This window comes from Manacus candei, unplaced genomic scaffold (genome assembly GCF_025592945.1).
Source record: "Manacus candei isolate 608988 ecotype Guabito, Panama unplaced genomic scaffold, ASM2559294v1 h1tg000080l, whole genome shotgun sequence".
Classification (NCBI taxonomy): Eukaryota; Metazoa; Chordata; class Aves; order Passeriformes; family Pipridae; genus Manacus; species Manacus candei.
The window spans coordinates 5,001-965,573 of record NW_026138128.1 but is presented as its reverse complement, the minus strand read 5'-3'; the positions used below and the strand labels follow the sequence as shown (position 1 = coordinate 965,573).

Sequence of the window (960,573 nt, the reverse complement as noted above, 5' to 3'; positions counted from 1 at the left end):
GAGGGGGCTCATTTGCATCTTTTAAAGCGGCCGCCGCCCCGAAAAGCGCCCGGGGAGGGGCGGGAGCGGAGCCGTGCGGGGCGGGGGGAACGGAGCCGTGCGGGGCGGGAGCGGAGCCGCCTGAACGGGAGAGCCGTCCCCGCGGCTGTCACCGTCCGGGGGGATGTCACCCCCATCCCCGGGCTGCACACCCCGCGCTGGCACCCCTCCTTCTCCCCGCGCTCAGGGTGCCGCTCGCGGCACAGCCACCGCCACGACCCCCGCGGAGGACCCTCGCCGGCTGCCGCCGCACCCTCTGCGGTGCCGGGCTCGCCCCCATCCCCCCGCACCCCGGTGCCACCCGGTGCCGCGCTCGCCGCTGAGCTCATGCCCCGGCTCCGGCTGACACCGGCGCAGCTGCGGGCACGGAGGCGGGTGGGGGGACCCGGGGGGGTGCGGGGGGGGCACATTCCCGTCGGGAATGAACCCAGCATCAACCCAACCAGCCCGCGGTGCCACCGGAGCCGGGGCAGCGGGGACGTCACGCGGCGGCTCCGGTTACGGTCCCTTTTGTCCCTTCCACACCTGGCAGGTGTCCCCGCGGGGAGGTGGCACTGCCAGGACGAGCCGGGGCCACCGCGGCGGCCCGGTGGGGTCTGGAGATAGAGGGGGTGGTGGGTTGGGGACCCCTCCCCACCCCGCGCACGGCTCAGCCAGGATCGGGCCTCTGCCGGTGCTGCCACCGCGGTCATTGTCGCCTCGGTGCCCCCGCGGTGTCCCCCGGGGCGTTGGCAGCTGCCAACGGGGTGGCGATGCTGGAGAAGCCCCCCCGGTGCCGCCGGAAAGGGGCTGGGAACCCCCCTCCCCACGGCCACCCTGGACTCAGCACCGGGAGCCACCAGGACCGGTCACAGCACTGGGAAACACTGGAGGGGGGGGTTCGGAGGGGCCTGGGGGGACAGTGACATCGCTGGGGACACCCCCGGCTTTGGGGAGCAGAACGAGGGGCCAAGGGAGTGAACCCCCCCAGCAGAGCCCCCTCCCCGAAACCCCCCCTGGCCCCACTGCGGGCGCACCGGGCCTGGGAACGGAGAGATTTTGGGGAAGGGGGGGCTTGGAAGAGGAATTTGGGGGTGGGGAGGTCTGGGGTGGGTACGGGGGATCTGGGGGGGGCGTGGAGGGTTCGAGGGGGGCTTTGTTCCCCGGTCCTGCCGGGCTCGCGCTGCCCGCGCGGGGTGGGGGCTCAGCACAGGGACGTGGGACCCCCCCCCAGCCCCGAGGAGGCTCCAAGGCCCCCCCGAACCCCCCCACGCTGCGGGGGCCGAGCGCAGCGGCTGCAGCCCCCTCCTCGGCGGGCCGGGGGCGGCGGGGATGGGGATGGCAGGGTTGGGGACGGGATGCAGTTGTCATGGCAACCCCGCATCCAGCCTCAGCCTCGGCTCTGCCGCACCAGCCCCGCAGAGCAGCCACCCCCCCCGGCCCCTCTCCAACCCCTCCAGGGCGATCCCTGGATCCCCCCCAAGCCCCCCCAACCACTCTCCCATCACAGGGTGCACCCCCAGAGCCCCCCCACCCCCAGTGCCGAGCCCAGCCCAGCCTTCACATCCCCCCCAAGAACCAGGGGACCCCCCAAATCCACGGGGGGCCCCCAAAACCCCCCAACTCCTCTCCCAGCCCAGATCCCCCCCTCCCACACCGAGCCCAACCCACCCTTCACCCCATCAGCCCCCCCCCCATGGTGCCACTCCCCAATCCCACGGGATCCCCCCAAACCCCTCTCCCACCCCGGGGTACCCCCCTGCACACCCCAGGGCTGAGCCCAACCCAGCCTTAACCTCCCCCTAAATCCACGGGACACCCCCCTTCCAACACAAGAGACAAAAAAACCTGGGAATTATTCTCTTTAATGCTCATTTTCCACACATTTGCCAAACGGGATCGTGGCGTGCAAGACAGGGGAGAGTGTGCTGGGTCCATGGGCAGGGGCTTGGGGGGGGGAGGGTGTCACAGCCCCCCCACCCCGACACCCCTCAACCTCCAAACCTTCCAGCCAAGAAAAAAATATATAAAGCACTAAAGGTGAGACATTCAGTGCCCCCTCCCCGAACACGTAGGACGATACAATCAAAGGTAAAATGCCCCCACGGGCACCAGGGTGGGGGGGGCCACAGATAAATAACACCACTGCCTCCCTCCCCCCCCCCCAAAAACAACAAAAAAAAAAGGTTTGGTTTCTTCAGTTTTCGCTATTTTCGTCTCGCTTTATTTTTTTTCCTTTTTTTTTCTTAAAAAGTCATTACAAAAAGAGCCATCGAGGAGCCTCCTACAAAAGGGGTTAGTGTTTGTCCCAGGTGGGGACTGGGGGGCTAAGGAGAGAGGGGGGGTCACATCCTGCCTCCCCCCCCCCCCTCCACTCCCAGCCCAGCCCCCTCCCCCCCCCGTGCTCTCCTCTCATAAAACCCCTTAAAAATTGCACGTGACGTTTGGTTTTTAACAGCTTTCAGCAACTCAGGGGGGTGGGGCTGGGTGGGGGGGCTGCCTCCCACCCCCTCACCCGAAAACTGGCGGGTGAGGGAGGGGGGACCTTCCCCCAGCTCCCCCCAAAATCTTGGTGGGGGGGGTCAGGGTCAGACCCCACCATTTCTGCTGCAGGGGGGGGAAGAGCCATCAGTGCAGCGAGTTGCCAGGTCTCAGGGGGAGGATGGGCCCCCCCAGTGCTGCATGTGAGGTGGGGGGGGACACATCTGTTTTTGGTGGGGGGAGATGGGGGAACAACCACTTTTGGGGGGGTCACAGTGCCAGGGACGAGGCTGCAGGAGCAGCCCCCCAGGCTCCTGCCCCCCGTGCTGCCCCTCACAGATGGGACCCCCCAGGTTGTGTCCCCCCTCCCCAGGAGACTCACCCCCCCACGAGGAGCAGGGCAGTGGGTATGGGGGGGCTGTGGCTTGTCCAGGGAAGGGGATAAAACAAGAAAACACCAAAATTTACCCTGTTAAATAGAGCTGCCCGTTGGGGAACGGCTCAGCACCGCTGCTGCATGGGGGGGGTCACATCCTGCCCCCCAACCTCCCCCCGGAGCAGGGTGACCCCTCCCCAGCTGGTCCCTCACCCCCTCCCCGGGCCGGTGGCGGGTGCAGAGCGTGGCTGGCGTGGGCATGCGGGGACCACGCGGTGAGGGGGGTGTGGTGGGGGGGCTGCGGGCCTGGGGAACCCCGGGGAGCCCCCCCAGGTCCTTGGGGAGCCCCCCCAGGTCCTTGGGGAGCCCCCTGTCCCTCCCCTCCGAGCCACAGCGGCTTCACAGCCCTGAGTGCGGAGGGAGGGGAGGGGGGGCTCCCGGAGGAGGAGGAGGAGGAGGAGGAGGAGGGTGGGGGTGAAGCCCACGCTGTGTCCCCCCCACCCCTCAGAACTCCACCTTGCAGGCAGGGAAGGTCTCATCCTGCATGGCCACGGTGCTGTTGCTGCCCAGCACCGTGATGCCCAGCTCCTGCTGCCGCTCGTGGGTCTCCTGGTACCACTCGTGCATCACCAGCGAGTCGAAGGTGGGGATCAAGGTCACCTGTGGAGACACCGGGGACACCTCGTCACCTCCCCCCCCCCGGAACCAGGAAGGGGCCAATCCCAACATTTCAGGGACCAACGTCACCTGCAGGGACACCCAGCACACCCTGCCACCCCCCAGGACTGGAAGGGGCTGATCCCCCCCCACCTTGCCACCCCCCAAACACCAGGAAGGGGCTGATCCCCCCCCTGCCCCAGGTACCCATGGGGGCTCACCTGGATGTCGACGCCCCACTGGTGCTTGCCGCTGAGGAGGGCGTCGAGGAGGGGCCGCAGGACCCCCTCCTTCAGGTGGTCGTCCCCGCTGACCACGTAGCAGAGGGAGCGGACGCGCCGGAAGAACTCCTCGTCCACGGTGCGGGCGCTCCAGGAGCCGGGCAGGTACGCCAGGTCCACGTAGACGGGGGGGCCCTGGGGGGCTGTGGCCCGTGGGCCTGTGAGGAGGAGGGGGACACGGTGGTCTGCAGCAGCCCCTGAGCCTCCCAAACCCACTGCTGGTGTCCCACAGGGACCCCAGAGCGGGAGCCCCCCTGTCCCCCCCCCGTACCTGCGGGTGATGCCCGGCCCGCTCCCGCCGCCGGCCGGGCTCCAGCGCCACGGGTGGTCCCGGGGGTGCGGGGGTCCCCGAGGGAGGGGCCCTTCTTGTCCCCGGGGGGCAGCCTGGCCTTGTCCCCGCTGTCCCGGGCCGAGCTGGCGGGACCCCTGGCCTTGGGGGCCGAGGAGGGGTGTCGGGGGGGCTCGGCCTTCGGGGTGGCGGGCGCGGAGCCCACGCGGGACGGGATCCTCTTCGCTTTGCCGGGGGGCTCCTTCCTGCCGGGGGGCAGCGCCTCGGGGTCCACCATGCAGATCCCGGGCTGGGCGGGGATGGGGCAGGGGTCCTTCAGGGGGGCTGGCAGAGGGTCGCAGGCTCTGGCCACGGCGCGGGGCGGCCGCTCCGAGTCCTCGTCCGACTCCAGCCCGTCGGCCAGGAGGGAGGGACAGTCCTCGGTGGCCGGGGGGATGTCAGAGTCGGAGAGGGTGGGCAGTGACTCGCTGACCGAGGTGGGGGGGGTCTCCCCGGGGCGGCCCCGGGGCGGCACCAGCTCCTGTGACGGGTCACTGTCCGACAGCTCCCGGGGGCTGGCGGCGGCCGAGGGCGACCGCTCGGACTTGGGGTGCTCGAACTCGCAGGGCGACACCAGGCACAGGTCCACGTCGTGGGGGGACTCGGAGCGGCGGCCGGGCCGTGGTGCCACGTCCCCGTCGGCCCAGGGTGGGTGGTGGCAGGGCCGCAGCGGCAGTGACAGCCCCCCTTTGGCGGGCTCCGGCTCCGGCGTGTCCCCCGTGCTCCGGGAGCCCCGGCCCTCCTCCGGGGGGGACTCGCTGACCGGCGGCAGCACCTGCTCGAAGGAGACCGAGAGCGACTCGTCCACCTCGGTGGAGTGCGGGGAGCCCACCTCGGCCGGCAGCGAGGGCGTGGTGATGGTGGGGGACACGTCGGGGACTTCATCCTTGAAGGGGCTGAGGGACAGACACCCCGCCTGCTTCTCCTGCCCCGAGCCGTCCTGCCCGGCCTTGCCCCCGCCCGCCGGCCACGCGCTGGGCTGCCGGGCGGTGCCGGTGCCCGGCTCCTCCGCGCCCTCGTCCACCGGGGACTGGTGGAAGGGCGTGTGCCCGGCGCTGGCCGGCCCCGAGCTGGCCGGGGACATCATCTCCAGGGTCTTCTCCTCGGAGCTGCCGCAGGGGTCCTCGGCGCCCTCGGGGCCGTGGTTGAGCAGCCCGGTGGGCGTCAGGTCGAAGTTGACGCTGCGGTCGCTCTTGGGGGTCTTGGCCATGGGCGAGGGGGGGCACACGGCCCTCAGGGGGCTGCTCTCCAGGTAGCGGAGGCGCTGGGGGCTGTCGGGGTCCTCCAGGCCGTTCTCCAGGCAGGAGGAGTCCCCCGGCCGCCTGGCCCCCCCGTTCTCCAGGGATAAAGGCTCCAGCTCGCTCTCGGCCGTGGCGATGCCCTCGTCCGTGGATTCCTCCTTCCTCCTCCTCCCGCCGGGTCCCGGCTCCCGCTCGGCCTCCGGCAGCATGTCCTCGGGGGAGGAGGACTTGGAGCCATCCGACGTCCCCGGATCCTTCCTGGCACCCGCCTCCCGCGGGGTTTTAGCCTTGGGTTTCTCCAGCTCCTTCTTGAGGGGCGGCTTCTTGATGCTGCCGGCCTTGGCCAGGGGTTTGCGGGTCTCCGGGACCGGCGTTTTCCGTGCCGGAATCTTGGCCGGAGCCTTGGCCTCTGCCTTGCTCTCCTTCGTATCCTTCCGCAGCGTCTCGGCCTTCGCCTCCTTCTTCACCACCTTCACCTCCTTCTTGGCCTCCCCTTTCCCCTCGGCCCCCTCATCCTTCTTTGGCAGCTTCTTCTCCTCTTTCTTGGGAACTGGCTCCTTCTTGGGAGCCGCTTTCTCCTTGTTCAGCTTCGCCTTCATGTCTCCCTTCGCCTTCTCCACCGCAGAGTCCGCCTTGGCTCGAGCATCCTTGGCTTTCTCCTCTTCCAACCCCGTTCTGGCCGTCTCCCCCATGGATTTTGGCTTCTCCTTGGCCCCAACCTTCACCTCCTTCTTCTCCACCTTCGGAGTCTTCTCCTTGGGCACCGGTGCCCCGGCCTCCACCAGGCTGAGCTTGGAGCCCGACTTCAGGCTCTCCTTGCTCTCCGCCCTCCTCTGCTTCAGCGGCTTCTCCGGCGGGGACGCCGACACCCCCTTCAGATCGTTCTTGGTGACCACGGGGTGCCTGAGGAACTCCAGGTGCTTCACCTTCTCCAGCCCCTCCAGGATGCGGGCCTGGGGGGTGCAGCCGGGGAAGAGCACCCGGATGATCTTCTCGTAGCGGCTCACGGGGTGCCAGACGAGCAGGACGCACACGGAGGTCAGGCACTGCAGGGGCAGGTCCTGCTCCTTGGGGTACCCGTTCCCCGCCCACTGCTGCAGGAGGAACTCCAGCTCCTTGGTGCCCTTCACGGGGTTCAGCACGTACATGTCCAGCCGGCCCACTCCCATCTTCTGGAAGAGCACGGTGGGCTCGGCGCGGGGGCCGCTGTCCCGGGCCAGCAGGTTGGGGCGGATGCCCAACTTCTCCAGGTAGTGCAGGGTCAGGGCGGCCTCGTCGCAGCTCTTCAGCACCCGGGAGTTGCCCTCGATGTCCTTCAGCTTCTCGGAGGCGTTGAGGAAGACGACGCCCAGCTCCGGGGAGATGAGGTTCTTGGCCCAGTCCCCGTTGCCCTGGGAGCTCTGGGACTGGGATGGGTCCTCCTCCAGCTCGGCCAGCTTCCTCTGGAGCAGGCTGTTGATGCCAGGCAGGCTGTCTGTGCCCGCGTGCGTCACCAGGATGGAGTCGATGCGGTCCAGGTGCCGGACCAGCTTCCAGAAGGAGGATTTGGGGTTGGAGCCCCCGTTGACCAAGACGTTGAAGCCGTTGACGGCAAAGAAAGCAGAGTCCCCTCTCCCGCCCGGGAAGATATAGCAGCAGGGCTTGGAGAGCTTGAGGAATCCCACCATGGTGGGGGGCTCCAGGAGGTCGAAAGGGGACTGGGGCTCCAGCGACTCCGACAGGTACTCCATGAACTCCTCCAGCCCCTCCATCTCCGGCAGGACGCAGCCCGGGTTGTAGCGCAGCTCGATGAAGTCCTGGAGGTTGTGATGCTCCAGGCCCGAGTCCCTCCACTCCCCAAAATCGGGGCAGCTGATGGTCAGCCTGGCCTTGGCCGAGGGGTCCGCGGAGCTCAGGATCTCCCCCACCTGCGAGGGGACGGGGACAGCCAGGGCTTCAGGGGGGAGGTGGCACCAGGGACAGCGATGTGACAGCCACGGGGAGGGGGGGCCCTGCTTCACCCCCCTTCCCTGGGGATCCCACATTCCCATTACCCACAAAGGGGAGGCCCTTCCCTGGTTCCCTCCCCGCCCTGGTGTGGCTCAAGGCCGGGATGTGGCCCCCCCCAGCGTGGCAGTGAGGAGGGGACACTCCAGCAGCCCTCTGGAGCAGCGGCTGATCCATCCTCCTCCCGCTGCCGTGCCCGAATCCCGCCCAGACGCCGGCAACGTGCTCAGACAGCGGCTCCGGCAGCGCCCGCCCGCAGCCCCCCCGGGAGGGGAGAGCGGGGAGGAGGGGGGGGACAGGCGGCTCCTTCCCGAGGCTCCCCCCCCGGAGCACCACACCTCCTTATCCGTGAAGATCTGGATGAAATCCCGGAGGGAGAAGCAGCCGGTCTGCAGCATCAGCTCCCCCGTGTCCTCCACGCAGGGCCCCGCGAACACGAGCAGCTTGTGCTGCGACGCGTCCGTGATGAGGTTCCGCAGCTGGGGACGGAGGGGACGTGAGGACGGGGAGGACGTGAGGACGGGGGGGACACGTGAGGACAGAGGGGACGCGGGTACGGCACTTGGATCCGCCCCGGGGCCGCCGTTCCCAGCTCACCTCGTCGCACAGCGACTTGTCGGAGGGGTTGAGCAGCACCAGGGTCTCCAGCACATCCCCGCGGTGGTGGAGGGTCCTCTGACCTGCCGGGAGCAAGGGCTGACCCCCACCCTCCCCAAAATCGGGCTGCACCCCCACCCGGGCCTCGTGGCGGGGGTGGCAAGGCCAGAGCCTGCCCGGTATTCCGGAGGAAGAGCGACAGCCGTGATCCCGCTCCGGACACCGCGGGGGCCAAAGGACACGTTTCCCGTGTCCTTCCTGCCACTGGGAGGGGAGGAAAGGCGGGGGGGCGGGTTGGGGGAGCCCCTTCTGCCCCCCCAGACACCACAGCGAGTCCTGGGTGCTCCCGGGGGCAGACTGGGGGTGAACTCCCTTCCTAAGCAGGGAACCACCCACCGGAGACCAAACTGACCCTGCCGGGGGTGGGACGTGGAGGGGCGGGAAAAAGGCACCAGAGCAGCCCCAGCTCCATCTCCTCCATTCCCTTCTCCCATGGAAAATCACATCCCGCCCCGGGCTGGGAGAAGGAAGCGGCTCCTCACGTGGGGGGATCACGGGGTTTGGATGGGGGGGGTGAGCACAAAGCCAAGGCTGTTCCCACAGAAAGCGGGGGGCGGGAGGGGGGGGGTCCCACAGAAGCAAGGGGGTCCCTCCAGCTCCTGGGGGGGATTTCCCCCCCTTTCTCCCCCCCCGTTTCACCTCTCACGATGCTGGAGAATGTGGCCGAGTGCCGGGACACGAAGAGCTTCAGCTGCTCGTCCAGGTTGCAGGAGGTGAGGTCGATGTCCCACGAGCGGATCCCTGCGGAAAACAGGGGCCAAAAATTCGGGGAAGGGGAGGGGGGGGCTCAGCACCCACCAGCACCCACACGGTGCCGGTGGGGACTGTCCCCACAATATCCCCTCCCCCCGATACCGCCCCTCTCACCTCACCCTGAGCTGGTTTTGGGGGTCCCCAAACCCACCCGGCCCCCGACACACCGACACCTGCCCGGCAGGTGAGCGCCCTGCGCGGTGACTCACGGCAGCACCGGCTGTGCCAGCGCCAAATCCCAACCCCCCGGGGCACGGAGCACCTCTGCCAGCACCTCTTCAAAGGGGGTAATTAAGGAATTAACGGGCGCCGGAGGATTCGGCACGCGCCGGGCTCGACCTGCCGGCACCGGGACAGGCGCTCTTAGAACACCGAGGGGCAGCCCCAAAACACCCCCTCAGGGCTCCCCTCGGGGGTTTGGGGGTCTGGCAGCCCCCCCCCAACCGCTCCCAGTAACGGCCACCGAACTGGGGGCGGTGGCGTAACCGGGGGTTGCACAACCGTTGGGGTTTGGGGGGGGTTTGGGGAGGTTCAGGGCTGCCCTCGCAGGGGGACGGTCCTGCCACGGGGGGACAATGGGTCAGTCCCGGCAATGTGAACACCCCCCCCCCCCCGCCGGGATTTTGGGGATCTGCTCCAATGTGGGGTGTTCGATGTCACGGTCTGAGACACCCCCCCCAGCTCAGGGAGGGGCAGGAGTGGGACGTGGGGGCTGGAGGGGGTCCCTGCGGCTCGTGGGGTGAATCCCTGGGGGCTCGGGGCAGGAAAAGGGGCAGATCCTGGAAATGTAGGGGAGCAGATCCTGGGGATCCAGGGCGAGCAAATCCTGAGGGGTCTGGGGCTGGGGAGGAAGCAAAGCTTGGAGACCCAAATTCTGGGGATTTGAGGGGGCAGATCGTGGGAGTTTAGGGGGGCAGATCCCGGGGGCCTGGGAGGGGGGGGGGCAGATCCTGGAGCTGAGGGGCAGAAAAAGGGGCAGATTCTTGAAAATAGAGGGGCAGATCCGGGGGTCTGGGGGCAGGAAAGGCGGCAGACCCCGGGATTTTAGGGGAGCGCATCCTGGGATTCCAGGGGGCCAGATCCCGGGGGACCCGGGGCAGGAAAGGGACAGATCCTGGGATTTTAGGGAGGGGCAGATCCCGAGGGGCCTGGGGCAGGAGGGGGCTGCCCGGGGTGGGGGAGTCAACCCCGGGAGGCCCCTGCGGAGGAGGGACGTTGGGAGGAGGGACCCCCACGGGGTCCGCGGCCGGAGCATCATCGCGCGGTCTCACCTCGCTCCAGCTGCTGCAGCGCCGCGGCCCTGAGGCCGGGCCGGTGGCAGCCGCCGCCCACGATGGCGAGCAGGGAGAAGCGGCCGCGCGGCCCCGGGGATGCTGCGGGAGCGGCGGCGGGAGCGGGGGCCGGAGGGGCCGCGGGCACCGGAGCCGCCGCCATCTTCGGGCGCCCCCCGCCCGCTTAACGGCCACGCCCCCTTAACGGCCGCGCCCCCTGCGTCATCGCCGCCCCGACCCGCCCACTGATGTCACCGCCAGCCAATGGCCGCCGGACGAAGGGGAGCGGGTGGGAGGGGCGGAGGTGGGCGCGGGGCGGGGTCTTAAAGGGGCAATGGCGGGGTGGGGCGGAGGGATGGGTCCCGCGCGGTGCGCGATGGGCCGGGTGAGCCCTCGCGTCCTCCTGCCCTCGGATGCTCCATCCCTCCGCCTCCGGAGGGTCGGGGATCATCGCTACTGTAATAGGAGACCCCCCTAGACCCAACCCTCAGCTCCCCTTCCTCGCTCTGGCAGCGTTCCCACTCCCCTGCCCCGCATCCCACCCCAGCCTCGGGTGGACCCGCCGCAGGATGTGACCCACCCTTCCCACCATTCCCCCAGTGTCCCCCGTCCCCCAGCCCTGCCCCAGGCTCAAGTGGGTGCCCCGCGTGGACCCGCAGCAGAATGTGACCCACCCTTCCCATCCCCGCTCAGAACCCCGCCCGGCGGCAGAGGGGGGGCTGGCACTCAAAAATCCCCGCAAAAAGCAGTCAGGAGGGTGAATTCAATCATTTAATGTGTCCCACCCCAGCCCCACAGCCCAGGCACCCGAGGGTGCTGTGCAGGTCCATCCCGGTGCGGGGAGGGGGCTGGGGGCCCGCGGCTCCCCCTCCCCTGCGCGGGGCACAGGCGGGTGGCAGCTGGTGTCCCCCGGTGTCCCCGATCCCTCAGGAGCACTTGAGGATGAAGAGGTTGCAGGAGGTGCCGCGGGGGCAGCTGCAGAGCTTCCCGATGCGCGCCCCGCGCCGCACCGCGCACGGCTCCCGGGGCTCGCACTGTGGGACCGCACCGTCAGCCCCGGCACCCGGAGGGGGTTCGGGGGGTTTGGGGGGTACCCCCCGAGCGCCCGAGGTGACCACCCACCGCCCCCCAGCCCCGCCGTACCGAGGGCACCCAGCTCAGCCTCTTCTCCAGCGCCGGCGGATCCCTGGTCCCGAGCTTCTCCAGCACCTCCTGCAGCACCTCCACCTGCCGGACACACACCGGGACACCGCGAGCTCCCGGGACATCCCGGGGCTCCGGGCCGGGTCACCCCGAGTCCCCCAGGGGCTCTGGATCTGCATCACCCTGAGCCCTCCAGATCCTTTCACCCTGAGTCCCCGGGAATGTCCATGGGCTCTGGATCCTTGTCACCCCAAGGCCCCCAAGACATCCCTGGTGTCTGGATCTGCATCACCCTCAGTCCCCGGGAATGTCCAGGGGTTCTTGTCAAGCCAAGTCCCCCAGGATTCTGTCTCATCCATTGAGGATCATCCCCATCCCCTCCCGTGCCTGGCTTTATCTGGGTCAGGAATCAGGGCTGGACAGGATCGGGGGGCTCGGGGCAGTGCTTAGGGGGCATCCCGCCCCCCACGACCCCACCCCAACACGCCCCACCCGGCACAGCATCTCCCATCCCCACCCCCGAGCCAGAGCAGCCCGTCAGGACGGGGCAGGGAAGGGAACACCGGGTAAAATTCCCCAACCCAGCAATTCCCACGTGCTGCGGGATGTCCCCGGTGCCGCTCCTGCGAGGAGCCCCCCGAGTGCCCGACAGCAGCGGCACAAAACCAAAAAAAGTGGTGGAATCTCAGTTTCCCCCTCCCGAATTCCCCAAGAACACCCCGGCACGGCCAGAACCGGCCCCCAAACCGGGGTGGTGGGAGCAGGAGCACCCTGAGGTGCCCCAGAGCCGCACGGGGGGTGCTGAGGACCCCCTTCCCCGCTCCCCCCACTGCCCCAGCCCCTTTACCAGCTCCGTCTCCTCCCGGCTCTGCCCAGGCAGGCTCAGGGGGGGAAGGACCCCCGGCACTGGCTCGGGGGTGCCCAGCAGGATGAGGCCAGAGCCCAGCAGGCAGAGCAGGCAGAGCCAAGGGTGTCCCATGTTCCCGGTGCTGGAGCCTCCCTGGATTCTCATGGAAGTGTCGGGCTCAGCTTTATATCCCCCAGCCCCCGCCAGCCCCCGGCGTGGGCAAACACCCGCTGACGCAGAGCCGTGTGTCCCCCCAGCCCTGGCACCGTCACCAGGCTGGACGGGGGGACACATCCCAGGGAGACGCATCCCTTGGGACACAGGAGCCGGCGGGATGGACGTCAGCACCGCGGCCAGGGAGGGACCCCCAGGGCGACCCCCCCGCCCCGCAGCCGGGCAGAGGCCGCCGCCAATTCCCTGAGCAAACACGGGGCTCATCCCGGCTGGATCATCCCGGCGCGTCCCCCCGGACACGGCGCAGACGGGGGGCAGGTGGGTCTCACAAACAGATTTATTGCAAAGCCGGGGACAGACGGGGGGGGACAGACAGGGGGATGCGGGGGTACTAAAGCCTTGCTGCCCCAGTATCCACAGGGGAGTCCCCCAGTGCCACTGCACCCCTTTGTGTCCCACGCCCTCCCCCACGCGCCCCCCGGGGGTCCCTCAGTCCCGCAGCATCACTGTGGGGTCCCTTCGTGTCTCACAGCCCCCCCACTCCAGTCTCCCCCGAGGGTTCCCGGTCCCCCTGCACTCCGGCGGGGTCCCCGCTGTCCCGCAGCCCCCCCAGGTCCTGTCCCAGGCCAGGACCCGCATCACAGCCCCGCATCACAGCCAAGCATCCTCCTCCCCCTGCTCCTCCTCGCTGGGGGCCTGGGGGTCCCTGCCGTGGGACCCCTCCCTCGGAGGGTCCGGGGGGAGCCACATCCAGTCCCTTCGATCTGGGCAAGTCCAGACCCCCCAGCCCCGGGCCGGTCCCGGTTTAGTGGCCCCCAGCCCCGGTGCGGTCGCCCTCAGACCAGCCCGGTCCTGGTTTGGTAGCCCCGGTCCAGCTCAGCCCCGGCGACCCCCGCCCGGGGCCACAAGTGGTCCCGAACCCCTGCCCACGCGCGCGGAGCCCTCTGGGTAATGTAGTCCTCACCGCAACGGAGATCCGCGACTTCATTTCCCAGGGGGCTTTGCGGCGGGGAGAGCGAGCGCCCCCTGCTGGGGCGGAGGTCCGAGAGGCGGGAGCGCCGCCACCCCTGTGATGAGTTGCGGCCGTGCTCGGACTCGGGGGCTCAGCGGGGTCGGGGAGGGGGGACAGGGCGCGGTGGGGACACGCACAAGGCGCCGGCAGCGCCGCGGGCGGGCGGTAGCGTGGGGACACGTGCCACGCGGGAGGGAAACTGAGGCACAGCGTGGGCGCTCCCCGCGACCCCGGGGGACACGCACCGGTCCCCACCCCGGGGCCCGGACGGGGCAACCCGGGATGTGCAAAACCCCGGGATGCGCCTGGGAGGCGGCGGGTGCGCGGGCAGCAGGGAGCGCGTCCCCGAGAGCGCGTCCCCGCGGGCCCGGCCGTGTCCCCGGCAGGTGGCGGCCGCCGCCCGCCCCGCAGCACGGAGGTCCCCGCGTGTCCCCGTTTCCCCCGGTTCTGAGCGCACCGACCTCCCCCTGCCCCCGCCGCAGGTCCCGGTGCGCGAATTGCCGCCCCCCCGCTGCAGCCCCCGCTCAAGCGACAGACCCCCGGTGCAGCCCCCGGTGCGTGGACCGACCCCCCGGTGCACGGACCGACCCCCCGGTGCAGCCCCCGGTGCACGGACCGACCCCTCGGTGCACGGACCGACCCCCCGGTGCACGGACCCACCGCCGGTGTAGCTCCCGGTGCACGGAGCGACCCCCGACCCACGCACAGAGCCCCGCTGCAGCCCCCGCTCCCACGGACGCGACCCCCCGGTGCAGCCCCTGGTCAACGAACCGGACCTCCCGCTGCAGCCCCCGGTCGACGCACAGACCCCCCCGTGCAGCCCCCGACCCACGGACCCATCCCGATCCCGATCCCGATCCCGTCCTCGCAGACCCCCCCCGGGGCTGCACGGCCGCGACCCCCGGTGCAGCCCCCGTCAACGAGCCCAACCCCGGCGCAGTGACCGATCCCCGGAGGCGGATCCCGACCCCCGGACGGACCCCCGGGGCCGATCCCCCCTTTCCCCCCCCCGTTCCCCCGTTCCCGGTTTTGGGGGGGGGGGGGGCAGTTTCAGGGCGCGGGTTTCCCCCCGCGACCCCCCCGCGCCTCGTCCCCACGTGGGACCCGCCGGCGGCGACCAATCAGCGGCCGGCCCGCGGGCGGCCTCGCGCCGCGCCAGCCAATGCCCGCCGCGGGGGCGCCGCGCGCGGCCCCGCCCCCGGCGGGAGCCTATAAAAGGCGGGTCCGGGCGAGCCGGAGCCTCAGAGCGATCGCGCCGAGGGAGCGGCCGGAGCGGGAATCGGAATCGCGATAGAGCCGCGATATCTCCTCGATATCTCCTCGATACCTCACCGATACCTCCGCGACAGCCGCTCTTGGGATTATTGCTCTTGGAATTTGCCTTCTCTCGCTTGGGATTACAATTGCACCATGACCCTGGAGGAGCTGGTGCCTTGCGATAGCAGCAAGTAAGTCGCGGGACGCTCGGGGTTTTTTTTGGGGGGGGGACTCTGTCGTTGTCGCCGCCGGCGCTCACCGGCTCTGTCGTTCCTCCGCGACAGGATGCAGGCGGTGAGCGAGGCGGTGGAGCGGGTGCTGGTGGCGGCGCAGCGGCAGGACCGGCTCACGGTCGGGGTCTACGAGTCCGCCAAGCTCATGAATGTGTGAGTATCGCGACACAGCTCTGTCGGGGGGGGTCTGTCGGGGGGGTCCGGGCAGCACCAGCGCGGTTCGCGGGGTGAGGGTCCGTCCTGGAGCGGTCAGTGCAGGGCTGGTCCTTGCCAGGGGGGTTGTACGGGGTGTGGGGGGTAGAGACAGGACTCCAGGCTGCATTTTGGGGGGTCTGTCCCCCACAGCTCAGTGCGACAGGGAGGTGACACGGGGGGGTGACAGCTCCGGGAGGGAGTTACACACGGGAGACCCCGACGACATGGGGGGCGACAGTTCCGGGGGGGGTCACACGCAGTGAGATGACCCCGGTGGCGCAGGGGTGACAGTTCTGGAGTTGGGGGGTTGCACACAGCGAGGTGACCCCGGTGACACGGGGGGGGTGACAGCGCCGGGGGTGAGGGGTTACACCATCCACAGCCGTCCTGATCCCCCCCCCCCGTGCCCCGCACAGGGACCCCGACAGCGTCGTGCTGTGCGTTCTGGCCACCGACGAGGAGGACGAAGGCGACATCGCCCTGCAGATCCACTTCACCCTCATCCAGGCGTTCTGCTGCGACAACGACATCCACATCCTGCGCGTGTCCGGGATGCAGCGCCTCGCCGCCATCCTGGGCGGGGGCGAGCCCGAGCCGGGGGCCGAGCCGCGGGACCTGCACTGCCTCCTGGTCACGGTGAGCGAGGGCAGCGTGACGGGCCCGTGACCGCGCCGGGGGCCGGGGAGGGTGACGGGGCTCGGGGGCCGCGTGTCGGGGCGCCGGCGGCACTAACCTCGTGCTCCTCGCTCCCCCAGAACCCGCACACGGACGCCTGGAAGGGCCAGGGGCTGGCGGAGGTGGCGAGTTACTGCGCCGAGAGCCGCGACAGGAACCAGTGGGTGCCCTACGTGTGTCTGCAGGAGCGCTGAGCCCTTCCCGGCCCCTTCCCGGCCTGGACCTGAAGGATTGGGAAAAAAAAACCCTTAAAAAAAAAAAAAAAGCCGACATAAACCAGCAGGATAAAAAAAGAAGGAGAAAACAGAGCCAGTTCCAACCCACAAACCCAAGAACCCACCGATTTTATTTTTCTTTTTGACCGGAGAGCAGAAGGAGGAGGAGGAGGAGGAGGAGGAGGAAGGGGAGCGCGGCCGAAGCGGTGGGAATGGAGGGGGAGCCGTGCCGAGCCTGGATGGACACTGGCCAGGGCCTGGAGGGACACTGGCTGGAGCCCAGAGGGACAGTGGCCAGAGCTGCCGGCCGAGGAGTCGTGCTGGCCCAGGGGCCGGAGCTGGGGACCCCCAGAGCCCGGGGGGGTGACCCCAGAGCTGGAGACTGTCAGGATTTTTGGCAGCTGGGACCCGATGGAGGCGAGGACTTGCAGAGGGGTGGAGTTTTTTTGTTGCGAAAACTTGCTTTTTTTTTCCAAGGAATTACCGACGTCTGCACAAGATGGACCTGCACATCCCCCCCCGGGGGGTGCTGCTTTTGCACTTGGAGACCCTTGAGCTGAACCTTTTCCAGAGTTTATTCTTATACTGAGCGAGGAACTTAAATTTATTTGCAATAAAATATCTGAAGTCAGCGGTGTTTGCTCTTCCTCTGCTCTCCTGGAGCTGTTCCCACGGGGAGTGGGCTGGGCCGCTCCTGGGTGGGTTTTGGGGTGGGCTCCAGCCCCCACCTCCCCCCGGGGCTCTGCACGCTGTGGGGGGCCTGGGGGGGTCCTTTAGTGCAGGGCTGGGGGTTCCCAGCCGTGTGTGGCCTCCCCGCACTGGCTGCTGGGGAAGGAGAAATTCCCACCCCGCCCTTCTCTGGAAAAGGGTCTTTCCAGGAAAAACCCCCCCGGGTTGCCCTTAGCTCCGTGGTAAACTGAGGCACGGCCCCCCTGCCGTGGGTGGGGGCTGGCCCGGGGTGATGGGATGGAGCTTCCCCCCACCCCCACAGAACCCACAGCCCCCCGAGGCTGCAGGAACCGGGACCAGCCACCCACGGGGGGAGGAGAGCCTGGGAAACCCCCCACGCCCCCAGCCCTTCCCACTGCCCAGCTGTGGGAATTCCCTCCCACTCCTGGACAGGGCACCTGGGTTCTCCCTCAGAGTCCCCCAGGGCTGGATTTGGGGACAGGGAGGGGGGGCTGAGAACCCAAAGGCCGGGGGGAAACTGAGGCAGCGACTGTGGTGGGGGGTGGGGACCCCTGGGCCCCCTCCTGGAGGCAGAACCCCCCTGGCTGGGCACGGGGGGTGCTCAGGTGTGGGCAGTGTCACACAGGGCCGGGAGCTGTGCCAGGACCATCCTGCCCAGCTGGACACTCTGTCCGGCCAGGCAGGGACACAGTGACCGTCCAGCCTGGCTGGGACACCGTGGCCATGCCAGGGTGTCCTGTGGCTTGGGGATGTGCCCTGTGCCCTCCTTTGGGGCTGTGACCGCAGGGGGGGCACAGGGGGGGCAGAGAGGGAACATGGGACAGCCCTGAGTGAGGCCACCCAGCCCCCCCACTGTGGGTACCCCCCCGATGTATCCTGGGGGTCCCAGGGGACAAGGTGGAGGCAACACCCTCTGAGTGGCCCAGACTGTGACCCCCCCACTGCAGCCGAGGGGGGACACACAGCAAAGACCCCCCGGCCTGGGCCCCCCCCAGGTCTGCCCAGACACTTCTGACACGAGCTGGGAGGTCTCAGCTGGGAGCCGGGGGGGGGCCGGGGGGGCACGGCGATCCCTGGGATCACCTGGGAAAACCCGAGGGAAAGGGCCCGAGGGCTGCTGAGGCTCCCGAAACTCGTTTCACTGATGAGACAGCGGGTCACGAGGCCATTCCTGTCCCCGGTGTCACCGCGGGCCACTCGTGTGACGAGCGCGTCAGGCCGGGTGAGTCACGGGGGCGGGGGGGGGACAGACCCCCCAGCCCCTCCCCGCAGCCCCCCCAGGCCGGGCAGGACACCCACGGTGCAGCCCCGACCGCAGCCCACCCGGGAGCGCGCCCGGAGCCGCCCCCGCCGGGCCGGGCCACGCACATCCCACCCACCCACAGCGCCCCTGCCCCCCCCGCGGCACAGGGACCACCTGGACCCCCCCAAACGCCACCGCAGTGCCACCCCAGGGGCCCGGGGACCCCCATGGACTCCAGAGAAACCCTCGTGGACCCCCCAGCAAGAGGGGGGCAACGGGACCCCCACCCCGTGCAGCCGCATCTCGCCCCTCCCGGCCCCCAGAGAGGGTTCCTCGGCCCCCCCAAAGTCCCCCCCCCGCAGTCTGCCCTGACTCACGCGGTCCCAGCCGGGCGTGGGGGCGGTGGGATCCCGGCTGGACACTGATCCACACTTTCCACCCATCCAGAGCCGATCCAGACACCTGGGGGAAGGGGGGGGGGGTCTGCGGGGGTTTGGGGGGGTCCCTGATTCATGTATGGTCAGATATCCCCCACCCCCACCCCCTGCCAGCATCCCAGCACCGGGGAGAGGAATCCCAGGGATGGGAATGGGAGTCCTGGTCTGCTTCGAGCTTGGCTGGAGAGATCCCAGACACCCCCCAGCCCCGTGATTCCCCTCCCAGCCCCGTGCCCTGCTTTAACACCGGGGGATAATTAAACCCTGGGTGACAAGCAGATAATTAACAAATAATTAGGGGGTCTCATCCAGCCCTGGGGTTGCAGGATGAGTGCCGGGCAAGAGAGACCCCCCAAAAGCCTGACACAGAGAGGGGAGAGAGTGTTTGGGGGTGCAGGGAGGGATGGGGGGTCCCGCCCCCCCAGATGAGCCCCCGGGGGTGAATCCGCCCCCCCCCCCCCCCCGTGTCACCAGGACCCCTCACGCGGAGGTGGGAGGGGTGAAACCGGGGGGGTTTGGGCTGGGGCGGGGGGCACTGAGCCCCTTCCTGGCTCTGGGGCGGCTGCAGCCAGACAGGGCAGGGCCGGATCCCGCTCTGGAGCCGCTGATTTACGAGTCTGGGCTGGGTGGCTCCGGCGGCTCCTGGCCCCGGCCCCGGGCTCTGCCTCCACCCAGGGACAGACAGACACCGGGGACCAGGAAATGGGGGGGACATCGCCCTCCAACCCCCCCGGGACCTTCCCCCCCCCCCCCCGGCAGCTCTGCCCATCCCGAGATCCACGGCCTGTGGAAATTTGGGCTGTGCTGCACGTGGGGAAACTGAGGCACGGAGCTGCCCCCCCGTTCCCCCCCATCCCCCAGTGATGCTCGGGGGGGGGGCGGGTTCCGGAGCGGGGGAAGTGTCACCCCGTGACGTCACGGCCGTGGCCCCATCGCGTCACGGGTGTCCCCGTGGTGGGCAGGGAACGTCGTGGGATCCCCCCGCGGGGGGAGATTCGGAGCCCCCCGTGTCCCTGCGGCCCTGGGGGGGTCCCTGGGATGGGGGGGGGACACCCCGGGGGTCGTGCAGTGCTGAGGGGGGACCCCCCCGCGCCTTTGTCCCCCCTCCCGGTGCCACCCGGGCTCTGCCGACCGCGGTGGCACCGCTGGGACCCGCGGCCGTCCCTGGGCCACCCGGTGCCGTCGGGTGCCAGGGGCTCCGAGGGCAGGGAGTTAATTAGAGCGGCGGGGATTTAATTAGAGCCGCAGCCGGGCTAAAAATAGCCCGGCGGAGGCGGGCGGGTTATTTTTAGCCGCTCCCAGCCCGGTGCCACCCGGCCGGTGTCGCTCCGCGTTGGCACAAGGTCTGGTGGCACCGCCGCCCTGGAGGTTTAATCTGGGGGGAATTTGGGCAGGGACTCCTTCCTTGTCCCCCGCTGGTTGTGGGACACTGGCCCGGGGCCTCCGTCCTGCTGTTTGTCCCCCCACCCAGCCCGTTGTTTGTCCCTCTCCCTGTCACCTGTCCCAGTGTCCATCCTGCTGCCCATCCCGCCCTTCCCAGCCGGCGTTTCTGCCAGACACCGACCCATCCCAGCTATTCCCGGCACGCGGCTCCAGCCCGGCCGGGCAGCAGCAGCAGCAGCAGCAGCACATTCCTGCAGGACTCGCTCCGAGCCTCTCCCGGAGCCCCGGCCCGGATCCCGCTGCCTTCCAGGAAAGCGGCTCCCTGGGAGCTCGTTGGGACTGGGCAGGTCCGGTCCCGGAACCTGGAGCTGCTGGGAAGTGGAGCAGGAAGCTGGGGCAGGCCGAGATCCTCTTCTCTCCGAAAAGGGAAGGAACACGGGGAAGGAACACTGGGAAGGAACATTGGGAAGGAACGTTGCTCCGGGTTTCGTTTTCCTGCGGCTCCATGGCCTGGGAAGGCTCCGGTGCCTTCTGGGAAGCGGGAGATGCCCAATGGCTCCTGTGCTGCTTGGGATGGGCAGGAGCCACCAGGGATGGGGGGAGCAGCTCCCAAGGGTGGGAGAAGGGGATCCCCGAGGGGCTGCGATCCCTGAGGGGCTGCAATTCCTGGTGGTCCGTGATCCCTGAGGGTCCACGTAAGGAACTGGCATCCCTGACCCCAGCTGAGCACCCAGGGATGGGGAGGGGAGCACCAGGGCGGTGGGAGCAGCTCCCAAGGGTGGGAGAAAGGGATCCCCAAGGGCAGGGGAAGGGGATCCCCGAGGGGTTTCAGTCCTTGAGGGGCTGCAATCCCAGAGGGCCCCAATCCCCGAGGATCCAGAATTCCCAATCCCACCCGATTCCTCCCCCCCACCCCCGTGCCGGGCGCGGGACAGGCCGGAGAGGAAACCTGGCAAAATGCAAAGTGAGCCTTTTTATTGTGTTATCCATTCACTTGGGAACAACGATTCCACAAAATATTAAACACTGTGCGAGAAGTCGGGCTATGGCACACGAGAGAGAAAAACAGACCCGGGAACTGCAGACGGATGAGGAGCCTACGGCACAGACAGCGACCACTTCCTAAGGACAGTCTGTACACACCTGGACTGGCGTTTGGCAACGAGATCAGAGTTTGGCAAATAATAATAATAATAATAATAATAATAATAATAATAATAAGGATAGAGCCGAGAGAAGGAGAGGAGGAGCGCGGAGGGTCCCACGAGGGCTCCGCGCGACGGATAAATGAGTTATTGGGGTTTTGTTAAATAAAGGAGACTTTTTAAGCACTTGGAAACAAGGGGGGATTTGGGAGCATCCAGAGGCTCCGGGACCACACCAGGCTCGGGGTGCCCGGGAGTCTCCCGGCTCCGTCCCCCGGGACAGGGAGGGCAGGACAAAGAGGAGGGAGGAAAAATTAAATAGAAGCAATGTTTCCCTCTCCCTTTTCTTTCCCAGTTTTCTATTTTTGGCACCGGCTTTCACCACATGCCATAAAGAAAGGCTGGACAGATCTGGGCATGTGGTTACCTCCAAAAAAAGGCCTTTGTGGAGCCCGGGGCTCCGGCTCCTCCCGCTCTCCCCTCGCCCTTTGCAGCACTTAAAAAGTCCTGAAAAGTCTTTTTTTTTTTTGTGTTTGTGTGTGTGTGGTTTGTTTTTTTTTTTTTCTTCCTTTTTCCCTTTTTTTTTTTCTTTTTTTTTCTTTTTTTTTAAATTTATTTGGCAAATGCACTAACAAAGTACAAGCAACTACTGGAATCTGCACTTCTATTTATGCCATACAAAAAACACCTACAGGATGAGCACGGATTTACTGGGACGAGGATAGAATTCCAAAAAAAAAAAAAAAAAAAAAAAAAAGCCAACAAAAAAAAAAAGAAAAAAGAAAAAAAATAATTCAAAATCAAGGATTTTTTCCACCCACGGAGCCCCAGCACCCGCCGGCAGCTCCCACCCCCCGGCTCCGGCGGCACATTCCGGAGTCCCCACGCCAAGGAGCCCCCAGCCCTGTCCCCAGGCTCCCGTGGGAGATGCTCCACGGCCTTTCTCCCACCTGCCTGCCCCTGCTCCCTGCCCCTTCTCCCACCTCCCGGCTCCTCGCCCCTTTTCCCAGCTTGCCCCTTCTCCCTGCCCCTTTTCCCGGCTCCTTTTCCCTTCTCCCTGCCCCTTCTCCCAGCTCCCGGCTCCTTCCCTTCTCCCTGCCCCATTCTCCCAGCTCCAACACGGCTCGGGCAGGACCCCGGCGTGGGTGAAAGGACAAGAGGGGGGAGGCAGAGTGACCCCAAAATGCTGGACCGGGCTGTGCCCGGCTGGGTTTGCCGGCCCAGCATCCCAAAGGATTCGCCGGCCGAGCATCCCAAAGGATTCGCTGGCCGAGCATCCCACAGGATTTGCCGAGGATCCCGCAGTGGGGGCCGGGAGGGGCGGGATGTTGGAGCCCCTGAGGATGCCGGGGGGGTCCGGCAGCCCCTGCCCGGGTGGCGGAGGAGGAGGAGGACGAGGAGGAGGAGGGGGAATTCCCGGCTCGGCTCCCGCTCCGTGCCCGCGGCCCCGGGATAGCACCATGCTCTGGTCTCTAACACAGAGGAAGAATCAGCGATCTGGAGTAGAAAAATAAGGCTGGAACTGTACGAGATTAAGGACGGAGGGAATTCCCTCCTGGAGAAGGGAAAGCCCGGCTGTGGCTGAGCCCAGGCTGGACTCGGAGTGTCCGTTCCCTCCCGGCGGGCGGGAGCTCGGAGTTATTCTGGATTTAGGACAGAACTCACCAAAAAGGGGGCACAGAGGGAAATATCCCCCTTTTCCCTGCTCTGCTCCCTCACACCGGGAGGGGGGGACATCCAAGGGGTCACCTGTGCCCTGGAATGCCGGGTCAGGAGCCCAGGACACAGTGGGGGGACACAGGAGCCTTCCCAGGATCCCGGGAAAGCCGCGGCGGGAGCACAGGGGGGGTTTCCTTTAGTGTTAAAAACGTGGGATTTTCCCGATTCTGTTCAAAAGGCAAGTGATGGCAGACTGAAAACAAGGAATGGCGAGATTCCTGCAACCAAGGAATGGAAAGGGAGCAGCTCTGCCCATCCCAGCCCCCCGGGATCCCGGGAGGAACCCCCTTCCCTGGGTACCAGCCACGCTCTGCTCCTCTCCCTGTCTCTGAGCCCCACTCCGGCAGCTCCCGGTGCCTCGGGAGCCAGTGCCAGCCCTGGGAATTCCATCCTCCTCTGGAGAGCAGCCAGGGAAGCTCCCAGTGTCCTGCCTGCACCAGTGGCTCCCACCAGCAGCCCCAGTTTGGGCTGCAGGGATTCTCCCTCCAACGACAGCACAGGGGGGGGATCAGCCGAGTCCAGGGGTCTCCTCCAGCCCCCCTTTCCCATGGGAAGTGCTCCCAGTCCCATGAAGGGACTCGCCCCCTGTGGTTCCCATCCCAGTGGAGGCTCTGGCATTTCAAACCAAATCCAAAGCTTTGGGGGAAGGGGGAAACTCCCAGGATTTCACACCAGGTTGGTTGGTTGGTTGGTTGGTTTGGGGTTTTCCTTCTCTTCCCAAAACCAACACCCGTGTTCAGGATAACTGGGAATGGCCACAAACGGTGCCTCTGCCTACGGTGGGATGCTGGACTTGATGGTCCCAGATTCCAACCTAATTCTGGGATTCTGGGAGTGTTGGCTGCGTTCCAAGGAGCTGCTGAGCCCCGGGATCTGCCCTGTGGACACGGGTCGGGTTTGGCAATCCCGGGATCCGTCCCCTTCCCGGCAGATCCAGCGGCTGGGGAGCTCCCTGGGACTTCCCTGAGCTCCAGGCTCTCTCCTGAGCACACTCCCAGCTCCGTGGCAGGAAGGCTCTCCCGCTCCCCCTCTTCCTGCTCCGTGCTGGGTTATCCCAGTGGGAACACGGTGCTCCCTGTCAAATCCCAGTTCGAGATTCCCAAGGGATGGGAACTGAACTGTGTCTTCTCCTCACCCTCATCTCCCCTAAACCTCACCGACCCCCTCCCCCTGAGCCTCATTCCCTGGGTTCCCTGGAAAGAATTCCACTCGCCGGGAAATTTGCCGGTTTTCGTGTTTTGGGCTGAAACTCCCCAAAAGGCCCATTTTCCCAGATTCTGGATGCCCACCTGGAAGGTCCTTCCCCCCCCCCAGCACAGAGACCCCCCAGGAGCAGTTGGGGGGCTGGTCCCGGCCTCCCCCATCCCTGGAGCTCCCTGACATTCCTCCCGGGATCTGTTCCCCCCCGGGGCCATTCCCTGCTCCGAGCAGAGCCCTGGGATGCAGGGAAGGGCCCCCCCCCCTCCCTCCAGCCATTCCCAACAGGGATTTTTCCAGCTGTTTTTTTTGTTGTTGTTTGTTTGTTTCTTTCTTTCTTTCTTTTTTTTTTTTTTTTGTTACTAATTTTCTACAAAACCTCTCCCACCCAGACCCCCTCCTCGTTCCCTTCTCCAGAAACGAGAGCAAATTCCTGCTGATTGGAGACTTAATTGGATGGGAGCACCCGGAGCTCCGGCCTCACATCCCACTGGGAACACCACGACCCCCCCCACTGCCTGCTCCCCAATTCCAATACCCCTGTTAAAATCCTCCCCCCCCCCTCCCTCCACCCCGGTTTATTCCGAATCCCAATTTAAATTCCGACCCCTCTCCACGTGCAGCCCGTGCCCAGGAACAGACACCCCTTTCCTGGGAACGGACACCCTTCCCTAAAAACCGCTCCCCAATTATTATCTCCGGGTAACTGGTTGTTCTGTGGTGTGTTTTGGGGGTTTTTTTGGGGAATTTAAGTTCTGTTTGAAGCCAACATTTAGAGTTTACCCCCGGGCGCGGGTGCAGGTGCTGGGGCTGGGTTTCAGTGGCTGGAGCAGGATGCCCTTCCGGAGGGACCCGGAGCTATAGGATGGTACAGGGCTTTTTGTCCTTAAAGGGGTTCTCGGAAGCGGGGACTCCAACCAGCAGCGGGTCGTTCCGGGCATGCTGCTCGCAGTAGTTCATGAGCTCAGAAGAGGCTTTCGAGACCTGGAATGTTGGGGGGAAAAAGCAGGAGGTGAGAGGGGACATTCCCAGCTCCAGAGAGGGAGCTGACACCCGGCTTCTCCCCACGGAAAATTACGGGGATGGGCAGAGACAAACGGGGGAACCGGACGTGGAAATGGAGTGTTTTTATGGTCTGGCACAAATGAAGGGATGAGTGTGGGGAGGTAACCCCGGCTGAGAGCGAGAGATTGAAAGGCAGGTGTTACTGCCCTCGTTTTGGAGGGATTTGGGATGAACAGGCAAGGGAAAGGCCTCTTTGAGTGCGGCCTCTGGCGTTAAAAATGGAGCTGTGGAAACCCTTGGAAACTGCTCCTCCAGTCTCTGCTTGGTTGGGTTCAAAGCTGGATTTTGGGAAGGGCTCCGAGGAGGGGGAGAGCCCAGAGGGAGCTGCCAGAGGCTCTGGAGACCAACAGATCCCATTTTTTGTCCAAATGACCTTCAATCACCAGTGGGCCGTGGGGCAAACACAGGACAGAGGTGGAACCAGAGCGTGTTGGGAGGCCCAGACCTGCTGCAGAGCCCTGATTTTCCTCCTCCCTGGTGCCAGAGGGGCCAGATCATTCCCAAATCCACCCCTGGCTCATCCCTCCCTTCTCCTTCCCCCTCAGAGTGTCCCACTGGGGCTCTCAGGGGATGTGGAGGTTTCCAGGCCACTCCAGGATCTCCCCACAGGTCCCTCTGAGCTCAGGCCAAGCCGACCTCTCCCCCCTGGGATTGGGGGTAATTAGTGTCTTAAGGGATTAATTGCTTTAAGCACAGCCTTGACCTTGCCCCTGCAGCAAGTTCTGCTCTGGGATCCCAATGTCTGTGCTGAGGGTGTTTGGAATGTTCCTTCCTGGGCAGAACTTTAATGCTGAATTTTGCAGAACGCTCGGAGATTCCCCCCAAAAGCTCCTTGTCTCTGGATCTGCCTTCCCAGGAGACACCAAAGCACAGCAGGAGGGTCCCCACCCCGTGGGGTGGAAGCACAGATGGAAGGGGTTTGCCCAAAACTGCACAGAAAAGGGGTTTTATCCCACTTTTCCTCCTCACTTTGAGCTTTTGGTTCCTGCTGAAACGTTTAACGACAGCACAGAACTGCAAGTTCTGAAAAACTACAAAAAAATCCTAAAAAAACTAAAAAGGGGAGATTCAGCTGAGACACAAGGAGGAAATTCCTCCCTGTGAGGGGGGTGAGGCACTGGAAAGGATTTCCCAGAGCTGCCCCATCCCTGGAAGGGTCCAAGGCCAGGCTGGATGGGACTTGGAGCAACCTGGGCTGGTTCTTTTTTAAACCATGAGGGTTTGTAGCTGTTTTTAGGGCCTTTCCAGGCTCCAGCCAGGCTTTTTAGGGAAGACAAGCTAAATTACAGGTCTTCCCCCAGCAGCCAGTGCTGACTGTCCCAAGGGGAACGAGGGTGGCTCAGCTCCAGGATCCCAGACAGAGGGAGGAGGGGGGAGTGCACTTCCTGACCTTTGGAGCTGGGAGTGCCCCAAAGGCTTTGCTGGGAAAGAGCAACAGGGCTGAGACCCCTCCTAGGAGCTCCTCCAGCTCCTGCTTCCAGACCTGTCACAGAATCCTGGAATGGTTTGGGTTGGAAGCACCTCAAAGCCCATTCAGTGCCACCCCCTGCCCTGGGCAGGGACATCTCCCACCATCCCAGGCTGCTCCAACCTGGCCTTGGACACTCCCAGGGATGGGGCAGCCACAGCTTCTCTGGTCACCCTGTGCCAGGGCCTGCCCACCCTCCCAGGGAGGAATTCCTTCCATATATCCAACCTGAACTTCCCCTCTTCCCGTCTGAACCCACCACTCCTGGTCCTGTCACTGCAGCTCCTGACGGAGGGTCCCCTCTGCAGCTTCCCCCAGATCCCAGAGGGAATGCTGGAACACTGGAATGCTGCAACATCCCCTCTGGATTTGTCACAGCCCTGCTGGGAGACCCCAGAGCAGCTGCCCAGGGTCCCTCCCCGCTCCCAGGCCCACCTTGATCCTCTCGATCCCGGCCTCGATGCGGAGCTGCTCCACCAGCTTCCGGGCCTGCGCTATGTTGTTAGTTGTTGACATTCTCTGCCATCGGCTCCAGGCCCCAGCACAGGAGAATCCTGCAAAAAAACAGGGGGGAGAACCGGGGTTGGCACCGTGCAGGGGGCTGCTGGGACACTGCCCACCACCCAGGAATCCTGGGGGGGTTGGGAAGGACCTCGAAGCCCCCCCGGTTCCAGGGACACCTCCCACCTCCACCTTGGGAAGGGGCGTGCGCCGCGTCAGCCCCGACAGCCACGTGCAAAGGGCTTCCAGGAGCTCTGATGACACCAGTGGAACGTTTCCTGGTTCTGCTTCCAGTTCCCCTTTCCCTGAAGCAGCAAAAACTTTGCCGACGAGAGCGGAAAAATAAGAAGCTTTTTCCACAGAAGCAAAGCTCTGCTGGAGCCCCACCCCGAGCTGGGCACCAGGGGGGGCTCCCAGGGTCCTGGGAACCCACGTGCAGCGTCCCCGGGGTGGGGTTTTGGTGTCCCTGTCACCTGGGGAGGGGCCACCTGCACATGGGGCCGTGTCTGTGGGGTGGTGTCCAACCTGCCCATGGGATTGTGTCCAACTTCTCCATGGGATTGTGTCCAACCTGCCTGTGGGATTGTGTCCAACCTGCCCATGGGATCATGTCCAACCTGCCCATGGGATCATGTCCAACCTGCCTGTGGGATTGTGTCCAACCTGCCCGTGGGGTCGTGTCCAACCAGCCCACAGGATCATGTCCCGCATTGCTGTGGGGCCGTGTCCCTGCATCCCCTGCTGCAGCTGGACACCCTGGCAGGAGCAGGCAGTGACTAAAACACCTCCCTCGAAATGCAGCAGCAGCATCTGAAGGAGTTTGTGCCCAGCCCCAAACAATGCAGGCCTGTCACGGGGCCGGGCCGGGCACTCCGGGGGCAGCTCCGGCCCCGCTGGATCCCCTGGACAGGCACCATTCCCGGGTGGTTTTCTCTGTGACATCCCAGGGGGGCTCTGCAGAGCTGTCAGCACAGCCCCCTCCTCGCCCTGCCCCAGACCCCTCAGTGCCAGGGCAGAGGGTGCAGCTCCCACCTCCCGCCCAGGAGGAGGAGGAAGGAGCCAAAGCAAACACGGAGCCGGATCCAGCGGCGCTCCCGGGGCCCTCCAGCCGCCCACCACAGCCCTGCAGTGCCTGCTTTAATTAGAGGCTCCTCCAACGTCCTCCCCAGGCCCGGCAGCTTCAAAGCTGAGCCCTCCCGGGGGCAGCAGGGCGGGAGCTCCTGCCCCATCCCAAATCCTCGCAGGCTCGGGCTGTCTCGCCCGGGTTCAGACATTAAGGGAGTTTATTCCAGACCACAGGGGCACTCTCAGGGATTATCTGGCTTGGCAGCAGCGCCCAACACGCGCTGAGCTCGAGCCCTGAGAAGCGTTTGGAACATGGGATGCTGTGGGATAAACAGGTAGTGCTCCATCAGCATTCCCGATCCAGCACGGGATGATTCCCTGAACTAGCAGGGTTATTTGGAAATCTCCGCCCCTCCAGCCCTGGAAGGTGTTAGTCAGGGTGACACGGGGAGACACACGGGTGGAACCAAGTCTGGTTCTGTGGAAAACGGGAGAAGGAAGCAGGCTGGTCCCCGGGGAAGGATCCTCCTCTCCTGCTCCAGCCTGGAGCGCCCCAAAGCAGTGCAGGAGGGATTAGGAGCAGGAAAAGCTCCGTCTCAAAGTCAAGCTCTTTCTAAGTCCGTTCTGTGAACTCAAGAGACCTTCCTGCTGCAAGCAGTTCCCCAAAACAATGTGCACCTGGGTAAGGAATTAGCAGCAGCTGGGGGGAAAAAAAAAAAATCCAAGCAATTCGTGTTTCCAAGTATTTCATGTTTGCAGCAGTGCAGGATCACCTGCCTGTACTTTCCCAGCTTCCTGTTTATGGAAGGAGGTTGATGAATCAGCCGAGGGAGAGTTACCTCAGGGGACTTCTGGGAGAAGCACAGCCTGTATCCCTGTCCCCATCCCTGTCCCTGCAGCATCCCGGGGAACCCAGCCTGGCTGGAGGAAGGCCAGCGTGGAGAGAGTCTCACTCCGTGGCAGGAATTGCCAAATGAGTGTTTTTAAAGTCCTTGGCAAGGGGGCAGAAGTTTTGTTCCAACTGCTCTGCAGCTCCCCAGCACCCCAGTGGATGGATCCCTGTCTCCCTGATCCCACAGCAGGACCCGCACTGGGCTCAGGGCACCCTCAGCCCTGCTCTGGGGCTGCTCCCGGTGGGATCTGCACGGTGGCTCCTGTTCCCAGGGTGAACAATTAACCAGGCAGTCACTGGCACCCGCAGGCCATCGATGCACAGACCCGGCGTGGCTCCCCAGGGCGTCCTCGGGAGGTGGCAAAAGCCAAAACAAACTTTGGAGATGTCACTGACCCGTGAGGTAAAGGAATTTGGAGAGCAGCACTGAGGGGGGTGTGATGTCAGCCAGGGGGACACCAGGACTGTCCTGGATCCAGATGCAGCTCCGTAGTCCCTTTGCCCACCCTGGAGAACTCGGTGTTTGGGAAGGGACGGGGATGTGACTGGATGTGTCTGCGGCTGGGCCTGGGCAGGAAGGACAGGACAGTCGGGACACCCGGGCCTCCTGCACATCCTCCTGCCTGTGCTGGCACCTGACTGTGGAGGAATAACCCACACAGCCAGAGCTCCCTCCTGCCAGAGGGGCAAAGCCTGTGGAGTTTGGCCGGGACTCACCTCCCGCCGCCGGCGCCGGGCCAGGGCCGAGCGTTCCCGTGACTCGGCAGAACGGCCCCGCTGAGTCACCAGCACACATCACTCAGCAAAAATAAACCCTCCTGCGCCTCTGCCAGAGCACCCTCTGCCTTCCCAGCTCAGCCATCCTCCCCTTCTCCCAGGCAGCGTTCCTGGGCTGCCCGGAACGTTCCCATTTTCGGGAACGGCTCTCGCTGCGTTCCCACCACGTCAGCTCGTTTCTCGCTCTGTCCGAGAGTGATTCCAGGAGGGGTGAAGTGGCCAGATCCTGCAGCTCTCCAGGCTGTTATCCCTGTTCCTCTGGCAGCAGAGGGATCTGGCAGATCCCAGACCAGGGCTCGGGGCTGCAGCGAGACCTCCCACCTCTGGGGTGGGATGGTGGATGGAAAATGCTGCAGCACTAAAACCACTGAGATTTAACAGAAATTCAGAGAACACGAGAGCACGGGCAGTGATGGGTCGCCCAGGAGTGTTCCAAGGTCAAGGCCAACACAAACAGCCCTGAGGGAGGTTGTGAAACCTGGGCAAGGATCTTGGAGTGCAGGTGAGGGGCACAGTGGGCTCGGGAATGAGGTAAACACAACCCGAGGGACGCTCTGGCTGCAGCAAAACAGCCCGGGAACGCTCCTGCCTGTTTTAGGAAAAGCACTGGAAGACTGAGTCTCAGCAGTTAAGTCAGGATACATCCTGAAACAATCAGGATTTGCTGTTTTAAACTGTTTTGCATATTATGGACTAAGGGCAGGTCAGGATGCTCAGAACCACGTCCTGCACCAGCTCGGTTTGACTCCAGATCAGCCCCAAATCTCCTCTCCTGGGAGAGGAGATCACTCCCCAGCACTAAACAAAAACATTTCAAGGAACACACCGAGTCTCCTGTTCCCATCACGTCCCTTCCCAAAGAAGGCTGCTCAGTGTTCCCGAGCAGGTGGGGCAGTGGGAACTGGGGGCTGTGCCGGGTCCGTCCTGCACAGCCCTGACGTCGGGGCAGCACCCACCGGGGCGGCCCCCCCGCGCCTCACAGAGCCCCCCTTGTTCCCCAGAGAGCTCTCCCTGCAGCGGGCGGGCTGTGAAAGGCCTCCTTTGGGCTGTTTTCCCGAGGAGAGGCAGCCCGAACCCGCGCAGCCCCTGAGTCAGCCGCGTGCCGCAGCAGCGGTGACAGCGCCGTGACAGCAGCGGTGACACAGCCGGGCTCTGACGGGCGGTGACTCAGCAGCGGCTCCGTGCAGGAGCAGCCGCCTCCTCCTGCCGAGCTCTCCGAGCATCCCTGACCTTCCCTTCCCTGCCCTGCCCTTCCTTTCCCTTCCCTCCCCTCCGCTTCCCAGCCCCGGGATGCAGGGCTCCCGGGATGCAGGGCTGGTGGGATGCAGGGCTCGGCGGGATGCAGGGCTCAGCGGGATGCAGGGCTCGGCGGGATGCAGGGCTGGGGGGATGCAGGGCTCAGTGGGATGCAGGGTTCAGCGGGATGCAGGGCTCCCGGGATGCAGGGCTCCCAGGATGCAGGGTTCAGCAGGATGCAGGGCTCCCGGGATGCAGGGCTGGGCGGGATGCAGGGCAGGGTGGGATGCAGGGCTGGGTGGGATGCAGGGCTCCCGGGATGCAGGGCTGGGCGGGATGCAGGGCAGGGTGGGATGCAGGGCTGGGTGGGATGCAGGGCTCCCGGGATGCAGGGCTGGTGGGATGCAGGGCTGGTGGGATGCAGGGCTCCCGGAATGCAGGGCTAGTGGGATGCAGGGCTGGTGGGATGCAGGGCTGGTGGGATGCAGGGCTCGGTGGGGTGCAGGATCCCGGCCCTGCCCCCGGCCCGGCACCGAAACGGCGGCCCCGGATGCCGAAACTGGCCCCGGGCCGGCGGGCCTGCCCCGGCCTGCTCTGCCCGACAGCCGCTCATCCCTCCCCGCCTGGCACCGGCCCCGTTCCCTTCCAGCCGCCGCTGCCACCTTCCCGCGGTGACGGCACGGCGCAAACACGCTGATCCCTCCCGAGCCGGAATTCCTCCCATACTTCTCATAGCTGGGAGCCGCCACTCCTTGCAGGGCGAACGAACACCGAGCACCTGAGGAACTGCCCGAGTTACGCCGCTTTTGTCTTCCTTCCCCCCCCCCGCTCAAAATGTGGGATCGGGGCTTGTGGATGTCCCCGTGGGAAGAGCCGGGAGAGCCCCCCCATCCTGGGATGAGGGAGCGGGATGCTCCTCGCTGGGAAGGGCTGTGGGGAGATGGTCAGGGCAAGGCCACGCTCCAGGACCTTGGCCTTGATCAAACTGTGCTTTCGGCTCATTAAAGGGCAGCCCCACACCCGCAGCATCCCGAGCTGCACGGCCCCAAACCGGAGCTGCAGGAAGCCAACCCTGCCCTGGCTGCAGCCCGAGGGCACCCGAGCCCCCCACACAGCCCCCCCTGCTCGGAGGGAGCAGCTCCTGCCCAGGTGGGAGCCTGGATCCCCTCCTGGAGCAGGGCCAGGCACCCGAGCGGAGCCACACGGAGCGATCCCGGAGCCGGGCTGGTGCCAGGAAAGAGAGGGGGGGACAAAGGGGGAGCCTGGGACTGGTATCCCAGTGTCAATCCCTGCTTTTAGGGATGACCTCATGCTTTTTCGGAACAGAGAGCGGCTGTTGGGGCCGTGGCATTTACTCCTTGTCTGGGCAGAACAAAGCTGGCTCCGTTTTCCTTTTACACTTCCTGAGCAGCAGCTCCACAGCTCAATGAGCCATTGAATTTTTCCCTGAGTGCAGCAATTTTTAATTCTCTTTTTTTTCTCTCCCCTCCTTTAAGACCCTCAGATTTCTGTGGCGTGGGACAATGCTCGGGAGAGGAGCTCGGCCCAGGAGCCATCCCAGGGTGGGAAAACTCCTCAGGAAGGGCTGGGCTCCGCTCTGCCTCCTGCTCAGGACGGGGGGGTTATCCACATTTTGGTGCTGAAACCATCCAGCTGGGTTTTCCACACCTTCTCCTGCAGCCTGAGCAGCACCAGGAGCTCTGGGATGCCAAAGTGTTTCACTTTGGGAATGAACAAGTTCCCAAAGTACCCGGGAGCTCCTCTAGGCTTGCAAACTGTCCCTCCCTGGGTAAATTACAAACCTCCTTACAACAGGTTGTAACTAGGCCACGTATTTTAAGACATTCCATGTCCCTCCTGCAGCTCCAGCCTGGCACAGACAGACCCTTTGGAGCTGCTGCCTCCAGCCCAATTTTAATAAATTAGAAGCTTGAAATCCCATCATTACCAAGAGAAACCTCCTCCTCCATCTCAGGTTCACCCTGAGAACAATCTGGTTTTGGGGGTTGATTTCAGGGGAAGGTTTGCAAGCTGGCAGTTGGAAGAGAAGGATGGCATGGCTGCTTCCCACTGTTCCTGGGTATCTGCACGGATGGAGGGGAGGGCACCCGTGTCAGGGGCAGCTCTGCCTCCAACGGGAGATCCAACAGCTGCTGAAATATTGCATCTCTGGATCTGCCCCAGTTTCCAACCAGCCAAGGACTCTGGAAGGAGAGAGCATCCCTAGGGATGTGCAGCTCCATTTCCTTCCCATTACAGGCCACGACTGCCTGGCTGGGAGAGAGTGGAATCCTGCAGGTCCCACCTGTGGAACGTTCTGGAGCCTTTGTTTCCAGGCAGTTCCCTCCAGGGAACTCACCCCTTGTTCCAGGGAAGCCTGGAGCCCTCCAGGGAACTCACTCCCTGTTTTCTGAGCAGCCTGGAGCCCTCCAGGGAACTCACTCCCTGTTTTCTGAGCAGCCTGGAGCCCTCCAGGGAACTCACTCCCTGTTTTCTGAGCAGCCTGGAGCCCTCCAGGGAACTCACTCCCTGTCTCCTGAGCAGCCTGGAGCCCTCCAGGGAACTCACTCCCTGTTTTCTGAGCAGCCTGGAGCCCTCCAGGGAACTCACTCCCTGTTTTCTGAGCAGCCTGGAGCCCTCCAGGGAACTCACCCTGCCGGATTAGCTCTGCCTGGAGTCTCCCTTCTCCCTGCCTTCCCTGCCCAGGTGTGGTGCCAGCTGGGTGGGGATCTCTGGCAGCACTGCCAGGGCAATCACACCCCGCTCCGTGCCCTGAGTCACCGGAGCACATTCCAGCCTTATTTTTAGATCACGTATTAAAAAATTAAAAAAAAAAAAAAAAAAGCAGCCAAGTGCAAAGGTATTTATTTCCATGAGCAAAGGTATTTCCATGGGCTGCTCCCAGGGCTGGGACACCCCTGGCACCACGGCTGGGAATGCACAGCCACAGGCACTGGCAGGGTTCCTGGGCTCCTTTGGGAGCTGTGGATGTGCCCATGGAGCACTGAACTGGCTGCAGCAGCTCCCCAGGGGGACCTGGATACCCCTGGAAGGTCTGGAGTCACCCCTGGGCTCACCCGTTCCTGTGCCCCCCAAAATCCTGCGTGGAAACCCAAACTACAGATGCACTGCTCTGTCCTGCAAGGGAATCCCCCAGCTTGGCTCCACTCTTCCAGCAGCAAATCCATGGCAAAGCACACCAAACCCCAGCAATACCACTAAAATCCTCGTGGCTTTGGTGTTAAACTGCTACTTCCACATGGAATCATTTGGGAAGGGATAGATTTTGGGGTCCTGGAGGCCACACACTGGAATTGCCCAGTGCAATTCCAACTCAGGGTTCAGGCCTGAAAAGGGAGAGGTTCCCACCTGAGGATTCCAAGGGGTAGATTGGGAACTAAAACCATGTCATTCCTGGCTGGACCACCGTGGGGTTTGTCCTGGTCTGGGAGGGCTCCACAGCAGCTCCACTTCCACGGGAGGGGACAAAGACCAAGCAGGAAGCTGGGCCGTGGCTCGGGAGGAGTAAGTGGGAGAAGGAGATAAAAGAAAGGGAAGTTTAGGCTGAATATCATAAAAACTTCCTGAGAATTTCCCACTGCTCCCGAGATCTGAGCTGGGAAACACCACCAGCCTCGGTGCCCAGGGCGTTTGACGCAGGGAGGGGAAGTTTTGCCACGGCCCAGGGATTCATTCCCGTTTTAGGGAGCACACAAAGGCCCTTCCATGAGGTCCCAGGGATTCACCAGCCTCCTGTGCATGAGCTACTCCACAGGGAGCTCAGCAGATCCACTGGGATCTCCAGCCTGGCATCCACTCTGCTCCAGGGGCTGAGGGGGTGGAAAGGCTGGGAAGTGACTTTGGATTTTCTAAGCAAGAGGGAGAAGCCTCTGAGTGAGGCAGCCACGCTCCTCCTCCCCCAAACCTGACACACAGGGATGCAATGATGGTCCAGATGGAGCTGGATCTGCTCCCCAGAACAGGGACAGAGCGAGGCAGAGTGACTGCAGCCCCCCCAAATCCCATCCTGTGGGCACAGGGCGTTGTGCCCACAGCATCCTCAGCTGGGTGTTTCCTTCCCTGCTGCCCAATCCCAAAGTTTCCAGCTCAGTTTAACATGAGCCTCCACTTTCCACCTGGGAGACCCAATCCCGGGACAGGCTGGGAATGGTAAAAGCAGATGCCAAAGGGTTTTATATGGGAAAAGGAATGAAAACAGAGCTGAGGGCACAGGTGAGCGGAGGGAGCAGCAGAGAATTCCCCCCTGGAGCTGCCCTGGTAAAGGAACAAGTCCCTGGCACAGCAGCCTCCCAAGTCACCGTGATGCCCAGATAAAATTCCATCCTTTAAAATCATCTTATCACAGGAATAAGCCTCCTTCCCCTTGCAAACAGCCCAAATCCTCCCGTGCCACCCAGGGATCAGGTGAATTCCCAGCCACCTCCCTGCCTGCAGCAGGAAGATTTAATTTTTATCACCCCCAGCTGATTTTGCCTCTCCCCAAAGCAGGACCACGTGTCCAGAAGGACGTTGAGTCACATGGAATTTAAGGAAGATTATGAGAAAACCCTAAAATAAGAACTCAGGGCAAACCCTGTGAGGAGCAGCCTTTAGGAGGGTCTTTGTGTGCCCATTAGAGCCTCTGTTGACTCCCAGATCCCGGGATTTCGTGGGGTTCCAGCGAGGGGCTGAGTGTTTACAGAGCTCTGTGTGCTGGGGAGGGACAGGGCACCGAGCCTGGGTCCAGGTTTTCATTGTGGAAAGAGTGTTTGGTGGGAATTACATCAGAACCACAGGCCACAATCCGGGCATTGTGTGGCTGGCAGGGCTCCTGGAGGGGGGGAACTGGGAATTACTGGGGGGGGGACGGAGCTGGGAGGAACCTCCCCAGCACAACGTGCCCCTCAGCCACCTTTTTGGGATTTATGGAAAAATAAAGGTCTGTTCCTGGCATTACTGCAGCCCTTACAGCTCTGTGCTTTCAGATCACACCTCAGAGCAGCTCTGAACATCTCCAACTGCTAAACCTGACACCAGTTACCCCATTAACCCACACCAGTTACCCCATTAACCCATACCAGTTACCCCATTAGCCCACACAAGTTACCCCATTAACCCATACCAGTTACCCCATTAACCCACACCAGTTACCCCATTAGCCCACACCAGTTACCCCATTAACCCACACCAGTGAGCCCTGTTTCCTTGGCTCTGCCCCTCTGCAGTGACACTTCCAGCCCAGTCCTGCTCCAGGTGAGGTCACCTGATGCTCAAGGACAAGCCATCCCACCCCCAGGGACTCATTCATCTGCTCCAGCCTCACCCCCTGACTTCCAGAACAGCAGCCAAGGCTGATTTATTCCCTTCCAGGCTTTTGTCTGCGCTGGATCCGAGGAGCTGGGGGTGAATTCTCCCCCTTCATCCCACTTCCTGCAGTGTCAGAAATCAAAGGGATAAGCACCACGTGTGCCCTTGAAGGCTTTGGGAATTCATCCCACCGTGGGATTAATCATCTCTCCTCCCTGTGGAGGGGGATGATTTCCTGCACCGGATCCGGTTTCATCCCCGTGTCTGCACGAGGGGAGTGTTTGCAACCATCGGGCTTGGAAAACAACAACAGAAATGAAAAAAAAAAACCCCACCAGCTGGGGGTTACGGCAAAAATATTGACTTAGAAATGAAATCCCTTCTGCTGAAGGCAGGCAGATAAGGAACCCTCCCTGCAGGGCTCCTCTCCCTCGGCTCCCGGTGCCGGGAAGCGGCTGACGCTGAGCAAACAAGGAAAGTGCTGACTGGCTCGGGGATGAGCCTCTGGAGCAGCCCAGAGTGTGGAGAAACCTCCGGGGAACGGGAGCCAAGAGCATTCCTGGCTCTCCCGGGTGACTTCAGAGGCTGGCACAGGGCTGGCTGCAGCTCACCTGAAGCAGCTCCAAAGAAAACACCCAGCCCTGGACGGGCACTTTGGGCTCTTCACTCCCTGTGTTCAGAGGGACCTTGGGAGACCTTTGGTTCTCCAAACCAGAGCATTCCCAGCACCTGCCTCCTGCTGAGCCCGTTGGCCAAGCCAAGCACCCAACCAGTCAAAAGAGAATTGCAAACTCCTGTGCTAAATCCTCTGTCCAGGTGTCTCCCAGCGCAGACAACAACCCCTCAGAGGCCTTTAAATTGCATTTCTTAGCAGAACTTTTAGCACATTTCAACTAACAGGCTTGAGACATCAACTAACATCGAGTGGCACTCGCTCTGCTCCGTCAAAAACACAGAAAATCCGGTTTTCCAGGTTCCTGGACGAGACCTTCAGTGCGAGCTGCCCACGAGGAGCTTTTCCTTTGCTTTAAACCATAATTCTCACCCAGGAACAGCCCCACGGAAACCTCTTCCCTCAGTGCCTCTGCCCTGGGTCACTCTGGCTTGGCCTCACCACCACAGGTTTTCTGCTGCTGGGTTTGAAACGTGCCTCACTCCAGCAGTGAAGAGTTCCCAAAGCTGGGGTGAGGTCACATCGCAAACGCTCTCCGGGGTGAGGTTGGGTGCAGCAAAAAAAAAGCCTAAAATCCTGAATTCAGCTACAGTCAGTAAAGAAACTGGATGCAGCGAGAGCCTGCAGAGGCCTCTCCATCCCTGTGAAACTCAGGTGTGGAATGTTCACCTGCTGCTTTCCCTACGGAGTCACCTGGGAGATGCCAGGCGGGCCGTAAACAGCCCCGGAGTGGAGCAACAGGGTTTGAAGGGCAGGAGACCGACAGCAAAGCTCTCTGCAGACATTCTGGTGCCACCCCTGACTCAAGGCCAGCGTGCCCCGAGAAACACAGCGCCCAGACAGGCTCTTGCTAAAGAAAGTTCAGTGTTGCAACACAGCTGGAACGAGGGATCGACTCCAGAGCCGCCGGCGACGCGTCCAGACACGGAGCAGGGAGAGAGAGAGGAGCAGCTCCCACCAAGCCGGCCCCTGCCAGGCCTGCCGGGACCTGGGAGAGGAGCAGAGCCTGGTCCCAGCCCTGCTCCCACCCCAGGGGCTGGCAGGGAGCTCCCGAGGGCCGGGAGCAGGGAGGGGACAGCGGGCTGGGGCGAGGACACGGCGGGACTGCGCGGGGTTGGGTAACTGCCGGGCTGGGGTGAGGGAACAAGGCCAAGGAGCTGCTGGGTTGGGATGAGGGAACAGGTATGTCCTGGGGGAGGGTTCCCCTCCAGCACCAGCCCAGCACTGAACAAAGCAGAGGCACAGAATCCCAGGACTGTGAGGCTGGGAAAGGCCTCCAGGATCACAGAGCCCCCCCTGTGCCCAATGCCCACCTTGTCCCCCAGCCCAGGGCACTGAGGGCCAACTCCAGGCCTTCCTCGGACACCTCCAGGGGTGGGGACTCCAAACCTCCCTGGGCAGCCCCTCCCAATGCCTGAGCACCCTTTCCATGGAGAAATTCCTCCCGAAACATCCCAGCCCAATGCCACAGCTGGACACAGCACCACAGACACTCCAAGGCTGGAGCTGCTCGTGGCTGGGGACGGGCTGCACTAAACACAGGTGGCTTTTTGCCAACACAAACCCCAAATCCTCTGATCCCACCCACTAATTAGTTCCAGACTCCTCATCCCTGAAATTGTCCAAGGCCAGGTTGGAGCAACCTGGGCTAGTGGGAGGTGTCCCTGCCCATGGCAGGGGATGGCACTGGATGGGCTTTAAGGTCCTTCCAACCCAAACCATCCCAGGATTCCATAATTCACACCCCACTGCTAACTAAGCCTCAGAAACCCAAAGGAACCCCACCTGCACCAGGAGAGTTCAGACCTGGTGGGAAGCAAACCCTCAAAATCTGAACTGCCCCCCCTCAGGACCAACGAGCAGCTCGAGGCCCCTGGGCTGGGCTGGGCTGGGCTGGGGAACACTCTGAGCTGAGCTGCTCCAGGATGCCCATTCCCTGCTGGAGGGACCTGTTTGCACTCGGGAACCAGCTCATTCCCATTCCACTGGACATGTGAGTGACCTTTTGCAGCAGAGCCATCACATGAGTGTCAGAGCTGCTGTTTTCCTCCTCCACCCATCAGCACAAGTCCTGTGACTTTCCCTCCTCGGCTTGTTTTCGTCCCTGCCGGAGCTACAGAGGGGAAAAAACGGTGCTGGGGAGAAAGTCACAACAGGTCAGCAGGGCTGGGCCCCCCCTGCTTCCCCCCCTCCCGAAATCACCCAGGGCAGCAGAAAGAGGCTCCATCCCGAGCGGGGACGAGGCCACGTTTGCTCAGCCCCATGACTCCCCTGCACTTGTTTCAGCCCCCTCGGAGCCAAGGCCGCTCCCCCCACGTGCCCGCGGCCGTTTTCCTGCGAAACCCGGCTCTTTTGGGAACTCCGATGACCCAAACATCATGTGAGGGTTTGCCACGGGGAGCGACTCCCACGCCGGGGCTGGAATCTGCCGGGCAGCGGCGGGAGGAAGCACAAGGTCGTTCCCTTTTGTGCCTCCTTCCAGGAAGAGGAGTCACGCTGGGCTGGCGCCGCTCCAGCGCTGAGCTCAGGCCCCGGCCCGGCCACGGGAGGCTAAAAAAGGAGCTCCCACGCTGAGGGAAAGGGCTGGAGCTGGAGGCACGTGAGGGACCTGCCTGCAGCCTTGGGCTCGCTGGGGTTTGTGCTCAGGAAATGATCCAGCACAGGTTGGAAAAAAACGGGGATATGGGAACAGCCGAACTCCCCTGGAGAAGGGAAGCTTTGGGGTGAGCTGACTGTGGCCTCCCAGTGCCTGCAGGGAGCCCATGGGAAAGATGGAGAGAGACTCCCTGTGAGGGCCTGGAGTGCCAGGACCAGGGGGAGTGGATTCCAACTGCCAGAGGGCAGGGATAGGTGGGATACTGGGAAGGAATCCTTCCCTGGGAGGGTGGGCAGGCCCTGGCACAGGGTGCCCAGAGGAGCTGTGGCTGCCCCATCCCTGGGAGTGTCCAAGGCCAGGTTGGAGCAGCCTGGGATAGGGAAGGTGTGCCCGAGGCAGGGAGTGGGACTGGATGGGCTTTAAGGTCCTTTCCAACCCAAACCATTTGGATTCCAGGATTCCCTGAATGATTCCCTATCCCACAGGTGCCATCCTCCCCTGCTTCCCCTGCACACCCCTGAGCACCCCCCTGGCACCCACTGCCCTGCACCTCCAAGGCAACCCTGCACCCTGATTCCCTCTCAGTTTAGGCAGCAAGGGCTCCTGAGGCATTCCCATGTAAAACTGGACCCGATGAGCCCAAACAACCGGCGAGAGATTCCCTGGAACGGCGAGTAGCAGATCTCCCACCCTCAGTCACAGCTCCTCCCTCGTGGGAGTGATGCCTGACAGCCATGGCAGTTTGGAAAAAGGAGCAATCCAGCCCAGTCTCCCCATTTAAATCAAGAACAAAATAGTTCAGGTTTAGTTAAAACCAGCACAAGGCACTTCTGCTCCAGGGCAGGACTGGGTCCAGCTGGGATGAGCCAGGAGAGGGGCTCACCTGTGTGTCCACACACCCTCAGCACACCCGGGCAGCCCAGGGCCAAAAATCACACCCATATATATTTTAAAAGGACACCTTTATAAGGTTCAGTTTTAAATTCCCAAACCAGAGTTTGTATCCAGAGGAAAAACTGGAAAACCATCCCCTCTCCAGAGGCAGGTGAACCCCAACTGGAACAAATGACAGGCCCCTGCCCAGGAACCCAATTTATTGCAGCCAGGGACAGGCAGCAGGAAACTCATATCCCATGATAAGCTCACTAACACAGGGATTAGTGGAATTTTACCAGTTTTTGTAGCAATCTGCACAAATACACCCCCCTTGCTGGCATTGCCTGTCCAACATCACGTTGCTCGTTGGCAGCAGCTCCAGGGGAACTCTGGGGCTGACCCAGGGCTGTTTACATGGCTTGGCTTTGAACTCCCAGCTGCAAATGGCAATTTGCATCCCTGCTACTTAGTGCTAATTGGACAGAAAAATGGACAAACAATATCTCTGCTCTGCCTGAAAAAGCTGTGCCACCTGCCCGGCCCTGCTGAACCCAAACCTGGAAAAAACCTGGATAAAGATCAAGGAAGGGACTCAGCTGGGCTGTGCATACCTGGTGCTGTGATCCATAAAGCACAGCTGGTAATCCCTGGCTAATTAACATCTTCATTCAGCAGCTGAAATTAGGAGGAACTCATTGCCAGGGCATTGAGAAGGTACAGGTGACACACACAGGCCCTGTCACACACTGTCCCCTACAGCTCAGCCTATTTCCCCTCCTCCTTGCCCATTCCAGTGACTTTTAGTCCAGCATTTTTTGCTCAGGAACCATTAATTTCGCAAGTATATATTTTTACCTTAAATCCCACTGCATTAAAGTTAAGAGCAATACACCAGACCTGCTTAAAACCCTCTGGATTTAAGCCCTGAATTTAAAACTCCGGGTACACATTCAGCTCCGGGCTTGTCAAGACAAAGAAAGATACAAACCCAACCACCAAAACTCAGGTTTGATTTGTCCAAAATTTAATTACAAGTGCACTGAAGGCAGGGATGGCTCAGTCTCTGCTCGAGCCTCCAGAGAACTATTGTCAAGTCCTGAAAGAAAGGGGCGAAATAAAACAAAAATATTTGTAAGGCGCAATGGGATTTTTTTTTTTCCTCCTTTTTCCACCACCACCACCAGAGAATGTTTTGCAGGCACTTGGCCAGGACCACTTCAAAGAGCCACGAGGCGTGTGGGGTTCTGCACAGCTTTGAACTTTAATATTAAACACACACACACACACACACACTCACAGGAGCTGGGCCTGGCGAGGCAGTGGGGACGGGGCTTTGATGCAGGGACATACGTCAGTGGCTGCACCCCTGGGGGGCTGGGGAACCCCCCCCAGCACCCCCAGCATGGCCAGGACCCCTGGGGGGCTGGGGAACCCCCCCCAGCACCCCCAGCATGGCCAGGACCCCTGGGGGGCTGGGGAACCCCCACAGCACCCCCAGCACGGCCAGGACCCCTGGGGGGCTGGGGAACCCCCCACAGCACCCCCAGCATGGCCAGGACCCCTCAGTGGGCTGGGAAACCCCCCACCATCATCCCAACACCAGCACCCCTCCATGGGCTGGGGAACCCCCCCAGCACCCCCAGCACGGCCAGGACCCCTCAGTGGGCTGGAGAACCCCCCCCCCAGGACCCCTCCATGGGCTGGGGAACCCCCCCAGCACCCCCTGACCCAGCCAGGGCCCCTCAGCGGGTTTGGAGTCTTGCAGACTAAAAATAAAGGGAAGAAAGGCAGGATTTAGCTTCTTGTGGAAAATGCCAATTTGGGATTGCCGAGGTGGCCAAAAGCTGCCGAGATATTGCTAAAAAAAGGCCTGGAGCAGGAGGAGGAGGAGGAGGAGGAGGAGGAGTGCAGTCCTTGGCATCGTGCATCTCCTCCTCCTGCTCCTGCTCCTCCCACACCTCCCTGGCTGTGAGTCGTGTTGCCACCTCCTCGAGCCCCGAGGACCCAGGACCCCCCGTCCCAGCTCTCCTCCCCACCACAGCAACACCTTTTTGGTGTGAAAGGGGCAAGAAAAACGTCCCCTGTGAAGAAACCATTAAAGAAAAGCCCCGGTGACCTGAGCACGACGTGCAGGGCACGGGGAGGCCGAGCTGTGTCCGAGGGGGCAGCCCATGGTCACGGCACCTCCAGCACCTCCAGCTCCAAAGCTCTGGTCCCTCCCGCCCCAAGAGCCGGCTCTAAATCCCATTTCTCCCCCAAATCCCCCCCCCCAGGCGGGCCCGTGAGCGCACACGTGTGAGCACACAGGGCCCTGCAGGCAAACAGCTCCCGTGAATCAGCCCCGGGGTGGGACACAAATCCCATCTTCCCAAATGTCAGAGTGGGAGTCTGGGCTCGGCAGTGCCAGCTCCAGCACCCAGGTGGTAACGTGCCTCCAGGAATTAAGTGAGGACAGCCCCAAATTTAGGGCCTGGCTGGGTGTGAAGCGCTCAGACGAGGTTTGTTAGAGATAAAGGCTTGTCTGGGGCTGGCGCTGCATCAGCTGCAGGCAGATGGCAGGAGCAGGCAGAGCCCTCCCTCCCCGGCTCTGCTGCCATGTGAGGAGCAAATGCAAACGACTCTGCTTAATAAGTTTCCCAGGGGTTGTTTAAGGCAGGATGGGCGCTCCATGAATTCCCATTCCAGGGGAGCTGACAGCCCCGGGAACGGACACCCCGGGACACAGAACCCAGGGCACGTCTCCCCGCGGGTTTGGGTTGTTATTTGATAACCTGTCAGCCCGTCACTGACACTCGGGACAGGACAGGAGGTTCCTGCAAGACTCCTGTTCCCACTCCATCAGCTCCAGCCCTCACGGCTCCTCCAAGTCCCTGGAAGTGTTCCAGGCCAGGCTGGACGGGGCTTGGAGCAACCTGGCCCAGTGGAAGGTGTCCCTGTCCCCGGGACGAGGCTTTGGGGTCCTTCCAGGGCAAACCAGGCCGGGACCCCGTGAGCTCGGAGGATCCCTGTAAACAACCCCCGAAAAGCCACCGGGAGCCAAGGCTGGAGGCTCGTCACGTCGAGTTCCTCGGAGCCCAGAGAACACCACGGCACCTCCCCGCTCCCACCGGGATCAGAGAACACCACGGCACCTCCCGCTCCCACCGGGATCAGAGAACACCACGGCACCTCCCGCTCCCACCGGGATCAGAGAACACCACGGCACCTCCTGCTCCCACCGGGATCAGAGAACACCACGGCACCTCCTGCTCCCACCGGGATCAGAGAACACCACGGCACCTCCCGCTCCCACCGGGATCACGTTCACACTCGGCTGCCAACCCAAAGCTGTTGGCAGCGAGGAGAGCACAAAACACCTCCCGGGCTCCCGGGGCTGGAACTGTGAGCAGGGACCTGGAGGGGCAGGGCCAGAGGCTTCCAGGGAACACTCCCCTGGAGGGAACAAATGCAGGCCAGCAGATGTGTGGAAGTGCAGGGGAAGCACCTCTGAAGGCCACACAGAACAACAGAATCCCGGGATCACTGGGGTTGGAAAGGCCCTCCGAGATCATGGGGGCCGACCTCTGACCAGTCCCCACCTTGTCACCCAGATAAAACACCACTAGAAAAAAACACCCCACTGTTTGCAGAAAGGGGAAGAGATCTGGGATGGTTTCATGTGCCTCGAACCCTTCCTGGCCTTGAACCCTCTGGTCAGACTCTGCACTCCCCGGGGAGGGCCTGCAGAGCTGATCAAAGCACAGAGGTTTATTCCCCCTTTAATTTCTGTTCAAGCCACAAATGCTCACAAATATTTATCTACACAAGTCACAGCTCTGATCCCATCGAGCTTTTAAGTTTAGTGATCAAAGCTGTCCAGTTTCTTGAAGACTCTATTTCAGTTTCAGTTCGTGGCCTCTTCTAAGGAATAACTTTTTTTAAAAAAAGCATTTTTCATCGGGGAAATTAAGAGAAAATGGGCATGTTCTGGTGCAAATGAAAAGGAACATCAAAGGCAAATCAGGCAGCTTAATTTCACACTATTCCTAAAAAGGATGGCTGGAGGCAATTCCCTTTCAACAACTGCTGGAATTAGGGCTCCACTTTCCCAGAAAGGCTTTGGAAGTGCCGTCCCATCTGCCTCCCACCCACCCAGAGACCCCTGGCTGCACATCAGAGCTGGGGCCTGTGTGGACCCTCCTCCACCTGCTCCAAATCTCTTCAAAAGCCACCTCAGAATTCACAAGTGAGTCCCAGGATGGTTTGGGCAGGAAGGGACCTCAAAGCCCATCCAGTCCCACCCCCTGCCCTGGGCAGGGACACCTTCCCTATCCCAGGCTGCCCCAGCCTGGCTTGGACACTCCTAGGGATGGGGCAGCCACAGCTCCTCTGGGCACCCTGTGCCAGGGCCTGCCCACCCTCCCAGTGTCCCACCTGCACTCCCAGCCCTTGGTGGCACAGGGAAAACAGAGGCTGTGACAACTGGGGCTCGGAAGGTGGCCCTGGGAAAGGGCTGTGTCCTGTTTTCCCTGCCCCTCCATCCACAGCTGGAATCACAGGGCTCCCGGGGTCCCACAGCGAGCCCTGTCTGGGACAAGGCCATCCCCACAATCTCACCTGATAAACAAACAACTTTAAACCCCAGTAAACACTTCCCAGCTATTCTTAACCCGAGGGAACCGTGTGACTGAGCTCCCCCCCCAGCCAGCCCTGGCTGTTCCCACGTGTCCCTCTGCCTGGGACACGCTGCTCTGGCATCCCGAGGCTCTGCTGGCACAGGGGGTGTTAAAATCCCTGCTGAGAGCAGCATGTGCAGGATCTGTGCAGCACCAGCCCTCCCCCAGGGCCGCAGGGATGGCCCCTGGGCAGCCCCAGAGCTGCTGGGCCGGGCTGCTCCTCACACAGGGTTTTCCCAGAGATGTTTGTTTTCCCTCCTCTGCTCCCAAACGAGCCTGAATTAGATTTCTCCCGGGGGGCAAAAGGCCAAACCCCCCCCCCCGAGGGCCGTGATTGGGGCAGTGGCCGGTCCCTCCTCGCCTGCTGCTCCCGGGAGTTGTTTGTCTCCACTCTCCATTTGTCATCCTCTCCCAAAGCTCATGACTCAGCCCCTGCTCCGCAGATGCCGCTGATAAAAAGCAGCTCCAGTGGGGAATATCAGCGGCCCTTTGCAGAACAAAGGGGAGCTCCAAAAATAAACCCCCCCTGAGCTGGCTCCCGGGGGGCTGTGCCAGGAGGGCCTGGGCAGTGGCACTGCCTTCCCAGAGGGATAAACACCCGTTTTTTTGGGATGCCCCTCCTGTGGGAGCAGCACACGCCTGGCAAAGGGCAGCACCCGGGTTGTACCCCCGTCCCAGGGGGTTTGCTGTGGCCCTGGCACAAAAAAATCCCACAGAGGGGGGAAAAGGACGTGGAACCGTAGAATCCTTTAGGCTGGAACTCTTGAGAGCAGAGCCCAGCTGTTCCCCCAGCACTGCCAGGGCCACCCATGTCCCCGAGTGCCACATCCAGACAGCTTTTAAAGCCCTGCAGGGATGGGGACTCCACTCCAGCCTGTGCCAGTGCTGGACAGCCCTTTCCAGGAAGGAATTTCCCCTAATATCCAACCTCACTATCACTTATTTTCCCCCACCAACCTCACACGGGCTGGATTTTTGCCACGTATCATTTTCCAGAGCAGCACAAGTGAAGGAATTAACATTCACATGGACCAGCCACAGCAGAGGGCTCAGTCCTGGCCAGCTGGAACCTTGATCCCAGAGAGCAGCAGCTTTCCCTGGAACAGGGAGCCGACCAGCTTCAATAAAACAGCACCAACTGTGGGTGCCCTCAGCTCTGGCTGGGGATCAGTTTACCCCAGCAGCATTAAAGCAGATAAAAGCAGCCCTTCAGTGCATGTAAATAACCCTGCAAATTAAATCTGGGCGTGATTAAAAAGCTCCAGTGCTGATAAACCTCGGCGGCTCCAGGCAGGTCTCGCTGCTCCTCTCAGGCACATCTGGAGAACCAGCCTATTAATCCACACAAAGGAAAGAAAAAACCAACCCAGAAAAGCCACAGTGACCCAGTTCAGGGTGTTCAGCTCTGCTCCTGCAGTGCAGCCTGTCCTGACCAGAGGCACAGCACGAGGAGCTGCTCCTGCCTCAGCCCCCCCTGCCTGGGCCCGGCTGTTCCTTGGAACACTCCAACTGGTTCTGCACAATCCCACAATTACAGCAGCCACAGGTGAGGGATGAAGAGTTGCTCTGCTCACCAGACTCGGTGGTTTTATAAATCTTCCAGGTTCGGATTGATTTGCATTCAATGTGCTTTAAAGCCACGGAGTTCAATGAAGAAATGGGGGAGTTTCCACCGAAACCGGTCAGGCCCCAAGCACAGGCTCTGTCCACACAACCTCTGCAGCCCTGGGGCTGCCTCAGCCCAGAGATCCATAGGGAAAAGCTGCTGATCCTGGCCAGCAGCCAGCAGGAGAGGCAGGAATATGTTCCAGCCAGCCCAGGTGGCCACAGCTACTGGTCTGAGCATTCCTAAAGCCCCGGGATTGAAAATGGTTTGAGGCTCTTCCCTGATGGGCTCTGGATCCTTCCAACACAGGAAACCAGGGATACAGCCCTCAACAGCTGGAAAACACACCTGGAATACGGACCTGCACGGGAGGTCTGAGCCTGCTGGGAAGGTCAATCCAAATGAGAAAGTGCTGGAAGCAGGAAAAGCAGGAATTGCAGATCTTCCCTTGCCCACCTGCCCTCCCAGCTACCCCCCCTTCCTTCCGCCCCCTCTGCTGCTCCTCTCCTGCCTGGGCAGGAGGAAAGAGGGAAGATCAACCCTGAAGGAGCTTCCCTAATCAGCCAGAACTCCCCAGCAGAGCTGCCCAGTCTGACAGACAAACGTTCCTGAACACACAGTGCTGCCAGGGCAGAGGGGATGCTGTCTGGGGGAAAGGGGGATGGCAGGCACACAAGGTGTCCTTCACACCCACGGCAGCCTTGGCTCTGGGCAGCCCCCCTGGGAACCTCTGGAACACCCTGTGGAACACACACCATGTCCTGGACACGGCATTAAAAGCTTCTCTTTTAGCCACAACAGGATTAAGGTGGCATTAAGGTTTGGGTGCCTTGGAATGGTGGCTCCTCAAACCCAACTGTGCTCCCCAGACCGGGCTGGTGGGGCCTGGGAACTCCTCCTGAAGTCGTCCTGACCCAGTGAGGCCTTTCCCAGAGGAGCTGCTCCAATGGCTGGAGACCTGTCCTGGTGCAGCCAGCTGGGAATGCAGTGGGAAAGCTGAGGCCAATTCCCAACAGCTCGGGAAAACAAAGAGGTGGCAACTCATTTAAGGAGCAAACAGCAACATCCAAGACAGACAGAGCAAGGGGAGCATCGGCTCTGGGGGCCGTGGGAAGAGATTCCCTGGGAAAAGTGAACCCTCCCACTGCAGTTCCAGAGCTTCTGTCACGTCCAGGTCGAGTATTTCACGTCCCTCCCAGCGATGACAGGGCAGATTTTGGGTGCTGATTGCACCCTCACTCCCCCAGCACCCACAGTGGATGAGGGCAGCCAGCCCCTGAACCCCTGCAGCAGCTCTCCCCTCTCCTTCTCCCACGAGTCAGCCAAATCCCAGCCCCTGGATCATCCTGCCAGCTCTGGGAAGGTGGGAGGAGCAGGTCAGGATGCACTCGGTGCTCCCAGTGCACCCCCTCCACCCCTTTTGTTTTGCAGTTTTGCTGCAAAAGGGTGTTTTGGGGGTGACTCGTGACAGAATGTCACCCAGGAGCTGTTTGGTGTCTTGGCTACAAAGCAAATCTGTTCTCTGAACCCAAATACCCAGCAAAGCAAACCTTTACTCTCAACCTTTGAGGCAAAGGTGTTTGTTTTAGAGCCTCATCATCTCCTCTCCTCTGCACTCAGGGAAAAATTCACCACCGTGGGCTGCAGCTCATGGACATCTGAGCCAATTCCAGTCGATTTTAGGCCAAATTTTAGTTTGATACAAACTCAACACCGAAGGTGTCAAGAGGTAAAAGGAAAGGAGAAAACTGGGAGGAAAGAAACCCCACCAAGTTACAGCCAAGCAGAGCATCTCCTGGTACCTCTGAGGGCACTGAAACCTGGACGAGAGTGCTGCAGGGAGAACCAGGACCTTGGCCAGGACCTTTTCTGCCATATTAAACTGGGATTACCTTCTGTGCCCCAGGGAAGTGCCCCCAGGCAGCCCCAGCTCGGCCTCTCCCTCGCTGGGTGCTGACAGAGGCTGGTCCAGCCCAGGGCCTTTCGCAGCTGCTGCAGAAATGAAACTCTCAGAAAAGCGTCTCGAGCTCACGGGAAGGAGGAAAAGCTGGTTGGTGAGTGGAGGTGCAGGGGAAGTGAAGGGAAGGGACATCAAAGGGTGGCCATCACCCACAAATTACACACTGTGGGGACAACAACCCCGCTGTCAGCCAGGGATGAGAGCGGAAAACCCGGAGTCATTCCCTGTTTGGGCTCAAATTAAACGTGGAGAAACAAGCCCTGCCCTGCTCCGAGTGCAGCTCAGCTCTGAGCTGTGGCTGCTGCATTTAAAGGTGATTGTTGTTGGTGGTTTTTTTTGTTAAATATGAGCACAGATTCACCTGTCAGCTTGGCAGAAGGTGGCAGGACAGCCTGGTTTAGGACAGCCTGGTTTAGCCCAGCCCTTTTTCCAGGATTGAGGCACTCCCAGCACAGCTCCAGTGCCTCGGAACAGTCACCCTGCAGAGCCACAGGCTGCAGTTAAAAAACCAGTGGGTCCTGAGTAAGTCACTCTCCCCCTGTCTCAGAGCTCAGAGGAGAAGCTCAAGGACAAACCACAGACCTGAAGAATTCCTGCACCAACCTCTGCCACAGCTTCCCTGCCCCTGACCTCGGGAAAACCGACCTCCTGCTGCTGCTGCCAGGCCACTGGGAGTGTTAACAGAGCCCCCAGACAGAAAACAGGCTTTGTCCCAGAGGAGACAGGATTCCTGTGGCGCTGATAAAGCCGGGAATGTGCTTGCACAAGGCCCAGCAGCTCCCCAGGGAACCCTTGGCACAGTGCACAGGTTCACAATTCCCTCCTGGGTCACCTGCTGCGAGGTCTCATCATGTTGGGAACTTCAGACCCCCCCAAAAACCCACCCCAGGCTTTGGGAGGTGCAGCCCTTGTGAGGAGGGAGCTGAGGAACAAAACCCCTGCTCCAGACAGCCCAGAGGTGGGAATGACCTCAGGGTTGGAATTACGTAAGGGTTGGAATTACCTAAAGGCTGGAATTACCTAAAGGCTGGGATTACCTAAAGGCTGGAATTACCTAAAGGCTGGAATTACCTAAAGGCTGGAATTACCTAAAGGCTGGGATTACAGCTCATTCCACGTGTTTGCAGGCCGAGGAACCACTTCTGTTGAACCCAAGGTTTTACTAAAAATTAAGACTGACTTTCACTCCCCAGCTGCTCCAGCACAGCAGCCAGGACACAGAATCCCTCGGGATCGTGTCCCCCCCTCCAAGGGCAGGACAAGCCCCCAGCCCCCCCCCCAGGGCTGTCCCCCCTCCCAGGCAGCTCCTTCACCCGGGATAACCCAACCCTGGAGGGCACAATCCCCCAAAAACCCCGGGATTTCTGCCCTCTGAGCTAAATCTGCTTTGTTTTTAACAGAACCCAGGCTCTTTGGGGACAGCCTCAAAACACGTCCTCGTGCCAAAGCACACCATGGGAGAGCTGAGCTTCCCAAAGCTCCTGTCCCCAAGGCCAACCCCCAGCTCCCAGTGGGACTGGGAGCACCCAAGGGCGAAGGTTTTCATCCTGCCAACACTTTGTGCTGATCAGCTCAAGTGCAAGAGCTCAGGAGAAAGAAGAAGGGTTTGTTGTTTTGTTGTTTTTTTTTTTCTTGCTGCTGCCCCAAAACCTCCCAGTTTGTTTGGTACAACCACTTCCCTCGGAGTGCCAGAGGAAGGAGGAGCTGCAGGACAGGTTTGAGAGGCAAAGACCTGGAAGAGCAGCTGAGGTGACTCCTGGGTTTTTCTTTCCACCCTGAAAGGCAGGAGAAAGGGGCAGCAGCTGAGGAATCACTTCCCCCCTGATTCTGGCTCCTGTTACAGCCAGTTCCTCCCTGGCAGCACGTGCCCTTCAGCAGAGCTCTGCAGGACCCCCCTGTCCCTTCCCCAGGCCCAAATGAGGCAGGAATTCCGTGTGCTGAGGATGTTTGGCAATCCCTGTGCCCACACCGATCCGGAGCAGTGGGTGTGACAGGGAAAGGAGAGGAATTCCTGGCAGCAGGGCCACTCCTGCTGGCACAGCCCCACAGCCAGAGCAGAGCTTTATAAGGAAATTCCTGGGATGAAACTGCCTGTCCTCATCTCCCTGAGGGTTTGGGGGTTTTAACTCCACTGCAGGTGCAGCAGCTCCCAGCAGGTATTTGGGACGGAACCAAAGCCACCCCTGGACGGGGGAATATCTGCAGGAACACCAAACCAGGCTGGAGATCTGCCCTGGGAATAAAATCCCAGAATGGTTTGGGTTGGGAGGGACTTTAGTCCCATCCAGTCCCACCCCCTGCCATGGGCAGGGACACCTTCCACCAGCCCAGGGTGCTCCAAGCCCCATCCACAAACCAGGCACCCCTTCAGCTCTGAGCTGGAGCTGCTGAAGCCAAGGCCAGCAGCAGCAAAGAATTCCCAGGGGATCCAGGTTTGGGAGGCTCCTGGTAGAGATGATGTAACGTGATTAAATCAGGCTTTGTCCAACAGAATTGGCTATTAAGGGTCAGGGACCTGCTGGGACTGCCTGGAATGGATCCCATTCCATCAGCAGGTGATGGGAACACTCAAACAGGAGCTTCCCAGGAAAGTTCAAGTCCTTCATTTGTTTGTCCTGGGAGTGCCTGTTCCTTCCCACCAATGATTTACTGCTCCTGGCCACACAGAAAAGCCACATTTATCAAAACCTCCCTAGATAAATAATTCCAGCAGTGGTGTCTCAGTCCAGCTCCAGCTGGGGCTGGGGGCACCAGGCTCAGAATGACACCACAGACACTGAGGGACAGGATGGACTGTCCCATTTTTGGAGCTGGATTGGGGGTTTTTTTCCGCCCCAAAGGTTGTTCTGACCTGGGGGATGTGGGTTTTGTTTCTATCAAATAATTGCCAATGATAAATCCAGCTGAGGAAAGCTGGTATGGAAGCACAACACCCAAACCAATCCCTGACTGATTTCTCTCTCTCTGGACACTTTTGCACACACACATTTTCCTCGTGGGCTGGGGCTGGACTGGCAGAAAAGCTGAATTCTATGGAAAGGACAGCTCAGGGCTGAGCTCCTGTGCACCCAGAGCAAAGGAGAATCCCAAACCAGGGATTCCTCCACTCCAGCTGCCATCAAGACTTAAAAAAAAAGCAACTTTCCTTTCAGGTTTCTAACAGAAATAGCTGAGTGTTTAATCAGCAAACTGCAGTGCCTTTCCTGAATCCACTGGCATTTGGGGATTCCAGATGAGTTCCACGGAACTGCAGCAACAACCAGCCAATATCCATTTTATTTTAGTAAAGTGTGGCCAAGACTCAGCTCTGCAGAGGGCGGGGGCTGGAGGTGCAGCTCATAAAGGTGTCTGGGAGCCCGAGACAGGGCTGGGAGTCAAACCTGAAACAAATCCCAAGCAGAGGGGTGCAGAGGAGCAGAGGAATGTTGGCCTCAGGACCGAGGAATGTGAGCCTGTCCAGACTGCAGCTGGATGGGATGGGAACCCAGCTGGGAAAGATGGGAATTCAGTGCTGCTCGGGGAATTCTATATATTTTACACACTTGGACAAACCAGCTAAAGGACAAGCAGAGCTGTTTGATGACAACTTGTCTCTGCAGCATGACAGCACAAATTCACCGAGGTCCAGGTGAGAGTGAGGGTTCCACACCAGGCAGCTGAAGAAATCAGCTGCAGAAACAACTGAAAGTTGGCTTATTCACCTCAATCATTGACCCAAAGGCCCTGTGCCCTTCCAGCAATCTGCACTTCCAACAGGTCGAGTTTCCCAGCAGGACAGAGCCCTTCCCAGCAGGACAGAGCCCTTCCCAGCAGGACAGAGCCTTCCCCAGTTTGTCTGCAAGTTCACACACTGCTCTTCCAGGCAGCCCCAGCCAGGGTTTCCTATCTGACCAGAAAAGGCTCAGGTTAACAATCCCACTAAGCATTTTTTTTTCCCCCACAGCGACAGAAAAGTGCTTTGACAGCTCTGAACTTCAGAGAATTCACAACCAGCCCCAGAGCTGGGGAGCTCCTGGAGAGCACACGGCACCTCCAGCTCTGCTGCCTTCCTGGAAACCAGCCCCCAGCCCGGGAGTTTTATGGCCTGCACTGTGGATGTCAGCACAGCCCCTCAGCAAACAGCACAGGGCAGTGTCCTGGCTGCCCAGCAGCGTCACAAACAGGAGCTGGGTTTGCTCAGCCCTGAGTAACTCGGGCAGCTCCGGGTTGGAGCCGACGCAGGCGAACCCTGGCAGTGCAGCTCTGCAGCTGGAGCGAGGAGATACCGGTGTTTGCAGGGATACAGTGGTGTTTACCCAGCACTCAGGTGTTCCCGAGGAAAGGCTGGGCTGACTCAGCCTGGCCCTTTGCCAGAGCAAACCTCAGGGACCCCTTTTTCCCCTTCCCAGATCTCCAGCGCTCCTCAGCCACGGCTCTCCCCTAAAACACTCCAGGTTGTTCCCTGCGGTCCCGGAGCAGTAGGATGGGAAGGCAGGCTGAGTTTCTGGGGAGAGGAAAGCCCCAGGGGCCGTGGGGGGGGGGGGGGAAGGTTTGCTGGGTGTGCAGGTGGAGTGTGGGAGGGCAGGAAGGACAAACCCCAGAGCCAGTAAGATCTGAGTCAGCAGCGCTCACCCGCCTCATTATCTGCCATCTCTGAGCAGAACTGGTGAGACACCCCAGCAGCTGAGCTGGAGAGGGTTCACAGCCCTGCAAGGGGTCGGGCTGAGCTCCTGCAGGAGCACAGACGAGGGGGAGGCTGCAGGGAAAGGTCATGGCTGTGATCACCGGCGTGCCCGGGGGCTGCCGCTCAGCCGGGAGCTCAGGGGCCAAGGACACAATTCCCACGCAGGAAGGGACGGGATCACAGCCCACACAACGGCAGGGGAGAGTCCCAGCCAGCACAGGGCCAAGTCCCACTGCTGGCTGGGGGTGCCAGGGAGAGCAGGCAGAGCCCAGAGCTCTGCAGCAGCACAGGGTGCAGCCACCCACTCCCCTGAGAGCTGCCCTCGGAGGATTAACTGTGCCCCAAAACAAGCAGTGCTGGGGAAAACAGGAGCAGTGCTGCAATTTAAAACAAACAAACAAACAAACAAACAAAACGCAGAGTTCTTCCCTTTCTTAGGCAAGGAGCAGAAGCAGCAAGGCTGGTTGGTATCAACAGGCTGAAGGGCCACCGTGAAGGAACCCGACCAACCGCCTCGGCCCTGCTTTTCCATGAGCCAACATCACCCCATGTAGGGATTTCTGAGCCATTCTGCAGCACATTCAAGCTGATTCCCAGAAAATCACGTGCCTGCACAGTGAATTCAGGACTAGGAAGCCTTCCAATGTTTTCCTGAGAAGGGCTGTGCTCCCCACGCAGCACTCACAGCCGTTCCAAAGCCCTGCTGGGCGCCCGCCAAATCCTGACCTAAGGAGCAGCTCAGGAAGCTGCCAGTCATCCCTTCCCAGCTCTTTGTGTGCTCTGAGGCTTGAGGAGTCTAAAGTAGCTTCAGGCCGGGGGCAGGAGGACAGATTTTAGTGACAGAACCACAGCATAAAACACTGGGAGAGTATTTGTGGTCAGAAATTTGGGCTCGTGGGACAAGAGCACGACAAGGGCCTCTCTGGGGGCTGCTGCACGAATAACTCCCCAGTCATCGGGGCTGAAAGGCTCTTTGAACTCCTCTGTGAAAAAAAGAAAGAGTGCAAATGCCACAGCCACTTCCAAGCCCTCTGGACAGTCAGTGATGATCCATTCCCACCTCCTCCAGCCCAGGGGGTGAGTCACACCGAGCGGGGCAACACCTCCGTGCAGGGCTGACAGCACCAGGTCACTGCACCCTCCAACCCTCCCCTGCCCCGGGGGGGACACTTCAAACTCACTGCTGGTGCTCAGAGACCACAAAACGCCTGCTGAGTCTGTGCAATCACGTTATAAAATATATACAACACCTACTTATCAGCCCCCACGTCGCTGCCTGCACAGGCAGCAGGGACAGGCACAAGAGCTACTGGCTCTAAAGCCTTTTAATTGCACAATTCCAGCTCTTTACCCAGCCTGCCTCCTCCTCCTGCTGCACATCTGGGCAGCTGGAAGGCCAAAAGCACTCTGGTCTGTGCTGATCAGCACCTCCAAGGGGGGAAAAAAAAAAAAAATCCCACCTCCAGGGCAAGGCAGCTGGAAGGCACCCAAAAGGCTGGTTTAGCATGAAACAGCACCTTATTTAGACAATCTGAAGAATGTTTCAGAGGGGCACCACGGCTGGGAATTTGCATAATGGGTGTCTGTATCTTGCTTACCTAACAGGAGAAGAATCCTGTCTGTCAGTAAGTCTAGACTGTGGTGTTGAATCCAGGGAATCTCCCGGCCAGGAATAACACGGGGTGCAAGGCAGGGTGCTGCCATCTGCTGACACCCACGCTGGTGGCTGCAACTGGCATTTTTGGGGAGTCTCCGGGCCGGGATCGCCCTGCAGAGCTCGGCTCAGCGCTGAGAGCGATGAGGAACGTCCCTCCTCATCCTCCCTCCCATCCCAGCCGCCTCTTCCCAGAGCTCCGGGGAGCCCCGGTGTCCCCGCAGAGCCTTCCCCCGCCGGGCTGGCACTGCCACACCGGGCTGCGGCTGCAGTCGAAGCCCCGGGAGCCCGGCAGGCTCTTTTATTAACGGAATATCCATTAATTAATATTAAAATCAAGGCACCCGCACGGAGCCCCTCGGGCGGCCCAATATCGCCCTCTGCCGCCCGCGGCGGGAACTGCAGGCGCTCGCTCGGGGGCAGTTCAACCCCCCCAAAAAAACGGGTTTTAGAGGATTTGACACCCAAAATGCACAACTGCGTATTTGACCGTCATTCCCACCCCCGAAAGGCCCGCTGGGACACACGCGGAGACACAGAACTACTGGCTTTGGAGTCACACGGATCTCAGCTCCTCGGAGTGACTCAAGAACAGCAACTGCTCAAGAACAGCAACTGCTCACCATCATCATCATCATCGTCATCATCATCCAAACTTCCTCCCGCCCCAAAGCAGCACCAGCCCGACCTGCTGCTTCCCAGAGCTCCTGTGGGGAGGTCACACGCCTCCCAAAACCAGGGTGGGCTGAAACACGGGCTCAGCCTCCTGCCCCTTCCTTCCCGTGGGGGCAGGAACAGAACCCAGGGACACTCCTGCTCCCCTGGGCACCCCAGTGCTCTGAGGCTCTGGAACAGAACCCAGGGACACTCCTGCTCCCCTGGGCACCCCAGTGCTCTGAGGCTCTGGAACGACCAACCACGTGAGCAAGACACAATTCCCAGCTCTGGGTCTGTCACCTCACCAGGGCTGAGCTGCTTCACCTTCCTGGTACCTCACACAGGGTGGGCAATACGGGATTTCACAAGTTTTGACAGAAAACACAAATCCCTTTCTCCAGGATGAAAAGCCCTCCCCGGCAGCCCCTGCTGCCCCACACACCCCAGTGCTCCAGCAAACCTCCAGGAGAAAGGAAACAACCTCCTCCTCCAGCTCCAGCAGCCAGAGCTCCCCTGGTCCCACACCTCCCACTGCTGCTGACTAAGGGACACGCTCTCCTCTGGAATCCAGGGCTGTCCCTCCCTAATTAAGGAGGTGATCAGTGTTACATAATGAGGCTCCACGTGGGCAGTGGATCACCAGCACCCGGAGCCAGCACCTCCAAATCCCACCTGTGGCTGGGCAAACACCTCAGCCAGCCCTGCTGGGGCACCTCCCCCCCGTGGCAGGTAAAACCCAAACCACCAGTGAAGGCAAATAACAGTGAAATGGCACTTCTGAGTTCCACGGGGGCAGAGCTGGCCTTGCTCACCTTCCTACTGCCACCCAGCAGTCTCGGCCACCGTCCTGTCGGGCACTGCCAGGGGTCCTGGTTGGCTCCTCCTGCCAAGGAAACGGGAATTCAGGAGTTCCATCAGGGACACAGATGGTGCATGATCAGTGAAGTCATAATTTGGAATATTTACTGCACTGACTGCAGCTCCATCCCAGCAGCACTGAGCAATAACCACTGCACGACCCTGCTCTGACTGACATCCAAGGGATTCACTGGAAAATCAGGGATGGTATCAACTATCAGTAATAACAGGGAACCCATTTTCCTCTGGTTTTAGAAGTAACACCCACGACCTGGAGGGCAGGCTCTGGATTCCAGACACTGAACCTGAACGTGGCACCTGAGACCAGAGTAAAGTGAAGCTGGATGAGGGGGCACCGAAATATTTGGCTCTAGATTTCACCTGGGGGGAGGGAATGAGGAGAGGGAGAGGTGTTTGCATCATTTTATAGGGAAATGAGGAGAGGGAGAGGTGTTTGCATCATTTTATAGGGAAATGAGGAGAGGGAGAGGCGTTTGCATCATTTTTGGGGGGAATGCAGACAGGGAGAGGCGTTTGCCCCAGTTTTGGGGGCAGTGCAGAGTGTTTTAGCCCAAAAGCCACCAGAGCCCTCTGCCTAAACACACACTGGCAAGTTCAGTTTCCCAGAAAACACAAAAGGAGGGAGCAGGAACGAGCTGGCCCAGGGGGAGCAGCACCCTGAGAGCCCCCCGTGCTGCCCCCCCTGCTCCCAGCACGGCCCCTTCCTGCTTACCAGTAAAGCCATTGCTCAACCCTGCTGGCCAGCCCAGCTCACCACGCTGAAGTCAGAGCTGGGAGCCAGAGAGGGACGAATTCCAAGAACCCATTGGAGCTGAAATCCAACCCTGCTTGTTTTCTCCACTCACTGTCTGAACACACAAACAATTTTTATTTTTTTTTTTAGGAAGGAGTAAAACCCACGTCACTGACTCTGTGCTGGGGTTCAGGCCAGGACTCACTGGCCCCTTTCACCTCCTTCTGCTCCAGACTGCAGCAAAGCAAGGGGAGAGGAACAGCCCTCGTGCCAAAACAAGCATTTGAAAGTTTTTTTGTTGTTTTTTTTTTTTTTTTCTTTTTTAAATGGGAATTTTCACAAATGCCACATTCCAAACAAGGGAGTCAGTGCCAGCTATGCACGGAAATATGAAGGTGAGAGCAGGAAAAAAGCTTTGCTATGAAAGACAGGAACTTGGGTCAGGTCAGGAGACCCAAAAGCAGGTTTGGAATCGGGCTCAGAGTGGCTCCCAGTCCACCACTGAGCCATTCCTCAGGATCACAGAGTCCCGGGATGGTTTGGGCAGGAAGGACCTTAAAGCCCAGCCCACCTCCCACCAGCCCAGGTTGCTCCCAGCCCCATCCAACCTGGCCTTGGACACTTGCAGCCATTCCCTGTGCTCCAGGGGAGTTTTCCACAGCACCATCCACAGGCTGATCCAAGGAGCCCCTGGAGCTGGGGAGGCTTTAGCTGGATTTGGGGAGGGCAGGTGGAGAGGAGCCCAAAACAGCAGCTGGGGCCTCGCTCGTGGTGATCATTCCTGCTGGAGCAGCACAGCCCTGCCTGATCCCCCTGGGAATGCTGCCAGAAACCCAAAGGGACCGAAATTCGGGGGAATTCATCAACAGAATCCGCTCTGGAGACAGGGAGGGAGCAGGGACAGGAGTGTGGGGCTGGAAAACAAGGGTAGCAGCACCTGGAGGGTCCCACAGGCCACCAGGAACAGGGGAAAAGAGCCAGCCTCGAGCTGCAATCCCACCCCACTGCCTCCCAGCTCTCCCAGGCCTTAGAGGGCTTTTCCAACTCAAATTATTCCATAAATGCCAGGCTGCTGCAGGAATCAGCCACCACCTCCACACTGCAGGAGAGCTCAACACCTCAGCCAGACACAAACCACCCAAAATCCAATCTACCTTCTGACTAAACAAAGCAGCTGAACTGAAACTCTGCAGTGACAACACACATTCCTTATTTGGATTGGTTTTCCTTGAAATCTGTCACTTTTGGAGCTCTGTTTCTTTCCTTCCTCTTTAAAAGCAACCCAGGCACTCCTGCACTGCCAGTGCTTAGATTTTGGATCAGTCCCATGGCAGAGCCCCCTCCTCTCTCTGCAGAGCCCCCAGCCCCTGCCCCATTGCCAGCAGCATTCCCTGGGAACAGGCAGTGTCCACAGGAAGGGGGGAATAAACAACCCAACAGCTTCCCAGCGGAACCCGATCCCATCCTCGGGAAGAGCCCGTTGTTTACAGCCTTGCAGGATCCCACTCCAGGGGCTGAGCTGTTCCTGCTCCAAGAGGGAAAACAAGCCTGACCTCAGCGTGCTGGAATAAACTCTGCCCCCTCCTTCCTCCCAGGCTTCTCCCAGTGCAAAGGTAAGGAACACGATATCCCCCAGCGTGACCCCAGCAGTGCTCACTGACACCCAGCCAAGGAGGGGAACTGCCTGGACACGCTCCCGCTGCCACCCACCCGCACTGCCCGCCTGGAGAGGGGCCCTCAGCGAGGCAGCTGGCCCTGGGCACCCTGAGCTGGCAGCTGAGCTCATCCCTGGCCGGGCAGGGACACTCCCCGGGCTCCCCGAGATCAGAGGCCGCAGTTTCCTCCAGGGGGATGTTGGACAGCACAGCTCGGAGTGTGAGGGTCCTGCCCAGCTCAGGGAGGCTCAGCTGAGGGTCCTGCCCAGCTCAGGGAGGCTCAGCTGAGGGTCCTGCACAGCTCAGGGAGGCTCAGCTGAGGGTCCTGCACAGCTCAGGGAGGCTCAGCTGAGGGTCCTGCCCAGCTCAGGGAGGCCCAGCACGAGGGTCCTGCCCAGCTCAGGGAGGCTCAGCCCCCTCGGCAGGAGCAGCAGCTCATCCTGGGAATGTGTCACTCCAACAGGTTTGGGAAGAGCCTTGCTGTGCCCAGGCCTTCCTTGTGCCCAGGCCTTCCTGGCGCTGCCCAGGCAGAGCTGTGGCTTCCAGGGATACCTTGGAGCGGGTGTGGGCAGCAGGGAGGGGAATTCCTTCCCCAGCTGACTGGAAGCAGCAACAGTTGGTCATGCAAAGCATCCCTGCAGCTGCCAGTGCTCCCCTGCAGTCTGGGCAAGGCTGGAAGGAAATGGGATCCTCCATCCCAGCCCACCAGAACCCCCTCGGTGCCAGCAACCCCAGAGGGGCACCAGGGCCCTTCCAGGAGGGACTTCCAGCTCCCTGGCAGCAGGAATTCCGTGCTGCTGGGGCTGCTGTGCTCCCCTCAGACACGGCAGGTCGTGGAGTAGGTGCCAATGCCATCAACTGCTCCGGCTGGGATCGATCAAAAGCTCCATGGAAAGATCAGGGAGTGCCCAGGAACACCAGATCCAGGCTCAGGCTGGAGCAGGTGGCTGCTGGTCCTGCTGCTGGGCCCCCACAGTGCCAAAGGCTGGTTCAATACGTGCAAAACCCACAAAAACCCCAAGGCCCTGCGTTCTGATGGGGAACAGAACTGCAGCACTCCCACCACGTCCCAGCAAGGCCCATGTGCCAGGCGGGAATGATGGCTCATGTTCCTGACAAACTCAAGGCTCGTGGCACCTGGAGGTGTCACAGAGCCAGAGGCTCCTTTCAGGTGCCCCCTGAGCCTCCTTTTCTCCAGGCTGAGCCCCCCCAGCTCCCTCAGCCCCTTCCCCAGCTCCTCTCCCTTCCCTGGCCACGCTCCAGCCCCTCAAATCCACCTCAAAATGAGAGAACCTTAATGGGACAAGCAAGGCTGGTTTAATTCTGCCACTCAGCACTCCAATAATAGCAACAGATCCGGGTCCAGAGCTGGACTCGTCACATCCCTAAAAATACCCGCCTATAAATAGCAAATTATCAAACAATTGCACCCGGGCAACCAACACGAAACATCCACGGCAAAGGGAGAGCTTTAAAGTTTAACTTTTCCCCACTAACTCCTCCAGGGGATGAGCAGATCCTGTTTCCCTGTGCCCTTTTCCAGCACACAGCCCAGGGTTTTTGCTGGGCAACAGCTGCCACGGCCAGCACGCATTTGCTTTTGGAAGCAGGTTGCTAATTGGGAAGTCTGTGCTGGCAACTGGCTCTGGAACGTTTTTTTTAAGGCCTAAAAAGGGAAGGCTTGGAGGAGAGGGAAGTAAAAAGGGCCTTCCCTGAGGCCTGAAAGTGCTTCACACCTCCAGGGATCTGTGCTTGGGGCTGGAGAGCTGCAGAAATCCTCTGACAGGACCCCTGTGACCACACCTGGCACTTTAAAGCCCCTCCAAAGGCAAATCCTGCCCAGCAGCTGCTCCTGGGATTCTCCAAGCAGAGCAAGGGGAGCACTGCTGGGAGACAGGGAACAGCCCAGCACCCCAATTTCACACCCAGGGCACCTGTCAGGGGTGGTTTCGTGTGGGGGAAGGTCCTGGACAAAAAAAAAACAAACCAAAAAAAAACCTGAATTTTAAGTGTGAAATGCCTTAAACAGCCATGGGGCTGAGGAAAAGGAGCAGCTCAGCCTGGTACAGCAGCACCAGCCCGGGATATTCCAAAGGATCATTCCAACCCACTCAACCCATCCCTGGCTTTTCCTCTAAGCAAAGGAGGGAAAAGTTTAAATCCAGCCCTGCAGGCAGCAGCATTCCATCAGCAGGAGCCCGTTCCTGAGGGGAAACGGGACCAAGTGACTCCTCAGGAAATATCTGGGGCTCCAGCCCTGCTGAGCAGCACCTCCCAAAAACCCTTCCAGAGCTCCAGGGATCCCGCCCCGTGCCCGGGACAAGGGGCCATGGAAACAACGGCCCTCGTGCAGTGGGAACGGAGCTATTTTTGAAGGGCTCACTTATGGGATGCCAATTTCCTGAAGCTGCTTGGAAAAACAGGTTTAAAGTGTACAAACTCCAATGGAACACGCTGTGCTCCAGCAGCAGCTCCTTCTCCCAGGGATGCACCAGGGATGAGTTTGAGTTTCCGATCTCCCCCCGTCCGAAAAATCACCTTTTCCTCCCTTTCAGAGGGCAAAACAGCAACCAAACAAGCCTGTGTGGCCTCAGCAAAAGATGGTTGTGAAGTTTTATTCTTTAAAAAACCCTCCAGTTTTAGCAAATGCCTCCAGCTGTTCCGAAGAGATCAAACCAGGGACAAGCCCATTCCCTGCTCTGGGGACACTGAGGTTTAACACAATTAGATCAGCAACACGAGATCTTTTATATCCCTGACAGCCTCCCAAAAATTGCAGGAATCTTAAAATCTACACCAACTTAACAACTGCCTGGAACAGGAAGAGGAGGTGAAAGAGGATCCACCTGAATTCCTTACACTGTAAATGCCAGAGTGGAGCACAGATGGGATGCTGAGGTTTGGAATTCCTGGAGTGCCATCACAAAAGGGAGCAGGAATTTGCTTTGCAATGTTCTGAGGAGCAGCTGAAGGCTGTGAAGCACAGCTATTCCACAGGCTGCTCCCACAATCCTGCTCCAGCAGAACAACATCAAAACGGGCTGTTCACTTCAAATCACTAAAAACACCACAGGAAAAAAAATATAATCCTGATAAATCATCCACGCTCCTAAAGGAATAAAGGGGGATCCTCCCCCTTCCCTTCCAGCTGGGAGAAGTTCACCTTGTTCTGCCACCACGGAAAACAGGGAAAGAAAAAACACAATGTCCCGAGGAAGGATTTGGAATCAAGGTTATAGTTCTGGTTTAAATGTGGCTGTTTCTCCTGGGATAAGTTTTCACCTCAAAGCAACTTCTGAGGTTATTTCAATGTGCTTTCATGTTACACAAGCGCCCTACATTTTCCAGGGAGCATCAGCACTTTTATACAGCCAATTAGTTAAAAAATTAAATGCCACAATGACCCCTGGGAAACAGGGAGCTCTTGATCTATCAATGATTACCAGGCCAGGGCAGCATCACTCCTGCAGGACACAAATCACCAATAAAGGGGCCTTCATGGAACTTCAGGAACTGGGCAAGAATTGGGAGCATTAAAAGCTGCTCCTAAACAACAGAGAGGTGAATGAGAGCCCTGACTGGCAGAATCACAGGATAATTGATGCTGGAAAAGCCCTCCAAGGCCACAGAGACCCCCCCGTGCCCGATGCCCACCTTGTCCCCCAGCCCTGAGTGCCACCTCCAGTCCTTCCTTGGGCACCTCCAGGGGTGGGGACTCCAAACCCCCCTGGGCAGCCCCTTCCAAGGCCTGACCACCCTTTCCATGAGGAAATCCCTCCTGGTGTCCAACCTGGACCTCCCCTGGCACCACTTGAGGCTGTTCCCTCTTGTCCTGTCGTTCCCTGGGAGCAGAGCCCGACCCCCCTCTGCCTCCCCAATCCTGCCAGGTCCCCCCTGAGCCCTTCTGAGCCCCCTGGGCTGGGGAGATGCTTCCACACTTCCACAGAACCCTGCCTCTGGGTGAGCAGGGATCTGCTGGGAGAGCTGGCACAAGCCTTTCCCTTTCAGAGCTCTCAGGCCAAACGCGACAACAGAACAACCTCGAGGAGTTCTCCTTCTGTCCGGGTTTTCTCCTGGGTTCCTCCTGGATTCCTCACGTTTTGGATTCCACTCTGGGTGCCTGTGACTCACAGCAGCTCCAGGGGGTCCCACCACATCCATCCCCTCGTGGAGGACACGCCAAGAGCACAAAGTGGGGCAGTGACGCACGAGGGACACGGAGGGGAGGGTTTTTTTTGGGAAAGTGAGGCAGGAGGAAGCGCTGCCGAATCCCTGCCCGGGCTGGGGGAAGGACCAACCCTCACACAGCCACGTCCAGCCCCGAGAGCAGCTGCTAATGAGTCTGTCACTAATTACTCAGCTCGGGATGAGGAGCTCCAGGCTGGGTGCTCTGCTGCTCCTCAGCAGGTCCGGCTGCCAGGGACACACTGCCCTCTCTTGGAGACTCCAAATCCAGCCCCAGGGAAGGACTGAGGACCAACACGCTGCTGGGATCTCCTAAAAAAGTGATTCCTGCCCCAGTCGGAGCCAACAGGGAACTCTGGCCATGCTGCCCTGCCTGGTCACTCCTGTGAGGAGGGAATGGGACACCTCTGGAAGAGCTGCTCCTGAGGTAGGTCAGCTGGACTGACAGCCTGGAAGGTACCTTTGTATCATCCTACCAAAACTTCCATGGTTTTGAGCCTGCAGCTGCAGATCAGCTGATGCACAGCACAGCAGGGCCTGCCTGGGAGGACACTGAGCCATCTGAGGAGTGGTGACACTGTGACATCCCGGGGGGGGGGGGGGGGGGATTGGAAGGGACCTTAAAGATCAGCCAGTTCCAAATCACATGATAACAGGAAAAATAATGTAATTCAGGAAAACCATTCCAGTGTACAGGCAGCAGCTCCACGTCCTGGGTGACCCACACCGGGGTGATTTCAGGCACCTGCCACCCCACCTTGGTCACCATCTCTCAGTGCAGGGACAGCTCACTGTCCCCTGGTGCCATGCACTGGCACTGCCCCATCCCTGGAAGTGTCCAAGGCCAGGCTGGACAGGGCTTGGAGTGACCTGGTCCATGGAAGGTGTCCCTGCCCATGGGAGAGGGGTGGGACTGCAGGGGCTTTAAGGTCCCTTCCAACCCAAATTCTGTGATTCCACGACCCCCCTGGCTGGGGAATGGGGGTCCAAAGGTGGGGAACACCAGCTGTGGGTGCTCTGTGTGTGCTGCTGACCACGTACCTGGGCGGGTGGGCACACTCCTCCAGCACAGGCACTTGCTGCCTTGGGCAAAGGACAGATCTCCTAAAAAAGGAAATGGAGAGAGTTCTCAGCACCTAAAGGGCTCCTGCAGGGATCTCCAAACCCCAGGTTTGATCCCAGCAGCTGAAGCACCTCACGCCTTTTCCCCATTTCCCCTTTTCCCTGAGGCTGCAAAGCCCCTTCTGACCCCAACACACACACAGGCTCTGGTTTGTCCCTGCTGCAAACCAGCCCAGGCCATTCCAGAGCTCCCCAAAGTCACCAGAGACACGAGGGATGTCAGTGAGGAGCAGCTGGAGCCAGGATGGCCGGGCAGCTCCTGGGCTGACACCTCTGTGCAGTTCCACATCCGAGTCTGAAGATGGCTCCATTGGAACAAGGGATGCCATCCCCTCCTGCCTCCCCAGGCACGGGGAAAAACAGCATCAGGCACACAAAGAAGGGAGAAATATTCCAGATGCCTCGTCAGCCATCAATCACACGGGATCTGTCACAGGCTGACAGCGGCACTGCTCCAAAGGCATGGGAGCAGCTCCATCCGTGCCTCAGATATTCCTGAGGCTGAGAGATGGAAGCTACAACAAAAGAAAGCAGAGAGAAATAGCCTGAGCAACTAATGGAAGTCAGAGACACAAAGAATGACAAAGATTTAACTAAAGAAAGGGAAGAGGAAGGCAGAGCTGCAGCACTTCATTTTCTGTTCCTCCCCACAACGAGCCAATTAAGAAGCCCACACACTAAATTAATTCCAGTTCCAGGGGAGTCAGAACCAGGCAGTCAGAACCACTATTTAGGTTAGGAAAATTGCTGCATTATATTCCTCTGTCAGGTGGCAGAGAACATCTGCAAGGGAAAATGCAGGATGGGGACCCAGCACACCAGGACCAGAAGGAAGCCAAGGAAATCTCAGGGAAGGGTTGGCTGCAGCCCCACCAACACAGGTGGATGTGCAAAGATCCCAGTGTTTTCCCCACATCCTGAGTGCAGCTGCAGCCCTAACACTGCCCTCAACAGGCTTTACACCTCAGCAGTTCCTCGTGTTGTTTTAAGCACAAGTTGGGGCCAGGACCCGGTCCCAGAGCTCCGATTCCCTGACAAACCTTCCTTCAGGAACCTTCCCAACGCTTCATCTCTCCCTTGGAAAACACCTCTGATAAAACCCAGCTCCACCGACGTCAGCAGAGGTTTGTCACTGACCCGAGGGTAAATATCCTGCTTGGATATCTGGGGTTGTGTTTCCACTGCCTCGTGTCCCAGGCTCCAGGGACGACTTTGGGATTCGATTCCCGGTGCCAGGCGAGTCCCCTCAGCTCTGCCAGCAGCCAGACAGCCCCTGCAAGGCTGGCAGACCCTCAGCTCTGCCAGCAGCCAGACAGCCCCTGCAAGGCTGGCAGACCCTGGGGAAAACCCTCACCACTGGAAGAGAAACACCCGACCCACGTCACAACCTGAACAGGTTAAACCACAAGGGAGGGGAGAAGAGAAATGTTGCTTTTTTTGCTTTTCTCAAGCTTGGGTTTCCCTCAGGGCTGACAAAGCCCACCAGGTAACCCCAGCTGGTGCTGCAGGAGGCCACAGGGCCCTGCCAGGGCCGCTCAGCCCCTTTGCATGGCAACAGCACCAAACCAGCTGCTGCCAGCTGGGCCAGGAGCCTCTTCCAGGGGGAGCTGCTCCCTGTGTAATCATTAACAGAAAACCCACCCCGGAGAGCAGTGCTGGGAGCCAGCAGAGCCCTTCCAGTCACCAGGAAGAGCGGGATGTTTGCTTGTTCCTGTTATGGCTCCGCCGTGGTTCCCCTGCCGAGGGGCCGGCGGGGCAGGAAGCAGGAGCTGGGAGCTGGGAACACTCATCCCTGGGCTCCCCCAGGCTCTGGGAGCTGGGAACACTCATCCCTGGGCTCCCCCAGGCTCTGGGAGCTGGGATCACTCATCCCTGGGCTCCCCCAGGCTCTGGGAGCTGCAGGCAGCAGGCTCAGCTGTGCTCACGCTGCTGCTGCCACAGAGGAGGGTGAGCAGAGCCTGGATTGGAAACGTGCCCCCTCCATCCCCTGCCCAGGGGGGCAAAAAACCCCCCCGGGGGCACCTGGAGGAGCCTCTGTGGTGCCAGAGCCACAGCCCTGGGAGCCCTGTCAGAGCTGGGGTGCCCAGAGAGGTGGATGGAGGCACCCCTGCCCTGGGAGGAGATCCCAGGTGTGCCCTGACACAGGGCAGGCTCAGGGACAGGGATGGCACCAGGAGGGTTTGGATGATCCTCTGGGGCACAGGGTGGGATTGCTGGGGTGTCTGTGCAGGGCCAGGGGTTGGACTGGATGGTCCTTGTGGGTCCCTTCCAGCTCAGGAGATTCCACGGTTCTATTCTACAATTCCACCTGCAGCTCCTGAGCACCCTCAGGGCCCTGACCTGGCTGTCACAAACACAGACACCACCAAGGCAACATGGAAAACACCCAGTCCTGTCACCCTTCCCGAGGAATCTGCAGCGATCAGACACCCACCAGACTCCCTCAGTTCCCTGAGGCATCAATCCCACCAGCCCTGCAACAGAGAGGGGTTTGTTCCCTTTCCTCTCAGCCCTCTCTCCGGGCTGGAATCCAGAGGCAACTGCTGAGAGCAAAACCCCTCAGCTGCCAGGCAGGCACGGGATTGCCAGACCCTCCATCCAGGAGGGGTTTGGATGATCCTCCTCATCCCCCTCCCTGGAGCTGGAGCGTGGGGAGAGCTGCTGCACCCTCAGCCTGACACGGGGAACCAAACCCAGCCCAGCCAGACTGCTCTGAGTTCATACAAACTGGGGGGGTTCTCTGACACCACACACACAGAGACCCCATGGATGAGCATGGAAAAAGTGCCACCTGTGTCATCCTCACTCAGCCTCTCCTTGGAGCACCTTCAGCACTCCCCCAGTCCACAAAACCCCCGTTGGACAACCCCGGTGTTCCAAAGGCAGGCTCTGAGCACACTGCAGTGTAAATAACCACTCCCAGAGCCCAGAGGCAGCAGCAGGTCAGCAGCCACGCCCGGGCTCCCTCCCCGGGGCTGAAGCATCCATGTGTCCCACCCCAGGCCCTGGACCCCCAGGAGACAGCTCTGCAGAGCCCAACTGGCCTGCAGGACTCACTGCCTGTCCCTGAGCACAAGGACACAACCCCAGGGGACACGGCCCAGCCACCCCTGCCCAGCTGAGCCCGGGCAGTGCTCTGCCCACCCAGCCTCCCACGCTGGGATAAACCAGGAACATGGCCAGGGATTCCCACCACAACACCAGGGGTGGGTTCTTTGGGGTTTAATGGAGCCTTTTCCTGCCTGTTCTGAACCCCCAGCCCTGGATTTGCACCCTCATGTGATGGAATGTTACAGCCCAGGGTCACACACACACACCTTCCATAAAAACCACGCTGAGAATCACAGGATGGGTTGGGTTGGAAGGAGCCCATCCAGTCCCACCCCTGCCACGGGCAGGGACACCTTCCACTAGCCCAGGATGCTCCAAGCCCCGTCCAACCTGGCCTGGGACACCTCCAGGGATGGGGCAGCCACAGCTTCCCTGGGGAACCCAGGCCAGGGCACCCACAGACCTGCCAAGAGGGGAGCAGCAGCCACTGCAGGTGGAAACCTGAAAAACCTTCGAACTGCACAAAAAGCTGCCCCTGACGAGGTCCCATCAGCGCCACGGAAGCCACCCAAGGGTATTTATAGCCCTGGATTAGAGCGGGATCTGCTGGGAATGCTGTTGTGCAGGGAACTGAGCAAATCCCCATGCCTGGAGAGGTGTGAGGGTGACAGAGGGGACGGATTTACGGGCTCTCCCTCCCCAGTCCATCCTTTCCCAGAGCATTCACACAGCTCACAGAGCCTCCAGGGGCACTGGGCCACGTCTGCCAGCGAGCTCTGCTCCCGAATTCCTCAGCACTCCCACTTCCTTCGGGCTGATGGAAAGGCACCCAGGCACCAGGGACAGGGATTAAACCACGGAGAGGCCTCACCTGCTCCTTTGCTTTCTACTCCAGCTCCACAGGAACCCTTTGAATCAGGGTGCTGATAAGGATAATGGCATTATCCTGGAAGGAACGTCTGTGGAGCAAGAGCACTGTTAACCTTCATCATCCTCTATCTCATTTCAACAAAAATAACCACTGCTGGTAAAAATGGCTTTTTTACTAATCCCACTGAAGGTTATGCAGCCACACAGCCCCCGGGGTGAAGGGCTTAGTAACAAATGAAAGGGTTATTTTACCCAAAAAAACGGTAAAATAACCAACTCTGAGAATCCCACGATTCCTGAACAGCCAGCACGTGGAAGAGGGAATACTCCTGGTGGGATGGGACCTGTGAGAGCGTTCGGCAGAAGCAGCAGATGTGGACAAAAGCCTTTCAAACACTGTTCTGGGATGAAGTGGAACGGGGCCAAGCCCATCCTCCCTCCCACCCAGCCATTATATTTCACTTTAATCACCAGCCCAGAACCCGATCCAGGGGCACCAGCACTCGGATCAGCTCGATACAATCCGTCCCCACAGGAACCCAAACCCATAATTACAGCAGCCTGCACATGGAAAACACGAAGGAGGGAGGTTTATTTATGCAGGGGACGAGAGTTCCGAGGATGAGGCGACTGAGCCGGGGGAGAGCGGATAAAAACGCACAAAGTTAACGGATCTGGGGGGTTCTGAAAAGAAACCCAGCTGCACCAAAGGCTTCTTAAACCACAGGAAAAGCGCCTGGGCCCGGGAGAACTTTGTACCTGGAATGCCTGGGGAGCACTGGGCAGGATCCAGGGCTGGAATCCAGGGAAGCAGTGACCCCTGGCTTGGGTGTGAACCCATTTCCTCCCTCCCTCGGGTCACTCACAAAAACTTCCTGTCCCTCCACCGACCTTCCTGACCCTGGGGACGTTCCCATCTCCCCCCAGGCTGATGGAATTGGGAACCAGACCCTCCCTCTGAGCACTGGAACTGAGGGGTTTCCCTCAGACAGGGCTGGATTTCCCTCCCAAACCCCAAACCCCCTCTCCCAGCCGTTATTCCCCGCAGGGAGCGCGGGGTGGGGACTCTCCCAAGCTCCAGCTGAGCCACAGAAACTTTGGATTTGAGTGGGGTTTTTTTTTTTTTCCCCCCTCTGTGCAGCACGAGGGGAGATGCAACAATACATCTCCTCTGGTAGTTGACAACCCTCTTCTATTTCGGGAATGCTCATCTGCAGGTGGAATTGGATTTATGTTCCCATGACTGACAACACAACTCGCTCCATCCCGGCCTATGGCAGCTCCTGCTATTTTCAGCACTCTGCCTCTCCAGTATTATTCCAGAGGTGAGAACTATTTCCAGATAACACCAGAGCAGCGTTTTTCACACTTCAAAAAAAAAAAAAAAAAAAAAAATTAAAAAAAAAAAAGCATAGATCTTTAAGTTTTGCCAGAGGGTGAAGAACCCCGTGCAGCAGAGCCGAGGTCTGCTGGCATCCAGGAGCTTTCCTTTCACCCATGGAGTGAAAGGAAATTAAAAATGGAATTAAAGTCCCCGTTGGAACAAGTAGAATAGTCCTAACCTGGGCTGCCACAAAGATATCCCTCAGCAGCAAGCAGGGAAGCACCAACTCCCTCTATCCAGTCCTCCAGAAGTCCCAGCTACAGCCAGTCCATGCAGGAATTGTCCACAGAAACAGCCCCAAACCCACAGGAACACAGAGCTGTGCTGGAACACCGAGCTGGGATCACAGGTATTCCTGAAAACCGCCCCAGCTGGAGCGTGGAATTCTGATTTTCACACAGAGGCACCACAGAGGCTCCCCACAAACAGGCACCCCCAGAGCAGGCAGTTCTCAGAGCCTTTCCCAGGAAGAGTTAACGGCTCCTTTGGAGCCTCTGGAAAGGGTCAGCCCAGATCCCCTGGAAGAAAAGCCCAGGGTGGGATAAGGAATGCTAACCAGCTAATTAGCAACCAGGGAAAGAGGAGTTCTGTGATCAGGGAGATCCTTCACTCCTTTGTGCCCAGCACTGACCACACAGCCAGAGCTGCTCCGGGGCCCAGAGCCTCTGACTGCTCCCCACAGCTCCTGCCACCACCCCCCAAAGCTGTTCCCAGGCCAGCAACTGCTCCAGCCCCGTGTCTTCCCAGTGCCTGGAAGGAACAATGCCTGGACAAATGAAATTCCAGTCCAGTCGTCCCCAGCTGCAGCTCACAGGGAGTTCTGGAGCGAGGCCTTCCTTGGCCTCCTCCAGCTCAGTCCTCGTGCCCACAGGGCTGCAGGGAAACAATCCCTTCTCCAAGGCCCCGGGCTGCTCTCCCAGAGTAGGTGTTGCCCCGTGACTAATGGCTGGCCACCAACCAGCTCCATTGCTATTCCGGTGCCGCCGCTGCCAACGGCTCCCGCTGGATCCGGGCTGACAAATGTGAGATCCTGGGTTTCACCTCGGTGTCCAGCCCTGAAAACACCACAGATGGTTCTGCCCCTGTCCCTGCAGAGTGGAGCTGCCATAGGTCAGTCCCAGAGCTCAGTGAGGGCCCGGAGCCCCGGGGAGCACTGACAGAGGAACCTCTGGCACTGCAGCTCCGTGGGGAAAGCAGGACAAATGGGGGGGTTGTCACCTTTCCAAGAGAGGCTTTTGCAGTGAGACCCTTTGGAGCACTTGACCAGGCACAGGGTGGTCTGTGGACTCACCAAACCGGAATTCACAGAGTTCTTTTCCAGAGGAAAGACCTCCCAGGTCGAGTCCAACCTGTGACTGATCCCCACCTTGTCACCCAGCCCAGGGCACTGAGTGCCATGTCCAGCTGTTTCTGCTGATGGACAGACACTCGTGGTCTGGAAGATCATGGAATGGTTTGGGTTGGAAGGACCTTAAAGCCCATCCAGTGCCACCCCCTGCCGTGGGCAGGGACACCTCCCACCAGCCCAGGCTGCTCCAAGCCCCGTCCAACCTGGCCTTGAGCACTTCCAGGGAACACCTGGCACTTGCAGGCAAAGCAGCACAGGGATGTAAATGGGCAGGAAAAACACGGAGAGGGGTCAGTTCACGATGAAGAATTTGGTTCCCTGAATATTCCCCCATTTCTGAGCGACGATTCCGGTGCCTCAGCACCAAACGAGTTCCCTTCCCACGGAGCAGCTTCACACCCACTCCCCAAACCCCCCTTCCACATCCTGCCAGGGGACCACACCAACCACTGCCACTCCATGTGCCCCAGTCAGTGTCTCAGGGGGATGGAAGCCAACGGATCAGGACCAACACAACCCACAGGAGGGGAATGTCGACGATTAACTGGGACCAGCTGCCCCCAAACCCACCTGACACCGGCAGAATTCCCTGGGATGCGCTCCTGGCTCGCAGGGAAAACGGCTCCCAACACTTTGCCCAAGACACAAGGAGTGTGAAGCTCCCTGGAAGCGCTGCCAGACCCTGTGGATCACTGGGAACACATTACCTGGAGCTCCCTGCTCAGACACACACGTGGCCAGAACCGCTGAGATCCCACTTCCCGACAGCTCCAGTGCTGGAAGCACAATGGTCACAGCTCTCAGCCTCAGCTAAAGGTCCAAAAGGAAAGGAAGAGCCCCTCAGGCCCTTTTTTTCCCTTTCCAACAGAAAAGCTGCACTGTTAACACTTAATTCCCAACCTTGGTGTTTGGGAATTGCACACAATTCCCAGCCAGGGTCGGGAGGAGGAGCCGGGACACGTCACAGTTTATGGAGCATAAACACTGAGCCCTTGCCAGCACAAAAAAAAAAAGAGAAAAAAAAGAGAAGTGACCCTCAGAGTGGAGGAAACGAAAATACCCACGAGGAGCCTCCCAGGAGCAGCTTCAGCAGCACGTCCAGAGAAATCCTGGTGCAGATCCCGAGCCCGGGACGAGCTGCCAAGGGTTAAACCCCACGAGGGGATCTCGTGCATTTTTCTAACAGCAGATGAGGCAGAAATGGACAAAATGCCTTCAGGGCTAAAAAAAAAAACCAAAAAAACCCCAAAAAACACAACAAAAAATCCAACCCAAACTATTCTATAGATTTAAAAATAGATCCCTTTTTTTTTTTTCCCCTCCGAAGGGGACAAGTTGGGAATGAAACAAAAAGCTTTCTGGAGAACGCTGGGGGAATGTCAATCCCTGGAGCTGAGGGGAGGTGGCAGCTCCCTGAGGGGGACTGGGAGGTGTCAGGGGAGGGGGGGGAAGGTCCTTCCAGCACCCCCAGACCCACAGCCCCCACCCCTGGCACCAGGCCAGGGCCCCTTTTCCTGCTCCCACGTTCCCATTAGGAGCGAGATATTTTTAAAATCACTCTTATGTGGTTGGTTTATAGTTTTTTTTCCCCCCCTCTTTTTTTCTGTGGAATGAAAACAGGACAAAGCAGGAGCAATTGAGGTTTCTCAGCTTTCACAGTTTCTCACAAACCCACTAAAAACCCACCTTTAAGCACAAATTCAGAAATATTTTCAGCGGGACAGACCCAACACAGGCTGAAGTACAACAAAACTACTTTAAAACTTCACCTTGCCTGTTAGAAGGGGGGGAAAAAAACACGCAATAAATTATGAAAAAGCACAACCCTTAACTAAATTTCCTGTTTTGTGCCTCGGCATTAACACCGTGCCCGAATTTCCTCCCTTTTTTTTTTTTTGGTCCTTAACGTCACAGCCAATCCCTGCCCACCCATCCCACAAAAACTGAACCCAGGACTCAGGGAGAGAACTCCGAGTTGGAGCCATCAGCTGAATTCACAGCTCCCTCCCAGGAGAAATCCGGCCCCTCCACCCCTTCAAAGGGAGATTAAAAGGAGGAGATTAAACATCCCCTCAGCACCCAACAGCAAGAATTAACTGAATCAAACAGATTCGGCACCGGGACCGCTTTTAGTTGGTTTGTTTGGGTTTTTTTTAACTAATTGGTGGCTTTTCAGGTGCTCTTGGGGAGCAGCAGGAAGGAGGAGAGCAGCAGGATTGCACAACACAAAGGACATTTTAAATAAACGTTTTGGGTTCGCTGAGGGGGGGGGATTTATGGCCCAGGAACTCGAGCTGAGCCCTGAGCTGAGTTTCACTTTCACAAACCCCAAATGCCAACGTGTTGTGTGGCACAATGGCCCGTTTGTCCCGGGATTTCCACGGAGGGCCCCTTGGCAGGACCCAGCAGCAGATGATAACGGGGCACCGAGAGCAAGGGCTGGCTCTTCCACTCCTCTGAATCCCGGGGATTTATCTTAAAACACAAACTTAGGTGGGTAAATCTGAGACAAATGTTTGTTGGGTTTTTTTTTTAAGGCACAGCTCTCTCCAGCTTTGTCCCTGTGTGCTCCTCACCGGGGACTGGAGTTGTATTTCCTTTCAGTTCTGTTCCCTTCCCAATTTCACTCCTCCTGACACCGTGCTGGGAAACCCAGAGGGGAGGAAGATAAAACCCTTGGCACCGGGTGGGAAGAACTGACAGACACCCACTGGCCAGAGACACCAGGGATGCTACAACTGGGAAAGACTGCTGGTCCTGAACCACTTCAGGAATTTCAGGGATACCTGAGCAGGCTTCCCCACCTCCAAGTTCACCTACTAGACCCCTGCACCAAGGCCAGGCTGGACAGGGCTTGGAGCAACCTGGAAGGAGTCCCTGCCCATGGCAGGGGATGGAACCGGATGAGCTTCAAGGCCCTTCCTACCCAAACCACTCCAAGATGATCTCAATTCCTTTGGTTTCTCGGAAATGTGGGGGAAACCACATTGGATCTACCACAGCAGGTCCCTCACTTCACCTCCTGTCAGAGGTGCTGTATTTTATAGCCCCTTTCTCCCCCCTCACTCTCCCCTTCCCGGCTCAAGAACCCCCAAACGATTACGAACTTCCACCCTGCTTTCCACGGGTTTTGGGTCACCCACCCCTGCTTCCCGTGGCACAGCAGGACTGCCAGGACTGCCAGCCCTCTCACCAGAGCCTTTGGAATCTCTTCCAGAGCCGTGTTGGGGGCTACAAACCCAAGACAACCAGACCACCCCACCTCCCCACCCCGAGCTCATCCTTCAGGCTGGAGAGGCACGGAAGCGACTTTGGAAGTGTCTGCTCCCACCACCTCCTCCCCAAGGCATCCAAGACAACTTCCCCAGCGGACAAGAGGCTGCCTGGGAGCCCTACCCAACCCAGAGCGTTCCCAGGGTGATTATTCCAGTGCTGGAGCTCCTCCAGCCCCGATCCTGGCGGGGCAGGCAGAGCCACGACCCCCCGGCACCGAGAGCAGCTCCGGCAATAAAGTCAGCGTTTTCCAAAGGGCACGAGTGTTCAGTTCCTCTGGAGCCAAGTCCAGGGATAAGCAGCAGGTCCCGGAGCCAGGCACTCCCCTCGTTAGGCTAACGAGCTGCAGGGCATGACAACCTCGAGGCAGGGCCCTTATCTCCCCTGGCAGATAAGGAAATGGGGCAGGAAGGCTCGGGCTGGGCCGGCCCCCGGGGGGAAGTGAGATGAGCAGGGGACAAACCTCCCAAAGCTCTGTGTCCCCGAGCCACAGGATCCTCTCCTGGCCGTGGAATGGTCCCTCTGGGCTGTCACACTCCTGGTGTGCTGCCATTCCCACTCCTTCAAAGCGGGATAGACCTCCCCAAGACCCATTAACGAAGCGACTCCAGTTAAACACCAAATCCAGGGATGAGACGGGCACAGGAGGAAAACTGGTACAGACACCAGGACTGTGTGAACCATCACAACCCCCAAGCACACAAAAGAGCCATTTCCCTTCGTGTCACAGCCACAGATGGCAGGAGAAACCCTCTGGGGACAACAAACCCCACTCGACCACACTGATCCCACCTTCTGGCTGGGACAGAACGGGATAACTGGCACTGGGCAGCCACAGGACTTTGGTTTGTGGCCACGGAGCTGACCCGGGAGCCAAACCATCAGGGACCAGCTCATCTGCCTGATGTCCCACACGGCAGGGACACACAGACCTGTGGAACCCCCTGGGGACGAGGGTTTGAGAAGCCACCCCGGTCTCCGAAAGGCAGCACGAGAAGAAAACCAAGAAATGACCTAAAACAACTCCAGTTTGCTTAGTCTCAGACTACAGATCAAGCTGCTGACTCCTGTGCTCCAGCACACACCAGCTCTTCTCCTGGCAGGGATCACCACCGTTGGACGTGCCTGGGTTGGTGTCACAAGAAGCCCACGGGTACCAACCACCCCAAAGGGGGGCATTTCCCAAAGAAAAACCCTCCAAAGCCACGGTTAGTTCTTACAAGCAGGAGGTGTCTCAGAGCAGACCCAGCTCTAGCACAGCTCATTCTGAGGCCACACCTGATGGCCCAGGGTGGAGGTGAATCCCCTTCACCTGCTCCAGGCACCGGGACACCTTCCAGTCCCTGCTTCCCTGCACTTCCCTGACTCCCGAAGGACAGCCAGCTTTCCATCCCACGGCTCTGTTTGGAAGTGAGGAGAAGGAGACAGGTTTCTCCCTCTTTGTCTGCGGCACCCACCTCCTCTACACCTCACTAACACAAAACCCAGCTGCTGCAGCCACCCCTCCTTTATGTAACCCACACAATTCCCTGATGCCTCCCGAATCCTGCCTGGATCGGGCGGGATCCCATCGCTGCCCTTCGCCAGCCACCGGCTCCAACAGCTCCTGTCCCTCCTCTCCACACCAACCAACCCGCCCTCAACTCACACACAGAAAATAAACAAGTAAATTACGTGATGTTGGACCTTCTGATGAGCTCCCAACCGCCCTTTTTTTGACCCCAAACCAGGGTCTAGACCACTCACCATGAAGTCACCCAACTTCCCGAGCAGCTGGTGCTGAACCACCTCCCCCATGGATTCCAACACCCAAAGACCCCCCATCACACTCCTACCCCACCCCTGGCTCCAGCCACCCCCCCCGCTGCCCCCCACCCACCTCCAACCCTATCCCCCTGACCCTCTCACCCAAAAACCCGGGGAACCCCCCCACAACCCACCCCAGCCCCTCTTTGTGCCCCCCCCAAACATCCCCATGTCACCTCCTCTCATTGAACCCCGTGCTGGAAACCCCCCCCCCAGTGCTGAGACCCCTCCTGGGACCCTCTCAGCTGCCCACCCCAAACCTGCCCCCTCTGCCGGGCCCCAGCGCCCCCAAGACCCTCCTGGCTCCCCCCAGGACCCCCAAACCCCCAGCCCAGCCCCTGCCCGGGGGTTCCCCCTTCCCCAGCCCTTGTCCCCAAATCCCCCAACACCCCCAAAGCCCCCGCCAGCCCAGCTCCCCCCTCGCGCCCCACGGCACCCCCAGTCCCCTCCACCTGCCCAGACCCCCCCCAGACCCCAAGCACCCCCCGAGCCCCCCCGGCCCCTTTACTCCGGGCCCCCCACCCTCCACCTCCTTCCCAGACCCCCCGGCCGCTCACCCCCATCCCCATCGCCCCCCGAGCCGAGCCGAGCCTCCCACCCCGCCCAGACCCCCTCACACCCCCAAACCCCCCTCGCAACCCCCAACCCCCCCCGAGCCCCCTCGGGCTCCCCAGCCCAGCCCAGCCCAGCCCCGCCGCCCCCCCCGCCCCGGGCCGCGAGGGGCCCCCGGGCAGGGCCGCGCCGGGCCGGGGGCTGCGCCAAGGCGCGGCCTGAGCCCGGCGGCCGGCCCCCCTCGGGCTCCCCGGGCCGTCCCGCCCCGTCCCCGGCGGCTCCTCACCGGCAGCGGCGGGACCGGGACCGGGAGCGGGCGCGGAGCGGAGCCGCCGCCTCAGACCCCGCGCGGCGCAACGCACCCTGCTGGCCCCGGGCGGCGCCGGCCCCGCCCCCCCGCGCCTGACGGACAGCGCCGCCCGCCAATGGGAGCCTGCGCCGCGCGGCGCGCGGGGGGCGGGGCCGGGGGGGCGGGGCCCGGAGCGGCCGCCAAGTTCGGTTGCGGCGGCGGCGCGGAGGGCGGGGCGGAAAGGGGGCGGAGCCGGGCGGGGAGCGGCGGGGGGGGAGCGGCCAATCAAGGAGCGGGGCGGGGGAAGGGGCGTGTCCGTGTAAAATAGTTCATTAATATTAATGCGAGGGGAGGGGGCACGTGGCCTCCGGGGTGCGAAGGCTCCGGGACGAGCCCCCCCCCGGGACCTCCGGGATCCCCCGGGCTGTGGCCCCTCCTGGGTCCCCGTGTCCCCCCCAGACACTGCTGGGGTCCCTGGGGCTGTGCCCCCCCCGGGACCTCCCAGGCCGCCCCTGGATCTCCCAGTCTGTGCCCCCTCTCAGGTCCTCCCTCGGGCCCCCCTGGTTCTCCCCGGCATCCACCAGGTCCCGCTGAGATCCCACAGTTCTGTGCCCCCCCCCACCCCGGGTCCCCCCAGTCCCCTCAGGTCCCCCCCAGGACCTCCTGGCCTGTGTTCTCCCCCCCCAGAACCCTCCAGGTCCCCCTGGGATCCCCTGGTCTGTGTCCCCCCCCCTTTCTGAGGCCCTCGGTGCAGCCTGGCCAGGCTCCTGTGAGCCCCCCGTGCTGCACCCCCCAGTGCCCCCAGCACTCTGCCCAGGCCAGCCCTGCGTGTCGGGGGGCTGCAGCAGCCCCGGCCCCCCCCCTCCCCTGGGGAGCCGCTCTCCGTGTGGATGGGGGGGAAAATCCACGGGGATGAATCAGCAGCGGGCGGGAGTCACGCGGGGGGAGCGGGAAATCACACCCTGAATCGAGGCTTTGATTCCCCCCTCGGCTGCCACTGGCACCGGGTGGTGCCTGGTCCCGGCGGGGTGAGGGGGGCCCGGGGTGCCCCCGGGAGTCCCCGAGGGTGGACACAGCCCCGGCCTCAGGCCACCGCTCCCCGGCAGCTTCCCAGCACATCCCAGTCCGCAGCGGGGGTCCACACCAGTCCACACCAGTCCACACCAGTCCACACCAGTCCACACCAGTGGCAGCTGCGACCCCAGTAGGAGCTGAGGTGCAGAACCGCCCGGTCCGGGTTGTCCCCAGCACGGGGGGGACGTGGCCCCCGCTGCCACTGGCGGCGGCTGCGCTGAAATTGGGCTGAAAACCCAATAATCCTGTTAGTGGGGAGAAGGTTGGTTTTTCCCTTAATCCAGTTTGCTCCCATATGTCCCGGCCCTCGGCATCCTAATCCTCTTTAGCTGCAGATGGGCAGCACTGGGCACAGGGGAACCCCCGAGGGGGGCCAGGGCCGGGATCTCCCCTCAGGGGGGACACGAGGGACAATGTCCCACACAGGCACCGCGGCCGGTGCGAGGGACGGGGCTGGGAGCTGGTTTGGGGGCCCAAAAACTGGATTTTATGACTGGGCGTTTTATGACAGCTCCTCATCGCGGGGGGGAGCGGCGGGAACGGGCGGCACGACGGCTCATCCCACGGCTCATCCCGCCGCTCATCCCGCTAATTAACGCTCAGGAGCAGCTTGTTTAAAGCCTGGACCCGAGGGAGGTTCCAGACGCCCTGTGAGGATCCACCAGCCCGAGCCTGCGCTGATTTTGGGGGGCTCAGGCTGGGGCACAGGGGAACTGCAGGGACCATCCTCAGAGCTGTGACGTCCCCAGGGAGCTGTTGGTGGCCATCCCCACATACCTGTGACCATCCCACAGAGGTGAGACAGTCCCCACAGAGCTGTGATGATCCCCATGGAGCCATGACCGTCCCCACAGAGCTGTGACTGTCCCCAGGGACCAGCCTGTGGCTGTCAACACGGAGTCACAGCCATCCCCACAGAGCTGAGTCTGTCCCCATGGATCCATGCCATCCCCATGGATCCATGCCATCCCCACGGATCCATGCCATCCCCACGGATCTGTGCCACCCCTACAGATCCGTGACCTCCCCATGGAGCTGTGATTGTCCCGAGGTCCTGACTGTGCCCATCCCCATGGAGCCACAGCCATCTCCATGGAACCCTGACCATCCCCACAAATCCGTACCATCCCCAGAGATCCATGGCCATCTCCATGGATCCCTGACCATCCCCAGAGATCCCTGACCATCCCCATGGATCCCTGACCATCCCCAGAGATCCCTGACCATCCCCACAGATCCCTGCCATCCCCATGGATCCATGACCATCCCCACGGATCCCTGACCATCCCCAGAGATCCCTGACCATCCCTATGGATCCCTGACCATCCCCATGGATCCCCGCCATTCCCACAGATCCCTGCCATCCCCACGGGTCCCTGACCATCCCCACGGGTCCCTGACCATCCCCATGGATCCCTGACCATCCCCACGGATCCCTGTCCATCCCCATGGATCCCTGCCCATCCCCATGGATCCCTGACCATCCCCATGGATCCCTGCCCATCCCCATGGATCCCTGCCCATCCCCATGGATCCCTGACCATCCCCATGGATCCCTGACCATCCCTGCCATCACCGTGCCCTTGGCGCGGCCCTCGCGGCCCCGCTCCCCCCCCCCCCGACCCCCCCACTCCCCCCCCCCCCCCCCCCCCCCCCCCCCCCCCCGCTCGTGCCCACGCGGCTCCCGCGCCCGGGGAGCAGATGGTTTCCATGGCAACAGGCGTGATGACGCACGCGCCGCGCGCCCGCCCCCTCCCCACGGGCAGCGAGGGGCGGGGGGGCACCGCGGGAGGGGAGGGGAGGGAGGGGAGGGAGGGGAGGGGGGGGCGCGGACACGCGTGTGCCCGGGGCACGTGTGTGCGTGTGCGCGGGCACGTGCGCGGAGCCCCGCGCGCGCACGCGAGCGCACACGTGAACACACGTGAACACACGTGAACACGCGCGCGCCCCCCCCGGCCCTCCTCGCCTCCCCTTTTTGGGCCCCCCCCCGCGGCCGGGGGCGGCTCCGGGGGGACGCGGGAGCGTTTCTCATCTCTTTATTGAAGGAAGACTATTTCTAGAGTAAAGGCTACATCGTCACCTCGTCCCCTGGGCACGCGGGTCCTCCTGTAAAAAGCCGGGGGGGATGCGGGGAGCTGGGATGGGGGGGGGGATCAGCCCGCCCGGGGACACCCCCTCGGGGACAGCGGGAGCGGGGCCGGAGCGAGGGGACGAACCTCGGGGCGAGGGGACGAACCTCGCGGGGACGAGGGGCTGGTGACAGCGCGGGGACCCCGCTCCGGCCGGGGGGGGGGACAAGCAGGGCCGCGACAGAGCTGGGGGGAGCCGGGGGGGTCCCGGGGTGTGGGGCCGGGCCACCCCGCAGGGAGGATTCTGAGGGGTGGGGGGACACCGGCGGGTCCCCGGGGCACATCCTGCGTGGGAGGGGGGCAGCGGGGGGCGCGGGGGGGGCCCGGCTGGCGGTGGGGCCGGGGGTCTCCCGCCGGAGCTCACCAGGATTGTGCTGGGTCAGGACCTCCCGTTGGACCCGATGCTTTGTGCTTGGGCTGGTGGCTCCGGCTGCGGCACCGGGACGGGGCCGGGGGGCTCGGGGGGGTCCACGGCGGCAGGACAGGGCTGAGAGGACTGGGGGGGGGCCCACGGCACCAGGATGGGATTGGGGGCTCGGGGGGCTGCGGCACCAGGACAGGACGGGGGGCTTGGGGGGGGTCATGGCACCGGGACAGGGCTGGAGGCCCAGGGGGCTGCGGTGCCAGGGTGGGCTGGGGGCTCGGGGGGGTCCTGGCGCCGCGCGGGGGCTGCCCCCGCCCCGGGTCTCTGCCCGCAGGAGCAGAGCACTATGGCGTGGGGACGGAGGCGTGGGGAGGGCCTGGGACACGTGTGACCGTCCCCGAGGGTGACACCGACACCACCACGAGGTCCTTCCCTCCCACGAGGACCGACGGGGCCGGGGCCGGGGCCGCCGGTTGTGCTGTGAGTGTGGGGGGTGCGGGTGGTCCGGGGGTCCTGCCGTGCCCAGCGGGGGTGGCCGCGTGTCCCTCGGCTCGGGGGGACGCCCCGTCTTCACCCCCAGCCCCGGGGCGAGCGCAGGCGTCCCCGCACAGTCACAGTGATGGCACACGGAGGACGAGGGGACGGTCCCGCTGCGATGCCACTGCCACGTCCGGCCGTGGGGGGGGAGAAGGGGGGTCCGGAGGGGGGGGCACGGGCCAGTCCGGGGCTCTCTACATGATGCTGCACTTCCCCTTGATTTTGTCTGTCCTCTTCTGCTTGCTGGAGCGCTTCCCGTCGATGGTGAGGCTCACGTTCCTCCTCTTCTCCAGGTTCAGCAGCTCCTGGAAGAGCTCCTTGACGTTGTAGTTCATCTTGGCCGAGGTCTCCATGAAGGCGCATTTCCACTCCTTGGCCATGGCCTCCCCCTCCCTGCTCTCCACCTCCCGCTGCGTCTCGTCGCACTTGTTGCCCACCAGCATGATGGGGATGCTCTCCACGCTGCCCTTGATCTGCACGATCTGCTGGTAGATGGGCTTCAGCTCCTCCAGCGACTGCTTGCTGGTGACGGAGAAGACGAGGATGAAGGCATGGCCCTTGGAGATGGAGAGGCGCTGCATGGCCGGGAACTGGTGGCTGCCGGTGGTGTCCGTGATCTGCAGGGTGCACACGCTCTTGTCGCAGCTGATCACCTGGCGGTAGGTGTCCTCGATGGTGGGGATGTAGGTGTCTCGGAAGGTCCCCTTCACGAAGCGCAGCACCAGCGAGCTCTTGCCGACGCCGCCGGCGCCGAAAACCACCACCCGGTAGTCGTTGCTCTGCTCCGGCATCTTGCCCCGGAGGCGCTGCCGCCGCTGCGGGGGCACAGGGGGGCGTCACGCTGGGGCTTCGGGATGGACCCCCCCAAACGCGGCCGAGAGCCCCCCGTGAGGTGCGGCTCCGGGCGGGGGTCGGGCCCCGCCGTGCCCTTGGGACGCCCTTGCTGCCCGGCCCGGGGGGCGGCCACCGTGGCTATTTTTACCCGGTGCCCGCTGTGGCCATATGGCCGAGCGTGGCCACCGGCACCGCGGCTGCGGCCGAGGCTGCCGGGGCGGCGATCTGGGGGGGCCACGCCGGGCAGGGACCCCCAGAGCCCCCCCCGGGCAGCAGGGGCTGGGGTGGCCGCCGGCACGTGGTGGCACCTGGAGCGCCCACCTGGGCTCTCGGGCCCTGCCCCGGGTATGGAGGTGCCATTTCACACACAGGCCGTGCTGCCAAATGTCCTGTCAGCCCCTGTCACCCTGCGCTGTGCCCTGTCACCCCCTGCCACCCTGTCCTGCCCTGTGCCACCTGTGTCATCCCTCTGCTCCGCTCCCAGCCCGGGGATGTGTCAGGGAGCAGAGGGACGTGGGCACTGGGCACAGCGTGGCACAGGGTTGGGCTGGGGAGGGTGGGCTGTGGGCTGGTGATCTGCAAGCTCAGAGACCCCCGTGGCCACCCTTACGCTGCCAAACCTCAGTGCCCACTCTCAGGGGCAGGGTCCCCAGGCCTGGGCAGGGTCCCCAGTGCCCCCCTGAGTGGCACAGCCCCAGGGTGGGAAATGAGGGGGCACAAAGAGCCGCCAATGCCAAGCTCTGGGCTGGCCCTGCCTCGGTGTCCCCAGGGCAGCACAGGAGTGGCAGCACCAGCTCTGCCCCATGAGGGTCCCTGGTGCTGCATTCCCACCCCACGGCACGGGGGGATCCGGATCCCACAGAGCAGCCCCAATACTCCGGCACATCCCCAAACACCAGTGCTGGTGACGTTGGGAGCTGGAGAAGGAGCCCATCCCCGTGGCCTTGGGCACCCAAGGAGCTCATCCCACAACAGGCTCCTTGGATCCCACCACGCTGGAAGCGTCACCGGCACACGGGGCTGGGGATGGAGTGGGACCGGGGCTGAGCTGGGGCGTGGGAGAGCCCAACATCAGCCAGGGCTGGACAAGGTCCTGCCCTTCCCACCCGAGTGTCCCACCTGTCCCTTCCCACCTGTCCCTTCCCACCTGCCCCAGGCACAGCTGGAAGCCCCCCTGGCCTCGCAGCCATGGTGGGGGGCACTGGGGTGAGGGGCTGGGATGGACGGACCTTCCAGGAACTGGGGGGGGCCCTTTGGGGTCTGTGCCCCAGCCCCAACCAGTCCTTGGTGCCTCAGGGTCCAGAGCAAAGCCCCCCCTCAGCTCCTGGGCACAGGACCACCTGCCAGCACGGGCCTGATCCTGCCGGGGGGCTCTGCTCCCCCCAGCACCCCCAGAACCCTCCCACTTGGGCCCCCAGCGCTGGGGGTGACAAAGAGCTGGTGGAGGGGGCTGGGGGTCGTGGTGGAGGGCAGGGGTGAAGGGGCAGGGCCGGGGGCAGGATGGAGAGAGAGAGGCAGGGAAGGGGCAGGGCAGGATGGAGGGATGAACGGGCAGGAGAAGGAGCTGGATTGGAGGGGCAGAAGAAGAGCAGGATAGATGAGCATCCCGCTCAGGATGGAGATGGAGAGACAGGGGAAGAGCAAGGATGGAGGTGGAGAGGCAGGAGAAGGGGCTGGGCTCAGGGGCAGGATGGAGATGGAGGAGCAGGGAGAAGGGCAGGATGGAGATGGAGAGGCAGGAGAAGGTGCAGGATGGACGAGCATCCCGCTCGGGATGGAGGTGGAGGGGCAGGAGCAGGGGCTGGAGGGGTGGCGGGGCAGGGTCGCGGGTCCCACCGCCCCGCTCCCCGCCCGCGCCGGGGGCAGCCCCGGTCCCCCCGCCGGCCGCGCTCCCCCGGCCCCCGCCGCGCCGGTCGCATTGCGGTGCCGCCGCCTCACCGTGTCCTGCCCGGGATCCGCCCTTGGCTGCGGGCGGCGCGGCGGCCTCAGCGCATGGCCCGGCCCGGGGCGGCCCCGGCGCGGCGGCTCCGCTCCGCCCGGCTCGGCTCGGCTCGGCTCGCTGCGGCGGCGCGGGGGCCGGTGCGGCGGGGCCGGCTCGGCTCGGCGGGGCTCGGCTTAGCTCGGCTCGGCTCGGCTCGGTGCGGTGCGGCCGCCGCAGAGCCGATCCCGCCCCGCCGCCGGCCCCGCCCGCCGCGCCCGCCCCGCCCGGGGCCCCGGACCCCCGGGCCCGGCCCCGAACGGCTCCGAACGGCTCCGGGACACGGCGGCGGGACGGGGACAAGGGGATGGGGATGGGGACAGAGGGACGGGGATGCACGGACAGGGACACACGGACGGGGATGAGGACAGACCGACAGGGATGGGGACAGACCGACAGGGACAAACACACGGGGGATACATGGGATGGAAACGCACAGGCATGGACACACGGACAGGGATGGGGACAGACAGACAGGAACACACGGGATGGGGACACGGAGGGAGACACACAGACAGGGACACACGGACACGGACAAGGATGGGGACAGGGACACACGGACAGGGATGGGGTCACACAAACAGGTACACAAATATGGTGACACAGGGCAAGGGATGGGGACGGACAGACAGACAGGGATACACAGGGATGGGGACACACAGACAGGGACATGTGGGGATGGGGACAGACGGATGCACAGACACACGGACAGGGATACCTGGGGATGGGGACACACAGACAGGAACCACACACGGACACAGGTCACATGGACCCACAGGACGAGGAACAGCCCGGGCACTCGTGGACAGGCGGTGACAGGGGACACAGGGACAGGACAGACAGATGCCAACACCCCAACCTGGCAGAGCTGCCATGAGCCCCCGTGGCATTTGGGGGTGTTTTGGGCAGTGGGGTTGGGCCTTGGGGACGCAGAGGCCACGGTGCCACCCCACTGCAGGACCAGGGGCCTTTGTCACCTCCCCATGGCAGAGCCCCAAAACCGTGGAGGGGCCCTTGGGGTCACTGTGGGACCCCCAAGTGCTGGCTGAGCCCCCCCCCCAGTGCCTGAGAGGGACCAGAATGGCCCGAGGGTGACTGTCCCCAGCTCTCTGCCCCACCACCAGCACGGGGTGGGCTGGAGGTGACTGGTGGCCCTGGTGGTCTCAAGGTGCCTGTCACAGCCAGGGCCTGCCAGGGGGGCTCCTGCTTCCCCCCCTTCCTGAGCAGCAGCAATTAAAATCTGCAGCTGCTATTAATAGCAGGCAGCAGGCACCGGGCCACGGCAGCACCCACGCGCTGCCACCACAGCCCGGCGGGAGCAGGGGGGGCCCACGGGGACCCCGGCCCTGCCCGCGGGGTGACAGGGCCCTGGGGGAGGGTGGCAGCCGCAGCCCCCCTCCCGAGTCCCCCCGCAGGGTGGATACTCCTCGTTAGAGGGAATGAATGAGTTTCCTTGATGGTTTTCCTGCGGCTCCTCCTCGTTCCATTGAGCCCCGGCTCCCCGCCGGGCCCGGCGCTGCGGGGCGGCCGCTCCCGCAGGGCTGAATCACGGCCGGGCCGGGCGGGGGTTGCCAGGGGGGTCCTGCCCCCTCTCTGAGCTCAGCAGGGCTCGGGGATGGGGGGGGGGTCCGGACAGGGGGGGTCTGGCTGCTGAGGGGGGGGCACGTGCAGCCGCCGCGTGAGCCGGACGTGGAGCAGCCACGGGGGACATCAAACAACCGAGTGACAGCGAGGGGAGAAGGGCAGGGAGTTTATTGGGAGCCTCCTCCGCTCCGACACCCACCCCGGAGCACGGGATGGTTCCGTGGATAAACCCCCCCGGGGCAGCAGGATGAGGAGGGGGGAGCTCAGCACCTCCCGGCACTTCACAGCCCCCCCGGGGCAGCCCCGGTCCCAAAGTCCAGCAGGAGGAGGGTGTGAAAGGCAGGATACGGCCCAAAAAGGGACACTCAGCACGGTGTCACCTCTCCCCCCTCACCCCCCCAGCACAGAGAACCCCCCCGGGGAGCGATGTCACCCCCCAGGAGAGGTGAGACAGCCCCCAGGCTTTGCCACGCCGAGGCAAATCACGCTCCCCTCATCCTGCTCGTTTGTGTCATCCCAGGCCCAAAATAACCTCCCTCCGCCCCCCCCCTCCACTCCAGGTTTTCAAAGGAAGATTAATTGACTCGGGGATGTTGCAGCAATTAAACTAACGAGCCCCAGGATCTGTCAGATGATGCTCAGCTGCCTCCATATGCTGCAGCTGGGCCACCGCGGCGGCTCCGCGGCCCCTTCCCGCTGCCGGCACTGCGCCATCCTTGTCATTCCAGCAGCGCTTCCAGGAGCCCGCCGGAAGCTGCTGCAGGAGCCGCGGCTCCGGGTAATTAAAATGCAGCCCCTGCCTGAGCCCGGCTGTGTCACACAGCTGGGGGGGAAGCTCGTTCCCAGCTCCAGCCTCTGATCCCGGCTCCGCACCCAGGAGAGAGCATCCAAAGGGATCAGCAGCGCCCGGAGCTTCCCTGGGGCCCCGCTCTGAGATCTGCTTGTGTCTCTCTCAGCAGCCCTTCCACCACCTCACACCCCTCCAGGGAAGAGATTCCATTCCTCTGGAAACCTGGAAAAGCCTGGGAGCAGCCTCTGCTCCGACTGCTCAACCCCTCTCACTGCAGAGCTCTGAAAACACAAGTGCTTTCCCTAAAATATTAATGCTGGAAAGTGTTGCTGCCTGTTTCCTGCAAGCTCCTGGATCCCGGGCCCTGGGAGTGCCAGGGAATGGACAGGGCTAATGGAAGGATTTGCTCCATCTCTGGAAGTGTCCAAGACTTGGAGCAACCTGGTCTGGTGGGAGGTGTCCCTGCCCCTGGCAGGGGGTGGGACTGGATGAGCTTTAAGTTCCCTTCCAACCCAAACCATCCTGGGATTCATCCTATGATTCCCAAACACTAAATTAACACACTGCTGGAGGTTTTCCTAAGGGAATGCTCAGCATATGGATGAGATGCAGGGAAGGAAGGAGGGGAGAGGGGCCCGGCCTCATTTCCTCCCTCAATGCCTGGGAAAGCTGAGCTCTCCCAGCTTTGGTTGCACTGGAAGCTGTGCCGGAGGGCGCAGCACCCCGGGAATGCTGGAGCCCCAGGGGGATGTTATTTTTGGCAGCTCTTACAACCAGGTTTTGCTCCAAACTAAGCCAGCCAAAGCAGCTTAGTGCAGCCCAGCAATCCCTGCTCCCACCTGCTCCAGTCCTGTTCCTCACCTCCTCGGAGCCCACGGACCAGGCTCCCGGCTCGTTCTGGAGTGCAGGCGAGGGGCAGGAGGGAGAGGGGGACTGTGGAGGTTGCAGGAAGCCACACACACTCGAGGAGCTCTCGGAAGCAGCCTTTAACCAGATCCTTAATGTTTGTGCCAGCTGATCTCCGCAGCCCCAGGGGCAGGACGGTCCCTTGGGATGCTCCTCACTCATCTCCCTCTGGGCACGCAGGAAGAGATCCTCCTCCTGCAGGTAATCATGGAAACACCCCCGGGCCAGGCTGTTCCACCTGCCCGCGGAGCTCCGGCGTCCCTGCAGCGGGAGGGGCGGCTCATCCCGCCGAGCTCGGCTTCCCGAGGCTCCCGGCTCACCACGGGATGAGCACCAGCCCGGCCAGCAGGGCATAGCCCAGCACCAGGCACAGCACCTTGAGCAGCCGCTGGCTCTTGTCCTCCAGCTCCCTGGCCAGGATCTCGAAGAAGGTGACGAAGAGGAAGGTGCCGCCGGCCATGCCCTGCAGGAGCAGGGACACCACGTCGCTGGCGGCGCTGCGGGTGCTCTGGATGCCCATCCCGACGCCGATTCCCAGCGGGATCATGAGGCACACGGCCAGGGCCAGCTTGGCCGCGTCCCTGAGCGGCAGCGCGGCCCTGGCCATGCTGATGCCCAGCGCCACGGCCACCAGGGTCTCGTGGATGGCCACGCCCAGGAACAGGCTGATGACTTTGCCGCCGTCCTCCTGCAGCCCCAGGGCCAGCCCCTCGAAGATGGAGTGCGTGCACAGGGCGAAGACCAGCCCCAGCAGGCGCAGGGGGCCGGAGCGGGACAGCTCGGGCAGGCTCAGGTGAGGGGGGTGCCCCCTGTGCTCCCCGTACAGGGCCCGGCCCCGGGGCGAGGCGATGAAGGGACTCTCGTACTCCGAGTCGCTGCCGCCGTCCGAGCCCGCGTTGAAGGTCTCCAGGTCGATGAAGGAGGGCTTCTCCTTCTGGCAGCTCAGGACGAGCTGCTCCACGAAGACCGTGACGAAGAAGCCGACCATCACGATGGTCTCGGCCACCGGGTAGTCCGTGGTCATGTTCCCCTGCTTGAGGACTTCATCCAGCTGGGAGGAGGCAAAGGATGCACAGTGAATCCATCCCTCTGAAGGGAAACATTCCCTCTGTGCTCACACGGCCCCACACGGGCACTGGACCCATCCATGGCACTCCCACACCCCTGGACACCCCGCCGTGAGACAGGGAATCCTTTTGCCTTCCCACGTTCCAAACACACGGAGTTGGGATCCTCACGCCCCAAAAAATCCCCCAAATGCCCCGTGCCCCCATGGAGACAGCCAGCAGCAGGGCAGGGAAGGGGGCACAGCTCACCCTCACGATATGAGGCACCAGGCACAGACGTTTGAGGGGGCTCCACATCCAGCTGGACACTGACCCCTCATCACCCCCATTCCCGCAGGGAGCAGGGCCCCTGCAGGCTCAGGTGTCCCCGGCACAGGCATGGCCAGCACTCACCTTGCCCCTCACAGCTGGCAGCAGGGCGTTGAAGCAGGTGGCCAGGAAGACTCCTCCTCCGAAGGAATTCCAGAGGGCCAGCACCTTCCTGGAGCGCTGGGCCTTCTCGTGGTCGGCCTCGATGACCCTCACGGGCAGCAGGGCCCCCGCCAGCACCAGCACACAGATGCCCAGCAGGCACAGCACCTTGGCCACCACGATCCTCATCCTGGTGAGGGCTCAGAGTGGGGACATGGGCACGGACACAGGGAAAGCTGCTCCCGGGACCAGCACCTGTGGCAGGGGGAGAAAACAGGGAGGTTTTGCCTTTTCGAGCCACGGGAACCACCAGGGAAAAGTGCAATTGTATAAAAGTAACTTGGAAGCGCTGCTAAATTAACAATTCACGTAAATGAGATGTTGGGGCCACCCCAAACCAGCCAAGTTTTTAAAGGTTTTATCTGGAACAGCCCCCCTGTGACAGGGAAACGCCCAGTCCTGCTGTGGGATCCAGCTGAGCCCAACCAACCGATCAGCTCCCAGCTTTTAACCACCAGGAAAGAAATCCACACCTCTGGCTTCCACCCAGAAACCCCCCAACCTCAGGTTTTTCCCTCTCTTTCCTGTTTTTAACCCAAACCAGCCCCCGCCAGACCCTGGAGCTCCTGAGTGCAGCCGGTGTCCCTGAGCGGGGCTGGAAGCAGCCCAGAGGGAAAGGAATCCCCAGGAATACCTGGTGGCTCTCCCGACCTGCTCCTTGGGCAGCAGCACTGACACCCAGGCTGTGGCACCAGCCTGGAACGAAGGATTAGCTCAGGTACTGCTTGGATTAGTGGCTCAGAATGAAGCATCCAAGCGATGAAAAATATTCTGTAAAGCAGGCAGGGCCCTGTGGGAGGGGAAACAAATGGTTTCCTGATCCGTGAACCACTAAACCCCAGGTTTTCTGCTGAAAACAGGACACCTTCCCCACAGCCACACTCGTCCCAGCACTTCCAAGCCCTGAAACCCCTTGAGATAACGCTGGAAAAGAGGGGGTGGGCAGGGGGCTCCTCCCGGGCCACCAGCACAGGGTAAACCTGCTGGACACCCCAAAGGGGAGAAGAGGTGGAGGGGGGGGCTACAGGGATTGCTGGGAGAGGAGTGGGCGGTTTTAGAGGGGCATGTTCAGCCGGGGAGACCCTCACAGGGGGTCCGGGTCCACCCTGAGCCCCTCAAGGCGAGGAGGGGGCCCAGAGCCCTCACAAGGGGTTGGGGTCCACCCTGAGCCCCTCAAGGCCAGGAGGGGGCCCGGCCCGACCCCTTCACACAGGCCCAGGATCCCCCTTGAACCCCCACACGGGTAGGGGGCCCTGTCCCCCGCTCCCCCGGCCCCCCAGCCCCGCTGTGATCCCCCCGAGCCCCCTCCCGGCCCCCCCATCCCCTCACGAAACCCCGGCCCCCCCCCCTCACCCCCCGTTGCCCCGGTAACCGCCCCCCCCTCACTCACGGCCGGTCCCGCCGCTCCCCGGCCCGGCCGCCCCGCGCGAGCCCGCCCACGACGCCCTCCCATTGGCCGCCGCGGGAGCCCCGGCCGCTGATTGGCCGCGCGAGCCGTCCATCAACCCTCCTGGGAGCCGCCGGGATTAAGGTCCGCGGGAAACGCGCCCCCGCGGCCGCGGGTTCCGGGACAGCGCCGGGCCCGCAGCGCTGTCCGGTGCTGAGCGGGATCGGCGGGAACTGGGAATGGGAAAAACTCCCCTGGGAGAGCGCCCTCCACTCCGCCATCCCCTGCTCTTACAGCTTCCAACTGCGTGTGGTCAAAGCGCACAAACTGCAGCCCCCTGCGAGAGCTGAAGTGAACCTTAAAATCCCATAAAATTCCATTATTTTCGCTGTCGGCTCCCAGAGGAGCTGGGGAACGTGGGAGTCTGGAAGAAAAAGTTCAAAAGCAGGCAGCAAGGACCTGCCACAGCCCTGCAGGGCAGGAGCAATTCCCCGTGGAAAGCTGCACACGGAGCTCCGAGGTGTGAAAAGAAAACCAAGAGAGGCAGAGAAAGAGAACAAGTTACAAAAGAACAAGGAGGGCAAGGGAAGGAACAGCACTGAAATGAGCCGAAAACTGAGGGGGGAAACCGCCTGTGGTTTCTTCTTTTTGGATAATTCTGGAACATTTTCTTCCCATGCTGTGCTGGAGTGTAAAACCCCTTTTGTCAGGCTGCAGAGAGCAGCAGGAGAGAGCTCAAAGGCAGAGGGGGGAGCAGACATGGAGAGAAAGATTTCCTATTTCTGTGCTGCAGAAACACACGGGAGGAGAATTCTGGCAGGGAAGAACAAAAAAAAAAACCTGGGTAGAGGGGATAAAATGTGCCCCAGGGCAGCCCCAGCCCCGAGGGAGCAGAGCCCTGACCCCACAGAAGCCTCTGGAAAGGAGCCCCTTGAGCCACCCCCGGGCACGAGGGATAACAACGAAAGTGTCCAAATGTTTTATTCCTCACAAGTGACACGAACCACAGTAACTTCATGGAGCATTTACAGGTCAGTTTTGCCATGATATTCATCTCCCACTGTCCCTGCTCACTCCCCCAGGGCTCCCGAGGGCCTCGCCCACCTCCCGCCTTCCCCAGCCCTGCCCCGGCCCCACCACTCCCAAAAATCTGCTTTCAAACCGAGTGTGAGTGGATAGAAAAGTCTCTGGCCTCAAGGAGGGACTTTTGGGGAGCTCTGGGCTTGCCCAAGGTGGGGCCCGAGGCGGCTCCAGGAGCTTCCCCCTCCCCAGCCCCTCACGGTTGAACCAGCAGCCACTTGATTCCTTGATCCAAACATTTTATTCCCTCTGCTCTACCCTGGCCCCCTCTTTCCCTACGTGAGCACAGTCAGCCAGGTTGTTACTTACATGCAGAAAAGATTTAAAAAAACAAAAAAAAACAAACAACCAAGAAAAACTCCTTTTAAACACTGAAAACACCTTTAACCTCCCTCACCGTCCAACCCGACCCGGATCGCTCCCACACAGCCAGAATTCCTAAAGCTTTGTCAGGACTTTCGGGGAGAATGACCCCCAAAAAGTGCACGAGGAGCAGGTGGGGATGTTCTGCCTGGCCAGTCCCAGCCCCCCCCACGTTTACCTGGGAGAGGGGAGCACCAAACTCCCGGGATAACGACGCTGGCGAAGCTGCCCCAGCCCCGACCGGGGAGTGCAGTCCTGCTAAGGAACCAAAATCCTGGAGGCCACGAGATCCCAGGATCTCCAGAGAGGTCACACGTTGTCTCATGAGTGGCAGGATTGGGTTAGGAGGGACTTCAACACTTCTTGGAAGTGGCCCGTGGGCAGGAAAACCAAGGAGTCCTGGAGCGACGGTGCTTCGGTCTTCAAAAAACGGGTTAAAAAAAATCCCCAAGGGAGCAAATCCCATGGAAGTGCATCCATGTGGTTCCCCCAGTTCTGTTAGAAAGCCTCGATGCTGGTCTGTGTTCAGCCTGCTGGCTCTTCCAGGAGGAAAAGGACTAATGGGAAGGGTGAGAGGGAGGAGCAGGGCAGAGGACTGGGGACAGAGAGTGAGTCTGCCTTGAACATGCAGGTCAGAGAAAGGGGTTTGGGGTTTGTGGGGTTTTTTTCCATTATATTTTTCCCCCCTCTTGGACACTTCCAACTCAAGAAATGGCAACACGCACATGGCTTCCAGTTTTTAAAGCAAACACCAAAGTTCCCCCGGGCTGTGCTGTGGAGAGAGGGACAGGAGAGGGGGGGAAGGAAGGAAAGGAAGTTTAGCCATTTTAATAAAGTTCAGTAAAAAAAACCACACAACTCCTTTAGTAAAAAAAAAAACCCTCCTTCAGTAAAAAATCACAAACTTCTTTAGTGAAAAAAACCCACTCCTTTCACTAAAGAAACCTCCCTTAGCAAAAAAAAAACCCTTTAGAAAAAACTTCGTTAGTAGAAAAAAAAATAATCAGTTTTAAAAACCCTCCTTCAGTAAAAAAAACTTCTTTAGTAAAAAAACCCACACCTTTAATAAAAAAACCCCTCCTAGCAAAAAAAACTCCTTCATTAAAAAAATCTCTTTGAGCAAAAAAAACAAAAAAACAAACCTCTAGGAAAAAACCTCCCTTATTAAAAAAAAATCCTTTAGCAAAAAAACCCACTTCTTTCATAAAAAACAAAAGAAAACCCATTCATTTAGTAAAAGCCTTTATAAAAACTAAAAAGAAATAAAGTTGAACTATTTGGTTTTTTAACCACGGAGCCCAAACTGGTCTGAGTCCCCAGGGTGTGAGAAGGTGTCACTGACCCCTCTGAGCTCAGCCCTGCAGAGCCCCAGAGAGGCACCAAATGGCTCAATTAAAGCACAAAGCTTATTAGAAATCAACTAAATTACCCCCCTCTCGAACTGGGGCAGCATTCCTGGCTGGAATCTCACCTGGAGAGCTCATTCCTGCTGGTCCTCGTTGCTGGCACTTGGAGTTCGACTCCTGATCTGGCTCCGGAGCTGCTCTATTAGTTCAGGGTTCTGCTGCTGCATCTGCTGGGCAAACTGCTGACCCCTGAGGGACAGGGACACGGGGGGGACACGGCTGGGACCAGAGCTCTGACCCCCCAGCACAGCCTGGGGCTGGGAACACTCCACAGCCCGTTGTCACAACAGCTCCTGGCACCACAACACCCAGAAATGCTGGAGAACCCAACATTTAAACCTCCCCCGAGGGTCAAACCAAGGTTCTGGCTCTGCTCAGGACCCCAGAACCCCACTCAAGCAGCAGTTCCCACCCCCAAAGGAGCCACAACCCCACCCAACAGTCAAACCTCCCCCAGCTGTTCAGTCGAGGTTCTGGGCCCCCCCAAGCCCCAGTTCCCAGCCCCTGCAGCTCCACTCACGCCTGGATGAGGCTGGCGAGGTCGTTGGTGGAGGGGCTGGTGCCCGTGGCTCCCATGGGGTTGTGGCCACCTGAAATCATCCCAGACATGCTGTGGGGAGAAGACAAACAAACCAAACTGAATCGGTTTAGGCCAGAGCACGAAGGAACAGGAGCACCTTCCCACCCCAGGGATGAGGGATTGTCATCTGCAAGGGAATCTCCTGCAACAACCTTTCAGTCATCAGCTGCAGAAGAGGAACATTAACCTGCACAGTAAGTAGAAATACTCCTAATGGTGCCAGTTACTGCGTCCCCAGATCCCTCTTTCTGTGTGCAAGCCCTGTGTTGTGTTCATGGAATTAAAACACTGCCCTTCCTCGCACCAGCTCTCTTCTTGCTCTGCATCAAAGACTCGCTGACAGGGCAGCCTGAACAGCCCAGGACACTCAGCCCCTTCCCCTGGAGTCCTCAGGCTGCATCCAGGGGGAGAATTCCACAGGGTCTCACTTCAAGGATGGGCAGGAATGGTCTGTGCCTCGTTAATTTATCACTCTGTGCATTATCTCAGCATCTCACAAACACTGTGAGCTGATCCTCAGAGCCAAAGATCCCCAGCTCCCCAAACCCAACTCCAGGGCCACAACCAATCCTCCATTTGCACTGCCCTGTGCAAGTATTTCACTAAAATCCCTCCTCAACACAGCCCAAAGCCCCCAAACCACACCAGCTCAGGGCACTGGGTTGGTCTGAAGGCTCCCCCCACACTCCTGCCCCAAGTTCCCTCCTGCTCCCACCAGTCCAGACCTGCAGCAAACACCAAACACACAGAGAGCCTCAAATGAGCAATTCCAAGAGGAAACAGAAGCAGGATCCAACTTACAGCTGTTGTACTTGTGGGTTGTTCATTAGATTCGATGCCTGTTTGGAGAGAGGAGAAAGAACAACCCCCAGTTCAGTCAGAGGCTGGTGAGGCTGTGCAGGTGTTGTGCCATTCAACCCCAAAAGAGAAGGCAGAAGGGCTTTGAAACAGAGCAAAAGGACCAAAATAGCAAAGGGAGCAGCAGAGCACAACAGCAGGACAGGCTCTAATGCAGAACAGGCCCTTCCACAGCCTGGGAATAAATCACTGGCTTTTCATTTGAGCTTTAATGAAACACCAGCAGCTCCCCCAGAGCCACGCTGGAACCAGGGAGTGCAAACCCATCTGAGGAGGCACCGGAGCCACATCCTGAGGGAACTCACCCCCAGCAGCCCAGCTGGGACCTGTGCTGGACTCACCATGCTCATGAAGCCGGGGTTGTTGAGCAGACCAGCCAAGTCGAATCCTCCTGGGCCTCCAGTCTGGAAGAGAGAAAGCAGGGGCTGGTGGTGACCCCCCTCCCTTCCACACCTCATTCCCAGAGCTTGGGAATCACAGGATCCCATCAGGGAATCCCAGAATGGTCTGGGCTGAAAGGACCTGAAGGATCATCCAGTCCCACCCCCCTGGACACATTCCACTTGCTCACCTCTCACCCCCTCTGCGACCCAGCTTCTAAATTAAACACTTCCTCCCCCAGCCCTGCACTGGAAATGTCTCTGGAAAGTTAAAATTCCATCCAAAACGATCAACTAACACATTCCTGCCTGGAGCAGGTCAGCAGTGCAGCCAGCAGCTCCCTGGCTGGGAGACCTCCAGGTTTCTTTTCAAGAAAACCACCTTTGTAAGAAAAAAAGACCCCATAAATCACTTTTCATACTGCTAACAGGTCACTGGGAAAATAAAGAAGCTGGATTTAGCAGTGATTTAATTAAAAAAGGTGCTTAAGGCAAAAATGCTGGGTTTAAAACCCTCCTCAGTCTCATTTTCCAGCCGTTTCCAACAAGCCCAAGGTGACTGGTTTCCCCTCTCTGGGTTCCAGTGCAACGTTCCCAGCAGGATCACTGACCGTCTCTCCTCTGTCTGCCCCCAAAATTTCAAATTTTAACACCCCCCCCAGCTCACCAGGGCCCTGCAAACAGCACCTGGGGCTTTGACAGCGAGGAAACCTCCCTCTAAAACCTGAACTGACGAATTAATTGCAGGACTCACCGGACTGGGAGTCTCCTTCATTTTCTGTTCAGCTATTTTAAGGTTTGACTTATAGGTGTCGTTGTCTGGATCCAGCTCCAGAGCCTTTTTGTAGTAAACAACAGCTTCTGTGTGTTTGTTTAGGCTGGACAGGGCCAGGCTGGGGAAGGAAAAGCAAACTGCAGTCAGATAAGCCCTCCCAGCCTGCCCGGAGCTGGAACAGCAGGAATGTTCCCGTGGCACTGCAGGGCAGGGCACAGAGGTGGCAGCCCTGAGGGACTGGAACTGCAGCCCCAGCCCTGCTGTTACTCACCCCATCCTGCCATAGGCTTTGCTGTAGTTGGGGTCGATGCCTATGGCCCGTTCACAGTCTCTCACTGCCCCTGCATAATTCCCAAGTTTGCTGTAGGCAGCGGCTCTGGAGGGGAGGGAAAGGGGCAGGGAGCACTGAGCAGCTGGAGTATCCCCAGGGAAGTTCCCCTGTTCCCCCTCTGTTGTGCAGGAGGGAGTGGGGTGTGAGCCTGGCACAGCCCCAGCCCCACCCAGGGGGGCCACCCCGACCCCAGCCCCACACCCTGCCCTGGAATCATCTCATGCAAACACACCCAGGCTCCTCCTCATCCCTCCTGAGGACATTCCCAGAGCAGGCTCCGGGGAGGCACGCAGGGATCACCTGCCAACTCAGGAAAAACCTGGTTTGCCCTCATCCCTCAGTTCCTCACACATAACAACTGTTTCCATCCACTTCCCCACATTCCACACAGAGGGAAAACTGCTTTTAAAGCCACCACGTGCTCAGCAAAGCCTCAACCTCCCAACTCTGAGAGGGGCACCTGCCCAGAACCTCATGGCACCAACACTCTCAGAGCTCAGCTGAAAGCACCAGTTTTCAGCCCAAAACCACCCCCCCCCATGTCATTAATGTGTCATTAATTATTCCTGGTGCCAGATGCTCCTGTGTGCCCACAACAAGCACGTAATCAAGCCAAACCCTCACTCAAAGCCTGCCTTACCCAACAATTATTTTCCCACCAACTTCCAAAACGCTTCTCAGAAGTGAAAAATACAAAACTCCACTTCCACACCCAGCTTTGCACACACCAAATTCTCAGTAATGAGCCTTCAGCTCGCCTCATTTCACTCCTTCATTCCCAACACAGCCTCTCCATCCCACTCAGAGATAACTGCATGGAAGCAGACACTCTTTCTTGGCATCCCTTATCCCCTCAAATGCCTAATAAAGGTCATTTCCACACCCACATCCCAAGCAGAGATGCCAGGAGGCACAGGGAAGTGTGTTATCATGAGCTCAAACCACACAGCGAGCCAGGAAGAGAACAAGAAACCCACAGGATCATTTATAAAAAAAAAAAAAAAAAAGGGATTTTGACCCTTGAGGAGTCCTGGATTTAAGTGCTGAGGCCCTGGGGAAAGCTGCTCCAGTACCTGTTGCAGAAGTACACAGCGTTGGCTGGGTTTAATTCGATGGCTTTTCCATAAAAAGACACAGCAGCCTCAAAGTTTTCTGCCTTCATTTGCTCATTTCCTACAAACAGGGTGGAAAGAGGCTCTTCAGCCAGGGACAGACAGGGCCAGCCCAGAGCAAGAGGCCTGGATCCCTGTCCCACACACCAGGGGCTCCCTGGGATGCAAGGAAAGGATAACCCAGCACTTCCAGGCTCCTGTGCCACCCTCCCCACCCTGCTGGAGCACAGGGAAGCAGAAGGGCTGGTGCCATCCCTTTGTTTCCCCAGCCCAAGCATTCCCAGGGCCCAGGGAACTGTGGCTCCCTCGCAGTCACCCCCAGAGCCTCCCTCCCCCCCAGCTCCAGGGCTGTCACCTTCGGTCTTGAGCCTTTCAGCCTCGGCCACGTCGTCCTCAGAGGGGGTGACGGGCTCTGAGTTTGTCCTGCTGTGTTCCAGCTCCTTCCAGGGAAAGGGAGAAGCTCAGATAAGGATTCCCAGCGAGCTGTCCCACACCTCCCCCTTCCCAGGCACATCCCAAACACTCCCCTCCCACACAGCAGCAGCCTCCTGGAATCCCAGCAGGACTCGGTGCTCGGGCTGCAGGGAGGGAAGCTCAGCATTTCAGGGCTCTCACTCACCTTCCCTGCAACAGCCTCGAATATTTCAGGAAGGGTCTGGGACACAGCCAGGCCTTGGTCCTCCATGGACACCCCAAAAGCTGTCTCCAGGCACTGGATGGCCACTGGACAGGGAGAGGCAGCTCATTAGCTTTCCCCACCCTCCACACTCACCCCTGTCCCTCAGCAGTGGGATTTCTCTAAAAAAAAAACCCCAAACCACAAGTTTCCCACAGATCTGGGCCACATCCATAAAATTTTGCCAGAACCTCGGAGCTGGGCAAAGCTCAGCTCTGGATATCCTGGATCAAGTCATTCCCAACTCCCACCCCCTCAGTGACTCCTCTGGGGGGGAAAAGTTACTCAGGCTGGGGCTGCACCAGCTTCACAGGGCTCAGCCCTGCAGAGCTCTCGTGCCACCTCCACAGCCCCAAAGCACCAGGAGCTGCCCCCTCCTGGCACCCAACCCCCAGGAATGTGCCCCCTCCCCACAGAGGTGCCCCTGCTCCTCTCACTGGGACAGATGCACGAGCCAAAGACTAAACCTTAAGCTCCTTAAGGAGACCTTTTAAGATCTGTGTGTTCTCCTTCCCTCCGAAAGGGCCTGGGTAAATCCTGGGGAGCAGCTTTTTGAGGGTAGAACAGGGAAAACCACTCTCCAAGCACAAAGCACTTTCCTACAGCCACAGAAATCCTCATTTTACACTTCCCCAAGAGCCTCCACCTCATCCCAGACAAACCCTGTAAGTCTCCAGCCCGGGGTCAGGGAGGTTTTTGACCCCAGGTCCATCCCTGCCTCGAGCTAATCTGCTTTTGAAAGAGCTCAGAGAGCAGACAAGGAATCAGCACCCCTGGACACCTCCCCAAGGGACAAATTAACCCCAAATCTCCAGCAGGGTTTGGTGTCAGGAGCAGCCCAGCTCAGCCAGGGGCAGAAAACAGGAAAGACATCCACATTTCCCTGAGTTTTGGCCTGACAGCCCCAGGCACATCCACCCACCTTCCAAACTCTCCTGGGCATCCGGGGACATGCTCCCGTTCTGCAGCTGGTTGTGGAGGAACTGGATGATGGAGAAGGCCAGACGCCTCTGGTCTGCCATGGTGGGAGCTCTGGGGGGCTGGGCTGCACTCCTGGGGACTCCCAAAAACACCTGGAGAGGGAAAAGTCATGGCTGGATAGAGCAGGGGCCAGAGCTTTGCTGCTGCTCCCCCTCAGGGTGAATTCTGGGGGATAAGGGAGTTGTTCAGGGCTGCCCAAAGATTCCAAAAAACTCCATTAAACTCTGCTGCAACCAAGACCCTCCCCTTTAGGAACTTTCCAAGCCTGGATTCACCCAAAATCCTGCCCCCAAAAGGCTCCTGCCCAGGGAAACACAGCAAAGGTGCTGCAGGGATCTGAGGTACCAAAGCACCAGGACACACAAACCCAGGCTTCACCACGAAAAATTCCCACTTTCCTGCTCCCAGAGCACAGGTTGGTTCTGAAAGCAAAGCCAAGGGCTGAAGGGCTGCGTCCCTGGGAGCAGAGCTGGGGGTCAGGGCTGGCAGGGAAAGGGAGGGAGGACCCAAAGCAGAAAGACCCTCCCAAAAAAAAGCACATCCCGGGGCCGGGAATTCCCAGGGATCCCAAGGCAGGTGCTGAAGGACACAGGATGCAGCTCCTGCTGCCGAGCTCGGCCCCCCCGAGCTATAACTGGGTTTGTGGCACAGCCAGGGGCTTTTAACTAAGAAATTAAACTGGTTTAATGAGAGTCCGGCACAGCTAAGCCGGGCCCAGCCCACCGGGAGGCACCGGAGCAGCACCGGGCCCGGGGGGGCGGCACCGAGAGCCCCCAGACCTCGCCGGGCCCCGGTACCCCCGGCACACCCTGGTACCCCCGGTACATCCCGGTAATCCCGGTCCCGCTGCCCTCGGTCCCGGTGCCCCCACCAGGGCCGGAGAGGGCGATTCCCGGCGGGGGTCCCCGCGCAGTCCCCCCGGTGCCGGTGCCCTCCGGGACCGGAGCGAGCGGTTCCCCGCGGGGAGCACAGCCCGGCGCCGCCAGCACGGGGGGCGGAGGGGTCTCGGCGGGGGGGGAACAGCCCGGTCCCGGCACCTCCCGCCGCCCCGCTCCCGGTTCCCCCGGTACCCCCCGGTCTCGCTCCCGCTGCCGCCGGCGGGCCCGGCGCGGGCGGTTCCCGGCGGGGCGCAGTGCCCAGTGGCGGCAGAGCCGTGTCCCGGTGTATCCCGGTGTGTCCCGGTGTGTCCCGGTGTGTCTCGGTGTGTCCCGGTGTGTCCCGGCCCGGCCCCGGTTCCCCCCGGTCCCGCTCACCGGACGCCCCGACACTCGCCTGGGCCGGGCGCGCTCACGCAATGCGCACGCGCCGGGCCCGCCGCGCGCACGCGCCGCGATAACCCCGCCCACGCCCTTATACGGCCGGAAGAGGGCGGGGCGTAGAGTGGAAGCCCCGCCCCACCTTGGCGGTACCATAGAGACGGGGCATTGCCATGGCGACGGGGCGGGGGCGTTGCCATGGGAACGGGCGGGCGGGACCCCGGGGATGCTCCGCGCCCGCTCCCGGCCCCGCTCCGGGCCGGCTCTGAGGGTCGCGGCGGGGACTCTTCGCCTTCCCCCCCCGCGGCCCCCGGTGCGGCGCGGGGAAGGCGGGAGCGGCGCGGTCCTCCACGCTCCCACAATGCCCCGCTGTCCCCGCCCGCCTCCCCGCTCGGGGCACATGCTCGGTGCGTGGCGCCGGCCCGGCCTGTTCCCGGCCCCGTCAGCACTCCCGGCACCCCCGGCATGGCCCCCCCCACAGGTACCGGCGGCCACGGGGGGCTGCGAGCCCGCGGCGGCGCGGGGGGACGCGGGGGCGAGGGCGAGGGGCCGGCGCGGCGCGGGCAGGGGGGGTGAGGACAGAGGGATGGGGCGGGAGGAGGGGGCTCGGGTCACCCCCCCGGGGCGGCCGCGGGGTCCTGCTGCCCCCCCGAGTCACCTCCGTGCCCCGCGGGCCTTGTCCCCGTGCAGGGCACGGCCGCCGTCCCGTCCCCGGGGCACGGGCACCTGCCGGGGGGAGTCGGGTTTCCACCAAGGAACGACCCGCCCGCACGTTGCCGGCGCCCTGCCCGCTCCCGGAGCCCTGCCCGCTCCCGGAGCCCATCCCCGCGGGGCTGCTGGGCCTCTCTCCAAGCGCTTTTATCGGGCTTCAGCCCCGCGGCCGGATTTCCCTTCCAGCCCGAGTAAGGGAACGTCTCCCGGCCCTTTCCCCCCCCTCCCCAGGGAATGTCGTGGACAGCCAGGCGCCCCGGCTCGTGGCCAACCAGCTGCGCTGGGACCTGACGGCCGAGCAGATCGAGGCCATGGCCGCCGAGCTCACCGAGAGCACCAAGCTCGTGTACGACCGGGTGGGCAGCCAGGAGAGGGGGGAGGTGTCCTACGAGAACACCCTGAAGGCCCTGGCGGACGTGGAGGTGGAATACACAGGTGGGAGCAGCGGGGAGGGGGGGTCGGGGCTTTCTGGAACTCAGGACGAAGGGGGAGCTGGTTCAAACTGCCAGAAGGCAGGGTTAGGTGGGATGTTGGGAAGGGATCCCTCCCTGGGAGGATGGGGGGGGCTGGAATGGAATTCCCAGAGAAGCTGTGGCTGCCTCATCCCTGGAAGTGTCCAAGGCCAGGTTGGATGGGGCTTGGAACAACCTGGGATAGTGGAGGGTGTCCCTGTCCATGTCCCTGGGTGAGCTTTAAGGTCCCTTCCAACCCAGACCACTCCAGGATTCCATGATTCCGTGTTACTAAGGGTTTTTTTGGGTGGTTTTTAGCTCTGTGCTGTCAACTCCTGCTCTTTCCCCTTGGCTGCCAGCACCGTGTTGGTGTTTTTTCCCAGTTAATGTTTATATGACGAGGTACAAGTACAAAGAACAAGACTTGGGAGGGAAGAGCAAACAAAGCCAAGGACACCCCTTTGGCAGCAGGATGAGCAGCCACATTCCCAAGGCTGTCCCCGCTTTCATGTGTCAGGGAGCATCAGTGGCAACAAACAGCAGAAAAGAAATCGTCATCTCCTTCCTAATTTTTTTCCCTAAGCCAGTGGATAAATGTCCCTCCATGTGCCTGCTGTAATTTTTGGGAAGGTGACATGTCGTGGTGGCACCGAAGTGATGCAGTTTTGGTGTCTGGCTGGCTGGTTATTTGCAGAGTGACAATCCAGGCAGCCCCTCGGGGTCCCTGTGCCGGGAGCTGCCACACCTGTCTGGAGCAGGCACCAGCCTGCAAGCTTTGTCTTCCTCCTCTCCCAGCTCTCTTTCCTAAAATAAGAGGAAAAACCCCTTAGTAAGCAGGAGGAGTGTCGACTTCAGCACCTCTGTCAGCACTTCCCTGCTCACCTCGTGCTGGGGGAGAGTGCAGGTGCCTGGAGAGCACCTGGAGTGCTGGTACCGGGGGCTTTGCAGGAATGTCCTCCCTGATTCCCCTCCTCAAGTGGGAATGCATCAGGACAGGGCCCACCTGGTGGCTTTTGGGGAGCACCTGTGGGAAAGACGTGTCCCACTTTTAGCTCTAAGGGAGGCACACAGGGACGGTGCCAGCCTGGAATCCTGGAATATCCTGAGCTGGAAGGGATCAGTGAGTCCAACCTCTGGCCCTGCACAGGACACCCCCCCAAGTCCTGGGATACCACAGCTGGGGCAGAGGGGTTGGGGCCTCACAGGCACGAAATTCCTGTGAGTTTTGGGGGCAGGCTGGGCTGTGGTGGGAGCCCAGGGGGTGGATGTGCTCGGCAGCAGGGAAGGGGCAGGAGGGAGCCGCTCTTCCCTCGTGTGGGTGGTGGGCCGGGCCCTGGGCTGCCAGACTGGCTCTGCGTGGGCACTGCCAGCACCCAGCAGCCCTGGGACGTGGAGCCATGATCCCTGTTCTCTGCCAGTGCGCCGGAACATGCTGGATTTCCCCCAGCACGTGTCCCCCTGCAAGGCCATCCGCGCCGCCAGCACCGAGGCCGACAAGAAGCTCTCGGAGTTCGACGTGGAGATGAGCATGAGGCAGGACGTGTACCAGAGGATTGTCTGGCTCCAGGTGTGTCCCCTGCCAGGGCTGCCCCTCAGCAGGGCACTGAGACCTCCCAGGGTCCCAGCAAAGCCTTTCCCCTTGTCCCAGAGCTGAGTCAGGCCTGGAATGGGATTGCGGTGTGAGAGCTGCAGAGGGATCCAGCTGTTTGTGAGAGCTGGAAAATTATGGGTTGATGGCTCTGCCCCCTTCCCAGGGCCTTGATTACCCCTTTGCTGAGGTGGTGTTGGTAAGCCCAGCCCAGCTGAGGTGGGGAGGGGGCTGGTGATGCCCCAGGGATGCTGGGACACAGCAGAAAAGTGATGGATTTCGAGCAGTCTGGTAGGACCCAGTGCCCCAGGGTGACATGGGAACCAGTGCACCAAAGCAATCCCTGGGGGTGTTCCCATAAGCCACAGCTCCCACCAGGAAGCAGCTCCCTGCAGCACCTGGTCCTGCAGCTCCCCGAGCTCCCCGTGTTGTTTTCCAGGAGAAAGCAGAGAGTGCTTCCCTGAAACCTGAGGCAAAGAGGTACCTGGAGAGGCTGATCAAGCTGGGAAAGAGGAACGGGCTCCATCTCCCCGAGGAGACACAGGAGGTGAGCTCACAGAATTCCAGGGTGGTTTGGGTTGGAAGGGAGCTCATCCCACACCCTGCCATGGGCAGGGACACCTTCCACTATCCCAGGTTGCTCCAAACCCTGTCCAGCCTGGGCTTGGAAGTAACACCTGGTTCCTAGAGGCAAAGGGCTGAAGGGATTGAGCTGCTCAGGGTCTCCCTCTCTTACCAAGCACCAGTAAAGGAGCTCAAATCTGGGTTAAAAATAGACGAGAAGGTGAAAAATAAGGGCAGAGGAGGTTGTTGTTGAAACACCTGCAGCTCCTGAGCTGGCAGGGGACGGGCAGGGCCTTGCTGAGGTGGCTGGTTCCCAGCAGGTGTGATCCCAGGGAGCCTGTTCCAGCCTGGGAGTGTGGTGCTGGCACACAGTTAATTGTGCAGCGTTGGGGCTGAGTCAGAGCCAAGTGCAGACTTGCTGCTGGGCAGCTCAGCAGGGCACAGCCTGGCTTCCCCCCTGGCACTGACTCTGCTCTGTTTATCTGCACTTTAAAGAAAATCAAAGCTATTAAGAAAAAGCTGAGTGTCCTGTGCATAGACTTCAACAAGAACCTCAACGAAGACACCACCTTCCTGCCCTTCTCCAAGGAGGAATTAGGTATGGAGAGCTCAGCTGAGCTCTGTGCTGGTGTGGCCTGGTTTCCTTTTCCTGTGCCCCTTCCCAGAGCTGGTATTCCTGGAGGATCCTGGGCTCTCCCTCAGCCCTGTCTGCTCTTTTCCCAGGGGGGCTCCCTGAGGATTTCCTGAACTCCCTGGAGAAGACAGAGGATGGAAAGCTGAAGGTCACCTTGAAATACCCACACTACTTCCCTCTGCTGAAGAAGTGCTACGTGCCCGAGACGAGGAGGAAGGTGGAGGAGATGTTCAACTCCAGGTGCAAAGAGGTAGGTGGGACAGACGGGATGCCAGGGCAGTGGAGGCATCTCACCTGGGACTTGTGCTTCTTCCCTCGGGAGAGCTCCCGCTTCCTCTCTCCCCTGGCTGCCCCACTCCCCTCTGTGTGTGCCCTGCAGGAGAACTGCCTGATCCTGAAGGAGCTGGTGGATTTACGGGCTCAGAAGGCCAATCTGCTGGGCTTCAGCACCCACGCGGACTTCGTGCTGGAGATGAACATGGCCAAGAGCAGCGCGACGGTGGCCACGTTCCTGGGTGCGTCCCGGGGCAGAGCGGGGGCATCCCGGGCTCCTCTGACCACGGGTGCCAACCCTGCCTGCTGTGCTTCTCCCAGATGAGCTGGCCCAGAAGCTGAAGCCCCTCGGGGAGAAGGAGCGGGCCGTGATCCTGGACCTGAAGAAGAAGGAGTGCGAGAAGCGCGGGCTGGAGTTCGACAACCGCATCAACGCCTGGGACATGCGCTACTACATGAACCAGGTGGAGGAGACCAAGTACAGCGTGGACCAGAACCTGCTGAAGGAGTATTTCCCCATGCAGGTGGTCACCACGGGCCTCCTGGCCATCTACCAGGAGCTGCTGGGGCTCACCTTCCACCTGGAGGAGAAGGCGCCGGTGTGGCACGAGGACGTGCAGCTCTACACGGTGAAGGACACGTCCTCCGGAGAGACCATCGGGAAGTTCTACCTGGACCTGTACCCACGGTGAGGCCTCGGGCAAGGAGGAGCAGGGAGCAGGGCTGGGCTGGGGAGCAGAGCCCGAGGAGGAGCAGGGTCCTGCTCCTGTGCTCGGGAAGGGCCGTCCCAGGAGCACGGGGGGCTCTCCGGGGCTCCTGCTCCAGGCAGGACCGTGGTGGGGGAGGCCGTGGCTGTGTCTGGCCGTGGGGAGGATCCCTGTGAGTGTCCTCTGCCTGTGCCAGGGAAGGGAAGTACGGGCACGCTGCCTGCTTCGGCCTGCAGCCGGGCTGCCTGCTGCCGGACTCCAGCCGGCAGATCTCGGTGGCCGCCATGGTGGCCAACTTCACCAAGCCCACGCCGGACGCCCCTTCCCTGCTGCAGCACGACGAGGTGGAGACGTACTTCCATGAGTTCGGGCACGTCATGCACCAGCTGTGCTCCCAGGTGAGGCCTCCCTGCGCTGGCCCAGGTTGGCACCTTTCCCCCGCCCCGCTCCCCCGTCCCTGAGCTCGCCGTGTCTCCCAGGCCGAGTTTGCCATGTTCAGCGGGACGCACGTGGAGAGGGACTTCGTGGAGGCCCCGTCCCAGATGTTGGAGAACTGGGTGTGGGAGAAGGAGCCGCTGCTGCGCATGTCCAGGCACTACAAAACGGGCAGCCCCATCCCGGATGAGCTGCTGGAGAAGCTCATTAAATCCCGGCAGGCGAACACGGGTGGGTCCCTGCCGAGGGGCTGCTGCTCCCTGAGCGTGGCGAGGGCAAGGGGGGACGCTTTGTGACCTGGCTGGGTAGAGGAAAGGCTTTGCCTGGCTCCCCGTGGTGCTGGAGGGTCCGAGGGGATTGGGGGAAGAGCCAGGGTGACGTGGCACGACGTGGGCTGGGAGGTGGCACAGTGACGAGAGGTGCCAGGCCCCCAGCCTGCCCTGCTGCCACTGGCCTCGGTGACACTCCTGCAGGCAGGATTCTGGCCCTGCCTGCCAGCAGGAGCTCAGCTTGCCTCCTCCTCCTCCTCCCTTTGGGAACAGGGCTCTTCAACCTGCGCCAGATCGTCCTGGCCAAGGTGGACCAGGCGCTGCACACCCAGACCAAGGCCGACCCTGTGGAGGTGTTTGCCCGGCTGTGTGAAGAGGTGCTGGGTGTCCCTGCCACCCCAGGTATGGGTGTCCCACCCTCCTGTCCCTCTAGGCCTGGCCTGCACCCTTGGCTCAGCAGGCTCTTCCCGGGCTGGCTCAGTGGGGACACTTTGTGCTGGCTCCAGGAAAAGTGGGGCTGAACCACCAGAAAGGACTGGGAAGTGCTTCCCTGCGTCCCCTGGGATTGTGACCAGCTGAGGCAGTGCCTGCTGTGACACAGTGACAGCAGGGGGGTGGTTTCCATGCTGTGTGTTCCCCTTAACCCCCTTCCCTTCCCCGCCCCACAGGGACGAACATGCCGGCCACCTTCGGCCACCTGGCCGGGGGCTACGACGCGCAGTACTACGGCTACCTCTGGAGCGAGGTGTTCTCCATGGACATGTTCCACACCCGCTTCAAGCAGGAGGGCATCATGAACTGCAAGGTAGGGAGGGTCCCCTGAGGGCATCATGAACTGCAAGGTAGGGAGGGTCCCCTGAGCGTGGCTGGGGCGCAGTGCCGGTGCCAGGGTGGGTGTCCCTGACGAGGGTGGGTGTCCCTGACAGGCCTGTCTCTGCTGGCAGGTGGGCATGGATTACAGGAACTGTGTCCTGCGCCCCGGCGGCTCCGTGGATGCCTCTGACATGCTGAGGAAGTTCCTGGGCCGGGAGCCCAAGCAGGACGCCTTCCTGGCCAGCAAAGGACTGAAGGTGGAGAGCAGCTCGCTGCCCTCGGGCTGCTGAGGCCCCTGTGCAGTGCAGCCCCTGCCCACGCACCTCCCCTCACCTGGTACCTGCCACCAAACACCCCCTGGGCCACCCCTGCCTCGAGCTGCCCCGCCAGGGTCCCGCTCTGAGCCCCCCCCGGGCTCTGGGAGCCGGGCTCAGCCCTGGGCCGGGCTCTGCAGTGACAGGGAGGTGACCTGCCCTTGTCACCCCCACCGGGGACGGGGCTCTGGGTCACCCCCACAGATTTGCTGAACTTTGAACCTGAGTCCTGCACGAGGGTGAGTTTCAGCCTCACCCAGAGCCGGGGAGGAGGGGGAGAGGAGTTCCCAAAGCTTGGGGCGTTGTTTTTAAATCCTTTTTAAGAAACCAGAATTCCCACCCTGTTGTTGTTTCCCCCTTGGCCAGGTTTGTGCCCCAGGACAGAAGGAACTGTCCTGAGCACCAAACAAGGGCAGCGAGCCCCGCTCTCCCCATCTTTGGGCAGCTGTTGGCTGTGGAGCAAAGATGGGGAGATCCCAGAGCTTAAAACCCATGGAATTTACTGGAACGTCCTGCCCTGAGCCCCTCGGACCTTCCTGCCTGGGAGGGGCTGGCTGGTGGAGGTGTTGCCAGAACAGGATTTGGGGGGCATGGCTGGACCCCCTGTGCTGTCAGGTATCCAGGGGGGGCTGTACCTTCCCCTGGGCTGTACTGGGGCTGCCAGGGCCATTCCGGGGCCATCCCAGGGCCATTCCGGGGCCATCCCAGGGTCATCCCAGGGCCATGAGGGCCATCCCAGGGCCATTGAGGGCCATCCCAGGGCCATTGAAGGCCATTCCAGGGCCATCCCAGGGCCACTGAGGGCCATCCCAGGGCCATTGAGGGCCATCTCAGGGCCATCCCGGGGCAACCGGTGCCTGGCTGTGGCAGGGGAGGGTGTGGGTGTTGCTGTCAGCTCTGGGCCGGGCTGGGACAGGGGAGGGCCGTGTTTATTACCAAAAAAACAAGCCGACAGCTTCAAACAACACGGATGCCGGGAGGGATAAAAATACCCGGCGGGCTCCGCGCCAGGCGGGAGCGGCGCCGTGGGCAGGGACAGGGACAGCAGCCAGGCCTGTGCCCGGCCTCGGGAGCAACCAGGCTGTGCCACCTGTCCCCCGGCTGTCCCCGAGGACCCTCGGGGTGTTGTGGCACGAGGCCCCGTGCCAGGCAGGGCCGTGGGTCGGGTGGTGGAGCCCCGACCCCGAGGGCAAAGGCCGGGCCGGGGTTTGCTCAGGGAGGAACCACGTGCGGGCTGGGAGAGGTTCCCAGCTGCTTCCTCAGGAGCTGGAGAGGGGCTGAGGAGCTCCGAGGGGGGCTGGGGTTTGTGTCCCACCCCACCTGCGGCCTCGGGCGTGTCGTGGGAGGGCTGTGGGGTCCCCCCCTGCCACTCTGCCGTGGGTTGAGGACACGAGTGAGAGCCAAGTGCCCAAACTCGCACCCGCCACCCCATCCCCCTGTGTGGGAGCTGCCGTGTCCCCCCCAGCCAGGCTGTTCCCTGTTCCCTCTCCTCTGGCCTTTGTCCCCAGAGGGCTCACCCCAAGTGCAGACAAAGTCGTTGCTGTCACCTCCCTCCCCCAGACCCTGCTGGTGACACCCCCCCTCTCGCTGGTCCCCTCTGGTGCTGACACGTGGGCAGGTCCATGAGCAGGGCAGTGGCTCCTTGGTGCTTTCTGGGGCCACGTCGAGCATCTTGTCCTTGTCCCCTCCCGTGTTTTAGGCATAGGTGGGTGGTCCCAGCTCCCCCCCACGCTGTGGGTGATTTTAGTGTCATGTTTTACTGAGCTTTCAGCGTTTCCAGACTCTTCTCTCAAAAGAGAGAGAAAACTGAAGCTGGACAGGGAAACCACGCACTTTCCTCCCTCCTTCCCAGCCCACAGGTCCCTCTGTCCCCTCTCCAGTGTCCCCACTGCTGGTGGGGCTGGAGGCAGAGCGGGGTGACCTGGTGCCCCTCCTGGTGACCCCCAGGAGCAGCACCAGGACACGGCTCCTTGGAGCTGCACCTCCCCACCCCACCCCATCCCAGGCTGGCAGGGAAGAGAGCTCCCTTTTGGGTTTGGATTTCGGTTTTTTTTTCCTGTTGACGTTTTTAAGGGCAGACTGGTGTGTGTGTGCCGTTCGTCCCAGTCACGTCCCCGCCCCGCTTGTCTCCATGACTGGATTTTAGACGGTTCCCAGCACTAATAAAGGTTTTCCTCCGCCGATGTTTGCCTGGCTCGGGTCCTGCCGAGGGAGCTGCTCCTCTGGGGGGGGGGACACGGCCCCCCCGGGGTGCCAGGGGCACAGCCACCCCCCCAGCAGCACTGCAGCCCCCGCAGCAGCCGGCACAGCGGGTCCTGTCCCAGGAACACGGGCACGGAGTGGCAGGCGCGGGGTGGGAGCCTGTGGGGTGTGAAACCCTGGGGAGGGACAGGCAGTGACCCCCCCCCGTGTGTGTGTTCCCCCCATGTCCCCCCCGTGCCCCCCACCAGCCCCACACCTGGGTGAAGAAGGGGTGGTCCAGCACGTCCTGCAGGCCGGGCCGTGCTGCAGGGTCGGGGTCCAGCATGAGGGCGAGGAGGGCCCGGGCCCGGGGGGAGAGCTGGGGGGGCAGCGGGTACCGAGCCCCCCGGATGTGCTGGTACAGCTCCAGCCGCTGGGACCCCTCGAACGGGGGGCGGCCGGTCAGGGCCGTGTACCTGGGAGGGGGGGGTCCAGCTGCTCCAGGTGGGGCCAGGAGCATCCCCTGTCCTCCCTCCAGCCTCCCCTGTCCTCCCTCCAGCCCCCTCCCCATCCTACATCCATCTCCCCTTGTCCTCCTTACAGCTCCCTCGTGCTCCCTCGTCCTCCCTCTTCATCCTTCCTCCAGCTCCCTCCATCCTCCCTCCAGCCCCCTTGTCCTCCCTGCAGCCCCCTCGTCCCCCCTGCAGCCCCCCTTACAGGGCACATCCCAGGGCCCAGATGTCCGAGGGCACCCCGTGTCCCCTGCGCTCCAGCACCTCCGGGGCCAGGTAACTGGGGGTCCCACAGAGCGCCCTGGGGGGACACAGACGGGATGAACCCCTGTCCAGGAGCACCCCGGGGACACGGGCAGGGTGAGTGCCCCCCCCGGAGCCCCCCAGCCCTGCTCACCCCCAGCGCCGCCCGGGCGGAGCCGCCCCCCGCGCCAGCCCCAGGTCCCCGATCTTCACCTGCATCTCCTCCGTCACCAAGAAGTTGCCTGTGGAGGGGGATGAGCGGGGTGGGGCAGGTGTGGGGCACCCCAAACCCGCCCCGGGTCACACACGCACACCCCCCCGTGCCCCACGCACTCAGCTTGAGGTCCCGGTGCACGAGGCCATGTCCGTGCAGGTAGCGCAGCCCCGAGATCACCTGGCGCAGGTAAAACCGCACCTCCGGCTCCCCCAGCCGGCCCCGGGCACGCAGGATGTCGGCCAGGGACTGGGGACAGAGAGGGGAGGCACTGGGACAGGAGGAAAAGGGACTGGGATGGAGCGAGGAGGGACTGGGGACAGCGAGGAGAGACTGGGGACAGAGCGAGGGGCCACCCTGGGCCCTGCTGAAGCCCCGGCCTGGGGGGTGGGTGCATTGCTTGGTTTTGGAGTGCAGGGGCTTGGTTTGGGGTGCAGGGGCTTGGTTTGGAGTGCAGGTGCTCTGTTTTGGGTTTCAGGTGCCCAGTTTTGGGTTTCAGGTGCCCAGTTTTGGGTTCGGGTGCCCAGTTTGGGGGTTCAGGTGCCCAGTTTCAGGGTCAGGTGCCCAGTTTGGGGGTTCAGGTGCCCAGTTTCAGGGTCAGGTGCTCACCCCGCGGCCGCAGAGCTCCAGCAGCAGGCAGAGGTGGCCGCGGTGGGTGAAGTGCCGGTGCAGGCGGACGATGTGCCGGTGGCTCAGCTGACGGTGCAGCTCCTGCTCCCGCTCCACCTGCACCGACAGGAGCCCGGCAGCCCCCGGGGAACCCTCGGGATCGGGGCACCCCCAGCACACACCCCACGGGACGGGGCACGGGCAGGGCTGGGGGGCTCTGGGGGGTCCCCATGGGTTTTGCCCCCCCGGACTCACCCTGTCCCCGGTGCCCACCGCGGCCAGCCCGGCTCGAGGGACGACCTTCAGTGCGTAGACCCGGCCACTGGTCACCTCTGTCACCCGGTAGCAGCGCCCGAAGGTGCCCTGCGAGGATGATCCCGTGGGAAGGGGCAGCCCGGCACACGGAGGGGGGGCGGGAGGGGTCCCGGGTGTTGCGGTGCCCACCCATGTGCCCCCCCTCCTGCTGTGGCTCAGCCCGTGTCTCCCCCCTGCCCCTTCCCCTTCCCCAGAGGGGGTGTGGTGGGTCCCCCTCGGAGCAGGACACCTCGGGGACCCCCTGCAGCCCTGGGGGTGCGGGTGTGGGACCCCCCCGGGGTGCCCAGCGGGGAGGGGGTGCTGGCTGGGGTGAGGGGCTGCTCAGGGGTGCAGGGAGGGGGGATTTACCTGTCCCAGGAGCCGTCCCCGCTTGTAGATCATCCCACTGCCCGAGTCCTCGATGTACCAGCCGGGGGGCTCATCCCCCGCGTGCCCCGGGACCATCCTGCCCGCTCTGCTCTGCAGTGGGGACACCCCAGGGACACCCCAGGGACACCCCAGGGGCACCCCCACCCGACACTGTAACCCCTTCAGCTCCGGGGTGCCCGTGGGACCCAAGGGTGCCGGGTGACCCCCTCGCACCCAGCGCCCAGCGCTCTGGCACCCGAAGCCCCCCCAGAAGATGTCGAAGGAGGGACCCCCAGTGGGATCAGCCCTCCCCGGGATGCCCAGAACCGGGGGGTCCCGGATCAGGATACGACCTTGTAGGGGGGTCCTGGTGCCTCTTCCCCCCTGCTGCTGGGGCTGGTGGGGTCCCGAGGGGGGTGCAGGTGCTGCGAAGCAGCAGCTCCGCCCCCCCGGAACGCCACCGGCCCCCCCTCCCCGACCGCCGGAGCTCCGGGCCCCCAAGGGTTAACGGGCGGCCGGGGAGGGCTGGGCGCACCTTTGGGGCTGGATATTAATAACGCGGCGGGGAGGGACGGGAGGCGAACCGGGCGGGGGGGGGAAGCCTCGCCCGGCCCCCCCGGAGCTGCGCAGGCGATGCCCGATCGTGCCGGGTCCCCCCCTCTCGCCGCCGCCGGGACGCGGAGCCGGGACGGAGCCGCCGGGACGCCGCGGACCAGGGGCTGCATGGCCGGGGGGGGCTGTGGGGGCCGCCCCGTCCTCCGCGGGGCACCCCCCGGCGCTGGGTAAGGTCCTGATTTCTGCTCGACCCCCTCGCGGGACCCCCCACCCCGCGCCCCCGCGGACCCCCGGGGCTCCTGCGGGGAAACTGAGGCACGCGGTGCCCCCCGCGCTGCCGGCGGGGTCTGGGCATCACCCGACCCTCGGCGGGGTCCGGACCCACGGCACCCACCCCGCAGCGACGGCACCGCGACCCCCCGGCCCTTCCCCTGCCCCGCCGGGGCACCCGGAGCCCGGGGCTGGGGGCGGCCACTCGCGACCCTCCCGTGGGAGCTGCGCGGCGGGAGGGAACCGGCTCGGCCGGGGGATTCTCCGACGGGGGCCGGGACCCCGGAACCCCCCTGCACCCCTCCGGAACCCCCCTGCACCCCTCCGGAACCCCCCTGCACCCCTTTGCACCCCCGGCACCTCCCGCATCCCCCACCCCCCCGACTGGGCGCTTTGAGGGGCTCCGGGATCAGGCGCTTTGGGCCGTGGGGGGCCCCCGCTGCCCCCCACCCCGCTCGCCCCACGGCGGGGCCGGATCCGGATCGGGGAGCGGCGCGGAGCCCCGAGCGTGCAGGTCTGGTCCTGTCCCGGCAGGCAGCGATCCCGGCCCGGCGCCCGCCGCGGGGCCCTGGGGGTGGCGGGGCCGTCACCCGTCCCGGTGCCGCGCGGGCACGTGTTTGGGACACGGCGTCGCCCACCCGGCGTCACCAACCGGGTGTCACACGCCCCTTGTCACCCACCCGCCGGACCCCTCCGGCAGCACCGGACCCCCCGTCCCCGCCCCGGGGACCCTCCCGCCGGGGCTGCTCTTGCTCGTCTCTCCTTCTTCCCCCTCACTGCGGTCCCCGGGGGGGGCTCGGCGGCGGCCCCGTCCCTGCGGCAATGGGGAGGGTGGGGACACCCCCCTGCCACCCCGGCCCCTGGGACGAGGGGCTCAGGGCTCTGTGCTCCGCAGGTGCCGGCGGCCGTGGCGGCTCCTGCTCCTGGCCTGGCTCAGCCTGGTTGGCACGGCACAGGTGAGGGGGTTGGGGTGCACGGTGGCACCCCCGGGCCGCCTGACCCCCACCCCGGTGCTGATTGGCACCTCCCTCGTGCAGGACCCAGCCCTGAGCACACCAGCGAGGGTCCCCGAGCCCCCGGCCCCCGCTCGGCCCCGCCGGCAGCCGGCCCGGGGGACCTGGGGGTCCTGGGGCCCCTGGAGCTCCTGCTCCAGCTCCTGCGGGGACGGGGTTGCCCTTCGCACCCGGAGGTGCCAGCGGTGAGTGGGGCACGGGGACCCCATCCCATGGCAGGACCCAAACCCCACACGGGGCACCCAAATCCCCTGGCACGGCTCTGCCACCGCCCCCCGTGTGTCCCTGGGGTCCTTGGCACCACCTGGGGGGTCCTGGAGCCTGGTGACTCCACCCTGCTGGGATGAGGGACATCGTGGGACATTGGGGTACCCGCTCCTGCTCCCCCGTGGGGACGTGTCACTGCCAGCCCTGTGGTGGCTCGGTGGCACCGCAGCCCTGGAGATGGGGGGTTCCCTGGGGGGGCTGTGGGGCACAGGCAGGGCTACTCAGGGGGGTCCCTGTCCCGGCCCCACCGCGCTGACGCTGTGCTGGCAGGACCCCCGGGGAGGAGCCGTGCACGGGGGACCCGCGGCAGTACCGGCTCTGCCAGCTCCAGGTGAGCACGGGGAGGGCCGGGCACTGACGTGGCTGGTGCCAGTCCCCATCCCGGCCCGTGGGCTCCATCCTGCCGCTCCCACAGGGCTGTCCCAGCGGCTCCGTGCCCTTCCGGGCCATGCAGTGCTCCCTCTACGACAACAAGCCCGTCCTGGGCACCTCCGCCCGGTACCACTGGGTTCCCTTCCACGGAGGTGAGTCCCGGGGTGGGGACGGTGTCATGGGGCTGACGGGGGGGCCACGGCTGCCCCCGGTGTCACCCCCATCCCTTCTCACCCCAACCCATCAGCCCCCAACCTCTGCGACCTCAACTGCCTGGCCGAGGGGCACAACTTCTACTACAGCTTCGGGCGGGTGCTGGACGGGACCCGCTGCGGCCCCGGCTCCCCGGACCTGTGCGTCGGCGGGCGCTGCCTGGTGGGTGTGAGGGGCTGGGACCCCCCGGGACCCCTCGGGACCCCCAGCCCTGACCCCCCACGCTGAGGCAGCGTCTGGGCTCCCACAGAGCGTGGGCTGTGACGGGATCCTGGGCTCGGGCCCCCGCCCCGACGCCTGCGGCCACTGCGGCAGCGGCTCCTGCGTCTTCGTGCACCGGCTGTTCCAGGGCTCGGACCCCTCCTCCGGTGAATGAACCATTGCCCCGGCCCCCTCCATGGGTGAATGCTTTGGCTCTTGGATCCCCTGTCCTCCCGTCCCCCGTCTGTGTCCCCAAGGCATTGCCTGAGTCCCCTGTCACCCTGTCCACCAGGGCATCGTCCCTGATCCCTCCCTGTCCCCAGCAGGCTCGGAGCAGCCCCCTCACCAGGGTGATTTGGCCTCGTTGCAGAGGGTGTTGCTCCTCTGGGGTGGGTGGAGGGTCTCTGGGGCACCCCTGTGGTCTGTGGGGTCCCCAGGGGTGTTCGAGGGTCCCTGGGGGCACCCAGAGTCCCTCTGTCCATATCCAGAATCCACGGGGTGCTGGGCAGGCTGTGGGGACAGTGATTCCCGTGAGAGCAGACAGCCCTGGATGGCACCCCAGGGCCATTGTGGGGTGCCCCCAATGTCCCATCACATGGGCCCAGCTGGGTTAATGCCCCAGACCCCGGTCATCTGTGCCCCATCCCCTCCTGCCCCATCCCCCCAGGGTGTCCCCTCGGGCCCTGCCCCAGCTCTGCCCTGACTCTGCCCCCCACCCCGACAGGATATTTTGGGTACATGAACGTGACCAAGATCCCAGCTGGGGCCACCCACATCAAGGTGACGGACAAGAGCCGCAACTACCTGGGTAGGACACGAACTGCCCTCATCCCAGTCAGCCCCAGCCCATCCCAGTTGGTCCTGGCCGGTGCCAGCTGCGGGTCTGGGCAGGGCAGGGCAGGGCAGGGCAGGGCAGGGCAAGGGGTGGCTGTGTCATTCCGTGCTGTGCTGTCCCTCATTGTCCCTCGTTGTCCCTTGTTGTCCCATGGCTGCCGTGCCGCTCCCTCGCTCAGATGCTGTTTTGAGCATCCCGGGGTCAGTGAACTCACAAGCTCTCAGGGCAGTTTTCCAGAGGCTGCGGCTGTGGGTTTTGGGAAGGGCTGAGCTGGAGCGGGGCCAGACCGGCCACTGCACACCAGAACCAGCACCCCCATTCCCCCAACTCCCCTCCCCAGCGCAGCCGGAGCCCCGGCCCCCTCTGGGAGCAGGGTCTGGGGGCTTGGTGGAGGCGGGGGGTTGCACACCAGGGTTTGGCTCCGGCTTGGGCCCGAAGCCAAGATCTTACAAGAAAGCAGATTCCCCGGAGCCCCGAGCGCGGCTCTCCCGGCCCACGCTGCCCTCCCTGCGCCGGGAGAGGCCTCCGGTGGGGACTCGGGCGGGGGGTCCCGGGGGCTGTGCGGTGCTGGGCCCGGACCCGCTTGCTCCCGCAGCGCTGATGACGAGTGATGGGCGCTACGTGCTCAACGGGGACTGGGCCATCGCCTGGCCGGGCCCCTATGAGGCCGCCGGCACCCGCCTCACCTACACCCGCGCCCCCGACGGCACCGAGAGCCTGGAGGCGCCCGGGCCCACCGACCAGGACCTGCACGTGATGGTGAGGGCGGGGAGGGGGCACACGGGGACAAGGGGCAGCCGCCCCCAGCCCCCACCGCCCCCCTCAGCCCTGCCCGTGCCCCCAGGTCCTGCTGCAGGAACCCAACCCTGGCATCGAGTACGAGTTCTGGCTGCCCCGCGGGCACCCCCCGCCCGGCCGTGGGGACACCAGCCCCCTGCGGCAGCCCCAGCCCCGGGGGGCCGGCAGCCCCCCGCCCCAGGAGCCCCCGCTCACCCCGGCCCCTGCACGGCCCCCCCAGCCCGGGGGCTCTGCCACGGAGCCGCCACCGAGGAGCCCCCCAGGCTGGAGCCAGGATGGGGGTGCTGCAGGTACCTGCTCCCCTCGGGGGTCCCCACAGCCCCCCAAACCCCTGGGCTTGCTGCTGTGGATGGGGGGTCCCGGAGAGCTCAGGGATAGAAATGAGATGAGGGCCCTAAAATGGGCCCTAAAAACCCCCTCCAGAACTCTCAGGAGCCCGGTGTGTCCCTCTCTGGAGTCTGGACCCCCAATGAGCCCTCCCAGAACTTCGAGGAGGGGGTTTTGGGGGGTGAGGAGTCCCCTCCGCCCCCTAAACTGCTGCAGCTTTGTCCCCGCAGGGCGATGCGGGAGGTGCCGCCCGGCCAAGGGACGTTCCCAGCGCATCCGGCACTTCTGCCAGAGCGACTTCGGTGAGCGCCGGGGCGGGAGGGGCTCGGGAGGGTGTCCCCTCGGGACAGGGCTCAGGGCACCGCCAGGGGCGGGAAGGGGCTCAGGGTGCCCCCTCCTCACCCCGCAGTGTTCCACGGGCGGATCGTGGCGCAGCGCTTGGTGGGGCGGGAGACGCGCTACGAGGTGGAGGTGAAGGCGCCGTTCCGGCAGCGCTCGCCGCTGGTGTCCCGGGAATACCTGTGGGTGCCCAACACCTGCGGGTGCCCCCCACTGCGGGAGGGCGGCGAGTACGTGCTGATGGCGCGGCGGCACGTGAACCACGAGCACACCCTGAACCGCATCCTGCTGCAGGACGGCGGCTACGCCCGGCCCTGGACACCCCGCGAGGCCCGGCTGGTGCGGGAGGCGGCGCGGCACTGCCCCCAGCCCCGGCCGCCCTGAGCCCCCCCGGCCCCAGCGCCCCCCGGGACGGGACCCCGAGGGCGAGCCCGGCGCTCCTGCCGTGCACCGACCCCTCCCCTGGCTGTGCATGGACCCCCAGGGACCCCCCGTCCCGCCCTGGGGGATCTCGCCGTCCGTGGGGTCCGTGTGGCAGCGGCGTTGGGGTGGGGGAGAAGGAGGGTGGTAATTTATTATTTTTGCAGAAAATAAACCTGTTTATCCCCTCGCTCGCCGCGTGCCCCTTCCCGGCTGGAGCAGGCCCAGGGGGTCTCCTCTGTGTCCCCACGGGCAGGGGGTCCCCAGAGTGTCCCCGTGCCGAGCCCCCGGAGCAGCTCCCGCCCCACAGCGTGTCCCAGTCCCCGATGGCCCCGTGCCAGGCCCTCCCCGCCGGGGTCGGGGACCTGCCGCTTATCTCCCTTCCGGCGGAGGCAGGGGGGTCCCCCCTCGTGCCGGAGCCCCCTCACCCGTAACCCAACCCGTGCAACGGGGGGGGCACCGCGGGGCCCACACGGGGACAGGATGTGACGGGGGGCACTGGGGCACCCTGAGGGGCATCACCAGCTTGGGGCTCCCTTGGGGGTCTTGCGCCCGTTGGGGGGTGGGTTTGGAGCTGGTGCCAGGGGAGGGCTGAGACCTCCCAGCTCGTGTCCCTGGTGGCTGTTCCCAAACTGGGGTACTTGGGAGGGGTACGGGGGTGGGTGCCCTGGGGTGCCCCAAGTGGCAGCTGCCAGGCCAGGAGGGTCCTGGTCACCCCGGGGCAGAGATGAGCCCTGGGACCAGCTGGGGCTCGGTGCTGGGCTCCCCAGCTGGTGCCAGTAAAGTGGTGCCTGAGTGATTCCAGGTGCTCCGGCGTGATTGGGGCAGTAAAGGTGCCTCCACCCTGTAAGAGTGGCCCCTCTAGAGTGGCCCCTCTCGTCCCACTCTGTCCATTTGGGGCTGCCAGGGTGGGTTTGTCCCTGGGCAGGGAGGGGGTTCAGTTCCAGCTGCCCACCGAGGACTAGGCCAGGCCGGGGGAGCAGGATGGGGAAAACCCCTCGGAGAGGCCGTGGGGAAGCTGTGCCCTGGTGCCTCCAGCTCTAACTCGACCTGCTGGGCTGGGCAGTGTCCCCAGGACTGTCCCCTGGTGTGTGCACAGACCCCAGCTCAGCCTGGGGCTCGGGGTCCCCCTGAGGAGAGCCCCTCTGTCTCAGCTGCCTTTGGAGACAAAGCTCCATCCCGCTCCCTCCTCTCCGTGCTCTGCAAGGTCCAGCCAAGGGTTTTCATGGGTCATTATACGCTTGGAGAAAGGTCTGGCTCTCTCTCTTAATTCCCAAAACTCTTCAGCTGAGCAAACACTCTGTGCTCTGGCCAGCACAGCCGGGGAGGGGGGGACACAAACCCCCTCCCCTATGTCCTGGGGCAGCCCAGGGGCCTGGCGTGGGGCCGCTGCCCCCGGGAGGGCCCCAGCTGGCAGCTCTCCCTGTCCATCCCTGCCCAGTGCCACGTGCCGGGGCACAGCTGCCACCCTGCTGCTGCCAGTCCCCGTGGGACAGAGAGGGCCGGGGGGCTTTGCCTCCTCTCAGTGCCCTGGGGGGGGGAACGGGGTGTCTGGGGGGTGCAGCCACCCTGGGATCCCTTTTTTGAGGCCTAAAAGTTGCTGGTGAACAGGAACTGGGGCCCGTGGAGTGGATCTGGGCTGCCTTCTGCTGCCTCTGCTCCATGGTGGGCTCGTGGCTGAGCTCCTGCTGTGGCACCACGCGGGTGCAGCTGCTTGGACACACGTCACATCCCATCCCTCTGCTCCTGGGAAAGGGCACGGGGCTCCTGGCCCCTCTGGAAATGCTCAGGTCCCTGGGGGTGTGGGGGGGACAAGGTGGGGAGGGAGGGCCACCACCCTGTCCCCGTGCAGAGCCGGACACGGGGTGGGAGCAGCTGCTGGGAAGGGAAATCCCCCTGCACAGAGGGTGGTCCAGGAAGGCAACAACCAGTTTATTTTGGAAGCCGGGCGAGATGCCAGCCGTGTCCCAGGCCGTGTCCCTGCAGCCCAGGCTGGTGTCACTCTGTCCTTCCGCCCTGGGGACAGCAGAAGGCGCCTTTCCCTGCACGGAGGGCCACCCGGCACGTGGGGTAGAGGATGCCCGCCAGGACCAGGCTGCTGCAGGCCAGCACGGTGACAACCAGGAGCTCCCTGCGCAGCCCCCCCGGGCTGAGGGGGCCCTGGGAGGGGGAGCAGCTGTGGGTGAGCTGCTGGAAGGTGCGGGTGGAGGGGCAGGACGTGCAGTTGGTGGCCGAGGCGCCCTGGCAGGTGTAGCAGGAGGGGTGGCAGTGGGCACACACGCGGGCCGTGGCGGTGGCACCGCGGGCCCGGCCGTAGTAGCGCGGGGGGCAGTAGGGCAGGCAGGAGCGCTGGTGGGCGTACAGGGAGCTGCCACACTCTGAGGAGAGAGGGTGGGATGAGCCCCCCGGGGCCCAGAGCACTGTCACTGTGCCCCCCTAAAGCCTCACTCACCCTCGCAGGCTCCCTCCTTGTCCCACCGGACGCAGCCGTCCGTGGCGGAGGCTGCGGAGCGCCTGGAGCTCATGTCCTCGTCCGTGCCGTGCAGGTGCAGGATGAAGCTGGTCAGCTGGCCTGGGGACAGGAGGGACAGGGCTCAGGACCTGCCAGGTGATGGATATGGGGCTGGAAGCTTTGGGGTTGTGCCCCCTTCCTGGCCCTGTGCTGGCCAGGGAGGCCCTCGGAGCAAACAAGGGGCCCCGTAGATAAGGAGGGCTCGTGGCTGGGAGGGAGAAGCCAACAAGTTGCTCATCCAAGGGGGGGAAGGAAGAAGAATGATCAGGCACTGGGTGATCCCAGTAAATGGGTGTGTCCCCCCAGGGCACCCACCTGTGTTATGGGCATCGCCCTTGTTCTCCAGGTGGAGGGTCCAGGTCCCCTTGGGGTTCTCGTCCCAGAAGTGTGTGGACATGAAGGTCCAGTCCTTGTAGCCCTCCTGGCTGGTGTCGTAGGGGCTGGAGGAGGAGAGGAGAGCTGGGAGTGCCAGCCGGGGGGGCTGGAGGAGCAGGATGTGGCCAAGGACAGCCTGGAGTCCCCCTGTTCTTGCCCTAAGGGGGCACTGCCATGTGGCAGAGGCCCAGAGGAGTTTTGGGCCCGGTGAGCCCCTTGCTGGGGGTCTCCTGGCCCCGGGAGGGCTGTGGAGGGGCCCCCCAGCCCCTGGTGGGTCCAGGTGCTCCGTGTCCTTACCGCATGGTCACCAGCATGGACGTGGTGCCCGTGGGGCTGCTCAGGGCCACCACCAGGTCCCCCCTGCGGCTGTAGCTCAGGGACAGCTGGACCTGGACGTGCTCCAGCGAGCGGATGCTCTGGGAGCAGGAGAAGACATCTGTGGAGATGGTGAGCTTGGAGCCGATGTCCCTGTCAAGGGCAGGCTGGAGGTGAGGGCACGCCTTCCCCTTCCGCGGGCATCCTGCCCTCCTCCACAGCCTCCAGGCACAGCCCCGTGCCCGCAGCAGGCACCGTGCAGCACAGGCCGCTTTTTGGGAGGCAATCCCTGTTCCTGGAGCAGGCACAGCAAGTCCCAGTGTGAGGCTGGGCCCGGGGGTGCTGTCCCTTACCTGGGGGCCTGAAGGACCTTGACTGAACACTTCTCCTGAGGCCGAGTCCCTGCCCAGGCCATGGCCTCCTGCACCAGCAGCCCCGCGTCCAGCAGCCCGTAGCCGTAGTAGTGGCTCACTGGAAAGCAGGTGCCACAGGAGAGGACCCGTGAGCCCCTCAGCGCTGGCAGAGCACCGGGAGCTGCTGGAAGGTGTCCCAGGGCCAGGTGAGGGGAGCAGGAAGGGCTGAGCCCTGCACTCACCCCTGCGTCCCACCCCGTTCTTGGCCCAGTCCTCGGCCTTGAGGTGAGCGGGTTTGGAGGCCCTGATGATGAGGTGCTGCAGGTCACGCCAGCTCAGGGCTGGGCTGGAAGCAAGGAGGATGTGGGGACAGAGGTGTCTGGGTTGGCTTTTAAGGGTGAGATTCAACCCTTCTAAATCATGAGGTGGGTAAGTCAGCTGTCTGGGTCCAACCAGGTCCCCCCACAACCTCCTTCAGTGCCCAAGTGGGAGCAAAAAGACCTCCAGAGCACAATTCTCCTCCTGTCCCCTGCCCTCCCATGGTTTTGGGAGAAGATGCTGCCCCACCAGAACCCGGGGACACCTCAACTCTGCACTCCCAACCTCCCTGCCAGCAGCCTCCCCCCTTCCTCAGGGCTCCCCCTCTCCCTGAGGGCTGTCCTGCTCTCTCAGTGTCACCTACTTGGCCTCCAGTGCCAGGGCGACCATCCCTGCGGCCAGCGGGGCCGAGGCCGAGGTGCCCGTGTGCTTGTCGGTGCAGCGGTGGTGCAGGTCGGTGGTCACCTGGGGAGAGGGGGGGGCTCAGCACCACTGCCAGGGAGGGCTTCCCAGAGCTGGGCACCTCCAGCAAACGCTCCTTTTGTGACCCTTTGGGCTTCTGCAGGGAGGTCCACACAGACTCTTTACCAAAGCTGCCCTGTCCCTCCCCGGGTGAGAAGGGCTGGGATGAGCCCGCCCCGTGGGATGTGCTGGGATGCCCCGTGTGCCCCGTGGGATGTGCTGGGATGTGCCATGTGCCCCATGGGATGTGCTGGGATGTGCCATGTGCCCCGTGGGATGTGCTGGGATGTGCCATGTGCCCCGTGGGATGTGCTGGGATGCCCCGTGGGATGTGCTGGGATGCCCCGTGTGCCCTGTGGGATGTGCTGGGATGCCCCGTGGGATGTGCTGGGATGCCCTGTGGGATGTGCTGGGATGCCCCGTGTGCCCTGTGGGATGTGCTGGGATGCCCCGTGGGATGTGCTGGGATGCCCCGTGGGATGTGCTGGGATGCCCCATGTGCCTCAGGGTCGTTGCTCTGGCGGGCCTGTCACCACACTCACGATCTGGACGTCGCTGCTGGCCCTGCTGCTGTAGGTGGTGGTGAGGATGGCAGCACAGCCCTCGCTGTAGCGGGGCCGCTGCCCGTCGCCCAGGACGCTGCCCACCGACACCGTGTAGATGCTGTTGCCGTACCCGTCGCAGTTGCAGTCGTCGTAGTGGATCCCCCCGTTGCCCGAGGCCCAGATGAAGATGGAGCCGAGCCCCCCCCGGCCCTGTTGGGGAGGCAGAGGGGGGTGGGCAGGGGGTCCCGGTGCCCCCGAGGCCCCCGAGGCCCCCGAGGCCGGCGCTGGGCTCACCTGGCTGACCCCCCTGTGGAAAGCGGCCGCCGCCAGCTCGCCCGGCCCGTCCACCGTCCTGCCGTCGTCCTCGGGGCCCCAGCTGGCACTGTAGATGTGGATGTGCTGCGAGTGCAGGCTGAGGGCCTGGGCCTCCACCACGTCGATGATGGGACCGTCCAGCATCCGCACACCTGAGGGCCAGCACAGGGAGCGGCCGTGGGCACCGGGAGTGGCCGTGGGCACCGGGAGCAGCCGTGGGCACTGGGAGCAGCCGTGGGCACCAGGAGTGGCCGTGGGCACCGGGAACGGCCGTGGGCACCGGGAATGGCCGTGGGCACTGGGAATGGCCGTGGCCGAGAGGCGGCAGCACCGGGGGAGGCCGGGAGGGCTCCAGGGGAAAACGGGAGCCACGCAAGTGCCACACCAAGGGGAGGGACGAGGGGCACCTCGACAGCCCCCCCTTCGCCCCCCCTACCTCGAGCACCGTCCACATGACCCTGCCCTAAGCAGATCAGGCTCCTGCGGGGCTGTGCCGCTGCCACGAGCCAGTTCCCAAAGCTCCTTGTTAAGCCTTTTGTAATTAAGCCCGGGGAGTTATCCCGGCTTTTAACCCCCTTTGCCACCCTCGCTCCTGCAGGGGCACCTGAGCCTGCCCAGGGATGGTGCTGCTGTGTTGGGGTGGGCATTAGACCCCCGGGGAGCTCAGGGACTGATGTGTGGTCACACTGCAGCACCTTCTACCCCCCTGCAAGCCCCGATTGTGGCCCCACCTGGGATCACACATCCTCCCGGGGTGCTGGAGCTGCTTTCCAACCTCCATCCCACCGGAGAGGTGTCTCACCTCCAATTTTGGCGTTGTAGGCGACGCCTGCCCCGCAGATCCCGTTGTTGGCCACAGCTGCCACTTCTCCTGCACAGCGTGTCCCGTGCCTGGGGGGGCAGAGTGAGATGGGTGAGGGGCCTGGGGCAGCCTCGCCCCCCAAGGGATGGAGCAGAACCCACCAGTTATTGTCCCCATCACCGTATCTGGGCTGGGGATCGGGGTCGTTGCTGTTGAAGTCGTAACTCGCCTGCGGGTCCTGTTACAGAACGAGGCACCAGCGTGAGTGAAGGGCCCTGGCAGGGCTGTGACAGCCCAGCACAGGCGCCTGGCACCCAGCCCAGGGCTGGCACCGCCGGGGGCCCTCACTGCCAGCCCAGGGGGGACGGGGGGGCCCCTTCGGGCCCAACTGTGCTGGGTCAGTCTGAGCTAAACTGAGTTCGGAGAAGGGAACGGAGATGGGGAAGGGGCTGGAGCAGCAGGAGGGGCTGAGGGAGCTGGGGGGGCTCAGCCTGGAGAAAAGGAGGCTCGGGGGGGACCTTCTGGCTCTGCAACCCCCTGACAGGAGGGGGGAGTCGGGCTCTGCTCCCAGGGAACAAGGGACAGGAGGAGAGGGAACGGCCTCCAGCTGTGCCAGGGGAGGGTCAGGTTGGACACCAGGAGGGATTTCTCCATGGAAAGGCTGTTCAGGCACTGGCAGGGGCTGCCCAGGGAGGTCTGGAGTCCCCACCCCTGGAGGTGCCCAAGGAAGGACTGGAGGTGGTACTCAGTGCTCTGGGCTGGGGGACAAGGTGGGCATTGGGCACAGGGGGGGCTCTGTGATCCTGGAGGTGTTTGCCAACTGCCAGGATCCTGTGGAGCGGGGTGAAAGCAGCACAGCTTGGCTGGTTCAGTGACAGAGCCCTGCGTGGTGACTCACCCGAGGGGGACCCTCACAGGAGAGAGGAACTACAACCCACAGGAATTGTGTTGTTGCAAACACCCAGGATTTATCTCTCCTTCCTTGCTGAGCACGTGAGGGTTTACCAGCTTTACTGGCTTTGCAGCCTGCTGTAATTACACCAATTTTGGGGGCTCGAGTGTGTGTACAAGTTCTAACGTTTCCTCGACGTGAGAATTCGCTGTGGGAGACTCCAAACCTGTGATCTGGCCCTGGAGAGGCCGAGTTCCCACTGCACAGTCCCTGGGGTGGGATGAAGGCACCGGCTCCCCCCCTCCCTGGGGAGCCCCCACCCTGGAGGAGCCTGTGCCTGCACCCCCTCGTAGTTACATAGTTGGCAGCCAGGTCGGGGTGATCCTTCTCCAGCCCATCATCCAGGATGGTCAGCACGACCCCCCGCCCCGTGTAGCCCCTGCTCCAAGCCGTGAGGATGTTCAGGTCAGGACTGATGTCGTTGTTCTGGAAAACAGATTAAATTTGCTCAGCAGCCTGGGAGTGACCTCCAGGGGCTTGTGCTGCCTCACCACCGCCAGCATTAGCCCTGTTTGTGTGCTGGGGCGGGCAGTGGGAAGGGCATTCTGCGCTCTAGGTGAGGATTGGAAGGGGAAGCAGCACCATCTCACCATGTACCACTGCTTGGGGAACCAGGGGTCCGTGGGCACCACGCTGGCACCTCTCTTTGTGCGCCTCTTCAGCGTCTGCTGCTCAAACCACAGCACCTGGGCGGGGGGCAGTGCTGTGGGTGCCGGGCAGAGCCTGCCCAGGGCCGTGCCCGGGTTCCCCATGCCCCCTCCCTACCTCGGGGTCCCTCATCAGCCGCACGTGCCACCCCCAGTGCCTGCTCAGGGCTCTCTGCCGGGTGCCACGGTGTCCCAGGTGGTAGTAGGGCTCTCCCTCCATCACCTGCGGGCACAGGGAGCTGCTGTCAGTGTTTCCAGCCCGGCTGGGGACACCCGCACCGGTTCCACTCGGGTGGGGAGGTCAGGAAGGTGAATTTAATGTGAACTGAGTATGGCAGGACCAGCAGAAAGTGTCACCGGGAGACAGAGCAGGGGTCTGGGGGGAGGGTGTACCCTGGGCGTCCCCTGCTCCCCCCCTGCATGCTCAGAGGGGACACTGGGACAGATTCCCAGGCTGCCCCATCCCAGGAAGTGTCCAAGGCCAGGTTGGACGGGGACTGGTGCAACCTGGTGGAAGGTGTCCCTGCCCACGGGACGAGCAGAGGGGACAAGTGAAGGGGACAAACAGTGGGGACACAGGGTGGGGATGAGCACGGGCAGTCGGGACAGCGGGACATGGGGTGGGCTGGGCCCGCCACCCCCGTCCAGGCCGCACCTGGCCCAGGTAGAGCAGCCCATGACGGCGGGCCAGGGCCTGGGCGTCCCGCGGCCCCGCCGCCACCCGCACGGCCCAGCTGCTCAGGTAGACGCGGGGCTTGGCGGGGGCGGCGGCGGCGGCGACCACCGGCACCGCGAACAGCACCGCGAGCAGCCCCGGGAGCGCCGAGGGCGCCGGGACGGGCCTGGGCCTCGCCGCCATGAGGCCGCGGCGGCCGAGCGCCAGTTGCCATGCCAACGGCGTCGGCCCCGCCCCCGCCCGCCCGGCCTCGCCTCATTGGCCACTTTGGGCCGTCCCCGCCTTCTCATTGGCCCCGCCCCCGCCCCGCCTCCCCGTTGGCCGCGCCCCCCGGCTGGCCACGCCCCCCGCGGCCGCACTGCCCGGGGCGCGGGGTCGGTGCGGGGCCGCTCCGGGGCCGCCGCTTCGTCCCCTTCTCCTCCTCCGCCTCGCCGCCGCCATGGGCTCGGTGCAGCAGCGCCTGCAGCGCTTCCTCGACCGCCCCGGGCCGCTCGGCGACCTGCTGGGCCGGCTGGAAGCCCGTACCGGCGTCCAACGGCTCTACCTGGCCTCAGGTGCGACCGGTACCCCGCCGCCCCCCCGGTTCTCCTGTCCTGCCCCCCCACCCCTCCTCTTTCCTGGGGCACCCTGGCAGCCCCTCACCGTGGCTCTGGGCTCGGCGGGGACACGGGGAGGGCGGGCAGGGTCCCCCCTGGTTGAGGGGTGCGGAGCGGGGCCGTGCCGAGAGGGGGCCGGGGGGTCCCGGGGGGTGACACCGCTGTCACCGCTCCGTCCTCGTCTTCTGCGGACGTGGAATCCCGAAATCCCGCACCCTGAAACCCGCGGGGTCCGGGTGTCAGAGGCGTCAGACGGACCCTCGAGGCCCCCTGGCAGAGGGGGGTCCCCATTCTGGGTGAGCCCCCAAATCCTGGTGGGTCAGCCCAGGCATTGGGGGCGGGAGCTCGTCCCTGTGTCCCACCGGGAGCGTGGGGATCCGGCCGTTAACCGGATCCTGTTGCTCGTTAATGAGGAACCAGCCGGATTCTCCCCGGGGAGCGTCCCCTGGCACAAAGTGCCCCCTCTGCTCTGACCCTCGGCCCTGTGCCCTGTCTGCCAACGTACAACTGGCCCGTCCACGTGCTCTGCGTTGGGGTTTCGTATCAAACCTCCCAGGAGGGACTCGGGGTTTCCCGATTTCCCATGTCCCTCCTGGAGCTCCCTCTGCCTTTGGCCTCCAGGTGTGATTCCCTGGCCCTTCACCTGCTGCAGGGCTGGTTTTTCCGCTCCGAGGGGGAAAACTGTCCATGAGCAGGCACGTGCTGCCAGGAGCAGGTTGTGTTTGGATGCGGTGCCAGTCAGGTGTCTTCCAAGCAAAACAATCCCGGGGATTTGGTCAGGCTCAGATATGAGGGACTTTTGGGGCAGGACAAGAGTGGAAGCACCAAAAAGTGATGGTTCTGTGCTCTGGATCTCTGTTCTGAAAAGGAGAAGCTGCTGCTAAACTAAAAACTTCTGATTTCTCTCTCCTCTGGCTCTGGAGCAATCCCTAATTTGTGTTTGAACCCAGCAAGGTCAGTTCTGCATCTCTGGAGCCCGCAGTGACCCACGGGCTGGGGTTTGGAGCCCATCTCCGTGGCCTCTGGGCAGCGGCTGCCCCCTCAGCGAAGCCTTTCCCTTGGTTTTTGCTGTTACATAAATTTCTCTGGGGGTTAAAATCCCGTGAAATCCCTTCTAAGGCTCTTGGGGAATGAAACCCAGCACTGCCTGGACCTGCCTGTTCTCCTTGAAGGGAGGTTTGGGATTGCTCCAAAGCCATGCTGCTCCTGCCCGTCTCCTGGGAAAGACCCGGAGCCGCGGCAACCCCGGATCGGGGCCAGAGCTGAGCCCAGGAATGCTGCAGTGAGCAGAGCCGGGATAATCCGCCCTCCAAGCCCCAGCAAGGACTTTCCTCTAATTCACCGGCACAGACAGGTTAATTCCCAGCTTTCCTCCTGCTGATGGAGGAGCTTTTTCCAGGGCAGGGGAGAGGCTGCCGGGCTGGGACAAAGTGCCCTTGGCTGCGCTCCGTGTGCCCCTGAGGCTTTCCTGCCCTCAGAGCCCCGTGGTTTCGGCAGCAAGAGCTCCCTGTGCCACCTTCCCCATCCACCAGCTCCACCGATCCAGCCTCCTGCTGGTGTCTCGAGGGCTGTGCAGGCTCCAGGCGACCGAAACCTTGGCCTTGCACTTAATTTACCGCTCTAACTGAACAGCTGGGAAGCGGGGTTGGATTGCTGCTCCCGGGGGAGCCGATCCCTCCTGCGCCGGTGGCTGCTCCAGCACGAGAAGCACCCGCGGGATCCCGGCCCCGGGAGCAGGGCTGGCCCTTGGACAGGCGTTATCGGAATGCCAGGTGGCTCCAGGGGAGCTGACTTTGGACCGTGGGTGTGCCGGCGTGTGCCGGTGTCCCCGGTTCCGGCGGTGCCGCGGCCCTGGCCTTGCTCCAGGCTGGCGACTGGTGAAAGTGCTGACAGCTCTGTGGTAAAGTCCCTTCCAGGGCCAGGGAGGGGACAAACAGTGACAGGGGCAGGTCGTGGGGCGCTCGGGGAGGAGCAGACCCTGCCACGTGACTCAGCGCCCTGTCGTGCTGGAGTTAATTGGGGGTGGTCGTTACCCCCATCTCGGGGGTCCTGGAATGCGCCTCTTCCCGCCCTGGGATGAGAGTCCTGCTCAGCAGCCTGGGAGGGGTCTCTCCTCGCTGGTGGCGGGTTCGTGACCGTCCCCTGTCCCCCGGCAGGTTCCGTGGCCTTCCTGGGGCTGTACCTCATGTTCGGCTACGGCGCCTCATTGCTCTGCAACCTCATCGGCTTCGCCTACCCCGCCTACGTCTCGTGAGTACCTGTCCCACCCCCTGCAGCACCTGGAGAGCGTTCCCTGCCCTTGGCTGAGGGTCTCCCTGCTCAGTGAAGAGGCAATTATGGCTGGGAAGCTCTTGAGGCCTTCCCGGAAAGGCTGAGACCGTGCCAGCTTGGGGCGGGAAGGTTTGCCCCAGGGTTTGGAGGATTTGGGAAGGAGGAGCCCACCCCAGGACTGCAGCAGCTGTGCCCTTCCCCTCTCCTGTCACAGCATCAAGGCCATCGAGAGCAGCAGCAAGGAGGATGACACCATGTGGCTCACGTACTGGGTGGTGTACGGCGTCTTCTGCATCGCCGAGTCCTTCTCCGACCTCTTCCTCTACTGGTTCCCCTTCTACTACGCTGGGAAGGTAATGCCTGTGCCAGGGAGAGGGTCCTCCTGCCCGAGGGCTGAACGTGGAGGGGCTGACTGTGGTGGGCTCTGCCCTGTGGGGCCGTGGTGGGGCTGCAGTCAGCTCAGATCCTGGTACATCCAATGAGCTCCAGCCTCGGAAGCTGCCGCTGGACCAGGCTGGGGGGGCACTGGAGCAGCTCGGCCCCTGCCCTGCCACCCTCCAGCTGAGCCCCTGTTGTCCCTGCAGTGCCTGTTCCTGGTGTGGTGCATGGCCCCCGTGCCCTGGAACGGCTCACAGGTGATCTACCACAGCATCATCCGGCCCTGCTTCCTCAAGCACCACGAGGCCGTGGACAACGTGATCAGTGACATCAGCACCAAGGCCCTGGACGCGGCTTCCACCGTCACCCGAGAAGGTAACGCGGGTCCCTCCGCCCTGTCCGTGTCGGGCGCTTTCCCCCGAGCAGGGCCGTGTGGGCAGCTCACTTTAACCACCACCAGGACACTGTTTCTCCGTGCCCACGCTCCGTGCTGCCCCAGCAGTGACAGGGGTGTCGCTGTCCCCTCTCTAACCTCTGTGTTCTCTTTGCGCCGCGCCTCTGGTCCAGTCCTGCAGACTCTGGCGAGCAGCAGAGCCCGGCTGGCGGCCGGGGCGGCCCCGCAGCTCAGCCTGTCCGTATGTAACAGCCACGGCTCCCGCTGCTGCCACGGGGAGACGGGGCCGGGCTGTACCGGGTGCCCGCCGGGCCCGGGGCTCGTGGCCACCGTGGCAGTGGCCAAACCGCCCTGCCCCTGCAGGCGTGGCTCCCGCACAACCGGCCCCTTCTCCCGGGGCGTGGGTAGAGCAGGCGCTTCCCTCCTGCTTCTCCATAGCCAGACCCTTCCGTGTGTCCGTCCGTGTGTCCGTCCCTGTGTCAGTGTGCTCCTCACAGCGCTGCCAACCTGTGGCTCCCATCCGGAGCCCCCCGGGGGCGGGGAGCAGGACCCTGGTGCCACCCCTGTGCTCAGCAGGAGGGGGATGGACCAGGATGGTGACCGGGACGGGCTGGGCCGGGGACACCGGGCACTGCCCCGGGGATGGGCACTAACGCTGTCCGTGTGTCTGCAGGAACCAGAGCATCCCTGAGCCTGGCAGAGGAATTGAACAAGATGAAGTGAGAGGGGCATCAGCACCCCCGGTACCGGCACTACGGCCCCGGTACTGGGACCGGCACCGGCACTCCCGGTACCGGCACCGGCATCCCCAGTACCGGCCCCACGGCCCCAGTACCATCACCACGCTCCTGGTACTGGCACCGTCATCCCCTGTACTGGCACCACAGACCCCAGTACCGGTACTACGGCCCCGGTACCGGCACCAGTGACTCCGGTACCGGCACCCCGGGCCTGGATCGTCCTCAGCCGGGATCCTGGATCTGTCCAAGCCAAGCCTGTCCCGTCCTCCCTATCCCCAATAAAGCCTCGGTGCCCTCGAGCCGCCGCTCCCGCGTGTTCTGTGACACCGCGCGGCGCCTTTAAGAGTGGGGGCGGAGCCTGGGAGGGAGAGGGCGGGGCTTGATCAGATGACGTCATGGGGGCGTGGCGGAAGTGCGGCGGGACGCGGCCGGAACGTGGCGGGGGTTGGTCCATCGGTCCGTGCGCGGTACCGGGCGTCTGTCTGTCCGTCCGGGGCGAGATCGGGGGGGCTCTGTGGGTCCTGGGGGGCGGAGCGTCCGGTCTGGGTGTCCGGGCGTCTGTCTGTCTGTCTGTACACGGGCGGGGGGGGCAAGGAGGGGTCTGTCAGTGTGTCCGGGAACAGCGTGTGGGGGTCTGTCTGTCTGTCTGTACACGAGCAGGGGGGGCAAGGAGGGGTCTGTCAGTGTGTCAGGGAACAGCGTGTGGGGGTCTGTCTGTCTGTCTGTCGGGAATGGGCAGTGAGGGGGTTCTGTTCTGCCTGTACGGGGGGGGACGGGAGAGGGGGTGTCTGTCGGTCTGGGGGGGAGGGAACTCAGTCTGTCCACGGGGGCAGCGAAGGGGTCTGTGTGTCTCCCCGCGGGGGGCAGTGAGGGGGGTCTGTCTGTCTTGGGGGGACAGGGAGGAAAGGAGGGATCTGTCTGTCTGTTTGTCCGGGGATGGAGAAGGTGGAATGTTCTGTCTGTCCATCCCTGGGGAGGCAATGAGGGGGCTCTGCCTGCTGGACTGGGGGGACCGGGAGGGGGGGTCCGTCTGTCTGTCCAAATGGCAACTCGGAGGAGTCTGTCTGTGTTAGGGGGATAGGGAAGAGGTCTGTCTGTCTGTCTGTCTGTCTGTCTGTCTGTCCAGTGGGGGCATCGCAGCCCCTCACCCAGCCACCCCTCCCCTCCACAGCCCCCCCTACATGAGCCTCGCCCGTGATGAGCTCCAAGGCCAAGCGGGTGCTGCCCACCCGCCCTGAGCCCCCCAGCGTGGAGCAGATCCTGGAGGACGTGCAGGGCACCCACCCGGCCGACCCCGTCTTCGTCCTGCCCGCCGAGCCCCCCCTGGACCACGGCCCCGCTCCAGGTGAGCCCGGGATGGGCGGGGGGGCGCGGGGAACCCCCCCGGTGTCCCACTGACCCCCGCCGTGCCCCCCCAGGCTCCCCCGACCCCGCGGCCGAGGAGCGGGAGCGGCTGTACCGGCAGAGCCGCTCCTACGTGGGGATGAACCAGCGGCTGCAGGAATCCCGGGAGCGGCTGCGGGAGCAGCGCCGGGAGCTGGAGCGGGCGGGAGCGGAGCTGGAGCGCGGGATCGCGGAGATGAGGGAGAAGGCGCTCTGAGGGCCGGGGTCGGAGCCCCGACTCCTCCCGGACTGTGGGGGGGCACCTCGGGACGCCCCAGGCTGTGGTGTCGCCTTCCCAAATCGGGGCGGAACCGTCCGCGTTGTGTTTAAGGGATTTTGCCGTGGGACGTCCCCGCCGTGCCAGGGCCTGGCTCTGCCACCCCGGTGACGTTTCCCCAGGGAGCAGAGGGGTCTGCCAGGAAGGGCTGCCCAGCACGGCCACACGGTCCCAGTGCAGGAACAAAGGCTTGGACCCCACACTTGCTCCCTGCACTGGCTGCCACGTCCCCCGTGGGTGGCACGTCCTCCGTGCCCTCACACCACAACTTCCCCTACGACTTCTCCCTCTGGTACTTCCCGGAGGACGATCCCGTCGCCTCCAGCATCGCCCAGCGCCTCAGGCAGGAGGGTTTCCGGGGCTTCACGGAGCACCAGGACCAAGTGGCCGGGACGTCGGTCATCCTGACGGCCCTGGAGGTCATCGAGGCCAGCCGGGTGGCCATCCTGCTCCTCTCGGCCCGCTCCGTGGGCGACCCGTGGTGCCAGCGCGTGTCCCAGTGGAACCTGCTCCGCGTCATCCAAGGCTGTGGGACCAGGGTGGTCCCCGTGTGCGTGGGGGTGACGAGGGCCCAGGTGCCCCCGTTCCTGCAGCACCTCGTCCCTCTGGACTACCAGAGCGAGTTCTTCTTCGAGCGTCTCCTGGCCAGCCTGAGAGCCCACCCGGGCAGAGGGGCCAGGCGGGTCCCACCCAAAGGGACACGCTGAGGGACCACCGGGGAGGGCTGGCCGGGGGCCAGCACTGGTGGCCCCGTGGTGATGGTGGCGGGAAAACTGTCCTGGTTTTGCTAATAAAGGTGGTGGGAACGGATCACCCAGCGCTGTGGATTGTCATAACCCTCCCAAACCCCCTGTTTTGGCAGAGCTGAAGATGCTGCTTTCTGTCTGCAAAGCCGAGCACCGAGGGGGCTGTGGGTGTTTCCCACCCCCACAGGTGTTACTCTGTGGGTGCCTCTTCCCCTTCCTGTCCCCTTAGCAGGGTCTGTGTCCTGCTGCCGCCCTGCTCCGCTGTCACACGGGACGTGGGGCTCCTCTGACACCACACCAGGACACAGAGCAGGCAGGAATGGGGGCGAGGGGCTGCCTGGGGCCACTGCTGCTGCTCCTGCTGCCCCTGCCTTCGGGTGAGCAGCGGGGCAGTGGGTCTGGGCTGGGTCTGGGGTGGGTTTGGGGTGGGTCTGGGGTGCCCAGCGGGGTCTCGGCATCGCTGGCTGGGGTGGTGGCAGGTGCTGGTTGGGGGCCAGGACAGGATCTCCTCTCCCCACAGTGTGGGCCTGGCTCCAGCCATCGATCATTGGGGGACACGAGGCCAAACCCCACTCCCGGCCCTACATGGCGTCCCTGCAGTTTGGGGGGGTCCACGCCTGCGGGGCAGCGCTGCTGCACCGGCGCTGGGTCCTGACGGCCGCCCACTGCCTGGCCCGGGGGTGAGTCCGGGGCCACGGGGGGCTCGGGGGGCTCCCAGTGACCCCACCGGGCTGACACCGGGTCCTGGTGTGGGGCAGGACACTGGCCAAGGGGAGAGTGGTGGTGGGGCTGCACAGCCTGCGGGACCGCGGGGCAGCCACACAGACCTTCCCCATCCGGGCGGCCTGTCCCCACCCCGGCTACGACCCAGGGACGATGGAAAACGACCTGCTCCTGCTGCAGGTGGGGCTCGGGAGGGGTCTGCCGGGGGGTGGGAGCGTCGGCAGTGCCGGGAAGCGCTACCGGGGGGGTTCACACGTGTCGGTGCAGCTGCGCTCGCAGCCGGGGCGAGAGGCTCGGTGACATTTCCTCTTCTCACCCCCGGAGGTTTCACACCTCTGTAACATCTCCCTGCTCCCGTGGGCGCTGCATTAGCTCGGTGCTGCCCCTCAAGCACCCACCTGTGCTGTTGGGGTGCTCTTCCGCAGCCCCCCTGCAGCCCTGCAGCACTGGGGCACCCCCCTTGGCCCCTCACCTGCAGCACTGGGGTGCCCTCCCTCAACCACCCACCCACGGCATTGGGGTTCTCCCTCTGGAGCGCCCACCCAGGCGTTGGGGTGCTCCCCCCGCACCCCCCCCGCAGTGTTGGGGTGCTCCCCGCTCTCCCCCGGCCGTGGGGGGTTTCTGACGCCGCCCCCCGCCCGCAGCTGGAGGGGACGGTGACGCCGGGCCGGACGCGGCGGCCGATCGGGCTGTCGGGGCGGGGGCCGGCGGCGGGGGCCACGTGCAGCCTGGCGGGCTGGGGGCTCCGCGGGCGCGGGGGGCTCTCGCCCACCCTGCAGGAGCTGGAGGTGAAGGTGATGGACCCGCGGATGTGCAACAACAGCCGCTTCTGGGCCGGCGGCATCGCCCCCACCATGATCTGCTTCCAGGGGCTGCCCCGGGGCTCAGCCCCCGCCAAGGTGAGCGTTTGGGGGTCCGAGGGCTACAAAGCTCTGCCCACCCCCAGCCACCACTGCCGGGTGTGGGGGGTTCCGGGGGGGAAGCTCACCCCGAGCACAGAGGCCAGATGTCCCCCCAGGCGTGGTGGGGGACCCCACCTCTGGTCGAGGTGCACTCTCTGGTGTCACCCCCGTCCCCCAGGGGGACTCGGGGGGCCCGCTGGTGTGCGGGGAGCGGGCGGCGGTGGCCGGGGTGATGTCCTTCAGTGGCCCAGATGTCACCGACCCCTTCAAGCCGCCGGTCGCCACCTCGACCGTGAAGTACAAGAAATGGATCCAGAAAACCCTGCGGAGGGGCTGCAAGTCCCCCCAGCCCCCAAGAGACTGAGCACCCCTTCCTATTTACACAGGTTGGCTTTTAATGGGAATACTGTCCAGAGTCCGGTAAAATAACATCCTTAGTACATAGATACAGTGCTGGGGGAGCAGGGCACGGCACAGCCCGGCGGGATTGTCCATGGAGGAGGGGGACAGGGGGCTGGGGGTGGGCTTGGGCCCAAGGGGCGATGCTGGCCTTCCCACCACCCTGTGCTCCCTTACAGCACTCAGGAGTTGGGACACGTGCTGCCCCTGGGACTTTCCCCCTTTTCTTCAGCCCCAGCTCCAGGCCTTCTGCACTGGCCCCATGCCAGAGCGGGGGGTCTCCAAAATGTGCCTGTCCCCATGACCCTGGTGCACTGTCCCTGCAGCCCCTGTGGCGCTGGTGTGGGGGGACATATGGAGGGACACAAAGGTCACCCCGTCCAAAGCAGGTGGTGATGGTGGGAGGACTGGGAGATACCCAAGGGGTCAGGGAGCACCTGGACTGGGGGGTCCCTCTGCAGCCCATCCCACTCCAAGGGGCCGAGGCACTTCCATCACACCCCAGTCTTGGCACCTGGGGCCAGCTGGCAGCAGGATTGGGGTGTCCCTGGGGTTTTGGGGCTGGGAGCCCCCCGTGGGCGTAATCCAGTCCTGGATGGATTCGTGTCCACATCCACAAGGACACACTGGGATCCTGGCTGCGAGCTGGGACAGGGATCTTCTGCCCTGGGGATGGGAAGCTGGGGAGCTGCAGATGGAGGGGAGGGACCCCAGACCCTTCCCTGGGGGTTGGTCACCCCGGTGCCAGCTCAGCACCCTGTCCCCTCCCAGGGCAGCTCCCCAGCCTGGTGACATGACCCTGTGAAAAGCCCCCCAGGATGAGCCCATCGGGACCCCAGACACCCCCGTGAGCCCCTGCTCGGCTCCCCCTGCACCATTTCCACCCTCCACCGCCTTGGACCAGTGCAGGGACCTCGGCTGCTGGTCCCTCCAGCAGCACAAACAGGGGGCCTGGCCCCATCACCCCTGCGAAGCCTCTCCCCTGCATCCCCTTCCCCCCATTAATAAATGAGCTGTGCCCGCTGGCAGAGCCAGTGTCGGTGCCAGAGGAGCTGGAGCACACAGGGGTGTCCCTGTGCCGGGCTGTGCCGTGCCGGCTTCCCGGCATGTGGGATCAGATCCTGGTTCAGACCCCTGCCCACAGTGGGTGAGGGAGATGGGGGGATGTGGGGACACCATCCCCCCTCATCTTGTCCTGGGTTGTCCATCAGCGGGAGGAGATGGTCCATGAGGCTCACCCCAGGTTGGGGTGTCAGCCCCAAGCGTGTCCCCAGCCAAGTCCAGTCCTTGGCACTGGGAATTGTGATGCTCCAGCACAGCAAGACCCCAGCAGGGCCAGCAGCGGGTGGGGGTGACTCACTGGTCCCCAGCTGTCCCACATCAGCATTTGTGTGTGTCCCCAGCACAGTCCTGCTCAGCTCCCGTGGGCTGGGGGGTCACAGGACCCTCACTGGGGCCTCATCCGTGGCAGCTGCTCAAGCTTGGATTTTCTCCACCGCCTTGTCGGCCACGGCCGTCACCGCCATGGGGCTGGGGACGTAGTTGAAGGGGGTGACACGGGCGGCCTTGCTGGGGGAGCCGTGCCGGCTGGCGGGGAAGGTCCCGGCGGGCGCCTCGTGGCCAAAGGAGATGGGCAGGGCAGCCTTGGCGGGCGCGGGGGCTTCGCCATCGCCGGTGACACGGGGGTGAGGGGGTCCCTCGCGGGTCTCCAGCGTGGGAGAGGTGCTGGAGTTGGTCTTGGAGGCGGCGAAGTCCTCGGTCTGCACCACGGCGTCGCTGGTCTTCCTGGGGCCGGGGGCGCCGGGGGGCTCGTCCTCGGCGGAGCCCGCCAGGGGCAGGGCGGAGGAGGGCAGCGTGCTCTTGAGGATGTGGGGGATGTCTTCGTCCCGAATCCTCCGCCACGTGCCCTTCATCACCACCACCGGCGGCTTCCCCGGCTGCCCCCCGGGAGCCGCCTCGGGCTGCCGGCGCCGCGCCGGCGCCTCGGAGCGCACGGAGGAGGAGGAGGACGGGCTGCCCGCCCGCCGCGCCACGCTGATGTTGGGCGAGGACGAGTATCGCTTGAAGGGCTCGGCCGCGGGGGCGCTGGTCTTCACCGGCAGCCGGGACGGGCTCTCGGAGCTGGTCCTGCGCGGCGGCTTCGCCCCGGCGCCGCTCTTGGCGCCGGGCTGGGCTCTGGGGGCGAGGGGCCGCGGGCCGGGGGATGCCGGCTTGGTCGCCTTGAGCTCGTCGCAGCGGGAGGAGCAGAGGAACACGGCCGGGAGGGCGGCACGGCTGCGCTGAGGGGACCCCCGGCGAGGCAGCGAGGCCGCGGGGGCCGGCGGGGCCAGCTCGGTGCGGTGCCGCAGCAGCAGGCTGGAGGACTCCTTGATGAAGGTGAGCTGGCGCAGGAAGCCGGAGCGGTCCGAGTCGCTGCCGCTGGAGCGGGCCGATGACATCCGCACCAGGTTGAGCCGGCTGCCCCCCGGCCCCCCGGGCCGAGCCTTGGAGCCGTCCTCCTGCTCCTCCAGCACCGGCATGGCCCCCCGGCCCGGCAGCACCTTCCTGCTGGGCTTCTGCATGAAGGGGATGCGCACGGGAGACTTCTGCGTCTTGGACTGCCTGGGGGCCGGGGATTTGGGGGCCAGGGCCTTGGCCGGGGGTCCCGGCGGGGAGGACGAGCCCCCTGCCTTGCCCGCGGCTGGGGTGCCTGGCTTGTTGAGCTGGGAGGGCGACGGCAGCTTCTTGGGGCCGTGCTGGGAGGGGGTGGAGGTGCGGGAGGAGCCCGAGGAAGGGGGGCCCTTCCCCATGCGGGCGGGCGGGGTCGTGCTCCTCTTGGGCAGCGCCAGGTCCCCGGTTTCGGGGGCCTTGCCCAGCCGGTGCAGGCTCCGCGAGCGCTGCTGGCTCAGGGAGAGGTTCTTGGCAGGCGGCGCCTCGGGCTTGGCCACCGGGGTCTTCTTCGGCGTGGCCCGTGGGCTGGGGGCGTCCTTGGCCAGGCTGGGCATGTAGATGACGGTCCTGCCACGGAAGACCACGGGCAGGTTGGGCACCGGTTTGGCGGGTGCCGGGTTCCGCTCTGCCCTGGCACCGGCACGGCCGGCGGGACGGGCACCCGCCGTGTCCTTCCTCTCCGGGCGGCCCTTGCTGTGCTCCCTCCTCGCCGTGTCCCGGCCGGATGCGCTGCCGGGCCGCTGCTTCTCCTGCCTGCCCAGGGAGAGCTGCAGCGTGGAGCCCACCGAGAGCCCCGACATGAAGGAGAGGATGGAGTCGGACTCGGAGGAAGGCTCCCGCGAGAGGGAGGCGGCGGCCTGGTGCAGCCAGGTGACGATGGAGTTGGCTCCCTCCTGGATGGCCTGCCACTCCACGCTGTCCAGGTCGGAGCCCCGGTCGGAGCCGGCGTCCTCGTCGGGGTGATGCCTGACCTCGGCTTTCCGCTCCCTCCCGCCCGTGCCCGGCGGCTTCTGCTTGCGCTCCAGCCCCCTGCGGCGAACCGCGGGCCGCCGGCGCTTGGGCATGGCCGAGCCGATGCACTTCTGCAGCAGGTCATCCTCCGAGTTGAGGCTGGGGGAGCTGGGGGAGCCCCCCTGCTCCTGCCCCACCGCGGCCGACCGCGGCCACGTGGCTTTGCCGCAGGGCTGGCCCCGCTCCTCGCCGTCCGAGAGGTTGGCGTCGCTCAGGGAGCTCATGGAGGAGCTGAGGGAGTAACAGGGCGGCGTCTCATCCACAATGAGGTTGTTCTGCGGCTTTGCCTTTGCTGGACGGGGACCGGGCTCGGGGTCCCTGCGGGGGATGGAGCTGCCCGAGCGCTCCCTCCGGGGTGCCCGGCCGGGCTGGGCTCTGCTGCCGGAGCCCTCCCTGCCCGCCCCGGGCAGCTCATCCAGCTCCGGATCGTAGAAGCAGTAGACGGCTTCCTCCGTCGGCGTGGTGTGGCACAGCGACTGGAAGACCACCCCGTCCTCCAGGGGGTCATCCTTCCTCCCGGGGGCACCGCTGGCCCTGCCCACCCCCAGCTCCAGGCTGGCTGAGCTCTTCGGGGGGGTCTGTCCCCGCTTCCCCTCCCCGCCTTGGCCGCGGCCCGGCCCCGCTTTGCCCTTGCTGGCGGAGCCGATCCTGGCGGGCGCCGAGCTGCCGGAGGCGGCTCTCCTGGCCGGGATGGTGCTGCCCTCGCGGCGCCCCTCGGGCAGGGGGTGCTCGGCCTCCTCGCCCGCCGGGTAGCGCAGGGTCTCGTCGCTCAGCGAGGCGGCGCTGGAGAAGTTGACGGGGGTCCCGTCGGCCGAGTCGGTGAAGGAGTCGTCGTCCTTGAAGAGGTCGCGGGCGGTGGCTCGCAGGTGCCTGGGGACGCCGGGGTGCGCGTGGGCCGGCACCAGCATGTAAACGGGGACGTGCATCGGCTTCTTGGTCTGGGGGTGCAGGACCTGGCCGGACAGCAGCGAGGTCTTGACCTTGCGGAAGCGGGAGGGCATGGCGGAGCTGATGCACTCCTTCAGGATCTCGATGTCGTCGTCGTCGGGGGGCTCGGGGCGGTCGGCCCGACGCCGGCCCTCCAGGTACCGCTCCTCCCGCCGCTCCTCCCGCTTCTCGTGAGCCGCGAAGTTCAGGCTGTTCTTCTCCGGGAAGGTGGGAATCAGCTTGAGCTCCACGTCCTTCTGGACGTAGTGCTCGTGGAGAGGCAGGGCGCTCAGGCTGGACGCACACGAGAAGTTCTCGTTGGGTTTCTCCACCGTGAAGTAGACCATGGAGTCCAGGTCCTGGGGCAGCTGGAAGCGTTCCTTGAAGTCTGTGATCTCCATGAACTTCTTGACGTTGTTCTCCCACTGGATGTTGAACTGGCTGGTCTCCTTCTCGGGCTGGCAGCCCAGCTCAAAGAGGGGGGTCTTGCTGCGGCTGGGGGGCATGGTCTGCCCGGGGCTGTCGGGGAGCTCGCTGGGGCTGATGGTGCCGCTGATCATCTCGCTGCACGGGTCACTCTGGATGGAGCTGGCGATGGAGGGGCTCTCGAAGCTGCCCAGGGAGCTGACGGAGCTGCAGCGGCTCATCACCAGAGGGGTCTCCTGGATGTAGTTCTCCGAGGAGCTGGAGGGCGTCAGATCGTCCTGGCGTGAGGGTGATGCTTCCCGCAGGAAAACCTTTTCCCGCTTCGGGAAGGGGATGGTGATGGGCTGGGAAATCCCCACCGGCGTGGTGGGACCCGGATCCGCCGCCTTCTCCTTCTCCTGCCTCCCTTCCTCCCCTTCTGCATCCCCTTCCTCCATCTCCAGGATCTCCAGAGAGGAGTCACTGTCCAGGTCGTTCTCGCTGTGGCTCTGCCCGTCCAGCACATTGTCTGCCGAGGAGAGGGAGGAGAGGGAGCTACAGCGGGAGAAGCAGATTGGGGTGTCCTCCACCGAGTATTTCTGCACTGACTCCTGCTCTGCCGCGGCCGGCGGCTGTGCCGGCAGCTTCTCCGGGATCTTGCTCAGGGTCTCGGCCGTCTGCAGCAGCGCCGGGGGGAGCCAGGCTTGCTTCCTGCCCAGCAGGGAGGGCTGGTGGCCGGTGGCCGCGCCGCTCTTGGCCAGGCTCTCGAGCAGGGGCACGTGCTGGTAGGATGGGGAGAGCTTGATGGTGTGGACGTGGGGGTCGGGGGGCTGTTTGCCGCCCACCTCCTTCTTCCACTCCGTCTCCTTCTCCGGTGCCTTGGGGCTGGGGAAAGTCACCGTCTTCTTGGCCCGTTCGGGCGGGTCTTGCTGCTCCGGTTTGTCCGGCTCGGCCGGGTCCCGCGCGGGGGGCTCGGCCCGCTCTGGTTTGCCGCCCAGGATGCTCTTGAGGTCGAGCCGGCTCGGCCTCTTCTGGTAGCGCTGCAGCTCATCACGGTAGTCGAGGAAGGCGGCCCTGGGGCAGGGCTTCATGTGCTCCTTGGTGCAGTAGCCGTCGCTGGTGCTGCCGCTGTTGAGGCTGTCGGTGGACAGGCTGGTGTAGGCCGTCTTCAGCCGCAGCAGGGTGTGCGCCCGGCTCAGGCTCTCCCGCTTGGCAAAGCCGCCGGCGTCCGAGAGCCGGCACGGCGAGCACGACTGGGCCCGCGCCTCGTGCCCCTCCTCGGGGCCGTACTGCCAGTCCAGGCAGTGGTCCTCGGAGCTGAGGCTGAAGCTGTCGTCCGAGGAGTTGTGCATGGTGGAGATGTCCTCCACCAGCTTGTCGATCTTGGCCACCGTGCTGGAGATCTTGTTGGCCAACTTCTCGGCGGCCAGCGAGACGTCGTCCTCCGGCAGCGGCAGCTTCTTGGGCTCCGCCGGCTTCCCGCTGCCGTCCTTCTCCGGCTCCGGGCATCGCCGCTGTGCCAGCGCCCGCGGCAGCGCCTGGCCCTGCAGGAAGGAGGAGCTGAGGAACATGGAGAGCACGGAGGCGCTGGCCGTCTCCACGCCGGTGGACACGTTGGGCACCTCGTCATCGTCGAAGCAGCCGGAGTCGGAGGCGTAGTCCTTCACCAGGCTCTCCATGTGCCGCAGCGGCTTCTTCGCGCTCTGGCTCTTCAGGCTCTGCTTCTCCATGGTGTCGAAGGTCTCAGCCAGGTGCTTGGCGTCCAGCTCGGCCTCCAGCGCCTTCTGCTTGCGCATGTAGAGCGAGGGCATGCAGGACCCCGGGGACACCACGGCCGCGTCCTTGTACTTGGGGGGCCGGTTGGTGAGGAGGTTGCGCAGGGCGGCCGCGCTGCCCATGGCGATCATCTTGTGCTTGGAGTGGATGAGGTTGCGGAGCATGCTGACCGCCCCCAGGTCCCACAGCAGCTCCTGGTCGCGGGGGCTGCGGGCAGACAGGTTCCAGAGGGTCCCGCAGGCGTTGCTGACGATGGTCAGGCTGTGCGAGCGCAGGTGCTGCAGCAGCGTCTGCAGGCAGTTGTGGTCCCGGAGCACCTGCCTGTGGGACAGAGGGGACCCCCGGCCGTCAGGGGGTTCCTCGACCCTCTGCCTGCAGCCGTTCCTGGGGTTCAAGGTGCCCCCCCCCCCCAGCCGTGACATCCCCCCAGTGCTGTCCCTGGGGTCTGCAGTGCCCCCCACCCCCATGGCGCTCCGTGGCATCCCCCAACACCGTCCCCGGGGTCTGCAGTGCCCGGGGTCCCTCCCCCCTTCCGGGGTGCATCCCCACCTGTAATCCTCCCGCGTGGCGACGAGGCTGGAGACGTTCCTGAGGATGCCACCGCCGCTCTCGATGATGGCCAGGGAGTTGCTCTGGCACTTGTAGGTGAGGGTGCTCACCAGGAAGCCCAGGGCCCCCTCCACGGCGCAGATGGCCGCCTTGTTCTCCGTGCTGTGCGCCGACAGGTTCCACAGCGCGCTCAGGACACTCTTCAGGGTGGATTCCTGTCCCGGGGGGGTCACACACCCCTGTCAGCCCCTGCCCAGGTGCTCCATGCCCCCTCCCACCTGCCCTGGCGCTCACCTTGCCGGCGTGCAGGGCACACCGTGTCAGCCCCGTGACGCTGCCCACCTCCCGCAGCACCTTCTTGCTGTTGATGTCAGCGCGCCAGGAGAGGTTCCTCAGGATGCTGGAGACCACCTGGAGGGGCAGAGCGGGGTGAGTGGGCGTTGGGACTGTCCCCCTGCCCGTCCCCTCCCCAGGGAGCCCCTCGCACGGCCAGACCCACCTGGTGCAGCTCCTCGCTGTCGGAGCCCAGCTGAGCCACGATGGCCTCCATGCAGCCCCGGCGGGAGCACAGCGTAGCCTGGGAGGAGGATGAGGGTGGTGAGGGTGACCCTGTGACCCCCTGACCCCACTAACCACCCCCCCAAAGTGCTGCCCCCCACCTTGTTGACCACGTCGCCGAAGGTGAGGTTGGTGAGGGCCATGCCCGCGTAGCGCCGCAGTGCCAGGTTCAGGGGGTCGTTCGTCATCTTGTGCATCTCGTAGTCCACCTGCAGCAGCTCAGCCACCGCCTGCAGCCCGCCTGTGGGATGGGATGGGGGTGATTTGGGGTTCCTGATCCCTCCCAGCACCCCTGCCCAGCGCTGTGACACCGGGGAGGGGGCGGGCAGGGCTGGCTGTGGTGCAAAGGGGAGGAGCCCCCTCCCCACGCTCACCCAGCTCGTTCATGGCCCGCCTGTACTCCTCATCGAAGGAGAGCTTCATGATGGCACAGGTGGCCTGGCAGATCTGGGGCTCGATGGGCACGGGCACTGCGGGGGCAAAGGAGGTCAGTCCTGGGGGTTGGCACTGACGATCCCCCCCGTCACCCACAGCCTCCACCACCCCCACCGGGCACCCCCCGCTCCCCCCGTACCCGCGCCCTCGGGGCCCCGGCCCCCGTCCCGGCTCTGCATCTGCAGCCAGTCCCAGCAGGTCTCCGAGTAGGAGCGGATCTGCTCCAGCACGTGCAGCACCCGCATCTCCTTCTTGGCCTGGCCCTCGTCGGGCTGGGAGAAGACGATGTTGTGCAGGGCGGCGTTGGCCCTCATCCGCGCGTCCTTGGCGCCCGTGGGGCTCTCGGGGGGCCCCGGCTCCCCGTCCGAGTCGTGCAGGATCTGGATGAGCAGGGGCAGGCAGCCCGACTTGCGCATGGCCAGGCAGCTCTCCTGGGAGCTGGACATGGCCAGCAGCGTGCGGGACATGTCCTCCTTGTCCCGCGTGGCCAGCATGGACAGCAGCCAGAAGACAACCTCCACCTGCAGGAGCGGGACACGGGGTTACCCTGAGACCCCCCGGCTCAGCCCACCCCACCCGGGCCCTGAGGGGCTGCCCCTCACCTTGCTGTTGCCCCCCTCCTCGGGGTGGGTCGGGGGGTCCAGGCTGCCGTCCCCCTCCATGCCCGGCACCTTCCCGCAGAGCTGCGGAGGAGGGAGCGGTTGGGGGGGTGTTCGTGCTGCCCTCACCCCCCCTGCCCGTCCCCTCCCCACTTTTCCACCACCCACTGGTGCCACTAAACCCGGCAGCGATTCCCAGCCGCTGCTTCCGTCAGTGCCGGGGTGTATTGGAAGCTAAAATCGGGGATGAGGGGGATGGGGGGGCTGTTACAGCCGCAGGCTCGGGAAAGGGGAGCGTGGGAGAGTGAGCAGGGAGGGGGCCAGGGCTGAGCCCACGGAGCTGACGGATTGGAGTGGCAGTGGGGGGGCCCTGAGGATGTGGGGGTGTCTGGGGCGATGGAGGGACTGGGGGTGACGGAGGGGCCACGGGTGTTGCCACAGGGGGCTGGGGGTGACAGTGGGGCCGTGGTGATGGAAGCCCATGAAGGTGATGATGATGATGATGATGATGATGATGATGATGATGATGACCATGGTGGGGCCATGGCAATGGCAGCCCACGCTGATGAGGATGATGGTGGGTGACGGTGGGGCCGTGGTGATGGCAGCCACGAGGATGTGGATGATCACGGTGATGAGGATGATGGTGATGATGAGGATGATGAGGAGGGTGATGATGAGGATGATGAGGAGGGTGACGATGATGAGGAGGGTGACGATGATGAGGAGGGTGGCAGGCTGCCCACCCTGGCGCCTCGGTTGGAGGCAGATGCCGTGGGAGCCCCCGCGCCGCCCGCCCGCCGCGCGCCATGGCCTACTTCTGGTCTCCATGGCAACTGCCCATTTCACGGTGCCCGAGCCACACAAAGCCCTGGCTGTGCCGACGGGGACAGAGCGGGGACGACGGCGGGGGGGCTGTGCTGGCCCCCTCCTCCACCCTGCCCGGCTCCATCGCCCACAGGGACCAGGGACACCCCGGTGCCATCCCCTGTACCTGCGGCTCCGGCTGCTGTGCCTTGTCCTGCGCCTCCATCAGCTCCTTGTCGATCTGCTCCAGCCGGGATGCCCGGATCTGGGGGTGCACGGGCAGATCAGCGAGGGCTGGGACCCCCCTGGGACCCCAAAAGTCGAGCAGGAGGGGTGCAAGGGTGCAAGGAACTGGGTGTGAGGGTGCAAGGAGCTGGTGTAGGGTGCCCGGAGCTGGGTGGGAGGGTGCCCAGGGTTGAGCCCATCAGGGCTGTGGGAGCCCCCAGGGGGCAGAACAGGGGATGTGGGGGGTGAAGGCCCCGACCTGTGCCCTCTGCACCATCTCGTCGGCCGTCCCAAAGCGCTCCTCCATCAGCGAGCGGATGTGCTGCGCCTCGAACTGCAGCTGCTGCCGGATCAGGTCCATCTGCATGGAGAACTGGGGGGCACGGGGGTGGCATGAGGGGGGCAGGGTCCTGGCCGTGCCCCGGGGCTGGGGGGGGGGCTGGGGGTGGTCCCCACTCACCGTCTCCACGTGGGGCAGCTCGTCCAGGCGCGTGGCCAGGCTCTGCAGCTGCGCGTAGTACCAGACCTTCTCCTTCTCCTCCTTCTCGATCTCCCCCAGCAGGAAGCACCTGGGGAGGGGGGACCCCGTCAGCGCAGCCCCCGGCACCCCCAGCCCCCTGCACCCCCCAGGCCATCACCTCTCCCGGTCCAGCTCCTCCAGCATGCGCAGGGTGGCCCTGCCCAGGTCCGCGGGGCCGTCCCGGGGGGGTGGGGGGGCCGGGGGACTCTCCTCGGGGCCGCGCCCGGAGCTCGTCACCTCCGGGGCGAACTTGAGGTTGTAGAGGCTGGTGATGTCCATCTGCAGGGCTGGGCACGGGGACAGCGGCGTCAGGGTGGGCTTGGCGGGGACCCCCCTCCCCACCTGGCCCGGGCACCCACCTTTGAGCTGGTCCAGCACCTCCGTTTGCCCCGAGGACACCATGACTCGGGCCTCCTGCTCCAGCTTGCCCTGGAGGTGCTTCAGGACCTCCTAAAACAGGGATGGAGCTGTTGAGGAGGTGGGGGGGGGATGTGGAGGGAAAGCCCTCCCTGCAGCCCCAGTTCGGGGTCCTCACCCCCCCCCCGCTGGGGCCGTGCCCACCTTCATGTCCGAGGTCTCATTCTCCAGCTTGGAGAGGTGGTTGGAGTTGTCCTCCAGCTCCCGCCGGAGGTGACTGTTCTCCTTCTTCAGCGCCTCCACCTGCCGCACCAGCTGGTCGTACGAGGCGATGGAGCCGGACATCTTCACCCCCTCCAGCGCCTGCGGGGGGGGTGGGGGTGGGCAGCACCCGAGGGGCTCCCCCAGCACCCTCACAGCCCCCCCAGCACCCACCATCCGCCTGGGACCACAGCACAGCACGGGGGACCTCACCACCCACGACCCCCCCCGCAGTGCACTGGGAGAGCTGGTGCCCCCCCAAAGCCTCCCAGAGGGTCGTCCCCGGCACGGGGTGGGGGTCCAGCCCCGTCCCCCCCAGCCCCCGCCAGCCCCCGCCTGGTTCCCACCCTCGGCAGAGCTCAGCTCTCCGCTCCCTTTGTCTCTCTTTTGTCTTCTCCCACTCCCGACCTTCTCCCGCTCCGCTCCCTCCCGCACCGGGGGCAGCCCCGGCCCCCCCGCAGCCCCCCCGCCCCGGTCGGCTTCCCCCCCAGGCACCCCCGGCCCCTCTGTGCCCCCTCAGCCCTCCCCAGCCCCCCAAACCTCCTCTTGCCGCAGCGCCCACGGACCCCCCTCGCACCTGCCGGGGGGGGGACACGGCAGAGGATGGGGGGGACAGGGACGGGGACCCCTCATCACCCCCCGGCGGGTCAGGCTGGCGGTTCATCAGCACCACGTGTGTGCAGGGGGAGCTCCGAGGGGGGGAGCACAGCTGGGGGGTCCCTTGTCCCCACCCCGCTCCCACAGCAGGGTCAGGGACAGCAGAGATCACCCCCCCCCAGCACTGCCACCCCCAAATCTACCCCACGGTGACCCCTCTGCCTCCACGAGCCCTTTCTGGGGGTCCCAGCACGCCCCTCGCCAGCACAGAGGTCCCACCAGGCAGGGCTGGGACCCAACACCCCCCAAGGCCCCATCGATGTCCTTCCCACCCCACACCGGGGGGGGACCCCATCCTGCCCTGGGGGTCCTGCTGTGGGGTCTCTGTCCCCCCCACTCCCAACCACCTGGCTCTGCCAAGGGAGACAAAGACCCCCCCAGTGCCAACCCCCCCCAGCTGCTGAAAATACCCCCCAGGAGAGGAAATAACCCCGGGAGGGGGGGCCGGAGGGGGAGCAGAGGAAGGGCCGGGGCTGGGATGAGGGATAAGGGATCGGGAATCCAGGATGGACGACGAGGGAGGACACAGGGTGAGGGATGTGGGGTGTGGAATGCGGGATGGAGGATGAGGGATGGATCCAGGGTATGAGATGTAGGATGCAGGGTGAGGGATGCAGGATGTGGAATGCGGGATGGAGGATGAGGGATGGATCCAGGGTATGGAGTATGAGATGTTGGATGCAAGGTGAGGGATACAGGATGCAGCGTCAGGGCTGTGGGATGTGGGATATGGAATGCAGGGTGACGGATGCAGGAGAGGGGACGTGGGATACGGGATGGGGGATGCGGGATACGGGATGCGGGACGAGCTCGGCCTCCCGTTGCTGCGGTGACGGCGAGGGGGGCACAGGCGGTTCCTGGCTTTTCCCGAGCATCCAGACACGGAGGGGGTTGGGGGTTCAGCCCTGCCGGGGGATGGGATCCGGAGGCTTCCTCTTCTCCAGGGGGACACAGGTCAGGGCTGGGACATTCGGGGGTTGATGGTGGGAGGAGATCTGAGCTCTGGCCCCCCCCCCGGTCCCGGGCAGGGCCGGTCTCGGCTCCCCGCCGAGCGCAGCGGCCGCAGCGGCGCCGGGATCCGCAGCCTGCGGGGAGGGGCTGCGGCCGCACCTTCATCTGCCGAGCTCGAGACACGACGGGAAAGGGGGGCCAGGACTGCGGGAAAGGGGGGCAGGGCTGCGGGAAAGGGGGGCCAGGACTGTGGGATGGGGGAAGCCAGCGGTGCTCCATCACCACGGTGGTCACTGTCCCACAGGACACGGTGTCCCCTCACGGTGGGATCCCAGGCAGGGCCATGGGCTGCCGTGGGCACAACCCTGGGGGGCCGCGATAGCTCGTGGTCCTGGGCACCCAACCCCTCCAACCCCCAGGGCTGCCCCTCTCTGCTCAGGGAACCCCGGGACTGGCTCAGGCCACAGGCAGGGACTGGATTCATCCAGCAAGTTCCTGGCAGGGCAGACGCTGCAGCAGATGAAGCAGCATCTGTGCTGCCCACCACACCCCACGGCCCTCCGTGCTGCCCACGGTGCCCACTGCCCACCCCACCGTCCTCTGTGCTGCCCACCCCCCACCTCACTGCTGCCCACCCCACTGCCCTCTGTGCTGCCCATCCCTGCACCGCCCTGCCCACGGTGCCCACGGTTCTGCCCCCCACACGGGGCCACCTTGGCCAGGGCAGGGCTGAAAGGGGGCCACAACTGGCCCCCCAAGGTCCCCACACCCCTCAGCTCGGCAGCAGCAGCTCTGGGGACAGGGCTGGGGACGGGGCCGTGGCCACCAGCCGAGCGCAGCCGCCTCGCCAGAGCCACATCTGAGCCCCCGACCGGCTGCGGCTCCCGGAGCCCCGGGGGACGTTAAACAAACAGCGTGTTGTCACCAGCGCCGGCTGATCGACCCGGCCCCGGGGACCCCCGGCCACAGCAAAGCCCCCCGGGGAGCACAAGCCGCGCACGGGGGTCGGGGCACACACAGGGACACGGGGACACGTGAGACCTGTGCCCCCCGACGCGCGGCATCGACCCCCTGCAGCCCCCCAGCCCCCCCCAGCACCTGCTCACGTGTGCACAGACACGTATGTGCACAGACATGTATGTGCACAGACACGTATGTGCACACGCACGTCACGGCCTGCGGGTGGATGTGGGGCTATGGTGGGGTGAGCGTTGGGGTCCCCAAGACCCCCAGCAGAGCCCCCACCTCGCGCACGGCCCCCCCTCCCACCCCACGGCCCAGGGCGCCCGTGGGAACCAGCGGGCAGGAAGGTGCCAGGGCAGCCCCAGCTCCCCCCGTCCCGCTCGGGGACGCGGCTCCGGCACCCTCGGGGTGCCCCGGGCGCGGCAGAGGTGCTGCTTCAGAAGCCGAGATTTTTGAGGGACCGGTTTGGGAGGTGGATTTGGGGTGCGGGTTTGTGGGAAGGGTTTGGGGTGCGGTTTTGGGTGCGGTTTGGGGGCTCCAGGTCCCGGGCTCGGCCCCAAGCCCCGGCCCAGCCCTGCCGGGGGAGCATCGGGGGGTCCGCGGGAGCCGAGCCCGCATCGGCGTGGGGGGAGCTGCTGCCCCCCCCGCAGACACCCCCCGCCTCGCCCGCGGGATGGGGATGGGGTGGGAACGGGGATGAGATGGGGATGAGGGTGGGATGGGGACGGAGATGAGGATGGGGACGGTCGGTGCTGCTCCCCCCGCCCGGGGACTCCCCGCCGAGCCCCGGCATTGTCCGGCCTTTGTCCCCGCGGGATGCGGGACACACGTTCCGCCCGATCCCCTCGATTCCCCCCGATCCCTCCGATCCCCCCCCTGCACCCCCGGCCCCCCAATATCCCCCCGGTCCCCCCGATCCCGCGGGATGGAGCCGCACCCGCCGCACGATCCAGCGCAGCCAGGGCCGGGGGCACCCCCACCGCGGAGGGGGGTCTCACATCGGGGCACCCCCGTCAGCGCATCCAACCCCCCCGACCCCATCCAACCCCCATCCCCCCTCCCCCGGCCCCACCGCGCAGCCCCCCCAATCCCCGGCGGCTGCAGCGGCCCCGGAGCCGCCGGGACCCTCGGGGGGTGTCGGGGGGTGCCCGGGGGGGCGCGGGGGGCGGGGGCGGCCGTACCTCATCCCCGGCGGTGCGGAGCGGTGCGGTGCGGTGCGGGCGGTGCGGAGCTGGGCGAGGCTCCGGCGCGGCCCCGAGCAGCCGCATCCCGCCCCCGCCCCCCCGCTCCCGCTCGGGATTTTCCAGCGGCGCCGCCGCCGTTAGAGGGCGGCACCGGGGGCTCCCCGCGCCCCCCCGGGCTCTGCCGGGCAGGGGGGGACGGGACCCCCGCGGGGGGCTCCATTCCCGTCCATCCGCCCCTTTTCCAGCCTCCCCAAAAACGCCGGGATCCGCCCCGTCCCCTGTCCCGGGGATGCACCTGCCGCTCCCGAACAAACCTGCCCCCTCAGAGGGAACCGGGCCCCCCCGACCAAACCCGCCCCCCCAGACCGAACCTGCCCCCCCCGACCAAACCCGCCCCCCCAGACCGAACCTGCCCCCCCCGACCAAACCCACCCCCCCAAAACCGAACCTGCCCCTCCGGTCGGGCCGGTGCCATCCCCGTGTCCTTGGGGACCAGCCCGACATCCCCCCCGGACAAGCGGGACCCCCCCGCCGGCCCCCCCGCAGCCGATCCCCCCCCATGGCCATGACCGTGGCCTCTGCCCTGTGCTGTGGCCACCTGTCACCCACCAAGGCCACTGTCACCCCCCTCCTGCCTGGGGCATCCTGGCCCCCCGGTGTCACCCCCCCGGGAGCCCCCCCGGGCTGGGGGCCCCCCCACGGCCCTGCCCGGGCAGAGTGACCCCAACCCTGCCCCCCCCCCCACCAGTGGGGTCGGCACAAGGACCCTCAAGGTCACACAAAAGGGACCCGGTGACAGGGGACCTTCCCTGAAGGACAAACTTGGAGACCCAAAGTGCCCCAGCTGGGCCTGGAGGGACCCCTGAGGTGCCCCCACAGGACCTTGGCCAGTGGCAGGGACCAGCCAGGACCACCCTGGGGACAAACAGCTCCTTCCCTGGTGGCTTCACTGCAGCACTTGGCTCTCTTGGGTTCCTTGGGCTCAGCCCAAGCTCTGCGGCAGCTCCTGGGCCTGACAGGATCATCTCCCTTGGACCATCCCCCTCACCCCAGAAAGAGCTTCTCCCCCAAAACACATCCCTCTCTCCGAGCCTGAGCTGCAAACCCCCAGTTCACTCCCCAGCTCCCACCACTCCCATCCTAGACATCAAAAGTCCTCTGGAATCCCAAATTCGAGATGAGGAAAATCATTATTAGGGGTCCTGGCATCCCATGATGGGTCCCTGGCAGCTTCCCGAGGAGCAGGGCTGGTGCCAAGGCCCGGGGAACCCACCCCACTGCCCCTCAACTCGGTGTCTCCACATTCCCAGGGCGACTCCAGCCTTCTACAAACTATAAATAAAGCTAAACAGAAGGAAATGCCATAAATATGGAAGTGCCATTCCCCACTTCCCAGCGAAGAGCAGGGAGTTTCATTCACTCCCTAAACCCACGTGAAGGCGAGTGCTGATGGAAAGCGGTGCCAAAAACCCGGGAAGAACCTTCAGGAAAACACCAGATCTCGGTGGAGCGTGGGGAGTTTTGCCCAGCCCAGCCTCCCCCCTGCCCTGGGAACGGCGAGGAGGAGACAGAGGGGTCCAGGAGGAAGGTCTTTATTCACTTGAGCGGGATGAAGCGGGAGGAGTGGGTGGCCCCGATGCCGGGCCGGCCGTGCTTCACCGGCTTGTACGTGATGGAGAACTCGCCCAGGTAGTGGCCGATCATCTCGGGCTGCAGGGGGAGAGATCCGTGCTGGGGGGAGCAGGGGGCACAGGGACACCCCCCTGCCCATCCCCTTTCCCATCCCAGTGCTGGCACAGCCGGTTATTCCAGCCAGGCTTCTCCCACCCAGGGGGAAACGAGGAGCCAGAGGGGCTCAGCAGGATCCCCCCCAGCACTGCCCCTCCCACGGGAGCCCTGTGCCCTTCCAGGTGGGACTGAAGGCCAGGTAGGAGCAGAAAGTGCCATTTAACCCCACCGGTGGTATCAGGTGACACCCCCCTGCGGGTTATTCCACTCCTGGGAAGGATCAAGGGATCCGTTTCCTCTGGAAATGGTGCCGGTGGGATCTGTTTCGTCCCAAAGCAGGGAGCCGGGGCCGGGCACAGCCAGGGCCCAACACAGACACAAGAGCTGCAGGATTTCGGTGCTTCAGAACCCCACCGAGGCCCTGAGCCCCCTCTGGGAGCTGCCCCTCCCAGGGTTGGTCCCTCTGGGCTCCAAGGAGCAGCCTGGACCCCTCCGACAGGGATTCCCCCCCGGTTCAAGGTGCCCACTCCAGGCACTCGGCTCGGGGCAGGACCCGTCCCCCCGTCCCGGCTCACCTTGATCTCCACCTGGTTGAAGGTCTTGCCGTTGTAGACGCCCACCATGCTGCCCACCATCTCCGGCAGGATGATCATGTCCCTCAGGTGGGTCTTCACCACCTCGGGCTTCTCCATGGGCGGCGCCTCCTTCTTGGCCTTGCGCAGCCGCTTGAGCAGCGAGTGCTGTTTGCGCCGCAGGCCCCGGTTCAGGCGGCGCCGCTGCCGCGCGCTGTACAACTGCATCAGCTGCTCGCTGGGCACGGGGGGCACGGGGGGCACAGGGTCAGGGGGGCACGGGGGCAGGGGGCACCCCCAACAGCGCGGGGACACCCCCAAAGCACAGGGACACCCCCAAAGCACCCCACACTGCGCACGACGTACAGCACAGGGCCCCCAAACTTACTAGGACATGTCGAGGAGCTGATCCAGGTCCACCCCGCGGTAGGTGAATTTGCGGAAGGTTCTTTTCTTCTTCTGCTCCACCTCCGCCTGCAGCGGGACAGCGGGGGCAGGGAGGGGAGTCAGGGAGAGGGGTCAGAGAGGGGGGACACAGCCGGGGGGTCCCCGAGGGGAGTCAGGGAAGGGGGACAGAGCCGGGGGGTCCCGGAGGGGGGTCAGGGCCGGCGGGGCCCGCGTTCCCCGCCCCGCACACGGGAAGGCCGCGGCCCCTCCGAGCCCCCCGGGGCGCCCAGGCCGCCAACCCCCCGCCCCCGCCGGGCCCACCCCCGGCCCCCAGGGCAGCCCCGAGCCGGACGGGGCCCGGGCGGGCGCGGACGGGCCCCGATGGCGGCGGATGGGCCCCTCTCGGTCTCCCCCACACCCACCATCTTGTCCGGGCTCCGCGGAAAGGGCGGGGCCTCGCCGATCTCGCGAGAGCCGGGGAGGGGCAGAAGCCGCGCGCGCGGCGCTTCCGCCCTCAGTGCCCTTAAAGGGGCCGCGGCCGCGGGGGGGTCCCGAAGGCCGCCCCTCGCGGTCCCGGCGGGGCTCAGGGCCCCTGGAACCGCTCCTTGCCGCTGGCCCAAGGCGGAACACCAGGGGGACACATCAGTCACCTCGCAGACACACCTGGGCAGGTGTGAGCACCATCACCTGCCGGGAGCCACCTCCATCCCTCACCCACGGACCCGCATCCTTTACCCCCAGACCTTCATCCCTCAACCGTGGAGCTTCATCCGTCACTCCCAGACCTTCACCCTCACACATGGACCTCCATCCCTCACCCCCAGACTTCATCCCTCACCCATGGACCTGCATCCTTCACTCCCAGACCTTCATCCCTCACACACAGACCTTCATCATTCACCCAAAGTTTTTCCCTCTTCACCTATGTGCCTCCATCCCTCAACCCCAGACTTCATCCCTCACCCCCAGACCTCCATCCCATACCCATGGACCTCCATCCCTCGCCCCCAGACCTTCCCCTCCCGCTGCCCTGCCCCTGGAGCCTGTTCCCGGTTGAGCCGAGGACACGCCGGGTGTGGCAGAGCACAACAGGCTCCTCTCAGGCCCAGTCGATCCGGTTTGTCCCCCGGTCCGGGAGGTTCCAGCAGATCTAACGGCCCACGGGAACCTGGAAGAGCCAGTTTTGTGCAGAAGAGACCCGAATCCAAACCCCTTTGTGCCAGAAGAGCTTGCAGACGTCAGGTCCGCTCCATTCCGTGTGTCCCTGGAGCTGTTGGGTTGTATCCTCTCCACGGTGTTTCCTGCAGCCCAAACCTCACCCAGGGTCCGGGTGGTCTCAGAAGTGACACCTGCACAAAACCACAACTGGAGCAGCTCCTGTTCCAGGGATGCTCCAAGCATGTGAGCTCTGGATGTGAGGGAGTGAGGAGCAGAGACATGAGGATCCGAGCCCAGAGCATCCACGGGGAGGAACTGGCACGATCCACACGAACCACAGAACAGCCTCTGAACTGTACCAAGCCCTTCTGAGAGCGACCCAGCGACCTCCACATCCCAGAGTGCACGAGTGCAGAGCAATGCCACCTCATTAACAGCGATTAATTACAGCAGAGAGGACTAATGAGCACAGACCCAGCCCCTGGAGGAGGTTCCGTGGGTGAGATTCGGGTCTGACATGAACTCTCACCTCAGCCAAGGGCCAGTCCCACCTCCGCCAGTCCCTTTCCCACAGGGCTCAACCCCACATTTCAGAGCCAAACCCCAGGGTGACATTCCAGAAGAGCCAGGTCAGAGTTACAGCCACTGAAGAGCAGCTGGTCAATCCATAAGTTGCCCATTTTGCCACCGTGCCTCGACGCCTCGAGGCTGGGTGAAGAGCAGCACTGGATGCCACTGCCACCAAGACATGAGTGACAACAGAGGGACAGGCCAGGAGGGATGTGATCCAGGTCAGAGCCCCTCAGCAGGTGGGATGTGATCCATGTGGGAGCCAAGGACAGCCGTGTCCCCCCCAGAGGGCACAGCCCGTGACCCCCCAGGGAAGGCGACTCTGCCGACGGATTCCTCAGGAAAACCCAAACTCACAAGAAAAAGCAAAAAAAAAAAACCAGAAAAATGGAGACAGGCTGGTGTTTCTAATCCAAAGGTTCTTGTCTTTATTCAAACCAGGGCTCAGCACTCCAGTGCCCAACGCACCGAAACCTTTTGCCTGAGGGAAATCTACACCCCGCGGAGCCCCCGGCACCCGAGGGAGGCCCAGACCCACCAGGGCCTCCGTGCCCGCGGGTCCTGCCCCTGCCCTGGCCCAGCTCTGCCCCCCCACAACAACAGCAAAATACACTCAGTAGATTTCTGTCAACTCCCAGAGTTTCGGATCCCTCCGCCCCAGCGCTGCCCTGGGCAGGGAGGGAGGGGCTGCAGCCCTCCCCCCCCCCCGACAGCGCTCACGGAAACCCTGTTTTAAATTAAAAAATAAGCCAGCATACATAGTAGAAAATTTCTCTTAAAAATTTCACAATCTGTAAATGTATATATTTTTTTTTTCTTTTAAACATAAAAGTTTACAATATACGGTAAAACAAAGGCTCAGGAAAAATAATTTCAAAAAAAAGAAACCTGAAGTTTTGAATTAAAGCTGAAGACATTTTTAAAACCCTGTAGTTTGAACCAGTGACATTTTCTTTATTTGTGCTGATGGGTTAGAGAAAGGAAAAAATCTTTAAAAACTGCAGTCCAAACACCCACAGCTCTGCCTTCAGAAGCCATCTGCCCCCACCCCCCAAAAAAAATTGTTGTTAGGTTTTTCTTCCATCAAGTATGTGATTGTCACAAGTTCAGAAGTCTGGGATCCCGGGGTTCAGCTGGTCCCAGAGCTCCCTGTGGACAGCACTCCCTGACTGGCAGCCCAGGCTAGCGCCGGTAGGGATGGAATCCTTGCACGTTGTGGTTCTGGCCCCGGCCGAAGCCGCTGCCTCCGGCTGGGGGGCCGCTGGAGGGCTGCACCGAGGGGCCTCCGTAGGGAGGGGGCTGCTGGCTGGGATCAGAGAAACCTTGGCCAAACCCGCTCAAGTCTTGTCCATACCCTGGGAGAAGGGAAAGGCACAGGATCAGCTTCCAGCAGCAGCAAACTCCGCTCCCTCCCGTGGTGCAGGGCCCCTGGGACACCCCCGGCCCAGCCCCTTGGAGATGCAGCTGCCCTGGGCTCCCACAGGGATTCACCTTCCACACAGGGGGAGCAGGCACAAAGGAGAAGGGGACAGGTGTGCAGGAACGGGGGGGCTGCATTTTGGGGTGATCCCAGCCAGGCTGGCAGTTCCAGTCACACCCAGGGGGCTCCCAGGGGGGCTGTCACTCCTTCTGGGCACCTTCATTTTGGGCTGGGTTCTTGCCTGGCTAAAAGCTGCCAGGTCCAGCACGGGCAGAGGTGTGGCCAGAAGAGTTCCCTGGAATCTCAGAGTGCCTCAGACTGACCACGCAGTTACCACACTCTGCTTCACCAGCTGGACACCCACAAACCTGCCGTGTCCCAACTACACTTTCAGCCAAAGCACCCACAAGTCAGTATTCATCTTGTTCTCCCCCAGCACTTCTCTCTGCCACACTGTGCCCAACTCGGGGACACTGTCACCACCTCTCTGTGACATAACCCACACCACAGAGGGAGCAGAACCTGGGGACAGGGAAAAAAACCAGGGTGCAGATGGAGGACTGGGCAGAATTCCTGCTGCCAATAAGAAACACAACTAAATGTAAATTAGGAACACTGAGAAATTTAATACAAATTCCTGCAATTAAATACAACTCTTAATCCTGGCATCAGTGCCAGCCCCTGCTCTGAAGGATGGTATTAAGGCTCCTAATTACCAAGTGCATTTCTGCAGTGCTGCTTCTCTCTGAGCAGGCTTAGAGCAGGTTTAACTCTCTTAATCCCAAACAAAGTCTCTTAGCACATCTTCAGTAGCTCAGTTTCAAGCTCTGCCTGTCCCTCAGGACTTGCTGCCACTAATGAAGCCTAAACCACAGCTCTGACAGTCTCTGGGAGCCCCACATGCTCCCCCTGGCATTTGTTTGGACACAGACAAGCAGGGACCCAGAACTGCAGCTGAATTGTTCACTGGGAGTGGAAAAAACCAAACCCTGAGTTACTGCCACTCAAGTGCAGAGCTCTGTGGTGCAAACCACAGCTCCCCCCGGGCTCACGTTGTTTATCACAAAGGAAACCCCCCCACACACCTGCACAGTCACTCAGGACACGCTGCCTTCCTCCCCTGGCTGCTGATCCCTGCTCCAATCCCTCTGTCTGGGATGCTTGGACTGTCTGGCTCAGGAGCCTGGATCCATTACCAGGATAAAGCCTGGCCAGGGAACAGTGTCAGGCCCAGTTCAGCTGGGGGTTTTCACCCAGCCAGCTCACAAACATGAGGAGCTGCACTGCCCTTACACAAAAACCCCACATCTGAGCCTCATTCTTGCCTCTCACCCCCCTAAAAGAGTCTGCAGAGAGCCAAGTTCTGGCAGGACAAGAAAAACTTCCTTGAGTCACGAGGGCAAAACCACCCATGAAAATCAACCATGTTTGTAACAAACAAATGAAAAAACATTTCAAATTCCTCAGCACGAGAACAAATTCTGCTTTACAAACACATGTGAAAGGCTCATCCTCCTTCAGTGTCTGCTTTACACTGCTGGGACTTTGAATAGCATCTATTTAAATAGATTTTGTGAAGTGTTTATCTCAGTGCAGTTTCTGCAGGCACTTCACACGAGGCAGCACTACCACATGGAGAACGTGTTCAGGCAGGGAACAGCCTGAATCCACGGGGCTGCTGCTTGCAAAAATTCCCTTCAGAAGTAAAAGTGACCAATTACAATCCCTTAAAGGAAAAAAAAAAAAAAGCAGTACAGAGCTCTTTGGAGAGTTCTCTGCAGAGCTCTTTGGAGAGCACTGCTCGAGCACAGGGCTGAGAGGAGCAAGAGGAGAATGAGAATTCCCTCTGAGCTTCCACGGGGAACAGCAGCAGAAGTTTTACTCAGAAGTTTTACAAGCACTTGTCTAGCAATTTTTACAAGATTTTATCTTTTGTAGTATTGTCTGCCTGGCTTAAAACTTGTTACCTCAGTGTCTTCTATCACCTACCTGAAAGTCATCTACAGAGCACAACAAAGCTTTACAGAGCTACACCTCCAGAGAGCTGGGGAAGGAATGGGAAAAGGGAGGAAAAGACACCAGCTTGGATCCTTACACCTGCACTGCCTGCCTCTCGATGCTGCTTTCACTCTTGAAGTCTGCTCTCCAATCTCAAGGTCTGTTACACAAAAAAAGTTCACCGTGAGCTCTGTGAAGCTCTTGGAGCAAAAAGTTTTACCCACAGATCTGGGGGGAGTGGAAACCAGGAATTCATCCTGGCAGTGCACAAGCCTCTGAAGATTATTTCACAGCACACAAGCAACATTTTAGAGTTGACTAAGAAAGAGCCCTCTGGCTTGATTACTGCATGATTTAAGGATGGCTTGGGCTGGTGGGAGCGTTCCCATCCCAGAGCAGTGCCCTCAGTGCTGGCAAACTGTGCCCAGCACTGACTCCCTACCCAAGGCAAGGGAAGGGGAGGGAGCTCGAGCAGCTACTCACCAAACTGACTGTAAGGGAATTCTGGCTGAGCAGTCGGGGGTTTGCTCATGTCCTGAGTTGCCTGAGATGGTGGTGGTGGTGGAGGAAAAGCGAGTGGTGCTGCCCCTGGAGTGGCAGGTGGAGGAGGGACCCCAGGGGGGGCAAACTGGTCAGGTGGAGGAGGTGGAGCACCATAACCAAAACCTGGAACACGAGCAAGTACAAAACACATGTGAAAACACTCAGGTGAACACCACCCCGACGTCCTGCTTGGCTTTAGAACATGGTATAATTAAAAAAACCCATTCCTAATCTATTAAAACCAAACTGGGTGTACAGTGATTCACCCTTACACAGGTAACCACCATGGCTCAGAGACCCCGACAACTTACCTGCCACAGGTATGACAAATGTCCCCCCCAAGGCAGAGACTGCAGCAACCAGCACAGAGGGAGGGAGAGAGCAGACCTGGGGACCCAGCTCTGTGCTCACACCACGTGAGGAATGAGGAGGAAGCTGTGTTATCCAGGATCTTGGGAGGATAATGTGGTGCTATCTGCTACTCCAGATAACTGGGGGCTACTTTCCACCTTCTTTAAACCAGGTCTGTGACCAGACTTTTGAAAAGATGGCCTGAAGAGGGGAGATGCTAAAATCCTATTTGTATTTCCAATGCCAGTTGTGACCTTAATTCCTTAAGCTCCTCCAAAAATCTCTGTCTGGCCATGAGCAGTGAGCTCTAAGTTTTCTCTCAGGTGCTGTAACAAGGGTACAAAATACATCTAAATTTGTTCAGCAACACAGACTTAAACCAGAGAATATAAATCATTACTGCATCCAAGAAAAAAATAATTCAACTCACCAGCAAAAATAAGGATATAGTTAATTACAGCTCAGAATAGAAAACAGTTAAGGATAGGTGAGACACAGGGGGAAAATCCAAGTCCAGGGGAAGATGAGCAAAAGCTGAATTTGGTGCTGGATGTGCTCCAGCTCTGAGGGTCACTTACTAAATGGTGGAGGGGTGCCATAGCCCTGTGGAAATCCTTGTGGAGGTGGGAATCCCCCGGGAGGTGTGGAGACTATGTATGAGGTAAATGGAGGAGGAGGGGGAGGAGCTCCTCTGCCCGGAGGGGGGGGTCCATATCCACCTGCAAAACCAAGAGAAACCCCAAAAATGAAGCAGATCAATACTGAGGAGCTGCTGCTGGAGTCAGCTTCCTCTAGATGGGGTAAGGCTGTTGGATGGATTTCAAACGCAGGCTCAGCCTTCTATAAATCCTTTCTTTGGGAAATATTTGTCCTCCAAGTATCCCCACTGTAAATAATTGCAGTTTAGCATGTAATCCCTTGATAACAAATTAATGTGGCTGGAGCAGCAGCATGTGTGTCAGCTCCCATTACTGAGCTGTTAAGAATCCACTGTCTTCCCCTTCGTTCTTCCAGGACAAATTCAATCAAGCTTTTAAATGTAGGTTAAATCCCACAGAAACCCCCAGATCACTGTGAATGCTCAAAGAAGCTGTGCCCGCACTCAGGAGGATTTTTTCTGTCAGGATTGGTCCCATGTAATGTACTTACCAATTGCCTGGCCAGCTGGCACCCACATCCCTACAACAGAACAAAAAAGGAGCCTTAGACATGGCTGAAGCTGCCCACTCTGGAGCAGGGATGATGCAAGAGCAGGGATCTGGCTCTGGGGTAGACTGGGTATCCTCCCAGTGTCCCTTACACATCTATTTTTAGGGTCCAAGAAATATTCTGGGCCTATTTCTGAATACCCCACTCTGGAAAGACTCTGAACCATTCAGACAACACTCAGAAGAGGCAGCAGTCCCCAAACCCAAATCAGATGGAGCATTTGAGGGCTGCCACGTACCAACTGTAAAGACCAAAATCCTGGAGAATCCCAGCAGACCAAACATCCAAAGGATTTGTAATTTACCACCAGGTTTATCTGAGTTGTTTTTGAAGTTTCTGAACCATAGAAAAGCCTTCCCCCCCCCTGCTGCAGCTCTGAGATTGAAGGATAAGTGTGTTTGCTCCTGCCATTAATCTTTCCGGGAGATCAGGTATCATCTTCCCCACTAATCACCGCCTGGAAATGATGGAGTTTCTCTGCTTGCAGATTAGCACATCTGTGCCCAGTGTCAGCCCTCAGCTGCAGCTTCCCAGCTAATCAGCACCGTGGGGAAAGGAGCCCTCCCTGCACTGCCACCCCCCCATGGGAGCAGGGATGGAGCAGCCACGCTCCCTCCAGCCCCCAGGTGAACATTTCTCATCTCTCACAGCAACTCAATTATCCCGCTGCACTTCTCCAGAGTTATCAAAACTGTCTCTGGGTGAGCTCAGCGTGTTTATCCTGCCTCCAGAACCCCGTGGGGGGAGCAGCCATCAAACCCAGCCACGCTCCTCGGCCCGGGGGGTTCCTGAGCTGCAGCAAGAGCTCCTGCACCACCAGCCCCAGAGCCGCCTGGTGCTTTTCCAGGCTACATTAAGCAATTAAATCCAAAGACAAGACCATCTGTTTTCCCCTCATCCCTTTCAAACCTTCCTTATAACCTCCTCTGAAACTGCCTCACCCCTGAAAAAGCCGTATTTCGACCCGGTTTGTCACCGGGGTCTCACGCAGGCCTCGCTCCTGTACCCGGAGCCTCCTCCACACCTCCTTGAGTCCCCCCAGGGCAGGGGGAGGCAGATCCAGAGGGAACAGCTGGAGGACCCCAGGGACAGGTGCCAGACCCCCCGTGCCCCGTGTGGAGCAGGTTTTTGGGAAGCAGTGCCCGTGGCGGGCGGGTGGTACCTTGTGGGCCGTATCCCTGCTGCCAGGTCGGAGGGGGCTGCCCTGCCCAGCCGTTGGCAGCGCTTGGCATGATCCTGCTCCCCCACTGGCTGGCCCCCGGCGGCCCCGGAGTCTGGCTCTTGCTGTCCCGAGGCTCAGCACGTTTCACCTCCACCTAAACAAACAGGGGCAGGCTCAGGGGGGCCGGGGGGGCCCGGAGCCCCCCGACCCCTCACACACACCCGCAGGTACACTTAACACTACACTTAGCATCTTATGACTTATGTCTAAGTACTTAATTACTAAACTTAAGGCCGGTAATTTACAATGTTTCTCAGGTACTGTGTAGGTGATGGTAAGACATTACGAGTCCTACTGTTGAGGGATTCCGAGAAAAACATCCTACAAAAATCACTTGAGTGTCATTGGCTTTAATCTTAAAACAGCAGTACCCTCTTACAGCAGCTCTGCACTGACAACAGCAGAATCTTGTATGTTCAGGACAGGCTGATTTAATGGGCAAGGCAGGAGTCACAGAGACAACGTTTTCAGTTAAAAAACCAGAATTTTGAGTGAAGAGGCCGCTCTGAAAAAGGGTACTAATGCTTTAACCAAACACATTTGGGGTTCATTTGGAAGTGACAGTTTAACCCACCCCAGCTAATGGCAATTTCAGCTCATACCTGAGAAACACACATTTTTGATTGATTTTTTTTTTAAATGTTGTTTTCTTTTTTTTTTTTAAAACTTAAGATTTTATTTAAATGTCTAATGGAAGATAAAGACTTACCTTCCCCAGGCTAACGCTTAAAGAATCTCAATTAACTCAAACAATGTCAGAGGGAATGGATGTGATAAGAGAATCTTACATTACATCTAACAAAAAAGTAAACAAACATGCAAGTAATAAAAATGGACAGTTGAGTCAATAAGAAGCAAATCTTCATACTGTGTTAAGTCAGTGACAAAACCCCTCCTGTTTTAAAAATTAGTAAGCCACAGTGCTTAACTTATTTTATTCCAAGATAAAACATCCTAGTGTTCCCAGCCACAGAATAAGTGCATTTGACCTACTTAAAATAAGCTGCACATTCAACATAAACCTCTCAAAAAAAAAAAAAAACAGCCCTGATTTAATGAAACCCTCTCAGCACTCACTGAATTCGAGGCTTTTTTTTTTTTTTTTCATTTCATGATTAATTTTAATGGGTGCCAGAGTACAAAGAAAATAAATCTCAATCATCAATGGGGCCTGAGTAGTATGGAAAATAAAGTATTCAGAATTCTTCCTGCCATGTCTTAAAAGCCATTCATGTCGGAGAACAAACAGGAAACAGGCACAAGGCAAGGACAAAGCCCCCCACGCCCCCCCACCAGTGCCCCAAGGACATGAGACATGACAGTAACCAAATCTCTGTCAGCTCAAGGCCCTGCCAGAGAGGAACCAGGGGAATTTTTCAAAGGACTCAAATTAATGAGTCTTAACACATTTGCCTTGAGGGAATTCGGTTATTGCTTACAAAAGCAGAGGCCTTCTTGCAATTTTAATTTCCCCCCCCCCTCCCTTTCAACAACATATGGATTCATTTCAGCAATACCTTTTTAATTACCAAAAAGACAGAGATACCATTTTTAAAGCAGGCATGATTAGGCAGTGGAGGAGAGCAGGGGATCTGGAGCTCATTAATCCTCGTGGAAGAATCCCATTAATTTTTCAGTGCACATTTGGAAGCGGGGAACTGCCAAAGTGAGGACTGAAAATTCCCTGTGAACAGGGAGGTTCAAATTCCACACCTGCCTAAAGCCCAGGTTACCCCAAGGACTGAGGCAGCTCCACTGCTCTGAGCTGAAAATCCCTGAATTCTGCTTTGTGTGACGTTGGAAGAGGGAAAAAGGGGAAACCCAGATTATTTCTGTTTGGAATTGGGCTGGTTTGGGAAGCACTGAGAGCATGTCCCAAAGCCAGCAGCACGAGGGGACATCTGGAGGCTCACTCGGGGCTCTCCAGCCTCTCCCAGAACCTCAGGGATGTGTTCCCTTTGTTCCCATTGTATCTGCTGCTCTGCTCACTGAAGGCAGCTCCAAGGACAGACCAGGATCCAGGTAATTCACACACAGACCACTGGGATCTACTGTGGAAAACACCAGGAGCCAAGAACATGCCCTGATGTTCTGCATCACACCAGCACATTCCTTTGTTTCCACTGTCAGGAAATCACCCACCTCTCACCCCCAAATGAGTTCATAGGAATTAAAGGCATTATTTACTGCATAATTAACCAGAACTCCACTGATATGCAGAATATTTCCCCCGCTAGGTAAGGAAATGCTTATCAAATAGCACATAAAAGACTTTAAAGACAACAAAAAAAATAAATCATACAATGCAATCATTTAAGGAATGTAAAAATCTTCTTGAATCTCCTCACTCTAAGTTTAGCAGTTTTAACATTTACTTTAAAAACTGGATCTACCTTAAAGCTGCAAGGACTTCAATTTACCAGAATTTCCCGTGGTTCGTTTTTCTTTAAGTTACTCTTTTCTCTCTATAAAACCTGGGTGTCCTGCAACAATTCACTTTGCTTTTAGGGTTTTTTTTTTTCCACAGGTAGAAGCATGTTCCTTGCTGAGTAACATCAAAGGAGCCTAAAAAATTCCTCCCTATGCAACGCCCGTTTGCTGACAACACAGTATGAAGATGAAACAACCAGAGGTCACTTAACTGCATTGTGGTTAAATACTATATAGAGTACGTGGGTTGGTATCAAAGTTTCACAGTAAGTGACCCAATTTTTTAAAAAACCAATCCTTCAGGATGTTTTTTTTTTCCCTTTTCCTTTTTAAGTTTAAGATTATATAAAGCAGATTGTCTCACACCACCTCAAAATTTCAGCATCGAGTTACATCTGAAGGAGTGGTATCTTAAACCAAGCCTTGAGCAACTCGGATTTCACTGGGATTCTGCTTTTCAGACAGCTGGAGATCAGAGATTTCTCTCCTTGCACCACAGCAGGGCTGTGAGCACAGCTCATGCCAGCGCTCTGCTCTGCCAGAGAACCCCAGGTCTGTACACACAAGGCCTCACCCCGACCAGCAGAGCCCACAGCCCGAGCCCTCAGGCTGAATCCAAGCCCTCCCCTCCTCAGGCTGACCCCCTCAGCTGCCCTTCCCACCCGCTCCTGCAAACTCAGACTTTCCCCACCTTCATGGATAAAGCCTTGAATTTGGACTTCCGTGCTCTCCCACCCGGGTCAAGGACTGAGTTTCACTGCCCAGTGAAATCGCTCGTTGCCCAAGACTTGGTTCTTTCTTAAGGTAAAATAAAACTACAACTACACACTTTTTTGCCCATGATGTCGTGAAAATGCATGTTGACAGCCTGGTCCACTGATTGTTCGTCCTCGAAAGTAATAAATCCAAAACCTAGCCAACGACGAAGAGTGAATCAAGGTAGCAGGGTGTTGTGACACAAAACAGGATGATGAACAGTATTAGGGGCAGACCAAGGGTTCAAGCAGGGGTTTCAGATAACGACACTTGTGTTCAATTGCCAAAAACTCTGCCAAAATTGCAATGGATACTTCCTGTCGTGAGGCAATTAGTGCCTTGCCGTGGGTTCACACATGCAACTTCAAACTGAGCTCGTTAACCGGCTTTTAATTTGATTTTATTCCTCATCCACCTACCAGGAAATGGAAAAAAAGTGCTAAAACCAAAATACTTGTGGGACAGCAGGTTAAAGTCAAGCAACTTTGCTGCTCCTCCTCGCTCAGCCTAGTTTCCCAAGGAAAACCTATCTTCCCCCTGTTCCCCAAAGCTGCAAAGCAACTTCCTCCCATCCCTTAGCCCAGCTTCCAGTTATTTTTCCGTGGAAAATAAGAAAGTTGGTTTTGAAATGTAGCTGTTAAAGCATGGAAAATTTTACCACTCCATGGATGAATGAGAAGCTTCAGAAACTAACAACCTACATCAGAGGTTCTCAAGTTCCCCACACCTCAGAAAAAGCACAGAACAGGTGTTACTCCTTCCCAGCACAGCAACCCCTGTAGGGTGTTGCTTATACAGGATGTGGCATCGCTGCCACGTCTTTAATCTGTTTTATTTCTTGTATTTCCTGCTATTTTTCTCTTGGAAATCTACACAACTCTTTTCAGCCCTTTTTGCCCCCCAGGTGCTGCAGCTCCCCACGGGTGGCTCGTTCCCTTTCCCTGACCACAGCCCTCGCTGGTGGCAGCTCAGCTGGATCCAGCAGCTTTGGAAGCCTGGAGGAGGCTCTGGAAAGGAGGCAGAGCCCCAGGACCGGCCCCTCCTCGGGGTCCCTCTGAGAACCACTGCACGTAGGTTGTAGCTGCTGGTGCAGCCGAGGGAGTGGCAAAATCGTGGTTAATCCCCCAGGACCCGGCCATGCCATCACTGGGGCTGCTGGGGACAGCCCGGCCCCGGGCAGGGAGGGACACACATGCAGACCAGGAACTGTGCCATTCCTTGGATTAGCTAGGGGAGAGCAGTACGGATTAGAAAGGAAACCCGAGGCGCGGCGTCGGAAGCGTCGTCGGAAGCGAATGGAACATGGATGCGGTTCTGCTTTTCTGAAACCCAAGATCTCCCCCTTGGTTTGCGTTTTGCTTTGCAGCTAGTGCTGACAGCAGCCAAATCTTGCTCTAAAGCGTTACAGAATACAGGGTCTAGCACAGGAATGTCTCTCCACGCTTATCCAACTGCGTTGGGTAAGCCCAAAGAGGCCTAGTGTAGAGAAAGTTTATATATATATATATAAAAATACACAAAGATACAGGCCAAAATAGATTCCAGCAGGTCAAATTCTGCTGTCAGCAACAAGAGCAAAAGACATCACTAAAATAAACTGAAAATAAAAAGGAAAAAACTTGGCATTTCCCACACACAAGAAACTGGCAGTATAAACGAAGTTTAGTGGAGCTGTGATGAAAGCAGCCTCCAAGCTGAGAGCAGCATTTCATCACAATATATTTGTCTGAGTTAACCAGAAATCCGAGTATTGGAGCCAGAGGAAAAGTATTTGTGTTTAAATCACGTGTTTAGTGTTCCAGCCTTTATCTAAAAAGAGATGGGAAAGAGAAACGATGGATTCCATCTATGTCTGAAGGCTGTGGCTCAACTTGATTCCAAGACTGAAGGACAGGAAGAGATTGTGAGATGGGGCTGGAGGGGGAGGAAGAGGGAGAGTAAGAGGTCATTGAGGAAGCCAGTAAAGAAACCAAAACAGGGGATTTAAAAGGGTCAAACACCACAAGATCAGGAACAGTGAAGAATTCAGAGTAAAACAGTAAAATTCCAAGGTGAAGTTTTAAACAGAGAAGTGATGAAACCCACCATCCCCAGCTTTAGTTTGTGAAGGACAGGACACTGTTAAAGGCTGCAGAAACACACTGCTCTGAGCAGGACTCCAAGAGGACCAGCCCAGAGTGCTGGGGCTCGTCTGCAGCCAAGGGAAGAGGAGAAGGAGCACAGCGAGGCCCTGTCAGTCCCTTCCAGCTGCTGCTTGGCCAGGAACAGAGAGCAGGAGAAGCAGAGACTGCAGCAAAGGCGCTCTGTTGTCAGAGATGAGACACTGCCTGGGCCTGGGGCTCTGGGAAGGGCTTGGAGCAGAGCTGGCAGCAGAGCTGGCAGCAGAGCTGGCAGGAACAGGCAGCACTGAGAGGCAGCAGAGATGACGTGGATTTTGACACCATCAGCTCCTCCAGGGCAGACTCTGGTTCCCAGGGCTCTCCCGAGGGGCTGAAGGCAGAGGGATGCTCCAGGGATAAGAACAGGGATCATTCTCCCCCCTCCTACCAGAAAACCAGTAAAATGACGTGCACTTCCAAAGGAAGGGTGGCAAAGCTAATGGGAGAAGGCAAAACTGAGAAGGGTACAAGGAGAGATGGCACTGAACTGGCCTTTGGAGTTCCATAAATCATTTAGGCATCGTGTTAAAAGGACAGGGGGACAGAGCAGCAAGAGAACACAGATGAGAAAGGCAAGGCAAGAGAAATCCTGTTCTGGGAGGCACTGCCAGGAAAAGCCAACACAAACTAGAGGGGATTTTTCCTCACCCCCCGCCCAGGGACTGACAAGGCCATTTGGGGAGATGACTGTTAGTTACCACACTAAAAAAAGAATGTAACAGCACAAAAGTGAAAGGCAGGGCAAGAGGATTCAAGGAGTGTTTAAGAAGTCAGATGAATTAAGGGGGAAAGTCTTCTGCAGAACATGTGGATGGAGACAGACCTGTTCTCCCACCTTCACCACCCACCTGGCACTTGTGCTTTACCCTAAGCCCTCCTTTCCCTGGCTTTTTTTTAGTAGAGCTTTAAGCAGAGAAGCCATTAACTGAGACAGGATTAATCCAGACCAGGCATGATGTTTTAGTACCTTTTGCTCAGAGGTTGCAAGGCTGGGATTAAATATTACAAAGGTAGAGATGATACAATAATCACTGAAATGTTTCAGAACTCCAGCCCCAAATCACACTGGGATGCCCGTGTCTTTGTCTCCTCTATCCAAAACCAGCTGCTCTAGAGCACTGAAACAGATGGATTTATGTGCTGCTTAATTCAAAGGTATCTGCTGAAAGAAGATTAGGATAGCTAAAGCAAGAAAACAAAAAAACAAATATATTGAAACTTCGTTTACACTCCAATAAAAGACAAAGCCCGTCCCTCCTCTGACTGCGGAACTGGCCTGTACCTCTGTGATAAATTATCACCTAGAGAGAAGAAATCTAAAGAGATATCGTTAATCACAGTCAAACAATTCACAGAGAGAAAAGAAACAAAAAAAGAACTTACTTAACATTACCATACTTTACTATGAAACACTTAAATATGTCACTAAGGATGTATGTCTAAATTAAAAAATAAAACTAAGACTTAACAGCTTAATAAATATGAAGTGAAGGATATATTTCTTAATAATGAGGCAGAAGAGAAATGAAAAGTTCAGATGGCAAACTATTCTCTAGCATGTCCAACATGCTACAGGGTGGGAGCAAAGCTAAAGGACTGGCTCTTCCTTGGCAAACTGATGGTGGATGCAATGGCACGTGGCTGACATGGAACTTGCTTCGTATTTTGACCAAAGGTTCCCAACCTGATTCAATATCTAGTGAATCTTCCATGGCCTTGGCTTTTCCCCCTCTTAAAAAGCAGCCTGGTATACAGGGATTGTACGTCCCAATCAAAAAAAAAAATATATATATACATGTTTCAGAATTATTCTGTGGGGTTTAAGGAGTGTTTTGCTTTAATTTGAGGTGAAGCCATTTAACCAAACCAAAAAGCAGATGAGGGATGGATTCTGTCCTGTCTCGTGCTCTGGCTGGAGCACTGCCCATGCACTTACAGACCCAACATACCTTTCATGTGCAATAGGAGGAAAATCTGCTCATTTTTTTCCCCCTCCAAAAGTACCTTCAGCCACAGAAGTGGCTTGAGAATCAAATTTCATTTCATCTCAAAAAACAACCCCCATAAATGAGCATGAAACGTCTGGGTTGAAATGCAGACCCCAGTGAAGCCGGAGATGAAGAGTCTAGACTTGAAGTGATGTTTGCCCAGTGAATTATTCTTTTTCCTGAGGCAACATAAGAGAGAAAAAAAAAATCTACCTTTTCTGATGGTGTGAAATAGTTTGCCATCTGACTATAGGAGAGTATGAAGAAATTTCAAGGACAAACTAGATCAGCCTTTACCTCGGGGCCTCTGTTTCTCTGCGTCATAGATCATTACAACTTCAGTGACCTGGAAGAGAGAAGGGAAATTCTGCTCACTGTGCTGCCAGGGGAGGGTTGGAACAGTCACCACAGGCTGGGTCCTGCCCTCTACCCACACAGCACAGCTCAGCTGCAGCCACCAACCCCAGGCACAGCACAAAACCCAGGAATATTGCTCTTCCTGGGAGTTTAGAAAGCCTCAGTTCATCCATCCATCCATCCATCCAAAGAGCTGCTGTACTGTCTCATCACACTTCACATTTTAATCCACCATTAAGGCCATTACATTGTTTGTACCCTCACCACACCTCAAAGGTTTGGTTTAGAAGGGCTCATCAGTGCAGCTCCTTACAAGATGACTTTCCCCATTTTTAGCCACTTTCACTCTCACCATGAAGATCAGCTTGAGCTCCAAACACATTTAGTGCTCTGAAGGAACCACTGTGGCCCAGAGCACCAGTCAAAGTGATGCTTTAAACAGCTTTACAAACCCCCTCCAAGCTCTGGATGAGCAGTAACAGTCTGGGTTTAGCTTAAAAAAAAAGAAAAAAATGGAAATTGCCTTTCAAGGGCTTCAAGACTGTTTTTCTCAGAATAAACACCACTGTGAGCTACAATTTAAACAAAGCCAGAGGTGGAACATTTATGTCAAAGGCAACATTAAAACAGCTGGAAGGAACTGCTCTGGAATTCCTCAGGTGCCAAAAAGTGGTCACAAAAGGGATGTGATCTTATGGAATCACATCTTCCAGACAATCTCAGGGTATTTTTACTAGAATCCCCTGAGTTAGCTTAAAATTCTGACACAATTTGGCCTTTTATTTACAGCTAGAAAATCTCTGAGCTCCTGGACCATGCACACTCACCTGACTATACCCTGCTGGGTGCCCCAGGGGGGGTTTATGCCACGGGACAGTGCCAGACTGTTCCCCTCTCTGATCCATTTGGGTCACCATGGCCTTAATCACCCAGCAATCACCATGGCTAAGATCAGTGTCTGTGGCCACAAAACATTTGTTTGGCTCCACTGCTGCAAAGGAACTCGTTACAACTGCAGGAGCACTTCCTGATATCTATCCTATGATAAAGTGCTACCCCTTACTCTCAAAGGCACTTCCAGCTGTGGCTGTTGCCTCCTACCCTTGCAGGACATCCCCTCTATCTCCCCAGCAGCCTGGGCACAACTGGAAAGCCAAGTCTGGGAGGAAGAGCCTTTAGAAACTACATCCCACAGCTGTGGAACGTGCTCCCTGTTTTTATTACGGGCCTACTGCAGCCTTTCAGGCTAAAGAAACAGTTGTTAGCCACTGCTTGTTGTGTTTTAAATAAATTATCTCAAGGGAACTTTAAATATGGCTGATAAATGACTAACTCTTGACAAACTTGTTTCTCTACAAATCCTTTGCTGCCACTAAGAAATCCTAGAGAAAAGTGATTTAAGCATAAAAAAAACCACACTAAATGCCACTCAAAGGTGACAAGTTCATGTCCACTGGCACAGTCCTGAATTTACCTCAGGCAATCTTTAACTTCCTCAAACTTATTCACAGCTGAATTATTTAATTCAATGGTTTATCATCCTAAAGGGGCAGTGAGACCTGGGATAAATGGGAATTAAAACTAAATAGAGAAAAAAACCCCACAAATCAGAAGAAATAGTAATTTCAGTCTGAGGTTACAAACTGAATTAAAAGCTGTATAACATGAGTAGCAGTTTGTCTCAGATGGAGGTTCCAGGGACACCAGAGCTCAGCTGATTCCAGGTGGTGATTTAAAGCAGCTACTGCTCCCAAAACAGTGGCAGGAGACTCAAATTTAACCTGTATGTGCACAAAGACCAGGAGCTTATAGTTCAGCCCACTGAGGTACTTGTTGTTCCTAGAAAAATATATCAATAGGCACTTTTAACTGCCCAGCTGTAATGCACTGATGGGAAGGAGACAAAAATAATCATTCTTAAGCCCCCTCAACCTGGGAGTTTTGGAGGAAGGGACAGAACATTGTACCAGGCAGACTGAAGCAAGGAGACAGAAGCAGCACAGTAAATCCCACCCCAGCAATGGGTTCTGTCAAGAGCCATTTCCAGACCATCAACATTCACCACAGCTTATCACAAAACACTTCACGTGCCCCTGCAGCAGTTTGTCCAAATTCCCCCCAAATCTGCCAGCCTGAGGAACCCTGAGAGGAGGCAGCAGGGGGGAAGCCCCTTCCCCCAGTGACTCACCACTCCGAACTTCTTGAAGTATTCCCTGAGCTCTGTCTCGCCACAGTTGTGAGGAATCCCACCAACAAAAATCTTATTGGATTTATTGTTATCGCTCCTGGATCCTTTCTGCTAAACCAAGGAGGAAAAGATTCAGTCAGAAGGACAACCAAGTCAGCTGCCTCTGCCATTTCACACTGAACCACCACCACTGGGCTCTGCAGGCTGAGGGGAGAGCTCCAGCCTTGAAGTCTCCCAGTCCTGGAGGCAAAGCACGTCCCGAGCTCAGAGTTCAGTGTTCCCTGTTCTTCCAAGGACCAGAAATCCAGGGCCTGTGTTCTGAGGCCATTCACTCACTCTACACTGACATCTGATGAAGCTGCAGGGTGTGGAGTGGGCTGGAACAGCATCAGCCACTGCTCCCAAGTGAAGAACTCACTAAAAGCAGCACTAAGAGCTTAAGGAACACCACACCCAGACTGCCACAAGTGCTCATGAACACTGCACTGCACCTCGAGCCTGCCCACGGAGATCCAAGTGAAAGACATTTTTCAGAAATAAATTCACACTCGAGGCCTGCACACTGACTTCTGCCTTTAGAACACAGATATAATTCCCTGTAACAGGGAATTCAATTCAATTGCTAGAAGCTAAGCCAGAACTTGGACAACAGGCAGGATACACAAGGATCTTTCCTTACCCATCCTTCCTTCGGTCGTGTCCGTTCTGGCTGCATCCCCCGAGGTGTACATGGCTTTGGATCAATCTGGAAGAAGTTCCAGTTTGGTCAGACCTCAGCATGCAGAATTTTGCTCTAAAAGTTACTGTTTGTGGCAGCTGAAGCCAGCACTGCTGACACCCAGCACTGCTGACACCCAGCTCCTCAGCACAAAGCCATCGTCACCCAAACCACTGAGTTAGAGCTGCCTTCCAACAAATCAACTTAAACCAACAACCAGGTGACTTGGACACTCTCCAGTCTGCAAATGAGGAGCCAGAATTTAAAGCAAATCTTTGGATCTGGAGCAGAAAACCCCCCCCGAAAAACCCCAACACAAAAGCAACTTACATTTCGGCCATCTAACGTGTGAGGTCTGCTGGCCAGCACTGTTCCCACACAGTTGGGATCTTTAAATTTGACAAATCCAAATCCTCGAGATTGATTTGTTGTTTTGTCTTTCATTATTACACAGTCTACAACTTCTCCATACTGGGAGAAGTAGCTACGGAGAGTTTCTGTGAAAGGAAAAAAGCAAATATTAAACAGAACCAGACACTGACAGCACCAGACTGTGTTTGCAGCTATGAGCCAGCAGATAAGCAAACAGTGAAACACTTCAACTCATCTTTTGAAAATGATCACATTTTACTTCCTGTAAACCAAGGCTAAATAACAGTTTGTTTCCACTCATACAAATGGAAAATAGTACCACAGGAAAGTGATCGTAAAAATGGCTGAGTTGACAAAAACTCCAGCACCAAACACTGATGGAAAACATAACCCCAGAAGTGTTAACATACAGCTGAGCTCTCTCTACAGAGAGGTTTATTAATTAGCAGAGAGGAGCAGGAGAGTCTCAGCCCAGTGCTCCCAGCAGAGCAGGGTCTGTTAAAAGCTCTGCTCTGGGCTGCCCACACAGGCCCAAGGCCTGAGCACACATCCCTCACCTTGTGTCGTGCTCCAGTCCAGGCCACCCACAAACAGCTTCCTGCAAACAAAGCACAGGCAGGTTTAGGGGATACATCAGAGGCTACATCTTATTTCAGGCCCCAGTTGGTTCTCCTGGAGAGCTCTGGGGGTCCCGAGGCCTCCAGCACACCCTACAAAGGCGGCACCACACCAGAGCCTGCTGGTTAAACCAAACCCTCCCTCCCTCACCCACAAACCCTCAGCCACTGCTGTCTGCCAGCATCTGCTACTGGAGGGAAAGCAGAAGTACAGCTGCCAAGCCAGGCCTGAGACAGAGACAAACCTGTGGGGCAGGTCCTAAATAACAGAGCAGCGCTAATCCAGCCCCTCGTTGGGAAACCTTTGGATAATCCAGCTTGGAGATATCGCCAAGCAGATGGGAAAGTCATGGCTAACCCCCAACCCAAACTGCTTAAAACTGGAACAACTCATCTTCTGCAAAGAGCACCCAAATCTGCAGGGTTTCATGTCACAGCACGCCCAAGTGCCTGGGTAAGTGCTCGGAGGAGCTCCCTGCCAGGCTGCCAGCTCTGCACCTCTTTATCAACTTCTGGGTGTGACAAAACTTCCACCAAAGTCATTTACTCTGTAATTAAAGCTTGGTTACAGCCACCTCAACACTCAGCCCTTTCTGCATGAAGCACCAACTCAAAAAAAAAAAGCCTCCCGTGGGGGTCTGCAGCTTCCTGGGATGGGCAGCTCCAATCTCTGCTCTCCGTGGGCAGGGACAGGACCCAGGGAATGGCTGGAGTTGTGTCAGGAGGGTTTGGGATGGATCTCAGGGAAAGGTTCCTGCCCCAGAGGGTGGTGGGACACTGAACAGGCTGCCCAGGGCAGTGGGCACAGCCCCAAGGCTGCCAGAGCTCCAGGAGTGTTTGGACAATGTTCTCAGGAACAGGGTGGGATTCCTCCTAACAAAAAAAATTAAACTTCCTCTCACCTGCCCTTTTCAGGAGCAGGTAATGGCAGTGAGAGCCCAGTCACCCCAGCCAGAGCTGCAGGTGCACTGGGAGCACCAGGGCACTGAAAGCCTGGCAACTGAAAGGTCCTGCCTTCCACTCTGATTCACTTCTGTGGTGTGACATCACGTCACGACCCTTCTGCACCAGCCAGGGGACCAAATTCAACACTGCACAGCACCTACGAGCCTGTTCCATCAGGGCAAATTGTGTTCCCAAGTCAGTGGCTGAGACGTGACACAAGTCTTGTCTTTCAAAAAACCAGACCAACTGTTAAGAGCTGATCAAAGCGTCTCCTTGAGCAGCCAGAAAACAACTGAGCTGGTGACATGCAAAGCCAGCACAGCCCTCAGTGTCAGGGCAGACACTGGCTGCATCTGCTCCGGCCTTATCGCAGTGCCCGGGGACACGGCCCCCTCCCCAGGCCCCCCGAGAGGGGCACACCCAGGACGTGCCCCCTCCCCTGCCCCCCTCCCCAGGCCTCCCAAGAGGGGCACACCCAGGACATGTCCCCCTCCCCTGCCCTCTCTCAAGCCAGGCCTGTTTCCTACTTGCCCGTTCGGGATGAGGAAGTTTTCCTCAAGGATTGGAAAAGTGCCCCCTGCTCCCTCTGGCAGCGCTCGGGCTCCTGGCCCGGGCTCAGGGCCTTGCTCAACACCCGCCAGCCCTCAGCAACAGGCCTGTTCTGGGACAGCCCCACCTCACCCCCCGTCCCCTCCACACCTGGGTCTCCTGGGGGCTTCCACAGCTGCCCCTCTCCACACACAGAACACACACAGATCTCTGTGCTCCTCGGGCTGTTGTTTTTGGGGAAAGTAAGTTCTGTGGGGAAATAACTCTATTTCCCAATAGCAAAGGAAAAACTGCTGATCTAATGCTACACTCACACTGAAGTTTTGGTGTGTGTTAGCGACTGCCTTGACCAACTGCATTTGAGCTCATGGACTGGGTTTGGGTGTTTAACTAAATCTGATAGCTTGGTACAGATGATCAATCTATTTTAGATCAATCTAGAAGCACCAGCTGCATTCTGAGAGAACACCAAGCTGTGCAGGGAGGGAGGTCACTGAAACCTTCCCATCCCACTATTAATTATTTGTAGTCACCCTACTTGGACTGGGACAGAAAAGCTGGGCTGCCCAGGGCCAGCTCCAGCAGCTGTATGGAAACACAGCTATGGAATGCCAAAGCCAGGGATCCCCTGCCCTGGGCTCCTCCATGGATTGGTTTGAACACAGAGAGCAGGGCCAGAGTTCACCAATCCATTAGCTGCAGAGCTCACAAGGCTCCAGATGTGGTACTGTGCAGGACAGCTGTGTGGCAGGATGGTTGGGTGAGTGCTCGATGCCTGAGCTCAGCACCACCAGCAGCCCCTTCCCAAGGGCTTACCCACGCTGCATCCTGAGAAACTTCTGCTCCAAACAGCTTATGGGCTGGTAGCTATTAAATTCACAGAATATCCCACGTTGGAAGGGATCAACAAGGACTGAGTCCAGCTTCTGGCCCTGCACAGACACCCCAACAATCCCACTCTGTCCCCCAGAGGATCATCCAAACCCTCCTGGAGCTCTGGCAGCCTTGGGGCCGTGCCCACTGCCCTGGGGAGTCTGGTCAGTGCCCAACCACCCTCTGGGGGAAGAGCCTTTCCCTGATACCCAACCTGACCCTGCCCTGACACAGCTCCAGCTGTTCCCTGGGTGCTGTCCCTGCTCACAGAGAGCAGAGACTGGAGCTGCCCCTCGAGAGGAACCCACAGACCCTCACAGGTCTGCCCCCAGCTCCTCTCCCACGTTATTGGTTTGCACCCACTGCCACCACTGTCCTCACAGCCACTGACACCCCCCAGAGCTCCACAGTTCCAGACTGGAGTGTCAGAGCGTGCCACAGTCCATCCCCAGTGGAATGCAAAGCCATTCCCAGCACAGCCAGGTGACAACAGGACCCAGGTGCTTTGGGCAGGTCTGTCTGTCCAGTAGGAACGGGGTGTGCTGTGTGAGACCCTGCCAGGTGCAGCAGAATTCCCCACAGGGATCCCTTCAGGAGCAGGAAGCAGGGTAATGACTCCTCAGAAGTTCCGCCTCACTACTTCCTGTGAGAATTTTAATTGCTAATTTATTCTTTGTTGCTGAAAACGTACTTGCTGCTGGAGCAAATAATCCCAGAATTAGTAAAAAAGGTATTGTAGAACACCAAAACTCAACAAAAGCAACAACTCTTCGCCTACATAGGTAATCTGGGGTTTGATTAACACCTCTGAGGTCTCAGCTGCAGGACAGAAGGACAGAGATCAGCCTTTTTCTTCCATCCAAAACAGTCCTAAGTACTAAACAATTACAACAAATAACTCTCACAAGGCCCCTCCTGCCCATACCAACACACCTGCAAGACCTGCAGCCTCCCTAAGCGGTTTTCCTTAAGATCTGAAAAGCAGCTGAATTCCCAACTTCCCATTCAGAGCCTCTCCCAAAGCTCTGAACCAGAACTTCCTCCCCACGGCAGCTGAGCAGAGCTGCCCTTTGTTTTACTCTCTCACCTTTCCCTCTGAGCACTTTTGGGGGAGGAGGATAAAGAAATTTCCCTCTCTGATTAACCCCCAACCTGAGTGCAGCTCCAAGGATCACATCCTGAACAGCCCTCCAGGAACAAGCTCTGGGGCAGCCGAGCCTGCTCAGGAGGGGACTGATGGCAGTTCATGGAATAACTTGGAGCCTGGCACTCCCCTGAGCCTGGGAGGGCAGACCTGATCAGCTCTCTCAGAAGGCACCAGACAGTGGTTAAGGCCCAGGTGCAAACAAAAACACTTTCAGAGCCAAACCTACATATTTAAACGGGCCTGTGTTGGAACCAGATGATCTTTAAGATCCCTTCCAACCCAGACCATTCCAACACGATATTCCAATCGCTTATCTTGCCTCCTGTATTTTTAGGATTTACAAATTAAGAACAAGAAGTAAATAAGCAGCTTACAAGGCACTGCAGGCAGCTCGGGGCGAGTGGTTCGTGTCTGCTCCACTTTCAAACAAGGTGACCAGTCCTGAGGAGCAAATTCTGTGCCAAAATGTGCAGTGGAAGAACCAGCCAGAGGTCTTTTAATTTTGTTTTTGCTGCTTAGAGTTCTCTCATGCCCAAGTCTGCAGTCTGATCATTTCTATGTCACAGGCTTTTGGATATGGCTCTGAAGTAGCACAACACTGAATGGAACTGGATGGTCCACAAGGTCCCTTCCAACCCAAGCCTTTCTATGACTGCTAACACACCTCAGAAGAACCCGACCTGTGTCAGGTTATTGGTTTGAAGGCACAAAACCCCCTGGAATCCTTAAAACCGGGATTTTCCTGTCCAGAGCCCATCCCACGCAGAGGACAGCAGAGGGGAGCTCAGGAGGGTGGTACGGTTGGGGGACATGGGGGGTGAGGGGAGGCTCTCAGTGCCCCCTCCTCCCCTGAGGAGCCCCTCGGGGTGCCCTGATGAGTCACTGGAACAAAGTCCCACAGGCGGGTTCACAGAATCACAGAACACCCTGGGTCGGAAGGGACCCACACGGTCCCATCACTGCTCACAGAGAGCACAGCTCAGTGCCTGCCCCTCCGCTTCCCCTCACGGGCAGGTTGTAACTGCAACGAGGTCTCCCCTCAGCCTGAGCACACCAAGAGCCCTCAGCCGCTCCTCGCACGGCTTCTTCCCCTCAGGGCCCTTCAGCATCTCCGCTGCCCTCCTCTGGACGCTCCCTAATGGCTTTAATCCTCTTCTTACGCTGTGGCGGCCAGAACTGCACACAGGACTCAAGGTGAGGCCGCGCCAGCGCGGGGAGCAGAGCGGGACGGTGGCGGTGCCCGGGCCGGGGGGTCGCTCCCGGGTTGCCCCGCGCGGGCGGGTGCGGTGCGGGCGCGATGCGGAGCGGGCGGGCGCGGGGCTCGGTGCGGGCGGGCGCGGGAAGCGCGGCGGGCGGGTGACCTTGGGCGCGCGCACCTGCCGCAGCCCCGCGCGCGCCGGTCACGTGACCGGGGGTTTGGGGGGGAGGGGGGGGGCTCGGGCACCGGGGCGCCCTCACGGCGGGACCGGACCCCCCCTCAGCACCCCCGGCACCGGCACCGGGCCCCCCTGAGCCCCCCGGACCCGGCACCGGCCCGCCCTCAACAGCCCCTGACGCGGGACGGACGCGCCCCCCCCTCCATCCTCAGCAACCCCGATCCAGGACCGGCCCCCCCTCAGCACCTCCCGACCCGGGAACAGCCCCGCCTTAACCCCCTGACCCCGCACCGGCTCCCCCTCAGCGCCCCCCGACCCCGCACAGACACCCCTCAGCGGTCCGGCACCGGGCCCCGTGAGCATCCTCCGGCCCGGGGGAGCCCCGGCGCGACCTTCGCTCCAGCCTGCGGGGAAAGGTGACCGAGACCGACCCCCCCACCCCCCCTCCCCGTCCCGGCGCGTCGCCCCCCCCCTTCCCCTCACCCGATCTCATCGGCGCCTCCCACGCTGTTCATGGCGGCGGCGGCTCCTCCGGGGCCGCGCCCGGCTGTGCCCTGCGGCGGCGGCGGTGCCAGCGGCGGGTGGCGGGGCCGCGGGCGGGCGCTGCCGGCCGTGTCCCGGTGTCCGTGTCCCGGTTCCCCCCCCGCCGCCCCCAGCCCGGCCCGGCCCCCCCGCCGCGCGCTCGCGCTCCCTCAGCGCCGCCGCTGCGCGCGCACCCGCCCCTCGCTACGGGGTCTCCGGGGCCGCGCCCAGGGAGGGGCGGGGCCGCGCGCGCGGGGCCAGGCGGGAAGGGCAGTCCGGGAGCGGGGCGGGGCTGCGCGGTCCTAGTGCCGCCCACCCGCGGGGCCACGCCCCCCCAGGGTCCTACCGCCCGCCCGGCCGGGGGTCCCACTGACCCCCGCAGGGTCCTACTGACCCCCGCAGGGTCCTACCGCCCGCCCGGGGGGGTCACACCCCCCGCAGGGTCCTACCGCCCGCCCGGGGGGTCTGCAGGGTCCTACGGTCCGTCCGCGGGGTCCCATCGCCCACCCCTGGGGTCGCAGCGCCCACGAGCGGGGTCCCAGCGTCCATCCGCGGGGTCCTCCTGCCCACCCGCAAGGTTCCCCGCCTGGCCACACGGGAGGGCTGGTTATCCCCTCTGCAGCCGTGCAAGCACGGTGCCCCCCAGGAGCAGGGACGGCCCCTGCACCCCCCAGTTCCCCCCATGCCCCCCAGGTGTGTGACCACCCAGGCCTGGCAGCCCGTGCCCACCCCGATCCCGATAAGGGCTCCCGATCCCGATAAGGGCTCCCGCTCCCCGGAGGGGCCCCAGCCGGCCGTGCACACTCAGCACTTTCCAGCTATTTAAAGCCGGCCAAGAGCCGAGCAGCCCTTTCCCTCCCCGGCCTGTCCAGCTGGTCTCTCCTCAGCCATGAGCTCCGGGGCAGCAGCGGGGTCCATCTTCGCCAAGGGGGAGGACTGCAGGGCAGCCTGGAGCGAGGCCACGGCCGGCTACGATGAGCCCGACGCCCACCTGGAGATCCTGGGCAAGCCGGTGATGGAGCGCTGGGAGACCCCCTACATGCACTCTCTGGCCACCGTGGCTGCCTCCAAGGGTAACGGGGACCCCCGGGCTCGGGGACGTGCCGGGGGTGCGGCTGCTCCATGAGCAACTGGTGTGGGGGGATGTTGTGCCAGGGACCCCACTGCAGGGCACTCCATGGGCCACAGAGCCCCCCCACCAGCACAGGGCTGTGGTGGCACTTGTGTGCTCGTGTCAGGGGGACACATTCCCCAGAGGGGATGGGGGAGTGGGGAGGGGGTCCGGCCACCTCCCATCCAGGACCTGCCGCTTTTGGGGCTGTTTCCAACGTGCCACTGGAGGAGGGTTTGGCAGCATCGCTGTGGGATGTTCTTTGTTCCCGCCGTGATCCCCTGGGGGGGCTTGGTGGGGGCAAAGGGGCACTGTGGGATCAGCCAGGGGGGCAGCAGGTGACAGGGACACGGGGCTGAGCTCAGCGCCAGCGGCGTCACACGCTCCCAACCTGCCCCAAAAACGCCCAATTTGGGGAAAGAACAAGGCAGAATTCAGGGCTGGCGGGGGTCCAAGGCAGAGCAAACCCAGGGCTGTGTGTCCCTGGGGATGCCTGGCCCCCCCAGCTGCCCTCCTGTCCCAGGTGGGCGCGTGCTCGAGGTGGGCTTTGGCATGGCCATCGCCGCCTCCAAGGTGCAGGAGTTCGACATCCAGGAGCACTGGATCATCGAGTGCAACGAGGGCGTGTTCCGGCGCCTGGAGCAGTGGGCCAAGGCACAGCCACACAAGGTCAGCCCGGGGAGGGCTGTGCCAGGGCTGGGGGGTGCCTGTGCCCCCCTCACCTCAGCCCTCTGTCCCCCTGCCCGCAGGTGGTGCCCCTGAAGGGGCTGTGGGAGGACGTGGTGCCGACGCTGCCGGACGGGCACTTCAGTGGTGAGACATCCCCAGAGGGAGAGCGAGGGGCTGGGTGGGGTCCCCATGGCAGAAGGGGGTGCACAGCAAGGCAGGAGCCCGGGGCAGGGGGGTGCTGGGACATCCCTGAACCGTGGAAAGGGGGGGAGCAGTTTGGCCAGGGTGGGGTGGGCACCCAGCCCCCTCCATCCCATGGGACCTGGGAGAGACACCGGGGGAGCAGCACGGCGGTGCCTTCCAGGCTCAGAGACACGGGGGGCAAACTGCAGTAGGAAAACCCAGAGCCAGGCTGTCAAGGGGGGCCTTCCCCTGGCACTGGAGCCCCCGGGGGTCTGTCCCAGCTGACGGGCGGTCCCGGTGCCCCCCAGGGATCCTGTACGACACGTACCCGCTGTCAGAGGACACGTGGCACACGCACCAGTTCAACTTCATCAAGGTAAGGTGTGGGGAGCAGCTGGGGGGCAGGGGGAGCCTGGAGAGGTGCCGAGTTCCCTGGATTCCCACGGCAGGGTCACGCCTTCCGCCTGCTGCGGCCCGGGGGGGTCCTCACCTACTGCAACCTGACCTCGTGGGGGGAGCTGCTGAAGAGCAGGTACAGCGACATCGAGAGGATGTTTGAGGTGAGGCTGTCCCTGTGTCCCGCCGTGCCCCCGCTGCAACCTGGACAGCCCAACCCAGGGCTGCTCCTCCCTCCCCTCCCTCCCCTCCCGCAGGAGACCCAGGTGGGGCCGCTGGTGCAGGCCGGGTTCAAGAGGGAGAACATCAGCACGAGGGTGATGGAGCTGCAGCCCCCCCGGGAGTGCCGGTACTACTCCCACCCCAGGATGATCACCCCCACCGTCCTGAAACACTGAGGGGAGCAGGACACAGACCCCGGGGACCAGAGGGACCGAAAGCTCTGACCTCCTTCTGCTGAGAGAGTGAAGCTGATCCATCCAGACAGGGCTGGAGGCTTGGGATGGAAGTCCAGCAGACAAAAGGACTGGAAGCTCCTTGCCCCAGGAGCCCCCTGCCCCACAGGGGTCTTCTGGGCTCTGTCCAAGAAGATCCCACCCTGTTCTGTCCTCTCAGGGTTTCCACTGAAGATTCATCTCCAAATCCCTCAATTAAGCTGGAATTCCAGGGCTTTGGCCAAAGGGGTTCCAGAACCAGCCATTTCCTCTAAAAACTGGATTATTTTGAGACACCACAGGGTGCCTTTCCACAGACGAGCCAAATAATCCAAACCAGGCAGGAGAAACTGGGAAGACAGAGCAGTTTGAGGTGTTTTGAGGCATTTGGGCTGCTCCCGGAGCAACTCCCCAGGGAAGTTTCCCAACACTTCTGGCCAAAGCCCACGGCAGCGAGTCCTGACCTTGACACCCCCTCACAGCTCAGTAAATGTTCCCTCTCTCCCCAGAAGGGATAAAGTCCATTAAAAGGAATGAAATACCCAAACTGCTGTTCTGTTCCCGAGCTATTTATTTGTCTTTCCAAAGTGTGTTTGTCACTCTGCCACCACCATTCCTTACCCCGGACTCCTGGGATGCAGCCAGGACAGGCTGCTTTATCCCTACTCTGCTAAGGAGCTCTGCATTCGGTTTTATTAGTCAGATTGTGATTTTAAGCACTAATATTTCACTTAGTTACACAAACAAAATGACTGCCTGGCCCCTGTGCACACAGATATTATGGATCTACTAGATCTCGTGTGGGAATTATCAACATGAGCAGCTGGTGAGTAAGGAAAGAGCTCAGGGATCACCTGGACATGTGCTGGTCTCAAAACTTCCCAATAAAACTAAAAAGCACATCCCAGCTTCTGGCAAGGCCTTTATGTCGTGACATGACATCATTCTCCTTCCCTCACAGGTTGTTCAGAGCACAAGCCAACACACTGAGTGTTACCAAGTTCAGCTCCAGCTTTTTAGTCCAGTTTTTTCAGTCCAGTTTTTCCATCACAGGGATTTATTAAAGACAGAGAAGCACCTCGAGCAGGTAGAGGTTTATTGAAGGCGCGTGAGGCCCCGGATTTGTGCGTGACGTGAGCGGTGCCCGGGGGCAGAGGGGACATAAATAAAGGCTATTTCCTGTACCAGATCTGAATCCTCTTCTCCCGCTTGATTTTCCTCTGGAGCTGCAGGATCCCGTAGAGCAAAGCCTCAGCTGTAGGGGGGCAACCTGAGAGAGAGAGAGAGGAGGGGAAGGAAGGATGGATGGTCACAGGGCTGGTACCTGCCCGGAGCTGGAGCCGGCAGGGGAGGTGACAACCCTGGGCTTTATCCCAAAGCTGTGACTTCCCCCTGGCTTTGTGGCTGGCACAGGCTGCTCGTACAGGCACGTGGTTAAAGGCACTAAATTGCTGGTGTTTTTCAAAGGAGGTCTTTATCAAAGCAATGCTTTGATTCCAGGCAAAGTGTGTCTCAACCACAGCTCGCACCTCCCACAGCCCTGACAGCGACACCACCAGCTCAGCCCTCGCTGCAACCCCAGCAGAGCTCCCTGAAGCTGCTGCAGCTTCACCAGCACAGTGTGAAACAGGAAAAACCTCTGAAACCTCCCCCAGCTCTGTGGGAATGCCCAGAACTCCCTCGCTCCCGCCCTACCTGGCACGTAGATGTCCACGGGCACGATGCGGTCGCAGCCCCTCACCACAGAGTAGGAGTAGTGGTAGTACCCTCCACCATTGGCACAGCTGCAGGAGAGGGGCAGGGTCAGACCCTTGGTCAGCCCAGAAGGGGGACAGGAGGTCAAGGGAAGGTGACCTCAGCAGGTGGGCACTGGCTGAGCTCCAGGGAGGGACAGGGCAGTGACACCGTGGTCCTTCAGCCCTTCAGGAGCCCCGGCTGGTACATTTTGAGCCCAATTGCAAATTCCAGGATTCTGGACATACACAAGCTCCTGGACTCTGGCAGCTGCAACCCCCTGGATCTGCCCCTGGGGGGACTGTGCAGCTCCCAGTGACTCACACACGTCATTCCCAGTCAGAGGCAGCTTTACTGTCCCACTCTGCGGGGCCTCTTTAGAGAACTTAAGGGCTTGGAGTAACAGGTGAGCAAAGAATCCCCCTCCCTCCCTCTCCCTGCACACACAGACTCCCCTCACAGGGGGCCCAGCACCCACCTCCCCATGGACACCACGTAGCGAGGCTCGGGCATCTGGTCGTAGACCTGCGGAACAGGGATATTTGGGATCACCCCAGTCCCCCCCGCCGACCCCAAAGCCCCCCAGGTGCCGGTACCTTGCGCAGGGCCGGGGCCATTTTGTTGGTGAGGGTCCCTGCCACGATCATGACGTCGGCCTGGCGGGGGCTGGCGCGGAACACGACCCCGAAGCGGTCCATGTCGTAGCGGGGGGCTGCCATGTGCATCATCTCCACGGCACAGCAGGCCAGCCCGAAGGTCATGGGCCACAGGGAGCTCTGTGGGGACACGGGGACAGGGGCGGGTGACTCGTGGGGGAAGGGTCTGTGAGGGTGAAGACCCCTCCGGGGGATCTTCAGGGCTCGTTTCGCACAGGAGGGTCTTCCCGCCTGGGAGAGGAATCTTTCCCAGAGACGGTTTTAGGTGTTTCCCCCTCCTGTGTCCCAGGGAAACTCTCCCTGGTATGAGAAGAAGGCAAGTCCTTGCAGACACGTGTGAGGGCCCCCACAGAGGGGGGCCAGGGATGATAACAGCCCTGAGGGGAACAGGGGGTGGTTCTTTCCCCAGGCCTGGTGTTTGAAATGGTTGATGTTCTTTGAGTCCTGTGTTCTCCACTTTGGAAATAAATTTTTGTCCAATCCTTCCACTGCCTGGCCTTTTGGGGGTGCCTGGGCATTGACTTCACAGAGTCCGTCAGACAGAAGGGAAGTGGAACAGGAGAAGTTCAAAGTGTGGGAGAGCAAAACCCACGGCTCTGGGGCAACGGACACAGGGAGAGCTGTGGGTGCAGCCTGAGCTGCTCCCCTGCACCTCCCACGCTGCCCAAACCACCTCAGAGCCCTCCTGGACAGGTCAGAGCCCCCCAGGGACAGCCCTGAGCCCCACACAGGCAGTGGTGGCCAGAGAAGGGCCAGCCCAGCTAAGGCAGAGCACACTGGACTCAGGGCAGTGTCACTCGTGTCACCTTCACCCCAGGCAGAGCAGCTGCTCGGGGCAGGGGCTGGGCAAACTCCACAAAGTGCTCCGTGTTCCCCCCTGGCTCCACATCCCTGCCCCTCCAGCCTCTGTCCCGCTCTGTCACTGGACCCAAATGTCACCCTCTGTCCGTGTAACTCTGCCATGGGAGCTCTGAGCCTATTTTTATCCCGAGCAGGAGGGGACTCCAGTGTTTCCCTGGATCCCAGGAGTCCGGACTCACCCGCCGGGCCCAGTTGACCAGGTCATCGAGCTTGGTGACAATGTACTCGCCCCGGCTGCTGGGGACAAAGGACTTCTTCTGGACCACAGCAGAGCTCTTCTGGACCTGCACGGCGCTGCAGGGAACAGCACAGGGGGTGAGCTCCTGATCACCTCCCTGCACCATCAGCCACTGCCCTGGGGAGCTGTGTGATTCCCTGAGCAATCCTTGGTATGCTGGACAAGGGTGGACAATCCCACACTCTCTGGGGCCGGGTTTGGGGCAGAGGGGTCTCCCCCACGGTGGGGTCTGGTGCTCAGGCAGAGCCCCTCTGCCATACCCAGATCACAGTGGGCCCCTGGCTGCCGGTCCCCAGGGCTCACCCAGCTCCAGCTCCCCCTGGATTCCAGCGGGGGACTGGGGGGACGCCTGGCAGAGACAGGGACAGACCGACCCCACGGGGGAGGAGCTGCCTCACCTGTCTGCACGATCGGCCGCCGGCGTCTGGTGGAGCAGCTGAGCCTGAACAGGAGCCACAGCGCCGGGCCTGGGGGCAGAAACACCCGGGGGTGACACCGGGTGACACAGCCCCCCCCGCGCCCCTCCCGGGGGGCAGAACAGCCCCGGGCACGGGGCAGCCGGGGAGGAGACCCCCGCTGACCCCCCACCCCGGGGCCCTCCGGCACGGGGGAGCCGCTCAGCTACGGGCTGGGGGGCCCATCACCTCCCGGACCCCCCGCACCCCCAGCCCCGGGCTCCCTCCCCGCCGTTCCCGGCGCTCACCGCCAGCCCAGCGCGCCGTGCCCGGGCAGCCGCAGACCTGCAAGAGAGGACGGGAGGGCTCAGCCCGGCCGGGGCCGCGGCGGAGCCCCCTCAGGGGTCCGTCTGGGCTCAGTCCCCGCGCGGAGGGCGGGTCCCGGCCCCCGTCCGCGTGCCCCGGCGGCTGTCGCGGTGCCCGTTCCCGTCCCGCTCCCGCCCCGTGTCGCCCCGTCCCCGCTCACGGCCCAGCGCCGCCGCCGCCGCCATTTCCCGCAGCCCTTCACGCAACCTCTGCGCGCGGTGCGCCCCCAAAAGGGGCCCGGCGCGCGCCGCCTCAGCGCTCCGGCGGGGAACGCGCGCCCCAGGCCCGACCGTTCCGGGGGCCCCGCCGGCCCCGCGGTAAAACGGCACCGGGCGGGGCCGGGGCGGCCCCGGGATCGCGGCAGGAAAAGGACGGGCGGCCGTCCCTGGGTGGGCTCGAACCACCAACCTTTCGGTTAACAGCCGAACGCGCTAACCGATTGCGCCACAGAGACCGCACTGCCGCCGCCGCCCTGTCCCGCGTGTCCCGTGTCCGTGTGTCCCTCCGTGCCCCTTGTCCGTGTGTCCCTCCGTGCCCCTTGTCCATGTCCCCATGCGTCCCCGTGTCCCGTATCCCTGTCCCACGTGTCCCCGTGTCCTCGAGTGTTTCCCCGTGTCCCGTATCCATGTGCCGCGTCCCCCCTGTCCCCTATCCATGTGCCGCGTCCCCCCTGTTCCGCATCCACGCCCCGTGTCCCGTGTTCATGTCCCGTGTCCCATATCCATGTCCTGTGTCCCATATCCCTGTCCCGTGTCCCTGTCCCGTGTCCCTGTCCCGTGTCCCATATCCCTGTCCCACATCCCTGTCCCGTATCCCTGTCCCGTATCCCTGTCCCGTGTCCCTGTCCCGTGTCCCCGCGCGGCCCCGGCGCTGACGGCCGGGGGGGCGGAGCGGGGCCGTGCAGCCGAAATAGCTCAGCTGGGAGAGCGTTAGACTGAAGATCTAAAGGTCCCTGGTTCGATCCCGGGTTTCGGCAGAAGCTTCTTTTCCTGCCGGGCTCGCCCCGCAGAAGGGGTGTTTTCACCCCAAAAACGCTGCTCCCGGTTGTTTTAACATTCCTGGAAATACACTCACCCGGGCAGGGATGGGTGACACTGTGGGATGTGACACTGGACTAATAATAAATAACTTTATTAAATAAATTAATAATAAGTAAGTTGATGACCTGAGTGGTGAGGAGGCAGCTGAGGTGAGGGAACGTGCATTAATTAACACTGGACAGTCACTAACAAGCAGACTGAACCCATTTTAAATAGAGAACAAGAACAGAAACCAGCAAGTTCATTTTCCTGCTCTCAGCCCTCTGATTAATAGCAAGGAACCAAGACACCAGCACACAATATCACAGGCTCATCTGATATGTAAAAACATTCATCTGATGTAAAATGGGGTGGAAGCACCTCCCTGAGCACCAACCACCACAGATTAAAATGTGAAATCAAGCCAGGGTTATGATAAATCAGGATTAGCCCTGGGAGTGTCCCAGGCCAGGTTGGACAGGGCTTGGAGCAACCTGGGCTGGTGGAAGGTGTCCCTGCCCATGGCAGGAGTGGGAAGGGGTGGGTTTTAAGGTCCTTCCAACCCAAACCATTCCAGGATTCCATGACTGGGGTGAAGGCAAGGAGAAGTGGGAGTTCTGCTTCCGTGCACTGGCGTGGAGAAGGATTTTCACAGCGCTGGAGGGATTTTCATGGAGAAAGGAACACGGGGTTGATGTAAAGGAATCACCTCAGAGCACCTGGATCAGCACCTGGATCAAGGGCAGGAAACCCCATCCCGACCTCTCCCTTCCAAAGGGGAAGTGCCACTCACAGCTCCGAGTCAACTCCACAAACCCCTCATTCATTTTTTATCCCAGCCCCTAAAACTCATTATCCCTCCTCACAAGTTTTAATAAAACCCTCCCTTCCTGTTCTATTCTTGTAATTGAGGTATTTGAGATAAGGGGAATGAGGATTCCATAGTGAAACTCGTTAGAGAGCACAGAGCAATTAAAAGTGTAATTAAAATATATTCAGATAATTACTGGAGCCAGAATAGACATCTGGATCCCAATTTAAACTTCTTCATTTCAAATCATCTTGGGTTTTATTGGACAAGCACAGAGATCCCATTTCATTATCATGAAGAAACCATAATCAGGGGGTTTTATCTCTCATTTATCACTGTTTATCATTAATTAGTTCTTGGTGACACTGATTCCATGTGCCCACAGCTCCAGCCAAGCTGGGCAGGATCAATTTGAGAATTTAAACGAGAAAAAGCCAATTAAAAGCCTCCCTAAATCCTCAGCCTCAGAAGAGCCAACAAACCAGCATTCCAACGGGTCGCTGCTCCAGGAAAAGGGAATGGTTTTGTTCCAGCAAACCTGGATTCCCTCCCCAGGGAACTGCAGCTGTCCCACCAACACAAACCCAAAGCCTCGGGACTCAGGTTGCAGCACTGGGCACCAACTTTATTTCCCACACTTGGAGACACGGGAAGCAGGAGGGGAGAGCCCGCCAGGCCCCTCTGGCTGCACAGGGAGCAGGCCCTGCTCTCCAGCACAGCCCTGCCCGGGGCACACGTGTGGCTAAAAGAGCCCCCAGGGCACTGGGGGTCGGGGCAGGGGCTCTGCAGCCCCCAGGGTGGGCACGGGGGGACGGGCTGGCAGCAGCTGGGCACGGGGGGCACGGGGAGGGCTGAGACCAGAGCAGCTTTGGGGGGCACACACGGGGGCTTGGGAAAGAATTGCACGTTCATACAAATCACCACTGGCTGTTTGCACCCGGGGCCACCAACCCTCAGCTCTCCTCGGGCTCCAGGGTCGACTTGAGCTTCTTCCAGGCCCGGATCTGCTCGTCAAACAGTTCTCTCTCCCTGAAAGGAAAAACATGGAAGCTTTTAGGCAGACCTGGACATCTTTGGATGATCTGGACAATTTGAAGCCTGCAGGGTTGGAGTAGCTCGGCCAGAATGTTTTCCATGTCTAATCCTTTGTTTCTGACCCCCAGAGGAGGGAGGACATGGAGCTCCCCTGTCCTTACACTCAACACCTTCCTGCACAAGCAGTAAACTGGTAAAAACCCTCAGGGAATACTGAAAATAAAAATACCTTTTGGTCACAGGTGGTCCTTTAATGTACTTCTCTTCTGCCTTCTTGTAGTCGATGTCATACACGGCAGCAATGGCGTAGATAATGGCCTAGAAAGGCATTTAATTCATTTACAATCATTAAACAAAACAAAAATCACAACCAGGGATTTGAAGCTGCCTCAGGTGAGAAAAGGGTTCCTCGATCACTTAGAAAACTTGGATGAAACTGCTCATTGCGTGCCTGAAATTCTTAAATAAATGATACAAACTAGTCCTGTATCATCCCCAGGGGAGTGTTTTTATCCCCAGACTAAGATATTCTTCACAGTAATTTTGCTTCTACACAAGTTAATGTTCTCCTGGGAAAATTCCTGTGACGAACAGAAAAACATCTAAAACAACCACAGAACCAGCAAACCCACCCCCCTCCCCCCATCTCACGCACAGAGGACCAAGAAAACCCTGAGAACTTGCCAAATTAAAATAAAAACCCCAAAACAAAGCTTTGAACCATTTCAGGAGTAATTAAAACACACCAGAAAACGATCACTCTGCCTTTAAAAGCAACCAGCTACTCAAAGCATCTCCTTTCTTGCTTAAAAGTCAGCCTTTGAGTGACTCAGGCCGTGGGCAGGTGGGAGTGTTCCCGCTCAGCTCAGCTCTGGGAACTCTCCCCAGGTCATTCCACATGACTCACAAAGCTCCCAAAGAACAGGAATTATTCATTCCCTCCCTGTCCCTGTCCCTGTCCCTGTCCCCTGACCTCAGGCAGCAGCACGTCCGAGATGAATTTGATGCCGTCCCCCAGGATCTGGCGCAGGTTTGTCGTGTCCATCTCCCTGTAAACCTCCTTCAGGTAATCAAACACCAGCTCCAGCTGCTCCTCATCCTCCAGGTACGTCTCCACACGGGTCACGTACCAGTAGGAGTTGAGGAACTTCTTCAGCCAGCGGGATTTCTTCCCGCTTTTCAGGATCCCCCGGAGATGTTCCTCTGCCCCTTTTGTCTTCACTATGAATTCCACGAGTTTTTTGTTCTCCCTGTCCCTGGCTGCTCTGCTCCTGTCTGGAAGGAGCCTCCTCAGGGGCTTCTGGGGGGAATTTTCCAAGGAAGACTCTCCAAGATCCTCCTCTGCCGTGCTGGGGAAGGTCATTTCCACCTCACCCTGGTGTCCCTGTTTCCTCACTGGGTAGCCTGAAACAAAGGCCACAGGCATTTCTATTTAAATATACAAAGGGCCCTCACATCCATAATTACATATATAAATAGAAAATAAAGAACTTTGTTGGTAAGAGAGAATTTTTTCTTCCTTCCTTAGCAAAGGGGTTAAAAAACCACCACTAAAAGCTTCATTTGCCTTAAAAAAAAAAAAAGATTAGGGAGTTGCCTCTGACACGAAGTCTACAACGTGAAGGCACCAGTTACAACTCCAACTATTCTGATTCCACGACCTGATTGCCTCAAACCATCCATATTTATTTAACTTAATTAAAAACTTCATTAAAACCTTAATTGCAACGATGGTATGTTGTGAATTTGAGGGCAGCCCCTCTCTGGGTCTGGTGCCAAACCCACTCGTGTGTAAATGCTGGAGTTAAATTTACCAAAGTGAGATAAAATGAAAGAAGTGATGGATTCACTCACTGATGTCGGCGGCGAGATACTCCAGGAAGGAGCCGGTGAAGGAATGGCAACCTGAAAACCCAAACCAGGGAGACTTATTCACCACTTCCATTCAGCCCAGGAATCAGAGCTGGCAGCTTGGGGTTACCCTTTTCCTGAGGGATACTGGGATGGTTGCCCAGGGAAGCTGTGGCTGCCCCACCCCTGGAAGTGTCCAAGGCCAGGTTGGGGAAGTGTCCCCAGGACGGGGTTTGGATCCACCTGGGCTGGTGGAAGGTGGCCCTGCCCGTGGCAGGGGGTGGCACTGGGTGGGCTTTGAGGTCCTTCCCACCCCTTCCAGTCTGGGATTGCATGGCTGAGATCAGCTGAGCCCTCCTTACCCACTCGGACCCAGTAGTCCCGGATGAGCTGGAGGCACCACTCGATCTCCTGGGGATAGTTCTCCTTGGCCCGTTCCTGCAAAACAGGAAAATATGGGAAACAGCCCCAAAAGGAGCAGCTTTGCACGAGTTCCACCCTCAGACACCAACCAGGTCACAGAAATGGTTAATAACCATGAATCCACTCCTGCCATGGCTGTCCCAGGGATGAGAGCAGCTCTGGGGGGTGCCAAGCCCCACCACACTGCTCCCCTGGTCACCTGTACCCTGTATTCCCACTAGATTCTCCCAACCCCTGCAGTTCCACGTCTGTGGGATACTCACAATGAGCTCCTGCTTCTCTTCACAGTCAAAGTGCTTCAGGGTCTTCAGAGACACCGAAAAACTTAAGGAAACACAGTTAGAGGTGCAACTCAGCTGCCTCATTTCCCTATTTGTTTTATTTCCCAGGAGTGCAGGTTTTACCAGTTTTGGTTTTCAGACTAAGTGAAAACTATGGAATCTTCTAACCAAACACCTGGTTTAGAACAAAGCTAAAGGCAGGTTGTGTTTCCAGGAAGTTTGGGCAGCACAAGTAAAACACTGGCTGTGTCCCAGGGCCTCTCTTTTTGTTCTGTTCTTAATTCCTCAGCCCTGCCCCTGGACATGGACCTGCCTCAACCTGCAACCCTCCCCTGCCCCAGCCCCTCCTCCCCGAGCAACCTGAAGGGATTGTCCTCGCCCTGCCCCAGGAAATGGGCACAGAACACACAGTAACAGCAACTGGAAGTTCAGGATGTGATTGAAGTCCACTTTACCCTTTCTTCTTCTCGTTTGTGGTCCCATCTATGAAGAGCACACAGGCCCTCCGGGGCTTCCGCTTCACTGTTTTCACCTGGGGACAGAAAACAGCCTCATTTAGGCTCCTAAAATCCCAAACCCTGACAAAGCACAGACATTTTCCATGGATATCTGACACCCCACACTTCACTTTTTTCTTATTTGTGCAACTTCCTTTACTACACAAATACGAAAAACTGAACTGGAAGGAGTAACCAGTTACCCCAAGGGAGCACTTCCATTGCACAAGGACCATCCCCTTTCTTGGTAGTTGGGAAGAAGGTCCTATTCCATGGCACAGCATAATCCTCTGCTCTGGTATAGACAGGTGTGAGTTAACCACACTTACTTTTTATGTGGTTTTGTCAGATGTAATTTCACTTCTATGAGCTCTGGAACTTTCCTACTGGAAGATCTTTAACGTTTCCAGCTCTTAGGTGAGTGAGGAAGGGCAAAAGCCACTCCAGAACTGGCAAACTGCTCCTTCTCAGCAGGATACCAGGATAGCAGCAGGCAGGAGCTGCTCTTACCACTGCTGGCCAGTAGGGATACCGCCGGAACTTGCACCACACCAGCATCCCCTCCTCGATGGACTGGGGCACTAAGGTGGGAAACAAAAAGGAAACTGGCTTCAAAAATCAGTGGGACAACACAGATCTCACCCTCTCTCGTCCATCTCCAGGCTGTTTCTCCAGGAGAAACTCCAGCAGTTTCTCTTCAGTGCTTTCACAGGTTTCATCTGAGGTGACAGGGCAGCAGCCTCCCCCCAAAATGCAGCACGGGGGCTTCTGAACAGAAACTCAGGAATTTCAGGCCCAGGCCCTTGCCCAGCTTCACAGGGATTTACATTCCATGCCGCAGCAAGAAGGCTGAGGCATCCAGGAAGTGCACTTTATTCCAAGCTTGGACACAGCTGGATTCCCTCCTGGGCAGGTTGGGTCTCAGCCCCAGGGCTGAGCAAACTGGGGCCCACAGAGCCCACCCTGGCTGAGGAACCTCCCCCAGGGGGGCTGATGGCTCACCTTGACAGGACAGAACACAGGGAAAATCCTCCTCCTCTTCATCTGCCAGAGGGGAGAGTGGAGGGAAACTCTCCGAGGAAACTGCCCTTGAGGACATCCCAGAGGGATCCAGCCCTGCCAAGAGCAGCAAGAACCAGGGGTTGTAAGTGTGGGGAGGGACTGGAACAGGATCAGCCCCAGAGCAGGTGAGACACACCTGAGTGTGACCCCCAGGGGACACAGGGTCTGGTCCCACCTGTGTGAGTGACCCAGAGCACCACAAATCCCTGTGACACAAAGGTCTGTCACCCCTGCACACCCTTAATCAGGGAAAAGCCTGATAATGTGGATAAAAGAGGAAAAGGGGAAGCAATAAGACTGATTTTGGGCCTCTGCACCAACCTGCTCACCGTTCGTTTAAAAACATCATTTAATCTCAACTAATTAGAGCAGCAGGGAAAATAAGTGTGAACCCAAAGGGCAGCAATTGCAGCTGAATACAGCTTTCCATGGAAAACCCTAAGTAATTCCACACAACCCAAGTGCCACCCCATCACCAAAGGCATCAGCATTTTTGCCTCTCCAAGACTTGAACCAAAAGGGATTAAATCAGCAATTTGAGACCCACACTCCCAAAAGCAAAGCAAGATTCCAAGATGAGTTACAGTGCTGGACACCCACACAGGACAAAGGTTTCCCTTCCCCAGGGGATTTGCCCACCTTCATCTTCCTCAGAGTCAGGCATCTGCTTTGCTTTATTCCCAGCCAGGGGTGAGGGCTCCTTGTTTTCCTGCTCTTGAGGCTGAGGGAAGGCACCAGAAGGCCCAGGTGAGGATCCAGAGTGGTTCCTGCATTTCCTGTCTCTGCCCGAGGCCACACCTGCCCCATCCAGCTGTTTTCCACCCTCTGCCTTCCTCCTGCCATCCAGCTGCTTTGCCAGGCTCTCACTCTCACTGCTGATGCTTTTCTCCAACTCATCTGAGGCGCTTTCACCAGAGGAATCCAGGAATGTCCTTCCAGGTTGGGTCCCAGTCCTTTGGGCAGGTTCCACGGTGCCAGATTTAGAGGGGACAGGCAGAGACCCCTCCTCAGGGGGCAGCTGTGCTTGGTCCTGGGGGGAATCATCCCTGCATGATCTTTTCCTCCCTTGCTGACTTCTCCCCTCCTTTGCCTTAAGGGAGGCTTTACTCCCTGGTTTGGGTTGGATTTTCCTCTGTCTCGGTGACGATTTCGGTTGTGGCACTTTGCAGTTGTGACTGGTAGGGGCTGGGGCATCCCTCAGCTCCCTGGGGCCACACCTGGAAGGGTTTATTCCAGCCCCACGGGCTTTGGCACTGTGCCCTGAAGGGAGGGAGCCTCCCAGGAGCCGTGTTCTCGTGGCACTCCTCAGGTTGCAGTTCCTCTCAGGATCCCTTTTACCCCTGGCAGCCTCAGGCTGCAGCTTTGCAGAGCGAGAGCGCCACAAACTGCTGCCTGGGGGGGTGGCTGGGGGAGACCCCACACTCCTGCCCCGGGGTAACTCGGGATCTGGCCCTTCTGCAGGTGGTGCCTGTCTGCCTGAGCCAGTCTGGGTGAGGATATCCAGGGCAATCTTAAGGGAACAGCGATACTGCAGCTCCTCCACAGCCTCACTCACGTTGTTCTTTTGCTCTGATGGAGAAGAATATTCAATAAATGCAACGATCTTTATTACTGTAGATATAAGACATATTATTTCTTTAATAATATAAAATTTACATAGAGAGTTCCTTTCGTTTAAGGTGCAGTTTCTAACACTGGAATCATCCATGATTCTTAAGGCAAAGGACAGAGACACACAAAGACCAGTTTTGAGGGAAATGCACATTTCTTCATCATTCCCACCAAAAAACTGCCACAGGGAAGAGGAAAACGATCCCGTTTAACCTATTTTCCAATTTTATGGATGGAAAAGGAGGAAAGAAACGTGAAAAAAAGCTCCTCAAAACTACATAAGTGAAACACAGCTATTCTCCCCCAGGCTGAGTTTCTGTGTCTGTTTTACACTCGGAATAGAGGCAAAGCAGCCCATTTTGGCCCCTGCTCACCCAGGCTGGAGGCAATGGCCTTGATCCGCTCCTCTGTCAGTGGAACAGCGTCTGCAGAGCTCACACTGACCCTGAAACACAACAGAGCTCACTGGAACCAGCACAGAGAACACCCCCAACACAACAGCTCTGCTCTCAGCCACCAATAAACCCAACATACTCGTCCCCCCAGACCTGTCCTTGGGAGGGTTAAACACCTAAACCCTCTGTAAATCCACGATCCCACCTCACAGGAATCCTCAGGTGAAGGGATTCCTTTTTCCCCCCCCCTCTTTTTTTAACATCTTGGAATGCAAACGTGTGGCAGGAACAAGGATACTCAACTGCTTCTCCAAGCCCAGTATTTCAGCTTTAAATCCCATCTTCGCCATGGTGCCGACATGAGTGCTCCCAGCAACTCCAGCTTTGCACAAAACCTACACAAAAATACTTATTTGAAATCCTTGTCCGACAGATCTGACATCAAAACATTTTTATGGGAACAGCCTGACAGTCCTTGGCAGCTGGCTGCAGCCTCGGGATCCTGGAATCCTGGAATGGTTTGGGTTGGAAGGGACCTTCAAGCCCATCCAGTGCCACCCCCTGCCATGGGCAGGGACACCTCCCACTATCCCAGATTGCTCCAGGCCCCGTCCAACCTGGCCCTGGACACTTCCCAGTGTAAAACTGGGCAAGTACAAACATGTCCACTGGGAGCTTTCACTCCTTTTCTGCTCCATTTCACCCCGTCCCAAGTGCTACCCACAAACACTCCCTGGTTACCTTGGCTGGCCACAAACGCCTCTTCCACTTGCAGAGAACAAACTCTGGGTCGGCCATGGCTGAAAAAGGGCAACTCTGAGGAAAAAAGGGAATAAAGGAGTCACCTGCCTTAGTCCACTTTTGCCTTTATCTTTCTAAAGAAACACAGGACTTAATCAGACACATTATTAAAGTTATTACTGTTTTAGCTTTGGGATCACTGCAGTGATGTTACCCCGCACCATTCTTCAAAACTGTATTTTTAAATTCCATTTCTCTGTAGGTTGCCCAGAGAAGCTGTGGCTGCTCCATCCCTGGAAGTGTCCAAGGCCAGCCTGGAGCAATCAGGTCTAGAGGAAGGTGTCCCTGCCCACGGCAGTGGAACTGGATGGGCATTTAAGTCCCCTCCGACCCAACCCATTCCAAGATTCAATAATTCCATCATTCCAGGAACACCAGTGGGTCTCACCGGGTGAGGACGACACTGTCACAAATTAACCGAGGCAACCGTGGGCCTGCCCAACCCACACCTCCCTGCGACCGAACCCCGAAAACAGCGATTTACACCCCAAAACCAGGCATTTACACCCTAAAAACGACTTGCTAGACCGACTTTTCCATCTAGCTCGGTGCCGATCTTTCCGCGTGATCGGCGGCGATGACCCGAGCGAAGGGGCCGCGGAGCCCTCGGGGGCTCCAGGAAAGCCCCGCTAAGGACGAGGGAGCCCCGCCGTACTCACCAGGCCGAGTCCCGGGGGCCGCGGGCTCCGGGGAGGGAGAAGGGCCGTTAACACCGCCCGGAACGGGACCCACCGGCCCCGCCCGACCCCCCAAACCGCCCCCGCACTCCCGGACACCCCCGGGGAGGGACCCCAGAACCGCCCGGGAGGGAAGGAGCCCCCCACCCCACACCCCGGGAGGGGAACGATGAGACGCCTCCCCAAACCCCGATGAGGGGAGGGGAGGGGTGGGACCCCCCCAAAACCCAGGGAGGGACCTCTAAACTCCCCCGGTGAGGGGAGGGACGAAATTCCCCCCCCCAAAAAAAAAACCGGGGAGGGGAGGGGAGGGACGGGAACTCCCGATCCGCCGGTGAGGGGAGAGGAGGGTCGGGACCCCCCCAAGCCCCGCGAGGGGAAGGACGGGCTGCCCGCTCGCCCCGCTGCCCGCTGAGGGGAGGGTCGGGACCCCCTCGCTCTCCCTGCTGAGAGAAGGGACGGGACCGCCAAATTCCCCCTGCCCGCCGTCCCGGTGAGCGGAGAGACCCCCGATCCCCCCGATTCCCCTCAGAGTGGAGGGACCCCCAGACCCCCCTCGCCCCCTCAGAACGGAGGGACCCCCCGATCCCCCCCCGCCCCCTCAGAACGGACGGACCCCCAGACCCCCCCTCAGAGCGGACGGACCCCCAGACCCCCCCCCCTCACCCCCAGGTCCCCTCGGCCCGCGGCGGGGCGGGGGGGGGCGGGGTCGTTACCGTGCGCGCTCCCGACACTGCCGCGCGCGCCGCCCGCCACATGAGGCACCGCGCATGCGCCGCCCGACCGCCCCTCCCCTGGTCCCGCCCATGGCTCTACGTCGACCAATCAGCGAGCGCCGCCTGTCGCGCCGGCCCCGCCCCTCCCCTTCCCCGCCGCCGCCAAAACACGGTGAGCCGCAGCCAATGGGAGCGAGCGCTGCGCCGCTCGCCCCGCCTGCCCCCGCCTCCTATTGGAGAGTTCGCGGCGGGCCCCGCCCACTCCGAGGGGAGGGCGGGCGGTGCTGCGGCACGGGAGCGGACCGGTGACGTCATTGCCATGTGTGACGTCATCGCATATGTGACGTCATCGAGTCCCGGCCTGGGAACGGTTCGGGCTCGAAGGGCCTTGGAAGCTTCTCCGCTCCCACCCGAGCTGAGGCTGCCCCAGCCCGGACAGTGCCCAGGGCCAGGCTGGACGGGGCTTGGAGCAGCCTGGTCCATGGGAGGTGTCCCTGCCCGCGGGACCCGCTGATCCTGAAAGCCCCTTCCCACCCAAACCACCCCGTGGCAGTTTTTAGCCGTGTTTTTTTCCGAGGGTAACAGTGAAAAGGCAGCCCACGCTCTGATGTTTGATACTTTATTGGCTGTCTCTACTTCGTTATGGACACCTCGATACCAGAACCGTCACCACTACACCGGAGCAGTTACTCAAACACACTCTGCAAACAGCAACAGACCCCAACGCACCTCCGCGGGCTTCACTCCCAGGAGCACATTTTTCCTACCTTTAAGTACGGATACCTGTGGAATAGTTGTTAACATAAGAGGCAAACTCCTGGTTTTGCTCCCAGCTCCCTCCCCCCACCCCATGCTTTCCACCACTGGAGACACTTTGTGTAATTCATTTTTTTGTTACCTCACTGAAACCTTAATTCCCACTGTTCTGCGGGATTGGGAATGTTCAGCAATGTCACTCAGCCATTCCCAGCACCAGTCCCTGCTTCCCAGGCTCTGGGGGTGCTGAGCACTCCAGCCTGGTCCTGCAAGGTGCTTTAATCAGTATTTCATGACAAAGGATATAAAACAGTCTTTAAAACCCGGGTTAATAAACAACAAGGTTCAAGGTGGGGTTCCGGTCCCGCTGGAGCACATGGAGACAACACGGAGCTGGAAGGACACACCAAGGGTGGGACAGAGACTGGAGATGAGAACACACTGCAAAGGTCAGCCCTCGGGATTAGAAAAAGGAGAGAAAAAACTTGCCCCTGCTGCAAAATGCAAAGCAAAAGGGATAATTTCCTGGTGCTGCAGCATCCCACGGGCTCAGCGTCCATGTCCTCCCCCCGTGACATCCCACACAGGGACAGCTCAGTTAAAAAAAGTCCAGTTCTGCTCAAGACATAATATTTTTCCAAGTAAAAACCCCCCCTTGAACATCCTATTTCTCCTCTGTATTTGGCCTTACAAGCTCCCTAAACACCACTGAGCTCCACACGGCGGATCAGCCCTCCCACGGAGCCCTTTGGATTTCTGCTTGTGCTGCAAACAAACACAAAATCCCTGTGCCACGTTTCCCTCCCGTGCTCTGACGGCCCTGCTGACCCTGCTCTGTCACCCCTGGGCCCATCACCGCGGCTTCAGCTTCGGCAAAACACCCATTTTGGGGGGGTTTTTGCCCCTCCTGTACCAGCTGTTCAGTTCTGCACCCCTGTCCTGGGGGATTGAACCCCCTGTGCACACCGACCCTCCTCCAGGGGAGGTTTTGCCCTGAACACACTGCTACAAACCCAGACTGGGGGGGTGCAGGCCATGGACTGCCTGAGGGATCAAACCTTGCTGGACCCCCCCAGCTGGGGCTGGGCAGTCTCCCTAATTCCCAGGTGGAATATGGCTTTTCCTGTCTGGTCACTTGTTCTGTATTAAAATCTGCAAAGGCTTGTCCTGTGGCTAGAAAATTTCAAGAGGTTTGTCCCCTGATTTCATTAAAAAACAAACAAACAACCCAAGTAGGTGTAAACTCCCTGTCCTCCCTCGGGGCACAGCAGTTACAGTTGTCCCACAAAGCACCCTGGAAAGGGTTGCCTTGTTCTTCCTTAAAACTGTTGTGTAAATGCTGACCTGGAGTGCCAAGGAGAGGCCAGACCAGCATTCCCAGTTCCATGACAACCCCACCACCACCACGAATCCACAGCAAGACGAGGTGGGAACACACAAAACCAGGAGGAAGAAAAACAAATTGGAGGTCAGCTGCCAACCAGGGATGGCAGGGGAACCACTGGCACACACTTTTCTCCAGAGAGGATCAAAAATCTGGGTTCAGAGGCTCCTAAAACCTCGTCTAATGCAGCAGCAAACCCACAGCTGGGCCTGGTGACAGCACTGGAGACATCACAGCAAGGGGCAGCAATGACCTAAAGAAATAAACCTTCCAGGACTATTTACAGGAAAGTACAAACCCCTCAAAGACAACCCACTGCCTCTGGAGGGAAGGGGAGAGAAATCCTTTGTGCTGCTCTTTGCTCCTCGTTTTTAAGCCACTTGGGACCTTTCCCAGCCCCAGAGGCCCCGGGAAGAGGAGTCACATCCCAGGAGTCACATCCCAGGAGTCACATCCCAGGAGTCACATCCCAGGGGTCACATCCCGGGGGTCACATCCCAGGAGTCACATCCCAGGAGTCACATCCCGGGGGTCACATCCCAGGGGTCACATTCCGGGGGTCACATCCCAGGGGTCACAGCCCAGGAGTCACATCCCAGGAGTCACATCCCAGGAGTCACATCCCGGGGGTCACATCCCAGGGGTCACATCCCAGGAGTCACATCCCGGGAGTCACATCCCGGGGGTCACATCCCAGGGGTCACATTCCGGGGGTCACATCCCGGGGGTCACATCCCAGGAGTCACATCCCAGGAGTCACATCCCGGGGGTCACATCCCAGGGGTCACATTCCGGGGGTCACATCCCAGGGGTCACAGCCCAGGAGTCACATCCCAGGAGTCACATCCCAGGAGTCACATCCCGGGGGTCACATCCCAGGGGTCACATCCCAGGGGTCACATCCCAGGGGTCACATCCAGCCCCGCCCGGTGCCCCGAGCCGGGTGGGCACAGACACACAGGGACAGGACCGGGAGGACTCACTGGAACAGGACAGGAAAGCAGGACGTCCCCCAGCCCAGACCGGGGGCTCGGGGCTCCCCCCAGGCTCGGCGGGTGTTGGTGGTCGCAGGTGACCCCGTTAGCTCTGGCAGCCGGCGCCGGGCAGGGGCACGGGGGGCACGGCGGGGTGGTCGCTCTGGAACACGCCGAGGTCCTCGCCGGCCGTGGGGGCTCCGGGGCCGGTGGTCCCCGAGCCCTGGGGTGGGCAGGGGCCCCGGGGACCCCCATGGCTGCGCCCGCCGTGGGAGCAGTCGTGGTGCCCGTGGTTGCCCAGGCGGCTGGAGGCCACCACGGCCTTCATGGCAGCCTGTGGCAAAGGCAGGGGGGCACAGGGTCACAGAACTGCAGAGCCACAGAGTCACAGAACACCCCCAGCTGGGAGGGACCCACAAGGACCATCCACGTCCAACCCCTGGCCCTGCCCAGGACACCCCAACAATCCCACCCTGTGCCCCAGAGCGTTGTCCAAACCCTCCTGGAGCTCTGGCAGCCTTGGGGCCGTGCCCAGTGCCCTGGGGAGCCTGGGCAGTGCCCAACCAGCCTCTGGGGGAAGGAGCTTTTCCAGATGTCCATCCCAACCCCCCATATCCAGCCCCAGCCGTTCCTTTGGGCACTGAGTGATCGTTAGCAGGTGCTTGGCAGGATCCTCCCTTTCAAAGCCACTCTCAAAGCCACTCTCAAGCCCCCAGCAGTGGAGGGGGAGGTGGCAGCCCAGCCCTTCCCCTCTGGCCATGCTTTTCCCTGCAGCAGCTCCACCGTCCTTCACCACCTTCCACACGGGCCCCCCTGCACTGTCTCATGTCCCTCTGCTTGGGCTGGGGGGTCCACGACCCCGGTGAAACGGCCCTGGTTGGCCCCAGCCCTTTGCCCGAGGGCACAGGACCATGCCCAGGGGGTCGGGTGCCCCCCCTCACCTTCAGTTTCCTCCTGGCATTGAATTCCTGCAGTTTCTTCTGCGTGCTGTCCATGTGAGCAAACTTGGCAGCCTTCCCGGTGACCCAGGGGTGCTCCAGGGCCTGCGAGACCGTCAGCCTCTTCTGGGGGTCCAAAACGATCAGTTTTCTGACCTAAAGGCGAGGAAAACGCCCCGGGTTTGGTGATTTCCCGGGGGCTGAGCCCAAGCCTTGCCCCCCAGCCCCCCCCGGGGCCGCCCCCTCACCAGGTCCTTGGCGTTGGGGGACACCTCGTCCCACCACGGGGACACGAACTCGTAGTCGCAGGTGAGGATGCGGCCGTACATGTACTGGTCCCCCCGCGGGTCGAAGAAGGGCTCGAACCCGCAGAGCCTGTTCGGGGGGGTTGAGAGGAGCTGCACCCAGCGAGCCCCCGCTGGGGGACGGGGTGGGACAAACCCCCCCCCGGCCCGGGTTCCACCCCCCAGGGGCACTCACAGGATGTAGGTGATGACGCCCACGCTCCACATGTCCACTTCAGGGCCGTAGGGGCACCCGTGGAGGATTTCGGGGGCTGGAAGCAGAGTTGGGGGGTTCAAACACACCCCGCCTGGCACGGTGGGAGCCTCACGGCAGAGGAAACGCCTCCTGGGCACCGGCAGCGTCTCCCAGGCCTGGCACAGCCACCAGCCACCCCTGCACCGAGCTGTGCACGGCCTCAGGCAGGGAAGGACCCCCAGACCCCCCCCAGCCCAGCCCCACCCCGCTCACCGCAGTACCCCGGCGTCCCGCAGACCGTTTTCATGGTGTCCTGCTCGTCCACGATCTTGGAGAGCCCGAAGTCGCCTTGGAGGGACACAGGGGAGCGGCGCTGCCATCAGGGAGGGGCACCAGGACCCCCCCCTCGTGCCACGACCCCCCAGCAGGGCCCCAGACCCACCGATTTTGAGGGGGGCGTCGGGGGACAGGTCTGCGTAGAGCAGGTTCTCCGGCTTCAGGTCCCGGTGGACGACCCCGTTTTCGTGCAAATACTGCACAGAGGGAAAAAGTGGGATGAGGAAAGGAAGGGAACGGCCTCAGACAGAATCTGGGAGGTGGCAGCAGCAACTGGGGACCTGTAACAACCCCGGGACTGACTCGCCCGGCGGGTCCTTTGGGAACAGCCCTCATGGCAGGGCACAGGGGGGTCTGGGGAGGACATTTCCACTTAGGAGTTCCCATTTTTAAATCCTCCTGTTTCCATAGAAACCCCCCCTCCAGCAGACCCGGGATGCAGAGCAGCACTGACCCTCCTCCCTCCTCCCCTAAAAGTGGATCCATCTCACAGCGGTGCCTGTGGAAGGCCAAGGGTGAGCAGACAAACGCCTCCCCCAGGGGTATTTGGGATGGGTGCAGCTCTGGGTGCCTCTCCCAAGGGATATTTGGGTGCAGCCCACACAGTGACACCCCCAAGCCCCCCGTGGGACCCCCTCCCTGGAAGACACGTTACCGAAACTGCCTCCAGGATCTGCTTGACCACGTGAGCCGCGTCCCGCTCGCTGTAGAACCCCCTCTCCACGATCCTGGGGGCACACGGGACCATCAGCCCCCTCCATCCCCATCCTGCCCCCTCCATCCCCATCCTGCCCCCACCATCCGGGGGGGATCCGTCCTGGGGACCCCGGGCAGGACATACCTGTCAAAGAGCTCTCCCCCCGTCACCAGCTCCAGGACGAGCGCGATCTCCGAGGGCGTCTCGAAAATCTCCTTCAGCTTGATCTGCAAAGGGCGACAGGAGGGGGGTGGGATGTGGAGGAGGGATGTGGATGCGGGATACACATCCCGGCTGTGCTGGGAGGAGCATTTCACCGCCAGGGGAAAAGGGTTGTTTCGGGGCAAACCAGCACGTTTCCCTCCTCGCCTCTGGATTTGTTTAAACACGAATTGTTTTAAGTGTTTGCAGCAGCCCTGCTCACTTCACATGGACTGAAGATAAACCTGGGGACGGGAAGAGCCGGTGCCTTTATCCTCTTCGTGTCTCCGAGCTCATTTGCCAGAGGAGGAGCTCCCTGAGAGAGGTTTGATTTCACAGTTCCAGCTGTGCAGGGCCTCGGTGCCTGTGCCCAGCCCTGCCTCCATCCCCTGGGATGAGTCCTGCACATCTCTGGGGTGCAGGAGGCACAGACAGAGCCCCACGGGACGCGCTCTGGGATCAGGGCTCTGGGACTGAACCGTCCCTGGGACTGTTCTGCAGCAGAAGAGGCACCAATCAGTGTTTTCCTCCCGAGTTCTGCCTCAGCCCCCACTCGGGCTGAGCCCTTTGTGCCGCCCCAGCCCATCTGGAACCGACGATGATTCTCTCTCTCGAAACAGCGACGTCAAAATGCAATTTTGCCTTTTCTTTTTTCTTTTTTTTCTTTTTTTTTTTTTTTTTAATGGAAACCCAAGAATTTCGTGCTTCTTAAGGCTTTTGTGACACCACGAATTTCATGGGGCTTTAATCATTCCCTTCCCAGGCTGGGTGACAAGCCGTGAGCCCCCGCGGGGTGAGAGACACTATGTGGCAGCTTATTGCATTAGAATAATACACGGAGCACTATAATTTTCCCATTAACTTCAAAAGTTTACAATCCTATTATCAGCCGCTGTCGAGGTCGGTGCCGCACGATAGCGAGAGCGGAGACGGCTCCGGCGTCAATAATGGAACAGAGCAGCTCCTCTTCAACAATCACTTGAACTTGGGATGAGCAGAACCCTACAGAAACCTCGGGGATTTAAATATTCAAAGTGCCTGGATCCTCCTCCACGGCTGTGGAGCCGCTGCCTGCAGAGGGGAGGAGGAGGGAAGGCAGAAATTGGATTTTCTGTTGTGTTTCTGATAACACATCAGAGAGGAGCCTCTTCCCATCCCCGGCTGGGACCGGCTGGGCTGCTCTGAGTGGGTGATTTCCATCCTGGCTGCTGTCCCTGCATCCGCCCTGGCACTGGGGGAACTCTCCATGGAAAAGGCTGAAGCACCAAACTGCCCCCAAGCACTGTAACACCCCAAGGCAGGCCCACACCCAGCGGGCTGAGGGGCTTAGGGACATCCCAGCCCCAGCACTGCCCCCGTTATCCCTGGCTTTGGACAGGTTGGATTTCTCTTGGCTTCGTTTCTTTGCATCGAGGTTTTGGGGCCCCTCCAGAGAGTAAAGCTCCAAGGGTGGGTGACATGGCTGGGCTGGAAAAAACTGTGCCCCGGGTTTGGGGGACGTGCAGCTTGGGCAGGAGCAGCCAGTGGAAGGCAAGGTCCCAGTGACACCCCAGCACCGTCCCAGTGACACCCCAGCAGTGTCCCAGTGACACCCCAGCAACATCCCAGTGACACCCCATCAATGTCCCAGTGACACCCCAGTAGTGTCCCAGTGACACTCCAGCAGTGTCCCAGTGACACCCCAGCAATGTCCCAGTGACACCCCATCAATGTCCCAGTGACACCCCAGCAATGTCCCAGTCACACCCCAGCAGTGTCCCAGTGACACCCCAGCAGTGTCCCAGTGACACCTCAGCAATGTCCCAGTGACACCCCAGCAGTGTCCCAGCCACAGTCCCACCGGGAGCAGGCCCTGTCCCACCCTGCCCTCAGCCCCACTGCAGCTGCCAGGCAGATTTTTTTGTGCCATTTCTGTAACTCAGGTGCTCTCCAAGACACTTTTGCAATTTTCCAGCAGAACCAAGCAGCTGGGAATAAGCCTTTCTGGGGAGGTGGGGGGGCAGTGGGATGGAGCCCCCCAGCCCCTGCCACTGGGGAGGGGCTGTGCTGACAGGGGTGGGATTTGCTCCGCTCTGGGAATCGCTCCCATCCCGCTCCCCACCCCCCTTATCCCCCTTATCCCCCGGGTGCTGAGCAAGGACAGGCAGGGGAGGGACACGGCCCCAGCCCCCCGGCCCCGGCCTCCCCTTTTATCTCCCCTGGCAGGATTCATTACAGACGGGCAATTTTCTGTGGGATTCATTTGATCTCCTCGGTGGAAATTGCTTACTGAATGGAAATCTCAGGCCAGGGGACTCGGGGGGGGAGAGGAGGAGGATGGAGAGTCCTTGATATCAGAGGTGGGAGCTCAAAGGAGCTGCAAGGACCAGGAATTTTATGTGGCAGCGAGTGGGGAGTCACCTGGACCCCGTCTGAGAGGCAGGGAGGGGACAGGGGGTGCAGGGAGGGGACGGGGGGTCCAGGGAGGGTTTCCCATGGGGTGATGGGTTCATCCTACACCAAGATGGGACAAGGACAAGGACATCCCAGCCCTTCCCTCAGCACTGGGCTGCCTGTGGGCAGAGTTAAGGGGAAAGCAGGAGCCCTGGGCCTGGCCCAAAGGGAGCTGGGAGCTGTCCCGGGGGTTGTACTCACGATGTTGGGGTGTGAGAGCCGCAGCAGGACCCCGATCTCCGTCCTCACGATCTTTTTGTCGATCTAGAAAGCAGAGCCCACACAGAGGTTGTGTCACCTGTGCTGCTGGGCCTGAGTCCGGCCCCCCACCAGAGACCCCCCCTCAGCACGTTCCCATGTCAGTCCTAGGACCCGTTTCCCCAGAAAAATGCACCCAGTGCCCCCCTGCTGCACCCCCAGCCCAAACCCCAGCGGTTTTGTCCACCTGGGACCCCCCAGACCACGGGAGCCATGCCCAGTGACAGCCCCGTGCCCGTTCTGGTGCTTTGGCAGGGAGGGGGGACTCCCTCCCGCTGCCTCCCCCCCCCCCAGAGCCCCCTCACCTGCAGTGCCCCCGTGCCACCCCCCCCCACTCACCGTCTTCTTCAGGATCTTGGCAGCGTAGGGGGCTCCTGTTCCCTTCTCCTGGCAGCTGAACACCACCGAGGTGGCTCCCCTGGGAGGGCATGGGGGGGCATGAGGCTGGGACAGGGCAGGGGGGCCCACTCTCCCTGTGCCCCTCACCAGCACCTTTGCCAGTGCCAGGTCGTGGAAGCCCAGCGTGGGTCCCCCTCTTGTGGATCCCCCTCCTATGGATCCCCCTCCTCCTGCATCTCCCTCCTTGTACCTCCCCATCCTCGTGCACCCCCCCCAATTCCTGCATCCCCTTCCTGCACCCCTCTCCTGCATCCCCCTCCTCCTGCACCCCCCTCCCGCATCACTCCCGGCTTCCCGGGCCAAAGCCATTGTAATTAAAACCGAGTTCTACAGGGGGTTTAAATCCTTAAGCGGCTTTCGCGACAGGACGGAGCCGCCGTGGCCCCGCTCTGGGGACAGCAGGGACGCTGTCCCAGCCCAGCCGTGTCCCCCCTGTCACCACACACCTCCCGGCCGGGCTGGGCGGTGACACGGGACCGTTCCCTTCCCACCCCGCGGTGCCCTCAGCCGGCGGCGATCTCACATCGAGTTAATCACGTTTTCTGAGCGCTGGACGGTGAAATCAGCCCGTCGCTCGGGGCCATTCCGGGGCTCATTTGCAATTCCATCTCCCTGCCTGGCTCCCGGAGCACATTAATTCCTGCCCCCGAGTAATCGGCCGCGTTTTACTGCACTTTGGATTCGGCGCCTTCTGGGACGGAGCTCAGGCTGTGCCAGGAGGTGCCCGGCACCCCCCCTGCCTGTACTCTCGGGCTGGCAAGAACAGACACCCAAACCCACCGACTTCCACACCAAAACCTCCCCCCAGCCCAAACCTGCCCCCGGGCAGGGCTGTGCGACCTCCACCGTAACCCCCCCACGCTCCCGGCTGCTCTCCTGAAAGAGGGATTTGCCTTCAAACCCAGAGCAGATTTTGCAACTCATCCGGCTGAATTTGGGAACGGTGTTCCCATGGCAACGGCAGAGCCGGGTACCGAGTTCCACCGGGATGCTGAGGGGCCCGGGGGGAGCAAGCCCCAGACCCGGCCTCGTTTCAAAACATTTTCATCCCTTCGCCCAAGGCTCTTCATGAAATTCTACTTTGCACACAAAGAGCGATTCGGAAGCGCGTTGTTCCCCCTGGGAGGGGAGAGGCGGCCGCCGCCGCTCCAGCCCGGGAAAACGGGCAAAAGCTGCGACTGGAACCCAAAATGGCACCGCCGCTGCTGTCACCGCCACGACAGTGCACTTCCAGTGGGACAGGCCAGGAGGGTTTCTCCTCATTTCCCAGCCGGGCTGGATGCAGGGACAGGGCCCTCCACCCCCTCGCCAGCAGCTGAATCCCAGCCCGGACCCGTCGCCCTCCCACCAGATTTTTCCGCACGGACAATTCCCAGCCTGATTCCCGCCGCTAACAAGATCATTTAGGAGCGCTCGGTTCGGCGTTTAGGAGGAGCCGGAGCGGCTCCCGAGCCCGCTGTGCCCGCGGCTGCCCCTCACATTTCCCCAATTACGGCCGCGGTCGGATTTGCGCCGGAATTCGCTACACCCCCGGCCCGGCCTCGAATAAACATCCCCAATCAACCTTGGCTGGACAGGAGATAATTGCATTTGCTTTCCAGATGAACTGGAAAATGTTGAACAATGGGATTTGCCCGGACCGGCGGCGGGGGCACGTGCAGGGAGGGATGGATGGCTGGGAGCAGCCCCGGGCTGGGGCCTCCCCGCTGCCACCCCATCCCTCCCCGGCTCCCTCCATCCCTCTCCTGCCCTCTGGGGCTTCCTGGCCACAGTCGGATCCAGCCTTGCCAGGAGAGGCACTAAGGGAAAGCTGTGCATGGTGAGCAGGCTCCCAGTGCCCCAGATCCCACCTGGATCCGGGCGTGTGGCCGTGAGTGGGTGGCTCCAAAACTGAGACCAGTGTGATTTAAAACTGGATGGATGGATGGATGGATTGATTCCAGGAGCTCCAGGCCTGTCCCTCTGTCCTACATCCATCTCTGCAGGGCTGGGAACTGCCAAGCCCTGGGCTGACTCGGCCACACCTCAACAAGACTCTTAAATTCCCGCTTTTACCAAAACTGCTGTTTGTCAGAATCCTCTGCCAAAGGCAACCCGGGGCAGCTGGGACTGGCCCAGCCTGAACCACCAAACCCACCTGCACATCCTGGAGCCCCCTCAAACAGGACCATCAACCTTCCCAGCTTCCAGGGGGGCTCCCAGCAGCCCTTTGCACCCCCCACCCCGGGGGGCACTGGGACACCTCCCCCGGGATCACAATCAGTGCCCTTGGATGGGTTTTCCAACCCAGGGGGGGACAAATCCAGACCTGGGAATCCAAGGCCTGTGTCCCTTTGTGGGGGCTGGCACTGCCTGTCCTTTGCAGGGGGTGCTGCAGGCGGGACCCTCATGGCCCACCCCAGAGCCTTGGGGTGCTCAGAGGGGAGCTGGGTGTCCCCAGGATCCCACTGCCCACCACGGGGGAGGAACATCCAGCTGCACAGGGACAGGGACCCCAGGCCCACCCTGCCAGCCCCCCCTGATGCTCCCAGACCGCAGCTGCAGCGTCACAAACCAAGGCCCAGGTTACACGTGAGGGGAGGGTCTGCCACAGTCCACCCCCCAATCCATCCTTCCATCCTCCCATCCCTCCCTGCATCCCTCCATCCCCCTTCATCCATCCCCCCTGAATCCCTCCAACCCCCTCTGAATCCCTCCACCCCTTCCCACGTCCCTCCATCCCTCCCCACGTCCTTCCACCCCTCCCCTCACCAGGCCCGTCCCTGCCCCGACCAGGACTCGCTCCCATCCCGGGGGGTCTCCTGCCCCCCCCAGTCCCTCCCCGTCCCCCTCCCAGCCCGCACCGTCCCAGCTCGGGGCCCATGACGTAGAAATCTTCCAGGGCCACCTCGCGGTGGGATCCGTCGATCCAGAACTCGCTCTCGCTCTTGGAGGACGGCATGGTGGCCCGGGGGTGGCGAGCTCCCGCCAGCTGCTGGGAAGGGGAGACCCCGGCATGGCCACGGCCCCCCCGGAGCGCCCAGATGGCCCGGGGAAAAGCAGCGCCCGGGATTATCGAGCGTGGAACCACGGCCACAAATCCCCTTCCCACCAGGCACGTACGCTGCCTTTTCCGAGATAATACCCCCGTCCCCCCCCCGCTGTGTCCTGTGCCCCCCCCCGGCTTTTCCCACCGCCCTCCTCCCCCTTTCCCGCCCCATTCCCACCTTCCCGGGGATCCCCGGCAGGTCGGAGGCTGCACCCGGGGGCTGACACGTTGGGTGTTTGCACCCCGACTCCTGCAGCCACCCCTAAAGCCCCCCCGGCCCCCGCCCGCCCCGCAGCCCCGGCAGTTTTGGGGTGGGGTCGGGGCCCAGCACGTACCGTTACCTGCGGCGTCGCTCGTGGCCCCCCCGGCGCTGCCTCATCCCCGGCGCGGGGCTGTGCCGAGGGTGGGCGCGGGGGGTCCTGAGCCCCCGCCCGCCCCGGGGCTGGTGCTGAGCTCGGCCGCGGCCCCCAGGCCCGTGCGGCCCCCGCTGCTCCCCAAAACCGAGCGGTCACGGCTCAGAACCTTGGCCGGGCTTCACGGGGCGGCGCTGGGATGGAGGGATGGAAGGATGCCGGGATGGAGGGATAGGAGGATGCAGGGATGGGAGGATGCAGGGATGCAGGGATGCCGGGATGCAGAAGGCAGGGACGCCGGGCAGCACGGATGCAGGGATGGGAGGATGCAGGGATGGGAGGATGCAGGGATGGGAGGCTGAAGGGATGGGAGGATGAAGGGAGAGGAGGATGAAGGGATGGGAGGATGAAGGGAGAGGAGGATGAAGGGATGGGAGGCTGCCGAGGCGCCCGGAAGCGGGAGCGCGGGGCTGCAGGGAGAGAGGAAGGCGGTGATGGGGGGCCGGGGCTGCGGAGCACCGAGACCCTCCCCGGCAGCATCACCGGCGGCCGCCGCGCTCCCCCGGCTCGGCCGTGCCACCCCCCGGCCCGGCGCCGCCACTGCACCCCCCCGCCGCCCCCCCCGCCCCCGGGGCTGCGGGACCCGCCCGGTGCTCGCGGGGTCCGGGCGGCCCCGACCCCCAACCCCCGCAGCCGCAGGATCGGGCCCCGCGGCGGGGCCAGGGCGGGGGCACCGCGGCCGATCCCCGGGACCACCCGGCACCCCCCGGCGCCGAGCCCCCCACCCTGCCCCGCACCTCGGGGAGCGCCCGCGGCCCCGCAGCCGCGGGTCAGGGCCTGTCCCCCCGAGCCCCCGGAGCCCGGTATCCCCCGGGACAGGGGGCGCGCCTGCCGGGGGGCGCGGGCGCTGCCCGCAGCCGCCGCACGGTGACGCCGTCGCCCACCGGATGGGGACGGGGGTGGGAGGGGACGGGGAGGGGCTGGGATTGGGATTGGGGCGGGATTGGGTTACGGGGATGGAGTGGCAATGGGCTGGGAAGGGTGGGAATGGGACTGGGAATGGTAGAGCTGGGGTGGGACTGGGATTAGAGATGGGGTGGGCTGGGGCCAGGAACAGGATGGGAATGGGATTGAGGAGAGAGGTGGGATGAGGCCAGGGATGGGGTGAGACTGGGTATTGGACTGCACTGGGACTGTGGATGGGTTTGGGATGGGGCCAGGGATGGGAAGGGAGTGGGGATGGGATGGGAATGGGGTTGCAACGGGTCCAGGAATGGGGTGGGAGTGGGGATAGGGCTGGGGTGCAGTGATAGCCACGTCCTGTGAGCTGCTGCGGTTCCTGCAGCAAAGGGACGAGGAAATTCCTCCTGAACGTCCAATTTTTATGTTTTCTTACTAAAAATTGGAAACAGGGAGAGCACCCCATGGGGCACTGACCCTCTGGTGGGGCTGAGGGGCAGTGAGAAACCCCCACTAAAAATGCTGCTGCAAAGGTCTCGATGGCACAAAACATTGTTCTCACCATGGACTTCCCAAGTATTTATTAGAATATTTTATCACATCTGAGGGAGGCAAACTCAGCCCTGCTTGATCTCCTCCAGTTGCAACTCCCTTTTGAAAGGGATGTTCGTACAGGGAGTGACCTGCTCCATGAATAAATTGACTCTGCCTCCATTTCTCCCCCGTCCTGGAATGTTGTGGAGACAAGGGTGGGCTGGAAAAGGCTGGTTTGCATAATTAATATTTATCACTTGATCCCAAACAAGCACAATCCCCCCGTTCATCCCTGGCCCCACAAACTGTGTGTGGGGGCTGTGTTGGAAGCACAGAGGAAGCCCCTTCCTTTTGGAAACCCCTTCCTTTTGGAAACCCCACAGTTCAGGTCTCAGTGAGAGGCACAATCCCCCCCCGGCCCCCACAGACACCCCTGGGTGGGCACTGGGTGGGGTGTGGGGCTGGATCCAGTCTGGGCAGAGGGAGATTGGGATGGGGCAGCCCCAGTCCCGGGCACACCCCAGCACCCCAAAATCCCCAAGAGGAGGGGACTGCCCTCTGCAGCACCCTGTCCCCAGCTGGGACACATTCTCGGGGTGCAGATCCAGCCTGGGCTCCGGGAACTGTCCCATCCTCCACCGGCTCCGTGGGACGATGGGGCTGGATTTGAGCCTCCAGCCTTTTGTCTGCGGGAGAGGAATTAATTATTTTGTTCTCTCATTACGCTGGGCTAAAACCCATTTCAGAGCAGCATAAATTTAGGTGCCTGAAGTCGCTATTTTAACATCCCGGGAAACGTTTCATTCCCTCTGTCGCCCTTTCCCAATCATTTCTGTCTCACTGGCGGCCATCGACGTTCCGGATGAAGCACAAGATGGAGGGACATTAACAAATACGGCGACAGGGCCCTTCCCTGGCTGGAGACCGGGATGGAGAGGCCGGGCAGGGACCCCCACGGTCCCCCCCGAGCCCCCGAACCACCAGCGCCGAGCTGGGTGTCCCCAGGAAATCCCAGCGCGGGCAGAGCCGAGTCTGGGAACGGCCCCGCCAGGGACCGGCTGTTTCCGAGTGCTGCTCAATTGTTTGGAACATAAAATGGAAATTAATACACGGGGTGAACCCCCTCCAGCATCCCCCCCCCCCCGTCCCAGCGCCGCTCGCCTCGTTAATTGAACGGCGCGAAGCAAATGAGGTCAGAGCTCACTTCAGCCAGACAAGGACACGGGAACACGCGCGGCTGCCGGCGAGGCTGGGCTCTACCTGCCCGTGTTTAGCATTCCTGCCGGGATCCGCTCATTAAAAACCTAAAAGGCGGCTTAAGCATCCCATTAGAGCCTCTCCGGGCTCTGGATCCTTCCCTCGCAGACGTGTTCGCAGGGAGAGCGGGACCGGAGCGGGGCGGTGGGAGGGAGCAGGGAGGGGGTTTGCACCTGCCGAGGGGTCACATCCTGCCCCATCGCCGGCCCGGGGGGTTGGGGGGCCCTCTGGGGGTCCCTCGTGCTCCCAGAGCCAGAGGGTAGGAAGGCAGGAGAGCTGCTGGAGGCTGGGATGCTGCTGGAGCAGAGCAAACTCCGTGTCTGGGACGTGCTCCCGCTGCTGGGGATGCCCAGCAGATGGGGGGCACTCAGGCCCACCTTGAGACAACTCGATGCCCCGGCCATGAGCACCCACATTTCCAGGTGGGATCACCTTGTGCTGCTGTCTCAGGGCTTTGGCTCCAGGAACCAACCCAGAGCCCACCCAATGTCTCCCCTCTCCCGGAGGAAGCTCAGGCATCCAGCATTCCCTCTTTCCCAGCGTCTCCCTGCGTCCTCCTCTGCTTCCTCCCTCTTCCCTTTCTCCCTCTCTTCCCTATTTTTTTTTTTTTCCCAGGCAAGAAATGAGTTGTCTTCCCGCAGATGTGACTAAAAGCACTCTGGAAATGTCAGCCACTGCTGGAAAGGGACCCAGATAACATTTAGCTTTAGGTAAGAGAGTAGATTTTCTCTGCACTAATTCATATTTATAAGCTCTCGTGTTCCCGGGGAGAGCGCGGCGCTGATGGCACTCGCTGATTGCCAGCGCGCGGAGCAGGGAATTGTTTTCACATCCCAGATTAAAGAGTGCTTTCTGCTCCCAGTGGCACCTGTGTATTTACACTGGTCATTCTCAATTCATTCTTATAAGATTAAGACTGGAAATGGGAAATGGTTATACAGTGCCCAGCCTGGAGGGGCCGGGGGGGGCCGGGGCAGAGCCCGATCCGAGCAGGGGGAACGGGGGCTCTGCTCCCCTCCGGGGGCTCCCGGGGGGAAAACTTCATCCAGGTGGGAAAACTTCATCCAGGTGGAAACTCCTCATCCAGATCCTGTGGGATGGTCCCTCTGCATGACCCGGGTGGGGATGGGTGGGGATGGATGAGTGGGGATGGATGGGGATGAATAGGGATGGGTGGGGATGGGTGGCCAGAGCAGGACAGACACAAGCACACGATAGATCAGCTAAAAGCTTTATTTCTATTAAGATTAGGTAAAAGATTTATTTCTATTAAGTTCAGGTGAAAGATTTATTTCTATTATGACTCGGTGAAAGATTTATTTCTACTATTATTATTTTTCAACACATCCCAGGGTTTGTGTCAGCTGATTAAAAGCAAACAAGTAAAGCTCTTCTCCTCCACAGCGGATCAAGGATTTGGGAACTTTTAGAGCTTTATTTAGTTTTTCTCTCTTTTATTTAATTTTTTTTTGAATCGTGTTTGCGAAGTGGCTGAGCAGCTCCGGAGAGAGTCGGAGCATAAACACGGGGGGAAAGGAAAAAAAAAAAAAGGGTTGTGTCAGGGATTGAGGGGCTGGAATTAGGGGGAGGAAGGGGCAAAATAAAAGGGGGAGGAGGAGGGGGCGGGGGATGCAGGAGGGGTTGGGGTGGAAAGGGAAAAAGGCGAAAGGAGAAACAAGACAATGGCAGAAGGCACCCCGGGGACTTCCTGAGAGGTTTTAGAAATTCAAAATACGCCTTGGAGCCTCAAAGCTGTGTCAGTCACAGCCCCGGCGCAGGGATCACTAAGGCTGCGGCCAAACAATACCAGATTGTGTGAGGAAGGTGGGAAAATCGGGGGTCTCAGCGGCTCCCGCTCAGCCCGGCGGTTCCGCCCGTCAAGCACGCGTTCCACATGAATCAGCTCTGGACAGAGCCGCCGCATAATCCCCGCCAGCCTCGCTATGACAACTTGAAGGAGAATTCGGCGGCTGAGTGACAGCAGACGGAGAACTGACAAGGCAAAAGGCCGCAGGACTTTCCTGCCCTTTTTTCCCCTGGTTTTTTTCTCTTTTTTTTCCCCTTTTATTCTCTCTTTCCCCCCCCCCAACAGTAACTTTTGCTGGGTGGCTCGCTGGGGCGCACACACGTACTGCTGTTTGGGGCAGAGGGGCTTTGCTCTCTCCTTGAACCCCTCTGCCCTCTCCCTGCTCCCGGGGACCCTTCCTGGGATGCTCGGATACCTCTCCCACCCAGACAGGGGGCACGGAGGGCTGGGGGGTCACGCCGGGGCTGCCCCGCTCAGCACCAGCCAAGGGCAGTGGCAGTGACCTCCGTCCAGGGCTCTGGTGACACAGGACACGTGGCACCAGCACCTCGCTGTGTCCCTGAACCTTCATCCGAGGGCTTCTGGCTTTAGCACAGCCCCTCGGGGGGCACAGGGTGGTGGGACCCCCAAAATGGGGACTCACAGCATCCCCTCTGGGGTTGGTTGACCTGGAGGGGGGAGAGGGAGTGTGCCAGAGCCCTGGGGCTCCCCCAAATCAGCCATTAAGGCTTTAATTACACCAGGCTTGTTATCAGAGGGGTGTGATGAGCCTTGTGTGGGTTTTCCAGTTACTCCTGGGCTGGGATCACCCACGTGTGAGCGAGGGGGCCACTTTCAAGGGCCTCCTGAAAAATTCCCCCCTCGAGCCAGGGGACACCGGCAGGACCCACCGTGCCGTGAGCCAGGGCTGGGCTGGGGGGCCGTGGGTGTCTGTGGGGAGGGGACCAACATCCCAGAGCTGCTCCCAGACAATATTTAAAGGTTCCAGCGTTCAAAGCTGCTCCTCCATGGCCGCAGCTGAAGGAAGCTCTAATCACCTCCCTGCACACCCCCCACCCCGCGCTCCCGCCTCGTTAGGTAAACGAGTGTATTATTAATAATCATATCAAGGATAAAAAGTGCTTTTGTCACCTCTGGATCCCGCTCCTTTCCGGGCTGCCCTGTTCCGGTTCCACATGCCTGCTCGGGGAGGCAGGAGGGAGAAAGGAAACTAATTAAAAATTGCCAGTGTCTTATGTCGGAGCGTTTGGGTGCGTTGGGTGGTGAAAGACGAGCGGCTTGTTGCAAGAAAATCAATTTTACAGTTACAGGAGCAGAATAAATAGAGGTGGTGCGTTAAGGCAGGAGGATGAGCAGGCTCTGAGGGTTCCAGCTCCGCAGGGACACGGGATGAGCCATCCCGGGATGCTCCAGGTGCCCCCGTGTCCCCACCCAGGGAACCGCGGCCGCGCTCCCCCAGAATGTGGGTTTTTTTCGCCCAAAGCAGCTCTGAAGATCAGGCTGGTTATTCCTGGGGAGGAAATTCTGGACATTTTTCAAGGACAGGCGGGATTGGGCCCCCAGAAACCCGCCCTGAGCGTTGCCATGAGGGGCACGTGGAACCGGGGGGGTCCCCCCATCCCGGGCAGCCGCGCACGGCCCCGCTCCCGCTCGGAATCCATTCCCATCCCCGCCGCACGAGGCTCCATCTGTATTTTATTCCTCTCTCCTCTCCGCAGGCCTGTGGCTAAAACCTATTGGTTTCGTGCACGATTTCATTGTCTTTTTGGGGTCAGGGAAGTGGCGGAGCAGCCAATTCCCCTTGGCAGGGGGGTTAAACGCTGCCGGCCCCGCGCAGAGATCCCGCGGGGGCCCCGATGCCTGGGAATGAGGGAGCAGCAGCCGGGGGTCCCCGACCAAAATGACTTTTATGCTAAACGGGATGAGGGGAGGCGGGAGCGGGCGGGAGCACGGCGGGAGCGCAGGTCCTGCTTTGGGATCTCACTGCTGCTTCCAGAGCCAGGGGACCCTCCTGCTCCACCGCCCTGGATGCAGCAGCCCCTTCCCAGCCCTGGTGTTCCCCTTCTGGCTCCGCTGGCCCCTTCCCAAACCCGGCTGGGCACTGTGTCCTCTTCCCAGTCCCAGCCCAGCCCCGGAAGGATTGTCTTTTCTTTGCTCATCGCACCAGAAACATGCCCATCCCTAATCCCCAAATTGTCCCTCACCGGTTTTACATCCCTCTCTAAGCTCCTCATAATAGATTTATTTTCAAAAAAATTAAAGAAGGGAAGGAAATAAAAACCCCTGTGCGGGTTATTACAGGATGTTTTGGTTTTAATTGAAAACTACTCGGAGCAGAGGGGACGGATCCAGACCATCACCAGCCTAACCCAGCGCCTCGGGACCAGTTTGTGCCAGATGTCACGAGCATCCCGCGTGGAATCCCCGGGAAAAGGGAGAGGGAGGAACCACATGAGGGGCCCTCAGGCCGAGGGGCTCCATGGTGGGGTGGGGAGGGGATTGAGGGGTTAGGGGGGATTTGTGTGTGAGTGTGAGTGTGCCCAGCACGTCTGACGTGTTCAGGGGACACAGCCCTCCCTGTGCCGTGGATCCCTGGATCCCCAGGATGGTGTTTGTGGAGCTGGAGCTGCCACGTGCCCAGCAAACACCCTTCAGCTCCCAAGACATTCCTGGAGCTTGCTTGACCAGGAGTTTTTGACCAGGAGCTGCCTTGAGCGGGCTCTGGCCTGGCAGGAGGGAGGTCTCCGGGTGAATCAGCATTTCCGAGCTGAGCCAGGCATCCCAAACCCCCATTAGCACCTAATGAAAGCGCAGCTAATTATGAATTAGCGCGGGATGGAAATGTTTGTGTTTCTGTTCCTCGGGAGCTGCTCAAACCCCTTGGCCAATTTGGAGCGAAGGATGGTGGGGATCCCTCGGCCACAGGGCCAGTGAGGGGCTGCTGGGGCAGCCGGGGACAGAGAGGGGCACACGCAGAGCTGGGATAAAGCTGGGGGCACCCAGAGCTTGGGGGGCAGCACTGTTTGCACAGGGGCTCATGGCACAGGGGATGCTTTCACCGGGCACGTTGGGACCAGCAGCATCCCCAGGACGGGCAGCTGCTGCCCACACCCCCCTGGCTGGCTGTGGGGACACAGTGGCAGCCCCAGAGCTCACAGTCACTGCCCGGTGTGGCCCTGTTGGGGTCCTGGGGGCACCCAGGGCTGGCCGTGGGCAGCACCGTGCGGGCAGCCCCGGGCTGGCACCCGGCTCAGGCTCGGCCGGGCTCGGAGCTCGTTGTGGATTCACGGCACTCCCCGGCACAAATGGGTTTAAACTACCTTAAGTGTTTCAGCAGGGAACTGGCGCTGGCGGTGTAACACTGTATTACCACAGCATTAGGAGTGAAGTATTGATCCTAATCCCCTGGTTCAAAAATAGGATTATCAGAAGGGGAGGGGAGGGAGGGGGTGAGGGAGGATGCCCCGTCCCCAGCCCCAGCCACGTCCCTGGCCCCAGGAGACCCGGCCCCTGCGGTGAAGGGAGAGGTTGGGGGACCACGATGGTACCTGGGGGATCACAGCAGGACCTGGATGTCCCTTTCCCCGGGATCTCTGTGTCCCCCAGGAGCCACCACCAGCCCTTCAGGGACTTGCCCACCGTGGACTCTTTGGGAAGGGGCACAGGGTGAGGGGGAGCTGCCACCACAGCAGGTCCCCCCGAGGAGGGGGTTGCACCGAGGAGTGGATTATACCCAGAGGGGGTTGCACCAAGGACCAAGTTGCACCAAGGAGTGGGTTGCACAAGGAGCAGGTGGCACTGAGGAGGGGGTCACCCCAAGGAGCTGTCACTGTGTCCCAGCCATCCCCCTGTTCCCCACCAGCCCCCCGAAGCCCCAGGGCTGGTCAGTCAGTAATGGGGGGGTGGGTTCCCTTTATTCCCTGGGGTGTGTCCCACTGCCCCGGACACCCAGCGGGATCCCCTCCTTACTTTAGGTCAATATATTCGATGGAGCCTGGGGAGAGATTTGGGGCTCTTGCAAGAGAAGTGAGGGTCTGTGAAGCCCCCCACCATCCTGCCTCCTCCATCCCAGCCCAGGTTCTCTCTCCTGCCGGCCAATCCCCCCCCGGAACAGGAGCCGGTCCCGGGTGACACCCCCTGCCCCTCCCCGGCCCTCCCCTCCCGGCCATCGCCTCTCCCCGCCTGGCTGACTCTCCATACAGTTCCCATTTCACTCCTAATCTCCTCTCTTAGTTTTTAATCCCCTCTCTCCTCCCAGGCTGCCTTTCCCTGTCCTCCCTCGCCTCCTCTCCTTCCCTCTCCCCTCGCCTCCCCCCTCCCCGCAAGACAAATTACCCTTAATGATATGCTGAAGGCCATGACACCCATGTTGTCTCTTTGTCATCCTTCGCGGTGCAGCGTGAAAAGATAATACAAACCGCGGCACTTATCTACAATTGAGCGCCAAGACAACCTGCTAATCCCTTAATAACGCGGCGCCGGCCCCACGGCTGCGCTCCCGCCGCTGCATTCCAAATCGCCGCGTTCCAAATCGCTGCATTCCAAACGCGGCTCTCGGGGGCACCCCCCGGTCCCGGTGCCAGCCGGAGGGGTGGAAAAAACCCCAATGTATGGATCCAAAGGATGCGGGGAGGGGGCGGGTTATGGGATCATCGAGGATGGGGGGAAATCCTTAACAAATGGGTGCAAAAGGATGGGGAAATGGGCAGAACACGGGGAAAACTCCCAGTAAATGGACCCAAAGGTTGCAGTGCAGGGAGAATTGAGTGGGAGCACGGGGTGGGTACCAGCTCCAAGGGGAAAGAGGCTGAATCCCTGCAGGCCCCATCCTGACTCTGGTGATGCCCACGGAAAACACATTCCAGATGGCTGATCCCAGTCCAGCTGCGACTCACACAACATCTGAGCACATCTGGGCATCCCAGAGGGGTTTGTCCCCAGTGCCCACCCTCCCAGGATCCCAAGTGTCAAGTGGCAGTACGGGAGTGATTCCATCCCCAAGGGGAAAGGGGTCATAGCCCTGTGGGCCCATCCCGACTCCGCTGGTGCCCACGGGAAACCCGTCCCAGATGGCACAGCCTCGACACATACAGATACTCTGGGCACACTGGGACATCCCATAGGGGTTTACATGCAGGGCCCACCCCCCAAACCCCACTGGAGAATGAGCATTGCTGCACCCAGCAGTGACCACGGGGACAGGGGGGACACCGGGGACACCGGGGACAGTGGGGACACCGGGATGCCCCGTGTCCAGCACCTCCCTGCCCTGACCTCCTGTGTCAGACAGGAATTGCCACTTCATTTCCGGCTCCCTCTCCCCTCCCCTCCCCTGCCGTGATTTACCTCTCCCCAGAGGAGCCCAAAAGCTGTAAACACACTTTTATTTGTCAGTCGTGTCCCCGCGGCCGCGCGGCTGTTGGGAAGGTAATAAATGATTCCGGTCCTCTTGGCTTGATGATGTCGGGATTAGGAGCCCTACATATTTTATGGAAACCTCTACATGATCTTCCTTGATAAATCATTTAAATAGGAGTGTCTTTTCTTGGTGTGGGATATAAAATATTTACCAGAGTGGGTGAAGGCTGTTCATCCGTGTTTACCCTCCCGCTTCCCAGCCCGGCCACAGTGACAAACAGCTCAGCCCTCCTCTGGCAGCTCAATGGCACCTCTGCCTGCGGGACAGGCTCCTCGGGGTTGGAAGCTTGGAATTTTGGGCATTTCTGTGTTCTGTGGTTTTGTGTTTTGTTGCAAAAAGAAGTGATTTTGGTACAGCCTCGGAGCACCCTCCCCGTAGCACCCACCAGCCCCGTGCCAGGGGGTGTTTTCCACGGCATGACCAGCTCCAGCTGGCAAAACCAGGGTCTGCCCAAGTGATAGGAGCTCATTCCAAGGGGGATTTCGGGGACCAACACATGCCCCCAGCTGCATTTTGTTGCCAAAAGAAGTGATTTTGGTTCAGGACCCCGGAGCACCCTCCCTGTGGCACCCACCAGCTCCATGCTGGGGCGTTTCCCACCAGCTCCCACCTGCAGAACCGGGGTCCCCCGGCAGCTCCCGCATCCCCAGGGCCAGACCCCCCACCCCTGCTCCCCCCATCCCCACCTCCAGCCCCGACAGCCCCGGCAGCATCCCGCTCCCCTCTCCATTAGCATTCATGGCAATTCTTTTCATTTGTTACCTGGCAGGGGAATGAAAACACGTTGTTCCCCACAGCGGGGGGTTTCCTACGGCGAGCCCCAACTTTTCAATCATTCATCCCTTGGCAGCGCCGGGGCGGAGTGTGGCCCCCCCGGCCCCCGGGCAGGAGCCGGCGCTATTAAAAGGCTCACCCAGGGGCATGTATTTTCCATAAGACGCCGTGTACATGCTGTGCAACATTCAGGAGGATCATGCTGGAGCAATTGGTCCGGATATAATGCTGGTTACCTTGCAAGAGAGGAGCTCCGAGGGGAATGGATGCTCACTCCGTGCCCGGGGGGGAAATCGCTCCCCGGCCTCGGGGCTGGGATGTGGATGCTCAGCGGTGGATTTGCCTCTCCCACCACCCAAACTGGGCCTGGGAGGGGGGCACAGGCACAGGGAAGATGCCTTGGGCACAGGTTAGGTGCAGTGACCTCCCAAGGTGCTCTCACCCATCTCATCGACGGGATATTGGGAAGAAATCCTTCCCTGTGAGGGTGGGGAGGCCCTGGAATGGATTTCCCAGAGAAGCTGTGGCTGCCCCACCCCTGGGAGCGCCCAAGGACAGGTTGCAGCAACCTGGTCTAGTGGAAGGTGTCCCTGCCCATGGCAGGGGGTGGAATGAGATGGGTTTTAAGGTCCTTTCCAACCCAAACCATCCTGGGATTTGATGATTCGATGATTCCCACGGATCCTCCTCATCCAGGGGCTGCAGCAGCCCCCTCCCACCACCCCATCACCCTCCCTCCATTGCCCACGTCCCTCCTCTCCCCAGGGCGGGGGAATTAACAGCTGAACAAAACTGAATGTCCAGTGGCCTGGAAAGTTCCATTTCCTGCGTGCGGGGCCTGCGAAGGCGCAGGAGGAGCTGTGACAGTCACACCCTGGCTGGGCCACTCGCACAGACCGATGGCCACACAGGGCTGGGGGGCCACCCCCACCTCCCCCAGCCCCCTCCGGGCCAGGGCGGGGCGGAGGGTCCGGCTGGGAGCCGGGGACCCTCCCGGTACCTCCGCTCCCTGCTCCCCTCCCCGGCTGTTCCCGTAAATCATCCCCTGCTCTGGGATCCTCCCGGTGCTCACAGCGTGTCTGACACTGCAGCGCTCCCGGCGAACCACTTGTGCCTCTCAGGAGATAAGGCTGGAGAGGGCTGGGGGGCAGGGAGGGCACAGCCCGGGAGCGGACACAGGGACAGGAGGGATCCCTGCCAGCCGGAGCCGGGGCAGGAGCCCACGCCGGGAGCTGCCAGAGGGACGTGCCGGAGCCTGGGAGGTGCCGGTGAGCCCGCGGGGAGCACAGGGGGCTGTGGGGTGTCGTGGTGCCCTGGGTGGGATGAGATGGGACGGGGGGACACAGGAACGAGCCCTCAGTGGCCACTGTGCCAACCTTGGTGGCCACTGTGCCAGCTCCGTGTGGAAGCCTGAGCTCTGCAGCACCCACCATGTGCCACGGGAAGGCACGATGCCATGGGGGACACAGGGTGGGGAGGGGGCATCCCAGCCGCAGGGAATTCATTGAAATGGAGCAAACTGAAGCTGGATACTGAGACAGGGATCATTTTTAGCCCGGGATGTTCCCAGCTCTCTGCTCTGCCTTGAGCAGCCCCGGGAAGAGCTCAGCCTTGTGGTGAACATTTCTCTTGGCACGTGGTGGCCACGGTTGCCCCAGCACTGCCAGAGGAGCCGTGGTGGCACGCCTGCCTGGGCAGGCCCTGGGGTGGTGCCTTTGAGGCACAAATCGTGGAAATCCCGCTGGAAAGCCCATCAGGGATGGGCCTTTCCTGGCTGAGCATCCCTGCGGAGGAGGACCAGGGGAGGGAGGCAGGGAGGGACCTGAGGGGCTGCCGGGCACATCCTGAGCCTCCCCACGGTGCCAACCCGGGCCACAACCCCGGGACAGGGGGGCTGCACCCCCCACGTGCTCTCTGCAGCCGGGAGGTTGCACCAGCTGGGATATTCCACGGGCCAGCGGAGCACGGAGCACCCGCTGCCTCCAGGGGATTAAATGAAAAAAACTATTAATGTTGAAATGCTGAAACAGAGCGAGGAGCTGCAGGGGCAGAGACCTTGTAAGGGCCACACCGTGACCACCACGGGGGCTCAGGACCCCCCCGGGGGCTCAGGACCCCCCCGGTGCCTTGGCTCTGGAGCGGGTGGGAAGCACCAGTGCAGGATGGCACGTCCCAGCTGGATTCCATGGATTCAGCCCCAACTCTCAGCTGGAATGACCCAGCTCTGCTCGCTCGTATTTCGGTGTTGGTGGGACGGGGGTGCTGCAGTGGGTCCCCCTTCCCCTGGGTACAAAGCTGGGGATCCCAGGGCCTCAGAGACCCCCCCGGCACGGGGCCAGGGGGAGATGCAGGGAGCCTGGATGTGCCCTGGCCTCACCTGCAGCCCTGTGCACCCCCATCCATCCCCGTTTAAATATAATAAAAGTTAAATATATTAAGGACTGAGTGGTGGGTGATACCAGGTGGGTGGTACCGGGTGGGTGATAATGGGTGGGTGATAATGGGTGGGTGATAATGGGTGGGTGATACCGGGTGGGTGATAATGGGTGGGTGATACCAGGTTGGTAATAATGGGTGGGTGATACCAGGTTGGTAATAATGGGTGGGTGATACCAGGTGGGTGATACCGGGTCTGTGATAATGGGTGGGTGATAATGGGGGGGTGATACCAGCCCCGCAGGGATGCAGCACAAGGAGCACCCAGGGCTGGACCAGCTCTCCATCACCACCACTCCTCACATCAAACCTCGATGCCTCTGCATGAGAGACAGGCTCTAAATGATCCCATTCAGGCCCTAAAACCCCACGACTCCATTAATTAATTACTAACGATGATCCGTTTGCTATTTTTACCTCCCTATTTCCAACACCCAGCGTTAAAAAAGTCATGAGTCAGGGCTCAAAAAACCTCCTGAGCGGGTCTAAAAAAAAAAAAAAATCACTTTTTGGTAAATCCCTGCCGGGCCCCTCCCTGGTGCCTCCCTCTGCCAGAGGCACCCACGTCCCTGGCAGTGGGTGGCATCACTCCTGCTCCTGGCACACATATGGCCCTTATTAAAAAGCAAAATTACTCTTTCACCCTCTGGTGGCAAAACTTCAGAGCTCAGATCAGCTGTGGGAGCCTCAATTAATTACCAGCGGGTTGTTCCTACTCCGCTAATTACGCTGGAACGGGCATAAGAACGCCGGGAATGAGCACGGGCCGCTCCAAAAAAGTTTAGTATTTAAGGTAAAAAAAGAACGGGGCGAGGGGGGGCTGGGGGTTGGCAGAGGATGCTTCGTGATGCCACCTCCGAGCAGCCCGTCCTGGCTCTGGTGGCCTCCTGGGATGTCACCTCTGCTGGCTCATTCCTGGGGAAACTGAGGCAGCGGCGGGAGAGCAGCCGGAGCCGCGGGAGCCGCCAGCCCCGAGCGCCCGCCCGCGGGGCAGCATCGCCTCTGATAATTAAGCACTATCAACAATTGCATATTAATTAATTTAATATCCATTATTATTAATTAACAGGGTAATTAAACCCTTCCCGTAATTAACGCGCCACCCAGCAGAGAGGTCTGGCTGCAGAGCCCCGGTGTGCCAGGGGAGAGGGGCTGCACGGGGAGCGGGGACGGAGCCCCCGGGGACGTGGAGCCACACGGGGAGGGAAAGTGATTCCTCAAAGCAAGGGCCTCACACGACATTTATTTGCATTTTATTATAAAAAAATACAGAATCCAAATGGGGGGGGGGCGATAGATCCGGTTACCATCAGCACGACGTCGAGGACGAAAGCGGAATGTCGAAGGACGGAGCGAGGCACGACGGGGACCAGCACGGAGGGACAGCGCCGAGGAGGGGGGGCTGCTCTGGGGGACCCCCCAGCCCTGCCCCTGCCGCCTCCGTCCTTCCACTCTCCCACAGTGGCTGTACACAATATAGATATTTATATATATAATCTATATATATATAAAACACAGACCGAAGGCCAGGCGGGTGCTGTTGGCTCCGTGTCGGAGCCCGGTGGGTCCCCCCCTCACCCCCCCCATAAACACAATGCTTTTGCCACCTTCGGGAACCACGACCTGGTCTGGACACACGGGGACAGGGACAGCAGGGAATGCGATTTTTTTTTATCGTGGGTTTTTCTTTTTTTTGTGGTTTTTTTTTTTTTTTTATCCCTTTGTTTGTCTGTTTGTTTTTTTTTTTTTTTTTGGATGGTCGAGATGAGCTTATTGCGAGATTCCAGCTTCCTAGTCTAAAAAATAAAAATAAAATAAAAATAAGATAAACCCTTCCATAAAATCCATTCTCAACAATACATAAAAAAAACCGCTCACAGTCTAGCGCTGTATGTACAGGGACGGAGCCCTCGGGAAGGGCCAGGATCCACTTGGAATGGGGGCTGCGGCTGGGGCTGAGCCCATCACCGGCATCCCCTGGGACCACCAACCCCCTGGGGAACGGGGGGGCTCTGTGGGACAGGCAGGGGACCCCCCCAGGTGGGACAGCCCCAGATTTAAGGCGAGGAGGGGTCAGACCCCGGGGCTGCGGGGGGACCCCTCCCTGGGGACCTGCCACCCCTGGGGTCAGGGCCAACCTCGGATCAGGGGTTTTGGGGGGGGGGGGTTTGCTTATTAATGCAAAGGAAAAGGGAAAAATCCCCAAGCCCAACCCCGGAATGTCGGGGGGCAAAGGGGGGACCGTGGGGAGCACCACAATGGACGTGGCCCCCCTGGGGGGACTCTTGGACCCCCAAGGCATTGGGGGGACACGGTGCAGAGCGGAGGAGGAAAATCCATGGCACGGCCTCCTCCCGCCCCGGCGAGCTCAGCCCTGCTCCGGCAGGGGCTCCAGCCCCGGCGCCGGACAAACGTCCTCGGAATGATGCCCACGGCTGGGCGAGCCCGGCCCGCCGGCTCCCAGCGCCCGGCGGTGCTCCCCGTGCCAGCCGGCCACTCCCGGTGCTCCCAGTGCCGGCCATTTTCAGTGCCAGCTATTCCCGGTGCTCCCAGTGCCGGCCATTTTCAGTGCCAGCTATTCCCGGTGCTCCCAGTGCCAGCCATTTTCAGTGCCAGCCATCTCCAGTGCTGTCCATCCTCGGTGCTCTCCGTGCCGGCCGTTCCCGGTGCTCCCAGTCCCAGTCATCCCTGGCGTTCTCTGTGCCGGCCATTCCCGGTGCTCCCTGTGCCAGCAGACATCCCCACTGCTCTTCCTGCTGGCCATTCCCGGTGCTCCCAGTGCCAGCAGACATCCCCGCTGCTCTTCCTGCTGGCCATTCCCGGTGCCCTCCATGCTGGCCATTCCCGGTGCCCTCCATGCCACCCATTCCAGTGCTCCCGGTATCAGCCGGCCGTTCCCGGTGCTCTCCCAGCACTGGCCATCCCAGTGCTCCCTGCCGGCCGTTCCCGGTGCTCCCCTCGGCTGGATCCAGTTCCCTCTGCTGTTCACGGAGCTGTCCCGGTGTTCCATGGGGACACTGGTGCCATGGGAGCAAAGGGAATGGGGTGACCCCCCCAGGGGGGCTGTGTCTGTCCACCCTCGTGTCCAGAAGTGTCCGGGGGTGTCCGGACCGGCTCTGTGACATCCTGTGGCCGGGCTGGGAAGGAGTCCGTGCCCACGGAGCCGTTGGCACCATCGCTATGTCCAGCGGGCCCGGCAATCCAGAGGCTCCACCGGGCGGGGGCTGAGCCTGGCCCCGGTCAGGTCAGTCTGGCCTGGGGGGGGCCCGGCCGGGAAAAAACCCAACAACTAAAAATAAAAACCTTTTTTTTTTTCTCTTAAAAAAAAAAAAAAAAAAAAAAAAAGAAAAAACCCAACGGACGAGGACTCTGTATTTGGTCTAGAAATGTAAAAAGCGATGCCCGACCGGGACGGCCGGAGCTTGAGCTGCGGGACAGGGAGGGGAGCCGGGATCCATCCCGCTCCCCGAGGGACGACCGTGCCACCACAGGGACCTCCCGTGGCCGCAGGATCCTCGCCGGCAGCACCAGTGACCTCCCCAGGCACCATCCGGGCGGGTCGGGGTGGGCAGGATCCGTGCCCGGGCTGCTCCTGCCCCGCGGAGCCGCTCCCGTGGGGTCGGGCTACGAGGCCAGGAGCGTCCAGACGACCGGCACCACCGCCAGCGCCGCCGGCGGCACCCTGAGGCTGCAGCACGAGTTGTTGCTGGTGAAAATGGGCTCCGGGGACTCGTAGAGGGAATCGTCTGTGGAAGAGGAGGAAGAGAGGGATGTGTGAGCCGGGGCGTGGCTGAGAGCCAGGCTGGACCCAGGGCAGGGCAGTGGGGATGCCCAGCACGCTGGGACTGGGGTCCCGAGAGGAGCTGGGTACTGATCCTCCCCCAGATCCCAATATCCCCAAAAGTACTGCTGCCACCCCGGGACCTGCCACAGGGACAGCCCCGTGTGGCTCCACAGCCCCGTGTCCCAGGGAAGGGCAGTGTGGGGATGCCACAGGCAGTGTGGGGATGCCACGGGCAGTGTGGGGATGCCGCGCTCCATTGCTCCCCCCATCTGATCCCCTTGTTCCCCCTCATTCTGGAGGGTCCCTGTACTGTGTGGGGTCCCCCCAGACCGGGGTCCCCTGTGCCAGGCATTTGCAATTGGGAATATTTCAGGACCCAGTCGAGGGGTGTCCAGGTGCCCCCTCAGGGGCCCCTCACCACCCCCAGGGCCCAGCCCCTCTCCCCTTCCCTTCCCTTCCCCTCCGCAAGGCGGAAATAAAAAAAAAAATCCCAGTATTATTAAAATACTAAAAAATAATATGGGGAGAGATCTTTTCCCCTCGTTCTGAGCGGAAGTGATGAGTTTTTACAGACGGTTCCGTTATGCTGGGTTTTATTTTAAAGCCACTGAAGAAAGGAGGCGAGAGCCATCGGTTACCCGGTGACATTCCGCTGTCCCCGGGGAGAGCCGCTGCCATTTGCTAATTACACGTTAACAGGAGAAGAAAATTATTAATTTGTTTTTTTAAATGGCTGATTTATGCGAGCCGGAGCAGTGGCCACAGCGCAGAGATTATTATTGCTATGAATTATTTTTTTTTTTTCCCTGTCTGTCCACCACGGGCTGGACAGGTTGGGATGGCTCTGTCGGGGCTGAGGGTCCCTGTCCCCATCCCTGTCCCCATCCCCAGGACCACCACCCGCCCTCACCCCGCAGGGCAGGACCCAGGGGCCCCCCAGGGACCCCCCAAGCTCTGACTTACTCGTTGGCCGAACATAAACCTTCAGCTTCAGGCAGGGCCTGTCCACCATGTTCGGGGGGGATGCGGCTGGAAAGGGGAGGAAAAGTGGAGAGAGACCAGTGGGTTGGGAGGGGCAGAGACAAAGTGAGGGTCAAGCACTGAGAAACAATAATAAACACCGGGAGAAAGGGAGGAATTGCAGTAATTATCGAGGTGAAAGTCCCTCTCAGGGTGAGAAAATGGGATTTTTTAAAATATATATATATTTATAAAGGAATTTAATTTTCTCTGTAGTTTTCTTTTTAATTTTAAAAGCAGATTTTTTTTTTTTTCCCCGAACCTTTCCTTTGCTTTTGCCTTTTGGTGCTGCACCCCACGGGGGGGAAGGAGAAGGCGCCGAGCCAAGTGGCACCACGGGGATCCCACAGCACCCCATCCCACAGCATCCCATCCCACAGCACCCCATCCCACAGCATCCCATCCCACAGCACCCCATCCCACAGTACCCGATCCCAAAGCACCCCATCCCACAGCATCCCATCCCACAGCACCCCATCCCACAGCATCCCGTCCCACAGCACCCCATCCCACAGCATCCCATCCCACAGCACCCCATCCCACAGCACCCCATCCCAGCTCCATCCCCCGGTGCCCAGGGCCACGAGGTGCCCTTGACCCCTGCCCGGGCCAGGAGCGTGTCCCGGTGCCGGCGGGTTAATGGATTCCAATCCATGGGCTCGAGGAGGAGGTAATTTCTTTTCTTTCATGTCTGCTAAATACGGTTCCTCAAAGAGGCATAATTTCTAATGTTCCGCATGACGGGAATTCTAACCGGGTTAGCAATGATCAGCTTCCCATTTACTCCTGTGTAATCTCTCCCTAACGACATTAAAAAATAAAAAAAAAATAAAATAAAATAAGGGGGGGGGGAGAGAGAGAGTTGTGGCCGCAGTTATTGCGCCGGTGACATTTTACGGGGGGAGGCAGAGAGGGGGGAAATGGTAATTTAATATAGATAAAAGGAACAAATTAAGTGGGCTGAAAACAGCTGCTTTAGGAAAAAGAGGGAGAAATGATAAGGCGGAGGAGTGTGGCGGTGGCTCCGGAGGGGCCGGCGGGTCCCTGGCTCCCGGTGCCACCGGGGTCACACTGCCTGGTTTGGGTTTGGGCTTTACCCCAGCGCCTGCTCCCGGCACCACTGCATTATTTCTCCATGGCTCCAGCAAGCTCATGAGGAAGCCGCTCTGGCTCCTCTCCCCCACCTCTGCCCTGGCCCCTGCAGAGAGGGAAATGCCCTCCCAGGGACCCCCGTCCTGCCGCCGGAGCCAGAGTGGGCCGGGCAGTTTGGGGGCCAGGTTTGGGTGAGAAAGGGGAGCCCAGACCCGGGAGAGCACAGGGATACACGGGAGAGCATGGGAATTGCATGTGAGAGCCCGGGGAATACGTGGGAGGGCACGGGAATATAAGTGAGAGCACAAGAGCACACGGGAGAGCGTAGGAAATACATGTGGGAGCACGGGAACATGAGTGAGAGCATGGGGACACATGGGAGCACGGGAATATGAGTGAGAGCGTGGGGACACATGGGAGCACGGGAACATGAGAGCGTGGGGACACATGGGAGCACGGGAATATGAGTGAGAGCGTGGGGACACATGGGAGCACGGGAACATGAGTGAGAGCGTGGGGACAAATGGGAGCACGGGAATATGAGTGAGAGCATGGGGACACGTGGGAGCACGGGAACATGAGTGAGAGCATGGGGACACATGGGAGCACATAGGAATTACATGTGAGAGCGTGGGGACACGTGGGAGCACGGGAACATGAGTGAGAGCATGGGGACACATGGGAGCACATAGGAATTACATGTGAGAGCGTGGGGACACATGGGAGCACGTGAACATGAGTGAGAGCGTGGGGACACATGGGAGCACATAGGAATTACATGTGAGAGCACAGAAAACACGGGGGCTCTGCCACACTCCGGGTCACCAACACAAACCGAGCCCGAGCCTGGGATGTGCCCGGGATGCGCTCCCAGGCCCCCCTCCCTCCCCTGCCCACTCACAGATGTAATAGTACTCGTGGCCGGGTCTGAACTCGAACCCCAGCGAGAAGGGGGTGAAGAGCTGGAACTTCTCGGAGAACTTGAGGGGCCCGTTGGGGGAGTCGGGGCGGTTGCACTCCCAGCGCTTGAAGCCGCGCTGCCGGTGGTCGCAGGACGCGTGGCCCTCGTAGTTCACCATGTACAGGATGTACCTCTCCATGCGCTCAGGCAGCGGCTCCTCGTAGTGCGGGCAGTAGATGTCCAGGTAGTCGTTGATGCTCACCTCCACCGTGTAGTCCCCGCGGTGGAACCTGCAGGGCGACTCGGGTCACTGGGGGCACCCGGACCCTGCAGTGGTTTGGGCTGGGAGGGACCCAAACAGGGACAGGGGACACCTTCCACTTGGCCCAGGCTGCTCCACCCTGGCCTTGGACACTCCCTGGGATGGGGCAGCCACAGCTTCTCTGGGCAACCTGTGCCAGGGCCTCCCCAGTCGGTTTGACCGTGATCCAGGGCCTGATCCCGCCCGTCCCACCCCGACACCCCTATTAACCCCCAGATCAGCCCAGAGTCTCTTTGTTTTACGCCGATAAACCGGCACCACTCGGTAGGAAACGACACAAAAATGATTATTCCCGGTGATCCCGGCGGAGCTCCGGCACCGCTGCAGCCAAGCACCACAATCCCGGTGTCGTTTGCGTTCTTGGCACTGCTCATCCGAGAGATTAAGGGATTAGCAGCCCTGGAGAACTCCGTGGCACATGCCAGCAAGCCCTGCTCCAGCTCCTCGGGGCGACCCCCGTGTCCCCTCTCCCCAGACTGCAGACCCCGGAGCTCCCGGCACCGCACCGGGAAAGCTCGAGGCCAAATCCACAGGCGGCCCCAGGAGCCAATTTGGCAGCTTGGCTTCCCCCCCCTCACTGAGTGAGTTTTCTTTGTTAATTAATTTGAGACTCCACAGCACGGCCCCCCCTCAGCCCCCAACCTTGGCATGACCAGAGATGGGGGTCACCCCACGGCTCCAGGGCTTGGCCAGTGGCCAGAGGGGTCAGCACGGCCCTGGTGGGATGGGGGTGGTGACCACAACCTCCCTGGCCCCCCCAGAGCAGCATCTCGGGGCTCCCTGACAGCCCCTGAGCCTGTGGTAGCTGCAAGGGGGGCTGAGACTGGATGAAACTCATCACAGGGACCCCCCAAATGTGATCCCACATCCCTGGGGCCGGGGGGACGGAGGGTGATCCCAAAGGCACCCCAAAAAGGGAGGGGGGGCAGACGGGAGGTGGTGCAGGGAGGGGGCTCCTGCAGCCCCCCTCCAGCTCATTACCTGCCTCATAAGCTCTCTGATCACACAGGGAACGCGCTAATTAAGGAGCAGGGTTTCTCCCTCTCCTTCCCTCTCCTTTCCTGAGCCAGTTGTGCCAACCCTGCCCCTGGCAAGGTAACATTGGAAAATGTAAAATTAATACAAAGGGCTGGAATTTACTGGGAAACAATTTTCAAACGCGCAGAGAACAATAAAAAATATCGGAAAAAAAAAAAGCCCACAAAAAAACCCTCTTCTTGCTGCCTTTTATTTAAAAAAAATTATTTATTTTAATGATCGTTGCTAAAGCCCAAGCAAAGACGAGGCGGGGGGGCCCACGTATCAGGGGAATAATAATAATAATTATTATATTTTTTGGAAAAACTCACTGTGAGGGCCTTCGCCTGCCTGACAAATTGCTGAATTAAAGCTGATTAAAGCTGATAAATGGCCCAGATGGAGACAGACGTGGGGGGGGCTGCGGGGAGGGGGTCACCCTCTGTTGGGGGGGGCTCTGGGGAGGGGGTCACCCTTCACAGGGGGGCTGCAGGGAGCTGTGGGGACCCCCAGCACGGTGCACCCCACTCTGCAGGGGGTCCTGGGCTCCCCCCAGTCCGATGCCACGGGATGGGGACGATGCTGTGGGAAGAGGGTGATCCCATCACCAGGGATGATGCCAAGGGATGGGGCTGAGCCCACCACTGGATCCGATGTCATCACTGGATCCAGTGCCATGGTCCCCCAGACGGGCAGGGTGGCATCTCCATGCTGGACACACACTGGCCTCCCAAGTTTTTACCTCCTGGATACTCAGCAGGGAGGGGAAAAGCCTTCCCAACAGGCAGCCACAGCCCAAGACCCCCAGCCCCTGCGGGTCAGAGCCAACCAGGAGAGCAAACCCTGTGCCCAAACCCTGGTCCTGGTCCCCTCAACTGCACCTCAGTGCCTCAGTTTCCCCCCTGAGCAGGAGCAGCATCCCCCAAAAATTCCCAAATTCAGGCAGTTGACCCAGCACGGGAACAAAGCAGATTTGTCTCTCTACACCCTGTGAGACCAGCCAGTGTCCCAAGGGTTAAATAATTCAGATTTTTCTTTCCTGAACAGCTTGAAAAGAGATATGATTGCGCCCGCTGGAATACGGGGGGGGGGGGATATTATGGATGGAAAAGAGCTATTTAAGCTGAGGAACGGTGTTGGCACATAAACAAATGGGTATAAACCGGCCATGAATAAATTGAGGCTGGAAATTAGGAGGTTTGTAACCACTGGGGGCTGGACAGGGCTCGTGGGGGCAGCGAGGCGAGGGGGGAATTGGGGCAGGGGGTCCCGGGTATGGGGTCCCCCCCTCTCCAAGGGCACCCGTCCTTGCGGGGCCAGGCACTGAGAGACTTAAAATCTCCCTTCCGCTTTCATCTCCCGAAATCTCCTTCATTCAAATAGTCACAGCGTGATCAGGAGTAATAAGCCTATTACAGAGCAAAATAAAACACAGCAGCTCCCCCCCGCCCCCCCAAACCAGCCCCCCCCGGCCCCGCCGCCCTCTCCCCTGCTATTAAACACAACCTGATGGGAATTCAGCTGCAGAGCAGCCAATGCCACCCCCCGACCCCCCCAGCCCCGCCGGGGACCCCCCCAGGAATGGGCACAAAGCAGCTCCGGGGCCGGGGGTGGCAGGGAAGGGTCGTGGGGTGCAGGAACCCCCCGACTCCTGCCAGGGGCTCTTTCCTCCATTAATCCCGTGGCTCGGCTGGGCCCTGGCAAGTCCGTGGCTGGCAATGGACTTCCCGCCGGGAACGTTTAAGCCGGTTTTCCATCTGTTTCTCCTTCCCCTCGGGCAGCGGGATCGCTGCCGAGCCGAGCGAAGCCGCGTGTCCTCCCGCGGGACGCAAACGGCAGCGCCGGGCGGGAGCCAGACAAGGCTGTCGGGGACAATTTGGGCCACGCCGGCGGGCCCAGGTCCCGGAGGCAGATCCCTATTCCCTGCTCGAGAGGCAAAAGCCACCTGAGTGGGCCGGGAGGGGATGGAGCCGGAGCTGGATCCACCTGGACACCCATCTCCACCCAGCGCATCCCACCACCCCATCCCACCAGGGCCAAGGTTTATTTTAACCACGCTGGCAAACATTTGCCGTGGCAGGGAGCAAGTGCAGCCACCTCAGCAGCATCCCCAGCAGCCAGTGCGTCCCAAACCCCCTCGGGGCTGAGCCCCAGCGCTGGCAGGGGTGAGATGACATTCAGGGCACACCCCATCTCCACCATCCCCAGCGCTGGCAGGGGTGAGATGACACCCAGGGCACACCCCATCTCCACCATCCCCAGCCCCTGGCAGGGGTGAGATGACACCCAGGGCACACCCCATCTCCACCATCCCCAGCCCCTGGCAGGGGTGAGATGACACCCAGGGCACACCCCATCTCCACCATCCCCAGCCCCTGGCAGTCCCTCCCGGTCCCCAGAGGCTCCGGCGCTGTCCCCGGTGCCGCGGCTCACGGAGCGCTGGTAATGCGGTCCGGGGGGACCCGCCGTACACACAGCACCTAAATTATTTAATTTCTCCAAACTACTGCACCTTTATAAATCATTAAAAGCTCCTTTTGATCTGTGTTAATGAGGTTTCCCGAGTGCGGGGCTGGGAAACGCTTCGGCGCCAGGAAAGCGACGCCGCTGATTAAAAAAATAAAGAAGGAGTGAGCGGGAGCGCGGGGGGCGGGAGAGGGGACGGGCACGGGGCAGGGGGCACGGGAGACGGGCACGGGGTGGCTTAGGCATGCTCGTTATGGTTTTCTCTTTCTCTTTCCCTTTCCCTTTCCCTTTCCCTTTCCCTTTCCCTTTCCCTTTCCCTTTCCCTTTTCCTTTTGCCTTCCCTTTCCTTTTCTTCTCTCTTTCTCTTTTTCTCTCTTTTTCTCCTGGGGACAGGATTGGGGAAGTGGAAAGGGATGGGAACAGGGGACAAGGATGGGGACATGGGGACAGGGATGGGAATGGGGATGAGGATGGAGGACTGGGGTGGACACTGCGGGTAAGGGATGCAAATTCCATGCAGAACCAGCGGGTGCCTCCCCAGCGGGAGCAGCACCCCCGGCCCGGCTCAGCCTGGCACTCCCAAGGCAAACACCTTCATTTACGGCTATTTCCCTTTCCCTTCTTTCAAGGTAAATGACAGAAAATCCCAGGACAGCCATCAGCCTCCGAGGTAACCTCGTCCCGCCTCGGCCGCGCTCCCACCGGATTCGGCGGCTCCTGTTACCTGGGGCAACGGCGGGGAAATGACGGCTGGCATCTAAATTGCCATCATTACACTCCAGAGCCAACACTCCCCATTTACACTTTATTGTCATCTTTTGCTTTAGGGAGATGCTGAGATATTACAGGACGGGGCGAGGGAGCGGGATGAGATGGGATGTGCGAGGAGAGAGACACGGAGATAAATGGGGACCCCCGGAGCTGTCATTTGAGCCTGTTTGTGGAGCCGGGGGTGGAGCCGGGGCCCGTTCCCGCGGGCTATGGGGAGGCTCTGGCACACAGAGGAAAACCAAATTTGCTTAAATGCAAGAGCCAGCCTGTCAGGGCCTGGGCACGAGACACCTCAGAGAGGATTCCCACCAAAGTGGTGCCGAAAACGCTGCCCAAGGAGCCCCGGCCTCCTCCCCCCCACTGCACCACTGGCACCCTGTTTCAGTGCTGGTGCCCTATTTTGGGGCCAGCACACCATTTCTGGGCTGGCACCCTATTGCAGGGCTGGTACCCCACTGTGGTGTCACCCCAAGGGTACTCATGGGCCCCCCAAAGCAAAACCTGCTCTTGATCCTCCAAACACCAAGTCAGTTCTTCCCCCCCAACCCGCTTTTTGCCAAGTTGCACAAAGAAAAATGCAAAGCCAAACTTGGGGTGTCACCAACCCCCCCCCAGCTCTGCTTGGGGACCACAGTGAGATGAGGCCAGGGGGGCAGAGCGAGGGGGAGCTGCTGGGAACAGCAGAGGGAGGAACGGGGCCTTTCAAGTGTGTGCAGCGAAAAAAGGAAAGAAAGAAAAAAGCAAAGAGTTCAAAAACTGAGCAGCTTTTCAGGGAAGAGCCCGGGTGGCTCTGCCCCTGGTCCCACTGTGCCGTGAGTGGGATTGGGATCACGGAGATCCCACCCAGTGTCTCCCTGAGAGGGACCCTGGAGCTTGTAACTGTGCACACGCCTGGGATAAACCCAACCAGAGCTGTGAACACAAGAGCTGGGAGCTGGCTGACCCCCTGGATGAGCTGGGAGCTGGCTGACCCCCTGGATGAGCTGGGAGCTGGCTGACCCCCTGGATGAGCTGGGAGCTGGCTGACCCCCTGGATGAGCCTGGAGCTGGCTGACCCTCTGGATGAGCCTGGAGCTGGCTGACCCCAAGGATGAGCCTGGAGCTGGTTGACCCCCTGGATGAGCCTGGAGCTGGCTGACCCCCTGGATGAGCTGGGAGCTGGCTGACCCCCTGGATGAGCTGGGAGCTGGCTGACCCCCTGGATGAGCCTGGAGCTGGTTGACCCCCTGGATGAGCCTGGAGCTGGTTGACCCCCTGGATGAGCCTGGAGCTGGCTGACCCCCTGGATGAGCTGGGAGCCAGCTGCTCCACGACGACCCAGCACAGCATGGACAAGCCAGATGGATGGATCTGCCATGATGCCAGCATGGATCAGACAGGTTTTTCCCTCAGATTCATGACATCACTCTCTTGTCCAGAAATAAACAGAGATGTCAATAGGAAATCGTATTTTTGGCACACAAATACTCCAGTTTCCATGTGCCAGAGCCTATCCCGGGAGGACAAACCCACTCTCCAGGCAGGTGAAGCCCCTTTTTGGGGTGCTCTACCCTCTCCCACCAACCAAAGCTCCCTGGAACTGCTCCAGCTGCTGCAATTCCCACCACTCACCCCTCATTAGCATGGATGCTCGTTAGCCCAGCGCTGAGACTAATCAATACTGCCATTAACCGAGTCCCTGGAATTAATGCGCTTGAACCTGGCAGGCCGGAGGATATTGGTCATTTTTCCACTTAACCTGGCAGGAGGAGTTTTTCCCTTTGCTGGTGGCAGTGGATCGTGGAGGCAAACTGGGACAGTTCATCCCAGCAGCTTCTGGCTCCACCACCAGCTGTTGGTCATCCCAAGGTTGCTGGATGCTCTGGAACCTCTGGGAGCACCACCAGCCCAAGGGAAGGGCAGCCCCTGCCCCACGCCGTGGGGCTGGAGAGGGCTCTGGGGCAGCTCTGGGGCCTCCATCCCAGCGTGGGGACCCCCACGATGTGACCCTCTGGTGCCACCCCATCCCTGCAGCTGCTCCATCCCTTCTGCTGCAGGTCCCCAGCCCCGGTGCCCTCCCGGCCCCGGGCGGGCACAGCCGAGTTGTTCTCCCGGGCACCCCGGAGCCACCCTCCCCTGCTGCTCCCGCCGCCTCGCAGTGCCTCTGGCTAAACAGAGATCAGAAATGTTAGATCTTTCTTAACATCTCCTGCCAGCACTGTCAGTGGCCCTCTCCAGAGTACCAGGGCCCTCTGTTATGTAAACACAGCACATTCTCTGTCAAAGATTAAAAAAAAAAAAGCCTCATTTGCACATAAAAGCAGCCTCTGCACTAGTTCCGGGCACTGTGGCATGTAAGGAAGACTGTAGGTTAAATTCAATAATAAAGTGGGGCGGGCAGAGGTCCCACTCCGGCTCCTTCTCCCAGCCCAGCCCCGGACGCTGCGGCCACCAAGCGGGGCCGGCCACGAGCCCCCGGGATGGGGACTGGGGAGGCACCGCGAGCCCCGGCGTGGGGTGTGGGTGAATGACCCCAGCCCCCCACTGCCCCCTGCTCAGACACCCTGGACCCCCACCCCGGTGTTCCTCTGTGCCCCCCTCGTGCCCTCGGCACGCCCAGACACTGCCATTCCCACCTGTCCCCCTGGCAGCCCATCCAGAGCAGGGCACGCTGCCCCACAGCCCTCCCCAGGTGCTTTTGGGAGCCCCGTGAGTGCCGAGGGAGCCGGCACCGCCCTCACACCCTGGCACGGCTCTGCCGGCGGCACCGCCGGAGCAGCTCCGGGGCACCGAGGCACCAGGAGCCCCCTGGATCACGGATGTGACACCCCTTGCTGCCAGCCCTGGGTGACGTGATGCCCACAGGATGGCACCGAGGGGTCTCCAGCCCCGACTGCCCCTCGCCCTCCCTTGGGAGCGCCGGCGCCCGGGCGGCTCCGGGGATGGCGGCAGCCAGCCGGGATACACGGCCGGATCCACGGAAATCCAATCACAGCACAAATTCACTGCGAGAGAGCGGGGCTGGAAAGTGTAACAGTAATTGTGTTACTGCCGGCAGGGCCTCCTGCTCCCAGGGAGCCACGGGGGCACGGCGGGGTGGGCACAGTAGGTGGGGACGGTAAGGTGGGCACGGCAGGACGGGCACAGAGGGATGGACACGACAGGATGGGAACGATGGGATGGGCATGGCAATGGTGGCACAGGGGGCTCGCTGGACACCCAAATCCCCCAGACCCAGAGGGGAGAGGAATGAGGGTCCAGGAGGGAGAAGGGCCAGGGGAGGGCACGTGGAGCCAGATGGATGCGGAAGGGGCAGAGCCGGGTGGCACGAGGGGGCACGGTGGTGGCTGACAGTGAAGGTGACGGGGGCACCGGGGTCTGGAGGGAGGCGAGAGAGGAGAGGCCACCCTTGCTCCCGAATCCCAAATTGTTCCCATCCCAGCCTGGCACACACGTCCCCGTGCACACCGAGCTCTCTGCGCACCAGCCCCGCTCTCGCCCCCGCCGCCGGGCCCGGCACATCTCTCGCAGCCGGACCCCGGGCACGTGCCAGCCCGTGCACGGGCCCACGCGTGCTCATCCGTGCTCCGGCGGCTCACGCTGAGCGCCCTAATTACCGCGTCTGGCCAGGCGGGCGGGCGCTGATAACGGGCACGGGACGGAGCCGCTGGGGGTTATCAGGCGGTGACAGCCGGGCCCCCCCGCCGCCCACGCCGGCTCCGCGCCACAGCCCGCGGGGACGGCAGGATCAAGGCGCCCTTTGGGGGTCTCCGGCGGGGGACGGGGTAAACAGCCCCCCGGGAGTGACCTCGTTAGCACGGCTGAGCCCCGACGCTCGTTGTGGCCGATCCTGGCACGCTGCGGGCACGGCCCCAGGCCGGAGGGTCCCCGGCGGCACCGCCGGCGGCACTGCGGCAGTGCCAGCCTCTTGTCCCATCTGCCGCCACCTCCCTGCCATCCTGGGGGCAAGGGACAGCCTGTCCTCGGGTGCCCACCCTTCTGGTCCCAGGCTAGAGGGAGATTTTGGGTGTCCTGGGTGCTGTGAGGGGATGGTCGAGAGGACGGGTGGCAGCAGAAAAGGGCACCGGGGGGATCAGTGTCACCCTTCGGTCTCTGAGACAAACCAGCTGCTGCCCCAGAGCTCCACAGAGCCATTTCCATTGGTGTCACCCCAGAGCCACAGCTGGGATGTGGCACAGTCCTGCTGTGACACCGGGGTGGCATCCACTGCCTCCGTTTCCCTGTCCCAGGGCTGGTGCTTCCTGCACAGCACAGGTCCAGCAGCAGGAGAGACAAACGAGGAGCACCTTCCCCGCCCTGGCTGGTTCAAGGCACACCAGTTCACACACATAAACACATACTGGTGCGTTATTTCGGGCACTGGTCACCATTTCCCAATGGTGGCCGGACTGTGGGCGGTGGTGGGACGGGGGGTGGCGGGTGCACCGGTGACTCTTTAACCTTGGAACACTTGGATTCGCGGGGAATTTGGGGCGAGCGGCGGGAGCCATGGCAGTAATTTGATCGTCGGGAGCCGGGCGAGCGCCGGCCCAGCAATCACCGGGAAAACGCCGACGCGGTGGAAATCGGTGGAAACCGGTGGAAATCGGTGGAAATGGGTCGGCGCTGCCCAGCGGGACGGCACGGACGGCACGGACAGCATGGACAGCATGGACAGCACGGACAGCATGGACAGCACGGACAGCACGGACAGCATGGACAGCACGGACAGCACGGCGGGGCCGGGCGGGCACGGGGACACGGCTCGGAAGGACGGACACAGCGGGCACAGGGCAGGACCTGCCTGTCACCCCACCAGCCCTGCCCCAGCCCGGTGACACCCCAGTGCTCGGGGGGACAGCGGGCAGGCCCCTGGCCCCTGATCCCGCAGTGACCCCCGGCCAAAGGACACTGGGGTCTGTCCCCCGTCCCGGCACCGCCGGGCTGCAGAGCCGTAATTTATCACAAATTTATCACACCCGCCCCTGACAGCTCCCTTTGACGGGGTCTCTGGGGGGGCCGAGCGATGCCTTTTGTCTGCCCAACAATTAATTATTTCCTGGCTAATGATGAACTCTGACTTGCCAAGCAGGGAACAGCTGCGTGGGGGAACAACCGGCCCCTCCCTCACCCTGTCATGTCCCCCCACACACCTTCCCCCTGGCAGGGTGGGACACTGGGGTATCCACAGGTGAGTCTGGGCTGTGGGGTCCTCCTACATCCCACTATCCTTCCCATGGACATGCTGCCCCCCAAAATGGCATCCTGAAAACAGAGGGCCCTGTAACAAGGCGGGTGCTGGGGTGGCAGGATGGGTCCTGCTCATGGCAGGTGGGTGCTGTGCTGAGGCAGCAGGTGCTGGGAGCACTCTGAGTGCCAGTAGCCCTGGAGCACTCCAGGAGCAGATAACTGGCTGATGGAGCTGAGCTAATGGAGAAAATCCATTTAGGATCACTCGATACTCTCCCCCGAGCTTTCATTACACCTTGGGGCTCCGCAGGGCACCGGGCCCTGAGCCGGCCCCTGCCAGCCCAGACCCCACCGCTGCAGCTGCCTGTCTCAGCAGAGACACTGGCAGGAGGTGGGGAGAGATGTGCATGGGGGGGATGCAGGGAGGGATTTGCACGGGGAAGGACACGGGAAGAGACGGAGGGAGGGATGTGCAGAGGGAGGGATGCGGGAAGGGATGCAGGGAGGGATGAGGAAAGGGATGCAGGGATGGTTGTGCATGTGGAGGGAAGTGGGAAGGAGGGATGTGCACAAAGGCTCCAGCCCTGAGCTCGTGGCCGCGGGTGACAAGAGCAACACCAGCATTTCCTGAGAGGGACAGGGACAAACCGGGGGTGCGACGGGGCCCCTGCCCTGGAGCAGCTCCCAGGGAGCCCGGCCTGGCTCGGTGCCACGGCACGGGAAGGCACAGGGACCCCCGGGGCTGCGGGCACTCGGGCCACCTCCCGCGACGGGAAAGGCTACGGAGCCATGGAAAGAAGTAAAATAATTACCGGGCGCCGGCGGCTCGGGCTCCCGCCCGGCGCGTTCTGTTTAAGGCTAGTTAATAGCCAGTGTTCTCTGGTTAGGCCTGAATGACATTTCCAGAGTTATAATAACTGAGCTATTACTCGCCGTATTGATGCATTCCCCCCGCCGGCAGCGGCTCATCCCGCGCCGAGCCGCCCGGCCGCCGAAAGCTCCTTTAGTCAATAGCACTTCTATTTTTCATTACTCCCTGGAAATGTGGCTCTTGGAAGCTCATCCGTCATTCAATTACGCCCTGGTTCAGTCCTATCATACACGTGTCATAAAGTTCCTCAGATCTGAACTGCTGTTAATTTTCTGCGCCATCCCAAGGGGATGCCCGGGACGTGCCTGGAAAGCAACCAGGCAGCCGAGGGCATGCCGGGTACGGGCGCTCCGGGGAGCGGGGGCTGCGGCAGTGCCGGGGTGCCCGGGCGCGGGGCTTCGGTGCCGGATGGGTCACCCTGGAGCTCGGACACCGTCCCCTCCCGTGGCAGCGGCAGCGGGCCCGGCGGCGCACGACCTTGGCAGCGCCGGGAATTTATTCCTGGGGCCGGTTTATTCCTTTATCAGGTGTTGGTTTAACAGGGCGAGCTCCCCCCCCTTCCCCTTTAATCCTATCGGCATCTGTGTTCGGCACGTCCGTACCCGGAATAATCACCTGCCTGGCAGATTTGTCACTTCACCAGATGTAATCGGGGAACTTTTCCTTTTTTTTTTTTTTTTTCTTTCTGAAACTCTCCTTATTTTCTGTTTCTTAGAAGCTGCAGCTCGCGGGCAGAGGCGGCTGCTGCAGGCGGTACCTGCTCCAGGTCATCCTGCCCAAACCCAAGGGTCTGCTCTGCTCAGCTCCGCTCCCCAGCTGGATTCTGGCCGAGGGAATGGGGGAGGAAGACGGGGCAGCAGCACGGAGGGTGGATGTCAAACGCCATGCCATGATGCTGTGACGCTCCCACCATCCTCAGCTACCTGTGAGAGCACCTGGATGGGCACAAACCCACGAGCCAGGGGAGAAATGGGCACAGCAGGAGGCTGGGGCATGGCTGGGGGATGTCAGGGATGGGAGACGTTGAGTGAGGGAGATGGTGGGGCTGGGGGATGTTGAGTCAGGGGGATGCCAGGCTGGGAGGATGCCAGGCCAGGGGGATGCAGAGGTTACTCACAACGTCCCTGCACAGATGACAAGGACCTTCAGGTCCTTCACAGTCATAAACACTCAAGCCCAAGAGATGACGTGGGTCCCACTCCCCTCCACACCCCCGAGGCACGGCTCCTCCTGCTTCCCCACGCTCCTGCACCCTGGAATGCTCATGGCCATCCCGGCCCAGGGGTCCTGCTCAGTCCCCTCACCACTGCCTGGGTGGTCTCAGCCACACTGCTCGGCCTCCCAGTAGGACAATGACCTGGCCACTGTCCTGCTCCTCCGCGCCGGTCCCGCGGGGCCTTCCCGGAGCCAGGCCAGACACACGCCCGGGTCACTCGTCAGCCCCGGGACAGCCACACTCCTGCCCGGGACAGCCACACTCCTGCTCGGCCCCTTCCCACTCCTTGGACGGCTCCAGCCACGCCGACAGCTCCAGAGTGATTTATAAACAAACATTCCCATCGGGACGATGCTGCTGCGGGGCTGGAGCCAGCCCAGCCACGAGGCTGCCACAGCAACGGTTCTCACGGCCCCGGGACCATCCCCAGCCCCTCGGACGTGCTGGAACAGCCTCCATCGCAGCTCTAACCTGGGAAACCGAGGCACGGAGGGGTCTGGGGATGTGCAGGCTGGGATGTGGGATGTGCAGGCTGGGATGTGGGATGTGCAGGCTGGGATGCGCGTGCTCGGCACCTCCCCAGCATCCCACAGGGTGGGGACCCTCTTCTCGCCCGGCATCTCCCCCCTCCCCGCCCGGCTCAGGCTCCCGCGGCACTCTGGGCACGGCTAATGACGGGCCTAATTGATCTCTGACGAGGCACCAGAGATCGATGCCGGATCCCGCTCCAGGCTCTGCGAAAAGCCATTTCTCCTGCCCGGCCGGGCAGCACCGCCCCTCGCCCGCAGGGAAGAGCCCATCGATCGGGGCAAGGATCGATCGGGTGGAGAAGGGGATGGAGGGGAGAGCGGCCACCCCCGGGAAGGGGCTGGGGGGAGCAGCCCCCGGCAGCCCTTTGCTCCAGCCCCCAGCAGTGCAGGTGAAGGGGGCTGCAGGAGCTCCCCCCGCACCCAGCGGGTCCGGGATGGGGCACGGGCCGTGGGGAAGCACCTTGTCCCCATCCCAGGTGACACGGGGACAGGCAGGAGCGAGGGGGACTCTTCCCCAGCACCTCCACCACCGTGCCAGGCTGCAGAGGAGCGGGGTCCCGGACCCGCGGGGAGGGGAGGGGGTGAACACCCCTGGCACAGAGACCAGCGGTGCTGGGCAGTCACAGGGCCGGCACACCCGCCCTCCTCTCCTCACCTGGCTCTTCCTCTCCTTATTTCTTCCTCTCATGTCGGCCCAGCCAAACCTGACCTAATTTGGCGCGACCAGACAGGGTCTCCACTTCTCCCCCCCCTCCTCCCCGCTCCTTTCACGGGGTTTAAGCCTTTTCCCTTTGTCCATTCACTCCAACACTAATCAGATTAAAGCTTTGCCCCCACCTCGCGCCGCTTCACCCCCTTATCCCTCTCTCCCTTCATCCCCTTATCCCCACCTTGCTCACACCCTCATACCACCCCTCACTTCACCCCTTTATCCCCCAGCAGGTTTTGGCAGCCAGCTCTGAGGTCCAGTCACTGCCATGCCAGGGACAGGGGTGGCACCAGCTGCCCGTGTGTCCCCAGGGAAGGGCAGAGAAGGGGAGGCTGTGGGGAGACAGGGAGCGATGGGGGCACAGGACAGGGATGAAGGAGGTGGCAGGACAGAGATGAAGGAGGTGGCAGGATGGGGATGAAGGCAGCACTGGCCAGAGCTCTCCCTGCCAAAGCCATCCCACTCTTTGGGGAATCCCTCCTCCTCCTCAACCTGGCTTCACATTCCAGGCCGAGCTAAAGGAACACCTAAGAATAGCAGAAATTTAAGAAAAAAAGGGTGTTTTTTACTTTTTCCCCCTCTTTTTGCTCAGGGCCGTGTCTGCCCTTGCACAGGAACTGGGGATTGTGACAATGGGCAAACTCGGGACCACGGTGCCCACCCCGAAGCCCCCCAGACACACACGAGACCTTGACCCAATGCCCAGACCCTGGGGTCACCCACCAGCACCTGCACCCCGGGGGCAGCTTTGGAAAGGGAATAATTCCCCACCAGAAACTTCCTGGCCTCATCCCATGCGCTCCAGCCCCTCCCAGCCCCAACATCACCAAATGCCCCCACCTAAACCCCCCAAATTAATTTCAATTCCCCTCGGCCCAGCCCTGCACACAAACGCATTCGCCACGGCCCCCTCCCCGGCCGGGATTGTATGCAAAGGCGGAGAGGGGCAATGAATAATTCATCCCCGCTGTCTTTCAGAATTACACTGTGGAAAAATAAATCTGAGACTATTAAAAAAAAAAAAAAAAAGCAGAAAAAAAAGGCCGGAGGGGCGGGGGGCCGGGCGGGCAGCGCTCGGCCCGCGGCCGGAGCGGGGCCAGGGGATGAAAAGCGTCCCGGCTCCTCTTCCATTGAGCGGCTCCACATTCAGGTCCGTGCGGAAACCACCGGAATCCCTTCCTGTGCTTTGTTCTGCGGCCCTTTCAGAGGGGGCTTACGGGGCTGGGGAGGGGGCGGCGGGCACGGGGGGGACAGGGCTCGGGGGGCCCTTTGAAGAAACCCACTCATGCGTTCGGCTGGTTGAGTTCAAGGGGCGGCGGGTGGGGTGGGGGGGCTGTGCTGGGTGAGCAGGGGCTGCCCTGGCTGGGGGGCTGTGCTGGGTGAGAGGGGGGCTGCCCTGGACAGGGGCCCAGCGTGCCCCTCAGGACCCCTCAGCACCCACAGCAGGTCCCTCTGCCTCCCACCGCTGGCCTTTGCAACCCCAGCAGGAAGGAGGGATGCTCTGCCCCATCCCAGCGGGGTCCCAGCCGGGTTTTGGGGTGCCCAGACCCCCTCCATGCCCAGAAGACCCCACACTGGACCAGCTGTGCCCCCCGCCCTCATCCCCCCCCACGGCTGGCGGGGGCCACGCGCGCGATGTGCGAGCGGGGAGGGGAGGAAGCGGGAGGCACTTTAATTTGGCTATTTAAAAATAAAGAAATAACGCAGGCTTTGAAAGCCCGGAGGGGTCCCAGCGGAGGGACCTCATCCCCCCTTCAAAGGCCGCCTCTGCTTTCTTCCCCCCGCTCGCAGCACACAAAGGTGCACGAGCACTTTCGTCTCTGTGGAAAGACCTTTTTAATTGGTTCCAGGCAGAAGGTTAAAATCTCTCCCCTTCCCTGCGTGCTCGCCTAAGAGGGGAAAGGGGGAAAAAAGGGGGAGGCAGGGAGGAAGGGTTGTATGGAGGCAAAACAGCTCTGCCTGGTGCAGGGGGATGAGCCGGGGGGCACCTGGGGCCAGAGTCCCCTCTGTGGGGTCCAGGGTGGCCGAGTGATGGGGATCCAGGTGAGAGCAGGGGTGGCCAAGGGGCGTGTGGTGGAGGCATCGAGGGGGCTGTGCCCGCCTCCAGAGCAGGAGATGTTCCCAAGGAAAAGGGAGATGCTCGGTGTGAGGATGCTCAGTGCTCCCACGGGAAGGCAGGCTTTGAGGGTTTCTGCAGAGATTCCCAAAAAAAGCGGGTGGAAATGTAGTGCCTCTAGGGTCTCGCCATGGGGAGGGAGCTGGACAGAGCAGGAGGGCACCCAAGGGGCCGCTCCCACCGCCCCATTTCTCCACATGACTGCGGAGCACCCTCGGCACATCCCCATCCCCATCCCCATCCCCGAGCATCCCACCCGGCACCCAACCCCTCGCCATCCTCATCCTCATTCCCGTCCCACCCTCCCGGCCCTGCCATCCATCCCAGCACTTGGGTTTCCTTTCACGGAAGGGGGAGCTGAGAAAAACGCATCAATTATTGAGCCGGGGCGCCGAGCCCGCCGCGGCCCCGTTGCTGATGCCGCTCAGGTAGAGCGGCGCGAGCCGCAGTCAGACACCTCTAACACGATTAGCTGCAGGGCTCTTCCAGCGCGCGTCAAGGTCAACTTCTCTGAGGCTGACAAAAGGCACGGGCGGGCAGCGGCTCCCCCGGCCGGGACGGGGCAGCAGGACACCGGGGACGGGCACTGATGGCCCCGGGCGATGCCACGGGGGCAAGGGGAGCTCCAGGGCAGGGTGGCAGGGCTCCTGGTGGGATGGGGGCATAGCAGGGGAGCTCCCAGTGGGGTGGGAATGCAGTGGAGGGGACTCCTAACGGGATGGGGATGCAGTGGTGGGGCTCCTGGTGGGATGGGGTTGTCACAGGAGGGTTCCCAGTGGGACGGGGACAAACATGGGGCTCCTCACCCCAGGACAGGGACCCGGTGGGTCCCCCTGCAGCAAAGCCCCTCCCGTCACGCCGTGCGGGAGCAGCGGGTCCGGCCCGGCCGGCCGCACGTGGGGTGGGAATTGGATCCAGATGTTTCCCCCAGCAGCCGGAAACCGCTTCCCCCAACCAGAAAGTGCTCGGCAGCCCCTTCCACCACCCCACACCGGCTGTGGTGGGACCGGCCCTGCCGGCACCGCGCTGTGCCCACGGGATCCACCCTGGGGGGACAAGCTCGGGAGGGCACAGGGCCGGCTCATTCCACAACAGTGACGGGACCCCCGGGCACAGCGGCCAAGCTTCACCCCCTGCCATCCTCATCCTGCTCATCCTCATCCTTCCAGAACCATCCCCGTGTCTCGCGCGGCAAAGGAGGGACACCGACCCCTCCCCGTGCCTGCTCCACCAGCACCCCTGCAGCAGGACTGGGTGGGTGCCCACCAGGACGGGTGTCCCCCCAACTGGGTGCTCACTGTGCCAGGCAGAAGGTAACAAAGCCAAAAATAAAAGCCCCAAACCTCAGTCTGGGAGGATCCAGCTTCAATATCCGGGTGCCCACGGGTTGGGAAAGGACTGGCTGGCAGCTCCAGTGATGGGGTGCATGCAAAGGTCACCCCCCATGCCATTCCTGAGAGGTCTCCTGGAGGACACCACCATCCACAGGGTCCCTGTCACCCCCTCAAGTCACCTCCTGCTTTGGGGACGGTTCCCAGGGCAGTGGGATGGGGCTTTCCAGGCCCTCCAACCTCCGTGAGAGCGAGGAAAACCACCCAAAAACCTCAGAAACCCATCTGAGGAGCCAGAACCTGAATTCCCCCACACTCCTGTTATTTAAAGCCAATCCAGCTTCCAAGTCCTGCAATGATGCAAGAATCTCAATTACCATTAAAAGAACACGTTCCTGCTCCTCCATTACGGAGAAAAGCCTGAAAACCAACCCCTGGGAATTCCACAACTCTAGAAAGAAGAAAAATAAAATATTCATGTAATTTAGATTATTTAAAACCTGACACTTGGTAAACCAGTCTCTGCACTGGAGGGAGCTGGGGCGGTTCACACCTCGCAGAAGGCAGGGAGAGGGTCAGGGATGGAAACCCCGACCACAGCCCCGCGGCCTCCGGTGCCACCCCGGGCACCCCACTGCCGGGTTGGCGGCAGGATCCGGCGATAAACGGGTTTTAAACACCTCCGAGCTCGTGGGATGCGGCGCTGCGGAAGGACAGCGGGTTATTTTTATCGTTGCATTAGTTCCAGATTAATTGCCGGGATGTTATTAACGGCACGGAGCAGGGTCCGGGCGCGGGGACGCTGACGTCGGCCTGTCCTGTCCCAAAGCCCGTGGAGCAGCTGGGAGTGAGACCCTGCACATGCCTCTCATCACACCACCACAGCTTGGTGACAACCAGGGACAGGAGCCACTGACCAGGGCCAGGAGCCATCGAGCAGCACCAGGGCCTCCTGGCTCGTCCCCTCCCAGCCCAGATGCTCCCTCTCCAGCTCCACTCAGCAGCTCCAGGGAGCACTGGATGGTGGCTGCCCCCAGACCTCCCTCCTCCTCTCTCTCGCTCCACGGCGGGTCCCAGTTCCCTCCAGTGCTCTGTAACTGGGGTTTCTCCTGCCAGCCCTGATTCTCCAGCCCTGGGGGCTCCATCGTATCCCGTCAGCCCACCCCTGCCAGCTCCCTCCCAGCAGCCCCTCTGGAATTCACACATCTCCAGCACGGCCAAACACCCCCAGTTTGTGCCAGTGCCGGTGGCTGCGATCCTGCAGGTCACCCAGGGCTGGGACACACGCTCGGCTCCTCCCCTGGCTGCTCCCAGCAGGAAACCTGGTGCTGGGCCAGGGACTCCCGAGACCCTCCCGGCGTCGGAGCTGAGCTAATCCCGGGTTTCACACCCCAGAGGGTCGGGGATGGCACTGCCATCACGGGGACCCCTCCACTGTCCCCCTGCCCTCTGTCCCCGCAGCAGAGCGGGAGGGAGCAGGGGAGCGCGACGGAGCAGAGCTGCTGCTGAGAAACCATCTCAGCAAACCTGCCTGTCAGCGATCCCACTAATGGCACTCGGGGATGGAGACATCGGGACGTGCCCTCTGCGCCTGCCAGCCACATCCCACACAGGTGGGATCCCAACGGCTCCTTTCCCCCGGGAAAGCCGGGATTGGGCCTGTGTGCTGGTGCCAACAGCTGCCCAGAGCTTTGGCTCGTGCCCAGCACAGCACTCCCAGCCCACTGGGGACCAGCCACCCCCCAGCCTGGCCTCCCAGCCCCCTCCCAGCCCCAAATGCCGGACAGGATCGGACACAGGACGTGGGATTTGCTGGGGGCAGATTCCCACAGGAGCATCCCAGCAGGTCGAGCCTGCTGGGGATGGGGCTGCCTGGGCAGGCTGGGCAGGGACGGGCAGTGTCACAGCGAGGTGAGAGCGGCATAATCCCAACAAAGGAGTGGCTTCCAGCAGGGAGAGCCTGGCCAAGGAGAATCGGGCCCGGGTGGACACGCTGGGAGCCACATCCCACACTCTGGGACAGCCCTGGGGCACTGGTGACCAACCCTGGGGCCTCCTGTCCCCAGTGGCTCCCAGTTCAGCACTGGGAGATGACACCTAGCAGGGACAGGGCCGCATGGCTCCTGCAGAGACCGGTGACATTCCCAGGTGGAATTGCTTTACAGGGTCAGGGAGGAAGGAACCAGTGCAGAGATATTTAAGTGGCGTTTCACCATCGGAAAAAATTAGAGTCACAATATTAATTAATCCTCAAAGCACTTTACGAACATTAACTAATTAAGCCTCCCAACCCCTCTGCGAGGTGGGAAAGGTATCATTGTCCTCATTCCACAGCTGCAGAAAATGAAGTGCACGGAGGTGACGTGACTCACCCACGGTCACTGCCAGCCAAAGGTGGGAAGGGGACCCCAAAATCTACCCCTCGCTCCTAAGCAGGGCAGGACACAGCAGTGCTGGGCACCCTGGAGCCCCCTCAGCTGGATCCCAGCACCCCACCACCTCAATCCGGGTCCCAGCATCCCAGTCCCCACCCAGGGCAGTGAGACAGAGGGGGACAAACCAGGACCCCAAAATGGGGCATCCTGGGGGAAAAGCCCCCCGGTTCCAGGGGCAGGAAGTTAGAACAGAAACCGCCGAGGGGTTTTATGGAAAGCACCACCGACCCAGCGCGGTTTAAAAGCGATTAGAGCCCTGCCTGGGTTATCAGCCGGCGTCTCAATCCCGCGGCATCGATCCGGATAATAGCCGGCAATTGTTCAGATACAATATCATAAAGTCCCTTTAACTACAGCCATAAAGCTTCCCCCGCCTGCGGCACCGCTGGGCTCCCCGCGCCGCGCCGGGGGCAGCGCCGGGGCCCGGCACCGCCGGCACCTGCTGGGGGCTGGGGATGGTGGGGGGACCCCGCCGGGACCCCCCGAGCAGGGACAGGGTCCTCAGGGATCGCCCCCTGCTCCTGCTGCTCTCCTGTGCTGTGCTGGGGGCCGAGGGGACACCGAGCCCCCCGGGGCTCCCCGTGACGCTGCTCCTGGGAACCAGCAGTGCCGGGGCCGGGGAGCTCCAAGGCAGCTGCTGAGACCCGATGTCACCACGTTTAACCCCTGGGATTTATGGTAATTAGGAGAAAATGTGGGGTGACGGTCCCAGCCCCCCCTGGACAGCGGCTGGGACCCCACTGCTCCCGTGGTTTGCTCTTGTTCCCAACACACGGGGCTCCTGAGCACATCATGCCAGGACCCGGCCCCTCCACTCCCCAGGGCAGGGGGGCTTCCCACTGCCAGCCCCCAATCCCAGGGGGCTTCCACACCGTGCTCCCTGCCCTGGTTCCCAGCCAGGAGGCAGTGGGGTTTGGGTCACCAGCAGCCCCTGGGAATGCCACTGGAGAGCACCACTCCTGAGGACACCGCCGGAGAACCCCCTTCCTCACCCGCTGCTTCCTCACCCGCCGCTTCCCGCTGCCTAATGAGCACAAAATATTTCCATGTTGCCAATTACTTGGTTCGTTTGTGCTGCTGCGGGCAGTGCTGGTGCAGGGAAAATCCCCCTGGAGCCATCCCAGCCCCCAGGGAGCAGGGAGAGCCCCTGGCTGGGTCTCCCCAAGGCTGGGCATCCCCATCCCATCCCTGTCCTCCATCCTCACCACACACCCGACACCCCCTGGCCCCCCTGGCTCCGGGGTCACCTTTGTCAGCAGCTGCCTGGAGGCATTCCCTCATCCCCAGGACATCCCCAGCGTGACACTGTCGGCTGTGGTGAGAAAGCAAGACCTTCCCAGGATTTAAACTGGCCTTTGACGGACTTGGAAAAGGCCTTGGAACCTCATTTTTTGGCTTATCCCCCGTCTGGGGTGTGACCTGCCAGTGCTGCCATTCCAACCCCTTCCAGCACCGAGAAAAAACCCAAGTGGCATCACCGACGTGTCCCGAGCTCAGCCAGCCCAGCCGGGTCCATCCCTCCCCAAGGACTGATCCCGCTCCCATCCCATCCCCAGGAGGGATCCCCAGCCCTCTCCCTGCTGCGACGCCGTCACCACAAACCCCTTCCAGCAGGTCCTGGGAGCCGCGTCCCTCCCACCTGCACCCAGAAATCCTCCCTGCACACGGAGCTGGGCAGTGATTTATAACGGGGAACAAATATTACAATGCCTAAGGAAAAACAGAAAGGATCCATCCAGCTGGATTCCCTTCCCGTGGGAACAGGGCTGCCGGCAGGAACCGGGGACTCGGTGACACCAGGATTTTGGGGCAGGGACAGGGTGGAAGAGGCTGGAATAAATTGGGCTCCAGCACTGCCAAACCACCTGGATGCAGGAGGCATGCCGGACCCAGCCATGGATCTGAGCCACCGTGTCCCCACACGGACCCCAGACCAGTGTGGAAGGAGCTGGGGGGCTCCAGTCCCTCCCTGTGGAGCCCTGGGCTCCGGGGACACAAAGAAGGGGCTTCTCTGCCGACACCACCGACACTGCTCCCAGCAGAAACTCCCGGGGCCGGGCGCTCTGACAGCCATGTCCTTTTCCATCTCTCAATCACTCTACCAATATTAATTCCCTAATTTAGCCCCTGGCAGAGATCCTCACCTTACCCACGGAGAAACTGAGGCTGGGGGAGGGAGAAGCCATTTGTCTCCCTGTAATGAGCTGGAAGCCGGATCCAGGATCGCCCCAGCTCTCAGGATGAGCGTCCCTGCTCCTGATCCAAAGCTTTCTATTGTAAAACACAACATCATGATTTATTATTATCATTACTATTATTATTATTATTATTAATCAGCTCTGAAATGGAGACCAGGTTTTCCTGGAGCCCAGATCCTGGCTGTCTAGGGGACACCAAGCCCCCAACACCTCCCACTCCATATCCCAGCATCGGAGAGAGCGTCGGGAACAACCAAGGGAGGACAAACAACTGCGGATGGCGGCGGGATGAGCCCGGAGAGGCGGCAGTTGGGTGGCTGGAACTCAGGGCCACCGACCCCAGGAACTACCACAGAGAGAGGTGCAGGCAGGGAGAGCTGGGAGCGCCAGGAATCGCAGGCAGGGAGAGCTGGGAGCTGGTCCAAGAGGAAGGTCACTCGTGGCGATGAGTGTTAGGAATGCCAGCACTGGCTGGGCTGGATGCTGCCTCCAGAGCACACACCTTGCAGCAGAAGGTGATACCTGTTCCCAAACCTGTTCCCAATCCTCCCAATTCAGCCTTAAATCCAACCTCACGGGGCCAGGAGCGATGCCAGGCTGTGGAGTGGGGAACAACCCCAATGTTCCACTCGGTACCCCCCTGGCTCCGGCCAAACCAATCCCTGCGACCCCACGGAGATCCAATGGAGACGGCACTGGATGGGGCCTGGAGCCAGAAGCCATTTCCATTCCAAACAGCCTTGGATTCTGTGCTGGAAACAAACGGGAGCACCATTTTGACCAGCACTGCAGCCGGAGCTGGTGCCAGAATTCCCGTGTGCCGGTGCTGTATCCGACAGCGCCTGGACAACAATGGGACAGTCCCTGGGACATGGCACAGCCCCCACCCTAAAACAGGGATCCCGGGAGCAGGGAGCTCACACAGGGGTGGGAGAGCAGCTGGACACACAGACAGAGGGAATTCCAGTCACAGGGTTTGAAGCAGGTTTTTTTAAAATGCAGGAAAATGGTGGAAGGGCAGGAAAAAGCGGAGCAGAACAACGGGAAAAATGAAACATCCAAACACCAGGAGGGAGGGAAACTCTCCAGGGGAGCACCTTCTCCAGCAGCACCTCTCCAACCTCCCGTCCCGCTCCCCTGGATGTTCCACTTGACTGCTCTGAGAACGGGATGAAATTTGGGAAAAGCCCCTTTGGAAGGGCCGGCACATCGGTCAGGCTCGGGCGGCTCCGGTACCATGTCAGGTGAAAATAAAAGCACAGTTTGTGGGAGAAATGCAAGGAGAAGGGTCAGCGAGCAAACCAGGCAGGTTTGTGGGATGGGAAGCAAGAAAGGCATGGATGCAGGAAAAGCTGGGATGAAGCGGGAGAAGGGTTGAGAAGGGGTCCCTTGGGTTTCAGGGAAAAGGGAAAATAGCGACGCTTCAGTAACGCTGATGCACCACATTAAAGCACTGACCATTCCAAAACAACCTTGGAACAAAAACGCCCATCCCGGAACAGGGCCGTGCCACCGGCACAGGGGGGGGACGGACGGATGGAAACGGACACACGGACACGGCCCAGGCGGCTCCACCATCCCGACCCGGCATCGCCCCGGCTCCGTCGGGGCTGTCCCGGCATCCCCGGCCCTTCGGAAGCCGAGCACCCCCGGCCCCCCCTCCCCGTCCCGGGGGGCTCTGCCCCGCGTTTTTCCACTCAATTTCCTTCCCGAGCCGGCAGGAGATAAATCCCTCTGCCGAGGCAGGCGGCCGGAACGGCAAAGCCAGCGGTGCCAAGTTTAATAAGCAACCCTGATCGAGAATCCAGATAATAATTGGGATTATCGAGCCGGCTGGAAAAGAGCTTCCTGGGCTCCTGACGGCACCAGCACCCAGCACAGGGGGACAGTGACATCCACGGGGTTCCCAGCGGGACCGGGACGCTGACGGGAGACCGGGATGTAGCCGGGATGCTGCCGAGGAGCAGTATCCATATTAACTTAGTATTAAAATAAAATCGAAATAATAAACCCCAGCAGCTGGAACCTGCGGCACGAGGGGCCCTGTGCCCCCCCCCCGACCCCACGGGAACCCCCCGGGGGCTCCAAGTCCATCCCCACCTCCACGGGAGCGTCCCCACATCCCGGTTGGTGGGGGGCGGGCGCGGAGCCGGCGCCGTCCCAGCGCCTGCGGAGAAGCTCAGCCGCCGGAATAATCCCGTCGCGGTTGGATTTTGTGCAGGGCACGAGGTCCAGGGGCTTTCTTCCTCAGTGGAAACAGGATTGCAAAAGGAAAGAATTGGGATTTTTCGAGTTCTCTACAGGGTCAGGCTGATTTGATTTTACTGCAAATATAAACAGGGCTTTTGATAAATAGAAAAAATAAGACAGTCTAAATAAAACCCCCCTAGAAGACACGGCACGGAATCCGGAATCCTGGCAGGAATAGCTGTAGCCGGGCTGAGTGCTCCGAATATTTGTATTTGCTGTCTAAACACTTTATCTCTTTCCCAGCACATGGGTGAGTTTTGCTCCCGTGTAATGTTCAAGGAAAAATAAACCGAGACGGATAATTCCTCCTCTTCTGCAGGGGGAAAAAAAAAAATATCCAACAAAACTTGGTTGCACAGGGGGGAAACAGCAAAATATTTCCAGGGAAATTCGGCTGAACGTCAAGGAAACAGATATAGGAGACAACTGGGATGTGGTGGGAGGAGGAAGAAGCTGGGGATGGAATGGGGCTTCCCCATTCTGGGTCAATAAAAACCCGTGTTCCCATTTATTCCCCCTTTTTCCCCCCAAAGTCAATGGCGCTGGGAATCGGGGCCAGGAGAGGTCTGGATTTGACACAAAAAAATCTGAAATCCAAAGCTGGGCTCCTGGGGTTATTCAGGGAGGGTGGGGAAGGAGCTGAAATAAAAACCCACTCCTGCAGTCAAATAAAGAGGGACCGAGCAACGGTTTGGAACTCTGGGGATCCTGGGGACGCTTCGGCAGCGCGGCGGGAATACCGGCAGTGGGAATACTGGTGGTGGGAATACCGGTGGTGGGAATACTGGTGGTGGGAATACTGGTGGTGGGGATACCGGTGGTGGGAATGCCGGTGGTGGGAATACTGGTGGTGGGAATACCGGTGGTGGGAATACCGGTGGTGGGAATACCGGTGCCAGCAGACTCCGTGCCGCGCCCACGGGCAGCAGCAGCTCCGGGTGCTGGTGGTGGTGCCGGGCGGGCGGTCGGTGGGACCGACACCGCGGGCAGTGCCGGCGTCTGTGCCGTGTGTGCCCGGGGTCACGGCTCCAGGGAAAACTGGGAAATCCCACAAAAACAAGGCCAGGCCAGGGGGAGACGTCAACGAAAGCACAAAACTGGCAGGCTGGGAAGAGCTGATGTGCTGAGGGAGAATAGGGATGTACCCATGGGATCCCACCACGGCACAGGTGTATCCCACGGGATCCCACCACAGCATAGGTGTATCCCACAGGATCCCACCACGGCACAGGTGTATCCCACAGGATCCCACCACGGCACAGATGTATCCTATGGTATCCCACCACGGCACAGGTGTATCCCACAGGATCCCACCATGGCATAAGTGTATCCCACGGGATCCCACCACGGCACAGGTGTATCCCACGGGATCCCACCACAGCACAGGTGTATCCCACGGGATCCCACCACGGCACAGGTGTATCCCACAGCATCCCACCACAGCATAAGTGTATCCCACGGGATCCCATCACGGCACAGGTGTATCCTACAGGATCCCACCACGGCACAGGTGTATCCCACAGGATCCCACCACGGCACAGATGTATCCTATGGTATCCCACCACGGCACAGGTGTATCCCACGGGATCCCACCACGGCACAGCCCCACCAGGACACGGCTCAGCCCTGTGGCCGTCCCTCCCCCAGCAGCAGCACCGCTCTCTGCTCCTCCGCTCCACTGCGCCTTGGGAAGGAAAAATTTAAAAGGGGGAGGAATTGAAAAAGGAAATGGAGCCTAAATCCCTGTTTCCGAATCCCTCTCCCTCCGCGAATGACCCAAAGGAAAATGCTCAATGGATCCAAGCGGGACCTGGAACAGGAGCACAGGTCCTGGTGCCGATTGGCTTCACCAGACCGAGCACATCAATCCCGGGATTTGCCGCAGCCGGAGATCGATCCATGGGCAAGCTGGGCAGGACAGGGGCGACCCCAAAACTGGGGGTCCAGCTCAGTACCTCTCCTGCCTCCACAATTCCATCCCCTCGGACGGGCTCACTCTGGGACCCCTCCCTGCCCCAGGCACCAGAACTCATTCCCCCACCTTCATTATTGTTCCAGGGAGTGAGTTTTCCTCCTTTGGAATATTTTTCCCCACTGTTGTGGCTTTGAGTGCCTCGTCCCCCTCTGAAGTTTGGGCCTCCCCAATCCTGTGTGGGGACACAAAGGTGGGCTTCAATCAGAGCAGGGCAGAGGCGGGGGGGCCTTCCCAATCCCTTTGGAGAAGGATCCTCTTTTCCCCCCAGCACGTTCTGTGGCATTGCCATCCAGCACATGGAGGAGCCACAGGAGCTGCCACCACCCCGAGGGACATGCACGATTCCAGGGGCAGAGACAGGATCTGGGGTGTGGAACCCGAAGTTCTGCTCCGTGTCCCATGGGGGAGCAGGACCCTCCTTGACACTGCCTGGCTCCCTCCAGCCCAAGGGATGAACCCCATTCAGGGATCAGGGCTCATCCCAGCCTCTTGCAGAGGGATGGGATAAGGCTGGGATGGGATAAGGTCAAGAGGGAAGGGGAAGCACAGCAGGAGCCCTGGTTGAAGCCACTTCCAAAATGAAGGACGTGCCCTGAAGGTGACACATCCCAGACAGGGTTGGGGGAAGGAGTCACACCAAGGGAGACACTGGGAACACTCCCAGGCTTTGAGCTGAGCACCAGCTCAGCCCCACCTGGACAAAACCCACGGGGCATTCCTTTCTCCCCGGGTTTGGTGCTCATTACGGGAATTTTGGCAAAGTCATTTCCCAGCCTCCCTTTGGGATGAAGCTCCATGGCCATGGATGTCCCCACGGCCGAAGCCAAGGGGTGATCCCGGGGGGAGCAGTGACCCTGGCGCTGACCCCGCTGGTGACCCTGGCGCTGACCCCAGCCCTGCCCTCACCCCTTGAGCTCAGCCCCTCCAGTCCCCCCCACAGCCCCCACTCCCGGCCGGCTTTTGAGCCGGGAGCCTCATTAGGAGGTAATTAGCTGCGGAACAATGGGAAGCTCTTTAGCAGCCCAGGCACAGCGGCAGCAACAAGCCAAGGGGGAGCGAGGGAGGAGAAATAAATAAATAACAACACTGTGACCACCCGGGAACAGGCTGGGACAGAGCTGGGACACGGGCTCCATCCCACTGCCTGCTCTCAGCCTCGGCCCTTCCCAGTTTTCCTGCTGGGATCAAACCAGCCCTGGCACATCGCACACCCCACGGGCACCAGCCCCCCAACACAGCTCCCACCCAGCTGCTGGGAACAGCAAAGGGATCCCCAAATCCAGCATCCAAGGGGAGGGCTGGGCTGGTGGCAAAGAGTCTGTGTCCACCCAGAACACCCCCAAACGCAGCCCCGGCTCTGGGGTGTCCCTGAGGTGCCTCCAGAATTCACTTGGCAAAGGCCAAAGCAGCCGTGGTGGCCCACGGCTCACCCTGGTGCTTCTCCAGCTCCGGAGGACCATGGACTCATTTGGGTTGGAAAAGAGCTCCAAGACCATCGAGTCCAAGTGATGATCTGGCTTCCCCACACCCACAGAGGCCAAACCAGGGCTGGTCCTGCTCTTGGGATGATGCTCAAGGTAGAGGGAAGCGCCCAGACACTGGGATGAGCGTTGGGTGGTGGCAAAGGGGGAAAAGGAATTTAAACTCCCTTTAGGGGTTGAAGGTAACAGCACCCCGAGCTGCTCACCTTCCATAAATCCCATTAAATCCAAGGAAGCAGGGCAGGATCTCTGCCCCGAGTGGGGAAAACCAGCTCGGATCAAAACAGAGCCTCAAAAATCATGATTAATATCTAACACAAAAGAACCGAAATTGTCACCATCAGGAACGAGGAGCTATTTAAGGAACAATTGCTGCAATTTTCCAGCCAACCCAGCAGCTGAACCTTGTCAAGCACAGGCAGGTACAGCTCCAGCCACGGCACGTGGGACGGACACAGCTGGACAGACAGACAAACCTGTGCCTGGAGCCAGGTAAACCCACACCCAGGTGTATCCCAGAGTGCCCAGGTAGGTTTTCCAGGTGAATGTCACACAAGGGTGGCACAGCCAGGCACGGAGGAACACAGAGGGTGTTTGGAACTGGATTATTTGTGTGTGTAAAGTGTGTTTATGTGGGGGGCCGTATAAACACCCACAGCTACAAAGAAACAGAGATACACAAATACAATACATACATGTATATAAAAATATATATGTATATAAATATGCGTGCATTTCTATACACAGCAGCACTTTTGAAGCTTTCCAGGGGACCTGAGGGCATCTCTCACCCCCTGCACCGTTCCCATTCCCCACCCCCTGTGTGTCCCCCCCAGCGGGACACCCCGGGGCACAGGGGGGGTCCCGGGGAGCGCCCGACCCTGCGGCAGCTCCGCTCGCCCCCAGCCCATCCTCGCATTAGGATGCGGCGCATGGCCGGCATTTGGATACCAAATGTGCAACCAGCAGGGAATGTAATTGCGGTCCCTGGAAAGGGACAGGCGGAGACGGAGACGGGCACGGAGAGAGAATCCTGTCAGCGACGCCGGCCCGGCGGTGTCTGCTCTCCATTAACCACTCGCCGCAGCCCTGGGCTGGTGAGGAATAGCTAACACGGCTTAACGGGCTGGAAAAGAGGGGTGGGAAGGGCTGGGAGTGATCTCGGCACAAAGGGAGAGCGGAGAGAGGAAAACTAAAAGAGCAGGAATTGCGCAGGATGCGGCCGAGCGCCGGCACACCCCGACACCCGGCACCGCCCCGGCACCTCCAGAGGGGACACGGCCCCATGGGGACACGGCAACAACCCGAGTGCCGGGGATAAAATTCCCACTAAAATCGCTCCAAAGGGGGAACAGGGCGTGTTTCCTCCAGAGGCTGGTGCAGACCCCAGTGTGTGATGCCCATGGGAGTGGGGAGGGACACACAGGGATGGGGAACACAGAGGGATGGGGGTGACCACAAAGGTCCCAGCCAGATTTGGGACACGGAGGTTTTGGGATCCAGCTCCACTTAGGGGCTGACCCAAAGAGCCCCAGCACAGAGACACGGGTGGGCTCCCCCTGAGCCGAGCCCTCCTGCTTGGCCACCGCTCGCCAGCACCAAATCCCCCTGCAGAAAACACCCCGGCATCCTCTGGGCTCCCTCAATGGAGAGCTGGCACATGCAGCCGCCCTCGGCCTGGCCACAGCCCCTCGTGACACACGGGTGGGCCAGCTGGCTCTGGCCTGGGTGGTCAGTGGGTCATGGCCACGGCCACATCTCCCCCGGCCGCGGCCGCCGCGCTCTGGGCTCTCGGACAAAGCAGCAGCAACCGGGGCTGCGGCTCCGGGAGATGGGAACGCAGGAAAAAAGGGGCACAAAATCTGATGGGATGTGGAGCACAATCCAAACCCACCCCACCCCCACTGTGACCTGGGCCCCTCACCCCCCAAAGTCCTGCTCTGGCACCACCGCTGGCCCTGAGCATCACCTGGCTCTGCAAATCCCTCTGCTAGAAACCATTTCTCCGGTTCCCGATCCCAGGATTGGGGAGTGCAGAGGAGCAGAACAGAAATCCCAGCTGTGCTCACAAACCACACCGAAAAATAATACAGAAATCAGCAAAGAACCGTTCGGAGGCAGCGCCGTGACCTCGGCATTAAACCAGGCCACAGGCACGATCCCGCCCGGACACGGGGACCTGTGCCACAAAGAGGGGAAGGAAAAGCCCTGGCACTTTGCACACCCCCGCTGTGGATACAGGCACACGGCAGCGATGGCTGCAGGAACACCGACCGGCACTCGGGAAGGATGATTCCCTGCCCGTCACCCGGCTGTCGGCAGCGCCGGGGATGGGAACAAATCCCAAACCCTCCATCCTGCCTTGGCCTTCCAGGGGTTTCCAGAACAGCCCGAGGGCCATGGGTCAGGATCCCAGGACTGAGGACCCTCTGAGGACAGGTCTCTCCTTCCCACAGACCTTTCCCCCCGTAGCGCAGAGGTTTTCCCAGATCCCTGCTTTTTTGTCGCACGATGGGATGTAGGACACCGAGACCCATCCTAAACCTGCTGCGGCACGGGGGGCCAGGGGGGCCAAAACTGGAGACCCCGACCCGCTGGGCGATGGTGGGTGCTCCGGGACACGGGGCTCGACCCTCTGCGCCTCGCTGGATCCCAAGGCAAGTCCAGCCCGGAATCCTACGGGCGAGCGGCTCCCGCACCAGAAAACACGGAGTGACGGCGGGAAGAGCCCTGCCTGCTGTGCCAGACCCCTGCCCACCGGGATGGACACCTGCCCACGGTGCCAGACCCCTGCCCACGGTGCCAGACCCCTGCCCACGGTGCCAGGTCTGGCCCCACAGTCCCACCCCGGACACACCACCCGGCACCAACGACCGGCCCGGCCACGGCCAACGGGTCCACACCCGGAGACCGACCATCGGCAGCCCCCGAACGTGCCACGGAGCAAAAATCCACAGTTCCACACGGCACCGAAACAGCCCGTTGTTATATAATTCTACGTTCGCCCTCCTTCGTTTCCTCCCAGATAGCCCAGGAGTTCCAGCCGGCCAAACCTCTTCCCGACGCGTCCGCACAAAATCGTTTAAAAATAAAAATAAACCTGTAAATCCACAGCGAGTGGTTAAATCTCTCCCCAGAACAGGGAAATTGCAGCATCCCGAGGTACCACTTATTTTTAATTTAGCCCCAATTATGAAATATAGAATTATTCTAATCTGGGCAAATCGTATCGACCATGAGATTTATTCCTGTCTTTTATAAAATATAGATTGCTGTATAAACCTGAGGAAAAATATTTAGCGGCAGAGCAGGTCTGTGGGTTCAAACAGGGCATTTTAACCTTGGGTTTTTCCCCCCGTTTTTTTTTAAATCCCTTTTGATTTCCCCTTTATTAAATGAGGGGTGAGAGGGGAGGGAAAGAAAGAAAACGAGGGACCAGAAAAATCATAAATATGTTTTTCTTCATTTTTAAGAATGAGACAGCCCTGTAGTAACTCCAGAGACAAAATAAACCCACCGCTGGGTTCGAAAAAGGGAATAGGCAGGAAACTCAATGGCAATTTCAATCTTTGCAACCCCCTAATAAATTGCCTCGAATTCCGAGAGCCGAAGGCGCGGGCGGGGAGCGCTGGCGACACGGGGCGCTCCCACATTGGGGGAATTTGGGTCACATCCCGGAGCCAGGCGCTGCGGACGTGCTGCTGAACCCACCAGCCATTGTCTGCTCTTCCCTCCCAGCCCCTCGCGCTTCCTCCGCTCCATTTTACTTCCCCCCCCTCGAAAATATTTTCCCTGCCAATGGCGGATTTCAAAAATAATACTATACATATATATATATATATATATGGAATACTGATCCACCACGTATTTCTGAGGATGAATTCCCGGCGGCGCCTACGAGGGGCGAAGGGGCCGGAGCCGACGCCATCGCCGGGTCCTGGGACACCCGTTACCCAACGGCCAAGGGGCTACTTTTGGCTGTCGACACCACAGGGGAACCCTCGGGTGCCACATCCCAGCCAGAGGAACCTTTGGGTGCCAAATCCCAACTGCAGGAACCTCTGGGTGCCAAATCCCAGCCACAGGCACCCTTGGGTGCCAAATCCCAGCCACCGCCCCAACCACCCTCGTCCCTGGGAGTTTGACCAGGGGGGGACCCCTCACACACGTCTGGCATTTGGGAGAACAAAAGAAAAGAGCCCAAAGTGTGGGAGCCGGGGAGCACCAGGAGCCGAAACCAAAAACTTCGCAATGGGAAAAAAAAAAAAAAAAAAAAAAAAAAAATATAATTCCCTGGCTCTTACAATCCCCCACAAAAATGTGAGGGAGATAATAAAATCCATATGCACCACGGGCGGCCCGTGGCAGAGGCACCGCCGCCACGGCACAAAGGGACGGGCTCGCCCCGACTTCGGGGCGGCGTGAGGGGCACGAGTGGGTCCCCCCAAGGGGACGTGTGGAGGTCGGGTGGACACTGGTGCTGGTGAGGGTCCTCGGCCCCGTGTGTGTCCCACCAGCTCCAGGCACTGAAACACAGCCGGGAACTTTATCAACAGCACTGGGGCCATCGAGGGAGAGAAGGTGCCCCCGAGGGTCCCCTCCCGGAGCTCCCACCGCAGCAGGGGATGAGCCAGAGGAGCCACCTCGCCTTGCTGGGAACGAGGACCAGGCCACAGCGTGGCCTCTCCTCATGCAGGGACAGAGGGGGACAAAGAACCCCCCGTTTGACCCAGAAAACGGGGCAGCCCAAAAGCTGGAGGCCTTGGGGGCAGCGGCACCCCCTGAGCACCCACAGAGCTCATCCCCCACTGCTGCCAGGGACGCTGCCAGGGCTGGGAGAACTTTGAGGAATTGGGGGGAAAATGGGGGTTCAGTGGCTGGTTCTTAATTTTTTTTGTCTTTTATAAGTGTCCCCGCAAACGAGCCCATTCAGACCCCGTGGGGTGTCCCTGCAGGGTGGGTGGAAGGTCCTGGGGGGTCCCAACCACCTGAGCATTCCCAGAGCAGAATGCCTCCCACTTCCAACTTGCCAGCAGTTTTTGGTTCCTCAGTATTATGAACAAAGAAATACGACAGAAACAAAACTCCCACCCCCCAAAAAAACGCTGGGGGAGAAAGAATACACAGAAAAATTATAATTCCAAACTGGAGCAGGGAAACGAAGCCAACTGTGGAGATTGCACTTCCAGGATGGGAATGACCCGGGAGCAGTGGAGCCGAGCACCCCCAGTCCCACACCCTCAGCCCCCCTCGAGCCCCCCAGGCCTCCCCCCAGGCCCATTTTGCCGTTTCCCCCCCAAAATCGTTTTTCCCGACCCCCCCGCGGCCGCACCCGCCGCTTTGGGGAGATTTCGTTGGGTTTTTTTTTTCGCAGAATCTTCATCCTGGGAGAGGGACGGGGGGGGCGGGGGGAGGAACTTGAACTTCCCCGAAGTTGGGCGCGGAGGGGCCGGGGGGGCCGATCGGCAGCGCCCGCCGCCCGCTCCCCCCGCCGCCCCCGGGAACGCGCCCCGCGATGCTCCCGGCGCTGCCGCAGCCCCCGGGGACGGCCCGCCCGGGGCCCCGCGGGAACTTTCGGGAGAGGGACCCCCCGGAGACCGCCCCCCCCTCCCCGGGGCCGCCCAGCCCGTTCACCGGAGCCCACCGGGGGTCGGAGCGGGACCCGACCCGCCACGGGCGGCGGCGGCCGCTGTCACCGGGTGTGTGCGGGGGGGAAACACCGACTGGAACTCGGGCGCCGCGACCGCCCCCGCCGCCCCCTCCGGCTCACCTGGGGTTGCTCCGGTTCCAGTAGACGGCGAAGCGGTCCGAGATAACTTTCCCGGTCTCGTCGGTCCAGACGCAGACGCCGAGGAGCGCGGCGAGCAGCGCGGCCGCCCCGCAGCGCACCATCGTCCCGGCGGGCGGCGGGCGCGGCTCCGGCCGCTTCACGGGGCGGCGGGGCCCTGGGGCCGGCCGGGGGCGGCGGGCGGGCGGCGGGCGGCGGCGGGCGGGCTCCCAGCCCTCACCATCGCCCGCGGCCCCGGGCGCCGTCAGCGGGGGGACTCGGGGGCGGCCGCGGTGCGGCGGCGCCGGGGCAGCCGCATCCCGCGCGCGGGCGGCGGGGACCGGCCGGTTCCCGCGGCGCCCCGGGGATCGCCCCGGCACCGGGAACCTTCCCCCCGCCCGCCGCCCCCGCCGCGCCCAACTTCGGCCAAGTTCCTCCGAAGCCCCGCGGCGCCGCCGCCGCCGCCGCCGCCCGGCAGCGAGCCCCCCGGTGCCGCCGCCGCCGCACCTGCGGGCTCAGCCCCGGGCCCCGCCGCGGGCTGCTCCGCCCCGGGGACACCGGAGAGACAAAGGCCGGGCCGGGAGGCCGCCGCTCGCTCAGTGCCGCCGCGCCATGCTGCGCCCGCCGCCCGCGCCCCCCGCCCGGCGCCGCCCCCGCGCCCGGCCCCGCCCCCCGCGCCGCGCCCCGCCCCCGGCCCCGCCCCCGCCGCGCGCCGGCCCCGCCCCCGCCCCTGACACATTGTTGCCACCGGCGGCCGCGCGCGCGCCCCGAGCGGACACGCCCCGGGGAACGGGGGGGTCACAGCGAGCGGGGGGGGGTCACACGGACCGGGGGGGGTCACACGGACCGGGGGGGGTCACACGGACCGGGGGGGTCACACCGAGCGGGGGGGGTCACACCGAGCGGGGGGGTCACATCGATCGGGGGGTCACAGCGAGCGGGGGGGTCACACGGACCGGGGGGGGTCACACGGACCGGGGGGGGTCACACGGACCGGGGGGGTCACACCGAGCGGGGGGGGTCATACCGACCGGGGGGGGTCACACGGACCGGGGGGGTCACACCGAGCGGGGGGGTCACATCGATCGGGGGGGTCACATCGAGCGGGGGGTCACAGCGAGCGGGGGGGTCACACGGACCCGGGGGGGGTCACAGCGAGCGGGGGGGTCACAGCGAGCGGGGGGGTCACACGGACCGGGGGGGGTCACATGGACCGGGGGGGGTCACACGGACCGGGGGGGGTCACACCGACCGGGGGGGTCACATCGATCGGGGGGGGTCACATAGACCGGGGGGGTCACACCGATCGGGGGGGGTCACACCGACAGGGGGAACGGAACGGGTACCGGGATGGGGGGGTCACACCGGCCAGGGTGGGTCATACCTGCGCGGGAGGGGGTCTCTGCAAAGGGGGGGGTCACACCGGCGAAAGGGGGGGGCGTTTGGAAGCGTCTCGTGGGCTTTGGGAGCAGGGAGAGATTTGGGGGTCCTTTAGCTTAAGGCTGACGGGGGGTGTTGGGGTGCCCGGGTGGGTGGTTGAGCAGGGGGCAGCCAGGGGCTCGCACCAGAGGGGACAGGGATAGGGACAGGGATGTGTCCTGCGACCCCCGAGGGCAGGCAGACAGACAGACGGGTGCACACCCCGCCCGCAGCAACATTTTTTCATCTCCTATCCAGGGATAAATTAAACTTCGCTTTGTCAAAATGTTGGAAAACACTGATGGGAAGAACACAGAACTGGTGGCCTGCAGAGCCCTGGAGCTGCTGGTAGGGCTTTGTCCAGCTCTAGGGAGGACAGAGCTCAGGGACAACAGGGAAAATCCAGTGGGATTTTTGGTCATAGATGTGCCACCCAGCCACAGCTCTGGAACCAGATCCCTGAGCCAGGACCCCCCATGGCCCTGCAGCAACATCTCTGAGACAGAACACCCTTTCAGGCTGTCAGGGGGGGCTGGTGCTCACCAGACAGGATCCCTTCCTTTCCCAGACCCCCCCAGTTCCCCCAGGTTCCAGAGACTGCTGCAGAAGGACGAGCAGATACGGGTGGGTTCTGGACCCTCCTCCCCACAGACACTGGAATGTCCCCCTGGGTGTTCTGGCACGTCTCCCTGGGCATTCAGGTTCCCCCCGAGCACTGCTGAGCAAAAGCCACCCCCCCCTGCCCAGAGCTCCTCAGGTGCCTGCAGATGCAAAGAGGCTTCCAGTCGGATTCACAACAGCACCAAGCTGCCCATTAAGTCCATCGGGGGGAGCAGCTCCAGCACATCCCTCTGCCCGTCCTTCTGCTCAGCATCCAAATATCCCTGTAAATCCATCTCCATCTGATGTGTTCTTTGGGGTTTGTCTGTGCTAAAAGGGAGGGAGCGGCCCAGTGTAGAACACCTCCAGCACCGCACGGAGTGGTGGGATATAAATAAAATATGGACCCTCCTCATTATTTATTTAGCAAATCTATTTGGAAAAAACTCCACGGACTGTGGGGCTCTGCATCCCTCCCCCGCCCCACAGGAAAACAAATAAAAGCCAAATTATCTTGGAATAACACTGGTGGAGTGTCCTCCCGTGCAGCAACTCCATCAAGGTTATCCATCTCCTCATCCCGCTCCCATCAGGATCCGTCTCCATCAAGCCCCCGACAGCCAATCTCCCTCCTGTCAGCGGCCGCTGCCATAAACCCGGACACTTGTCTGTCAACTTTATTTGTTTCCATTTCTCCAGCCAAGCCACTAAAAGCCTTTCCAGGCTCTCTGGGAGGCCCAGCCGTGATCCCTCCCGGCACGGGGACAGTGGGGGGAGCCCCGGGGGCACCCACAGCCAGTTCAAATCTGGAGCTGCCACCACCCCCAGCAGTTCCATCCGTGTTCTGGGGGTGCAGGAACAGGGACGATCCAAAGGCCACGGTGCTGTTGGCAGCTGGTGAAGGAGCCAGACACGGATCGGGGTGTCAGGTCTCCAGTGGGCACTCACCTGGCAGCGATTCCCAGGACAGCCCCGCTCAACTCAGCACATCCCAGTGCATCCCAGTTCAGCCCAGTTCAGCCCCGCCCATTCCCACTCCACCCGGTGCATCCCAGCTCAGCCCATTCAGCACCACCAGAGCTGCAGGAGATCACGGATCGAATTCCCTGGGAAATGGGGTGATCCATTGGGATCAGGCAGGAGCAGCCCCGCACCCACTCCAGCGTGTTCCCTCCCTCCCAGGATCAGTCCCGACAAGTCCCTGCCTGGGGGGGCCCAGCCCCACTTTGAATGGAACGACTTCTCCTTCCCCAGTCCTGGTAACTGGAAGGAAAACCTTTTCCAGGGTTTTTCTGGCTTTTCCACCAGCACCGGGTTGTTTTTCTCACCACACAAAAACAACTATTTGCCTTAATTACTGCAAATCCTGCGATTTCCAGCCCCCAGCTCCGCACGGGGGGCGAGGCTGGATGCAGGGAGGGATAATTCACACCCGCCTTCCTCAGCGTTAATTGGACCGGCCGGGAAATTATGGAAAATATTCGCTACCGACGAGGAAAAAAACCCTTCCCACTAAAAAGGTGAGGAGTCGCAGGGAAAGGGCCGGGAAGCGCCGGCGCAGAGCAGAGCCAGGCTGCTGGGAATGGAGCTGCAACAGGAAAAAAGGGGGCCCAGGGAGGTCCCTCGGGGCTTCTGAGAGAGGCAGCAGGACCCGTGTAGGGGATCCTGGCTGGCAGTGGGATCCAGACACCCGGTACGGTGGCACCAGAGTGGTGCTGAGGACCCAACAGTGGGAGCCTTGGCAGAGAGCCAGCATGGCATTGTGTGGCATCCATGGGCACCGACCCCACCCACGGACACCGACCCCCCCCCAGCCAGCGAGGGACCCCCCCCTCAGGGTCCCCCCGGCTCACGGGGCTGGGGGTGCAGCACTGGGGACATCCATCAGCGTGGCCAGACTGTGGCACAGCTCCAGCTCCCTGGCTTTGCCCGCCGGGAGAGGCCACTGGAGGCCTCCCCCCAGGTTCCCCAAGCTCCCGTTTTATTCGGGAAACCAAATAAGCAGCCACAGAGGTGCAAAACTGCAACCCCCCACAATTATTCCCCAAATGTGGCTGCACCCAGAGCTCCTGCGTGGCCCCCCCGGGACCCCGGGCACTGGCTCCCCTCCAGCGGGACGGGGGAGAGCCCCAAACCGCGGCTCAGGGTGGGAACCCGGAGCATGGGAACACCCAAACCCCTCCCGCAGCCGCCCCGCACGGACACGCTTTGCCCGGGGCAGCTCACACCCTCCCCCAGCAGCACCGGGCATGTTGGGCTGCCTCATCCGATGCTCGTTAAAACACCCAGCCCCGAAATTCAGCCGTGGATAAACCCTTCCCACGCCGAAGTCGTGCTGGCACGGGCGAGGGCGGCTCCCCTTGGCTCGGTGGCATTCGCTGGCCCTCGACCATCGGGGCCGGTGGCACCAGAGCCCCCGCTCGCAGCAGCGCCCTCAAAGCAATTTCCAAAGATTAATTAACCCACAGCCCCTCCGCGAAGGGGGCGGGAATGGCGCAGGACGGCACCTGGATACCGACGCAGCCGACACCTGGAAAAGCAGCCGGGAACCCCCCGAGGGCCAAAATCCTGCCCAAATCCTGCGGTTTCTCCCCAGAGCCGAGGCGGCGGCGGCGCGCGGCGGCAGCACCGCATTGCTTAGGCAATACCCCCCTCTAGTGCCGGTGCCCCCCGGGGCCGGCACCGCGGGCTCGGGTCGCGCTCGCACAGCCCCGGCCCCTGCTCGGACCGGGGCAATCGGGCACCCGCAAAGACCCCCACCAGACCCCCACCAGACCCCAGTTCCACAGCCCCCAGAGCCCTGAAGCCCCCCAGCCCCATAACCCAGCAGCTCCCAGCCCCAAAAATCCCCAGTCCGCAGCCCCAGGGCCCTGCAGCCCCCCAGCCCTGCAACCCCCCAGCCCTGCAGCCCCCCAGCCCTGCAGCCCCCAGACCCACAGCCCCGCAGCCTCCCGGGGCCGAGCAGCAGCAGCAGCAGCTCAGCCAAACAGCCGGGGGGCCTTGGGGGGGGTGTCTGCAGCTCTTCACCCCTTTGGGTAGCAGAGGACCCCCATCCCTGCACAGACCTTTCCCAGAACCCCACTAACGGCATTACAGGAACACGGCGTGGTGCCACGGCCACCGTGTCCCTCTCCCACGGCCACCGTGTCCCTCTCCCACGGCCACCGACCCCCATCCCAGCCCGCAGCCCCCGGCCCCGCGGCCCCCGCTGCCATCCGGCTGCGCTCCGGGAGCTCTTGAATATGGAAAGCGCAGGGGAAAAGCGTTTTCTGTTCGGCCAAAACCCACCCAAGTGGAATGGGGAGGGGCGGGGGAGGGAGGGCAGCCCGAGGAGTTAATCCACTTTGAATTGCAGCGGCTCCAGCCCGCGCTCCGGGCTGACAGCTTGACAGAGACGGATTGGCAGCTCCCGAGGTGAGACATCCCGGCCGAGCCACGGAGCCGCAGGAAAAGCTGGCTTGGAGGGGGCAAGTTCCACCATGTGGTTTTCCAAGAGAAAAAAGATGGGGGAAAAATGAATTAAATCAATAAAGGTGAGAGGGGAGGGAGAGTCGGGAGCTGGAATGGGCCCTGGCCAGGGAATGGGTCCCGGGAGCTCACCTGTCACAGGACCCCCCCGGGTGCCTCCCCAAGCACTCCCAAACCTGCTCCTGCATCTGCAGGGCTCCCCGGTGCTGACACAACCCCTCTGGGACCACTACAGCATCGTCCCTTGGCTCCCATCCAGGGGCTGAGGGGTCCCCCAGCTCTGACAGGACTTGGGGCTGGGTGTTCCCACCGGGGCCCTGAGGAGCCACTGGAATACAGATCCATAAGAAACTGGGGTGAAGAGGAACGGGTGCCAAAGAGCCCCGCAGGGCTGCACATCTGCTCGGGTGGGTGACGGGCGAGCACAGCCCCAGGCAGGTGTTAAATCCTTTCGTTTGGCAGAAGAAGTCATTTTCCAGGCAGGAAAGAGCCGGGAAGGCGAGGCCGGCTCTGCCTCCCAGGGCCGTGCCTGTCAGCAGCCGGGAATCACTGAACTACGACGGACGTCTCGGAGGGATGATAGGGCAGCGACCCTCATATTTTCTGCAGCGAGCGCTCCTGTAAGCTCCCTTTGTGCTGGAATGATGGGAATTCATTACAGACCACCCCCCGCCGCGCGCTGGCTCCCAGGGGAGGGATCCGCCGGCTCTCTCCAAGGCTAAATGGGATTAGGTTATCTCCCGGCACAGATACCCAGACAGGAGCACACCGGGAACCGGGAACCGCCCGCAGCCTCCAGCCCGGGACCGGCGGGACTCACCCCAGTGTTCCAGCACAGCCAGCACAGCTCCAGGGGGTCTCATGGAGGCTCCTGGCTCACCCATCTCGGCACTGGTGGGACTCACCAGAGGGTTCTGCCTCATCCAGACACCGGGCACCTGCGGAGGCATCGCCACCAGTCCCTCCAGACTGGGATCCACCGAGGAGCTGCTCCCAAATGGACACGGAGGAGAGATTTGCTGGTGAAGCCGATCCTGGGGATGTTTGCTGTCACTGTGTGTTTTGAGGAAAGAGTCACTCCATTGTTTGGGTGCCACCAAAGGACCCTCACCCCGTGATCACCCTGCCAGCAAAGCAGGCTCTGCCCAGCCCTGTTCCCCCAGGTTTGGTGCCAGCAGCCCTGATGTGGATCCCGGCACAGGGAAGGTGTGAGGGCTGGGCTGGGCTTCACCTGGGAAGAGGTGAGAGCAGCTGAACCCCAAAGACCACCACGACTTCCTGAAAACCACCACAACCTCACAAAGACCACCATGACCACCAGAACCTCCCGAAAATGACCACGACTTCCCAGTGACCACCACGACCTCCAGAAGACACCGGCACTGACCACATCTGTGCAGAGCCCAGCCCAGCCCAGCTGGGCCCCCAAAGCCTCCCAGTGCCCCCTCAGCGAGAGCACCAGCTGTGGGGTCGGTGTGAACACGGCTGCTCTTGCTCCACTCCCTCTCCCCACGGCTGCTGGATTCCCTCAATCGTGTCAGACAAACCCAGAGAAAAACACGTTTGACTGCATCAAAGTTCAAACCTCCACCTGGCCGCGTCCCCGAGCAGGGACCCTTTAAAGCTGTGAAGATGTAAACTCCCCCAGGTCTTCATTATGTCTTACAGGCCCGATATTATATCAGATTATGGAATCATTAAACAAAAAATTGTACTCGGCGCTGTCCGGAGGGGCCTCCAGTTACCTCGTCTAAATATAACAGCATCATTTTTAACCGAGGAGCTGGTACAGTCCCTCGGGCCTTCATTATATTTCGTGGGTCTGGGCTGCAACATCATCCCCCTCACCGCAGAACTCAGCCCGCACTTGTGCCAAGGCCAAGGCCAGCGGTGCTGGACCCCCCTCCACGGGTGACCCCCTGGCTCCGGACTGGCCGGAGAACAGCCCCGGGAGGGGAGGAGCGGGATGGGCTGACGGGGCGAACAAAGGGTGGAGGGCGGGAGCCGGAGAACAGCGGCGGGGAGGGGGGTCGGAGCCAGGTAGCGCCCAATTATTTTAATTGCGTGGAGGTGCCCTTTCCGCTCGCTGGTGCGACAACATCAGTGTTTACCGCGCCGAGCAGAACCAATTATGTTTGAACATCGAGGGGCCGAGAGACAGCAAATAAACACGGCGGCGCCGGGGGCTCCGCTCCAGCCCGTCCGTCAGCGCCCAGCCAGGCATGGACCGGGAAGGGGGGGCTCCCGGGATGGGGTGTGGGCAGGGAGCCCCGCGGCACCCGCGGGGGAGAGGGAATAGATCTGTTTGGGAAGCGAGGGGCAGTAAATAAAGCTGTAACGCGATAGTTTCTGGCGGGGCTTTGACACGGGTTGTCAGAGCCGGCGGCGCGTGTGCTCCTGCCTTTACAGTAAATAACTGTCAGCAATTAGGGAGGGGAGGCGGGGAGGGGGGGTCAGGCACGTCAGTCACAGGCCCTGGGGACTGGTGGCCACCAGCAGAGGCCCCGGGGTTCTGTCCCCTCAGGGCACAGCTGCCTTTGCCCCCGGCTCACCCACAGCCAAGGCTCAAACCCCCCAGGGCTGCTCGAATCCCCAAACATCAGGACAGCAGCTGCACAGGCAGGGACACGGATCTGAAGGGGCTTTTCCAACCTAAATGATTCTATGATTCATTCATAGAATCCCTGGGTGCTTTGGGTTGGAAAGGACCTTAAAGCTCATCTCATTTCACTCCCTGCCATGGGCAGGGACACCTTCCACCAGCCCAGGTTGCTCCAGGCCCCATCCAACCTGCCCTTGGACACTTCCAGGGATGAGGCAGCCACAGCTTCTCTGGGCAACCCGGGCCAGGGCCTGTCCACCCTCACAGGGAGAATTTCTTCCTTACACCCAGTCTAAATTCACCATGTTTTAGCTTAAAACCGTGCCCCTTGTCCTATTGCAACAAGTCCTACAACACATCCCCAGGGGCTCCGTGATCCTTGTGGATCCTTCCCACCCAGGATATTCAGTGATTCTGTGATCAGAGATGAACTGTGCCCTGAGCCTCACCCCTCCTGTGCCCCCCTCCCCCCTCGCTGACATCTCCATCACCTTCCTCCTCTTCTTCCCACCCTGCCCAGCAATAATTGGCTCCGGCTCCCAGCTCTCCCCTTCCCTCCTCCCGGTTTTCCCTCCCCTCTGCTAAGGGAAGATGCAGCCGCGGTTCAGCCCCTGGAGCTCTTTGACACCAATAACCTCTGTCTTTGTGCTCCCGCCCCCTCCCAGGCTGGCACAGCCCGTGCCCCCCCGGCGTGGGGGGGCCGTGTCGCCCGGCCTTGAGCAGCCCAACTTCAGAGGCTCGTTGGAGCTCAGCCCCCGGAGCCGGGCCCGGGGGAGCGGGCGCGGGGGACCCCCGGCTCCCGTTCCTATGGCGACCGAGGATGCCGATGTCGCAGCCCCAGGCGGTACCTTTGGTACCTGCCGATCAAACGGGCAGGGCGGGAGGGGACACGGAGTGCAGGGAATGTAATGACTTGGATTGAAGCAGGAGAGCCGGCGGCTCCCTCAGCGTGGGGCAGGAGGAGGCCAAACTTCTCCTGGATGGGTTAAAACTCTATTAAATCTCTCTTCCCCCCCCTCCCCCCCATCCTTGGCCACTCCCAAGGTTTGGGAAGCACACACCCAGCGAGGAGCAAGCCAGGATCCCTGGTATGGGCTGCAGGGCACCACTCCAATGGGTTTTGGCCCCATCATGCTCACCAGGGAATTTGACAAAGGTCAGGAGAATCCTGCCAAACCCCAAACATCTGACCCCCAGTGGCCTTTCCGGGGTCCATGCCCTACTCCAGTGGCCCAGAGACCACCTTCCCCCCCTGCCACTGTGGGACAGAGCCCAGGGAGGGCTGGGAGAGGGCAAGTGAAGCCCAGCTCTTCACCAGAGGAGCAGCAGGGTCCGGGGGGACCCTCAGCATCCAGTGCCTCCACACCAGCGAGGACTGGGAATGTGAAAGGGAAAAGGTGACTTTTCCCTGGTTTTGTCTCTCTTCCCTTTTCCATCACTCTCCTTCCTCGCTGCTCTTTCCGCTCGGGAGGGTTCTGTGCTTTGCTGGGGCATTAAGAGGCGACTGCTCAAACTGTTTAGTGAAGCATTAAAGGGGCAGGAAAACACATCACGGGAGCTGAGAGCCCTGGAGCATCCTCGGGAAAAAAGCACCTCCCAATTCTGGGAAATAAGACATATTTCTGTGCTCACAGTGCCAGACAAAACCCATCTCCCAGCTCTCACCAGCTCCATTTCCAGCCTGGCCATCCAACATTCCACAGCCTCAAAAATCCATCCCTCCCCATTCCTGGCTGGGTCACTCAGGAGCATTTGGGCCCCCACCCCAGTAGCCACCATTTGCCACCATCCAGCCCCTGACCAGCCCCCCAGGAACATCAATTCCTCACTTCTTCCTTCCTAAATCCAGCAGAAACCTGCAAACACCCCAAAGCTAAAAGGAGATTTTCCCCCTTATAGGAGGCTCAAAACTCAACAGGTGAGGCAGAGCTCGAGTGTCCCCTGTCCCCCATCCAAACTGGAGTCCCCTGGGCTCCAAATGCAGGGCCACACCTGGGAAAACCAGGAAAACTCTGGAAATGAGCCCCAGGGTGGTGCCTCGCTGCTCCTTGGCCGGGAGGGCTGCTCCACACGAGCCCCTCAGCAGCCAGCTGAGAGTTTTTCCCTCTTTTTCCCTCCCAGCCAGGAGGAAAGCAGACTCTCTGGGTGGAGAGGGGCTGTTCTCCTTGTCCCAGCACCTGGAGGTGGGAGTGACACCTGTGCCCCACCACCAGCCCTGCTCCCAGTGGGCAGGGTGAGAAACAGGGGGTGGGTTGGCTTCACGTGGTGAAATGGCAGAGCAGGAACAAGAGGATTTGGGGCTTCCCCTGAGACCCCCGTCCCTTCCCAAGCTCAGGAATCAGCCCAGGAGCCACCACGGAGCACACACAGGAGCACAGCCTCGTGCCCTGGCCAAGGTACCCGACCTGGCTGGGCTGGTTGGTGTCCCAGCTCGGGGAGGTCTCAGGGCTGGGTCTGCTCTGGGAAAGCTGGACCAGTTCTCCCATTTCAGTGGATCCAGGAGGGACTGGTGTCACTCCTGGATTAGCTTCCCCCTTCCCTTCTCATGGTGGATTTGCACCTCTCCTTTGGGCAGCTTTCTGGCACAGAAGGGGCTCTGTTGTGGTCTCCTCCCTCCAAGGGTTCTGTTTGGGTCCCCCCTCCAAAGGCTCCATTCAGTTCCCCCCCCCTTCCCCAGCAATTGTTATGTTAAAATCCCCAGGACATGTTTCTGCACAGAATTAAAGGAGGGTGAGGAGGGGATTGTTTTCGTCAGTGTCTCACCGAGTCTCTGACCTTGAGCGTGAATAAAAACAAGAAAAAAGGAACTTTATGCAAATCTCCGGCACTCGGCACAAGGGGGAAAATAATAACGGCAAATGGAGATTAGGAATGCAAATCGACTTAATGAAGAGGCAGGGGCTGGGCAGGAGCTTGTTGTGCTCTTGTACAGACGACTCACCCTGTCTGGCCGTGCTGCACCCCGGGTCTGATCGTTACAAATCGTATCAGGGCAAGGAAAGAGAAGCACAGGGAAGGTTTAATTCCCTAATTATGGCATTGTTCATCTCCCCTGCTCACGGCTACTCCTTCCCAGGGGCCTCTCACCACAGCTCCCAGCTCACCTTCCTCGAGTCAGCTCCCAGCCATCACCACCCAAAACTGGCCCATCCTCAGCAGATCCTGCTGTGCCAGAGCTGGATCCGGGCTCAGGGATGTTCTGGGGGTGCAGCTGCTCCCGTGGCTCCAAGGGGACCCCGTGTCTGTGCTGCTGGAGCCACATGGAGTGGAACTGCCTCTTCCCACTCGAAATGAACCTCAGAGCCACAGAACCATGGAACAACCTCAGTCAAAAGGGATCCACCCCCAGCCCTGCACAGGACAGACCCCAAATCCCACCTTTGCCAGGGTGTGACAATCCTGGGCCAAGCTCTGCTTTATAAAACCCTGAGCTCAGGGCCCCACTGCTGCTCTGGGAGGTGCTGAACACCCAGATCCACATGGGAAGGTGATCCCAAAGCTGCTGCAGGGCCTTGGCACTGCTCCCTCACACACCCCTGGGTGATGCTTCCAGTGCTGCCTCAATGGAAGTTTGGAATGGTTTTTCTTTCTTCCACTAGAGAAAAATCAAAGTTGAGCCTTGCAACTTAAACGAGCCTTGCACCGGCCTGGAGATGAAATCAGGCCCCAATTCTGTTCCAAATGATGCTGGGCTCACCAGGACCCCCCTGGGCTGGCTGAAACCTGGGCAGGATTAATTCCTGAGGTGCCAGAGCCCCCAGCACCTCACTCCCCCTAGTCCCACTCCTCCCGGGGGCCAGGATGGCTCCCCCCCCCAGACCCTCAGGACAGGCTTTAAACTCGTCCTAAAGGTGCTAAAGAATTCCTAGAATGTTCAAACATGAGCGTGGCCCAGGGGCAGTGACCTCCCAAAGCCTGGAAACCTTCCCTGGGCTTCGGGTCGGGATTCTCCACCAACGCCAGGGCTGGTGATGCTCCCACCCCACAAACACCCCCCTTCCCTCCTCCCAAACAGCATCCACGGGAGAGTTTGGCTGGGAACGCGGCGCTTTAATCTCCTGGAAGCCTTTGACAACCTGTCTCGTCCTGGCTTTTAGCTGCGTGAGAGCTGCTCGTTAATGGAGCATTAACCTTGGAGAGCTGCTGCAATTACTCCAACACTAATTCTGACAGTTTTTGGTGTATCTGTTTGTTCTTTTGACAGGCAAAAGGAATTTCTTTTTAAAAGCTGTTTGATACATTTGAGACCTTCTGTCCACATTTCCCTTTTTTTCCTGCTGGAGAAGGGAGGGGGGAGGGAACGTGAGGAGGGGGAGACGTCGCCTTCCCGCGACACCTCGTGCAGGCACCAGTCGGGATATTTTCCCCCTCCCAGCCCCTTCCCACCCCTGTTTTAAGTCACAGAAGCGTTTGGTCTCTCCTGACCTCATTAGGGTAATTAGGAAACCTTTTGAAGCTGGGAGAATGGCTGCAAGCGGTGGGAAAGGAGGAGAGCAAAGAGGCTCTAAAGGAGCACGAGGATGGAGAAAGGGGGAGAAAAACATCTTCAGCGGCGAGGAGGAGGTGACCTGCAGCTCTGCTCCCATGGAAAGCTCCTTAAATTGCCTCTTTTAACAGGATGGAAATCCAAGTCCTGGTTATCCCTTAAGACTTGGGCAGCCAGGGAGCAGGGAAGGAAAAAGGTGGCGGGGCAGGAGCGGGCTGAGCTGAGGATTCTGCTTCCATCTCTGATCCACCACTGCTTCCCTGGGTGCCCTTTGGCAAATCAGCTCTTGCTGTGCCTTAATCTTTCCTTCATTTGAAAAAAAGGCTCCCTACACATTTTTTTCTATGTGGGAAACACAGGCTTTGGAAGGAAGGGGCTCGCTCAGACTGCGCAGCTCCCAGGAAAACCAGGCTGCTCCCAGGGACTTCCACTCCTGGAAATCCTCCACCCTGGCAGTGGTGCCAAAGAACACCTTGATCTGAAGTCTGATAAAGCCACAGGGGCATTCCTGCCCACTTCAGACAGAAGGAAAAGGTGATTTTGAGTTGAAATCAGCTGCTTTCCAAACCGGCCTGAGCCCCCAGGTAACACCTGCACGCGCCCGGGTGACAGGAATGGGAACCTTCCCGAGGACACCCAGCCCTCCCCTTCCTCTGCTAAATGTGGAAATGCTTTCCCTGCACTCCTCTGAGCCAGTCGAGCAGCCCAAACGGTGACTGTGGCGAAGCTAAACTTATCACAGGGATAAAACCTCCAGTTCTAAAGGAAAAACGCGCTATCGCAGCCCTTTGGAACCCACCACAAAGGGCACAAACCTGATACCTCTCTGTGTTCTGCAGGAAGAGGAGTTTGATGTGAGAGAAAAGCGGATTAAAATAACGCTGGTGAAATAAAAGGCTGAGAACACAGCACCATGTCCTGGTACCAGCGAGTCCGAGCCGCCACGTCCCCGGTCCCGCTGTGCCCCCGGCGCCCCACGGCCCTGTTTGGAGGGTCCCCATTACATGACGAGGCTTCCCAGCCACCCTTTCCTCCCTCCAGAACATCCCATGGGGAGCTGCTCCCCTGGGGTGTCCCCGGCAGACAGAGCCAGACTGCACTGCCAGCCTGGACTTCAGCAGGATCATGGAATCCTCAAACGGTTTGGGTTGGAAGGGACCTTAAAGATCCTCCAATTCCACAGGCAGGGATACCTCAACTAGCCCAGGCTGCTCCAAGCCCTGTCCAGCCTGGCCTTGGACACTTCCAGGGATGGGGCAGCCACAGCTTCTCTGGGCAGCCTGTGCCAGGGCCTCCCCACCCTGAAAGCCAGGAATTTCCTCTTTGCATCCAGTCTAAATCCAGCCACCTTTAGTTTGAATCCATCACCCCTTGTCCTATCACAACAGGCCCTGCAACGTCACCCGGAGTTGGCCTCGGTGGCCCTCAGGATGTCCTGGGAGGAACAGCTGGGCTTTGCAGGCAGAGCAGCACTGTGGCCCCCCCAAAGCCTCAAACCCCCCCAGCTGCTGCTCAGGCACTAAATGCCCATCAGGTTTTCCCTGCCATGAACAGCCTTTCCTGCCGTTCTGCGGGAGCGGGGGCGGCCGGGCTCAGCTCAGGCTGAACAATGAAATAATTGGGATTATTTTAAGTACGTGAGGTTTTATTCTTTATAAGAGCGAGAGTAATTAACCACCGGAACGTATTAGCAGCATATCAGGGTGGTGAGAATGTTCCATGGCAGGGCTGGAGCCTCTCCAGGGAAAACCTTCTGCCTTCACCTCACGGGGAGCAGGACAACCCCCCCGGTGCTCTGTGGGGGCCGAGCACGACCCCGGAATGGGCTGTTCTGGCTGCAAACCCCGAGCCCCCATGGCCAGGCTCCCGTTAGCCAGTGGCCAGGAGCGTTTCAAGGATCCCCAGGTGCTGCCAGCAGCAGTTCCCATGGATTCCAGAGCAGCAGCACGGAATCACTGCGGCACTGGGAAACGCTCCCAGCAGGCGAGGGGGCGAGGGGGTGTGAGCTGGTGAGAGCAGCACACTGGGAGAGTGTGTCCACACAGCAGTTCAGCAGCATTTCAGTTCCCTTTGCCAGCACTGGAAGGGACATTTTGAACCTCTCCACACCCAGGAGCCACAGTGACTGGGAGCAGGATGATCCTGGAATCCCGGGATGGTCTGGATTGGAAGGGACCTTGGAGGTCACCTCGTTGCACCCCCTGGGGATGTGCTCTGCCCCCCCAGCCCCCAGGGGCTCTCGAAGCTCTGCTGAACCAGGATCTGTTCAGATCCACAAAATCCCACAGCCTGTGGAAGCGCTTCCACCAAATCAGACCCAACATCCCCCTTTTCTGCTGATTCCATCCTGCAGGTGCATCGAGGTTCCACCCCTCAAAAAAGTATCCCTGCACACAGATTTTGGCTCGTGGCTTTGATCCAGCAACGCGAGAAGCAAACCCTGGAGTGTGACATCCCAGGCATTGTCTCCAATTTAATCTTCAGGCCGTTTCCCCCCCTGCACACGCAGCCCCAAATTAGCATGTTCAGGAGCACAGAGCCCCTTTCATGTTTACTCATCCTTAGATTGCAAAAATTGTTGTGTGAATTCCTTCTCCAATTAGCTCTGGTACTCAAAAATAAAATATTGTTCCGTTTCCAGCACAGTTCTGATCATTCCTGTCCTTTATACTTTTATTCCCCGGAGTCACTTGAAAAGCGAGCGCTCCTTCCTCCTCCCCTGCAAAGCCCCTTGGAAAATTTTTAAAACAAAAAAACAACCAGTGATTCTAAAGGAAAGGCTTTGGTGGCTGAAGTGCCACTTCCATTCACCTTTCCATGATGGAAGGGAAAAAAATAAAGATCAGAAGGAGGATTTAGACAAAAAGCCAACTAAGTAAAGGTAATTTCTAATACAGAAGAATCTGCCCGTTGTGTAGAGGTGCTTTGTTGAGTGGAACAGAAGAGACATCAGAGACTCTGCAGCAGGTTTTCAAACATTCCCAGCTTCTTTTCCAACACGCCACCCAATTCCACACCAACCCAGAGACACATTTTGGAGTGCCAGTGCCCATGGAATGAAGGTGAGGGAGAACACCCAGTCCCTGCCCACAACGAGCCCCGGCCAGAGGGACACGGGGGCAGAACTGTGAGTGCAGCTGAAAACAGGCACAGGGAAGTTCTGCTTCTGAGAGCCCCAGAGCCACCCAGGGAGTGTATGAGCAATAAGTGGGACAGAACCTGGGACATCTTCCCTCAACCACCCTCATCTCCTCACCCACTGAGGGCTTGGCCCCAACAGGACCGAGAGCCCGACACGTTCACGGTGACAATCCCCACCCCAGAGGGCTGGCCACGAGATAATCCTGGGATAGTTTGGGTTGGAAGGACCTCAGCCAATCCAGTCCAACCCCCTGCCATGGGCAGGGACACCTTCCACTAGCCCAGGGGGCTACAAGCCCCGTCCAACCTGGCCTTGGTTAATGCCACCTATTAAAACCAAGGTTTGGTACTGGAGGGATCCACCTCCATGGCAAAGAACTCTGAAATCCACCAATGGATCCTTTACCCATTCTGTATTTTTTACAGATATTATCTATAAATATTCTACGTTTCTTTCTTTTCCCTCCTTGGGTGACAGGAAGGACTTGGAGTGACCAGAAAAATCACACACAGGCTGTTGTCACACACGAGAACACACAAAAAAAACCCACCCCACCCAAAAAACAACTCGATACAGGAGCCCTCATTAAAAGCAGGGGACAGGGAGCAGGAGAGGAGCTGCCGGTGCCAGCCGTGCCCCCCGGGCGGTGCCGCAGCCGGGATTTCTCCGCACTCCAGGCGAGAGCAGCAGTGAACAGGCTGCTGGAATCAAAAGAGCTCCCCGGCACTCCACCGGCCCGCAGCTCCCATTCCAGGCAAGGAAATTTGCATCCAAAGCATCAAGAGCACTTTACCTCGAGTTTAAAATGAATTCAGAGCAGATCCATGCCGCCAGCTTGTGTTTGTGACTGGAATCCCAGCCAGCGCCAGCCGGAGCCTCTCCCCAGTGAGAGCTCGGGAAGAGGGGAGGGCAGGGAGCAGGAGCAGGAGCAGGGATGGGAAGATGGGGGAGGACAGCACAGCTGCAGCTGGTCCGGCACCATAGGCCACAGCAATTAGTGCTAATTGGGGTATCAGCCCCCTGAGCCTGAAAAGGAACGAGCACTGTCGCAGCTCCCACACAGACAGAGCTTGGAAGCACAAAACCATGGAATTATTTAGGTTGGAAAAGACCTCCAAGATCATGAAGTCCGACCATTCCCCCACCACTGCCAAGGCCACCACTAAACCACGTCCCCAGGAGCCACATCCACGGTTTTTTTGAACACTTCCAGGGGCGGTGACTCCAGCACTGCCCTGGGCAGCCTGTGCCAGCCTGGATCCCTCCTTTTGGGGAGGGAATTTTCCCTAATACCCAGGCTAACCCGACAGGGTGATGCTGTCCTGCCCTGTTAGTTCATTAGCACTGCAGTTAATCTGGCCCAGCCCTGGGGGTGCTGCTGGGGCAGGGCTGGGTGTTCATGCCTGTGCTGGAGCTGGTGGCTCCACTCCATCATATCAGGGCATCTCAAAACCTTGTCAGTCCCAGAGTCATAAAAATCCTTCCCAGACAAGTACTGACAGGGCCAGGTGAAACCCAGAGCAAGAGCCTCTGGTGCCACTGGGAGGGACCCTCCCCAGGCCCACAATCCCCAGGAGTCACCCCAAAACCTGCTGCTCCCCCACCCCGAGGCCAAGAGACACAGTCCCCAAAGGGCACTTCCCCACAGGGCACTTCCAGCTCATCCCAGGGAACTGCTCGGGGGAAGATCTGTCTTTCAGGGCACCAGGATTTGTCTCCAGCTTCCCCAGGTGCTGGCAGTGCCCTGGCAGCCACATGTCTGGTCTGTGAGTGCCATCTACAGGGATCCCCTGTGCCCCAGCCCCTCGTGCTGCCCCCCAGCCCCACAGAACCCCACCAGCAAGGAGGGTAAGTCAGGGAGCAAAGGAAACCCTCTTTCCCCTCGGTGCTCCAGCAGCAGAGCAGGCAGGCCTGGGGACAGAGCCCAGGGCAGGGGGGGACCCGGGGAACATGGATTCCCATTTCTCAGTGCCACTGAGCCACACAGCAGGAATGAGATGGATGAGAAGCAGATGTGAGAGGCAGGGAACGCCCTCGGGTTTGTTCTGGGTCCAATTCCCTGCAGGGAGGAGCCAGGACATTCAGCCTGGACAAGTCTGGGGGGACATTCACGGGGCCCTGCAGCTTCCTCAGGAGGGGCAGCTCCAACCTCTGCTCTGGTGACCAGTGACAGGACCCAGGGAAGGGCTGGAGCTGTGCCAGGGTCAGGTTGGATCTCAGGAAAAGGTTCTTCCCCCAGAGGCTGGTTGGGCACTGCCCAGGCTCCCCAGGGCAGTGGGCACAGCCCCAAGGCTGCCAGAGCTCCAGGAGGGTTTGGACAATGCTCTGAGGGACAGGGTGGGATTGTTGGGGTGTCTGTGCAGGGCCAGGGGTTGGACTCGATGGCCCTTGTGGGTCCCTTCCAGCCCAGGAGACTTCACGATTCTGTGATCCAGGGAACAGCCTCTCCTCCCCTGCTCCCAGATAAATAAAATGCATCTTGGTTCTTCTGCTGTGGAGAGGCCAGGATGGCCCTCGCTGGGATTGTACGTGGTTTTCTATACAAGAAACTGAATTAATGTGAGAACAGGGAGAAAGGAAAGGGAGGAGACTCTAGAAAATTGAAACCAACTCAGAGGTAATTGGAGAATCACAGGATCCCAGAATGTTTGGCTTGGAAGAGTCCTTAAAGGCCATCCAGTTCCACTCCCTGTCATGGGCAGGGACACCTTCCAGTAGACCAGGTTGCTCCAAATCCCATCCAGCCTGGCCTTGGACACTTCTAGATGTGGCACAAGGTGAGCAGTAGCCCTGAGAGCACACGGGGGGACAGTGTCACTGTCCTGTGAGAGGGAGCAGCGCAGGGGGAAAACACAACTCCATAAATCCATGAACCCACCACAGCAGCCCCATGCCACGGAGGGAGGGGTGGGCTGGAATGCTTTATTCCACTTGTTCCAGGTACAAGGGAGGGGATGCTGCAATGACAGAAAAACCATCAATGGATTCAGGGCCAGTGGCATTTAAAGACAAATCAGCGATTCCATGGGAGGGTGAAACAGGAGCTGCTCCTCGTGGAGCTCAGACAACAACGTGCTTAGGGGCTGTTTATTGACTCCAGGGCACCCACTCCCACCACAGGCCCCTCTCCCAGCACCTCCCGGGGCTGCAGATCCCATTCCAGGCCCGGGAACACAACAGGAGCACGTGGTGAGTGACAGAGCCGACCTCACTCTGCTCCCCTTCAATCCCGTTAACCCCCAGAGGGCCCAGCTGGGCTGGGCAGGTCAACACCCACAGCAGAGCACCCACAGAGCCTCCCAGAGCAGAGAGGGATCGTGTAAACTTCACAAATTTGGCTTTGGCTTAAGCAGCAGCGACGGTTTGGAGGTCCTGCTTGAGGTTCCCTCTGACCCAAATCATTCAACATCAACCAAATCCTCCGCTCCTGCGAGGTGAGGAAACTTGAGAATTGCAGACCCCACCTGCCCAGCAAGAGAGGAGCCCAAGGAATGCTCAGGTTTAATCACTTCAGGTAAAGGAAGGCCCAGGAATGTGTTGGCTGCAGTGGACTGGGACAGATGGGCTCATCTGGGCTCATCAGCACAAGGAATAACTTTCCAGAGGAACTGAAGAGCCAGGGAAGTTAGCACGTGCAGCCCTGCAGGATCAGGGGATCCCTGACCATGGATCACACAGCTCCCATCAGCCACAGGGAAGCTGTGGCCAGACTGAGCCATCCCAGTGATTCCCACAGGGAACCTCTGCCTGCTTCCATCTGCAGCAGCTCCCCGAGCAGGGAGCACCTGGATCAGGTGTAAGAGGATCCCAGTGACAGGAAAGCAGGGCCCATCCAGTGCTGAGAGCACATGGCAGAGTGATTAAAAACATGTATCTGTGTATTTTAAAATCATTTGTGCACATGGGAGATGGAGCTGCCAGGGGGGTGGGATTTCTCCAGGAAACCTCCCCCGCCCTGCACGGAAAAACACGTCCCCTTGCACAGGATCCCACCAGGATCCCACCAGGATCCCACCAGGATCCCAGCACTCCCTCCTCCACCTCAGGGGATCCTGGAGCACCAGCCAGACCCCAACACTTCCCTCTGTCCCCTCCTGCAGTGTCAGCCCTGCCCCCTGATCCGCAGGGGATGTGCAAACCAAAGGAATGGAGCCAAAGACATTCTCAATATTCACCTTAGAGGTGACTCAGGGACCTCCCTGCCCGCAGGGCAACTCCCCTGGCTGCTCCAAACAAAGGCACTGCCAGCTTGGGGTGCAAATGGGATTTAAGTTTCCAAGGAAGGGCCTGGACACGAGCACTTGGCAAGCAGTTTTCAGTTTTAGCAGCAGATCCACCCGACAACGACCTCCTGACACATTCACCTTTGGTCCTACACAATCAGATCCCAAATATCCACACAATGGGCTGCAGGAAAGATCCCAGCTGAGTACCAGCAATGGAGTGAAACTCCAGCACCCTTGAGAGGAGATAACTCACAGTTCAGGGCTGTCCTGAATCACAGTCACAGGGGTCAGGGTCCCCTTTTTCCAGGCATCAGCTGCTCCAGGACACTCCTCACACCTGCAGTTCAGGTGGTCCAACTCTCACCTGGCTCTTCCCCAGGTGTCTCAAAGTCCAGACCGTGGCAGATGTCACACACGTGTCCCTGGGTGTCACACACGTGTCCCTGGTGCCACACACGTGTCCCTGGTGCCACACACGTGTCCCTGGTGAGCACACACGTGTCCCTGGTGAGCATACAATGGGCTGGGCAGAACAGTCCAGGCACTCCCAGCCCCACAGGCCACAGGGATGTGGCTCTTCTGGAGAAACACCCCTTTGGGTTGTGGCCCCTCTCATTTGTAAACATGGCTGTAAACCCGAGAATGACCCAGATTATCCCTGTGACTGCTAATCCTGCAAAATTGAGCCCATTTAACTCGTTCCCAAAGCTGTTCTGTCTGAGCTATCACACCCCCACCCCGTTTTGTAGCAGACCCCCAGAGCTCTCCCAGCTCCTCCTGGGCTGGAGCTCATTGCAGAGACACTTTCCAAAGAAGTAACCTGATATTGCATGAAGGAAAGAGGGTCAGCCTGGAAAAGGAATCCCCTCATCTGACGCTTCCAGCTGACCCCTAGGGCTGAGACAGAGAGATATGAGCACCCTGAAACACCAACACCCTGGGCACGGCCCAGAGCTCCCATTTCACGTGCTGAGCATCATCCAGGAGCAGCACCTCAGCATCTCCCCATGCAGTGAGCAGCTCCCAAGACACCTCAGCTCTGCCTTTCCCCAGAAATGTCCCCAAAAATGCATGTGAAGAAAACAGGCTTGGTCCCCTTTCCCCTGCCCCAGCCATGGAAGGGTTTGAACTGTTAATTAATAGTCACTGTAAGCAAGATGTGAAACTTGAGCACTGGAGATTCCACTGGGCTTGGACCCTCTGTCAGTCCAGGCAGGTGGTGCTGCTGGTCCCGAGTCATCTGCAAAAACAGGGAAAAAAGAAGACAGCCAAAAATCAAGGGGAGCATGGACAGTGTGAAGGGGGAGAGCTGAGGGCTGGGCAGCTGCTGAGGTGACATTCCTTGAGCTGACACTCCTTGAGCTGACATTCCTCCTCAGCTTAAAAGACCCTCCCCCAAAATCGAACCTATGGGAAGCATGGTTCTAGGAAAGCAGGAACGGATGTCCCAATGGGACTGGGAGTTTGAACTGGGATATGATTTGGAAGCAGCTCCTAAGCTGAAAAAAAACAGGAATTTTTGTTTTCCTGTCTAACACAGGGAGGTTCAGACTGGGCACAAGGGCTGCCTCTCCCTCCAACAGCCCTGGCGACCCCACAGCCGTGTCCAAATCACCCAGGGCCGTCCCTGTCAGTGAGACCTTTCTGGGTGAGAAAATGGGAAAAGCAAGATAAATCCGTGTGCCAACACAGAGACCACACACAGGCCTTAATTCATGCAGATCTGTTTGTAGGAGCCGTGCCAAAGCTCCCACGGCTGTAGGAAAGGCGCCTCAGCCCCTGGTGAGGAGAAGAGAAGCACACAAAGCACACAAAACACACCAAACCCTCCCTCACCGCCGCAGGTTCCGTGTCTCGAACACGGTGTCCTCGTCGCTGTCGAGGGAGCCCAGCTCGATGTTCTCGTCGTGGCTCGAGAGCAGCCCGTACTTCTTCTGGGGCTTCTTCAACCTGAAACGGGTTTGGGGCTCGTTCCTGGGGCCCTCAGACCTGCGGCTGAGGGACAGGGAGGGCACAGGGAGCTGCTGTCCCAGCGCAGGGACACGGCGCCGATCCGAGCCAAAGGGCAGAGCCAACGGGACCAATGGGAGGTGGTTTGTCATTGCTAATTACCCCGGGTAATTAACAGCGGTGTGAATTTACAGTGCTTTGGACGGGCTGACAAAGAGATGCACAGGGGAGCAGAGCCCTGGTTGGCAGAGAGAGGGAGGGAGGGAGGGAAGGGGGATCCAGGGAAAATGGGCACAAACCTGGGATCAGGAGAGGTCCGAGGCAGGCAAGAGGACAGTGGACACCGTGATCGGCTCCAGGGGGACCCAGATCAGGACTGGGACTGGCAGGGGCACGGCCACGGGGGGCAGGCACCGGGACAACCGGGACCAGGACAGGCAAGGACACGTCCCAGACCAGGGGGAACCAGGACTGGGGCGAGCAGGGCAGAACCGCGGGACAGGGGACACCGGGACCCGCAGGGACACGGACACAGCCCCGCCGGGGGTACCCGCCCCTCCCGCACTCACCGGAACGCCCGCAGCACGAAATAGAGCGCGGCCAGCGCCGACAGCGCGCTCAGCACATACACCGCCCGCCTCAGCACCGGCAGCCCCGGCCCCGCCAGCAACCCCGGCCCGGGCGGGCGCTGCGTCTCCGGCGACGGCCGCGTCCCGTTCCCCGTGGCCGCCCGCGGCGCCTCCGTGCTGTTGGCCGGGCCGGGGGCGGCGGCGCGGCCGAGGGGCAGCAGGAGAATGAGGAGGATGAGGAGCGGCCGCATGGCCGGGCCGGGCCAGGCCGGGAGCGGGGCGGGAGCGGCGGCCGCAGGAAGGCGCCGGGACGGTGCGCTCGGCGCAGGCACCGCCCGGGCCCCGCGGAGCCGCTCGCGGGTTCCGGGGCTCCGCCGTTCCGGGCCGCCCCTGACCCGCTCACGGAGCCTCGGCAGGGCCGACATTTTGCCCGCAGGATCATCGCTGTCCCCTCACGGCCGCCGCCACCTCCGCGGGGCCGCCATTTCCCCCGCGCTGCAAGACCCCGTCCCTCAGAGCCGCCATTTTCCCCTCAGGGTCGTCCTTCCGCGCTCAGGGCCGTCATGTCTCCCTCGGGGCCGCCATTTCCCTCTCACAGCAAGACCCCCTCCCTCAGACCTGCCATTTTCCTCTCGGAGTCGTTCTTCCTCCCTCATGGCCGCCATTCCCCCCTGAGGGCATCAGTTCTCCCTCGGGGTCGCCATTTCCCCCTCACAGCAAGACCCTCAGGGCACCCATTTCCCCCTCAGGGCCGTCCCTCCTCCCTCGGGACCGTCACTGCCCTTCCAGGGCCATCATTTCCCCCTCAGGGCCACCCTTTCCCCCTGAGAGTCACCATTTCTCTATCACAGCAAGACCCCCTCCCTCAGAACCACCATTTCCCCCTGAGTGTCACCATTCCCCCACCACGAGGGCCATTCCCGCCCCCGAGGTGGACACTGCTGGAAACAGGAGCGTTTTGAGCATTTCTAAACACCAGTCTTGTTCCTCCACAGACACTCCAGGCTGACCAGGGCTCTGTCACTGCCCTGCACCACCACTCTGCTCCCAGATTTCTCTCAGGGAAGGGCTCAAGCTGCCCAGACACACAGGACTTTAAAAAGGGCATTTTTGTTAAAAATGGGTCACCCAAGCTCACACCAGATGTCACATCAGCCACATGGCACCCAAACAAATTCCCGAGGATGCCACTTGGTTCTACATCCAGCAATTCCCTCATCTATCTGTGCAACACGTCATTATTGCAGCGCTGTAATTAGCAATGCCAAAAATAACAGCACCTCCACCCAGGCTCTATTTTTGTATCTATTCATTATTCCTACCTGCACTAAAGCATTCCATTTAGGGAGGCCTTAAAAAGCATTACTTTCTAAGTATTTTCAGCTTGAATTCGTTTAAACTTTCACCTGACTACATTTTTCTCAGCAAAGATTCCACACACTCTTGAGCTTTCGTTATATTTAATATCCTTCTGGGGCTCTTATTACTGGGAAATGATGTGTAAGGAGTCCTCAGGGCTCATGAGTGAGCACCTCACTTACCACCTCACCAAATTCCAATTTTATCCATTAAAAAAAGGAGAGAAAAAGGCAGAACGAAGCAATCAACTGTTAAGACAAGAAAATCGGGCAGGAGCAGCTGAGACCATCAGAAACTCACTGCCCTCACCCCTCATTCTGCCATACCCTGGTCTGAAACAGTGTCAGCCTCTCCCAAGATAAATCCTACTAGTGAGCTGCCACATTTTTGGAATTTAACCAAAAACAAGACCTCGTTTTCCATGAAGATCAGGCATCGATCTGCTTGGAGCCCCAACCACCACAGCACTGGTGTGTTCTGTGCTCTGAACTAGGCTGTGCACCAGTAAGTTTCTTGCCAAAAAAACATTCTTATGTTTCCCACGAAAGTACCACAGAGATTTGGGGTTTTTTTTTCCACATTGCAGTATTTTATTCTGGCTTAACTGACTTGTTCAATTGACCCCATGTAAAAACAGCACCACCACTGCTGTGGGCTCTTCATCTCCCCACTGCATTCAGGGTCTGCCTGTCCTTCTTGGTCTTCTCTGATGCCTTTCGGTGCTGAAATGAAATAAAAGAGAATTGGAAGGGGGATAAAGATATGGGGACCCCCAAAAGAGGGTTAACTGGACCACTCGGAGCACAAGGCTGTGAAACAGGGACACACCAAAGCTTTTGGGTCAGGAAAAGCTCGGGGGCAAGGGGTGGACAGAAGGGACGTTACCTGGTTGGCAAACTCAGTCTGGCACCCCTGGAACGCAGCTCTGCTCCCTCAGGATCCGCTCAGGCTCCGGGCCGTGCCCCTGGTCCCTTCAGCCTGCCAAAGCAGAGAGGCATTAACAGGAACGCCGGGCAGAGGCTGCACGTCCCCCACCTCCCCACACAGCTCACAGCGTACGAGGGTCTCACAAGCCATCGCTGAACCCATCACACCACAAAGCACAGTCTGGGAAAACTGTTCCGGGCCGGCTGCTGCCCGTGCTCAGCCAGCCCATGGATTGGATCCCTAAGCAGAGAGTTAACACTTGGACATGGCTGCTTAGGAAGTGTGGGCCATGGGAAAAAGTTAATGGCAACAAGTAGGATGGCAAAGAAAGCTACAATTAAAGTGAGCAACTTAATGAAGTCTAGGAAGAGTCTCAATAGATGAACACATATCGAGTCAGGGAGTTCGTTCCCATCTTGCTTCCGTACCTACAGCAAGACACGGCTGCATGCCCAACTCTGATCTGTGGAACCCAAGGTGTGCCACAAGCCAAAGGTTGCATACGGCATGGGTTAAACGTTTTTCCAGCAGCTGACCAAAATTGTCAAAAGGAATATTTCACAGGTACATTAGACTTTCAAATGAGCTCTCAACAAGAGGAAGGATGCGGACATGAGCAAAAGGAGTTACCTCGAATTACAGGACTATTTCCACATATGAACTAGCCAAGAGAGCAGCTCTCGTCTCAGAGGTTTCTGTTGGAGGCACAACACTTCTTTTCTCCAAGGACACTGCAGTTTCCATTTGCTAGCAAAGAATTCTTAGAACTTGTAAGCAATGACACAGCTACCTAAGCCCGGCATTCCCCTACATCGCACACGCGCTCGGCACGCAGGGAACAGCCCAGGGACTACAGCACTGGCTCTTCTCTACAGCTTCCCAGTGTAGGCTACAGCAGGTTTTGAGCAAACATCCATTAGGCCTTCCTGACATTCCAGCTGCGCTTTGCTCCTAACACACCCTCAGGTTTGTAGTTCCAGCCTCTAGACAAGTTGGACCGTTTTATGTGAAATTTGTTGGCCAATTCACATGTCAAGACCGATTTTAGGATTAAATTCCAGCACTTGGTCAATCGTCTGGCTGGCTCTGCCACTATCCCTAATCTTCTCCTCTCGCTCCCAGATTGTTCTTCGTCTCCAAGGGTTGTTTTGTGCAATGAAATGTAAATGTCAGGAGCAGAGTTCATTTCAGACGGTCTTTTAATAGGCTTCGTAAAGCCAAAGAAAACTGTATACAGGAATCCTTTACCACTTCAAATACAACAGCAATGGAATATGCATATTTCTTCCAGTAAAAAAGGACAATATAAATAAACATTTTCAAGAACCTCTTTATGGTAAGTTTGCAAGTCTAGTTCTGGGTCATTTACATCGTTACAACAGTAAAAATACCGTTATGCGGGTTGAACATACAAGCACGTTTCTCTTTAGATATATCAAGGTGGTTTGCCTTCCAACGGAACCCAGGCCGCATTCCTACCTTGCTACACTAAAGGAATGTTACAAAAGACGAAGGTAATGCACTTGAAAAAAAAAAAATAGTCCACAGCTTGTTCAGCTTCCAGTGAACATCGGTTCAAAGTCCTTTCTAGCTCAAAAGAAACTGAATTGGGGCCCCAACTTTAAAAAAAAAAAAAAAAAAGTAACACCTTGGCTCATTCATGGAGGATAAAATAAAATCTGAAGTGCTTTCAAAAAAGATTAAAACCACTTGAAAGCAGAGCTTTCTCCAAGACAGTCTAATCAGACCATCTCATTTCAGAAGCTGCCAGGCTGTGTTTGACAAGATCAGAACTGATAATACTACAAAAGTGAAAATACAAGTAGATGTACTACACAATAACCATTTCAGCGAAGCTCCAAAAATCTTTATAAATACAGCCATTGGAAGGACGATCTTGAGTCAGGAAGGATTTTTACTCGTTGTGTGTAGCTGAGGACAAGAAGCAGGCACAATTGTAAAGGCACTGAAGCAAAGACAAGTTCCAGCATTTTACTCCCTTGCATTATTCCGAGGCTACTGCTACTTGGCTACTGTGAGATCCCCCACCCGCGGGTCAGAGCGTAAGGGCAGCCAGAACAACCTTTTTAACACTTGCTTTGCCTTAGATCCGAGCAACTCCTGCACATGCATTAAATTAGAATCTCCCGGCACCACCACGTCCACAGCCTGAGCCTGCCCCACTCCAGGCTCAGGCTCAGCAGGTTCAGAGCTCCTACAGCACACGGACTCAGCGCTCCCGCTCGGAGCGGCACTTACCGTAACTGTCGTAGCTGTCTCTGTAGGAGCCTCCCGAGTTCCTGTCTCCATAGCCACCTTGACTCCTGCGGGACAAACAGCACCTGCTTCACACCTGCTCAACCCTTCCTGTGACCCCCCCCGGGGCTGGCAGAGCTCCCCCACGGCCCCCGGCGCCGCACGGGCCTTACCTGCTATTATAGTAGTCTCTGGAGCCGTTATAGCCTCCGCTTCTGGAGTCGAATCTGCTGCCGCCATAGCCTCTCTCTCCACCTCCTTGGAAGAACAGCACACGTAGATTTATTAGGCAGTCTGACAAGTGACACCCCCCCTCCAGGCCCCGTGGGTCACCCACACGCTCTCACCTCTGGAGAAGCCGCGGCCCCGGCCTCGGCCCCCGCGGAAGAAGCCCCGGCCCCCCGAGGACCCCCCTCTGTAGCCACGGGATCTGTTCTCGGAGGATTTCCCAGCCTGGTCCACTCGGATCTGACGCCCATCTACGGACTGAAACAGAACCACAATCAGCCCACACAAAGGTCAAATATCTAAACAGCCAAGCACAGATGCAGTGAGTTACACAGCTTCACCATCAGCCAAGCACTACCACAATTTACTGATTCTTACACAAGGAACGCTTTATGTCCTGTCACAACTGAGCCAAAAAGACAAATAAATTGGTATTTAAACTGGATATAATTCCCATTGTATAGGAATTCCTATAGAATTCCACTCTTTCACAGTTACACAGGTAAAACCATAGAATTTTTGTAACAGGTATAAATTGCTAAACACACATTTGTAACATCATGAAACCATCTTATTTACATCTGTATAATTTCATGCCCTTAAAACACTGGCATTTATCTGTTTTCCCACACAGACTGAACAACAGCACATCTCCCCTGATCCTCTTATGTTTTTGGTAATAAAGAATCAGTTCCAGGGCCTCCTCACCTTTCCATTCATGGCCATCATTGCGTCCTTTGCATCATCGATGTTTTCAAAAGTAACAAACCCAAAACCTCTGGATCTCTGAGTTTCTCTGTCTTTAACCACCACGACTGTTGAAAGGATGGAAAAAAAAAAACCAACACATCAGCACCTGGGGAATGTAACAAGCCAGTGGAAGCCAGCACGGCTTGGCTCTGCAGTCTCACCTTCCGAAATCTGTCCGTATTTAGAGAAGACTTGCTCCAACGACTGCTCGTTGGTGTCGAAACTGAGCCCGCCGACAAAGAGCTTTCCCTCGTCTGATGCCATCCTGACCTGCCAAACCAGCAGAACCAAGTCAGCGACTCACAAAACACATTCCCAACGAGGTCCGAAAGACTAAACCGTTCTAAGGCCACCTACGACAACAGCGATGTGGGCTCACCGCCGCACGAGGCTCCTCACACGCCACCGAGGCCGCGATTCCAGCGGCGGTGGGGGGGTCTCCTCCCGGCCGGCCGGGCCCAGCGCCGCCCCCGCGGGACCCCCGGCCCCCGCCCGCACGGGCCCAGCGCGCATGCGCACGCCGCGGCGCCGCCTGCCGGCCGGCCCGACGCGACACCGCCCCCTCCCTCCCGCCCGCCGCCATTTTGCACGGCCGAGGCCCCGTCGCCATTTTGTTTCCGCGCGCGCGTTTCCCCCCTCCGCGGCCCTTTCCCCTTCCCCCCCCCGCCTCCACACACACGGCCCAGCCGGGCCCGCTCCGCCGCGCTCCCCACGCCCGCGGCTCACACCGAGCGCCGGGGCGGGCGCCGCGGCCCGGCCTACCCTGTGACCCGGCCCTCCGCCCCCGGGACGCGGCTCCGCTCGGCGCAGCCCCCCCCCGGCCCGGCGCGACCGCCCCTCGCGGCGGCACTCACCGGTGCCCGGGCGGTGCGGGATCGACACAGCACTTCAAAGCCTCAGCGCAATGTACGGCGAGCCTGGCGGGGCGGCGCCTTATAAACGCCCGCGCTCCGCCCCGCCCATTCATGAATATGCAGATTAATCCCGCTGCAAGGCGGGGCGATTACGCCACCAAAGCGCTGCCACCGCCGCACCACCCGATTGGGCGGGATTTCGTTAATATTCATGAGCCGCGGCGGGGAGCGAGGGGAGGGGCGCGCAAACAAACCAGCCGAGTGGCCCCGCCCCCTCCGCCCATCCGGGGGCGGGGCGCGGTGGGCGCCGCCGATTGGCTGCGCTCGCGGGGGCGGGCGGGAGCGCCCCTGTGAGAGGGAAGGAAGTGGAGGCCGCTGATTGGCCGGGGGGCCGCACGCCCCGTCCACACCGCGAGCTGGGGGCGTGTCCGCGCTGCCCCAGTTTCGCGCCCTTCTCGCAATGCGGCGGCGGCCGCAGACAAAGGGGCCGCCTCAGGGGCCGCCGCCATCTTGGGCGGCGAGCGCTGCCCCCGGCCCGGACCCGGAGGCTCCTCCCGCCGTGTCCCCTCCTGTCACCCCCGGCCCAGGGCCCCGTCCTGTCACCACCCCTCCTTCCTGCCCCACGGCCCGTAGGGAACGATCCCTTCAGCCTCCTCCTCTCAGTGTTGTCCCACACACACAGTTGGGAGAGCTCAGCACGATGAGTGTGAGAAGCAGCCAAAGCGACAAAAATTTTGTTCAAAACATAATAATAAAAGATCTTTGCTCAGCCCGTTTCCCACTGAAATGTTTAAAAGCCCACCCTGAGGTTTCCCTAAGGTGAGAACGCCTCCAGCAGTAAAATGCGTGTCTCACTGAGGGGCTACAGCGGCTTGAAAAAGCCCTTAAAATAAAAACGTTCAGTGTTTCATAAGATAATTACAATCTCGTGTAGAAAATGCAGAAAAAGTGTTTCAAAATGCAGAAGAGGAAGGAACTCGAGGGAGGGAACAAATATATGGGAGAGGAGGAGACTGGCAGGAAGGAACAGGGAGGAAAACGGGAAGGAAACACGGCGAGGACGAGGACGGGGCTGTGGTGTCACCGTGTGTGGGGACAGGACCGGACACACCACGGGTCACTGTGTGTGTCCCCCGGCCAGGGACAGGACCGGACACACCACGGGTCACTGTGCGTGTCCCCCGGCCAGGGACAGGACCGGACACACCACGGGTCACTGTGTGTGTCCCCCGGCCAGGGACAGGACTGGACACACCACGGGTCACTGTGTGTGTCCCCCGGCCAGGGACAGGTCTGGCCACATCGGCGCTGCCTCCAGAAATTCCCCGTAATTCCCACTGCAGTTCACAGCAGGAACGTGCGGCCGCCCTCCTTCCGTTCTTCCGTCCTTCCCTCCCAGCTGCACAGAATAAATAAAACCACTGGAGTATGGAAATAAGGACTCTTTGGTGATTGATTTCCAAACCGAGCGCTGAGACAGAGAAAAACAAACCGCAGGGAGATGCAAAGAAATCTGCCTGTGGTTGCTCTGTCCAAGCAGGGAGCGCCCATTCCATTCCATTCCTCCCAGAGCACAGAAACTGGCCTTTTCCTCCCTGATTTGTTGTTACACCTTCGGGATTTCCAGGAAAAGGGCTGTTTGTAAACAACACATACAGTAATTATGAAACCCCATCAGTGGTTTCTCTGAGCACACAGGCCTGCAGGGGTGGGACGGTGCCACCAAAGTGCTCAAAAACACCTAAAAAAGCCCAATATCAAGATCAAGACAATATTATTATTATTATTATTATTATTATTATTATTATTTCTTACTGTGAAAAAATTTACTCACTTTTCAGTCCTGAGAGCAAATTAACAACACTGAATAATGATAATTTACATTTTTATATATATAATTAATTGTATCTGATATGTTCTGCAGTAAAGAAGAAAACATCTGTAACAGGAGCTGGACTTCCTTGTGAGTCCCTTCCAACTCAGAATATTCCATGATTCTGTAAATATGCAAAGAGCAAGAGTTAAAAACGGGATGAAACTGCAAATAGAAGGAGAAAGTAGTACAGTATTTTATGCAAATGAGAAAACTGATTGCTGGTTTGAGACGGGCATTTCAATTTTAAATTCTGGGTCTGAATTACTGAATAAGTCTGGTGGGTTTTTTTAATTCCACCTAATTTTGTGTGGGGCTAATTTTGAGTGGTCTGTCAGGAGCCCGGAGGAGTGAGGAGGTGCATCCGCTGTCATTGCAAATTGATTTCTGCCCTTCAAGAGGGAAAAAAGATCCCAGCCCTGCACTTTGATTAAATTAGAGGCCCATTAACACGAGCTTTCTGGCCCACGATGAGGGCAGATAAAGTGACCTTGATGCACGGAGCCGTTTTCCAGCCACCCTGGGACGCGGCGGGAGGAGCTGCCAGCCCAGCACCATCCCTGCTGCAAACTCAAGGGACAAACACCAGGATTCACGGGCTTTTGACTCCTCACACGAATAACACTGTGAGCCTTTGCTGCTCCAGAGGAATCCGAGTCCCGGCGGGATGAAAGGCTCGTGGGAGCAGAGCAGCTCCTGTGACAGGGACTGGAGATTGCAGCCCTGGCTGGATTCGTCCCAAAAGGGTGACTTTGGTCTCACCTGGGCGTGTTGATGCCTTTGCTTTGGCACTGACGAGAGCTGGACCAAGGAAACCACGCTCCTGCCCCAATTCCACAGCTCCCAGGAGCTTTCCGTGCTCCAGATCTGCTCGTTCCTGACCCAGGGCATCAGACACGGTGTGTGTCACGTCAGCCGTGGCCTCGATGATCCTCGTGGGTCTCTTCCAGTGCAGGGTATTCCATGGCCAGGCTGCACACAGGGGCTGCAGCAGCCCCCTGTCACCTGCCCGAGGGGCTCAGGGACATCTCTGCACATCCCACGGGCTCCAGCTGGAAGTGGTGCTGGGATCAGGATGGCAAGCAGCTCACCTGCACAAGTCATTACGGCAGTTAATTAAGCAATGAAACAACACAGGATTCAGGTCCTTAGATCAAACCTCCTGCAGCAGCAGGGCCCTGCCGGGGGGTCCTGAACACACGACACCCCAAGGCAGAGCACAGAGGTCACTCTGCCCCAATCCTGCCCCAATCCCTGTGTAAGCTCCAGAGCCTCACCTGTGGCTGTTTTCTCGGAGGGTCCTCACTGAGCAGCACTTGCTGTGGTGTTTGTAGGGACCTTTCCCAGTCTTTGCACTCCTGGCCTGTTTCCAGGGCACACGGAACTGCCCAGAGCTGTGCAGGAGCCCAAACCTGCTCGGCAGCCCTGGCACCTGCTCGGGAGCCAAGGGCAGCCCCCGCCCCGGGCACCACTCTGATGAGGTTCCCAAATCCCAGAGCAGCTCCTCCCGGGAGGGGAGCGCCGGGAGGGAGGATGGGGCAGAGGGTGCCTGAGCGCCAGGGACAGCATTGGGTGTCTCTGCTCTGGGGCTGTGCCTTACCCAGGGCTGGGAGGGAACCCAACCATCCACGAGCCCACGCCTGCTCCAGGCTCTGGCACCGCGTTCTTCCCCCTGGGCCTTGGGGAGCCCCCAGGACCACCCTCCTGCACTGGGGCACAGCAGAGCCCAGCATGGTCCAGCGAGGCCCAGCACGTCCTGAACAGCAGAAGAGCCGCCTTCTCTCCCTTTGTTTTTGCTGGGGCTGCAGGGAAAGGGGGAATGCGAGGCTGGACTGAAGCAGCCACCCATCACCAAACCTCCGGCTCCTTCCCCATCTCCCTGCAAGCTCAGCCTGTGCCACAAGCAGAGATGCCACAGCGTGGGGAAGGCACACGGAGCCTTTCTGGCACAGGAGCACTCACTGTCCCCAGCACGGGAATTCTCACTGTCCCTGGCACGGGAACCCTCCCTGTCCCCGGCGTCTCAGCCCTGTATGACCACGCACTGTCCCGTCGCAGCCCTGGACCCAGGAGCAAGGAGCAAAACACTGAGCCGGGGCTGAATTTGGGAACTGGCAGTCCCAAAGCCCCCGGGAAGAAGAATATTCCCTTCTCCCTTACTCCTGTCCCTGAGGGAGTTGCTCATCCAGCTTTGCAGTCGGAAAGAAAAGCCCTGACGCAATCCTGCCGTTGCCATGGCGAGGAGCCGGGGCTGCTGCGCTTCCCTGGCCAGTTACTGTGACTGGGATTTACCCAGTTGTGGGACAAAGCCACAGGGGATGGGGGACTGGATCCACAGGAATCAGATCCATAGTGAGTGGGGGGATTGAAGCCACAGGGAGTGGGGGAATTGGATCTGCAGTCATGGGGGGATTGGATCCACCGAGAGCAGGGGGATTGGAGGCACAGGGAGCAGGGGGATCGGGTGCACAGCAAAGAGCTGGGATGCACAGCAGCATTGGGATACCCAAACCAGAGTATTGGGAAATGAGCCGAGGTGAGGGGGGATTTGGGGCTGGGAATGCCGGTGCACCCCGGCTGAGGTGAGGGGGGATTCGGGGCTGGGAATGCCGGTGCACCCCAGCTGAGGTGAGGAAGATGGTGAAAATAAGCATGTGGTAACCATGGCAACCATGGAAGTGCCTTGGCGCTGAGCAGCAGATTTATCAGGGCCGGTGCTTCCCAGCCAGATTATGGAAAACCAAATCCCGTGTGTCAGGCCATCCCTACCTGCCCAAACACAGCCAAATTTAGAAACAACTGCACCCAGCACACAGCGGCTCTGGCAGCAGCCCTGTCACCCCACGTGGGCCACAGTCAGGTGTTGCTGTGGGATTTGGACCCTTTTCCAGCACTCCCAGCTCCCCGGCATCAGCACAACATTCCAGACACCGTCACACAGCGATGCTTTACCAGCATAAACCCTTCCCCTGCCAGCTCTGCCGTGCTGGAGAGCCTGGCCATGCCACGGCATCCAAACCTGCCTGGAAAACCCAGGTGGGGGCTGCCCCAGCTGCTGCCCCGTGGGGGGCTCTCCCTCCAGCATCCCCCCGCGCGGGATGTGGCTGCTCTGGTGTGGGAAAAGCAGCAGCAGCTGCAGTGACGTGCAGTTTGTTGCTCCCACCTTCCCTCCTGTCACCCTCCCGGCTGCATTAAGGACTCAGCTCAGTTATATAAGCGCTCATTAATCATCATCTAAGAGTATTTGCAGCATGGAGTTCTTAAGGGCAGGAGATGCTACCCAAGGACAGGACAAACAGCCTCTGACCGCGCGACACCGAGAGACCTTGTGGGACGGAGGGCTGGAGACGGGGGAAGGATTTATCCACAGTCAGCAGGGGGAAAACTGCCAGGAACCAGGAACACAGCATGGGGTGAATTACACACTGAGGGGAGCCAGCCCTGGTGCTGGGGGAAATCGGAGCTTTTCCAGACCCCTCGTGCCCCTCCACACCCCCCCTCTCATCGGTGGTGGCACCGCCTCAGGCCGTGGGGACCAGGTAGAAAACCTCACACTGGGGTTTGCTGCCACAATTTGTGGTGTGGCCGATGGTCCCACACCCCCCTCAAGCCCGTGCAGGGTGGCCTTTGGTCCAGCTCCCTGCACAAGGGTCCTGGAGCTCCCCAGAACCCCGGTGTCCCCCCAGGACCCCATGTCCCCCCTCTCTCCCTCTTTGCTGCACAGCTCCTCGCCGTGTGCTGCCGTGTCCCTGCGAGGGCACGTGAACCACCTTGAGCCCCACAGCCCCCCCGGGCAGGTCGATTGCCGTGGGCACGGGGGACGGCCCGGGCGGAGCGAGCCGGGATCTGCGGGAACAGCCGCGATTGCAGAAATCCCTGAACTGCAGCATCAACGCTTTTTCCTGCCCAGAAGGTTCCCGCGCCCTCGCATGAGCTCATCCTGCACCGTCCCCCTTCCGCGCCTCCCGTAACCCAACCTCTCCCAGCCCTGCGCCGCAGAGCAGGAATGAGACACGGCAGCGGAGCAGATTCTTGGCTCCCTGGGTCACTCTCCCCGCGCTGCCTCTCGGGAAGCTCCAAGTCATGCGACTCCTTCTCTTTTTTTCCCCTTAAGGTGGGGAAACGAGTCCGGAAAGTTCCCCCGTGCTCCCCCCGCGCTGATCTGAATGGAGGCAGGTAGAGGCAGCGTCTCTGCCTCCAGCAGCACCACACCTGCCCTGGGAGCCGGGCGTTCCGCAGGGAAAGGCCGGATCCTGGCACTGCACAGGCTGGTACCACCCAGATCAGCTGCCCCGAGCTGAGGGAGCAACTCCTGGAGCAAAGAGCTTTCTGGGAGCTCACCCCTAGCCCTCCGTGGGGCAGAAGGATGCCCTTCGTGGAGCAGCCAAGACCCCCCAGCATCCCACTGACCTCACACCTCTGCAAGGAGCCACAGTGCTCATCCCAGCCCATCCATCCCACCTCCCAGTGAGCTTCCTCAGACAAACCTGCACAGAAACCTCTTTTCCCCCCAGCCCTCCCTGTATTGCTGCCAGGGAGGAGACGGGTGCCAAGAGCCCCTCTTTGGGGTGAGCTGAAGAGGAGTGGGGGGCTGAGCCCCCCCGTGCCCTGTCCCCCTGACAGCAGTGCCACGTAGCCCCGCGCCGCTGGAATCCCTCCCCCGAGCCCGGCAGCGCAGGAAGCCGCAGTTGGCTGCTCCAGCAACCCGGAGCTGCCCCAGAAAGCTGAGCTCCCCCAGCGCTGCCGTGCCGGGAGCTGGACATGACCTGCTTCCCAACGTGGGATGGAGGATGGGATGGAGCCGCAGGATCCACACCAGCCCCACGCCCCTGAGACCAGCAGAGACCACCAGGGACCGACACCGGCCCACCCGGGGCTGAGCCCCCTCCTCAGGGCTCTGGAAGCCCAGAAAATGCTTTGTTTCCTCCTGGCTGCTGGGTGACCCCGTCCCAGCTGAGGGGTGTGGGGACATTTCATCTTCAACAACATCTCAGAGCCCCCTCCCCTGCCCCCCCAGCCCTGGCAGCCCCTCACCCCTACCCGCAGGCTGCGGGCGAGGGCCAGGGGCTGGCGGGAGGGGGGCTGCCATTGTTCTGCACAAAGGGGGGCCCTGCCAAGGCCCCCCCGCAGCGTCCCACGGGTGCCGTGGTGCTGGGCGCTGCCGTGGCCGTGGCAGCAGAGGGCAGCCACGCCACACGCACCGATCCTGCCCACGCGGCACCGCACGCGTGTGCCCGCGCAGCCCACGCTTGTGCCACGGCCCCGCTGGCAGCAATCCCACATCACCCCGTGCCCCGGGGTCCTGTCTGTGTCCCCTGACTCCTGGCTGCAAACGGGGCTGATCCCAGCCCCCGGCACCCCCTCAGCACCCCCAATCCCCTGCAGGGCGCTCAGGGCTGCAGCACCAGGCTCTGCCCACGTCCACGGGGTCGAACACGTGTGGCCAAAGCAGGCGTGGGTTCCCCACGTGGACCCTCGAGCGCAGGGGCCGTGGGTGCCAGAGGGTGCAGGGAACAGCAGGAGCTACCTGGGGGCAGGCACTGCCTGCCTGAGCCCCCCAGCCCCAGACCCCCGGGGTCTGCAGCTGCCCGCCTGTGCTGGAGGCGGTGAGTGGTCCCTGGGTGGTCCCAGGGCTTCCCCAGAGCAGGGCCCAGTTCCAGCCCCTCTGTGCTCCCCTCACATGCCAGAGCCCCCCCCCTGCCCCAGACCCCCTGCAGCCCCCCCGTGGGGTCCCACTGCCGGCACGGTGCAGTCACCAAACACTGCTGGGCCCCCCGAGCCCCCAGCACGGGACACGCATGCACATGTGCAGCCACACGCCTGTGAAATCACACACGTGTGTGCAGCCACACGCCTGTGAAATCACACACGTGTGCACGGGCACATGCCTGTGAAATCACACATGTGTGCACGGCCACACGCCTGTGAAATCACACACGTTTGTGCAGCCACACGCGTGGATCCAGCAGCCCCCCCGGCCCCGCGCCGTGGGCCTGGGCCCCTCGGCAGCCCCGCGCTGCGCCCCACGGCAGCGTCACCATGGCAACGCTCCAGATTTATCAATGGAGACACTGCGGGAAGGCTCTGGGGGAGGCGGGAGGGAGGGAGGTCTGTGAGAGCTGGCGGGGAACAGCCGGACAGACGGAGGGTGCAGGAGGGTCTGTCCCACTTGCAGTGCAATGCACAGGCAGGGTGGGGGTGCATGTGCACACGCGTGTGCCAGTGCCAGGGGAGCACCAGCACGGTACCCTGGCTGGAACTGGGGGCTGGGGGGCTCCGTGCCCTGCGTGGGCACAGAGAGAAGGTCCTGTGGTGGGGCAGCTGCTCCCTGCCTGCATCCCTGCCTGATCTCCTGTCCTTGTGGCTGGTGACAGCAGCAAGGGACAGAGCCAGCGGCGGTGGCAGGTCCCAGCTCCAGAGGGAGCCATGGCCGATGCAGGAGTGGGGGACCCCGATCCCAGGGAAGTGGCTGACACAATACCGGGGGTGTCAGGGCCCTGGGGTTCCCCCTTCCTGGGGAAGTGCTGCTGGTTTTGCACGCGGGCTGTGACTCAGGCACCCGACTCTATTCCTGTCCTGTCCCTGACTCAGCGTGTGGCTCCAGGCAGGACACGCTCCCCCCAGCCCCACGCTCCCACCATGGGGAAGGGGAAGTGGCACAGGGACCCGAGGAGCAGCAACATTCCCAGCCTGTGTGGGCCCCTCACCTCGTCCCCCCTCAGCGAGGCAGGAGCAGCAGGGCACCCGCACTGACCCCCCAGGCTGCACCCCCTGCCCTTGGCCTCTCCCTCCCATATGAGGCGCCCCGACGCCTGGGGATGGGCACAGCTGCCCACGTAACCACACCCGGCAGGAACGTTCCCTGCAGCCGCTTCCAGGAAGGGCTGGAGAGGAGGAGATGGGGATGGCGGGTTCACACCAGCTCAGCACTTTCGCAGCCCTCGCCAGCCCCGTCACACCCGGCTCATCACACGCCTGCTCACACCCACCCCCCCAAGCCCGCCCCGGGCCCCCGGCCAAACCCACAGCAGAAAGGGTGGAAAAAAATCCAGTAAACGACTGACTGACCGTTTTCCAGCCTCCCCACAAAACATTCCTGACGTTCTGGGTGTGCGTGCGCACGAGGCCGCGGGTCACGCTTGGACTCGCTGGTGGTGACGGCACAGCCCCACCGGGGGTCGGGGCGATGGACCCTGTGCCAGGGCACAGCATCACTCACGGCCCCCGAACAGAGCAGGGCCTGGGAGAAGCACCTTTAGGCTGAGAACAGACTGAATTCGGCTCAGCAGTGGGACCTGCAGGTCAGGGGCTGCAGGACCGGGACGAGCCAGAGCCGGGCAGTTGGCTGCCACCCCCAGCTCGCTCCCAGCCCAGCAGGCACGTGGCTGAGCCGCAGGGTGCCCGGGCAGGCCGGCCGTGCCATGGGCTGGGTGGTTGCCTATGGTTGGGTTTTACACCTGCAGGCCCAGGGAGAGGCCACAGGGGCCCAGCCCAGGTGAGGCTGGACCTGGGAAATCCCCGGCTCTGGGAGCCAGGTGCCCGCCCGGCTCCGGCCACTGCAGCTCCTGAGCGAGGGCGAAAGGCAGGTGTTTGTGGATCCCAGGAATCACCAGGGCCCGTCACCCCCTGCCCCAGGACCCCCGGGACCGTCCTGCCGGCTGTGGGGCAGGGGTTCCCTGTGCATGTGTGTGCCTGTGACACCGCGTGTGGCGGCAGCTCCGCTGCAGGGGCTCGGTGACCGGGGTGCACCGACGGCTCCCCGGTGCTGGGGCGAGGAGGAAGCTGCCGACACAGACTCGCCTGTTTGTTTGTTTAACACATGAGTCATTCCCCGATCACAGCGTCCCCGATCACGGCGTCCCTGTGTCCGTCCCCACCTGCCTGTGCTGACTCACTGCCGGCCGTGACACCCCACTGCCACCCGCCACTGCCACCCCCCGGCCCCCGGCCCTGCGCAGGGGCTGCAGCCCCTCGGGGACACATGGGGTCCACTCAGGAGGGCGAACACCGCCCTGCTCGGCAGCACCTGGGGCAGGAGCTGGTGAGGGCCAGGGCTGAGGGGGCTTGGCCGAGGCCAGTGGCAGCACTGTGCAGGGTCACAGGTGGTGACATAGGGCAGGAGGCCGCAGGCAGCGTGGGCAGTGTGGGCCAGGGCGATCTCAGCAGAGCCGGAGCGGCTGCACCAGTCATTGTGAAAGTGAATCTGGTGAGCAGGGCCTGGGAACGGGTGAGTGGGGAGGGGGCAGCTACTGCACCTTGCTCTGACTCACTGAGGCTGCCCGTGCCGTGGCACTGCACCTTGGGCACTGTGTGGCACTGCCAGCGCAGCACCCCAGGCACTGCACAGCACCAGTGACGCCAACACAGCACCCTGAGCACTGCACAGCACTGCTGGCCCCTGGCTCAGCACCTCAGCACCACAAGGCACCACTGACTGCCCCCCTCTGCAGCCAGCTGTCCCCTGCCCAGGTCCCCCGTGCTGCCTGTGGCACCCCGGACCCCCACCCGCCACTGGGCTGGCAGCCAGAGCAGCTGCAGAGCCTGGTGCCAGAGGTGGCCGAGCGCCAGGGGCAGGTGGAGCCGCTGCCACACCCCACCCACAGCAAACCCAGGGCAGGTGGAGCAGCCCCAGCCCCTGCACAGAGAGGAGCCCCCCGCGTGGGAGCTCGGGGCAGTGCCTGGCACCGCTGCCCGGGGGTGGCACAGCTGCAGCTGCCCGAGACACCCCGGGAAATGTGCCCGAGCTGGAACCCCGTGCCCAGCTGGGGCGGGAGTTGAGGCGGGAGTTGGGGTGGGTCGGTGCCACCCTGAGCGCCTGCAGCTGCCTCCTCTCGAGTGCCCGAAGGCACTGGGGGTCCCCACGGACCCCATGGTCCCCATGGCCCAGGGAAGGGGCACGTGCCCCCAGCATGGCTCCCAGCAGCCCCACGGGGACCCCCAGAACTCGCTGTGCCCCACCGGGCCGGCCGCAGGTCCCAGGGGCTCCACGTGGCCGCGATGGCCGGAGCGGCCGGGGGGGCGGGGAGCGGCAGGAATCCAGGCCTGAGTCACGGCTTCCTCTTCGAGCCCGTGAGTCATCCCGGCAGCGCCAGGCGACTCGCACACGGCTGCATGTGAGGGCAACCCCCGGCGTGAGCGCGGCCCTGAGCACCCACCCACCCCAGCAGCGCGGCCACGGGGGCTCAGAGCACACCCAGACACAGATGTGCCCGAGGGCACAAACACTAACACGTGTGTACACATGCACACGTGTGCTCTCGCCTGCCCATGTCCTCCACGTGCACAAACTGCAGGAGAACCCATCTGTGCAAGGCACACACAAGTGCAGCCGTGGGAGGACCCGCGCTCAGCCCCACACCTACCTGGAGCACTGCCCTGTCACACTGGTACCTCAGCCCCTGGGCTAGAGCCCACCTGTGGGGCTGAAGCTCACCTGTGGGGCTGGAGCTCACCTGTGGGGCTGGAGCAGCCGCTTCTCCACCTGTGGCTCCTCTCTCCAGGTGCCCTGGGGAGGCAGAAGACGCTGTCTGGAAGATTCGTCCAGCTCCAGTTCCCCCCCATCCCCCTGGCCCCTGCCACACTCTGGAGCTTTCTGCCACAACCCACATGGGCCCTGCGCCATGGGTGCCCACGGCAGCACATCTGTCCTCCCCACACAGCTGGACCTGGGATGCACAGGAGGGTGGGCACAGGGTCTGCCCAACCCCCCCCCCCCCCCCCGCACACAGAGCCGCGGGTGCACACGTGTGACCTGCACACACCCTCATGTGCAGGACTGGTGCACCCCTCTGCCACCCTGCAGTTCGCACTCCTGACCCCACAACCACCGCACTCCCTGCAACCCCTGGGGCGTTTCGGGGGGGCCCCCCACCACTCTGGGGGGTGGTTTGCACTCTCCAGCGCCGGAGCTCAGTGCCACGACCACAGAGACGGGGAGGGGGGAGCGGGGAGAAGGTCAAGGGTAAGGCAGCGCGAAGCCCAGCCCACGATGGAAACCGCCGGGGCCGGGCTGCTGCCCCAGCCCGGGGGGGCGAGAGGGGGCCGCCCCCGCCGACGTGGCGGCCGCTGCCCGGGGCTCGGGGGGCTGAGCGGGCGGGAGCCCCAGGGGACTCCTCGCCCTCCCTGCAGCCGTGCGAACGCGGGGACCCCCGGGCACGGCCGCCCCCGGTCCCGCCGCCAGGAAAACGCGCCCGCCCCCCCCCTCCCCGTCCCGCACACGGACCCTCGGGGCGCTCCCAGGCCCCGTCCCGGTGCGCACGGGGGGCTCGGGGGGCGCGGGGACCCCCGCTCGGTACCGGGGTGTGCGGGGGGGGCGGTTACCACGGTAACGGGGCTCCTCGCGCGCCGGGATGAATGGGCCGGGAGCGCGCGCGATCTATGAATGAACGAGCCGGGGGCGCGGAAAACCCGGGGCGGAGCGCGGAGCGCGGAGCGGAGCCTGGCGGGTCCAGCCCCGCAGCCCGGCCGGGCCCCGGGGGGAGCCGAGGGGTCCCTGGGGGGGGCCCGCCTTCCTGCCAGCCGCAGGGCCCCAGCCCTGCCCAGCTCCCCCTGTTCCCCCACCTCCGCCTCTGTAAGCGGTTCCCAGAAGGCAGGATGGGAGGGGGGGCAGGATGGAGGCGGGGAGGGGGGGAAGGATGGGGGGAGCGGGGAGGGGGGCACCGCCTCATCTTCCCAGCAGGGTCTGGGTCAGCCCTGGGTGTCGCCGTCCCCAGGACGGCCCGTTCCCAGCACAGGCCAGGGGTGGGGAGGGGGCATTCCTGGGCTGCCTGGGGGCTGAGTCAGCCCTGGCCACCGCAGCCACGCGCACACGCAGAGACACGCCGCGGCCACACACACAGCGTGTGCATGCAGCAGAACACACGCGTGTGGCCATGTACAGGCACACGCAGCAACATGAGTGTGCAGATCCACAGAGCTCAGCTGCAGCCGCGCACTTGGGGCACGTGTGGGCACCCACAGCAACACAGGGAGCCTTGGCCACCCAGAGACACAACATCCGCTCTCAGGGACCGTGTTCACATACATGTACACACACGTGGATCTGCGGGGGGGTGCAGGCACATGGCCCCCAGCAAACCATCCTCCACGCAGCATAGCCGAGGGCTGAGCACCTTGCAAGAGTGACTGGCACACATGGGGGCCCCTTCAGCACCCCACTCCTGTGTGATGGAGGCCAGGGGCCCCCTGGGATGTGGCTGTGGGGGCGTGTGGCCGAACGTCCCCGGGGCTGCGTCACCGCTGACGCACTGGCACTACCTGTGGGTCCCGCTGCTATAAATAGCCCCGTGCACGCCCCATCTGCCGCTCGCACAGCGGCTCCGGTGGGGGACCCCCTGCTCCGTGCCCCCTGCCCCACCGGGCCCAGGTAGCCCCACGCCAGCCCCAAAAATCTGAGCGGTGTCTGGAGGGAGCGCGGTGGTGGTGGCACTGTGCCACCTGGCAGGGCCCGGGCTGGCAGGGCCGGCGCGGACGTCACCAGGGCTCCTCGAGGTCCTCGTAAACACGGTGACGCACCGGCACTGCCCTCTGGGCCCGTGTCCCCTCGGCCCTCCACGGTGTCTGAGACCACGCTGTGGGGACAGGACCCCCAGAGCACAGGCTGCAGAGTTGGGTGACACAGAGAGTCAACCTTCGCCCACACCGGAGTCACCGGGGCCATTTAAGTGTCATCCTCTGTGGAGGCCAACTGGCCCGTGTCCTCTCTCACAACACGTCAGCTGGGAGATTCTTTTGGGGGGGATCTCCATGGAGGTGGGGAAGGGGATTTGGGGTCTTTGCTGCTGCCAGGGGCAGGCAGCCTGATTGGGACACCCAGTGAAGCTCCTGCTGCTGCTCTGTCCCTTCTGCGACCCCAGCCCAGCGGGTGGGGGGCCCTGAGGATGGGCTGGCGCCGCGCCCCCTGCCCCACCACCCCTGTGATGTCACCGCCCAGGCACGCCGGGCTCTGCCGGCCAGGCTGGGGGGGCTGAGGAGGCCCTGGGGCTGGGCAGGACATGGGGGGACCCTCTGCCCCCCCGCCGGGCTGGAAGCAGGCCGGGGGTGCCGGGGGGGGGAGGGAGGAGAGAGCTGCGCCCACACCCACCCCCACACCCACACCAGCCACGTGTGCATGGCTGTGTTCACACACATGTGCACATGCAATGCACACAGGCTGTGTGTGTGCAGCCTCACAGAGCAGTCCAGGGGAGCTGCAGCCCCTCACTGCAGATGGGGTGCTCAGCCTGCACTCCAGAGACCCCTGGGGACCCCAAGACCCCCTCCAGCCTGGGCACGCTGGGGCTGCCCCTCTAGCCGGGCTGTGGTGCACACGTGTGCACGCTGGCTGTGTGCACACGCGTGTGCAAGGGCCCGTGGACACGTGTGGGGCAGTGGGAGGCCATGGGGAGCGCCCTGGGGCCGTGGCCGGCGGGCGGGGTGAGACATTCCTTGCGGCGCTTGTTATTTTATCTGGTTCAAAGTCAGTTCCTGGAATGTTTTTAATTCCAGGATCCGTCCCTGCGCCGGCAGCTCCCGGCCCCCCCCGGCTGCCTCTGCACCCCACGCCTGGGCTGCCAGCCCACAGCCCGGCCCCACGGCAGCACTGGGGCCTGGTGCAGGGGCCTCAGCCCTCCGGGGTCTCTGCGCCCTCAGGGGTGCCCGGGGGTACCCATGGGTGCCCCAGCCTTGGCAGGTGCCCCAGAGCCGGGTGGGGGGACTGTCTGCAGCCCCGTGTGGGGGCCGGGGCTTGCCCCCACCTGGGACCCCACTGCGGCAGACGCCGCGTTCCCAACTTGTGCCAGGGACACGCGGCAGCGTCGCCCACCCGGCGTCTGGCACCACCGTGCCAGCCCCGTCTCTCACCTCAGCCAGCGCCGGGCACAGCGGGGGAGATACCGGGGGGCTGCGGGGCTGGGGCTCCGTGACGTGCCCTGTGCCGGGGGGGAGCAGGAGGCGGCCACGGGGGTCCCAGGGCCGTGGGGGCGTGGGGTGGGCACATCGGGCACAGCCACTGCCCTCGGACGGGGGGTTCACACACACACACGGGGGGCACACGCGTGTTGGCAGGCTGGGGGTGCGGCGAGCTGGGGGTGTTTGTGGGGTGCTGTGGGGGGTGTGCAATGCGAGGGCTGGGCGTGCAAGGACTGACGTGCTGCCCCACGCATGCCTGTGCCCGGGTGTGTCCGGCACCGCGGGGCCGCAGCGTGGCCGGCGCCGTGGGTGTACACGGAGCCCACGGGTGTGCCGGGAGCCCTGGGAGCTGTGGGAGCTGTGGGTGTTTCCTGGCGCACCCTCTGCAGCAAGGGCTGGGCGGAGGGACAAGGGGGGCACCCGCGCCAGCTGCCCACACCCAGCAGCCGTGGGTGCACGGACACACACCCGCGTGCGTGGGGACACACCCGTGTGCATGGGGACACTCCTACATACACACACACCCCTGTGCATGGACACACACACACACACACACACACACACACACCTGCCAGGTGACACCCACGCTGCCCCCCCGGCAGGCGCCACACCGCAGGCATGACGCTGGCGCTGTGGATTGCTCCATACTGGGAGCACTGGGATGAGCACGGCCTGGCAGCAGTGCCCGGTGCTGGCCAGGCTGGGGGCAGCGAGGAGGAGGAGGTGGTGTGGCACAGTGCGGTGCCCCATGTCCGGGCTTGTCTCCTGCCGTACCCCAGACAGCTCCTGCGGGTGCCTGGCCCATCCTGTGCCGTGCCATGCAGTGCCGTGCCGTGCTCTGGGGCCTGTCCCAGCTCACACCCTGCAGCACCCACGGCTCCTCCAGGACTCCAGACCCTGAGCTGAGCCCACGGGATAGGAGTGGCTCTTGGGACCCCCAGGAAGGCTGGGGGTTTGGGGTCCCTGGGGGAGCCCCCCCAGCGCCATGGCTCGTGTGCCCCCCCGCACGGCTGCTGGCGCGTGTCCCTTTGCGCACACGCGTGTGCGTATCCCCCGCGTGCCCTCCCGGCAGCCATTGCCTTACAAGGTCTCCGTGTTGCTCCTGCCGCGGTCGGCGGCTCTTCCCGTTGCCAAATTTGGCACGGGCTGGGGGTGCCGGGGGGGCCGGGGGCTGCCGGGGGGGGCCCGGGGGCTGCTCTACCCGAAATGACGTCAAAGCAGGGCGCGGGGTGCCCGGTGCAGCTCCTGTCACCGCAGGAACCTGAGCTGCTTCCGCTCCCGCCCGGCTTCCTCCGGCACTCGCCTGCTCCTGGGGGTTTGGGGTCTGGCCAGCTCCCCACGGCAAGAACCGCCGAGCCCCCCATCCTGTCCATGGGGTGCTGAGTGCCCCACGGAGCTTTGGATTGTTCCCCCTCCCCAACCCCTGCAGGGACAGGGCATGGGGGATGGCAGGGGACACATACAGGGGACACAGGCAGCCACCTCTGCCCCCTCCCCAAATAACAGTCCCCCATGAGGATTCATCCACCCCCAGGTGTGCCCAGGGCCTGAGGGTGACAGTGTCATCATGCCACCATGTCACTGTGTCTGTGTCACAGTGCAGTTCCAGGGGTGTCCCAGCCCAAAGGGTCCCCTGCCCTGGCACCACAGAGCCACCGACACCCCGAGGCTCCCCCAGCTCCCTCCCAGGGAACCTGGGGCCATGGGAAGGGGGTCCCGTGGGTGGGATGGCACTGACAGATGTCCCCAGGGCCATCCCCATCCTGTCACCTTTCCCGGGGCAGGGGAAAGCCACAGGGACACTGACCTGCAACTGCAGGTGGGGAAACTGAGGCACAGCCAGGTTTGTGGCCATCAACCCCCCACCCTGGCCTGCGGCCACCCCGCCGTGACACAGGAGGCCAGGAAGGGAGGGAGGGAGAGAAGGAGCCAGCACCTGCAGCCAACCCAGCTGGTGGAACCGGCCCAGCTCCTCCAGGTGGGACGGGACCAGGAGCACCCGGTCGGATGAGCCCCCGCAGGGCCCCGGGCCTGGGTCCGGCACCTGGAGAGGGTGGAAAGAGCCCGTCCTGGAGGACGGGGCAGCTCCATCCCCCCCCTCCTCCTGCAGGTACACACACGTGTGTGCGTGCTGAGCACACGCATGGGCACCCGCATGTGTGTGCACGCGTGTGCGGGGCTGGGCACATCTACCTGGACAGGTGTGCAGAGCACGTGTGGAGCTGAGGACACAGGGCCCTGTGCGTGCACAGGCACACGTCATGCGTGTGCACAGGCACAGGGCTGTGGCACTGAGGGCAAGGACCTCAGGGTGCTGCAGGCAGGCTGAGGGGGTGCCCAGCTGTCCTGTGTGCCCACCCCCCAACACCAACGGGGTGCCCAAATGTCCCCTTTCCTCCTCCATAACAACACCAGGCACGGTTGCATCCAGACTGCCCAAATTTATTTCAAAAATAAAAAATAAAATATTAAAGACCGAAAAAGCCTCGCTCTCCCCCCCGCCCCCCCTCCCCGAAACACACACAAAAAAAAAAGACTTTTACAGACAAAAAACACGTCACGTGGGGGCTCTATTTGCACAGATCCTGACGGAAAAAAATCCAAGTCGGACAAGAAAAAGGATCCTACGGCCTATGAAGACTATGTCAGTATTGGCTCAGTCGGGTCATTAATGTCTATAAATACCGGCCCCGCGGCCGGGACCGAGTTTGGGGTTATTTATTCAGGTTTTTTCTCTTTTTTTTTTTTTTTCTTCTCCTTTTTTTTTTAATTTTTTTTTAAGTTAAAAAAGAAGATCCAACCACCCAAGTGGCGGGTGGGAAGGAGTCCAGCGACTCGGAAGTTGGGCTCGGCCGCGGAGGGAAAGCGCCTTGGCTTCTCCCTCCCCAAACAAAATTAACATCCCCCCAAAACAAAGCCCCCCCACCCCGTCCCCCCTCCCCGGGCTGCGGCGGCGGGGCCCAGGCACACACGTGTCCCCCCCAACTGCCCGGGAGGGCCCAGCCCCGCAGCCGAGCAATGCTACATATAGAAGGGAAGGAAAACAAACGGCCCCCAAATCGGGGGGGCTCCAGCACCTCCGAGAGAGACTTCACCTCCTCCTGCCTGCACCGGGGGGTGACGCAGGGGGGGCCCAGAGCACCCCCCCGAGCCCCTCTTCACAGCAAAGCAGCAGCTTCGATATGTCCCGGGACCCCCCCGGGGTGTCGGGACCCCCCATTCCAGGCCGGGGAGGCTGCGGGGAGGGGGCGGCTCCAGCTGCTCCCCCCTCTCCCCAAAGCCAAGCGATGGGGGGTGGGGGGCTCTCCCCGTGCCACGCGGGTCGGCCCGAGGCGTCCGGTCGCAGGAGACGGCGGATCTCGAGGAGCCCCGGATCTCGAGGAGCCCCGGCCGTGACACCCGCGCTGACCCCCCCGCAGGGGCGGCGACAGGACCTCCCGGCACAGTCCCCCGGGGCCCCCCCGGGCACGGGCTCTCTATGCTACGACAAACTCGGATTTCATCTCGGCCTTGACCTCCGGCTTCCAGACCGAGTCCTCGAAGTCCAGGTCCAGGCTGCCCTCGCTGGAGACACTGCTGTTGCTGTTGGTGCGCCCGGCCTTGCGGTTGGGCACCCAGTGGTACGGCGCCCGCGCGTCCCGCCGCGCCTTCCGCCGCAGCCGCTTCTGCTGCAGCAGCAGCTGCAGCCGCTCCACCTTGCAGCGCGTCGCCCGGTTCTCCGTCTGCCTCAGGCGGTCCCCTGCGGGGGAAAGGGGACGGGGGTCAGGGGGGGCTGCCGTGGACGGCTGGGGGCAGGGGACATGCAGGCCCCCAGGCAGCCGCTCGTGGCACGGACGCGCGGACACCCCCACAGCAGGGGAAGGGGGGTCATGGGGGCCTGCCCTGACCCACATCCCAGGGGATGCACAGCCCCCCACGGCACAGATGCCTGGGCACCCCAAAAACCAGGGTCCCCATCATGGTGCCAGCTTGTCCCCGGTGCGGTGCAGCCCTTTTTGGGGTGCAGGGTCCCCACAACAACACTCCCTTTATACCCAAACAAGGCCCCCCCAGATGGACAGTGTTGGGGTCCTGGCAGAGACCAGAGCTGGGGGTGACCCTGAGAAGCCCTGGCCATGTCACTGGGGGCTGGAGCCAGCCAGGAGCTGCCCCCCCAGTCTGGGAGAGAAGGAAGAGCAAACCCTGAGGGAGACGAGCCCCCCCCGGGCTGGCACTGTTGGTTTCACTTCTTTCCTCTAAGCAAATCGAGGGTCTGGGGCGGGCACCTCTGGCACCTTCCGGCCCCGGGGGGCACAGGCGCGTCCCCAACACGCCGGGGGGGGCCGTGGGAGCCCCTGCCACACCCCACGGGGTCCAGCCCTCCTGCCAATGATTGACACCTGTCAATCATCCACCTACCCAGCCCCTCTCTGCTCATCCCGGCCACAGCCCCCAGGGCGATGGGATGGACCAGGGACCCCCAGGAGCTGTCGACCTTAAACCCCGACCCCTCCACACTCGGGCAGCCAGACTCACCGCTGGGCTTGCACATCCGGATCTGGCTTTGGCACTGGACGACAGGGTGCAGGGGGGGGGCGGCGGCCGCTGGCAGCGACTCTGAGGTAGTTTTGGTGGCGAGGTCCGGGGAGGCAGGCGGTGAGGACGAGGAGGAGGAGGAGAACTGCGTCTGGCAGCGGAGCTGCGTCAGGGACTGGGGCATGCCCTGGTAGTGTCGCGTGGCGCTGAGGAGGTCGTTCAGGATCTGCAGGATGGTGCCGATGTCCCGCCGCGGCCGCCCGCTGCTGTCCTGGCAGTTGGGGTGCAAAGTGCCTGGAGGGGGGCAGAGGTGGGTGTTAGACGAGCAGCCCCCCCAGATCCACAGCCCCACTGTCCCACATCCCCCCAGCCACAGCCCCGGGAGGCTCAGCCCCACGTACCGGAGAAGGTCCCTGAGAAGACCCCGGGCGCGTGGTTGACGAAGCTCTCGATGACCCGCCCCGGGCTTGCGGGATCGGGCCGAGGGCGCCGGGCTGCTGCCTGGGGAGCTGCTGCTGCGGGAGCCACAGTCCACCTGGGAGGGGAGAAAAGCGGGATCAGCTTCTGGGAAGGGGTCTATGGGGGGCACACAGCCCTGTTCCTGCCTTCTGCCTCCTCCCAAACAGCCAGGTCAGGGGCTCCCAGGCAGGGAGCAGGGTGCAGCAGGCACCCCCAGCCCCAATTTTACTGGGACACAAGGAGCTATGGCTGTCCCACCCCTCCGTGCACCAGTGTCCCCAGCCCTGGGAGTCCAAACAAGCCTGCCCCGCCCTGCTGTGCTGTGTGAGGGGAAAAGGGAAGCAGCAGCAGCAGCTCCTGTCCACTCTTGGGGACAGGCAGGGTGTGGGACAGGCAGGGTGTGGGACAGGCAGGTAAGAGCCTGGGTTACACCCTGTCCCCTGAGTCCCTCCCCGGGACCTGGGGACATTCTGGAGGCCAGACTGGGGGACAACCCTGTTCCACACGTGGGAAACTGAGGCAGGGACAGGCATTGCCACGGCAGGGCTGGGAAGTTCACGGCTTCGCTTCCCTGCCCCAAAGACCCCGGGACCCCCTGGGCTCACCTCTGAGCAGGAGGAGACCACGCTGCTGTTCACCGTCTGCGCGCCGGCCCCGTGCGAGCGGAACATCCCGGCGGTGATGGGCGCGGGGTGGGGGGCGTTACAGTACACGGGGGGGCCGGCGTGGCGGGCGTGGGGCTGGGGGCCGGGCTCTGCTGGCACGTGGGCACCACGGGATGCGGGCGAAGCCGGAGCCGGCGGCGCCGTGCAGCGTCCGGCAGTGGGGGGCTGGCGCTGGCCCCCGCCTCGCGCGGCTGGCGATGAGGTGCCGGTGCTGGAGCTGCCCCGTGCTCTGCTGGGCCGCCAGCTGCAGCTGCACGAACATCATGTGGTCCCCCACGCGCAGGGCCAGGGTCAGCGGGGACCGGCCCGACAAGAAGTCATTGACCTGCGGAGAGAAGGGACCCCCTTCAGCTGTGGCGCTCAGTGAGACCACACAGAGACCCCCCCACCCCGGTGCCAGGGAGGGGGACGGTTGTTGCCCCCCTGGGGCCAAGCAGAGGAGGGCAGTTGCCCCCACAGGTCTCCTGCAGCCACAGGGACCGGTCATTGGGGCAGGGAAGGGGTGACACCCCCCACAGCCCCTCAGCCGTGCCAGGCTGGCGGGAGAGCTTGGCTGCTGTCCCCGTACGACCCTGTTCCAGTGCCAGCTCTGTCAGCTGACGGTGCCGGGGGGTATTTTTCTTCCTTCTGCCCTTCCTGCCCTTTATTCCACAGCAGCAAGATGCCCTCCCTGCATGGCCACCCTCCCCAGCACAGATCCCAGCAGCTCCCAGTGGGCAGGGACAGGCAGGGGCTGCAGCTGGGGCCACCCACAGCCCCACACCCGGCCCCGGGGCCAGCACTGCTGCTCTGGCCAGCCCAGTGCCCAGGGAAGGGGTGCCCCCGCAGGCACGGGGAGAACGGGAGGGGGCAGGTGAGGACACGCTGGGTCCTTGCATGCCCACCACCGTGACTCAGGGCTGCCAGGCAGGGAAGTGCAGCCCACCTGCCCCCTTCCCCACACCGAGGGCAGACTGGGGGGGGGCAGGCCCTGCCCAGCCCGGAGGCTCCAGCTCCGGCAGGTGATGGAGCAGCTGCAGCGCAGAGACAAGAGCTGGGGCCTGACCCTGCCCGGGCTGCAGCTGTGGGGGGGGCCCCAATCCCCAACACCTGCCACCCCCAGCACAAGCCTGCTCAGCCCCCACGACACATAAATCACTTGGCAGCTGTGCCAGGGAACAGGGGAGCCCCCGACATCCTGGCGGGGCTGGGGCAGCCGTGAGCCCCCCCAGCACCCCCTGCCCTGCAGGGGCCTGTGCCTCTCGCCCCCGCCAGCCCGGGGCTCACGTGGGGCTGTGGGCAGGACGCGGGGTCAGGGCTAGTGGGGATGACGCCACCCCCCAGCCGCGCTGTTCCAGGGCACAGCAGGGCCCGGCTTTCCCAGCCCGTCACGTGCGGTGCCGCGCTCGGCTCCCGACGTCACCCACCCACACCCCACGGCACCTTCGGGGCGCAGCCGTCACCCGTGGCGGGACCAGGCGAAGGATCTCTGGCAGCCCCCCCACCCCCTGCCCCCAGCGCTGCCGAGCGGGGCCCCCCCGGCCCCGGCCCCGCTCCCCCCGCTGCCGCGGAGGCCGGATTCTGAGAAGCCGTGGGAAAAGCAGCTTTAAAAATACCAGCAGCAAAGCCCCGAGCGTGTCAGGCGGAGGCTGCAGAGGAAGGGGTGGGCGGGAAGGAGACACTGCAGCTCTGGACAGGGAGGTTACGGGGCGAGGGGGCGGGAGAGGACGGCGGGCACGCACATGGGCACGCGTGTGCACACGCGTGTGCACGCACAGAGCACCTGGGCACAGGAAAGCGTCACCCCCGCCCCCGTCCTGCCTCAGTTCCCCTGCCCACAGCAGCCTGGGTGGCCTCACACCAGGCTGGCAGCCCCATCCTCACTGCTCAGCCACGACCACCAGCCACGTCCAGAGCTCCAGCCACCTCCTGACCACCGGCCACGTCCAGAGCTCCAGCCACCTCCTGCCCCTGCGTGGAGCTCCCCACGGCTGCTGGGCCACCCCAGCCCTGCTGCTGCTCTCAGAGTCAGTGTAGGGGGGGACATTTCACACAGGGACCCCCCACACCACATCCACACACCACTTACCCATGCTTGGGAAGGGGACCAGTCCCCTCCAGCCCCCCCCTCCAGCCCCCATCCTGTTCCCACCGCGCTCCTGAGTGGGGAGTGGGGTCTCTCACAGCCCCCTGGCCCCACCCCACACACAGGGGGAGGCAGCGGGGCAGGACCCCTGCCCCAGCACCCCCCCCTGTCCCAGCCCTGGCTCCGCACCCCGGCGTTCCCGGGGGAGCCCCGTGCACATCCCCGGGGCCCTCTGACGTCAGTGGCCTCCCGCTCCCCGTGACTCACCCCGGCCTGCCCTGCCTGACCCCTCGCCAGCGTCGGGAGAAACCAGAGCACCCCAAGCCCCGCCAGGCCCGCGCTGCCAGCACTTCCCAGGGGCACCGAGAACCACCCCCTCGGTCCCCAGCCGAGGGGGTCCCAGGGCCCCCCGCAGCACCCCTGGGGCTGGGCCGTGGCCCTGAGCCGGCCGGGTCCCCGCGGCGCCCCAGCTCCGGGGCTCCCAGCACCCGCCCCCGCGCCGCTGCCAACCCCCCCGGCGAAACCAGCCCGCTCCAATGCAAACACGTCCCACCCAGCCGCCCGCTCGGCCGCCCACGCCGGGAGGACCCCGTCCCTCCCAGCCGGCTCTGCCGCGGGGGCCAGCACGGCCCCGCCGAGGGGGCTGGGACCACTGGGCCCCCCAGAAACCCCACACCCAGGAGACCCCCGGGGACCCTGCCCAGCCCTGGGGGGCTCAGCCGCACCGTGCTGGGCTTGGGGCCCGCGGGGATGGGGCAAGTGTCTCCCGGCTGCTTCTCAGAAACGCAGATGACTCAGAGAACGCCGCATTCCCGCCTCGCTCCGACGCCTGGCCCCGCGTCACCCCCGGCCCCCAGCCCCAGACACCTCCAGGCCCCCCACTCTGGGCTGGCAGAGAGTGGGAGCTGCCCCCAGTGAGCCCCTGCCCCACATGGGGAGAGCAGCACCCCCAAATAGGCACAGCGAAACCGTCCTGGGAGATCCAGAGGGGAAAGACAAGGCCAAGGCAAATATGAGAAAGGGGGAGCAGGAAATGGCCCCACATCCCCTGCAGGGTCTCCAGTTGGGCACAGCCGGGAACCCCATCTAGCCACTTGTATCGGTGCCCAGGGGTTTTTCTGTGCCAAGGGGGGCAGAGGGACAGAGCCCCCAAGCCACATTCCTCTGGCTGCAGCTCCCGGCCCTCGAAGAGCAGGATGTGTCCCCCCCCCCAACATTCCTGGGCAGAGGCACTGGGGGAAGGCAGAGCCGAGGCAGAGGGACCGAACGGTCTGTGGGCTCCCTGGAAAGCGGGGGCAGCTGTGCGGGGCGGAAGGAAGCGCGGGAGCATTTCCAGGAAGCCCCCGTGCCCAGCAGCCACTTCCCCAAAGGCTGGGGAGGGGGTGGCAGCGCCCCGGCCCCCCCCCCACCCCCAGAGGAAGCGGCTCAGCTCTCCCTGCACTCCGGAGGCTGCGTGACGCAGGCAGAGCCCAGCAAAGCATGAATGGGAGGAGTGGTTTCCTGCCCCCCCTCCCGCCGCCCCCCAGGTGCTGGCGGTTCCTCCTGCTCAGCCCTGGCTTCCTGAATCACCGACCGGAGGAACCTGCGGTGGGCAGGGAGGTGTGGAGTCGCTTCCCACAGCCAGTGCCAGACCGTAGCCCGCCCACCCACCCTCCTCTGCCCTGCTGTGCTTGGCCGAGGGGGCCACAGCCCAGTGCAAGGGGCACCCCGAGCTCCATGGGCTCCTTGGCTCCCCAGTCCATCCCACCCCAGTGTGGAGCTGCACAGCCTCACGAGAAATACCTGCAGCCCTGAGACCGGGACATGCACTGGGACCCTCGGGCTGGGCTGCCAGCACCAGCCCCCTCTCACAGCTCTGCACCCCAGCTGGGATGGGCAGCACCCCATGAGCACCCTGGGAACCCCGGCAGCCTCTGGCACAGGGCTCCGGTCTGAGCTCACCCCCCCTGGCCCACATGGGGTTAAACCAGCCCCCAAAAGACAAGGTCACCCCGGGCAGCCAAGGGCACTGCAGGTCAGTCCCTGCAGGCAGGGCAGCTTGGCCCTTGCCTCATCCCCACAGTGTGGGGGAGCACAGTCATGCCCCCACCGACCCCCTGTCCGATCCCTGGGCTCAGCTCCTTCCCCAAACTCAGTGAGGCGGGTTATAGAAAACCCAAAAAACCAACCCTTAAAAAAACGAATCTGCAGCATCAGCCAGAAAAAGGAAGGAAAGAGTTTCACAGCAGTAACAGAGACGGAAAACAAAGGAGCGGGGCCTGCGCAGCTGGGGGTAAATTCCACCTTCGCGGCAGGAGCCGGCGGCTGCGCGCGCACCCACGGCTCACCCACGGCTCTCCCACCCTGGGAACGCTTCCGCCCCATGGCTGAGACCCCCCAGCAGCGAGGACCCCCCACCCTCCCACCTCCCACCCCGCCAACTGCCAGGAACTCCACAGCGATTCAACCGCGGCCCCCGCCAACGCCGCCCGCGGGCCCCTCCACACCCCCCTGCTTGGGGCCCGGCCCCCCAGCACAAGGCCACTGAGCAGGGACACGGACAGGGACACGGAGAGGGCCAGAACACTCGGGCACAGTCAATCCCACCCCCCAAGGATGGCTCCAAGGAGAGGGGGAAGTGCCCTTTGGGCACGGGGGAAGCTGGGCTCTGCAGCCCCACAAGCCCCCAGCGTGGCCCTGCCAGCCCCCTCAACACCCACAACACGGGGCAGATGGGCAGCCCTGTCTCTGCACTTCGGGGTGGGCAGCTGGGGGGGTCTGCAGCCCCACACCCCCAGGCAGGGCCCCGAGCTGCCCAGCTCTGCCACCGACCTGCTGTGTGACCTTGAGTGAGTCACTTCACCTCCCCAGCTCCCGGCTTGTTTGGGCTGCGAGGCTGTGGTGCGGGACCTCCCCGCGCCCGGCGCTGCTCAGGGTGACGGTGCCCGCCCCGGGCACCACCCTCAGCATTCCCAGCCCTGCTGAAGCCCTCAGCATTCCCGACCTCAGCGAAGCACCAACGCCAAAGCTTTTGGGAGGGGAAGCAGAGTGAGGCCGCCGCGGTCCTTTTCCCCCACCCCCCGCCTTTGTCTCCATCCTGCCTCGGCATCCAGCCCCTCACCTGAGTTTCAGTTAAGCTTTCCAGCGCTTGCATCACCGACTGTTCTGGCCTGGACGCCTGGGACTGGAAAAAAAAGGAGGAGGGGGGGGATTAACATTACAAATGCAGCGAAGGAGGGGGCGTCCGCAGCAGGAGGGAGGGATGACATGTCACTTCCACTATTTCTACACAAGCCCTGAGAAAGGAGTGAAATATTAAACCTGCTGCCGTGCCCAGCCCAGTGCTGCCTCCTCAGCGAGGGCTGGGGCAGCAGAGCCTCGGGGCTGCCAGCACATCACATCCTCATCCTCATCCTCGGGGCTTTAATAATAGACAGGGACGAGTGGGAGGGAGCAGCAGGAAAAGGGCACTCACCATCAATCCAGCCTCCACGGTGGGCACCAGTGTCAGCTTGCTGCCTTCCACGACCCCCAGGTCCTGCAGTTTGCCAGAGCTCAGGCGGCTGTGGGGAGAGATACCAAAAGCGGGGTCAGTGCAGGCCAGGCAGACCCTCCGGGGGGACACACGAGGGGGGACACCAGCTGCAAGCCTGCCTGCTCCCAGGGGACCAAGCCCACCCACCCCAAGCAATTCCAACCCCTGACAGGCAGGAGGGAATCCCGGCACCCCACTGCTCAGCTGACCCTCAGAGGGGGAGCTCACAGTGTGGGGCACCCCTGCTCCGGGCATGGGGCAGCAGCCATCGGGGTGAAGGGGTCAGCGAGGAGCTGGGCTGGGGAGGGGGCACGGGGGGCGGCTACACGGCTTCGTGGCACAGGAAACCTGCCCACGGGGGGAGGCGGTGGGAGAGAAGCTGGGACAAACGTGGGCGGGGGAGGCAGCACTGTGAACGTGCCCCCCCCGACCCCGTGGGTGCCGGCAGATGGACGCGGTGTCCCCGCGTGTCCCCCCTCCGATCCGGGAGAGACTCTCCAAGTTACTCCGGGCTCGGCCCCACGCGGGCCCCGCTCCACGCGGGGGGTGCGCAGCCCCTCGGCCCGAGCCCCCGGCAGACAAAGGCCCCCCCGGCGCTGGGGGCTCGGGGGGGGCCGGACCGCGCCGCCGCCGGGGCTGAGCCCAGAACAAAGGGCCGGGGCACGGCCGGGCCCCGCCGCCCACAAAGGAGCCCCGGCAGGGCCGGGCGAGGGGGCGGCGGCCGCGCTCCGGTCCCGGCCCGGCGCCCCCTCCCTCCACCCGAGTCCCCCTCCCTCCCTCCCTCCGGCCCGGCCCCCGCTCGCCCCCGCCGCGGCCCCCCGGGCTGTCCCCCCCCCCCGCCCCGCACAGGAATGGGGCCGGGAAGGGGGAGGGGGCGGGAGCCTTTGTGCGGTGCCGAGCCCGGTGCGAGGGGGCCGCCCCCGCGCCCAGCCCCACTGCCGGGGGGCTGAGGACCCCGGGCCCCCCGAGCCGCGCCGAGCCCCCCCGTGACGTACCTCTCTTTGTGCAGCAGCGCCAGCCGCTCCTTGGGCACCTTGAGGCGCTGGGACAGCCGCCGCTTCAGCCCCTCCACCGTCTCTTCGGCGGGCACGGAGAGCTCATAGCGCGTGCCGGTGGTGGTGTGGATGTAGAGGTTCATGGGGGGCTCGGGCGGCCCCACCTCGCAGGCGGGAGCCCCGCGGCTGCAGCTCCTGGCGCCGGGCTGCGGGTCCATCCGCCGACCTGCGGGGGCAGCGGCGGTCGGTGCCGGGGGGCGACGGCGGGACGCGGCGCGGGGGGTGCGGGAGCGGACAAAGGAGAGAGCGGGGCCCGCTCCGCCGCACGCCCGGCGGGACCCACGGGAGCTCCGGCTGCGCGGCGAGGCCTCGGGCGGGGGCCGGGAGGAGGCGGGGGGCGGCTGTGGGGGCGGGGGGGGGTCCCCAAGCAGGGCTGCACCGGGCGGGCCCTCCGCGGCCCGGGCGAAGAAAATAAAATATATATATATATAAAAATAAAAAATATAAAATCCCCCGTGCTCGCCCCGCTCCGGTGGCTGCCGCGGGAGGGGGGCGGCAGAAGCGGCGCTGCCCGTCCCTGCCCCTGCTCTGCCGCCTCCTTTCTTTCTCCTCGCCGCCGCTCTGCGCTCTCGGAGCGGGGTGTCGGGGGCGGGGTGAGGCCCGAGGCCGCGGCGAGGGGCGGGGAGGCCGCGTCGCTCCCCCCTCGCTGGGGCCGGACCCGCCGAACCGGCCGCCGCTCGCGCTGCCGTGGGAGCACCGGGGGGAGGGAAGTTACAATGTAGCAACGTCCCGGGGGGCGGGGCCTCGCCCTCATTCACTCCGGCTCCTCCGGCGGCCGCGGCCAATGGCGGCGCGCCGGGCGCCCAGACATCCGCGGCGGCGGCCAATGGGGGGCGGGCGCAGGCTCCCCACGTGGCCCCGGTGGGCGGGGCGGCCCGGCCGGATTCCTCCCGCCCACGCGGCCGCGCGGCCCCGCCCCCGGCCCCGCCCCCCGCGCGCCCTCGCGCCGCGCCTGGAGCCATTCATAATCCCGGCGCACAACAAAGGGGCGCGGGGCTGGATCGGGGGTCCGGCCGGGCACCCCCTCTCCGCGGGGGTCAGCGGGCTTGCCGGGCGAGGCCCGGGCGCCGCGGAGGGGTGAACGCGGGACACGGGCAGGCGGCGGCCCCGGAGCGCCGCGGCGGGGGCGGTGAGCGGCCCCCGCACCGGAGGAGGCCGCGGCGGGAGGTGACTGCCTGCGGGGCCGGGCGGGAGCCGGAGCCCCCGGAGCCGAGTGACGCGGGGACACAGAGGCGGAAAGGGCGGAGGGGACCCGCACAGTCACCCGCGGCCGGTCACACCCGCCCGGTCACACGCACCCGCCCCGTCACCTTCCTTAGTGACGCCGTTACAGCTACGGGGAACCGTCCCGACACGGGGCTGAGCCCCCCCCGCGCCCCCCAGCACGCTTCTAGCTCCCCGATCCCCAGTCCTGCAGCGGGGACCTCCCCCCCAGCGGCCCCAGCCCCGGCTGCCCCTCCCGGGGGGCGGAACGGCCGCCCCGGGGCTCCGGCCCGGTACCGCACCGGGGGGGCCCGGGGGGGCTATGAGTCAGCAAAGCGCGGGCGCCCCCTGCCGGCCCCGCCGCGCCTCCTGCGCCCGGGGGGGCCGCGGGGGCCGCACCGGCGGCCGGGAGCGCTCACCGAGCCCCCGGGCGGCCCTGACCGAGCGACCGGGAGGCCCCGCCGCGGTGCGGCCCGGGGCCGCTGCCCGCCCGCCGGGACGGAGCGAACCGGCCCGGGCAGCCTCCCCCGGGACGCCGCTCCCCGGGACGCGACGGGGATCGAGAGGGGCGCACCGAGGTCCCGGAAGCCGGAGCGAGAGGAACCGACCCAGCTCCCGTTCCCCGAGGGCAGACAAAGCCCTGACTGACCAGGGACACGCTGGGTCCCGGCGGGTGGGCAGCGCTCCCGGACACCCCGAGCGGGGCTCTGTCGTGAGTGCCCCCGGGAGCCCCGGGGAAGCGGGGCCACCCCGCCCGCTCCAGGGAAAGCAACGTAGTGAGCGCGGTCCCGGTCCGCGGATCCCCCCGCACCCCCACCTGGGCTCCCTCCAGCCCGGCGCGGCCCCACTCACCGAGCGCGGCCCCGCGGATCCCGGCGCGGCGGGAGCTCAGCTGCCTCCGGCGGCAGGAAGAGGGAGAGAGACCCCAGAAACGTCCCGGGGGGAGGTGGCGGTCGGCGCAGTGTCCCCTGCCGAGCGCTGCAGCCGGTCCGAGCGCAGCCTTGACGCGGAGCTGCCGGGGAGGTGCCCCAAGTTTTATCCCGCACCGCCCGGGGTGGAGCCTGGCGGGGGCAGGGACCGGGCAGGGACCGGGCTGGCCCCGGCAGCGGCCCCGGCGGTACCCGCACCTGCTCCCGCGGGGGGTTCCGGCCCTTGCCCCCGGGTCCCAGTGCCAGTCCTGCCCTAGGAGTCCCAGACTCTGCCCCCGTTTCGGATCCTGCTTCTGATATGCCGGCTCGCCGTCTCCCCGATCCCGGTCTCAGCCCACCGGGGACGTCTTGGCCGCTCCCGGGGTCGTCTTGGCCCCTCCTGGGGTCTTGGCTGTCCGCGGGCAGGGAATGGATGGGCTGAGCTCTCCTTGGGAGCTGAGTGTCAAAGCTGCTGGTCGTGGAGACTCGATGTCTAATATCGAGACTCTCTGATGTCTAATAACGAGGTTGGGCCGACCCTCCCTCCCCCAGGGATTCCCTCTGCCCAACCACCCACTGCCCAGCCAGGACACAGATTCGGCCCCACAGGGTTTTTGAAGCAGAGGAGAAGTGGGCTGGTGGGCACCAGTGCTGGGGGGCAATGCCCCGGGGGCAGGGGGTGGAACCCCGTTCCCCCCAGGCCGCGGTGTGCAGGGCCAGTGGCCGCCCCGCCTGCACAGGGAGGTGCTCGTGACCTCGGGCTGCCTGGCCGGGTCTCTCTCTCGCAGACAATGCCCTGGCACACCGAGACACAAAGCAGCTGGAGGGGGGATCTGGCGGCCAGTCTGCAGCGGGGAGGGGGCCGCACACCCTGACCCACGAGGCAGCGGTGCAGGGGCCCGGTGGGAGCTGAGGGGGGGCTCAATGCAGCCCCAAAATGCGCCCCTCCCGCACAGCCTCCCCTGGGCTGGGTGCAGATGGCTGGGTGGGATTGAGGCCCCTCATGCGCGAGGCGCAGAGCTGGGCTGGGAGGGACCCTTTGTGGCTCAGCCTGCAGCCCCCCGCCCACCCCGGCCCCCTCCGGGCTCTCAGGGGGGAGATGAGCTCAGGCGGCTCCAGCTCCGGCTCCTGCCATTGTTGTCCCTGGGAGAGGGGCCGGGGCAGGGATGCGCCATTGTTCTCCCCGGGAGCTGGGGAGCTCCGGGCCTGCAAAGCCACCCCTCAAGGGGCCACATCCCCAGCTGGCCCCCCAGCAAGGAGAGGGGGCAACCGGGGCCACAGGTTTGGCCCTGCCACAGTTTGGGCTTGTGCACCAGGAGGGGGGCCATGGTGGGGAAAAGGTGTCAATCCAGAGCCACCCCCGCTGGGAGCAGGGTCCGGCCACCAGCTCCTGGCTCCCAGCCCGGTTCTGTGGGGAGGGACAAGGAGACATCTCAGCCATGGCTGTGAGCGTGGCCTGCTCGGGTCCGTTGGCAGAGCGGCCATGCCCCAGGGGCAGGGCATCTCCCCGTGTCCTGGCAGCTCTGAGGAGCCCCGTTCCCAGTTGCCACCCTCCTCACATGGCTCCATCTCCTTCCTGGGAGGAAGCTCATCTCCTCTGGCAATCCCACGACTCCAGGAGATGGTGCTTCAGGAAGCGTGTGCAGATTTCTGTGTGGCTGAAGGTATCCGGAGCCTCCAGAGACGCAAGCTGGGAGATCCCAGGGTTCCCAGCAGCCCAGATTTTGTGTGTTTAGTTTATTGTGTTGCCCTGGGAATAAATCGTTAAAGATTACAGGCAGACTTGGGCATAATTGCTACACGGCATCCGAGGCTCCTGCGTCTCCAGAGGGAGCGTTCTCCAAACCCCGCACGGCTGAGCAGCTCCAGGAGAGCCGATCCGACGAGCAAATACCTCCACAAATCCCGCTGCAGGCCACACGCAGCTCCCGCAATCCTCTTAGCTAACCTGGGCCCGGGATTAGCCCCCGCGGCGGCTCACGCACCCGCCGGCGGCGCGGGCTGGGCCGGAGGACAGGGGCTTACCCGGGTCCCACCGGGACACTTCCCACGGGGCCTGGCACTGGGCACGTCCCGGTGCCAGGGCAGAGCCGGGACAGCTCCATGGTGGCGGCTCCTCTGCGTCCCACGGTGCTGCCCCATCCCTCAGGCCCCAACTCCGGCTGGGAGCCCCAAATCTTTTGGGGGCCAGTTCTTGGAAGTCCTCTGCCTCGAAGGAAGGGAATTCCCAGCCCTCCTTTGGGGAAATCCCCCACAAGCCCCGGGCAGCAGCTTTTTTCTTTTCTCTCGGTTTTTTGGTTTTTGTTTGTTTTTTTTTTTTTCCCTTTTGGACTGAATTCCTGGCTGATTCCACAGCTTTGGCAAACAGGGATTTTATCGCAAGTCTCTGCATTCCCCTCGCAGGCGTGGGGTCATGGGATTAGGGCAGAGCTGACGCTGGCTCCAGAGCAGGGAGAGGAGGGGAGAGGAGGGAAGAGGGGGTGTTTCTGCCTCCCGTGGCTGCAGAAGATACCAGGCTGCAGCCTGGGGGGACCCAGGGGGGACAGGGACCCTTTTCTTCCCTCAGCCCCCAGTCTGTGAAGGGGAGTGATCCTATGGCTGCAAAAGGGCTCCCGGGCTGTGCAGTGCCCGGCTGGGGCCTCATGTGGAGCTGCCGCAGTGAGTGGGAGCGTTCCCACGGGCACGGGGCCAGCGGCCGGGATCACGCGGGGCACACCCCGGCAGGAGGGCGCAGCCGAACCGCTGCACCTCCACCCGCCCGGCCCGGCCCACCAGGCACCGCCGGCACCGCCACGGTGGGAGTGGGGCAGGGCTGGGGGTCTCGGTGCCCCCTCCCCGTCCCCCCAAGCCCCGCGGGGCCGAGCGGCTCAGCCTTAGTCACGGCGGCGAGCGGTGACTCAGTCGCCCGGCGCGCTCAGGTGAGCCATCGCTGCTGCCGTGAGTAAGGAGCTGCTGATCCCACCCTCCTGGCACTGCGCCGGGCACGGGCCCCCCTGGAGCCCCCATCGGAGCCCCCCACCTCGCCAGGCTCGGGGTGGCCTCGCTGCGGGCGCGGGTGTCCTTGGGCAGGACGGCAGTGCCTGTGCCCGTGACGCTGGCGGGGCTGTAAACACCCAGGCGTGTCCTTAGAAACACACAACCGGCTCCGTGTGTTCCCAGCTCTCGGGGACGTGTCCTGGTGGCCTTTGGCAGCGTGTCCAGGCGTCACAGCCTGGGGACACTCCAGCTGCCAGCCCGATGCAGCCGGAGCCAGTGGCCCAGCCTGGCCTCTCCTGCCGTGCCCTGGCTCTGGGGCACCCCACACTCCTGGGAGCTCTGCCCATCACCCAGCCTTGGGCCTGGCGAGCCCCAGAGATGAAGTCACCCCTGGAGTGACTCAGGCAGCCCCTCTGGGCTCGAGGGGGACTGGGCACACAGTGGGCAGGGGGACCCCAGCACAGAGCTGGCTCTGGTCGGACCCCGGGGTGAGTCAGCTCCTGCACGGGGATGGGGACGGTGGAGTCACTGCAGAGGCTCCCACCCGCCTGGCCCTGGCCCTGGGAAGGATGGCAAAGCCCTCTGGATTTAGCAGTGCCCAGGTGTGGGGCCATACTTGGCTGTGCTGGGCCGTGGCCCTGCTGCCACGGTGAGGCCAAGGCTATTCTGAGCTCCCTGAGCTCACGGGCCCCTTCAGGACGCTGAGCTCCCGTCCCTGCTGACACCAGGCAGTGGCTCCCGGCCCCCATGGCCCTCCCCCAGCCAGGGGTGAGCAGAGGTTTGAGCCCCAACCCTGCTTCAGCCAGGATTCCTGCTGGGAGGGGCAGGGGAACTGCTCCCCCATCCCTGGCCACCTCCTGTCCTGCCCCATGCCCCAGCTCTGCCGCTGCCCCACTGCCCCAGTGCCCCCCAGGCCCTGTCCTGTGCCCCAGCCTGTGCCATGTGCCAGTGCTGGTGTGGCAATTGGCAATCACAGCAATCCCGGGTCAGGAGAGGTCCTGGCAGTTACATCAGCAGGCTGGGCCAATGCTGCCAGCTCGTGCCCACTAACAGGACACTCCCCTGGGCATGGGCCAGGGGCTGAGACCCCCCCCAGTGGGGAAAGACTCACCTTCTGTACCTGGGGAGCCCTGGAAACACAGGTGGGAAACTGCCAGGGAGGGAAGGGGCACCCAGGGCACAGACCCAGCCACTACAGCCAAGAGACACCAGAGCCCTGGTCCCCAAAACCCCCTGCACCCCCTGACCCCCCCCACCTCCTCCCTCAGCCTCACTGGCTGTTTCCCAGACGCTGCCACATTTCTTGCTTTGCTTTAAATCCCAGCTCCAGGAGTCAGCCGACAGCTCAGCTGTTGTTGGTGTTGTTGTTATTATTATTGTTATTATCATTATTATTATAAATGCTTGAGCAAGTTGCCAGCCTTGGGGAGGGGAAGGACTCAGGATTTTGGGAGCCTCCTTGAATACACACTGAACCTTGATCCTGGGGTGACCCAGGCTTGTAAATCCATGGGAAAGCAACCCCCTATCCTACCACGTCCCATCCCACTCCAACCCACCCCACCCTATCCCATCACACCACACCCCACCCCACCCTATCCCATCATCCCATCCCATCCCACTCCAGCCCTCTGATCGGGCTGTGGGTTCACCCGGTAGGGCATTGTCCCAGTCCTGCCTGCACACAGGCTGGCAGTGCCATGTGGGATGGATTCCGTGGATCTCAAGCCCGTGCCTAGGGCTGGGGTGATGCCAGTGGGGGATCCTGGTGTCCAGCAAGGGAGCAGGGGGGTGTGGGGAGCGAGTCCTGCCAGGCTGCCCCAAGCACTGACACATGGGTGCACACTCAGGGCGGCGGCATTCCCGCCCCACACCTGCCCTGGCTCCCCTTGGAGCTGCCTCAGGAATGTGGGGACCTCACCCGGGTGGGGAGTGCAGTGCAAGCCCAGGGCCACGGGCACCCCTCCACCCTCCATCAGCCTGGGGGGCCGGGGGCTAGGGGTGGGCAGCAGTCCTTGGGCCCAGTGCTGTCCCTGGCCCTCTGCCAGGCTGGTACCCTGAGCTCCCAAAGCCAGGGAGAAGGAACAGGATCCGTGCGGGCAGGATGTGCCCCAGGAAATCCCAAGTTGGGCGGGATGGGGACGGAAGGAGCCACTTCCTCCCGGCCTTGTCTCTGCACATTCGTGTGCAATCCCCCGCCCTGAACGGGCACACGCGTGTGCACAACCACACGTGTGCACAACCACACGTGCTCCCCCCGCACACAGACAGCGCCCCACGCCCCCCACACGCGTGCACACGCTCGCTCTGGTGGGTGCTGCATCCCCACCCACGCTCCCTCCGCCGCCTCCTCACGCCGTTCCCACCCCCCGCCAGGCCCAGGGCACCCCCTCCCTTCCCGGCCCCCCGCGCTCCCCCGCGGCCGCGGTTCCTGTTTACGGTGATGGAGCCGCCTGCCCGGCCCTCCCGGCACCGGGGGGGCTGCCGGGGCAGGGGCATCGCCGCGGGTCCCCCCACACGGCCCCGGTGCAGCCTCCTCGCCCGGGCCTGACCCCGGTGCCGGTTCCCGGCTGCGCGGGATCACCCGCTCCCCACGGACGCGGGGCCACAGCCCATTCTGGGAACAGCAGCAGGAAATCCTGACGGGGGGAGAGCTGGACCCCACATGGCACAGGCCGGGCGAGGCAAAGCTGCTGCGTGTGGTGGTGTGGGTGCCCCTTCCCGCCCCCTGCACTGCCGAGCACACCTGGACCAGCTGGCTGGGGCGCGGCCCCGTGCCCAGGTCAGGGGCTCAAGGGAGGTGCCGTGCTCGGGGTCGGGCGAGTCAGGAGGAGCCGAGGGAGGAATCCAGGAGGGAGGAATCCAGCCCTGGGCCGGACTCACTGTGCCGCATTCCCCAGGGCCGAGCCACGCTGCGGGGAGCCGGGCTCAGCTCATCCCGGCGCCCGACCTGTGGGGAAACTGAGGCACCGGCTGGGGAAGTGACTCACCTGCACTGTGGCCTTTAAATGTGCTGCTCCGATTAGATAATGAGCGGAAGGATCAGAGGGAGCCCGACAGCCCCTCATTAAACCTTGGTCTCCCCAAGGAACCTTCAGCTCCATCGGAGCCTGTGGCCAACTGGGCCGGTGCTGGCCCACGGGACACAGCCCTGCCCTGAACCCACCCACTCACATCCATACAGGGCCAGAGCACCTCACACCCATCCCCACTGGAGGGTCGCTGCCCACGGGTTGTTTCACAGCCCCTCAGCAGGACTCTGCAGCTTTGGGGTGCCCTGGCTGGGACATGAGGCACAGGGGCCGCAGTCGGTGGGGTCGGGGCCGCAGCCCATCTGCCAAGACAGGATGTGGGGCCGGATGGGGGACACAATGTGGGGAAGTGAGGAGGGGACAGCAGGGACAGGGACGTCTCACGGACTCAAGTGGGGTCACAGCCCTCTAGTCCCCAGTGCTCCCGGGCACCCAGAGCTCCAGCTCCTCCTGGCCCCCCACGTGCCCCCGGCACTCCGGGTGCTCCCCCTCCTGCACCTGCCTGGCCCGGGGGGCCCTGCCTGCAGCGGCGTGTCCGCGGGCGGCCGGGACGGGAAGGAGCTGGTTGGGCTGGGCGGGTGTCGGGTGGGAGCGGGGTCTGCTCAGCCCACACAGGTGTGGCTGCGGCAGCAAAGCTCCGCGCCCGGCTGGCCCCGTCCTGCTGGGTGGCAGGAGCCTCCCGCGCCGCTCGCACCCCGGGGCGCGCGGGCACACCCCGTCATTACCCCACGGCAGCTGCCGGCGCTACCCGGGCAGGGAGGGGACGGCAGGGCCGGGACGCGGCCGGACGGCACGGCCAGGTGGGGACGGGGACAGCAGGGAGCCACCGCCCACCTGTGTGCAGCCCTCGCCTGCTGCAGAGAGGGCAGGTGGGGGGTGTGTGCCCCCTCTCCGCATGGGGCACTCGGGGGCACTCGGGCCCCACCGGTGCCCCCGACACGTGGGGGAGGCAGCCGGGGTCAGGCCCAGCAGCTGCTCAGGACGTGCCCTGCAGGGCCACAGTGCACAATGAACCCATTGAGGTCCCGCGCGGCGGGGGGGGGACACCCAAGGTGGCGGTGGCAGAAGTGACTCCAATGTCACGCCAGGCCTCAACCCTGCTATTTATACCCGGTGGAGGGGCAGCCTTTGAGGGAGCGGGCATGGAAGCGCTGCCGCCTCCTCCTCCCCACCGCATGCTGGGGCATCCCAAAGGGCAGTGGCCCCGGCCCCCCCAGCTTCCCCTCCCCACCCTGCACCCCAGCCCGGCGCCAGCCCCGCCAGGAAGAGCCCCAGCGCCGGGACCAGCTGCAGCCGCTTCCTCCCGGCCCAGCCCCGCCAGGAACCGGGAAGCCCGAGGGGGCTCTGAGCCCCTGGCTGTGGCGGAGGCAAAGGGAACCAAGCAGTGGATGGAGCCCCAGGGCCCACGGGGGCTCGCTCTGGGTGTCTGGGTGCTGGATGCCGGGATCCAGCTGGGAACTCCTTGGGAACCTCCCAGCTTTACCAAGGGCGAAGTCCCGGCACATCAAAGGCGGGCGGGGGCAGCAGGAGCCAGGGCAGGAGCCTTTGGTCCCTGCCAGCGCCCGGCTCTGCCGCCCCACGTTGCTCCCACCGCCCTGAGCTGGGGTCCCGTGCTGGCACACCTGGGTCCGGGGTCGTGCCCCCCGCGGCGTGGCACCCAGCCCATTGCTGTGGCAACCGCCACCAGCTCCGGGTGTATTTTCTGCACCAGGGCCGCCGTGGGAACCTGGACGGGTGCCACCTCATTCCGCTGGGCTCTCTGGGCCGCCTTTGTAGCCGGCGTCGAGCCCAGCTGGCAGCCGCTTCCTCCCCAGCCTCCCCCTGCCCTGCACTGGTGGTGGCCCCGGCCAGGGGGCAGCAGGAGGGGCTTTGCTGGAACCCCCAGCACGGGGCCGGGCACCCCTCCAGCCCCCACGGCTTTGGGCTGGCTCCAGTGGAGCCCAGAGTCAGCAGCCGCCAAGGTTGCCCCGAGCGAGGGCCGTGCCTGTGGCCCTGGGGCCACTGAGCCCCTGCCAAGGCACCTGGGACCCCAGAGATGGCAACGTGCCACCCCCACCGCCCCTCACCTGACCCCAGCACTCCTGGGGGGCTTCCCAGGGGGCTCCCCCATCCCCAAACACGGCAGCAGGGTCTGGGATTCCCATGCCCCGTCCCTGCTCTCCCCAGCCTGCAAGTGGCTTTCCCCACCCGTGCCTCAGTTTGCCAGGAGAAGCTGCCCTGGGCCAGGGTTTGCCGCGTGGCCGGCAGCGCCGCGAGGCTGCTGGCCCGGGAGCAGCGTGACAAGCTCCGTCGTGCTGGCTGCAACACCCGCCCTGCTCGGCGCCTGCGGCACCCGCTCCTGTGCCTGCATTTCGGGGGGGAGGCCGGTGGGGCGATGCTCCCCATGGCTCCACCGCCTGGAAACAAAGCAAAGCACCCCTGGGACCAGGACTGAGGGGCCCTGCTGGGACAGATCCCGGTGCTGGGCCCTGAGCCGGGTCCCCCTCCTGCCCGCGGGGATTTTCCCTGAGCTGTGCCATGCTCCCTCCACGGGGCCACGTGCGTGGGAGGGTGGCGGAAAAAGAGCATTTTCCAGAGCTGGAAACCCAGAGGAAAAAGGCTGCCGGCCGGAACGATTACCATGGGTGGGTTAATCATTACAGCAACCCCCCCACACCCGAAGGAAGCCACGAGGATTCGGCCTTCGAGCCGCCCAAGGGCAGCGTGGCCCAAGGACACGCCGGGCTGTGCTGGCAGCGTGTGGAGCCTCCACTGACCTTCCCATGCCGGGGCCGTGGGCAGCACCCACAGGCAGGGGGAGGGAGGGGGCCGGATCTGCACCTGGGCACTGCACGGCCTCGGCAGGGACAGGCAAGGAGCTGCCCTGGGGGTCCCACACTGCTGGAGGGCTGTGTGGGGGCTGCTGCCAATTCCTGCAGCCCCCCGGCAATGTGAGGGGTGGGGGTAGCCCCTGAGCCCCCACCCTGATGTTGCAGACTGGGCGCTGAGGGCACGAGGCAGCAGCAGGGTCGGGCAGGATCCCAAGTGGGGCCAGGCAGGATCCCAAGAGCCGAGGTTTGGGCAGGGAAAGGGGCGGCTCTGCGGGATGAGTCAGCCCGGCGGGAGCGGGGCGTCCTGGGGCTGCGGTGGGGTTTGGGGTTGTTTTTCCTGCAGAGAGAGGAGAGCTGGAACCTTTCGCCTGCATTCGGGACTGGGTGGGACGGGGAAATGCCACGCGGCCGAGCGCAGGGAGGGCCCTCAGCACCGGGAGATTTGGCCCGGCAGAGCCCGGCCCGTCTCGGAAATCATCCCCCGGAGAAGCGACGCCGCCGGCAGAATCCGTGAAGTGATGCTTCACTTTCCGAGCGCTCCCGGCCCCGCTCCCCACCCTCCATCTGGCAGCAGAGCAGAGTCACGGGCGAGAGCCCTGGTGGAAGGGGAGGAGGAGGGGGGCAATGCCGGCCCCCTGCCCGCTCCCGCCACGGCCAGGGGAGCTCTTCCCTCTCACACCCACGGCCCAGCCCAGAGCCGGAGCCAGACAGACCCCAGGCTCCTGGGAATAACTCCACTGCACTGTGCAGATGCTCCCAGCCCTGCATGCCCCCAGCAGAGACAGACCCAAAGGCAGAGTTACCCCAGCACCCATCACCCCAAAAGGAGGTGGAGAAAGGCCTTTTGCCCAGCTGTGAATGGAGGCTGTGGTGCCCAAGGGCAGGTGCCAACACTCCAGGGACCTCCAAGTGCCAGGCCAGTGCCACCATCTCCCCAGTCCAGGCTGGTTTCGGGGAGAGAGGAGGGAGATTCACCCACCGAATCACATCATGGTCCACGCCGTGGAGCTGCCTCCCCCTTCCCTGCCCCCTGGCAGGGTTCATCCCTGCAGTGCCAGTACAGCGAGCCAGGAGCAGGGAAGGGCTTTGCCTCTGGTGCCCCCAGTCAGCCCATTTTCATGGCATCCAGTGGGATGCCACTGATGGCGGCTCCGGCGTGGGCAGCAGGAGCTGGGGGAGGAGAACGTGGCTCTGCAGAGCTGGAGGGGAAGGGCCAGAGGCAGAGGTGAGGGGCTCGGAGCCCAGGCTGCAGCAGGAGGTCCCTGTGGGGAGTGGGCTGGGCTGGGAGTGCAGAGGAGCTCAGTGAATCACCCACACATGGCCCTGCACCCCCAAAGTGCAGCTCACGGCGAGCAGGGCTGTGACATCACCAGCCAGGGCTGCTCCGGTCCTGGCTCAGGACAAAGCCCTTTCCCTGCACCCACGAGGGCAGGAGAGGCCCCATCCCAGGACAGAGTGGGGGCACCGTCTCAGGGTCTCTGGACATGGAAGAACTGGAGGTGCCCTCACTGCTCCCCCCAGACACAGCCTACAAGTCCCAGCAGCCGTCAGGCCGTGGAGCTCCCAGCCAAGGGCACCCTGTGAGGGGCAGGGCCTGATTCCTCAGCCCCCCCCGGCCCCCCCGGCGCTGGCGGAAGGCAGTGGGAAGAGCTGGTGAGAGGACGCTGACGGAGACACTTTTTTCCCATCCTAAAAATAGCAGCTGGCCGTTTCCCCAGCTTCCCGGCCTCGCCAACGCTCTTCCATTAGATGAAAAACCCGAGGCAGCCACCTTCCGTCAGCACGGCTGCGTGTGCCGGGGGAGGCTCACGCAGCCGAAATAGCAGCCGGGGACAGAGAGGGGCAGTGGAGAGGGGCCGGCCCCCGTTATTCCCGAGATGTTTTAATTAGCACAGCCCCGACTCGGAGGATTTGCTCATGCTCGGTACAACGTCTGACCTTTGAAGAAAAAGAAGAAAGGGAATGAGAGGGGAAGGGGAAAAGGCACTGGAGCAGCTCAGGAGCTGGAAGTCGGCTGAGCTTCAAATAGGCTCCGCGTCAGGCACTCGGAGGCTTTTAATAAGCCACAGAGTGAGAAATTTAACACCATGGGCTCTATTTTTGATCACTTGTGAAGGGGGGGAGAGAAAGACAGAGTGAGCAAGAGGGGGAGGAGGTGGCGGTGAGAAGAGGAGGCAGCCAAGATTACATCCTGGGTGGCAGCACCGAAAATAGCCGTGCCCCACTCCGGGAGGGAGCAGCGGGAGCCACGCGGGCCCGCGGGAGGCCGGAGCAGTGACCTCCCTGGAGCAGTGACCTCCCTGGAGCAGTGACCTCCCCAGAGCTGCTGCCCACACAGGCAGCCAACGCACCTTCCTGGGCTGGAACACGGCAGGGAAAAGGGGATTAGAGCGTGGCAGCTCTGCACAGCAGAGGGAACCCGAAATCCCTCTGGGAGGGCGTGGGGAGGGAGGCACCGAGCGAGGGGCCTGGCAGCATCTGGTGCTGTGGGCAGGACATGCATCCCCGGTGCCTGGCACAGGCAGAGCCATCCCCTCACTCAAACACGCCCCTTCCCAGCAGCTCTGGGGCTGGGAAGAGCCCCTCCTGCTTCCCCGGAGCCCCTCCTGCCTTCCCTGGGCTGTGGTGAGTCCTGAGCAGCCTCCTCAGACAGGGCTGTGTCCAGCCAGCCCCGGGTGAGCCACGACTGCAGCAGAGTCACAGCCGCCCCCAGCAGGAAAGATTCCCACCACGCACGGCATCTGCTTCCCTCTGCACCGAGTCTCTGGGGGCAGGGGGAGCTCTCCCTGCTCCGTGTGCCAGCAGCAGCAGGGGATGGGGCAGAGCCCGGCAGCTGCTGCCCAGCTGTGAGCAGCACCGTGCTGGAACAGTCCGGCCAAGGGGGATTCCTGCGGTGCCGGAGCCGGGAGGCCGAGGCAGAGCCAGTGGCGGGGCAGGGAACCAGGACAGGACAGCTCTGGAACAGACCTGTACTCCTGTGCTGCCTTAATCCTGCTGTCCAGGTGATTACTGGAGGTGGAGGTGGCTGGAGCACCGGGAGGGGGTTATAAACCTGCCCGATGAGCCTCGTGCAGGAAGATCTGCCCCGGGAATGCCCAGCTGATCCCCAGGGCAGCACCAGTGACACCTTCCCTGGGTGCATCTGCCCCCCAGCCTGGGGCAGGAGCCGGGAGCTGATCCCAGCTCCACTGCAGTCGCTGTGCAGGAAGAAGGTGACGTGCCACGAGAGGGGGTTGCATTTCCTTTTAATTGATGAGAATGTTTTCTCCACCTCCATTCGCCCCACTCCATCTGTGCAGCTGGGGAGCAGGACAGGGACAGGCTGGGAGTTCTGCACCCACGGTGGGATTCCTGCAATGCACAAAGCAGGGCTGGGTTACTGAGGGGGGGGCTTGGCCAGGCCGTGGATCCCGACCCCAGGGCTTGGCCCTGCTCCAGCTGCTCAACTGCTGAGAGCAAACAGGAGCCAGAGTCTCCCTGGGACCAAAGAGCACCCGGAGCAGAGATGAGGAGATAGTGGGAGCCAGTGCCCTGCTGTGCTCGGGGCTCACGGAGGCTCTCAGTGACTCACCCCCAGCACAGCACACACTGCCACAGTCCCCGACTGCCAGCACGTGGGATTGGGAGGGATGAGGCACAGTCTGAGCAGGGCAGAGGGAAAAGGGGCCATGAGGTAAGAGCTTGGCTTCACCTCCCCCGAGACTGAAGCTGTTTGTCTTAGTGGGAGTGTCCGTGACAGAGGCCACGCAGGGCAGAGGCCACTGCCCAGGCACCCCCTGCCTGCCCCCGAGCTGCCCGTGAGCACTGCCAGTCCTGGGGGGACCTGGGGCACCAGTGAAGCCCTGGCAGTGACAGCAGCTCCCAGCCTGTCCTGGCATTAGGGCTGAACCGGGCACAGCCCGGCCTGGCCCTGGGCCCTGTTGCCATCTGGTGGCCCTGCCTCAGCTCTGGGCTGAGGACCCCCGTAGGCCCTCCCAGAGCTGAGGCCTGACCCCAACAAGGGACAGCTGCAGAGTCACTGCTCCCCAGAAGCCAGGGCACCACCCCTTGCCCACCCCAGCAGCCCCACAGGACTTGTCCCCAGAAGCAGGTCTGGACACTCAGCCAGGCCCCAGGTGACCCTCACCTGAATCACTCCAGAGCCTTCACCAGGGCTTCGTTGGCTTCCACCTTAATCTGAGCTTCTGCTTTAGCAGCTTCATCAGATGCTGCAGCCACTTCTGACACGGCCTTCTCCAGGTTGGATTTGGCAGTCTGAACAGAGGGGCACAAGGAATGTGTCACTGGGAGACCACCACAGGAGAGGGGACAATTCTACAGCCCCAGAGTCACCCCCTCCCTCCCACTGCAGTTGTTGACCCCGCAGACGCTGAGCTGGGGCCCTGTGGAGCAGCCAACACAGCTGTGCTGGCCCCAGACACCTTATCAGCAGGGAAAAGCTCTTTCTGGAGCCCAAGAGGGGATGGGGACAAGGTCAGTGTCTGTCTGACGGGCGAGAATAGCCTGGGGAAGGTGAATGACTGCACAGTTCCCAATTCCTGGAGCCCTGAGGCTTTGATCCAGGTGATGGGGGTGCAGGCACAGCTCCTGGTCTGGGCAGGGGAAGCTCCTGAGCCAACCAGAGTAGAGAAGCAGGGGGTAAAGCCCCCCAGGGAGCCCCCCCGGGCTCGGGGTACTCACAGCCAGGTCCAGCATGTCCATGGTCACTGCCTCCTCCGCCAGCACCTGCACCGTGGAGTCGGCGTTGACGGTGACGGAGCCGCTGCTCACTGAGGCACAGAGGGGAGGGTCAGCCAGGGCTGCCAGAGGGCTCATCCCTGGCACCTCCACCATCCCTTCCCCAAAACAAATCCTTGGCACCCTCCTGTCACGCTCCCAACATTCAGGGCCTCAGTTCCCACTCTAAGGGAAGCCAGAGCAAGGTATGTTCCCAGAGAGCCTGAGCAGAACCAGGACCCAACCCCACCCCACAGAGCTCCAGCTCCCAGGGCAGCTTCCAGCAGCCCATGGCAGGGCTGGGAAAGCAGAAACCCCTGGAAGTGCAGCAGGGCACACGTGGCTGGGCAGAGCCTCCCTTGTGAAAGCACTGAGAACACCATCCCCACACACACCTTTCCTCCCCAGCTCCTCCTGCCTCGCTCACCAAAGTACTTGGTGGCCGTCCCGTCCTCGGCGTAGACCGTGACCACGCCTGGCCGGAGCACCTGCAGCGTGGGGACGTGGGATGCCAGGATGCCAAAGGAGCCAGTCAGCGTGGGCACGTCCACCTGCTTCACGTTGGCACCGTTGTAGAACACCTGGACGGGGAGGACACAGGAAAACTGTCATCAGGAATGGGGGGATGGAGAGTGGCAGGGAAGAGCCCAGGGATGCAGTGGGCAGCTGGCTCCATCCAGAGGGAGCATCCCAGCTCCATCCCAAGGGAACAGCCCGGCTCCTGACAGGTTCAGCACGCCCAGGTGTGCCCAGGACAGGCTACACCTGCACAGCAGGGAGCAGGGCCGGGTTCCAGAGGAGGGGTCCTGGCACGGGGAGCGGGATGCGTTCCCAGCTCCCGGGGCACACGCAGACACGGAGTCGGGAGTGGGCGAGAGGCGCCGGCACAGCCGGGAGCAGCCTGGGAAGCGCGTGGGGAGCCCTGAGCCGGTGTCCCCGCTGCGGCCCACGCGGCCCGGCTGTCCCTGTCCCTGTGCCCGCGCCCTGCCCCGGGGACACGGCGGGGGCGGCCCGGCCGCGTCCCGCTCCGGGAGGAGCAGGGGCAGGAGCGGCCCCGGGAGCGCCGCGGCGGGGACGGCCCGAGGTCAGGGCCAAGGTCAGCCCGGGGACAGCCGGGCCGGGCCGCGGGGGCCGCAGCGCCCCAGGCCCCGCTCTCGCCCCGGCCCCGGGCACCGACAGCCCCACGGGGGCGGCGGCACCGGCCGCGTCCCGCCCGCCCCGAGCCCGCCGCGGGCACCGGGCGGGGCGGCGGCGGGGACACGGGGGCCGTGCCGGCCGTACCTGCGTGGGCGAGGCGAAGGTGAAGGCCATGGCGGCGGGGCCCGCGGCGGGCTCGGCGTAGCCGCGGGCGGGCGGCGGCAGCAGCGCGGGGCGGGCGAGGCGGAGCAGGCGGCGGGCGCGGAACATCGCGGCCATGGCGGCGGCGGCGGCGGCGGCGCGGGGCAGGCCGGGACGGCACCGGACCACAGCTCCCGGCCTGCCCCGCGCGCCGCCCGGCGCAGAAGGCGTCACCCGGCACCGCAGGGCCTCATGGGAGTTGTAGTTCCAGCCCCGCCGGGTGTCGCGGTGCCGGGGGTCCGGCCCCGCTCCGCCCCCGCACCGAGGGTCCGCCGCACCCCCGGGCCCGGCCCCGCCGCGAGGGCTCTGGGGCGGGGATGGAGACAGGGAGGTGGGAGAGGGATGCAGGCAGGGAGGTGGGACAGGTAGAGGTACAGGCAGGTCTTGGGCAGGCAGGGGGGCAGGCAGCGCTGGTACAGGCAGGGTACAGGCAGGGTACAGGCGGGGTGGTACAGGCAGGGGTGCAGGCTGAGGTGCAGACAGGCGTACAGGCAGGAGTGCGGGCAGGGCTGAGACCGGCAGGGGGTCACGCAGGGGTGCAGGCTGGGCTGGTACAGGCAGGGCTGGTGTAGGTAGGAGTACAGGCAGAGGTGGTACAGGCAGGGGTATGGACAGGGCTATAGGGCAGGCAGGAGTACAGGCAGGCAGGGGTACAGGAGGGACAGGTGGAGGCAGGGGTGCAGGCAGGGCTGTGGGGCAGGCAGGGGTACAGGCAGGGGTACAGGCAGGGGTACAGGCAGGGCTGGGGCAGCCCCTGTCCCCACGTGACGCCCGCGCCGCGCGGGGGCGGCTCCGGTTCATTCATAAATCCCGGGGCCGCCCCGCCGCACCGAGCGCAGCGGCGGCGATGGAGCCCCGATCTCGGTTGTAGGTGAGTGTCTGGCTCCGCCGCCTCGCGACAGCCCCTATCGCGACACACGGAGCCAGCCCGCCCGAGGGGAGACTATCACACCCCACCGCGCCTGGAGGTCCCCGGCGCTCCTGCCTCGCTGTCACCAGCCCTGTCACCAGCCCTGCCTGCATCCCTGTCTCCATCCCGCATCCCTGCCCCACATCCCTGCCTGCATCCCGCATCCCTGCCTCCGTCCCTGCTCCACATCCCTGCCTGCATCCCTGCCTGCATCCCATTCCGCATCCCTATTTGCATCCCGCATCCCTGCCTGCATCCCCGTCACCGGGCTGGGGCGGGGGGATGCACCCAGGGGGGACAGAGCGGGTCCCCCCCCGCCCGCAGCCCAGCCCCGGCCCAAGCGGGCCCCGTGGGTCGCACACACGCGTGGGGCACAGCCCCGACACGCCCCCCGCACCCCCTCCCACGTGCGTGGGCGCGGTAGCACCGGGGTCCCCCGGCCCCGAGCCCCCGCCCTGGGCACCACCGGCGGCCCCGGGTCCCGCCCCGTGTCCCCCCGCGGGGGGACAGCCCCGGGACCGGCCCCCTCCTCCAGACAATGGCCGTCCTGTTCCTGCCGGGTCGCCATGGAGACGGGATTCCTCCATGATGGGGAACAGGAGGGACATTCTTCCAGCTCCCCCCGGCCCCCCGCGCCCCCCGCCTCGGACCTGAGGGTGCCCGGCAGAGATCCCTCCCGCCGGGCCCCCACCCCGCGTGGAGCCGCAGCCTCTCGCCCGGGGTCCCCCCACCAGGCCCAGGGTCCCCCCACACCCTCGGCATACTGGGGTCGGTGGAGGGACCCCCGCCTTATCGTGTCAGGGGCGCCACGGGGGGGTCCCCTCACCCCGTGCTGCATCACACCAGCTCGGAGATGCCTGAGATGCACCGAGAGCCGGTGTGGGCGGGGGGGTCTCTGCCCCGGGAGATATCCCGCTAAGCCCCCGATGTCCTGTGCCAGGGCTGGCCCCAGCCATCACCATCCCTCGCCGCCAGCTGCGACACGGCCACCGCTGTGCTGTCCCCACGAGTGACAGTCCCCACCCCTTCACGGGCTCCATTCACATTTTTCACTGACCTAATTCTGAGCGGTTTCCAGGCGCCCACCTCTGCCTGCTCCGGGGGTCCCCAACACCAGCATCACCCACCCCTGCCCATTCTGGGGGTCCCCGACAGCACCATCGCCCCCCCAGCTCAGTCTCAGCCCCTCCAGCAGCCCGGGGATGCACGGAGGGGACACACGGACCCGCAGCAGGAGCTGGAGCTCGGCAGCCCCCGGGAAGGGCCCCCCCGAACACGGGCGAGGGTGACGAGGTCCCCGCAGGGTGCCCAAAGGCCGCGAGGCCGATGCCGCGGAGGGGCGTGGGACCCCTGCCCCGGTGGCTCCCGCTGCTCGGGAGCTCGGCCCGTCCCCCCCGGCCCCTCGGTGTCCCCCCCGCGCGGACCGCCCGGTGACGGAGCCGCTCTCGGGATGACTCACGAACGTCACCCGTCGCTCTCCGGCGACACCCACGCCACGAGCTGTGGGGCGGCCACCTGCCCCCCGTCCCTGCCGCTGCCCCCAGCGCGGCTCGCTCCGGGCTCCCGCGGGCGGGGGTCTCCCGGCAGCGCCGACCCCTCCGGCAGCGGGGCCGGGGCCGCGTTTGGCCCCTCGGCTCCCCGGGGACGTCGGCGCGGTGTCACCCCGGAACCGGGGCAGGGACAGCCCCCCCGGGCCGGCTCCGGCCACCGACACCAGCCACCGTTTGGGGGCTCCGGCCCCAGGCGGGCGTGGGGACCGCGGCCGCTCTCCGGGGGCAGTGCCCACGCGAGTCCGTGGGTGGGCGCGGGGTAGCTGTGGCCTGCGGGGGCGAGGGGCAACCCGGGGAAGGGCAGCGGTCCTGCCCCCTCCTCCCCATCCCTCCATCCCTGCTTCTCTCCTGACCACACCCTCCATCCCTTCTTCATCCTCCCCCTGAGCACACCCTCCCTTCATCCCTTCATCGCGGTCCCTCCCTCCATCCCTCCCTCCATCTCTCCATCCCGGTCCCTCCCTCCCGGTCCCTCCCGGCAGCTCCGCACCGCGGTGCCGGGCAGGGGCCGGGGCAGGAGCCGCCGCCGCCCCCGGCCCGGCCCCGCCACCCCGGCCGGTGCCTCCCTCTCTCTCCCCCCGCACCAGGACACGCTCAGGCCGGGACGGACCATGAGCGATGACCCAACACCCTGGGACAACGCGACCGAGAGCGCCACGGTGAGTCCTGCCTGTCCCTGCCTGCCCTTGCAGCCCCTGCCTGCCCCTGCCCACGCCGCCGGCCTCGGGGTCCCGCGGGAGGGGGGATGCGCGTTGGGAGCTGTGGGGTTCTCGTGTCTGCCATGGGGCTGGGGGCTGTGTCCGGGTGGGGACGGCAGCATCCCCCCTGTCACCCCCTGCTCTGCCAGTCCTGGGGGTGGGTGACACCTCTCTGTGCCCTGCACCCCCCCGGGATGCTCTGGGGGCTGGGGGGTCTGGGGGCTGCTGCCGGATCAGCGCCTTTCCCCCGGCTGAGGGCTGGGAGCCCTGAGCGCCGCGGTGGGGCAGGACTGGGGGTCCCGTCCCCATCCCAGTCCCAGTCCCTGTCCCCGTCCCCACTCCCGCTCGGCGCGGGGGCCGCGGGCGGCTCAGCCCCCCCGGCTGCCGTTGCCTTGGTGCAGGCAGGGCCCGGGGGCGGCGCGGGGGGGGGCTCAGCGGCTCTGGGGAGCGGCGCTGGCGTCAGCGCGGCGGGGGCAGGTTTGGGCTGGGCCGGGGGCAGGTTTGGGCTGGGCCGGGGTCCCCCGGCGCGTCCCCGCAGCTCAGCCCCTCGGCCCGGGCAGGCGGTGCCCGGCGAGGTGTCCCCCCAGGATGGGTACGTGCTGCTCCTCGCCCTGCTCTCCATCTTCATCGGGGGCACCCTGGTCCTGCTGTCGGGCATCCTGATCATCTGCCGGCGCTGCTGCGAGGCCGACCGCCGGCACTCCAGGTGGGCACGGGGGACGCCGCTGTCCCCGAGGGGTGTGGCACTGCGAGAGGGGCAGGAGGGCTGGCATGGGCACTGCTGACCCTCCTCCCTCCGCAGAGCCAGCGATGACCCTGAGAAAACCAACACCACTTACCTGGATGACTCGCAGCCAGCGCAGGGTGAGTGCCCACAGTGACCTGCCAGCCCCCCCAGCAGCCCCCCCAGCTCCTTGGGAGTGGGGGTAAGGCAGCCCTTGGGCCCTCCATCGTCCATTCCTTGCTGTGCAGTGGGACTGGCAGCCGGGAGCAGGGAATTCTAGGCTGGCATCAAGGCCACGAGTGCAGCAAGTTTGTCACGCCCCAGCTGGGGGAGCTGGGGTGCCCCACAGTGGGGGGAGCTGGTGGCTGACCCCCTTCCCCACAGATATCACTGTCAAAGTGGAGGACCCCGAGTGCCTGTCGTCCTCCAGCTACCGGGATGCGGAGAGCGAGCGATTCCTGTCCTCCAGCTCCTCCACCGCCCGCCGCGTCTCCTTCAACGAGGCCGCGCTCTTTGACCAGAGCAAGAAGACCCAGGAGAAGGGGAGGAGGTGAAGCTCAGGACTGGGGGGCCCTGGGGGACCCTGGGCTGGCCGGGGCTGCCCCTCCTGACCCGGCTGTCCCGCAGGTACACACTGACAGAGGGGGACTTCCACCACCTGAAGAACGCCCGCCTGACCCACCTGCACCTCCCGCCACCCGCCCTCAAGATTGTCACCATCCACGAGTGTGAGTCCAGCGAGAACAGCCTGGCCATGACCCCCCGCCTGCCCCCACCCAAGCCCGGCCTTGCCATCTTCCAGGTGAGCCCCCGGTGCCCTGGGCACTGCTGGGACACGGGGGGCCAGGGGTCTGGGCATCCTGCAGCACACCGAGGAGGCACCACTGGACTCAGGGTGGGAGTCTCGGGGCATTACTGGAAGTGGAGACGGGGGGTCCTGGGATGCAGGGGCTCCTCCTGGTCCCCACCATCGTGCAGACCCCCTGAGCAGGCTCTGCCTTGCAGCGCCCTGCAGGGGCCCTGTCCCAGCCGGTGCTCCCCAGCCATGCCGTGGGCCCCAGCTCTGCCCTGCCCGGGGACACCTACAACTCCACCGTGGACACCAGCTTCACCGAGGCCAGCCCGGCCGCCTCCTCCGACTCCGGGGAGGGCCCCTCGGTGAGTGCTGGGGTGGGGGGCTGGGACCGGGCAGGGGAAGGGGCTCCCCAGCCTTGGCAGCCTGTGCAGACCCAGTGGTTCTTTCCTGCTCCCTCCCTGCTCCCCCAGATCCCGGCCCTGCCCCCCCACTCTGTGCCAGGGCTCTGGGGAGAGATGTGGGCATCCAACTAGAAACAGGCTCTGCCCCCCCCATCCCTGTCCCGGGGGACGTTTGTGCATCTGCTGCAGCCCAACTGAGCAGAGCGGACAAAGGAGCTGAGCGGGATACGGGGGGGTCAGGGGGGCCGTGAGTGGGGCTGAGCGGGCACTCACGGCCCCTCCACCCCCCCAGTTTGCAGCAGCCCCCAGGAGCGGGAAGGCAGCTGGGGTGGGCAGTGCCAGCCCCGGGGAGCCCCCTCCGACCCCCCCCCCAGGGCCCCGTCCTGCAGTTCTTCACCCGCCTGCGCCGCCACGCCAGCCTGGACGGGGCCAGCCCCTACTTCAGGATCAAGAAGTGGAAGCTGGAGAGCACCCAGCGGGCGTCCAGCCTGGACACCAGAGGTGGGGGCAAGGGGGGCCCTGCAGGGCCGTGTGGGGTGGGTGGGCACATGTGGGCAGGGGGCTCGTGGTGCCAGACGGGGCTGTCCCCCCAGCCCTGCCCTGTGTCCCCCAGGGTCCCCCAAGCGCCGGCAGTTCCAGCGGCAGCGGGCGGCCAGCGAGAGCATGGACCAGGAGGACCGGGACCCCCACCAGACCGACATCATCCAGTACATCGCCCACACCGACGACGTGGCCTTCCACCCCGCGGGGGGCCCCTTCCTGCCCTCCCCCGCCAGCCCCCCACCCTCTCTCGGCAGGTATTTTTCAGTAGATAAGAGGGGATGGGGATGGGTGAGCCGGGCACCGGGAAGGCATCGTGGGACCCCGTGCTGCCCTGGGCATGGGGGGCTCCCACCTGTGTGAGGCTTTGATGGGGCAACCGGGTCTAGGGGGAGCTGGTGATGGGGAGGATGGGGTGGGGCACGGGCAGGGTGGTGGGGACATCATGGGGTGGCACCGCGGCATCGCTGCCGGCTGGGCCCGTCCCGTCCCTGCCGTGACACGGGGGTGGTGCCCACAGGCTAGAGCCGGGCGAGGGGGGCGCGGGCAGCCCCGGCGAGGCCGGCGGCCCCGAGCAGCCCAGCGCCTACCACGACATCTGGAGCCTGCGCGCCTCGCTGGAGCTCTACGCGGCCTCCGAGCGCAGCAACGACCAGGACTCCGTGCGCAGCGACGGCGGGGACAGCGTCTCCTCTGCCGGCGGCGTGGCCCCCTGCCCCTCCTCCTCCCTGGACGAGGCCGAAGGGCCCGAGGAGAAGTTCTGGGGTCGGTCCAAGACGGAGGAGTCGGAGCCCGGCACCCGCAAGCTGCTGCAGATGGACAGCGGCTACGCCTCCATCGAGGCGCCGAGCCGGGGGGGCGAGGAGGGGCCCCCCAAGGACCAGACGGCCTCCGAGAAGCGCATTTGCTTCACCAGCGCCGGGCGGAAAGGAACCATCTTCGAGAGCTTCGAGGGCCGGGAGCCGGAGGAGGAGGAGGAGGAGGAAGAGGAGGAGGAAGAGGGGGGGAGCACGGCCCTGGGCGCAGCGGGTGGGGGACACCTCCGTCCCCACAGCCCCCTGGCCTGGTCGCCGTACGGGCAGATGTTCCCGGGGCGGGAGGCGCTGCCCCGGCGGGATTACAGCATCGACGAGAAGACGGACGCGCTGTTCAACGCCTTCGTGCGCCACGACCCCCAGTTCGACGAGTCGCCGCTGCGGGGGAAGCACCGCTCCCGCACCCACCTGCGCAAGCAGTGGCAGCACGCGAAGCAGTTCAGCGACCCCGGCGTGCGGTACCCGGCGCTGGAGCGGCACCGGACGCCCCTGCGCCGCGGCGACAGCGCCAACTACCCCCTGGACGCCCGGTTCCACAGCCCCCTGCCCCGCATCGTCAGCGCCGGCGACGAGGAGGCGGCCGAGGCGGCCGATGGGGCCCCTCCTGCCCCGGCACTGCCCGACCCGGAGATCCAGGTGATTGTGGAGGAGCCCGGCGAGGCGGTCCCCGAGCCCAAGGCTGGCTCCGAGCCCCCTGAGGACGACGACTGCCCCGGCCCCGGGAGGTGCCTGGGGCTCGGCTCTGGCTCGGAGCTGATGGACAAGATCACCGGTGGCCTGGAGGAGCGGCTCTATGGGCACCTGAGGAGAGCGGGAGAGACCCCCGAGCCCGCGGTGGCCGTGGCGGCCAGTGATGCCCCCCCCGACCACAGCCCGGTCTAGGCCCACCATGAGGGGGAGAGACCCTGGCATGGGGGGACTTGGTCCCCACTAGAGTTCGGGGCTCCATCCCCTCCTGCTGCCGGCGTGGGGACCAGCCCGGTGCCCGGTGCCCTGTGGGAAGGGTGTCCCGGCCTGGGAAGGCCAGGAGGGCATGTGGGGTCCCCTGGCTGTACCCCCCACCACGGGGGTCCGGTAGCGTGGGGTGGCCGAGCCCTCTGGCTCCCGGGAGCGAGGTGCCAGGAAAGGGCCCGGGCTGGGGGTGCCCCGGGGGTCGGGGCACAGAGAAGGAGCTGAGCGTTGGTCAGGGGTCAGTGCTGGGGGACTTTGCTGACCCCCCACCCCACTGAGCCCTGAGCCAGCTCCGCTCTCCCCTCTCTCCGTGGTTTTACAAGCAATAAGCCTCTCCTCCAGCCGGGAACGTCCTGCCAGGAAGGGGCCGGAGCTGGGTGTTCCCCACCGGGGGATGCTGCGGTGCCACCCTGGCAGGAGGGGTAGTTTGAGGAGGGGGGAGTCACCTCCTCAATCCCACAGTCCCCCCAGTTCTGCAGGGAGCCTGGGATCTAAACTGGAAGTGGAGGGTCTGGGGCAGGGGGCTGCTCGAGGGGCCATAGGGGAGCCGGGGGTCCTGCAGTGGCACCTGGGCTGGGCAGGACCGGCCCTGGGGGCCCCATAAATGCCCCCTGGAGGGGTGGGGGCTGCTCAGGTGGGGGGACAGGGTGAGAGCAGAGCATGGGGTCCCCAGTGCACGCTGTGGGTGACCCCCCGTGTCTCCCACCCCCCGGGGGCTCAGCGGGGGCTCGAGGCGCCCGGAGGATATTTATTGATTTTTACAGAGGTGGCTGCTGCTCCGGGGTGGGGTTTGCTTTTACTGGGTTTTTATTTGTGTTTCAAAGGATGGGGGGGAAAAAAAGAGAAAAAATCCTCACCCCAGCCCAGCCCCAGCTGTGGCACCTGGGACTCGGCAGCAGGGGAGGGGACAGGCAGGGGCCCCCAGACCCCATTGCATGTGAGTAGAGGCCGGGTCCCCCCTTCCCTCTGCGCAGGCTCTGCCCAAAGCCCTCCCTCCATCAACCCCGCGTTTTTAAGTCTATAAACAAAGGAGAAAAAACAAAACCAACCGACTGTGACATCTCTGAGCTCGTTTCTTACCTTCTGCTTCCCGGGATGGTGCCTGCAGGGTGGGGGGAGTCGGGGCAGGGGGGCTCCAGGCCTGGCATCACCCCACGAGAGCAGAGTCTGCCTGGGGGGGCTGTGCCCTCCCAAAACGAAAAGGAAGCAGAGGGGCTGGTTGTGGCCCCCACCCCGCCTGCTGCAGGAGGAAGGACATGAAACCCACCTGCTGTTTTCACTTTATTTTTCTTTAAAAAAAAAAAAAAAGGAAAAAAAAGAGAGAGAAAAAAAAGGAGCCAAGTGGCTGCCAGTGCCCCGATCCCTTCTGAGCCCCGAGCCCTTCCAAGCCCTGAGCCCTTCCCAGACCTTGATCCCTTCCAAGCCCTGAGCCCTTCCCAGGCCCTGCTCCCTTCCGAGCCCCCGTGCAGCATGCAGGTGTAACAGAGTTCTGCTTTGTCTTAATACCTGGGTTTTTTCCTCATCTGGTTTATTTTAACACATCACGATGTGTAGGAATCTCTAAATATACCGCAAATATAAACAAAACAAAAAAAAAAAGAGGAAAATATATAATATATAACAGTAGTCTAAAACATAAAGTGCACGGCAATGGCTTTGCACGACTCTACATGGCCGGGGGGGCCCGGCAGGGGGGGTCCCACCCCCCGGCCCCCCCATCCCACCTTCCCATCGCAAAATTAAAAACAGAATCAGTGTCTTGATTGGCAAAGAGTGATTGGGGGGGCAGCGTCCTGGCAGCCACAAAGTTCAACTTCCAGGGGTCCGGGGGTCCGGGCACGGCCCCGGGGCTGGCGCTGCCGGAGGGGGGGCGCAGGGAGGGAAGGGGGGCCTTGGTTGGTTTCCTCTGGTTTCTTTTTGGATCACAAGCACAGTCCAGTCCCAGGAGAGAGGCAGAGCTGGGGCGAGGAGGGGGGGGCGCAGGCCCGGGCCCGGGGGTGCTGTGGGGAGAACAGAGAGGAGGGGTGAGGGAGGGCAGGGGGTGCCCAATTTGGGGTGCAGGCTCTGCTCCCGACTGCCAGCAGGTCACACCCTGCACCAGGGCTCCTGCCAGCACCCCGGGATGGGGGAGAGGGGCCCGGGGTCCCTGTGCTGTCCCTGGAGGGCTGGTGGGGGCTCACACACATCTGGTCCCTCAGCCAGGTGAGCCCAGACCCGCCCTGAAGCCAAGGAGAAAAACCCCGAGGGGAAAATGACACCAAGGAATGTCCTTTAAGCCAAGGAGGGGAGCATTCCCTTCCTTCCCATGGACCCTCCCCTTCCAGCAGCATCCTGGAGCCCCAGGCCGGGAGGGGCGGGAGGAGCAGCAGGTCCAGGGAGCCCCATCCCAGGCTCCGGCACCGACTCCCTGCACAGGTGACTCACTGCCCCCATGAATTAAAGATGGAGCTGCCACGGCCCCTGACAGCTGCAGGGGGAGGATCCAGCTTTTATTTTGGGCTTTTTTCACACCACAAAGCTGGTCGTGATCCAGGAGATAACAGAGCTCAGCCCCAGCAGCGCCGTGACGAGCATGAGGCCGGGGGCGGATGAGGCTGAACATGAGTCACTGCTGGCTCCTTATGAATGAGGGGTGGGAAGGAGGGGACAGGGCTTGGAGCCGGGGAAGAAGGAGCCGGAAGGAGGGGGGGAAGCAGGGAGGGGAGGGGAAGGGGCTTGGGCAAGCAGTGGCCTGGCCATGGGTGACACAGACACCTCCCAGGCCAGGGGCAGGTCCCATGGGGGCCTCTCTGGGGACACCCCAGTGCTCAGCATCCCACTGCAGCCCAGCTCCTCTGTGCTCCCAAAATCCAGGAGGGTGGTCAGGCCAGGAGCAGGGGGTGCCAGTGCCAAGGAAAAGGGCTGTCACCACAGCCCAGCAGGGCAGAGGGGTCACGACACCCTGCAAGGGGTAATAGAGCAGAGCCAGGCAGGCAGAGCAGGGGTCCCCACCGGGCTCTGCACCCCCCAACACCATGAGTTTGGTGCCAGGGACCCTTCCAGGGGGATGCTCAGGACCCAGACTACAAAACACCCCCAAGCTCCCTCCCGCTGCCCACGGCTGGGGCAGACTTGGGTGTCCCCCCTTCCTCGGGCAGCCCCCCCCGGGCCCCCCCGTGGTACCTGGGCAGAGCTCACTGCTGTTTGCAGGTGGAGAGCTTGCGGATCTTGCTGCTGGCAGAGCAGGCCTTGCGGGAGGGGTTGGAGGAGGCGCTGGCCCGGCGCTCGCCCTTGGCCCTGCTGCTCAGCTGCCCCGGCTCCGTCCCGTTCATGCACACGGCCTTGGGCAGCCCCTTGCCACGGCTCTGCCCGTTCTGCCCGGCCTCCTCCTCAGGCACCTGTCCTGCAGGGGAACGGGCACAGTGAGGGGTGGGCAGAGCCTTCCCAGCGCCCGGGAGGGACCTTGTTCCTGCGGAAACCCGAGCCTGTTCCTGCGCCCTCGAGGAGCGGGAGAGGGATCCCCAACAGGGGATGTGCAAGGCTGGGAGCCTGAGGCTGCACCTCCCTCCCTCCTCCCCCCAAGGACTGGTCTGACCCTCATTCCCCCAGCACACAGCAGCTGGTGGTTCCCAGCACAGGGGCACAGCACCACAAGGACAGTGTGTCCCCTCCTCCCTGGGCTGTCTCCGAGCCCCCCTGGACTCCCAGGGACCAGCCCAGCTGCTCTGGGGAGCAGAGGGGGGTGCAGATCCCAGCCCCAGGCACTGACTCTGGGGTGCCCAGGGGCTGGGTGTGTTGGCAGAATGGGGCAGTGCAGCCCCCCCTGGCAGGGCCAGGGCTCGGGTGTGTCACCATCCCTTGAGGGGACACCCCGATGGGGTGGGGGCTTCACATCAGCCCCTCTGCCTCCTCTGCTCCCTGTGACTCAGCAGAGCAGGTGAAGAGCCATTTCCAGAGGCATCTCCCGCTGCCACAGCCGGGGCTGGGGTCACATCCCTGCAGCCAGGGAGTGAGGCAGGGATGTGGCCCCGGAGCACCCCGGGTGCTCCCCCAGGATGGGGGTGCAGCCCCAGCCCCACACTCGGCTCAGGAGCGGCTCTGTCGGGCTCCCCCCCACCGGATCCAGCCGAGGCAATTTCCTTCCAGCAGGAACGTCACGCTCCAGGGCCCTTCAGTTATGACTCAGAGGTTTGAGTGGAAGCTGTAAGACGATTATGTATAATTTTCTTTAAAGGATGCTCAATCCTTTCTCCGCCAAGGCCGGGCGGGACGTCAGCTCCGCTTGCGCCAACCATCACCCCACTGCTCGGAGCTGGGGGGGCTCAGGGGGTGGGACAGACACTTCTGCTCTGGGGGGGCACAGCGGGGGGCCAGCTTGGACCCCTGCGCCTCGACACATCCCCGCTGGCACTGCTGCAGGTCCTCCAGAAACAGGGAGGGAGGGGGGAGCGGATCCTGGGTTACAGGTGCCATCAATTCCCTCTGGATCTGCCCCCATATCCCTTCCAATGGCTCCGAGTGTTGCCACAGCTCCCAGTCACTGGCTTGTGGCACTTACCTGAGTGCTCCTGCCCCGGGAAGGGACAGGGACTGGCTTTGGGCACCCAACCCTGGCACTGCCAGAGCCAGTGGCACTCACTGCGCTCCCAGGGGGGGTCCAACCCAGCACCCCCGAGCAGCACAGCTCCTGGCCAGGCTCACCACAAGGGACTGAGGTGATGGGGGTGCCTCAGCCCCCCTGGGGACAGAGGGGGTGCCCTGGGTGTGTGTCAGAGCCTCAGACGTGCTGTGGCAGTGGCTGGCACGGCAGGAGCACGGAGCTCACACCCCACTATTGATCCCACCATCACCTGATCCCTCTGGAGGGGTGATGGCTGGAAAGGGCCAAGGGGTCCAAGCTCTAGAAGAGGGGGACACACTGGCCCCAGAGCCCCCCAAGGACTCAGGGTAAGCAGCTCACAGGGGTCAGGCTGCAGCAACTCCCCAGAGCTCTGGGTTTTTCCTCCCATCCCTGCATCCCACCAGCACGTCTGCAGAGCCTCAAACAACCCCATTCAGAGCCAAGCTGAACACTTCTTCCCCTCCCTCGGCAGAGCTCGGGCCAAGTCAATTAACATTTCTGACTGGGGAGGGAAAAAAGGATCTATCCAAACAGCTCATTTGTCTTTTGTGTGACTCTTCCCTCCTCCCCTCCTTCCCTGCTTCAAAAGCACAGTCCCGGGAGTCTATTATGGATACCAAGGAGGGAGGTGAATCGTGAGCTAATTTTACCTCCTTCACCAATGACAGTTGCTGACGTTCAAATTAATGAAAATAAAAATTCAGCATGGGCTGAAGTCTTGGCAACTGCTGCTGCCCCCGCGGAAGCCGCTGACCCAGCGCTGCGTCTGCCCGAGCAGCTCCTGCCCACCTCACCCTCACCACGGGCAGGCTAAAAATAAAATAAATAAAGGGAGGGCTGAGAGAGGCACCGGGAACGTGGCTGCTCATCCCTGCCACCCCTCACATTCTTAATGGCTCTGCATCCAGCTCATTCAGGCACCAAAAAAGGTTTCAAAATAACACCACGAAGAGGTTTTGAATCGCTGTTTGTCAGAGCGAGCACGCAGGCACCAGAGCAGCCAGGAACACACCTTCCCGAGCACCAGGCTTGGTTTAAAAAGCTCCAGTCCTGGCTGCATTGCCCAGCCTCAGACTGAAAATCCCAGGAGCAGGCGCTGCAGAACAGGGCTGGGGCAGAGGAGGGGTTAATGTAGGGGAGGAAAGAGCAGAGCTCGGCCTCCAAATCTGAGAGGCAGCACAAAAGCACTGAGCAGGACATTCACATCCCTTCACTGCACACAAGGATCCTGCCTTAGGGCCACAGCCATCCTCTCCTCCATCCTCTCCATCCTCTCCATCCTCTCCTCAGCACTTCCCTCGGATGGGATGTTTAACAACGATTGAACCAGGGGCTTGGAACATTTACATCTCCCCACAGAGCTGCATAAATCTTTAAATAACCCTTTAAAAATGAAAGCACTTTCTCAAAGCCCCTTCTTCCTCTGAAGAACACAGGATTTAATGAGGTTCCCTCTTACCCCCCCCAAACCCAGCACCCACCCCCACCTATGAGTCACTCACACTCCTGCTCTTGCTGCCCAGCAGAGCCACAGCTGAACTGATCCCTCATGCACAAGGGGTTTTAATTTATATCTTAACATGGCATCACTGTTAGAGATACAACACTGAGTAGGCTCAAAGGGATCCTGCAGGAACGCTCGGGTGAAAAAATTCACCTTTATTGCCTCTGCAAACCACACAAACCCTCCAGAGCTGGGGAGCCCCGGACAGGCCAGGCTGGGACCAGGCTCCTGGTGTGCAGGGGACACCCCCGTGTGCCATGTACCCTGAACATAGTCACTTCAGGGCTCTGCTCCCAAATAACTCATTCTAGCAAAACTGGCCCTAACAATTAACTGTGCTGAACAGCAGGGTCCAGCAGCAGCTGTTCCTGGGAGAAGGGTGCCCAGCTGGCACAGGGATAATACAGGGAGGGGCATCCTGGTTGATCAAATCAAGGACCAAGGCACCCAGAGCACCAGGGCTCACTCACACCACTCCCTAACCAACAGTCTCCTCCTCTGCTGAAAGGACTATTCAGACCCCAAGGCCTTTCCCAAAAAGCTCTAAACGGACAAAAAAAAAAAAACCCCAACCCAATCACTTCTGCCCTGCCCATTGCAGCATCCTTCTCCCCTACCTGGTACTGTGAAGTCCTGAGTGTAGATGATATCATCTTCAATGTCATACAAGTCCTCGTCCTCCTCCTCGTTGTAGCCGTGCAGATCCTCCAGGTAAGGCACCGCCGTCATGCTCCTCCACCGGTCCTTGCTCTCGGGGCTGGGCGGGATCGGCACCAGCGCCTCGGCCTGGGCGTGTTTCTTCCGGAACCAGCTGCAAGAGCCCGGGCACAGCTGGGTCAGGGCACGGGCACACAGGAGCCCCCACGCCCCATCCCACCCCAGGACTGCCAGGGACGTGCTTTGGCAGGCGAGGAGGAACAGCTCTGCCAGGAGCCAGTGCTGGAGTCTGCTCTGGGACACACTGGGGTGGGACAGGGGGGAGACAGGCACAGGGGGCAGCTCAGGGCCTGGACACAGAGCTCAGGAATGTTCTCTCCATCACCAACTCCAACCCAAACCACCTGTAAGTCAAAACACATCAGCAGAGCTGCTGGAGCTCCTGAGTTTTGTTCTCCAAGCAAGCAGGACAGGAGAAACTTCTATCCTGAAGCTGAGGCTGATCCAGCCCAACAGACACCAATTTGCAGGATCCCAGTCTGAGGAGAGGGGCAGTTACTGCAGCAGTTTCCTCTAAAAGCCAGTTTGCACCAAGGCCACAGCAGAAACGTTTCTACTTTATCCTTTTATCCCCCTCTGTCTCAAGGGACTCCTATCACCACCAAAGCCCATCTGGCCAGGAAAGGATATCGGCTCCGAAAGCTGTTCTTAATCAGATCAGGAATCCAGCAGGCTGCTTCCCAGCAGCATCCCAGAGCCAGATGGGATAAACCTCTCAGGTTTTCATCGCACTCCCAGAGCAGGGCTCTGACTCCAGACTGTCTCTGGGGTGTCTCCCAGTGCTGCACGTGGGCACCCAAAGTTTCCTGGGAGTGCTGCTGGGGCCTCCACACTCGCAGCAAGCCCCTCAGTGCAGGTGGGAGCAGAGGTTCCTGCTGACCCAGGTACCTCTAACACACCTCTCCAGCCCACACACACCCCATGGGACACGAGTGATTCCCAGTCCACAGCTGGCATCCAGTAACTCCTGGCCTCCAACCACAGAGGAAGGCCTGAGCCAGCCCAAGAGCTCTCACCAACCTGAGCCATCTGGTTTTTATCACCCCAGTTCCAAATTCCTTTCAGGAAGGCAGGCTGAAGGCACCTCCTGCGCAGAGCTGTAATTATCATTTTGTTCTAGTCTTACACTGCTTTGACAGTCAGCCTGAAAAAAAGTGGGATTCTAACAAAACTATCAGCAAAAGCACGGAGTGAGGAGATAAACAAATGGAAATGCAGCTACTGGGACAAATCAGGCAGGATTCAAGGGAGGGGTGAACTCTTATCCAGAAACTGCTTCACAATCAGCATCTTTAAACTGTTTTCTCTGCAGTGCTGGAGTTTTGGAGCCAGGCTGCAGCTCTGGGAGTCAGGCAGTGCCTTGTTTGCAGGCAGGAAGCTGGAATTTGTGGAGAGGGACAGAACTGCTGCAGATCTCAGCTGGCAAGTGTCACCTCTGTCCCCGAAGTGGCACTGCAGGGCTGAGCAAAGCCCACGCCAGCTGCCCCACCAGCAGGAAGGGAGCGGGACCAGCAAAGCTGGATTGTGGCCAAGGGCTCTTCACAGATCCCATGGATGGCTTCCCTGGTGACGTGGGTGGCACACAGCACTGCTAATGGGATCAACCCACCTCCCTTCCTTGGGACACTGTGCTCACTGAGGAAGTGACTGCCAAGACAGCAAATCCAGCCTGGGCTGATCAGGCCTGGAAGGATCATCAGCACAGGGACAGAGGAACCAACAGCCACCAGCTGGTTTTGCCAGGGGCACTGGGGCTTGAGGGATCCAAACTCAGCACCAGAGACCTCGAGAGAAGGGAATATCCAGGGCTAATGAGATCAGAGTGGCTGCTGCTAAGAGGAGAATTTTAAAGGGAAAAAGCCTGGAAGCCTACAGCACCCGGTGTTTTTATTTTGCTGTATTTCAGCTCTGCCTCACTCTTCCCTCCTGTCCTACTTACCAGGAGAGTAAAAATAGGTTTTTATTAGCAGCAGAAACCTGAATCACTGTACTCCAGTCATTATGCTTCCATCCTCCGGGAGGTGATTTCAAACACTTGCATATGCATATATGGTAATGAGGACAGAGAGTGAGAAGAGAAATCCATTGAAGTTCTAAGAAAAATCAAAGACCTCTTGGAAGGAGCCTCGAGCAATTCTGTGCAGAGTAGCAGAGTATTTCCTGGCAAGGATTTTCCAGCAGGGACAGACATTCCACTTTCTGCACTGGTGCTGGAGGTTGTTAGTGAAGATTTGCCTTTCAGCTGAGGACCACTGGCTCCAGCAACACCCTGATCTGCCTCGGGAAGCCACTGGTCACTGCCTGAGCCAGAAAGCAGCAACTCCTGGGCAGAGATGGCGATGAGACAAAGCCCCTCTTCACCCTGCCCTTACCACCAAGGCAAAACACCAGCTGGGGCAGAGCCCTGCTGAGGAGTGCCCTGTCTCACCACTTATTCCCAGTTTCAGGGATGTTTTCTGAGCCAAGTCCACTGGCACACACAGTTACCTGGTGCTTGTGGTGGCTGCTTTAACCCTGAGGGGGAAGAAAAGATTTCTGGTATCTTGGAAGTGCCCCTTGTCCAGAACATCCCCTGGAAGAGGCAGATTCCTCTCTCATCTCTGTTCCAAAGGGCTGGGAGTGGCTAAGAAACGTTTCAGGGTGAAGGCAGCAGTAGTAAGAGATTATTTCTTCCTACTCCACAAGCTCGTTGAGGCACCTGCAAGCTCAGAAACCCTGGCCAGCAGTGGCACAAGTGTTAATTGTGATCCTGCCAGGCAGCAGTGGGGCCCAGACAGCTGCTGTCAGCCACGGGGAGATAACACAGCAAGGGTCAAGGGCTGAAGGAAAAGAGGAATCTGGGTTGCCCAGTGCTTAATGAGCCCGTCTGGTTTGCAGCTCCCAAGCTCAGATCTCCCATCACAAGTCCTCTCTCTGCTCTTTTCAAGTTCTGGCACAAGCAAGGTTAAATGGAGAATCCGTAAGAACAGCTGCAGCTTTTCAGCACTCCCAGCCATCCACTCCCCACTGGGGTCACAAACTCGCAGTTTGCTTGGTTTGTACATGGGTGATTCTGCCTGAGAGCAGATGCCAAGCTGCAGATCCCTGCCCTGCCAGCCAGGGTCGGGATGAGCCATTCTCCACCTCTCCTGTGATGCCATGCAGGGGCCTCAAGCTCACTGGGAGGTCACTGTCACCACGAGCAGCAGATAACAGGGGTCCAGTTTAACTCAGTCCCCTCACAGGCAATTGTGGAAGGCACAGGGAAAGGCACCACATGTCTCTCCTTCCCTCAGAAGCAGGCACAGGAGTCCAAGAGCACAGTCAGCACCTGCAAAGGAGCATCCAGTGGCACCACACACAGATTTCCAAGGGGTTCAGTACCCAGGCTGGAGCAGCACAGCATCCCAGAGTGACTCTCCAAACTCCTGCAGAGAGCAGGAGTGCTGGAGAAGGTGGCACAGCAGCCTCCAGGAGGGCAGGAGGAGACCCCAGCCCAGCAGGTTAATTTGCACCTTGGTTAATAAAAGGTGGAAGTGCCTCCCCTCTCGTGCCATGAACTCCTGCAATCGGATCCACGGCTGAACAAATTAAGTGTGACACTTGTGGAGAGGGAAGGGAAGATGGTTGCCTTGGAAACAAGGGACAGAGGTAGAATTCTGCATCCACTTCATCACTTTAAGTGCTGCAGCAGGTCAGTGAATTAGTCACAAAATGCAGTGTATGAGCATGAAGCCCTTCAGCAAAAGCACAGGGCAGAGGGGAGGTGGTGGATAATCCATAAAGGAGCAAGTTGGAACTCCCTGGCTCTTGGCAGCTTTCCCTTCCCAGCCCAGGAGCACCAAATATTCCCAGAGGTGAGCTACGAGCATCAGTTTCCCATTGAACATCATCCCACCCAGATCCTTCCAGGGAGAGCAGGTTTCCAGGCTCTTCCAGTGCTATTCAGGGCTGGGAGAGGTTTAACTCACTTCCATTTACAACTCCAGGTCTGACCTGCACAAACTGGGTTGAGCAGAGCAGCACATCTTGCTTTGTCCTGCTCCAGCAGAAGTGCAGGGACAGGAGCCTGATGCAGAAGTTCAGCTGCAGGAGTGAGGAGGGAGGAAGGCAGCTGGCAGGGATGAAACTCAGCACTCTTCCTCCAGCATTCCTCAGCCAGGGCTGCTGCTTCAGGGGGAAAAGCATTTGGAATAGCTGACAGGAATAACGGGAGGAATGGCAGGATCACTGCTGGGCAGTAACAGGAGCCTGGCTGCCTTCCCTGCCTCCTGCAGCTCCACAGAGCACTCTGTGCTCCCTCAGTGCCCCTGAGCCACTGGATTTACCCCTGATCCCACTGCAGGAGCCCTCACACTTCATGGCAGGTGAAGTGGGGGAGGATGGACCCCGAGCACCAGCTCTGTGGCTGCAGGACACCCGCTCTGTGATGCTTCCCTTGGACTCCCCTCCCCACAGGGCAGGGGAGCACGGCCCCTTCCCCTCATCCTGACACCAGCCCGGCCCAGCAGCGTTTGGCTCCAAAGCAAACCCCCTGCCTGGGGCCCAGGGGCTGTTCCTGCTGCTCTCAGAGCACTTTGATGATCCCGACTGTCCGTGTGAGCCAGGCCCAGGAACAGCAGCTCAGAGACATAAAAGGAGACTTCCAGCAGCACGGAAAGACACCGGGTGATTCTGGTTGGAGCCGGGATCCATCCCAGCAGGGCAGCCTGGGGAAGTCTCTTGATGTTTTTCTGTCTAGTTCCTGTGCCTCAGCACACGGTTTTGGGGGAGGAGTGTAGAGAAACCCAAAATCATTAATGACTTACTCCCTCCCCCACTCCAAAATCTAAGGATTCTAGAAATCAAATCTCTTCTTACTAAAATGCTTTCCCCAAACCCTCTGACAATATCCAGTGGCTGCCTGCTGTCCTGACTGCTGCGTTCCATTTACAAAAAAATCAGGGTCAGGTTAAGCATCAGGGCTAAGCTTCTATTTAAAGAAAAGGCAGGAGAACCAAGCTCTGGATTCTTTAGCACAAAAAGGAGCTGGACAGACACATCCAAGGCCCAAGGCTGCAGGCTCTGCTGTGCTTGATGTAATTATTAGATGCCACAGCAGGAGGAAGGAGGCAATTACTAATAGGGGAGAAAAGCCTGTTAAGAAGCACTGGCTAAGCTCACACAAAACTAATAAGAGCCTAAGCCTTCAAAATGCTCCTGGGTTTGCAGGTAGAGCCTTTCCTCAGCCCCTCTCAGTGCTGTGGGATGAGAAGCCTGGGCACAGCAGCTGTGCCCATGGAGCAGAGGAGCTCCACAGCTGCCCCGTGCCAGAGCCCTGCTCCAGTTTCTCTGGCTTTCTAGCTACAGGCAGGGTCTCTGGAGATACCTCTGTGCTTCCAGCTGGGCAACACTGACACAGAAACTCACTGCCACGGGGGAGGAGGATAAAATGGAGTACCTGGGCTTGGGGAGCCAGCTCAAACACCCAGCAGTGACCCAGGAGGACCCAGGGCGGTGCCCAAGCTCAGGGGCAGCCTCTGCACCCACAGGAAAGAAAGTGCTTTTAGTGCTTTTCTCAAGGCCTATTGATGACTCCACAGACTTAATTCCTGCTTCTTTCCAGTGTTTCCTGACAAAGCATGGGTTTGCCTGCATGGCAAGCTGATCCCCTCTGGTTGTGGCCACTGGTGCAGGGGAAGGCAGCCCTGAATAGCAAATACCTGTGCCCGCCATCGCCCAGAGCCCTGGAACTGCCCAGGCACGGGGCCTGGCTGCTATTAAGGAGTCAGCCTGGCTGTTTAATTAACTGCCTGGGCAGCTCTATAAGCCCTGCTCCCCCAGCCCTGCTCCCCTGGCCCCTCTGCTCCCTGTCAGGGGTCTCCCAGGTTCTGGCTGTGGCTCCTCGGACACCTCCCAGGGACCATCCCCTGACAACAGCACATGGCTACAGTGGCCAGGCTTTTCCAGAGACACAAAACAGGAAAGCAGCGCTGTTCCTGCAGCACAGAGTGGGCTCAGCACCATCCCAGATCACATCCTTGCTCTTCCATGGCTCCCAAAAGGGCCTGGGCAGGCTCACAGACAGCGCCTGTGCCGAGCAGCTGCGGTCCAGAGGCTGCTCTGCCTGTCCTCAGAAGCACTTCCCATTCCAAGAGGAGATAAACTGGTGCAGCCTCCGCAGCAAAGCATCCTCATGATGCTTTTTGTTCTTGTACTTTTATCCGCCCAGGAAATCTCTGCTCAGAGCCAGCGTGTTCAAACAGATCCTCAAAAAAGCCTCAGCGATAACGGGGCATTTCCCCCCGACTATGGCACGGAAAACGGGGGAGGATACGGGGGAGGGAACACTGGGATATTAAAGAGAAAGAAAAAAACCAAACCTTCCTATTGTCCTGAGACACTTCTCCACATATTGATTCCACATGGAGCAGATACCAGGGGATATTTCTGCCCCCAGACTGGCCAGAACTAACACACGTTACTGAACGGCCCTAATTCAATAGCCCAGCTTTCAGGAGCCCCTGTTCCGCTCCATTAGGACTTGCTGGCCTCTGGAAAAAATTATCCAGAACCCTTAATCATCCAGAAGCAGGCACACCACAAACAGACTTCCAACATGTTCCTTATTTACCGGTCAGCAATTCCACTGCTTTACCGGATGCTCTAATAGGAGGAAAAAAGCCAAGTGGAGGTTGCCAGAGCCCCAGCAGAGCTGGAGGAAGGAGACTGAGTGACTTCCATGTGTCTGCTGTCAAAAGGAAGCAGGAGGTGAGAGCAGGAGCACAGGTACACGAGCAGGAAGGGAATAACACTCACTTGTGCTGCCTTATCTGCTGTATTGAGAACCTCTTGGCTGGGTCGTATTCCAGCATCCCTGAAAAGAAGCAGAAAAGGCCAGGTGTGATCACGGGCACTCCCAGCTGAGCCAAGGCCAGGAAGCACAAAGCTCTGCCCTCCCCTCCCCACCCTCCCTGCCAGCCATGCTGTGCCCAGTCCTGGCAGCTCCAGGCAGGATCTGCTGCATCGGGCACGGGAAGCTCAGCACAAAATCCCAACCCCATCACTGACACCTGAGCCAGTTTGTCCCTCAGTGTCCCACCTGCAAAGCAGATCCAGCCCTTCCCTCCCTCCTGGTGCAGGGACTGAGGCTCCTCCAGCCCTGGATCACAGGTCCAACCATGTCTCCAGGCAAAGAGCATCAAGACTTTGCATTTCACAGATAATTCCATTGAACTTTCTCCATGGAAGAGCCAAAGCCTCAGGCACAGCATATGTCCAGTTGCTTCGTGTCCCAGATACTCCAGTCTAGTGGAATTATATTCTGAGACACAGTCAGATAGAACCTACTGCCCATCCTTGTGCCCTGGCCAGGCTTGGATTTCTGGGGTCATCTGAGGGAACTGGGTGGGGGTGAAGAAAAGCAGCTCATCTATATTTTCTCTGGGAGAGAGGGAGATGGATTCCTTAAACAGCCTCCCAGGGTGCCCACTCTGCCCCATTGCCTTTCAGAAGCTTCACAGCTCAACAGAAGGGAAGGAGTAAACTTTGCCATATTCTTCAGAAATGAGCCAATGGGACCACAGGAGCCTCATCCAGCAGCATCCAAGATATTCTCCAGTGAAAGTTCCAGGAACATACTGACTGTCAAACAGGAGTTTGGAAAGTCAGGACTGGAGCAAACAGTGCAGAGGGCTGGGGAGAGCCAGGGTAAGGACAGAGAGAGAACACAGGGATGGGAGATACATCTGGATGGACACTTGGAAAGGGGGGTCTGGAAAGAGACATCCTAGTTCAAGCAGGAAGCTGCAAGGGCCTTTTGCAGGTTAGATGCTGCAATTCAAAGGTCATGGAAGAGATAAATCACCAGAGCATGTGTGGTAACCAAAGCTGCTCCAGGATATCTTCCCTGTCAGGCCGTTCTCACCACAGCCCTGACAGTAACACGGGCAAAGAGGGGGGACAGGACAGGGCAGTGAGGGAGGGCTGAAGTTATGTTCCCCCCCAGAACCCCAAACACAATTTGCCCTGGCAATTTGGGAAGGTTTATCTGTGCTGGTGACAGCACTAAGAGCTTTAAGGCAGATGGGATCACTACTGACCCACATGACAGCACGTGAAGTGGGTCAAAGAAACACGGAAGGAGCTCTCCAGGTTAGAGGTCAGGTGCATGCCAGGCCCCTGGCTCAGGAACTTGAGGCACTGGAGTCCTCAGAGTTTTGGATTGTTTGGATTGGGTCTGGAATGTCCCAACATCCCCCCACGCAGCCTGTTCCAGAGCTCAGCCCTGGCAGCAAAGGAGTTTTCTCACGTTCAGATGGAATTTCTCCTCACCTCAAGTTCAGAGCAAAAAAAAATCCTGCACCTAATTAAAGGACCTATTAATAAGATGATCAGACAGCAGTTTCACAGCTCAGCTGCCCAAATGAGTTGGTTTTTTTTTTTTTTAAAGAAATAGGACTGCAAAGAGCTCTTACATGAACTTTAGGGGACAAGAGCAAGTACTGGCTGGGTTCTCTTATTAATGTCATCAGAAACAGGGAACTCAGGGCACCACCTACTCCCCCAATTTATTCATTTAAAGACCACATTTCAAGGTGTTTTTGAAATTTAAGGCATCTACCAGATGAAACCGGTACAAGCAGAGGAAGAATTTTAAAGTCAATGATTAAAAGAGGCCCAAGAGCAGCAGTTAGAAACAGCCACAGCACAGGGAGCTGTTGCTCTCAAGCCATTAAAAAGGCAGGAAGAAAATAACTGACGAAAAAGAGTATTTACTTGAGTGAAAAACGACCACACTCGGGGCAAGGTTTGAAAGAAAATGGAAAGTCTCCTCGCTGAAAATGTGCACTCGTACATTCAGCTCTGAGTCAGCCGTGGCAGCTCCGTGGCTCAGGCCCTGCACTGAGGAGAGGCTTCGTCAAGACAAAACATCATGTTCTATTCACCAGGCAAGTCATCCCGCAGCTCTGCCCGCGGGAGCTCGCTGCCATTTAGGGTAAAGCCTTCCCTGAGTTTATCTGCACGGGGATGGGACAGGCTGTGCCAGGGCCATGCCTCCGGAGGCCCAGCCCCAGCCCCTGCTCCTCGGGATTCCCGGAGGAGTCGCTGTGCCCATACATGGGCTACCACAGAGCCACTGGGGCTGCTAAAGCCCTCCGAGGTCACAGAGCCCCCCCTGTGCCCGGTGCCCACCTTGTCACCCAGCCCAGAGCACTGAGGGCCACCTCCAGTCATTCCTTGGACACCTCCAGGGATGGGGACTCCAAACCTCCCTGGGCGGCCCCTTCCAATGCCTGACTACCCTTTCCATGAGGAAATTCCTCCTGAAATGTAAAGTCCCCTCATCGAGGGCGTATCAGACATTAAACTGATAAGAACAGACACCACACAGTCGTACCCACACGGGGGTCTCGTGCCCACTGCAGCACCTCCACAGCCTCAAACCCCTCTCCAGTCATGGAAAGTGGCAGTCCAGGGACTGGAGAGCAGGGATCTGCCCCCAGACCCTCCCAGCCCCCAGCCCACACATTCCATGATCCCGGACAGGCACAGCACTACAGCCTGGGCCAGACTTCTTGGAATTCAGAACACAGCACAGTCTCAGGTACGGCACTGGAGAAGCAGGAAGAGATCCAGCAGCAAGGTTAATGAACTCACCCTGGATTTCCCTTCAGCCTCCAAGTTGGATCAACATTTAAACAAGCACTATAAAAGCAGTGTGAGGCCAATCTGTAAATGGAGACAGGACTTTCTCCCTCTCCCTCACCCTGCACACACTCAGCCGGGTGTTCCGGCCACAAACTCCCTCTGCAGGCAAATCCCGGGCCTTTGATCCAGCACAGGCCTCTGGATGGGCACAAACACCCTCCTGCCACCTCCAGGGGCTCCTGCCATGGCACAATTAAAGCATCCCACTGTCACCAGGACACATATCCTCTCGCTGTCCTGCCAAGGAAAGGTCACAGCAGTGAGGAAACAAACTGCTACGGAACCAACCACCATGTCCCAGGTCACAGGGCCTGGAAATCAATTCAGATGCTGATTAATGCAGAGCTGTAGCCTCAGAGCTTCCTCTTCCAGTAAAAGTCTATTACCAGGAGGAGGAAAGCTGACCTTGTGCATTTTTCTGGTCCAGAAGCAAAGTGCACACAGTTGATAAGCCATGGGCAGATGCTGCCAGAAGAACCTTAAGGCTATTTATAAACTCTTCCACTCTGACACATCTCTCCTGACTGCACACACAGAGCTGCACCAGCCCTTCTCCTTTCCATCCCTGAAGAGTATAAATAAAGCTTCATCCCTGATTAGGGAGACAAAACGAGGAGCAGCATCCCAACTAATCTGTGGGATATACTGTCATGCGAGTCTCTTCACAAGCCAAATACCACAGAAGCTTTAAGTCCTCTAAACTCTGCTCTTCTGGAAAGGGGAACAAAGATAAAAAAAAAGCTCAAGGGGAAGAAAAAGTAAAGAAACACTACAAAAGTGGTCAACGGAGGAACAGGAAAACCTTAAAAAGTGTGTTTGTGTTTTCTTCACAGCCCTACAGGGCCTGTGGTCAGCACAGCCCCCGCAGACAGAGGAAATGAGCACTTAGCAGCACTGAATTCTGCCTCACACCAGACCCAGACCAAGCACTCGAAGCTCTGCAAGGGCTATTAGAGCCTTTCAAAGCAACACAAAGGCAACATGAAACCTCCAGTGAGCCCGGGCTGAGCTGGGGGTGTCTGTGCTGCTCACACAACCACAGCCACCAGCCACTGACAGTGTCCAACCTGCAGGCACTGGATTCAGCTCCTGCTCGCTGCAGGAGGAGCAGGCACTGACCAGGAAACGCAGACCTTCTGGAGGAAAAGCAGGAACTAAATAAAGCAGCCAGGTTTGTCACCATAGCTACCCAGAGCCACCACTGCACAGCTCAGCCCTGGGCCTCGGCAGGTGCTGGGGAGCTGGTCAGGCCTCCACAGCGGGGGAACTGGGGCAATCCCACCCCAGGATTCACCCACCTCGAGGCCACTGGGCAGTCTGACCACTGGAAAATGTGTGTCACACCAAGCAAAGAGGAGTATCAGGAGGTTTTGCCAGCTTTTACAATGTACCACATGCATATGGCAAGAAGAGAGGTGGGAGAGTGTTCTCAAGTGGGTGGGAGGAGAGGAAAAGGGATCCTTAGGGCTTCCCACTGCCCTGGAAGAAGGGGACACATCCACCTCCTCCCAGACAAGCTCCTCTCCCCACCAAACCCACCCAACTGGCACTTCTGTGGTGCCCAAGTACAGGAGGGATGCAAAGAGCCAGCCAGCAGCAAGGGTGAAGGAGATTCAGGCTGTAAGACACGGACAGAGGGCACCAGGTACAAGGCTCCTCCATGTAAAACCAGGCAGAGGGAAGAGCAGGAAATTCTGACTCCAGATCTTACGCAGGGGTGGAAAGAGAACTAAAAAGGGAGTTATTGTGCTAATGAAGCACAAGACTTTAAGCTGTCAGTATGCTCAGCACAGGAAAAAGAGAAAACTGCCACGCTCCTTTTCCCTGGGGGAAGCACTAAGTGCAGCTGAAAGGCTGATCAGAAACCTCCAAGGAGTTCTGCTGGATGCTTCAGGAGAGGGGCAGCTGCTCCAGCCGGACCGCGGGATTTACTCCATTTGGGCACTTCCCAGCTCAGAAAGAGGCTGTGTTCAGTCAGCAGCCACAGAGCACAGGCCACAGGGAGCTCAGGACACCATTCCCTGGGGCAGGCAGCTTTGGCAGGAAGCACATCAGGCAGTGCCTGGCCGTGAGCAGTCGGATCCCGGCTGTGCCGAGCGCCGTTGGAAGCGCTGCCTTATGTAATGCCCTGGGAGAGCTGCTAAAGCTGGCTAATGCCTTTGGAAGCACATGGAAATAACTGATTTCATCGCTGGCACGGGGCCAGGGAAGCTAAAATAGCCTCTGAGGGGGCCTGCGGGGGGTCTGGCACCTCCTCGGTGCCGGGTCCGGGGAGCCCCGGCAGCGGCGCTGGAAGAGCTCGGACTGACAGCACCACCTGCCGCCGGCACGGCCGGCACCGAGCCAGGAGCCCTGCACGGAGCAGGAGCCCTGCATGGAGCCAGGAGCCCTGCACGGAGCCTGTGTCCCTGCACAGAGCCTGTGTGAGCCTGTGTCCCTGCACCGAGCCAGGAGCCCTGCATGGAGCCTGTGTCCCTGCATGGAGCCAGGAGCTCTGCACTGAGCCTGTGTCCCTGTACAGAGCCTGTGTGAGCCTGTGTCCCTGCACCAAGCCAGGAGCCCTGCATGGAGCAGGAGCCCTGCATGGAGCCTGTGTCCCTGTACAGAGCCTGTGTCCCTGCACCGAGCCAGGAGCCCTGCACTGAGCCTGTGTCCCTGCATGGAGCCTGTGTCCCTGCACGGAGCCTGTGTCCCTGCACTGAGCCTGTGTCCCTGCACTGAGCCTGTGTCCCTGCACTGAGCCTGTGACCACTCAGCTTTCACAGGTGGAGACTGTTCAGTACTAAACCTCAAACTGCTGCAATAAGGGACAGTAAGAAAAAAACCAAGAAAAACCTCAACCTTCTCCCCAGAAAGTGCCATTCTGGGTCCTACCCCAGCCCTGCTGTGAAAGTGAAACCTGTCACTTTGCTCCAATATCCTGCAGCTCTGAATCTGGGGGGAAGGAGGACAAGTGGGACTGAGACAAATAAATCCAGAGCAGAGGCTGATGAGGAAGGACAGCAGACCCCGAGTACTCAGTGTTTCACTTCAGGGAAAGCCTGGACAAGGCATCTGAGTGTTCTCACTGGCAAAACCTGTATCAATGCTACAATGCCATTTTAAATTTAAATTTCAATTTGTCTTTAGGTGTAAAAGCTTCTCAGAGCACAACATAATGCAAGAACCAAGGACTGCAAGAGCCATGCAGGAGTTAGTGGATCTCAGGAAAATACCAGTGCTGAAGATCCTTCAGAGGCTGTAAGCACAACCTCCCTGTCCAACAGGATCCTGCATCTCCACAGGACACCTGGAAGGAAGCTCTGCCTGGCACTGTGCAAGCTGCATCTATAAATGTCACTAAATCTATATTGTTGCATCTATAAATGTCACCCTTTTGGAGCCACCTGGGAGACTCACCTCTCAACAAGTCCGAGAGTGGAGGACCACAATCCTCTGGAATTGTGTAGTCGCCTTTCCCGATGTTTTCAAATAATTTATAGATATTATCCCCTTCAAAAGGGTACAGACCCGTTGTGATGTTGTATCTGTGGAGGCAGAAGGAGAAGCTGGATGAGAAGCAGCACACAGGTACTCATTTCTTACATGGCTATGTAAACCAAAAGGAGCCAAGAGGGAACCAAAAGAGGAATATTTGACAGTATGTGGAATGTCTCTTTAAACTTTGCCTTCCTTCATCACAGCTCGTCATTCACACAAGCCAAAACCACCAGGACACCTCCCTGACAGCTGGGACAGCAGAAACTTTAAAATAAATACTTGTGGTTTCTGTTGTTGCAGCAGCTGTGCTTCTGGGTGCTGAGCAACAGCTGCAGAGTCACTCACAGAGAGAAAAGATGACCTTCTGCAGAATAACAGGTACTTTGGGGAACATAAACCCCCCCAGGAGGGACCAGCACTCCCCTCCCTGCTCCCCCAACACACAAGAGCAGCAGTGACAGGACTGAGCTCCCCGGGGGTGTCCCTTGTTCTCCAGCCCCTGGGGGCTCGGGGCACTCACAGCGTCACCCCCGCGGACCAGATGTCGACTTTAAAGCCTGAAAAGGTGTCGAGGCCATTGGCAATCTCGGGGGGCTGGAATGCTGGTGACCCTTGGCTCGTCCTGCACGTGTCGTCCTCCGCAAACGGATGCAGTGCCTGCGGGAGAGACCAGGGTCAGGCTTCCAAGGAAAACAAACTGAGCCTTGGAAAAGTTCCACCTGGGAAACAAAAGGGGAAAACTCCTCTACTGAACATCTACAGATGATGAGAACGTGCCACCACAGCAACCACACACCCCAGAGACAAGCCCTGCACCTCTCCCACCCAGGACAGACCCCACACAAAAAACAGGGCAAGGTTATGTAGCTTATCCCCGTTTGCCCCCACTTTTGGGCTCGTCCAAGATTGATGTCTTCCTCTCTGTGCTTCCTGAGTGGAGGTTTCGTGCTGTTACCAACAAAAGTGCTTTGCCAATTGCAATAAATATTCAGAGTCACTCAGAGCGCTCTGCGAGCGCAACAGAACAAAAGCCTGAAAGCACAATAAATCAATGACACCACAGAGGTGACCTCAATCCAGAATGTCCCACTGCTGCACTTCTCACATACCTCTGCTACACCTAAATCGGATATTTTTAGTGTCCCATTGGTTGTTAGCAGGAGGTTCCCCGGTTTGATATCCTTGTGGACAATCCCTTGGCTGTGCAAGTATTCTAAGCCATCTATAAGCTGACAAAAGTACCTGCAGAGAGAGGCAGAGGGAAAAATCAAACACTTTTAGCCAGTAGAAAGGAGCTTTTTGCTGTGCTCACGGTCAGAGACTCTGGGCTGTCACCAGCACTGCAGCACAGCCTGGCAGCAGGCAAGTGTTTCATCTCATAATACCCAGAAATAGTATTAGTGTGCCTGAATTTCACTTAGGCTGTCTGTAATCCCAGAGATCTCTTAAACAAAATGAAAATACGACCAGAAAATTATGAGGTTGCCACAGGTTTGCTGCTCTGCCCTGGTTTGACCATGACTATCTTCTATTCCCAGAATTTTCAGGTCTCTTTCCTTGCAGAGTGAAAGGGGCTCCAGCTTATCCTGTCTGCTAACTAACCAGGCTAAGAGATCATGCTGGATATTGCCAATCCCTAATCCATCCCAAGGCCTTTAATCTCTCTTCTGATGCTGAACTGTGGCTTGGCCTCCATTTAGGCAGGGCAGGAGACTCCCCCCTTTGCACCCCTGGGCACTGCAGGAGGACAAGGGCCAGGAAGGGCTGTTGGGCAGCTCAGGGAGTTAAACAAAAGTAACAGAAAATCAACAGAAACATGGTCTTCCTTCCCAAAAATCTAAGGACAATCCCTGCCACCACTTCAAGAGCTTTTCACTTTTTGCATGGGTGTGAAAGATTAAATCACTGCACAAAGCCAGGTTTGCTTTCATGTGCAGCCTGAGCAGAGCTCTCCAGCTCAAGAGAGCACAGTGGTGAGAGGAACCAAACTTACCCGTGAGCCTGAAACACTGGAAACCTCTTTTCTGGGACACTGTCCAGCATCTCCTGCATCCCACACACACAGTACTCCATCACCATATACGTGAAGGCAGAGTTAAGGAAGCTCCAAGGCTGAACACCCCTCAGGAGGTGCTGTGTGAGGGCAAAGCCCCGTCCCAGAGAGCCAAAGCCCGAGGGGCTGCACTCCCCAGCTGCTGAGGGACCTTCCTCCAGCTCCCACAGGAGGGGGAGGCACCCACGGAAAACCCTTCTGGAATGACCCACTGCAGCTGCAGCATCGGGCCTGGGACAGGACAGGAACTCCACAGGAGCCAAACTGGAGACCTCACAGGAATGACAGAAACAGGGGAATACCCTGAAGTGGCTTTGGGGTCCCTTTCAGCCCAAAGCAGTCTCTGATTCTATGACAAACACAGCTGAAGCCTGCAATGCACTTCCACCAGCAACAGGGCACCCAGGTGGGAACAGAATCCTTCCCTCCACAGCCCCAATTTCCAGTGTCACCAGCACTGGGAGGAGCAAACTCAGAGAGTGGAGGAGCAGATACAGACAAAAATGGCAAAGTCAACCTGTACTTGCAAGGGGAAAGTACTGAAAACCAACATGTTCTTCGTGGACCAGCACTGCTTGGAGAGTCCAGACAGGAACGTCCCCGGAGAGACCCCATTTCCCAGTGACAGTTCTGGGTTGTCATCACCTGGTTCCGACACACGATGTCTCTCTCGGGCTCCTTTTCCCCTCGCTGCCTCCTCCCTTCTCCCTAATTAAAGGCATCTCTCTCTCCCGGTAATTGACTCGCTGTCCCCCCTGTCTGTCGAGGCCACGGGCACAAGCAGAAGTTGTCACACTGCTTTATCCTAATGATCTGGTGGCAGAGCGTTTGATCTAATTAACGCACACAATTAAATTACCCCTTTTCTGGAGTGCTCTAATAAGGCAGTATTTAGAAAACACTGCCAAATATAAAAGCAACCATTTATAACATGTGCTACAGCAGATCAGCTCCAGGAACTTCCACGCTGGTTCCAGGCAAAGTGCTCTCAGCGTGGCACAGTCACCCCACATCCAGTAAGGTGAGGCATAAAACTGCCTCAACCAGTGTGCCTGGGAATTTGTGTTCCTGGGGAAAGTCTCCCAGCAGGCAGGATGGTTAACACCAGTGGAAGCAATTTAATTGCAAAAATTCAAGCTTAAGAAGCATCCAAAAGGACCTTCCCAAAAAGCAGAACTGCAGCAGGGGAGCAGTGGGAATTCAAACCTGATGAACAGCCCTGTAAAAAAAGGATATATTTTCTGCTTCTCCTCGTTGTACAACACATCGACCAGCTGGATGACGTTTTTGTGCCGTAATCGCCGCAGGAGCTGGATTTCCCTGCAGGAAGAGACAAGGAAAAAAGTCATGTTTAAAAAGCTAATTTCCCACTCCATTTCTCCCAGAATCTAGCCCAAACTTAACTCGACTGAATGGTTCAGAGACCTGAACCGAATCCTCTGTTTGTGGGGAATAACCTAAAACAGCACAAACACCTTCCCTTGGCTCGGAGAACGGCCCCTCCTATGTCAGCTCCTGTCAGCTGGTCTGATCTTTGTCTCCTGGGATTTTGCACCTGCCCCAAACCACATTTTAGTCTCTTTTGCATTAAACTCAGCCTGTGAAATCCCACTGGCTGCCAGCTGTGGAGAAACAGGCGGATCAGGACAGTCAGGTCAGGGTGGTTCTGTCGGTGTCTGGCACTGCAGGTCCCGCTGCTGCTCCACGCTGAGCTGGGCTGAACTCCACAGAAACTTGTGCTAAACTCCACAAACTCTCCATCTCACCTCCCTTCCTGTGCCATTTGGTGAGTGCTTTGAGCAGTGTGGTCACACTTCATCAGCTCCAGCTCTCGGAAGCAGCACTACAAGGAATTCCAAGCACAGCTTTGGAAACGAGAGCCCCAGCCCAAAGCCAGCCCAAAGCCCCTCACCATTCACAGCTCCAACAACAAGCTGGGTCAGCACAAAGCCTGGCTGGTGCCTCACATCTGAGTAACAACCAGGAACTGCTCCTTGGAAAGGCTCCTCCAACACAGGAGTGCAAGGAGAATCCTTCAGGATCTTTTAAGAATACTTGAGCAGTAGGAATCACTTCACTAACAAAGTTTAGCCCAGGGACTTTTCCTTTCTCAACTCTGGATTTAAAAAGGCCACTGAGAGCTGAGCAGAGACCCAGGACACCATGGGACAGCTCCCCAGTGTTCAGTGGGCACAGCAGACAGGTCTAATTATAGGAACAACCAAAGGGCTGAAGTGGATTAAAGCAGCACAAGAACTGCAGCCAGTGCTTGTGTGGGGTGAGGAGATCCTGCAGCACAGAGGGAAAGGGCCGAGGGATCCAACTGGGATGCTGGGAGGGAGGAGAGCACACACACTCAAACACAACTGCTTTAAGGCAAAGCAAGCTGCCAATACCAGGGACACATTTAAAACCCTGATCCCAACAGCTCATTCCCTGCAGTACAGCTCAGAAGCACAAACACTAATTCCTTCCACCTTCAACAGACTGAAAAAATATCTCATATTTCTGCAATGATTTCCCCCCCCCAAAGGACTTTATGAACCCATCCAAAATGCCAGGGCAGTGCCCCCCCTCTGGGGCAGAGGCCAAGCAGCCCTTTTCCCAGAGGAAAGATTACTTCTATTTTTAGCTCCTCTTGCACTCTGGAATGCCTGAGGAGCAGGGACAGCCAGCCAGTCACCTCCGATCCCATTTTGCTTTGCAAACCCCACGAGCAGGGGAACTCACCTCCTCAGAACGGGCCTAAAGTTGGTTTTTTTCCCCAAAATTAACACCAAAACCCCAGCCCAGCCCACTGCAAGTGTGTGACCAGACAGACTGCCAGAGGGCAGGGCCTGCTTCCAAGTGCAACCTCCTCGGAAGAAGACAAGGAGGGAAAAGACCTTCTAACTGGAGCTCTGTCAGATCCATTAAGCTCATCCTGGTAGATTAAGACTTATCCCCTGCAAGGTACCTGCTCTGGCAAATAACTGGGGGCTGTAGCTGCTCAGAACTGTATACAGCAAAGCTGCCTACTTGCTCCATTGCCACACCATTCTGGAAGTTGCCAAGGACAGCCTGGAAAGAAGTTCCTTCCTGGACATCTCCACCAAGATCCAGCATTCTTCCCACAGCTTGTTCCTGGTCTCACAGCCATTCCTGCTTAAATAAAACCCAGCCACACAGCCAAAAGATTCACTCCCTTCCTTTGGTTCACGAGGTTCCTCCAATAAAGTCCTAAAAGCTTAAGAGCAGGCCCCTGCCTCAGGACTGGACGGGAGGACCTTGGTGCTGCTTTTTCTCTTTTCTAGTCCCAGGGCTCTGTCCATATTCCTGCAGGGATGCCTGGCATTCCAGGCTCTATATCCACCACAACACAGCTACCTGTGCTCTTCCATGGATTACAGCTCCCAGGGTTTCTGGGAACAGCCAAGCAAACACCCAGCCCAGCAGAGGATCCCCCTGAGCCAGGCGGCTCCAAAGGGCCCCATGTCTGGGGAGGAGGGACAGGGATCAGGAGCAGCAGCTGCAGCCCCCCCTGAGCCCCCACCTCTGGGGCTTCCAGCAAGTCCGTGCCCAGCAGAGCTGACCCTGCTGGGAGGTTCCAGCTTGGTTCCTGCAGACCCCAGGAACAAACTGTCACAGCTCCGTGGAGGGAGCAGGGATTCCAACCAGAGCAGTCCCGAGGTGGTGAGCACAGCACAGGGCACTTGGGATCCCCCAGAGCCCCAAACATTAATTAACGTGCGAGGTTATTAGCGTGTGGCGTTATTAAACCTCTGCTGCTGCACACACAGCCTGCCAAGTTTGCCTTCCTCTTTGCAGCAATCCCACTAAACTCCTGTTCTGCAGGGATCAGCCCCAGCACTGTCTGCCTGCCTGAGCCACCTCACTTCACCTAAAGCAACTGAAGGGAAACGAAGATTCCCTCAGTGGATTTAAGGAAACGTGTGTCTTACAAGTTTAAACCCTCAACATCCTCCCCAGGACTAGGACACTCCTTCAGGACTCATTTTTCCGGGGCAAAACTGGAGTATTCTAGGGTAGAGAAAAATCATTCGATTTGATCTAAGTCCCAAACACATTTTAGTCATAATTTCTGGGTCTCCAGAACATCAGGAGACAGGGCTGGGACAGGGGGCTGCACGTGTGGGATGAGGCTTTGGTACGGGATATGAGCAGGGAGTGACCCCCAGAGTGACCCAGGGATGGCATTGATGTCCCAACTCCAGCCCCACATCTGCAGGTGGCTCAGACCTGCCCAGTCCTCCACAGCTCTGTGAGGGAGCAGAGGCACAAGCCCACCACAGTAACTCAATCACCTCTGTCCAACAACCCAAGTTTCACAGCTTTCACTTCCTGAGCTGAAGGGTCTGACAAGCTCAGAGTGTCACAGGCCCAGGGGCCCAAAAATACAAGAGTTTGCCTTAAAATTCTCCACTGAAGCAGTAGATAAAGATCACAAATGGGTGGGCAGAGAGGAAAGCATGAGGGGACAGAAACAGAAACTTGAACTAAAGTCAACCCTGGGTACAAGACAACACCTAAAATCTGCCTTGGTGTTCTGGAGCAGGTGGGGCTGAGCCAGAAAACATCCTCAGCAAACCAGGGAGGGGCTTGGCTAGTCTGCTTAATAACCCCTTTAATGACCCCCCTGACACTCACAGCCCCGCTCTGGGCATGAATAAAACTTCCACGGAGTTCACCCCAGGACACAGGAGCGTTCCCATGGCTCAGAGCAGGGAACTCTCCTGGTGTGGGCAAGTTCATTTTATCTAATTTACATGAAAAGTTTCCCCAAGGAGGAAGTGATCTCCCTGTTCCTCAGTGGCAGCTCTGGATGTGCCCATGGAGGGACGGGGGCACTCAGCCTCTACCAGAAAAACAAGAAACATTTTATTACACATTAACGAAGTTCACTCTGATCCTGAACCTGGGCCAGGAAGGGAGGGACAGGGAGGTCCCGGCCTTGGGATGTGACTGTTCCACAGCCAAGGCTGTCAAGGAAGGTTGGAAGGCAAAGTGAGAGCTCCCTGACAGCAGTGCTGGGACAGGATGTGAAATATCCCACAGCTGAACTGGGAAACTCAACCCTGGGTGAGAGACAGACACAGGACTCTGCCAGGGCAGGGCTCACCCTCAGCTGAGAGGCACAAGAGGCTCCTGGAGCTCTCAGAGCCCTCCCTCCCAGCCCAGATAAACCCTGGCCGGGTTGTTTGGGCTGCAGAGGCTCCTGCATGGCAGATAAGCAGCTCCTGGCAGGGCTGGGACGCAGCTGCTGCGAGGTCCTGGAAGGGAAAGTTCCCTGGGCAGCCCCACGGCCCCGGCCCCTCCCAGGGCTGCCTTCCACAAGGTCCTTGTGCCCGGAGTAACCGGGGTGTCGGAGCTTCCTGAGCACAGCTCTGGAGTCACTGACACCAGAGAGGTCAACAACCCTTGGCCCTGTTCTACAGCGTCAGAAACCAGCTGGGGAGAGCCTTGAACGTGTCCCAGACACCTCAGAAATTAAACCAAGGGAAAAACCCAAAACTTCCTGTGCCCATGGGGTGCCCCATACATTGGCTCCCGTTCCAGGCACCTTCCACAGGGGTGGGAGCAGGAACTGCCACCCCAGAGAGCTCCAGGGCCACCACACTTGGATGCAATAACTGTGACCACAGCAGGTGTGTTTGTGCCCCCTCACCCTTCCCTGGGCAAGGCGAGACCTTAGAGAGGGACTGCTTTAGGAAACACTATTTAATCCATTAAGCAACACCAAAGTGGTGTGTTCCAGACAGTCCTGGCCCGCAGGAACCCGCCCCTTTCCCTGTGCCAGCCTCACCCAGAGCGCTGGGCGCTGTTCAGTAGGAAGATTCCTGAACACTTATGGCTTAGGAAGCACTTCCAGAGCAGGAAGCCACGGCTTAGGAAGCCCTTCCCCATCAGAGAGCCACGCTGCCAGCTGAGGTCACAGAGGAGCTCAGCTGCAGAACAAGCACCAAGCCCACCCCCCATCCCCAGGACCGTCCACTCACTTTTTCACGTTGGCCTCCCCGTTGGGGATCCGGCGCAGCTTCTTCTTCTTCAGGATCTTCACGGCCCTCCTGCACAGGGTCTCCGAGTCCAGCATCTCCTTGACTTTGCCGTAGGAGCCCTCCCCCAGCAGGTCTCCCATGAGGTACTTGCCGATGAGCTTGGCCCGTTTGCGCCGGGGCTGGTAAATGACCTCGGTGGAGTCGATGCGGTGGATGAACGTGTCCATCCCCACCGACATCAGCTCGCCCTCCGCAAACATTCCCAGCTGCTGGGGCTCCTGCAGATCCATCCTGGATTAAGTTCCTTAACCTGTTTTCCCCTTAAGCGCTCAGGGCTTTAATCCTGTTTAATGTTAAGTTTCCAACACTCCCTTTTTACTCCTTCTCGGGGAAAGAAAATAAAAAAAAAAAAGGAAGATATCCAGAAGATTGTACAAACGTGAATTAAAAAACAACCAAAAAAAAAGAGAAGGGAAAAAAAAAAAAAAGAAAACCAAACCTAAGAGCTGCTTCCAGGTCAGTTGGATGCCAAAAGATCCCGGCCTGGCTCCAGAACGTCTTTGAAAAAGAACATAAATGTGTGACGGGACACGCTCAGTTTGGGACTCACTTTGCCTCCGGCCCGGTCCCGTTGCCGGGGCTTTTCCCAGTCACCTGGCCTTGACTGGGCCCAGTTAGGTCATCCTCGGGCCGTCAGGCCACCCCGCGGAACCAGACCAGCTCCCAGTCCCTCTCGTGGCTTTCCATCCCTAGGAGCTCATCCTTCCCGGCCGCGCTGACCAAGGTGTGTCCCGGGAGCACGGGCTGGGGGGTGTTTCAGCCGTTGGGGAGCTGGAACCAAGTTTCCTTGAAGGAGCTTTCCCAGACAATTCTCACTTCTTCGCTTTCGCCTACAAAAGTTTGAGGCCTTCGGTGCCTACCGAGAGCTCCCGGGGGCATCCTTCATCCACCGGGATTGCGCCTGGCACATGATGTGTCACCGCCTCTGCCGGGGGTCAGCGGTGCAGGACAACAAACCCGCCCGGGGGGCCGGGGGACCCTCTGCCGGGTCCCTGGCGGGGAGTCAGGGGGGCGATGCCCGGCGGGCCCGGGCGGTCCCTCCCGCGGGGCTCGGCGGGGCGGGGGGGACACGCCGGGGGGGCAGCGAGGGGGGACGGGGCCGGGACACTTTTGGTGCGACCGAATCAGCGCCCGGGCCGGGAGGGGCTCGGTGACCTCCGGACCCTCCCCCTGCGGGCGGCCCCGGCCGCTCCCGCCGCCCCGGACGGTGAGTCGGGGGAGGGGGGCGGGCGGTCGAGTCCCCCCTCCCCGCCGCCGGGCCGGCGAACCGGGTCGGGCCCCGGCGCCGCGCTCCGCCCCGCCGCGCCTGCGCCTCCCCCGTGGAGCTCAGGGGCCGCCCCTCGGCCGCCGCCCCCGCCCTGTCCCGGGCCCTGTCGCGGTCCCGCCGCCCCGTTACCGCCCGCCCCGCCGCGCGCGCGCCGCCGCCGCCGCCGCCGCCATCTTGTCCCCGCCCGCCCCCGCCGCCCCCCCGCCCCGCGTGCCTCGCGCCGCCCCGCCGCGCGTCCCCATTGGCCGCGCCGCCGGCCCCGCCCTCGCCTGCTCGAACGCTGATTGGCCCCGGCCTCAGAGGGACGGGGCGGGGCCGGCGGCGCGGATGCGCTTCCGGTTGGCTCGTTGCGTGTCCAACCGGGAGACGAAGCACTGTGATGGGTCAAGATGGCTGTCCGTCACTAGTTTAGGCGGGGCTTTCCGCGGCGAGGCTCTGTGATAGGTTGCAGGAGATGTCCGTCACCACGAGAGGCGGGGTTGGCGGTGACGGAGCGCATTGATTGGTCTCGGGAGCTGTCCGTCAGCGCTCGCGGCAGGAGGCGAAGGGCAAAGGGCGGAGGGCACGGGGGTGTCATGGAGACCGGACCGCGGCCTGGCCCCGGCCGGCCCTGCCCGCCGGGAACCCGCCCCTCGGAAAGTCAGGGGATTTCCAGGCTCTGGGAAAAAAACAGGAACTGGCTGCGGGTGACAACGGCCGGGCACGCCCTGACACGGCCAGACCTGCTCCAAGATCAGGGCTTCTCATTTTTGACCCCATTTTCCCTGAGAGCAGGTGCCCCCCAGGGCCCAGCTGCCCGGGGGGGGGTGTTCCTGGGGAAACCAGGCCGTTTCCCAGGGACATCACACCTGTACGAGGGCCAACACGCCGGGACACAGCTCAGCCATGTCCCCACACTGCCCACCAGTGCAGGCACAGGGCAGCCCCAGTGCTCCGAGTGCCACCACCCGAGGAGCGTCACTGCTGCTCCATCCCCTCCTCGGGGGTTCCCGTGTAAACCGGGATGCAGGCTGGGCTGGGAGGAGGAGGTGATCCCAGAGGGGGAAATGCGGGGCTGGTGGCTCTGGGGGGAGGCTGGTTCGGTGTTTGAGGGATCCCTGCGCGTTCTCTCACTGTGTTCATTTATTTGTGTTTGTATCACATCAAATAAAGAGCTGGGGGCGCTTTCAGACCCTTCGGTTCTGTAAACTGTGGCAGTTGCTCTCGGATCAGGTGGCCTGGAGGGGACATGGACAGGGGCTGGCCCGTGGGGACACGGCTCCAGGACTTAGAGCACAAGGGACGGGGCTGAACGGAGCCGGGACGCTCGGGGTTAAGCTCTGGAGGAAGGATGTGTTGGGAAGTGTGGCAGGAGCGCCTCGATTAATTACTCTGTGCGAATGAATGAAGCCTGAGAGGTGTCACGGACCGTCCCGAGGCCCCGCTGTTCCCAAAGGCCCGGCAGGTAATTCCCGTCTGCTGGCCCGGCCCGGTTCTCCCGGTCCCGGTACCCCCCCAGTGCCGTTCTCGGTTCCCTCGGTCCCGGTTTTCCTGCTCTCCCGGTCCCTGTCCCCGTCCCCCCCCCAGTGCCCCGTGCCGTTCCCGGTTCCCAGTCCCGGTGTCCTGCAGTTCCCGGTGCTGTTCCCGGTCCCGGTCTTCCCCAGTGGCCAGTTCCCGCTGCCCTTCCCGGTTCCCGTTCCCTGTCTCCCCTAATGCCCCGTTCCCGGTGCCGTTCCCGGTTCCCAGTCCTGGTCTCCCCCAGTTCCCGGTGCTATTCCCAGTCCCGTTCCCCCCCCCCAAAGCGCCCCGTTCCCGCTCCCGGTGCCATTCCCGGTTCCCTTTCCCTGTCTCCCCTAATGCCCCGTTCCCGGTGCCGTTCCAGGTCTCCACCAATTCCTTGTTCCGTTCCCTGTCTTCCCCAGTGCTCCGTTCCCGGTTCCCGGTGCCATTCTCAGTCCCGGTGCCCTTTTCTGTTCCCGTTCCCTGTCTCCCCCAATTCCCCGTTTCCCGTCTCCCCCAGTGCTCCGTTCCCGGTTCCCGGTGCCATTCTCAGTCCCGGTGCCCTTCCCGGTTCCCGTTCCCTGTCTCCCCCCATTCCCCGTTCCCATTCCCCGTCTCCCCCAATTCCCCGTTCCCCGTCTCCCCCAATTCCCCGTTCCCCGTCTCCCCCAATTCCCCGTTTTCCGTCTCCCCCAATTCCCCGTTCCCATTCCCCGTCTCCCCCAATTCCCCGTTTCCCGTCTCCCCCAGTGCCCCGTTCCCCGTCTCCCCCCATTCCCCGTTCCCATTCCCCGTCTCCCCCCCAGTGCCCCGTTCCCGGTTCCCGGTTTCTCGCCGCCCCTTCCTCCCGGAAGTCCGTGTCGGACATGGCGCCGGGCGGCGGCGGCGGCGGGGCGGGAGCCTGAACACCCCCCCCCCCGAACCCTCCTGATCCCCCCGAGACCCCACCCTGAGCCCCCCAGGACCCGCCGGAGCCCCCGCACACAGGTAAGGGCCGCCCGCACCCCCCGCGGGTCCTTCCCCTCCGCCGCCGCCGCTCCCGGCCCGGTCCCCCCAGAACGGGCCCAATTCGGGGCTGAGGGGGCCGGGGGGGGACGGGCCCCCCCGGACGGGGGGGCCCGTCCTCCCCCCGGCCCCCTCAGCCCCGAACCGGGCCCGCTGGAGCCTCGGAGCTTAAAACTCATCCCGTTTCCACCCCTTGCCCATCCACTTTTAGCCCAGGTGGCTCCAACCTGGCCTCGGACGCTTCCAGGTTGTGGGGCAGCCACAGCTTCTTCTGGGCGACCTGTGTCAGGGCCTCCCCAACCCTCCCGGCCAAGAATTCCCTTCCCAGTATCCCATCTGAAAGCCTGAATCCATCAGGTCCTGCTGACGGCCCGAGCCAAAGTCTCTGCGATAGCAGAACCATGAGCTGGGGGCTTCAGCTCGTTTAAATACTGGTGCCAGGTCTAAAACACGCTCCCTCCTCGGGGTAACCCCAAATATCGGCCTGAGAGCCGCGGCTCCCCCTCAGCGGGACCCAGTTACAATTAAAATTAAAGGGCAGGTCCTGCAGGTTCTGGGCTGCCATCCCAAAGCCGGGGGATCCAAACCCCCGAAGGGTTTTCTGCTCTGGGGTGAGTTTGGAGGGCTGTGCCTGTGTGGGGCTGTTCCTGCTGTGCATTATTCTTGTGTTATCTGAGTGTTGAGCTCGTCCTGAGCTGTGTGGGGATGGCTGAACCAGAGCAGCTGGTGGTGGGAATGTTTAAGTGGGCAGTGACGTGCCAGTGCTGTTGCTGTGGGTTCAGGAGGATTGTGTGTTCCGTGCAGCAGTGCCAGCCTTTGCAGAGCTCTTTAGGCTGCCAGCTGGAGCCTCTGGAAGCCTGAGCTGCATTATCTCTGCCCCTGCTCTTTACTTGATGGGGGTCTGTGTGTTGGATGTTTACACCCTCATTTTCCTAAAATAAACCTGTTCCTGAAGCCACAAACCCAAATGAATCTCATTGAAACACTGCTGGGAGTTTTCTGCACAGGAGAAAACCGTGCTGTGACTTGTCACTGTGACAGTCTCAGGAAAGCCTTCCAGGCCTAATCAGGTTTATAGTCCCCTGAAACATTCTTCAGCTTAAAACTCAAAACTCTTCAGTCTGTTTTGGTAACAGGGTCGAGGTCTGCACATGTGTAGGTGTGATGGAGGTGAACACGTTCCTCTCCCAGAGCAGGTGCACGCTGAGCCTGCCTGGAGGCTGGCGGGTTGGAAGTGGTGTTTATGTGCCTCTGATCCACAGGGAAGTTGGCTTTGATGTCCCAGAGTGGTTTTTCCACCACGAGTGGCTGCGTGTGAAGCAGAACGTCGGGACCTGCTCGAGTGCAGTGCAGAGGGTTTGAAACTGTAAAGAATTGAAAAAGATTGAAAGTGTAAAGAATCAGGGACCCTGACAGTACCATGGCCACACAGAGCAGCTCTGAGGCTGCAGTGCCAGTGTCCCAGGAGCCTTTTCCATGCCCAGAGCATTCAGGACATCAGGGTGACTCCAGCTGCTGGCTTGGGATGCCCTGGAGTGATTCAGTTTTCATCACACAGTCAGTGTGTTCCAGTCTGATGTCCTTTGCACTGGTGACAGGACTGACTCCTATTCCCGTCTGCCTGTTTGGTCTAAACTTGCCAAAAGTATGGCAAGGAGAAACATGAAAGGGGAACTTGAAGATGCCTGGGTGCTTGAGATGTAAGATGACTGTTTAGGGTTCTGAAGTGTTGAGTTCCCATTTCTTCGGGCTGTTACATTCACGTTGTGTCCTGCCCGATTCCCTCCAGCTGCAGCTCCGGTGGGTGCCCGGGTGGCTGGAGCAGGGCCTGGGCTCTCCCTCTGCTCCGTGGGGGTCGGCAGGGCCAGAGGAACTGATCCTGAGCAGGAGGAGGAGCTGGATCGTGTTTCTGAGGTGTTTCTGTTGTTCTCAGCCCGTGGTAATTCACGATGGGCAGGTTTAGCTCCGGCTGCTCTGGGCCTGCCTGTGGGTTCCTGGCTGTCTTCCTTTAACAGAGACCATTTAAAATACACCAACAAAGGCTGGAACACAACAGGAGGAAGTGCTGGTTGCATTTACTGGGTTGTTTTCACCGCTCCTGATCACAGATATCCGTGATGTGAGCCCTCACCCCCAGCTCTGTCCATCCTGGTTATTGCAGAGCAGTTCTTGGTGTGTTTCCCATTGGAATTTCTCTGCTGCAGTGCTGGTCCGAGAAATGTCTAAAGAGCCCAAGCTGTTACAAGTTGATAATTCATGCTCCATAACCTCTAGGTGTGATTCATTCCACAGGAATTCCAGGCTGGAGCTGCCCATTAGTGCCTGGGCTGACAGCACACCTTTGAGCAAACTGTTAGGAATATCGAAAGTGCTCCAGTGATAGGATGGAATGGCTCAGGGGTTCCACACGCAGTGCAGGAGCTGCTTTCACTTTCAGACTGGGCTGCTCGGCGGGGAAGGAGCGGGTCCGGTGGGATTTTTGGGCCATCCCTCTGATCCGGGGGTCGGGGCTGTTCTGTGGTGCTGCTCTCAGGAAAACGTGACTGGAGCCTCCTCTGGAGTTGGGAACTGTCTCCGTGTGCTGCAGGTGCTGCTCTGTGGGCCCAGCTCTCCTCTCCCAGCCCTCTCCAAACACTGTGCCCTTCCCCGGAGCCTCATCTCCGGGGTTTGCTTCCCGGGGAAGCTGCTGCTTTGGTGGAGCCTGTTTGGTAAGAGAACTGGGGGAACAGCACTCGAGAAGTTTGCTGTAGAGGTTCCCTCGAGTGTGGGCCTCCATGTTATCAGGGTTTGTTGTCAGGGCAGCAGGGTGGGAGGTGGAAGTGGAAGCACTTTGGAGCTCGCCAATTTTCATGGTTTTCCGTGACGTGGCTGCCTGGGGGATGGTGGGACAGGCACAAACCAAGGGCTGTTCCCACTTCTCTGTTCTCCTGCCATCCTCGGGCTCACACAGGTCTCTGACACCGGATTTAGTGAGTTTTAATTTAGATTTTTCTTGGAATTTGTGTGTGTAAGCCGGACAGCAGCCCCTGGCACTGGAGCATGAGCTCAGAGTGAGAGCTGGGACAGCACCCAGGAGCTTGGTGTCTCTGCTGTCCCAGGAGCTCACTGCAGCACAAGGCTCTGGCTGGTGCACGTTGGGTTTGGGGACATCCAGCACGTGCTGGTGCCATTTTCCTTGGACAAGGAATACCCTCAGCATCCTCCAGGATTGAGATGTGGCTGGAAGGGTGCCGGGAGTAGAGCTGCAAACTCTTGGTGCCTCTTGCTTCCCACTGTTCTCAGTGCTTGCCAGTATTTTGGAGTTGTACTAGAGCCCCCCCATAGACCAAGGCCCAGGGCATTCCAGTGTTTTTGCTAAGCAGTTTTCCTTCCTTTTGCCAATGGGGTATGATCTCTTGTACAGGAGTTTTCCTAAGGAACTGGTGCTGCTTTAGGGACAGGCTCTGCTCTGCAGAGTCCACGAGTGAGATCTGGTGGTGTGAGACATGAGCTAATGTAGGGCAGGAACAGAGAGATTCTGATATTGATTTCACCCCTCCTGAGCTCCTTTGGATGTGTAAGTAAAGCTGTATATTTGGTATGGCTCTTACGGGAATCATTGCTGCTGATTTCCTATCAAAAGCTGTTACAAATAGGAAAAAAAAAAAAGAAAAGCAGCAAAGCCCCTGAAGTCTGGTGTAAGGAAGAGTCACAGGGTTTTACAGGCACTGGAGGACATCAGTTCCTCTGGACCAGTTGGTGACATTGACCCTGGGATCAGCATACCTCCCATGCTTGGGAGCAGCTGAGCAGGAGTTAAAGGGAGTATTTAAAAAAAGGAAAAGGGACACCTTCCCCTCCAAAAGAAACCCCAAACAATGCCATTGGGAGCTCTGCACAGCATTTGATAGGCAGGACGTGACCCTGGGGCTCTGCTCTTCCCCCAGAAGGTCCCCAGAGCGTGGGGGCTTTGCCTGCAATTCCCACCATGGGGTCAGTGTCCAGGCCTGGGGGTCCTGGCTGGTCCCCACGGGCTCTGCAGGCCCCACATGAGCCCTGCCCACGGGGCACTGCTGGCACAGCTGTGGCACCACAGAAGGGAAGAAAGAGTCCCTTTAATTTAACTTTCCATTGCAAAGGCAGCAATCATTTTGTTCGCTGGAAGGTCACTTATTTTTGAAGGGCCTCTGACTCAGAAATGGCTTTTCAAAAATACTCCTTGAGCAAACAGTGTCTCCCAAGTGATCAAAGGTGGCTCTTTCAAATTACAGCTTCGGTCTGTGCTCTGTAGGTGGTGTGTGTGGCTGGATTCTCCATCAGAAGGTGTTGGCCACTTTGATTTCCTTGGCTTCTGGGGAGGAACAGGGTCAGGGAAGGCAGAAAGAAGGAAAAGAAAGATCCAGTGGAAGTAAAGACATCACAGTTGCTTTTCTCTGCCCCTCCGGTTGTATAGGTTGCTTTCACCATCTCTTTTTTTTTTTTTAATCCATTAAATCCAATGGGAAATTGGTTTCCTTTGGGATTATGGACAGTTTAGTGAAAAAAAGTAATCGTTGGGAGGTTTTGACTGAGCAGCTGCGGCAGAGGCAGCGCGTTCCCGTGGGGTTAATCCTGCCAGGACAGTGATCCTGGGTGGGCAGGGGTGAGCCCGAGATCCTGCAGGAGGGAAAGTGCCAGGAGCTGATAAGTTCTGGGATTTGTGACATAAATACTATTAATCTAAAAAGTGTAGCAGTGTGCTGTGGGGTTTGGCTGCTGTGGGAAGTGTTGGTGCCCAGGAACATCTGCTGGGGGGTTTGGGAGACCTCGGTGTGCTGCGGGGTGGGAGATGAGGGCTCCTGGCTCACTGTGGTGTCCCTGGGATGGGAGCATATTTTCAGGAAAACAGGCAGTTTGGGAGAATTGATTGCCTTGAGTTTGCACACAAGTGCAGAGTCTTTTTGTACATCAGATGAGGAAATTCCTCTGGCTGAGCTCAGGTGTGTGTGCAGCGATCCAGGAGTCGTGGGGACCTGCCGGGCTCCCGCAGCGTGAAAGGCAGGAGAGATGTGTGTGTCTCAGTTCCTGTCTGGGTGAATTCCAGGTGTGCTGGTAGTGGAGAGCTCTGTTTCCCAGAAAAACCTCTCTTTTCTCAAGAGGCTGGTGGCTGTTTGCCCATCTCTCAGCTATGTTTGGGCTTACGAGTCTCTTTTTTTTCCCCCTCCTCTTTCGTGAAACCTAACCGTGCCTTTCTTTCCCAGCCCAGGACATGGTGCAGGGTGAAGAGCACAGATAAAGACCCTCCCAGCACTCACTGCAGAGCCTGTCCCGCCCACCCCGAGGGCTCCATGCGGCAGGACACGGGCTGATGCCCTCAGCTCACCCCGCCATGGAGGGGGGGAACAGCTTCCCGCAGCACCAGCAGCCGGGCGATGCCCTGTGCAGCATCCCCGGCCTCCGCCCCCAGCTCGCCCTGCCGGACATGGAGGTGAGGCCACAGCTCCTGGGGAGGGGGGGCTGTCCCGGGAGGGCCTGGGCACATCCTGGGAGTCCTGGGCCGTGGTGACAGCAGCGGTTTCCCAGACTTTCCAGGCAGCTGTCCAGGGCCGTGCAGGATCGATGGAGGGGTTGAGGTGAGGCTGTCTGCTGGCCTTGAAGTGGGGAGGGAGAAGCAGGGCTGTGCTTAAAACAAGGACTCTGAAAGCTGCTGGGTGCCAGCTCCCCGGTGAAGGACTGAAGAGGGTACCCAGGATTGCAGACCTTGTTCCTCCCCCTGCTCGTCTCTCCCAGACGTGTGAACCCGTGCCTGGGTCCAGCTGTGCCTGTTTCCAGAGCAGCAGGGGGATAAATAAGTTGTGTTTGTCCTGATGCAGCTGCTAAAACCGGACCAGGTCCCTGATGCCTTTGTCCAACAGGGCAAAAAGCAAACCCTGGTCCCAAAATAGCTGATGTGTTCCTGCAGTTTTCTCTTTCTAACTCTGGAGTGTGTCACATGCAGGAACAGCAGAGGTTCCAGCGAGGCCCAAGTGCCTGTTGCTTCAAGCACAAGGTTTCAGTGCTTTGGGCACGCAAAGGGCAGATGAAAGGCTGCTCTGGAGCTGAGTAAGGAGATACTGTGTTCTCTCCCTGATTTCATTGGTATGAGCTGAGCTAAAAGCTTCCCGTTACCGTTGGAGACTGTTCGGGGAAGTGGGAAGGCAAAAGGCACAGAAGGATGTTTTTGGGTGTGAGCTCTGTCAGCCAATTTCAGGTTACTGGGTTAGTGCTGGCTTCCCACAGAGACTGAATCATGGAATCATGGAATCATTGAGGTTGGAAAGACCTCCAAGGTCATCAAGTCCAACCTGTGCCCGATGCCCACCTTGTCCCACAGCCCAGAGCTCTCAGTGCCATGCCCAGTTGTTCCTTGGACACCTCCAGGGCTGGGGACTCCACCACCACCCTGGGCAGCCCCTGCCAATGCCTGAGCACCCTTTCCATGCAGAAATCCCTCCTGATGTCCAACCTGACCCTCTCCTGGCACAGCTTGAGGCCATTTCCTCTTTTCCCATTGGAGTGTCCTGAATGAGTGGAAGGGCTGAAGCAGAGGATTGACCCCAGTGACCTTCTGGGGACAGTGACAGGGAAGTGGGTCCCAAAGCTGGAAATGGAGAGTAGCACTGGATGTCTCCTGCTCAAGAGATGAGGAGCCACCTCTGCCTCTGGAAAGCACTGAGGGAGGGAAGCCACAGGTGACGGTGCCAGGCCTCTGCTGCTCTGACTGTTGTGGTTTCTCCTTGCAGAATTCCATGCTGGCCACCAACCCATGGAGTAGCTGCTACTCTGCCTCTTTCCCAACCTCGTCCTTCCCAAGTGAAAACCAGTGAGTGCTGTTCTCCTTTGTCTAATCCCCTCTGCTCTTGCACATCCCGTGATTCAACTGTTTCTTTACTGTTTTCCTTGTTTACTTTATTTCATGATCTGATGGGGAAATAATTGCATCACTCACTGATCTTGTGGCATTTCATACACTGTTGCAGCTTGGAAACAGCAGCAAACAGCTTTTTGTTTTAAAAAACAAGAGAAAACCTTTGATTTCTGGTAAACCTGGAGGCTGCAGTAAAAGGGGAACAGTCTTGCTGTAGCTTGGATTGGTTACACTAATGGAATTTTAAAAAACACCCCATGAGCATGGTCTGGCAGAGGAAACACACTGGGCAGTGTCTGCCTTCGTACAGACATGGAGGAAGATGTTACCTGTGCCAGGTGGCAGATTTTGGGTGAAGTTAAAATTCTTTGCCATGTCACTGGAAGTGACTGACACCAACCACCGTGTCATGTCTGCACTGAGAAAACGTGCTCAGCCCAGAGTTCCTCGGGGTCGTGGCTCTGCTCTGGCTCTGACTGATGTTCCTGGGTGACCTCACCCCACGAGGTGTGAGGGGACCTGTGTGGGCTCCCGTGGGGAGCTGTGCCTGACTCTGAGCTGAAGGTGCCCCGTGGGCAGCAGAGCTCAGCGCTGGGCAGCGGGGTGGGTTTGTACCTTGGGGCAGTGACAGTGGCTCTGGTGGGAAGGGTGTTAGCCACAGGCTTGCTGGATCCAGAGCAAAACTGTTTCTAGACCACCTGCCCAAAGCAGCATTTTTGGAGGGATTTTTGCATAACAATAAACATTGTTTTCTCTTTCCCCCCTTTATGATGAAACTCCGTCCTGGATCAGAAGGTGGGATATGACACATGTTTGGACAACATAAACTGGCCTTGTGCCACCACTTAGTGACTTGGGTGGGGACTCTGTTGGGGCTGGGAGATGCTGTTTGTGGGGCAGAAGGTTTGGAGGCTGATCCAGGGCTGTTCTCTGGTCTCTGTGAATCCAGGGAGTGGCATGGATATGTGGCATGGATACAGGATGTGTTCTTTATCTAGGTCAGAGGTGGGAGGAACGAAAAGTGAAAGAAGCAGAACTCGTATCATGAGCTAATAACTGTGCTCCAGGTGCCTGGAATTAAAGTGGGCATTTAGTTTAAAGGGGTTTTGGCATCTTCATGGAAAAGCAGAGATCCCTCCCTGTGAGGGTGTGAGTTCCAGGAGGGCTGTCAGGGAGGCTCAGCCCCTGTTTGGGGGGTGAGGTGTGTTGTGTCCCTGGGCTGGTTCTGGTGCTCCGGGTGTCTCCTGGCAGTGCTGGGGGGATGGAAGGGGCACTTCCCGACAGGAGGGTCCCAAGAAGCTGCCCCACAGGTGCTGAGGGAGCTGAGCTGTGCCAGCTCCTCCCCACAGGAGAGCAGGAGAGGAGTTCCCAGCTCCGCTCGGGCCCTTTGCTCTCGGCCAGCCGGGGCTGATTGGAAGGGGCTGTGCTTTTTGAGCAGAATTCCTGTAAACTGCACGTTGTGAATCCTCCAGAGAGCCATAACAGAATTTCTGTTTTGCTGCATCGAACCACAAGATTAGATTGTGTTTGTCTATTGTGTTGGGTTTTTCTCCTTGACCATTTGTTCTGGTTTTGCCCCTCTCTCTCTTCCTGCTCGGTGCCGCTCGTCACAGCCCAATCCTGCAAGGACATGCCTGTGCCTGACACAAACCTGGGCTTGCTTTGCTGGAGTTACTTCTGGAAATGTGGCTCATTGTAGTCATTGTTTGCTAGGGAGCGATTTAGCCAAGGCTGCACCTTTAGTGTCCTGTTCTTCATAGCCTGAGAACTGTAAAAATCACCTTTCAGGTCAGATTTTCCATATCTGCCTTTCACATTAAAAAAAGTCTGTGCTTTCTGTACTTGAAAACTGCACTGACTCTGTTTTGGGTGGATTTAGGGTTAGGGGGTTACAGTTAGGAATCCTGAAAGGGATGGAATAATTGAAAAATGGGATTTTAAAGGCAGTTGTAATTGCAGCCCATGCTGTGACACAGAAAAATGCAACTGCCATTAGAGGTGGTGCATGTTTCTTTTCAGAATCCTTGCAGAGAAATCTCATTTGCAAGCGGCTGTGTTTGGACAGGGCTTATTCTCATAGCAACACCTTTATCCTGAAGCAGGTTTTTCCTGTTCCTTTTTGAGAGTTTGCTTTCATGGTGGGGAATTTCTTTAGAAGACCCCAAATGTGGCCTCTCTGGTTCAGATTTTCTTAACCTGACTAATGTCAACAGTGTATTAAACCTCCCTAAAAGAGCCACTGAGGTTCAGGGCCCTGAAGAGCTGCAGCTCAGTTAATTTTAAGGAAGTTATCCCTGCAGAGCTGGGCTTCCCTTGCAGCTGGAGGCTCAGCACGTCCCTGGCCGGGGGGATCTGGGACAGCCCAGTTGTGCTGTTGGACAAGGTGTCACACAGCTGCAGAAAGGTGTTCCTCAAACCTGCAGCAAAGCTTTCTCCCCAGCTGCCAAAACACACGACCCCTTTCCTTGCCGTTTCCATGCCCTTTTCTACCTCTGTGTGGAGTCTTGCTTGCTGGAATAGTAAAGCAGGCTCTGAAATTGGGTTGGTGTCTGATGGGGAAGGAGAGTGCTGGACTGGTGCTGAGTCAGCCTGTGGCCTCTCAGCTCTCCCTGGTCTCCCACTGGCCTGAGATGTGGAGTTTGTGTCTCTGAGTGGAGGACAGAGGATGGAACCCGACCCAAACACACAGGAGGTCTCAGTGAAGTGGCAGCGTGGGCCCAAAGAGCTTTGGGTGCATTGGATCGTGGATGAGCAGCTGGAATGCAATGGAATTGCAACAGAACATTGTGGGGCTGCTGGGATTAAACCAGCCCAGATTTCCTTTCTGGAATGGTTTGTGGTTGTCCAGTGAACACCCTCGGCCTTTGAAGGAAGCTGCTTCCATAGAGCAGTTTGCCAGGCAGTAAACCCTGGAGAGGCTGAGCAGGGGTGGACAGGGCAGTTTTCTGCAGGGCTGTGCTCACACCTTTGCTGTGCCAGGGTCACAGACCTGACTGTTCCAGTTCAAGCTCTGGTTTCCCAGTTCAATTTGAGCGACCTCGTCGGTGGCTCTGTGCCAGCCCTGAGAGTAACAGCTCTAATTCCTGACTCCAGGGGAGGGAAAGGCCAGGTCCAAAGGGAGGAAAGGACTTGGTGGCTTTCTGAGGAGCTGCTGTGGGCTCTCACTGCAGGCTGTGGGAACAGAGTGCATCTCACATGGGCAGACTGGAAAACCAGCGTTAAGGGAAGGAAAATACCAGCCAGGGCTGGTCATGGCGCAGCAGGGCAGGTTGGGACGCTCTTGGGCTCCTCTCCGTTACCTGGACTGACCCTTGCCCAGGCCATGAAGTGCCAGGGAAACAGGAGGGGGTGTTCACTTTTCCAGTAAAAGTAGTTTTCCCATTCCCTGGTTAGTTCCTTGGCGCTGGCCAAGCTCTGTCCTCGTGTGAGAGACGGCGAGACCGCAGCGGCCTCGACTTGAAAGCCATTTAAACCAGCCTTTTCCTGTGTGGAAATACATTCATTCCCAGAATTTATGCCCAGATTTTAATTTGCCTGGGTGGATTAGGAGGAGCTGAGAGTCAGGGCTGGACTGTGGGGGCTGTGATGTGCAGGTGTGCTCACATGGGCTCTCTGCAGCAGGTAGAGCTGTGGCAGCACGGAAAAGAAGGAAAAAAGGAAAGGAGGAGTAGGGAGCTGTTGGTTTTTCAGGATATTACCTTTAATGATGGAAAAGGAGCAGGAAAAATATATTTAGCAGAGGAGATAACTGTGTTTGCACATAAATCCACATGTAAATGTTCAGCGGGCGAGTTAATGAGCTGCTGGCTACACATGGCACCTTAATTGCTTAATAGTCCTTTGGCAGCTCCTCATTCCCAGCTCCTGGGCAGGAGTTCTGTTTAAGCTCTGTTTCTCCCTCCCCCAGTGCCTCCTTCAAGTCTCTGGCCAGGGGTTCTGTGACTGGTGTGAGGGAGAACGTGCAGCTCCCACAAGAGGAAAGCAGCTGGTGGGGTGAGCACTCTGTGATTGCCCAAGGAGGGCAGGAACTGACGGGAAGGATTACAAAGCACATTCCTTGCTCCTGCAGGACAGGGAAGGGGCTTGTGTCTGTAAGAGCAAAACCAGGAGGGGGTGTGGAGCAGAGGCCAGGAGGAAGGGAATTGGCTGCTCTGCAGCAGTTTTTGCCTGTGGCTGCCCAGGGGAAGCGGGTGCTGGGCACAGGGAGCAGGAGGAAGCTGGCATGGCCCTGCCCAGCAGGCAAGACCTTTGCTTTGTTCCCCTGTTAGTTCAGCAGAGATCTTTTCTTGGAACTCACATTGGTCACATCCCCAGTTCCTCTCTCGGGGTAACAGTTCTGTCTGGGGTTCCCTTCCCCAGCCCTTCCATTCTGATCTGCCTTTGGGGTCTGTCCAGGTGTGCCAGGGGGTCTTTCCCTGTCAGAGCTGGTTTGTGGGCTGGTTTTGGGGGGTTTATGGCCCAAACTGGCATTCAGGAGTGATGTTTCCCTGCACCTTGATGTGTGTCCCTACATGGTGTGACTGGCAGGTGCCATCACACCTATCACACTCAGCACTGGGACATCCCAGGGGCTCCATTCTGCTTTGTTGTCAGGACTGAAATATTAATTAGTCCTGCAGACCATTTTTATCTATTAAATCCTTCCTGATTTACACAAATTACCAAGAATTATATTTTTAGTACAGCTTTCTTACTTTCTTACTGCCGAGTTTGGGAAGTGGGATAAAACTGGGAGATATATTATTTTGCCTAGAACTTTTTCTGGATAATATCCATGATAATATCCACCTCCTGTCTGTGACATCCCAGAGCTGCAGCTTCACCACTGCTGAAGGCTGAAGTGACCTGTGAAGTGCTGGGGACTGACAGGGAGTAACTGCTTCTCCCATTTCCTTACAGGCAATATTTTAACCTCCCTCAGGATTTTTATATGGATTCCATCAGCAGACCACATTTCTTGGATACAAACTATGCAACTGTGGACCCCGCTGACTTCCTACCAAAAAATGGGGATTTTCCTCAGGTGAGTGCAGAGTTCATGATGCCTCTGGGGGAGAAGGGGCCTCTTTTAAAGTGATGTTTGCCATAAGCACTGGCAGTGCTGGGGGGTCCTGGCTGCAGGAGGGTCCTGCAGGGTGAGCTGAACACATTTGAGACTCTTCAGTCGTTTCCCTCCCAAAATGCTCTTTGCTCCTGTGTGCTGCACGTGCTTCCTCACTGGTTGCACTGGTGGATTCCTGAACAGTGAATATTTGGGGATTACATCAGCTCAGTGCCCAGCATTCTGAGAGTGGAGCCAGGTCAGCCTTTGCAGAGCTGAGTGTGGGAGGAGTGAGCAGTGACCTCGGGTCACTCGGCACCTCTGGGACCCGGCGGCTCCCTCACCTCGGGGAGCTCTCTGGGTGGGAAGGAGCTCTTTGCATGGAGGGTTTGGAACGTTGTGCTGGCTTTTGGCAACATGTTCTGGTCAGCTTAGTCAGTAAATACTGGAAGTAGTTGATATGACAGCTGATCTGCAATAAGGAAGGGACTGACTCTGTCCTTTCTAGGAATTAATATGGACATTGGTGCCTGCCTGCGTTGATTCCCCCTCAGGGTGCTTTTGGTGTGGCTGAAGAGAGGCTTTAACCCTCTTTGGGGCTCTGATTTCTGCAGGTTTGGATGTGCAGGTGCTGAGGATTTGTGCCTTTTGAGGTGGCCACTGCTGTGGTCCCCCCTCTCCAGCTCCTCGTGCCTTACATCAGGGACCTGCCTGGCACAGCAGGCCTGGGCAGCCACCAGGAGCTGCTGATCAGGGTCTTCTGACTGGATTAAACCAGATAAATAATTGAATCATAATAGCATTGATCTCTGCCTCCTGCAGAATTAATTGTGGGAGGAACGAGGCAGAAAGGTGATCTCATCAACTTGTGAGACCATTTACTGGCCTGCAATGGGAAGGGGAGAGAGGTCCCCACCATAGGTCTCACCTCCAGGTCTGGTGGAGTTTGGCTGATGGGTTTAACGGGAAAAGGGCTTAATTATTTCTTTAAGTTATGTATTTTCTAGTATCTCAGTGGTCAGTCAGCTTCCTTCCCTGCTGCATCACACTAATTGATCTCAGCCAGCCTGGGGGAGCAGATTTTTGGGGATTCTTTGTGGAAAGGAGGTGCTTTGTGTTGGCTGGGTGGGAAAAGAGCAGGAGGCTCTGAGACAAACCAGGTGTGAAGGACCTCAAACGATTTCCAGAAATAATTCTTGTGCCACTCATCCTTTGGGAGAGGAAGCCATGGATGGGAGCGAGGTGGTTTTAGGCAGTTGGCTCTTGCTTGGACTCTTTCTGCAGGGGGACTGCACCTATGGCAACATGCCTGCAGGTGTTCTGCCCCAAGTCTGGACACAGCAAATGTCCTTCTCTGAATCTCATGCAGCCAGACCAGCTCCTTCCCTGGGGTAGTGTGCCGTGGTGCCATGTGCTCTCCCACCAGGAACAGAGCTGCTGATTTGCTCCTGGGAGCCAGAATTGGAGCCTAGCTCTGGTGGGGCAGCAGGCTGTGAACTGGAGGCAGTGCCATCAGTCTGGAGACATCCAGGAGCATCCTGGAGTTTTTCCATCCCTTGCTCCTACATTGTTTTCCACTTCACTGATTTCTCACTGTCCCAGATGCCCAAACTGTTAAATATTAACATTCCACCTGGAAAGCTGCAGCATGCCATCCCGGGGGTGCAGGAGCAGCTGGCTGGTTACATCCTTCCAGGTGGCTGTACAGGAAAGTACCTGACTTTTCCAGGCTTGCCTCTGCCACGGTAGGAGTGGCAGTGCCATGGAATGCTGTGCTGGCCTGGCTGTCCCAGACAGAGCAGTGGAGCCAAAGGGGGAACAGGAGAGCTCTGCTGCAGGTGCTGCTGCAGGTTCCTGCTCCAGTCTGTGGTCACTGGGCAGACAAGGGGATCAGGGGCTTGTGTGAGGACTTGTGCTGCCTCCACACACGGATACCAGAGTCTGGGATTTTGAAGAACACTGAGAAGGGATTTAATAGGTCTAAAGAGCAAGTGATTGATGACTCTGAGGCATTTGTGTAGCAAACCCTTTCTGTTGGTGGCTGTGCTGGGAGGGTTTGGAGAGTGGGAAGGCTGGCACCTTTTCCCTCCAGCATTGGCATTTGCTCCCCCCATCTATCCCTGTTTTGTTTTGGGGGTCCTCAGCTGCACCTGCAGGGTGCAAAGCCTTTGCTGACCCGGGGATGCCGAGAGTGGGAGTTGCCAGGTTTTCTGATGGCTCTGGGAATTTCTCTTTGGTTGGACCGTTCACCTCAGTGAACGGGGAAGGTCCTTCTCTGCATGGCCAGAACAGCCTGATGTGAACTTGAGCTTGTTTCCTCCCCAGTATTTTTGGGTTCTGGCTTGCTCCTGGGTGATTCATCCTTGCCGATCTATTGGCATTTTTTATATAAACAAGTGGCTTGAGCGGAGGTTCAGAAAATAGTTCTGGGAGGCCATGCTGGGGTCTGACAGTGTTTCTGGTCTTGGGAACTGTTGTCTTCAGCCACAGTCTCATCCCAACCATGTGGTGCCATCTCCTCATGGAAAAGTCTACTGACTGCCCACGTGTCCTTAGAAATCACAGCCCTGAGAGAAGCAGGATTCGGTTTCCGTTGCTTCCCTCCCTTCCTGCTGATTATTCCTCCAGCCACAGGTGCTGCTGACTTGGGATCCAGTGCTCGTGGGCAGTAATTCTGCAGAGGCACTTCTCCCGTGTCAGTGCTTACCCTGTCAGAGCTGTTAACTGCCACAGTAAAGCACTGAACCCACGAGGCCTTCACTTTTTCTCTGGCCTGTGCTGTCCCTCCCAGGGGAAGGAGCTGTGTCTGTCCCCAGAGCCTTGTGAAGGCAGAGCACGCTGCTCTAGGAGAGCATTCCTGCCATGTGATACCTGCTGTTCTTGGCCACCACAGATTTTTCTTTAACTTCACTGTTCTGGGCAGTTTAGAATTACTGAGAGCATAGACTCTGCCCAGTTCCTCTGAGCCCCCTGTTATCTCTGATGGCCCTGCCTGTTGCTGATAGTCTGTGTTCCCCTTGCTTAATTTCGTGTGACTTGTGGCTCCAGGACTTTGCTGAACACACAGAAACCTCCTCTGCTGACTTCATCTGCCCTGAGGAACACTGAGAAATAAACCTGGGAGGGCGAGTGGGAGAGGGAGCAGCTCCAGGGGAGGAGACGCTGGGGGCACGGTGGGGGTGTGAGGGGCTCTGCAGAACCTCCTGTGGGTGTGAGAGGGGCTCTGCAGAACCTCCTGTGGCAGGAACTCGGGGCTACTTAAAACATGAATTATTGGGCTGGAGGAAGGAGGTCAGGCCAGATGGATTTTTTTCCTGTGGGGCAGGAGGAATTGGCTGCTCCTGGGCAGAGTCACCTGCAGTAACGCTGTAAAGGTGCAGTTACAGCCCTGTTTGTGCTGGATGGGGGCTCCTGACCCTGCATGTTAATCATAAACCAGCCCTCTCCTCACCACCAGCCCCTTGCAATCTCCTGTTAATCTTCCTTGTTAAAACAGGAGGAGAAATTACCCCGCTCTTAAAAAAAGTATTAATTTTTAGAAGTGCTTCGGTACACAGAGCTGTGGTGATTTAGGAGAAATCAATGTAACAGTTATTAAATTATATGGAAGACTTGGTTGTGGCTGAAATGAAGAGTTTCCTGGAATAAGAAACATCCTGGAACTTGTGTCGCTGTCCTGGAGTTATGTCTGCAGGGAACACAGACATTAAAATGCATTTGCAGGCAGTTGCCTGGCTCGGAGGCCTTGGAAGAACAAGTGGCCTTACATGCCCATGTCTTTGTCTTTGCACTGCGGGGTTGGGGTTTGGGCTGAGGTAGTAACACTTTATAAACCCTCTGTGTGAGATGCCTGACACTTCCTGCAGGCCTGGGGTAAGGAGAGTGAGGGCTGTGGTTGTAACTGCTCACAGTGCACCGACTGAGTGCTTGGGGTGCTCTGATTTAGGCACCCTGAGCTGATCCCCAGGAGGAGGAGACCAGCTGATGTTATTCCAAAGCAATGTCTCCTTTAGATTGGATGAACTGTGCCTTGAGAGTAAATCTTTCCCCTCTGTGTACAGGAGGAGCTCTTGGGGCCATCTCAGGTGGAGATACCTGTGGTTAAGGGAGAGGAATTTGGCTTCTGAGGTGTAGTCTGTTGTCAGCTGTGCTTGGCTGTGGGTTGCAGGAGCCAGCCGGGCCCTGGGGAGGGGGTAAAAGAGCCTGGAGGGCTCAGACATCCCCCCCCATTCCAGTCCTGATAGTTTTCATCTGTGTTGCTGCCTCCAAGCAGTGATGTCCACTGTGGGCAGGAGGGGATGGAGATCTGCCTTCTGAGGTTCTTGGCAGGGGCTGTGCCTGCCTCCTCCCTCCCCAAAGCCAACAAAAGCGGGAAAAGCCGTTCTGAAACACTCAGTACTCTTACAAACGATGGCAATAGAATCCAATAGCAGCCCACGGGGACATGGCTTAAAATAGATGCTTTAATTCAAAGCAGGGCTGGTCTGAGTCAGGGGGTGCTGAGGGTTCCCCAGCACAGCAACTCCCTGGGCTGTGCACTGGGCTTGGCTGGAAGGGGGGAAGTCAGATGTGAGTGCTGGAATAATCCTGCTGTCCTGTCCCTGTCTGGGAGCACACGTGTCCCTGGCTGAGCTGTGGGGAGCAGGGGTCTGGGGGCTCCCCTGGGAGGGTGGCAGTGGCAGTTCTGGGTGTTTGTCTCGCCCGTGGTGATCGGTGGTCACACCACGGTGGTCACACCGCTGTGCTCCCCTAGGATCAGTGAGCAGCCCTGGTTATCTGTGTCCTGTGCCCGCTTCCTCTGCCACTGCAGGGCTCTTGGCTGCCCCATTTGTTCACTAACAGAAGAGGAAGAGGAAATAACCCACCTGCTTTTCCAAAAGTTGCACCAATAGCAGGAGGTGGTGGTTCAATCAAGGTCACCAGCGAGTCGCTAATTAAGACATTGCAGAAATGAATTTGGCATCTTCACTCCACACGTGTTGTTAAAAGCACCTGCCCTGGTGTTTTTCTTCCCCATTTGCTTGTGGAAAAACCCTCCAGGACGAGGTGTGCTGCAGGATGGAACGTGGATCCTCACTGTTGAGGGCTGTTGATGTAACAGTCCCTGTGGAACCGCAGTGCTGCAGAGGGTTCTGCCCTTGGAAAGGAGCCTTGCTGCAGGTTTCTGTCCTGTGGGTGGTTTTCCAGCTCTAGGACCCAGCATGTTTTCCTTGGGGGGACCAGTCCTTCCTCCTCATCTGATGGCATAAAGCAAAATTCCCTCGCTCTGGTCTGCGTCCCTGGAGGGTCAGAGAGCACCCCATTTTCTGCTTGCCTCTCTCATGGGCCTCCAGGGCCTTGGCTGGCTTCTGTCACTCCAAAGCTCTGTTTTTAGGGAAGTGCCTCATAACGTGGGATTTTCCAGCTGTTCCCAGCACGAGGCCCCAAGAGCACTTCCAGCAGCAGTGGCAGCAGCAGCGAGAACCGGCTGGAGGGCAGGACAGGGAGAGCTGCACTCCTGTGCCGTGGGGGTGTGGAAGGAGCAGGAGGAGCAGGGACAGAGAGGCTCGGAGCAGTCAGTGCTCCTCTGCCATCCCCAGTGCTGGGTCTGTGCACTGCTGGGTGTACTGGGCAAACTGGGAAACTGGGACTGACCCCGTGGGCAGAGCCTGGCCCTGGGGCCGCTGCTGGCCCTGCCAGGGAAGAGCAAACAGGAGCCTCTTGCACCCAATGCAAACACAACAGTTCTCAGGGATTTTCTGCCAGGCAAAGGGTTCTCTGGCTGATTCCCTTCCCCTCCAGCCTCGGGTGGTGTGGGAGCAGACTTTCTTAGGCTTACATCCCTTTCAGGTGTCCCTTCTTCTCTTCCCCACCAGAAATTTTGCTTATTTCTGTTACCGAAAACTGTTGAAGTTAAAAGGGACAGCCTTGGAAAGAGACGGCAGCATCCCTGGGAAGTAACAGTGATCTAGGGAGGAAAGGGAAGAGAATGGCCACTCCTTTGGATTTCTAATGGCACAATTTGGGGTGGGGCAGGCACTGAAGACAAAGAGAGCACATGGCTCTGGAAGGGGACACCAACGTGGGAATACTCCTGAGCTTTGTCACTTTGATCACTTCATCTGACCCCGAGATGGGGAGGGCGGGAGGGCAGGACCCCCAGGCCGGGGCAGGGGCTGTGCTGGGGGGACAGGCTGGGCTCGGTGGCCCGGGAGGGAGCCCGGAGCCCTGTGGCTCCGCGGAGCCCGGCGCTGTTTACTGAGCTCTGTGGTTGGATTACACCACGTACAGTAATTCTCCTCGCACTGCCAGTAATTTCACTGACTTACCAAGCAGGCATCATTTCCTGAAAGTCAGCCCTGGACTTAGAGGAAGTAAGAGCCCTCTCGTCGTGACTAAACACTCTATGCAAATCTCCGGGCGCAGGACAGCGGCTCTGCCGGGCCCTTTGCCTCCATTTTCCCTCCCGCCTGCTGAATGTTGGTTTTTAAAGCCCCCGATGAGCCCTGGCCGTGAATGGACCTTTCCTCTCTTTGCACCGAGCACCCTCCCCCTGCCGCCGCCGCCGCCAGCCCCCCGAATGCTGCTCTAAAATGTCCCAAATGCACTTCTGGCTAAAGTTCCCGTCTCTCTACAAGGTAATGCCTGATTTTTCCTGGTTTTTCCCTGCTCCTCGGAACTCCCGGTGCGCTTGGCTGTGGGCAGCCGGCCCCAGCTGCTCCCCGGGCGGGTGTCCCGGGCGGTTCCGCGGAGGCAGCAGAGTTTTGGGAGTGATGTCTGTCCATGCTGGGCACCGGGAACAGATTCATTGTCCCGAGGATGTGATTTATGTTCTGCTGGAACCTGCCTTGCTGGACGCTGTTCTGTCAGTCAGAACTCGGTCCCTGAGTGTGGAATTTGGAGGGAAGGAGCTGTGTGGGAATCCATCCGTGTGTTTGTGTGGGTGTGATGGCTTTGGGGGTTTATTTCCGAAGCAGATGCTGGGTGCAGGGAGCGAGGGGAGCACCGGCCAGGGCTGGACCCTCCCCACTGCCAGTTTGTCACCCTGAATTTAGAAAACTTTTGGGGTTTGGCAGCTGAAAGATTTTATAGTGATTGCCTGCAGCTCCTGAAACATAATGTGCTTAATCTGTGATTTCTGAGGTGCCAGATCTCTCCTTGCTGACAACGTGGCTGTGGTTGTGGGTGTGTATTTGGGTATGTACATGGTTTTTTTGGTTTTTAATAAACCCCCCTCTCGCCTGGGTGCTGTGCTGTGCAGTCATCCAGAGCTGCTCTGCAGACACTGTTTCCTCAGTGTCTGGATTGTGAGAAAATAAAACATTTCTATTGATGGCCAGAAATATTTTTAGGATGCTCATTCCTTCTGTATTTAGACTTCACCTGTTCTTTTTTTTTATTTATATCATCTATTTATATCATTATTTTTAACACTTTGTTTTGACCAAAGGAGCTGAGCTGTTCCCAGGGGCTTGGAGAAAGGTGGAGTGCTTGGGCTGGTTTACCCTGATTTTTTCCTGGTCTTTTCTAGGGAGTGAGTTGCTGGGTTTGATAATCTCAGTTTTGGGATAATGACAGGAATACCATGTGCCACAGCAGCAGCAGTTCATCCTCTGCTCCGAGACCCACCTGCAGCCCTGCCCCCAGCTCTGGGTCCTCGGCCCAGGACAGGCCTGGACCTGCTGGGGCCAGTCCAGAGGAGGCCACGGAGATGCCAAATTCCAGGAATGAGATTTATGTAGAGAATCATTGTGGAAAAACATCTGAAGTAAAAATCCTGCCTGGCAGGACAAATTCCATCTGTTGCAGAAATGCAACTTCTACTGAAGCAGAAGTGCTGTTACTGTAAAACCTCATGTTTCCAGTGAGAAATCCTTAAAATTCTGGTTAGTCAGTCTGAAACAGGGACAAAATAACTTGTTTCAAACCCTGACACCTGAGGATCCTGACCATGAGCTCTTGGTTGAGGTGATGATCCTTCTTCCCCCCCCCCCCCCAGGACATCAAGACAGCTGCTCCAGTTTGGGCCAGATAAACCAGTGGAGTGATTAGTCCAGGCATGGTTTGTACTGGTTGTGGTTATTTGTGGCCTTTTGTTAAGCAATTACTCTGAGTTTGATAGAAGCAGGGCCAATTTAGTGCCTGGTGGTGGAAGTTCTTTGGGCAGGGAACCTGGCAGGTGATTAACTTTAGTGCTCTTTAGATAATGCAATTAGTTAAGACAAATGGGAGACTCTGGAAGTTGGTGACTAATGCCTTGTAATGCTGGGAGAGGATGGGATCACTGCATCACTTCCAGGACTGGTATTGTCCTCTCTCTGCCTTGGAGGCTGCTTTCCTCTCCCAGTTCAGCCCAGTGCCCTGAGCAGTGGTGGGGCTGGAGCCTTCTCTGGGGATGGAAGGGGCTGGGTTTGGGAAGGTGGGAGACACTTGCTGGGATGTCTCAGGTGGTGTCACAGGGCTTTCCCAGATCCTGCTGCTATTCCAGCCCAGCCCTTGCCTGGCCTTGGGACCTGGACATGCAGTGGCCACTCTGGGCTGCCCCACAGCCTCCTGCTGCCATAACACGATGTGCAGATGTTTCCTCCTGACCCAACCTCTGTCAGTGCCACTTGCAGGTGAACAAACCCTGCTCAGAGGTGTCTCACCATGGCTCAGTGATGGGACCAGCCGGGGATCCTGCACAGGGCACTCGCTCTGGCCAAGGCCACATTCACCCGAGTGTTGTTCTGCTTTCTCAAGTGTGAACCGGAGCCCAGAGATCCCCTCATTCTGAGGTGATAAATCTGGGTGCCTATTCACCCTACAGACACCTTGGTTTCTAGGTAATCCTAAAATAGCCCCAGAAATACAAGAGCAAGAGCTGCACAGGAAGCGCTGCCCGTTGGGCACATGGCAGCACCCACTGCTGGCAGGAGGTGCCACCCTGCTCTGCCAGACCCATGGACAGCCCTTGCTCCTGGAGTTCCTGAGTCCCCTGGTTGGTATTTGGGGAATCCAACCCCCCACATCACACCTGCCATTCCTTTAGTGCCTCTGTGCACCGCTGCCAGTGCCTGCACACAGCAGCTTCAGGAGACATCCCTGGGAAGAGGGGAAGGGAACGTGTCCTGGAGGTTTAAACACTGAAACCTGTAACTTTGGATAGCAATTAGGGGATGTCTGACCCAGCTCTTGGCCTGAAGCTCTCAGGAACAGCACGGCCAGGCTCAGCTGCTCGAGGGTTTATGTCAGGCAGGGCTAAGTGACTCTTAAAACTCTTTGGCTGCCTTTCTGCCTGGAGTGGGAATCTGGCCCTTAACTAGAAATGAGCAGTGATTCCTCCTGTACCAGCCCCTGGCTCTGCTGGCAGAGGGTTATCACGCTGCTCTGGCTGGGCTGTGCTGACAGAGCTGACCCCTGTGAGGAACCACAGACCTGACTGGTGTTGGCAGAGTCTGAGGCACCAAGACAGACCTACTGGTCTGTCTGCCCATCCCTCTGGGATAGAGGCTCATCTCCAGCCAGACCTGAGTGCTGGAGCTTGGTGCTGGAAGTACATTGATCTTCAATAAACAGCAGACAAAGTTCTTCTGCTTTGACAAAGTTTGAAAGTGGTGTTTGGTATGGGAGGAGGGCTGAGGTGATGGGATGGAGCTGGGGAAGGGGCAGGGATCTGTGCCACGGCCAAGGATGTAGAGCAAGAAGTGCTTATCAGCTCTTGGTTCTTACCACCTGAAATATAGAAATCAGACCAGAGGTTGATGTTAGGGAGGGGTCTGAAGGCTCTTTCTGAGCCAAAGTCTGTGTGAGACAAAGCAACAGCATGACTGGGCTGGCACCAAATAAAACAATTGCAAACCCCCTCAGCCCAGGCTGAGTAAAAGAGCAAGAGCAGAACCTTGCTGTCCCTGGAGCACAGTCCTTGTCCAGGCTGAGGCTGGCCCTTGGGAAGAGGATGGGTAGATTTGCCCAGATTTACCTAAATGCAAATCCAGGTGACAGCAGCACTCCTGGGAACCTCGTGTGTGCAGGGAGGAGGGGGATGTTTCCCGGGGGCTCCCGGTAGAGCCGTGTTGGAAATTGCAGTGAAAGAGCCACGCTGTGATCAGGTGTGGCTGGTTCTCTGTGGGCCTCTGCACATGAATGAAATCCTGGGGTCCTTAGGGGGTCAGGCTGAGGCCTTTGCACCCCTCAGCAGCCTCTTTAATCGGGCACAAACTGCAGGGAACCGATGCCTCTCTCGCACTCCTCCGTGTCAGGGATGTGCACAGCCCGAGTCAGCCCTGACTGTGTGCCTGCACTCCTGGCCAGGGCTTTTCCTACTTTTTCAAGAAACAGGTTTTCCAACTGCACCACAGAGGGTGTCCTCAGGCCCAGGTTAATCTCTGAGCGTTGTGGAGCGTGAAGTGATGGGCTGCTCATCCGACAGCAAGAAATCAGAACTTGCTGGCTGAGTGAGGAAGGAGCTCTCTGGTCTCATCCTGCCTCCTCTAACCGTGGCCGTGTCTCTGTTTCAGGACTCTTCATACCTCGATGAGCTCTCCAACAACTCCCTGTTCTCGTCCCCCGCGGATTCCCTGTCGGACATCGCGGATCCCAAGGACTTCCTGCCCGCCGACAGCCTCAGCCACGTGCCAACACTCTGGGATGTGAACACCCCGCAGAACCCCATCGAGGTAGGGGCTGCTCCTCCCTCCTCCTCCCCAGAAGACACCTCAGGCTTCATCCTGTGGGGCCTTTAAGGAATTCAGAAACCAACCCAATTCCCTCGGGGTGAGGCTGAGGTGTGATGACGCTGTTCTGCTGTTACCAAATTCACTGGAGGAGGGAAGGGGTGAAGTGGTGACACATATTTGGTCTCCTGGGAGCAGAATGGGATCTGGGCACCCTCAGAGGGATTCACACACTCTTCCAGAGTGCAGCACAGGCACTAGCTCTTTCTCCTGGCAACTGTGGCAGGGAGGTACATCCTGAGGAGGACGTACCCCTAAAACATTCAGCAGGTCCAGTGTGACCTGGACAGGGCACTCAGGAGTGCTGAAGGGATGGGCTCCAGGAAAACCACCCTGACATAGATCATTAACTGCCCCCCCCAGCAGCAGCACCTTTTGTTTGTTCTCCAGGGCAAATATTTCAGTTCCAGTGACTGAAAAACTGTCTCAACTTTAGACTCACCGTTTGTGTTTACTTTGTGAGTCCAAGTCCCTGCAAGCTTTTACATCCCGGAGTTTTCCGGGGCGTGGGACCTCCTGGCCATCCCACAGCAGCGTGTGGTCCTGGGCACATTCACCAGCCCTCTGCCATCTGCTCTGCCTCAGCTGGGGGCTGACACAGTCACCAGGGGCAGCCTCTTCCTCCTGGGGTTGTTGGAGCCACATCATCCTCATCCGCTGGATCCGGGTCCCGGCTCCCACCGAGCCGTGGGTTTCCTTTGTAGGTCACTCTCTTAGGAAGAATGAGGGAAAACACTCATTGTGGATACCCCAGGAGGCAACCTGGGGTGCCTGTGCCATAGTCATTGCTGCATTTTGAGGCTCTCCTGTGCTCAGAGGCTGCATTTTGCAGCCAGTGTCTCTGGCTGTGTTGCCACGAGACAATCACACACAGTCTGCAAACTTGGGACTTACTGGGAAAAGCTGTTCTAAATTCAGTGTGAAGAAAACAAGGGAGAAATAAGTATTGTGCAAGTGTGGGCACAGCAGTGTCTCCAGCCTTGGCCCCATCCCTGTCCCTGTCCCTCTCCCCTGCTGTTCCTCACGTCCTGCCCTCGCCCCTTTTGTCCTGTGGAGCACTTGGACTCAGATAAGGCCAATTAGCTCCTTGGAATTCCATTTATAAACAACTTCCTTTGGAAAGGAATCTCCAGCTATTTTAAACGTTTTCTTATCTGTGTTTTCTGGAGATAGAGATGGTTTGGGCGGGGTTGTTGCTTTTTGGGCTGTTTTTTAACTGAGTGATGTTTCCTGAGGAGGTGTCAGGGAGGTGCATCCTGGACAGGAGATTTTGGTTTCATTTTTGCATGGAGGGGGCACTGTGGACCAGGACACTGGGTGAAGGGATTGTCAAACTGACTCATCATTGGCAGCTGCACGTTGGTACATGATATCAGCAGTTTGGATAATCTCTCCCTATCCCTTCCCACATCCTCACAGTGTAATTGTCCACAGAATTGCAGGAATTTTGGCTTTCCAGCAGCCAGCAGCCAGAGCAGTCACTCAGCTTCAGTACAAATGGGACATCAGTCACGTTACACCCGGGCAGATCCATCCTGATCCATCCTGATCCGTGTGATCCAGGACATCACTCAGCTGTGGCTGTGCAGCCAGCTCTGACCCCACTGGGCTGGGTTATCAGGACTGTAGTTCTTCCAGAATTTCTGTTTCAGGCAGAGCAGGAACATCAGTCCCTCACAGTTCTGATGTGTGGGACATCCCAGGGGCCAAGCTGGATGCGTCCTGTGGGAGACCCACCTGTGGATCCCAGGTACAGGAACAGCCTTGTGCCTTGTCCTCTTGAAAAATAAACATTCCAAGCTCCCTGAGAGCCCCTGGACTGAGGTGCCCCGTGCTGGGTCTGGAGTGGGGTGTTATGGCTGAGGAGGAAAGGGCTGGATATAGAGCTGCCTCCGTGTGCCCGTGGGGAGAGGAGCTGCATCCAGTGCCTTGGCTGTTTATCAGTCAGGAATGGGCAGTTAGGGAAGAGCTGCCACCCTGTGAACTATTTGCAGGAGCAGCAGACAAAACAGTTCCCTTTGTAATGGAGCTGGGAAATACCATTTAAAAATAGTCCCTGTCATATCGTGTTTTCTCTCATCCATCTCACACATTCCCAGTGTTTTTAAGGCTGGGAAGCACAGACTTGCTTCGGAAGCCTGTGGCTGGAATTTTGGAGCTGCTCATGCAGTTTTTTATAGCTTGTTGACAGCACTTCACCCTTCTCCCAGCTCAGTACCCAGAGAAGGGATTCCCTTCCCAGGGAAGTCATGGTGAGGTGGGACAAAATGGAGAATAATGCAGAGAGGAAAAAGTGGAGTAAGACCGAGGCTGTGATTGTGCAATTATCACTCTCCCTCCTGCTTCCAGCCCCATGTTCCTCTTCTCGGGATGCCCTTGGAACAGAGGGAGGAGAAAATCAAACTGGGAGGTGAGGGAGGGTGGAGAAAGGCAGGAATTGTACAGGTGGATCATCCATCTCTCACTGCAGCTCCCGATCCCACCTGCTCTGGCCCTCACAGCACATTCTCACCTGTGGGGGTGGTTTTCAAATGCTCTGAGCAACCAAGGTTCCTGTTGCATCCTCTGCAGTTCCTGGGGTGGAATGCTGAGTGCCAAAGCTGGATCGGGATAGCAGAGCTTTGTACTTTGGGGACTGTGTGGTGCAAAACCAGCCCTGTATTCACCTCCTACTGCTGGAGCTGCAAGAACACCTCCTGCCCTTCCAGCGGCTCCAGGCCTTCCTCCTGCCTGAGACCAAACTCTGAGCTGGGATTTGTAGGTGGGGATGTTTCACCTGCTCTCCAGATTTGCTGGCACTAGAAGCAGCTCTTCCGTCCAGCTTCCTTCTGGTAATTCTGACTCAGGCTTCCAGGAATGGAGGGTGGGTTTTTTCTTTCTTCTTCTTTTTATTTTTTTGATTTTATTTAAAAATAGGAGTGTTTATGCCTAAGATCTTCCCATCTTTCTCTGCTGCTGGTGGAGCATGAGGCTCTGTGAGCCTGGCAGTCTGCACAGGCTGTAAACTTGGAGTAGTGCTGCTCCTGGAGTTGCTGATTGCTTTGGATGCCACGAGCTGCTGGCCTGACCTTGCTCGCTGTCGGGAAATTCCAGGGTGAATTTGTTTGTGTGGGAGCAGACAAAGGATCTCCTTGCCTGAGCCCCCCCAGCCCAGAGTGTCTTGGGAGCTCTCTCTCCTCGCTGGCAGTGGCACAGCAGGCTGGATGGGCCAGGGATCACACATGTGTCCAAGGATCTGTGTTGGTGTATTTCTGGGCTTGCTGGGGTTGGAGGGTTGAGGGTTTGGAGCTCTTCCTCACCTGCACCCTTTGTGTTCCAGCTGTTCTCATCCAGCACACCATTCCCTGGCCTGAATAGCTCCCATGACCACGTTCCTGCTGTCCCCAACACCCCGCTCCTCATCAGCTACCAGGTGAGAGCCATGGGTGGCCTCTGTGGGATGGGACACCAGGCTCCTGGTGACATCCCAGTGCAGGGGGAGCAGTTCTGACCCTCTTCCCTTCAGAGGGAATGAGACAAGAAAACACAGGTCCCTGCCTTTTGCAGAAGTGTGTTGTATTTCCTGGGGTGGAACCTCACTGTGTTAGGGGACACTTTGGGCTCTCAGGACTTTGCCCTGTGCTGCTGGCACCACGCTGGTTTAAAGCTGTGCCAGGTGCCTCACTCAGGGCAGGGGAGGGCACAACCCATCCAAAAAGTGCTGCAAACATCTTTCCCCAATTCAGTGAGGACCAGGCAGCTCTTACAGCCCATGGGGTTGGCCCCCACTGGTGGTTGCCCTTAGTCTGTAAATGAGATGGATTGTGTCTGGAGGGTTTGGGGGATGGTTTCAGTGACAGGTTGTGGCAGGGCACAGCACTGCACGTGTCCATAGCTCAACATTAACGTTGGGTCAATGCTTCTCTCCAGTCTCAGGCTCCTGCAGAGGAGGAGGATGAGGGTGAGGAGGAAGAAACGGAAGAGTTGGGGCAAACGGAGACCTATGCAGAATACATCCCTTCAAAGTGTGAGTGTTGCCATGGGGAGTGCTGTTCACTCCATTGTGGACCAGCCTATTTCACTGCTCCCTTAATTTCCTGGGAGCAGTATCTGATGTTTGCTGTGGCACCTCCCAGGCTTGTGGTTTTCTGGGAAAACTCTACAGTGACCAGGGCTGTGGCCTGTTGATGAGCTCTGAGGTGCCCCTGGGAGTAAAGACCTCGACTTACCTGTGTTCTGTTGTCATTTAGCCAAGATTGGGAAGCACCACCCTGACCTGGTGGTTGAGACGAGTACCCTGTCCAGCGTTCCCCCCCCTGACATCACCTACAGCCTGTCCCTGCCGTGCTCCGTGGCTGACAAGGGCTCCCTCTCTGCACTACAGCTGGAAGCAATCATCTATGCCTGCCAGGTACTGCCTGCACCTTGCCCGTCTCCTACCCCTCAAGAAAACTGCCTCTGGTAGGGACAGGTGTTCACGTGGTTTAAAATAACTGTAATTCAGGGGGTGAAACTCCTTTGGCATTTAAGTGCCTTTCAAAGGATTATTTGAAGCCAGGGAGTTCTGTGGGATCTGTTTCCCAAAGGGGCAAGAACCCTGGACTTTTGTTGTGGAGAGCTGTACATTTTGGGGCCTTTTCCATGAACTGCCACTCGTGAGCTTGGCCCTGACCCCTGACCCTTCCTGCCGTCCTTTGTCTGAGCAGGACGTGCACGTGCATCGGTGGGACGTGTGGAAGGGTTAAGCAGTGCTCACATCAAAGCTGTTAGCAAAGGCAAATCTAGTTTAATTTCCAGTCCTGTTCTTGATTTTGCAGCAACACGAAGTTTTATTGCCCAATGGGCAGCGAGCTGGGTTCCTCATCGGGGACGGTGCCGGAGTGGGAAAGGGCAGGACCGTTGCGGGCATCATCTTTGAAAATTATCTTAAAGGGAGGAAAAAAGCTCTGTGGTAAGTTGTTGGGTTTTTTTCTCTCTTTTCCCGTAAGACCTCGGAGTTAGTTTGGATCTAGAAGTAAGGAATTCCTTAGTGCTGATGTTGGCTTTAGTGTTGAGTCATGCTGTGGCCTTGGGTAAGTCGTTTCCACCTCTTACTGCCTGGTTGCTGCCTGTGCAGTGGGAATATTCTGCCTGCAGCAGGGCTGGAGAGTGAGTCACTGTGAAAGAGCAGGTTTTGTGCTCCTGGGGGTGCAAGGACCAGTCTGGCCCCGCTCTCTCTGGAGTCGTGGAGGGGTGTGATGGGCTTCCTGGGTGCAGAGCCAGGAGTGGGGCTTTGCTGCAGATCACACACAGCCTGTGCCAAGGGGCAGCTGTCAGATCTCAGGTTGGGCTGTGTGGGCAGTGGAGATGTGACAGCTCTGCAGGGCTCCTCCTGCTTTAGTCAGAGCTGGTAATCACTGTGACTGCCTGGGGACATACCCAGCCCTGACTCCTCAAGGAGATACCCAACCCTGACTGCTGGGGGACATAACCAGCCCCAGCTGCCTGGGGGAGATAACCAACCCCAGGAGCAGATAACCCACCCCACTCCCACTTCACAGGTTCAGCGTCTCCAATGATCTCAAGTACGATGCTGAGAGAGACCTGAAGGACATCGAGGCCTCCCACATTCCTGTGCATGCTCTGAACAAGGTAGGAGAGGAGCTGCAGGGCTGCCCTGGAACTCAGCCCACAGGAGCAGTTGGGCACGTGGGGCAGTGTCACCTCTGCCCACATGGGCCGAGGCCCAGGCAGGCACAGACACTGAGCTGCCTGTGTTCCCTCCTCCCAGCCCACTTCCCACTTGGGGCTCCAGCTGATTTTATACCCTGTGGAGCTGCACGGGGAGCACAGAGCTGTTCCCTGCAGGGAGTGGGAAGTGTCTCCAGGCAAGTGCAAGTACAGCAGGACGGGAACCTTTTTCACCATTCCTGAGGAATCCTGTGGAGGGAATAGCTCTATGAGATGTGCTCTGCTCTTCTGGGCTGGCCTTTGCCAGTGCTGGTTCATGGAACCACTTCTCAGAGCATGCAGGGAGCACAGAGGTGCCCAGGCTGGTCCCTGGCACACCCATGGAGCATGTGGGCATTTCCCCCAGATGAGCAGATTAGAGGATTTTCAGGCTTTCTTCAGTTACTCAGTGCTGAGGCTGAAGTGTTTCTCAAAAGCACCATCAGCAGTTGTGGGATGATTATTCACAGGGCTCTTTGTGGCCTGCTTGGGTCTCTGTCCAGTGTTTTCCAGTTCACTGAAACCCTCTTCTCTGGTTTTAATGGTATTGAACAACCAGCTTTTACAAAGTCCATAGAAACCACAAGTGTTTGACACCTCTGAATGCCCTCCACTAAGAGACTGAAAGAGATTTTGTTTTCAGCCCCAAAAGACTTTAAATGGAACTTTTTTCAGCTTGGGGCCAGGGGTTTTTCCCCAACCTTGGATTTCTTTACAGGTGAGACCCATGGCAGTGGGACAGGCAACAATCTCACCTGGTCAAAGAGAAAAGGATTTTCTAGAAGGAATTGAAGCAGGCAGGAGGGTTCAAAGCAGTGAAACACTCTAAACTGTTGCTTAAAAAAACGAAGCACTTTTTTTGCCAGAAAATTGAGGTCCTCGTGTGTTCCCCACAGTTCACTGCAGGCGTCCAGATGTGCTGACACATTGGCTGGGGCACTTCTCCAGACATTTACAGTCCCTGTCATCACCCTGTGTCAGTGCCAACTGAAATGCCGAAGGCATCAGCTACTGACAGCTTTTTGTCTGTTCTGAGCTCAGACTGGGGTTTGTTCTGGGATCAGGAGTGTGTCCGGCGTGGCTGTGGGCAGGGAGGGCTGTGACGTGCTGGGGACAGCGATGATGAGTGTGTGTGCTCTGGTTCTTCCTTCCTGCAGATTAAATATGGTGACACAGCTACCTCAGAAGGAGTCCTCTTTGCCACCTACTCGGCGCTGATCGGCGAAAGCCAGGCCGGGGGACAGCACAGGACGCGCCTAAAGCAGATCTTGGACTGGTGCAGGGAAAACTTTGATGGAGTTGTATCCTTAAAAAAAACCCCAAACAGTCAAAAACTGGAGAGAGAGGGACTGCCACTTGTGATTGTGCTTCACTAGGGAACAAAGAGCTCGGGGCCATCTGAAGTCACAGGGAGCTGCTGTGGGAGCAGCCCCGTGCCTGCGGGAGGTATTTTAGTGCTGTGAGTACATGAATCCCCCACACTCCTCCTCCTCCTCCTCCCAGGATGCAGTTAAGGGGAGGAGGGGAAGAAGCAGCTGGGATTAACCTTTTCACATTCCTCTCCCTCAGCATTACAGGACAAAACACACCTTGGAGGTGAAGGGAAAGGGAGGGGGAGATGACTTAGGGTCTGAGGAGCAGAGGACTGGGCAAAGGCAGCAGATTCCACGTGTGGGGAAGGAGTGGGTCCGTACTGGGACTGGGTGTTGGGTTGGATGAAGGCAGCTTGGCTGTATTTTCTGTCTGCTCCCATCCTCGGGATGAAAATAGATCCTTTCTCCTTAACTGACATTCCCCTGCAGATCGTGTTTGATGAATGCCACAAAGCCAAAAATGCCAGCTCTACCAAAATGGGCAAAGCAGTGCTGGACCTGCAGAACAAGCTGCCTCAAGCAAGGGTTGTCTATGCCAGTGCCACAGGTGAGCTGCTCTGCTCAGGGGGTGGGTGTGAAGAGTGGCAGGTCTCCTCTGACCTGGAGGCCACTCTGAGGTGTGAGTGTGTGTGCTGAGAGCACGTGGCTGTGCGAGGAGAGGTCAGTGGTGCTGCAAGGCTGGAGAGGAGCTCAGAGTGCCAAGATCTGCCCCAAGCCCCATCACTGATGTTACTTGTAGATTTTTGGCAGGTCAGACTAATTTCTCTCCAGTTTAACTTGTTCCTGGCCAGCTGTTCCAGCTGTGTGGTGACACTTGCCCACTCAGTGTAGGGAGGGCAACATTTGGAAAGGTGTCCTAAGGCACAATGGCAAATGACAGCCTCTTGAGTTCTCTTCACTTGAGTCACAACTGCTCCCAGGTGCTGTGGGTTTGCTGACAGTGAATTCTGTCTAAACAGGTGCCTCAGAGCCAAAAAACATGATTTATATGAGCCGCCTGGGGATCTGGGGGGAGGGAACCCCGTTCCGAGCCTTCGATGAGTTCCTGCACGCGATTGAGAAGAGGTGAGTCCTGTCCCCCCGGGCAGGGGGAGCTGTGGGAAGGGGGGGCATGAGCCAGAGGAGGGGCTGGGGCTGCAGAGGCAGCAGCTGGGGGTCACTGCTGGGTCACTGCTGGGTCCCACAATTGCCGCCCTCTCCCAGGGGAGTCGGGGCGATGGAGATCGTGGCGATGGACATGAAGGTCAGTGGGATGTACATTGCCCGGCAGCTCAGCTTCACTGGAGTGACCTTCAGGATCGAGGAGATCCCGCTGGACGAGCAGTACAAGGCTGTCTATGACAAGGCAGCCAAGCTGGTGAGCTGGGCCCGTTGTAGTGGGAGGCTGAGGTTCACTCATGCTTTGGGCATGGCCACTGGTATGTGGGAGGGTTTGAGGACCCTAAATGAGGCCATGACCTCAAACATTAGAAAGAAAAGGGGTACACAATGGTCAGCTGATGTAAAAAAACCACCCCCTTATACTTTTTTGCTTCTGTTTGAAAGTTCCATATTTGCAAAGCAGAGCTTTGTCATGCTGATGCAGAGAATGCCCAGAGCGTTCATTCAGCCCAACACATAAACACTGATCCTAAAGCAGATTATCAGCCCCCAGACTGCTCTGCTCACCTCCCTCGTGGCAGGAATGCCAGCGGAGATGAGGATATTAACTCGTGCCTCTCGCTGTCGTCCGCAGTGGGCAGAGGCCTTGATGGTGTTCCAGCAGGCAGCCGACTGCATCGGGCTGGAGTCGCGCAAGTCGCTGTGGGGTCAGTTCTGGTCGGCTCACCAGCGCTTCTTCAAGTACCTGTGCATCGCTGCCAAGGTGCGGCGGCTCGTGGAGCTGGCCCGGGAGGAGCTGGCCAGGGACAAGGTACTGGGGCAGCCCCGCCAGCCCGACCCCACGTGGGATGGTCGTGCCCGGGTTCCGCAGAACATTCCCAGTGAAATGCTGGGGAGTTAACGTGGCCTCCTCTCCCGAGGCATTACCTCCTCTCCCGAGGCATTACCCTCTGCTGGTGTGTGGGGGATGTGGGCAGGCTGGTCTGGGGTGGGATTTTGGGTCATATTCAAGCTGAAAGTGTCCAAGGCTGAGTTGGATGGGGCTTGGAGCAACCTGGGCTAGTGCAAAGTGTCCCTGCCCATGGCAGGGGCTGGGACTGGATGAGCTTTAAGGTCCTTTCCAACCCAAACCACCCTGGGATTCTAGAAGAGGTACCAGACCCTTCACCTTGAGCACAGCTCTGTCCTTTCATCCACCTGGGTGCACCTTGGAAATTTTAGGCAGAAGATCTCTAGCACAGGTCTGTGCTCAGAGTCACTCTCTGTGGGGTCAGCCCAGGGGGCTGTTGGATGCTGAAAGGTTTGAGAGATGGTTCTTCATCAGGAGCCCTGCCATGGGCCCAGCATGGATTTATTTGGGACAGGGTTCAAGGGGAGTACCTGGGTCTGGGAAATACCTCTTGAGCCTGGAGCTGTGCCCCTGCCCTGACACCTCCCTGTGCCATCCCTCCTGTCCCACAGTGCATCGTCATCGGCCTGCAGTCCACGGGGGAGGCTCGCACCAGGGAGGTCCTGGACGAGAATGATGGGCATCTCAACCGTTTTGTCTCTGCTGCAGAGTGAGTTAAAAATCCCTGTTTTCCTTTGGGGGTGCGTGGGAGGCCAGAGGAGTGGGAGGAAAGCTCCTGCACGGAGCACTGGCTGTTCTTGGAATGCAGTTTGACGTCACCTCCCCCTGTACTGTGGAGAGGACACTCAGAGGGGTCCGTGGGGCACTGTGTCTTCAGTGGGACTGTATGAGCTACATCCTGGATTTTGAAGTCTCCTGTGGTCCAGACTCGCAGGAACAGCCTGATCCCACTCTCTACACACGTAAAAGAACTGGCAGGTGTAGGAGAGCCAGGAATGGAGCTCAGATGTAGTTTGTGTGTGTCTGGTTCTGGAAGATGAGGGTGTTGACACGAAAGGAATGAGCAAGAGAATCTTCTGTAATGGCAGAGGCTGTGATGATGCTGTGAGGTGGCATCACTGGAGCAGGGCAAGGGACAAGTGGTCCGAGGACCAGTGTTGGCTTTGAGCTCGTGTATGGGACAGGACCAGTGTCCTGGCTGTGTGGCCATCCCGGCTGACAGGAGAGCTGGCTGTGCCAGCAGTGAGCCAGCAGCAGGACTCGTGCTGCCCACTCAGCAGAGTGAGGCTCCTCCTCCCCTCCTGCCTGCAGCTTCCAAAACACCAGCCCATCCCTGAACGTGACTGAACCTGCACAACGGGTGACAAAAGCCTGGGACATGGGGTTGGGTTGTGTTTCCTCTGCAGTGCAGGGCTGTTTTCTTCTGAAGTGACTTTTGATGCGTGTCTGGGTTAGGCCGAGCTTTCCTCCCTTGGTGCTGGGGTTTGGGTCGGTGTGTGTGACTCTGCTGTCTCCAGCCCAAACCCCAGTTTGGTGACAGTGCACAGGGCAGGTCTGGCAGCTGCTTGGGTGATTTGGTCTCTTGATCTCTTGGATTGGTTTCCATGTCATGGAACTCAGGTGTAGAGGAAGGACAGTGTGGTCCCTGGAGCCGGGGGGTCCCGCACTGTGTGACTGTCCCTGGCCCCAAAGGCAGGAACTCTGTGTTCCTCAGCCCTGGCCGGATCACTGAGTGTCTCCTGGCATCTGCTCAGCCTCCAAATGTGTGTCCTGGTGTTCCAGCACTTCGGGGGATTTCTGGAGGGGAGTGTGCTGGGAAGGAGCGGTTGGTTAAAGATGCCGAGAAATGGGGTTAAAAATAAACATTGTTCTGTGAGTGGATTCCAGCCCAGGGCTCTGTCTGCAGGGAGACAGGGAGGGCGAGTGCCGGGAAATGAGCAGAACTGCACGGCAGGGAGGCTCCAGAGTGAGTGTTCTTTTGGGCAGGGTCACCCCAGCACACGGGACAAGGGGCCATTCTTGGTGCCACAGAACTGCAGTCACAGAGCTCTGTCCCTCGGGGGAGCAGCGTGGTCCCTGTCCCCTTCAGCCCCTCACACTAAGGGTCCTGCAGCTCCCTCCCCAGTTCCCAAGGCTCCCTTTTCTCTCCCAGGGGAGTTGTCATGTTCATCCTCTCACCTGTCACTTGCAACATTTGGGGTTTCGGAGTTTTTTTGGGTTTTTCTCAAGCAGAGCTTGTTCAGCACCTCCTTCTCATTGCCCTGAGGGTTCATCCACACAGTCAGCATTTAAACATTTGCTCTCTGATTTGTAGAACAGCCCACAGAAACCTTTGGTTTTCATTTTTTCTGATGTTTTTTTCCATTCACCTGAAAGCACTACGGATCCACGTTCAGCCACTTGGTTTTGTGGGAAGCAGGCCCACAGCCAGGGAATCGGAGGACTTGGTGGAGCACATTTGTTGGATGGCCTGGTGGTGGTCTGTGCTCTCAGGGCATGGAGAGAGGCTGGACACTGGGACTTACTGGATTTTTGATGTAGCAGCTTCCCAGTGTAGTGTTTCCCATTTAAAACTCCCTCTTGGTTGATATATAAAGGTCCTGCAGCCTTGACACACTCTCAGGCTCCAGGAGCTGTCCCGTATCCAGGGCTGGCTGAGCCCATGGTGGCAGCCATGGGGCAGGATTGACCTCTCTTCCCTGGAATGTGGGGCTCTCTCAAATACACACGTGGTACTTGGTAACCAGCACATGTTCCTGGTAGCTGGAATAAATTTTGCATCTTACTTTCAGAGGCGTCTTTCTATCACTAATTCAGAAGCACTTTCCTTCAACCAAAAGAAAGAGAGAAAAAGGAACTGGCATTAAAAGAAAACGTAAGAGCTCCCTCACTCCCAGCCCAGCCCCTGCCTCCTGCCCTGCTGCTCCCCCCCAGCCACTCACTTGTTCTCTGCCTCTTGCCCTTCTCCCCACTCCATGCTTTTTGCTGCTCTCCTTGGTTTCTGTTTGCCCTCCCACACATCTGTCGCTCCTTCGTCCGGTGGACAGCAGGTCTGGGTCATCCACCCTTTTCCTGCCTCTGCCCCACTGCCCTGTCCCAGTGCAGGGCCTGTCCTCTGCCCCTGTCCCGTGGCTGTGCCCCCTCCCCTCAGCCTGGGCTGGGGGCAGATGGCACAAGGCCTGACTGGTGTCCGAACCCTCCTGCAGCCAGAGGGTTCCTCCATGGCACCCTACGTAGGGCATTGCATGTGTCCAGGGGAAAACAGTCACTTCCCTGCAGGTTATTGGCTGTGGCTGCAGGTAAGAAGAGTTTTGGGATTTCTCCTCTAGTGGGATGTGAGAAAGGGGGAAGAGGGGGCAGCAGCACTGGCAGGTTGTGGAGCTGGTCTGTGAACCCTCTCACGTAGCAGTGGCACGTCTTACTGTGCTTGGAAGCAAACAATGTCCCAAAACACTGGCACCTTCCCACGTCCTGCCCACTCCTCTGGAAGCAGTCCCCTGGGATTACTTCTCTGAGGAGCTGGCACTGCTCAGTGTCCATCCTGACACGTGCAGCCAACTTTCAGCCCTGCTCAGGAGTGCCTTGTTCTTCCTTTCTCTCTCTTCCTTTCTCTTTCCCGCTCTCCCTCCCTCCCTCCCTAACTGCCCCCCACCCCGAGGCTCTGTTTTTGCGAGGTCAGCCTGTCATTTGGGGCAGTCTCAGCTATTTTGGGATTCCTCCTCCTCTCTCTGAGCTGGCCCTTGCTGCCCTGTGCTGGAGCCTCCCTGGGGCCGGGGCCGTGACCCGCTGGCTCTCGGTGCAGGGCGGCCGCGGGGCCGGTGGCCCAAGGCTCTGCGGGGCCTGTGTGACCCAGGGGTCATCAAGATCAGCGACGACAGCAGCACCGAGTCCGACGACTCGCCCAGCGACATCAACTCCTCCCCGGAGTCCCTGGTGGAGACGGACGACGTCATCTTCGTGGAGCAAACGTACAGCGGCTGTGCCGCCGAGGGTGAGCGGGCACGGACGGGGGCACTGGGATGGGGCACTGGGATGGGGGCACTGGGACTGGGGCACTGGGACGGGGGCACTGGGACTGGGGCACTGGGGCTGGGGCACTGGGACAGAGGGCACTGAGACGGGGGCACTGGGACTGGGGCACTAGGTCCTGCAGGGAATGGCAGCCCCTCCGGGCCTGGGACAGCCTTGGACCTTGGCTGGTTTTTGTCCTGATGGTCACACTCGGGTTTGGGAGGTGGATCCACATTTACCTGCTGTGATCAGCGAGCAGGAGGATTTCCCCTTTGTCCTTCCTCCACCAAAATGGGGAAGCCCAGAGGGAATTCACTCTGTGCTCAGCAGCATTTACTGCAGGTCATGGTGTCTTTGCCCATTGACAGTGCCCCCAGAAACACTCTGAGACAACTTCTTCCCCCTCTCTGATTTGCAGTTACCAGGTAACTCAGCTTTTGTTGTTTACATTGCAGGTAGTTTTCACATGCTGCCTTCCCAGAAAGAGCTGCACGGCCTGAGAGAGCTGGAGATCGTGGAAAAGATGAAGCAGGACCTCCTGGCAAAAGTGCAAGCACTGGGCAAAGAGCTACCTCTCAACACCTTGGATGAACTGATTGATTACTTTGGGGGCCCAGAGAATGTGGCTGAGGTACTCCCCACCGTCAGGAGTGCATTTTGGTGGCAGGGTGACAAGGAAAGGGGCCAACATAAAATCATGGAATGGTTTGGGTTGTAAAGGACCTTAAAGCTCATCGTGCTCCTTGGGCAGGGACACCTTCTGCTAGATCAGGTTACTCCCAGCCCTGTCCAACCTTGACTTGAACACTTCCAGGGATGGGGCAGCCACATCTTCTCTGGGCAACCTGGGCTGGGGCCTCACCACCCTCACAGGGAAAAATTTCTTCCATAAAAAAAACAATGTTCCTGCTGGCAGAGGGTTCCCTCTCCCTGGCACTGCGGAAGAGCTGTGAGGGCCGCCTGGGTGGCCGGGCTGGGCCGTGTGGGTGTCCCCTCTCACAGCCCCTCTCTGTGTGCAGATGACGGGCCGGAAGGGCCGCGTCGTCCGCAGGCCCGACGGCTCCGTGGTGTTCGAGTCCCGCGCGGAGCAGGGGCTCTCCATAGACCACGTCAACCTGAAGGAGAAGGAGCGCTTCATGAACGGGGACAAGGTGAGTCGGGGTCGGGCTGAGGGGCGCAGGGGAGGGAGGGTGCCTGTGCATCCCTGTGCCCCGCCAGCCTCAGGCCAGCAGCTTTCTGTTGGTGTGACCTGCTGGAAGCTGGTGAGGATTCCCAGACCCCTCTGTGCGCCGGGGTTGCTGTTGTGCTCGGGCCTGTTTCCTGAAGCAGTTTTACACGTGTCCAGGAACCTCACCCTGTTCTCACTTGTCTCTCCTGTAGCTCGTAGCGATAATCTCGGAGGCCTCCAGCTCAGGGATCTCCCTCCAAGCAGACAGACGGGTGAAGAACCAGAAGCGCCGGGTCCACATGACCCTGGAGCTGCCCTGGAGCGCGGACCGGGCCATCCAGCAGTTCGGTGAGGGCTGGGTGTCCCTGGGCACTGCCCCCTGCCCCTGAGTGTCAGCCAGGCCCTGGAGCCCAGGCACCCTGGGAGGGATGGGTGGTGGCTGCCTGAGCTGGGCTCCTGCCACAGCCGGGCAGGTGCATTTAGGAGATGTCTTTGTGGGAAAAGGACAGAGCCACAGTCACAGCCACACACCCTGTTGCTGCTGAGACTTGGCAGAGCCGGGCTTATAGTCCTGAGCTCTGGGGCAGAGGAGGGACTCTGCAGGGTGAGCAGGACGGGTGTTATTTGGCTTTTCTGGTTATGTTCCTGCTCCAGACAGGCCGTCCCAAGCTCCCCTTCCAGCCCTGTTCTCATGTCCCCGCAGGCCGAACGCACCGATCGAACCAGGTCTCTGCCCCAGAGTACGTGTTCCTGATCTCAGAGCTGGCAGGGGAGAGGAGGTTTGCATCCATCGTGGCCAAACGCCTGGAGAGCCTGGTGAGTGCCCACAGCAGGGATCGGCTGTCGGCTCCACTTCCCTCTGAGGACGTTCCATGCTGGCATGGCCAGTGTAACTGGGGGATTGTGTCACCCCTGACTGAAGGCACTGCAGTTGTGGAATGCAGAAGGCTTTTAGCATCCTGGGATTTGGGAAAGGAAGTGAGGAAGAATACGTAATCAAGGCGTTGGGAGGAATTTCAGGGAAGCAGAACCCAATTCCAGATGCTGGAATTCCCCCACTGTTACCAGAGCATACATTCTATTCCCAAAAAGCTAATGAAATAATTAATGGAATAATGAGTTTGTTTCATTTTCTTCACTTCTGATAAATCCCCTAATCCTTTGGTAAAGTCTCAGTATCCCTGAGGAACACTGCCTCCCCATGGCACATTTCCACCCTGGCCTCTTCCTTTGGCCTTTGGCCATCCTTCCCTGGTGTTTTGCAACAGCTCAAAGTCGTGTTTTCTTCCATCTGCCTTCCCAGGGTGCCTTAACTCACGGGGACCGACGGGCCACCGAGTCCCGGGACCTCAGCAAGTACAACTTCGAGAACAAGGTGACAGGGCTGCCCTGGGGCAGCATGGCCTGGGGGCTGGAGGAGCTGGGAGAGCCCTTGGTGGGATCTGGAGCCAGGAAGGTCATTGGTGGAACCTGCAGGCAGGGCCCAGTCTAGCACCCAGCTCCCTGCTGCTCCAGCTCCCCCCAGCTCCCCCCAGCTCCCCCCAGCTCCTCCCTGCTGCTCCAGCTCCCCCCAGCTCCCTGCTGCTCCAGCTCCCACGGGCACAGGAGCTAGGCTTGGGTGGAGGACTCTGGTGTCAGTTCCTCCCACGTGTGACTCTCGTCTCCTCCCACAGTATGGGGCCAAAGCCCTGGACAGGGTCCTGTCCACGATCCTCAGCCACATGGAGAACAGAGTTCCTGTGCCCAAGAGCTACGAGAGACGGGAGGCCGACTTTTTCCGTGGTAAGAGCACTACCAGCTCTGGGGTTTCTCCTGGCCACGGTAGTCTCAGGTCTGGGATGCTGGAAGAGCTGAGGAGAAGGTCAGAGAGAGGAAACAGAGGGAGGAAAATGCCACTGGCTCAGCAGCTCACTGTGAGTGGGGCGATGTCGCCCTGCCAGGCACAGGGGGAGGCTGAGCTGCCAAACAACGGGCACTGCTGGAGGGGAAGCAGCACCACAGGACTGCTGAGGGGAGGCTTAACCCCAAAACACACCAAGTGTCTTCTGCCATTTCAGAAATGAAGCAAGGGCTCATCTCTGTGGGGATCTGCTGCAGTCAGATGAAGTATGGCACTGTCTCGGTGGAGAAGGGTACGTGTCGAGCTGTTCCTGCCCAAAGCAGGGGGCAGACAGAAGGGGCAGGGGTGTCATGGCCCACCCAGCCTTGTGGGGTTTGCTGGGCAGCTGGGCAGGATGTTTGTCTTGAAGGGAAGGTCCTGTGGGAGCAGCCTGTGCTGCAGATCCCATGGCCCCACACATCCCATGGCCCTGAAGCTGCTCCCAGCCCACAGGAACAACTCTTGGGCTGTGCTGCTGTTGGAAGGGACATTGTGGGGCTGGTTGAGGGGCTCTTTGGGGGGGCTGGTGGATTCTGTGCCCAGCTGCACCGTGTCCCTGACCCGCTGTGCTCTTGCAGACTGCTCCATCACCAAATTCCTGAACCGCATCCTGGGCCTGGAGGTGGACAAGCAGAACATGCTCTTCCAGTATTTTTCTGACACCTTTGACTATCTGATTGAGAAGGACAAGAAGGAGGGCAAATACGACATGGGCATCCTTGGTATGGAGAGGGGGTGGCCACAGCTCTGCCTCCTGCACCCCAGGGTTCCCTGTTCCTCCTGTGCTGACTGAGGGTGGTTCCCCACTGCAGCCTCCCCACCCAGCACAGATCCTGAGACCCAAGGAGGTGGTTTGGGTGGGTTTTCCTTAGAGCAGCCTTTTCTCCTTCCACAGATTTAGCGCCAGGAGTGGATGAGATCTATGAGGAGAGCAAGGAGGTCTTCCTGACCCCGGGGCACCCGCAGGACGGGCAGGTCGTGTTCTACAAGGTGGGCACCTGTCTCTGCCTGGCTCTAGGCTGCAGCAGCACCAAGGTTGTGCTGAGGGTGGGATTTGTGATGCACTTGTCCTGTCCCTGGAGTTACAAATCCCTCTGTGTGTCCCTGTTCAGATCAGCGTCGACAGAGGCTTAAAGTGGGAAGAAGCTTATGAGAAGTCGCTCAAACTGACAGGAGCCAACGAAGGGTTCTACCTCTCCTACAAGGTATGTCCCTGGGCTCTGCCAGGGTGGCACCTCAGCTCAGGGGTGGCTCCAGTGGGAGATCTGCCATGGCTCTACGGGCTCCATGTCTGACCTCTTCCTGAGGGCTGGAAGATGCCTCCAAGAACCTCCATCCTGGAAGGAAGGGGTTACTTTAGAGAAACCTGGGCTTGGGGAGAGAGGCTGTGACTGTAACCATCAGCTGTACCCCACAGATGCGAGGCAGCAAATACACCTGTCTGCTGGCAGAGCAGAGCCGTGGGAAGAACTTCATCCTCTACAAGCCAAATATTGGGAAGCAAAGCCAGCCCGAGAGCCTGGACAGTCTGCAGAAGAAGTACCGGCGGGTGGGTGGGAGCTGCCGCCTCTGCTGTGGGGGCTGTGGGCCGGGGGAGGTTGGAAGGACATTCCCTCTAACCCATCACAGCTCCTCAGGGTGCTGTTGTGGTTGGGCAGGGATGGTGGGAGCACTGGTGTGTCCTGACTCCCAGCCCCGGATTTCGCTGGGTGTTGGGCAGTGGAAGGTCCCTAATGCTGAGTGTTGTGCTGCAGGTGATGCCCGAGGAAGCCAAGGAGCACTGGGAGAGCAGCTACCACTTCTCCTTGAAGAACTGTAACCACGCCCTGTGGTAAGGCAGCTGCAGCCCCAGCCTGCCACAGAATCCCAGCGTGGTTTGGGTTGGAAGGCACCTTAAATAAAGCCCATTCAGTTCTATGGCAGGGACACCTTCCACTACCCCAGGTTGCTCCAAGCCCTCTCCAACCTGGCCTTGAGCACTGCCAGGGATGGGGCAGCCACAGCTTCTCTGGGAAACCTGGGCCAGGGCCTCACCACCCTCACAGGGAGGAGTTTCTTCCCAATATCCCATCTAAATCTCCCCTCTTTCAGTTTAAAGTCATTGAGCCACGTCCTCCCTCCCCAGGCAGGGCCTGTGCTGGGGGGTCCCTGGCTGTGGCACGGGGAGGCCGAGGGGGGGAAGCTGCTGTGCTCCTGTGCTAATCCTGGTGGTTTTCTCCCATGGTAACCGAAGGAACAAGAGCTGCAAGCTGATCCAGGAGGGGAAGGAGTGCTTCCAGGGCATGCGCCTGCGGCACTACTACATGCTGTGCGGGGCCCTGCTGCGGGTGTGGAGCAGGATCGCCGGCATCATGGCCGACATCACCGCCAGCAGCTACCTGCAGATCGTCCGCCTCAAAACCAAGGAGAAGAAGAAGCAAGTTGGTGGGTGAAGTGCTGGGGAGGGAAGGGGGAGTGGGATGAAGGGGTCCAGCTGCCCAGCACCGAGTCCCTTCCTAAAAAGGGACGTGTTCCGGGCTGGAAGCGCCCGCTGCTGAGGTGACCCCGCAGGAAGGAGGGGAGCTGGGGTTACTCCGATGTGTCCAGGCAGAGGGGGTGAGCCAGGCCTGTCCCCTCAGTGCCCACGTGAACACCCCCGGTGCTGCTGCCCTTCCCTCTGTCCCCAGAGCGCCCCGTCCCTTCCCTGCTGTGGGGACTGATGTCTGCTCCTCCCCCAGGGATAAAGATCCCCGAGAGCTGCGTCCACAGGGTGCGGGAGGAGCTGAAGCAGATGGACCAGGACGTGAAGCGGAAGCACAGCCGGCTGCTCCAGGCCCGGGAGCAGGGCCCACCCTTCTCCCTGCCCCTGCACCTCCTGCCAGGGCCCAGGCTACCGCTGTCCTTGCCCTCCCTGTGCCAGGACGAGATCCTGGACTTGACCTGCAGCCCTCCCAGCAGCAGCATTCCCGACGTGGTGATGAACTCGGAGCCCGGAGCACTGTGCTTCCCCTCAGAGCCCCCCCTGCAGCCCCACCAGCAGCACCAGTTGCCCTTTTGCTTTGGCCTGGAGGGTGGTGTGGCCCCCGGCCCCTCACGGCACGAGCCCCCAGCGCCGCCCCCCCCGCCGCCCCTGCGGCAGCCACAGGAGGATTTTCTCCAGCAAGATGGGAGTATCAATTTTAGAGAGATCCTGGAGGACATGCTGAGGACGTTCCCCCAGGAGAACCTGCTCCCCCAGGAGCGCCAGAGCGTGATCCAGTTCAGCGGGCCGCACCTGGAGTTCTGAGTGCCAGCCGGGAATGCCAGCGGAGCTCGGCCAATGTGGATCCGCGTCCTCTGGGGCACAGGTGAGAGCTGAGGAGCCCTGAATGTCCTGCCCGTTTGGACTGACCCTTTTGTGGTTTGGAGGGAGGAAACAGGTTTGGGTGGAACGTGCCTGGGGGAAACCGAGCGGGTCCTGCTGGGCCGGGGGGCTCTGCTGTGTCCAGTCCTGCTCACAGGTCAGTGCCTGTGTGGGACTGAGGGGAGACCCCCCTCCTCTGCCCACCCCCACAGACTACTGAGTGTCCGAGCCAGGCCAGGCCTTGCCCAGTCCTCCAGCCCAGCTCTGTGGGGCCACAGCTGGGCTCCAGAGCTGCCTGGTGACTGGTGCTGGTCCATTAGGGAAGGGGGGGAGCCCAGGCCCCCAGTTTGGGCTGCCCCAGCCTGTGCTGGAGGGCTGGGATGAAGGGCAAGGGAATGCTGTCCCAACAGAGTTGGGAGCTGCTGAGCTCAGCTGTCCTCGGGTAGGGCTGAGCTGGTGTACTGAGAGACCCAAAACTGCCTGCACTGCCCTTCCCTTCCTGGGAAGGAACCTTGGGCTGCTGAGCTCCGTGGGAGAGGCTGGAGCTGGATGCACCCCCACGGTGACAGAGCTCGAGTCTGTCAGAGCTCAGCCAGGCCAGGACCAGCGGGATTCCCCGGAGCAGAAGGGCCATGTCCCCTGTCCTGCACTTTAACCTCGCCGGGTCGCCGTGACCAGCCATGCTTTGGCCAGTTTCCTGCTGTCACATGTTGTCCCTTCACCTGGCTGTCCTGCTGGTCCTGCACTGTCCTTGGCTGGGCCATGGACCCCGGCCCGAGGGTCTGGGACTGGGCAGCCCAGCCCTGGCCACTGCTGACCTTGGGAACAGCCACTCCCAGGCCCTGAAAGGGAAGAGCTCCCTTGTGAGTGGTGAGTGTGCAGCCTGGGAGTCACTGCTCAGGGTGTGCAGTGTCAGGGTCACTGCTCAGGGATGTGCACTGTGAGAGTCACTGCCCAGGGTGTGCAGGGTCACTGCCCAGGGTGTGCAGGGTCACTGTTCAGGGTGTGCAGGGTCACTGCTCAGGGTGTGCAGGGTCAGTGTCACTGCTCAGGGTGTGCAGTGTCTGTGTCACTGCCTGGGATGCACAGTTTGGCTGCTCCTGCTGCAACCTCGCTCTCGGATACCAAAGAGCAAAGGCTGTTTTGCAAGCACTGCCCCATCCCCTGTCCCACAGCTGGACCAGCTGCCTCCTCCTGGGACAGAGATGGCCCTTGGCCACCTCCAGCACCTCCCCTGAGCTGCTCCTCTGCCAGCCTCCCTTTGATGGGTTTCCTTTCTCTGCTGTCACTCATCGAGGTGTTTCCTAAAAGTGGCACTGGGATGTTTCCAGGGAAAGACCTGGGACCTTCCCTGGGGTCCAGCCAGGAAGGCCTGGGCTGGGGTCCCCCGTGCCTGAGAGGTCAGCGTTGCAAGTGCCTGGCACTTCCCCTCCTCTGGGCAGAGTGCTGGGACCTGCCGTGTCCCCCCAGGGCTCTGTGAGGTGTTGGGAGTTGCTCTGGGTCTGTGTCTGGAGTGTTGTGCTGTGCCCGAGGCAGGAGCTGCCTTCCCTGACACCCCGAGGTCACGGACCTGCCCCGTGCCACACGTGTGGCTCAGTTTGGGGTTACTCTGGTCCCTGTCCTTCCCCCCTCCCTAGCTGGCAGCTGCCTCCCACCACCCGTTGGGCTGGAGTCAGTCCCTGCTGTCAGGGGCACATCTCACTGCACCCAAGGAAACCTCCTTTACCTCAAAGTGATCACCAAAGATGGGGGGAGCCCCCCATGCCCTGCTGCTGCCCCGGGGGGCTCCTGCTCTCCCCCAGCTCTGCTCCTCCCGCCCGCAGCAGCGTCCCCGGGGCCGGGCAGAGCCAGGCTGCCCCTCCCCAGACCCTCCCCTATTTAAAGCACGTCCCAGCCCTCCCCATGGCAGAGAGGCCCCGGCTGCACCTCCTGCATCTGGCTCGGGGCTGAATTCTCAGCAAGGAGGGAAAAAGACGCCAGGAAAACGCAGCTCAGAGGCTGAAACTCAGGAATAACGAGGGGGAACTCCCCGCTGGGCACCCTCCATCACCGGAGCCTTACCTGGTGGCTTTGACCTTAACCTTAAAATATATGCAATCCTCCCTCCCTGGTCTCTGGGAAGACAGAGAGCACCTTCAAGGAATCCCTTCCCTGCCCAAATCCTGTGTTTTGTCAGGGTTAATAATATGTAACATTATCTTTTAACTAAATTATTCTGCCGTTGTCCTACTGATTGTATTTTTAATGAGTCCCTGTTTTCTTCCCTGATACCTTTTTGTTGGCACTTTTTAATCTGCTTGTTGTTTGCCTTTGGTTTCTATGTGTATTTATAATTGATGGAGTTGTACATATGTAAAGAGATTTTTTTAGAATATGTGCCTTGGACTAATCATTCCTGAATTTTCTACTTGCCTCAGAAGGATAATTTTTCATTCTGCTCAGTAAAAATGGAACCGAAGCCACATGTGAGATTTCTGTAAGTCCCAGCTCTGTCTGTCTGTCTGTCTGTCCAACCTGCCCCAAGATCCCAGTGGGACTTGGATCAGGAATCCCTGGGTCAGGGTCCTGCTGGCAGCTGGACTTTGTATCTCCCGTGTCATCTCGGTGGCACTGAGGGCTGTTGTCCCAAGCCTCCCCCTCTCCCTGGGAGAAGCCACTGGCCTTGCAGAGGAGGATCCTTGGTGGCTCCAGCCGGGTACTGGCCTTGGATGAGGTGGCTCCTGCCCGGCTTTGCTGGGCAAACACAGATAAAGGAGCCTCTGTCTCGTGTTCCTGCCCCGGGAGCTGCCGCGGTGCCGGGATGTCTCGCCCGGGCACTGCCGGCCCAGTTATCCCGGGAGGTGGGATGGGGTGAGCCCCAGGGAGTGAGCTGGGCCAGGGCTGGGGGGCAGCTCCCAAATACAGCCCCTCTGCCCCCGAGTAGGGTCCTCCAGCATCCCTGAGGTGCCAGACTGCAGGCACAGGGGAAAGCAGACCTGGGGGACCCCAGTGAAGACCCTGGGGCTCTTCCCACTCCCTCCCATCCCCTGTGGGGCTCCCTGTGGGGACTGCAGATGTGAAGGGGAGATCCAGCACCCCCCAGGCCCTGGGGAAGAGGCACTCAGTGTCCCTGCATGGCTGCCCCATGCAGGAGGAGGAGGAGGATGGTCCTGCTTGCTGTGGTCAGACCTGTCTTGGCTGTGGGAGGTTAATTCACTGTGTTCCAACACGACTGGGTTCTGTTGTGCAGAAATTGCTCCTGGATGGGGCTTGTGCCACTGCTGGACCCATCCCCTCTGCTGCCCTGCCCAGCTGGGAGAGCTCTTGGGGACAGGAGGGATCCCAGAGGGGACATGCACCTTCACCTTCCCCTGCTCTGCGCTTTCCCAAGGAGCCCCTCAGGGTCATGGCTCACACAGGATTTGTGTGCACTTCCTCCTCAGCCCCGGGGATTATCCCTGCTCAGGAGCTCAGGAGTTGCATAAGGTCTTGGCTCCCAGCAAAGCTCTTACCGGGAGCAGAGCAGCAGCCCCAGCCCCATCCCTGCTCCAGCCCCAGCCCCATCCCCGCTCCGTCCCTCCCCCCGACACCACGGGCTCATTCCTAAAGGCTTTATTGCGAGGGGACTCCAGTTACTGCGAGGGGGCTCCGGCTGCTCCTGCCCGGGGTGGCCGCGGCCCCGGGGCCTCTGTCCAGCGGTGCACGCCGGGGTCGGGGCTGCCCCACCAGGACCTGGCTTGGGGGCAGCCCGTCATGGGGCTGGAGGAGGCTCCGGGGCAGCGGGGCCGGGGCAGGCGGGGGGACAGCGGAGCGGAGCTACAGGTAGGCAGGGAGGTCCTTCTCGATCACCTGCGGGGAACAGGGAGCGTTTGTGCCCCGAGAACATCCCCGTCCGTCCCCTCCTCCCGCCCCGCACCGCTGCTGCTCCCCGGCACTTACGTAGGGATCCTCCATCGGGCTGTACCTCTTCGCCACTTGGCCCTCCCGGTTAATGAGGAACTGGGGGAGTGAAGCAACACCCCGTGGGCGAGTCCAGGGGTCAGCTGGACTCCCAGGGAGTGTGCCTGCTGATTACTGCACCCTGGGGCGGGGTGGGGGCTCCCAGGCACAGGAGCCCCTGGGAATGCTCCTGCCCCGAAATCCAGGGTAACGGCACAGAGCAGAGCCCGGGTGTGAGGCTCACCCCTCCCCTCCCTGCCTCGGGGACCCCCCCAGCTCCCCAGAGCCCAGCACGGCCCAGAGGAGGCAGCTGTGTCCTACCTTGGTAAAGTTCCATTTTATTGCACTAGGAGAGAAAAACAAGGAGTGAGTTTTGGTCAGAAAAACCCTTCCTCAGGTTCCTCAGCCCCAGCCAGGCCCCGAGCCGAGCCCTCCCTGCCACACTCACTTGCCCAGGGTGCCCCTCCCTTTGGGCTGCTCCTTCATCCACTTCCAGAGCGGGTGGGCATTGTCCCCGTTCACATCGATCTTGCTGTACATGTCGAACTTCACCCCGTAGTTCTCAGCAAATGCCTTGATCTGAGCGTTGTCCCCGGGCTCCTGAGAGGCGACACCGGGACCGTGAGGGCTCCCGGGCCGTCCTGAGGCTCCCGGGGAGCGCTCGGCCCCTCCCGCGCACCTGCTTCCCGAACTGGTTGCAGGGAAAGCCCAGGATGCGTAAACCCCTCTCAGCGTATCGGGCGTGCAGGTCAACAAGCTGAGTGTAGTTTACCGGGGTCTTCCCTCATTTGGAGGCGACGTTGGTGATGATGCAGACGCAGCCCCTGCGGACGGGGCGGGTGAGCGGGAGAGGCCCCTCGCCCGCCGGGTTACGCAAGAACCGCTGCTGCTCAGCGCCCCGGCCCCGCGCCCCCGGCCCTGCCCTCCTACCGGTACTTCTCCAGGGACACGTCGTTGCCATCGATGTCGAGGGCGTGGAAGTCGTAGATGGCCCGGGCCGAGCGCCAGTCGTCCGCCTGGGCGCACTGCGGGGCGAGGGGTCAGCGGGGAGCCCACGGGGAGCCCCGTCCGCGCCCCCGCCCCGCCGGCCCCGGGGGAGCCCGGGAGCAGCCCCCGCCGGCCCCGCGCACTCACCATGCTCCGCACCGGGCCCCGCAGCAGCGCCGCCGCCGCCGCCGCGCTCCCGCCTCGCAGTGCGGCCCGCACGGCCCGGCCCCAGCGCATCGCGCTCAGGCACCGCCCCCCCCGCGCCGCCGCGGCCAATCAGCGCGCGCGGAGCCGGCTCGGCCGGGTGATGGATAGACAGCTGAACCAATAGCAGCGCCGGGCGGGCGGGATGGCCGTGGGGGTGTTTATCGGGCGAGACCACGCGGGGCGGGGGTGTGTCAGATGCTGCGGGCCGCGCCCCCCCCCGCCCCGCCCCGTCCCGCGGCCGGCGGTTCCCTCCCTCCCGGGCCGGGCCGTAGAGATCCAGGGGCCCGCCCCAGCGGCGGCGGAGAGATCCCCATTCTCCCCGATACCCCCGGTCCCCGCGGCGGGGGCGGCCCGTGGCGGACCACATCTCCCAGAAGGCGCCGCGGCCGAGGCCCCCATGACCGCCCAGGCGCCGCCTGTGTGCGCGCGGGGCAGGCGGCAGCGCGGGCAGCCCGCGGGGGCCTGAGGGGCAGCATGGACGACGAGGAGGAGACGTACCGGCTGTGGAAGATCCGCAAGACCATCATGCAGGTCCGGGGCGGCGGGAGCCGAGGGGCGGGACGGGACGGGCCGGGACCGGCGCGGGGGCGGCGGCAGAGCCCTGAGCCCGGCGCTGCTCCCGCAGCTCTGCCACGACCGCGGGTACCTGGTGACCCAGGACGAGCTGGACCAGACGCTGGAGGAGTTCAAGGCGCAGTTCGGGGACAAGCCCAGCGAGGGCCGCCCCCGCCGCACCGACCTGACCGTGCTGGTGGCTCACAACGACGACCCCACCGACCAGATGTTCGTCTTCTTCCCCGGTGAGCGGCGCGGCCCGGGCGGGCGCGGGCGGAGCCCCTCGCGGGGAGGGGGTTTGGGGCTCTCGGTGACCCCGGGTGTGGCTCCTTCCGCAGAGGAGCCCAAGGTGGGGATCAAGACGATCAAGATGTACTGCCAGCGCATGCAGGAGGAGAACATCACCCGGGCCCTGATCGTGGTGCAGCAGGGAATGACCCCCTCGGCCAAGCAGGTGCGTGGGGACGGGGCCATGTCCCACTCGGGGCGTTCTGGTGGGCTCTGGAAGCTTTCCCTGTCTCTTTCTCAGCGCTGTTTTAGGTGAATAAAAGCCCAGCATTCCCTTACGGGGAAAGGCTTTCACTAAAGCCTGTTGTACTTTGGCACAGGCTCTTCCTCAGCCCCAAAGTGTCTTTACCCAGAGCAGCTGGTCCTGGTGGCAGCAGCACAGCCGAGGGCCCATGAGCAGCTGAGAAGTGGGGGAAGGAAAAGGGGGTATTTTCCAGGGGCCAGGAGGTCCATGTGCTCATTCCCAGCCTGGCTGTGTCCATGTGAGCACAGGCTGACCCTGGGTGTGGCTCTGGGCACTGCCAGGGCTGTCCCAGCTGCCTCTGACTGGCCTTTCCCTTCCAGTCCCTGGTGGACATGGCTCCCAAATACATCCTGGAGCAGTTCCTGCAGCAGGAGCTTCTGATCAACATCACTGAGCACGAGGTGAGCGGGGTGGGGGGTTGTCTCTGGCCCTGTGAGGGGCTGGTCCCTGTCCCTGGTTCATCTCGGCCTCTCCCGTGTTTGCAGCTGGTCCCAGAGCACGTTGTCATGACCAAGGAGGAGGTGACAGAGCTACTGGCCCGATAGTATCCTTTGATGGCCCTTTGATGGCCCTTTGGTTCCCTGTGCATGTCCCTCCCTCCTGCTCAGGTGTGATGAAACCTTGGGCTGAACCCCCCATTCCTGCCACGGTTCTTTTCTGTTCCATGAGCGTATCCAGAGCTCCTCCTTGACTCCCAGCACAGCAAACTGAGGGAGAACCAGCTGCCCAGGATCCAGGCTGGGGACCCCGTGGCCCGGTACTTTGGGATAAAGCGCGGCCAGGTGAGAGGAACAGGCTGGGGCAGCAGCTCCCTGTGCCAGGGGAGGGAGAGGATGGTCCTTGGTGGTGTTTCAGAGCTCTGGGAGCAGGGAGGGGTGTCCCTGCCCTGAGCTCTGCACCCTGCAGGTGGTGAAGATCATTAGGCCCAGCGAGACAGCAGGACGGTACATCACCTACAGGCTGGTGCAGTGACCCCAGCGTGGGTAAGGCCCAGGGAACCCCAGGGCTGGGGGGGCTCTGGGCAGTGCTGGGGGCTGGACGGGGTATTCCAGGGTCAGTGTGAGGCAGCTGCTTCCAGGGAAATGTCTCAGAGCTTTGAGTGGCTTGTGGAGGGAGCTGTTAGTGCAGAGCAGAGCGAGGCTCCCCTGCCACCTGCTCACACAATCACAAGGTTGTGAGCTGGAAGGGACCCACAAGGGTCATGGAGTCCAGCTCTTAGGTGAATGGGCCATACAGGGATCAAACCCACAGCTGTGGCATTATTAGCACCGTGCTCTGAGCCCTTGAGCTCATCTCAGGGTCCTGTGCCCTCTGCAGTGGGTGGGCTCTGAGGGGGCAGGTCAGTCACATCCCCAGTTCTCTCTCTTCAGGGTGTGAGGAGTTGTGTGACACCTCCCATTCTCCCCTCCCACCAGCACTTTACAGGCACTCGGAGCTTCCTGCCCTTCCAGAGATGGCCAAGGAAATCCTCTTCCCCTGCTGCCTCTCTGCAGTCCTGTCACTGGGCCTCCCTCCCCGTTCTCCAGCTTGGACTTTGCTGTAACCCCTCAGTCCCATCCAGGACTCAGCCGTGGAGTCCTGAAGTGAGTGGGAAAGGCCTTTGCTTCCCTGTTTTATGGGCTCTGGTTTGTAATAAAGGTTTGTACCCTCAGTGCTCTGGTGTTGCTCAGCATCTCCCTGGGGCAAGGCCTTGAGACCCGTATTTTTCATTATGTTTGGATTCTCTTCCTGCTGGGACTCTGCATCGTGGCTGAGCCCTGCAGAGCTCTCACCTGCTGCCCTGGGCCCTTTGGATGCTGCAGTTCAGACTTAGCTTGTTCCTTCCCTGATCTCCTGCCCTCTGGCCCTGGTTTGGGACCTTGGTGTTTGGATCCCACAATGGAGAGTCGCTCATCACCCCCAGTCACGCTGGCTTTAATCCATCCCAGGTCTCTGAGGGGTTTTAAACATCAGTTTTCCTGCCAGAACACTTGTGTTTGCAGTGCCTGGCCTCCCACAGCCAGGGGAGTCTGGAAGACTCTGATCTCCAGGACAAACAGGGGTTGGAACACACGGATTTTATTCGTTTTGTGGAAGCATGTCCATGTGACCCCAGCGAGGACGTGACAGTGCTGAGCAGCAGCAGGACAGACACCGAGGGGACACAGCCAGGAGGGAGCTGTGGCCCTGGAAGCTCAAGCGCAGCCTTCGCCCTTCCCTCACTCACACCCACCCTCATCATCCTCACCCACCCTCACACACACACACGGTACCGCCGTGGCAGCAGCACTCCCAGACCCCCCTGTGCCCTGGGAATGGCCTGCTGGAAAATCCCAACCGTCCTGTGCAAGAGCTGTGGGGCAGCAACAGCTCCCGGGGGGTCTCCAGCTCTTCCCTGGCTCCGTCCCAAACCAGTTCCCTGTGAGTTCACCTGGGGTTCTGTACCTTTGCTGAGATGTGTCTCCATCAGCCCCGGGGGGCTCAGACCTCCCGTCCATCACCTGCAGTACTGAGGGGCCTGAGACACCCCAGCACCACCCCTGTGTCCCACAGGCAGGGCAACGGGAGGAGATGGCTCTCAGCTCATTCCCAGCTAAAAATCTACTTGTCTCTCTGTGCCTCAGTGCAGAAAAGTCTCGTAGCTTTAAAAAAATACCCACTTTGGCTTTAGTCCTTTTGCCAGCAGAGGTAGTGGAGTCGTGTTGAAGGGTTGATTCATCTCTTTACAGAAAAGGAAGCTCAAGATTATACTGGCCAGGGCTGGGGATGGATTTGGGATGTGGTGGCCTTGAGAAGGAGGAAGAAGCACCTCTCCATGGGGACCTGCTCCATGCCCAGATCCAAGAGCAGAGGGTTGGTCCTGGACTTGCAGCTCTTTGGAGACCAAATGACTGTAAAACCAACGCCCTGAGAGCTCAGCAGTGCTCAGGACCCTGCAGCCAGGCCAACCTGACACTGAGCCCAACCACAGCCTGCAGCTGCTCTTGGCATGGCTCCTGCCAGGGAGAGAAATGCCCATTGATCCAAATGCCCATCGATCCAAGCAGCAACACAGACGCCGTCAGCTGGTACCAGGGGAGCCCTGGTGGCTTTGGGGCAGGAAATCCATCCTGGGCTCCAGGTACAGTCAGTGCCAGTGAGGAACATCCCCAGACCTGGCAGATGGCACAGCACAGCCCTGGGTTCCTTCCCAGTCCTCAACAAGCACACAAGGAGGGTCTGCCCCTCTCTCCTGGAGCTGGTGCTTCACGGCTGCCGGGCTGAGCCAGGTCCTGGCAGGCTGTGCCTCCGTTCCCCTGCCAGGGGGCTCAGGGGTTTTGTGTGAAAGCTCCAGCCAGGAACCAGCCAGGACTCGCCTGCAGCTGACACACCAAACCCCCCTGGCCCCTGCAGCTCTGAGCATCCCTCCCACCCCTCCACCTCCCAGGTTTCTGTGTCTGGGCAGTCTCTGGGATTTGCCCCTTCGCCCGTCCCAGAGCCCACAGTGGTTCTGTCCGGTGGCTCAGATGAGCCGGGGCTGCAGCTCACGGCCCCTGGCACCCCCAGGGGTGCTGTGCTGGCTCGTGCTGTCCCTGGGGGCAGCAGGGACGCGGCTCTCGGGGGGCTCCTCCGCGTCGCTCTGCTCGTCCCCGGGGCTGCGGCAGCGGGGCCCGGAGCCCTCGGTGTCCGACTGGCCGGCGCTGCAGCTGCGGCTCCGCGGCCCCTCGCTCCCCTCGTCGCAGAACTGAGCCTCGTCCGTGCTGGTCTCGCTGCCCTGTTTGCTCAGGTGGGTCCGTGGCTCCCCAGCGTCCTCCAGCTCCGAGTCGGAGTCCACGGAGCGGTCGCCGGACTCTGCGGGACGGAGGAGCCCCGTCCACGCTCCCGCCCGGCACCGGAGCTTCGTGCAGCCAACCCGGGGTCCCCGGGGCAGGGGAAGGGGCTGTGTGACCCCCGTGCCTCCCGAGGGACCCGCACCCACCAGGAGCCCCCCGTGCTCTTCACTGACCTGCGAGTGAGTCGGCGCTGAAAGCCAAACTCCCCTTCTCTGAAGGCAGGTCCAGGTAGGGGACAGTGCTGGGGGCAGCCGTGGGCTGGGAGGGAGAGGGATGGTGGTGAGGGCACGGAGGAGAGGAGTTCTCATTCACTTGGCTCCAGAGAACACCATGGAATGTCCCCTCCTGTGATTCCTACCTCCTCTGTGGCGCCCGAGCCGCGCCTGCCGGGCTCGGCCAGCGCCGCCACCTCCTTGTGCTCGAAGATGGTGGGGTAGAAGATGATGAGGGCCTCGATGATACGAGCTTGGTGGGGATAATCCACCAGTGAGGACAAGGAAATGGTGGCGTCCGTGGGCCTGGGACGCATCAGTGTTGGCCCAAAGACGATGCCCAGGTTGCCTGAGGTCATCTTGTTGTCCTGTTCCACTTCCATGATCCTGGGGAGGAGGAGGAGGAGGAGGAACAACTTGTGATAGCAAGGAGGGAGAAGGGTGGCTGGGCAGGGCTGGGGGAAGTGCTGGGCTGGAGCACATGAGCCTCATGAGAGGGAGAGAAGCAGCTGCAGTTGCTTCCCCAGGAAGCTGCACTCACCTCCCTGCCCCAGGGAAGAAAGGGAAGGTTCCCAGCACCCACAGGGGCTCTGTCCCTGCCCCTCTCACCTCCTCAGGTGCTGCAGGAGGTACTGGAGCGTGGCCATGTTCTCGTAGGGAAGCTCCTTCAGCAGCTCCCTCAGCTTCAGCACCAGGCTCAGCACCACCCGGTCGGTGTCGGCTCCTCTGTCCACCAGCTCGGGGCCGCCCTTCCCGCCCCGGCCCTTGGCCTCCCCGCCCTGCAGGCTCTCCTTGGCCAGCCCCATCAGCTGGTTGTACAGCCGGAAGGGCATCAGGGGCTCTGGCAGCTGCAGAGAAGAAGGGGGGAGATGGTCCCAGGAGCCCCCACCTCTGCCAGACCCGGACCTGTCCTGAGCTGCTGAGCTGGGGACACCTGGGGCCTTTCAGTGAGGAAACATCCCTGCAAGTGCCCCCCCGGGCAGGAGGTGGAACGAGAGGAGCTTTATCATCCCTTCCGTTCCAGGATTCCAGTCACAGACTGGGAGTCTGTGACTCCCAGTGCTGCAAACCCTCTACCCCCAGGGGATGTTTATTTATCCATCTCCTGGAGCGTGTCAATCCAGCCTCATTAGTCCTGGCCAAGGAACACTTGTGAAGTTCAAGCCAAAAGCAGCCTTTGATCCACCTGTGGCTGCTCCTTCCTGGGTCGAGGTGCAGTGATTCCCTTTTCTTGCCTGGAAAAGCTCTGGGTGGGGTGGGCCCAGCAGCAGGTTCCCCAGTGGACAGAAGGTGGCTGGGAAGAGGACAGGGATGGGTTGTTTTGGGTGGGAAAGGCAGGATGTGCAGGGCACAGGATGAGAAGGGCACAGCCTGGGGTGAAGGCGGGGCTGTGGTGGGGGAAACTGCTTTGAAGTTTGTGTGAAGCAGCCGGGGCTGGTGCTGACTGCTGGGTGTTCCACATGGCTGGTGATGTTTTCAGGGTGGTTTAAACGGATGTTCTGGGGACAGGCTGCCTCACAGCAGAGGTGGTTCCCTCCAGCCAGCCCTTTACAGAGGGACTTTAACCCATTTGTCTACAGCGAGGCAGCAGGTCAGGGCTCAGGACCGAGTTACCCCTCTTGTTCCACTCCACTTTTCTTTGGAGAAACCACAGAGGCAAATCAGAACCTTTGCTCCTGGTGTGCAGGAGCCCAGGGACGTGGCTCCCCCCGTGATGTAACAGAGAAAGGCAGCACAAAAAGAGTTAATCCCCGGCTGCCTGAGAGGGAGAAGCAGCTTCCCCTGCCTTGTGGTGGCTGTGGGAGGATGTGGGTGATGCTGTTTGCACCGACAGTTTGGGTGCAGGGAGGGGGTGCCTGGGGCAGGACTGCCATGGGGGACCCGAGGGGCAGAGACCCCCCTGAGCCCGGCCCAGGGCAGCCCCAGGGGCAGAGCCCACCCCAGGGGCCGTGACTCAGCCTGTGCAGGGTGACCTTGGCTGGCTCCCTTCCCCTTTTGGGGTGCCCAGTTCCCCAGCTGCAGGGTGGAGGGTTCGTGCTGCAGTTGCTGTTCCTGGCTGTGACTCAGTGTGGGCTGAGCTGGGGGGTCACTGTGGCCCCAACTCCACAGCCAACCTGATCCTGCTGGGAGGGGCCCCTCTGCACTCACCAGCAGGAATTCCTGCTGCCAGGTTGGTTCCTCTGCCTCCTCCCGTCCCTCCCACCGCAGGAGGTACCAGCAGCACCTTACCTGTCTCAGGTAGAGCTTCAGGACGTTGCTGATGTCGTGGGGGGAGGCCTGGGACAGCTCCACCAGCTCCTTCCCATTCTCAAAGGCCTGGCAGAGCTTCTCCACGCGGGTCTTGACGCCGTTAACTCGATAGATGCCCTGGGAAAGAGAGAAAAGTGGAGCTGAGGCAAGGGGAGATGTTCCTCTTCATGTTTGCATGGGACAGTGAGCCGTGTGCTCCCCCCTCTCCTTCTGAGGTGGGAAATCCCTCCAGGAAGTCATTCTGGGATATCTCTTTTCCAGCTCAGCCATTCCTGCTTCACAGGAGAGCAGGAGGCAGGAAAGCTGAGTTTCCATGGGCAGAGTTTGGGGTATTTGGGCCAAGTTCATCCCTGGGATGAACTCCCTGGCTCCCTGCCCTGCAGAAATCCAAAACTGTGCCCGTTGGTTTTCCAGGGGATCCTTCCAAGGGCTGAGCCAGCTGAGGAGGAGGAGGAGAGAGGAGAGTGTGACTCACCTTGGTTTTCAGAGCCCGCTTCTCGATCTCCAAAATGCACTTCTTGACAATGAAGGGGATCCCGTCCGGGCTGCCCCGAGATGCCTCTGTGAAGTCCTGCCCAAAGAGCTGCAGCTTCCCTTGGAGCTTCTTGTGCCCACACTGGATGGCCAAGGTCTCCAGGCACTTCTTGTGGCAGGCCAGGTAGCACTAGGAGAGAGAGGGGGAGACGTGGAGGTGGGAGGGCAGCTACAGAGAAATGCCAGGCATCGCTCAGAGCATGCTGGGAGCCAGGAAAAATGCTTTGGAGATACTGCAGGACCGATGGAAAGCACCTGGAACCCTCCCCAGAGGAGGAATGGCCTCCTGAACATGGTCAGAGCTGGGCTCAGGTGGGTTCCACCCCCAGCTCTCTTCCCACTTCTCCCAGCTCACCTCCTCACACTCAGCTCCCTGGAAGTACACGTAGCTGTTGCACTCCCGACACTTGGAAGGGGCACGGAGCTTCCTCAGCCGGTGGGTCTGGGCAGCCTTGGACAAGCCAACATTCCGGAAGGGCCCCGTGGGAGCTGCCAGCTCCGGGCTGATCCCATTGATGCCTGTGGGCAGAGCAAAAGGAAATGTGAGCTCAGGCACAGCATGAGCAGGGCGGTCACTGTCCCTGGTCTGAGCAGGGCTCATCCCTTGGGAAAGGCAGTGCTACCAGGAACACTGTCAGGAACCCCCAGCAACTGGTGGGTTTGCCTCTGGAACTACTGGATTTGGGAAAAGCGGCCCTCAGGGAGTCCTGCTGGAGGGGTGGTGCAGCAGCAGCACTGTCACCTCCCACACTGTCACCTACTCTGCTCAAAGGGGGTGGTGGTCTCATCCTTCTCCTCCAGCTCCTCACTGGAGGACACGGTGCCGTTGGACGAGAGCCGCTGGAGCTTGTGGCTGAATTCACCTGTCCAAGGAAAACCCACAGACTGGTGAATCAGTGGCAAAGCTGCTTCTCCTCTGAAAACTCATCCCACCCCATCCCATCAGAGACTGGGATCAGCACAGCCATTCACCAACAGGTAAACAAGGGTTGGTGCAGCCTAACTGGAGTGCTCTGGGTTTAGACTGGTTGTACTGGGAGGGGCTCCTGAGCTGTTCCTGTATCTACCTGCATTGGAATCCAGGCTGCTTTCAGCATCAGCAACAGTGGTTGGCCAGGATTTATGGACCTGGTGTCCCCTCCCACCTGCAGAGAGAACACAGGGTCCATTGGGATTGCTGTCTGTGTTCGGGAGGGAACAGTGGGAGAACAGTGTGGATGCTGGGAGAAACTGGGATGTCTGGGGGAAGCTGCTGGTGAAGGGGCCGCTGGGGTTTGGTGCCTCCAGTGACACCCAGCAAGGAAAAGGGGATGGGCAGATGGATGATGGTCTCTTAGGGAGCGAAGCGCCACAGATCTGGTTTAGTGTCTGGGAGGCTCCCGGCCCGTCCTGCTGCTCCAGGCTCACCTCTCCGCTCGGCCGCCTCGGCCCCGCTCGGAGCCTCCTTGGCTCCTGCCCCTCCTTCAGAGCCGGCCCCGGCCCCCTCGGCACTCGTGGGGAACTCGCTGGCGTTGAAGCTGCCCTTCCGTGTCCGAGAAAAGGGGGACCTGGAGGGGAAGAGGGAACGTGGATGGGAAGGAAGGAAGGACACTCAGAACCCTTATCCACGGCTGCTCTCCACCAGTCTCGGGATGCAGAGTTCTCTCTTAAATACTCGACAGCCCGTCTCATTCACCGAAGGACATGAGGGGAATTCCGAGCTGGTGCAACTCCAGCATTCCCAGCAGGAGCTGCCTTCAGGAATGCTGACAGCACCCTGGCTCCTGCAGGAGCGCGTGGGCAGCCACGGGAGCGGGAGATGGCGCGGGGGACGCAGCCGAGCTGGAGCATTGCCCGGGGGTGGCTCCCCCGTCCCCCTCACCAGGCGTTGTGGGACACGTAGGGCTCGAAGTCGTACTGCACGTCGGGCTCGTCCCCGCGCTGCAGCTGCCGCACGTGGGACGCGTACTGCTGGCCCGGGTCGTACAGCTTGCTGCTCTCACACAGCGTCTGGAAGTTCACGGGCAGCGGCGCCGTCTGCATGTGCATGGTCTGGTAGAAGGAGATGGTGGCCTGAAAGAGACGTGGAGAGAGACCGGCGTGAGCCCTGTGAGCCGAGGTACAGGAGGAGAGGGAAAAGATGCTCCAGGTCAGGTGGGCAATCAGGAGCAGAGGAACCAGGGGCTCCAGGTCAGGTGGGCAATCAGGAGCACGGAGCAGCACTTGTTCTGCAGCCTTGAGCCTCAGTTTTTCTGAGCACGAGGGAGAGCAGAGCTCTGCACCCACCTGGGCCCCTGATGGCTCTGCTGGGAGGCCACTCCAAACCCTCTGGAGCAGAGCACGTCCACCTCCTGCCCTGGGGACACCCCAGTCCAGCCCCACTCACCGACTTGATGACCTGGTCGCTCTGTTTGATCACCTCGTGGATCTGCCGCAGGGAGTTCACCTTGGTGTCCTCCAGCTCCTGCTTCTGCGTGTTGGCATCGGCCACACAGGTGCGATACGTGGCCATGGCCTCCTCTGCCTGGAGTCGGGAGAGGGAGAGAGGAGGACAGCTCAGAGGTGAGGAGAACACAGAGAACAGCCCCTCGGACCATGTTCCTCCAGGCACTCCCATGCCATGCTCAAGGATCCAGGGGAGCTCAGGTCACTCCACATGGCTCAGGGTGGCTCCTGCGCAGGGACAGCGGGAGCAAGGAGGCGCCTCCAGAGCTGTCACCTTCTTACCTTGTTCTTGGCCTCCTCTTCCAGCCGCCTCTTCTTGTCCAGGGTTTTGGTGGTGATGCTGCTGGTCGTGTTCTGCTGCTCCTCCTCCGCTTTCACCGCCACGTACTTGGCCTTGTCGTGCTCCTCGCTGCGCTGCATGTACGTCTGCTTGGCCTTGCGCAGGTTCCCCTCGGCCTCTTGCTGCCAGGGCGAGCCGTGACCCGGGTGAGGACGGAACCCAGCCAGGGAGTCACCAGTTCCCATGGGCTCCCCGGGGTCCCCCAGCACAGCAGAGGCACCCCAGCACCCGACACTGCCAGAGAGGGGCAGGGGGTCCAGCACCCTTAGAGGGGCACGTGCCCGGGGTGCTCCAGGCTGCGACACAAACCCAGTCACTCACCAGTTTCCTCTGTGCCCGGTGCCACTGCTCCTTGATCTCCTTCCTCCGCTTCTCGTGCTCGAGGCGTCTCACCATCAGGGGCTGGGTTGGGAGGAACAGCCCCGTGATGCCCTGAGCTGAGTGCTCTGCTCTGCCCTTGCCAAGGCTTTGCAAGGAGAAGTGCCCTGTGCTGGTCACTGTTGCTGCCAGCACGGCCAGGTCACAGGCACTGGTTTGTGCCAGGGATGAAAATCTGCAGCCTGGGAAGTGCCAGACACAGGTTCCCTCTGGACTGAGCTAAGGAAGAGCCACCTCTGCAATGCCAGGACCACCAGCCCTGGGAGGACCCTTTGGCCCCTCACCTGGAGGAAGGTTTGGTGCTGCAGGGTGTTGGCTGCCTGCAGAACCGACGTCCCATGCTCCATGTCCTGCTCCAGGGCCAGCAGGTAGATGGACAGGAAAGGCATGTTGGTCTGGGAAGTGGGAAAACACACCACCCTGAGCCCCAGCACCTGCCCAAGGAGTCACATCCTTTGGGGAGGAAGAGTCAGAGGTGTGATGGGGCTGGTGGCTGCTGGTAAAAGCCTCATCCTGAATTTTTCCAGGCAGAGCTCTGGAGAGCTGCCTGCATGTTCTCCTGGGCTCTGGAGCTGGGGCATGTGGGATGGGCTCCCCAGGGCTGCTGACTCTCAATCCAGCCCAGCTCTGGGGGCTTTAGGGACATGGGGACTTACCTCCTGGCTCATGGTTTGCTTGCAGCTGTTTGCCATTTTCTGGAGCCCTTTAGCAAACTCCATCTCTGGAAGAAAAAGTTTGGAAGTGAAAAGGCACACGAGACACTGGGAATTCCCTGGAGGAACCCAATCTTCTTTTGAAAGATAAATCAGGAACTTGAAGAGTGAAGTTCCCACTTCCCTGGCAGTGTTGGTCTCCCCCCAGACTCCTGTAGGGACCTCGACCGGCCCCGGGGCTCAGCCCTGCTCCAGAGGGGCCCACCCGCCATCCCCCTGCTCACCCAGCGTGGTCCTTTTCTCCAGGTATGAGATCAGGTCCTTCATGTACTTGGAGATGGTTTTGGCGTACTGGAGTGCAGCATCCACCCCCCCCTCGCAGCGCTGCAGCATCACGTCCACTTCCTCGGCCGCAGGACGGGCTGCAGGGGACACCCCGTGAGCTTCCAGTGCAAACCTCCCCTCCCCGAGCCCGCCCCGTGCTGTGCCGGTCCTGCCGACCCCAGTGCCACAGCTCTGCTGCCTTTGCCCAGCCGAGGAGCCAAGTGGGGCTCAGGATCACAGCGATGACAGGGAAGGTGCCAGTTCCTGCTCAGCCAGGCACCCCCACCCCAAACCCTGCACCCACCCTCGTCCTCCTTACCCGTGCTGTAGCTCTCCACACCCACAGGCACACTGTCTCCTCCGGGCCCAGGGATCCCCCCGTAGAGGCTCTCCATACTCTTTGAGGATTTGGAAAGAAAAGGGGCTGGTCAGCCAAGCAGACGGAGGGGAGGCTGGAACCTGGAGCTGCCGGAGCCTTTCAGCTGTTGCTGGAAGTTGGCTGTGCCCAGGCTGTGCCCAGGAGCTCACGGGAATGGCTCTGGAGAAACACCCTGCTCTGTGCTCCCATCAGAGCTGGGGGAGCAGCCAGAGCCCCACGGCTCACCTGGTTCTGGTCGCTGGGTGGGATGGAGAGGAGGGTGCTGCTGTCCACCTCCCCCATGAGGAACTCGGACACCCTGTGGGGACAGGAGCACAGCACAGGGACAGGGACATGGGCTGTCACCCAGCAGCACCCACGGACCGGCTGTGGAGGCAGCTGCCCATGATCCCTTACGTGCTGCTGAAGGACACAGCGATGGTCTCCACGGCCTTCTCGAACTCCCGCTTGTCCGCCTCGTTGTTGGATTCATAGTGGAACCCTGGAGGAGAGGAAATGTGGGAGCCCTGTCACTGTGTACCTGTCCCTCTCTCAGCAGAAGGACCCGCTGGCTCACGGTGGTATCAGGGGAGCTGTGGGGCTGGGGTGGGGCTGGGGCACGTTGAGGGAGCAGTGGGGAGGATCATCCCTATGGACGATGGATTCCTCCAACACAGCATCCCCCCGCTTTCTCCCAGGACTGACTTCCCTGCCAGCATCCCTTGGCTCATGTTTCTGTTTATTCCCGTTACTCAGGGCTGCTGGAAAAGCACTGCTGGACCTGTTCCACTGCCTTCCCTGCCTCATGGCTCCTCCAGACCCTGCTCTGAGCAGGATGGACTCCTCCAGGAGGGCTCTTGGCCAAAAGAGGAACCGCCGGTGGCAGAGGGAACCGGTGCAGACAGTGCTCAGCAGACACCCACGGCAGGGGTAAGCAGCAGCCAGGGAGGGCTCCTGGGCAGCCCCTGGGGCTGCTCCTCGGGGGCAACTGAGCCCCCCGTTGCAGTGAGGGGCTGGGGTCTGCCCCAGTGCACTCCCTCCCGTCCCCACGTGGGGCCAGCCCCCAGCAGCCCTCTCGCCACCCGTGAGCCTTCCTGTCCCCTGCGGTTGCTGTTGGGTGTCCAGGAAGCGGCGGCTGACGCAGGAGGTGGTGCTGTGGTGGGTGCAGTCACCCCCTCCCCGTGGGTGACAGCAGAGGGAGGTGGTGCCCAGCCAGGGCCTGGCCTCCCAGACCCCGCTCTGTAAACACGAGGGGCTGCCAGGAGCAGGATCTAATTATTTCAGTGTTTTTCCTCTGGCTGTGCCTGGAAACCCCCAGGCAGGATCTGTCATTTCTGACACTATATCGTCCTTAAAGCTGGACCACAGCAAGAAGCAGCTGATGCTTTTGCCTTCTCTGCCAGCCCATGGGGCAGCTCCACTCCTGGCAAACCCCCCATGGGCTCCCCAGCCCCGCACCCTGACACGGGGCAAGAGGGGAGTGGGACAGAGCTTCCAGCCCCTGTCTCACCCTTGACTTTGGAGATGAGGGTCCCAGCAGCTGTCAGGGTCTCCAGGGTGTTGAGCAGTGGGTACTTGTTGATGACCTGGCGCAGGATGCGCAGGGTTTCGCCCAAGCACTCGTGGGCCAGCGGCCGCTGGGGCTCCTTGGGGTCTGCAAGAGAGGGGGCTGAGCCCTGTGTCCCTGTCCTGTGTCCCTGCCCCGTGTCCCTGCCCTGCATCCCTGTCCTGTGATCCTGTCCCACGTCCCTGTCCCATTTACCTCCCAGCCACATGCCAGGCAGGGTCCTGCCATCTCCCAGACCATGCAGCCCCTCCCCTTGGCCTTGGGGCTTCCCAGGCCAGGCATGGCCTGTCCAGCACCTCCCCACAGCCGTGTGTCTCCTGCCCAGCCCGGTGGTGGCTGGGGGGAAGCCCAACCTTTGAGCCGTTTTTTCCGCAGTAGTAACTTTTTCCCTTGAAAGCAGTTTGGGAATTTCCTCCTCGTTTCCTTCCCTCCCTCCTCCCGGATGGACGCTCCCAGATGGGAGGGATGTGGCAGGTCTGTCCTGCCATCATGCCAGCCTGGCTCACTGCATCCTGCAGGTCCTTCCCCAGGACTGTCCCCTCCCTCCGTGGGCTCCAGCTGCCAGCCTGAGGGTCTGGCCTGGTCAGCACGGGGCAGGGCTGGGCACTGGCAGCCTTGTTAGGAGGTGAGGAGCCTTGTGCAGGGAGGTGCTGGGATGGGGGACTGGCACTCACTGCCCAGCCAGGCAAAGCCCCCTGCCCAACCCAGCCCCCAGCTCGGGGTCTGGAAGGGATTTCTGCAAAACCAGGGCTGAGAACAGTGTCATGTGCCCCCTACGCCATGGGATCGGTGCATCTCCTGTGCCCCCTTGGGCAGGGACAGGCGCTCGTGGGCCCGCAGACCACCCAGCCCCATCCTGATGGCCACCCTGGTGGGCTGGGGGCTCGGGGGGCCATGCCCAGCACCCTGCAGGGCTCAGGGGGCCCTGGCAGGCGGCTGGCACCGCTGCACTGTAAACAGGAAAACGGGCGGATGAAAATAGCTCGCGGCAGGAAGCCGCGTTATCCTGGCCCTGAGCTCTGGCAGCCACTCACCCACCACCCACCCACCACCTCTGCCCGCAGCTTCACGGCCCCTGCGGGCCCTGGTGGCCTCTGGCCCAAGCAGAGAACCCCCACCCACGGGGGGTCTGTCCCTGGGGTGCCCTGCAGCGCTGTGACACGGGTGTTGGCACTGGGTGGGCACCCAGGCACTCACCATCGCGCAGCACCACGTCCCGCAGCTTCTCCAGGGCGTCGGCGAAGCGGGCAACGTCCGCCAGCAGCTGGGAGATGTCCTCGGGGTCGATGAAGGGACCCTCCCCGCCCTCCATGGGGCTGTAGGACGTGGGGGTCTTGTGTCCCTTGGCCATGGGGCGGGGGGCCGCGGGCAGGGGGAAGCTGGCGGCACTGGCATGGCGGCTGAGGCTGGTGGGGCGCTTCAGGGTGCCCACGGTGCTGGGGCTGGTGCTGAGCTTGGCACTGGCCGTGGGCAGGTCCCCCAGGCTGGAGCCTGGTGCCTCCAGGCAATCCTTGCGGGAGAGGTCCTGGGGAGCGGGGATGAGTGTGAGGGCACAGCCAGCGTGGTGGGGACCGTGCTTGGGAGAGGGCAGCACCCCAGGACTCGCCACACCACCAGCTTGGGGAATGGGGTGGTGTCTTGAGGGGCTGGTGCCAGACCCTGCAGCTGCACCATGCCTCAGTTTCCCCAGTCAGGCATCCCCTTTGGGGACCTTGGAGACAGTCTTGGGACCCCACAGGGCAAAGACAGAGCAGGGAGGGTCTGGGCCAGGCCTGGGCAGGGCCTGGGCACTTGCCTGGCCATCCCCCACCAGTCCCTCTGGCTCTGTGTTCATCATGGGGGCACACAGTGACCATGTGGGTGACACTGCTCGTCCACCCCAGCACCCACCATCCTGGGACTGCCCATCCCAGTGGACTGGGGACCTCAGCACAGCCAAACAGCAGCAGGATCCAGCCCACACGTCCCTTCCTCTTTTTCAGCTGGTCCCAATGCTGGGGGAGGGGGCAGGGACAGGGACACCTCCCAGGCCACTGTTGGGGGTTTGGCAAGTATTTTACAGATGGAGGAAGCCCCCAGTTTCCAGGGGCAATATTGCCCCGAGGGAGGGGTTGGTACCAGCACTGTCCAGGACCGTGCATGGCTTGGGGATCACGCACCCAGCAAGGGTCTGTGAGCACGGGGAGGGGACCCTGCAGCCCCCAGCCCACTCAGCAGCTCCCGTCAGGGACCCCCAGGCACCCAGGTGTGACACGAGTGTGCGGGGTCTCAGCATCCCGGGCCGGGCGCTGCCGGAAGCGTCTTTGGCAGACACGGAGTGCCGAGAGCACGAGGCTTCCGTGGGCGAGGGCAGAGGGGAGCTCAGCCCCACGGGGGGGCCAGACCACCACGGGGCTGCAAGGGCACCCAAAGGGCCCCACCCCAAAACGCCTGGGGCCAGCCCGGCCCTGTCCCCGTTCCCCCCGGGGTGCAGCGGCCCCGGTACCCCCCGGCCCTCCCCCGGGGTGCCCCGGCCGTACCGTCAGTCGCACGGCGGGCGCGCAGGGCAGCGAGTCCAGGGAGCGCTGGGGCGGGTGGGCTCTGCCCGCCGCCGCCCAGGGGCTGTAGCTGTTCCTGCCCGCGGCCCGGCCGAGCATCCCGCCGGCCGCCACCCATAGGCCCCTCTCCGCGGGGTCGGGACGGGGACGGGGGCGGGTGCCCCCCGCTAAGGAGCCGCGGGTGGGCTCCGGAGCCCCGACGGCCGCACCGCGCCAGCCCCGTCTCGCCCCACGCAGCCGGGCTGGGGCGCAGGCGCGGGGCGGGCGGTGCGGGGTGCCACGGGGTGCCACGGGGAGCCCCGGCCGCCGTCCGGCCCCACCGAGGTGAGGCGCTTCCTCCCGGCCCCTCCGGCACCGGGGGGGTCCGCACGTCAATAAATAAATACAGGGCAGAGCTGAGCTGCCTGAGCCCGGTGTCCCCAGGGAGGTTTGGGAATCTCTCTGTCCTCCCCAAACCCTCGGACACAGCCCCGCATTTCCTCCCTGTCCCTTCCAACCCTTCCGCCTCCCTCGGCGGCTGCTCCGTCCCCCTCATCTGGGGCAAAATGTCCCCCCAGCCCAGTGAGCTGGGTCCTTCCTCGTCTTCTTTCTGCTCCTCGCAGACCTCCTGGACGTATCCAGGCCCCCATTGCCACTCTGTGGCTCTTCCCAGCAGCTCTGCGGGTGCTGTTGCCCCCACAACCCCCAGGGCCCCACGGCCCCCGCCCTGCCAGAGACACCGGGGGACACTCACCGGCAGGGTCTGTGGGACGGGGCTTCCCGCCCGGCTCTTCTTGGAGATAGAGGGGGTTTTAATCAGCTCCCGTTTCTTCCGGGAGAACATGGTTCTGGGGGGCCGAGCCGCTGCCCTCAGCCCCTCGTTTGGCCGGGCGGCCGTGCCGGCTGCTCACGGCCACATTCGCGGGGCGCAGTGTCAGGAGGGCGCGTGTGACGCCGCCTCGTTTCCTCATCGGCTTCGCAGCCCGACCTGAAACAGGAAAAGCCGAACGCGCGAGGCCGGGGCAGGGGCACCCTGGCTGCCCTGCGGGGTCGTGGAGGGGCAGGCGGACGCCGGCACTCCTGGGGGTGCCCACCAGGGCTCGTTGGGGGCTTTGGGGGGTTTCAGTGCTGCAGCCCAGGGCTTAGAGAGGGGTGGGGGCTGAGCCCCACTCTGGGGGACCGGTGCTGGCCCCTGTGGGACCCTCACCCACTGGGAGGTTTACCTTGTTTGAGGGTGTCCCTCTGTCCATCCCGCTGGAGGCCCCGGGTGTGGGGGTGAATGGGATGGGGGGCTCTGGGCTCCCACCCGTGGGACGCTCCCGGCTCTGCCCCTTTGTGGGCTCGGTGGCGGTGCCGGGACCGGCCCCCCGGAGTCACTGCCCTGCCCCTCGCCCCCGTGACTTCCCCACCCGCGGGGCAATGGGACCCCACAACGGGAAAACAGGAGAGGCGGCCAATAAACCCCTGGAGAGGGACAGGATGGGACGGGCCCCCTCCGAGTGCTGCGTGGGGACCCCCGGCCGCTGCCCATGGGCTGCCCTGACCGGCTGCTGGCCCCGCGGGACAGGAAAGACACTCCGCTTTTCCCCGGGAACCCCCCGCGGTCCGGGCCGGTCCGTCTCGCGTGGGCCATCTGCCGACCCCGGGGGGGACACGGGCACGGGTGGGGGTCGGGGCGAGGGGAGCGGGACTGCGGCGCGGGTGGGTGGGTGGAGGCGCGGGGGGTGCGGGGGCGGAGGAGCGCGTTCGTGTGCCCCGCGTGTGCGCGTGCCCGTGGGTGCGGGCAGAGAGGTGCGCGCGCGAGTGTGTGCGTGAGTGTCCGAGTGTGCCTGTGCAGGGGAGCGCCCGTGGGTCGGGGGTGCGTGTGTGTGTGTGTGTGCATAACGCGTGCCCGGGGGTCGGGGCGCGCACACCCGTGCACGCGAGTGTGTAAGGCGATGCACACGCGTGTGCCCGTGGGTGCGTGGGTGTGCCCGTGGGTGCGTGGGTGTGCCCGTGGGTGGGTGCGTGGGTGGACCCGTGTGCCCGGGACGGCTCCAGCCCCGGTCTCGGCCTCCCCCGGGCTCCCGGTGTCTCCCGGTGCCCCCCGGCGCCCCCCGGTTCTCCCGGGGTCCCCCCGGGTCCCGGTGTTGGGGTTCGGAGCCACACCACGATCCGGCCGCTCCTGCCCTTATTTGGGCATTTCGGCCCCGTCCAATCAGCGCGGGGGGGCCGGGCCCGGCCCCGCCCCCGCCCCGCCCGGCCCCGCTCCGGTACCGGCTCCGCTGCCCGTGCCCCGCTCCGGTACCGGCTCCGCGCCCCGCCATGAGCAGCTCCCAGTTCAACAAGGGCCCGTCCTACGGCCTCTCCGCCGAGGTCAAGAACCGGGTGAGCCGCGGCGGGAACCGGGGGGACCGGGACCACCGGATGGGGGCAAGTCGGGGGCTGGGGATTACCGGGGCCTGCAGGCGCTGCGGCTGCCGGTGCTCCTGGAGGTCTGGGAGAGCCGGGCATCCCGGTGCCGCTGGAGGTCCCGGTTTCATCCCGGGGTTCTGGAGAACCAGAGGGTCCTGGTGCGCCCCTGGAATGCGGAGCTGGAGGGGGCCCGGTGCCACCGGGGACGGAGAGTGGAGAAGTTGAGGGTTCCCGGGAGGATGGAGAGCCGGGGGTTCCCGAGAGAATGCGGAACTGAGGGTCCCGATGTACCGGGGTCTCTGAGGGGTGGGGATGCCAGAGCTGGGCTCCCGGTCTCGCGGTGCCCTGAGCCTGCCGGCAGGGTCCCAGGGAAGTGTCTTGGGGGGACCGGGGCTGGGAGAGGTCCCGGGCACCGGCTGCCTCTCCCGTGCAGTGGCCGCTATTGCTCCCGGCAAACCCCGCGGCTCGGGGCCAGCTCCACGGAGCTTCACTTTCTGCTTCCCCACAGTTGTGCATCCCCCGCGGATGCTCCACGGCCTTGGCTGGGAATGGGGCTGTGACCCCGGTGACCCTGCCCGGGGCCGGAAGGGAAAAGGGGAACGGGAGCCTCTGGGCGGTCTGTTTGCACCCCGAGGAGGGAGCTGTGTGCCGCGGGGTGCAGGCAGCTGCCAGCACCCTCCTGCCTCCTCGACAGCTCACAGGGGTCCTGCTGGGCCGGGGGGACACAGCTGCCCCAGGCTGTAGGTGGCACCAGCAGTGGCCGAGGTGCTGGGCTGTGCCCAACCCGGACGAGCAGAGATTGAGCTGTGGTCACCCCAGGGCTGGTGGCCTGTGCTGCCCGGGGACACAGGAGCTGCCTGGATGGGGCCAGGGCAGGCAGAAGGAGGGCCAAGTGGTGGTGGGCGTGTGGCTGCAGGGATGTGGTGGCTGTGGCTCCTTACCCATCCTTGCAGGGGATTTACGTTTCATAAGGAGCGGACGGGCCCCGGCCTGCCTGGGGCTGGGCTGCCCTGGCACTGAACGGATGACACGCGCCGGAGCCTCCCCACCATGTGCTCTTGGTGCTTTGGGTTGATTCAGCAAGACATGAGCCAGTCTGACTGCCCCAGTGTGTCTGCTGGAGGTGACATCACCAACTGGGAACCAGTTAAACCAGCGCCGTGCTCCCAGTCTGTGCAATCCCTTGCAAAGTGGGCTGCGGTGGGATCTCTCTGGGGCTGGTCCCCTCTGCCTGCTCCTGTGCCCTGGGAAACCCTCACATTGGCCACGGGGAGGGAAGAACTGTCTACAGCTGCCCATGCTCCAGAAAATCATCTGGTGGGACTGTGGAATCCCCCTGGCCGGGACACACGTGTGTGACCCAAGGTCCTGCATCAGTCAAGTTCCTCTTTGAGGCCGGAGCATCTCCCCACCACACAGCAGGGCTGGACTGTGTCCATTCCAGTGTCTCCCTTTGTCCAGGAGGAGGGGACTCATGGCCCCCCACATAACGGGAGCAGGAGAGGACTGGATGGGCGAGAGGTCCTGAGGCCCTGAGGCCACCTCTGGGTGCTGGCTGAGCATCGGAGGGACGGGGCTGGGGCAGGACAGCACTCGGGGCTTCCAGGCTCTTTCCACCTCAGGACAGGATGCCTTTCTCTTGCCTCATGGGCCAGGGCCGAGGCAAGATGCCGATGGCGGGGATGCTGCCGGCCCTGGCAGCTGGTCTCCATTTGGGAGGAGGCGTCCACATTCCTGGCATAGCCGCGGTGACCAGGAATCTGCGGCGGCTGTTGGGCTTTGCCGGAAGGGAGAGCATCTCGTGACCAGACCCCTGGGGATTGGAGCTGGGCTCCCGCAGGCTCCAGGGCACAGGGAGGGACAGACCCATGGAGGGGGCACTTCCCCCTGGCCCCCACAGGCAGTTCCTCCTCATCCTTTTGGAATGGTTCAGAAGCTGCTGTGTCTGATGGCAGCATCATCCTCCTGTCCCCAGTCCCATCCTGGGAAGGGGGGAACTGTTCCCATGAGGGGTTTGGGGTGCAGACAGGGCTGTGCCTGAGCTGCCCTCACCCACCCCCTCCAGCTTGCCCAGAAGTATGACCCACAGAAGGAGGTTGAGCTGCGGACGTGGATCGAGAGCGTCACGGGGCAGCAGATCGGGCCCGATTTCCAGAAGGGGCTGAAGGACGGGGTGATCCTCTGCGAGTGAGTCCTGGACTGGGTGGGGACGGGGAACACCAGCCCTCCAGGGGACCCCCGCCAGCCTTTGGGGTGGAAAGGGTGGGCTGGATCCACACCAGTGGGACCTGCTGGGTCACCCCAAAGGGTCTCTGTCTGTGGAGAGCCCTGAGGACCAACAGGGACCTGGGCAAGGAGTTGCATCACATGGGGGAGGCCTGGGCTGGATCCTCCTGAAAGGGGCCCATGCCCTACAGCCCCACATCCCCCTGCCTCCCTCCAGGCTCATGAACAAGCTGCAGCCCAACTCGGTGAGGAAGATCAACCGCTCAGCTCAGAACTGGCACCAGGTAAGTGCAGCCCTGCTGCCACCCACCCACTGTCCCTCTGCGGTCACCCACCGGGGCTCATCCCTCCCCCCCTCCCTGCAGCTCGAGAACCTCTCCAACTTCATCAAGGCCATGGCCAGCTACGGCATGAACCCCGTGGACCTCTTCGAAGCCAACGACCTTTTTGAGAGCGGGAACCTGACCCAGGTGCAGGTGTCACTGCTGGCGCTGGCAGGAATGGTGAGCACAGGGGGACGAGCAGCTTGGGAAGGGGCACTGTCCTGCGGGGACCCCCAGCCTGGGGTGGTGCCCGTGGGACCCTGTGGCTCCCCCTGTCCAGGAAGAGGATGGGGGGGACTGGGACCCCCATCCCTCCTCACCACCACTCCTGGCAGGCCAAGACGAAGGGGCTGCAGAGCGGAGTGGACATCGGTGTGAAGTACTCAGAGAAGCAGCAGAGGAATTTTGACGAGGCCAAGATGAAGGCTGGGCAGTGTGTGATTGGGCTGCAGGTGGGTTGTCCTGTGGAGTCCCAGGGGTGGGGGACTGGGAGAGGGGTGCCCAGTTCTGGCAGATCCTCAGCACTGTCATGGCTCCAAGCACAGCTGGAAGAACCCGAGGCTCGAGGTGCCTCAGGTGTTCTTGGGGTCTGGGACCATCGTGGCTCCATGTCCGGCACTCAGTGGCCGTGAGTCTGGGGTGGGTTGGGGAATTCTGGCTGTGCCCCCTGGGCTGGGGGCGATGGGGAGAGGGGAGAAGGGGCATGTGTGGGGCAGCACATGCTCCTCACCAAACCCTTTGTCAGATGGGCACGAACAAGTGCGCCAGCCAGTCCGGCATGACGGCCTACGGCACCCGGAGGCACCTCTACGACCCCAAGAACCAGATCCTGCCACCCATGGACCACTCCACCATCAGCCTGCAGATGGGCACCAACAAGTGTGCCAGCCAGGTGAGCGCCTGTGCTGGGCTGGGAGGGTGTGGGGGGACCACAGCTGAGCCCTGCTCCATCCTGTTCTCCCTCCCAGGTGGGCATGACAGCTCCCGGCACCAGGAGACACATCTACGATGCCAAGATGGGGACAGAGAAGTGCGACAACTCCTCCATGTCACTGCAGATGGGCTCCAACCAGGGCGCCAACCAGAGCGGGCAGGTCTTTGGCCTCGGCCGCCAGATCTATGACCCCAAGTACTGCCCACAGGGCAGCCAGGGCGAGGTGGCCAACGCTGCCGGTGACCTGGGCGGGGACCCCCCTGGGTACCACTACTACTGTGAGGAGGAGGAGAGCTACTGAGCGGGACGGCACCAGCCCCGTCCGCACCATCTCGTGTACAGCCACACTGCCAGCCACATTCCAGCCTTCACTTCCGTCATTCCTTCTTTTTAAACTCTTTTTTAACTTTGGAAATTAATCTATTTTTCCGAGCAAGGAAATAAAGACCCTGTTTCTAGAGAGGAGCCTGGCCAGTTCCCATGGGAGCCCCCAGGTCCCAGGGCAGCGGGAAGGCGGTGGATGCTCCAGCACCGGGGAGTGGACAGTGTCACCTCTCACACACCCAGCGCCCACCATGTGCCCCTGCAACACCCCCGGATCCCTCAGCAAGGAGTGGGGGGCAGCTGTCTGTGCTGCACCCAGTGCTGCTGCTCATTGCTGTGCTGGCAGGACCTGGCTCAGCCCCATGGAGGAGAGGGGCTGGGGTCGGTGGGACGTGGTGTGGGGGGAGCCCAGGGCACTGTGGGGCCTTGGGACTGTGAGTGTGTGAGTCAGTGAATGTGTGCACACGTGTTTGCACTCTCATGTAATCTCTAGATGCTGGAAATGCCATTTTTGCAGAAGTCGTTGGGACCAAGATTCTGAGATGATGGTGTTGGCTGCAGGGCAGGGCTGGGAGCTGGCACACCCGGCACTGCTGCACCTCCGCAGCAATCCAATCGCCCAGGCTGGAGCCAAAGCTGGCTCTGACGGCAATGCCCGAGTGCAGCCGCTGCCCCTTGACTTTCCCCTCCCGTGCGGTTTTTAATGGAGATGCTCTCAGACTGAAACGTTTTATTTTTAAAAACAAACCCTTTCAACATAAGCAGGAGCTGGTCTCTGGTGTAGGCGCCTTGTCAGGGCTCAGACGGGTCCCCGCCTGCCTGGGGAGTGGGAACTGCTGCAGACCTGGGTGAGACCCCCGGAGTCCCGGGATGGTGGGGCGGGAGGCTGCGTGTCCCGGTGGGCCGAGCGGGAGCCGGGAACGGGATGCCGGGTTAAACGGATGTGGGGTTGATAGATGTGGGATTACCGGTGCCGACGGGACCGGACGTGCCGTGCCTGTCCGGGCAGGGACCCACCTTTCTGGGGGGAAATGCTGCGTTTCGGAGAGCCGCGGGGCGGGGCGGGGCGGGGCGGGGCGGGGCGGGGCGGGGCGGGGCGGGGCGGGGCGGGGCAGAGGGTCCGGGCGGGGCTCCCGCTCCTCGCACCTCCCCGAGCCCCCCCCGCCTGAGCGGCCCCTTTAAGAGCCTTCCCGTGACGTCACGCCCGCGGATACTTTGTAGCGCCGGGAGGGGCGGGGCCTGCGCGCGCCCGGCGGAGCCGCGGGGTCTCTTAAAGGGGCCGCAGGTAACGGGGGTCCCGGGCCGGGGGCTGCGGGGGGGAAAGGAGGGGCTGTGTCCCGGCTGCTGCTCTCGGCCGTGCAGTGTTCTCCCGGGACTGTCCGCACCTCCCCGCCCCCCTGGGGCTGTCCCCGTGCCCCCATCGTACCCCCGAGCTGTCCCCATCTCCCCCGTGGGCTGTTCCTCCTCGTCCCCTCGAGCTGTTCCCATGACCCATCCGGGGCTGTCCGTGTGTCCTCCGGGCTGCCCCCGCGTTCCCCTGGCCCGTCCGCCTCCCGGTGACTCTGCAACCCTTCCAGAGCGGGGCTCCGTGCGGCGGAAGCGGGTCGAGGGGTGCCGGGGCCGGGGGATGCCGGGCCGAGGGGCGCCGGGGCCGGGGGATGCCGGGCCGCGGGCGGCCGCGGGCGGGGGGTCCGCCGGTCCTCTCAGTTGCAGCGATGCGGCGTGTTGGTCCGCGTGGGATGAGTGAGCAGATTCCCGCGCGAAACCCCCTGGGAGGATCCCGGGGTTCTGTGGCTGTTTTGTCCCGAAAAGTGCCGCAGCACCTCCGGTTCCAGCGGATGGGGACCCCCAGACACCCTCACTCCGGCAGCCGTCCCTGTTCCCTCGTGTCACCCCATCTGCCCTGGTGTACCCCCGGAGGAATCCTGGCCCCGACCCTCACTCAGGCCGATTAGGCGGATTTCCCAGCCGGGATCCTAATCCCGCTGCCCGGTGCCCGCTTATCCCGGCTGTGCCCGGGACCCGGCTTAGCCCCGGGGGCGGGCGGGCGGCTGCGGGCGCGGGGCGGCGGGTGAGTGCAGGGCTTCGCCGGCTCCGAGGGAAAACGAGCAGCAAGGGGGGGGCCGGAGTGTCCCGGCCTCGCGGTGACCGGGGAGCCGCCCCGGAGCTCGGTTCTCCTGGGGCGTGGGTGGGTGCACCGGGCGGAACTCTGCGGGTTGGGTCGTGCCGCCGCCGCCAACGGGCTGGGCACGGAGCCGCCTTGGCAGCGCTTTGCTGTCCTGCCCGGGGGCTGCTGGCCCTTCTCCAGGGGTGAGTGAATTCCTAGGAGCTGACAGAAACCGGGCTGGTGCTGGGAAGGGTCAGAACTGAAGCTCTGGGGTCCCAGCACAGCTCGAGAGGTACCCGCTGGACCCGGGTGTGGAAGCTCGCGCCTCGAGCCCACTGCACCAACGCAATTTCCCTCCTGTGGTGCTGAGGGTCTCACAGAAACACCCACCCACACCCCTCCCATGGGAAAACTGGGGCACGGGCAGGTCCCTGCCTCCCCCGGGCTGCCCAGGTCGCCAGGGCTTGGAGCCACACCCCGTGCTGGGCTGCGAATCCCGCTCGTGGCTCCTGGGCAGAGCTCGTGCCCAATTCCACTGCTTTTGGTTCAGGAAAGAATGGAATTTGAGGCATTAGCTCCGGAAAGGAGCTTTTCTGCAGGAATGCCGTCCAGCTCCTGCCAGCCCCGGGGCTCAGCCCTGTGCCCAGCACTTTGCCCGGGGTGTGATAAGCCCTGACCCAGAGGGAAGTGAGGGCCCCACAGTTGCCCCCAGCTTGGGGCTGAACCCCCTGCTCTCCCCCGCAGCCGGAGCCGAGCAGGGCCCGTGCCCCCCACCATGGCCAGCTGGGGCACCCAGCTGGGGCTGCTGCTCTGGAAGAACTTCACCTACCGCCGGCGGCAGCGGGTGAGTGGGTGACTGGGGTGTGGGGCACCCTGAGCCGCTGGCTCCTGGCACAGGGGCAGGCAGAGCTCTGGGCAATGATGGGAACAGAGATCCCCCCCAACTGTGGGTCTCCCCCAGATCCAGCTGGCCATCGAGATCCTGTGGCCCCTCTTCCTCTTCCTCATCCTGATCTCGGTGCGACGATCTCACCCACCCTTCAAGCAGCATGAGTGTGAGTGTCCCCTGCCAGACCACCCTCTGGCTGGTAATGACCCCCTGTGCCTCCTGGGACCCCCCTGTGTGCCCTGTATGGGAGCCCTGTGGAGTGGCACCAGGGGAGACAAACACAGGAGGTGATCAGACCATGGGGACTTGCTGGTATGTGGGATCCCGGGGATCCCATGCTGCCCCTGGACCTGCCTCCCTCTCCCGCAGGCCACTTCCCCAACAAGGCACTGCCTTCAGCAGGGACCCTGTCCTGGCTCCAGGGCATCATCTGCAACATGAACAACCCCTGCTTCCGACACCCCACGGCGGGAGAGGCCCCCGGCGTGGTGGGCAACTTCGACGGCTCCATGTGAGAGGAGGGGCTGGGGGGTTGGGGGGCAGAGCAGGGCTGGGCCGGAGTCTCACTGCCCTCCCCGTGTCCCACAGCCTCTCCCGCCTCCTGTCCGAAGCCCGGCAGGTCCTGCTCCGCTCTGACGGGCAGCGGCTCCTGCACAGCTTTGCCCGGCTCCTGCCTGCCCTGCGCCGGCTCCGGGAGAGCGGGAACCAGCAGGAGGGTGAGCACCGGGAGTGGGGGGTGCCGGGGAAGTGAGACCCTTGGCTGACCCCTGCCCCTCCAGCCCTGCCAGTGAGGGAATACCTGAGAGAGGACGAGACCTTCTCACGGTTCCTGCGGACCAACACGTCTCTGGCCCCGGTGCTGGTGGATGAGCTGATGGGGGCTCGGCTCAGCCCCCGCATTGTGAGTGTCAGCGCGGTGCCCTCTCCCAGTACCCACGGTGCCAGTGACTGCATCATGACTGCCCTCTCCCTCCAGTTCTCCCTGGCGGGCATTCGCCTCCCACTGAAGGCCCTGGTCTGCAATGCCTCGGAGCTGGGGGGATTCCTGGCGGGGGGCGACGCCGCTTCCACCCAGCGCCTGCAGCGAGGGCTCTGTGTCCTACCTGGCCCCCAACTCCGTGCCATGGAGGGCTCCTTCCTCTCCCAGTTGGACTTCCCACGGCTCGTGGCGGTGAGCTCCCAGCCTGGCCGGGTGCTGGGTGCTGGAAGGTGACAGGGCAGAGACTCCTGGCCCGTCCAGAGTGGCTGTGACTCCCTTCCCATGTCCCCTTGTAGGAACAGCTGAGCTCAGACGTGGGTGGAATTGCTGGCACCGTGGAAGCCTTGGGCACCTTCCTGCGGGATGCAGCATCCCTGATGGAGGAGGTACCCCCGCTTCCCCTGCCCCCTACGCAGCCCCACACTGACCCTGGGTGCCCCGTCCCTGCCACCCCACTCCACTCCCCATCCCACTCTCCCAGATCTCCTCCATGACCAGCCTGGCTGAGCTGCGGCGGGAGCTTGAGGAATTGAGGGCCCCCAACAGCAGCACCCCCGGAGCGGGCGCATTCCCAGCCCTGTCACGCATCGCCTGCGGTCACCCCGAGGGTGGGGGGCTCAGGATCCCCTCCCTCAACTGGTACGAGGACCACGACGTCAAAGCCTTCCTGGACCGCAACAGCTCGGAGCGGAGATCGGCGGCCTCGGGCAGCAGCAGTGAGCGGGGGCTGCAGGGGGGGCAGCAGGGACAGGGATGGGGGCTGGTGGCGAGGGCTCAGCTCTCCCTCCCTCAGGTCCCTTCTGCCGGGAGCTGCTCCTCAGCCTAGAGTCCAACCCCTTCTCACAGATCTTCTGGAGGGGCATCAAGCCCCTCTTCGTGGGCAAGATCCTGTACACGCCACCCGGGCCCGGCCCCGACAGCGTCATGGCCGAGGTGAGTGGGGGCTGTGAGGGGTCTGGGGGAGGAATTGAGGGGGTCTCAACCAGGACCTGCCTCATCCCTCTCACCCAGGTGAATCGGACCTTCCGGGAGCTGGCAGTGCTGGGGGAGGTGGGGGGTGCCTGGCAGGAGCTGGGACCCCGGATCTACACCATCCTCAACAGCAGCCTGGAGATGCAGGTGCTCCAGGTGTGTGACCCCAGACCCCCCCATCGGGGACCAGGCTGCCATGGGGTGCAGGATGGGGTGTGGTGGGGGCAGCTGGGGCTTCTGGACAGGAGTGGGGTGGGATGCGACTGGAGCAGGGTGGGCTGCATGGCCCCTGCTACCCTGGTGCTTTGCAGGAGCTGCTGCTGGCCCCGGGCACAGCCCGGCTCCTGGATGGGTTCCTCAATGGCACCTCCTGGAAGCTGCCAGAATTGGCCACGTTCCTGGCGGGGCCGGCAGCCGGGCCAGGGCTCACCTGGCACCAGGTGTACGCTGATGTGGACACGGTCCTGAGCACCCTGTCGCAGTTCATGGAGGTGAGTGTCCTTCCATTGTGGGCAGGCTGGGCCCCTGCATCGGCTGAGCCCTGCCTGCCCTGCCTGTCCCTCTGTGCCTGCTGAGCCCTGCCTGCCCTGCCTGTCCCTCTGTGCCTGCTGAGCCCTGCCTGCCCTCCCGTAGTGCATCTGCCTGGACAAGATCGAGGCGGTGGCCACCGAGGAGCAGCTGGTCGCCCGGGCCCTGGAGCTGCTGGAGGAGCAGCAGTTTTGGGCAGCCGTGGTCTTCCAGCCTCCCATCAACGCCACGACCCCTGCGCTGCCCCCCCATGTCCACTACAAGATCCGCATGGACATCGACGATGTCACGAGGACCAACAAGATCAAGGACAGGTTGGGGGACACCCGCCCCGCTGGTCTCCATGGCCTCCCGAGCAGCCTGTGCCCGTGGTGGGGGATCCCTGCTCCCAGCACTGTGCTCTGCCCCCAGGTTTTGGGACCCAGGCCCCGCAGCTGACCCCTTCAGCGACCTGCGCTACGTCTGGGGGGGCTTTGTCTACGTGCAGGACCTGGTGGAGCAGGCAGTGGTGCGGGTGCAGACGGGGGCTGCCCCACGGACAGGGGTCTATGTCCAGCAAATGCCCTATCCCTGCTACGTGGATGATGTGTGAGTGGGTGAGGGACGGCCCCGGCCCCCTGGGACCCTCGAGTGATCCCCCAGTGCTGCAGGGGACGTGTCTGAGCATCCTACAGCATCACTGCCCCGGGGAGGTGGCACAGGGCTGGGCGTGTCCCGCTGTCCCTGGCCCTGCGGTGGCCAAGGGGTGTTGAGCAGGGCATGGAAGGGCTGGTGGCATCTCCCCAGGTTCCTGCGGGTCCTGAACCGCTCGCTGCCCCTCTTCATGACGCTGGCCTGGATCTACTCAGTGGCCATGATCATCAAGGGGGTAGTGCACGAAAAGGAGACACGTCTCAAGGAGACCATGAAGACCATGGGGCTAAGCAGCGGGATCCTCTGGCTCAGCTGGTTCCTCAGCAGCTTCATCCCCTTCCTCCTCAGTTCTGCCCTCCTCGTCCTCATCCTCAAGGCAGGTTGCAGGTCTCAGGGGACAGTGTGGCTGACACGGGGAGCACTGGGACTGGGAGCCAGCACGGGGGGCTCCGCAGGATCCAACCTGCCTCCATCCACAGCTGGGAAACATCCTGCCCTACAGCGACCCGGCCGTCATCTTCCTCTTCCTCGGCACCTTCTCGGTGGCCACCATCAGCCAGTGCTTCTTCATCAGCACCTTCTTCCCCCGCGCCAACCTGGCCTCGGCGTGCGGCGGCATCATCTACTTCTCCCTGTACCTGCCCTACGTGCTGTGCGTGGCCTGGCGCGACTACATCACCTTCCCTCTGCGCGTGCTCGTGGTGAGCGACGGGGCTGCCCCTCCCCAGTGCCCCGCGTGGGGCCTTTGGGCTGCACCCCCTGGGCTGGGCTTTGCCCACACCGCTGTTCTCGCCGCCCCCAGAGCCTGCTGTCCCCCGTGGCCTTTGGCTTCGGCTGCGATTACTTCTCCCTCTATGAAGAGCAGGGAGTGGGTATCCAGTGGCACAACCTGGGTGCCAGCCCTGTGCCAGGAGACCCCTACAACTTCGCGGTGGCCATGGGGCTGCTGCTGCTGGACGCCGGCCTGTATGGCCTGGCCACCTGGTACATCGAGGGCGTCTTCCCAGGTGAGCACAGCCCCCTCGGCCACTGGCAGCCCCCCAGCCCTGGCCCCGCTCAGCCCCCTCTGCTGCAGGTCAGTATGGGATCCCCAAGCCCTGGAATTTCCCCTTCCTGAAGAGCTACTGGTTTGGAGAGTTGTCCTCAGCTGGGCACCCCCTGTGCCCCACCAGCCCCCTCGCTGCACCCCAAGGTGAGTCCCTGCCCACCCCAGAGCCCTGTGGCCGAGGGCAGCAGCCACGGAGCAGGGCTGGAGCCCTCCAGCCTGGGCCTTGCCCTCCAGTGGAAGGTCCTGCACCCTGTGGCAAGGGGTCCTGCCCCCAGCGAGGGGTCCTGCCTGGGATGTGACTCCTGGTGGCTTCCAGTGCTGGTGGAGGAGCCGCCTGCCCAGCTCCAGCCCGGCGTCTCCATCCGCAACCTGGTGAAGGTTTATGGCAGCAGTGGCCGCGCGGCCGTCAACGGGCTGAGCCTGGACTTCTACGAGGGGCAGATCACGTCCTTCCTGGGCCACAATGGCGCCGGGAAGACCACCACCATGTGAGCCATGGGGGGGCTGCGTGGCCATGCCTGGGGACAGGAGCCGAGCTTGGCCCTATCTCCACCCGGGTCACCGTATAGGACAGGACACCACAGCCTCAAGCCCTGCTGCTCCTGTGCTCCATGACCACCTTTCCCCACCACTCCCCCATCCAGGTCCATCCTGACTGGCCTCCTGCCCCCCACCTCGGGCACTGCCTATATCCTGGGCTTGGACATCCGCTCTGATATCGACACCATCCGCAAATCCATGGGGATGTGTCCCCAGCACAATGTGCTCTTTAACATGTAGGCAGGGGCGGGCGTGTGGGGGGAGTGATGCTGGGCTGTCCCCTCAGACCCTACCCCCCTCAGACCCTACCCCCCTCACCCTGCCCCCCTCACCCTGCCCCCCTCACCCTGCCCCCCAGCCTGACAGTGGAGGAGCACGTCTGGTTCTACGGGCGGCTGAAGGGGCTCTCAGAGCAGCAGGTGCAGGAGGAGATGGAGCAGCTGCTCCAGGACACGGGGCTGCCCCACAAGCGCCGGGAGCAGACCAGGAACCTCTCGGGTGCGTGCGGGGGACAGGGCGGGTGCCCGAGCGGGGGTCGGCGGCCCCGGGTGCCCCCAACGCTGTTCCTCTGCAGGCGGGATGCAGCGGAAGCTCTCGGTGGCCATCGCCTTCGTGGGCGGCTCCCGGGTGGTCGTCCTGGACGAGCCCACGGCCGGCGTCGACCCCTTCTCCCGCCGCAGCATCTGGGAGCTGCTGCTCAAGTACCGCAAAGGTCAGCGCTGGGCTGTGAGCTTCTCCCTCTGAGCCCTCCAGCCCAGGGGGAGCGGGGGGGACGTGCTGGTGGGAAAAACCCACCATGGGGGGACCAGCAGGAGGGTCCGGGATCAAGCCTCCTCCCTGCCCCCAGGCCGCACCATCATCCTGTCCACCCACTACATGGACGAGGCAGAGCTGCTCGGGGACCGCACGGCCATCATCTCGCAGGGCCGGCTCTGCTGCTGCGGGTCCCCCCTCTTCCTCAAGGCCAGGCTGGGCACCGGGTACCACCTCACCCTGGTGAAGCGGGAGCGAAGCGGGGCAGGTGGTAGCACCGGTGCTGTCCCCGGTGTCACCAAAAAGGTGGGTCCCTCAGCCCCGAGGGGGCTTCTGCCAGGGTCAACCAGTGCCTCCATCCGGGGACTGGGGGGCACGGGGGGCCAGGTCCTGGCGTGGGGTGCCAGGCTCCGGCTGCCCTTTCCTGCAGGATGGCAGTGACTCGGAGCGCAGCAGCGACACGGGCCTGGGCAGCGAGCGGGGCAGCGAGGCCAGTGCCGTGGGTGAGGGTCCCGGCCCCTGTGGCTCCCCCCAGCTGCTCCCCTGGGGGGGCTGGGAATGCACAGCCCTGCCTCTGGCTCCTGGCCCCCCTGCACTGGTGGGGCAGAATGGGGTCCCCATCCCCTCCAGCTCTCCCAGGGACCCTAAGGCTGGGATGGTGGGCACGTGCCTGCTGTGGCCAGCTGCACCAGCCAGTGGCTCCTGGCCCAGGTTTCCAGCCCTCCCTGTTCCCCCAGATGTGGCCCAGCTGTCTGCACTGATCCAGAAGCTGGTGCCCGGCTCCCGGCTGGTGGAGGACATCGGGCACGAGGTGCTCTTTGTCCTGCCCTACAGCGGGGCCCGGGACGGGGCCTTCGGGGAGCTGTTCCGCGAGCTGGATGCGCACCTGGGGGAACTGGGAGTCTCCAGCTACGGCATCTCCGACACCACCCTGGAAGAGGTACCCAGTGGGGCTGTGGCCAGGGGCTGCCCATGGCTACCCATGGCTCCCAGGGGTCCCACCCCCTGCCCATTACCAAGGGCTTTCCCCCACTGGGCTGTGGGAATTGGTGTCATGTTTAACACCAGCCCCCCATCCCCCAGATCTTCCTGAAGGTGGCTGAGGACACGGGGCTGGACACTGACACTGCAGGTAAAACCCCTCGGTCCTGGCTGGAGCTGAGCTCTGGGCTGGAAGGGGGGCCGAGGAACAGAGGGGTGGGGGTGTCCCAGCACTCTGTGTGTCCCTCCCAGGGCCAGGGTCCCTACTGGGAGCACCTGTGGGTGCAGGGAGGTGTCACAGCCTGTAACATGGGTCCCACCCTGGCATCTCATCCCCATTTTGTCAGGCACCAGGAGAGGAGCAGCTCCCGGCGAGGTGGGGGACACAGATGTGGCCGATGGGGAGCTGGGTAAGGAGGGGGGAGCTGGGACCCCTGAGCTGCTGCTGGGTGTTCCCCACCTCCACCCCTGGGGCTGGGGCTGTGGCACATGTCCATCTGGGCAGGCATCCATCCAGGCAGGCATCCCTTCGGGCAGGGGGGTGCTCAGGGACCCTCGTGCAGCATTTCTACCTCCCAGTTTTGGGGTGCCCCCAGAGCCAGGATCCAGGATGAGGGTGGGTTTGGGGGAACCCAGATGTGAGCAGAGGTTGGGATGGGACATGAAATCCCAGGAGGCATATCCAGCCCCCTTCTCCTGGAGATAGAGCTGGCGTGGGGGCAGTCACAGGAACCTGGGGGGCTGTGATGGTTTGGGGTGCCAGCTCTGCCCCGGGTGGGTGCTCACCCCGGCCGGGACGGCACGGCACGGCTGTAACCCCTCTCTGCTCTCCTTTACATTGAGCCAAAGGAGCCCGGCGAGGTAGGACCCGGGGGCCGGGGGTGCTGGGGGGCTCCTGCATGCAGCATGCCATCCCTGCTGAGGGGGGGATGCCTCTGCCAGCACCCACCCCGTCCCCCCGTGCCCCACCTGGCACGAGCCCCTTGCCAGACGTGTCTCTGCCCTGGCAGCGGAGGAGCCCCGGGAGACAGACCTGCTGCGGGGGGCGGCGGGGCGGGCCTGCGGCAGGGTGAGGGGCTGGGCGCTCGTCTGCCGCCAGCTCCGCGCCCTCTTCACCAAGAGGATGCTCCACGCTCGGCGCAGCACCCGCGGCTTCTTCGCACAGGTAGGACCGGGATGGGGCCGCGGGGAGGGGATGGGGCAGGGGGTGTGGAGCCGACCCTGACCCCCGGACCCCGCAGATCGTCCTCCCCGCCGTCTTCGTCTGCATCGCGCTGCTCTTCAGCCTCATCGTGCCGCCCTTCGGGAAGTACCCGCCGCTGCAGCTCCAGCCCTGGATGTACGGGCAGCAGTTCACCTTCTTCAGGTGTGTTCCCAGCCTGCTGCCCCCCGTGGCCCCATCCCCACTGCCACCAGCTCACTCCTGTGTCTCCTGCCAGCAACGACGCCCCGGGGGACCCCGACACCGCCCGGCTGCTGGACGCGCTCCTGGCCGAGCCCGGCTTCGGCACCAAGTGCATGAAGGAGGCGGGGCAGACGTGAGTGTCCGCGGGATGGGGGCTGGAGGGGACAGCCAGGCTTGACCCCCCCTCGGTGCCCGACCCCCTCGGAGCAGCCCTGCCGGCCGGTGCGATGCCATGGGACCCCCAACCATCCCCGTGGTGGGTCCCGATGCCTCTGGCTCACACCAGGCTGGTAACAGAAGGTTTCTCTCCCCGGCTGCCCAGGACGGGGCTGTGCCCACCAGCTTCCCACCCCGATGGCTTCTCGGCCCCCTCAGCCCCCCCGTCCCTGCTGGACGCGCTGTGGCGCCGGAACTGGACACAGGCTGAGCCGTCCCCGCCGTGCCAGTGCAGTGGCCCGGGGGCACACAGGATGCTGCCCGAGTGTCCCGAGGGGGCCGGGGGGCTCCCTCCGCCCCAGGTAACCCCTGCCCAGCGGGGGCAGCCCCAGAGCTGCAGGGGCAGGCGATGCTCCGGGGAGGCCACGGGGCCGAGTGTCCGTCCAGCCCGTCTGTCCATCCCCCAGGTGCAGAGGGGCACAGGGGACATCCTGCAGAACCTGACGGGCAGGAACATCTCTGACTACCTGGTGAAGACCTACCCCCAGATCATCCGGCAGGAGTGAGTGCTGGGGCTGGAACACCCAGGGACACTGCAGGAACACCGTGGGGACACCGAGGGACCACCCCAGGGACACCTGGGGAAGGTGGCAGGGCGTTGGCACAGGGTGCCACTGCCGTGGCAGCAGGGAGGGACACTGTGGACCAAAGCACGGGGGAAGGGGACAGTGATGGGAGTGTGGCCAGCTGAGCAGGCGCTGCCCTCACATCCCCTCGGGGGGTTTCTGTCCCCCCTGTCCCTCCCACCCCATTTCTTTCAGGCTGAGGAACAAGAAGTGGGTGAACGAGCAGAGGTGAGCTGGGCAGGGGCTGGGGGCTGGCACAACTGATCCAGGGTGAGGCAGGAGATGCCCGTTGGGGTTGGGGAGAGCCTGAGTGGTGGCTGGGCAGAGCTGACGCCCATCCAGCCTCAGCCCTCTGCCTTGTGCCCCTCACCATGGTGCCTGGGTGGGTGGAGGGTTGAGTCTGGGCAGGGATGGCAGTGGGAGATGGGTGGCAGGTTTGATAGAATGATGGAACTGTAGAATCTCCTGGGCTGGAAAGGACCCACGGGATCCTGGAGCCCAGCTGGCAGTGGGTTCTCGGGCAGGTTTGGAGCCCTGTTTCTCCCCCAGGTACGGAGGTTTCTCCCTGGGTGCCGGCGGCTCCCAGGCCCTGCCGTCAGCAGCAGAGGTGGATCGGGCGGTGCTGGAGCTCCGGGCACTGCTCAACATCACCCCGGTACGTCTGGGCTCAGGCCCCCAGCTCGGCTCCCATGCCCTGGTGCTGGGAGCCCCCTCCTCACCCTGTTCCACACCCAGGGCAGCCCCTCGGATCGGCTCCTGGCCAACGTCAGCCGCTTCATCGAGGGTTTGGATGCCCGCAGGAACATCAAGGTGCGCCCAGGGCTGGGAGTCCCACGGGGGCGAGAGCTGGGGGGCAGTGGGGATGTGGCACCTGGGTCCCTCCGGGGGTGGAGCAGCCCAAGCAGGACCAAAAGGCTGGGGCTGGAGGGGAGTGGGTGGCACAGCAGGTGGGGATTGGGGTGCCACGGGCACAGCCAGGGGCAGTGCCAGGGCAGGTGGGGGGCTCTAAGCTGCCGGGCCCCCCCGTGCTGCAGGTCTGGTTCAACAACAAGGGCTGGCATGCCATGGTCTCCTTCCTCAACGTGGCCAGCAACGGGCTGCTGCGTGCCCGGCTGCCCCCCGGCACCGACCCCACGCGCTTCGGCATCACGGCCACCAACCACCCCCTCAACCTCACCAAGGAGCAGCTCTCCGAGGCCGCCCTGTGAGTGCCAGGGATGGGGGTCCCGCAGACCCTCCAGCCCCTGCTGAGCCCTCCCCTCCATGGCAGGATGGCCACCTCCGTGGACGTGCTGGTCTCCATCTGCGTGATCTTCGCCATGTCCTTCGTCCCGGCCAGCTTCGTCGTCTTCCTCATCGAGGAGCGGGTCAGCAAGGCCAAGCACCTGCAGTTTGTCAGCGGGATGAAGCCCCTCACCTACTGGCTGGGCAACTTCGCCTGGGACATGGTGAGGATGGGGACGGGGACAGGGACCAGTTCCTGGGGGAGCAGGTCCCACCCCTGACCTTTTCCCGGCTTCTCTATCCCCCCAGTGCAACTACCTGGTCCCCGCGCTGCTGGTCATCCTCATCTTCCTCTGCTTCCAGCAGAAATCCTACGTGTCCTCGGACAACCTGCCCTCCCTGGTGCTGCTGCTGCTGCTCTACGGGTGATGGGGCAGCAGAGCCCAGCGGGGGCAAGGGGGGCACGGGGGGCTCTGAGTGGGGCTGGGGGCAGCTGGGGTGAGGGGGATTGTGGTGCTGGAGGGTGGGGGGTGTTTCGTGTCCCCCAGGATGGGGGGGTGCATCTCAGCCAGCCCCTGCCTTTCTCCCTTGTAGCTGGTCCATCACCCCCCTGATGTACCCAGCCTCCTTCCTCTTCAGCATCCCCAGCACTGCCTACGTGGCCCTGACCTGCATCAACCTCTTCATTGGCATCAATGGCAGCGTGGCCACCTTCGTGCTGGAGCTCTTTGTGGACCAGGTGAGCCTTGGGATACCCTGGATCCCCTGTCCCACTCCCATGGGGCCAGTGCCAGCTGACTCACCCCTCTCTTTGCTGCCCTGGTAGAACCTCAATGACATCAACCGTGTCCTGAAGAAGGTTTTCCTCATCTTTCCCCACTTCTGCCTGGGCAGAGGCCTCATCGACATGGTGAAGAACCAGGCGATGGCCGATGCCTTCGAGAGGTTTGGTGAGTCAGGGGGTGTCAGGGCTGCTCCCCCTCCCCAAAGCCTGGCCAGCTCGGGGGTCCACCCCTCCTACAGCCCCTCTTGTGCTCACAGGGGACAGGCACTTCGTGTCCCCCCTCTCCTGGGACCTGGCAGGGAAGAACATGTTCGCCATGGCCGTCGAGGGCATCATCTTCTTCCTCTTCACCCTCCTGCTGCAGTACCGCTTCTTCCTGCGGCTGGGGTGAGCCCCGGCCGGGGGTGCCTGGGGGGCTCCTGCGGATGGGCAGCCCTGGATGTGCCCCTGCCACTGTTCCCCCAGGCCACGGGCTCCGGAGCTGCCCTCGCTGGGGGACGAGGACCGGGACGTGGCCAGGGAGCGTGCGAGGGTGGGCAGCAGCCCCCCCCAGGGCCACCTCCTGCTGCTGAAGGACCTGACCAAGGTGGGTGTGTAGGGCTGGACCCCCCACAGCCCCCGACCCCCGTGAGGGATGGGAGCACCCAGCGCTGCCTCTCCCCACTCAGGTGTACCGGCGCAGGAAGGCTCCGGCCGTGGACCGGCTCTGCGTGGCCATCCCCCCCGGGGAGGTGAGGGACAGACGGACGGATGGATGGCACTGTGGGCAGGGCCGGGGCTGCTGGTGACCCTGCTCTGTCCCCACAGTGCTTTGGCCTCCTGGGGGTGAACGGCGCTGGGAAGACCTCGACCTTCAAGATGCTGACGGGGGACACGGAGGTGACGCTGGGGGAGGCCTGGCTGAAGGGGCACAGGTGGTGAACGCAGAGGCCCCACGGCTGCTCCCCCTCTCTGTGTCCCCACAGCACCTGTGCCATCATCCCCATCCTGTGCTCCTTCTGGTCCTCATCCTTGCGGTGTGCTTGTGCTCACCTTCATCCTCATCCTCATCCCTGCAGCTGCTCGTCCCTATTCCTGCAGTGTCCCTGCAGTGTCCCCCGCAACATGCTCATCTGTCCCTGTCCCACGCTTACCTGTCCCCATCCTGTGCTCCCCTGTCCCCATCCCCAGTGTGCTGACCTGTCCCTGTCCCACAGTGTGCTCACCGACCTCCAGTCTGTCCACCAGCACATGGGTTACTGTCCCCAGTTCGATGCCATCACAGACCTGCTGACAGGGCGGGAGCACCTGGAGTTCTACAGTCGCCTGCGTGGGGTCCCAGAGGAGGAGACCCCCAGGGTAGGGCCCTCATCCCGGCCCCCCCAGCCCAGGAGACCCCCCCCCTCACCCCCTCACCCCTTCTGTCTCTCGCAGGTGGCTCAGTGGGGCATCACCGCGCTGGGGCTGGGGCCGCACGCGGACCGGCCCGCGGGCAAGTACAGCGGGGGCAACAAACGCAAGCTCTCCACGGCCATTGCCCTCCTCGGCTGCCCCCCCGTCGTCTTCCTGGTGAGGGGGGCAGCGGGGGGTCCCACAGCAGCACCGGGGTCCTGCCTGGGCTGACCCTGAGCCGGGGCCGTTGCAGGATGAGCCCACGACGGGGATGGACCCGCAAGCCCGGCGGTTCCTGTGGGAACGCATCCTGGGCGTCATCCGGGACGGCCGGTCCGTGGTGCTCACGTCCCACAGGTGATCCCCCACCCAGGGTCTGCAGCCCCCACAGTGGGGAGCAACCCCTGCGCCCCCGGGAATCCCCCAGAGGGGAGCTCCCCTCTGCCCCGGGGTCTCACTCGTGCCCCCCAGCATGGAGGAGTGCGAGGCGCTCTGCACCAGGATGGCCATCATGGTCAACGGCCGGTTCCGCTGCCTGGGCAGTGTCCAGCACCTCAAGAACAGGTACCGGGGTGGGGAGCTCGGGGGGCTCCTTGGGGCGGGGCTGTGGCCAGTCCCCGCAGTGGTGTCCCCTCTGCCCGCAGGTTTGGGGACGGGTACACGGTGGTGGTGCGGGCGGGCGGCCCCGGCCCAGCGGCGGTGCAGGCCCTGCTGCAGCGGCACTTCCCCGCCATCGTGCTGCGGGAGCGGCACGGGGGGCTGCTGCGGTACCACCTGCCCGCCCGCGCCGCCCCCCTGGCCGCCGTCTTCAGCCTCCTGGCCGCCCACCGCGGCCCCTGCCACATCGAGGACTACTCCGTGTCCCAGACCACCCTCGACCAGGTGATGGGGCACGCAGGTGTGGGGCTGTGGCTGGGGGTCCCGTGGCACTGTCTCTCATCCCACCATCCCCGCAGGTCTTTGTGCACTTTGCCCAGGAGCAGAGCGACGGGGACCCCGGGGAGGCCGTGGCACCAGGGCAGGATGTGGCCCCCAGCCCTGGGAGGAGGCTGAGCACGTTCCTGGAGGATGAGAGCTACCAGGAGAGCGCTGTCTGAGCGGGGAGTGGTGCCCCAGAGACCCTCACAGGCCACTCCCCAGTCGTCACTGCAGCACGAGCTGGGGTCACAGGGCTTCGGGGCACCCCAGACCCCCGGAGCTGCACACGGAAGGCCTGGGCACATCCTGCCCACTGGCATGGTTTCACCATCCCGTGGGACAGTGGGTGCTGGGGAGTGTCAGAGCATCAGGACAGGGCTGGCCCCAGATCCCTGTGGGTGGTGCCCTGTGGGGAAGTTGATCTGGATGGGGGGTCCGGGGCTGGCCCTGGGACCCCCGCTGTCCCCGGGACCCCCACTGCTCCCCACCGGAGCCGAGCTTGCTGTAACTGAGCAATTCAATAAAGACCCGCGGTACTGACGGGGGGCCTGATTGCCCTCGCCACGACACGACCCCACCAGGGGACAGGGGGCACAGTGGGACAGGGGGCACAGTGGGACAGGGCAGCAGTGTGGCCCCGGCACAGTTGGACACACAGACCTGCAGGGCCGCGCCTGGGGCTCCCCCCGACCTGGAGGTGGGCACTGGTACCCCCCGAGCCGCACCTCGGGGGTCCAAAAGGGTCCTCCCGGGGCGGGGTTTGTGACCCTCCCGAGGGAAAAAATATGGAACGCTTCACGAATTTGCGTGTCATCCTTGCGCAGGGGCCATGCTAATCTTCTCTGTATCGTTCCAATTTTAGTATATGTGCTGCCGAAGCGAGCACGAACCCTGGGTATGCAGGAGCCATACTTAAACCCCTCCCAACTAAAGATTTTCAAGTCATGGCTAGTGGCTCCTCAGACTCCCCCGCCTTTCTCCACCTGGTCACCCTCCCAGACGATGCACGTCGGATTTTTACTTTAAATCTTCCATTTTATCGGGTTATTTTTTGCCTTTCTGAGGACGAGCTCAAGCGCGGAGCGACAGGCCTCGCGCGGAGCATGGTGGGAATGCTGTTAATTTGCGTATGAGGGCGTGGCGTGGCTGGCGCGTGTCCTCCACCGTCCCGTCGTGCCCCAGGCGCGCGCGCGCATGCGCGGAGCCGCCGTTGCCGGCGGGGGAAGATGGCGGCGGAGCGCTGAGGGACGGGACGGGAGAGGTGGAACCGACCCGACCCCCCCGCCGCGCCAGCGACTCCCATGGCCCGGGGCCGGCCCGGCAGCCGCGTCCCCGCTGCGCCTGCTCGGGCCGCCACAGCGCCCGGGCCCCGCTGAGCGCCCAGGCCTGACTCGCGGGGCCTGACCCATCGCCACCCCGAGGCGTCTGCGCCGGGCCGGGGCCGGGGAACCGGGACAGAGACGGCGGCCGCCCGGGCCCAGGCACCCCGCCGAGCAGCAGCGGCCGCTCTGGGCCCGGCCCAGCCGCCAGGATGTCCGACAACCAGCCGAACGCCAACAACCACCACCCGGCCAACAACACCGGGGCCGCCGGCGGCAACAACCGGGGCGTCCGCAACCCCAACCTCAACCAGAACCCCCTGATCAACGTGCGCGACCGCCTCTTCCACGCGCTGTTCTTCAAGATGGCAGTGACCTACGCGCGCCTCTTCCCGCCCTCCTTCCGCCGCGTCTTCGAGTTCTTCGTCCTCCTCAAGGTGAGGGGCAGCTCGTCCTGCCAGGCGCAGCCGGGCTGAGGGCAGGGATTTCCTTAGGAACAAAAAGTTGTGGCTCTGCCGGAGGTCACAGCCTGTGTTTGGGCCGCACACACCAAGCTGTCCCCAGACCTCCCGTGGGCCTCTCCTGTGTGGGAGACACGAGGAGTTCCTGCACTCCGGGGCTCTGGTTCCAGGTCCGCAAATCCAAAGGAAATCCCTGAGCCAGCTCGCTGGGCAGCCAGGCTGGTGCAGGGCATGTCCCGGGCTCTGGGCTGGAGAGGATTCGGTTTCTGTTTCCAGGAAATCACACTTTGGATGCATTGCACACATGACATACTGGATTGTTGGAGTCTTGTCTTTTCTGGAAGCAGTTAAGGCACAGCCCTGTTCTAACCCTGCTTTTTCAGCAGTGCCAGTGCAGCACAGCTCTGCCCCGGGCTGAACCCTTCTGCCTGCTGGGGCCCTCCAGGGCGGCCTGCCTGTCAGTGTGCAGGGGTGAGCTGCCAGTAGGTTAAATCCTGCTCCATGGCTTCCAGGATGGGAAGTGAGAGTAAGAAGGGGAGAGCAGCTTACCAGGCCACCCTCCTGCTCTGGGTTTTTACAATTCAGCAAGAAAACGTTCAGCAGAACTTGTCTCATACTGCACAGATACTTTTTCTACCCTCCCAAGACATGTTATGGATTTTCACATCCCTGTTCTGTGTCCCAGTTGTCCGGCTGGATCCCAGCAGACAGGCTGGGACAGGGGTGGTGCTCAAGGTATGGCTGTTGGGCAGAACAGCTGCTTCTGCCTCTGATCACTGCCATCCTAGAGAATGAAAAGCATTCCCAGAGCCCTGCAGGGTCAGGGGCCAGCAGCCTCCAGCCTGCTCCCAGCTCTGCTCTGGCTGCTGGGCACAGGGGAGCAGAGCCTGTCCAGAGCTCCTGCAACCAGGGAGGTGGCTCTGATTTACCTTCCCTCACATCCCTCGTGCAGCTGCTCTGTGGAGAGGTGTTTACCAGCCTGTTTGTTCACAAATAGGTCAGGACAGCTGGGCTGGTGAGGAGGGAGCAGCTCGGGGTGGGTGGAAGGGAGGTCTGAGCTGAGCGGTGCCGCTCGCTGTGCCAGCCGCGCTCAGAGCTCTGAACTTTGGATGTCATACACAGTTGCTGTCTGTGCTTTAGGGAGCGGGTTTTATTAGTGCAGTGTGCTTTGCTGTGGTTTATAGCTGTTCCTGGGGTTGAGGCAGGGCAGGGAGCCCTTTGGCCGCCCTGGGGCAGGGCCCGTTCCTTGCAGCGACAGGTCTGCCGTGGGTTTGGGTCGTCCTGCCCTCAGAGGGGTTGGCTTTGGGAGAGGTTTGCTTTATTCTGCCTTTGGAAGGCTGGGCAGTCTTTGGGCTTCAGCAGGAAACTCTTTGTGCTGAGGAGGGAAGGGTTGGAAGCCATGGATGCATTTCCATTCCTTTCAACGTGCCTTGTAGCCTCGTTCCACGTTAGTGCTGTGTGTGGTTCAGTTTGGGAAGGGTGTTGGTTGCAGGACCTGTGCTTCCAGCAGGGTACCTGAGCTGCACAGGGGTCAAGGGCAGCTCTGGTCTCATGAACAGGAGCAGGAGGTCCCTGCTGCCTTTGGTGTGTTCCTTGCTCAAACTGCCAGGGTCTGGCTCCTGCCATGTTGATGCAGGGAAGCACCGAAGCTCTTGTCCACTTGCCAAATCCACTTGTCCAAGTTTTTCTAGTGTTTTATGGGCAAAGAGGAGCTGGTGGTAACTGGGAAGGCTGTACTCAGGCCGAGGGTGGCCGGGCTGACGGTCTGTGCCTTGTCTCCCGCCCTGCAGGCTCTCTTCGTGCTCTTCATCCTGGCCTACATCCACATCGCCTTCTCCCGCTCGCCCATCAACTGCCTGGAGCACGTGCGGGACAAGTGGCCCCGGGACGGGATCCTGCGGGTGGAGATCCAGCGCAACTCCAGCCGGGCCCCCATCTTCCTGCAGTTCTGCGGCGGAGAGAAGTTCCCGGGAATGGTGGTTGAGTCCGCGGCGGAGGAGGAGGAGGAGGAGGAGGAAGAAATGACCGTGGATATGTTTGAAAACAGCTCTATCAAGGTTAGGGATTGTGCTCCCTGAGTGGGTCAGAGAGGGAGACCTGGGTGATGGGCTGGGGAGAAATGGTTGGTTGGTTGTGTGTGATCCCTCAGTCTCCTGGAAGTACAGTGGGTTCCTTGGCTGCTCCTGAATTCCCATGTTGGCTTCTGATGGTTTGACACAGGAAGCAAGGAAGTGGCCTGAGAAAGTGACCTCTCCCACCCCTGTGGTGGTGGAGGCCTTTGCAGGGACAGAAGGAGCATGGCAGGTGGGAGGTGAAGAGCCTGCTGATGTGACTTTCCCTGCCCTGTTTTTCCAACAGTTTGAGCTGGATATCGAGCCTAAGGTGTTCCTCAAGCCGTCCCGGGTGAGCAGCACTGAGCTGCCCCACAACGACAGCCAGGAGTTCTCGTTTAGTGACACAGCCACTAAAGGTATGCAGCCTCTGCGGGAGACTGTGTCCGAGTTTGAGATGCTAACCCGAGCAGGTAATCACACCTTCACTGCTACCTGTGCTCCTCCCTCCTCCCCGTCATCCTCCCCGCACGTCCCGTCCTGGCTCCTCGGGGCACCCGCACAGTGACCTTGAATGTCCTCCCAATGTGTTCACCTGGGGTCAGTCCTGTCAGCACTAACAGCAGACCCACAGCGAGCTCTGCCCTGGGGCTGGGGGGGGTCGGGGGAGGCCAGGGGTGGGGGGAGGCTGGGCTAGAAGTGTTGCCAGACCAAGAGGCTTCAGGTGAAGCCCAGGTGAGCGAGGGCTCCTGGTCTGGCAGTGCGTTCCTGCGGTGATCGGTGTCAGGTATCTCAGGTGAGCCTGAGCCCCCCTGTGAGCCGCAGGGATCCCCTGGCAGCGACACTCCTCCTCACACGAGCAGGGTTTGGGCTGTGTCCTGGGTCCTGAGCCAGCTGCAGCACTTGGAGCAGCCAATTTGCTCCAACTAATGAATCCCAAAAGCCGCCGGGCGGGTTCCGTGGGTTGCGATACCACCCGGCCTTGTCCCGCCCTGTTCCTGCCTGGCCTCCTAAACTCCACAGGGGGATTTAGTGCCTTTGTGTTATTTAAAATGGAATTCCAGTGTGGAAAACTTGTGTCTCTAGTGGTTCAGGGAGGAAATCTACTGAGGAATATTTATGTTAAAATAGAGATGTGGAATTGGATTCTTTGCCTTTTTCCACAAAATTTGCAAAAAAATTGCCTCTTTCATTCACACTGTTGTCCCTGGAAAGGCTTAAACTCTTTGCTCTGCAGACATACTGGGGTTGTGTCTGTGGAGGAAGGGGAGACCAGACACTGCTCTGTTCCTTGGTCTTGCAGTGGATTTGCTTGATGCTGATCCAGAGCTCATTAGTCCTGAATTAAAGATCATTAAGACCAGAGAGCAGTAAATGTTTTTGGTGCAGGACCTTTATTGCCCAGGTTCTGAGGAGAGTCACGTTGTGCAGAGCTGTGGCACTGGTGGGGTAACTCTTGGTTTGCTGAACGCGTGGCTGGAAATGATCCAGAAAAGGACAGGGAGGGAATCAGGCTGTTTCCCAGATGAGTTACAAAATTCATCTCTTCAAATTGGTCCCAAATACCTGAGTTTATTGTTTTTTGCCAGATTTCCTGTGCTCTAAGTGAACAAAATTTGCTGTTTAGTCCAAATGTTTTTGCCATGGAAAAATATTTTATGAGACAAAGGAAGTAATTGTTGATGTTTAAACCCTTGACTTCCTTTTGAGCTTAAAACTGTTTATAATGGAAACAAAAGACAAAACCGACAGCCCAGCCTGCGTTTGCTGCCTGAGAAGGGGGTCAGGGGCTGCATCTCTGTCAGTGCTGTGTCAGGTGTGTCTCTGTTAAGTTCTCGTGTCACTTTAATTGCCACTGTGGTGCTGGGAGCTGCCTGACAGCTGCCTCCCCCCTCCTGGAGATACACCCTGACAGTCTGAAAGAGCAGGGATTAAATTGCTTGGCTCCAGCTTAGCAGGAGGTTTTGTCCTTTCAGAGATGATGTAGCAAAAAGCATCTGTTTGGAACCTTTCTTGGAAAAAAAAAAAAAACAAACCAGGGAAACTTCAGGCACCACCGGTTTTTGGGAGAGCTGTAATTGCTGCTGCCTTCTGTTCTGATGTGTAATTGCAGCAGTGACCTCAGTCCCCAGGAAGTGCAGGGCTCTTGCCTGTGGAGCATTTACTCGGTGTTCAGCAGGTGTAAAGTGGATTTTCCTGCTGTTTCCCAAACAACATGGGAAGCAGAAATTGAAAAGAGCAAGAACAAGTGATTCTGGGCTTGCCAGGCACAGATGTGGGCAGGTTCTGGGCAGAGCTTGGAAGTGCTGCCCTGAAGCTTTCCCAGAAGCCTCACATTAAGGACTAAGGTCAGGGGAATGGGCTGCAATTCCGAAGAGTTTGAACTGATTTATGTTTAAGTGGTTGAGGGAAGCCTGGAGCCCATGTTTGCAGCTGGTTCCCTTTTCAAGAATGTGATGGGAGGGAGGGAACGAACCCGGAGGGGCTGTTTCTTGGTGGTGGTTGTTTGCAGATCCAGGTGCTGAGCCTCCCTGTGTCCCTCCCTGTGTCCCTCCCTGTGTCCCTCCCTCTCCAGTGTGGCCACAGGAGGAGTACATCGTGGAGTACTCGCTGGAATACGGCTTCCTGCGCCTGTCCCAGAGCACACGGCAGCGCCTCAGCATCCCAGTCATGGTGGTGACCCTGGGTGAGTGGGGAGGCAGCCTGGGCAGGGCAGGGGGGGCAGGGGTGGGGACCTGCTGTGCAGAGACCTCCACGCTGTCTCTGGGAACTCTTTATGAAGTGCACTCACTTCCCACGCAGGAGAGCTGCTGTGTGCAGCCCGTCTCCCTTTAGTAGGTCACAGCTTTCCAGGAGGAGCACTCTGAAATGGTGGAGCCTGGTTCAGTGAGCCCTGATGTCATGCCCAGCACAGTTGTTTCCCATGGAGAAGGGAAGAGCCCTCTCCCTGGCTGAAGGCACTGAAGCTCTGGGCTCAGTGGGAGCAGCAGCGGTGCAGGGTTAGAGCCCAGTGGTGAGGGCAGCTGTGCAGGTGTTGGGGACGGTGCTCACAGGTCTGTGTCACACTCAACATGCTCCTGTGCCCCTGGGAGCACCAGCAGATCATTTTCCTGGAACAGCGTTCTCTCCTCCTGGCATTTGCTCTGTTAAAACCTGTCCAAGTCAGGAATATAGTCTCAGACCTTCTCGTGCACTGTTAGTGCCCTGATCAGACTGAACCTTGTTACTTCCTCCCAGTCAGCTGAAGCAAAACTGGACAGGGGTTTAGGTGATTTTCCTGTGCAGTGATGGGCAGACAGGGTGAGCCAAATTCCGTTTGTGTCTGTGCCAACCCTGACATTCCTGAAGGCCCATTAGCACTTTGACAGCATGGCTGGATCTGTCAGGAGTGACATCTTCCCTCCCAGACCCGCCCAGTTCGGTTTTACTGCCCCAGGCCCACGTGCTGGCCCAGGCCCAGCTCTGCTGGCACACGTGTCCCTCGGGGTGATGGGACGTGTGCTCTCTTTGTGCCTCTGGGGCTGCGGGTGTGAACAGTCTGAGCAGGTTTTTGTGTTCTCCCTAGACCCTACGAGGGATCAGTGCTTTGGGGACAGGTTCAGCCGCCTGCTGCTGGACGAGTTCCTGGGCTATGATGACATCCTGATGTCAAGTGTCAAAGCTTTAGCTGAAAACGAGGAAAACAAGGGTAAGGCCTGGAGGAGTGACAGCGGCTGCGTGGAGCGGTGGGTGTTTGTTCTGTGCATGCCTGAATATCATCTTCTGACTATTGATTAATCTGTAACGCAGGGAGCAGCTCCCTGTGTTATTGTCAAGGACAAAATGAGAGAGGCAGGAGGGAAGAGGTGTCTGGAAACCTGATTTCCTCCTTCCTCACTGCCCTGCATGACAATGAGTGCTGCCCTGAGGATTTGCTCCAGATGCTGTTTCTGTAGCAGGCAGTGGCAGTTGGTCCTTACCTGTGTGTTGATCACACTGAGCCGGTGTCTGTGCTTTTTCTCCAGGTTTCCTTCGCAATGTGGTGTCTGGGGAGCACTATCGCTTCGTCAGCATGTGGATGGCCAGGACGTCCTACCTGGCAGCCTTTGTCATCATGGTCATCTTCGTAAGTCAGCGGGAGCTGGGCAGTGCCTGGACTCAGCCAGGGCTGGGCAGCATGTGGGTGGTGTAACAGCACAGACCTGAGCTCTCACCTGCTTTTAAAGTGTAGTTGGTGGAGGATGAAGCCCTACTCTGGGACTTTTGTTCTAAGTGTCCTGCACGACGTTTGTCCTCTGAGACTTTTAAGAACAGGCCAGACTGATTTGCCAGGAGTGATCAAGATAAACCAAGAGATGATGTGTGAGATGAGGCCATCTCAAGATACACATCAGACAAGATCCTGAACGATAACTATGCTGTGTTTGTAATCTTGGGTGGCTGTGGGACTCTCCCCTTGTGTCTGGCTGTCCCACCCACTGAGGCAGCTCTGTGCACAATCACTGTGGGCAGTGAGGAGGAACCAAGTGCAGAGAGGTGCTGGGAGCTGCGGCAGGAGCGGGATGGAGGACGGGAGATTCCCTGCTCCCAGCTCTGTGGGTTGGCTTGGCCCCCGCTCAAATATTCAGGATCGGTCCCTTTACAAACAAATCCCTTACTGTCTGTTCCCCTGCAGCAGCACAGAGATTAATTGCCGTTTGTAGAGCCCTAATTACTCTTTGGCAAATTGCTCTGCACAGCTCCAGCTAACGAATGTGGGATGTGCAAGCCCAGGCTCGCCCGGGCCTCTGCCGCAGTGCGATCCCGAGGACTCCCCACACCCGTGGGGCTCTAACCTGTCCCACACCCGTGGGGCTCTAACCTGCCTCCCCTTCTCTCTCCTGTTTCAGACTCTGTCTGTCTCGATGCTGTTGCGCTACTCACACCATCAGATCTTTGTCTTCATTGGTAAGGACTGGCTGAGGGGTTTGGGTTGTGCTGGGCACTGTGCCTGCTCCAGCACAGCGTGTTGTAGAGTCACAGCAGGTTTGGGTTGGAAGGACCTTGAGGATCATCTTGTTCCAACCTTGATTTTTGTTGTTTAGAAGGGTCCTACTTTTAGCTGCACAGGGAATCCATCCCCCTGCACCCTGTCACCGCACTCACCAGAGCTGTTCTGTCTCCTGACAAGTGCTGGGCACAGAGGATTTGGGATGATGGACTTGGCTGCACTGAGTGGGCAGTACCATGGGGTGGAGAGTTCCTTGGCCCCAAATCCTCTCTGTGCCACACTGTGTTTTCCCTCTTGCAGTTGACCTGTTGCAGATGCTGGAGATGAACATGACCATTGCGTTCCCTGCGGCTCCGCTCCTCACTGTCATCCTGGCTCTGGTTGGTAAGGACTTGCCTCACTGCTTGTATCTGCAGCACATCCCTCTGGGGTCTGTGGGAAGTCTGATTCCCTGTTCCGAGCTGGCCGCGGCAGGTGGTTAGCACGGCTGCTCATCACAAGGCAGAAGGCTCTGGAATCTGATGGCACAGTGAGCTCCATTGTCCTTCTGGGTCCCCTGGAAAAGCAGCAGTTCATTGGGAAATCCCAGAATCCGAAGCTTTGTCTGTCCCTGGAGCTCGTTGCAGACTTACGTTCTGTAGCCAGACTGCATTTGCACAGTTTGAATTTAAAAAGCAACAAAACCCCCGAAATGTGTGCTGGGGGAGGCAGCTGGTCCCTGCCGTCAGCGCTGGAACACACTCGGCCTTGGCTGCTGCTGTAACCAGAGCCCAGTTATCTGCCCTGGGCAGGTGCAGTCACAGCCTGGCCCTGGGGTGGCAGAGGGCCCCTTCCCGTGCCCTGCCTGTGCTGATGTCCCCCTGTCCGCAGGTATGGAGGCCATAATGTCCGAGTTCTTCAACGACACCACGACCGCGTTCTACATCATCCTCATCGTGTGGCTGGCGGACCAGTACGACGCAATCTGCTGCCACACCAACACCAGCAAGAGACACTGGCTCAGGTAAGGGCTCTCATTCCCTCTCCCTGTCCTTCTCCAGCTGCTCCAGGGCCTTCCCAGCCCCTCCGGGCGTGATGGCCTCCACTCCTGAGGGTGTCTGTGTGGCTCCTTGGGAGCTGCCCCACATGGCACAGGGTCCAAAGTGCGATTGCTCCGCTTTGGATTTGTGCCTGGATCTCAGAATCACCTCGACCTTTTCCTGCCCCTTGTTTTGCCCCATTCGTAGCCAGGCAACTCTGATTACCTGTTAACGAGTCTGCACTGCCCCAGACCAAGTGCCCCAGCTCAGGCTGGGCTTGGGAGTAGAACAGAGCTCATATTTTTCCTGATTTTCCTTGCCTTCCTGTCTAGGTTTTTCTATCTGTACCACTTTGCCTTCTACGCCTACCACTACCGCTTCAACGGGCAGTACAGCAGCCTGGCACTGGTCACCTCCTGGCTCTTCATCCAGGTGAGTCCCTGCACAGCTGCTGCACCTGGGGGGGGTTTGCCAGACTTCCTCTCAGGCTGGGTTGGAGTAGGGATCCTTTTTTCTGTAAGAGATGGAACTAAGCCTGGTTTAGAAATGGAACAGCAGAAGGCAGCTGTGGAACAGGGGAACCTGTGAGTCACTGTCTGCAGTCCAGTCACGGGCATGACAATAACCCGATGCCACACAGGTTCTGGGAAGGCTTTCTGTCCTCTCCTTCTGCAGTAAATCCTGATGAGGGCCTGTTTTGCAGAGGAGCAGCTCAGGTCCATGCAGTGAGGATGCTGGCAGGACCAGCTCCGAGGTGATGTCTCCAATATCCTGGATCAGTTAAACCTGTTGGGTGTCTCTGGCTGTTGACCTGCTGCAGGGTGGGGGCAGGGAATGGAGCACAGTCCAGAGGAATGCCATTATCCTTCTTTTCCCAGCCCTTAAAAGGGAAGAGAGGTTGTACTCTGTTGCCTGTCTTCAGAGAGAAACTATAAAGCAGCTTGCAGCAGTCAAAAGCCCAAACTTTGTGCTAACCTGCTGGCTGTCAGAGCAGCTGGATTCTCCAGGAGAAGTGCAGTTTTCTTGGGATGTGGTAGCTTGTGGCCCAGGCCCGGGGGTGACTCCTTTCCCTCTCTTCCTCCAGCACTCGATGATTTACTTCTTCCACCACTACGAGCTGCCAGCCATCCTGCAGCAGATCCGGATCCAGGAGATGCTGCTGCAGAACCAGCAGGTCGGGCAGGGCACCCAGACCACGCTGCAGGACAACCTCAACAACAACACCACGGCCGCCCCCGTCGAGGCGGGGGGTCGCCGAGCCCCCCTGGCCACCGGGCCCCCCGGGGAGGGCAGCGGCCCGGCCGCCCTGACCCCCGGCGAGGCCTCGAGCGTCATCGCCGCCGCCGCCTCCGTGGGCAGCGACCTGAACTGGGTGGCCGAGACGGCCGCTATCGTGACAGAGGCCTCCTTCCTGTCCGACCTGAGCACAACCCTCCTGGAGCCCACCGTGGTGCACGAAGCCGTGGCCAACGGGACCCCTCAGGAGGCGACCACGGCCTCTGGTTTGGTCGCCCGCATCAGGGTCAGCAGTGACCGCCCGGAGACGGCCGTGGGCTCCATCACCATCGAGGTCACCTCCACGTCCGTGGTGGCCGCAGCAGATGCTCCCCCTGCTGCGGGGGCTGCGCCCCTCGTCCCGCTGCAGGAGGGGGGGGGCCCTCTCCTCAGCCCCTCCCTTCCCAAGCAGACTGAGGCTCTCGAGGGCTCAGACAGCCGAGCAAAACCCAGTGGCAAGAACTGTGTGGGCAGCAGCAGCAGCAGCAGCAGCGTGGCAGAGCCCCCTCCAGCCTCAGGGGGGGACAATGACCAGGACAGAGGTTTGGAGGACCGGGGGGAGAGCAGCCCCTGCCCAGCACCAGCAGAGAGAATGCCCAGCTCAGAGCCAGGCTCCAGGAACCTGTCCTGAGCCCCGTTGGGTCGCTCTGGACTGCCGGGAAGGCATTTGGATTTCGTTTGTTACTATTTCTCACTTCACCATCATCCTTAACCCATGGATCCCTCTGAGCGGAGCCGGAGCAGCAGGAGCAGAGCAGGGCTGTGGTGACCTCCCTTCCCTGGGAAAGGCACAGGGGGCTGCGGGGAGGTTGGGGGGTTTGGTCCCCTGGCCCACACAGCTCCAGGGCTCCTCCGAGGCCACATGTGAGCCTGCTCCTGCCCCTTGTCAGCTTGTGCCCCAGCTTTTCCTTGCCCCCCAACCCAGGCTTCACCCCCGCAGCCGTGTTTGCAGTCCAGGTGTGGATCCCAACTCTCAGGTGGGAGCTGACCTGGGACAGGCCACAGCACGTGGCAGCTCTGTGGTGAGAGTAGGAGCTGATAGAGCAGGCAGAGCATGTCCAGCCCCCACGGGAGAGCCACAGAGAGGAGAGTCCTGGTCACCTTTCCTGCTCCTGAGGGGAGGAGCAGCTGAGACCTTCTGTGGGTGTGGGGTCTGCACACGGCTGGGCAACAACCAAAGCAGAAGCTGCAATTCAGTTATTCAGTTCCTTTTTTTCTGCCCTTGAATTTCCCTCAGTGGGTGGGGTGGGGTGTGGAAGGTGCCATGTCCAGGGTGGAGCTGCCATCTCAGGAACCATGAGTGATGCCTGGAGAGAGCCGTGCTGCAGTGTGGGTGTCTGTGGAGAGGTGTGGGGCGAGAGCAGCAGCTCTGTCCTGCACAGCTCTGTCCTGCACAGCTCTGCTCTGGGTGAGGCAGCTGCTTTCCAGTGCCTTGTCCCTCCCGTGGACCACATCTGCATTTCGGATCAGCCCCATCCCAGACGAGAGAGCAGCTTCTCACCCCTGGACTCTTGCATGAGCTGGTTTAGCAAAGAACCAAAACACTAAAGCCAAGACATTTCAGCTGATTTTCCCGTTTCCCTGCAGTGGAGGTGAGGCTGGCAGGTTCCAACCCCTGTGCCATGGAGCTGAGCTGGGGGGCTGCATCGAGACCTCTGTGGAGGGGTTGGACCCAGCAGGATGTGCTGGAAGGAGGGTTTGTGCACGGGGTGGAGCAGGGTGAGGCAGGATGAAGCTCTGGGAGAACCATGGTGGGACAGGGCAGGGGCAGGTGACACGTGGGCACTTGTCTCCTGGGGACAGCTGGGTCCCTGTACAGGTGTCCCCAAATTCAGGGCTGTCTCCCTATGGCAAAGCAGCATCTTCTGTCTCCCTCGGAGGGCTCTGTGCATTTCAATGTTCCCTTGTCAGCGCGGGGGGCTCAGAGCCCCCTGTTCACCCCTCTGCTTTTCCCACCTGGGTGCCCCCACTTTGTTTTTCCCTTTTGCCTGGAGCAGCCCTGGTGCTGCACCGGAGCTGGGGGGACCCTGCTGTGACCAGCAGGTCCAATCCTGCTGCTGCCAGCACTGCTGGGAAGGGGCCTCGTGGCCAACTGAGCCCAGCCTCTGGAGTGCCAGGAATGACTGTAGGCTTTTCAGAGGAGTGGGTGGGTGGGAGGGGAAGGGGGGACACCAAACCAAATGATTTGATGAATGAAAAGTAGAGTTCATTCTATTTAATTAATGTACAAAATGTGTTTGTATATAATAATAAATATTATCTCTAACAGCTCCTGCAGCTCTGCCCCACGTCCTGTCCCGTGTCCTGGGCTCCCGCCGGAACGTGATGTGTGGGGGTCCTGGGGGAGGGGGTGAATGCTGGATCCTGGGGGAGCCCCCCTGTCCCGGGGTGTGGCTGTCTGGGGTGTCACGTCCGTGTCCCCTGGCAGGGCTGGGGCCGAACAGCAGCCCCGTCCCCGCCGTGCTCAGCAGTGCTGGGGAAGGGCTGCGGGGCTCTGAGTCCTTCCACGGCCACCCACAGGGATGGGGAGTTATTCCGTGTCCTCGGGAGGGAGGGGAGCACCGAGGCACACTCTGTCCCGCTCCCTGTGTGGCACCTCCATCCCTCTGCCCGAGGGAGACTCCGGCTCTGCTTTGCGGTGGCTCTGGGATCAGCCCGGCTTTGCTGCCCTGGAGCTTTCTCTCCAGAAGGAGGTTTCACTCCCGGCCTGTCCTGCTGCCCCTCTCTGTGGGACCTTCCTGTTCCTCCTCCTAATCGCTGCCGTCCTGCGGTGGGGCTGAGCTGGGCCTGCGGAGGAGGGAGGGGAAGGGGAAGGGTTACTCTCGGGCCAGGCTTGGCTGCATTCAGGATGCAGCTGGAAGAGGAAAAGCAGACTTCACGTCGGTCATCTTTATTTACATGGTGTAAAAGCAGAGTGGGGCTGTGGGGCTGAGCTTTGTCTGGGTGCTGCAGGGGCCTCTCACCCCATCTCAAGTCCCCTAAAAAGAACTCCCTGCCCTTCAAACCCCCACTGCCGGCAGGAAGCAGGAAAGGAAGAGATGAAGGGCCCCAGAGGTTGGGCGGCCCCAGAGGTTGGGCAGCCCCAGGACATCCTCCCTCCCTTTTTCCTTCCATCCCTCCCCTCCACTCCTGCTCCGAGCTGGAGGAGTGGGTGCCCTGCCCTGCCCCGCCCCACCCAGGGATGCTTTGGGGGGTCCCTGCCCCCGCCTCACCTCTCCTCCCGGGGCTCCTCGGGGGCCAGCAGGGCGGGCAGTGCCCGGCCACCCTTGGCTGTGCCCAGCACAGCCACCAGCTCGCTCTTCCTCAGCAGGGCCGCGCGCAGCTGCTCCCGCATCTCCTGGATCTTCTCCTCCAGCTCCCGGAGCTCGCTCTCGCTGGCTGCCCTGTCCGGGGGCTGCGGTGCCTGCCCGTTCCCGGGGTGCCGTGGGGACCCCTCACCCTCGGGGGGGGCCTTGTCCAGCTGGAATCGCACCCGCCGGGCCTCCTTCCGCAGGGCACTCCAGGGCTGTGCTGCTGCCGGTGCCGGCCTGGGCTGGGGCTCACCCCTGTGTGGGGAGGCAGAGAGGGCTGAGCTGAGATCTGGTCCCTCTGCGGCCCCCCGGGATGGTGGGGTCCATAGGGAGGAAGAGAAGAGTGGGCAGGCTCTCAGCCCTGGCTGTACCTCTGCTCCAAATTCAGCTGCTGGCTCTTCCTCTCCTCCATGCCCATGTTCAGAGCCCGATGGATTTTCTGTGGGGAGCAAGGGAAGAGTGAGATGTGGGGTGATGGTTTTGGGATTAACTGAGGGTGATGGTCCAGGGGTTATCTGGGAGTTGATGGTCTGGGGCTGGAGGAGGGCAGAGGTGGTGTAAGTTAAGAGGGAGCAGAGGCATGGGGCCAGGGGTCTTTGGGGCGCTGGGTGAGCCCCTTCTTGCTGGCCCCACCTGGCTCGTGTGCAGCCAGTAGTTGAATTTCTTCTTGCGCCGGATGCGGGGCAGGACCAGGCGGTAGAAGACGTGCTCGCCCAGCGAGGTGAGCAGAGAGCCACTGAGCCCGATGCACAGCAGCACGAACAGCCCCGAGAAGTGGTAGATGCCCATCTGCAGGGTCTGCAGGGAGCGGGGGGTGTGGGCTGGGCTGGGGGGGTGTCAGACCCCAGAGCCCCCCCCGCCAAGGGCTGGCCACCAAACCTCGGTGACGGCGAAGACCCGCTTCCCACAGGGCACCATCTTGTACCACTTGTCGTGCAGGAGGTCGATGAACCCCGAGGACTTGTAGCGGCTGATGAACTCGGAGACGTTGGAGGTCAGCGGCGAGTTCTGGGGGAGGCCGATGCCGTAGCCTGGCCCCAGTGAGGGGGGAGAGAGGGGCAGCGCTGGGACAGGGGGTACAGCCCCCAGTGCCCTCCACGGAGGGGGCACCTCCCCACCCTGCCCGGTCACGGCAAGGCGTGACCACAGCCAGAGCACACGTGTGTACACACATGCACACACATGCACACACACAGGACCCCTCCCCACCACAGCCCCCCCAAACCTTCGATGGCAAAGGGTTTGCCCACGGTGAGCAGTTTGCAGTCGGAGTCGATGGAGACCTCGTAGTCCAGCAGGGATTTGTCCATGATGAAGGCATTGAGTTTTGGGGGCTCTGTCCTGCACCAGCATGGAGGGAAGCTCAGGGAGGGGCTGTTCCCCCTTTCCCAGCATCCCCCCAACCTGACACCCCTCCCAGGGGTGGGAGTGCCCGTGTGTGTGGGGGGGTGTGTGCACAGGCTGCAGGGAGGGTGCAAAAGCTGCCCTGGGAGGAGTAAAAGGTGGGAGGGAGCCCCCCATGCCCTTCCTGCTCCTCACTTGAGCATGGTGACGCCATCGGGGGTGGTGGGGACGTTGTAGCGCCGCATGTACTCGTGTATCTCAGGGAAGCTCTTCTTGATGTACTCCTCGGCACTGCTCTCCCACACCGTGCCGAAGCGGAAGCCCTGCGAGGGGTGATGCAGCTGGAAGGAGGCACCAGAGCATCAGCACCCCTGCCCAGGGACGTGTCCCCAGCCCTGAGCCCCAGGCAGGGGGCTCTGGGCAGCCTGTGGAGGTACAGCAGCTTTTTGGGGGTGTCTGGCAAAGAGCACCCCCCCAGAGACAGCCTCAGGACAAACCCAGCCTAGTCCCCCTTGCCCTGGAGCTGAGGCCAGGATTAAACACCAGGGTAGGGGGGCTACAAAGCTTTCTGGGGGTCACAATGACCCCCCCCCAGTCTTGGAAGGGGCCACACTGCAGGACTGAGGCTAGAGAGAACTTTCACATTCATTCCAGCAGGGAAGGTGCAGAAGGAAGGACAGGATTTTCCTCCCCACCTTCCCTGGACCTCAGCCCTGTCTCAGCCCATCTGAAGCAGCCGGACACTCACCCACCTTTGGGTCGTGGATGCCCGAGAGCTCCTCGAAGGTCTTGTCCCCCACCATGACGGCCGCCAGGTTGGCCGTGTAGCTGGAGAGCACCAGGAGGCAGAAGATGGCCCAGAGGTTCATGAGGAAGCGGCCGGTGCAGCACTTGGGTGTCTTGCTGGAGACAGTGCGCCCAAAGAGGATGGCATAGCACAGGTTGAGGGCTGAGGAGTAGGAGAAGATCTTCATGCGGTTGCGGCCGTGGGGGGTCATGCCATAGGGGCTCTTCCACTCGTAGAGGGTGAGGAAAAGTGCCGTCATGTGCAGTGCCACGAAGACGCCCACCCACATGGTCCAGTGCAGGGGCCACATGAAGGCTCCGATGGGCGACGCCGTGTCCTTGGTCCTCACCAGGATGCCCAGGCTGGTGGAGAAGAAGGGGCTGGTGAAGTCGATGACTTTGCTCCGCGCCGAGTTGATGCTGAAGGAGGTGACGGCCATGTGGGCTGTGCCACTGAGCAGGTCCCCCACCAGTCCCGTCCAGCGCCCGTTCTTCCAGGCCCCGTATTTCCCATCGCCCACGATGTAGAGCTCGAAGTCAAAGGCCATGTCCTCGGCCAGCTTCTCCAGCAGGTCGATGCAGTACCCGTAGCAGCACTTCTTGTACGCCCGCGGCACCGAGCCATTGCCGGCGCCGAGCTCCTCGAAGAGGGTGTCCAGCACGGCCGAGTCGTTGGTGCCGGGGTCCAGGCAGAGCTGCCCGGCCGGGCAGTTCCCTTCCTCATCCACCTCCCTGGTGAAGACAAAGGGGTGCTCCACCAGCGTCACCACGCGCAGCCGCGCCCGGGCCCCCCCGGCTGCTTCGCTGGGGCTCTTGTGCTGCCGCTGGCTCTGCCACATGCCCTCCTCCAGCTCCAGCTTGCCATGGCTCCAGGTGCCCACCATCACCCAGGTGGGGTCCCCCCGAGAGTCCCGACGCAGGCTCCAGACATGGAACTGCTGCTCCGGCCGCACCAGCGCCGCCTTCTCCACACGCACCAGCCCCGTCTGACCACGGAAGGACGTGTTGGCCAGGAACCTGCCAAGGGGAGGGAGTCACAGCTCCAGTGTCCCAGGTCAGCTGGGACCAAGGAACAGGGACTGGGAGCAGGATGTGCCCAGCTCGGACAGGGACAAGGTCAGGGAGGAACAGCAGGATCCGGCCCCGCTGTGCTGCCCCGCAGCTCGCTGTGCTGCCAGGGCCAAGGGTTATTAATATTTATGGAGCCACGGTGCTCGGGCAGCATTAGGGAGATCTGAAGTGACACGTCCCCCCGTGCAACACAAACTGTGTCCCGGGGTGGGCTGAGCCCCACGGCAGCCACTGCACACGGTGGGGACAGCACTGGGCAGTGCCCTGCACTGAGCACAGTGGTCACCCAGCTCTGCCCTCGCCCCATCCCAGGGGTGGGGCACAGCCCCTCCCATGCACCCCAATACCAAAGAGCCGGGACAGGGGGAAGGAGGCACCCTCAGTAGCCCCCTTACCTGGCAAGGAACAGCCCCGGGGACTCGCCACTCGCCCGGTGCCTCTCGCTGCAGTTGCTCGTGGTCTGCAGCAGGGTGGGGTCGGGGTGGCCGCGGGCGGCGCGGGCGATGGCCCGGGACACCAATCCCACCGCGTCCTGAACAAAGAGCTCCAGCGGCGGCCGGTTGACCTCACCGAAGGCCAGCAGCCCCGGGGGCAGCCCCTCGGTCTGCAGCTCGTTGGCGCCGAGCGGGGAGCCCAGCATCCAGTGGAATTCCTGTGATGGCAGCCCCGACTCCTCGGCTGCCTGGAAGACGAGCCGAGCACGGGGCAAGTCGCAGCCCAGCACCAGCACCGGGCTGGAGAGGGTCCTGACGTGCTCCCTGTGCTGCTGCAGGTAGCGGGTGGCCCTGGGCTCATCCAGGTAGCCCAGGTCCAGGACGGTGCGCAGGAAGAGCTGGGAGCGTTGGGCCCAGAGGTTGAGGAAGCCGGCGACGTCCCAGGGGTGGCAGAGCACCAGGCTGGTCTCCTGCCAGTTACTGGCCTGCAGGATGCTCACCAGCACGTCCACCAGAGTCCCCAGTGAGCTCTGCCGGTCCATGTGGAAGTGGAAGGGGCTCTGCCGACACACAGGGGTCGTGGCCATGCCCCTGCTCACGGGAAGCACCCAGAGGCAGCACCAGGCACGGACCCTCCCATCCCGAGGTCACCCCGTGCTCCCTGCCCACCCCCTGCCCACTCCTGGTCTGGAATCCAGTGCCAGAACACGTCCCAGAGTCCTTCTGGAGCCAAACCGGAGTTGGGACTGGGGCTGAGGGGCTTCCAGAGGAACCAGAGAATTTGCCTTGGAGTGGGAGCTGGAACTGGGGCTGGGATAGAGCCTGACAGAGGGACAGGAAGGAGCTGAGATGGGAGCTGGGATAGAGCCAGGATAGGGCTGGAATGGGGGCCAGGAGGGGGCTGGGATAGAACAGCGATGGGAGCCAGATAGAGCCAGGATGGGGCCCGGGATGAAGCTGGAATAGAGCCAGGATGGAGGTGGGAATGGGGGTGGGATGGGGCTGGGGTGGGAGACAAGATGGAGGGAGAACAGAGCCGGGAGGGAGCCCGGAGGGAGTCGGGATCCAGAAGGGATAAGGGGCTGGGATAGATTCGGAATTGGAGCTGGGATCGGAGCCGGGATCAGGACCGAGATCGGAGGCAGGACTGAGCCGGGAGGAGGACCCGCGCGATAGAGCCGGTATGGAGCCGAGACGGGGACCAGGAGGGGAGCACGGACGGAGCCGGGATGGGCACAAGGACGGAGCCGACGAGCAGGGACGGGAGCGGGGACCGGGAGCTGCGTCCCGGCGGCCGCGGCGCGCCCGGCCGGTGCCGGTGCCGGTGCCGGTGAGGGGCGGGCGCTGCGGGTCTCACCTGCGCTCGGAAGGGCAGCGGCCCGCGGGTGTCCAGGATGCTGACGAAGGGGACCTGGAGGGCGGCGGCGAGGAAGTCGAGCTGGAGCAGCTCCCGGCGGGAGCGGGGCAGCGCCAGGACGGCGGCCACGCCGCGTCCCGCCAGAGCCCCGCACAGCCACCGCGCCAGCGAGCCGGGGTCCCTCGCTGCCGGGCCGCCCCCCACCACCTCCAGGCTGAGGTTGTGGGGCAGCGCCGCCCCGCCGGGGTCCCCCCCGGGGCCGGTACCGGCGGCCCGGGCCAGCGCGGCGCGGAGCCGGGCGCGGGCGGGCGCGGGCGGCAGCAGCGCCCCGAGGCGCACGGCGGGACCGGGGCTCGGGCCGGGGCCGGGCCCCGGGGGGGTCGGGACGCGGCAGGGATGCGGGTGTCCCCCCGCCGCCCCCAGCGCCGCCGCCAGCAGCCAGAGCGCCCGCAGCCCCTCCATGAGCCCCGCGCCCGCCCCGCACCGGCCCCGCACCGGCCCCGCCGCTTTGTGCTCCGCCGGGGGCGGCTCCGGGGCGTACCCCGGCTGCGGGCAGGGACCGGGCGGGTCCCGCCGGGCCCCCGCTGGGCAGCGCCGAGCCCCCGGTGCGCGGTGGGTCACTCCGGACCCGGCCCACGCAGCGCCGGATCCGCCCGCAGCCGCCCCGTCCACGCCCACGCGCGACGCGGGTCCCCCTCGCCGCATCCCGCAGAAAAGGGGGCCCCCGCCCGCGCGGTGCTGCCGTCCGAGGGCTGTGACCGTGGGGTCCCCCGGCACAGGGACCCCCGCTGTTCTCTGGGTGGTCCCGGCCGCCTTTAGACTACCTGGACCTTCCTCCTCCTCTTCCTCCTCCCTCTCCGGCCCGGGAAAAGCCCCTCGGGGCGGTCCCTTAGCCGGGGTAGGAGCCGTAAATTGTCTCCCCCGTCCCGGTAATCCCCCCCTTCCCCCCCATCCCTCTATCCCTCCACAATCTGAGACACAGCCTCAAAATCCGGGGGTCTCGAGGCCGGGGGGTTCCAGGGCCAAGGGATTCATCCTGCTGTGTGGGGAAGGGGCGAAGGGAAGCAGAGGCACAGCCTTCTCCCGCTGAGCGGGGAGACGTGGGGTCACCCTCCTCATCCTCACCAGGAACCGGGGCCCTGCCTGGCCCGGAGGTCCCCACCACCGGCAGCACAAACAGCAGCGACTGGGGCCGGAGCTGCACGAAATTAATAAGGGAAAGCGAAGGATGGAGCCAAAAACCATCTGGCAAAAAGTATCGATCCACAGACAAATGTAATGAGTCACAGCCTAATGAATTCCTCTGCGGAGCTGGACACAAGGGGGAGGGCAGAGTGGGTCCTGCCAGGGCACAGAGGGTCAGGGAGTGCTGATCTCCCCCGGAGTGGGATCCTGACAAAGGAGCCCCCAGCACCTCTTTCCCACAGGGATAAGTGTGGCACAGCACCCACTGTCCAGGCAGGAGCTGGGGAGGGGGAACAACATGATCTTGGTATGAAATAGCCCCCCAAATGCTGGGTACAGCACAGCTGGGAAGTCCCATCCTCCCTCCTGCTCTGTCCAAGTGCAGCACCCTGACAGGAACCCCACTGGGGGACTGGGAAAGTGTGGGATGACTGGAAGGGAGCACTGAGGTCTGGGTTTGGTTGGGGGCTGTATCCCTGGGGATCTTGGGGGGCTCCCTGCAGCAGGGACATGCTCCCACCTCTGCCCCCACTGCAGCCCCCGGCTCAGGGCAACGCTCCCTGCTGCAGCTGATGAATGTTGATCCAAAGTGTCAGGATCCAAAGGAGGAAGATGAGGAGCAGGAGAGGAAGGAAAAGGAACGGACTTGGGTGATTAAGCTAAAAGCATTTTCTGGGGAGCTGGCAGGAGCCAGGGCCACACGGACACTCTGGTTTTAAAGTGCACTTTAAATCATCTGCATTTGGGTCTGGTATATTGAACAGGGTGTGGGGGGACAGGGGGGGGCCACAGGAGACCTCGACACCCCACAGGGGCAAGGAGGGACCTCTGGGGTGAAGGTGACTGGGCAGCTCGGGGATGAGGAATTGCTTCCCTGCTCCCAGCAGGCAGCCCCAGGGACATGGTGATGGGTGGTTCAGGTCTGTGGCCACCCAAGAAAGAAAGAAACTCGGGCATCTTTCACTATAAAAACAAATCTTTTATGTAAAAAATAAACCTAAACAAAACCCACAACCCCCGCTGCCATGCTGTGACAATACAAAAGGCCGAGTCCCCAAACACCGTGAAAACAGAGTCGTTGGATCCAAATATATATAAATTGTCAACTGACGAGATTGGAAATAGCACCTTGCTGGCCCCCCTGCCCCTCCCCAGAGTGCCCCAAAACCACCACCCACGCTCTGAGCCCAGGGACTCCCCCAGGCCCTGCCCGCTGGACAGGGTGGGTGCCCCCTCCTCAGCCCTGGTACCCAGGGACCCCCTGCCTGCCTCAGCAGACCCCACTGCCCTGGGCACCCCCGGAGCAGGAGCTGCTCAGCCCCTGCTGTCCCGAGCGCAGGGTCCCACTGAGCAGTGATCCCCAGGGCAGGGTGGGTGGCAGGGGGGCTCCAAAATCCAATCTCAAAACGGCATTGAGAGAAAAACACTTTTCTGTCTGCACTGCAGGGTCAAGTAACAAAAAGAAACAAAAAAAGGGGCAGGGGAAGAGCCGGGGAAGGAGCAGGAGCTGCATCCTGAGCTCTCCCGCAGCGGCCCCCGAGTGCCCCCGAGTGCCCCGGCCCCAAGTCGGGGTGGACACGGTCCCTGTGCTGCCCCGCCCGCAGCCCCCGTGCCGGGCTCAGTCCCGTGTCCGGGTCACGGGGTGGGCCGGGTGTGCTCTGCCGGCTGGGCAGGGAGAGGTGGAGGGGTGCGAGGGCGGGGGGAGCCTCTTCACTTGGCTGGATTGGTGATGATGCGAGCGGAGAAGTTAAAGAGGTCCTTGTTGATTTTCCGGAGGTTGCTCACCTCCTCCTCCAGCTCGCTCACCTGGATCGTCAGGTGCTCCTGGTCTCCCACCAGGTTCTGCGCCAGGAAAACACAACAGACAAGTATCAGTGTCTCAGCTCTGGCAGGTGGAGGCTGCTGCTCCCTCCACAACAGGAAACCCGAAACCCTTCAGTCTTCTCCCTCCTCAAGCCATAGCACCTCCTGCTCATGTCACCAGCAGATTCCAGGGCTCTTCCCCCCAGTTCCCAGCTTGCCCCAGACCCCACGAGTTGGATCAGCTGACAAGGACCCCCCAAGGGGTCTGTGCCCGATTCCCAGCCTGGGAGCAGCTCTCACCTTTTCCCTCGTCAAGTACATCTGCGAGTACATCCTCTCTGCCTTCTCCAGGTAGCTCTGCCCGGGCTCCTGCAGGGACCAGACCAGAGGGGTTGGCAGAGCAGACATGGACCTTCTCCCAGTGGCCCTGGGCAGGGTTCCTTGTGGGAGGGACCCAGGGTGATCCTGCTGTCACCTCTGCCAGGTGAACACCCCCCTGGCCTGCTGCCACCTCCCCAACAGGGAGCTCATCCATCAGCTGTGACAGGACTGTCACTGTCACTCGCCCAGGGACAGACGCTGGCAGAGGGGAGCAGCTCTGGGACCACCGTCAGAGAGGTTGCAGTGGACAGGACACTGATGGTGTGGGACCCCCAGGTGGTGGCCAGGGGACGGCCATGCCAGGGCCGAGGAAGTGGTGGGACAGCAGAGCCAGCCCACTCTGCAGCTGGGAGGACAAATGACTGCAGCAGCCAGGACGGGGAGGGAGCAGGAGGGAGCAGGAACGGGTTTCACCAGCTGGAGGAGAAGCTTTGCTCCAGCCCAACCCCTCCCCGATGTCCCCCCTGGCCAGCCCCCTCGCCCCCGTACCTGCTGGTGCAGCCCCAGGCGCAGCGTCACCCCCTCAGCACCCGGCTCGTCGCTGCTCTCGGTGCCGTGCAGGTGTTTGCTGAACTTGGGCAGGGGCACGCTGGGCTTCCCGTCGGGGTTGAACATGTTGGCAGGGGCCAGCACGATGAAGGCGTTTGTCACCGGGCCTGGCACGGGACAGTGGGGACAGGTCAGGCCGGACCCCAGCGGGTTTGCCTCTGGCTGGGGCCTTGGGCAGCCCCGAGAACAGCGAGTATGACCCTGGTGCAGGCAGCGGCCAGGACTCTCTCTCCCTCCCCAGCAGCCCTCCTGCCCGGGGCTGTGGCTCCACACCCCAGGCCCGGCACCCTGGGGGGGGCTGGGGGAGCGGGGGGGGGCCTGGCCGGCCACCCGAAGGGAGTGGGGGGCTCGGCCTCCCCCGCAGAGCCGCCGTTCATCAGCACCCCGCGGCTCTGTGCTGCCACATCCATCACCCCTCTCACCGGCAGAGCTAATGAGCGTGTTAATTGCAGCATTTACCCACACAGACGGCTGCTTTCTGGCAGCAGCCCCCTCCACCCCCTCCCAACTCGTGCTCGCTGGAACTCCCACCGCTGCCCCCCACACCCGGAGCTCTCCCCGTCAGACACAGCTGCCCCCCAGCCCCCCTCCAGCAGCTCGGCCACTGCTACTACTCTGTGTTTGGAGAGACAAGGATGGAGCTCGTGTGACAGGACTGGAATAGAGGCCTGGAGGGATCTGGGGGCAGTGGAGGTTTCCTGCTTCCCCCCAGAGTGGTGCTGGCCATGTGGTGACAGGCAGCAGCCCTGCCTCGACAGCACAGCTCATCACCCGGGAGCAGCAGCCCAACTTCTCAGAGCCCACCTGCCTGCCCACGCTCTGTCTCCACCAAGGACAAGCCACCCTTGGTGTCACAGCCCCCCATGCCTGGCCCCAAGCCACACTGCAGCTCCTCTGATCAGCGTCGAGAGCGGAGGGAGGGCAGCGGGCCCCGCCTGCCCCCGGCCACCGTGTGAGAGGGACCATGCTGTCCGAGGACACCGGGCTGGAGGCTGCTGTCATGTCACCACAGCAGAGCCCGTGTCACCCCTGCCCTGGGGAGGGAGTGGGATGCACTGGAGGGTGCAGGGCAGTGGGGACAGACCTTGCCAGGGGCTCACGCTGCTGCTCGGACAGGCCAAGGGAGAATGAGGACCCACAGACACCAGAGTTGCCCCACAGAGTGAGGGTGGGGCTGGGGCAGCAGAGCCCCCCATGCAGGGGGGCTGCAGGGACCCCAGACCCAGGACACTGCTTGGGGGTGGTGGGCTCCCAGCCTATCCTGGGCTTGGCAGAGCACACACAGCGCAGCGGGGTGGTGCCGGTGCCAGGGCTGCCAGGGGAGCCAAATCCCTGCCCACAGGCAGCAGAGGGAGCCAGAAGAGACTGCAGAGCACCCACAGCTCAGGGTCAGCCTGGTCCTGCCCCTCCTGGGAAGAGCCCAGTCCAGGCACTCTCCTCTGATTCCATCTCTTTTCACCCTCTAATGCCAGTGGCGCCAGGCTGGATGGGTGCTGCAGTGGGTCCCAATTAGGGATGGTCCTTGGCAGCCAGAGGGAAGAGGGAAAGGGTCTGGAGGCAGCCTGGCTTCCAGAGACTGCCCCGAGGCAGCAGCCCAACCACTGCAGGGGAACAGGGTCTGGCTGTCCTCACCATCACCTTCCAGGGGGTTTGGGCCGTGCCTGAGAGCAGCAGTGCCAACCCCACTGGCCGGGATGGCACCAGGGACTGGAGAAGGAACCCAGTTAACAACAGGAGGGGTAAACATCCCCTTGCTCTGAGGCACCTGACTGCTGCTCCACAGAGTTTATGAGAGCCATCAGACTGAAATCCCAGACGACTGCTCATATGGGATTCGCTTCAGGCCCCATGAGCTCACGGGTGCTCACTGCAGGGTCACAGAGCCATGTCCCCTCCAGACACAGCTGGGGTGTGTATGGGGTGACTGCTCCCTTGGGAAAACAAGGAGGAAGATCCCGGGTGACCTCAGTGACGAGGTGAAGTCCATGACTCACTCCTGCACAGGGTGGGGGGTTATTAACACACGGCATCGCTCCAGACAGCCAAGGCTCCTCCAACCTCTGCCCTTCCCGGGGCAGAGACACCCCTGCAGTGCCCAGGGCAGCACAGGTGAGACAGCAGTGGCCTCTGGCAGCAAGGATCCTGGAGATAAGGACATTCCTACCTTTGTGATTCATGGTCTTCAGGCACTGCTTGCTCTGGATGTCCCACAGCCGGACGGTTTCGTCGTGAGAGCCCGAGAGCAGCAGGCTGCCGTCCGTGGAGACAGACAGACACGTCACCTGGTTCCTGGAATGGGGAAGAGGATGTTTAAACTCGGCATGACCCCAGGACTGCCAGAAGCCGGTGAGGTGGGCAGATGGGGGCAGATGGTGGCTGGCAGGTATGTCTGGTCCCTCACCTGTGCCCTTTGAAGACCTTCCCGTTCTCCCGCTCCGTCTGGAAGGTCCGGTCTCTCTGGACTGGCTGCAGAAATGAAGGAAGGAAGGGAGAGGGGTTAAAATTCAGGAAGGCTGAAGCCAGCAGGTTCATCACCGTGTCTGGAGGGGGCAGGGGACAGGGGAACCAGGCCCTCCCGTGCCCTGGCAGGTCACACTAGTCCCAGGAGGGAAGTGATGGTGGCTCGGGGGGACAGGGCACACCCAGAGCCCCACGCACTCACCCAAGCACAAAGATCAACCTGGAAGATGGACCCATCCATGCCACCACAGAACATGTGGTACTCTGAGAGGTCCAGAGTCACAGCCATGATCCCCACGTCAAAGAGCACAGAAAGCAGGAGCTCCCCAGACGAGATTTCCCAGAGCTGGCATGAGAAGGGACAGGAAATCATGGAATGTTAATGACAGGTTTGGAGGACACCCTGGCATCCCACACTGGCACCTTGGCATCCCACCCTGGCATCCCTTCCTGTCTGGGACTGGGAAACTGAGTGCAAGGCAGAACCGGGGCAGAACCCAGCATCAGTCTCTCTGTGGCCAGGAGAGAAGTTTCCAAGGCAGCTCCACAACAGCCCTGAACCCTCTCCGTGCCCATCCTGCCCCCAGGGCACCCCTCTCCCTACAGGCTCCAGCCTGCTCTGCTCCCTGTGGACATCAGCAGTGGGAATCAGAGGAGCTGACCCCGACATTCCCAGGAGAACAGGGACTGCAGCAGCCCAGCCCAGGGGCAGGTGCAGAGAAACTGCTGGTGCTGGAGAAGCAGAGTCCAGGTCTGGCAGCTCTGAGTCATTGCAGAGACAGCCAAGAAATTCAGCCTCTGCAACCCGAGAAAGCTTTGGGACAGCTTGGGGACAGGGACAGCTTCCTGCTGCCTGGCGGAGCCCAGCTTTGACCCTGCAGGGTCTGGCACCTCTGGAATGAGCCTCACCTTGGCTGTCTGGTCGAGGGAAGCAGTGGCAGCCCGTGCCAGGGGCCCTCCAAAGCCACAGCACAGGTCAGTGATGGGGAGGCTGTGCCGGGACCAGACGTGCCGGGGGTCGGGGATCTGGGAGGGCTCTGCCTGCAGGACACTGTGGGGAGAGCAGAGAGGGGCAGCACGGTGGGTCAGCCAGGGCAGAGCCCCGTGGGGAGCTGGGCCAGGCTCTGCTCCTGCTGGCTCTTCTGGCTGCTCTCCTGGCTGCAGGCACCAAGTGGAGCACGGGAGCTGCCGGTGGCCACGGATGGATACTAAGGCTGAGGGCCACAGCTGAGCTCCCCATCCCAGAGGAACAGAGACAGGGGCTGCCATTGGCAAGGGAAGGGCACAGTCCACTCTGTGTCACCCAGGAAAAGAAGTCAGAGCCATATTCCCAAGAAACCCGTGAGACCCCAGGGAAAACCTCCCTGCCCGCGAGGACACCACCGGTGGAAGAGCCCCCAAGGATGGCACAGACCCAGCTGGGACACGTGGGCTTGGACAGAGCTGGTCCTGCCTACAGGACACGGGGATCTGTCACTCCAACACCCCTACCCTGATGCTCCCTGTGCCCCCTGACCCCCTTACTTGTAGAGGTTCCACACCAGGGCCAGGCAGTCCTTGGCCCCCGAGAGGAAGTGGCTGCTGTCGTCGGTGAAGCAGAGGCACGTGAGGTCCTGGTAGTGTCGGTTCAGGATGGCGAGGAGGTTCCCATTGGATACCTGCAGAGAGGGAAGGGCAGAGAGTGTCAAGGCATGGAGAGTGCCAAGGACTGAGATGTCCCAGGATAACGTGATGCCCTGCCCTCAGTGCAGCAGGGATGAAGGGGAGGTTCTGTTGAGCACAGGAGCCCATTGGCACCTCACGGGCAGCGACTGACACCACAGAGGTGCAGCTGGAACAACCACATGTGCCAGGACTGCAGGGAAATGCAGCACAACAGCAGTGGGAGAGGTCCTGGCACATTAACTCTGGAACCTAGTGACGCCAGAGCCGTTTCTCTGGTTAAGACACAAGTGTGCAGTAAAGATTTCCTGTTCCCTCCTAAGGTTCATATTACTTTGGCGGCTTCTTCCCGCCTCTCACAAGCCCTCAGGAAGTGGCAGTAGGGTTACAAGAGCTGCAGGAGGCTGTGTGACACCCCAGGGGTGCTCGTGATCCTGGGCCAGTGGAGGCTTCAGGGTGGAGAAGGAATCCCCAGACCTGGAGCATTTCTTGTAAGAAGGCAACACTGCAGATGTGGAGGGAACAAAGCAGCAAGTGAGCCTCAAATAAAATAATGGAGTTGATTCCCTCCTGTTATCTGAATTACACCCAAAAATCAAACTAAACTACAGTTCAGGGGGGTTCACAGATAGCACAAGACCAGGACTCTGGGGGCTGGTACCATCTCCATCATGGTTTCCATGGAACATCTCCCATGTGCCAGGGGGACAGTGCCATACCCTGGAACTCCTCTGCAGGTGAGGGGAGGCGGGGCAGGGCCCAGCTGGGAGCACCATGAGCAGCAGCTCCCACTGCTGCAGGCTCAGACCTCTGGTCCCTGTCAGGGATTTTATTCCAGCACAGCCACAAGCACACTGGTATAAGCAAACCCTGCTGAGTTCAGGTAGAGCCGCCCACACCACGAGGCTCAAACCTCCCCTGGCACGGGGAGCTCTCCAGGTGAGGCATCCCAGGGTTTAATCCTGGGCTCAGGACAAGCTACTGCTTTTATTTGCTCGGTGGTGTGCCGGGAACGCAGTGTAATCCCACGTAATCCAGGAGTAATTAACCAGCAGGACAACAACCAGAGCACAGCAGGGGCTGCTGACACCCTGGGCACACAGAAACACGCAGCTGAAACGTGGGAGAAGCACTGGAGAAAAACCAGGTCCTGTGCTGCTGCCTCGAGGGAGCAACACCTGGCCCCTGAGTCACTGGGAGCCTCTTGGAAAGAGAAGGAAAGGGCAGAGCGAAACCTCTCCCGGAATTTCTCCCCCTCCTGCTTTGACGAGCTGCCCCACAGGCTGCGGAGGCCTGGGATCGGGGATGTAGGGACACTTGAGGGATGGGGGCACTGCCAAAAGGACAGGGCACTCCCTGACTGCCCAGGGTGTGGGTCTGCATGTCCCCGAGCCCCCCAGGACCCCGTACCTCCCACAGGTAGATGCTCTCGGCGACTCCTGCCAGGATGTAGAGCCCGTTGGGAGAGGCCGTCAGGCAGGTCACGGGCCCGGGGCAGATGATCTTCTGCTGCAGCTGGTCCTGGGGCAGAGAGAGCACAGCGGGCACTCAGCACAGCGGGGAAGGGGCTGCAGGCAGGACCCCCGAGGTGGGGGCTCAGGGGTCTCACTGGAGGGTCCTGCAGAGAGAGGCATGGGGGGCACCTGCCTGTGGTGATGGGGGTCAGAATGGAAAGGAGGGAGGGGGAGCCTGGGGGTCTGGCCACGGAGATGGGGGTGCCTTTGTGGAGGGTGATGGGGGGGTGTCTGACCATACAGAGGGGGGTCTCCATGGAGAGAGGGGCCGTTAGGAGGGTGTCTGACCATAGTGGGGCTCTCTATGAAGAGAGGGACCATGAGGGGTCTTTGTGGAGAGAGGGGCCAAGGGAGGGGCTGACCATGGAGAGGAGGGGGCTCTGTGGACGGAGGGGCCCCTCACCACAGGGCCGGGGGTCCCCACGGAGGGGGATCCCGTCACACCCCCACCGGACCCGCGGTGCCCGGGGGCGCCCCCCGAGCCGAGGCCGCCCGGGCCCGCCCGCCGCTCCGGTACCTTCCTCTGGAGCTCCCAGACGTTGATGTAGCTCTTGCCGAGCTGGGCCCCCAGCAGGTGCTCGCCGCCCAGCAGCGCCAGCCCGCGCGGGCCGCTGTTGCCGCCGCGGTACCCGGGCAGGGCCGAGCCCGAGTGCAGCTCCCAGACCGAGCAGTTGCAAAGCGGCCCCGCCGCGTCCGACACCAGCGCCACCTCCATGGGCGCCGCCATCTTCGCGGTCCGCCAGGGCCACAGAGAGCGCGGCCGCGGCCCAGAGCGCCGCCTCCCTCGCCCCTCGCCGGCCAATCAGCAGCGGCGCCGCCACGGCCGCGCCGCCGCGCGGGGCGGGAGCTGCGCACGCGGCAGGAAGCTCAGCAGGGTCCGCACCGGCCGCCCCTGGATGGGTGACCAGGGGCACCGCGTGAGCACCCGCAGCCCCGTGGGGACCCCAAAGGGACCCCGTGGGCACTTCATAACCCTGTAGGGACCCCAAGGGCACCCCATAACCCTGTAGGGGCCCCTGAGCACTTCATAACCCCATAGAGGTCCCATGGACACCCCAGTCCTATGTGCACCTTGCGGACACCCCATGGTTCTGTAGGGACCCCATGGACACCCCATAATCCTTTGGACACCCCACAGCCCATGAACACCCCACAGTCCTTTAGGAATCCCATGAATACCCCACAGTCCTACGGATCCCCTGTGGGCACCCATAGCTTTGTCTGAACTCCATGAGCACCCCACAGCCCTGTAGACACACTATAGGCCCATGGACACCCCACATCCATAAGGACACCCTATGGACAGCCTGCAGCCCTGTGGGCACCCCTGGGTAATCCTGGTTCCCCCCACGGCCAAAATCCCCAAACAACACAGCTGCTTTTTTTTTTTTTTTTTTTTTTTTTAATATTTCTTCACTTTACAGGGTTACAATTGTCTTAAATATTCTGACGTTTAAATACAATCTGTATAATAATGTTATTATAAAATGTAAACTTTCAGTGTTTTTACTTTATTTTCTCTTTTTTTTTTTTAAATTTTTTATTTTTTTTTTTAATAATAATCAAAAAGTCTCAATACCTGAATGTTTTGCAAAACTGAAATCTTTCACCGGGGCCCGGGTGTGCCCGAGGCCGCCGCGCTCAGAGGTAGAATGTGGTTTATTTTTTTTATTATTTTTTCTTTTTTTTTTTTGTCTTTTGTGGTTTTTTTATCTTTTCTCATTTTCCTTTTTTACCTGAGTTAAGATACGCAACGCTGGGGGAGGGGGCGGCTGCAGCTGGGGCCGCTTCTTTAGTCTAATTTTCTTTCCAACCTCCCCCCCCTCAAAGAAACTGATTTAGGCTTTTTTTTTTCATTATTTTTAAATCGATATGCAAAAAGAAAAATAAAGTGGAAAGTCACCCGCTCTCAAAAACAAAAATAAAGGGGGGGGGGGAGGAAAAGGGGGAGAGGGAAAATAATTAAAAAAAACCCCAAAACAACCCAAAATAGTGACTGTACAATGCAAAAAATCACTAAGAAAATCTAAGCCCGCCCTGGGCATGAAAATTTCCCCTTGGAATTTCTCCTTGCGGGGAGCTGGGCTGGACCTCAACAGCAGCAGGAGCTGGACGGACCCCCCCAGACCTCCCTAAAGGGTCCATGGAGCCACCAAGACCCCCCACGGAGCCACCAAGGGGATTCCAGCACGGAAAAAAAGGCCGAAAAACAACAAAACCAGCTGGAAAAACCCCAAATCCCCTGAGATCGCCACTTCCCCGAGCGAAATTAAAAATAAAGCAGGGGGGTCCCACCAGCCCGGACCCCCCCGGGCACCTGGGGAAGGGGGAAAACCCTGTGCTCCAGGTGGGAACCTGAGAATGGAGATACCGAGGGGGGCGGGGGTTTCGGTATCGGGTCGGATTGTGTCTCACGCAGATGTGGGTGAATTTTGGGGGGGGGGACGGTAAAAAATGAGATTGTGAGGCTCAAAATAAATCCTCGGGTCCTTCGGGTCCTCCGCCACCTCTGGAGCGTCCCGCAGCCCTGAGCATCCCATCCTCTGGATCCTGCTTCTTTTTGGAGGAAATAAGCCCAAAGTGGCTTTGAACAGTAGTTTTATGCAGGGGAAGGAAAAAAAATTAGGATTTACCGGTGGGGGAAGGAGCAGAGCTGGACCCAACCACCGATAATGAGAGGAGAAAGGAGATTCCAATGTTTTTCCAAGCTCCCATTTTCCCTGATGAAGACTAATATATATCATTTGCATGTTAAAAGTTTGATTCTTTTTTTGTTTAGAGAATAAAATAGAAGCTATTTACAACAAAACAATCAAAAACAACCTCTTAAAATCCTGCAGAGTGGAGTTCCCAAAATAAAGGAGGGAAAAGGATGGAAATGAATAAAATATCTCCCTATTTCCAATTTTTTTTAGGATTCTCGGGTTTTTATCCTTTAGAATTCCGGGGGGTTTCGCTAGCGCTCGCGTCAGCAGGCGTCCGTGCGTCTGTCTGGAGGTAACACCAGTTAAAAAATAATAATAATTATAATAATAATAATAATAAATGTACAGTGCAAAGTGTGATGTGAGTGAGGTAAACGGTCCCGGAGCGGTGCAGCCGGACAGCCGGCGGCTCCGGCAAAACCCCCCGGGCTAAAGCTTTTCTGCCTGGAAAAGGAAAATCCAACAACACGAGAACAAGGGCAGGGTCTGGTGAGACCCTGATGAGACCCCAGAGAAACCCTGGCAAGACCTCGGGCGAGACCCCAGTGAGACCTTGGTGAGGTCCCAGTGAAAACCTGGTGAGATCCCAGTGAAATCCCATTGAGACCCCGGCAGGACCTCGAGCGAGACCCCCTGAGACCTGCTGGGACCCCGGTGAGCCCCCGTCCTCCTGCGGCCGGGTCCGGGGCTCGGGGGGTCCGGGGCGTTAAGGCGAAGCGCTGTTGGAGGTAGAGCTGGGGGGCACAGCCAGGCTGGCCGTGGTGGGGGGCACGTTCCCAGCCCCGCTTCCCACCCCGCTGCCGCCGCTGCCGCTGCTCCGGCTGCCGCCACTGTTGCCTTTGCTGTAGGCAGAGGAGGAGGAGGAGGAAGAGGAGGAGGAAGGGCCGGGCGTCTGGGCGAACAGCACACCTGGGGAGAGAGCGGGGTCTGAGCTGGGGGTGGCGTGGCTGCCGTGGAGTGGGGCGAAGGGCGTGGGAGTGGGTGTGGGGGCTGCTGGGGCCGGCGGTGGTGGAGCAGCCCCCGCCCACGGCAGTGGGGTCTGGGGGAGCCCCTCACCCGTGTAGACGATCCCGTTGATCTCCACCGACATGCTGATGCTGTTGGTGCCGTTGCTGCTGCTGGTGGCGGCGTCCGGGCGGTTCTCTGCCGGGGAGAGCCGGGTTACGGAGCCCGCCGGGGCCGGGGGCTCGGCCGGGGCAGGGGGCCGGGGCCGGCACTGACCTGGCGAGCGCGTGCCCTGGCTGTTGATGCGGATGCTCATGGGCAGCTGGGCCGTCATGGCCAGGAGGTTCTGCTGCAGCGCCCGCTGCATCAGCCGCTGCTGCTCGTCCGTCACCAGCGCCAGCTTCTTCTCCGGGGGCTCTCCCGACTCCAGCTTCTCCCGCAGCTGCTCCAGCGCCGCCGCCTGAGCGGCCGCCGCCACCTGAACCGCCGCCGCCTGCGCGGCCACCACGGGGTGCCCGGCCAGAGACACCGGGAGCCGGCTGGGCATGGAGATGGGGATGGGGGAGTCCTCCTCTGCAGGGGGAGCAGGTGTCAGGCGTGGGGGCGCAGGGACAGGCAGGTGCCACCACCCCGGGGGTGTCCCTGGCCCTGGCACAACGGTTTGGGGCCCTACTGTGGTGGGGGCTGCCTGGCACCTCCAAAGGTCAGAGATGGGTCACTGGAGTCAAGGTCCCCGAGCTGAGGCCCTGGAGCCCAGGGAGGGGAGAGGAGCATCACCCCCCTGCCCACCACACCCAGCTCTGCCCCTTATCCCTGGTGCCAGGAGGGGGCTCAGCCTGTGGCTGGACCCCACAGCAGCTGGACTCTGCAGCAGCCATTACCTTTCTTGATCTTCTGGCCGGGTGCGATGGCCCCGCCGTTGGTGGCCGATGCCAGCCCCAGCGCTGGCACAGGCAGCTTGGGCGAGGAGAGGAGGCCGTGGGTGCCGCTGGGCGAGTAGGCGAAGAGGGAGCCGCCGAAGCCCTGCCGCCGGCCCTCCCGCCGGTTGCTGTCGATGGCCGCCTGCAGCTCGTTGGGGTTGCTCAGCCCGCGCTTCTCACACTCGTAGGGGTACAGGTACTTCATGTACCTGCGGCCACACGGGACACAGGCTGGGTTGGTGGGGGTGATGCAGCGGCTGGACACCCCTTCCCGTGTGCTGCCCTCTCCCTCCCTCCCTCTCTCCCTCCTCATCGCTCCCAGGTAGGGCAGAGGGACCCCCAGGGCTTGCCCCCCTCCCCTCCCGCCGAGCCCCGCTCACTGGGTGCGCAGAGTGAAGGCCGCACTGGTGATGGAAGTGGGCAGGCTCAGCCCCTTGGTGATCTCCCGCCACAGCTTCTTGTTGATGACCTCCACCAGACCCCCTTTCTCAGTCACCAGCGTGTACAGCATGTACAGGTCCAGCACCTGCTTGGCCATGATGGGGATCCGGTTCACGGGGGTCCCTGGGGAGCAGCGGGAGGAGAGAGCGGGTCTGGGGTGCTGCTTCGTCACCCGCAGCCCCGGGGCAGCTGCCGAGACCCCTGCGGGGCAGCAGAGGGGGTGGGGGGGCTCCTGCTCCTCCCTCCCCTTCCACCATCCCCTTCCTCCTCTCCAGGCCCCCCCGCTGAGATCAACCATGAACAAAGGAAACAGAAACTCGCAGTTTCCAGCCACAGCCCCGTCGTGGCCGAGCCGGTTCCTCGGGCTGAGCCAGCACCCAGCAACGCGAGTTATTTATAATGGGGGTGGCACGATCTTGCTATGAGGGTCCCATGAGCCGGGGGGCTCGTCCCTCCAGCCACAGGGAGGGGGCTGGAAGCACCTGCTCCCTCCTGGGGGTCCCTGCCCTCCCGGCCCCGTGGTGAGGGGGCCCTGAGGGACCCCAGGGGCACAGCCAAGGGGACCCTGGAGGACACAGCCAGGGCCCACGGGGACCCTGGGGGACCCAGTCGGCAACCTTGGCCCCCCCGCAGGGGCACACGTGCTTCCCCAGCGCTGCCTGACAAAGGGCAGAGCCAGCCCTGCGTCAGCACTTCCAGCGCTGTTTTCCACGCAGGAACCAGACCCTCGACCAGGCACGCTTGGCTTTCAGCCCTTCCCACCCCGGCCCCTCCGTGCCCCTCCCTGACAGAGCGAGGTGGCAGTGAGGGGCTTTGCCCCCTGCAATAACCCAGGGAAGAGGCAAAAGAGGGGCACAGCCGGGGGAGTTGCAGGGGTGGGGGGACCCTGTGGGGAGGAGCAGCAGGTCTGGGTGCGATGGGTGCAGGGAGAGGAGTGAGGGGGGGCCGCAGGCGCCAGATCCAGCCCAGCAGGTTTGACCCCGCTGTGCCGAGGGGTTAAAGATTAACCAGCAGCTCAGCCAGAGCTGTGACCCCGGGGCAGTAACAAGGGGTGAGGAAATGAGCCCCGGGAGGGGCATCGGGGGTGGAGGGTGGGCGTGTGGAGGGGCTCACCTCGCTTCTGCATGAAGCTGAAGAGGTCATCCAGGAACTCCTTCCTCCTGGGGTCACCATCCAACTCGTACAGCTGCACAGAGAGGAGAGAGATGCTCAGAAACCCCCTTAGCCCTTGTGTCCCCCTGTCCGGGACCCCTGGCTCTCACTACAGCAGCCCTGTGGCTGCAGCCCTTCAGCTCTCAGGACATCAAATGGTCCCTGCACGGGGCCATGGGGTCCCTGGGGTTCCTGGGGCTGGCGCTGACTTGTGCCCGTGCCCTGCTGCCACCATCCCCTGCCTGCCCGCTCGGAGCTGGGTCCCGGAGTGCCAGTGCTGAGATATCAGTGGTGCCAACGTCGGAGCAGTTCCCAGGCTGCCAACACCACGCTCGGCCCCAGCTCCTCCCAGGAACGCTGATCCCGATTATTTTTAGCATTCGCTGCATGCTCAGCACAGCAACGCTTCAGCACAGCCCCTCCTCTGCACCCACGGCCCAGAGAGAGCCGGGGCTGGGAGACACTGCCTCGTGTGCCATGGTGTGAGCTCATGTCACACTGGCACCGTGGGGATGTGTCCTGTGCCAGGGCAGGCAGAGCTGGGCCAGGGGCACCTTCGGCCAGGACCCTAACCCCGCGAGCCCGGCACATTCCTGCCTGATTTATGGCACAGGATCTGCTGTTTGGAGTGCCCAGCACACCGGAGGCACAACACACCACATCACATCACACCATGCCACACCACACCACACCATGCCATACCAGGCCGTGTGGCCTCTCCTGAAGCCCAGCACAGTCTCTGCCCAGAGGCTGGTGGATAATCCCCACCCCACCCCAGGAAGGGTGTCAGAGCAGGGGCTGGGAGGGCAGGCACTGCCCAGATGCCACAGCTCCTGCTTTTCTCAGTGACAACTCTGAACAACTGCCAGGGGGGCCGAGGGGTTGGGAGGGGGCTATAAATACCCTCCCACCCCATAACGCACCAGACACACACCACAGGGCTGCTGCTGCTGGTCACCAGGTCACCGATGTCCCACCCCCTCTGTGGGCAGGCCCTGTGGCACCAGGACCTGCGGGCAGCTGGGGGGGTGGGTGGGCATCGTCCTGGCTGTAAGTGAGGGGTGCAAACCCCCCCTCCTGCCGTCCCCCAGGGAGGATCCGGATCCTGCAGGGCTGGACTCGCCCGCCGGCGCCGATCAAAGGGATCAGTGGGGCCGCATGATAAGCGGGGCTGGGCGCCGCAGGGGGACCATAAACCCCCCCAGTTCCCCTGGGAACCTCGGCAGGCTTGGCTGGCCCCCAGCACACCCCCAGGGCAAGGGCAGGAGCCACCAGCACCATCTGCATCATCGGACAAGACCCTCAAAGCTCTTCTCCCAGCCCAGCACCACAGCAGGGGGTGTGGTGTGGTGTGTGGGGAACAAGCCCTGGTGCAGCAGCACTGCTGTGGTTTTTCGGGCTGAGCTGCACCGGCTGCTCGTGCCGGCCGAGGGACGTTGGGCCGGTGCCAATCCAGCCTCCCCGTTTCCTAGAGTGGCTCCGAAAGCCGCGCACAGAGAAAGGGCTTCCCCGGCACTCGATCCCACGGGGTGTGATCCCACGGGGTGTGGAGCGTGGAGCTGTCCTGGGGAAGGACTGAACGCGCCGGTTCATCCACTGCCATGACCCCCAGGGCTGCGAACCCCCCCAGCTCAGTCCCGAGGGGAATGGACACGTTTAAGAGGATGAAAGAAAATTAACCGTCAGCTGAGGAAAGCGTGGCCGGCCGGGGCGGGGGATTAGTGGCCATGGCGGGCGCCTGCCTCATGTGCCGTCCTTCTACACACCCTGCCAACCCCGGTGGTCCCACACCGAGCTCCGCCCAACTGGGATGAAGCCACGGGGGTCCCCAGAGCCAGCGGGCAGAGGGATCCCTGTTCCTGCCCCGTGTCCTCGCGGCTCTGCCAGCACACCCGCCACGGCTGCTGGGCAAAGGACATTGCACAAGCTGCTGCTGACGGTTACTGGCAAGACCTTGACAACTCCTCTGTGCTCAGCAGCTGCTCACCGGCCACTGTTGCACCAGAGCAGAGAGGGGCTTCCCCCCCAGACCTGGTTCAGCTCTGCCACTGCCAGCAGAACTGCCAGCGGTGGGAAGCTGCCCAGGGTGCTCAGCTGGCAGTGCCGTGGGGCGAGGACGTGCCCAGCCATGACTGGGACATGCTCGGTGTGCACTGCAGTGGGATGGAGCGGCTTCTGCTGAGCTGCCTTGTCCACCCTTGTGCCTCCCATCCCCCCTCATCCCCCCTGCCCCCCCCTTGCCTCCAGGTACAGGCAAGGCAGGCAGGGAAGTGGAAGGGGACAGAGACAAGTGACTCTCAGCAGCCCCTCGCAGGATCTCCTTGCGCTGACGCCACTCCAGCTCTGGCACCCCGTGAAGCCCAACGGCAGCGCAGGACAGCTGGGACAGTGGGGCTCAAAATGCAAATCGGGGAACAGAAACATGTTCTCGTTTCAGCGAAGCCCAGCGTGCAGCTGAGCTCGGCACAGACCGGCGGCTGCTGGCACTGCTGCACCGAAATCGGCAGGTGCTGAGTCTTGCCCCTGCCCAGTGCCCGTGCCCTGCCTGCCGTGCCCGAGCCCGGTTTCTGCTCGGCACGAAGCCGGTTCCTCGCGGGGACTCGCAGTGTCTCAGTGCAAAGGTACCGGCGCGGGCGAGGTCGCCCTGTGCCGCTGAGTCAATAGATTTATGTTTTGTAATTAGGGAGGTGGAAACGACTTAATCCATAACGCAGCTGCCCCAGGAATATCCTCTTACCGCGGGGTCCCCACGGCAGAGCGCGGTGCCAGGGGATGCCATGGCACAGCGACCCCCGCCTGGCCGGGGGGCAGGAGATGGCCCTCACCTCCCCGAGGGCCCCTGGGCCGGGGGATCCAGCTCCACGCACCCAGTGCTCCCCCAGCCCAGGGCAAACAGCCGGTGCCAGCAGCACGGCCGGCTCTGGCCACGGTGCCCGGCCCACCTGGCCGCAGCGCAGCCCCCTCGGCCCCAGCCCCGGCCGGCTGAGGACACGGAGCCAGATGGCCGTTGCCAGCAGATCTATAATTAAGTGGAGGAGGAATTAGGCAGGCGGTGGGCGGGTGGCCCTGACCCCGGCCCAGCGCCCCGGCAGGATGCCGGCCCGGCGTTTGGTGTGTATGACCGGATTAATGTTTCAAACCAGATTACAGGAAAATCCCAACCCGTTGGCTTTCAAAGGGCAGGCGGGAGGCGGCCCCTCGGCAATGCCAGGAATGCGGGAGAGCCCTCGGCACGGGCGTGGTGCGTGCAGGGGGTCTGACCCCCCACAGCCCCCTCCCGAGCTGGGGCAAAGGGGGCAATCACAGGCGGGAGGGGAAGTGCCATTTCGAAAGGCTCTGGGAATGCTGGGGGTCCTGCTGGAGCCAGGCTCCCCATCGGCAGGAGTCCCTTGTCCCTTGTCTGCCCCACGAGGCATCACAGAGGAGCCCGTGTCCAAGTTAAAAACACTTCCCCCTTCCCCCATTCAGTTCCGGGTTTTCAGGCCTTGGGGATTAATTTTCAAGTTTCTCTTCCATCATCAGGAAGTGGCGACACTCTCAGTTTTCCTCCTTCTCTCCGAAACCCGTTTGGGACGTGCACGCCGTGAGCCAGGGCCGGGGACAGACCCCCCCAAAGGCCACTGCAGCAGGGATGGGGGCTGGTGGCAGCCTCCCCCTTCCAGAGGCTGAAAAACCCCTAATTCCTGTATTTAGGGGAAAAACACAAAGCGAGCAGTGGCGGGGAGAGCCCACCCTGTTGTGACAGGTAGCAGGGCTGACAGGTCAGGGAGCTCCTTCTCTCCTTTTCTTCCTTCCTTCCTTCAGCAGCCCCCAGGGATGCGTCCCTTTGTCCCGCGGACAGCCGAGGGGCCACGCGGGGCTGGGGGAAGAGCCCCTGCACTCTAACGAGTTCCTTAACGAAGAACAAACACGCTTATGGGGTGTTTCCCATCCTGCTCCCAGCTGGCACACAGCACCCGGCCTCCAGCACGCCAGGACCCGCAGGGGGGTCGGGGAGGGCACTTATTCAGAAAAAGAAAGTAATTTGTAAAAACCAGAGCAAAGGGCTAAGAGGGCCCCAGGCTGCAGCGTTTCGGTGGCACTTGGGATGTGGTTTCCTGTAATGCGGTGGCTGAGTCAGGGCTGGGGGTGCCCGAGGCTGCAGCCCCTCTCTGGGCATGGCCCCCCACCCCAGCATGGGGTGCTGGGTTTGCTGGGGCCGATCCCTCTGACAAGGGCAAAGGGAGTGTCCACCCCAGCACAGATCCCTCTTCAGATAAAGCGCTTGGCTTAGGGACAGGTCACCTCTGGCTGTCCCCATCCCTAATCCTCTGCGAGCCCCCCAGGGAACAGCCCACCTCGGGAAGGGGCTGCTGGGGGCAGGAAGGTGTGCCCCCTCCCCAAAAGCCCCCAACACCTTGCTCATGGGGGACGGTGCTCGCGGGAGCCTCGCCCACATGGCCGGGCCGGCGGTGACTCCACTGACCGGCCCGGCGGGATTCCTGCCGCTGGAGCACGGCCGGGCTGGGGGCCGCTTCCGTGGGGGCAGCTGGAGGGGGCCCCAGAGCTTCCCGTCGGCACCATTGTTCCTGCAGGTTCCCAGCATTGTCCCCTCTATGGGGGACATGGCCTGGTCACAGGTGACTGTCCCCACTGGTGGCCCCTCCTCGGGCTGTGGGACCTGGAGGGCAGCAGATCCATTGGTGCTCCTGTGGCTCAGTGACAAACCCAGCCCCAATCCCTCACCATCGGCCCAGAAGTCCGGGAGACCTGAGACCCCTGGGTATGCCCTGGCCAGGCTGGGGGCAGCTGTCTCGTGGGTGACCCTGGGGGTACGGGACGGTGTCCCAGCACGGCGGGTGTCAGGGCACGGCGGGTGTCAGGGCACGGCGGGTGTCCCCGCGCGGCAGAGGGGACGCTGAATGGACGAATTAGTCACCATTTAACCTCCCTGACCCCCCATTGTCCGTGTGCCGCCAGCTGCCCTCCCCACCGCGGCACAGGCACCGTGCCCGGCCAGCCGGCAGCTCCCGGGATCCGTGTCCCTGCTCCGGAGCCGCGCTGGAGCAGCGAGCTGCGGGCCAGACTGACACCAGCTCCTGGGATGGCCGTGCTGCTGCTGTTTGTTCCCCTCCTGCAGAGGAGGAAGCGATTCCTGCTGCCGTGGCGTTTCCCATGGCAGATTCTGCCGGGCAGCAGCGCGCCGGGCTCTGGCTGGAATCAAAACCGGTTCGGTGTCTGAACGCCGACGCGTGGCACAGGCTGCCGAGGGGTCACGGGAGGGGGGAGCGGGGTCCTGGGGCTGCTCTCCCTGCTGTGAGTTGGGAGCCAGCCCGAGTGGGAGCAGCCCGGCAGCAGCGGCTCTCCCGGCCGTCGCCGCGTGCGTGCCGGTGCATGCCCTTGACACATGCTCGCTATCACACTGGACCTTGTGCAAATATTAATCCAGGGGAGTCAGGCGGTGTTGGGAAAGCTTGTTTGAGGAGAGACACCCGGCCAGCACAGCTCTCAGTGCTGGGCAGACCCGGGGGGGAGAGGCTGAGCCAGAGCAGCCAAGCTCAAACCCTTGGGGCACCTGCCTGGGCTGTCCCTCCTGTGTGCACCCTGAGCCCCCCAAGGTGAAGCCCCCCAGGGCTGGAGGGCCAGGACCCCCATTCAGGACCTGACCTGGGGGCAGCAGCAGCGGGAAGCAGTGGCACCCAGGCCTCCAAGCCAAGCCAAGACGGGGTTTAAATTCCACCACCATATGTAAATGATCGTCTTAGAAGGGGATCGCAGTAAGCCCTGGCAGATGAGTCACCGGGGCTTCCACCGCCCGCTGGGATTTGGCTAATTGCAAATCTGTTCCTGAAATGCAAGGTCCCACACCTCTGCCCTCTGTCCGCACCGTGCTGAGGTCCTGGGTGTCCCATGGGAAGGGCCAGGGCACATGGAACCCCTGGGAAACCCCTGGGAACCCCACCACGGAGCTGCTGGAGGAGCTGGAAGGGGTCCAGCAGCCACAGATGGGGTTGACAGGAGCCAGCTGTGGCTGTCAGCCCCGGGAGCCATCACTGCCGAGCTGCTCCGGCACCACCGAAACCTCGTGGCTTCCTAGTGCCGAGGGGAGAGGGGTGATGGGCAGCACCAACCCCATCCCACTGTGGCACCAGAGCACGTGGCAGCACGGGACAGCATATCCCAGGTGCTGGAATCTCCAAAATCAGGCACTGGTGCCCAAGCTGGAGGCTCCAAAGTGGCTTGTGGGCAGGTGGGGAAACCGAGGCAGGAGGTGAAGCCCTTTGCTGAAGGGGCTCCCCCTGCCACCTGTACCAAGGTGAGACCCCAAGCCAGCTGCTGTGGGGAGACAGGGAAGCTCTTTCCCAAAGGGCTGTTGCCACCACACTGACAGGGCCACCTTGGGACACATGGGGAGCCCTCCCCAGGGGTGAGCCCTGGCCTCCAGCAGCCCCAGCACAGGGTGGATTATCCCGAGCTCTGGACGGAGCGGGGACCCAGGCATGGGCAGATTAAGTGACCGATGGGAAGGGTCAGGGAGCAGGTCAGGACCTGAGCCAGGAGCTGTGTCCTAAGCCCCTAATCCAGCTGCCCCAGGAGTGAGCCCAGAGGAGAGCAGGGGGTTCCCCTGTCCCCAAACCGCCCCTCCTCCTGGCCCCCGATTGCAGCACGTCCGGCCGGGCCCTGGGACCAGCTGCCATTTCTCCTGTGGTTTGGGCCAGAAATAGGGCGATGGAGCAATGCTGCCCTTGCCCAACACTGCCATGGGGGCTGGGGGCTCTGCTGACAAAGGCCCCGCTCCCTGTGACACTCTTTTCTTTTTTTTTCTTTCTTTTAAATAAACCCTCATCCCTGTTAGTTCAGCTGTGCCGAGCGGGGAGGCGGCCGCCGCCTCCGCAGCCCTTGAGTCAGCCCGGGGGGCCGGGGTGTGGGGGGAACACAGCTCTGGGAAGTGGGGGCACAGGGGAAAGGGGGCTCTGAGGGAACACGAGCAGGCAATGCCTGGGCTGGGGGAGCCAGGCCAGCTCCCGAGACAAGAGGTGTTGGGGGCACAGTCCAGCTGGGTGAAGGCGCTGGCTGGGTACCAGGGGCAGGAAGCTCATGTCCCCTGTCCCTCACCTGGTTAATTATCCAGGGTCTTGTTGTGAGAAACAGTTTCACGGGTTGCCTTGAATGCTGGGACCAGCACCTGCGAGCACCCAGGCGTCTGGCTGGGGGAGGCACTCGGCGGCTAAGCCGCTCTCGCCGAGAGTCCCTGACCTCCGGCCAGGGATCTGGTAGGATTACAGCTCCGGGAATGCTCCCTGAGCACTATGAGCCAATTACTGGGCTGGATCCCCGGCTGGGAGCACCCTTTGGCAGGTTGGGCCGTGGTGCAGAGCGAGAGGGGCAATGACTGTGCCAGAGTGGAGGGGGGACACAGCTCTTTTCCTGGGAGAGGTCCACCAGCAACACCCTCACTGCCCCCAGAGCCCTGTCCTGCTTGGGTCCCCTCCTCGCCCCCGTTATCTGCCACTGGCCCGGCCAGGCACTGCAATCACCTCCCCGGCACAGCAGTGCCCGGCCCGGGGCCCCTGGCCCCCAGGGCACTCCCCGTTATCTGTGAGCCAACCCTCTCCGGGGTGGGGGACAGTGGCCCCCGGCTGTGTGACAACAGTCAGGTCCCCCTTCTCTGCACAGGGGCCCCCTCACCCTCCCTGGGGGAGGCTCATCCGCTCAGCTGGCTAATGCAATAAAGCTCTAATCAATATTTTAAAGAAAGTAAATGGACCCTCCCACCCTTGTTAAGAGGCCATGGGGCCCCCACTCCGGCTGCACACCCCCGGTTGGCTTTGGGTTTTGGAAAGGAAAACAGTCCATGGGAGAAAGGGGTTCAGAGGGGATCCCCACGCCTTAGGCAGCACCTGGGGCTTCAGAGGAGATATGGGCTCTCTGCCTTTCCAGACCCTCCTGGAAAATCCCAGCTGCATCAGCCACATGCACGAGCTGGTCCGGGTGTGTGGGGTCCAGAATCATCCCCCCACCCCGTGGCCCCACTGAGATTACCGAGCTGCCTTCGGTTTATTTTTTCCCCCAACTGCTGCCCTTTGAAACTCCATATCTGGGGTGCGCTGCGCGAGATAAGGGCTGAGGTTTTCGCCCCCATGTGCCACCGACGCTGCTCAGACGCCCTGGTTGGGACAGTTTTGTCTCCAGCAGCTCCTTGCCAATGGCAGGAACTCGCTGGATTTTTAGCCATTTCGCCGGGGGAGCCTCCTCCCACCCCAAAAATGTTCCTTTTCCCCCTGAGAAGCCGTGGTGCCCTTGGCAGCCGCTGCCCCTTGCCCTGCACTGTGCTGGGGGCTCCTTTGTTCTGCTGCCCGCGCCGGGTCAGGCCGAGCTGACCTCTGCCTGCGCAGTAGCCGTCCCCGGGGACGGGGAGGTGCCACGCGCCGGCTCCCTAACCTCCCTCACCTCCATAACTCTTCCTCACGCCCTCCCCTTCCTCCTCCCTTGAACTGGGCCCCCTCCTCCCTCCGGTCCCCCACGGCTCAGCCGTTCGCAGGAATCTGTCCCAGATGGGTCAATAAACCCCGGTGGGCAGCCCCCGGCAGGCACGGGGCACCCGGGTTTGGGTGTGGAGATGGGCGTGGGGGCTCGGACGGCGGCACTGCCCGGTGAGGACGGTGTCCTCGAGCACAGAGACCCCAGGCCAAGGATGCCCGGGGGGGACCCGATGCCAGCACAACCAGAGCTGAACCTGAATGGCAGCTGCGGGGAGAGCTGGGGAGCTGCGAAGGCATCAGGGCTGCTGGGAGAGCAGAGGTGCTGCCAGTGCTGTGCAGCTCTTTGACAAAAAGAAAGAGGAACCCAAAGCAGCCCATTCCTCACGCAGCAGGCAGGCACAGCACTGGCACAGCCACACGCAGCACCACATCCAGACTGGCTCACCCGTGCAGGGACCCAGCCGTGCTCCAGCACCCCGGGGCTGCCCGGGTTCCCCCTAAGGCGCCTCCGCCCTGGCGAGGGGCAGGGACCGGGGTACGGCATCCCCTGCCCCGCACCGCCCTCGCTGTTTACATTCCTGCTGCTCCTTCCCAGGCAGCCAGCTGGGCTGGGATGGAGCCCGGCAGCACACGCTGGAGGGCGGCCAGGAGGAGCTCCCGGCCAGCGCCGCGCCAGCAACCCCCTGGCCCGGGGCCAGCGGCCGCGATCCAAGCGCCGTGCGGGCTGACGTGCCGGGGAAGCCTCTCCGGGCCCGCGTCGCCTCCGCTCCTCCGCCCACGGTGGCTTTCCAACCCCCTCCAGCTGCTTCCACAATTAACTGACCTGGTGGGCTCTTCCCACTGACCCCGGGAAGTGAAATGGAGGGAGAGGGGGTGCTCAGCCCCTCTTGCTGGCACGGTCTGGGCTGCAGGGGATGTGCTGGGACATGGGCTGGTGTCCCCACACGCTGTGGCTGCGGTGGAGGACGCGGTAGGGGCTATGGCCTGGTCCAGAGCACCAACATGCTGACAAACAGGAAGATCAGAGCTGTGGTATCAAAAACCCCTTTCACAGCTACGAGCTCACAGTCCCAGCCCCTGAGTCCCCGGCAGCAGGAAGCACAAGAGAGAGAAACCACAAGAGGAGAAGGCGGCGTGGGTGCAGCGGCACAAGGGACATGTGGGGCAGGAGCATCCCTCCTTCCCACAGCCGGGCAGGACAGACACACACTCTGTGCTTGATGGTACTGCCTCCATCAACCCTGTTCTGAGCCTGCCTGCATCCAGATGTGCCAGCAAATCCTGGCAGTCCCTTCCCCCATATTGGGAGGGATGTGACAGCCCCCCAAAGGGAAGGGGCAGGGGCAGTCGCATCCCTCCCGAAAGGCCACCGTGCCCTGGTCGCTCCATCTGGGTCCCATCTGCTGCTGCTGGTCCCGCCCCTTCCCCCAGCCCCAAACTCCGATGTATTTAAACACACATCAAAGGTGCCGGGCGGCCCCTGGGGAGCCCTGGCTCCAGCACATTTCCTTCTATTAGCCAGTGCAGAATGCAGCCAGCTCCAGTGCCGGGAGAGCAGGAGCGTGCCGGCCTCCTGCCAGCCCGGGGAAGGCAACGGCGGAGGCAGCCGGGTGCTTTCTCCCCAGTTTCACTCTTTAGCAGCATTTTGGCAGCAGCAGGGGAGCAGCTCTGCCCCCCACCGAGGATCTGGGGGGCCAGAGTCGTTCTGCTGGACATCACCTCTGCGGAGATGGGAGATGGCCAGGTCCCCACAGAAAATGGCATGGAGGGGACAAGAGGAAAACCAAGAGCCCCACGAGATTTGGAAGTCTGGGGTGATTTTTTTGTAATTTTCAGCAAGAATCCTCCCAGGTCCCTGCAGCAAACCCCAATGCACCGTCCACCTGCGCCAGGATCACCAGGATCCACTCAGAGCCACCTGATCAGGGAAGGGGGACTGAGGCTGAACCCAGCACTAAAACCCTGGAGAAATCCCACACTTTCCTAGTGACAACAGCAGCTGGATCCACGGAGAACGTTACCACAGGCGGCACTGCCAGAGGTGTCTCCCCACGCTCCCGAGGACACACGGACACACAGGAGCGGGACAGAGGGACAGGGGCAGCACAGGGGACACGCGTGTCTCTGCGGGCACCCACCTGCTTGAACTGCTCCTCGTAGGTCCAGTCGCCGTGGTCGGGTGCCGGTGGCGGGGGCTGCGTGTGGCCCAGGCCGGGGGGCAGCCGGTCCTGCCCCCCCGGGAGCCGCGGAGGCTCCCCCCGGCAGTGCTGGGGCGCCGGGGGCTTGCGGAGCAGCAGGGATCCCGCACCCGCCCGCACCGCCCCTGCCGAGCTGAGCCCTTCCTCCCCCATGTCTTCATCCTCCTCATAGTCTTCCTCTTCCTCCTCCTCTTCTTCCTCTTCCTCCTCAACCAGGTCCTCTTCAAAGTCATCTTCATCCCACTTGCCCTTCCTGGTGCCGGGGAGAAAGGAGAGGCTTTGTCCCACACTGGTTCCAAAAGTCCACGCCTCTCTCCTGCCTGCCCTGCGGGCACTGCCCAGCCATGGGGCTGGGACCACCCACCCAGCACACAGCCGAGCCCTGGTGCAGCCCGTCAGCAGGGGCAGCTCCGTGGGGCACAGCTGACCCCTGGCAGCCCAAGAGCAGCTCCGTCATGGAGCGGGGCTCTGCCAGATGGCTCCTGGCCCAGCAGTGCCCCGGGAGGATGTGGGCTGGAGGCAGCCAAGGGTCCTGCATAATTTAACACCAGCTCGGGTCCTCTGTCATGGCCCCACGTGGCTGCTGGGCAGAGATGAGATGTCGCCCCACGCCAGCCCAGCACGAGGAATCACGGCTGCAGAGCTGAGCCGCTGCTCTCAGCAGCTCCTGCTCCAGAATATCCTGACAGCTCTAATCCACAACTGGCCCCAAGCCACAGGATCCCTGCAAGCACCCCTACAGCCTCTCCTGCCACTCCCCAGCCCCAAAGGTGGCCGGTGTCCCCAGCCAGCCATGCCCAAGCCCACCAGTGCCGTGCCCTTCCCCAAATCCACAAGAACTGCCCAAGTACACTCACAGGTCTTCCTCCTCCTCAGAGCCCATCTCCTGCTGGTACCCGCCGTCCTCCTCGTCCTCTCCGCGCTCCTCCTCTTCCTCCTCCTCCTCCTCAGAGGGCTGGCTCTCGTCCGAGAGCCCCGGGCTGGGCGAGTGGCTGAGGCCGGCGGCGGCCGCGCGCATGGCGGCCAGGGCGGCCATCTGTGCCCGCTGGATGTGCGCGCTCTCGGGCTCCGCTCCCTCCTCCGAGGGCGCCGGGGCCGGGTCCTGCCCACGGCCCCGGGCTGCGGTGCCGGCGGGGGGCTGCCCCGGGGGCTGCGCCGGGGGAGACGAGGAGCGCGGCTGCTGCTGCTGCTGCTCCTGCTGCCGCGCCTCCAGCGCCTGCTGCAGCCGCGCGCGCTGCTGCCGCTGCAGGTTCTCCATCACCGCCTGCAGCTTCATGGCTCTGCCGGCGGGCGGGGGGTCCCCGGGGGGGCGAGGGGCGACGCACCCGGGGGGCAGCGCCCGGGGGGCAGCGCCCGGCAGGCTGCCGCGCTCCAGCGGGGCTGGGGGCCAAGGCTGGACAGCGCTGGGAGAGGCAGCCCTGGGGGGGGCTGCCAGGGGGTCGAGAGCAGCGTCGTCGGGGTGTCAGGGCAGGAATCAACACCGGGTCAGGACAGGAGGACGTGCCCCTTGACCCCTCCCAGCCTTTGCTCAATGTCTCCTCCACTCAAGGGCTCCAGCAGGAGTCGAAGGCTGGGGGCTGCTTGTCGGGATCGGAGTGCTGCCGAAACTCCTCCTCAGGCTCAGCAAGCAGCAACTGCAGTCTGGTGCATCACCCCTTCCCTCTCAGACCTGGCACCTTCTGGGGAGCAGCAGCCTCAGGGTCCCCCACTCGTGGCTGGTGTCCCTAATCCTCGGCCAGGTCAACGCTGAGCAGGCGTCGGTGCAAACCTGCAGGAGAAATGGAGCAGAGCGTCAGCGGAGCCGTGGGCAGGAGCCAGTGAGCAGGAAGGAGTTAAAGACAGTGCAGGAGCCTCATTAATCTCGAGCTAATGAGATAGGGCGGCAGGGCCTGCTGCTGGAGGGGGAAGGGGCCTGCCGGACCCCGATAGCCTGCCCGGCCCTGCAGGCACTGGATACCGGCAGACCCGTGCCCGCAGATAAGAGACCCCAGGGAGAGCCACCCATTGGGTCCCCCACAGGGGACAAGGCATGTCCCCACCGGGGACACACTGCATGGGGAGCACTGGGCCCTTCGTGATGGCACCGGGGCGTGGGCAGGGTCTGCACTGCACAGTGAAGGGGCTCCAAAGCACGGGGGAGCTGCAGGACCCCAGGGCCAATCCCATGGGATGGGCAGGCAGAGCCTTACCCTTGAAACCCCAGCAAACCACCCCTTTCAGTCACTCCCAGAACCCCCTACTGCTCCCCCTCCCAGGACTCAGGGTCCTCCAGAGCAACATGGGCCAGTGAGCAGCTCATCTCTGCTTCACCCCACTGGAAAACACTAGAGGAACCAGCACCATACAGCCTGTGGCACTCCACACCCCGGCACCCTGGCCTGGACACCCCCCCAGCACTGGGCCCCCCAAGCCCCGGTGCCACCAGCAGTCCCCTCAGCCGGCCGGGGCTCTGCTGTGACCTCGCCTGTGCCGAGGGCAGGGAGGCAGCTCACCACACCACTGGTTTGTGCCGTGTATGGGCAAAGGCGCCTGAATCAGTTGCCCAGGGGCCAGTGGAGCGCGCACACCCCGGGAACCTCGCGGGGACCGGACCCAGGGGCTGCAGAGCCAGGACAGCAGCAGCGCACAGGGGCCAGCGGCCACGATCCCGCGCATTCTGGAAAGGGGAACCTGCTCCCAGCGCGGGCCGGGCCGCGGCCGATCGGGCGGGAGCCGCTTCCCCCGCTGCGGCAGCGGCCGCATCCGCTCCCGGCCCGGCTGCGCTCGGCTCCGCGACGGACGGACACGCTGCCACCGCCGCGGCACCTCCGCGGCCACCGCCGCCACCAGGAGCCAGCACCGGGGAGGCACTGCCCAGGCTCTGCCCGTGCCTCAGTTTCCCCTCCTCTCCCCAGGCCATCTCCGTCTCAGCCACACGGAGGGGAGGCCGGGGCAGGGACCCTCCCTGCCCTGGGGCAGCCGCCGCTCCCCCGCCGTGGCCGCACTCCCGCCCTGCCCCGCACCCGAGCCCGGAATCCTGCACCGGCCACGAACGAAACGGGGCAAGACCCGTCCTGGGCACGTGCTCCCCGACCAGCCGCGGCTCCCCGAGCGACTCGGTGCCAGCGCCAAGGCGCGGAGCTGCCTCTCGAGCCCCGCGGGCCGCGGCCACGCTGCCACGTCTCCGCGGGGAAGCCGGAGCGGCGAGGCCACAGCCAGGGCCCCGTGGCACCCCGGTGACCTTGAGCCGTGCCCCTTTGTCCCTCCGGCCGCTCCGGGCCAGGGGACCCGGTGCGTGCCCGCCGTGGGGCGGTGACGGGGGTTCCGCGGGGGATTCGGGGCGGCGGCACCCGCGTCCCCGGGGCAGGTGCTCGGGAGCGACAGCGGCTAAAAATAGGCGGCGGCGGGTGGGGGTGTGACGGACGGGCCTTTGTGCCACCAACATCGGGGTTGGCCGCGGCCGGACACCCCCGGGCGGGATCCCGGCACCACCGGGGAGGGGCCCCGGGGGCGGCGCGGAGGCTGAGGGAGGAGGAGGGGGACGGGGAGCCCGGGCCCGACGGGTTGCGTCCCCGGGGACAAACGGGGCTGGAGGCACCGCGGGAGGGACCCCCGGGCGGGCAGGGGACACGTCCCGGGGCTGAGCCCAGCCCCGCTCCCGATAGCACGTGGCACCGGCGACCCCCAGACGGACCGGGCACGGGGGCGGCGGGGCCCGGGGGGGCCCCGGCCCCGCGAAACGGGGGGGAAACCGCCGCCGCGGGTCGGGGAGAGGAGCCCCGGCTGGTCCGGCTCCTCCGCCGGTCGGACCCCGGGAGGCCGCGGGCCCGGGGCGGTCACAGGGCGGGGCCGGGGGGCTCTGTCCGGCCCGGACGGCAGCGCCTGCGGGGGACCGAGAGTCCGGGCCGGGTGCGGAGCGGCCGGGCAGGAAAGAACTCCGGCCCAGCGCCGGGGAGGCGGCCGGTAACCGGCCGCGGGGAGAGGGGGCGCGCCGCTCCCGCCCAGCACTGGCCGCAGAGGGCCCAGCCCGCCTCGGGGAGGCGGCCGGTCCCCGGCCCCGGTCCCGCCCAGCCCCCGACCCCCGGCGGTGCCGGCCGCGGCGGGGATCCCGGTCGCGGTCCCGTGTCCGCTTACCCGGTGCAGGCCGTGCGCCGCGAAGCCGCATCGCAGCCGCGGCCGCCCGGGTCGGGCTCGGGCTCGGCGGGGCCGGTGCGCGCGGGGCCCGCGGCGCTGCTCTGCCCCCGGCCCCGCCCCCGGCCCCGCCCCGCGCCGCCATTGGCCCGCCGCGCCCCGCGCGCCCCGCCCCGCGCCGCCATTGGGCGGCCGCCGCCGCCGCTTGCAAATGTGGCGCGGGGCCCGGGCGGGGGCGCGGCCGCAGCGCCGCCTGGCGGCCGGGCGGGGAACGGCGGCGGGCGGTTACCGGGGGGTACCGGGGGTTACCGGGGAGTACCGGGGGTTACCGGGGGGTACCGAGGGGTACCGGGGGGTACCGGGGGGTACCGGGGGGTACCGGGGCCTCGATGGGGCCAGCGGGGGCTACACGGGAGGGGCTAACGAGGATTGAGCGGGGTTTAACGGAGGCTAACGGGGGGTTCACGGGGGCTTGTAAGGGGAGGTAGCGGGGTTTAACGTGGGGTTATCGGCGGTTATCCGGGGTTAGCGGGGCCCGGCAGCCGCCGAGCCCCGGTTACACGGGCTCCCGCCGTGCCCCCCGTGCCCCCGCCCCCCGCGGCTCCCCAGGCGGGGCTCCCGCGGTCCCGCCCCCGTGGCGTCACTTCCCGCGGGCGGTGCCGGGCCCGGTGCCGCCGGTGCGGGCCCCGGGAGGCGGAGGGAGGTCGGTCCCGGTGCCGGTGCCGGGTCCGGGCCGAGCGGGCCATGGTGGTGCTGCGGGGCGGCGCGGGCCCCGAGGAGCCGTTCCCGTGAGTGCGGGCCGGGGCCGTGGGGCGGCGGGGCCGGGAGGGGCCGCCCGGAGCCCCCCGGGGCTGTCGGTGCGTTCGGGCGGCGGCGCCTCCCGGGACAGCCCGTCCCCAGCGCCCCCGCCCCGGGCGGCCGGGTCAGAGCGCAGCCCGGGACAGCCGTAATGAGCTCATTAGCGTTCACCCCGCCGAGGTCACGGTGCTCCCGGTCACCGGGGAGCACGGCCGAGGTCCCCGCGCCTGGCCGGGGGTCCGGGGAGCCTGCGGGAGGGGCTGTCGGGGGGTTGTCCCGCGGTGGCTTTTGTTCTGTGTGTTGCTGCCGTGTCCTGCTGCTAAAGGATGAATAACAGGAACAGGTTGGAAACCCCCCAGCAGGGAACGAGGGGCTGCCCATTCCCTGCCTGGAAGTGGGAAGTGGAGGAGAAGCCACTCAAAACTCTGCTCCGGTGGCCCTGGAGCTGCCGGGCCCGTGTTCCTGGGGTCAGGGATGGCTCTGTCCCCAGGGAACGAGCTGTGCTGGGATCCCTGCCCTGGGATCCCCCCTCGGCCTGGCTGAGCTGTCCGGGACGGGGCCCTGGTGCCGAGGTCAGCGGAGCTCATCCAACAACGTCCTGAGGTCACTGTCCCCTGTGAGCCTCCCGGTCGGTGCTGGGCAGAGGCGGCAGTGCCAGGGCAGACGTGCCAGGGCAGACGTGGCAGTGCTGGATGCCAGGGCAGCCAGGAGCGGCCCTGGAGCCTTTGGGAACAGAAAGTCGTGTGTGGCTCAGCCCATTCCGCTCCCAGCCACGGGCCTCGGGGGTCCCGGCAGCCCTGGGATGCTCCTGCCTTGCTGACACTCATTTTTATCATCTTTTCCCCTCCAATGGAGGAGGAGGACAACAAGCCCCCCTCACTCTGCTGCCCTGCCCTGTGAGAGCTGGATGAATGTTGGCAGTGCCGTGCCTGGACTCCCCTCTTTGGGGGGCTCTTTCCAGGGCCGTGCCCGTGAGCCGTGACGGCTCCAGGGAGTGCCTGGCTCGCAGCTGTGCACTCAGACCTGAGCTGGGGCCGGCGTAAGGTGACTCCCTCTGTTTATGTTTTTTTTTTTTTAACCACCTTTGTATCAAAACTCGATCTGCCAGCCCTGGTCTCTCGCTGTGGCAGGTTGGGTTACCGTTCCCCACCCGTCCTTTGGGCGTCCCTGGGATATCTGTGGCCCTTTTATTCCTTCCAAGCCCACCTCTGCCATGGTTTTCTCTCCAGCTGGAAGTGGATGGTTGTTTTTTTACCCTCCCCCCCCCCGCACACGTCACTGCCCCCATCCAGGGGAAGGGAAAAAAAAAAATCAAGGTTTTGGCATGGGTGAGCAGCTGGCTGCTGGCCCAGGCACAATCGGGTGGCACAACCTGCTCTGCCCTGAGCCCAGGGCGGCTCTGCCAAGGTCTGATTGCAGGGTCAGGGCTCCCTGAGCCCTGGGGCGCTGGGAAGGAGGGGACACAGTGGGGAAGCTGTGCCTGGGGGGGACACAGCCCTGTGGAAGGGGCAAGGCCACGGAGCTGCCATTGCAGTGGGAACATCAGTGACCTTTGGCAGCTCCTCATCCCTGATGGACAGTCCTGGGGAGTTGTTTTGGGAGTGTTGGTTTTCTCACTCACCCTCTGCTGCTCTAAAGGAAACCCACACAACCCTGACGGGAAGCTCCTTCACAAGTGGGCAGAGAACGAGCAACGACAGTGAAACTTCCTGTCTCTGGTGTTTAGTGAACTTTGAAACCCGAGCAGTTGCACTCAACGCCCAGGAAGCTGCTTGGCTCCTTTTTCACCCAAAGTTATCTCAGTTTATGGTCGTTCCTAAGTTGTACCTGTGACTAAGTAATGCCCTGACTGCAGAATTGTTGTGAACAGCAGCCAAACACCTCTGGGTGCCCCTGGGAGCTGGCAGTGGCATGGCAGGGATGGTGTTCCTGCTGCTGATCCCACCGGGACGGTGCCGATGGCTCCACAACACGAGGTGCAGCGGGGGCCTGGCAGGAATGGATCCTGTGGTTTTGCTTCACGTGCTGGTGGGGTTAATTACCCAGCATGTCCAGTGCTGACCTGCAGGTGCTCTGAGCAGAGCCAGTCCTTGGGGCTGACAGTGACCCGAGGGGAACGCTGGTGGCTGATGCTCTGCCTCCCCATCGCCCCAGCACGGGCACTGTCTGTGCAGCCCCCTGTCCTCGTGCTGCCCCAGGCCCGGGGGGCTCGGCTGGGCTCACCCCTTCCCCCGTGTCCCCACAGGAGGATCGAGGACTGCCTGCCCCCGCTGGAGGACTCCCCGTCCAAGCGGTTCTCCCCGTCCAAGCGGAAGCAGTATTATATCAACAAGGCCATCCGCAACTCCGACCTCATCCCGAGGGCCAAGGGCCGCAAGAGCCTCCAGAGGCTGGAGAACAGTAAGGGCTGGGGCACGATTTCTTCCCCAGGGCAGGTGGCAACCTCCCCTAAACTGTGTAGCAGGCAGGGGTGTCCTGGGGGCATGGGGCTTCTCTGGAGGTGCTGTTTCCACTCTCAGGCTTTGCTCTTGCCCCCAGCTCGCTACCTGATGACACTTCTGGAGCGGGACGACTGTGGGAGCGACGAGGGAGAGCTCGACCACTCTGCCACCCCCAGCATCTTCACCGAGGCCTGTAACAATGAGACCTATGTGGAGGTGGGCTCAGCCACCCCCCGGCCTGGGGCTCGCTGGGAGGGCCCTGGCATGGCACGTGGTGCCTGTACCTCACTCCTGAGGAACCCTCTGCCTCCCCTGCCTGAGCTGGTGCACCCCAGGTTCTGCCTGGTCTGGTGTCAGGGCTGGCATCTGTGGGCCTGGTGCCCGGCTGCTGCTGTGTGTGCCAGAGGGCAATGAGGTCCTGGGGTGGGGAATCTCCAGGCAGATCCTCTCATAGCGAGTTGTGCCTGTGGTGGCTTCTGTTGTCAGATCTGGAACGACTTCATGAACCGGTCGGGAGAAGAGCAGGAGCGGGTCCTGCTCTACCTGGAGGAGGAGACCAGGAAGAAGCACAGGAGGAAGCTGCCTGTCAAGAATGAAGACAAGTGGAAAGGTGCTGGGAGGGGACGCTGGGTGGGAACAGCCCCTCCCTTTCCTTCCTTGTGTACATTTTGGGAAGGGTGACCTTCCCCAAGGGCTGCACCCACTCCCTGCACCATGTGTTTATGGTGGGGTGGGGGGAGGCCTGATCCCACCCCCTGAGTGTAGCATTGGGGGATTATGGCTGCAGACCCGCCATGGACCCGGGAGGGTTTGTGGGAGCCGGGAGTGGCTGGGGCGATGGGCACAGCAGCTGTCCCCTGATGGCACAGCCCCAAATCCCCACACTCCCAAACGCTCCCACCTGGGGAAGGCATTGCTGCTCTGGGGGTGACTGTGACCCATGAGAGAAGGGGGTGCCCAGCCACTGGGTCCTCCTGAGAGGTGACACTTTGCAGCCAGAGCCGTCCCGCAGGCTCTGGGGCTGTGACCTGTGTCCCAGTCCCTTTTCCCTTCTCTCTGTCACTCCAGAGCTCCCGGCCTACACGCCCCAGGAGTGTTTCCAGCGCATCAGCCGCCGCCTGCGCGCCACCCTGAAGCGGGGCCGGATCCCCATGGTGAGCAGGGGTCCCAGGGGGGCAGGCAGGGGTCCGGGGGGGTGCAGGCAGGGGTCCCGGGGGGTGCAGGCAGGGGTCCCAGGGGGGGCAGGCGGGGCTCCCTCCACAGCCGTGTCCCCAGGGCTGTGCCCTGACCTTGTGTGTGGGCGCTGAGCCGGGGCGGTGCCGAATTTCAGAGCAGCTCCTGGGAACGTGCTCCAGTCCTTGTGTGACCCTGCGGTGGTGGCTGGTTGCAGATGGGTTTTCCTGGCTCTGTTCAGATTTTTCTGGCAGTTACAGGACCTTTTCCAGTGGCTGTTATCCAGTCTCTGTGCAATAAGCAGCAGGTGACGGGTGAACCTGGCGTGTTTGCGCATGGGGAAAGCAGTAGAGCATTTGGGGTCTTCACAGTGGCCCACACAAGGTTATTTGGGAAAACTCCAATGCATTTTGAAAGGGGTAAAAGTGCGCAAGCTGCTGAGCAGGATGGGGAGAAGTGAGTGTGGGCTCAGGAGCTGGGCTGCCACGCGCTCCCTGCGCTGCCTGCCCAGGCACTGCCTCTGCCGGCCCTGGGGTGCTGGCTCCCCGCTCACTCTGCTCAGTGGGGCTGTTTTGCTGCTCTGTTTGTTTTCCTGGTGCTAATTAGAGCCTCTAAACCCAGCCTGGGCTCCTCCTGCCCGCTGGCTTTTGCTTGTTTGTCCTCAAATGAGACGTGCCTGCTGCTCGTCTCCAGGGTCACGGTGCTCCGCAGAGCTGCAGAGCACTGCCCTGTGTCAGGAGGCACGAGGCTCCCCTGGCTGCTCTGAACACAAGGGACAGTGCCAGCCCTTGGCACACACACTGTGGAGTTGGCAGGGGCCAGATCCTTCCCTGCCTCAGGGGCTGGAGAGTTGAGATGTCTCCTGTTCCAGTGCCTCCCCACTGTCTCCCATCCAGATTATTGCCTGGGAGCTGCTGGCAGTAGCTCCTGGGGAGTTGGAGGCCCCATAGTGCTGGGGCCTTGCTGAGCCCCTGCCTCTCCTTACAGGGGACGCTGGAAGGGCTGGAGGAGGAGCTGCTGGCCTTCTTCTCTGTCACTCCCCACTCGGTCTACACAGCGCTGATGGACAACAGGTATTTCCTCAGCTCGGGGTCCTGAGCTCTGGGGTTCACTGTGTCCCGGGGCTGCCCAGTCTGCTGAGGGGCTCTGGGACAGACAGCACTCCTTGGTCTCCCCTCAGCCAGGCTCAGGTCTCCATCTGGGGACACCCCACCTGGCCTGGTCCCCATGGAGCCCTGGGGGAGGGATGCCCTCAGGGATTCCCGTGCAGGAGCTCGTGGCACTTTGTGCTCCCCATCTGCTCCGTGGGTCCCTGGGAGCACTGAGGGCAGGGCAGTGTGTGGGACACTGTTCAGAGGCGTGTTAGCTCTAATCCCATCCCAATTTCCCCCAGCTTCGAGCGGCTCCTGCTCCACGCACTCTGCCAGTACATGGATCTCGTCTCTGCCAGTAAGTCTTGTGTCTGCTTGTTTTTGGTTTTGATTTTGTTTTTGTTTTCCCCTTTCCTCCATCACTATCTCTCCTCTCCAGCTCAGCCTTTTCCTCCCGGCCCCACCTCGGGCTGGGGCTCACAGATAACCCCGTGCTCCACCCCTGCTGCCCAGAGCTCCCTGGGCAGCCCTGGCTGTGGCCACCAGTGCTGGGAGCACCTGAGGGGGTGGCCAGGCCCTGCTCTGCGGGGGGATTTGGGTGGCCCAAAGTGAGAGGCTGCTTGCAGGGCTCTCTCTCCTGTGGCTGCTGCCTCCTCCTAGAGAGCAGCCTGCCCTGGGCCTCCCAAGAGGTTTTGTTGCCAAGGTAGGGGAGGAGACAGAGACACCAGGCCCCATCCCTGCAGAGCTGCTTGTGGAAAACAGCATGAGAGCACTGATGATGGGGAGTGAGCCCACGGTGCTGGCAGGGACACGTGGAGGCGGCTGAGGCTGGGGGGGCACAGAGCACAGGGGAGGCCATGAGCGCCAGGGGGAGGAGTGGAGGGAGGTGGCTGGGCTGGGAATGCCGTGTCTGGGGGACAGGGGTGTGCTGACTGCTCCCTCCCACCCCCCAGGTTCGGACATCGAAGGGAAACGTCAGATGAAAGTGAGCAACAAACACCGCGTGTTCCTGCCCCCCGAGCTGCTGCTCTCAGACTACCTGGGGCAGCTGAGCTGATGCCCCGAGGGCCGCCCTGCCCCTCCTTCGGGCCTCCCCCAGCCCCGGGGACCCTTGGCCCTTCCGTGCTGCAGGAGGGGCAGAGCCGGGGACTCGTGGCTGTGCCCCCGGGGCTGGTGTGGGCAGGGCAGCCCTGCCCGGTACCACTGTGGGTGCGGAGCAGGTGCCTCTCGCCCGCCCCGCTCCCCGCGCTGCCCTCCTGGAACTGTTTGTGTGTCTATTTATAACCCAGGTGTTTTTAAAAATAATCAGGCGGGGCCAACCCCCTCTGGCGCTGACGCTCGTGGGGTGGTTTTGGTCCAGATTTTTCTGCGGTGAAACAGCTCCCGGCGGGTGCTGAGCCATCGCTGAGCCGGCGGAAGAGCCCGGGGGCTGCCGCGTTCCGGCGCCCACAGCCCGGGGAGGTGTCCAGGGGGGCTCCCTGTGCCCTGCCTGCACCACGGGGCTGTTTTTAAGTGTAATATAGCCTGTGTTTTTTATCACGTGTATGTATATTTACGTGTGTGTGTGCGTGTGTGTGTGTTGGGGGTTGCAGCCCCCCTCGGGGCTCTCCCTGCTTGCCCACAGCTGCCATGGGGGCAGGTGGGGCAGTTTTGGGGGGGCTCTCTGTGTCCCCTGTGTCCCCGACACGTGCTTGCAAGCTGCTCGAAGGGTGTGCCCTGGGGGTCTTTGCAGGTTGCTCTGACACTGCGGGGACTCCCGGGGAGCCCCCGGTGCCTGCTTTGCTGGAGTGACCGGGCATGGGTGATGGGTGTGTTCAGGAACAATAAACACGGTGCTCCCTCGCTGCGGCTCGGTGTCTTGCATGGGGCCGGGGGGCCGGGCGGGGTTGGGGGGTTCTTTTGCAGTGCCCGCAAAAGGGGGGTGGGGGCAGGTGCGAAAAATATGGAACGCTTCACGAATTTGCGTGTCATCCTTGCGCAGGGGCCATGCTAATCTTCTCTGTATCGTTCCAATTTTAGTATATGTGCTGCCGAAGCGAGCACGAACTGCGTTCTGCCTGCGGCAAAAATTAAAGGTCCAGAATTTAAAAATAATTAGGACAGGGTGACTCGGTGAGTTGCGAAAGGAAAGCTTTCATAAGTCAGTTCAGATTTTCCTAATGTTTCAACGCCTCGCTGTCCTTCGATTTCTCCAGAATGCCCGAAATACGGGGGTTCTGTTCGCTGTCGCTGCCCCGGGGGGTTCTGGGTAGGCGTTCATGCAAATTAGAGCCATGAGTTGGCTGCCCGGCCCCGCCCCGCTCTGAGGACCCCGGCCGGGGTGTCCGCGGCGGTGCCTGAGGCGCGGAGCGGGGCAGCCCGCGGGGGCGGGGCGGGGTCCTGGGAGCGGCGGGAGGCGGCGCGCGCCGGTGGGTGCGGGCCGGGACCGACCGGGGATCCCCGGGATCCCGCGGGACCTGTGTCCCCCCGGACCCTCCCCGCCCGCCGGGCCTCGCCCGGGTCGGTCCCTGCGGGCCGTGCCCGTGTGACGGGCCGTGTGTCGCCCCAGGCAGGACCGAGCCCGTCCCGCGTCCCGGTGCCCGCCGGGGCCCGGCCGGCGGGATGGACCTGGCGTACGTGTGCGAGTGGGAGAAGAAGCCCAAGAGCAACCACTGCCCCTCCATCCCCCTCGTGTGCGCCTGGTCCTGCCGCAACCTCATCGCCTTCACCACCGACCTCCGCAACGAGGAGGAGAAAGGTACCGTGTTCCCGTGGACCTCTGCGAGCTCCCGGAGCACCGGCAGGTCCAGGATCCTCTGGGCCGGGAGGCCGGGGCTCTGCCCTGGCCCTGGCAGGGAACGCTGCTCTGCTTTTCCTCCCATCCCTCAGCCTCTGACAGTGTCCAATGGGTGGTTGTTCCCTGGTTGTTCCCCTAAACCAGGACCAGCTCCACGTCCGTGTCTGGCCCCTCACAGAGTTCCCAGCACAGTTGTTATCCTGCCCAAAATCATTTATGTAAAGTATTTAATGTCTTTCCCCACATCAGCTGAGGCTCTGTGGGCTCAGAAACAGTGGCTGGTGAGGAGGGACAGGGAGTCACCTCTGTGTTCTTGCAGATCTCACCCACATGGTCCATATCATCGACACCGAGCACCCCTGGGACGTGTATTCCGTGAACTCTGGGCACACTGAGGTCATCACGTGTCTGGAGTGGGATCAGTCGGGTGAGCTGGGATCCCTCCTGCTGTCCCTGTGTCCCAGAGCGATGGAGGGCAATTCCTGGGGGGGTTGGGCTGTTCCCCCTGTTCTCACACAGTGCTGCTGTCCCAGGCTCCAGGCTGCTCTCGGCGGATGCCGACGGACACATCAAGTGCTGGAGCATGACAGATCACCTGGCCAACAGCTGGGAGAGCACGGTGGGCAGCGTGGTGGAGGGGGACCCGGTGGTGGCCCTGTCCTGGCTGCACAACGGTGTCAAGCTGGCGCTGCACGTGGAGAAGGTTTGTCCCAGCTCCGGGGGGAACCTGGGCTGGAACACTGGCTCATGTCTTGGCAAAGGACGTGGGATCCCACCTGTGTTCTGTCTGCTCTGAGCTCCCTCATGACCTTGACCAAGTCCGGTTTTTTGCCAAAGAGGAAAGTCGGATTCCTGGTTCCTGCTGAATTCCAATGGGGTTTAGAGCCTGGGTTTCTTTTGGCACTTTGAATGTGTTTTTCTTAGTGTGGTGCCTTAGTTCTGGGCTGGGACATGGAGATAGAGCAGTTCTTTCCTGACCAGTGGTAATTCAGAGGAAATGTGTTTGAGGTGCTGAGGTTTGATCCAGGGGTTTGGGCACAGGACCAACAGGGAGATGAGCTCCCTGTTTGGAAACATATCTGACTGCAGACTCCCAAAGCCCGAGGCTGCCAAGCACAAGTTCTCTGCTTCTGTTGCTTTTGATTCCTGTGGTGTCCTGCAGAGATCCTGCCCCTCTCCCACGAGGAGAGCTCCACAGGCACAGAGTGCAAATGCCTCGGTTTTGCTGACCTTTGTTGCAGTCTGGAGCGTCGAACTTCGGCGAGAAGTTTTCCAGGGTGAAGTTCTCCCCGTCGCTGACGCTGTTCGGCGGGAAGCCCATGGAGGGCTGGATCGCCGTGACCATCAGTGGGCTGGTCACCGTGTCCCTCCTCAAGCCCAACGGGCAGGTGCTGACGGCCACCGAGAGCCTGTGCCGCCTGCGCTGCCGCGTGGCCTTGGCCGACGTCGCCTTCACGGGCGGGGGCAACATCGTGGTGGCCACGTCGGACGGCAGCAGCACCTCCCCCGTGCAGTTCTACAAGGTCTGTGTCAGTGTGGTGAACGAGAAGTGCAAGATCGACACCGAGATCCTGCCATCGCTGTTCATGCGCTGCACCACGGACCCCGCGCGCAAGGACAAGTACCCGGCCATCACTCACCTCAAGTTCCTGGCTCGGGACATGTCGGAGCAGGTCAGCAGCTGCCCTTAAGGCGGGTGGGAGTTCGATGAGGAACAAGGAGGTGGCTGTTTGCTCCACCTTGGCTTCCCCAGGGGCTCTGAAGGTGACCAGCGTGTCCTGCACTGCCCTTGCCGTTTTGGTGCAGCTGGAATTAGGGACCTCACCGTTACCTCCCACTGATTCCATCCTCTGCTTTTTGCTGGCGGGGCACGACCTGAGTGGGAGCAGGACCCTGGGAAGAGAGGGTGGGAATGGCAGGGGCAGTGCCCTCCCCGTTGTGATGCTCATGAGTGGGGCTCTGTTCCACAGGTGCTGCTCTGTGCTTCCAACCAAAACAACAGCATCGTGGAGTGCTGGTCCCTGCGGAAGGAGGGCCTGCCAGTCAACAACATCTTCCAGCAGATCTCACCTGTGGGTGAGTGTCTGCACCACGTGCTCTTAAGAACAGGAGTGTGGTCTGAGGGGAAAGGCAGGACAGGTTCTCACATCCCTTATCTCATATATGGGGTTATCCAGAATCCCACATTTATTTTCGGGTGTTCTCAGTCAGATGCTTCACTCATCTGTGTCGTAGGCAGCGACTTGCTGTTTCCAGGAAGTGGTTTGGTTGTCAATTTTGCAGCCATCCTTCCTGCTGTGAGCAGAGCCTCCCAAAGGGCCAGGGTTGGGCAGCAGAGCTGGATTAACCCCCTGCCCAGGCTGCCTGGGCTCCACCCGATCTCAGATAGAACAGAATCAGTCAGGGCAGTGTGTTTGGGGAAATAGAAAGGATTATTATGCATAAGGATTCTCTAATCACCCCCAGCAGAGCCTTCCATGAGGGGAAATTTGGCAAAACAAGTTGTTTGTGTAATTCAGGAAAAAAAATAGGGAAATACAAGGGAAACATATGGGAAGTATATGAGGAATATACTGGTTTGGTGGAATGAAGTGCTTGGTCTGTGATCCTGCTTGGTTGGAGAGTGTGGGCAGAAACGGGGGATTTGATCTCTTAGGGACAGATGTCTCGCTTATTTGCTTATTTTCCCCAGTGGGAGACAAGCAGCCCATGATCCTGAAGTGGAGGATCCTGTCTGCCACCAATGACCTGGACCGGGTGTCGGCCGTGGCACTGCCAAAGCTGCCCATCTCCCTGACCAACACGGATCTGAAGGTGGCAAATGACACCAAATTCTTTCCTGGGTTGGGTAAGGAATTCCTGTTGTCTTTCTCTTAAATACATGGCTTTTGCCTGAAACTTAAACTTCTGGGCTGTACCTGAAGTAAAAATGGGAGCAGAGCCTGTGGAATGCTCATGCAGAACTTTCAAAGGCGTGATGTCTTCCCAGCCATCCCGTTGTGTTTCCGTGGGAAGAGGTGTGTCTCTGTGAAATGCAGACGTGGGGCCTGGGAGCCCCCAGCCCTTTGACTGCTCCTCGTTGCCACATGGACTTCAATGGTGGCCAGAGCTTCGGGCGAGGGCTGTGCCGTGCTGGGAGGAGCCGCTGGCTCAGCCTCGGTTGTCTCCTGTCCCCAGGCCTGGCCCTGGCTTTCCACGACGGCAGCGTGCACATCGTGCACCGGCTGTCCCTGCAGATGATGGCCGTGTTCTACGGCTCCTCCTCGCAGCGCCCCGTGGACGAGCCGTCCCTCAAGCGCCCGCGCACCGCGGGGCCCCTCGTGCACTTCAAGGCCATGCAGCTCTCCTGGACCTCGCTGGCCCTGGCTGGCGTGGACAGTCACGGCAAGGTCGGTGCTCTCTTACAGCTGGGTTAGTTCTCATCCAGGCTCTCCGGGTGATGGTGGGTCACTCAGAAAATGCTGGGAATTCCAGCTGTGCGATCCGTGTTAGATGGGAAGGGATGTACCCCATGGCTGCAGGAATTGTTGCTGTGTCAGGAGTGGCCCTGTAGCTTTGTTGGATGTTTTCAGGGTCATTCCTGATGCCGGTGTTCCTTTTCCTCCTCCCTTTAGCTCAGCATGCTCCGCATCTCCCCCTCCATGGGCCACGTGCTGGACATGAACATGTCCCTGCGGCACTTGCTGTTCCTGTTGGAGTACTGCATGGTGACCGGCTACGACTGGTGGGACATCCTGCTCCATGTCCAGCCCAGCATGGTCCAGAACCTGGTGGAGAAGCTGCACGAGGAGTACATGCGCCAGAACGCGGCCCTGCAGCAGGTCGGTGGGCAGGAGCTCTGGGCTCACCTCGAGGGTGGGCATGGGGGGCTCAGGGACTGGGAGTGGGGAGCAGCCAGTGCCACTCCTCGGGAGACAGGTGGCTCTGCTCTGCTGTGCTCTCTGAGTGCCTGGCTCAGGCAGTGCTGGAGCTGGGATGGGCTTCCACATTAGCAGTGTTTTCTGTCACTGACATCAGCGGGTCTCTACCTGTTGGAGACTTCGGGTGAGATGGTGAAGTCTATTTTTGGCAGATTCTGGGAACAGCAGCATTCACGTGCACAATGTTCATTATTCCTGTCACTCCTGTGGCAGAAATTGAGAGCAGAAAATAAAGCAGCAGCAGCAGCTTTAATGAGCTTATGCTAATTCTGCCTTTCCCTGTGCATTTTGCTGCATCTCCCCGTCGCCCAGGTCCTCTCCACACGCATCGTTGCCATGAAGGCGTCGCTGTGCAAACTCTCCTCCAGCACCATCGCCCGTGTGTGTGACTACCACGCCAAGCTCTTCCTCATCGCCATCAGCTGCACCCTGAAATCGCTGCTGCGCCCCCACTTCCTCAACACCCCGGACAAGAGCCCCGGGGACCGGCTCACCGAGATCTGCTCCAAGATCACCGATGTAGGTACTGACAGCTCACGGCAGCCCACACTGCCTTCCCAGCGTTTGGGGTTGGATTGTTCCCCATCGTTCAACACAAAGTGCCGCAGTGTCTTAGCAACTCCTGGGTTTGAGGAGGAAGAGGAGGGTGACCTCCCTGGGGAGGATTTGAGGTTTGGATCCATCTTCCTGAGCCAGGTGATGTCTCGCTTCTGTTCCAGACATTGACAAGGTGATGATTAACCTGAAGACAGAAGAGTTTGTCCTAGAGATGACAACATTGCAGTCCCTGCAGCAGCTCATCCAGTGGGTGGGGGATTTTGTGCTCTATCTCCTGGCCAGCCTTCCCAACCAGGTGAGACCTGGAGTCCCAGGAACAGACCGAGGGGGTGCAAACACCCGTGGGCAGTGCTGGGGAGTTTTAACCAGGACCACATGTCCCTGTGGGGTGTGGGAGGCGCTGGGGAGGAGCGTAAGGATCAGCAGAATTAGGGAAGGGCCCCTCCCATGCCCACTGGGGGCCGGTGGCGCAGTGACCGGCAGCACGGTACCCACAGGACTCAGGGAACTGATGCAGCTCTGCAGGCCTCCCGCATCCCTGGCGGCGGGTGCTGTGGGGTGAGTGCTGCTGGAACAGGAGCTGTGTGGGTGCAGAGCACTGGCTGGGGCGGGTGTGACCCCCCAGGCCGTGTCCCTCGGCAGGGCTCCCCGGTGCGCCCCGGGCACAGCTTCCTGCGCGACGGCGCGTCCCTCGGCATGTTCCGGGAGCTGATGGTGGTGATCCGCATCTGGGGGCTGCTGAAGCCCAGCTGCCTCCCCGTGTACACGGCGACCTCCGACACCCAGGACAGCATGTCCCTGCTCTTCCGGCTGCTGACCAAGCTCTGGCTGTGCTGTGAGTGTGACCAGTTCCCTGAACAGTAATTCCTGCCTCGGTGGGGCTGGTGTGTGGAGGGACTGACTGTGGGACGTGACTCCAAGGGGATCTGGTGCCTTCGGAAAGGGCAGGTGCAGCTGCCAGGGTTATTGTTTTCCGGGCTGTCTTGGCAGTGGAGGAGGAGGGTGCACGCAGCTCTCTGGAGCCCTGAAGCAGGATTGTGAAAGTGTCGTTGGTTCTTCGCTTCATTTTCCATACAGGTCGTGAGGAAAATCACATCACGGAGCCTGACGATGCCCTGATCGACGAGTGCTGCCTCCTGCCCAGCCAGCTGCTCATTCCCAACATCGACTGGCTGCCCATCAATGATGGCATCATCAGCAAGCTGCAGAACAAGCAGCTGGTCCGGCTGCAGTTCGGGAAGGCCCCTGGGCTCGTTGGCCACACTGTCTCTTCCCAGTTCGATGCCTTTGTCAGGTACAGGCATGTGGAACGAGTGGCTGCTGTGGTGAGAAGGGGTGTTGCAGGCATTGCGGTCTCTTGGCAGCTCTGTGGTTTGGGACACCTGGGGGTTTGACTTGTCCTCTTGCTGGATTGACCCAAGAGCAGTTTATCCTCTCTGCTCGAATCCAAATGCAGCTCCCTGTCCTGGGAGCTGCCTGTGGAAAGTGACACTGGGCAAGTCCTGCTTTCCCTCCCCAGGGCCCCCGGACAGCCCAAAATTGACCACCTGAGGCGGCTGCACCTGGGCGCGTACCCGACGGAGGAGTGCAAGTCCTGCACCAGGTGAGTGACACAGGTGTCACTGCTCTGTGCACCAGGTGAGTGACACAGGTGTCACTGCTCTGTGCACCTGGGCTCGGGCAGCACTCACAGTCCTGGGTGTCCTTCAGGAGCTCTCTGAGGCTGGTTATGGCTGTGGCTAAGATGTCCCCAACCTGGGACACTCAGGGCATTATCAGAGAGTGGCCTCTCTGTGGCCTGGCCCTTGGGTTAAAAATCAAACAGATGAGATTTAAGTTCATAAATTAACAATCTGGTCAGTGGAGCCAGAATCGGGCCTGGAGGAGTCTCTATAGTGACTCCTTTATATGATTCCCAGTTCTGCAGGGCTGGTCCTTAAAGCACCTGTGTGCTTGGAGTGGGGTTGGGGTAGGAACCACCCAGCACCCCTGCTCCCAGTTTGGGGTCATCTTTCCACCCAGGCTTGCATTTCATGCTGGCCTCCTCATCCACCCTCACGGGAGAGCCTGGATTTCAGGATAATGGCTCAGGGAAAAAACATCCATCTAGTCATGTGATTGAATTAGCTTTAATTACTGGGTTTAATAGAAAGCCTCTGTAGCACATCATTTTTGTGAGATGACTGTTCCATGTGTAAACAGCAGCTGGGGCTGTTCCGCGCCAGGCTCCGGCTCCAGGAGGGCCCTCAGCAGGATTGTTGCTCGCTGGTTTCAGCTGGTTTTGGTGCTCTCAAGAGTCACCTGCAGATGACAGGAGCTGGTTTCCCCCGTGGGTGGCCCCACTCCTGCGTGATCCGTGCAGCAGCCCAGCAGCCCTGGCTCCTGGGGCCCCCCTGGGCTGGCTGCACCCCCCGTGTCCCCCCAGGTGCGGCTGCGTGACGATGCTGAAGTCGCCCAACAAGGTGACAGCGGTGAAGCAGTGGGAGCAGCGCTGGATCAAGAACTGCCTGTGCGGGGGGCTGTGGAGGAAGATGCCCCTCAGCTACTCCTGAGCCCTTCCTGGGGCACAGTGGGGGCCAAGAGCTCTGTGGGGCTCCCTCCATGGAGGGGTCGTGACAAGGGCACAGCAGCTCCTCTCCTGGAACAAACTGCTGCCACTCTGCCTTGCTGAGCTGTGCTGGAAAACGGAGTGGAGGGAACTCTTTTCCAGGGAAGAGCTGGAAGGCAATGCCAGGGGTTTCCCCATCATTTGGGGCCTGGGAGGGGACAGCCTGGCTGTGTGTCAGGGCTGTGCTGGCAGAGCACTCTGGGCAGAGAGAGATGACGGGGTGGCTGGGGGGGAAGAAGGTCCCAAGTGTGGCGAACAAACACCTGGTTCTTCATATCCATCCTGTGCTTCTGGCTGCTTGAGAAGTGCCACGTGGGCTGGGCACTCCTGGGCCTTGAGCAGATCTGCCCCTCTGACAGGAGCTGTCGCCTGCGTGCCCATCGGTGTTGGATCAGAGCAGGAACACGAGTGCTGCTGCCTGGAATGAACCCCCCTTTGGCTCTTGCTGTTGTAAATAAAAACTCCCATAATTTTGTACAGAACATGTGGTTTGTTTCTGTGGTGTGACGTGGCCACCCAGTGCAGGGCCAGGGCAAGGGAGCCATGGGAAAGCCCCCAGTGCATCTGTCAGGAAAAGAGCTGCCAGGGGCAGGGGAAATGGATGTTTTCAAGGTCAGTGCCACATCCTTATGGACATGTGAGTAGAAAACATGAAATCCTTGGGGTTGGGTAAGTCTCCAGCTTCGGGCAAAGCCAGACACTTGAGCGGGTCGGAGGAGGAGCGTTTGTGATGCAGCCGAAAATCCTGTTGGACTTTTGCCCTCCTGTGGCCCCCCTGGCTGCTGCTGCACTGGACAGGAAATCACAACCTCCTGGTGGCAGTGAGGCTGTGTCTGTGGAGCCCCAGCCCTTTGGGGGTCAGGTGGGTGACTTGGGCCTGCTCTGTTCCCCAGGGTCCTTCAGCTCTTAGGGAGGAGAGCCTGGAGCCTCCAGCTGCCCTGCGTCCCAACCAGCCAATTTCATGTCCTCACACACCCTTCAAGGGAAGCAGTGAGCCAGTTTTTGTACATTCCTTCTGGAAGTGCATTTTCATTATTATTGAGAACTGGAGCTGGTGACAGAGAGCTCATTCCCCAAACTCCAGTGAATGTTTCACTGCACAGAGCTGGACGAGCTGTACAGAGCTTTCCCCCTCGCTGTTCTGCTGGTTATTAAGGACAATCAAATGTCTAATTAGGAAACTGCACCTTGTTAAGGCTCTTTTCCCCTGTAAGTAAAACTCAACCAAGGCCCTTTGTGAGTCTCTTTTTCTCAGAGAACAGGTTTGGGGTTATTTAATATTTGATTGGGAACAGGGAGCAGCAGCACAGCGCTGGGATGGAGCAGGGGGATGGAGCAGGGGAACAGACATTCATGTCCCACCCACCATGGAGCTCCCAGGATGGGATTGGAAGGGTCTGGCAGTGCCCTGGGCCATGCTGCTGCCCCGCTCCCATCCCTTGTGCCTTGGCCCCGCTCCCTCCAAGGACTGGGGAGTTTGGAGAATGAGGGTCTGTGGGGGGACACGAGACAAGGACCAGGGTTATGGTGGGAAGATGGGGCTGTGCCTCGCCCTGCTTCTTGGCTCCTGGGGCAAGAGGGACCCAGTGAGAGTCCTGTTGGGTCCCAGCACAGATCCCTCTGTAGGAGCTGGAGCAACTGCTGCTGTCTCAGCAACAGGCAGGTTCTGCTTTCCCAAGTGTTCACACAATGACCCTGCAGGAGGTCCTGGCTGTGGACCTTATCATGGCCACACCGCAGGATGTGTCCCCTGCTCCCACCTGAGGCCACACAGTCCCCAGGGGCTCAGTCTCCACATCTCCCACCCCATGTACAGCTCCCCTCAGTGGGGCTCCTGCACAGACTCCCAGCTCTGCAGAAGTCATTATCACTTTATTGCAGCGATCGTGGGCAGCGTTTCGGGCACCTTCAGCGAAGCCTGTGGGGGACTGTGACCCCCCATCCTCCCCCAGCTGGGCCCTGTGCTTTGCAAGTAGGGACCCAGGGACCCCCTTCCCTGGTTCCCTGCCGTCCCCTCCTGCTGTGGGGGGACGCTCTGGGAGCGGGGTGGGCAGTGGGAGCCCCTGGTGCGCAGCGGGGCAGCGGCGTGGGTGCTCTGGCCGTGCTGGCAGCAGCAAGCCGTGGCGTGGAGCAGGTCCCCGGGGTCCCCTCAGCGAGTGTCCCCCTCCCCATCGGCGGAGGCCATGACGCCGTCGATCCAGGCCGCGTACGGGGCCAGGCGGGTGTAGATGGCCGGTTTCTTGTAGTTGCCGCAGACGCGGGAGCCGGCGGTGACCACTGCCTCGGCCACCCCGCCGCAGACCAGGGGGCCACCAGAGTCCCCCTGGAGGACCAAGGCTCGTCAGCATGGCCAAGGGTTTGCTGGGATGCCCCAGCCCATCTCCCATCCCTGATTGCTGTCTCCAGGCTCCTTTGGGCTGCCCTGCAGTGGCCAGCACAGGGTACGGAGCCCCCTCACCTCAGGGACGTGACCTCCTCCTGCCCCGCTGCCCCGACCTCTCCCAGGCTGTGGAAATTCTCCTGCCTTGCCCTCTCCCGGCCCCCCCGGGGTGGTTGGCAGCCCCAGCCCGAGGGTCCAGCCACGGGCCCACGGGAGGCAGGCGGTACCTTGCAGGTGTCCTTCCTGCGGGAGTCGGTGCACATCATGTTGTTGGTGACGGTGCCGTCGTGGCGCGTGCGGTGGTTGCAGACGTCGCGGCTGATCACCGGCCGCTCCACCTGCTGCAGCCTGTCGGGCCTCCTCCCGCTGTGGCTGGTGATGCCCCATCCCGCCACCTCGCACACCGTGTCGGGCGCCACGTCCCTGTCCTCCCGCTGGAACGGCAGCACCTGCACGTCCGCGTTCAGCTCCGCCTTCTCCTCCAGCTGCCACCAAGCAAGAGGGGACCCGGGTCAGGGGGGCAGCTGTGCCACGATCCAGCAAGGCAGGGCAAGCCCAGCCCTGACTCCGGGATCACCCCAGGCCTGGCCACGCTCAGGGCTTTGCCTCCTGACCAGAGCCCCAGGGTGCAGGCAGAGACCAGAGCTGGAGCCACGAGGAAGATGGAGGCATTTGGATGCAGCTCAAAGGTCTTTTGTGGGCGAAGCAGGGATAGTCCCATGGGACAGGGAGGAAGGCACAGGGGAATCAGGCCCAGCACGACCTTGAGGGTTTTCTCTGGCCTCAGTCGGTGACCCTGGAGGGTCCCAAGGGACAGCGGGATTTGCAGGAGTGGGGAGGAGGGTCCCAGGGGCCCCAAGCCCACCTGGAGGAGGAGGAGGTCGTCCTTGTTGTTGTGCTTGTTGCTGCCGGGGTGGGGGAACTGGGCACGCACCCGGTACAGGCGTTTGTGGGGCTCCTGCTCCGTGAGCGAGTGTGCCCCCAGCAGCACCTGGAAGAGTTTGTCACCCCTGGAAGAGAGTCAGAGTGTGGGACAAACAGAGTGGGAGTATTGCTGCACCAAGCCATGGAAATGGGGTGCTTGGGGGACCAGAGAGCCCCCCAGGGGTACCAGGAGCCCCTGCAGCCCCTGCTCAGCCCTCACTGCAGATGGGATCAGAGCCCCGTGCTCCCACACCAGAGTCAGGGCTGCAGAGTGGGATTTGGCCCTAGTCCAGCAGCCCCCCAGGCACGGAGCTGACCCCCCCACTCACGTCTCCTCGGTGCAGTGGGCAGCGCTCAGCACCCACTGCTCGGCGACGAGGAAGCCCCCACAGACGTGCTGCCCGTCCAGCTGCAGGGAGGCCATGAACGGCTTCAGGTGGGGCCTGGCCTCGTAGCCCCCCAGGATCCGTCCCCGAGGCTGCCCTGCGGGAGAGAGGCCCTGTCAGGTGAGGGACACAGGGCAGTGTCACTCCCGTGGTACCCTGCTGGGTTCCTGGACCCTGTGGGTTGTGGCAGCACCTGGCTGCAGGTGGAGGCAGGAATTGGGCTGGGCAGGAACCCCCCCGTGCTGGGGATGTCGCTGCCCTGGCCCCATCCCGGGGTTCAGGGGGGTGCACTCACCGTTCACTGTGGCCCCGAGCAGCAGCAGCACAAGAACAAGGACGGGAGCAGGACTCAGCCCCATGGCTGTGGAGGAGCCCGGCGGTGCCTCTGCCCAGCTGGGGGTGTGGGGGAGTTTTGGGGTGCGCGGGGGCTCCGGGGTGGACGCTGCTCACCCGGGGCTGGGGCTGGGGCTCCCTTTTATGTCCAGTTTGGGACGGTGGGGGGGGCAGGAAAGGGGAGGTGAGGGAGAGCGGGGGGGTTTCCGCAGCGTGGGCCGAGTGTTTTGAAATATTCAGCTTATAAAAGGGGTCAAGAGTTCTCGGTATAAACAGGGTGGGAGGAGGAAACAGCCCGGCCCAGCTGCCGGCCCTGGCACACGGCACCGGGGATTTCTGTGCCGGGGTTTTTGATGCCTAAAAAGTTCCAGCTCGTGGCACATGAAGGCTCCAGCACATTCCATCCCCCCACTCAGAGCAAGGACCCCCGCCAGGCGTGGGGGGGTCCCTGGTGGGTGCTGGGTGCCAGCTCGGTGGGTGCACAGGGATGCAAACCCATCGCCTGGGTTTGCCCTCGGACTGACAAGGACAGCGGGGTCAGGACCGCGGGGGACACCCCAACCCCGAGGGGCTCCTGCAGGTGGGGGTTGCGGTGGTGGGAAGGGTGACGGCAGCGACAGGGGCGGTGTCCGGGGTGGCGGTGGCAGGGGGGTCAGTGACGGCGGTGCCGAGGATGCCGGTGGCGGTGGCAGCCCCGGTCCCCTCTGCCTTTCTCCCCGGTGCCACTAAGCGGAGCCACCGCCTCGGATCCCGCCCGGTCCCGGCGCGTTCCCGAGCTCCGGAGCCGCCCATCGCCCCCGCCCGGGCTCGTCCCCGGAGCCCCTCACCCCGCCCCGAGGCTCCTCCGCGGGGCCCGGGCCGGGATCCCCGCCCGCCCGAGGTCACACTGCCCTCGCCCTTTGCTGGGACAGCCACTGGCCACCGTGGCCACCCACAGCTGTGTCCGGCCGTGCTCCCGCCAGTGCAGCCAGGACCGAGCAGGGCTGAGGGGACACCGGGCAAGGGGCTGGATCTCACCGCCCCCCTTCTCCTCCTGCTCCCAGAGCCTCTACAGCTCCGACCTGCCGTGCTCCCTTTGTCTGGTGGCACAGACGCTCCATCCCCCGACTCTCGACCCCCCGGCCCCCCCCGGCAGCAGCCGGACAGACTCACCAGGGGAGGGGGCCGGGCACGGGGGTCCCCAGGGACTCAGGGGTCCCTCTGCGGGGGCAGCTTCGCGTCCCCGCTGTCCCCACGTGGCGGGCGGGGGTCGGAGCACGCGGTGGTGTGGTCGTCGCTCAGCCGGGGGATTTCCTGCAGGGAGAGCGGCTTAATCGCGGCTTCCAGGGATTCGGGATTTAGATGTCAAATACGCCTGGAGATTTCTGCCCACTTAGGGCCAAAAATGGAACAAGGGCAGCTTGTGGGGCCACACAGAACCTGGATGGGACCAGGAGCGGGTGGGCGGGGGGTGTGCAGCGGCCGAGTGTGGGGTACAGGGAACGGGAGATGGGGTGCAGGGAATGGGGTGTGGGGCGGGGTACTGGGTAGAGCACGGCCGGGATCCACTGCAGGTGGAGGGGGCAAGGACAGAGGGGCCAGGGTCCCACCCCCTCCCGAGAGGTGCCAGGAGTCCCCGGGGAACAAAGGGAGCTGCACCCACTTCCTCAGGTCCAAGTCAGAGACACAAGGCTCCTGCTGAGGGTGACTCCCGGCACCGTCCCTGGGGCTCCTCGTGACCGCGGCCCAGGGCTCGACCCGAGTCCCTCCCGAAGCCCCCGGGTGCCACGGGAAGGGCAGGTGCCCCCCACCAGCAGAGCCAGGTGGGTGTCGGGGGGTGGCAGAGCTCCGGGGGGTTCAGTGTGGCGGTCACACCCCCCCCATGCTGCGGGACTCCCGCTTCGGCCCCTCCCGGGTCTCCGCAGCCCCAGGGCGAGGGAGGGGGCTCTGCAGGGCAGGAGACTCCTCGGGTCGGGGGTCAACACCCCTCACGCAGCACAGGGCGGGGAGGGTCGATCGGGGCCCGGCAGTGGAGGGAGCCCCGGGGGGCGGCGGCCCCGGGACCCCCCGGTTCCCCTCGGTGCCCGGGCAGGGTCCGGAGCGGCGCCCGGCGAGGTCGGTCCCGCTGCTGCCTCGGCCCCGCCCGGCCCTTTGTTTCGCCTCGACCCCCCCAGACCTCCCGAGATCCCTCCAGACCCCCTTAGATGCCCCTCCCTGGCCCGACGGGGGCTCGAGGGGGGCTCGGCGCCCCAGGAGGGGCCGGGGGCGGCGGGGCGGGGCGGGGAGCGGCGGGCGGGGGAGGAGGAGGAGAAGGAGGAGGAGGAGGAGGACGCGGGGGCGGAGGAAGCTGCCGCTCCCCGCGCTCCGCCGAGGCAGGAGCATCCCGGATCCCGGGGACCCCCCAGCTGCCACCGCGCCCCCCGCCCCGCTGCGCCCCGGGGCCGCCTCTGAGGTGAGTGGGGGGCACAGTCCGGCACAAAGGGCCGCTCCTCCCTCCCCCGACACCTCCTCCCATCCCCCGGCCCCGACCCCCGCCCGCGGCTGCGGCACGGTCCTCGCGAAGGGGGGGGGGTGTCCCCACTGCGCCCCCCGCCCTCCAGGTCATATTCCCGATTAATCCCCCATTATTGTCCCCCCCCCTTATGACGCCCCCGCCGTTCCCCCCCGTCGCTCCATCCCCCTTATGCTCCCCCTCGTTTCGCAGCCCGGGCTCAGTGCGGTCTCAGGGGTTGGGGCCGGGGGGGCCCGGGGACCCCCATCCCCGGCCCGGCTCTGCGGGCGGCACACCCCCTCTCCACGCCCTCCGCACCAGCCTCGCCGCCTGTCCCGGTGGTGGCCGCCTGTCGCGACAGACGAGCCTCCGCCCCACCTGTTGTCACACCCCCTGGCTCGGTCGGGCCCCCCCTCGGAGTCCTGGGGGTCCCCTGGGGGAAGCGGGACACCCCCAGTCCCGGCAGTGTCCCCCCACTGAGCGGCTGCCAAGGGCAGCAGAGCGACCAAGGGTGACCAGGGGTGACCCGGGGTGCCTGTTCCCCCCCAGAGGGTGACACTTCAGCCCCACAGGGCAGAGGCACAGCCCGGTGGGCCCCCCGTGCCTGCCCCAGGACCATGATCCCCCCCAAGGAGAAGGCCCGCGCCCCCAAGGACAGCATGACGCTCCTGCCCTGCTTCTACTTCGTGGAGGTGGGTGTGGGGTGGGTGGGCACAGGGTGGGGGGCTGTGGGGGGCTCCATCCTGGGTCCCGGCATGGCGGGTGGGGGTCTGTGTGGTGCTGTGGCTCCGTCCCCACATTCTCCCCCCCCAGCTGCCCATCGTGGCCTCCTCCATCGTGACACTCTATTTCCTGGAGCTGACGGACCTCTTCAAGCCGGCCAAGGTGGGCTTCCAGTGCCACGACCGGGCGCTGTCCATGCCCTACGTGGAGACCAACGAGGAGCTCATCCCGCTGCTGATGCTGCTCAGCCTGGCCTTCGCCGCGCCCGCCGCCTCGGTGCGTGGGGCTCGTCCGGCTGCAGGGTCGGGACAGAGCCGGGATGGGGGTCCCGGTGCCTGGCGGTGTCCGACACCTGCCAACAACCCAGACCCCCCAGTCCCGCCTGAGCCACTGTTTCCTCCCCAGATCATGGTCGGGGAGGGCATGGTGTACTGCCTGCAGTCCCGGCTGAAGGGCCGTGCCGGTGCCGAGGGCAGCATCAACGCCGGCGGCTGCAACTTCAACTCCTTCCTGCGCCGCACCGTCAGGTTTGTGGGTACGTTGTGCCACAGCCCAGGCAGGACCCGAGGGCTGGAGGGGATGGGGGGGCACCCTGGCTGCCATAGGAGGAGCGTGGGCCCACTCAGACCCTGGACCCTTCCCAGTGCCTGCGGGTGCCCCAGGGCTGGGTGGGCCCTGGCCCGCCTCATGTGGGATGGGGGTGACCTGCTGTCCCACTCCTACCATCCCCAGGTGTCCATGTGTTTGGGCTCTGCGCCACGGCCCTGGTGACAGACGTCATCCAGCTGGCCACTGGCTACCACGCGCCCTTCTTCCTGACCGTCTGCAAGCCCAACTACACACTGCTGGGCACCCCCTGCGATGCCAACCCCTACATCACCCAGGACATCTGCTCAGGCACCGACAAGCACGCCATCCTCTCTGCCAGGTATGTTCCAGGGGAGCCCCATGCCACGCTGCCAACCCTCCTGCCCCATGCCAACCCTGTCCCCCTGCTTCTGCCCCACCCCAACCGCATCCCCTCTCCCTGCAGGAAGACCTTCCCATCCCAGCACGCGACGCTCTCGGCTTTCGCTGCCGTCTACGTGTCGGTGAGTTCCTGGCTTGGGGCAGCATGAGCCCTGTGCCGTGGGCAACAGCGTCCCTCTCCCACTGGCACAGCTAAACTCTGCCCGACACACGTGTGCTGTGCTGGGTGTGGGTGCGTGGACACGCGTGTGCACACTGGTGTGTGTGTGCCGGGACCTGCAGTCCCAAGTGCACCCAAGAACTGTCTGTGTGGACAGGGCTGGGCCGGGGCCGTCACTAACAGCCTGTTCCTGCCCCAGATGTATTTCAATTCCATCATCTCGGACAGCACCAAACTCCTCAAGCCCATCCTGGTCTTTGCCTTTGCCATCGCCGCCGGTATCTGCGGCCTGACCCAGATCACCCAGTACCGGAGCCACCCCGCCGACGTCTACGTGGGCTTCCTGATCGGCTCCGGCATCGCCGCGTACCTGGTGTGTGCTGGTCCTGCCCTTGGGCAGGGGGAGGGGGCGGGGGAGGCTGGCGGGGGCTGCAGTACCTGGGGCCATGTTGACCCCACACTCTCCAGAGCAGCTGTGGCTGCCCCATCCCTGGAAGTGTTCAATGCCCGATTGGATGTGGCTTGTAAGGTCTGGTGGAAAACATCCCTGCCCATGGCAGGGGGATTGGACTAGATAACCTTTAAAAATCCTTTCCAACACAAACCATTCCAGGATTATGTGATTTCCTCTTCCACAGGCTTTCCATGCTGTTGGCAACTTCCGCGCCCCGACGGAGCGGGTCCCGGTGCCGGCACCAGCCAAGGACGCGCTGCGGGCGCTGACGCAGCGGGGCCACGACTCCGTGTACCACCAGAACAAGTCGGTGAGCACCGACGAGCTGAACCCGCAGGCGCGGCTGGAGGAGGCGGCACGACCAGTGCCACGGGAGAAGAACTCGCTGGGCAGCCTGAAGAGGGCCAGCGTGGACGTGGACCTGCTGGCCCCCCGCAGCCCCATGGGCAAGGAGAACATGGTGACCTTCAGCAACACCCTGCCCCGCGTCAACACACCCTCCATGGACGACCCCGCGCGGCGCCACATGACCATCCACGTCCCCGTGGACGCCTCCCGCTCCAAGCAGCTCATCACCGAGTGGAAGCAGAAGTCACTGGAGGGCCGGAGCATGACGCTGGCAGAGGAGGCGGCCCAGGGCCGGGGCACGGGGGAGCCCAGCGAGGAGGTGCCCCCTTCCCTGTACCCCACGGTGCAGGCACGCTCGGCTGAGCGGGCGGCCATGGGGCCCCGTGTGCTCATCCAACCCCGTCCGGGCGCCTCGCAGCTGGTGCACATCCCCGAGGAGAGCCAGGCGGGCGCCGCCGCCCCGGCCGGCAGCGGGGCGGCCGTGCGGGCCAAGTGGGTCATGGTGGCGGAAAAGGGGGGAGCGCAGCGGGTGGCCAACCCCCCACGCCTGATGCAGGTCATCGCCATGTCCAAGCAGCAGAGCCTCGTCTCTGTCACTCCCAAGCACTCAGAGACGTCCTCGTCCTCCACCAGCTCCGACTCCTCTCAGTACCGCTCGCCCTCCGAGCGGGACAGCTCCAGCATCATCACCATTGATGCCCACGCCCCCCACCACCCTGTCGTTCACCTCTCTGCTGGCAATGGGCCCTGGGAGTGGAAATCGGGGCCAAAGGGGCCAGAGGGACCAGACACCTACGAGCTGGGTGAGGTGGGGAAGGATTTCCGTGGCTTCCGCCCAGCCAAGAGCGCCGGTGTCTCCCCTGGTTCCTCTGTCAGCGACATGGAGCAGGATGAGCCGCGCTACGGCAGCCTGGCCGCCATCCCGGGGGCTGGGGGGGGCAGTGGGGAGCGGGGGGACCTGCCCCCCGAGGGGCTGCTGGCCACGGCCAGCCGCGAGTCCACGCTGCGCAGGAAGCCGGCCGAGCGGGACGGGGCGGCGGACAGCGAGGTGGACCTGTACTACAAGAAGATGCAGGCGGGCCGGAGGTTTAAGGACTGAGCCCCGGTACCTTCCTGGGGCCTCCCACCCCTGCCCCGGCTCGGGGGGCTCTGTGGGGCCGGGGCCCCTCTCTGCAGGGAGCAGCAGGACAGGGTTGGCTTTGGCATCGAGCAGCGCGAGGCAGAGCACGGCCACGCCGGTCCTGAGCCAGCTGAGACATCTGCTCCCAGCCAGGCAGCTGGGGGGCTCTGCTCCCCCCCACAGCCTGCAGGGCTGTGCAACTCCAAGCACTTTGACTTTCTCTCTAACACTGGTGCTGACATTTCCGAGGGGTTATTTTATTCCAGCTCTGGAAGGGGATGTCTGTCGGGGGGTGGGGGGGACACAAATGGTGCTGATGGGCTTTGGGGGGCAATGGATCAAGGGCTCGGGCAGGGGGGGAGGCTGCTGTGGGACAGCAGGCCCTGGCTTGTGGGGGGTTTGTGGGTGCTGGGAGTCCTGTGACACTGACCCCCATCCTGCACCACTGGTTTGTGTGGGGAAGGCCGAGGGGGGCCGGTGCTGAAAGGGAGGGTCTGTCCAGGGCTGAGGCTCTGGGCACACAGAGGCTGTAAATACTGCAGGGGCTGGAGGAGAGGGGGGCACTGGGGTAGGGGCACAGGGCCCAGGGGTCAGCAGGGGCTGAGCTCTGCCCCAGGAGAGGGGCCGAGTTTTGGGGGGTATAGGGGGGGCCGGTCTCCAGGCTGTGAATACATCGGGCAATGGCTGGAGCTGCTGTGGTTTGAAAAGCAAATAAACACGTGGATGTTCCCTGGCTGGGCTCCTTTGACAAGGTGTGGGCAGCTGGTCCCACGGCTGGGGGACAGGACTGGGGCTCCAGCACCCACGGGGGCTCCCAGCCCGGGGGGCTCCCAGCCCAGGGCAGCCACGTCCCCCCCGGAACAGGACGCTGTGCCAATGGCACCAAACTGCCACTGTCAATTGGATTAACAGTGGATATCCCAAAGCCTCTGCCTTGCAAACATATGGATTATCCACATAACCCTGACTCGGTGCTGGAAAAGCCACTCGGGATTAGCAGCAGGATTGTGGCAGCAGCTCGTGGTGTGAGGGGTTACGGGGGGCCCTGGGAGGGGACCCGGAGGGGTCTGACCCCAACCAGCAGCGGCACGAGGGGCACGAGGGCTGCGGGGCTGCCGCGTCCGGCCGCGGGGCTGACCCGGGGAGGTGACCCGGGGAGGTGACCCGGAGCCTCCGGCGAAGGTCACCAGGACAGGGGCCGCGCTCACGGCCGTCCTTGGCGCGGGCTGGGGCGGTGCGGGGGCTCCCAGCCCAGCAGCCCCACTCGGCCCCGCGCTCACGGCTCACTGCGGTGCCGATGGCGTCACGCGCCGCTTCCCTCTGCCTCTGACCCAGCGGTTTCCATGGCAACTGCCAGCCCCGCACCGCTCCCGCAGCCACAGGCACCCCTCCAGCCCCACACCCGCTCCCGCACCGCTCCCCCAGCCCCCGCCCCCCCCCCTCGGGCTGCCCCCCAGCAGCCGCTGCTGCATCGCTTGAGGACCCGCGGGGCCGGGAAGGAGCGGGAGCATCCTCATCCTCATCCTCATCCTCCATCCCCCCGCAGGAGGGACTGCCAGCCCCCGCCTCATCAGCTCCGGCCAGGACTCTGTCCCGGGACCACCCGTGTCCCATGTCCCGACCTTTTCCGCCGGGAACACCCTCTGCCCCCGGCCCGTCCCCGGGTGAGCACCAGGGAAGGGCTCCCCGGCTTCCTGACACACAAAGGGCTCGGCCGCGCCCCCCCATCCCCGGGCTCGCTTTGCCCTCAGCCAGGGATCCCCGATTTGGGGCTTCTGCTTTGGCGTTTCTGCTGGCAGACAATTCCCTGTTTGTACCCAGCGGGGCCGGGGGTGCAGGGAAGGCCGGGGTTCAGGGTGTTCACTCTGCAGTGAGTTCCTTCCCGCTCTGGGCAGGAGCTGGAAAAGCCCTTTGGTGCAGACGTGCGCGCTCCCGCTGGAACAGCCCCGGTTTCCCTACGTCAGTTTTCCCGTTAAAGGCAGCTTTAGGGAAGTTCCCTCCACTGCCGGACACAGGCCGGGAAGAGCTCGGCAGCACGAGGGGCTCTGCCGCGGGAAGGGGTGGGATGGGATGCCAGAACAGAGCCGGGGCAGGATGCGGCCCCCCCGGGAGCCGCCGCCGTTCCCATGGGGACCCCCATCGATCCTTCAGCAGCCGATCAGTGTCCAAGGGGCCGGGAATGGATGCAAAGCCTGGGCTGGACCCCAGAGAACTCGGGGAACCAACCCAGGAGCAATGATCCTGCTCACTCCTGCGGGGCAGCAACACAGCCCGCTCCGTCCAGCTTTCACATGTGCACCGAGACCAGGAGGGGCAGCTGCTACAAATCCCATTAGACTTTCGAGGAGCAACAGTGGTCCCTTTCAGCAGTCCCTGGCTCCAGCAAGACCCCCTGGGTAACCCTGGGGCCCAAGGCCTGTGGAGTGTGCTGGAGCCTAATGCTGGCTGAGCACAGAGGGACAGGGACAGCAGAGGGACAAGGACAGCAGAGCCACAGCAGCAGCTCAGGGTGGGGACTGTGTCTCCCCCAGGACACAGGGTGACTTTTGGACAGGAGCTCGAGCAGAGCTTAGCACACAGGTAAGGAACCAGATCCCTAAGGAAGCACCGTGCTCCTCTGGGAGCTCATGGAGGGAACAGGAATTGCACCCTCCTCCCACGGGATGGAGAACAGCACATCCAGCCCCACAGCTATAGCACAGGACTACAGAGAGGAGGGTTTGACTCAAAGTGGGTTATTTTTCATGGATATTAGCCAGAACATATGGAAAGTTTAGGAACATGAAGTAAAAAGTGCTGGAGTGTGACACAGGCAGAACATCAGTGAGGGCCCAACCAGCCTCAGGTCTCGGGGCTCTGGCCCAGCACCGAGGGGCTGGAGGGCCAGACCCCATCCCATGCTCCACAGAGACAGGGACAGCTGCCAGCCCAGAGTGTGTGAAGAGTCAAAGTTAAATAAAATGAGGCAGCTGGAATTACATGAGAAGGAAAAATCAGAAGCAAAACAGGCACAATAAAGAGGAGGAAGATCAGGAGTGAAGGATACAGAAGAATTTATTGAAAGCACAAGTACAGACTGGGCACCAACTGCTTCTACAATCTCAACAGGAAATAATGGAGCTACAGAAAGGTACAAAGGTTGTTATAAAGTAGTTTTAATTTCTTTTCTTTTTGCATTACAAACATTCTTTGAAAGAGGCAATGGAATTCTGATGGTGTGTACGCTTCCCCTCCCCACCCACCTTCCACAATACTGAACCTGGAATTGCTGTTATCAAAATATACAATACATCTGGTCACCATAAAAAACTGGGTTTTGCTGCCCCTCATGTCTTACAACAGGTATAAAAAAATTATAAATATGTACACCCTTAGTTACTCACATTCTTTACATGCAAACACAGGATCCGAAGGGAGCACCTGCCGTGCCGGGGCCCGGTTACCCCAATCCAGCCGTGATTTGCACAGGACACCCAGAGTGTCCTGGCCAGGGCCTGGCCCCGGGAGCCTCCCCAGCGCTGGGGGAGGGTGATGGGGGCACTGACTGGTCACCCAGTGCCGCTGTGCTGGGTCCCCTTGAGGGTCTTTCAACAGGGAGGGGAGGAGGCGACAGCCACCGAGACCCCCAGATGTGCCTTCCTGAGCACAGGACACTGGCAGGGCCCCAGGGAGCTCTGCAGGGGGAGGTCCCCGGCTCCAGCATGGATTTAGAGGTACCCAAAAGCAGCTGGGGCAATGCTGTCACTGGGGGGACCCAGCACACCACAGCCCCAGCCGGGCCCCCACTCGGACCTCACACACTTCTCCAGCATAAATCATATCCTTGAGAGTCCAGGGAGGAACTACAGAAAGTTAAGACTTTTCCAAACACTCAGTGCTAGGCAAGTCAAGAGCTCCCACACCAAGCAAGGAAATCAGAACTTGCAACACTAAGACAATTAAAAAACAAACTTTGGTCCACAATTTGCAGAAAAACCCTGAAAAAAAGTACAAGATTCTTGTTATTTTGCATCCGAACAGGTTGCAGGTTAGAGGGAAATGTAAGGCAACATTGGATCACACGGAATAGAAGGCAGAATGGCCCGGGAAAGAGTTGTAAGCCAGAAAAAAAAAATAAAAAAAAAAATGGTTGTATCATTGGGAAAAACCGATCTGCTGCATTCTACTTTTAATAAATTCCCTTCCTAGAACAATATCTGGGCTTATAGGTTCAAAAGGTAAAATCTTTAGCCTGGGTCCTTTTCCTTCCATTCCCGAGCTGTTTGTGCTCGTTCTCTCACACCCTTGGCTCTGCTCATCCTCAGCCACGACCTCAGCCTGGAAACTACTCCTGCCCTACAGCTTCAATTACAAAACAAAGAAAATAAAGTACAGTATACACGGGTAATACCACAAAGGAGTAAATTTAGATTACGTTTATACCATCTTATCATTCTATAAAAGGTACTTAAACTATTTCTTTTGCATATAAAGAGATTAGAATATTTGGTCAACTGGAAATATTGCTAGGCACAGAGGACAGCAACGGCATCAAAGTATAATACAAGGATTCAAACAAAAGCTCAAATGCTGAAGACATGCTCTAAGAACGATGGCGGAGCTACAGCGGCCTCGTTATCTCCAATTAGGGGCACGAAGGTGCCTTGCAGGCGCCTTTCTAATCATGGGGTATCCAAGGATTCTCCAAATCCTAGCCAAGCGTTTAGGTATATACACACACAATTTGGACAAACTCTGATTCATCTTCTCAAGTGTCCCACAGGGGCTCTCCTGTCCCTCACCAACGCTCTGTGAGGGCAGAGCCCACGGGCTCGCTCCTGACACTGGAATGTGATTTGGCCTTGGGAACGCTCCCCCACCCAGACCTCTCTGGTCCGAGCTGACAAAGGGTCTCGGGTGACTCCCACCTGAGGTGCAGGTGGCAATGACCCACGAGCAGGCTGGGAAGCGGCACAAGACACGCTGGGACTGAGGCACTCACGGGCAGTGGGTACGACTGCCCCGAGTCCCAGCCCAGCATTTCCTTCCTGCACTTTGCCAGCTCCCCCAGCTGATGATGGCCAGAGCTGCTCCTCCCCCTCGGCTCTGCCCATCCCCTCCCTGCTGCTCGGATGTTTCCCCCAAGAAGTAGAAGGTTTAAGGCACAGGACAGCAGGTGCACAAGTAAGGTGGGATCAATGCGACCGAGAGTTGTGCTGGGCGGGTTGGGAGCTCCTGGTCACTGCAATCCTGACTCCAAGGCGCTACAGTGAATTCACACAGTGGTTTTAGGTCTTTCAAGGCATGGATGGGTAAAGAAATTAAAAAAGGCATCAATGTGAAACCTGATAAAACTTGTTGGGATCTGCTTTTTAGGGGAGGAGCAGGAGGGGAGGGGAATTTCCCAGAGCAGGTTCCATAGTGTAAACTTGAACTTGTGATTTTTATTGGAACAGTCAAGATTGTTACCCATCACCGCAAGGTTAGCAAGAGGAATTAGAGTTAATTTTCTTTTTTTTTTAAAAACCGGTAAACTGATTTCTCTTTAAAAAAATAAAATCTCTGGTCTTTTAAGGTCACTTCAGCTGCATTTTTAAAGTGGCTTTTTTTTTTTTTTCTGGAATGATGGAAGTTGAAACTCTGGTGTCCAGCCTTTTAAGGTCAAGGCTGAGCCCCACAGGTTTTAAGTCAAGTCCATTTTGTCTCAGGCCTTCCCAAGCTCTAAATGGTGGACTTGGAGAAGGACACACGCAGGTGATGGTTCTCCCCCAGGTCATGATTGTGGAACTCAATGAGGGACTGAATGGCTTCTTCCACAGAGCCCATCTGGATCAGAGCCATTTTACGGTCCTTCCTGACAAGACACAAGTTTCAGGCATGTTCAGTTCCAGTGCAGGAGCTTCCCCAACTCGATCCAAGTTCTCTCATCCAGCACTTGATGGGGCTGGCAGAGAACTAACCCCCTCCAGGTACTTGCACTACACTCACTCTCTACACAGAGGAGTATCTCTGTAGCAAGCACATACAGCCCAACTTCTCAGCCAGTGCTCAAACCAAAGTTACTCAGGAATTCTTTATTCCAGAGTCAAATGCTGCATTAGTGAGGATTCTGCTCACCTTTTTGAGCCTGAGCTGGGATTTGATTAGAACTAAGTACTTCCACCCTTCCCACATAGAGAAGCCCAGTGTAAGGAGAGGACATGACACAAAACACTTACTGGAAGAATTTGAATCCTTTGACCACCCCACCATTGCTTGAAAATAACATCTTGAGATCTTCTTCAGTTATTGAGGGTCTGAAAGAAATAGTGTTTCCAGTCAAAAGGACATTGACAGACCCAGTTAATCTCAAAAAACTAATTGTCATCAGAGACTTTTCTAAATTCCCTACCAGCAGCGTCTTGGCATGGCAAGGAGATGGAACAGGGAGCTGGGGCAGCTCTCCTGCCCGCAGCACAGAGCTGCCTGTGCCTGCACTCAGACAGAAGCTGCAAACACTCCAGTACTCAGGTACTCAGCCACATCCCCAGCAGGTACTTACGGAATATTGGACAGATGAAGAGTGGCAGAAGGGGGAAAGATATTCTGGAAATTTTTGGAGCCTGGTTTCTTGAAGCGATGCAGAGGAGAATTCCCATAGTCCTTGGTCAGGCGCTGCTCCTCCTGGCCCTTGCCAGGCAGCTGCACTGTCTGGTGCTTGGACAGCGTGATGCGGATGGGCTTCCCGTGCAGCTTCTGCCCATTCAGGTGGCTCATGGCTGCAAGGGAGGACACACCTGACTGCAGGGGCACTTCAGGTTTGGGCAGACACGAATTCAAAGCCAGAATTTCACTCTAGTCCTGCCCTCGCAGACATCACACCCTGCAGGGTCCCTCAGACTCCCTGTGTTCTTAGTCTGCTTCCCTCCTGCACCCATGAGCTACCCCTGCCCCACAGCTGCCCCACGGCCACGTGCAGGCTTTGGGTCTTCTTTTGCAAGAGAACAGAGTGCCAGTATTAAAGCTTTAACTACCCATTTTGTCTCTTACTGCCCAGAGTCTGACACTCCCAAGCTTACCAAGCTGGGCCTGGTTCCCGTCGGTCATCTGAACTAGGGCATTCTCTTGCTTCTTAAATAAAATCTTCACCCTCTGCACATCACCATAGACTCCTTCAAAGAGGGAGTAAACAAGAACAGTCTTAGATAGGAAAACAAAACAAGTTCTCATTCAGCTTAACATCAGCTAATCAATCCAACAGCAAAAAAATCCATTCCCAACCAGAACTGATCTCATTTCAACCACGGTTACGTATTCTGCTCTAATTAAGGGAATTCTTACATAGCAGAATAATAATGGAACAATACATTAAAGAAAAGACACTGGGTTTCAGCGAAAAGCCAAAATCTTACTGCCAGAAGACTGGACAATTTTGCATGCTCTCACAATTTAAAACTCTTATCAAAGACATGCAAAGCAATAACCCATGCAGAACTGAACCAAAACCAAAGGCAAACTAAATTAAACAGCAAACTAAATAAACAATGTAAAAACCAAAATTACGCATTCAAAAAAAATGGCAAACTGCAAACTGTACATTTCTGAAGTATCAAAAAGTAATCTCAAATAAATGAAAAACAAGGTAATAAAAAGTGTGAATAATAACATACCGAAAAGAATAAAGAGGCATTGGGGTGTAACTCTCTTTAGAGAACAGCAGAGCAAGGCAGCGGAGGGACAGGGAAGAGGTAAGGAATCGAAGGGGAGAGCGAGGTTGCACAAATCGTCCACAACGAGGAAGGGCAGAGTCCCCGCAGGAAATGGCGAAATTGGTTGATGGATGATGAAGTTTTCAAGATGGTTAATATTGAAGGGCAGGTTGGTTTCCGAAGAGCAGGGTTTTTATTTTTTTTTTTTGTTTTGGTTTTTTTTTTTTTTTGGAAGGGGAATGTTTTTATTTTTTGTTTCAAGCAACAACAGGAAGCAGAAGTACCGTGCAGTCAGTTGGCAAAGAAATTCCGGATCAGGGGAAGAAAAAAAATTCAGGGATGGGGAGAAAAGAAAAAAGTAGCAAAAAACACAGGTCAGTAAATACATAAGGAATATGTAGTGTTCCATCAGTCAGATTTATAGAATTCTACATACAATAACTCGCTTACAGAAACAGTTAATAGGTTTTACCTAGTGGAACACAATGATAAAGAAAAGGCATTTTTACTTCAGATATACAAAGATGTAAGAGACAGTATCCCCACGGAGTGACTTCCACAGGCTGCAACACCCAATTCAATCACAGTGGCATTCCCTAAAATTTAACTCAAAAGACTTTCTCCATTTACACAAATTCCTTGGATGAAATGACTTCATGAACCAAGTCACAAACAGCCACATCTGCTGCTCCAGGGCCAGGCACTGCAGGAAGCAACCTGTGCCACAGCACTTGGCAGGAAAAAAGGAACATCCCCCACGGATACCAAGCACTGCTTTAAGGGAACAGATCATCTGGATGAGCAGCTGTACTGCCCCAAAAGCCCCCTCCAAGGCCTGCTGTAAGCACTTTGGATAAAGGGACTGACACCTCATTTGCAGAGCAGTCACTCCAGGCAATACTGTTTCTTTACTAACTGGTTGTGGCACAGGTAAGTTTCTACAACACTGATTATACAGGCAATGGAAAAAGTTTCATGTCTGTTAGTTTACAGCTTCAGTCCAAGTCCCAAAGTCTCTCTAGCCCAAAGACAAGCTGGATGGAGAGTGAAGAGCTCCTCAAAAAACACAGGGCATGAAATAACTGCTTGCTCCTGCCTGAACAGAGCTGTCCCCACTGGCACTGCTCGGGGCTGTGAGAAATCAAGAGGTGCAGCACGACCCGTTGTCCTGCCACTGCCATCCAGGCACCCAAGAGCATCCCTGGAGCACACACTTGGCAGCATCACTGGTCAGGAATAACAATGCCAGTTCTTATTAAGACTTATGATGGAACAAGCCAGAGATGAGAGTCCCTGGAATGGCAGAGCAGTTCCCAGGGAGCACGAGCAGCAAATCCCAAAGTTGTTCCACAGCCCCTGCCATTATTTCATGCTCTGGAGAGAACAGCAATGACAGGTAAGAGCAGTCTGAAACATCATCCAATTGGTTCATCTCATCCAGAGTTAAACATTTTGATCATTCATCACATCCAGGCTTCCCCTTTGATCCAAAGAGGTTTTGTGGTGACTCTGCACTGGTAAGTTTTACAGCTTTGCAAAGTGCTATTAACGTGTGTGCACAGTCCCACCAGTTACAGCTCCTCAGCAGAGCTTTATCACTCTGCTGCATACCAGAGGTTCTACACTTTCAATCCAACCAGAGCCAGGGGCTGACTGAAGGAAAATCCAAGCCTCCCGTATCCAATTCCCTTATGAAGCTGTCTGTCATTAAAGAAGATGTTTGTTCAACTATTGCTTGCTTTATTTTTAAAGAAACCCAAATATTTCAACTCATTCAGTTAAGTAGAATTGAAAATGTAAACTGCGAGTTGTTAAGGGATTTAACTAAGGAAAAACTTCCAGAAATCCTGGAAGGGGGAAATGTGCAAGCACATGGCAGAGGAAATACTGCACAGGTACAAAGTCAAGCTGGCAGGGATCCAGACACTACACAGAAAGAGCAAAGATCAGCATGAAGCCTCTCTGTAGTTCTGAATTAATGTATTAAAAAACTACAACATGCCAAGGAAAAGGAATGGACATGGCTATTCTGTGACCCAAATGACACTATTCCATGGGAATGGCAGGGAGACTCCAAACAGAAAAGGGAAGAAGGGACAGGCATTGTAGTCTCTGGGGGACAAGAGCAGGCAGGCAGCATCCTTGGTGTTGAACCAAGGAAGAGCAATTTCAATTTGAGATGGACTTTCCCATTTCCCTTCAGCAACTAGGACTAGAGTACTGCTCTGCTCTGCACGTGGGGCCGGCAGAGCGCGGGCACCGCTCGAGCGGTGCCGCTTCCTTTGGGTACAGCAGGATTTCACTTTCAATGAATTTCAGCCCAATCCACGTTCAGAAAGTGAAAGCAGAGATAACAGGAAGGAGAAAAAAGTAAAGTTAGGACTGCACTAACCTCTGGGATCAGATTGCTAACCAGCAGCACGGAGTGCCCTGCCCCAGCCAGGCCGGGAATGGCAATCCGTCCTGCTGCAGCTGCTGCAGCTGCTGCTGGAATAGCCAAAGGAGTTAGTGCTCCAGGAACATTTGGAACTGTCAGGCCTGGAAATTAAAGAATATTAACCGGTAAAGAATTAACAGCATGTACTCTAGTGTATTTGCTGCACCAGAAGGGAGAACAGCACTCTCTGAACCATGCAAGTCATCATTCCCAACAGTGACCATGTATCCTAAGGGCAACAGGAGCCTCCACTTCTGGTGCTGCAGGAAATGTTCTGGTTTCTAACAGGCTTTGCCTTTGCAGTGCCCGGTGCTGAGCAGGTTCCTCAGCACTCTCACACGTTTCACAAGCAGCGGACGAGCACAAAGCCTCAGCTCTGCTGTGCAGGGCAGGAGTCACACGCAGGGCGTGGGGAGGGTCCGTCCGACCAGGGCATGCACAACGTGCTCTCACCATGCATGCAACCACCAGGCACCCTGTGCCACCCCCACCCAGCTCTCCTGAACGGGAACCACTGCAGCTGCATTTGCAGGCATTCCTGGGCTGTTCCCAGAACCAGCTGGCACCTCCTGTACTGGCCCTCCAAGGCCAAGAGCTCTAGAGCTCGAGAAACAACTGCCAGTGATCAATTCCATGGATTACTCCCCCAAACAGCCCTTCTTGTTTCCCAAGCAGGGATGGATGTTACCAAAACAGCATTGCCTCAACAGCCTGGTCTGTGCTTGTCTGTCATAAGCAAGGAAATTCCATCAGGTTCCCAGAAAGTCAACATGGCTTGGAATGCTGAGAGCCCCAGCAAAGCCTGTTTAGACTGGCACTCCAGTGAGTGTGCAGCACCTCCATCTTTCATCTCAGACTCTTGGTCACTAACCAACCTCTGCAATCCCATGAGGAAATTCAAAGCACAAGAACTTGTATCTCTTCCCCATGTCCCTCAATTATTTTAAACCCTGTCTTTACTGTCTCTCCCATCCTGCTTCATGTATTTTCCTCCTGTCACCAGGACATTGCCCAGAGGTGCTGCAGCTGCACACAATGTTCCTAGCTGAGGTGATGTACTGGAACACCAGTCCCGTCCATACCCAAGTGCCAGCATTTAGAATTTACATGGCTGACCCCAGAAAAACTACCACTACTTTGACTTAAAACATCAAGATGTTTCAACAACAGAAAACCTACGTAAAATTTCAACTTACGAAATACAGTACCTGCAGCCTGAGGAATGGCAAAAGTAGGAGGAAAGCCAGCTCCTGCATATGGAGAAGGAGAGATTATTCCTGGGGCACCTGGGAAAGACATATACATTATGCAAAGACATACAACAGCAGGAAAATGCTACATTTCCCAAAACTACGGAACATTCTGAGTTGTAACAGACCCTTAAGGATCATTGAGTTCAACTCTTAGCCCTATACAGGGCAGCCCCAACAATCACACCAAGTGCCTGAGAGCATTGTCTAAATGCTTCTTCAACTCTGTTAGGCTTGTGTTGCGACCACTTCCCTGAGGAGCCTGTTCCAGTGCCCAACCACACTCTGGGGGAAGAATCTTCTCCTAATATCTAACCTAAACCTGCCTAAAGTTATCTGTAATGTCTTGATCTGTTCTTCAACACAAACATTTAGTTTAAAGCTAAACCCTAAAACGCAAACAGCAATTCAAAAATGCCTCCTGTGTAACACTGAACTTCAAGAGATTACAGAAACGATTCCTCTGCTAACCCTGCTGTTCCGGAACAGCTCTGAGGACGCCGTCCCTGAAAGAGCCCCGAGGGTGAGCTGTGACCGGGACACAAGGCCCTCGCTGCAGGAGGCGCCGAGCCCGCGCAGTGCTCAGGGCGAGCACCAGGTGGCGGCAGACCCGCCCGTCCTGCACTGCTCCGACCCCCGGCCATTCCAGCTTTTCCTCCCTAGTCACGCCGTATGCTGAAGTTCTGACCCAGTACACCAGGATGACGCCCCCTCCCCTTCCCACACTGACACACACACACACCCCAGTTGGATTTTTTCTGCTCCCACTCCCCAAACTCTCACCAAAAGCAGCTGCCATGGTCTGGTCCAGAGTGGGTTGATTGTCCCCAGAGGGCAGGTCTGGGCGGGTGTAGTCTCTGCTCTTGTCGTTGTTGTACTTCACATTAAGACTCGTGAGCTTGGAGAAGTCGATGCGCAGCGTGCAGCAGGCGTTGTAGATGTTCTGTCCATCTAGAGACTGGGAGGAAGCAAACCAGTCCTCACCCAAATGCACTCAGACCAAGCTCACAGCAAGTGCTCTCTGGAGAAAGGTGTTAGGCCACCCCAGGGCTCCACCTGAGGACAGGCAGGTATCTCCTGCAGAGACAGCTCTGCCTCATTCGGCCCCTCTGGCAGCCCCTGAGCCACCCACGCTGCACGTGGGGGCAATTCCCTCCCACTCATGCTCTGCCCTCAGGGCAGTGCTGGTGCCAGCCCAGCAGCACCTCTGAGCACATCCCAATGCCAGCATCCCACCTGAGCTTGGATTAACCAAGGCAAACCCGACAGAGTAATCCAGGCGTGCAGCACTCACCAGTTTGGCATGCTGAGCACTCATGGGGTCAGCATATTGCAACAGGGCCTGAAACTGGTGGTTCTTTGTGAATGTGATGATTTTCAAGACTGTACCAAATTTGGAAAAAATCTGCAAGATAATATTTGGATATCTTGTTATCACATTACCAGTAACATAATTTCATATTGATCTCTTATCACATGCAGAAACAACAGTCATCTTTTCAGCCTGTCAACTTTCAACTGAAACACTGAAGGTTTTAAACCACACCCTGGGCATCAGCCTAGAACACACCAGAGTGATTGAACCGCCCCCTAAACACAGTTTGTTTGTTCTGGGTTATTACACAGGAAGATTCACAAATACCTTCACAAACTAGACCTTTTCCAGGAATTTCAAGGATTCTTTAATGCAGTCAAGCGTGCATTTTAAACACGAAGATGAAGTTAAGAACTGCAGCAGACAGTGGGAACTTTCCAAACTGGCCACTGCCTAAATGGCTCCTGGACACTGTACGTTTCCTCTGCCCTGGCGTGAGGACAAGGTGCAGCTACTTTTGCTAAAACCTAAAGAGAACTTGAGGAACTGTAATCAATCTAATTAAAGTGGACCAGGAATCAAACCTCTGGAAATTAAAGTCTGGTCAGAGTGGGACCAATCTCCTGTAGGTGTCAGGTCTCCAGAGAAGTCTGACAGCTCTGTTCAGAACTCGCGCTGTACAAACGCAAACCAGAGACACTGCAAATACAACAATGTACCAGGTGCTGCTGGCCCTTCCTCCAGGAACCTCAAGCAGTTGTGGGGACGTGTTTTACCTGATGCAGAACATCCAGAGTGACGGGGTAGAAGAGATTCTCCACAATGATCCTCAGGACAGGGCTCTGGCCAGCCATCGCCATTCCCGCATCGACGGCCGCAGCCGTGGCTGCCAGCGCCAGGTTCCCGGTCTGCACCGTGGCCACGGCCTGCAGAGCTGCTTGGGCACGCTGCAGGACCAAACACCCTGTCAGACCCACACTTCTGCTTGCAAGAACACACTGTCAGCCCTCCTGGAGCTTCCTGCTCGTGAACAACCAGCCGGCTGCAGCAGCGAGCACGACAGCCACGACAGCCCCGTGCTGCTCCCAAGGCTGCCGACGCCACAGCTTTGGCACATTTGAAACAGGGCCAACACAGACCACCCCAACCAGTCAGGGCAATGCAAAAATGCAAACTAAATCAACCTTGCTCAGCATCAACAGATGCAGCAAAATTATCCCATTATTTATAAAAAGGGAAAAATGAGGCTCTTTTGGGGTGAAACACCATCTCCAGAATCCTAGAGAAGCTGACAAGACTGAAAGATTGATGCATATCTGCCACAGGGATTCAGGAGTGAGAACTGCCTGGGGGTGTTCCTGCAGAGCCCTCTCACACACATGTGCTCCAGCTGCGAGAGCACCAATAGCAATGTCACCCAGCAGCAGCATTCCCTCTGCACAGCACTGGGTGCTCTGATCCTGAAAAGGGAGAGGAGGCAAAGGGGATGTACTGGCAGTCATCCCTGATAAGGACCCACAAGTAACTTGAATTTCTTTCCAGTGTTCCCGTCCTACAAGATTGCCAAGAGCAGTTGAGCTGAAAACAGGAACTTTTTCCCCTCAGCAGAGTGTGTGGTGCATAGAAACCTTCAAGGGCCCAGAGTGAGCCTGAAGACCTGCTGGGTTCAGGTGCTGCTGCCTTGAAGCTGCACTACCTGCACCAGGCTGTGCTCCACCACAGGTGAGCTCTGCCTCATCAGGGCTGCACTCTGCAGAAATCTTTCCAACACTAGAAACAAACGCCCTGAAGCACCAGACATTACCCAAGCCCCTGGATCTCAAACCACCAGCTGAGATCTGACTGTCCCCCCACCCTGGGACGACAACACAAAGAACAAACTGACTGCTTGGTTTGGAGAGTTGTCTGTCTTCAGCTCCTTGTGGTTGGAGAACTGGATGTAGATGGGCTGGCTCCGGAGCATGGGAGCGATCGTGGTGTAGTAGTTGACCATGGTGTTGGCTGCCTCCTCTGTGTTCATCTCTATGAAAGCCTGGGGAGTCAAACCCAGCACAGACACGTCACACCAGGACAGTAGCAGGTCACCCTGAGCAGAACCTCCAGCGAAGCCGTAGCAGGAGTGATTTTCACAACCCACTTACACACATGGAACTGTTTAAGAGCTGACTGTAAGCAGAACAAATGAGGATCTTCCCTCTCCAGACTGATTTAATGCAATAGCTTCAGTGTCGCCCTAAGATCTCCATATGTGTATTTAGACATAAGTGTCTGCAAGAACACAAAAATACAGCAACAATCCAGCCTTCACTTCTCTCCAGGGCAGGAAGCCCCCTCGCTGCTCTGCACCCTCAGGGGCTTCTCTCCCTCAGAACACAAACGTAAGGGACTGTAGTGAGTAAGCACTTATGTATAATCACACCACGCAATATATCAGAGGCACCTTTCCATAATTAAGATTAAAGACATCATTTTAAGCAATGATTAAAGTTGACTTGCTTTTTTACTCCTTAATTTGCAAGACAATTTTAGTTACCAAATTAGTGCACACCTCCTGCATTACCCAAGAGTGTTTCAGCCTCACGCAGCTCATTTGCTGGATCTGGAAAGGTGTCCTCAATAGGCCACGTTGCACGCTGCTAACTTGGCTGCCGAGCCAGCCCGAGTGAAAAAGGCCAACTCATGACACTGCTGCTCAAATAATTCCCTGGTCTGCAATTTCCAAACCAGGCCTAACGCTAATTATAAGTGACAACCTGTAATTATGGACTGAGCTCCTTCTGCAGCCTGAAAATAGTATTTTCTACAGCTCATAGGATAATCACAGAAAAGTAAAATAAGAGTATGCAGAAGTTATTGACTCCTAACACACGGCAGTTGTTTAAACAATTTGGAGCTGGTTTCCTGATGACAAACTCATCGAGCCTTTGACACAATCCCTGCTTTCAATTATGGAGACAATACCTGGTTTTTTCCTTTCAGCATTAGAAGATTGGTGACCTTGCCAAAAGGTAAGCCCAGAGAAATGACCTCTGCCTCCGTGACGTCACTGGGGAGCTTACGGACGTGGATTACTCGGGATGGGACCCCAGCACTTCGACTGTCACCTTTGAACTTTTTGCTGTCATTTCCATTATCTGTAAGAAACAGGAGTCACTGCTGATGAGAAGGGTCTGGAAGAACAAGCACGCACTTCCCAAATGCTGACACACAGACTGTGCTCCCCAGCCAGTTACTGCTCTATTACAGAGAAATTCCAGTCTAAGTTAACTTGAGTCTGAAGACACATGGTTTTGCTCTCTTTTCCCCCCAAATTACATGATGGGAGTGACATAGCTGAATGCCACTGCAATGGAATCAACTCTCCAGTGGCCATTTCACAGCCTGTTTACAGCACACACCCACCCACCCACATTTCTAGTGCAGGCCTGAGCCACTAACCCCAGATTGCTGCTTTATTCCTTTCCACTTGGCCTGGCGTTCTTGGCAGAAATTTATTATTATTATTCAGCACTGTCCTACAAAGGCCTAATAAGTACGAAAAATTAAGAGATTTTAAAATTACAACTACGTAGGAAAATCCAGATCTCCTCACAGTACTTGCAATACTTAGAAATAATTGCTGTGCTTGTTTCTACATAATATTACCTGAAGAAGCAGCGTTGCTGTTCATGATAAAGGGTCCATTAGCAACACAAGGAGAGAAAAGCTCGTCAGGTCCCCGCTGGAAGAGAACAGATGGAAGGTAAACAGACAGCATTTTACTCAATTCTATCCAGGCACTCCTAAAGCAGAACAGCTGAGAGAAAGCTGGAGAGGAGCTGAACACAAGTGTAAGTGAAAACACACTGACAGTGGGCAGCGAGGCTCACCTCCATGAATTAAGTATCAGTCAGATCCAGTTTGGTAATGGAGCAGCACTGTCCAGTATCTCTTTTCAGCTCAGCATTAGGGATCCTGGGGCCAGAGTGCTGCTGAGTTGTGTGAAGCCACCACACGAGCGCCGTGCACCGACCGGCACCTTCTCCTGCCCTACCCAGCACAACAGGTTTCTGACTGCTCCTAGCCCCAGGATTTTCACTCTGAAGCTGCCAAAACTCTTTGGGTATGACTTGGCAGTTATGAACCAAAGCTATGTACTTTGTGCCCCATCCCTGGAAGTGTTCACAGCCAGGCTGGACAGGGTTTAGAGCACCCTGACCTGGTGGAAGGTGTCTTCTGGTAACAACATTCCCCGGAAAGTCCCACAAACCACCTCAACTGACCAGGACTGGTCTAACCCAAGTAGGAGGCACGAAAAACACCACTAAGACAAAAGTAAACGTGACTACAAATGACTTCTTAGCACAATCTGTACCTGCATACACAATACAGCTTACAATCAGCATGGTTTAATTTCAAGTTTCACAGAAGATTTCAAATCCCATTGTAAATTGTGAGTGAGCATGATACTACAGATCTAACACATAAGAGTACTTTCTCATCATTTTCTACATTACTCTTCCACAGAAATGCCACACTAAAAGGCTTTCATCATACAGAAAAGCTCAGAGCTCATCCCTGCCTCAGCTAACTCCCACCCACCCTGATGGAAACATACCCCGCTCCACACCGTGGCACCAGAAACCCTTATCTTCCACATGCCCTGTATCTGGTGGCACCTGCAGAAACAGGATCTCTGCAGAAGAAAAGCTCTGCACACTCTCCCAGCAAACAGGCTGGGAAAGTAGGTCACCGAGAACCCCAGAACACCCAGCTACAGACACAATTTGGTTTTTTTTTCTTTCCCCCTCAAATCTTGAATTTCTTGTTTGACTACTCACTGCCAGCTCTTCAAAGAGGCTTCAAGGACTTTGATGTCCCAAAGAGGAGAATTAGGCCAGGTTCCCAACTGTGGTTCATGTGCTGCTGCTGGTCACCTGCAAGCACTGACCAGGTCCCACCAAGGCTCTGTGCACAGAGGCCTCCTCCTCCCTTGGTGCAGTCATTAGGAACGGGCCTTTTAACAGCTGGTCTAATTAGCACTTTGATTCCTGAGTACAGCAAGAGGCAAGCTGGGCTGAGAGGCTACTAGACTGTGAGCCCATCCTTTGATGACTCAAATCAAGGCATAAATCCAAGGCTAAAAGAAATCCTCCAGTTTAACTGTAAGAACACGCTTGTGCCCACACTGCTGCAGCCACTCCAGGTACAGCTTCCCATGGCCTGGGATCCACCTGGTAGCTGCTGACAAGAACCATCGGCCAAAGCACAGTCCTACCCACACAGACAGGTGGTTCTGGCCTCAGGAAAGCCCTTGCATCAGGATTTAACGGGCCTTCACCACTTTAAAACATGTTTCTAAATATTAACTTGTAAAATTCTGCACACCCAGAACCCCAGGTCTTCCAGTACAACTCGGTGTGTCCGTGCAAGCATACTGGGCAACTCCTGCAATCCATCGTGCAAACTCCAGGAGAACAGGCCACACACTTGGCTCTCATGGAGGCAACCCTAGGAAACTAGAAACTGGAAAAACAAGCATTTATGCTATTACGGAAAGAATTTCTATTCCCTGAATTTAACTTTCCTAATGGCTTGTTTAAAGTAAACATTTTTTTGCATATTTGAGAACTTCCTGGCAGGCCCTGTGATAAGGATGTCACTGCAGCCAGGCTTGGGCTCCCCGTGTCCATGTCGTGTCTGTGTCTCTTTAACGAGAGCAATTTCCAGTCCACTCCCCTCTTATCTCGGAGACAGCCTGTGCTGCCCACTGTGACCAGAGCCGGGAGGCAGAGGGGGATGACTGTTCGACATCAAAAGCAGCAGCAGCCAATTTGTAAGCTTCCCAGCTGGAAGTACATGCAAACGAAGAGGGAAGACTGCCGTAGTTGGAAAACCGCAGTTATTCCAAGGTCTTTTCTCTACACAAGGAAGTTTACAGACAGTACATGTAGTACTGCACAGTCACAGCAAAGTTATTTCCCACATCTCCCTTTAGAGGGGTGGCTGTTGAAGTGCAGGAGGAGCAGACCCAGCGCCCCAAGGAGCTGCAGGGGTTACCCTGAGCTGCCATCCCCACACCACACAGCCCAGTGCCCAGCCCAGTGCCCAGCACGAGGAGGTTGCATCGACCACGACTTTTCATCAGCGTGTGTTCCTCCCCCGTTCCTTTTGGAGCTGATACTGGATAGCCACAGGAAATCATTCCTTTTTGGAATGACCAAACCCGAGGCAAACTGAAACCCAGTTCTCTATGACCCTGCCCCCAGCAGTGGGTGCTCAGCAGCCTCGATCAGCTCTCTGCCCTTACACTGCAGGGATCACCAGTCTCTTTCCAGACTCGTCTAGTCTGTTCTTTCTGTACATATTAAAAACTCTGAAGAGTTTCTGTAAAACCACAGCATAAATTCAAATGCTTCATACCAAGTACCCAATTCAGTAGAGGCAGAGGAACCAAAGCAAGTCTGGTTGGTTGAACAGGTTTAGAAGACTTTCTCACTAACAACGTACCCACTGGGTATTTTGAATTATACTGGGAAAGCCAGCAGAAAAGTTATTGATTCCAAAGTTTTATGTAATTTAATTTAGGTTTAAAACAAAGCAAACCCAGCAAGGGCTGTGTGGGTGCTCAGTGCTCACACCCACATCCACCCACAGCACTGCTTCTCTCCCTGCTGCATTTGCTGAGTTGTTGGGGGAGGCCCAGCTGCACTTCAAGATATGGTTCTCCAGCCCCCAGTTCCCATCCCTGCTCACAGAGGCATTAATTATGCTGACATTTCTGCTCAGCCACTCGTTTGCAGCTGGTATTTTTATGACAAGATTAACAGAAGCCACAGCGTGCTTGCAGCACATCAAATTCCTCGTTTGAACTAACAAATCTCCTCTTCCTGTTGACTGAAAACAACCACCATTTCTGGAGTTACACTGCCAGATCCTACCTAGAGCAGAGCAGGGCTGTTTCCACCACCCAAATCCCCAGGGAGCAGCACAATGGCACCACGGAAACCCTGCCGGGAGGGGTTTCCATGCCAGCAGCCTCCTCTGGCCTGACACTCCTGGCTACAGGAGGCCCCTTGCCCAAGCTGCACTAATTTAATCACACTCTGGGGCAGCTCTGCTGCCAACACTTCGTTCCCTTTTCTGAGCCATGGAGAGGGAGGCAAGGTACAACTTAACATTTCATATGTTCTCCAGTTATCTTTTTGACCACCACCCAAACTCGAAGCCTTGCTTTGCTTTAAAGTTTTAACAAGTAAGTCTTCAGAATTTTTAGTCTGTACAAGCTTTCACATCTTAAAAAGCAACATCTCATTCACATACACTACGTGCTGCCTCACTGCCAGCAGGATTTTACCTGGTTTACCACACTCTGGAATGAGGCCAGAGATTGTCTCAGCTTCTACCAGCATACCTAGAAGTGCCACAGAAATTCCCAGCTGCCCTATATAATCCTTTATCTACTTAAGATCCAGCACTTATTTTAAATGGATTACAGTAAGTCAACTGCATCCTGCCTGTGCAAAAGGCTAGAAAACAAAGTGAACGATCACAAAAATATTCATTTAAAGTCAAACAAGTGATATTAATCAACTTTCAGATAGAAAACAAAATTAAAGCAATGTCAAAAAGACAGGGTACATGAGAAGGAAAGGGGCAATGACCAGAAAGGCCAGAAGGCACAGGTTGGTCAAGCCCAAAACCTACAAAAAGCTGTTTCTCTCCCCAGCTCACTGAGAAAACCCTACAGGGCAGCAGCGCTCCCTGCCTTTGGATGTGGAGCATCTTACACTGCTCTGACAGACACAGGATAGCAGCACTTGTGAGGGAAAAGGTGGATTATGGAGGCTAACAGGCCATCAGCTAACAGGCACTTACAGAAAGCAAAGCAGGGAAGAGCTGCACCTGGAAACCCCCCTCTGAAAAGAAACCAAAGAAAATCTGTCCTGCAAGAAGCCAGAGCACGTGGGCATCACTGCTCTTCACCTCCCCCGTGACTGGAAAAGTATTGTGGAGCCAACAAAAGACCACCGTGATATTTTCACAAAAATGACACAGATCACTGAGGAGCTCAGGCAAACCCTCTGCTCTGATCAAAGAGGCAAGAAAATGCCTCTGAGCACAGGAGGAACAGAGCAGCTCATCGAGGGCTGTCCGAGGTCAGTCCCAGAGGGACGCAGGAACGCTCTGATCCTTCGGTTCACAGCTCAAATCTCTGTGAAGGAACTATTAAGAGAAATCCAGTCTGATGACATCATCATCACACTCATGTTACATTCCAACAGTTTTTGCGAGAGATTTGAGATTCAAGAATGGAACTAAATTTAAACTACTAGGAAGGATGCCAGTTTTCCTCATCTCCCACCAAAGACTCACATCCAGCAAGGCTCCCTTATGTTCTCCCTCTATTCCCCTCTCCTGCCTCCAGCACTCTTCAGTCAGTTAAAAGTTGTGTGAAAAACATTCCAATTTGGGTCAGAAACACAAACCACGAGCCAACTTTTTTTGTGAAACACCTCTGAAGAACACACACCACACCTGCATCCCCATCAGGATGCTGGGAAGTTAAGGCCAACACAAAGCAACTTTAAGACCCTGCAGCCTCATCACAGCACGATGCTGCTCCCAGCTCAGTGTCACTCACCCTTTGGACACAAAATTTATCATCTGATCAGAACCAAAGGAGTTGGGTTCAATTCAGTTCACCAAATTGCTCATGGCTGATGTACCAAGAAAGCTCCATACCATTAACCAAATTAAATTCAACCCAGCAGTCAGCATATTCCATGGACACAGTGGACCTGTGGTAGGGGCATCAGCCTATCTGGCAGGCGCAGAGGACACTTATTTTTAACCCACACTCTGTTCAGCCAACACCAGTCACCTGCCACTTTGGGCTTTCAAAACTTGTTACAGCCTCCCTCGTGCCTGGACAAGATTCAGGCTGGTACCTCTCCAGAGGAGCCAACGTCAAGCTCCACACTGGCATCCCCACTGGCACACTGGGCACACACACACACCCCAGCCCCTCTGAAGGCAGGTGACTGGTCAGAGCAGGGCAGGTCCCTACCATGGTACTGCTGCAAGCGCCGGCACTGTTTCTATGGGCTACACACGAGCCCTGGAGGTCCTAAAAGCCACAGACCCTCCAGTGCTGCACGAGAGCACCTGCTCACACCCTGAGCTTTGCCAACAAGCTGCCTTGAGCTCGAGCACACACCAGCCACACAGCAAAGCCGGATCCTCAACCCACTCATCCACCAGCCCCTCCCCACTTTCTCAGTCTTTGCTACTATGGAGACACCCTGAGAAACAAACCTGCCCTTTGAGCAAATAAAAGGTGTGGCCAGTTTAAATAGCCCAAAATTCCTAAACTCCAAGTGCTACAGCAATGCAGTCATGCTGGCTCTGTAGGGTAGTACACACCCAGGCTTTATGATCTACTGTTCCCAAGCTGAAACTTAACTACCCGTCAACCTTGAGCTTTTAAATCATTGCCATGGAGCAGAGGGGGCCTTGGCAAAGCTCAACACAAATCCTGTGAGAGAGAAATACTGCTGGATGAGTCACTCCAGGAATACAGAACCTGTGGAAGGACATTTCTGCCCCACCTGTCAGAGGGCTGATGGATGGGACGGCTCAAACACCGGCCCAAGCAAGCACAGCTTAAAGGAGCTGTAGCAGAGCCATGGGGAATCTGAAATTAAATAATGCTTCCCCTTCTTGCTGGTATGAGAACAACAAACGTGGCACCAGCACACCTGCATTTTCCAGTCTGACAGTACCTGAAGGAGACATCAGAGTCAGAGATCAGAATCTATCCCTACACTTGTGGGATTAAAAAGGTGCAGTTGAGTAACTGTCATGTGTTATTTTCCTATTTTTTTAAATCGTCCCAGGTTTAGGGCAAAGTAAGCCTGAGCTTAAAATCCAGTATTTTCTACAACCATTTTATGAGCAGATACATAAATTCAAGACCCAGGTGCATAAGGCAGCGTGTGGCACTCTCAGGTGAGATGGAGCTGTTTGGCACACCCAGCTGACCCACTGCCACCCATGTCCCCTGCCACCAACATGTGGCTCCCATGTGTGCTCACGCCTGTTGGGAGGCCACAAGAGCCAGCTTGTTGCAGCCTCTAACTAAAGCCATAGGAGGGGACTGGAATTTCCTCACAACATTCTTGGCCCGCTGCCTGAAGCCATAATTACGGTTCCCATGGCAAAGATCCTGGCTTCACCACAAATCACTTCTATGCAGTCAGTCTCTATCACACTCCAGCGAAGCCTGTTTTAAAAATTAACTTCTCAAACACCACAGAACTGCACTTTTGGTTTATGGAAGCAAAATCTTTCAAGCAGAGTTTAACTTTAGCAAGAAACTACAGGACTATTCAGCACCTAAACTATTCTGAGACTTTTTCAATCACCAAAATGCAATTTCACTTAAAGAAGGACATGTCACAGTTCATCCTCTCTCTAGTCAGTCAGTCCTGCTCAGAGACTGTTAAGAGTGTGAAGGAACAGTGATATCCAAGGAAATTAAACAGAGGGCAAGGAGATACAAGAGAGAGGGACCTCGATCAGACTACTTGGAAGAGGAAACTGCAGGGTCAAAGCAGCACCTCAGGCCTCCATCTTAGGGCCACACTTCCTCTTCAGACAGCAGTGAAATTATGGGAAGAAGTGAGTCTTATATCATGTGTTCCTAATCTGCAGGACATTCCAGAAGGCTTTGCATCAGGAATCCCCACACCAGAATAGCAATGAGCTTCCTAAACAAATTCACACACTTTAAACTGAGGAGCCAGGAATGGCTACTACAATTACACCTGATTAAAAATAAGACCACTGGGCAGTACAGTGCTCAAAGGAGTGAGCCATGAGGACATCTGGGGACTTCTTAAGAAACTAAATTAAACTAAGATCTCAGAAAAATTAATAAGTGGGTGTGAATACTCTTAATATGTAAGTTAAGGATGTGAAAAATAATAAAATAAAAGGTCAGCAGCCTGCCTTTTAAAACAATAAAGCAGAGCAAACTGCATCAAGGGATGCCTTGGTCCACCTTTCATAATGGCTATGAACTATTAACTAACCTTTGTGGTCCAGGCTCAAGCCTCTCCTCCTTGCATCCGATGGCAAACTGCACTCCTTGCAGCAGGCAGCATTCTCAGCCAGAACCAGACACTATCACTAATTCAAATTTCAGATTCACATAGGAGGAAAAGCTGGAGCAACCTTTCCCCCTACAGCCCTTAGAGCCCCTTCGTGCATTTAACGCTTCTCAGACCCAAAAGCTGCCTGTGCTGAGCTGCAGCCACAGCTCGCTCTGTACTTCCACCTGGCCAGCAGCGAGTTCTGTGCGATGCTCACACCCGGCTCGTGGCACTGCCAGGCTCCACCAGCCCCATCCCTCGGCCTCTCTGCCCCAGGCACCCCTTCCCCAGCCCCGCCAAGGCCACTGGTAGCTCTCGGTCACTCCGGCGCTTGGCCAGTGACACTTTGCCGAGGGCCAGCACTCAGACGGGGCTGAGCTCCCTGCAGTCCTGACCCCAGAGCTACACCGAGTCAAAGCCAGCCCTTCAGCCCGGGAAGGAGGGCCAGGCTGTCCTGCACATTCCAGCCCTGCATTTCACAGCACCAGCGCTGACCCTTGTTGCCTCCCGCAGCAGATAAGGAGCCTCCTTTCCAGCACTTTGAGTTTAGGGCTAAGGCTGCGCTTTCCAAACCTCAGACTAGAAAGGCAAAGGTCATATTTGCTGTACTAGCAGGAAATAAAAATCAACAGCTAAACGCTCCCTTTTGTGGCAGAAGGATTTCTGACATATAACTGAACAGGAATTCACACAAACGAAGGAAACGGAGTTCTCCAAAGGAAAAGGATCAGTTTCTCCATGGAGAAGCATTGTCTAGTACACGAGTAACAGGCATGGCTCGACATTTTAGACTGTTCCTAAATGCAATAAAGTTGATAATCAATGTCCAAATGCCAAGAGCTAAATGCTGAGCCATATTATAAGTTTTAAATGCACATGAAACTAAATTACCTTCTGGTTAAAACCAATTTACGTGGTACCAGAAATAACCCTTTACAGCTGAAGATCTACATTTGTTAAGGCTAAAACTAGGTCAGATGCTGAGCAGTGTAAAAAGAGAGAAAAAGTGAGAAGTGCCTACCTTTGTACCAACTGTTATATCTTGGACAATGCTGTAGAAAAAAGAAAGAAAAGGATTAAAAAAGTTAGATAGGTTTGCCACAAAAATCCAGCATAGTTTACAGTAGTAAGAAAAAAGCAAGTCAAAGTGCACAGTTGTCTTTGCAGGTGAGCCAAGGACAGTTTATACAAAGAAAAATTATTAGATGGTGATGGTGGAGACCCAAGACCCAGCAGTGCCAGAAAACTGTAGCTCTCCCACTCCCTATGGCAGCGCCTGCTCCTCCTGCAAGGGCCTGGGGGGGAGGAACGAACACCCCGAGCCCAGCAATGCAACCCCGTCTGACCACACCGAGAGGAAGAGAGTCAGCTCTGCCACCAACATCCCCTCCTGCGGGTCCTGTCCCCCTGACACCCCCGAGCCTCTGCCAGGGCAGCTCCAGCAGGGCTGCAGACACCAGCACCAGGGCTCCAGCGGTCCCGGGACAGAGCCTGGCTGTGTCCCCGTGGAGCAGGAGCTGGGGCAGGCTCAGAGCAGCCCTCCAGGCACTGCTGGAGCCACAGCAGGGGATGTACAGGCAGTCCCAACCTGGGGTACGCCCTACACAGGATTCCTCTATCAAGTCTAGCAAAAATCACTCGTTAAACTCTACCTAAGACACTTAAACCTTCTAAAATGAGACTTTCTGATTAACTAAGATGAAAATTAGCACCAGCTGTACCTCAAGCAACCCAGCTCCTGTCAGCAGTGAACTCTCTACACCACAACACACATCACCTAAGAGCAACATCTTCCACCAGTGCAGTTGGAATGCTTGCCTACAATCTCCCAGAGCCTTACAGCACCTCCACATTACTGTTTCGTGGAAGTGCTCAGGACAGCCTAAGGATTTCAGTTATACCCTCGCACTGGAGATTGCATCTTTTTTTAATAAACTCCAACCCCCTGTAAAGCATCAACACAAAACCGAGAGCAGAAACGACCCCTCTGGACTGCCATGTCCACAGGCCTGCCCGCTTCCCCCCTCTCACAGAGCTGCCTGTAACTGCAGAGCACAGGGCCCGGCAGTGGCCGGCTGACCGACCTGCAGCAGCTCCACAGAGCAGGGGGACACAGGGCAGGCAGGGCAGTCGTTCTTGAACCAGCACTATGAAACCTGGAGTACTCAAGAACAACTTGACATGGTGAGTTAATGTGAGAGAACTTGCATTTGCTAGTTCTTACCTCCCTCTCCTCTTGCAACGGTTCATAACTTTTCAGGGAATTAAATCCTGCTCGATCTCATTAGGCCGTCCCAGCGTCCCCAGCTCCACCAAGGAGCCCCAGCAGGAGCCAGCTCAGCTCCTCACACTTCCTCTTCCCCCCAACCTGCCGTGTCATCATAACCCAGCGCTCTGCAGCTGGAGCCACAGCCCAACCCAACGGCTGCTGTGGGAAGCCACGCGATAGTTCCGCATTTTCCAGGGAAGTGCTCGGAGGAGGCCGTGTCTGACACCGCTCCACGGCCCAGAGCCGGGCACCCGCAGGGCAGACGGGCTGGCTGCACCCGAGGGGCAGCAGCAGTGAACTAATGAAACCCATCTGCAGGGAGCAGTTCAAGGAGCCAGCATCACTGAACACACAAACATTAACCCAGGCGTCTCCACAACCTCAGAACAGCTACTGCCAACCAAGCACAGCCAGAACACAGGATGTCCCAGGTTTCCCAAACTCTCCAACTTACCCCAGCAGTTTCTCCCACTTCCTGTTCCTCCTGTGGGCCTCTCGCACAGGAAATGTTTTACATAAAGTGCCTTAGCAGGGAATGGCATTTAGAACCATCCAACAGGAAGAGCTGTTTTATTTGCCAAGAGCTATCGATTCCTGGGATATTACTGCAGCCCACTTGATAACAAATACCACAGGAAACAAGCTCCACAGTATTTCAGAACTTTTATTCAAATGTGAGACATACTTCCAGTTCACACACCCCCTCAATAAATTATCCCAAGCTTCATTCTCCTCTCATGCACATCAGCCTTCAGGATGGGATTAAAACTTTTCCCAGTTCCGAAAGAACATGCAAAAAAGCCCTTCATAAAAATTATTTTTTTCCTATGGAATAATGGATAATTCCTACGCAATAAGGGGAAAAATTAAGCAGCACCAGTAAAACCTCCAGGTCATTTTCCAAAGCAGCATTTCGGACTCCTCGCGTGTTTTAACAAAGCAACTTATTCAAAGGGGATCACTCGGGCACGGCTCGAGATCATTTTCGGGAGAAGGAGACGGGAGCAGCCTGGAGCCAGGGGGCTGCTCACTGCCAGCTCGGCAAAACTTAAAACCATTCTCTGAAGCAGCTTTTGAAGTTTCAGCAGGAGACAGGGGACACTTTTACAGGGCAAACATATCCCGCACCAGGATCTCCAAAAGAGGAGGGGTAACTGAGACTCGCGTGTTTCGCTAAAACTTCTACATTCAAACAGCACTACTTTAACACGCACAGAACACCAGCCTTCCCAGGAACCACAGCTGACATCAAACCGATTTTTGCCACTAGAATGTGTGATCTTACGTGCTGAGAACTTGTTGGTTTGTTGGGGTTTTTTGTTGTTTTTTTTTAATATCATTCAACATGGTGAGCAACTGGTTAAAAGCAGTAGAGCGATCCTGGACTGCAAAAATTGTAAGATACACAATTTTTATGGGGTTTAAGATGAAAACAACACTGAGACGCCACTTTTTCAGTGTGTAAAAAAACCCAGACATGTGACTATGCCTAATTCTCCCCAGACCAGTGTTCCGAGGCAGAAAGCGAGAAGGCACTAATTTGGGCTTCCCGTACTTATGGCTGTGGGAAAACAAACTGCTCACTCGGAGGCCTTCAGAAATATTTTAACTACTGAGCGCTAGAAGAAACAAAAAATCAGATCACAAAAAAACTATGCCATACAGGATGAGAGAAGCACGGAGATCTCGCTTTCGAGAGATCCCCTGATAAAACACCCGCTTTAGAGCCAACTCTGCCGCAGCGAGGCCCCGCCGGGCGCTGCTTAAAGAGGAATCGACGCGACAAAAGTTGCGCTCTGGAAACTCCCCGCGAAGGGGCCGCGGAGCGGAGCGTCCTCCCGCAGCTCGGCGGGAGCGGGGCCGTACCTGCGGCGCTCAGGTGAGGCGGCGGCGGAGCCCGGCCCGCCCGCCCCTGCGAAACCTGGCGACCGAAACCCGGCCACAAAAGGAGCCCGGCGAGAGCCCCCCCGCCCCCGCCCGCGGAAGCGCCAGACAATGGGAGGGAGCGCGGCCGTGAATCACCGCCCGCCAGGTGCGCCCGCCCCGCCCGCGTCGCCCCCGCGGGGCCGCGCCCGGGCCGCCCGCCCGCCCGCCCCCGCGGCGCTCCCGGCCCGCCGCCCCCCGCCCGGCTCCGGCGGGACCCCCGACCCCCCCTCCGGCCGGGACGCTCGGAACCTCCCCCGGCCAGGACCCCCGGAGCGCCCCCCGGGCGGAACCCCCGGAGCGGCGGGAGCGCACGCGGGACCGGCCCGCACGAGGTGTCGCGCCGGGGCCGCCCCCGCTCCCGCCGCCGCCCGCGGGGAAGGGTCTGGGGGGTGCCGCCCGCACACGAGACCCCCCCCGCCCGCCCCGGCCGCGCCCGCGGGCCCCCCACAGGTACCGCCCCAGCCCCCGGCGCGGGTCCCCGACGCGGCCGCCTCCGCAGCCCGGGAGGGGCCCGGCGGCAGCGCTCGCGGCCCCGGCGCGGCGCCGGGCGGGACTCACCCGTCCATTGCACGCGGAGAGGACCCGTCGGGAGCGGAGGGGAGGCGCCGCAATAGCGGGACGAGCGCGACCGCTCCGTGTTATAGACTCACAAAATGGCGGCGCCGCCTGGCCCGCCTCGCCCGCGCCGGCGTCCCATTGGTCAGCGGAGCTGTCACCCTGACGGGGGGGCGGGACCGCCCGCCTCCCGGGGTTGGCGCCCTGGAGCTCCGCGCGAGGCCGATTGGCTGCTGACGGCACGGGGGCGGGGCGACGCGCCAGTGCGCGGCGCCATTCGGTAGGCGGAGGGAGGCGGCTGGGAGGAGCCATCTTCAGAGCGGGAAGGAGGCCGGATTGACACCCGGAGCCGCCATCTTGAGTGGGGTCAGGGCATGGGAATCACCGCCTTGGGCGCCATCTTGAATACGGGCAATGGCCCCGGCGTGCACGTTGTGCCGTGAGGGGCTGCGGGGGCGGCTCGGCCCCGCCGCCATGTTGGGTGCGGGCAGGGAAGCCGCGCGCCGCCGCCATCCCGGATGAGGGTCGCTCGTCCGCGCCGCCCCTCGGGAGCCGCGCGGGGCCGGAGGGTTTAATTACAGTCCCCATCTGTAATCGCAGTTAATGTCTTAAGGATAAAGATTACCCTGTGAGTGAGGGAGAGAGAGATCCCGTGAGGTAAGACATCTCACGTACCTGCTGCTCAGGCATGAGGCAGATCTGTGCCTCCGGTCCCGTTCTGACCGTTTGCTGCCCGAAACAGCTCCATGGCCCCTCAGGGGCACCTCAGTGCGCCATTACATCGGCTTGTCCCACCTTAATGGTTATCATTGCCTGTAGGCCTCACTTCTGCAGGGATTCAGGTAGATTCCGCGGTTTTGGGGCTTGTCAAACCTCTGGAAGATTTGCTTTGCAGATGCTGGGCCACCTATGGTGAATTTAAACCGACTGTGGCGGTTTTGTGTAAGATCCTTTCCGTGGCTCCCTCAGGGTGAGCGGGGCAGGTGTGAGGGTCTGTCCCCATCCCAGGCCCCTGGATGCTGCTGGATCCTGCCCACCACCGCTCCAGGGAGCAGTTCTGCCGTAGATGAAACACTGTTTAAATACGGACCCATGTGAAGGCTCAGAAAATTACTTTAGAGTGCAAAGGAAATTTGGGCAGTGTTTCTGCTGCGTGTCAGGTAACTCGGGCAGGTACAGACATGCATTTTGTATTCTCGTCTCTCTCAAGCATACACTTGACACATGAGTAGGGAAAAGAAAAAGTTAGAACTGAAATGGTCTGTCTTCTCCCAAACCCGTGTTGCTGTGCCGAGTCCTCTGGCCAGAGCTCTTATTTCTCAGTGGGGCAATTCTCAGAGGTTTCGGAGGCCAGGATCAGACATCACCTGCCTCCCTCACCCTTGTCCCCATCTGTGAAATGCAGGAGCTTGCCTTGGCCTTGGATCTTACCAGGAGCTGGGAACTCTGATTCCCAGATCTTTGACTTACTGAGCTCCCAGTTAAAATCCAGGAAAAGTATGTTCTGATCTATTGCTAAAGGCAAATAAAACTGTCTGAAACCAGGTTGTTTACTGGGTCGTGCATTTGAAAGGCTCAGCTGCTGCCTCAGATAAGAGATTTACAACTTCGATGAGACAAAGAATAGGAAAATGATGGGATTATGGATCCAGTGTAGCTGAGAGCCAGAGAGATAAAGTGATGTGATCAAAGAGAGCAGGAATTTAACAGCCAACACAAGCTTCCTGCACTCCCTTGATCTGTGCCTGGTTTAAGGTGTGTTTCCCGTGGAGGTGTTTCACTTCATCTTCCCTTCAGAATGATTTTATTTCTATACTGTAAGTAAGGGATCCCTCCATGGTAGAGGATGCTGTGGAGACAGAATCCCTCCTTTTTTTTTTTCTTTTTTAAATATGGGCTATTTCAATACCCCTAAAGAAGAGCCCCCTGAACATGCCACAAAGACTGAAAATATTCATTAATGCTCAGCCAGGATCTGATTTTCTAGTGGCTGCTGACATGAGTTTATGGCATGTGCGGGTATCCCAGGTGCTTTCCAGGTATCTATGGTGGAACAGTGAGAGGTGGATGCCAGCACAGGATTCCTGATTTCCAAAGGCCTGTCCTCTGCAGGTGTGGTCTGACTTAAAAGACTTGTTAAGGTTTGTGCAACTCGCTCTGATTTTCCACAGTTCTGGCAGAAATTTTGATTGTGCAACATTTTATCAGTTGTTTTCCTGCAACATGAAGAGAATTTTTCAGGCAGCATCTGCTCAGGGAGCAAAGTGACCAGAGATACTGTTGGGGCTTTCTCTGGGCCAAACAGGAAAATACATTTAAGAACAAGATCACACTTGATATAAAAACCCAGCGGGGAGCAGGACCTGCCCCTGTGTGTCCTTGTGTTTGTTTTGAAAAACAAACCCAGATGAAAATGGCCATGTGGAAAAAAAAAAAAGAGGAGGGCAAAGGGAAAAAAAAGAACCAGTTTGTTTTGTAGGATCCTGCAGCAGCGTCCCACCCTCCAGCTCCGGTTCCTCCGCTGGGAAAGGCCTCTGGGGCACACCCAGCTTTTCTCTTTTTGAGCCCTTCCTGCCTGTGTTATCTCTTGGCATTTAATTCACCACTAGAGAAGAAAAACCTTCTGAAACAAAACGGAGCTTTTCCTGCCTTTTCCCTTTGTATTGTTAAAACAACCCTGCGGCCTGTGCAGGGTCACGGACACTTCTCTGCGTAACTGTGTCCTTTGCAATCTGGCAGAACTCTTCCCCTTCTCCTTCCTCTTCCACCCCATGTTTCTGTCAGCAGTTTGAAAACCAGAAACCCTCCTAAAACACGGCCCCAGTTCAGGAGCCTGAAGCCCTGGGCAGAGTGGTGCATCCTAGATGCTGGTGTCAGTGACAATTGCTTTCCTGGAAGTTCCTCTCCTGCCCTGTTATTCCCAGAACTCTGCAAGGTCCTAAACCAGGGAACTCTTTCCCAGATAACTGCTGCTTGTGTATCCCAAAGAAACCTGGGAACTAGAGGGTGCTTCTCTTTGTCTCTTTTATTTATTTCCAGCCCTTTTCAGCGAACACGGCGGTTTTGTTTCAAAGCATACTGGCAGCTTTAGCAACGTCTTAGGGTGCCAGAACATTCTTCTGTGCATGGCTGAGGATGCCACATCACAGCTCTGGGAGGGGTTAGTGCAGAGCAGGCGGGGCAGGAGCGGAATCCCTGCGGGGTTTGTCAGTCCAGCAGATGTGTCCAGCCCTGACCCTCCTCCCCTGCTCGTGCCCGAGGGAAGGAGCGAGGAGAGGGACCCAAAGCCCCTCTGCAGCTGGGGTGGTTGGAGGAGGAGTGGGCACAGGGAGGGCCGCAGGAGAGCTGGCTGGGTTTGTTCCAGCCCTGGGAAAGGTGCAGCTCTTCCCTGCAGACACGTGGCTTTCTGAGCAGGACACTGCCTGAGTGAGGGGGGCGTTTCTTCCACTGATCCAGGAGAGTTTGGCAGCATGGAGTATTACCAAGGAGTGTTCTGATTGGTAATGGGTAAATAAAGGGGCTTGGAATCGAGCTTAATATCCTGTCAGCAATAAACAGAAGTGTTCTTGGAGAGGGACTTTTTACAAGGGCCTGGAGTGCCCAGACAAAGGGAAGTGGCTTCAAACTGACAGAGGGCAGGGTTAGGTGGGATATTGGGAAAAAATTCTTCCCTGTGAGGGTGGTGAGGCCCTGGCACAGGTTGCCCAGAGCAAATGTGGCTGCTCCATCCCTGGAAGTGTTCTAGGCCAGGTTGGATGGGGCTTGGAGCCTTGTCTAATGGAAAGTGTCTCTGCCCGTGGCAGGAGGGTGGAATGGGATGAGCTTTGAGGTCCCTTCCAGCCCAAACCAGTCTGTGATTCTGTGATTCCTAACCCATGTCTGGGCTCTGGGAGCGAGGTGTCTGTGACAGCTCTACCACTGCAGCGACATGAGGCCTCCAGTGCAGATCCAGAGCTGAGCAGCTGAGAAACACTCTGCGAGCCAGGAGAGCTGCACCTGGGGCACAGTTGGTGTTGCCATTGCACACTCTGAGTTCCCTTTTTACAGAGCTGCCAAACTGCAGCTGCAGGTATTTCATGCTGCAAGCACCTACATCAACTTCAAATTTCAGGTAGAATCAGAAGAACTCACAGTTTACACCTTTCCTTCTTTCTAATCCATGACATGAGAGACTTCTCTGTATTTGTGCTGTTCCTCCATGTTATTTCAGCACTTCCCTGTCCCCAGGCTCCTCCCGATGCTCGGGGCTGACTCATTTCCTGTGCAGGACAAACCAGCCATTTCCTGGCTCTTCAACACAGGACTTTTTTTCCCTTCCAGTCGGGGTTGGAGTGGTGAGGATTAAGCTATAGTTTGAGTAATCCATGGTTTGATTGACCTATGGTCTGATTCACTTGTCTCTTCACTGCAGCCTTCCCCAGAAACCACCTGGCAGCACCTGTGCCTGCTCACCTGGGCCTGCTCACCTGGGCCCCCAGCTCAGTGATTTGGGCCGTGGCATTAAAGTAATCACAGCAGCCCAGCTCTAACAGTGCCATCCTTTCAGTCACTGCAAACCAGGTCTTCTCTTAATTCGATCCATTTCAGCTCATAATAAACAGGATGTTAAAAAAGAACCACAGGGCAAAGCCACTGATATCACAGCACAGATCTAAGCCAGAAATTCTAAGTTACCGCCTCAGCGCTACCAAAATTGCATATTGACATTTGAGAAATCCAGGTGATACCTGTGTTTGTGTTAGACACAGGTTACCAGAAGGCTGGGTTGGTTCCTGTATTTATTCTGTGCCCATCATTCCAACTCTTCCCTCCAACACGTGCTCCCAATTTCCTGAGCCACTCTTTATTCCCACCCCACGCTGTGACTAACTCAAGGACAGCTTGCAACATTGACACTGTGGAGCTCAGACATTGCCTGGCCACTGCCATGCCAGCCTGAGGTGTCACAGTTCTTTTGAGCAGCTTTTTACTGCTGGATTTTTAATTATTCTTTTAATCCTACTTGAACACTTGGATTCATCAGCCTGTCACAGACCTGGAATGTTTGGGAAGAAACTCTGCACAGTAGGGATGCTGCTGCTGGAGTCTGAATGGAGCACATGTGGAGGGCTGAACCCTGAATAATTCATACCTGTAATGATTTATTCATGCCCAGAGCTGGATACCTCCCTGTGACTTTCCATTATCTCAGAGAGAATGCAGGTTCCGATTCCACTGCCCCAGCCTGGTGCCAGCTCCTGGGCTGGACTTGGAGCAGGGGGGCTGATGTCTCTGCTCAACACAAGTGGGCAACTCCTGCCCTTTCAGTGCCACAGCCGTGGCCCCTGACACCCAAACTGAAATGTAGGGACAGGTCCTTGCACATTCCTCAGAAAGGACAGTGGGCAAGCAAGCAGGTAAAGGTCTTTTCCACAGATACATGGGAACTCTGCACTCACAATGCAACATATTCTGAGCATGGAAAACAGGCCCTGACTCACTGTGATGTGACACCACAGAGCTGAGCTCACTCTCCATGAGAAATTGCAGTTTTGTTTCCCACTGTAAAGTTACAGACTCTGACACAGTTGATGCCACATTGCAGGATCGTTTCCTGCCCTCCCAGAAACCTTGCAGGAAAGTCTGGACAAAGAGCAGCAGCTCAGGCTCATCTTTCCTGCCTGCTGTGGGCTCTCAGAAAATGCTATCAGGAGAGGCTTGCAGGCCCACGCTCTGAGTTCCTGACCCGGGTGAGGATTCTGCAAGACATTCAAATTCCATCTGTCTAGAAAGACTGAAAGATGATCCCGCGTTTCAGAGACTCTCCAGACCTGCAGACGGCACTACCCCTCACTGCCTGGTGTGAAATTTCCTAATTGTTTAACCTGTAATCCTGACTTCTTTTGTCCTTGGAATAGGCTCTACATCAGCATAATCAAAAATGTCAAACAGGCTTGAGAACCTCTCCAAGTTGCTAAAAATGAATGTGAGTTTCCTCCCTGCAGACTTGCTTCGTCTCTCCCTTGCTCTGGCCTCAGCTTTCTGAGTGCCTGGTTCCAGTCCCTCAGCATAGTTTGCATTCCACTGCCAAGAATGAACATTTATTTATACAAACAACCCTCCTTCCAAGCACATCTCCCTCTATCCCGGGGCAGGGAAGTAAACACCATTTCTGGTCTGTCTGTAGCTCCAGCTCCGCATTTCCTTTTTGCTTTAGTCAGGGCCTTGTTTGCAGGGAAAGCTGAGTGCTGTTCCATCACTTTGCCATGTCTCAGGTCTGCTCAGCAGTGGCCTGGGAAGCTCCTTTGCTTCCAATGATTTGATTTCGTGACCCTCTAAGGAAGGTGCCAGTTTCCCGACCAGCCCCTCGGGGTGGCTTGCTGGGTCAGCAGCAGTTTCCAGAGCTGGGACCCGGGGGGCTCTGCAGGACTCCGGGAGTGCTTGGCCCACCATACCTGCTGCTCTCCCAGCTCACCATCCCCTGGTGTTCCCCAGTAGGTTACTGGGCTGCTGTACTTGCGCTCCCAGCAGCGCTGTGACACTGGGAGGGAGCCCGGAGGGAACTGGACCCAGGAGAGCAGCGCTGAAGGGGCGAGGGGAGCCAGCTGCAGCTCATGCATTATTGCTGCAGCATCTCCATCGCTCACCTGCCAGGCTCAGGGATTGTTCCTGAAACTTTAGCTCAGCCCCTCTGTCCACAGGTGTCTCCCGTTGCATCTGCCATTCTAAATGGTTGTGGCACAGATGCCAGCTGACTCTGGACAGGGGAATGTCACAGTGGAGCGCAGGTCATTGAAATGAAAAAGGGCCCTGACAGACAGGCATCTGCAGAGCACCTCCAAGTGCTCCCTCAGGTGTGGAGCCTGCCTGCTGCTCACCCCTGCTGTGAGCACTGGGTTTTACTGGTACAAACTGCAGCAACATTTGAAGAGGTGTCCACAGTCTAAAGGTGTGTGTGTCCCTCTGTCCCTCCCCAGGCATGTGGATCACACGGGGGGGTGTGCCCCCCCCAGCACACAGATCACACAGGTGTGAACAGCCCAGTCAGTACTGGCTGTATGTTCCTGTGTTTGTGTGTGTGGCCCCTCCATCTGTGCCATGGTTCCCCTGGGGCTGAGGGGGACATGAGAGACCCCAAAGGCAAAAGGAACACAAGGTCGGGAGGGATTTTCCAAAGGCTGCTCCTCTTCCCCAAATCCTGCGTTTTGTGCCACGTTTGTGGCTCAGTGCAGCTGAGTTGACCTGCTTGTTTCCCCAGCGAGTCAAGAACAGCCGTGTCCGAGCACAGCTGGCTCGGAGGGGACCGGGACAGCCGCGGTCTGTGCCCGCCGTGAGCCCCATTGTGAGCCCGGCCAAGAACGACATCACTTCCCCAGGGCTGCAGCTCTATTAAACACAAAGCTCCAAATGATTTCCTACTTGGATCAAAGCTGTGTTTGTTCCAGTGGCACTTCAGTTTAAAAGGCAATACTGGGAATGAATGAATCCTCCCCAGCGGCAGCTGCTGAGGCTCAGTTGGTTTGTCAGTGCTGTAATTATGCCATGGATGTCTAGTGTTTGCTGCCCCGTAAGTTCCTGAAGGATGTTGTGCAATGGAGCAGCGCAGGGAAGCCTTGCTCCCAGGCTAAGGGGCTTTTGCTTTCATGGTGTGAAGGCTTGCTCATGTTTCAGGTGGTGAAAGTGTTCAGAAATCTCATGGTCTGATTCCAGAATCAAACCCAGAGCCTTCTGGATCAAACTGGATTGAAATGTATGAAGAGACCCAGTGGCCTATGGCCAGAACCCTGGAATTGGTGGTTTGATTGTAGGCTGGGGTCTGGGTGAGGAACCTGCTCCCTAAATCCTTGTCTGGGTTGTACAGCAGATGCTCTGTGTGACAGACAGGAGGTGGAGGAAGCCCTCCAGAGTATGAAATTAGGCACTAAAAGAACACAAAGGCGGGAACAGCAGCATGTGAAGTCAGGGAGAACTGAGAGCATTGGAGATGCCAAAGGAACAAAAGAAACCCAATATCCTTTAGAAGGTTTAATATTTAATTGGTGAGCTCTCTGATACCAGGGCAGTGAGTGTGGTGGACAATGACAGGAGCCATGGAAGGGGTGCCAAGTGTCCCCCGTGGGGCCCCAGCACCCCCAACACACAGGCACAGAGGCTCCTTGTGTGCAGAACCATCAGTTCTGTGCACAGCTCCCTGCTCTGTCCCACAGCACTGAATTCCTGGTTCTGGGTAAAACCAGCATCGACATGGCCCAAAGGAGACTCCCACTGCGTGGTGGCAGGTCTGAATGTGCTGCTCCTGCTGCCTCCTGTGCAGGTACTGCCCACACCTGCAGCCCAGAGGAGCATTTCCATGAGCTCACACACACTCCCTGTGGAGCTGAGTTCCATCCATCAGGACAGCTCAGCTTCGTTTTCTTGCTTTAAGGTCAGGGCTCAAAAAATACGTAACAATACTTTATTTATTGAGAAAATACTTCATTTCATATTGCAAGGTGACCAGTTCCTTCTGCAGCAGAAGGATCCTTGCCTCAGGGAGGGGGTGTGTGTGGGGGGGGAATTGCCCCTTTTGAGGCATTTCAGCCAAGAACTCCAGATCCAAACCCACCCGTTAGCTCCTGTTTTCTGGAATCTGTCGAGTGGAGTTGATGGTTTACTCTTGCTCACGCTCTGGGCAGGGTGGTAGGGCTGCTGCAGGAGTCAACAGCTCTCCCAGATCCCATGCCAGAGCATGTGTTTCTTGTCCAAACCAGCAGCCACGTGTGCCAGTGCTAAGGCTTGCTGCCTCTCCCAGGAGACAGGTGCCATCCAGCTGTGGGGTTTTCATCTGTGAGGCTCTCAGCTCTGCTCTCAAAGAGTAGGGGACAGCAGTGGGGAGCCACTGCCTCTCACTGGTACGTCTCAGGTCCTGCTGATCCCGGCTGCTGCCCCAGGCAGCCACTCAGGGCAGAGAGTTTTGCTCATTGCTTCCATCCCACCCGAGGGATTGGCAGGCTGCTTTGAGATCCCTTTCCTAGCTAACTAACACCTCTCTCTCCCCTCTCTCCTAGGCTGCCCTGTGCCCTGGGTGAGATCCTGTCCTTTGGCAGTGCTGTGCTCCCTGGGAGGCTGCCCAGGGCGTCCACGTGATCTTGGAGCAGGTAAGGGAGACAGTGGCACTTCAGAACAAGGACACAGTAGGACACTGAGCAGGAGCCAAGGCTCCAAAGGTGGGAGCCTGCAAGTCATCCAGATGTCCCATGGCATCCCCAGAGGGCACGAACCAATATATTTGCCTGTGGCCAAAATCCTGGGGTGCTGTGCCGGGAGATATTTTGTGGGGGACAGGCACTTTGGGTTCCCTTTGGACTCCCCGTGCCAGAGACCCAGCAGGGACTGGAACAGGCCATCCCGAAGCCAGGGAGCTTCCCCTCCCCTGCAAGGTACTTTGTTACCAACAAAGTGGTTTCTCCTGCCTGGGGGAGCCATTTCCCATCACATCCCAGCAAACCTCCATAAACACCTGAAGGGCAGAAGTGAGCACAAGTGTTTGCCTGGTGCTGGTGAGGCTGAGTCCTGCACCCCCAGGCCGAGTCTCCTCGACTTCAGGGGCCTTAGACAAGGAAAACCCTCACACCTGGGAAGGAGCTGAGGTGTGGGTCAGTAAAGTTGGTCTGTATGGTAAAAGAAGTAGGTTACGATGTCCCATTGTGAACAATTACATCTAATTACAAGTCGCAGATTTGCCACAATTACTATTTAATAACAAATTGCTGCCATGCTCCAGCCAGAGCGTGCCAGGGGAAACGTGAGCTCTGGTCTTTGTGGGGGGGACAGCAGAGGAGAGGGCTCTGGCTCAGCTCAGGGAGGGGCAAGTGCCAGGCCCCGAAACGGGGCTGAAACAGTGGGTGCTGTGTCCTCCTGCCCACAGCACTGGTAGGTGAGTTTGGGTTGGTTTGGGCTGGTTTGAGTTGCTTTGGTTTTGTCGGTTGGGGTTGGGTTGTTTGGTTATTTGGGTTAGTTTAGTTGACGGTTGAAGAAACGCCTTGTGGCACACAGCGATTTTAGTTAAACTTTAAAAGGCTGCTCAGAAATATAAAAAACTGCAATAAACTCTCTAACGATTAAATGGAACAAGGTTTGCCCCCTCTCCTGGCCAGCCCCGGTGGCCCGTTGGCTTCGGCTCTTTGATATCCAGTCCTGGCGGAGCTGCACCGGGGCGAGCCCAGCCCGGGAGGCCCTTCCCTGCTCTGCCGCGCCGGTGCCGGTGCCGGCCCCGGCCGGGGCTGCGGCTCCCGGCGGGAACAAGGACACGGCGGGACCGGCACCGGGACCGGCACCGGGGGGCCGGGCCGAGCACCGGGGGCCGGGCGCCCCCTGCCGGTACCGGGGCCGGGCGCCCCCTGCCGGTACCGGGGCCGAGGCCCCCTGCCGGTACCGGGGCCGGGCGCCCCCTGCCGGTACCGGGGCCGAGGCCCCCTGCCGGTACCGGGCGGCAGGAACAAAAGGGGTCCTTGTTTCACGTCGTTCCCGGGTGATTTGCGAGCCCGGCGCACCCAAACGCGGCGGAACCGGCAGGATCAAAGGAGCTCGTACAGCCGGAGACACCGGAATCACCCCGTGCCCGGCGCTTAGGGGCAAAGCCGGGGGCAGCGAGTGAAACGGCAACACTCCTGCATGGCCCCCGGGGTGAGGTCACCGACCACGGAACAGCGACAGTGGCGGGGGCACAGTCAGTCCCCACGGCCTGGCTGTGCCTGTAACTGCTCCATGCTCATCCCAGCACCTGTCTGGGAACAAAACATCCCGGGGAGAGTCACAGCCTGCACGTGGGATCATGAGGACAGTCTGGCCACCTGTCCCCATGGCACTGGCACAGGTGTGAGGTGCCTCCAGGTACCACCAGGGCCCTGACAAGGTGTCAGCGACACTGCAGCGTTTCCTGTCCAGGTCACACATTTGCCCATCGCTGATTTCAGCTTTCCCACTTCCTCCTGAACTCCTATTTATAGAAGTTCATGGTTTCAAATGACTTTTTTCTGTCACTCGGGCTGGTTTGGTGGCTGATCCCTGCTTAGTGGCCCAGGCAATGCTGTACCAGCTGCCCCTGGCTTTTATTATTGCTTTTCAGAGGCCTTGATGCAGTGCTCACAGTCACATCCCAGGCCAGTGTCTCCAGAACGCAGCCCCTCAGGAGCAGAGACAGGAATGGGGGGAAAGTGGTGTCCGAATCTTTGAACAAGAAAGCTCTTGTTTGAGGAATGTGGTGCTGGAGGCCAGTGTTTGCCAGCAGGGTCTGCCTCCCGCTCAGAGCCGGTGCCTGCAGTCAGACCCTGCCCTCTGCAGACTCACAGGGCGGGGGGGGGGATTTTCTGGAAGCATCTCTCAAAATGGAGGAACGGCTCCCTGTAGCCAGTACAGGATATATCCTGGGAATTGTATTTCTGCAGACAGGGCAGGAGGGGCTGGTGGAACTATGTGCGGAAGCAGGAAGAGAGCTGAAGAGGTGCTGAGAATGCTCTTGTACAGGGCAGAGGAGGAGGGAAACAAACATCTCAGAGAACAGGAAAACCGAAGTGCTGGAAAATGATGGATCCACCCCCCAGGCCCCTGCTAAGGAGGATGGGACAAGCTCCATGATTTCTGGCAGCCACGAGCTGCTGCTGCTCCACTCAGCTCCGTCCTGCAGCCAGATGTGTTGAGTGCAGCTTCAGCCCTTCCTGCCCGACACGCCCCGGCAGTGCCCCCACGCTGGCCACAGCTCTGGCGGTGCCCCACACCTGTGTTTGGCCCCCCAGCTCCAGGGAGGGATTCCCGAGGGAGCAGGGAAGGGGGCAGGAGTCAAGTGTAAGCACTGCTGTTCTGTATCCTGTTGTTTTCCTACCAGGATTGTTGCAGTTTCCTGCACTGTCTTATCTGGAGCAGGGAAGCCAGCGCTCTCCGATTCACTGGTGTGTGTCAGTGTGTGTCCCAGGTTCTAATCTGCAAAACAGGCGTTAGAGCCCCTGAGAGGAACCAGCCAGGGCTGTCACAGGGCAGGGGGACAGGGACAGAGGGGGCAAAGGGCTTTTAGTGCCTTGAAATGAGTGTCTTTATTTGGTGCTCCTGTTTGCACAAGGCTGTGTGTGTCACACGGGTTTGGGCCTTCGGCACACCCAAGAGGGACAGGGAGGGAGATCCCGATGGTGACATTCTGAGGTGATTCTGTGTTTGACAGACTTTACAGGAGGATAATTTTTAGAAAATGCTGAGCATGCTTTCCCCCATCCCCAAAGGCTCAAAGTACAAACAGGAAAGTCTTAAAGCAAAAAGACCATTTCCGTGTTTCAGCCAGCCCGGAGTTCAGTCTCCCCGAAACGCTGGAGACTCCTGTGAAGTTACTTGGCCATATTTTCTGTAATACAGAGGTAAAATCTGCATCCACAGCACTGAGGCCTGGAAAGCTGTGCAGAGGAACAGGGCCTGAGAAAGCCAAATCCTGTAGATTTAAAAAAACCAACCACCTTTTTTCCTCGAGTGAACCTGAATTCGTCTAACTATGTGTTTTAGCAGTGCACTGAATTCCCCATGGGTTAAAAAAAATTAAATCCTTTACTGTACAGCTCTGGAATGTCCTGTTTTCAGGACAGAAAGGTGTAGGTCCTGCGCACAGTGTCCATTATCAGATGGGAGCCTCTCCTGGAAGGAAAATTAACCCAGCACATCGGCTCCCAACCACGCAGACACTGAACCAGGCACAAGGCTCCAAAACAAAACTCCCTCCCCACAGGCATCCCAGGGTTGCTGGAAGCAGGTAAAAACTGTGGCAGTGATCAAGATGGATTTTTATTATTTAAAGAGAAGATAAGTATGCCAGTTCAGCCTTTGGGGGAAGGATGGGTCATTTTTCTCACTCAGCTGTGACTGTGAATCCAGGCCAATTCCACTTGCCATTCCTTTGGGGCACTCCCAGCTGCTGGAAGTGTGGGGGCTGCAGTGGGCTGAAGGGTCTGTAGCTGAGCACCAGAATCTGTGCTGGGAACTAAATAGCAAGAGAAAAAAAGGGTTTTTTTCCCCGAGCCATCAGGAAGAGGAAGACATGTGTCTGGAGATAAGGAAAGATAAAAGCATTCCACTTGCAGAGGCCTGTGATAGGGATCAAGATGTTCATCTGCCAAGTCAGTAATTTTGTGGCCTTATAACCATGTGGAGTTTCCGTTCCTGTTACCTTTTCCCACACTGACTGAAGGCACTGGATTATTGGCATGGAAGTTCCTTTGAGTCTGTCCGAGCAGCTCAGCCCTTTCAGGGAATTGCACAGGCTGAACTCAAAGATAAAACTCTCTTTGACTTCAGGAGGGAAAACAGTTCTCCCTGGAGTTTAGGTGCAGCTTTTGGGGGCTCAGCAGGCACAGTCTGTGAGCTCCCTGGCCTGGGGAGGTGGGAACAGGTCAGACACCTCTGGGGAGAAGCTTGGGCAGAGCCACTTTCTGTGAGGGGTCAGGACAGCCAAAACAGCTGTTGGAGGTGACTCCCTGCCCTGTTTGCTGGCATCCATCAGGCGTGAGCTCACGGGGACAGTAGATCCATCCAAGGCCTTGATTAACGTCAGGAGCTCAAAGTGCATTTGCTGCTTCCAAACAGGCTTTTATTGTCTGATTTTTGGTTAAAGCAGCAGTAGATTTCTGTAAAAAATGCTCTGTAAATCCTGGCTTTGCACATTCCACACGCTGGCACACACAACAAGCAAGCATTCAGGCTAAAATTATCCGTGCTATCATTAGGCAGGAACACATGGATTGATGGAGCCTAAGTGCAGAAGAGAGCTGTGCTGTTGTGCTGCAGGCAGGCTCACCCCAAAGGGAGCAGTTCCTGTGCTTCCCAGTCATTCCCTGTCGGCACCTGCTAGAGGTGTGACCTGTTCCCTTTGGACAGGAGAGCCGGTGGGTTGGGCTGGTGCTGGGCGGGCACTGAAGGCCCCAGGCACCAGGGACGCCGGGCACAGCCTCTGCCCTGGGGCCGGCACTCCTGCGGCACAGCCGTTCCTGCCCCAGCGCTGCCAGGTCTGCCTTCAGCGTAACCCACACTCCTGAGATCAATCCCTGCGGACAAGCACCGCGTTCACGGATTACAGAGCAGCCCTGCAGCTGTCAGCTGGGATGGGCTTCTCCCGTGTTCCACAGCTCACCGGCAGAGCAGGAGCCCCGGGGCTGCAGCTGCCGTACCTGGCAGTGGGTGCTCAGGTGTGCTGGGCTGTCCTCACTGACTGCCAGCCAGGGCCTGTTCTCACCAAGAGCTGTGTCACATTTAGGCCAGAACTGCTCAAAGAACCAGTCTAGACATGGTTCCTGTGTCCAGTGTTTTCAGCCTGGCTTCTTTTACCTCGACTAATTGCAAAGCTTTTAATTAATCATGGCCCGAGATGCCTGGAGCACAGGCTCCACTCCGGCCTGCGAGCACATGGTGTCAGTCACGGAGGGTGACACAGTGTCAGTCACGGAGGGTGACGGTGTCAGTCACGGAGGGTGACACAGTGTCAGTCACAGAGGGTGACGCGGTGTCAGTCACGGAGGGTCCCGGCTGCTGTGGTGCCGAGGGTCCGTTACATGTTCCCTGTGACACAGAGACAGGGATGAATGTCCAGGCTGCTACATGGAGCCTTCCAAATAGATGGGAGAGTTTCAGTCTCTAGTATAAATACGAGTTAAATGTGCAAATCCTTCAGTTGGGAAACCACCTCTTGTTACTGTTTGCACAGTCAGAGAATGTCAGATTGAACCAGCCTCGCTATTCCTGGTTCTCTCTCTGCAGTTCAGCACTCGGAGACACAGAGCTTGCCAACCACAGAGTGCTGAAGGAACAACTCACAGAGTTCAGTTTGTAAAATCCTATTTTCAATGTTTATATTTCGTTTCTGTTTTGTTGGTGCTGCAGAGGCTGATCCTGCAAATATTTACTCCAGTCAGGTTTTGTGTTTGGAGTTCCTGGGAACCCAGGGAGCTCAGCCCAGGGAGGGCACGGGCCTGAAGTGGTCTTTGTTCTGGGCCGAGCTTGGAGAAGTTCAGTTGCCTGTGCTGGTCAGGGTTTTTTTAATATATATATACACACATATATATACACATACATACATGTATTTAGACACACACGTGTGATAATTATTTCAGGTGCTGAGAGAGAAAGGCCATTCAAAGAGTCACTTACTGATCTCCACCTGAGAGAAGGCTCAGCGACACAGAAAGCAGCAGCATGGTGAGTGTTCTGTTATGGCATAAATGATCCCAAAGACAGAAGGAATGAACAAATTGGTTTGTAAAAGGAATCATGAGAGGAAATTGCCAATCTACAATTATCACTCTATTGGGGAGGGACAGAAACAGCCCCAGGACTGCTCTTCTCTGCACAGCCCCTCTCACTCATGTTCTTTCCAACATGCCTTTGCAGAACAAGAGCTCTGGTGATGGAGAGTGCAGCAAAGCCAGTTCCCTTCACACAGGTCTCTCCAAACTTGTGATCTGGGCACACAGTCACGGGACCATATGCAATGAGATCCCAGCCCTGGAATTTATACAGAACACGGGTCACCTGAGCAGGGACAATGCTATGCTGTGGATGTGCAGAGTCGGACATGCCTATCACTGGCAGTATGAGAAGTTACATGACAGAGACAGAGAAGGGACTGAGGCTGTAGGAAGGAAAAGGAGGCCCCAGTTTTCCGAGGCTTCAGCAAGGGAAGATAGCTTTGGGGAAAAGAGGCTCAGGCTGACCCCATCATCTTTTGAGAGGGCTCAAGCAGATGTTGGGAGCACAGGGTCATGTGGCAGATCCCCAGGAGTCACTCAGCAGAAGGCTGACACAGCCTATGCAAGGCATAAGAAGCCATCACCCAGAGGGAGTCAGAATACCAGGGAACTGATGACACCTTGCTCTGCAGCAGAGCAGCACTTGGCAGTCGCTGGGCTCCAGACTGGTGGTCAGAACGTGAAGCTCAAAGATGACGATGACGTACTGATCATCTCCGACGAAGAGCAGTGTGTGGCAGTTAAAGACAACCAAGGAGACAGAATCAACCAGAATAATGTGTCAGAGCCACCTACTCAGGTGGATTTGCAGATGCTTCACTGCCAGGAGTTGGCATTTCACCAGCCAACAGCCCCTCAAAGATCTGCCTTTGCCAGCATGGCAGGGCCACCTCTAGCCCGTGCCTATGTTCTGCAGTCCCCTGTCAGCAACCTGGAGGACCCGGGCAGGAACATCCTGAGGTTGGGTCATTTCTCTGCTGCAGGGCCCACGGCTGAAACTTCCAGAGGGAGGAACCCCCCAGAGTCAGCAGCACCTCTTCCTGTCTCCAGCACCGAAGAGAAGGCCCAGCTTGAGTCATGCCCCTTGGTGACATTCTTTAAGTTCCAAGCCACTGCTGATGTCCAGCAGCAGCTCCAGCTGAGCCCTCCAAAGCATGGCATGCTAGGAGTGGACTCCAGCAGGAATGGCACTGAGAATTTGGCAGAGGAGAGCGAGCCGTCGGGATCCAGGCAGGCACCTCATCCTTCAGCCTTCCAGAGTCTAGAGAGCCATCCACCTGCAGCCTCAAACAGAGGTAAGAGAGCCCAGAGTTCTGTGCCTGCAGGGGTGTGGGGGTGTTCTTTTAATCACTTTCCCAAAATAGCAAAGGAGGGCGAGTTCACATCACTGCCAAGGTCTATTCTGCAGCATCTAAGTAAATCCCTTGGATTTGGGGCACTCTTGTTTCTACTCAAAGGGACTAAAAAGATCCCTGCCTGAAGCAATTAGCACTTCTGTAGGAAATACCCTTCCCTGAGTTACCCAAAGGTGTTCTTGGCTGCAGCCTAGCCCCAACATCCCAGTGTTGAACACTTTGGTCTTCCATTTTATGTAGTATCCCCACATGGAACATTGGCTGTACTTGAGACAGTCCCTATGAGAAACTGGAGCCAGAGATGGGAACTTGGTTCTCAAGAGAAGGAAACAAGGGGAAGTAACTTAACCCAGAGAAATTGTGGCTGAAGCCCTGCCTGCACCAAAGCCAGTGGCAAAAGATCCCAGCGCTGGCAGTGGCAGAGTGTCAGCCCTGCATGGGAAGTGCCAGGAGCTCCATGCATTGCTTTAGTCCTTTCAAGAATGAAGGTTTTCATATGCACTGTCCTGCAGCGTGGGGGCCTGGGTACATGCTTGGGAAGGGCAGAGGGTGCTGAGGCAGCATTTGGGGTTTGCCTGTGATGTGCTTACACTGTTGGTGCTGGTCCTGAACAGGCTTGGGGTTACAGACACTCGTGTTCCTTGTGGAGCCACAACCACACAAACTGCCACAGTTGGGTTTTGGGAGCATTATTTGACTATTTTCATAGCTGACATCAAGTGTCATCTGAAGGGACTGGACATTCACCTGGGAATGTCTGTGTAGTGTCTGTTCCTGCCAAGGTAGCTGGCTCATGGCTCAGAAGAGGCCTTGGCATTATTGATTCATGAGCCATTGCTCTCTGCACCCAGAGCAGTCAGTACAAAACAGGCCAGAAACCCAAACCAGCGGGACAGGGATCAGAGGAATCCACCTAATCCATCCACAATATGTCAGGATGACAGCTAAGCATGTACAAAAGAACCTGGTACAAAAAGGGGAACCTATAGATGTTGGCTCACGAGCCCTTTCCCATCTCCCCCTCCTCAGTCCTGGACAAGTCACAGGCAAGCAGATGGAGCTTTCCATCAATCCAAAGAATTAATTTCTCACGCTACATTGAACTAGGTAGATGTGGTATTGCCATGGCAACTTAAGAGAGAGCCCAACTGGAATCCTGGCAATCCTTTAAACAATATAATAATACACGTTTACTCACCTGTTTGTTTTCCCTCACCATCCTCCTCAACTTTTGGTTCATGCTTTTATTTCATGATGACAGGGAAATCTCCCTGTCTGGCAGTGAGGAGGGCCAGCAGCCAACAGAGAGGGAGCAGGAAGGAGCCCAGCCCTCCCTGGAGAGGTGGGTGCTGTCAGGTGCCGCTGGTTGTGGAGAACACAAAACTGACCCACAGCTCTAGGGGAGGGGTTTGAGAGAGTCCTGGCCCCCAAATGGCTTTCAGAAGGGAGGTGGACACCATCCTGCATCTCCTCATGTTTTACTGATCTTTGTGAATTCTCGCTCTCTACAAAGCTGTGTCTTAACTTTCAGGTGTTCTGCAGAAGCAGGAGAAAAAGAAAAACTGTCCCACTAGTGATATAAAGGTGTTCAAAGACTGGCTGATGTTGCACCACCCCTCTGAGACACGTGAGATCCACACACTGCCACCTGAAGACCTCGACCGCTACCTGGTCTCATTCTTCAGCTCCACCAAGAGACAGGATGGCACAGATTTTTCTGCCCATTCCTTTGGCTTCTTGCAGCGCAACATCGAGCGGTACCTCAAGGAGCACAGCTACCAGTACAACGTGGTGAGAGGGCTGGAGTTCAGGGCCTCTCAGGAGGCTTGGAAACTAAAGTATCAGTGCCTGTTCCAAAAGAAGAGGGAGGAAGAGTGGAGTATTTTGGAGAACCTGACAGATGAAGATGTGGAAAACCTTCGTAAGAAGGGAATTTTAAACAGGATGGACCCTCAGGGCTTTCTGCACCTCATGTTCACCAGCATTGTTAGGGGGTTTGGGGCAAGCACCCACCGCCAGAGCCACCACCTCTACTGGGGACAGCTGGTGCTGAGGAAGAGTGAGGGAGAGGTGGAGTACTTGGAGTGGAAGGATGATCTGAGCCCAGAAGGAAACAAAGGGGAGTCAAGCCCACGGCTCTTTGCCAAGCCTGCTGATCCAGAGAACTGTCCAGTCACCAGTTACAAGGAGTACGCCAGGAGGAGGCCCCCGGACAGCCTGAACGACAGCGATGCACTTTACCTGGCTCCCAGGTCACAGTGCTCCAGCTGGGACGAGGTGTGGTACTTCAGCAAGCCACTGACAAGAGCCAAAATGGAAAAGATCTTGAAAGTTATTACCCAGCAAATCAGAGGAGCCGTAAGGAAGCCCAGGCAATAGAGGTGTCCCCTCAGCTTTCCCCCTTAAACCACTCCAAGGCTCCTCTGAAACAGAATCCTGTCGTGATATTTGGTGTAGGCTGAGAGCAAACATCCTTCTGCTGGTCTTTGCCTTGGCACTGAAGGCACCTACACATCTGCAGCGCCTCAGCTTCAAGGTAAATTCCTCTGTTGTTCTTTCTGTTATTGGAATTGATAATTCAGTGAGTTAATGAGAATCTTCCGTTTCACATTTACGAAATGAGTTAATGTTCTACTGTACAGTCAGTGCCATGAGAAACCACCAGTGCTGACATAGAGGTCTTGAGGGTGGCACAGCCCAGCCAGGAGTGTCAACTGCACCTTCATTTTGGGGGCTGACACAGCTCAGCCCGGGGCACAGGCCTGCAGGGAAGGATGAGCAACACGAGGAGAACGACGACGTTGCTGATCCCCATCTCATGGGATTGCTTCCAACAAGGTTCAGGTCATTTCCCTTAGTGAAAGATTCATAGATTGCAGAAGTTGTGGCTGTTTTAAGAAGTTATTTAAAGTGTCTGACAGTGTTGAAGGGTTTTATGGTAAGTGGTTTCCCTGGAGTGCAAAATGCAGCTCCCCAAAGGCCCTGGGAGATGTGCCGAGCTCTGCTTAGGGCTGTTCAGTGCCTGTTACATTCCAGTCACGTTGTTGGTTGCATTGTTGACAGAACCAAATAAAAGAACCTTTAGCTCAGTCCTGTCTGTCTGTTCTACCAGGTTGCAGCAGGTGCCCTGAACAGCGGGTGGTGGCTCCCTGGAACACCAGCATGTTCCACGTTGTTCCCTGCAGTGTCCCTGGAACACCAGCGTGTTCCATGTTGTTCCCTGTGGTGTCCCTTGCTCCTGGCCTGCTGGTGCAAAGCTCTCCTAGGGGGAGTTTGGGCCCTTTGAAGCCCTCCGAGCCACCTCCATGGTTTCTGAACAAGGCCTTGGGGGCCAAGCCCTTTGCCAGAATCGGTCCTGTTTGAGGAATTTCACACCACCAGATAACTTAGGGATGTTTGAAGAGACATAAAGAAAGACAAACTCAGTTTGTCCAAAGTGCTGAAGGGCGTCTGCCTGTTCCCCTAATGCTGCTGAGCCCTGAGGGCATCACGAAGGCCCCACGATGGCACAGCCATCCCAAAGGGCCCACCAGTGCCCAGGTGACCCACCCGTGGGCACAGCTCTGCACCCCATGGGGCCAGGCTTCTCTCAGCTCTGAGACCACCACTGGTCTGGCTTTTTCCTCCCCTGTGCTGATCAGTTTGGCCCACACCTGCCAAAAATACCCGGTGGCACAGTCAGCCCCCTCCAAGCTGTCACAGCACCTGGGCCCCTCCCAGCTCCCTGGGGCTCCACCAGGAAACTCCCCCAGTCAGCACCCACAGAGTGGGGCTGGAGTCCCAGTGGGGTCTGTGCAGGGACCCTCCTAGCAGGGGCAGCCAGGCACAGACATTTCAGTGTGGTTGGGGTCAGACAGGACCTTAAAGCCCCCTCGATGCCAACCCCCAGTGCCATCCCCACCCCAGGCAGGGACCCCTTCCCCTAGCCCTGGGTGCTCCCAGGTCCAGCCAGTGGGACCCTGGTGCTCTGCGAGCCCAGCAGCCATTGGGACCCCCAGCCCCAGCTCCCAGCAGCCCCAGCCCCACATCCCAACTGTGGGTCTCTTCCAAAACACCAGTGCAGAACCAGCAGAGCAGGTGGACAGAACAGGCTGGGAAGAACAAGAGAGCAACAACTCTTTAATAAATTAGCAAAATAAACAGCATTTATATATATATTTATATTCAATTGCTGCGTCTCCATGGATCACAGGAGTTAAGCCAGTGTTGATTCCCCAGTCTCATGGCAATGCTGATCCAGAGGCCTCAGTCCAGGTATCCCTGAGGCGATGCCCGGCCTCGTGGGACCTAAAAACCTGAAATCACTGAGAAATAAAACAGCTTTTTTGTAAGCCAGAGACACAGTTCCCAAGGGGCAAAGTGGGTTACCGGATGATTTCACCTGCTGACTCAGGTGGAAGTGATTAAAAAGTACTGATCCAATTTTTCCCCTCTTAAGAAAATAAAAAAAGTGTTCCCCCACAGGGAGGGGGAGGAAGGAGCAGATCTATTGCATGGAAGGATTATCAGTGACAACAAAACAGATTGATTTGCAGGGTACACGTCTCCAGTTGTTGCAGTGGCCAGGGGTGGAACTGATTGGGCATTTGGTCACGAGTCAGTCGATCCCAAACAGGGTGAGCCCCGGCCCAGGGTCCCTCAGTCCTCGTCGCGGACGTACTGCCCGGCCTCCCAGCGCTGGGCCATGGCGCTCTTGTGACGGATCACCCGGGTGCTCTCCACCACCTGCAGAGACCAGAATGCGCAGGATCTTTGTAAAGAAGGGATTTTTATAATCAATCTGTTTTGCAGAGCTGCCCCCCTGCCAGCCCCCCAGCCCGCTCTGCTCAGTGCAGTGCCCACTCGAGGGGAGCGTGGGGGAACGGGGGTGTCAGGGCAGCGTGAGCAGAGCCCCCACCTTCCTGAAGGACTTTACCTCTGTGTTGACCTTGTCGATGGGTTCTATGCCTGCGTACTGTGGAAAGGGGAAGACAGGATCAGATACTGGCAGCCTGGCAGGGGAATATCCAGAGGTGGCTGGATCCAGCCCCCGGGGTGGTCAGAGGAGGGGAGGCACATGCAGTCGTGCCCTCCCCGGGGTGAGGGAACGGTTCAGTCCAGGTTCCCCCCAGGAGGAAGCTGCTGCTCCTCTCCAGTCCCACCCAATGCTGGCAGCCCTGAACAGCATGTGCAGCCCTGGGGAGCTCACACGGCCCCTCACTGGTGCCACCACCACCGGGTCTCCCACCAAGCCAAACAGCTGGACCTCCAGCTCCAAGTGGGAGCCAGAACAGCCACCTCCAGCTCCAGAGCCACCAGTTTTCTCCTGGGCTCCAGCCCCCCAACCACATGCTGCCCAGAAAGAGCAAGGTAGGCACATTCACCTTTCCATCCTCCTTCACCCTCCTCCTCCTCTCTTCGCAGGGGCTGGAATGTGACGAGTCCGGGGTGGGGGTCTCCGTGCTGCCCTGGGAGGAACTGGCCACTCTCAGTGGGGTGAAGGACGACATCAGCCCCAGGATCCCCGTCTGGTGTGAGGCAGGAGTGGAGACAGGAGACCCAGACACCGAGTAGCTGCCACTGGCACCTGAAGCAGCTTTGCAAGAAAGCATCGGGGTGTGAGGGACTCCAGGACCACTCCCAGGGGCTGGAGACCCTCTGGAGAGCCAGGCCCCTGCCCCAGACCCACGTCCGCAGCAGGTCCGGCAGATTTGGTCACAGCTGGGGCCCTGTGTCTGGGCCCCAGCCAGGGACTGCAGGAGCTAGGAGGGGAAGTGCATGAGCTGGGCCCTTCCAGCCCTGTTTGCTGCTGTAACGTGACACAAAGTCATCAAGCCCTGAGCAGCTCGAATCAAAAGCCATGCTGCTCCTGCGGAGCCTATTCCTCCTCAGCAGCAGTTCTCCTGCTGACTCCAGTGTGTTGGTATCAAGTTCTCCTGGGACAACTTGCTACCAGCACACAGGAGCCCTTATGGGCATCCCACAAGATCGTTGCTCTACCACTCTGCCCCTCTCCTCCCTTACCGGAGCTGTGCCGAGAGCGGGAGCCCTCCTGGGGAACACTGTCTCTGTAGTTGTTCATCAGCCGCCGCCGCTGCTCCTGCAGCTCCTCTTCCCTCTGCAGGTCGCTCCGGATCTCCTCCTCAATCAGTGCAGACGTCTGGGGCTTCCAGGTCCGCAGGCGGTACTGCTCCTCCCGGCCGTCCTCCCTCCGCAGCGGGCTCTGCGTCCCCATGTCCTCCGCGAAGGAGACCTTCGGCTTCCAGAAGGAGAGGGAGAAGTACTCTCTGGGCAGGACAGCAGTGCCGGTGGGGCTTGGGGTGGAGCCGGGAAGCTTCCCTCCCCAGGAATCCTTGCTCCCCCATTTGCTGGCACTGGCGGAAGCGTGCTGGGACACCGACGGCTTCTCCCGGCTCCTCTCGCTGACGGTGAAGCGCGGCTGAGACAGCTGGAAGTGCGCGATGCTCGCTGTGTAGCTGGGACTGCTTCTCCTGCCCCTGGTGTCTTCCGTGGGGCTGGGGCTCGAGGGCTGCTCCGCCACAAACTCCTTAACCCAGCTCCTCCGCTCCTCTGCCTGCCTTGGGGCCGTGGACTTCTGCGGGGGGGCTTCCTCCTGCTCAAACACCCTCCTGCGCTCGTCCAGCTCCTGATGCGTCCCCCTGTCATACGCCCCCAGAAGCCTCCCTTGCCTCTTCAGATCTTCCTCTCGCTTGGTTTCCTGCTCGATTTCCCGCTGGACGTAAAGGGAAGCACGGCCTCTGTCCTTCCCTTTCCTGCCTGGGCCGGGAGAGCCATGAAGGGCGAGGACAGGCTTGGTCTGGATCTCCACCAGCTCGCTGCTGGAGGTCAGCCGCTGGATACCCCTCTCTTTCCAGAGGTTCTCCTCCCTCTCCATCGCCATGCGGATCTCCCGCTCGATGGGCGTCTCACTGCTGACCTTCGTCTCCTTGCCCAGCCCGTTGCTGCCAGCCCTCAGATCCACGAGGCCACTGAAGGTCTCATTGGAGGCACTTCCATCACTGCCGTAGCCTGTGTTGGCTTCATTGTACATCTCACCCAAACCGGAGTCCAGGTCCTCTCTGGACAATGCTTTGGTCAGGCTGGACATTTTCACAATGGGATATGACCTTTCAATGTGAGCTTTTCTGGGAGTAGAAACCTCCTCCTTCTCGGGTGTCTTGTAGGACACATTGTAAACCTGGTAAACGCTCTTGTCCCTCCTGCTCTGGCTTGATGCACCGGCACTACCATAACCTCTCACAGCCTTCGTGGCCATCTCAGGGCTATGCCACTCTTCCCTGGAGACTTTTGTCACTGACTCTGGCTTAGGGGATATAGCCTGCTGCCCTGGGCTGAAAAAAGAGCCTGGGCTGGTCTTCTCTAGCATCAGAAACTGCTGCCGAGCTGCGGAGAAGTTGATCTGCTCTGTGTCGATATTGTCAGGGTCCACAGGTGTCGCAGCCCTGCCTGGGGAAGGTTTGTCAAAGCTGATGGCAAAGCTGGTGGTGACACTGCCTGCATGCCTGCCTTCACCCTGGCTGCCCATGCCAGTGTTGATGGAGCTCAGCTCATCCATGGAGCTCCACCTCTCAGCAATGGTAGAGCTCTTCCTCATCACCTGGCTCCGGATGACCTCCCTCCTCTCGTCCTCAAGCTCCCTGGCTTTCTCAGGTGAGATGTTGGGTGGAGGGACCCTGTACACGTCCTGTTCCTCCTCATCATAGAGCTTCGAGGGTTTCCTCTCACCCCTGTAAGCCCTGAGGTCGTACAGGCTTCCCGACTTCACCACCTCCAGCTTGGACTCTCTGTCCGGGGACGGGGTCCAGACATCTTTTCCACCCTCCAGGAAATATGAGGGTGACTGGGACCTCCTCTTCCAGCCATAGCCATTTTCTACCCTCTGGGTGCTGTGTTGAGTGGAGCCAAACACATCGTCGTCGCTGTCAGCCCTCAGCTCTGCCAGCGAGCCGGTCTGGTGCCCATCGCTGGAGTCAGGCCTGTGCGAGGCCTGTGGGAACTGGAACACCAGATGTCTGGTGACTCTGTCCATCTCCTGGGAAGAGCCACCCCTCTGCCAACCTGTCTTCGGACCGGGGCCGCTGCTCAGCTTCAAGGTCACCCACGAGCTTCTGGCTCAGCAGAGGCCAAGGGGCCAGACCTGGCTGTCCCTGCAAGCAGGAGGGGAGAGCAGCTGTTTAGAGCAGCAGGAGGAACGGAGGTCAGGGCACAGCCCCTCTTCCAGCCTGGTACCACTGTCCTTGCTGGGGACAGACACCAACCTGCCCCGTCTGGGGCAGCAGGCAGAGCACAAAGTACCGTTCCCAGCAGGAATTGCCACAGAGCCCAGATCCCCCTCTGACCTCTGTCCCCCAGCCTGGGCACGTTCCAAGGGTGCACAGCCAAACCTGCCGCAGGTTCGCGGCACCACCAGTGGCAGTGAGACCACAGCCACGGCCCGGCTGGGCACTGCCCTGGGCACAGACACCCTCTGGTGTCCTGTGGGCCTCTCCACATGCACGGGGCAGGGAGGGACCTCCAGCCCCTGGCGGCACCAGCAGGGAGAGGTGGCAATAGAGGCACTGAGGCCACCCCTGCCTGGAATATCTCCTCGTGCATTTACAGGAAGGAGCCTCCAAGCAGCCGAGCTATAGAAACAACTGGGTCATAAAAGTGGTTTCATGGCTCATAAAACGAGGGGACTTTAACCCCCCTGGCATGCAGGGCGGGAGTGAACGGCCCTGACCTTGAGGTTGATGCTCCAGCGCTGGCTAGGCCAGAGCCGGCTGGGACAGCGGGTGCCAGGCAGGGAGGGGCAGCACAGGTGGGTCCCCATGAGGCAGCAGCTCTCACCACACCTCAGACGCCATCCCGGCCCCAGCGCCGGGGACACCAACGTCACCCACGGGCAAGCCGGGTGTGCCCAGAGCCAGCAGCACATCCTGTCCCGCTGTTTGCCGAGGCTTAGCCACAGCCTTGCTGTCACCCGTCACCACTCCTGAGCCCCAGCAGGTCAGGGTGTGTCACTGCCGGGCACTACTCTGGAGATCTCATGGCCTGCTGGGAGCATGAGGCAAAACGGGAGCAAGCCCACGGTGATGCCAGGGGCAGCCCAGAGCTGCCGTGGTACTTGCAAGCGCAGCTCAGGGTGAGGCTCCCCAGGACAGAGGCAGGTGCCTGGTGCTCCCCGTATCTGGAGCATCCCAGCTCATCCCCAGGATGAGAGCACTCTGGATATGGCTCCTTCCTGCAGCAACACTGGTGGCTGAGCTTCCCCTGCTCACCTCCAGCCCTCCTAGGATGCACTGTCCTCCCACAGGGCAAGTGGGGTTGGGCTCCAGTCAGGAGCTGTTTAAGCCTTTCCTGGATCTCATCAGCGGCACCTGGGATGTCCTGGCTGCCCATGCCCAGCCCCGGTGGCTCAGCCTCTCCCCTGCAGCTCTGCTCTGCTGAATTTCCCTGTAATTCCCCTACCTGTGATTCAGTCTTGCTCTTTCATTGCCCCTGGTGACCTGGATAGTGAAAACCACCTGACCACACCTCTTACCGTGTTTGGGGTGGTCGAGGTCCTGGCTGGAAGGGGACACCCCCCCGGGGAGCGCTGGCAGCTGGCACAGGAGGGGAGCAGGGAGGAGGAAGCCAGCTGGGCTCTTATCAGGGCTGCTCCACTCGAGCGGAACGGCCCCTCCCAGAGCTGCGCCCAAATCCATCCACCTGGCTCAGCTCTGTCCGGCGCTGAGGGACAGTCAGGGTTTAGGGGTCCCGGCCATCCCCCCTGGGCCAGGCTGCCCCCAGCCCAGCCAAGCACCACGAGAGGTGCTGGCCAGAGCAGGTGGCATTGCAGCACCTGCCAGTCTGGCCTGGGCCCCCCCACTGCAAGGAGACATCTGGGGCGCTTTCCAGGGCCTGCCTGTGCCAGGGGTTCTGTGGGGCTGCAGAGCTGCAGGGCCTGTTCCCGCCCTGTGCCGGTGGCCGCGAGCGCTCCCAGCCCGACCGACGTGCGAGGCGTGTGGCCAACGTCCCTCCGCCCGCCCACGGGCTGCACCAGCCCTCCCTGCACACCCTCACTGCCACCGTCCCTGGGTGGGCACCAGTCCCTCCGAGGCTGGGGGACACGGCGGCCCCCCAGCACCTGGCACTGCCCTCACCCCCGACCACGCTGCACTTACTGTCCAGGAAGCCGTCGGGGCGGGGGTCCCCATGCCCCGAGGAGGCCACACAGGGCACCCAGCTGAGCCGTGTCTGCTGGGGAGTGGCCGGGGTGGCAGCAGTGGGGGACGGGGGGGCCATGGGTGGCGTGGCTGCGGGGCCCTGATAAGCTCAGCACGAGTCTGTGGGGGAATTCCAAGAACCATGTTGGGCTCAGTGCTCTGTCCCCGATCTCCCTGTGCCTCCATTACCCCACTGCAGCTGGTCCCATGCCCAGGAGGCTACCCTTGGCTCTGATCTGCAGCATGCACCGATGCACCAGTGGACCCATGTGCCAATGCACCAACGTGCCAACACACCTGTGCCTTGATGCACCAGTGCAGAGATGCAGCGGCAATGCACCCACAGACCTTCTTCCAGGTGCTTCCTGCCTCTCCGTGGACACAGCTATGGCACTGAGAAGCCCTGAATCTGCAGGGAGGGCCTGGATGTCCAGCTCTCCTCCCACCGTGTGCCCCAGGGCAGCCATTAGCCCTGGGGGATGCAGCAGAAGGACCTGAGTGCACATGCTGGGAGCAGCCACGCCGGGAGCAGCCACGCCGGGAGTAGCCTGGGCTCTCCTGTCCCACCACGGGGCCTCCCCTGCGGTCACCGATAACCCCGTGTTTGTGCAGGCGGGTGCTCTCGGCGCCGCGGCAGCCCCGGCACTGCCAGCCCCGGCACTGCCAGTCCCAGCCCCTTGCAGCAGAGCAGCTCTCTCCTTCCCTCTGGACACGAGCCCTGCACTTGGGAAACCTGGTCTGGAAACCTCAGACACCTGCCAGGACAAGAGCAGGAGAGTGGCACAGTGACCGTGGTGCCCTTGGTGCCCATGGCCACAGCTGCTGGATCCCAGCGGAGTGGGCAGCATTGCCAGTGCCCAGAGCCACCCTCCCTCCTGGCATGGGGCATCACAGCTGAGCAGGTGATGCTGTGCTGGGATGTTCAGCCCTTCCCTGTGCCGGTGGCTGGGCAGGAGGTCCCTGTCCTCACCCCCTCTGCCCTGCACTGGAGCCCGCTCCTGCCAGGAAGCCCCTCCCGGCCCTGCTGCTGCCCAAGCATGGTGCTGGTGCCTGGCCCCGGCTCACCCCAGCTGCAGGTGCTGGGGGGTCCCACTTACCCTTGCCCAGCCCCTTGGTGCTCCTGTTCCCGCTCGGGGCTGGCGCTGCCTGGCCTGGGGACGCCGGTGCCGTGTGCCTGCCGGGCCGTTCTGCGTTTCCGGGCAGGTGAGTGGAGCCTGTTTTACCGCAGGGCTGAGCCAAAGTCCACAGGTGATGCCAGGGAGCCAGGAGCGCTCCCCGCCTGCCGCAGGGCGTGTGCTGGCACCTGGGCTGGCACCGGGCAGGGTCAGGGCCCAGCTGCTCCAGGAAAGAGCCCTGGAATCCAAGCCTTGGGCAGCAGCAATCACACCAGCGTGGGGATGTGCAGAGACCCATGGCCATGTGCACAGACAGGCCTCGTCAGGGCCTGGGAGGTCCTGACCCCACCACTGTCCCTCGGGACAACCAGGTAACCGGGCTGCCACGTCCTCTTTACCTGGGCAGGCCCAGAGCATCACCCCGCATCCCTTTCCTCCCAGCATCCCTGTTCCCACATCCCTCTTCCTCCCCACTTCCCCTGCCCATACAGCAAGGGGGCAGCAGGGCCCATCCCCAACATCCCTGTCCCTACCCTTCCATCCTCCTCCTCCCATCCCCAGGATGCCCAGCCCGTCGGTGGCTGCAGGATGGTTGTTCACACAGTTTATTTGCTCGGTTCAGGTGTTTTACAAACAACGGGGGTGGGAGTGGGGGTGGGATTCAAACAGCTTCGGCACAAGTGAAAAGCTCAGGGGTGCGGGAAGTGCACTTCAGCAGGGGGGGCTGCGGGACGGGGCAGGGGTGATGTTGGGCCCACTGCCTGCTCCTCTCATGCCCCAGCCCCGGCCCGGGGCCTGGTCCCACTCCCCACTGCCACGGGCGCCAGACTGGGCTGGGGGTCAAAGCCAATTGAGAGGCGGAGGGTGCTGAGAGTGGGAGGGAGTCCCAGCCTGGGGTCGGGAGGATTGCAGGGCCCAGAGTGGGATGGGGTGAGTGGTGCTGGCCCCTGGTGTGGGGTGGCAAGAGATGACATTCCCCCAAGGATTGTGGGGGAGATGCCCTGTGGCACTGAGCCCCCTGCCCCGCCCTGCAGCAATGGGGCTCCAGGGATGCCCTCAGCAGGAGGGGCAGGAGAGGCCCCCCTTCCCCTGGTGGGGAAACCTCTCCCTCCCTCAGCTCTGCCTCTCCCAGAGGCTGTGGGTGCCCAGACAGGGCTCAGGTGGCACTGCAAGACCCCTGCAGTCCCCAGCCCTGCAGTAACTCCACTGGGGGAAAACTGCAGCCTGGATGGTAACTGGGGTGACAACTGGGATGTCATGGGGGGGTCACTGCTCACATAAGGGGAGTGTGGGGGAAGGAATGCCTTGGGTGGCCGAGCCCCATCCCTGGCTGCTCTATCACTGGTGTCCCAGTGGGCTGGGCAGTGTGGGGGCTGCTCCACACGTGCTTTGGGGGATCCCTGGGGACTTGCCCGGCCTCACAGCAACGGGGACCCTCTCATGCTCACACAAGGACTGCTGTCTGGCTGGTGGCTGCACCCTGCCCAAAGCTCCTGGGCAAGTGCCCCTGGGCACAGGGCCCAGGCACTGCCCTGGCGGGCGCTCCCTCGCCTGCCCCAGTGGGTCTCAGGGGGGAGGAAACGCTGGTGCTGGTGGTGAAATCCCCACTGAAGGGCTGGGGCGTGGGGTGGGGGAGCAGGGAGACTGCCCTTCGTGGGACACCGGACCCCTGACAGCTCCCAGTGCCAGTGCTGGGGTGAACTGGGCTGCCCTGCTCCCCTGCAGGACCTGGTGCTGCAGCCTGGACCCCCAGAAGGTGGCTCTGCAAAGCTGCCACGGCTGAGCTGCAGAGGCAGGAAGGGAACAGGATGCTGGGCCACACTCCTGCTGCTATGAGGAAGTGGGTGGGGTGGGCACACCCACCCCATTCCTGTCCCCACGAGGCTGGGCCCCCCTCGCTGCCATTGCCCCAGGGGGACATGGGCACTGGCCACAGCACAGCTCAGCCCCGGGGGCTGGCAGAGCCCAGCAGTGCCAGCCAGCAGCCGAGTTGGAGGAATGGCCATCAATGCCAGCACCAGGGTGAGGGGCTTCCACACAGTGAGATGAGCCTGGGGGAGCAGAGCAAGGTCCCCTGCCCACAGCTCTGAGCACAGGCTGGGGTGATCCTGGAGGAGCTGTGCGTGGCCCTGCCCATGACCACAGCTGAGCATCATGGAGGAGACACTGCCCTTAATGCCCTTCCCTCGCCTGGACACGCTTGGTCCCCGAGGGGCTCATGGCTTGGGGAGCCCAGGGACATGGGGACAAGGACACGGGATGGAGCGGAGATGTCCATGGCCAGCCAGAGGGGAACAGACCCAGGCCTTTCCCCACTGGTGATGCAGATGATGGAGGCACAGAGAGAGGGCCTGGCATGGGGCTGGGTCCAATGCCCACCATGGGCTGGGCCAAGTGTGGGTCCCGCTGGTGCCGGCTCCCAGGGAGTCATCTACGGATGCAGCGGCGTCCTCCGATCCCCTGCCCGACGGCTCCGTCCTCCGACGGTGGGTGGGACAGTGTTGGTGAAAGAGGAAAAGGCTCTGGTGTTGGTGGCAGGAGGGCTCCAGTGGGGTTGAGGCTGGGCTGTGGTGGGGTGAGTGCACCGTGGGGTTAGGGGGTCTCTAATAAATACCACAGGCAGCACTGGTGGGGGCAGCGCGGGGCAGGCGTTGGGCAGATGGGGCGAGCGTTGCCACGGCCGCCATTTGCTGCTGCCCGCTGCGGCCCCCTGGGCACCGTGTTGGATCTCCCCGGTTCTGCAGAAAGAGGGTCCGTGTCCAGTGTGGGGGAAGCCCGGCGTGCCGGGATGGCAAGCCTGGCTAGCAGGGGCCGGGGCAGAGAGGGCTCGGCGGGGGCAGCCTGTCCCAGCGGCAGCGGGGGCCAGCGGGGCTCACATCACCGTGCAGCACTTGCAGCGCTGCTTCTTCACGTCTGTCTCCTGCTCGGCCTCCTTGGCATCTGTGGCGTTGGCACCTGGCTTCTGCCCGCCCACGCCCTCCTCCCCCAGGGGCTGGGCGCCCGCCGGCTCCAGCGCGGTGCCGTTGGGCGGCGCGTGGTCCTTGTGTGCCGGCTCCGGCTTGCTCTCGGCGTCCTCGATCACCACCAGCTCTGCCTTGATGGTGCCCTCCAGCCCCAGCACCTTCTTGGTCTCGTTCTCATCCTCCACGTTCTGGTAGCCCATGAAGATCATGGTGACGGGCTGCTCCCGGCTCGGCTCCGTCCCCTCGCCCGGCGGCACCGTGGTGCTCTCCCGCGGCTTCGCTTGCAGCCCCGTGATCTCCCTCCGCGGCGTTGGCTTCTGGCTGCCCGGGGCGCTGCCGCCCCCCTGGCCCGCCTTGGCCGGGGTCTCACGCCCGGCGGCTTCGCTCAGCGTGGCCTCGTCCGCTTTGTGCAGGAGCTCGTCGACCTCGGAGGAGCTGAGGGGGTGGGCCCCATTCTGCAGGGCCCCGTCCTCGGCGCTCACTGCGTGCACCACTGCAGGGACAAGAGGAGGGAAGGTGAGGGAGACTCAGGACAGGGGCACAAGGTGACCTGGAAAAGCTCCTGCTGGCACAACCCACTTGGACCCGGCTCCCACGTGGCCAGGGAGCAGCCTGTTCCCCTCTCTAAGGGCTCTGCCACTGAGGCTGGGACTCCCCACCCCTCTCCGAGATGGAACTGCTGTCAGACCCCCCTCATCACCTGGCTCCTGCCCGACAGCAGGCAGAGGCCAAAATAAAAGCCCAATGTGAGGAGCGGTTCCTGAAGCCTCAGGCTCAGCAAACCCTGTGGGAGCCACGGCTGTCTGCCAGGCCGCCAACAGCCAGCCAAGCTGCCTGTGCTCACCGCGGCAGGACGGCGTCCGCCGGCACCCCGCTCGGCCGGGCTGACACGATGCTCTGTGGCAGGTCACCACTGCCACCTCTGAGACCCCAGCAACGCTCAGCAGGTGCTGCCCCAGCGCATTCCCACCAACTCCTGACACATCCTGCCAGGACTGTGGCACCCGGTGGCCCCGTGCCCAGAGGAGACGGGGCTCTCCCACCCCAACACGCTGTGCCGGCTGCTCACGGCACTGGAGGCAGAGATGTGCGTCATGGCCGGAGCAGCCACTGGCTTGTGGCGTTTTCCACTTGACCTGGGGCATCACACAACAGTCGGTGCCACCACCGCAGTGGGCAGGCGGTGAGCGAGGCACAGGGACCGGCCTGGCAGGGCCAGCACAGCCGTGGCCACAGGGAGAGGGTTGAACAGGACCGCTGTGCCGCGGTTTCCTTGGAGAGACAGTCGGTCCACTCAGCCACCACAGTGCCCAGTAACATGCCCCAGCTCCAAGGATGGACCTTGCCACCACAGTGGTCCCTCGGGTGTCACCAGGCCCTTTAGAGCAGGTTCCCATATATTGCCAAAAGCAGGAGCTGCAGTCCCTACTGCTGCACTTCCTCCATACCCAGCAGCCATGCTCCCCACTGCCAGCCTGTGGGCCAGGCCAACGTGGTGCCAGTGCCACATTCCCTGCCTGCAGGATGGGCTCCTGAGCCTTGGACACAGCAGATCCTCTTCTCTCCTCTCCAGTGGTGCAGGGTCACGATGTGCAAACCAGGGCTGGCCTGTCTGGACCATCCACACCTTGCTGCCAGGACAATCCTGCGATCCGCCGGACTGGGGCCAATGAGGAGTTGCCCTCACAGAGCTGGTGAGGCTGCTGGGAGCAGCCCCTGCACTTCCTCGCCCTGGTGGGTGCCCGCTGGGATGTTTGGGCGGCCGCTCCCTCGTCCCCGGCCCTTTGCTTCTGCCACCGGCCAGCGGCAAGGGCTGGCCCGTACCTTTCATCTCATCCTCGTACACTTTGACCCCCTGCAGACAGTGGTTCTGGGGGAGCAGGGTGGTGCTGGACAGGACCTTGGTCTCCCCAGTCACTCTGTCCTTCTCCACTGTGATCTCCACCGAGTACATGGCTGGGATACAAAGAGGACAGCGCGGTTACGGCGGCCCCGGCCCTCCCCAGCCCCTGCTCCGCGGCTGGCGGCGCGTGGCAGCAGTGCTGTGGTGCTCAGCAGTGCTGTGGTGCTCAGCAGTGCCGTGGTGCTCAGCAGTGCCGTGGTGCTCAGCAGTGCCGTGGTGCTCAGTGGTGCTTGGGGTGCGAGGCGGTGTTAGCGAGGCGGCAGTGAGGAGCGGTGAGTGGCAGAGGCGGGTGCGGCATCCCTGGCACATCCCTCCTCCTGGGACCTGTGGGCTGCCGCCATCCTGGCGCTGCTGGTATCACCTTACCTCCGTGGCTGCTGTGGCCCCGGGGCTGGGCCTAACCGGGCCCTGGGGGCACTGGCAATGCCGTGTCCATCTGTCCAGCTGGTGAGCGGAGCTGGCTGCGGGGCCCGGGCTGGGAGCCAGGCTCATGCTCACAGAGGTACAGCCCCCACTGAGGGTGCTGGTGCTGGGGCAGCCTCTCCAGCCCCGTGGAGAGGCATCTCTTCTTCAGCTCCCAGCCAGTCCCTGCTGGCACCACGGTCACCTCAGCCCTGTGTGTGGTGCTTTGCTCTGAGGATCCCAAGATGGGCTCTGCCCAGTGCTGGTGCCACGGTCTGGTCTTGAGCCATTGCCCCAAACCAGAGCAAACTCCTCCAGCAGCAGAGCCGGCTGCAGCCCCCCCAGCTCAGGCAGCCCCGTGCCCCTGTAGCTCCCTGAGGCAGCCGGCCCCGGGGTCAGCCATGCCGGCAGCCGACGCTTCGCTCCCTCGCCCCTGCGCAGAGAAGCTGCAAACAGCAGGAAGGATGAAACTGGAGCAGAGACATGGAACTCGGGTGAGGGGGGGCCCTGAGCCATGAACCAGCTGTGGGGTGGAAGCAAAACCAAACCCTGTGATTGCAATGACGGATGTTCTCTGCCCTGGGCTTGGAAAGGCATCGAGCGGCACGGCGGGGAGCGGCTGCGGTGGCAGCGAGCCGAGGACGGCGTGGAGGGGAGGGGGAAGCAGCCAGGAAGGAGCTCTCCTCCCAGGGCAAGGGCACCTACCCGCCTTCATCAGGTCAGTGCCTTCCACCACCTTCATGGGGCTGCTGGAGACCTTCTTCTCGGCTGGAGATGGAGAGGAGAGACGACTGCCTGAGCCAAAATGATCACCTGGTTGTCCGTGTGCCCATGGGACAGGGCCCAGGGACGGTGGCGTGTCCCCTGCAGATGGTCCCTGGGACAGGCTCCCCCGCCACAGGGCACCACCGCCTGGGAGGGGACAGGGACAGGGGACATGGAGACAGGGCTTCCGCTGGCTCTCTCTACCCATCTGGCCCCAGCATCGGGGCAGCGTGAGGGGACGGTGGGCATCGAACTGCGTCTGAGGGGGATCAAGGATCACCTACCCTTAACCGTGCCCAGAGGACTCTGCAAAACAGAAGGGAGAGGTTATAGGAGCTGCTGGGACCCTCCATGCACCCACTGCCCCCACACTCATCACCCACACACCCATCCCCACCGGGGCCAGGGACCCCAACCCCACTGCCAGCAGCCCCACCCGTGGCCATGCCCACCTTCTGTGCATTCGGGATGGCTTCGGCCTTCTCCTCCTTGACTGGGGCTGCCACCTCTGCCAGGTTCTCCTTGGTAGAAGCCACTGAGCTGCTGTTCTCCAGCATCTCCAGCTCCTTCTCCAGCCTGTGGGGAGAGCTGGGGCTGAGAGGCCGTGGGGAGCCTTGACGCAGGCAGTGTGGGGCAGGTAACTGTGGGGCAGGCAGCTGTGGGGCAGGCAGCTGTGGGGCAGGTAGCTGTGGGGCAGGCAACTGTGGGGCAGGCAGTGTGGGGCAGGCAGCCACAGCAGAGCAGTGAACATGGGCCAGCAACACGGTGCAGTGGAGAGGGGAGGCGCAAATTGTCCCCCTGGGCTCAGCTGTCACTGTCTCTTTGCAGGAGAAAAGCCAACGGGCTCAGCCCAAGTGAATGGCAGAGACCCTGCCGGGGCACCAGGCAGGGGGACCGAGCCCCACGCACTTGCCGGTGCCCTCACTCGGTGGGTGCCCTCACTCGGTGGCTGGATCGTGGCTGCTCCATCGTCCTTCTGCTCCCGCACGTCGCCGGGAGCCTGGCTGAGCTTTCTACGAGGGCGACTGCCTGTTCCCAGCCAGCAGCCTGGCCAGGAGATGTGCCGGCAGCAGGGCCCCCACCGGGGCTTGGCGGAGGTCCGGGGAGTCCCCACGGACCGGCGCTGTGGCAGAGCCCTCCCCGGCAGAGCCCCCCCGGCTCCCGCACGGCGCCGGCAGAGGAATGCGCCGCGCCATTAGCCGGACACAAAGGCCCCTTCGTGCCTGACCCCTCTCTGCACCGATGCTCCGTAATTAACGGCACCGCCGTGACTGATTGCATTCCTACTGCGCTGCCGGGACACCTCCGTGCTGGGGCTCCGGGGCCCCGCCTTCGGCTGCCCAGCAACGAGGGGACTGGGCAGGGGCTGAGGCGTCTCCCTCACAACCTCCCCGCTGCCCCTTCCCCAGGGCTGAGTCACCGCGACGGGGATGGACGTCTGTGAGGCCCCAGCCTGCTCGGGGGTCTCTGGAGGGACGCGGGTGCTCTCCGAGTTCATCCCGACACCCGGCCCCACACTGGCCCCGTTACCTCTGGATGGTTTCCTCCAGCTCCTTGGTCTTCACCTCATCTTCCTGCATCTGCTTCTTCATGGCCTCTTCCTCCTCGGAGGCAGAGGCTGGGGCCCCCTCCAGGAGCCATCTCTCCCGCAGAGCCTTGGACTGGGGAGCAGAAGGGGGTCACGGTCCTGCCCCCCCGAGCCGGGGGCATCCCGGTGCAGAGGCAGCCTGGGGGTCCCAGGGGATTCTCACCTTGAGATGCTGCAACTGCCGCCTGTCGTCCTCGAGCTGCCGCCTTTTGTTCTCGATCTCCGTCTGACGCTTCCGCTTCTCCTGGAGGGACGGGAGCGGCGGAGCCGGGGTCGGCGCGGGGAGGGGGTGGGCGCCGAGCATCGCCGGGGAGGGAGGAGAGGGGGCGAGGGGCTGCACTTGGGGAGAGGGGCTGCGAGACCAGCCTTGGGGACAGCCCACAAGGAGCCCAGTATCACGTCCCTGCCCTCTCTGGGAGAAACTGAGGCACGGAGGCTGTAAAGAAGTCATGGCAAAGCCTGGGCTCTGTTCACCATCTCAAAATGTCACCTTCCCCTCAGCTGGCCCCGCTGAGTGAGCTGCCAGCGTGGGGGAAACAGCCCCCGGGGCCTCCACCTCACCCCTCCCGCCACCCATCCTGGGGCTGCTCCAGATCATTTCAGCAGAGTCAGACCCAGCCCGGACGCGTCACCCGGCGCTTTCTCCTCTGGTCCAGAACAATTTGCCCTTTGTGTGGCAGAAATCAGCCAGTTGCCAGCCGGGCAGGGCAGGGGGGCTGCCATGGGGCAGCGGTGGGTTCGACCTGCTCTGTGCTGGGAGGGGCTGCCCAGTGTGGCCCCCGACTGCTCACTAATTAATGTAATTACTAGTGCCCATGGCGGGCATGGCTGGATTGCACCATCCTCAGCCTTTCCTGGGAAAGGGTGTGCGGGAGAATCATCACTCATTTCCCTCACTTGGGGCTCATCAAGGCACTGTTTTATTAATTAAACCTCCCGGCTGCCTGTTGCTCTGTCCCTGTTTCAGCCATGCAGCCAAGCCAAGCCAGCTCCGGCACCCTGGGAAGAGCCACTGCAGGGACATCCTGGCACGGGCCACCACGAGTCCTCTTTGGCTGCTGGGGACTCCCAGCCTGCGGCTGAGCACCTTCACCAGCTCACCTGCCCCTGCACCCTCCTCCCCACTGGCGTCTGCCCCCTGTGCTGCACGGGGCAGGGGTGTGGGGACACTGGGCCAAGGTCCAGCCCGAGCAGGGACTCACCGCGATGGCCTGCAGCCTCTCCTGCTGAAGGGTGCTGGCCTCCACGACCCTGCAGAGAGCAGAGAGCAGCGGTGAGGAGTGGCACCAGCAGCAGGTGTCAGGCACATTGTGCAACCAGCAAACCGGACACTGCAGCACACGGGCAAAGGCTGAACCCTTCCTTTCCATCGGCTGTTTCCTCCTTGCCACCCTGGAGCCAAGCATGCCTTGCCTGCACGGCTCCTCCAGACACCCCTCAGCCCCCCATCCTACCCGAATTGCCCCGGGACAGGCACCTTGCCCAGCGCCTGGGGGACTCAGCGCAGCCAGACCCACTCCTGCTGTGGCGCAGATGGAAACCATGACCACAGAGGGGCTGGAGCAGGACGGTTCTGGACGCCCCTGCCTTCCAACCTGGCTCACACTTTCCATTCCAAGCCCTTTTCTTGGCAGCTGACACCTTTCCCAGACAGTGACCTTTCTGGGCTGCGTACGAAGGCACACGCACGCCCACGTGCACAGACACTTGGACACGCACAGACACACACACGGCAACAGGCTCCGCTCCCGCCGGCGTCCGTGTTCCGGGCCCGGTACCTGCCTCTGCAGCCTGGGCTGCCACGGCCGTACCAGGGATGCTGCCGCCTCGCTGGGTGCTGCAAGGAGGAGGTATCCCCGATCCCTGCAGTCACCTGCCCACACACGCACCCTCCCGTGTCCCCGTGGGGTGGTGCCCAGGCCAGCCCGACCGGCAGCGCAGCCCCTGGGCCCAGCGAGAGCCCCCGCGCCGCAGAGCACCGGGGGCAGGTCCAGCACCAGGACCCATGGCAGGGCTGGGGCAGCTGGTGGGGCTGGCTGGGACCAGGGTGCTCCAGCGCCACAGGAGCTGCTGGCTGCTCGCCAGACAGTGCTAACGAAGTGCTCAGCTGTGGCAGTAATTAGGGTGGGAGGCACAGAGGTATTGTCAGACGATGGATCATCTCCACTTGCTTCTTAGAGCAAGGGACAGAGAGCAGGACTCCACACTCCAGGGAAGGGCTTTTTCCGAAGAGGGTTTTACACACAGGGTGGGCTCGGGGTGCTGTGCCCCACACACGACACCTCCTGGGCCTGGGCTCTGACCGCACGTGCCAACATGTGTGCTCTTGCACATGTATGTGCCCTCACGTGGGTCCTCTACCGGAGGAGCTGGGCTTTGCCACAGCTCAAATGGGGTCTGTGGGGTGAGAGGAGCCCCCGCCTCCTCCTGCCCCCTCCTTGAAGCCAGCGATTTACTGGGAGCTGCTCAGAGCCGCCGTCCTCCCCTCACCCCGCACCCCGGGGATCCCAGCAGTGCACAAAATCCAGACCAGGAAAACAAACAGGGAAGGTGTCGCTTTTGTGGTGGTTGTTTTCATGCTGTTTGCAGCGACGCTGTGACTGTTTCCCCAGCGCAGGCGCGTGGCACAGCTCACACACCCGCGTGTCCCACACCGGCCCCACAGCTCTGGGGCTGCCCTTCATCGTGGGCTCCCTCCTGCTCTGGTCCCCCAAGTCCAGCCCCTGGCACCCCACACTCGCAGGGTGTTGGACCAGGTCCTGTTTCTCTCCTGGATCTTACCCTGTTCAATGTATCCAAACTTTTACAGCATTTCTGAAACGTTCTGCTTTTCCTCCCTCCTCCATTCTCTTTATTTTCCATTATTTGCTACAGTCTCTGCATTCCCGGGTTGAACGCCAGGAATCTTCCTGGCCCAGGAAGAGATGCAAAATGGGCTGGATGCCCCTCACTGCACCCTCCCAGCCCCCCCAGCTCCTGGCCTGGGGACTCTGATCCGTCAAGGAGGGCTGAGTGGGAACCACCCCAGCAGCCACAGTCCTTGCCTGCTGGGACCAGGCAATGAGGTGGAGGGGGAGGGTCCTCCACTCCCCAACAGCCCCGTCCTGTCACAACCTGTCTCCAGGGGTCAGCACGGGCTGGTGTGAAGGGGCCCCGCTGCTGCCGGCCCTGGTGACTGATGGAGGCGGTTCCATGGCAATGGTTGTCTGGCAACAGCACCATGGTAATGGTGCCATGGCAACGGGCGAGCGGTGGGGGGGATGCACAGGGCGGGCGGAGGGATCGAGAGGCCCCCTGGGGTTGGGGGTGCCGCTCCCCGGGCCTGGCACTCTGGCAGCACCGGTGGGCCAAAACCGTGGCATCACTGGGGTCTCCCTGGGGGTTCTGATGCTCCAGATCCATCTGGAAGGGTGGAAAGGTGGGGCCACTGCACCCCTTACCCTCACCCTCTGAACCACCAGGCCAGGTAGGGAGCAGGGACATGGGAGATGATGCCCTGGGAGCTCCCAGCCCCAGCCCCCGGCCCTCAGGGTGGGCCCACACACGTGTGTGAGCACACACCCCCCCACACTCTCCCTTGGCTCCCCAGCTCTTTCCAGCCCTGCTGATGCTGCCATTTCCCACCATCACAAGGGAAGCCCGTGACCTTTTGTCTCCTCCCGCCTGACATGAAACAATAATGTTTATTTGCCTTCCTCTGTTTTTTCCCATTAGCTCATCCAAATGTGCGAAGAGCCATTTCAAGCTGCTTCTCCGCTCCCCTGACCTCCACTCCCTTCCCACCCACTCAGCTCCGAGCTGGGGGAAGGCAGGAGAGTGTCCTGCACGGGCACCACTGCCTGGACCCCCACAGCGACCCTGGGGAGGTGGGGGTGCAGGCCCCAGGGCCCGTGGCAATGGCAGCAATCGAGGGACCAGCACTGATTTACAGCACTGTTCCCATGCCAGGAGCTGGGCCCCTTGGCCAGGCCTGGAGTGACGTGGCCGTGGGGAGGCTGCAAAGCTCCGTCATGAAGCCATTTAGCAACAGGCCGTGATCGAACGGCCCTGATGGAAGGCACAGAGGGGAGGGGAGGGGGCTGCAGTCACCCGAGGGCCACCCTGCATTGACCACGAAGGCAGACACATCAGTGGCAGCGGCTCGGGTGAGGACGGCCAGAAATCTGTGCAGCTGAGGAGCCACATGCCCAGCACAGGGTTGGAACCCTGCTTAGATCCTGGCACCCAGGGCTGCTCCTGCCCTGCCCCACGGTGTGGCTGCCTCCCCCCACTGCTGCTGCTGCTGCATTGCCCCATCACCCACCCCATTCCTTCCCCACGATCCCACTGCCGGCACGGCCCCGGGCACGGCCACTGCCCGGGAGGGGATGGGGACGGGGGGGAAGAGGGGGGAGGAGATGGCAGCCCCAGGCTCCCGAAAACGCAGATGCATTAGAGCAAGTGGAGCTGCCTGATTGATTCTCTGGGCTGAGACGTGGGCTGGGAGTGCCAGGAGAAAATGGATCCCATGAATATTTGATGAACGGAGGCTTGGGGAGGGAGTTTGATTGGAAAATTACAGATCTTTCAAACAGTAGTTCAAGTACCCTCCAAATACTTGGGTTTCCAGCTCCCTTCCAGTTAGAGGAGCAAGGCTCCACCAGCAAACTCCCACCACGATTTATGAATGAGAGTGGAGCTGGCCTCTCCCTACCCCGGGAGCACTGGCCAGCTGGGATGGGCAGCCCTGGTGCTGGCCAGGACACGGTGCCTGGCTCCTGCCACAGCCATCCCTGGGTTCCTGTTCACACGGGGCAGCGTGGCTTTCCCAGCAATGCCATGAACACAGGTACACACGAGGCTCCAAAGAGCTGGCAGGAACATGGATCCTGGCAGGGGCACCCTGTGAGTCCCAGCACCTGGGGGGAGCTCAGTTCTTGGTGCCAAGCCCAGGGGCTGGGCTTAACCCATGTCCAGCTCTGCTCCACCAGGAAACACCTGTCTGGGGCAGGATCCATCTGGCTCCTCTCCCTCCTCCAGGCTCATCCTTGTCCCTGACAGTGGCTCCTGCCCGGGGCCAGAGGGCTCCTTGTCTCCAGATAGAGTAAAGAGACTCAGGAATCTGGGCTGTGCCTGCAGCACCAATCCTGGCGCCAGCACTCAACCCGGCTCCAGCACACGGCACCTCCCGAGGTTTCCTCTGGCACCTCCAGTGCTGGAGCCCCAGCACAGCTCCCAGCACAGCTCTGGGCACGTGAACTACCACCCTGCCTGGGGAAAGGGGCTGTTTCTGGCCAGGAAGCACAAACACTAACACTGGCTTCCCAGGAAACCTGGGGAGCTCTGGTTCCTCCCAGCAGTGCAGGTTGAGCTGAGAGCTGAGGTCTCACAGCAGTGGCTGAATTCTGAACCCCATGATCTGCCAGCCCCGAGCAGGGCTGGGTGCTGTTTTGGGGCCATCTGTGGCAGAGCTTTATGGCCTCCTCTGGGAGAGCTGGGAAGGGTGACAGTGCCATCCCCTCAGCTGCACACAGGGACAGGATGGACCTGACCCCTTCTGGTTCCTCGCACCTGGACAGGAGGCAGCAGGACCCAGCCTGGGTTTCACTTCTCCCTGGATTCCAGTGGAGAGCAGGGCCCTGAGTCCCTTCCCAAAGGGCTCATGGGTTATTCCTCAGGCAGAAATCTCCCTCCTTCCCCTGGGTGCAACTGTCAGCTTCTGATCAGGGTTGTGAGGGCAGGACCAGGAGAGCCCTTGCTCCAAGGACACCCCCTGAGCCAAGGGGAGAGTGACAACCCAGTGAGACAAACCACCAGAGCAGCCAGATGTGAGATGCAGGATCTCCAGCTGCTCAAGAGCACTGATGGCAGCAGGAGCAGAGGAGGACAAACAGCTCCAGTGGGACCAGCACAGCCTTTACCAGAGTTGGAAGGTTTCAGCCAAACCTCCCTGGGCAACAGTGGCTTGTGGCAGCCAGGACCCTCTTCCAGCCTCTGCCACTGCCAAGGCGAAGCAGGAGCCAAGGCAAAGGCAGCAGTGCCTGCCCCAGCCCCCCTTGGCTGCTGCAGAGCCAGGCTGACAGCAGGGCATCACCTGGCCGTGTCCCCGCCTGCCCTGGGACTCTCCTAAACCTCCAGCCCCACGACCAGGCTCTGGAGTTGAGCGGCTGCAGGGGCTGCACCGTTTTGCTTTGGGGCTGTGCCCCCTACCCCAGGTCACTTGAGGAGTTTCACTCCAAAGAAAGACATTGACAAGTCCAGCATATGGAGCTGGGGGGGGACAGGCCTCACACTCCTCCACAGATTCCTCAGCCCTTGCTGGGAGGGTCGGTCCAGAGCAGGGTGAAGGGCACCATGTGGAGCCCAGGGACAGGAGCCATCATCCTGCCCAGTGCCATCCCCCCTTCAACCCCAGCCTTTGACGCCTCCCCTCCCAGAGAGCCTGTGCCTGGTCTGGCAGCTCCTCACCCTCTCCCCAGGGCACGTCGCACCCCTCGGCTCTGCCCTTCCCCTCATTGCTGCCTTTTGGCAAATCACACACACGTTTTCCTGCCTAAAAAGGCTCTTTCCTGCAGGGACTGAGGCACTGTGGGGCTGCCCAAAGCTGCGACCCTGTCTTGGCCAGCTCTCTGTCCCCTCCAGCAGCATGGGGAGCTTCTCTGTCTCCCCAGTCCCACAGCCACTGCACCCCAGTCTCCAAAACATTCTCAGACCTCCACTGGTTCCTCCCACTCAGTTCCAACCCCAAGCCAACCGGAGCCCACCCCGAGCCCAGGACACCCCTCACCCTGCCCTTCACCAGTGCCCCATGGCCTCTCAGGGCTCCCTGGTGGGAGGCAGGTGGTGGTGAGCAGGACCTGTTGAGCACTCAGCATCCCCGTAGCCAGTGGTAAAAACAGATCAGTGTGAGGTGAGGTGCCCGTGAGGAGTGGAGGGTGGCTGACCCTGAGCTGGTTGGGTGCCCCAGGAACCCCCAGTGCCAAACCCAGAAGGTGCTGGGGACCCCTGGTTCTCCATGGTGGGGACCAGAGCCACGGGAGGCAAGGAAAGGCCCGGATGAGACGGGGTCAGCGCTGGCACTTGGCACCTCGAGCAGCTGCCTGGTCCCATGCACTCCTGGCACCAGCTGCTGGCATCCCTGAGGAGCAAAACCAGTATGCAGGCAGGACAGTCCCCAGCCACCAGCTCCCAATGGCTTCCGCCTGCTCCGTCCTTCCCCCACCCGCCCGGCTCCAGCCGACCGGGCAGGGCCCCACCACGGCACACAAAGGATGAGGCCGGGTCAGAGAGCGTCCATCTGTCCGGACCCCTCTGGTGGGAGCCGATACGTGAGGATGCCCTGGCCACAGCCGGGTCCCTGGGCAGGGGCTGGGGGCACAGTGCAGGGAGGGGTCCGCAGCTCCTGCCACCCACTCACCCCACCACACACAGCGGCAACAACAGGTTCAAAACACAAAAATAAACGCCCGCCCCACCCCCTGCTTCCCTCACCGCTGGCAGCCCAGACACCCCCCACACCTCCTGCACCCCCCGCGCCCACATCGAGGCCTCCACTGTTGCCCCCCCACCCCGAGCCAGCGCCCCAGCACCCCACGGCGGGGCAGGGACCCGGGGAGGGGCCGCACCTGCTGAGTGGCACTGGGGGAAAGGCGGCCCCAGTATCGGGGTCCCGAGCCCCAGCACTGAGGGGGTGTGAGCCCCCGGTATTGAGGTTCTGAGCCCCAGCACCTGAGGGGATGTGAGGCCCCGGTTTTGGGGTCACGAGCCCTGGCATCGGGGGGATGAGAACCCCCACCCCGGTTTTGAGGTCCCAAGCCTCAGCATAGGGGGGATATGAGCCTCTGATATTGGGATCCTGAGACTCCAGGATCGGGGGATGCGAGCCTCCAGTTTTGGGGCGCTGAGTCCCCAGGACCAGGGGGATATGAGACCCCAGGTTCGGATTCCCCAGCCCCGGCATCGGGGGTGCACGAACCACTGGTACGAGCTCTTTGAGCCGACGGTGTGCGCTTCCCGCACCTCCGGTACTGAGGTCCCGCGCCCCGGTCCCCGGCCGCCGCTCCCCCTCCCCAGTACTGCGGTGCTCGGCCGGCGGGGCCCGGGGGGGCCCCGGCCCGGTGCCGCGGTCCCGGCGCGGCTCCGGTACTCACTCCATGGTCCCGGTGACGGCTCCGGCGAGGGCGGGGGGCGGCGGAGCGGGGCCGGCGTCCGCCGGCGTCCCGGCGCTCAGGGCCCGGCGGGCGGCGGCATCCCCGGCGGGGCTGCGGGATGCGCAGGGATGTCGGGACCGCGCCGGTGCTCCCGCCTCCCTCCCGCACAGCTCCGTCTGCCGGGCGCGCCCCGCCACTGCCGCCGCCCATCACCCGGCCTCGGGGCGCGCCGGCATCGCCGGGGCTGTGGCTGCTGTTGAGGGTCCCGAGGCGAGTCCCGGCTGTGCAATGCCCGGTGCGGGACAGGCTGGAGGAGCTGCATTCGCAGCGTCTCCATGAATGCAGCCCCTGTGAATGTTCAACCCCCTCCTGTGAATGCAGCCCCTCAGTCCTGCCCCACCCCAGGCACCGCCGCCTCTTTGCTCCCCCCTTTCTGCTCCCCCATTTCCCAACCCAACGGCCGCCATGGGCAAACTGCCACAGGAGGCCCCGAGCCACCCTCCGTTGGGAAATCTGCCCACTGCTGGGGGAGAGCTTTGCACCTGGCCCTGGAGCAAGCCTGGCTCTGCAGCGAGTGTCAGCATGCACCCCCAGCCTGGTATCTCACATCCCCTGCACCCCTTTTTGCATTCCAAGGCAATGCAGAACAGGGGGAAGAAAATGCCCCTCTGCCCACAACATCATCCCAGAGCCAGCAGGGCTCTGGAGAAGCCAAAAGAGACGTTGGGTGGGAGCACAGCACAGTCCCTGTGTGACCCACAGCAGCCCCATGGCAGGGATGCTACCATGTCCTGGGAGGTGTCCTGGGGTCCTGCTGTTCCCACCTCCCTACCAAGAGAGAGGTTTCATCCCAGTTAGCTCAAGGCACAAGAGGAGTCAGGACTGGGAAGCTGCTCTGCTCTCCTTCTCCCACTCTGGGGGAAGCTGCATGGCAGTGCCAGGGCCCCCCACCCCCTGAATTGCACAAAGCAGTAACACCCCGAAAGAGGAAGCAGGAGGGAGGTACCCGCTGGCACCCCGAGGCTCAGCCCCCAGAGGGATTTAAGCACCCCCACCCCAAGCAGCCCCAGCAGTGGTGACAGTGGCCTGCTCTGCACTGCCATGATCATGGCTGGGCTCTTCATCCTCAGCCTGGGAGGTTCCATCCTGCTCCCAGCAGGTAATGGGAGAGCTGGGGCCATGGTACAGGTCCCCAGGGTGGGAGATGGAGCCCCTGTGGCACGGAGGAGCCCAATGATCACCTGCACCCACCAGGCACCCAGGGGAGCCGGATCATCGGGGGAAAGGCAGCAGTGCCCCACTCCCGGCCCTTCATCGCCTCCATCCAGATGGACGGGGAGCACGTCTGCGGGGGCTTTCTTGTGTGGCCCAAGTGGGTGATGACAGCTGCCCACTGCCTCATTCCCAGGTGAGCCCTGTCACCCCTGAACGTCGTGTGACCCCTTCTAACCGATACCCCTGTCCCAGGGGGTTACACAGTCCTGGAGCTGCCCCCTCCCACCTGTGCTCCCCCTCGAGCCCCCCTGGCCATCCCCCCCTCCCCGATGGCCCCCAGCCTCGGCAGCACCTGCTCAGGCCCCCCCTGACTGCAGGAGCAGCCCCTCGGTGCGTGTGGTGCTGGGTGCCCACCGGCTGGAGGAGCCCGAGGCGTCCCAGCAGGTCTTCAGCGTGGTTGAGTCCATCGCCCACCCGCGCTACAACCCCCGCGCGGCGGACAACGACATCCGCCTGCTCCGGGTGAGTCTGGCGTGCCACTGTCCCGCCACTGGGCACCCAGCGGCCAGGCAGGGGAGTGCCCCATGGCTCGGGACGCGGGAGGGAGGTGGGGTGCCCCACGCGGGGCCGAGCCGACACTAGATGTCAGTGCTTCTCCGGAGAAGACAGACCGCGCCGTGGGTGCGATGGAGGCACCAAGGACACTCTGACTCTGTCCGGGTCAGTGACTCCCAAGCAACCAGTCTTTAGAGCAGACTGGGACCAGTGCAGAAGGACTGGTGGGAGGGCCCAGCCTCTGAAGAGGGAAGGGCAGGGCTGGGGGGGATCAGCAGGACGGGTCAGTTGGGGCAGGCAGGCTATGGGGTGGAGAGGGTCCCAGGCAGGAATAGCTGGAGGGCTCTGCCCAGCAGCAAAGCCGTCCGTGTCCCAGCTGAACAGGTCGGCCAAACTGAACGAGTACGTGAAGCGGATCCGTCTGCCTTCGCCACACATCGACCTGAAGCCCGGCACCGTCTGCTGCGTGGTGGGCTGGGGGGACACCTCCAACTATGGCAACCAGCCCGCTGAGCTGATGGAGACCAACACCACCATCGTCAAGCGGAGCCTCTGCCAGACGCTGTGGAGGGGCAAGGTCTCGGCCAACATGCTGTGCGGGGCCAGCCCCAACGCCACCCTGCAGGGCGTCTGCACCGTGAGTGCACCCCCGGCCCCGGCCCCACTGCCCCCACTGGGAGACCCACTAGTCTCCCTCCAACCTCCTCATTTTGCAGGGTGACTCTGGGGGACCCCTGATCTTCAAGAAAAAGGTTTACGGCATCGTCTCATTCTCTGGGAAGAGATGTGGGGACCGCCGGTTCCCCGACATCTACACCAAGATCTCCAACTACATCGGCTGGGTGCATCGCACCGTGCGAGGGCCCCGCCAGCAGAAGGGGAGGCCAGAGCCCTAACATGGCTGGGAGGGGGTCCTGGGGGCGGGCTGTGGGGAGAGGGGCTGAGATGTCTCCCAAGAGGGGAGAAAAGGGCCAGAACTCCCACATCCTCCAGCTCTGGTGGTGGCTGGGAGCTGATGCCCAGGGTTCCTTGACCCAGGACTCTGCCCACTGGTGAGGGGTGTCACGTCCTCCTCAGGCTGTAGCAGAAGCCCCAGCACCTCACGCAGCCTCTTGTGGCAGCAACATTTTCCTTCTTCAATAAACCCCCATCCCACTGCTTCCCTCTGTGCTCTGGTCCCCCCGACTTGTCCTGGGTGTGGGTGGATGGAGCAGGGGGTGCAGGAGGAAGAAGGGGAATGTGGCCCCCACTCAGGCCCAGGCCCTGCCCCAGAGGAGCCAGGATCTGCAGCCAGGTGCTGCCACCCCAGCTGCCTTCCCGTCAGGGGTGGGGCTCCCCATCCCATCCCATCCCGTTCCATCCCATCTCATCCCATCCCGCCTCATCTTGTTCCATCCCATCCCACACCACACCCTTCCTGCTGCTCTACAGGACCCCCCAAACAGGGGAACCACAGACACCCCCCGGGGTCAGGCAGGCTCCCAGCTGCGCTGGCGGAGCCCACAGGGATCCGTCGGGAGCCTCACCCACCTCCCCACCCACAGACGGGCGCTCACCCCGTGGCAGCTGGGTGCCCACAGTGGCCAGGGGACATGTGCTGAGCTGCTGCTGGGTCTCAGCTGAGACACGTGTGGCTCTGCCTGGCGTCGTCTCGGAGAACAGACTCAGACATTCCCTGCTTCTGGCTGTTTGTTTTATCTGCAAATTGCTGGCACCCTCTGGCTGCTGCAGGGCCTTGCACAGGGTCAGGGGACACAAGCTGCGGTCACCAGTGGCCCTGGGGACACCCAGTAGAGGACAGACCCCTGCCAGGCTGCCAGCATCCAAGGAAGCCCCAAATCCCAGGGGGGTGCTGGCAGACGCAGTGTGGGGCAGAGATCCCCTGGAATGCCGGGACAGGGCTGCCAGCCCCGGGGCTTCCACACACTGCCAGGGAGCCTGGAGAGCCGGCGCCTGTCCCAGCTTGTCCCAGACCACCCAAAAACTGGTGGGAAGGTGGCTCCTGACTCACAGCCATGTTTTGGAGGCTGAAATCTCCCGCTCATCACAGGAGCTGCTGTTGCTGCCGCAGCCCGTGCCCGCGGGCTCGGCACGGGGCCACGCACCAGCCGCTCCCGGGGCCAAACCCTGCGGCGGGGCGGGCGGGACGGGGAGCTGCCGTGGGCAGGAAGCGCTGCGGGCAGGCCGTGGAGGAACCCAGGCCACACACCACCGTGTGCAGCAGCGCTGGCATCCAGAAGGGCGTGGGCAGCGTTTTGGGAACTCCCGTACACCCATCCCCAAGAGCAGGGGGACATCGCTGAGCTGGGCAGGCAGGGAGAGGCTGCAGGAGAAAGTCCCATGACCATCCTGGGTTATCTGAGCGGTCTTTTCTGACCTAAATGATTCTGTGATTCTCTGCAATGCACTCCTGGGCTGGGCATGGTTCTGAGGGGCTCGGCGGGGGGTTGGGGGGCTGTGCCACGCTGGCCCCCAGCACAGGGGATGCAGCTGAGGGAGATCCAGCGGCAGTTCCTGTGGAGCTCAGCACGTCAAGCCACAGGCTGCCGCCCGGGAACCATCCCACATCGGGACCCAATTACCGGCAGGAATTGTTTTGTGAAATACCAAACCCTCATGGCACAGCCCGAGATTGGGAACAGATTTATCTTGCTCTTCCCTGCTCTCCCCTTCCCTCCCGCTGCGCTGAGCAGCCTTGGCCGGGCCGGAACACCCGAGCGCCAAGCGGAGCAGATGGGATGCGGCTCCTCACCGCTGCTGGGGGCTCCCCACACCCCAGACCCAGCACAGGGGCACAGCCCCAGGGACAGCAACACCTCCTGCGGCCCCAGAGCCTGCCCAACAAAACCAGACCCACAGCACCGTTTAATCTGGTTTATAATTATAATCCAACATAATCCAACGCAGCCATAAAATGCCCCAACAATACAGAATAGGGGATGTGGGTGTTCCCAAAGCGTCTGCCTTGAGGGTCAGAATCCAATCATACAAAAATAGAAGATAAGGTATTTTTACATATAATATATATATAAAAATGATATTTATATAAAGTCAAGAGCTTTTTGGTGTCAGAGCTGAGCTGGTATTTACACAGGTGACAACAGAAGAAATGAGAAAAGGAATAAAAATAAATACAGGTGTGGGCAGAGCAGGGGGTACAGGGCCCCATAGCTGCAGTGTGGGGGTCCTTGGGGGGGCAGGCAGGGCCATCTCTCCCTGCAGCCTGGGCTCCATCTGAAGCTGTTCTGGCAGGGAGGGATGAGGAGGGCTGGGGGCAGCTGCCCTGGGTGATGGGCTCTGGGTGGGGGCTCAGTGGGCCAGGGAGAATGGTCATGCCCCTCAGATAGGGCTGCCACTGCACCAACTCTCTGGGCACCGGCATCACCTCCGAAGACGGTGGGAGCCTGGTCTGAATGGGCCTGGGAAGACCCAAACTAAAATCCATTTGAACACACACATGATGAAAGTTTAGGAGACAATAACATACATATATTTTTTTTAATATATATAAAAATATATATCTATCTCTCTCCAATCTGGTGCAGCATGCACTGCCTTTCCTGCTGCTGGCAGCTGGGGCTGAGCCCCTCAGGGAAGGCAAAAGCACAGATTCCCTCTAGACCTCGAGGTCCCAGCCAGAAACGTCAGCAGAGTACTGAGAATTAATCCAAAAATAAATAGGCCCAGGGCTGCTGGCCAAGGACACGTAAGGGGGGCCCACGGACACCCCTCCACACCGCACCAGCAGCAAGGAAGGGCACTGGCCAGTGGAGAGCTCTGCCGGGCACTGGGTGGGCACTGGAGCATCCCAGGGCAGCTCAACATCTCCCTGGCCGTGCGCCCCCACCCCTGCTCCCCGGCTGGCAGGATGGGAACTGAGCCCCCTGCGACTGCATAACATACACAGGGATAAATAAGGATCTTTTTATCTTAATAAATATCAGGTATATGGTTTGTACAATATACACATAATGCCCCTGTCTCCCGGCTCCGGCTCGGCCGAGGGAGGATTCACACATAGTTCTCTTCCACGCTGTCCGTCTCTGCGGAGAATTTGGCCGCGGCTGCAAACAGAGAGAAGTGGTGAGGAGGGTGTGAGGGGTGACCAGGCTCCGGGGGTCCGTGCCCGCTGCCCCCGCCCTGCCCTGCTCACCTGAGCAGCTCCCGTAGTGGCGCACGCCGATGGAGCGGCCGCGGTGGCAGGTGGCCCGGCGCAGGTGGCACGCTGAGGGGTAGGTGACATTGTTGTTGCCGCAGAGGGCGTGGTCCAGGCTGGTGGGCTCAGGGCAGGGAGCCGTCCGGCACATCACGCAGTGGGCACTGCCCGTCTGGTCCACCACGCAGGTGTGGGTGCCAGGGCACACCACGCTGGAGCAGGACTCTGCAGGGAAGCACAGGGCTGGGGTGACCCGGGGAAGGGCACCCCCTCCCGCGGCTCCTCCAGCTCAGGTGGATGGTGGACATCATCCCAAGGAAACCCGGCCATCTCCCAACCTTTGCTACTGGGGGACAGAGAGGAGCCAAGGGCCGAGTGGTCCCAATCTCCCCCACCGATGATGCTCCCAAGGGCAGGAGCTGGCAGGGCTTGACATCCCGAGCGTGAAGGGAGCACGTGGCCCCAGGCCCTCGGGCTCAGCCCCAGCCAGAGCTGCGCCGCACGGGAGGAGCTGAGGTGCAGCTGCAGCGGCGGAGCGAGCGCGGGGCTGAGCCCGTTTGGCGCGGGGGGACCCGGCCGGGCCAGCGGCCGCACGCAGGTGCCTTGGCAGGGAAGCAGCAGCTGCTGCAGCCAGGCTGGCAGCCGCCGTGCTGGCCCCAGCAAGAGGGAAGGGCAGGGTCACCCTGGACCCAACCCAGCGCTGGAGCAGGGGCGCATGGGCGTGGAGGGAGCCTGTGCGGCAGGATCAGGCCCTGCAAAGGGCTCTGCCGGGGGGTGGTGGTGCAGGGGCTTCGTGCACCCCCATTATCCCTCCACCTTCCTCTCTTTCTTTCCCTGCTGGATTGGAAGATTTGGCATCTGCAGCTCTCAAAATCTCATTTCTTGCCCCACATTTCCCTGCTCAGCCCAGAGCTTGACAGACAAAGCCTTCCAGAGAGCAGGGCTGGAAAAATAACCATAATCCTTCTGACAGCTCTTGGCAGAGCCAGGAAGATCACTGCGCCCTTTACAAAAGAGGAAAAAAAGGGGCTTGACGTTTGTAAATGACATTTTAGGGACTGTTACTGCTCAGTCCAAAGTGAGGCCAAACCCCGGCGCACCAACAGCCTACAATGTCCCCTTAATGGGCACCAAGACCTGTGTCCTGCAGGCGAGACCCTGCACTGGGATGGACCTTCCCTCCCTGGACCACAGGGGATGGGGATAGGACAGGGACAGAATAGGAATGGGACACAGTGGGGTGGGGGCTCAGCTGCACCTACTTTTGCATTTGCCCTGGTACATCACTTCGAGGTCGGGGTGGTCTCTGCACTTGGCCGTCAGCAGGTCACACTCGTCCCGGTAGGTGTAGCCATCGGAACCGCAGACCTGCAGCTTGCGGGGCAGGCTGGAGCAGTCTGGGGCACAGGCACACTGGGGACGCCCGTGTTTCATCTTGCAGACCTTGTCGGGGCCGCACACCACCCCCTCACAGCTCTCTGGGGACACAGAGCAGCAGCACGTGAGGATGTGGCACCGGCTGCCCCCCACCAGGGAAGGGCCCGTCCTGCCCAGCCCCCTGTGACACCGAGTGGGACGGGGTCAGCGTTGGCCCTCGCAGTCCCGAATGCCCCCCGGGCCACAGCGCACGTGCTGACACTGAGCTGCCCCGGCAGCATCTGGATCTGCTCAGCCCCACCGAGGAGCAGGTCGTTGGCTGTGGCTCTGCACAATCATCCAGCGCTCACCCCAGCCGGAGCCCCGGCTCCACTCAGCACCAGCTCACTCCTTCCCATCTATTTATTCTTTGGAAGGAGTCATTTCTTTCTCTTGTGCAATGGAAAAATCCATCTCCACAAGGCCCCAGTTCCTCCAGAAAGAGCTGGGCTTCGCGAGTTGTCTGGGCGATTGGGAATGCCGCTCCCAGCAGACAATGCCTGGCCCTGTCTCGCTCTGTGACTGGAACACAAGAGCAGGAGGCAGCAGCCAGCGCCGGTCCCCAGACAGGCAGATGCTTTGTCCCCCCGGGTCACCTCCCGGCCAGCACGGGGGCCGGGGTTCAGGGGGTCCTGCCAGTGCCCCGGGGCCATGCCCACGCCAGCAGGACAGAGAGGGGCCGCTGAGCAGGGGCCCATCCTGGTGTCCAGGGGCCCAGACACTGGTGCCTCTGCAGGGAGAGGCAAAGGGGTCAGCGGCAGGGACGGGGGTTCTGTCTGGGGCAGCTGGACCCCCTCTGCCTCCCAAAGCACACAAAGCACTCACCCCAGAGGGATTGGCCCCTGAGCTCCCCAGGACATGGGCACTGCTTGGACCAATCAGCACCCACACTGGGCAAGACCAAAAAGCTTCCCAGAATGGGGATTCTCCCCCAGCAGGAAGGATCCCTGGGGACAGGGTGTGTGCTTGGAGCTTTGGGAGGCACAGAGGGGGATTTCCCTGTGGGAGATGGGCCACCTTGGGAGACAGCGAGGAGGAGGAGGAGAAGGAGGAAGGGGAAATTCCCTGTCTGCTTAGCCCAGCAGTCCCTGGGGGAAATTCCCTGGTGGGAAACGATTTCCCGGATTGCTCCCTGATTTCCACAGCTGGGGTTTGTCCCAGGGAAGGAGAGCCTGGGACATGGGGACCCCATGACAGAGGGTTACAGCTCTGTGTCCCAGGGCTGCTAGAGGAAACAGGACCCTCATCACCCTCCGCTCTGAGATGCTGCAGCAGAGCAGAGTCCAATTGTCCAGACAGTCCCAGCAAGGGAGGGAGTAGTTGGAGAATCTGCCCGTGACCCTGACCCCACAGCCTGGCTCCCCCCCTGCACTGGGTCCTTGGGGGGGACACCGTGTCCCCAGCAGCTGGAGCCAGGAATTTCACTTCCCTCCCAGAGACCCATAGCAGAGCCCCCGGGGCCTGGCCAGCACCTCCCCGTGGGGCTTGGCCGCCCGGCTGCAGCCCACTTTATCCCAGAGTAACCTCTTCCAGCCCTGCAAGCCCGGCGAGTGGGAGCACAGCTCCTCTTATTCACCCTCTTCCAAAGCCTCTGGAGCCTGGTGAGGAGCAGCACCAGCTCCATCTGGACGGGACAGGCAGGGGCTGGCTGATGGTGTGGGGGTTGTGGTGCAAGTGCTGGCCGGGCTCTCCAGCAGTTTCCTTAAAGGCCCTGCTCCCAGACCCCAGTAAACCCCAGGAGCCTCAGCCCACACTGTGGTCTGTGGCCACTGGCAGCCCCCATGCCTCCCAGTCTCTCTGCAGAGGTGAGGCCAGACTCCTGGTCGAGGGCTGCCTGTTCCCACTGCACTCTGCCCCACGCATGGGGGAGCCCATGGAGAGGGTCCCGGTGCTCCCAGCTCCGCCAAGCAGGGATGGGGCCAGGGCCAGGATCTCACTCAGCTTTTGGCTGGCACGGAGTGCAACCCCAAGTTGCGCCAGGATGGGCCCGAGGAGTGCAGGGAACTAGAGGAAGTGGTTTTGTTAAGAACCTTTTTCCCCCTTTAAGCAAATAACAACATGACCTTCCAAATCCCTGCTCCTGTCTCCTGCGGGCAGCAGGTCCTCGAGCATGTTCTCACACAGCCACACAAGTGCTGGGGGATCCGCGCCTCTGGCACACGCCAAAACATCTGGTGGGGCTGGAACTCACAGCTGGAGAGTTTCCACTTCTGGAACTGCCCGTTACATAAAGCCATTTCACACACACGCTGGGAGGAGCGAGGGGGAGCGGAGGGGAAGAAATAGATCTTTTTGCCTTAGAAAAATCTGACAAAGTTTCCCCTGAGCAGCCGTGGTGAGGGCAGGGGCAGGGGGCCCCAGTGCAGCGAGGTTAACTTGGGAACAGGCAGCCCCAGCTCCGCTCCCTGCACTCGGCTGCCCGGCCAAGACCCGGGTCACGCGTCCTACTCCGCTGGGAGAGAACTAAAATACACACAAAATGAGAGCAGCCAGGGGATGCAGGCTGTCCTGCCAGCTCTGACCCACAGCAGCATCTGTCCAGGAGCTGCAGCAGCAGGAGCATGGGGTCAGCAGTCCCTGGGGTCCCCGTGCTGTCCCAGACTGCCCAGAAGAGCCCTGTTTGGTGAGGGGTAGCCCAGCCCCATCACTGCTGCATCCCCTGGAGCTGCAGGCTCTGAGCAGCCCCCGTGGGCAGAGCTCAGCCCCACAGCATCCCCTCACCCTCTGGCCCGCTCACCTTTGCAGGGGTGGCATGTCACCAGCCCCAGGAAGCCCAGCAGGCTGATCTTGTTGCCTGGGTAGGTGTAGTTAGACCAGGCCACGTCCACATTGCCGTTGGCACAGCATTCCTCCCATGTCACACCCGTCTTCAGGATCATGGTGCACTTGGCCTCCTTCCCCTGCTGCAACCAGCAGATACCACCTGTGGAGAGGGCAGAGGGTAAGGGATCCCTGCTGTGCTGGGACTCCCACGAAGGGCAGCAAGATGCCAGCTGTGGCTGGACCACCTCGGGCAAGAGGCACAGAGATCACTCCAGTGCCTGGGATGAGCTGGGGAACCCAGAGACACTCTGTTCTGGCTCCCATCACTCATGTGGCACAAGAGCTGTCCCAGAGCAGGCATCCCTATGGGTCCCTGGCACGGCAGCTCCATGCCCTCATAGCCATGCCAACGCCTGGGGCTGCTGCCAGCCCTCTTCCACCAACAGGTTCAAAACCAGCACTGGGACCACAGGGATGCAGCAGTTATCCCAGCACTCCCAGCAGTGCTCTGGGAGATGCCCAGCCAGCAGGCCAGGGCATCTTACTTGGGCTTGCAGCTTACCTCCTCGCTGCCCTGCCCTCCCTGCCTCCATCTCTGCCCAGCTCCTGCCCAGTCCCAGAGAGAGGGGCCCCAGCTTGGAGGGGGGCAGACAGAGCAGGGCCAGTGGACAACCATGCTCTGGATCCCCCAGTGTGTGCCAGTGGCCCCATGGAGGAATGAAACCATCACGGGGGCTTGACACACACACGGCCCCTGCAAGGAGTGTCTGAGCCAGTGGCTGGAGCGTGGGGCACTTGCCCCAGCCCTTGGGTCTGGGCCAGCCCCGCGGCACCGGATCGCTCTGACTCAAAAGCCTGTTTGTTCTGTGACCCACCAGCGAATCAGTTAGATTTTTTTTTTTCTTTTTTGTGAGTGATTTCTTTGCAATTTCCGCCTCTGCAAACCAGCCTCTTGTGACGCTTATTTGGGTTCGTGCTCTCATTAGCTGCGCTTGAGGTTTGTTAAACGGCAAAAGATGGGAGGGAGGGAGAGATGGGGGCGGGGACGTGTCCTGTGCTGCCAGGGGGGAGTCGCTCCCCTCCAAGTCAGGGATTCACCCTGCCCCGAAGTGGAGCCCGCCCCAGACCCTGTACCCCCTTTTTTCCTCCCTCGCATATGATTTTGGTTCAGCCACAAGCACATGGGGCTCCCAGCCCGGCTGCATCCGCGGGGCAGTCGTGGATGGAGCAAATCCTCGGGCTGCGGAAACCAGCGCCTGGACGCCTCGGGCAGCACCAGCCGCGCCAGCACGCGGCTGCCATCGGGGGGTTATCCTCCACGGATTTGTTCGATTGCTCTTCCAAGCCCAATTTCCCGTTACAACACCGCACGGCCCCCACTCCCCAAGGAACACTCGGCATCGTGCGAAGGGAAGATGGAAACTCTCGCTCCGATGCGGGAGAGGCGACACCAGCACCACCGCACGGCTCCGCGCCGCCGGGAAGGGCTGATGGAGCCCCGACCCGGGGTCTCGGGACGTCCTCCCCCACAGCCCCGACACCGCCCAAGCACGGCGAAAGCCGCTAGCACCGGCGGCGGAACCGGGAGGCTCCGAGCTACGAACTCCACACCCCGGTCACCGACCGGCCCCGCTCCCGGCCCGTCCCACCGGGGGCCACGCAGCCCCGAGCCGGCTCTGCCGCCTCCGGGAACGGGGACTCCCGGGGCACGCGGGGTGCGGGATGCCGAGGCCGGGCAGCGGCACGGCCGCGATCCGGGAGGCGGCAGCGGGGTCGGGCGGGACCCCGGGCGTTCGCTCCCGCCGCGCAACCCCGCGACCGACGGAGGGACGGCAGGGACCGGGACACCCGAGCGGCACCGCCGGGCACCGGGCAGCCGCCGCTCCGCCCCTTAAAGCGGGTTTGTGCCGCCGAGAGCTCGGCATCTGCCCGGCGGGACGGGACAGCGGTGCCCGAACGGCGCCGCGACCCCGGGCCGGGCCGCCCCCGCCCCGAGCACCTGCCGGCGGCGAGCGGCGATACCGAGCGGGCGGGCTGCGCCGGGACCCCGCCGGAACCGGGACCGCGGCTCTTACCGTGCGCGGCGGCGGGGCTGCAGAGCGCCAGCAGGCAGAGCGCCAGCCGCAGCGGCATGGCCGGGCCGGGCGGGGACGGGCCGGGACGGGCCGGGGCGCTCCGGTGACCTGTTGCTGTGAGGCGGCGGCGAGGCCGGCGGAGCTATAAAGCGGCGGGGAGGCGTGAATCACCGGGCGGGGCGGCGCGGGGGGGCCGGGGCGGGGGCAGCGGCGGTGGAGTCGGGGGGCAGCGAGGGGGGTGAGTGCGGGGGCGCGGGGATGGCAGCGAGGGTCTGATCGTCCCCGAGTGGGCGGTGGGGAGTCGTGTCCGTGTTTCCCCCGGAGCGGGCAGGGACCGGCAGCCCCGGACTGAGATGGGACGGGGAAGGTTTGGGGGAGCCCCCGTGCTCGGTGTGCAGCGGAGCAGAGCGGTGTCTGGGCAGACCCTGAGGCGTGGGGAACCCCAGAACACTTCCCTGCCCGACCCTGTGCCGCCCGCACGGCTGCGCCTTCCACACCCATCCTCGCATGAACCCGCGTCTGCCTCCTCCCGCCCTCCTCCTCCTCGCGGAGCAGCCCGGCTGGCAGCAGGGGTAGGGTGAGGGCTGTCTCATGTGGCTCCTTTCATCTCTGCTACCCAAACACCCCCGCAGCCCGGCTGGTACCCAGCATCACCCCCAACGAGCCGAAGGGAAACTGAGGCACCAACTCGAGCCCTGCCAGACGAGGAGGGGAAGGAGAAGAGCTGGTGGGGTCATACTCCCATGGCACGTGCTGGCCCCATTCTCCCCAGCTGTCCCCACTACCACTGGCACTGCATCTCCTGGCTCCCAAACGCATGCTGGACCCTGCATGGCCTGGCTCGTGCTGGGGAACTGGGGAACTGGGACCTGGGCCAATACTACCAGGTTTTCAGGGGCTCCCAGACTTTGTGCAGCTCCTGACAGGACTGGGGAGCACAGTGGGGAGCCCCGGACAAGGCAGGTTGGGCTCTCTGGCATTGCCTGGCCTTGCTTCTTGCTCAGTGCCACCACAAAGAGATTGCCCACCTGTTTGAAGGGGGGTCGGGGTGCACCAGGGCCCCCAGCTGTCACCCAGCTCCCCAGGTAGGGCGCTGGGGACACAGGGCTCTTTGCCACAGCCCAGGGCCCTCTCAGCCCCGAGTGCCGTGTCCAGCTCGCGGCCGTGCAGCTGAGGAACGTTTCACCCCGTGCACTGGCCTCAGCTGAGGTCATGTTTTCAGCAGGGCTGAGCTGGGCTCTTTCAGAGAGGGGCCCAGACCACAGGGCCCCGGGGACCCTGCACCACCCCTCTGGCCCAGCAGCAGCCTCCTGGCTCTGAGTGGTGCCAGCACAGCACAAGCAGCTTGCTTTGGCGTGGGATGGGGCTGGACACAGCTTTGGTCTGGTGGGACATGGAGCAGCCCGGGTCCCACAGCAGGGATGGCGGGTGCACTGCCAGCTGCCAGCACGGGCAGAGCAGTATGTCCACTGGCACCAGCACAATCTCCATCCCTCTCCCCGCCCCTCTGGCCAGTGAGCCGTCTCTCACCAAGGTAGATCGTCCCCTCCTTTTCCCCATACAGTCCCTTGCATCCCCAGGGAGGGGTCGGGAACGGGGAGGGATGGGTTTACCCCAGGTGGCATTGGTGCCATCTGCAGGTGCAGGAGCCCTGTGTCCTGCAGCACCCGGCACCTCCCCACAGCGTGTGGTGGGGCCAGGAGAGCCCCGCACAGGACAGCGGGGGGGTCCTGGGGGAAGGACAGAGCTGGCAGCCCCCGCCCGCACGGGCTCCTGGTGTGCTCCCGGCCCCGGCCCCGGCACTGCTCCCGGCCCTGGCCCGGCTGGCGTGACCCGGCTCCCTCGGCCGCCTCGGAGTGATTGCCCATGTAAGGGCCGAGGACTGGGAAGCCAAACCTCCAAGTGGGATGTCCGTGAGCGAGCGGGTGGTGATGCACTCACTCACATGCTCCAGGATGCGAGAGGAGCTCGAAAAGGCCAGGAAGGGATTTTCCCTGGCTCAGAGTGGGGTTGCACAACCACTGGCTCTGGCAGGGAAGGGGTCGGACCTCGCTTGGAGCAGCAGGCGTTGTTGCCTCTGTCAGGGAGCAACCAGGCTCCTGATGTGAGGCAGGAGGAGCCTGGAGGCCAGGAAGTAAGTGGGTCCCTGAGCTAAAGGGGGCTCAGAGCCCTGCTGAGGTCACCTGCTCCCAGGAAAACCATGCTGGGGGCTCCGCTTGCCCTTCTCCTGGTTGCAGCCAAAGTGACTTGCCTGCAGTGATGCCGCAGGGTGGGGGGGGCAAGGCTGATTCTCAAGCAAAGCTGGGAGCAAAATTCCACCAACCAGTCTTGCACACAGGGTGATTCTGCCTCCCTGCACCCCACGGACAGCCCGGGATGTGACTGAGACCCCTCAGCACCCGCAGAAAGGGGGGAGGGGGGCAAGAAGCTGGACTGGGATCTGCAGGAAAGCAGCCCTGCGGCACCCGAAGGGAGTCAAAGGAGCCCCTGGACCGGGGCTGGGGGCGGCAGAAGGCGCTGGGACGGGGACAAAGGAGCCCTTTGGAGCGCAGTGAATGGCAGCCTCACATCTGACCTTTCATCTGGGCACTGGTGCCATGCTGGGTCAGGGCTGCAGCAGGATTTCGGGATGAGGTTCAGACCCAGCCATTCTCCCCCCAAACCCTGGCTGGTGCATCCTGCTGCTGGGCTCCTTTAAGGAGGGAATCTCGCCTCTTTCATCAGTTCAGGCTAATTAAACTCTGCTAAACCAATTAGAGCTGCAATTTGCAACAAGATATTCAATTGAGAAGTGTTTCTCCCAGAGCCCAGGGTCAGGGCAGAGGTTTCATACCGCCGGCATGGATCTGTGGGCAGGTGTTGGCCAGGGCCCTGGATGTTGCCATTTCCCTGTCAGAGCGAGGTGATCCTGGCCCCATTCCTCTCCGCACCGGGACGCCCCAGTTTCTCCCACGCAGGTGGAAGTGCTGCCAAACACAGCAGTGGGGAGAGGGGCTGCTGGTGAGGGATCCTCAGCCCTGGCTCAGGTGCATCCATGGGGCCATGAGACCCCGGGAAACCCTGGGGATGGGAGCCAGGCTTGGCACAGCAGGGCCAGAGCTGGAGCTCAATGTGTACCCAGGACGGGGGATAGGACTGAGCCTCAGTCACATCCTCGGAGCCGGAGCCTGTGCTGGGTGGCTGGTGCAAGGCACGAGCTGAGCCCTGGGGCTGCTGCCGGCAGCCTTGACCCCGAGGCAGGATTTTCTCCACCGTGTCCTCATGGCTCCAGCTCCGTGAATTGGGTTGGTGCTTGTGGCTCGTGGCCACATCCCTGGAACTGGGGAGAGAGTGTTGGAGCGGTGTGGGCTGCACCTCGATGGCCACACCCCACCCCCAGCGCTGACACGGAGCTTCGCCCCGTGCCCCGGGGCGGCAGCGTCACCGCTGCTGCCTCAGTTTCCCCATCTGCTGAGACGAGATAATGCTCCTCTGCTTGATCCTGCGCTATCTCCCAGGAAGGTTGCAGGGATTAGATTGCTAATGTTTGCAAGGAGCTTTGAAGATGAAAGCTGTGAACAAATGCCAAGAAGTGCTGAGCTGGATTCTCCTCGCCAAGTAATCGTTTCATGTTCCTGGGACACTTCCACTTCTGCGGATGAAGGAGGGCAGGGCGGGAGCGCCGGCGTGCAGGGAGGGCCGGGAGGCTGACATACCTTCCCAAGACTTGCCCCTCCAAATCTGATCACCCATCCTGTTTGATTCCTGATCAAACTCTGATCCTTCCTGCTGATGCTCAGACCCAGACTGCCTCGCTGCTGCTGACATCAGCACCACCAGCACCCTGCAGGCCCCAGCCCCCCAGGAAACATCACCCTGGGGGGATTCACTCCCTCTCCCCTCCTCAGCAAAGTCTTCCCCCTCTCCAGAGCTTTGGGTGCCCCCGGCAAGAGCTACACTCCCCCCCAGGGCCTCCTCTCTCCCAGTCTTTCATCCCAGTGGCCCCAGCTCTGCCCCACACTGATGGAAGATGCCCTGGGCTCTGTCTGTGCTGGAGAAATGCTGGTGCTTGGATCCAGGAGGTGCAAGCAACATGGAGTGGGGACTGGGAAGGCTGGGATGCAGGAAAGCAGCAGCCAGAGCCAGCAAGGACATCCTGTCCCATCCACCCTGACAAGGTGTGCCCCTCTCAAAAAGGAGCAGACATCTCATGGCCACGGCCCACAGCTGGCTCTGGTTCTGCCCCTCCTGTCCATGCACGTGGATTTACAGACACCTCAGCGAGCTCCTTAGAACAATCCCATTGCCCACACGGCCGAGCCTGGCACGGTCAGCCGGGCCACGCCTGACACGGGGGTGTGTGTGTAAACATACGTGTGACACAGGGGGGTGTGTGTAAACATACGTGTGACACGGGGGTGTGTGTAAACATACGTGTGACACGGGGGTGTGTGTAAACATATGTGTGACACGGGGGGGGGTGTAAACACACGTGTGACACAGGGGTGTGTGTGTAAACACGCATGACACAGGTGTGTGTGTAAACAAGCTGTGAGTCAGCGCCGGCAGCCGCGTGGGCTCCCAGCACAAGCACTGCCTCCACCACGGTGCAGGGCAGGAGCAAAGCCTCGAGGGGAGAGCTGACAGTGCTGTGGAACGTCAGGAAACCGTGTGGGGCTGAACTGGGTCCAGCAGAGCCGGGAGTCGGGGAAACCTCCCGGGCCATTAAAGCCCTTTGGCTCCTCGGGAGGCTGGGCAGAGGCGCTGACGGAGGAGGCAGAGCTGCACCAGGAAGGGCAGCGGTTGCTCCGCTGATCTTTGTTCCCTGGGCAAGGTGCTGGTTATCGGGACGAGACAGTGAGGCTGCTGGCTGCCCTCCTCCCATTCCAGCCAGGTGGAGGACACAGACCCCACTGGCACTACGGTGGGCTGTGGCACCCTGGCCCTGCCAGTCTGGTGGCCCTGCAGCTTCCCAGTCCCTTGGGCCATTGAAGGGCAGAGCCACTGTAGGTCATGTCCCGCCTGAAGCCCCCATCTGCCACACAGCCCCTGTCAGACAGGGAGCCTGATTGCTTGGCCCAGGCTGGCAAATGGTAGAAAAACATGTTTTTCATATTAAAATTTCCCTTGAAGAACAATGGTTTAAATCAAGCATAAAAAAGCAAAGAATCAAAAAAAAAAAAAAAAAAAAGAAAAGGGAAATTTTTGGTGGAGCCCAAAAAGCAGCCCCCAGGGACCGTGAATTTCCCCTGAGCCCCCATGCCCTGGCTGCTCCCAGGACAGGTGGGCCACTGGGATGGCACAGGGGGGCCAGAGCAGGGCCGACAAGATGCCACTAGCCCTGCTGCTGGGGACATCCTGGATCCAGGGATCAGAGCCGTGCAGGGCTGGGGGCCACCCGCTGCCAGTGCCCCTCAGCACTCCCAGCCTGGCAGCAGTGAGGTTGGGGCTCAGCCTGTGCCACTGCTCCTGGGTCACCGGGAGCTGCCGGATCGCTGCCAGGTGGGATCCAGACCCACAGCCTGGAGGTGCGAGGCTCCAGGAGACGAGGTGGAGGATGTAAATCTCACGATCTGTCTGAAGAAATTCAAAGGAGACCGATTCAAATCCACCGTGACACGACTGGCTCGGGGCGGGCAGACAATCCCTGCAGTGTCTGTGAGGAATCTCGCCACTTTCCTTTGAGTGGCCTCCAATTTATTAATTAAAATAGGCAATTATATATGATGTTGGGTGGAGGGGAGCAGGGAGACCAGCTGCACCAGTTATTCTCACTTGGCAGGAACCGTGCTGGAAGCTGCTCCTGCTCCAGGAGGTGCCTGTGCTTCCCAGGGCTCAAGGCAGAGCCTGGGACAAGGCTGTGCCCAGAGCTGCACCCCAAACACCCAACAGCCAGGCAGCACGGGGGCTTCAGCTCCAGCCACTGCTTTGTTCAGGAGCACAGGGTCCAGAGGTCAGGATGAATCCCTCGGACCCCCTGTCCGGGGTCCCAGACGGGCACTTGTCCCCTCCACTGACCAGTGCAGGTGGGATCGTGACTCCAAGCTGCCAGAGGAGCCTCCCACCCTGTCCTGTCCCCTCAGACAACGGGAGCCCTGGGATATTTTCCACTGGCCTCTCTCACCCAAGCAGGGCGGCCAGTTTGGGAGCGGGCTCTGTGTAAGGATGACTCGGTGCTAAGTGGGGAGGTGTCACCTCCTCGTCAGCTCTCTTGGGTGAGGGTGCAGTTTGCCTTTCTGCAGCACCGTGGGAAAATCCTTCCCTGGGTGACTCAAATTTACTCCCGACCAGGGGCGGCTCCCTCAGAGGAAGGGACAGCTGAGCCCAGAACCCACGATCCTGGGGTGCCTGAGCAGTGACAGGGCTGCACCTGCCCAGGGACCCTCCTGCCCTCCGTGGGGGGGAACTGTGGCTGGGGCCAAAGTCAGGGCCTCAACCCCCAGAAAGGGGAGTTCAGCACCAGTGATGAGGGATGGGCAGGGGGCTTTGCCTGTGCCCAGGGGCTGCAGGTCATGGGCAGAGGCCGCGGTCCTGACATGGAGCTTTCTCCCCACAGAAGCACATCCCAACAGCCAAGGGGCTCAGGGGGCTTTGGGGGCCCTTCCCACTGCTGTGTGCCAGAGGCACCGGGGCTGCAGCCGCTCCGCTGCCCTTATCTCCATGGGCATTCACATCCGTTGCCATTTGCATCCCGAGTGTTGCCACGTTCAGCTTCCACAGTTCCTGCGTCAGGGAATTCCAGAGGGACAAAGTCAGTGGAGTCGGATCCTTCCCTCCCAATCCCACAGGCACCCGGCACCCATTTGATCAAGTGGCAACTTGTCCTCCAGCCTCGAGACAGGGCACAGAGAAACACTGGTAAGGAGCTGCCCTCGGGGCACGAAATGCCCCATCCGGGGCCGCGGGCTCGTGGAGGCTCAGGGCTCCGTCTGGCTCCACGTCTGGACCCACCTCCCAAATAAAAGGGTTACGGGAGCAGCCGTTTCCTCATCGGCTGTAAATAAATGCCAACGTGCCTTATCAGTGTCCGGGATCATCGATCAGCTGCTGAGCGCTGCCAATCTGTCCCACGGCTGCAATTCCCACACCATCACCGAGCCCTCCCAGTCGCTGACCGGTGACCCAGCCCTGTCCCAACCCTGTCCCACCAGCGCCCAGTTTACGGCGTCTCACAGTGTCCCCGTCCCCCTGAAGCAGAGGGAGTGGAGACATGCCGAGCTTTCCACGGCTCCTGAGCTGCTCCACAAATCCCTCCCCGGCTCCATCACCCGACGAAGCCGGAGCAGCAAATCCTGGGCTGAAGATGCCACCTGCTGGGAGCGGGGCTGGTGCCGCGGGCTCGAACCCCAGGACCCCACAGCCCCACCATGCAGAACCCCTAAGACCCCACAGCTCTGCCACTCCCAACCCCCCTGCAGCCTCACCACCCCAAAAGCCCACAACCACGCTGTGTGGATACCCAAACCTCCCCCAGCCACACCACCCCAAAACCCTGGCTCAGCAGAGCCACAACAACAGCCCGTGGAGCCTGGGACCCCAGTGAGGGCCAGGCAGACCCCCTGCTCTCTCAAAAGCTGCAGCCTGGGGAACACCCTGGCCTTGAACTGAGCGCCGGGTGGGATTCCTAGCCCCTAAAATTAGATTCCACCTCTTGCCCCCTAAAACCTCCCCAGCATCTGCAGCATCCAAGGGGTGAAGTCTGGGACAAATACCCTACTTGAGAGGCTTCTGTTAAAATGGAACATCCCCGTGCCTTTGTGGCTACTGCAATCTTAAGCAAATCCTGGGCTATTCACTGGGAATACCCGTTTTTCCTCCTTTCAAGAGGAGGGGTCTCAACCTCTCCCCAGCTCTTTTTTCCTTCTCTTTAAAGAGAAAATAACTAACTAAATATGTCAGTCAGCTTATGAGCTTATGATATTTTGAAGCCCGAGGGTCCGGTGGGGCCACTGCCCCGGGGCTGAGAGAGGGACCAGGATCGAGGGGTCCCGGATCGAGGGGTCCCGGATCGAGGGGTCCCCGTTCCGCGGGCGGGGGGCGGGGCCGCCCCTCGAGCCCCCCTCAGCCCCGCCCCTCCGCTCTCCGCTTCCGCGTTTGTGCCGCGCGCGGCCCCGTGTCCGCCGTCGGCCGCCGTCGGCGCCGCGGCGCGCGCAGGGGCGGGGCCGGGCGGGCAGGGAAGATGGCGGAGGCGTCGCCGCAGCCGGGCCGGTTCTTCTGCCACTGCTGCTCGGCCGAGATCGCCCCGCGCCTGCCCGTGAGCGCCGCGGCCGCCGGGGGGACCGGGAGGGGCGGTGGGCGCGGGCAGGGCCGGGCAGGGGCTCCGGCGGGGCGGGCACGTGGAGACGAGGCCTCAGGGGCCCGGGGGGCCTGAGAGGCGGCGGGACCGGCGAGGGCGGGGGGGGGCCTTGGGGGCTCCACCCGTGGCACCGGGGCTCGGGGGCGTTGGGAGGGTCTGGGGCGGTCCGGAGCGGGGGAACGGGGCTGCGGGGGGTAGCGGGCCGCCCCTGCCGAGGGGCAGCAGCCGGGCGGGGGCGGCGCGGCGGGAGGGGCTCTCGACCCGGGCGAGGGGGCCTGGGCGGGGCGGCCCCGCGGCGGTTCGAGCGCTCCGACCGCCCCACGGGAACCGCCGGGCCCCGCCGCCGAGCGAGTCCGGGGTGGGGGTCCGTCCGGGAGTGACGCCCCCGGCCCGGGCAGCCTTACCCTCTCCGGAGCTGAGGGAAGCGCCGCGGGGTTTCTTCTCTGTCTCTCAGCAGCGTTTAATGAGCGCGAGAAAAGCCCGGCGGTGGTGTGGCTGGGACACAGGGAGGTGCGCGGGTGATACGTGGACAGAAGTGCTGTGTAGGCACCTGGGCAGGTGCTTTAATCACCCGGCGAAACCCCGCGTATGCGGAGCCTGTCCCGGGGTGGGTGGCCTGGAGCGTGGGCTGTTGGGGAGGAGCTGGTGGGTCACCTGCTCCCCGCCTGGTGTCCTGAGATGTTCAGTGTGGTTCTGAGGGTCCTGCCGGTCTCTTTGTCCTGACGCTTTTCACAGCGTCTTGTCTGAACAAGCCTTTGCTGGTTGCTGACACTGAGCTTGAAAAGCCCCCGAGGGCGAGCAGAGCTGTCCTTGGTGGGGGTGGTTGGTTTGTGTCATGCAGTTTGTCCTTTTGCCAGGGTGGGCCGTGTTGGAGCCTTCCAGCTCATGTGTAAGTGTGAGAACAAACGCCTGACTGTGCTCGTGCTGAGAACAGACAGGCTGGGGGAGCGAGCCAGGGGATAACCTGCAATATCCGTCGTTTATTTCTGCTCAAACACCCCATCCTGGGCTGGGCTGAGCTGGGCACACCTGGCTGTGTGTGCTGGGCTGGGCAGGGAGCAGGTGGCTGTGTTTGGGGCCTCAGGGCTGGGTAGCTGTGAGTTCATGAACTTGTTTTGGGGGTCCAAGTTCACTTGGTTTCACTCGCTGACAGGAGCTGCCAAAGGAGGGACTCAAACAGCCCAAGAAACAACTAACTTTGACATTTGTGCTGTTCCAGCTGCAGAGGAATGTGCTGATCCCTGTGCTCAGAGCTGGTTGTGAGCACACACCCCCCCAGCCCCCTGGAGCGGGGAGCTGAGAGGAGCAGGGTGCTCAGGCCGTGGTCATTCCCCCTGTGCTGGTGTGTCCCCACCAGTCTGTGGTGGTGGGAAGCAAAGGGGTTTTCCCAGGCAGAGGCAACTGCTGCAGCTGCCTGTGCTGGGCACCGAGGGGTACAGAGGTTCCTGAGCTCACACCTCGTGTGAGTGGTGCAGAGCCAGTTGTTTCACAGCAGCAGACAGGGGAGAGAGGGAGCAGGGACCTGTCCCAGTCTGGGCCTCGGAGCTCCTGTACCTCCCTGGGCGGGCAGGGCATGTGTGGTGGCTCCAGGCTGTGCTCCACACGGGGCCTTATCGGGGTCAGATGCAGGGACTGGGGGAGCGACCCCAGGGGTCTTATTGGGACGGTCCCCAGGGCTGGTGGCCTTGACTCCTTGGGGGAATCCCTTGGCCTGGCGAAGGGCTGTGCCAATTCCAGTGCAGCAGCAGCAGCAAAGGGAAGTGATATTATTTTTAGAAGCTCTTAAATGCCTTCTGAGCTGAGCCCGGCTCTGCCAGCGCGGGGATTTGGGGTGGTGTGTGCCCGCTGGGCACGCGGGCGGCTCTGCTGCTGCTCCTCAAGCACTGGAAAGCAAAGCAATTCCCTTTGAGGATCTCCAGTGTTCTGGGCTGCTCTGCCCGGGACAGTGTGGTTGTGGAGGATAAATTCCTCACTAACCCCGGGGATTGTGAGGCAGTAAGTGTCACAGGCTCTGCACACACAGCCTGTCTTTCCCCACATGCTCCATTGTCAGTGCCCAGGGCACTGGGGCGGCAGCAGGTCTGTGGCAAGTACTGGTCATGGGCGTGTAAGGACCTGGTGTGTCCTCGTGCCCCTCGTGCTGTGAACCCCAGCTTGTGTTAGTGGCAGGGATCAGCCTCCCTGAGCATCACGACACTGCCAAGCCCCTGCTGCCATTCCCACCTCGTTTCCTGGTCCCCAGAGCTGGTGTTTGAGAGCTGCTGTGTGGGGGTGATGGGGGTTTTGCTTTCACCTCACCAGAACTGCATCAGTTGTGTCTAATGCTGTGTCTGTACTGGGGATTAGCAGCGTCACCCTGATCGTTCTCAAGCCGAGCTCCCACAGACTCAGGCCAAGCTCTGGCCTCGCTGGCCTGGGGAAAGCCAATGTTGGGCTTTGGGGTCTCTGGCTCTGGAACTGTGGTGTGTGCTGGGGGTGACCAGACCCCTCCTGTCACACCCTGCAGCTCTGAGGTACCACTTCCTTCTCTTATCCAGTGTCTCTTCTCCCACAGGACTACATCTGCCCACGGTGTGAGTCTGGTTTTATTGAAGAACTTCCCGAGGAGCCGAGGTAATGTCCTGCCCCACGGACTGGTGCTTGAGTGAGCCAGGGCTGCCTTGCTCTCTTACTAGTTCAAAGGCAAAGTTGGACATTAAATACACCGTCTCTATTGCTTCTGTGCCCAAGCTTTGGCTCATCTTTCCTCACTGTGGGGTTATAGTGCTTCATTGGCAGGTTTGCAGCCACAGGTCACTCTGCCATGGAAATACTGAGTGTCCTCCTGAGCATCCAGTGTCGCTGGTGAAGGGCAGTGCAGGAATGGGTTGATGTAAAACAAACATAAAGAAGTGATAGGGAGGCTTTCCCTATGGTGTGTGTAGCTCTGACCTGGTCTGAGTCATCAGGGCAGAGATAACCCTGGAGAGACAAATCTGGGAATGGAGAGTGCACAGACACCTCAGTGTGCGAGTAGTGAACGTGCTGGGGACAAACAGTGAAATGTTGTGGCTGAGACTTTGGACTCTGCCCTGGAGCAACGAGATCCATGTTCCTCTACTGCCACTTTTGGGACAGCTCTCTGGTGGGCAGGAGCACCAGGAATGTCTTTAAATGTTTCAGTCACATTTGTTGGCTGTGACTGGCTCTGGGATGGGCCATGGGCAGCGCAGGGACACAGCTGGACCAGGGGGCAGCGGGTGTTGCTGCCTGCTGAGCATGGTGGTCTGCATGGCCTGGGGTTTCTGCACAGACCAGGAGATGTTTGGTCTGACCACACCAACCCTGGAGCCTAAAAATCCATCCTGGCAGATCCTGACTGAAGGGTTCAGGGAGGGAGGAATGAAAATTGATGTGAGCAACCAGAAAATCGGCAGCTGAAAGAGGACCAGGTTCTGTCTGGAGCTGCCCCTGCCCTGGGGTGGGTGGGAGCGGGGCAGACCTTAAAGGGAAGGGAGACAGCAAATCTTCCTGTAGAAGCTTCTGAGTCTTACCAGCATTCTTCATTCCCCATAGGAACGCTGACAATGAGACCAGCTCCTCTACGTCAGCCGCTGATCAGAGCAGGCATCCTTTTGAGGTGACTAAGTCCTTTCTCCCTTTCAACACCTTCTGCTTTGCCATTGGATTGAGTATTTTTCCAATAGTACATCGTTTAAATGTTCCCCAGATCATGACAGAATCTGGAAAGGAGGAATTAATGTCCTCCACATGGTGCTCCTGAAATCTCTGCATGCCGTATTTTTGCTGCTGTGTTACGTAGGACCATCACTTGTAGCTGATTCCCGTCGTGAGGGCGCCCAGCAGGATTTGGAGAGCAGGATTTGAGTGTGTTGCTATGCAGTAGCCTCAGCTCGGAAGCAGCAGTGACACAACAAAGGGAAACCAGGGAACTGTGATTTGGGTTTTTTCTGCCTTTGTGTGCAGCTCCCATGTCCGTTCCTCACTGAGCTGCTGCCAAGGGCACGCTGGTCCCAGTGTCACCGCAGGCCTGGGGGTCGCTGTGGGAGCCGAGGGCCGTTTCTCTCATCACAGTCTGTTCTCTGCATTCCCTCCCTCTCAGAACGTGGATCAGCACTTGTTCACCTTGCCCCAGGGCTATGGCCAGTTCGCTTTCGGGTTCTTTGATGACAGCTTTGAGTTTCCGTTTGGGTCCAACGTGCAGCCGGAAGACAACCGGGACTCGGAGAACCGGCGGGAGCGCGAGCACCAGTCCCGGCACCGCTACGGCGCCAGGCAGCCCCGCGCCCGCCTGGCCACGCGCCGCGCCTCGGGCAGGCACGAGGGCGTCCCCACGCTGGAAGGGTGAGAATCGTGCTCCTCACTGATGGGACTGACCTCAGTGTCAGCCTGGGCCTTTTCCCCCGGGTTGGGGAGCGGCGTCCCAAAGCTCTCCAGCACTGCCTTGGGTGCCAGCTGTGCCCCAGCTGGGCCTGATGCTCCTGCCTGGGGTCTGTCGGGGCTATTTCACATGAGCAGTGGCATGGCCTGTGGCTGGGACTTTGTCCTGCAGTGGGAAAATATTCCCTGGTCGTTGCCAAAGTGTTGTACTCACTGTGAGGGGAAACAGCAGAAAGCACCAGATGCTGTTTGTGTAACTGCGTCCTGGGAGCCACTCAATTCGTGCCAGGAATTGTCCCCTTACGAATCAAATACTGAAACTTTATCCATGGCCTATCACTCTATAAGCTGCAATTGCAATTGCTACAGGGAATCTTTTCTTTCCCCTGACAATGTGACAGTATTCAGCCTCTCCCTCCACGTTGGGGTGCTGGGCTGGGAGCCAGCAGACTAATTCTTACACAATCCTGGTTTTCTTGTCTTTCAGAATTATCCAGCAGCTGGTCAATGGAATTATTGCACCAACCACAATTCCAAACCTAGGCCTGGGCCCTTGGTGAGTTGGAGGATGTGCTGCTCTCTCTGGCAGTGTCTCGGTGGTGCTCCCGGATGAACTCACTTGCTGTCCTTGCTCTTCAGGGGAGTCCTGCACTCAAATCCGATGGACTACGCCTGGGGTGCCAACGGCCTGGATGCAATTATCACACAGGTAAAACTGGGACTTAGCAGAGTCTCCATCCTGCTGTGCAGTGCTGCAGAAGGGGCAGCACCTGTGGTGGTGCAGGGGGTGAGGGACTGCGAGGGCAGGAATGGGAACCGGGGGCTGCAGTGTGGGCGATGCGGGGCCCAAGCGCACTGGCTCAGGAAACATTCTCTGGATTCTCTGTACTGCTGAGCTCACCTCTCCCTTCTGCCTGCCTGGCCGGTTGTTTTTCCAGTTACTGAATCAGTTTGAAAACACTGGACCACCGCCAGCGGACAAAGAGAAGATCCAGGCCCTCCCCACCATACAGATCACACAGGAGCACGTAGGTATGTGTCTGCTCCGGGCAGTCATGCAGAGAGAGCTCCCTGGAAGCTCTGTGTAATGTTTTCTTGGGACTTGAAATCTGTCTGCTTGTACCTTCAAGGCCTAAAACATTTCAAAGACGGGTGAGAGCTGAAGTGGCTCTGTTACACTCACAAAAAAAAAAGAGCAGTGCAGGCTGGATGGATTTGCCCTGTGGAGGCAAACTTGTGAGAAGTTCAGATGGAAAAGCAGAAGGGAGGGGAAGGATGAGGCAGACCCGGGGCAGGGGGAGGTGGCGTGATGGGGGAGTGACTGCAGAGCACCAAGCTTTCCTCTCGGCAGGGTTGGAGCAGTGCCGGGGAAGGGGAGGGAGTGATGGGTCCTGAGCTGGGGGCTTTGTCTGTCATTCTCTCCTCCATTGCTCAGCTGTGCTTGGCTTTCCCTGTGCGATGCAGATTCCGGGTTGGAGTGCCCAGTGTGTAAGGAAGACTACACAGTCGGGGAAAACGTGCGGCAGTTACCGTGCAATCACCTGTTCCACGACGGCTGCATTGTCCCATGGCTGGAGCAGGTGAGTGTGGGGGCAGTGCCCAGGGCCTGCAGCACCTCTGCTCCCCTCTGTAAATATTTTCCTACCTCTGTTGTGAGGCTTGAGCCATGAACAGCCTTCGATCGGAGGACGGAGTGTCATCCCAGCCTGTTCCTCGAGTGCTGCTCCCATATCGTGTTTCTAATCAGTTTTCCATATTTCTTGTTTTGTTTTTGTCTGCTCCTCAAAGCATGACACGTGTCCCGTCTGCCGGAAAAGTTTAAGTGGACAAAACACTGCCACAAACCCCCCAGGACTCACAGGGATGAACTTCTCATCATCTTCCTCCTCCTCCTCTTCCTCCAGCTCACCAAGTAATGAAAACTCATCGAACAACTCATGAATCTTAACACACCCTCTGTCCCTGGGGCCCCCTCCACTGTCCCCCCTCCCTCCCTGGCCACCACAAGCAGCCAAAGGGGCTTCCAGAGCAGAGCGAGGGGAGGGGACAAGGGGGGAGCAGTGCCCCCAGAATTCTCTTTTGATTTCTGAAGACACGGAGACTCTGGGTCCTTCAGAGATGAGAAGCCTCAAGTTCTGTGATGAAAAAGGGGGGAAAGAGCTCTGTCTGTCAATAAAAACATCCTCTGTGCGTGGACTTTACCCGTTGCAGTGCGAGGCTGCCGCGCTCCCAGCTGGGAACCCCGAGGTGCTGAGCGAGTGGTTGAATCCCAAAAGGAAAGGTTGTTTGTATGGGTTTGAATTTGAGATCCCTTTCTTTTATTTCTTTTGCTCCTCCTCCCCTTGGATACTATCTTTTCTGCTTTGGAGATTGAAGTCTAAAATGGAAGCGTAAGGATGCTGCCTCCCCTCCAGGATCTTCAGCTGGGGAGGACCAGTAGCTCTCACTGAAACAGGAACTCTCAAATAGACCCCGGGATCCTTCCCTGTCCCATCTCGAGTCCCATTTATTTTTCTTTATAACCTCGCCCGCTGATACTCAACACTGAAAGGGTTTTTATAATCTTAAATTATTACTGCTGTCAATAAATGGACATTTCAGCTCTGCGAGCCGTTATGCATGATTTGAGGAGAGCTACAGGGTAAGCTCCGAGCCATCCCACCTCCCCCGGGCAGGCGGGGCCTCTCTGAGCCCTCCCACGTGCTGGGAGCTCTGGGCTCTGGTGGGAGCTGCTGCCAGCCTGCAGGGCACTGCACAGTGACCAAGGATCGCATCTGGAAGCATCCTCGCCCGGTGTTTTGTATTTTTTACATCTCTGTGTTGCAGTCCTGCCCCCCTCGCAGCTGGGCGGGCTGTTCCGCCGGGCCCACACAGGACTGGGTGTGCAGCAGAGCGAGGACCAGCAAATCTCTTGTGACTGAGTAATTACCAGGAAAACAACATTTTTTGAGAAAAATGTATTGCAAAACTACTTAAAATAGAGCTGATTAAAAAAGGAGAGAGAGAAAAATACCCAGGTATGTTTGTGACTCAGTTTCTGTGACGGAGCTGGAGCTTGGAGAATGACAAGAATGCGACCGGTGCGGGCAGTCGCTCCCTGCCATGTCCCTGCTCCCCAGGCCTGGAGGCACGAGAGGACCAGAGCTCTGGTGCTCTCGCCCTATGCCACCAGGAGCCCTTTCCCCTCGCAGGGACTTGGGGCAGGCAGCAGATCTCCTGACGGGCCAGGGTCCACGATGGAGCCGCACATCAGGATCATGCTGTGGCGGAGGCCAGAGCAGGCGAGGGGGACTGTGCCCCTGTGGGGGTGGGCAGAGGGTTTGGCAGTTTGGGGAGCTCCCTGCCTCTTCCCCTGGCTCTTGGGGCCTTGGGAGTGGGCTGGGACAGCTGGGGAAGGTGCTGGTGCCAGCAGAGCTTGGGTGTCTCTTCCAGAGCAGATTCACCTCAGACCTGACCCTTCCTCCTAAGAGCTTCCTGGGAAGGGACAAGATCCTATAGGAGGGGGGAGACCAGTGGCTGATTTGGCCATTTTTGAGCCATTTCAGAACACAAGAAGTTGATTTGTTGGAGAAAGTGTCCCCGGGGCGGGTGGCAGCAGCTCTGCGGGGGCCAGGAGCTGACACAGAGCGACTCGCCCGGACTGTTTTTCCTCCTTGGCTTGGCAGGGCAGCACAGCGGCGCCTTTCATCTCACAGGACGAGGGTTTATCTCAGGACTGGTGTGTCGTGGTTAATGGCTCATCCTCTGCCAAGGGTTGAGCCAGAAGCCTGGTCTGGGGAAGTGGGTGGCAAGCAGGAAGGTCCTGGCTGAACCTGCGTGAGTCCATCGGCTGGCCCAGCACCAAGGGAAGGCTTTGCTGTTTAGTCACCTAACCTGGAAAAACCTTCCTTCTCCCACCATGTTTCTGCTACAGCAGGGGTTGCTGGCTCCCCTGGTGCTCAGGGTGATCTCTCACTTGTCAGCAGTGCTTGGGTGGGTTTTGAGTGGGCAAAGCAAAGCCCCAGGTAGGTGTGTGGCAGTTGCCACCTGCCTGGCAGGGGCTTGGGGCCAGTGCCACAGTCACCACACAGTTAACATGGTGGTGTTCCCTTTCAGAGTCGTTTGGAGCTGGTTGGGTCGGAAATGGAACAAGTTTGGTGGTTTTTGCTGGGGCCATTGCTCTGTGTGACGTGACCGTGACCGGGCTGCTGGGCCTGGCCACAGTGGGTGCGAGGGCGGCACAGGGATGTGCCCTGGCTGGGAAGCTGAGGTGTGGGTGCTATTCCTGGCCGTGCTCCCCTCCAGGCGAGGGGCTGGTCTTTGTCACTGTCCACTGTCCCAGCTCTGTATTTGCTGGGAATGATGGTGTGAAGCTGGGCTGCAAGACCAGCAGGAGCTGTAGCCAGGGACAGCCCTGGGGCTGTGTCTGCCTGAGGATCCAGGCTGGCTCCTGGTTCTGCTCCTCCTGCTCCCTCCTTTGTGCTGCTGAACCATCATTGCTGTTTTCCTGTGAGGTTCTCAATGCAGAACTCGATGTGGCAGGGGACCAGCCACGCTCCCCGCCGGTGGCAGCAGGGATGACACTGGGGGCTGCAGCCACAACCTCAGGGAAGCCAATCCCTCCCATCCCAAGCCAAGTCCACCATCAAAGCTCCAAGACCTGCTCCTGTTCCATACCATGAATGCAGCTTTAATTGCCATGGGTGCTCGAACACAGACAACTGGCTGGTACATCCCAGCCCTGCAGAGATGCCATTAGCAGACCCCAGGCCCTGCTCCAGGCACGCCCTTGGCCTTGGCATGCGGTGACCACACTCCCCAGCTGTGCCACGCCAGCTCTGCCCTGGCAGGATGGTGGGACAGCCCCAGCCCTGCAAAGCCAAGTCTGGAGCATCTGCCTTCCGCATCCATCCTCCACCATGCATTAAAAATAAAGCAATAAATAGCAAAAAATATATATGTACATAAATAAAAGAATCCTTTCTTGGTTTTTTTCCTACAGGACTGTCCGGAGCTGCTCGTGGCGCTCAGCCAACAAGCATGGGGAGAAAGTGTGTGGAGAGGTGCTGCCGGCGTGTCTTGCCCCCTCGCTGTGGCCTGCCCTTGCTGTTGAGGGAGAGGAACATGGGGCGGCCGCAGTGCCGCCAGCGCAGCGACGCGTAGGTGTTGTAGCCGTTCTCCTCGATGCGCTCTGTGAACTTGCAGTTGGGGCTGAACTCCTTCTGGCAGGAGAGGGAAGGGGGTGAAGGGTGGCTGTGCTTGGCTGGGGTCCCTCGGACCCCAGGTGGGGCCGGGCAGGACCTGTCCCCAGGGGTCAGAGGGCTCGGTCCCTGCTGGGGAGCATGTCAGGGCATGGAAAACCAGAACCCTGCTCCTGGGCACCGGTCCCAGCAGGTCTGGGACCCCCTGTTGCAATTCTGTCCTGCACCTCTGACCCCAGTGCAGTCCCTCCCAGGAGGCAGCGTCCGACCTACCGACCCGTAGAGCCTCCCCCGCTTGTTCATGGCCAGGTAGAAGCCGGTGTGCACCGCCCGGATGGCCACGACGCCGACACGCACCGACCGGATCTCCACGACGGCTGTGGGACAGGGAGGCCCAGCATGAGCCAGGGATCCTGGGTCTGTGGCCACAGTGTCCCCCCAGAGGGATGGGGTTGCTGATCCTTGCCCACAGCAGGAGCAGCCAGAGGGACAGTGGGAACAAGAGCTGCGGCCCAAGCTGGGAGTGGGAGGGGGAACTTCTGATCCAGAGAGGGTTTGATCTTTGCTCCTCTCCTCCCCAGGGTCCAGCTGCTTCCCAGGAGCTGGGCTGTATGGGAGCAATGCCAAGCACAACCTCCACTTGCCCAGTGCCAACCTCGTGTGTGTCCTCCCCTCATTGGCAGCTCTGCAAACCCATCCGTCCCCAACGGGCTTGTAGTGCCTCAGGGACACGACCTGCCCCCCTGACACATGCAGGGCATCAAGGCTGGCACTGCCCTTGGAGGGGCAAAGTGTGCACGGGGGTGGCACACACAAGGCGCACCCTGTGTTATGGTGGATGGAGGCACGTGGGCAGAGGCGTGAGGGGGCAGGAATGGGGCTGGAACGGTGCTGCCCGAGGATGCTGGTGCTGACTGCCCAGCTGGCAAAAGTGAGCATACACAGCTCTGTGCCCAGTACTGTGGGCTGGAGGATGCAGCAGTGCTGCAGGACATGGGGATGAGCCCAGGAGGTGGCTGCAGCCAGGCTGTGAAGCCACAGCTGGGCTGGCGTGTGTGTGCCCGACCGCCGAGCCCCAGCACGGCCGCTAATGGGAAAGGCATGTGGTCAGACCAGAGGCTCTGGCATGGGAAACACCCAGAGCATCATCAGGGCTTTGGATTCCTGCACTGCCCCACACCAGCCAGCCCGGAGTGCTGCTGCCTGCCCTGCTGCCCACCAGGCACATGGCACAGTGGAAAGGGGAGAAGGAATCTCCAGGGGGAGCAAAGCAGGCAGGGCAGGGGGCAGGGCAGGAGCCACAGCAGGATCTGCCCACGGGCACCACTGCAGGGGCTGCCCCGGCTGGACAGGGAGGGAGGACACGCAGAGGCTCTGGTTGGTGGCGGCACACACAGTGTGGGGGGCTGCAGCCCCTGGGCAGGGGCTTTCACCAGGCACCAATCCCCCGGCATTGCCAGCATCTGCAGGGCCGGGCCCAGTGAAGCCACTGATGAGCAGCAGTGGAGGAGAAGAGCTGTGAATCTGTCCTGCTGGATCACAGTCTGGAGCTGATGCTATTTATAAGAAAGGACTTGTGCTTTTCTAAAAATAACCCCCCGCTGCTGTCCCCAGTGCCCTGGCCGGCTCTGCCGTGATTTGCTTGCAAGTGCTTGGCCAGTGCCTGCCCAGAGACAGCTCCCAGTGCCCCCAGTCTCACACCCTCAGCCACCAGAGGGGTCCTGAGCAGGATGGGGCAGAAGCAGGGCCTGAGGTGGGGGAGTCCCTGGGAGATCCCCCGCCAGCCTGCAGCTGCCAGTGGGGCTGGTCCAGCAGCTTCTGCGAGGGCTGTGGAGGGGAGCCCAGCCCAGGCACACAGATAAGCAGAGTGAGCCCCGTGCAACAGCCCAGGGCTGCTCTGCCTGCCAGGCCCCACGGCCGCCCAGCCGAGGGAACGTGTTGGGGTGCTTTGTCTTGGCAACGTGCCTGGTCGGGACTCCCAACAGCCTCTGACACCACAGGAGGGTTCCCTGGGCTGGGCTGGGCTGAGCTGGGCTCCCTCATCCTGTGCTGGCCAGGAGACAGGGCTGCCCCTGTCAGACTAGGACATGGGCTGGGGGTACTGCATCCCTCCTGCCCCAAGCCCCAACACCCTGCCAGGGCACCCCAGGGATGCTCAGGCATCCCCCTTTCCCAAGGCCCCTCCCATCCAGCCACTGTTCAGCCAACCCAGTGCCCTCTCCCTGTCACAGGGGCTGAGACTCCCCACCCTGATGGGCTGAAACCTGGATGCTTGCAGCCCTGACTCTTGCTGAAGTACACACAATGGGTGCCAAGTCCTTGGGGACTCTGGGAACTCTGCCCCTCTGCCCACCCAGATATCCCCGCGCCAAGCCCCAAACCACTCCACAGGCAGCAGCTGTGGAGTGGTCCCGTCCAACAGGGCTGCTCTACTCTCCTACACCTGAGGGATGCTCCGTTCTGGGACCAGCATCACCGTGAAGCTTCCTAAGTCCCTCCTCCTCAGCCTTTATCCTCCTCAGTGTGTTTGCGGGGATAGATCGATCCCCTCAGTCCACGCGGAAGGCAGGGCAGGCGGATGCCCTCATGCCTGCGCTGGCAGGACGAGATGGGACAAGGGACCAACACCCCTCCCCCGGTCACCCCAGCAATGCCGGGTCCCCAGACAGTGCCCGCCGGCCCCCGCGCCCCTCTCACGGCTCCCACGGTGCAGCGGCGGCCGAGCCTCGGGAAGGAGCTCCCGGGGCGAGGGCAGCCGGAGCAGGTTGTACTCGAGGAGTGACGTGTCCCGCCCGGCGGGGACGGGGGGGACAGCGGGGACGGGGGGGACAGTAGCTCCCGCCGCTCCCGCGCCCCCAGAGGAGGAGGCGCTTTGGCTGAGGTTCCCCCAGCGGGAGGAGCTGCGGGCGACCTCCGAGCCGGGCACGGAGGGTCCCGTCGCCGTCCCGAGGCGCCCCCGTCCAGCCTCCGCCCCGGCAGCGCCCGCCTCTGCCGCAGCCCCGGCACCCGGCGGGGTCGGGCTCTCGCCGCCGTGGGCGAGGGGCAGCCGCGGGGGGCGGCCCCAGGCCCCGGCTCTCCCCGGCCCCGGCCCCGGTCACACTCACTGCCCGGCCGCTCCCTCCAGCGCGTCCCCTCCACGCCGCCGCCGCCGTCGATGCGCAGGAAGAAGCGGGTGGCGGAGAAGAGTCGCCGCCAGCGCACGTCGCCCTCCAGGTGCCCGTAGCTGCGGGGGGGTCGCCGGCCGGTCCCGGTGGCACCGCCCGGCCCCGGTCCCGCCAGCACAGCGAGAGCCCCGGCGAGGCAGGCGGCGATGGCAGCGGGGCCCCCGCGCCTCATGGCGGCGGGCGGCGGGCGGGCGGCGGGCGACAGGCGATGGGCCATCGCCGCGGCCGCGACCGGCGACCGGCCCCGACGGCGCGGGCGGCCAGGGAGGGGCGGCCCGAGAGGGGCGGTGGCCAAGGGGCGAGGCGGGGCCGGGGGCGGGGCCTCCCATTCATAAATCCGCGCCCCGACGGCAGCCCCGGGTTATCGGCCGCGGTCACTCGGCTGCCCTGGGGCGCCCGGCTGGGGACCGCACGCTCCAGTATCCACCGACGGTGGTGACGGGTGGGCAGGAAACGGGTGCCCCGGGGAAAGTGTCGGGGGAGAGATGTGGTCCCGGACCCGGGGGTAGAGGTGTATGCCTGCGGTCCCGACCGAAGAGCTCCGAGCTCGGGCCGTGAGGGGCGCGGGGCTCCGCCGTGTCCCGACTCCCCCGCCCCCGCGCTCTGCCGCCGTGTCCCGGGCTTCGCCGCCCCCGCAGGCTTTGGCATGTCCCGGACTCCGCCGTCCCTCCGGGTCCCGCCGTGTCCCGGTGCCGCCGTGTCCCGGTCCCGCCGTGTCCCGTGTCCCGTGTCCCGGTGCCGCCGTGTCCCGGTGCCGCCGTGTCCCGTGTCCCGGTGCCGCCGTGTCCCGGTCCCGCCGTGTCCCGTGTCCCGTGTCCCGGTGCCGCCGTGTCCGGTCCCGCCGTGTTCCGTGTCCCGTGTCCCGTGTCCCGGTCCCGGTCCCGGTCCCGCCGTGTCCCGTGTCCCGGTCCCGCCGTGTTCCGTGTCCCGTGTCCCGGTCCCGGTCCCTCCCCGTCGGGGCCGTCACGGCCGCCAGGGGGCGCGGGAGGGGGGAGAGGGAAGGAATGGGGGGGCGGTGGCGCGGCCGCGGTGCACCATGGGAGTTGTGGTTCGGGGCAGCGGGACTCGCGCTCCCGGCGTGCCGCGCGGCAGCACTGGCGCGACGGCGCATGCGCAGTGCGGGGCGGCGCGCGCGGCGTGGAGATGGCGCTGCTGCGGCTGCGGGCGGCGCTGCGGGGCCCGGGCGGGCTGAGGGGGCCCGGTGAGCGCGGGCACCGGGCTCGGGCGGGGGCGGGCACGGGGCCCGGGCGGGCTGAGGGGGCCCTCGGTCCCGAGCATCCCCCGGGACGCAGCTGCGGGCCGCGGCGTTCCTGCCCCCTCCCAGGCCCTCCCCGCTGGGACAGAGCTAGGGGCTGAGAGGGTGTTTTTGCGCCGTGAGGCCCCCAGGGATAGAGGCGGGACCGTGGAGGTGCTGGATGTTGTTCCTCTCCGGAGAACAGGAACGGGAGGGTTCTGGGTCCCGTCCCAGCTGTGGGGTAGCGCTGCCCGCGCTGAGGGTCCTGGGGCTCTGCCACCCCCTTCGCAGCGCTGGGGTTCGTGGTGTCCCTGGGGTCGCGTTCCCTCCGAGCGTCCGGATCTAGGGAGTGAGGGGCGTCCCTGTCCCTCCTGCCCCTTGCGGCCCTCGCACGCTGCTTCTGGGGCAGCTGAGCTGAGAAAAGCCACTCGCTCACTGTCACCTCTGTGCCCAGCTGGGGCCTGACCGTGGGGCGGGGCTGGGGGGCAGGGGGCTCTCTGAGGGGTGAAGCCTCCTCTGACCCCCTGCACCTTTTTGTTTTTCCGCAGCAGGGGTTCCATGGAGCGTCCTCAGGAGCTACTCATCCGCCAGCACCAAGGAGAAGGCGAACAGGAACAGCACCTGTGAGAGGACGGAGCTGCTGGAAGGTGAGTGCTGGGAGAGCTGCAGTGAGCAGGTAGCACTCAGACCAGCCACAGCTTGGTTCTCGGGATGCTGGGGTGGGTTCCTGAGATGCTGGGATAGGCCCCAACCTGCAGGTGGATCCCAGAGAGACAGTGGTTGGAATCTGTGTCTGGGAGTGGGGCTGGCCAAGGGGGGATAAAGTCCTTGTGTGGATCCTCTTTTCTGAGCATGTTCCTGGCACTCCCAGAGTGAGGCCTAGGGCAGGACAGAACCTTCTGCTGTGCATTGCATCCCATCACCTCTCTCTGTCTCCCTCCAGTGCTCAAAGCTCGAGCAAAGCAACTCCAAAGCAGTGACACCCCAGAGGTGACAGTCAACAAAGTGGAGCTGGCCCCGCTGGGCAATGACAAGCACCAGAACCCTCTGCAGAAGGCCATGGCCTCTGGCCCCACACAGGAGCAGCCAGTTCCCAGGGCAGGGCGGTGCCCAGACCGGCCCCACAGCTGGGTCGAGACGTTGCACAAGGAGACGTGCATCCAGCAGCTGAAGTTGGAGCGGAAGTTATCCATGGCTGCCTCCCAGCTGGATCTGGGAAGCCAGGCCAAGGCAGAGGCCAAGCCAAAGGCCAAGATAAAGGCCAAGGCAGAGGCCAAGCCAAAGGCCAAGACAGAGGCCAAACCAAAGGCCAAGACAGAGGCCAAGCCAAAGGCCAAGCCAAAAGCCAAGGCAGAGGCCAAGACAGAGGCAAAGGCAAAGGCCAAGGCAGAGGCCCAGATAAAGGCCAAAGGCAAACCCAAAGCAAAACCCATGAAAAGCCTGAAGACTTCAAAAGTTCCAAAGGTGAAAGCAGCCACTACCTGGAGCCAGAGCTCCACCAGCCCCCTCAGCCTCTACAGCCACAGCAAGCCCAGGGTGGTGGCAGTGAAGGAAGGTGTGAAGCTGGAGAGGCCTCGGAGGGCACTGAAGGACAAGGACAGCAGCCAGCACAAGGAGACCATCCAGTCCACCCTGGAGTGCTTCCTGTTCCTGCAGCAGCCGGAGCAGGCTGAGCGGATCCTCATGCTGTGCCACAGATCTCCAGTGAAGCAGAAGCTGCTGGATGTCAGTGCCTACAACATCGTGATGCGCTGCTGGGCCAGGAAGGTACTGAGCCACGGGTGCTCTGGGTGGGAGAAGGGCTAGCTCAGGAGGAAGAGCCTCGAGCTGGTCGTGGTTTTACTTGTAGTTGTCACACCTGCCTTCAGCAAATGTTCAGGGAGCGCTTGGCTTCTGCCAAGAGGAACAAAGCTGGCATGAGGCCACGAATCCCTGTGAGGTGGCTTTAAGGGAAGAAGGGGATGGGGAAGGGGACGGGTAGAGGTGACCGAATCTAAATAGGAGTAGAGGGGCGTGAAGCTGTGATTTTGGGGCTACTGGTGTCGGTGTATCCGCAGCCCCTTTCCCTTTGTCCCCAGGGCTGCCTGCAGCACATCGACAAGCTCTTTTCCGTGCTGGAGTCTGTCGGCCTGCGGCCCAGCCTGGACTCCTACGCAGCAGCACTGCAGTGCACGGGCCGGAACCAGTCGTCCCCCGAGGCCATCTGGAGGTAACACCTGCCTCAGGTGCCGCTGAGCCCTGGGGCAGCAGCTCCACAGCCTGTGCTGGGAGAACTGGGAGACACGTGGGGCTGGGGCTGGGAAGAGCTGCCCCTGCTGCGTGCACACCTGGATGCTCTGACCATTTTCTCGTGGCCACGTTTTGGGGTGGGCAGAGCTCCTGCAGCACCCTCCCTGCCACACTCAGCTGCTGGGGAGTTTGTCTGAGATCATGCAGGGAGAGGAGATGTGGGAGGTGAGAACAGCTGCTTCTCTCCCCAGAGCTGGGCTGGGAGAGCCCCTCTCCAGTCAGGGACTCCTTGATTCCCCACCCATCCTGGGCATCTCGCTTCCACTGGCCTCTCTGTCGTGTCCTGGTGGGAATGGCTCTGCTCCTCTGTTTTTATGGCACTTCCATGCAGTTTCCCCTTCTTGGCAGGCTCAGCCAGATAGCCAGTTCCCACAGGGCTCTCTGAAGGAGCATGGTCAGGAGATTCAGGTGGATCTCACGGAGCACAGTGGGCAGGACAGTGTCAGGCCAAAGCAGGGAGCTGAAGGAGCCCTGTGAGATCCCACAGACTGGGTCTAGGGGCAGTGCCCGGGGCTGGCTGCACAGCCAGCTCCTCGACAGAGGATGGAGAAAGCTGCTGATCCACTGGTGCTGCACAAACACCTTGGGGATGACCTCTGTGTCCTTTGGCTGGCTGACAAGTTCTAGATGCCTCCAAGTGAATATCTTCAGTCAGCTGATTCTGAGGGGGCTGGCAGTGCCCGTCCTGCCTGGTGTGGGAGTTGTGTCAGTGCAGCACACACCGTGGGGCTGCCCGTGGGCAGCACGGTCCCACAGCAGCTGGAGCTCAGCCTCCCTGCCCAGGCCAGGGCTCCATAGTGGTGCAGGCTGAGAGATGGACACCTGATCCCTGTAACCTGAGGGGGGTGACCTTGTGGGACTGGCTGTGCTGAGGCAAATCCCGCCCCAGCAGCTCCTGCACAGCACACTCAGGCCCCTGGGGAAGATCGAGCCTGTCCTGTCTGCCCCTCCTCAGATACCTGGAGCAGCTGAAGAGCGATGGCTTCCACGTGGATGAGCTCTTCCAAAAGTGCCTGTTTGAGGAAGATGAGAAGGAGAAGATTCTGAGGGCCATCAGGACTGTCCTGCCCAACTACCAGCTGCCCCCTCCACCCAAGCCCCAGACCTGCAAGTCTACTCTGCTCCAGGACTTCTACTCCAAAGTAAGCCACAGAGCTCAGGGAGGTGTTGGAGCTGGCCAGGTGATGTTCACAGGTGTCCTCAGGTCCAGCTCAGGACTCTAAGGGAAGCATTTTTAGCATGGTCTTTGCTCAATAGCCCACACAAATCATCAAATGGATGATATTACCAACAGCCTTACAGAGGAAGAGTGAAGCCAAGGGCTGGCAGGGGCCTGGAGGTGACCTCTATGTGCTAGAAGGGCTGTTTGGGGAGATGCTTGACCATGACACAAGAGTAGAGCAGCCTGTGGGGTTTACCAGCTAGAGACGTCTAGACTTGTTCTACAGGCCTCTTGGAGGGAAGCTGGGAGGATGAGCATGACATAGTGCCTTGCACTTGTTTCAGGAAAAGGTGGTGTCATACCCCAAGCTGGATTTCTCTGTGGAGGAGTTGCAGGAGCGTTTCCAGCAGCAGCTGGAGATGGAGTTGAACAACACCATAACCATCGAGTCAGTGGAGGCAGCCAAGCCCCCAACCCCGCAGGCTGTCAAAGCGGTAAAGCTCAAGAGGTCTGGGGGCAGGGGGGCACTGCAGCCCTTGGGACCTGCGGGAGAGACTGGGGGTCCGTGGGCTGAAGAGGTGGTCAGCTGACCAGCTCTCTTACTTCTTCTTCCATGCAGCGTGAGCTGCTGGGCACCCTCCGCTCCCAGTGGCACGATGCTGTTCTCCAGGCCCTGCAGAAGTCCAAGCACAGCATGGCTAAGGCCAGGGCACTGTCAAAGTACAACATGCTCTACCCCTACCTGTGCCTGCTGCCGGATGAGGAGTACGTGGGCATCATGCTGCAGGTAGGAACCTGCCCTGCCTCATGGGAGCAGGGCCAGACTATCAGCCATGAGGCTGTCACAGAGCACTAATGTCCAGCAAAATTCAAACTTCTGAGAGTTTTCCCAGGTTATTAGGTGAAGGCTGTCTGTTCCCTGTGTGGAGCAGCCAGAGAAGCCTCTGCCCTGCCCTGGTTGTGTTTTCTTCCTCGCCGTTTGCTCAGCATTGTGGGAATCAGAATCTTCCTGTGCTCCCTCATAGCAGCTTCTAATCCTGCTCTGTCTCTCTGTTCTGTCTCTCTGTTCCTCCTTCCTAAGACCGTCTCCATCTTCCCTTTTTCCAGGTCCTCAACACACTCTCTCCACAAGGAGAGTCCCTGGCTGTCCTGGCCAGGGAGCTGAGCAACAAGGTCTACAGCAGGTACATCACCCATAGGAAGCTGCGCAGCCACCAGCTGGAGAAGCTGCAGGGTGTCTATGAGGACTACATCCACCTGCTGGCAAAGGACAGCCAGGTGGGAGCCCTTGGAGTCAGGTGTCCTGTATAGGAGAGCTCTGGACTTGAGCAGGGTGCACTTTGCGTGGCAGGAGGGGATGGGAAGGGAGAAAGGGGCCTCCAGGGCCAGGTGAGCAGGTCATTTCCAGAGCTGAGTGTACGTGGCTTGCGGGGGGGGCAAGCAGGTCTGCAATCTGGGAGGGAGGGGCAGGGTGTTGTGGGGATGGAGTGTCAGCACAGGGATCTGGTGGGAGGAAGGGCTTTGCAGTGCTGCTGTCCTGATTCTCACTGCTGGGCTTGCCCCAACCTCCTCAGCCATCCTTCCCCAAATACCCATCAGGGAGGACCTCACAAGGACACAGAGACAGGAGGAACCTTCTCAGAACCATGTCCCAGATAGATAGATCCCATTTAGCAAACCCCCTGGGAGCAGTGTCTGGCCCCTCCAGCCGACCTGCATTTTCTCCTTCCACCTCCTAGCCTGACCAGTACTTGCCACGGGAATACTGGGAGAAGCTGGTGGCAGAAGCAGGCTTCGGTTCCTCCCTGACCTTGAAGGACTGCAGCTGGCCGTACGCGGTCCTCATGCGCCTGGGCATGCACATGCTGGAGCTCCTGGTGAAGGCCGTCACGGTGCCCAGGAACCTCCTCAATCCTCGTCTGGAGTCCAAGTCTATTCCTGTCCTCTACCACGTCTACTCCTACCAGAACATGTGGCAGGTGAGCCTTGTCCTGGGGGCTCTGGAACTGTGCAGGTCACCCCTTCATGAAAACCAGACCCTTGCAAGGCCCTTTTCCCTCCCTGCTGCCATTCCTGCTCAGGGACACTTTGAGGAGCCCCTGGTTCTCCTTACTTCATGTGATCCGTACAGGATGGCTGACCACAGGCTCTTCCAGACTCCAGCCCTAATCCTCTGCTGCTGACCTTCCCCTCTCTGATTCTCTCCAGGTTGGGCTGATAAAGCCCCATCCCATCTTCTCCCAGATTGTGACGGATGCTGCAGAGACCACGCTGACCTTCCATTCCTCTGCCATGCCTATGCTGTGTCCCCCAGTGCCCTGGACCTCCCCCCATTTCGGCGCCTTTGTCGTGAATGACACCAAGCTGATGCGCTTCGTGGATGGGGACATCCAGCATCAGCTGCTGCTGGAGCAGTGTCCGCCCGTGAACCTCCATCCCGTGCTGGATGCCCTGACCCAGCTGGGCAACTGCGCTTGGAAGATCAACCAGCCGGTGCTGGATATCATCATCTCCATCTTCAACGACAAAGGCAACGAGCAGCTGGACATCCCACCGCCCCTCTCTGAGGCCCCCAAGCCTCCCACCGCTCCCGGCCATTCCTCGACCTGGAGCAAGTCCCTCAAGCGCGAGCTGTTGCTGTGCAAGAAGAAGGCTGCAGAGATGCACAGCCTGCGCATGGACGCGCTCTACAAGCTCTCCATCGCCAACTACGTCAGGGACAAGGTGTTCTGGTTCCCTCACAACATGGATTTCCGCGGCAGGACTTACCCGTGCCCGCCGTATTTCAACCACCTGGGGAACGATGTCACCCGGGCCATCCTGCTGTTTGCAGAGGGGAGGCCGCTGGGGCCCAGGGGCCTTGACTGGCTGAAGATCCACCTCATCAACCTGACGGGGCTGAAGAAGAAGAACGCCTTGCAGGAGCGGCTGGAGTACGCCAACGAAATCATGGAGGAGATCCTGGACTCAGCTGACCACCCGATCACGGTACGTGGGAGCTTCTAGAATGTAAAATAAAATGGCAATCAAATCAATTTTGAAACATAAACATTTTGAAAGATACATTTTTGAGAGAAAAAAGGGAATCAAAACAATGCAGAGATTCCTAAATAGCACATTTCTGTTTGAAAACATGATGAAATACGAGGGAAGTTGGAGGCATGATGGGAGGAGAAGCTGTGCCTAGCGTATCCCGGGAGCACTGGGGTTTCTGCCTATGCTGTGATTTCTACCAACCTGTGCTTTCCTGTTCCCAGGGCAGGAAGTGGTGGATGAACACTGATGAGCCCTGGCAAGCCTTGGCATGCTGTATGGAAATCGCCAAAGCCTCAAGGTCCCCAGATCCGGCAGCCTACATCTCTCACTTCCCAGTTCACCAGGTAGGAGCCCAGCAGATCTGCATGGCCCATGTGAGGCTCAACAGGGCAGGAGAACGGGACAGGCGGGAAGGAGCATCCCTTGGCTCAAGCAGAGCCTGGCTGGGAGAATGCTGGCAGCTGCTGCAGGGTGAGAGCCAAGCCAGTCTCACCTCCAGCCACAGGATCAGGACTGGAAGTTGGCCTAGCATGGCAACACCTGCATGTCTGGAGTGTTCAGAGCTGTACTGAGTCTTCAGGGATTTTTGCTCCACTCCCATTCCAAGGCTGAAGCCAAACAGCTCTACAGGAGCTGAGATGGGAGGTCTGGAACTGAGAAAGGCAATGGGAACAGAACTGGTTGTCCCCCACATTCAGTGTCCTGGCTGTCACCATATGCCTTGTCCTTGCTCTGGGCTAGTGCAGTCGCTCAGGTGCTGCTCAGCTCCCTGAAGGGCCCTGTCCTTCCTGTCAGCACGGGGACCGTGGCTGATTGTGGTCCTGGGGGGGGCTGCTCCTTTCCTGAGGAGATTGGGTGGCTCTAACTGAGTGGGGGGAACAGCGCTTGTTCTGCCAGCAGCAATGGTCTGGAATATGCGTGAGGCAGTCGGGACTGATATTTTGATGACAACAAAAGATCAAGAGAGCAGCAGGGGGTGTGTGGAGGGTGCAGCTAATGAAATTCCAGCAAGGACTTCTTCTGGAGGGCACCACGGTCTTGTTCCGCCTGAGTCATCAGCGCTCAGTTAATGGAGCCATCAGGACATGCTGCACTGCAGGGAGCAGGGAGGGGGGTGCAGGGAGGAGGGGGTCCTGCCTGAGGAGTGGTCCTGGGACAGCTGCACCCCCCTGCAACCAGGGAGAGCCCGAGCCCAGGGGGGCAGGAACAGCAGCACACCTCCTGTGAGAAACATTACTGCCGGTGTGGTCTGGGGAGCACCAGAACTTCCTGCACTTTTCCTTCCCTTTTCCATCCTCAGCAGATGAGCTCTGTCCACGTGCTAACTCCTTGTTTCTCCCCTGCTTTTCCCACAGGATGGCTCCTGCAACGGGCTGCAGCACTACGCAGCGCTTGGCCGGGACCTCATCGGTGCTTTGTCTGTCAACCTGATGCCCTGCAGTGTCCCCCAGGATGTCTACAGTGCGGTGGCCCAGCAGGTGAGGCCCAGCAGGGGCATGGGGGGGGGTCCTTTTGGACCTGCCTCCTCCCCTTGGTGCACAGGGTCACTCCTGCTCCTGAGGAGAAAGGTGGGAATAAGACCAGTGTACAGAGGGCTGGAGGGGCACGAGCTGGTCCTCCATCCCTGAGTGGGATCTGGCTGGACATCTGTCCTCATAGAGGTGGCTGTGAGAAAACCCATGGAACTTCTGCTGTCCTCACTTCTGAATGAAGCCTGGGAGAAGTAATTCAGAGAGGTGGAAGAGGGTGTTCCTCATCCCTTGGTCTTGGATGGCTCATGAGTTATGAGATTTTCTTCCTTTGAGCTGAGTAGGAAGGAGGGGGAAGAGATTCAGCCTTTGGCACTGCTATGAAGTCTTTGGTGTCCTTGGCAAGACATGATGTGAAATGAGCTGCTGGAAGAGTGCTGAGACCTGCCAGGCTCACTCTGCTGGCACTGGACCCTGGTTCTCCCGTCTGGGTCTCAGCAGGTTTTCTGCAGGCAGCACCACACCAGAGAGCAGGAGTAGCTCACGAGGGTGCAGGGCTTGCTCAGTTATCACTGGGGGGCAGAGGCAGGAGAACCTGAGTTCTGACCCATAGTCCTAGAGCCGTGTCCTTGTCCCAGCTGGCAACACCAACCTGTCAAGGGACAGTGCAGAGGCAGCAGGGGAGGCTCTACAGGCACGGTTACCTGTGCTTGATCCCCTCAGCAGGTGATTTCTGTTATGCAGGGTGGTGAAAATGGGCTGCAGGAATTCTGATGGGAGCTCAGGCCAGGCAGCTGGGAGGGTCTCACGTGGCCCCAGCCACGGAGGGGGCTCAAGCCAGCGTGGCTCACACTGGGGCTGACCCCTGGGGCACTCTCCTCAGGTGGAGGAGTTTCGGAAGAAGGACGCCGAGCGGGGGGTGAAGATCGCCCAGGTGCTGCAGGGCTTCATCAGCCGCAAGGTGGTGAAGCAGACGGTGATGACGGTGGTGTACGGGGTCACGCGCTACGGCGGCCGCCTGCAGATAGAGAAGCGTCTCAAGGAGATCGATGACTTCCCGGAGGTAACGTGCCTGTGTGCCCCCCTTCCCTGGCTCCTGGCGCTTTCCTCTGCGTCTTTTGCTGTCCCTTTGCCTGACCCATCGCTCTGCCTCTGGTCTGTGCAGGAATACTTGTGGGAAGCGTCTCACTACCTGGTGAGGCAGGTGTTCAACAGCATCAAGGAGATGTTCTCAGCAACTCGAGATATCCAGGTGAAAAGCCTCTTGCATCTTATCTCCCTCTGCTTTTTCTTCTTCCCTGGTCCACTCATGCATAGACCAGGGGGAGAGATGGTTCTCCTGGGTCCTGGCCCAGAGAGGATCCTCCTCCTCCCAGCCCAGAGGTGTGGGATTGTGCTAAACTTGCCAGTAAGCACTGGACTGTCCCAGTCTGTGGTAGGAATCGGGGTGGCCCATGCTGGGAGGGGGTGGGGTCTCCCAGCTCCACACTAACTCTGGCTGCTTCTTCACCTCTTCTGAAGCACTGGCTGACAGAGAGTGCCAAGCTCATCTCCCAGTCGGGGCGGACAGTGGAGTGGGTCACACCGCTGGGGCTCCCCATCGTGCAACCCTACTATCGCTTCAAGTCCACTGTGGTGAGTGAGTGTTTGGTGTGAAGATTCATCCACCCCTCCCGGTGCCATGGTGGGAGCAGGGAAGGGACAGCTGGGATGGAGCCTGGCAGGTTGGCACCACCGGTGGGTGAGCCTGCAGAGCAGGTAAGATCCGTGTGTGCAGGAACATCCTCCAGCCTCATCGCTCCCTGCAGAGCCTGGAGGGTGTGGGTGGGCTGGTGAGGAAGCTCTTCTGCTCTGTCCCACTCAGGCAGCTGGGGCACGGGCCGTTCCCCGCTCCAAGGAGCCTCCTCGGGGCTCGTGTGACTCAGTCTCACTGCTGTCACCTCCCACGCTGCGCTGACTCACGTCCCCCGGCCCGTCTCATCCCTGTGCTGCTCACCTCCAGCAGCCCCTCTCAGGCTGATTCACCCTGCGAGGGCTGTCACGGGGAAGGGGTGCAGGATGCCTGCCAGTATCCTCAGGAGGGGAGCTGGGCAAGGTGTCACTGAGGAGTGGCAGCTGCCACAGTGCTGGGACACCCTGAAAAGGCACAGTCCTCTCCAGAAGAGTGGGGCAGTGCAGGGTAGTGACTGGTCCCCTCTCTCCACTCACAGCTGAATTGTGGCATGCAGAACTTGAGCGTGAGAACCCCCAGTAGCAGCCAGTAAGTACAAAAGTATACTGTGCCCCTGGTGACCCCAGCCTGTGCTCTGGGGACAAGGCCTTCCCATCAGGGAAGCTGTCAAGGAGTGCCAGAGCTCCTGTTATCCCCCTGAGCTGCAGAGAGCTGGACAGAGGAGCAGGGCCCTGGAGCCCTCCAGGGCAGCCCCCTCAACCCTGGGCTGAGGTGGCACTGCCTCTGTGCTGGCACTCTCATCTTTGGCTCTGAAGTACCCCAGCTCCTCCGTGTCCCACTGTGCCACAGGAAGCCTGATACTGTGAAGCAGAAGAACGCCTTCCCCCCCAACTTCATCCACTCCCTGGACTCCACACACATGATGCTCACAGCTCTGCACTGCTTCAGGTAGGAGTGGGCAACTGGGCTCTCAACTGGCTCTTCCCTGGCTCAGGACTCTTCTGGGAGGGTGTCGCTGGGCAAGGTGCCATGTGGGACCAGGGATTCCCTGGTGGGTGGGAGTTTGGGGTTCCTGGCAGAGAAGGGGTGAGAGGAGACAGTGGCACAGCGACATCCTGGGATCTCTGAAGACCTGCAGGGGCCATGCAGGGAGTCCCCCTCCTTATGTGGCCTGTGCTCCTGTCCCAGCCAGAAGGTCTACGTGGGGTGGGGGTCATCACACAGAGGGGCTCTCAGCACTACTTGATGGCACCTTTGCCCCCTCCCAGGCAGGGTCTGACCTTCGTCTCAGTCCACGATTGCTACTGGACTCACGCACTCACCGTGGACATCATGAACCAGGTAAGTGTCCTCTGGGGTCCCTTGTGAGCAAGATCTGGCTGATCTGTGCTCTGGGCTGGATCTGCTTGCTGGCAGTCGCAGCTGATTTGCTGGTGCCTCATCCCCTCCCATCCTGCAGGGAGTGTGTGGCAGAATCTGTGTGTAAATGGGCACTGAACAGAGCCCTGGCAGAGCTGGTGCCCTTGCCCTGTCCTGGGCCCTTCCCTCTGCAGTGCTGTGAGTGCTGTTGTGCCTGTGGGGGTCGGCCTCTGCTTCCCACCTCCCCAGGCTGATTCCTGCACCCTTGTCTGGCAGCACCTCCTTCCCGCTCCTGCTGCTTTCCCTGCCCCTCAACTCTAACCTGCCACTGGGGGGAAGGAGGGAAAATGCCTCCTAACCTGCACCTCACCCTGTCTCCCTGGGTCAGATCTGTCGGCAGCAGTTTGTGGCTCTGCACAGCGAGAAGATCTTGCAGGATCTGTCTGAGTTTATGCTGGAGAAATACTGCAGGTATTCCTGGCCTGTTAGTTTCCCCCACCATGCTCCTTCCTGCCTGCACCAGTTCCCTCTCCCAGAGATCGTGTCCAGGTGCTGACAGGTTCTGTCACCTGCCTGGGGGTTGCTCTGGGTAGAACCTATCCTTCCTTCTTGCCTGACACCCAAATCGCCTTCAACCTCAGTGTGAAAAATAAGGGCTCTGCACCCTCTTGCTGCAGAACTGAGGGAGGGTTTGGCAACCTTAGGGCCTGCCCTGGGCTGCTGTGGTCAGGGCTGGGCTCCTGCTCCCACTCGAGGGTGCACGGTCTGTTTTGGAAGAGCTGAATCCTGTTGTCATGGGCTGCACTGGGGGGCAGAGGAGGGTGTGCCTTGTCCCAGAGCTCCTGTGTTGATTTGCTTTCTTCTGGTTCATCCAGCCCCAACACAGAGACCATAGCCGCTTGGCAGAAGAAACTAATGGAGCAGCTGTCAAATGTCCCCAGGACAGGTAGGACCATGGGATAGGAACTGCAGAGCTCAGGAGGGGTTTGGAGACAAGGGAAATGAGATGGAGTGGCCCCCAAAAGACAGAAAGCCAGAGCTGTCCCCTAGGATCAGGTGTTCCCTCCTGTGCTGGACTGCAGAGCCATGGGACAGAGCCTGGACACGTTCCCCTGTATCATCCCTGTAAGCATCCCTCCCACTGATCCCCCGGGAATTTCCCCCGGGCTGACCGAGCTCATCCCATCCCGCTCTTGTTCTGCTCCCATCTGTTTCCAACCATGAGCATTTGCTGGGAGATGGGACTGAGGGACTCAGCATAGTAATTGCCAAGATCTAGATGATATACATGCAATGGGATTAAGGCAATTAGTTTAACTCCTTCTAATCCCTCAGCCCTGTGTCTGCCAGGCCATCTGGCTCTGCCTGACCTCTGTGCAGAGTGCTCCATGGGTAGCACGGTCCAGGGGCTGGGATCCTTCGTACCCTGAGGCTGCTTCTCTCCCCCTTGTCCATCCCTACCCTGCTTTCTGACCTCTCCTCTTCCTCACTCCCCCCAGGTGAATTCAACCTCAAGCAAGTGATGGATTCCACCTATTTCTTCAGCTGAGCCATGGCTGCCTGCAGAGCCCTGAGCTACCTCTGGACCTCTCTGGCTGCAGTGGGTGCCAGGCCTGTCCCCCATCTCATGGGGAAGGGGGTGCAGCTGCCAGCCCAGCAAGAGACCTGCCCCACAGCGAGGTGCTGGGGCACTCTGGGACTCTGCAGGAGCAGCCAGTGGGGGCCAGGCTCTGCACTGCTTGCCATCACTACCTGTGTCCCAGCACCTGGAGAGGGCACCCAGCCCTGAGCTGGGGTGGGGCCAAAGGGGCAACAGTAGACAGGGCTGGCTCCCCTCAAACTTCACCTTCACTGTGAGCCCCAGCCTTTGCTGTGCTGTTGCCTGTCCTGGGGTGCTGTTCCTTTCCACCAGTGGAGCTCAGACCTGGAGGGACAGGCAGCCACTCTGGACACAGCAGGAGCCCTGGCCCTGCTCTTGGCTATGGGGTGGGTGCTGCTCCATGCTCTGCCCCAGCTCTGGGCACTGTCCCCACTCTGTAGCACAGCCTCTGCAGCTCCTGACTCCCGTTTCCAGGGCGGGGTTTTGCTGCTGCTCACTGGGGCTCAAACAGGGAAAACCACTAATTCAGGGGTCAACATGTACAGTACTGTAAATAAAATGGTTTTTGAAATACAAGATGGGACCTGTGTGCTCCTTGGCATCTTTACCTGGAGGCTGCAGGGTGCCTGGGCTCTCGCCTCACCTTCCAGGGGATGTGGGGAGATGGGACTGCTGCCTCCCCAGCCTGGTCCTGTTCTGCTGACTAGTTGGGCTTCAGTTGCTCACAGGAGCATCACATTCTGAAAATGCTTTTGTAGCAGAAACACAGAACTCTGCCAGTGTAGCTGCAGAGGGAGTGGGGCTTTCATGGGGTCCAACTGCAGCCTTTCCAGCCAGGAGCCTCCCATCTCCCCAGACTGTGACCTCCCAGGCCTCCTCTCCACTGGGGTGGTGTTGGAGATGGTTGGCATCTTGCAGCTGCAGGTGTGTTTGGTCCAGTTCTTGGCTGCACCCTGTACCCACAGTCTCCTGTCCCAGCCTGCTCCCAGCTTCTTCCTGGCTGCTGCTGGAGCAAGGGGAAAGCTGCTGGGAGGAGGCTTTTCACCTTGTCGCTTTTCTGGCAGGGAGTCAGCTCTTCAGAGGACAAAGCTGCATCCCACAGCCCACGCTGGGACTGTGCCCAGCGCTCAGACTCCCTGGGCCAGGGACGAGGAGCGGGAGCAGCCGGGGCCGCGGCAGGGAGGGACGGTGGCGAAGAAGCAGAGCCGGAGTCGTGCGTAGCTCTGTCAGCTGCTGACGTTTATTGCACAGGATGGGCTGGATGGGAAGGTGGACGTTGGAATGGGGCCCTGTCCCTCCGGCTGCTCAGCCGCAGGGCGCTGGGCTGGCACGGGCCCCACACCCGCGGTACATTCAGTGTGGAAGGCTCCAGAGTGCGAGGCAGCGAGGCACACGTGCAGACACACACACATGCACACATGTGCAGACACACACACATACACACACGTGCAGACACACACACATACACACACGTGCAGACACACACACATGCACACATGTGCAGACACACACACATACACACACGTGCAGACACACATACACACACACCTGCACACACAGCCCTGCACACACACACATACATACATACACACATGTGCACGCACACACACACACACATACACACACACACACACACACAGCTGGTACACGCAGTGGGTGCCTTCCCCAGCCCCAGGACTCTGGGGTTGGGCTCCAGCGTCTCCCTCCATCCTAGCACTGCCTACGAGGACATGGGGCCGCGTTCACTCCCAGCCCTGGGGTGGGGGACAGTGTGTGGGTGCTTACAAGCCTCAGGGCGACCATCCCTCAGACCCCCTGCAACTTACCTCCAGTCCTGGACCATCACCCCTCACCTTGGGTCTGTGGGAGGGGCGCAGGGACACACGCGGCGCCAGGGCTGTGCCGACAGCCCCGGGAGGTGTCCCGTGGGTCACACACACAGGGATGTGTTCAGGTCATAGATATCATACACAGAGTTGGTCATGGCGAGGGTGCAGCTGTGGCTTCTATGGGCAGCCAGGGAGGCCGAGGGGCAGCGGGGCTTCGCTGCGGGGAGCGGGAGACAGGGCCAGACTTTGGTCGGAGGTGACGCAGCCGGGGGCTCACCCGCTGCCCCCGCGGTGTCGCGGGGTGCAGCAGCCCCATGCCCACCCTCGGCAGCTGCCCCGCTGTGCAGCGGGTGGCAGGAGGGAGCCGGGGAGGGGGGCTGGCACCACAGCGGGGGGCGGCGGCCGGTGGGGTGGCCGCGGCCCTCACCCCGCGGCACAGGGTGGACACGAGGCCAGATGGGACTCCCGCGCAGCCCCTCCCGCACACGTGTCCCTGTGCCTGGCGCGGAGGTCACAAGTTGGAAGACAGCCTGGACTTGGCCGGGTCCGTGTCGGGCGTGCTGGCCGCTGAATCCTTGCGGGCCGCCGCTGAGTCCTGCGGCAGGGTGGGTGGCGGGGTGAGCCCCGCGCCCGCGGGTGCCGGGTGGGCGGGAGCCCCCCGCGAGGGCACCTGGCCCCGCAGCCCGGCTGGGGGCCCGGGGCCCGGCGAGGCAGTGGCCGGGCCCCCACTGATGGAGGTGCAGGACTCGCGGGCAGAGGCCGGAGGGCTCTGGGTGCTGCCAGCCACCAGCCCGTGGGGCAGGGAGGGCTGTGAGGCCGAGAGGGGCCGCGAATCCTGGCTGAGGCTGCTGGTGTGCAGCGCCTGTGTGCTCTTGTGGGCAGCCAGGCGCTGGGGAGAGCCGGGCGCTGGCTGCTGGCTGAGGGACAGCTGGGATCCCAGCGGCCCCGGGGCACCTCCATAGGCGAACGTCCGGCTGGCCAGCGGGCTTTGGGTCGGCGGGCTGGCCGCGGCCGCGGCGAAGGCGCTGGTGGAGGCGGGCAGGGCCGTGGGCTGCACCGGGTCCTGCGAGGGCGAGGGGTTGGTGTGGGGCGTCGGGGGCTGTGGCTGCGGTGGGGGGCTCTGCTGCAGCAGGACGGGGGAGACAGCGAAGGGGCTGGGCATGGCCTGGGCATACTGCAAACGGCGCATCATGCGGGGTGAGCCCAGCGCCATGGAGCCCACCAGAGGGCTCGCCATCTGCGGACAGAAGCTCATGGCGACGGCCTGCTGGAGGGTGGCGATGGCAGAGGTGACCTGGGGCTGGACGGGGCTGTACATGGCTGTGTGCTGCTGCAGCTCTGCCTGCTGCACCATCTCCCGGTCGTACTTGACGATCTCCTGGATGATCTCGTTCTCCTGATTGTTGAAGACACCTGAGTTGAGGTCGTGCTGCACTTTGTGGAGCAGGATCGAGTTCTTCTTCCCTGCAGGGAGGGGGCCAGAAGAGGGAATACCATGAGTCCCACACTGGGACTACGCTGGGTTCCCATGCAAGCCAGGGCTGTTCCCTCTACTGGGACACCCCTCTCCCCCTCCAGACCCCACCGTGCCCTACCAATGCGGTCAAGGCGGTCAATGGCCACAGTCTCAAAGGCCCGTCTCATCATGGGGTATTCCTCCAGCACCTCATTGAAGTTGTCCACTGAGAGCGAGTAGAGGCGGCAGTAGGTGTCCGCACGGACACTGGCTGTGCGCCGGCCACGGGTCAGCAGGCAGATCTCTGCATGGAAAATGCCAGGGTCAGGGTCAGAACACCGCCAGTGAGAACAAAATGGGGCCAAACCAGGAGCAAGGGGTGAGAACCACCACATGGGGGATGCCCCAGGACAGGGCAGGTGCCCCAGTACTTCTCACAGACCCCAAGAGGGTACCCGGGCTCAGTCCTGCAAGTGCTCACCTCCAAAGTAGGAGCCATCAGAGAGTTTCATCTCCTTGTTGCCCTTGGTGAGGATGCTGACCACCCCGTGCTGGATGAAGTACATCTTCTTGCCAATGGTGCCCTCACGGATAATGTAGTCACCCGGCTGGAACACCTCAAACTTCAGCTTGGTGAGCATCGCCGTGACAAAGTTGGGGTCTGCGTTGGCGAACAGCGGCATCGAGGCCACCAGCTTGCGGCAGTTGAAGTTGACAATTTCCTGTGGGGAAGCAGGTGAGCACAGGAGGCCGGGACACACTTCTGCAGGGACATGCTCCCCGCCACCAGCAGGCTCACGGACACCCTGGCACACAGATCTTGCATGGACACGTACTCAGAGCTGCAGAGCTGCAGCAAGAGGTGTTCGACCCCAAGCATGTGCATGGTAGAAGCCAGCGGGACCCACACCACTCCCTGATGCCTGGCAGGGAGAAGGGGGTCCCTCCCTTTGGGGGAGCAATCCCCCCCACCCAGCTCTCCAGCCCTCACCTCACGCAGGGGCTCGTTGAGCTCCCCCAGGATGCTGTCCTCGTCAAACATCTTGCCCTGGTAGCGATGCTCATAGTAGTCATGAATCTTCTGGCGGAAGTCGGCGGGCAGCTTGTGGAAGGACATGTACTGCTCCACCTGCTTGTACTGTGGGGAGAGGTGGTGTTAGCTGGGACCCCCCACACACATTCCCACTCCATGGGGCCAGTCTCGCTACACCTCCCCATCCCTTCTCCCAACCAGGAACACTCACCCCACCTGGCTGCATCTCCAGGAGGGGATGCACCAGCTGGGCTCAGGACAGAAGCCGTGGGTCCCATTCGGCCCAGTCCTACCTTCTCCTGGTACTGGCGCCGGGAGGAGTCCAGTGACTGGATGAGGGCGGTGGCGTGGCCGATGAACATGGCGTAGCAAGTGGCCCCCACAATCATGCTCAGCATGGTCAGCCAGATGTCCGTCATGCTCTCGGGAGCCTGCTTCCCATAGCCGATGCAGAGCATGTGGCTCATGGACTTGAAGAGGGCAAAGGAGTACAGCTCACTCCAGGAGTCGTTCTGCAGCAACAGGGACGGCGGCTCAGCCCGTGCTGGTGCTCAGCTGCACATGTGTGTTTCTGTGTGTGTCTGTGTGTGTCTGTGTGTTTGTGTCTGTCTGTGTGTCTGTGTGTGTGTGAGAGCAGCGCCCGAGGGCACAGTGCCCTGGCCCCTGCCAGGCCACGGCCCTGGTTCTCTGCCTGCCTCTCTCAGCAGCCCTCAGCAACAGGCATTTGTTGAAAAGCAAATTTTCAAACTTTCCAAACTTTTCAAACTTCCCTGGAGGAGCAGTCAGGGAAGGAGAAGGCAGGGGAGGAAGAGGAGGAAGTCAGGCGGGAGGGAACGGAGCAGAGATGGAAACTTGATGGAAGAGGATGAGACAGACAGAGGGAGAAGAGCCATTTGCAGGAGGCTGTGGGGCTGAGAGGGAGCAATTAGAAACAGGGCACATTATTTATTAATAGCAGCTTTATGGCTAATGAGCAGGAGAAGGCGGCAGGGGACAGGACCAAGAGCCCAATGTCAGCATATTCCTCCCGCCCGGATCGATCCACTGCTCCAGGTCCTGTGAGACCTCACCAGAGCAACGTCAGCACCTGGCACCGGGTGCCTTGCACACTGAGGGGTGCCCTGTAAACCACAGGGCACTGCAGCCATGGCCAGCGGGGGGATGGCATCTCCTGGGGTCAGTGCATGGAGGCCAGATGACAGGAGGATGGGTGGGGGCCCAGGGGATCAGGCAGGAGCGCGTTAGGGGGTGGATGGTACTCACCACCATCCCATTGATGGAGACCCAGCAGTTCTGGGGGAAATCCTGCAGCATGGGCACCAGGAACTGGAGGCAGCCGTCCCAGTGGCAGAGCAGCAGCATCATGCCAATGAGGTTGATGATCCTCATCACTGCACTGGCCAGGTCGTAGGTCATGTGGAAGATCTGGGTGGGTGGGATGGCAGCAGGTGAATGTGGGGACCCTCCCCCACTGCCCAGCCCTGCTCAGGTCACTGACCCTCATGGCCTCTGATGGAAGCAGCTCCCATGGCTGGCCCAGCTCCAGCCTTGAGGCTGCTCTGCTCCACCTGCCTATTCACAGCTGGTGGGATGGGGATGCCCCCACACTGCCCAGGAAGCGGTGATGGCCACGAGCCTTGATGAGCATCAGCCAGCACCAGCAGATGCTCAGGGAGAGACAAATACTCAGGGCACTGAGGAGGGAGTGGGGCAGCCTCCAGGGCACCGAGTGCAGAGTCTGGGCCAGAGCCACGTAGCAAAGTCGAGCACGTCCCCTCCAGACTCTAAGGCACGTCCCCTCACAGCCCACACAGCCCTGAGTGCACCCTGCCTCCTGCACTGGGGACCCCAAGGGCCAGGGGTCCTGCCACCCCCCCTGGCACTCCCCAAGCTCCTGGAGGGGCAGGGAGCCAGCGGGGAGCAAGGCAAGCAGCACGGAGCTGAGCAGGGTGACAGGGTCCTGCTGCTGGAGCAGGGGATGGTGTGCCAGCTTGTGCCAGCCATGCTGTCACCAGTGGTGAGTGATGTCCTGTGGCCCAGAGATGCTCCAAACCTTCCAGGAAGGGTCACATCCACCCACTGGCCCCACACAGAGCCCTGCAGATCCCCTCCACCCCGTCCGTTCTTCAGGCAGCCCCCAGCCCTGCCACGCTCACAGGGGCCCCTCCAGCTCCCGCTCTCTCCAGCCATCCCAGTGCTACCAGCAGGCCCCAGAGCAGGTCCTCACCTCCTCCCACTGGTGGATGTAGCGGATGAGCCGGGAGAGGCGGAGGAGCCGCAGGAGGCTGAGGATCTTGGTGAAGCGGACGATGCGGAGGGCACGGGCGGTCTTGTAGACCTCCGAGTCTATGCCCTTCTCCACAATGAGGAAAACATAGTCCACGGGGATGGAGGAGACAAAATCCACCACAAACCAGGTCTTGAGGTACTTCTTCTTGATCCTTTCAGGGTCCAGGATGATTTCCGTGTTGTCCTCAATGACAATCCCTGTCCGGAAGTTCAGCACCAGGTCCATCAGGAAGAAGGTGTCAGAGACCACATTGAACACGATCCAGGGTGCTGTGGTCTCCTCCTTGAAGAAGGTGATGCCCACAGGAATGATGATCAGGTTGCCCACCATGAAGAGCAGCATCGTGAAGTCCCAGTAGAATCTGGGGAGTGAGAAGATGGAGGGGGGGTGTCACCAGTGCCCCATAGCTGCCCCCCATGCCGAGGGGACATGGCCACAGTGCCCTGCCCTCCAGAACCCACACTACTGGGGTGCTGCCACTGTGATGACACCTCAGCCACAGGAACCTCCCTCTCCCCAGAGACTACACCTTGCTCCCCCCTCTCCAGACTGCCCCTGGGGTGATCTTGCAGCCAGCATAGCCCCTGACTGAGGTGTAGAGGGGGGTGCAGGATGAGGCTGGGGGCTCCCCCTGGGCTGCCGGAGGCAGCAGGTCCTGGGGGGAGAGGAGAATGATGATGCCAAACACTGGAGGGGGGCACCCTCCGGCCCAGCTGCCCCGGGGAAGCCCGTGGGCTGAGGAGTCCCCCAGACCATCGGCATCACTCTACGTCACAGGTGAAGGCAGGAAGGGAGATTGGTGGGAGCAGCCCCCCCCTTTCCTGCTCCCAGAGGGGGGACAGCGGTCAGTCCACAGGGACAGTCAGGGCCACCCTACTCCGCGCCCCCGGGCCAGGCTGGGGTCCCGATTTGGGGGCTGCCAGGGTGGGGCTGCCCGTCAGTCCCCGCAGCGCGGCTGCGATGGAAGGAGCCGCCGCGGCTCCGGTGCAGCGGAGCACGTACGGCTGCAGTCGGCGGCGGCAGCGCCCGCAGCCCCGGCCAGACGCGGGGGCGGTGAGTGGGTGGGCGGCCGCCCCTGCCCCTGCCCCCGCCCCTGCCTGGGCTGCGCGGCCCCTCCGCCCCCTCCCGGCTCACCCCATTCTTCTTCCCTTTCTCCTCGTCCCCCTCTCCTGGGCCACCGACGACCTTTCTGAGCATCTGCAAGGTCACAGCAGCTCTGTCGTGGCAGGATGGCGTGGAGGCCACCTCGGCCCACCCTGCTCTGGCCGGGGGGCAGGAGCGGGGGGGACGCTCCTCAGTGCACGTGCAGGGACACTCAGGACCCTCGCCCACACATGTCTGCTCAGCCCACCTAAGCAGGGGTCTCTGAGAGCTGTGGAATGATGGGCAGGGGGTGCCATCGCCATGCCGTGCACTCGGTGCCCTGGGGTGAGGGGACGAGGGGGAGACACCCCCCTGCACACAGAAAGGGGGGACGGGCCGGGTCCCCCCCACTGCGCAGACTAGCGCAGGACCAGGAGCCGAACATCCCAGCTCCTGACCTTTCTCCAATGACACCTTCCCCATGTGAGGTGTTGCTGTGGCAACTGTGAGTGATGTCACTGCTGCAAAACGATGACTTCACACCAGGGCGGTCCCCAGGGCACCCTCGGCAAAGGAACTGTGCCCCCCTTCTACCCCTACACCGAGCTTCAGCTGCTGGCACCAAACAGGCAGCGAGGCCATGGCCATGGTGGGCCTGGCCAGACCCCCAGGCTCCCACACACAGCACGACCTGCCAGAGATGCCAGAGTCAGCAGAGTCGCTGTGGGGCTGGATCTGTCCCCAGACCCCTGGCAGCTCCCACTCGGACTGACCCTGCTGTGCTGCGCAGGTCCCACGGGGGCATTAGCCATGCAAAGCTGCGAAGAACAAAGATTAAATAACCTCGCCAGCTGGGCAAAACTCTCCTCTGGCTCCAATTCCTTTGCAATCTGGCTGAGCCAGGGCAGAATTCAGCCTGCAGAGAAAAGATAAACTGCTCCTGATTCCCCCACCGCACACAACTGACCCCGTGCAATCGCCCCGGGGACCGGGGTGCGATGCCAACGCTTTCTTCCTTGGAGGGTTCATGTGCATGGAAGAAAAGATCCAATCCAGGCTACTAAAAATATCTGAAAACAAATTAATCAGGATCCTTGACATCCCTCCCTTGCTTCTGACCCAATTGTATGACAGTGACGATGACAGGAGGTGCCCAAAGCCCCCACGAGCGGGGGCTGCCGCCTTTCCGCTCTGTCACCCGCCCAACGCCTGCCACGGTGGTGCTGCTCTGAGGTCCTGGGCAAGATACAAGTTGGGGCCGAGCCATACGGGGGGGCACAGCCAGGTATGCCAGGGTGGTCTCTGCCCAACTCCATTGGCAGCACACAGAGCTCCAGGGTCTGCTGGAGACAATCCAGCGACACCCCTTTTTGCTGATCCCGTAGCCCAGCAGTGAGCTGCACGTGCACCAGCCTGCCCAGCAGTATGGAGCTCCCCAAGACCCCCCTCTGCAGGAGGATCCCCTGAGGTCTGAGCCCTTCAGCCCTGACAAGGCCCAGCTGCAAACAATCAGGCTGCCTGGTGGGCAGGAGCAGCACAGGATCAGTGCAGGATCAATCAGCACAGGATTGGCACTTTGCAAACTCACACTAAATACTCATATCCTAAAAATGAGGTTGCTATGAGAAGTGTGTTACAAAGCCAATGGCATGTTTGCCCAAGCTGAGAGAGCAGTAGTGGCCAACATCATCTGCACCTCCAGATCCCAGCAGAGTCAGTTGTGATGAATGATTGGTGCTGCTCTCTCTTGGAAAAGCCTTTTACCCTGGGAGTTCCCGGGGAGGGGGGTAAAGGCTTTGCAAACTGCTCAAGGACCCAAACCTTCACAATCCCCCCAGCCAGTCCCAGCCTTTCCTCCCCAGTGACCTTTCAGCACTCCCAGGTCTGACTGCCCCACACTGATGCTGCAGAATAAGGAGTCCAGCTCCCCAACACCCTGACCAGAGGGAATGGGAACATCAGGACCAGTGGCAGTGCTGGCACATCCATCAGGAGCAAGAGCAGCTGGCAAGCCCGGTCCCTCTGCTCAGTAGCCCCCACCATGGCACCATGCAGGCAGAGGGAAAGCCCCTGAAACCATTCAACCCTGGATGAGGAAGTCTCTGGCCAAGCAGCACCAGGGACATGTGCTCTGGAATCATCTTTGCCCCCAATTCTGTTGTGAGACCAGCTCTTGCAACAGGAATTCACCAGCAGTGAGAACCCCCTGCTCAGCCCCAGCCCTGGTCCCAACCCAGTCTCATGGAAGGCTGTGGGTGCCAGGCTGGCACCAGGGGGGATGCCAGTGTAGCCCCTACAGCCACTCAGCAATCACAGGGTGATGGGCACTGCCACCATCCCCAGATCACCGGCTGTGCACAGCTCCCACAGCCCCAGAGCAGCTCCTCGGGGCTGGTGCAGAAACCACAACAGAAGCGATGAAGGAGTTGGCACTGGCTGGGCTGTTCCTCCCAAAACAGAGACCAGAATTGGCAAAGCCACCAACGACCACTGCCCAGCACCCAAAAGGATGTGGCCCTGCTCCAGCACACACTTACAAGGTCTCTTTTATCAGATTTGCAGCTCAGGATCTCACCAGCCGCCCTGGCTGCTTCCTCGTCATTCAATATTTATGTAAATAGCAACCTCGGTTCCTGGAGCAAATGTGTCCTGAATTGTGGGTGAACGATGGCAGTGCCATTGCCATGAGAAGTCAGGATCATTAAATGACGATGATTATGAAATGATATCACAGATGCAGATGGGTAATGGGTTTTGCAGGGCAAACACGACCAGGTCACACTCCATTATCATTATTGGATAAATGCTTTTTGATTATTTTAAGGCAGGACAACGTGGGACGGATGGACACGTCCCCAACATGCACAGGCAGAGCGGGTTCCTCACGCCCAGGCTCAGCCTCACGTGGGCTGATCCTGTTCCTGAGCATGGTTGTGGAGCTGGAGGATGCCGTGGCTCTGCCTGCAGCTCCTCCCCGCTGGGCAGGGAACTCTCCTACGCCACTTCCAGTATCAAAACACAGGCAGACACTCTGCCCCAATGGGTTTCAAGTCTTGATAGCGGCTCCAGGAGGATGGAGCCCGCGCTGGGCAGGACAGCCAGGGTGACTCTCCAAGGTCACCCTGGCACCCGCCTGCTCGCTGCAAGTACCAGTCCAGGGACAATGCTGCTGGACCTTGGAGAAGCCTCTGAGGCCTCGAGCCCGCTGCAAGCTCACTGCAGGGAGACCCTGCTCTCAGGAGCACCGTGGACTCTGCCTCCAGCACCGCGGCTCTGCCAGGTCAGAGGAGCTGGGCAGGCTTTGGCCTGGGGCAGGCATGGGGGTCACTCTGCTCCCAGCCCCAGCAACAGCCCACAGCTGCTGAGGGTGAGGAGCAGCACGGGCAGTGCAGACAGGCCCAGTCCCCCAGGATCTACCTCTGCTCTGTCACAGCAGGGCCAGTGGAGCTCCCTCCACCGCAGGACCAGCAGGGACCAGGCGGTGCAGACACTGCTCAGCCCGGCCCTGCAGCAGAACTCGATGCCCAGCCAGTGAGACAAGGAGGGAGCTCCACTGTGTAGCCACAATGTGGAAGGGCGCAAGACCCTGTGCAAGAAGGCAGCCCCAGGGGGAGGCCGAGGGCCTCCAACTGCTCCTCTGGAAGATGCCAGATCAGCCCAGGGCAGCCATGAGGGCGGGAGCAGGAGATGCAAGTGCTGGTCCCTGCCCTGAGCCCATGGCCACCTCCACCTGCCTCAGGGAGCCCTATGCTGTGGAGACTCCTCAGTGTTAGGAGAGAACAGAATCTGAGGCCTGGCTCAGGGACATCCCCCACCCAGGCACCCAGTGAACCCTCCCCTGAGCCACCCCAAACCATGCACCAGCAGAGTCAAAATGACTCAGAGCTGAGCCCCTGAGCCCCACTGGCCTCTGGAAGAAGGCTCCCCCAGCCCCTTTGAGGTCACTGAACCAACTGGTTCAGTCCCAGCGCTGGCTCACTAGTAATGCCAGCAGGGTCTCAGCCCCCCTCCATCCCTGCAAGGTGTGATGCTGCCTGCCCCCGACAGTGCAGCCATCTCTCCCTCCCAGCAGCTTTCACACAACTAGGGAAACGTTTGCCACTCCAGAGCTCCCCAGGGCTCGTGGGCCAGGAAGGAGATGGAGCTGCAGAGCTTTTCTCCTGGGTTTGCCATTCCTCACCTGGAAGACACACAGGCTGGATCTTGGGGACTCAAGTCCTCTCAGAAGTGGGAAGAATCCCCCTCAAACTGGCTGAACCCCAGGGACAGGATCAGGCCTCCATGGGGGAGGGGGAATCATCACAACGCTCTGCCTGGCAGTGGCACAGCACATCCCCCCCACCCAGCACTGGCACTTCCCCGGGGAGGGGGACCCCGAACCGCAGGGTGCTCCAGGGGCAGAGCCAAGGCCCGGTGGGGCTAAGGGGGGCCAAGCCTGCCGAGGCTCCGGGAAGGACGAGGGGACGCCCTTGCCCGGGCACTGAGAGTGCTCCCGGCATCCCCGGGGCGGCGGCTGCTGCGCTGGGGAGGGGGATGCCTGGCTCGGCTGCGCTGGGGAGGGGGATGCCTGGCTCGCCCCCCCCCGCGCCCGGCGGCGGCTCAAGGTGCCCTCGGCCCGGCCGCACCGGCGGCCCTGCTCCCCGGCCCGGCCCGATGCCCGGCCCCGCAGGATGCTGGATGCGGGATGCGGCCGAGCCCCGCGGGTACCGCCGCACCTGAAGTCGCTGTAGGGATGGATGATCCAGGCCCCCGCCGACTTGACGCGCTCCTGCTCCCGCTCCACCGCCTTCTGCGAGCCGAACATCCGCAGCGAGAACTTGTTGACGCCGGGCTGAAGCATCGCCCCGAACTGCCGCTGCATGAAGCTGGCCTGGCTCCCGCGGACCTCCTCGCCCGCATCCTCGCCCGCGCCCTCCTCGGCTGCCTTGGCCCCGCCGGGGGACGCGCCGCCGCCGCCGCAGGAGAAGGAGACCTTGGGCTCGCGAGGCGGCTCCGGGCCGGGGCTGCGCGGAGGGTCCCCGCGACGGCACTCGCCGTTCGGGGACCCCTTCCCGCCGCGGCCCCGCGCCCGTCCAGTCGCCGCCGCCCCGCCGCGCTTGGCCCCATCGGCCGCCTCCTCCTCGGCCGCCGCCTCCCCGCCCGCCGCGCCGCGGCCCGCCCGCATCCTGATCCCGATCCCGCCGCCGCTGCCGCCGCCGAGGCCACCGGCGGCACAGTGGCACCCGCCGCCGCGGCGGGGGCGGGCCGGGGCGGGCCGGGGGCGGGCAGCGGGGCCGGGCCGGGGGCCGGGCGGCTCCGCAGCTCCCCCCTCCGGCACAGCGCTCGCCGGCGGGACCGGCTACCGGGACGGACCGTTCACCTTGAGCCCCGACAGCCCCGGACCCCGGCAGCACGGTCCCCGGTGCGGGGCCGGGCGCTCCCCCCGCGGGGCTCTGCCGGCCCAGCCGCCTCGCCGGGGAGGGAGCGCTGCCCACCCCGAGGCAGGGATGGACACCATCTCCGCGCTAGGCACGGGGGCTTCGCCCTCGCACAGCCCCTGGTGCCCACCGCTCCAGCGCTGAGCCCCCTGCACCGAGCCCACGGGCAGCCCACGGGCAGCAGGAACCCCCGGGGCAGACCGAGGGGTGAAGACCCCGGTCTGACACCCCGGGACAGGGCCAGCAGCCGCAGCTGGACCCCACCGCAGCGGACACCCGCCAACGAGGCCGATGCCCGGGGCGCAGAGAACAGGGCATAGGGACCGGCACCTCCTGCCCTCTGCTCCCGGAACGTGCTTGTCCCGCTGCGGCTCCCCCGGGCTGCGAGGCGTCGAGGCACGCCGGGCGAGGAGCCCGGGTGAGCTCCGAGCACCCCCGAGCAGCCGGACACGGGACCGAAGCCGCCCCGCCCTGGGGCCGCGGCTCTGGGAGGGACCCGTGGGGTGTCGGAGCCGGGCGAGCAGCGAGGCCGCGGCGGTGGCACCACCTGGTGCCACGGGACAGAACCGCACCGGGCAGCGCGTCCCCCGCCGCGGCGGAGCCAGCGCCGTGCCCGGGCCGGGGCAGCTGCAGCCCCTGCACGGACCCCGCGGGCGGAGACACCCCAAAAGCTGCGCTGCGGGCCACAGGGGCCCCATTCTGCAACATCACTCCCCGGGCTTGGCACGGCTGCCTTCAAGAACAGCCCATTTCTCCAAACCATCCCCGGAGAACAGCACTGCAGCTCCTCAGCTGCCCCCAGCCCAGAGGAGAGACCGATGCTGCAGCTTAACCTGAACGGGAGGCTGGAGATGCTGGAGCCAAGGCGTCAGGAGGCAGGGGCTGAGCGGGGTCCCCGCAGTGCCCAGAGCACCAACTCTCTCCCAGGACAGAAAGGGGCACTGCAGCCAAGGCCTGCTTGTGCCATCCCTGTGCAGGGTTCCTCGTGGCCGCCCTTGGGCCATGGCAGGGCCGTGCCTGGGCTCATGGGGGCAGCTGCCACAGGCCCAGCAGAGAGCAGCACTATGCCATTCCACCCCCTGCCCAGCTCCCAGGGCTGTTGTCCCCCGTCCCTGCCCAGTCAAACAAAAGGCACAAGTGGTTCTTTGTGCTGTGGCCAAGAGCTGGGTCAGGCAGGACCCATAATCCTCATCAAGGAAAATTAAGCCATGCATTGATTTTTCACCAGGATAGCATGAGGCCGGCTGTGAAAGCCTTGCATAACCCACTTACAGGCTGCAGAGCCTGCTGCCCGCACAGCCCAAGGCCAGCTGATGGCACAGCGAGGCAGAAGCACTGACAGGAGGGATACAGCTACCACAGCTCCAAGCTGCCAGCAGTTCTCTGGGCACAGTTTAGCTATCAGAGCCACACTCTCCCCTTGACCCTTCCCAGGCCCTTAGAAGGAAGAAGTGTCTGGCTACAGAGCACAGCCATGGTTCAGTCAATTGCCAGGAGCAGAGCACACAGTCATCTTAGGCCAGCTGGGAGCACATGACAGCTTCCCTTCAGCCCATGGCCTTCACTGCCTCACTCCAGGGGCAGGAATGCTGGCAAAAAGCCTCCTGAGCTCAAGGCTGGCAGCAAGAAGGGACCCCCACCACCACATCCTCAGTCCTCTCCCCCAGGCCCTGCTCTGTGCACAAAGGTTTCACATTTTTGCTCACTTTCCTGCCCCAGAAAGAGCAGGAAAAAAGCCTGCTTAGAGAAGCACAAGACACAGAGGCAGCCCGTCCTATGAAGGCTCCTGGGGACTGAGGCTGATCCTTGACCCCACAGCCACAAGGCCTGAGGAACTGCAGAGCAGGGCAAAGCGAGACCTGTCCCAAACAGGCAAGTGTGCCCAGTGCTCCTCGGGGCTCTGCAGAGCAGGGAGCACCACTCCCTCCCTCCAGGGAGGCCTTTTACACCCATCAAGCTGCAAATCCTCAGCAATTAGAAGGCAGCCAGAGCTGGCACCAAACTGAGACACAGCATCGTGTTTTGCAGCCAGAGGGTCAGGAGCCCAGAGGGAAGAGACCAGAGTCCAGAGGTGGAAAAAAGAGAGAGGAATCATTTTTATTTGTGAAGTGTTAACAGATGGAACAGTTTGATGCTACCCAGCAGTAAAGGTGTTAGACTCCCCTGAGCACTCATCTGCTCGTAAGCCCCCATGTCACACACACACTGCGATGGCTCAAGCACAAGCACACACTGTTAAAACTCAAACCACCCCCAGCCCCAGCTCACCCTGCCCCATCCCCACGGCAGAGACATGAACCACCCATGGAATAAGTTACAGCAATCATTTATCCAGTGTCCAGCTCTAACTGCTCCTGGTTGCCTGTTTCAGAGGAACCAAGAACAGCTCAGGAGGGGCTAACTGGGAATCTGCCTGGCCAGGAACATGCCCTTTGCCAGGGAAAGGTGCAGCCCTGCTCCAGGTGATGCACTGGGAAAAACACAGAACTCCCCTCCTGAATCCTCTGGTCAGATCGTGTCACCTCCTGACAGCCACCAAAGCAGCTCCTCCCTCACCCCCACAGGCAGGTGGGACACAGGTGGCTCCCACCCCCCCACTCTGTACCAACACAAAGAAACCCAGGACAGAGACAGCCAGGGACCTAGACTATGGGGAACAGGGGATTTACATTTACAGGTAGAAAAACCCTCCCATGGCTCCTTAAAAAAAAGAAGTGTATTTTAGATTCTACAACTTAAGTTTCTTTAGAAAGTGAAGTAACTGAATCTCAAGGACGCACTAGAATATTCCATGGTGCTATTTTACCAAAAAAATAGAAGAAATCAAAATTGTCCAGACGAGTTCTTCATCTACACGTCACCTGGCAGGAGAGAAGAAAAGCCAGTTAGATAATCCAGTTGCACCAGTAGGGCTGCACTGTGCTAGAGGGAGCTGGTGGAGCCCACGCTGGGCCAGAAGAGCCTCTGGCTCCACAGATGCTTCAGCTTCTCCCAGAGACCCTCTGCAGACACAGACACTGCAGCTCTCGCCCCAGGTGTGGCTCTGCCCTCAGGCCTGACACTCACCTGGCCCCACTCCTAGTTTGCGTTTCTCTGGCGGACATTCTTGTCCTTGTGGTTTGTGGCATTGCTCTTCCTGGGAAGAAAGGACGGACATGAGGAAAGGGAGAGCAGGAAGCCCCCCTCCCCGGCCCACTCATGTAATTCAGGTCCAAACAGATGGTGCAGCTCAGCAGGAGATCAGTTCCCAGAGCAGTGTCAGACACCAGTGCCACCCCAGGTACGTGTGGTTTACACACAGGGACATTTAGTGAGCCATGGGGAGACATATTCCCACCCAGCACGCTGAGTGTTGCCCCACACCAGCCAGTTTTTATCTTCAGAGCAGATTCCCTGGCTGGATGAGATCTGTCAGCACAAATCTGGCTAAATAGGAAGAGGAAAGGTACTCACAGTGGTGCAGAGCCTCCATCATCATCTTCACATTCGGGACAGCGGGGAAAGAAAGAACAAACAGCGTCAGGGAAGAGCATGTACAAAGTGACCTCTGCCTCCTCTTAAAGCACTGGGGACTATGTTCCAGGCAGCATTCCCACCACCACTTAAAAATGGGAGAGAGCCACAGCTCCTCTGGTGAGATGGCAGCACTGCCCCGACCCATCTGCACCCGCCCCCACAGCTCCATGACTTGGGATGGCTCCCAAATCTGAGCACACTCACAGCAGGTAAAGGGGAAACCAAACAGGATGTTTCAGGAATAGGGGCTTTAAGCAGCGGCAGGAAGCCCTTTTCCCTTCCCACATGTTGTGACATCAAAACAAACACTGCACACCACGTTCTGGCTACACTGAGCAGCACAGCTAAGGAAACACCTCTGCCAACACGTGCCAAGCCCTGAGGCCTTTCACCAGCTCCCTGCAATCTGCCACCTCCCAACAGGAGGCTCCCAGACATCTCCTTCTGCTCCCCCCATTGCCTCTTCTACAGCCCTGGCTCCCCTCAAGTGACCCCAAGCCCCACACTCCAGGCACTGGGACTGCCCTGGGCACCAGGATCTGCTCACAGCTGGTGAGAGGACAGAGGCAGACACGTGGCTGGAATTACCTTCTACTTACCATGTGAGGTGGCACCCAGCAGCAGAGAAGGGAAGAGTGGACAGGTAACACCAGCAAGAATATCACACCAAACACAGGCTGGACTGTCCCCATCCCAACCCAGGTGACAGGAGCGTTCAGTTCTCAGCCAGTACTGGGAGGAACTGGGTCAGACAGGCCTCACTGTCACCTCCTCTAAGGAGGGGTAAAGCTACAGGGACTTTTGGGGAGAGAGAACCACTTGGAAGATGCAGCTAGAACTTCCTTAAGAGGACACCTGCCTTCCACCAGCCAGGGGTGTCAGAGGGCAAAACATCTGCTTGTAAAACTGCCTTGAGTGGAATTCCAAGCCCTGCAGTCAGAAGACGGATATTAGGCCTTAGCCCCTCTGCTGCACCTCTCCTCAGGGGGCTGAGGGGCCCAGCAGTATCCGGGGCAGGAAGGATACAGAGCATTCACACTGCATTGTTAACGGGATCAGATAAGGGCGACCCAGCTGACACAATGCAGATCCTCACCGATAAGGAAAGGGAGGAGCTGGTGCTTCCAGAAGAGATTAAAGATAGTACCGGGCTTTGAGATCCAGGATGTGTTGATCTGATGACCCAAAACATTCTAAGCTGAACACAAGCTAAGCCTGGTCTTGCTGAGCTACTTAGAGTCCCACAGTTTTACAGCACCACAAAAGCTCTACTTCTTATTTACAAACCACCCTCTCCAGACTGGGAGCTGCCAAAGCAAACCCAGTTCTGCAGACACAGGAAATACTTGAGCAAAGAGCAGAGGTACTGGTGAGGCAAAGGGTCAGGCTGACCTGCACCGAATCCTCTCTTGTTCTATCTCACCACTGGACTGCCAGAAACAGCAGTTACAGGCAGTTTCATGTCTGAGGTGGCACGGTACAGACTGCCCTTGTTTCAAAGCACCCACCCTCAAATCAACCCCCTCTGACGAGGGGACCTCAGAGTTCCCTGCGAGCCCATCTTGACACCCAACAAGTTACTTGATCTCCCCCCAGAGATTTAAACCCAGGCACTTCCTACCATCAAGAACCTCATCTGGCTTCCTCCTCTTCTCATAGATGAAGATGATGGTGACAAGAACAAGGACTTCTGCCACGATGCCCAGGAAAGGCCAGAGCGCTGCCAGGCGGCTGCGGACGCGCAGGTTCACCGTGGCGTCCCCGGAGCCGTAGGAGTTGACGGCAGTGCAGCGATAGTCGCCCGTGTCCTCCTCGATGTTCAGCTTCAGAATGCGCAGCTCTGTCTTGTTGCCACTGGACTTGATGATGTATCTCCCAGAGGCATTCTGGAGGTCCTGGAGGGAGGAGGAGGAGGGATAAGAGAGCTCTGAGGGCAGCGCTGACTGACCGTGCATGGTCCAACCCCCACAGAAATCCTCCTTCCCGGGGCACTGAGCTTTGAAAGACTCAGTTCTGATGGCACAAGTTCCCCCACCTCTGTGCTGGGCGGGAGGGTTGGCAGAAGGGGAGAAGGAGCAAATCACAGCACTTACACTTTCACCATTTTTGTACCAGGACCAAGTGGTGACAGGGGGGAAAGAGGGATTCTTGCAGGTCAGCACACCTGTGTCCCCCTCGTTGCCATGCTCAGACTTCTTGTATGCCGTCACCTGGGGGGCAACTACAGCAAGAGAACAAGAAATTCAAACACCTCATTATAGAAATCACATAGATTTGTGCTCTCTGCAACACCTCACAAAATCAGGCAGTTACCCCAAAGCTTGACCTCAGTAAGGCTGTTCCTCTCTCTACTTTGGCATTTTCAGAGGGGAAAGCAAATCAAGCTGCTTCAAGAAAGGCTCAGACAGATTTGTCCACCAGGTACTATCCTTCTCCCAGTTTTCCTGTGGGAACATGCCCAGGGGAATGCAGGATCTAAGAGCGGACCCTGCAGACACAGCACTGCCTGATAACAAGGCACACAGAGCCCTGCAGCCAGGTAAGGGCTGGGAGCAGCCCCTCAAGAAGCTGAAAAGACACCACAGCAAAGTTTTCAGGAGATGACAGCTCCCCCATGCCCCTCCTCAGACCCAGAAGCAAACACATGAAGATACCTGAAATATTCACTTGTCCTCTTATCTCCGGGTTGGTTTTGTAGACACACTCATACATGCCAGAGTGCTCCTCCATCTTCCCCTCGATTCTACCAAAAACAGGATCCAGGTAAGCATCCAGCACAACTGACTTACCACAGACACCGACCTCCAGAGCCATGGAATCAGACATCCATAAGCATCAGCAACCTCCTCTATAGCAAATTTCTCCCTTTCCAGAAGAGTATTTATGCTGCACCATGTACCTACAGCAACCCAACTCTCCACTCTCCCCTCCCCACACACTGAGGAGGGCAGAAGAGGCTTTCATGTGCACCACATCTGACACAGGTCTGTCAAGTCAGAGATCACTGTTCCAGCCCACTGAAACACAGGGCAAAGCAGGGGCAAAGATCATCCAGGCTGGGCTACTCTGGATCAATCCCAGCACAGGGAGAACTCTCCCGTTCTCCTTCCTGTAAAGCTGCTGCAATGAGATTTAGTGGATTATGCAGCCCCGCAACAAACATCCCATTCTGCTGCTCAGTAATACCCACTCGAGGGAAGGGGTCCACAGAGTTTGTCCCGTGGCTGCACCGGGACAAGGGGCTGTTTGTTAGTTCTGCTGTGCACGGCGCTTCCCACTTCCAAAAACCACTCAGCTGAGGAATTGAGGTCACGCGAGGGAGGCTGGGTTATAAATACTTTAATCCTTGTTCAGCTCCCTGTTGCTATGGGGAGACAGGCACGTCGGCACTGCCATACAAAGGGACATGATGCCTCCACAGCTGCTGGGTCAGTGCCAGCCAGGCCTGACTGTAATCGGAAAGGAAAGCTCACTGCACTGCCACAACAAGGCTGGTACTCCCACACTGAGCACGGACCACGGCTCGCTGCAGCTACCCAGCTCCTGTGAGAACAGCCGGACTTTGGAAAGGCACAAAAAGCCCCCAGGAGAGACAACATGCACTGGAGCCTCTCACTTCAAAGCTCTGGGGGAACAGCTCTGGCACAATGACCAGGCCCAACATGCTGTGCCCAACAAACCAGAGCCCAGCTGAACACCTGCTTACAAACATGAACAGCAGAACTGCTCTACAAGGATATTTGTGGCATAAAACCATCCCTTCCTCCTCCTTTTTGTCCCCTCCTCCCCATAAAGGAGAGTGTTGGGCCTTACCAAAACTCTGTCCAGCTCATCCTATGCTCTACAGCCCCAAAGGCCTGTCATCAGCAGGGCTACAAGCACTCAGCCCCGAGTCCAGCTGACAGCAAACAGCAGCTGCCTCTGGGAAAAAACGTGGCCATGCCCAGGTTCTGACCTTGCCCTGACACTCACGTGTAGCTGGTGAAAGCACTGTCGGTCTCGTCCTCTTGCAGGACCTTGTCCCCACGCATCCACTCGTGGCCCTTGATGGTGGAGTATGGCCCAGACATGTTACAGGTGAGGACCAGCTTGCCAGAATCCTCAGCGACATGAGCCTTGATGTCCGGACCTGCGTTCGTAAAGAGTTGGATTTAAGTTAACTCAGGGTATTGCAGAGCTGACATGGGGCCCAAGAACCTGCAACACAAACCCCACAGCTCCTCGTCTATCCCAGCTTCCACTTACCTTCATACAGAGTTCCCTACCAGCCCTGACAGTGCCAGCAGCAGACAGTCCCCAGCACCAGGTGACTGGGCCTGAGTGCACCTGGGACAGCAACGCTGACCCTGCAGCTGCTCCCCTACAAGCAGGACCTCTGCTGTGTCCTGCATCACTTGGAGCCTCTACTGTTGCTACCATGGTTGCAGCCCCAGTGCTCAATAAGCAATGGAAAAGGTCACTCTGAAGGGCAGAGCACAGCTCTCTGCTGCTGTGAGCCACCAGAGCACTCATATGTCAACACCTCCTGCCACCTGAGCAGCTTCAGACGCCTCCAGGTAACACAGAGGGCAGTCAGGACCCTCTGTTGCAAGGGGCAGCAGACCAGACCATGTGGCAGCAATATGTGCTTCATCTGAGGCAACCCAAAGGGTTTAGTGAGAATTACTCCAGGGAGAACACAGAGCCATGACTCCAAAAGGCCCTGGGTCTCCATGTGCCAGGCAGCAGTAAATTATGCAACATAAGATGACTCAGGCATTTCTACTCGCAGGAGGCTGTCCGAGAAGGCAGCTGCCACCAGCAGCACCATTACACAGCCCTGGTGGCACCACGGTCCCTACCCTTCCACCCAACCTCCATCCCTTGGAAGGAAGAGTTTTTGCCAGGGTTGACAGGTACTTTGCTTTTCCTCCTATCCAAATTCCACTGGAAGAAGGTTCTGCTGGAGTTCTGCATTTCCTAGCACATTTCTGCTGAGAAGGCAGCTATGCCCATCTAACTCACGGGAAGACCTCACCGGGACGTTAAGCTCCCTCCCAGGTTCCTATCGCTCAGAGCGGTCTGTGCGCTCCAGCGCTCGCCCGCCCGCTCTGCGAGAGGGAACCTGGCCACGTCCACAGGACAAGCAACGACATCACACTCAGTGTCACACAGACACGGCCATTTCAAAAATGGTTGCATCTCAGACCTCAAAGCAGGTTTTGTTCCCCACAGCCTGGGTCACCAGCACAGGAGCGAGCTCAAAGCAGGGCTGCTGAGAGGAGCGGGAGCTGTAGGAGCCGCAGGAAAGGGCCGCTGGTCAGTGGTGGTTAGGGCAGAGTCGACCGCAGAATCGAGGCTCAATTCTGCGGCCACACCAGGGCTCGAAGGCGCTCGGGGTAAGCGGCAGGTTCCAGGTCTTTGGCTCCGGAAAAGGCGCAGGATTGCCGGAGGGCAAATTGGTTGGGAAGCCACAACCCTTTTTGAGCAGGGCCATTTCGGGTCAAGTCACAGGTGGTGGGGAGTCGACAGAGGGTGGGAGTCTCTCAGTTCTACAGCAGGGGGTGGGAGGGTGGGGGAGCTTTTGGGAGCCACAGGACACGGGTGCAGGGGTGAGCATGGCAGGAGACTCAAGACACCAGTGTCCGAGCAAGTGCCAAGGCCTCGACGTGGCCACTCACGTTCGATGACAAAAACGTTCGCCTGGGAACGGATCCACTTGACTTTGGGGCTCTTCGACAAGTGGTTGCGGTCGGGATCGTTGCTAGCCCGGCACTCATACATGCCTGAGTCGTCACTCGTGAGGTTTGCGATGTAGATGGTACTGGTAGAGTGCAGGTTGTAGGTGGCGTTGATTTTGACACGGTCCTGCCGTGCGCCATCCCAGAGCTGAGCATAGGTCTCATTGGGATCGTTCCCCTCAAACCACCACTGGATCTCGGGGATGGGATTGCCAATCGCCTCGCAGTACAACTCCACGCTGTCCTGAGTCAGTCTCTTTTGAGACAGCGGTGACTTTATAAAACCAGCTATGAGTTGAAGAGGTATTAGTGCAAAGTGTTAGTGCAAAGCAAGAATTCACCTTCTACAAGCAAAAATAACCCTCAGCGACTGAGAAGAGGTTGCACATCATCTCCAGATCGGCGCACTCTACCTGCCCTCCCTCCCTCCACGCTCTGAACTCTGCCTGGCTCAGACAGGGCTGTTCACTTCATATCTCCTGCGGCTCCGCTGCAAACCCAGCACAGACAAAACAGCACTCTGTGTTTGCCACTATCCAAACTGGACACCCACAGCATCGCCCACCTACTGCGAGGGACGGCCGTGCCTCCGGGGCAGACCAAGGGCTGCAGTGCTCCACAGCCCCCAGAGCTTGCAGCTCCAGACTTTTTTGTGAGGGCTTATGCAGCCTCCACAGTCCCCAGCCCCTGCTCTGGGAAGGTGCTGCACAGGTCACGTCACCACGAAAGGCTGGGGGGCAGCGAGGTGGTGGGACCCCAACACGTGTCCTGCTGCAGAGAGGGTGGCAGTGCCAGAGCACAGACTGAGCCCCTCCAAGTCAGTTTGGGTAAAATGGGAAAAGTGCTTCCCTGTGCCCCCCTCCCCAAGAGGAACGTGCCCATTCCCCCTCCCTGCACAGCCCCAAGGCTGGCTGACCATAACTGGGAGCTGGCTGGGGCCCAGGCCCCCCTCGCTGTGCCATGGCTGGAGGACCTGGTGCACAGCCACACATACCAGCCCCTCGCCACCCTCCACCTGCTCACAGCCTTGTTTCATCCCTCTGCTCACCGAGGTGCCTGGCAGGAACTTCTAAGCACAGTACTGAGGTAACAACTTTTTTGGGGGAGGAGAAAGGTCTTGCAGTCTGCAAGACGTCCTGAGCCAGGTGGGGAAACGTGTAAATTTGTTGTCATACAAACAGTGAAATCAGACTTTTCATCTCAGGCAAGACCAGCCTGCAGAACTGAACTAGCAATAAACAGATCAGAGGCACAGGCAGCAGCTGCAGGCTGGAATTCAGGTATTTTTCACTCTGCCCTTGCAGCCAGAGGCCAGGGGGTTCAGCACTGCAATCAGCCAGTCCAAAGGTCGGTCCCTGTGCTGAGGGAAGCGAAGCTGCCAAATGTCTTCAGGCTCCAGGGCAGGCACAGGGCAGCACCCACAGCCCTGGGAGCCCTTCCCAGGGCGGGCAGGAAGGGAGGCTCAGTGGGAAAAGCTTCGGGTAAAGCCATCAGGCCCAGGTCGAGGTCACTACGTGACTCACCCTAAGCCAGGTTTCCGAAGAAGCTCAGCTTTCCACACGTCCTTCCTGCACTAATGGGCGGCCCTGCACACCAAGAGCCTTCCAGGAATTAATTTACTCAGTTAAAAGCACTTTATGATCATACAGAACCCCCCACTGATGCACCATGACGTACAAGCACAGAGGAGGTGGGTTTGGGAGAGGGGTTTTTTGTACGCCTGAAAATGTTTTAACAGGAAATTCTAGGACTGTTTTTGTGAGAGTAGAAACAAATCAGTGTCACAAACCTAAGTTTGCTCAAACTGAAGAAAAATACAAGTCAGTTTGTAAGCTAAGCTTGGCTCCTAAATAAATCAATTCCACATTTCTCAAAGGAAAAATTAACTTTGCATACTAAAGCTTTGAAAGTCTTGAAGAATAAGATCCTTGAAAGAGAAAGGACCCTCATATGCAGCCAAGATACTCTTGGTAGAAGGCTGACTGATTTTAAATAAGTGGGAGGTCCAGGGGTGCCCAGAGATGTACAGGACAGGGGTATGAGCTGTGAGCAGCTCTCTCACACCCTGGGTTCCACCCCCAGGACCAATGACCTGTGTGCCGTGGGGGACTTTTCACACCACAGGCTTGTGATCAAAGATTCCTTGTTCTGACAAGCCCTGGAACTGCCCACAGCACTTGTACAAGCCTGTCCATTCCAACTGCAGCCTGAATTAAAGCAGGAGCTGGTAAAGATCAAGGGTTTTACAGCTACAAGGTGATTACTGTACTCTGACAAAATAAGCTGTGCAAGGTTATTTGCTCTGAGTTAGAGGGTACCTCATGCAGTTCAGACAGGTTAAAAGACTCCAGAGCAAGTAGCAGCAACAGTGAGTACCATTTGCAATCCCATGAGATTAATGTTCCCCCTGTTCCCACCAGAAAGCTGAGCAGGCAATCCCAGTCCCAGGTTCTCCAGGCTGGGGAAAGCGCCTGCTGAGCCCAAGGCACAGGAGCACAGGCAGCAGCAACCCACTGGAATCGATCGGGGCTGCTCACACATTTTCCAGAGAGTGCCAGGCTGCAGACTGGAATCAGCTCCCAAAGGCCAGACATTCCCCACAGAGCTGAGCCGGAGCCTCCCCCGGCGCCTCCCAGGCACAGCAGCAGTATCTGATCCAGCAGAACAGCAGGGAAGGCAGAGAGACCAGATAACGTTCTCCAGAGTCACCTTCCAGCTGAAAACAACCTCTCCAGTCCCCAGGGTGTAAACAGCCTGGACACCCTTGGGGCAGACCAGCCTGACCAGAGCCTCACTGTCCCACAGGGTATGTGCTCCCACCTGGCCTGACCTTTGTTTCTTGGCTTGGGAAGGGGATAGTTGAGGCTCTGATGCTTTTTGCCATTTTCACTAACAGCTACAAAATCTGCCCTTAAGCTTCACACAGCCAGGCCAAAGTCAGGGTCCCTCCTCCTGAGGGCACAGAGTCCAGGCACACACCAACCTACGCTCAGGGTGAGCTGCCACCCAGTCTGCTCTGTAAAAAACAAACCTCAACACCGCTGAGAGGTCAAACCCCCGCTGTCCAGCCCCCACTCTGCTATCTCGAGGCACCAGCACTGTTACACACCAAGCCCAGGAGCCTGGCCGGGCAGGACACGGGTGTTACACAACTGACGGGGCAGCTCGTCCTTCTGGGGCTTTTCAGACCAAGGATAGAAACTGCCTCCTCCACGTCCCACTGGTGCCAGTCCCCTGGCAGGAGGCCAACAGAGCCCCAGAGGGAGTGGGACACAGCAGACCCGGGTAGCTCCAGATGAGTTTATGAAACTTGAACTGTGAGGTTTAGGAGGAGGCTCTGCCCCGAAGAATTAAAGTGCAACTCTGCAGCAAGGAAATACTTTAAGCAGACACTTCTATCATACCCCAGCTTTTCCGGAATCCTCCCAGTCTTTCACCTTCAGTCTTTGGTTCTACTATGGTGAAATTAGCCTGGTACCACAAACTGCCTACAAGTACCTGACGCTCTAAACAGCCAGGACCAGCGGGCCGCCCCTGGCGATCACACTGAGCCTCTTCCATCAGCACCCCTCGCACGCGGACTGACCCAGAAGCTGCGGAGTCCTGCGGGCAGAGCACGGCTGGGTTCGCCATGGCCACCGGCTCAGTTTGCCATGAACTCCTCCAAAATCTGAGAACGTGAAAGGTGAAGCCCCAGCACGGGGCAGACCCGGCTCCTCCCTGCGGGACGTGCTTTAATCCCCCACCGTGGGGCTGCCGGACCCGCTCGCGCCGGGGATTATCGGGGACACCTTTAGGGTTTAAAGCCGAGAAACCGGAGAAGCGGCTGCGGGGAACGGAATTCCTCGGTTTTCCTAAGGAGAAAACAACCCCGCGCGGCCGGGAGCGCCAGCGGACCCCGCCTTCCCCCGGCCCCGGAGAGCGGCGAGCACGCGGCGCGCGGGGAGCCCGAGCCCCGGGACCGCCCGGCGGCAGCCCGAGCTCCGCCCGGCCCGGCCCGGCCGCCCCCGGCCCGCTCCGAGCCCCCGGGGCGCCTCCGCTGCCCGGGCGCGGCCCCGCCCGCCGCGGACGTGCCCCGCCGCAGGCGCCCGCGCCGCCGCTCCTCCCCCCGCGCCCGCCGCTGCCGGGCCCGGCCCGGAGCTCGCCCGCGGGGCCGGGATACCGCGGGACCCTTCGGAATCCCACCGAGCCCAACTCCTCGCAGGGCCCCCCGCCCCGCCCGGCGGAGAACCCTCCCCAGAGCCGCCCCGGCCCTTCCCGCCCCGCCCTGGCCCCTCGCGGCCCCGGCTCGGCCCGGTTCGGTCCTTACTTGTCCCCGCGGCGCCCGCGGCCATCGCGCCCACGACAAGTAGCGCCAGGAGCGCGCGCGATCCCGCCGCGCCCGCCGCCATCTCCGCACGCGTGCCCGCCGCGCCGCGCGCGCGCTATAAGCGCGCTATAAGCCCGCGTCGGGCCCGCCCCCTGGCCAGTATCACCGCCAATAGCGCAGCGCAGCTCTGGGCTGGCCACGCCCTCCAGCCCCGGCGCGGCCAATCAGAGGGAAGAGTGCAGGGAGCGCCCCCGCCCCCCGCGCGCAGAGCCGGTTCGGGCCGGTCCCGCCGCGGCCACGCCCCCGCGGGGAGCCGATGGCCCCGGGACAGGACCCGGTGCTGCCCCGGGGACGGGGGCGCTCAAACACACGCCCGTCCCTGCTGAGCCCCCGGACACACCGGGCACGGCCCCCCCAGGCCATGCAGCCCCTCGGGGCGCACCGTGGGCAGAGGCGTGCGGGAGCCAGCGCGTGCTCGGGCCCGCGGAGTCCCGGGGCAGCGCCGGGAGCCGCCGCCGCTGTGCCGAAGGCACGCGGGAGTTCACGGGAGGCTCACGGGGTGAGCCAGGGCCGCCCGCGGGCCCCTCGCACAGCGGGATGTGTGGGAAGGGAACCGAGCAGCGCTTCCTCGGCGCGGGATGCTCAGGGGAGACAATGGATCCTGCGGACACGGCGGGACCGGTGCCAGGACAAACCGGACCGGCTGCGCGAGGCCCTGCCCCACAGCCCCCTCCGGGCCTCGGCGCAGCGCCCACGGGCCCGGGTCTAGGGTACCCAGGGAACACGCCTGGCCCCGGGATCTCAGCCGGGCAGTGCATGCGGGGGGGGCCGGTGCCAGCCCAGCCAGAGCTACCTGGTAACCCCGAGGGGCCAGGGCAAGCAATAACCAACATGGCCCAAGGCAGCCAATGCAGAGGCCTCTGCAGGACAGCAGCTCTGTTCCCAGGTCTCCCCCCAGCTCTTCTACATCCTGGGAGCCAACTCTTGGCTGAACCAGCAGTGGGAGCAGGGTGGGGGGGGTGCAGGACAAGGGGTGCAGGAAAAGCCAAAACAATGGGGCCATTGGCGCCAGTCCCCACCGTGCTCTCCACGGGGATCTGCCTGCTCTTGTAAACTCCTGAATCCTCCCAGAGCATTTCTTGCCCATGTCTGCTCCCAGCACGTTCTGCCCCCCCTGCACTGGGGGCATTCGGCAGATGGGGCTCCCCTGGTGCAAAAATCAGGCAGAATGTGGAGCCCACGGCACCCGCAGCCTGAGGAGCTGGTCCTGATCTGGACAGCCTCCAGTGTCCAGCACTGTTGGGAACTCCCAGGGAGGGGGAGAGAAGCTGCATGGAGCTCCAGGACCTTCCTGCCAGGGAGACAGCAAGGGGCAGGTTCTGCAGGGCCAAGGCTGGGGTGGTCCCTGGCCCTGGGGGCAGCTCACAGTGCTGCGGAGCATCACCCCGAGGGCAGCAGGGAGGGAACCAGCTGCAAGGAGCCAGCAAAGGCAGAGGGCACGTGGGCACGGTAATTCGTACCCCTGTGGGTGGGGGAGGCTACTGGAGGTGCCCAGAGAAGCCCTCCAGAAAAGGAGGGGGGAGCTGGCTGTGAAGGGGGGGCAGCCAGGGCTGCTGCTCCGTGCCGGCTGGTTGACCTTGGAAGCCGTTTGCCAGGCCTGAATAAAGCGACAATAATCCTATTCACCTTTTAGCCTCATTTCCTAAGGCAACAAAGCACATGCCCTCTCCGCGTGCAGTCCCAGGTGTCACTCAAGCCCTGATCCCATTTGCACGACTCCAACCGGGGGGAAGTTTTGCTCATTACCCCTCTGATGAGCTTTGTGCTGGGGGGGCAGGAGCCTCAGGCAGGCGGTTTGCCAGGGCCTCATCCCTGCCCTAGCCCCAAGGCTGCTCACCCCATCCCAGCGGGGGAAGGCAGCCGCAGTCAGTGCCCCAGGCTGGAGTGGGGCGGGCTGGGAGCTCACCTATCCCAGCCCCTCTCGGTCTGTGGGCTCAGGACACACCCAACCCGGATCAGAGGAGCTGAGAGGGCCCCAGGCACCCACTGTGCACCCATCAGGTGCTGCTCAGCACAGCGGGGCACTGCCCGGGCAGGTCTGCTGTCTGCAGAGGAGCAGGAAGGGAAGCACCTTCCCAGTGCAGCACTGGAGGGTTTGGCCCAGGCCAAGAGACCATGTGTTGGCCGCAGGTCTGGGGCAGAGGCACCTAACATTGCACCCCTCCCTCCCTGGGAAGGGCAAAGATGCTCTCCAGGCCAGAGGCAACCCTGCCCAGATGCTCCTGCCTCCTCTGCAAGGTGGGAAGAGGGTTGCTGCGAGACCCACGCTGCCCTGAGCCCTGGGAGAGCAGCCAGTCCATCCTGCCACAGCTCCATGCGGGGGCTGAAGGGCAGGAGCTGGTCCACGTCTGGCATGGAAACCCCTGGAACAGACCAGGCAGAGCCTCGCCGATGTACCACAGCCTTCCCTAGAAGAACTTTATTAAATAGTTTCCAAAAAAACAGAAGCAGAAAGACTCAGCATGACCCTGTCCCTCCCAGCTAGTCAAAAACTACAAACAGACCACCCCCGTGCCCCCAGTGCTGGCAGCTGCTGGGCAGAAACTGCCTGGTGCCCTACGAACACAGCTCTGGCATCACAGGCAGGGGAGGCAGGAAGGTCCCACAGGGACAGCCCAGAGGGCTGCAGAGTGAGCCCCAAAAGGTGTTGAAAATCACACAACGCTCACATGCTGCCCCCCAAAAAGCAACCACTCACTGCCACCACAAGCCCCCCAAACCACTCCTCCCCCACAGGGCTGAAGAGGAGCTGAACATGCCCAAACAAGGGGCAGCCAACATCAGCTCTGGCTGTCACTCCTCAGCTAGAGACACCAGTGCCCCAGTTTCTGTGGCTTTGTGAACACCCCTTCCCCCGCCTTTGAAGTTCATAAAATAGGGGGTTTGTTTTTTGCTTTGCCTACAAAGACAGTGATTTCCTTTGCAACAGCAGAACAGTCTCCCTGCGAGGTAGAGAGTTAATTTCAGGGCTGACAGATCCTAAATTCAAACCCGTTTGTTCTAGTTGAGGTAAAATTCAGTAGTTTATAGTAAGTTTTGCAATGCTAGAGGGCCATCAAGATTCCTCATTGCCAGAGTCATCCTCATCACCATAACAGCTCTCTGCTTCCTCCTCCATCTCATCATCCTCATAATAGTCATCATAGAAGAGGTCTGAGCCCTCATCTGAGGCTGGAACCTTGGTCTTCACACAGTACTCTGCCAGCGTGGTGGGGACTTTCACACCGTCCCGCTCAGCGTCCAGTTTGGTGCCCAGCACTTGCTTCCTGGAGGGCGAGAAGTGAGGGGTGAGGACAGAGCTCTGCACCGCAGCCCTCCAGATCCCGTGTCCCACAGGATGCCAGCCCAGCCAGCACTGCCAGGCCTGGCTCAGCACACACCTGATGATGTCCGTGTACTCCCGGTCCTTCCCTTTGCTCTCCTTCCACTTGCGGTACATCACGGAGGCGTCCACGTTGGCTGGGGAAAACGTGTTGGGCTCATTCAGCAGTGAGATCACACTCAGGAGAATGGTCCTGGCATCGAGAAACACAGGCAGGTCAGAGCCAAGGCGGGTCAGCAGCCACCCACACCCCAGCAGTGCCAGCAGCCCCGTGTCCCAGCAATGCCACTGAGTCCATGGGCTGAGAGAGCCCTGTGCTGCCCACAGCAAGGGAAGGTCCCAGTGAGGAGGAGCAGGCCAGGCAGGGGACACCAGCACATGGGCTGTCGGGCTCACATGCAACCCACACAAGCTCTGCCTGTTCTTCAGCAAAGCCCACAGCCCAAGTGCCTCCAACAGCCCCCTGGAATCTCCTTCAGGCTTTGGGAGCAGAAGGCCGTCCCCATCCTCCCACCATCCCACCCCTGCCCTTAGCTGAGCCCCCCACCCGCAGCCCTCACCGCACGTTCTGGGTGGGGTTCCAGCGCTCCGATGGCAGCTCCCCACTCTGCGGGTCGTCCACAGGTGGGTGGAGGATGGAGATGCAGACATCACCAGTCTGAAAGCACAAGAGAAACAGAACCCTCAGGAGCTGATGCCCCAAGCACCCTTCAGTAGCAGCTCCTCACTCACTCTTCCCTTCGGCTGAAGCCACGTGAAGCAATCCCAGCTGTTCCTTCAGTCCCAAGGAAGGGGCACCAGAGTTGTTGCCGCAGCCTCAGGCCTTGGGCTGCCAGCACCACACGGGTCAGGCTGCCCGATGCTGAACACTCCGTGTACCCAGCACAGCCCTCCTGCACCCCCTGTGCCCAGGGCCCCGGGGCCTGGCACGTTGCTCGCCCTGCAGCCACTCGTGGCACAGGCACGACATCCCCATGGGCTGAGCGTGGGAGCTGTTGGGCCTGGGAAGCCTGGCTGGCCTGGAACCTGCACTGGGACAGCAAACGGCTGTCGTGAGCTCATTAGTGGCATTCCCAGTGCCAGGCAGTCATTGCCAAAGGCACTGAGTGTCCAGTGCCAGACAAAGGCTGGCACTTGCATCCAGTGTCATTACAATAGATGCACACATGTCCACTGCCTGTCCAAGACTTTCCTTGCTGTCCTGGGGGACCTACCTCATAGATATTGGGGTGCCACATTTTGGTTAAGAACCTGAAGGCAGGAGGAGAGTAGGGGTAGTCGATGGGAAATCGGAGACGAGCCTGCAAGGAAACAATAAGGAGACATGAGGAGACCAGCTTGTGAGAAGGAAGGGACGGAAACCACAAAGCTCCTGACAGTTCTGGGAAAAAGGAACCTTTGCCAAGCCCAGATGGGCTTCTGTTGGCCTCCACGCCAGCTGGCTCCGTAAGCAGGACACCAGCCCCAGGGGCAGGACAGACACCGGCCCTGCAGGTGCCCTCTCACCACACAGAGTGGGGTAAGTGAATGGGCTGTGAGGGTTGTCAGCTCCTTCCCCACCATTCTGCCCAATACCCTCCTCTCCAGCAGGGCCCACCCACGCTAACCTGGTGCTCTCCAACACGGAGGGACCAGTGGGAGCCGACAGGGCTGATCCAGCACGGCCTCAGCACCTGGAGCCAGCCAACCCCCAGGGCTGCTGTCCAGTGGCCATAGCTGTGCCACTGGAGAAAAGGCTGTTTACCCTTCAGAGCTCAGGGGAAGGAAGCATCAGGTGTTTTGTGCTCTGATTAACACATCAAATGTCTAAAAATAGCCTGTCACTGCTGAAAAGAGACCAAGTCCAAACTGGCTGCAGCGCGAAGCTCGGGGGCTAAAAATAAAAGCACGTGAAGTTCAGGCTGCAGCCCAGGGCTCCGGCAGCCACCGAGGGCTCCTTCCGCAGCCAGCGAACCCCAGGGGCTGAGGCCAGGCAAACACAGCCTCACTGTCCACCCCTGAGTGAGGAGGTGAAGCCTGAGGTGGCACAGGGACTTAGAGCAACGTCCCCACGGCCCCCAGAGCTGCTGCCAGCACCAGGCGTCCGAGAGGACGGGGGCAGCTCCTCCCTGCGTGGCAACGTCCCTGAGACTGATTCAGCTTTCAGCTGTTTCCAGGCCCTGGGAACAAACTTCCAGATTGAGATTCAGCTGCTGCTCCCAAAACAGGCAACAGCCAGAAACAAACTGTGAAGGTTTAAAACACACAACAACTCCCTGAACGTTTCTTGCTCCCTCAGTTCACGTACCAGAGAATTTGGACAGTAGATCCATGAAGGGACAGTGGGAACCACTCTGGTTCTGCCCAGCAGTGGGGGAGTAACCCGGGATTGCTCTTTACCCATGGAATGAGCCCCATTCAGCAAGGTAACTGCAGACAACTCTTTGGATGCTTCTGGAACTACAGCCTGGACAACAGCTCACGGCTGCTCATGGATCAGGGCAGGAGACAGAGACACCTGTCCCCCTCCTCGCCACCCTGATCATCCTGACCCATCCTGGGCTCCAGCCCCCCACCCTCCCGCCCTTCCAGGATCCGGTCCCAGCACAGGTAACCCCGGATAGCAGCGGGTCTGTCCCCATACGTGTTCCTGCCTCGTCTCCCAGGCTGGCCGTTTGTCCCTGAGCTCCACAGCGCAGACAGAAGTGGAAAGGGGGAAAAACGCAGCGGGGGCCACGTTCTGTGTGTGGAGTTTGGGCAGCCCAGGGCAGTGCACATGCACACGGGGACACTCAGCCCTGCGCTGGGCTCCAGCCAAACAGCTGAACGTCGCAGAATAATCCCCTTTGTTGTGTCAGAGGGGATAAGAACAAAACCCACAGAGGCAAAGGGGGCTGGGACAGCAATAACCCCGCTCTGCCATGCACTAACAGGCTGGAGGAGATTCAGCCCCTTCGCTCTCCTCTTATGCAGAGTCTCACCAGCACCTTTAGTGCTGACTCTGGAGAAGCTCTCAGGCACACAACAGGAGCACGAGTGGCTAAAAGCTGAGAGTTCAGAGGGTCTTATGCCAATTTCAGTGAAGAGATAAAACCTGGCTCTGAAGCATCAGCTATGCATGCCCAGGAAAACAAACACAGCTGACCCTGGGTGACTCACCCCGCACATCCCCACCCTGACAGCAACAGGATGAAAACACAAGAGCTCGGTGGAGGAGGGAGGATGAGAAAGAGGAAGAAAACAGCCACCCAGGTTGCACAAGACCTGGGAAGAGCACACACACATCCTGCCGAGAGGGACTGAGCTGTCAGGCCACAAAACGCCTTCTCCCACCTCAAACTCCAAACGAAACCACGAGACACACTCTCTGCCCAGCTCTCAGCTCCCCCCGGGGCTGGGCCATCCGTGCCTGCACCCGAGGGACCTTTGTCTCTCCCTCCGGTCTGGTGGCGATGCCCTGGATCCCCTCCAGGAAAGGGAATATCAGCCACCCAGAGCTTGCAGTCCGGCACCCACAGAGCCCCCGGGGGGCCAGACGCCCCTCACGACGAAGGGGACCCTCACCTAGTTTGGCAGCAGCCACCTGCGCACCAGCTCCCATCCTCCCCACAAGAATACCCCGCAGCCCCAGGGACCCCGCGGTGTCCAGCAAAGGACCCCGATCTCCCTGGCCCTCAGCACCCCCTCAAGGCCGCGAGCAGCCCTGTCACGCCCCCCCACACCCACCCGAGACACCCTCACAGGGTCTCCCCACTCCCGAACCCCCTCACCCTTTCCCAAGGCACCCGGCACAACCCACGACACCACCTGCTCTGCCTTCGCCCCCTCGAGCCCCCGCTCCCCCCGGCTGCTCACCTTGAAGTACCCGCCCTCGTAGTGGGTGTCCGGGGGGCCGAAGATGGCCACGTCCCAGGTGTACAGGTCCCCCTCGTCCACCAGGGTGACCCGGAACCCCTCCACGGGCTCCTCCTGCAGCCCCTTCAGCTCCAGCAGCAGCGCCTTCTGCGAGCTGGGCACGGGGGGCCGCGCCATGGCGGGGCCGGGGCTCGGCGGGCCGGGGGGGCCGCTCTGAGGCGCGGGGGGGGGCGGGGGCTGTGCCGGCGGGGCGGAAGGCGGGGCCGCCCGGAGCTCCGCCCCTACGGGCACCGCCCGCCAATCAAAGCGCGCTGCGGGGGCGGGGCAGGGGCGGAGCTCGGGCCGGGATGGCGGCGGGGCCGGGCCGGGCCCGGCGCGCCCGGTCCTGTCGGCGCTCCCGGTGAGCGGCCGTGCCGGGGCTCTCGTGGCTCCTGGCCCTGCTGGCGTTCCTGGCCGCCCCACCGAGCAAACCCAGCGCACGTGCCGGGGTCCCTTCAGCGATCGTCCGCCGCCCCGGGGCTCCCTGGGACACCGGATCCCGGCCCGGCCGACAGCCCCGGTGCGACCGTGCAGCCCCAGGTCAGCGTTCAGCAGTGACTGCACCTGTCAGCCCGCGGGTGTCACACCCTGTGTGATACTACACCGCTCTGCCAGGGAACCGGAGCAGAGGCTGCTCCTGGCACAGCCCCAGCAGAATGATCCCTCCAGTGCCCGTGGCTCACACCTCCCCTCGTGTCACATCCTGTCACCTGTGCTTGGGTCAGGAGCCAGCCCCAGGTCCTGCCCCCACCCAATACAACATCCCAAGCCTGTGGGGATTCTCCAACCAGCCCTTGCACTCCAGGTGCTCCACAGCCACACCAGCCCCCAAGGATGGAGACTGCCCTGTGCTGCCAGGTGGTAAGAAACTGGCCACTAAAAAATAATAAAAAGATTTAATATCTTACAGCAAACCAGCAATTGCACAGTATAAATAACAAAAAAAAGTTCAAATAAATAACCCCTGGCCTGACACACAGCTGGTGCCAAAGCAAACCCCGTCCCAGGGGAAGGGGATGTGTCTTGTCCAGATATGATGCTCACGGAGCTGTCCCAATGCAGCCATGGCCCAGCTTCGTTCCTTCTGGCTTGATTCACTGCCCAGAGCTGCCCTGCAGGTCATAGTCCTCGTGCCAGTTCTGGACAACACCTGAAAGGGACTTCCCAATGCAGCTGGGCCAGAGGAGCCATGGCTGGGCGAGGTGCTGTGAGTAGGGGCACAGAGCTGCTGAGCACAGTTCCTGCTGAGCAGGAACAGGGGAGGGGCACGGAAATGGGCAATCTCTTGTCGGGTAAACCCAGGCTCTCCAGCCAGTGCCTGACCAGCCCCCCATGCTCACCGTTCAGCTCAGTGGGGTCAACAGCGGCCACAGCCAGCGCTGCTCCCATTCAACATCACTCCACAGGCTTCACCTTTGCAATGAACAGCGCGGTGGCTTTCCTTAGGAACTCCTCCCTGCTCATGGATGAGCCGAGCTTCCTCTCCTGCAGCGCCCGATCCATGGCCAGGGCTAGCCCATCGGGGCCCAGCCGGGAGCCCGCCTCCAAGTAGCGGCCAGGCCGCAGGCCGTGCCCGGCGCCCAGCGCGTCCTCCAGCGCCCGCAGCACAGCCTGGCACAGCCTGGAGTCCGCGGAGCCGCCGCCGCCCAGCACGGCGAACAGCGCGTCGGCCTTGGCCGCGAACTCCAGCAGCACGCAGCAGGTGAGGACGCCGTAGCGGAACACGTCGAACGGGACGGCCTCGTGGTCGCGGCAGCGGACGCGGCGCAGCAGCGCGGCCGCCGCCTCGGCCGGGGCCGCCCCGCGCTGGCAGATGCGCCGCAGCAGCTCGCTGTAGAGCCGCCCGTCCACGCCTGCCGCCCGCCGCCGCCCGCCGCACCCCAGCACCTCGTAGGCCGCGCCGGCGTTGCTGTCGAAAGCCGTCCTGTCGCGACAGGGCACAGACACAGAGAGGCGGCCTCGCTCCCCGCCCCCGCCGCCCCCCGCCGCCGCCCGCCGCACCTGTGCGAGTGGTGAGCCAGGCGCACGTACCACAGCGCCCGGGCCAGGCGCTGCGGCGGCCCCGGGGGCTCCGCCGCCGCCTCCGCCGGCACCAGCCGCTCGAAGTACTCGGCCAGGAAGGACACGGGCTCGGCGGGCCGCGCCTCCAGCACCTTCAGCAGCGCCTCGCGCACCATGGCCGTGACGCCGGCTCGAAGCAGGAAGTCCGCCGCGCTGTCCTCCGCCAGCCCGCCGCCCCCCGGCGCCACCCGCCCCGGCTCCGCCAGCCCGCTGCCTCCCGCCGGCCCCTGGGCGGCGGCCGCCCGCCGCTTCTCGTACGCCGCCATCTTGGAGCGCGCTTCCGCCCGGGCCGGAAGGTTCCGCACAGCCATCTTGCGCACTGGCAGCCAATCGGTGGGCAGGAAGGCAACGCGAACGCACCGCCATTGGGCGAGGCCGCGCAGCGGTCGCCATCATGAGTAAGGGCAAGGGAGCTGCCCTGTCAGTGGTAACGCGGGGGGCGCCGCGGCCGCCATGTCTAGTCCGGGCAGGTGCCCCGCCCTTGGCAACCGGGCGGACGCCGCCGGTGACCCGGGGCCGGTGAGGGGCCGCGAGGTCGGGACTGAGGCCGGGACCGGGACCAGGACAGTCCCAGCCCAAAGGACGCTTGCTCAGGGCTCGAACAGAAACAGCTCTTTATTGGAGTACCGCCCACCCCCCGCCGGCCGAGCTCACGCTCCCCCGGGGGCTCCCTCGGACCCTCTGTCGTGGCAGAGGAGCGGCCGTCGCGCTCCCGCCCATCGCAGGTTCCGGGAGCGTCGGACCAGCCCAGTGTCCGGTGCGAGCTCGCGGGGATCAGTCCCGGGAGCATCCCTGGCCCCGTCCCTGTGACACCGCTGCTCATCGCCCTTCCAGCCCCTGCTTCCCGGCTGCAGGCACAGCTCCTGCTGCTGCTTCTTCTGGCCGGCCAGGGGCCGAGAGAGGCCAGCAGCGGACAAGGGGATGGCAGGGACACGGCTGGGGGGGTGGGGGCATCCGTGGGCTGCTCCCGCTCCTAGGACAGCTCCCACCGAGATCTGAAATGTTTCCACAGGCGACGAGACACAACGGCAGTCACGATGAACCCCAGCAGTGAGGCCGCTGCCCCTGCAGCAATGGCGGGGCTGGAGCTGAACGAACCTGCAGACACACGGAGCTGTAACCACAGCAAAACCCCAAGGGATGAGCAAACCCCCCCAGCACCAACTGTGGCACCGGTACAAGGGGCTGCAACCCCATCCAAGCGATGGGGGGCAGGGCAAGGGGCCACAGACCACCACTCACCATCCACAACCGTCAGCTCCAGGCTGACTCCCTTGGCGAGGTGGCCGAGCAGGACACACTGGTAGTGGCCCTGGTGCCAGGGCTCAGCGTGGTCCAGCCACAGCACGGAGCTGCCACCCACGGCCTCCTCCCGGTACTGAGAGAGGGCAGCAGGGGTCTGCAGCCAGTGCACCGTGGCATTCCCGGCACACTGCGCGTGGCACTCGATGCGCAGGGCCCTGCCCCGTGTCCCCGTGGGGGGCAGCGACCAGATCCGCAGGCTGCAGGCGGGCACTGAAGCCACAGATGGCCCTGGGCCCATCGTGCCAGAGCCAGAGAGCGTGGCAGCAGCCACGGGACTGCCTGTGACAAAGTCCCGTGTCACAGCCCGCTCCGTGGAGGAGGGTTCGGTGGCAGCAGCCAGCTCCAGAGTGGTCCCAGCATCAAGTTCCCGTGCTGTGGTGGGATCATGTGTGGGGACACTCGGCCCTGGGGGCAGCACTGTGGTGGTCACGGGCCCAGCTGTGCTGGGGCTCCTCACGGAGGTGGCTGTGAACACACAGCAGCATCAGTCACAGGTGGCCTCACTGCAGCCCCTCCACTCTGAGCACAGCAAGTGGGAGCAAATGGGCACTGGCAGCAGGGATGGGGACAGGGATGGGGATGGGAGATTCGGGAATGGTGCAGAAGCAGGAGCTGCTCCTGTTCTGGCAACACTACTCCAAGTAGCGCAGGGCAGTGGAGGTTGGCTCCAGCAGACGGAACACAGGCGGGCCGTGGTCCCCAGCCCCTCCTGGCACTCACCCCCAGCACTCGCCACCACAGATGCCACCCGGGTGAAGGTCTCCTGTCCCACGCGCAGCGTCACCTCGCACCTGAACTCCACCCCTTCTGCCACCTCTGTCCCACCCACAGGCAGGGTGGACACAATGTCATACAGCTCCTCATCGGTCTCTGAGGCATCGAAGTCTGTGTTCTCCAGAGCCTGGTGCCCCCGGTACCAGGTGAGGGCCAGCCCGGTGACGGGGTGCACGCGCGCGGCCGAGCAGCGCAGGCAGGCGGGGTGCCCCGGGCACAGGGTGTGAGGCACTGCCTCCAGCTGCAGTGTGTCTGGGAGGGCTGCAGAGAAGGGGCAGAGCTAAGGGTGATTTTTGGCAGCAGAGCCCAGGAGGGAGGAGGCTGCCTCGGGGATCCAGGGCTGCGCCAGAAGGTGGCGAGGGACGGGCTGGGGAGCACTTACCATAGACCTTCAGTTCAACGGTTTGCTGGTAGTGCCGCCCGTGGCAGCTGCCCTGGCAGATCTTCATGCCCTCCGTGGCCACAGTGGCTTGGCTGATGTGCAAGATGCTGTGGGTGGGGAAGGAGGTGATAGTCCCCAGGGCAGTATCCAGTCCCCTCCACTCCACCGTGCCCCCTGCGCAGGCCAAGGAGCAGTTCAGTTCTGTTGAGCCCCCAAACGGCACCACCGGCTCCCGCGGTGTCACCACCAGCCTGTCAGCGGGGCGCCCTGGGCAGGAGGAAACCGCAGGGTGAGGGAAGGGGACAGTCACCAGAATCCTGAGCACCAGGACGGGAAGCTGCAGCAGCAACGGGGGGGACTCGGTGACAGTCGGGACTCAGCGTGGGGAGGCCCCGGGGCTGCAGTACCAGGGGCAAAACAAGGGGAGCAGCAGTAGCAAGGCCGGGCAGCGCAGTGGGTTGGGGGATAGGGCTGCACTCACCGCTGCAGCCCCACAGCGAGCTCAGGAGGAGGAGGACAGGAGCCGGCTCCATTGCCTGCAGGGCAGCAGCAGGGGTGGTTTTCCTTCCTTTCTATCCTCCTTCCAGGGAGAGGGTGCCGCTGGCCAGGGCTGTTGCCTTCTGGCCGCCAGTCCCATCCTCAGCCCTTCTTAAGCCCTGTAGGAACCGCCCCCATGAGCACCGGTCCTGAGGCCCCCACGACTTCCAGCCTGAGGGGTATTTCCAGAGGGAGGTTTCGGTTTCTGATTTTATTCCAAGTTTGGCTCTTGCACAACACCCAGCCGAGGGCCAAATCAGTAGTCCCAAACCCAGGAGAGCCCCTGGCCTGAAGGGTCCCCGTGTGGTTGCAGGGGTCCCCATCACCCCACCAGGCATCTCTGCACAGGCACCTGCACCCCAGGATGTGGCTCAGATCCAGCTCCATCCCCGGTTCTCAGGGGCTCCATCACCCACCCAGAGCCCTCAGAAAAAACAGCCCTTCCATGACCCCAACAGCTGGGATGAGCTGCAGGCTGCTGGGGACATGTGGCTGTGGAAAGGGCCCTCCCCAAAAGCAGGACCTGGGACCCTGGTCAGTCCTGCCAGCAGCTGCATTTATTCCCAGAACAGGGTGTTTTCAGGGATGGAAGCAGGTGTTCCTGATAGGGTTGGTCTCGTGGTACAGTGTTACCACATAGAAGGTGTTGAACACCCTGCATTTTCCAGCCCCAAGACCCTGGCACAGCCACAGTGCCTCTCAGGGCAGGTCTAGCATCGCTTCCTCGCTCCTGCCCAGCTCCCCAGGAGAGATGGGTCTGGTTCTGACCTGTCCTGTCCTGCCACGCTGCAGCCAAGGCCAGGGAAGGTGCCAAAGGGCTGAGGGAGGCACGAGCCCAGCCCTGCACCTCCTGTCATGGCAGGACCTGGCCATTTCCCGTCTGGGAACTCTCCAGAGAGGCAACTCTGGGCACTTGGCGCGCCGTGCATCCTTTCAGAAGGTCATGTCATTAATCCTCCGAGAGTCCAGGAGGCCTCTGAGCAAGGGAAGTGCTCTGTAAACACCCACCACCGAATATGCACACTCAGCCCGAGCAGGTGATTAATGGCCCTGGGGTTTTTGTTCCTTCCATCCTGTGTTAACAGAGCCACTTCCTGGACTTTCCAGCAGCCACCAGAGCCTCTGGCCCAGCCCTGGGACAAGCCATGGCCAGGGCTGCTCCCACACTGCCAGGCTCTTCCCAACAATGAGACTGAGGACCTTGAGGACAGAGACGTTGTGCCAGGGCTTCGCCTCCCACTCCCACCCACATGATAAGAAAGTCCATGAATCAGAGTCCGAACCAGAACTGAGCACTTACAGTGTGACCTTCTCTTAAAAAGCAGCTTTCCCAGACCTTCCTGGACCTCAAAAGATTGACAGTTACCAGAAAGCTCAGCACCTTGTGCTGCACTTCCTCAGGTTTGGGGCTTGCAAGTGCCTGGAGCTGCCCCAGCCACCGGCACAGGGGGGCAACACAACTCCATAACTGGAGTTATGGAAACATGATAAACCTCCAGCTCCACGAGGGCCAGTTCCAATGGCTCAGCCATCGAGCCAGAGGGAGGGCAGGGGACTTGGCCCAGCTCAGAGTGACACAGCAGAGCCCCCAGGGCAGCCCTCGCTCACCGAGCCCCTGAGCAGTGACCCACTGCAGCCCCCACTCCACTGCCCTCTCCTCTAATGGACTCGGACCTTCCTCTGGCCCAGAGGTGCACAGGAGCTCCTGGTGCCCCAGGCACAGCCGAGAGAGAGCAAGAGGTTGCGTGCACAGGGTGAAAGGAGCACGCCCAGGCTCCAGGACAGGAAACCTTTGAAGGAATGAAGGGAACGATTTGAAGGAATGGAGAGACTCAGAAGCCTCAACACCTTTCCTGGAAGCCAATTGTGCTTCCTCCCACAGGGCAGGAGTGGGGCCTTGTGCCGGGCAGCACTCGGTCCAGAGCCATCGCTCAGGAAGCAGAACAGTTCAGTGTGGAGACACAAACCACTGAGGGACAAGGGCTGGCTCCGGGACAGGATACCTCCGAGCCCCTCAGGCCGGGGTGTAGCCCCAGGCTGTGACCACTGGCACCAGAAGGGTCGAGGCTTTGCCTCTGCCCCAGGGACCATCACGCCGATGGGGGGAAGGGTGGCCACAACCTCCTGTACTGCAACACAAGCCCTTTGTTCTTCAGTGATGCCAAGTGAGAAAAGCTAACGGTTCTCTCTCAAATAAAGATGAAAACAATAAAATAAAAGCTAGTCTAGTCCAGAGGAAATAAATACAGAAGCAACAGGCTGTGTTAATGGCTCATGTTTCCAGGATATCAGCCATCAAGCACTAGCCCCCATCCCAGAGCTGACTCAGATGTGTTTACACTTCTTGTGATTAAATTGTTCAGTCAGGACCATCCTCAGCCACCACAAAAAGTGTTTATGGGAGTCAGATAAGATCTAAATTAAACCTGGCTGGAAGTTTAAACAATAGAGTGGGGGCTGCTAAAAACCAGTCCAGGAGGAGTCTCCAGTGGGGCAGGTGGGAGCCAGGGACCTGCTCCCCATCTCAGCCTAGGGAAGGGGCTGGCAGCCCCAACCTAGGTGACCCAAACTGGCCCCAAATCTTCACACCACTCACAAAGGTCAGGCCAAGGGCTGGGCAGGAGCTGCCTGGTACTGCCAGTGAGGGAAGGAATCAGGACAGAGACCTTCAACACAACAGGAAAGCAGCAGTTTAATAAATAATCCATCAGAGGGAGAGATTAGCCAGTTCCAAACACAACCTGAACCAAAATAAATACATTTTATCGTTAGCTTAAAAAAGAGACACACGAACGCACGCGATGGGGAACTGTGAGAGAGCAGAGGTGGGACTCGGCCCATGCCCACACTTTAAAGATACCACAGCTGTCAGCAGCCATTTGAGTGCAGAGAAAGAATAAAAACAGGGAAGTAAAATGTTACTACTTTGCAAAATTAATGGCAGAAGAGAAAACAATGGTGTAACTCAGGTTTTTAATGCAACAAGATCAGTGGCAACTCACTTGACCTGTGGCCGTTAATGCCGGGACTGCAGACGGGCAATCAAGCCGACTTTTGCCTTGTGTTTGGGCATTGCTGTTACCATCCTGAAATGTAAGTCCCTGCAGACAAATCCTGGGAATTCTGATGTTAAACAGCCAGGCTCAGACACTGCACAGCAGATCAAGGGGATTTTAAGAAAAGACTCTTTTTAAAAAGTTGCGTTTTCATATAAAGTAAAAAAAATTGGCAAAACTAGTTGAATGCTCCACACAGCCTTTGCAGACTCCACGTGGGATGCTGTGGAAGTACCGGCCCTTCAGAATGAGACATTCTTCATTTGGCTCCGGGAACTTCAGCTCTGGCACCACTTGGCCCAGCTCCTGCTCTGTCACATAAAGGCAGAACAGTGCGGGGACCCCTGCGCCGAGGGGAGGGGAGGCACCGGACCAAGGCCCCACTGAACCAGAGGAGAGGAACCCCAGTAGAGTGGGAAGGAATCCACAGGCCGGCACAAGCCACTTTTCCACTGGTTCCCACTGCTGCCTGGTGCTGCACCCCCCACTCCAGCTGCCCGGTGCTGTTCCCCCACTGGTTCCCAGTGCTGTTCCCCCACTGGTTCCCAGTGCTGTACCCCCACTGGTTCCCAGTGCTGTTCCCCCACTGGTTCCCAGTGCTGTTCCCCCACTGGTTCCCAGTGCTGTTCCCCCACTGGTTCCCAGTGCTGTTCCCCCACTGGTTCCCAGTGCTGTTCCCCCACTGGTTCCCAGTGCTGTTCCCCCACTGGTTCCCAGTGCTGTACCCCCACTGGTTCCCAGTGCTGTACCCCGGCGGCAGCAGAGCTGCTCACCAGCCAGGCTGCAGCCCCTCACCTGGTATCACCTGAGGCAGCACCTGACCCCGAGCTTGAAGGCTGAAAAAGGCATCAAAACACTCCAGGCCCGTGACACACAAGCCAGGGCACATCGGCATCGCCAGAAGCTCAGGGGTCGTGTCGTGAGGGACAGGACTGGAGAGGGAAGGTCACCGGACGGTTCTGCAGTCTGAGGGAAGGAGAGGCTGAGAAGCCGCAGGCAGCAGTGGTGGTGAGAGGGAACAGGATCAAGAAACGCATCAGTTTCAATAAACTATGGAATAAGGGAAGGGACTTTTTAAAAATATATCTCTATATACTTTATATCATATAAATTATGCTCGTCTTTTTGCAACGTGCCACTATATCGTACCCGTGAAGCTTCAAGTGCCTCTGTGTGAGCAAGGTAACAACTCTGCCTTTTACTTCATCTGTATGTGAGGGAAAAACCCACTTTTAGCTCACTTTAATCAAGTGTAAATCAACAGATCACCAGGACTTGGTAAAAGTCCTGTCTAAAAAAGGCATTTTTGTGAGGAACACGGAGGGGGGGAACTGCTGCCTGGAAGTGCAAGTGACCGGATTTCCTTCAGAAAAAAAGCTTGCTATGCACACACAAATACTGACCATCCCAGCAACATTTGGGAATTGGGAGTGTCGCCACAAGGAGCTTGGGAAAAGTGGAGTCACGGCAGGTCACTGAAGTTCCTGCTGGCTCTGCTCCCCAGCCCTGCAGCCAGACCCACCTCAGCATCCCTCCCTGTCCAAGACGGCCCCGCTCTGCTCGCAGAACAGGCTGCTCCCAGTTGTGAGCACAGGATCTGGTACCAGGCCAGATCCATGCAAAACAAACTGCCAACCCTTTCACTTAAACATCCACCTTCAGTAACCAACTGGTCCAGAAGACTGGTAAAGTGACACTGTTACCAGTTACCCAGGCTGGGCAGGCAGCTGGTCCTGGCTGTCAGTGTCTGACAGGCACGTAAGGGACCCACATGAAGTTGCCACCCTTGCTGTGCCCAGAGCCAACACCAACCAGCCCCAACAGGCTCCAGAGCAGTCAGAGGATGCTCCCAGGCAGAGTGGGGATGGGCAGCACTGCCCTGTGTGTGCCAGCTGGGGTCAGCAGCAGGGTCGTCCAGGCAGTGTTTACCATTAAATCCAGAGGCAAACTGCATTTGCAGTAGCTGCAGTGATGACCTGTCGGCAAAGAACCACGACGTGAAGGGCCAACACACCCTCCTTTTTGGTTGCTCTTCCCTGGGTTACCTGTCCCAAACCCACAGAGAGGGGACCCTGTCCAGAGAATGGCCATGGCTGCACTGGCCCCACTCTGAGGCAGGACTGGTGTGGCCACTGCAGCCTCAATTCCCTTAACAACAGATTCCCCAAGTGTCTCCAGTTTGGTCGTTACTTCCCAGAACTGCTCAGTGCCATTACTTGTGATTTACTTAAATGAGAACAATCGTTTCCTGCCCTCTGTCACATCTCTATAAACAACCACACTTTCCCTGGTTGCCTCAGCTTCTTTCACAACACTTCAAGCACCTCCTGCTCTTTCTGAGCAGAGCCGAGCCTGCAGCAAAGGTTGCAATTTCACTGTTTTATAAACAAAAGCCTTCACAGCAGGCTCAGAAATGCCACACGGAATTCCAAATTGTAAGTCCAAATCAACACAATCCTCACTATTAGGATCTCCTGGGCTGAGAATAAACCAGCTCCAAGCATTCTCTGGGTTTAACATTAGATGGCAGGAGCCCCAGGACAAACCATGCTTTATACAAGTGCTCAAGGTAAACAACCATTTCTCTGACCTCTCTCCCAGGAAACCACATTCTCCAAAGTGCTTGGCACAGTTTAATTGTTTCTCTGACCTCCCAGAGAACTGTATCTCCTAAACAACACTCACAGCTCCATACAAAGATTTCTGAAAAATCCTTCTATCTACTGCCTGTGGAGGCAGTGACAGGCAAATGTCACCTCAACATGACAAAAAGAGGAAAACCAAACAGAACTATGGCCATTGTGGCCATTCAAGCATTTGTAATTCATGTAGTTGCCCTTCTCTCACCTGCCCATTCTCCCTTGTGTGAGCTGCAACTCAACTTCTTAATTTTTATCCTCTTCATCAGAACATTAAATCAGCAGATTTATTTTTTTTGGTCTAAGTTTCACTTGGGGCAGAATGGGTGAATTCCTCAGGTCCTCGGGCAGTGAGGAAGCTCCAGCCCTGTGCTCCACACACGCACAGGGGGCTGCCAGGGGCAGGAATCAGCTGTGTCAGGGATGGGGCACAGAGCAGATGCCATGCTTTATTCTGGGAGGCAGCCCAGTGAGCTCCCACAAACACGGACCACGCCGGCTCCATCCTCTGTGACTGGCGAGTGGAGGGTTTGGCAGGGCACGGCACGGGGCGCAGGGTTCACGCGCAGGGGCAGGTTTGCTTTCCAGAACTATCCTTCCACATGGAGCAGTTCCACACCTCCCCTTTCCATCAACACCAGGTGATACAATTCCATTTTTGCACCAGCTGTGTGTATTTGGCTCGAAGGGAAAGCCCGTCCCTCCTCAGCAGCTGTCAGCGGCACAGTCTGTTACCTCGGCTCCTCTCTCCCCCACCCCGAACTCCTGCCGAGTCCATCCCTGGAGCTGAGCCTGAGGCAGGTCCCGCTGTCCCACCTCACACGCTGCTGTCCTCCAGCAGGGGCTCTTTGCCATCCGACCCCCCGGCCGGGGGGCTGTGGGGGTGGGCCTGGGCCCCCGTACTGTGCTTCTTGTGGCCGCCCGACCTCAGCACCAGGTTGTGTTCCGGAATGAACAGGGCCACCAGCAGCGACAGCAGCACAGAGCATGCCCCGAACAGGAAGGGTGGCCCAGGGATGATGCTGCTCTGCAGGGAGAGACACAGGAAAGATTCAGACACGAGAGCAGACGCAGCCTGGCAAACAAGTAAGCTGACAGGCAAATAAGCTGAACGGGTACCTCATCCGTAGGGTTGGCCATGTTGGGTTTGGAGGCCTTGCCCAAAGTTTCCACCTCAGCCATTTCATTCAACTCCACGTGGAAGAGATAGAAGACAAAGCCATAGAGCGCCGGCCCCAGGCCATTACACAGACCCCGAATTCCAGTGATCATCCCCTGCACCACACCTGGGGACAGTGAAGAAGGGAGGATATGCCTCCAGCTTTCCAAAGAAATTTGTTTTATTCAAGGATGCTTACACATTTGGAGACAGGATCAATCACTGTGTCCGGGCTGATGCACACTCCGCAGGGGGAGGAGGTTTGCACGTGAGCGGCTTCGCTCAGTGTCAGGTTTTACAAAAATCAGTAATGCTGGGCTTGCTGCTTTGCAGACTGAAATGAGCACAGGCACATCAAGCAACAATATCCAATGAACTGGAATTTAAGGCAACCAAGTCTGAGGACTCAGGGCCAAACTGTGAGGCTGGCAAAACGCAGCAGTCTCCTCTGCCTCGGAGAGTTAACCCTGAACACCCACATGCATAACTTGGGAGTTCCCTTGCAATGCACCAGCCATAGTCAAGGATAAAACTGTCAATACTGCTGGGAGTATAGCGACACTCCACAGCTGGCACAGATGCTTCTAACCACCCCTCCACCACCATGGCCAAGAGCCCACCCGTGTGCCAGCTCGGCACCTGCTGGGATGGGCCCCTGAGCGCTCACCCTGCTGGTCGGGGTCCGCGTTCCTCGACACCATGGCACTGATGGCTGGGAAGGTGATGCTGGACATGGCAGCCACAGCTCCTGCTGCCCACATCATCCTGGGGAGGAGGCAGCCGTGAGGCCCAGGCACAGCCTCACCCGGTGCCACAGGCGGGAGTGGCTGCGGAGCCACCGCGGAGGGAGAGAAACATGAGCAAACCCTCACCAAGGCTGTGATCCAAAGCCATACCAGGCAAGCTGCAGGATCTGGAAGCCTAGTCCCAGGAGGATGGTGTTTTTATTTCCTATGGAACGCATGAGAATTCCCAACACAACTGTCTGGAAAGAAAAACAGGTGTTTTCAAAGCAGGGGCAAAGAAAGATGACAACACTGAGAGACAAGAGGCTGGGAACCTGAGAGACCCTGATGATCCTTGTGGGTGTCTTCTAATTCAAGATTTTCTATGATTCAAAAGTCTGTGTGGCCACAGGGGTTCTGACTACTCATCAGCCCCAAAATCACAAATTTTGGACATTTCTATAGCGGACTGCTTGAGCCAAGACAGAAATTGCTTCTCACCTGAGCCAGTATAGAGAGAATTCCAACTACACCGATAAAGGCTGCTACAGTCTCTGAGGAAAAGCCAATGACCTGTGAAAATACCAAAGAGGGACTTTTCAGGCAGGAGATTTGTATCAGATGACAAGAACCACTCCATAGATGTCACCCATGCTTACTGATGTCACTTCTCAGGGCCCTGCACATTAACCAGCCACTGCCTCTGGGCTGCCACAGGAACCAAAGGGAAGATTTTCCTCTGGATGAAGAATCAGCTTTAAATCACTGAAGGTGCCTGAAGATGGCATGGCCAGGATGGCCAGGCAGACACCAGCAAGGAGCCAAACCAGACCTTGCCCCTGGCAATGCCTACAGAGCAGTCATCAGGCTCACACATTTTTCAGGAAAGCTGGAACAAGTCACTGTTTCTTACAACTTCAACTTTACTGAGCTATTGGCCAAAATGAGCCACCTTGGGGCATGCAACTCTGACAGTATTTGTAGGCCAGGATTTCCTGCACCCAGAGCTTTACCCCCTCACCAGAGACTGACCTGTCGCAGGTACAGGAAGAAGCTGGAGTACTGGCCGGCTTCGGGAAGGTAGGAGAGAAAGACGGTGATACAGATGAGCAGCACTGTGGAGTCCTGACCCACCTTCCGCAAGGACTGCAGGGAAGGGGGTGGGAACGAGAAAGAATGCTTTTAAAATTGAGTTGGTATCATTGAATAATCTCCAGGTACAGAGACAGCCAAACTAAGAGCTTAAGTCACCATCTTAAAAATCAGCAGAACTAAAGCAAACATTAAGCATTACAGCGGCATCACTCACAGCAAATGGGTCGGCTTGTTCCCAAGAAATTGGGGCTCCCCAGGAGACCGGGCGCATTTCTTCTGGCAGTGACTCTGGCACGGCCAGCAGGATGAAGCCAATATCCAGCAAAGCAACACCTGAGGCCAGCACAACCACCAAGGTATCACCGTAGGCTTGGGACAGGTATGCGCCGATGGCCGGGCTGGTGACCAGACTGGCAGCAAACGTGGCTGACACCTGGAAGGATAAAACATTCCTACAGCCTCTTCTTCCTAGAGCCCATTTCCTCCTCCCCAGTGACCCAGGGGAACTCCTTCTGCCACTTTGATGAAGATAATGGAGGTGAACAGGGACTCACAGGGACGCCTGTACACAGATGACAGGTTCTCTTGGTGCAATCTGGGCTAAGTTCTAGCAAAGGGAAATCAAAGCTGTCCTAGCAATTTCCATATGGTCCTGCCAGTAAAGCTACAGGAAAGGCAGGATCCCACAGAGCATCACAGCTCCTGCTTTCCTGATGTGGAAAAGCTCACAGGCCAGGCTGGTTTACAGGCCAAACTACACCACAGCCAGCATTCGGACTCTGGAGAGATCAGCCTTTCCCTCTGAGCTAAATCCCAAGTAGAAGGACAGGGACACTACACATTTAGTCAATAAATTTCCCAACCTAACTTTATACCTCTCCTACCTGCAAACCCCCAAATATTTCTTTCAAGAGACAAACCAGTGCCTGAGCTCCTTACCAAGCCATATGCCGTGCTGCGCTCATGCTCCTGCGTGATATCGGCAACGTAGGCAAAAATCACGGAAAAGGTGACAGCAAACACTCCAGACATGGAAATGACAGCAAAGTACCACCTGAAAGAGGCAGTGCCCAAGGCAGAGTTAGAGAGCAACCACACCACAGTGCACAGCTGCTGAAGCAGAGTCTCTCCCTTATTCTTCTGTCCATCTTGCTCTGGTGCACCAGAACACTCTGGTACACTCAGGAATGTGGAGCCTCAGTCTGGGGTCCCTGGAGTTTTATCACTTATTTTCCCTAATAACAATAATGCACTGATCAGAGGAACAAGCACCAGGAGAGGACAGACAGACCCTCTACTCCCAGCTGAACCCTCCCACAGAACCAGACAAGTCAGTCTCTAGGCTGAGTATCCTCCTCCACCAGACAGACTCTTCCATCTCATGGTAAAACAAGCACCCGCCATCGTTTGGCTTCGTGCTTCTTCCCCTCCTCAGAACCCTGGGCTGTACCGAGGGTGAACTCACCACGGGCTGATCTTCATCAGGGGAATTGGTGCACACGTGAAGAAGACGGTGAGGAGGAGGAAGGATTTCCTGCCCCAGACATCAGAGAGAGCACCAATCAGTGGAGCACTTAGGAAAGAGAGCAGACCCTGGGACAGACAGACAGACAGAAAGGGGGACAGAGAAACCCCTCAGTCAGACTCTGTCTCTTAACAGTGAGAGCTTTAGACAGGAGGAGGCAGCCCATTCCTGATTGCTGCAAGCAGCAATGCTGTCACAACAGAGCAGTTTGTTAAACTGCTCACATCCGTCTAGGGAGGGAAAAATAAATCCTTGACCAGCAAGGCCCTGCTGAGCACTCCCACTCCCTCCTGCTCTCTGCACAGCTCTGCCTGTGGCTGTGGGCACCAGGGCAGCCCTGCCAGACCTGGAAAGCTGCTGGCACAGCTCCACCACGGCAGCACCTGCTGCAGTTCTGGGGAAAGCTTTCTCTTGTAGGTGGAGACAGAACAGACACAACGAGAAGCCAGAACCATTAAGCACAAATAAAATTGTGCTTAAGGCCTTTCCACATCTCTCAGACCCGAGGCAGGCAGGGCAGAGCCCTTCAGTGCCAATGGGAGTGCCCAGCCCCTCTGGGGCTGTTTTCCAAGATCCTCTTGCCAAAGACTGCCAAGAACAGTTTGTTTTGCCCGATTCCCCAGTCAGAACACATGACTACGGTCTGTTCCCTATCATTGCCTCCAATCCTGCCCTGGGAATGCTGGTCTAGTGCAAGCTCACCATTCCCTCTCCCTGTGCCATGGCACACTCCCATCTCCTGTCTGGGGGAGCCGCTGGGCTTCAGCTTCTATTACTGATAAGTTCAGATGTCACTGATTTGTCATTCTGTTACGCTCCAGAAGATGAGCACAAGGGCTGATCTCATGCTGATGAAAATATTTCCAGCTGAAACACTGAGCTGTTGTAGCTCCAGCTCCAGGCTGACAAGCAGCACATTGTCATTATCATTCAGCAAAACCAGCTGCACAAGCTGCCCCGTGTCTGTGTCCTTCCTTTTGCATCAGATTTGCCAGAGCCCCCAAATTGAAATATGAACATTGAGCCGACAAATATTGGTTGACATCAGCAAATTACATGGATAATAATGGCTTGTCCCTTCTTGCAGTGATGGTATATTTAAAGGAAAGCCTGGAAGGAACATTCCTTACCTTGACTCCATGAATCAGGCCATTCATCAGGAACGTGTGCTGAGGAAAAGTTTGGTGTAACACCTGGGGGAAAAGAAACCAAAACCTAAAGGCAAAAGTCAGAGCTGGCAACTGTGGCAAAATTTCCTTAAGCACCTGACAGCCAAGAGGCCTGGAAGGGAACAATCCAGGGAAAAGGGGAAATACCCTACAAACCATGCCTCTATGTGAAGAGCTCTGGCTGCCCTCTCCAGCACAGGCAATCACTGTCCTTAACACTTTCCAGGTCTATAAATTGTTCCAGCATGTTTGGGTGAGGCTAAGAGAGCCTGATATGTGCCTTAATCCATCCATACCCCACCCGAGTCCCCTCTGGTTTTACTTCACATCACCACATCACCTCTCTGTAGTTCTCTTTGTGCTGTCTGTAGGTTTGATTCACATTTTATATTGCCAGGCTAATACTGTGTCTAAATGTTTCTGCACAACCAAAGACTCCTTTTCCGCAGTTCCCCATGGAAAAGCATGTGCTGAGACCTCAGGAGCCCCAGGAGAGCTCCCAAGGCAGTGCTGTCCCAAGGAGACATGGTGCTCACCGTCAGCATCGGTGTGGTCAGCAGTCCCCAGGCAAAGAACTCCAGGAAAATCACCACCACAGCGTGGTACACGCTGGGGTCCCCAATCCCCTGTCGCTGCAAAACAGAGCACCTTAAGTCAAAAACCTTTCAGCGGCCACGTCCTCCCCGAAAGGAGCATCTCAGAGAGCTCACACAGGGGTCTGAGAGCGAGAGACACAGTCCTGCTGAAACGCTGTTTCTGTTCACAGACCCCCCCAACCACCTCCCGCAGACAGCTCAGGCTGCTCGAACCCACCCCCAGCACCATGGGGGGGATTCCTGGCCCGCACTGGAACGGGAGCGCACCGGGGACGCGGCACAAAGCCCCCCCCGCCCCCGGCATCACCGAGGCCGAGAAACCCCCCAGGCCCACTGGGGCGGGACCCCGGCTCGGGCACCCGGAGGGGGGGCAGCAGGAGGGTCCCCTCGCCCCGGGCCCCTCCACCCCCCGGCCCCGCGCTCACGCCGGCCCCGTCCCGGATCACGATCTTCTTGGCCAGCAGGACGCTGCGGTTGAGCCGCTTCTTCTTCTTCTTCTCGCCGGTCATGGCGCCGCCGGGCCGCAGCCGATCGCCGGCCGCCGCGGCTGCCCCATCCTCCCTGCGGCGGGCCGGGCCGAGCCGGGCTGAGCCCGGGCCCGGAGCCGGAACTGGACCGGCACCGGCACCGGCACCGGGCGGGGAGCGCCGGGCCCCCGGGGCTGCGGGCGGGGGGGCGGGTCCGTGCGCAGGCCCCGCCCCCGGCCCGGAAACCAGCACTTCCAGGGCGCCAATTCTCGCACTCCATTGGCTGCTCCGCCTCTTCCTTATCGGCCGCGCTGGTCTGTGATTGGATGAGAGGGGTGGAGGGCGGGCCTTTCCTGGGTGAGGCCGTGATGTCACGGACGGTCCCGGTCCCGATCGCGGTCCCGATCCCGATCCCGATCCCGATCCCGATCCCGATCCCGATCCCGGTCCCAGTCCCAGTCTGGGTCCCCGGTTCCGGGGTGGTGGCGGGGGAGCAGCTCCCGCCCCGGTACCGCCCGGGCTCGGGGAGCGCGTGATCCCGTTAATTCGGAGAGTGCGTGGTGCTCGTTCCCTCGTGCGGGTCGGACAAGGTTGACTGGGCAGAGTTTAGACCAGTTTTATGCGCGCCAGGGCCCCTCTGCTCGCCCCCACCCCCGCTCAGGTGATCGCCCCGGGCAGCGGACGCACCCGGCTGTGGTCGGGGGGCCACGGGGGGAGCCTGGAGATGTCTCACCATGGGGCAGCGAGAGGCTGCGGGGCTGTCACACATCCGCGGAGGGCCGGAGGCTGCGATCCAGCCTTTGTCCATCGAGGTTTTACTTTAAGTAGGGATTAAAAGCAGCCAGGGCAAAGCCCTTGAGGTGGAGGGATCTCTGGAGCCTGAGCCTGGCTGCAAGTGAGATGAGAGTAATCCCCCGGCTTCCCTCCCGGGAGCGGCTCCATCTCCTCAGGGCTGCTGTGCTGTGCCCAGCTGTGCTGTCCCCACGCCACGGGGTGCCCGCGGTCCCCAGAGTGCTCTGCACTTGGCATCGGGTAAAACGCCTGTAACCTCCACAGGGACACGGTGCCTTCCCTCGGCTTGACCCCCGGCCCCCGGGAATGTGCACCCAGAGCACCAGGGCTGGGCAGGGACCTGAGTCCCCTCCTGGGCCCTGCTGGAGCTGCTGCGAGAGCACGGAGGAGCCTGACTTGTTCCAGTGCTCTGCAGCACCTTAAAACCAAGGAGGGAACGGAGAGCAGGGAAGTGGTTCCCAAAATGGCAACAGCAGATGCAATTCTATTACCTTGATTTATTGATCCCACTTAGAGCAATTACTGGCTCTCACCCCATCACCTTCCAGGGAGCAGGAGACAGTGAGGAGGAGAGACAAAGGCGACCGCATCGCCAGAGCATGGCCTGCCCCCGGGGAGGCTCCGGTTTTGTTTGTGCCGGTCTGTGCGGGGCTGGGAGGGGGGCGCCGGGGGGAGCGGCCGCAGCGGCATCTACTCCGGGGCCCCTCTCATTTCTAGACCCAGCCAACCTCGGGGCCCCTTAATTGCCACAGCCCCAGGGCAAGAAGAAGGGCGAGTGGCTCCACTGAGGTCAGAAAATCCCTTTAAGGGTTTTGGGTTTTTTTCCCTGCTTGCTGCAGTTACAGACAGAAAGGCAAGAAAATGATTGTGCTTTTTACTACCTGAGCCCTCCAGACAGATATAAACAAATGGGAGCCGGTTCCGGCTTTGGAGGCAGATGAAATCAGAGCGAATGAGACCAGTGGGCTGGGAGGCACAGAAATAGGGCAGCCTGGTTGTGCAGTGAAGCCTGGCCAAACCCCTCTTCCCCCCGGCCAGCCCTGGGCTCTTGCAGCGCTTTTCGGGAATGCAGAGGTGGAAAGAGCAGAAAACGCCCCCGCTGTGGATGAAGGCAGCGCCGGGCGCTGCTTGCCCGTTTCCCTCCAGCTAATGCAAAGCGCAAGTGGGCAACAGCCTGTGCTCGGCCATGGACAGCGGGTTTGGAGCAGGATGGAGGGCAGAGCGTGGGTGGCTCCGGCCCCACGGGTCGTGTTTGCGGGCCAGCTCAGGCGTGGGGTGGAGCTGTGGGCCCGGGGGATGCTCGGGTGGGCGGGGATGCTGGGAGGGACGGGGATGCTCTGGCGGCCGCGGGTCCAGCGCGGCGGGGGGAGCCGGGGGCGGGGGATGCGGGGCCGGGCGGGCGGCGGAGCGCTCCCACCATGACATCAGCGCGGCGCGGCCCCGGGGGAGCGGGCGGGGGGCGGGAGCCGGCGCGGCGGCGCAGCGGAGCGGCGCGGCGGAGCGGAGCGGCGCGCGGCCCCGGGCATGCTCCCAGAGCCCAAGTATGACCGCTTCCGCGACGAGCCGCTGACCGTCCCCATGCCGTCGCCGGCCCCCGGGCCTTGCCCCGCGGCGGGCGAGGAGCCCGAGCACGGCACCACCTTCTGCGCGCTGCTGCCGCGGATGCCGCAGTGGAAGTTCCCCGGCTCCGGCGGCTTCCTCGGCCGCGGCCCTACCGGCGCCGCCCGGGACCCCCCCGCCCCGGCGGGGCCCCCCTCGGGGCTGGCCGCCGTCCTGGGCGCCTGCGATCCGCTCTGCGCCGCGCCCTGCGCGCTGCCGGCCGGCGGGCGGGCCCGGGGGGCGGCGGGGAGGGCGCGGGGGGCGGTGGCGGCGGCGGCGGGGGCCCGGCCCGACGGGGACGAATGGAGTCGCAAGGGCAGCTTCATCCGCAAACCGGCGCAGGGCTGGCTGCACCCCGACGAGCGGGTGCTGGGGCCCGGCGTCTCCTACATCGTCCGGGTAAGTCCCGCCGGAGCCCGGCGGCGCGGGAAGGCGCGGAGACCCCGGCCCCGCGCGTGTGCGGGGCTCGGCGGGTCCGGCCGCTCCTCCTGACGGCTGCGGGCAGAGCCCCCGATCGAGTCCTACCCGTGGCTGCCCCGAGGCAGCCGCCCCTGACACACGCAGGTCCCGGGATGGGGCTGGGGGCCGGGGGCTTCCCGGGCCGGGCAACCCGCCTCGAGACCCTGCCACAGTGAACCCCTACGAGGCATCACAAGCTGTAGCACACAGATGAGTTTGTGGAGTCTCAGCGTGGGGTCTGGGCATGTGATGGGGCATTTTGGGGCGGGGGATGAAAGGCCGCTCTGTGAGCCCCGGAGCTGGTGTGGAAGGAGCCCTTCTCACTGACACCCAGTCTCTCTCCTCTCCACTGCCTGCCCTGGGCTGCTCTGACCGTGCACCCCCCGCAGTACATGGGGTGCATTGAAGTGCTGCGCTCCATGAGGTCCCTCGACTTCAACACCCGGACACAGGTCACCAGGTACGGCCCCACAGTCCCACTCTCCCATCCCCCAGTGCCACCCAAAGCCCCCGGTGGGCCTGGGTGCTCCCCCTCCCCAGGGCCCTGTGGAGAGACAGATGTGGGTCTGGGGGAGCCCTGCCCCACAGGACCCACCCTGCATGCAGGGACACAGGCGAAGGGCACTGCCATAGATCAATGGGTGGAAAGAGGAGAAGGGAGGTGGCCCCTGCCAGGATTACGTACTGCAGGCCGTGACGTGGGGCAGCACTGCCAGGAGGCTGCAGCACCTGAGGCTGTGGGGGTCAAGCCTCCAGAGCCCACAGAGCCGTGCGTGTGGGGGGAGGCAGCTGGGAAGAGCCAGGGGTCTGGAGCAGTGACCAGACCGGGGGCTGTCCACTGCAGGGAAGCCATCAACAGACTGTATGAGGCGGTGCCAGGTGTGAAGGGCATCTGGAAGAAGAAGGTAAGTTTCCACTCAGCTTGTCCCTCCCTGGGGCAAGCTGAGGCTGTGGGACAGGGCACTGAGGGTGCCTGCCCAGTGTGTGGGTCTGGGGTCTCTTGGGGCACCCCTCTTTTTCTCATTCACCCCAGGAAGCCTGGTCCTGATGGGCTGCATCACCCCCACCGTCTTCTCCCCTATCAGGCTCCTAACAAAGCCCTGTTCTCCATCCTGGGCAAGAGCAACCTGCGCTTTGCTGGCATGAGCATCGCTGTCAACATCTCCGTTGATGGGCTGAACCTCATGATCCCCACCACACGCCAGGTGACAGTGTTCCTGGGCACATGGTCCTGCTGCCTCCCAGCCTGTGAGCTGGGGGCTGGTGGCCCCTGTGCTAATGCCCCCCCGGGCCATGTCTCCCACACAGATCATCGCTAACCACCACATGCAGTCCATCTCCTTCGCCTCCGGTGGGGACCTGGTGAGGCACACATACCTCAGCACTCCCCTGGCTGCAGCCCCCCAGGGCGGTGGGGACAGGGGCTGCCTGTCCCATGGCTGAGCCAAGTGCAGGGCAGCCTGGCCCTGGGTCAGGATGTGGGGCTGGGGCCGAAATGTCCCCTCTCCCCAGCGCCCCCAGCCCCACTCCCCATGCAGCAGCAGGACATGGCCCCTGAGCTCCCTCTGTGCCCCCAGGACACCACGGACTATGTCGCCTACGTTGCCAAGGACCCCATCAACCAGAGAGGTGACTCTGGCCCCCACACCCGGGAGCTTTGTGGAGGAGGAGGGATGCGTTGGGGGGTGAAGGCTGGAGAAGGAGATCCCTTGTGGGGAGCATGAAGAGGGGCTCAGGGGGGCCCAGAGGGGCAATAGGAGTGTGAGGGAACCACTCAAGCCTGTCTGTCTGCAGCCTGCCACATCCTGGAGTGCTGTGAGGGGCTGGCACAGAGCGTCATCAGCACAGTGGGACAGGCCTTTGAGCTGCGCTTCAAGCAGTACCTGCACAGCCCCCCCAAGGTGGTGATACCCCCAGACAGGTATGGGGGATGAGGGGCCCTGCTACAGCCCCTGTTCCGGGTACATCCCCTGGCTGGAGGTGGCTCTGAGAGCCCCTGTCACTGCTGGATATGGGGAGGGTCTGAACCAGGCAGAGTGTCCCCAGCTCACCGTCCCTCCTGCAGGGCACTGGGTGCTGAGGAGTCGGCCTGGGGGGAGGACGAGGAGGTGGCCGAGCACGACTACTACAACAGCATCCCAGGGAAGGAGCCCCCACTGGGGGGGCTGATTGACTCCCGGCTCCGTCACGGCACAGTCCTGGGTCACGTCCACACTCAGCCCTCCAGCTCTGTCCCCTCCAACCAGGTGAGCCCCCAGGGCCACTGCTGGCCCCGCTGTGGGGGTCCCAGGCAGGGTCTCCCCAACACCCTCACTGTCTCCTTTCCCAGGGCGGGTTTGCAGCCAGGCGAGACCCTAATGGCCAGCCGGGGCCACCCTGGGACCTGGAGAACCAGGGTGGGTACTGCTGGGGGGGGAAGCCATAAGTCGGGGGGGGTCCCCATGGCTCTGCCCAGTCCTGGCCAGCAGTGATGCCCATCCTCCCAGGCCAGCCCTGCGACGGGTACCTGCAGGCGGATGGCCATTCCCTGGGGCCACGGGACTACGAGGAGCACATGTACGTGAACACGCAGAGCCTGGACGCCTGGGAGCCGGAGGCAGCGGCTCACGGAGTGACAGAGGAGAGCCCCAGAAAGGACCTCTTTGACATGAGTAAGCCACTGCACCATGGAGGCTGGTGCTGGAGGCTGAGCTGTGCTGTCAGCTGCCCAGCCCACCTGCCACAGCCCTAGAGGTGCTGGCACTGGCTGAGTCCAGAGCAGTGCCCTGCAGAGCACTGGGGGGCTGTGAGCCAGGGCCTGTCCTCACCACACCCTAGCCCTGCCTTGTGCCCCAGGGGTGACACCCTGCACCCCCTGGCTCCTGCAGGGCCTTTCGAGGATGCCCTGAAGCTCCATGAGTGCCTTGCAGGGGGTGGCACCAGCCCCCCCATCGAGGACCAGTGGCCGAGCCCCCCCACGCGGAAGGCCCCCATTGCCCCCACGGAGGAGCAGCTTCGGCGGGAGCCCTGGTACCACGGGAAGATGAGCCGACGGGATGCTGAGAGGCTCCTGCAGATGGACGGGGACTTCCTGGTGCGGGACAGTCTCACCAACCCGGGGCAGTACGTCCTGACCGGCATGCACAGCGGGCAGCCCAAGCATCTTCTGCTGGTGGACCCTGAGGGAGTGGTGAGGGCAGGGCATGGGGGTGAGGGCAGGGCCCAGGGTGGGTGATTGGGACCGGGGTAGAGGCAGGGCATGGGGTGGGTGGTGTGGAACACGGACTGCAGGTGTGGTCAGGCACAGGGGTTGCAAGGGGATGCTGAGTGCAAGGCAGGTCTCCTGAGTTCAGGACCGCTGTGCCCCAACCCCAGGTAAGGACCAAGGATGTGCTGTTTGAGAGCATCAGCCACCTCATCAGCCACCACCGGCAGAACGAGCAGCCCATTGTGGCAGCGGAGAGCGAGCTGCACCTCCGCCAGGTTGTACAGAGGAAGCAGTGACGTCCCTGATCTGCTCCCCTGGCACTGGACTCGCCCAAGCCCTGGGGCAAAGCTGCAGTCCCTCTGTGCTGCCCTCCCCCGGTTGTACCTGGCCTCTGCAGTCTGGGGTCAGGCTCCCCATCTTCCTCCCCAGAGGGGTCTTGCAGTCCCTGGCCCTGTGAGTCCCCCCCGGCTGCTGCCTACCTCCATCAGCCACACGGAGCCCCTTGCCCAGCCAGACAAAAAGACATTTAATTCCACGTGTGCAGGCGAAACACTGTCAGGGTGGGAAGTGGTGGGCAGCCTCAGCAGGAGGAACGGAGCCTGAACCCATCTTTGGCAGGGCTGCCCCTGCTTGTCCCAGCACTGGGACGAGGGCTGGTGGGAATCATTGTAGCCTCCGGCTTGGCCAGGCACAAACATCCCCTGGAAGCAGGGCTGAGCTGCTGGCACTGCCTTGGAGGGCTGGGGCTGCTGGGGAGCAGAGGTATCTCATGGTCCATGAAGACCCCCTGGCTGCTTGGGGCTTTGGCAGGTTTTTATGTCACACACAGCCCCTTCCCCCCTGTTCCTGGTGCTCGGTGCGAGTTCGTGGTTTGGAATGCATTTGTAACTAAACCTGGAAATGAGCAAAGCACTCAGATGGTTCGTGCCACCCCCGGGCATGGTGCTGGGACAGGTCTCCATCACCACCAGTGCCTGCCTGGTCCCACCTTGGCTGACCTGTCCTGTCCAGTCACATCTCTCTCTGCCCCCCTGGGTCACCCTGTCCCCCGTGGATCACCCACTGTCCCCCTGGCTTCGGAGTGGGCTTTGGCACCCCGGGCTGGTCCTGCACCGCATTCTCCTCCTTGCAGCTGGCAGTTCCCTGCCCTGCTGGCTCCCCTCCTGCCTCCGCCTGGGGCAGCATGTGGCTGCCCACCTCTGGGCCTCCTGCCATGGCCAGGCCAGCTCCAAGTGGCACAGAGCCAAGCTGTCACCCACTGGTTAATGTGGCAGCCAGTGGAGCAAGAGTCCTGGGTGGGCCTCACTGCAGGTCCTGTGCTCCAGGTGGGCAGCAGCCACCTGGTGGGTCCAGCACCACTCCCAGCAGCTGGTGGCCTGTCCTGGCTCTGCCCTGTGTGCCTGGTGCTGCCACGGGCACCCACCTTGGGGAGCAGGGTCACCCCAGCACCCTCAGCCCCTTGCTGAGGGAACAGCCCTCACCAGACAAGGCAGCCATGCTGGCCAGTTTTGGCTGAGCCAATGAATAAAATAAGCCCCTAAATAAAGCCCAGTAATGAATGCGTAATTTTCCATTGATAGTTGGATTCTGCGGGGACGTGGCGCTTCTATCTCAGCTACTATTTTTTGTCATATGGTGATGCATCTGCAAAGATAATTGCACTGTTCCCTCAATAGAAGGGCAGGAAAAGGCAGTGAGGGTCCCAGCTCTCTTCTTTTGCTGCTGGAGAACATGCCCATGTGGTTCACTGGCTGCCGCTGGCACTGCCTGGCCCAGCAGACCCGGGGGTGCTGCTCTGAAGGAATGAAGGGCTAGGAGGGGGTTTGTTTTAGGGGTTTAACCACTTTGGTTGAGGGTGGGGTGTGGTGCTCGTGGGCGCAGGTGGCTCTGTGACCCCCACAGCTGGGTTGTAGGGCTGCTGCTTCTTCAGCCTGTGATGATGGGGAGGCTGAGCTATTTTGGGAAGGTTTGAAAGACACAGAGGAGCGGCTGAAGAGGGATGTGGCCTCCTTGCTCTCCCAGGACCTTGGGGATCTCGACGACCAACGGTCTCTCCACCTGTCTCAAATGTGCCAGCAACAGGCACTCCTTGGTTTGGTTTTCCAGAGCGTCCTGGCACAAGCCCCTTCCCATAGAAGGACTCTCTCCTTCCCGGCTTCCAGCAGGTGGTAGCACACTGCCGGCTCCACCGGCTCCGTCCCCAGCCCTGCCAGTCCGCAGTCAGGCAGCTCCCAGCACTCTGCTCCCCTCCGTGCCCCACAGGCACTGGCCTCCAGTCGTGCTGGCAGAGCTCGCCCAGCTCCAGCGCTCTTTGTTATCTCAAGGGAACTCAACCATTTCTGCACCTTGTTTACCCACCGGTTTGCAGGGTGGAGGAAAAGCAAACATCGGCCTTTTGTTCACCAGCCGCCCCTTCCGTGAGCCTCATCCTCCTCCTGCGGACTCCATCTGCCCTCCCCCCACAACAGGACCCGGCTCAGCACCCTGCAGTGCAGAGCCCAGGGTCCAACCAGAATACCACGTCCCCCTTTCCTGCTGCTGTCCCCGAAACATCCCAGCCCTCGATCTGGCTGGGCACGGCTGGATGCTTCTTTTTACCATCTCCAAGTGGGAATGCAGAGGGAGCCGAGACCTCCCTCAGCAGCCCCTGCGGAAGGCGCTCATCGCTCCAGGCTCTCCTTCCTGGCCATCATTTCCAGCCCTGCACCGCTGTGGAATGATGGTGCTTCCCGGCGGCCTGACGGTATCCACAGGGAGCAGCCAGAAAGGAACAGCTGCTGGCCCCTTCCGTGCCACTGTCCTGCTCGGTGCATCCCTGTCCCCAGGGCTGTAAATCCCCGCGGGATTGGGGCTGGGGCTGATCACCTGGTTGAGTCTCCCATCCCCGCGTCAGCACCGGGGATGCGGTGATGCTCCGTGGATCCTCCTGACGTCTTACCCCACTGTCCCCAGCTACAACCGCATTCCTCCAGGGGCCAGTGGGCTGTGTGACACAGGGGCCTGTGACATGTGGCGCTGCCCCCCGCTCCTCCAGCGCGATATTGAGCCACTTAATGCTCTCGGCAACCCCTCAGCCCCGAGCCGCTGCTGGTTTCGTTCAGTGCTTTGAGCCCAAGAACTCGGAGCGGGAAACGACTGCTCCCAGAGGAGAACGACGGCCTCGGCCCCGGTCCCGGGCGCGCTTCGGACCGGGGGCGCCGCGGGGGAGCACGGAGCGACGCCGTCGGGATTCCGCTCCCGGCCCCATCCCAACCCCGACACTCCCGTGGGCGGACGGCCAGGTGTCCTGGGGTCGGGGGACATCAGCACCCCGGGGCTCGGTCCCGATCCTGGTCTCGGTCCAGCCAGGAGCGGCGCGCGAAAATGTGGGGGCGCCGCACTCGGAGGATTACGGCGGCGGCGCGGACGGGAGCTCTATAAAAGCGCGTCCGCGCCCGCCCCGCCCGGGCTGCGGTGGCGGCGGCGGCTCCGCTCCCGGTGCGGCGGTTCCCGGCAACGTCCCGCTCGCGACGGCGCCGGTCGGTCGGTCGGTCAGTCGGTCGGTCGGTCCAGGTGTCGGGTCGCTTCGCGTCTGTCCCGTCCCATCGCATCGCTCGGCGCCGCCGGGTCCCCGTTCCCCGGGTCTCCGACCCCCGCTCTGCGCGGTCGGTTTCTTCCCACTCCTTCCCGGGTTGGCGGGTTTCCGTGTTCCTCGACGCGGCCAGTTACTTCCCGTCCTTGTCCCGTCCCCCCGGGCTGCCGGGTCCGGTTCTCTCGCTGCCGCTGCTCGCTGCCGGGGCTGCCGGCTCCATCCTGCCCCTGCCGGTGCCCGGCCCCCGGTGACAGCGTTGCCCCTCGGGTCTCTTGCAGCCCCACACCTGGCAGCAAGATGTGGCTTCTGGAGCGGCTGCGGGGGGTGGCGGAGAACGGTGGATCTCGGGGAGCGGGGCCGGAAGAATCCCCGCGGGGGTCCCGCTACAGCAACGTCCTCACCCCCGACAAGATCCCCGACTTCTTCATCCCGCCCAAGCTGAGCGCGGCGCCCGCGGAGGCCGAGGGCTCCGAGCTCCCCGCAGCGGCTGCCCTGGGCTCCTCAGTCTCAGAGCAGGACCTGGCCGGGCGAAAGCCCCCGCGCAGTCCCCGCCCGTCCAGCCGGTCCCGGTCCCGGGCGGCCGGCCGGCACATCATCCAGATCGAGACCGCCGAGGACTGGACGGCCGAGGGGAGCTGCGGCACCAACGTAGACCCGCAGGCACAGACGGCCATGTCGCTGCCCTATGTGCCCAAGGCACAGACCTCCTATGGCTTTGCCACGCTGATGGAGAGCCCCCACACGCGGCGCAAAGAGTCGCTCTTCCACAGCGAGCACAGCAGCCTCTGCCCCTCGCCCGTCACCTCTCCCAGCGCCCAGCGCAGAGCCAAGCTCAACGGCGAGAGCAGCCCCCGGGGACCTGCCGACCTGGGCGCAGCCCTCATGCACCCTGGCCGCTACTTCAGCGGCGGTGAGAGCGACACGTGCTCCTCCGCCGAATCCTCGCCCTTTGGCTCCCCACTGCTCTCCCGCTCCGTCTCCCTGTTGAAGCTTTTCAGCCAGGAGAGCCAGTCCAAGGTCATCAAGCTGAAGCAGTCGGTGGCCCGCAACAGCTCACTGTCTACCGACGACAGCTCAGCCGACACCAGCCCCAGCGCTCAGCGCCGTGCCAGGAGCACCCCGGCCGGAGCACAGCCGCCCACAGCCCTGCTGCCCCTGGACCTGCCGCCGGGCCGGGACCGGGAGCACAGCCTGCGGCTGAGCCGGGGGGGGAGCCTGCGCCTGGCTGCCGAGTATGACCCCTCCAACGCCCGGCTGCGCGTGCGCCTCGTCTCTGCCGAGGACCTCTACGATGCCCTCGTCGACCTGCGCAGCATCAACTGCTGCGTCTCGCTGTGCCTCAACCCTGGGAAGCTGCAGAAGCAGCGCAGCACCATTGTCAAGAACAGCCGCAACCCCATCTTCAACGAGGACTTCTTCTTCGATGGGCTGGGCCCCGGCCACGCCAGGAAGATGTCCCTGAAGCTCAAGGTGGTCAACAAGGGCAGCAGCCTTAAGCGGGACACGCTGCTGGGGGAGAAGGAGCTGCCTCTCACCGCCCTCCTGTCCTGCTTGTAGGTGCCTGCTGGCAGCCCTGGAGGGAGCCCACCCACCTGTGGGGCTGGGGTGAGGGGGGTAGGCTGGCTCTGTCCCCCAGTCCCGCTGGAGGAGGGTTTGGAAGGGCCCCCTGAGGAGGGACAGGGCTGTGGCAGAGCATGGGGATCCCCAGAAACAATGCTGCTGTGGGGCTCTGCCAGCACCAGCCCTCCTGTGACAGGGCAGGAAGGGCTGGCAGCCACAGCCTCTGTCCCAGCTCCCCCCAGCTCCTGCCTGGGGCTGCATCTCCTGGAGCCCAGCAGGAAGTGGGGAGTCTCCAGTCCAGTCCCCACCAGGAATGATGGAAACACCTGGTGGCCTCTTCTCTCCCTGTGCCTGTGGTCTCCAGCTGGCTGCCACTTAAGTTGGAGGTGGGTAGATCTCTGTAGCACACTTATTGCCACCTCCCAAAGCCCCAGCTCCTGGAGTCAGGTCACAGCATTGATCTCAGCTTTAATTTAAAAGACAAGTTTCTAGTCTTGGAATCCACAAAGAAAATACTGCAGAGGTGAGCTGAGAGTGGGCCAAGGGCAGTCACCCTGGGGGAGGAGTCAGGTTTGTGGCTTTTGAGCCTTTCCTGGACTCCTCCCAGCCCTGCAGGGCTGCAGAGATGCACAAGTCAGTTTGGTCTGACACCTGCAGCCTCCTGGGCCACCCTTCGTGCCCACCCCAGCACTGTCCACCACTGCTGACCCCTGTGGAAAACTGCTCATGGAACTTCAGGGGCTTTGGGTTTGCACAAATCCAGGAGGCTGCCTATGCCCGTCCTCTGCCCGCAGGAGGGAGATGCCAGGGGCTGGCATCCCTCTCCCTGGGCACACAGGTGGCCCCAGTCAGTGTCCCAGAAGATGTGCTTGCTGACAAAGGCCGAGGTGACAGAAGTAGCCCTCCCTGAGTGCTGGGACCATCCCAGATGAGGCTGGACAGGGGGGCAGGCTGAGGCTCCACAACCCTCTGCCCTCCCTTGCCCTGTGGGCTTAGAGTTTTGCGAGAGGCTGCACCCACTGGGCAGGAGGGATGTGCCCTGTGAGGCCACCAGGTTCCTGTGCCCAGAGCGATCTGGCTCCCCAAAGGGACTGGTCTGGCTCTCAGTTTCTCTTTGGGAGGGAACGAGGTACTCCCAACCCTTCCCATCCTACCCTGCCATCCTGGCTAACTGGCCTGAGACAGTGGGAGCGGGGAAGATGCCAGCTGGGGCATTTTTGTGGGTAGATAAAATCCGCCGCGTTGTTGTTTGGTGTGGTGTCACCCATCGTGTCGGGCTCTGCATGTTTCTGTGCAGGGAGCAGGATTCGCAGCGCTCCCATCCCCTGTTGCAACATGTGTGGACACACATGCACACACGTGTCCCTCTGTGTTAACCTCTGTGTTGGCAGTAGATGTTCCTTCCTTGTCCTTTGCAGCAGATGGCAGATCTCAGTGTTGGCTATTTATATCTGAGGCTGATCTTTTGCAGTGTTTCACTTTTGTCTGTAAATACGTTTCAGGTATGCGAGGCATGGTTCTGATCGCACCGTGTTTGCATGTCGGGGGAATTTGGGATTTTGGGTGATTGTGGCTGTTTGTTGAGCTTGTGGCTGAAAACAAACCATGCAGGACATAAGGAGCAGACATGTCCCTCCTTCACAGGGAGTTTCCCACCTGAGCCTTCCCAACACTCCCCAAGATGATCCTCAACCCCCAGGTACCCAGGCTCATCCTGGGGGCAGACGGGGACTCTGCGGAAGGTGGGACAGGGAGATAGGCCACAACCGTGGGTGCAGGGTGAATATCCTGCCCCTGAGCAGATCTGGGGCAGGAAGGGGACCCTGCCCAGCTGGCTGCTGCCTGACAGACCCCTACACGCCCCACCAGTAGCTTGTGCTCCCTGGGGTGCTGTGCCTGTAAGGGGTTGGGGGGACCTGGATGCTGCTGGCGGGGGGTGGACCCAGCAGGCTGCAAGGGGAGGGGGAACAAGAGCTGGGCAAAAATTCTGGTGCTCTGAGAGGTTTGAGGGGTGACACATCCCCCACAGAAGAGTTGTGTGCCTTCGGGTTTGGGAAAGGGGGATGCTGAGAGCAGAGCCCTGGGATGCTCCTTGGGTTGGGGCTGGCCCTGGAGGGACATTCAAGGACCTGGGGACTGTTGTCCTGCCCCACCCATCTTATCCCAAGGCTGTCTCTCCGAAGTCAGGTGTGTGGCCATGCAATTAGCCCTGGGATGTGGTGCTGTGAGCCCTGCTCTGTGCTAGGCTGGCAGTGTGGGAGCCAGGGCTGTTACCTGGATGGGTCTCTCCTCTGCTGGAGCTATTTTCTATTGTTCCTGCTTTGATATTTTTGTGTCTGGATTTAATGATGCATTTTTGGAGTGAAAAATATATTAATACCTGAATGGAATGTTTCTTTACAGATGATTTCCTCTTTTTAGTGCAATAAAGTAATTTCTAAAACAGATACAGGTGTGGCCCTGGCTTCTGCTTTTCCCAAGGTATTCCCCATTGTCACCCCTGCTGGCTCCCTGTGCGGTGGAAGAAGGGAGCAGACCTGGGACCTCAGCAATGTCCAGACACGGGGCAGCACCACTCTTCTGGGTGCTGCTTCCCTTTCCAAACAGGAAAGGACACAAGGTGCAGGGGCACAAGGTACTTTTGAAGCTCTTCTCTGGTGCTGCTGACCAGCCACAGAGTGAGGTGTGAGTGAATCTCCTGGGGAGAAGTAGGCACATGTAGAAAGGTGCTGTTCCTGCTTGGGGGGCAGACTCAGGGCTGTCCTGAGCCAGGGCAGTCCCCTCAGGGCTCTGGTGAGGGAGGGCCCACGAGCCCACACTCTGTGGGTATCTTTACTCTTCCTCACCTGGTTTCCCAGTCTGATCCCTGCAACCCTTCTTGGCACTGCTACTGATGAAGAAGATGACGATGGTTTTGTGCTCCCTGTCAGCAGTGTGGGCTGGAGGTCTGCCCTCGTGGGGGGCTTTGAGCTCCAGGAGACCCTCAGAGGGCTCTTTGGCACACAGCTGAGCTCAGAGCCCGTGGCAGTACAGCAGCAGCTCTTGCTGCTCTCTTAGTTTCCCAGCCCTTTTCCCCTCAAACCCAGCAACTCTTACCTGGCAGCGTTTGGGCATGAAACACAACCTGCAGGACAGGTCAGCCATGAGAGACAGGTGTCACATGAGCCACTCCCAGGGTACCTCCAGCCCAGCTGTCAGCATTCAGGTTACTCTCTTTTCTCCCCATCTGTCACTTCCAATTCTGCTTTTAGCCAGATGCTACTGAAGAAAACAGGAATGTTTGTCTATCACCTAAATGCCACTTTTCTAATTTCCACCATTCTGATAATTTGACATTTTTGGTAGCTATAGAGGCTGGGTGGGAACAGATCTACTCTCTCTCCTCTGGCCCCCACAGAGGTGGAGAAAGAAGCTTGGCAGGTGTCAATAATTTAAGTAGTGCTTTTTCTAGAGGTGCAAAGCTGCAGCAGTTAGTAACAAAATGAGGCTGATTGAGTTAGTCTGAACGAGAGTGGATGGGGTCAGCCCGAGCACACAAAAATCCCTGGAAAGTGTTCAACATTCAAAGTGCTGGAAGCAGCCAGAGGGGTGGAGAGGGGTGTCTTGTGGGGGAAGATTTAACTCTGAATTTATAATTGAGTCACTGTGGGAAGAAAATATGGCTGCTTTACTGGACTTGGGAGGGTTGGGTCATGCTGAGAGGAGCCTCTGAGCTGTAAGCTGGTGGTGGGGGGAGCAGGGATATGTCCCCACTCCACAATGGAGCCCCTTGGGTCAGGGGATGCCCAGGTAAAGCACAGCCATTGGAGGCTGCCAGGTGAGAGCCTGAGCCCAAGAGCAGCTCTGTCTGTCGCTGCCGACACCAAGGGATGTCTGAGCCCCGGGACTCCTCTGGCCAGAGGTCCTCAGGCTGCTGCAGCTGCAAGTGCACCTTTGGGTGGCCAAATCCGTGCAGGAAATTGAGGCAGAGCAGGGGAGCTGGGGGAGATGGCCGGATGTGGAGGAGCCGGTGGCAGCCACTGCCCCCTTTGCCTTTATCTCTGGAGTGAGGCTCACCTGTAGAGGCACACACAGGCTTTGGCTATTTTTAGTCCTGTGTTCCCACAGCGCAGAGGAGTCAACTTCTGAGAAAATTGCCTGGAGCTCATTTAGCCATGGCGTGATGGCTGGCGAGGGAGGGAGAGGGCAAATTAGAGGCTCAATCTCATCTGGGGCGTGAGGCAGGGCCAAGGCTCCCCGGGAGGGTTCTACAGTAAGGAGGCCAGTAAGGCTGACCCTGCTGGGGGACACCCTGTCCCTGCTTTGTCCCCCAGCCAGGCAGGGGGTCCTGGGGCCAAGTGCTGTCTTTGACCGGGCAGTGGCTGGAGCAGCTTTTGGCTGAGCAGGGCTGCAACAGCTGCTTCTCCTCTCCGGATTTTTGGGTGTGTTGGGGTGGGGGGGATCCTCGCGTGCTCCTCCGGGCAGCCCCAGGCGAGCCATTTCCCTCCCCCCACCCACGACCCGGCTGCCGATTTACTGTTTCAGTCAGAAAAGCATCTTCCCGTTGCCTGGCAACGTTCGGCCGGCGGCGGGAGGGGGCCCACGCGGGGCTCCACGGGGGAAGGGGGCGGTGATGCGGGTCCTGCGCCGGAGCGAGCCGGGAGCCCGCGGCGACTCCGCCGCCTGGTTCTGGGCACCGGGACCGGGCCGGCGGGACGCGCTGGTGCGGGACCGGGTGTGCAGAGGCGCGGGGCGGGCCAGGGAAGCGGCGGGCGCGCCCCGGGCAGTGCCGGCTGCAGGAAGCATCGGCCTCCCCCGGCACCGCACTTCAGCGCTTTATTGCGAGCATTTGTCTTCCATGGCAGCGTGTCTGCTTTAAAGCGGAGAGGAGAGACTCCCACTGTTACTGGGAGGAAAACAGAACTTAATTGAATCCCACAATCTCTTACAGTCACATCAGGCGAGAGAGAGTCACATCAATGGAGAGCAAATCCCCTGTGCTCTCCCTGGGCCCCTGTACCCTGGCACCCTGCAGTCCATGTTCCTCCAGGGGACATGGAAACCCCCGGGCTGGGTTCCCAGGGGTCCGCCGGGAGCAGAGATGACCCGCGGCTCCTTGTCAGCCCGAATGCACTTGGTGCTTTGCTGAAAGCCTGTGCTGTGGTAGCAGCCACCAGGATGTACCCAGGGCAGGCACTGTCAGCCCCAGGGCACACCCTCCCTCTGTTCTGCTTTTCTGTTTGCACTTTGAGGCTAGCAATCCAACCAGGACCTGGGCCCAGATCTTGCCTCCATAGCCAGGAAAAAGCAGCAAGGGGACAGGAAGCATCACCTCAGACACACCCTCCCCATTAATTCAAGCCCCTGGAGCCAGCCCTGGCTCAGGCCTGCGGCCAGGGTGGGCATACAGAGCATGTGGAACTGCGCCAGGGGAGTTCAATGAGTGTGTGGTTGCAAGGATGGATGAGGGCGAGGGCAAAGGCTGTTTTGCAGGGTGAAGGATCTCTTCTGCCTTGCCTCTCCTCTCCCTTTACAGTGACCTGCTCCTCACTAGCTACCTGCTGCAGTTTGAAATGCTGCCTTTAAAATGTTTGCAAAATTCCCAAAGCATCAAGCAGGCCCAGGTGGGAGGGGAAAAAAATGGCATAAACAAGCAGACAGGAGGATTTGTTAAGCGCCAGCAGCTGCTGGCAAACAATTTAATATCAGTGCAGCCGGACACCGATCAATACAGCATTTGGGGCCATGGACTGGCACCTGTGCAGGGGGCCTCTGGCTGAGCCCAGGGTGGCTGTGCTGCACAGGGGTCCTGCTGCAGTGGAGGGCACCCAGCTGGACCTGGCATGGAGCAGGGCTGGGAGATGCTCTGGGTGCAGAGCTCCTCTTCTCCCCTTGCTTCCCACCCAAACTCCAAAGCCTCAGGTGAGAGGACGTGTCTCCATCTCCATCCCCACAGCTCTTTGGGTCTGTCCTAACATCCTGCCTGCATCAGGGCCATTCGACTTGGTGGGCTGTGGAGTGAGCAGGGCTCCAGCCCAGCGTGGGACCACATCTGCCATTGGGGCCAGCCTGCCCACGGAGGCACATACGGACACGGCATGGGAGCTGGGCTGGCATTGCCATGGCAATGAAGATAACAGCAGCCGCCAGGCAGAGATCAGGGAGGGCAGGGAGCTCCAGCAATGCTGCAGCCACACTCACCTGTGCCAGGGCAGCACCAGGATCCCAGTCCAGGTCCCATCCTGTGACATCCCCTGTCCGAGCCCTGTAATGGCCCAGACAGCAGTGAGCATATGTTCACTGTGGTGAAGCCCTCAGCACCCTTCACACCCTTGACAGAGCCAGAGGTTGCACTGAGAAAAGCATAAAAATATAGATTCAAACCCTCCAATCTCTCACTGCCTGGCTATAATTAATTCCCATTTGCAGCTCTGTCCAATTTCCCTCACACAGCTCCCAACTCAGTCCAATTGTTGTATGAGGTTTCTGTAATCGCTAATCTTATCGAGTGCACCGGTGTGAGGTGAGAACACTGCAATTAGCCGGGGCAGGAGCTGCAGGTGAGCTGCTCAGCGAGTGTTTTGGGGAGGACACGTGCGAACTCCAGCACTTTCCAGGGCCATCCCTTGCCCAGTCCAGGCAGGGTGGGATGCTCAAGGGGACTGAGGCCACGGTTGATGCCCAAGCCACTGAGCACCAGCAGCTGTTGGGAGCTTCACCAGCAGTACAGTCCTGCTGCCAGCCTCTGCTGGAGGGGAAGCTCACCTCTCCCGGTCCCCAGTCACCATGGTGCTGCCAGAGGAGTCAAGGAACCTGAAGAGGATGGTGGTGAAGAGTCCTTAAACAGCCCCAAACCCTCCCAGTAGGCTCAGGAAAATGGGGTATAAACTCACCAGAATCCTGCTCTGAGCTGCCGCTTGGGAGTTGATGCACTTTTTGGCGGACAATCTGTTCTCTCCCACCCTGCTGGCTGCCTGCCCACTTCATCTCCTGGCAGAGGCATCAGGTGAGGGGAGCAGGTCTGGTGCCCGGGCCAATTCAGTGAAAGCCCCCAGGTGCCACAGGGCCAGGCTGGGCTCAGCGGGCAGCACTCGAGGGCACTGCTCCTGGGTAGCAATGGGGTCACTGCCTGTGCAGGCAGACCCTGGGGCCAGCCATGGCTGTGGAGCAGTTCACTCTCCCAGATCCTCTTCCAGATCAGGCCAGTGATCTTCAGCTGGGACAGATGGGGCTCACGGGGCTCTGCTCGTCTGTGAGTAGCCAAATATGTTGTGGTTTTGCCCAGTGTGGGGAGGTTGGGAGTGCCTCAGCCTCGGTCACCGCTCATGCCAGTCATCCCTGAGGCGCAGGCAGGTGGCTCATAGAGCCCTGAGCTGCACTTGCCAGCACCAAGAGAGTGTTGCAGCGCTGGGCCCTGCACAGGCAGGTGCCCTGCTGATGGCACACGGCGGGGGTGGTGAGGTCCCCGCTCTCGCTGCAGCTGTAGCATCCGTGGGGTGGTGTTGCACAGGTGCCTACCAAAATCTCTCACTTCACCACCCCCAGCCGTCTGTCGCTGCTGACACTCACCGACAGGAATAAACTCCAACACCTACCATATGCTTTGCTACTTCTGCTGCCTGCACTCACTTGTTACTATCTATTTCCAAGGCTGGGGCTGCCTCTGCGTGGGGTGGCTGTCCGGCCGAGTCCCAGCAGTGGGAAGATGGGCTGGGGGGGGCAGTTTCTGGCACCCGGAGGCAGATGAGCACAGTGGGTCCCTGTCCTCTGGTGGGCTCGGCCCTGTTCTTTGGGCAACTCTCACCCCCCACTACTTCCCACATGGGCCCCAGCTCCCATGCTGGTCTGGAGCATGGCTGGCTGCAGCTGCTGTGCCAGTAGCTTGGGTGCTGGTGGGGCTGGCGGATCCCGTCTGCCAAGGTGTTCAGCCCACCGGTGGTGTGATCCTCCCACGGCAGCACCCAGCTCTGCCATGCTGTGCCTGGGCACTGTGCTGTCACACCTCACTGGGCACCAACAATGCGCCTGCCCAGGCCGTGCCCCGAGCCCGTGCCCCCTTGGCTGGTGTCTGCCTGCACCAGAGCTGGATGTGGCCCCCAGCACCACACTTGTCTGGCCAGGAGCAGAACACCAATGGCCAAACTGTGTCCCAAGTTCTTCTCTGGCACAGGGACATGACCGAGCATGGTGGCTCCGGGTTCTAGGGGTCAGAGTCACGTCCTCAGAACTGTCCCAAAGGAAAACTGTGGGAAAGGGTGCAGTGAGCAGGTGTTAGCATGTCCCCCTGACTGTGGGGGCTGGAGGGTCCTGTGCAGGGACAGGCACAGCCCTCCCAAGGCAGGAGGGAGATTTAATCTCAGTGTAGCAGCGCTGTGAGCAGAGCTGGTCTCTTCCACCTCTCAGAGCTCCTTTGTATGTTTAATGATCCTCACAGCCTGGAAAATTCATCTTCTTTCAAGAGTGGATGCATCTCAGCCCATCCTCCAGGTGCCGGATCTGGTGATGCCATGAACAACGGGAAGACCTTTATGGCAGAGCTCGGCCGGGCTCAGCCTGTGCCTGTCCTGCTTCCTTGCACTGTCACTGCTCTTCAGGGCAGAGGACAAGGCCATGCGGGCGCATGAGCAGAGCCCAGCGCCGGCTGCCTGTTTCCTCGGGGCATCCCACGTCCTGCGTTTTAATTGCACCATGCAGCTTTGATTCCTGGCTTTAATTGCAGCCTGATGAGGCTGGGGCAGCAGGAGAGGAAAACATCAAGCTTAAGGGAAACAAAACAGGAGAGAAAAGAACATTTACTGGTGACTAATAGGTCCGTGGCTCGGCGTGTGTGTTTGCCTGCCACAGTGCGGGACGTTGCCAGCGCGACGAGGAGAGGGGATTTCTTCCACGCACTTGGCAAGCCGAGCGGCACAGTGCAGCACAAGGAGAGAAGATTTTTCCTGGGCCCGTGCCGTTTCTGCGTTATTTTTATTGCCCATTGCAAAAAAGCTGTACCCCCCCTAAACCCCTCCCCGGGTAAACAGAGAGGATCTTGCACAGACAGAGTCACAGCTAAATAATTCAATGGTGACATCCTGCTCCTCTCCCTCAACCTCTGGCGTGGCCCCACGGGCATTTGTGCGGCTCCAGTGTGGCTGCCTGGGCTGTTCCCCCCACGTCAGCGAGAGCTGGGATCTCGTTAGCGAGCTCTTGGACTTTGAGCATCTTGGAAAACAGCACTTGCTAATAAGAGAAAAAGAATTACAGCAAATAAGCCCAGCCACAGGAACATGGCCTTTTCATCCAGCGTTTTTTATTCCCCCATGCTCTCCCCCTTCTCTTCTTTGCCAATGGATTGAAGCTACTGTAATAAAATTATTAAATATAAAAAAATACTGTAGCCCCCACCTCGATGTGGCAACCATGGAAACTGGATCAAGGGGACACCTGTACATTTCCATTCCGGGCTCCTGCTTGTTGAATATACAGAGGAGCACTAATTAAAACCCCGGCGCAAGTGGCGGGCAGAGGGAAGGAGCTGGCCCTGGGAGAAAAGCTGTGTGGCTGAGAGTCACACCAGTGCTGGTGGTACAGCAACAGCCCCTACCAGGTCTCCAGTGAGCCTCAAACAGCACTTGATGCTTCCAGCTCCCTGCAGCTCCCGGATGTGAAACGAGTGCTCACCGGACCCCAGGCTGAGCACCAATGAGGTGACGCTGGCCCTGATGCAGCCCTGAGTACCGAGGGGCCCTGGGGACCCCACCCCAGCCCCAAGGGTGATGCAGAACAGGGCAGGGCAGAACTGGACATCGGTGATTTTATACTTTTAAAACATTTCAGCAGGAGGAAGCTCTCAGATCTAGCACATGAGCACCAAGGAGCAGAAGGCTGTGTTTAACCTGCAGGTTTATTTTTACTAACAGCGAATGGCAGCGCCTGGAACATTCCCCTCTTTGGAGTTAATTTTTGCTGAAGCTTAGTTTTAGTCATTGTTGTCTAAACCTGACTCCTCCACATTTACCCCATGGAAAAGCTCCTGGAGCTCAGCCCCCAGGATTTCAGTGGCCGCAGGGCTGGTGCTCAGTGCCCATTCCTGGTAGCCCACTGGAGGTTCTGCTGACAGAGACCACTGCCTGCAGGGCAAGTGGCCCCACACCTGCACAAGGGACACAGCCCTGATAGCTGCTTCTGGGGCACTTCTGAGGGCTGGTGGACAGAGAAAGCTTTTCCTTTCATCAGAGCGGGTGTCGGGCCGTCATCTTCCTGCCAGAGGTGAACAGAGCACTGAAACCTTCTGATTGCTGATGAACGGTCTCAAATCACTCCCCCAAGTGTCATTCCCAGCTGGAGCCAAAAGTGGAGCTGGCTCCTGCTGTGTGGCCAGCAGTCACAGGGGCTCACACTGCACAACAGCTGGGGCTGGAGTGAGGTCCCTCTGGTCACTCTGCTGGGTTATTTTCCCTGGAGCCTGCTCATTTTCCCTCGTCGAGGCGTGGAGGATGACAGGGTGTGCTGAGCAGGTGATGATCCCCCTCCTTGGCCCCTCTCCACCCATCAGGCCAACCTAGTCTGGCACTGCCACGTGCAGGGGGTCTGTGCTCTCCCCCATTCCACAGCCGGGCTCTTGCTCCGCAGACACAGCCAAAGGCACCGCGCCAGCTGGACCAGCAGCTCCCACCAAACCGTCCTCCCCTGGGGCTCTGGTGTAGGGGCTTGGCTTGGGCAGAGAGTGCAGGCACATGGCTCAACTTTGGAGAGAAGAAAATTCCTTGTTTCCATGGGAACCAGAGGACGAAAGTTTCTAGGGCTGTGATTGGGATTCTGCCAGCTAGATGAGGCAGCTGGACCCCAAGCCAGCCATCTCCCCAACCTGCTTCTGGGGGAAGGCTGGTGCCCAGCCTCCAGCCCCACTGCCTGCACCCCCATAGGTGCCCCCCGCAGCGAGGGGGTTGCCAGGACTCCTCATCTCCCCTTCAGAGCTGTGTCAGATGCGATCTGACATTTAGCTCTCAGCTCAGAGTGGAGATGCAGCGATAACTCTAATCTGCTTTTCTTCTCCTCACATTCTCCCTGGAAGCAAAAGCTGCTGCTGGGAGAGCAGGGGAGCTCTGGCAGCCCAGCAAGGAGAGTGCTGCAGTGCTATGCTGGGGGTCCCGAGGGTCAGGAGGTGTCCCAGCAGCACCATGTCCTCCTCGCCGTGCCCTCCCATCAGGAAGCAGCAGCTGACAGGGCCAAAATGCCAGGGGCTGCAGCTCCTTGGAGATGTCCTAAAGGCTGCAAGGACAGAGGCACAGCAGCACGGCAGCACCCTGGGCATAACCAACAGCCCACAAGTCCAGATGGCCATGGCTCCTACCACCCTGGCCACTGACTCCTACACCACCCACCACTGCACCCTCTCCCCCAGCTGCAGCCTCGGGCTGTCAGAGCCACCCTGCCCTCCAGGCAGGAGTGCCCCATGCAGCTCTGTCTCCCTTTCCTGGTGTCTCAGCTCCAATTAGTGAGGCCCCTATTAATTTTTTCCGCTTAGCAGCTCCCGTCAGTGTCAAGCCGTCAGAGTGCCCAGTGGGAGGGAGCCGAGTGGAGGAGAGACGAGGTGTTGGGATCCGCCCTGTAACGAGCCCCAGGCACACAGGGGGCTGATCGTGGCCCCACAGCCGCCCTGGGGTGGGAAGAAGCCACGAAGAGCTAAACCATCCTGGCATCCCTCCCTGTGCTGTTGGGTCCCGTGGATGCCCAAGCCACAGACCAGGCTTGGCAGAGACTCGAGGCATCTTTGCAGAGGTCGATCCCCAGAGCCCGAAGCAAGGGTCAGCCCTCGCTGCTCGGCCTCTGCCCGGACAGCACCACCCTCCTCCTGCTGCTGGTCTCGTGGGGTGAGGCCAGAACACCAGAGATCCCCCTCACTGTTCCTTGAAGATTGTCTGGAGCAGGGGGTTAATGATGTATCCAGATGGAAGTGACCTTTCCACCTTTCAGCTTCACCTGTGGCTCCCTTTTCTCTGCCATTATCTGCATGGATGCCTGTGGATTTCATTTCCATATTCATGGTGTTTTAATGACCCTGTAATATCTTTACATTCTGCAATTAAATGTGGAATCTTTTTTTTCCTTCTGCAGATTGGTAATTGCATCGGATCATTTGTGGCATTTGAGCAGAGGAAGGGAAGGCTGTGCAGGGGGGAGACAGGGTTAATTAAACTTCAGAGCTCAGCAGGCTCCACCGCCAAATATCCTCCTTCCAGTGGGACAAGTGAAGGTGAGAAGGAAACAGCTCTGGGCTGCTTTACAGTCAAGATGACTGGGGCAGCTCCTGTGGATGTTGGAGTGGCTTTAAGTCGTGCAAGCATACACAGACAAACATGTGCACGCCCATGGCTCCAAATCTGCACCTCAATCCCTGCCGAGGGCTGCAAACCAGGACTAAACTGCTCTGGGGTCAACCCGTGCAGCTGGGGCAGCCAGGCTGCCATCAGGGCTCCTGGAGAGGCCATTAGAGCTCCTATCGCTCCATCTCCATCCCTGGGGCTAATGGACATCATCTCTGCCGCTGCACCACCCCCTCCCTGGGACAGTAATTGGGTTTCAGCCTTGCAAGATGGATGGCATGGGCTGAAAGTGGAGCAGGGAGGAAGAGGAGGGGGCAGAGGCAGCTCTGAGTAGGACAGAACTCCCTTGCCCTCCATCCACCTCCTGCCCCTCTGCTTGACCTCCAGCCTCAGCCCCTGCCCAAGGCATCTCACATGGCTCTGCAGGGTGGCTGGGGACAGGCTGGTCCGGGTGGCTGGCTGTGGGCACCCCAGAGGAGCAGAGCTGCGATGGTCTCCAGGGGTCTTAGCTCCTCCCTGACGGGGGATGGTGACCACAGGCAGCCCCAACACGCTCCCTGCCTCCCTCACAGCCTCCCACTCCTTCTCCCTTGGTCCTTTTGAAGCTGCAGCTGTGAACAAGATGTTTGCAAGTGTGAGGCATGGGAGTGGCGTATTTGGCGCCGTTGAATAAAGATGGGGCTGAAAAATGCCTTCTCCTGTGGCTGTTTGATGTGAAGGGCATCACTGAATTCATTAGGAACGCTGCCAGGCACCACCAGAGCCTCTGCTGGTGTCCAGGCAGTTGGAGCAACACGTGCTGGTGCCCTGTGAACGTGCCACCCCATGCACTGGCACACACTCGCATGCGGGCACACAGTCATACTCCAGCTGTGCTGAGGCACCTCTGGGTGTGTGGGGCTGGAAAGGAGGGCAGCATCCCTGCTCTGTGTGCCACTTCAAACCCCAGAGAGCTGCTGCTGCAAGGTTGCAGCTGTGGTGGATACACTGCCTGCACAAACCCAGCTGATAACCCACATGTTCAGCAGCCTTCATCCACCCTGCAACCTTCCCACCCCTCCTGGGTCATCTGCCAGGGGAAGATGGGGGCTGGATGCAAGCTGTATGTCAGGACACAGGGGTGCAGGATGGGAGGCCAGCAGTGGGAGGGGTGCGGGATGGCCAGACTGCTCCTTCCCAGTCCTGCCGCTGCATCCCGCTGCTCCAGAAGGATGCAGTGTTTTATCATCCTGTGAGGCTGACAGGCACCAGAATTAATGAGTTCCTCATCAGTGCTCCCTCGTTTAGCTCCCTCCTGGTGTCACCAGCTTGGGATGACACACAAGCAGCCCCCCAGGCCCAGGGGGAGGGGGTGTTTGAAGGGGTGAGTGTGTGGGGATACTCAGGAACATGTGCACGGGTACACACATACGTGTGTCCGGCCAAGGGCTGGTGGAGACAGGCTCAAGGCTGGCTGGGGATGAGCCCTCCCAACTGGGTCAATGAGGGGTTCCTGGGAACACCCTGCACCATGGCACAGGGGCACAGGTGCCCAAGTCAGGCATGGTTGGCCTCCACGCATCCTTCGTCAAACACCTGCTATTGATTACTGACACCAGCAAGGAATATTTGCCTTCAGTGCATGTTTCAAAAGCAGGAGCTTCACAGGCTGCAGGATCAATCCCACGGGAGCTGAGCGGTTGTGGGGAAGCAGCAGGTGAGGGGGGCACTGCACGATATGCCAGTGGGCAGGCAGTGTGTCCCTCGGCAGCAGAGGCTTTGTGTGGCGTTGCCGTCCCCTCGGCTGGACCTCTGGCTGTTACCGCTCATCAGGGCGTGCGAGGGAAGACATCCCTGTGCTCTCAGCGCTGGCCTTTTCAGAACGTCGACATCTTGAAAGGATTCACCATCCCATGGGTGGTTTATGTGGCAGCTGTGCCAGCGCAAAGGCTGAGAAACTGCAAACCCTGGGCGTCTCTCTTCGAACTGCTGTCAAACCACATCTTCCTGCCTGCCCCTGCAGTGCCAGCTGGTGTTCCAGCACACGGGGTGGCAGCTTGGGCATTATCTGACCCTCCCAGCTCATCCCTAGTGTGCAAGCCCATGGATGCACTGAATTTACATCTGTAGATACTGCACCCATTTTTGTGAGCCCTGCAGAGACCATGATATGGTAAGTATTTTGACTGGAAATAAATCACATTTGTAGGTTGTGATGACTTGAAGTGGAAGAAGAGAGGGAGGAGAACAGGACAAGAATGGAACTCTGTAGCCATGACACTCACCTTGACCCACCCATCCTGTCACCTGGCCTTACTGCCTCAGTGAACCTGGAAAAGGCCCCTGTAAGCTGTGTTGGACAGCTGACAGCCACGGTGGATCCTGAGACACAAACACCTTTGGAAGTATAGACACTTGTCTGAAAGCCTGCGGGAGTGTGGTGTTTGTGAGTACCAGAGCTCCATCTAGCATTGGTGAAAACTGGTGCTTCTCTGAAGCCTAATTCACAGCTGCTTTGTTAAGCACTGAAGCTGTTATGTCTGTCAACAGCCTCAACCAACCAGAAACTCGGAGTTTCTTTATAGTCAGAGCTTGTCCAAGCAGCTCTGTGCCCTCCTCAGCACTGAGCCCACCCTGCACCTGTGGCATGACACAGCCCCACACAAACCTCCCCCTTCCCACACGTGGGTCAGTCCTTTACCAATACTGATGCAATTTTTTTCCTATCAACATTCCTTTTTGAACCCACGTAAACTTGTTTATATCTACAATCTCTTGTAGCTAAACACCCCATGGCTGACCTGCATCAAGTGAAAAAGAGTTTACCATTCGTCTCAGGGCTGCAAAGCTTTTCCAAGAAGCAGCATTGCTTAATAGGCAGGGCATAGGTGGAGGAGAGAAAGGAGGGCAGGACATAGGGCCAGTCCAGTTTTACAGGCAAATCAGCCCCAGATTAAGCCAAAGCCACTTCAACCTTCTGTGATTTGTTGTCTTTGTCCACGGAGCAGCAACTGTACAACTGCTGCTGTCAGGAGTGTCATGACTAATCACTCACAAACACCTGGAGAGCGTGAACCACCTGATATTCCAATGCCTGTCAGGCTTTTTTTATTGCCTTTGAAAATCTCAGAGTACTGAATGTCTCTGGCTTAGGGCACTGATGCAGGGCTGCCTTTGCTCACACACTGACCGGCTCCAGGGACGGGTGATGTGCTGCCTGCAGAGCCTGGCAGGGCTGCAGGATGTGTGCTGGTCACTCTGGGGACAGAAATTTATGTACTCAGCAATGGAGGTGTCTCCTGACAAGTGTTTCACTGCTCCCTCAGGGAAGTGCAGCTGCTTAAAGAGACTCAGCCGGGCAGTTGTCACTGCAAGCACTAAATGGAGCAGCAGAAGCTGGCAGGGGCACTGCTCCAGGGCAGACCCTCAGTAACAAGGGAAGCTCTCCCCAGACCTTAACCCCAAACACCAGGCCTTAAACCAAACCCCAGCCTTGACTCAAACCCCAGGCCTTGACTCAAAACCCTGACCTTTCTGCTTTTTGTGGTGACAGAACACCTGGATGCACTGCTGGGAGCAAGGCAGAAAGCAGTTTTTGCATACATTTCTCTGAAGCCAGAGACGAGGTTACTCTTTTAATTGAACAAATAGCATCTGCAAGCTGCTAGTCCTTTGAGAAGAGCCAGACAGCTCTGAGCAATGGAACAAAGGCCTGGTGAAGTGCTCTGGTTCTCAGCTCGAGGGCCACCACCACTTCAGAAGCACTTGATAACACTTTGCTTCCTGAGCTCAAAAGTATGATTGAAACCCAGCACGGAGCCAACTGCCAGGGTGAGGAGGCTGCTCCCAGCAACTGAGCACGAGGCTTCCACAAGCACAGCTCCACAGCTGCAGATCCAGGCACAGGCATTGGCGTGAGCGGGAGGACAATCTACAGGACCTGATCAAATGGTGAGATCTTGTGGTAAATGTCCCTGAGCATCCTGCCAGCGGCACTGGCAGCTCATCACCAAACACCGTGAGGGAAGCTCTGCCCTGCTGCCCAGGGGTCCCTGAGGGGCCTGGGGGGTCCCTGAGGGGCTGGGGCTCCCTGGCAGGGCCATTTGCCACAGGAAGCCCTGGAGATGGGGGACACTAAAGGACAAAGCATGCTGGAGAGGATTGCTCTCTGGAAGCGTGTGGTCATCATCACTTAGACAGAACTGGAAAGACCCATCGAGCAGCTTCCAGAAGTGCATCTCTGGGGTCCTCCAAGCACAGCCACAGCAAGGAACCGTGAGACAGCGTTTACATCCCAGTCCTTGTGAGGCATGGACCACCCCTGGGCTCCCACCCTGATCTCCCTCTTGTGTAACTGCTAAATGAGATGCAGTGACTGTTTATTAACGAAGTGCCCCACGAGTATCACTGAAGGTGTTTCCTGGAGATTCAAGTTTTGTGATCCATGAAGGAGGCACAGGTTGAGGTTGTAAGCACTGTTTTTCCTCTGACGTGTGTGGCCCCCGGTGTGTTCCTGAGGCCTGGCCCCAGCGGAGCTGTGCACCTTCCCTGGACCGCCGCCCGGCCCCGGCCCCGGCCCCGGCCCCGAACCCCGGCCCTGCCCCAGACCCCGCCCGGCCCGGCCCCGCCGGGACCCGAACCCGGGACCCCAAACCCGCACCCTCGGACGTCCCCGGGCCCGGCCCCACCCCCGAGGCGCCGCAGCCAATGAGCGGCCGCCGCCGCATCCGGGGCCCGCGCCCCCTGCCGCTCGCGCTCGGCCATGGCGGAGGTGAGCGCGGAGCCGCCGCCGGGGTCGCGCCGGGCCCGGAGCCGCCCCCGGCCGGGCGGGGACACCGCGACCCCCGGGCCCCCGAGCCGCGCCCGCCCGGGGCCGGGGTCCTACGGCCGCGGCGCGGGGTGATGGGGCGGGGCGGGGTCCCTCGGGACGCCGAGGCCCCGGGCGGCAGCGGGCCGAGATGCGGGGGCGGGCTGGGGCGGAGGGGCGCTGGGGCCGAGCGGGGGGCGCCGGCGGGGGCGGGCAGGGGAAGGGGCTGCTGGGCAGGACTCGGCGGGAGAGTCGGGGCGAGCGGCGGCGGGGCGGGAGCCCCGCGGCCTGACCCGCGGGAGAGGGGCCGGGGAGAGGCGCTGGAGGGGTCTCCGGGCCGGGGGCTGCGGGACCGCGGGGCGGAGAAGGCGGCGGGGCGGAGCGGGAGCCCCGAGGCTGTGGTCCAGCAGGGCCCGACAGCGGTGGTGTGGGGTGGCTGGAGCCGGGATCAGGAGTGCGAAGCTGTTCGGAAGGGCTCGCGGAGCCTGGAAGCGAGGGAGCCCGGGCAGTGGGAGAGCACGGAGGTCGGGGCCGTTGTAGGGGCAGAGCGCTGGGAAAGGTGGTGGGAACGGTTGGTCTGGGTGGCCAGGATGGTTCTCACCACCTCGATGAGGGGGCCAGGCAGGGACCCCCCACTGCCTCCCCTGTTGCCACGTCGTGTTTGTCTTGGTGCCTTGTGCCAAAACGTTTCTGATGTTGTTCTGCCACACTTAGAGCTGGTGATGCCATTCTTCATAGAGCCTTGTCGTGTTCCTCAAATATCCTTGACCTGTTGTAGTAGTTGTTGTGACACTTCCACACTTCATTTCCACCGTGATGCCCTCATGGTGACCATGACATGGAATAAGGGTACTGGGAAGGCATTGAGGTAGCTGGCTGCTCTGTGGCAGGATTTTGAATCTCTCCGAGGGCAGGGCTTCATTTCCAGGATATTTCAGTGTTATGAATGAGGAAGGTGGTGTCTGGTCTGTCAGCTCATCCACCGCAGTTTGGCCTTTGGTGGAGCACTAAGGCTGCTGCATTTGTTTGTGCCAGTGTTACTTGGGCACGTTGTTGGGCCGAAGTGCTGCCCCGGCACCTTCCACCTCTGTGGCTCACACAGGTCTGTCCTGGGGACATCCAGGAGCTGTCACTGGTGAAGTTTGGCTGTGGAGCATCTCTGCTGTGACACTGTGCAGGGCCCTGATTGGGGCCACTGACTGGGGCCCTGATCTTCCTGAGCAGTGCGGGAGGTGGCCTATGTGTCGTGTCATCTGTTCATTCTTTGCTCTTTCAGATGCATAACTTGCAGGACGAATCTGGTTCCATCTGTGCTGCTTCTCTCTGGCTACAACTCGAGTTTGTAGAAAATGGCCCCATGTCAAGGAGTGTGGACAAGGCAAAGGAACGAGGAATGCTTCTCACTGAGTTTGAAATACATGTTAGACGGGCTCAGGAAACCACATTAGTTATTAAGGAGTAACAATGGAAAGAGAAACCTCTTTTTCCTCATTTTTTTTCAGGAGTGGTTTCAGCCTGGAGGGTTTTCTCTGGGGAAACACAATTGGCCTTGCACTGGAAAATGGCTTTGTCAGTGCAGAAAGCTCAGGCTCTGCCTCTGTCCGTGTTCCCTAAACCAGGGCTGAGCTTTGTTCCATGTGCTCAAAACCTTGAGTCCACAGGTAGGGAGGGAGTGCTGGAGTCATCCAGAAATACAAATATGAGAGTGAGTAATTGATCAAGCTCTATGTAACTTCTGAGAGGAAAGTTACTCTTATGCCTGAGCACCATAAACTAGCAGGAGGAAAGCGGTGCTGGGGATGGTAGGAATTTAATTTCTCTTTTTTCCCCTCAAGAGTAAATGCCCCATGGGCATAGGAGCCAGTTTCCAGCATCACAGTGCAGTGTCAGAATAACTGGAGTTCCTTGCTGCGACCTTTCACGGTGATTGAATCGATCACCAGCAGTAAGAGCAGTGATGCCTGGCCCAGAATCACTCTCAATGTGTTTCTGGTTCATGCCATGCTGTTGCATTTCCGCCTCCTGTGTGATACTTGCACTTGAAGTGTCAGACTGCACTTACCTTCAGACAAAGTAACTCCACATTGTATGGCATTGGCAGCCAGTGCAATCAGGAATATTCTTTCTGTCATCATTACGTTTTTGAGCCAGACCTACCTTTCTGTCCTATTCCTTTGACTCTGACTCTTGTTTCCGTGGTCTTCTGGATTTGTAAGTAATCTGAGGGGTTGTTCAGTTTCACATGTATTTAAATTTGGGCATTTGCTTTGTCTGTCACTTGTTTCTTGTTTTCTCAGCCCCAGCACAGCAGTGCTGGTTATTCTGTGGTGGCTCCAGCTCATGGCATTCCCGTTTGTTCTAGTGCTCCATTAGTGCTTCAGAGAAATAAACTCGGGATCACTTGCAGAATTGTCACACTGTCATAGTGGCTGTTTCTCTTTATTTCAGCACGTGGTCATTAATAGGAGATCTCATCATTCCTGAAGTATTCTTGACACCTTTTCAAGCCAGCCCATCCATGCCAACAGTTTCAGTCCTTGTTTTCAGAGGCCTTTGCATGCAGTGACTTAGTGATCCCCGGGCAAGGAGGTGCCATCGATCGATAGATCATTGTCTGAGCAAAGGGAGTTCTGCAGATCGCCCAAGACCAGAAGGAGTAAGGGTAGACCACACCCTTTCCATGAAACCACAGTTGCTTGCTTGGAAGGATTTATCCAACAGGGATAGTTGGTCACGTTGCAGCAAAGCCCAGCAAAGGCACACGGACGCTTTTCCGAGTTATGGAGACATTTCCCAGTATAACCGTCCTCAGAATGGAGGCTGTCTGAATCCTTTCTGTGCCCTTCTCCTTTCATCATCCCCTAACTCTTCCTCCTGTTCATGGGCACAGTTGCTGGGCTCTCTCTGGAGCCAGAGTGGTCTCCGTGGGGGTTATCTGCTGGTAGTAATCAGGCACTTGGGGACGGTGAGTCGCAGTGCAGCGTATGCACCATATGGGCTGGAGGCATCTTCTTCATTGTTACGGAATTTGCAGTCTGTATGTTGATAGCTGAAGGCACTAACTTGGAACCCACAGTCTGTTGTGGCTTTTCTGATATATACTTTGCTTTACTGCTCTAGAGGATAAATTCTAATGTGAAGCTGTACTTTGTTTTCTTGTTAAGTAAGCTGTAAGAGCCTTGTATGGAAGCATTGTAGGTGTCCTGGCTCCCACTGAGTGAGTGAGGAGTGATGGTGCACAGCTGAGATTGTTAATGGCTAAGGATGTTACAGAGATGTCATTGGTGACTGGGGGACTGACACTGGGATTTTCTTCCACAGTTGGGTGCTCTCAGTCATGCAAAAGCTTTGGTTATTTACCTGCTTGCTCCCTACCTCGGCTGAACTTGATGAACAGCACTTCCATGCACAGCAGCCCAAGGAGCAGCAGATGTTCTGGGTTGTTTTCCAGGCCTCAGCCCATGCTGCTGCCTGAACTTGTAACTGAGCACTGAATGCCACACTGCAGGTGCCTGTTGGCGGTGTCTGCCTGGCTCAGCCTCTCCCTCCTTGCCTGTACCAGACTCCTTCAGTGCCTGCTCAGCTCTGTTTCTTTGCTCACACCCCTGAACGCCGGGGTGCGGTGAGGCGTTAGGGAGAAGCCAGCATGTTGTGGCCGGCTGCTTCGGACTGTCTCTCCAAAGGATCAGTCCCTAAAAATGCTGTGCTCAGACATGATGTGTGTGTTTAGAATAACAGCTGAGAGTCCAGGTCCTTCTTTTAAGGGAAGATGTAACTCACGAAGGTCAGGTCTTAAACTGGGGAGAGGATAAGTAGTGAGTGGAGTGCTGAAGGTAAAATGGATGAAACGGAAGCACATCCTCATGGAGTCAGAGACTAAGGGGAAGGTGAGGAGGCCGGTGGAGAGCAGGCTGGAAAGAACTGTTCAATACACCTCACGAGCTCTCTTTGTGCAGCACAGTTCTTAGCGCTGTCCTGTGGGGGGTTGGGTAACTTTTGCTTTGAACTTAATTGCATTTGTTGGTGGGGTTGAGTGGATGGAGGGTGTTGCATTTTTAAGAAGAGCTGTCTCAGCCATGTTCCTCTCTTTTCCTGAAGGCCTCAGTTGGCCGGCAGAGCCCGAGGGTGGTCCCATACCCAGCCCGCAGCCTATGTCCTGGAGAGCCCGCCCTTCAGAGTGCAGCAGGTACCTCAGGTCAAAGATGCCTCTGTTTGTTGGTCTAGTTTCCAGAGGAAACAAGGTCCCTGTGATCAGCCTGTCTATTTCCTTCTCCTTCCAGCACCTCCTGAGCCTGTTGGTTGATTTTCATACCATTTGACAGAGAAGGAAAGGCTTAAAGATGCCAAAGCTCCTACAGATGTCCATTTGCCCATTCTTGAATAAGGGGTAATTGCCCTAAAAATGCCCCGGATGAAGGAAAGCTGCAGTATGTGCTCACGTGTTGTGACACCAATGAATCCAGTCAGGAGAGACACAAATACTCAGAAACCTTCAGATTCAGCTTCCAGTCAGTTGTGGGACTCGGATGTGCAGAGAACCAGGCTTTGTGCTGACGGAGTGACTGCTGCCAGTTGTGTTCCCCGTCCCCCTCACTCCGTTCTGACTAGTCTCTTCCTCTGGTTTATCATGTCTGCACACACATAAGAAGGGATCATCCCTGGCTTTGTTGCATCTCAAGATTTGGTCTGTGGGGTGCTAGTATCCAAATTCTTATTCCTGCAGTTGTGTCAATGGGCTCAGCTGATCATCGACTGAACCTGGCAGAGATCCTTTCACAGAACTACGGTGTACGGGAAGAAAGGGAGGAAGATGATACTCAGGAGAAGCAGAAATCTTTAGAAGAGCTGGAGAAGAGTTTCAGTGCCTCTCAGGTAAAGGCAGCAGGGGAAGGGAAATTACCCTCAGGATTTGCTAGTTTCCTTTTACAGTACTGGTACCAAAAACCTTGGTGAGAAGCCCTGAGTCGCTCAGCTGGCAGCACGCTGGGCTCAGGTCACCCAACAACGAGTCAGGTTTGCATTTGGATAGGAAGGAATGGTTTTGAGGGCACACGACAGCAGTGAATTTTGGAGCCTTCCTCTGCCAAGTAGCCACTCTGGCAGGTTGTCCTGGCTCACCTTGGTGAAGAGCCATCAACTGTTGGGGCTATGGTCAGTGTTTCATAGTGGAGGAGCTACAGAGATAAGCTGACATGGTGCTGCTGTGGGTGGTCCCACAGAGACCTTGGTGGAACACAAACCATGTTCTTGGTGACAGGGAGTGTCTCTTCAGGCCAGACACAAGACTAATACAAGGATTTGCTCCTTCCCTTCCTCTGGTTAAATACAGATGTGCAGTTTGGCACCTTTTCACCAGCTTGAAATCTAATATAAAAGAGAAATGTATTTTAAAAATGCCCTAGACTGTATTGCTTTGGGGTGAAAGTTCCTGGCTTTCCCTTACCTTTAGAGGAACAGGTTTTGGTGGGTCCTGACAGACCCTGCCTCGGTCGTTGTGCAGTGTTACCCAAGGCTGCCCTGATTCCCTCTGTGTGTCCGTGTTCGTACAGCTGGTGGTCTGCTCTTGTGATTGTTCTATTCCTGATGCAGCTTTGTCCTCCTCTTGCTCAGAGCAGTGAAATGCCATTTGAGGAGCTGCTTGCACTGTATGGCTATGAGGCATCTGATCCTATCTCCGAGCAGGACAGTGAGAGCAATGACATCACTCCAAATCTCCCTGATATGACTCTGGATAAGGTGAGAGCTGCTGTTTGCCTTGGTGTTTGTTGCAGGTTTGTTGTGCTGGAGCTCAAAGGGCCTGAGGAGCTCTTTTCAGAGGAGTTTGACCAATGCCAGGGGAAGGGCCTGCCTAGGTCTAGTGTCCCAGAGGTGCAGAAACATGAAAGTAAAGCATTTAGAGACGGGAGAAAGAATATCTGTTTTAAAAAGAATTCGGTAAAAACACTTTATGGAACTTGGGTCGCAAGTCTTTGCACATAATTGTGGATCTGTGGAGAGCCAGGGAAGGTTTCTATTTTCCCAGGTGAAGCCATGGCTCCTCCTGTTCTGGCTAAACTCTGTAGAAATTCTTTTTTATTTCTCTCAGGATCTTTGAGATATTTGCTATGAGTGGAGCTCTACAGAAAGGGCCACTTGCTCATCCTCTCTGGCTTCCATAGGTAGCCACTCATGACCCTTGCAAAAGTGTTTCTAAGGAAAATAATCTGGGTGTGGTGGGGAATGTGAGAGAGAATGTGAGAGAGAATCTGTCTTTGGACAGGCTGTGGGAGGGTGAGGAGATCTCTGGATGTGGCCACTCTTGGCTAGAAATACTTTACTCTAGGCCTCGTTCCCCCTCATATATTTTTCTTAATTTAAAAATATTTTTCACTTTCTTGTTGTTGTTAAAAGGAACAAATAGCGAAGGATTTGCTTTCAGGGGAAGAAGAGGAGGAGACACAGTCTTCAGCTGACGATCTGACTCCATCCGTCACGTCCCACGATGCGTCGGACTTATTCCCAAACCAGCCTGGCTGTATGTGTCATAGTTCCTAAGTAGTTGCTGCTCACTTACATGTGATGGTCGGGAAATGCAGGGGAGGGCAAGAATGGTTTTCTTTATTTTGTCAGTTTCCTGACAGCAGATTTTCCACTTCCCTTCTGGGGGCTGTCCATAAATCTGCATGGCAGTGGCGTTGCTGGGCGTTGGTTAGGGCAGCATGGAGTGCAGACGAGCAGTGGCACGAGGGGAGAATTGTCTTCAGCTGTACCTCAGAACACTGAGAAAGTGGGAATTGTTTTGCTACCTGCTGTAATTACAGCGTGAAAGATCAGTACCTCCTCTGACACCGCTACAAGTAAATAAATTCAGTAGCACTAGTGGAGTGATACATTATGGCAGTTCCTAAATGTTGAAATATGTGGGAAGCCAAAGCAGGTGACAGGGACTCAGCAGGAAGTGATCTTATTCCTTCTGCTATCCTGCAAAATGAAAGAGTTTGGGTTCCCCAGGTTGGCCATCACCACCCAAGTGACAAGTGTACAAATTCTTTTATTTAAAAAGTGAGAAAATTAAAATACAGGTAAGTTGTCACTGCTGATCATGCTGAAAGGAACGTTAGAACAGAAAATGAATGGAAGGAGAGGGAACATAGAGCAACAGAAAAAAAAATCATAACTACAGATCTTTTCCTCTCCCACAAAGCAAACAACTTCCTTGCTGATGAAGACAAAGAGCCCTGTTCATCTCCATGTGCTTCCTCCATGGCTGAGGATTCAGAGGTGGATTCCATCCCATCCAACGAGTGTAAGAAGGTAAATGACCCGAGCACATTGGGAAGGGGAGCTCATGCAGTGCTCCTGAGTTTGAAGAAAGCGTGGCACCAAAGCACTGTAATATTTCCCCAGTCTGTTGCTCTGTGCCTTGCATTTTGTGGATGGCAGTGGCAGATGTGGGTCACAAGAGGGGTTTTTAATACAATCTTGAAATTATCTTCTGCTTCAGATATGGGAAATCTGTTGTGTCTTAGTAAAATAAATCTGCAGCCTGTAGCCCTATAAAGGTGAAATACTATGCAATATTCCCAGCAGGATTTACTGAGAGGGAACCATCTCACTAAAGAGAGGAGCAGGCTCCCAAATTCATCCTGGCTGTGAAGGTTGCAGGAGAGCTTTTGTGTTAAAAAGCTTTATCTCCAGCCTTAGCTGCTTGCCATAGATCTTTAACATTAAAACTATGTAAATGCCAAGGGTCACCATGGTATGATCTGGTTGGTAGTAAACCTTCTTAGTTACTCTATAAAATAGCCAGGGTTCACTAGAAATAATAGTGACGGCAGGGGCTACCAGTAAATACATCGGCCTCATGGTGGTGTAGTCCCTAAATCATGAAGTACAGTCTGCACGGAGCATTTTCCATTTCAGTTTACCCGCCTCTCTGTGATGGTATTTCAGGAGATCATGGTTGGACCTCAGTACCAGGCCACTGTTCCCATCCTCCGCTTAAACAGGCACAGGCAAAAAGGTAAGACAGCCTGCTCTTTGTGCCTTGTTTGTGTGTAGGGCTGCTGGCCCTGGATCATCAGTCCTGTATCTCCAGGCTTGGTGCCTCTCAGTGCTGACACCCAAATTTACAGCTACATCTGAGCTGGCTTAAATGAGCCTGATTGAATAGAGCTGGGAACACAGGTACGGAAGTCCTTCAGGAGGTACTCAAATTTAGTTGCCAGGATTAATTAATCACAGCAACAATCTTTGAGAACACGGTAACAAAAACTTTGTCAGCCAACTCTTCTGAAGCAATGGAAGTGAGCTGAGCCTGTTCTGAGGGCCCTAAAAGGGGTATAAAGAGCTTATCTGCCCCCAAAATCAGGGGGAAAATGCAGTACCTTGAGAGATGGTTGTCATCTCTAGTGCTGGGTTGGAGTACCAAGCAAAGGTTTCCTCCCTTTCCTGTCTCCCCCATGCATGTCCATGCAGACCATTTCTCAAAAGCAGCAGAATTCTCTGTTTGATTATCTTATTTCAGTGCTTTTTCTGTTAGCCTATGAGAATGAAGATCAGCTGCTTTGGGACCCAAACATCCTCCCTGAGAGAGAGGTGGAAGAGTTCCTGTACCGCGCTGTGAAGCGGCAGTGGGACGAGCTGTCCGGCAGCAGCCTGCCAGAGGGAGAGGTGGTGAAGGACAACGAACAGGTGAGCTCAGTGGCTCCTGCAGCCCATGCAGACCCAAGTGGTGCTTGCCTGACAGTGCCACATTCCCTACGGAGGTCAGAATGAGGTCTAATTCCAGTGATCCCCTGCTCCAGCCTCACAGATAAGTGAGGGTGTACTGCCCAGCTGCGGTGTGAGGAGGTCAGTCACCCTCCCAATGGGAAGACTAGAAAAGCCAGCAGATCAACCGTATCAGAGCAGCTGGGTTTCCTCTAAGTTAGCCTGGTTAGATTCTGGAAGTGAGTCTTCAGGAACACAAAGGCACACCTGTAATCTGCAGAGCTGCTGGTGGAACTACATCTCTCCAGTCCCAGGTTTTGTAATCCAGTGCCTTAAAAAGTGGAATAATCTCTGCTGATGGTCAAGCAGGGGTTAGCAGCAAGGTGGCTCCTGGGAAATATAAGTTTTATGAGACAAACGTGAGTCTTGAGCAGGCTGGTTTGTGGTGTGTTGCTCAGGTACATGCTGTGAGTGATTTCCTTCTGTTTCCTAGGCTTTGTATGAGCTGGTGAAATGCAACTTCAATGCAGAAGAGGCACTACGGAGGTTACGGTTCAACGTGAAGGTTATCAGAGGTGAGAACCCCCCCTTACTTGGGTTCTACCCCAAACATCAATGCACATGCAACTCTTTCTAGATTCTGTACATCTCCAATTCCTCTTTCTTTCTGCTGTAGATGAGCTTTGTGCCTGGAGTGAGGAAGAATGTAGAAATTTCGAACATGGCTTTAGGGTCCACGGGAAAAACTTTCACCTTATCCAAGCAAACAAGGTAAGGCTGCTCCCCCCAGCTTCTGCTGAGAGCAGGGGAAGGAGGCAGGTGCTTTGGCACCAGAGGTGTGCTTTGGGCCTCGGCTGATGCAGGGAGTTCAGGATTGCCGAGTTCCGGTCCCAGGCTTTGTGTTGACTCATGCCAGCAGGTGATGGGCTGTTCACTGCCCTGCTCTGCCTTATTTTCCAGGTGGGAGAAGTCACAAACACCACTGACCTGCATGAGTGATGTCAGTTAATTACTGATTAGCCCTTTCTGGAGTCTCAAAAGTTCTTTCCAAACTCTCAGCCCTTGCAGTACTTCTGTGAATGAGTGAGTTGAGCATGTGGATGTTTTGTAAAGTCCCCTGGGGTCCTCTAGAATGGCAGATGCTGTTGTAGGGAGAGCTGGGCCACGGGACATGCTGCTGTGCTGGGAGTTGGCAGAACCAGAGAGTCCAGTTCTACCACTGGTTAATTGTGGGCATGTTGATGCTGGCCAGTGAAAATGGATGCAGGTTTGCTCTCTCTCTCTGCTAAGTGTGCTGCTGCTGGAAGTGCAGGGAAGTCCTGCACGAGTGTACATGTCTGGTCCACACGGGTCTGTGAGAACAGCTGTGCACTGTGGGGAGTTCTTTCTCTGGCCGATCGCCACCTCGGAAATCTCAGTACGTGCTTCTGTTCTGCAGCATAGATGTGTCCATAGCAATATAAATTTCTGTAATGCACCTAATTTTCTGTGCTGGTTAAATGGGAAAATAGCTCCTGCTCCATGAGATACACCTCGATGCGTGGTGTTCTGACTGGGATGTTTCTCCTCAGGTCCGCACCCGGTCAGTGGGCGAGTGTGTGGAGTATTATTATATGTGGAAAAAATCAGAGCGCTATGACTACTTCACTCAGCAGACTCGTTTAGGAAGGAAGAAGTACGTCCTCCACCCTGGAGCCACGTGCGTGGAATATTCTCACACTAAAATTAGTAATATTAACCTCCCAGTGAAGATTCCTGCTGCAAAGCACCTCCGCTCAATAGACTGCACCTTCTTCTCTAGAAGGTTTCTTGGGTGGGAGGATGGAGGGATGCACGGGATGTTCTCAGAACACAAACACTGTTGGTGTGGGGAGGGAAGATAAAGAACTCATTGCTTGGATGTGTACTTTCTTGTGTCAAAAATAGTTTTGTTTCAGACAAATGCATCCCGCAAAAGTTAAGGCTGGGGTCAGGGATTCATAGCTGATTTCAAGGAAAGAACTCAGTTTGATGAGGTTTTGGGAAGGGAGCTTTTTAAATTCAAACCCACTATTTCTGATGGTTTGGAATCTGAATTAATTTCCCTGCTGTCGCCCTTTGAGGCAAATTCTTCCCTTTGAAATGTATGCTAATTACAGAAGATACTTTTCAAAATACATCTTTTCAAAAAGGTTGAAAGTGAAATGTCTTAAAAGGTCAAAATGAAATATTGAAGCTGAATCAATTAAAAACATTAGATGAAGGCTTAGATTTTTTTAAAATTCTGATGCAAGAGAGGAAAATACCTGAAACCTTAAATTCTTCCACGGTAGGAAAATATGTTCTCATCACTTGCTCTTTGCTGACACACTATGGACCCACTGCAGTCATTCCATGAAACTGGGTGTTCCTGGACATTTGACCATTTATTTCCCTTTGGAAAAACTGGGGACAGAGCTCTCCAGGAAACTAGAGAGCCTGTTCTGATTTGTCATGGGCTGGTCTTGGCCATGCTGCCATCAGCTCCTCAGGGCAGAGTCTAAACTGGGCTCTGCAGACCAAGAAGGGATGGACATTCATTCTAGTGATGTCTCTACAGTCCCGTTGCTTTATTTGTTGATAGGTTTTAATCCCAGTCACCCTTTTTCCTGCCTGCACTTCTCTGCTTAGAAGGTGGTGGCAAGGCTCTCTCTCTTTCCCCACAGAGATTTCACTGACAATGACCTGGATGGGGTTGAAGTAGAAAACACCAGTCGTTCCCGGAGCTCCCCACCAATTCCCTCTGCAACTGGCTGCCTGAATGCTCACTTTGGTCAAGATCAGATAGCAATAGAGAGCACAGGTAACTTCTTTTTGTTCTGTCTGCCATGGGAATCACTTGCCTCCCACACTCAGTGGCACAGCCCCTCCTTTGCCTTTCTCCTGCTGCCATTATCCTGCTGTTGCTCTTCTCCCTGCACCTTGCTGGTATGCTCACCTTGCCCCCTGTTAAATACCAGCCTGTGCAGGTTTTGGTGTGAGCAGAAGAGTCTTGTCTGTCTCTACATTGACCAGGGGTTACTATAAAACAGTTGTTCCTGTGTTGGGCTCAGAGGGGTGGCCTAGGTCATTCCCAAAGCAAAACTTTGAGTACCTGAGCAAGGTGCTTCCAGTGCACTGACACAAGCAGCTCCTCCAGAGACTGGGCTAAGGCCCCAGAAGTCAGGCTGTGGGTGCAGGCTGCTTTCAGACAGAGCTGGCTGTGAGAAGACTCGCAGGGAACCCAACATGGGTTCATTCCCTCACTGTCCTACTGCAGATGAAGGCTTTGTGTAGGCAGCTCCCAGGAGTTGTTGGCATGAGGGGATAGGATTTAGGATTTGGCTTATCTTGGAATGTGTCTGTGAGGTTTCCTTTAATTTCCATAGAAACACTGATGGCCTCCCATCTGCTGTCGGCATCTTGCCTTTCTTTGGTACATGCTGGCAGGGATCTTGATTGCTATAATAAAGAAACATTTGTTTCATCAAACAAATACTGTTGTGATTAGCTGGGGTTGACCCGGGTGTTTGTGCATTACGGACTCACTGTAGCTTTCTTTCCCTTGCTGTGTCCTCTTTCCTCCTCTGTGCGTGCAGAGCCCCTGAGCGTGGAGAGCACAGCCTGCAGCCTGGGCAGCATCAGCGAGTCGGGGCAGGGCTACGAGTGCAGCACCCCCTCAGAGACGAATTGCTCCTTTGACCCCACGGAGGAGACGTCCTCAGGCGCTGTCTCAGCGTCCTGCCAACGACACACTGTCCCCCACTCCGAGCCAGAGCTCTTTGCTTTGCCGCCGGCAGGACCAGGACTGTCAGAGAAGCAGGAGACTTTGCAGAGCTCTGGTGAGACGATAACTATGGACTTCACTCTCCCTGCAGACATTAATGAGGGGTTGCCTTTAATTGCTGGCCCTGTGGATTTGGACAGAGACCCAGAGGCAGTGGTGGCCCCTGCGCAAGTGTCCTTATCGGTCACAGATTTTGGTCTCATTGGCATCGGAGATGTAAATAGTTTCCTGACTGCTCATCAGGCTTGCCCGGCACCTGTGGCTCAGTCAGAGCCTCTGTCACAGTGAGAGTCTCCAGTCACAAATTTGTCACAGACCCAGCAAGGACTTTGACCTGACTGAGTGAAATCCTGGAACTTCCACTGTCCTGTAGGGACAGTTTGGAGCTGTTGGTCAGAATCCGTCTTTCCATCCTCCTCGATCCAAGGCTACAGTGAAACCAAACACCTTTCTGCTCCAGTGTATCCTGACGCAATCACGCAGAGTGATGGCTGGCTTTCCTGGGGGGGGAGGTCCATCACCCCCTCTTCTGTTGACCACGTATCACCCCAGGTGACGCCAGGCTGCTCAGAGAGTCCCTGCCTCAGGACAGGGGAAGTGTCCCTTGGCCCCAGTGGGACAGTCTGAGGGCAGAAATGCTTTGAGAACAGGGCTGTGTCTCTGTCATGTTGAGGATGCAGTTCAGGGGTCGGAGAGCTTGGGAGGTCTGCAGGAAGCACAGCCTGCCCAGGCCGCAGGGCAGTTCACTGCAGAGACGGGCATGGCAATGCCAAGGGAAGCTGAGGAGTGTCTTGGCCCTTCTCCCACAGGCAGTGTGTTGCAGTAGGAGTCACTTACTGCAGTCTTCTCCCAACAGCTATGGATCATGACAGGCAGAAACACTGCTGCTTCCAGCCTCAGGCAGCTCTGTGTTCCTGGTGCCCACTCTCCACCAGCTGCAGGTGGGTCATGGCCTGGTCCAACCCTTGGGCTGAGGCATCAGGTCTTGGAAGGGGATGCTGTGTGGTGCAGCAGCATTGTGTGCACTTGAGTCCTTCTCACCTTCCTACGCAGTGCTGGCCCAGGGAGAATTGGTATGGGCAGAAATAAGAGTTTCTAGAGCCACAGAGTGATGCTGGCCCGGAGCACTGTGGTGCTGCCACTTCTGCTGCTGGCAGGGAATGACCTGATCCTCACCTACTCACAGTGCAAGAGGATAAAATGCAAATGAAAACTTCTGTAACTTCCCAGTTTGTTCCAACAATTTGTCAGCAGAGGGATGAGGTTACTTAGCTCCCAGAGTGTGAAGCCTGGGACACTGGTGCTAGCTCAGTCTCAGGCAGGGGAGCACACCAACCCTGGGCATCCCTGCCCCTCCCTCACAAAGCAGACTGTTTTCTGAGAGGAAAGTGTGTCTTTACTGCCATGCTCGGGGAGGTGACATGTAGCCCTGTGTGGTGATGAGGTACTGCCTGCCATGCAGAGCCACGGGGGCCTGTCCATGGGTGTGCCGGGGTCCAGAGCTGCTTTGCTTCCCACATGTGTTCCAGGTCTGGTGTTTGCCACTGGCTTAAATCCAACGTGTTCTCATTCCCCTTTTTCCATGCAGAGAATGCTCTCCCCTCACCTGCTGAGCAAGGCCCTCGTGCAGATGGTCCCTTCCTCCAGCTGTGTTCTGCAGTTGGGAGGGGGCTTGGGTTGAGGGTTTTTGCTTGCTTTGGTAGAGGCCTTGGGGCTGTGACTGTGCACTTGGCTCTGCTGCCAGTGGATTTGGCAGGTACCTAAACCCACAAGCCTGCATCCTCCTTTTACCTGACCCTGGGAAGTCGTGCTCAGCCCCGCAGCTGGGGCACAGAGGCAGGATGAAGCAGCCTCATGGGACGGCAGGATTAGACCTTGTCTCATCTCCTAAGCCCCAAATCTGTTCTGTGTGCATTTGCTTCAGTCCCCAGCACTGCTGGGAGGTGCTGAGCCTCAGGCACAAGCAGCTGCCTTCACCTGGCACCATTTTGTCAGCCAAATGAGGTTGGCAGAGGCCTCCCCTCCAGCTGCTTCCAGTGCCTGCTCCATAGTGGAACTGCCCAGGCTGTGATTCCCCTTTCCTGGGGACAAGAGGAATCTCCTTGGCTGAAGGGAGAAGAAGAGGCAGGGTGAGAGTATGGGTAGCCCTCCCAGGGAGGGCCAGGCCTTGGCATCTCCTCCATCAGTTGAGAACATTCTTAGTTTTTCTGAAACCATTTTTTCTTTGGTTTGTTTCAAGCCCTAATGAAAGGAGACAGGAGCTGGGGAAGGCAGAAATCTCTTCATGTCTTTCAGTGTTGTTTACAAATTTGCATGGGGTCTTTCAACATGAGTGTGGGCTTTATCCACATAACTTTGAGGCACAGGGGTGGAAAAGGCTGGGACAGGGAAGGGGGAGTCACTGAGGGGGGAGGTTTGGTTTTGGTTTTTGTTGGGGTTTTCTTTTTCCTTCTTACAAAGCACATTCACTTTGAGCCGCCCAATGCTGGACTCTTCTCCCTTGCCCCCCAGCCCTACACTGTGAAGTGACACTGCCTTGAAGACCCCTCGCTGTTATTTATTTAATTAAAAACCTAATTTGAAAGTGAGTAAGAAGCCTGCCTTCTTTTTGTAGACCAAGATGCAACAGTCCCACGTGTCGTGATGGCAGAAGCAAGAAAAGGGGTCTCTGCCTCCGCTGTCTGATCCTGTCCTGCCCTGCAGGCAGGGTGGGACACCCTGTGCCAGGGATGCCATCCCAGCCTGGGAGGACGCCCAGCATCCCTGGCTGAGTTTTGCCCCCTGGCGCTGTGGGTAGAGGGTGCTGTTTGTTGCTCTTACAGGTGCCCCAAGTTCTCTGAACCCATCAGCCTGTGGCAGGCCCGTGGTGGTGGGAGGCAGGGGTCCATCCATGTCTCACCACTTCAGCCAGGAAAAGCATCCTGGGGGTTCCTGCTGCAACTGCATTGTGTTTCCCCACCACAAAGCCCCTCTGTCCCATCAAAAACTCTTTAAATTCTCTTCTCCTGCTTGTGCCTGGCTCTGGCCTTCTGTCCTGGGGCCCTGGGGGGCTCTGGCCATGCAGCTCCCTGGCTCTCCCCTGCAGAGGTAGGTACGAGGGTGGGCACAGGGGACGGGAGCGGGTTTCCTGCTTCCTTTGAGGCCCCGAGGTGCAGCAGGAAGGATGGGTGTGCTTGAAGCCCTCATGTGTGGCCGTGGTCACCTCGTCGCATCCTTCGAAATGAAATGCTGTTTTCGGCCCTGTGTGACCCGAGGGTGTGAGAGCCGCAGGGCCGGAGATCCCGGGCTCTGCAGCCCCCCCAGGCTCCGGGGGAGGGTCCCGGGCGGGCTCTGCAGCCGCAGCGCTCGGACGGCAGAGGGAGCCAGAGCCCCGCGCCCGGGCCCCCCCACCCCCGGTACCCGCGCCCGGGACCCCCCACCCCCGGGGTCGCCGCTTTCCGCCCCTATGACACCCCCGAGCGCGGGGCTGGGCCGTTCCCGGGAGGCTCCTGTCGCCCCAGCACCGTCCGGCAGCCACGGGCCCGCGTGGGGCAAAGTCCCGCAGTGCCCGCACCGCTGCCGTGTTGCGCTCCCCCTGCCCGCCCCAGCGCGGGGTCGTGTGCCTGCAGCGGGGGTCCTTGCCCTGCCCTCGGAGCCCCACACTGCCACATCTGTGTTCCCACGGCAGCCACGAGGGTGGCTCAGCAGGACTGCTGACGGCTGCCATGAGAAGAGGGGATTTATCAGTGGTGAGACAGACTGTATCAATGCCCACATCCCCTCCATGACGCAACCTGGGCGTCCCATGGGCTCCAGCCTTCCTCACTCCTGCAGCATCTCCCCAGCTCTCCTGCCTCGAGGCTCTCACCTGCTGGGTTGAGGTCTGCAGGCAGCATGTCTGTGGCAAGTCCTGCCCCAGTGCTGTGCCAGGGCCCCCATGCACTGACAGGCAGGAGGGAGCTGCACTGGGGCACATCAGGGTGGGTTGGAGCAGAGGAAAGCTGGCCTGTGAGTCTGCCTCTCTCCCCAGGGCAGCCCCAGAGTGTTTCCAGCTCTGACGGCTTCCCACAAACAGCCTTGACATTCTCCACAGGCCACTCACACTGCACTTCAATCATCCAGCCCCGCAGCTATCATTTGGGTGGTTTCTGTATTATTTACATTTCCTTCCATTCCTAACCAGGCTTCGGGCCTGGAACAAACAGCCAGGATGCGACTGTCCCTGCTCCCACCAGGGAATTGCTGCGGGAGCCGTTGCTCCAACCTCTGCTCCTGTCCCTGCTCTGGGTTCCACCGGCTCAGCACGTCCCCAGCCCCAAAGGGCAGCACCGGAAGCCTGTCCTGCTCCCAGGACGTCTGAGGCTCAGGAAATACGGCCCCACATCTCGGCAGGTAAATCATAGCTCCTGTCTCATCCTCTGTGCTCCCACCGGCCTCTCTACTGCGTCCACAGGCTCCTGGGAGCCCCTCCTTCCCCTCAACAACCGCTCTCGACACCGAGTCAGCCCCGCATCTGCTCTGCACAAGCCCTCGCCGTCCCTGCCGGTGCAGCCAGAACGTTTTTGGGGCCACGTTCTGCCATTCTTGGATTTTCCTTTTTTCCTCCTTTTTTTTTTTTTTTTTTCCCTCAGGACATAGGCCCGAGGCGATTGGGGCACAGGCGGCTCCCAAAGCGGCCTCTTTCTCTTCCTTCTCCCTTTTCCCTTGACGCAGCGACGGGAGGCAGCCGAGCCAAGGCGGGGAGACCAGGCAGGCGGGGCGGGCACCGGGGGACTCGAGAGGGCCGGAGCCGCGGACGCCGGAGCGGGGCCCAAGGAAGCGGCGAGGGGCGAGGAGAGTGTAGGTCCAGAGAGGTTCCCGCCGCGCCCCACACCTGCCCCGGTCCCGGCCCCGGCGCTCCCGCCCCGCCCCGGCCCGGCCCCGGGCGGAGGCACCGGCGGCCGCCCCGCCCCGCCAGCCCGGACTTTACCTCCCGGCCGGGCCCGCGTCGTTCCGGGCCATGTGAGCCGCGGGGCCGGGCCGCGGGGCCTCACCGGCTGCGGGATGGAGCGCAGGAAGGTCTTCGTGGCGCTCGACGTACTCTGCCTGGCGGTCGGTGAGGGCTCGGTACCGGTACCCCCGCCGTGGGCGACTCCGGAGCGTCACCGCGTCCCGCCCGTGCCTTCGGTGGGGTCGCGCCGCGGGCTGGGGTCAGATCCGCGGGAGGTACAGGGGGTCCGGGATCCCGCCGCGCCTCCGCCCGCTCCTGCCCGTGGCCGGTGCCGCCGGTCCGGGGGCAGGGCGGGAGGCACCTGCCCGGCCGCTGTCCCGGGGCTCCGGGCCTCCTCCAGGAGCCACAGGCGGGGGCGGGCGAGCGCCGGCTCCTGCCCCTGCGCTACCGGGCTCCGTCGGGAGTCCCGGTTCCCGGGGCGACCCCGTTGGTCGAGCGCCCCCCGGGGGCTACGGTCCGTCCCAGGCCGGGAGGCAGCGACGGAGTCCCGCCGCTCGGGCGGCACCGGGACGCTTCCTTCGCCGCCGCCGCCCTGGCCGCCTGCCCGCCGCCGAGCCCGGCGCTCCACGGGCGGACAGAGCGGGGCTGGGGCTCCGCAGCCCCGGACGGGTGGGTTCAGAGGGCCTCTTCCAGGACGTCCCCCACCGCCCGGTGCGGGCAAATGTTCGTTTCTGAAACTGCAGGGAAGCGCTGAATTAAGACGGACTAAAAATAAAGGCCCGGAGCTTCCCGGGCTGCGGGCCCCGGCGCGGGGGGGGGAGGGAGGGCGAGTCCCGGTGCCGCTCGAGGCGCGTTTCCCTCCTGTGGGCCGGTGCTTTATATTTTTAGGGGAGCTTTTTTTATATTTTTAGGGGAGCTTTTTTTGGAGGATGAAATTTTCCAGAAAGAAAATTGGTATCTAATTTGAGCTGAAAATGGACGTCTGAGGTGTGCGGGGAGGCGGCGGCGGGGCCGGGAGGGACCGGCGCCGGTTCCCGGCAGCGCGGCGGGGGCGGCGGGGCAGCTCCCTGGTGCTTCATCGCCGTGCTCCCCCCTCTGTCGGTGAGCGCAGGAGGCGGCGGGACCCCCGGGGCGGGAGCGAGGAGGCGGGGGCGGGCGGGGACAAAGGTGCGGGTTCCCGGGAGACGGAGGAACAAGAGGAGACGGAAACCGCCGGGAAAGGCGGAACAGGGAGAGGAGACTGACCTAAGGTGGCCTGCGGGGCCGGGGGGCCGCTTCCCGGGGGAAGCACCCTGAGACCCCCGGGGTGGGGGCGCCCAGCCCGTCCTTGACTGTTCCTGGGCAGGGATGGGGCAGGGGATCCCCTTCCAGCGAGGGGCTGGCACGGCTACTGCGCGGGGCAGAGGCCCGCAAACTCCTCTGGACCTCTGGGGATGGTTCTTTCCCGGGTGTGCTCGTAGCTGCCCATGGCCGGGATTGCAGCACGCTGGGCGGAAAAGCCTCCTTTCCCAAACTGACGTAGCCAGCGCATCATCTCTCAAGAGCCCCGAGGAGGCAGGGGAGTGAAGAGGCTGGTAGGAGCAAGGGCTGTGGGAAGGTGAGAGGGACAAGCCAAGCTGGGCTGGATCACCCACCAGCATTGCCCAGCACCAGCTCTCCTGGGCCTGCTGTGAGAGTTCTGCTGGGACCATCTGGGGGCCCTTTGCTGCTGTAAAACAGTTTTGCAAGATGCCTGTGCTCATTAATTTTAATGAGGTCTGTCTTCCTAGGCTGAAAGACTCTGGGGAGCATGAGGAAAAGGCACAAGATCAAGCCTTGCCACAGTTGTGCCTGGGGAGGAGTGGGACAGCTGTGGGGGCTCTGCAGGTGCCCAGTTGTGGCTGTCTCACGTGGTATCTGGGCGCTGCAGGCATCTGCAAACTCTTGATAGGGCCCTATCGGTGTCGGGGCGGGTTCAAGTCCTCCTGCCCAGGGTACAGGTGGCTCAGGACTTCATTCCTGGAGGGGATTCCTCCCCGGCATCGGGGAGCAGAGCCCCAGGGATGACAGATGGGGAGACCACACGGTGCTGCATGCCGGTGTGGAGCCTGCTGGCTGGCGTCCCCAGTCTTCGCCTCTCTCTGCCTTGCAGCATCTCTGCCCTTCGTCATCCTGACACTGGTGAACTCCCCGTACAAGCGAGGCTTCTACTGCAGTGATGATTCCATCCGCTACCCCTACAAGGCAGACACCATCACCCACGGTCTCATGGCTGGGGTCACGATCACCTGCACTGTTGTCGTTGTAAGGATGTGCCACCCCCTTCTCTCCAGGGCAGGGACATCCTGACGTTGTATTTGGAAGCTGGGGCCCAGCACAGCCACCTCCAGAGCCCTGGCAGGGCAGCAGGACCCTCAGCTTAAGCGCTGCTCTGCTGGGGGTCAGGAGCTCCCATTGGGGTGGCGAGACCCACATCCTGTAGAGCTGGTTCCCTGAAGGGACAGGGAGAGGGTCCATGAGCTCCTGTGGCAGGCAGATGCCAGGGGCTCCTCTGCCACAGAGCCGAGAGCCAGAGCATCCTGCAGCCCTGGTTCTGGGGAGCTACTCAGTAGTGCTCAAACCTCACCCCTTGCCCCCTGGTCTCTGCAGATCTCATCGGGGGAGGCATACCTGGTTTACACTGAGCGCCTCTACTCCAAGTCAGAGTTCAACAACTACCTGGCTGCCCTCTACAAGGTGGTGGGGACCTTTCTCTTTGGGGGGGCCATCAGCCAGTCCCTGACTGATCTGGCCAAATACATGATCGGCCGTCTCCGGCCAAACTTCCTGGCTGTCTGCAATCCTGACTGGTCCAAGGTGAACTGCTCCGTCTATGTGCAGCTGGAGAATGTCTGCCAGGGAGAGAGCAGGAACATCACCGAGTCCAGGTGAGCTGTCGGGCCACAGGACCTCATCTCCTCCCTCTGCCAAGCAATGCTGGGCTCCCAGTGGCAGCCCCAGATGAGTATTGATGCTCTCCTGCTGCACGGCAGAGCCTGTGGAGTGGCTAGGGGGCTTGTGGGGGCTGGCTAAGGGCTTGTTCTCATGACCTGACCCATTCCTTTTGCCCCACAGACTGTCCTTCTACTCGGGACACTCCTCCTTTGGGATGTACTGCATGATGTTCTTGGCGGTAAGTGCCGTGCCACCGGAAGGCAGCCAGCCCCCACAGGTCCCGTGCCCCAAGCACCCCGTTATCAGGCTAGTTGTTGCCCCCTGCTCTGGGTGATTGCTCCCATCTTTGCTCCCCAGCTCTATGTGCAAGCCCGGCTGGTGGGAAAGTGGGCCCGGCTGCTGCGTCCCACCATCCAGTTCTTCCTCATCACCTTCGCCATCTATGTGGGCTACACCAGAGTGTCTGACTACAAGCACCACTGGAGCGACGTGCTGGTGGGGCTGCTCCAAGGGGCTCTCATTGCCGTCCTCATTGTGAGTGTCCCCCGTGCAACCTGCTGCTTGACCAGGTTCCTGCTCGGCTGACAGAGGGGTCCCCAAACCTTCCTGTTGGTCTTTTTCAGGTCCGCTATGTCTCTGACTTCTTCAAGCACCGTCCCCCCCGGCAGTGTGAGGAGAAGGACCCGGAGCGCAAGCCCAGCCTGCCGCTCACCCTGAGCGACCCCGACCACAATCACTACAGCTACCGCGGCGCCCCGTGAGCCGCGCACGGCCCGCGCACGCCGGACTGCAGACCTGCCCCTTGCCGTGCTCTGCTCCTGGCTCAGGGATGGGGATGCTGGCTCTCTATTAACTGTTGGCTCCGTGGCTCTGGTGCCTCTGGCTGCCACAGGTGCCAGCGGGACAGCCCTGCCTGTTCCCACTCCCGCAGTGCCGTGGTGCCCAGCTCCCCGTGCCCACAGTGCTGCTGTGCTTGCCGGTACCTGGTGATGCCAGTGCCCTGCCTGTGGGAAGGGGATGTCCTCAACCCCTGTGCATCTGAGTCATGCTCCAAAGCTGCTGTCCCAGCCTTCCACGTGGAGGAAGGGGAGGGAGGGGAGGGTGGCACGTGAGGATGGATTTATTGGGCTGGCAAAGCTCACTGAGCGAAGAGCAAACTCCTTGGCAAGTCTGAGTTTACCTGTGCTGAGTGTGTGTTGTCCCTGTCAAATTATCCAGCCTTCTGAGTACAAATCCTCACAGGCACAGAGAGAGGAGGACAACTACTGGGCTAGCTGTACTTTTTTGGAAAGGATTAAAGCAATCCAGAGCTTTTCTTTGTTCCATTGGTTACCTTCAAGAGCAGTCCTGCCCACCAGCAGCTGGTGCGAGCAATGGGTGCCTGGGCAGGCTCTTCTCTGGCAGTGCCTGATGCTGCAGTCCTGGGTGTGAGGGCTATTTGCCCCCCGCCTGCTTCATGCCTGGCTTGGGCAAGGGGTTGCTCTGGCCTTTGTCGCTCCTGCAGCTTCAGCTGATGCTTTAGGGTGTGTGGGGGACTAGGGAGACACTTTCTGTGGTAAAGGAAAATAAATGGGGATGTGGAGCTGAACACGGGAAGGGGGGGCAATGGGTATGGAGCAGTCCCATTGCAGACATGCAGCTGCCTCCAGCACTGGAGTGCTGTGGGTCTCTCTTTAAAATACATGCATTTTCATTATGATGTGTTTTTATAAAAATGTTTATAATTAGATCATCCTTAAAGAATGTCTGTGTCAAGCCTGTTCTCTTACTCCATGGATGTTCTTGGCCTTGGAGGATGAGCTTAAGTGTTCAGGGTTTTCTTTTCCAAGGGAAAGGTGTCTGAAACCCCTCTTTAGCCGTAGGTTTGCTGGCAGGTGGTGGTGGCTGTCAGGACCACTAAGCCCCTCTCCCACTTGTGCTGTGAAAGGTGGGCTTGACCAGGGCTGATGGGAGCAGCAGCCTCCCAGGGCCAGGTGCTCCTTGCCCATGCTGTGCCTGTGATGTATTGCATTCAGGGGGGTTGTGCTTCAGCCAGGCAGCCCCTTTGAGAGGTAAGAAGAGACGCAGCCAGCAAGTGGCTCCAAGACCCATCCCTGCCAGGTCTGTCCTGGCACTGCCTTTACCCTGACCCAGGAACCTCCTGTGCTCCCCAGAAACATGGCCCTGCTTGCAAGGGAGGAGGGAAGGCAGGGAAAGGCTCTTGGAAAAAGTGATGTTTTGTGCCTGCAGCTCCTGCAGCCAGAGCTGAGGGAAGGCAGGGAGCCAAGAGCCTTGGCACAGCTGCCCCATGTCCCTCCACTGTCCAAGGGTTGTGGTGGGGACAGGTGACAGGGCCAGGCTGGGGAGCTGGTGGGCATAGGGCCCTCTGACTGTTGGGAAGCAATAGGGGACATTGGGAAGCAGCACCCTGGAAGCCTCAGGGTCTACCCAGTCCCTTTGGCAGTGGGATGACCAGTCCGGGGGTCGGCTCTTGCCCACCCTTGTTGAGTGCAGCCTGTCTGTCCTGTTGGGAACAGTAGGGAGCCCCATACTGACTGCATGGTGTCGATGTGCTTGCGCAGTGTGGGTGACTCCAGTCTAGACAAGCCCTGACCAAAAACACCCTCCCTGTGTGGAGGGAACTCCCTTTCCCCAACATTGCTTTTCTGTTTTCCTCCAAGAGCTTTCCTTCCAAAAGTCCTTCCCTGCTCCCCAGCAGGGTCCTTCCCCCATCCCAGCCCTCGGGGCCAGTTGTTTAATATCTGATGGTGTAAAACAAAGCTGGAGGAAGTGCCAGGGCAGGGCAGCTCTGCCACAGAGTTTACAGACAGAGCTCTACAAAGGCTCAGCAGCTCCTGGAGTTGAGCAGTGAGGTACAGCCCAGGTTTTTGAGCTGCCTGCTTAGTTTGCATTTGGCCTGCTGCGGTGCCCAGCAACTACCCCAGTTCCTGGCACTGCCTCGACAGCTCCTCTGTGCAGTCAGGAACAGGCCTGCTCCCTTCCCTTGAGATCTGATTTCTCCCCTTGGATGCATCTCTGGAAAAACCAGCTGGGCCACAATGCTGCAGTGTGTGGCTCCGAAGGGCAGGGCCAGCTGCTTCGTGTTGGGAGCTTGGTTGCTCCGTCCCCAGGCGGATGAGGCTGCCTGCCTGCTCACAGCTGGGTCCCGCTGTGGGATGGGCTGAGACCTGACCAAACTCGGGGCATGCCAAGCCACACATAACCTGCAGTTGGTGGAAGCTCCTGAGCCATGTCCAGGCACAGCAAGGGGCTGTTAACTGCAGCCTGCTCCAGGTGTGCTTCCTGGTCCCTCTCTGGAAGGACAGGGGCAGGGAGCTACCTGTGCTGGCTCCTCAGCACCATGGGTGCCAGCAGGGCACTGAGGAAGACAAAGCAAGTCCAGTTTCTGGCTGTGAAATCTGGGTTCCCTCCAGCCCTTGCTAGCCCTGGTCATGGCTGAATGCCACTGCACCCTGCCAGTGCTGTTCCAGATCTGGGCTGGACCCCATTGCCTCGAGTCCCTCAGTCTGAGCAGTGGGAGGGACTGGGCTCCCTGAGGGGCTGGTACTGCTCCTGGGAGCTGAGGAGAGGGAAAGCAGCATCCAGGGGTGGGGTTAAGCCCATGTGTCTCTCTTTCTCTGTTCAAGGCTTGAGCTTGTACTTGGCCCCATGGGTCAGAGCTAGTGAGAGCTCTGTGCGTCCTGCTTGGTGAGTCCCAGGCAGTCCCTCTGGTGTTCGGGGTGAGTTGTGGCCCTGGGCATTGTGACAGTTTGTGACTGGGACGTCCAAACCCCTTTGCAATGGGTGACTCAGGAGTTGGGGATCCAGTCCTGGTTGTGCTGGGGCAGATTCAGCTGAGGGCTGAAGCCAAGCAGCGTTAGCCTGCGAGGCATGGCTGGGACCTGATGAGGCAGCCGTCCTGTTCCCCAGCATCAGCAGCTCCACACACCAAGTGCTCTGCCAAGATGCCTGCTTTCCAAAATAAGCTGCTTCTGGCAGCACTCAGCCAGGCTCTGGCTTCCAGCCCTGCTCCAGAGGGGGCCTGTAGCTGCCTCCCCCAACCTGTGCCTCCTGGCTGCCTCCCACCATGCCACGCAGCATCCTCCCTCCCTTCTCCCTGGCACCTGGCACTCCTGTGGATTCCATGGGCTTCGGTTGCCCTGGCCCCATCCCCAGGTTTCTTCCCGCTCTTTGCTTTTTTCACCGGCTAAGAGGGGCAAGAGACGGGCAAAGGGGCTGAGCTCCTCTGTGTCTGCAGCAGCTTCCAGGAGCGGGCAGCGGCCCTGCCAGGAAGGATGTTACTCATTCCCTAAACATCCCTTTCCCTGGCCGGCGGCCACGCCAGATGTGCCTGTGGCTGAGGGGCCTGAGGTGGCCCCAGCTCAGGGATGCGCTGGGGGACACCGAGGCCGTGGCACCCTCGGGTGGGATGTTGGCAGCCCCTGCCCGAGCGCACCCCACACCACGTAGGCCTCTCCTCCCCCTCAGCAGGGCGAGTCACGGACGGGGAGTGGTGCCGGGGCCAGGACCCCCAGAGGTGGCAACTCTGCCCGGCACAGCCCGTGGGGGCTGAGGGGGCCCGCCGAGGTGGGGAGAGCAAGGCCGGTGTCCGGGCTCCCCGAACCGCCCTGGCCCCGGGGGCACCGGCCGGGAGCGGGCGCCATCCCGTCCCACGCCGGGCGGCGGGGGCCCGGCCGGGGCGGCAGAGATCAGTAGGAGCCCGGCGGAGCCGCCGAGCGGAGCCCTGGAGCCACGGCCGGAGGAGCCACCGGCCCCCGCAGCGCCGCCGCCCAAGCCCCGGTGTCGCCAACGCCGCCCGGCCCGGCCCATCCTGCCAGGACACCGCATGAAGCCAGGTGCTCCCTCCACCCTTGCTTCCCCTCCTTTTGCTCCTTCTCCTGTTCCTGCTCCTCCTCTTTCTCCTCCTGCTCCTCCTCCTCCTCTTCTAATTCCGCCAGCGCCGCCTCCCCCACTCCCTTTAATCGACGTTTCCGATGAAATATGCCCGGTGCCATGGATTCCTTTGATCTCACTAAGGGAAAAGGGGGCTAAAGACGAAATTAAGCCACAGCAGGAGGAAAGGCGAAGGGGAAAGCACTCCGGGGGGAGGGTGTTAAATGTCTCCTCTTTCTTATCAGAGCACCAGGCAAGAGCCTATCGTCGCTCGCTCGTGCCCGTCTCGGAGCCCTGGTCACCTGAACTTGGCGTTGACCGGGGATGCCCCTCGGCAGAACAGGCGCAGGGGTGGTACCACCGGAGCCCTCCCCGCCGGGGAGCCTCGGCCCCCCTCAGCCGCGCTGGCATGCGGGAGCTGGCAGCCGAGCCCGGGGAAGCAGCCACGGGGTACGAGCAGCAGTTTGTTTTCTGCTGCTTGCCAGGGTCCATGTAGAGCTATGGCGCTGCCAGGGATGTGCTCTCGGGAAGCACTTGGCTGCTGAGCCCTGGCCCTGTGGGTTAGATAGCTCTTCCCCACTGGCCCTGGCTCCTGCTCAGGGGCAGGCCTGACCCACGGCTGTGGGGGAGTCAGGTGTTTCTGGGTCCTTTTCTTCTGCACTCCTGCCACAGCGTTCCTATCAAACCAGAGCTGCACTGCCAGGCCTCCCATGACTGCAGGTCTCTCCCGGTCACAGCAGAGAGTTGGCAGACTGAGAACTGGCTGCTGGACACGTGATGACCCACAGGTAAAAGCAGGTTTGGCCCTGTCAAACCCAAGTCTCTCCCCTCCCTGCTCTGCCTTTGCCAGGATGGACAGTGTGAGCAGCTGGTGCTGATGGATGGTGCTGCCAGAGCCCTGGTACCAGGGATGGGATAGAGTGACTGCCAGCGAGGATGAGAGACATGGCAGTGGCAGGGCAGGGGGGTCTGCCAGCACCTTCGTTTCTTTCCTCATCAGTTCTGGAATAGCGCTTGCCTGGCCGTGCTGCCATCCTGCCCTCATGGTGGTGGCCCTGCAGCCAGGGAGGGCAGCACAGCATCACCTCGAGCAAGGATGAAGCTGTGGTGAGGAGGAAAGGGCTGGCCTGTTCCTGGATTAAGGTTAAAGAGGGGGAGAGACGGACAGACACCTCGCAGCTGCTGCTCCTCAAATGTTTTATTGCCTGCTCAGTGTAAGCCTGGATTGACCTGCAACAGCAGAAAATGTTGAGCAACCATCGATCTCCCTGAAAGGAGTAAAGCCACCAGAAAAACCATGAGAAACCCCAAGTGGGTTGTATGGACCCCGGCCTGCTGGCTGGAAACATAGAGAGCTCTGGGAGGACGATGACAGCGCTGGTGGGGGTGAGGGGGCTGGTGTAGGGCTACTGGGGGGGGCATGGGGATCTCTTTCCCAGTCCAAGTATCTGCCTATCCCAAGGGCGATGGACCCTCAAAGCAGCACCACACGGGGCTGGGGGTGACGGCAGGAAACTGGGTGCTGGCAGATTCCTTTGCTAGAGCTGAGGGACAGGGCCGGTCCAGGAGCCCTTCCCAGGAGCCCTTCCCAGGCCACGCCAGCGCTGTCGGGCAGAGGGATGCTGCCACTTCCCACTGTCCCACAGGGAATCACAGGGAATTCCCGGTGAGGCGGGACCTGCAGCCGGGGGAGGGGTGGGGGTGGTGTCGGGTTCGTTTATTTTCCTAATTAAAAATAACAAAGAGGAGGGAGGGAGGGAGGGGCGGGACGGGACACGACGACTTCTCGTATTCAATGTTTATCAGCAACAGCCCCGAAGCCGAGCGATGCTGCCCGGGGCGGCGGGCGCAGGGGCTCCAGTGCGAACTCCCGGCTCCATGGTGCGGGCACAACTGCTGTGGCGAAGCGGGGGTCCCGCCGCGGGGCCGGGAAGGGGCCGGGCCGTGCCCCGAGAGCCCCCGGCCCCGCACGGGTTAAACCCCTCAGTGGCTGCTCGGCCTCCCCTGATTGACACCTTCCGCGGCGGCTGGCCCGGCTGGCCAATGGAAAGACAGCTCCGCGCGCCCCACGTGGGGGCGGCCGTTCCCGCTGTGCTCCTATTGGCTGGCGGCCGAGGCGATTGCCCGCACGGGCCAGGCCCCACGTGGAGCTGGCGCTCGCGCTCGTTCATTGATCGCGCTCCGCAGAGCGGCGGCCGCGCGGGCGGGGCGGGGCGGGGCGGGGCGGGGCGGGGGCTCGGCCCGGATCGGCTCGGCTCGGCTGCGCTCGGCTGGACTCGGCTCGGCCCGGCTCGGCTCTGCTGTGCTCGGCTCTACCGGGCTCGGCTCGGTTCGGTTCGGCCCGGCCCGGCCCGCCCCGCTCCGCTGCAGGGGCGCACGCCTGGGGCCGGGGCCGGGTCTGGGACGCGCAGCGCGGTGAGTCCCGTCTCGCCTCATCCCGTCCCGTCCCGACGGTCCGGTCCAGTCTGGTCTGGAGAGGTTCCCGCCGGCCGCGGTCCAGCCCCACTTGGGGTTGGGGCGGCGGCGAGGCCGGTGCCGCCCCGCGGCCGTACCTGCGGCGGGCGGCGGCGGGGCCATTGTCTGTGCGGCGCGGGGGGCCAGGGCTGGGCGGGTCCCGCGGCGCCCGGAGGGAGCCTCTGGGCCCCCGGTCCCCGCGGGGATGTGGGGAGCGCGGTGCGGGGGTCTCAGGTCGCGGCGGGGCTGCGGAGGGGCCGGGGCCCCGGGGCTCCGCTCTGGTGCGGCTCCCGCAGGGCCCCGCGCCTCCGGGCATTGCCGAGCGGTGACCCTCGGTTTCTTCCCCAGGGCCTGATCCGGAGCTGGGAGCCGTCTCCAGGCCCCGTCCCGAGCCTGAGGCGGGGCCCGCGCGGCCGGAGGATCCCGAGCCTGTCCGGTGCCAAGGATGTTCCCGCAGAACCGGCCCCCGGTGAGCCCGCGCACGTCCTCGTCCCTTCGCAGCAGTGCCACCTCGGCCCTTGCAGGGCCTGTGCCCTCAGACCCACCTCCCTGCTCGGTGCCGACACTGTATGATGCTCGGGAGTGGTGCTGTGGCTCTTCCCAAAGTGCTGAGTCCCAGTGCTGGGGGTTTGGGCTTTGTGAGAAGCGGGATCTGCCAGGGCGTGATGGTCGACAGTGATGGGTGGGCTCAGCTGTGTGACACTCCGGCGAGGACAGGCCACTGGGTCCACACCATGCTTGGTGCCACTCGTGGTCATTAATCTGCTGGCTAAGTGGCCAAGCTGATGCTCAGAAGGCCCTTGGTGCCTGGCTGTAACCAATTTCCTCTCCAGTAGCTCATTCTGCTGCCTCCTGCACGTGCTGCTCTCCCAGATGTTCCCATGGCCTCTTCTTTGGGTGCAGGAAACCCCTGGGGGGATGCACCAGTCTCACTGGGGGCAGCAGTGACCCTGAGGGTCCCATCCTCTGCCTAGGCCCATCTCCAGGCACCCTCTGCTGCTTCGGGAGCCGCTGTTGCTGCCAGTGCCATCCCCAGCACCCCCCAGTCCCTCAAACTGACTTACCCAGAGACCTTGGACCGCATCAAGGAGGAATTCCAGTTTCTGCAGAACCAATACCACAGGTGAGAAGCTGCCAGAGTTCACATGCCAGCAGGGAGGAGCTGGGCACTTCACTGGTGCTGATAAGCAACGGGCTCCCACTGGCACTGGGTGTCAGGGCAGGCAGCACCATTCCGTGTGGCTGTGGGCGCTGGTCCATCCAGAGGATGGCTGTGTCAACCACCACCTTGGTAGCTTAAAATGACACTCAGGGGGAAACTCAGCCTTTGCCTGCCAAAAGCCCCAGGATGAGGTGCTGACCTCCAGCGCCCGGCTCCTGGACTGAGCCAGAGCCATCACTTAGCAGACCTGGAGTCCCTCTTATCCCTGAGACTGCTGTCCCGGATCACCTCCCCTTCCTCACACCGTGTGGGGCAGAACAAGGTTTGAAATGCAGCTTGGCTTTGCAGCTCGCTCCATTTGGGAAGCAGATGCTGGGGAGGGGGTTAAGAGTCCATGCAAATTGTTCCCTGATGCCCAGATCCCTTTGCTGTCCATCTCATCTTTATCAGCCCTTTCCCACCCTCTTTCAGGTGGTTTTCTTGGCTTGTGCTGAGAGATTGGATTGAAGCTGAGAGCAGGAGGCTGAAGCATGTGGTGCACTGGGAGGGCTCAATGCTCTGTCCAGCCAGGGAGATCCTGTCAGTGGGGGGACCAGGGGGGTCGTTCCCTCTCCCTTCCTCTCCTCTTTATTTTTACAGCTTGAAGTTAGAATGCGAAAAGCTGGCAACAGAAAAAACAGAAATCCAGCGTCATTATGTCATGGTTAGTGAGCTCCACCTGAGTTGAGGAGGGTGGTGTGGGTCCTCTGAACCATCAAAGGTCACACAGCCCTGGGATGCTTTATTTTCCCCTCGCCTTTGGGTCGTGTGGCCAGGTCCTGAGATCTGATTCCTGTGGCTGTTATTGTCTGGTTTATCCTCAAAACAAGCTGTGGTGTTTGATCAGGACTTGCTGCCTCAGCTTGCAGTGGCAAAGCTGCTCCTGTTTGGGTTGTCCCCGTTCCCACAGGCAGTGAGCAGGAGCCCTGGTAGGACTGTGTCCATCCTGTGGGCTGCAGCCATGTGCCAGAGAGACCACTGCTCCCAGGAGAGGAGCTGGGGACTGTGGTCTTGCCCTGGTCTGGCCACACCATGGCCATTTGTGGCCAGGCTGACCTGGCATGCTAGTGCTGGAGAGGACTTTCTAGTTATGAGTAACCCTGGTCTCCAGAGCCGTGCTGATGCTGCCTTCTCTCCCTCACAGTACTATGAGATGTCCTATGGCCTGAACATTGAGATGCACAAACAGGTGAGTCTGGGTGGATCAGGAGTGTTGTCCAGCTCCTTGGTCCTAGCTCCCTGGCCCCACCTTGCTATCTGGGCCCTTTGGGCCATCCCTTCCACAGACAGCATGGGAGGTTGCTCCCCGCTATAGCCTAGGGAAGGCTGTGCTTGTGGGAAATGCGTCCCCTTCTCTGTGCTTTGGGAGCTTTGTGCTGCTCTGTGTCATGGCCTTGGCTGCCTCCTTAGCTCTCTGCACCTGAGCTGCTGTTCGCTCGCTGGGTTCTGGGTGCCCTGGCTGGACTGTGATACTGTTGTTGTGTCGGGCAGAGAACAGCAGTGAAAGACTTGTGCTTGCATGGCTGCTCACACCAGTTGTGAGTGGTCATGTGGGAACTGTCACGGAGGAGACTGGCTTCCTCAGGGTGAAGGGGCTGCAGGGTCATGAGTTCTGGCTTGCCACCTTTGCAACTGCCAGGTGCCCACTGGCCTGGGGGCAGCTCACCTGGGGACAAGGGCTGAGGAGCATCATGAGGTAGAAAGGAGTGTGTTGGGGTGTGGGTGCAGAGTGAGCTCCCTGGGGGCTCAGGGCTGCACATCCTCCTTCACTGCATCCCCATCACTCCTTTCTGCCTTCCCTCCCTCCCTTCCTCTCTTGCACTGAGCTCTGGGTCACCAGCTGCTCTGAGAGAGAAGATTTCGTCTCATCTATTTTTAAAGAGGCTGCGGAGGAGCCTGGCGAGGCGTGCTGCTGCCACAGCCGCCTCCCTGCCCACCCCACGCCTGCTGATGCCAACTGTTGCACGGGAGCCTGCTCGGGCGGTCAGTGTAGCGGTGTTCCCCCCGTCCGCGGCTCAGGGCAGGCTGTTGACCACTCTTGCTAGCTCTGTGCCTGCCAGGAGGGTGTTCTTCCGGCTCCTGGGTGCCCTCCCTGTGCCAGCATCCCTGCTGAAGAAGAGGCGTTGAAGCCACCCTGGCAAGGGATGATGCCAAGGGTCCACCCGGCCCAGTGCCCCTCCTCAGAGGGCTGCAAGCTTCTCTCCTCTGGCTGCTGGTTCTCTCCCAGCCCTCGCAGGCTCGTGTTTTCTATCAGCCCCAGGTGCCGCTGGCTGCCAGCCAGCAAGCTGTCGGCACTTTTAACAAGGGCCCGTAAGTCTGCTCTGACAACCAGCGGCCATTGTGTGAGAAACGGGAACTGCCAGTGCGGGAGCTGTGGGTTATCGCTGCCGGGGGGTGGGCATTTGTCCTCCCCTTCCCCCAAATCCAACACTGCTCACGGACAGGTCCTAAACACCCTTGGCTGTCCCGGAATCCCCGAGGGAGTGCTCACCCATGGCCGTGGCTGGAAGCTGGGTAGTGCCATGGTGCCCAGGCCAGCATCCCCGGGGGCTCCTCAGGCGCCCAGCAGTGCTGGCATCAGCAAAGGCCGAGGCGTGGGATTTTGCTCTGAGTTTGTTTGGAGGGAAATAGGGCTGGGGGCTGGCTGTGGTGGTGCAGCTGTCCAGGCAGCCACAGGCTTGGCAGGAGAGGATCAAGACAGGAATGAGCGTGAGACATTAATTTTTTATTGTTGCTTTGTTTTTGGCGTTGAAGGGGCCTGTAGCTTTTTATAAAACCACCTCCCTGAATCTGCCTGGACTAGGACTTGCTCACCACAAGCCAGAGAGGAGGTGATGGTGCTGGTGGCTGGGGGGGCTGCAAACAGCGTGATCGTTTTTCATGCTGAGAGCGTTAAAGTGCCAGTAAATTGCACATTAACGAGTGCGAGTGAATTGGAGGCAGCTCTCCCCAAGGAGCTGCTGCCCATCAGTGCATTAGGGAAGAGAATCCATCACTGCTGGCCTCGGGAGACAGCTAAATCTTTCCCAGAACTGCCGGCTGCCAAATCTCCTTGCTCCCCCCTCTTCCTTTCTTTTCTTTCTCTTTTTTCCTCCCTCAGAAGGGGAAGCGAGGGCAGGTGCCAGATTATTTGTATTCTATTCTCTGGGTCTGGCAAGAACGGGTTGGCAGCTGCTCTGGAGGGCGGCACAAGGTGTCCCTGGGTCTGTGTCCCCACACCAGCCGAGCAGTGCTGCAGCCCCTCACCCTGGCACTGCGGTGCCTGCACCAGCTGGGCATGGGAGACGTGCCCAACGTTCTGGTGGGGAGATCCAGGGGTCAGCTCCATCCCTGGCTGTTGGGGCCCTTCACCTTTTGGCCTCCTCTAGGGGCTGATAAGGGGGTCTGGATTCGACCCTCTCAGCCACGTGTTGGCCTGGTAGTGTTTTCATCTACCCCACCAGGGTGGGCAGGGAGCTCCTTGGAGCTTGGGACAGCATCTTACCTGGACTCCCATGCTAGGGATGGGGGTCCCCAGCTCTGCGTGGGTGTCTCTGCTGGTGCCTCAAGCGGTGTCTGCTCTCTCGGCCATTGCCTGCTCGTACCAGAGGCAGGGGCCTGTCCCTGCAGCCCCTGGGGCTTCTTCCCAGGGATGCGTCTGTGGGGCCAGGGATGGCTGAATGTCTGTGCTCTCCCCTCGCCCGAGCTGTGCAGTGTGGCGCCAGCAGGGGCCCTGGAAGCTGGCAGTGGGATGCCCTGGGAGTATGGCACACCATGGCACAACACCACTCTCCCTCCCCGTGCTGCGCTCGCCCTCTGTGCTCTTGATTGCCAGTGGCACTCAAGTGTTGCAGAAAAACAGCAGCTGTAAGTAGAGCACCTCTCCAGGGCTTCCTGCAGGCCAGGAGAGCGGCAGGTAGTGGTCGTGGTGCCGACAGGAGGCTGCGTGGGGGGCGGAGGTGAGCCTGCTGGGGCCCTGGCTGCAGGGCTGGGGGCTTGCTTGGGGGTGGCCTTCAATGGCATGGGCCATGGGGCTTTATGTCCCTGGCAGAGAGGAGGTGGAAGCCATCCTAGGGCTCTCAGGGTGGGGATGGAGGATACTGCTTTTTGGAAGGGGTATTGTTAGGAAGGAGAGTTGTTCTCTAGAAACATCCCCCAGGGTGTTTCTGCTCCTTGGTGCTGAGCAGTAGCCCTTGGGGCTGACTGCCAGTACCCTGAGGCTTGGGTGGCACCTGTGCAGCACCCATGGGGAGTGGATTCTCCTGCAGCACTGGGGCCCCTCAGAATGGGGGATACTCTGCCCCTTGCCCTGATGGGCACTGCCTCTCTTCCACTTCCAGACAGAGATTGCCAAGCGGCTCAACGTGATCTGCGCTCAGCTCATCCCGTTCCTATCTCAGGAGGTGAGTAAGCCATTGGGCCCCAGCCAGGTATGCAGAGGTCCTTTGGGGCCCAGGGAGCCCTGGTCTCTGGGCCAGGCTGGAGAGCTGGCTTTGCCCCATTCGCTGAAGAAATGAACCTGCCCCAGCTCCTCTCTTCTCTCCCTGCAGCACCAGCAGCAAGTGGTCCAGGCTGTGGAGCGTGCGAAGCAGGTGACTATGACCGACCTGAACGTGGCAATTGGGGTACGTCAACCCTCTGCCCACCCTTCCCGCCACTCCTGGGCCTGGGGTGCTGGGCACCTCTTGAGTTCCTGCTGTCCCTGGGCTGAAAACTCCTCCTGCCCATGGCACACCAGGCAACTGCGGCCCCTGCCCTGAGTGCCTTCTTCCACCCACAGCTGAGTCAGGGGGAGGAGAAGGGCAAACCAGGCTGGTTTGGGGGGCTGTCAGCAGTACTCAGGATGGAGGAGATGCAGTTGGGTGTGGAGGTGGTGGCTGGTGCATGTCCCTGTGTCCTGATGCCCTGTGGCCCAGGTGAAAGGGGGATTGCCACCATCCCCACTCCTTGGTTATTCCCGTGAGAATGCAGCAGTACAGTGCTTTGGGTGCTGGCAGGGTCCCCCATCTGTCCCAGTAGCTCCTGTCACAGGGTGGGGGGAGTCAGTGGGAGGGACATGGTGGCCCCCACACTGTGGCTGGGGACATCCTGGGTTCATGCCCTGCCCCTCCTCACCCAAGTCCTGTTGCTGACTGACCCAGGGCTGCCTCTTCCCCCCTGTGCCGAGCAGCTGTCCTGGCACAGCCCTTCGATTTCTCTCTCATCTTGCTCCTCTCCAGCACCAGCTCCAGACGCAGCACCTTTCGCACCACACTCCCCCCATCCCGCTGACCCCCCACCCCTCTGGGTTGCAGCCCACTGGCCTTGCTGGCATCAGCAGTGCCTCAGGGCTGCTGGCGCTCTCAGGGGCACTGGGGGCCCAGGCCCAGCTCCTCACCAAGGATGACCGAGGAGTCCCTGACACGGAGCCCAGGGGTAAGTGCGGGGGGAACCAGGGCTGGGTGCAGTCTGATCTGAGTGAACCTGGGAACAGGTGGTGCAGGGCGCTGGAGCTGCTTCTGCTCCCCAGGGTCTTCCTACTTAGGCACTTCCCCAGGGTGGGGGCCAGGGATGGATGGGGGGCCGCTTGGCCATGCCTCAGGTGTGCTGACTGGGTGGGAGGGGCAGGGGGCTTAGCAGCCATGAGGGGTTTGCGTGGGGAACATCCCCTACTGAGTGGCACCTCCTGGAAGGGTGATGAGGTGGGCTGGTGGGGGGTCATCCCTGGTGGGGGCCCAGGACCACCCTGCTGCTGTCATGCTGGCCCAACCCTGCTGTGAGCACCCCAGCACCCATGGGAGAAGCGGGTGACTTTCCTGGGGGGCTCTTGGTGGTGGCACAGCATGTCCCCCCTTCCCTCCTCCTCCTGCTGCGCCTCTGCATTGCCACAGCGACAGACCGAGACTCCGGCCCCGTAAGTGCTTTTTCCTTCTCTTGCATCATTCTGTGGCGGCACAGGCTCCAGTCAGGGCATGGGGGCTGCGCTGGGGCCCTCCGTGCTCCAGGAGTCAGCCGCAGCCCCGTGTTGGTGCTGCCTGTCTCAGGAGCCAGGCACAGCATCCCTGGCCGCTAACACTGCATCCCCCCGCCCCAGAGCTCCCTGGCACTGCCAAATGGGGAGCGGGCGCGAGCCATCGCTGAGTACCTGAGCAGCAGCAAGAAGAGGAAGGTGGAGGAGAAGGACTTTGTTACAGACTATGTGAGCCTGGGGCTGTGGGGGGCAGGGTGGCCCCATCCCTTCTTGCGGGGCAAAGAATGGAGCTGCCTGTGCCTCCAGTGCATCCCCAGGCAGGAGCGAGGGTGGCTGCAGCCCCTTTGTCTTCAAGCATCCTCTGTGTTTCAGGGCAGCGATGCAGACAAAAGTGAGGACAACTTGGTGGTGGATGAGGTCAGTGCATCAGCTGGGAGGGGGCCGGGGTCAGTGTGTGCTGTCTGTCCCCAAGCTGGGAGCTAACAGGCTGCTAGAGGCAGAGGTGGGCATCACAGGGAGGTGCCAGTGGTACCCCTGAGTCATGCTCCCTGGCCCTTGCCAACGGCAGCAATGAGCCCCAAGATTCAGGCTCCCAGCCTGGCCCTTGCTCAAGCCACCAGCTCACCATGACCTGGGACATCCCTGCACTCCTGCCTGTTCTGCTGCCTGCTGATTTCCCTCTCCCACCCCCAGGACCCCTCTTCGCCGCACAGCGTCCACTCCTACTCGTCCCGGGAAAACGGGGTGGAGAAGGTCCCACTGGGGAGGAAGGAGACCATGCCACTCAGCCCAACCTCCATGGCCTCCTCCAGCAGCTCCCCATCTCGGAGCAAGGATGCACCCACAGTACGTGCACTGCCTGGGGCAGCTGGGGCACTTCACTCAGGGCCTATGCTTGTGTCCCTGCTGCCCAGGTTCAGCTGACAGAGTGGCCAGACATGGGTCTACCTGTCTCCAAACCCATGGAGCAAAGGCAGTGCTGGAGGGACAGGACGGGGCTTCTGCTCTGTTAGATCCCAGCTCACGTCCTGTCCCACAGAGCCTGCAGTGCTGGCTGGGCTGGGCTGTCATTGAGGGGGAGGAACAGGGACCAACTTGCCAGAGAGCACCGGAGGAGACCCCCTGGCAGGGTAGTGGTGCAGCTGTCAGATCCCTGTGCTGTTCCCGGCAGGTGGAGAAGGCAGGGACGCCCAGCCTGAAGTCCAGCACCCCCACTTCCCAGGGTGACACCACGGCCCCAGGCTCCGGTGGGGCCCAGCAGTTTCGCCCTGCTGCTGCCAAGGCCCCCATAGACCCCCTGGGTGAGCTTGGCCCCACTGGGGCCCGGGCGGGTGTCTCCAAGCACTGGCTCCCAAGCCCTGTCCCTTCACACTGCCTCTCCCCCATCAGCCCTGGGCCTGAGGAATCCACTGGGAGTGCAGAGTCCCTACTCGGCTGCCTTTGGCTTGGCCCACCCTGCAGTCAATGGGGACGTGGCCGGGACTGGCGCCTATGCCAGCCTCCACCTCATGTCCCCGCAGCTCAACGGGGCTGCAGCCGCCATGGGAGCCAGCAGCTACGGACGCTCCCCCCTGGTACGTGACCTGCTCCCCGCGGGGCCGTGGGGGCCACGGAGTGTGAGCTACTCTCACCTGCTGTCCCCTCCAGGTGGGCTACGACCCACACCCCCACATGCGCATCCCTGGGCTGGTGGCCGGCATACAAGTGGGGACCTCGGGGAAGCCGTAAGTAGGGCCGGGCTGGGCTGGGCTGGGCTGCAGGCTGTGCTGGGGCAGGGGATGAGGTAACCTGTGGGGCTGAACCTGGGTGATGCAGACAAGCCAGGACCAGCAGGGGTGGGGAGCACAACTGGCATCACTGGGCATGCTCTGCTCATGGCTCCAACTCCCAAAACGTGCTCCCTTTGTCAGACCCGCTGGGACCCACGTGGCACCGGCCACTGACCTTGCAGGATTCTCCTCTGGCTCTCACTGCTCTGCTCCGTTCCAGTGCCTACTCCTTCCACGTCAGTGCCGATGGGCAGATGCAGCCGGTGCCTTTTCCACCTGACGCACTCATCGGCTCCGGCATCCCCCGCCACGCACGGCAGCTCCACACCCTGACCCACGGCGAGGTGGTCTGCGCCGTCACCATCAGCAACTCCACACGACACGTCTACACGGGGGGCAAGGGCTGCGTGAAGGTGTGGGACGTGGGGCAGCCGGGCACCAAGACAGCCGTGGCTCAGCTGGACTGCCTAGTAAGGAGGAGGAGGAGAAAAGTCTTTGGCAGGGGGCTGGGAAGGGGAATATGCCCCTGTTGCAGTGGAAGGGACAGAGGGTCCTTTCACATCTGGGATGAGAAAAGGAGATCTGTCTCCTACACCCCCCAAGCACTCATCAGCTCCTTCTTCACTTGCCCCGTTCCCTGTAACCCCAATTCAGAACCGTGACAACTACATCCGCTCCTGCAAACTGCTCCCGGACGGCCGGAGCCTGATTGTGGGGGGGGAGGCCAGCACCCTCTCCATCTGGGACTTGGCAGCCCCCACACCCCGCATCAAGGCTGAGCTCACCTCCTCTGCCCCCGCCTGCTACGCTCTGGCCATCAGCCCTGATGCCAAAGTCTGCTTCTCTTGCTGCAGCGATGGCAACATTGTGGTGTGGGACCTGCAGAACCAGACCCTGGTCAGGTGAGTCAGTCAGGGGGGAGCATGGGCAGAGCTGCTGGGGGCTCCTCAGGCCAGGGACCACCTGGTCCCCTGCAGCATGTCCCCACCTCTCCCTGTGTCTAACCCTGGCAATGGGACGGTGCCTGTCCTTGCAGCAGGGATCTTCTGCTCTCACTGCTTAGTGCTGCCCTGGCCACATTCTGTGCTGCAGGCACTGGCCAGCCTGACAGCCATGCTCTTGCTTTCTCCATCCCCCTCTTTCCCAGGCAGTTTCAAGGCCACACGGATGGTGCCAGCTGCATCGACATCTCCAATGATGGCACCAAGCTGTGGACGGGGGGGCTGGACAACACTGTGCGCTGCTGGGACCTGCGGGAGGGGCGGCAGCTGCAGCAGCACGACTTCAGCTCCCAGGTGGGGCTGGGGTCATCTGGGAGCACCACAGGGCCAGGTGCGACCTGCTGTGTCAATGTCTGACCCTGTCTCTCCCCTCAGATCTTCTCCCTGGGGTACTGCCCAACAGGAGAGTGGCTGGCGGTGGGGATGGAGAGCAGCAACGTGGAGATCCTGCACGTCACCAAACCTGACAAGTACCAGTTACACCTCCACGAGAGCTGTGTCCTCTCCCTCAAATTCGCCTCCTGTGGTAGGCATGCCTCTCCTGGACTTCCTTCTCTGGAGCCTCATGGATGTCACCTCTACTTCTGGCCTTGTGTCACAGGGCTCATTGCACTGGGGGCAAGGATTGGTTCCAGTACTCAGCCTTGTCCCCAGTGGATGACAGTCATATCCGTCAGAGAATGGGCATCTGTCCTTCCCGGAGCAGCGCTGGCAGCTGTACGCTCAGCTCTGTTATCTCAGGACTCCCATTTGTGTTCCTGAAAACAGCCCCTTGGCTCTTGGGTAGAAGAGACTTGGCTGCTATGTCCACACCCTGTGTTCCACAGCCTGGGCAGGATGTTCTGCTGGAATCCAGTTGCTGGGTCTGGTTTGGTGACACAAGGCTCCTTTGTCCCTCCACAGGGAAGTGGTTCGTGAGCACGGGGAAGGACAACCTGCTGAACGCCTGGCGGACGCCCTACGGAGCCAGCATCTTCCAGGTGTGGGGCGTGCATGGCCAATGGGGTTGGGGGTTCCTCTGGGTGTGACTGCCAAGAGCTGCCCAGTACAACCTGGCTGTAAATATGCGTTAGCAATAACGAGCCCCATAAACAAACTCGTCCCTGCAGCCTCCCCGGGTGCAACTCAGGGTCAGAGTCCCAAGGACTGGGGACTTGCTCTGGGCCTGCTTCTTGTGCTTACCCCTGTTCTCTCCAGTCGAAGGAAACCTCCTCTGTCCTCAGCTGTGACGTCTCCACGGATGACCAGTTCATTGTGACTGGCTCGGGGGACAAGAAAGCTACAGTTTATGAGATCATTTACTGAGCACAAGAGGTGCCAACTGCAGGACAGGTGGACGTCCGTGTGGATGGATAGGTGGACTCCATCTGCCCTACTGCTGACTTCCCAAAGAACATGCAGCCTGTGGCCACAGCATCGCAGCTGGAGGAGAGCGGAGAGGGGTGAAGGTGGCCCTGGGACTGTGGCCAGGCATCGTGGGCTGCTCGGGGTGGATTTCCTGGGGACTTTCTCCTTGCTTTGTTCTTTGTCAGCTTCTTTCTAAATCTAGACTATGGGACTTGGAGGAGGGGGGGCCATCTGGCATTGTTAGGGCTTTTGTTGGGGTGTTTTTTTAATTTTGTTTGGTTTTAACAGTTTGTTGGGGGGGGGTATTTTGTTGGGGGTCTGGGTCTGCTGAGGCGGATGGGCTCTGGCCTCATTTCCCTCTGTGCCTGCCAGGGTATATTTAATAATAAAAACAAACAAAAAAAAGGCAGCTGTGCCTTGTCCTGGGCAGTGCTGCACGGTGGTGGGATGGAACTAGGTGAAGATGGGTGAGACCAGGGCAGCAGCCTCATCCCCTTTGGCAACCACAATTTGCTGCTCCTTTCCTGTGCCAGGGCAGGTCTGTGGCAGCTCTGCTGTTGGCAGAGCCCAGCCCTGGTCCTGAGTGGGGTGGGGAGACCCAAGTGCAGCTGGCAGTGCAGGCACAGACCTGAGTGTGTCGGTGGCTCTGGTTGTTGGAGCAGCCTCTGTGGGGTGTGGGGGAGATGCCAGTGGTGGAGGAAGTGGTTTCTGAAGGAAATGAGATGTGAGCAATCAGTGCTGCCTTATCAGTCTGGCCTCCTGCCAGCACTGCCGTGGGGAAGCAGGGCTGTTCCCGAGAGCCTTGGGCACTGGCAGTGGCCATGGCCAGGGCTGGCAGGGAAGCTCCGTGCCGCCAGCTGCAATGTGGCAGCTGCTTTGGTCTCCTGCCCTGAGCCCAGCCTTGAGCCATAGCTCACCACACCCAGCACAGAGCCAAGGCTGCTGCTGCAGCTGTGCTGGAGCTGGGGCTGGTGGCAGGTGGGCAGCCACAGCTCTGCCACAGTGGGAATGGCCTTGCCCATGCTGCTGGCCAAAAGCAGGACCCGGAGGCTACATTTCACAGCCCAGCCCTCTCGGCAGGGTTGGGAGCACTGGCTGGCAAAGGCCCCTGCCCGTGCCCATACCAGCCCCTCTTTTGTTCCTTTTTATTAGTAAAGGATTGAAAACGCAGTTAAATACATTTATTTACTGATAATTTACAGCTGTTTCTGGTGGAGTAAACCAAAAGGAACCATCTGGGCTGTACACAGCCCAAGCAGAACAAATGGCTGTCAGGAGTGCCCACTCCCCAGGAGCCAGCATCTCCCCCTTGACCCTGCCCTGTGCTCCCAGTCCCAGGCTCACCCAGGAGAGCCTTCCCCAGCACCACAGGTGGGTCAACCTCCAAACCCTGTGGAGGGGAAGGAGCCCGGGAGGCACAACTCCTGGATGGAACTGTACAGGAATTAGGCCATCCAGGGCCTGAAACCGTCTATTTTCCTCCTTTGTCCTTTACACGTCCCCATGGTGTGGAGCAGTTCCATATTCCCGCTCCTCCAATGGGTGCAAGCTCTGGGTCACCCCAAACTACCACAACCCTGTGACCCTGCAGTGCCCACCACCTGCACAAGGATCCACAGGGCCAGGACAGGTCTGCTGCTCCCTCATGCGAAACTCCTCCTGCACGGAGGGCACCCCCTTCCACAGCCTGGACCAGGAGGATGTCTGGGATGGATTGGCCTATCTGAGCCCCATGGCTATTTCATTCCTTGCTTTTTCTTGCCTCTCCTACTTCTTCCGCTTTTTCTGTCTGGGGATTTTGTCGACACCAGCAAGGAAAAAAAAATTAATAACAGAGAAAAGCTACGTGCTGTGCTGGCAGATTGCTCAGGGCGCTTTGTCTGCTCTAATCCGATTGTGCCGGGGAGCTGCTGCTCACTGCTGCCCATAGCCCCCAGCTGGCTCCTGACCCAGGATGGGGGGATGCCATCGCTTGGTCCCTGCAGTGGCTGGGAGGCCAAGGAGTAGCAGAAACATCCCTCCCCCTTCCCACATTCTGATGTGTCAATCTGAGCACGGGACTGGTGCTTGGCAAGGAGGATGGGGAAAAAAAATAATAATAAAAAAAAATCAATTGCTACGAGAAGCTCTGGGGAATCCTGAGGGCAGCCAGGGTGAGAATACTGCAGAGCCCACCCTCTGCACAGCAACACTTACACCCCTCTGGGGGCATGGACCTCTGCTCCCAGGGCTGGGGGCCCAGCCATGGGTTCAAACCCTCAGCACTGGCATCTCTGTGCCTACCTTGGGCTGCAGCAGACTGCTCACAAACATCCCTGGCCCCACTTTCCACCCCCAGCCTTGGCTGCCCACACACCTCCCTACCGGCCACTGGCCCTTTGGCCCGAGGGGTGTTGTGCTCCCACCGAGGAGGTGCAGGCTGGGCTCGGCATCTCCCCGCAAACTGGTGCCAGCCGGCTGCTGGGTGAGCAGCCAGGGCTGCTGGGCTCCGAGGTGGGGCCCTGGGGGCAGAAAACGTCTGTGGGAAGTAGGAAACCCAGTCCCTCTGTGCAGGAAGGCAGGCACAACAGAGACTCGGGGGAGCCAGCCAGGCCTGGAGCCTGCAGGGACCACCAAGCCCCAGTTTGCTCCCCCCACCCCTCGCTGTCCCATCTGCCTAAGCAGCCTGAATGAGGAGCATCCACTCAGGGGCCTCTGTTCTGCTCCACGGTCCCTTGGAAAAGAAACTGCCTTGATTTTTCTCTTTGAACAAAATTAGAGGTGACAGCAGGTTCAGAAGACACTGGTGGCCATGGATGCCTTTACAAGGAGGGATGGCAACCAGCACATGAGGAACTGACACAGAGCTGCCATCTCAGAGGCAAGGCTGCCCATCAGCTCTTGCACTCCTATAACTATTTAACCAGGTCTGTGATTTTTATCACCATAATTCCACCAAGTAGTTTTTGTTAAGTGTTGTTTTCTGCAGAAATTCCTGCTGATATTCCTTTTAGGGCTTGTATTTTCTTAGGAAGTGGTAGGAGGAAAAAATACCTCACACATGTTGTCCCTTCCCCTTGTCTTCCAGAAAACGAGCAGGTATGTCCCTGAAAACATCATCTCTGCCAAGAATAGTTGTGGCTGGGATAAATTTCTGTCATGCCTGCCTCAGCAGCCAGGGAAGGTTGTACCAGAAGTACGTGGCAGTTCCATTGCAAAGGACTGGAATTCGGTGTGCTCCCTGCACTGAGACACTGACACAGGCTTGGTGTGTTAAAGTCGAGGCTGCTGGAAGGCCAGGCAGGGCATGAGGTGCACTGCAAAGCCTGGGGCTGGCAGGGCCAGGGTGTGTTGCGAGGCTGCCTGCTCCTGCCACCTCTACTCACTGGAGCTGCCAGCAGCAAACCCAACTCCCTGGAGCTCTCATCCCAGCTTATCAGTCTCCCCATATGGGATGCTACAGGAGAGGGACTGAAAGGGAATTGTGAATCAGAGCCAAACTTGTGGCTGGCAAAGCTCAGCCCTGGCTGGCACAGCTTTCTACTCAGAGCAGTGGGAGTGGAATCAGTCTTGGCTGACATGAACACATCAGAGCAGGGCTGGCACATGTCCTGGCTGGATGCTGTTCCCCACAGCAATGACCTGGAGCCTAAGGAACTCCAAAGCTTAGGAACCAGAGTCCTAAGCTTAGGAACCAGAGTCCTAAACTTGATGACTACAGCTTGAGCTGGATACCCTGCAAGGTTCCAAGTATAAGGGCCTACCTCATCCACCACGAAGTTGTAGTCGCTCTTGTCCCCATCACTATCCTGCAAAGAGGGAGAAATCCAGAAGGGCTCAGTCAGGACTGGGAGAGATTGGACCAGGCTCTGCCCCAGGATCCCAGACAGCAGAAAGACTCATTTTCTCCTGCTCATCACTCCTCATGGACCAACACCATGCCCTGCTGGCAGCGACCCAGACCTCTGGCTGAGTGGCCTCCCCGGGGCTCTTCTTTTGCTTTGTTATTGCTCACAGGACACCACCTCCCCGCACCAGGGTAGGCACAAGGCTCCCCAGCCACTTCCCAGGACCAGCTCCCACAGCCACACTCTTTAGTGCACTCACAGAATGCCCAGGCAGGTTCTTCTCCTCTCCTCCCGCTTCCGCTTCAGGCCCATCCGCTCCTCATCCTGCAGGCACTCGGGGGGGGAAACAAGAAATGCTCTGACACAGAGGGGGGAGAGGAAGGCATGTCAGCCAGTGTGAGGGAAGACAGACACCCCTCACCTCTCAGTCGGGCCAGGCCCTGCTCCATCACTGCCTCCACCCTGGCAAAGCATGTCCCTGGCTGGTGGGCAGGAGCCCAAAACCCCAAAGCCACGGCCTCCCCTTCCTGGCCAAAGCAGGGCAGAGACAGCAGAGCAGGGGGCCCCAGCCCCCGCTGGCAGATGACCCCCCTGTGACAGCAATGGAGGAGGACGAGGATGTGCAGCTGCGCCCTGGCCCAGCCACCAGCACCAAGGGGAGGGCACGACTGGAGGGCAGATCTGCCCCTGCAGAGACAAGAAGGCACGGGGAGCGTAATGTCATAGTGGAGTGGAAAGTCCCCACTGGAGCCGTGTTTACTTCACCTCAACCCTGCTGCATGGGAGCCAGCGGGCTGGGAAGCGGGATGGGGCCAAGCAGGATGAATACCCATTCCCCAGAGGCTGCTGGCAGCTGCAGTGGTATCACACATCCCCTTGCATCCCTACATCTTAATGCAGCCAAAAGGTGCCTCTCTGCAGACCAGGGGAACACCTGGCTGGCACTGGCTGCCCAGAGGGACTGCCTTTTCTCCCAAGCAGCCAGTGTGCTTGGGCTGGGGCATGGCCTCCCGACCTTCCCAGGACTGCTCCACAGGGCTGTTCATGATGGAAATCAATCGGGGAGCACATGCCCCATCCCAGGGTTCCCCTGAGCCGATTGTTCCCAGCACAGTAAGATCAACAGTTTTGACACACAGAATCAAGAAGCAGAAATGATGCTCCCTGTCCCCTCGGCAATCTCTGAAAGAGGCACCTGGGTAGGTCTGGAATCCCCTCTGCACAACACAGACACCTTCTCTCCTTCTTCCTCTCCCACCTGACTGACAGCCTAAGATCAATGCCAACTGTTCCCCTATGAAGGAGCTCTTTAACCCTTTCTTCCTCTGCCTGTAACAGGAACTGGAACTCTGGATATTGCTGAGCTGTAAGCTACTGTGGAGCCTGGGAATGGAGTCACAGATCTGGGACTGGGGAGATCATAAAAGGGAGGGGGCAGCCGAGGACTGCAGAGGGGCTGGCAGCACCGGGCTTAGAAGGGAGACCTGTTCAGAGTGATTCTTAAACTGGAAACTCCTTGAAAAGGACAGAGCTGGTTATTTTGGGAGTAGCCCTTGATCTTTAGATTCTTGCATCAGCAAAGACTGAATTGAGGTGGCCCAGAACCTTCAGCTACAAAACACTGATACAAACACAACCTACTCAGGCCAGCAAAGTTTGCCCAGCACCCCCAACCATTCCCAGGAGCCAGGGGCCAGCTCGGCTCCTGCCTGGCCCACACTGGAGATACCATTGAGGCCAGTTGAGGCTACCAGTCCATCACGACTTACCTGGCTTGGGGCACGTTCTGGAGCCAAGCAGCAGCAGGGAGAATATCCGAGCAGATCCATGTCAGCAAGGCAGAGGGGAGGAGAGGAAGAGGCTGTTAATGCCAAGGCTGTGCCCCATATACTCGGGCAGGGAGGAGAGGGGGGCACTGCAGGGTAACACAGGAAACAGCAGGACACGGGCTTACAAATCATACCTGATTTCCCACTTTGCCCACCTAAAGTGTGGATTCTCTGTTGTCTAATGGGAGATGAGCACATTGGTTTTCCTCAGGGAAGCAGGGAAATCTCTATCCACCCACCTACTTTCAAGAATTACCCCAGCTTTGGAATCTCTTCCCTAGATGTGGCAACAGGTCCAAAGCTGCCAGGAGGGGACAAGCCGACCAGCCAGCTGAGACCTCGTGAATCACACCCATCCTATTTCCTTAGGAAGCCATGCCTAAAAACCTTGCTTGGAAAGCCTCTGAAGCTTTTGTACATGCATAGCAAAACAGGTCCACCTCCCTGAGCCCAGGGAAAACGTGCCAGGCATTTGCTGCAAATCCAAGCACAGGGTTGCGGCTGCGGTCTAGCAACCCTCCCTGGTTGATTTTCACTCCTAGAAATCCACCAGCATTTGGAAAGAACAAACTCGTTCAGGTCTCTGCTGGCAAAAAGAGTCAGGCAGGGATGGGGAGCTGAGGGACTCTTGTAGGCATTGCTCCAAGGCCATGGTCCAGGAGGGGAACTGGATGCCTGCCATCAGCCCCACACCTCTGGCTCAGCTCAACTCACACAAGCTCTGGCTAACTGTGGCAGAGCACCAGGGATTAACCCCAGCCAGATGGAGCATTTCACCTTTTTTTGTTTTAAGGAATGGCCCTCACTAAGGCCAGACACCCAGGCTGAGAGAAGTTCTGGTTGGAGGCATGGGGCTATCCAGGCTTGGAGGGTTAAGCAGGCTCAGCACAGCACAGTGCCCCTGCTTTTATCCTCTCTCTGGAGTTTGTTTTTCTCCTTTGGGAAGCCATCCTTAAAGAAACACGAACAGAATTCTGACTGCAGACAGCTGTGTGCAGGGGCACACAGCAGCCACCGACAGCTTCCTGCTGCTGTTTTCACCACCTTGACATCTTAACAAGCCAAACCAGACCATTAGAAACTGCAGCAAACCCCACCCAGTGCCCAGTTTTGCTGCTGCTGTTGGGTCCTGTCCCAAGTGCATTTCAGTCAGCACCTTTCCCAGGGAAATCTGCAGAGAAGCATCACTACAGCTGCTAAATTCGGCTGCCTGTTTCTAGCCCATAGAGATGCCTGGAGCCCCTGTTCTTGCCCCAGTCTCCCTCTCAGCACAACTACCCAATTCCTGCACTCTGCAAAAGGTGACTTGAGCTCAGAGCAGCTTCTCCTTTGTGCAGCACTTCAGCAGCAGTAGGTCACAAGCAAAGCTGGGCAGCATTACTAATTTGGCCCAGTCCTGCAATAGCATTCAGAGCACTGATTTTATGATGATTAAATATTGATGATGTTTGTAAGGCACGTTGTGATCCTGACAGGAGGAGGCACCCATAAGGACTAGGAATTAATGCAATTTACATGGCACCACACATGCAGTTAGGCTCTGGTTTCTAAATTCCTTGCCCCAGATTTGTGGTTCCCATAGTTTCTACCAGGGGCTTACAACAGTAGTTTCCCTTGAAGTCTCAGCTTTGGGCATCAAATCTTTACTTGGTGTAAACCCTAGTGTAATTAGAGAAGGTTTCTTTGTGACGGGGACCTCACACCCTCCCAGCTGCCTCATGGAGGGGGGGACCCTCATACACTGGAAACACCCAGGGGAGCAGGGAGATGTGTCCAGAGCCCTGCTGCCCAGTGTCAGGGGTGCAAACACAGCCACCCTCACCACTGCCACACACCGTCACTGCATGGCAGCAGTTCCAAGGTCAAAAATGGAGCCAAACTCCTGCACATATTTCATGAGCTGGATCTGCCATCCCTTGAGCTGCAGCAGCCAGGCACTGAGGAGTACTGAGAAAAGAGGTAGAGCAGGCAGCAGGATCCCTGCAGCAGGCTGCCCAGCACTGACTCAGCCAGCCTTTGAAAGGTTAATCCAGCTATGCTTCTTCCCCTTACCTTTGTTCTCCCCATCCTGGGCCACTCTGTCTTCCTTGGTGGCCAGCTGAGACTGTGCCAACAGTGCCCCCAAGATGGCCAGGAGCCCCAAGGTGCCACTGGCCCCGCTCAAGCTAGAAGGTTGCATGCTGGAGGAGTGGGGTGTCAGCAGGAGCGGGGATGCGTGGTGGGAGAGGTGCTGAAGCTGCTGCTGCTGAAAGAGAAAGAACAGATGGTTCTGGGTGTGGCAGAGCCAGCCACAGCCATGCCCGGCACCCTCCCCTCCCGCACTGACTGCGATGCAAAGCGCAACAGGATGAGACGCCAGCAAAGACAAGGAGGTGAGCAGAGCTGTTGAGGCTGCACAGTCTGGGTGCCATCACTGCTTCTTCCACCCATGGAACCTCGAGTGCCTCCCTGCCACAAATGTGATCCCAACACATGGCAGAGCCCAAGCCATGGCTCTGCCCCGCTCTGCCCCGGGCAGCAGGGGCCAAGGGGATCCCAGAGGCCATCCACTGCTTTAAGGACACAGTGGCAAACCCCCTCGCTGCAACGGACTTACTAAAGTGGCAAAACCCCTGACTTCTCCCATCACTGTGCTGCAGCGTCCAAACCCCTGTGGCAGGGAAGAGCCTTGGCCCACAGCTGGGCAGTGTGACTCACTCCAACGATGCTGTTGAGCTCTCCCATGGTCACCTGCTTGGCCCGCTCCACCGCCTGCAGGACCTGCTGCTGGTGCTGGGAAGGAAGAGCATGGAGGCAGTCACACTGTGCTCCTGGCCCGGTGTTGCCCCAGCCACCTGGGACTGCACAGTCCCTTCTCCCATCCCTCCAGCCCAGGTATGGAGATTTTCCTCCCCAAAACCTCCTGTTTTTCAGGCTGGACTTTGACTCCCCCCTTCCCAAGGGCTTCCCTCAAGACAAGCCAGAGCAGTCCGATGCACATCCCCTGCCTCCTCACCTCCTGTGTCAGAAAGGGGATAATCTGGGCACAGATGGCACTCAGTCTCTTGACAATCTCTGCCTGAAAGAGGAAGCAGGTATCGCCTGGGATGGAGGGTTCTGAGCCCTATCCCGTCCCCTCCAGCAGAGGGGAGGGCAGCCAAGCATCCTGCAGACATGCAGGCAAAGTTAAACTCTCCCCACCCAAACCCTCTCAGCGGAAATTCTCCTGCTGCCTCTACATCCCTTCTGGGTCTTCCTGCTGCCAAGAGAAGACTCTGCCCAAAGCTGCTGGACCCCTCCAGGCTGCCAGGTCCCAGAGGCACGTGGGAGGGATCCCGACACCCCAATCCCTCTGTGGACCCAGGCCAAGGCAAGCTCCAAGCTGTCACTCCTGTCACAGCCCAGCTGGCTTTGCTCAGCCCAAACCCAGGTTGGCTTTGGGGCTGCCACTGGCACAGGCAGGGACGGGGCAGAGCTGAGCCGCAGACGCTGGCAGTGGGCCACCCACACACTGCGCTGTCCCCGAGTGTCGGACTTAAAGCCAGGGCAGAGCAAGGGACACAGAACTCCCACAGATTCAGCCCTCTTGGCATCGTGCCTGCAAACCCTGCAAGGAGCTGATGGTGGTACCTGCCCTGCCCAGAGCAGGGACCCCGCTGCCATCCCCATCAAGTCCTGGGCCAGCCGGCACCTCTCCCTGCTCCTTCCAAAGGGGGAGCAGAGGCACAGAACACCTCGGACCTGCCTCTGCCCAGCAGCGGCAACAAGGGAATGCAGAGAACCTGGTGTATCCTCTGAGGAGAGCCTGTGGTAACAGACAGACCCACAGCCCAGCCACGGCCCCACCAGGGTAAGCAGCACTTCTGAGCAAAGGGGCTGTGGCTTCCAGCCCAGCCTCTGCAAGAGAAAACCCATGTCTCCTGGGGAAAACTCGATTCCCTCACTGCAAATCTTCCCTGGCACTGGTGGAGGGACTGGCTGCTCTGAAGCATTTTTTCATCTCAGATTTCTGATAATCCCCGACAGTGTTGCAGTGGTCAAACCACGCTCAGGGCCAACAAAGGGAACATTTACCTGCTGCACCCTGGGAACACCCCCGCACCCATCAGTGCCCTGCTCACCTGCAGGTCCCAGCTGCTGTCTCAGCCACTGCCACAATGCCCACTCAGGACCCTGGGAGTCAAAGATGCCTCCCCTCCAGACCTCCCCTGCCCAGGTAGAGCCAGGAGCTGGACCCAGGTGGGTCAGGGCTCCCGCTTCTCAGCCGCTTGGCCCTCACTTCTATCGCCTTGTGGGCAGAGCCACTGGCCCCATGTGGCATGGGCCACCCCGGGTCCCAGTCCCATCCGTGGGTCCCAGTCCCACCAGATCTTGAAGCATGTGGGGATGGCAGGAATATGCTCATGGTCTACCATACTCCCTGCTACCAAAAGGAGCAAACTCAAGAGGGGCTGAGCCAGCTGGAGGAATATGGCAGTTGACTTGCCACTTTGTCAGGCATTGGTCCAAACTAATTTCCCTGGCAGAGAGCCCATGATGACTAGATTGATAAATCTGAAGAGGGAAAACAAATTAACACTGGAACAAAAGGGGAACCAAGGAAGGGTAAAAACACTCCTCTGACTTAGGGAAAAGGAGATTAGGAAAAAAAGAAAAGAAAGACAATCCATTTGCCCTTGGGCTCCAGCTTCTGCTGTTTCTTCCACATCCCTCCCTCAACTCAGGCCCCAGGGACCCTCTGCAGGAAGGCACCAGGGCTCACATAGAGGCTCTGAGTGGTGATTTGGATTGGTAGGTCCCTGTCCCAAGGAACTCAACAGCACATGTCCCGACAACATCTGGACTCCTTTGAAGCCAGTCCCTTGCAGAGAGCTGTGTCATGTCTCCTGTGCCATTACAGCTACACGGGGATGAGGAAGGGAATTTTCCAGCGAAGTCTCCAACCTCGGCCTCTTCCCCACCATCTCCTGCTGCTGGCACAGACCCCACTCACTTACCTGCTTGTGCATTTCGATGTTCAGGCCATAGGACATCTCATAGTACTGAGGGAAAACCACAACACAGCCTGATTAGGAGCTGCCCAGAGCAACTGGACGATGATCAGCCAGGGCTTTGGCTGCCAGTCCTGCTCCCCCTGGCCGAGCTCCCCTTTGGTGCTCCCTCCAGCTCATGCGGAATGGCTGCCCCACACACCACAGGCCAAGACCCCATGCCACGAGCCTGGGACAAGGTAGGGAGCAGCCACAGACTGCTAACACCTGTGATGATTGCTCTGCAATTTCTGCACTAATTTAAGCCAGAGGAAGCCAATCCCTCTGTCCTCCACATCCCATCCTGGTTTGGCCTGGCCTGTCCCACTCCTAAGTCAGACTCACACCCTGATGCAGCTGCCCACCCACCCATGTGGGTGTCATGCCTGTGCAGAGCAAAGATGACAGTGGGTTACGCCCTTCACCAGTCACCAATGACTCTGCCAGTGGTGCCGGCAGCCGACCCCATCCCCTTACACGTGGGGAGAAAAAAAAGAACCAGAGGACCTGCGTTCCTCCAGCAAAGCCTATTCCAAAGGAAGTAGTCCACCTCTGGGAATCCCTAAGCCTCCAGGATGTGGGGAGGGATCCCAGCTGATGGATGACAAGAACACGCCCTGTGATGTCGACACCCCTGGCCTCAAGGACAGGGCTGTCTTCACCCCAGGGATGGGGGTCCCCTGAGTTCACATCTTTTTGCCTCTTGGACGGCGTAATTTGGGTTCCCCCTTTCCCTAGAGGGGCCAAGAGTGTCAGATGCTAAAGGAGAGGGAATGCTGCTCCTGTTCTGCTGTCCCCATTTTCTTTTCTTCTTCCCAGCAGCTCCCCTGTTCCTGCCAGGCTCTGGTTGGCAACTGTGGAGGCTCCTGCTCCTTCCCCTTTCACCTAAAACACCGGTCTTAGGATATGAGTTCTGAAACACCCACCCCTTGGGAGAGAGACAGGGAGGAGTGGGGAGCTCTCTTAAAAGGTCAATTAGAAAAAGGGAGGAAAAAAGAAAATAAAAGAAACAAAACCTATGACAGGATTCCTGGGCTCTAGCAGCACTGAATATGCAGATAGCAGCAGAAGAGCTGGTGTTGTGAGGAATAGTGACTAATTCCTTCCTCCCTCACACCTCCCAGCCCTGGCCCCAAGGGCAGCACCGGGCCGGACACCCCCAGCAGGGCATTGACCCCTCTGGGTGAGCGGCCGAGTGGAGTCCCAGCACTGGGACCTCTCTGAGGGCAGCAGTCCAGGATGCTTTGAGGGAAGGCAGCAGGGACAGGGTAGGGGGAGCTCACCATGACATAATGTCTCTGCATCTCTGTCTTCTCACTCATCAGCTTCTCACATTCCAACTTCAAGCTGTAAACGGGATCCAGGGTTTCCACTCATGGACCAGCATCACCTGCCCCATCCCTCCAGACCCCATCCCTGTGATCTCAGGAAGCTCGGCACAACTCCTGCCTCCCCCTGCAGTCTCGCAGGGCGCAGGGGCTCAGCGCCGGGCGCGGGGCTGCCGGGGGTCTCTCGGGCCCAGCCCGCCGTCTGCTCGGGGCGGTCGTGCGGCCCCACCGGGGGGGGGACAGACCGGAGCATCCCCGTGTCCCGCCCCCTCCGCCCGCTCCACCTTAACCAGCCCCACGGCCCGCGCCGCCGGCGGCCGCGCCTGCCATTGGCTGCCGCTGCGGGAGCGCCAGCCAATCGCCCTGCCCTGTTCCCACATGGGCTCGTGACGGCACATCCCAGGATGGCCAATAGAACGTGAGCGCGCAGCCGGAGCCCCGAGGGATGAGCTGTGGGGCACGCTGGGAGTTGTAGTCCGCCATCGGCGGCTCCTGCGCGGCGGCAGCGCAGGAGGCCCGCCCGGTCCGTCCCGCCGCCGCCGCGGGCCTGGGGGGGCCCGGCCCGGCGCTGCCGCGGGGCCCGGTCCGGCGTCAGGGGCGGGAGGGGTTTCCGCCGCGGGCGGCCCGGGAGGGTGGACTGCGCGGCCCACGAGGCCTTGCGGCTGCCGCCAGCTGCCACTCAAAGTAACGTGGGGCGGTGGGGCCGCGGCTCGGGCGGGACCGGAGCTGCCGCAGCCGCGGGGCTCGGCTGCCCTGGGGCTGCCCCGGCCCGGGGGGCGCGGGGAGGATGCTCCGCTCTGCCCCGCAGAGTCCCGGGAGCTCCCGGAGGGGAACTCGCCGAGGGTCCCTTCCCTGTCCCGCGCGACTCTCCAGCTGCAGCTGCTGTGCAGTCCTCGCACTCGAGGGCGGTAAAGGCCAGTGAAGAACCCTTAAATATTGCAGGACCCAGCTGTACCTGGGCACTGCACAGGCAAGCACAAGGTTAAATATTTAATGCTTCGAATTTCATCTTAATCTTTTATTCATTTTGTTATTTACTTGCTGCATGCTGGCGGCAGGGGCAGGGGCAAGGTAGTGGGCACAGGAGGCTCTCCCTCCTCTTGCTTCCATGTCATCCCCTGTTTCCCCTGCCAGGTTGGCCCCAGACTCTGTCAGCCCCAGCACTTGCCCGTTTACCTTCCCTGGCCACAGATGTTCACTGGGTAGGTCCGGTGACACAGGCAGGGATGGACACCAGCCCGGCACTAGGTCCAAAGCCCCCTAAAACCCTCCCACATATATGTCTGTGTGTGTGCATCATATATCTGCACATATGAATATACATATTTTAATTCGAATGTAAAGTTTTAGAGGTTTTTTTTGTTTGTTGCCTTATTGGGAGAGTTGTGGGGGTTTTATTTAAGGAAAGTGTTTTTCAAAAGCTGGAAACACTTCAGATTGTGTTTCAAGGGAAGGAGAGACTGAGGAGATGCTTTGCACGTTTTTCAAAACTCCTCACCAAAAATTGCCAGTTTTCCCTAGGCAGTTTCTCTGCTCTTCCGTCTCGGAGAGTGACACAGGTAAACCTGGAACAGGCAGCTCTGGAGTGATGGATGTCACACACGTCTTGCTCGCCCTCCATTACTGATTGACATGGGCCCTGGAGCAGCACAGCCTGTAACCCAGAGATTAATTCGCTTCAGCTCCCAGTGCTTGGACTGGGGAGAAATCAACAGCAGTTAACCCTTGGCATCCCCAGGCCTCCAGGAGCAGCAGCAAGGGGAGCTGGTCCCGCTGCTCCCCCTGGCACAGGGACAAGGTGCAGGGCAGCAGACACGGCCCAGACCCACCACTGCTGAGGATGCTGAGCTGAGGCCCGGCCCCCTCCCGCAGCAGCCGCGCTCGTGCCTGGTAGCGGCAATGCCTGGAATAGCCCCAAAGGACGAAGGCATTTGAAATCCAGGCCAGGATCAAGAGGCAAGTGGTGTAAACAGCCCTTCTGTTTATAACCAGCAGAGAAATCAAACCAACCTGGGCTTTGGACACCCAGGAACTCCATTTGAATCTGAATCCAAGCAAAGCAGGTTGCTGCTGCTGGAATTACCCTAATGATTTTACCTTTCAGCTTCCTTCCCAAGCGCCAGCCTGGGGCAGGGGAACACACAGCCTCCTGTCCTTGACAGGAAGGGCAGCCCCAGCTCTGTCCCAACTCTGTGCTATGGGTTGAGCCATTCCTCTCCCCAGGCGCAGCCTCCTGCTCCCACCACATCTCTAGAGTGGATGGTCAAGGGCAGAACCCATTGTGTTTCTCAGAGATGCTGAGGGTGGCCTGGGCTCCCCTGCAGCCACCCATCATTTCCAAACCATCCTGTTTTCAGCTCCTCACTTGCATACTTGAATGAGGAGCCTTGAATTCAGCAAGGACAAGTTCATGGAACTCTCAGACAACATGAATTTCCCAGGCCATGTATACCAGTATCTGGCACAAAGAGGGGCCTCATCCTGGCTGGAGTCTGTCCTAGAATGAAAATGAGATGAGAAGGGAAACTGAGGACAGGACCTGGCATCAAGGTGGTGAGAGCTAAGCCTAAGCTGTACTAGAAATCAAGGTTCTTCAGTGCCCTGATCATGCTCCCAGGACCAGCCCGCAGGTACCCATCCCCGAGCCCCCAGTACTGGCATTCACTCTCCAAAGCCACATGTCCCCAGAGCCCCTAGGGACAGGCAGGAGCCCAGCTCCCTCCTACCATGCCCAGGCAGGGCCCCTCCCGTGCATCACTCTTCCCTGCAGTCCCTTGTGCCCCCCCCCCCCCCAGTGCCAGGGACACCTTGTCACCCTGGGGGCTGTGGACTGGGGGATGCCTGCAAAAGAGAAGTGGGAGCCCTCAGAACAACCCAGCAGCTGACAGACTCTGATCTCTGGCACTGGCTTCGATCTGTATGTTGGCTCCTGTTTGCACTTACCAGCTCTGAGTGGTTCTTAATTATTGATGCCTCTTTTAGCTTTTATCTGGTGCTCACTGCAGCCAGAAAGGGCTTGACGTTCCTGCATTAGTGATGAATTGGGAAGGAGGCCTTGCTCCACCACCATTCCTGGCTTGCAGGCTGTGCCACTGTTTCAAGCAAAGCTGTGCTGAAAAATGAGAAAGGCGAGAGCAGGAGCGGGATGTGGCAGAGGAGATTCTGATTCCTACTACTGCCACAGGCAACAGGGGGCTGGGGGATTCTGTCCTATGGGAAGGACCAGAAGGAGATGGACCCAAACAGGTGTGGAAGACTCCTTCACCCAGTAAAAAACTGGCATCTGCTCATTTCATGGAGAAGGAAGGATGCCAGTTTATGACCCCTCCAGTGACAGGCAGGTGGAAGGGAGGAGAAGATGGGTGACAGCAGAGTTTTGCCAAGCCCCTGGCAGCTGTGAGCAGGAACTGATGTCAAGCCTGGGCTAAATGCTGTGCAGCTGTTTGGTGGTCTCAGGGCATTGAGCACTGCTGGATGGCATCCTGCCCCTACCCTCGCCAGCTCTCTGTCCACAACAGCAAAGCTCTATGGGCAGCAGGACAGTGGCTGTCACTGTCGCTCTCTATCTCCCTTTAATGAGCCAGGGCTTTGCTGAGTTTTTCCAAGGATCCTGGTGCCAGCAGGGCTGGTTCTCAGACTGTCAGCCTGTATCCCTCTCCCACTCGTGCATCATGACCTCTCGAACACAAAGAGAAAGGGTTTCTCTGCCAAGAGTGAGAATCAAACCATCTCTGAGCAGTTTTGGAGGTCCTATGTCAGCTGCACCCCTGCAAGCACCGAGCTGTTCTGCAGGGCAGGAGAGGAGCTTCTGGCTCCAGAGGGGTTACAAGGCAGAGCAGCCTGTTTGGAAGGAGAGAAGCTGTTTCCTCAAGTCTGCAGCTACTGGGAGAGTCATGAGGGAGATTTGTGTAACCCTTTTTTTTTGCTGTTGGTATTTGTTAGATTTCCAGATTTTGGTATGCAATTAGATTGGAGCCCAAATCTGGTAAGGTGCCCTATGAAATGATTCCCTGTGGAAATCCCACTGGCAAATGAAGCAGTGCCTAACAGAGCCAGGCTGGAAGCATGGGGAACCACAGCACTGCTCATCAGTGGGATGGGATATCAGGGTGCCCCCCACCACCCAGAGAAACACTTTGGGGAATGAAGCATTAGGAGAAGCAGGAGTGGAGCACAAGGTTCAGCTCAACATCTGCTGGGATGTGCAAGGGATTTGGAAGGCCCAAAAGTTCTGTCTTTATAAAGGGTTAGTCTCCCACAGGGAGCAAGGAGATACCCACAGCCCAGTGCGGAGCAGCTCCCCGGCCTCAGTAGCCTCGTGGTTTGTCCAACCCCCTTGCCAACTGAATTGAGGCCCCTAATTAGCTCTAACAAGAGGGATGTCTGTTCCTGAAAATGGCCCAGACCAATTTCTCCTAAATCCTCCTCTCTTGCATATCTATCAGGAGTAACATCCACTTATGGTGCTCCCTACCCCCAGACTGAATTTGAACCACTGACCTCGAGGTGAAAGCACTGGAAAAGCTCCAGCCTCCTGCAGCCACAGCTCCTGGCGGATTTTGCAGCACTGATAGAGCAGAGATGGTTTTAGGAACTGTCCATTGCAGCAGCCCCAGCCCAAAGCCTGAAGCTGTGTTGGCCTTTCACATCAGAAACCTGCTTGCTCGTGTCAGCGAGGCCCTCAGATGAGCTGCAGGACCACAGGGTCAGACTGTACTGACTGGCAGCGTTCCAGCAACTCCCAAGCAGGGCAGGTTGGAGTGGTCTGCCTGGTGCTGCAGCCCCCCAAGTGCAGTGGGGTCAGACCAGTGCCTGCCACACAGCACCAGCTCTGTTATTCCCAGAGAGGGGATCTGAGCTCTGGATCTGCCCCGGGGCAGCACCAGGAGCATTGAGTGCCCAGTTTGGCAGGGGACAGGGCTGAGACCCCCCCCTGCAAGAGCCTGAGCCAGCAGCTGGAGTTCAGTGACCACCTCCAGAGCTGTGCTCCTTCACAGACCCCTGTCCCTTGCAAGCCCGTGCTGGGCACCCTGCCTCAGCCATCCCCAGCTTGGATTAGGCTGATCAGGCATCACAGCCAGATAACAGCCACATTGTCAAGCCCTAGTGCTGCCCACAGGCTCTGTAACCCACCAGCCCCTCTATACCTCAGCCGGGTGAACAAAGACCCCACAGCTTCCTTCCCAGGGGAAGGAAATTTTCCCACTCCAGCTGGCCTGAGAGATACCAAGGGAAAGATGTTATCAGGGTGGAACAGGCTCTGGAGCCAGAGGACAGCCCTAATTATCAAGAGCCAATTCCATGACAGCAATCTCAGCCCCAAGGCATTGCAGGCCAGATTTTCCAGAGGGGCCAAGTGCCACAGAATCAGCTTATCCTCTGTGCCCACAGGAAAAATGAATTATGCACACACAGAGCAGAGTTGTGGCAGCCTACAGGGACCATCACACATGTTACCAAACCATGCTGCTCCTGCTCCAAGTACAGAGCTGTTAGACTTTCAGGGAGTTTTGCCCTGGACTTCCCTGCTTTTCTTCCGGAGAGCCCCCAGTCCCTTTCACCAACCCCTGCTTTCACCCTGCACTCCAGTTTGTTCTGGCTTTCCCTGGGCATCCTCCTTGCCCTGGCTCCAGCAGACTCCAGCTATGGCACAACTCCGCAGGGGTGCCTGCTGGGGGAGGGATGGTGTCCCAGGGCAGGATGCAGGCTACAAAGACGGTCCCATTCCACCAGCCCCTTACAAGACAAGAGTGGGAAAGAAGCCAGAGCTAGGGGTTAACCCTGCTCCTCCTGGCTGACAGAGAAACCTCCAGAGACCTTGGAGAGCAGTGCATCCAACAAGCGAGGCAGGGAATAGTCTGGGATACGCTACCATCTGGAGGAGGGGGGCTGCTCCTCCCAGACACCTCCCACAACACACATGGAAACCAAAGCAGAGTCCAAGGTGAACCAGCAAAACTAACTGTTCTCCCCAACTGATTTCCCTATCTGGAGGAACAGGAGAAGGAGGGAAGTAAAGTCCTACCAAAGGCAGCAAGAAAGTGGCAGCAAGTCACAGTTTTAACCAACCTTCTTATTTCTTTATTTGAAAGGCACAGCTTGTACGTCCTTGATACAGCATTTTCAGTTCCTCTTATTATAGGTCAAGTGATTAAACACAAAAAGCAAAACAAGATCTTTCTAAAGGACTATATACAAACACCAGATTATTTTTTTTCCATTTTTGTTTTTTAAGAAGACACGCTAGCGCACGGATAAGAACAGAGAAAGCTGCTGTATCCTCTACACAGGGCAGGGGCACAGGGAGGGGGAGGCCAGGGAAGGTTCTCGGTCTGCCTGCCCCTCTGCCCAGCTGCCTGGGCTCCAAAGCTGAGTGCTGTGCTGAGGGGGAGCAGGTGGCACAGGCTCCCCCTCCAGCCCAGGGCCAAACCCTGGCAGCCAGAGATGGTTAAGAACAGGTACATGCAGAACAGCAAGGCGCCAGCCTGGTATTAGTGCAGGAGGGGTGTGGGGGAGACAGGGCCAGGGCGATGCGACGAGACCAAGAGCGCCTGGGGAGGGAGGAGATTGTTCTGGGCCAGGGATCCCAGCAGGGAGTTGTGCAGAACTTTTAGGATCAAGGGGCAATCTTTAAATACCGAGGGGGGAGCAGCGGGCAGAGGGGAGCCACATGGCACCGAGGAGCTGGGACAGCCAGGGGGGCAAGTGGCCCCAGAGCAGCCCAAGCCAGGCTCTGGCTTGGCTCTATGACAGGGTGGGAGGAGGGACAGGGAAGCCAGGCTGGGCACAGGGAGAGCGTGATCGGCCACATGGTTACTGCTATGGCGCTTGCATTGCTGTGCAGCAGCCTGCCCGTGGGGATGGCGGTGGGGGCATCGGCCAGGCCCTGCTGCCCATGGGAACGGGCCTGGCAAGCTGCCACCAAACACAAGTCCCGCAATTCTGCTGCACAGCAACTAGAGAGAGATACTGCATCTTGCATTAACCCACCCCCTCTCCCCAGACGGCCCCCTCCCCCCAGCCCCTCTAATCCGATTTCTCCCCATCGTCATCTTGGTGGGCATCCCCGTCATGGCCATTCTTGTCCTCCTTGGAGAGGTGAGCCTGAGAGCCCAGGGCCGAGAGTGAGAGGAGCCCAGTGCCGGCACTGACAGCAGGGAGGGATGGGGGCTGGAGGCCCACGGGGAGTGGAGTCAGAGGCAGAGCGAGGGCTTGGAGCTGCGACAGCTGGTGAGCTTGAAGCTGCTGCTGTAGAGAATGATGGACAGACAGAAAGACAGAACAGGGATATTGTCATTTTGAGTGCACTTGGACCCCAACCTAAGGTCCTGGAATGCCCAAACACACTGTGCCAGAAATCAAGCTTAAACCAGAGACCTCAGGGTCCTGGAGAGCATCACAGCCTCAGGGCAGGTGGGAAAAGAGATTCTAGAGTCCTGGGGCTGTGACACCCTCAAGAGAAGACTCAGCAGTGTGTCCCCAGCACAACACACAGCCCCTACGCCACAGGACATCTGGCATCAGACTCTAGCTTGTTCCAAGGATGCAGTTAAAGCCCTCACAACCTTGACCAAGAGCAGATGGTGTTTTCATGCCAAGGAGCTGCTTCGGTTCCTGCTCAAAACCAAAGCTCCTCTCCTTGCACCCTGCTGAGACAGAGGAGGGATCCCTGCTCCCCTGCAAACCCATGGCCTCGGTCACAGCAAGCCTGGATGGAACCAGCCCTGTTCCAGCACAGCCAGCCCAGCACCTGCAGCCTTGTCCTGCTGCAGCTGCAGCACTGTGCACAGCACAGCCTGCTCCCAGCAGGCCAGATACATCCCCAGGTCACCACTCCATGGCCCAGCTCTGTCTCAAAGGTCAAAGATACCAACTCCCATCCCTCTGAACCCAAACTAAACATGCATCACGTACACGGATGATGGAGTTCAGTTCTGGTGCCGTAACCTGCTTAGCTCGTTCAATGGCTCCCAGGACTTGCTGCTGATGCTGGTGTGGAGAAAACAGAGGAATTCAGGGTCATTTCCAGTGCCACTGGAAAGCAGAACAGGGGTCTCACACACACGTATGTGCTGCTCACACTGAGGTGTCACGTCAGAGACAGGCTGGTTACCCCCACAGCTGGAGACACCTGCAAACACTTCACCCATGACAAGGGCCTCACACTGAGGCCCATGGCAGCAAGGAGCAGGGAAAGAAGCACATTTGTCTCATCCATTTCCTCACCACAGGGTTAAGCAGGTCCCCTTCTACTCCCACCCTTGTCCTGCTCTGCAGAGGCCCAGCAATCCTTGGCCAGAAGGGCTCCGAGGTGGGCAACATCTCTCATCCTGCCGCCCTTCACCTACACAGACCCTCTAACAAACAAAACGAGTCATAAAAGCAGAAGCGCTTGGGAAGCTCCCTAGTCCTTGGGACACATCCCATATCCCAACTGCAGCAACTGGGTGCTCCAAACACAGGCAGGAAAAATGGTTGTATCATGTACTTAAAAATTATAAAGGACAACTGTACTTTCTCATTGGAGAGTACAAGGTCTCAGCACCAGGCCTGTCCACTGCACTCTAGCAAGGGGATTTTTCTTTCCATTTTGGCAGCAGGACAGGGTAGGGATTGCATTAAGATGCAAAAGGTTTAGTTGTGGCTTAGTTATTAGGCAGCTCTGATCTGATCAGCAAGCCACTTTGTCCTTCCCAAGAACAGGTGGGTGGGAAAAACAGAGCCTGTGCCCCAAGTCCATCATTGACCCCAAGCAAGAAGCCTCCATCCCCAACTAGTCCCGACCAAATTGCCAGGAGAACTGCCCAGAGCTCAGCCTCCATGGGGAGATGGAAAGATACAGCATTAGAGGTCTTTCATCTTCCCCTCGCCTCAGGCAACAACTCCCAACGTGCCCCCCCCATTAATTTCTAAGGGGAGTGGGAGGAGCCCATCAGCAGCATTAATTAACGAGGCAGAGAAATCAGATCTCAAGGAGCCACACGGAGGACTCAGGAACCACAGGTAGGAGAGACCAGAGCCCATCTTTGTCCACAGCCACCACAAAAGGGACAGACAGGCACATTACCCACCACACAGCGCTCGAGGAGCCAAAACTGCCTTGAAGGGCTGGTCCCTGTGCAGGGACAGAGAGCAAGCAATGAGGTTTCCTAGACCAGGGGTGGGGAGCTGCCTGTGCCAGAGGGCTGTGACACCTCGTTGGCTGCAGCAGAGCAAGGGCCTCTACTCCCCTCTGCCAACACACCTCCAAGCTGGGGAACTCACCTCTTGTGAAAGGTAGGGCAGAACCTGTGCACAAATCCCATTTAGCCTCTTGACGATTTCAGCCTAAAAGGTGGGAAGAACGGAGAGGAAAGGTCAGGCAGCTCGGGACTGAGCACCCACAGCACCAGCTGCCCCACCTTCCTCCTCCCCAGCCCAGCCCTGAGTCACCAAATGGCCCTAAGAAAACGTCCTCTCCTCAGAAAGATGCTGGCAGCGTTCTGGTGCCATGGGGATCACCTCACCCCTGAGGTACCTCCCTGTACAGTTAAATGAATTGATGCTGCTGTCTGCAAAGAGCAAATATTCAATATTCTCTTTCTTCTCCAGGTCTCCGACTTTCATTTAACAAATTGGGGGCAACTAGATAGGAAACTTACTATAGACCCAGGTGGGGATGTGTTGAGTTACATTTGCCATGTAGATACAGACAGACACATGTGCTGCTTCCATCGAAATCCCTCCTCAGACTCCTCCTCCCTGCAGCTGAGCTGCTGGACTGGGGCTACTCAGGGAGACCAGAGGGGCTGGGCAGCTTCCTCACTACCCTCACACAAGCAATGGCAAGTTCTGGGGTATTAAATGCTTTCCTCCTAGCAAATAGTGAAGCTACCAGTCCTTTGCAAATCACTTTCCAGTGGCATCAAAAGAAATACAGAGCCAAAGAGTTTAGGCACACACCAAAAACAGCGGAGGGGACCCCACCAGCACCACAGGGAAGCAGACTAGGCTGGGAGACGTTCACGGGACAGCAGTGAGGATTTGTGGCTCAGATTCTTCAACGAGATGCAGGTTTTCCCAGGAAAGCCAGTCTCCTGGGCTTAGCAACAAGGGCAATGAGATCAGAAGCACCAAGTGCCTTTGTGGGGAGCAGAACTATGCTAAGAGGCTTATAACTGAGTCATGACATGCAGCCAACTTTGTGACTGAAGCTGGAGCCAGAGAGAGACAGGCTCAGAGAAGGCTCATGTTGTTAATACCACAGGTAATTACTCACTGAGGGTAATTAACAACTTAACCATCAGTGAGGGTAATGAGCAAACTTATCCGAGCTGCTGCACAGTCTCTAAGCCACAGCTCCAGATCCTGCCTGCACTGCCCTGTCTGATGCTTAAATACCTGTTCAGGCCCTGAGCAGAACCACAGGGTGCCCAGAGCCCAGGGTGAGAGCTCTCAGTCCAGCACTGTGATCCTGAGAGGTGGGGGGCCCTGCATTTCAAAGGCAGCTCTGACATTTTACAGGCTCATGGCATTTCTAGTTCCTGAAATACCACTCAAGTGACAGGGAGCAACACGCAACAGACAACCACCTTCCCCAGGAATTAGAGCACTTGGAAATGCTTTTTCCCCTACCTGTTTGTGCATTTCAATATTCAGCCCATAAGACATCTCATAGTACTGTAGAACAGGAGAGAAGAGAACAAAACAAATTGTAAGTCAAGTCTCCACCAGGTAAAATGGCTCCATACAGCAGTGCTGGGAGCTACCACTGCATTTCTGGCAGGGTCTCCTACAAAAGCTGGGCATGGATGGAAGGAGAGCAAAGGCCAGCCCTGGGAAACAAAGACAGCAGGAGGCACGCACAGAGATCCCCTCCAGCTCTAAAGCAGAGCCCTGAGCCCAGGTGGTCCCTGCCCACCCTGCTCCAGCCTCATGCTGCTGCAGACAGACACCTGGAGACTTGCCAGCTGGGCCCCTCACAGACAACTTTCCACAGTCTGCATCAAGGTGAGAGTGTGCAATGCTACATCAAATCCGGAAAAAGGCTCGTGGCTCCACAGACTTCTATATCCACAGTCAAAAGAGAGGGAGGCTGAGTCTGCAAGCTTTGCCTGGCCAGTACCCTAAAGCTCGCATGGCTGCTTCAGCAGCAAATAGAAGAGATCACAACTGGACTTCATCTAGCAAGTAACACATCCAGCTACGCACAGCTTCAGCTGTTTGGGAAGAAGCTATGTGGAAACTTCCCCTCCGTACAAAAACAATTCACCCAGAAAACCCCTGCATAGCAGCAACAGGCAGCTACAATCTGTTGGCAGGAGAAGCTAATTCCTGACCCCTGGAAGAAGTGGTTATAAGGCTGATGTTCGAGAGTTTAGAAACCTCCTCCTGCAGCTTGCAGACTGCAATCTTGATTTTTCCAAATGGAAAGAAAAATCCCCATCTGTGCTCATTTAATTCAAGGGGATCACTGGCATTCTGGTACCGACGCCACAAGTCTGAGAAGTGCCCAGCTTGGTATCGGCATGATCTCAGCCTGCTCTAATGCTGCTGTAGGCTCTCAAGGCTTCTTTGCATTCTGAAAACTAAGCAGGAAGGAGAAGCTCGACCCCCAAGCTGCCAATTGTGACTTATTCAAAAATCAGAGCAGCTGTAGCAGCTTTGCACATTCACAGAAACCCTCCTCTTTGCTTCCTGTGACTTGCTGTGGTGGGGAGCGGCAGCAGCTCTGCCACACAGATGAGGCAGGAGCTCCTGTGCCTGCAAAGCCTTGAGCACTGCACCACGGGTAACAGCCCTTCCCCTCTGCTGCTGATGGGAACCTGAATCAATTCTGGTGACTGTTAGTATTAAGGGGACAAAATATATCTCAGCCACATCTGGAGATGAAGGTCTCCATGCAGACTGCAAGGCCCCAGAAGCAATTGTTTACCAGTGAGAATGGGGCAGACTTTCCCATTTAATATGCAAGGAAAGCTGTGACCTCTTCTCCTTGTCCCCAGCCCCAAGCACACCTTGCTCCCCACAGCCTCAGAGTCTGGGCACACAGGCTGTACAGGAGGATGGAGGGGCCAGCTCCTTAATTTCTGGTTTTAAAGTCCTAACTCCACTCTGAGGTGCCGCTATATTAATTTCTACATCTTATCTCTTCCTTCCAGGGCAGGTGCAGCAGCTGGCAAGCAGGCACCAGTTCATCTTCATGGACAATATCACAGCCTCCTGCTAACTCTATGATAGGAAAGGAAGAGACCACAGTCCTGCCAGGCATCCCTCCTTTCTGCTACAAGGGCCGTTCCAGAAGTATTACCTGGCAGGCAAACCGTCACCCTGCCTACCAGAACACAGCTGTTTCCTGGCAGATTTCTCTTTGGAAAGCCACAGCTAAGCCTGCTGCCCGCACATGGCACCATGTCTCATGCCTTTACCAGGCACTGCCCCAGGATTTGCACGTTCTGTGCTGGGACACGCGTGCTGGAGAGACACGCCAGCACTCAGCACCACTGCTCTGCAAGGCTGTGGGGTCACCAGAAGGTGCACAGGGTTTCGCTCTTGCACAGAAGCTGGTTTCTGCTTCCAACATCCCACCAGGATTGTGGGGTTTCCCAGCTTTTTTGGAGCACTGCTTTGTCTCTCATTGGCTGTCATCCTCCCAGAGTACCCAGATGCCTGCACACCAGCACCTTGCAACCCATTCTCAGGTCTGTAAGAGCTGTCACTTCCCCTGGGCGCAGGGAGCAAGGCCAAGGACCCATCAAGCAGTCAGCCACTGGGCTCAGTTTTCTACATCAAAATATTCTCTGCTACTTCCCCACATTTTGACAATCCACTGCATGCAGCCACCACAAAATAAAGAACAGCCCCATTTTCAGAAAAGCCAATGCCGGCCCTGCTGAGAGCCCCGGGGCTCTGCGGGGCACAGGCTCCCTGCCCGGCAGAGCCCAGGCACTGGCACCTGCTCGCACTGGAGTCGCCACCCACACGCTCTTGGCATCCAGGGCTGGTCCTTACCATGACGTAGTGACGCTGCATCTCCGATTTCTCACTGGCTAGTTTGTCACATTCCAACTTCAAGCTGAAAAGCCAGAACACAGTAAGAAAACCACAAACAGGAGGTGAGAGAGTTGATTGCTGCAGAGCAGCTGCTTCCTGCACGGCCTCATCCTGGCCAGGCTGGCTCCTTGGACATCACTATCTGGACTTCAAACGGCGGCCAGAGCTGGGCCACGCTGTGCACAGCAGTGACTGCACAGAGCCTGTTCCCACCTTCCCAGCTGGAGTCCCACCAACACACACTCAGGAGAAGGACACGGGGCTATCCGCCAGCTGAACACTGACTGCCCTCAGGTAAATTTGTTCCACAGGAAGGAGAGTGCTGGGCAGAAGCAGAGCTGGCTGCCCAGGGAGGTGTTTGCCATTCCCCAGTGGATCACTGGCAGGTGGGGATGGCTTCTGGCACAGGCCTGTCTGCAGCACTCAAGGGATGCTCCAATATAACATCAAAACCAAAGCCAGCCCCACTTCTGGATGGTGGGGGGGAGGCCGAAGTGCAGTACATTCCTCCAGAAGGAAGAATTTTTCCTCTTCCCCTAAATTCTTCAGAGAATGTGCCGCTGCTCCCAGTGTTTTATGAGACTCCAACTCACCCACAGAGCAACTGCAGCCGGCATGTGCTGTGGTTTTATGTTTCAAACAAGAAACAGCTTCACCTACACAAAACCTGCTCCTTCTCAAGCAGATTAAGTCCAAGGGGGAAGAGTGGGGTAAGGGGAAACCTTGTCTTTCAGCAGGCACATTCCTTGGGCTGCCCTACTCCCTCGATGGCACTGCCAAGACACAGGGACACCAGGAAATGGCCACTTCCCAGCAGTTTTTCTGCCTGCTCCTGCCAGAATGACACCACCACAAACTTGTGACTTGGCTGCAGGCAGAGCCTGGGCTGGGGGACATTGCAACCACATGGCAGCAATGCACACACGGGGCTGTGGCAGAGGGCATCACCCGGTCACTTTAACACAAGAGCATCACGTTTATTTCAGACACACACGCAAAGTAACAGATCGTCTCAAGCCAGCTTTTGGGTCAGAAGAAATATTTACACACACGCACACGCATACACACAGAGAAAAGCATAAGCTTTTGGATTTAAGTGCTCCCTGCAGCATTTGCAGTCCCAGAATGGCAGCCAGCAATAAGAACTGAGGAAAACTCCCAGCAAGAGGCGGGAGGCCTGGCAACCATCCCTGCAGTCCTGGCTGAGCAGTGCTCTCGGAGGAAAGACCTTGGCCGGAGAGGGGAATGTGCGTTCTCGTCGCTGGGCTCCCATGTGGACATGACTAACCCCCTGCCCGAGGTCCTCCTCCAGCCAAAGGTGTTCCAAGCTATGCGACCGGGTCCCCTCCCCCGTGTTCTCATTCGGTCCACGCAGTGAAGCAACGAGCAGAAGAATCGCAGCGATTCCTGCGCGTCGCCGGCCAGCCCAGCAGAGCTGCGGGACAGCCCCGGGCCCGCTGGGAGCACGTACCTGTGGTACTGGGCCTGCAGCAGCTGGAACTCGTCTTTGATGCGGTCGCAGGAGTCGGAGGTCGTGAACTTCAGCTGCTGCGGCAGGTGAGAGGAGCCCTTGAACAACAGGAGACAGCGCTAGGGCTGGGGCCGGCGGCTGCCCGGCCCCCCCGCCCCGAGTCCGCCCCGCTCCCGCCGCACCGGGGGCTGAGCCCCCGGCGGGGCCCAGCGCTCGGGCCGTGGACGCGCCCAAGGTCACCCGTGGGGCCCGTTCTCCGGGCGCTGCCTCCGGCTCCGCCGCCCCTCGGAACGGCCCCGGCTGCCGGCGGCGGGAGGCGCTCGATCACCTCGACTCCGCCGGGGCCGCCAAGAGAGGCCGGGCGGCCCCCGCGCCGTCCCGCGGCCCCGCCGGTGCCCGGCCCCGCCCCGCGGCCGCTCCGGCCCCGGCCGTGTCGTACCGAGTGCCGGCTTTGTGGAAACATCATGTCAGGCTGCGGCTCGGTCCCCGCACGGAGCGGCCCGGTGATGGTGCCGCCGCCCGCTTCTGCTCCCGCCCCGGCTCCCCGCGCCGCCGCCTTTGTCCGCGCCGGGTCCGGCCACCCCGGCCCCGCGGCCGCCCCGCCCCGGCCGCGCCGCTCGCCCCGCGCCGCTCCCGCCGCCGGCGCCTATTGTCTAATGGCGGCTGCGGCTCCGGCTCCGTCCTGCGGCTGCTCGGCACCACCTGCCACCGCCGCCACCGCCTCCCCGGGCCGGGCGGGCCCACGGCCGCCTCCGCCCCCGCCGGTCCCCGCCCCCGCCGCGCGGCGTCGGCGGCCGCGGACACCGGCCTGGGGCCGGTCCGTGCCCTGCCCGCTGCGGTCGGGACGGGCCTCTCCCTGCCGACGTCTCCTCCCCGCGCCCCGGTCGGGACTGCCCAGCCCACCGCACCCTCCCGGTGCCTCGGCCCGTTCCCCGGGCCGCTCCTCGCCGCCGCGGCAGGACCCGAGCCCCGAGCCCAGCCCGGCGGAGGCCGCGGCGTTGGCCCGGGCCAGGTCGCGGAGCTCGCGGGGCAGGCCCGGGGCCCGGCTGGCCCGGCAGCAGGTCGAGGACTCTAGACGGGCCCTTGCCGGGCAATGAAGCTCCTCGCCCTTCGCAGCTCATTTGACGTCCTTCCCCGAGCAGAACAGGCAGGGTATTTTTTACTCAGGGGTTCTTTTTGCTTTATTTCAGTGCAAAATGCTTTTGCTGAGCATGAAGGAAGGCAAAGGAAAGGTAATTCACCTGCAACGGAGTATTCTGCTCTGGATGCAAAGTTTGGTCCTAAATCTGCTGCCTGAGGAGTGGACCCTGCAATTTGTGTCCTGAGGGATCAACTGTCTCCCCACAGAGAGCAGTGAGATGGGGAATTCAGCCACAACCTTTATTTCTGGAAGGACTTGGTTGCCATGGGGCCACTTGAAAAGCCACACACACAAATGTGCCTGTGCTGAGGCGGGATCAGGTCCTTGGAAACCATCCGGAGAATAACAGGCAGGAACATAGCTGGTGTGTGAGAGTGCACAGGGAACTTTCATCACATTCAGATGCTGCTCTGTGTCTATCTTTAAAAATCAGTAAATTTTCTGATTAAAAATAAAACCCCACACGTCATGACTCCAGCAATGTGGGCTGGCCTGTTGTGGTATTTATTTTTAAAGAGAACAATATAGCAGCTGAGTTATTGTGACACCTCCTGCATGTTGTGCAGTAGCTTTTTCACTTCAGCATCTCCATATTAGTGGAAACTGTGACAGCTTCATGCCAAGGATTATTAATAGTGCAGGCAGGCTTTGTGTCCCGACAGAATAAAGGTTGGAAAACAGGGCAGACAGTCTTCCCCCAGCGGGCTGGCCTCCTGGTCCCCCATTTTACATGTAGAAAAACTGAGCCACCCCAGCTCAGGCTCTGTTCAATGGCAGAGAGATGCAGTTTGTAGTCAGTGTGTGCAGGAGACCAGACCAGGTCATTGTTGTCCTCTTCCCCCATCCTGGAGCAGGCACGGGTGCCCTGCTCACACTGCCCTGCACTGCCATCCCTCCCCTTGCAGCAGCTTGCAGTTGCTCCATTCCAAGTGGGAAATGAAATGTTCCTTTATTGGCTTTTCTGTTGGCTACAAAATGTTCCATTTTATCTTTTTTTTTTTTTCCCTCCTTACATTCTTCCAGGAAACACACTGATTTATGGTATAATCTTGGCAAATCCCAATCCAGGGGAACACAAACTCACTTGTGCCTGGTAAATGACTTTTTAATGGGCCTATTTCCAGCCAGGAATGCATCTGCATCTGAAGAAGGGGGAATTCTAACCTTGCCCAGGCAGTAGCCTATGTGTGTCAGTGGGGGTCAATACAGTCTGGCTGGAAAGCAGGAGCAACTTCCTGCTTGGAGCTGGTGCAGGACCAGACCTCTCCTGTGCCTCCATACTGGTCTCCTGTCCACAGAGGGAAGATCTTGCCATTGCTCCCACTTCCTGTGAGATGGCAGGTTTAGGGACATCCTTACTCATCTGGCCACTGGACTGGAGCCTGGTTACCCAAGGACCAGGAGTTTATATTTTGCATTGCTAATGGAGCAATAAGCTGTCCCAGTCCCTGGTCCCAGACGGAAGGATTTGTACAGGGATGTCCTAATGGAACCAGAGAAACTTCCTATTAGTTCCTAAAAGGAGCAGTCTAACAAAGCTGCCAAAAATAAATCTGTATAATGAAGAGCCTTTGTAAATTATTCAGATATTATATTCCACTCCAGAACTGATTCAAGGAGAGAAGTTGTACAGACATTTTCTTCTCTGAAGCTCTGGACACAAGGTGAAATCCATGCTGTCATTACAATGAAAATGTAGGCTCTGAGATCCTGCTTTTTGCCTGAGAATACTGTCTCTTTTACCTGGAATTAAACAGGAAGAAATAAAAAAGTCATAGCAGCAATTCAGGCCCTGAGACAAGGAAGGTTTTTTCCTTTCTCCACAGCCTCAGGACCTCGCTTGAGTCCCATCACCTAAAGCTGACCACATACACAGGTGCTTTGCATGATCAAGTCTGAGGAGCTTAGGCTATCTGAGGCACTGCACACCTCAGGGTGGCACAGACAAGGACCCCACTGGAGGTGGGGTGGTTCAGCCAGCAATTCCTCCTTTGCTTCTCAGTTGTGGTTTGAATGCTGTGGACTCTTTCCAGTAGAAACAGGGCTGAGACTCACCAAACTCATTAAACTTCAGCTGCCATCAATACCACATTTGTTAGCCACCTGCTTACAAATCCCAGTCCCTCTCCAGGATGCAAAGCCTGGGTTTGCAGCTTGTCATCTCCCACTGCCACCCCATATTCAGACATCTGAGGTATTTTATAAGGCACAGTGGTTGGCAGCTTGTGGGCTATTAGCCACAGCTGGCCCCATGCCACGCTACTGGGGCTCACAGACTTCTTCCTTCCTCCCTCCCTGCTTCCCCAGCCCCTCTTTGCCAGCAGTGGGGCTGGCTTCTGCTTTGCCCAGCCCTGCAGTTTGGCTCTGGCCTGCAGTTCCTGCCCACCGGCAACCCTGCCAGGTCCATGCTGCCTGGCTGGGCTGGGGAGGCCAGGGCTGGTGGGGGTGAGGAGGAAGGCCCCCTGCCACATCCAGGTCAGCGCTAGTGGGATCTGAGGCCACACTGTCCCTTATCACCCCTCTTATCATGGGGATTATTGGCTTTTTATATTAAACTTTCTCCAGAGAGCATAATACAATCAGTCAGACATGAGGCAAGGGCTGGGCAGGTCTGAGGGTGATTTACAAGCGATCTGCCTCTGCAGTATTTTTCACATAAGGGGCTGTTTCCTCCTCTCCCTCACCACCTCCCAACTCTCCTGCTGCCATTATGAGCCACACAGGTCTCCCCGCAGCAGCAAAGAGCTGTGATGAGCACTGGGGCTGCACGGGCAGCACAGGCTCGCAGGGAGGTGAGGAGGACCTATGGCAGCCAGCACTGCCCGCCCCACGAACGTGGCACGGCAGTGCACAGATGCCATTCAACAGAGCTGCCCCTCGCCCCCCCGTCACTGCCCAGCACTGGCCCAAATTCCCCACCCGCACCAAGAAGAAAAATGGGAAACGGCCCCTGGATGTGCACAGCCAGGAATCACTCGTAGGCAGAAAGGGCCTTTCTCCAAGAAAAGCCTTGGTCTGGGCAGGCTTTTTACAGCTGGTAAAACGTTTCTACCTTTTGTGATCCCACTTTATCAGTGACTTGAAATAATTGGGTTCCATTTCTCATGGTGGCTGACCCCCACCCCTCCCTTCTGCTGTGGCCTATGTTTTTGCTGCAGACTGATTAGGGGTAATTATCCTTTTTACCAGCCAAAGTGCAAGGAACAGTTCACACTCCTTGCAGGAAGTAGAAAAGGGATTTTGCAGCTGAGCTGTGATTAGGAAGCACATAGCAAGGATGCCTGAATCTGCATGTTCCCTGGACAGGGCTGGGTCAGTATCAAGCTTCAGAGAAGGACTTAGCTCTGGGTGGTGTCCCTGAGGCATTTGGTGGGAGATAAGCAGGAAATTTGGAGCTATAACATGGTCGGGAGGTCCAGGGGAATCCACTGGCCCTTTGGCCATGAGGAGGTTCCTTGGACAAGTATTTTCCGGAAGCAGCATGTGAATCCCTCTGCATATGAAGTCCAGACTGAGTCTGATGGTGGGAGTGATCCACAGGGGCTGGAATGGGCAAAGGAGTGGCTTCTTGACCAGGCCCACTTGTGCTGTGGGCATGGCAAGGATTCTCACCTCTCTCATCTCCTTCCCTTGGTGGACAAAGGGAGGAGTGAGATAGCAATTTTAAGGTGAAAGGGATCATCCAGGCTTTCCTCCTGCCTCGTGTGAGGCAGGTAATCTCTCCTGGCCACCCTGCACCACATTCCTCCTGCTCCTGTACAGGATCAGTGTCCATCTACTGCATGGGAGCTTCATCAAATGAATATTTGCAACAATTTCTGAGATTTGCACAGGGAAGACAGATTACTACACCCTTGAGAGTCTTTCTGTACTTGGCTAGTTCAGCAGCGCTCCTCCAGGTAGGGAGAACATTTCTTCCTGACCTCAATTTATGACAAACACTGAAGCATGAGGCTGGATTGATTGCAGAAGGTGATTGTGTCTTAGTAACTCATGTGAATGCTGCAGCAGCTATGCTAATTCATCATTTCTTTATTTATGAAATCTGTGTGCAGGTTGAGTGCAATTAAATGATGTGCTTTGGGATCCTAGGGGATGAAAGGATCATGGAAAATGTAGGTTTGTTATCCTAGTTTACTGCGCACTGAGCCCACCTACAACAGCATGACAAACCAGATGTGAAACACAAGGTTTAAAAAAACTAATCCAGCAATTGCTGTCACAGGCTGTATTTGTCAGCATGTTTGATCTCAGTGCCTTTCCCCTACTTTTCAGAGAACTCAGATCTCTTTGTGGCATCTTCCTGTGACAGACAATTGAAGAGCTTGTAAAACTAATTTTGGGGCAGGCTGAAACATTTGACACCTGCTCTGCAGCTCAGTCCCCGGTCCCCATCAGCAACCAGAGAGCAGTGGGTGATGCCTGACCCCGCGTGCAGGGGATCCAGTGCTGCCGAGCGCAGCCCTGGGCCCGGCCGCGCCTCCGCCCCGCACCTCGGCTGGGAGCAGGAACGGCCTCCACGGGGCCCCAAGGGCTGTTCGGGGGGCCCGGGTTCACCGCGAGTCTGACTCCACACGGTTCAGCCGGGAGGCTGGAATGTCCGCTGGGTAAAGGCTTGGTGGCAGCAGCACCCGCGCTGCCTGTGCTCTCTCGTTCTCATCGCTGGCAGAGCACTCCTCTGCTTCCTCCTCCTCCCCTCCGCTCCCTGGTGATGCTCCCCGCTTTGTTTTGACGTTGCTGTGTGATCTGAGCCTTGGTCTTTCCTCCAGACTCCTGAGGGTAAGCTACCAGGGCCTGTGTGTGATCCTCCAACTCCCATCCCGCTCCTTGGGATGGGGCAGCTGCCACACCCTGCACACAGAATCACAGAACAGACCAGGTTGGAAGGGACCCGTGGAGCTCATCTGGTTCAACCTCCCTGCTCAGGCTGGGTGCCCTGAGCATGTTACTCAGGATTGTGTCCAGACACATTCCTCCTTTGAATATCTCCAGAGAAGGAGACTCTGTAACCCATTCCAGTGCTTGGTCACCCACACAGTAAAAAAGTTCTTCCTCGTGTTCTGGTGGAACTTCCTGTGCATCAGTTTCTGCCCACTGTCCTATTGCTCAGTACCACTGAGCAGAGCCTGGTCCACCCTCTTGACACTCTCCCTTCAGATACTTATGGACTTTGATATGATCCCCTCTTGGTGTTCTCCAGGCTGAACAGGCCCAGCTCCCTCAGCCTGTCCTTATAACAGAGATGCTCCACTCCCCTCACTATCTTTGTAGCCTCTGCTGGACCCACTCCAGGAGCTCTGTATCTGTTTTGTCCTGAGGAGCCCAAAACTGGACCCAGTGCTGCAGGTGATGCCTCACCAAGGCTGAGGAGTGGAGCAGAATCACATCCCTGACCTGCTGGCAATGCCTGCTCCCTTCTACAACCAAAACAATAGCTTCTAGCATATAGCACCTCGTGGTTCAAAGCAGCCCAGCAATCCCAACTAGATAACTCTTCAGCACACCCCAGACACACTATGTTGTACTCACAGCCTGAGAACATTCAAAGAGGTCAAAGTGACTTGCCTGTCAGAGCAGTGTTGCAGGGGTTATAGAGATCAGTGATGAGAGAGTAACAGTCCTCTCGGCTGTGGGGCACCTGGAAGAGAAAGTAAGAGAACGTAAGAATAGGAGGTATTGATGCTGTGAAAAGCCAAACTATGGACAAACCACTTATAAAAAAAAGGTTAGAATCTCCTTTTAATTGAGGCAAACAGCTCATGAGAATAATACAGACATAAGAGGAGCAGGTGGAATTTAAGTGGAAAACAGAACCTGTTGTTTGTGCGTATCTTGTGTTTCTGTCTCACAAGGTAGGGACTGGCAAACCACAGAATAAGCCAGGCAGGTAACAATGAAGACAGGTACATAACAGCTCTATCATGCTTTTTTGGACCTTCAAAAAGACTGGTTAGATACAGACCAATAGGCAGAGTAGATGTGGGAAGGTGAGTGAGCCCAGCCCAGGAGGTGTGGGAACATGAATACAGACAGAATGGGTGGTGTTGGGTGTCTGTAAGAACTCCAAAATACCAGCAGAAGCACCTGCAAAGAGAAGACAAAGAGACTTGGAAAACTGAGTGGTTCAGTTAGTTTAAAGTCAGACAAAGAAACAACACCAGATGGAGTAAGGAAAGCATGACAAGCAGGGGGAGAGAAAGGTGGGAAGAGACTTCTCCTTTGGAAAGTTAAGGGTGTATCTGTTTATCTTGCTGCATGGAATATGCAGAGGTCTTGCTTTGCCTACTCCCCTCCTTGTGGGAGGAAAGATGTGAAACAAAAGGCATGTACTACAGCACTTACAGATCCATTGGACTGGGATGGAGGAGACCCTGCTGCATCAGGGTACCCAGCCATCCCAGTACAGTTTGCAACAGCTGGAGCCCTGGCATCTGTCTGAAAGGAAGATGGGAGCTGCAGCATGTAGATTTTGGCAGCATCTGCTGCTGCATGATTTGGCCATGGTAAAAAGAATCTTCTGATTTTCAAGTGTTCTTTCTTTCTGTATGGAGGGTTATGTGGAGAGCACATGGCTGACTGGGGCACACTGGCACCAGGTTTAAATGGAGCCAGGGGGACCTGGGCAGCCATGCAAGGAGGGCAATGGGTGTGCAGCCACAGGTGCTTGCAAGAGGGGTGTGTGTATGGGGAATCCAGATGGCAGGTATTCTGCTGGAGGCAGGTTCCCAGAGAGCTGCTCTGACAGATAAAGCTGCACTGGCAGCAGAAGGATGAACGTAAGGATGTGGCATGGAGGGGATGCATCAGGCTGCCAGCTGGAGCACCTGGTATACAGGTCAACAGGGACCTATTGGGAAGTAATGAGGAAACCTGGGTTAAAGCCAGCGCTGAGACCCCCTGTGTGGAGAGACGCAGAGTGAGGAAGGCCTCTGAGGTGGCACCCACAGAGCTCACCCTGACAGGCTCTGTCCTCGTCAGGCTCTAGTGGTTCGTGGTCAGGGGACAGCAGCAGCCACAGCTTGGGAGCGCTGGGCTGGCACTGCAGGGCCTCGGCGTTCTCCTCCTTTGCACCGAGGGCTGCCGCAGCTGTAGGCGGCCAGGCTGGCCAGATCCGCGGGCCTATGGCTGAGACGGGTCCTTCCCACTCAGGGTCGGGCCTGCCTGGCCTCGGGCACCCACGGGTGCCCCGCGCGGTGCGGGAGGAGCCGCATCGTCCAGGGCCCGGGCCCGCCCTGCGCCGTCGCATCACCGGCCGCCAAGGCCCTACAGGCCCAGTGGGGTCCGGCCATGGGCCCGTGGAGGGCAGGGGGGTGGCAGCGGCTCTGCGATCACGGGAGGCGCCCAGCCCTGCTCGCCCCACCATAAAACCCCCGGTCCGCCACCTTCCCACAATGCCCAGCGGCCCCGCCCCGCTCTGGGAACGCTCGTCCAAGCGCCCTCCCCTCCCCGCGCTTGGCCAACCAAACCTGCGCTCCCATTGGCCGCGGCGCCACGTCCCGCCGGCCGGGGCCCGCCCCGCCGCGCGCCGCGCTCGCCCATTGGCGCCGACTGCTGTCAGTCAGCGCTTGTTTTCAGCGGCAGCGGGTTGGGTTGCGCCGGCTCGGCGGTGTCTCGGCGGGGCCGTGCGGAGGGAGCGGCGGCGCAGCCGGGCGGGAGCGGCGCGGGCGCGGGGGCGGCGGTGCCGGCGGCGGCAGCGGCGGCGGCGGCGGCGGCGGCGGCGGCGGCAGCAGCGGCAGCGGCAGCGGCGCTGGGCCTGGCCGCAGCACTCGGGGCCGGGACGAGCCCGGGCCGGGCCGGCGCCGCGCAGGGAGGGAGGGTGGGGAGGGAAGGGGGCGCGGGGCCGGGCCGGGCCGGGCCGGGCTCCCGGCCTTGCGGAGGACGGTGGTCGGTGCCGGGGGGGTGGGGGGTGGGCGGGGGCGTCCCGGCCGCGGTGCGACCATGACTCTGGAGTCCATGATGGCCTGTTGCCTGAGCGACGAGGTGAAGGAGTCGAAGCGCATCAACGCCGAGATCGAGAAGCAGCTGCGGAGGGACAAGCGCGACGCCCGCCGCGAGCTGAAGCTGCTGCTGCTGGGTGAGGAGCGCGGGGCCGCCGCAGGGCCTGGCCCGGGACTCGGCAGGTCCGGGTGGCCGGGCCAGGCGGGGAGCGGGTGTGGCGGGTAAGCGGCGGGAGCCATCACCGCCTCAGCCCGGCGCTCGGGGCCGCTCCCGAGCCGTGCGGGGCGGCCGCCTCATTGGCTGCCCTTTGTTTGATTTTGTGATGCGTTCGCTGTCAAAATGGATTTTGACATAAGCAGGAACTAAGTAGCTGAAATTCCTGGTTCCGAAGGCGGGCACGCACACACGCGCGTGAAATTTGTCTCGAGGAAACGGTTCTCGGGGCGTGCTGGCCTTCGTTAGCATGTGAAAATTTGCTGATGGAGTTGATGGTTTCCACTATTGTCGGTGAACTCCTGGGCCTTGAGTGAAAAATTGGCCTCCGGCCCCTAAGCCACGGAGTTCCACTTGTACAGCCCTGGGAGAGCCGGCAGGGCTGGCAGCGTGGTGTAGTGGTTCTGAAGTGGAAGGAGACAGTAAGAATGCAGGAGTTGTGTATTTGATGAGGAAATGTCTGTAGAGTTTAGCATTGCCCTCAGAGGAAGAGATCAGCTGTGCAACCATAAGAATCTAGGTCTTCATATGGAAACGTAGTAGTGTTCTCTGTGCAGATGGAAAACTGCTGTGTTCAGGTGAGTGTATAGGGATGGGTAATCAGTTGCCAGAGCAGCCAGTGAAGATTGCAGGCATGTACATCTTCTTCAGCAGTGAGTTTGATGTTCATGTCTAGGTAGCCCCCAGATTTAAACTTAAGTTACAGTTTTCATGGGTACTGTGACTTATCATTGCTTGTGTCTTAAATGTATTCTGCTTTGTGGCTTAAATACTGTGTCATCTTAAGCTGAAATCTGAAGCAGATCTGATGGATTGAGTTTATTCACTTGGGGTCTGTTGACAAGCCATTAAGGTACAAATGAAGCTGACCCTTGTGAAAACAAAGGTAGCACTTTGCAGAAGTGAGGGAGGGCTGTGTATGCCCAGCCCTTTGAAAGGCTCCAGTGGTGCCTGGTGATAACTGTTCAGTGAAGGCCACGGTTGTCCTTCTCACTGCAAATCTGTCATAATTGATGTGTTCCTGTTCTTCAGGTGAAAAGTAAAATCGAGGGCTTGATGTTTCTGCTCTTCGGAGATGCTGTGGCAGTTTCTGTAAGGCTTGTAGATGAGGGAGGGTGTCTTTCTCATGCTTCCCTAAAACAGTTCCACAGAAGCAGCTGCTTCAAAATAGGCTGGCACTATAGAAAAGATCTGGGTTAAGAAGATCCCACTGGATCTAAAGATTTCACTTTAGAAATAATTCAGATTGCTTGAGAATCCTTTCTGCTTTTCTAAAAGATACAGCTAAGTAAGATTCAGCATCAAATAAAAAAATAAATTACATGAGGTGGTTATTATTGGATAAGCAACATTGCTAGCGGTAGACCATGTTTGCTGGATGCTTTTCACTGCATACAGCACATTGCCCACTTTCAGCTGAGGCAGGTAACGTGTTCTCTCTCCTTGGTATAACTGCTGTTATACTTCTGTGTTGCTCCTGTCATGTGGAGTTCTAACATTCACAAGTATTAATGATTGAATTAGTAAGAGGGCTTTCCCAAATCTCCAAACTTTTGAGTGTATGGAAGGAGTTTTCACCTTGTAAGAAGCCATGTTAAATTTTTCTTTTCACTTCATCTAATGATAGTTACTTTGCTAAAGCCTAAAACAGAAAATTGGCATGAATAACAGTGCTAATCAGTGATGAACCTGGTAATAAGAAATTCAAGGTGCTGGACGTTGCCCTCTGGTATAAGGTAGTCATTTGTGATTTTACTGGGTGAGGAGAATATTTTGTACAGAAATTGCTTGTGATTAAGCGTGGGATACTGTTGACTGAGTAATGTTCTTACAAGTGCCTGTGAGGTACTTGGGGGTCATTAGTAAGTTATTGTAAACTCTGCTGCTTTCACGTGTTGATAGAAGAAACAGCGAATTCAGATTATCTCCTTTCCCAACATTGTCATATTAAAAGGAGGTTTGTGCCCTTACAGCTGTAGATCTTGCCCGCTAGAGCTTGTAACCTGCTGGTGTAGTGCTGTGCTGCATTGTCAGTGGCCTTGGGGAAAGCAAGAGGCACCTTTTTAAAAAAATCAAAACAAACAATAACAACCAACTCGCCTCCCCCCCCAACAAAAACAACCCCGGAACCAAAAAAGGGAGGATGATGGAGTGACAGGAAGAATCTGTGTTTGAACTCTCTAAGTTCTGAAGCAAGCAAAGGTCTGGTGCTGAGGTTTCTCTTATGGTTTCATTGTTGAAATGCTTCGAAGCACCACCATTTTGTTGTTTTTTTTTTTTTTTTCCCCTTTCAGTTTTGGTCACTGTGGTAAAAGACAAGGAAGTATTTCTCACCACAGTGAGAGAAACCAGAAAAGATTTCAGTTTCCAAACTTTCCCCCACTTAGGGTATACCTTTCTGTTTGAGATGGAGATTGTTTGCTGCATATTAATAGTATTTCCAATGTTAATTTCTGACTATGCTGACATGATTTCTGCCAGTTCTTGCTGTTTATTTCAAACATTCTGCTTCTAGCTAGGTGCTTGCTGCTTTTACTTGAGCATATTTATTTGTTTGTTTGCCTTTTAGCCCACCAGGATAAACATGTAACTGAGAGTCTACATGTGAGTAGTTGCTGTGTACAGGGATGAATGAGATCCAGTCTGAATCCATCTCTCCCCTGGTGTGAGAAGTACCTGGTGGTGCCTGTGGTGAGAACCAGGGCTCTGCAAGCATCCTTATTTTTAACTGCAGATCAAAAGGATTTGTCACTGATGGGATACAGTTGAGTTTTTGGTCTCAGTAGCCAAGTGAGCCGGGATACTGTGTTAGAGCGCTGTTTTTTCTATGTATCCTGCATATTGATAGCAACTTTTAGAAGGCTGAACAAAAGCATTCAACAGAAATGTCAGTGGTATCCCCTTAGGCTGTTGCTCATGGGGTGAAGTGTGGAGGTAAGGGAGTCCTTGGCCCCTCCACAAAGGACTGTGTGTGCACAGAGCGGATGTTGCAGGGAACTTCCCACAATACCAGTTGAATTGTGAATGCAACAGGGCTGTGTAACTGTGTGGGTACTGTCTGATGGTGAAGTTACTGTGCTAGAAAAGTTCCCACTGTCCTTTTATATCACCTGTTGGACTTCACATGTTAAATGACACTTTTCCGGGGCCATAAATGTAGGAGTGGAAGGACCTGCCCAAGTGACAGTGCAGGAAGCCAGCGTTGGAAGGGCTAGACTGTGTAATGCACATGCTGTGTCCTGCCCTCCCATCTGCTCCGAGGCCCGACAGTGAACCTGTGTCAGGAGGAAGCGGTGGCCTTGCTGAGCAGGCTGCAGCCGAGGGGATCCCTGGGGACCCTGGCATAGCACCGGCAGCTCTGAGCAGTGGCCTACTCTGCTCTCCTGTCAGCCACCATCTTTAACTCTCTCGTCCTCAAAGGCTGTGAGCTGGATCAGATGCATTGGGTCACAATCGGGATTGTTGTTTCTGTCCTTGAGAACAAACCTTACGTTTGCACAGTAGTTTAGGATACGAGGCAGACGCGCTGATTAAGTTGTTTGTGTCAGATGGATAAGCAAGTAGTTTCTTGAGCTCCATTCTCCTTTAGGGTTGGGGTTTTTTCTGTTGTGTTCAGTTCTTTCCTATGAAAAGACGTGTAGTCTATCAGATAAAGAGCATTCTGTGCCAAGTTACAGTGAAAGGAAGTTCACTCTTTTGCTGTGCAAGTGGGCTTCCCTTGGCACTCACTGTCATCTTGGTCTGTAGTGCTTTACTAGCTGAAGAGCAGGCCCAGGCTCTTCCTGGCTGGTGCCGTGGTTGTAGCATCTTGCTGGAGTATCTGGGAATAGGTCAGGTGTGACGGACGAGGGCCTCTTGACGCAGAACGTGTGGGAGTGGCTGTAACATGAGATTTGGAATAAGTACCAGGGCTGCTTTTGAGGGCTTCTGCAAAGGACAAGCTTTCATGCTGTCAGGTTCCTAGCGGGGATGAGCAGGCCTACCCAGACTGTCTTTTTACCGTTCTGGAAAGCAACTAGAAAAAGTGACTGGGAGTAGTGTGTGCTTGGTTATAGTAATAGGAACTTTGGGGTATGAAGTGCCTGCATTCTTCTGTTGGGATCCTTGCTTGTGATGGCTCCTAATGCACTCTCTTGCATTCTGCAGGCACTGGGGAGAGTGGGAAAAGCACATTCATTAAGCAAATGCGTATAATTCATGGCTCAGGCTACTCTGAAGAGGACAAAAAAGGCTTCACCAAGCTGGTGTACCAAAACATCTTCACTGCCATGCAGTCTATGATAAGAGCCATGGAAACCCTGAAGATTCTGTACAAATATGAACAGAACAAGGTAAGTGTCTCACAGGTTTTGCACGTCTTTAGGCAGTGAGGATTCTAGGGTTTGACTTCTAAGTTCCTGTTTGTTCGTGTCCTTCTGCATTGCATCCTCAATCTCCCTGACCTCTTTTCCATAAACATTTTGTGACATTTTCTTGATACCTGACTCCATTTACTTGGTTGTGTTAAGGGATAGAGCAACTTTGGGTGGTTGGCGCACTAGTCTGCGTAGTGAGTGGTGGGAGCAAAGGATTGGCATACGATGTAGGGTATAAGAGGGGTGGTATTTTTACTCATTTCCAGGATTCAGTGTTGTTAAACGTGTCTGGCATTTTCTTTGTGTGAGTTACTATACTTACTGGAAATTGAAGCTGGCAAAATATGTGCTGGACCCAAAAGACACCTGTGCTGATAGTTATCCCTGTTCCTGCAATCCATCCATTTTTCTGATAGCTGCTGACCAAGGGTACAAAACTTTCTTGAAGGATTTTGGTCTCAGCCACAGAAACATTATCTGAGCTAAAGTCTGGCTTACTCATTTTGGGACCAGGAATTGATTTTTCAGCCAGATCTGGTCTAAATTATTTTAGCTTTTTGAGGGGGAGGACAATGAGAGTGAGGGTATGCCAGGAAAATAGGGTTTTTTTAGCATAGTTTGCTTCTTTTAATGCATAGTATCCTTAATATTTTGAAGTGAAATTGTATTTTATCTCTTCTGTCACACAGTATCTTGAAGCTGATTTTGACTAACTGTTTAGAGGGACTGGATGGTGCACCTTTTATGTCTGTGATGAGAATGGGCAGGGTGTGAAGAAGCTTGCCTTGCCTGTGCTTTACGTGGGGCATGGTGAAGGGGTTCTGATAGGTAGAATCTGCCAACTTTTACTTATGATAACTTGCACAGTTACCATAAGATAAAGCCAGATAACTTGGCTTTGGTTTTTATTTTTCCTGGGATTGGTGGTATTGGCAAAAGCCCTTTCAGAAAGCAGCTGGATGTGGACAGTCACCTCACGGATGCCACAGGCTGTGGCAATGACTGTAGCCCTTCCTTTGTTTAGCAGTTGTAGGGTGGGAATTTTTATTTCCTGCCATGACCGGTGCCCCCTCCTTCTGACACAGATCCCACACCTCCCAGGTTCGTGGTGGTTTTTTAGTTGGTTGGTTTGTTTGTTTGTTTGCTCTGGTTTTGTGTTGGTTTTTTTTTTTTTTTTTTACTTTTGGTTTTTTTACTTTTTTTTCTTTCTCTTTTCAATCTCCAGGCCAATGCAGTGCTGATCCGAGAAGTGGATGTAGAAAAGGTCATGACATTTGAGCAGCCATATGTAAGTGCAATTAAAACATTGTGGAATGACCCTGGAATACAAGAGTGTTATGACAGGAGAAGAGAATATCAGCTTTCTGACTCAGCTAAATAGTAAGTATATAATCGCGAGCATGCACTGGTAGGTGGGAGTGATGGTCTAACAAATTATACCTGTCCAATTTTTTTTATTGAAGCCTAGAATTTGTTTCCTTACCATTTGCTGCTTTTCATGAGGCTATGAGGTGTTCTGATGGGTGTTAAAGGCAGTTGTTCACACATCTGCTTCTGGATATACCTGAGGCCAGAATCCCTACCTTCTGCCATCTATGTTGATCCTGGCTCTTAGGCAGCAGGAGTGTTGCTCTTTCTCCTCAGGTTTGTCCTTTGGCCTACAGGTGTACGTGGATGTGTAGCTTAGACTTTATTAATAAAAAATCCATTAAGTTTGGCAACATAGAGAAGATGTTTTATAAGTAAATAAGTATATGTTTCTACGCTACAGATGAGACTTGATTCTGAAATATAAAGCATCCACTGTACTTAAACGTTCTCTGTGTAAAGATTGTCTTCCACACTGCTATACAGAGTTGATAAAATTGTCCTTAGTATATCTGTTTATCCTCCAAGGGGGCTGGCTGGTGAATTACTGTTCCCCAAAAATGTATTCTGTTACTTTTCCACATCATATTTTAAATGATTCAGGTGACTTCTAACTTTCTTGTTACACTAGGGAATGACTAAATGTAGCAGTTTTTACATCTGTATGTTTATGTGCTGCAACCTAAGGTATTTTTTTTTTCCGCTGTCCTCCTTGTAGCTATCTCAGTGACGTGGATCGTATTGCTACCCCAGGATATCTACCAACTCAGCAAGATGTGCTACGGGTTAGAGTTCCTACAACTGGTATCATAGAGTACCCCTTTGACCTAGAGAATATTATCTTCAGGTACTGAAGGTGTATTCATGTTACAGCTGAACTGAGAGAGTGGTGATATGGTTTCAGAAAGGATAAGTTATGGATTGCTTTAGAGTGTCCAGGTGCTTGATTGAGAGGCTCTGAGTGGATGTGTGTGTTGTGGAATTATCTGCTGATAGGTATTGCTCTAATGGAGATAGTCCAATGTTTTGACTGCCAGAAAAAAGAACCTGCTTTTGAATCGGTGACGCTTAAAACCCAGTGAACCATCTTGCAGGAATTGGTGCCTTCTCTGGGAAGGACTGCATTGCTGGCATCTGAGGCTGAAGTTGTGGCTTGTGAGGCAGTTGAGTGAAGTGTTGGTAGCTGAAGCCACCTACCAGTATTTCTTCCACTAGGAAGAAATACTCTCTTGTATGTCACACCTAGCATCTGCCTTGGGAGATGGTTTTCTGTGCCTACCTTGTGCTCTCAGGATGACACCAAAACTTGCTGTCTGTGCTGGTGCAGCAACAGATGGCCTTGAGAGGCTTAAGCCAGCAATCAAGCCTGGTGTGAAGAGCACAACACTGAGAAACTTTGAGGCAAGGAGGTTTTTTAGTAAAAAACAAAAGTAGTTTGCTCATTTGACAGAGGACAGTTTAAGGACTCATCTTTTCAGACTCAGGACTGATGGTTAGCGAACCAGAGCACAATGCAACAAAAATGGTAATGCTGGTATCAGGAGGTTGAATTTGGTATCACTCGCCATTCTTTCAGTTTGATGTATTTCTGGAACAGGATATTTTGTAAACTTGCTGGTTTTGTTAGCAGGCAGATACTAGCACATCCCTGTGACATGTTAACTGGAGTGGTAAAGAACTGCATTCATTCTCATCATTTGCTGGTCCTTTGCATTCAGACAGAGAACTGCAGTTCCTCTGTGATACTGTATGTACTTCTCTTCCTTAGAATGGTGGATGTTGGAGGTCAAAGATCAGAACGAAGGAAGTGGATCCATTGCTTTGAAAATGTGACTTCCATCATGTTTTTAGTAGCACTTAGTGAATATGACCAAGTTCTGGTGGAATCAGATAATGAGGTAAGTCAAAGAATGGGACCTCTGCAGGAGGGTAGAAGGAAAGCCGGAATGTCTTCCTAGCTCCTTGGAGCTTGGTACCCAAGTGCTTGGTGCCAAGTTGGATTAGCAAGTATTGTTGGTTTTGGCCTTCAGTTCTTCTTGTTGCAAAGGGAACATTAGCCTCAACGGGACATGATGTCCCTGAGAATGGAAAATGCAGAGGGCATTCGCATCATCTCCACTTCCCCAGTAAAACCAAAATACTCTGAAGTGACGGAGCCCTGTGTGCTGTGGAAGGCACTGTGGGGGGAGGCACGTTCTCAGATCATGTCCCTCTTACCACACTGGGGTACTTTGGGTTGTGACTGCTGTCTTGTTAGGTAGTGACTGGGCTCTTTGAAGGTGCAAATCTGAATTTTGGCACTTGCTAATAGATAAAAAAAATGCTACTAGATAACAGCAATTACCCCTTTTCTACTAGACAAACCATGTTCTAAAAGTATCGCTGACCATTCCTCTCATATGACTGTCAAAGCATAAAATGGCTTTTAAGTGTTTTGATATGAATGGCTTGGCAATTAAACGAAGCTGGAGTCCATCAGATTTTGCATTTCCTTTCCATTTATTGATGCAGTTTGAGCCAGAACCTACCTAGGGCCAAAGCATTCTGTATGTAGTGTTTGAGATGCTGAATCACTATGGATCTGAGTATGTGTGCAGGCAGCAGAAAGGCATCTTAGTGCTCATTTGTGAAAATAAGGCTTTCTTTTTCTTATTTCAGAACCGGATGGAAGAGAGTAAAGCTCTCTTTCGAACCATTATAACTTATCCATGGTTCCAAAACTCTTCTGTTATCCTCTTTCTCAACAAGAAAGATTTGTTGGAAGACAAGATCCTGTATTCCCACCTCGTTGACTATTTCCCGGAGTTTGATGGTGAGTGATTTTTAAGGAGGTACATTATATATCTAGAATAAGATGTGGAGCTGGTTTGGTTAGAAGTTTCTTGTTTTCCAAAGAAAATTAGGATCTAGAAATGGAGAAAACATCTTAATTTGAGGAAGAATGCCTACAGCAATAAAAAATATCATAAAAATAGCTTAATCATACGTAGACAACTGGAATCTGATTGAATGATCAAATAATGAACCTCTCCTAGATGAAGAATTACCCCCTCCAGTATGCACTGCAGAGTACCGTAGTATTATATAAAGCAACTTTCTTCCCTGTGTGCTTGTGCATATAACTAGTTTCGTAAACATGGCAATTTACTGGTATTCTGAACCTTCTAACCTCTAGTCAAGAGATTACTTGAGTCTTTGTTCTGAGAAACTGACTGGTCAAATACCCAAGTTGTTCAAATGATGGTGCTGAAAAATCTCAGGCAGCATGAAATTCTTATTAGCATGCTGTCTTCTGTTGTGGGAAAATAAGATTATGTGAAACAGAGAAATTCCCATCTGAAACAATGTTCTGTAGCCAAAACAGTATTTCAGGCTTTTCACTTGAGTGCATTTAAAGCCTGCTGGTAACATCTGTACAGGGCTGAAAATAAAGGTAGTGGAGAATGAGATCAAGCAACACACTTCTTGCCATGCTCTCGTATTAATTCTGTCATTATATGCTTTAAAAGTATGAGGTAAAAGAAGAATTACCATTTTGCTAACAGCTTTCATCCTTTAAAAGACTAATGGAATTGCTCCTTGTTAGTTGTCCTCCTACATCTGGAGTTCTGTGCCCCCAGCATGGGCACTGGTGGGAACACCGTGTTTTTACAGCAGGCTGGGGATGGCTGAAGAGCTGCCACCCAGACAGTGCCTACTTCAAATGGAGCTTAACAACTGGAGACAGATCTCAATGTCAGGGAGTGTGGTGTACTTTTGTTTTTTCCTACAAGCATTCACTGTAGTTCCTTCAGGGGTGCTGCGTGGCCTGTGAGTTGGAGGTTGCCCATCATACATCCCCTCAAGAGGTGATATTTGCCATGCAGAATGTGACAACAGCAGTTCTGTGAAAGAAATAGCAGTAGGTGACTATTTTCTTGGGAGCTGTCAGCAATATGAATTAAAAACTGGCAAAAATTCCAGGTTTTAGCTCCTGTGAGTTGACCAGCCGGTTAGGACAGGCTGCACTTCTGTTTGAGGATAACCCTTGTTTCCAAAACATATGCTTGTGTCCTTCAGCCTATAAGATCCACCTGTATATTAGGAAGAAATATTCATTCCATCTCCAGGAGAGAACTTTGTGTGTCTCTGCAGCATCGTCCCTCCCACCCAGGGTTTTACCAAGGTCTGGATTCCAAAGCACACCCCTTGGTGTCTGCAAAGTGCCCAGCTTTGGGTTTTGGTTAGATAACTGAAAAGCATGAGACACTCCAGCTCCTCGGACCTTTATATCATAAATGATCTTAATTTCTTCTTTATAGCTCTGTAACCCATAAGAAAAAGCAGGCTGGCAGTTATTCTGATGGATCAGCCTGGGGAATGCATTGGAATGAATCCATTCACTGGTGTCTCTGTTCGCTGCAGGCCCACAGAGGGATGCACAGGCAGCCCGCGAGTTCATCCTCAAGATGTTTGTGGATTTAAATCCTGACAGTGATAAAATCATCTATTCCCATTTCACATGTGCTACAGACACAGAAAACATCCGTTTCGTCTTTGCAGCTGTCAAGGACACCATCCTACAGCTCAACCTGAAGGAGTACAACCTGGTTTGACCTGCTCTGCTCTTGCCCCTTGAGAGGCTTCTTTGTGAAGAAAGACAAAAAAAGAAATTTTAAATATGACAGGAAAAAAAGTTTTAATTTTTGATGATGTAATGAGTGCAAATTGTCTGATCTGTGGAGTGGCAAGTGCTCAGTGTTATCCTGGAGTCTCATGTCTCTGTCCACAGAGTAGTTGATTTCATATTTTTAACAAATTGCTTTTATTTCACAGTTAACGGGGATATGCCTCATTTCTTCAGCACCTTGCTTACGTCTTAATTTTTGCCAAGCAGCTAAGGCAGTCTCATCTTGGTCTTTCCTTTGTTGCTTAGCCACTGTTTGTTTTTTTTCCCCTTTCATTCCCATGGTATATATAGAAAAAACACTTTCCAGCTGAGATTATGAATTCACTGGACAGTGGGAGTGCAGAATGCTACTGGTCCCTTTGCCTTGTGCTATAGGGTGCCTCTGGTGTAATTTGCTAAATCTGCTTGCTTCCCCCCTCCTTTCCCTTCCCTTCCCTTCCCCAGGACACTCTCCATGGTTCACTGTGATGAAATGTTGGGGAGGAGCAATTGCTCTCCAACTGTTGTGCAAAAAAAATGGCAAAACAAAAAAAAAAAGCCATCACTTTTCCATTCTTTATATGTTCTGAGTTATTTTTTTCTTATCAATTATAAAAGATATGGAGACTGTGATTTTTTTTTTTTAAATTATTGATGTTCTATACATAGTTTGCTACATGTTGCTGTATTTCGTTCATGGACTACAAATGATGGAAGCTCTTGGAGCAATAGCTGCTGAGCCTGGGGAAGTGCCTGACTGTAATTGTTCTGTTTTGTTTTATTTTATTTAGTTCTTGTTTCTTTTTCACACACATCCCCCTCCACACCACAAATGCGTGGCTGTGTGCTCACAAGGCTCAGTTTGCTGAGAGAAAATACGTTTTGTTGAGTAGAGTATATGACATCAATGAGCAACTTCTCTATGCAGCAGTTTCCGAAAGCACACTGAGTAATTGTGGCATTTGAACATCAGACTTTGGCTGGATTGAAAATCTTAGTCCTGTGCCATCCTCTAGGTCTTTTCTTGCTGCCAGTAGCAAACAGGCCTTGTTTATTGCATTTTGTGCCAATGTGTGAATGACTTAGTAAGAATTCCTCACTCCTGTCCAACTTGCAGAGTTTTAGAAAGGACCAGAGTTGGTGGGTGACAGACTTCGGGACACTGGTAGGATTCTTACTTGAGAAGAGTGAGAGTAGCTCTTGGAGGGAGCGGCAGTTCTGTCTCCCCTGTTTATGCATTCCCCTGTGGCACATGCTGCTGTGTTCCTCTTTGGAAGACTTGCACACACACTTGCTCCTGGGTGGGTGTGATAACCGAGTTACAGTGGTCGTGGCTGGAGCACAGCTGCTGTGGAACCCGGAGAGCACTGCTGTGGGTGCACTTGGCTCAGCAGGAGAGGAGGGGAGAGGCAGCAGCACTTGCTGGTGCAGGTGGAAGGCAGATTGGAAATAGTTCTGAATTCTAGATGCCACCTGAATCTCCACTAAGCGGAAAGATGTGAAGCCTTTGCACATTAGAAAGCTTTTTCAAGTTGCTGAGGCAAGTCAGCAGATGTGCTGAGGAGCTGTTGCTGGCCGAGAAGTGCAGTGGCAAGACAAGAAGTGAGTGTGAAGCAGGGAGATCTGACCCACATCTGGACATGTGTCATTTGGCCATCGCTAATGCTTCTGTTTCAATTCCAACAAATAGCACTGGGTCCAAAATCTCTGGATCAGCCAGGCTGCCCCATTGAAGGCTAGCAGGCTGCCAGCAGAAAAAGACTAAATGAGCTGCACTGTTGAAAGGGGCTGTTGATATTTTGTCTGTTTTGTAGACAGAGCACTACATCGGTGTTTTGCACAACATGTAAATCTAACTGTCTGAGATGCTTAAGATGCTTTGATTTAGAACACTAAAATATGGAGGGACATAACTTTGAATAATTTTATTTATAGATCCCTCTGGATTTCCAGAATAGCCAAGTGAAGCCTCTGTGTTCCTCAGAGCACTACAGAAGATGGCAAGCACTGCTACAAGTGATTAGAGAGCTTAAGTTGGAACAGTAGCCATGGGACAAACAGTTAAAGAACCAGTCTAGCCAAGTGGTGATGCTGAGGAAAACATAGCATCTCATAGCCATGCTCTGGACTGCATTTACCCCCTGGGAGGAATGAGAGGGATTCCCACGTGTCAGACAGCTTTGCATCAATTTTACTGCTTTTTTTTTCATCTTTATGTCAAAATGATCCATTTTGTAGAAACTGTCCTATAAGGAGGAATTTATAATCATCTTCATGTATTCTAAGTGCTGTCCCTCTGAAGCAGATGGCAGCACGAGCCTCTTAACGCTTCTGTGATCCTTTTGTAAATGGTTCACACTACAGCTGTTGCCAGCAATGAACCTGGCACTGAGATACACAGGTTCTTGGAAATAACTTCCCAGAAGTTTTTTTTTTTCCGAGGTGAATGATGGTGGTACTTCCACTTGAATCAGAAACTTTTTGTCTTTGTTTCCTACCTTCCCCTTCTTTAAGAGCTGCTGCCCTGGCACTGGAGGAGGGATCTTGGCATCTGTCTCTTGCAGAGTGACTCTGCATCATCATGGGCAACTGTGGGAGACTATGGGCACAAAGATTTAGGGATGTGCTGTACCTTATGGAGCACCTGCTTGGTGTAGCTGTTGGCCTGATCACTGGCTCGATGTGCTGAGCATTGTGGAGGGGAGGGCAGAGCATTGCACAGTGACTCTCCCAAGTTCCTGAAACCTCATTCTGAATTGGGGTAGGAATGGATCAGACTTGTGCACATCATCTGGAGTTGTCTATGACTGTATCATATGTGAGAAGATACCAGTGTTAGCACATGCTTTTCTTAGTAAATAGTAGCTTGTGTGCCTCCAGCTTGGCCAGCAAAGCATTCCTGCAGAACTGGCTCCAGTCTCTGTTGGCTGGCAAATGCCTGTCCTAGCAAAAGTGCCAAACCTTAGACCAAATTTGCCTATATCATCTTTTCTGAAAGTGAGGGCTGTCGGAATTTTCTGCAGGTTGAGACAACAGATTGACTTTCAGAAAAGAGGTAAAACTGCGTTCTTGTAGGGAACCTAGAGTCTGAGGAAGTGGTCTCCTGGCTAACTTCTGCTCCTTGTGCACTTTTAATCTTTGTTCTGCTGAAGAAACCAACATACTTTGAACGAGTTTGAAACTTGAAGTCAGTGAGCAGAGGACCATCCCGTTTCCTTGCACCATTCCACGTGGATTGGCTATCTGGTGAGCAAAAGCCCCTTCCTGCTGCGTGTCAGATAGCTCCTTCCCTTCCTGCCTCTCCCCTTCTCCTCAAGTTGGATTCTTTGGTCTCTTGTTGTTGCTTCCTAGCAATGTTGGCCTATGGTTTTTCTTCATGTGTTTTATTGGTTTAAAAAAAAAAAAAAGAAAACAAAAAAAAAAAAAACCAACAAAAAACCACAACAACAAAAAAAACCACAAAACAAACAAAAAACTAAACAAAAACAAACAAACAAAAACAAAACAAAACAAAAAAACCTTCCGGAGTGTGCTGACCATTGTATTGTCCTGTACAGAGCCCAGGTCATTAGAGTCCAGCAGAGATAAAGTGTGTTACGCAGCACCCAGTTTTTTAAGAGTATGGTTTGTGCCAATGCCCCTTCTTTAGTAGTGCCAGAGACTCTTTACAAGTGCCAATGTGGTGGAAATTATTTGGTTATACTTGTATATTATAGGATCCTGATTTAAGACAATGTAAACATTATCCTATTTAAAAAGATACTATATAAAATGCTGTTTTTAAACCTTGTAATTTGCAATGCATGTATTGTTGTGCGTGTTGGGGGGTGGGGAGGGAAGAGGGTAGGGTAAAGGAGTTTCTGAATAAGATGCCCAGTGTCAGGATCTATTCAGACTCCAAACTGTCTCATTCCAGTCCAGGAGTGTGATTGTTTCTTGGAAAGATCCCACTCTGACTGCTGGGCAACACCCTTATTACAGAAATATCTGATGGAAATTGATTTTCATATCTTTCTCCTGAAATAAACTCTCTGTTTGAAATTGGAATAAATTTTGTTCCTAAAAGTCGTGGTGTTTGAGCGTGTGTTTCTTCACTCTCGTTCCCCCTCTCCTTCTCCCTGGTTGGCTTAGCAAATTCTGTAGCTGATGGAAGCAGGGTCTGCCTCCTGCTGAGAAAATCAGGACCCTGAGGCATAGAAACAAAGCGTGTTTTAATATGCAATAACTATGTATAATGCACTGTACCAGTAATCCTGAAGTGTGAACACTGACTGGGGTGCAGGTATGCAATGGTGGCATCTTGATTTAAAGTTTTCTGGGATTTTGGAGTAGAATTGCATAATGAAGTTGTTGGTATTTGCTGCTACCTCTTGCTGTAGCATCAGCCCATTGCAGGCACAATTCCAACAGGATATCTGTTGCCAATAGCAGGAATGTTGGTGGGGCTAAAACTGCTTCCAGTCTTGTCTGTTAGAAACATGGACTGAAATAGGAAACGTGGCTTAAAATTATCTCTTAGTCCAGGGATGGATGATTGTGAAAGCTTTGGCAAAGCGATTTCTTAGTATGGAGTTTGTTAAGTTTAATTCTTTTTCTCTGGGATCATTCTCCAGGAATTTCAGGTTAAATCAGCTGGGAGGGGGCAGAGATGGATAACTTCCTGTATGTGAGGTTGCCTGTGTTTTTGGAACCTGCAACTGAGGATGTTCTACTCCCTTCAATGTCACTTAACACAGGTGAAGCTGCAGGTACTGGACAGCCTGAGATGTTGTGTTGACTTGCACCAGGAGGGTAACTCTGGTCTGTTGGCCACAGCACTGGCCGGCCCTTGTCGCTGTTTTCTGGTTACAGGTGAGTGTACATTGCTTTTCTTGGTGGCTCTGTCTCCTCACCAGCCAGGGAGTGTGTCACAGTGGCTGAAAGCAGTATGTTTGGTTTGTTGTTCACGTCCTCAGCTCTTTGTGGGTCACGTGTTGTGCTGGTCTCTGCAAAGAGTGTAGTATGCTCTTTTAAATCACATCAACAGGTTGAGACTTGAGGGAAGAAGTCTTAAAACTAATGCCCAGTATTCCCAGCTGACTGTGAGAGCCTCGTGTTTGGGCCTTTTGCAGCCCCCAGTTGCCACGTGTGCAGGTTGCCCACTGCCAGCCGCAGGTGTGTGTGTGCAGGGGGCTGTTGCCAAAGTGTGGCAGTGGATATGGAGGAGGGGGGATCCCTGCCAGTCTTGGAGTGATCTAGGGAAGGAGGCAGCTGAGGGAACAGCCCATGCAGCAAGCTCATGGTTACTGCTTTCCCAAGGACCCCTCAAACTCAGACTGAATAAAGTGTTTCCACTACGACAGTGAGCTCCTCCTTGCCTCCACCTCCGCTGCTGGGGTGAGAGGCCCTTGGCTCCTCTGACACGCAAGTACCGCATCATGCAAGGAGAGGTCTTGGGAACCCGGGAGGCGCTGTGTTGTGAAGCCACCTGCTACTGCCTGAATAATTCCTTTAGCCTGCAGCCTGCTATGGAGGGACTTGGCAAAAGAGGGCTGTCAGAGCTGGGCTGTGGGCCGGAGGAATGTCCTGGTAAAGTGTGCTTGCCCAGGGACTGGGGTTGTATTAGTGCTGCAAGGCCATTGGATGTCCCTGCCAACACCAGAGCAGCTCCTTGGGATTGTGCACAGGGGTGGATCAGACATTAAGAAAATCAATTTTCAATTTTTTCATATTAAAAAATCTCATGTGGAAGAAAATGGCAAAGAGAGACTTCAGGATTTGCATTGTCCTTGGACAACGACCATCCTCAGGATGATTGTAGCAGGAGAAAGCTCTTTTCTTTGAGCATTACCTTTGCCATTTTGGGAAAGCGAGAGAAGCATCTGTTCAGCTTAAGAAGAGTAAAATGTCATAGGAAATTTATAAAGCAGGAATATAATGCTTCCCTCCTCTCACTTCAGCTCTCTCTCCCGTGTTAGCCTGACCCCACCCTGCCATGCTCAGGATTCTGTGGTTGGTGCCATGTGCCTCAGAAGTGTGGGACCAGCTTGGCCTGTGGAACGGCAGCTGCTGGTGGTGCAACATTGCTGTCAAGAGCAGTGACTTCTTGAGCCCCTAGGCTAAGCGAAGGTTTGTTCTAAACCAAACTCTTTTTTGTGTGCTCTCCTCAGTAGAGTTGTCTTTGAGTTACTTTATCTTCTGTGATGCAGTCTGATCAGGAATTTAAGCCTCTACAAGCAAATTTTGTAACATCTGTACCACCATGAGTTGAGAACTCGTGGCTTTTGAAGAGTTTTTGTGGCTCCCATACTGGAGTGTATGACAAGACTCCACATTTGGTCTGTACGAAGCTCCTGGATAATGCATCTGCCGAACTAAACGAGGATGTGGCTTGGCAGGGACTGCAGCTGCTGCCCAGGGCTGTTCTGCATCCCCAGCTGGGTGCCGTTACTTGTTGTCCCTGGCCACTTCTATGCACTGCTCCCAGAACTGCTCCTCCCTTCATCTCAGGTGAGTATCTGTAGCTCCTGGCCATGGAAATACATGGTGTTTTCACAAAGCACCCAAAAGGCAGGTCTCTCCTGCTATGCTGGTTTGTATCCTTCCTCCTAGTGTCTCAGGCCTTCAATCTGCAATTCTTCAAAAGCTGACAGGCTCTTTGCACAGTCAAGGTGATGCAGGATGAGAGCACCCTTGGAATTCTTCTGGAAAGGATTTGGCAGCCTGATTGGAAAAGAGTTTTCTGCTTTGCAACCCTTGATTCAGAGCAGATTAAATGATATAAAGAACCCTAAGGGAATTGCCTTCCTCGGCTTAGCCATGAATGTACTTCCAAACTGCAAGAGGTAAATTTTTTGGATCAGTTCAGAAGTTGTTTAGAGACAGAACCTTGAAGAACACGCACTGTTGCCAGCCCAAAGAGGGCACTCTGTGCATAGAAAACTCAGCAGAAATGTGCTAAAGGTGCTCTCCTTGTGCAACATCATCCACAGAAAACCCATTGATAACTATGCTCAGTTGCAGCTTTTCTTAGGTGAGTGACCTGGGGACTTTCAGGCATTTTAAATGACAAGGTTTGGAAAGTATTTGGAGTCTTCAAATCTTTGGTCTAGTGTTTTGTATACAGTGCTGCTGCAGATACTGTACTGGCCTCTGACAAGTCCCCTTTAGGCAGAGGTGAACATAAGGAAAGGCAAACACTCCCCAGAAGTGGGTTTTTGGAATCCTTCAATGAAATCCTAAGCATCTGATGGAAATGTTTGCTCTCCTCTTCCTAGGTCTCTTCTTGCCAAATCTCCAAGTTAATTTCCTTTGATTGTAATATTTTTTTAATTCTATTATAGTAGAGGTGGGGATTTATTTTTTTGTCTTAAACCACAAAATGTAGAAAGAAAATATTTGCTGAATATCAGGCCATGGTGGGTCTGTGTGGTTCTTCTCTTTGGTGCTAACTTCACTAAAAAGACCTGAATGACTCAGTGTGCCCTGATGAACACCTGTGTGTGACAGAGAGTTGGTCAGGATGTCCCTCCCTCAGGGCACCTGCCTGAGTCCAGCTGCAGTGGGGTGCCGAGAGCTGGAGAGGGCAGTGGGGAGGGATGGAGTCAGAGCCTCCCTAAAACTGTGTTGTGCTCTGGAAAGCTGAGCTGCTGCAGTACCTTCTGCCCAAATCACTCCAGCCTCCGTGGCTCAGTTGCTGCTGCTCTCTTTGCCCATGTTTCTTGTTAGAAGAGGTTAAAGTCATCGTTCTTATCAACAGCAAAATCAACACAACACTGAGGGAGAAGGGATGAGTCTGACAGGACCTGCAATTGCTGCTTCTTGACGAGTTGCACTGAGGAGAAGATTGGTTTTCTGTTGATGGCAACCAGGCAGAGATGGGATGGAGTAGAATCAAAAGGGGCCCATGGGGGAGCCAATGTGATAGAGGGAGGAAGTCCCCCAGAGTACCAGCTTAGAGGTACCTGGAGGGAGTGTTTGTGCCCAGCTGCATGTGAGGAGAGCCCCTGCCCTGAAATCCAGGCTTGACACCTATTCTGAGGGTTTAGGTGAGACAGAAAACTGAGGCCATTTTCTGGGATAGAAGCTTCCAGCTTGAGATTCAGCTGTCTGAGCAGTGACTTTCTTCTGAGCTGTTCAGGACTGAACCCAGTGGCCAGGAGAAATCCAAATCAGATCAGGAAAAAGGCTTTCAAATACAGATGCAATTTATTGTTTTTATGTATTCTTACAACACTGGAGGTACAGAAGAGGGGAGAAAGGAGGCAGCAGGTTTCAGAGGTAGGGGACAGCAGCAGCAGTAGTGAAGCAGGAACTGAAAGTGTCTTCCTTGGAACTTGGGCAACCTTAAAACCTCAGGGCTTGGGCAAAGGACACCCAAACATCTGCTGTCACAAATGCAAAGGTCAGGGAGGATGCTGTTCTTTGGATCCATCTGATCTAGTTATACAGCCTTCCCCAAAGGATAACAGACATCCCAGCAGCTACTGGCACCTCTCTTGGGGCTGCCCTGCTGCTTCCCCTCTAGAGCTGTAACCACAGCCAGCTTGAAAAAGGGGTAAATAAGGGCAGCAGTGTGGAAGCACACACTGTGTGACCAGGTACTCCCCAGTTTGCACAGGGAATAAACACAGTCAAGCCCTGATCTCTGTGCTGAGCCCCCCACTGGCATAGCTCGGCTTTGCCACAGAGAAGTCCTTGTCACATCCATGAGGATCAGTGTAGGATGTTTCCCAGTGAGAAAGGAAAAGAAAGCTGGTGAGGATGAGGCTCTGGAGTGTGAGTTCTCCAGGGCAGCAGCTGCAGGGAGAACAGGGTCATGCTGACTTCATGACACTGTTGACCCAGGAAAGGTAATGAGCGATGTGTGTGTAGAAACCGGGCCAGTTGTTATGCCTGTAGGAGAAGATGCCATAGGCTTTGTTATTGCAGACCAGTGGATCCCCAGCATCACCCTGTGAAATGGAGGAGGAGAGAGATCAGTGCTGATTTATGTGGGGCCCCCAGGGAAAGGGAGCCTTTGCAAAGATCAGGGAGGCTGCATATATCAGGACAGAGCTTCTCCAGGAGAAGCCTGGACTCGCAGTGGATGGGGATAGCTCTGAGTCCAAAAGGGACTGCTGACAGCTTTGCTTGGGACCCAGCACAGCTACAGCTGGACCAACACTGAAGCTTCGTTTCTGCCCTTCTGCTGGCTGCAGATCCAAAACGCACTCTGACCAGCTACGAGACTTAGAGGGAACCCCTCTGACCAAGCTGTTATCCCACAATGCTGCTGCAGACTCCAAGGTCCTCTGCCATGGGAAGACAAGGATCTTCTTGTCCCTTCTGCTTCACCCAGGGCTAAAACTGTCCCTATAGTTTCCTCCTACCTAAGTCAGAGACTGACCTTTTCAGGTACCTCAGCAGATCTGCTGCGGCCACAAATCAAGTTTTCAGCAAGCCCAGGGTAGTGGCTGAGGCAGTCCCTTTGTTTGATGATGGTGACAGTGGCTTCACGTAATCTGCCAGTGGGTGTCTTGTAGCCGACTACGCTGCACACAGTCCCACCACGAACTTTGGATTTTTCAAAGGAAATGGTCCTAACGAAGCTGTTGCTGGTGGCATTGCCGTTCAGCTGGGCAAGGGGACAGAAAACAGAGAAATAAGTGCTTGGCCTGTACATTTGCTGTGATGAAGGCTGTTCCCTTCTGCTCCAGGCAGGTAGTTACCTTCAGCAAGAGGATGTCATTTCCCTCCTTAGGACTGGTAAAGTATGGGTGGCAGTGATACTCTTCGACTTCAAACTTTTGCCAGCTTTCCTCTTTCATTTGGACTGTGTGGGCTCCGAGGATGACAGTCAGAGGTTTGTGGCTGATAAAAATCAAGCATAGTGTATGTTGTTAGCTTTTTCCTGTCTTGCCTGGTAACACTGAGGCTTATCTCCCCAGGGTATGGCCAGGAGAGACCAGCCATGTGTACATATATTACATACATTGTGTATAGAGTGTGTGTGTGTATATATATATGTATATCTGTGCGTATGCTCTCTCATATATATACTAATGTATATGTACTATTAGCATAGACTGTATATATATGCATGTTTTAAGAAGAACGGTGGGATCAAGGAGCTCTGCCAGTGAATCTGCCCAGACAAGAGGCAGAGCAAGTTCCTGTCTTACAGGCAGAGTCTGCAAGGGTTCTTTTACCTCTAGATCTCAAACTGGGCAGATTTGATCCAGTGCTGCTGCTGTGTACTAAGATACGTGGACTGTTGGTCTGGGCTTCATAGGCCCGTGGAAGTCAAGGGATTTTTGAATCAGGAGCCTTCTATGTCCCTTTACTTGCCTTTACATCACCTGCAGAAGGGGCTGCCTTGGGAAAACTGGGAGGACCTTGGGTACATGTGTCTCCCAGGTGAGATGTGGACATCCAGGCTCCTGGGTTCTGCTGGTCCTCCCTTTTGCTGCTCGAGTGTGGGGACTGGCCCTGAACCTGGGTCACTGGCACCAGGGCAGATCTGTCAGCCCTGAGGTGAGCGGTAGCTACACCCAGAGTCATGCACATATAGAAAAGCCCTCCTGCCTGTCCATGCCCTAGGCTGTTCAGCTGGAGGGATGGAAAAGGGCTGGGCAAGCAGCTTGCTCATAGTAGGTAATTCTGCTAACAGTCTCGAACAGTCTCTTGGTGGCAGAAAGGACAAAGCCTGACAACAACCATCCCTGCCATGCCAGCAGGTCAGTGCCAGCAAGCGAAGAAGCCACTTTGACCTCTGGGTGGCATCTAGGAAGAATAAAATGAGTCATGGAGAGGGAATAAAAAAGAAAGGTAAGTATATGAGGGCGGGCTGGGGAGACAGACAGGGAGGGCTGCAGGGAGAGCTGTTGTGGTGCTGTCCCCCCAGCTGTGCCCTGCCCCACAGCACAGCCTGTGCTCCCTGCTGGGAAAAGAGTCTGCCCATGGCCATGTGGGAAGTGACTCCAACTCTTAGACCTCTGTGTAGGAGATGGTACCCGGGTCATGGTGATGCGATCGCCTCACTGCACCAGGTGCTGTATGAACACAGCAAAAAACTTACACAAAGCACTGAGCTGCTGTCATCACCCAATTCGGGGCCACAAGGAACCCTCCGCAGGAATGGTTGTTCTTTCCTTGCAGATAGGCCATGTAGGGTGTGGAGGGTGTCCTGGCTTCACCTCCTCCCTCCCTCCGATTCCAGGAATAATCTGCAATGGATAGGACTGAGGACAAGGGGATTGGAGGGCACAGGACATGCTGTCTGGGACTCATCCTTCCCCAACCCTCTCCTTGCCTCCAGCCCACTCTACTTACTGGTGTTGACTGGGGGCCACATCACCATCAGGAGAGGGATCAGGAGTGTCTGCAGGTGCTCCATCATGGTGTTCTGGGCTTCAGTGGATCCCTTAGAGGTGGGGTGCAGCCAGGGTCTCTTCCTGCTCCCAGCAAGGTTTTATAGCCTGAGACCAGACTCCAGGAAACCACAGAAGTCAGACTCATCTGACAAATCTCTCTGCAAGTTGCATACCTCAGCAATCTGAGGGGGGAATTCAGTCAATCTTAGCCTTGGGCATCAACCCACCTTCATCTTGGGCCTGATCTGGGGTATCTGACGTCCTTCTGAACCCAAAGCCAATTTTCGGTCATTGCCTTTGTGCTGGAAGCTGTGGGGAACGTGCTCACCCTTATCTCTTTGACTTCCAGTGGGCTCTTCCCTTGCAGCTTCTATTTGTTGTTGAACACTTGCAAACTCTCTTAATTTTCATCAGCAGCCCTACAAGATCAAGGTTTCTTTCACCTGATGCACCAGTTCCAAAGACCATGAAGTGGCAGTTGAGGGCTTTCCTGCTCTCTCTCAGTAGGTGTAGTCTTGTCTAATGGAGCAAAATTGCTGTGAATGTGTTTATAACACTGCACAGATATTAGGAAGAAATTCTTGGCTGTGAGAGTGGTGAGGCCCTGGCCCAGGTTGCTGCCCTATTGCTGGAAGTGTTCCAGACCAGGTTGGATGGGGCTTGGAGCAACCTAGTCTAGTGGAAGATGTCCCTGCCCATGGCAGGGGGCATGGAACGAGATGACCCCTAAGGGCCCTTCCAACTCAAACCATTCCGGGATTCTATGATAAGGGCAAAGTTTGAACATTCACAGTTCAGCTGTGACGAAATGGGGCTGACACTTCCTTGCTGCCCTCGCTAACTGATGGTAAATTTGCTTTCCTCTCTGCCTCCAGTGCCACTGGGTAAACCCCAAATTTAAGCCTAAAGGTTCCTATTCTCGTGCAAAGACTGCAAGGGCTGGAGCTTCGAGGAAAACCCTGACGTGACAAAGATTCACACTGCACAGATAAGCAGCTGTAGCCTGTTCACTTGCAGATTTCTTAACTGATAGCAGCTGTGAGCAAAAGCCCAAACATGGAACCTTCTCAGTTTCCCCGGGGCAGCCTGGGTGGTGAAGGCAAAGGTGACATAGTTTCCCTTCATCCCAGGCAGGAACATGGAGGACATATGAGCAGACATCAGGGCAGACTGTAGATCATCTCCTCCCTCTGATGGAAGCGACTAGTGGGAGACTTTGAAAGACCATGAGAGCAGGGTAAGCACCCCCTTCCCTTGGATTGCACACACTTTCTATATGTTTAAAATTCCCCACCGGTTTTCCCCACCACAAACCAGCTTAGTCTCCTCTTGAGTTTGCACAAACATCTGTCATTCTGTGCCAGAATGCTCAGTAGCTCAGTTATTTACCAATGCATTGTCTCTGTCCCTCATCATCTCCTCCAGGAAGCTCTAGCTCTCTCTGTATACAAGAGATGCTACCAGAAACTAACTAGAACAAAGGAGATGAAGGCTCAGAGGGCACGTTGTTTTTCTTCTGGTGCAGACCATGGAAGGCGGTTCAGACTCCAGTGCAGGAGTTGTCTGAAAACAGTGCTCATGCATCCTTTGTGGGGGAAGCTGGTGTCTCAGCACCATCTGGCTGAGAGGAGAGCCGTAAGCCTTTTGGGTTTGGGCCACCACTGGAACAGACTCTGCCAAGAGGAACAGAAACATGCCAACCAGCTTCACAGCAGACAGCCCCCAGCTAGGACTCACCCTTGCCTCCTCTCTGGGATCCTAAAGCTCTGTCCCTGACATCTCAACAGCCACCTTCCCCATGCCAAGGCCGCTGTCCACAAAAAGTCCAGTGAAGCCTCCTACAGCTGGTTTACCCTGTCATCCAGCCTGCTGTGTTGGCTGTACTCTGTCCTAGGGTCCAACATCTCCCAACCATAAGGTCCCTGCAGAGGGGATAGCCTTTACTCTGTAGAGAATGGCAGCTTTTGAGTCTTGGTACTGCTGATGCACCATGTCCTGTCAGCTGTCAGCTGCTTCCAGGAAGGTGATAATGATGCTGAAGTCGGTAAATCGAGTGTGTGCCCATCACTTTTCCCACCCCATTTCTAACTGGGCTTTTCTTCTCCTTGCAAAACTCTCATCACCCCCATGACCCCAGGAAGGGCAACCATAGCTTGTTTCTGAGCTTGCCAGCAATTCAGGATGCAGAGCCATGACTGCTGCTGTCCCAACAGTCTGGCCTCTCACTTGCAGCAGCCAGACCCTCCCTCCTTCTCTCTGTGGCAAGACCACAAGAAAGACAACACACACTGGGAAATGCAGCTTTGAGTTTACTGTGGATGTTTTAAGTGCAGCAAGGTTCAAGAGGGGACAGTGTTATCTCTGAAGGAAATGGGGTCTGTTGTGGCACAGCCTCTTTCTGTGCCATCAGGGACTATTCTTGCCTCTCTCAGGGTGTTTAGTATGGCTCTGAAGTGGCTGCCTGAGATGGGCAGGGAAGGGGACAGCCAGCAGCCTCAGAACAGAATGAAGAGGACCCTCATGTGCACCAAGTCACTTGGGTTCCCAAGGAGAGAGGAGGGAGTTGAGCCTTCAGCAGGGACAGGAAGGAAGCCATTGCAGTCTCCAGGGCCACATCTGAGCTGGAGTAAGTGCTGTGGCTGCTGCTACTTCTTCATGACTTTTTTGATCCAGGGCAGGTAGTTGGAGATGCGGGTGTAGACCCCAGGTGGGGCGTTATACCCAAAGGAAACAATGCCTTGTGCCACTTTATTGCATACCAAGGGCCCACCAGAATCTCCCTGGGGACAGATGAGACTGATTTTAGAGGCCTCTTCCCTGTGGGAACAGGTTTTCCCCTGGTCCCTCCCTGCCTAGGGGGTCTATGGCTCTGCTGCTGCCCCACATGCCCACCTGGCTGGAGGAGCTGCCCCAAGCTGGTGAGTTGGGGCTCTACCTCTGCTACTGTGCACGGACTGTGGTGTCAAGATGTCCAGAGAGTTGGTTCATATGGGAGCTACAGATCAAATGCTTGTTGCCTGCCCTGGGAATCAGCTCCATCTGTGGCAGCAGCAGCATCTGCTCTCAGAGAGCCAAACCCCAGCCTGCTGGCAGCCCCTACCTGGCTGGAATCCTTCAGCTCATGGAAGCTGCCGGCACAGATCATGCCAGTGTCAAGATGTGGATAGAAGAGGGTGCATTTCCTGCGGCTGTAGATGGAGACTTTGGTTTCAAAGAGCTTGTTGGTCACCTGGTCGTCATCAATCAGACCCCAGCCGGCGATGCTGCACTTAGTGCCTGTGGGGAGGTCACTGCTGGTCTTGGGCAGTGGAATGGTCTTGACATAGTCATTGAGAGTGGCCTTTGATGTCAGCTGGGAGAAAGCAGGGTTTTGGAGAAGGTTATGAGTAGGAGAGCTGAAGAATGCTTTCTACGCAGAGGTAGGGGAGGTCTAGCAGGACATGTGGCACTGTAAGCTCTAGTGAGCTCCTGTGAATGTGGCATATGGCTCCAAGCCCTGCCAGTGGTTCCCTCCCAGGTCCCTCCCAGTCTTGCCTGCCTCCAGCAGTTTGGGCAGAAGCAGCTTTGCAGAGGTGGACCCTGCCAGACCCACAGCCCCATCCCACCCTCTGCCCCACTGCCCACTGCAGAACCGCCTTGCCTTGAGCAACATGATGTCATTAAACATGGTGTCAGGGTCGTATTCAGGGTGCTCGTGGTATCTGAGAACTCCCCGGACCTGCTGGGTTGTTTCTGGTTTGTGGATGTCGTGAGCCCCCAGGATGACTGTGATATTCCTGGCCACAACATAGAGCGTAGAGGGGGGAATAAGGTTGGGTGTCACCCAGCTCCCTCCCCTTTGGCAGGCAGGTGGAGAGAGCTGCAGAGAACAGGAGGAAGAGGAACCTACTCCAAAAACGCTCCAGTGAAGGACATCACAGGTTAGGTGAGAAACAAGGGGATAAAGCTCCCATATGAAGTACTCACCCCATGCAGTGTGCGGCTGTCATCACCCACTCAGGGGCCACCAGGAAGCCCCCACAGGCAGACATCCCTATCTTCAGGTATGCCATGTAAGGGTGGGAGTGGGGCTGCGCCTCATGGCCCCCTACAATCTGACCCTGTAGAGCACCTGAAAGACACCCCACTGCAGAATGAGCCAATGGCTCCTGAGGTGAGAGCCCAGACGAGCAGCCTCACTTGCAACAGCTTGCAGAACCCCAGCTTACTGGCACTGGCCCATGGGCAGGAGAGCAGGAGCAGCAGGGCCACCAGTGGCTGAGGCTGGCACATCTCTCCCACAGCTGGACACTCTTTCCAAGATGTGTGGAAGTCTGAGTTTCCTTGTGCCCAGAGGCTGGTTTTATACCCTGGAACCAGCTGTACCCAGCAGCCAGGAAACCATGTGCAATGGGCTGATTGTGCTAATCAGAACAGGGCAGCACCCCTGCAGGTCTGTGGGCATCGCTGCTGCCCTGGTCTGCTCAGTGGCCATGTGGCCTGTGGCTGTGATTGATGAGCGATAGCACAAGACAGAAAGGCCAGGGCAGAGAGAGCCTGGCACACCATAGTCCCAAAGCCTCAGGGATGCTGACCAGGCGAGGTGTTCTAGGGTGTTTTTTAGGTGTGATTTAACATTTCTCCCACAGTTTCTGTTTAATGTTCTTGGCTTGAGGAAATGCAAGGTTTTAAAGAAAAGCCACTTAAAAAACAAACAATCAACAAAACTTTGCCATTTAGGGTCATTAATGTGGTCTAGAGGAGATGATCCTGAAACTTTTTCTTTCAATATTCTTGTTTACCTTCAAATCAAAAGATGCACTTCAGAGACTCTTCTTCTACAGAGACCCACCATCACCAACACCCACTTTCAATGAACTGACAGCCAGACACAACGACTGTCCCTGGGACATTTCTTTGAGCACTGTGAAGGGCCAGGTCTCCAGGGTTTGGTGTCAACCCACGTCAGAGGGGCCTTGCTGACTCTTCTTGGCTCCTCTGGGTCCAGAAGCATCCTGCCAGGTTGGGGACTACATTGTGCCTCTACAAAGAGGACTGCCTGCTGCTGCACAGCAGAAGAGACCAAAGTGAGGAAATGCAACCACCCAACTGCCAGGAGTGATCAGTCATTTTTAAACCAGCACAACTCCACCCTTCCTGGAGCAGAAAAACACCTGCGGGCAAGTGGATGCCTTGGCTGATGTTGGGCTGTGCTAGGGCCATGCAGCAAGGACAGGATGGGTGGGTGGGGAGGTGGAGATGCGGGACATAGATGAGGATGCCAGCTGTTCATGAGCCAGCCTGGGGGCTGCCTGACAGGGCCCACTCTGTAGAGTTTTGCCCACTTTTTTTTTAAATCATATTATCAGAAAATACAAGTTTTAATCAGAACTGTGCAGCACCACAGCAGGAAAACCTCAACAGAAATCATCGATGTTTTATCTTGTACTTGTAACTTGCTGTCTTTCCCTTGCAGCTGCTTGTGGCCCCCCTACAGTCTGGGACCGGATGCCCTCCTGAGAGCAGCAGCCCCAGGGAAGGAGGGACTGGGCAGGCCACTGGCCATGGACCCAGGGAGCTGGGCTTCAGGCCGCTACTGTCCTGTTCTCTCTGGCATCCCTGACTGCAGACAAATTCCTCCCTCTGGGCCCTCAGTGCTTTTGCCTTCCTGTTGACCTCTGGAGAGTTCCAGGGCTTCTGCTGCTAAGGATACTCACGTGAGTATCCCTCAATACCTGCTCTAGCCATGGATTTTGTAGGGGGTCCACAGTGCTGCAGCTGCCATCCATGCCCCCCCTGGTCCTTCCAAACCCAGGACTTGGCAGCTATCAGGCAGTTGCAAGTAGACTGTAGCTTTTATCTGGAGGAAAGAGATGAGAAACATCGCGGGATGGGGTGTCCTGACCCCGCCTCACTTCATTGCTAAGAAAGAACATCTGAAATTAAATGGCAGCGAAGGAGAAGTACCAAGATAAAGCTCAGCCTGCGTCTGTGCAGATAGCAGCAGGGACATGCTGTACAACAGGAACTCTCCCTCGTGTGGGTGCCCAGCCGAGGGAACTCTTACCCCCCCCAGCCATGGAGCTGGGAACTCCACACCTCAGGTCTGGTGGCAGCAGCTTTGAGGAGGACATGGGGCTGGATTTGTACCAGCCAGCTGTGCTCTGCTGAGCGAATTGCATGGAGGGCAGGGGACCCAAGAACCATCTCCAGGCTCCTCTGGGGATGGGACCCTACCCTGACTTGCTGTGAGGCAGGAGCAGTGTCTGAGGTGTGTGGTGACTTGCAATGGGTGGGGGGGGGAGGGCTGGAAGGGCTGAGACACAGCTGGGACACAGTTCAGGCAGCTTCCCAGAGCTAGTCCCTCTCTCTGCATGCAACATGCCTCACAGGTACCCAGCTCATTCTGCCATGGAATGACCAAACAAACTAGATTCTAGGACGAGCAAGGAACAAGGTTTTGCCTCACTGGAACAGCTCTTGACAAAACAATTAGCACGGTCTTTTAGGCAACACCTGATGTGCTTATGTAGGGGGCATTAGGAAGAGCCTCCAATATTTTGCTGGTCCAGAGGACCTGGCACCCCATGGGTGAGTGTGTCAACCTGTCCCAGCTGCTCATCTGCCTTGAGCCCTCCTGTCATTAAAAATGTTTGCCTCCCACCAATCTCATGTTCTCCACAGATCTCCCCTGCAAAGAGCTCATTCCTGTCAGGAATCTCTGTTCTGAGACTCCTCACATGCTGCCAGCTCTTTGGGAAGCTACTTAGGGCCCTTGAAAAGGCAAATGTCTCCATTCTCTGATCTTTCAGGAACACTCCACCAGTTCTGTCCTGAGCAGACAAGTTAGCCGGAGGCTCATCCTGAAGCAAGAGCAAAGTGAGGGTTATGTGTAAGGGTCACAGTGACCCTTTGGATTCCAGTTCTTCATGGGGAGCATCAGCCCAGACCATTTGGGAGTGTGCTCTTTGTGCTGAACGTGCAAACCTGCACTCCTCTAAACTGAGCTGCACTCCTGGCCCAGCCTTCCTGCTGATTTCCGCACCTTCAATCTTGGGGTCATCTGCTGACTTTATCAGCATGAGTTTCTTTCCACACTGCTGATAAAAGGCCAAAACAACGGCTGAAAGGGTGAAGGTGGAGGATGGAGCCCTCAGCTTTTGATGAGAACCACTCTTGCTTGCACATGACTTCCTGCAGCAGGAGCCCCCTATGCACTTTCCACTTGTCTATGCTGCCATCCAGGCTAGAATCTCTCCACTCATCCAGCAGTGGATAGACTCCCTGGACAACTCCCTGTTTGCCATGCTGATGGAAGAAGTCACTGCTCTTTGCTCTCAGCCTGGGGACCTCTTCATGAATTTGTGCCAGTCTGGAGTGAGAACACAGGTGAAAGTAGGACATCTGCTGTGATCCTGAGTTAAAAGGTCCTCTGTCTTTCTTTTATCTATGCCTTTTTGCAGATGATTTGGGTGGGGTCCATCCTCCACACAGAATGTGGTTGATGTTGTAACTTCCCTTTTTCAACTTTGATAGGTAGAAGTCTCACTTATTTTGCACAAGGAGTTCTCCCCTCTACCTGCTCTGTCCTGGGTCTTGGACAAGCATCTGGAGAGCACTGCCAACTGCGGAACCTCCCTCCAGCAGCAAGAGCCTCATACCAGCCATGACAGGTGAGTCATAAGGCAAATTCCCAGCCACAATTGGGAACATTGCATTGCAAGACTCTCCAGTTGAGTTTTGCAGACGTAGGGAATAGGTCAATGATAGACATTAATATTACAGTCACATTTGGATTCCTTGGTTCCAATCTCAGTGCAGCACTTTGTGCCTTCTGCAATGACAAGAGGCAGCACCTTTTTGCCTCCTTCCCTGCCTGTGACCCAGACAATGGGAAGATTCTGGCCCATCTCTAGAACGTGCTTGAAGGTGGGGGGATGCAGTGTCAGGGCACATGCTTAGCTTTGACCAGATGGTTTCCTTTGAACTGGATGGAGCTAAGCCCCAGCTTCAGTCACATGGGTGCCTGGAGTTGCTGCACAGACTGCAGGACGTGGATGGACCTGTTCTGAGAGAGTTGCAGGAGCTGGGCCCACAGAGAAGCCCAGAGGGGTGACAACATGGAGCTTACTCCTGAAGAAGGATGTATCTGATCGTAGGTGGTGCACGGGGCAGTTGATGAAGGGGCAGTTGCTCTCTGGCAGGTTCAGGGATGAATTTAGTACCACAACAGGCAAAGCACTTAGTATCTCAACTGTCTGCTTTAATAGCTCTTACTAGCACTTGGTTCAGTTCAGGCCCACGGGCCTTACCCATCAAGGTGGGAGGTATTGCTTCATTTGACCCAGACTGCTCTGATCCAAAGAGGGGCCTGACATATTATTTCATTCATGTCCCACCATCACAACCACAGCAAAGCTGACAATAGCCAAACCCTTACCAAGAAATGGTGATAGCTGTTAGGAACAGTAACTCTCACTCACAACAGGAAACTTTATTAAACAACAGGAAGCCTATGTTCACGGTGGACTTACAAAACACCTCACTCTCCTCTCCCCTTGCTCTTTCAGTGCTGCAGGGCTGCCAGACAGGACTCTAACTCTCCTCTCCACACTAAGCAGGGCTGTTGGGTTTAGAGCCAGTCCTGTGTGGCAGAGTCTCATGGCTACTTTAGCCCTTAAACAGAGGATCTGCTCTGCCCCAAACCCTACCTGATCCCTTCCTCCATCGTGTATCCCTTGGCTGCTGACCCAGCCTCAGAAGATGGATGGTCCAGTGCTAAGCTGGCTGTTGAATCACTCCCTTCTCCTTCCACTGGACTCTGCTCAATATCCTGAGCTCAGACTTGACCTGCTCGACAGGAAAGGCTCCTGCCTGCAGCTGGCTGCCATGAGGAATGTGAACATCATCCTGCAGCACTACAACTTCACAGGCAAGCTAACCAACCGGCAGTCTGAGGACGAGGGCATGGGTCTCATCCGCACAATCTTCGTCATCATCAGCTGCATCATCATCCTGGAGAACCTGCTCGTGCTGCTGGCCATCCTGCGGTGTCTGAGAGCCCGCCGCTGGGTCTACTCCTGCATTGCCAGCATCACTGTGAGTGACCTGCTTGCAGGAATTGCCTACCTCTCTAATCTCTGCCTCTCAGGCAAGAAGACCTTCCAGCTTTCACCTCAGCTCTGGTTCCTGCGGGAAGGCATCCTGTTCATTGCGCTGGCTGCCTCCACCTTCAGCCTGCTCGTGACAGCCATCGAGCGTTATAGTGCCATGGTGAGGCCGATTGCTGAGAATGAAGCCAGCAAGACCCTGCGCTTACGCGGCCTCATCATTTCCTGCTGGCTGCTGGCCCTCGTCATAGGACTGCTCCCACTGCTGGGCTGGAACTGCCTGTGTGACTTCAGTGCCTGCTCTGTGCTCCTGCCTCTATACTCCAAGAACTACATCCTTTTCTCTGTAGTCATGTTCAGCATCATCCTCCTGGGGATTATTGGCCTCTACATCTCCATTTTCCAACTGGTCCAGGCCAGTTCTAAGCAAACCAGTTCTCGGCACAGCCGCAAGCGTTCCCTGCGCTTGCTTAAGACTGTGCTGATGATCCTGGGTGCCTTCATCATCTGCTGGAGTCCCCTCTTTGTTCTGTTGCTGTTTGATGTCTTCTGTGAGACCCAGACCTGCACACACCTCCACAGCCTGGACTGGACCTTGGCTCTGGCCTTGCTTAACTCAGGCGTCAACCCCATCATCTATTCCCTGAGGAGCGTGGAGGTGCGCCGTGCTGTGGGAAGCCTGCTGTGCTGCTGCTGTGTCAGGGCTGGGCTTTGCAAGCCTGGGAACTGCATGGTCATCACAGATATCAACTCTGGCTCATCCACAGAGAGCTCACTGCGCTACCGGGAGAGTTTCCGCAGCTCTGTGGCACTGAATGCTAGGCCCAGAGCACCTCTCTCCAGCAACTCCAGCATGATGAGCAATCTCCCCAGCCTCTGAGAGGCCATGGGAAGAGCAAGAGGTGCCAGATAGCTCCCAGGACCTCATTCTGCTGGTCCTGGCCTGGCAGAACTGTAGCCTACGTGCAACTCAGGCTGACCAGGGGCAGCCCCACCCCAGTTGTTAACTGGGCTTTCCAGTCCCATCAGACTGGGATTTTGTTTCAGTGTGGGTGCAGCACAGGGATAGGCATTGCTCCCAGGCTGGGAGAGAAAGATATGGGTACATTTTAGCATTGATGCTCTGCTGAGAAACTGCAGTGCCTAGGTTATAAGTGTGTGTGCTCTGTGTGTGCAGACAGACACTGTACCTGCCCAGATGAGGGTATTTTGCCCCAGGGCACAGTGACAAGTGGGCTGGGCATCCCCAACCAGATGGCCCCCCTTACCCCTTGAGGTCGGGCTGGGTTGGCAGTGCTGCCGCTTCACATCATGCAGGGCTGGAGGCGATACTTTGAGTCTTCTCCTGAAGTTTACAGCCTTCTGGAGCTGCTGTGACGGGCACAGCTGCTGGGAAAGAATGCAGGCTTGATGTCAAGAACAACTGGATTTGCAAGTGCAACTGTGTGCTGTTGTGGGGCAGTTCCGAGCCCCCTGGCCGGGAATCAAGTGCCCACCTGCAGTGCAGCACAAACCAGCCAGAGGACAGCAGAGGGCTGCAGCAACAGCCTAGGCTCTCTCTGGAGTGCTGAGGTTGGACACTATGCCCGGGCAAATGCCGTGACAGTGCTTACAGTCTGGCAGCAAGAAGTGAGAGCCCTGCCCTGCCCTGCCTCTGGGCATGGGGCTGCACCTGCAGTGACAGCCCGGGCACTACCACAGTGACTGGGGAGCCTGGGGCCACCCTAGGTCTGACAGAGACACACTAGGGCCTGAAGACACTGCCAGCTTGTGCCTCAGATCCCTGCTCCTCTATTCCCTAATGCAGGGAATAATCAGAGCAGCACTCAAACACATCCTCTCACCCTGCAAAAAGGACAAAGCCACGGAAGCACTGTGGGCTCACACAAAACCTGCTGGCCCAGCCCCTCCACGGGAACTGTTATCAACCCATTTGTTTTGCATTAAATCGAGGCGACCAGAAAGTCTTGGGTTAATTTTGCCGTAAATTTTTTACTTCCTGAAGGTCAGGTACTCGGTCTCCGCCGCGTAATCCAGAAGCCGGGCAGCACCCAGCAGACGTTCCCTGTAGGCCCGGAACAGCCGGAGCCCGCCCTCCCGTTCCCAGGACAGGGGGATCACCCCGCTCACGGGGACAGCGGAAATCCCCCGTCCCGCCCAGTCCCGTTCCGTCCCGTCCCGTCCCGTCCCGTTCCGTCCCGTCCCGTCCCGTCCCGTTCCGTCCCACCCCACCCTGTCCCGTCCCGTCCCGTCCCGTCCAGCGCTCGGGGCCGCTCCGGGCCGGCCCGTGGCGCCCCCTGCAGGCCCGGCAGGGCTGGCCGAGACTACATCTCCCAGCAGCCTTTGCCGCGGGACGCGAACTACAGGTCCCGGCAGGCCGCGGGGACGGGCCGTGCGTACCGCGCGTGCCGAGCAGGCCGCGGTGCCGGGACCGCGGCGATGCTGGAGGAGGCGGGCGAGGTGCTGGAGTCGGTGCTCAAGGCCTCGTGCCTCCCGCTCAGCGTCCTGCTCTTCGTGCCCGCCGTGCTCCTGCTTCTGGGCCCGCCGCCCGCCGCCGAGGCCGCGCACGAGTTTACGGTCTACCGCATGCAGCAGTACGAGCTGGGCGGGCAGCCCTACGGTGAGAGAACCGCGCGGCCCGGTCAGGCTCGGCTCTTCCGGGAGGTCGGACCCCGGGCAGCGGCCTCTTCAGGGGTGGTGGGCCCTGGGAGGAACCTCGACCCCCGGGGAGGAGCCTCGGGTAGGCCGCGGAGCCGCGGGCGGCCCATGGAGGGCGGCCCGTGGAGGGCAGCCCGGCCCAGAAGAGGCCGCAGGAGGGCTCGCGGGGGCTCTGGGAGGCGGTCAGCCGGGTCCGGAGCCAGGCCCAGGAGCGGGGGAGGGCGCAGGAGGGCTCTGTCTGGCTGAGTTCCACTGCCCAGGCTCAGCACTGCCAGGACGGTGCTGAGAGCTCCACCGTGGTGACCTAGAGGTAGTCAAGGACCCCACAGGCTTGTCTATGGCTGAGCTCTCTGTGTGTCGAGGAATCCAGCTACATCCCTCCTGCATTCTGGGATACTTGGTCGGGATCCTAGTTTTGTTCTCTTGCCTTTGACTCCTCTATTGACAGGTTGATTCTTCTTCCATCTCTTCTTCATTCTCAGCAGTATCTGTTGCTCCAGTGGCTTCATTTCAGGGCCTATCCTGTTACAATTCTTCTGTTGTGTTACAGTTGACTTCCTCTGTTCTGTTACTTCCAGGTTGCCGATTGTGCAACACCTTTCCAAGCCAGAAACACACCCTGTTGTGTGAATCCTTGAAGTGCTGTAACCCTCAGCCTCTACCCCCGTGCACTCACGGACCCAGAATCAAGGGTTGTTTCTGAGTCTTCTGTAGATATTTTATTCCAGGCCAGGGCATGTGCTCTGTTCATGAGTGACTCTTCCGAAATTTCAGACTTATGTTAACAATCTGGCATTACAGCCTCAGGTTTCCTCTGCCACTTGGATGGATTGTGTGTTTCCTTTGCTCCTTCCTACCCCCTTTGGGAAGCTGATGGTCCTGTACCTTGTGTGTTCTGAGATGTCCTTCAGGATAAAAACTATTTGATGTTCCAGCCAAAAAGACCAAATACACATTGCTGCTCAGTCTCTTCTTGCAGGGGGAAGAGTTTTTTTGTCAACATCAGTCATAGAGCAATTTAAGAAGAAACTTGGACTTCCTCTAATGCTAATAGAGTTCTTTAGTTTGTAAATGAATTATTATTAACCAGCTCTCTGTAGAGAAACTGCAGAAAATCAACCTGTCTTGCTGTGCTGTCAGAAAATACTCTTGTGTCTGCTCTGTTTAGGTGTCAGAGGAGCAGAATTTTGGGTCCACATATTGCTATGTTTACACATCATTCTTTGGGAAACTAGAGAGGGATTATCCTCATTTTGAATCATTTTTTTTTCTGATTGGAGCAGGGGTGTTCTTAATACTTGTTTGTTATACAGTGTCAGAGTTCTGTGAGGAGAATTTACATCATGCCTTGACTCTGTTTACGGGTGTATGGCGATTCTATGACCTTTGATGAGACCAAACTAAAGTTAAGCTAAGTCAGGTTTAAATCTAACACTTAGCAGCACTCCTCTTTGAACAGAGGCTCAGATGCCTTCTGGAGCACCTTGTTCCATCCCTGACTCTGTGGGGGTGTAGAGGGATGAGGTCCTCTGTAGGTGCCAGAGTTATAGAGGAAGAAACTGAATTTGGAGCAATATAAATTGTAAGGTGGATTTGAACCTCTCTGTACAAGAGAGGTTATGTACAAGATGTCCTTTTGGTCCTCCCTTGGAGAATGCAGGAGCTGCTGGCAAGCCTACAGACTGCTGTTCTCCCAAAGAATTGCATTTCCTTGTAGGGGATTTGATATGCTGAAGCTGAGAGTAGGAGAGAGCGAGCAGCTAGGAGCAGCCTGCTCATCTGTCACTTCCCCAGCTACAGACCTGTCCTTGTGGGTGGGCAAGAGCAGCCTTTTGGGTGACACAGGGTAGGTAGCCTGGTGTCTCTGCACAGCCTCCATCCTCTGCATGCAGGGGTGATCCTACAGCTGGGGGATGCAGGAGGCTCTAGAGAGACCAGGCTCTCTCCAGAGGTGTTGCTGCCAGCAGGTGTCAGGTGCAGGTGAGCAAACAGCCTGTGTGGTTGTGTTGAGCAGGTAGACTGGAAGGTGGGCAAGGCTGTATAATGCTGGAATAAGGGGAGTCTGGCAGGACATGGCTGCAGAGGTGTTGCTCTGATGGATTGCAAGAAAAACCACAGATCTCTGCTCCTTCTTGGATGAGGGGGAAGAGGCGGACTTAGCTTTCTGCAGGTCCTGGCTGCTCTGAAGTTCATCAAACTGTCACAAAGACTGTTCTGAGAAGGAGCTAGGCTGGAGCAAAGGGGTATGTTGAAAGCATAAGTTGAAGCAACTGACAAGGCCTGTTGCTGTTCTCTGCTGCCAGGCACCAGGAGCGCAGTGCTCAACACAGAAGCACGCACAGTAGAGGCGGATGTCCTGAGCCGCCGCTGCGTCATGATGCGGCTGGTGGATTTCTCCTCAGTACCAGAAGGCTCTCCGCCAGTCAGCTGGGGCTGTGGTCATCATCTTGCCACGATCTATCTCTTCTGTTCCACAGGATGTTGTAAGGGTAAAAAAAAATAAAGTTTTCTTTCTCTTCCAATGGGAGATTTATTTGAGAGAAGCTTGGGTTGCTGCAGGACTGGAAGCTCCTGTTGTAATGCACAACAAGTCATATTCTAATATTAAAACTTACCTCTCTGCTTTGATTGTTAATATTTTCCTGCCCTCTTTCATGTTTAGCAGATGCTAAGTTTGTGTCTCACTTAAATCCTCAGCAATTCATGGAGATAGAGCCAGAAATGCTTGCTATGGAAACCATTGTGCCAGTCTACTTTGCAGTGGAAGATGAAGAGCTGCTGTCTATCTATGAACAAACACGGGCTGCTTCTGCATCACAGGGTTCTGCCTCAGCTGCAGAAGGTGAGTTCTAACAAGTGGGGGAAAGGTTTGAGGAAGACAGGCCTGGGAGCAGTCTGCTGTGTCCTGTACACCATGAACCACTGTTCTGTCACATTCATGTTTATTCTGACTTTGTCAAAGAGTTTTGAGAGTCAGTGGAAGAAAAACTCAGTATGAGAGAGTATTACTTGACTATATTTGGAAATACAGTTGCATGAAGTTCTCAGCTTCACACTGTTGCAAATAAGATATAAATCAAAACTAGGTTAAAAACAACATTGAAGATGTTAAGTGACGGTGGTGTGTTGGTAAAAGCTGAAGCTTTTTGTCTGACCACACCTCCGTTTGGTGCTTCCATGTATCCCCTTGTAAATAACTTGACTGTCTTACTGACCTGCTGTTTATGATTAACTTTAGAACTGCTGGAGAAAAGTTTTTGTTTTAGGACAGAATGAAGATGTATGGTCTCCAAGAAACTGTGTCATTGCATAAACACAAGTGACAAGTGAGAGGGCTTAAATGGTTTAAAGCTGGTCTTTTCAAAGTGCAGTTAGCAAGGAAAATAAAGGGATGAAACTTCCCTGGGTGTACATTGTGGTTTTGGGGTTTTTTTGTTCTAGTTCTGCTGCACACAGCAACTGCCAATGGCTTCCAGATGGTGACCAGTGGGGCCCAAAGCAAAGCTATCAATGACTGGCTTATACCCAGTGTGGAGGTGAGTAGTATGTGGATTCAAACTGGCAATGTTGATGGAATGAATTATTTTATTGGGACTTCATCAGACATTTGGACTGATAGGGCAAGTCAGGGGAGTCTCAGCCATGTAAGTATCTGGAGTCCTCAAAACTAAGGCCAGGGCAGACTCAGCAGGCATGTAGAAATGAAGCTGTCTTTGTACAGGTACACAAGAGGTGACGTGGAGTGACACTGCTCTCTTTCCTCTGCAGGGAAGGCTAACAGGCCTGGGTGGAGAAGACCTGCCCACAGTTGTGATAGTTGCCCACTATGATTCTTTTGGAGTGGCTCCAGTGAGTATTCTTTTTTCCTGCAGCTGTCTGTTCCTGTCTTTTTTCCCCATTTGGCCTTTGCCCATGTGTCTTTTCTTGGCCTTAAGGATGTGGGGCAGTTACAAGTGAAGCGTGGTGGTGTGCTATCTTGAAGCTGTTCTGGTATGTGAGAATCAGTGTAGGTTTGTCACCTTGTCTTTGTCCCGCTTCATCCTGCAGTGGCTGTCACACGGTGCTGACTCCAATGGCAGTGGTACCTCAGTGCTTCTGGAACTGGCCAGGCTGTTTTCCCGGCTCTACACCTACAGACGTACCCATGCTGGGTAAGAAACTGCCCTGTTTATGCTTAAATGTGTGTAGCTGAGAACAGATAAGATGGGCTTTTGCTCCAGACCTACAGTCTGGGTGTTACAAACAGTCCTTCAATTTGCTCTGTTCTGTTTCCATCTGAGTACGGCTGCTGTTAATGGCCAAGCTCCTTCCTCTGTTCTCTTTGCTGTAGCTCCGCTCAAGCTTAGGGACAAGTGGAGAGAATGATATGGGAAGTAGATTCCATCCTCAAGCAATGGGAACTCCCCCTTTTAATCTGTCTTGCCATTACCTGAGTATGTGGCATGTAGGAAGTGTTTGTTAATGGGCAGTTTGCCTTGGATGTCAGGTGCTAGTAGTTGTGATTTTACCACACCTCCAAGACTGAGTAAAGGAGTTCTTGGGAGTGCAGCATGCTAACGCTTTTCTGGCTTCTTTGATGGGCAGGTATAACTTGCTGTTCTTTGCATCTGGAGGTGGCAAGTTTAATTATCAAGGAACTAAGCGGTGGCTGGAAGACAATTTGGACCACACTGGTGAGTAAGGGGCTGACATTCCAGCATGTTCTGTGGCAAAGTCCGTGTCAATACAGTTGTGTTAAATGTCTGTTATTAATTGTCAGTCCTCCTGTGAGAATCTCCTTGTGTGAGCCTTGCTTTTTTGGGATGGAAGTCCCAGCACAAGACATAGCAATAAAGGCTTGTATTTTTCTGTTGCAGATTCCAGCCTGCTGCAGGACAACGTAGCATTTGTTCTCTGCCTCGATACTCTGGGCAGAGGCAATAGCCTTCATCTCCATGTCTCAAAGCCTCCCAAGGAGGGGACCTTGCAGCATGCATTTCTGAGAGAACTGGAGATGGTAATAAAAACATTTTAGGTACATGGGAACTTGGGACTTAGTGTGGGGAGCTGCAGCTCTCCAAGAGAGGAAGGACAATGTAAAGAAATGGTGTGTCATTGCAATATTTCATGTATTATTTATGGTCACTTGATTTGAAGTGCAGACAAATTCTCATGCTGCAGTTCTAAATGAAGCAGAGTAGATCTGCTGCATTTTCCACTGCACTTCCTTATGGCTTCCTTATATTACCCTGTAGTGACATTAAAACAGCTCTTTTTGATATGAAACCAGCTTTATAATGGCAATAACTGCACCTTACAGGTGGAGGTGTGTTTACCTTCTGGAATGCAGAAAAAGTGGGTCTAGGCAGACAGGGCAGTGCATGATGGGATAATGCAGTGGGTAGCATGACACCCGTGTATGGCATGTCCTTTCCTTCAGGTTGTTGCCAGCCAGTTTCCAGAGGTGAAGTTTTCCATGGTGCACAAGAAGATTAACTTGGCTGAGGACATGCTGGCATGGGAGCACGAGCGGTTTGCGATCCGACGCTTGCCAGCATTCACCATCTCCCACCTGGAGAGCCACCGTGACAGCCTCCGCAACAGCATCATGGACAGGAGGTGAGAGGCCTTAGGGAAGGAAGGCTGCAGTTTAAATCCAGCCCCTACACCCAAATTGGCTTCACAGCTGCTTGTGTTGTTCTGATGGTCAGGAGACAGGTGACAAAAACACCGCGAGTTGGGCTCTGGATTCAGGCTCGTGCATGATGCAGTGAAAAAGGGTTGTTTCTAGAGGAAACTGATGCCATTGGCAAGTCCATAATCCCTTCTTTTTTCTTTAGGGCACGGATAGACACTAAAGCACTGATCAGGAATACTAGGATCATTGCTGAAGCTTTGACAAGGGTCATCTACAATTTAACAGACAAGGTAAGAGCTGCCCACCATGCAGTGCTGACCAGACTTGTCCTGCCCAACCAAGCTTGCTCTCACCAATAGCCTGGATTGCTTGTTTGTTTCTTTTTTTTTTTGCCATTGCAGGGAGCACCTGCAGATATGCAGATCTTCACAGATCAGATGGTGAGCACAGTGTGGTTTTGTAACCTGTGGGAAGAAAGAATCTAGAGTCTGGGAGAGAGGTCTGGTCTCAGCATGTGTGTAGCTGATGCCCTTTATTTGGTGGTATTTTTCTGTAGCAGATCCAGCAGGAGCAACTGGAGTCAGTGATGGACTGGCTGAGCAGTCAACCCAGGGCTGCCCAGCTGATTGATAAAGACAGCACCTTCCTCAACACCTTAGAATATTATATGGGACGCTACCTGAAGGATGTCAAGCAGCATCATGTAAAGGCAGACAAACGGTAAGAAAGGAGATGAAAGAACCAGCCAGGGCATGCAAACTGGTTTCCCCCTCTAAAGAACTGTCTCTGAACTGCAGCTTTTCTGGTTTCTTGGCATGCAGCTGGAAGGGATTGCTCTTTTCTGCTTTTCTGACAGTTTTGGTTCATGCTCTCTGTTCTAGAGAAAGCTGTTTACCATTCCTCCCAGCACAGTAACAAGACCCAGCAGCTCCCTCTGTCTGAAGAGCTTGTTTTTTCACTGTTTTGGTTCCACCTTTCCCACTCTGAGTGCAGGAAAAGACTGAGGTCTCCTAGACAGCTTTCATTAATTGTGAAAGGGCAGCTTACATCCCATCTTACATGCTTAGGCTGAAGCGGTTTAGTGAACACAGGGAGGAATCTTTCACATAGCTCTTTGGAGACAGCTGAATAGCATGTGTTCTGAATTGTGTCCTTAGGCTTCTGATTTGGGGAAAAGAAAGACCTGATGACTAAAATCAGCTCAAAATTAGTATGCAAGGTGGTCATGCTTCCCTGTCTCTGGGTGGGTGGACTCCTTGGGGACAAGTCTGGGCTGTCCTCACTACAGTGTCAAGAAGTGTAATAGAATCTGAAAAATTTCTTCTTTGCACAGGGATCCTGAGTTTGTTTTCTATGACCAGCTGAAACAGGTGATGAATGCATACAGGTATGGAATTCCCTTGAGCACGTTGGGCTATTGTCTCACTCCGTGGCGGCAACTGCTGTAGCAATTTCATGTGTACTTTCTTTATGACAGGGTCAAGCCAGCGATCTTTGACCTGCTTCTAGCTGTCTGTATTGCAGCCTACTTGGGCGTTGCCTATGTTGCAGTGCAGGTAAGAGAAGAGAAGCAGGAAACAGACATATTATTTTCCTTATAAATCATGGTAGCACAGTAACTGGTGTTCACACAGTCCCAGCACTAAAGCTGGAACAATAATGCCATCCCACTCTAAAAGCAGTTATCCAGAACAGCTGGCTGTTTTGGTGTATGTCTTTGAGTATTTCAGTTGGCTGTGCTGAAGGCAGTCTCTTGCCATTCTAGTGCAAAACTGGTTTTTTAGAGCTGTTTCTTGTAGTCAAGGACATGCATAACTCACTTGCTAAGCTATTTTGCCTTCAAACTGAGACTACTCAAGGCAACTAAAATTTGCTGTAATGTTAAAAGTTTGTTGTAGTGAGTTAGTGTTAGGAAATATCTGAACTTGGGATGCAACTTAGAAATGCATCTTCAGAGTTTTGGTTTCTTTTTTCAATGAAACCATAAATACATCCTATGCCAGTAATCCTGGAAATGTGATACTCCATGCCTTGGCCACTCTGTTTATATGTAATGTTTTTGTGTAAGTGTTACCCAAGCCACTGTGAGTGAGGCTTCTGATCCTGCCTAGGCTCATGAAGAACATGAATGAAAGGGAAGCATTTTAGGTCACTCTCAATTTTGATCTCTTTGTGTTATTTGTGTTTGTTATTTGTTTGGGGAAACTACAGGCATTTAAAAATACAATGTAACAACATAAACAGGAAGGAAAACATATACTTTGATTTGTCAGCTATCTTCCTTACTTTTGTATTTGAATTTGAAATTGTTTGAAGCCTGGATTTCGGTCAAATATTTGAAGTAGCTGTTACTGAATCAAAGCACAAGTAACCAAAGCAAAATCAAAAGAGGAATTAAGTTAATTTCTAAGTCACTGGTGAAGTGGTGCAGGAGAAGATCTGGTTAAAGGATTGTGAATTACTGGGAATCTCTGTGTTTGCCTGGTTTGTTTTTACGTTTCTGACACTGCTGGCAGCAGTGTTTCTACAGCGACCAGGATCCTGCAGGTGTTGAAATCTGAAGCTTTCTCCCCTTCAGAAGGAACAGAATTGCATCAAAAAAAAAATAAAATCTTTAACAAGTAGTTGCATCTTCACAAAGGGGTGATATACACCTACACAAACACTTTTGTAAGCCATCACTTTCTGTACAACTTGAAGTAACTGGCTTCATTGTCATAATTCCTCTTAATTCATCAAATCTCACTCCAGCTTCAGGGTGAGAGTGCTAGTGGATGATTCAGACTAGGTACTGCATTTGCACGTTGGTATTGTTTTAAGCCTTCTACTAAGTTTTCTGTCTGTTTAGAACAGCCATGGTTACTTCTTTTCATTCTTTTTCCAGCACTTTGGTCTCCTTTACAAGATGATACAGAGATTATCCCTTAAAACCAAGCAGCAGTGAAGCAACAAGTCATCACCCACCCAGCAGCACTGAGCCATCGGTGAGCCCATCGGAAACCTTCTGCCTTCCATTGAACCCTGCTATTTCTCTTCCTCTTTGCTACTGTACAGAGGGGAGGAAGGCATAAAGAAAATGAAATTTTAACTCGTGCACCTTTTAAGTGCTTTTCTTCTTCACCTTCTTCCCCTGACTTGCACCGTGTCTGTTTTCCTTTGCATTTTGGTGAGAGAGAGGCTCAGAGACTCCACCAATTCCTGCAGTCTTATTCTGGGCAGCTTCTATGAGTGTAAAACAAAGTCCAGCACCTTCATGGACATGTGTCATACAGCCAACTTGGAAACCGAAACTACAGAGTGACGTGTTATCTCTGCCCAGCAGACAAGGACTCGGAGCAGTTGTTTAAAATTAAAGTGAATGCAATTAGCATGTTTCCTTATGGTACCTCTTCCTTAAATTCACTGCCTGGCTTTAGTGAGGTGTGCTGAGCAAGCAAGCAAGCACCTTTTTGCATTTTGTTTAGACTGCAGTAACTCATGCCCTTTTAGGAGGTGCACTGTGAGTGATCCTGACTGTTATTGCCAGGACAAGGAAAGATTGCTGAGATGAGTTTCTGGTATTAGGGTTCTTGCCAGGACAGGTTCTCTCCCATCTGTGTTGGAGGATGCATTTTGCTGTGTACTTGGTTACTCTGGAAGTTTATGGTCTTTGGACAGTTCACAGCTGCCAGCACTCTGTGCTAAAATCTTGCTTGATCTTTGGGGGGTGTTCTGTTGTCCCAGCTGCTGCAGGATTGTGTTCTGCGCTGTTCCATGTACTTAAACAAGCTGGTTGCATCAATAACAAGAGCAAGAGCAGCCCAGACCTGGAAAATGTATCAAGATACTGACTACAGGTCCTAGACTAGTTGTAGTTCTAGAAGATAACCTGATGGAGTATTGTTCCTGCCACCCTGCAAGGTTTGAGTCCTTCCTCTGATCTGTCCTATGTACATGACGTCTTTTCACAAGCCACAGTGGATACCTTTTTTTTTTATTCTTCACACTACTACTTATAATTAAAATAGTGTATTTTACAGGGGCTGAAAAGCTATTGTGGGTTTGAATGAAGGTGTACCTCTTTTTTTTTTGTATGCATGGAAAAGTCAAGCTGTGCATTCTTGTCTGCACAGAGCTGCTGTGCACGTGCTTGTTAAAAAATGGGTTGTTGTGACCAGTCACTGGCCTTGTCCTTTGGATGGGCACCAAAGCACTGATTTCCATGCATCTTTCTTTGTTTCACCATAGTCTCCTTCTTGGAGTACCCTTACCCCATGATGTGCTTTCTGCTACTTTAAATGTGTAGCAACTTGTTTTTTAAAGGGTCTTGTCTTTTCCAGGACAGATGCTGGTGTCAGCAGCTCACCATCATATCACCAGGTGGCATGGTGCCAAGCACTCCTGAAATATCAGCCCTACAAGGGAAACCTGCCTTTTCCTGATCTTTGAGTGCTTATTTGAAATATGTCTCTCTGCATGCATGAAGTGTTCATGACACTCCTTTGCCAAATGAATTTATAATGACTTCAGAAGTTGCTGAAGTGCCTGAAAGACAAGCCTTGATTGTTTTCCACTGGCTTTTGTTCTGTGCCCATAGACATTATAATATGCGCCATGGGAAGGTGCATTCTCTGTGCTGGGTAGGTTTAGAATGTGCATGGTACAGTGGTTGTCTGAAGAACTCTGTAGGCTCTGAGTGTCTGGAAGTAGTTTCAAAGTCCTCCAGCTGCATCATACATTTCTAGTGTGTTAAACTTAGGGAGGTGGTGTTCCCTCCAATCCAGCAGATTACTTAACCAGTCCTAATTATTCACTCTGTTACTTTGCTGAGGAAAATAGAAAAAATGATTAGCAATCCTGCTGCAGCTTGAGTTGATGAATATAAAATTTGCCAGCAGTGGGCAAGAGTGAACAGAACAGGCCCGGAACATTATTCATTGCAGTGGAGACTGTCAGCCCTCAGTCTTCCAGATGAGAAGCTCAAAGTTCAGAGTCAAAAACTTCCACCACAAGGCAACCCAAGTGTAGTTGCAGCTGTGTCCCCGTCAATGCTGTAGCACTAAAGAAAACACTTTAGCTGCATGTGGTCTCAACAATGAACTGTTAACACTCCTGATGCAGTGCCAACAACTTAAAAGAAAGATGGATAAGATTTATGAGTTTATAAACCTGAAGGGCAGTTGGGACAGTATATCGCTCTCTCCCACACAAGGTTAATTTGTCCCATAATTCTTTTGGATGCATTTTGTGTTTCTCTAGCTGCCTGCCTTAGCAAGTAGTTTTTACTACAGATGAGAGTTTTTGATCAAAGCGCACGTGTGCTGAAACATATATGCTCAAATCTGAGATAAACAAATTCGAACTTTCTCATGGCTGGAACACAGTGCCCATCCTGGGATTGAATTTAGTTCCCACATTGCTATTTCCACATTGTTGTTTTCTTTGGTAAGTTAACAGAGAAGCTTGCAAATAGACTCTGGTGCTGATCCACACTGCAGCATTTCTGATCAATTCTGACACCAACACAGCACACAAAGGCAGAAATTCAACAGGTGTCATGATAAAATAAAAGTTCTCCACAACACTGCAGAAGAGCTCTGTGTAGCTGATTCTTGTTGCCCTTATTTTTACCTATCTTTCTCTTGTGAGGAGTTTGCCTGGCCTGTAGGTAAGAACATGGAAAGCATATGTGCACATATACACAAGTGGCTAGCAGCTGATGCTTCTAGCCAGAAAACCATTTTCTTTGCTATTTGTCTGACTTTACCTTTAGCTGTCAAAGTCTGCAGCTCACAAAAAAATGGTTTTCTAGCAGGGTTTAACTGAAGTTGTTAATGCCTTCTGTCTACTCCCACCTCCATGAGCACTAGTGGGGATTTTATGCAAGTAGTTTGGACTATCGTAGTTTATCTCCCACATAAGAGAGGTTCGTTTATTGTTAGGAGATAAGTAATGCTGTGCAATATGAACTCCATTCTTGTACTTAGTGCAGAGAAGATCCTGAAGCCAAAATGGAATTGGGTATCTCGCTATCTGCAGCTGAAAGAGTCACCACAATCTATTCAGATGTTCAAAACCACAGCTACCCAAAATTGTTGTGGGGCTTGGTTTTGAGAGTTTTTGTTTGTTTTAAATTTGCACTCTCATATTGTTCATAGCACAAGCTCAAATCCCAAGCTTCTCCTGCTCCCTGTGGCCAAGCTGGGTTTTACATTTCAGAGCCATTCAGTCTTGACTCACTGATCTGAAATGATGGGGCTGCTACTATATGTCTTAGTAAATTAGGCCTCTGGGTACTTGAGTGTGGGTTCCTGCTTGCTCACTTTGATCTGTTTAGTTTCCATTTGTAGTTATCGCATAGCAACTTCAAGGTTATAATCTGGAATATTTGCAGCTCAGGAAAAAGATTTGATTTATCTAGCAATGTTAACTCAATTATTTATCTCTTGTGTGCCCTAAAGAACAAATGTATATTGAGGTGAATATTTAAAAGCTAATAGAAAATTCACTGCAGTTGATTTACATATTTTTTGGACCATAAATGTAATAATATTTAAGTATTTTAACTTTTTTCATTTTCTTATTTGTTTGTCTCTTTTTCCCTTGGAAAAATAAAGTGAGTGAGTAGGTTTGATGGACAGATTTGTCAGAGAACTATTTGCTGATGGAAGCCCAAAAAAATGGAGTCTCCTTGCATTATTTGGAGGAATAGATCCCTCTACAAAAAGGAAGAAAATCCATGTGTTTAAAGGCTTCCTCCCTTCTCTATAGTCAAAAGTAAAATAGTATGACACAAAACATTTACAAATTCCAGACACGACTCCACCACCTTGAGGTGAGCGAATTCCTGTAAAGTTTCTATGCAAAACAGCTTTGATACTGTGAAAAACTGGTTACCTTAGAAGCCAACACTGTGCTCATAGAGATTGTTGTGTCTCTGTCATTACCAAATGACCATTTGAACACTAAACTATTTATTCAAGTTATAAGCATTGCAAGAGATCTGTTCCCTGAGCATGAGTTTGTCCAAGTCTTACATGGACAGTGGTCATAGTTGTGGAGTGGGAAAGCGACCTAAACACTACAGAAAGGGAGAGTCAAACGTTGTACATTGTACCTTCATTCTGCCTCCTCCAGTGGCCCCTCTAAAGGGGTTCTCTGTGTTAAGACCCTTCTTTCAAGAAGAAATGCTTTGGCATTTTGATAGTGACTTGCCATCTTGCCTGCAAGTTCACAGGCCCTGGACTCTTTTTACCTGCCCTGTGTATTGTGCCCAGCATAAATTCAGTTAATGTGGGATTTCTTGAGGAATCCTTTGATCCTTGCTATAGATTTTTGTGTGAGGGTAGATTAATTTGTTTCAGCTTGGTTTGCTTTATGGAATTAATTAGGTTGGAAAAGACCTCTGAGATCATTGAGCATAACCTATAATATTGGACGACTAAGCATGGTTTTCCTTTCAGATTAATTTCTTTCAGAGAAGTTACAAGTACAAATTACTCTCTTGGAGGGAGCTGTGTACCCTGTAATGAAAATGGGAAGCAAAGCCCTCAAGCTTTTCTGTGCCATTGGGATCAGAGAGGGAAAGGAGCATTGTGAACTCCTTCCAGGAGGGAAAAAGCATGCGCACAATGTAAGACAGAAGATCTGTCAGTTAAAACAGAGGTCATGAAGAAATGTTTTTTCATTTAAATACCACATCTACTGTTTTTCTGAAGAGTTCTTGACCCCTGATCTTTATCTAGATAATTTAATAAAGCATGGGCCTCAGTTCTTTAATGTAATTCTTAACAAACCCAAAAGGAACAAGCTGACAATATCTGACTGGAAACCCATGCAGCAATTTCACTACAGTGTCTGTTTTGTAAGAGAAAGGGAGAGGATATAAAGACCTTACCTCTGCTGAATCTAAAAAGAAACCAGTTCTTTTTATTGTTTAAGCCACACTAGTGATTCCTTGTTATCAGCAGGTTTTTTTTGAACAGAGCTAGAGTTGGCATTATTTCCTTTGGGCCATTCAAAGGATGGTGTCTTAACTGCTGTGTGGAGTAAGGTTCTCCTAGAATTTCTTCCCGGCTCATATGAGTGGGAATTTGTACTAGAGAATAGCCCATAAGGGACTGTGGGACTCATGAAGGGCAATTTGAGCTTGTATTCTCAGATGGTGCTTCTGTGATAGCATCAGGTACTTCTTGCTAAGGATGCTGCAGTGCTGGTACAACTGCCATGCTTAGAAGATTGCTTCTGTTTCTGGACTGTGCCTCTGTCTCAGATTCCAGCTTTCCCATCTGCAGCTAGTCTGAAGAAGCAGTCAGGTGTGCTACTTGATGCTTACCCCTCTGAAACCTCTCCTGCTCCTGTTTCTAGGGATTGCCCTGTCCACAGAACAGTGGAAGGAGCTGGAGATCATTCCCAAGATTGATGCTGCTGTCGAGAAATGATAAGATGAAGAATCTCGGACACCTTCAATCTATTTACTTTTCCTTAGGTGCACTGGCATATAAAGACAAGGATTCTCATCTGGGGCCTCTTTCTCATGTTGATGGGGCTTCCTCACTGAGGTGGTGGTCATGCTGAGAAGACTAGAGACTTCTCTTTTCAAGAAGTAGCTTGTAATAAGCACCTGAAACTAGAGCCAGTGCTGTGAAGTGAGACTTCAGCACCTCTGGTCTCATGCAGACTTGAGGTCTGTGCTGGTGAGGGACATGACCACAACCTGGCTTTCCAGGGGTAGATGGCTTCTGTCTCTATTGTGGAGTACTTTAGCTTGTCTACATCTGTTACTGACTTACATTTTGTTGACTATTGAGTAAGATGGTTTGTATACCTCATGTTGGCATCCTTTGTGTTTCCTCTACATGCTATACTGGTTTTTTGAGTGAAGGCATTCTACTTCAGCAACTGGTTTGTCTGTAGAGGTTGAATATGCACAACACAGGTGTTTGCATTATAAAGAGAAGAATCATAGTGTTTCACAGGCTGCCACCTCAACTCTTTGTTTCAGGCACCCTTCTCTGTAGGTTGCTTTGGATTTCCCTTTTAGGAGAGTGCTCTGTAGTGTTTTTTCTCATGATATGTTCCCAAATACTCCTGCTATATAGAAGTAGCCAGGCAGCGGGCTGGCCCAGGTCACAGGAAGGGCACACTACAGTGAATCATTCAAAGGAAGTGGTAATTAGGAGGCCTGTTAAATAGAGGGGAAGTTAAAGAATATCCACAGAGAAAAATGACAAACTATGAAGAGAGTGGAGAGAGGATATTTTATGCGTGAGCTCTAAATGGATCCCACTCTGTGATCAGCTGCAGCAAGCACAGCCTTCCTCGGCAAGACTTTTCCAGACTTTACAACAGCTTGCGTCTTCCATCTATTTTTGGGGTTTCTCTTGTCCTGGTTTCCATAGTATCTGAATGCTTCATGCTCTTAAATATATCTGACACTTACAGCACCTTGGTGAAGTAGAAGATACAAAGGCCCTTGCTCTTTAGAGCCGCCGGAGCTGTAACAGCTCAGGGATGTGTGGAAGATGTGGGGTGGAGTACTGAATTGAAAATGCTCTTTTCTAGAGGCTGAATTTGTCACTGCTGGATTAGCCTTTCACTAGGGATAGCAGGAGAAAAAAAAATCTTTTTTCATAAAACTTCTCAAAAATATTTTGAAGGGCTCAGTGCTGTAGCTGCTTGCAGCAGGGGTGGAGATGAGTTGACTTGATGATTGAGGCATTCTCCTCTAATCTGGTGTTCAGCTATTCTCTATTCTGCTGTTACTTTTCTTTCTTTCACATGCTTTGCTTTCAAGCATTGGAAGAAACAGTTTGCAAACAACCCAAACTTTTCGTGTAATGGGCAACAAGGGGTTTTTTGTTGCCTTTTTTTTTTCTTTTAATCAATCCTCAAAGAACAGCTGCTCTTGATAAGAAAGATATCTGGTATCTTTGATATTCACTTCCAATTTACCACTATTATAGACAACGGTTGTAAAATCCACAAACCTTAAAACTTAGTTAATTTTTGGTTTCTTGCAAAGTTAAAATGGTAAATGAATCCACAGTGCCTCCTTCCTGAGGGCCAGCACGTGCCTCTCATTCTGCAGGAGTCTCTGTCATTCTTGCCATGACTTTCACCTGGGAGCCAGGTGGGTGCTCATACATGACTGGTATTCTCAGTTCTTCCCTCAGCTCTGTAGGACTGGGACCCCTCTTGTTCCCCTGATAATAACACCTCCCTTTTTTCCTAACCTTTCCTGCACAGCTCTCAGTATTGAAACCTACTGCACGTATCTCCTGTCACAGCCTTCTGCCTTCCTGGGTAAAACCATGCCTAACAGATCTGGGTAGGGTTTGAGACAGTGCTCTGGGAGGTGAGCTGGCACGTAGGGCACTGTGAGGAGAGAGTAGGAGGAAGGATGGGACTTTGGGAGCAGGCAAGAGCCTTCTGAATTGGGCTGCTACGTGAGCTGTTGTTGTCCTGGCTCTGTGTGTTGGATAGTAGGGTCACCTCTACACTCCACTGCTGCCTTCACTCTGCAGGATCCAGGGCAATAGTGAGGGATGACAGAAATCTCTTACTAGAGAGACTAAGCAAGGGGAAGGGAGGCCAGGCTGTGCCTGCACCACAGTTCTTTTTAAAGCCTCAGGCCTGGCATGCTCAGTGGAGCTGAGCACTGGGCTCTGCCACAGCTCTCTCTGCAAACAATCCAGCAAGCACCCCCTTCCTACTCCCAGCACGAGGGCACAGAAGCGTTTTCATCTTCAGGGATACCAGGGCAGGATGACAGGCTAAAATGTATGGTGTGACGACAAAAGCTGTGCATGCTGCAGAGGAAACGCTCTGGGGAAGATGCAGGCAGTGTGTGGCTGTGGGTGGCAGAGCAGTGTTTGGCTGCATCCCTGCAGCACAGCTGCTCCCGAAGGAGCACATGCCTCGGATGTGCTATGCCTCAGCATCACCCTGGCATGACAGCAGGTGAGACAGCCTGGGCCACCTGGGCCATGCCGCTTGGAGCACTGACTCCCTCCCCCACAGCCTCACCGCGGCTGGAGAAGCCAGTGGGAGAGCAATCCACATCCTCACATGGGGATGAGATCTGATCCTGGTAGCAATAAGGGCTGCCTCAACATGGATATGCAACCAGCTTCTGACCATCTGGCACGATCTGACATAGGAAGTAGCTGAGAATGCCCCCACCAAACCTGAGTGAGGAGGGAGCTGAGCTGCTTGGAAGAAAGGGGACTTTGCCTAGAAGGGCAAGGGCAGAGAGACCTGCCTGGGGTTGTAGACCTGGGGCCATGTACCGCTTCCCATTCCAGCTAAGCCCCCTCCAGCACTGGTGCTTGTATCTGTGCTTACCACCGGATGACAGCTGTGTTAGAAAATTTTGTGCTTTAAATAACCTCTTTGCCTCCAGACCCTCGTACTGAGACACTGAGAAAAGGGGGGAAAACGCTAATTTCTGACACGGATGCGGAGGGGCTCTGCCTTCGTGGGTGCTCAGAGCTCTCCCCTGCTCCCAGGGCCTCCACGTTCCTAGAACTTGGGCCCTAAAATACAGCTGGGGATGAGCGTCGTGTCTCCCCGCTCGGCCCTCACGTGGCGGCAACAGCTGCTTTGCCTCTTCGCCCGTGGCTGCCAGCACCTTCACGGCTCTCCTGGCCAACCCTCTCCTGAGGGACCTCCCGCCCCGTTCTCGGGGGTCTCCCGGTGCCTCTCAAGGCGCCCCCCCCACGCCTGGGGTACTCCGGGCCTCGCCTGGGCTCCGCGCGGCCGGCAGGGGGCGCTGCGCGCGGCTCTTTGTGGCGCCGCGGCGGCGGCGGCGCGGGCGGCGGGGCCGTTCCCGTTCCCGTTCCTGTTCCCGCTCCCGCTCCCGCCGCGCTGCCTCCCCCGCCCGCAGCCGCGCCGGGCGCGGGGCATGGCCAGACTCACCGAGGGCGAGGCGAGGAGACAGCCGCCGCCGCTCCCGCCAGCGCCGCAGCCGCCGCGCCGAGCCTCCCCCATGAACAGCAGCGGCGGCGCGGAGCCCCCCGCGCAGCCCGACAGCATGAAAGACCTGGATGCCATCAAGCTCTTCGTGGGGCAGATCCCGCGCAACCTGGAGGAGAAGGACCTCAAGCCGCTCTTCGAGCAGTTCGGCAAGATCTACGAGCTCACCGTGCTCAAGGACCGCTACACCGGCATGCACAAGGGTGAGCCCGGCGCGGCGCGCTGAAAGGGCGGCGGGCCCGGGGCCGGTCCACGCTTGACCCACTGTGATGTGATTTTTCTCTCCCCCCACCCTCTCTCACATCCGTCGCGGCCCCCGATCCCCTGCCCGGGAGCGGGTCCACATCCTCGGCGCCCACGGGCGGGGCTCGGCAGAGCCCCGCTGATTCCCCCGGCCTCGGCCGCCCCCTGGGGCCTGGCGCCGGGTTGTGAGGGGCTCAACAAAGGCCCCTATGTGCAGCGTGGGGCGGACCGAAGCTGCCGCGGGTCACCCGGGAGCCTCGGTGGGTTGCCGGGCACACCTCCCCCCCCCTTTCCCGGGGCTCGGGCCGCCCCCGGCAGGAGTACGGCACTGGGGGTTGAAAATCCACACAACAAAGGATATTGGCCACGGATCTGCTGCTGTCAGTGCCGTTTAGGATAGATAGTGCCTGGTTGGTGGCAGGCTGGGGGGGATGAAGGGTTTTTCCTTTGCTGAAGGACCTTTAGTGGATGCTGAAAAGTTTGAGCAGGCTCCTTTAGCCGTGCTTATTGTGTTTGAAAGCTGTATTTTGAAGAGCTGTCGCGTTCAGGGTGTCCGCTCCCTTCAGTGGAGCAGTTCTACGCCACCCTGGCAGGTGTTTGGGATCTTGTGACCAGCACCACTCCAGCCAGGAATGGAAACTCAGAGAGTTGTTTGCTGTAAGATCCGAGGGGGTGATGGCAGCCCCACTCCCTGGCACAAGTAGAGCAACCTGCAGGGAACCTACGGTAAGTACCCTGAAAGCTGTCGGTGTTCAGCCTGGGCTGCTGTGCCCTAAAATGATCCGTGATGGGGCCGTGTGTTGGTGTGTGTCGTGTTCAGTCCTGATGCCTCAGATTTAGGAGGATGGGTAAGGAAAACTGAGTGCCTTGGCAACTCGAACTGTTCTAGACTGAAAAGAGAGGAAAGAGGATAAGAGAAAAACAAGCTTATTTTCAAACAAAAGGCCAAATCTAACTCCAGCACAAAAGGAAAACACTTCATTGAAGCCTGTGGGGGCTGGACTGACTTGAATTTAGATGAAGTGTATCTGGTTGTAACTTGAGCACAAGAATGGCATGTGTCTCTGTGTGCAAGGAACTGCATCCAAACCTGCTGCCAGTGAGTTGCAAGGTTTCAAACCCAGTAAGGAGGAGAATGGGCCCAAGGCAAAAGGCAGTTGTGCATTTCATTTCAGGTGATATCTTAAATATAGACTGCGTGGTCTGAGATCAACTTCCAGGCAGGAGACAAATTCTACGGATCTGCTTAGGTATGGAAATTAGAGGGGGCAGCAGTGGTATTAATCAGATGTGTGTGATACTAACTTGCTGTTAAATGCAAGATTTCTGCAGCAAAATAAATACATCCTTTTGGTTTTGACTTTTTTTGCGTGGATGCTGTGGTGTTGCTCATGGGTTGTTCTGTCCAGAACAGGTGCTCTGTTCTGCCCAGAAAAGGCTATTGAGATGTGTAGGTTCTCTGGTGGCCATTGTATGGTAGTTTCTACACCTCCTTGTCCTGTTTTGTACGAAGTGAGAGGTTGGGATTCCTTCCCTGGTAGCATGAGTTTGCCTTGGCCTGTTTTGGGAATAGGCAATATACCTCTCCAAAGAAGTAATTTCTTCACAAGGATGTGGAACGGGAGGGGTTAGCTTGTGGTGAGGGAATTAAACCCACAGTCCAGCCCACCCTGACCCCTGCCTTCCAATCCCATCTTACCAGGTTTGACTGCACTGGCTTGGGCTCTGTGCAAGAAGGCCATCCTGGTGAGGAGCTGCTGGCATCAGCAGTCCTGGAGGGTGCCAAGCCTGACCCAGGAGCTGCAGTGGCCTGGAGCACCATCACAGTCCCTGATCAGGGGATGCTGTGGCAAATCCGGACAGTTGCGTGTTCATTCCTGCATTGTACAGAAACCATAACCTTTCTGGGGTAGTTGTAACAACAGACTCAATTTTCTCTCCCCATGTTCCCTGATCTACAACGAGATCTAGTTGACAGCTCACATGCAGCTTCCATCTGCTTTTTCCCTTTCTTTCCCCAAATGGAAGAAAGCAGTTGTGTGAGAAACCAGCAATGCTGGTAAAGCCCAGCAGGTCCTTTTGTATTCCCTTACAGCTTGATGTGGAGCTGAGCAGCCACCTCTGCTCCCAGGAAGGAAGAAAAGGTGGAAAAGGCCTACTGGGGACAGGAGGATGTGAGTTGGGCTGCAGAGTCCAAGAGCTGGCTAGGACAATCCTGTATGGATGCTGAGAATGGATGAATTTGGTGGAGGCAGAGGAGGATCTTACAGATCTAGAAATATGAGCTCCGCTATGAAATAGTTTTGTTAGTACCTGACTAGTCATGTCTCAGCAACCTGTTCACTGGTAGTTGATGGTGTTCCAGCCTACTATTATTCATGAGGCAGTTTTTCTGTATATGTTAATCACAGATATATTTGCATGTTAATAGCAGTGTTTGTCTCAAAGCTAATATTTTCATGGGAAGAGCAGGGAGGTCTTTGAACAGGCTTTTGGAATGGGTCAAAGGAGACTGAGTAGGGAGAGTCAAGTGGAAGGTTTTTTTGCCTTGTGTTCCAGGATTAGGCAGAAGGCAGTTCTTTTACAAGTGTCAACTTGATGGGTTTCCTAGGAGTGCTCACAGTAAGGAAAGTGGAGATTCAGGAGTGTGAGATACCGAAGTGCAGGGAAATATTTGGCAGAGGCAGGAGCAGCCCTCCCGCAGGTGTGTGGGTGAATGGATGGTGTGTGGACAGATGGGTGGCTTTTCCAGAGGGCAAGGACACAACAGCACCCTCAGCCGTAACTCGCCTTGCTGGCAGCCGAGTTTTGACTCAGCTTCTGCAGGCTTGTAGATTAGCTCCCTGCTGACTCCATGCTTCCCCTGCTGAAGTATTTGATGTGATTTCTGATGCTGAGCAGAATCTAGAGATCCCTCTCTTCTACAAACTGGCAGCCTTTTCTTGCTCAAGGCTTTAGATTGCTTATGTGTGGAGTAATGTTTAGGATCTGAAGGGACTGTAAATTCCAGAGTCAATGTGTGATTTGTAGGGAGGATCAGGCACAGAATATATTTTTTTTTCTGCAGTCTTGTGCAAGTGGAACTAGGCTGGGTTGTGCTTTTAGGGAGCTGGAGGCCCTCCTGGAGCCCGTGAAAGTAGGGTGGTATCACTGACGCTGACGGGGCGCAGAGGTTCTTTTAGGGATCTTTGGCAGAATGGTGATGGCAATAAGTCATAGTCAAAAGCTTAGAGCTTAAACTTAAAATTTGACTTAAGGCTTCATTTTCTTAACAGAATTTTCTGATCACTATAGCACAGAATTTATTATTAGAATAGCATAAGGTTTCTACAAACAGAATCACTATACTACAGTCTATAAGTAGTGTAATACAGAATTTATAATACAACTTAATTTATGATTTCTAATCACCTGGACCTCTTGCAAATCAGCTTTACAGACAGTGCCCTGGGTGCTACTCTGTGTCCCTGTGCTGACGTGGGTTGCTGGCACTGCCCAGGGCCTTCCAGGCTGACGTTTCTTAACACCCTGAGCACTTTTTAACACCATGTCCCATGTCTCAGCAGGCATAACTGCCTTGGTGTTAGAAGTGCCCAAAGGGTCATAAGCCTGTCAGTCTGAGCTTGCTGTTAACTAAAGCGGGAGATGTGGAAGTGAGAAAACCTAGTGAGAGTGACAGGCTCCTCTGCACCTCTGCGGACATCTCTTCACTGTTGAGCAGATACTTGGGTGACTGTTAAGCTCAAAGTTTTAGGAGTCCAAAGAACCCATGAAAGACACGGTAAGCAGAATCCTGTCACAGCATCCTAGGGGGTAGTTGAAGAACTAGCGTGCAAGAGATAATGTCTCTTCAGGAAGGAAGTTTCTTTTCCCCAAATAATTGTTTACACAATGCGGCTTAGAGTGTAGTGATTCTGCCAAACCTTTTCCTGTATTTGTGACCAGGGCTTTGCAAAGAAAATGGAATTGATTCCTGCCTCCTACCTCCAAAACACCTGACTCTAGAGGACAGTAATCATGTTTCCCAAAAGATGTAGCTGACATTTTTAGCTCCTTCCTTTCCACAGCCAGTACAGCCTCCCAGATTCTTGCCATTGGGGAAGTAAGAATGAGATTGAAATGAATTAGTCGAATGTCCTCATAGTTTAGAGACATGAAGAGCTCAGGGATGGAGGAGTGGACCAGGCTGTCCTGTGCCTATAGGCTTCCTTGCCCCAGTCCAACCAAGACAAGCCTGTTGTTAGAGGCTGCCTGAGTGCTGTTTCATGCATGAGTGAAGGGAAGGAGTACAAGCTGGATGCTGTTGAGTAAATATCCATATCCTTGTAAAGCAGAGCAGCAGCGAGGATTACCCTTGGACTGAAGTTTGAGTGAGGCATCTTCAAGCTCCACAGTGGCAGGATGTTTCTGTCTCCAGAAGCTGCTGCCCCTTGGTATGGATACCTAGGCACCTAAAAGATGAACAGTGTTATGGGCTGCTTTTACTGTAGGGAAGAGAAAGACCAGAGGACTCTAGGGAGGAGATTCATGGCACTTTTTCAGATTGGTGCTGGTGGTTGCTGGACTTTGTAAATCCCTGATCTGGCATGATGACAGTACCTTGCAAAATAACTCTATCCCTGTGTGAGGAGTGTATCTCCTTTATCCCCACTCAATGGTGTACCTTTGTCCAATCCTCATTTTTCCCTTGTCCTCCCGTGGACTGAGGCTTTTGAGCCTGACGGTGCATATTATCTCAGTTTTGACGTTCTTGAGCGCTGGAATTTGGGACTCAAGGATGGGGTTTGCATGCTTAAATCAGCAGATCGCTTCAGGTAGACTTAACTCCTCTCCCATCCTTAGTTTTCTTAGGTTTGATGGTTAATGCTCCTGGGGCAAGGATGGTGTCTTCATTGCACATGCACATAGTACCAATGCATTGAAGCTCTTAGTGGAATAAGTTGCTTATTCCCAGCTCCTGACTTCAGCATTTTGTCTGCTAAACCTGACCCGGATTAGTGACTTGCAAAGTAGCAGACTGGAGCAGCAGGTGGTCTTAGGCAAGCATCTGTGTTTGAGACTTTGGTTACCAGGCCTTCGAGTCTGTTAGAAGTCTGCTCTCTGGTTACAGAGGTGCTTTTGAGGCTTGATATCAGAGCAGTCTATGTGGGGAAAGTGAAAGCAGAGGGGTGCTACCCCCACACAACAGATCTGGCTGCCTTTGCCATGAGAAGTGAAGTTTACCTTCATGCTTCCTGGCCTCACTGCATTTGTTAAATTATCTGTTGATCCCACGCTTCACTTTGGTGCAGAATTCTTGGTTAAAAACCAAGGAGTTTTTTTTCCCTAGCAAGAGATGTGAGGACAAATGTGATTTGCTTAGCTGCAGCAACTTACTGGAGTCGAGATGGAAGAACAGGATAATCGTGTTGCCATGTGTTGGGATTGTCCTGAGCAGCTGGCTTTGCCAGAGTGTTGTGTACGATGGAGTCCCACCGGGGTGGAGGGGAGAGGTCCAGACAGTCCCTGTCTCACATCCACCTTTGGATCCATGGAGAACTGAAGCAGCTTTAGAGTACCCCAAGCCAGGCACAAGAACATGGAGGCAGAAAAACAGGCCTCTGTGGGCCATAACAATGCAGCCCCAGCACAACAGTGTAGACATAGACGTTTAGCAACAGCCAAAGGGACGTGTCCTGCCTTTGCTTAGGATGTGAAATGCCACTGCCAATAGGAGGGGGGTTGAATGAGGGGGTCAGGCACATTCTAGTGTTTGAGCCTATTCTCCAGTGCTTTGCCTATCCTCATCTGAAACAACTCAAGTGATGGAGCTTCAGGCACTTCCCTGGGGAGATCGTTCCACAGTCTAATAAATCTCTTTGTGCTAGGAAATGTTTCTTGATAACCAGCCAGATTTTTCCTGTGCTTAGTTTCATTTGATTAAGCATCAGAGCACCCAAAGATGATCCCTCTTCTTCCTGGAGAGGCTATAGTTCTTCCCCTCCTCCCTTGGCTCCAGTATTCAGCTAAGATGTTGAGTCATATCTTGACTAAGAATGTCAGGATCTGGCCTTTTCCCTGTGCTTTTCATCTTGCTTCCTAAGTTGGCCCTTGAAGAATGCATTATGCTTTGCTGGTCTCTGGATTTCCTTTGTCATGCATATATGTATGTTGATATGTGTTTGTGCACGTCTTATCGCACACGAGGCCCTTCTATAACTTTCCATGATTCGTGAATCTGGATCATGAAGTTTTTGTGTGAGGCTAAAATCCCAGACACTTTTCCTCTTTTCTTGCTTTTTTCTTTTTTTTTTTTTTTTTTAAGTCAATAATCATACTGGTCCTTGCCTCTCCTCTGATCCCTGTGTTTTGGACTGTTTCTACCACAGACCAAATTAGCTTTCCTTTTGCATTCCCATTGTGTCTCATTGTCCAATGCCTGTGTCAAACCTAGTTGATTCACTGGGACCCTTTTCCAGGACTTAACAGAAGGGAGGATGGATGGGGCCTGCAAGTCCTTTTACATTGTTTCTTTGTCTCTTTCCTTAGAATCTTAGACACAACCAAATTATCTAACATCTGTGTTGATGTGCATCCGCAATTGCCTGTCATCCGCAATTGACACTTGCTGTATCCACTGCAGGTTGTGCATTCCTCACGTACTGTGCCAGAGACTCTGCCATCAAAGCCCAGACAGCACTGCATGAACAGAAGACTTTGCCAGGGGTAAGTCCCAGTGAATTGTGTCTGGATGCTATGGGCAGGCAAATGGGGGATTATCAGGGGAGGGAGCAAGGATGAGAAGTGGCTTAGATTAATTTTCCTACTTGTGAAAGAGAAGTGTATTTCAGGGGTTAGAACAGGGATATGGGAGTGGAAGCACAGCGCTGCTCTTCACAGAACTGCTGCTTTTTTCCTCTGCCTGGCCAAGGCTGCCCCGTGTAGCTCTGACCAGGCCTGTTTCTGTGCTCTTCTTTGCTCTCTGTGGTGTGACATGTCGCCTTCACCTATCTGTCCCTATCACTAGGGAGCTGTGGGCTTTGGAGTGAAGAGCGTGGTCACAGCCTGCACAGTGGGCATGCTGGAATGCTCACATGAGACAAGACAAGATACCAGACCCTTTTTCCAGGTGTGCAGCACCTCCTGGTGCATCTGCTTCTACTCTGCCATTGCCCTGCAGGGAGCCTGGACAGACTTCTAGTGCTGTGTCGGAGTTGGATCAGATGAAAAAAATACACTTGCCACATCCCACTGTTTGGAAGAGAAATAGGTTATATAGGTGAGACCAGGACTGCTGAAGTGGCTGTTCGTGGGTCCTGCTCCCTCCACAGCTGGTCTTGGGAGCAAAGTGCAGTAGGGATCAATCCCCGGAGGCCAGGCACTGTGCAACAGGTCCCTACTTGCAGGGTAGTCCTCTGCCTCCCTGGGACCTGCTGGTAAGCTGAAAGGAATTCTGAATTGTTGCTGTTCCCATTTTGGTATGATTTAAGAGCTTCGACTGGGCAGTTCCCTTGCTGTGCTGAGGGGGTTGATCACACACATTAAAGGATTCATTTGGAGGTGAGTAGGAGGAGGAGTTGGGTACTTTTAGATAGAAGCTCACACAGGCTCTGAGTGCTCAAGGCAACAAAATAATTAATGTAAACCAGGGGTCTCTGGAGAGGGGTTGGGAATTCTTAGCCATAACATTTTCTCTTTAACCCATACAGGTCCAAAGAGCTTCCCTCGTCTCTCCCAGCTGCCCTCAAGACCTCCCCACGCACACGTCCTTTTCTGTATTTGTTTACCTCTGCTCCCTTTTTGCATGGGCCTGTGCTGGCATTTGAGCACTGGAAAATGCATGTAACTTAATTCTCACTTAACAGGATCTTTATCTCGGGACGACCAGGAGAAAGAGTGAAAATAACCAGGTGCTCAAATCTCCTTGAATTATTTTTGTGTGACAGGAAATGGTCAGCTTTTTGGACTAAAGCAATGTAGTCTTGTGTGTGTGTTGGTCCAGGGCAGAATTGACAGAGTCTGTGAGAACAAGTTAAAGAATGGAGGAACAGTCATGAGGAATCATGGTGCAATGCTGTTAATGCGATGGGGAAGTCAGACACATCTCTACCTAGTACCTGCAGAGGGTCTCTGAGAGGTTATTCATGTGAGGCTTGGTGGATTCAAGGCAATCTCAGTTTTGCTACAGTTCTACATTGGGAATTTGTTGCATGTTTCTCTACTGTCTGTGCTCTCAGTTATATTGTGCTGCATGGAGCAGTATTTGAAGCAGCAATGTGTCTGTGATGTGGTGATCTAAAGGCTTTTTATGTTAAGGGAGGTGTAAGAAGCTGCCTGGGAACAGTACGAAGTCTGCTCAGAGAGTACTTTTGAACATATTTGTCTGGAGACAGTTAATGAGCAATGTGGTGTAATTATGTTTCAGGATTAGGATGAAGATGAGCTGTGCGGCATTTGGAACTGTTTATTTTCAGGCTGTCAGTACACCACTTCATCACATTTAGTTTCTCTTAAGTCCCTCAATGACCAAGAAGGAATGATTCCCTCTCTCTTTGATCATTTTAGTGGTCATTTAGAGATTGTAACTACCAGAATGAAACAGACCTCCATCCGGATCCACATAGAGTTGGTCTTGGCATGGACATGGGCTGGGTGATCTGAGGAAGCTTTCAGGTTTGCTTGTGTCTGTATAGCATTACCCATCCCCCTGATCCAGCTGATCACAGAGAATACTCCTGAAATGAATCATAGATGGGAGTACTGGGTATTTGCTTCCCTGTTTTGGGAACAAGGCCGTAAAATTTCATCTCTGTACATTTGCGTCTAGATCATCTTCTGTTAAACTCTATGGCAAAGCCTATCACCAGAAATACAGCAAGGGTCTGAGCATAGGGCAGAGAACAGAATGTACTGGGCTGTGGTCTGGTAAACAAGTGATTTCTTCTTTATTTTACCCCTACGCTATCTCTTTGTTGCACAGAGCAGGAAGAAAGTTGAAGGGTATATGACATCAGTGTAGGGTGACACAAGCCTGTACCTGAACACGTGAACAAGCATCGGCACATTTAGAGACAACGAGGGATCAGACTGGCATAGGAAGGATCTTCTGTTGATCCTACACTTACTGTTGTACTACCAAGCAAGCATAGATGCCACAAGTGGCCAAGTACCTTCCTTTGCTGGTCTCAATGCAGAGAGCAGTGGTTGATCTCAACAGTTCATGAACCTGAATAGAGACAAATGACTTTCTAGGTCTAGACTGAGGATTTGGTGAGGTCAGATTTATGGAAATGCTTTGATATGGTTTCTGAGATCCTTAGGCTGTGATCAGGTAGCTGGAGCAGGACTTCTGGCTTCTCTTCCAAGTCTGTTGTGTAGATCTGGGCCCATGGAGGTATTGCTTAGGCCCTCCAGGTCTGATGCCAGTGATGTCAGCCCATCTAAGAATGTGGACACGTTGTTCCTGCAGGGCCACGAGTGCAGTGTAGCTTTCCTGAGGTTTTATATTTATAGTTATATTTTGTATTTATAGTTATATATAGTTATATAATCAATAGGAATCACCATGATCTCTATTTGCTCCTGTGGCATTTCTGGCAAGTTCTCCTTCTGTGAAATCAGAATTCTTTTTTGTTTTTAAATTAGGGGCTGTTGGATGTATGGTAACTAAATGGAATTTAAACACTAAAAAGCTAATTTTTTGACAATAAGGCTTAGCTTCTTTTTCTGAGATAGACAGAATTTTGGCTTTTACTCCCTTTTGTATGGGCTAGTGTGCTCAGGGTGTAAAGCAGCAATCATAGAATCACTTAGTTTGGAAAAGACCTCTGAGATTGTCGAATCCAACCATTAACTGCCAAGTCCACTAAACCATGTCCCTAAGTGCCACATCTGCACATCTTTTAAATCACTCCAGGGATAGTAACTCAACCAATCTCACCTGTACAGTCAGCTGCATATTGTATTATCTAAAACACCTGTCCTGCCCTCACAGCTGCTGAATTGTTGTCAGTGCAGTCTGGAAATAACAAATGTGTGAATATTCCTTTGGGGAAGGAAGGATGGAGCTTCCTAGAACAGTGAGGTGAAGCACATCCTTGGTGAATTAGCGGAAGTGTCTTATCACCCAAGCTCGCTAAGGAGCTTAAAAGGATGCCAAGTATCTGTGTCAGCTGGGGTGGGCAAGAGGAGTACCCAGGCAGGGAACCTGCTTCCACACCCTGTGATGTGGACTGTGACTTGTGAAGCTCAGCACAGCCAAGGTGAATTTGCCCACTGCCCCAGTCCGGTACGAGTGACAGGCAGGGAGGACATGGCACCTTGCTCACAGGGACTGTGCAGTTTCTAGACAGCACCAGCACCGTGGCCAGTTCTCTGCCCAGCACTACCTCCCAGCCAGACACACTCCTCCTCCCTGCCCTCCACAATGTTCTCTGCTGTGTGCAAACATCCCATTTCATGTTCCCCAGTTTTGCTCCCTGAGGACAGGCTGGAGAACTGCACAACTAAGTCTGACTCAGTCCCAGTAAAGCAGTTTGTTAAGTCTTTTGAGCCCATCAGAGGTGGAGATGGATATGCCTGAGGAACAAAATAGAAAGCAGCTCCCTCTGTGGCCTCGGTACGCAGGGCCTGGGGAAAGACACACAACCCATACAGGCTGAACAGAGGCAAAAATCTTCTGATCTGAAAAGAAGAGAGGAAATCAGGCCCTTAACACTTCTTCCTAAATCTAGTGTCCTCTTCAGCTGCCAACCAGCTTAACAGTGTGGTGTTTCACCTTCTCCCCACTCACTGGCACACTCCTCCTTAGCTTGATGAAATTATATTATAACTCCGTAACCCATGCCTTTGATTCGTGATTGTGCCTTCACTTTGCTGAGTTCTGAAAGGAATTGGAGAGGTTATTAATGACATACAGTGATCACACAGCAAGTTAAAGCCTCTTGCTAAGTGAAACTTGTGGGAAAAGCATCCAGCTTTTCAATATTTCGCAGAAACACTTTATGTCTCTTTTCATTTGCAGCCAGACAGTTGCAAATTACATAAAATTGCTCCTGAAGAAGAGGAAGAAGAATAAAAGGAGGAAGTGGAGGGGGGAGGTTCAGAAAAGTAATTCTTCTGGCAAGGTACAGTTACAGTTTTATTTCTATGCAGAACAAAGAAGGGCTTGCTGAAAGGTAGGCAAGTAAGAGGCAGAAATTGGTATTAGTCCAAGCTAGGAATACGGGCAGTTCAAAAGCAGTGATGGGAGTACTGAAATGTGGCTACATCATAGGGAGAACTCATGGGTGCAGAGACGCAGAAATGGAAAATTACAGAGAGCAGCAGCATGAGAGCAGAGAGAGACTATGGGAATGCACCAGGGGTTGACATGCTGCAGCACTAACTCAGATGGCTGGGCACAAGGATTAGTGCAGAGACCCAGCAGAGCTTGAGCAGAGGGCATCCCTGTGGGTAGGCTGTCTCCTGTGCTGCCAGGAGCAAGGGCTCACTTGAGCCATCTGTCAAGATCCAGAGCCCGTGATGATATAAAGGAGCACAGGTGACTGGAGAGGCTTTGGTAGAGAGGTCATAGCATCTCATTCTTCCCTTCCCTCTCGTTTGTACAATTGCTGATGTGAAGGCAGCCTGGACCAGTATTTCTGAAAGTTTCTTCATGTGAACACTATGGGATATTGCGGCTGGCAAAGCTGGGGGATGTGCTGAGAAGTGGAGTAGGTGACCTGAATGTTTGGCTGGGGACTGAAGCTGGGCCCCAGTTGTTAATCTTTGCAGCTTGAACCTTTGGGCAGGGTAGGGTGGAGAAGTTTTTCCCATGTCCATCCTGCAGGTTTGATAGACAATACTGGCAAATTCCTGAGAGCTGTGCAATGTTATCAGTAGAAGGTAACGATACAGAGAGCATGCTAAGGCTATCTCACTGAAGTGGCAGCACCAGAACATGAAGGTACTGAGCTAAAGCAGTCCCTGGACAAGAAGCAGCAGATGTGCCTGTTCACTGCAGGGAGGATTGCAAACGCTTGTGCTGTTGAGGGTTTGGCTTAAGGGGCTGAGAATATCGTACGGCAAGGCAGCTGTCCAGTGAAGTGCCAACACCGAAGAGGCTGGGGAAGAGCAAGCTTCCAAAGCAGACTTGGGCTCCTGTTGCCTATGGAATTGGAAGAAAAATGAAATTAAAGATCAGCACCTGTTCCCGCATCTTGACCAAGTGCACACGTGCAGGCTCCGTCCTGTGCACAAGGGGCCTTCCTTTCTCCAGAGAAATGACTGCCCTTTGCACAACCAGGCCCGCATCTCCCTGCAGCACAGAGCTTGGACTTTTGTCTCCCAGAGCTGATGTGTTCCCTGGTAAGCACGCTTACCTGTGCTTGTGAACACCTATGCACCTATGCACCAACCCCCACAGACCTTTCGTCTTTGCAAAGGCACCCACCCTTCTGAGCAAGGCTTCACATTCCCATCTCCTTGTTTGGGGTCATTTGATGTGTGTGCCTGCACGAGTGTTTTTGAATATGGATATAAATAGGATCAAAGAGTAATTTATGGTGGAAGAGACCTCTGGGATCTCTGGTCAGACCCCACTCAAAGAAGGGCTAACTACGTTAAATCACTGAGGGCCTTCTCCAGATGAGTTTTGACTATCTTCAAGGGGATCCTGCAGGCCTGGGGCCTCTCTTCTGGTCTGTCAGCACCCCTAAAAGGAAACAGCTTATCTAGTATCAGCCATAATTTCTGCTGTTCAGCCCAGAAATAGCTCAGGAGATTCATTCAGTGGCACTGGGGCTTGGGCCCATTTACTGTGGATTTTCACATGGCAGGTCTTTATTTCTGGAGATTTTGCACTGCTCAGACTGTTAATGTTAACGGTTGCCAAGGGAACTGGTGCAGCCGCTGTGTGCAGGCAAAGGGTCCTCCTGCTTGGCCACCTCTGCATCACCATGGTACAGAGATGCCTTTCCTGGCCACTGCCATTACCCTTCCATGGGGGAGAAGAAGTTGGGGCACAGCTGCACTGAGGAGCTGCTGATGTCCCCAGATGACAAGTCCAGAGCAACGGCAGCCTGTTAACCTGCCAGCACACCTGTAAGAGGCCTTTGCAGCCTCTGCAGACCCACTGTGTCACTAGCTCGGACACTCACTGCCCTTGCTCTGCCCTTCCCCAGTTTGCTGGGGTCCATGGGGCTCCAGCTTGTGCATGGAGAAGCACCTGAGCGTGCTTGCTGGACCAATGAGCACAGGGAAAGGTGAGTGTTGGGTGTCTTCTCCAACCAGCCTAGCAAAATGATCAAAGCCAGCTGAGGGTGGCAGTGCTCCCAGCTTTTCCCTCTGCAACTTTCTTGCACTTGCTCTTAGTAACTTGGTGACCCATCTCACCTACATCTTATCCCTGCTTTTTGTAGGCCTGCTAAGCACTTTCCACCTTGCTGGAAGTGACTCTTGTCACAAGGGCCTCCTTGGGCAAGTCTCTGTCTCTGCTGAAGTAAAATTCTGCAGCTGATGCAGGACTGTGGGCTTGACCACCCAGCCATGCCTGGATCCTCAGGCCCATGGCTTTTCGGAGCCCAGAGTGATCTCTTGTGGTCTTGATGAACTTGCTGGAGCAGTTTTTTGGGTTTTCAGTTCTGTCAGCCCTTTCTTGCAGCAGTGGGGAGGAGCAGGAGGAAGTTTGGAGCCAAATACTACTCTTCTCTGCCTTGCTATAAAGCCCCCTGGAAAACAGAAGAGTACTTGTCTGAATGTGGCCCAGGATTTTTCTTCCTCTTGCTTCTTGAGGAAACTTGCCTAGCACCTCTAGAAAAGGATTTGAGAAAGTTAGCACTTTCCTCTTCTCACCTAAAAAAGCTCTTTTGACTTTCAGTGACACTAATCACAAGAGAGAGATCAGGGCAACAGATCATGCAGTGTTCTCCTTAATGCAGTGCCCTGCTGTGCACTGAAACATCAAGCAAGGAGCCCCATGAGGACAGACTGACTGATCGTGGAGTCATGAGGGACTGCACTCAAGTGTGTCTGCCACACAGTTACGTACCTGATTTTAAAGATTTTTTCCCAGCCCAAATGATTCTTTGGTTCTACAGTAGGAGCTGGAATTGCCAAGTTGGGTGGACCCCCCTGCTGGTTGTCTGGTGTTCTTGCACGGCAATGGTGCTGTCACTTCCCTAGAGATACCAGGGTGATCCAAGGCTTTCTGAGTCATGGTGTTAAGTTGCTTGTCTTCCTCCAGAGCAGAACTGGCTACAGTGGGGCCAGGGGTGTCTGACTGCATTACAGGAGAAGGAACATGGTGCAGCGGAGAATCCAAGAAGCAAAGCAGTAGTCCATGTGTGTTGTGGCCCTTGTGCTGTTCAGATACCTGCTTATTGATTCCTGAGTTCACTCAGCTTCAGTGGGGAATGGGGGATACCTTCCCTGCTCTGCCTGGTTTGCCCACTGTGCTGGGGATAGGGAAAATGCTTCCCAAAGAAACTTATGAGAGGAGTTATGAGCTTATGAGTCCTCTTCTTGGTGGCACAAAGCAGTTGGGTGAGGTCCTTCGACAATCTTCCTTGCTTGTGCAAAAAGTCACAGCCCTAGCCATGCAGGCAGGAGCTGTGTGGTTTGTACTCTGGGCTTCACATCTTGCTTCTGCCACAGACTTTCGGCACAATCTTCATCACTACATGCTTCGATTCCTCCACCTGGAACACAATACTCATAATTATCCTTGTTTCCTTCATAATGGGATTGAATGAGGTGAATTCATAAGCAGCCTTTAGAGCTGTGCCAGAACAGTGTTTGGTACTAATGTTGCCTGTGTTCCTGTGTGAGACAAGTCCTCTTTCTCAGAGAAGGATGGTTTTCCTGGATACTCAAGCACTGAGACTGGCACCAATGCATTCCTGCTTGCATTCCTGATCAGAAACAGAATCCAAATGAGCAAATTAGCATTTATATTTATGTACTCTGCCCAGCTAGATGTGGTTATGATCCTTTAGGCAGGGCATTTTTAACTGGCCAGAAGAGGACCAGCCCACAATTTGCAAAGCGTAAGAGCTCAGGACCTAATTCTGCCAATGGCCTTGGGTGCCTTTTGGTTCCTGACATCCCAGAGGAACCAGCCTGCATTGTGTGTTTCATGGTCTTTGCTTCTGACCCTCTTAACACTATGCATTGCACCTAAGGGGCTATTTTACATCACTTACTCATAATTAATAGAGGGGCTTGCCCTGCTGTCCCAGAGGGCTTTTTCCTTCTATCCAGCTTTTGCAGTTTGAAAGCTGAGGAAGCGATATCTGGGAGCCACTGTTCCTCCTTGAAGAACAGGGCTCCCAGATTGTTGAGATGACTGACAGCTCATGCTGGGCATTGATGTAAATGCAGGGAGCTAGTTCACCTCCAGAAGTCTTTTTTTGGGGGGTGGTGAGAGAAATCATTCATTTTGACCTTGGTGAAACAAATAGCAAAGCATCCTCTGACTTTAGGAGGGCCAGGATTTTTCCTTAGATCTTTGATCCCAAGAGTGCTACAAAGGTGGGGAGCATTTCCTCAAAAGCAGGGAGGAAGCCCAAACAGAGCATTGTTCCCCACTTCTCTATGCTGAGCAGATACTGGGAATGGGGTAGGAGGTAATTCAGGCACTTCCCAGCAAGGCCTGTCACCCTTGCATCTTCCCTAGAAATCTCTAGGCTCCTCTGGGCTGCAGTGACTCCCTTACCATGGGTGTCTCTTCACTGCTCCCTGAGGGCTATGCAGGACATGTAACTGCTGTGCTTTGTAGCACGTAAGGCTCCAGAGGTCAGGATGGCTTTGTGCCTCTATCCAGCTGGCCAGTTGCTTCCCACCAAGAAAGTAGCTCCCAAGAAAGCAAGCCAACAAAGTCTGGGGGCTTGCGAGAGGGAGAGCAATGCAGGCAGAGAATCATTGTCTCTGAGAGCTGTGAGCTGTGCAGAGTGAGGGACAGCTGTGTTCGAAAAGGGAAGGTGTGTATCCAGCCAGAAGGGCAAGTGTGAGGGAGAATCTGGAGAGGGACAATGGGAGCTTTGCCCCCTCCCATGTGCTGCCCATCTGGTGTCCACTGCTGCATGTGGCTCCAGAAGATTTCTTGAGTCCAGTGGGTCGTGGAGCAGACAGCTCTTAGACTATCGCTAGCAGCGGGTAAGGAGGAGCGTGAAGTGTGAGTGTGAAGGGCTTGGGGTGGGGGACATTTGGCCTGTGGTGTCCTGACAGCATGTGCTAAATATTAATGTGATATTCTTAGGAAATGAAGACTAATAATGCTCAGCTGCATGATTTAACAAGTAAGATAAAGCTCAGGTAGCAAGGCAGGTGCAGGCTCATAAATCATTTGCTCAAGTTCTCCATGCCACATGTGTGCTTGCTTATGTTTGTGTTCTTGTGTGGTAAAGGCATGTGTGTCAGTGCATGTCCATCTGCTCTGCACTTGGAATTATGGCAGGCACATCCTGACTGCTGGATTCTGGCTCCAGTTGGACATGTACAAATATGGCTTTCTTACTCAGATGTGTTCTCTGATCACTGTGCAGCCTCAGGTGATAACTGGAGGCCAGAAGAATTTGTATTTCCAGAGTTTGCTGTGTAAGCCCAGAAGCCCCTTGCTATCCTGTTACTCGCTTTCTCCCTCAAATGGAAGAGGTAAAGTTTGACCATCCTTTCTGTGCATTCCTCTAGGGTACAGAGCTCTTTGTCTGAGACCTGTATACAAAGTTTAGGACCCCACAGGGATGCATCTCAAGGTCTTCAGACCTGTGTGGTTGAGTTTAAGCAGCTGTGGGCTCCCTGTGCTTGAGATGCCTTTGATATTTTGTTCATCTTTGATGGCAACGGGGGACTTAGAAGGATTAAAGTGGTGGTGTCCTGTTTGTGGAAGTGTCTGGGTGTCCACTTCTCTGCAAGGAGGACCATGCTGCCTCTGTCTCACTTGGGAGACCTGCTGTTTCTGGAAGAAGCGGGCAGAGAATCCTGCTGCTCTTCTCCAAGCCTCAGCATCTGGAAAATTTCTTGTATCTTGTTTTATTCTCTTTACCCATATCTTCCAGAACAGATGAAGATCAGCCCCGAGACCCAACCTCATGTTGGTGGGGGTCCCTCAAAGTCATTGGAGCTGGCAAGGCCTCTGGAAATGGGCAGCCCTTGACTGAGAGCTTGGTTTGACGTGGGCAGAGGGAGAGTCTTCCTGTGCCTGCCTAAGGTGCCGTGTCAGGTAGGCAAGAGAGGAGCTGTGGCTGAAGATGTGGGGTGCAGGGCAGCACACATGCTTGATCTTGCCCTGGGCAGCCCTTCTTCCTCTTGTGCCAAATGCTGCTTCCAGACTTGCACCAGTACTGACCCACATCACTGTGCTGACTCTGGCACTGGCAGCTCTGCTGCCACTGCATGGTGTTTTGGCCCTGCTGTGAGTGTGTCACTCCACTGTGGGTCTGTGGCCCTGTGGGGTGCACTCACAGGTTCAGTGGGGCCAGCCGGGGCTCACCACCTTGGGGGTTGGCCCTGGGATGAAGTCCCTGAGATGGGGGGAAGGATAGGGATGGACAGATGGGTTGAGGGGGCCCCCTCCCCAGAGATCATATCAAAATGTCTCTATTGTGCAAAGCAGAGGGAATGCCCCCAAGAGCTAATTTCCATGGCAACGGCAAATGTCAGGTTCCATGTGGTGAAAAACCGTTTCCATGACAACACCTCCTTTATCCTAGGTGCTGGGAGCTGGAGTGACAGCCCTGTTGGGGGAGGGGACAGGGAGATGGCCTCAGGTGCTTAACCTCCCCCTCACCTCCCCCTGTCCTTCTAGACTCCTTGCCCTCAGCCCCAGCATCCCTGGGTGGGTGGTGCTGGAGGGGGGTGATGTGTGTGCCCACTAGCTCTTGGCTTCTACAGCAGCCCTTCTACCCCTCCTACCCCCAAATGGCTTTGCTCCTCGTAGAAGCTGAGATCTGAGTCTGTCCCTCTGTCTCCCTCTCCATCAGTTTAGTTTAGTTCTGGTTTTGCATCCTGGGTAGAAACAAAACTATTTATCAGTGCTGTGGGAGCAGTGGGGAGTGACATAGCCAGCTGCCCCTCTTGGCTATGCACCGAGCACACATCTGGGCTGCCTGCCCTCTCCCACTCAACCTGCTCCCAGAGCACTGCCAGCCTCAGTTCACGCAGGCATATTGCCAGGGACCCTGAGCAGCGATAGGAGCCTCTGCCTCTCAGCAAGGAAATTGGAGGCTTTGTGGAACAATCTCTGACTGCATACTTCTGAATCCCTGTCCCACATCCCACTCAGCTCATGAAAGAGATGCCAGGTCCTTGTCAGCTCTTGGGGGGAGCAGCAGCCTGGAGGCTGGTGAGTGCCAGTGCTGCAAGTGCTGGGGCCACATGGCAGTGCAGCAGGGTATTGGGAGCTCTGCAAATCCTTGTAGCTGATGAAGAGTGGGAAAAGGGACCTGCAGCCTCTCCCTCTTCCCTAAATGATGCAGCACCTCCTGGGAAGTGAAGTTGGCACTGCTGCCTATCAAGGTGTAGCATGGCAGCAGCTTGGCCTCTCTGTTCTGTGAACTGCAAACTTATTTCACAGATTTCCTCCAGCTGTTGTAAATGTGGGCTCTACCTCCATTTTCTGGCCAGTCTGGCTCAGCCACCGCTTGGAGACAAACAGCCTTCCACATATTGCATGCTGGCTTCTAAACACATTTCAGGTGGTGGCTTTTATGGCTTGATTTCATTTTATGTTTTGTTGCTGCTTTTTCTGGGGGTGTTTCCTAAGAGAGGGGACAGACTATGCCTGGACCTGCAGCTTTTGTGCAGGCCTCACCTGCGATATTCTGATTGGTTTTTATTATGAATGTCACTGATTCCGGTCACTGTCAGCCTGTCTGAATGATGCTGAGAGACATGGAGTGAGATGTGCTGTGAATGTGGAAATTTGCCCTGTGCACCATTCTTCGGAGGAGATTCTGGCACAGTTGGATCTTGCTAGCTGGGGAGGAGGCTACAGCTTGTCAGTCGCCTCTCTGGGCAGCACAGGACATGCAGACCTGCCAGCAGATGAGAGTTTTGCCCTACTTTGCAAATCAGACAGTTGAAGCTATTGGTTCCTTAATGCAGCTACTTCTGTCTTACCTGGAGACTCCTCATATCACATGAGCTAAGCTACCCTTCAGGCTTGTTGTTTGTGGTTGGATTATTGTTGATGACACTAATGGCTGCAAGAGAGGTAAAAAGCTCTTCTCCACACCCAAGTGTGAGGAGTTTTGCCACTTTTAACCTGAGCATTGTCCCTGAGGGCCAGAGATGTTGCTTGAGAGCATCACTGCCCTTCTCAACAGCCATTCTGGTGCACAGAGCTCTGTCTGCATGAGGGCTGGGGAAGGGGAAACATGACATGCCTGCTTGCTGTACTGCTTCTAACCAAGGTCAGAGGCAGTCTTTCTTCTTTTCTGCAAGGAGAGTAAGTGGCTCAATTAGGTGAGCTGGCCATGCCTGCACTGAGTCAGGGTAGACATAGGAAGAGCTTCCAGGCATAGTCTCACCTTAGGCCTTTCTTTGCCACTTGCAGCATCTTAGGAAGCAGAGGTTTATGAATGGTGAGCATTTCTAGGAGAGCTGTTGTCTCAGGCAAGCAGCTGAGCAGGGAAAAGCGCCAGGTTTCTTTTTGAAAAGTAGTTCTTTCTCCAAGAGGATGTACTGATTGCCATCACGATGTCTTGGTTCCCTTCTGTCACGCTCCTACTCTGCACAGCAGGCAGAAAGGGCACCCTGTTGCCCCTGCCATCAGCACCGTGTGCTGGGCAGATGGGCCAAGCTCTAACCCTTTGCATTTCTCTTTCATTGCAGATGGCGCGCCCAATTCAAGTGAAACCCGCAGACAGCGAGAGCCGTGGAGGTAGTTGTCATCTCTCCTTGTTTCTCCTTTGGTGGCTTTATGCTTGTGAGAGGGACCAGGAAAAGAGAGAGAGTCCTGACCCTGCCTTCCTCTACCTGCACTCTGTACGAGGAGATGTTTGTATGTGGCAGAGATCTGGGGGGGGGAGCGGGGCAGGAGGAGAGCCTAGGGATAAGCTTCAACTTGACACAGCACGCAGCTGACAGCACCCCAAATCCTAAGGGTGATAATGTGGCTGCCTACTCTACTCTCTTTCCCAGCTCTTTGAGGGTACTATTAGCCTGACAGTGCCTGTCCCAGGAGGTTACTGAAGCAGACCTGCACTTCGGTGTATGGCACGGAGGCTCCTGGAGGGTGTAAGCTGTTGGGAAGAGGTTTCTTCATTTGTACACCTGATCAACCCAATAAAAGCCAGATCCTTGCAGCAGCACTGGCTTTTCAACATGTTCAGCTCACTGCTCCACAGCTGATTCTCCTGTCTGCAGCTCACTCCTCTGCCTCTCCCATTACTGCTGAACTGTCTCAGCCTCCCACTCTCGGTCCTGCAGCAGCCCCCATCACATTGTCAGGGCTGCAGTGCCATTGCAGAAAAGATCACATGATGGAGAAATAATTCTGAAGGGAAAGGATGCTGAAATGGAGGTGCTGTCAGCCTGCAGGGGACCAGCTTGGTCAGAGCAGCATACAGTGAGTTCAGAGCTGGAAGACTGGGAAAGAAAGAATCTGTTAATTTAATGGGAAGCTCTCAGCAGCTCAAATGCCTTCTCCAGGTGGAGAGGGTTCACAACTCCAGCCCTTTCCTAATCCATTAATTCATTTCTCTTCTCTTCCTTGTCTTACTGATATATTTCTTTTCCTTTTCTCTCCATTTCTACGTCTGCCTCTCCATGCCTTGTGCTGTTGGTGCTGCCCCTGAAAGCAGTTTAGTAGAGGCAAGGGGAGGATTTGTGTGGTGCTTTTTGTGCTGTGGGGCAGCATGTCCTGCATGCGGTGTTTAGATTTGGAAGGCTTTTGTTTTAAATTTCCAAACAGTTTGCAGTGACTTTCAATTATTGCACTGTCAGGAACATGAGATATATTTTATAATATTTTGTATGAATGTGTATATTTACGGTTGTGTGATCCTCCTTTTAAAAAAATTGTTTAGGTCAGATAGATCATTTTTCCAAATAGAATATGTAACTTTTGGTTATTTACTCAAGGGATAACTTTTACTGAAGTCTGGGCAAATTTATTCTCTTGGCCTATATTGACAATCCCAGGAATGCTACATATAGTCATGCTCCTTTCGAAAAGGACTGTGACTTAAGCCTCCAAAGAAAATAGCTTTCCTAAACCACATAGGACTAGATTCATCTCACCTTATTTCAGCCCCTGGTTCAGGGTTGAGTTTAAGGTCCTTATCGGTGCTATAGACAGTATAAAGAGACCATTCCTTCAGGGTGTTTCACTGTTGAAAATGATGTTAGGAGTGGATGAAGTATTCTTTAGAGATGCCTGCAGTGGGTGTAGAGAGGGCTGACTACTCACTGACACCTCACATTGCCTCTGGATTCAACTAGTAGGTGGTCAGTCCATCCCCTACCACATTTATTTTAAAAATTTGCAACCCAGATTTCCGACTAATTCAGAAATTCTGTTATTATATCTGAGGTTACTATTAATGAGTCTTTAAAAAAAAAAAAGCATAGGAGACTAGAAAAGCCTTTGCCAGTCATCCTGGTGCCAACATCTCCGAGCCAGTAGCAGTGTCAGACGTGGCTGCAGAGCAGCCCTCCCAGCCCAGAGAGACACATAGCAGGCCCTGTCTCCCAGCCCAGAGAGACAGACAGCAGGACCTGCTGCAGGGCCTTGTGTGCCCCCTTGACACACACCTTCCCAGGCAGATGCACCCATTCGCCTTTTCCACCCTGCATTATGTCCTGACACAACAGCAGTAAAACCAGACCAAACAGACGATCCATGCTGTGAAATGACCAACCGCTGCAGCTTTCTTTTCTTAAGTTTGTGTCTTTGGTGAGTGCAAGTCTGGCACCTCTGGTGTCTACTGCTAGGCTGAGGTCATTTCTGCAGTGTGTCTTTTGCTGATGGGCTGCTACTGGCGTCTCTTCTGTACACAGCCACCTAGTATTAAGTGTTGGGACATAACATCTCTGATGCCTCAGTTTCTCTGTCAAATAGAGCTGAAACAGGCCAACAGGTTAAAAAACAGGATGTTGATTTGGAAGCAAGCTTTTGGTCAAGGCACTGGACTCTGAAATCTCTAAGCTTATGGAAAGTGCCGCATTTTCTAATGATTGCAAATGTCAGAACATCAACTCTGCTTCTGGTGGACAAGGCCGTTGAGAGCAGCAGCCTTTGGAGTCTGAACACCTCTCTCTCTGCAGACTGGGTACCTCACTTATTCATTGCAGAGCTGAAAAACAAACAGCTCCCACAGGATCCATGACAAACTGTTTTTTTTCCTGAGGCAGAAGCAGCATCAAGACAGCACCCTATGTTTGTCTGAATCAGGTTGCTCTTTTGAAATGTTTCTGTCATGATGCTCCACTTGTCAGAGAAGTGGATAAGCAACTTGGCAGATATGGGAAGAGCCATTCCCTGTAGCAACAGCCCCACACTGGCAGGAGGTAAAAGAAAGATCTGGGGCAGGACAGAACTGCTTGGACTAGGAATTTGTCAAGGGAATAGGTGCATGGATCAGTGAAGCTCTGCTCTGCATTATCCTTTAAGGGAACATCTTTTATACTCTCCAGGGACCGATGTTTCTCAAATGAAGCACCCTGAATTAAGTACATGAAGTTAGAGCACCAGAATTTGTCTTCTGCTCTAAGAGATGCTAAGTCTTATGCCAAAGGGATAGTTTTGGCCAAGCCTTGCAGAGGCTGTGTAGGAGTATCTGAATGCTCAGTGTTACTGTACCCTGCAGAAGTAATTCACTAGTAAAAAGTTCCTGCCTGTATTAGTTCAGAGTGGGACTTGTGATTCTGGGGCAGGCATTGTCAGCTTTTTCCTTCTTTCCCTTATGCCTGTGGTGTGAGCATGGGAGTGCCAGGAGGAGATGGAGTGAGGGGGCAGAGGAGCTTGTCTGCTTCTTGTGAGACCTGGAGCACTCTGCTACAGTGATGTGATATGACAGCCAGCCCAAGCCCATTAGTACTGCCTAGAGACAAGGAAGCTCTCTGCATATCCAAGGAGATTTGCTGCATTCCCAATGGCTTTAGTGGGCTTCCCCTCTCTCCCTGATCCTTGCTGTTGGCCAGATGACCTGAATCCACTGGGCTTAGAGGAGTGGTGTCCAGTGCTTGTGTGCTCTCTCCTCTTTCTCTCTCTCTCAGACTTTATGGCCTCAACTCCTTGCTTGTTCCCGTAGTTACCTTCATCAGCACTGTGCTCTATGATGGCCCACCTCCTGCTCTCTGGGTGGCTGACTGTGCCCAGAGCATGTTTCCACGGGAACTCAACAGTCAGAGATCAGAATCAATTTTTCTGGTTGCTGGACAGCATGGGAAATTGCCAATCAGAGGGTGAAAACCAAGAGCTGTAGGGAAAGTGAAGGAAAAACAGCAGGAGGAGTGCATGCTGTTCTGAGTAGGTGAGACGAGATCTTCCAGTGCTGCAGAAATCCCTGCTGGGGAGCTGAAGGAGCCGATGACCTGCAACAGTGCCTTGAGAATGCCAGCTGGTTTGAGATCGACTGCTTTGGGCGTGATGATAGCAGAGCTCAGGTGAAAGGGCTGGGAAGGGATGAGGCAGCCTGGTTATTGGTGGGGGAGCAGTTCTATTTGGAAGCTCACAGAAGCTAGAGGGCACCGGATCATGGCTTGGGCTCCAAGATGTGAAGAGGTAGAGGTCAGCAATAGAAGAGCCCTTGCACAGGTTCCCCAGCTGCTGCAAAGACGCATCTGAAGGGAACAGACTGGACCTTTTTCCTACGTGCAGTCTTCAGAATTGGGCTGTAAGAAACATGATTCACTCTGAAGAAATCTTTCTCTTATGTTGTCAGTGACTTCAGTCCCTTCTAATATTGCTGTTGTGAGCATTCGGAAAAGATTCTGAACCCATAGGTGTGTGTATTTAGATTTGCCTTTATAGCTTGAGTCCCTAAGGTATCGCGGTTTTAAGCTGTTCTGCATCACCAGGAAGACTAGCATTTTTTTTCTTCCTAATTCAGAAAGGAAAGCTGAAATTCCCACATAAACACAGGACTTCTAAAAGGTTCTGTTAGTGAGCTGTGTCAAACAACAGAAGACCCGCAGTAAAACTGCAAGAATGGAGACTAGCGTTCACTGTTTCAATGGACTTTTCCCAAAGTGCAGGGTATAGAAAAAGGCTTTTGATTCAGAAGAAATGGTATGAGGAAGAAACCACAAGAATTATCCAGGAAATTTCAGGGCTCTCTGGAGGAGAAAATAATGAGTAACTTGTGATTTGATGTGGATTTGATTGCAAGTTGACAAGGTCCCTTTTTGGTCAGTACCTTCATTGCAAAGGAGTGGCCTTTTGCATCCATTAGACTGTTGTTTGGTGAAGACTTAAGCTTTGGGTGGCTACGGTAACCATCAGGTCTTTACACTGAATTAGCCTTCAGCCAAAACTGGAACCACTTACCCGACTCTCCCCTGGCTACCCACTGTTCTTTCACAAGAGTCTCACACAAAATCAGACCCAGAAGCAAAAGGCCAATGTTGCAAAAGTAGCATTATGTCCATGTAGCTGTGTGTTCCCCCACCTAGAGTTTCCCCCTTGCCACTCTGACCAAGACAGCCAAACAGTCTGAGGTCCCTGAAGGGAAAGGCAAGACCATCAAGTGCATTTCTGGCTATTAAATCTTAACCCAGTTATTTGCTTAAGGGTTCAAAGAATAGAGTTATTTTACAGCACCTGAAGTCAGTACAAGTATTTCCTAGTGAATTTCTCCCCTCTGTTGATGTGTTTCTTTTAAGGAGCTTCCATTGTGTTTGCAATCCAAAGGCAGCAGCATGGTGCACATATCTGAAATAAGGCCTAGCTGCAGCTGCCACATAGATTCAGGACAGAGGAAGGGGGAACACTACAGAGCTCCTGTGTCCTCTGCCATAGCCAAACTGGGTTCACATATGGCCCCAGGTGATGTCAGTCAGAGCACAGAGCTACTGCTCCTTTAGTTTCCATGCTCTTCTTCACAGTAAATATGTTCCTCTCCAGTCCCTTTTTTTTTCCCCCCTCTGCTTCCAGTCAGATTTTTCACCTCTCTGTGTGCTATTTTTTGGCTGGTTTAACCATCCGCACTTCTGAGCTAGCACCCACTTTATTACCTCCTGTGCCTTAGCTGGACATTATTGGGCATTGCCAATTGGGATGGACCCGACCAGCTGAAATAATGTCTCCAAATGCAACCATTGCCATGCAGGTGCAGGGAGAAATGTAGAAAGAATTGCAAGGAAAATGAAAGGGGATGAAATTCCCACAGGTTTTGTTACCCAGGGAATCCTGAAAGTGAGAAAGCTGGGAAATTTGGCCTTTAGAAAATACACAAGGCCATATATTTCAGCCACTTCTAGTTATATAAATCAGGAGTATCTGTTTGGGACTGGGTTAAGAGCCTTGGATACAGCACTTCTAACACTTCATCTCTGGTGGACACAAGTGGCACCTGTGTTCACATGGTCCACCTGGTGCTAGAGGAGAGCTGTGCCTGTGTGAGCCTGTGTTGGGGCTCTGTGGGGCGGTGCCACAGGATGAAGTGACTCCCTGTGGTGTCTGCGTGGGGGATGAGTGTGTCTGTCTGCACATCCCTCTTGCTTACTGAGGAATTTTGTTTCAGAAGGCACCTGCTGGAGCTGGGTCTGTGTATAAGTGTGTTCCTGGGCATGCATAAGCCTCCGTGCTTGTCCATTAATGCTGCATGTGTCCATCTGCTTTTCTGCCAGGGACCAATGGCACATGTAGGTCCTGCCTGCGTGTGCTTCCCAGTGCATCTGTACTTAGTAGCTTGTTTACTTACCTGGGTAGGAACTGTCCTCTGACCAAAGGGGAGCAAGGAAGGGGCTAGGGCAAGCTTTGGTGGCAGTGTGAATGTGTAATGTGCCATCCATTCCTGCCATACATACACACCACCACCCCTGTAGCCTGTTCTGCTGCTGTAGCTCCAAGACCTGTTGTTTTTCAGGTCACTGCACTCTCAAACAGGTAGCAGCTTCCTTGCTATTTCCCCTGATGTGCATCACGTTGCATTGGTTTGTTTGCAACCAGCCCCTCTGATCCTGTCACTAATAATAAGGAATCCTCTCGTACAGCTCCTCCGAAGCCATATCCCAACACATTCGCTCCTATGGGTCATGTCTCCCATGCATGTGGGGGAGAGTTAACTCAGTAGTTGACACAACTATTTTCTTGCAAAAATGGAGATTGGGCTGGTATTTAGGCTGTTATTTTAATGTTGTGCTATTTTAATAACTGTTCAAATCTGTGGAGGATGTTGCCCCATGCAATGCTGTGTTTGTGCTTGACTGGATGGCACCAGGCAGTGTGATGAGCCCCTGAGGGTACCGATGGGGGAGCTCTGTACCTTTCTTGCCTCCACACTTATCCATCCCAAGAAAACCATAATCCTCACTTCTGTCTTCTGAGGAGGAACCCAGAAGGACTCTGAGCTCAAAGTCGTGGATGAGTTGGCCAGCCTTCCAGCTCCCTGCCGGTGTGACACGGGTACAAAATGCCATTGGAGAGGGGAACAGGGACCATGGAGATGTTAGTTGGCCTTCACCAAACTGTCTGGTATTTGGGTGATCCTGCGGTGACACAGGTTGGGACCAGGATGCCAGGGTTTATTCCAGGCCTTAGGAGACAGCTGGTTAGATTGGGGTGGGGAAGGACAAATGGAAACTAAGATGCTTGGTTACATGGCAGCTGAGGAAATGGTGATCCTGGAAAGAAGGAAAAGGAAACAGAAGTCAAAGGTCCTGGAATTTATTCCCTGCCTGGGTTGGTCTACTCTATTTTCAAAGGTACCTCTTGGATTTCACATGCTGGTCAACAACAGTATAATTGCCCAGATAGTTTTTCTTATTAACATTTGTGTTGGATTATTCAAAGGAAAAGGCTAATGAATAAAAGGAAATTATTAATCTTTTGTTTTCTGTTGGGGAAGGTAGGATAGGGGAAGCCACAGAAACCTTTGCAGGTGTGAGGAGCTTGGGTGGACCCTGCACACTCACCCCTGGAAGCATTTCAACCAACAGCAAATCATTTCCATGCCAGGCATGTTTTTAACGCAAGGCTGTTTTGTGCTTAAGTGTCCCTGTCCTCCTGCTCTGGACTGACTGTAAGCCTCATAGAAGGTTGATGTTTCTGTGTTTGCCCCTAGGGGACAGGAAGCTCTTTGTGGGCATGTTAAATAAGCAGCAGTCTGAGGATGACGTGCTCCGGCTCTTTGAACCATTTGGGGTCATTGATGAATGTACGGTGCTCCGTGGACCTGATGGTAACAGCAAAGGTGTGAACCCCTCTGTGTGTCATGCCCTTTCTCCCTGCTCTGCAGGTAGCGCTCACCAGCCTCACTGCTTGTGCCTCCTTTCCACTGGGGTACTTATTCCTCCACTGTATCTTTATGGGAACCCATATCACAGCCCGGCATAGGGAGCAGGGCACAAAGAATCATCTGCTGCCAGGAAAGACTGGGGAAGGTGGGCAGAGACTGAGGGAAAAGGAGGGGAAGCAGAACACGATGAATAGCTGAGTTACCAGGATCACTAGTGAGCCTGTTCTGTCAGTCTGGGTCTGCAAGTTGAAATGTTTGTACCCACAATTAGGAGTCCACAGAGACTTTGGGGAAGAGGTAATCAGGGACAAGGGTGGAGATGGTGACATCATCTATAGAGTATATCACTGAAGTAATAATTTGAGACCCTTCCTCTTTTTTCCAGGATAGAGGACTTGGGATGAGTCATCCTTTTTGTTCCCTGCTTCCTTGGGGTGGCTTTCCTTTGCCTTGCCTGAGATACAGACACTGTCTCTTGCGTGATGGCACTTTCACAGCAGTCCTGTCACTGCAATCTCCTGTGCTCTTTCTGTCCCTTTCCAGGCTGTGCTTTTGTAAAGTTCTCATCTCACACAGAGGCTCAGGCAGCAATCCACGCACTCCATGGCAGCCAGACAATGCCCGTGAGTATAAGGCCAGGGTACCTACCCTCTTCCTAATCCTCGTCCCATTACCCTGTTGCAGGGACCTCCCCACACTCTCCAAAACCATGACAGGTTCAACTGCAGTTTCCAGTTGGTGTGGTTGGGAGGTGTGTGTAGGGATGTGTGTGTGCACATCCGTGCTCTAGTCTTAGTAACCATCCTGCCTCCTGGTCTGATGTTTGTAGCTATGTTCATCCAGACTGGTAGTGACAGCGCTTACATCTGTAAAGGGTAAATAAAAGAGAGCCAAAACAAGGCCATGAATTTGTCTTGGAAACAGCTCCCTGGAGTAGTTAAAAACTGAGCAGGGTGGAAGCTAACAATTCAACCACATGGGTGGTCAGGACTTCAGTGTCTGAGCACACTCCTCGACTTCTCTTATCTAGGCAGTAGAGGAGGCCACTGGGGTGGGCTGGGTGCTGGTGGGAATGCTTTGTGTGTTATGTGGGATTGTGTAGCCATAGCTGTGCCTTCTTGTGCGAGTGGAGCTGCGGTTGTGATCTCATCTCAAGCAATCTCTAACCTGAACTGGGGCACCTCATGGGAAGGACAGTGCATTGCCTGCAGCAGGGGTATTTCCAGCTACCAGGAACTGCTTTGCCTATCAAGCCAAGCTCATGATGGTAGAAAGATGGTGCTTGTGGCTATCAGTGACGTGAGTGTTCCTGGCCACACCATCACCTGGTGAATGTAACCAGGGATGTGTGCACCCACTTATGCAGCTGTGCAGGGCTCAGGGTGTGAGGGGAAGGGCATGAGAGGGAAGGGTTGGATGAACAGACGGATGGGGACGGGCACAGCCCAGGTTCCAGGCAGCTCCCGAGCACTTTCATGCCAATATTTGCTCTTCTGCTCCTCTTCCCACTCTGCTGCCTGTTCTGCCCCATCCTACCTTGCCTGACTGCTGACTCTCTGGCTGTCCCACACCTCTTCTCTCCTGCCTCCTGTCTGTCTCCTCTCTCTGTGCCTAGGGTGCCTCCTCCAGTCTAGTGGTGAAGTTTGCTGACACAGATAAGGAAAGGACCCTCCGTCGTATGCAGCAAATGGTGGGGCAGCTGGGGATATTCACTCCATCTCTCACCTTGCCGTTCAGCCCATACAGCGCCTATGCGCAGGCTGTGAGTATCCTGCGTGTGTGTGTGGGGAAAGGCTGCCCTCCTGACTGTGGGGCAGCAATGTACCTGGGAGACCACAAACTGGTCTCTTAACAATTGCATGGAAGTTTCCCAGCACCTTGGTACTTGCTCCTGGCTTCAGTTTCTCCAGTCAGCAGCCTTGTCTTGCAGTCTTTGTGCGTTTCTCTCCTGGAATGGGTGGCAGGGGAGAGCTGGGACCTCCTCAAAATGAGCCTGGATTTCTCTGATGGTGGTGTAGGCTGGTGGAGGTGTATGGGAATAGGTCAAGCATGACCCAGTATCTTTCTGTCTTGTTTTGAGAACAGATCAGAGACATGATTCCTGGGCAATGTCTGCCAGACATATACCAACTTGTGAACTCTTCCTCTGGGTCAGTGGCACAAATGCGTGTCTCTCTCTCGTTTTGGAGCACCATGAGAGCCCTGGACCCAGCTTCACAAGTTTATTTCTCTGCTGAAATTCTTAAGAGGGCCCTAATCCTCCCAATGCTGTCCTTGGCTGCCAGCGTTTTCTCACTTGGCTAGTGTGACTGTGGGGTTTGCAAGATGCTGGAGAGAGAGCAGTGGGTAGCAGAGGACTAGAGGTGTTTCAACAGTCTGGCTGTGCTTTGGATCTTAGTGAGAGAACCTCATTGCCTTGGAGCCACTGTGGCAATTACCACTGATGTTTGTGGTAGGTCCCAAACTCAACAAGTCCCATATCAGCTGCATTAGAGCATCATTTGAGTGTTCTTGGTGACTGTCATTTTCAGGTCTCTACTGCCAAGTATAAAGCCTATGGAAGGAGGCTCAGAAATTGCTCAAGGCATGAGAGATTCTTGTGTTGATAAAGAACTCTGAAGTACATACTGTTACTGAAAGTAATTTTGCAGCAGGGAGAGAGTACAAATAAACCTGTTCTTCTCATATATGTGGACACCTCTTTCTCCTCTGGCTTCAGCAGCTACTTGATGTGCCTTCCTTTCATTTACATGACAGAGAAGGAACTGTTTCTCAGTTGTTGGCCTTTTCCTTCCAAAGATTCCCCAGAAACTGCCAAATGCCTTCTAAGTGTGTGGCAAGACCATGGACAAGAGGCAATACATATGAGGCTCCATAATGTTGGGGAATTTTGGGAACCAAACGTAGAATTTATCCAACACAGATTATTTGATTTTTCTTGTGTAATGAAGCTGAGAACAGCTATACCATTCCAAGTCTTTCAGCAGAAGCATGATTTAGAGGGAAGAACCCCTTCTGAACAGGTACTTTTGCCAGGACCCATCTTTTCTGTCCAGCCCACAAGCCAGTTATACCTGAGGTCAAAGGTTGTAGTTTAGCTCAGCTGTGAGTCACCAGATAATCATTCTGATGTATCTTCTGCTGTCATGGAGATAGCACTAACTTGGGCATGGTGTGGTGGTGAAGGACGCAAGAATGGACCACATAGTGAGGTTATGATGGCAGAAAGTGTTTTATTAGCTTATGGTCCAGGATGTGTAAGGATGAAGAGCAGTGAGACCTTCTAGACTTGGTCTTTTAAGTGCCCTCCAATCTTCAGGAACTCCTGCTGATGACAAGAAACCAGTCAGGTCTAAGCTGTGCTCCTTGCTTATCGTTACCTTCTTTCTCCTCAGTTGTATCTGTTACTATGTTGGTCTGTCTGATTCTTCACTGACCTTCCTACTCTCAGACTTTATTTTGGTTTCTCCTTGACTCAAGACTCAGCCTCCTGCTTCTTTGTGATTTTTTCCTCCTTTCCCTTTTCCTTTCCACTGGTTTCAGTTCTCTCTCCTTTTTCTTCCTGAGCCACTGACCTCACATCTGACTGTTTCTTCTCTTGTGTCAGTCCTGGTCTTTGGTCTCTCTTCTTCTGGAGGAGAGATCCTGGCCAGTTCTCATATGCATACAGTGTCCCCATCAGAGGGAGAGGATATCAGTCCTTTGAAATGCCATCTAACATCTCTCTGAAAGTGGGGACAGAAGAGAGGCATTTCCTTACTGAATCTTCTTGCAGTACATTGAAATATCCTGCTATGGGCAGCTTTGGGAGGTGGCCACTGGCAAACCAGGGCTCAAGGGAACCCCAACATACTTCATGCTTGCATGATTCTGGTCTTGGAGTAGTAGATGCTGCACCGAAGGTTACCCACAGGGCCAGGAGATGCAGCTAACCATTATGGATGTGGTTGAATCAGACTGAGAGCTGCAAGGGTGCATCATAGGCATCATAGGTTCTTATATTCATAATTTAATAAGCCAGCAACTTTTTCTCTTTGTCCCCCTGGGGTTTGCTGCATTGCCACGCCAAAGCGGTCCTCAGGAGTCCCAGTTTAGGAAGAAGAAGTTTGGAGCCTGGGTTGTTTTAGTTTTGGTTTCAACTGGATGTTTTAAATTTACATTAATTTCCTTTTTTTTTTTTAACTATCTCAAATTAAACATGAAATAATCATACACTGTGTTAGGTCTAAAATTATTCAGATCTATTCATATATGCAAAATAAGATAGTTAAAACAGTCAAACAGTACATGTTAGCTGAAACAGTTTGTAAGAAGTCTCATCTGGGAAGTACAACTGGCTGAACATCTGGAAGGAATTTATTGCAATGCTTAAACCAGGTTTTGATCCCAGGTGCCTCTGCAAGTGAAAAGTTAGTATTTCCTTAATTTCATTTCATTCAACAAGTTAGTTCAGATGGTGTCGGGGAAATGTTGGAGAGCTGAAAAAAAATAATAATTATCAATACAAAAGAGACCTGAAGTTTTAAAAAAGCAGCCAGTGCAATTTACTAAGTGTTTATAATGCTTGAATATTTCTTGTATATCATAAGTCAGTTAGTTAGTTCCAAACACAAAATATAATTTGTTCACACCTCCACCCCTTTTCTTTCTACTCTTATGGTTCATTATGATAATTTTATGTAAGTAATGAGAACAATTTCAGAATGCCAGTTTGGTGCATATGCAGTTGGATGCAAGTCTTGGTCCAGCCAGAGCCTGGCACAGAACAGGCATTAATGACAAAAAAGAAAATCAATATTCACACAGTGAGTACGGAACGTGTTGGTTTCTGCACCCTTGAATGGGGACAGTGTGAAGACAGGACTAGGAATATGTGCAGGCTGCTTGCACAGGGACACTTTCCTCAGCAGAGTCCTGTGCTCCCAGGAAGGCCACATTTCACCCCAGTCCTGGCTTAGGGTGAGTGCCTCCCAGTAATGTGAGTCCAGCTTCAGGAGAGTTGTGCCAAAGATGATGTGGTGGCAGAGAGCTGATAGCAGGGCACTTGCTTTCTGGAGTTGTGCAGCAGTGAACCCCTGTGCTGTCAGTCCATCTGCCCATGGAGACCCCATTTTGTGGTGTCCACCTCTCCCTAAAAAGGCCTCAACCCTGTCCTAGCAGTGCATTGCAGAGCAAGTTTCACCTCAGTGGCTTTGCTTATACCAGGTTACAGAAACAGCAATGCCATGAAATTCCTCTTTTTATGCAAGAATAATTATCAGCTTCTGTGTGAAGGAAATCAAGAGGTTTAGCTAGCCATGAACTTTTCAGAGTTACCAGATTCTTCAGCTGAGACCTGGGCCAGACTGGCTTACTGACTCACCCATTTGTGGATGAGGTAGGTTACTTGAAAGCTGTGTATGTTGTAAAGCAGACAGTGGGATGTGGCAATGTAAGGAAGATTTGTGTTGTTTTCTTGGGTTTTGCCTTGTGTCACCCCTCAGCACCTCCTGAGAAAACCACAGTTTCCAAAGAGCCATACCTGTGCCTCCCCTGCTGTTCTTCCTTGATGGCGAAGACAAGGCTTATAAAGGGGCTGGATAATGTTTGCATCCAGAACTAAGTCTTTGTTGCCACTGCACCCGCTGATGGTCAAATAGGACCAGAAGGATTTTTTTTCTTCTTACTCCTAACCCTCCTCCCAACCTCATGTCCCACCCCCACCCTTCCTCTTGTACTGTGCATCTCTGCCTGGGCAGGTGTGTTATGGTGGGACCATGAGGAGCTGACATCCTCTGATCCCAGGGTGCAGGCCACTGCCAGAGGAAGGGCTGAGCTCAGTGGATCATGGAGCAGACCTCTGCTGCAAAGCATGACATAAGAGCTGGGCCTGGACAGACACCCAGTTGCACAGCAGGGTGCCTGTGCCAGAGTGAGCTCTCCCAGCAGCATGATCTGCTTGTTGAGGTGGGGCAAAAGCAGAGGAATTTGGACCCTGTTCCTCAAGGCAAAGATGTGTTATTTAATACCTGGCACTGTCCCAGGAGAAGTGATCAGAGAGAAAGACCTGTGAGGAGACAGTGTTGCTGGGTGCCAGGAGCACACCCCTTCCCTGCTCTCTTCCTCATTGCAGGAGCTCTCTGAGCCAAAGGGGCCCATCCCGATGCCCCAGTGCACAGCTGAGTGAGCCAAAACCCCTCAAGCTGCTGGCATTTGGAGGGTGAGACATGGGGAGGGCTGCCCAGCCATGGCACTGGCTGTGTGGACTGGGATGCCCACTGAGCCGTGTCCCCTGGCTGAAGGATGGAAAGCTGTGCCTGGCTCTCGGGGGCTTTCACATGTGGCCGGGCCCAGGCCACTGTCCCGCCTCGACGGGCAGCCACTGCATGGGTACATGGCCGCCAGGATCTGTGGGCCCCTGGGCATGGGGACTGTCAGCCGGGCACAGCACAGGCCTTCAGAGGATGGTGCTGCTGCTGCCCACCCTGGCAGGCCTGGTTGTGTCGTGGGAAGCTCCAGGGCAGGTGGCAGGAGCCCGGTGACGCGCAATGGCAGCTGGGGGTGGGGGAGGTCGCAAGGCTGCAGCTCCAGCTTGGCCCTGGTCCTGGCTGTGGCAGGTGAAGGCAGTGGCTGGGCTGGCCTGTGCAGCCTCCCCCAGCTCCGGCACAGCCGCCATGGGCCCTGGCAACAGGAGGCCCTGGGCAGCATTGGGCCCTGACTGCACGGTCCTGCCTTGCAGCTGATGCAGCAGCAGACGACGGTTCTCTCCGCTTCCCATGGCAGCTACCTGAACCCAGGCGTCGCCTTCTCCCCATGCCACATCCAGCAGATCGGTGCCGTCAGTCTCAACGGGCTGCCAGCTGCTCCCATTGCACCAGCATCAGGTGAGGGCCTGGATGCAGCAGGTCCTTCACTGCCAGTGAGCCTCCTGCCCCAGCACTTGGCAAAGTGCCCACCCAGGTAAAACAGTTCCTACAGCAGCATGTGGATTAGTTTGCTCTTTTCTAACAATGGAGCCTCTGAGCACAGCAGTCTCTAGTCTGCATAAACTTCTGCAACCTCCCTGTCACCCTCACATGCTCAATATACATTCTCTTGCCCTACTGTTGTTCATTTTCGCTGCAGTTTTTCCCTTTGATATAGTTAAGAAGGACAGGGTTCCCAGAATTGCACTTGACTCTGAGGTCAGCAGTGCTATTATTCATTATCATCATCCCACAGTAATAATGCATATTTGGGTTTGAACGCCCGTCAAGAACAGGCATGCATCATGCTAGGTGCTGCACAAACCCAGATTAAAAATGTTCCATCCCAAAGCTCTGAGAGCAGTTAGGACTAACAGTGCTGCACACTCTTCTCACTAGTGCTGCCTCTTAATTTTGTGAAGGCTCCAGCACTAGTCTGTCATCTCCACATGCCAACTAGAAGAGATAATAGCTTCATACACAGCAGCCTTGCCAGGCAGATGGAAGGTTGGAACATGGGCTTTGTGAGACCTTGACTTTCACGGGATGCCCTCTCTTCTTGTTCTACAGGGCTACATTCACCACCTCTCCTGGGAACAGCAGCCATGCCGGGACTTGTAGCACCGATTTCAAATGGATTTACTGGAGTGGTACCATTCCCAAATGGGCATCCAGCCTTGGAAACAGTTTACACCAATGGCCTTGTGCCATATTCAGGTATTGAGAGCAGGAGAACTCCCCACCATCCAGAGACCTGAGGAACTGCAATTAATTCCTCTTTTCTGGATTTCCCACAGAGAATACTTGTCTAGCTCCTTGCCAGGCACTGAGACTAACTTGGGGGCAGGGGGTGGGAAACAACACTACACACACACACACACGAAATGCACGACTGATTCTGATTACGTTTTTCTCTGCAGCCCAGAGCCCTTCAGTAGCAGAGACTTTGCACCCAACCTTCACAGGAGTTCAGCAGTATGCAGGTACCAGCTTCCCTTGTCTCCCTCAGGCCCTTGTGTGGCTGACCAGATCCTCAGGTAAATGGTTTGTTCTATCTCTGGACTACAGCTGTGTATCCGACCACCACCATTACCCCCATTGCACAGAGCATCCCTCAGCAGCCTCCCATCCTGCAGCAGCAGCAACGAGAAGGTGAGGTTCAGAGTGGGACTATGTGTGTCCCAAGACATGGGTGGGATTTGTGTAGCTCATCTTCTGCACCACAGAACCAATGGAGAGGAGACAGCACTAATTTTTGTGTGCTAATCTTTGATACTGGAACTGGGCTATGGAAACAACCACATCTCTGCCATGAGTGGACTAGAAAAGTTCACAGGATGCTTGTTATGCATAATTCCTGAGCTTGTCCCTGACCAGATGTTGCCAGGTACAAAGGGGACAGTAGGCACCAGAACACCAAGCTTTCACATCCAAGGGATAGAGTCAGCACCTTCCCTGCACAGTCAGGGGAAAAGAGCACTCCCTCTCTATCTTTACTGATGCCAGAACCACAGTGGTACCAGTCAAACTAGCCTCTCCCAATGTACTTTCCTCTCCTTTCAGCCTTCATAGCCTTCCGAGTTTATTTTTCAACTTATTTTAAAATTGGCCTAAATAGAATTTGGAGGCAAAGGCATTCTCTCTCTGCTCCTGATTCTTACAGCAGGTGTCAGGGAGGGAGCAGCTTCTTGTGCTCATCAGGCTCACAAGGAGCAAGTGAAGGAGTAGACAGGACAAGGTCAGCCCATAAATGGGATGTATGGCAAGCGAGGATTAAGGCTGTAGCTTATGGACTGAAGGCAACCACTGCCCTAACTGTGGGCAAGGAATGCCAGAGGAGCAGCTTTCACGTAGCAGTGTCTGCTGCTCTCCTAGGACTGGGAGAGCTATGAACAAGGAACTCTTACCTCAGCTGAGTTCCTTCCATCAAAACAGCACCCAGACCATCGTAGAGTTGTTGTGTCCAGCACCCTATCTGGGAACTAGATAAGCTTTGAAAGTGAAGCTGCTCTCCAGAAACTTCAGCTTTGTATATTACCTCCCAGTTGCTCTTAGACAGCCCTCAGAATCCTTCGGGGAGTGGAGGCAGTGCTAGGGTTCTCCTCCAGTGCCGTGCTATGAGTTGAGCCCATTTTTCTTCCCCTTCCCTTTGGGGTTTTCTGTTTTGTCCTTCCCCACTGCCCCCATATCTGCAGGTCCTGAAGGCTGCAATCTCTTCATCTACCATCTCCCTCAGGAGTTTGGAGACAACGAGTTGATGCAGATGTTTCTGCCCTTTGGCAATATCATTTCCTCTAAGGTATTCATGGATCGTGCCACCAACCAGAGCAAGTGTTTTGGTAAGTGCTGACACCAGCAGGTGAGGGAAGCATGATAGATACTGATGACAGTTATTATTGGGCATGGCACCAACAGTGCCGTTGTCATCCATGCCTGTGTCCTGTCCTTCAGGTTTTGTAAGCTTTGACAACCCATCCAGTGCACAGACTGCTATCCAAGCTATGAATGGCTTCCAGATTGGCATGAAACGCTTGAAGGTTCAGTTAAAACGACCCAAGGATGCTAACCATCCCTACTGACAGCAGTAAACAAGCAGGAGTCACTTCTGCAGCACAAGGTAAAGCTGGCACCATCATAGCACAGTTCTGTACAGTGCTGGCCAGTGTCAGGACAGCAAGGTCTGGAAGTGGGGAGCCACGAGCTGAAGGCAATAGTACAGCTAGTGGGGCAGTGGCCTCACCTGCCAGGGCCCAGCCCCAGCACCCGAGCAAGGTGACCAGAGCAGGCCCAGAGATGATGGCCAGGTTCAACAGTCTAGATCATCAGGCAAATTTGTGGCAATGAGGCAAGCCCAAAGGCAAGCCAGAGTGTCAATCTGCAGGTCAAGATCAGGATCACATCTGGTGAAGGTAAATAGGGTCAAACATAGTGCAGTGATTGCCAGGCAGGTCTATAATGTCAATAGTAAACAGATCAAACATCAAGATGGGAAGACAATCCAAGGGTTGAAGTCCAGGTAATTAGATCCATGGACAGGACATGTCCGTGGACAGGTGGAGACTGGAATTTCCACAATGTAGATCAGACAAAGGCTGATGACACAGGCCTGAGCTATAATGAGACTTGAACCTGTGGGCAGGGTGGACAGAAATTGTAGGTGAGGCTGGTCAAGTTCATTAAGGCCTTTTAGTGCACTCAGGGCCCTGACAGGCAGATGGGTTCTGTTTGTGGTCTAAGCAAGGTTTCAGTCTACTGTCCAACTGCTCCCCCAAAGCTTTTGTCTGCCTAAAAAGGTTTTAAAAGCCAGTTTTCAATTGTTACGTGGGCCTGAAGTTAGTCTGCAGAGAATGCTTTCTGGGGTAAGAAGGGATAATCCCATGATTCACAGGGATCACAGATAAGCAGAGAAAAGGTGAGACCCTTAAGGACCACAGAAGAGCTGCCTGACACAACAGCTGCTGCCAAAGAGCTGGCTTCTGCCAGCCTACAGACAGGGAGCAAGGGACGGCTGATCTGATTTGGGTCATAGTCCTTCATGTTTAAGCAACAGCAACTCAAAGCCTGAGGCTTGCATAGATGTCCTCCTAATCTCCCAATTCCCTCCCTCCTCCCTTTCTGTTCAGGTGAAAGGAAAGTCCAGAGGAAGAATTTCTGCTTCAGGTTGATTTACAGAAAGGCCAGTAAATTTATCGACTCTTTTGACACCACCCCTTTCCTTCCTCTGCTTCCCACCTACCCACCCTATCTTCCTCTTCCCCTCCTCTCCAAGACACGCAATTAAAGAGAAGGCTCAATATCTGCCCAGGAGGAAGATTCTTGCCACGACCGACTCATATTTGCTGCTAATGTGGTGCATAGCAAAGGGACCAGCAAAACAGCAGCCCCTGGGGACATAAACCTCTTCCTCTTGGGGTATGGCTGGAGTACGTGGACCAAGAAAACCCACTGGTGTGTCTCTAGGTTAATGCAGTGATGTATGGAAGTTTAGTCCCATCCCTCCCTCCCTCTTGCTCCATTTCTGGCCTTTTCATAGACAAATATACATATATATACAGTCTCTATTTTTTTTTAAAGTGGCTCGCAGGACCAAATTTTTCAGACTGACTGCTTGCAAGAGGTATTGGACGTTTGGGGTTTACCTTTGCAACAGTGTCTTCTCAGCACATACTCCAGATAGGCCTGAACATTTTGAGAGGATGCTTGGGGAGAGAGAGGGGGAGGGTGGCAGATGGTAGGGAGAAAGAGAGGATCATCTCTCTGCTCAATATTAGCAAGAAGGAGGAGAAATACATACCTCCAGGATTAGGGCACAGTCAGATGCTCAGCTCGAGTCACTCATCCACTGTAGCACCAGCCTGGTTAAGGATCTCAAGAGCTCTCAGTCTTACCTTTCCCAGGGCTTCTGCAGACAAAGCTCCTGGAATTTGGTGCCAGACCCCATCCTGACAACTCCTCGATTAGACTGAGAGCACAGGAAACCAGTCACTTTACCTACAGGAACTGTACTGCCTCCCCACACATGGCACAGATCTGTGTTTCATAGTTCTCCATGGTAACAGCATTTTCTTGATGAAGGCAAGAGAAGATAACAGTGTAAGCAGATGCAATCTTCAAAACAGCTACAGAATCCTCCTGGGGGCTACACACTGCCTCCCCGTGTCAGATAAGCTAACGCTTTCCATAAGCTGAAAAATGTGTTGAGGGGGTTGAACAACATAGCAGAGCTGCTTAGTGAGCTGTACTTATTCCCAGATGAAACAGGACGTTTTCTCCCTCTGAATTCAGCAAGAAGACTCACCTCACGCACCCGTTTGCAAAGCTTTCCCCAGCAGATGCAAGGATAATATGATGAAAGAGGGTTGTCATTCTGTTTTTTCATTTTTCCCAGCACTCCCTCCAAGAGACTGATAATACATTATGCAGCATATATATATATATATATATATATATATATGGACAGCTATATGCACAATACTCTTATGCACAGAATGTAGTTCAGAACTTGATTTAGAAAAGATCCTCTGGGAGTGGGGCGGGTGTCACGCTGACAAGGCACATCCCTTAAACAGTTGGAAACAATCTCTTAAGTTTCTACAAAAATAAGGAAAGCAAGACAGAACAAACCAACCAACTCCACAGTGATTAATGACTGATTAATTTCAATATTCCAGAGTTTGATAAGGTACCACAAACATTTGGGTGGGTGGGTGGGTGTGGGGGTATGTGTGCAGTGAAACATGAATAAAGGGTTGGTGGGGAAAGGTTGATGCAATTATTACTGAAGTGAGCTATGGGGATTTTAGAGAATCTTGGCCAACTCTCACTCTCCTCCAGTTTCCCTTTGTTCAGGTGTGTGTGGCACAGTTCTATAAGTACCTTCACATCTCCTCAACTACCCTTCTGTATCTGATGCTGAGAGTTTATGAGAGATGAATGAAGCTGTGTGAGTCTGTGTGTTTCTATAGTCCATGTTTACTTATTGTAAATACCATTTTTATACTTAACATCTATTATGTATGTGATTTGTATAATGTACTTTATTTCTGCTACAAGTAATTTCATGAAGTTTAAACTTAGTCTAATTTTGAACAAAACAAAAAAAAAAAAAAGAAAAAAGACCAACAAATGCAAAATGGGAAAAAAAGGACTTTGGAAATCCTAGGTCAAGCTGGTTTAAAACAAGCATTTACGATTTCTTCCATCACAGTTACTGATGTGACTGTACAATGTTGCAGGTGCGATACAAGCTTTGTCAATGTCAAATTCCTCACTCTGGTAAAAAAAAAATCCTGAATTTATTTAATAAAAGGTTTACTTGCTAAGTAACTGGGGCTCTACTTCATGTTGTTAGTTGCACCTGCTTTCACTTACTGCCCAATGCTTGCACTTGAAGATATCACCAGAGCCCTGGGGCTGATTTAACAGGTCCCATGCAGTCAGCAAACATCTGCCAACAGGCCTATGCCCACAGAATCCAAGTGACCAGTATTCTTTCATAGAGGAAGCATCAACATGTAATACCAACACATTAAAAAACTCTTTAATTAAAACAGAGATTAAAATTCTACTTATATGAAACAAGAAGGTTCACAGAATCGAAAAAGCAGTGGAGCAGGATGTCCCAGGAGTGTGCAGACAGAGGTTAAAGCTAGGGCTGAGAGAAGGCTGGATGTAGTAAAAGCAGACCAGGTGAGGCTGAAGGAGGGGAGATGGGAGGAGGGCTAAGACAGAGTGAACAGTGAAGATCTCTAACTCACAGCTAGCAACATCAGAACCATGGCTAAAAGCAGGATGAGAGGGAAACCAAGAGCAGTCTTAGGAAAAGAGCTAAAGTTACTTTGCCACCACTGCTGCCCTGCTCCTGCTTGACACCAATAGGAGGCTTAGTGGGATGGTGGGAATGTAGTTAAAAGGGATATAGGATGGGAGAGGACTTTTAAGGACTGCTGTAGTTATAGTAACTCCTTAAAACCTGGCCCCGGTTGGTGGGGAACAAAACCCAGAGGCAGCACACCTGCTGCAGCCACCAGGGGTAGAAAACCTCCTGCACCCGTGTAGCACCTCCCCGGATGATGGCGAGTGCGGCTTCAGGAGCAGGCGAAGCACTTATGTGCACTTTGCCCCTGGAAAGAAATGGTCAGAGGATCAAAGCCAGTCAATCCCTGGTGTGGTTTTAACTGCCACAGGGCTCTGGATGCTCATGTTCAATGCTGAGGCGGATATGCACAACCCCTGTGATGTACCCAAACGAGTGCACACTTCCCACTAGTTTTCTTGCACATCCAAAGAGATTCACACACCAACTCAAACACAGTTGTGGTGCATTTTGTTGCATGCTTTCAAGAAGAGACATATTCCTGCAGACACACTCCCTCCCAGATTCCTGCATCCTCCTCCAAATACACACCTGGTATTCTGTAATGCTGTATCAGTATCAATCAGACCCAGGATGCACAGTGTGACAGAGACGTTTCTCTTCTGCATGATGAGTTCGTGGCGCAATGAGCTGAAGAATCCATCCAGTGCAAACTTGGTGGCAGAATAAGAAGTGGTGAAGGGAGTGGGTATTTTCCCTGGAAAGGAGAGAATGGAAACTGCCAGGAAACTGGCTGTAAGGAGAATGCACAGTTAGGGAATCTGGGCAAAGATGTAGACTTTGTCATACTGCATCAACTCACATTCTGTTCAGGTGAGTTTCCCTCTATTTCTACTCTCATGCAAGTACTTAGACGATTTTACCAATTTGTGCAAACAAATCTCAGCACAAAAGCCACCACATGTGTGGATAAGGGAAGGAAATTTCTTTTAACTTACACAGTAACCAGGTCACATGCTGGACTAAAAAGCCCACTGTGATGGTCTACCTGCAGCCTTCCCCTCCCCCATAACATGCAAACACAGGGACTGGGTTGCATGCTGGGGTCTTTGGCCATGACATTTCCTTGGCACATTGCATCAAAAAGGCAGGGATGACCCAAAGTCTGAACTTGTGTAAGGCGATGCAGCTCCCTTGAGCACGCACTGAAGACTCTCCTGCCTTTCCATCCTGTACAGCAGATGCAGCTGCTCAGCAGCCTGCTATTCAGGCTGGCCAAAGCCAGAAGGCCTGAGAGTGGCAGGATGATCTTAATGCTGTGTCCGAAATGCAGCAGAGGTGGGCTTGGCTGTGAGGGACAGGAGTCAAACAAGCAGATCTGGGCACATGACAAACGAAGAGCAAAGTTGCAAGGGAATGCAAAAATGGTGCAATACAGAGAAGGTCTTCCAGAAAACAGGAAGACAGCTAGCCACCATCCTGACCCCCTCTCCCCCCCCAGGGGGTTCTAGCCAAGCAGCAGCACCTGCCCTGGAGCTCCCCCTATATGTGTGTGTGTTTGTATACACACACACTCTTATTATCATATACTTATTACATATTTATTATAATATTATTACATACTATAAAATGCATAGTTGGAAAATGTGTTGAGGGGTTGAATGACAGAGATATGATGTGCTGGGAACTGTTGTTCCACAGGGCCAGCACTTACTCCAGGTAAAGTCACTAACCTGTGAGGGAAGAAACAATCACCAGCGAGCCTCTATTCTTCTCCAGGGTGGGAAGAGCTGCTGTTGTAAGTGCCACATAACTGAAGAAATTCACCTGCAATGATAAAAGTAGACATAGAAGAAGCAAGAGGGTTTGAAAACATGAGCCAGAAAGTCAATACAGTGATCAGAAATGGAAAGGAGCATAGCTTGGATTTGCCTTTTCAAACATCAAGAGAGAAAAATCATCTCTGTAAAAATGGGGATAAACATTGCATCCACGAGTCTTGGAGATTCCATAAAAAGCAACGGAGAAGTTTCAGAGAAAAGGTTATTCCTTGTTTTTAACATAAAGATTTCTTGACGAGATACAATTAGCTGTCCCTCATTTCTCTGTATGCTATTCTTTACTCTGCAATCCCTATCCAGCAACAAGGATATCCATGTTTCAATTTGCTCCCCTTTAAGTTTCTCTTGACTGAGCTCAGACTACAATGAAGCATAAAATTCAGCATCTCTTCAGAGTTTGACTGCTCTCTAACTTGTAAGAATCTCTTACCTGTGATCCTAAGTTCCCACTCTCCAGCAAACAGGCTCCTTCCAAAACGAAATTAGAACTGGTATGTATGACGCACCCGAACTAAGAAGACTGAATCAAGAAAATGGCTCTTCATTTCCATGGTCCCAAAACCTGAAACCAAGGTAATTCTATAGGAAAACCCTACCTCTGTGAACAGAGATTCAAATTGCAGACAGCATTTCAAACAACTTTGCTGTGTTCTGCAATGCCACATGCACTTGCCATAGATTAGCAGGGAGTGTTTGCTGCTCACTTATTTGCCTTCCTAAATCAGACACTTTAACTGTAACTACCTATTGATCCCAACAGTCCTGGGCTAATGAGAGATAAAAAGGATGGAAGGAAAGAGAGAAGTTTGAGGTTCTTGCCAAAAAGTTCTCTTCACAAAATGTACAGCACTTGAGCAAAACGTCTCTCTACTAACAAAGCCTCCAAACTGTTTGACTTGAAACATGGATGAAATAAAAGGTTTGTTTTCAACCATTGCCATAGACTTGAATTTGCCTTGGAGCTTCCCAAAGCTGTCCCAGGAGAAGCCTGACTCACCTAATTCCATGCGAGCTCTTCCCGCTGGCAAACCTCACCTGCATGAGCCAGCGGGTGTATTCCACATCTCCTGTCCACATCTGGAAATGGGTCATGCCAATGTGGTTCAACACCAGATAATCCAGTCCCCCTGCGGACAGGAGAAAAAGCAGTCAAACAAAGGGCCCATCCCCTAACCAGTAATCAAGGAACTCAGAAATGCCAGCAGGAGGGTTGAACCAACCAGGAACTCCCTCAGAACGCTAGAAAGTGCTTTACTGTGAAGATAGATTAAATATGCTCATCTGGGAGCAGCTTTGACTACTCCTCAAGGGCAGAATTGAAAGGAAAGGTGTTGGTCTTTGACAACGGCTATCCAAAATGATGTTTCGGGGTGATTCAGACTTGGAACCTAGTTCTGGTGGTACATCTATTTCCAAAGTTACAAGTATACAAATCTGTAACAGAAAAATTATGATTGGTATGGAAATGTAACAGCAGAAACAGCACTGCTGGACTGACAGGTCATCCAGATCACAGCACACTTACGCAGTTTCTTAGGACGCCCACATCAGGAAAACCAAGAGCATAAGGAAGTAATTAAGACACTGAAATAATGGACAAAAAGACAGTGAGTATAACAGTAAACACTGCCTAATGACAGTCTGACCCAAATGAGACAAAGTGGAGAGACAAAAGACCATAGTCACTCAACTCCTATGGTGCACAAAAGACAATCAGAAAGTAGGCTGTGGTCAAAATGTGCACCAACCAAAAACTCAGGAGACACAATGAGGACTCAACAGTGGACATATCTTGTCCCTTGCTTTGTTACAGAGGCAGGTCATGGCTTTCAGACCTCACAGTTTCTGTCTCTCTCAACCCAAGGCACTACATTCAGGGTTGGATATGTGCAGCTGGTCCTCACCCACATAAGGCACAGACATGTCCATGTGGTACCCTGTGACAGGTGAGGTACTGCAGCTGTTGCTGTGGGGTGTGGTTTTAGTGGAGCACTGCAAGCAAGTACTTTCTGCATACTTTTCTCCTCTAGCAAAGACATGCCCTCCTCATGAAAGGCTACTACAAAGATGACCACATCTCACCTGGTATTTACAAACTGCACACCCTCCTGTCCTCTCAGTGAGGAACAGTTCAGGAAACTTAAGCAGGAAGCTCCTACTAGAATGAGAACTGTCTACATATCTGAAAGCCAAAGAGATGCCCAAGATGCTCACCCAGCTTTTGGACAGCAAACTGAACCACCTTTTCAGGTTCTGAAGGGGAAGACATATCTGCAGGGATATAAAATATTTTCTTTGCTCCAAGTGTCAGGCATTTCTCCATCACCTTGAAAGAGAATACAAATCCAAAGATTAAAAATTATGGAGGCGGAAAAGAATATAAAACTACAGATGAAGTTCTAATCTATTTGAGCTGGTCCAAAAGTATTTAACCTACAATAAGGCTTAAAACAGCTATAAATAGAACAGTTTGGACTCTGAAAAGCTGCACAATATTGCACAGGAATTGTAGTTCATAGAATAATAGAATATCTCAAATTGGAAGAGATCCACAAGGATCACTGAATCCAACTCCCTGTCCTTACAGGGCTACCTCAAACCAAAACCTTATGATTAACATCTGTGGTCCAGATGTTCCTTCAACTCTGACAGGCTTAGTGGCATGACCACTTTTCCCTGGGGAGCTTGTTCCAGTGACTGGCTGACCCCACCCTCTCAATGAAGTACATTTTCCTAATGTCCAATCTGATTTTTCCCTGACACAGCTTCATACCATTTCCTCATGTAAATATTCAGGCAGTAAAAACTTCAGGCAGTGTATATAAATTTTATGGTACAGGCCAAGCTCCCTTCTGGGTTTATGCCTAACAACAATTCTGAAGGAAAATTTATCACACTGACAACTAATTTGTTGTTGTTTTGGAAAAAGCCTAAATCTCTTATGTCTTCCCTTATACAACGACAAAGTTCTTACCTTCTGCAGCACAGCTTCTCTCCTAGCAGTCAAAACAATTTCAGCACCAAATCTGGCATAATGATATGCCATCTGCTCTCCAATCCCAGCACTGGCTCCAGTCAGGAGAACACGGGCACCAGACAAGTTCTCTTATTTATGGGAAAGAGAATAAAAGATATAGAAGTAAGTGAAGGAAGCAGCAGAGGAGGAGCTGCTCTAGTAACTATTGGCAGAGCTCTAAAGCAGAAAGATATATGTAAGTGCTGAAGTCTTGATGCTTCTCCAAAACAAGAAGAGGCAGGACTGACCTGAAGAATACTTAACAGTACCATGGACCAACCCCCCAGGCCCAACTGCCCAAGACCTGTGTTGCTTCGTTACTGTGTGTTTCTGGTGGCCATTGTACCTTGTTATCACTGCCAAGGGATAATGACATCATTATGCAAGCGAGCTGTCTCACATTCTTTTTGTCTGGGTTGCTAGACCAAAATCTTTCAAGAACAAAGTTGGTTTTCACATTCTGAAAAGCTGTGCAACATAAACCAGGCTATGAGCCTTCTGCATATCATTTATTCTTTGCTGTGAGTTTGGAGACAGGTCAGCCCTCTTGTGCTGGGCAGTTTACATCTACAGAGATCCATCTTGACACCAAGGAGTTTGCAAGCAAAACATAAAACAATAAATGCAGTGGCAAAGTGCCATTTTTTCCCCACACAGACAGCAGAATCCCTGCTCTTAAACCATTTTGTCTTCCTCTTTGTTTCAAGCTTCTCTTTGTTTCTGGGAATGAAGCATTGCTTTGGAGCAACCAAGTCTGGTAAGACTATGGGCAGGAATGAGACCATCAGTCAGAGTTTGGAAATTCAACCTCTTCTCTTCTGTGACTTATATTTCAGCTTGAGATCATCCCCCCTGATGAGCCTACCTGGGATAAAAGGGTCTTTCCAGAAGAAAGCTATGAGCCCAGCTACAATTCCTGTAGCACAAAGCACTCTTCCAATTGCCTTCATATCCCTCCAAGTTGTGAAGAACAAAGTGAAGTCTGGAAGCTGAGCACTCCACCCAAAATACTGTATTCTCCTTTCTCTGATACCGGGAGCCAACCTGCAAGAGGCATGTAATGTCCTGTGCAGAACCCAGAACGCCACCTGAGTCGTTTCACTCAGACGCCACCCGAGTCGTTCCCTCATCGGGAGCCACAGTTACCTTTGTCAAGAACGAAAAGGATCTTTCACTGGCAATTGCCAAAGCCCTCTGAGCTCAGAGCCAGCCTCCACACGGCGCGACTTCCCCCTAAGCCTACAGGAGAAAAAAAAACCCAAACCCCCTCCCGTCTAATCTTACTGAACGTTTAATTCATTAAAGAATTATGGCGCCCATAGTTGGCAGCAGCCACCCCAAGCAGCCGGACCTGGGAGTGGCCGGCGCTTTCCCCCGCGCAGCGCGGGAGGGAGGCGGCGGCAGAGTCCACAGGCCGGAGGCCTGGGGACAAGGGGCTGTAGCACGGGCCGAGCTCCCGTCGGGATACGAAGCGCAGCGGGATAACCCGCTCTGCCGCCATGATGAGATACACCACGACAAACTGGCGGCGGGGACACCCCCACAGCGGGCGCGAGCCGCCCTCAGGGCGCTCACGATCCGCTCTCCTCGCGGGAGCGCGGGGAGCGGCACGGCCCCTCCCGGCCCTTCCCGGCCCCACAACCTCGGTCCCCGCGGCCGCGCCCCCCGAGCCGCCGCCGCTGGGCGGAGCTCCCGGCCCGGAGCCGGTGACGGCTTCCGCAGCCCCGCCGCTGCCGCCATGGCCGCCCGGTTCGTCCCCGTCGCCAAGTGAGTCCCCGCGGCCCTGCCCGGACAGCCCGGCCCGGCGCTCCCCCTTCCCGCTCTGCTCTCTCCGCCCGCCCCGCGGCTCCCGCGGCTCCCGCTCCAGGGGCTCCCAGGGGCTCCCAGGGGCTCCCAGGGGCTCCCAGGGGCTCCCAGGGGCTCCCCGGCTCTCCGGGCCCGTGCCCGCAGCCCCGGCCTCGCCTCGCTCCTCCGCGCCGCGCCCTTGGCCTCGGCCGCCCCCGCGCCCGGCTGGTTCCCGGCCGGCAGCTCCTCCTGTGTCTTCACCTGCCGGACGGGATTGCGGCGGTTTTTTTTCGGGGCGAGTATGAACACGTAACATTAAACCCAGCGTGCCGCGGAAGGGCGCCCGTTTGTCGAGGGAACACGCTCAGATCTGGAAATACAGCCCCACTGGCAGGGAGGAAGCGCGGAAGGGTATTCTTGGGAGCGAACAGTACGTTTTAGCAGAGAAATCCCTTTTCCCCAAAATACGTGTGAATACATGAATTTAAGTATTGATTCTCTTCTTGCCTCTCTCGACAGCTGTATCTGTCCCTATATTCTACTACTGCAGTACCACTGTCTGGCAGGTTTTGGTTTGTTTGTTCATACAGTAGCTTTTCTTGTTTTTTTAAAGGGAAAACAATTCTCTGTCCTGTGAATCTAGAAAAGTCAGTCTCCTCAGATCTCATAACGAACTTGCCAGTAAAGGCCAAATACTATCTTCCTGTCATCCAGTTTTTAGGTTGCCACTACAGCTGTAAAACTGCACACTGTGCAGTCTGCTGGGAAACTTTAAAAGCCTGGGCAATGCAAACACCATAGCCAGATGTTAACTGGACTTTAATGAGCTTAACGAGGTATTGGTGTCTATCCTTATTAATAAGGCAGCAAGAAGCACATGGATGACTTACCCACTGCAGAATCCGTTAGTTCCTTTTATCAAAGGTATGTGCCAGAGTGGCAGATACTCTGAGATGCTTGACACTTTTGCCTTTTTTTCGTGAAAACTATTACTGATAAAATGCGAATAGGTACAGTTTCAAGGGGCTAACAGGGAGCAGTTGGCCTAGGAAGAAAAGGAGGGTAGCTAGATATTTTTCCGCAGCTTTTTGTCTGCAGTAAGACATTTGTGACCCTTAGATTTCTTTACTAATACCCTCCCTTTGGCAGTCACAACCTATTGAGACACTGATGGTCATAATGTGAACTAACTGTTCTGCTTTTGATCCTTTCAGGTTTGTTATCAAAGGAAGCCTAGCTGGAGCTGCTGTATATGTGGCATATGATCAGGGGCTGCTGGGCAGTGGCACACAAGGTGCTGAAGCACTCAAAAAAGCTCAAGCAGCACTGCCTCCAGCTATCCAGGAGTGGACGAGTTACCTAGGCTGGGAGGTAAGGACTGTTTAGATGGACAGTGCAAAACAAACACATTCTCTGAATGAGGAGGAAACATTGGGGTGATATTCTGATTCCAGTGAAGTTGGCAGGAGTTTTACTGTTGAAAGTAGATTTAACATTGCAAATATTTTGAAGAGGATTGAAATGGAAGGAGAATAAAATTTTAAATTTGGGGGAGATACACAGCTCACAGATGTTACTTCAAAGGAGAAGGGGTAACCAGCCTATGCAGGGTCAAGGAGGGGATTGCAAACATGCTCTGGGTGATATTTCACTATGTAGCAGTATTCCTAAGCTTCTTTTGAAGAATCCTACATGCTTTTAGAAAAATCAATGAAAATATTATCCTCCCATATTCTCAAATTGCTATCAGTTCATCAAATTGAATTTAAATTGCCTGAAGAGGCCCTTCTCTATTAGTTCTTAGTTTTTAAAATCCTCAGAAAAGAAGCCTTTGCTTTAAGTTTGAAAAGCATTTTTCATGTTAGAGACAACTATAAACTAAGAGATGACAGCCATGTAAGGAGACAGCCCAGGAGATGTTTTTCACAAACACCCAAATGATGTGTACTACCTCCTGGGGAAAAGAGCAAACCCTAGACTTAAAGTGTCATGTCTGATCCCTTTTGAGACTTAGGGAGAGTAGGCACCTAAGTATTTTTGAGATCTGAGGCCAAGAGGCTTTGCCAATGTGATGTGAATTCTAAGTGAAACGCCTCAGGTGCTGATATTTTGTCTTTCTCTTTTTAGCTCCCACCCACTCCAAAATTTGACTTTTCCCTCTCTGATTCCTGGAATAAAGGTAAAATAACTACTCACCAAGCTCTGAAAGGAGCAAGGGGCCAAGAGTGATGTAGCTTACACCAGTCTTGTTTCAACGTTGTCCTCCTAAATTGAATGATGGAGAAGGAGCTGATAGATGTTAGTCTGGTGGAAGAAGCATTGGGAATGGGACTGAGGAAGCATATTCTGCTTCAGACTAGCACACTGACTGACTTTGGACCTAATTTCTTGTTGTTTCAACTGTGAAATAAGGAGGAGGATGTGTGTCCATAAACCTGTCTGCCTTTTCTAACCGGGGAGCTGGTGTCTCTACCTAAAAAGCTTGCTGCCTACCTGTGCCCCAAGACAGGCATGTCTGTACTATCCTAGAGTCTAAGATTGAAAGTTTCAGTAAAGTGTTCAGGGAGGCCTGTGGCCCCCACAATAAATAAGTAGAGTTTATGCACTAGTGAATTCATCAGCATTGGCAATGATCAAGGAAACTAGAGGATAAAAATAAATGATAACTTAAGAAAGGTGTACCTTTGGTTAAAGGTTGAAGACTACAGATGCTAGTATGTCTGAACTGAGCCCTGGAATTTTCAGAAGGGATGGTCATTCCTGTTACTAGAATTTTAGACATCTTGTTTGAAGGTTAAAGCATGTTATAAATACCTAATAATAAATAGTTTTTATGGTGCAGCAAAGAGTCTTTATGCAATTGTGGGGAAACATGGTACACAAATACTGTGACATGTCCAGCATCACCCATGGAGTCTGTGATAAGGCCAGAAATAAAATGGAACTTAGCCCAGTTCTTTGTGATTGTTTCATCTCATATAGAGGCCTTTAAGTTGGAATTTCTGTGTCACAAATGTTACTGAGACAATAAAGCTGTACTTGAACCAAGGATCATTCAGGCCACAGGGTGTTTGAAAGCATCTGAGTTAGAGTTCAGTTTTTCTTTCTGTGTTTAGAGATCTACAATGCTAGAGTAACATTGGCTTGAATGATGATCTTGGGATAAATCTTCTCTGCTTTCCTTGCAGGAGTGCAGTCAGTCATGTCTGCCTTGTCTGTAGCTCCCGCCAGGGCCTGTGAATACACGGTGGAAGGCTGGAAGTATGTGAAGGATCTTGTCAAATGAACGCGTTCTCCAAGGTTCATGATTCTCTCTGTCCTCTGTTGTCTTTGAGAGGATGCAGAGTCCGTCGCTCTGGAGGGCGGCTCAGCCGTGTAAGGGCTACAATAAAAGACTTTGGAACTTCAATTTGTATTTGGGTTGGTTTTAGCATACAGACTGGAACAATTGCTTTTTCCTAGCAGTGATCAAAGGCTTCAGGGATCACAGATCATTTGTAATGAAGTGGTGGCCATATGCTGAGGTACTGCCTCTGTTCCAAAGCTGCCAAGCTTGGTAGCTAAACAGATTATTCTGAAGCTGAATTAATCTTGAAAGTGAATGCCATCTTATTCAAAACAAGCCAACAAGAGTTAAAAAAAAATTAAAAATCCAAGGTAACAGTAAAAGATGCTGTAAAAGATGGCTTAGGGCGTTTATACAAGTGCAGGAAGGGTAACTGAGCATGAAACATTTTGTTAGGTCGTGATATGCTCCAGTTGGCAGACTCTGCATGTTTTAATTTTAATGTGGATGAAAACTTTTCTGAGGTCAGTTTTCAGTCTCAGCCAAGGTGTATGTAAGGAGCACCAATGGCCTAGAGGGCATCACTATTGTAAGATGAAGTTACAGACTGAGTCTCTGTTTTTAACCCTTTGTGATGGGATTGTAGCATGGAGGTTGGTGAAGTCGTTATATCATGGCACAGCATCAGTATGATTCTGTTCCCTCCTCACTGGAAGCGTCTGTGTGTATATCAGATGGGTTATTGTGAATGCACAGCTTGTAACCTCTCTGTTCTTGAGTCTCTGTCCCAGAGCTGCTGCTCATGCTTCTAAAACCAGGGACAGGGATTGACCTCGCTGCTGGCAGCAGGGCTGTCATTTCTTCTACACTGATGTGCTAATAACAGTTGCATTGTTCTAGTCTATGCTAGTTACAGAATGAGCTGAGGCACAACTATAGAACAGGAAACAGGCAGTGGTAGGTCGGGAGAGCAGGATGAGTGCTTACTCAAATTAGGAGTCAGATTTAAAACACGAGAATGAAGGATTTGCAGTTTTGTTTCCTTTTTTAACAAACATATGATGAAACCAACTGCCAAGAGATTTTAGAGGATTTGACTAAGGTATAAATAGCTTTAAAAAGTGCTTAAGTTAATTCCTGAGGGATGGGTCCAAATCTATGGTCCAGATGGAAGATGGTAAACGTTGGAGTTCTCTATTGTGCAGGTGCCAGATCCTTCACCTCATTCTAGAACCTTGATAACCTCTATCTATATCCCATTTCTTCCTTAACTTCCCAATGTCAACTGCCTTTGAAGCAGCACAGCTTTTCTTGCAGGAGTTTCTGTCATAGCTACCCATGTACACACCTCAGAAAATAATGGTGCTAAGATACTTGTGCAGGGCTGCTTATGCAGGCTGGCTGCTGGGGACAAGAAGTTAAACTCCAGCTATGAGACAGGAGCTGTCTGCCATTTTACAGCCCCTGTATAGTAAGCTTGCTGCAGCTTAGGCAACTGGCTTTGAAAAGCAGCACGTCTCATAACATAGCTCAGCTTGGGACGCACTGGGAATGTGGGTTTACGGGAATACACCTCTCTTCCCTCAAATTAGAGTTAAGAGTCAGTCTGCATGGAAAGCTCAGTCTGCCATTGACTACCCTGTCACTGAGCTTTGGTAAAAGAGAGGACTTGATTTTCCAGAGCACTGTTTAATTTTTACAAGTCATAACTTCCATCTCATCAGGCCAAACCTCCCATTAAGAAAATTCTGACACTGTCATCTAGAGTCTTCATCTTTCTAGCTTTTGCTACAAAATGTAATCACTTTGAACAAAGCACACTGTGTACAAATAGGTAGAATATTGCACCTCTGGTACGCTTAGAACTTTAGTTCTCCTCTGTGCTTTTCATGATCTGAACCACTTTTTTGCCCTTTGATGATTGCTCTCTAAAGATTCAACATTGTGATGTGCCTTCTCTATGGATGTATGAAAAAATATCTTCAGGCAACTGATAAAAACCCCATCTCTGAAGATGGAAAAAACCCAAATGAGCCTACAAATGAAAGGAACAGGATTTTTTTCCTCTTGCCATCATAAAAGCCATCCTTGGTGGTTAATGCTGAGGCCATGTTGCTCCAGAGATGACTGCACAAAGACAAATTATAATTTGGATACAACAAAGTGACAGATCATGTCATGATCACGTTAGTTCTCAACACATTCATAAAATGATGCTTAAGCACAGCCAATGGCTGTTACTAGTCTTTTAAAGAAATTATGGACCGCTAAGTAAAATTACTGCCCTGAAACTGATGGAGTTTTGGACTACCCTGATCTATCAGAAGCTAAATAAAATGATTCTGATACACACTTGGAAGAGGTTCACAAGCACCTCTGTGCTGTCTATACAGAAACTGTGCTGCTCATTCAGTATGTAACTTCTTTTTCAGAGACTGTAGGGTATTATACTGCACAGTACCTACCAACGTGAGACAAGATGAAAAAAAAATTATTCACCACTTGTCCTACAATATCCTATGTCAATTTTACAGTGGCAGGGTGTTCAAACTTTGACAACTGCAATCTTCTAAGGTTCTCTTATGGTGGCATATAGTCTACTTAATTTTGACAGGTCTAAGGTAACACAGTATTTCAGTGTATTTCTGGGAGTTGTGTGCTACTGAAAGTGCAAAGGGACACCTGTGAGGCATTTTGACACTTCATCTTTGAAAGTTACACGGTTTAACACAGAGCTGAATAAATTAGTTTTACAGGGACTGCTCAAACAAAGCAATTAATTGTAAACTGGCGTTTATGGAAAATGGAATGCTTCATTAACAAACATTTTAAATGGGATATGAACAACACTTTACAAAACAAATGAATTCACATTGGATTGAGTGACATAATACGGCAGCAGCTTAAAAAAAATTACAGTGGCCCATAAGTTACAATTAATAGTAACCCTGGGTAACAGATTTGTTTCACTTGCCACCTTGCATTAAAAATTAAACACAATCAGTAGCGACGGTTGAAACGAGGATCATTCGGTCTGTTTGCTCTCTCCTGGCCAGCAAATCCTTCTCCTTGCATTCCTCCTCCATGCATGATCTGACTTTGATTGCCACCTTGCATGAAACTGCCACGCCTAGAAAGTGATTCAGACATTTTAATGTTCTCTTGTGACTCTGGTGGTCAGGTTGCTAGTACAGGTGTTCTTCCACAATTTTTTGTGTGATTTCTCACTCTTCCATTAGATATACTACATGAAACCCATGGGAATATTTTATTATTCCTTGACATTTAAGTAACTAATTAAATAACCGATACTCCCATAAAATGTTTCTCTGGCCAGTTTCTATTTAAAAGAAATGTCCCTTAGAAGGAAAACAAACACACACTTCTCTCCTTTCAAAGTTCCTTACCCTGACATGCCTCCACGATGCATCACATGGCCAGGTCTGCCTCTACCTCCACCTAAAAAAGTTCAAATGCTTCCTTTATATCTACAGTAATAGTTTTACTTCAGTGATAATGCCTGTAATTTTTCTTCTTTACATAGCACAACTAATGAATTGTTGTGCAAGAAGCATACCTTGCCATCTCTCATGATCCCGTCCTATCATTCCTCCATCCACACTGCTCTGCCAGGAACGATCTTGATGTCCTTCAAACTTTCGACTGTGATCTCCCCAGTCACGTCCATCCCTGTGAAGGTATGAAATTCATATCTTCTCACATGAGCCAGAGCACACAAAATAGATTCGAGTACAGAAACTAAGTCACAAACTTAAATACTTTACGAAGGTGCATGCAAATCTTATATTTATACTGGTATCTGTTAAGTCAAATCTCAGTAGAATCCTTCTGCTCAAACCAAATAAGATGACAGATATGAAAAAAAGATATCAGAGAAGAACCACTATCCTGAAAACAGCAAGCTTTGATAGGAATGTTAGTTAAAATTAATGGAAAGGATGAAGACTTTAAGATGTGTGGTTATTAAAAAAAAATTCATGCCAAGATGCATGTTTTGATGGACAAGGCAAGCTGAACGAGATACTCACTTGCAGTCCATCCAACACACTCGGGGTTAATTTTGGAAAGAAAGAATTGTACTTCCAAAAACTGCATCCTACTTCCACATATGGAAATATTCCTTTGATGCACAAGAAAATGTATTTTCAGTTAAGTGTACTAACCGTGACTGTGGGGGTATCCCTCTACTTTCACTCATTCTTCTGTCAGATCCATAGCTACCCCAACTTTCTCGAGAGTCTCGTGAGTGACGGTCTGGTCCTCCGTGGCGCTCATCTGGGTAATGCTAAAAGGCAAAGAACACTTACAGGACTGCACAAAACAGACTTGTTAATTGCTTAAAGTTGCTCAGCTGTAATTACTCAATCACAGAGTCATTTAGGATGGAAGGGACATCCTGAGATCATCTAGTCCAACCCTCCTGCTCAAGCAGGATCAGCCAGGGCAGGCTGCCTAGAAGATTCTCCCTCCCTAGGTTTTAAATTTCTTCACAGCTAGAGCCAAGTTCTCCATGCAAACTGTTCCAGTGTTTGACCATCTTCACAGTTAAAGGTGATTTGTATTAACTTTAGATGGAATTTCACGTGTTTAAGTTTGCACTCATTGACTCGTCTTGTCGGTGGGCACCACTGAGCAGCACCTGGCTACATCCTCCCCATATCCTCTCTCCCATCAAGTATTAATGCCTATTGATAAGACAAACCCTCAGCCTTCTCTTCTCCTTGCTGAACAGTTGTAGCTCTCAGCCTCTCCTCATACAGAAGATTCTCTAGGCCCTACTGCACTTACTCCAATAAGCTTCTTGTACTGAGGAGCCCAGCACTAGGCACAGAACATCAGACAGGTGCTGAGTAAAAAGGCCTTGACCTTCTAGGAATACTTTTACTAACGCTTCCCTGGATGCTACTGGCTTTCTTTGCCAGGAGGGTGCAATGCTGACTCATCAGCTTGCTGTCCACCACAGCGCCAAGGTCCTTCTCTGCAGAACTGCTTTTGGTCTGCTTGGTCCCAAGCATGTATCGCTGCACAGGGTTATTCCTCCCCAGGAGCAGGACTTAGCATTTCCTGTTGTTGAACCTAATGATATTCCCCTCTGCTCAACTCTCCAGAATATCCAGGTCCCTCCAAATCTCACAGCTTAACCATCAGTAAAGGGCACTTGAGCATTTCCTGACTCTTAATCTCTCACTGCTTGAATGTGCCCTGAAGGTCTTTCTTCCAGCCTTCAAAAAGTGCAAACATCTCTACTAATTTTGCCGTTATTTCCACGTAACCTCATAGAGGTATACTTTGTACCTCTGCCTCTTCTACGCCATCATTTGGAAGACTCTATTTTGAAGCAATTCACTTGTTTTGATTTCTATCAGAATAACTATATATTTTATAATAAACAAGTCTTTGAATTGAATTTCATCTTATTGAAGTAAATAAGATAATCTGATTGTTGATACGTATTTTGGGAGATATCATGTAATTCTCAACTACTGAAATTTAATCTGACACACACTATAAAAAAAACAGGTTATAAGATGTTAAGATGTTTCCATAGCTCTATAAAGCAACTCACTTGTCCATCCCGATCTCCCATAATTGTCCTCGATCCATCTCTCCTATAAGCAGACAATTAGAATCAGATTGTGGTAGTAAAACATACAGCAGTTTATAAAAATCCATCTATCTATAAACACAGATGAAAAAAATCTTACTTTCTCATAGGGCCAACATCTACAAAAGGCACAAACAGCTGGAATATATGAAAACAATGGCACATTTTGGATTCCTGGAAAACCAGTTAGTCCTGAGGTATAAACCAGAATATTCTTGTTAAAATGCTAGGTGCCTTCAAATTATTTAGAAATTTTTCAGAATCCTACAAGTATGTGAAACAGCACTGTAAAAAAAAAAAACTATGAACAAGCCTGCCAGAAGCTTCAACTCATTGCACAATACAGATCTCTTCATGGTTGTAGACAAAAAGGTCCACAGCCACTAAACCACACTTGAAAAATAAAATGCAAACCAAGCACACAGTAAAAGGCAGCAAAATGTGACATTAAATACAGTCTTTTGTCTTTCGATTTCAGGCAATACAGTGGAGGTAAGACACCAACCTGTCTATTGAATGCTCTTGGTAACGACCACGGTCTCTGTGATCAAAGTCATGGAAGCGATCCTGGCGACTGAAATCTGAGTGATACCTATCATTCATTGCCATTCGTTTTGCCTCTGGCCAGTACGGATCATCCCTCCTGAGAAAAGAACGTAGTCATTTTAGTCCAGATAATGACTTTTGATATTGTTCCCCTTTCCAAACTAAAGTGCAAACTAGCGCAAACTAAAAGAAGGGTAATTAAGTTCAAAATGGAGTTGAAAAACCTTAGAGAGGATAGCTTGACTAGGGGTCTTAAACACAGTCAGCTCAATGCAGTCAACAACTGCTGACTGATGGAAGCTGAGAGCATATGTATGGCTTTTTATAGCCCAGGCTGATGAGACAGAACCTGGCAGCAATGTCTCCCACTTGCATAATCTGTATTTGCTGGCTTCACCTGCCATCTATGTCATATGGTCTCCTCATTGCAGACCGACGTTCCTGTTCATAGCGCAGTTGCTCATGCTGGCGCCGCAGCTCTTCTCTTTCTCGCTGAATGCGGTCTTGTTCTCTTCTCCTTTCATGCTCTATGTGCATTCGTTCTCTTTCCAGTCTTTCCCTTTCCATCCGTTCTCGTTCAAGACGCTGCCTTTCAATTTCCAGTCTCTCCCGAGCAATCTCAAGCCTCTCCCTTTCTTCTCGTTCACGGATAGTCTGTAGGTGCTGCTGTCTCTCCCGACGCTCACGTGTGCTATTTTAACAGAAACAAAAGGTTACAGATGTAATACTTCAACAAATAAAGGAAGTTAAAAAGAAAAACAAAAAGAAGAAAAAGAAGCGTTAAAAATTAATAGCACAGTGACTGTTCAGCTCCTTGAAATTATACCTGGGAAGGGTATGGGAGGGAGGGCATGGAGGGAAGACACTCAGTGTACACAGGAATTACTTGTATTAAGAGACCGATCATATTACTCCCACAAAACCCACCTGTGGGGGCAAATAATTCCATATGGTCAGGGGAATTTGAATCCAAATGCCCAGAGCTCACTTCTTATACTGAAATAAAGTATCTGTGAAGAATATTTTATTTCTGTCAAGAAAGCCAGAATGGTATGCTGGATAATGACTTCACTCAAGCTCAGAAATCTAACTATGAGAGACAAACTTCCTCTCCATTAAGAATGACAAAAGCATTTTTCTCCTGGTTAATTCAACTACTTTTAGGTGAGGAATAAAAGTTTTGTAATGTGTGGAAAACATGGAATTCAAGTCACAGTTTTAGCAAGGAATTTGAAGGATGGCCATTATGACCTTTATCCTGTATTAAACATCATGAAAACAAAAATAAAACCCCACCCAAAATAAATAAATACCCGAATTAAGTTCAATAGATATGTGACCCAGAAACATTTAACAAGTTGCAAGTGAAAAAACCCCCCTGAAATCCTCTTATCTCTTAGTCGTTTTAATTAAAATGAAAATAAAATATGCATTATAGGTTAAAAAATGTCAAACAATTTCATAGTTGCTCTTACCGGCGCTGCTCTGCCTCCCTCATTTTTCGCTGTGCTTTAATTTTGTCAAATGGCACAATGCCTTGTCTCTCTCTGCTCTCTGATTTGCGATCTTGGCTCTTAATGCTCTGTATTTAATATTGAAGTAGAGAAACTTAATTTATTAAAGGACAACTATTACAAACAATGCTCTAAGCTCTGTTTCCATTTGTACTATCATATCTGAAAGCTTGGTCCCTGCATTTTTCAAAAAAGTTGTTCTTTTTTTAACATTGCAGACACGCCATGTATTAACACAGTAATACCTTCCCACATTTGTTTGGCAGGATTTGATTGCTGAATATAGTATCAGCTGAACAAAAAGTATTTTACTAATTAAGATGTAAATCCATGTTATAGAAACTCTAATTGGACAAACTGGCAAGACAAGTGTGGGTTACATGTAGCCTAGCAGGATTTAGTATTTGTTTCTAAGGAAAATATTTCCCACACAGAAACATTACTCACTCTGTCTTTTGATGTAGTTGATGTTTTCACACTAATAACAGGTTCTCCTTTGGATTTATCCATTACTACTGTTCTCTCTGTTCCTTTACTTCCTAAAAAAATCAGAGGTGGAAAAAACAATCAGACTACACAACCTACACCAAACTCATTGCTCTGCTAGAAGTTATGTTCTCTAAAATGTGAAAACGGACATCTAACCCTCTCTTCAAAACCAATTATTTCACTACACCTACTCCAAGTGCTTCTTTCAAGGATGACAAAATGTCAAACATCTCCCCCCAAAACACCCTCCCCCTTATACATTCTGGATTTCCAACTAAGAATCAGAAACAATCCTAGAACATTGGCAGTTCTTTGGAAAGAACTACTTAAAATTAAATATTCATACATCAACATATATTTTACTCTATGAAACAACAGTAGCCAAATTACCTGACTTAATAGTTTTAGGTTGATCTGATGAACCAGACTTCTGTTCATCTTTATCTTTTTTTTCCTTTTCATCTTTGTCTTCTATCTTTTTAGGATCATCTTTTTGGTCAGATTTTTCATCCCTTTTACCACTGCCAGGTCTATAGATAGATATTGATATAGGTTAGACTAATACAGATTAAGAGAAAAGGAAATTCAAGCAGAATGCTAGCAACACACTAAAAAGGTAGAATTCTGATGTGATAACAGTCACAATTAGATTTCCAAATGTTTCCTTCCACAACATCCTACACCAGAAAACAAGACATCCAGACCATCCAGTGCAGTTGTCAAAACACTTGATTCAGGAATCTCAACTGGAAGAATGAGGAAAAATTCACACTATGATGTGCTTAATACCCACAAAGTTTCTTAAACAATGTGACAATTAAGAAGTGCCAATGTGAACCATTTTTGTCAGGCAACTAGCTGAAATAAAAGCAAAAAGTTCTCAGTAAATAGCATTTAACACAAGTTATGCCTCAAGAAGACAACCGAAGCAAAGGTCTTAGTGTTTTATTCACTCTCCTAGTGTCTTATTCAGTGACTGCCAGTAATGCCAGAGAGAAAAAGCATAGTGCTGCAGAGGAACATGTTCTGGAAACAGGATTTTGGACAACTCTCTTTTAACTGTTTGTGACCACCATCACTGGAGGAGACCCTATTCCAATGAGAGACAAAAAGTAATGAAAAAACAGTGACATACAGATCAAAATCTTTAAACGGTCTTTCCTATAGATTTAAGACATGAAAGCACCACAATTGTTACTAAAACCTAAACACACCTAAATTAAAAGGTATGCTTGAAACCTTAAAGCACATAACAGAAACATGTTAAACTAGGCACCGAACATCAACAGAAGTTTATCTTATAGAAAAAGTTAAAAAAATGCAGGTACTCCTCTTTTTGAATGTTTGCCACAGAAATGTTTTACTCTTACTGTAACTTTGTTTTCCCTGACATCAACATAGACTGAAGAACAGCAAAACACCTTTGGACAGAGAATTTTTATAACAGTACCTCTCACTGACTGTTTCTCTCTTTGCTTCATTCTCTTTTTTTTCACTTGTCTTCTTCCCAGCAGGTTCATTTTTTGCCTGAAATTTATTTTGCACATGATCAGCTGAGAATGTGGTCTCGATCATTTGTACAATCTGATGGGAACTTGTTATCTTTGAGGATAAGTACTCACTTTTTCTACAGAAATTATTTTCCCATGTAACTCTGTTTTGTGGAGATGGGTGATACATTTTGTTGCTTCCTCGGCAGTAGACATTGTAACAAAGCCATAGCAGCGAGCACCAGGACTTCGAGCATTGGTGACCACTTTTGCACCCACCACCTTTCCAAAATAAAGAGGTGTTACACTCACTGTAACAAGCAAGAACTGCAAGCTTTCTACCCTTTTTAATTCCTGCCCATTATCATTCAGGAAACTTCTGTTGTTAAGAGATTAACAAACACAAAGGAGTGTTGCAACGATGCTTCTGTTGTCAGTGAAACACTACAAAAGCTGCATCAATAGATGACAGCCAAAGACTGAATTCTTTTCTGGAGAAAGACCACAAGGGGACAAAAAATAAAAAAAAAAAAAGTCGTCTAACTTTACATAAACAACACCACTTTGTTCAAATGTAAAAGAGTAAAAAACAATACAATAGAAGTTTTAAAGCCAATTTCCACCTACATGCTAATGCTAGCTCAACTGCTAAGTCCCATCTTCCCTCAAAAAAATGCTTACATGTCAGTGGTGAGGCAGACCAACCATGTTATCTATCTTCTTTAAGAAACAGGAGGTTTCCTCAAAAAGTAGAGCTTGAAAAAGCCCACATAAATGGTGTTTACTTATGTTCATATATTCAATAGTACAGCTCACTTTGCATTACAGAAATCAACCATATTTCACAGAAATGTCGTATTTTAAAGTACAGCTGGATGAAGAACCTACTTCCATGCATTTGATTTACTGCACATGTACATTTACTTCTAGGGAGCTCTGCCTCTGCTAATACTCTAAAGAAAATAACTGTCATTTTATTTAAAGGACTAAATAGTACCATGGCATCTATCTAGAGGCAAATACTAGCTTTGCTGTCGCTTAGTTTTTAGTTACATTTAAAATTTTGTGGCACATCTCTATGATCAATGTTCTAGGTTACCAGATAGAATTCTAAGCAAATAAATGGAAGGAAAGCATTGCATTTTTATTGTTATGAGAAGCATTAAAAGGGTTTTACTAGTCTCATGACCTGAAGAAAAACCTCAAAGCTTTGCTACACTTAATCCGTTTTTGTACCTATTTGTAAGGTCATATTTAAGTTCCAGAGTATTTTCACTGGTAAAATATTCAGTGGCAGATTGCTTGTACATACAGTTTTCTTTTACTACAATCTCCTGATAGTAATCTTTAAATAGGCTTCAAACGTCTTACAAAAATCCTTACTGCTGTCTCTAAGTCTTCTATTAAACTAGCTCTTTCCATTTTCCAACTGACAGGAAGGTTTAACTTACCATTTTGTCTGTCATTAATAACAACAGCAGGACTTCCCCTGCCAAAAAAACCAAACAACCCCTCCTGATATCCCAAGCCATCCAAACAAGTGCTTTCTAAAGCAACTGCCAACTCTACATAAAAATAAAACTTCAGATACCAGGGCAATTCTTAAGATATTCCCCAATAACTGTGTTTCAACACTTCCTGCATATTTTCCCTAGTCCTAAGGCAGTTTTTTATAAACATTAAATGCACCACTGACAGTGAATTTTCAATGGGTAAAGACACAATACTACTGCACAGGAGACAAAAGTATGTGTAAACAGTTACTGACTTTCAAATAAAGGACTGCAAATGGAATTTTATGGTTTTTTTGGAAGCAAGCAACTGAATAAAAAACCCTCAGTCATTCAGTGCATACTTCCACGATTTTTTCCTTGATATCCCACAATATTTTTGATAATTGGATTCCTTTCACTGGTACTTTCAGTGACAAGGGCTTAAGAAGTCTTATTAACAGTTTCAAGCAAAAAAACCCTCAACAACAAACCAAACGAAAATAACCTCTTACCTTTCCATACTTGCTAAACAGATTCTTCAAATCTGTAGCTCTGGTAGTGGAAGCCAGTCCACTCACCCAGAAGTTTCTACCGGAACTGCTAGCAGTGCGACCTGATTAGGAAAACAAAACCCAGAACATAGCCAAAATTCTAATTAACAACTACTTCTGAATTAAAAAGGAACAATATCACAAATTTTTAATTTTTTAACATCATAGACCAAGTAAATGCAATGTGTAACATTCTCCTCCCATGATTTGCATTCCTGAAGGCAAGTAGCATTACAAGTCCCAAAACTTGGATAGAACTACAAGTGTTGATACGGAAGTATGTTATATCATTCTTCAAGAAAGCAACTTGACGAGGGTACCCCTGAAGTAACAGAGGTTTTTCAAAATGTACCTGGATAGATAGTAATTTTGCACTAACTAGAAAACATAGAAGACCTGCAAGAGTTGTTAGCAACCACTTATGCTCACGTCTTGCCCTCCTTATCTCCTGAACTCCAAAGGAATGATGATGGGATGCAGAATAACTATACCTCTCAAGGACAGACATTCACCATTAAAAAACCAAGAAAACTGCTCTCCTATTTCTGCCCACACAGATCCCACAGTTCAAATATGAAGTCTGACTTTATTAACAGGAGTTTGAAAAGACCTAGTTTGCTTTAGCCACGCAAGAACTATAGAACACCTGTCCAATTTTGCATCTAAACTAGAAAGATGACTTTTTAAATGTTTATGAACTTGTAAAGTCTGAAAACCCAACGTCTAGTGATTAAAAAGTGTTTGACCTGTACTCAAAGTTTCAGTGTTTGCATTTCAGCATGAAGCACTTAGGTAAGGATACTGTTTCCAGTCTCCTTTGAAATGTCTTTATTGTCCTTTTATCAGTCTTGGCAGTGTTCATTTCCAAGGCTTCAATGAATGGAGGGAAGCTTTCACTTCAGCTATCTGCTTCCATATGCCTTTTTATTTTTTGGTGATATATGGAATTTCACAGAATTGCTTTTATTGAGGGAAGATATTTTTTCCAGAACCTTTCCAGAATTTTATTTATTTTATTTAGGTGTCTTTCCATCTTTTACTTCCCGATAACTTTTGTCATTGTCGCAAGTATGAGCTTAGTGCTGAGATCACAGCTGTTAGTATTTACACAAGTTTCCTAGGGAAGGATGCAATCATTTGTATCAACCTCTTAAAAAAAAACCCCAAACAAAAAAGAGGTCTTTTGTATAAAAGAGAATAGATATACACCTGCCATCATCTATCTCAAGAAGTGCCTGGACTAAGGTATGTCATGCATGCAAACACATGGGAGATACGTTGTCTTGGTGTTTTAAAGAGCTGAGCCTTAGGCTTTGATGCTTTTACTCCACAACACTTCTGTGATTTCAAAATGACTACCGGCAGTTACACTGGCACCAGAATCCTGGCTCAATAATTTTGCTCTGCATGTAGAGAATGCCACGTAATCAAGCAGCTAACTCTCACCACTGCTGTTCACTAAGTCAGAAAATGACTAAAACCAATGTCACAGAACACATCACATCCTTTGTAGAAAGGTATGCAGGAGCAAGGTGGTTATCAGACACTCAGGTTCCTGAAGGCTGTTTTAAATGCAAAGTTCAAGAAAAGTTTTCTCAGTCCACAAGAAAAATATACTCAAGTCCTCAGGTAAACAACAGCATGCACAAAACACTTCTTCAAATATTCTGAAATAAGAGAACACAAGACTACAGACTTTAGGGTGAGTAGACCCTAATGAAGCTCACAGTGAGGCCCAGTAGCTTGCACAAATAGGTATAACCCTGGATCCTGGAAAAAGCAGTGACACTGAGTTGAGTCTGTGTTGTAAAACCCAACTAAAACCAAACAAATTCTTCCTGTCCAGTCAGTAGAGACCTCACAATGAGTTTCTTGCTTATTATTAAAAGTGTTGAACTACCTGCCTGCAGTGTGTAAAAATAATGTTAACAGTCAGTTCTAAATTTTCTGCCCTGGTCAGGTAGAAGAGAACAGAAAGGTGGGATGAGTTGCAGACTCAGCTGCCTGATGTATTAAAAGGAAGAAGCACAAGGAAAAGAAGAAGCGGGCACATGACTGCTGATCAAGAAATTTTTTTCTTGCTTCTGATGCCCATTTGCACCACAAATAGGATTTGCATGGACAAAGATTTAATAAAATCAATCAAATTTGAAGACAACATGAAGCTGTAAGTTTTCCTGGCATTCTAATATGTGAATACTAGATCCCAAATTACTTCAGCAAAACAGAAGATGGTCTGAAGAATCACAAGTGCATAGTAAAGCAAAAACAATTACAAAAGGTTCTTGACTCACTAACAGCTGGTAGTAAGCATCTTCAGTGCCATAAAAGACATATTTGCCATCTATTAATGTCTATCTTTAAAGATCAAGTTACAAGCAAAAGGGTGCAATGCAGACATTCTTAAAAAATGCATAAAAGGAAAATACTTATTCTTCTATGAATAAAGAAAATCCAGAAAGAGGTGAATTTATACTATTTAACAACTGCAGACTGCTATGCTTCTCCTGCTGAAATACCCCATCCAATACACTTATCCAAGCAATCATTAAAGTTCTACTTTTGAAAACAAACATACCTTTCTCATCTTTTGAGATTATCTTTGCATCTCTGTCCTCCTCAACAGGGCTAGAGACAAAACATCATATTATTCAAGTCAGAAACAAAAGTGAATAAATATAAATTATGAAAAAAGCTAAAATTAAATACCTACCAGAAAATACCTCGCAAATGAAAACACACCTCTGTATACTTGATTTAAGAAATCTGACAAGAAATAATGAAGTCAGATTCTTAAACAGACTTACATTAAGAAGATGATTACAAATAAGAGTAATTTGGGAAAACAACCTTTGAAGGTTGAGGAAGGAAAGAAATCAAACCCATTGTGTTTAAAAAAAAAAATTAAAAACATCTGCACATGGAGAAATAAAACACACTCTTTAGGAATAGGCTACAATTTCATCAGTCTCGGTGGCCAATTGAAGGAAACAGCTTATTCGCATCACTTAACGACCAACGATAAAAGATAGCATCTGGTCTATAACGGAGAAAAAACAAACCTCTTTTTCTGATCACCGCCCTCACTGGCTGAGGACTCTTTAGTAGCAGGGGATTCCTCAGAATTAGCTTTGTCTTCTGTTCTCTTGGCATCTTCTTTGCTATCTTTGGCTTCAGGACCTGCGCCTTTTGCCGCTGTTTCCCCACTAGAGGCTTCCAGGCCTTGGGAGCGTTTGCTACTCTGATCGCTTAGGGTCTCTACTACTAAAGATTCAGAGTCCGGCTTCTCTTCCTCTAGTGTCTGTTCACATGTCTCCCCTTTTGCTACAACTAAACGCTTTGCTTCCTTCCTTGCCATAGCTTGTGCCGATTTGCTGTCCAAATCTAAAGCATCTTCCTCCAACTGAGCGGCAGCAAGAGCGTCCTCTTCCTCCGCCAGCCTCTTGCCTGGCACCGCGATACTTGCTTCCTGTGCATGTGGCCGCTCCACTTCGGAAGTTTCTTCGTTAAGTACTTCAGATTTACAAGTTTCCCCCAAAATGTCGAGTATTTTCTCATTTTCTACGGATTTAACAGGAATAGAATGGCACAAGATTTAATCACCAGGGAAATACAGCAATCACAAATGTGGAACTGGCATGGCTGCCACACTAACACCAAGAGAACTTCTAAGCTACACAGAGATTGGAAAACCCTAATGTACACAGTGTTAAAAGTACTATGCTAACTGCTTTCTGACAAACTACCAAATCAGCCCTAAAACGATAACAGGGAAGAAAAACGCCCCCACAGATTTAACAAAAAACTTCTGGCTCATCCTCCATATTCTTCATTAAATCCTTCAGCTCTGTTTCTTCTCTAGTTAGCTTCGAGTCCAAGATGCTTAACTGAACGTATCAAGGCACTGAGAGTTCAATTTTTAAATTTCTGCGAAATTCTTTTAGCAGACAGTCCAACATGAGAACTGGGCATCTTCTGATGGTGCATGAGTGTGTTTGCAGTCCAGAAAGTGAAAAGTATCTGTATGAAATTTCCATGAAGAAACTCTTCTTTCTTCTGTATCCAGTAACTAATCTTTACATTTTAGTGCCCTAGAATATCTTTTTACTGCTTTCACTGTCCACTACTTAGTAACAGTTAAGGTGTGTGCAATATCACAAGATCTGTTTACAAGTAGAATATTTAGCTTTTAAACTGTGATTAACTTCTCTAAATCCACTTATGTAGTTTAACAGGTTTTTAAACCATTTCATTTCACTGGAAATATTTCAAAGATGACAAGCATCACTTCACAGATCTGGGGATATGATTGGGTTTCCAATCTCTATGACCCTGCATGATCTGGGTTGTCCATCATAAAAATAATGCAAATTATGGGTTTTTTGCTTGGTTTTTTAATAGTTAATGGTTTAAAAAGTATTAGTTGAAAAGACAGGAATATGTTTTTCTTTAACAGTACCTGGCTCCAAGTGCAGCCTCTCCATTTTCTGTTTGGGGAAAAAAAACAACACAGAATGAGGATTTTATAAAATGTATTTTCTAACAGAGAATAATAGCAACTCCCTGCCCAATCTCAAGATTGAAAACTACACAAATTCGCCTACTACATCTAGCTCTTTTTTTCACCATTCACTGGAACTGAGTATTTTATATAGGTAATTTTACTGGCACATGAAAACTGGATCAAAATATCAGCCACAACTGCATTCTCATCACTAACTCTGAATTTTAAAGAGACCAATAAAGTATCTTTATGTACTACCACACCAACTACAGAGAAAAAACAATCCCAGCTGCTATTTTAAACAATCAGCGGGAGAAAGAAAAAATCAACAGTATAAGATCTTTTTTTTTCGTCATGAAAGTGAAGGAAGTCTTGAGAGTTGACTGGAAAGTAGGAAAAATCAATAGGGCATTCTCATTTCAGAGACTATATGCTGAGCAAGATTATGTATGTTTTGGATTCTATTACAATTTCATATTATGGTCACATTTTCTTTTTTTAGTGTGGGAACAGAGTGAAAACTAATAATACGATATACTGATAATACAGCAATCTGAAACACATCTACATTTTCAATTTACCTTCATTTCAATTAAATCAGAAGAGGAGGCTTCTAAATTGTTTTCAATTTCATCATAATCTTCCTAAAAGAGTAAAAAAGGAATTATATAATTTCTTACCAATAGTAACTTACAGAGAATACACCTGTATTTAATTTTCCCTGTCAAGAAAACAAGAAATATTTTTAAGTATTTGACAGGTCTCAATTGCTACTTCAGATTGTGGCCAAGAATGAGCAGCAACATACAAATGTTCTTGATGATTAAATATCTTTCTCCCACAACCTTTCATTTTAATTTCAACATGACATTGTCTATCTCAAAGTTACTCTTATCTGGAGGAGAAATTTATTTCACGTTTCTGTGGTTACCGAATGTATTTCTCCATTTTCCCACTTTTTAACTTTAGTTTCTAAATGAAAAAAAAAGGTACAAGTAAGGCTGACTTAGGTTTCTACTTCTACAAAACCAAAACATATCCCCAAAAACTTCCTTCCTTCCTTAACAGTTGATGGTAACACACAACCAAAGCTCACGGGTTACATAACTCACAACAACTTTAATTTACAGATTACCACAAAATTGCCTTTCAGGTTAACTGGATGCCATTGGAATGACTGTGTTCCAAGGTGTCACATTAAAGGAGAGATTTTCTCAAATCCTTTGTGTTTGATTGGTGTGCTGGTTTAAAAGTTAACCAGCAGGGGGAATGAACCCAACTCAAAGGAGAGATTATAAGTCAGAATAACAATTTATTAAAATAATACAGTAAGTACAATAATACAAACAAACAATTGGTCTCAACCCACAAAAACCCAAATGTGTAACCCAGTACCCTGGGGCCTGAACAAAGTGGTGTTCCTTGGGCCCTGTTTGAGTCCAAAGTAAAGGGAGAGGGGAAGAACCTGCTGGTGGGAGAGCTGCTGCAGTCTGGCCAGAACTGGTGATCGCAGTCCAGTGGTGGTCTAAGTCTGGTTGAGAGCGATGAGATGCAGCCGTCCTCTGGATCCCACGAGTGGGTTCAAAAATGTTCCAAAACTCCAAGATTATATATCCTCCAGTTCAGGCAGGAATGCTTGGTACTCTCCTCAGGGCGGGGAGTTCACAAAGGGTGTGAGGACAGAAACATCCTCCTATCTCACAGGCCTCTTAACACCTAGTTTATAGCCTGAGGAGTCAGGCTCTATGGGCAGAAGGTGCGAATAGTCTATTGACAACAATAGTCTAGTTTCTGGGAAATGACATGGAAGGCTATAGAATACAGTTTTGGGTTACACCCACCATGCTCTATGGGCAGAGGGTGCGAATAGTCTATTGACAACAATAGTCTAGTTTCTGGGAAATGACATGGAAGGCTATAGAATACAGTTTTGGGTTACACCCACCATGCTCTATGGGCAGAGGGTGCGAATAGTCTATTGACAACAATAGTCTAGTTTCTGGGAAATGACATGGAAGGCTATAGAATACAGTTTTGGGTTACACCCACCATGCTCTATGGGCAGAGGGTGCGAATAGTCTATTGACAACAATAGTCTAGTTTCTGGGAAATGACATGGAAGGCTATAGAATACAGTTTTGGGTTACACCCACCATGCTCTATGGGCAGAGGGTGCGAATAGTCTATTGACAACAATAGTCTAGTTTCTGGGAAATGACATGGAAGGCTATAGAATACAGTTTTGGGTTACACCCACCATGCTCTATGGGCAGAGGGTGCGAATAGTCTATTGACAACAATAGTCTAGTTTCTGGGAAATGACATGGAAGGCTATAGAATACAGTTTTGGGTTACACCCACCATGATGAACTGATCTCAGCTGTCCTAACTAGGACAATTGGTCTGTCAATGCCCTGGGAAAGCCAAGGGCAAAGCCAGGGAAGACTCCACTGTAACAGTCGATGGGTGGAACCTGTCTTCTCCATTGGGATGTCTATGGCTAAGACCCTTACTGTGCCACTGAATGATTAACTCGAGACAGCTTTTGTTAGGAATTACAGCTTGTTGGGATGTTACTTTTTCTTTGCAGCCAGATACTACCACGAGCAATCCACAAACCTTAACCTGTCACAGTTTTCTATTATATTAATAGTGTTATTCCATAAACTGTTAAGTGTGAGTCCTTCAAGGGCACTAACAGTTGCTGGTAGCAAGTACCATACTTGACTGAAGAGACATGGGAGGGGGTCTGTCTCACGCTGTTGGCATGTGACCTGGAACAGCTCCGTTGAACCACCCTCTGATCCAGACTGTCCAGTCAAGGGTCCCCACAACAGGACACTGACAGACTGCTTGGGCACAAGGGTCTCAGTTGTCCTGGGGCACTGACAGGCCAGTCAAACACAAAGGGTGTGAGAAAATCTCCCATTTCACGTGACAGAAGGTAAATGATAAAAAAATTGAGACAGATATGCAGGCCTAAAATAATTAAGAAAAAGAACCCTAAGGAGGCAAGGAAGGACAGTATGTTCTGTGAGTGAACGGCACAAAAGGAAAAAAACCCACAAGGATCCAAGAAGGATAATATGTGAGGACTGAACATAACATATGGATTACCCTATTCATTCAGTAGCAGGAGATCGTGCTATCTGTAAATGAGATTGCAAGTTGCCCTCAAAACCAAGTCAAAAGCCTGGATATGTCAGAACAGGGCAATATATGAAGTTCTGCTTCTTCTTTTATTAATCTCTATGAGAAAGCAGAACAACATAACTCCCTTGAACCTGAGCATTATTTCTGCAGAAAAGATTTCCAAATTACCTGTGAGTTGAAAATGTATTTCTCTCCCTCTCCATATATATAACTAACTAGACAACTAGGCAGAAAAAAATATATATATATACACTTCAAGACAAATAACATATAAATGGGAAGAGTGAACACGGAAACTAATACAGTATTTTCAGTTCCAGGCTCTTATCATGTTAAGTAAAGATGATACTGTAACGCAATGAAGGCAGTGACCCGTCTACTGTGAACATTTCAAGCCTCTGATCAGACCAAGAATATTTACCACTTAAAAGAGTATGACATAGGAGCAGTTAATGTGAAATAGAATTCAGACCCCATTCATGTCCTATATTCTACTGGACTGAAATAACTTGTTCATGTGCCCATATACTTACTAAGTATCTTCTGAAAAATTACAAAGACCTCTACTCACCTCATTTTCTGTTAGCTGATCTGGAAGTTCTTTCATTTCTGCTTCAATGTTGTCTTTATTATCAGACAGAGAATCGAGAATATTATCAGGACTATAATCCTCTCTGCAGTCCACAGCACTGCCATTATCTATTTCAGCTTCATCTAATACACTAATATCCATCATGTCAATATCCTGCAAGGTATCCAGACTCGCTTCAATATCCTCCTACAGAAAGAAAAAGGTTAAACGTGTACTTATTGTGGGCTAAATGATGCATATTCTTAGTAACCGCAATCATGATTTCAACTTACCTGCCCATCTCTAGAGTTTTCTTCTAGGCCATTGTCTTCAATACCTTCTTCTTCCAGTTTTCTTCCTAAAAACAGTATCACCGCAGTGAGACATAGCACTAAATTTTGTAATGTGTTTAATCTGTGGTGAATTATCTAACACTGAGCTTGTTTCAACAAGAAATCATTAAGACACTGATTCAGAAGTCTGGGTCTGTCTGGATATAACCGAGGTCAACTTGCCACTCAATAGAAGCTAACAGCACGAGCATGAACTGTAAGTAGCATGGCTACATTTTTCTACAGCTACAGTCTCATTCCACTACACTTCAGTACCTACAAAGACAACACTGTCTAAGAAGGTGCTGCATTTAAAAATAACACTCGAAGATTGTTAGGAAAAAAACCTCTCTTAATTAAACTGATTTAGAATTAGCGTTCACTTTCAAGATTCTGGGCACACACATCACTTTCACCAGCAAACTCACATTGCTATTCAGACAACTGCTCTTTCTGTATTTTCAGTCCCTTTATCTTGAAAGAAGCAGCTTCAACAGCCCGTTTCTCTCCAGAATGTATTTTTAAAGAATGGGCTATGAGCAATTAAAATAAACCATGTGTAACACGGCACACACAATATTTAATGTTTGGAACCAAAATGTACTGAAATCACTAATGAGCTTTCCACAGGAGCTTATGCTGCAGCTGCTTGCTCTGTACCTGAGCCAATTCTACACTCATGGTCACAAGTACAGAAACACCTGCAATTCACAGTCTCATCTACAGGTTTCAAGGCTTGCTAACAAAGTACAGTTAAGTGTCATATTATCATTTAAACTTGTTATTGCTCATTAACGCAACAGAGTTTTACCGTTTTCCATAAGGTAAAAAGCACTTTTTTTTTTTTAAATTGATGAAACAGAAGACATCAACTTTGTATGCTAGGTTCTAGCTACAAGCAAACAATGGAACCGTAAGTGTCCAGACACCATACCTTTGCTAGTTCTTTTTGGTATTCTCTTGTTGGTCAGTTCTGAGGCCACAGGAATTTCATCAGGATCTCCTCCTTCATCCTCAATGGCCTATTGGAGACAGCAGTATGACATCTACTGTATTCTTCGCTGGTGTGCATTTGTACTGGCTTTGGATGGGATAGTTAATTCTCTTCACAGTAGCTGGTATGGGGCTATGTTTTGAATTTGTGCTGAGAATAGTGCTGATAACACCGGGATGGATGTTTTAGTTATTACTGAGCAATGCTTACCCAGTGTCAAGACCTTCCCTGCTTCTCCCACTGCCCCATCAGCAAAGGGCTGGGGGTGCACAAGGAATTGGGAAGGGACACAGCTAGACAGCTGACTCCAACTGCCCAAAGGGATATTCCAGACCATACGATGATGTGCTCAGTAATAAAACTGGTGTGGGTGAAAGACGGTGGGGCTGTCATTACTTGGGGACAGGCTCAGCAAGCAATTATTTTCTTTTACACCACCTGTGTTTTTTTTTTTTATTAATTTTCTTCATCTATGTTGCTCTTTTTTTACCCTTGCATTTTTTAAAATTATTAAACTGTCTTTATCACAATCCGCAAGTTTACTCTCACTTTCACTTTTACCCTTCCACTTCCAGTCGCCATCCTGTAAGAAGTGAGAGATGAGTGACTGGCCATGCGGTGTTTTGCTGCCTACTGAAGTTAAACTACAACTGCATTTTTAAGGATTTGTTGTTAGTGTCTCTCCCTAGTTCAGGTCATACAGCCAGGCAGCCATATCACCTGACAGAAGCACTAAATAGTAAGGTCTAACACAACCCCGCAGCCAAATCAAGCTATGACTGAGGAGCAAAGCTCCTTATTCAGCAAAGAACTACTTTAACTCTATAAAACTGAGAGTGACTGCTACAGGAACTCAGGCATATCTGACAGCAACCTTTTCTCAATGTGCAGGCCTGTTAGAACCCATAAATGGGCCAGGACCGACTATACTGTTCTGGCCTCGTGAAAGTCTGTAAAAATACATTCCAGACAGTTAGGAGATATGGAGTCAGGTGAAGTATGGTGGTGCCAAGCAATAGGACAAGAAGCAACGGGCAGAAACTGATGCATAGAAAGTTCCACCTGAGTATGAGGAAAAAATTCTTTCCTGTACAGTGACTGAACACCAGAACATTGCCCAGAGAGGGTGTGGAGTCTCCCTCACTGGAGATATGCAAGAACCGTCAGGACACAATCGTGTGCTAGGTGCTCCGGGATGGCCCTGCTGGAGCACGGAGGATGGACCAGATGACCCACTGTGATCCCTTCCAACTTGACCCATTCTATGAAGCGTGTAGAGAAGCACGAGGAAAGATATGGGAAAGAATCGCGTGTGTGTGTGAATGAGAGAGAAAACTGAAGAAGGACGCGCGAACCTCAGGGTCAGGGAACGACGGGAAGGCCGGGTCCATCTCGGATTCCGCCGAGTGGAATGTGAGCAGCGCTCCAACGGAGCGGCTGGGGGGTGGGCGGGTGTCACAAAGCAAAGCAGCGGTGGGGCTGCCCGTCCCCGCAAGGGCAAGGGCTCCGTAGCGGTGCGAAGAAGGGGACGCGCTGGTGCCAAACAACCCCTCCGCGGCTTCCCGGGGCTGGCCCTGGGGCGCAGCGCAAGGAGCGGCTGCAGCCCCACTCTCCTCAGGGCCGCCGGCGGCCCCAGGTTCGGCCCCGAGCGCGCACGCGCCAAGCGCGCCGAAGACAAAGGACCCGGATGGCACCGCCCGCCCCTCCCCCCCCCCCGCCGGGGCTCGCCTTACCTTTTTCAACCGCTCCATGAGGACGCTCTTGTTGCCGCCGCTGTCCAGGTTACGGCGCTTGAGCTCGGCCCGCAGGTCGATGACTCGCAGCTCGCTCAGCCGCCGCGTCTCGGGTTCCGAACCGAAAGCCGCGGCCCCGCCAAGGGATGTGAAATCCCCCAGTCCGGCCGCTGATTGACTCTCCGCCATCAAGGCCCCTTCGATGTTTTGCCTCGAGTCCGAGCGCGCAGGAGAACACAACCCAGCCCCGCGACAAACCTTGCGATCACAGCGCAAAATGGTGGGAGCGAAACGCGCCGAGGGGAGGGGGCACAAAGCGCGCAGTGCGCAGGCGGGGGGAGGAGGGAAAGGCGGGGCCTGGAGGGAGAAGTGAGTGAAGGCTCCCGCGCAGGCGCAAGACGGCGTCACCCGCGTCAAGGACGGCTCGCGAGCTCTCGCGCACGCGCCCAGGGGGCCGGGGCGGGCTGGCCGCGCGTTCCCGCGGTGAGGTATCGAAGCCCCAGCGCGCACGCGCCGCCATCGCGGCCCTGGAGCGAGAGGAGCCGCAGAGCGCACGCGCGTCAGGGCGCGGGTAGGCTGCGCGCGCAGCGGCTCCTCCCGTTCCCGCCCCTTTTACTGTGCCCCCCCCCCCCCGAGCTCCGGTTTTCCACCATTTTGTGCTGCGGCTTTTCCGTGTTGTTTTTATCCCGCTTCGCCCTGCGAGCGCGACTGGAAACGACGGCCCATGGCGGAGAGTCAGTCAGCGGTGGGGCAGGGAGAGCCTGCGTCCCTGTGTGGGCTCGGATTTCCCCGTTCGGAGTCCGAAAACCGGCGGCGGCCGCTGAGCGAGCTGCGCGTGATAGACCTGCGGGCCGAGCTCAAGCATCGCAATTTGGACAGCGGCGGCAACAAGAGCGTCCTCATGGAGCGGCTGAGGAGGGTGAGCGGGGAGGCGCGCGCCTGAGGGGCGGGTGTAGCCGGCGTGACCCGGGCCCGGCGGGCATGCCGAGGAAAATGGCGCCAAAGGGCCGAGGAACGGCGGGGCCGGGGCTGCGCCGGGAGCGGGAGTTCCACGGAACCCGTTGCGACCGCTCTGTGCCTGACGGGGGAGACCCTGCGCTTGGCTATCACAGGAGCGAGGCCTTCTGTCACACAGTGCGGTGGGTGTTTGTGTGCGAGCCAGGCGCTGTCATCTACGCGGCGAATCAGCTCCCGATATCCTAGACCCGTACAGCACAGCGGGTCTGCTGTGGCATTCGGCCCAAGTGTTTTTAGTATGAATTTTCCGCCTTCCACTCAGTTCCTGCATTTATACTTCTGTACGCTGTGCACTAGGCTTTTATTGCGTACTGGTATTTTTGTGGCTTTCTGGTTGGTAGCCTGTACACCGTATCAGAATGTTTGGTATGTTATAGCAGAATGCGGAACACCTTCACCAAACTGATGCGTACTGTCTCCTAGAGGCGAAGTTCTCACTCTGTCACAGCAGCGCACAGTCGCAAATGCTGTATGATTGACTTTTGACTGCTTTCCAGAAGCTTTACACCGACATGCTACTGTTTTCTCCATACTTGTTACTTTGAGCTGGTGGTTCTTCATTTGCATATCCAAGTTGCTGATTCCAAGCACCAGATTCTTGTTTTGAAATTTTTCAGCCTCTAGTGTCCAACTCTGAAACTCAGCAAAAATGCACAAATGAATTTTTTTAGTCCATCTTCATATCTACCTTTGTCTTTTCCTTTTACTAGGCTATTGAGGAGGAAGGAGGGAATCCTGATGAAATTCCAGTGGTTTCAGAAAGTATCATGAAGAAAACTCCAAAAAGAAGCAGCAAAGGTACAGGGCAGTTAGAGAGAATCTCCACCCCATCTCCTTTGAGTTTTCAAGCAACTGTACTCATGAAATGGAACCTTTTCTCTGTTTTTCTTTTTGCTTGATTTTATTTTGGGCACTGTTGCTAAATGTTTTGCAGTCCCAAAGCTGTAGCTAATGTTACTTGCCTGAGCCAGATTTGAGTAAAAATGGTTTTCTGGAAGAAATTAAGCACAACTGAATGTTCTGTTCCTTGGTTCGGACCTTTAATCCCATGTTACTGGTAGTCTTCTTCACGTTTGTGCTCAGGTTTCTAGGAATGGGTGGTATGGTTAGTGGTCATTTATTCACAGAATTTAATGTAATTTAATAAGGCAGGAAATGGTCTACTTGAAGGATCTGTTGGTTTCTTCTCAACATTCCCTGAAATTTGTAGCAGACATTACTAAGTAACACTAAAGCAGTGTCTCTATTTTTAAAATAGTTAATTTGGTTTTTCATGTGACTGTACCTTCGTTTTTGAGAAATAAAAGGGATTTTTTTTTTTGAGGTAGAAATGAAGTTTCTAGCAACTGCAAGATAACCTCTGTAGTGTTATGGTTAGGCTTCATAGCTAATAGCAGTCACATTTTTGTTCACAGAAGACTAGTTTTTAATCAATATGTGAAATCAAGTGTGTTTTCAGGGCTTTATGCTTGATTTTTCTAACGGTGAGACAGTCTTACATAATCCTTATTTTTAAAAAATAGTCTACTCTTTTTCTAGAATTGGTTAATTAGCACAGTTTCATCTTCTTTTGTGATCAAATACTGTTAAAATTTTTTGTGTTAGAGCTAAGCAGAATAACTAGGTTAGTTTAAGTATTTTTATTTCTAACTTTGACTTAAACAAAACGTAAGTTTGTGAGATGAGACTCAAATGTTTTGCCAACTAATTTGTTTGATCCAAATTTTTGTTGTTACATCCCATTTGGGGTGATAGTGCAATTGCTTGCAGACTAAAATGTGAAATCTTGAGCAGATAGATAGCAAATGTCACAGCTGTGGGTAAAAGCAGAGATTTTTGATAATCACATTAGTTTTCAAGTCTCAGAAAAATACTTAACATGTTACAGCACTTTTAGTATTGGAATGGAAATAAATGAAATGATCCTCTTGGCTTTGAAGCCCCTTTCACCTTTTAATTGCAGTCTGCTTGTAGTTTTTGAGGAAAATAGAATTAATAAAAAATGAAACAACTACTTAGCTCTGAGCTTGAGGAGTTACCATTTCATGCTGTTTTCAGTAGCGTCAGTTGTGATATGGCAAGTCCAGCTGGTGCACAGAGCAATGCAGTAATACTCACAGAGAGAGGGGTTTTTTCGTTGGTTTGCGTTGTGTTTTTTGTTTGGCTGCCTTTTTTTTTTTATTTCTAGTAAATGTCTGTAAAGAAACGAAAGTTGAGGTAATAAATTGCTGCAATCTCAGCTGAGCCAAGTGTTCTGGGGCGTGCACAGTGGTGCTACTTGAATTCTTGCCAGACATTGGGCTGTAGCATGTGTGTCAGTTACTGAACTGATATGGCATACGAATGCTTGGTTGTGGAAAATAAGGGTAGAGCAGATAACTAAATTGAAGGGAATACCAACTCTGATGAAAAAGTAAAACTTGAAGAGCACATGTATATTTACTGTCTTTTCATTCTAACGATCGTAATGTTGTTAGGACGTAGACCAGAGGAAGAGGGAGTAGAAGACAATGGCCTGGAAGAGGACTCGGGAGATGGGCAGGTATGTGAGGCTGGGTTTGAAGCAAAGTAATGACAGCATTGCTTTTAAGTTGCAATGACTATTACATGTACTTTTTTTCTTTTTACAGGACGATATTGAAGCAAGTTTGGATAACTTGCAGGATATTGACATGATGGATATTAGTGTGTTAGATGAAGCTGAAATAGATAATGGAAATGTGGTAGATTGCGGAGAGGATTACAGTGCTCATAATATTCTTGACTCGCTGTCTGATAGTAAAGAAAATGCTGATGCAGAAGTGAAAGAATTTCCAGATCAGCCTGCACAGTATGCTGTAGGTAACTTGGAGGCATCCCCACAATTTTCAGAAATTAAAGAAGAATCAAGAGAAATACCAATAGTGATGGTATGCATCTCTTATGTGTGTGGAATCAGATTTCTTTTTAAATTTATTTACTTATGAATTAAATAGCACAATGGTAGCTAAAGAATATTTGGAACGATTTGGGACTCTACTGGTTTTTATGGACATTGCTTATTCCTTTACATATTTGTGAAAATATGGTTCTTAATTTTAAAATACTTAGATATTGTTTGTAGGCACATGACTGTATGAATTAATAGCAGTCCAGAAAGCATTTGTTTTTAATCATGCTTTGAACTCTGATTCACCTTATGTTTACATTCCCATTTTGACATCTTTATTTTAGAGAACACGTGAGGCATACAAATACTATAGCTTATTTTGTTCTCTTCAATTGAACAGCAACATTCAGGAAGCTATATTCTACGTTATTTTTTTGTTAAGATTGGGTCTTGCAGTTTTTTTAGTTATCGAAAGTATTTTTATGTTGGCTTTCCACGTTCATCTGGAATCAAGTGCGTATCTCCTGAAATGTACAACACAGCATTTTAAGAAAGTTATTTCTGCCCCATCTAAGAGGGAGTGTAGCTCTTTGTTGTGCACACACATTGTGTCATAAGTCCGGACTACAAGATTCTAAAACTGTGTGGTTCCCTTGTCGTGATCTGAAAGTTCGGAGATAAGTTTGACCCCCTATACCAAAGCATATCCTTGTCCTACACGAGTCAAATAGAAATACAGGGAAAGTAGGTTTTTTTCAGTGACTGAATTGCTTGAGGCCAGGCCACCTCCTGTGGTCTGCTTTTTACCACAGAAGAAGGAAATAGTTATCGAGTTACATAGACTTTTTGACTTTATGTTGCTGTAAATAACAGAGATATAAGTCAGAGAAAGTTTTCTGTTGGAATCCCCATACTTAAAAGATTTGTGTGTGCTGACCAACATAGTTAAGAGGTAATGAGAAAGCTTATCCAGTCAGTGGAGATCGAGAAAAATCTTGAGGGTCATTGCTTAGTTTTTACCTTTATTGGTTGTTTTGTGTGCTAGATATATTTGTTTAATACTGGTTGTCAGTGAAACTAAAATCTTGGGTTTCTCATTCAGGTTTCACTGACAATATTCTTTTATAGATAACAAAATGTCTTCCATCTGTTTTTTTTTAAAGGTAGAGTTTGAAGATGTTGGAAACAGTTTAGATGCTTCTTCATCAGATTTAACCATAATAAAGGTAAATTGTAGCCAGTTTTTCTTTACAGAAAAAAACAAACGTATAAAGCTATATGTTGAAACTGTATGTACAGGAAGTACGCATGGGTGCATTCTTACTCTGCAAAGAATAGGAACTAAGGCCTTTCTAATTTACTCGTATGTACAAAGATCTATGTATCTCTCAGGATGTATATATGTATATGTGATATACGGACCATGCTGAGTTTGGTGGTAGATTTGATTCCTTTTATCTGACGTATATACCAACTCAGTGCTTTACATTATATTTAACTTCCATTAAAAGTGGAGGTATCCCATGTTGTCAAGAAAGCTGAAACTGTTCCTGAAATACTGACCTTGGTTCCACATCGCTCATGGTAAGTTAAGGACACTAGCTCCAGGTGAACCTGGTGTTTCTATTGATCTTGTTTTCGGAAAGGAGATGTCACAAAGTACATTGTAAAGAAGGGTAACATGAAGATAAGGTTTTCTCCGTGCAGCTTGTGTTTGTTGATTTATTTACCGATGTGAACGTGCACCATGTGTTCAACAGATGTCTGAATTTGAGAAACGTTAAAGTTTTTACACAGTTCCTAAAACTTTGACGATGTTAAAAACTCACGCTAAACCTTCTGAGAAATTTCAACGTTTTCAAAGCTGAAATAGGTTAAATCATAGTAACACTTCCGTTAAATTCTGCTGTATATTGGGTGGTTGAAAGGTGTCATTCAGAAAAACAACTTGACATCTTATGAAATAGTGATATTTCTCCTTTTTAAAATCTTTTTCACTGCAGGAACTCGAAGAGTTACCTTTGGAGCCAGGTACTGTTTGGGGTTTTCTGTTTGGTTGGTATTTTTGGTTTTTTTTGGTATTTTTTTAATGAAAAAAGAATCTTGGGCATTTAAACAGTTTCATTCTTCATTTAGGCTTTTTGCGTCCCTATTTGTTTTTTTTTTTAAATGTATTACTGTAGTGTTCATTTTTATGGTGGACAGTCCAGGTCAATGCAGGGTCATAGAGATTGGAAACCTAGTCATATCACCAGATCTGTGAATAACCACCTTTTGAAAATGTGATTAATGCGATGGAATGATTCCATAGAACTGTTACTACAGAGTGGAATTAAGGAGCGAGCCTTAAAGATGTAAAGGTTCTGAAAACAGATCTTGTGATATCACACTGTACAGCAGTTCTATAAACATAATGCAGGAGTGCAGGTAGTACAAAGCTCTGGTACAGAACAGACATTAAAGAGTGACGGGACTTCAGAAGAAGGAATACACTGTCATCACAGGAATTTACTACGGATCCTATTCGCTTTCTGGACTGCAAACACACTCGTGCACCATCAGAAGATACCCAGTTCTCATGTTGGACTGTCTGCTAAAAGAAATTCACAGAAATTTGGAAATTGAACTCTCAGTGCCTTGATACGTTCAGTTAAGCATCTGGGACTCTGGAAGCTAACTTGAGAAGAAAAAGCTGAAGGATTTAATGAAGAATATGGAGGATGAGCCAGAAGTTTTTTGTTAAATCTGTGGGGGCGTTTTTCTTCCCTGTTATCGTTTTAGGGCTGATTTGGTAGTTTGTCAGAAAGCAGTTAGCATAGTACTTTTAACACTGTGTACATTAGGGTTTTCCAATCTCTGTGTAGCTTAGAAGTTCTCTTGGTGTTAGTGTGGCAGCCATGCCAGTTCCGCATTTGTGATTGCTGTATTTCCCTGGTGATTAAATCTTGTGCCATTCTATTCCTGTTAAATCCGTAGAAAATGAGAAAATACTCGACATTTTGGGGGAAACTTGTAAATCTGAAGTACTTAACGAAGAAACTTCCGAAGTGGAGCGGCCACATGCACAGGAAGCAAGTATCGCGGTGCCAGGCAAGAGGCTGGCGGAGGAAGAGGACGCTCTTGCTGCCGCTCAGTTGGAGGAAGATGCTTTAGATTTGGACAGCAAATCGGCACAAGCTATGGCAAGGAAGGAAGCAAAGCGTTTAGTTGTAGCAAAAGGGGAGACATGTGAACAGACACTAGAGGAAGAGAAGCCGGACTCTGAATCTTTAGTAGTAGAGACCCTAAGCGATCAGAGTAGCAAACGCTCCCAAGGCCTGGAAGCCTCTAGTGGGGAAACAGCGGCAAAAGGCGCAGGTCCTGAAGCCAAAGATAGCAAAGAAGATGCCAAGAGAACAGAAGACAAAGCTAATTCTGAGGAATCCCCTGCTACTAAAGAGTCCTCAGCCAGTGAGGGCGGTGATCAGAAAAAGAGGTTTGTTTTTTCTCCGTTATAGACCAGATGCTATCTTTTATCGTTGGTCGTTAAGTGATGCGAATAAGCTGTTTCCTTCAATTGGCCACCGAGACTGATGAAATTGTAGCCTATTCCTAAAGAGTGTGTTTTATTTCTCCATGTGCAGATGTTTTTAATTTTTTTTTTTAAACACAATGGGTTTGATTTCTTTCCTTCCTCAACCTTCAAAGGTTGTTTTCCCAAATTACTCTTATTTCTGTCATATGCAAAACAGAATTGTCTGTTTACGGGTACAAATCCCTATTTCCTGTCATTCTTCTATAAATTTGCATATATAGTGTTTAGTTTGAAACTAATTTACTGGTAGGTATCCAATTTTAGTAAACTATCTAGAATTAATGTTCTATTTGCATTCAGTTGGTTGAATAATATGATGTTTTGTCTCTAGCCCTGTTGAGGAGAACAGAGATAGGAAGATAATCTCAAAAGATGAGAAAGGTATGTACGTAGGTTTTTTGTGGTGTGTGGTTTTTTTGTTTGTTTGTTTATTTTTAATGTGCAAAGGACTGGAAATAAAAACGTTATGGGGTCAAATCTAACAGTTACTTCTGAGTTAACACTGCTTCTTTTTGTGTCTTGTTCATTCTTTAATGAAGACATACCTGTCTTCATTGTAATAGTTATATTGGAATTCCACTAGCTTCATGAATGGTATTAGGTACCAGAAAGACCAGGATTTGTCTGAAAAATCTTAACAGATCGCTAAAACTCTAGGTTTATACTCTGTGTGGCAGTTCTGGTGAGGACTGTTAATTCAGTGAACCTGCAATGCACTTGTCACACAGGCCTTCAAAGTATAGCTTAAAAAATTTCAGTTCGTGTAACTTCTGTAACCTTACTGACCAAAAAGTTTGGTTTTTGCTTTTTTGGGGTGGTTTTTTTGTTTGTTTGTTTTTGTTTGTTTGCTGGTTGGTTTTTTGGTTTTCTTGGTTAAATAACGAGCCTCTTGTGAATTAACATTTATTACTTTGTAATTCTCCTAAAAGTGATTGAAGTACAGGAAGAAAATATGTTTCTAAAAACACATTAAGACTGTTCAAATGCACAGTAAGCCTGTACTTCAGAAGTTAATTTTTGCAGGCTCCAGTGTATTGATTTTAAGAATGAATGGAAGAGGTAGGAGTGAAATTGCATTTGGAAAGTTTTATGAGGAAAAGAAGTTAGTTTTGCACTGTTGCATTTGTCTGCCACATGGTCTTTTGTGTTTGGTTTTTTTGTACCTCAGGCCGTGTGGGTAGTGGTTCTGGCAGAAATTTGTGGGTTAGTGGACTTTCATCCTCTACTAGAGCTACAGATTTGAAGAATCTTTTCAGCAAGTATGGAAAGGTATGTAGTGGGTATGTAAATTAGCAGACCATTTGAAGGCTGACCTTAAATTTAGATCTTATTTTCCCTGATGAATAACTGGGTAGCTAAGTACTTAACTTCCTTGCGTTATTTTGAAACTCTGTATCTGAAAGTAGCATACTTCATAAAGAAGGTTGTCTGAAAAGGAGGGGTGGGGAGGAGAAAACCAGTTTGCAGAGAATATCTGTGCAGATACCTGCAAAAATGAGGCAGTTCTTAATAGGAGAGACTGGTAGATTGTCATGTGGGGTTCTGTAATCTAATTACACCTCTTGAGAGCTGGTTTAAATTTTTCCATTTCAAGAAGTATTCCTTTGAGAAATCTAGTTTTTGAGGGCAGGCTTCCATTTGTTCTGCGGTGCCCACTGGCATACAAGAGCCACAATTGTGGAAAGAAACTCCTTGTGTGACTATCTGCCCTTCTGCCAAATACATTTCTGAATACAGTATTAAATGTTTGTCTCGCTAAGTGCGTGCCTCTGGCTGTTATGAGATTGTCATCTGTGGATTGCAACTAGCACAGATGTGCTGAAAGAAAAAAGAAAATGGTAGTAATTTTGTTTTTTTCAGTTTTATTTAATTATTACACTCCCCACTTTCCATATCTATATCTTATCTCTATATAGATATCTTCCTTCAGTTACTGATTTGCTCAGCGACTTGAAGATGAATTTTGTCAGCTGATTATGACAGTGGTCTCTTTTTCAGCAGAGCTGTAATCAACAGTGTTCTACGATTGGAGTTAGCTGTTTCATAGAATGTTGTGCTAATTTTATACTTTTTTGTGAACATGTGTAACAATGTTAAATTTGAACCTTTTCTGCCATGCTTTATTTCTGTTGACATGGGCGTAACCATTGCTCACATCATACTCTGTGTAGTAGTCTTTAGTGAGGCGCTTCTAGAACACGGCTGGCCCAACAATATAGAGGTCAAGTTTAAACAATGACCTTTCTTTTGCTGTCTGTCAGACAAACCTAGTGATGTGTTCTTCTGAGAATACTGATGGAATCTTCTGTGCTGAGCATAATTCCTGCCTGTTAAAAGTGGATAGGTGCTATACTGTGTAGTACTGGTAGACAGAGGTGCTGTCTACCAGGTGGGGGGCAGAGTTCTAATAGGGCCTGAAACGATATGACAAGGGGAAATGGTTTTGGACTAAAAGAGAGAGATTCAGACTAGATATAAGGAAGAAATTTTTTATGATGAGGGTGGTGGAAACACTGGCATTGGAACTCTGGTTGCCTAGAGTGGTGGTAGATGCCACATCACTGGAAACATTCAGGGCCAGGTTGGGTGGGGCTCTGAGCAACCTGCACTAGTTGAAGATGTCCCTGCCCATGACAGGGCATTGGACTAGACGGCTTTTAAAGGTCGTTTCAAACCTAAACCATTCAATGCTTCCATGAAATGGCGATTAAATTAGAATTTTAGTGGCAGATCTGCAAACACAGGTTTTTGTTGTTTTTTTTTTTTTTTTTTTTTTTTTTTTTTTTTTTTTATTTCCCCCACAAAGGTGGTCGGTGCAAAAGTAGTGACAAATGCTCGCAGTCCTGGTGCTCGCTGCTACGGCTTTGTAACAATGTCAACATCTGAGGAAGCCACCAAGTGTATTAATCATCTCCACAGAACAGAACTGCATGGCAAAATGATTTCTGTGGAAAAGGTAAGTGGTAGTTATTTCATGACAGTGTAATAAAAATAAAAGAATGCAACTTTAATGTCAGTCTCTCACTATAAAATTATTTCTGGCTAAATTTCTAGGCAAAAAATGAACCAGCTGGAAAAAAGCCTTCAGACAAAAAGGAAGGTGAAACAAGGAAAGAAAAAGACAGGCACCATTCTGCAGAGTCCAAATCTGAGAAGTAAAGTGCTGTTTTGTATTTTTCTACATTTAAAGACCACTCATTTGAAATACAGGCATGTGACCAAGATGAACAGTAACTGTGATAAATCTTGATTTTCATATTGCATCTGAAATAGGAGTAATACTTGAAAACTTGAAATTGATGTTCTTCAGCAACAAGGCCATCTTAATTGGCCCTCTGCTCAGAAAGACAAAGCTCTTTAGAGTTAGTATCAAAATTTGTTATATTAGGAGATACTAAATCAGCTCCTTTCTAGATAAACCCTTATTTTTATCAGTCACTTGTCCTCTGATCTGACTCCTGCTTGGTCTCCTCTTTTAACTGACAAATATTTCTATGATTTAGTCTGTCTTCTTGATAGACTGTTGTGTGGTTAGCAAGTGATACTTCAAATATTTGTTTTTCAAGTGGTTTGTTGCTTTTGAAAGAGGCATTTTTCTTTTTGTAGATCTGTTGGTATTAAGAAGGAGGAGAAGACCGATAGAAAAGATGATGCTAAGAAATCAGAAAAAGATGAAAAAGAAGGAAAAGAGAAAGAGGAACAAAAGGCTGGATCTTCTGATAGATCTAGGGCAAGCAAATCGGGTAATGCTAGCTGTCTTTCAGAAATGTTTTCAAAGACACTTGTTTCAGAAAAAACAATTAAAAATTGGTGCGAAGAATATGGTGGCCGTGACAAAACTTTTACTTTACATCTGAAAAGATTTCCTTTTCCAGCTTGATAGGAAATGGAAGAACAAGTATAAACATTCAGAATTTGCAGCTGATTCATAGACTTCAGCTTCTGCAAACCTCAGTGTTCTTATTAGATGTGATTGCTAATTTGGTAAAAAGACCACGAAGCTTAGTAAGACTGAGGTTTTCTTAGTGTACAAAACCAACATCAGAAAATACCTTGAAAACTTTGACTTAACTTTGCTGTAAGTTGCTGGCATTCTTTCATAATTACTGGACTTTAACTACTCCAAACGTTAAACTGTGAGTTTTATGGAACTATCACTGGATTTAGACCCGACACAGTGTGTAGTTCTATGTGCCCCCCCCTTTTTTTTTTAAACTGTGGCAAAGGGATGTATTTTGCAGACAGGAGAATTAAATTAAATTTGCTTTCTTTGTCATCCCTGCCAGAAAATATTACTGTAATTTTGTGGTAGCTTTACTGCCCCCATCCTCAACTTGACCAAATCTTGGTAAGCTATTTAAATCATAAATAAGTTCCGTAAGTAATTGAAAACCTCAGTAAAATAACTTTTTACTGTTTAGTGTCTTCACAGTTTTAAATCTTGCATGAATTGTTGAATGTTTTGTGTTTTATTTATTTTTCGATGTATTTGGTTTTCCAGCGAGTCGAGGAACCGAAAGGACAGTCGTAATGGATAAATCTAAAGGAGAGCCAGTTATTAGTGTAAAAACCTCTGCATCAAAAGAGAGGGTAAGTCCAACTTTCAGAGAGGCTTCTGTGTAAAAACAGGTATCAGATAGCTTTATATGCTTATAGTCGAAGGGGTTTTTGCCTTGCGTATTGGTACATTCATCCTTTTATCAGTCTCTGGAAAGCATTAGGGTGTTAATGGTGTGGCAAAGGGTAAATGTTTCTGTTTCACCTTCTTTATAGTTTTGCACTGCTGTCCTAGTTGAAGAAGTAGAATTGCAATATGAAAATGTTGTTAGGATGTCTTTCCCCAGGTTTGAAATACAGTTACTGATGACCATAAAAGTATTGTATTATTTGCCATCAGTGCAAGTCAGGTCATGTGCTCCTAGTATTGATATGTATTTAAATGCTTGAGAAGTTTTAGCCAAATTTGGGATACTTTTCCCTTGCCTACATTTTCCTGGCATTCCAACATTGTTTGCCTCTTGTAAGGTATGATAGTCTGTTTTGTTCAGGTTGACATAAAGTAGGCATTTACCTAGGAATTTTAGCTAAAAATGCACTGTGTTCAGCTAATGTATTGTTTTGATTCAACTCAGAGTACAAAAAGCCAGGATCGCAAATCTGAGAGCAAAGAAAAGCAAGATATTTTATCGTTTGATAAAATCAAAGAACAGCGAGAACGTGAACGTCAGAGACAGAGGGAGCGAGAAATCAGGGAAACGGAAAGACGCCGGTGAGCCTCCCCAGTTTTGCTCTAAACTTTGAGTGGTATTTCTTTTTACCTCCCTTATGTGTTTTGTGTTTTGAACAGGCTTGCAAAGTAGTGTTGTGCTGACCCTCCAAGAGTGGTATCTCAGATTGATTTGATATTAATCTCTTGGTAAAACAGACATAATACCAAACAATGAAGGATTTTACTATTGAAATCAATGTTCTCAGCCTGTGTGTTTCAGGAGACTTTTGTAGGTTTTGTGTTCCACTTGGTCAGATTTGAATTTCCATACTTGGTTTTTCCCTGTAATCTTGTAAATACTTTTTGTTTGTCAGACTTATGTCTTAGGACATGCTCTCTATGAAAGCCTTTTCAGACCTGTCTTAGAGTAGATATTGTGTTTCTTAGACACTTTTCAAATGCTCATCTTTGCTTTTTTCATGTGGACTTTTTTACTTTCCCGTAATCTAAGCTGCTGTTATTTAATTGGGAAGAGATAATTCGAGTTTAAGCAGCTAGTGGTAAGAACACAGAAACTTTACAAACGAAAAAGCAAAAGCAAACAAGAACCCCATCCAAAACAAAGAAGCAGTAAAGCTTAGACTTAAGACTCTCAATTTAAAACAAAGTATCTTTTTTAAATTAGAGAAAGAGAGAGGCGAGATCGAGAGCAACGTCTTCAAGCTATTCATGAACGGGATGAAAGACAGAGGCTCCAGAGAGAACGAGAACGACTGGAATTTCAAAGGCAGCGTCTTGACAGAGAGCGCTTGGAGAGAGAGAGGTTGGAGAGAGAAAGAATGCACATAGAGCAGGAAAGGAGACGAGAACAGGAGCGAATCCAGAGAGAGAGGGAAGAGCTGCGACGTCAGCAGGAGCAGCTACGTTATGAACAGGAACGGCGATCTGCCATGAGAAGGCCTTATGATCCTGATGGCAGGTAATGATAATGGCAGTGACATTCCAAACTCTTCAGGGTACTCTTGATAAAGCAGCCACGGAAGCTCACAGCTGAAGGACTATTTACATGTTGCTTTTAACACTTTATAGCAATCTTGAAGAGGAGAAATGTTGTGCTTGTATACTTGTAAGCAGTGTTTTATTACAGGAGGTTTATTCTTATTTCTCAGAGAGGAGTGACCAAGAATAGTAACTGTATCAACTCTAAAGCAGGATTGCTAGTGGGAACAGATACTCATTCTCACATCAGCACTGTGCTGAAATTAAGCTTTGTGTGTAGTGTCAGTACACCTGGTTTTCTCTGAAACCAAAATGTGATTCCTTCTTAATGCACATAGGTTTTTAATTAGAAATAAAAAGTAATAGTTTAGGTAATTGGATAGGTTTGATATCAAGAGAGCAGGAAAGGGAAGATCGTTTTGTGATTACTACTAACGGTGACCACCTTTGCAGGCGAGATGACCCGTACTGGCCAGAGGCAAAGCGAATGGCAATAGATGATAGATATCATTCTGAATTTAGTCGTCAAGACCGATTCCACGACTTTGACCACAGGGATCGTGGACGATACCAAGATCATTGTTTGGACAGGTTGGCAAGGCAGTATCTTTTCTTCCTAAACCTTTACGGAAATCTAGTGTCTTTTTGTGGCTTACCTAATGGCTTGAAGGGTGTCAGAAGAATAAAACAAATGACCCTTGTGCATTTCTCATGTCTAATTTCGTATGTGCTTGCAATCCTTTGTTTTCATGGGTTATGGACATACCAGAAAGAGGCTGCATAAAGATTGTAAACCAAGTCCTAATGTAGTCTGCCATGATGCTAATGGAGATACTACAGCTTCTCTCGATGTATGCAAGTCTGGTTTGTGAATCCCTGTTCTTCAGCCTAAGACTTAGTCTTTTGCTTTAAAACTTTCTGTATTTTCATCTTTGCAGCCTGGCTAATGCAGATTTTTAGCTCCACAGAATGGAAACATGTTTTCTGCATAGTGCCATTGAGACTTCTGTTTTGCTCTCAAAGGATCTTTGGTGAAAGCCATACTACTTTGTTTTTGCCTTGTAACTCATTTCTGATACTGGTAGGTTCACTCAGTATTCTCTGTGGGTATCACTGAGTACATGACCATGCCTCAGTGATGCTTTGCTTGCCCATGTTACAGTGATAGATGCTACTTTCATCTCTTTTTATGCTATGAAGCAACTCCTTTGAGTATCTTGCCACTAAAGAAACGTTGGCATCCAGATTTACAGCCTAATGAAGATAAATTTTTGTACGCTATTTCATGCAGACACTGGAATTATGATTACTGTGTTGATTAAACTGAAACTGCCCTTTTTTGTTCCAGAAGAGACTGTACAAGAGGAATACCAGATCGAGATGGGCAGGTGCGTTAGAACCAAATAACCACTTCTGTGAAAAAGCCAATCAAGCTGACCCCAAAGCAGAAAGAACACAGTGCTCATGCAGCCTAGTTCTTAAACGCAGTCACCACTGGGTTTAAACTGAGCAGATGTTCAAGCAGCAACTAATTTTGTACGCTAATGTGCGTAAAGTAAGTTACTATGTTATCTGCTTGCTAGGGTGGTAGCCACAGATACGGGCAGGGGGAAACCTCCGAGCGATGGGAGCTACGGTACAGCATCCTTTCAGGCTGGTATGTTGCAATAAAAGTTTTCTGGTTAACCATCTTAGGTGTTAAGAGATAGTTGCTGTAGTTTCTTAGCTGGTGAAGGATCCCTTCTGTCACATTTATCTGAATGGTTTTTAGAAAATAACTAGTGCCATAATGAAACAAGGCAGATGACTTGGACAGATAAAAGGACAGGTGTGAAAACCAATACCACAAAGGTATTCAAAACCTTTCACTTCTGAAGAGAGGTGGGAAGTAGGCAGATAATCTATGTAAAAATTAACAATCTGGAGCCAGAATGTAAGCCTTAAAAAACCTTAACAAACAGACTTCTCCCACCAGAGAGCAGAGCAGAATATGAGCTGTGAAACAAAATAAATGCCTAGAGTGAACCCTGCACAGTAGCAACAGTGGAACCAGTTAAAAAAATGAGTTTGCTACCATTTTGTTTTTTGACAGCTGATAGGAAGGCAACGTCCAAGAAGCTGAATTTTTGCAATCAGAAAAGAAAACCCATGTTGATTCTTAGCATAACTGAGTACCATTTGCCTTTCAGCATTACCCGGATGAACGCCATGGAGGGCCTGATCGTCACTCCCGGGATAGTTGGGGTGGCTATGGGTCTGACAGAAGAATGAATGAAGGGAGAGGGATACCCCCACAAACCCGGTTAGTGCTTGTTAAATAAGGGAAGGGATTGTAGTTAAAATTTTAGTGCTCAGTGAACCTTTGAAGGATGACAGCGGAAGCAGTTTGACAAGTGTGAATCCTTTCTCCAGGCAGTTTATTTGAGCACCTGGAGGAGCAAGAAATTCACATGTGTAGCTCCCACACGCATCAGGAGAATGGAGCATTGTAGTGAATAAAGAAATGCTGCTCAGTTAGCTTATAGCTGTGATTCTCATGTAAATAACTTTCATGTCTACAGGAGAGATTTAGTCACATACCAGATGCTCCAGTAAGGCCTGCAAAAGTCTCATTTATGGCTAGTGGTCAGGTTTTAAGGAAATTGAGTGAGAGTCTCTGCAGTGGTGGGGGTGGAGGACTGACTCATGTAGAATCATAGTGGTTTCTCTTTAAACCGTTTGGTCAAGCTGGGCATGTTCCAGATGCATAATGTTCAGTTCTGCCTAAGTACACCAGACGGAGAAATGGCAACCAATGAATTATTCCATGTCTAAGTATTTCAGTCCATTGCAATATCAGTGATGTCTCTATAGGTCAGAAAGACAAGTTTTGTTGTGTGAAGGATGCTGTTCAGCAAGTTTCTCATTGTTCCACTTTGACCAGTTTTTATTGTGATGATTGGGTGGCTATAGCTACAACTTGATTAACCATTTAACACACTTTTGTATGGGGTATGGTGTTTGGCTTTACCCTATGCTGCTAAATGGATAGGGGACATACCTAGAAGATGTTCTTTTATTTTTTTAAGAGATGGACGTGACTGGGGAGATCATGGTCGAAAGTTAGAGGGGCATCAAGATCGTACATGGCAGGGAAATGTGGATGGAGGAATGATGGGACGGGATCATGAGAGATGGCAAGGTACACTTGCTGCTTACCAGTGTGATTGTGGTTTTTTCTGTGAATTACTGCTGCTGAACTTCTAGTGGTAGTTAAATTACTGAGAAAGCAAATGAAATTCTGGGAACAAGGTGACTTTTTTATTAGGAAAACACAAAAGCCTGTATTTTTTCTTTTTTTTTCTTTTTAAATTAGGTGGTGATAGAAGCATGCCTGGTCAGTCAGGACCAGGCCATGGGATGAATCGAGGAGGGATGTCTGGGTAAGAATTTCTGTCAGAGTGCTTATAATGTTTTTGTAATAGTTGATTGATCTCTATAAAACAAATTCCTGTGTCAGTTGTAAAAAATACTTTCAGTTTCTGCTTAAGAATGGATTGGCAAGGGAAAAAAAAAAAAGAACAAACTAACCACACATCTTTTCTCAGAGTCACAGTAGTACTAACTTTTCTGGGCAATGTTCAATTTGTCTGGCCTTATTTTTAGACGTGGAAGCTTTACACAAGTTGGAAACCAGAGCCAGATGCTGCAGAGTACTGGAATCCAAGGTGTGTTTGCGGGCCAGGAACGGACAAACAGACTGACTGAACCCCGTTTTAGCCGCCGCTACTGAAAGCACTGTACATATATGTTTGTTTTTTTTTTTTTTTAATACCAGATTACAGTGGTCAGGAATTTTATTAACCAGGCTCACATTGAATTTGTGATTATAAAAGAGCAAGACTGCTGCTGCATTGTAGCCAAATACTATGTCAAATTGGTTTGGTTTATTTTTTGTTTTCTTTTGTTTCTAATGAACGTGGTGTTTGTCAAACATCACCTGAATTTCTGTAAGTGAAGCATTCCATTTTTCAAAAATAATAAAATCAGTGTATGGCTACTACTTCGTTGTTTCTAGAGTCTTTGGCAATATGCCTCTTATGAAGGATGTAAAAGTCAGTGAAGACACCATCTGCTTTTAGCACTGTGCTTTTGTCACTGTGAAGTGACAAATCTGTGACACTGTGGATGTGTATCTCCTTACCTCCATTTGAGAGAGGAAGGATCAATGTGTTTCCTTGTTTAATTCTCCACCGGGAACAGAGAGTCCTTCCTGGTGTGGAAATGCCATGCTGCACCACAATGGCTTGAGGGCCAGGATGTGGAGCTTCGTGGAGCACCCCTGGTGCTTCTGGCCAGGTGACTGCTGCTGTGACCTCATGGCCATAATCAAAAGAGTGCAGATTATGAGTAACTAAGTAATTAAATAATTATGAGTAATTAATTATGAGTAATTAAACAGGACCAGGCTTGTTCCCAACGTTAAATAAACAAATACCTTGCTGCTTAAAGATACAAAAGTCTCAGCAGTTTTTCGGACCGGATTTTTTGGCATCACAATCCAACTGTTACCAAACACTGCCACTGTAACCCCTAAACCTCACCCGGCGCCAGATCCGGACACCTCTTGAACACCTGCAGCAACGGGGACTCCACCACCTCCCTAGGTAACCTATTCCAATGCGTGACCACCCAATTTTTTCCGAATCTCTAATCCGAATTTCTCTTAGTCTCTTCTCCTGTTTTTAATACTCTTAGGCTCTTTTCCTGATTTTAATTTTTTTAGGCTCTTCTCCTGTTTTTAATTTTTTTATGCTCTTCTCCTGTTTTTAATTTTTTTTAGGCTCTTCTCCTGATTTTATTTCTTAGGGTCTTCTCCTGATTTTAATTTTTTATGCTCCTCTCCTGTTTTTAATTTTTTTAGGCTCCTCTCCTGATTTTAATTTTTTTAAACTTCTCTCCTGGTTTTAATTCTCTTAGGCTCTTTTCCTGATTTTAATTCTCTTAGACTCTTCTCCTGATTTTATTTCTCTTAGGCTCTTTTCCTGTTTTTAATTTTTTTAGGCTCTTCTCCTGATTTTAATTTTTTTAGGCTCTTCTCCTGATTTTATTTCTTAGGATCTTCTCCTGTTTTTAATTTTTTTAGGCTCCCCTCCTCAGTTTAATTTCTAAGGCTCCTCTCCTTATTTTAATTTCTCTTAGACTCTTCTCCTGATTTTAAATTTTTTTAGGCTCCTCTCCTTATTTTAATTCCCTTAGGCTCTTCTCCTGATTTGAATTTTTTTCGGCTCTTCTCCCGATTTTAATTTTTTTAAGACTCTTCTCCTGATTTTAATTTTTTTAGGTTCCTCTGTGTTTTTAATTTTTTTGGGCTCCTCTCCTGATTTCAATTCTCTTAGGCTCTTTTCCTGTTTTTAATTCTCTTAGACCCTTCTCCTGCTTTTATTTCTCTTAGGCTCTTCTTGTGTTTTTAATTTTTTTAGACTCCTCTCCTGGTTTTTTTTCTCTTCGTCTCTTCTCCTGTTTTTAATTCTCTTAGGCTCTTTTCCTGTTTTTAATTCTCTTAGGCTCTTCTCCTGTTTTTAATTTTTTTAGGCTCCTCTCCTGGTTTTATTTCTCTTAGTCTCTTCTCCTATTTTTCATTCTCTTAGGCTCTTCTGATTTTATTACTCTTAGGCTCTTTTCCTGATTTTAATTTTTTTAGGCTCTTCTCCTGTTTTTAATTTTTTTTATGCTCTTCTCCTGTTTTTAATTTTTTTTAGGCTCTTCTCCTGGTTTAATTTTCTTAGGCTCCTCTCCTGATTTTAATATTTTTAGACTCTTCTCCTGATTTTAACTTTTTATGCTCCTCTCCTGTTTTTAATTTTTTTATGCTCCTCTCCTGATTTTAATTTTTTTAAACTTCTCTCCTGGTTTTAATTCTCTTAGGCTCTTTTCCTGATTTTAATTCTCTTAGACTCTTCTCCTGATTTTATTTCTTAGGCTCTTCTCCTGTTTTTAATTTTTTTAGGCTCCCATCCTCAGTTTAATTTCTAAGGTTCCTCTCCTTATTTTAATTTCTCTTAGACTCTTCTCCTGATTTTAATTTTTTTAGGCTCCTCTCCTTATTTTAATTCTCTTATGCTCTTCTCCTGATTTTAATTTTTTTAGGCTCTTCTCCCAATTTTAATTTTTTTAGACTCTTCTCCCGATTTTAATTTTTTTAGGCTCTTCTCCTGATTTTAATTTTTTTAAGACTCTTCTCCTGATTTTAATTTTTTTAGGTTCCTCTGTGTTTTTAATTTTTTTGGGCTCCTCTCCTAATTTCAGTTCTCTTAGGCTCTTTTCCTGTTTTTAATTCTCTTAGACCCTTCTCCTGATTTTATTTCTCTTAGACTCCTCTCCTGTTTTTAATTTTTTTAGGCTTCTCTCCTGATTTTAATTTCTCTAAGGTTCTTTTTTTTGTTTTTAATTTTTTTAGGCTCCTCTCCTGATTTTAATTTCTCTTAGGTTCTTTTCCTGATTTTAATTTTTTTATTCTCTTCTCCTGTTTTTAAATTTTTTTATGCTCTTCTCCTGATTTTATTTCTCTTAGGCTCTTTTCCTGTTTTTAATTTTTTTAGGCTCTTCTCCTGATTTTATTTCTTAGGCTCTTCTCCTGTTTTTAATTTTTTTAGGCTCCCCTCCTCAGTTTAATTTCTAAGGCTCCTCTCCTTATTTTAATTTCTCTTAGACTCTTCTCCTGATTTTAATTTTTTTATGCTCCTCTCCTTTTTTTAATTCCCTTAGGCTCTTCTCCTGATTTGAATTTTTTTAGGCTGTTTTCCTGACTTTATTTCTCTTAGGCTCTTGTCCTGATTTTAATTTTCTTAGACTCTTCTCCTGATTTTAATTTTCTTAGGTTCTTTTCCTGCTTTTATTTCTCTTAGGCTCTTCTCCTGATTTTAATTCTTTTAGGCTCTTCTCCTGATTTTATTTCTTAGGCTCTTTTGCTGATTTTAATTTTTTAGGCTCCTCTCCTGATTTTAATATTTTTAGACTCTTCTCCTGATTTTAATTCTTTTAGGCTCTTTTCCTGCTTTTAATTTTTTTAGGCTCTTCTCCTGACTTTATTTCTCTTAGGCTCTTGTCCTGATTTTAATTTTTTTAGGCTCTTGTCCTGATTTTAATTTTCTTAGGCTCTTTTCCTGATTTTATTTCTCTTAGACTCTTCTCCTGATTTTAATTTTCTTAGGCTCTTCTCCTGATTTTAATTCTGTTGGGCTCTTCTCCTGATTTTAATTTTCTTAGGTTCTTTTCCTGATTTTATTTCTCTTAGGCTCTTCTCCTGATTTTAATTTTCTTAGGTTCTTCTCCTGATTTTAATTTTTTTAGACTCTTCTCCTGATTTTAATTTTTTTAGGCTCTTCTCCTGATTTTAATTTTTTTAGGCTCTTGTCCTGCTTTTAATTTTTTTCGGCTCTTTTCCTGCTTTTAATTTTTTTAGGCTCTTCTCCTGATTTTATTTCCCTTAGGGTCTTCTCCTGATTTTAATTTTTTTAGGCTGTTTTCCTGACTTTATTTCTCTTAGACTCTTCTCCTGATTTTAATTTTCTTTGGCTCTTGTCCTGATTTTAAATTTTTTAGGCTCTTTTCCTGATTATATTTTTCTTAGACTCTACTCCTGATTTGAATTTTTTTAGGCTCTTCTCCTGATTTTAATTTTTTTATGCTCTTTTCCTGATTTCATTTCTCTTAGGCTCTTCTCCTGATTTTAATTTTTTTTAGACTCTTTTCCTGATTTTAATACTCTTAAGCCCTTCTCCTGATTTTAATTTTCTTAGGCTCTTGTCCTGATTTTAAATTTTTTAGACTCTTGTCCTGATTTTAATTTTTTTAGGCTCCTTTCCTGATTTTAATACTCTTAAGCCCTTCTCCTGATTTTAATTTTTTTAGGCTCTTCTCCTGCTTTTATTTCTCTTAGGCTCTTCTCCTGATTTTAATTTTCTTAGGCTCTTCTCCTGATTTTAATTTTTTTAGGCTCTTCTCCTGCTTTTAATTTTTTTAGACTCTTTTCCTGCTTTTAATTTTTTTAGGCTCTTCTCCTGACTTTATTTCTCTTAGGCTCTTCTCTTGATTTCAATTTTTTTAGGCTCTTCTCCTGATTTTAATTTTCTTAGGCTCTTCTCCCGATTTTAATTTTCTTAGGTTCTTTTCCTGATTTTATTTCTCTTAGGCTCTTCTCCTGATTTTAATTTTCACTGAATTACACAAGTAAATTTTCAAGCCACTCAGCAGTTACAAGCCAATTATCCAATTTTCCGAAAAACCTGCAGCAATAAGTACAGTTATAAAACAAAAAAAATCTAATAAGTCAAAAATCGCATAGCAACACTGCCACCTGGTGACATAGAAAAGGAATTGCACATATATTTCACATGAAATGCTGCCACCTGCCGACAGAAAACAGGAACTGCATTTTAAAAAAAAATTCATAACTGCGCCACCTGCTGACGGAAAACAGGAACTGCATTTAAAAAAATTCATAACTGCGCCACCTGCTGACGGAAAACAGGAACTGCATTTAAAAAAATTCATAACTGCGCCACCTGCTGACAGAAAACAGGAACTACATTTTAAAAAGATTCATAACTGCGCCACCTGCTGACGGAAAACAGGAACTGCATTTAAAAACATTCATAACTGCGCCACCTGCTGACGGAGAAGAGGAACTGCATTTAAAAAAATTCATAACTGCACCACCTGCTGAAAAAAACCTGCAATTGCAACTGGAAATTAATCGAACTGCTGCCACCTTGTGGACAATCATTGAACTGCACATAAAATTAATTTTTAATAAAAATTAATAAAAATACATAAAAATTCACCCAAATAACACCACAAACACACCTCACAACACAAAAACAACCACCCAAAAAACCCCCATCAACCCTAGGCTTACACCTATCCCAAACCCTAACCCTAGACCTACCTGTAAGCCAAACCCTAGCCCAAACCCCACAGCTTCCCCGAGGGGAAGGACTACGCCTAGCCTTATAAATAACCCAAACCCTAATCCTACCCCTACACCTGGGCCTAACCCCACACCTAAATGTAAACCTAGCTTAAACCCCAACCCAACGCATAACCGTAGGCCAACCCGAACCCTAATTTAACGCCTAACCCTAACCATAACCATCACCCCAACCCGAGACCTAACCCACAACCTAACCCTAAGACTACACCTAACCCTAGGCCAAACCTTAAGCCTAACTCTAACCCTAAACCTGGACCTAGGCCTAGAGAGAGGGTTACAATCAGCATTAGGCTTACAGTTAGATTTAGGTAAGGGTTTCAAGTTAGGTGTAGGGGTAGGTTTAGGTGTAGCATTAGGGTTAGGGGTTACAGTTATACTACACCTAAATCTACCCCTAAACCTTAGGGTTAGGGGTACAGTCAGGTTTAGGGGTAGGTTTAGGTGTAGCATTAGGGTTAGGGGTTACAGTCGGGGTTAGGGTTAGGGTTAGGGTTAGGGTTAGGGGTTAGGGTTAGGGTTAGGGTTAGGGTTAGGGTTAGGGTTAGGGTTAGGGTTAGGGTTAGGGTTAGGGTTAGGGTTAGGGTTAGGGTTAGGGTTAGGGTTAGGGTTAGGGTTAGGGTTAGGGTTAGGGTTAGGGTTAGGGTTAGGGTTAGGGTTAGGGTTAGGGTTAGGGTTAGGGTTAGGGTTAGGGTTAGGGTTAGGGTTAGGGTTAGGGTTAGGGTTAGGGTTAGGGTTAGGGTTAGGGTTAGGGTTAGGGTTAGGGTTAGGGTTAGGGTTAGGGTTAGGGTTAGGGTTAGGGTTAGGGTTAGGGTTAGGGTTAGGGTTAGGGTTAGGGTTAGGGTTAGGGTTAGGGTTAGGGTTAGGGTTAGGGTTAGGGTTAGGGTTAGGGTTAGGGTTAGGGTTAGGGTTAGGGTTAGGGTTAGGGTTAGGGTTAGGGTTAGGGTTAGGGTTAGGGTTAGGGTTAGGGTTAGGGTTAGGGTTAGGGTTAGGGTTAGGGTTAGGGTTAGGGTTAGGGTTAGGGTTAGGGTTAGGGTTAGGGTTAGGGTTAGGGTTAGGGTTAGGGTTAGGGTTAGGGTTAGGGTTAGGGTTAGGGTTAGGGTTAGGGTTAGGGTTAGGGTTAGGGTTAGGGTTAGGGTTAGGGTTAGGTTAGGGTTAGGGTTAGGGTTAGGGTTAGGGTTAGGGTTAGGGTTAGGGTTAGGGTTAGGGTTAGGGTTAGGGTTAGGGTTAGGGTTAGGGTTAGGGTTAGGGTTAGGGTTAGGGTTAGGGTTAGGGTTAGGGTTAGGGTTAGGGTTAGGGTTAGGGTTAGGGTTAGGGTTAGGGTTAGGGTTAGGGTTAGGGTTAGGGTTAGGGTTAGGGTTAGGGTTAGGGTTAGGGTTAGGGTTAGGGTTAGGGTTAGGGTTAGGGTTAGGGTTAGGGTTAGGGTTAGGGTTAGGGTTAGGGTTAGGGTTAGGGTTAGGGTTAGGGTTAGGGTTAGGGTTAGGGTTAGGGTTAGGGTTAGGGTTAGGGTTAGGGTTAGGGTTAGGGTTAGGGTTAGGGTTAGGGTTAGGGTTAGGGTTAGGGTTAGGGTTAGGGTTAGGGTTAGGGTTAGGGTTAGGGTTAGGGTTAGGGTTAGGGTTAGGGTTAGGGTTAGGGTTAGGGTTAGGGTTAGGGTTAGGGTTAGGGTTAGGGTTAGGGTTAGGGTTAGGGTTAGGGTTAGGGTTAGGGTTAGGGTTAGGGTTAGGGTTAGGGTTAGGGTTAGGGTTAGGGTTAGGGTTAGGGTTAGGGTTAGGGTTAGGGTTAGGGTTAGGGTTAGGGTTAGGGTTAGGGTTAGGGTTAGGGTTAGGGTTAGGGTTAGGGTTAGGGTTAGGGTTAGGGTTAGGGTTAGGGTTAGGGTTAGGGTTAGGGTTAGGGTTAGGGTTAGGGTTAGGGTTAGGGTTAGGGTTAGGGTTAGGGTTAGGGTTAGGGTTAGGGTTAGGGTTAGGGTTAGGGTTAGGGTTAGGGTTAGGGTTAGGGTTAGGGTTAGGGTTAGGGTTAGGGTTAGGGTTAGGGTTAGGGTTAGGGTTAGGGTTAGGGTTAGGGTTAGGGTTAGGGTTAGGGTTAGGGTTAGGGTTAGGGTTAGGGTTAGGGTTAGGGTTAGGGTTAGGGTTAGGGTTAGGGTTAGGGTTAGGGTTAGGGTTAGGGTTAGGGTTAGGGTTAGGGTTAGGGTTAGGGTTAGGGTTAGGGTTAGGGTTAGGGTTAGGGTTAGGGTTAGGGTTAGGGTTAGGGTTAGGGTTAGGGTTAGGGTTAGGGTTAGGGTTAGGGTTAGGGTTAGGGTTAGGGTTAGGGTTAGGGTTAGGGTTAGGGTTAGGGTTAGGGTTAGGGTTAGGGTTAGGGTTAGGGTTAGGGTTAGGGTTAGGGTTAGGGTTAGGGTTAGGGTTAGGGTTAGGGTTAGGGTTAGGGTTAGGGTTAGGGTTAGGGTTAGGGTTAGGGTTAGGGTTAGGGTTAGGGTTAGGGTTAGGGGTTAGGGTTAGGGTTAGGGTTAGGGTTAGGGTTAGGGTTAGGGTTAGGGTTAGGGTTAGGGTTAGGGTTAGGGTTAGGGTTAGGGTTAGGGTTAGGGTTAGGGTTAGGGTTAGGGTTAGGGTTAGGGTTAGGGTTAGGGTTAGGGTTAGGGTTAGGGTTAGGGTTAGGGTTAGGGTTAGGGTTAGGGTTAGGGTTAGTTAGGGTTAGGGTTAGGGTTAGGGTTAGGGTTAGGGTTAGGGTTAGGGTTAGGGTTAGGGTTAGGGTTAGGGTTAGGGTTAGGGTTAGGGTTAGGGTTAGGGTTAGGGTTAGGGTTAGGGTTAGGGTTAGGGTTAGGGTTAGGGTTAGGGTTAGGGTTAGGGTTAGGGTTAGGGTTAGGGTTAGGGTTAGGGTTAGGGTTAGGGTTAGGGTTAGGGTTAGGGTTAGGGTTAGGGTTAGGGTTAGGGTTAGGGTTAGGGTTAGGGTTAGGGTTAGGGTTAGGGTTAGGGTTAGGGTTAGGGTTAGGGTTAGGGTTAGGGTTAGGGTTAGGGTTAGGGTTAGGGTTAGGGTTAGGGTTAGGGTTAGGGTTAGGGTTAGGGTTAGGGTTAGGGTTAGGGTTAGGGTTAGGGTTAGGGTTAGGGTTAGGGTTAGGGTTAGGGTTAGGGTTAGGGTTAGGGTTAGGGTTAGGGTTAGGGTTAGGGTTAGGGTTAGGGTTAGGGTTAGGGTTAGGGTTAGGGTTAGGGTTAGGGTTAGGGTTAGGGTTAGGGTTAGGGTTAGGGTTAGGGTTAGGGTTAGGGTTAGGGTTAGGGTTAGGGTTAGGGTTAGGGTTAGGGTTAGGGTTAGGGTTAGGGTTAGGGTTAGGGTTAGGGTTAGGGTTAGGGTTAGGGTTAGGGTTAGGGTTAGGGTTAGGGTTAGGGTTAGGGTTAGGGTTAGGGTTAGGGTTAGGGTTAGGGTTAGGGTTAGGGTTAGGGTTAGGGTTAGGGTTAGGGTTAGGGTTAGGGTTAGGGTTAGGGTTAGGGTTAGGGTTAGGGTTAGGGTTAGGGTTAGGGTTAGGGTTAGGGTTAGGGTTAGGGTTAGGGTTAGGGTTAGGGTTAGGGTTAGGGTTAGGGTTAGGGTTAGGGTTAGGGTTAGGGTTAGGGTTAGGGTTAGGGTTAGGGTTAGGGTTAGGGTTAGGGTTAGGGTTAGGGTTAGGGTTAGGGTTAGGGTTAGGGTTAGGGTTAGGGTTAGGGTTAGGGTTAGGGTTAGGGTTAGGGTTAGGGTTAGGGTTAGGGTTAGGGTTAGGGTTAGGGTTAGGGTTAGGGTTAGGGTTAGGGTTAGGGTTAGGGTTAGGGTTAGGGTTAGGGTTAGGGTTAGGGTTAGGGTTAGGGTTAGGGTTAGGGTTAGGGTTAGGGTTAGGGTTAGGGTTAGGGTTAGGGTTAGGGTTAGGGTTAGGGTTAGGGTTAGGGTTAGGGTTAGGGTTAGGGTTAGGGTTAGGGTTAGGGTTAGGGTTAGGGTTAGGGTTAGGGTTAGGGTTAGGGTTAGGGTTAGGGTTAGGGTTAGGGTTAGGGTTAGGGTTAGGGTTAGGGTTAGGGTTAGGGTTAGGGTTAGGGTTAGGGTTAGGGTTAGGGTTAGGGTTAGGGTTAGGGTTAGGGTTAGGGTTAGGGTTAGGGTTAGGGTTAGGGTTAGGGTTAGGGTTAGGGTTAGGGTTAGGGTTAGGGTTAGGGTTAGGGTTAGGGTTAGGGTTAGGGTTAGGGTTAGGGTTAGGGTTAGGGTTAGGGTTAGGGTTAGGGTTAGGGTTAGGGTTAGGGTTAGGGTTAGGGTTAGGGTTAGGGTTAGGGTTAGGGTTAGGGTTAGGGTTAGGGTTAGGGTTAGGGTTAGGGTTAGGGTTAGGGTTAGGGTTAGGGTTAGGGTTAGGGTTAGGGTTAGGGTTAGGGTTAGGGTTAGGGTTAGGGTTAGGGTTAGGGTTAGGGTTAGGGTTAGGGTTAGGGTTAGGGTTAGGGTTAGGGTTAGGGTTAGGGTTAGGGTTAGGGTTAGGGTTAGGGTTAGGGTTAGGGTTAGGGTTAGGGTTAGGGTTAGGGTTAGGGTTAGGGTTAGGGTTAGGGTTAGGGTTAGGGTTAGGGTTAGGGTTAGGGTTAGGGTTAGGGTTAGGGTTAGGGTTAGGGTTAGGGTTAGGGTTAGGGTTAGGGTTAGGGTTAGGGTTAGGGTTAGGGTTAGGGTTAGGGTTAGGGTTAGGGTTAGGGTTAGGGTTAGGGTTAGGGTTAGGGTTAGGGTTAGGGTTAGGGTTAGGGTTAGGGTTAGGGTTAGGGTTAGGGTTAGGGTTAGGGTTAGGGTTAGGGTTAGGGTTAGGGTTAGGGTTAGGGTTAGGGTTAGGGTTAGGGTTAGGGTTAGGGTTAGGGTTAGGGTTAGGGTTAGGGTTAGGGTTAGGGTTAGGGTTAGGGTTAGGGTTAGGGTTAGGGTTAGGGTTAGGGTTAGGGTTAGGGTTAGGGTTAGGGTTAGGGTTAGGGTTAGGGTTAGGGTTAGGGTTAGGGTTAGGGTTAGGGTTAGGGTTAGGGTTAGGGTTAGGGTTAGGGTTAGGGTTAGGGTTAGGGTTAGGGTTAGGGTTAGGGTTAGGGTTAGGGTTAGGGTTAGGGTTAGGGTTAGGGTTAGGGTTAGGGTTAGGGTTAGGGTTAGGGTTAGGGTTAGGGTTAGGGTTAGGGTTAGGGTTAGGGTTAGGGTTAGGGTTAGGGTTAGGGTTAGGGTTAGGGTTAGGGTTAGGGTTAGGGTTAGGGTTAGGGTTAGGGTTAGGGTTAGGGTTAGGGTTAGGGTTAGGGTTAGGGTTAGGGTTAGGGTTAGGGTTAGGGTTAGGGTTAGGGTTAGGGTTAGGGTTAGGGTTAGGGTTAGGGTTAGGGTTAGGGTTAGGGTTAGGGTTAGGGTTAGGGTTAGGGTTAGGGTTAGGGTTAGGGTTAGGGTTAGGGTTAGGGTTAGGGTTAGGGTTAGGGTTAGGGTTAGGGTTAGGGTTAGGGTTAGGGTTAGGGTTAGGGTTAGGGTTAGGGTTAGGGTTAGGGTTAGGGTTAGGGTTAGGGTTAGGGTTAGGGTTAGGGTTAGGGTTAGGGTTAGGGTTAGGGTTAGGGTTAGGGTTAGGGTTAGGGTTAGGGTTAGGGTTAGGGTTAGGGTTAGGGTTAGGGTTAGGGTTAGGGTTAGGGTTAGGGTTAGGGTTAGGGTTAGGGTTAGGGTTAGGGTTAGGGTTAGGGTTAGGGTTAGGGTTAGGGTTAGGGTTAGGGTTAGGGTTAGGGTTAGGGTTAGGGTTAGGGTTAGGGTTAGGGTTAGGGTTAGGGTTAGGGTTAGGGTTAGGGTTAGGGTTAGGGTTAGGGTTAGGGTTAGGGTTAGGGTTAGGGTTAGGGTTAGGGTTAGGGTTAGGGTTAGGGTTAGGGTTAGGGTTAGGGTTAGGGTTAGGGTTAGGGTTAGGGTTAGGGTTAGGGTTAGGGTTAGGGTTAGGGTTAGGGTTAGGGTTAGGGTTAGGGTTAGGGTTAGGGTTAGGGTTAGGGTTAGGGTTAGGGTTAGGGTTAGGGTTAGGGTTAGGGTTAGGGTTAGGGTTAGGGTTAGGGTTAGGGTTAGGGTTAGGGTTAGGGTTAGGGTTAGGGTTAGGGTTAGGGTTAGGGTTAGGGTTAGGGTTAGGGTTAGGGTTAGGGTTAGGGTTAGGGTTAGGGTTAGGGTTAGGGTTAGGGTTAGGGTTAGGGTTAGGGTTAGGGTTAGGGTTAGGGTTAGGGTTAGGGTTAGGGTTAGGGTTAGGGTTAGGGTTAGGGTTAGGGTTAGGGTTAGGGTTAGGGTTAGGGTTAGGGTTAGGGTTAGGGTTAGGGTTAGGGTTAGGGTTAGGGTTAGGGTTAGGGTTAGGGTTAGGGTTAGGGTTAGGGTTAGGGTTAGGGTTAGGGTTAGGGTTAGGGTTAGGGTTAGGGTTAGGGTTAGGGTTAGGGTTAGGGTTAGGGTTAGGGTTAGGGTTAGGGTTAGGGTTAGGGTTAGGGTTAGGGTTAGGGTTAGGGTTAGGGTTAGGGTTAGGGTTAGGGTTAGGGTTAGGGTTAGGGTTAGGGTTAGGGTTAGGGTTAGGGTTAGGGTTAGGGTTAGGGTTAGGGTTAGGGTTAGGGTTAGGGTTAGGGTTAGGGTTAGGGTTAGGGTTAGGGTTAGGGTTAGGGTTAGGGTTAGGGTTAGGGTTAGGGTTAGGGTTAGGGTTAGGGTTAGGGTTAGGGTTAGGGTTAGGGTTAGGGTTAGGGTTAGGGTTAGGGTTAGGGTTAGGGTTAGGGTTAGGGTTAGGGTTAGGGTTAGGGTTAGGGTTAGGGTTAGGGTTAGGGTTAGGGTTAGGGTTAGGGTTAGGGTTAGGGTTAGGGTTAGGGTTAGGGTTAGGGTTAGGGTTAGGGTTAGGGTTAGGGTTAGGGTTAGGGTTAGGGTTAGGGTTAGGGTTAGGGTTAGGGTTAGGGTTAGGGTTAGGGTTAGGGTTAGGGTTAGGGTTAGGGTTAGGGTTAGGGTTAGGGTTAGGGTTAGGGTTAGGGTTAGGGTTAGGGTTAGGGTTAGGGTTAGGGTTAGGGTTAGGGTTAGGGTTAGGGTTAGGGTTAGGGTTAGGGTTAGGGTTAGGGTTAGGGTTAGGGTTAGGGTTAGGGTTAGGGTTAGGGTTAGGGTTAGGGTTAGGGTTAGGGTTAGGGTTAGGGTTAGGGTTAGGGTTAGGGTTAGGGTTAGGGTTAGGGTTAGGGTTAGGGTTAGGGTTAGGGTTAGGGTTAGGGTTAGGGTTAGGGTTAGGGTTAGGGTTAGGGTTAGGGTTAGGGTTAGGGTTAGGGTTAGGGTTAGGGTTAGGGTTAGGGTTAGGGTTAGGGTTAGGGTTAGGGTTAGGGTTAGGGTTAGGGTTAGGGTTAGGGTTAGGGTTAGGGTTAGGGTTAGGGTTAGGGTTAGGGTTAGGGTTAGGGTTAGGGTTAG

General features: G+C 58.0%; 76 protein-coding genes, 4 long non-coding RNA genes and 4 other non-coding genes across 196 annotated transcripts; 36 read left to right on the top strand and 48 right to left on the bottom strand.

Moving 5' to 3' along the window:
- Positions 1 to 1,871: 1,871 nt before the first annotated feature.
- On the bottom strand, positions 1,872 to 10,232 carry MAP1S (microtubule associated protein 1S). Of its 2 annotated transcripts, none has more exons than XM_051811021.1 (7): positions 10,050 to 10,232; positions 8,665 to 8,766; positions 7,966 to 8,048; positions 7,707 to 7,847; positions 4,085 to 7,289; positions 3,754 to 3,971; positions 1,872 to 3,535 (listed from the first exon to the last, which is right to left on the bottom strand). In XM_051811021.1, exons 1-7 carry the CDS (start codon positions 10,210 to 10,212, stop codon positions 3,380 to 3,382), a joined length of 4,068 nt encoding a protein of 1,355 aa, XP_051666981.1. In that variant the 5' UTR covers positions 10,213 to 10,232; the 3' UTR covers positions 1,872 to 3,379. The 2 variants fall into 2 exon arrangements, with proteins under 2 accessions (XP_051666981.1, XP_051666982.1); XM_051811022.1 differs by having other exon boundaries at positions 3,754 to 3,956.
- A 743-nt stretch (positions 10,233 to 10,975) lies between these two features.
- On the bottom strand, positions 10,976 to 12,461 carry LOC127481592 (uncharacterized). The gene is made up of 3 exons (XM_051811028.1): positions 11,890 to 12,461; positions 11,193 to 11,276; positions 10,976 to 11,083 (listed from the first exon to the last, which is right to left on the bottom strand). Exons 1-3 carry the CDS (start codon positions 12,346 to 12,348, stop codon positions 10,976 to 10,978), a joined length of 651 nt encoding a protein of 216 aa, XP_051666988.1. The 5' UTR covers positions 12,349 to 12,461.
- A 2,014-nt stretch (positions 12,462 to 14,475) lies between these two features.
- GADD45B (growth arrest and DNA damage inducible beta) lies at positions 14,476 to 16,431 on the top strand. The gene is made up of 4 exons (XM_051811023.1): positions 14,476 to 14,673; positions 14,767 to 14,868; positions 15,327 to 15,546; positions 15,666 to 16,431. The coding sequence occupies exons 1-4, from the start codon at positions 14,636 to 14,638 to the stop codon at positions 15,777 to 15,779; spliced, it is 474 nt and encodes a 157-aa protein (XP_051666983.1). The 5' UTR covers positions 14,476 to 14,635; the 3' UTR covers positions 15,780 to 16,431.
- A 4,076-nt stretch (positions 16,432 to 20,507) lies between these two features.
- GNG7 (G protein subunit gamma 7) lies at positions 20,508 to 76,512 on the bottom strand. 3 transcript variants are annotated; one of them, XM_051811012.1, is made up of 5 exons: positions 76,410 to 76,485; positions 63,759 to 63,821; positions 56,078 to 56,148; positions 26,583 to 26,701; positions 20,508 to 24,598 (listed from the first exon to the last, which is right to left on the bottom strand). In XM_051811012.1, the coding sequence occupies exons 4-5, from the start codon at positions 26,661 to 26,663 to the stop codon at positions 24,473 to 24,475; spliced, it is 207 nt and encodes a 68-aa protein (XP_051666972.1). In that variant the 5' UTR covers positions 26,664 to 26,701; positions 56,078 to 56,148; positions 63,759 to 63,821; positions 76,410 to 76,485; the 3' UTR covers positions 20,508 to 24,472. The 3 variants fall into 3 exon arrangements, with proteins under 3 accessions (XP_051666972.1, XP_051666973.1, XP_051666971.1); XM_051811013.1 differs by lacking the exon at positions 56,078 to 56,148 and having other exon boundaries at positions 76,410 to 76,512; XM_051811011.1 differs by lacking the exons at positions 56,078 to 56,148; positions 63,759 to 63,821; positions 76,410 to 76,485 and adding an exon at positions 54,553 to 54,871.
- Positions 41,814 to 49,555, bottom strand: LOC127481580 (uncharacterized). Its single transcript, XR_007908258.1, has 3 exons — positions 43,350 to 49,555; positions 43,202 to 43,275; positions 41,814 to 43,163 (listed from the first exon to the last, which is right to left on the bottom strand). It is a non-coding gene; the product is annotated as an uncharacterized LOC127481580 (long non-coding RNA).
- Positions 76,513 to 80,537: 4,025 nt separating the features above from the next.
- DIRAS1 (DIRAS family GTPase 1) lies at positions 80,538 to 83,416 on the bottom strand. Its single transcript, XM_051811005.1, has 2 exons — positions 83,289 to 83,416; positions 80,538 to 81,331 (listed from the first exon to the last, which is right to left on the bottom strand). The coding sequence occupies exon 2, from the start codon at positions 81,305 to 81,307 to the stop codon at positions 80,711 to 80,713; it is 597 nt and encodes a 198-aa protein (XP_051666965.1). The 5' UTR covers positions 81,308 to 81,331; positions 83,289 to 83,416; the 3' UTR covers positions 80,538 to 80,710.
- A 3,257-nt stretch (positions 83,417 to 86,673) lies between these two features.
- SLC39A3 (solute carrier family 39 member 3) lies at positions 86,674 to 89,589 on the bottom strand. Of its 3 annotated transcripts, none has more exons than XM_051810983.1 (4): positions 89,537 to 89,589; positions 88,781 to 88,936; positions 88,069 to 88,341; positions 86,674 to 87,659 (listed from the first exon to the last, which is right to left on the bottom strand). In XM_051810983.1, the coding sequence occupies exons 3-4, from the start codon at positions 88,273 to 88,275 to the stop codon at positions 86,925 to 86,927; spliced, it is 942 nt and encodes a 313-aa protein (XP_051666943.1). In that variant the 5' UTR covers positions 88,276 to 88,341; positions 88,781 to 88,936; positions 89,537 to 89,589; the 3' UTR covers positions 86,674 to 86,924. The 3 variants fall into 3 exon arrangements, with proteins under 3 accessions (XP_051666943.1, XP_051666945.1, XP_051666944.1); XM_051810985.1 differs by having other exon boundaries at positions 88,798 to 88,936; XM_051810984.1 differs by lacking the exon at positions 89,537 to 89,589 and adding an exon at positions 89,500 to 89,525.
- Positions 89,590 to 90,835: 1,246 nt separating this feature from the next.
- SGTA (small glutamine rich tetratricopeptide repeat co-chaperone alpha) lies at positions 90,836 to 99,409 on the bottom strand. Of its 4 annotated transcripts, none has more exons than XM_051810989.1 (12): positions 99,329 to 99,409; positions 98,017 to 98,167; positions 97,038 to 97,141; positions 96,774 to 96,858; positions 96,380 to 96,479; positions 95,247 to 95,351; positions 94,955 to 95,093; positions 94,162 to 94,224; positions 93,764 to 93,801; positions 92,903 to 92,992; positions 92,448 to 92,571; positions 90,836 to 91,748 (listed from the first exon to the last, which is right to left on the bottom strand). In XM_051810989.1, exons 2-11 carry the CDS (start codon positions 98,114 to 98,116, stop codon positions 92,457 to 92,459), a joined length of 939 nt encoding a protein of 312 aa, XP_051666949.1. In that variant the 5' UTR covers positions 98,117 to 98,167; positions 99,329 to 99,409; the 3' UTR covers positions 90,836 to 91,748; positions 92,448 to 92,456. The 4 variants fall into 4 exon arrangements, with proteins under 4 accessions (XP_051666949.1, XP_051666948.1, XP_051666946.1 ...); XM_051810988.1 differs by having other exon boundaries at positions 90,836 to 91,743; positions 99,329 to 99,390; XM_051810986.1 differs by having other exon boundaries at positions 99,348 to 99,372.
- Positions 99,410 to 99,683: 274 nt separating this feature from the next.
- THOP1 (thimet oligopeptidase 1) lies at positions 99,684 to 108,274 on the top strand. 3 transcript variants are annotated; one of them, XM_051810933.1, is made up of 14 exons: positions 99,684 to 99,812; positions 100,274 to 100,477; positions 101,913 to 102,061; positions 102,522 to 102,629; positions 103,142 to 103,244; positions 103,370 to 103,530; positions 103,660 to 103,795; positions 103,875 to 104,241; positions 104,457 to 104,658; positions 104,740 to 104,926; positions 105,238 to 105,366; positions 105,633 to 105,769; positions 105,909 to 106,800; positions 106,884 to 108,274. In XM_051810933.1, the coding sequence occupies exons 1-13, from the start codon at positions 99,797 to 99,799 to the stop codon at positions 106,065 to 106,067; spliced, it is 2,058 nt and encodes a 685-aa protein (XP_051666893.1). In that variant the 5' UTR covers positions 99,684 to 99,796; the 3' UTR covers positions 106,068 to 106,800; positions 106,884 to 108,274. The 3 variants fall into 3 exon arrangements, with proteins under 3 accessions (XP_051666893.1, XP_051666892.1, XP_051666891.1); XM_051810932.1 differs by having other exon boundaries at positions 106,863 to 108,274; XM_051810931.1 differs by having other exon boundaries at positions 106,831 to 108,274.
- On the bottom strand, positions 108,234 to 110,867 carry LOC127481591 (translation initiation factor IF-2-like). Its single transcript, XM_051811027.1, has 4 exons — positions 110,514 to 110,867; positions 110,106 to 110,213; positions 108,550 to 108,748; positions 108,234 to 108,313 (listed from the first exon to the last, which is right to left on the bottom strand). Exons 1-4 carry the CDS (start codon positions 110,607 to 110,609, stop codon positions 108,234 to 108,236), a joined length of 483 nt encoding a protein of 160 aa, XP_051666987.1. The 5' UTR covers positions 110,610 to 110,867.
- A 243-nt stretch (positions 110,868 to 111,110) lies between these two features.
- On the top strand, positions 111,111 to 116,223 carry ADAMTSL5 (ADAMTS like 5). Of its 2 annotated transcripts, none has more exons than XM_051810945.1 (12): positions 111,111 to 111,295; positions 112,234 to 112,294; positions 112,376 to 112,536; positions 112,889 to 112,949; positions 113,034 to 113,142; positions 113,238 to 113,365; positions 113,454 to 113,571; positions 114,129 to 114,212; positions 114,835 to 114,998; positions 115,084 to 115,327; positions 115,595 to 115,666; positions 115,774 to 116,223. In XM_051810945.1, exons 1-12 carry the CDS (start codon positions 111,147 to 111,149, stop codon positions 116,085 to 116,087), a joined length of 1,665 nt encoding a protein of 554 aa, XP_051666905.1. In that variant the 5' UTR covers positions 111,111 to 111,146; the 3' UTR covers positions 116,088 to 116,223. The 2 variants fall into 2 exon arrangements, with proteins under 2 accessions (XP_051666905.1, XP_051666906.1); XM_051810946.1 differs by having other exon boundaries at positions 115,581 to 115,666; positions 115,774 to 115,964.
- A 1,792-nt stretch (positions 116,224 to 118,015) lies between these two features.
- Positions 118,016 to 125,479, bottom strand: PCSK4 (proprotein convertase subtilisin/kexin type 4). Of its 3 annotated transcripts, none has more exons than XM_051810923.1 (15): positions 124,375 to 124,593; positions 123,838 to 123,942; positions 123,663 to 123,758; positions 123,370 to 123,498; positions 122,282 to 122,358; positions 122,121 to 122,209; positions 121,298 to 121,470; positions 121,001 to 121,213; positions 120,361 to 120,461; positions 119,921 to 120,024; positions 119,679 to 119,796; positions 119,308 to 119,478; positions 118,951 to 119,075; positions 118,576 to 118,695; positions 118,016 to 118,501 (listed from the first exon to the last, which is right to left on the bottom strand). In XM_051810923.1, the coding sequence occupies exons 1-15, from the start codon at positions 124,576 to 124,578 to the stop codon at positions 118,122 to 118,124; spliced, it is 2,205 nt and encodes a 734-aa protein (XP_051666883.1). In that variant the 5' UTR covers positions 124,579 to 124,593; the 3' UTR covers positions 118,016 to 118,121. The 3 variants fall into 3 exon arrangements, with proteins under 3 accessions (XP_051666883.1, XP_051666884.1, XP_051666885.1); XM_051810924.1 differs by having other exon boundaries at positions 119,921 to 119,982; XM_051810925.1 differs by lacking the exon at positions 124,375 to 124,593 and adding an exon at positions 125,038 to 125,479 and having other exon boundaries at positions 118,017 to 118,501.
- Positions 124,562 to 129,073, top strand: REEP6 (receptor accessory protein 6). The gene is made up of 5 exons (XM_051810991.1): positions 124,562 to 124,949; positions 127,148 to 127,241; positions 127,477 to 127,615; positions 127,847 to 128,015; positions 128,708 to 129,073. Exons 1-5 carry the CDS (start codon positions 124,577 to 124,579, stop codon positions 128,755 to 128,757), a joined length of 825 nt encoding a protein of 274 aa, XP_051666951.1. The 5' UTR covers positions 124,562 to 124,576; the 3' UTR covers positions 128,758 to 129,073.
- A 98-nt stretch (positions 129,074 to 129,171) lies between these two features.
- On the top strand, positions 129,172 to 131,243 carry CUNH19orf25 (chromosome unknown C19orf25 homolog). Of its 4 annotated transcripts, none has more exons than XM_051811017.1 (3): positions 129,172 to 129,218; positions 129,946 to 130,119; positions 130,193 to 131,243. In XM_051811017.1, the coding sequence occupies exons 2-3, from the start codon at positions 129,972 to 129,974 to the stop codon at positions 130,372 to 130,374; spliced, it is 330 nt and encodes a 109-aa protein (XP_051666977.1). In that variant the 5' UTR covers positions 129,172 to 129,218; positions 129,946 to 129,971; the 3' UTR covers positions 130,375 to 131,243. The 4 variants fall into 4 exon arrangements, with proteins under 4 accessions (XP_051666977.1, XP_051666974.1, XP_051666976.1 ...); XM_051811014.1 differs by having other exon boundaries at positions 129,172 to 129,230; XM_051811016.1 differs by having other exon boundaries at positions 129,178 to 129,241.
- A 102-nt stretch (positions 131,244 to 131,345) lies between these two features.
- LOC127481563 (granzyme M-like) lies at positions 131,346 to 134,096 on the top strand. Its single transcript, XM_051810996.1, has 6 exons — positions 131,346 to 131,557; positions 131,701 to 131,860; positions 131,939 to 132,083; positions 132,548 to 132,802; positions 132,984 to 133,191; positions 133,976 to 134,096. The coding sequence occupies exons 1-5, from the start codon at positions 131,500 to 131,502 to the stop codon at positions 133,167 to 133,169; spliced, it is 804 nt and encodes a 267-aa protein (XP_051666956.1). The 5' UTR covers positions 131,346 to 131,499; the 3' UTR covers positions 133,170 to 133,191; positions 133,976 to 134,096.
- A 557-nt stretch (positions 134,097 to 134,653) lies between these two features.
- On the bottom strand, positions 134,654 to 147,901 carry APC2 (APC regulator of WNT signaling pathway 2). The gene is made up of 15 exons (XM_051810904.1): positions 147,817 to 147,901; positions 144,008 to 144,166; positions 143,806 to 143,896; positions 143,565 to 143,733; positions 143,387 to 143,495; positions 143,186 to 143,299; positions 142,889 to 142,966; positions 141,898 to 141,978; positions 141,435 to 141,816; positions 141,235 to 141,330; positions 140,962 to 141,101; positions 140,802 to 140,879; positions 140,597 to 140,713; positions 140,303 to 140,517; positions 134,654 to 140,074 (listed from the first exon to the last, which is right to left on the bottom strand). The coding sequence occupies exons 2-15, from the start codon at positions 144,146 to 144,148 to the stop codon at positions 134,680 to 134,682; spliced, it is 7,206 nt and encodes a 2,401-aa protein (XP_051666864.1). The 5' UTR covers positions 144,149 to 144,166; positions 147,817 to 147,901; the 3' UTR covers positions 134,654 to 134,679.
- A 1,494-nt stretch (positions 147,902 to 149,395) lies between these two features.
- Positions 149,396 to 151,152, bottom strand: RPS15 (ribosomal protein S15). The gene is made up of 4 exons (XM_051811019.1): positions 150,929 to 151,152; positions 150,508 to 150,593; positions 150,123 to 150,357; positions 149,396 to 149,529 (listed from the first exon to the last, which is right to left on the bottom strand). The coding sequence occupies exons 1-4, from the start codon at positions 150,929 to 150,931 to the stop codon at positions 149,416 to 149,418; spliced, it is 438 nt and encodes a 145-aa protein (XP_051666979.1). The 5' UTR covers positions 150,932 to 151,152; the 3' UTR covers positions 149,396 to 149,415.
- A 1,481-nt stretch (positions 151,153 to 152,633) lies between these two features.
- On the bottom strand, positions 152,634 to 176,088 carry DAZAP1 (DAZ associated protein 1). Of its 6 annotated transcripts, none has more exons than XM_051810959.1 (13): positions 175,936 to 176,088; positions 170,503 to 170,543; positions 169,904 to 170,070; positions 169,535 to 169,600; positions 168,856 to 168,966; positions 166,608 to 166,656; positions 162,237 to 162,319; positions 158,918 to 159,071; positions 157,696 to 157,725; positions 157,125 to 157,265; positions 156,136 to 156,318; positions 155,750 to 155,812; positions 152,634 to 153,589 (listed from the first exon to the last, which is right to left on the bottom strand). In XM_051810959.1, the coding sequence occupies exons 1-13, from the start codon at positions 175,965 to 175,967 to the stop codon at positions 153,417 to 153,419; spliced, it is 1,293 nt and encodes a 430-aa protein (XP_051666919.1). In that variant the 5' UTR covers positions 175,968 to 176,088; the 3' UTR covers positions 152,634 to 153,416. The 6 variants fall into 6 exon arrangements, with proteins under 6 accessions (XP_051666919.1, XP_051666920.1, XP_051666922.1 ...); XM_051810960.1 differs by having other exon boundaries at positions 168,856 to 168,963; XM_051810962.1 differs by lacking the exon at positions 175,936 to 176,088 and adding an exon at positions 174,451 to 174,826.
- Positions 176,089 to 176,804: 716 nt separating this feature from the next.
- Positions 176,805 to 178,856, top strand: GAMT (guanidinoacetate N-methyltransferase). Its single transcript, XM_051811001.1, has 6 exons — positions 176,805 to 177,047; positions 177,609 to 177,754; positions 177,835 to 177,898; positions 178,246 to 178,313; positions 178,387 to 178,497; positions 178,591 to 178,856. The coding sequence occupies exons 1-6, from the start codon at positions 176,864 to 176,866 to the stop codon at positions 178,729 to 178,731; spliced, it is 714 nt and encodes a 237-aa protein (XP_051666961.1). The 5' UTR covers positions 176,805 to 176,863; the 3' UTR covers positions 178,732 to 178,856.
- A 990-nt stretch (positions 178,857 to 179,846) lies between these two features.
- NDUFS7 (NADH:ubiquinone oxidoreductase core subunit S7) lies at positions 179,847 to 281,988 on the bottom strand. The gene is made up of 9 exons (XM_051811018.1): positions 281,981 to 281,988; positions 183,178 to 183,200; positions 182,960 to 182,996; positions 182,655 to 182,723; positions 182,198 to 182,312; positions 181,098 to 181,277; positions 180,980 to 181,026; positions 180,463 to 180,551; positions 179,847 to 180,037 (listed from the first exon to the last, which is right to left on the bottom strand). Exons 1-9 carry the CDS (start codon positions 281,986 to 281,988, stop codon positions 179,940 to 179,942), a joined length of 666 nt encoding a protein of 221 aa, XP_051666978.1. The 3' UTR covers positions 179,847 to 179,939.
- On the bottom strand, positions 183,398 to 183,471 carry TRNAN-GUU (transfer RNA asparagine (anticodon GUU)). The gene has a single exon. It is a non-coding gene; the product is annotated as a tRNA-Asn (tRNA).
- TRNAF-GAA (transfer RNA phenylalanine (anticodon GAA)) lies at positions 183,921 to 183,993 on the top strand. Its single transcript has one exon. It is a non-coding gene; the product is annotated as a tRNA-Phe (tRNA).
- Positions 184,991 to 194,207, bottom strand: PWWP3A (PWWP domain containing 3A, DNA repair factor). 3 transcript variants are annotated; one of them, XM_051810928.1, is made up of 14 exons: positions 194,197 to 194,207; positions 192,744 to 192,802; positions 192,306 to 192,397; positions 191,982 to 192,052; positions 190,636 to 191,565; positions 189,937 to 190,050; positions 189,445 to 189,515; positions 188,893 to 188,969; positions 188,420 to 188,480; positions 188,096 to 188,171; positions 187,737 to 187,787; positions 186,856 to 187,286; positions 186,112 to 186,200; positions 184,991 to 185,876 (listed from the first exon to the last, which is right to left on the bottom strand). In XM_051810928.1, exons 2-14 carry the CDS (start codon positions 192,798 to 192,800, stop codon positions 185,801 to 185,803), a joined length of 2,196 nt encoding a protein of 731 aa, XP_051666888.1. In that variant the 5' UTR covers positions 192,801 to 192,802; positions 194,197 to 194,207; the 3' UTR covers positions 184,991 to 185,800. The 3 variants fall into 3 exon arrangements, with proteins under 3 accessions (XP_051666888.1, XP_051666886.1, XP_051666887.1); XM_051810926.1 differs by lacking the exon at positions 194,197 to 194,207 and adding an exon at positions 194,147 to 194,165; XM_051810927.1 differs by lacking the exon at positions 194,197 to 194,207 and adding an exon at positions 194,078 to 194,102.
- LOC127481549 (calcium/calmodulin-dependent protein kinase type IV-like) lies at positions 197,157 to 206,498 on the bottom strand. 3 transcript variants are annotated; one of them, XM_051810968.1, is made up of 12 exons: positions 206,416 to 206,498; positions 205,896 to 206,026; positions 202,993 to 203,071; positions 202,597 to 202,659; positions 199,906 to 199,988; positions 199,720 to 199,792; positions 199,171 to 199,261; positions 199,002 to 199,076; positions 198,729 to 198,804; positions 198,497 to 198,623; positions 198,252 to 198,404; positions 197,157 to 197,644 (listed from the first exon to the last, which is right to left on the bottom strand). In XM_051810968.1, exons 2-12 carry the CDS (start codon positions 205,991 to 205,993, stop codon positions 197,417 to 197,419), a joined length of 1,146 nt encoding a protein of 381 aa, XP_051666928.1. In that variant the 5' UTR covers positions 205,994 to 206,026; positions 206,416 to 206,498; the 3' UTR covers positions 197,157 to 197,416. The 3 variants fall into 3 exon arrangements, with proteins under 3 accessions (XP_051666928.1, XP_051666927.1, XP_051666929.1); XM_051810967.1 differs by having other exon boundaries at positions 205,896 to 206,023; XM_051810969.1 differs by lacking the exons at positions 205,896 to 206,026; positions 206,416 to 206,498 and adding an exon at positions 203,590 to 203,853.
- On the bottom strand, positions 222,952 to 259,209 carry EFNA2 (ephrin A2). Its single transcript, XM_051811004.1, has 4 exons — positions 259,045 to 259,209; positions 226,418 to 226,707; positions 224,368 to 224,433; positions 222,952 to 223,366 (listed from the first exon to the last, which is right to left on the bottom strand). Exons 1-4 carry the CDS (start codon positions 259,164 to 259,166, stop codon positions 223,245 to 223,247), a joined length of 600 nt encoding a protein of 199 aa, XP_051666964.1. The 5' UTR covers positions 259,167 to 259,209; the 3' UTR covers positions 222,952 to 223,244.
- Positions 277,624 to 281,934, bottom strand: FAM174C (family with sequence similarity 174 member C). 2 transcript variants are annotated; one of them, XM_051811007.1, is made up of 3 exons: positions 281,504 to 281,934; positions 280,806 to 280,934; positions 277,624 to 280,224 (listed from the first exon to the last, which is right to left on the bottom strand). In XM_051811007.1, exons 1-2 carry the CDS (start codon positions 281,926 to 281,928, stop codon positions 280,817 to 280,819), a joined length of 543 nt encoding a protein of 180 aa, XP_051666967.1. In that variant the 5' UTR covers positions 281,929 to 281,934; the 3' UTR covers positions 277,624 to 280,224; positions 280,806 to 280,816. The 2 variants fall into 2 exon arrangements, with proteins under 2 accessions (XP_051666967.1, XP_051666966.1); XM_051811006.1 differs by having other exon boundaries at positions 280,821 to 280,934.
- Positions 281,989 to 283,427: 1,439 nt separating the features above from the next.
- On the bottom strand, positions 283,428 to 288,120 carry CIRBP (cold inducible RNA binding protein). Of its 3 annotated transcripts, XM_051811010.1 has the most exons (8): positions 287,878 to 288,120; positions 287,185 to 287,293; positions 286,982 to 287,088; positions 286,393 to 286,531; positions 286,219 to 286,303; positions 286,049 to 286,113; positions 283,748 to 283,840; positions 283,428 to 283,584 (listed from the first exon to the last, which is right to left on the bottom strand). In XM_051811010.1, exons 2-7 carry the CDS (start codon positions 287,285 to 287,287, stop codon positions 283,836 to 283,838), a joined length of 504 nt encoding a protein of 167 aa, XP_051666970.1. In that variant the 5' UTR covers positions 287,288 to 287,293; positions 287,878 to 288,120; the 3' UTR covers positions 283,428 to 283,584; positions 283,748 to 283,835. The 3 variants fall into 3 exon arrangements, with proteins under 3 accessions (XP_051666970.1, XP_051666969.1, XP_051666968.1); XM_051811009.1 differs by lacking the exons at positions 283,428 to 283,584; positions 283,748 to 283,840 and adding an exon at positions 284,971 to 285,721; XM_051811008.1 differs by lacking the exons at positions 283,428 to 283,584; positions 283,748 to 283,840 and having other exon boundaries at positions 284,971 to 286,113.
- Positions 288,121 to 289,379: 1,259 nt separating this feature from the next.
- LOC127481552 (uncharacterized) lies at positions 289,380 to 295,098 on the bottom strand. The gene is made up of 3 exons (XM_051810979.1): positions 294,238 to 295,098; positions 291,028 to 291,552; positions 289,380 to 290,841 (listed from the first exon to the last, which is right to left on the bottom strand). The coding sequence occupies exons 1-3, from the start codon at positions 294,720 to 294,722 to the stop codon at positions 290,838 to 290,840; spliced, it is 1,014 nt and encodes a 337-aa protein (XP_051666939.1). The 5' UTR covers positions 294,723 to 295,098; the 3' UTR covers positions 289,380 to 290,837.
- Positions 295,099 to 305,986: 10,888 nt separating this feature from the next.
- Positions 305,987 to 315,792, bottom strand: MIDN (midnolin). Its single transcript, XM_051810949.1, is given in 10 exon segments — positions 305,987 to 306,377; positions 307,154 to 307,447; positions 307,555 to 307,609; positions 307,611 to 307,688; positions 308,218 to 308,333; positions 308,336 to 308,392; positions 308,395 to 308,602; positions 313,443 to 313,505; positions 313,797 to 313,884; positions 314,852 to 315,792. Coding segments are annotated over 10 exon segments (1,440 nt in total). The 5' UTR covers positions 315,070 to 315,792; the 3' UTR covers positions 305,987 to 306,114.
- LOC127481589 (translation initiation factor IF-2-like) lies at positions 315,696 to 316,762 on the top strand. Its single transcript, XM_051811026.1, has 2 exons — positions 315,696 to 315,772; positions 315,970 to 316,762. The coding sequence occupies exons 1-2, from the start codon at positions 315,696 to 315,698 to the stop codon at positions 316,760 to 316,762; spliced, it is 870 nt and encodes a 289-aa protein (XP_051666986.1).
- Positions 316,763 to 329,068: 12,306 nt separating this feature from the next.
- On the bottom strand, positions 329,069 to 332,005 carry ATP5F1D (ATP synthase F1 subunit delta). The gene is made up of 5 exons (XM_051810966.1): positions 331,838 to 332,005; positions 330,984 to 331,137; positions 330,521 to 330,609; positions 329,967 to 330,094; positions 329,069 to 329,191 (listed from the first exon to the last, which is right to left on the bottom strand). Exons 1-4 carry the CDS (start codon positions 331,970 to 331,972, stop codon positions 329,972 to 329,974), a joined length of 501 nt encoding a protein of 166 aa, XP_051666926.1. The 5' UTR covers positions 331,973 to 332,005; the 3' UTR covers positions 329,069 to 329,191; positions 329,967 to 329,971.
- Positions 332,006 to 332,082: 77 nt separating this feature from the next.
- Positions 332,083 to 340,337, top strand: CBARP (CACN subunit beta associated regulatory protein). Its single transcript, XM_051810919.1, is given in 11 exon segments — positions 332,083 to 332,765; positions 334,942 to 335,013; positions 335,613 to 335,758; positions 335,855 to 335,916; positions 336,161 to 336,326; positions 336,404 to 336,578; positions 336,782 to 336,934; positions 337,266 to 337,337; positions 337,339 to 337,474; positions 337,587 to 337,770; positions 338,034 to 340,337. Coding segments are annotated over 10 exon segments (2,319 nt in total). The 5' UTR covers positions 332,083 to 332,765; positions 334,942 to 334,965; the 3' UTR covers positions 339,211 to 340,337.
- A 30-nt stretch (positions 340,338 to 340,367) lies between these two features.
- STK11 (serine/threonine kinase 11) lies at positions 340,368 to 368,673 on the bottom strand. Its single transcript, XM_051810957.1, has 10 exons — positions 367,299 to 368,673; positions 362,539 to 362,622; positions 361,243 to 361,332; positions 360,359 to 360,491; positions 359,770 to 359,906; positions 359,169 to 359,296; positions 352,878 to 352,935; positions 346,001 to 346,194; positions 342,442 to 342,661; positions 340,368 to 341,279 (listed from the first exon to the last, which is right to left on the bottom strand). The coding sequence occupies exons 1-9, from the start codon at positions 367,586 to 367,588 to the stop codon at positions 342,453 to 342,455; spliced, it is 1,323 nt and encodes a 440-aa protein (XP_051666917.1). The 5' UTR covers positions 367,589 to 368,673; the 3' UTR covers positions 340,368 to 341,279; positions 342,442 to 342,452.
- Positions 368,674 to 369,163: 490 nt separating this feature from the next.
- SBNO2 (strawberry notch homolog 2) lies at positions 369,164 to 415,559 on the top strand. Of its 4 annotated transcripts, XR_007908241.1 has the most exons (33): positions 370,941 to 371,091; positions 376,329 to 376,555; positions 377,850 to 377,929; positions 382,874 to 382,997; positions 393,494 to 393,652; positions 397,029 to 397,121; positions 397,619 to 397,715; positions 397,939 to 398,099; positions 398,506 to 398,639; positions 399,229 to 399,319; positions 400,555 to 400,698; positions 401,200 to 401,317; positions 401,730 to 401,835; positions 401,974 to 402,127; positions 402,506 to 402,682; positions 403,333 to 403,430; positions 405,514 to 405,596; positions 406,524 to 406,712; positions 407,188 to 407,363; positions 407,752 to 407,883; positions 408,113 to 408,248; positions 408,604 to 408,716; positions 409,204 to 409,275; positions 409,574 to 409,682; positions 409,958 to 410,032; positions 410,358 to 410,501; positions 410,675 to 410,769; positions 410,892 to 410,984; positions 411,197 to 411,328; positions 411,534 to 411,610; positions 412,013 to 412,203; positions 412,497 to 414,084; positions 414,135 to 415,559. XR_007908241.1 is itself a non-coding variant. In XM_051810907.1 (32 exons), exons 2-32 carry the CDS (start codon positions 376,436 to 376,438, stop codon positions 413,042 to 413,044), a joined length of 4,221 nt encoding a protein of 1,406 aa, XP_051666867.1. In that variant the 5' UTR covers positions 369,164 to 370,069; positions 376,329 to 376,435; the 3' UTR covers positions 413,045 to 415,559. The 4 variants fall into 4 exon arrangements, 3 of the variants coding, with proteins under 3 accessions (XP_051666867.1, XP_051666866.1, XP_051666868.1); XM_051810907.1 differs by lacking the exon at positions 370,941 to 371,091 and adding an exon at positions 369,164 to 370,069 and having other exon boundaries at positions 412,497 to 415,559; XM_051810906.1 differs by having other exon boundaries at positions 412,497 to 415,559.
- Positions 415,560 to 416,677: 1,118 nt separating this feature from the next.
- Positions 416,678 to 418,262, bottom strand: GPX4 (glutathione peroxidase 4). The gene is made up of 7 exons (XM_051811003.1): positions 418,154 to 418,262; positions 417,950 to 418,044; positions 417,699 to 417,843; positions 417,468 to 417,619; positions 417,341 to 417,365; positions 417,020 to 417,079; positions 416,678 to 416,929 (listed from the first exon to the last, which is right to left on the bottom strand). The coding sequence occupies exons 1-7, from the start codon at positions 418,241 to 418,243 to the stop codon at positions 416,897 to 416,899; spliced, it is 600 nt and encodes a 199-aa protein (XP_051666963.1). The 5' UTR covers positions 418,244 to 418,262; the 3' UTR covers positions 416,678 to 416,896.
- Positions 418,263 to 418,583: 321 nt separating this feature from the next.
- POLR2E (RNA polymerase II, I and III subunit E) lies at positions 418,584 to 420,951 on the top strand. 3 transcript variants are annotated; one of them, XM_051811000.1, is made up of 8 exons: positions 418,586 to 418,744; positions 418,839 to 419,013; positions 419,107 to 419,222; positions 419,621 to 419,701; positions 419,786 to 419,844; positions 420,004 to 420,082; positions 420,207 to 420,283; positions 420,716 to 420,951. In XM_051811000.1, the coding sequence occupies exons 1-7, from the start codon at positions 418,688 to 418,690 to the stop codon at positions 420,270 to 420,272; spliced, it is 633 nt and encodes a 210-aa protein (XP_051666960.1). In that variant the 5' UTR covers positions 418,586 to 418,687; the 3' UTR covers positions 420,273 to 420,283; positions 420,716 to 420,951. The 3 variants fall into 3 exon arrangements, with proteins under 3 accessions (XP_051666959.1, XP_051666960.1, XP_051666958.1); XM_051810999.1 differs by having other exon boundaries at positions 418,584 to 418,744; positions 419,621 to 419,844; positions 420,671 to 420,951; XM_051810998.1 differs by having other exon boundaries at positions 419,621 to 419,844.
- Positions 420,952 to 421,089: 138 nt separating this feature from the next.
- On the bottom strand, positions 421,090 to 435,644 carry ARHGAP45 (Rho GTPase activating protein 45). 3 transcript variants are annotated; one of them, XM_051810913.1, is made up of 23 exons: positions 435,402 to 435,644; positions 433,329 to 433,656; positions 432,075 to 432,218; positions 430,982 to 431,066; positions 430,811 to 430,883; positions 430,526 to 430,604; positions 430,167 to 430,304; positions 429,886 to 429,950; positions 429,514 to 429,624; positions 429,173 to 429,253; positions 428,794 to 428,973; positions 428,453 to 428,590; positions 427,949 to 428,139; positions 427,495 to 427,634; positions 427,155 to 427,232; positions 426,849 to 426,950; positions 426,443 to 426,606; positions 426,029 to 426,217; positions 425,533 to 425,670; positions 423,913 to 424,151; positions 423,450 to 423,690; positions 423,265 to 423,394; positions 421,090 to 423,110 (listed from the first exon to the last, which is right to left on the bottom strand). In XM_051810913.1, exons 1-23 carry the CDS (start codon positions 435,489 to 435,491, stop codon positions 422,782 to 422,784), a joined length of 3,453 nt encoding a protein of 1,150 aa, XP_051666873.1. In that variant the 5' UTR covers positions 435,492 to 435,644; the 3' UTR covers positions 421,090 to 422,781. The 3 variants fall into 3 exon arrangements, with proteins under 3 accessions (XP_051666873.1, XP_051666871.1, XP_051666872.1); XM_051810911.1 differs by lacking the exon at positions 435,402 to 435,644 and adding an exon at positions 434,651 to 435,166 and having other exon boundaries at positions 423,265 to 423,349; XM_051810912.1 differs by having other exon boundaries at positions 421,091 to 423,110; positions 423,265 to 423,349.
- LOC127481581 (uncharacterized) lies at positions 426,198 to 428,240 on the top strand. The gene is made up of 3 exons (XR_007908259.1): positions 426,198 to 426,399; positions 426,889 to 427,065; positions 428,074 to 428,240. It is a non-coding gene; the product is annotated as an uncharacterized LOC127481581 (long non-coding RNA).
- LOC127481583 (uncharacterized) lies at positions 428,826 to 430,108 on the top strand. The gene is made up of 3 exons (XR_007908260.1): positions 428,826 to 428,931; positions 429,395 to 429,597; positions 429,911 to 430,108. It is a non-coding gene; the product is annotated as an uncharacterized LOC127481583 (long non-coding RNA).
- A 607-nt stretch (positions 435,645 to 436,251) lies between the features above and the next one.
- Positions 436,252 to 440,984, top strand: CNN2 (calponin 2). Its single transcript, XM_051810990.1, has 7 exons — positions 436,252 to 437,014; positions 439,107 to 439,228; positions 439,485 to 439,551; positions 439,633 to 439,770; positions 439,926 to 440,042; positions 440,336 to 440,482; positions 440,559 to 440,984. Exons 1-7 carry the CDS (start codon positions 436,952 to 436,954, stop codon positions 440,823 to 440,825), a joined length of 921 nt encoding a protein of 306 aa, XP_051666950.1. The 5' UTR covers positions 436,252 to 436,951; the 3' UTR covers positions 440,826 to 440,984.
- A 1,098-nt stretch (positions 440,985 to 442,082) lies between these two features.
- ABCA7 (ATP binding cassette subfamily A member 7) lies at positions 442,083 to 457,302 on the top strand. Its single transcript, XM_051810905.1, has 51 exons — positions 442,083 to 442,133; positions 443,700 to 443,799; positions 443,917 to 444,010; positions 444,214 to 444,355; positions 444,433 to 444,560; positions 444,624 to 444,745; positions 444,821 to 445,015; positions 445,120 to 445,209; positions 445,305 to 445,539; positions 445,617 to 445,756; positions 445,835 to 445,951; positions 446,107 to 446,286; positions 446,429 to 446,637; positions 446,735 to 446,911; positions 447,110 to 447,332; positions 447,436 to 447,657; positions 447,759 to 447,963; positions 448,032 to 448,148; positions 448,321 to 448,492; positions 448,649 to 448,780; positions 448,903 to 449,042; positions 449,119 to 449,256; positions 449,392 to 449,603; positions 449,728 to 449,800; positions 450,035 to 450,237; positions 450,381 to 450,429; positions 450,626 to 450,688; positions 451,122 to 451,139; positions 451,289 to 451,443; positions 451,520 to 451,644; positions 451,718 to 451,816; positions 452,006 to 452,201; positions 452,307 to 452,401; positions 452,661 to 452,693; positions 453,015 to 453,120; positions 453,201 to 453,275; positions 453,500 to 453,669; positions 453,736 to 453,913; positions 453,999 to 454,114; positions 454,284 to 454,428; positions 454,516 to 454,639; positions 454,731 to 454,860; positions 454,939 to 455,059; positions 455,142 to 455,204; positions 455,281 to 455,387; positions 455,670 to 455,811; positions 455,887 to 456,021; positions 456,098 to 456,201; positions 456,316 to 456,408; positions 456,489 to 456,726; positions 456,801 to 457,302. Exons 2-51 carry the CDS (start codon positions 443,731 to 443,733, stop codon positions 456,939 to 456,941), a joined length of 6,756 nt encoding a protein of 2,251 aa, XP_051666865.1. The 5' UTR covers positions 442,083 to 442,133; positions 443,700 to 443,730; the 3' UTR covers positions 456,942 to 457,302.
- A 239-nt stretch (positions 457,303 to 457,541) lies between these two features.
- Positions 457,542 to 457,648, bottom strand: LOC127481606 (U6 spliceosomal RNA). Its single transcript, XR_007908272.1, has one exon. It is a non-coding gene; the product is annotated as a U6 spliceosomal RNA (small nuclear RNA).
- A 296-nt stretch (positions 457,649 to 457,944) lies between these two features.
- On the top strand, positions 457,945 to 470,124 carry TMEM259 (transmembrane protein 259). 2 transcript variants are annotated; one of them, XM_051810930.1, is made up of 11 exons: positions 457,945 to 458,518; positions 460,333 to 460,599; positions 460,901 to 461,012; positions 463,169 to 463,279; positions 464,159 to 464,281; positions 464,598 to 464,698; positions 465,462 to 465,519; positions 465,863 to 465,946; positions 466,433 to 466,565; positions 466,914 to 467,013; positions 467,666 to 470,124. In XM_051810930.1, the coding sequence occupies exons 1-11, from the start codon at positions 458,294 to 458,296 to the stop codon at positions 468,485 to 468,487; spliced, it is 2,136 nt and encodes a 711-aa protein (XP_051666890.1). In that variant the 5' UTR covers positions 457,945 to 458,293; the 3' UTR covers positions 468,488 to 470,124. The 2 variants fall into 2 exon arrangements, with proteins under 2 accessions (XP_051666890.1, XP_051666889.1); XM_051810929.1 differs by having other exon boundaries at positions 460,901 to 461,066.
- A 482-nt stretch (positions 470,125 to 470,606) lies between these two features.
- On the bottom strand, positions 470,607 to 476,600 carry GRIN3B (glutamate ionotropic receptor NMDA type subunit 3B). Its single transcript, XM_051811025.1, has 10 exons — positions 476,139 to 476,600; positions 474,743 to 475,341; positions 473,243 to 474,293; positions 472,686 to 472,831; positions 472,372 to 472,487; positions 472,026 to 472,177; positions 471,780 to 471,944; positions 471,518 to 471,585; positions 471,069 to 471,401; positions 470,607 to 470,643 (listed from the first exon to the last, which is right to left on the bottom strand). The coding sequence occupies exons 1-10, from the start codon at positions 476,598 to 476,600 to the stop codon at positions 470,607 to 470,609; spliced, it is 3,129 nt and encodes a 1,042-aa protein (XP_051666985.1).
- A 1,681-nt stretch (positions 476,601 to 478,281) lies between these two features.
- Positions 478,282 to 486,473, bottom strand: WDR18 (WD repeat domain 18). The gene is made up of 10 exons (XM_051810958.1): positions 486,210 to 486,473; positions 485,589 to 485,699; positions 484,041 to 484,174; positions 483,426 to 483,567; positions 482,719 to 482,862; positions 482,458 to 482,522; positions 482,221 to 482,345; positions 479,997 to 480,163; positions 479,427 to 479,495; positions 478,282 to 479,165 (listed from the first exon to the last, which is right to left on the bottom strand). Exons 1-10 carry the CDS (start codon positions 486,417 to 486,419, stop codon positions 479,034 to 479,036), a joined length of 1,299 nt encoding a protein of 432 aa, XP_051666918.1. The 5' UTR covers positions 486,420 to 486,473; the 3' UTR covers positions 478,282 to 479,033.
- Positions 486,474 to 487,173: 700 nt separating this feature from the next.
- Positions 487,174 to 506,739, bottom strand: ARID3A (AT-rich interaction domain 3A). The gene is made up of 9 exons (XM_051810941.1): positions 506,629 to 506,739; positions 503,373 to 504,283; positions 502,456 to 502,768; positions 491,817 to 491,889; positions 490,643 to 490,826; positions 490,224 to 490,471; positions 489,619 to 489,915; positions 489,454 to 489,540; positions 487,174 to 489,306 (listed from the first exon to the last, which is right to left on the bottom strand). The coding sequence occupies exons 2-9, from the start codon at positions 503,789 to 503,791 to the stop codon at positions 489,104 to 489,106; spliced, it is 1,824 nt and encodes a 607-aa protein (XP_051666901.1). The 5' UTR covers positions 503,792 to 504,283; positions 506,629 to 506,739; the 3' UTR covers positions 487,174 to 489,103.
- Positions 506,740 to 507,261: 522 nt separating this feature from the next.
- On the top strand, positions 507,262 to 513,319 carry R3HDM4 (R3H domain containing 4). Its single transcript, XM_051810995.1, has 8 exons — positions 507,262 to 507,413; positions 509,669 to 509,823; positions 509,962 to 510,080; positions 510,351 to 510,474; positions 510,933 to 511,018; positions 512,025 to 512,110; positions 512,431 to 512,486; positions 513,082 to 513,319. Exons 1-8 carry the CDS (start codon positions 507,370 to 507,372, stop codon positions 513,183 to 513,185), a joined length of 774 nt encoding a protein of 257 aa, XP_051666955.1. The 5' UTR covers positions 507,262 to 507,369; the 3' UTR covers positions 513,186 to 513,319.
- A 745-nt stretch (positions 513,320 to 514,064) lies between these two features.
- Positions 514,065 to 514,171, bottom strand: LOC127481605 (U6 spliceosomal RNA). Its single transcript, XR_007908271.1, has one exon. It is a non-coding gene; the product is annotated as a U6 spliceosomal RNA (small nuclear RNA).
- A 335-nt stretch (positions 514,172 to 514,506) lies between these two features.
- On the top strand, positions 514,507 to 522,472 carry MED16 (mediator complex subunit 16). Of its 2 annotated transcripts, none has more exons than XM_051810916.1 (14): positions 514,507 to 514,865; positions 515,224 to 515,331; positions 515,438 to 515,607; positions 516,146 to 516,577; positions 516,875 to 516,980; positions 517,597 to 517,752; positions 518,082 to 518,293; positions 518,519 to 518,725; positions 519,137 to 519,347; positions 519,544 to 519,677; positions 520,025 to 520,217; positions 520,460 to 520,676; positions 520,902 to 520,985; positions 521,808 to 522,472. In XM_051810916.1, exons 1-14 carry the CDS (start codon positions 514,730 to 514,732, stop codon positions 521,932 to 521,934), a joined length of 2,493 nt encoding a protein of 830 aa, XP_051666876.1. In that variant the 5' UTR covers positions 514,507 to 514,729; the 3' UTR covers positions 521,935 to 522,472. The 2 variants fall into 2 exon arrangements, with proteins under 2 accessions (XP_051666876.1, XP_051666875.1); XM_051810915.1 differs by lacking the exon at positions 521,808 to 522,472 and adding an exon at positions 521,585 to 521,797 and having other exon boundaries at positions 514,595 to 514,865.
- A 1,369-nt stretch (positions 522,473 to 523,841) lies between these two features.
- On the bottom strand, positions 523,842 to 526,196 carry CFD (complement factor D). The gene is made up of 5 exons (XM_051810994.1): positions 525,976 to 526,196; positions 525,624 to 525,777; positions 525,236 to 525,380; positions 524,598 to 524,855; positions 523,842 to 524,313 (listed from the first exon to the last, which is right to left on the bottom strand). Exons 1-5 carry the CDS (start codon positions 526,037 to 526,039, stop codon positions 524,140 to 524,142), a joined length of 795 nt encoding a protein of 264 aa, XP_051666954.1. The 5' UTR covers positions 526,040 to 526,196; the 3' UTR covers positions 523,842 to 524,139.
- Positions 524,862 to 532,530, top strand: PLPPR3 (phospholipid phosphatase related 3). 2 transcript variants are annotated; one of them, XM_051810921.1, is made up of 8 exons: positions 524,862 to 525,059; positions 529,033 to 529,175; positions 529,297 to 529,482; positions 529,612 to 529,741; positions 529,939 to 530,134; positions 530,240 to 530,297; positions 530,535 to 530,708; positions 530,974 to 532,530. In XM_051810921.1, exons 1-8 carry the CDS (start codon positions 525,047 to 525,049, stop codon positions 532,234 to 532,236), a joined length of 2,163 nt encoding a protein of 720 aa, XP_051666881.1. In that variant the 5' UTR covers positions 524,862 to 525,046; the 3' UTR covers positions 532,237 to 532,530. The 2 variants fall into 2 exon arrangements, with proteins under 2 accessions (XP_051666881.1, XP_051666880.1); XM_051810920.1 differs by lacking the exon at positions 524,862 to 525,059 and adding an exon at positions 528,050 to 528,444 and having other exon boundaries at positions 529,297 to 529,741.
- Positions 532,531 to 535,293: 2,763 nt separating this feature from the next.
- Positions 535,294 to 560,948, bottom strand: PTBP1 (polypyrimidine tract binding protein 1). 3 transcript variants are annotated; one of them, XM_051810943.1, is made up of 15 exons: positions 560,815 to 560,948; positions 557,083 to 557,113; positions 548,572 to 548,647; positions 547,888 to 548,060; positions 546,812 to 546,958; positions 545,703 to 545,873; positions 544,906 to 545,016; positions 544,395 to 544,569; positions 543,570 to 543,647; positions 542,317 to 542,462; positions 539,886 to 539,919; positions 539,295 to 539,387; positions 538,778 to 538,994; positions 538,455 to 538,532; positions 535,294 to 538,090 (listed from the first exon to the last, which is right to left on the bottom strand). In XM_051810943.1, exons 1-15 carry the CDS (start codon positions 560,820 to 560,822, stop codon positions 537,958 to 537,960), a joined length of 1,671 nt encoding a protein of 556 aa, XP_051666903.1. In that variant the 5' UTR covers positions 560,823 to 560,948; the 3' UTR covers positions 535,294 to 537,957. The 3 variants fall into 3 exon arrangements, with proteins under 3 accessions (XP_051666903.1, XP_051666902.1, XP_051666904.1); XM_051810942.1 differs by lacking the exon at positions 560,815 to 560,948 and adding an exon at positions 558,286 to 558,818; XM_051810944.1 differs by lacking the exon at positions 557,083 to 557,113 and having other exon boundaries at positions 560,815 to 560,945.
- A 243-nt stretch (positions 560,949 to 561,191) lies between these two features.
- On the top strand, positions 561,192 to 580,459 carry LOC127481534 (uncharacterized). Of its 6 annotated transcripts, none has more exons than XM_051810935.1 (5): positions 561,192 to 561,468; positions 569,838 to 569,927; positions 575,910 to 575,994; positions 576,187 to 577,339; positions 578,931 to 580,459. In XM_051810935.1, exons 3-5 carry the CDS (start codon positions 575,992 to 575,994, stop codon positions 579,776 to 579,778), a joined length of 2,004 nt encoding a protein of 667 aa, XP_051666895.1. In that variant the 5' UTR covers positions 561,192 to 561,468; positions 569,838 to 569,927; positions 575,910 to 575,991; the 3' UTR covers positions 579,779 to 580,459. The 6 variants fall into 6 exon arrangements, with proteins under 6 accessions (XP_051666895.1, XP_051666897.1, XP_051666899.1 ...); XM_051810937.1 differs by lacking the exon at positions 561,192 to 561,468 and adding an exon at positions 568,770 to 568,813; XM_051810939.1 differs by lacking the exons at positions 561,192 to 561,468; positions 569,838 to 569,927 and adding an exon at positions 575,204 to 575,234.
- A 1,032-nt stretch (positions 580,460 to 581,491) lies between these two features.
- Positions 581,492 to 588,795, bottom strand: MISP (mitotic spindle positioning). Of its 2 annotated transcripts, none has more exons than XM_051810917.1 (5): positions 588,684 to 588,795; positions 583,403 to 585,546; positions 582,763 to 582,974; positions 582,315 to 582,353; positions 581,492 to 582,124 (listed from the first exon to the last, which is right to left on the bottom strand). In XM_051810917.1, the coding sequence occupies exons 2-5, from the start codon at positions 585,426 to 585,428 to the stop codon at positions 582,038 to 582,040; spliced, it is 2,364 nt and encodes a 787-aa protein (XP_051666877.1). In that variant the 5' UTR covers positions 585,429 to 585,546; positions 588,684 to 588,795; the 3' UTR covers positions 581,492 to 582,037. The 2 variants fall into 2 exon arrangements, with proteins under 2 accessions (XP_051666877.1, XP_051666878.1); XM_051810918.1 differs by lacking the exon at positions 588,684 to 588,795 and adding an exon at positions 586,923 to 587,520.
- Positions 588,796 to 589,289: 494 nt separating this feature from the next.
- On the bottom strand, positions 589,290 to 604,626 carry PALM (paralemmin). 6 transcript variants are annotated; one of them, XM_051810956.1, is made up of 9 exons: positions 604,452 to 604,626; positions 597,525 to 597,573; positions 596,486 to 596,566; positions 596,265 to 596,395; positions 595,187 to 595,310; positions 595,019 to 595,040; positions 594,675 to 594,764; positions 593,489 to 593,620; positions 589,290 to 592,157 (listed from the first exon to the last, which is right to left on the bottom strand). In XM_051810956.1, the coding sequence occupies exons 1-9, from the start codon at positions 604,454 to 604,456 to the stop codon at positions 591,574 to 591,576; spliced, it is 1,218 nt and encodes a 405-aa protein (XP_051666916.1). In that variant the 5' UTR covers positions 604,457 to 604,626; the 3' UTR covers positions 589,290 to 591,573. The 6 variants fall into 6 exon arrangements, with proteins under 6 accessions (XP_051666916.1, XP_051666911.1, XP_051666912.1 ...); XM_051810951.1 differs by lacking the exon at positions 604,452 to 604,626 and adding an exon at positions 599,437 to 599,531; XM_051810952.1 differs by lacking the exon at positions 604,452 to 604,626 and adding an exon at positions 599,437 to 599,531 and having other exon boundaries at positions 594,675 to 594,737.
- A 930-nt stretch (positions 604,627 to 605,556) lies between these two features.
- On the top strand, positions 605,557 to 607,117 carry PRSS57 (serine protease 57). The gene is made up of 5 exons (XM_051811024.1): positions 605,557 to 605,610; positions 605,706 to 605,859; positions 606,044 to 606,188; positions 606,598 to 606,858; positions 606,938 to 607,117. Exons 1-5 carry the CDS (start codon positions 605,559 to 605,561, stop codon positions 607,115 to 607,117), a joined length of 792 nt encoding a protein of 263 aa, XP_051666984.1. The 5' UTR covers positions 605,557 to 605,558.
- A 1,962-nt stretch (positions 607,118 to 609,079) lies between these two features.
- FSTL3 (follistatin like 3) lies at positions 609,080 to 616,759 on the bottom strand. The gene is made up of 5 exons (XM_051810997.1): positions 616,632 to 616,759; positions 614,531 to 614,716; positions 611,640 to 611,855; positions 610,375 to 610,602; positions 609,080 to 610,285 (listed from the first exon to the last, which is right to left on the bottom strand). The coding sequence occupies exons 1-5, from the start codon at positions 616,687 to 616,689 to the stop codon at positions 610,233 to 610,235; spliced, it is 741 nt and encodes a 246-aa protein (XP_051666957.1). The 5' UTR covers positions 616,690 to 616,759; the 3' UTR covers positions 609,080 to 610,232.
- A 7,996-nt stretch (positions 616,760 to 624,755) lies between these two features.
- On the top strand, positions 624,756 to 631,895 carry RNF126 (ring finger protein 126). Its single transcript, XM_051810982.1, has 9 exons — positions 624,756 to 624,864; positions 627,461 to 627,519; positions 628,462 to 628,525; positions 629,009 to 629,250; positions 629,774 to 629,842; positions 629,926 to 629,995; positions 630,225 to 630,318; positions 630,751 to 630,866; positions 631,075 to 631,895. The coding sequence occupies exons 1-9, from the start codon at positions 624,790 to 624,792 to the stop codon at positions 631,225 to 631,227; spliced, it is 942 nt and encodes a 313-aa protein (XP_051666942.1). The 5' UTR covers positions 624,756 to 624,789; the 3' UTR covers positions 631,228 to 631,895.
- A 1,426-nt stretch (positions 631,896 to 633,321) lies between these two features.
- On the bottom strand, positions 633,322 to 637,966 carry FGF22 (fibroblast growth factor 22). 8 transcript variants are annotated; one of them, XM_051810974.1, is made up of 3 exons: positions 637,571 to 637,966; positions 634,736 to 634,843; positions 633,322 to 634,487 (listed from the first exon to the last, which is right to left on the bottom strand). In XM_051810974.1, the coding sequence occupies exons 1-3, from the start codon at positions 637,845 to 637,847 to the stop codon at positions 634,021 to 634,023; spliced, it is 852 nt and encodes a 283-aa protein (XP_051666934.1). In that variant the 5' UTR covers positions 637,848 to 637,966; the 3' UTR covers positions 633,322 to 634,020. The 8 variants fall into 8 exon arrangements, with proteins under 8 accessions (XP_051666934.1, XP_051666936.1, XP_051666930.1 ...); XM_051810976.1 differs by having other exon boundaries at positions 633,322 to 634,484; XM_051810977.1 differs by having other exon boundaries at positions 634,225 to 634,487; positions 634,740 to 634,843.
- Positions 637,967 to 638,666: 700 nt separating this feature from the next.
- Positions 638,667 to 652,027, top strand: POLRMT (RNA polymerase mitochondrial). The gene is given in 22 exon segments (XM_051810909.1): positions 638,667 to 638,718; positions 638,721 to 638,831; positions 639,413 to 639,511; positions 639,808 to 640,631; positions 640,943 to 641,073; positions 642,109 to 642,295; positions 642,660 to 642,809; positions 642,935 to 643,102; positions 643,423 to 643,593; positions 644,055 to 644,294; positions 644,524 to 645,303; positions 645,573 to 645,695; positions 646,707 to 646,829; positions 647,704 to 647,883; positions 647,986 to 648,072; positions 648,342 to 648,455; positions 649,031 to 649,080; positions 649,342 to 649,440; positions 649,761 to 649,833; positions 650,240 to 650,322; positions 650,727 to 650,797; positions 651,351 to 652,027. Coding segments are annotated over 22 exon segments (3,966 nt in total). The 3' UTR covers positions 651,401 to 652,027.
- Positions 652,028 to 652,669: 642 nt separating this feature from the next.
- Positions 652,670 to 664,334, bottom strand: HCN2 (hyperpolarization activated cyclic nucleotide gated potassium and sodium channel 2). Of its 2 annotated transcripts, XR_007908242.1 has the most exons (9): positions 663,858 to 664,334; positions 657,997 to 658,420; positions 657,033 to 657,194; positions 656,063 to 656,281; positions 655,728 to 655,874; positions 655,218 to 655,458; positions 654,876 to 655,040; positions 653,052 to 654,744; positions 652,670 to 652,999 (listed from the first exon to the last, which is right to left on the bottom strand). XR_007908242.1 is itself a non-coding variant. In XM_051810914.1 (8 exons), the coding sequence occupies exons 1-8, from the start codon at positions 664,304 to 664,306 to the stop codon at positions 653,792 to 653,794; spliced, it is 2,760 nt and encodes a 919-aa protein (XP_051666874.1). In that variant the 5' UTR covers positions 664,307 to 664,334; the 3' UTR covers positions 652,670 to 653,791. The 2 variants fall into 2 exon arrangements, 1 of the variants encoding a protein (XP_051666874.1); XM_051810914.1 differs by having other exon boundaries at positions 652,670 to 654,744.
- Positions 664,335 to 666,631: 2,297 nt separating this feature from the next.
- BSG (basigin (Ok blood group)) lies at positions 666,632 to 678,260 on the bottom strand. 2 transcript variants are annotated; one of them, XM_051810993.1, is made up of 9 exons: positions 678,105 to 678,201; positions 673,736 to 674,083; positions 672,048 to 672,204; positions 670,730 to 670,818; positions 670,169 to 670,296; positions 669,697 to 669,970; positions 668,013 to 668,037; positions 667,626 to 667,695; positions 666,632 to 667,420 (listed from the first exon to the last, which is right to left on the bottom strand). In XM_051810993.1, the coding sequence occupies exons 1-8, from the start codon at positions 678,184 to 678,186 to the stop codon at positions 667,638 to 667,640; spliced, it is 1,161 nt and encodes a 386-aa protein (XP_051666953.1). In that variant the 5' UTR covers positions 678,187 to 678,201; the 3' UTR covers positions 666,632 to 667,420; positions 667,626 to 667,637. The 2 variants fall into 2 exon arrangements, with proteins under 2 accessions (XP_051666953.1, XP_051666952.1); XM_051810992.1 differs by lacking the exon at positions 673,736 to 674,083 and having other exon boundaries at positions 678,105 to 678,260.
- Positions 678,261 to 680,558: 2,298 nt separating this feature from the next.
- Positions 680,559 to 685,553, bottom strand: CDC34 (cell division cycle 34, ubiqiutin conjugating enzyme). Its single transcript, XM_051811002.1, has 5 exons — positions 685,321 to 685,553; positions 682,701 to 682,787; positions 682,047 to 682,144; positions 681,545 to 681,679; positions 680,559 to 681,430 (listed from the first exon to the last, which is right to left on the bottom strand). The coding sequence occupies exons 1-5, from the start codon at positions 685,495 to 685,497 to the stop codon at positions 681,220 to 681,222; spliced, it is 708 nt and encodes a 235-aa protein (XP_051666962.1). The 5' UTR covers positions 685,498 to 685,553; the 3' UTR covers positions 680,559 to 681,219.
- Positions 685,554 to 686,240: 687 nt separating this feature from the next.
- TPGS1 (tubulin polyglutamylase complex subunit 1) lies at positions 686,241 to 687,701 on the bottom strand. Of its 3 annotated transcripts, none has more exons than XM_051810980.1 (3): positions 687,361 to 687,693; positions 686,773 to 687,283; positions 686,241 to 686,564 (listed from the first exon to the last, which is right to left on the bottom strand). In XM_051810980.1, the coding sequence occupies exons 1-3, from the start codon at positions 687,684 to 687,686 to the stop codon at positions 686,454 to 686,456; spliced, it is 948 nt and encodes a 315-aa protein (XP_051666940.1). In that variant the 5' UTR covers positions 687,687 to 687,693; the 3' UTR covers positions 686,241 to 686,453. The 3 variants fall into 3 exon arrangements, 2 of the variants coding, with proteins under 2 accessions (XP_051666940.1, XP_051666941.1); XR_007908250.1 differs by having other exon boundaries at positions 686,440 to 686,564; positions 686,700 to 687,283; XM_051810981.1 differs by having other exon boundaries at positions 686,241 to 687,283; positions 687,361 to 687,701.
- Positions 687,702 to 687,864: 163 nt separating this feature from the next.
- On the bottom strand, positions 687,865 to 691,512 carry MADCAM1 (mucosal vascular addressin cell adhesion molecule 1). Its single transcript, XM_051811020.1, has 5 exons — positions 690,363 to 691,512; positions 689,882 to 690,148; positions 689,446 to 689,760; positions 688,663 to 689,190; positions 687,865 to 688,518 (listed from the first exon to the last, which is right to left on the bottom strand). Exons 1-5 carry the CDS (start codon positions 690,412 to 690,414, stop codon positions 688,394 to 688,396), a joined length of 1,287 nt encoding a protein of 428 aa, XP_051666980.1. The 5' UTR covers positions 690,415 to 691,512; the 3' UTR covers positions 687,865 to 688,393.
- Positions 690,107 to 693,539, top strand: LOC127481584 (uncharacterized). Its single transcript, XR_007908261.1, has 2 exons — positions 690,107 to 690,170; positions 691,504 to 693,539. It is a non-coding gene; the product is annotated as an uncharacterized LOC127481584 (long non-coding RNA).
- A 1,677-nt stretch (positions 693,540 to 695,216) lies between these two features.
- Positions 695,217 to 703,059, bottom strand: LOC127481541 (hippocampus abundant transcript 1 protein-like). Its single transcript, XM_051810950.1, has 12 exons — positions 702,808 to 703,059; positions 702,323 to 702,418; positions 701,748 to 701,810; positions 700,558 to 700,685; positions 700,032 to 700,146; positions 699,307 to 699,525; positions 699,030 to 699,143; positions 698,499 to 698,570; positions 698,145 to 698,257; positions 697,940 to 698,037; positions 697,233 to 697,399; positions 695,217 to 697,140 (listed from the first exon to the last, which is right to left on the bottom strand). The coding sequence occupies exons 1-12, from the start codon at positions 702,889 to 702,891 to the stop codon at positions 696,931 to 696,933; spliced, it is 1,479 nt and encodes a 492-aa protein (XP_051666910.1). The 5' UTR covers positions 702,892 to 703,059; the 3' UTR covers positions 695,217 to 696,930.
- A 2,038-nt stretch (positions 703,060 to 705,097) lies between these two features.
- On the top strand, positions 705,098 to 711,409 carry SHC2 (SHC adaptor protein 2). Of its 2 annotated transcripts, none has more exons than XM_051810947.1 (12): positions 705,098 to 705,639; positions 706,089 to 706,159; positions 706,544 to 706,604; positions 706,785 to 706,904; positions 707,008 to 707,061; positions 707,277 to 707,328; positions 707,494 to 707,620; positions 707,765 to 707,945; positions 708,029 to 708,095; positions 708,186 to 708,350; positions 708,567 to 708,801; positions 709,054 to 709,172. In XM_051810947.1, exons 1-12 carry the CDS (start codon positions 705,166 to 705,168, stop codon positions 709,055 to 709,057), a joined length of 1,611 nt encoding a protein of 536 aa, XP_051666907.1. In that variant the 5' UTR covers positions 705,098 to 705,165; the 3' UTR covers positions 709,058 to 709,172. The 2 variants fall into 2 exon arrangements, with proteins under 2 accessions (XP_051666907.1, XP_051666908.1); XM_051810948.1 differs by having other exon boundaries at positions 705,151 to 705,639; positions 708,567 to 708,868; positions 709,054 to 711,409.
- A 973-nt stretch (positions 711,410 to 712,382) lies between these two features.
- C2CD4C (C2 calcium dependent domain containing 4C) lies at positions 712,383 to 716,464 on the top strand. The gene is made up of 2 exons (XM_051810965.1): positions 712,383 to 712,412; positions 712,736 to 716,464. The coding sequence occupies exon 2, from the start codon at positions 712,755 to 712,757 to the stop codon at positions 714,012 to 714,014; it is 1,260 nt and encodes a 419-aa protein (XP_051666925.1). The 5' UTR covers positions 712,383 to 712,412; positions 712,736 to 712,754; the 3' UTR covers positions 714,015 to 716,464.
- Positions 716,465 to 731,034: 14,570 nt separating this feature from the next.
- MIER2 (MIER family member 2) lies at positions 731,035 to 746,133 on the top strand. Of its 7 annotated transcripts, XM_051810895.1 has the most exons (13): positions 731,465 to 734,977; positions 735,189 to 735,276; positions 735,814 to 735,962; positions 736,701 to 736,826; positions 737,481 to 737,604; positions 738,274 to 738,383; positions 739,023 to 739,092; positions 739,612 to 739,763; positions 740,275 to 740,356; positions 740,458 to 740,552; positions 741,353 to 741,480; positions 742,466 to 742,602; positions 743,378 to 746,131. In XM_051810895.1, the coding sequence occupies exons 1-13, from the start codon at positions 734,933 to 734,935 to the stop codon at positions 743,851 to 743,853; spliced, it is 1,782 nt and encodes a 593-aa protein (XP_051666855.1). In that variant the 5' UTR covers positions 731,465 to 734,932; the 3' UTR covers positions 743,854 to 746,131. The 7 variants fall into 7 exon arrangements, with proteins under 7 accessions (XP_051666858.1, XP_051666857.1, XP_051666855.1 ...); XM_051810898.1 differs by lacking the exons at positions 731,465 to 734,977; positions 735,189 to 735,276 and adding an exon at positions 731,035 to 731,054 and having other exon boundaries at positions 739,597 to 739,763; positions 743,378 to 746,132; XM_051810897.1 differs by having other exon boundaries at positions 731,464 to 735,276; positions 739,597 to 739,763; positions 743,378 to 746,132.
- Positions 746,134 to 748,471: 2,338 nt separating this feature from the next.
- Positions 748,472 to 753,130, top strand: PLPP2 (phospholipid phosphatase 2). Of its 3 annotated transcripts, none has more exons than XM_051810902.1 (6): positions 748,472 to 748,639; positions 750,606 to 750,757; positions 751,103 to 751,380; positions 751,568 to 751,625; positions 751,745 to 751,921; positions 752,011 to 753,130. In XM_051810902.1, the coding sequence occupies exons 1-6, from the start codon at positions 748,588 to 748,590 to the stop codon at positions 752,146 to 752,148; spliced, it is 855 nt and encodes a 284-aa protein (XP_051666862.1). In that variant the 5' UTR covers positions 748,472 to 748,587; the 3' UTR covers positions 752,149 to 753,130. The 3 variants fall into 3 exon arrangements, with proteins under 3 accessions (XP_051666862.1, XP_051666863.1, XP_051666860.1); XM_051810903.1 differs by lacking the exon at positions 748,472 to 748,639 and adding an exon at positions 748,693 to 748,710; XM_051810900.1 differs by lacking the exon at positions 748,472 to 748,639 and having other exon boundaries at positions 749,671 to 750,757.
- Positions 753,131 to 758,495: 5,365 nt separating this feature from the next.
- LOC127481510 (transducin-like enhancer protein 1) lies at positions 758,496 to 771,275 on the top strand. Of its 12 annotated transcripts, none has more exons than XR_007908239.1 (21): positions 758,496 to 758,674; positions 759,062 to 759,182; positions 759,688 to 759,836; positions 760,515 to 760,578; positions 761,059 to 761,103; positions 764,234 to 764,296; positions 764,444 to 764,518; positions 765,113 to 765,308; positions 765,764 to 765,786; positions 765,967 to 766,071; positions 766,216 to 766,260; positions 766,537 to 766,689; positions 767,015 to 767,144; positions 767,233 to 767,417; positions 767,491 to 767,567; positions 767,833 to 768,082; positions 768,267 to 768,514; positions 768,764 to 768,907; positions 768,989 to 769,139; positions 769,517 to 769,593; positions 769,811 to 769,871. XR_007908239.1 is itself a non-coding variant. In XM_051810873.1 (21 exons), the coding sequence occupies exons 2-21, from the start codon at positions 759,159 to 759,161 to the stop codon at positions 769,916 to 769,918; spliced, it is 2,316 nt and encodes a 771-aa protein (XP_051666833.1). In that variant the 5' UTR covers positions 758,496 to 758,674; positions 759,062 to 759,158; the 3' UTR covers positions 769,919 to 771,275. The 12 variants fall into 12 exon arrangements, 11 of the variants coding, with proteins under 11 accessions (XP_051666833.1, XP_051666840.1, XP_051666839.1 ...); XM_051810873.1 differs by having other exon boundaries at positions 768,760 to 768,907; positions 769,811 to 771,275; XM_051810880.1 differs by having other exon boundaries at positions 768,760 to 768,907; positions 769,837 to 769,938.
- A 1,637-nt stretch (positions 771,276 to 772,912) lies between these two features.
- On the bottom strand, positions 772,913 to 797,192 carry TLE5 (TLE family member 5, transcriptional modulator). Of its 7 annotated transcripts, XR_007908240.1 has the most exons (9): positions 796,896 to 797,187; positions 796,457 to 796,554; positions 794,944 to 795,007; positions 780,593 to 780,637; positions 778,612 to 778,674; positions 778,314 to 778,388; positions 775,557 to 777,861; positions 774,047 to 774,145; positions 772,913 to 773,748 (listed from the first exon to the last, which is right to left on the bottom strand). XR_007908240.1 is itself a non-coding variant. In XM_051810882.1 (7 exons), exons 1-7 carry the CDS (start codon positions 796,920 to 796,922, stop codon positions 777,622 to 777,624), a joined length of 612 nt encoding a protein of 203 aa, XP_051666842.1. In that variant the 5' UTR covers positions 796,923 to 797,192; the 3' UTR covers positions 777,607 to 777,621. The 7 variants fall into 7 exon arrangements, 6 of the variants coding, with proteins under 6 accessions (XP_051666842.1, XP_051666843.1, XP_051666849.1 ...); XM_051810882.1 differs by lacking the exons at positions 772,913 to 773,748; positions 774,047 to 774,145; positions 794,944 to 795,007 and adding an exon at positions 781,909 to 781,972 and having other exon boundaries at positions 777,607 to 777,861; positions 796,896 to 797,192; XM_051810883.1 differs by lacking the exons at positions 772,913 to 773,748; positions 774,047 to 774,145 and having other exon boundaries at positions 777,607 to 777,858.
- Positions 797,193 to 801,788: 4,596 nt separating this feature from the next.
- On the bottom strand, positions 801,789 to 805,040 carry LOC127481513 (uncharacterized). Its single transcript, XM_051810890.1, has 4 exons — positions 804,552 to 805,040; positions 803,560 to 803,681; positions 803,163 to 803,235; positions 801,789 to 802,448 (listed from the first exon to the last, which is right to left on the bottom strand). The coding sequence occupies exons 1-4, from the start codon at positions 804,958 to 804,960 to the stop codon at positions 802,177 to 802,179; spliced, it is 876 nt and encodes a 291-aa protein (XP_051666850.1). The 5' UTR covers positions 804,961 to 805,040; the 3' UTR covers positions 801,789 to 802,176.
- A 442-nt stretch (positions 805,041 to 805,482) lies between these two features.
- Positions 805,483 to 820,184, top strand: GNA11 (G protein subunit alpha 11). 2 transcript variants are annotated; one of them, XM_051810891.1, is made up of 7 exons: positions 805,483 to 805,671; positions 809,895 to 810,079; positions 811,329 to 811,483; positions 812,190 to 812,318; positions 813,240 to 813,369; positions 814,130 to 814,283; positions 815,876 to 820,184. In XM_051810891.1, exons 1-7 carry the CDS (start codon positions 805,536 to 805,538, stop codon positions 816,064 to 816,066), a joined length of 1,080 nt encoding a protein of 359 aa, XP_051666851.1. In that variant the 5' UTR covers positions 805,483 to 805,535; the 3' UTR covers positions 816,067 to 820,184. The 2 variants fall into 2 exon arrangements, with proteins under 2 accessions (XP_051666851.1, XP_051666852.1); XM_051810892.1 differs by lacking the exon at positions 805,483 to 805,671 and adding an exon at positions 805,835 to 806,170.
- Positions 820,185 to 824,864: 4,680 nt separating this feature from the next.
- On the bottom strand, positions 824,865 to 827,475 carry LOC127481603 (granzyme G-like). Its single transcript, XM_051811056.1, has 5 exons — positions 827,412 to 827,475; positions 827,158 to 827,320; positions 825,809 to 825,950; positions 825,487 to 825,714; positions 824,865 to 825,052 (listed from the first exon to the last, which is right to left on the bottom strand). Exons 1-5 carry the CDS (start codon positions 827,473 to 827,475, stop codon positions 824,915 to 824,917), a joined length of 735 nt encoding a protein of 244 aa, XP_051667016.1. The 3' UTR covers positions 824,865 to 824,914.
- A 1,478-nt stretch (positions 827,476 to 828,953) lies between these two features.
- Positions 828,954 to 837,914, bottom strand: LOC127481602 (cathepsin G-like). Of its 4 annotated transcripts, none has more exons than XM_051811054.1 (5): positions 831,661 to 831,775; positions 831,419 to 831,578; positions 831,093 to 831,228; positions 830,553 to 830,804; positions 828,954 to 829,125 (listed from the first exon to the last, which is right to left on the bottom strand). In XM_051811054.1, the coding sequence occupies exons 1-5, from the start codon at positions 831,722 to 831,724 to the stop codon at positions 829,060 to 829,062; spliced, it is 678 nt and encodes a 225-aa protein (XP_051667014.1). In that variant the 5' UTR covers positions 831,725 to 831,775; the 3' UTR covers positions 828,954 to 829,059. The 4 variants fall into 4 exon arrangements, with proteins under 4 accessions (XP_051667014.1, XP_051667015.1, XP_051667013.1 ...); XM_051811055.1 differs by lacking the exons at positions 828,954 to 829,125; positions 831,661 to 831,775 and adding exons at positions 829,749 to 830,232; positions 837,810 to 837,914 and having other exon boundaries at positions 831,419 to 831,563; XM_051811053.1 differs by lacking the exon at positions 828,954 to 829,125 and adding an exon at positions 829,749 to 830,232 and having other exon boundaries at positions 831,419 to 831,563; positions 831,661 to 831,777.
- On the top strand, positions 831,290 to 837,795 carry S1PR4 (sphingosine-1-phosphate receptor 4). Of its 2 annotated transcripts, none has more exons than XM_051811046.1 (3): positions 831,290 to 831,377; positions 834,968 to 835,104; positions 836,002 to 837,795. In XM_051811046.1, the coding sequence occupies exon 3, from the start codon at positions 836,195 to 836,197 to the stop codon at positions 837,419 to 837,421; it is 1,227 nt and encodes a 408-aa protein (XP_051667006.1). In that variant the 5' UTR covers positions 831,290 to 831,377; positions 834,968 to 835,104; positions 836,002 to 836,194; the 3' UTR covers positions 837,422 to 837,795. The 2 variants fall into 2 exon arrangements, with proteins under 2 accessions (XP_051667006.1, XP_051667005.1); XM_051811045.1 differs by lacking the exon at positions 831,290 to 831,377 and adding an exon at positions 834,494 to 834,858.
- Positions 837,915 to 838,898: 984 nt separating the features above from the next.
- On the top strand, positions 838,899 to 848,832 carry NCLN (nicalin). Its single transcript, XM_051811044.1, is given in 16 exon segments — positions 838,899 to 839,161; positions 841,503 to 841,596; positions 841,598 to 841,688; positions 841,897 to 842,041; positions 842,641 to 842,735; positions 842,968 to 843,048; positions 843,247 to 843,350; positions 843,784 to 843,872; positions 844,056 to 844,195; positions 844,619 to 844,797; positions 845,019 to 845,106; positions 845,218 to 845,256; positions 845,373 to 845,536; positions 846,150 to 846,203; positions 846,294 to 846,372; positions 847,701 to 848,832. Coding segments are annotated over 16 exon segments (1,683 nt in total). The 5' UTR covers positions 838,899 to 838,980; the 3' UTR covers positions 847,761 to 848,832.
- A 7,413-nt stretch (positions 848,833 to 856,245) lies between these two features.
- On the top strand, positions 856,246 to 897,146 carry CELF5 (CUGBP Elav-like family member 5). Of its 13 annotated transcripts, none has more exons than XM_051811034.1 (13): positions 856,250 to 856,974; positions 863,637 to 863,719; positions 876,806 to 876,854; positions 884,203 to 884,331; positions 884,920 to 884,999; positions 885,992 to 886,138; positions 891,095 to 891,315; positions 891,891 to 892,037; positions 892,241 to 892,299; positions 892,389 to 892,472; positions 893,516 to 893,659; positions 893,772 to 893,937; positions 894,944 to 897,146. In XM_051811034.1, the coding sequence occupies exons 1-12, from the start codon at positions 856,350 to 856,352 to the stop codon at positions 893,897 to 893,899; spliced, it is 1,896 nt and encodes a 631-aa protein (XP_051666994.1). In that variant the 5' UTR covers positions 856,250 to 856,349; the 3' UTR covers positions 893,900 to 893,937; positions 894,944 to 897,146. The 13 variants fall into 13 exon arrangements, 11 of the variants coding, with proteins under 11 accessions (XP_051666999.1, XP_051667000.1, XP_051666998.1 ...); XM_051811033.1 differs by having other exon boundaries at positions 876,806 to 876,857; XM_051811037.1 differs by having other exon boundaries at positions 856,252 to 856,974; positions 876,806 to 876,857; positions 891,095 to 891,239; positions 893,557 to 893,659.
- Positions 887,834 to 904,392, bottom strand: HSD11B1L (hydroxysteroid 11-beta dehydrogenase 1 like). Of its 4 annotated transcripts, none has more exons than XM_051811049.1 (8): positions 903,640 to 904,392; positions 903,359 to 903,537; positions 902,452 to 902,582; positions 901,692 to 901,803; positions 900,513 to 900,604; positions 899,370 to 899,463; positions 898,228 to 898,429; positions 887,834 to 888,854 (listed from the first exon to the last, which is right to left on the bottom strand). In XM_051811049.1, exons 2-8 carry the CDS (start codon positions 903,441 to 903,443, stop codon positions 888,821 to 888,823), a joined length of 750 nt encoding a protein of 249 aa, XP_051667009.1. In that variant the 5' UTR covers positions 903,444 to 903,537; positions 903,640 to 904,392; the 3' UTR covers positions 887,834 to 888,820. The 4 variants fall into 4 exon arrangements, with proteins under 4 accessions (XP_051667009.1, XP_051667011.1, XP_051667007.1 ...); XM_051811051.1 differs by having other exon boundaries at positions 887,834 to 888,101; XM_051811047.1 differs by lacking the exon at positions 887,834 to 888,854 and adding an exon at positions 897,134 to 897,943.
- On the top strand, positions 904,143 to 907,687 carry MICOS13 (mitochondrial contact site and cristae organizing system subunit 13). The gene is made up of 4 exons (XM_051811057.1): positions 904,143 to 904,260; positions 905,493 to 905,649; positions 906,406 to 906,457; positions 907,467 to 907,687. The coding sequence occupies exons 1-4, from the start codon at positions 904,232 to 904,234 to the stop codon at positions 907,562 to 907,564; spliced, it is 336 nt and encodes a 111-aa protein (XP_051667017.1). The 5' UTR covers positions 904,143 to 904,231; the 3' UTR covers positions 907,565 to 907,687.
- A 2,613-nt stretch (positions 907,688 to 910,300) lies between these two features.
- Positions 910,301 to 930,907, bottom strand: LOC127481594 (scaffold attachment factor B1-like). The gene is made up of 21 exons (XM_051811032.1): positions 930,561 to 930,907; positions 928,768 to 928,855; positions 927,795 to 927,859; positions 927,502 to 927,708; positions 924,359 to 924,421; positions 923,733 to 923,760; positions 922,336 to 922,834; positions 921,852 to 921,901; positions 919,235 to 919,335; positions 917,362 to 917,511; positions 917,190 to 917,266; positions 916,130 to 916,269; positions 915,698 to 915,789; positions 915,212 to 915,318; positions 914,134 to 914,427; positions 913,696 to 913,833; positions 913,152 to 913,194; positions 911,749 to 911,870; positions 911,142 to 911,254; positions 910,972 to 911,023; positions 910,301 to 910,694 (listed from the first exon to the last, which is right to left on the bottom strand). Exons 1-21 carry the CDS (start codon positions 930,747 to 930,749, stop codon positions 910,565 to 910,567), a joined length of 2,748 nt encoding a protein of 915 aa, XP_051666992.1. The 5' UTR covers positions 930,750 to 930,907; the 3' UTR covers positions 910,301 to 910,564.
- Positions 930,908 to 931,030: 123 nt separating this feature from the next.
- Positions 931,031 to 948,270, top strand: LOC127481593 (scaffold attachment factor B1-like). Of its 5 annotated transcripts, none has more exons than XR_007908264.1 (21): positions 931,031 to 931,479; positions 932,288 to 932,375; positions 934,055 to 934,119; positions 934,208 to 934,486; positions 935,610 to 935,672; positions 936,450 to 936,477; positions 937,423 to 937,921; positions 938,352 to 938,401; positions 939,189 to 939,289; positions 940,827 to 940,976; positions 941,075 to 941,175; positions 941,627 to 941,763; positions 942,522 to 942,610; positions 943,153 to 943,289; positions 943,915 to 944,208; positions 944,682 to 944,819; positions 945,577 to 945,616; positions 945,812 to 945,885; positions 946,418 to 946,530; positions 947,584 to 947,650; positions 947,874 to 948,033. XR_007908264.1 is itself a non-coding variant. In XM_051811029.1 (21 exons), the coding sequence occupies exons 1-21, from the start codon at positions 931,285 to 931,287 to the stop codon at positions 947,998 to 948,000; spliced, it is 2,874 nt and encodes a 957-aa protein (XP_051666989.1). In that variant the 5' UTR covers positions 931,032 to 931,284; the 3' UTR covers positions 948,001 to 948,270. The 5 variants fall into 5 exon arrangements, 3 of the variants coding, with proteins under 3 accessions (XP_051666991.1, XP_051666989.1, XP_051666990.1); XM_051811029.1 differs by lacking the exon at positions 945,812 to 945,885 and adding an exon at positions 947,297 to 947,409 and having other exon boundaries at positions 931,032 to 931,479; positions 947,874 to 948,270; XM_051811030.1 differs by lacking the exons at positions 931,031 to 931,479; positions 945,812 to 945,885 and adding exons at positions 931,588 to 931,699; positions 947,297 to 947,409 and having other exon boundaries at positions 947,874 to 948,270.
- The last annotated feature ends 12,303 nt before the right edge of the window (positions 948,271 to 960,573 follow it).

Coding starts and splice junctions, on each gene's coding strand:
- LOC127481594 (XM_051811032.1), bottom strand. CDS start 930,749: ATGGCGGAGAGTCAATCAGCGGCCGGACTGGGGGATTTCACATCCCTT. Junction 927,860..928,767: donor ACCAAAAAGAACTAGCAAAG/GTATGGTGTCTG, acceptor TACTGTTTTTAG/GAAGAAAACTGGAAGAAGAA. Junction 917,512..919,234: donor TGTTTAGCAAGTATGGAAAG/GTAAGAGGTTAT, acceptor TATTTTGGAAAG/GTGGTGGGTGCAAAAGTGGT.
- RPS15 (XM_051811019.1), bottom strand. Junction 150,358..150,507: donor CAGCTCCTCGACATGTCCTA/GTAAGTTTGGGG, acceptor CCCCGTGCCCAG/CGAGCAGCTGATGCAGTTGT. Junction 149,530..150,122: donor TCAACCAGGTGGAGATCAAG/GTGAGCCGGGAC, acceptor CTCCCCCTGCAG/CCCGAGATGATCGGCCACTA.
- CFD (XM_051810994.1), bottom strand. CDS start 526,039: ATGGGGCTGAGTCCTGCTCCCGTCCTTGTTCTTGTGCTGCTGCTGCTC. Junction 525,778..525,975: donor GCTCGGGGCCACAGTGAACG/GTGAGTGCACCC, acceptor TCTCTCCCGCAG/GGCAGCCTCGGGGACGGATC. Junction 525,381..525,623: donor GCCCACTGCACCGAGGAGAC/GTGAGTGGGGGG, acceptor ACTCTCTTCCAG/GGGTGACAAACTCTTCCAGG.
- WDR18 (XM_051810958.1), bottom strand. CDS start 486,419: ATGGCGGCGCCCATGGAGGTGGCGCTGGTGTCGGACGCGGCGGGGCCG. Junction 482,523..482,718: donor AGGTTGATCTTTGTGCTTGG/GTGAGTGCGTGG, acceptor TCATTTCTGCAG/CCAGTCCAGAGAGACCGGAC. Junction 480,164..482,220: donor GAAGACCATGAATCACAAAG/GTAGGAATGTCC, acceptor GTCCCGTGCCAG/GCCCGGTGACAAACGCCTTC.
- CDC34 (XM_051811002.1), bottom strand. CDS start 685,497: ATGGCGCGGCCCCCCGTGCCCAGCTCGCAGAAGGCGCTGCTGCTGGAG. Junction 682,788..685,320: donor ACGAGGGCGGGTACTTCAAG/GTGAGCAGCCGG, acceptor GTTTCCTTGCAG/GCTCGTCTCCGATTTCCCAT. Junction 681,431..681,544: donor GAGTACACGGACATCATCAG/GTGTGTGCTGAG, acceptor CTCGCCCTCCAG/GAAGCAAGTGCTGGGCACCA.
- GAMT (XM_051811001.1), top strand. CDS start 176,864: ATGAGCTCCGGGGCAGCAGCGGGGTCCATCTTCGCCAAGGGGGAGGAC. Junction 177,048..177,608: donor CACCGTGGCTGCCTCCAAGG/GTAACGGGGACC, acceptor CTCCTGTCCCAG/GTGGGCGCGTGCTCGAGGTG. Junction 178,314..178,386: donor ACCAGTTCAACTTCATCAAG/GTAAGGTGTGGG, acceptor TTCCCACGGCAG/GGTCACGCCTTCCGCCTGCT.
- DIRAS1 (XM_051811005.1), bottom strand. CDS start 81,307: ATGCCGGAGCAGAGCAACGACTACCGGGTGGTGGTTTTCGGCGCCGGC.
- MIER2 (XM_051810895.1), top strand. CDS start 734,933: ATGAAACGGAAGCACATCCTCATGGAGTCAGAGACTAAGGGGAAG. Junction 734,978..735,188: donor AGTCAGAGACTAAGGGGAAG/GTGAGGAGGCCG, acceptor CTTTTCCTGAAG/GCCTCAGTTGGCCGGCAGAG. Junction 737,605..738,273: donor ATTCCCAAACCAGCCTGGCT/GTATGTGTCATA, acceptor TCTCCCACAAAG/CAAACAACTTCCTTGCTGAT.
- MICOS13 (XM_051811057.1), top strand. CDS start 904,232: ATGGCCGCCCGGTTCGTCCCCGTCGCCAA. Junction 904,261..905,492: donor CGGTTCGTCCCCGTCGCCAA/GTGAGTCCCCGC, acceptor TGATCCTTTCAG/GTTTGTTATCAAAGGAAGCC. Junction 905,650..906,405: donor CGAGTTACCTAGGCTGGGAG/GTAAGGACTGTT, acceptor TTCTCTTTTTAG/CTCCCACCCACTCCAAAATT.
- TLE5 (XM_051810882.1), bottom strand. CDS start 796,922: ATGATGTTTCCACAAAGCCGGCACTCG. Junction 796,555..796,895: donor TTCCACAAAGCCGGCACTCG/GTACGACACGGC, acceptor CTGTTGTTCAAG/GGCTCCTCTCACCTGCCGCA. Junction 778,389..778,611: donor TCCCCTTTCTGACACAGGAG/GTGAGGAGGCAG, acceptor CTTCCTTCCCAG/CACCAGCAGCAGGTCCTGCA.
- CELF5 (XM_051811033.1), top strand. CDS start 856,350: ATGAGCGTCGTGTCTCCCCGCTCGGCCCTCACGTGGCGGCAACAGCTG. Junction 876,858..884,202: donor CAGCGAGAGCCGTGGAGGTA/GTTGTCATCTCT, acceptor GTTTGCCCCTAG/GGGACAGGAAGCTCTTTGTG. Junction 892,300..892,388: donor TCACAGGAGTTCAGCAGTAT/GCAGGTACCAGC, acceptor TCTGGACTACAG/CTGTGTATCCGACCACCACC.
- FSTL3 (XM_051810997.1), bottom strand. CDS start 616,689: ATGCCGCTGCGGCTGGCGCTCTGCCTGCTGGCGCTCTGCAGCCCCGCC. Junction 611,856..614,530: donor GACATGCCACCCCTGCAAAG/GTGAGCGGGCCA, acceptor CTGTGTCCCCAG/AGAGCTGTGAGGGGGTGGTG. Junction 610,603..611,639: donor GTACCAGGGCAAATGCAAAA/GTAGGTGCAGCT, acceptor GCTTCCCTGCAG/AGTCCTGCTCCAGCGTGGTG.
- LOC127481592 (XM_051811028.1), bottom strand. CDS start 12,348: ATGCGTCTCCCTGGGATGTGTCCCCCCGTCCAGCCTGGTGACGGTGCC. Junction 11,277..11,889: donor TGTTCTTGGGGAATTCGGGA/GGGGGAAACTGA, acceptor TGTGTCCGGCAG/GTGGAGGTGCTGCAGGAGGT. Junction 11,084..11,192: donor GGCTGAGCTGGGTGCCCTCG/GTACGGCGGGGC, acceptor GCGGTCCCACAG/TGCGAGCCCCGGGAGCCGTG.
- MADCAM1 (XM_051811020.1), bottom strand. CDS start 690,414: ATGGAGCCGGCTCCTGTCCTCCTCCTCCTGAGCTCGCTGTGGGGCTGC. Junction 690,149..690,362: donor CTCGCTGTGGGGCTGCAGCG/GTGAGTGCAGCC, acceptor CCTCCTGCCCAG/GGCGCCCCGCTGACAGGCTG. Junction 689,191..689,445: donor TGTGGTGGCGAGTGCTGGGG/GTGAGTGCCAGG, acceptor GTGTGTTCACAG/CCACCTCCGTGAGGAGCCCC.
- CNN2 (XM_051810990.1), top strand. CDS start 436,952: ATGAGCAGCTCCCAGTTCAACAAGGGCCCGTCCTACGGCCTCTCCGCC. Junction 437,015..439,106: donor CCGCCGAGGTCAAGAACCGG/GTGAGCCGCGGC, acceptor CACCCCCTCCAG/CTTGCCCAGAAGTATGACCC. Junction 439,771..439,925: donor TGCTGGCGCTGGCAGGAATG/GTGAGCACAGGG, acceptor CACTCCTGGCAG/GCCAAGACGAAGGGGCTGCA.
- ABCA7 (XM_051810905.1), top strand. CDS start 443,731: ATGGCCAGCTGGGGCACCCAGCTGGGGCTGCTGCTCTGGAAGAACTTC. Junction 450,238..450,380: donor CCGACACCACCCTGGAAGAG/GTACCCAGTGGG, acceptor CCCATCCCCCAG/ATCTTCCTGAAGGTGGCTGA. Junction 454,861..454,938: donor CGCTTCTTCCTGCGGCTGGG/GTGAGCCCCGGC, acceptor CTGTTCCCCCAG/GCCACGGGCTCCGGAGCTGC.
- PLPP2 (XM_051810900.1), top strand. CDS start 750,524: ATGGGGAGACCACACGGTGCTGCATGCCGGTGTGGAGCCTGCTGGCTG. Junction 751,626..751,744: donor ACTGCATGATGTTCTTGGCG/GTAAGTGCCGTG, acceptor TTTGCTCCCCAG/CTCTATGTGCAAGCCCGGCT. Junction 751,922..752,010: donor CTCTCATTGCCGTCCTCATT/GTGAGTGTCCCC, acceptor GGTCTTTTTCAG/GTCCGCTATGTCTCTGACTT.
- MISP (XM_051810917.1), bottom strand. CDS start 585,428: ATGGACAGAGTCACCAGACATCTGGTGTTCCAGTTCCCACAGGCCTCG. Junction 582,354..582,762: donor GGGTGAAGGAGGATGGAAAG/GTGAATGTGCCT, acceptor CCCTTTCCACAG/TACGCAGGCATAGAACCCAT. Junction 582,125..582,314: donor TCGACAAGGTCAACACAGAG/GTAAAGTCCTTC, acceptor TGGTCTCTGCAG/GTGGTGGAGAGCACCCGGGT.
- SGTA (XM_051810989.1), bottom strand. CDS start 98,116: ATGGCAGACCAGAGGCGTCTGGCCTTCTCCATCATCCAGTTCCTCCAC. Junction 97,142..98,016: donor TGCCCAGGAGAGTTTGGAAG/GTGGGTGGATGT, acceptor CTCCCTGTCCAG/TGGCCATCCAGTGCCTGGAG. Junction 96,859..97,037: donor TCGAGGCTGTTGCAGGGAAG/GTGAGTGAGAGC, acceptor TTTCCCTGGAAG/GAGCTGGAACACAGCAGGAC.
- TMEM259 (XM_051810929.1), top strand. CDS start 458,294: ATGTCCGACAACCAGCCGAACGCCAACAACCACCACCCGGCCAACAAC. Junction 458,519..460,332: donor AGTTCTTCGTCCTCCTCAAG/GTGAGGGGCAGC, acceptor CCCGCCCTGCAG/GCTCTCTTCGTGCTCTTCAT. Junction 464,282..464,597: donor TGAAAACGAGGAAAACAAGG/GTAAGGCCTGGA, acceptor CTTTTTCTCCAG/GTTTCCTTCGCAATGTGGTG.
- S1PR4 (XM_051811046.1), top strand. CDS start 836,195: ATGGATGGTCCAGTGCTAAGCTGGCTGTTGAATCACTCCCTTCTCCTT.
- BSG (XM_051810993.1), bottom strand. CDS start 678,186: ATGGCGGCGGGCGCGGCGGGATCGCGCGCGCTCCTGGCGCTACTTGTC. Junction 674,084..678,104: donor CGCGGGCGCCGCGGGGACAA/GTAAGGACCGAA, acceptor TTCAACTCATAG/CTGGTTTTATAAAGTCACCG. Junction 669,971..670,168: donor GGTACAAAAATGGTGAAAGT/GTAAGTGCTGTG, acceptor TCCTCCCTCCAG/GACCTCCAGAATGCCTCTGG.
- APC2 (XM_051810904.1), bottom strand. CDS start 144,148: ATGTCCGGCTCCATCGCCTCGTACGACCAGCTGGTGCGGCAGGTGGAG. Junction 141,102..141,234: donor GCGGGCCATGAACGAGCTGG/GTGAGCGTGGGG, acceptor CCCATCCCACAG/GCGGGCTGCAGGCGGTGGCT. Junction 140,714..140,801: donor ACAGCGAGGAGCTGCACCAG/GTGGGTCTGGCC, acceptor CTGCCCCTCCAG/GTGGTCTCCAGCATCCTGAG.
- ATP5F1D (XM_051810966.1), bottom strand. CDS start 331,972: ATGGCCGCGATGTTCCGCGCCCGCCGCCTGCTCCGCCTCGCCCGCCCC. Junction 330,610..330,983: donor GACGGCCACCAAGTACTTTG/GTGAGCGAGGCA, acceptor TCTGTGCCTCAG/TGAGCAGCGGCTCCGTCACC. Junction 330,095..330,520: donor TGGACATGCTGGACCTGGCT/GTGAGTACCCCG, acceptor CCCTCTGTTCAG/ACTGCCAAATCCAACCTGGA.
- CUNH19orf25 (XM_051811017.1), top strand. CDS start 129,972: ATGAGCTCCAAGGCCAAGCGGGTGCTGCCCACCCGCCCTGAGCCCCCC. Junction 130,120..130,192: donor GGACCACGGCCCCGCTCCAG/GTGAGCCCGGGA, acceptor GTGCCCCCCCAG/GCTCCCCCGACCCCGCGGCC.
- LOC127481513 (XM_051810890.1), bottom strand. CDS start 804,960: ATGGTGGGGCGAGCAGGGCTGGGCGCCTCCCGTGATCGCAGAGCCGCT. Junction 803,682..804,551: donor CGAGGACAGAGCCTGTCAGG/GTGAGCTCTGTG, acceptor TTCTCTTTGCAG/GTGCTTCTGCTGGTATTTTG. Junction 803,236..803,559: donor CACATCTACTCTGCCTATTG/GTCTGTATCTAA, acceptor TTTCTCTTCCAG/GTGCCCCACAGCCGAGAGGA.
- ARHGAP45 (XM_051810913.1), bottom strand. CDS start 435,491: ATGTTCTCCCGGAAGAAACGGGAGCTGATTAAAACCCCCTCTATCTCC. Junction 430,884..430,981: donor GCTGTGTCCTTCAGCAGCAC/GTAAGGGATCAT, acceptor CTGTCCCCACAG/GGTGTCCGAGTTCCTCATGG. Junction 423,111..423,264: donor CAGCGCCGACTCACTCGCAG/GTCAGTGAAGAG, acceptor TCCGTCCCGCAG/AGTCCGGCGACCGCTCCGTG.
- STK11 (XM_051810957.1), bottom strand. CDS start 367,588: ATGGATCTGCAGGAGCCCCAGCAGCTGGGAATGTTTGCGGAGGGCGAG. Junction 360,492..361,242: donor CCAGTGTTTCAGGCTCACGG/GTAAGTTTGGTT, acceptor CTCTCTCTGCAG/GTACTTTTGTCAGCTTATAG. Junction 342,662..346,000: donor TCAGGACTTCACAGTACCAG/GTAGGGGAGAAG, acceptor GTTCCCCTGCAG/GACAGGTGCCTGAGGAGGAG.
- EFNA2 (XM_051811004.1), bottom strand. CDS start 259,166: ATGGTGCGCTGCGGGGCGGCCGCGCTGCTCGCCGCGCTCCTCGGCGTC. Junction 226,708..259,044: donor TGGAACCGGAGCAACCCCAG/GTGAGCCGGAGG, acceptor GTCGCCCTGCAG/GTTCCACCGCGGGGACTACA. Junction 224,434..226,417: donor CCACGAGTACTATTACATCT/GTGAGTGGGCAG, acceptor TCCCCTTTCCAG/CCGCATCCCCCCCGAACATG.
- LOC127481593 (XM_051811029.1), top strand. CDS start 931,285: ATGGCGGAGAGTCAGTCAGCGGTGGGGCAGGGAGAGCCTGCGTCCCTG. Junction 934,487..935,609: donor GAGAAATACCAATAGTGATG/GTATGCATCTCT, acceptor TTTTTTTTAAAG/GTAGAGTTTGAAGATGTTGG. Junction 947,651..947,873: donor AATCGAGGAGGGATGTCTGG/GTAAGAATTTCT, acceptor CCTTATTTTTAG/ACGTGGAAGCTTTACACAAG.
- R3HDM4 (XM_051810995.1), top strand. CDS start 507,370: ATGGTGGTGCTGCGGGGCGGCGCGGGCCCCGAGGAGCCGTTCCC. Junction 511,019..512,024: donor AGCGGGGCCGGATCCCCATG/GTGAGCAGGGGT, acceptor CTCTCCTTACAG/GGGACGCTGGAAGGGCTGGA. Junction 512,487..513,081: donor CATGGATCTCGTCTCTGCCA/GTAAGTCTTGTG, acceptor CCCACCCCCCAG/GTTCGGACATCGAAGGGAAA.
- LOC127481541 (XM_051810950.1), bottom strand. CDS start 702,891: ATGACCGGCGAGAAGAAGAAGAAGAAGCGGCTCAACCGCAGCGTCCTG. Junction 700,686..701,747: donor GCCTGATTCATGGAGTCAAG/GTAAGGAATGTT, acceptor TGTCTGTCCCAG/GGTCTGCTCTCTTTCCTAAG. Junction 698,258..698,498: donor TTCTCTCTATACTGGCTCAG/GTGAGAAGCAAT, acceptor TTTTCTTTCCAG/ACAGTTGTGTTGGGAATTCT.
- NDUFS7 (XM_051811018.1), bottom strand. Junction 181,027..181,097: donor TGGCCCCGGCCCTGCGCAAG/GTACCGGCACCT, acceptor CCTGTTCCGCAG/GTCTACGACCAGATGCCCGA. Junction 180,038..180,462: donor CGTGGACATCTACGTGCCAG/GTAGGGCGGGAG, acceptor TCTCTCTCTCAG/GTTGCCCCCCTACAGCTGAG.
- GRIN3B (XM_051811025.1), bottom strand. CDS start 476,600: ATGGAGGGGCTGCGGGCGCTCTGGCTGCTGGCGGCGGCGCTGGGGGCG. Junction 472,488..472,685: donor GATGGCGTCACCATGCTCAA/GTGAGGAGCAGG, acceptor ATGCTGGTGCAG/GACAGAGCCCCCAAAACTCA. Junction 472,178..472,371: donor CAAACCCTTTGCCATCGAAG/GTTTGGGGGGGC, acceptor CACTGGGGCCAG/GCTACGGCATCGGCCTCCCC.
- PCSK4 (XM_051810923.1), bottom strand. CDS start 124,578: ATGGCGGCGAGGCCCAGGCCCGTCCCGGCGCCCTCGGCGCTCCCGGGG. Junction 123,943..124,374: donor GGCTGCTCTACCTGGGCCAG/GTGCGGCCTGGA, acceptor CTGTGCCCGCAG/GTGATGGAGGGAGAGCCCTA. Junction 121,471..122,120: donor CTACAACGCCAAAATTGGAG/GTGAGACACCTC, acceptor GCTGGCCCTCAG/GTGTGCGGATGCTGGACGGT.
- THOP1 (XM_051810933.1), top strand. Junction 103,796..103,874: donor GACGGTGGCCACGTTCCTGG/GTGCGTCCCGGG, acceptor TGCTTCTCCCAG/ATGAGCTGGCCCAGAAGCTG. Junction 105,367..105,632: donor GGGTGTCCCTGCCACCCCAG/GTATGGGTGTCC, acceptor CCCGCCCCACAG/GGACGAACATGCCGGCCACC.
- LOC127481534 (XM_051810934.1), top strand. CDS start 576,175: ATGCCTTTGCAGAACAAGAGCTCTGGTGATGGAGAGTGCAGCAAAGCC. Junction 577,340..578,930: donor ACCTGCAGCCTCAAACAGAG/GTAAGAGAGCCC, acceptor CTTAACTTTCAG/GTGTTCTGCAGAAGCAGGAG.
- GNG7 (XM_051811011.1), bottom strand. CDS start 54,658: ATGGCAGCACCCTGCCTTGCACCCCGTGTTATTCCTGGCCGGGAGATT. Junction 26,702..54,552: donor CAGGATTCTTCTCCTGTTAG/GTAAGCAAGATA, acceptor GTTTTTTTGCAG/GATTCTCCTGTGCTGGGGCC. Junction 24,599..26,582: donor CCGGGATCGAGAGGATCAAG/GTGGGCCTGGGA, acceptor CCAACATTCCAG/GTCTCGAAAGCCTCTTCTGA.
- ADAMTSL5 (XM_051810945.1), top strand. CDS start 111,147: ATGCCCGATCGTGCCGGGTCCCCCCCTCTCGCCGCCGCCGGGACGCGG. Junction 114,213..114,834: donor CAAGAGCCGCAACTACCTGG/GTAGGACACGAA, acceptor TTGCTCCCGCAG/CGCTGATGACGAGTGATGGG. Junction 115,328..115,594: donor CCAGGATGGGGGTGCTGCAG/GTACCTGCTCCC, acceptor TTGTCCCCGCAG/GGCGATGCGGGAGGTGCCGC.
- LOC127481563 (XM_051810996.1), top strand. CDS start 131,500: ATGGGGGCGAGGGGCTGCCTGGGGCCACTGCTGCTGCTCCTGCTGCCC. Junction 131,861..131,938: donor GCCCACTGCCTGGCCCGGGG/GTGAGTCCGGGG, acceptor GGTGTGGGGCAG/GACACTGGCCAAGGGGAGAG. Junction 132,084..132,547: donor ACGACCTGCTCCTGCTGCAG/GTGGGGCTCGGG, acceptor CCCCGCCCGCAG/CTGGAGGGGACGGTGACGCC.
- PLPPR3 (XM_051810920.1), top strand. CDS start 529,101: ATGATCCCCCCCAAGGAGAAGGCCCGCGCCCCCAAGGACAGCATGACG. Junction 529,742..529,938: donor CCGCACCGTCAGGTTTGTGG/GTACGTTGTGCC, acceptor TACCATCCCCAG/GTGTCCATGTGTTTGGGCTC. Junction 530,709..530,973: donor CCGGCATCGCCGCGTACCTG/GTGTGTGCTGGT, acceptor CCTCTTCCACAG/GCTTTCCATGCTGTTGGCAA.
- GNA11 (XM_051810891.1), top strand. CDS start 805,536: ATGACTCTGGAGTCCATGATGGCCTGTTGCCTGAGCGACGAGGTGAAG. Junction 810,080..811,328: donor ACAAATATGAACAGAACAAG/GTAAGTGTCTCA, acceptor TTCAATCTCCAG/GCCAATGCAGTGCTGATCCG. Junction 814,284..815,875: donor CTATTTCCCGGAGTTTGATG/GTGAGTGATTTT, acceptor TGTTCGCTGCAG/GCCCACAGAGGGATGCACAG.
- LOC127481591 (XM_051811027.1), bottom strand. CDS start 110,609: ATGGTCCCGGGGCACGCGGGGGATGAGCCCCCCGGCTGGTACATCGAG. Junction 110,214..110,513: donor GGGGACGGCTCCTGGGACAG/GTAAATCCCCCC, acceptor TCATCCTCGCAG/GGCACCTTCGGGCGCTGCTA. Junction 108,314..108,549: donor ACCACCCCTTCTTCACCCAG/GTGTGGGGCTGG, acceptor CCCCCCCCCCAG/AGGAGCAGCTCCCTCGGCAG.
- POLR2E (XM_051810999.1), top strand. CDS start 418,688: ATGGACGACGAGGAGGAGACGTACCGGCTGTGGAAGATCCGCAAGACC. Junction 419,223..419,620: donor TGACCCCCTCGGCCAAGCAG/GTGCGTGGGGAC, acceptor TTTCCCTTCCAG/TCCCTGGTGGACATGGCTCC. Junction 419,845..420,003: donor ACAGAGCTACTGGCCCGATA/GTATCCTTTGAT, acceptor CTCCCAGCACAG/CAAACTGAGGGAGAACCAGC.
- GADD45B (XM_051811023.1), top strand. CDS start 14,636: ATGACCCTGGAGGAGCTGGTGCCTTGCGATAGCAGCAA. Junction 14,674..14,766: donor GTGCCTTGCGATAGCAGCAA/GTAAGTCGCGGG, acceptor CCTCCGCGACAG/GATGCAGGCGGTGAGCGAGG. Junction 14,869..15,326: donor TCCGCCAAGCTCATGAATGT/GTGAGTATCGCG, acceptor TGCCCCGCACAG/GGACCCCGACAGCGTCGTGC.
- REEP6 (XM_051810991.1), top strand. CDS start 124,577: ATGAGGCCGCGGCGGCCGAGCGCCAGTTGCCATGCCAACGGCGTCGGC. Junction 127,242..127,476: donor GCCTACCCCGCCTACGTCTC/GTGAGTACCTGT, acceptor CTCCTGTCACAG/CATCAAGGCCATCGAGAGCA. Junction 127,616..127,846: donor CCTTCTACTACGCTGGGAAG/GTAATGCCTGTG, acceptor TTGTCCCTGCAG/TGCCTGTTCCTGGTGTGGTG.
- SBNO2 (XM_051810907.1), top strand. CDS start 376,436: ATGCCCTCAGCTCACCCCGCCATGGAGGGGGGGAACAGCTTCCCGCAG. Junction 407,884..408,112: donor GCTTCATGAACGGGGACAAG/GTGAGTCGGGGT, acceptor TCTCTCCTGTAG/CTCGTAGCGATAATCTCGGA. Junction 410,985..411,196: donor GGTTCTACCTCTCCTACAAG/GTATGTCCCTGG, acceptor TGTACCCCACAG/ATGCGAGGCAGCAAATACAC.
- MAP1S (XM_051811021.1), bottom strand. CDS start 10,212: ATGGCGGCGGCTCCGGTGCCCGCGGCCCCTCCGGCCCCCGCTCCCGCC. Junction 7,848..7,965: donor ACAAGTCGCTGTGCGACGAG/GTGAGCTGGGAA, acceptor CTCCGTCCCCAG/CTGCGGAACCTCATCACGGA. Junction 3,972..4,084: donor GGGCCGGGCATCACCCGCAG/GTACGGGGGGGG, acceptor TCCTCCTCACAG/GCCCACGGGCCACAGCCCCC.
- HSD11B1L (XM_051811047.1), bottom strand. CDS start 903,443: ATGAAGGCAATTGGAAGAGTGCTTTGTGCTACAGGAATTGTAGCTGGG. Junction 902,583..903,358: donor GAAAGACCCTTTTATCCCAG/GTAGGCTCATCA, acceptor CCCATAAATAAG/AGAACTTGTCTGGTGCCCGT. Junction 900,605..901,691: donor GTTTGCTGTCCAAAAGCTGG/GTGAGCATCTTG, acceptor TCCTGTCCGCAG/GGGGACTGGATTATCTGGTG.
- PALM (XM_051810951.1), bottom strand. CDS start 599,516: ATGGAACCGCCTCCATCAGTCACCAGGGCCGGCAGCAGCGGGGCCCCT. Junction 595,041..595,186: donor CCATCCCGAATGCACAGAAG/GTGGGCATGGCC, acceptor TCTGTTTTGCAG/AGTCCTCTGGGCACGGTTAA. Junction 593,621..594,674: donor CACTGACCTGATGAAGGCGG/GTAGGTGCCCTT, acceptor TTTGTATCCCAG/CCATGTACTCGGTGGAGATC.
- RNF126 (XM_051810982.1), top strand. CDS start 624,790: ATGGCGGAGGCGTCGCCGCAGCCGGGCCGGTTCTTCTGCCACTGCTGC. Junction 628,526..629,008: donor AGAGCAGGCATCCTTTTGAG/GTGACTAAGTCC, acceptor CCTCCCTCTCAG/AACGTGGATCAGCACTTGTT. Junction 630,867..631,074: donor TTGTCCCATGGCTGGAGCAG/GTGAGTGTGGGG, acceptor TGCTCCTCAAAG/CATGACACGTGTCCCGTCTG.
- CIRBP (XM_051811008.1), bottom strand. CDS start 287,287: ATGGCATCAGACGAGGGAAAGCTCTTTGTCGGCGGGCTCAGTTTCGAC. Junction 287,089..287,184: donor ATACGGACAGATTTCGGAAG/GTGAGACTGCAG, acceptor TCCTTTCAACAG/TCGTGGTGGTTAAAGACAGA. Junction 286,114..286,218: donor AGAGACTACTATAATAGCAG/GTAAGGCCCGTG, acceptor TTTGTCCCGCAG/GAGTCAAGGTGGCTATGGAG.
- LOC127481603 (XM_051811056.1), bottom strand. CDS start 827,475: ATGGAGCACCTGCAGACACTCCTGATCCCTCTCCTGATGGTGATGTGG. Junction 825,951..827,157: donor ACAGCAGCTCAGTGCTTTGT/GTAAGTTTTTTG, acceptor GATTTTTATCAG/CCACAAACCTCTGACTGTCA. Junction 825,053..825,486: donor CTGCTGAGGTACCTGAAAAG/GTCAGTCTCTGA, acceptor TCCATTTCACAG/GGTGATGCTGGGGATCCACT.
- HCN2 (XM_051810914.1), bottom strand. CDS start 664,306: ATGCGGGCGGGCCGCGGCGCGGCGGGCGGGGAGGCGGCGGCCGAGGAG. Junction 656,282..657,032: donor TCTCCATCAATGGGATGGTG/GTGAGTACCATC, acceptor CTGTTGCTGCAG/AACGACTCCTGGAGTGAGCT. Junction 654,745..654,875: donor TGACCGCCTTGACCGCATTG/GTAGGGCACGGT, acceptor CCCTCCCTGCAG/GGAAGAAGAACTCGATCCTG.
- FAM174C (XM_051811007.1), bottom strand. CDS start 281,928: ATGTCGGCCCTGCCGAGGCTCCGTGAGCGGGTCAGGGGCGGCCCGGAA. Junction 280,935..281,503: donor TTCGTGCTGCGGGCGTTCCG/GTGAGTGCGGGA, acceptor AACCCGTTTCAG/GTTGAAGAAGCCCCAGAAGA.
- ARID3A (XM_051810941.1), bottom strand. CDS start 503,791: ATGAAGCTGCAGGCGGTGATGGAGAACCTGCAGCGGCAGCAGCGCGCG. Junction 502,769..503,372: donor TCTGAGGAGGAGGAAGACCT/GTGAGTGTACTT, acceptor CCCCGGCACCAG/GAAGGGCAAGTGGGATGAAG. Junction 490,472..490,642: donor GCCTTCACTCTGCGCACCCA/GTGAGCGGGGCT, acceptor GTGTGGCCGCAG/GTACATGAAGTACCTGTACC.
- DAZAP1 (XM_051810959.1), bottom strand. CDS start 175,967: ATGAACAGCGTGGGAGGCGCCGATGAGATCGG. Junction 166,657..168,855: donor ACTTCAAGAAGTTCGGAGTG/GTGAGTCACTGG, acceptor TCTCTCTTCCAG/GTCACTGAAGTTGTAATGAT. Junction 159,072..162,236: donor ACGACATCATGGGCAAAAAA/GTGTGTAGTTGT, acceptor CTGTTTGTTTAG/GTGGAGGTGAAACGTGCTGA.
- PTBP1 (XM_051810942.1), bottom strand. CDS start 558,311: ATGAACCGTTGCAAGAGGAGAGGGAG. Junction 548,061..548,571: donor CAGCAACGCTGCTTCTTCAG/GTAATATTATGT, acceptor TGTTTCTTACAG/ATAATGGAAATGACAGCAAA. Junction 538,091..538,454: donor AAAGGATTCAAATTCTTCCA/GTAAGTGTTTTG, acceptor GTGTCTTGTCAG/GAAGGACCGTAAAATGGCTC.
- C2CD4C (XM_051810965.1), top strand. CDS start 712,755: ATGTGGCTTCTGGAGCGGCTGCGGGGGGTGGCGGAGAACGGTGGATCT.
- PRSS57 (XM_051811024.1), top strand. CDS start 605,559: ATGGCTGGGCTCTTCATCCTCAGCCTGGGAGGTTCCATCCTGCTCCCA. Junction 605,611..605,705: donor TTCCATCCTGCTCCCAGCAG/GTAATGGGAGAG, acceptor TGCACCCACCAG/GCACCCAGGGGAGCCGGATC. Junction 605,860..606,043: donor GCCCACTGCCTCATTCCCAG/GTGAGCCCTGTC, acceptor CCCTGACTGCAG/GAGCAGCCCCTCGGTGCGTG.
- LOC127481552 (XM_051810979.1), bottom strand. CDS start 294,722: ATGTCCCCACACCCCTCAGCTGGGACGGGGTCACCCAGCAGCCAGGAG. Junction 291,553..294,237: donor GAAAAGAGGTTTCTGTGCAG/GTTTGTCTGAGG, acceptor CTTTCCCTGCAG/CCCCAGCAAAAACAAAGGGA.
- LOC127481602 (XM_051811052.1), bottom strand. CDS start 831,724: ATGTGCCAGCCTCAGCCACTGGTGGCCCTGCTGCTCCTGCTCTCCTGC. Junction 830,805..831,092: donor ATGACATCATGTTGCTCAAG/GCAAGGCGGTTC, acceptor GCTTTCTCCCAG/CTGACATCAAAGGCCACTCT. Junction 830,233..830,552: donor AGCTGAAGGATTCCAGCCAG/GTAGGGGCTGCC, acceptor ATCTGTCCCCAG/GGAGATTCTGGTGGGCCCTT.
- LOC127481510 (XM_051810870.1), top strand. CDS start 759,159: ATGTTCCCGCAGAACCGGCCCCCG. Junction 759,183..759,687: donor TCCCGCAGAACCGGCCCCCG/GTGAGCCCGCGC, acceptor TCCTCTGCCTAG/GCCCATCTCCAGGCACCCTC. Junction 766,072..766,215: donor AGGACTTTGTTACAGACTAT/GTGAGCCTGGGG, acceptor TCTGTGTTTCAG/GGCAGCGATGCAGACAAAAG.
- TPGS1 (XM_051810980.1), bottom strand. CDS start 687,686: ATGGCGGCGTACGAGAAGCGGCGGGCGGCCGCCGCCCAGGGGCCGGCG. Junction 687,284..687,360: donor CTGGCTCACCACTCGCACAG/GTGCGGCGGGCG, acceptor CTGTCGCGACAG/GACGGCTTTCGACAGCAACG. Junction 686,565..686,772: donor CCGCGCTGTTCATTGCAAAG/GTGAAGCCTGTG, acceptor CCCTACTCACAG/CACCTCGCCCAGCCATGGCT.
- PWWP3A (XM_051810928.1), bottom strand. CDS start 192,800: ATGGCCGACCCAGAGTTTGTTCTCTGCAAGTGGAAGAGGCGTTTGTGG. Junction 188,172..188,419: donor AAGAGAAGCAGGAGCTCATT/GTGAGTATCCCA, acceptor CCTGTTTTGCAG/GAACGGGCCAAGGAGAACTA. Junction 185,877..186,111: donor GGACCACCTGTGACCAAAAG/GTATTTTTATTT, acceptor TTTTCCTTTCAG/GGAGAGAGAACTGTTTGACG.
- FGF22 (XM_051810970.1), bottom strand. CDS start 635,405: ATGCTCACTTTTGCCAGCTGGGCAGTCAGCACCAGCATCCTCGGGCAG. Junction 634,488..634,735: donor GAGGCTCTACGGGTCGGTAG/GTCGGACGCTGC, acceptor CTCTCCTGCCAG/AAGGAGTTCAGCCCCAACTG.
- LOC127481549 (XM_051810968.1), bottom strand. CDS start 205,993: ATGCCGTCCTCCAAGAGCGAGAGCGAGTTCTGGATCGACGGATCCCAC. Junction 199,989..202,596: donor GGCTCTCACACCCCAACATC/GTGAGTACAACC, acceptor CGCCCTTTGCAG/ATCAAGCTGAAGGAGATTTT. Junction 199,262..199,719: donor AGATCCTGGAGGCAGTTTCG/GTAACGTGTCTT, acceptor CCCTCTGTGCAG/TATTTGCACGAAAACGGGGT.
- LOC127481589 (XM_051811026.1), top strand. CDS start 315,696: ATGGCGGCGCGCCGGGCGCCCAGACATCCGCGGCGGCGGCCAATGGGG. Junction 315,773..315,969: donor AGGCTCCCCACGTGGCCCCG/GTGGGCGGGGCG, acceptor TTGCCGGGCGAG/GCCCGGGCGCCGCGGAGGGG.
- MED16 (XM_051810916.1), top strand. CDS start 514,730: ATGGACCTGGCGTACGTGTGCGAGTGGGAGAAGAAGCCCAAGAGCAAC. Junction 515,608..516,145: donor TGGCGCTGCACGTGGAGAAG/GTTTGTCCCAGC, acceptor CCTTTGTTGCAG/TCTGGAGCGTCGAACTTCGG. Junction 516,578..516,874: donor CTCGGGACATGTCGGAGCAG/GTCAGCAGCTGC, acceptor TCTGTTCCACAG/GTGCTGCTCTGTGCTTCCAA.
- SLC39A3 (XM_051810983.1), bottom strand. CDS start 88,275: ATGAGGATCGTGGTGGCCAAGGTGCTGTGCCTGCTGGGCATCTGTGTG. Junction 87,660..88,068: donor TGCCAGCTGTGAGGGGCAAG/GTGAGTGCTGGC, acceptor GCCTCCTCCCAG/CTGGATGAAGTCCTCAAGCA.
- SHC2 (XM_051810948.1), top strand. CDS start 705,166: ATGCTCCCAGAGCCCAAGTATGACCGCTTCCGCGACGAGCCGCTGACC. Junction 705,640..706,088: donor GCGTCTCCTACATCGTCCGG/GTAAGTCCCGCC, acceptor CACCCCCCGCAG/TACATGGGGTGCATTGAAGT. Junction 706,605..706,784: donor AGGGCATCTGGAAGAAGAAG/GTAAGTTTCCAC, acceptor CTCCCCTATCAG/GCTCCTAACAAAGCCCTGTT.